At 42.2% G+C, this 1,153,433-nt stretch overlaps 4 protein-coding genes across 11 annotated transcripts; 3 read left to right on the plus strand and 1 right to left on the minus strand.

The window, feature by feature from the left end:
- Positions 1–14,099: 14,099 nt before the first annotated feature.
- Positions 14,100–15,080, plus strand: LOC137373309 (ovarian cancer G-protein coupled receptor 1-like). The gene has a single exon (XM_068038132.1). It carries the CDS (start codon positions 14,100–14,102, stop codon positions 15,078–15,080), a length of 981 nt encoding a protein of 326 aa, XP_067894233.1.
- Positions 15,081–19,639: 4,559 nt separating this feature from the next.
- Positions 19,640–93,669, minus strand: dglucy (D-glutamate cyclase). Of its 5 annotated transcripts, none has more exons than XM_068038559.1 (16): positions 93,572–93,669; positions 92,648–92,702; positions 77,534–77,667; positions 65,660–65,794; positions 63,936–64,047; positions 60,219–60,372; positions 54,879–55,077; positions 53,670–53,820; positions 51,495–51,617; positions 44,098–44,304; positions 42,678–42,938; positions 39,575–39,674; positions 38,104–38,252; positions 31,249–31,368; positions 22,863–23,014; positions 19,640–20,155 (listed from the first exon to the last, which is right to left on the minus strand). In XM_068038559.1, the coding sequence occupies exons 5-16, from the start codon at positions 64,036–64,038 to the stop codon at positions 19,997–19,999; spliced, it is 1,878 nt and encodes a 625-aa protein (XP_067894660.1). In that variant the 5' UTR covers positions 64,039–64,047; positions 65,660–65,794; positions 77,534–77,667; positions 92,648–92,702; positions 93,572–93,669; the 3' UTR covers positions 19,640–19,996. The 5 variants fall into 5 exon arrangements, with proteins under 5 accessions (XP_067894660.1, XP_067894661.1, XP_067894662.1 ...); XM_068038560.1 differs by lacking the exon at positions 93,572–93,669 and adding an exon at positions 93,434–93,488; XM_068038561.1 differs by lacking the exon at positions 65,660–65,794.
- A 38,137-nt stretch (positions 93,670–131,806) lies between these two features.
- rps6ka5 (ribosomal protein S6 kinase, polypeptide 5) lies at positions 131,807–424,365 on the plus strand. Of its 3 annotated transcripts, none has more exons than XM_068038562.1 (18): positions 131,807–132,045; positions 234,741–234,812; positions 259,566–259,784; positions 285,789–285,904; positions 293,866–293,973; positions 356,803–356,886; positions 361,747–361,850; positions 362,755–362,905; positions 363,809–363,865; positions 368,998–369,159; positions 371,792–371,917; positions 372,164–372,297; positions 374,566–374,659; positions 390,736–390,906; positions 403,645–403,836; positions 408,872–409,031; positions 410,279–410,442; positions 411,139–424,365. In XM_068038562.1, exons 1-18 carry the CDS (start codon positions 131,988–131,990, stop codon positions 411,376–411,378), a joined length of 2,412 nt encoding a protein of 803 aa, XP_067894663.1. In that variant the 5' UTR covers positions 131,807–131,987; the 3' UTR covers positions 411,379–424,365. The 3 variants fall into 3 exon arrangements, with proteins under 3 accessions (XP_067894663.1, XP_067894664.1, XP_067894666.1); XM_068038565.1 differs by lacking the exon at positions 131,807–132,045 and adding an exon at positions 167,945–167,975; XM_068038563.1 differs by lacking the exon at positions 363,809–363,865.
- A 21,942-nt stretch (positions 424,366–446,307) lies between these two features.
- ttc7b (tetratricopeptide repeat domain 7B) lies at positions 446,308–804,429 on the plus strand. 2 transcript variants are annotated; one of them, XM_068038566.1, is made up of 20 exons: positions 446,308–446,601; positions 448,126–448,280; positions 451,143–451,311; positions 491,425–491,558; positions 519,161–519,282; positions 560,235–560,313; positions 565,711–565,883; positions 575,980–576,043; positions 581,581–581,718; positions 593,605–593,688; positions 594,537–594,641; positions 603,849–603,966; positions 607,721–607,778; positions 612,518–612,590; positions 614,356–614,516; positions 632,931–633,047; positions 654,794–654,891; positions 677,457–677,597; positions 695,019–695,221; positions 800,759–804,429. In XM_068038566.1, exons 1-20 carry the CDS (start codon positions 446,481–446,483, stop codon positions 800,978–800,980), a joined length of 2,535 nt encoding a protein of 844 aa, XP_067894667.1. In that variant the 5' UTR covers positions 446,308–446,480; the 3' UTR covers positions 800,981–804,429. The 2 variants fall into 2 exon arrangements, with proteins under 2 accessions (XP_067894667.1, XP_067894668.1); XM_068038567.1 differs by lacking the exon at positions 800,759–804,429 and adding an exon at positions 796,087–796,150.
- Positions 804,430–1,153,433: the final 349,004 nt, after the last annotated feature.

Raw genomic sequence — 1,153,433 nt, forward strand, 5'->3', positions numbered from 1 at the left:
TGAATGCTAAAGGAAGGGTTCAGAGTGCCAGTGTAAAAGAAAAGGTGAAGACTGTCAGTGTTGAAGAAAGGGTTCAGAGTATCAGTATTAAAGGAAGGGTTCCAACTGTCAGTGTTTTAGGAGGGTCCAGAGTGTCAGTGTTAAATTCAGGGTTCAGAATGCCAGTGTAAAAGTATGGGTGCAGAGTATCAGTGTTAAAGGAAGGGTTCAGAGTGTCAGTGTTAAAGGAGGGTCCAGTGTGTCAGTGCTAAAGGAAGGGTTCAGAGTGTCAGTGTAAAAGAAAGGGTGCAGATTATATGTGTTAAAGGAAAGGTTCAGAGTGCCAGTGTAAAAGAAAGGTTGCAGAGTTCCAGTGTTAAAGGAAGGGTTCAGAGTGCCAGTGTAAAGGAAGGGATTCAGAGTATCAGTGTTAAAGGAAGGGTTCAGAGTTCCAGTGTTCAAGGAAGGGTTCAGAGTGCCAGTGTTAAAGGAAGGGTTCAGAGTGCCAGTGGAAAAGAAAGGGTGAAGAGTATCAGTGTTAAAGGAAGGGTTCAGATTGTCAGTATTAAAGGAGGGTCCAGAGTGCCAGTGTTAAAGGAGGGTCCAGAGTGCCAGTGTAAATGAAAGGGTGCAGAGTATCAGTGTTAAAGTAAGGGTTCAGAGAGCCAGTGTAATAGAAAGGGTACACAGTGCCAGTGTGAGCGGAAGCATACAGAGTGCCAGTGTAAAAGAAAGTGTGTGGAGTAGCAGTGTTAAAAGAAGGGTTCAGAGTGTCAGTGTTCAAGATAGGGTTCAGAGTATCAGTGTTAAAGAAAGGGTTCAGAGTGCCAGTGTTAAAGGAAGGTTTCAGAGTGCCAGTGTAAAAGAAGGGGTGCAGAGTATTAGTGTTAAAGGAAGGGTTCAGAGTGCCAGTGTTAAAGGAAGGGTTCAGGGTTCCAGTGTTAAAGGAAGGGTTCAGAGCTTCAGTGTGATAGGAAGGGTTCAGAGTGCCAGTGTTAAAGGAACTGTTCAGGGTTCCAGTATTAAAGGAAGGGTTCAGAGCTTCAGTGTGATAGGAAGGGTCCAGAGTGCCAGTGTTAAAGGAAGGGTTCAGATTGCCAGTGTAAAAGAAAGGGTGAAGATTATCAGTGTTAAAGGAAGGGTGCAGAGTGCCAGTGTTAAAAGAAGGGTTCAGAGTGTCAGTGTTAAAGATAGGGTTCAGAGTATCAGTGTTAAAGAAAGGGTTCAGAGTGCCAGTGTTAAAGGAAGGGTTCAGAGTGCCAGTGTTAAAGGAAGGGTTCAGAGCTTCAGTGTTGAAGGAAGGGTTCAGAGTGCCAGTGTAAAAGAAAGGGTGAAGAGTATCAGTGTTAAAGGAAGGGTGCAGAGTGCCCGTGTAAAAGAAAGGGTGAAGAGTATCAGTGTTAAAGGAAGGGTTCAGAGTGCCAGTGTTAAAGGAAGGGTTCAGAGTGCCAGTGTAAAAGAAGGGAGTGCAGAGTATTAGTGTTAAAGGAAGGGTTCAGGGTTCCAGTATTAAAGGAAGGGTTCAGAGCTTCAGTGTTAAAGGAAGGGTTCAGAGTGCCAGGGTAAAAGAAAGGGTGAAGAGTATCAGTGTTAAAGGAAGGGTGCAGAGTGCCAGTGTAAAAGAAAGGGTGAAGAGTATCAGTGTTAAAGGAAGGGTTCAGAGTGTCAGTATTAAAGGAGGGTCCAGAGTTTGAATGCTAAAGGAAGGGTTCAGAGTGCCAGTGTAAAAGAAAAGGTGAAGACTGTCAGTGTTGAAGAAAGGGTTCAGAGTATCAGTATTAAAGGAAGGGTTCCAACTGTCAGTGTTAAAGGAGGGTCCAGAGTGTCAGTGTTAAATTCAGAGTTCAGAATGCCAGTGTAAAAGTATGAGTGCAGAGTATCAGTGTTAAAGGAAGTGTTCAGAGTGCCAGTGTAAAAGAAAGGGTGCAGAGTATCAGTGTTAAAGGAAGGGTTCAGAGTGTCAGTGTTATAGGAGGGTCCAGAATGTCAGTGTTAAATTCAGGGTTCAGAATGCCAGTGTAAAAGAAAGGTTGCAGAGTTCCAGTGTTAAAGGAAGGGTTCAGAGTGCCAGTGTAAAGGAAGGGATTCAGAGTATCAGTGTTAAAGGAAGGGTTCAGAGTTCCAGTGTTCAAGGAAGGGTTCAGAGTTCCAGTGTTAAAGGAAGGGTTCAGAGTGCCAGTGTAAAAGAAAGGGTGAAGAGTATCAGTGTTAAAGGAAGCGTTCAGAGTGTCAGTATTAAAGGAGGGTCCAGAGTTTGAATGCTAAAGGAAGGGTTCAGAGTGCCAGTGTAAAAGAAAAGGTGAAGACTGTCAGTGTTGAAGAAAGGGTTCAGAGTATCAGTATTAAAGGAAGGGTTCCAACTGTCAGTGTTTTAGGAGGGTCCAGAGTGTCAGTGTTAAATTCAGGGTTCAGAATGCCAGTGTAAAAGTATGGGTGCAGAGTATCAGTGTTAAAGGAAGGGTTCAGAGTGTCAGTGTTAAAGGAGGGTCCAGTGTGTCAGTGCTAAAGGAAGGGTTCAGAGTGTCAGTGTAAAAGAAAGGGTGCAGATTATATGTGTTAAAGGAAAGGTTCAGAGTGCCAGTGTAAAAGAAAGGTTGCAGAGTTCCAGTGTTAAAGGAAGGGTTCAGAGTGCCAGTGTAAAGGAAGGGATTCAGAGTATCAGTGTTAAAGGAAGGGTTCAGAGTTCCAGTGTTCAAGGAAGGGTTCAGAGTGCCAGTGTTAAAGGAAGGGTTCAGAGTGCCAGTGGAAAAGAAAGGGTGAAGAGTATCAGTGTTAAAGGAAGGGTTCAGATTGTCAGTATTAAAGGAGGGTCCAGAGTGCCAGTGTTAAAGGAGGGTCCAGAGTGCCAGTGTAAATGAAAGGGTGCAGAGTATCAGTGTTAAAGTAAGGGTTCAGAGAGCCAGTGTAATAGAAAGGGTACACAGTGCCAGTGTGAGCGGAAGCATACAGAGTGCCAGTGTAAAAGAAAGTGTGTGGAGTAGCAGTGTTAAAAGAAGGGTTCAGAGTGTCAGTGTTCAAGATAGGGTTCAGAGTATCAGTTTTAAAGAAAGGGTTCAGAGTGCCAGTGTTAAAGGAAGGTTTCAGAGTGCCAGTGTAAAAGAAGGGGTGCAGAGTATCAGTGTTAAAGGAAGTGTTCAGAGTGCCAGTGTTAAAGGAAGGGTTCAGGGTTCCAGTGTTAAAGGAAGGGTTCAGAGCTTCAGTGTGATAGGAAGGGTTCAGAGTGCCAGTGTTAAAGGAACTGTTCAGGGTTCCAGTATTAAAGGAAGGGTTCAGAGCTTCAGTGTGATAGGAAGGGTCCAGAGTGCCAGTGTTAAAGGAAGGGTTCAGATTGCCAGTGTAAAAGAAAGGGTGAAGATTATCAGTGTTAAAGGAAGGGTGCAGAGTGCCAGTGTTAAAAGAAGGGTTCAGAGTGTCAGTGTTAAAGATAGGGTTCAGAGTATCAGTGTTAAAGAAAGGGTTCAGAGTGCCAGTGTTAAAGGAAGGGTTCAGAGTGCCATTGTTAAAGGAAGGGTTCAGAGCTTCAGTGTTGAAGGAAGGGTTCAGAGTGCCAGTGTAAAAGAAAGGGTGAAGAGTATCAGTGTTAAAGGAAGGGTGCAGAGTGCCAGTGTAATAGAAAGGGTGAAGAGTATCAGTGTTAAAGGAAGGGTGCAGAGTGCCCGTGTAAAAGAAAGGGTGAAGAGTATCAGTGTTAAAGGAAGGGTTCAGAGTGCCAGTGTTAAAGGAAGGGTTCAGAGTGCCAGTGTAAAAGAAGGGAGTGCAGAGCATTAGTGTTAAAGGACGGGTTCAGGGTTCCAGTATTAAAGGAAGGGTTCAGAGCTTCAGTGTTAAAGGAAGGGTTCAGAGTGCCAGTGTAAAAGAAAGGGTGAAGAGTATCAGTGTTAAAGGAAGGGTGCAGAGTGCCAGTGTAAAAGAAAGGGTGAAGAGTATCAGTGTTAAAGGAAGGGTTCAGAGTGTCAGTATTAAAGGAGGGTCCAGAGTTTGAATGCTAAAGGAAGGGTTCAGAGTGCCAGTGTAAAAGAAAAGGTGAAGACTGTCAGTGTTGAAGAAAGGGTTCAGAGTATCAGTATTAAAGGAAGGGTTCCAACTGTCAGTGTTAAAGGAGGGTCCAGAGTGTCAGTGTTAAATTCAGAGTTCAGAATGCCAGTGTAAAAGTATGAGTGCAGAGTATCAGTGTTAAAGGAAGTGTTCAGAGTGCCAGTGTAAAAGAAAGGGTGCAGAGTATCAGTGTTAAAGGAAGGGTTCAGAGTTCCAGTGTTCAAGGAAGGGTTCAGAGTGCCAGTGTTAAAGGAAGGGTTCAGAGTGCCAGTGGAAAAGAAAGGGTGAAGAGTATCAGTGTTAAAGGAAGGGTTCAGATTGTCAGTATTAAAGGAGGGTCCAGAGTGCCAGTGTTAAAGGAGGGTCCAGAGTGCCAGTGTAAATGAAAGGGTGCAGAGTATCAGTGTTAAAGTAAGGGTTCAGAGAGCCAGTGTAATAGAAAGGGTACACAGTGCCAGTGTGAGCGGAAGCATACAGAGTGCCAGTGTAAAAGAAAGTGTGTGGAGTAGCAGTGTTAAAAGAAGGGTTCAGAGTGTCAGTGTTCAAGATAGGGTTCAGAGTATCAGTGTTAAAGAAAGGGTTCAGAGTGCCAGTGTTAAAGGAAGGTTTCAGAGTGCCAGTGTAAAAGAAGGGGTGCAGAGTATTAGTGTTAAAGGAAGGGTTCAGAGTGCCAGTGTTAAAGGAAGGGTTCAGGGTTCCAGTGTTAAAGGAAGGGTTCAGAGCTTCAGTGTGATAGGAAGGGTTCAGAGTGCCAGTGTTAAAGGAACTGTTCAGGGTTCCAGTATTAAAGGAAGGGTTCAGAGCTTCAGTGTGATAGGAAGGGTCCAGAGTGCCAGTGTTAAAGGAAGGGTTCAGATTGCCAGTGTAAAAGAAAGGGTGAAGATTATCAGTGTTAAAGGAAGGGTGCAGAGTGCCAGTGTTAAAAGAAGGGTTCAGAGTGTCAGTGTTAAAGATAGGGTTCAGAGTATCAGTGTTAAAGAAAGGGTTCAGAGTGCCAGTGTTAAAGGAAGGGTTCAGAGTGCCAGTGTTAAAGGAAGGGTTCAGAGCTTCAGTGTTGAAGGAAGGGTTCAGAGTGCCAGTGTAAAAGAAAGGGTGAAGAGTATCAGTGTTAAAGGAAGGGTGCAGAGTGCCCGTGTAAAAGAAAGGGTGAAGAGTATCAGTGTTAAAGGAAGGGTTCAGAGTGCCAGTGTTAAAGGAAGGGTTCAGAGTGCCAGTGTAAAAGAAGGGAGTGCAGAGTATTAGTGTTAAAGGAAGGGTTCAGGGTTCCAGTATTAAAGGAAGGGTTCAGAGCTTCAGTGTTAAAGGAAGGGTTCAGAGTGCCAGGGTAAAAGAAAGGGTGAAGAGTATCAGTGTTAAAGGAAGGGTGCAGAGTGCCAGTGTAAAAGAAAGGGTGAAGAGTATCAGTGTTAAAGGAAGGGTTCAGAGTGTCAGTATTAAAGGAGGGTCCAGAGTTTGAATGCTAAAGGAAGGGTTCAGAGTGCCAGTGTAAAAGAAAAGGTGAAGACTGTCAGTGTTGAAGAAAGGGTTCAGAGTATCAGTATTAAAGGAAGGGTTCCAACTGTCAGTGTTAAAGGAGGGTCCAGAGTGTCAGTGTTAAATTCAGAGTTCAGAATGCCAGTGTAAAAGTATGAGTGCAGAGTATCAGTGTTAAAGGAAGTGTTCAGAGTGCCAGTGTAAAAGAAAGGGTGCAGAGTATCAGTGTTAAAGGAAGGGTTCAGAGTGTCAGTGTTATAGGAGGGTCCAGAATGTCAGTGTTAAATTCAGGGTTCAGAATGCCAGTGTAAAAGAAAGGTTGCAGAGTTCCAGTGTTAAAGGAAGGGTTCAGAGTGCCAGTGTAAAGGAAGGGATTCAGAGTATCAGTGTTAAAGGAAGGGTTCAGAGTTCCAGTGTTCAAGGAAGGGTTCAGAGTTCCAGTGTTAAAGGAAGGGTTCAGAGTGCCAGTGTAAAAGAAAGGGTGAAGAGTATCAGTGTTAAAGGAAGCGTTCAGAGTGTCAGTATTAAAGGAGGGTCCAGAGTTTGAATGCTAAAGGAAGGGTTCAGAGTGCCAGTGTAAAAGAAAAGGTGAAGACTGTCAGTGTTGAAGAAAGGGTTCAGAGTATCAGTATTAAAGGAAGGGTTCCAACTGTCAGTGTTTTAGGAGGGTCCAGAGTGTCAGTGTTAAATTCAGGGTTCAGAATGCCAGTGTAAAAGTATGGGTGCAGAGTATCAGTGTTAAAGGAAGGGTTCAGAGTGTCAGTGTTAAAGGAGGGTCCAGTGTGTCAGTGCTAAAGGAAGGGTTCAGAGTGTCAGTGTAAAAGAAAGGGTGCAGATTATATGTGTTAAAGGAAAGGTTCAGAGTGCCAGTGTAAAAGAAAGGTTGCAGAGTACCAGTGTTAAAGGAAGGGTTCAGAGTGCCAGTGTAAAGGAAGGGATTCAGAGTATCAGTGTTAAAGGAAGGGTTCAGAGTTCCAGTGTTCAAGGAAGGGTTCAGAGTGCCAGTGTTAAAGGAAGGGTTCAGAGTGCCAGTGGAAAAGAAAGGGTGAAGAGTATCAGTGTTAAAGGAAGGGTTCAGATTGTCAGTATTAAAGGAGGGTCCAGAGTGCCAGTGTTAAAGGAGGGTCCAGAGTGCCAGTGTAAATGAAAGGGTGCAGAGTATCAGTGTTAAAGTAAGGGTTCAGAGAGCCAGTGTAATAGAAAGGGTACACAGTGCCAGTGTGAGCGGAAGCATACAGAGTGCCAGTGTAAAAGAAAGTGTGTGGAGTAGCAGTGTTAAAAGAAGGGTTCAGAGTGTCAGTGTTCAAGATAGGGTTCAGAGTATCAGTTTTAAAGAAAGGGTTCAGAGTGCCAGTGTTAAAGGAAGGTTTCAGAGTGCCAGTGTAAAAGAAGGGGTGCAGAGTATCAGTGTTAAAGGAAGTGTTCAGAGTGCCAGTGTTAAAGGAAGGGTTCAGGGTTCCAGTGTTAAAGGAAGGGTTCAGAGCTTCAGTGTGATAGGAAGGGTTCAGAGTGCCAGTGTTAAAGGAACTGTTCAGGGTTCCAGTATTAAAGGAAGGGTTCAGAGCTTCAGTGTGATAGGAAGGGTCCAGAGTGCCAGTGTTAAAGGAAGGGTTCAGATTGCCAGTGTAAAAGAAAGGGTGAAGATTATCAGTGTTAAAGGAAGGGTGCAGAGTGCCAGTGTTAAAAGAAGGGTTCAGAGTGTCAGTGTTAAAGATAGGGTTCAGAGTATCAGTGTTAAAGAAAGGGTTCAGAGTGCCAGTGTTAAAGGAAGGGTTCAGAGTGCCATTGTTAAAGGAAGGGTTCAGAGCTTCAGTGTTGAAGGAAGGGTTCAGAGTGCCAGTGTAAAAGAAAGGGTGAAGAGTATCAGTGTTAAAGGAAGGGTGCAGAGTGCCAGTGTAATAGAAAGGGTGAAGAGTATCAGTGTTAAAGGAAGGGTGCAGAGTGCCCGTGTAAAAGAAAGGGTGAAGAGTATCAGTGTTAAAGGAAGGGTTCAGAGTGCCAGTGTTAAAGGAAGGGTTCAGAGTGCCAGTGTAAAAGAAGGGAGTGCAGAGCATTAGTGTTAAAGGACGGGTTCAGGGTTCCAGTATTAAAGGAAGGGTTCAGAGCTTCAGTGTTAAAGGAAGGGTTCAGAGTGCCAGTGTAAAAGAAAGGGTGAAGAGTATCAGTGTTAAAGGAAGGGTTCAGAGTGTCAGTATTAAAGGAGGGTCCAGAGTTTGAATGCTAAAGGAAGGGTTCAGAGTGCCAGTGTAAAAGAAAAGGTGAAGACTGTCAGTGTTGAAGAAAGGGTTCAGAGTATCAGTATTAAAGGAAGGGTTCCAACTGTCAGTGTTAAAGGAGGGTCCAGAGTGTCAGTGTTAAATTCAGAGTTCAGAATGCCAGTGTAAAAGTATGAGTGCAGAGTATCAGTGTTAAAGGAAGTGTTCAGAGTGCCAGTGTAAAAGAAAGGGTGCAGAGTATCAGTGTTAAAGGAAGGGTTCAGAGTGTCAGTGTTATAGGAGGGTCCAGAATGTCAGTGTTAAATTCAGGGTTCAGAATGCCAGTGTAAAAGAAAGGTTGCAGAGTTCCAGTGTTAAAGGAAGGGTGCAGAGTGCCAGTGTTAAAGAAAGGGTTCAGAGTGCCAGTGTTAAAGGAAGGGTTCAGGGTTCCAGTGTTAAAGGAAGGGTTCAGAGTGCCAGTGTTAAAGGAAGGGTTCAGAGTGCCAGTGTAAAAGAAAGGGTGAAGAGTATCAGTGTTAAAGGAAGGGTTCAGATTGTCAGTATTAAAGGAGGGTCCAGAGTGCCAGTGTTAAAGGAGGGTCCAGAGTGCCAGTGTAAATGAAAGGGTGCAGAGTATCAGTGTTAAAGTAAGGGTTCAGAGTGCCAGTGTAATAGAAAGGGTACACAGTGCCAGTGTGAGCGGAAGCGTACAGAGTGCCAGTGTAAAAGAAAGTGTGTGGAGTAGCAGTGTTAAAAGAAGGGTTCTGAGTGTCAGTGTTCAAAATAGGGTTCAGAGTATCAGTGTTAAAGAAAGGGTTCAGAGTGCCAGTGTTAAAGGAAGGGTTCAGAGTGCCAGTGTAAAAGAAGGGGTGCAGAGTATTAGTGTTAAAGGAAGGGTTCAGAGTGCCAGTGTTAAAGGAAGGGTTCAGGGTTCCAGTGTTAAAGGAAGGGTTCAGAGCTTCAGTGTGACAGGAAGGGTCCAGAGTGCCAGTGTAAAAGAAAGGGTGAAGATTATCAGTGTTAAAGGAAGGGTGCAGAGTGCCAGTGTTAAAGAAAGGGTTCAGAGTGCCAGTGTAAAAGAAAGGGTGAAGATTATCAGTGTTAAAGGAAGGGTGCAGAGTGCCAGTGTTAAAGAAAGGGTTCAGAGTGCCAGTGTTAAAGGAAGGGTTCAGAGTGCCAGTGTTAAAGGAAGGGTTCAGAGTGCCAGTGTTAAAGGAAGGGTTCAGGGTTCCAGTGTTAAAGGAAGGGTTCAGAGCTTCAGTGTGATAAAAAGGGTTCAGAGTGCCAGTGTTAAAGAAAGGGTTCAGAGTGCCAGTGTTAAAGGAAGGGTTCAGGGTTCCAGTGTTAAAGGAAGGGTTCAGAGCTTCAGTGTGATAAAAAGGGTTCAGAGTGCCAGTGTTAAAGAAAGGGTTCAGAGTGCCAGTGTAAAAGAAAGGGTGCAGAGTATCAGTGTTAAAGGAAGGGTTCAGAGTGTCAGTGTTATAGGAGGGTCCAGAATGTCAGTGTTAAATTCAGGGTTCAGAATGCCAGTGTAAAAGAAAGGTTGCAGAGTTCCAGTGTTAAAGGAAGGGTTCAGAGTGCCAGTGTAAAGGAAGGGATTCAGAGTATCAGTGTTAAAGGAAGGGTTCAGAGTTCCAGTGTTCAAGGAAGGGTTCAGAGTTCCAGTGTTAAAGGAAGGGTTCAGAGTGCCAGTGTAAAAGAAAGGGTGAAGAGTATCAGTGTTAAAGGAAGGGTTCAGAGTGTCAGTATTAAAGGAGGGTCCAGAGTTTGAATGCTAAAGGAAGGGTTCAGAGTGCCAGTGTAAAAGAAAAGGTGAAGACTGTCAGTGTTGAAGAAAGGGTTCAGAGTATCAGTGTTAAAGGAAGGGTTCCAACTGTCAGTGTTTTAGGAGGGTCCAGAGTGTCAGTGTTAAATTCAGGGTTCAGAATGCCAGTGTAAAAGTATGGGTGCAGAGTATCAGTGTTAAAGGAAGGGTTCAGAGTGTCAGTGTTAAAGGAGGGTCCAGTGTGTCAGTGCTAAAGGAAGGGTTCAGAGTGTCAGTGTAAAAGAAAGGGTGCAGATTATATGTGTTAAAGGAAAGGTTCAGAGTGCCAGTGTAAAAGAAAGGTTGCAGAGTTCCAGTGTTAAAGGAAGGGTTCAGAGTGCCAGTGTAAAGGAAGGGATTCAGAGTATCAGTGTTAAAGGAAGGGTTCAGAGTTCCAGTGTTCAAGGAAGGGTTCAGAGTGCCAGTGTTAAAGGAAGGGTTCAGAGTGCCAGTGGAAAAGAAAGGGTGAAGAGTATCAGTGTTAAAGGAAGGGTTCAGATTGTCAGTATTAAAGGAGGGTCCAGAGTGCCAGTGTTAAAGGAGGGTCCAGAGTGCCAGTGTAAATGAAAGGGTGCAGAGTATCAGTGTTAAAGTAAGGGTTCACAGAGCCAGTGTAATAGAAAGGGTACACAGTGCCAGTGTGAGCGGAAGCATACAGAGTGCCAGTGTAAAAGAAAGTGTGTGGAGTAGCAGTGTTAAAAGAAGGGTTCAGAGTGTCAGTGTTCAAGATAGGGTTCAGAGTATCAGTGTTAAAGAAAGGGTTCAGAGTGCCAGTGTTAAAGGAAGGTTTCAGAGTGCCAGTGTAAAAGAAGGGGTGCAGAGTATTAGTGTTAAAGGAAGGGTTCAGAGTGCCAGTGTTAAAGGAAGGGTTCAGGGTTCCAGTGTTAAAGGAAGGGTTCAGAGCTTCAGTGTGATAGGAAGGGTCCAGAGTGCCAGTGTTAAAGGAAGGGTTCAGATTGCCAGTGTAAAAGAAAGGGTGAAGATTATCAGTGTAAAAGAAAGGGTGAAGAGTATCAGTGTTAAAGGAAGGGTGCAGAGTGCCAGTGTTAAAGGAAGGGTTCAGATTGCCAGTGTAAAAGAAAGGGTGAAGATTATCAGTGTTAAAGGAAGGGTGCAGAGTGCCAGTGTTAAAGGAAGGGTTCAGGGTTCCAGTGTTAAAGGAAGGGTTCAGAGCTTCAGTGTTAAAGGAAGGGTTCAGATTGCCAGTGTAAAAGAAAGGGTGAAGATTATCAGTGTTAAAGGAAGGGTGCAGAGTGCCCGTGTAAAAGAAAGGGTGAAGAGTATCAGTGTTAAAAGGAACGGTTCAGATTGTCAGTATTAAAGGAGGGTTCAGAGTGCCAGTGTAAAAGAAAGGGTGAAGAGTATCAGTGTTAAAGGAAGGGTGCAGAGTCCCAGTGTAATAGAAAGGGTGAAGAGTATCGGTGTTAAAGGAAGGGTTCAGAGTGCCAGTGTTAAAGGAAGGGTGCAGAGTGCCAGTGTAAAAGAAAGGGTGAAGAGTATCAGTGTTAAAGGAAGGGTTCAGAGTGCCAGTGTTAAAGGAAGGGTTCAGAGTGCCAGTGTAAAAGAAGGGGGTGCAGAGTATTAGTGTTAAAGGAAGGGTTCAGAGTGCCAGTGTAAAAGAAAAGGTGAAGACTGTCAGTGTTAAAGAAAGGGTGAAGAGTATCAGTGTTAAAGGAAGGGTTCAGAGTGCCAGTGTTAAAGGAAGGGTTCAGAGTGCCAGTGTAAAAGAAGGGGGTGCAGAGTATTAGTGTTAAAGGAAGGGTTCAGAGTGCCAGTGTAAAAGAAAAGGTGAAGACTGTCAGTGTTAAAGAAAGGGTTCAGAGTATCAGTATTAAAGGAAGGGATTCAGAGTATCAGTGTTATAGGAGGGTCCAGAGTGTCAGTGTTAAATTCAGGGTTCAGAATGCCAGTGTAAAAGTATGGGTGCAGAGTATCAGTGTTAAAGGAAGTGTTCAGAGTGCCAGTGTAAAAGAAAGGGTGCAGAGTATCAGTGTTAAAGGAAGTGTTCAGTGTGTCAGTGCTAAAGGAAGGGTTCGGAGTGCCAGCGTAAAAGAAAGTGTGTTGAGTAGCAGTGTTAAAAGAAGGGTTCAGAGTGTCAGTGTTAAAGAAAGGGTTCAGAGTATCAGTGTTCAAGGAAGGTTTCAGTGTGTCCGTGTAATAAAAGGGTGCAGAGTATCAGTGTTAAAGGAATGGTGCAGAGTTGCAGTGCTAAAGGAAGGTTTCAGCGTGCCAGTGTTAAAGAAAGGGTGCAGAGTATCAGTGTTCAAGGAAGGTTTCAGAGTGCCAGTGTAAAAGAAAGGGTGCAGAGTATCAATGTTAAAGGAAGGGTTCAGAGTTTCAGTATTAATGGAGTGTCCAGAGTGTATGTGCGAAAGCAAGTTTGCAGACTGCCAGTGTGAGAGGAAGGGTTCAGAGTTTCAGTGTGAAAGAAAGGGTGCACAATATCAGTGTTAAAGGAAGGGTTCAGAGTACCAGTGTAAAAGAACGGGTGCAGACTGCCAGTGTTAAATTCAGGGTTCAGAATGCCAGTGTAAATGTATGGGTGCAGAGTATCAGTGTTGAAGAAAGGGTTCAGAGTGCCAGTGTAAAAGAAAGGGTGCAAAGTGTCAGTGTTAAAGGAAGGGTTGAGAGTGTCAGTGTTAAAGGAGGGTCCAGAGTGTCAGTGCTAAAGGAAGGGTTCAGAGTATCAGTGTTAAAGGAAGGTTTCAGAGTGCCGGTGTAATAAAAGGGTGCAGAGTATCAGTGTTAAAGGAAGGGTGCAGAGTGCCAGTGTAAAAGAAAGGGTGCAGAGTGTCAGTGTGAGAGGAAGGGTTCAGAGCTCCTTCGTTTTAGGAAGGGTTCAGAGTGCCAGTGTTAAAGGAAGGTTTCAGTGTCTTCGTGAGAGAGGAAGGTTTCAGAGTGCCAGTTGAAAAAAAAGGGTGCAGAGTGCCAGTGTCAGAGGAAGGGTTCAGAGTACCAGTGTAAACGAAAGGGTGCAGAGTGCCAGTGTTCAAGGAAGGGTGCAGAGTGCCAGTGTTAGAGGCAGGGTTCAGAGTTTCAGTGTTAAAGGATGGGTACAGAGTGCCAGGGTGTAAGGAAGGGTGCAGAGTGCCAGGGTGTAAGGAAGGGTTCAGAGTGCCATTCTAAACCCAACATCGATTGATCTTCAGATGTCTAATATTGCTGAAGGAACACAGGATGTGGCTTATGGTTTTGGATGGTGCTGTCTTTTCACCTTTCTGATAAGTTGTAGATGATAAAGTTTGCTATGAGTTTCATCTGCGTTTGCCATTCGCAATTCTACTTATACCAAAACACTTGTGAATTTGATGCAAACCAAATGGGAGAGAGCTTACCAATTGCAACATCGAAAAAGTAATCGGCAAAATTCAAGTTGCACAATTCAAAAATAGACATCAGGATTGTACGGAGGTATGTATTCCATTTTTACATAAATCTCCAGAAAGCTGGGTAGGAAATCAAGTGTAGACAAAGTAAGTGGATAAGTAATGGTTGAGTGACTTTCAATTTTTTTTTAGAGGTTTGTAAACTATTATCAATTTTCATCTAATCCACCCATTGGAAAACTAACACGATGGAGTGCAACTTTGGTTTTGCAGTCTGCCTGGCTTTCCTCACAGTAATTGGTGCAGCCTGAAAGATGTTTAACTACAATGATGAGAATTTTAAATTGGAGATTTTGGGGAACCAACTGGGATTGAGGTGATGGGTGCGTGGTGCAGGAGAGGGCACAGGCAGCAGAGCTATGGATGAGCACTGCAGAAGTACAGCACGATCCAGGGAAATGCAGCCCATTTGATCTGGAATGTCATCCACTAGCCTAGACAATTACCACCGGTGGACAGTGACTGCAGTGTATACCATCTACAGGACGCACTGCAGAAACTCTCCAAGACTTCTTTGACAGCACCTTCCAAACCTGCGACTTCTACCACCTGGAAGAACAAGGGCAGCAGATGCATGGGAACACCACCACCTGCAGGTTTCCCCTCCAAATCACACACCATCCTGACTTGGAACAATATCGCCATTCCTTCACTGTCGCTGGGTCAAAATCCTAATACTCTCTTCCTAGCAGCACTGCAGTAGTTCATGAAGGCAGCTCATCACCACTTTCTCGAGGCCAATTAGGGATGGATAATAAAAGCTGGCCTTGCCAACGACGCCCACATCCAAGAATTAATATCGAGTAAAAATCACACAACTTGAGAGGTTAAGAGAATTTTTAATACAAAGGGCTGTTAAGGCACCAAACCTCTCACCAGTGAATCAGAAGGTTGGTGGGTTCAGGTCCCACTCCAGACACAATAATGCCAGAAACATCAATATTTAAAAATTCAAATGGTATGAGGAAAGGGCAGGGGAATTGGACAGATTGGATGGATCTTCCAGAGAGCTGACAGTGACACAATGGGCCAAATGGCCCCCATTTGTACTGTAAGTTTCTGACTATATTGTTTCATAGCTTCTTTGCTTTTCCCCTAGGAGACAAGTTTCAGTAAAGAAGAATTAACTAGAAAGCTAGCAGAAAAAGTTTGATACTACAAACAGGTGTGTTACTGAAGAACTTGTAAAAATATTTATTTGACGAAGTTTCAGTATTGTGTTGAACGATGGCCAACTGTACTGTCGACCACAGTATCCACCAAATCCTGTTTCCCGCAGTCTACATCCTTGTCTTCATCATCGGCCTCCCGACTAATCTCCTGTCCCTGTATCACAGTTACCAGCAGATCAGACAGAGGAATGAGCTGGGAGTCTACCTCTGCAATCTGACCATCTCAGACCTGTTGCACCTTATTTCCTTGCCCTTGTGGGTTCAGTACATGCTGCAACATGATGACTGGATCTTCTCCGCGATACTCTGCAAGCTCAGCGGCCTGCTCCTCTACCAGAATATCTACATCAGCATTGGCTTCCTCTGCTTCATCGCCATTAATCGCTTCCTCGCCGTGGTCTACCCTTTGAACTTTAAATCCTTACACACCATGAAGTCCGCAGTGCTCATCAGTGTTATCATCTGGCTCAAGGAGATAGTGGTCTGCACCATTTACCTAGGCTCCAAGGTTCTCAGTAAAGACGAAGAGAATGACACCTTGTGTTTCGAACATTATCCTCTGCGCCAAATAGACAGAAATTTAAATATTTATAAGCTCTCTGTTGGGTTCTTTCTCCCTTTGATTTTATTAATCTACTCTTACTATAAAGTATTGACAGTTGTCCAGAAAGTCCGTGGGCTTCCAGGAGAGCGGAAACTAAGAATTAAAAAATTGGTGTCTGTGACCATCATCATTTTCCTGGTTTGTTTTGCTCCTTATCACATTTTCCTCATGGTTCGGACAATATTTGAGCGTGGCTGTGACTTTGCTGACAATATTTTTGAGGTTTACCATTTTGGGCTTCTGCTGACGAGTTTAAACTGTGTGGCCGATCCCATCTTGTACTGTTTTATATCTCAGAGTTCACAGGGCTGGTTAGCCAGGTTCCTGGATCCTGTTACAAATCTCCTGCCTGGCAGAAAGAGACAAGAAATTGAGATCTCAGCGCTGAAGATCAAATCAATAGATATGAATAAAACTGACTTTACATGTTAAGGATACCATGATGTGGAGGAATGTAGATGACAAAGGTTCTATTTAATGGGTAATGGTGATGTGTTTATGGGATTACATTATGAGAACAACTTGCCTAAACTTGTTTTATATTCCCTCCAGTATAGGAGATTACAGAGTGAATGATCAAGGTGTGAAGTATTTTCTCCTGGTCAGAGAATCAAAAAACAAGGGGCAAAAAACAGTAAAATTAGAGTGAAGCCATTTTCAAACAAAGGATAGTCGAACTCTGAAATTCTCTCCACTAAAAGGATGTGAATGTTGTCCGTCAATTGGAATTGTCAAGACTGCCACTTCGGAACCGAAGAAGGGTCACTGACCCGAAACGTTAACTCTGCCTCTCTTTCCACAGATGCTGCCAGACCTGCTGTGTGGTTCCAGCATTTCTTGTTTTTATTTCAGATTTCCAGCATCCGCAGTATTTTGCTTTTATCATGTAATTTTTGAAGTTTAGTTACGAATATTTTGTAAGAAAACATGGCAACCAATCTGCTTGCACAGTTTCTCACAAACATCAGATAATCTGTTATTTTTACTAATGGTTGATTAAAGATAAAACATTTGTATGTGAGTCAAACATTAGGAAGTCTGGGTCACAGAGATATCAGCTTTTTCTCTGAAAACATCTAGACTTGTAACCATATCTGATGTCATCATGTTGCTTTAAGGGGGAAGATTTTTTTTTGGTCTTAGTAATTAGCTAAAATTTAAACTCCCCCTTCTATGTTAAACATGAGTTGAAAGCGACTGCCCTTGACATCAAGGCAGCATTTGACTGAGTGAAGCATCAAGGAGCCCTAGCAAAACTGAAGTAAATGAGAATCGGGGGACACTCTCCGCTGGTTAGAGTTATACCTAGCACAAAGGAAGATGGTTGTGGTTATTGGAGGTCAATCATCTCAGCTCAGCATTCTTGGCCCAACCATCTTCAGCTGTTTCATCAGTGACGTTCCTTCAATCATAAGGTCAGACATGGGGATGTTCGCTGATGATTGCACAATGTTCAGCACCATTCACGATTCCTCAGATACAGAAGCAGCCTGTATCCAGATGCAGCAAGACCTGGACAACATTCAGGCTTGGGCTGCTAAGTTGCAAGTAACATTCGTACCACACAATCTCCAACAAGAGAGAGTCTAACCATCTCCCCTTGATGTTTAATGGCACTACCATCGCTAAATTGCCCCACCGCCCACTATCAACATCCTGCGGGTAGGGTAGGGTGGGGGGGTTTCCACTGGACCAGAAACTGAAATGGACCAACCGCATAAATGCTGTGGCTACAAGAGCAGGTCAGAGGCTGGGAATCCTGCGGCGAGTAACTCACCTCCTGACTCCCCAAAGCCTGTCCACCATCTACAAGGCACAAGTCAGGAGTGTGATGGAATACTCTCCACTTGCCTGGATAAGTGCAGCTCCAACAACACTCAAGAAACTCGACACTGCCCAGGACAAAGCAGCCAGCTTGACAGGCGCCCCATCCACCACCTTCAATGTTCAGTCCCTTCACAACCGACGCACAGTGGCAGCAGTGTGTACCATCTATAAGATGCACTGCAGCAACTCACCAAGGCTCCTTCGACAGCACCTTACAAACCCGCGACCTCTACCACCTAGAAGGACAAAAGCAGCAATTGTTTGGGAACACCACCACCTACAAGTTCTCCTCCAAGCCACACACCATCCTGACTTGGAACTATATCACTGCTCCTTCATTGTTGCTGGGTCAAAATCCTGAAACTCCCTTCCTAACAGTACTGTGGGTGTACCTAAACCTCAAGGACTGTGGTGGGACAGGCAATAAATCCTGGCCTGGCCAGCAATGCCCACATCCCACGAACGAATAAAAAAAATTAAAGTTGTGACCAAATGAATGAAGTAAAGCTTCAAAAACAATGCTCGCCTCAAATGTTTTACAATGTGTCATAAACAAGCAAATGCTGTTTTTCTTTTTAGATATGGAATAGAGCTTTGAATTAGAGCTACAAGAATTAGAGCTTTCAGAAAGATTTATAATTGGTTTAGAGTTTTGAGTAAATAATGGGACTAGTTTAAGAGCTTTGGGTAAGAAGCAAAATCGGAATCGAATTTCTGGTAAAGACTGTGATTGAATTACAACTACCGGTGAGAAATTGACTTGGATTAGGGATTCTGGTGAAGATTGGAATTGGACTAGAGCTTCAGCTAAGTGTTGGATTATAGTTTTTGGGGTAGGTTTGGGTTGGATTCAAGTTTTGGGGTGAGGTTGGAATTGGATTAGCACTTTCATTAAAGTTTTGGAGTTGGATTAGAAGTTCAGGTAAATATTATGATTGGATTAGAAGTTTTAGTAAATTGAGATTAAATTTGAGCTTCTGGTCAAATATTGGAATGGGATTGGAGTACTGGTGGAAACGGGGATTAGATTACAGCTTCAAGTAATAATTGGTGCTAGCTAAGAATATGGCTGTGGAAGAAAATCTGTTTTTTAATTGTAACACTTTTATATTATATAATCTTTTCATTTAAATTGGTTAGGCCTCTAAGTTGACCGTCTCTTAGAACTCCTTTGTCCATTTGTCTTTGTATATAGGTGGAGAGCAGAGTAAGCTCATAATTCTGTCTGAAGTCTCAATGTGGTTACATGCAAAAGAAATTATGTCCTCACCATGGCCGGAATTTCACGCACAACACTACCCCCCCACCCCACCCACTCCCGCCTTGCCTCGCTGGGGTCTGGCCAATTGTCCCCGGCAAGGCCCCAAAAAACTACCGGGGCTGTCCTTCCTCTTACTCTGGTGGCTCGGGTGTAGTCCCAGCAGTGACTACCACTCCCAGTGGCACTGCTGGAAATAAGAGCTGCCGGACTGCTGATTGGCCAGCAGCTCCGTTAGGCGGGACTTCCAGCCTTAAAGAGGTGGCAGCCCCGCCCAAGACCAATTAAGGGCCTGGGGAGCGAAAAATCCTGGCCTGGCTCCCCAGAGAATTTTCGGCCGGTGGGCAGGGCCTCAGACCCAACATAAAATTCTGGAATATTAAACTTTGGTTACTTTGATACCTTTTCATCGAAAGGAAACTAAATTAAAAATGCACTGAACGTCCTTTCTTTTTTTATTCAGCCATGGGATGAGCGCATCGCTAGCAAGGCCAGCATGTATTCACCATCCCTAGTTGTCCTTCAGAAGGTAGTGGTTGGATGCTTTCTACATGAACCACTGCAGTCCATGTGGCAAAGGTACTCCCACAGTGCTGTTCAGGAGCAAGTTCCAGGAATTTGACCCGGCGACAATGAAGAAATGGCACATATGTCCAAGTCGGCATGGTGTGTGACTTAAAGGATGGTGTTCACAACCTACCGGACAAGTATCAAACAAAGAAAATTTTCAGATGTGGTTGTTAAGCCTAACAGTGTAGCCACCATAAAATAACCTTGGTTGGGAATTTACTCAGAGCTGCTCGCATTCCAATTTGTAACATCACAGGAAGTGTGGCAGAATTCCTATTTACACATATAAGTGAGATTTCTGCCACACGTTGAAGTTACAGCAGTAGAATGAGAGCTGAGCCAAGAAACTTCCCAGTCCTTGTTTTACAAAATTTGTCTCCCTGCATATGGTTTCAGCACGAGTAGTTCCTCCTTAGTATTGGCGCTAGGTATCAATATTCACTGACATGGAATACAAATATCTCCCACTATTGTCTCTTTGGCCCATCTTGTTTTGACATTTCTATATCCAATACCCCATCAGAAAATGATAAATACACCAGGATTTTGTAGCTATGAGGGAGAACGTCATAGAGCTGAAAGCTCCAGGTTATGTCAATCCGAGTTCCAGCAACAATGTAACATATTTATGAAAGTTAATTACTATATTCATTTTATTATGGCGAATTCTTCATTTCTATATAAATTTACATATTACAATAAATGCAATGTATAACTTTATCTGAAAAGTGGAGTGTTTTTCCACCTATTGGGGATATCGGAAGAGTATGGTGGACATTTCATATATCTTTCCAGTGTTTCACTTCAAAGCTTGGTAGGAGCATTTGAGGTTCAAAGAACAGAGTTCGTACACAGGGCGGTGCAGTGGTTAGCACCGCAGCCTCACAGCTCTAGGGACCTGGGTTCAATTCTGGGTACTGCCTGTGCGGAGTTTACAAGTTCTCCCTGTGAACGTGTTTTCGCCGGGTGCTCCGGTTTCCTCCCACCGCCAAAGACTTGCAGATGATAGGTAAATTGACCATTGCAAATTGCCCCTAGTGTAGGTAGGTGGTAGGGAATATGGGATTACAGTAGGGTTAGTATAAATGGGTGGTTCTTGGTCGGCACAGACTCGGTGGGCCGAAGGGCCTGTTTCAGTGCTGTATCTCTAAATAAAGTTTAGTTTAGTTTAGAGATACAGCACTGAAACAGGCCCTTCGGCCCACCCAGTCTGTGCCGACCATCAACCACCCATTTATACTAATCCTACACTAATCCCATATTCCTACCAAACATCCCCACCTGTCCCTATATAAAATAAACAAACAAGTCCTAAAATACTCGAGTCACAGAAATATTTGAGTTTTTTTTTCCTTTATTCTTCAGTCTTCTGAGGCACAATGAAACCCCGAATGGTACTGGCACAATTATCTAGAGAACAGTTTAGAAATGACTGACACAGCCAAAGGAATAACATGTTTTGTGAGAAAAAAAATTGCAGCATTTATTCTTGAAGTGAAAGTGGAACAGCAAAACAGCCATAAAAAATGACAAATTTTAAAAAGAGCAACATTGCATTATAACCTACCTGTCGTGTAAATATCATTACATTGATTAGTTAGTGTAAGCCTAACTGGAACTTTCTCAGTTGAAAGGTTGGTGAGAGTGGTTGTAATTCTATATTAAAAATTCCTTTTTTGGTTCATTTTGTGACCTAGTTTGATTGGGCCTGTCCTAGTGTGATTTCCAGCAGTTGTTTGATCATTGAAGAGTGCTGGTCATGGAACAGCAAGCCATCCACTTCCATTCCCAGATTGCCGGTTTTTCCACTTCGAATTCCATGTTTCACCAGCAACTCCAGCAACTTTTCTTCCTGAGGGCAGATGCAAAGATTGACTACAGAACTGAGAGGTTATACGCAGCAGGAAAGATTGAACAGGCATTGGCTCTTAAATTGTAGAAAAGAGAAGGCTGAGAATTGATCTGAAATGGTAGACGTTAAGAACATATCCCCACTTGTGGGGTAAGACCAAAATTAGAGGCCATAAATATAAGATAGTTATTAATAAATTCAATAGGAAAATCTGGAGAAACATCTTTGCTCAAAGAGTGGTCAGAATGTGAAACTTGCTACTAGAAGGAGTGGCTGAGGCAAAAGGCATAAAAGTACTTTAGGAAATGAGAGAGAAAGGGACAGAAGGTATGCTGATAAGGCAAGATGAAGAGAGGTGGGAGGACATTTGTGTGGAGCATAAACACCAGCATAGACCAGTTGGGCTGATGGCCTTGTTTCTGTGCTGTAGATTCAATGTAACATTCGGTATACGCCAAAGGATACAGCATTGTGTTAGAAATGTCTAATGTGCTTCTGGGTCTGAGAAAAATGGTGGTAAAACATAGCCTCACCCTTCCATTTACACATCGTATGTCATCCTGGTATTACCCAAAGCAACTGAGGAGAACCTGCTTCACTGATGTCAGAGATGAATTACCACAAAAGTCAAAAGGGTCCGTTAACCTATTCTGTTCCTCCTATCACCAAAAACTAGTGGACAGGTACAAAAAAATAATTAAAAAGGCTAATGGTCTTTATCTCAAGAGGGCTGAAATACAAAGAGGTGGAAGTTATCTTATAGTTATCTGGTTAAACTCCATTTAGCGTGTTGTGTTCACTTCTGGGAACTGTATCTCAGAAAGTATATAATGGCCTTGGAGAGAGTGCAGCACAGATTCACCAGAATGATACCAGGGCCAGAAGAGTTAAATTATGAGGCTTGTATTCCTTTGAGTATAGAAAATTAAAGGGGTGGTCACACTGAGGTATTTAAGACGATCAAAGGAGTTGATAGAGAGGAACAATTTACTAGTAGAGGGAGTTCCAGAAAAAAATGGGCAGAACATTAAAATTAGAGCTAGGCCATTCAAGTGTGATGTCAGGAAGCACTCATTCAAGCAAACAGCAGTGAAATACTGGAACTCTCTCTCAAAAACCTATTGAAGTCGGGCTCAATTGAGAATTTTGAAAACTGAGATTGAGATATTTTTGGTAGGGAAGGGTATTGAGAGATACAGAGCAGATAGGCAGCACAGTGGCGCAGTGGTTAGCACCACAGCCTCACAGCTCCAGGGACCCGGGTTCAATTCTGGGTACTGCCTGTGCGGAGTATGCAAGTTCTCCCTGTGACCGCGTGGGTTTTCGCCGGGTGCTCCGGTTTCCTCCCACAGCCAAAGACTTGCAGGTGACAGGTAAATTGGCCATTGTAAATTGCCCGTAGCGTAGGTAGGTGGTAGGGAATATGGGATTACTGTAGGGTTAGTATAAATGGGCGGTTGTTGGTCGGCACAGACTCGGTGGGCTGAAGGGCCTGTTTCAGTGCTGTATCTCGAAATAAAATAAATAAACAGAGGAAAGATACAGATCAGACATGACCAAATTGAATGCCAGAGCAGGCTCAAGGGGCTGCATTGCCTCCTCCTTTTCCTATGTTCCATATGTGTTTTGAGCTATTTGTTTACCCAACAACAGTTACTGCATTTCAAAGAAAGTTATTGGGTGTAAAACACTTTGGGACACTTCTAAGAAACAGAGGATGGTGCTATGTAAAGACTTTCCTTCTGGGTGAATGATAATGAAACAGGTAAATTGCAATGACAACTTGCAATTATGTAGCTCCTTTACCAAAGGAAAATGACCCAAGGTGGAGCATAATCAGATAAATAATTGTCACCGAGTCAAAGGAGGAGACATTAAGATGGGCGACCAAAAGATGGGTCAAAGAATTAACTTGTACCCAATTTGTTGGTGAGCAGGATGTGATGTAGGAAACCAATGAGAAGGAAACAAAAAGTACAAGAAATGACTGACACGATTAATCCATTTCCAAAACAAGTTGAATATTCTTTTTTATTTGAGGCCTAAAGGCTAACACTACAATCTAGGCCTCTATCAAGGTGGAAATAGATTAGAAGACACAACAAATCAAGAAGTACTGGTTTGACAGAAAAAGAAGAGACTTGCATTTATATAGCATCTTTCATGATGTCAGGACATCCCAAAGCACTTTACAGTCAATGAAGTACCTTTCACGTGTAGTCACTGTAGGGAACTGTGGCAGCCAATTTGCACACAGCAAGCTCCCACAAACAGCAATGTGATAACGAGCAGGTAATCTGTTTTGTTCGTGATGTTGGTTGAGGAATATTGGCCCAGGACAAAACTTCACATTCTCTTCTTTGAAAGCTTTTGGGTATAGGAGGAGGGGAAAACTCGGAAAGGGTAGGAATTCCACAGTTTTGAGATCCTGGGAAGGAATGAGCCCGAGGAGACAGTGCAACAAATCTTGATTGCAAAATACAGGGAAGAGAAAGAGTCTGAAAGCTTAGGCTCTGAAGGAATCAGTCAGTAAAACTCATGGTCAATGAGCTGAGTATTATTGACAGAATTAACTGCGACAGGAAGAGTGTGTGCATCGATAGAGGCAGGTAGTGAGAAAAGGATCACATGCAACTCCACTGGAGGGAGGGGATAGAGAGAACTGGTCATCTATCTTGGTGAGAAAATAAATCCCTCCGTTACTTACCTTATGGACAGTAGGCAGTGCTGAGAAACATTCAACCATTTCAGAAGTCTTAGGGAACCCAACTGCTTTGCGTAGGTACCGTTCGTGGATTGTACAGTTGTTGAGGATGTACAGACCGCAGGCTACAGCATAGCCTCCCCAGTTTGATACACCTAGTAAAACAAATTGATTTTAAAATTGCTTTTTCTGCTGTTTACAGACTGGAAGAGCTCCATTTTGAGTTGACCAAATCTCAAGGACTCAAGAGAGAGAGGAAGGGCTACTCTGCCTATCAATCCCACTAATTCCAGAGCCTGCAACTGTTCTATGATAGATATCCACTCCACATTACCCGTTAATCTCCTTCATGAAACACGAATGTCCTTTGCTGAAAAAAAATATCCTGCCTAGAAGCTACTGAGAGAAACCAGTTACAGGGATAGACTTAAATGCTGGAAACCTCCAGTGCAGTGGGATTAGTTAGGACTGCTTTAACAAAGACCCAGCTCAGACAGGATGGGCTGAATGGTCTCCTTCTGTACTGTAAACTTCCATGGTACCCCATATTCATAGATCTTCATTTCAAAGCAAATTCCCCATCTGCCCATCTCTGAGTCAACTGTGTCATGGAAGGAAGTGCAGATGAGCTTTTAAAATAAATATCACGGTACTTCCTCTTTTTCACGTTATTTTATGTGTAACACAGATGTGCATAAACCTCCACTGGAATATCTTAGATCGTAAGCGAGGAATAAGCAGTTCCAAAATCAGCCACTTATGAGGTCTAATGAACTAATTGGTCTAACCAGTCCTCTCAGCTATGTTGCAAATTAGTTGCTGCCCCATCTCCAATGATAATTATAAACAATGACTACTTTCATTTAAAAACCTGCTCCCCATGTTGGAGAGCAATGCCTGTCTTCTGCAACTTCCCCCTATGTAACATTTCCATTGGGCGGCCCGTTGATCTGATCTATTCCAACACAGAGTTACGGACATCCCTTTGCTGAACAGGGCAAATGCACAATTTGCACAAATTGATGGGCTTGACCTGACAATAGATTGTAGACCCTCATCTTGTGATGTCTACATTACTATCGGTTCCTTGTTTATCCTTGTGAGTGAAGTCAACAGCAGGAGACTTGTTTATCTTTCTATGCAAAAGCACCTAGTGTCTAAACGTATGGGCCATAAATTTGGATTCTGTAGTTTCGCTGAATGAGTGCTCTTTTGGTACCAAAATGGCGTTGGCACCACGCATGCTTAATTCCAGCTCAGCCCTCACCTAATGCCATGTTGGTGAGGGTGTTAGTGTGGGCGCTAGGAGCGTACAGCGGAATTATAGAGTAGACTGAGCACAACATCAGTCAAAATGTAACACTGATTTGATGCCAGTGTTGCCATTTCCAACCTCGTAGCTCTAGCTACCGCCCTGTCTTAAACACATGCAGCTGAACAAGTGTTCAGAAGGAGGCAGGGCCCCCACCAGTGCTATTTAAAGGCATCAACAACTTGCAGCTTAGTTGCTGATGACTCTCTACTTGCTCTGTTTGAGTTTGTGGAAGTGCTGGGTGTTTCGAGGAGCTGTTAACAATTGGTAGTCTGCACATGGAGAAGGCGTTGGCTGTGACTACAGGAGTTCAGGTCACACCACTTGCCCCCCTCCAGTCATTGGTGCTATAGTCACTTGCAGCATGAGGGGGAGATGGAGCAGAGGCAGCAAAGAGAACAAGCTACTCACAAATGAAGGAGGAGGAGGGTAGAAGGGTTCTCCACCGGAGGCCTTATATACCTAATGGTTTTTTTCACTAACACTTCACTTACCTCCACTTAAGCCAAGCACAATAAGTGCATTATCAGCACTTTATGAAGGAGGTGCTCACAGAACTCTTGTGATCATACCTGCAACCTCAGGGTAGGGCACGAACGGCATTGCCAGTGGCTGTGTAGGTGACCGTGGCACTGAATTTCTACACGTCAGAATTCTTCCAGACTGGAGCATCATCTCCTATTTCATCATCCACGGCTGTGCCAGAGAGGTGACATACACTCTTTATGCCAGGAGTGGGGATTTTGTTGTGTTCTCTCTGAACACAGAGAAGTAGGTGGCGCATGCCAGGATAGTTAAGTTTAGTTTAGAGATACAGCACCGAAACAGGCCCTTCGGCCCACCGAGTCTGTGCCGACCATCAACCACCAATTTATGCTAATCCTACACTAATCCCATATTCCTACCACTTCCCCACCTGTCCCTATATTTCCCTACCACCTACCTATACTAGAGGCAATTTATAATGGCCAATTTACCTATCAACCTGCAAGTCTTTGGCTTGTGGGAGGAAACCGGAGCACCCGGAGGAAACCCACGCAGACACAGGGAGAACTTGCAAACTCCACACAGGCAGTCCCCAGAATTGAACCCGGGTCGCTGGAGCTGTGAGGCTGCAGTGCTAACCACTGCGCCACTGTGCCGCCCCTAGTGGGCTTCCCCATGGTGCAGGGTGCCAGTGACTACACATGGCTTTGCAAGCACCGCATCTCAATGCTGAGATGCACCGTAACTGTGAAGGTTATCACTTGCTGAATGTGTAGTTGGTGTGCGAGTGCACTCAGTGCATTGTGCCAGTGAATGTCCGCTATCCTGGCAGCAGTCAGTTTAGACAGTTGACAGGGCAAAGTTGCAGCCAGTATGATGGGTTGAAGTGTGTCTATTTTAACGCAAGAAGTGTCAGGAATAAGGGTGATGAACTTAGAGCATGGATCAGTACTTGGAGCTACGATGTTGTGGCCATTACGGAGACTTGGATATCACAGGGGCAGGAATGAATGTTGGATGTTCCGGGGTTTAGATGTTTCAAAAGGAATAGGGAGGGAGGTAAAAGAGGTGGGGGAGTGGCATTGCTAATCAGGGATAGTATCACAGCTGCAGAAAGGGAGGTCGTCGAGGAGGGTTTGTCCACTGAGTCATTATGGGTGGAAGTCAGAAACAGGAAAGGAGCAGTCACTTTATTGGGAGTTTTCTATAGACCCCCCCAATAGCAACAGAGACATGGAGGAACAGATTGGGAGGCAGATTTTGGAAAGGTGCAGAAGTAACAGGGTTGTTGTCATGGGTGACTTCAACTTCCCAAATATTGATTGGAACCTCCTTAGTGCAAATAGTTTGGATGGAGCAATTTTTGTCAGGTGTGTCCAGGAAGGTTTCCTGACTCAATATGTAGATAGGCCGACTAGCGGGGAGACTATGTTGGACTTGGTGCTTGGCAACGAACCAGGCCAGGTGGCAGATCTCTCGGTGGGAGAGCATTTCGGTGATAGTGATCACAACTCCCTAACCTTTACTGTAGTCATGGAGAGGGACAGGAGCAGACGGGATGGGAAAATATTTAATTGAGGGAGGGGGAATTACAATGCTATTAGGCAGGAACTGGGGAGTATAATATGGGAACAGATGTTCTCAAAGAAATGCACGACAGAAATGTGGAGGTTGTTTAGGGAGCACTTGCTGCGACTGCTGGATAGGTTTGTCCCGATGAGGCAAGGAAGGGATGGTAGGGTGAAGGAACCTTGGATGACAAGAGATGTGGAACAGCTAGTCAAGAGGAAGAAGGAAGCTTACTTAAGGTTGAGGAAGCAAGGATCAGACAGGGCTCTAGAGGGTTACAAGGTAGCCAGGAAGGAACTGAAGAATGGACTTAACAGAGCTAGAAGGGGACATGAAAAAGTCTTGGCGGGTAGGATTAAGGAAAATCCCAAGGCGTTCTACACTTCTGTGAGGAACAAGAGGATGGCCAGAGTGAGGGTAGGGCCGATCAGGGATAGTGGAGGGAACTTGCGCCTGGAGTCGGAGGAGGTAGGGGACGTCCTAAATGAATACTTTGCTTCAGTATTCACCAGTGAGAGGGACCTGGTCGTTTGTGAGGCAAATTATTGGAGAGGATTCTGAGAGACAGGATTTATGATTATTTGGAAAAGCATAGTTTGATTTGAGACAGTCAGCATGGCTTTGTGAGGGGCAGGTCAAGCCTCACAAGCCTTATTGAATTCTTTGAAGATGTGACAAAACACACTGATGAAGGAAGAGCAGTGGATGTGGTGTATATGGATTTTAGCAAGGCGTTTGATAAGGTTCCCCATGGTAGGCTCATTCAGAAAGTAAGGAGGCATGGGATACAGGGAAAGTTGGCTGTCTGGATACAGAATTGGCTGGCCCATAGAAGACAGAGGGTGGTAGTAGATGGAAAGTATTCAGCCTGCAGCTCGGTGACCAGTGGTGTTCCGCAGGGACCTGTTCTGGGTCCTCTGCTCTTCGTGATTTTTATAAATGACTTGGATGAGGAAGTGGAAGGCTGGGTTAGCAGGTTTGCCGATGACATGAAGGTTGCTGGAGTTGTGGATTGTGTGGAAGGCTGTTGTAGGTTGCAACGGGACATTGACAGGATGCAGAGCTGGGCTGAGAAGTGGCAGATGGAGTTCAACCTGGAAAAGTGTGAAGTGATTCATTTTGGAAGGTCCAATTTGAATGCAGAATACAGGCTTAAAGACAGGATTCTTGGTAGTGTGGAGGAACAGAGGGATCTTGGGGTCCATGTCCATAGATCGCTCAAAGTTGCCACCCAAGTTGATAGGGTTGTTAAGAAGACATATGGTGTGTTGGCTTTCATTAACAGGGGGATTGAGTTTAAGAGCCGCGAGGTTATGCTGTAGCTTTATAAAGCCCTGGTTAGACCACATTTGGAATATTGTGTTCAGTTCTGGTCGCCTCATTATAGGAAGGATGTGGAAGCTTTAGAGAGGGTGCAGAGGAGATTTACCAGGATGCTGCCTGGACTGGAGGGCATGTCTTACGAGGAAAGGGTGAGGGAGCTAGGGCTTTTCTCATTGGAGCGAAGAAGGATGAGAGGTGACTTGATAGAGGGGTACAAGATGATGAGAGGCATAGATAGAGTGGATAGCCAGAGACTTTTTCCCAGGGCGGAAAGGGCTATCACCAGGGAGCATAATTTTAAGGTGATTGGAGGAAGGTTTCGGGGAGATGTCAGAGGTAGGTTCTTTACACAGAGAGTGGTGGGTGCGTGGAATGCACTGCCAGCGGTGGTAGTAGAAGCAGATACGTTAGGGGCATTTAAGCGACTCTTGGATAGGTACATGGATGATAGTAGAATGAAGGGTAGGTAGTTAGTTTGATCTTAGAGTAGGTTAAAGGTTCGGCACAACATCGTGGGCCGAAGGGCCTGTACTGTGCTGTACTGTTCTATGTTCAGTCATAATGCTTTTATTCAGTGCCATTCCACTGTTCCCTCAATATGTCAGCCACCAAAGTATGGTCGCTGAGCTCCAAGCCTGGCTCATGATTCCTCTCCATAAACCAACCACACGTGGCCAGCATGCATAAAATGAAAGCCATGTTGCCACAAGAAACATCACCAAACAGGCCATTGGGGTGTTAAAGCAACACTACTCTGCTCAACCAGTCTGGAGGAGCCAGAGCAGGTGTCCCTTTTCAGTGTAATCTGCTATATCCTCCACAACCTGGGCCGTCACATGTGAACAGCCCTCACCATCAGGGATATGGCAAAATCCTCATGAGAGGGAAGAGGAGGAGGAGCAGAAGGCAGTGGCATCCATGTCCTGGCCAGGCTGTCCATGATTGCTCGTTTGACTACGGTTCCCATGACCATAACCCCAAATCCCCATTGTACAACAGTCTCACACCTTACTATCCCTCTGGTCCAGGCCATCACAGCTTCCTCTTGGCCAATAATGCTGAAATGAAAGCCACCACAAAACAACAATTCCATACCAACTTTATCCAACAAAGCACCCTAAACTCAACTAATCACCCTAGTGCATTTCATTCATGCCTGTGTCTTTGCCTTGCCTAGTGCTCCTACACAGCATGACTGTTGGAAGACCTCTGACTTTCACTGGGGGAGACTCAGTTGGCCTTGCAGCTCTAGGCTACAGAAGACCAGGCTTTGGACTGTACTATCACAGCATGGGCGACAGCAATCTGGGCAGGCAGATAGGCAACAGCGAGGGCACTGGTAGAGGGGCAATGGTGGAAACACAAATGCTGTCACCCTGAGAGTTAACTGCGATTTGTGCGCCATGGAACAACCGTCATTCCTACTGGAGGCCAGATTGCTTGACTGCTGTGCGAGCCTGAAAGCCCCTTTGAACACTGGCATCCATAACCATGATAGCAGGAGACTGAGCCTGCATGGCAACAAGCTGACAGTTCATGACTTCAGTCTGAGCTTGCTCTTCAGCAGTCAGACGTTATGTGGCTTCTGCTTGTGTTGCAATGGAAGCTGAGACATCAGCCGTCAGTGTTCTTATGGAGTGGGCAGTACTTCCATGCTGGAAAGGATGGGGTCTATGCAAAGCCATGTGCAATTTGGAGCTGGACTCCTCCATGCCCCTTGACAGTGACCATAAGGTCTCTGGCAGGCCTGCCAATGCACCAAGTATTTTTGTGTACATTCCGTCAGTTTTTTTTTCTGTACATCGCCCCATCCAAGACCTCATCTGGATTCCCTGCAGTTGAACTCATTTAAATGAGGGCTGCATTTGCTAACAACGCACCACTAGGTGGTGCAGTGCTTGCACATGCGCAAATGCAGGCTCCTCAACAGGAACGTCAGTGTCAGAGATGTTCAGGCAGCTGCCAGGATTAAAGATGGCGCTGCTCAATTTATCACAGGAAATGCTCGTGGCTAGATTGTTCCAGCAAACTAACCTTACATTAAGTTGGGTGAAAGCCCAGTAATATGCTATGTAATTATAGGATACTAACTGTAATCCTCGGATCTATTTAATATTCCAGTAATCCTATTAAATACAAAAGGAATTTTATAATTGAATTTCCATTGGAATATAGTGAATTGGCACCCCGATCGATGGAAAAGAAAATCGGACAGAGTATAAAATGTGCTGCCAATTCGTTATTGCGATTCGCTTATATGACTGACCAGGACTGATTTCACCCGAATGCAGCAACTAGCTCCCGCCCCACAGCGCTCCCTTCCACCCCCCCACCAACAACTCCCTTTCTTAACCCTCCTCCCTATATCGCTTCCCCACACCCCCACCCACCCCCCAGCCGTTAGCTCCAGACCTTGTTGCTCCCCCCCACTTCCCTGGCCGAAAGTTCCCCTCACGCACCACCCCACTCTCCGGCTGTTCACTTCCCCCTGCGCGCTCCCCCCACCCCCAGACACAAGCTCTGGGCCGTGCTGCTTCCCTCCTCTCGGCCACTCACTCCCACATTTCATCAGCCTCCATGCGCCGCCCGAATTAGCAAGGGGTGACGGGTTGACGTAGGAGTGAGTGGCCGAGAGGAGGGATGCGGTGCAGCCTAGAGCTAGCGGCTGGAGGAAGGGGGCGAAGAGCGAGTGGAGAGAGCTCCAGCCTCAAAGATTCCCATACAGCCGCATCCTCCAGCCGAGCGAGGGGCTGGATACCCGAAGACGCATTATCACATGTGCGCAAACATGGACATGGCATGGATACACGATGATGTTAGCGCAGCGTGAGGACGTCATCCCACACATGTGCCACTAAGTCTTGGCAAGATGTAGCTGCGCAGCTTGGTGCACTCTGATGACATCAGCTGTGTTGTCAGGAATCACTCTGAGCCAGGCTCTGGATTACCAGTCCAATGACATTACCAATACGCCATTGCCTCCCCTGTGTGAGGTCATTAAACTTCTTGCAGCACTGCATCCAGGTACTTGGCGCGACACCTTTCACATCGACCTTTATGTTATCTGCTCCCATTCCCCTCAAGGGCTTGTCCGGAGGGCATCCTGACCCCATGTGAGCCCCCTCTCCTCCTGTACCAGGGCCTCAAGTGCTACATCAGAAAGTCAGGGAGTCACTCTATGCCATGTTGTATCGTCTTCACTCTTCCTGTAGGTCAAACGCACTTCTACAACCTCAAGCTCCTGCAGCAGCCAGAATGCACCTCCCCTTTAAGAACTCGGGCCCCTCAAGTTAGCATCCTGCCTGCGCTATTTTGAACAGGTGCGGGCTAATTGTGCATCGCAATTTGCATGCCCGTTTTCAGAGGCTATTGGTTTTTTAGCCCATAAAGGCTTGGATCTCTCCAGAAACTAACCAAATTGATCATCTCCGCCAATCACAGCCAGGAGATGCCACAGCATACACTCAGCATGGCTCTGATTAGTAAACCGAACAGTTTGAGAATTATAACACACACCCTTCCTCTCTCCAGGACTCCCCAGTATTCTAATGATCAGCACCACTACTCGGTTTCCAGAATGTCACAGATTGAATAACTGTCTAAAGGTGCTTCTGAAATCATTTAATTAAAAACCTTAGATTTTGCATTTTCAAGGTAAACCTTTAGTCTCCAATTCAGTACAAAAGCCAAAAAACCCACCTGCAATGACCGTAAAATTTGCTTCGACGTTGCAAGCTATCAGGTCCCCATTGGGAATGTGTTTTTTGACGGCCTCTTTCACCTTTCCCATTCCCAGTTCGTTCCCTCCATCCCCGACACCTGGAGAACAAAGAGACACAATGGACCCTGGGGCAAACAGACCAATGGGCGGTATTGGAGGCAGACTGTCTCGGGCCAATTCAAGAGAGAACTGGACAGATAATTGGCAGAGAAAGGGACTGAGGGATGAGAGAGATGGATCTACTATATGGAAGACCAAACAATCTCTTCCAATCCTGTTCACTTCTCTGCAATAAAAACAGGAAACGCTGGAAATACTCAGCAGGTCTGGCAGCATCTGTGGAGAGAGAAGCAGAGTTAACGTTTCAGGTCAGTGACCCTTCTTCAGAACCCACTTCTCTGCACCTACCTTTGTGCCCGTGCTTTCCCACAGCTGCGTATTTGGGGTGTATTATTAAGAAGATTTTCAAAGGACGTATTTACAATACAAAATAACTAACATTTGCTGAAATTTTAGGCTGAACCCTTATAATTACCATCAGCAAGGAGACGTTCTTAAAAAAAAAAAACAGCTCCAGGGATTATCATTAACTTTTGAAATAGCATCAGGAAATGATCAGCATCTAAAGAGAATGATAGAGCGATGTTGTGGATAGATCCTTTCATCAGAAGTGGCACAGACACTTTTGCAGGACTAACCCAGGTATATTGAAGGGAGAAAGAAGAGGAACAGATGGAGATCAAGAGTTTAAATTACTAACTGCCTTCATAAAGAGTCCATTGTGATGGGTGAGCTTAAACAGTGAGTGACATCTCAGCCAAATTTTCACCAACTATTTGCAACAACTCATGCATTAATGTAGTAAAACATCCACAGGTGCTTCATTGGAGCGTAATCAGAACAGAAATGTTAGACACCGAACCAAAGGAGGAGACATTAGGACAGGTCAAAGAGGCCGGTTTTAACCAGCATTTTAAAGGAGGAGAAAGAGATAAAGAGGTTTAGGGAGGGAATTCCAGACTTTAGGGCCTAGGCAGCTGATTGCACTGCCACCAATGGTGGAGTAATTAAAAATCAGGGATGTGCAAGAGGGCAGAATTGGAGGAATGCAGAGATCTCGGAGGAGGTTACAGAAATAGAAAGGGAGGGGGACAAAGCTATAGTGGGATCTGAATACAAGGATGAGAATTTTAAAGTTGAGGCACTGTCGGATTGGGAGCCAATGTAGGTCAGCGAGCGCAGAGGGTGACAGGACTTGGTGCAGATTAGAATAAGTACTGCGGACATGCAACACTTCCTGCAGGGATTCCTGGATAGCAATCCGGAGTGAGAACCCTGGCTGATGTCTTCCCCCTCCTTAGCCCAAGAGAGCCGAGGTGACCCCTGAACTTTGGCTAGATACCAAGATTTGGACTGAGAGATGTTGAAGGAACAGGGGTAAATATGCAAGTCAGGATATTGTGCAACTTGGAGGTACACAATAACATGAGAAATAGGAGCAGGAGTAGGTCATATGGATCCTCAATAAGATTATGGCTGATCTTCGACATTATCTTCACTTTGCTACCCTTTCCCCATATCCCTTGATGTCTTTCGTCCAAAACTCTATCCATCTCAGCCTTGAATATACTCAACGACTCAATAGCTACAGCCTTCTGCAGTACAAAATTTGAAAGATCCACAACCCTCTGAGTGAAGAAGTTTCTCCTCATTTCAGTCCCAGATAGTTGACCCCCTATCCTGAGACTATGCCCCCTAGATTTTAGATTCTCCAGCCAAGGAGATCAATCTTTCAGCATCTACCCTGTCAAGCCATCTCAGAATCTTATGTTTCAATGATATTTTCTATAACTAGCCTGGAGTTCATTTTCTCTCTCCCTCCTTTCTGGAATACTGGTGTTCCTTTTTCTACCTTCCAATCCACTGGGACCGTTCCAAAATCTAGAGAATTCTTGACAATACCTTTTGTTTCGGCGGACAAGGGGACTGCTGGGTAAGTAAACCTAAATATTCGGGCAGTTTAAAATAACTTATCTTTTGTTGCAGCAGCTTTTTCTGAAGCAGCGATAGTGCGAGCGAGTGATCAGCTGGGAAGGTGAGTTTCAGTTTAAAATAACTTACCTTTTGTTTCGGCGGACAAGGGGACTGCTGGGTAAGTAAAGCTATATATTCGGGCAGTTGCTAAACCCGAAACACTACACGTATAGTGTCTCCCACCCATCCTCCTCCTCTAACCAAAACAAAAGGCCTCTTGTGTGGAGGGTTTGGTAAAGTAAGGTTTTCCTTTTTTTTTAAATCTCTTTTGTCAATTTAGTGCAGAGGGGATGGAAGCTAGGGCAGTTGCATGCTCCTCTTGCAGGATGTGGGAGGTGAGGGTCACCACTTGTGTCCCTGCTGACTTCACCTGTGAGAAGTGCACCCAACTCCAGCTCCTCGCAGACCGCGTTAGGGAACTGGAGCTGGATGAACTTCGGATCATTCAGGATACTGAGGGGGTGATAGCGAGCAGTTATAGGGAAGTAGTGACACCGAAGTTACAGGATAAAGGTAGCTGGGTGACCGTCAGGGGAGGGAAAGGGAATAGGCGCACAGTGCAGGGATCCCCTGTGGCCGTTCTCCTCAATAATACGTATACCGTTTTGGATACGGTTGCAGGGGACGACCTACCAGAGGAAAGACACAGTGGCCAGGTCTCTGGCACTGAGCCTGGCTCAGTGGCTCAGAAGGGAAGGGGGGAGAATAGGAGAGCGATAGTGATAGGAGATTCAATGGTTAGAGGAACAGACAGGAGATTCTGTGGTCGCGAACGAGACTCCCGGATGGTATGTTGCCTCCCGGGTGCCAGGGTCAGGGATGTCTCGGATCGAGTCCACAGGATTCTTAAGGGGGAGGGGGAGCAGCCAGAGGTCGTGGTACATATCGGTACCAATGACATAGCTAGGAAAACGGATGAGGACCTGAAGAGCGAATATAGGGAGTTAGGTTGGAAGCTGAAAGGCAGGACGAGCAGAGTAATAACCTCAGGATTGATACCGGTGCCACGTGCTAGTGAGGCTAGAAACAGAGAGCGAGTGCAGCTGAACACGTGGCTACAGAACTGGTGTAGGAGGGAGGGATTCAGATATGTGGATCATTGGGATACCGTCTGGGGAAGGTGGGACCTGTACAAGAAGGACGTGTTGCATTTGAACTAGAGGGGTACCAATATCCTGGACGGGAGGTTTGCTAGAGCTCTTCGGGAGGGTTTAAACTAGTTTGGCAGGGGGATGGGAACCGGAGCCACGGATCAGTGGATGGGGTAGCTGTTGAACAGGCAGAAACCGAGTGCAGAGAGTCTGTGAGGAAGGTTAGACAGTTGACAGGGCAAAGTTGCAGCCAGTATGATGGGTTGAAGTGTGTCTATTTTAACGCAAGAAGTGTCAGGAATAAGGGTGATGAACTAAGAGCATGGATCAGTACTTGGAGCTACGATGTTGTGGCCATTACAGAGACGTGGATATCACAGGGGCAGGAATGGATGTTGGATGTTCCGGGGTTTAGATGTTTCAAAAGGAATAGGGAGGGAGGTAAAAGAGGTGAGGGAGTGGCATTGTTAATCAGGGATAGTATCACAGCTGCAGAAAGGGAGGTCGTCGAGGAGAGTTTGTCCACTGAGTCATTATGGGTGGAAGTCAGAAACAGGAAAGGAGCAGTCACTTTGTTGGGAGTTTTCTATAGACCCCCCAATAGCAACAGAGACACGGAGGAACAGATTGGGAGGCAGATTTTGGAAAGGTGCAGAAGTAACAGGGTTGTTGTCATGGGTGACTTCAACTTCCCTAATATTGACTGGAACCTCCTTAGTGCAAATAGTTTGGATGGAGCAGCTTTTGTCAGGTGTGTCCAGGAAGGTTTCCTGACTCAATATGTAGATAGGCCGACTAGAGGGGAGACTATGTTGGACTTGGTGCTTGGCAACGAACCAGGCCAGGTGGCAGATCTCTCGGTGGGAGAGCATTTCGGTGATAGTGATCACAACTCCCTGACCTTTACAGTAGTCATGGAGAGGGACAGGAGCAGACGGGATGGGAAAATATTTAATTGGGGGAGGGGGAATTACAATGCTATTAGGCAGGAACTGGGGAGCATAAATTGGGAACAGATGTTCTCAAAGAAATGCACGACAGAAATGTGGAGGTTGTTTAGGGAGCACTTGCTGCGACTGCTGGATAGGTTTGTCCCGATGAGGCAGGGAAGGGATGGTAGGGTGAAGGAACCTTGGATGATGTGGAACAGCTAATCAAAAGGAAGAAGGAAGCTTACTTAAGGTTGAGGAAGCAAGGATCAGACAGGGCTCTAGAGGGTTACAAGGTAGCCAGGAAGGAACTGAAGAATGGACTTAGGAGAGCTCGAAGGGGACATGAAAAAGTCTTGGCGGGTAGGATTAAGGAAAATCCCAAGGCGTTCTACACATGTGAGGAACAAGAGGATGGCCAGAGTGAGGGTAGGGCTGATCAGGGATAGTGGAGGGAACGTGCCTGGAGTCGCAGGAGGTAGGGGAGGTCCCAAATGAATACTTTGTTTCAGTATTCACTAGTGAGAGGGACCTGGTCGTTTGTGAGGACTGCGTGGAACAGGCTGATATGCTTGAACAGGTTAAGGTTAAGAGGGAGGTTGTGCTGGACTGGAGTAGTACTAGATGATTGGAGGGTGGCAAATGTTATTCCCTTGTTCAAGAAAGGGAATAGGGATAACCCTGGGAATTATAGACCAGTCAGTCTTACGTCGGTAGTGGGCAAATTATTGGAGAGGATTCTGAGCGACAGGATTTATGAATATTTGGAAAAGCATGGTTTGATTAGAGACAGTCAGCATGGCTTTGTGAGGGGCAGGTCATGCCTCACAAGCCTTATTGAATTCTTTGAGGATGTGACAAAACACATTGATGAAGGAAGAGCAGTGGATGTGGTGTATATGGATTTTAGCAAGGCGTTTGATAAGGTTCCCCAGGGTAGGCTCATTCAGAAAGTAAGGAGGCATGGGATTCAGGGAAAGTTGGCTGTCTGGATACAAAATTGGCTGGCCCATAGAAAACAGAGGGTGGTAGTAGATGGAAAGTATTCAGCATGGAGCTCGGTGACCAGTGGTGTTCCACAAGGATCTGTTCTGGGACCTCTGCTCTTTGTGATTTTTATAAATGACTTGGATGAGGAAGTGGAAGGCTGGGTTAGCAAGTTTGCCGATGATACAAAGGTTGCTGGAGTTGTGGATAGTGTGGAAGGCTGTTGCAGATTGCAACGGGACATTGACAGGATGCAGAGCTGGGCTGAAAAGTGGCAGATGGAGTTCAACCTGGAAAAGTGTGAAGTGATTCATTTTGGAAGGTCCAATTTGAATGCGGAATACAGGCTTAAAGACAGGATTCTTGGTAGTGTGGAGGAACAGAGGGATCTTGGGGTCCATGTCCATAGATCACTCAAAGTTGCCACCCAAGTTGATAGGATTGTTAAGAAGACGTATGGTGTGTTGGCTTTCATTAACAGGGGGATTGAGTTTAAGAGCCGCGAGGTTATGCTGCAGCTCTATCAGGCCCTGGTTAGACCACACTTGGAATATTGTGTTCAGTTCTGGTCGCCTCATTATAGGAAGGATGTGGAAGCTTTAGAGAGGGTGCAGAGGAGATTTACCAGGATGCTGCCTGGACTGGAGGGCATGTCCTACGAAGAAAGATTGAGGGAGCAAGGGCTTTTCTCATTGGAGTGAAGAAGGATGAGAGGTAACTTGATAGAGGGGTACAAGATGATGAGAGGCATAGATAGAGTGGATTGTCAGAGACTTTTTCCCAGGGTGGAAAGGGCTATCACCAGGGGGCATAATTTTAAGGTGATTGGAGGAAGGTTTCGGTGAGATGTCAGAGGTAGGTTCTTTACACAGAGAGTGGTGGGTGCGTGGAATGCGCTGCCAGCGGTGGTAGTCGAAGCTGATACATTAGGGGCATTTAAGCGACTCTTGGATAGGTACATGGATGATAGTAGAATGAAGGGTAGGTAGTTAGTTTGATCTTAGAGTAGGTTAAAGGTTCGGCACAACATCGTGGGCCGAAGGGCCTGTACTGTGCTGTACTGTTCTATGTTCTATGTTCAATGCATCCACAATTACTGCAGTTACCTCTTTTAAAACCCTCGGTGCAGGGGATTTGTCAGAGGTGATGGTGTTCCTATTACATTGCTGCTCTTGTCCTTCTGGGAGGCAGAATTCTCGGGGAGAGAGAGGTGCTGTTGAAATAACCTTGGTGACCTGCTGCACTGCATCCTATAGCTCCTAATAATTGTGGCCACAGTGCACTGATGGGGGAGGGTATGGGCAACAAGTCCAGGGGCAAGGACACCGATTGAGTAAACTGCTCTGTCCAGGATAGTGCCGAGCTTCTCGAGTTTAGTTCTGGCTTTACCCATTCCATGCAATTGACGCAATCCTTTTTCTCAAAGTACATAGGTTAAGTTTCCAACCCAACCTAAATTGGTACTTGTTCGGTTGCTGCTCTCCTGCCATTTACACCTCATCCAGACACATCTTTTGTTGCTTTACTTGTTCCATGACCACTTCCCATGGCTTTGTAAAATGAAACCTCTGTCATTTAATCTCTCCTGCCCTTCACCCCATCACAGACCTTCCCTATTGTTCTTCTTTCTCCTCCCCCCTTTCATTTGCTCAAAACCCATTACATTTCTAACTTTTGCCAGTTCTGATGAAAGGTCACACAGACCTGAAATGTTAACTCTGTTTTTCCTGCTGCCTGACCTGCTGAGTATTTCTAGCATTTTCTGTTTTTGTTGTTCTAAGTTGGCACTTACCTGTTGTGAGGATTCCAGGGATGTCCTGTGCTGTTAGGAACAGTTTGTCAATGGGATCCACCAAATGTTTAATGTTCACTTTCCGCGCATTGTAATAATTGCCATCTGCAGCCATTCCAGCACGTTCTATCGCTATGAGATGGTCGAACCTGTCCAAATACAAATCATGCAAAATTACTTAAGAACTTGTTAATGGCTGAACCCACACATCAGTTACTTGTTACTGCAAGATGTTCACAATCTAATGATCCAATGAACTACCTTTTTTTATTTATCTTTTTCCCCTCTAATTCAAGTGACTTCAGCATGTAATCTCGGCTGACATCTCAGTGCTTTAACATCTCACACTGAAGAATGCCTGCAGAGTCTCATCGACAGGTTTGCGTCTGCCTGCAATGAATTTGGCCTAACCATCAGCCTCAAGAAAACGAACATCATGGGGCAGGATGTCAGAAATGCTCCATCCATCAATATTGGCGACCACGCTCTGGAAGTGGTTCAAGAGTTCACCTACCTAGGCTCAACTATCACCAGTAACCTGTCTCTAGATGCAGAAATCAACAAGCGCATGGGTAAGGCTTCCACTGCTATGTTCAGACTGGCCAAGAGAGTGTGGGAAAATGGCGCACTGACACGGAACACAAAAGTCCGAGTGTATCAGGCCTGTGTCCTCAGTACCTTGCTCTACGGCAGCGAGGCCTGGACAACGTATGCCAGCCAAGAGCGACGTCTCAATTCATTCCATCTTCGCTGCCTTCGGAGAATACTTGGCATCAGGTGGCAGGACTATATCTCCAACACAGAAGTCCTTGAAGCGGCCAACATCCCCAGCTTATACACACTACTGAGAAGCGGCCAACATCCCCAGCTTATACACACTACTGAGTCAGCGGCGCTTGAGATGGCTTGGCCATGTGAGCCGCATGGAAGATGGCAGGATCCCCAAAGACACATTGTACAGCGAGCTCGCCACTGGTATCAGACCCACCGGCCGTCCATGTCTCCGTTATAAAGACGTCTGCAAACGCGACATGAAATCGTGTGACATTGATCACAAGTCGTGGGAGTCAGTTGCCAGCATTCGCCAGAGCTGGCGGGCAGCCATAAAGACAGGGCTAAATTGTGGCGAGTCGAAGAGACTTAGTAGTTGGCAGGAAAAAAGACAGAGGCGCAAGGGGAGAGCCAACTGTGCAACAGCCCCAACAAACAAATTTCTCTGCAGCACCTGTGGAAGAGCCTGTCACTCCAGAATTGGCCTTTATAGCCACTCCAGGCGCTGCTTCACAAACCACTGACCACCTCCAGGCGCGTATCCATTGTCTCTCGAGATAAGGAGGCCCAAAAGAAGAACTGCAGGAGTGACCCCCTAATTTTACTAATGGATGATGTCCAATTGGAGAGTGACCCCTAGTTTTACTAGTGGGCGATGTCCCTTTGTCTCCACAACCGATGTTTTACAGTTAAGTTTTACCTTGGAAAGTGGGGATTCCCATCATGACAAAGGAATTTTAGGGATGAATCCTCACCATCATCCTGAAAGCTAACAACAGGTACAGGTCTTTTCATCACTCCTAAGGACAAAAAAGAGCAGAGACTTGAAGTAAATGAATGAATGAATATTCAATGAATGGCCCGACACTGGGAAGTTCTGAGGAACAAAGGGATCTTGGCGTATTTGTCCATAAATCTCTGAAGGCAGAAGGGCAGGTTAATAGGGTGGTGAAAAAGGCATATGGGACACTTGCTTTTATCAATCGAGGCATTGATTACAAAAGCAGGGAGGTCATGTTGGAGTTGTATAGAACTTTGGTAAGGCCACATCCAGAGTACTGTGTGCAATTCTGGTCATCACATTATAGGAAGCATGTAATTGCACTTGAGGGGGTGCAAAGGTGATTCACCAGGATGGTGCCTGGGATGGAACATTTAAGCTATGGAGAGAGGTTGGATAGGCTTGGGTTGTTTTCACTGGAGCAGAGAAGACTGAGGGGTGACCAGATCGAGGTGTACAAGATCATGAGGGGCATGGACAGGGTGGATAGGGAGCAGCTGTTCCCCTTAGTTGAAGACTCAGTTACGAGGGGACACAAGTTTAAGGTGAGGGGCGGGAGGTTCAAGGGGGATTTGAGGAAGAACTTTTTTACCCAGCGGGTGGTAACAGTCTGGAATGCACTGCCTGGGAGGGTGGTAGAGGCAGGTTGCCTCACATCCTCTAAAAAGTATCTGGATGAGCACTTGGCACGTCATAACATTCAAGGCTATGGGCCAAGTGCTGGCAAATGGGATTAGGTAGACAGGTCAGGTGTCTTTAATGCATTGGTGCAGACTCGATGGGCCAAAGGGAGTCTTCTGCACTGTATTATTCTGTGATTCTGTGATTAAAGAGAAACTGTGAATATTGGAAATGCACAGGCGATAAGTCAGGATCTGTAAGAGGAAGGCACAGATTAATCCGAACGGATGAATAGTCCCATTCCAAATATTAACCTATCTTTCTCTTCTAGATGCTGGCATGGCCCTGTGAGGACTTCCAACATGAACTGTGAGGGGGATAGTGAGAGACTTCAAGACAACATAGACAGGCTGGTTGAATGGGTGGACACGTGGTAGATGAAATTTAATGTAGAGAAATGTAAGAATGGTTCCAGGGATGACAGACTTCAGTTATGTGGATAGACTGGAGAAGCTCGGGTTGTTTGCCTTAGAGAAGAGAAGGTTGAAAGGAGATTTGATAGAGGTGTTCAAAATTATGTGGGGTCTAGACAGGGTAAAGAGAGAGAAACTATTCTCATTGGAGGAAGGGTTGAGACCAGAGGACACAGATTTAAGGTGATTTTTGCCAATTGAAGCAATGGTGACAGGAGGAACAACTTTTTTTTTTAACGCAGTGAGTGGTTAGGATCTGGAATGTACTGCCTGAGAGTGTGGTGGAGGCAGATTCAATCGTAGCTTTCAAAGGGAATTAGATAATTATCTGAAGAGAAGAGATTTTCAGGGCTACAGGAAAAGGGCAGGGGAGCGGGACTAGCTGAGTTGCTCTTGCAGAGAGCCGGCACGAACATGACGGGCCGAAGGCCTCCTTCTGTGCTGTAACCAATCTATGATTCTATGTTGTCTTGACAAGCTTTCAATGTTCAGTGCCATCAGTGATAAAGGATTTAAGAGGTTTCTGCATGATAAGTGGGCTGATAAGTGGCAAGTAACATTCGTGCCACACAAGTGCCAGGCAATGAACATCTCCAATAAGAGACAATCTAACCATCTTCCCTTGACCTTCAATGGCATTACCACCACTGAATCCCCCACTATCAACATCCTAGGGGCTACCATTGACCAGAAATTGAACTGTACTAGCCACATAAATACTGTGGCTACAAGAGCAAGTCAGAGGCTGGGAATTCTGTGGCAAGTAACGCACCTCCTGACTTCCCAATCCCTGTCCACCATCTACAAGGCACAAGTCAGGAGTATAATGGAATACTCTCCATTTGCCTGGATGGGTGCAGCTCCAACAACAGTCAAGAAACTTGACACCATCCAAGACAAAGCAGCCCTCTTGTTTGGCACCCCATCCACCACCTTAAACATTCACTCCCTCCACCACTGACATACTGTGGCAGCAGTGTGTACCATCTACAAGATGCACTGCAGCAACTCACCAAGACTCCTTCGACAGCACCTTCCAAATCCATGACCTCTACCATCTAGAAGGACAAGGACAGCAGACGCATGGGAACACCACCACCTGCAAGTTCCCCTCCAAGTCACACATCATCCTGATTTGGAGCTGTATCGCTGTTCCTTCACTGTCACTGGATCAAAATCCTGGAACTCACTTCCTAACAGCACTGTGGTTGTACCCACACCAGATGGACTGCAGTGGTTCAAGAAGGCAGCTCACCACCACCTTCTCGAGGGCAATTAGGGATGGGCAACAAATACTGGCCTTGCCAGTGATACCCACACCCCGTGAAATGAATTTTTAAAAATATTGGTTGATTATCAACTATCGGGCTTGCTAAGGGCATTTGTATACATAGCCACACAAACCAAGTCCCAGGCTTATTCTCCACATTCCCACCAAAACAATGGCAGAGTCAGGCCATTTCAGGTGTGCAGTGGATGCTACAGGTGATGCCAGTACTCAGGCAGGGTTTCTTTCCTCACTTGATTGTAGCAGAGGTGGCTGGACAGCAAAGTGCATGGGTGTGGACACCCCATAATGGATACAGTCAGTGATGACCCTCATCGATTGACCAACCAACCATTATTCTCGGTCAAAGGCTTGTGCATGAAGAATGGGTAAAGTGTTGGAGGTGCTGCTTGTCTCTGCCATAACACACTGCCTTTAGGATAGAAGTGGGGTAGCTCGCTGGGAGTCAGGAGGGAAAGAGGAGAAAACATCCAAGACCATTCCTTACGAATGCCTAAATAGCTTCCTTACAGGTAAAAAAGCTGTGGCCAATGAAAAGACTAACAAAGAAAAAGAAACAGCTATGGTAAAACCCACAGCAAATCATTAATCATCACTTGCTGCCAGATCAAACAGAACTTTTAAAGGAAAAAATAAGCACCTAGTTCAAAAGCTTCTTCAATTATCTTCTTGTTCATCTCCAAGGCTCTTTGATCTGTTACGATGACAACACTTTTCTTCTGGGCCTGCAACATAGCTGCTATGGCAATAGCTCCGGGAGGCCCATCCGTCTCCTCTGGAGGCTGGTGATTGAAGTGGGTTGGAAATCCAGTGGTTATGAGCACAGATTTTGCATGCGAGAGAGAGAGACAGGCTTTGATCAGCTGGTCTTCGATGAACAAATGCTTGATACCTCGATCGCCTGTCCAGGACAGAAACACATTTCATTCAGACTTAATTCCAATCAGTTCAATTACATTGTAAGACGTGGAGTCGAATTTTATAAGTTTGAATAAAATAGCAATTGGAACAGGGCCCAAATGTTACTGCAAGTTGATAATGGGTGAGTACAGTACAGATTCTTTACAGTAATGGGGTTTCCAGTTGGGGAACTGTAATGGAACCAATGGAAACTGCACACAAACCATCCAACATTACTAACAGTAGGGTAAGCAGTCATCTTAGTGTCACATTTGGTAACGTAGTTTCAGACAAGAATCTTGTTACAGGCACTTCTTGTGGCAATAGGCTTTCTATTGAAAGAATCTCTGCCAAGCTCCCTAGCGGGTGAAGCCACAGACTGGTGAGTTATCCCCAACTCTGTAACCTCCTCAGCAATTAGAGGGAAAAGACACTCTTCATGTGCCCAAAGTTGGGATGGTCATGTCATATCCAGTGCTTGCTGAAAAGATTAGGTTATTAAATCAACAGGGGCAAAACCAATATACAAACACTCTACAGATATTTCCACACCAGATGGATGGCAGCGGTTCAAGAAGGCAGCTTACCACCACCTTCTCAAGGGCAATTAGGTCTGGGCAATAAATGCTAGCCTAGCCAGCGACGCCCACATCCCATGAATGAATAAAAAAAGGTCTCTGTCTCCAAGTGTAACATCACAGGGTGGGTTAGTTAGGTTTGGCAGACCATGGGGGGAGGAAGTTGGGAAGTCGAATGAGATTGGGCCATCTTTGCAGGAAGAGACCCAAGCTGGAAACTGGGGAATACTTTGGTCCGATAGTCAAGCTGGGAAAAACCACACAGATTCACTGGGCCAATCATGGGGACTTGAGACGGGTGAAGGAGGTTCCTGGGACTGCAGTGGAGATGGTCCTCCAAAGGCATGTTGGCTGATTTCAAAATGATAGGGGAGAGGAGGAAAGGGTTGGGTTGGAATCTATCAATGAAGCTAGATAGCTGCAGAAACTCAGTGCAGTTTCCTGCCAAACTGTCACCATCACATCCAGACTATGCGGCACCATTTCTAGGCTAAGGTTTCTGTTTCCTGTTCCTAAGTGCACTCTCACATTTGAACTCTGAACTCCACTATCATTTAGCTCTGACTTGCATTCTTTTCTTACCTGGATCTTGGTGAATCAGAGAATCCAGTGCCTTGAATTTCTCAACTGCGGTAACCGAGACAATGCTGTAATGGGGCGGATTCTGAGAAATGCAGAAAATGCGCGGGGTTTCTGTGTCAGCAGCGCAGCCGCTGGCCACCTGCTGCTGACTCCTCAGGTCAGTGATGAACATGCAGCCAGGAGCATGTGTGAAAGCCAGAGGGGATTCTGAAAATAAGAGGAATTGGACCAGTTAGAAGATATTTATATGATTTGAAAGAGAAGGCTGGAATCAACTTGATATTGTGTTATGACCTCAGTGAGACTATTAACGTTAAAACATGAGATATGAGCTCCCCAGACCAATTTAAAGAATTCAGTGGCAAGATTTCACATTTTAAGACTTTTACTATTACAACTAAATAGTACCTTGTAAGTAGCTGATACTCCAAATTACAGAGAAAGGTATTTTCTTCACTTGTTATAAGACTTGAAAACCTTACACCTCATTTATACAGTTCTCCTCGAAACAAAATCTTTGCAGCGAAAGTCCCAAACTCCATCCAGGTGCAATGGGTTGGATCTCCCAGACCTTCTCAAAGTCAATGTCCTCTTTGCTCACTTCCCCTTTTTTAGAACAAGCTATTTTAGATCTAGAGCTAATTAATAATCTTGTTGTAAAAGAACCTTTAGGGATGAGTGACCATAATATGATTGAAAGTGAGGTAGTTCAATCTGAAGCCAGGGCGTTAAATTTGAACAAAGGAAATTATGAAGGTATGAGGGGCAAATTGGCTGAGGTGGATTGGGAAAGTACATTAAAAGGTATGACAGTACATAGGCAATGGATAGCCTTTAAAGAATTACTACATAATTTACAGCAACTATTCATACCTTCAAGACACAAAAACCCAAAAAGAAAAGTTAGTCAACATGGCTAACAAAGGAAGTTAAGGATTGTATGAGATTAAAAGAAAAGGCCTATAAAGTTGCCAGAAATAGTAGTAAACCTGAGGATTGGGAGGATTTTAAAATACAGCAAAGGAGGACCAAGAAACAGATAAAGTAAGAGAGAATAGAATATGAATGTAAACTAGTAAAAAACATGAAAATGGACTGTAAACGCTTCTATAAGTATGTAAAAAGGAAATGTTTGGCTAAGACAAATGTTGGCAGAGCCAAGAGAATTTATAATGGGGAATGGAGAAATGGCAGAGAAGCTAAATGATTACTTTGTGTCTGTCTTCACTGAGGAAGATACAAGAAATCTCCCAGAATTAGGGATCCAATGGACTAGTGAGAATGAAGAATTGAAGTAAGTATTAGTAAGAAGGTTGTATTGGAAAAATTAATGGGGCTGAAGGTTGATACATCCCCAGGACCTGATATTTCACATTCCAGAGTGCTGAAAGAGGTAGCCCTGGAGATAGTGGATGCATTGGTGATCACATCATAGGGCGGCACAGTAGCGCAGTGGTTAGCACCGCAGCCTCACAGCTCCAGCGACCCAGGTTCGATTCTGGGTACTGCCTGTGTGGAGTTTGCAAGTTCTCCCTGTGTCTGCGTGGGTTTCCTCCGGGTGCTCCGGTTTCCTCCCACAGCCAAAAGACTTGCAGGTTGATAGGTGAATTGGCCATTATAAATTGCCATTAGTGTAGGTAGTAGGGGGATATAGGGACAGGTGAGGATGTGGTAGGAATATGGGATTAGTGTAGGATTAGTATAAATGGGTGGTTAATGGTCGGCACAGACTCAGTGGGCCGAAGGGCCTGTTTCAGTGCTGTATCTCTAAATCTAAAATCTAAATCTAAAATCTTCCAAAATTCTATAGATTCTGGAACAGTTCCTGCAGATTGGAAGGTAGCAAATGTCACCCCACTATTTAAGAAAGGAGGGAGAGAGAAAATAGGGAACTACAGACCTGTTAGCCTTACATCAGTAGTAAGGAAAATGCTAGAATGTATTCTAAAGGATGTGATAAATGGACACATGGATAATAAAGATCTGATTGGGCATAGTCAACATAGATTTATGAATGGGAAATCATGATTAATGAACGTGTTGCAGTTTTTTGTGGAAGTTACTAACAGAATTAATAAAGGGGAGTTGGTGGATGTTGGATTTTCAGAAGGTTTTTGATAACCCACAGTAGGTTCGTTAGCAAAATTAAAGCACATGGGAGAGAAGGTCATATACTGGCATGGATTAAGGATTAGTTAACAGGCAGGAAACAGAGAGTAGGATTAAACGGGTCATTCTTGCGTTGACAGGCTGTGACTAGTGGAGTACCGCAAGGATCAGTGCAGAACCCCAGCTGTTCACAATATATATCAATGATTTGGATATGGAGACCAAATGTAATATTTCCAATTTCACAACTAGGTGCAAACAAGTCTGGTGGACCTTTGTTGCACTCCCTCTAAAGGTAAGGGGACCAAAACTGCAGACAGTACTCCAGGTGCGGTCTAACCAAGGTTCTGTACAATTGAAGCAAGACTTCGCTACTCCTGTACTCAAACCCTCTTGCGATAAAGGCTAACATACCACTAGCCTTCCTAATTGCTTGCTGCACCTGCATGTGAGCTTTCAGTGACTTATTGACAAGGACACCTAGGTCCCTTTGTACATCTATATTTTCTTATCTCTTACCATTTAAGAAACACTCTACATATCTGTTCCTCCTACCAAAGTGGATAACCTCACATTTTTCCACATTATATTCCATCTGCCATATTCTTGCCCACTTACTAAGTCTGTCCAAATGCCCTTGTGTGTTGTGAGGAAGATGGATCAGGCCTAAGAGTGGATCCACAGAAGACTAGACCAATCAAGGAGTTTCCAGCTCCTAGGTACATGACTGAGCAACAGAGATTCAACCAAGTTGGAAAGTTTTTTGCCCAACCTAGCTGTAGGCAATGAGCCACTACATCAACTGTTAAGACAGGACAATACATGGTGTTGGCAGGAAGCACAACAGAGATCGTTTGAGAGAATCAAGGGAATGCTGATATCACCCAATATCACAACAACACTGAGACACCCACCATCATTGCTGCAGATGCAACAGGACTGGGAGCTGTACTGTTTCAAATTCAGACAGATGGAAAGCACAGAGCAGTTTACTATGCATCCCGTTCACTGACAAAGACTGAATCGAGAAATGCAGGAATAGAGAAAGAAGCATTTGTGGCTACATGGGCTTGTGAAAAGTTTGCAGACGATGTTATCAGCCTTCACTTCAAGATAGAGACAGGCCACAAACCATTGGTAACTCTCCTAAATGCAAAGGAATTAGCAAAGATGCCTCCACGAGTACAAAGATTCAGACTAAGGATGATGAGGTTGGATGCAAAGACAGAGTCTGTTCCAGGAAAGCAGCAGATGCTTTGTCGCACATCCCAGTGGCAAGACCTGAACAAGGTGATGTATCCCTTGTTGAAAAGGTAGAAACCTTTGCATCAACAACCAAAACTCTACCAGTAGAGCATGGCTACCCGACCTGGACCCAACCAGACCCAATGACGTGGTCTCCCTTCCGCATCCAGCATTCGGGCTCGGGTTGGGTCGGGCCAGGTCAGACACAGTGCTGCCTTTTGATCGGGAAGAGAAAAGCTTCAAAATTTGAACAGCCAGAACGTCAAGGTGGGAATCGTGCATTCGGACTCCACGCTAGTCTGCAGTGAGAGATTCCACCCAAGGTAGAGCACAACCTCTTTGATATAATCAACTTCATTCCAGTAGTTGGGTCGGGTTGGGCACAGGGAAAAAAAAAAATCAAAGGATTCTGGTCGGGTCGGGTTCGGGTTGGATGTGGTTCAGTCAGGCTCAGGTCGGGTTTCATTTGCATACCCAAGCAGGCCTTTATCTACCAGTCACAACTCAGAGACTGAACGAAATCAGAGATACACAGAAATTTGATGAAGAATGTGCTCAAGTCAGACAGTACTGTGTCTAAGGATGGCCAACACACATTCCACACAATCCCATTCTCAGTCAGTACTATGAACAGAGAGTACATCTCAGTGTAGTTGATGATTTAATCTATGATGAGAGATTGGTCATTCTGAGAGTTCTGAGACTAGACGTACTACAAAGATTGCATCAAGGACATCTGAGCATCACAAAATGTCAAGCCAGAGCAAGAAATTCTGTTTGGTGCACAGGTCTCTCAAAATCACTCCAAGAGATGATATCAAGATGTATCCCTTGGGCATCATCAGGAGACAAGAGAACCACTGAAGTCTTGATTCCATCAAGACCATGGGAACGTCTTTGCTTGAATCTTTTTGAACACAGAGGTAAAATGTTCTTGATTGTAGGAGATTAACTCAAGATTGATAGAAGTCAAGTGACTGCAGGCTTCTGAAGCAGTGATTACATCATTGAAGGAGATATTTGCAACACATGGAATCCCAGAGCTTGTAATCTCAGACAATGGACCACAGTTTGCCAACGAATACTTTAAAGAGTTCACATTATCATAGGAATTTGTTCATACCACCAGCTCACCAAGATACCCTGAAGCCAACGGTGAAGCTGAAAGAGGAATGCGTACAGTAAAAGCATCGTTGCAGAAGAATGAAGACATCCACTTCTGAGCTATCAAGAATCAAAACTACAGAATGGTCTAGTACCATGTGAACTCCTATTGGGAAGACGACTGAAAACCCAACTACTTACTCTCACACATCAACTCGTACTTGTGGCATGAGTGTATGACTTGGAAAAAGTGAAGGAGAGGATGGAGATCGCTCCAGAGGTGGGACCACGACAAACGTCACAAAACATGAAACCTACCAGGCATCCAAACAGGAGAGCCAGTTTGGATCCGAGAACAAAATTGGTATAGAGAAGTGATTCAGCAGACACCATATCTAAGGTCCTACGTTATCCAGACAGAGTGTGGTATGGTGGTGAGATGAAATAAACATGTAGCCATACAGAAGTAGCCTCCTATCCAGGGAAATCAGTTATCTCACAAAAATAATGGACATGATGCTGTATTCATCCACCAATCCAGATGAACCTGAGTCATCTACCAATTCCACTCTTGCACAGCAGTGTCAGAGAGACTACTCAGAGGACTTGAAACCTCAATCCCCTTCAAAAGAAAAGAGGACTCGTTACGGTAGACTTGTGAAATTGCCACAGCGGTTATCTATGTAAAAAAAATGGAAGTCAGAGACTTGGGAGAGATGTAAGATAATGCGGTATACTGCACATTGGGCTGTTACTGGGTTAATATGCTAATCATACCTCATTACAGGAAGTGACATAACACCACGTGTGTGAATCCCTTGGAAGATGTAGCCATAGCACTAAGATGTGTTTTTATAAAGCTCCAGTTTAACCGTCTTTTAACCCATCTGACTCTTCAGATATTCTGTACTAGACTAATAGTAAGCAGAATATTACAGATGAGGGGTTTCAGCAACAGATGAGCTGAGGGAAGGTCGGAGTCGAGCGACGTTATAGAGGTGGAAGTAGGCAGTCTTGGTGATGGTGCACACTTGTGATCAAAAACTCAGCCCGGGGTCAAACACCAAGGTTGTGAATGGGCTTGCTCAGCTAAGACAGTTACCAGGGATGGAAATGGTGGACTGGGAACAGAGTTTGTGGTGGAGAACGAAAGACAATGGCTTCAGTCATTCCAATATCCAGCAGGAGGCAATTTCTGCTCATCCAATATCAATAATATAAATAATAGAGGTAAAAATTTAAATTCAAATGAACTGAGAAAATAGAAGAAAAAAAGATACAATAAGTGAAGATAAGATCATGTTACATTTTGAAGTAAAATTGGAGCTTTAGTAGTTTAGTATTAATATGACTGTATTAAAACTATCCTTGGTGAATCATTGAAGTTACAGTACAGAAGGAGGTTTTTGGGACCATTAATACTGTGCCAATGTTAGATCTTAGTAAACTGCCATTTCCTGCCCTTTAACCACATCCTTTGATACCCTTCCTTTTCAACTCATAATCCAATTCACTTTTAACGATGTTAGCCTCTGCCTCAACAGCCACCAGTTGTACAGCATTTACAATCCATATGTATGTTGAAGTCCCATCTATGAGCGTCACTGATATATTAGGATTTTGACATTGGTTGCTGTGTTTCCTACATTACAACAGCGACTACACTTCAATTAATTGGCTGTGAAAAGCTTTGGGATATCCTGAGGTCAAGAAAGGTGCTATATAAATGGAAGATCTTTCTTTATGATCCCGATGTGAAAATATTTCTTCTGAATCCCCCAGCAATAGTGTTCCGTCTATGCCTCCTCAGTGATTTGAATCATCACCTAAATTTCCCGCTTCTGATTTCTCTGCTGCCCTCACTCAACCTCAGTCTTCCTAACTGTCACAGGTCATTTTAAAGATCTGATCACTTCCTGGTTTCCTTATATATCCTTAGATGTCATGCTTCCTGCTTCAATCCTTTCTACAATCTTCCTCTGCCCCTGCAGAAAACTATCCCCTACTCCCTCTCCCGATTCTTCTCAACTTCCTCCCTTCTGGCCTCCACCAGCCCGAATGGATCTGCTTGCTCCACTCAACCTGCTCAACAGTTCCCTTGCTTTTGCCTTCGATGCTTCACACTGTTCCACAATTCTCATCTCTGGACCCTTAAAAAACATTCCCAAAGACCTGATGCATAATCAGCCATTTTTATCCATCATTTAAAGCAATATCACACCTCCCATTTCTCATCCAAACTCTCCAACTACTCAAGGATTATTCTGAAATATGAAGATAATCCTAGGGTTCTCTTTTCAACAATAAATGCCACCTCTATCCATCCCATTTATTATTGTGTATCTAAATCACTCGGCTATTCAGCCAGTATATACAGAGGCCATTACACATTTATTGCACTGTACATATATTAGCTATCGCTCATTTGGTACCTCTCTCGCCCAAGAATCAGAAGGTTGTGGGCACCAGACCATTCCAGAGATTTCGGCACAAAATCTAGGCCAACACTCCTAATGCAGTACTGAAGGAGCTGCACTATCAGAGGTACTGTCTTTCAAATGAGACATTAAACCAAGACCCTGTCTGCCCTCTTCGCTGGATGTAAAAAATCCCATGGACCCTTTGAGCAGAAACAGGAATGTTTTACCCAGTGTCCTGGCCAACATTTATCCTGCAATCAACACTGCCAAAACCAGATTATCTGGTCCCTTATTTCACTGCTGTTGTGGGAACTTGTCCTCCACTAATTGGCGGCTGCATTTCATACAACAACGACTACATGTCAAAAATACTTCATTGGCTCTAAAGATGTCCTGAGGTTGTGAAATGTGCTATATAATTGGAAGATCTTTTTTCAATTTTATTGGCAGCAAAATTATTCACATAAAAATTCTAGAGTTCTACCACACAACCACTCAAGTCCCTTATCTGTATCTTACTGCAGCTGCGGACAGCTTCTGCTGCAGTGACTCCACAGGCCCAGAAGACTGGAACGTCACCAGGATGTGCTTCAACTGTGTCCCCAAAATCTGGGTTGGACAAGTCTTCAATTCCGATTAATCCTGAGGGTGGTAAAGTGAATGTGTTTTAATACCTGTGTAGTTTTTTTTATTGGAGAAACATTTAAAATCAGCTAAAACAATGCACAGGAAGAAAACAAATGTTGACTGTTCCCCCTTCAAGAATCTTACTTACCTCGCTCTGTGACTAGTAGGATGACTTCAAAATTTAATCTATTGTGGAGACTCTGTGTAGCCTTTCCTCAGGAGATACCTTGAACTGGGTAGACTTCATGATCTAATGGTGGGGGAGGCTCCTTTGCTGATGTGACATTATCTCCTCACTGTTTTACTCTACGGTTAGACCACATCTGGAGTACCAAAGGGATTTAAGGAGCCATGTACACAGATCACTAAAATGTAGTACACAGGTGCAAAAAAGTAATTAAAAAGGCTAATGGCCTGTTCGTCATTCTAACTAGAGGGCTGGAATAAAGAGGAGGAAGTCTTGCTACAGCTATATAAAGCTATGGTCAGACCATATCTAGAGCACTGTGTACAGTTCTGAGCATCACACCTTCGAAAGGATACATTAGCCTTGCAAGGAGAGTAGCACAGATTCACCAGAACATTACCAGGGCTCCAAGGATTAGATTATTAGGTGAGATTACATAAACTAGGCTTGGAATCCCTGGAATATTAGAGGTGATTTGAAAGAAGTTTTTAGGATTTTAAATTGATTGAGTAGATAGAAACTTCTTCCCCTGGTGGGGTGTCTAGGACAAATGGACATAACCTTAAAATCAGAGCCAGGTCATTCCAGAGAGAATTTATGGGCTGGATTTTACGCCGGGCGGACGGGAGCTGGCCACCGACATAAAAGTCGGTGGCAAACCCACTTTCGCCCAGCCCAGGGATCCAACCCGCATTTTACGGGTCACTGGGCTTTAATTGTTCTGAAACAGGACTTCCACCCACTTGAGGGAGGAAGTCCTGCCTCATTGAGCTGCTAGCCAATCATGGGGCTGGCAGCTCTTAGTCCCAGCAGCGCTACCGGGAGCGGTGGCCACTGCTGGGACTGCAGCCCAGCCAAGGACATGGAACCAGGACTGGAGGTAAGTTTGGTTTGCCTCATCGCGCAAATCGGTCAAAGCCCAGCAAGGCAAGGGTGGTCATTTGTGGCGGAGGAAGGGGGGGGGGGGCGTGTCGGGTCCTGGGGGAGGTTGGGGAAGCGGGGGTGGCCCTCAATCTGGCACCCTGCCTTTCACGTCTACTGGACGCCCGCTTACCACAGATAAAATACCCGTGGAGGCGGGCGACGGCCCTAAGCGGCCAATAAGTAGCCACTTAAGGGCCTTGATTGGCCTGAGGTGGGCAGCCCATTTCTCACCCCCCTGCACAGCTCACGTAAGGTGGGGCGGAGGCGGGAGTGGGCTGGGAAGGCCTCCCGGAGCCTCCTGCTCACTTTTACACCACCCCCCGCCACATTCCGGCTCACTGGGCTGGCATAAAACTCCAGCCTATGAAACACTTGTTCACTCAAAGGCTGGAAGAAGTGTGGAACTCTCTCTCTCTCCCACAAAAAGCAGTAGATGCCAGTTCAATTAATCATTGTAAATCTGAGATCGAAAGATGTTTGCTAGCCATGGGCATTAAGGAATACAAACATATGAAATATGAGAAGTAGGCCACTCGGCCCCTTGAGCCTGCTCCGCCATTCAGTAAGATCATGGCTGATCTGTTTGTGTCTCGAATTCTACACTCCCATCTACCCCCAATAACCTTTGATTCCCTTGCCTAACAAGAATCTATCTACCTCCGCCTCCACCACCTTCTGAGGCAGAGAGTTCCAAAATCCCACAACCCTCTGAGAAAAAAATTCTCCATCTCTGTCCGAAAAGGACAACCCCTAATTTTAAAACAGTGCCCCCTAGTTCTGGAGCCAGCGCAGGTGGATGGAGTTAGGGTACAGATCAGCCATGATCTCAGTGAATGGTGGAAAAGACTCGAGGGGCTGAATGGCCTAATCCTGTTCCTATGTGCTGATCCCAGGAGCAAGAACAGGAAAATTGATCCCCTTTTGCATTCTTTCTCAAAGCCTTAAGGTAATCTTACCTGGATGGCCAATGTGTACAGGTGCACCATGGGCATCCTCCATGGGATGGGTTATTTGCACTACTGCATCAAGCTTGTCTACGGGGATAGGCCGCATAGTGACCACCATGTTACACTGGAAACCGTCAATCCCGACACATGGAATTGATGTCTGGGGGTGGAGGGGTGGGGTGCGGGGAAGAAGCATGGAAAGAATAAGGTTTTGCTACAAAATTGCACAATAAAAAAAAAATCAGTATTTGATTTGCAGGCATTGGGTACACATTTACATATAGCCCAGGTGAGCAACGCCAAAAGAACCTGAGAGCAACTGCTCTTGCATGTTGGCTAAAATCAGTGGCCTACTACTCACCTTGACCAATCGTTACCCAGTAGTTTAATGGTGAACCGGTCTGATTCACTGCGACAAGAAATGCGTTGGCGCACTGAGCAGGCCGCAGACACCAGTTGCCATGGCAATGGCCAAGCACTGAATCCACAAAATGATGAGGTTGGCTGCGTGGAGGTGGGGGCAGTTCTCACCCATGAGCAAGGCCTGCTTGTCACCAGTCAGCAGCAATTCAGCAAGGCTGAGGGGTCTTTGTTTAGTGGTGGATAGTATGTGGTGGTTTGATAAACCGACTTCAGAGGGCAGTCAAGACGCAAGTGTGGACACTTGTTGAGGACATTGGCTGTGATTGCTTTCTTTTCATTCTAGAGATTTTGACATCGCTGGAAAGGCTGGCCTTGATTGCCCTAGTTGCCCAGAATGCCCTAGTTGCCCAGAATGTGGTTATGTGCCTTTTTCTTGAACTGCTGAAGTTTCTAGTGATTTTATTATACACTGAGTGTATTACTAGGCCACTTCAGAGGGCAGTTAAGAATCAACATTGTTGGCATGGGAACTACAGTCACATTTAGGACAGACCAGGTAAAGATGGCAGGTTTTCCTTCCCTAAAGCACATCATCAAAATAGTCCGGATTTTAACAACATTCCAACAGATTCAAGGCCACCTTTACTGATCCCAGATTCTGATTTGAAACTGAATTCAAAGTGGTTTTGAACTCACAATCTAGTGGATTATTGGTCCAGGCCTCTGCATTACCAATCCATTAATATAAAATAGTCCAGTAACATCTACTGCCCTACCAGACCCTGAACAGTCGCATGAAGACCAGCTAACTTCATACACAAGTGTGGGAATGTGCATGTGCAACTTTTAACCTACCTTGTACATGCTGACGTTACACCCTTGTTCAATGTTTCTTATAGGAACACCAGCCTCAAGGACTGGACTCTCAAAGGAAAAGCTACATCCCAGGTAAAACGTGACCATGTTCTTTAACTGCTCGGTGTATTCCACGAGGCTGCTTAGATTACCCGTGACATTTCCTCCTTCATACTTCATGTACTGTGGGCAATCGGTCCTAAAGCCAAATTGCAGCGTTAAGATTTTGTTTAAAGGTCTTTGTTTTTAAATCTGGAACAATTAGTCCTGTTAAATTAGCTCCTAAATTCCTAGATGAAGGGCTGAGGCTCCCAGTGCAAAACACCAACTTTGAAAAGAGTAGGAGAGAAGTTGAGGTAAATCAACAAGTAGGAACAGGAGGAGGCCATTCAGCCCCTCGAGCCTGTCCCATCATTCAATTAGATGACGACTGTTCTGTACCTCAACTCCATTAACCCACCTTGGCTCCACATCCCTTAATATCCTTAACTCACAAATATTTATCAAGCTCAGTCCTGAAGTTTTCAATTGACCTGTGTAACAGCTGGGGGAGAAAGATCAAGATTTCCACTACCCTCTATGTGAAGAAGTGTTTCCTGACATCATCCCTTCATGGTCCAGCTCTGATTTTAAATTTATATCCCCTCGTTCTGGACTCTCCCACTAGAGGAAATAATTTCTCTCTATCTATCCTATCAATTCCTTCAATCATCTTAAACACATCAATTAGATCACCACCTAATCTTCTAAACTGAATTAGCATTCAGGTAAATCCAACTTTGGCTTCTAAAAGCATGTACTCTCTCGAAGGAAAAAGAAGACTGATAGGGAGGGACCTCAATCTTTTCCAGGACCTTAGAAGTATTGAGTTAAGAGTCTGATGAAAGGTCATCGACCTGAAGCGTTAACTTAGTTTCTCTCTCTACAGAGAGAAAGCCTGAGCTATTGAGCATTTCATCAAGATGGGACAATGAGGTTTGGTTACAACTCAGTGAGGATGCAGTAGAGACAGAATGTATTAACATACAAAAGGACCAGCTTAGCAACAAGCCTGTCCCAAATAGTTATGGCACAACTAATATCCCCCTCTTATAGTCACATAATCTCCTTGGAGAGGCAAAAAGCAGATTTAAGAAAACCTTTGGCCAATTCAGTAATAACCTATTTGTAATATTTATAGTATTTTATAATGCATTTTAATATATTTATAACCTATGAATACAAGATAGTTATTAATAACTTAATAGCTTGATTGAGTTTTTGAGGAGGTAACAGAGAGGGTTGATGAGGGTAATGCAGTTGATGTGATGTACATGGACTTCCAAAAAGCGCTTGATAAAGTGCCACATAACAGGCTTGTCAGCAAAGCTGAATAAAAGGGACAGTGGCAGCAGAGATACAAAGTTGGCTGAGTGACAGGAAAGTTAGAGTAATGGTAAAAGGTTGTTTTTCAGACTGGAGGAAGGTGGTGTTCCCCAGGGGTCAGAGCTAGGACCACCGCTTTTCTTGATATATATTAATGACTTAGACTTGTGTGCACAGAGCACAATTTCAAAACTTGTAGATGACACAAAACTTGGAAATATTGTGAATTGTGAGGAGGATAGTGAGAGACTTCAAGAGGACGTAGACAGGCTGGTGGAATGGGCAAACATGTGGCAGATAAAATTTAATGCAGAGAAATGCGAAGTGATATATTTTGGTAGGAAGAATGAGAAGAGGCAATATAAAATAAAGAGTACAATTCTAAAGGGGGTGTAGGAACAGAGAGACCTGCGGATATATGTACACAAATCATCGAAGGTGGCAGGTCAGTTGAGAAATTGTTAAAAACGCATGCTTGATCCTGGGCTTTATAAATAGACATTGAGTACAAAAACAAGGAAGTTATAATGAACCTTTCTGAAACACTGGTTCCGCCTCAACTGGAGCATTGTGTCCAATTCTGGATGTCATGCTTTAGGAAGGGTGTGAAAGCTTTTGAAAGGGTGCAAAAATGATTTATGACAATGGTGCCAGGGATGAGGAATTTCAGTTACAAGGACAGATTGGAGAAGCTGGGGATGTTCTCCTTAGACAGAGTAGGTTGGGAGGAGATTTGATAGATGTGTTCAAAATCATAAGGAGTCTAGACAGAATATAGAGAGAGAGAAACTGTTCCCATTGGCCGAGGAATTGAGAAGTGGGGGACACAGATTTGAGGTGGTTGGCAAAAGAACCAAAGGCTATGAAAAAACAATTCTTACGCAGCAAGTGGTGAGTATCTGGAATGCACTGCCTGAGTGTGTGGTGGAGCAGATTCAATTGTGACTTTCAGAAGGCAATTAGATGAGCAGTTGAAGTGAAAAAAAATCTGCAGAGTTACGGGAAAGGGGTGGAAGAGGCTTATGTGGATCAGTTGGGCCAAATACCTGTTCCTGTGTTGTAAATTCTATGTAATTTAGGGAATAAAAAGGTCTAGAAAATTCCTGTCCGACTCCCAAAGGCAATCAAAATGTGGTCCAAGAGGTTACAGTGACCATGAGGTACATCACCAATATCCCACCTACTTTTTGTACCCAGTGATATCAGCCACAACAAGCACATATCGGAAAAATAATTGGAGGTTTAGGAGGAAAAAGGGAAATAAGTTTGCATGGCAATGACTGACTATATCAAATTACATGGAGCCGACAGCATGGAAACAGGCTATTCAGCCCAGCTGCTCTATACCAACATTTAAGCTCCACACAAACCTGCTCCCAACCCTCTTCATCCCACCCTATCGGCATAACTTTCTATTCCTTTCTCCTTCATATGTTTATCTAGCTTCCCTTTAAATGCATCCATACTATTAACCCCAACTACTCCATGTGGTATCGAGTTTCACATTCTAAACACTCTCAGGGCAAAGGCGTTTCTCCTGAATTCCCTATTGGATTTATTAGTGACTATCTTATATTTATGGGCCACAGCTTTGGTCTCCCCCTGCCCCAACTGGAAACATTTTCTCTGGGTCTACCCTATCAAATGCCTTCATAATTTTTAAAGACCTCGACTAGTATTGTACAAATGAAAATGACTGAAAAATAGAGGCTGGAGGCTACTAATTAGAGAAGACCCCCTATCAGAAAACAGCCTGTTTTGCCTGTAAGGGCCCCCAAGGCCAAAAAATTTCAGACTCGTCTAATAAGTGTGGGTCCACCTCACAAAAATTCGCATAATTTGACATGTTAGCAACAAACCAGTAATTTCACTCCAAAGGATTACCCAACAGCATAGTAGTCAAGGTCACCACCCAGTGCAGCACTGAGCCATCCAGAACAGAAGGACCTGGTTTCAATCCTTGACAGGGGCGGAATTAACTGTTTGTAGCCAGGGACAGAATGACAGGTCACGGAGGGACAGGAAAAAAAGTTTAAAAAAAAAATCTGTCAAGTTTCCAACTCCTGATCCTTATCTGGTGACTCCTGCCAAAAAAGTCCACATGGATGGTAATGCAGCTGGCTGTGATGCCTCCCAAAGTTCAACAGCCAACCAACACCTACTGGTGTGCACCCAACACTTTGGAATCGTAACCCAGCCACCGGTGATCACCTTCAGGAAGGTAATGAGGAAACTCGGGAAGAGGGAGGTGGGGGGGGGGGGGGTGGGGAGGGGGGGAAGAACTACTTGAACCTTCCTATAGCATTTGATGATCAGTTTATATATTAACCTCTGTTTTAAAGCTTTCAGACTTTGTCCTGCAATCAAATATACATTAACTTAGCTGGGTAATTTATAGTGACTTGTAAACTGAAAGCAGCACTCACATTTTAGTGCAAGTGACAGATTCCAAAAACCAACAAGACTAAACATTAAAGAAGGGATCAAAGATTGCTGCTTCCTTGGGATTTTTTTTTAATGCTTGATGTCTTCTCACTCTTTAGGCTCACATGCGAAGAATAGTCACTTGGTTGAGGTACCTGACAACACCACTGGAGATTAACCCCAGCATCAGTTCAGAACTTCAGGAGATAGGGAATATTCTTTTTTTAAAAAAAAATCAGAAAGATCGAGGGTTGAGGCGCTAAAACCAAATTTAGTAACCATATGGTTAACAAGTAACCAAGAGCTCTACCAATCACAATTGAGTGTTATCATGGCTCAATTGGTATCACCCTTGCCTTTGAGTCAGAAGATTGATGAGCACAAAAATCAAAGTTGACACTCCAGTGCAGTACTGAGGGAGTGCTGCACTGTTGGAGGTGCCATCTTTCAGATAAGATGTTAAACCAAGGCCCGTCGGCCCTCTCAGGTGGATGTAAAAGATCCCACTGCACTATTTCAAAGAACAGCAGCAGAGTTCTTCCCAGTGTCCTGGCCAATATCAATCCTCAACCAATATCACTAAAACCGATTATTTGGTCATTATCATATTGCTGTTTGTGGGAGCTTGCTGTGTGCAAATTTTCTGCCACATTTTCTACATTACAACATTCTTGATCTAATCTCATATGATTAAGGCTTTTGCTTTCTTTTAGTAATAGCTTGTAGACTTGCACTGTAGCTGGAAATAATAAAATGGCCAAGTTGTTCATTCTCAGAATTCTTCTGAATGACATTTAGCAAGGAAAAGCTTTGTCAGCAAGGAGAGGTCTTTATTTAGCAAAGACTGTAATATAAAAGAGTCAGCCACCTTCCAGATAGTAGGGAAGTCTATATCACAAGGCAATAGTCAACAGATCAGTTAGGAAACTGAAAAACTCCTTTTAAGAAATGGGTGTGCGTGACTGGAGCTCTATAAAGATTTTAAGATATCCTTTATAATTCATAGGGAGAGACAAGAACAAGAGAATCAATGCACATTACAGTCTCTATCCAGAGCAAAAGCAGGCAATATGGTTCATTTCTCTGCGAGACTATTGCTTAAGATAGTGAATGTGTCAAGTGTCAGCTGTGGCTCAGTTGGTAGCATTCTTGGCTCGGAGTCAGGAGGTTGTGAATCCAGAGACTTGGGCATAAAATCTGGGCTGGCACATGAGTGCAGTACTGAGGGATTGCTGCATTGTTGGAGGTGCCAAGGCCAATATTTATGCCTCAATCAACACCACAAAAAGAGATTTTCTGGTCATCATCACACTGCTGTGGGAGATTGCTGTGCACAAACTTGTTGCTGTGATTTCTACACTGCAACAGAGACTACATTTTCAAAGTACGTCATTGGCTGTAAAGTGATTTGGGACATCCCAAGATCGTGAAGCGGACGTATAAATGCAAGTATTTTTTTCGGTCAAACTCAATAAAGGTTATTTGTAACCAAGTTGGTGTCAAGTCCAAGAACCTTATATTAAGGAACAATGTACAGGTGTTTGAACCTACCTTATATCAGAAGTGGTGCTGAGTGGTGGGGAGCTCCACTCACCAGGTTTACTCCTGTACAGTAATGGCAGTGGTCCATTGTTTGCCACGCAAAACTTCTCAAAATCATCAGCAAATTGCTTGTTCACTATCACAATGTTGGCTTGCTTGAAACCTTTTGAGAATAAATTCATAAAGGAGTAATTATCTACACTGGTTAAACTTCCCAAAATACCAGACAAAAAGGAAACTTCGCTGGGCTGGATTTTCCCATGAATAGCAACAAACAGTGCTAGCCATTTGTTACATTAGATCAGTTCTGAAGAAGGGTCACTGACCGGAAACATTAACTCTGTTTCTCTCTCTCCACAGATGCTGCCAGAGCTGCTGAGTATTTCCAGCATTTCTTGTTTTTATTTCAGATTTCCAGCATCTGCTGTATTTTGCTTTTATTTATCCCCAGAGTATTAACCTGGACTCTGGATTACTAGTCCAGTGACATTACCACTGTGCCACCATAACTGATGTGCACTTTCCAGCAAGGTTTACTAAGGAGCAATCATAAATGGGATCCCCTACTGATTTTTAGCCTCTGCAGCTAGAATGCTAATTTCAGTGGTAATGCCCCACCTACAGACATTCCTCCCGAGACCATCTAGCACAGCATGTTGAAGCGGGGGGCTTCAGGGTAGAGACCTGCTACCCAACGACATGTGTTGGGTTTGGGTCGGGTACACACAGTAAGTGCTCTGCTGGTAAGTATTAAAAATAAAGAAAAACTTACCTGAGCTGGGAGTCCAGGACGAAACTGAGTCTGCGCAGTGAGCGAGTGACTTCACTATGACGTCTCGTGCATGCGCTGCAGCTTCTTGCAGGTTCAATGTCAGGAAGGTAAGTAAAGGGATGGTCGGGTCAGGCCGACTAGCGGCTGGTTCAGGTCAGGTTGGACTTGGGGCAAAATTGGAGGGACTCGGGCTGGTTTGGGCTCGGGCCCGCTGTAGTTAGGTCGGGTGCAGGTCGGGTTCTTTTTTTTTATTCATTCACGGGATGTGGGCGTCGCTGGCCAGGCCAGCATTTATTGCCCATCCCTAATTGCCCTTGAGAAGGTGGTGGTGAGCTGCCTTTTTGAACCGCTGCAGTCCATGTGGGGTAGGTACACCCACAGTGCTGTTAGGGAGTTCCAGGATTTTGACCCAGTGACAGTGAAGGAACGACCTAAAGCAGGCCTCTACTTCAGGGTATCATACTTGCCAATCACTAAACTCAGTGCCAGTACTGAGGGAGTGCTATACTGTTGGAGGTGCTGTCTTTCAGGTGAGGCGTTAAATCAAGACCCTATCTGCCCTCCTGAGTTGATGTAAAAGATCCCATGACACTATTTAGAAGAAGAGCAGGGGAGTTCTCCCTGGAGTTACAGTCTTTATTTATCCCTCAACCAACATCACAAGAACAGATTATCTGGTCATTATCACATTGCTGTTTGTGGGAGTTTGCTGTGCACAAATTGGTTGCCACATTTGCCTGCATTATAACAGGAACTACACTTCAAAAAAATGTACTTCATTGGCTGTAAAGTGCTTTGGGACATTCTAAGGTCATGAAAAGTACTGGATAAATTCAAGTCTTTCTTTAGAAGATGTTCTGGGAGCTCCAGCTCTTTTTCAATGTGCAAAGCTTTAATCCTCCTCCCACAAACACATGCATAACTTTATAAATTCCAAAGGAAAGCAGGTTTTCAGAACCTAAAGCTGAAGCAACTGACATGACCGTCACATCCATAGGATTTGATGGATTGCCACTCTCCCCACAGAGGATTCCCTTTTCCTATATCCGGAAATTCGATTCACAAAATTTATATCAAGTGCACCAGGTGGAGAGAATGTCAGCTGGGAAATGCCATATGTCACTGGCAGGAGCAGATCACCGCAAAAATTTCAGTTCTTTTCATTTCTTTTCAAGATGTGGGTGTCGCTGGCAAGGTCACATTTACAGCCCATGTTGAGTTCCCCTGAATCAGTGATGATGCACCACCGTGTGGCTACTTCAGGGAATATGTAGAGACAACCACATAAAGTCAGACTGGAGCCATAAATTAGCCAGACTGGATGGGGGTGACAGGCTGCCTCTATTGAAGGACACATTCGTGAATGCTATGTTTGTACAGCCATCTGCCAACTTTTACAGATATTCTTTCCCCTTGCACCAACACACAAATGATCGGATTTATTGAATTCAGTTTCACAACTTAAAAAAATGATTTGGAGCCTTCTGGGACCTCGCGATGTCCCAAAGCGCTTTACAATCCACAAAGTACTTTTGAAGTGTTGTCAATACGAAACCAAGAGACTGAATGAGTTTTAAAATATCAGTTTGAATAACCTCATGGTACTGATTTGTAAAAGGTTAATAGTAAGACTTCCTTAGCTTGTGAGTCTATGTCAGTGGGTCATTTGTTTTCAATTGCTGGGCACTGGTGCTTCAAAGTGAGATTAAAGAGCTTCTTACGTTGCCAGGCCTAGAGGCAGCATAGTGAGTTCTTGCTCCATCATGCTGTGCCCTAGACACTACCACTGAAATCTGCACCTTGTTTACAATGGGAGATGAGAGTGACTATACTATCTGAATAATGCTCATGCTGTTTCTATCTGTCTCTCTTTTTCTCCTTGTCACCCCTTCCTCCCCTTTAACTATTCATGTTGATTCTTGCTCTGTCCTTTCCTTTTGATGGGAAGTGTGGCGAGGGAAAGAGCTAGCAACACCTGCAGGTGCATTTGGAGGTGGGGAAACATGGCCTTCAGTAGCTCCCTAAGCCCCTTCACAAATCACTTCTGCAACTCTTTCCCCATGACCTTCTCACGACCCATTCTCTTCCTGCCACTCACCCACTTCCATCATGACACCCACCTCAGCCCCTTTGAATGAATCCACTCAAACCCCTGCATTCTTCCCCTACCTCTTGCTTCATCACTCACATTATCCTTATCCCTCCATCGACATATTCACTCTCCACACCCCCATTCACCCCATCACTCCCAAACCACCTCTACCCTACTGGTCAAACTCTGCCTTCTATCCATCTTCTTCACTGATGCCAAGCTGCTTTTAAAATTCAACATACTTTTTCTTTTTAAAAAAAAAGCATATCCATTTAGAATGAGGAAAGGAACTACCTGCTTCTCTCAGGTTTTAGGCAGCCAATAAAGGAGAACTAACCTCCGCAACCCAAAAGCAAATTCCCAATGAAAATATAGATGTGAAGAGCTTGGAGTCATTTCTCAAAGGCAGGATGAAGTGGTGTACAAATGTAATTCTTGATGCTGGAAATAGCAATGAGGGATATCTGTCATGTTCCTGGTGTTGCTGACAGGAAGAAATTTTAACCTAACCTATCTATCAGGAAACTGACCAGATTAGGTGCATTGCAACTTTTACTCCTCGCCTGATTTTTATATATTGAGTAATACTGACGGGGTGTTGCACCCGGCACCACGATTTTCCTATCCAGTGAGTTTAAGTTAAAATTTTCCCCAGATAACCAACACTCCCCCTTGCTTTCTGGGCTGGGAAGCTGTGTGTTTGTGTGTGCAATGAGACATGATAAAGGGAGTTAAAACAAAGTGACCGGCATTGCTGACTCTGGCTTTTTCACAACAACTGGGCACTGCCTGAGCGGGCACTGCGCCCGAAGTGTGCAGCAGATGCAGGAATTTGGAGAGGAATTGGCACAGAGCCCGGTACCTTGGGACACTGCGGAAGTGCCCACTGCCTGCAGCCGCCCAGCTCGGATCAAACTTCTGGCATAGGCCGGCAGCACAGACTTCAAGAAGCAAACACTCAGCATCGCTGGGTCCTGGAAGTAAGAACAGTGGAAAATACACAATACATTTAAAGAAAGGACGAATGTATAGCTATTGGCATTAAAAAAAAACAGTAAACACAATTGTATCGCTTTCAACTCGAACAATATTGGATAACCGCAAGTTCCTCAGCGTTTACATTGAATATTAACCCTATTTGGAGGATGTTATACTCCAGTTTAAACTTTCCAGATGCATGCGTCAAACTTTTTTTTACTTTTCTGTATTTTAACTCTGCAATTATCCCATTGCGTCATTGAATTTTACAACACAGAGCGGCAACGAATGTTTCTCTCACCTCGACCTCCAGATTCTCTCCCATCATATACTCTTTATTTGTTATTATTACGTCCTGGCACTGCTGCTCCCAAATTTCTTGATCCTATTAAAACTCAAATACTCTGTCGCACACAATCACCCAGCCCACCTGCACTAAGATTGCCAGGTTGGCAGCATGCCAGAGGTTTATCACATGAAATCCTGACACATGACACCTGATCATATGATGCTGAATCACGTGACGTTCGATTGCGTAACATGACTTCGACAAATGTCATTTCATATGTCCCCATTTCAGAACACACCCATTCCAGAGATTCCCAAATGTTGAGAATTCCCAAGTGCTGAGACTTGCAATTCCCAAGCCTTCCCCATGCATGACTCTCCCCAGTCCCCTCCATGTGGTTGCAGATCTGTGTGGGTGACATTACCAAGCCAGAGGCCTCTCTAACAGTACCAATGACATCACAAAGAGAGGGCAGGAAATTTAAATCACTCATTGCCTGGGTGACTGGAGACATCACTCAGGGGAGGAACCCTCCCCCACCCCCTCCCCCATTCCAGAAAACTCCTGGCCTTTCTGGGAAGGTTGGGAACCCTAATCATCACCCTTGTGATGATTCATGATTCATATCCTACTTTCACTCATTCTTCGCCCCAGAGTCTGAAAACAGTGGATGTCTCGCCTCCCCCAGTCTCCCCTTCCCTCCTGCAATCCACAGACTTTAAACCACCACCATTCACCTGCCCTCACCAGTTTGTCATCACCTAACCAATGCTTTTTGCTTTTCCCCTCCTCTTTTCCCTGGCTTTTCATCCAGGTTTCTCAACTTTAAGAGAAAGAAAAGGAGGTGTTATTTTAAAATACAAACATCCAAAAAGCCTTTCCATCTGACTGACTATACAGTACCTCACTGCACATCGATTACCAACATCCATTACCAAATGAAATAGCCCTCCACGAAAAGGCAGCTTCACAATTAAGATTTCTTAACTTAGTCAGGACTGAGCTGAACTAAGGTTTAACCCGGATTAGTGAGGAAATGAAGCAGTCGCTTTTACTTGGCTGTAACTTAGCACATTGTCTAATGATTAACGTCAGTCCACCACAATTGGTGGAGATGAAAGAGCCAGTTTAGCTGCAAATATTTGTGCCAGAGGACTGTGGACTGAAAGTCTGGAAAGTCCATTGTGGACAATCTCTTCAGCAAGAATTTAAGCAATTAAGGCAATAGGATACTTGATTAATAAGTCCTGAAAGTTTATTGAGAGTAAAACAATGCTTAACAATTAAAAATAAAATTATACTTGGGAATATAACCTTACAGCTCTAGCAGGTACGCTGACTGGTCGAGTTTGGTTACAGAGTGATGCAGTCCTCTTTCTTCAGTCCAGATCCCTTGTTAGGTGGAGAACTTGGCTGATGATCTGTGTTTTTAACTCTGAGGTCTTCTAGTGTTTCTGCGCAACAAAACGTTACAAGATCCCTGCTTTTAACCCCTGGATGGCCATCACGCCACTTCAGAGTTAGGCTCTTGCAAAACAATAATTGGTTCTAGCCTTTGCTAAGTAAATTTAATTGGTTCATAATCATGTCTTCCTCTAACGGCCACCTAGCCTCAGTATCCCAGACATGAATACACTGGGGTGGTTTCACACTGCCGCTTAATCTGATTTTAAACAACTTTTCTATTCAATAAGGCCAGACTCTCAAAGGCCACAATGTGCTATCCCATGGGCTATATCAGGGATCCCAGAAAGGTCCATTGTTCAAAATAAGCTTTTTAAAAATTCTTTTGTGGGATGTGGGCATCACTGGCAAGGCCAGCATTTGTTGGCCATCTGTAATTGCCCTCGACAACTGAGAGGTTTGCTAGTCCATTTCAGAGGGCAGTTAAGAACTAACCACATTGCTGTCGGTCTGGAGTCACATGTAGGCCAGACCAGGTGAGGATGGCAGATTTCCTTCCCTAAAGAGCATTAGTGAACCAGCTGGGGTTTTACAGCAATCGATGATAGACTCATGGCACCATTACTGAGATGAGCTTTCAATTCCAGATTTTGATTAATTAATTGAATTTTATTTAATAATTGAATTTAAATTCCACCAGCTGCCATGGTGGGATTTGAACCTGTATCCCCAGGGGATTAGCCTGGACCTCTAGATTACTACCTTCCAGAACACCTTCCCTTGTGTTATCTTTTGCACCCTCTGTCCTATCACAGAGACAGGGTTGAGGGAGGGGCAGGACTGGCAGCTCAATATTCCAGGGTATAGAATCTTGAAGCGGGACAAGGGAGGGGATAAAAGAGGTGGTGTTGCACTGCTTATCAAGGAGTCAATTACTGTAGTAAGAAGGAATGATATCTTAGAAGGTTCCTCAAATGAGGCCATATGGGTAGAACTTAAAAACAAAAAGGGGGCAATCACTTGGCTGGGAGTGTACTACAGGCCTCCAAACAGTCAGGGAGAGATAGAGGAGCAGATATGCAGGCAAATCTCAGAGAAGTGTAAAAATAATAGGGTAATAATAGTAGGGGTTTTCAACTTCCCTAATATCAACTGGGATAGACTTCGTGCAAAAGGCTTAAAGGGGGCGGAATTCTTAAAATGCATACAGGAGAGCTTTTTGAGTCAGTACATAGAAAGTCCTACAAGAGAAGGGCAGTGCTGGACATAATCCTAGGAAATGAAGCTGGACAAGTGGTAGAAGTGTCAGTGGGGGAGCATTTCAGGGATAGTGACCATAACTATAAGATTTAAGGTAGTTATGGAAAAGGACAAAGACGGACCAGAAAGAAAGGGGAAGGCCGATTTCAATATGATAAAACAGGATCTGGATAAAGTGGACTGGGAGCAGCTACTTGTAGGAAAGTCTACATCAGACCAGTGGGAGTCATTCAAAGAGGAAATAGTGAGAGTTCAGAGCCAACATGTATCCGTTAAAGTGAAAGGTAGGACTAACAAGTCTAGGGTATAGAGGATTGCATCAGGAAAAAAAAGAGGCTTATGGCAGATTCAGAGCGCTGAGAACAGCGGAGGCCCTCGAGGAGTATAGAAAGTGTAGGAGCGTACTTACAAACGTAATGAGGAGAGCGAAGAGGGGACATGAAAAAACACTGGCGGGCAAGATAAAGGAAAATCCTAAGGCATTTTATAAGTATATTAAGGGCAAGAGGATAAGCAGGGAGAGAGTAGGGCCCATTAGGGACCAAAGTGGCAATCTATGTGCAGAACCAGAGGATATAGGTGAGGTTTTAAATGATTACCTTTCATCTGTGTTCACTATGGAGAAGGACGATGTAGGTGTAGAGATCATGGAAGGGGATTATGATATACTTGAACATATTAGTATTGAAAGGGAAGACGTATTAGCTGTTTTAGCGGGCTTATAAGTGGATAAATCCCCAGGCCCAGATGAGATGGATCCCAGGCTGTTACGTGAGGCAAGGGAGGAGATAGCAGGGGCTCTGACACAAATTTTCAAATCCTCTCTGACCACAGGAGAGGTACCAGAGGACTGGAGGACAGCAAATGTGGTGCCATTATTCAAGAAGGGTAGCAGGGATAAACCAGGTAATTACAGGCCAGTGAGTCTAACATCAGTGGTTGGGAAAATATTGCAAAAAGTTCTGAGGGACAGGATTGATCGCCACTTGGAGAGGCAGGGATTAATCAGGGATAGTCAGCATGGCTTTGTCGGGGGAAATCGTGTCTAACTAACTTGATTGAATTTTTCGAGGAGGTGACTAGATGTGTAGATGAGGGTAAAGCAGTTGGAGTCTACATGGACTTCAGTAAGGCTTTTGATAAGGTCCCGCATGGGAGATTAAGAAGGTAAGAGCCCATGGGATCCTGGGCAATTTGGCAAATTGGATCCAAAATTGGCTTAGTGGCAGGAGGCAGAGGGTGATAGTAGAGGGTTGTTTTTGCGAGTGGAAACCTGTGACCAGTGGTGTACCACAGGGATCGGTGCTGGGACCCTTGATGTTTGTAGTGTACATTAATGATTTAGACGTGAATATAGGACGTATGATCAGTAAGTTCGCGGATGACACGAAAATTCGTGGTGTCATAAATAGTGAGGAGAAAAGCCTTAGATTATAGGACGATATAGATGGGCTGGTAAGATGGGCAGAGCAGTCACAAATGGAGTTTAATCCTGAGAAGTGTGAGGTGATGCATTTTGGGAGGACTAACAAGGCAAGGGAATACACAATGGATGGTAGGACACTAGGCAGTACAGAAGGTCAGAGGGACCTTGGTGTACTTGTCCATAGATCACTGAAGGCAGCAGCACAGGTAGATAAGGTGGTTAGGAAGGCATACGGGATACTTGCCTTTATTAGCCGAGGCATAGAATATAAGAGCAGGGAGGTTATGATGGAACTGTATAAAATGCTAGTTAGGCCACAGCTGGAGTACCGTGTACAGTTCTTGGCACCACACTATAGGAAGGATGTGATTGCACTGGATAGGGTGCAGAGCAAATTCACCAGGATGTTGCCTGGACTGGAGGTTTCAGCTATGAAGAGAGACTGAAAATGGTAGAGTTGTTTTCCTTGGAGCAGAGAAGGCTGAGGGGGGACATGATTGAGGTATACAAAATTATGAGGGGCATTGATAGATTAGATAGGAAGAAACTTTTTCCCTTAGCAGAGGGGTCAATAACCAGAGGGCATAGATTTAAGATAAGGGGCAGGAGGTTTAGAGGAGATTTGAGGAAAAATTATTTCACCCAGAGGGTGACTGGAATCTGGAACGCACTGCCTGAAGGGGTGGTAGAGGCAGGAACCCTCACAAAATTTAAGAAGTATTTAGATGAGCACTTGAAACGCCATAGCATTCAAGGCTACGGGCCAAGTGCTGGAAAATGGGATTAGAATAGTTAGGTGCTTGATGTCGGCACAGACACGATGGGCCGAAGGACCTGTTTCTGAGCTGTATGACTATGACTCTAACACCTTCCCTTGTGTTCTATTTTGTCCCATCCCCACTTTATTTGCTGAAAACCTATTACATTTCTAACCTTTGCCAGTTCTGAGGAAGGGTCATTGACCTGAAACGTTAACTCTGCTTCTTTCTCCACAGATGCTACCAGACCTGCTGAGCATTTCCAGCAGTTTTTGTTTTTAATGCCTAGATTACTAGTTCAGTGACATTACCACTATGCCACCATCTCCCCATAACTGAAGCTGTGCTTTTAAGCTTAATTTCTATAAGTTCGTTCAAAGTTTAACAAACTTTAAAATGCAAACCCACTCTTTCTAAAATGATTATTGATTCATTAATTATAACTCAATCAAGGTTCATTACTTTTACAATCATTTGTTTCATAACGGGTCACTACTTAGTGTTTTGATGAATACAATAATTAATACAGAATGCAAAATGGCTTCCTTGGTCATATGTTAAGAGTAAAATGTCTTCCTCGTTCTTGTTAGTCATTAAAGTGGATACAGTACATAAATGGTCAAGTTAAACTAAAATCTAACTACCCAAGCTTACCTACAATGCACCTCTGGTGAAGCAGCACCTGCACTAATTACCGAGGCCTGTATTATCCAGGAATTAATTGTCATTCCAACCACAATACATCAACACAAGTAAAACCAATTACTAATCCCAATTAATATCAATTAAAGTGATAATAGACAGGGTCAGCGCAAATCAGACTGAAATAAATAGATGGCTATTTATGACATTTCAAATCTCTACTGATAACGTCATTATCACTCTCTGGTTAAAGATTTTTCTTTGGAAAATCTATATGGCTAGATGAAATAAACCAAAAGGGATGATCTAGCTAATCAGATATGTTTGTAAGAGTCTAAATTTTTAAAAGGGCCGTGAGACTTTGCCACCAATGGCTCAGTCAGTTTACAACTCTAGCCACGAAGATCAAGAGTGCTGCACAAACCTAACCTGGGACAATTCCACACCTTGTTCCAACCACCACACTCGCACTAGTCTAGTACTGTACTGTATGTGCATAGACTGGAGTTCTGACAGTGATCATTTTATATTTTTTATATAAGTACTGTATATTTTATAATAATTACTCAGGACCTTCCTGGTCTCTGCATCTCAGCTGCTCACTGGATAAACTTGCCACAAGTATTTCAACCTGTAAAGCAGGAGTCTATGTAATGTACAATATTTTCTGAGCCTTTGGGCAATTGCTGTGTTTATTTTAAGCAATACAGATACTGGTACAGTGTGGCACAACCTGTCTGGGCACAACTCCATGGGTTTCTGTTTAACTTGTGAGCAAACGTTCACTGACTTCGTGGCTCCAATCTTCATCTTTTTAAACAACCTTTCAAGTCCAATTACAGTTTTTGTTGCTCATCTGCACAAATTGGAAAAGTGAAAAACAGATTTGGAATCGGAAGGTAGCTAAAGTGAACATTCCGGTGGTCGGGTCGGGTTGGGCTCGGGAAAAAAAACGGAAGGATTCGGGCCGGGTCGGGCTCGGGTCCGATGTGGTTTTGTCGGGTTCAGGCCGGGTTTTATTTTCCTGGCCTGAGCAGGCCTTTACTTTGCACATTTACCACAGTGAGAGACCAACACAACTCCCAGGCGAAGCAGCTGTGTACACCATTTCTCTGGGGAGGATCGGTGGGAGGGGGAAGATGTTTTCCCTCCAGAGTGAGGGGTGGACGACTGGTAAAATCACCAGAGCACTTCAGAGGCTTATAAAAATCGAAATGCTGGAAATACACAGCAGGTCTGGCAGCATCCGTGGAGAGAGAAGCAGAGTTAACGTTTCAGGTCTGTGACCTTTCAGAAAGGTCTGATGAAAGGTCACAGATCTGAAATGTTAACTCTGTTTGTCTCTCCACAGATGCTGTCTGACCTGCTGAGTATTTCCAGCACTTACTGTTTTTATTTCAGATTTCCAGCATCTGCAGTATTTTGCTTTTATTTCAGACGCTGATGTCTTTCTGGGTTGTGGCAGAGGGAGGTGTGAACTCTTGCAATAGAAATCATTTATCGTTAATCTCTAAGCCCTGGAAATTATGCTGTAACTAATCCCATCCATCTGCTATTTTAACCAGTTTAAAGCAATCTGATAGTCACCCATGATGTGTTTGCAGGAAAATATTAAATTTCTTCATTGGATAAAATATGGGCTTAAGGACAGAGAACAATGAGTCATAGTAAATGGTTGTTCTTCAGACTGGAGGATGGTAGAAAGTGGTGTACCCAGGGGTCAGCGCTGGAACCACCGCTTTTCTTCTATACATAAATGACTTGGATCTTGGAATATAGAGTAGAATCTCAAAATTTGCTGATGACACCAAATTTGGAGGTGTGGCAAACAGTGAGGATGATATGAACTGCTTACAACAGGACCTAGATAGACTAGCAGAATGGGCAGATAGGTGTCAGATAGAATTTAATACTGATAAGTGTGAAGTGATGCATTTTGGCAGAAGGAATAGGGAGAGGCAATATATACTTAATGGCACAGTTCTAAAGAATGGGCAGGAACAGAGGGATCTGCGGGGCGGGGTGGGGGGGGGGTGCGATGGCATGTGCATCGACCTTTGAAGGTGGCAGGACATATTGAGAGAGTGGGATCTTGAGCTTCATAAATAGAGGCATAGAGTACAAAAGCAGGGAAGTTATGATGAACCTTTATAAAGCTCTGGTTAGGCCCCAACTGGAGTATTGCATCCAGTTCTCGTCACCACACTTTAGGAAGGATGTGAGGGTCCTCGAGAAGTTGCAGAGGAGATTTACCAGAATGGTTCCTGGTGTGGGAGATTTTAGTTACAAGGTTAGGTGGGAAAAACTAGGGTTCTTCTCCTTAAAACAAAGGAGATTAAGGGGAGAATTAATAGAAGCATCCAAGATTATGACAGGCATAAATTAGACAAGGGAAAACTGTTCCCAATGACTGATGGTACAAGGACTAGGGGACACAGATTGAAAGTTTTGGGTAAGAGATGCAAGGGGAATATGAGGAAAATCTTTTTTAATGCAGTAGGCGGTAATAACCTGGAACTCGTTGCCCATAAGGGTGGTGGAAGCAGAGACAATCAATGACTTGAGGAAATTGGAGGGGCACTTGAAGGAAATAAACTTGCAGGGCTATGGGGAACAAGTGGGGGAGTGGAACTGCTGAGTAGCTCCATGGAGAGCTGGCATGGACTTGATGGGCCAAATGGCCCCTGTGCTGTAAATGACTATGACTAATATTCATTCTCGGGATGTGGGCGTCACTGGCAAGGGTGGCATCCATTGTCCATCCCCTCATTGCCCTTGAGTGTAATTTTCAGGTTTTAAATCTTCTTATATTTTAGCTAGACCCTGGTCTTATTCATTCTGTGACCACCACCTTCTCAAGGGCAATTAGGGATGCGCAATAAATGCTGGCTTTGCCAGCGACGCCCACATCCCCCGAACAAATAAAAAAAACATGCATGTGTTAGATCAGCCTGCAGAGGCTGCTCACAAACCTCTCAGTGCAACTCTCTTTTAACAGTCAGCTCAAGTGGTTTTAGTAGCTGCAGGGATTTCCTATTTCCGGGTTGTTGTTTATTTTTGTTTGTACAACAGTTGGTTGAGTCATTGCAGAACTTCCTGTGAGCCAACCACCTATTTTAATGTGGAAAATATCCTCTGTTCTCTACCAACATCTGTTTTAGTCCCTTTTTCGTCGTAAATAAAATAATTTACATGTTTCCTCATCATTGGATGGCTTGGCAAGTAAGAATGTAACTCAGACCTGTTAAACAACTTGAATTAGCGAGTTGTAAATTTAAAGTTGAGAAACCTAAATGAAGGGCCAAAGTCTTCAGCGTGGAACAGCAAGGTTGAAAGGAGTGCATGTGAAGATAACGTTATGCCACATGTGGAGGAACAAAATATGGGGGGGGGGGGGGGGGGGGGCGGGGTTAACACACACACACACACACACACACACACACACACACACACACACACACACACACACACACACACACACACACACACACACACAGTTTCCTCACCGCTTTGGAGACAGGCTGGGAGGCATGAGATTTTGGGAAATGGTGCTGAAAGGTATCGGGAGGGAACCCCAATGTGTTTACGTCACAGAATCGTTACAGTGCAGAAGGAGGCTATTCGGCCATCGTGTCCGTACTGGCTCTCTGAAAGAGCAACTCCCTCAGTTCCATTCCCCGCCTTCTCCCCATAACCCTGCACATTCTTCCTTTTCATGTAACTGTCTAATTCCCTTTTGAAGGCTTCAATTGAACTTGCCTTCACCACGTTGTGAGCAGATATTACCAGAGGCGGCCGGGCTGATGGGAAAAGGTGAACATCGTGTAATTAAGCCTGTTAAACAATTAACGGTGACGTTACCAGCTTTTTTCCATTTTTGAAGGGTGCACAGGAACAACGAGCTTCAGAGCCTCGCCAGCTATGACAAGACGGAAGCTCAGTGTTGGCTGCAGTTGGCAGCCACTGCATAAGGTAGCGTGGCTGGTAGGGAGGGTGAAACTGAGTAGACAGCAGCAATGGCAATCTAGAGCAAAGACAAACTTGGTTTGCACAGAGGAGGCACTCTGATTGCATATCCTCTCTAACTTGGCACTTGTATGTACAGAGTAAGGGGGAGGTGGGAGGCCCTGAGAATTGTTCACTTCGAGACCTCCGCTGAAGATGAGCATCAGATAAGGAAAAAGCTGCAGCCACCAGGAAAAGGGCTGCAGTGCCCAGAGGGGCACCAGGATCATGAGCCTGGAAGGGGCACAGACGAGGATGGCAGAATGGGACACGCAACTAGCCTCTTGTACACAGACAACGCGACCCACCAGAGAGGGTCTGAGACTCAGCTTCCTCCAAATGTTGGAGCAGCAGTGTCACCAAAGACTGTGCCTCTCTAGGGAGGCAGTCACTGATCTGTGCACCATGCTGGAGGTGGAGCTGAACCCTTTGGCAAGTGGCGGCCACCCACTGCCTGTGGCATTGAAGGTCACCATGGCGCTGAATTTCTACACCTCAGGGATCTTCTGGAGATATCTGTTGGATTCTGCCCCCCCCCCCCCACCCCCCACCCCGGCGGTCTACAGCTTATGGCTGCATCAATTCAGTCACCAATGCCATGTTCAAGAGGGCCGGCCAATATGTGCAGTTTTGCACCAATCTGGACAGTAAGGCTGAGAGGGCCATCATCGCTGGATTCCCCCAGGTACTAGGTGTCATTGACTGCACGCATGTGGCCATCCATAGACAGGAAATAGCCTTCATCAACAGGAAGGGCTTCTACTCGCTCAATGGACAACTGGTCTGCAACTATCGCAAACAAATCCTTCAGGTCTGTGCAAGGTTCCTGGGAGCTGACATGACGCCTACATATTAAAGCAGTGCCAGGTGCCTAACTTTTTCAGGGTCACCCACACACCTTCAAGGATGGATATTGAGTGACAAGAGTTACCCACTGAAGCGATGGCAACTTACGCCTGCGAGGAACCCAAGCACAGATGCAGAGGAGATACGCAACAGCTGCCATGGGATAACTCGAGCGATCATGGAGCAGGTCATAGGCCTTCTGAAGATGCAGTTCAGATGCCTGGATAGATCTGATGGAGCCCTTCAATATACCCCAGCAAGGGTTTCGCAAATCATGGTGGCATGCTGCGCTCTGCACAATCTGGCGCTACACAGGGGAGAAGCTTCGAACAATGAGGACATCCTGGAGCATGATGTCTCCTCTGAGGACGAGGATATGGAGGGGGGGGATGGTGACCAGGTGCAACAGAATGAAAACCCCAACGGACTGCAGGCAAGGTGCCAAGAGATATGTGCAGAGGATTCTTGTGATTCCCTATTACAGGCACATTTCACATTAGCCTTACTTGCACACCCAGTCAATCCAATAAATCTCCACCTTCTGCAGTCCTGTTGCTGTTTCCTTGAATGCCCTGACCATTTCCCTGGATCTGTCATCATATGAGGCAACAGCATAGGAAATGCACTGACCTCATTCAGTGCTCCTTCCTAATACACCCTTTGCAGGAGCCAGTGAACTGTTAATGGCCCAGTAGAGTGCAAAAAAAGTAAAAGACTCTTTTTGTGATGCACAATTTCAGAATTCATTGAAAACACATAGACAAGGCGACATCGAATAACAATATATGGACCCGTGTAATCCAAGTGCAGCTAGGTGGACTTCCTCATGCATTTGCTGGTGCTCCCATGTGGTGCTACCCTGCGCTGACAGCTGAGGTGGAGGCCAGCTGCCGACCTTTCTTCTCCGTGGCTTTTGATGACCGTGGTGGTCAACCTCTAGTTGCCTATGGCCTGGAGGGTCCCGGTATATTGAATGCCATCTGCACAGGTGCAGGAGTCAGCTCAGGGCTTTGTAAGGCACTGGTGTCACCATCAGAGGGGGCGAGGACCTGACGTCCATGCTACGAGCGCCCTGTGAAGAGCCCCCAGATGCTGCAGACAGCCGCTCCTCTACCCTTTCAGGACACACTTGGCCCTCCCTGCTCACCTGAGGAGTCCGAGGACCTGGCAATGTCTCCAGGTGTCTTGTTCCTCTCTCAGCTGGCCATTGCTCCACAGAGCTCATGGAGGTGGTGATGGCATGAAGGCTCATGCGCATCTCTGCCATCGACTGGGTGCTATGCTGGATGTGGCTCTCCATGAGGGTCACTAATCTCTCAATGGAGGATGCCATGAGTGCACAGACCAGATTCATGGCTGCACTCATGGCCTGGATGGATTCCTCCATCATTCGCGCACAGGTGCGCATAGCATCTGGAAGCTCCGCCAGATGTTCGCACACCCCATGCTGCAGGTCCAGCATCTGCTGCCTGTTGATGACATAGGAACAGATGAAAATAAGAAATAGGAGCAGGTGTAGATCATTCAGCCCCTCAAGCCTGCTTCGCCATTCAATAAGATCATGGCTGATCTTCTACCTCAATGCCATTTTCCCGCACTATCCCTATATCCCTTGATATTTTTAATATCTAGAACTCAATGACTGAGCCTCCACAGCCCTCTGGGGGTAGTGAATTCCAAAGATTCACCACCCTTTGAGTGAACAAATTCCTCCTCATCTCAGTCCTAAATGGCCTACCTCTTATTCTGAGACTGTGTCCCCTGATTCTAGAGCCCCAGCCAGGGGAAACATCCTTCCTGCATCCACCCTGTCAAGCACTAAGAATTTTTTATGCTTCAATGAGATCACCTCTCATTCTTCTAAACTCTAGAGAATACAGGCCCAGTCTCCTCGATCTCTCCTCATAGGACAATCCCGCCATCCCAGGGTTCAGTCTGCTGAACCTTTGTTGCATCCCTCTATGGAAAGTATATCTTTCCTCAGATAAGGAGACCAAAACTGTACACAGTACTCCAGGTGCAGTCTCACCAAAGCTCTATACAATTGTAGCAAGCCATCTTTACTCCTGTACTCAAATCCCCCTGCAATAAAGGCCAACATAACAATTGTCTTCCCTTTTGCTTACTGCACCTGCATGTCAACATTCAGTGACTTATGAACAAGGGCACCCAGGTCCCTTTGGACATCAACACTTCCCAAACTCTCACTATTTAAAAAATACTCTGCCTTTCTGTATTTCCTACCGAAGTGGATAACATCACATTTTTCCACATTCTATTTCATCTGCCATGTTCTTGTCCACTCACTAAATCCCCTTGAAGCTTCTTTGCATCCTCCTCATAACTCACATTCCCACCTAGTTTTGTGTCATCGGCAAACTTAGAAATATTACATTTGGTCCCCACATCTAAATCATTGATTTAGATTGTGAATGGCTGGGGCCCAAGCACTGATCCATGTGGTACCCCACTAGTCACAGCCTACCATCCTAAGTGTGGCCCATTTATTTTTACTCTGTATTCTATCCGTTAATCAATTCTCAATCCATTGCAGTATATTACCCCCAATCCCATGTGCTCTAATTTTGCTTACTAACCTCTTGGGTGGGACCTTATTGAAAGTCTTCTGAAAATGCAAATACACCTCATCCACTGGTTCCCCCTTATCTATTCTGCTAGTTACACAGGCATGTATCAATGTCATCAGCCTAAAGCTCAGCATCGGTATTCCCTTGTACAATCCTCCAAGTGTGAGTAACCTTAGCTGTCACTGCCTCCGTCAGCTGTTCGGGCGCCTCTGTGCTGTGCTCACCACATTGTGACCCTTTTGCTACTCAAGCGCGACTACTCACCAAAGTGAGAGTATCTGCGCTGGTGGAGGATGCTGGGGAATGATGTGACGGGGCACCCTCTGAGGATCCCTCCTCCTCCTCAAAGGTGGATGGCTGTCTTGCAGGCTCAGCAACTGGCTGCTCTTGTCTTTAACCTGAGAGAGAGAGAAGAGTGATTAGAAGGCAATGCACATTTCAACACAATCTGGAGCTCATGGGCCCCGTGGCAGACACATGAGCACTCAGCTTTGTGCTCACCAGAGGGTCCCTTGTGCCCATCCATTCGGCCACCCACTCTCTTGGGGTTCCAACACCTATCTCACAATCAGCGATGCCAACCCTGCCTCCAGGCCTCCCAGCTCCAGTGTCTCTTCTTCCATGAGCATAAAGATGGCAAGTTATGGGACGTTGCCATCCATTTTGAATCTTACCCTCCCGTTGTGAGCTCTCTTCTCCTGCAACCACAAATTTCCATTGTTACTCACACACTACGCCTAAGTTGGTCCATCATAGCACCACAGGAATGCCTCCTGCATGTGACCACTCAGTAGTGGCAGTGCAAGAGTTATCTCTAGCTGTCTGGGGTCCTCCACAGAGAGAGGCTAACATGCCTCTGACAGGCAATGCTGATGGCTGGGCATTGCTGGTGACATGTTAGACAACTGCTTTCTACCAATTTCACATTCATCCTTAGTCACAAAGCTGTAAGTTTAATGTTATGTGCCGCACTCACCTTGCCAGAACACATCAGGTCATTGAACCTCTTGCAACACGACAGCCAGGTATGGGGAACAACCCCACATTTGCTCACCTCCCCTGCTATCTCCATCCAGTCCTGCTGGTTTGATGAGCCTGTCTCCTGCTCTCATCCCGAGGGAACAAGACTACCCTCCGTGCCCATGCAGTTTGAAGGAGCTCCTGCACGGGGGGGCATCAGTAAATCGTGGTGTGATCTGCCTTTGGCCATTTCAGCAAGTTGTGCAGTTGCCAGAGCTCCCTCGCTGTTCCCTCCAGGGCTGGTGTATATACTAGTAATTCTGGCTTGTTTGCGATCCTGTTAGGGACCGTTGACGTTTTAAAAGACAAAGTCAAATTCCCAGTTATTACTGCAAGAATTACACCACAAGATTTCACATTTTAAACAAAAAAAAACTTTCATAGAATCATAGAAAGTTTAAGGCACAGAAAAAGGCCACTTAGCCTTCAGGCCATCGGATGTTCCCGATAGCTGTGGAGTCCCAAACCAGGGGTCTCAGTCTTAGGATACGGGTTATGCCATTTAGAACCAAGATGAGGAGAAATTTCTTCACTCAGAGGGTGGTGAACCTGTGGAATTCTCTACCGCAGAAGGCAGCGGAGGCCAAGTCATTAAATATATTCAAGAAGGAGATAGATATATTTCTCAATGCCAAAGGGATCAAGGGATATGGGGAGAAAGCAGGAACAGGGTACTGAATTAGATGATCATCCATGATTTTTTTGAATGGCGGAGCAGGCCCGAAGGGCCGAATGGCCTACTCCTGCTCCTACTTTCTATGTTTTTCTGTTTCTATCGTGTCTGTGGCAGCCAATAAACAATACACCTATTCTAATCCCACCTTCCAGCATTTGGTCTGTAGCCCTGCAGCTTACAGCACTTACACCAGACTCCTTTTGAATGATTTGAGGGTCTCTGCCTCAACTACCCTTTCAGGCAGTGAGTTCCAGACCCCCACCACCCTCTGGGTGAAAAAGTCTTTCCTCATCTCCCCTCTAATTTTTCTACCAATCACTTTTACTCTATGCTCCCTCGTCACTGACCTCTCTGCTTAGGTGAATAGGCCCTTCACATCCACTCTATCCAGGCCCCTCAAAATTTTGTACATTTCAATCAGATCTCCCCTCAGCCTTCTCTGTTCCAAGGAGAACCCCAGCCTATCCAATCTTTCCTCAAAGATGCATTTTTCCAGTCCTGGCAACATTCTCACAAATCTCAAGTTGTGGCCTAACTAATGAGTTATACAGCTCCAGCATACCCTCCCTGCTCTTATATTCTATACCTCGGCTCATAAAGGAAAGGATTCCATATGCCTTCTGAACCACCTTACTGACCTGTCCTGCTACCTTCAGGGATCTATGGACATTCTCTCCAAGGTCCCTCTCATCCTCTACACTTCTCAGTATTTTCCCATAAATTGTGCATTCCTTTGCCTTGTTTGACCTCCCCAAATGCATCACCTCATATTTCTCCAGATGGAATTTCATTTGCCACTTTTCTGCCCATCTGACCAGACCAGTAATATCTTACTGCAGCCTACAGCTATCCTCCTCGCTATCTACCACACAGCCGATCTTTGTGTCGTCCACAAACTTCTTGCCCCCTACATTTACATCCAAATCGTTAATATACACCACAAAGAGCAGGGGACCCAGTACTGAGCCCTGCGTAACACCACTGGAGACAGCCCTCCAGTCACTAAAACATGTCAACAATTACCCTTTGTTTTCTGCCACTGAGCCAATTTTGTATCCACCTTGCTGCATTTCCCTGGATCCCATAGGGTTTTATTTTTTTAACCAGTCTGGCATGTGAGACTTTGTCAAAAGCCTTGCGAAAATCCATGTGGACCACATCAACTGCACTGCCCTCATCTATCTTCCTTGTCACTTCTTCAAAATATTCGATCAAGTTGGTCAAACAAGATCTTTCCTTAACAAATCCATGCTGACTATTCATGATTAACCTGTGCCTTTCTAAGTGACAGTTTATCCTGTCTCTCAGAATAGATTCCAATAATTTGCCCACTACTGAGGTTAGACTGACTGGTCTGGAATTATTCGGCCTATCCTTTGCTCCCTCGTTAAACAGAGGTACAACGTTAGCAATTTTCCAATCCTCCGGCACCACACCTGTGGTGAGGACTGGAAAATGATGGTCAGACCCTCTGCTATTTCCTCACTTGCTACTTTTAACAACCTAGGATACATTTCATCTGGCCCTGGTGATTTATCAACTTTCAAGGATGCTAATCCCATTAATACTTCCTCTCTACCTATGTTTATCACATCCAATACTTCACACTCTTCCTCCTTAACTACAATATCGGCATCGTCCCCCTCTTTTGTGAAGACAGATGCAAAGTATTCATTAAGAACAATACCAATATCTTCCACTCCTACATATAGGTTAACACCAGCTTAACACTACAACTTGAGACATTTATATTTTAAACTTCAAATCTTAACAGAACATGAAGTTGCATGCTTTAAACTCTAAATCGTAACAGAACACTCCTGTTTGGCTGTTACTTCCACTTCCAAATCAAGAATTCCCTTTGTTGCGACTAAAGGCGGGAGGAGTGCACTGTTAATTCAGTCCCAGTTCTCCACAGGTCACAACATATCAATAAATTTCCTACTTGCCGAAATAGCCAATTAGATACTCTATTTGTCCCCAGAATAAAGCACACCAACCAGGTTTCTTTAATCAACAACAAAGTAACCGATTATAAAACCAAGTCTTAACCAATAATGAAGTAAATCTATATACGAATTTAGATATTAAAGCTCCTTATTTTTTCCTAGCCCTCATGCACACGCACATGCTTCCAAAAACCAGTTAAACAGGAAAAAAAGGGATTTTTGGTTTACAGCCATTTCATAGGAATAAAAGAAACTTAGACTGCCATGATCTGGAAGGAAGTTCTTCGGTTTGGCAAGGTGTCCCAAAGTTGAATAGTTGGATGCGACTCGAAGTCTTTCCAGGTGAGGTTGATGAACAGTCTGTGATGGGTAAGCTTTAAAGAACTTCATCAGTAGAAGGCTTCACATGGGTCTTCCATCAGGTGTCAGTTCTCACATTCAATGCAAAAGTCCATTTTTTAAAGATGCAAGATTTCTGAAAATTCAGGGAGCAACAGTACCACTTCATACAAGCTTTTGCTTTTCAAAAGCAAGGATTCTTTACAGAGAGATAATAATTTCGTGTTCTTCTTCTGATCTCCAGGCAGGTCAAAATCAAATTCCAATTGCCTTTAAATGCAACTAAAACCTTCCAGAAACAAGTCACATGCCATAAATTTTCTCTTGTCACACAAAGGGTAGCGCGGAGGTCAAACCCCCCTGCTGGTCTCCTTGAAATTATTTGGGTTCCAGTATTCATTTACTGGTCAAAACCAGGAACCTCTCGTTGACCCTGCCTTCCTTCCAAAAGCATCCATAAAGTTCAACCATCTCCAGATGTATCAATGTCCACTGAAATTCTTTTCAGTTATTAATATAGAATCCCAAGTTTTAATACAAAAATGGAAATCCTCATAAAATCTTATACTTTACAGGATCTTGGCCATTTGTTCATTTCGCCTGGGATCAATCCAAAGCGTACCACAGCTCTTGGGAATTCACCTTAATTTACTTAATTTCTCAGCTGTCTTCCGAGCTTTGAGATTTCAGAATCACAGAAATGTTACAGCACAGAAGGAAGCCATTCAGCCCATTGCATCTGTCCCACATTTCTGAGTGAGTAATTCACTTTGGGCCATTCCCACGCCTTCTCCTCATACCCCTGCACATTCATCCATTTCCCGGGGAGTTTCCTTCTAGCTTTGGCTCGACAAATTCTCCAGTTCACCTTCAACATCTCATGAATCTGGATTTCTCAGCTTGAGCACGGACCTGCATCAAAACAGAAATCACTCTGGTTCCTGACAGTCTCTTGGTTCCCGAGTCCAGCTGCTCCCAAAGTCAACAACTTCCAAAAGCCAACCTGCTTTTCCAAAAGCCAACTCCTTGCCTGTAGCCAATTGACTGATTGTGTCAGCAAGCACACAGATCAAAAACCTAACAGGCACCTTCGCATCATCTATCTCCATAGCAATTGGTATACGTGGGATGTCCCAGATAGCAATTTAAACTAATTATTTCCAACTCCAAATTTTCGCTTTGATCTGGGAAATCATATGAATAATTTAAATCTCTGACTCAGGTAGCTGCAGACACACCATCTACATCAACAAGTTAAGAGGGGGTCCCATTGTGTAGGGTATTTACACTTCCCAATATGACCTTAATAAAGAAACATGGGCCACTCTTTGATTTGTAACCATCCTTAACTGATTTGCCAGCTTCTCAAACCAGGTATTTGCATTTGTCTTACATTTTTAAAAAATCAATTCCCTAATTGAAAGTTATCTCTAGAAAATTAATACAAACCATGAAACAGGTGCTCGTAACAACATCCACACTCATGTTCCTAAACACGTGGATACACGTACACAATCACACTCATATACACGTGCATATTTATGTACATGCTCTCACACACACACGTTTGCACCTTGCAACCACATACATAACATTGTCACACACATGCACTCACACTTACACACACACAGATACACTGAGCTGCATTTTACATGTCCACTGCCGATTTCGTAAACAAGGACGGACTGCTCTTGGCGGAGCCACCACAATACTGAACGCGTCGTCTCTTTTAAATGGCTGGGATGGACCGCTCCCCCACCTGATGATGTGGAGGGGGCAAGAGGTCCGTCCCTGGCAATGGCAGCAGCTCACTCTGTGCAGGCGCTGACGCCATTTTTAAAGGGCTTCAAGCCCCATCATTACATTTAAATCTTTAAAGGGAAATGGTTTTTAAAAAATTAAAATAATTGATCCAGCCCCTCTCCCACCCTCCCCCCCCCCCACAACAACGTAGATTTAATTCCTTGCCCTCTCCCCCAACAAAATACTTAGCTTGTGCACCTGACCTTCCCCCCACCCCCCCGCAAAGTTTATAAACTTTAATCTTTACCCCTGCCCACTATCCCCTACACCAATAACTCTGATGCCGCTCCCCGCATCCCCCCCACCCCCACACTGAAAAACTTATCTGCTCCCCCCGCCCCACCAGTGTTCCACTTTGAATCCCTGGACAGGGCCCGACGGCACAGGAGTGCCGGCCACCGGCGCCAATATCGCTCCTGAACAGACATCAGGAGCAGGTAGATCATTTATTTGTTAATTTAAATGTATTTAAATATTTAAATTTGGATCCTGTCACGAGGCACCTCCGCTGCCTACAATATTGTGCCAGGCCTTCCTGCCTTCAAGGCCTCTGCTGGAGGCATTTTCCAGCCCCTCCCCCCACCCGATCCCCAACGTTGGGGGGTCTGTAAGATTCAGCCCACTTATGTACAGACACACTATGCGCATGCATTCTCTTCTGTAAAAATGCACACTTGCACATGGGCACACGCATTTGTGCATATTCATATACTTACATATTTCCAAATTCTCTCGCTCTGAACAACTTTACTTGCTTGTACAGGGCAATGCAGGGGCACCTGCCTGTTTGTCGAGTTTGACAAGATTATGTTTTCCAGAATAAACCTCTTGCCCGCGTATTCGTGCAGGCACAATACACATTTACACACATGCATTTATACATTTACATGTCCAGATTTGCACCATTGAGTGTACATGCATACATGTATATAAACATGCAAACATGTGCACACTTAAATACGCGCACACACACATTAACAAATTAGAAATAAGAAGAAAGTTTTTCACACCAATGGTTATTGGAACTAATTAAAGCAGAACTTTAGTTAGGCCACACTTAGAATATTGCGTGCAATTCTGGTCGTCACACTACCAGAAGGATGTGGAGGCTTTGGAGAGGGTACAGAAGAGGTTTACCAGGATGTTGCCTAGTCTGGAGGGCATTAGCTATGAGGAGAGGTTGGATAAACTCGGATTGTTTTCACTGGAACGAGGGAGGTGGAGGGGCGACATGATAGAGGTTTAGAAAGTTATGAGTGGCATGGACAGAGTGGATAGTCAGAAGCTTTTTCCCAGGGTGGAAGAGTCAGTTACTAGGGGACATAGGTTTAAGGTGCGAGGGGCAGAGTTTAGAGGGGATGTGCGAGGCAAGTTCTTTACACAGAGGGTGGTGAGTGCCTGGAACTTGCTGCCGGGGGAGGTGGTGGAAGCAGGTACGATAGTGACGGTTAAGAGGCATGTTGACAAATACATGGATGGGAATAGAGGGATACGGTCCCCGGAAGTGCAGAAGGTGTTAGTTTAAGCAGGCATCAAGATCGTCACAGGCTTGGAGGGCCGAATGGCTTGTTCCTGTGCTGCACTGTTCTTTGTTCATTGATTTACCTCCGGTAACATCCCTCCAAAAGGCTGTGTATTCTTGGGGTAAAGAGAAATTTTCAAAACTTAGAGATAGATATTTTGTTGCGTAATGGCATCCTATGTGACTATGACAAAGGTAAACTTTCCCTCCTCGTCCTTCTTGACCTGTCTGCAGTTTTTGACACAGCTGACCATACCATCCTCCAACGCCTCTCCACTGTTGTTCAGCTGGATGGAACTGCATTCACCTGGTTCCACTCTTATCTATCTATTCGTAATCAGAGTATCACTAGCAATAGCTTCTCTTCCCATTCCCACATCATTACCCTGATCCCCTTCTATTTCTTGGTAACAATATCCGAAAACACAGTGTTAGTTTTCATACGTTATGTTGATGACACCCAGCTCTCAATACATCCCTGTTGTCAAATCCCTCCCTGGCTTCACCTCTCCCCATCTCTGTAATCTCCTCCAGTCCCAGCAAGATATCTGCACTCATCTAATACTGGCCTCTTGAGAATCCCTGAATTTAATTACACCACAAGGACTGCAGTGGGTCAAGAAGGCTGCTTACCACCACCTTCTCAAGTGCAATTAGAGATCGGCAATAAATTGCGTCCTTTCCAGCAATGCCCACAACCCATGAACAAATAAAAGGTTTTTTTTAAATCACGCCACCATTGATGATCATGCCTTCATTGCCACACCCTCAGCTCTGAAACTCCCTTCCAAAACCTCTCTGACTCTCTCTTTCTTCCTTTAAGACACTCTTAAAACCTACTTCTTTGACCAACCATTTGGTTATCGACTCAAAAATATCGTTATGTGGCTCAGTGTCTAATTTTCACGTTCCTGTGAAGTGCCTTGGGACGCTTATTATGTTAAAGATGCTACATAAACATAAGTTGTTTTGAGGGATGTGGAGGAAAGACAGACATATGCAGTTGAAATACAGATCCGTATGATCGAACTGAATGGCAGATCCAGTGTGAAGGGCTGAATGGCCTCCTCCTGTTCTTATGTCTACTAAGGCAGAGAGGTAGATTTTCACTTAACTGGTGGCAAAAAACGAGTTCAAGCCCCACAGTAGGACTTGAACACACATCCAGATTGGCACTGTAGTGCAGTACTGAGAGAGTGCAGCACTGTCAGATGTGCTGTCGTTCAGATGAGACATTAAAATGAGGCTCCGTCTGCCCTCTCTGGTAGATGATAATGATCCTATGGCACTATTTGAAGAACAGCAGAAGAATTTTCCCTGGTATCTTGGCCAATATTTATCTCATACCCAACGCCAACAACGTTCTCACCAATCTGCCTGTCGCAGATGCATCTGTCCATGACAGTATTGGTAGGAGTGACCACCGCACAGTCCTTGTGGGAATGAAGTCATGTCTTCACATTGGGAATACCCTCCATCGTGTTGTGTGGCACTACCACCGTGCTAAATGGGATAGATTTCAAACAGATCTAGCAATGCAAAACTGGGCATTCATGAGGTGCTGTGGGCCATCAGCAGCAGCAGAACTGTACTCAACCACAATGTGTAACCTCACGGCCCAGCACATCCTCCACTCTACCATTACCATCAAGCTGGGGGATCAACCCTAGTTCAAAGAACAGTACAGGAGTGAATGCCAGGAGCAGCACCAGGCATAGCTCAAAATGAGATGTCAACCTGGTGAAGCTACAACCCAGGACTACTTGCGTGCAAAACTGCATAAGCGGCATGTGATAGGCAGAGCTGAGCGATCCCACAGCCAACGGATCAGATCTAAGCTCTGCAGCCCTGCTACATCCAGTCGTGAATGGTGGTGGACAATTAAACAACTAACTGGAGGTGGTGGCTCTACAAATATCCCCATCCTCAATGATGGGGGAGCCCAGCACATCAGTGCAAAAGATAAAGCTGAAGCATTTGCAACAATCTTCAGCCAGAAGTGCCAGGTGGATTATCCATCTCGGCCTCCTCCTGAAGTCCCCAGCATCACAGATGCCAGACTTCAGCCAATCCGATTCACTCCGTGTGATATCGAGAAAAGACTGAAGGCACTGGCTATAGGCCCAGACAACATTCTGGCAATAGTACTGATGTGGAAAATGTGGAATGATGTGGAAAATTGCCCAGGTATATCCTGTACACAAAAAGCAGGACAAGTCCAACCCGGCCAATTACCGCCCCATCAGTTTACTCTCGATCATCAGTAAAATGAGGGAAGATGTCATCGACAGTGCTATCAAGCGGTATTATACGTTATTATAAAGAAAAAGACTTGCATTTGCATAGCGGTTTTTACAACCGCAGGACATCCCAAAGCACTTTACAGCCAATGAAGAACTCTTGAAGGGTGGTCACTTTTGTAATGTAGGAGACGCGATTGCCAATTTACGCACAGTAAAGTTCCACAAACAGCAACGTGGTAATGACCTGATAATCTGTTTTATTGATGATGATTGAGGAGTAAATATTGGCCAGGACAATGGGGAGAACATGGGCGGCACAGTGGCGCGGTGGTTAGCACCGCAGCCTCACAGCTCCAGCGACCCAGGTTCAATTCTGGGTACTGCCTGTGTGGAGTTTGCAAGTTCTCCCTGTGTCTGCGTGGGTTTTCTCCGGGTGCTCCGGTTTCCTCCCACAAGCCAAAAGATTTGCAGGTTGGTAGGTAAATTGGCCATTATAAATTGCCCCTAGTATAGGTAGGTGGTAGGGGAATATGGGGACAGGTGGGGATGTGGTAGGAATATGGGATTAGTGTAGGATTAGTATAAATGGGTGGTTGATGGTCGGCACAGACTTGGTGGGCCGAAGGGCCTGTTTCAGTGCTGTATCTCTAAACTAAACTAAACTAAAACTCCCCTGCTCGTCTTCAGATATTACAATGGGGTCCTTTACATCCACCTGACAGAGCAGATGGGGGTCTCGGTTTAACATCTCTTACGATAGATGGCACCTCTGACTGTGCAGCACGCCCTCAGTACTGCGCTGGACGTGTTAGCCTGGATTTTGTGCTCATGCCTCTGGAGTGGGACTTGAATCCACAACTCACAAACATGATAGTGCTACCCACTGAACCACAGCTGACAACTTATGAAAGATGACCTCCAATTTGGTGAATCAAGCAATGTTATTGATAAGCCAAGGCCATCAGCCGATAAGCCTCCTTCCTACAGAGAGAGCAGAACAGTAGCAAGTAGCACGAGAGGAAATCTGGCAAGGAAATGAAGGACAGAACAAAGCAAAGAAAGAGTAGAAGCACCTACGATGTTATGCAAGAAATGACTTAGCAGTAACTTCAGTCCTACCTTTCTAAGTCAATGTGGTTAATGATTACAAGAAGGCCTAAAACCACAAGAATAAGTCAGAATGAAAAAGCTTTCATCGTAGAAGATACTATAATGTTTTTACTTGGTTACTTCAGACACCCAAGGTAAATGTTATTTTATATTTAAGGTACCTAGGTTAAAACTGGGGCCACCAAGATTGAAAATATTCAGAGAGAAGGTGAGATAAATCAAAAGATAGTGGTTATGTGATGTCAAGCAGGTGGGTTGCTGTCAGAGGTGGGGAGGACAGAGAAAAATATTGTCAGGAGAGACAATTTTTTAAATGCACGCTCCTAAAATGAAGCCTGTTAGGAGCACAAACCAGGAATTCGCAGATACACTCCACATGATTTTCCATCCATTAAAATTAACAAACATTCCTGACAGTTCATGACCCTCACAAGTGAAACTGACTTTGATAGCTCATCAGGTGAAAATACATACTTATTCTGTTTCTAATGTTAGTGGGTTTGCAACTTCTTATCGCCTTGCTACAACTTTAAAAGCTTCATCAAAACCTACTTCTCCGAGTATGCATTTAGTCGCTAAATCTTCCCTCAACTCCTGCTTGCAGCTTAGCTCATTTGACATTCTTCTGTTATTTTCTCCTCTCCTAGTCTCATTGTTTTAAAAAATATATTCATTCACATGATGTGAGCATCGCTGGCAAGGCCATCATTTATTGCCCATTCCTAATTACCCTTCAGAAGGCGGTGGTGAGCCATCTTCTTGAACCGCTGCAGTTCATGTGGGGTAGGTACACCCACAGTGCTGTTAGGAAGGGAGTTCCAGGACTTTGACCTAGTAACAGTGAAAAAACGGCAAAATAGTTCCAAATTAGGATGGTGTGTGACTTGGAGGGGAACTTGCAGGTGGTGGTTTTCCTATGATCCTGCTGCCCTTGTCCTTCGAGGTGGTGGAGGTGTGTTTGGAAGGTGCTTTCGAAAGAGCCTTGGCACGTTGCTGCAGTGCACCTTGTAGATGATACATACTGCTGCCACTGTGCGCCAGTAATGGAGGGAGTGAACGTTTAAGGGGTTGGCTTCCCTAGATCCGCAAACTGCCCTGGTAAACCTGTTTCAGCCTGCTCCTGCCCCACTGAACTGAACTGATTTCTTCCTATCTTGACTCTATTTTGTCTCCCTTTGTCTCGTCTCTCCCCACCTGCATCCGTGACTCTTTTAATGTTCTCCATCACTAACAGTTTCCAATTTCCTGGCCCCAGTCATCTCCTTTTCACCATGGATGTCCAATCTCTCTACACCTCCAGCCCCCACCAGGACTGTCTGAGGGCTCTCCGCTTCATCCTTCAATGGAGGTCCAACCAGTTTCGATCCACCACATCCTCCTCCACCTGGCTGAACTTGTTACTATGAAGGTGTTGCTATGGGTTCCCACATGGGTCCTAGCTATGCTTGCCTTTTTCTGGGATATGTGGAACATTTATTGTTCCAGTCCTATGCGGGCCCCCTCCCTCATCTCTTTTTCCGGTACACTGATGACTGTATCTGTGCCGTTTCCTGCTCTCATCATGAACTGGAAAATTTCATCAATTTTGCTTCAAATTTCCCACTTTCTTCACCTTCATACAGTCCATCTCAGACTCTTCCCTTCCTCGACTTCGCTGTCTCCATTTCTGGGGATAGGCTATCAACAAATATTCATTATAAGCCAACAGCTTCCTCACACCCTACTTCCTGTAAACACTCCATTCTATTCTCCAGTTTCTCTGTCTCCATTGCATTTGTTCTGATGATGCAACATTCCACACCAAAGCTTCTGATAGGTTTTCCTTTTTCTTCAACCGAGGATTCTCCCCCACTATGGTTGACAGGGCCCTCGACAGTGTCTGACCCATTTCCTGCTCTAACCCCTTACCCTTCCTTGCAGAGGCATGATAGGGTTCCCCTTATCCTCACCATCCACTCCGCCAACCTCCATATTCAACAGATCATCCTCCGCCATTTCCGCCACCTCCAGCATGATGCCACCATCAGACACATCTTCTCCCCTTTCAGCATTCTGAAGGATTCGTTCCCTCCATGACACCCTGGTCCACTCTATCACCCCCAACACCCTGTCCCCTTCCTATGACACCTTTCCATGCAAGTGCAAAAGATGCAACACTTGCTCTACTACCTCCTCTCTCCTCACCATCCAAGGCCCCAAACACTCCTTCCATGTGAAACAATTTACAAGCACTTCTCTCAATTTAGTATACTGTATTCGCTGCTCACAATGTGGTCAGCTCTACATTCGGCAGACCAAACACAGATTGGATGACCACTTTGCAGAACACCTCTGTTCAGTCCACAAGCAAGACCCCAGGCTTCCAGTGTCTACCATTTAATTCTCCACCTTGCTCTCACACTGACATCTCTGCCCTCGGCGTACTTTGCTTTGCATGTGTCAGTTTTAATCTTGTTTTTCTCTAGATTTGCTTTGGATGGCAGCTGTTCATTATTCTACCATTGGCACCTCCTCCTCTAGACACATCTTTGTGTCTTTACTTGTCCCTTTGGTCCTTCACCCTTTTGTTATTTAATGTCTCCCATCTTCTGCCCTAACACAGACCTTCCCTTCTGTTCTTTTTCTACCCTCCCCCATTTGACCTGCTTAAAACTGATTACATTTCTAACTTTTCCCAGTTCTGATGAAGAGTCCTTGACCTGAAAAGTTAACTCTGTTTCACTCTCCACAGATGTTGCCAGACCTGCTGAGTATTTCCAGCATTTTCTGTTTTTAGGTATGAGAGGTATAGACAGGGTGGAAAGCAAGAAGCTTTTTCCCCAGAGTGGGGGATTCAATTACTAGGGGTCACGAGTTCAAAGTGAGAGGGGAAAAGTTTAGGGGGGATATGCGTGGAAAGTTCTTTACGCAGAGGGTGGTGGGTGCCTGGAACGCGTTGCCAGCGGAGGTGGTAGACGCGGGCACGATAGCGTCTTTTAAGATGTATCTAGACAGATACATGAATGGGCAGGAAGCAAAGAGATACAGACCCTTAGAAAATAGGCGACATGTTTAGATAGAGGATCTGGATCGCCGCAGGCTTGGAGGGCCGAAGGGCCTGTTCCTGTGCTGTAATTTTCTTTGTTCTTTGTATTTGTGGTGGGTGGAGTATTATTTATGTGCACATGCAACAACAACTTTGCATAACGTTAAACACAGAATTCTAAAATTTGCTGTCAGAGATGTGCCACTTTGCGATATCTTTATGGAAACAGCACCTCACTGACTATTTCACCACTGAAAGCCATTGAATGGCATGACATTATTGTATATGCACAACAGATACAAATTAAACACATCACAGAAAGTTAGTCTGAAGTGGCATAAGGAACCTGTTTTGGAGCCGTTTAAAGTCCACGCCTATTTAATTCTTTAAAGAATGTACTAACTGTCAATTACTGGCAATGAAAATCTCTGGCACCAAAAAATAACTATTAAAAGGTGTGAAGTCTCATTCCTTCAAGTTTTAATTGTTGTTGGAGATGTTACGACCGAGGCGGGAGGAATGCACTGTTAATTCAGTCCCACTTCTCCACAGGTCACAAAAATGCTCTCACTTACTGAAACAGTCAATCAGATACACTATTTTTCCCTAGAATAGAACACCCTAACCAGGTTTCTTTACTGAACAAAATTAACAGATTATAAAACAAGTCTTAACTAGTAATGAAGTAAAACAATATCACAGAGATTAATCTTTAAAAATCCAACATGAAATTTTAAAAAGTCCCCTTTCTACCTTAACCAAAAATTAAAGTCCCTTTTTACCTTAGTCCCTACACACTCACACACACACACATATATGTACATTGGTTAACCGAAAAAGTAAAAAAGGATTTTTTAGATTAGAACTCTATTACAGACAAAAAAATCACACCTGGGCAGATCACTTGCCCACCCTGGAAAAAAATAGCAGATGAGACACGCTGCACCAAACTGGCACATAGTCCAACCTCTGAGCACATGCAGACAGGATCTTCAGAATAGTTCCGGAATTAGTTCTCTTCAGGCGGTGTTAAAAATTATTTTTAGTAGGCTTTCTTGAAATACAGGAAACAAGACGAATCGACACAGCAAACTTCACAGAATCTTTTAGGGAATTTCGAGAAAGCGAGCTGGGTTGTAGTCTTCTGTTCTTCCTTGGAATTCTCTCCTTCCGTCCTTTTTTGTCACTTCAGCAGCACTTGACTTTTATCTCCTTCCAGAAGGTAACACACACATGCACTGATTAACAACCAAAGAGCTTAGGGAGTTTTTTTCTGCTCATTCCTGGTGTGCTCTGTTATTACTGGGCTTGTCCAATCAAAGGAGTGCTTGTGACTTTTCTGCCCCTGTTGCCAGGGTTTCTGTTCGAAGCCTAACCCGGGCCATGTGACAACCAGCAACACTGTTGCCAATCCGTCTCCCTCAGTGCCCCTTGTCCACATTTATTCAGCTTAACCAAAAATTCTTTTGAAATTTTTTTTTAAAAAACAGAATCACTTTAATAACAGTGATTGAAAAATTGTAAAAACAGTTTTCCGTTCTGTCTCTTTTTTTCACTCACTGAATCTAATCTTTTCTCCCTCTCTTTATTTCTTTCTGTACTTGATTTGACATTGATTTCCCTCACTCTAATGCACTATTAATTTCACAATTCTTCAATCTGATTGGTTACAGAGATTTCAGTTGTCTTACCCTGTTCACTTAGGTTCCGGATGCCCTGTTTTCCTCCTTGCGATGTGATCAACATCTACCCAAACAAAATATTATCACCATTAAACTGTTGCCCTGATAGAGCAAATTATGGCCCCCAAGACTATTTACCTGAGATGTGGGAACATCTCTCCTGGGCCTAAACCCTTAGTTAAGAAATCCAAATATCAAACCCAAGAACCTGTTAATGTAGGGATGACTAAGTGGACATTCTGACATCATTATACCTACAAATAATGCAGAAGTTACATTGGAATTTACCTTTGTCTAAGGTTTTTATATATGATGCCATATTTGCCTCATTTAAGTTATGCCACATTAAAAGATATTCCAACAGCAGCCCGAGTAAAGTACAACATCGGTTGAAGTCTAGCCTTAGCTGGTACAACGAATGGCAACACAGAGCTGTATCTTTGACACTGCATTATTTATTCCAACTCTACGCATTGCAAAATGGGGGTGGGGTGAAATTCCTCAGGCTTTCCTCCTCTGTCATGGGAATAAACAGTTTCCACCAAACTTTTATCTGTAGCCCCGTGGAAATTCACCTCTTATAGTTATCGGCGAGACCATCACAAATAGCAACATAACCGGCCTTTGGAATGACAGTAACAGCGCATTATTTGAGCGGTTTCGACATCTTTTTTAGTAATATCGCCTCCCAACCTTAACTGGATGATTACACTCCTTACTGTCTTATTATACTTGTACAGCCTGGTAGCCTAGACTCTCTGATTAAGTTCACACTATTAATAAAATGTTTACAACCTATTTGGAGATATCTGGAACAACGGTCCTCTTCTGTAGCAATGTGCTTCCTTTCCTTTCTCTCTCTCTCTCTCTCCCTCTGCAACGCGAATACAATCTAGGTCACAGCCATTAATAAGTCCTCAAACATCGACTTACATGCCTGGTTCACCAGAGGCCTTTTCTGTTTCTTTTCAGCTGTTACTGAATGAAGTGGTCACAAGAACCAAACGGACATGAGGTGGCACATTTCCACACAGTGAGCTGCTGCGATCTGCAATGCACTGCTTGATCGGGCGATGGAAACAGATTCAATAGTAACTCTCACAAGGGAATTGGATAAATACTTAAAGGGGATATAATTGCAGGGATATAGAAAAAGAACAGTAGAGTAGTTCTTAATTGGATAGCTGTACCAAATAGAGGCACCATGTCATCCTGCACGATATATTCTATGATACAGCAAGCTGGGTGGTGTGGGAGCAAGAGTTCATAATCACTTGAATAGCGCAATACCCTTGGCAGCCTATGGCACCAGCATGCAATGAGTTAAGTAAGCTTTCTGCTGAACACGGGCTTATAAACAAAAACAAGAAATGCTGGATTCACTCAGCAGGTCTGGCAGCATCTGTGGAAAGAGAAGCAGAGTTAACGTTTCGGGTCAGTGACCCTTCTTCGGAACTGACAAATATTAGAAAAGTCACAGATTATAAACAAGTGAGGTGGGGGTTGGGCAAGAGATAACAAAGGAGAAGGTGCAGATTGGACCAGGCCACATAGCTGACCAAAAGGTCACGGAGCAAAGGCAAACAATATGTTAATGGTGTGTTGAAAGACAAAGCATCAGTACAGATTAGGTGTGAATATACTGAATATTGAACATCAGCAAGTGCAAACCTGAAGAAAAACAACCTGAAAAAAACAGTGGGTAAGCAAACTGAACAAACTAAGATGAAATGAAATAAATGCAAAAAAAGATTGTAAAAAATGTAAAAAGGAATGCAAAAAAAAAGGAAGAAAAAATAACTAAAAATGACTAAAAATGAAAGTAAAGTGGGGGGCTGTCATGCTCTGAAATTATTGAACTCAATGTTCAGTCCGGCAGGCTGTAGTGTGCCTAATCGGTAGATGAGATGCTGTTCCTCGAGCTTGCGTTGATGTTCACTGGAACACTGCAGCAATCCCAGGACAGAGATGTGAGCATGAGAGCAGGGGGGAGTGTTGAAATGGCAAGCAACCGGAAGCTCAGGGTCCTGCTTGCGGACTGAGCGGAGATGTTCCGCAAAGCGGTCTCCCAATCTGCGCTTGGTCTCCCCAATGTAGAGGAGACCACACTGTGAGCAGCGAATACAGTATACTACATTGAAAGAAGTACAAGTAAATCGCTGCTTCACCTGAAAGGAGTGTTTGGGGCCTGGGATAGTGAGGAGAGAGGAGGTAAATGGGCAGGTATTACACCTCCTGCGATTGCAAGGGAAGGTGCCCTGGGACGGGGACGAGGTGGTGGGGGTAATGGAGGAGTGGACCAGGGTGTCGCGGAGGGAACGATCCCTTCGGAATGCTGACAGGGGAAGGGAGGGGAAGATGCGACTGGTAGTGGCATCACGCTGGAGGTGGCGAAAATGGCGGAGGATGATCCTTTGGATATGGAGGCTGGTGGGATGAAAAGTGAGGACAAGGGGAACCCTGTCACGGTTCTGGGAGGGAGGGGAAGGGGTGAGGGTAGAGGTGCGGGGAATGGGTCGGACACGGTTGAGGGCCCTGTCAACCACAGTGGGGGGAAATCCTCGGTTGAGGAAAAAGGTCATATCAGAAGCACCGTCATGGAAGGTAGCATCATCAGAGCAGATGCGTCGGAGACGGAGAAACTGGGAGAATGGAATGGAGTCCTTACAGGAGGTAGGGTGTGAAGAAGTGTAGTCGAGGTAGCTGTGGGAGTCAGTGGGCTTATAATGGATATTGGTAGACAACCTATCCCCAGAGATGGAGACAGAGAAGTCGAGGAAGGGAAGGGAAGTGTCAGAGATGGACCATGTAAAGGTGAGAGAAGGGTGGAAATTGGAAGCAAAGTTGATAAAGTTTTCTAGTTCGGGGCGGGAGCAGGAAACGGCACCGATACAGTCATCAATGTACCGGAAAAAGAGTTGGGGGAGGGGGCCTGAGTAAGACTGGAACAAAGAATGCTCGACATATCCCACAAAAAGACAGGCATAACTAGGACCCATGCGGGTACCCATAGCGACACCTTTTACTTGAAGGAAATGCATGGAGTTGAAGGAGAAGTTGTTCAATGTGAGAACAAGTTCAGCCAGGCGGAGGAGGGTGTTGGTGGATGGGGACTGGTTGGACCTCTGTTCCAGGAAGAAGCGGAGAGCCCTCAAACCATCCTGGTGGGGGATGGAGGTGTAGAGCGATTGGACGTCCATAGTGAAGAGGAGGAGGTTGGGACCAGGAAACTGGAAATTGTCAAAATGACGTAGGGCGTCAGAAGAGTCACGGATGTAGGTGGGAAGAGACTGGACCAGCGGAGAAAAGATAGAGTCTAGATAGGAAGAAATAAGTTCAGTTGGGCAGGAGCAGGCTGACACAATGGGTCTGCCGGGACAGTCCCGTTTGTGGATTTTGGGAAGGAGGTAGAAGCGGGCTGTCCGGGGTTGCGGGACTATGAGGTTGGAAGCTGTAGAGGGAAGATCTCCAGAGGAGATGAGGTCAGTGACAGTCCTTTGGACGGTGGCTTGATGTTCGGTGGTGGGGTCATGGTCCAGAGGGAGGTAGGAAGAGGTGTCTGTGAGTTGGCGTTGAGCTTCTGCAAGGTAGAGGTCGGTACGCCATACAACAACAGCACCACCCTTGTCTGCAGGTTTGATGACCATGTCGGGGTTAGACCTGAGAGAACGGAGTGCCTCAAGTTCAGAGGGGGACAGGTTAGAGTGAGTGAGGGGGGCAGAGAAATTGAGACGACCAATGTCTCGCCGACAGTTTTCAATGAAGAGATCAAGAGCGGGTAAGAGGCCAGGGTGAGGGGTCCAGGTAGAGGGAGAATGCTGGAGGCGGGTGAATGGGTCTGCTGGTCGGGGGGAGGACTCCTGGTCGAAGAAGTGAGCCCGGAGGCGGAGGCGACGGAAGAAGAGCTCAACGTCATGCCGAGCGCGAAATTCATTGAGGTGGGGGCGTAAGGGGATAAAACTGAGACCTTTGCTGAGTACAGAACGCTCAGCATCAGAGAGGGGGAGGTCAGAGGGCATAGTGAATACACGGCAAGGGGTCAGATCAGAAGGGGTGGGGTCAGAGGGAAGTGAAGCGGAAGGAGGATCTGGAGGGGCATTAGTCCCCATCAGCTGCTGGAGCTTGCGTTCCTTAACACCTGAAAGGAAGAAAAAAAGTTTTTTGTTAATGCGTCGGATGAGACGTAAGATGAGATGAAACTGCGGAGTAGAACAGATTTGAGATAAGGTGAGACGGTGCTGCTGGAGAGAGAGGTCCAGTGTGTGCATATGGCGGCGCATAGCACTGAGTGTGGATCTCAGGATGCGGCGAGAGTAGCAGTCCGAGGAACGTTGTATTTCTCGGAGATACCTGTGATCCTGGGTGGTTTCAAAGCATGATGGGTGAAACTGCAGTTGGAATCCACGTGGAATCAGTCGGAGCCGGAGACAGTCACTGAGGAAGGAGATGTGGCTGTGAAAACGAGTTTTGGTAGATACCTTATCAAACACCAGGAGGGAAATAGAAAGCAATGAAGGTGAACAAGGTAAAAGAGACAAACGAAAATCCCGTCAGAGAGAAGAGCAGAACTTCTTCAAGGTAGGCATTCCTGGAAGAGAAGTGGCAGTGAATTAAACACTAAAATAAAAGCAAAATACTGCGGATGCTGGAAATCTGAAACAAAAACAAGAAATGCTGGATTCACTCAGCAGGTCTGGCAGCATCTGTGGAAAGAGAAGCAGAGTTAACGTTTCGGGTCAGTGACCCTTCTTCGGAACTGACAAATATTAGAAAAGTCACAGATTATAAACAAGTGAGGTGGGGGTTGAGCAAGAGATAACAAAGGAGAAGGTGCAGATTGGACCAGGCCACATAGCTGACCAAAAGGTCACGGAGCAAAGGCAAACAATATGTTAATGGTGTGTTGAAAGACAAAGCATCAGTACAGATTAGGTGTGAATATACTGAATATTGAACATCAGCAAGTGCAAACCTGAAGAAAAACAACCTGAAAAAAACAGTGGGTAAGCAAACTGAACAAACTAAGATGAAATGAAATAAATGCAAAAAAAGATTGTAAAAAATGTATTTCATTTCATCTTAGTTTGTTCAGTTTGCTTACCCACTGTTTTTTTCAGGTTGTTTTTCTTCAGGTTTGCACTTGCTGATGTTCAATATTCAGTATATTCACACCTAATCTGTACTGATGCTTTGTCTTTCAACACACCATTAACATATTGTTTGCCTTTGCTCCGTGACCTTTTGGTCAGCTATGTGGCCTGGTCCAATCTGCACCTTCTCCTTTGTTATCTCTTGCCCAACCCCCACCTCACTTGTTTATAATCTGTGACTTTTCTAATATTTGTCAGTTCCGAAGAAGGGTCACTGACCCGAAACGTTAACTCTGCTTCTCTTTCCACAGATGCTGCCAGACCTGCTGAGTGAATCCAGCATTTCTTGTTTTTGTTTCAGATTTCCAGCATCCGCAGTATTTTGCTTTTATTTTAGGGCTTATAAACTACGTGTTGTGTTGGGGAGTTTAAGGCAAATGTATCTCCACAGATTAGGAGGGTGATGGAATGTATGAGGGTCGCTGAGCCAAGTCTGTGATGATCTGGAATACGTTAGCTTGGTCATTTGTGCTTATGGTAATAAATTGATCGGAAGAGTTTAAGAGAGCAATATAATCATGGTAACGTGAAAATTGGAAGAGATTGAGTAGGGCTAATTGTTAATTGTTTATTAATTGTGTTTAATTATGTGCAGGTGGTGGCCATTGACTGGGGATTCACTTGTGTCACTATAAATTGACACAGACCGAAACTGTGGTTGTTGGGCTAGGAGGTGTATGCTTGTAATCTGTATAAGAAATGCTTACAAAAGTGTGTAAAGATTGGCTCCAATTCTATCCTTGACCAACTGGCTTTCGAGAGTATAACACTCAGTGCATTTTGCTGGGTTTATGTTGTAATTCTGTTGTCACTTGTAGGCATCTTTGATATCCTATAATTTATTGGGGGTATGCATGGATTGTAGTGATCAAAGAAAAAAAATTATATAAGAACCACTGTATAGCAGCACTCATGCAGGAACTGTGAAGTATAGTGTCTCAATAAAGACCTGATCCTGCATTATTACAACTGGATATGTGTGTCTGTACTCTGGTATTTAAAGTAAGAAGACAAATTTGAACCAGAAAGCGGTTCAGCCGGTGACACATTGCAAGCGTTGATAGCAACTGCCCATTCCTATGCAGCTAATGAGAAAACTCTATACTTGGGGATGACAGCTGGTGCAGGGAGGCCACGTACAAACAGAAACTCATAAATGGGATTCACTGTCTACCACCATTGAATTAGTGTGGCAAGTAGAACTGAACTGTTCTAACATCTTAGTTTCCTTTTGTTTCAGTTGTTGTCAGTCTATCTTCAGCTCTTTTTATCTCCCTTAATTTTTTTTTTGCAAATTTCTGAAGGAGCCTCAAACTTGAGATTCAAGGTAAGTAAAAGGAATGCATCACTTGTTTCACGACCCTAATTCCAGATTTGGGCACAAGACTTACCCTCAGATTCTAAAATCACTTTTAGATCTTTGATACGTTATTAATGATTTTTGAGGTATTGGAGGTCTGCACCACTGCTGGTTCGGGATGTACATCCAAGAAATGGTTGAATGCTATTTCTAAATTAAAATGATAAGGAGACACTGGGTTGCCTCAGTGTCATCAAATGGGGAAAAAAAACAAAAAGTGTGCTCTTTTTTTAGAGGAGCACAACGAATCAAAAACAAAATGGTAAAAATTACAGGAAACTCAAATCAAATAATAATAATATCACCCACGTCCACTATGTACTCCAATCCTTGTGGTGTCCATTGTTTGAGGAAAGCCTCAAGTGCCCCAGTGGATACCCATGGAAGAGGGGCAGGCAAGCAGAGCAATCGATTGGCTCCATCTTGCAATCCGTCATTTTTTTTCTGACTAAGGCCTCTGCTGGCTATTTTAAAGACAGTGCCTTCTATGGAACAATTCTGGATAGGGAAAGGTTGAACTATTTGTTGATCAAGAGGTCTTCCGGATCATAAACAGTGATAAGTGTTGGAAAAGCCAGTCCATTTGATCCTTTTAATGGCTCTTCCTCCATCAGAATTTAGTCATGTGCGTTTTCTTTCTAGGTCTGAATTTTAAACACAGAAAATGTTATGGTCTTGCCTGTAATCAAGACTGTGGAAGTAGAGAGGACACACTGAAGGGCAGGCTTGAAGTGCGAGGCTGTGAATGTGTGTAGGAGACTTTAGACATTGTTGGGTCAAATTCCCGCAACTCCCTTTCTACCAGCATCTGTGGAAGCACCTTTGCCACACGGACTCCTGAAACTCAAGAAGGCGGCCCACCACCTTCCTAAAGAGCACGTAGAGAAGGGCAATAAATATCGGCCTTGCCAGTGATGCCTACATCCTGAGAATTAATACATTTTAAAAAGGGAAGAAATGGCAAAATTTCCATTACTGAAAATTTTGCATTGTCCTAATATTGTACTTTCTGTTTCCACACCCATTTTTAAAATTATGCTTTAAACAAACTTCTTTACACTTTGTCATCACTGTTTAAATCATTGCCAGGGCCTTAATAAACTTTAAAGGTTTGATTATTAGTCATGACGACTGAAGTAAGGTTTTCATATCTAGGATTATTTATTCATTAGTGACACTTTATCTTGAAAATACAGCCTTTTTTAATGAAAAAAGTATTGAAGTTAAAAGTCACAGTTGACATGGTTACAAGAGTGAAACGTGAAAGGGTTTGCTCCACAAAAAAAGGGATGATTTTTTAATGGTGGGCGGGGGAGGAATTCTTCCACTTGCCTGGCTTAAAAGCTGCAGAAACCTTGCAGCAAACACCAGAGTTACAGTGGATGTTAGGAATTCCCCTCCATGGAAATTCACCCACATAAGAACATACGAAGTGGAGGGAATAGAGTATACCCCTTGACCTTACTTTCATAGATCTCACTAAGGCATCCAACACCGTCAGCAGGGCAGGGCTCTGCAAGATTTTGGGAAAAATTAGCTGTTCACCATAGCTCCTCGGTCTCATCTGCTCCTTCCAAGACAACACGCACTGCACTGTACAGTTTGATGGCTCCACTTCTGACAGTTTCGGAGTGAAGAATGAAGTGAAACAGGGTTGTGTCCTCGCCCCTACTCTGTTTGGCATCTCCTTCTCCATGCTCCTGACCTATGCCTTTGCTGGAAATATGGAAGGAGTCTCCTTGCACATCAGGTCAGATGGCAAGCTCTACAATCTATCAAGGTTGAAAGCAAAGCCAAAAACACATCGCATCCTGATCAGAAAACTCCTCTATGCTGATGATGCTGCACTATTTGCTCCCATGGAAACTCAGCTACAAAGACTCGTGGACTGTCTCTCCCATGCATGTATCTTACTTTCCTTGACTCTAACGGCAAGAAAACCATGACCATGGTCATGGGACAAAGTGTTGCATCTTTTCCCCTGATCACATTAAGTAACATCCCACTGGAAGTTGTTAGTAAATTCTGGTACCTTGGGTCCAGGGTGACAGATAATCTGTCCCTAGATGCAGAACACGATACACGATAAAGCAGCTACCACCTTTGGCTGACTCACAAAATGCGCATGAGATAACACCAAGCTGACCGTTCGTACCAAGGTGATGGTTTATAAGTCCTATGTTCTCAGCACCTTGCTGTATGGCTGTGAAACATGGGCAACGTACAGCAACCAGGGAAAAAAAGCTCAATAATTTCCATTTTAGCCATCTGCGGTACATTATGGGTATATCCTGGCAGGACAAAATCATAAATGCGGCAGTCCTCTCAAAGGCAGAACTCCCAAGTGTGTTGGCACTAATCAAACAGAGTCGGCTTCGGTGGATTGGACTCGTCCGCAGGATGGAACATGGTTGCATGATTTTTCATTGCAGCAGCTTTTTCGGGAGCAGAGAGTGCGAGCGAGTGAGCGCTGGGAAGGTCAGTTTAAAGTATACTTAATTTCTTTTTGTTTTCGGCGGAGACCAGGGGGCTGCTGGGTAAGTAAAACCCTATATATTTGGGCCGTTTAAAATAACTTGCCTTTCATTGCAGCAGCTTTTTCGGGAGCAGACAGTGCGAGCGAGTGAGCAGCTGGGAAGGTCAGTTTAAAGTATACTTAATTTCTTTTTGTTTTCGGCGGAGACCAGAGGGGCTGCTGGGTAAGTAAAACCCTATATAGATAGGCCGTTTAAAATAACTTGCCTTTCATTGCAGCAGCTTTTTCGGGAGCAGAGAGTGCGAGCGAGTGAGCCGCTGGGAAGGTCAGTTTAAAGTATACTTAATTTCTTTTTGTTTTCGGCAGAGACCAGGGGGCTGCTGGGTAAGTAAAACCCTATATATTTGGGCCATTTAAAATAACTTGCTTTTCATTGCAGCAGCTTTTTCGGGAGCAGAGAGTGCGAGCGAGTGAGCATCTGGGAAGGTCAGTTTAAAGTATACTTAATTTCTTTTTGTTTCCGGCGGAGACCGGGGGCTGCTGGGTAAGTAAAACCCTATATATTTGGGCCGTTTAAAATAATTTGCCTTTCATTGCAGCAGCTTTTTCGGGAGCAGAGAGTGCGAGCGAGTGAGCGCTGGGAAGGTCAGTTTAAAGTATACTTAATTTCTTTTTGTTTTCGGCGGAGACCAGGGGGCTGCTGGGTAAGTAAAACCCTATATATTTGGGCAGTTGAAAATAACTTGCCTTTCATTGCAGCATCTTTTTCGGGAGCAGGGAATGCGAGCGAGTGAGCGCTGGGAAGGTCAGTTTAAAGTATACTTAATTTCTTTTTGTTTTCGGCGGAGACCAGGGGGCTGCTGGGTAAGTAAAACCCTATATATTTGGGCAGTTGAAAATAACTTGCCTTTCACTGCAGCAGCTTTTTCGGGAGCAGGGAGTGCGAGCGAGTGAGCAGCTGGGAAGGTCAGTTTAAAGTATACTTAATTTCTTTTTGTTTTCGGCGGAGACCTGGGGGCTGCTGGGTAAGTAAAACCCTATATATTTGGGCCATTTAAAATAACTTGCCTTTCATTGCAGCAGCTTTTTCGGGAGCAGGGAGTGCGAGCGAGTGAACGCAGGGAAGGTCAGTTTAAAGTAAACTTAATTTATTTTTGTTTTCGGCAGAGACCAGAGGCGCTGCTGGGTAAGTAAAACCCTATATATTTGGGCTGTTTAAAATAACATGCCTTTCATTGCAGCAGCTTTTTCGGGAGCAGAGAGTGCGAGCGAGTGAGCAGCTGGGAAGGTCAGTTTAAGGTATACTTAATTTCTTTTTGTTTTCGGCGGAGACCAGAGGGGCTGCTGGGTAAGTAAAACCCTATATATATAGGCCGTTTAAAATAACTTGCCTTTCATTGCAGCAGCTTTTTCGGGAGCAGAGAGTGCGAGCGAGTGAGCCGCTGGGAAGGTCAGTTTAAAGTATACTTAATTTCTTTTTGTTTTCGGCAGAGACCAGGGGGCTGCTGGGTAAGTAAAACCCTATATATTTGGGCCGTTTAAAATAACTTGCTTTTCATTGCAGCAGCTTTTTCGGGAGCAGAGAGTGCGAGCGAGTGAGCAGCTGGGAAGGTCAGTTTAAAGTATACTTAATTTCTTTTTGTTTTCGGCGGAGACTGGGGGCTGCTGGGTAAGTAAAATCCTATATATTTGGGCCGTTTAAAATAATTTGCCTTTCATTGCAGCAACTTTTTCGGGAGCAGAGAGTGCGAGCGAGTGAGCAGCTGGGAAGGTCAGTTTAAAGTATACTTAATTTCTTTTTGTTTTCGGCAGAGACCAGGGGGCTGTTGGGGAAGTAAAACCCTATATATTTGAGCAGTTGAAAATAACTTGCCTTTCATTGCAGCAGCTTTTTCGGGAGCAGGGAGTGCGAGCGAGTGAGCAGCTGGGAAGGTCAGTTTAAAGTATACTTAATTTCTTTTTGTTTTTGGCGGAGACCAGGGGGCTGCTGGGTAAGTAAAACCCTATATATTTGGGCCGTTTAAAATAACTTGCCTTTCATTGCAGCAGCTTTTTCGGGAGCAGGGAGTGCGAGCGAGTGAGCGCTGGGAAGGTCAGTTTAAAGTATACTTAATTTCTTTTTGTTTTCGGCGGAGACCAGGGGGCTGCTGGGTAAGTAAAACCCTATATATTTGGGCAGTTGAAAATAACTTGCCTTTCATTGCAGCAGCTTTTTCGGGAGCAGGGAATGTGAGCGAGTGAGCGCTGGGAAGGTCAGTTTAAAGTATACTTAATTTCTTTTTGTTTTCGGCAGAGACCAGGGGGCTGCTGGGTAAGTAAAACCCTATATATTTGGGCCATTTAAAATAACTTGCTTTTCATTGCAGCAGCTTTTTCGGGAGCAGAGAGTGCGAGCGAGTGAGCATCTGGGAAGGTCAGTTTAAAGTATACTTAATTTCTTTTTGTTTTCGGCGGAGACCAGGGGGCTGCTGGGTAAGTAAAACCCTATATATTTGGGCCGTTTAAAATAACTTGCCTTTCATTGCAGCAGCTTTTTCGGGAGCAGACAGTGCGAGCGAGTGAGCAGCTGGGAAGGTCAGTTTAAAGTATACTTAATTTCTTTTTGTTTTCGGCGGAGACCAGAGGGGCTGCTGGGTAAGTAAAACCCTATATAGATAGGCTGTTTAAAATAACTTGCCTTTCATTGCAGCAGCTTTTTCGGGAGCAGAGAGTGCGAGCGAGTGAGCCGCTGGGAAGGTCAGTTTAAAGTATACTTAATTTCTTTTTGTTTTCGGCAGAGACCAGGGGGCTGCTGGGTAAGTAAAACCCTATATATTTGGGCCATTTAAAATAACTTGCTTTTCATTGCAGCAGCTTTTTCGGGAGCAGAGAGTGCGAGCGAGTGAGCAGCTGGGAAGGTCAGTTTAAAGTATACTTAATTTCTTTTTGTTTCCGGCGGAGACCGGGGGCTGCTGGGTAAGTAAAACCCTATATATTTGGGCCGTTTAAAATAATTTGCCTTTCATTGCAGCAGCTTTTTCGGGAGCAGAGAGTGCGAGCGAGTGAGCGCTGGGAAGGTCAGTTTAAAGTATACTTAATTTCTTTTTGTTTTCGGCGGAGACCAGGGGGCTGCTGGGTAAGTAAAACCCTATATATTTGGGCAGTTGAAAATAACTTGCCTTTCACTGCAGCAGCTTTTTCGGGAGCAGGGAGTGCGAGCGAGTGAGCAGCTGGGAAGGTCAGTTTAAAGTATACTTAATTTCTTTTTGTTTTCAGCAGAGACCAGAGGCGCTGCTGGGTAAGTAAAACCCTATATATTTGGGCTGTTTAAAATAACATGCCTTTCATTGCAGCAGCTTTTTCGGGAGCAGAGAGTGCGAGCGAGTGAGCAGCTGGGAAGGTCAGTTTAAAGTATACTTAATTTCTTTTTGTTTTCGGCGGAGACCAGAGGGGCTGCTGGGTAAGTAAAACCCTATATATATAGGCCGTTTAAAATAACTTGCCTTTCATTGCAGCAGCTTTTTCGGGAGCAGAGAGTGCGAGCGAGTGAGCCGCTGGGAAGGTCAGTTTAAAGTATACTTAATTTCTTTTTGTTTTCGGCAGAGACCAGGGGGCTGCTGGGTAAGTAAAACTCTATATATTTGGGCCGTTTAAAATAACTTGCTTTTCATTGCAGCAGCTTTTTCGGGAGCAGAGAGTGCGAGCGAGTGAGCAGCTGGGAAGGTCAGTTTAAAGTATACTTAATTTCTTTTTGTTTTCGGCGGAGACTGGGGGCTGCTGGGTAAGTAAAATCCTATATATTTGGGCCGTTTAAAATAACTTGCCTTTCATTGCAGCAGCTTTTTCGGGAGCAGAGAGTGCGAGCGAGTGAGCCGCTGGGAAGGTCAGTTTAAAGTATACTTAATTTCTTTTTGTTTTCGGCAGAGACCAGGGGGCTGCTGGGTAAGTAAAACCCTATATATTTGGGCCGTTTAAAATAACTTGCTTTTCATTGCAGCAGCTTTTTCGGGAGCAGAGAGTGCGAGCGAGTGAGCAGCTGGGAAGGTCAGTTTAAAGTATACTTAATTTCTTTTTGTTTTCGGCGGAGACTGGGGGCTGCTGGGTAAGTAAAATCCTATATATTTGGGCCGTTTAAAATAATTTGCCTTTCATTGCAGCAGCTTTTTCGGGAGCAGAGAGTGCGAGCGAGTGAGCAGCTGGGAAGGTCAGTTTAAAGTATACTTAATTTCTTTTTGTTTTCGGCAGAGACCAGGGGGCTGTTGGGGAAGTAAAACCCTATATATTTGAGCAGTTGAAAATAACTTGCCTTTCATTGCAGCAGCTTTTTCGGGAGCAGGGAGTGCGAGCGAGTGAGCAGCTGGGAAGGTCAGTTTAAAGTATACTTAATTTCTTTTTGTTTTCGGCGGAGACCAGGGGGCTGCTGGGTAAGTAAAACCCTATATATTTGGGCCGTTTAAAATAACTTGCCTTTCATTGCAGCAGCTTTTTCGGGAGCAGGGAGTGCGAGCGAGTGAGCGCTGGGAAGGTCAGTTTAAAGTATACTTAATTTCTTTTTGTTTTCGGCGGAGACCAGGGGGCTGCTGGGTAAGTAAAACCCTATATATTTGGGCAGTTGAAAATAACTTGCCTTTCATTGCAGCAGCTTTTTCGGGAGCAGGGAATGTGAGCGAGTGAGCGCTGGGAAGGTCAGTTTAAAGTATACTTAATTTCTTTTTGTTTTCGGCAGAGACCAGGGGGCTGCTGGGTAAGTAAAACCCTATATATTTGGGCCATTTAAAATAACTTGCTTTTCATTGCAGCAGCTTTTTCGGGAGCAGAGAGTGCGAGCGAGTGAGCATCTGGGAAGGTCAGTTTAAAGTATACTTAATTTCTTTTTGTTTTCGGCGGAGACCAGGGGGCTGCTGGGTAAGTAAAACCCTATATATTTGGGCCGTTTAAAATAACTTGCCTTTCATTGCAGCAGCTTTTTCGGGAGCAGACAGTGCGAGCGAGTGAGCAGCTGGGAAGGTCAGTTTAAAGTATACTTAATTTCTTTTTGTTTTCGGCGGAGACCAGAGGGGCTGCTGGGTAAGTAAAACCCTATATAGATAGGCTGTTTAAAATAACTTGCCTTTCATTGCAGCAGCTTTTTCGGGAGCAGAGAGTGCGAGCGAGTGAGCCGCTGGGAAGGTCAGTTTAAAGTATACTTAATTTCTTTTTGTTTTCGGCAGAGACCAGGGGGCTGCTGGGTAAGTAAAACCCTATATATTTGGGCCATTTAAAATAACTTGCTTTTCATTGCAGCAGCTTTTTCGGGAGCAGAGAGTGCGAGCGAGTGAGCAGCTGGGAAGGTCAGTTTAAAGTATACTTAATTTCTTTTTGTTTCCGGCGGAGACCGGGGGCTGCTGGGTAAGTAAAACCCTATATATTTGGGCCGTTTAAAATAATTTGCCTTTCATTGCAGCAGCTTTTTCGGGAGCAGAGAGTGCGAGCGAGTGAGCGCTGGGAAGGTCAGTTTAAAGTATACTTAATTTCTTTTTGTTTTCGGCGGAGACCAGGGGGCTGCTGGGTAAGTAAAACCCTATATATTTGGGCAGTTGAAAATAACTTGCCTTTCACTGCAGCAGCTTTTTCGGGAGCAGGGAGTGCGAGCGAGTGAGCAGCTGGGAAGGTCAGTTTAAAGTATACTTAATTTCTTTTTGTTTTCAGCAGAGACCAGAGGCGCTGCTGGGTAAGTAAAACCCTATATATTTGGGCTGTTTAAAATAACATGCCTTTCATTGCAGCAGCTTTTTCGGGAGCAGAGAGTGCGAGCGAGTGAGCAGCTGGGAAGGTCAGTTTAAAGTATACTTAATTTCTTTTTGTTTTCGGCGGAGACCAGAGGGGCTGCTGGGTAAGTAAAACCCTATATATATAGGCCGTTTAAAATAACTTGCCTTTCATTGCAGCAGCTTTTTCGGGAGCAGAGAGTGCGAGCGAGTGAGCCGCTGGGAAGGTCAGTTTAAAGTATACTTAATTTCTTTTTGTTTTCGGCAGAGACCAGGGGGCTGCTGGGTAAGTAAAACCCTATATATTTGGGCCGTTTAAAATAACTTGCTTTTCATTGCAGCAGCTTTTTCGGGAGCAGAGAGTGCGAGCGAGTGAGCAGCTGGGAAGGTCAGTTTAAAGTATACTTAATTTCTTTTTGTTTTCGGCGGAGACTGGGGGCTGCTGGGTAAGTAAAATCCTATATATTTGGGCCGTTTAAAATAACTTGCCTTTCATTGCAGCAGCTTTTTCGGGAGCAGAGAGTGCGAGCGAGTGAGCCGCTGGGAAGGTCAGTTTAAAGTATACTTAATTTCTTTTTGTTTTCGGCAGAGACCAGGGGGCTGCTGGGTAAGTAAAACCCTATATATTTGGGCCGTTTAAAATAACTTGCTTTTCATTGCAGCAGCTTCTTCGGGAGCAGAGAGTGCGAGCGAGTGAGCAGCTGGGAAGGTCAGTTTAAAGTATACTTAATTTCTTTTTGTTTTCGGCGGAGACTGGGGACTGCTGGGTAAGTAAAATCCTATATATTTGGGCCGTTTAAAATAATTTGCCTTTCATTGCAGCAGCTTTTTCGGGAGCAGAGAGTGCGAGCGAGTGAGCAGCTGGGAAGGTCAGTTTAAAGTATACTTAATTTCTTTTTGTTTTCGGCAGAGACCAGGGGGCTGTTGGGGAAGTAAAACCCTATATATTTGAGCAGTTGAAAATAACTTGCCTTTCATTGCAGCAGCTTTTTCGGGAGCAGGGAGTGCGAGCGAGTGAGCAGCTGGGAAGGTCAGTTTAAAGTATACTTAATTTCTTTTTGTTTTCGGCGGAGACCAGGGGGCTGCTGGGTAAGTAAAACCCTATATATTTGGGCCGTTTAAAATAACTTGCCTTTCATTGCAGCAGCTTTTTCGGGAGCAGGGAGTGCGAGCGAGTGAGCGCTGGGAAGGTCAGTTTAAAGTATACTTAATTTCTTTTTGTTTTCGGCGGAGACCAGGGGGCTGCTGGGTAAGTAAAACCCTATATATTTGGGCAGTTGAAAATAACTTGCCTTTCATTGCAGCAGCTTTTTCGGGAGCAGGGAATGTGAGCGAGTGAGCGCTGGGAAGGTCAGTTTAAAGTATACTTAATTTCTTTTTGTTTTCGGCAGAGACCAGGGGGCTGCTGGGTAAGTAAAACCCTATATATTTGGGCCATTTAAAATAACTTGCTTTTCATTGCAGCAGCTTTTTCGGGAGCAGAGAGTGCGAGCGAGTGAGCCGCTGGGAAGGTCAGTTTAAAGTATACTTAATTTCTTTTTGTTTTCGGCGGAGACCAGGGGGCTGCTGGGTAAGTAAAACCCTATATATTTGGGCCGTTTAAAATAACTTGCCTTTCATTGCAGCAGCTTTTTCGGGAGCAGACAGTGCGAGCGAGTGAGCAGCTGGGAAGGTCAGTTTAAAGTATACTTAATTTCTTTTTGTTTTCGGCGGAGACCAGAGGGGCTGCTGGGTAAGTAAAACCCTATATAGATAGGCTGTTTAAAATAACTTGCCTTTCATTGCAGCAGCTTTTTCGGGAGCAGAGAGTGCGAGCGAGTGAGCCGCTGGGAAGGTCAGTTTAAAGTATACTTAATTTCTTTTTGTTTTCGGCAGAGACCAGGGGGCTGCTGGGTAAGTAAAACCCTATATATTTGGGCCATTTAAAATAACTTGCTTTTCATTGCAGCAGCTTTTTCGGGAGCAGAGAGTGCGAGCGAGTGAGCAGCTGGGAAGGTCAGTTTAAAGTATACTTAATTTCTTTTTGTTTCCGGCGGAGACCGGGGGCTGCTGGGTAAGTAAAACCCTATATATTTGGGCCGTTTAAAATAATTTGCCTTTCATTGCAGCAGCTTTTTCGGGAGCAGAGAGTGCGAGCGAGTGAGCGCTGGGAAGGTCAGTTTAAAGTATACTTAATTTCTTTTTGTTTTCGGCGGAGACCAGGGGGCTGCTGGGTAAGTAAAACCCTATATATTTGGGCAGTTGAAAATAACTTGCCTTTCATTGCAGCAGCTTTTTCGGGAGCAGGGAGTGCGAGCGAGTGAGCAGCTGGGAAGGTCAGTTTAAAGTATACTTAATTTCTTTTTGTTTTCGGCGGAGACCAGGGGGCTGCTGGGTAAGTAAAACCCTATATATTTGGGCCGTTTAAAATAACTTGCCTTTCATTGCAGCAGCTTTTTCGGGAGCAGGGAGTGCGAGCGAGTGAGCGCTGGGAAGGTCAGTTTAAAGTATACTTAATTTCTTTTTGTTTTCGGCGGAGACCAGGGGGCTGCTGGGTAAGTAAAACCCTATATATTTGGTCAGTTGAAAATAACTTGCCTTTCATTGCAGCAGCTTTTTCGGGAGCAGGGAATGTGAGCGAGTGAGCGCTGGGAAGGTCAGTTTAAAGTATACTTAATTTCTTTTTGTTTTCGGCAGAGACCAGGGGGCTGCTGGGTAAGTAAAACCCTATATATTTGGGCCATTTAAAATAACTTGCTTTTCATTGCAGCAGCTTTTTCGGGAGCAGAGAGTGCGAGCGAGTGAGCATCTGGGAAGGTCAGTTTAAAGTATACTTAATTTCTTTTTGTTTTCGGCGGAGACCGGGGGCTGCTGGGTAAGTAAAACCCTATATATTTGGGCCGTTTAAAATAATTTGCCTTTCATTGCAGCAGCTTTTTCGGGAGCAGACAGTGCGAGCGAGTGAGCGCTGGGAAGGTCAGTTTAAAGTATACTTAATTTCTTTTTGTTTTCGGCGGAGACCAGGGGGCTGCTGGGTAAGTAAAACCCTATATATTTGGGCAGTTGAAAATAACTTGCTTTTCATTGCAGCAGCTTTTTCGGGAGCAGAGAGTGCGAGCGAGTGAGCAGCTGGGAAGGTCAGTTTAAAGTATACTTAATTTCTTTTTGTTTTCGGCGGAGACCAGGGGGCTGCTGGGTAAGTAAAACCCTATATATTTGGGCAGTTGAAAATAACTTGCCTTTCATTGCAGCAGCTTTTTCGGGAGCAGGCAGTGCGAGCGAGTGAGCGCTGGGAAGGTCAGTTTAAAGTATACTTAATTTCTTTTTGTTTTCGGCGGAGACCAGGGGGCTGCTTAGTAAGTAAAACCCTATATATTTGGGCCGTTTAAAATAACTTGCCTTTCATTGCAGCAGCTTTTTCGGGAGCAGGGAGTGCGAGCGAGTGAGCGCTGGGAAGGTCAGTTTAAAGTATACTTAATTTCTTTTTGTTTCCGGCGGAGACCGGGGGCTGCTGCATAAGTAAAACCCTATATATTTGGGCCGTTTAAAATAACTTGCCTTTCATTGCAGCAGCTTTTTCGGGAGCAGAGAGTGCGAGCGAGTGAGCAGCTGGGAAGGTCAGTTTAACGTATACTTAATTTCTTTTTGTTTTCGGCGGAGACCAGGGGGCTGCTGGGTAAGTAAAACCCTATATATTTGGGCCGTTTAAAATAACTTGCCTTTCATTGCAGCAGCTTTTTCGGGAGCAGAGAGTGCGAGCGAGTGAGCAGCTGGGAAGGTCAGTTTAAAGTATACTTAATTTCTATTTGTTTTCGGCAGAGACCAGGGGGCTGCTGGGTAAGTAAAACCCTATATACTTGGGCTGTTTAAAATAACTTGCTTTTCATTGCAGCATCTTTTTCGGGAGCAGAGAGTGCGAGCGAGTGAGCAGCTGGGAAGGTCAGTTTAAAGTATACTTAATTTCTTTTTGTTTTCGGCGGAGACCGGGGGCTGCTGGGTAAGTAAAACCCTATATATTTGGGCCGTTTAAAATAATTTGCCTTTCATTGCAGCAGCTTTTTCGGGAGCAGAGAGTGCGAGCGAGTGAGCAGCTGGGAAGGTCAGTTTAAAGTATACTTAATTTCTTTTTGTTTTCGGCGGAGACCAGGGGGCTGCTTAGTAAGTAAAACCCTATATATTTGGGCCGTTTAAAATAACTTGCCTTTCATTGCAGCAACTTTTTCGGGAGCAGGGAGTGCGAGCGAGTGAGCGCTGGGAAGGTCAGTTTAAAGTATACTTAATTTCTTTTTGTTTTCGGCGGAGACCAGGGGGCTGCTGGGTAAGTAAAACCCTATATATATGGGCCATTTAAAATAACTTGCCTTTCATTGCAGCAGCTTTTTCGGGAGCAGAGAGTGCGAGCGAGTGAGCAGCTGGGAAGGTCAGTTTAAAGTATACTTAATTTCTTTTTGTTTTCGGCGGAGATTGGGGGCTGCTGCATAAGTAAAACCCTATATATTTGGCCCGTTTAAAATAACTTGCCTTTCATTGCAGCAGCTTTTTCGGGAGCAGAGAGTGCGAGCGAGTGAGCAGCTGGGAAGGTCAGTTTAACGTATACTTAATTTCTTTTTGTTTTCGGCGGAGACCAGGGGGCTGCTGGGTAAGTAAAACCCTATATATTTGGGCCGTTTAAAATAACTTGCCTTTCATTGCAGCAGCTTTTTCGGGAGCAGAGAGTGCGAGCGAGTGAGCAGCTGGGAAGGTCAGTTTAAAGTATACTTAATTTCTATTTGTTTTCGGCAGAGACCAGGGGGCTGCTGGGTAAGTAAAACCCTATATACTTGGGCCGTTTAAAATAACTTGCTTTTCATTGCAGCAGCTTTTTCGGGAGCAGAGAGTGCGAGCGAGTGAGCAGCTGGGAAGGTCAGTTTAAAGTATACTTAATTTCTTTTTGTTTTCGGCGGAGACCGGGGGCTGCTGGGTAAGTAAAACCCTATATATTTGGGCCGTTTAAAATAATTTGCCTTTCATTGCAGCAGCTTTTTCGGGAGCAGAGAGTGCGAGCGAGTGAGCAGCTGGGAAGGTCAGTTTAAAGTATACTTAATTTCTTTTTGTTTTCGGCGGAGACCAGGGGGCTGCTGGGTAAGTAAAACCCTATATATTTAGGCCGTTTAAAATAACTTGCCTTTCATTGCAGCAGCTTTTTCGGGAGCACAGAGTGCGAGCGAGTGAGCAGCAGGGAAGGTCAGTTTAAAGTATACTTCATTTCTTTTTGTTTTCGGCGGAGACCAGAGGGGCTGCTGGGTAAGTAAAACCCTATATATATGGGCCATTTAAAATAACTTGCCTTTCATTGCAGCAGCTTTTTCGGGAGCAGAGAGTGCGAGCGAGTGAGCCGCTGGGAAGGTCAGTTTAAAGTATACTTAATTTCTTTTTGTTTTCGGCAGAGACCAGGGGGCTGCTGGGTAAGTAAAACCCTATATATTTGGGCCATTTAAAATAACTTGCTTTTCATTGCAGCAGCTTTTTCGGGAGCAGAGAGTGCGAGCGAGTGAGCAGCTGGGAAGGTCAGTTTAAAGTATACTTAATTTCTTTTTGTTTCCGGCGGAGACCGGGGGCTGCTGGGTAAGTAAAACCCTATATATTTGGGCCGTTTAAAATAATTTGCCTTTCATTGCAGCAGCTTTTTCGGGAGCAGGGAATGCGAGCGAGTGAGCGCTGGGAAGGTCAGTTTAAAGTATACTTAATTTCTTTTTGTTTTCGGCGGAGAGCAGGGGGCTGCTGGGTAAGTAAAACCCTATATATTTGGGCAGTTGAAAATAACTTGCCTTTCACTGCAGCAGCTTTTTCGGGAGCAGGGAGTGCGAGCGAGTGAGCAGCTGGGAAGGTCAGTTTAAAGTATACTTAATTTCTTTTTGTTTTCGGCGGAGACCTGGGGGCTGCTGGGTAAGTAAAACCCTATATATTTGGGCCATTTAAAATAACTTGCCTTTCATTTCAGCAGCTTTTTCGGGAGCAGGGAGTGCGAGCGAGTGAACGCAGGGAAGGTCAGTTTAAAGTAAACTTAATTTCTTTTTGTTTTCGGCAGAGACCAGAGGCGATGCTGGGTAAGTAAAACCCTATATATTTGGGCTGTTTAAAATAACATGCCTTTCATTGCAGCAGCTTTTTCGGGAGCAGAGAGTGCGAGCGAGTGAGCAGCTGGGAAGGTCAGTTTAAAGTATACTTAATTTCTTTTTGTTTTCGGCGGAGACCAGGGGGCTGCTGGGTAAGTAAAACCCTATATATTTGGGCCATTTAAAATAACTTGCCTTTCATTGCAGCAGCTTTTTCGGGAGCAGGGAGTGCGAGCGAGTGAGCGCTGGGAAGGTCAGTTTAAAGTATACTTAATTTCTTTTTGTTTTCGGCGGAGACCAGGGGGCTGCTGGGTAAGTAAAACCCTATATATTTGGGCAGTTGAAAATAACTTGCCTTTCATTGCAGCAGCTTTTTCGGGAGCAGGGAATGTGAGCGAGTGAGCGCTGGGAAGGTCAGTTTAAAGTATACTTAATTTCTTTTTGTTTTCGGCGGAGACCAGGGGGCTGCTTAGTAAGTAAAACCCTATATATTTGGGCCGTTTAAAATAACTTGCCTTTCATTGCAGCAGCTTTTTCGGGAGCAGGGAGTGCGAGCGAGTGAGCGCTGGGAAGGTCAGTTTAAAGTATACTTAATTTCTTTTTGTTTTCGGCGGAGACCAGGGGGCTGCTGGGTAAGTAAAACCCTATATATATGGGCCATTTAAAATAACTTGCCTTTCATTGCAGCAGCTTTTTCGGGAGCAGAGAGTGCGAGCGAGTGAGCAGCTGGGAAGGTCAGTTTAAAGTATACTTAATTTCTTTTTGTTTTCGGCGGAGATTGGGGGCTGCTGCATAAGTAAAACCCTATATATTTGGCCCGTTTAAAATAACTTGCCTTTCATTGCAGCAGCTTTTTCGGGAGCAGAGAGTGCGAGCGAGTGAGCAGCTGGGAAGCTCAGTTTAACGTATACTTAATTTCTTTTTGTTTTCGGCGGAGACCAGGGGGCTGCTGGGTAAGTAAAACCCTATATATTTGGGCCGTTTAAAATAACTTGCCTTTCATTGCAGCAGATTTTTCGGGAGCAGAGAGTGCGAGCGAGTGAGCAGCTGGGAAGGTCAGTTTAAAGTATACTTAATTTCTATTTGTTTTCGGCAGAGACCAGGGGGCTGCTGGGTAAGTAAAACCCTATATACTTGGGCCGTTTAAAATAACTTGCTTTTCATTGCAGCAGCTTTTTCGGGAGCAGAGAGTGCGAGCGAGTGAGCAGCTGGGAAGGTCAGTTTAAAGTATACTTAATTTCTTTTTGTTTTCGGCGGAGACCGGGGGCTGCTGGGTAAGTAAAACCCTATATATTTGGGCCGTTTAAAATAATTTGCCTTTCATTGCAGCAGCTTTTTCGGGAGCAGAGAGTGCGAGCGAGTGAGCAGCTGGGAAGGTCAGTTTAAAGTATACTTAATTTCTTTTTGTTTTCGGCGGAGACCAGGGGGCTGCTGGGTAAGTAAAACCCTATATATTTAGGCCGTTTAAAATAACTTGCCTTTCATTGCAGCAGCTTTTTCGGGAGCACAGAGTGCGAGCGAGTGAGCAGCAGGGAAGGTCAGTTTAAAGTATACTTCATTTCTTTTTGTTTTCGGCGGAGACCAGAGGGGCTGCTGGGTAAGTAAAACCCTATATATATGGGCCATTTAAAATAACTTGCCTTTCATTGCAGCAGCTTTTTCGGGAGCAGAGAGTGCGAGCGAGTGAGCCGCTGGGAAGGTCAGTTTAAAGTATACTTAATTTCTTTTTGTTTTCGGCAGAGACCAGGGGACTGCTGGGTAAGTAAAACCCTATATATTTGGGCCATTTAAAATAACTTGCTTTTCATTGCAGCAGCTTTTTCGGGAGCAGAGAGTGCGAGCGAGTGAGCAGCTGGGAAGGTCAGTTTAAAGTATACTTAATTTCTTTTTGTTTCCGGCGGAGACCGGGGGCTGCTGGGTAAGTAAAACCCTATATATTTGGGCCGTTTAAAATAATTTGCCTTTCATTGCAGCAGCTTTTTCGGGAGCAGAGAGTGCGAGCGAGTGAGCGCTGGGAAGGTCAGTTTAAAGTATACTTAATTTCTTTTTGTTTTCGGCGGAGACCAGGGGGCTGCTGGGTAAGTAAAACCCTATATATTTGGGCAGTTGAAAATAACTTGCCTTTCATTGCAGCAGCTTTTTCGGGAGCAGGGAATGCGAGCGAGTGAGCGCTGGGAAGGTCAGTTTAAAGTATACTTAATTTCTTTTTGTTTTCGGCGGAGACCAGGGGGCTGCTGGGTAAGTAAAACCCTATATATTTGGGCAGTTGAAAATAACTTGCCTTTCACTGCAGCAGCTTTTTCGGGAGCAGGGAGTGCGAGCGAGTGAGCAGCTGGGAAGGTCAGTTTAAAGTATACTTAATTTCTTTTTGTTTTCGGCGGAGACCTGGGGGCTGCTGGGTAAGTAAAACCCTATATATTTGGGCCATTTAAAATAACTTGCCTTTCATTGCAGCAGCTTTTTCGGGAGCAGGGAGTGCGAGCGAGTGAACGCAGGGAAGGTCAGTTTAAAGTAAACTTAATTTCTTTTTGTTTTCGGCAGAGACCAGAGGCGCTGCTGGGTAAGTAAAACCCTATATATTTGGGCTGTTTAAAATAACATGCCTTTCATTGCAGCAGCTTTTTCGGGAGCAGAGAGTGCGAGCGAGTGAGCAGCTGGGAAGGTCAGTTTAAAGTATACTTAATTTCTTTTTGTTTTCGGCGGAGACCAGAGGGGCTGCTGGGTAAGTAAAACCCTATATATATAGGCCGCTTAAAATAACTTGCCTTTCATTGCAGCAGCTTGTTCGGGAGCAGGGAGTGCGAGCGAGTGAGCGCTGGGAAGGTCAGTTTAAAGTATACTTAATTTCTTTTTGTTTTCGGCAGAGACCAGGGGGCTGCTGGGTAAGTAAAACCCTATATACTTGGGCAGTTGAAAATAACTTGCCTTTCATTGCAGCAGCTTTTTCGGGAGCAGGGAATGTGAGCGAGTGAGCGCTGGGAAGGTCAGTTTAAAGTATACTTAATTTCTTTTTGTTTTCGGCAGAGACCAGGGGGCTGCTGGGTAAGTAAAACCCTATATATTTGGGCCATTTAAAATAACTTGCTTTTCATTGCAGCAGCTTTTTCGGGAGCAGAGAGTGCGAGCGAGTGAGCATCTGGGAAGGTCAGTTTAAAGTATACTTAATTTCTTTTTGTTTTCGGCGGAGACCGGGGGCTGCTGGGTAAGTAAAACCCTATATATTTGGGCTGTTTAAAATAATTTGCCTTTCATTGCAGCAGCTTTTTCGGGAGCAGAGAGTGCGAGCGAGTGAGCGCTGGGAAGGTCAGTTTAAAGTATACTTAATTTCTTTTTGTTTTCGGCGGAGACCAGGGGGCTGCTGGGTAAGTAAAACCCTATATATTTGGGCAGTTGAAAATAACTTGCCTTTCATTGCAGCAGCTTTTTCGGGAGCAGGCAGTGCGAGCGAGTGAGCGCTGGGAAGGTCAGTTTAAAGTATACTTAATTTCTTTTTGTTTTCGGCGGAGACCAGGGGGCTGCTTAGTAAGTAAAACCCTATATATTTGGGCCGTTTAAAATAACTTGCCTTTCATTGCAGCAGCTTTTTCGGGAGCAGGGAGTGCGAGCGAGTGAGCGCTGGGAAGGTCAGTTTAAAGTATACTTAATTTCTTTTTGTTTTCGGCGGAGACCAGGGGGCTGCTGGGTAAGTAAAACCCTATATATATGGGCCATTTAAAATAACTTGCCTTTCATTGCAGCAGCTTTTTCGGGAGCAGAGAGTGCGAGCGAGTGAGCAGCTGGGAAGGTCAGTTTAAAGTATACTTAATTTCTTTTTGTTTTCGGCGGAGATTGGGGGCTGCTGCATAAGTAAAACCCTATATATTTGGGCCATCTAAAATAACTTGCCTTTCATTGCAGCAGCTTTTTCGGGAGCAGAGAGTGCGAGCGAGTGAGCAGCTGGGAAGGTCAGTTTAACGTATACTTAATTTCTTTTTGTTTTCGGCGGAGACCAGGGGGCTGCTGGGTAAGTAAAACCCTATATATTTGGGCCGTTTAAAATAACTTGCCTTTCATTGCAGCAGCTTTTTCGGGAGCAGAGAGTGCGAGCGAGTGAGCAGCTGGGAAGGTCAGTTTAAAGTATACTTAATTTCTTTTTGTTTTCGGCGGAGACCGGGGGCTGCTGGGTAAGTAAAACCCTATATATTTGGGCCGTTTAAAATAATTTGCCTTTCATTGCAGCAGCTTTTTCGGGAGCAGAGAGTGCGAGCGAGTGAGCAGCTGGGAAGGTCAGTTTAAAGTATACTTAATTTCTTTTTGTTTTCGGCGGAGATTGGGGGCTGCTGCATAAGTAAAACCCTATATATTTGGCCCGTTTAAAATAACTTGCCTTTCATTGCAGCAGCTTTTTCGGGAGCAGAGAGTGCGAGCGAGTGAGCAGCTGGGAAGGTCAGTTTAACGTATACTTAATTTCTTTTTGTTTTCGGCGGAGACCAGGGGGCTGCTGGGTAAGTAAAACCCTATATACTTGGGCCGTTTAAAATAACTTGCTTTTCATTGCAGCAGCTTTTTCGGGAGCAGAGAGTGCGAGCGAGTGATCAGCTGGGAAGGTCAGTTTAAAGTATACTTAATTTCTTTTTGTTTTCGGCGGAGACCGGGGGCTGCTGGGTAAGTAAAACCCTATATATTTGGGCCGTTTAAAATAATTTGCCTTTCATTGCAGCAGCTTTTTCGGGAGCAGAGAGTGCGAGCGAGTGAGCAGCTGGGAAGGTCAGTTTAAAGTATACTTAATTTCTTTTTGTTTTCGGCGGAGACCAGGGGGCTGCTGGGTAAGTAAAACCCTATATATTTAGGCCGTTTAAAATAACTTGCCTTTCATTGCAGCAGCTTTTTCGGGAGCACAGAGTGCGAGCGAGTGAGCAGCAGGGAAGGTCAGTTTAAAGTATACTTCATTTCTTTTTGTTTTCGGCGGAGACCAGAGGGGCTGCTGGGTAAGTAAAACCCTATATATATGGGCCATTTAAAATAACTTGCCTTTCATTGCAGCAGCTTTTTCGGGAGCAGAGAGTGCGAGCGAGTGAGCCGCTGGGAAGGTCAGTTTAAAGTATACTTAATTTCTTTTTGTTTTCGGCAGAGACCAGGGGGCTGCTGGGTAAGTAAAACCCTATATATTTGGGCCATTTAAAATAACTTGCTTTTCATTGCAGCAGCTTTTTCGGGAGCAGAGAGTGCGAGCGAGTGAGCAGCTGGGAAGGTCAGTTTAAAGTATACTTAATTTCTTTTTGTTTCCGGCGGAGACCGGGGGCTGCTGGGTAAGTAAAACCCTATATATTTGGGCCGTTTAAAATAATTTGCCTTTCATTGCAGCAGCTTTTTCGGGAGCAGGGAATGCGAGCGAGTGAGCGCTGGGAAGGTCAGTTTAAAGTATACTTAATTTCTTTTTGTTTTCGGCGGAGAGCAGGGGGCTGCTGGGTAAGTAAAACCCTATATATTTGGGCAGTTGAAAATAACTTGCCTTTCACTGCAGCAGCTTTTTCGGGAGCAGGGAGTGCGAGCGAGTGAGCAGCTGGGAAGGTCAGTTTAAAGTATACTTAATTTCTTTTTGTTTTCGGCGGAGATTGGGGGCTGCTGCATAAGTAAAACCCTATATATTTGGCCCGTTTAAAATAACTTGCCTTTCATTGCAGCAGCTTTTTCGGGAGCAGGGAGTGCGAGCGAGTGAGCGCTGGGAAGGTCAGTTTAAAGTATACTTAATTTCTTTTTGTTTTCGGCGGAGACCAGGGGGCTGCTGGGTAAGTAAAACCCTATATATATGGGCCATTTAAAATAACTTGCCTTTCATTGCAGCAGCTTTTTCGGGAGCAGAGAGTGCGAGCGAGTGAGCAGCTGGGAAGGTCAGTTTAAAGTATACTTAATTTCTTTTTGTTTTCGGCGGAGATTGGGGGCTGCTGCATAAGTAAAACCCTATATATTTGGCCCGTTTAAAATAACTTGCCTTTCATTGCAGCAGCTTTTTCGGGAGCAGAGAGTGCGAGCGAGTGAGCAGCTGGGAAGGTCAGTTTAACGTATACTTAATTTCTTTTTGTTTTCGGCGGAGACCAGGGGGCTGCTGGGTAAGTAAAACCCTATATATTTGGGCCGTTTAAAATAACTTGCCTTTCATTGCAGCAGATTTTTCGGGAGCAGAGAGTGCGAGCGAGTGAGCAGCTGGGAAGGTCAGTTTAAAGTATACTTAATTTCTATTTGTTTTCGGCAGAGACCAGGGGGCTGCTGGGTAAGTAAAACCCTATATACTTGGCCCGTTTAAAATAACTTGCTTTTCATTGCAGCAGCTTTTTCGGGAGCAGAGAGTGCGAGCGAGTGAGCAGCTGGGAAGGTCAGTTTAAAGTATACTTAATTTCTTTTTGTTTTCGGCGGAGACCGGGGGCTGCTGGGTAAGTAAAACCCTATATATTTGGGCCGTTTAAAATAATTTGCCTTTCATTGCAGCAGCTTTTTCGGGAGCAGAGAGTGCGAGCGAGTGAGCAGCTGGGAAGGTCAGTTTAAAGTATACTTAATTTCTTTTTGTTTTCGGCGGAGACCAGGGGGCTGCTGGGTAAGTAAAACCCTATATATTTAGGCCGTTTAAAATAACTTGCCTTTCATTGCAGCAGCTTTTTCGGGAGCACAGAGTGCGAGCGAGTGAGCAGCAGGGAAGGTCAGTTTAAAGTATACTTCATTTCTTTTTGTTTTCGGCGGAGACCAGAGGGGCTGCTGGGTAAGTAAAACCCTATATATATGGGCCATTTAAAATAACTTGCCTTTCATTGCAGCAGCTTTTTCGGGAGCAGAGAGTGCGAGCGAGTGAGCCGCTGGGAAGGTCAGTTTAAAGTATACTTAATTTCTTTTTGTTTTCGGCAGAGACCAGGGGGCTGCTGGGTAAGTAAAACCCTATATATTTGGGCCATTTAAAATAACTTGCTTTTCATTGCAGCAGCTTTTTCGGGAGCAGAGAGTGCGAGCGAGTGAGCAGCTGGGAAGGTCAGTTTAAAGTATACTTAATTTCTTTTTGTTTCCGGCGGAGACCGGGGGCTGCTGGGTAAGTAAAACCCTATATATTTGGGCCGTTTAAAATAATTTGCCTTTCATTGCAGCAGCTTTTTCGGGAGCAGAGAGTGCGAGCGAGTGAGCGCTGGGAAGGTCAGTTTAAAGTATACTTAATTTCTTTTTGTTTTCGGCGGAGACCAGGGGGCTGCTGGGTAAGTAAAACCCTATATATTTGGGCAGTTGAAAATAACTTGCCTTTCATTGCAGCAGCTTTTTCGGGAGCAGGGAATGCGAGCGAGTGAGCGCTGGGAAGGTCAGTTTAAAGTATACTTAATTTCTTTTTGTTTTCGGCGGAGACCAGGGGGCTGCTGGGTAAGTAAAACCCTATATATTTGGGCAGTTGAAAATAACTTGCCTTTCACTGCAGCAGCTTTTTCGGGAGCAGGGAGTGCGAGCGAGTGAGCAGCTGGGAAGGTCAGTTTAAAGTATACTTAATTTCTTTTTGTTTTCGGCGGAGACCTGGGGGCTGCTGGGTAAGTAAAACCCTATATATTTGGGCCATTTAAAATAACTTGCCTTTCATTGCAGCAGCTTTTTCGGGAGCAGGGAGTGCGAGCGAGTGAACGCAGGGAAGGTCAGTTTAAAGTAAACTTAATTTCTTTTTGTTTTCGGCAGAGACCAGAGGCGCTGCTGGGTAAGTAAAACCCTATATATTTGGGCTGTTTAAAATAACATGCCTTTCATTGCAGCAGCTTTTTCGGGAGCAGAGAGTGCGAGCGAGTGAGCAGCTGGGAAGGTCAGTTTAAAGTATACTTAATTTCTTTTTGTTTTCGGCGGAGACCAGGGGGCTGCTGGGTAAGTAAAACCCTATATATTTGGGCAGTTGAAAATAACTTGCCTTTCATTGCAGCAGCTTTTTCGGGAGCAGGCAGTGCGAGCGAGTGAGCGCTGGGAAGGTCAGTTTAAAGTATACTTAATTTCTTTTTGTTTTCGGCGGAGACCAGGGGGCTGCTTAGTAAGTAAAACCCTATATATTTGGGCCGTTTAAAATAACTTGCCTTTCATTGCAGCAGCTTTTTCGGGAGCAGGGAGTGCGAGCGAGTGAGCGCTGGGAAGGTCAGTTTAAAGTATACTTAATTTCTTTTTGTTTTCGGCGGAGACCAGGGGGCTGCTGGGTAAGTAAAACCCTATATATATGGGCCATTTAAAATAACTTGCCTTTCATTGCAGCAGCTTTTTCGGGAGCAGAGAGTGCGAGCGAGTGAGCAGCTGGGAAGGTCAGTTTAAAGTATACTTAATTTCTTTTTGTTTTCGGTGGAGATTGGGGGCTGCTGCATAAGTAAAACCCTATATATTTGGGCCGTTTAAAATAATTTGCCTTTCATTGCAGCAGCTTTTTCGGGAGCAGAGAGTGCGAGCGAGTGAGCGCTGGGAAGGTCAGTTTAAAGTATACTTAATTTCTTTTTGTTTTCGGCGGAGACCAGGGGGCTGCTGGGTAAGTAAAACCCTATATATTTGGGCAGTTGAAAATAACTTGCTTTTCATTGCAGCAGCTTTTTCGGGAGCAGAGAGTGCGAGCGAGTGAGCAGCTGGGAAGGTCAGTTTAAAGTATACTTAATTTCTTTTTGTTTTCGGCAGAGACCAGGGGGCTGCTGGGTAAGTAAAACCCTATATATTTGGGCAGTTGAAAATAACTTGCCTTTCATTGCAGCAGCTTTTTCGGGAGCAGGCAGTGCGAGCGAGTGAGCGCTGGGAAGGTCAGTTTAAAGTATACTTAATTTCTTTTTGTTTTCGGCGGAGACCAGGGGGCTGCTTAGTAAGTAAAACCCTATATATTTGGGCCGTTTAAAATAACTTGCCTTTCATTGCAGCAGCTTTTTCGGGAGCAGGGAGTGCGAGCGAGTGAGCGCTGGGAAGGTCAGTTTAAAGTATACTTAATTTCTTTTTGTTTTCGGCGGAGACCAGGGGGCTGCTGGGTAAGTAAAACCCTATATATATGGGCCATTTAAAATAACTTGCCTTTCATTGCAGCAGCTTTTTCGGGAGCAGAGAGTGCGAGCGAGTGAGCAGCTGGGAAGGTCAGTTTAAAGTATACTTAATTTCTTTTTGTTTTCGGCGGAGATTGGGGGCTGCTGCATAAGTAAAACCCTATATATTTGGCCCGTTTAAAATAACTTGCCTTTCATTGCAGCAGCTTTTTCGGGAGCAGAGAGTGCGAGCGAGTGAGCAGCTGGGAAGGTCAGTTTAAAGTATACTTAATTTCTATTTGTTTTCGGCAGAGACCAGGGGGCTGCTGGGTAAGTAAAACCCTATATACTTGGGATGTTTAAAATAACTTGCTTTTCATTGCAGCAGCTTTTTCGGGAGCAGAGAGTGCGAGCGAGTGATCAGCTGGGAAGGTCAGTTTAAAGTATACTTAATTTCTTTTTGTTTTCGGCGGAGCCCGGGGGCTGCTGGGTAAGTAAAACCCTATATATTTGGGCCGTTTAAAATAATTTGCCTTTCATTGCAGCAGCTTTCTCGGGAGCAGAGAGTGCGAGCGAGTGAGCAGCTGGGAAGGTCAGTTTAAAGTATACTTAATTTCTTTTTGTTTTCGGCGGAGACCAGGGGGCTGCTGGGTAAGTAAAACCCTATATATTTGGGCAGTTGAAAATAACTTGCCTTTCATTGCAGCAGCTTTTTCGGGAGCAGGCAGTGCGAGCGAGTGAGCGCTGGGAAGGTCAGTTTAAAGTATACTTAATTTCTTTTTGTTTTCGGCGGAGACCAGGGGGCTGCTTAGTAAGTAAAACCCTATATATTTGGGCCGTTTAAAATAACTTGCCTTTCATTGCAGCAGCTTTTTCGGGAGCAGGGAGTGCGAGCGAGTGAGCGCTGGGAAGGTCAGTTTAAAGTATACTTAATTTCTTTTTGTTTTCGGCGGAGACCAGGGGGCTGCTGGGTAAGTAAAACCCTATATATATGGGCCATTTAAAATAACTTGCCTTTCATTGCAGCAGCTTTTTCGGGAGCAGAGAGTGCGAGCGAGTGAGCAGCTGGGAAGGTCAGTTTAAAGTATACTTAATTTCTTTTTGTTTTCGGCGGAGATTGGGGGCTGCTGCATAAGTAAAACCCTATATATTTGGCCCGTTTAAAATAACTTGCCTTTCATTGCGGCAGCTTTTTCGGGAGCAGAGAGTGCGAGCGAGTGAGCAGCTGGGAAGGTCAGTTTAACGTATACTTAATTTCTTTTTGTTTTCGGCGGAGACCAGGGGGCTGCTGGGTAAGTAAAACCCTATATATTTGGGCCGTTTAAAATAACTTGCCTTTCATTGCAGCAGCTTTTTCGGGAGCAGAGAGTGCGAGCGAGTGAGCAGCTGGGAAGGTCAGTTTAAAGTATACTTAATTTCTATTTGTTTTCGGCAGAGACCAGGGGGCTGCTGGGTAAGTAAAACCCTATATACTTGGGCCGTTTAAAATAACTTGCTTTTCATTGCAGCAGCTTTTTCGGGAGCAGAGAGTGCGAGCGAGTGAGCAGCTGGGAAGGTCAGTTTAAAGTATACTTAATTTCTTTTTGTTTTCGGCGGAGACCAGGGGGCTGCTGGGTAAGTAAAACCCTATATATTTAGGCCGTTTAAAATAACTTGCCTTTCATTGCAGCAGCTTTTTCGGGAGCACAGAGTGCGAGCGAGTGAGCAGCAGGGAAGGTCAGTTTAAAGTATACTTCATTTCTTTTTGTTTTCGGCGGAGACCAGAGGGGCTGCTGGGTAAGTAAAACCCTATATATATGGGCCATTTAAAGTAACTTGCCTTTCATTGCAGCAGCTTTTTCGGGAGCAGAGAGTGCGAGCGAGTGAGCAGCTGGGAAGGTCAGTTTAAAGTATACTTAATTTCTTTTTGTTTTCGGCGGAGACCAGAGGGGCTGCTGGGTAAGTCAAACCCTATATATTTAGGCCGTTTAAAATAACTTGCCTTTCATTGCAGCAGCTTTTTTGGGAGCAGAGAGTGCGAGCGAGTGAGCAGCTGGGAAGGTCAGTTTTACGTATACTTAATTTCTTTTTGTTTTCGGCGGAGACCAGGGGGCTGCTGGGTAAGTAAAACCCTATATATTTGGGCCGTTTAAAATAATTTGCCTTTCATTGCAGCAGCTTTTTCGGGAGCAGAGAGTGCGAGCGAGTGAGCAGCTGGGAAGGTCAGTTTAAAGTATACTTAATTTCTTTTTGTTTTCGGCAGAGACCAGGGGGCTGCTGGGTAAGTAAAACCCTATATATTTAGGCCGTTTAAAATAACTTGCCTTTCATTGCAGCAGCTTTTTCGGGAGCACAGAGTGCGAGCGAGTGAGCAGCTGGGAAGGTCAGTTTAAAGTATACTTAATTTCTTTTTGTTTTCGGCGGAGACCAGGGGGCTGCTGGGTAAGTAAAACCCTATATATTTGGGCCGTTTAAAATAACTTGCCTTTCATTGTAGCAGCTTTTTCGGGAGCAGAGGGTGCGAGCGAGTGAGCGCTGGGAAGGTCAGTTTAAAGTATACTTAATTTCTTTTCGTTTTCGGCGGAGATCAGGGGGCTGCTGTGTAAGTAAAACCCTACATATTTGGGCCGTTTAAAATAACTTGCCTTTCATTGCAGCAGCTTTTTCGGGAACAGAGAGTGCGAGCGAGTGAGCGCTGGGAAGGTCAGTTTAAAGTATACTTAATTTCTTTTTGTTTTCGGCGGAGACCAGGGGGCTGCTGGGTAAGTAAAACCCTATATATTTGGGCCGTTTCTGAACCCGACACACTACACCTGTAGTGTCTCCCACCCGCCCTCCTCCTCGAACCAAAACAAAAGGACCCGGTGGTGTGTAGATCAGGTAAGGCTTTTTCTATTTCTCTTTTTTTTTTAATCGTGTGATTGGTTAAAAACTTTTCGTTCCTTTTTCATTTAACTAAGTTTAAGCTTAAGATTAAAAATGGCAGGAGATCTCAGACCCGTGACATGCTCCTCTTGCTCAATGTGGGAGCTCAGGGACACGGCTGATGTCCCTGACTCCTTCACGTGCAGGAAGTGTGTCCAGCTGCAGCTCTTGTTAGACCGCATGACGGCTCTGGAGCTGCGGATGGACTCACTTTGGAGCATCCGCGATGCTGAGGAGGTCGTGGATAGCACGTTTAGCGAATTGGTCATACCGCAAATTAGGATTGCTGAGGGAGAAAGGGAATGGGTGACCAAAAGGCAGAGAAAGAGCAGGATGGCAGCGCAGGTGTCCCCTGCGGTCATCTCCCTCCACGACAGGTATACCGTTTTGGATACTGTTGAGGGAGATGGCTCACCAGGGGAAGGCAGCAGTAGCTAGGTTCATGGCACCGTGGCTGGCTCTGCTGTTCAGAAGGGCGGGAAAAAGAGTGGGGCTTTAGTCATAGGGGATTCGATTGTAAGGGGAGTAGATAGGCGGCTCTGTGGTCGTAAACGAGACTCCGAATGATATGTTGCCTCCCAGGTGCACGGGTCAGGGATGTCTCAGATCGGCTGCAGAACATTCTGAAGGGGGAGGATGAACAGCCAGTTGTCGTTGTGCACATAGGCACCAATGATATAGGTAAAAAATGGGATGAGGTCCGACAAGCAGAATTTAGGGAGTTAGGAACCAAGTTTAAAAAGTAGGACCTCAGAGGTAATAATCTCAGGATTGCTACCAGTGCCACGTGATAGTCAGAGTAGAAATGAAAGAATAGTCAGGATGAATGCGTGGCTTGAGAGATGGTGCAGGAGGGAGGGGACATTGGGACCGGTTCTGGGGGAGGTGGGACTATTACAAATTGGACGGTCTACACCTGGGCCGGACTGGAACCAATGTCCTTGGGGGTGCTTTTGCTAACGCTGTTGGGGAGGGTTTAAACTAATGTGGCAGGGGGATGGGAACCAAATGAGGTCAGTGGAGAGTAAGGAGGTAGTAACTGAAGCCTGTAAGGAATTAGATAATGAAGTCAGCGTGACTAAGGGAAAGAGTAGGCAGGGAGCAGATGATGAAAGCAAAGGGACTGGTGGTCTGAGGTGTATTTGTTTTAATGCAAGAAGTGTAGTAGGTAAGGCAGATGAACTTAGGGCTTGGATTAGTACCTGGGAGTATGATGTTATTGCTATTACTGAGACTTTGTTAAGGGAAGGGCATGATTGGCAAATATCCCAGGATATCGATGCTTCAGGCGGGATAGAGGGAGGTAAAAGGGGTGGAGGAGTTGCATTACTGGTCAAAGAGGATATCACAGCTGTGCTGAAGGAATGCACTATGGAGGACTCGAGCTGTGAGGCAATATGGGCAGAACTCAGAAATAGGAAGGGTGCGGTAACAATGTTGGGGCTGTACTACAGGCCTCCCAACAGCGAGCGTGAGATAGAGGTACAAATATGTGAACAGATTATGGAAAGATGTAGGAGCAACAGGGTGGTGGTTATAGGAGATTTTAATTTTCCCAACATTGACTGGGATTCACTTAGTGTTAGAGGTCTAGATGGAGCAGAATTTGTAAGGAGCATCCAGGAGGGTTTTCTAGAGCAGGATGTAAATAGTCCAACTCAGGAAGGGGCCATACTGGACCTGGTGTTGGGGAATGAGCCGGGCCAGGTGGTTGATGTTTCAGTAGGGGACTACTTTGGGAATAGTGATCACAATTCCGTAAGTTTTAGAATACTCATGGACAAAGACGAGAGTGGTCCTAAAGGAAGAGTGCTAAATTGGGGGAAGGCCAACTATACCAAAATTCGGCAGGAGCTGGGGAATGTAGATTGGGAGCAGCTGTTTGAAGGTAAATCCACATTTGATATGTGGGAGGCTTTTAAAGAGAGGTTGATTAGCGTACAGGAGAGACATTTTCCTGTGAAAATGAGGGATAGAAATGGCAAGATTAGGGAACCATGGATGACAGGTGAAATTGTGAGACTAGCTAAGAGGAAAAAGGAAGCACACATAAGGTCTAGGCGGCTGAAGAAAGACGAAGCTTTGAAAGAATATCGGGAATGTAGGACCAATCTGAAACGAGGAATTAAGAGGGCTAAAAGGGGTCATGAAATATCTTTAGCAAACAGGGTTAAGGAAAATCCCAAAGCCTTTTATTCATATATAAGGAGCAAGGGGGTAACTAGAGAAAGGATTGGCCCACTCAAGGACAAAGGAGGAAAGTTATGCGTGGAGTCAGAGAAAATGGGTGAGATTCTAAACGAGTACTTTACATCGGTATTCACCGAGGAGAGGGACATGACGGATGTTGAGGTTAGGGACAGATGTTTGATTACTCTAGGTCAAGTCGGCATAAGGAGGGAGGAAGTGTTGGGTATTCTAAAAGGCATTAAGGTGGACAAGTCCCCAGGTCCGGATGGGATCTATCCCAGGTTACTGAGGGAAGCGAGAGAGGAAATAGCTGGGGCCTTAACAGATATATTTGCAACATCCTTAAACACGGGTGAGGTCCTGGAGGACTGGAGAATTGCTAATGTTGTCCCCTTGTTTAAGAAGGGTAGCAGGGATAATCCAGGTAATTATAGACCGGTGAGCCTGACGTCAGTGGTAGGGAAGCTGCTGGAGAAGTTACTGAGGGATAGGATCTATTCCCATTTGGAAGAAAATGGGCTTATCAGTGATAGACAACATGGTTTTGTGCAGGGAAGGTCATGTCTTACCAACTTAATAGAATTCTTTGAGGAAGTGACAAAGTTGATTGATGAGGCAAGGGCTGTAGATGTCGTATACATGGACTTCAGTAAGGCGTTTGATAAGGTTCCCCATGGTAGGCTGATGGAGAAAGTGAAGGCGCATGGGGTCCAAGGTGTACTAGCTAGATGGATAAAGAACTGGCTGGGCAACAGGAGACAGAGAGTAGCAGTGGAAGGGAGTTTCTCAAAATGGAGACGTGTGACCAGTGGTGTTCCACAGGGATCCGTGCTGGGACCACTGTTGTTTGTGATATACATAAATGATTTGGAGGAAAGTATAGGTGGTCTGATTAGCAAGTTTGCAGACGACACTAAGATTGGTGGAGTAGCAGATAGTGAAGGGGACTGTCAGAGAATACAGCAGAATATAGATAGACTGGAGAGTTGGGCAGAGAAATGGCAGATGGAGTTCAATCAGGGCAAATGCGAGGTGATGCACTTTGGAAGATCCAATTCAAGAGTGAACTATACAGTAAATGGAAAAGTCCTGGGGAAAATTGATGTACAGAGAGATTTGGGTGTTCAGGTCCATTGTTCCCTGAAGGTGGCAACGCAGGTCAATAGAGTGGTCAAGAAGGCATACGGCATGCTTTCCTTCATCGGACGGGGTATTGAGTACAAGAGTTGGCAGGTCATGTTACAGTTGTTTTGGACTTTGGTTCGGCCACATTTGGAATACTGCGTGCAGTTCTGGTCGCCACATTACCAAAAGGATGTGGATGCTTTGGAGAGGATGCAGAGGAGGTTCACCAGGATGTTGCCTGGTATGGAGGGCGCTAGCTATGAAGAGAGGTTGAGTAGATTAGGATTATTTTCATTAGAAAGACGGAGGTTGAGGGGGGACCTGATTGAGGTGTACAAAATCATGAGAGGTATAGACAGGGTGGATAGCAAGAAGCTTTTTCCTCAGTGTGGGGGATTCAATTACAAGGGGACACGAGTTCAAAGTGAGAGGGGAAAAGTTTAGGGGGGATATGCGTGGAAAGTTCTTTACGCAGAGGGTGGTGGGTGCCTGGAACGCATTGCCAGCGGAGGTGGTAGACGTGGGCATGATAGCGTCTTTTAAGATGTATCTAGACAGATACATGAATGGGCAGGAAGCAAAGAGATGCAGACCCTTAGAAAATAGGCGACAGGTTTAGATAGAGGATTTGGATCGGCGTAGGCTTGGAAGGCCGAAGGGCCTGTTCCTGTGCTGTAATTTTCTTTGTTCTTTGTTCATACCCAAGGACCTTCTGTATGGTGAGGTATTTGGGGCCAGAATGGGGTGCCCAAAGCTCTGCTTCAAGGATGCTTGCAAGAGTGACATGAAGGCCCTAAATGTCAACTATTGCACCTGGGGGTCACTAGCTGGCGAAAGAGGGAAATGTCAAGACGTCCTGTGGACTGGCGTGCACTACCACGACCACCAGTGGATACAGTAGCTTGGCAACAGGCGTCAACGCTGAAAACAACAACTCACAGCGTCACTTCATGTGGAACTTGTGGTAGAACCTGCCTCTCAAGGATTGGCCTTCACAGCCATCAGCAAAGGTGCACCAAGAGAAGACACCCCACCGACATGGATTGTTTGTTGTGCGTCCATCATCTTTCATAGATGGAAGGATGCCAACGGGAATAACATAGGAGGGTATGTGTGTGTATATAAGTGTGTGTGTGTGTGTTTGTGTGTACATGTACGTGTGTGTGTATAAGTGTGTGTTGGGAGCAGTCTTTAGAAATGTTAATGAAGAAACCTTCATGAAAAAATACTTGTCGAAAACTTTCTGTTCTTTGGCAGATTTGTTTTCTTGTTTGGTCCCCGGGTATTTGCCCCATACAGAAAACTGTTACCACATTTCTGAGTCTCTCATTCAGGTGACTGAGAAACCTTCAACCATGTGTAGGGTTTGTGTCTGCCCAATATGTAGTGCACACCCTCCATCCACATCCCATTTAGCTAAGTTCAGATGTCGGGCAGGCTTAGACACTCACTTTATGTGCAACAATAGAGCTGGAGTTTAACCATTGAAATCTAGGCAGCTTGCCAAAGCAGGTCACAGGCAAGCTTCCTGCTGCTTGTCCAACCACAGCCATTCCACTGATGAAGTCTTTAGCCTTGAAGATTATCTACAGCAGTACGAAAGAGAAAAGATAGGACTTGTAGTTCTATAGTGATAATGACCTGTTTTTAAATGATGTCAGTTGAAGGGTAAATGTTGGTCAGGATACCACAGGAAACTCCTCTGCCCCATGGAATAGTATCATGAGATCATTTACATCTACCTCAGAGGGCAGACAGGGCCTTGTTTTAACATTTCATCTGAAAGACAGCACCTCCAACCGTGCAGCACCCCGTCAGTACTACACTGGAGTGCCAGCCTAGATTTTGTGCTTAACCCTCAGAAGTGGAACTTTAAATTCATAAACTTCTGACTCAAAGGTGAAAGCTATGGAGGAAGTTCCCATTCTCCAGTGACAGTTCTACCATTCTAGATTCCATTAGTGAGCAGAGTCAATCATCATCCTGCTCTGGAGCTTTGCAGACTTGCTTGGCTTGGGTATTAGATTATTGAGTCATATTTACAATCACATGTCCCAATAACATTCTTAATCATCCTTAAACATATTACCTGACTGTTGGTTCATTACCCACCCAAAGGTTTGGATTGACCAATAAGGTTTTTGACCAAAAATGTTACAAATATAAACCAATTTTTATTTCTCTGAAGAAGTCTATGTTTTCTTGTGCTTTATGACATGGAATTAGTTATGAAGCTTTTCAGTAAATTGGGATTTCCCACTCACTCCGTCCTGCAGCACCAGTTATGTTCAGAGTGTCAGCAGGTAGGGGCTCAGGTGTTGCTTAAAATGATAAAGTGTTGGGTATTCCTGCAGCTTTCATTACAGCGCACTGTCCCACTATACTTTCAGTGTAATTATTTTCTTTCATGTGTCAAAAGCATTTATTCAGGATCAATCTTGAGTTAAAGAAAAGTACTTGCATTTATACAGCACCATTCATGACTGAATCATAGAATGATTGCAGCACAGAAGGAGGATCACAGAAGGATTGCAACACTTTTGAAGTGTGGACACTGTTGTAATGTAGGAAATGTGACAGCTAATTTGTGCACAGCAAGATGCCACAAACAGCAAATGAGATGATATAATGTATTGGCCAGGATACCCGAGGGATAATTCCCCTAACTCTTGTTCGAAATAGAGGTCGTGGGATCTTTTATGTCTCCTGAAAGGGCGGGGGGTGCTCAATTTAATGTCTCGTATGAAAGTGCAGCATTCCGATTAGTGCCTCGAGCTTTTTTTTGGGATGGACTGCGCCAGCTTTTTCTCGTTCCCTACAGATTTCCATTCTTCTCTCAGACAACATAGTTTTGTGGTGGGGGTGGTGAGAAGACTTACCAAACATTTTCCCCTTTAAGAAGGTGCCCCTTTAAGGGAGGGAGTTGGGGGGGGGGGGAAAGCTCCGCGTCCTCGACAATCGATTGGTCGCGTCCGGGTCCCTCATCCAAACACAGAGAGAAAAGCAGCGCCGTAGTATCTGGCCAATCTAACCTGATGGCCGGAACTGACGCCCTCTCCCGCCCACCCAGTAGCCGATTGATATGGGCCTCGCCCAATGGTTGCTTGGGAATTGAAGGACACGCCCACTCACCGTGGGACTGCCAATCAATGTCGCGCCAAGGTGGGCGGGCAGCTTTGCGCTGTCATGTTCGGTTGATGGGAGGGAGCAGCGTCGTAGTAGCCGTCAATGGGAGGGGAGATTTCTGTCTTGTGAGGAGATTTAAAAAATATATATATTAACATTTGGAAAAACACTGTGGGATACCTTACTATTTAATCACCTTATTTTAAAAAAAGAGCACTGGAGTTGTCGCTACGGTGTGAGGTTTGAAATATGGAAGAAGGCTCTGGTGAAGGTGACATGTTTACAGTTGAGCACGAGCTGAAGAACGGTAAGAGCGCGAGCCTGGCCCGGGCGCTGCGCTATAACGGGATTTTAACCCAGGACACCACATTTCCCATCCCCATCAGCAGCATGATGATTGCAAAAAAAAAAAGCATGCATGGCGACTAATGCACCTTTGGCAACCTATTGCATTAGGGGGGAAAAAAAACCTTTTATTTTCTGCGTAGACTCGAAAGTTTGCAGCTGCAAAAAAAAAAATGCACCGTTTGAAATAAATGCAACCTGGGATGCTTGCAGGAAAAAGAAAAATCATTGGGTTAAAGAAAAGACAATCAAAGTTTTTTTTTGCAATTGGGGTGTGAATTGTGTTGTCTTATTTTCGGTCGCCGCTTTACGGCTGAGACTGTGACCCTGTATTCGATGCCATTGCTATACTTTGGCATATCTGCATGTCATTTTTGCTTCTTTTTAAAAATATATATGAGTTTGCAAAGGGGGTGTGTTGTACCCGCACTTGCATGGTAATTTTGCGTGGTCTGTCTTTCTGATGTTCAGTTGTATTGAAACTCGTAGCAACTGTCCTGCGCATAAGAGAATTTTGCTAATGCTCTTTTTTTTTTGGGTAATCTTTCCGGGGGTGGAGAAAGGAGATAAGCCGCAGTTGCTTTTAGTGCTGGGATTAATAATGATGGACCCCAAAGGTATTTGGAGATTTTTAAATACCTTCCCCCTCCCTCCCTGGTCTGAATTTTGTACTTGTTACATTTACACCGTCTGCTAGTGCATCATTTCTGACAACTGTCAAATAACGTTCATTTTTACTGGTAGGATGTATCCAAACAAATGTGTGTGTGTTGCATGCCAAGAACGATGCTAGATTTCCTTATTTACTTTATTATGAAACAGCATCGCATATTTTTTTTTAAAACTAGGACCACAAAGTCCTTCTAGAAACAGATTAACTTGATAACGCAGCTATTGCATTTGAAAAATCTGGCGGGAGTATTTTCTCATCAGCTAGTCGTAAGTAAAAACACTTGTCTATTTTCCCTTTTGCCACAATTGAAGCTCGTTTCTGTTGGGGGAAAAAATCTATTGCATTTGCGAAGCTGTAAAATAAGTGGGAGGAGACGAGAGTTAGACTGAACAGACAGTGATGTACAGTAGTGGGAGCAGTTAACACCTCCATTAATGCCATGGCATTGAAAAGACCTGGCGCAATTATCTAACACTGCTACACAATTGTGCAGAGATGGATTTTTTTTTTATTTTGGCAAAGGATATATTTCTAGAATGTATTTTTGATTTAATGACAAGCAGAGGAAGAAAAAGCACCTTTGAGAAGTGTGTCTGATATATATATTCTCCAATTTCTTCCAGTGTCACATTTCATTGTAGTCTATCAGACCTTTGCTGTAATGTTTCTTCGTATTGTGTTGAGAATAGTGCGTTTGAAAGAAAAAGATTTGCCCTTCTATAGGGCCTTTCATGACCTTTGAGATATCCCAAAGCGTAATCTGGAAGTGTAATTACTGTTGTAATTTAAGAAACATGGCAGCCAATCTTTGCACAGGAAGGTCCCACAATGACCAATAATGACCAGAGAATCTGCTTTCGTGATATTGAATAAATATTTACCAGGCCACTGGGAGAACTCTCCTGATGTTCAAAATAGTGCTCCGGGATCTTTTACTTCACACTTAGACGGCAGAAGGGCCTCAGTTTAACATCTCATGCAAAAGGAAGCATGTTTGACAGCTTAGAACTCGCTCAGTCCCACACTGAAGTGTCAGCCAAGATTTCGTGCTTCAGTTTCTGGTGTGGGGCTTGAACCCATGACCTAACTTGGAAGTGAATGTGCTAACACTAAGTAGGCAGTCATACGTTGGAAATCCCAGGATGGCTACTGTGGAAAAAGGATATGCCCCTTGCGTTAGGGATTATTCTGAGTTTGAGGCTCAGGCACATTGGCACATAACTTACTGTCAATACTGCAAGAGTGGAGTAAGAACTTTCAAGCACAAGCTTTGTTCCTACCCAGGTTACGCATGAATGAAAGCTTTACGTTGTACTTTAAATGGTGCCACCTGACAGAGGATGTTAGGGAAGACTTCTTTTGGCCTCTTTTTAACCTTCTAACAATTTCATACAACACGAGTAGATTCAACGAAGTATTTGGCCACTGCTCAGATCAATAACCCATGCTAAGCTTAAGTATATTAAGCACAAATTTATCAAAGCATTTTTAAGCTTTGATTGTAATTATGGTAACTGAACAAGTGTTAAAACAAACTGTTGTGATGCAAACTTAGTTTCTCAAAAGCAGCTCCTCGGTATTTAATCTTTGTTATATAATATGGTATGTGTGCAGAAAGCAATAGTTCTGTTGGGAGTTTGTACAACTAGGTACCACATTTCTTTTTAGTGGCGCAGTGTTTAGCACCACAGCCTCACAGCTCCAGGGACCCGGGTTCGATTCTGGGTACTACCTGTGTGGAGTTTGCAAGTTCTCCCTGTGACCGTGTGGGTTTTCGCCGGGTGCTCCGGTTTCCTCCCACAGCCAAAGACTTGCAGATTGATAGGTAAATTGGCCATTATAAATTGCCCCTAGTGTAGGTAGGTGGTAGGGAATATGGGATTACTGTAGGGTTAGTATAAATGGGTGGTTGTTGGTCGGCACAGACTCGGTGGGCCGAAGGGCCTGTTTCAGTGCTGTATAAATAAATAACTGATATTGGTGAAGACCTAATCTGCACAACGCAGGACACCAGCAAGGTTGATAAAAGTGTTGTCCAAGTGGGTGGAACTGTACTAGCTTGATTTCATGTTTATCTAATTGAAGTTAGAGAATGACTTGCAAAGTCTTCTCTTTCCACTCTTGCTCTGTTACCTCGGGGGTTCCACAAGGATCTATTCTTGGCCCCCTTCCATTTCTCAACTATATGCTACCCCTCAACAGTATCATCCAAAAATACATCAGGTTCCACATGTATGCCGATGACATTCTGCTCTATCTCACCACAACCTCCTTGGGCCCTTCAGCTATCTCTGATTTGTCACACTGTATGTCTGAAATCCAATATTGGATGAGCAAAAATTTTCTCCAACTAAATATTGGAAAGGCTGAAGCCATTGTCTTTGGTCCCCACCACAAATTCTTTTCTCAGTTCACTGTTTCAATCCCTGATAACCGTCTTAGCTGAGTTTTATTTGACCTTGGGTTGAGTTTCTGATCACGTGTGCACCATCACCAGGACTGTACCTCTATAACATCGCTCGACTCCGACCTTCCCTCAGCTCATCTGTTGCTGAAATCCTCATCCACGTCTTTGCTGCCTCTAGATTTGACTATTCCAATGTTCTCTTGGCCAGCCTCCCATCTTCCACCCTACATAAACTTGTACTCATGCAAAATTCTGCAGGGCATACCTTAACTCGCTCCAAATCTCATTTCATCCATCACCCGACTTTCACTGGCTCCCCATCTGACAAAGTCTTAAGGGAGGTGTGGAGAAAAAGAGTGATTAGGAGATGGTGCGATGAGTCTTAATTTCAATGCAGTTATACGCCGAGGGGAATATGTGGGATGGAGTATTTGCAATTTAGGAGGAACACAGAAGACAGTTCTGAAGTCCAGTGCTTGTAAAAATCATAGAATGGTTAAAACACAGAAGGAGGCCATTCTGCCAATCTTGTCTGTGCCAGCTCTCTGCAATAGCAACTGATGTAGTTTTTTTTTCTCTTTGGATAATCCCGTTCTCTTTTGAAGGTCTCGATTGAATCTGCCTCCATGACTTCAAAACTGAGAAAAATTGTGACGGGCAGAAAGAACATGGGGGGAGGCTAGAAGTGAGAGGTAGTAATGTATCAGAGGACAGTCTTTTATGTATCGAGTCCGGGAGTGCAAGATACTCTTCAGACATGGGAGTAATATTCAATCCACTGTGAACCTGGATTTTATAGCATTAAGATTTGTCAAGGGGGTTCAGGGTAGGTGGGGAAAGAAGTATTTGGGAAAAAAAGATGGAACCAAAGCTTTTTGGAGTCCATGAGCAGTGAAGGAGATGTGGGAGTGCCATTTGAGGTCAGAGGGGATAGTGATCCCAAGAATGTCAGTGGGCAAATGAGCACCAGGATGGAACCATGAAAGATGAGCGATGGTAGGTGTTAATAGGACCTACTAGGGACCTGAAAGAACTGCAGCCTTGATTAGCTGATCACATCTCTATACTGTTTGCAAAACCCAAATTTGTGTCCTTGAAGAATTTAAATGAGCAACTACACTCTCCCATTGACTGCACTTTGATAGAATGTAGTTTTCTGGATGCCTATCCTGCTATGGCTTAAAGAGTAAACAAGTAATTACTTGCTACAGCAGTTTTTAAATTTGGGGTGATTGTATACATTTACACAGTTATTAAATACAGCCCCTGCTGGCTTCAGTTTTAAATTATATGGCGATGAGCTTGCAGTAGGTAGCTTCTGATGTAGAGTCCTTTAATAGGAGTTGCTATTTTACTAAATAATTACTAGGCACTAGCCAGCGGAAAAGCCCCTGGGAAGGACAGCATTACCCCTGAAATAATCAAGAGTGTCAAGCCTGCTATACTCTCAGCACTACATGAACTGCTATGCCTGTGCTGGGACGAGGGAGCAGTACCTAAGGACATGCGCGATGCCAATATCATCACCCTCAATAAAAACAAAGGTGACCACGGTGACTGCAACAACTACCGTGGAATCTCCCTGCTCAGCATAGTGAGGAAAGTCTTTGTTCGAGTCGCTCTAAACAGGTTCCAGAAGCTGGCCGAGCGCGTCTACCCTGAGGCACAGTGTGGCTTTCGTGCAGAGAGATCGACTGTTGACATGCTGTTCTCCCTTCGCCAGATACAGGAGAAATGCTGCGAACAACAGATGCCCCTCTACATTGCTTTCATTGATCTCACCAAAGCCTTTGACCTCGTCAGCAGACGTGGTCTCTTCAGACTACTAGAAAAGATTGGATGTCCACCAAAGCTACTAAGTATCATCACCTCATTCCATGACAATATGAAAGGCACAATTCAACATGGTGGCTCCTCATCAGAGCCCTTTCCTATCCTGAGTGGCGTGAAACAGGGCTGTGTTCTCGCACCCACACTTCTTGGGATTTTCTTCTCCCTGCTGCTTTCACATGCGTTCAAGTCTTCTGAAGAAGGAATTTTCCTCCACACAAGATCAGGGGGCGGGTTTTTCAACCTTGCCCGTCTAAGAGCGAAGTCCAAAGTACGGAAAGTCCTCATCAGAGAACTCCTCTTTGCTGACGATGCTGCTTTAACATCTCACACTGAAGAATGCCTGCAGAGTCTCATCGACAGGTTTGCGGCTGCCTGCAATGAATTTGGCTTCATCAGCCTCAAGAAAACGAACATCATGGGGCAGGACGTCAGAAATGCTCCATCGATCAATATTGGCGACCACACTCTGGAAGTGGTTCAAGAGTTCACCTACCTAGGCTCAACTATCACCAGTAACCTGTCTCTGGATGCAGAAATCAACAAGCGCATGGGAAAGGCTTCCACTGCTATGTCCAGACTGGCCAAGAGAGTGTGGGGAAAATGGCGCACTGACACGGAACACAAAAGTCCGAGTGTATCAAGCCTGTGTCCTCAGTACCTTGCTCTATGGCAGCGAGGCCTGGACAATGTATGTCAGCCAAGAGCGACGTCTCAATTCATTCCATCTTCGCTGCCTCCGGAGAATACTTGGCATCAGGTGGCAGGACCGTATCTCCAACACAGAAGTCCTCGAGGCGGCCAACATCCCCATCTTATACACACTACTGTGTCAGCGGCGCTTGAGATGGCTTGGCCATGTGAGCCGCATGGAAGATGGCAGGATCCCCAAAGACACATTGTACAGCGAGCTCGCCACTGGTATCAGACCCACCAGCCGTCCATGTCTGCGCTTTAAAGACGCCTGCAAATGCGACATGAAGTCCTGTGACATTGATCACAAGTCATGGGAGTCAGTTGCCAGCGTTCGCCAGAGCTGGCGGGCAGCCATAAAGGCGGGGCTAAAGTGTGGCGAATCGAAGAGACTTAGCAGTTGGCAGGAAAAAGACAGAGGCGCAAGGGGAGAGCCAACTGTGTAACAGCCCCGACAAACAGGCTCTTCCACAGGTGCTGCAGAAAAATTTGTCACTCTAGAATTGGTCTTTATAGCCACTCCAGGCGCTGCTCCACACACCACTGACCACCTCCAGGCGCTTACCCATTGTCTCTCGAGATAAGGAGGCCAAAGCAGACTCGGCACTAACACTTATTTCAAAGTAGAGATGGTGACTTTTATTGATAAATAAATGTTATCTAAATACTTCTATTTTCTGCTCATTTGAAACTGCTTGAATTGCTTCAGGAAAGATGAAGATCATGTTAATTTAGTGAAGCAAAGCTGAATTATGAATGTCTTGATGGGTATACTGAGATTCATTCATGGGATGTGGGCATCGTTGTAAGTCCCATCCCTAATTGCTCAAGAAAATGGAGGTGAGCTGTCTTCTTGACCAACTCGGTGGCTTGCTCGGCCATTTCAGAGGGCAGAGCTAAGTGATCCCATAACCAATGGATCAGATCTAAGCTCTGCACATCCAGCCATGAATGGTGGTGGATCATTAAATAACTAACTGGAGGAGGTAGCTCCACAAATATCCCCATTTTTAATGATGGGGGAGCCCAGCACATCAATGCAAAAAAGGTAAGGCAGCATTTGCAACAATCTTCAGCCAGAAGGGCCGGGTGGATGATCCATCTCGATCTCCTTTTGAAGTCCTCAGCATCACAGATGCCAGACTTCAGCCAATTCGATTCACCCCGTGTGATAAAAGAAACAACTGAAGGCATGGGATACTGCAAAGGCTATGGGCCCTGACAATATTCCGGCAATAGTGTTCCAAAACTTGCCACGTCCCTAGCCAAGCTGTTCCAGTACTGGCATCTACCCTGCAATGTGGAAAATTGCCCAGGTATGTCCTGTACACAAAAAGCAGGACAAGCCCAATCCGGCCAATTACCGCTCCATCAGCCTACTCTTAATCATCAGTAAAGTGATGGAAGGTATCATCGACAGTGCTATCGAGCAGCAGTTGCTTAGCAATAACCAGCTTGGTGACACTCAGTTTGGGTTCTGCCAGGGCCACTCAGCTCCTGAGCTCATTACAGCCTTGGTTCCAACATGGACAAAAGAGACAAATTCAAAGAGGTGAGGTGAGAGTGACTGCCCTTGACGTCAAGGCAGCATTTGACCGAATATGGCATCAAGGATCCCCAGGAAAACTGAAGTCAGTGGGAATCGTGGAAAACTCTTCACTGGTTGGAGTCATACCTAGCACAAAGGAAGATGGTATTGTTTGTTGAAGGTCCATCATCTTCAGCTCCAGGACATCACTGCAGGAGTTCCTCAGGGTAGTGTCCAAGGCCCAACCATCTTCAGCTGCTTCATCAATGACTTTCCTTCAATCATAAGGTCAAAGTGGGGATGTTTGCTGATGATTGTGCAATGTTCAGTACCATTCGCGACTCCTCAGATGCTGAAGCAGTGTAGAAATGCAGCAAGACCTGGACAATATCCAGGCTTGGGCTGATAAGTGGCAAGTAACATTGGCGCCACACAAGTGCCAGGCAATGACCATCTCCAACAAGAGAAAATCTAACCATCTCTCCTTGACATTCGGTGGCATTACGATTGCTGAATCCCCCACTATCAACATCCTAGGGGTTACCATTGACCAGAAGCTGAACTGGAGTAGCCATATAAATACCGTGGCTACAAGAGCAGGTCAGAGGCTGGGAATCCTGTGGCGTATGAAATGTTCACCTGTGGAGTAACTCACCTGTCTCCCCGAAGCCTGTCCACCATCTACAAGGCACAAGTCAGGAGTGTGATGGAATACTCTCCACTTGCCTGGATGCAGCTGCAACAACACTCAAGAAGCTCGACGCCATCCAGAACAAAGCAGCCCGCTTGATTGGCACCCCGTTCACAAATATTCACTCCCTCCAGCACTGATACACAGTGGCAGCAGTGTGTACCATCTACATGATGCACTGCAGCAAAGCACCAAGACTCCTTAGACAGCACCTTCCAAACCCGAGACCTCTACCAACTAGAAGGACATGGGCAGTAAATGCATGGGAACACCACCATCTGCAAATCCCTCCAAGCCACACTCCATCCTGACTTGGAACTATATCGCTGTTCCTTCACTGACGCTGGGTCAAAATCCTGGAACTCTCTTCCTAACAGCATTGTGGGTGTTCCTGCCTCACATGGACTGCAGCGGTTCAAGAAGGCAGCTCACCACCACCTTCTCAAGGGCAATTAGGGATGGGCAATAAATGCTGGCTTAGTCAGCGACACCCACATCCCATGAATTAATAAAAAAAAAGTGAAGGGTCTGGAGTCACATATGCCAGAGTGAGCAAGAATGGCAGATTTTCTTCCCTAAAGGATGTTAGTGAGAATAATTCGATAGTTTCATGGCCGCAATTAATGATATGAGCTTTCTATTCCAAATTTATTTACCAGTTGAACTTAGTTTCCCCAGTGTGGTGGGATTTGAACTCATCTGCAGATTACTAGTCCAGTAATATAACCACTATGCTACTGTCCCCCTATACCTCTATGGAATGTTTTAAAAAAAAAACCTTAAAAGTGTAATGTTGGTCCACCAGCATGTCTGCAGTGGTTTGTTTGAAGGCAGCTTGCAAAAACAATTGGCATGATAATATTTATCATGGGTATGACCCTGTAAGATCTTTGGTATTGGTGCCTGTTATCAGTTTGAATTTTTACACATATGAACAAACTTAATAATCGCAGACCATTAAGTCATTATAGGAATAAAATAAACAAGCAACCTTGGATAATCCATGTAGTACAGTGGCTTGTTCCCTGTAGATTCAGAGGATAGTTGAGTACGTGACATTACCACTGACTAATTGTTAATTTGTGTAGCGATTGTGTTTAGTTGTATGCAGATGGTGGATGGTGTTAAACATCAGCAAGCTTGTTATAGAAGGATAGGGCTGGAGCCTATATTGACTCAGTTTCACATTTATTGTGCAGAATAAAAGGATGATAAACATGCTCTTCACACACATCCCTCTCCCAGTCCCAGTGAGTGTCTGCTTTTAAGTGCTCAACAAAACCCAATTAACTCCCTTCACCTACATATAATCACACAATTAACAGATTCCTTTCTGTCTCTTGCAATACAACTTGTATTAACATGCTCAATATTTCAAAATAAATGAAAATTAAATTCCATATTGGGCACAAAGGCACATGTGAGACGTCACTCATCCACCTCCAACAATTTCTTTGCACTCTCATTTCTCTGTGAAACAATCATATCTGCTGACTTACATCTATCCATTTAAGTTTGGAGATTTCCTTTCTCTCTAGCATTTGTTTCAATCCAGCGAGGTCAATACATAGTCTTTTCTCACTTACGCTTTTTGTAGAGTTTACATTGTCTCACCAAAAACAGAACAGTCAATGGGTATCCTATCTTCAGGATACCCTTGTTCAGAATTTCGCCCAAAATATTTGACAAATAGAACCCCGTGTCCACTGTCTCCACAAGACCCAGTGTTTCTGCAGCTAACGTGCTTTTAACAACCCATTTTAATTTCTTAGCTTCCCAAGCTGAAGGACAACATTTCGCATTTTCACCCATCAGAAATATTATGAAGCCAGCTACACTCTAATACCAATCAGCAAGATTAGTTTCTGAAGCATCACTAAAAATTATTAGCTTTGTGTTTTTTGGGTCACCTAAGGATGGGAACTTCAGTACACATTTCTCCATATTTAGTTTTTTTTCAATGTTTTATTTGCCCTTAAAAACATTCTCAACTTTTGGATGTTTCATCATCGTGCTCCAGCACATCTAAAATATCAGGCCTTGTCTGAGAGCCCAACCAGTTTAATTGACCCACCAGGCTTCGCAATTGCTCAATCTCTGCTTTAGATTCTGCGTTCACCTAATACGATTAACAGGGATGGGAGTAACACTCACTAAGTAGGATTGTTGATTCAAACTTCTTCCAGATTTATTCTGCTTAATATCTAAACCAATATATTTAAAGGCCCCCAAAGCCTGACTCCCAATCTTAAATTCTGCCTTAACCTTAGTAACATATTTCTAAAAATCTGCAGTGCCACCCCATAAGAAAATCAATGTGCATCATTAAGATGCCTGAAAGTGTCCCTTTATGATACCAGTAAAACATCGCAGGATCTGCTTTTAGTTGAACACAACCAGTTTTCAACAAAACAGATCTCACTGAGAAATACCACACCCTGGAAGCATGATTAAGGCAATAGACCACATTTGTTCAGTTTCCATAATTTTCTTTCTGTATCTGCTGCCTCTTTAGGTGGTTTCAGATACACCTCTCTCTGAAAAGTATCACCTTGCAGAAATGCAGCTTTTATGTCAATGGATCTACATTCCCATAAATATGTGGCTAAAAGAGCCAAAAGGATTTTAAAAATTACTTTTCCAGCTGTGGGAGTGTCTACTCTAACATCGGTATCCCCCAATCGCTCTTCAAAACCCCTCGCTACTAGCCTCGCTTTAGCCTTATAAGTTCCATCGGGAAGAATTTTTTCAGCACAAATCCATTGATGTGACAAGGCTGGCTGTCCCCTATCTGGTACCTTAGAATAGACTCCAAACTCTAATTCCTTATGTTTTGCTTCTCTTATAGTTTATCCTCAAATCTATTAGCAGCCACTAAAACTTCATGATCATGAGGACTTCTGCTTCTAGTTCTATTCTGAGACTGCTCTCTAGCCTTAGTTTCATTGTGTAATCTGTTCATACTACAGCACTTTCTTGTCTTTTGGAGTACTGCTAGAAGATCTCCCTCACCCTTTATCGGAGACTGTTTCTCCACTGCGTGATCGCTTCTTTACGCAAGAGTAACTTCCTGACCCACTATCAAAACTTGCACTACGCTTTCTTACCCTCCACTCTTATCACCACGTTCTGCCAGTCCATGGCTCTGGCTTCTTGGCCATCATCTTGAACATTTAACTAATATATTAGATTTTCCTGCACACCCCACAATTGTTGCATCCTTCCATTTATCAGACCCCTCTGGAATATATGTCACCCAGGTGCCTATTCGAGGCAATTAGCCTTTGGATGCACTAACTCTTTCCTGAGCATCATGATCGGTTACATTACTATCCAACTCTTGACCTACCTTTGCCTCAGGACCTTCATCACAAAACACGAGTATTTGAGGTACAAGGTTCCTCTGTTCCCCCTATCAGCTGCTCACATTGAGATTTTGTAATCAACCCTGATTAATCGTGAAGAATGAACCGTAACAGTTTGATTTCCATGCTTGATAACTACTGTCTTACCATCCCGACCGATTACCTTACCAGGGCCCTTCCATTCCCTATAGCTCTCTCTTACAATATACAAAATCTCCTTAATTAAATTCTGCCTCATATGGCCTTATACGATGCCTTGAGGTCTGCGAATTTTCTTAGAGACCTCAGCCTGGATGAAAGCCCATCTCCCCGCATGTAAAGCATTCAGATGTGTAGAAAAAAATGGAACTAATTGTAGTACCTTCTAGAGCAGGAGGACTGTCGCACAGTACAGAAGGCAATTTGGGATTCCGCCCATAGACCAATTGATGGGGACAATATCCTCCAGCCATCTGAAGTGAATTCTTTGCATGAACCGCCCATGATAGGGCAGTTGTCAACTTGCAGTTTGGCTGGTCAGCCTAGATTTTATGTAACATTTCACCAACCACTGCATGATTCTTGTCTTTGTCCCATACCTTTTAAATCCATGGCAACTACCTCGTTAGTCACGTGCCAATGGAAGATGGACGTGATGGTGTCCTCTGATACTTTTTACAAATCTCTATTATCCTCGTATACTGTCCGTCAATCACACCTGCATCTTTTAGTAGGGTTTTTAATCTCTGACAAGGGTGAGCAAATTGCCTGTGCAACTTTAAGACAATTTGCCTTTTATCTCTGATTCGTAACGCCTGATGCCATCAACACTTCGAACACTGTGACTAGAAATATCAGGTTTTGTTAACGGGATACAATAATGCCCCGACTGGATAAATTGCAAATTCACTGGCTTCCCAAAAACAATTGCCTTATGCTCCATATCAAGTTTCATCTGTGCCTTTTTCATTTGAAGGCTCACTTAAGAGTAAAGGTATCTCACTGGAGACTACATCAGTACTGATAAAGTGGCTTACCCCGGCTATTTTACTTGGGATTACTACTCTGTTCAGTGACTTCAATGTGTAGTCATCACCAAACCTAAAGCTGGTAATACTTTTATACTCCTTAACCTTGCATCAATCCTCACTACTGAGTGAATCCAGCTAACACTTTAATCAATCAGTTCCACATACTGTCGAGGTACAAGCACTATCTAGTACTGCTCAGTTGAACAAATCAGCAATTGACACATTCATCACAGGACTAAAACTCCTTGTGACTAGTACAATTCCTTCAGATCCATCAATATTTTCCTCTCTGCTTCCGAATTTTCTGCGTCGTGTTATTTTGAAGACTTTGCCCCTCCGCTTCGGGCAGTTCATTGCGTAGTGATACTTTGAGTCACATCTGAAACACCTATTAACTGTTCCTTGGGCATTCCTGGGATTCATTCGCCTTTGATTGCTGTTCCAACCCTGTCTTCCTTTGTAATATTCAGACCTGCTAAAGGTGCTTTCATCCTCATTCCTCCTGTTTTTAATTCTTCCATTGTACTTAGGCCTGCTTCCAGTTCCTGGATTATTTCTAAATCTTGTAAACATTGAGTCCTCCATTCTTTGTGTCACCTCAGAGTGAGCTGCTTGTTCTACCAGGACTGCAGGAAATGACTGCTTCCCCTGGAATTTTTTTTAAGGACGCGAACGTTTGGTCCAACGGGGAGTCTTTGTCCAAGAACCGAACCCCAGTTAGAACCAGGAGCCTGCCCATATGCAACACTCTAGCACAACCTAGCAATTTAAAAGCTAGCACTGAACCAGGGATCTCCAAATTGAATTTCCTCACTCTTTTATACAGTCTGTTAAATTCCATGATATATTCCTCCATTGAATAACCATTTGTTTTCCAAAATCTGACCATGCCTCATATGTATGCAATAGGTCATCTTTCTTGTAAATTTCATCCAAAAATCCTAACAGAAGATCCAACCCTTCATTAGTATCCAACTGACAAGCATCCAGTTCAGAAAACACTTTACTTCTGATTTTACTTTTGGTAGGAAGTGACAACGTCAAGGCCATATCTTGTTTCCTTTTTGGCAGAAATGTAACCTGTGTTCACATATCCACTTCATTCTTCCACTGGTCATATGGTTCAGACTCCGAAAACATCAGATGGTAATCATATCCTGACAATTTGCGCTTGTTTTCTGCCATATTTTTCACAATGTCCCTTGAGGCTTTAGCTTTCTATCGTCAAAAAAAAATCCTATTTTCCAGCCTTCAGCTTTAGGCAACCATCCTCTGCTACCATGTTAAACTCCAGAAAGCTTATTATAGAAGGATAAGGCTGGAGCCTATATTTACTCAGTTTTACATTTATTGTACAGAGTAAAAGGATTACAAGCATGTAGCTCTTCAGACAAATCCCTCTCTCAGTCCCAGTGAGTGTCTGCTTTTAAGCGCTCAACTAAAACCCCAATTAACTCCCTTCACCTACATATAATCATATATTGGCCATCAACAGGGATCACTTGTGCTCAATAGGAACAGACTGAAACTTTGGTTGTTGGGTTAGAAGGTGTATGTTTGTAATGTGTATCTCTGTAAATTAATGCTTATGGAAGTCTGTAAAGATTAGCTGATTCTATTCTTCACCCCCTGGCTTTCTGAAATATATTATAGCAGCAGAGGATGATTGCCTAAAGGTGAAGGTTGGAAACTAAGACTTTTTTTTGTCAGACAAAAAACCAAAATCCTAATAGCCATTGTCAAAGATGACAGAAAGCAAGTGTAAATTGATGGGGTATTCTATATTCCTATATTCTCGGAGTCTGATCCATATGACAATGGAAGAATGAAGTGGATATGTCGATATGGGTTACATCCCTACCAAAGAGAAAATAAAATAGGTTTTGGCATTGTTGCTTCCTACAAGAAGTATACTCAGAAGTGTTTTGTGAGATGGTTGTCCATCAGTTGGATAGGGAAGAAGGTTTGGACCTTATATTTGATTGAGTTCTTGGATGAAGTCTCCAAGATGATCTGTTAAATGCCTATGAGGCATGGTCAGAATTTGATAGATTTTGGAAACCAGATGCCATTCTATGAAAGAATATGTCATGGAGTTTAACATTGAATTTTGTCAAGCTTTTATACAATTTGAGGATCCCTGGATCAGTACTAGCATTTAAGTTACTGGATTGTACTAATCCAATGACTACTGCCTAATAAAATTTATTCCTGGCAAAACAGTATTTTCCTTCAGTCTTCAGGTAACAAATGAGACATTCTGCGGTGACACAAAGAATGATTACCAGATTTTGAAAGGTACCGGAAGCAGACGTCAATACAACAGAAGGATTAAAGACAGGCAGAATGAGGATGAAAGCACATTTAGCAGATCTGGCTATTACTGCAGAAGACAAAATTGAAACAAAAATAATGGGTGAATGAATCTCAGGAATGCCCAAGGAATAGGTGCTTCAAGTGCGATTCGATGCATCATTATCTGGTGAACTGTCCAAAATGAAGAGGTAGGGTCCTCGAAATGTCACATAACCAAGAGAATGCTGAGGAAAAGGATGAAGATAATGATGAATCTGAACAAATTATATTGATCACAAGGAGTTTTAGTCCTGTGCTGAATGCGTTTAGTCACGGACCTTTTTAACTGCAGTCCTAGATCGTGCTTGTACTTCAGTATGTGGGATGGATTGGTTAAAATGTTAACTTGATTCACAAAGTAGTGAGGATCAACACCAGGCTAAGGAATATAAAAGTACTACTTGCATTAGGTTTGGCGATAACAACACTTTGAGGTCATTAAAGAGAGTTGTAATTTGATGTAAAATAGCTGGAGCAAGCCATTCTGTAAGTGCTGATGTAATCTCTAATGCAATACCTGTGTTGTTGAATAAACCTATGAAAAAAGCACAAATGAAACTTGACATGGAACATGATAAAGTGATTTTTTTTTGGAAAGTCAGTTGATCTGCAGTTTATCCAGTCAAGATATTATTGTGTCCCCTTAACAAAAACTGATGTTTCTCATCCGTGGGTTAGACCGGCATTACTGGCAGCAGGTGATAAGAATCAGAGAAGAAAATTGTCTTTAAATTACATAGACAATTTGCTCACCCTACTTGTGAAAGGTTAAAAAATCCTGCTAAAAGATGCAGGTGTAGTTTATGAAGAATATACAGGGCTCATAGAAGAGTTTAGTGAGAGTTGTGAAATTTGCAAGATTTGGAAGATGCCACCACGTCCTATTGTAAGTCTTCCATTGGCATGTGACTAATGAGGTAGTTGCCATGGATCTGAAGGTATGGTACAAAGACAAATATTTTCATTGTACATTTTACTAGAGCTGGTGACAAGATTTAGTCTTTCTACAGTAATACATAGTAAGGATGAAAGGGTTATTGTTGACAAAATCATGGAGCAATGGATAGGAACTGGACTTGGAACACCAGTGAAGTTTCTGACTGATAATGGCTGGTAATTTGCCAATGACGAGTTCAGCGACTTGTGAAAATATAAAGATGGCCATAAATATCGCAGCTGACACTCTTTTCAGCAATGGACTCTGAAAGGACTCATGCAGCGATCGATGAAATGCTGCATAAAATCTTAGCTGATCAACTAGACTGCAAGTTGTAAATCGCCCTGGCGTGGGATGGTTCATGCAAAGAATTCAGTCCAGATGGTTGGAGGATATAGTCTATGGTGAAATCCCAAACTACCTTTACTGCTGTGCAAGCGTCCTCTTCTTCTCTAAGGTACTACAATTATTCAATTTTCTTTCTGCCCATAGAGTCGTAATGGCACAGAAGGATGTAATTTGGCCCATCGAGTCCATGTCGGCTCTCTGTAAAGCAACCCAATCAGTCCAATTCCCCTGCTCTATCCCCATAGCCCTGCAGGTTCATTTCCCTCAAGTGGCAATTCAATTTCCTTTTGAAATCATACATCGTCTCTGCTTCCGCCACCCTCGTAGGCAGTGAGTTCCAGGTCATTAAAACTCGCATAAAGTTCTTCCTCACATCCACCTCCACCCGCACCGCGCCCCCCCCCCCTTCCACCCCCCCAGCAGCTCTTGCCCAAAACCTTTAAATCTGTGACCCTGCCCTTGTTCCATCAACGTTTGAATGCTTCACATGCAAGGAGACAGGCTTTCATCAAGGCTGAGGTCTTGGAGAAAATTTGCAGAGCACTGAGGCATTATATTAGATCATCTGAGATAGAGTTTAATATATTATACTATAAAAGAGAGGGTGATGAGCAATGGAAAAGCCCTTGTCAGGTAATAACTCGTGATGGTAAGACATTGCTTATCAAACATGGCAATCAAGCTGTTAAGGTTCATTCCTCACAATCATTTGGAATTAATTACCGAAACTCAAGACTCTGAGCAGCTGATAGTAGTAAACGAGGCACCTTTTACCTCAAATGCTCATGAGTTTTGGGATGAAGGCCCTGAGGAACAGAATGCAGTAGATCCAGGGCTGGATAGTGGTAATGTGAGTGACATTGGCACACATGAAAGCACTACCGCATCCAGAGGTTGATTGCCCATAGTGGGCAGATGTAGAAGTAGAGGCCTTAGCATGAATAGATTACGCAATGAAATAAAGGACACAGAACAGTCTCATAACAGAACTAGAACTAGAAGCAGAAGCCCTAATGATCATGAAGTTCTAGTGGCTGTCAATAAACCTGAGGATAAATCAATAATAGAGGCAAAACAAAGGGGTTAGATAGTTGAAGAGAGTTTGGAGTTTATTCTGAGGCCCCAGATAAGAGGTGGCCAACTTTGTCACTTAGTTGGATTTGTACTGAAAAAGTCCTTGCAGATGGGACTTGTATAAAGTGAGGCTAGTTGCTAGGGGTTTTGAAGAAAGACTGGGTGATACAAGGGAGTCTAGGGTTATAGGGGGAAGGCAAGAAAGTGGAGTTAAAGTCACAATCAAATCAGCAATGATCATATTGAATGGTGGAGCAGGCTTGAGGGGGCAAATGGCCTATTCCTACTCCTATTCCTTATGATCTTATGAGTGGACTCTCCCACTGCTGGAAAAGTAATCTTAAAAATCTTTAGTTCTTTTGGCCACATTTGTGGGAGTATAGATTATTTGATGTAAAAGCCGAGTGATACTTTTCAGAGATATGTCTCTGAAACCGCCTAAAGAGGCAGCAGATACAGAAGAAAATCTATGGAAACTAAACAAATTCATATATAGCCTGAATGATGCTTCCAGCGTGTGGTATTTTCCGTGAGATCTGTTTTACTGAAAATGGGTTGTGTTCAACTAAAGCAGATCCCAAAATGTTTATTGGTATCATAAAGGAAAACTTTCAGACATCTTCATGATGCAAGTTGATGATTTCTTATGGGTTGGTACTGCAGAATTTGAGAAATGTGTTAAGATTGGGGTAGAATGTAAAATTTGAAGTCAGGCTTGTGGATCTTTTAAATATATTGGTTTAAATATTAAGCAGAGTAGGTCTGAAATGACCTTCAAATCAACAATCCTATTTAGAAATTAGAAAATCCTATTTACTCCCATCTTGGTTAATCATACTAGGTCGTCACAGAAAGATTATATATCTTGAGAAGAGACCGCAATTGTGAAGCTTGATTTGGTCTGTTGAACATTCAGAATAGACCAGACGCTCATTTTAATGTATTGGAGTTAAGTACTACAATGAAACACCCTAAAGACAAAGCATGCAGAAAATTAAATCTGGAGAAATGCATACTTAAGTTCCCATCCTTAGGTAACTCAAAGAACATGAAGTTAGTAATTTTTAGCCATGCTTCATATTCTAATCTTATGCATATTCTAGTGCAGCTGGTTTCATATTTCTGATGGGTGAGAATGGAAACTTATCTCCTTTAGCTTGGGAAGTTTAAAAAAAAAAAGGATTGTTTAGGCAGTGGATATGGGATTCTATTTTAAGTGAGATTCTGTACAATGGACGTACTGAAGATAGTATACCTTTATTTTATTTTATTTATTTAGAGATACAGCACTGAAACAGGCCCTTCGGCCCACCGAGTCTGTGCCGACCATCAACCACCCATTTATACTAATCCCATATTCCTACCTGTCCCTATATTCCCCTACCACCTACCTATACTAGGGGCAATTTATAATGGCCAATTTACTTATCAACCTGCAAGTCTTTTGGTGGTGGGAGGAAACCGGAGCACCCGGCGAAGACCCACGCAGACACAGGGAGAACTTGCAAACTCCGCACAGGCAGTACCCAGAATTGAACCCGGGTCCCTGGAGCTGTGAGGCTGCAGTGCTAACCACTGCGCCACTGTGCCGTCCTACCTGTTGAATGTAATATAGATAATCGGTCATTGTGGGATAGTGTACACTGCAAAAAGTGAGAGTGACGAATGTCATGGATTTCCCTTGTTGGCTTAAGAAATTAAATAGAGAAATGAAATCTCAAATTCAAATAGGTGGATGCAAGTCATTAATTATCTGATTGTTTTACCAAAACAAATGGATGTATGAAGAAATTGTTAGGGGTCTCAGAGGAAGGGTGTCTCGCAGTGTAATCCTTTGTACAGAATATTGGAGGTCTTTGATTTAATTTGATTTGAAATTTTGGTTGGATACCTAAACTCTAATTTTACTTAAAGAGAGGGAATCTGTTAATTGTATATTAATTGTGCTTAATTTTATGCAAATGATGGGCATCAACTGGGGATTTACATGTGCTTCTATAAATAGGAACAGACTGAAACTGTGGTTGTTGGTTTAAGAAGTGCATGATTTATAATGTGTATTTCTGTTCATAAATGCTTATAAAATGTGTAAAGATCGGCTCCAGTTCTATCCTTCACCATCTGGCCTTCTGGAATATAACACTAATATGTAATATAAGCAGCAATTATACAAAAGAATATAGAAAGTATTAAATAAGCTAGTCATCTTTGTGCCTACTCCATCTAACAAGTTGATTTTGATGCATGCTATTATTATTTCCCTAATTTGCTGAGTGAGACAAGGATAACTTGAATTTATATAACTCCTTTCATGTAGTTAAATGTTGTATAGGTGAAGTCAAATAAAATTTGAGTACAGGTGACCGAAATCTTGGTTGTAGATGTAGGTTTTGTTGTTAATGTTGAAGGTACAGACTGGCAGGGCCCAGATTGGCATAAATGTAAATGTGATCTTGTCCTCCAGGTGTGTGAAGGGAGCAGCTTTCCCTCCACATTGCTGGTTGGTGCCTTCAACATTAACAACAACAATATCAAGAGCTAAGGGAGTAAACGTGACAAAATCAGTAGTGGAGTCCCATTAGGCAGTTGTTGTTGCCCTCAGGTTAACACCTCTGGTAACTCCTGCAACCGAATAGGCCCCAGATGTATAGGCATTTGCCTTTCTTCTGGACGCCAGCCTACAAGGTTGAGAGGGGGGTGCAGATGCTAGGCAAGTCTGCACCTCCTAAAAACAATGCCTAGGCTACGCAGCAAACAAAGAAAGGTAACCTTTCGGCTTGGCATTGGCCTTCACAGCCATCAGCAAAGATGCACCAAGAGAAACCCTACCTAAATGGATTGTTTGCTGCATGTCCATCATCTTTCGTAGATGGAAGGATGCCAGCCAGTAGAGGTAGATGTTAAGGAATGTCTTGCAGGAGGAGAGGGAGGTAGAGAGGCTGAGAGAGTTAGGGAAATTTGAGCGTGGTAGTGGTAATAGGTAGCACAATGCTTTGAAGAAGAGAAAGCACTTGGAAAACTTTTTCTTGATGCTTAAAGGTAACTCGATGTTAACATCAGGTTATTAGCTTAATTTTAGAAACATAGAAAATAGGAGCAAGAGTAGGTCTTTCGGCCCTTAGAGCCTGCTCCGCCATTCATTATGCTCATGGCTGATTATCCAACTCAGTAACCTGTTCCTGCTTTCGCCCCATACCCTTTGATCCCTTTAGAACCAAGAGCTATATCTAACTCCTTCTTGAAAACATACAATGTTTTGGCCTCAACTGCTTTCTGTGGTAGCGAATTCCACAGGCTCACCACTCTCTGGGTGAAGAAATTTCTCCTCATCTCAGTCCTGAAAGATTTACCCTGTATCCTTAGATTATGACCCCAGGTCATAGTGTCGCGTTCAGATCTTGCTGGTTGAGTTCCGCAGATGACCTTCCTACAGTCCCAGCAGTAATATGCTGCAAGCCTGCTTTTATTGCATTCTCTAACTTTAGGATGGTATTGGGTAGATGTAAAACACGATCTTTCCCAGGCCAAAATTTAATAATTAAGTGTTTAGAAGATTGAGGGAATTATCTGATTGAGATGTTTAAAATGATAGGTGCTGTTCCTTTAGGTCATTCTGGAATGCTTTTGATTGATCCTGAACAGCTGTTCATCCTGGGCCAGGCAGGGATATGTCAGTATTGGTGAAAGTGGAATAACTTGTTTAAAGATTCCCTTTAGAAAGGACAAGCGATTAAACTAATCTCAAGATATATGCTGCTTAGTATTTTGAGTCAGTTGATACTGGAAGGATATTATCCAGATTTAGCAAAGTAAGGTTATTTTTAGATCAAAAGCTATATCGTTGCAGCTGTGAAATAATACCCCTGGAACTAATAGTGTTCCATATGTGAAAATTGCTAGCTTTTTACTATTGTGGGTTCCCTAAGTACATATAAAAGTTCATTGAATGTTCCTTTTTTTTGCATATGCCTCAAGCTGTGGCAACTAACAGACCTTGGTATATTGGTTTAGAATTTAATCCATCAATGAAGTCACAGCACTGAAAGGAATTCATTTCAAGTTGCAAAACTCATAAAATTCTAATAGGACATATTGGTAAATTGGAAATAAAAATACAGGTAGAGGAGTTGTTTGGGCTTAATGGGCTAGAGTGTTTTTTGATCAAATCAAACGGCCAGGTTTTAATTCTTTGCAAGTGGGTGGGTTTTGAATGAGCTAAAATCTCACCCATTGAATCTTGCAGCACAGAAAGAAGCCATTTGGCCTGTCATGCTATTGTGTGCTAACAGTTTGAGATCATGGGCCTTGGACGTCACTGATTAGAATATACTTCAGCTTTTACAATTTGACAAAATCACAAAAATTCAGCATGGCCCCTAGTTCTAGATTCCCCCAAGAGGGGAAACATCCTCTTGGCATTTACCCTGTCAAGCCTCCTCAGAATCTTGTATGTTTCAATAAGATCACCTCAGTCTTCTAAACTCCCTTGAGTATAGGCCTAACCTGCTCAACCATTCCTGCTAAGACAAACCCTTCATCCCAGGAATCAGCCTAGTGAATCTTCTCTGAACTGCTCACAATGCAAGTATGTCCCTCCTTAAATAAGGTGACTAAAGCTACACAGTACTCTAGGTACGGTCTCCCCAATGTCCTGTATAGTTGTAGTTATACTCCATCCCCTTTGCAATAAATGCTAACATTCCATTTGTCTTCCTAATTACTTGTTGTACCTGCATGCTGAATGTTTTTTTATGATTTATATACAGGGACACCCAGATCCCTCTGTACTGCAGCATTCTGCAATCTGTCTCCATGTAAATAATCTGCTTTTCTATTCTTCCTGCCAAAGTGGACAACCTCACATTTTCCTTCATTATAATAGATCTGCCAAATTTTTGTCCACTCACTGTACCTATCTGTATCCCTTTGCATACTGTTTGTATCTTCCTTCCAACTTGGTATAACCTCAGTTCTGATATCACTGTAGTAAATCTTTTTTGTACCTTCTCCAGTATTCTATAATATGGAGACCTGAACTCCCGAGTGTGTGTCATGCAAAAACTTGTTGCCTGTGTCCTTAACTCGTATCAAGTCCCATTCCCACTTACTTATCCCTGTGATCACTGACCTACATTGGCTCCCAGTCAGGCAACACCTTGATTTTTAAAATTGTCATCCTTTGTTTTCAAATCCTTCCGTGGCCTCACCCCCTCCTCTCTAATCTCCTCCAGCGCACAATGCTATGTGATATCTGCTGTCCTTCCCTGGTCTGGACTACATGTGACTCCAATCCCACAGCAATGTGATTGACTCTTTACTGCCCTCTGGCTTGCTAGGCCATTTCAGTCAGTTGTCATGGGTGACATGCTGGCCTTCCAGAGATGTCCACATCCCATGAAAGAATTAAAAAAAAAAGGTGGAAGTAGGTGGTCTTGGTATTGGAGTGTTTATGTGGTCAGAAGGCCATCTTGGGGTCAAGTAGGACTGCAAGATGGTGAACGGTTTGGTTCAGCTGCTCAGACAGTGGCCAGGCAATGGCTTCAGTCTTCGATATCGAACAAACCGTGAAAAATTAGAGACAGCGGAAGGGTTGAGAGAGGTGATGGTGAGGTGGAGCAGCATAACGCTAGTGGGACCTGAAGTTTTGTTTTCAGATGATGCTGCCAAGAGGCAGCAAGTAGATGAGAAATAGTAGGAGGCAAAGAGTAAATCCTTGGGGGACTCCAGAGGCAATAATGTAAGAGCAGGAAGAGAAGCCATTGCAGGTCATTCTCTGGCTACTACTGGATAGATAAGAATGGAGCCATATGAGAACTGTCTGCAGTTGGACGATGGAGAAGAGGGTTTGGAGGAAAATGACATGGTAAACCTTGTCAAAGATTGCAGACAGGTCAAGAAGGATGAGAAGGGATTGCTTAACAAGGCCACAGTCACACAGGATGAGATTTGTGACTTTGAGGGCTGTTTCAGTACTGTGGCATGGGTGGAAACCTGTTGAGAAAGATTTCAACATGGAGTTGCAGGAAGGATGGGCACGGACTTGGGAGGCAACAACACGTTCAAGGACTTTGGAGAGGAAAGGGAGGTTGGAGATAAGAGGGGCAGTTTCCAAGGACAGAGGGGGTCAAGTGTTTTTTTTTGTTAGGAAGAGGGGGATGACAGCAGATTTGAAGGGGAGGGGAACAGTACCTGAGGAGAGGAAATCATTAACATCAATGGCTGACCTACTGCCAAGAATGACTGGGTCAGTCAGTACTTGCAGTGTTTCTGGTTATGTTCTTTGCATTGCCATCCTCATCAATACTTCAGATATGATAGGCTGAATTTCATGTCCCGCCAGGGGCGGGAATGAGGTGTGCAGGGGACAAAGATACAGGCGCCGGCCAGTGTACTGGTTTCCCCACGCCATCCAGTTTACCAGAGTGGGGGGAGGGCGGTACCGAGATCCCGCCCGATTGATTAACCACGGCAATTACGATTGTTAAACAGCTCATTGAGAACTCATTAGGGGGCATGTTCTGATTTTGACAGGAGCACACGGGTTGCATGCGCTGGCTGGCACAGACCAGATACAGGGAGGTGGACACACGACAGGGAACCAGTCATGGCTGTCCGAGGGAATTAGATGGTTCCCGTCAAAGGGTGAATGGCGCAGAGGGCGGACTCAGCCATTGGCACACAGGTGCTGTTGGCTCAGTGCAGGTTGTGGGATGTGTGGTCAGTAAGTGCTCGGGCAGTGCAGAAGGTTGTTGCCGCCTGACATCACCGATTCATAAGAGGAAGGGGCAAGGCTGCCAAATACAATTGGGGGAGGGGGTGGGGTGCACCTGAGCACAATGAAAGCAGCAGCTGTCAATGGGGGCACGACTCTCGGATTTTGGATCCAGTGGCGATGAGGAGCAACGCCCTCCGCAGGAAGGACACAGCGTTGTGCATCAAGAGGGCAGAGGAGAGGATGAGGGGCAGCAAGGACACTGAGGCCATACCCTCAGCATAGGATCTACCTTGAGGTGACAGAGAACCTGTGCCACAGGAGACTGCGACTCTCGAGGCAGGCGGTCACAGAAATCTCTGCTCTCGTCGCTGAAAGCCTCACCTCGCAGGACTGCTCGCCATGTCCTGCTAGCCATGTCCTGCTAGTAGCTGTCGAAGTCACTGTGGCCTTGAACTACTTTGCTTCTGGCTCCTTCCAAGGATCTTGCAAACAGCTGCACACTGCTAAATCTTGCAGGTCACTAATTCCCTCTTTGCGAGACCTGGACAGTATATTCAGTTCCAGACACACAACCTCGGAAGCGTAGAGGGCAGTGGGTTTTGCCTCAATTGCTGGATTTTCCTAGTTGTAGGGCATCATCAGTTGCACCCCTGTGACCATAAGGAAGGCCAGTGAGATTCATCAACAGGAAGGGCTTCCACTCCCTCAACGTTAAGCTGGTCTGCAGTCAAAACGAACTTCCTCCATGTGTGTGCTCGCTTTCCTGGCAGCAGCCATGACTACCTCATCCTACAGTAGTCCAGACTGCTGCAGCTCTTCACTCCACTCCCCAAATGGATTTTGGGGGACAAAGGATATCCCTTAAAGAGATGGCTACGTATCCCTCTACGAGAGCCCGAGACACAGTTACAGAGACGCTACAACTGAAGCCATGAAGGCCCTGGAAGGACACAGCTCTTCAGCGGAAGAGGAGGAGCAGGATATGGAAGAGGAGGTGGAGGTACAAGATGCAGAACACCGAGGTGCTCCAGCTGTACAGGGAGGTGACTGGGCTTGGAGTTTGGTTTGAGGGTCTCGTCAGGATGCCATTTTCATCAGGGATTATCTAAATCAGGATAGTTTTGACTGAGCTGTTCTGATCCAGGAGAGTTGCCTGTGCTAACACTTCAATTGAAGACGCAACCTGGAATATGTGCGTCCTTCATTGGCGGTGAGTGTTTACAACTGCCCAGAGGTTTTGCCATCTCTGTGGGGGACCCTTGCTCTCCTTCACCACTTCATACCTCTTTTCTTGTCCAGCCATGAATAAAAAGTTGCTCACACGTCTGACTTCATGTGTCAATATTTACATGGTGCTCATAAAGGCAAATGCACAGATTCAATGAAAAGATACCCTAGTGATCCCCTCAGTGCTTTGCCCAACACAGTGGCCTCTGCTCTGGGCCACTTGCACGCAGTGCTCACCTTGTGGCCTCAGAGTAGGTAGAAACAGCCTGCTGACTTGTCTCTGCCTACGGCTGAGATGCACATGGCGGTTGTCCTCATAATGGAAGTGCCAGTGGGGGAACCTCTAGAGGCTGTTGCACCTGCATCATTGCAAGGGTAGCCTCCGTCACTGGGCCCTGCTGCACAGATGGTCTCTCCCATGAGGGGTGGCACCCTCATCCACATCAGTGACTGCCTCAACCCTTGGCTGGCACACTGGATGGCTGGACGGGAGCACCAGCTAGGGCACAACTGGCATCCCCTCCCCACACACCCCTGTGCCATCAGCGCCACTAACCGATAAAAGCTGTGTAGTGTGGTATGCATCCTGTGCACAGTTCCTGAATGCACTCCAAGTGCAGCTGAGGTTGGTTACTCTCAGTGGAGGAGCTCAGGTGCTCAAAGCCCTAAGCAATGGTGGTGGTCAGGAGCTGGATGGACTCCTTCATTCTCAGCTCATGACCATGCACTGTCTCAGGGAACTCTGACATGTGGGAGCACATCTGTTGCTGCTGAGCTAGGTAGAGCCTCCTTTCCTGTGATTCCTGAGGCCCTGCGTCTGCCCAGCTGAGCATGGCTGTGTCTGTCCTCCATCCTCCGTGGGAGTCTGTCCACAGCTGCATCTGCCCCGACACCTCCTTGCACATGAGTGCCATGCTCATCACCCATTGCCACCCGATCTAACCGCATGCTAGGACCCACCAAAGTGACTGAACCTGCGCTGGTGGAGGTGCTCTTGTTCTGAAGGTGCTTATTTTGAGGTCTGCTTTGACAGTGCTTGGCTCGTTTTTGGAAACTATGGGAGACATGAGAGGAGACCTGGAGAACTAGCCCTGGAGAGCAGAAGCATCTAGTTCTGAGGCTTCCCATTGCAGTTAAGTCTTTGGCTGTTGGACACAATGGAGTGCACTCCATTCCCTTACTATACTCATTCTAGTTTGTATTCACCCTCTCAACCAAGGATACCCATTTCTCCTTGCCCTGTGGTCAGTGGCCCTGGCGAGGTCTATGGTGCCCTCCTCCATGATAATGATAATGTGCAGGTATGGAACCCTTCCTCCCATCTGGGCCCCCTCACGGGCGCTATGAGCCTGTTTCCGGACAAAAGGGAATGTGATAAGGCACTTCTGGCCTATGTGGTCAATGCCAGCTGCTTCTATTCATGAGAAGCTGTATGTTTCAGTGCTGGGAGGTCCTCAACAGCACTATGGCTCTGAGCCCTACTGAGGGGTTAAGTGTCCTGGACACACACTTCTCCCATGTTCAGGAGGGGCATATGCTCTCAGGCTCCTTAGCTGGTCTGTCTGCTGGAGGGTGAATACCCGAGGCTTGTCCTGAGAGTTCAGCATTGCACTCACCTTGGGTGAATAAGATCATTGAACCTTTTCCTGCACTGGACCCAATTTCTGCACACCACAGTCCTTCAGCTACCTCAGTCCTGGCCTGCTTGGTCTGGGAGGGTGGCCTCCTCCTGCCACCCTCCAGGAAGGGGACCTGCCTCCTCTACCTCACGGCCTCAATGAGGACCTCCACGTCTGTATCAGCGAATCGTGGGGCGGCCCTGCCGCAGGTTTCAGGTATCTACCTCTCCTGAGACATCTTTCCAACAGCAGGAAATGCCATGAAATGGCAGCTGTAGTAATGGCTGCCAGGGTCTGCTTAAATTGGGCTTACACTTGCACAGGCCTGCCTCTGTTCCCGCAGCTGCTAATTGACCGTCAAACTCGTCTCCAAGCCAATTAAGGGGCACACCCATCGGGGGCCAGTGACTGTTTCCCCCCCCCCCCCCCCCCCACTGGACACGGAACCCGGAAATGGTCTCGACTTCTGCTTCCCACTCCGGAAAGAAAATTCAGCCTGTTGTATAATGCCTCAGGGACCAGACACAATTGGTGTTGAGTTATACCTCCGGCTAGTGATTGTGGAAGCTGCCTCGTTTGCATTTACATAGAAAGTATAAAGTTGCTTGGTTTCTGTCTGAGTTTTCCATGTATCTAGATTGTCTGTAGAGGCTGTTGATTGGAAGAGCAAAGTACTGCTAATGCTGAAAATCTGATATACAAACCTGAGAAGTTAACTGTTTCTCTCTCCACAGATGTTGCCTGACCTGCTAAGTATTTCCAACATTTTCCATTTTTGTTATTGTTTGGAAAATGAGATTGGGCTGTAGATTGCTTGGCATTCAGCTTGGGGAACAAATAATCCCTGATTGCATCAATACTTGGTCATTACTGTCTCTGGAAGAGCTTTGGAGAATTATTTCTTTGAATGTGGGTCTAGGCTCCTCTGGAAGCAGGAAATGTTGCGAATTTACCTTTCGTGGATGATGGTGAAAGATGATTGTTGTTTGTCTAATGCCTAATAATTATTTGTCTGTCTTTTAGGTTTAATAGTTTTGATTTTGGCTGCATTTAGTGACACCACCTGGTATAATTAATAATATTTGTAGTTGTGCCATCAGGGAGTGAGAGGACAATAATCACTGAATGCTTTCCCTGGAAAGTGTAATTTGAGCAGTCAACACTACTGAGTGGGACAATGGAGCCAACTCTGGGGCTCTTCCATTACTATTCTGTGGGATGTTATCAGCTGTGTTTAGTTATGCCACCAGTGTACAATTAATGAAGAGCAATGTATAATTCGGTGCATGCATTGAAGTTCTGTACATGGCACTAACACTTGAGCAGGGCTTGAGCGACTTGCGACATGCGCACTTGTGTCATCGGATGGCGGCAGTGTCAATATGTGCAAATGTTACATTGCTTTTCAAGAAAGGAGGGAGAGAGGGAACTGCAGGCCAGTTGGCCTAACATCAGTCATTGGGAAAATGCTGGGATCTATTATTAAGGAAGTCTTAACAACGAAATTAGCAAAGCACTGGGATAGACAGATTTTTGATCTCTCAGGGAATCAAGCTGTATGGCGAGCGGGCAGGAAAGTGGAGTTGAATCCCAAGATCAGCCATGATCATTTTGAATGGCAGAGCAGGCTCAATGGGCCATATTGTCTACTATTTTTTGTGTTCTTGTATTCATTCCGTCTGATTTTTATTTGCCCCATCGTTGTTCAGTGGATGGGAAAGGGTTCTGACTTCAAGCTTCACTGAGACTGAAGTCTGTATCCTCATATCTGATTATTCTTCATCAGTCATTAAAACATGTTGCATAGAGCAAGATTAATAATTGCAGTTGCATTATTATCTCAGAAATTCCAATGTTTGTCCTGGAAAGTAGGGGAGAGTTGGGAGAATAGGGTCGCATGCAGTAGGATGATTTTAAGGCCTATAAAATTTTCAGCTTCTACAACAGGATTTCCCTGAGAGATTTTTATTTTTGTTCTGAAGTCCCATTTACACTTCAATGATCATGCTGTTATGAAATCATACTGAGAATATTCTGTTGCTAAAATCCTACCAACATAAAAACTGATTTGGAAAGATGGAAATATTCCCTCAAATCTGATTATCCAGATATACCATTACAATTTTGTTAATGTATAACCATTGCACAGTTCCAGGACGGTAATTTAACAAATTTAATATTAGGCCCTGAAAAATGAGGATGAATTTGAATTATTGTTTAGATCTTTTTAAAATATTTAGTTTTGACAATAGTATTATTTAGAACACGAATGGTGCAGTTTCCTGTCATTGCTGCAAAATTAAATCGTATGAACAGTGTTTCTATTGCTCTCATGTTGAGCATAGGTCATTAAGCACTCGAGTGTTCTATGTTACGTGTTCTATTAAATATAAGAAAAGGGCCGAGGCCTACCATGAAGGATCCTACCAGGTTCATGGCACCGTGGCTGGCTCTGCTGTTCAGAAGGGTGGGAAAAAGAGTGGAAGGGCTATAGTATAGAGGATTCGATTGTAAGGGGAGTAGATAGGCGGTTCTGTGGTCGAAAACGAGACTCCGAATGGTATGTTGCCTCCCAGGTGCACGGGTCAGGGATGTCTCAGATCGGCTGCAGAACATTCTGAAGGGGGAGGGTGAACAGCCAGTTGTCGTTGTGCACATAGGCACCAATGATATAGGTAAAAAACGGGATGAGGTCCTACAAGCAGAATTTAGGGAGTTAAGAGCCAAGTTAAAAAGTAGGACCTCCGAGGTAGTAATCTCAGGATTGCTATCAGTGCCACGTGACAGTCAGAGTAGAAATGAAAGAATAGTCAGGATGAATGCGTGGCTTGAGAGATGGTGCAGGAGGGAGGGGTTCAGATTTTTGGGACATTGGGACTGGTTCTGGGGAGGTGGGACTATTACAAGTTGGACGGTCTACACCTGGGCCGGACTGGAACCAATGTCCTTGGGGGTGCTTTTGCTAACGCTGTTGGGGAGGGTTTAAACTAATGTGGCAGGGGGATGGGAACCAAATGAGGAGGTTCAGTGGACAGTAAGGAGGTAGTAACTAAAGCCTGTAAGGAACTAGATAATGAAGTCAGCGTGACTAAGGGAAAGAGTAGGCAGGGAGCAGATGATGAACGCAAAGGGACTGGTGGTCTGAGGTGCATTTGTTTTAATGCAAGAAGTGTAGTAGGTAAGGCAGATTAACTTAGGGCTTGGATTAGTACCTGGGAGTATGATGTTATTGCCATTACTGAGACTTGGTTGAGGGAAGGGCATGATTGGCAACTAAATATCCCAGGATATCGATGCTTCAGGCGGGATAGAGAGGGAGGTAAAAGGGGTGGAGGAGTTGCATTACTGGTCAAAGAGGATATCACAGCTGTGCTGAAGGAGGGCACTATGGAGGACTCGAGCAGTGAGGCAATATGGGCAGAACTCAGAAATAGGAAGGGTGCGGTAACAATGTTGGGGCTGTACTACAGGCCTCCCAACAGCGAGCATGAGATAGAGGTACAAATATGTAAACAGATTATGGAAAGATGTAGGAGCAACAGGGTGGTGGTGATAGGAGATTTTAATTTTCCTAACATTGACTGGGATTCACTTAGTGTTAGAGGTCTAGATGGAGCAGAATTTGTCAGGAGCATCCAGGAGGGTTTTCTAGAGCAGGATGTAAATAGTCCAACTTGGGAAGGGGCCATACTGGACCTGGTGTTGGGGAATGAGCCCGGCCAGGTGGTTGAAGTTTCAGTAGGGGACTACTTTGGGAATAGTGATCACAATTCCGTAAGTTTTAGAATACTCATGGACAAAGACGAGAGTGGTCCTAAAGGAAAGGTGGTAAATTGGGGGAAGGCCAACTATACCAAAATTCGGCAGGAGCTGGGAAATGTAGATTGGGAGCAGCTGTTTGAAGGTAAATCCACATTTGATATGTGGGAGGCTTTTAAAGAGAGGTTGATTAGCGTGCAGGAGAGACATGTTCTTGTGAAAATGAGGGATAGAAATGGCAAGATTAGGGAACCATGGATGACAGGTGAAATTGTGAGACTAGCTAAGAGGAAAAAGGAAGCATACATAAGGTCTAGGCGGCTGAAGAAAGACGAAGCTTTGAAGGAATATCGGGAATGTAGGACCAATCTGAAACGAGGAATTAATAGGGCTAAAAGGGGTCATGAAATATCTTTAGTAAACAGGGTTAAGAAAAATCCCAAAGCCTTTTATTCATACATAAGGAGCAAGAGGGTAACTAGAGAAAGGATTGGCCCACTCAATGACAAAGGAGGAAAGTTATGCGTGGAGTCAGAGAAGATGGGTGAGATTTTAAACTAGTACTTTGCATCGGTATTCACCGAGGAGAGGGACATGACGGATGTTGAGGTTAGGGACAGATGTTTGATTACTCTAGGTCAAGTCGGCATAAGGAGGGAGGAAGTGTTGGGTATTCTAAAAAGCATTAAGGTGGACAAGTCCCCAGGTCCGGATGGGATAGATCCCATGTTACTGAGGGAAGCGAGAGAGGAAATAGCTGGGGCCTTAACAGATATCTTTGCAGCATCCGTAAACACGGGTGAGGTCCCGGAGGACTGGAGAATTGCTAATGTTGTCCCCTTGTTTAAGAAGGGTAGCAGGGAAAATCTAGGTAATTATCGACCGGTGAGTCTGACGTCAGTGGTACGGAAGCTGCTGGAGAAGATACTGAGGGATAGGATCTATTCCCATTTGGAAGAAAATGGGCTTATCAGTGATAGGCAACTTGGATTTGTGCAGGGAAGGTCATGTCTTACCAACTTAATAGAATTCTTTGAGGAAGTGACAAAGTTGATTGATGAGGGAATGGCTGTAGATGTCATATACATGGACTTCAGTAAGGCGTTTGATAAGGTTCCCCATGGTAGGCTGATGGAGAAAGTGAAGTCGCATGGGGTCCAAGGTGTACTAGCTAGATGGATAAAGAACTGGCTGGGCAACAGGAGACAGAGAGTAGCAGTGGAAGGGAGTTTCTCAAAATGGAGACGTGTGACCAGTGGTGTTCCACAGGGATCCGTGCTGGGACCACTGTTGTTTGTGATATACATTAATGATTTGGAGGAAAGTATAGGTGGTCTGATTAGCAAGTTTGCAGACGACACTAAGATTGGTGGAGTAGCAGATAGTGAAGGGGACTGTCAGAGAATACAGCAGAATATCGATGGATTGGAGAGTTGGGCAGAGAAATGGCAGATGGAGTTCAATCAGGGCAAATGCGAGGTGATGCATTTTGGAAGATCCAATTCAAGAGTGAACTATACAGTAAATGGAAAAGTCCTGGGGAAAATTGATGTACAGAGAGATTTGGGTGTTCAGGTCCATTGTTCCCTGAAGGTGGCAACGCAGGTCAATAGAGTGGTCAAGAAGGCATACGGCATGCTTTCCTTCATCGGACGGGGTATTGAGTACAAGAGTTGGCAGGTCATGTTACAGTTGTATAGGACTTTGGTTCGGCCACATTTGGAATACTGCGTGCAGTTCTGGTCGCCACATTACCAAAAGGATGTAGATGCTTTGGAGAGGGTGCAGAGGAGGTTCACCAGGATGTTGCCTGGTATGGAGGGCGCTAGCTATGAAGAGAGGTTGAGTAGATTAGGATTATTTTCATTAGAAAGACGGAGGTTGAGGGGGGACCTGATTGAGGTGTACAAAATCATGAGAGGTGTAGACAGGCTGGATAGCAAGAAGCTTTTTCCCAGAGTGGGGTATTCAATTACTAGGGGTCACGAGTTCATAGTGAGAGGGGAAAAGTTTAAGGGGGATATGCGTGGCAAGTTCTTTACGCAGAGGGTGGTGGGTGCATGGAATGCGTTGCCAGCGGAGGTGGTAGACGCGGGCACGATAGCGTCTTTTAAGATGTGTCTAGACAGATACATGAATGGGCAGGAAGCAAGGAGATACAGACCCTCAGAAAATAGGCGACATGTTTAGATAGAGGATTTGGATCGGCGCAGGCTTGGAGGGCCGAAGGACCTGTTCCTGTGCTGTAATTTCCTTTGTTCTTTGTATATGGACACTGATTTCAAGTGATTGGCAAAAGAACCAAAGGCAACATGAACAAAACATTTTTTGCTCAGCAAGTTGTTACAATCTGGAATGTACTACCTGAAAGAGTGCTGGAAGCAGATACAGTAGTATCTTTCAAAAGGGAATTGGATAAATACCTGAATGGAAAAAAAAACTTATGGGGAAAGAGCAGTGGAATAGGACTAATTGGATAGCTGTACCAAAGAGCTGGCAGAAGCATGATGGGCCAAATAATTGCCTTCTATGCTGTATCATTCTGTGATTAGAAAATGATGAGATAAATTCAGAAGTATTGGGTGGGAGATGCTGTGCTTGGATATTAAAACCAAGTAGAGGCAGAGGAAGGTAAGAAGTTCCATAGTTTTTAGCTGCTCCAATTCAATCAGTCTTGATTTTAACAGCAAGAAAGGAAAAGGGTGCAAAATTATGTATTTTGAGGTTAAGAAGAACAGGTGCATATATAATCTCCAGATGCAGATTTTATAAATGGGCTGTTCAATGTTCGAGTGCAGCTTGGCTCAGGAAAGGAGACTATTAACATCTAAGTTACTCATAGAAATATAGAAAAATAGGAGCAGCAGTAGGCTATTCGGCCCTTTGTGCCTGCTGCGCCATCCAATCTGATCATGGCTGTTCGTCCAAACGCAGTAACCTGTTCCATCTTCCTCCCCGTATCCCTTGATCCCATTATCCCTAAGAACTATATCTAACTCTTGAATATATTTAATGATTTGGCCTCAACTGCTTTCCGTGGTAGAGAATTCCACAGGTTCACCACTCTCTGGGTGAAGAAATCTCTCCTCATCTCAGTCCTAAATGGCATACCCTTTATCCTTAGACTGTGACCCCTGGTCCTGGACTCCCCCACCATCGGGAACATCCTTCCTGCATCTAGTCTGTCCAGTCCTGTTAGAATTTTGTAGGTTTTTATGAGATCACCTTTCATTCTTCTTAACTCTAACGAATACAAGCCTAATCGACCCAATTTCTCTTAATACGTCAGTCCTGCCATCCCAGGAATCAGTCTGGTGAACCTTCGCTGCACTCCCTCCATAACAAGAACATCCATCCTTTTGGGATTACTTTGTGAGCATGAGCCTATATGAGCACTCTGCATTTACATTGTGCCATTGATTACCCTGACCTTCCTGCACCTTGCCTAGTCATAAGCTTGGCATTATCCATCATGCTGTGCTCTGTTTTTGCTTAGCTTCTCTGCTTACTAACGTGGTTTTGGGCATGACCATCACATTACTTTCCTCAACTCTCATTAGCCTTGCATCAAATGTGGTGTCACACAATCACTTTAAAAGAAAGCGTTTGAATTTATGTATAGCCTTTTATGATCTTGGTGTTCCCAAGCGCTTGGGATGTTCCCTTGCGACGCTGTAGTTAAGGAGAAAGAATGTAAAATATTCAATGCGATAAACATTGTAAGAGAAGAAGTATTAATGCGTTTCATGTCTTTGAAGGTAGATAAATCGCCAGGCCCGGATGAAGTATATTCCAGGTTGTTAAAAGAAGTAAGGGAGGAAATTGTGGAGGTTCTGACTGTCCTATTTCAATCTGCCCTGGCTACAGGAGCGGTGCCAGAGGATTGGAGGATTACCAATGTTGTACCGTGGTTTAAAAAGAGAGGAAGGGATAATCTGAGTAATTATTGGCCAGTTAGCTTTGGTTGTAGGCAAATTATTGGAATCAATTCTGAGGGACAGTATAAATCATCATTTAGAAAGGTATCGATTAATCAAGAAAAGTCAACGTGGATTTAAGGGAATGTCATGTCTGACTAACTTGATTGAATGTTTTGAGGATGTGACAAGTAGGGTCGATTAGGGCAGTGCAGTGGATTTGGTCCATATGGATTTTAACAAGGCTTTTGACAAGGTCCCACATGGCAGGCTGGTCAAAAAGTAAAAGCCCTTGCGATCCAAGGGAGATTGGCAAATTGGATCCAAAACTGGCTTAGTGGCAGGAAACAAAGGGTAATGGTTGACCGGTGTTTTTGCGACTGGAAGGCAGTTATCAGCGGGGTTCTGCAGGCTCAGTATTCAGTCCCTTCCTTTTTGTAGGTTATATTAATGATGTGGACACAAATGTAGGGAGCATGATAATGAAGTTTCCAGGTGATGTGAAAATTGGTCATGTGGTTGACAGTGAGGAGGAAAGCTAGTGGGAAGATATAGTTGGTCGAGCCAGTTGGGCAGAAAAGTGGAAATGGAATTTAATCCAGAGAAGTGTGAGATAAAGCATTTGGGAGGTGCAACAAGGTAAGAGAATACAAAATAAATGGGAGGGTACTGAACAGTGTGGAGGGATAGAGGGACCTTGGAGTATATGTCCGCAGATCCTTAAAAGTAGCAGAACAGGTCAAGGTGGTTAAGAAGGTATATAGTATGCTTTCCTTTATTAGTCGAGACATAGAATATGAGCAGGAAGGTTATGCTAGAACTGTATACAACACTAGCTAGAACACAGCTTGAGTACAGTGTACAGTTCTGGCCACCACATTAGAGGAAAGATGTGATTGCATTGGAGAGGGTGCAGAGCAGATTTATGAGGATGCTGCCAGGACTGGAAAATTTTATCTGAGGAAAGATTGGATCGGCTGGAATTGTTTTCCTTAGAACAGAGGAGGCTGAGGGGTGACTTAATTGAGGTGTATAAAATTTGAGGGGCCTGGATAGAGTAATTAGGGACCTATTTACCTAAGCAGAGGGATCAAAACCCAGGGGGGCATAGATTAAAAATAATTGGTAGAAGGATTAGAGAGGAGCTGAGGAAACATTTTTTCATCCAGAGGGTGGCAGGCACCTGAAATTCATTGCCTGAAAGGGAGGTAGAGACAGAAACCCTCACCATATTTAAAAAGTACTTGGATATCTATGTGAAGAGCTGTGACCTGCAGGGCTGCAGACCTAGTGCAGGAAGGTGGGATTAGGCTGGGTAGCTCTTCGTCGACCAGCATGGACAAGAGCTGAATGGCTTCCTGTGTTGTAACTTTTCTATCATTTCTTTGATTTACAGGCAATGGAGTATTTTTGAATGTAGTTACTGTTCTAATGTATAAAAAGCAGCAGCCAATTTGCACATGGCAAGAATATATAAACAGCAATGAAATAAATAAACAGGTAGTCAGCTTTTAGTAATGTCGGTTGAGTGTTTAGAGGGTAGACAGGGCCTTGGTTTAGTGTCCCATCTGAAAAATGTGACCTCGGACAATACCTGCCATCAGCTGTGTATCAGTGAACATCTAAACCTGATTTTGTGCCATCAAACGATACAAATATGAGCACAATTGATACACTTTTCTATACTAAATGTAATGTGGTTTGTTTTGATAGGAGGAATAAGGTTGCCACTTCCTTTTTTAAGGTAAGAACCGAAATGGGGTAAAGGAGCAAAGAGGTCTACACGTGCAGATATTAAATTGTTAAAAATAGCAACACAACTTGGTAAGGTTATAAAGAGCACAAAAATTTACCAACTTAATAGAATTCTTTGAGGAAGTGACAAAGTTGATTGATGAGGGAAGGGCTGTAGATGTCGTATACATGGACTTCAGTAAGGCGTCTGATAAGGTTCCCCATGGTAGGCTGATGGAGAAAGTGAAGACGCATGGGGTCCAAGGTGTACTAGCTAGATGGATAAAGAACTGGCTGGGCAACAGGAGACAGAGAGTAGCAGTGGAAGGGAGTTTCTCAAAATGGAGACGTGTGACCAGTGGTGTTCCACAGGGATCCATGTTGGGACCACTGTTGTTTGTGATATACATAAATGATTTGGAGGAAAGTATAGGTGGTCTGATTAGCAAGTTTGCAGACGACACTAAGATTGGTTGAGTAGCAGATAGTGAAGGGGACTGTCAGAGAATACAGCAGAATATAGATAGACTGGAGAGTTGGGCAGAGAAATGGCAGATGGAGTTCAATCAGGGCAAATGCGAGGTGATGCATTTTGGAAGATCCAATTCAAGAGTGAACTATACAGTAAATGGAAAAGTCCTGGGGAAAATTGATGTACAGAGAGATTTGGGTGTTCAGGTCCATTGTTCCCTGAAGGTGGCAACACAGGTCAATAGAGTGGTCAAGAAGGCATACGGCATGCTTTCCTTCATCGGACGGGGTATTGAGTACAAGAGTTGGCAGGTCATGTTACAGTTGTATAGGACTTTGGTTCGGCCACATTTGGAATACTGCGTGCAGTTTTGGTCGCCACATTACCAAAAGGATGTGGATGCTTTGGAGAGGGTGCAGAGGAGGTTCACCAGGATGTTGCCTGGTATGGAGGGCGCTAGCTATGAAGAGAGGTTGAGTAGCTTAGGATTATTTTCATTAGAAAGACGGAGGTTGAGGGGGGACCTGATTGAGGTGTACAAAATCATGAGAGGTATAGACAGGGTGGATAGCGAGAAGCTTTTTCCCAGAGTGGGGGATTCAATTACAAGGGGACACGAGTTCAAAGTGAAAGGGGAAAAGTTTAGGGGGATATGCGTGGAAAGTTCTTTACGCAGAGGGTGGTGGGTGCATGGAATGCGTTGCCAGCGGAGGTGGTAGACGCGGGCACGATAGCGTCTTTTAAGATGTATCTAGACAGATACATGAATGGGCAGGAAGTAAAGAGATGCAGACCCTTAGAAAATAGGCGACATGTTTAGATACAGGACTTGGATCGGCGTAGGCTTGGAGGGCCGAAGGGCCTGTTCCTGTGCTGTAATTTTTTTTGTTCTTTGTACTGGGGACAAGATTAGGGATGTAATGCTAAATTTATATAGAACTCTGGTGAGATCACAGTTAAAGTAATGTATGTATTTCCAGTCTCCACACTACAAAAAGCATATTGAAACCCTGGAGAAAGAAAGAAAGTGAAGATTTACAAGGATATTACCAGAACTGAGAGGAGGCCTGACAGAAGTTTTGAAAGTCATGAAGAGGATTCATCTGTTTCCATTTGTGGATGAGTCCAGAACAAGCAGGCATGTACAATATAGATCATGGGGGCGCCCAGCACATCAGTGCAAAAGATAAGGCTGAAGCATTTTCAACAATCTTTAGCCAGAAGTGCTGAGTTGATGATCCATCCCGGTCTCCTCCTGAAATTCTCAGCATCACAGATGCCAGACTTCCAGTTCGATTCACTCCACGTGATATCAAGAAACGACAGAAGGCGCTGGATACTGCAAAGGCTATGGGCCCTGACAACATTCCGGCAATAGTACTCAAGGCATCTGCTCCAGAACTTGCCGCGTCCTTAGCCAAGCTGTTCCAGTACAGCTACAACACTGGCATCTACTCTGTAGTGTGGAAAATTGCCCAGGTATGTCCTGTACACAAAAAGCAGGAGAAATCCAGCCTGGCCAATTACTGCCCCATCAATCTACTCTCAATCATCAGTAAAGTTATGGAAGGTGTCGTAGACAGTACTGTGAAGCGGCACTTGCTTAGCAATAACGTGCTCAGTGACACTCAGTTTGGGTTCTGCCAGGGCCGCTCAGCTCCTGATCTCGTTACAGCCTTGGTTCAAACTTGGACAAAAGAGCTAAACTCCAGAGATGATGTGAGAGTGACTGCCCTTGACATCAAGGCAGCATTTGACCAAGTATGGCATCAAGGAGCCCGAGCAAAACTGAAGTCAATGGGAATCGAGGAAAACTCTCCGCTGGTTGGAGTGATATCTAGCAAAAAGGAAGATGATTGTTGGAGGTCAATCATCTCAGCTCCAGGACATCACTACAGGAGTTCCTCAGGATCGTGTCCTAGGCCCAACCATCTTCATCTGCTTCATCAATGACCTTCCTTCAATCATAAGGTCTGAAGTGGGGATGTTTGCCGATGTTTGCACAATGTTCATCACCATTCGCGACGACTCAATACTGAAGCAGTCCATGCAGAAATGCAGCAAGACCTGGACAATATCCAGGCTTGGGCTGATATATGGCAAGAAACATTCGCGCTACACAAATGCCAGGCAATGACGATCTCCAACAAGAGAGAATCTGACCATTTCCCCTTGACATACAATGACATTACCATCGCTGAATCCCCCACTAACAACATCCTAGGGGTTACCATTGACCAGAAACTGAACTGAAGTAGCCATATAAATACTGTGGCTACAAGAGCAGGTCAGAGGCTAGGAATCCTGCGGTGAGTAACTCACCTCCTGATTTCCCAAAGCCTGTCCATCTACAAGGTGCAAGTCATGAGTATGATGGAATACTCTCCACTTGCCTGGATGGGTGCAGCTCCAACAACACTCCAAAAGCTCAACACCATCCAGGACAAAGCGGCCCGCTTGATTGGCACCCCATCTACAAACATTCACTCCCTTCACCACTGACGCACAGTGGCAGCAGTGTGTACCATCTACAAGATACACTGCAACAACGCACCAAGGCTCGTTAGACGGCAGCTTCCAAACCCATGACCTCTACCAACTAGAAGGACAAGGGCAGCAAATGCATGAGAACACCTCCATCTTCAAGTTCCCCTCCAAGCCACACACCATCCTGACTTGGAACTATATCGCCGTTCCTTCACTGTTGCTGGATAAAAATCTTGGAACTCTCTTCCTCATAGCACTGTTGGCATACCTACCCCACATGGACTGCAGTGGTTCAAGAAGGCAGCTCACCACCACCTTCTCGAGGGCAATTCGGGATGGACAATAAATAGTGGCCAAGCTGACGACACCCACATCCCCATGAATGAATTTTAAAAAAAGTAGAATCATAGAAAGTTTAAGACACAGAAAGAGGCCACTTGGCCCATCGTGTCTGTGCCGGCCAAAAAAGTGATCCACCTACTCTAATCCCCCCTTCCGGCATTTGGTCCGTAGCCCTGCAGATAACGGCACTTGAGGTGCATAATATACGAGCATTTTTTTTTAAAAGAGTTTGATGAGAATGTGGGGCTTGCTGCCATATGAAGTAGTTGAAGCAGGGGAGGCTTAATGCATACACGAGCGAGAAGGGAAGAGAGGGATATGTGAGAGGAGGCCCATGTAGACAGTTGGACTGAATGGCCTGTTTCTGTGCTGCATATACTGTGTAATTGTGCTTTTGTGTGTCAGTTAACCAAGTGAGACTAATGGAGAAATAGCTGGTTGTAAGTAACTTCACTAAATATTGGGTTATCCTTTTAGTACAGGGGTGTCCAATCTTTTCGTAGAGTGGGGGCGCATTACAATTTTTTTTTCTTACATGGGGGCTGGTGAGATAATTTCGTAAAGATAAAGGCATTCAAAATTTATCTTGCTATTAATCAAAACGACAACAAAAGTGCATTTTTGTAAAGAAGCTTTAAATGAGAAGACTAATTTATTGACATACTTTCTCATCACTGTGTTGGACACTAATTTAGTGAGATACCTGGCATTTTATGCTTCGGCAAGTAGTCAACTTTGTCCACACACTTGTAGCGATGCGGAGTATTCCGGACAGATGCCCAACTGTCAGGAATGATCTTGATGGCACTCCCTTTCTCTGTGTGTCTGTCTGTGTGTCTCTCTCTTTGCCTCTCTCTCCGCCGCCCCCGCGCCCTCTCCGCCGCCCCCGCTCTCTCTCCGCCGCCCCCGCGCCCTCTCCGCCGCGCCCGCGGAGGCAATATCTGAAGAGTTTTTGTTACGGTTCTTCGAGCTCACTGTAAAGTCCTTGGTTGTAGGTAGATTTTGCTTTTCGTCGGGGCCCAGTGTTCTTCTTAAACCTTGTTTGTTGTAGGAGACTTTTCTCTCGTGTCTTCAGTGGATGCAGATCATTCCTGTAATCAGTCATTCCTGTTCTTGCTACATTCTTCATTTTATTACACAAATACTATAGTAAAGAGTAGTTTTCTCTGAGTAATTTAAAGCAACCGTAAATTGAAATATTTCACTATTGACTGCATCACATTACATCATTTGTATTTAATCGATTAACTACTGCAAAAGTTTTAAAAATAATTTTGCATGCTTAAATGTAATCTGCGGTACGATGTTGTTGTACCCAATGCCATCAACCTTGAAGCTGCAATTTACCCGGAAAATTAAAGTGGTGCACTATCTGGAACAGGATCTTGCTTGTTTCCATTCTTATCTGCCCAGTCGAAGCCCGAGAATCAAGCAGTGGCTTCTCTTCCAGCTCCCATACCATTGCCTCTGAAATCTCCTAAGCATCCACCTTTGGCCCCCTCCTATTTCATATCTGCATGCTACCCCTTGATGACGTCATCCAAGAACACAGGGTGAGATTTTAACTCATTCAAATCCCACCCACTTGCACAGAGTTAGAATCAGGCCCACGTCAGGTTCCACCTGTCTGCTGACAATATCCAGCTATACCTCAACCACCACCTCTTTTACCACCTCCTACTGACATTCAGTAGAACTTTCCTCCAACTAAATCTTGGGAAGACCAAAGCTGTTTCCTAGCCACCAACTCCATCCCTCTCCCTGGCCACTGATGAGGCTGAACCAGACCGTTTTCACAACCTTGGCATCCTATTTGAACTCGAAGGGCTTCCAATCATATATCCACTTCCTCACGATAACCACCTACTTCCACCTCCGTAACATTGCCCATCTCTGACCCCACCTCAGCTCATGTGCTGCGGAAACCATCATCCATGTTTTTATTACCTCTAGATTTGACTATTTCAGTGCTCTCAGGCCGACCTCCTATTTTCCACCCTTCATAACTTGAGCTCATCCAAAACTCTATTGCTCATATCCTAACTTGCACCAAGTCCCCATCACCCATGACCCCTGTGCATGCTGATCCAAATTGGCTCCCGGTCTGACAACACCTCAATTTTAAAATTCCCATCCTGGTTTCCAAACACCTGCCATGGCCTCGCTCCTCCCAATCTTTGTAATTTCCTCCAGCCCCACAACCCTCCAAGATCTTTGCAGTCCTCCAATTCTATCCTCTTGCACATCCCTGATTTTGTTCTAGGACCTAAGCTTTTGTAGTTCTGTCCCTAAAGCTCTCCCATAAGACATTCCTCTACCTCTTAACTCTTCCATCATGTTTCTTTTTACCTCTGCTAATATCTCCTCGTGGATTGGTGGCAAAGATTTTTTGATAAAATTCCTGTGAAGTGATATAGAACATTTTACTATGTTAAAGGTGCGATTATAAATGCAAGTTGTTGGTGTAAGTAGCTCTGTTGGACTTTGTTTCTGTGATCTGACATTGGCCTATTTAATTTTTTAAGAAACTGCTATTCCATGTTATGTGCCCTGTCAGTTATGAACTCATTAATTTCAAGTATAGCATTTAATTCTGGGAATTTAGAATGTTTCCCACAGCAATCTTAATTATGCAATAGTTTGAAATCCAGAACATTTATATTCGTATTTGTAACTAAGCCAATGTAAATTTGTAATATCTCAATTTTTGGAAGGATGTACAAATATTCTTGACTAATGTATGAGTCAGTCCATTTTTTTCCACAAAATAAATGCTAATGACTTGGTAGCTATCAGTGTTGCCACTGAATTTACATCAGCCCCTAAAGCAACTATATTTTCTCCTCTTTAGCCCATCCCCCATATGCTCTCTCACCCCATGACCACCACCTCACTACTCCCAAACGCAGTGACCTTTCTTGCTAATTCTTCCAGTGTTCCCACAACCCAGGACGGCTTTCCTAACATTAACTAACTACATGTGTGAGTTCTGAAGAAGGCATATCCTACTCGAAATGTTAACTCTGTTTCTCTCTCTACAGGTGCTACCAGACCTGAGTATTTTCAGCACTGTCCGTTTTTATACATGCCCACTTGCCTGCCTACCACTTTACAATACTGTTACATAAAATACCTGCACTCTACCTCCTATCTATCTTCAAGCCATAGACATTTATTGCACGGAAAGCAAACATTCAATCTATTGTGTTTGTACTAGCTCTTCACTAGAGCATCCCAAAGCCAATTTCACTGTCTTGCCCACTTCCCCATAGTACTATAACTTCCTCTGATTCAGATATTTATCTTCCTTGTCATCAACTTCTACATCGTGTGCCTTAAAAAAAAGATGAGATCAAATTACTGCATAGTTAATCAAATGTGTAATAATCAAGGCCAGTGATTTACATTTTCCATGTAAACATTACATAATCATGAAGTCATAAGTCAAATCTCCCATGATTTTGTATGGTAAAAATTTGAATTCTGTTTATAAAATCTGGAAATAAAAGGCAATTTTAAAATGGGACCTTGAAGTTGTCGCTTTGATGTAAAAACCCAATGGTCCCTAATGTACTTTAGGGAAGGAAATCTGACCTATAAATGACTCTAGTCTCGCACCAACTCTTATATAAAAGCAAAATACTGCAGATGCTGGAAATCTGAAATGAAAATAGAAAGTGCTGGAAATACTGAGCAGGTCTGGCAGCATCTGTGGAGAGAGAAGCAGAGTTAACGTTTCAGGTCAGTGACCTTTCATCAGAACAGAATATTTCATCAGTTTTGTTTTTATTTCACACCAACTTTTAACTGCCTTCTAACGTAGCCTAGCAAGCTACTCAGTTGTCCAAAACCATTACAAAGAATTGCAGAGGTTCATGAAGAAGGCCAATACCACTTTCTCTGTGACTAGTGACAGGCAATAAAGGCTGGCCTTGCCAGCAATACCCACGTTTTTAAATGGCACGCTAAACCATGAGGTTATTGCAGCTGATCTTGTCCTCCTCTAGTTCCTTGTCTGCACTTTCTAGTTACTATGCAGCAAATGGAAATGGGGAGCCTGCCGAGTTTTTTTTAACGTTGTAGCCTGCGGTACTGAAGTCACTACACCTTTTCCCCGGCTGATTAAATAATTTGTAAGAGAAATGAGATTTAAATTATCTTCCCAGTAATTTATGTTGATGAATTAAGAATTCACATGTTTATGATGGCTTAAGCATGCAAAACTTATCAAGCATTTCTGCTTATTGAAGGAAATAAACTACCCTAACACTTGGTAGCATTATGGTCAAGCCTGGAATTAAGTAAATCATTTTTGTGTCTATTTAAAAATGTTGAATTTTTCTCCACATCTGAATACTAGTAAATTATTGCACTTCCTCTAACTGTAAGTTTGATGAAATACTACTGAGCTCATGGAAAACAGACATACCTAGTAAATATTGATCAAAACAGTATTAAAAAAAATAGGCAATTGTGTGCTCAGTGCAGCTAAAAGCTGATCTCTATAGAGGGCATTCTGGCAAATACAGTTGCACTGTTGACAAATTCACTACTTAAGTACTGTGCAGGAAGGACTTTATCTTATTTCACCCAGATAGAGCACAAAGCTGTGATCACAGAACCAAAATCCACCAGATGCTGACTTTTAATACTATGCCTGAACTGAGCCTTCAGTTGCCTCAAGATTGCTCGTAAGAAAGATAATCAATCCCAGAATAAATACTTTTTCAACCCTGCCTCTATTCTTGCTGAGGAGCAGTTTTACAAAAAAGTTGGTGTCATTTTTCATTGACCTTTCCCAGTGTGACTTCTTCTCGCTCATTTGGGGCACACCCCTCTGTTGAATGTCACTTGTTGCAGGCTGGCAGTGGAGTTGGACTCCAGGAATTTTGACCACATGTAAAAACCCTCGCCCCCCCCCACACACACACCCTTGGAGTCTGAATTCAAGAAAACTAAGGAAGTAGCTGACTCTTGCTAGGGTGTGATTCTACAACCGCAGACCACCTCCCAGTACTATACTTGTGCGGCCATTCTTTACATAGAGATGGGATAGTGATTGTTGCCAAGTCATCAGGTGTTGGTACGTTGGCTATATTTTCTTTTACCCTCCCTTCCCTGGTTTTGTGCTTTTACTAATTTAGGTTGGGGAATTTGGATGGAGGTTAAAACACTACTGCATAATCTAGGCTCACGCTTCAGTGCAAAACTAAGGGAGTGTTGTATTGTCAGAGGTGCTGTCTTTCAAGCACCATCTGTCATAATTTGTGGTCTAACACCTGTCAAATTGATATTGGCCCTCGAATATTTTGAAAGTTACCACTTGTGGACTTTTACAACTAATCTAGATAATTTTTGCATGTAATTGCTCCAATATTCCTTTTACCTTTAAGATTTCTGAGTAAATTTAAGACGTTTTCCCGAGTGGTGCTGTTTCCCCTGTGTCAGGTGTATGTATTTGGTGATATAGTACATTTTGTAAGTATTTGTGCAGTATATGATTGAAACCTAGACAGTTCTTGATCACTTGTAGAAGTATAAAAAATAATCAGTTAATTGTATTACTGCACCTAAATAGCCATAATCATTAAGCTTAACTTTTCGTTTTATCAAGTAATGACATGCATTCTGTAATCACAACTGTATCATTTTGATAATATTTTGCAAGGAGACACTTTTGCCAACCACCAGACTTTAATTCAAATTTACCACGCCTTTCATCCTTTTCAGGCTGAGCAGCTGGGCTGTCCACAGTTTGTGTAAACTCTTTATTGTTCTCCTCCTACTTTGTTTGCTTAGCAGTTACCACATATATTTTTCCTCTTGGCGGTCCCGCTATTACTATTTGTGCATGTCATGCTAGATTTCTACTTATCTGGAGATTAGCCTCCTCCATTGAGTTATTGATGAGTTCAGCTTTCTTCCAAAGTAGAGGTCCTCTGGCCATTTGTCATTCAACTGCAAGGTGGCTTAATGAATCAGACAAGTTTTTATTTCAGTTTGCTGTTGATTAGCACTTATGGTGATTGTATAAGGCTCATTATCTTTGATCTTGTTTTGGTACTTGCATGCGATTGCTCCTAACAATCAGTGCTAGGATGGCAGTAATTTAATCTTGCATTTAATTAGCATGAAGCTGTTCCAGCTGCATGCCAATGCTAAATTTGTGGAGTGTAAATTGGGTGTGAAGGTCGAAACGGGTTGAAGTGAATGACGTTCACTTGTTCAGCAAGTCTTACTCTGCTTTGCTCCAGTGTCTGATAAGGCCCTGAAACTAGATTTAAGTTTCATTTATACTATATCAGCAATCTGTACAGATAATTCATGCCAGTACCAATTAGAAACTTGAACATAATGCAGTGGTACATGGATGCCTTTAGATCTACAAGTCAAAATATGGGATTTGTAATATTTACATTGGGGAAAAAAAAATCAGGAGATTCAGATGAATTCCTATGGAATCTGGATCAATGCATACTAAATCCAAATGTGACATAAACTAGTCTGGTCAAATTGAGCCTTCGATTTTGTTCCAGGCAATGGGAAATGCAGATGTTACAATGTTGTTAAATGTCAACCCACTATTTAAGAAAGGAGAGAGAAAGAAAACTGGGGAAAGGGCGGTGCAGTGGTTAGCACCGCAGCCTCACAGCTCCAGGGACCCGGGTTCGATTCTGGGTACTGCCTGTGCGGAGTTTGCAAGTTCTCCCTATGACCGTGTGGGTTTTCGCCGGGTGCTCCGGTTTCCTCCAGCCAAAGACTTGCAGGTGATAGGTAAAATTGGCCATTATAAATTGCCCCTAGTATAGGTAGGTGGTAAGAAATATGGGATTACTGTAGGGTTAGTATAAATGGGTGGTTGTTGGTCAGCACAGACTCGGTGGGCCAAAGGGCCTGTTTCAGTGCTGTATCTCTAAATAAATTTAAAAAAAACTACAGACTTACTAACTTGACATCTGCAGTAGGAAAATGCTCGAATTATAACTGATGAGATAACTGGACACTTAAATAATGGTAGGAATGGGCAGAATCAACATGGATTTATGAAAGGGAAATCATGTTTGACAAACCTGTTGGAGTTTTTTTGAGGATGTAACTAGCAGAATAGATAAGGGGGACCCAGTGGGTGTGGTGTATTTGGATTTTCAGAAGACTTTTGATAAGTTACCACACAGGAAGTTAGTAAGTAAAATTAGAGCACCTGGGATTGGGGAGTGATATACTGGCATGGATTAAGAATTGGTTAACAGATGGAAAACAGAGAGTAGGAACATATGTGTCATTCTCAGGTTGGCAGTCTGTGACTAGTGGGATACTACCAGGGTCAGTGCTTGGGCTCCAGCTATTCACAATCGATATCAATGATTTGGATGTGGGGACCAAATGTAATATTTCCAAATTTGCTGATGACTCGAAACTAGATGGGAATTTGAGTTGTGAGGATGATGCAAAGAAGCTTCAAGGGGATTTAGACAAGTTGAATGAGTGGGCAAGAACATGGCAGATGGAATATAATGTGGAAAAATGTGAAGTTATCCACTTTGGTAGAAAAAAAACAAAGTGCAGAGTATTTCTCAAACGGTAAGAGATTGAGAAGCGTTGATGTCCAAATGGACCTAGGTGTCCTTGTTCATAAGTCTCTGAAAGCTAACATGCAGGTGCAGCAGGCAATTAGGAAGTCAAATGGTATGTTGCCTTTATTGCAAGAGTATTTGAGTGCAGAAGTAAAGACGCCTTGCTGCAATTGTATAGAGCCTTGGTGAGAGCGCACCTGAAGTATTGTGTACAGTTTGGCCTCCTCACCTAAGGAAGGATATACTTGCCATAGAGGGAGTGCAACGAAGGTTCACCAGACTGATCCCTGGGATGGCAGATTGTTCTGTGAGGAGAGATTGAGGATACTGAGTCTGATGCCCTCCCTCCTACATCAGTTCTCCAGCCACATGTTCAATTGATCAGTCCTCCTATTCCTATGCTACTAGCACGCAGCACTGGGAGTAATCCTGAGATTATTGCTCGTGAGATCCTGCTTTTTAATTTCCTTCCTAACTCTCTCTCAAATCTGCTTTCAGGACCTCGTCCCTCTTCCTACCTAAGTTATTGGTACCAATGTGGACCACAACCTCTGGCTGTTCACCCTCCCCCAGAAGGATATCCTGTAGCCACTCCATGACGTCCTTGACCCTGGCACCAAGGAGACAACACACCATCCTGGAATCACAGTTACTGCTGCAAAAACGCCTGTCTGATCCCCTGACTATCAAATCCACTATCACTATTGCTTTTCCGCTGTTCCTCCTGCACTCCTGTGAAGCTGAGTACAGGAGCAAAGATGTCTTTCTGCAGTTATACAGGGCCTTGGTGAGACCACATCTGGAGTATTGTGTGCAGTTATGGTCTCATCTGAGGAAGGATGTTCTTGCCATGGAGGGAGTCCAAAGAAGATTTACTAGGCTGATTCCTGGGATGGCAGAATTGATGTATGAGGAGGGATTGGGTTGGCTAGGCCTATATTCACTAGAGTTTAGAAGAATGAGAGGGGATCTCATAGAAACCTATAAAATTCTAACAGGGCTAGACAGGCTAGATGCAGGGAGGATGTTCCTGATGGGTGGGGAGTCCAGAACCAGGGGTCACAATCTCAGGATACGGGGTATGCCATTTAGATCCGAGATGAAGAAAAATTTCTTCACTCAGAGGGTGGAGAACCTGTGGAATTCTCTACCGCAGAAGGCAGTTGAGGCCAAGTCATTAAATATATTCAAGAAGGAGATGGATATACTTCTGAATGCCAATAGGATCAAGGGATATGGGGAGAAAGCGGGAACAGGGTACTGAATAAAACGATCAGCCATGATCTTTTTCCGAATGGCGGAGCAGGCCCGAAGGGCTGAATGGCCTACTCCTGCTCCTATTTTCTATGTTTCTGAGCCACCCATGGTGCCATGGACTTTGCTGTGGCTGCACTCCCCTGAGGAATCATCGCCCTCACCAGTATCCAAAATGGAAAACCGATAGCAAACAAGGGGACTCCTGTACTACCTGCCTGGTTCTCTTAGACTGTCTGGTGGTCACCCATTCTCTCTCTGCCTGTGTGCTTCTAACCTGTGGTCTGACCACCTTCCTAAATGTGCTATCCATGTAGTCCTCCGCCTCACGGATACACAACTGTGACTCCAGCCGCCGCTCAAGTTCCGAAACCCGGAGCTCAAACTTCTGCAGCCAGTGACACTTACTGCAGATGTGTTCGTCTAGGGACACATGGTGCATCCATGACTTCTCTCGCATACTGCATCCATGACTTCTCTTGCATACTGCAGGATGTACATTCCACTTGGCTGAGCTGACCTGCCATGCCATAACTTTAAAAACTTTTACTACAATTAGAATAAGTGGAATAACTTAGTTACTCACCAATCAGCTTCTTCCCCTGTACCTAAGTAAGAGCCAGCTACTGGAGGCTGAGAAAAGGTAGAAAAAGAAAGGAGCACCTCCCTCACCAAACTCCCTCTCACCAAACTCCCACTTTACAATTTGTGCACTCAGAGCAGCCCTGTTGCAGACAAAGTAGCACTGAGGAAGCCCCACTTTTATACTTTCTGAAAAATAACTGATTCAAGCTTCCGAAAACCAGTTTAAGCCAGCTACCGAAGTAACTAGCTGCAGCTGCTCCCAGAGAGCTTGTATACCCCTGTTTTAAGGCTGGAATAAAACTTAACTTCTCTTAACTTGAGTAATTTTTATTTAATTGCTAAATTGAAGAAAAAAATTAGTCTTTAGATGGAAATTCACCCTTAAAACGTCGTCTCACCAGCTCTCAGTGCAGAACATTGCAGATGGAATACAATGTGGCGAAGTGTGGTATCCATATTGGTAGGAAAAATAGAATATTTTTTGAACGGTGAGAGACTGTAAATGTTTGTATTCGGAGAGACCTTCACATGCCGGTACAGCAAGCAATAAGGAATACAAATGGTATATTAACTTTCGTTACAAAGGGATTTGAGTGTAAGAGTAAAGAAGTCTTTCTACAATTAAACAGGGCATTGGTGAGGCCACACCTGGAGTACTGTGTACAGCTTTGGTCTCCTTACCGAAGGAAGAACTTATTTGCCCTTGAGGGAGTGCGACAAAGCTGCACTAGACTGGTTCCTGGGATGAGGGATTTTCCTATGAGGAGAGAGTAAGTAGACAAGGCCTATATTTCCTGGAGTTTAGAAGAGTGAGAGGTGATTTAATAGAAGCATATAAAATTCTTAAGGGCTTGCAAGGGTAAATGCTGAGAAAATGTATCGCCTGACTAAGGAACCTAGAAGACAGGGTCACAGTCTCAGAATAAGAGGTTGGTTATTTAGGACTGAGACGAGGAGGAGAAATTTCTTCATTCAAAGGATTGTGAATCTTTGGAATTCTCAACATCAGTGAGCTGTGAATTCACAGTCGTTGGGTATATTCAAGACAAAGGTTGATAGATTTTTGGGTACTAAGGGAATTAAGGCATATGGGGGTAGAGTGGGAAGGTGGAGTTGAGGTAGAAGATCAGCTATGATCTTATGAAATGACAGAGCAGACTCGAAGGGCCAAATAGCCTAGTCCAGCTTCTATTTCTTATGTCCACATTCCGAGACCACAGATCTGTAGTTAAACTAAGCTAACTAAAGACACATAATGATAGATGTGTTGGCAGTCTGAAGAAACTTAGACAATAAGGATGCTGATGTTGGACATCCATTATTCCGTGAATGAAGACTTGGTGTACTTCCTCTTTCTTGGGTCCCTCCTGCTTGTCATTTTGCTCCATTAATGTGGTTCTGTATTTAACAGCAAAATTGTAAAAGTGGTATCGGGGCTTATTCAAAGCCCAGTTAAATGTTTTCATTTTTAAAAATTCATTCATGGGATGTGGGCGTCGCTGGCTAGGCCAGCATTTATTGCCCATCCCTAATTGCCCTGGAGAAGGTGGTGGTGAGCTGCCTCCTTGAACTGCTGCAGTCCATGTGAGGTAGGGACTCCCACTGTGCTGTTAGGAAGGGAGTTCCAGGATTTTGACCCAGCGACAGTGAAGGAACAGCGATATAGTTCCAAGTGAGGGTGGTGTGTGACTTAGAGGGGAACTTGCAGGTAGTGGGGTTCCCATGCACTTGCTGCCCTTGTTCTTCTAGTTGCTAGAGGTCGCGGGTTTGGAAGGTGCTGTCTAAGGAGCTTTGGTGTGTTGCTGGAGTGCATCTTGTAGATGGTACACACTGCTGCCACTGTGCGTCAGTGTTGGAGGGAGTGAATGTTTGTGGATGGGTGCCAATCAAGCGGGCTGCTTTGTCCTGGATGGTATCGAGCTTCTTGAGTGTTGTTGGAGCTACACCCATCCAGGCAAGTGGAGAGTATTCCATCACACTCCTGACTTGTGCCTTGTAGATGGCGGATAGCCTTTGGGGAGTCAGGAGGTGAGTTACTCGCCGCAGGATTCCTAGCCTCTGACCTGCTCTTGTAGCTATGGTATTTATATGGCTACTCCGGTTCAGTTTCTGGTCAATGGTAACCCCTAGAATGTTGATAGTGGGGGATTCAGCGATGGTAATGCCATTGAATGTCAAGGGGAGATGGTTAGATTCTCTCTTGTTGGAGACAGTCATTGCCCGGCACTTGTGTGGCACGAATGTTACTTGCCACTTATCAGCCCAAGCCTGGATATTGTCCAGTTCTTGCTGCATTTCTGCATGGACTGCATCAGTATCTGAGGAGTCGCGAATGGTGCTGAACATTGTGCAATCATCAGCGAACATCCCCACTTCTGACCTTGTGATTGAAAGAAGGTCATTGGTGAAGCAGCTGAAGATGGTTGGACCCTGAGGAACTCCTGCAGTGATGCCCTGGAGCTCAGATGATTGACCTCCAACAACCACAACCATCTTCCTTTGTGCTAGGTATAACTCCAACTAGCGGAGAGTTTTCCCCCTGATTCCCATTGACTTCAGTTTTGCTCAGGCTCCTTGATGCCATACTCAGTCAAATGCTGCCTTGATGTCAAGGGCTGTCACTCTCATCTCACCTCTTGAGTTCAGCTCTTTTGTCCATGTTTGAACCAAGGCTGTAATAAGGTCAAGAGCTGAGTGGCCCTGGCGGATCCCAAACTGAGTGTCACCGAGCAGGTTATTGCTAAGCAAGTGCCGCTTGATAGCACTATCGATGACACTTTCCGTCACTCTACTGATGATTGAGAGTAGACTGATGGGGCGGTAATTGGCCGGGTTGGATTTGTCCTGCTTTTTGCTGGGTAGATGCCAGTGTTGTAGCTGTACTGGGACACAGGTCTTCAGTACTATTGACGGAATATTGTCAGGACCCATAGCCTTTGCAGTATCCAGTGCCTTCAGTCGTTTCTTGATATCATGCGGAGTGAATTGAATTGGCTGAAGTCTGGCATCTGTGATGCTGGGGGCTTCGGGAGGAGGCCAAGATGGATCATCAACTTGGCACTTCTGGCTGAAGATTGTTGCAAATGCCTTATCTTTTGCACAGATGTGCTGGGCTCCCCCATCACTGAGGATGGGGATATTTGTGGAGCCACCTCCTCCAGTTAATTGTTTAATTGTCCACCACCATTCACGACTGGATGTGGCAGGACTGCAGAGCTTAGATCTGATCCGTTGGTTATGGGATCGCTTAGCTCTGTCTATCACGTGCTGCTTACGCAGTTTTGCACGCAAGTAGTCCTGTGTTGTATCCTCATCAGGTTGATACCTCATTTTGAGGTATGCCTGGTGCTGCTCCTGGCATGCCCTCCTGCACTCTTCATTGGACCAGCATTGGTCCCCCGACTTGATGGTAATGGTAGAGTGGGGGATATGCTGGGCCATGAGGTTACAGATTGTGGTTGAGTACAATTCTGCAGCTGCCCCACAGCACCTCATGGATGACCAATTTTGCATTGCTAGATCTGTTCAAAATCTGTCCCATTTAGCACAGTAGTAGTGCCACACAACACAATGGAGGGTATCCTCAATGTGAAGCTGGGACTTCGTCTCCACAAGGACTTGTGGTGGTCACTCCTACCAATACTGTCATGGACTGATGCATCTGCGGCAGGCAGATTGGTGTGGATGAGGTCAAGTATGTTTTTCCCTCTTGTTGCAGACCCTGTCTAGCAGCTATGTCCTTTAGGACTTGGCCAGCAGTGGTGCTGCCGCGCCACTCTTGGTGATGGACATTGAAGTCCCCCACCCAGCGTACATTCTGTGCCCTTGCTACCCTCACTGCTTTCTCCAAGTGGTGATCAACATGGAGGAGTACTGATTCATCAGTTGAAGGAGGGTGATAAGTGGTAATCAGCAGGAGGTTTACTTCCCCATGTTTGACCTGATGCTGTGAGACTTCATGGGGTCAGAAGTCGATGTTGAGGACCCCTAGGGCAGTTTCCTCCTGACTGGAGCAGTACCTCCTGACTGTATCACTGTGCTGCCACCTCTGCTGAGTCTGACCTGCCAGTCGGACAGGACATACCCGGGAATGATGATGGTAGTGTCTGGGACATTGTCTGTACGGAAGGTTTTGTGAGTATGATTATATCAGGCTGTTGCTTGACTAGTCTGTGGGACAGCTCCCCCAACAAGCCCCCAGATGTTAGTAAGGAGGGCTTTGCAGGGTTGACGGGGCTGAGTTTGCCATTGTCGTTGCCGGTGCCTAGGTCGATGCCGGGTGATCCGTCCGGTTTCATTCTGTTTTATTGACTTCGTAGCTGTTAAATACAACTGAGTGGATTGCTAGGCCATTTCAGAGGGCATTTAAGAGTCAACCACATTGCTGTGGGTCTGGAGTCACATGTAGGCAGACCAGTTAAGGACATTAGTGAAATTAGATGGGTTTTTTCAACAATTGACAATGTGTTCATGGCCATCATTAGATTTTATTAATTGAATTCAAATTCCACCTTCTGTGCTGGGATTCGAACCCATGTCCCCAGAGAAATACTCTGGGTCTCTGGGTTACTAGTCCAATGACGATACCACCATGCCACCACCTCCCCGTGATTGATTGATTGTACTGTGACAAATATGAAGACTTTCTGTCTCTGATTTATTATATGACTGGCTTCTATACTACTCATTATGGAATGTACATAGTTAAAACTGGGTTCAAAGAATTTACCAATAATATCAGAAATAGTTCAGGAAAGCCTTGCTCTGCAAATATTTATTGCTGCTGCTGATCTTAGGTGGGGCAATGTATCAAAGATCATCCAAAGTGCTCAAATGAGTTAATTTGTTCCTAAGAAGATTCCAAGCCAGTAATAAGATGGAGGGAGCCCCTAGCCCTGTCTGGAATTTTAGAATTGAACAACATGCATACTGAGTTTTATTGCAGGAGATACGGAGATACTACTATTGTATCTGAAGAGAAATCGCTTGTATTTTTCTGTAAGTAGGTTGTTGGCCTTTTAGAGTCATAGGCTTTTACAGCACAGAAACAGGCCCTTTGGCCCAATGCACCTGCGCCGATCATCAAGCACCTGTCCTAACTAATCCCATTTCCCCGCACTTGGCCCGTATCTTTGTATGTTATGGCGTTTCAAGTTATGGCATCTAAATATTTCTTGAATGTTGAGTGTTTCTGCCCCTACCACTCCTTCAGGCAGTGTGTTCCAGATTCCAACCACCCTCTAGGTGAAAAAATTTTTCCTCAACTCCCCTCTAAACCTCCTGCCCCTTACCTTAAATCTATGCCCCCTAGTTATTGACCTCTCCGCTAAGGGAAAAAGTTTCTTCCTATCTATCCTATCAATGCCCCTCATAATTTTGTATACCTCAATCAGGTCGCCCCTCAGCCTTCCCCGCTCCAAGGAAAACAACCCCAGCCTATCTAGTCTGTCTTCATAACTGAAATGCCCAAGCCCAGGCAGCATCTTGGTAAATTACTTACTTATCTCTTTTTTTTTTTTCCCCCCAGCCCATCAAACCAAACCTCTGCTAGGCTCCCTCTTGCCCATGAGACTCACCTCCCAGTCCTTTGACCCCATTGCTATTAAACTTCTGTTCCTAGTCCCATGCTAGCTGACATTGTAAATAGTTCCCTGGTCTTGGATGCTGTCCTTCTCGCTTTCAAAACCACTATCACCCATTCCTAAAGAGCCCACCCTCGGCCGTGCCCTTTCTCCAATATTTCAAAAGTTCTTAAATGTACTATTGCCTCCCAAATCTATTCCATTTTTCCTGCAACTCTATGTATTTGAATTTCCATTTATGTTTCCATAGAATTGCAACGGTCCTTAACAATGTCACAAGTGACATACGCTGCGACTATGACTGTGGTGCTCTATCCTTCCCTGACTTCTCTGCAGCCTTTAATGTGATCAACTGCACCAATCTCCTCTAACAACTTTCCTTTGATGTCTAACTCAGTGGTATTACACTTGTTTGGTTCCGTTCTTGCCTCTTCCACTTGTCTTTCTTTTTCACTTTTTTTGTACAAAACGTGAAAAAGGGGTTGAAAGGAAAAACAGTTTGTCTTTTGCGTAGAGGAACCGTCCGTCGGTCAATACCATAAGTTATAATTTTTTGCCTTCATCTCAAGCAATAGCTTCCTTTCCCATGCTGCAGCGTTGCCTTGAGCCCCTCAAGGATCTGTCCTTGGCCCCTTCCTCATCCTCATATACAAGTTGCCTTTCAGTGACATCATCTGCAGATGTGGGATCAGTTTCCACATGTATGCTGATGCAACCCGGCTCCAGCTCTACCTCCCCACTGTTGGCGAGACATCGGTCGTCTCAATTTCTCTACCCCTCCCCCCCCCCTAACCTGTCCCCCTCTGAACTTGCTGCACTCCGTTCTTTCAGGTCTAACCCCGACATTGTCATCAAACCTGCAGACAAGGGTGGTGCTGTTGTTGTCTGGCTTACCGACCTCTACCTTGTAGAGGCTCAGTGCCAACTCTCAGACACTTCTCCCCAGTTACCCCTGGACCATGACCCCACCACTGAACATCAAGCTACTGTCCACGGGACTGTCACTGACTTCATCTCCTCTGGAGGTCTTCCTTCTACAGCTTCTAACCTCATAATCCCGCAACCACGGACAACCAGCTTCCTTCCTAAAATCCACAAACAGGACTGTTTTGGCAGCTCCATTGTTTCAGCCTGTTCCTGCCCCACTGAAGTTATTTCTTCTTATCTTGACTCTATCCTTTCTCCCCGGTCCAGTCTGTTCCCATCTACATCCGTGACTCTTCTGATACCCTATGTCATTTTGACAATTTCCACTTTACTGGCCCCAACCGTTTCCTCTTCACTATGGATGTCCAATCTGTCTACACCTCCATCCCCCACCAGGACGGTTTGAGGGCTCTTCGTTTCTTCCTTGAACAGAGGCCCAACTAGTCCCCATCCACCACCACCCTCCTCCACCTGGCTAAACTTGTTCTCACATTGATCAACTTCTCCTTCAACTCCACTCACTTCTTTCAAGTAAAAGGTGTTGCTATGGGTACCCGCATGGGTCCTAGTTATGCCTGTCTCTTTGTAGGATATGTTGAACATTCCTTGTTCCAATCCTACTCAGGCCCTCTCCCCCAACTCTTTTTCCGGTACATTGATGACTGTATCGGTGCCGTTTCCTGCTCCCGCACTGAACTATCAACTTTGCTTCCAATTTCCACCCTTCTCTCACCTTTACATGGTCCATCTCCGACACTTACTTTCCCTTCCTCGACTTCTCTGTCTCCATCTCTCTGGATAGGCTGTCTACTAATCTACTAATATTTATTATAAACCCACCGACTCCCAAAGCTACCTCGACTACACTTCTTCACACCCTACCTCCTGTAACGACTCCATTCCATTCTCCCAGTTTCTCTGTCTCCGACGCATCTGCTCTGATGATGCAACCTTCCACGACAGCACTTCTGACATGTCTTTCTTTTTCCTCAACCGAGGATTCCCCCCACTCTGGTTGACGGGGCCTTTAACCTTGTCCGGCCCATTTCCTGCACGACTATCTTCACCCCTTCCCCTCCCTCCCTCCCAGAACCGTGACAGGGTTCCCCTTGTCCTCACTTTCCACCTCACCAGCCTCCACATCCAAAGGATCATCCTCCGCCATTTCTGCCACGTTCAACGTGATGCCACTACCAAATGCATCTTCCCCTCCCCTCCCCTGTCAGCATTCCAAAGAATCATTCCCTCCGCGACACCCTGGTCGACTCCTCCATTACCACCAACACCTCGTTCCCTTCCCACAGCACCTTCCCATGCAATCACAGGAGGTGTAATACCTGTCCTTTTACCTCCTCTCTCCTCACTATCCAAGGCCCCAAACATTCCTTTCAGGTGAAGCAGTGATTTACTTGTACTTTCAATTTAGTATACTGTATTCGCTGCTCACAATCTGGTCTCCTCTATATTGGCTGACCGCTTTGCGGAACACCTCCGTTCAGTCCGAAAGCATGACCCAGAGCTTCTGGTTGCTTGCCATTTCAATACATCCCCCTACTCTCATGCCCACATATCTGTCCTGGGCTTGCTGCAGTGTCCCAGTGAACATCAACGCAAGCTCGAGGATAGTATCTCACCTACCGATTAGGCACACTATAGCCTGCCGGACTGAACATTGAGCTCAATAATTTCAGATCATGACGGGGGGCCCCCCTTTTTATTTTTAGTTATTTTTTCTTTTTTCTTTTTAATTCATTTTATTTTAGTTTGTTTCATCATTCATTTTTTTTAACCACTTTTTTTCCCCTTAATTGTGCTTTGGGCCAGGGCTATTCATTTTTCCGTCAATTAACACCATCTCTGCACAAATGCTTTGTCTTTCAGCACACCATTAACATACCGTTTGCCTTTGCTCCACGACCTTCTGGTCAGTTATTCTGTGACCCTGTCCTATCAACACCTTCCCTTTTGTTATCTCTTGCCCCACCCCCGCTTTATTTGCTTAAAACCTATTACATTTCTAACCATTGCCAGTTCTGATGAAAAGACACTGACCTGAAATGTTAACTCTGCTTCTCTCTCCACAGATGCTGCCAGACCTGCTGAGTATCTCCGGCATTTCTTATTTTTATTCCAGCTCTCCCCTACCCTTCTTGACTATCTGTTGTTAGACCTTTAGTCCAATATACAATCTTTGATGAGCTGCAGTTTCCTCCCGATAAATATTGTGAAATCTAAAGCCATTGACTTCAGCCTGCCAAAGTCTCCTAGCCGCGCCACTGATTTCATTCCCGATCCGGCCATTGAACAGAACCAGACTGTTCGCATTCTTGGCAAATGAACGGGCTCTGAGCTGAGTATCCATTCCCATATCCTCTAATTGCACAAAGATCACTCACTTACACATTGGTTGTCTCATCCATCTGCTACTGAAACTCACGCCTCCTTTGATTGTTGCACATCAACATCGCTCCTGCATTACCCCTGTTCTTGCTGACCTATGTTAACTGCTGGTTCCCCAACATGTCAAATTTCAAATTCTCATGCTGCTGTTTAAATCTCGTCTGTGTCTCTCTCTCTCTCTCTCACTCTCTCTGTCTCTCTCACTCTCTCTGTCTCTCTCACTCTCCCTGTCTCTCTCTCTCTTTGCATGTCTCTCTGTGCATATGTCTGTGTGCATCTGTCTCTCTGTCTGTGTGTGCCTCCCTCTCTCTATCTCTTTCTCTTTGTCTCACTATGTCTGTCTGTCGCTCCCTCTCTCTTTGTCTCTTTTTCTCTGTGTGTCTCTCTCTCTCTGTCGGTCTGTGTCTCTCTCTCTGTCTCACTCTCTCTCTCTGTCTCACTCTCTCTCTCTGTCTCTCTCGCTCTTTGCCTGTCTCTCTTTTTGTCTGTCTGTCTCTCTCTCTGCGTCTCTCTCTCTCTCTCTCTTTGCGTCTCTCTCTTTGCGTGTGTGTGTGTGTCTGTCTCTCTGTCTGTGTGTGTGTCTCCCTCTCTCTGTATCTCTGTGTGTCAGTCTGTCGCTCCCTCTCTCTTTGTCTCTCTCGCTCTATCTTTGTCTCTCTGTCTCTCTCTCTGTCTCTCTCTCTGTCTCTCTCTCTGTCTCTCTCTCTCTCTCTGTCTCTCTCTCTGTCTCTCTCTCTGTCGCTTTCTGTCTCTCTCTTTGTCGCTTTCTCTCTCTCTTTGTCGCTTTCTCTCTCTCTGTGTCGCTTTCTCTCTCTCTGTGTCGCTTTCTCTCTCTCTGTGTCGCTTTCTCTCTCTCTGTGTCGCTTTCTCTCTCTCTGTGTCGCTTTCTCTCTCTCTGTGTCGCTTTCTCTCTCTCTGTGTCGCTTTCTCTCTCTCTCTGTCGCTTTCTCTCTCTCTCTGTCGCTTTCTCTCTCTCTGTGTCGCTTTCTCTCTCTCTGTGTCGCTTTCTCTCTCTCTGTGTCGCTTTCTCTCTCTCTGTGTCGCTTTCTCTCTCTCTGTGTCGCTTTCTCTCTCTCTGTGTCGCTTTCTCTCTCTCTGTGTCGCTTTCTCTCTCTCTGTGTCGCTTTCTCTCTCTCTGTGTCGCTTTCTCTCTCTCTCTCTGTCGCTTTCTCTCTCTCTCTCTGTCGCTTTCTCTCTCTCTCTCTGTCGCTTTCTCTCTCTCTCTCTCTCGCTTTCTCTCTCTCTCTCTCTCGCTTTCTCTCTCTCTCTCTCTCTCGCTTTCTCTCTCTCTCTCTCTCTCGCTTTCTCTCTCTCTCTCTCTCGCTTTCTCTCTCTCTCTCTCTCGCTTTCTCTCTCTCTCTCTCTCGCTTTCTCTCTCTCTCTCTCTCGCTTTCTCTCTCTCTCTCTCTCGCTTTCTCTCTCTCTCTCTCGCTTTCTCTCTCTCTCTCTCTCGCTTTCTCTCTCTCTCTCTCTCTCGCTTTCTCTCTCTCTCTCTCTCTCTGCTTTCTCTCTCTCTCGCTTTCTCTCTCTCTCTCTCTCGCTTTCTCTCTCTCTCTCTGTCGCTTTCTCTCTCTCTCTCTGTCGCTTTCTCTCTCTCTCTCTCTCGCTTTCTCTCTCTCTCTCTCTCGCTTTCTCTCTCTCTCGCTTTCTCTCTCTCTCTCTCTCGCTTTCTCTCTCTCTCTCTCTCGCTTTCTCTCTCTCTCTCTCTCGCTTTCTCTCTCTCTCTCTCTCGCTTTCTCTCTCTCTCTCTCTCTCGCTTTCTCTCTCTCTCTCTCTTTCTCTCTCTCTCTCTCTCGCTTTCTCTCTCTCTCTCTCTCGCTTTCTCTCTCTCTCTCTCTCGCTTTCTCTCTCTCTCGCTTTCTCTCTCTCTCTCTCTCGCTTTCTCTCTCTCTCGCTTTCTCTCTCTCTCTCTCTCTCTCGCTTTCTCTCTCTCTCTCTCTCGCTTTCTCTCTCTCTCTCTCTCGCTTTCTCTCTCTCTCTCTCTCGCTTTCTCTCTCTCTCTCTCTCGCTTTCTCTCTCTCTCTCTCTCGCTTTCTCTCTCTCTCTCTCTCGCTTTCTCTCTCTCTCTCGCTTTCTCTCTCTCTCTCTCTCGCTTTCTCTCTCTCTCTCTCTCGCTTTCTCTCTCTCTCTCTCTCGCTTTCTCTCTCTCTCTCTCTCGCTTTCTCTCTCTCTCTCTCTCGCTTTCTCTCTCTCTCTCTCTCGCTTTCTCTCTCTCTCTCTCTCGCTTTCTCTCTCTCTCTCTCGCTTTCTCTCTCTCTCTCTCGCTTTCTCTCTCTCTCTCTCTCGCTTTCTCTCTCTCTCTCTCTCGCTTTCTCTCTCTCTCTCTCGCTTTCTCTCTCTCTCTCTCGCTTTCTCTCTCTCTCTCTCGCTTTCTCTCTGTCTCGCTCTTTCTCTCTGTCTCGCTCTTTCTCTCTGTCTCGCTCTTTCTCTCTGTCTCGCTCTTTCTCTCTGTCTCGCTCTCTCTCTCTGTCTCGCTCTCTCTCTCTGTCTCTCCGTCGTCCCTCCCCCGTCTCTCCGTCGTCCCTCCCCCGTCTCTCCGTCGTCTCTCCCCCGTCTCTCCGTCGTCCCTCCCCCGTCTCTCCGTCGTCCCTCCCCCCGTCTCTCCGTCGTCCCTCCCCCGTCTCTCCGTCGTCCCTCCCCCGTCTCTCCGTCGTCCCTCCCCCGTCTCTCCGTCGTCCCTTCCCCCCCCTCTCCGTCGTCCCTCCCCCCCCTCTCCGTCGTCCCTCCCCCCCCTCTCCGTCGTCCCTCCCCCCCCCTCTCCGTCGTCCCTCCCCCCCCTCTCCGTCGTCCCTCCCCCCCCTCTCCGTCGTCCCTCCCCCCCCTCTCCGTCGTCTCCCTCTGTTTTCTCCGTCTCTCCCTCCCCCAACTGTATCTACCCTTACCACCCTAATCTCAAAAATCTTCATTCCTCTCTGGCCTCTTGTGCATCCTCACTTCATACAACGCATCATTTGACACTGTGCCTTCATCCATTTAGGCTCCGTGCTCTGAATTCTCTCCCTAAATCCCTCCACTTGCCTCTCTTCCTTTAAGCAACCCCCCCCCTGCCACAAAGCTGCCATCTTTAACCAAGATTTTGGTCACCCCTCCTAATCTTGGATCTTTTTCTACATTAAAGATGCTATATAAATGTAAGTTGTTATTTATTAATAAATTGTTAATTTATGGCCAAAGCCATCATATGCAGTTTACTTAACTACATTACTAACTCAAGAAATTTGCAGGATATATCCAGCAGGCCATAAATTAACAATTTATTAACAATAAATAACAACTTGCATTTGCCTAAATGGAAGCTCTCAAATACTTTTTTTTCATGCTCAGTGTAAAACATAAGCAAACCTTCACACCAGAAGAATGGAAACAGACTTAATGCTTCAAATAATCTGGAAATCTCAGGCCCCAGGTGAACAGTAACTTGTGTTATGCCAATGTGCTTTGTTGAATGAATTAAAAGAAAATTATCACTGACTGGAGATCTGAATTTATACTTTTTTCAAAGACATTTAAAAAAGAAAAGCTTAGGATGATCACTTAGTTTGCAACACTGTATCCTACACTGCAATGCTTATGAGGAGGGAGACGAAATGGCTGCATTTCCCAATAAGAACCAAGACCCATGAAGTTTAAAGGAACTACCTGTTCTTTCAGCAAGCAGAGAAATACTGCTAACTGCTATGTTTGAATCACTGAGTGACTGTCGTGTGACAAGCCCTCCCCATTTGTGGTTTTAAGCTGGTGTTTACTCTGCAGCAGAGGAGAAGGAGGACTCTGACATGTGCAGACCTGAACTGGGCGTCCCTCTCTCTCTATTCCAGCTTGAAAGCTTTCAAATCCTGCCTGGTGACTGACCACCTTTGCATATTCCAGCTATAGTCAGAAACCTGGTTGGAGAATATCATCCCCATGGCTGTCTCCAAGAGACTCAATGAACTAGTCCTCTACCTCTTCAAACGAAAAGCCTCAGGAACATTGAATTCAGCTAGAAGCCAGCCAAATTGCCAAACTCCACAGACTGTGTACCTTTTTTATGGACTCTAACTCAACCAATCTACCTTTCCCCACTCTGTAACCTATTTGTCTGTGTGTGTGTGTAAACCTCCAGAGTGAGTGTGTGTGTCAGTGAAAGTCGGTGCGTTGTTTATTATTTTTATTCGTTCAGTTTAGGTTCCACAAAGTTAACCTCTTTTTTTTTTTTGTTAACTCAGCAAATCTGTCTGGTGCTTATTATGATCATAGCCAGTAATTAATCAAACATCTACTGAATTGGGCAGTAGATCCACTTTAAGAAAGAATTACACCTGTTGTGATCAGATAAGGAGAGGGAAAAGAGGGAAGCCCTTCAACCCCTCCTCACTTGATTGTAATGCTTGTTATGTATATACTTGTTATGTACACTGGAAACAGTAACTAGAATGGATAAATGACATTGTAAGACAGACCACATATCTTGGTCAACAACAATGAAGATGATTCATTAAGAAATAACATGAGTAGAAGCAAAAGTCAAATAATAGTAAAAAAGAAATAAATAGCATTTTAAATAATAGCAAATAAATAAATTGCAGTGGCTTGCTTAACTTAAGTATCTATGTCGAAACAGGTCATCCTGAAGTATTTAACATCTCTGTATAGTACCTTAAAACAATTCCAATATAAATACCTAAGTATTTCAATAATTCTGGTAACTTGAAATGCATATCTGTGAACAAAAACTTAGGTACTATCAGACATTGATGCAATGTTCCATTAAACACCAGATCATTTGATGGCTTGTTAAAATGGAGAAAGCTTGATGCAAAGTAATAGTTATATGTATACTGTGCTCTATAGTTTGAACTGGAATAAAGGAATATCAGAAAGTTGCCTTTCATTGAGTGCAATATCTGTCAATCGTGGTACGGTTCACAAAATTCAGGGTGGTCTCAAATGTTTATTACAGATTTCAGGTACATAAAGTTTCAAAAAAGGTGTAATCAAAAGTGATCAGTAATTAAAGTGATCATCAGCTAGCAAAATGGCAAAATAAATATTTACAATATAAACCTACATATTTCTGTTCCTGCACATGGAGAAATTAAGTCAATTGCCTGGATGCAGCAAATATAGGAAAAATAGGTAAGGATGAGTGCATGCCTATAACAACAACAACTTGTATTCATATAGCACCTAATAAAATGCCCCAAACCACTTCACAGGAGCATTATAAAGATTTGATACCAAGCCACATATGGTAATATCAGGGCAGATGGTTAAAAGCTTGGTCAAAGAGGCATGTTTAAGGAGTGTCAAAGGAGGAAAGCGAGGCGGAGAAGTGGAGAGGTTTAGGAAAGAATTTCCAGAGCTTAGGTTCTAGGCAGCTGAAAGCACTGCTGCCAGTTGTGGATTGATTAAAATTGGGAATGCACAAGAAAACCGAATTGGAGGAGCTCAGATAACTTGAAGGTTGTGCTGGAGGAGATTAGAGAGATAGGGTGGGGCAAAGCTAAGGTGGATTTGAAAATGAGGATGCAAAGTTTAAAATTGAATACTTAAAATAAGGGAGTGCACCTAACTTTCTGTAAACTTCTTTGGCCTCCTTATCGCGAGAGACAATGGGTAAGCGCCTGGAGGTGGTCAGTGGTGTGTGGAGCAGCGCCTGGAGTGGCTATAAAGGCCAATTCTAGAGTGACAGGCTCTTCCACAGGTGCTGCAGAAAAATTTGTTTGGTGGGGCTGTTACACAGTTGACTCTCCCGTTGCGCTTTTGTCTTTTTTCCTGCCAACTGCTGTCTCTTCGACTCGCCACACTTTAGCCCCGCCTTTATGGCTGCCCGCCAGCTCTGGCGAACGCTGGCAACTGACTCCCACGACTTGTGATCAGTGTCACAGGACTTCATGTCGCGTTTGCAGACGTCTTTAAAGCGGAGACATGGACGGCCGGTGGGTCTAATACCAGTGGCGAGCTCGCTGTACAATGTGTCTTTGGGGATCCTGCCATCTTCCATACGGCTCACATGGCCAAGCCAATGGCTGGAAAATCATGTGGACTCCATTAGGGGAATGTGGTCCTCCCCATTTAACTCTGCTGTGATTGATGCACCCTGGAGCCCCGAATACAGGAACTGTAACATCTGGCCCTATAATCTTAAATGATTTGAAACTCGACAGATCTCTGATCCAATGCCATGGGCACTGATCTCCATGGCTATGGTGTTGGCACAAGACCTAAATATATAGAGCTTCAGCAGTTTATCTCTGCATTTTATCAGGTAAAAGTGTGCAACCAAAGTGATGGTTCAGCTGTGCAAATAAGGTAGGCTGTCTCATTTGTAAGTCAGTGCTCCAATTCCTGGAGAATGTTGGTGGTTGTGGAATCTGTATACGTTTCTAACCCTTCTTCCTCTTCCTCATCCCACTATATTAATCAGATTTCTTTTATATGCATTAATAAATAATTTTCTCTGGATAGGGTTCAATTCCGCCTCAGTATACACAATGCAGCCAACGTTCATTTTAAGCCACTGTAAGCTCAATGGACAAATATTTGGATTAGTATGTATCTATTGGGTGTCAGAAGAGCTTTCCCTATTGTGTGCCTATTCACACTTAGAGTTTGCTGTTTGAGATTTATTTAGAAGTGTTGTTGAAAAGCCCGAAGAGAATGGTGCAAGAGTTGCTTTCTTTTCTTAGCAGTCTGAAACATTGACTTACAGCTGACTAAAAGCACCACTCTTTTGGGATGATTGTTTCTGTTAGAAAAATGAATTGTGGTTTAATGAAACCAAGGTTTTTGTTTTCTGTAAAGATTTCTTTTATTCAAATTAATTTTATGATTTTTGAGAAGAATGTCCAATTTAAATTTACTGACCAGTGATTTTTCTTTTATAGAACAAAAACTTTTTTTTAAATAGATTTTACACTGCTGGAGATTGAGCAGTATTCCTGTTGGGGAATAGAACACTTTCCCATCTTTTGGACCCAGAATTGGCGCCAATCTCTACAGCTTAGGTAAAAATAGGGTTTTATGCTGACTGAAGCTTCTGTTGCTCTTTCCCTGTCATGCCTTAGCTGCAGTCTTTGAAGAGGTACCATGTGTTGGCATCAGTAAATTTCTATTTCCCACACCAGGCATCACGTGGCCTCAGTGAGATTGCCAATTAGAGGCAGCTTTCTACTGTCTGTTAGCCATACTCATACATAGAATTGTTACGATTATCCTGGTGGTAATACAATCCCCACAAACATTGTACACGCATTTGTACTTATAATTTACTTTGTCTAGTGCATTTCTTTGGGTTACATGTTGCCTTAGTGGGTTAGTTACTACAATAAGCACATATTTCAGGTAAAATGCTTTATGAATCTAGAGTAAAAACATTTTTTGTTGGTCAGTGGATTACTGAAGGAATAGGACTTATGTCTTTTTTTCCCAAAAGCACTCAAAGTAGCAAGACATTCAGTACTGTTGCTGGGATCTAACTTTAATGGAGGAGGGTGGCAGATGAGTAAAATATTCTGGCTGTTTCAGATCTGTTTCAACCTGTGTCTGGATGTGCTACTGACATTTTGCTAGAGTGCGTTAATCTGTTAATTGTATATCAGTTGTTTAATTATATGCAGATGGCGGGTGTTGACTGGGGTCCTGAGCACTTGTAAGCAGACACTTGCTGAGACTGGTGATGGTTTTTGAGTGAGGAGCTACATGTTTGTAATCCTTTTACTATGCACAATAAATGTGGAACCAAGGAAAGATGGGCTCCAGCTTCTTCGTTCCACAACAATCTTTTGGGAATTTAACAGTGTTATAATATCTTAAGTCTGGTTTGTTCCTCTATTTCTTGCAGTTCTATTTTGGCCCTGCTTGTGTTAAATCCTTCCTATGATTTTGTATTTCTTGCAGTCTCTAATGCTGGATATTCTTATTTTCTTCATTCACTCTTAATCCCTAATTTGATTTCCATTCCTTGCTGATTTTGATCCAAGATTGCATTTTGGACTTATATGAATGACTTGAATTTGCCTATGAAAGTCAGATTATCCTCACTAATATGTTCCATGAAACTTCATTCAGCCTGTTTACCCTTTAGTTTGATTTTTGACACTGGAAGTTTATTATATAGTTTGCAGTCAGTATGACCTTGAAACCTCTGTTAAGGAGTCTATTTTTTGTATCAAATGAAAATGGTCACTTAAACTTTGTAAAGATTGGAAAAATTTTGCACTGGAATTTGGTTTCACTCCACTTCTCTCACGCTTTACATTATTTTAACGTTGGTGCTAAGTTTAAACAAGTTGGCACCGATGTAGTTGTAGTGTAAATGCACTATTTTTCAGCTTCCTTTGTGTGGGGTCTGTACCTGTAGCTCCCCTTGTAGATGAAATTAGTGGTAATCTATAATATTACAAATTGTACATGACAGTTTTGTTGAAACGATTTACTTGATTTCCTCATCTGAATTTTGTTTTAAGTTTCTCATCAAACAATTTGATTTGTTTCACTGGCTTACCTTTTTAAAATTCCTACTCCTGAGGATTCACAGACTGCTGGCTGTGAGCTACTCTCGTTCGTTTCGAGTATCTGAGTACAGTATAATAGCCTGAGTGTATTAGCTGTAGTTTGAAACTAATCATGTGTTAGTAGTTTTCTTGTTCTGGAGGCCAGAGCATTTGACTTGTAGCAAAGAAAGTTGTGGAATTCGCAAGTGCCATCACTTATTAGGTCACTTTCACCTGTTCTCAGCCAGGTCAGTAGTTGGGATGCTGTGCAACATTAGAAAACTCCAGCAAAGGAAACCATTGGCAGACCAGTCTGTCTTGCAGAACTGTAATTTTTGAGGACTGAATTGTAACATGTAGTGATTTTTAAATTACTCAATTCAGAGCAATTGTTTTCTTGAATTGAAATATTCTAGTTTTGATAATGATTTGTAGAGATCAAATAATTTTCCAGCCCCAAAAGTACTTCTATTGCATTATTTAATACAGGTTGCTTCTGAAGTTATGTATTTTTGCTTATTTCAGAAGTGACATTGATTGAGGTTGTGGGTATGTTGCCAGCACATTTTGCTTTTGAATGGAATTGATGTGGTTGATCAACGGTGGGGTGATGAGGGAAGTGAACAGGGGCAGCCAGAGTAATTAACAAAAAATTGAACACAGTCTTTTCAAAGATGATGGTTATATAACATTATTAGGTTAGGTTCATAAAATGTAGCACCTAAGGTATTAATACATAGCTTATAGTAACAAAAAATGGTGATAGGTGCTTTTTTTTATTCTTTTATGGGATGTGGGCATCGTTAGCAAGGCCAGCATTTGTTGTCCATCCCTCATTGCCATTTTAGAGTCAGCCACATTGCTGTAGGTCTGGGGTCACATGTAGGCCAGACCAGTTAAGGACAGCAGATTTCCTTCCCTAAAGAACATGAATGAACCAGATGGGTATTTACTAGTTTTTAATTCCAGATTTTTATTAATTAAAATTTAATTTAAATTCTACCAGCTGCTGTAGATTTGAACCCATGACCCCAGGGCATTAGTTAGGCCTCTGGACTAGTTCAGTGACATTACCACTATGTCACCATCTCCTCATGAGTGTCTGTTCAAAAATGATCTTTCAATAGATTGACTCTGTTTGATAAGCTGACAATTCAAGGAGTAGAGTTCTCCATTATAAATCGCATCATATGACTTCGATTTCAGTGCTGCAAGATTCAGAGAATACTTAAACGGGCTTTTTTTCCGTTGTTCTAGTGCAGCAAAGCTTGCTTTTTCTGATGAGTGATCTCTGGGGATGCACTGTTGAGGGATTAGCTGATGCTATTTTAGCTTTATAGCCTAATGCATCTTGTTTGCTCATAGTAATGTTTCCAAATGAGTAGATAGCTATTTGGATAACAACTTGTAAAATGTCAAAAAAGCATTCAAAATTTTGTGTTGTCCCATTGGATTACTAATCCCTTTCAGTTCCACGTAAACAGTTTTATGTAATTTAATCTAAGACTTTCATTTAACTGCCCCTTTGCAGAGGAGTTTGTGATTACAATCAAACGTCTGGAACAGTGGATGCAAATTAAAATTGTCCATCAAAAATTTGGAGTTTGGTGCTTAGACTAAACTGGTAGGATTTTTACATATATAGAGACTTTAAAAAAGAATTGCGGAGCATCTGCTCATGTTTCTTTCCTCTTCACATGTCTCTGGAGTGTATACCAAGCAGGAAAATTGATGGCCTGCTCATGCCTCTACAAATATCACTATATAATTGGCTGTTTGAGGCTAGTTTTGTTCCTCTGAATTGTTTGCTCCATCAACTTGAACATTGGCCAGGGGAGGGTTGCTGGGGGTTGGGGGGAAAGAGTAAGATTTAAGTTACTCCAATAATTACAAAATGGCTGGCAGAAGACCATACTAAATATTGGGAGTTCATTTAATCTGTGACTTGAATGAAACAGAAGTAATGAACATAAATATCTGGAATGAGAAAAGGCCAGCTCATCTTTCTATTACCTTCATTCTCTCTTCCTAGCATCCAGTCTATTTTAAACCACTTTAATTTTTTTAATATATTATAAAATAAAAACAAATGCTGGAAATCCTCAGCAGGTCTGGCAGCATCTGTGGAGAGAGAATCAGAGTTAACATTTCAGGTCAGTGACCCTTCTTCAGAACTGGCAAATATTAGAAATGTGAAAGGTTATAAGTAAGTAAAACGGGGGTGGGGTAAGAAATAACAAAAGAGAAGGTGTAGATAGGACAGGGTCACAGAATAGCTGACCAGAAGGTCATGGAGCAAAGGCAAACAATATGTTAATTGTCTGTTGAAAGACAAAGCATTAGTACAGATAGGGTGTTAACGGACTGAAAATTGAACAGCAGCAAGTACGAACATGAATTTTTTTTTGCCTCCAGTACTCTACACATTCTACATATTTGTCATGAATGAGAAAAGCATGCAAAAATTTTATATTGTATATTGATCACCAATTGTAAAAGGCATGAGGCTTTAGAGAGTTCAGTACAGAGTTCACAAATGCTGATAGGAGATTAATGAGTGCAAGTGCATAGTACTAGACTTGGTAAATCAGTCATCATGGGCCGGTGAACAGGTTGGTCGAACATTAGACCTCAAATGAATCATCAGATCATGTTGATCCGATGAAGTTTTGCCATTGTGGGCTGGCAGATAGTTAATTCGATACAACATTTCATTGTAAGATGAAGGTAAAAAGTGTATCAAATTTTGATCCATCTGATAAGCACAAAGTAAGGGGGAGTGGCCCTCTGATAAGGGTCTGGAGGTGTCTCTGCTAATCTGCCATGTTTTAGTAACCTGAATTCCCTCTGTGTCCATTTGTGGTGCATTTTGGTGCCCCTCCGGACCTGAGCCCATTACTTGTTTTTCTCCCTTTTGTTTCATTTAGCTCTTCTCAGGCAGTTCCTTTTTCTTCCCCTCTTGTCACCCAGTCATTTCGTCTTTCATTCTCCTGCTCTGGGCACAATCCTGACCCCCAACTCGTCGTTACTTCTCTGCCTTCTTACTCTCTTGCCACAGTTCCAAATTTCAGTTCTCCTTAAATAAGCTCACTGTTATCCTCTGCATTCTCTGAAGGACCCATTGAAACACCCATCGCTGCGTCCTTACTAACAACAATTGCACTTCCCCATTCTCCTCTTCCCACTTGGGGTAAACCTTGCCATCCTCCTCCTATCTTGTTAACTCCACCACTACTATTCCCTTGGACTGTGCCAGTGGATTAATCACTGTCCTCTTCATATTTCCCTTCAGAATGTCTTGTCACTCATGAACAAGGACTGAATCAACTAGCTTATTGTAGGCAAATGCATTGACCTTCTGGCTTTGACTGAACCTTGGCTCACAGGTGATGACACTTTATTTCTGGAGTGACATAGTTGATTCTGAGCCTAGGGTCCTGAATCTTAGTAAAGGAAACTACAAAGGTATGAGACGCGAGTTGGCTATGATGGATTGGGAAACATTACTTAAAGGGATGACAGTGGATAGGCAATGGCAAACATTCAAAGAGCACATGGATGAACTGCAACAATTGTTTATTCCTGTCTGGCACAAAAGTAAAACTGGAAAGGTAGCCAAACCATGGCTTACAAGGGAAATTAGATATAGCATTAGATCCAAGGAAGAGGCATACAAATTCACCAGAAAAAACAATAGACCTGAGGATTGGGGGCAGTTTAGAATTTAGCAAAGGAGGACCAAGGGATTGATTAAGAAGGGGAAAATGGAGTATGAGAGTAAGCTTGCGGGGAACATAAAAACTGACTGTAAAAGTTTCTATAAGTATGTGAAGAGAAAAAGATTGGCGAAGACAAATGTAGGTTCCTTACAGTCAGAAACAGGGAAATTTATTATGGGGAACAAAGAAATAGCTGACCAACTATATGCATACTTTGGTTCAGTCTTCACAAAGGAGGACACAAATATCATACCGGAAATGTTGGGGAACACAGGGTTTAGAGAGAGGGAGGCACTGAAGGAAATCAGTATTAATAGAGAAATGGTGTTGGGGAAGTTGATGGGATTGAAGGCCGATAAATCCCCAGGGCCTGATGGTCTACATCCCAGAGTACTTAAGGAAGTGGCCCTAGAAATAGTGTATGCATTGGCAGTCATCTTCCAAGATTCTATAGACTCTGGAACAGTTCCTACGGATTGGAGGGTCGCTAATGTAACCCCACTATTTAAAAAGGGAGGTAGAGAGAAAGCAGGGAATTATAGACCAGTCAGCCTGACGTCGGTAGTGGGGAAAATTCTAGAGTCCATTATCAAAGATTTTATAACCGAGCACTTACAGAACAGTGGTAGAATCGGACAGAGTCAGCATGGATTTACGAAAGGGAAATCATGCTTGACAAATCTACTAGAATTCTTCGAGGATGTAACTAGTAGAGTTGATGAGGGGGAGCCAGTGGATGTGGTTTATTTGAACTTTCAGAAGGCTTTCGACAAAGTCCCATGTAAGAGATTAGCATGTAAAATTAAAGCGCATGGGATTGGGGGTAGTGTATTGCGATGGATAGAAAATTGGTTGGCAGACAGGAAACAAAGAGTAGGGATAAATGGGTCTTTTTCCGAATGGCAGGCGGTGACTAGTGGGGTACCACAGGGATCGATGCTAGGACCCCAGCTAGTCACAATATATATTAATGATTTATTTGAGGGAACTAAATGTAATATCTCCACATTTGCAGATGACACAAAACTGGGTGGGAGGGTGAGTTGTGAGGAGGATGCAGAGGGGCTTCAGGGTGATTTGGACAAGTTGAGTGGGCAAATACATGGCAGATGCAGTATAATGTGGATAAATGTGAGATTATCCACTTTGATAGCAAAAACAGGAAGACAGATTATTATCTGAACGGCTGTAAACAGAGAGGGGAATATGCAGCGAGACCTGGGTGTTCTCGTACACCAGTCGCTGAAGGTAAGCATGTAGGTGCAACATGTGGTAAAAATGGCAAATGAGATGTTGGCCTTCATAGTGAGAGGATTCGAGTACAGGAGCAGGGATGTCTTGCTGCAATTATACAGGGCCTTGGTGATGCCACACCTGGAATATTGTGTGCAGTTTTGGTCTCCTTATCTGAGGAAGGATGTTCTTGCTATAGAGGAAGTGCAGCGAAGGTTTACCAGACTGATTCCTGGGATGGCGGGAGTGACGTATGAGGAGAGATTGAGTCGGTTAGGATTATATTCGCTGGAGTTCAGAAGAGTGAGGGGGGATCTCGCAGAAACCTATAAAATTCTAACAGGACTTGACAGAGTAGATGCAGGAAGGATGTTCCTGATGGTGGGGAGAGTCCAGAACCAGGAGTCATAATCTAAGGATATGGGGTTAACCTTTCAGGACTGAGATGAGGAGAAATTTCTTTACCCAGAGAGTGATGAGCCTGTGGAATTCGCTACCACAGAATGCAGTTGAGGCCAAAACATTGTATGTTTTCAAAAAGGAGTTAGATATAGCTCTTGGGGCAAAAGGGATCAAAGGATATGGGGAGAAAGCGGGAACAGGTTACTGAGTTGGATGGTCAACCATGATCGTAATGAATGTCGGAGCAGGCTCGAAGGGCCGAATGGCCTACTTCTGCTCCTATTTTCTATGTTTCTTAAGTCTGCTCGCCTGGCTGTAATTTCCAATGCCTGCCTTGCCCAAGACACCAAGGTGGTGGTATAGTCCTTATCAAGCCACACCTTGGTCTTTTCCCCTATTTCTCAAGCATTTTTCCTCTTTCCAGCGACCACTTTGGTACCTCTCTTGTCCTTTGAATTCCCGAATATCTACCGTCCCCACCTTCCTCCCACTCCTGCAACAAATTTCACACCAAGTTTCTTATCAAGATATCGTCCTTCTTGTCTCCTCAGTGTCTGCACTGAGTGACTCTTTACCTTTGGTGTCTTTGATCACCATCTCAGCTCTACTTGCTCTCTCAATTCATTGCTATCCAGTGTTCCTTAACCTCTTGGTCTATATAAATCTCCATCAATATTCATGGCCACCTCCTCAACTTGACCATTCCCCCATGGCTGCTCTACTCCATTGGTCTCGATCACAGACAAGGGCATCTCCGTCCACTTCCTTGTTTCCCTCATCACTCACAACCACCTTTCAAACCTACATCTTTCTGTATCCGTTCTTGGAAACAGCTCTTTCCCAAATTATTTATAGCTGCTTTTTGAAGTTCCAAACTGCCTAGCCTTTCACCTTACGTTATATGTGTTACAAAGTATTAACAGTGCAGAAACGGACCATGTGACCCAACAGGCCCATGCTGTTTATGCTCCAAACGAGCCTCCTCCCACCCTTCATCATTGAACATCCTTCTCCTTTCTCTCTTGTGTGTTTATTTAGCTTCCCCTTAAATGCACCATTGCTTAACTACTCCTTGTGCTGGTGAGTTCCACAGTCTAACCACTCTCTGGTAAAGGGAACTTCTTGTGAATTTCCTATTGGATTTATTAGTGATTTGTGTTATGTTTATAACCCCTTGTTCTGATCATGCCTGCATGTCAGGCTAAATTAAATGGTGTGCAAACTGTCAATCTGCTCAACTATTCCCACCTCCACCTTTGATGCCCTTGTCCCATCTTTGTCAGTTCCCCTGCTATGGCCCCCATCTTCACTCACTGAAGTTCAAGGAGTGCCAACTTGAGCATATCTAGCGTAACACCAGTTTCACCATCCGTCGCCAGCTCTGGATGGACCACATCAAGCACTATAAGGCTTCACTCTCCTCTACCAAAATCATCCTCTACTCTAGGATCATCCTGGAAAGTAAAGATAACTTCTTTTCTCCACTACAAATTTTCTTTCAACATTAAGAACGTTGAACGCATGGATTTCTTTGTCAGAAAAGTTAAGTCCATTGTTCAGCTGCCTTTGGTGCTTCCCCCACTTTTCCCTTTCCCCCAGACTTCTACTTAGGCTCCCCCTTACCCTGGCCTTGACCTTAAGTCTCTCTCTAACTTCTCAATCTCCCCCTCATGCCCCCTCTGAACTCATCACGTTCCTGAGACCCACCTCCTGCTCAATTAACCCTATTCCCATTAAATTGCTGACTTACCTAACTTTCCTTCCTGACTCCCAGGCTAACTGACATTGTAAATCGTTCCCTCTCTCAGATGCTGACATCCCCCATTTTAAAACTGTTGCCATCATTCCCCTCCTCAAAAATAACTCATCCTTGACCCTCCCGTCCTGACAAACGACTGTCCCTGTCAAACCCCTCCTTTCTCGCCGAAGTCTTGAACACGTTATCGTCTCCCAAATCCTTGATCATCTTTCCTGCAATTCAGTTTTAGTCTCTGATCAGATTTCTGCTGATCACAGCCCGAACCAAAGTCATAAATAACATCCTGTTCGACCTGAGCTGTTCTTTACCAGCATAAAGACCACATACTTGCATTTTGATAGCATTGCCTCTCTCTTGCCTCAGCCAATCAGCAGAGACAATCAATGACTTCAAGAGGAAGTTGGATGGCCACTTGAAGGAAATAGACTTGCAGGGCTATGGGGATCAAGCTGAGAAATGGGACTGACAGCATAGCTCTGTGGAGAGACAGCATGCACCCGATGGGCCAAATGGCCTCCTTCTGTACCGTAAATAACTCCATAACACTATAACCCTCATCTATACCTTTGATACCTCAACATTTGAATATTTCCAATGGTTTCCTGGCTGGCCTCCTGTTCTCCACCTTCTGTAAACTTCAGCTCATCCAACATTCTACTACATGTATACTATAGTGCACCAGGTCTTGCTCACCTTTTACCCTGTCCTTCTTGATTTACCTTGGCTCCCAGACCCCAAATTAAAATTCCCATTATGTTTAAATCTTTTCGTGGCCTGTCCCCTCCTTATCAGGACTGTACTATTGCGAGAGATTGGGGAAACTGGGCCTGTATTCTCTGGAGTTTCGAAGAATGAGAGGTGATCTCATTGAAACCTACAAAATACTTAAAGGGATAGACTGGGTAGCTGCAGGTAAGATTTTTCCCTGGTTGGGGATTCTAGAACCAGAGGGCTGTGGTAGCTCAGTCATTGAGTATGTGTAAAGCAGAAATTGACAGATTTCTAAATACCAATGACATAAAGGGTTATGGGGACAGTGTGGGAAAAGGAATGATCAGCTATGATCGTATAGAATGGCGGAGCAGGTTCAATGGGCTAAATGGTCTGTTCCTGATCCGATGTTCCTATTATCCTTCTCCAGCCCTGCAACCCCCTCTAGAGTCTAAAGGTCTACATGGTCAACTTTTGAAGTATTTTTTAAGTGTCAAACCAGGAAGTGCTACCTCTGCACGTACACTCTCGCTGGCAGCATGATTATATAGAGAGGAGAACATCTTCACTGTTTTAAGAATGCTTTATTTTTAACGGTTTCACATTCACACATTGGATTAAAAATCGAGCACAAGACACATGTACCTATTTCTTGACTTGGCGTTTGTATGTAAAGGTCACAAAAATGTACTAAACCACTTGTGACAAGACTTTATTTCAGCCAAGTCAGAGAGGTGGCTTTGATTCACAAAGCAGAATGAATGAATGCAGATAAATCTCACTGTCTCAGTTACAGAGGCAACATCATCTCAGCTTTAGTTGAAATATTGTATGTACTTACATAATAAATAGTGTTTTTGATACTTTATCAAGTTTTGCATGGTGTAGGCTGATTTACGGGAGAAAAGCTGGAACCCTGACCGACTCACTGTTGTGACCTGAAAATAAGACCTAGTAACTACAGGTCAGTCAGTTTAATATCAGTGATGGGTAAGATTTTAGAAACCAAAATCAGGGAAAATGTCAACAGGCACTTGGAGAAGTTTGAGTTAATTAAGGATAGCCAACATGGATTTGTAAAAGGCAGATTGTACTTGACGAATCTGATTGAATTTTTTGATGAAGGGCATGCAATGGATGTTGTCTATATGGATGTTAAGAAAGCATTCGACAAAGTACCACATCAAAGACTGGTTCGCAAAATTGAGGCTCATGGAATAGAAGGGTCACTATTAGCTTGGATAAAATATAGTCTTGACAGAAAACAGCGTGTCGTGATAAATGGTTATTTTTCAGAATGGAGGATAGTAGACAGTGGTGTTCCTGAAGGGTCAGTGCAAGGACCACTTTTTTTTTGATTCAAATAAATGACTTGAATATTGGAATAGACAGTAACATTTCAAAATTTGCTGATGATACCAAACTTGGAGGAGTAGCAAACAGTGAGGATGATACAAGTCGATAGGGTGGCACAGTGGTTAGCACTGCAGCCTCACAACTCCAGCGACCCAGTTCGGTTCTGGGTACTGCCTGTGCGGAGTTTGCAAGTTCTCCCTGTGACCATTTGGGTTTCCGCCGGGTGCTCCAGTTTCCTCCCACAGCCAAAGACTTGCAGGTTGATAGGTAAATTGGCCATTGTAAATTGCCCCTAGTGTAGGTAGGTGGTAGGAGAATTGAGGGAAGGTGGGGATGTGGTAGGGAATATGGGATTAATGTAGGATTAGTATAAATGGGTGGTTGATGGTCGGCACAGACTCGGTGGGCCGAAGTGCCTGTTTCAGTGCTGTATCTCTCTATGATTGCAACATGACATTGGCTAGCAGAATGGACAGCCATGTGGCAAATGGAATTGAATACATTTTGACAAGTGGTAGGGGGAGGCAAAAAAGACTTAATGGCACACTTCTAAAGAGTGTGCAGGAACAGAGGGATCTGGGGGTGGCAGGACATATTGAGAGAGTGGGATCTTGGGCTTTATAAATAGAGGTATTGAATACAAAAGCAAGGAAGTTATGATGAACCTTTATGAAGCTCTAGTTGGCCACAACTAGAATATTGCATCCAGTCCTGGTTACCACACTTTTTTTAGGAAAGATGTAAGGGCCCATCAGAGGGTGCAGAGGATATTTACCAGAGTAATTCCAGGGATGAGGGATTTTAGCTACAAGGTTAGGTTGGAGAAGCTGGAGTTGCTCTCCTTGGAGCAAAGAATTAGAACATTACAGCGCAGTACAGGCCCTTCGGCCCTCGATGTTGCGCCGACCTGTGAAACCATCTGACCTACACTATTCCGTTTTCATCCATATGTCCATCCAATGACCACTTAAATGCCCTTAAAGTTGGCGAGTCTACTACTGTTGCAGGCAGGGCGTTCCACGCCCCTACTACTCTCTGAGTAAAGAAACTACCTCTGACATCTGTCCTATATCTATCACCCCTCAACTTAAAGCTATGTCCCCTCGTGTTTGCCATCACCATCCGAGGAAAAAGACTCTCACTATCCACCCTATCTAACCCTCTGATTATCTTATATGTCTCTATTAAGTCACCTCTCCTCCTTCTCTCCAACGAAAACAACCTCAAGTCCCTCAGCCTTTCCTCGTAAGACCTTCCCTCCATACCAGGCAACATCCTAGTAAATCTCCTCTGCACCCTTTCCAAAGCTTCCACATCCTTCCTATAATGCGGTGACCAGAACTGCACGCAGTATTCCAGGTGCGGCCGCACCAGATTTTTGCACAGCTGCAGCATGACCTCGTGGCTCCGAAACTCGATCCCCCTACTAATAAAAGCTAACACACCATATGCCTTCTTAACAGCCCTATTAACCCGGGTAGCAACTTTCAGGGATTTATGCACCTGAAGCCAAGATCTCTCTGTTCATCTACACTACCAAGAATCTTCCCATTAGCCCAGTACTCTGCATTCCTGTTACTCCTTCCAAAGTGAATCACCTCACACTTTTCCGCATTAAACTCCATTTGCCATCTCTCAGCCCAGCTCTGCAGCCTATCTATGTCCCTCTGTACCCTACAACATCCTTAGGCACTATCCACAACTCCACCGACCTTCGTGTCATCCGCAATTTTACTAACCCACCCTTCTACATCCTCTTCCAGGTCATTTATAAAAATGACAAACAGCAGTGGCCCCAAAACAGATCTTGTGGTACACCACTAGTAACTATACTCCAGGATGAACATTTGCCATCAACCACCACCCTCTGTCTTCTTTCAGCTAGCCAATTTCTGATCCAAAGCTCTAAATCACCTTCAATCCCATACTTCCGTATTTTCTGCAATAGCCTACCATGGGGAACCTTATCAAACGCCTTACTGAAATCCATATACACCACATCCACTGCTTTACCCTCATCCACCTGTTTGGTCACCTTCTTGAAAAACTCAATAAGGTTTGTGAGGCACGACCTACCCTTCACAAAACCGTGCTGACTATCGCTAATGAACTTATTAGATTAGAGATACAGCACTGAAACAGGCCCTTTGGCCCACCGAGTCTGTGCCGAACATCAACCACCCATTTATACTAATCCTACACTAATCCCATATTCCTACCAAACATCCCCGCCTGTCCTTATATTTCCCTACCACCTACCTATACTAGTGACAATTTATAATGGCCAATTTACCTATCAACCTGCAAGTCTTTAGGCTTGTGGGAGGAAACCGGAGCACCCGGAGAAAACCCACGCAGACACAGGGAGAACTTGCAAACTCCACACAGACAGTACCCAGAATCGAACCCGGGTCCCTGGAGCTGTGAGGCTGCGGTGCTAACCACTGCGCCACTGTGCCGCCCTAATCTTTTCAAGATGATTATAAATCCTGTCTCTTATAACCTTTTCCAACATTTTACCCACAACCGAAGTAAGGCTCACAGGTCTATAATTATCAGGGCTGTCTCTACTCCCCTTCTTGAACAAGGGGACAACATTTGCTATCCTCCAGTCTTCCGGCACTATTCCTGTCGACAATGACGACATAAAGATCAAGGACAAAGGCTCTGCAATCTCCTCCCTGGCTTCCCAGAGAATCCTAGGATAAATCCCATCTGGCCCAGGGGACTTATCTATTTTCACACTTTCCAAAATTGATAACACCTCCTCCTTGTGAACCTCAATCCCATCTAGCCTAGTAGTCTGAATCTCAGTATTCTCCTCGACAACATTTTCTTTCTCTACTGTAAATACTGACGAAAAATATTCATTTAACGCTTCCCCTACCTCCTCTGATTCCACACACAACTTCCCACTACTATCCTTGATTGGCCCTAATCTAACTCTAGTCATTCTTTTATTCCTGATATACCTATAGAAAGCCTTAGGGTTTTCCTTGATCCTATCCGCCAATGACTTCTCGTGTCCTCTCCTTGCTCTTCTAAGCTCTCCCTTTAGATCCTTCCTGGCTAGCTTGTAACTCTCAAGCGCCCTAACTGAGCCTTCACGTCTCATCCTAACATAAGCCGCCGCCTTCCTCTTGACAAGCGCTTCAATTTCTTTAGTAAACCACAGCTCCCTCGCTCGACAATTTCCTCCCTGCCTGACAGGTACATACTTATCAAGGACACGCAGTAGCTGCTCCTTGAATAAGCTCCACATTTCGATTGTGCCCATCCCCTGCAGTTTCCTTCCCCATCCTACGCATCCTAAATCTTGCCTAATCGCATCATCATTTCCTTTCCCCCAGCTATAATTCTTGCCCTGCGGTATATACTTGTCCCTGCCCATCGCTAAGGTAAACCTAACCGAATTGTGATCACTATCACCAAAGTGCTCACCTACATCTAAATTTAACACCTGGCCGGGTTCATTACCCAGTACCAAATCCAATGTGGCATCGCCCCTGGTTGGCCTGTCTACATACTGTGTCAGAAAACCCTCCTGCACACACTGGACAAAAACTGACCCATCTAAAGTACTCGAACTATAGTATTTCCAGTCAATATTTGGAAAGTTAAAGTCCCCCATAACAACTACCCTGTTACTCTCGCTCCTGTCGAGAATCATCTTCGCTATCCTTTCCTCTACATCTCTGGAACTATTCGGAGGTCTATAGAAGACTCCCAACAGGATGACCTCTCCTCTCCTGTTTCTAACCTCGGCCCATACTACCTCAGTAGACAAGTCGTCAAACGTCCTTTCTGCCGCTGTAATACTCTCCTTGATTAACAATGCCACACCCCCCCACTCTTTTACCATCTTCTCTGTTCTTACTGAAACATCTAAATCCCGGAACCTGCAACATCCATTCCTGCCCCTGCTCTACCCATGTCTCCGAAATGGCCACAACATCGAGATCCCAGGTACCAACCCATGCTGCAAGCTCACCCACCTTATTCCGGATGCTCCTGGCGTTGAAGTAGACACACTTTAAACCAGGTTCTTGCTTGCCAGTGCCCTCTTGCGTCCTTGTAACCTTATCCTGACCTCACTACTCTCAACATCCTGTACACTGGCACTACAATTTAGGTTCCCATTCCCCTGCTGAATTAGTTTAAACCCCCCCGAAGAGCACTAGCAAATCTCCCCGCCCCCCAGGATATTGGTACCCCTCTGGTTCAGGTGAAGACCATCCTGTTTGTAGAGGTCCCACCTACCCCAGAAAGAGCCCCAATTATCCAGGAAACCAAAACCCTCCCTCCTACACCATCCCTGCAGCCACGTGTTCAACTCCTCTCTCTCCCTATTCCTCGCTTCGCTATCACGTGGCACGGGCAACAACCCAGAGATAACAACACTGTTTGTTCTCGCTCTAAGCTTCCACCCTAGCTCCCTGAATTTCTGCCTTAAATCCCCATCTCTCTTCCTACCTGTGTCGTTGGTGCCTATGTGGACCACGACTTGGGGCTGCTCCCCCTCCCCCTTAAGGATCCCAAAAACACGATCCGAGACATCACGAACCCTGGCACCTGGGAGGCAACACACCAACCGTGAGTCTCTCTCGTTCCCACAGAACCTCCTATCTGTTCCCCTAACTATGGAGTCCCCATTGACTAATGCTCTGCTCCTCTTCCCCCTTCCCTTCTGAGCAACAGGGACAGACTCTGTGCCAGAGACCTGTACCCCATTGCTTACCCCTGGTAAGTCGTCCCCCGCAACAGTATCCAAAACGGTATACCTGTTGTTGAGGGAAACGGCCACAGGGGATCCCTGCACTGCCTGCTGGTTCCCTCTCCTGCCCCTGACGGTAACCCAACTACCTACTTCTTTTACCTGAGGTGTGACTACCTCCCCATAACTCCTCTCAATAACCCCCTCCGCCTCCCGAATGATCCGAAGTTCATCCAGCTCCAGCTCCAGTTCCCTAATGCGGTTCTCGAGGAGCTGGAGTTGGGTGCACTTCCCGCAGATGCAGTCAGCAGGGACACTCTTGGCGACCCTTACCTCCCACATTCTGCAGGAGGAACATACAACTGCCTTAACCTCCATTCCCACTATTCTAAATTCCCAACAAATCTTCTGAAAAACCAAAAAAAAAAAGTCAAAACTTGTTAGTTTAGCAATCCGACGGACAGAACTTTTTAAATAAAAAGCTTACCTTATCAACACACCAGAGTCCTTTTTTTTTGATTAGAGGAGGAGGGTGGGTGGGAGACACTACACGTGTAGTGTCTCGGGTACAGCCACCGCCCAAATATGTAGTTTTTACTTACCCAGCCATCCCCTGGTCCTCCGAAAACAAAAGGGAATTGCCTTTTAACTTACACTGAAATTGACCTCCCAGCTGCAAGTTCGCTGCATACCTCCGCTTCTGTCAAAGCTGATTGAGGGGAGTTTTGATAGAGGTATACAAGATTATGACTGGTTTAGATGAGGTAAACAAGGAATAACTTTTCCTAACAGTCCTGTGGGAGTAACGGCACCAGATGGACGGCAGCAGTTCAAGAATGCGGCTCACCACCACCTTCTCGATTAAGGATGGGCAACAAATGCTGGCCTTGCCAGTGACAACCACATCCCAAGAAAGAATTAAAGAAAAAAACTGATGGTACAAGGACTAGGGGACATGGATGTAAGGTTTTGGACAAGAGATGCACAGGGGATGTGAGGAAGAACATTTTTTTACAGTGAGTGTTAATGACCTGAACTCGCTACTTACAAGGGTGGAGGAAGGGATGATCAATGAAAAAAAAAGACTTTAAAAAGTGACTGTGGTAATTGTTAACGGTTAAACAGCCAAACCTGAAGAGATTCTAGTAAACTACAAGTTCACCTTGTGGGAGATCTTAACTTCAGACAAAACCTTTGTTCCTAAAGGAAGGGAGAAACATCAGTTGAACTCCACTTGTATCATTATCTTTTAATTTAAATTCTGTTTATATTGCAGAACTGCTACTTGAGTTGTTTCAGAATGTGCATTGACTTTCAGTGCTCTGAATTTAATGGAATGGAGTTCAGGGTACCAATGAAAGCGTAGAAACAACTGTGCATGTTTTCACATAGTGGAGACCTAGAATTCTCTTTCCCCAAAAAGACATTGAGGTTGGAGATCATCTGAAAATTTCAAAACTGAGATTGATAGAGTTTTGTTAGGCAAGGATATTAAAAGTTATTGGACAAAGATAGGTGAATGGAGTTGAGATACAGATCAGCCATGACGACTGAATGGTGGAACAGGCTCGAAGGGTTGAATGGCAATACTTGTTCCTATGTTTCACATGTGTGATTGTTTAAAACTGCATTCACAATTCAGAAACTGATGGGTTGCATTTCCTGAGGTGCTTGTTGTGTTTCTGGCTTAAATTTGTTAAATGTAATATTGGGCAGAGGGGGTGTCTATAGATGTTTATAGAATGTTGCCCTGCTGTGGTCTCTTGTCAGCAGTTAGCTGTCAACCTCCAATGGGAAGGTGACACAGCCTCCTGATGAGCTGGTGTGATGTATCTGCTATGCCACCTCTATTATGGAAATGTCTCAGGTATATAATTGGCTTCAGGATCTTGTGACGAGCAGTGTCAAAGTGGCAGAAAGCTGGATGATCATGACTGATTACCAACAATTATCAGTAATAACTAGTTTTTAAAACTACAAAACCAGGTGTATATGGGGGAGACGGTGGTGTAGTGGACTGGTAACCCAGAGAGCCAGGCTAATGATTTGGGGACATAGGCTTGAATCCCACCACAGCAGATGGTGAAATTTGAATTCAGTTAATCTGGAATTAAAAAGCTAGTCCAATAATGACCATGAAACCATTGTCGATTGTTGTAAAATCCCATCTGGTTCGCTAATGGCCTTTAGGTAAGGAAATCTGCCATGCTTACTTGGTCTGGCCTACATGTGACTCCTGACCCACAGCAATGTGGTTGACTCTTAACTGCCCTCTGAAATGGCCTAGCAAGCCACTCAGTTGTATGAAACCGCTACAAAGTCCAAGAAAAGGAATTAAACTGAACGGGCTACCTGGCATCGACCTAGGCTGGAAACGACAATGGCAAACCCAGCCCTGTTAACCCTTCAAAATCCTCCTTACTAATACTCCTTGGGGGCTTGTACCAAAATTGGGAGAGCTGTCCCACAGACTAGTCAAGCAATAGCCTGACAACTCACCGAATCAAACCTTACAGACAATGACCCAGACACCACCATCACCGTCCCTGGGTATGTCCTGTGTTATGACTGACCGCTCCAGTCAAAGCCCCCAATCAAAATATATGATTGATTGTGGTGGGAGAAATGCACTGATAATTCAATCCCGTCGCTCCACAGATTGCCTAACATAACATTTAAAACTTTCCAAAGTAAAGAAAGACCCAGCAAAATTGTACCATCTATTAACTCCCGAATGTGGCTAACCAAACCAGGTGTCTTTAAATCAACAAGTTAACCCTTTAATTAGAAGTACTAAATTCTTGAACACTATGAAGATAAAATAGAAAAAACTAGAGTCCAGTGTTGCTTGAAGTCCTCACAGAATGTTGCTTTCCTTCTCCAGCGAATTTCAACCGAAAGAACTGGTTTTAAAAAAAAACACCAGACCCTTAACTGGAAAGACATTTACATATTTACAGACAATGCTTAAAAGGGACAAAAGACCATTCCCTGAGACATTCAATCCACAGTGGACTTTTGATTACCGGCCTTTGAAGTTGGCAAACCTAGCATTCCAGGTTGACTGCTAAGATGGCCGAATACATGAACAGATGTGGTCAGACCAGTTTAATCATATGACGGACTGATGCAGGTTTTTTTTTTTTAAACTTGCCACAGAATTTGAAGTAAGAACACCGGGTGCGACCTGGTTTCAGGAATGACGGTAGGGATTGTCCCTAGTTTGCCTGTGGACAGGGTAATGATCTGGCAGGGGTGAAGCTGGTAGCCCCTCCAGTAGTGAAAGAAAGACTGCAGGAGGTCAGAGAGACAGGGCAGTGGCAGGAAATGGTTCCCTGCAGTTTCCCTGAATGTGTAGTGGATCAGGCCATGATCAAACCAGCTTCCCCAGCGGAGGCTGCATTGGCACCGCAGGCAGCTGACCATGAGGTCTGCCTTTGAGATTTTCTGTGGAAAGTTAGGAGACCCAAGAAATGAATTAAATGGATTTTCACTAGCTGAGGCCCAGCGAGCCGACCCAGTGTTGCAAGAGTTAGCACAGGCTGCCCAGTGTGAAAATGAAGCAGAGGGGGTCCCTGATTGCTAGTATTTAAAGAATGAGGTGCTGATAATGAAATGGAGTTCTCCTCACAGACCTGAGAGCAAGGAGTGGGCAGTAGTTCACCAGTTAGTGGTGCCACAGAGGTATTGGGGAGAAATATTAAGAAAGGCCCACGAGACTACAGTGGCTGTACATGCTGGTAGACGCAAGACCAAAACCCACATAAGACAGCAGTTTGACTGGCCAAAACTCCATAAAGATGTGGAGTACTGCAGGAGTTGCCACATGTGCCAGGTTGAGGGAAAACCCCAATGTACAGTGAAACCTGCACCCCTAAGTCCTGTACTGGTGTTAGGAGGACCCTGCAGCAGAGGGCTGGTGAACTTAAGGGACCGCCTGCGAGAACAAAGGGGGACAGGCAGGCACACGGCTGGCAAAAGCTTAGAAAGAGAAGGGGAGAAAGTGATCAAGAGGGCAGGTTAAAGGAAGTCTGGGAGGAATCCCGGCTAAAAACGCCTACTGTCCCGTCAGTCAACCCCGGAAAATGTGAAAAGTTAGACCCCACATCATCCTATGTAAATGCAGACTCTAGAAGCACCCCACCAGAGTTGCTAACAGCATTTGCAGGAACCTGCAGAGACAAAGACAGACCTCTAGGGGGCACAGAATCTGAGAGAGTGATACCTTCCCTAGTCAAACTGCCACATGAGAGTGCAGTCACGTCTGCGCAAATACCTGCAGGCAGGATGTCCCAGAAAACAAAGGGGAGATTAACAAAGAATCCTTCTCCCCTCCCCCCTCGTCAGGGGAAAAGGGAACCACCCATCATCTGAAGTCAAAAGCCTTTGCATGACTCAGCAAAGCACAGTGTGTGTTCAGGATAGACCTGCCCACCACTAACTCTCTTGAAAAAAAAAACTGAGCAGGAACCAAGACCCGAGGCAGTCATGGCAATGGGCAAACTGAATAAAAACTTCCCCCCAAAAAAGAGTCACATGTTTACTGGGATGCAAAAAGGGGAAATTAAAGCAGCACTGGAACCCAGAAAAGTCAATTTTAATAAGCTTTAAGATTGATGAATGAATGAAAATGAATGAGAGAAATGCATGGTTTTTCTTTCTGTATCTCATATTTTTCTCAAATCTTTTAATGAAACGTATTTTTTTTTCTCAAAATGGTGTGGAGGTGTCATGCAGGCCCTGCACCTGCCAAAAATGAGGCAGATTAATTATGCCACATAAACATTGATTTTTAAACTGTTACTGAAGTAAAGAAATAAAGAAAAAAAACCCAGACCCATAACTGGAAAGACATTTGCATATTTAGACAGTGCTTAAAAAGGGACAAAAGACCATTCCCTGAGACATTCGGTCCATAATGGACTTTGATTGCCGGACGTTGAAGGTGGAGGAGCTAGCATTCCAGGTTGACTGCTAAGATGGCCGTATACATGATGTCCATCTTTCGTAGATGGAAGGATGCCAGCCAGCAGTATACATGATCAAACGTGGTCAGACCAGTTTAGTCACATGACTAATTGTGGAAAGTTTAAAAAAAAAACCCTGCAACAGTCAGAGTATTTAAAGTCCGAAAGCTGTTTGCTGCTGGACTGAAAAGACCTCTTGTGGCTGGCTTGCCGCATCCTCTCCTGTCTGCTTTCATCTCTTTTTCATGGAACTGAAAACCATTGAAGACACGAACCCCAGGAGAGAAAAATCTCCTACAGTGAACAAGGTTTAAGAATAATACTGGGCCCCAACGAAAAGCAAGACCATATCTTCAATCAAGGACTACAGCAAGCCCAAAGCACAGGAACAAAAACCCCTCCTCAGAGATTGCCTCAAACTTTTCCACTTTATCTTTTCTTCTGCTCTTTTCTGTCTCTATTTGCATTGGCATATCACGTATGCATGCTCGCGTGGGGCACAGCATGTATCAGTAGGTGTTAACTGAATTAGAGTTTAAGGTTTAATAAATTTCACTTTTCTTCTTTAAACCCAAGAAAGCCTGTTTGTGCTCATTTCTTTGCCTTATAATTGGAAAGTGGTGAACAAGAATTCACCAAGGGGGAGCTCAAAACACTTTTTTTTTTTAAAACCCTGTTACAGTAAGACCAGGTGAAGGCTGAAAGGGAACCCTTAGACCTCTTTCTCACCTGATCGTAACAATGTCAAGAAATGGCTGAAGGCTCTGGATACTGGAAAGGCTTTGGGCCCTGACAACATTCCAGCAATAGTACTAAAGACTTGTGGTCCAAAACTGGCCAAGCCCCTAGCCAAACTGTTCCAGTCTAGCTACAACACTGGTACCTACCTGGCAATGTGGAAAATTGCACAGCTATGTCCTGTCCACAAAAAGCAGGACAAATCCAACCTGGCCAATTACTGCCCTCTTAGTCTGCTTTCGATCAGCAGCAAAGTGATGGAAGGGGTCATTAACAGACCTATTAAGCGGCACTTGCTCAGCAGTAACCTGCTCACTGATGCTCAGTTTGGGTTCCAAGAGGGCCGTTCAGTTCCTGACCTCATAACCTTGGTCCAAACATGAACAAAAGAGCTGAACTCCAGAGATGAAGTGAGAGTGATTGCCCTTGACATCAAGGCAGCATTGAACTGTGTATGGCATCAAGGAGCCCAAGCAAAATTGAAGTCAATGGGAATCAGGGGAAAACTCTCTGCTAGTTAGAATTAGAATATTACAGCGCAGTACAGGCCCTTCGGCCCTCGATGTTGCGCCGATCATCTGACCTACACTATTCCATTTTCATCCATATGTCTATCTAATGACCACTTAAATGCCCTTAAAGTTGGCGAGTCTACTACTGTTGCAGGCAGGGCGTTCCACGCCCCTACTACTCTCTGCGTAAAGAAACTACCTCTGACATCTGTCCTATATCTTTCACCCCTCAACTTAAAGCTATGTCCCCTCGTGTTTGCCATCATCATCCGAGGAAAAAGACTCTCACTATCCACCCTATCTAACCCTCTGATTATCTTGTATGTCTCTAGTAAGTCACCTCTCCTCCTCCTTCTCTCTAACGAAAACAACCCCAAGTCCCTCAGCCTTTCCTCGTAAGACCTTCCTTCCATACCAGGCAACATCCTAGTAAATCTCCTTTGCACCCTTTCCAAAGCTTCCACATCCTTCCTATAATGCGGTAACCAGAACTGCACGCAATACTCAAGGTGCGGCCTCACCAGAGTTTTGTACAGCTGCATCATGACCTCGTGGCTCCGAAACTCGATCCCCCTACTAATAAAAGATAACACACCATATGCCTTCTTAACAGCCCTATTAACCTGGGTAGCAACTTTCAGGGATTTATGTACCTGGACACCAAGATCTCTCTGCTCATCTACACTACCAAGAATCTTCCCATTAGCCCAGTACTCTGCATTGCTGTTACTCCTTCCAAAGTGAATCACCTCACACTTCTCCGCATTAAACTCCATTTGCCATCTCTCAGCCCAGCTCTGCAGCCTATCTATGTCCCTCTGTACCCTACAACATCCTTAGGCACTATCCACAACTCCACCGACCTTCGTGTCATCCGCAAATTTACTAACCCACCCTTCTACACCCTCATCCAGGTCATTGATAAAAATGACAAACAGCAGTGGCCCCAAAACAGAACCTTGCGGTACACCACTAGTAACTAAACTCCAGGATGAACATTTGCCATCAACCACCACCCTCTGTCTTCTTTCAGCTAGCCAATTTCTGATCCAAAGCTCTAAATCACCTTCAACCCCATACTTCCGTATTTTCTGCAATAGGCTACCGTGGGGAACCTTATCAAACGCCTTACTGAAATCCATATACACCACATCCACGGCTTTACCCTCATCCACCTGTTTGGTCACCTTCTCGAAAAACTCAATAAGGTTTGTGAGGCACGACCTACCTTTCACAAAACCGTGCTGACTATCGCAAATGAACTTATTCTTTTCAAGATGATTATAAATCCTGTCTCTTATAACCCTTTCCAACATTTTACCCACAACCGAAGTAAGGCTCACAGGTCTATAATTACCAGGGCTGTCTCTACTCCCCTGCTTGAACAAGGGGACAACATTTGCTATCCTCCAGTCTTCCGGCACTATTCCTGTCGACAATGACGACATAAAGATCAAGGACAAAGGCTCTGCAATCTCCTCCCTGGCTTCCCAGAGAATCCTAGGATAAATCCCATCTGGCCCAGGGGACTTATCTATTTTCACTCTTTCCAAAATTGCTAACACCTCCTCCTTGTGAATCTCAATCCCATCTAGCCTAGTAGGCTGTATCTCAGTAATCTCCTCGGCAACATTTTCTTTCTCTACTGTAAATACTGACGAAAAATATTCATTTAACGCTTCCCCTATCTCCTCTGATTCCGCACACAACTTCCCACTACTATCCTTGATTGGCCCTGTTCTAACCCTTATCATTCTTTTATTCCTGATATACCTATAGAAAGCCTTAGGGTTTTCTTTGATCCTATCCGCCAATGACTTCTCGTGTCCTCTCCTTGCTCTTCTTAGCCCTGCCTTTAGATCCTTCCTGGCTAGCTTGTAACTCTCAAGCGCCCTAACTGAGCCTTCACGTCTCATCCTAACATAAGCCGCCCTCTTCCTCTTGACAAGCGCTTCAACTTCTTGAGTAAACCACGGCTCCCTCGCTCGACAACTTCCTCCCTGCCTGACAGGTACATACTTATCAAGGACACGCATTAGCTGCTCCTTGAATAAGCTCCACATTTCGTTTGTGCCCATCCCCTGCAGTTTCCTTCCCCATCCTACACATCCTAAATCTTGCCTAATCGCGTCATAATTTCCTTTCCCCCAGCTATAATTCTTGCCCTGCGGTATATACCTGTCCCTGCCCATCGCTAAGGTAAACCTACCCGAATTGTGATCACTATCGCCAAAGTGCTCACCTACATCTAAATCGAACACCTGGCCGGGTTCATTACCCAGTACCAAATCCAATGTGGCATCGCCCCTGGTTGGCCTGTCCACATACTGTGTCAGAAAACCCTCCTGCACACATTGGACAAAAACAGACCCATCTAAAGTACTCGAACTATAGTATTTCCAGTCAATATTTGGAAAGTTAAAGTCCCCCATAACCACTACCCTGTTACTCTCGCTCCTGTCGAGAATCATCTTCGCTATCCTTTCCTCTACATCTCTGGAACTATTCGGAGGTCTATAGAAAACTCCCAACAGGGTGACCTCTCCTCTCCTGTTTCTAACCTCGGCCCATACTACCTCAGTAGACGAGTCCTCAAACGTCCTTTCTTCCGCTGTAATACTTTCCTTGATTAACAATGCCACACCCCCCCCTCTTTTACCCTCTTCTCTGTTCTTACTGAAACATCTAAATCCCGGAACCTGCAACATCCATTCCTGCCCCTGCTCTACCCATGTCTCTGAAATGGCCACAACATCAGGATCCCAGGTACCAACCCATGCTGCAAGCTCACCCACCTTATTCCGGATGCTCCTGGCGTTGAAGTAGACACACTTTAAACCAAGTTCTTGCTTGCCAGTGCCCTCTTGCGTCCCTGTAACCTTATCCCCTACCTCACTACTCTCAACAGCCTGTACGCTGGAACTACAATTTAGGTTCCCATTCCCCTGCTGATTTAGTTTAAACCCCCCCGAAGAGCACCAACAAATCTCCCCCCCAGGATATTGGTACCCCTCTGGTTCAGGTGAAGACCATCCTGTTTGTAGAGGTCCCACCTACCCCAGAAAGAGCCCCAATTATCCAGGAAACCAAAACCCTCCCTCCTACACCATCCCTGCAGCCACGTGTTCAACTCCTCTCTCTCCCTATTCCTCTCTTCGCTAGTTGGAGTGATACCTCGCACAAAGGAAGATAGCTGTGGTTATTGGAGGTCAATCATCTCAGCTCCAGGACATTTCCTTGGCCCAACCATCTTCAGCTGCTGAATCAATGACCTTCCCTCCGTCATAAGGTCAGAAGTGGGGATGTTTGCTGTTTGCACAGTGTTCAGTACCATTCACAACTCTTCACATACTGAAGCAACCCATGTCCAGGTGCAGCAAGACTTGGACAACATCCAGATTTGGGCTGATAATTGGCAAGTTATATTTGTGCCACACAAGTGCCAGGTAATGACCATCTTGAACGAGAGAATCTAACCATCTCCCCTTGATGTTCATTGGCATTGCCATTGCTGAATCCCCCACTGTCAACATCCTGGGGGTTACCATTGACCAGAAACTGAACTGGACCAGTACATAAAAGCTGTGGCTACAAGAGCAGGCCAGACGCTGGGAATTCTGCAGCGAGTAACTCACCTCCTGTCTCCTCAGTGCCTGTTCACTATTTATAAAGGCACAAGTCAAGAGTGTGATGGAATACTCTCCACTTGCCTGGATGGGTGTAGCTCCAACAACACTTGAAGCATGACACCACCCAGAACATAGCAACCCGCTTGATTGGCACCCCATCCACCACCTTCAGCATTCACTCCCTTCACCACTAATGCACAGTGGCAGCTGTGTGTACCATCTACAACATGCTGTGCAGCAACTCACCAAGGCTCTTTCGACAGCACCTTCCAAACCCACGACCTCTATCAACTAGAAGGACAAAGGCAGCAGATGCATGGGAACACCACGACCTGCAAGTTCCCCTCAAAGCCACACATCATCCTGACTTGGAACTATATCGCCGTTCCTTCACTGTCGTGGGGTCAAAATCCTGGAACTCCCATCCTAACAGCACTGTTGGTGTACCTATACCCCGAGGACTGCAGCAGTTCAAGACGCAGTTCACCATTACCTTCGAGGGTAATTAGGGATGGGCAATAACAGCTGGCCTTGCCAGCGACGCCCACATCCTACCAACAAATAAAAAAAAAATTGGCTGACTGTCAGGCTCTCTCTCACATTACGCGAATGAGGTGATCTCTCAAATTCTATTCATTTGAGAAAAACCAATACGGTTCAGTCTTAAAATGGAGTGACCAGACATCCTGTGCCTTTTTGAAAAATAAAGGAGGCGCGTGTTGGCTGGTCCTGACTGCTTATCTTTTGATTTATCAGACAGTATTATCATTGCTTGTAACCAAGATCTTTCAAACTGTTCCAGTTGAGTACCGTGCGCCTTTTAATAAGGTTTGGTATTCTCCCCATGGAACATGTTTTATTACTTCTCCCAACATCTAAAAATCATAAAACAAGTGCCAAAAGAGGGGTAAAAATATAAAAGTAGATTTGCTTTGCTTCCCCTTCTCTTTACCCCCACCACCAAAAATGGGAAAATCTAAAAATTCTCACTGACTCTATTGCCAACAGTTTTCCAACTTTATTGTGTCACCCCCCACCTCTTGCCAGATGTATTAACAAACCCTAACCCTGTCTTAATCACTGAAAGGGTGTCAAGCTAGCTGAAGAATGATAATACCAAATTGTGCAATATTCATTATTTTTCAATAATAATGTGCCAGTAAGTCAACACATACTGAAGTGTACAGTAAAAAAAAAAGTAGAATATAGATTTCTTGACCCAGTGTACTTGCAGCACACTGAACAGTCTCAGGCACATAGAAGTGTAATTCCATGCAATTACATAGATTATACAGTGCAGAAACAGACTTGGCCCAACTAGTCAATGCTGGCGTTCATGCTGCAACCAAAGCTGCTCCCATCCTTCCACATCTCACTTTATCAACAAAACCTTCAATTCCCTCCACCTTCATATGCTTATCTAGCTTCTTCTTAAATGCCTCTATGCTATTTACCTCAACTACTCCCTCTAGCAATGAGTTCCACATTCTCTCCACTCGGGAAATTCAGAAAAAATCTCTTTTATTCAATTTGATTTCTTGGTGTTATCTTATATTGATGGCCTGTAAGGTTTGATATTCTTCCCATGGAGCCTGTTTCCCAACAAATGGAAACAGTCTCTCTGTGTCTACTCCTATCAAAACCATTCATAATTTTAGAGACCTCTCAGCTTTCTCTTTCAAAGAGAAAAGAGACCCATCCAATTAATCCTTTCCTGATGGGTATAATCTTGCAGTTTTTGTATTACCCTTACAAATTTACACACTTAGTATAGTGGAGGAAGAAAAAAGGTAATAATTCAGTAGATGAAGCAATGAAACCATATTTATAAAAGGCCACATTTTTCTGAGCTACTGTGCAAAGCACTGGGTGTATACTGGCTGCTTCAACATTATCAGGAACCTTGAGCGCTTTAGATTTAGATTTTAGATTTAGAGATACAGCACTGAAACAGGCCCTTTGGCCCACCGAGTCTGTGCCGACCATCAACCACCCATTTATACTAATCCTACACTAATTCCATATTCCTACCACATCCCCACCTGTCCCTATATTTCCCTACCACCTATCTATTCTAGGGGCAATTTATGATGGTCAATTTACCTATCAACCTGCAAGTTTTTGGCATGTGGGAGGAAACCGGAGCAAAACCACGCAGACACAGGGAGCACTTGCAAACTCCACACAGGTAGTACCCAGAATTGAACCCGGGTCGCTGGAGCTGTGAGGCTGTGGTGCTAACCACTGCGCCGCCCTCAGTAGCAAAATGTGGCACTTTTCAAATATGGTTTCATCGCTTCCTCTACAGAATGATTACTTTTTTTCTTCCTCCAATATATAGAGTGTGATATTTATTGATTACCATTTTAGAAATTTGTTCAGAGGTGTCCTGGTGTTTGTGCCAGTTTGTTTGGAAATGTGATCTTGGATTGTTATCCTGAGTAGTAGTAAAGCTATACTGTGTGTTCCACAGTGATACTAGTAAATGTTCATCTACTGATATTTGCTCGCTAGTGCCTGAAAATAGACAGGGATAAGGATATTAATTTCAGAGCTGCCCAATGACTATTGTGGGGCAGTGGAAGCTGGATCACCAGACAGTGGTATTCTGTAGACTGGCATAGCTCTTGCTTTCCTACTTTTGCAGCTAAGCACTTGAAACTTGGTCACTAGTATCTGTCCGTTTCACTTTATGATGTCATCGAAATCACTGGTTACAGCAAAGAAGGAAGCCATTTGGTCTGTCATGTCCATACCAGCTGTCTGCAGGAGAAAATCAACTAGTCTCACCCCCCCACCTTTTCCCTAAAGCCCTGCAATTTTTTTCTTTTCAGATAATCATCCAGTACTCTTGAAAGCTACGATTGAATCTGCCTCCACCACACTGAGGCAGTGCATTCCGGGTCCTAATTACTCACTGTAAAAAGGTTTTTCCTCATGTCGCCTTTGGTTCTTTTGCCATTCACCTTAAATCGGTGTCCTCTGGTTCTTGACCCTTCCAACAATGGGAACAGTTTCTCCCTAACTACTCTATCCCAGACCCTTCATGATTTTGAACACCTCTACCAAATCTGATCTTAACCTTCTCCAGTCTATTCGGGTAACTGAAGTTCCTCATCCCTGCAACTATTCTTATAAATCTTTTCGGTACCCTCTCTTAAAGCCTTCTCATCCTTCCTAAAGGGTGGTTCCCAGAATTGGACACAGTATTCTAGTTGAGGCCGAACCAATGTTTTATAAAGGTTCACCATAACCTCCTTGCTTTTGTACTCATTGTCTCTATTTATAAATCCCAGGATTCTAGATGCCTTTTTAACTGCTTTCTCAACTTGCCCTGCCACCTTCAATGACTTGTGCACATATATTCCCAGGTCCCTCTGCTCCTGCAGTGTGGTGAGAATGTGGAACTCGCTGCCACGGGAGTGGTTGAGGCGAATAGTATAGATACATTTAAGAGAAAGCATATGAGGGAGAAGGGAATAGAAGGTTCAGAGTTTAGATTTAAATAAGGAAAGATGGGAGGATGCTTGAGTGGAGCAGAAATGCCAACATGGACTGGTTGGGCCAAAAGGCCTGTTTCTGTGCCTGATATCTATGTAATCCTATGTATGTAACCCTGTTTAGAATTTTATATTGCCTGTTCTCATTCTTACTCCCAAAATGTATCACTTCACACTTATCTGCATTAAATTTAATTTGCCTTGTGTCCACCCATTCTACCAGCCTGTCTGTGTTCTCTTGAAGTCTAACTCGATCCTCCTCACAGTTCATGATACAGGATTGTGTCATTCACAAATTTTGAATTTGTGCCCTGCACTTCCAAGTCTAGGTCATTATTATAGATCAATAAAAACAGTGGTCCTAATTACGATCCCTGGTGAACCCCACTATATACCTTCCTCCAGCCCGAAAAACAACTGTTCACCACTGCTGTGTCTTGTCACTCAGCCAACTTTGTATCCATGCTGCCACTGTCCCTTTTCAACTTTGCTGACAATCCTGTTGTGTGGCACTTTATCAAACGCATTTTGGAACTCCATGTACACCACGTTAACTGCATTACTGTCATCAACCTTCTCTGTTAACTCATCAAAAAAAACTCAAATCAAGGTACATAAACACCATTTTTTTTTAACAAATCTGTGCTGGCTTTCATTAATTAATCCTGTAAATTTTATCTTGGATCGTTGTTTCTAAAAGCTTTCCCAGTACCTTATAGTTGCTGGGCTTATTCTTATATGCTTATTTGAACAAGGGTGACACATTTGCAATTCTCCAGTCCTCTGGCATCACCACTGTATCCAAGAAGGATTGGAAGATTATGGCCAGTGCTTCTGCAATTTCCACCCTTATTTCCCTCAGTATCCTTGGATGTATTTATTCTGGTCCTGGTGACTTAACAACTTTAAGGATTGTCAGCCTTTCTAATACCTTCTCTTTATCAACACTTGGCCTAAAATAACCTGCAGTCTCTGCTAAGCTACTTTTTAAAATGGTTGGATCAGAATCTTAAACATGTGTGATTAGAAGGTACATTCTCATCAGTTCATTTCACTGTTTACTTCTGATACTGATTCAATGGTTCCAGTCACCGTGCGAAGCAGATTAGTGTATGGAGCAAGCAACTTGCTACTGAGATGTCGTAAATATACTAATAATAAGAGACGCATTTTCTCTGCTTCCCTGAAGGCGCTGCCTTTTGATGGGGCTTTGCATGATGGTTACCCTCTCAGTACCTTGCTAAAATGGCTATTCTTCCTGTGTAAGCCAGGAGCCTGATTTCAAATAGGATTGCAATAGCAATCTGGAATGGGAGCCATGGCAGTAGTTCTTCCCTGCCCTTGAATCATCCTACTGCTGTCTCTGCTGCGACCTCTTATCTCAACAAAGGGAAATGGGAATCTGTATTTCATAAATGACAATAGAAAAGCTGCATTTGTATTTCAGTACACACAAGTACTTACCTTGCTGAATATTAGAATGAGTCATGCTGAACTTTGTTAACCATCTCCCACTCAGATTGACAATAAAAGCAAACTATTCTTCAGGGCAATAGTCTGCTAGTCACGTTGATTTTATGTTTGACCTTCTTAATAGAGGACCCCATCTGCCCTCTCAGGTGGACATTTAAAAAAAATCCCAGAGCTTTTGAAAAAGAACATAGCATCCTGTCCACTGTTGCCAAAAAGGGTAGCAAGTCTGACGATTGGGAGTATTTTAGAATTCAGCATGAATGCATAAGAAATTGATAAAGAAAGTTGAATGAGAGTAAACTAGCAAGAGACATTTTAAAAAAATTGTTAAAAAGTCTATAGGTATAAAAAGGAAGAGATTAGCAGAAGTAAATGTGGGTCCTTTACAGGCAACATTTAGAAGCCTCTTCCTTTAATCTAATAATATCTTTAACTTCTCTTGTTAGCCATGGTTAGACTGCTTGCCCCATGGGGTTTTTATTCCTTAAAAGGAATGTATATATATTACGAATTAAATGTTTGCCATTGCTCACAGCTGTTAATCTAGTTTCCAAATCTACCTTAGCCAACTTGCCCCTTGTTCCTACTTAGTTTGTTTTATTCAGATTTAAGAGGAGGGAGGTAGTGGCACAGTGTTAATGTCACTGGACTAGTAATCCAGAGCCAGGCTAATGCTCTCGGAGCAAGGGTTTGAATTCCGCCACAGCAGATGGTGAAATTTGAATTCAATTAATAAATCTGGAATTTAAAAAAAAAAAAGCTAGTCTAATGGTGACCATGAAACCATTGTTGATTGTTGTAAAATCCCATCTGGTTCACTAATGTTCTTTAGGGAGGGAAATCTGCCGCCCTTACTTGTTCTGGCCTAATGTGACTCAGAACCACAGCGATATGTTTGGCTCTTAAATGCGGTCGGAAATGGCCTTGCAAGCCACTCAGTTCAAGGGCAATTAGGGATGGGCAATAAATGCTAGCCTAGCCAGCAACGCCCATATCCCACAAAAACGAACAAAAAAAAAATTGAAGACCCTAGTTTCAGCCTTAGTTAAATCACTCGCAAACGCAATATGAAAGTAGTCATATAATGATCACTGTTCCCACAGGCTGCTATACCACAACTATTCCTAACTCATTTCACAACACTAGATCCAAAAATAGTCTGTTCCCTAGCTGGTTCCTTGACATACTGAGCTAGAAAACTATGTTGAGTTCATTCCATGAACTTGTCCTCCACACATTACTGCAAATTTAGTTTGCTCGGTCTGTATGAACATTCAAGTCCCCCATGATTACTATATTTCCCTTGTTACATGCACCTCTAATTTCCTGATGTATACAATGCCCAACTGTGCACCTATTGTTAGTGACCCTATAAACTACTCCCACCAGTTTTTTTTTCTGCCCATTGCTGTTTTAGCTCCACCCAAGCTGATTTTGTTTTATTCGTTCGGGGGGATGCGGGTGTTGCTGGCTAGACCAGAATTTATTGCCCATCCCGAATTGCCCTTGAGGAGGTAATGGTGAGCTGCTTTCTTGAATTGCTGCAGTCCTTGGGATGCAGGTACACCAACAGTGCTGCGAGGCAGGAAGTTCCAGGATTTTGAACCAGTGACAGTGAAGGAACGGCGATATAGTTCCAAGTTAGGATGGTGTGTAGTTTGGAGGGGTACTTGCAGGTGGTAGTATTCCCATGCATCTGCTGCCCTTGTCCTTCTAGTAGAGGTGGTCGAAGTCATGGGTTTGGAAGGTGCTGTCGAAGGAGGCTTCGTGAATTGCTGCAGTGCGTCTTGTAAATGGTACACACTGCTGCCACTGTGCGGTGGAGGGACTGAATGTTAAAGATGGTGGATGGGGTACCAATCAAGTGGGCTGCTTTGTCCTGGATGGTGTCGAGCTTCTTGAGTTGTTGGAGCTGCGTCCAGGCAAGTGACCCGAAACTTTAACTCTGCTTCTCTTTCCACAGATGCTGCCAGACCTGCTGAGTGATTCCAGCATTTCTTGTTTTTATTATATTATTAATGAATGATTATGTTGTGAGATGTCCCACTCCAGCAAGATTTGGCCCATTATCAAGGGAACCTTGCAAATGCACTTTTTAAAAAAAACCTGATCACTAACAAGTATTAATTAATTAATTAGGACAAAAGTAACTGAACTGCCATTCACTTTTGTGCACTTTCTTATTTTTCTTGGTTTATTTTACTATCCCTTTGTTCCATTTAATCCTCATTATGATGTATTTTGCTGAAGCTTTAACAGCCTCCAGTCCTTGCCCAAGTGGCTATTATTCATGTCGACCTTCACAGTGAGGGACATTGTTTACCCATGGAGGTTTTCTTGGGTAAATCAGTCATGTTTTTCTTACCTGACATCCACAGTCTCACTTCCATCGTGGTTAGGAGTGGGTACTCCTGTTGACTTTGATTTTATCTGTATCTATTTATTTTACTATTTCTGCTTTAATCTTGGATACTGAAGACCACTGCTGTCCTAGCTGAGATCAGCTAACTCTTTAGCATGCATCAAGTGCTTGAATTTAGGACTTTTCTAGTCTGCATAGCTCAACTACTACTGGATAAACACACTTAAGCCTTTATCTTACTGGTCTTTGAAATCCATCCAGTTTTGTGTAAAGTCTCATATGACTAAGACTCCCCAGCGATCAGTCTGGTGTAGGTATTGTAGGTATGTGTAATTTGTACATGGTCATCTAAATCTATTCTGAATTAATTTTGCTTTCTGAACTGAGCGTTAAAATTTTCTCCTATGGATTTAAAAATAGTGTTGTTCCATTATATTATCGATAAGAACTGAAAAATTACTCTTTTGACTTTGCATATGCGTTTCCTCTACCGCAAGTAACTTTCAGCTGTATATTTGACATGATAAAAATCTCAAATTATACAAAGCCAGAACTCAGAGTTGAAGAGTGCAGGTCAAAGATTGTTTGCATGCAGATGAGATCAGCATTGACATATATTAGAAGCTGATTTTTCCATTGACTAGTGAGTTCAGCTCCTATGTATGTGAGGAAAATGTAATACTTGGGGCACAGCAGTAATTCTGAGCAATTTTGATATCTTGTGCTGCTGAATTTTGCCGTATAATACGATGAGACTGCTGGATTATTTATAGAGTAAAATCCATCAGGATTTCCTCCTTGCTTTAATGAAAAATTAAATTGTACGTGACTTGAATTGCTGCTGAAATTCTAAACATAGCTGGTCGGTCAACTTTTGAATTTTAAACATACCTTCTGGGAATATGCTGTGTTTACAGTGAATTTGCACAATTAAAAAAAAAAGTACAGCCTGTAGGTATTGGAGATATCTATATAATCCATATGAGCCAGTCTGTGGATTTTTAAAAATTCTTTCATGGGATATGGGCGTCAGTGGCAAGGCCAGATTTGTTGCCCATCCCTAATTGTCGAACTGAGTGACTTGTTAGGCCATTTCAGAGGGCAGTTAAGAGTCAGCCACATTGCTGTGGATCACATGTAGGCCAGACCAGTTAAGGACAGCAGATATCCATCGCTAAAGTACATCAGTGAACCAAATGGGTTTTTACAACCGATGGTTTCATGGCGCCATTAGTGAGACTAGCTTTCAGTTCCAGATTTTTATTAATAAATTGAATTTATTAATTGAATTTAAATTCCACCAGTGTAGTGGTGGGATTTGAGCCTGTGTACCCAGGGCATTAGCCTGAGCCTCTGGATTACTAGTCCAGGAATCTTAACACTACGCCACTGTCGCAGTGCCTCAGTTATTTCAGCCTGATACCATGAGGTTCAATTGTCTCATCCCAGACCTATTTGTGAGAATGTACCTAATCCATTTGGGAAGTGTGGAAATGTTTCTCTTAAACCTTCATCTCGGAGGGAATGAGGTAGCCGGTTTTATTGTCAGGCGCACTGGTAATTCGTTAAACGGGGAGAAAATCAGAGGGACAGTCCCTCAACTTTCTGTAAATTCACAGAAAGGGGCAAGGGGAAACATGGACAGTCATCTAATCAGGTAGGTCTGGGAAGCAAGCCTGGCCCCGCGTGGGGAAACCAGTTCCCAAGCTCTGAACTAGTCAGGATCAGAGGACTGACCAGAAAAAGGTTAAATGAGCCTGCTAATGGAAATAGTATTTTTCTTGTTCTTAAGGGGGTTTTGTAGTTGTTCATAGATTTGATTGTATCTACTATTCCAAATATTTACATGCTGTCAGTAAAATAAAGTTGCCAAGTGTTTCAGTCTGTCTCCGAGAAAGACTGTAGAAGCACATGATGGCAGGTGTGAAAGCCATGAAATGCAATGCAGATCACAAGGGAGTCTGATCATTACAATGTTGAATAGGACAGACACTGTCCTGGACGTATGACACCCAAACTCTTAGTGATCAACATTACCATATCCAAAGCAGACCTGAATCTTATCACGTGGTCGTCCCTCTTTTCTGAAGATCAGATATGTTTTGAAATAAAAATAGAAAATGCTGGAAATCCTCAGTAGGTCAGGCAGCATCTGCGGAGACAGAAACAGGGTTAACCTTTCATGTCTGTGACCTTTCAACCGAAATGGGGGAAGTTAGAAGTGTAATAGGATTTGAGCAGGTGAAGTGGGGGAGAGTGGGTAGTAGAACAAAAAGGAAGGTCTGCGATGGGCTGGAGGGCAGGAAAGATTAAATGGCAAAAGGTTGCATGTTGAAAGGACAAAAGAGGTATAATGGGACAAGTAAAGAAACCAAAGATGTTTCTAGAGGAGGTGCAAATGGCTGGATAGCAGCCGATCTGAACACAAAATGAAGAAAACGAGGGGAAAAAAAAGAAACACGAAACAAAATGGATGCAGAAGTTATGATCTAAAACTGGTGAACATCGAGTCCAGAAGGATGCAAAGTGTCCAGTTAAAAGATGAGGTGCTGTTTCTTGAGCTTGCATTGAGCTTCATTGGAACACTGTAGGAACACAGGAACAGGAGTGGACCATTTAGCCCGTCAAGCCTGCTCCACCATTCAATTAGATCATGGCTGATTATCTACCTCAACGCCACTTTCCTGCGCTGTCCCCATATCCCTTGATGTCACAAATATCCAGATATCTATCGATTTCTGTCTTGAACATGTTCAATGATTGAGCTTCCCCAGCCCTCTGGAGTAGAGAATTCCAAAGATTCACCACCCTCTGAGCAAAGAAATTCCTCCTCATCTCAGCATTAAATGGCTTACCCCTTACTCAGAGACTAGGTCCTCTGGTTCTAGACTCACCAGACAGGGGAAACATCATATCTACATCCTGTCACGCCCTGTAAGTATTTTGTAAGTTTCAGTAAGATCATTTTTCATTCTTCAAAATGCTGGAGAATACAGTCCCAGTTTCCTCAGTCTCTCCTCATAAGACAGTCCTGCCATTTCGGGAATTAGTCTGGTGAACCTCTGTTGCACTCCATCGATGACAAGTATCTCCTTCCTTAGAGGAGACCAAAACTGTACACAATACTCCAGGTGTGGTCTCACCAAGGCTCTATACAATTGCAGCAAGACTTCTTCACTCCTGTACTCAAATCCCCTTGTGATGAAGACATTTGCCTTCCTAATTGCTTGTTGCTCTTGCATATGAGCTGTTAGTGACTCATGAACAAGGACACACAGGTGCCTTTGGACATCAACACTTCCCAACCTCTCGCCACGTAAGAAATACTGTCTTTCTGTTTTTCCTATCAAACTGGATAACGTCACAATTATTCACATTATATTCCATCTGCCATGTTCTTGCCGATTCACTTAGCCTGTCCAAGTCCCCTTGAAGCCTCCTTGCATCCTCCTCACAACTTATGTTCCCACCTAGTTTTGTAATCAGCAAATTTGGAATTATTACATTTGGTCCCCACATCCAAATCATTGAAATAGATTGTGAACAGCTGTGGCCCTAGCACTGATCCTTGTGGTACCCCACGAGTAACAGCCTGCCTTCCTGAGATTGACCCGTTTATTCCATTCTGTTTTCTGTCTGTTAACCAATTCTCAATCCATACTAATATTACCTCCAATCCTGTGCTCTAATTTCGTTTACAACCTCGTGTGTGCGACCTTATCAAAAGCCTTCTGAAAATCCAAATACATCCCCTCCACTGGTTCTCCTTTATCTATGCTACAAGTAACATCCTCAAAAAACTCCAACAGGTTTGTTAAACATGATTTTCCCTTTCATAAATCCATGCTGCCTCTGCCCAATCATATTTTCTGAGTGTCTAGTTATCACATTCTTTATAATAGATCCTAAAATTTTCCCTACTACTGAAGTCAAACGGACAGGTCTGTAGTTCCCTGTTTTCTCTCTCCCTCCTTTCTTAAATAGTGGGATTACATTTGTTACCTACCAATCTGCAGGAACCTTTCCAGAATCTATAGAATTTTGAAAGAAAACCATCAATGCATCCACTATCTCTATAGCCACCTCCTTCAACACTCTGGGATGTAGCTAATCTGATCCAGGGGATTTATCAACCTTCAATTCAATTAATTTTTTGAGTATTACCTTTTTATTAATACGAATTTCTTTCAGATCCTTATTTTCACAAGTCTCTTGGTTCCCTAGTATTTCTGGGAGATTTTCTGTATCTTCCTCCTTGAAGACAGACAAAATAATTGTTTAGTTTCTTTATTCCCTATTCTCCATTATAAATTCTCCTTTCTCCACCTGTAATGGACCCACATTTGTCCTTGCTAATCTTTTCCTTTTCACATACCTACAGAAGTTTTCACAGTCCGCCTTTATGTTTCTCGTTAGCTTGCATTTATGTTCTTTCTTTCCCTTTCTTGATCAGTTTCTTGGTCATCCTTTGCTGGATTCTAAATGGCTCCTAATCCTCGGGCTTACTGTGCCGTGAGAAAGGGAAGGGAGTGTTGGGATTTACTGAGGAGTGGACCAGGTGTCGTGGACAGAACAGTCCCTTCAGAATACTGAAAGGAGAAGGGAGGGGAAGATTTTTTTTGATTGTGGCAATCATGCTGGAAGTGACAGAAATGGCAGAGGATGATCCATTGAATACGGAGGCTGGTTAGGTGGACAAGGGGAACCCTATCATGGTTTCTGGGAATGAGAGGAAGGGGACGAGCAGAAGTGCAAGAATCCTGCCAGCAGTCTTTGGAGCTGAATGTTTAAAATGAATAGAAGGACTTGAGGCAAAGCAAGGAGATTGGACCATAAGTGAAACTTTTTTGTAGAAAAGGTAGTAGACTTGTAGTCTAGCGTACCAGTGAAGGCCACTGAAAAAAATGGTTTTAAAAGCCAACTAAATTTTCTTCTTGAAGGAGAAAAGCAATTAAAGAATATGGTGTGAAGGGTAGATTGGAATAAGATTGGTCAGGCTTTGGGACCAATTGTCTTCCCTAAATTTTTATTCTTATTGATGAGGAGGATAGCAACTTGTATGTACTGAACTGGTCCCCATCTGAACTCTTAGAGGTTTTTAGTGGATGTATCTGAACTAGCCCGAAAATGATGCTTTCAGATGAATCTGCCAGTTAACCCCACTGTTAAATCTTCTCTAGATGAATGTCAGTCTTCACTTATTTTGATTTGCAAAACATATCTGAAAGGTCAGTACCCATATTGTATGACACTACCAAGGGTAAAATTGTTGCATTCTTGTAATAAATAGTTTCTTTGAGCATTCTGATCAATAATTAGTGACACCTGCATGTGCATAATGAAATCATACTCCTTAAGCTCTGCTGCCGTATAATTTAATGTGTAGTTTGTTCACTGCAGAATTGGTAGAATTTGTCTCTGGACCTTTGGGATAATTTTTTGTTTGAGACGGCTAACCTGTGCACAATATTAGTCAGTGCTTCGAAAGGATTTAAAATATTGAAAGAAATATAACAGAATTCAAATAACAAATCTATTTTTTTTTTGAAAAGTGAGGTTTAAAAATAGGTTGTGGCTAACACAGTTATGTTGTTTTGCAGCTAATTTAACAGGGCATGCAGAAAAAGTTGGGATTGAAAACTTTGAACTACTGAAGGTCCTTGGAACAGGAGGTAAAAGAATTTAGTTATCTATTTTATACTGTACTGTTGCATATTTTAATAGCAGAGATAATCCTTATTCTAATTTAGAGTGAGCTGAGATATTTACTTGCATTCACTTGAGGCACGATATCAGTACTATGGGAGGAAATAAGCAGGAAATGCACATCAATTTGTACTTGTCAGTGAAAGATGGTACATAACTTTGAAAATAATCCATTGGTTGTAAAGTACGTTGGGATGTCCTGAAAGTTAACAAAGTGCTATATAAGTGCCAGTCTTTTTAATCAACATTTTAGGTGTGACCCTTTCTCAGAAGGAGTGAAATTCATACCAGGCATTTGCCAACATATTTACAATGCAAGCCCTGGCTTTGGTCTTGTGTGTTTCTGTTTTTGGAGGCAAATTTCCTGTTCTGATTTGATAGATTTGCACTTCCTTCAGCTTCAACTCCTTGAACACCAGTATTCATCCTGATGCTTGCTGCCAGAAGCTGTATGATTTAAGGCAAAGAGGAAGGGGAATATGGTATAGCTGAGGCCATTAGCACACAGTGAATGTGGAGTTTGAGTACAGGAATTTAATTCAGTTCTGAACACGTTGCCAAAGGCCATTTGCTTGAATGCAGGCAGAATGAATTACTATTCCACTCAGCCACATGCCTTCTGTTTCCAGTGAAAGTACGAATGCATGGGTGTTGTTTCAGTGATGCATAAAATGAATTTGCTCCTAATGATGTCTTCTGAGTGTTGGTCCTATATGAATTCCATATTGTTGCCTTGAAGTAGGTGAAAGATAACCACATGATTTCTATTATTTATGTCCAGTTTGGTTCCAGGATCTTAAGCAATATTGAGGATCTGGGTCTATAAGATGAGCAGAGTCAAGTGCTTGTCTGTTTTGGGTATTAATTGAATTGCAACAGTTTCAGGGAAGATGTTACTTACATCAGTGCAGTGCAAGGATTTCAGATAAAATTGAATTATTTCCTGGAATAAAGCTTATAGAATTTGGTTGGGTAGCCACATGGGCCAGGGCTTTCCCAAATTTTTATTCCTAAACTTTGTATTTACTGTTTAGATCATCTTGGCGAAGATTGGGGAAGTGTACTGAAACAGAAAATTTACAGCACAGAACAAGGCCATTCAGCCCATTGCATTTGTGATGGCCGAAAGAGATATCCAGCCGAAACCCACTTTCCAGCTCTTGGTCTGTAGCCCTGTAGATTACAGCACTTCAAGTGCCTATCCAAGTATGTTTTAAAAACAATGAGGGTTTCTGCCTCTACCACCCTCTCAGGCAATGAGTTCCAGACCCTCGCCATCCTCAACTCCTTGTACCAATTGCTGGAAATCTATGCATCCTGCTTTTTGACCCCTCTGCTAAGGGAAATAGCTCCCTCCTATCCAAACCATCTAGGCCCCTCATAATTTTATACACCTCAATTAATTCACTCTGCAGTTTCCTCTGTTACAAAGAAAATAACCCCAGCTTACCTAATCTTTCCTCAGCTAAAATTCTCCAGTCCTGGCAACATCCTCAGAAATCTCCTCTGCATCCTCACTAGTGTGATCACATCCTTCCTGTAATGCAATGACCAGAACTGTATGCATTGCTTTAGATGTGGCTTACCTGTGTTTTATACAGTTCTAACATAACCACCCTGCTCTTACATTCTAATCCTTCTTCGATCTACTTGTCCTGCTGCCTTCAGAGATCTGTAGACATGTACTCAAAGGTCCTCTGTTCCCGTACACTTCTCTGTACACTTCTCCGTTTACCCTTGCCTTGTTTGCCTTCCCCAAATGCATTGCCTCACTCACACTTCTCCAGAATGAATTCCATTTGCCACTTTTCTGCCCACCTGACCAGTCCATTGACATCTTCCTGCAGTCTACAACTTTCTTCCTAATTATCAGCTACATAGCCAATTTTTGTATTGTCTGCAAACTTCTTAATTATGCGCCCTGCATTTAAGTCTAAATCGTTGATTACCACAAAAATCAAGGGAGTTAGTATTGAGTCATACAAAATCCCACTGGAAACAGCCTCACAGTCACAAAAACACCCGTCGACCAATTTCCTTTGCTTTCTGCCACTGAGCCAGTTTTGGAACCAATTGGCTAATTTCCCTTGGATTCAGTGGGCTTTTACTTTTCTGACCAGTCTACCATGTGGGACCTTGTCAAAAGGAAGGAGTATAAGGCACAAATTGAATAAATTGCAGGTGAAAATTCAACTTGGAGGATATGTTACGGTAGCCATTACTGAGACATGGCTGCAAGGCAGGACCAGAGGCTAAATCTATCAGGTTACAAGGTCTGTAGGAAAGATGGGGAAAATAGTACCCTTAGGAGGAGGAGTGTACCCTTAGTTATTAAGGATGAAATCACTTCAATGCTAAGGCAGGATATAGTGAGAGGTAAGCAGGCAGTGGAGATTATATGGGTAGAATTAAGAAATAGAAAAGGATTTCAGACTGTTGTGGGAGTTCTGTATTGGCCTGCTGGCAGCAGCTGTGAAGTGGTACATTGTATAAATGTAGAGATTAGACAACCGTGTAGCAAAGACAAAGTGGCTTCAATGGTAGATTTTAACTTTCATATAGATTGGGTTAAGCAGACTAGCACATGTCAGAAAGGTACTGAATTTCTTGAATGTATCCAGAATAATTTTCTGCAACAGTATGTCCTAGAACCAACAAGGGCGCAGGCTATATTAGATTTAATAATGAGTAATGAGCCAGATTTAGTTAATAGCCTAACACTGTGTGAACATTCATCTAATAGCCTTCAGAACATGATTGAGTTCAACATAGTGTTTGAAAGGGAGAAACGCCAAACACCTACTTGACCTCGTCCTCACCAATCCACCTGTCGCAGATGCATCTGTCATGACAGTATTGGTAGGAGTGACCACCGCACAGTCCTTATGGAGACGAAGTCCTGTAATCACACAGAGGGTACTCACCATCGTATTGTGTGACACTACCACTGTGCTAAACGGGATAGATATCGAACAGATCTGACAACTCAAAACTGGGCCTCCATGAGGCGCTGTAAGCCATCAGCAGCAGCAGAATTGTATTCAACCACAATCTGTAACCTCATGCCCCAGCATATTCCGCACTCTACCATCATCATCAAGCCGGGGGAGCAACCCTGGTTCAATGAAGAGTCCAGGAGGGCAAGCCAGGAGCAGCACCAGTATACCTAAAAATGACATGTCAGCCTGGTGAAGCTGCAACCAAGAACTACTTGCATGCCAAACAGCAGAAAAAGCGTGCAGTAGACAGGGCTAAGTGATCGCACAACTAACGGATCAGATCTAAGCTCTGCAGTCCTGCCACATCCAGTCGTGAATGGTGTTGGACAATTAAACAACTGGAGGAGGAGGAGTTTCTACAAACATCCCCATCCTCAACGATGGATGAGCCCAGTACATCAGTGCAAAAGATAAGGCTGAAGCACTTGCATACGCCTTCGGCCAGAAGTGCCTTGTGAACGAACCATCTCAGCCGCCTCCTGACGTCCCCAGCATCAGTGATGCCAGGCTTAACCAATCCGATTCACTCCATGTGATGTCAGGAAATGGCTGATGGCACTGGATACTACAAAGGCCACAGGCGCTGATAACATTCCGGCAATAGTACTGAAGACTTGTGCTCCAGAACTAGCTGCACCCCTAGCCAAGATGTTCCAGTACAGCTACAACACTGGCATCTACCTGGCAATGTGGAAAACTGCCCAGGTATGTCCTGTGCACAAAAAAACAGGACCAATCTATCCCATCTACTCCTGATCATCAGCAAAGTGATAGAAAGGATTGTTAACAGTGCTATCAAGCAGCACTTGGTCAGCAATAACCTGCTTACTGACTCTGTTTGGGTTCTGCCAGGGCCACTCAGCTCCTGACCTCATTACAGCCTGGGTCCAAACATTGACAAAAGAGCTGAACTCCAGAGATGAAGTGAGAGTTACTGCCCTTGACATCAAGGCAGCATTTGACCAAGTATGGCATCAAGGAGCCCTTAACAAAACTGGAGTCAATGAGAATCAGGGGGGAAACTCTCCATTGATTGAAGTGATATCTAGCACAAAGTAAGATGGTTGTGGTTGTTGGAGGTCAATCATAGTCCCAGGACATCACTGCAGGAGTTCCTCAGGGTAGTGTCCTAAACCCAACCATCTTCAGCTGCTTAATCAAATGACCTTCCCTCCATCATAAGGTCAGAAGTGGGAATGTTCGCTGATGATTGATGTTCAGCACCATTTGCAATTCTTCAAATACAGAAGCAGCCCATGTGCATATGCTGCAAGACCTGGACAACATTCAGGCTTGGGTGATAAGTGGCAAGTGACATTTGTGCCAATGGTCATCTCAAACAAGAGAGAATCTAACCATCTCCCTTTGATGTTCAATGGCATTACCGTCGCTGAATCCCCCACTAACATCCTGGGGGTCACCATTGACCAGAAACTGAACTGGACCAGCCACATAAGAGCTGTGTCTACAAGAGCAGGTCAGAGGCTAGGAATTATGCGATGAGTAACTCACCTGTATTCCCAATGCCTGTCCACCATCTACAAGGTACAAGTCAGGAGAGTGATGGAATACTCACCACTTGCCTGGATGGGCTGACTACAACAACACTCGAGAAGCTCAAGACCATCCAGGACAAAACTGCCCGCTTGATTGGCACCCCATCCTCCACTTACAACATTCAGTCCCTCCACCATCGATGCACAGTGGCAGCAATGTGTACCATATACAAAGATGCACTGCAGCAACTCACCAAGGCTCCTTCGACAGCACCTTCCAAACCGGTGACCTTTTTCTGCTAGAAGGACAAGGGCAGCAGATGCATGGGAACACCACGACCTGCAAGTTTCCTTCCAAGCCACGCACCATCCTGACTTGGAACTATATCACCGTTCCTTCACTGTCTCTGGGTCAGAATCCTGGAACTCTCTTCCTAACAGTACTGTTGGTGTAACTACACCCAAAGGACTGCAGCAGTTCAAGAAAGCAGCTCCTCACCACCTTTTCGAGGGCAGTTAGGGATGGGCAATAAATGCTGGCCTAGCCAGCGAAGCTCAAATCCCAATAATAAACAAAAAAAAAAAAAGTTCTGCTGAATGCTTTTTAAGAATTTTGCTTCCTGTATACTTTTTTACACTGATTTTATCCCAGCTAATATTCGGGTAGTTGAAATCCCCTACTGTTACTGCCCTATTATTTCTGCAGTTCTCGGCAATTAGCCTACATATTTGCTCTTCTATCTCCCACTGACCTTTGGGGAGGCTGAGGTGGGGGCGGAGCAGTGTACTTCCAGCCATGTGATTGTCCCTTTTTGATCCTCAGTTCAGCCAATATGGACCTGTTTGATACTTGTATCATTTCCTTTTCACAGCTGTAATTGTTACTTTAACCAATATTACAAACTTCCTTTTTATATCCCCCTCCCTTTTCCCTCTGAAAACCCTATAACCAAGAATGCTGAGCTGCCATTCCTGCTCTTTGATATTTTTTCAGTAATAGCTATGACATACTCCATGTGTCAATCTGATTGAACTCCCTTGCCAAGATTGTAATTTGATCTAGTGGCAAATGACCTGTCAAAAATTGAGTGGTAGGAAAGGCTTGACATTTGTGTGGCTTCCAGCTCATGCTCCATCTAGTATGATTGGCTGGTCCTCCTGTGCTTAGATGCACTTGAGCTTGTGGATTGTAGCAATTGTATTCTTCAGGAGTCTGCTGCCCTTTGTGTTTCTTTCAACATTCAGTCGTTGCCATGTTTTGTGGTAAATAGTTCATGGATGCCAAGTGAAGTCAATTCTTAGGGGTAGGTGTGTGTTTGAGAGTTTGTAGATTTTTTATTTGGTGTTTGAGGTTGACTTCCTTTCCCCAGATCCAGGTAGGGCTATGCCTGGGTATCCTGTATTATGGTTTGGTTTTCCTGTGCTGATTGTGTTGCCCATTTTGGATGGCTAATTTCATGGAATGCTGTTCTATTATCTGGTGGTACTACTAAACTAGTAGTAATGAACTCTCTGATCTGCCACTTCAATTTTCTTGAAGAATTTTAAAAACATTTCTGGCTCTGTTTTGATTCCACGGTGGGCTGTTGGATTCAGGAATTCCTTAAAAGGGCTCCTCTTCCTTGCCATGTGCTTGGGTCTATTATACAAATCAATTTTATCTGTTGACAGTCTTTGGTACAAGACTTTTGTAGTAGGAACCTGCTAACTGCTCCTGTTGTCATGCGTTCTGTTTAATGGCTGCATTGCTCTTATTCTTGTGATTAAGGCTAATTTAATTCCTGATTTTTAAAAAAATATAATCTAATGGAGCAGCCTCCTTCATCTGTTGCTGTTTCGTTGCAATATGCACCTGGATGGCAATTCTCCAATGCTTTTTTAGCATTTATGTGGGAGTAGCAGGGGACTGCTCTGTAAACAGTCTCAAACCACGAAAAACAAATGCCCTTTTTAAAAGTAATTGCTGCAAGAAAATAACTGAAAAATAATGGAGTTGCCCAGCTTTGTCATCAAATATGTGCATGCTTTAGATTTTCCTAAATGAAGTTAACTTCTTAACTATCCAGCAAGTTATTGACTATTAGAGGTCCATTCCCGTTGACACTTCAAATCAGTTTTATTTTAAGAATAGTTAACAAACGCAACAATAAAGTGACTGGAGTTATTTCAGCTTTAGTGTATAGAAAGCTTGCTGAAGCATTTTTGGAATGTTTTGCCAAGTTAAATGTGCTATATAAATGTAAGTTGTTATTGTCACTATTTCATTGTTCCAGGCTTTGGTTTTTCTTATTTCTGCCCAATATGGGTGTTCAAGCCACTATCCTTTTTTTAGACTTGGCTCAGCATGAAGCTCTTGAACAGCCAACATTCCTCCAACCTTGTAGCTTCCTCAACCCACAGCTGTTGTTTACCCTTCTCAGCAAAGCACTTTCACAGCAGAAACATAAATCCCTTTTTTTTAGTACCATGTCACAGTTCTATGGGTGAGTTCTCAATCTCTGTTCAAAGATAGAGCAAGCAGCGCCTACTTTCTTTAACAGTTTCCTATAGAATAGGTCTCACTATTGCTCTTTGTAACTCCAGCTCATAAGCAGAGGCTCAATTCACCCACAACACTGTTATAGAAGTACATTTATTATATAATACCAGTTCACTTTATACTATAGTGTGATTTGTGCAAACTGGCCATTCTTGGTGAACAGGTTCCACTCTTCTCCATGCCTTCATTAGTATGGAGTTCTCTGGTAGGCTAATTTACTTTAAAACCTTAACCAATTAAATATGTAAAACAAAGTTAGTAGAGATGGCAGGGCAAGTGACATGGCTAAACTGCAGCCAATGGGAGTTGGTAGAGACCAGTGAGTGTCTGCAACTCGAGGAACTTCAGATCAGAGTTGTTGAGCTGGAGTCTGAGCTGCAGACATCAAGATGCATCATGGAGGGAGGGGGGAAGAGAGTTATCGGGACACTTAGTGCAGGAGGCACTCACACCCCTTGGATTAGGAAGTAGTTTAGATTGATTGAGGATAAGAGGTGTGACTGCAAGTCCGGCAGGTATGAGAACCCAGGATACAGTGCTGGAGGAGCCTCAGCCTTTGACCTTGAAAATCAGAACTAAGTACTTGCTACCTGTATGGATGAGAACAAAAACTTTAGGAGGAAAGGGTATGGTAGCATTGTGGTTATGTAACTGGACTATGATCCAGAGATATGAGTTCAAATCCCACCATGGAAGTTGGTGAATTTAAATTCAGTTAATAAAATAAATCTGGGGTGAAAAAAGCTACTGTCCGTAATGGTGATCACGAAACTGCTGAATTGTCGTAAAAACCCATTTGCTTCACTAGCCCTTTAGGGAAGGAAATCTGCCATCCTTACCTGGTCTTGCTTCTATGTTGCTCCAGACTATCAGCAATGTGGTAGACTCTGATCATTCAAAAATGGCCAAGCAAGTCTTTCCGTTGTTACAAAGGTAGCTCCCCACCACCTTCTCGAGCAATTCGGTATGGGCAAGAAATGCTGGCCTTGCCAGTGACACGCACATCTGTAAATAAATAAAAAAAATTTGACCATGGCACTGTGGTACAGGAGGCCATTCAATGTGGGGGGAGGAGGATGAGAATAAAAGAAAGTTGGCAGTGGTAGGGGATAGTATAATCCCCTATTCCTCAGTGGACGGGGCTCCACTTGAACTTGACTGATACTAGTGCTCTGGCAAATTGAATAAATAGATTTGTAGATAGGCTTCTAAACTAAAACGGTTGGCTGGTGGGGGAGTGCAGTTCAGGTGAGGGGATCTTTATAAATCTAAGAGAAAAGCCAAGGCCATAGGGAAGTGTAGTGATTTAAACAGAGTGGGACAGGAAGGGACAGAGTTTAACAGTAATAGTGCATCAGTGAATAAGATGAAATTAGGGAAAATAGTAAAAAGCTAAAATTAAAGGTGTTTTATCTGAATGCAGGAGGCATTCGTAACAAGGTTGATGAGTTAATGGCACAAATAGAGATAAATGGGTTTGTTCTGATGGCCATTAAAGAGACTTGGTTGCATGGTGACGAAGGTTGGGAACTAAATATTCCAAGGTACTCGTTTCAAAATGATATACCAAATGGAAAAGGAGGGGCGGTAGCCCTCATAATAAAAGATGACCTAAGGACAGTAGTAAGAAAGGATCCAGGCTTGGATAACAGGAAGTAGAGTCAGTGTTGGGGGTGGGGTGAGATAAATAACAAGGGGCAGAAAACACTGGTGGGAGTAGTTTATAGGTATAGTATAGAAGCAATACTACTGGACAAATATTAATCAAGAAAGAAGAGGAACTTATAACAATATTACAATAATTGTGGGGGAGTTTAATCTTCATATAGACTGGACAAATCAAATTGGCAAAAGTAGCTTGGAGGACTAGTTTATGGAATGCATTTGAGATGGTTTCCTCGAACATTACAAAAGCAAAATACTGCAGATGCTGGAAATCAAAAAAAAAACAAAATGCTGGAAACTCAGCAGATCTGGCAGCATCAGTGGAGAGAGAAACAAAGTTAATGTTTTGACCTTTCAACAGAACCGGAAAAAATTAGAGATGTAACAGGTTTGAAATGAGTACAGAGGCAGGAAAAAGGGGTGGGGGAGGAGAAGAAAAGAACAATTCTGTGATAGGGTGGAAGGCAGGAGAGATTAAACAACAAAAGAGATGGTACAGGGAAAAAGGGGCTTGGTAATGGGACAAGTAAAGAAACAAAAGATGTGTCTTGTTACGACTGCGGCAGGAGCAACGCACTGTTAATTCAGTCCCGTCACTCCACAGGTCGCAGCATATTAATTTTTACCAAAGTCGTAAAAACAGCCAAATTAAACACTCTAGTATCCCCAGAATGAACAGACCAAACCAGGTATCTTTAGATAACAACAAATTAACTATTTATTTAAACAAAACTAAATCTTAAACACTATTAAGATAAACCTATGTCTAAAGATCTTGTACCTTCTTAATTTAATCCAACTCCTGCATTCACGCATATACATTCAAAAAGAACAGTGGTCCAGTTTAAAGGTAGAGTTTTAAAATTTAGCTGTCTCTTGAGAATAAAATAAATAAGTAAGTTTTTGTCTCAATTTGATAAAAATACTCTGCTCTTGATCTGGCATTCAAACAGTTTGGCTACAGTTCTTTCAATGATGAGCACAGCAATACAAATAATTTTTGAAAAAGAAAAGCTTTTCTTCCTTAGGCAATTAACTTAGCTTGTAGCTTTGTACATTTTTTCTTGAGAAAATAAAACAGCTCCCTTTCTCTTCACTTCCTCATTGGCAGGTCTCAGAACTAACTGCTTCAAACTCATCCCTGCTAGCTCCAAACACATTCAAAATGGACACATCATACCATGTGACCTGCTGTTGCTTAGGGTAACCAAAATGCAGCTGTTGTACACTGTCTCCAGATTTCTAGAATCTTCTCTCCCTTAAGGGGGCACCCTTTTTAACAGTATTAAAGGCATACACATAGTTTTCTTTTAATCCAAGGAGAAAAGAAAATACAAGTCTGTGACAGTCTATAGGAGGTGTAAATGGGTAGAGAACAATTGTCAACAACAGCTGCAGTCTAAAAACAAAACAAAATCAGGAGCAGACTTGTATTAAACCTGTTACATAGAATCATACAGCACTGAAACAGGCCCTTCAGCCCACTGAGTCTGTGCCAACCATCAACCACCCATTTATACTAATCCTACATTAATCCCATATTCCCTACCACATCCCCACAATTCTCCTACCACCTAGGGACAATTTACAATGGCCAATTTACCTATCAACCTGCAAGTCTTTGGCTGTGGGAGGAAACCAGAGCACCCAGTAGAAACCCCCACACGGTCACAGGGAGAACTTGCAAACTCCACACAGGCAGTACCCAGAACCAAATCCAGGTTGCTGGAGCTGTGAGGCTGCGGTGCTAACCACTGCACCACTGTGCCGCCCAGCATCTCAAACTTATTCCCATTCTGATGAAAGGTCATCAGCCTGAAATGTTAAAACTGTCTCAACTGATCTGGCAGAATTTATGGAGAGACAGTGTTTTAGCATTTTCTGTTTTTGTTCCTAGGAACATAGGAGCAGGAGTATGTAATTCAGCCCATCAAGGCTGCTCCACCATTCAGTATGATCATGGCTGATCATCGACTTCAATGCCTTTTTTCCACACTGCCCCCATAACCCTTTATGTCATTGGTATTTAGAAATCTGTCAATCTCTGCTTTAAAAATACTCAATGACTGAGCTTCCACAGCCCTCTGCGGTAGAGAATTCCAAAGCTTCACAACCCTTTGAATAAAGAAATTTCTCCTCATCTCGGTACTAAGTGGCTTCTCCTTATTTTGAAATTGTGTCCCCTGGTTCTAGAATCCCCAACCAGGGAAACATCTTAGCTGAATCTACCCTGTCTATCCCTTGAAGTATTTTGTAGGTTTCAATGAGATTACCTCTCATTCTTCAAAACTCTAGAGAATACAGGCTCAGTTTCCCCAATCTCTCTTCCTAGGACAGTCCCACAGTCCCGCCATCCTGGGAACAAGTCTGGTGAATCTTCATTGCATTCCCTCTATGGCAGTAATATCCTTCCTAAGGTAAGGGGGCCAAAAGTGCACACAGTACTCCAGGTATGGTCCAACCAAGGTTCTATACAATTGAAGCAAGACTTCATTACTCCGGTACTCAAATCCTCTTGCAATAAAGGCTAACATGCCATTAGCCTTCCTAATTGTTTGCTGGACCTGCGAGGAGACAGGCACCGGTGAGCGGGAGTTCCAGCAGCTTAAAAGAGGCATACTCTCACATACACTCACAGGGACAGCGAGAGTGTTCCAGGACTGACGTCACAGTTCAGAAAGTGACGCGTTGCGAGGGGAGGCAGCAGATTGGTAAGTAGGAACAGGTGAGTAATTTTACCCTTTTTTACTACTTTCAAAGCTGAAGTAAAGGTAGGGAATTTAGATTGTAGTCGGTAGTGTTTGGCGTAGAATAAGGTCCCTATCGTAATTAGTACTCTAAGTTAAAGGGAGTAACCAAGGAGCTTCATCTAAGGCTAAGTCATGGCAGGAGAGCTCAGCCCCATGGCATGCTCCTCCTGCACTACGTGGGAAATCAGGGACGCTTCCAGTGTCCCTGGCGACCATGTGTGCGGGAAGTGTGTCCGGCTGCAGCTACTAGCTGACTGCATTGCGCGGCTGGAGCTGTGGATGGACTCACTGTGGAGCATCCGCAAAGCTGAGGACGTGGTGGATAGCACGTTAGCGAGGTGGTCACATCGCAAGTAATGGCTGCAGAGGCAGAAAAGGGATGGATGACCACCAGGAGGAGTAGTAGGCGCAGGCAGGTAGTGCAGGGGTCCCCTGTGGCCATCCCTTTCTCAAACAGATATACCGCTTTTGGGTACTGTTGGGGGGATGGCCTCCCAGAGGAATGCAGCAACAGCCAAGTTCGTGGCACCACAGATGGCTCTGCAGCACAGGAGGGGGTGAAAAAGAGTGGGAGAGCTATACTGATAAGGGATTCAATTGTAAGGGGAATTGACAGGCGTTTCTGTGGCCGCAAACGAGACTCCAGGATGGTATGTTGCCTCCCTGGTGCTAGGGTCAAGGATGTCTCTGAGCGGCTGTAGGATGTTCTGAAGGGAGAGAGAGAAAAGTCAGAGGTCGTGGTACACATTGGTACCAACGACATAAGTAGAAAGAGGGATGAGGTCCTGCAACAAGAATTTAGGGAGCTAGGTAGCAGATTAAAAAGCAGGACCTCAAAGGTTGTAATCTCTGGATTACTCTCGGTGCCACGTGCTAGTGAGTATAGGAATAGGAAGATAGAGCAGATGAATACATGGCTGAGGAGATGGTGCAGAAGGGAGGGCTTTAGTTTCCTGGATCACTGAGTCTGTTTCTGGCGAAGGTGGGACCTGTACAAGTTGGATGGGTTGCACCTGAACCGGAATGGGACCAACATCCTTGCTGGGAGGTTTGCTAGTGCTGTTGTGGGGGGGGAGGTTAAACTAATTTGACAGGGCGATGGGATACAGAGTGGAGTTACAGTAGGGAGTGATGCACTGTCAAATATAGAATGGGATTAGTATAGTTAGGTGCTTGATGGCCGGCTCAGACACGATGGGCCGAAAGGCCTGTTTCTGTGCTGTATAACTCTGTTAGCTTTCAGTGACTTATTCACAAGGACACCCAGGTCCTTTTGTACATCTACATTTTCTAATCTCTTACCATTTAAGAAATACTCTGCACATCTATTCCTCCTACCAAAGTGGAATACCTCACATTTTTCCGCATTATATTCCATCTGCCATGTTCTTGCCCTCTCACTAAGTCTGTCCAAATCCCCTTGAAGCCTCTTTGCATCTTCCTCACAACATACATTCCCACCTAGTTTTGTGTCTTCCGTGAACTTGGAAATACTACATTTGGTCCCCACATCCAAATCATTGATATATATTGTGAACAGCTGGGGCCCAAGTACTGATCCTTGCGGAGCCCCACAGGCTGCCAACGCGAGAATGATCAGTTTATTCCTACTCTCTGTTTTCTGCCTGTTAACCAATCCTTAATCCATGCCAGTATACTACCTCCTATCCCATGTCCTTTAATTTTGCTAGCCAACCTCCTGTGGGGGACTTTATCAAAAGCTTTCTGAAAATCCAAGTATACTACATCCTCCAATTCCCCTTTATCAATTCTGTTAGTAACATCCTCAAGTTCGTCAAACATGATTTCCCATTCATAAATCCATGTTGACTATGCCCAATGAGATTATTATTATCCAAGTGTTCATTTATCACATCCTTTAGAATAGATTCTATCATTTTCCCTACTACTGATGTAAGGCTAACAGGTTTGTAGTTCCCTGTTTTCTCTCTCCCTCCCTTCTTAAATAGTGGGGTGATATTTGCTACCTTCCAATCTGTAGGAACCATTCTAGAATCTATAGAATTTTGGAAGATATTCACAAATGCATCCATTGTCCCCTTAGCTCCCTCTTTCAACACTCTAGGATGTAGAATATCAGGTCCTGGGGACTTATCAACCTTCAGCCCCACTAACTTCTCCAATATAACCTTTTTAATACTAATTTCTTTCAAGTCCTCATTCTTCCTAATCCCTTGGATCTCTAATTCTGGGAGATTTCTTGTATCTTCCTCAGTGAAGACCGACACAAAGTAATCATTTAGCTTCTCTGCCTTTTCTCCATTCCCCAGTATAAATTCTCCTGACTCTGCCTGTAATGGACCCACATTTGTTTTAGCCAAATATTTCCTTTTTACGTATCTATAGAAGCTGTTACAGTCAGTTTTTGTTTTTGCCAGTTTACATTCATTTTCTAGTCTCCCTTTCTTTATCAATTTATTGATCCTCCTTTGCTGTATTCTAAAATTACCACTGCTCAGGTTTACAACTATTTCTGGTAACTTTGTCGGCCTTTTCTTAATCTTATACAATTCTGAACTTGCTTTGTTAGCCACGGTTGACTGACTTTTCTTTTTGGGTTTTTGTGTCTTGAAGGAATGCATAGTTGCTGTAAACTATGTAATAATTCTTTAAATACTATCCATTGCCTGTACTGTCATACCTTTTAATGTATTTTCCCAATCCACCACAGCTAATTTGCCCCTCATACCCTCATAATTTCCTTTGTTCAAATTTAACACCCTGGCTTCAGATTGAACTACCTCACTTTCAAACATAATGTAAAATTCTATCATATTATGGTCATTCATCCCTAAAGGTTCTTTTACAACAAGATTATTAATTAGCCCTTTCTCATTCCATAATACTAGATCTAAAATAGCCTGTTGTCTAGTCGGTTCCTCAACATACTGCTCTAGAAAACCATCCCTATCACGCTCCAGAAACTCGTCCTCCACAGCATTAGTGCTCATTTGGTTTACCCAGTCTATATGCAGATTGAAGGCACCCATGATTACTGTATTATGCTTGCTACATATTTCTCTAATCTCCTGATTAATGCCATGCCCCACACTACCACTACTGTTTGTTTGGTGGCCTGTAAACATCTCCTACCAATGCTTGCTGCCCCTTGCTGCCTTTTAGTTCCACCCAACCAGATTCTACATTTTGTTCTTCCAATCTGAGATTCTCCATAACTAATGTACAGATCCCATCCCTTATTATCAGCACCTCCTTTTTCCTTTTTGCCTGTCCTTCCTAAATGTCGAATATCCTTGAATATTCAGTTCTCAGTCTTGGTCACCATGTAGCCACGTTTCCATAATGGCAATTAGATCACATAAATTTACCTGTATTTCTGCCTTTAAATCATCTACCTTGTTGCGAATGCTGTGTGCATTCAGGTAGAGTGCCCTTAACCTTATTGTCTTGACATTGTTCTGCCTTCGAATCTGAGTTGATGCTTGCCTTTGTTTCGTCTGCCTTCCAATTTTGCTTGCTACTTTTCTACTTCCTGTTACCAGCTTTATTTCCTTCCAATTTGAGCTAGCCTTCAAGTTCCCATCCCCCGACCACCTAATTTAAACCCTGCCCAACAGCAGTAGCAAATCTCCCTGCGAGGATATTAGTCCCTGTCATGTTAAGGTGTAGCGCATCCATCTTGTACAGGTCCCACCTGCCCCAGAACTGTTCACAGTGCCTCAGAAATCTGATGCCCTCCCTACTATACCAGTTCTCCAGCCATGTGCTCAATTGATCTGTTCTCCTATTCCTATGCTCACTAGCATGTGGCACTGGGAGTGCTCCTGAGATTACTGCTCTTGAGGTCCTGCTTTTTAACTTTACTAACTCCCTAAAATCTGCTTTCAGGACTTCATCCCTCTTCCTTCCTATGTCATTGATACCAATGTGCACCACGACCTCTGGCTGTTCACCCTCCCCCAGAAGGATGTCCTGCAGCCACAGTGACATCCTTGACCCTGGCACCAGGGAGGCAATACATCATCCTGGAGTCACGTTTACTGCCGCAGAAACGCCTGGCTGATCCCTTGGCTAGCAAATCCCTTAGCGCTATTGTTCTTCCACTCTTCTTCCGGCCCTCCTGTGCAGCTGAGCCACCCATGGTGCCTGGGACTTTGCTCAGGCTGCACTCCCCTGAGGAACCATCGCCCTCACCAGTATCCAAAATGGAAAACCGATTAGGAAGCAAGATAGACTCAGAGGACTCCTGCACTACCTGCCTGGTTCTCTTAGACTGCCTGGCAGCCACCCATTCCCTCTCTGGCTGCATGCTCCTAACCTGTGGTGTGACCACCTCCTTAAACATGCTATCCACAAAGTCCTCCTCCTTGCGCATGCACAACAGTGACTCCAGCCACAGCTCAAGTTCTGAAACCCGGAACTCAAGCTTCTGCAGACAGTGACACTTCCTACAGATGTGTTCGTGTAGGACACATGGTACGTCCATGACTTACCACATAACACAGGATGTACATTCCACATGGCCGAGCTGAGCTGCCATATTGTAACTTTAAAAACTATTTATTACAATTAGAATAAGTAGAATAACTTGGTAGTTACTCATCAATCAGCTTTGTCCCCTGTATGAAATCAGAGCTGGAACATGGTGTACAGTTTTGCTCTCTGTCTAAGGAAGGATGTATCTGCCTTAGAGGCAGTGCAGCACAGGTTCACTAGATTGATTCCAGGAATGAGCAGATTGTCCTATGAGGAGAGATCAAGTAGAATGTAGAAAAATGAGAGGTGATGTCATTGAAACGTATAGGATTCTGAGACAGCTTGATGGTGAGAGGCTGGTTCCCCTCACCTAATTAAGGTGTACCAAATTATGAAGGGCCTAGATAGAGTGGACAGAAAGGACCTGTTTCCCCCAGCAGAGAGGTCAATTACCAGGGGGCACAAATTTAGAGTGTTTGGTAAGGATTAGAGTGGACGTGAGGAAAACCATTTCACCCAGAGGGTGCTGGTTGTGTGGAATTCACTGCCAGGAATGATGGTGGAGGCAGAAACCCTCAATTCTTTTAAAAGGTACTTGGACATGCACCTGAAGTGCTGTAACCTGCAAGGCTATGGACCAGGTGCGGGAAGGTGGGATTAGATTGGGCGGCTAGTTTTTTCGGCTGGCGTAGACATGATGGGTTGAATGGCCTCCTTCTGTGCTGTAATTTTTCCATGGTTCTAAGTGAAGGCCGGCTCGGGTCTGCGAATGAAACCCGCCCTGAGCCCGACAGAACCACATCCGACCCAAGCCCAACCCAGCCTGAGTCTTTTCATTTTTTCCTGGGCCCGACCTGACCATCAGTTAACCTGGCTTGCATTTTTCACTTTGTTGCTTATCTGCACATGCTTAAAAAAACTGTAACTAAACAACCTTGCAAGTCCAAAATATACATTAACATTGGAGCCATGGTGGTGATGGGGTGTGTCCGACTCAGCCCGACCCTGAATGCCGGACCCAGAAGAGCGACCCGACCCGACCCTGACACATGTCATTGGGTCCCGTCGGGTGGCGATGCTCTAGTTCTAAGTCATCTTATTGTATTCACGGTGTTTTGGTTCGTTGATATTCAACCAATCTTGAAGTGTCTTTATTCACCTTTCACCTTTATTCACCTTTTGTAATCAATACCAGCAATAACTTTCATTTATGTAGTACCGTTAACATAGCAAAATGTCTTAAGTGCTCTACCGAGGTGCAATCAAACAAAGGGGTTGAAGCATGTAAGGAAATACTGGGACAGACGACCAAAAGTTTGGTCAGAGAGGTGTTTTTTTAAATTCATTCATGGGATGTGGGCATCGCTGGCTAGGACAGCATTTATTGCCCATCTCTAATTGCTTTTGAGAAGGTGGTTGTGAGTCGCCTCCTTGAACAGCTGCAGTCCATGTGGGATAGGTACACCCACAGTACTGTTAGGAAGGGAGTTCCAGGACTTTGACCCAGTGACAGTGAAGAAATGGCGATTTTATTCCAAGTCAGGATGGTGTGTGACTTGGAGGGGAACTTGTAGGTGAAGATGTTCCCATGCAATTGCTGACCTTGTCCTTCTAGGTGGTAGAGGTCGCAGGTTTGGAGGGTACTGTCTAAGGAGCCTTGGTGCATTGCTGCAGTGCATCTTGTAGATGGTACACACTGCTGCCACTGTGCGTCGGTGGTGGAGGGAGTGAATGTTTGTAGATGGGATGCCAATCAAGAGGGCATTCTTGAGTATTGTTGGAGCTGCACCTGTCCAGACAAGTGGAGAGTATTCCATCACACTCCTGACTTGTGCCTTGTAGATGAACAGGCACAGCGGGTGGTTAGCACCGCAGCCTCACAGCTCCAGCAACCCGGGTTCAAATCTGGGTACTGCCTGTGTGGAGTTTGCAAGTTCTCCGTGTCTGTGTGGGTTTTCGCCAGGTACTCCAGTTTCCTCCCACCACCAAAAAGACTTGCAGGTTGATAGGTAAATTGGCCATTATAAATTGCCCCTAGTATAGGTAGGTGGTAGGAGAATATAGGGACAGGTGGGGATGTGGTAGGAATATGGGATTAGTGTAGGATTAGTATAAATGGGTGGTTGATGGTCGGCACAGACTCGGTGGGCCGAAGGGCCTGTTTCAGTGCTGTATCTCTAAATAAAATAAATAAATATATAAAGGCTTTGGAGAGTCAGGAGCTGCGTTGCTCGCCACAGGATTCCTAGTCTCTGACCTGCTCTTGTAGCCACGGTATTTATATGGCTACTGCAGTTCAGTTTCTGGTCAATGGTAATCCCCAGGATGTTGGTAGTGGTGGATTGTAATCCCGTTGAATGTCAAGGGGAGATAAGTTATATTCTCTCTTATTTGAGATGGTCATTGCCAGGCATTTGTGTGTTGGAGTGTTACTTGCCACTTATCAGCCCAAGCCTGGATATTGTCCAGATCTTGCTGCATTTCTACACAGACTGCTTCAGTATCTGAGGAGTTGTGAACGGTGCTGAAAATCATGAGCGAACATCTCCACTTCTGACCTTATGTTTGAAGGACGGTGATTGATGAAGCAGTTGAAGATGGTTGGGTCTAGGACTCCTGTAGTGATGTCCTGGAGCTGAGATGATTGACTCCCAACAACCACAACAATCTTCTTTTGCGTCAGGTATGACTCCAACCAGTGGAGAGTTTTCCTTCTGATTCCCATTGACTCCAATTTTGCTGGGGCTCCTTGATGCCATACTCAGTCAAATGCTGCCTTGATGTCAAGGGCAGTCACTTTCACCTCACCTCTTGAGTTCAGCTCTTTTGTCCATGTTTGAAGCAAGGCTGTAATGAGGTCAGGAGCTGAGTGGCCCTGGTGGAACCCAAATTGAGCATCACTGAGCAGATTATTGCTAAGCAAGTGGCGCTTGATAGCACTGTCGATGACACCTTCCATCACTTTACTGATGATCGAGAATAGACTGATGAGGTGGTAATTGGCCGGGTTAATTTTGTTCTGCTTTTTGTGTACAGGACATACCTGGGCAATTTTCCACACTGCCGGGTAGATGCCAGTGTTGTAGCTATACTGGAACAGCTTGGCTAGGGGTGCGGCCAGTTCTGGAGCACAGGTCTTATTGCCGGAATGTTGTCAGGACCGATAGCCTTTCCAGTGCCTTCAGTCGTTTCGTGATATCATGTGGAGTGAATCAAATTGGCTGAAGAATGGCATCTGTGATGCTGGGGACCTCAGGAGAGTATGAAAGGAAGAGAGTGAGGTGGAGGCACTCAGGGAGGGAACTTCTATGATATGAGGCTAAGGCAGCTGAAGGCACAGTCACCAGTGGTGGCATGAAGGAATCTCAAGGGTATCCTAACATAATGATCATTCCTTGGATTTTTGACTCAATTGAAAGCTTCAATATCAAAGCTTTGAATTTCCATTTCGATTGTCTGGCTTCAATTCCCAGCTTTAATTGACTTGTATCAATTTAGTTTCATCAGTTCTCAGCATAGATCTTGTGCTCCATTTTGGAGAGGAAAGTTAATCAAGAAGACATAAAGTATTTCTGGCCTATCACATCTTGCTATCACAGTTAAAGTAAAACATGAAACATGACATGGAAAGATGGGGGGAAATATAAAGATAAACTTTACCTTTCTCAAAAGAAATTATTGACAAATAATTCATGAAACAAACTAACAGAAGGAGGGAGCTTAGCTCGTGGAAATTTTTTTAAGAAGATCTTTGCATTGATCTGGAACAGGGTTGTCCAGTCTTTTCGCTGGGGGGTGGGGGCACATGAGAGTTTCAGATAATCACAGTAGGGGGGCCGGTGAGCCAAAGGCATTAAAAAGTAATCTTTTAATCAAAACAACAAATGTGTATTTTTCTGGTGAAGCTATAAGTGCGATGATTAATTTATTGACCTAGTTTATCACTATGTTGGACACTGATAGTGGCATTTATTTACTTGTACGAGTAGTCAGCGTTTGCCCGCACGCTTCTTGTAGCAATGCGGAGTATTCTGGACAGATGTCCATCTATCAAGAGTGATCTTGAATAAAAACAGAAAGTGCTAGAAATACTCTGCAGGTCTGGCAGCATCAGTGGAGAGAGAAGCAGAGTTAACGTTTCAGGTCCGTGACCTTTCATCACCTTCTCTGTGGTGTTCCCCCCTCTCTGCCCCCTCTTTTTCTCTCTCGGCGCCCCCTCTTTTTCTCTCTCGGCGCCCCCTCTTTTTCTCTCTCGGCGCCCCCTCTTTTTCTCTCTCGGCGCCCCCTCTTTTTCTCTCTCGGCGCCCCCTCTTTTTCTCTCTCGGCGCCCCCTCTTTTTCTCTCTCGGCGCCCCCTCTTTTTCTCTCTCGGCGCCCCCTCTTTTTCTCTCTCGGCGCCCCCTCTTTTTCTCTCTCGGCGCCCCCTCTTTTTCTCTCTCGGCGCCCCCTCTTTTTCTCTCTCGGCGCCCCCTCTTTTTCTCTCTCGGCGCCCCCTCTTTTTCTCTCTCGGCGCCCCCTCTTTTTCTCTCTCGGCGCCCCCTCTTTTTCTCTCTCGGCGCCCCCTCTTTTTCTCTCTCGGCGCCCCCTCTTTTTCTCTCTCGGCGCCCCCTCTTTTTCTCTCTCGGCGCCCCCTCTTTTTCTCTCTCGGCGCCCCCTCTTTTTCTCTCTCGGCGCCCCCTCTTTTTCTCTCTCGGCGCCCCCTCTTTTTCTCTCTCGGCGCCCCCTCTTTTTCTCTCTCGGCGCCCCCTCTTTTTCTCTCTCGGCGCCCCCTCTTTTTCTCTCTCGGCGCCCCCTCTTTTTCTCTCTCGGCGCCCCCTCTTTTTCTCTCTCGGCGCCCCCTCTTTTTCTCTCTCGGCGCCCCCTCTTTTTCTCTCTCGGCGCCCCCTCTTTTTCTCTCTCGGCGCCCCCTCTTTTACTCTCTCGGCGCCCCCTCTTTTTCTCTCTCGGCGCCCCCTCTTTTTCTCTCTCGGCGCCCCCTCTTTTTCCCTCTCGGCGCCCCCTCTTTTTCCCTCTCGGCGCCCCCTCTTTTTCCCTCTCGGCGCCCCCTCTTTTTCCCTCTCGGCGCCCCCCCTTTTTCCCTCTCGGCGCCCCCCCTTTTTCCCTCTCGGCGCCCCCCCTTTTTCCCTCTCGGCGCCCCCCCTTTTTCCCTCTCGGCGCCCCCCCTTTTTCCCTCTCGGCGCCCCCCCTTTTTCCCTCTCGGCGCCCCCCCTTTTTCCCTCTCGGCGCCCCCCCTTTTTCCCTCTCGGCGCCCCCCCTTTTTCCCTCTCGGCGCCCCCCCTTTTTCCCTCTCGGCGCCCCCCCTTTTTCCCTCTCGGCGCCCCCCCTTTTTCCCTCTCGGCGCCCCCCCTTTTTCCCTCTCGGCGCCCCCCCTTTTTCCCTCTCGGCGCCCCCCCTTTTTCCCTCTCGGCGCCCCCCCTTTTTCCCTCTCGGCGCCCCCCCTTTTTCCCTCTCGGCGCCCCCCCTTTCTTTCTCTCTCGGCGCCCCCCCTTTCTTTCTCTCTCTCCCCTCCCCTTTCTCTCTCTCCCCTCCCCTTTCTTTCTCTCTCTCCCCTCCCCTTTCTTTCTCTCTCTCCCCTCCCCTTTCTTTCTCTCTCTCCCCTCCCCTTTCTTTCTCTCTCTCCCCTCCCCTTTCTCTCTCTCTCTCCCCTCCCCTTTCTCTCTCTCTCTCCCCTCCCCTTTCTCTCTCTCTCTCCCCTCCCCTTTCTCTCTCTCTCCCCTCCCCTTTCTCTCTCTCTCTCCCCTCCCCTTTCTCTCTCTCTTTCCCCCCCTCCTCCCCCCTTACACCCCCCCCACCCTCTCTCTCTCTCTTCCCCCCCCTCCACTTTCTCTCTCTCTCCCCTCCCCTTTCTTTCTCTCTCTCCCCTCCCCTTTCTTTCTCTCTCTCCCCTCCCCTTTCTCTCTCTCTCTCCACTCCCCTTTCTCTCTCTCTCTCCCCTCCCCTTTCTCTCTCTCTCTCCCCTCCCCTTTCTCTCTCTCTCTCCCCTCCCCTTTCTCTCTCTCTCTCCCCTCCCCTTTCTCTCTCTCTCTCTCCCCTCCCCTTTCTCTCTCCCTCTCCCCTCCCCTTTCTCTCTCCCTCTCCCCTCCCCTTTCTCTCTCCCTCTCCCCTCCCCTTTCTCTCTCCCTCTCCCCTCCCCTTTCTCTCTCCCTCTCCCCTCCCCTTTCTCTCTCTCTCTCCCCTCCCCTTTCTCTCTCTCTCTCCCCTCCCCTTTCTCTCTCTCTCTCCCCTCCCCTTTCTCTCTCTCTCTCCCCTCCCCTTTCTCTCTCTCTCTCCCCTCCCCTTTCTCTCTCTCTCTCCCCTCCCCTTTCTCTCTCTCTCTCCCCTCCCCTTTCTCTCTCTCTCTCCCCTCCCCTTTCTCTCTCTCTCTCCCCTCCCCTTTCTCTCTCTCTCTCCCCTCCCCTTTCTCTCTCTCTCTCCCCTCCCCTTTCTCTCTCTCTCTCCCCTCCCCTTTCTCTCTCTCTCTCCCCTCCCCTTTCTCTCTCTCTCTCCCCTCCCCTTTCTCTCTCTCTCTCCCCTCCCCTTTCTCTCTCTCTCTCCCCTCCCCTTTCTCTCTCTCTCTCCCCTCCCCTTTCTCTCTCTCTCTCCCCTCCCCTTTCTCTCTCTCTCTCCCCTCCCCTTTCTCTCTCTCTCTCCCCTCCCCTTTCTCTCTCTCTCTCCCCTCCCCTTTCTCTCTCTCTCTCCCCTCCCCTTTCTCTCTCTCTCTCCCCTCCCCTTTCTCTCTCTCTCTCCCCTCCCCTTTCTCTCTCTCTCTCCCCTCCCCTTTCTCTCTCTCTCTCCCCTCCCCTTTCTCTCTCTCTCTCCCCTCCCCTTTCTCTCTCTCTCTCCCCTCCCCTTTCTCTCTCTCTCTCCCCTCCCCTTTCTCTCTCTCTCTCCCCTCCCCTTTCTCTCTCTCTCTCCCCTCCCCTTTCTCTCTCTCTCTCCCCTCCCCTTTCTCTCTCTCTCTCCCCTCCCCTTTCTCTCTCTCTCTCCCCTCCCCTTTCTCTCTCTCTCTCCCCTCCCCTTTCTCTCTCTCTCTCCCCTCCCCTTTCTCTCTCTGTTCCCCCCCTCCTCCCCCCTTACAACCCCCTCACCCCTTTCTCTCTCCTGTCACCTCTCTCTTTGTCTCTTTCTCCCTCTCTCTGACTCTCTCTCTCTTCCTCCTTCTCTCTCTTTCTCTCTCTCTGCCCTCTCTCTCGCTGTTCCCCCTATCTCTTTCTATACCCTCTCTCTGTCTCTGTCTTTCGTGCTGTCTCGGTGCCCTCTCTCTGTGTCTTCTCTCTGTGTCTCACTGTCTCTGTGCCCCCTTTATCTCTCTGTGCCCCTCTCTCTCTTTGTCTCTCACTCCCCCCCAGTCCCCTCTCTCTGTGTTCCCACCCCTCTCTCTGTGTTCCCGCCCCTCTCTCTGTGTTCCCGCCCCTCTCTCTGTGTTCCCGCCCCTCTCTCTGTGTTCCCGCCCCTCTCTCTGTGTTCCCGCCCCTCTCTCTGTGTTCCCGCCCCTCTCTCTGTGTTCCCGCCCCTCTCTCTGTGTTCCCGCCCCTCTCTCTGTGTTCCCGCCCCTCTCTCTGTGTTCCCGCCCCTCTCTCTGTGTTCCCGCCCCTCTCTCTGTGTTCCCGCCCCTCTCTCTGTGTTCCCGCCCCTCTCTCTGTGTTCCCGCCCCTCTCTCTGTGTTCCCGCCCCTCTCTCTGTGTTCCCGCCCCTCTCTCTGTGTTCCCGCCCCTCTCTCTGTGTTCCCGCCCCTCTCTCTGTGTTCCCGCCCCTCTCTCTGTGTTCCCGCCCCTCTCTCTGTGTTCCCGCCCCTCTCTCTGTGTTCCCGCCCCTCTCTCTGTGTTCCCGCCCCTCTCTCTGTGTTCCCGCCCCTCTCTCTGTGTTCCCGCCCCTCTCTCTGTGTTCCCGCCCCTCTCTCTGTGTTCCCGCCCCTCTCTCTGTGTTCCCGCCCCTCTCTCTGTGTTCCCGCCCCTCTCTCTGTGTTCCCGCCCCTCTCTCTGTGTTCCCGCCCCTCTCTCTGTGTTCCCGCCCCTCTCTCTGTGTTCCCGCCCCTCTCTCTGTGTTCCCGCCCCTCTCTCTGTGTTCCCGCCCCTCTCTCTGTGTTCCCGCCCCTCTCTCTGTGTTCCCGCCCCTCTCTCTGTGTTCCCGCCCCTCTCTCTGTGTTCCCGCCCCTCTCTCTGTGTTCCCGCCCCTCTCTCTGTGTTCCCGCCCCTCTCTCTGTGTTCCCGCCCCTCTCTCTGTGTTCCCGCCCCTCTCTCTGTGTTCCCGCCCCCCTCTCTGTGTTCCCGCCCCCCTCTCTGTGTTCCCGCCCCCCTCTCTGTGTTCCCGCCCCCCTCTCTGTGTTCCCGCCCCCCTCTCTGTGTTCCCGCCCCCCTCTCTGTGTTCCCGCCCCCCCCTCACTCTGTTCTCCCGCCGTCACCTCTATCTCTCTCTTGCGCGCTTTCTCCCTCTCTCTCTTCCCCGCACCCTGTGAAACTGACAGCACAATTTTTTTTTAAAGTCGGTCTGAAAGACAATGGAAAACTTGTCATCTCTGAAATACATCCACGGGCCGGATCCTGGCCTGTGGGTCGTATGTTGGACAGCCTTCATCTAGAAATATTCGTAAAGAGCATGAGTGGCTGTAAATTTGAAACCTGCTGCTGTGTTTTTCTATAAGCAGTGGATAGAAAGTGTGTAAATTTCCTAACATTTCAGGGAAGTGCAGGTTTTACTAGCCAATAATTTTTGTTTAATTGATCAATATATTTAGTAATGTTGCCTTTTGTGTTGTAGCTGTAGTAACAGTATTTTTAATAAAGCATTAATTGGGTGCATGTTCTTGACCTCGATGCCTTTTACTCTGTTTCCAGCTTATGGAAAAGTATTTCTTGTGAGGAAAATCAGTGGCCATGACACCGGAAAGCTTTTTGCCATGAAGGTGCTGAAGAAGGCAACGATAGTTCAAAAAGCAAAGACTGCAGAGCACACCAGGACAGAGCGTCAAGTATTGGAACACATTCGACAGTCACCTTTCCTTGTCACATTACATTATGCTTTCCAGACAGATACAAAACTCCATCTCATTTTAGGTAACATCAGAAATAGATTTCGCGTTTTTTAAACTTCCCAATTTTTTTCTCCTTCCCTTCTTCTCCTTGTGTTTACTCCTTTATTAGGCAATTAGGGATGGCCACTAAATGCTGGGCTTGCCAGTGATGCACACGTCCGTGAATGAATTAAAAAGTATTGAATAAAAAAGGTGCAATGATACTGATGTCCATGGTATCTCGGCCAAGTGATTATTAGTTATGAGTAACCCTTCATGGTGAATGTTTGCAAACTATTGAATCAGCTTATTCCTGATCTCACCCAACATCCACATTTCAAGAAGGGCTTGTTAGATGGATGTCAGGAGCAGGAACTTTGCCTGATTTCTGCATCCCGCCCAATCCCCCACCCCATACTAGGTTGAGGCCAATTATCTCAGCTGTGACCTTCAAACTGAACACAGATTACAGGCCTAACCTGGGACTTTCCAAATCTGTATGGCTTAGTTATTTTCTGTATAAGCTCACTGACTGACTGAATTTATCTTCTGGGACCCCAGTGCAATGTGAGCTAGTTTCACTTTTATTACTATAGTCAAGTGGCCTCAAATAATGGTACAGTCTTACAATGTCTGATTAAGTGTTTCATGAGAAAAGTAAATGTAAACACTCCAGAGTGCAAAAGGTCAATTTATTATGTCCATACATACTGCAAGCAACATTGTAAAAAAGGGAAATCTGCATCTGTTTGTTCTTTGTTCTTGTTTGCTGGTCTAATGTATTTAACAACTGTACTTTTACTTCCTTATGCCAGCAAAGTGATATCTGCTATACCTTTTTCCTTCTCCATAATGGCATTATTATCTGGCATTTGGTTTAATTTGATGTTAATGTTGTTTGCTTTTTTTATTGCTGATTAAGATGGACTTCCATTTTGAAACTTTCAGCTTCAATGCTGCAATCAACTGTAACTGCGTGTACACTTGAGTGAGGTGAAAAACAATTACTTGTTCAAGAAAGCTCTTAAGTTAACTCTATTTAATCAGTTTCCAAATTTCATATATATTGAATTTCTGACTGTTGCTAATTCCTTCTAAACACTAGGATATGAACAGTGATATAATTAATAGAGTAGACGTAGAGAAACTGTTTCCACTTGTGGAGGAATTCAAAGCTAGGGACCATGAATATAAGATGGTCACCAATAAATTCAAGATAGGCAACCAAGAAGAAATTCAGGAGAAACTTCTTGATTGAGAGAGTGGTTGGAATGTGGAACTTGCATATTCCTTGGAGTAGTTGAGGCAAATATAGATGCATTTCAGGGGAAGCTTGATAAGTACCTGAGGGCGAATGAAATAGAAAGGTATGCTGATCAGGTGAGATAAAGTAGGGTGGGAGGAGGCTCGTGTGGAGAAAAGAAGACCAGCATAAACCATGAGTCGAATGGCCTAGTTCTGTGCAGTAAATTCTATGTAGCAATCTTCATTTTTAATAAATAAATTAATTAATTCTTTTGTGGTTCTGGCCAAGCAAGAGTAGATAAGCTTTTTCTGAGTGCAGCATAGGCTGCCAAAACTCCAGTAATTGTTTTAGCTTCAAATAATACGACTCAAGTGCCTATTACATCAATATACAATAACACAAGCATATATTAGATTTCAGCCAAGGTATGTGAAAGATATGGATCATTCTTGTTGACTTGACAGTTGAGGGGCAATGTATTTTAGAAGAACTAAAGTAATTTCGAGTTGACGAATTTTGTTTTGAGAAAAATAGAAATTGCTTTATTCCCACCCCACCACTAAAATCTAAAATATTCTCAGAAGTAGAGTAGACGATCTCTCTAATCTTATCAGGAAATAATGCAAGAAACATGTTGTATCAGGTGAAAAAATTGTAAACCGTTCATTTTAAAGGTGATAATGTATTAGAGGGTGGATATTATAAATATTTTTTCTCCCGTGCGCGCTGAAGTGAGCTTTTTTGGAAGTGTTTCATGTTTTGTTATTTCAGGTTTGAAAAGTCAGAATTTGATAAATATCACGTCTTTGAGACAGAATGAAATCTAGAGCTGTGGGAAGTATGTCTCCCGAATTTTGATTATTAAGGCCATGTAGGTATTTTTCCACCAGTAATGACCCATTTGTGTGCAATGCAGTTTCTGATCGAGCAGATACTACTAGCAGTAAGTTAATGCACTTATTCAAGATGCAGCTCCAGCAATCCTGTTTCAAGTATCATAAACATTGGTGATTGCGCTTATAATCTTATAAGATACTCAGTCGCCATTACTTAGTTTGCACTGTTTGGAAACTGAAACCTATGTCAAGAATGTGAAAAGCACATGTAGACTGATTGCAAGGCAATCCTAATCGTGGATAAAGAAGTGGCCAGGAGACCCGCTATTTTGGTTATGGAATTCATCACTTCCTGTTTGGTCTCAGCACACAAATCTTTATTCAAGAATGGAATGACATCATTTGATAGTTGAACACAACTTCTACTACCAGAGGTGGCTGGTAAGCAGCTTTCAAACAATTTTATGATGTTGAAAAGACTGTGAATATTGTGCAATCACTAGGTCTGGAAAACCATAGTTAAGAGATGCCTAGCATCTGAGATCCTGACCAATTCTGAGACCAAGATAACAAACCTCTTGCCTGGCGGCAGTCATTAGTTGTCTGGTAAAGGTCTTCTCAATTTAGTTTTTTAAATTCTTTCATGGGATGTGGGCATTTGTTGCCCATCCCTAATTCCCCTTGATGACTGGCTTGCTAGTCCATTTCAGAGAGCAGTTAAGAATCAACCACATTGCTGTGGGTCTGGAGTCACATATAGGCCAGACCAGGTAAGGACAGTGGATTTCCTTCCCTAAAGGATGTTAGTAAACGAGATGGGTTTTTACAGCAATTCCAGATTTTTATTAATTGCATTTATTAATTAATTGAATTTAAATTCCACCAGCTGCCATGGTGGGATTTGAACCAGTGTCCCTAGGACATTAGTCTGGGCCTCTAGGTTACTAGTTCAGTGTTATTTCCACTACGCCATTGTCTCCCGTTGTTTTCTGAAGATGTATTGCTGGAATTTTCTGTGGGGGTGTAACTCAGAAATTGCATTCAGTTATCTCGACTCTGATTCCCCATGAGAAAGCTGTTGCACCACTGTGGCAGAGGAGGGGGTGGTGGCAGGGGAGGGGAGAGTTCAGAACCAGATGAGTAGCTCTCCCCTTGCGATCTTTCATTGCTCCAGGACGGGGGCCCAGCCTTTTTCTCTCCCATAGGACATCCTAGCAGTGGCAAAGGAAACCATTCTAACCCTCTTTTGTTTTTCTCTGCACAGGTCATTCAAGATGCTGAAAGGCAGTTGCCACTGATGGCAAGGAAGGGGTGAGGGTGAGAGAGGGGGAGCAGCTTCCGGAGAAGCTGGAGAATGTGGACCCTGGCTTTGTTGTGCGACTTGTCCTTATTGAAATGCCAGATGAAGGGGAAATGAAAAGTCAGATCCACTCCAATGCTCTTCTTTCCTGGGAGTGAAACCCCGTCTCCACCTTTGGACCACCACCAAGCAGACTTACCCAGTTCTTTGTAATCTGTACCAGAGAGGACATATTTCACTGGGCCTAGGTGATTGCTTCATAGCCAGGTGAGTTTTCCATCATCAGAATCTAGCTTTGAAGAACAAGGAGTCCCTGAGGAGGTGCAGGATGCTTCCACCTCTCCGGAGAGATCGGCTAGAAGGCAGCTACGGATCAGTGAGTGTGATTTGACGGCTGAAGTCCTGAAGAGGCACCTTAACCATGTACATGAGGAATCAGAAATCTCAGTGATAACATGGTACTTCTCAGGGGTGTGGCTGAGTCTGCTGCAATGCGCCAACATTCTGCAGGACATGTTAGAGCTCTGTGAGCCAATGCAGCCAGTGGTGACTTCATTGGGGATGCACAGCAGGCGAACCAGCAGCGGACGGTGAGAGAACAGTTGGGAATTTCACCTTGATGGGCGCACTAACTTCTGCAGACTTTGGATAACATACTGGAACGTGCTAAGCATCGTGACTTCCAGTTTCCTGCTAAGGCCTTGCATGATCTGAAGGCAGCCAACGGGCTGATTGCTGGAACTTCAGATCAAAAACGTGGTGGATGGGCAGCAGGTGCGATCCAAGAGCCTGCTGTTGTCACCTCCTTGGGTGGCAGCATCACCTCAAGCTCTGGCCTGCCAACTGGAGGCATGGAGCCACCTGTACACGGCAGGCTACACGAGGCAGCTCAGGTTCTCCTTCACTGGTTGCAGCCAGCAAGCAGCAGCCCTGGTCCAGGAGCATACGGTCCACGACTCATCAGCTTAGCATCTTTCTGTCGCAGCCCATCTTTCTGGTCCCGAGCTTACTGGGACACAGTGCAGGGAGTCGGCTGACCGAAAGGCTCATTGAGGTCCTAGGGCCAAACGGGGCACCTGAGGTGAGTAGAGGGGGGCATTTAATTCCTGTCTCTACTACCTTCTCTCTCTTTTTTGAGGTGGGGGGAATCTGCCTGGCCAGAAGATTGTGACCATCACTTGCTGTCCAGTTTCTTTGATGATCACCTTGATTTTGAACTGTTATTGCTTTTGCTTCAAAGAGGTTACATATATATTTAAATTTGTCAATATTTACCAAATTTGTAATGTTTTCTAAAGTTAAAATAAGTTTAACCAGGTTTTTAATATTTAATATGTTCATGAAGGATTTATCATTATAAATAGTTCAGATTTCCGAGATTAACATGCCATAAAAGACTATAATGAAGCTACACATCTCTGGGTCTAGTTAAGGTTTTATTGGAATTTCTGTAAGAATGTGTTCCAATGTCTCTAAGTAGAGTTTAACTTTTTCAGGCAATATTTATAGTTGTTAAAATTTCCACTTAACTTTACTAATCCTTTGAAACTTTGTTTTATAAATAAAACAGTCTTTGAAGTTAAAGCAGTGTCTGATCCTTCTTCTGGTTGCTACCTCTGCGAAGACACTCATTAGGGAAATCCCTGTTCCACAAGCTACCCTCTGACTGCCTCACCCTTGCAAGTGACACCATTTGTAGACACTTCATGTCCCTCAGCTTTTGCTCCTATAGTCCAGGGTCTTTTTTCATTGGCTCATTCCCACCTAGTGACCCCCACACCCCTCTATGTTAAGGTTCACGCATTCTATCAAGGCATAGTTGTGCATGGGCACAGCACATGAAGATTATCCTCGCGACACTAGCAGGAGTGTTTGGAGATCACCCCCAAATCTATCCAGCATCAGGAGCGGCTCCACAGAATTTTGATGCCTGATATACACATGTATATGGTTGTGTATCTTTCCTCAGCGTTTGTCTGTGGGATCAAAAAGGGATCATCAGCAATGGCTTCAACAGCTAACCTTTATCATCGAAATCCATCTTTCCACACTTCTCCCGTTCTGAAGCTTGTGCTGAATAACAGAATTGACCGCAATAAAAACATTGCGACAGCATTAACCCCCTCACTCTCCACAATTTATAGCATATTCACTTGCAAGATGTACAGCAGGGCATTGCAGACCATCTGAAGGTTGGGGGAATGCTGGCCCTTTCTGTTCATATAGCTTTGCGGTTTCTGACGGGGTGCCTTTATTGTGACGTGTTCCATTGGTTACCCCATGCACTCAGGTGAAGCCAGCAGTCCTGAGGAAACTTAATGCCTTCTGCTTTTTCTCTGCAGCGGACATGTTAAATTTGGTAAACTTTCCAACTCTGTGGAAAAGGACATCAGTTACCTGACAAATGCAGACTCTCACTGCCCCTTGACTAATGCTGCACAGGTCCCCCGCGGATGTCTGGAATGATCCAGACCTCCGGAGATGGGAGACAGAGTGAGAGAAAGAGGAGCACGGTGGGAGTGGAGGTTTAAAAAATGCACCAAAACCCCAGGGTTGGAGACTGGAAGCTGCGAGAGAGAGGAGCACAGCGGGAGCAGAGAGAGAGAGGGAGGAGCAGGGTGGGAACAGCAGGAACAGAGCAGGGAAAAATCGAAAAGTGACATCAGAGTGACTTCATAATCAACAGAGAGAGCAGGGAAACAGAGCTGCCGGGGTGAGTATACAGGTAAGCTTTTAATTTAATTTAAATCAAACATAGCATCAAACGTCACAGGAAAGCAGGTAGGTGATTGGTTTGGGAAGAAGCTACCTGTTTGGTGAATATCTGGTAAGTGATTAAGGTCCATTCTAATTCTAAAGTAAAGGAACTAGTGATGAGCTTAATAAAATTTATAAAAAAGGAAAATAAAATAAATAATTGAATAAAATAATTAAGTAGTTAATTAAAACACATTAAGGATGGCAGGACAGGTGATTTGTCACAGCTGCAGCATGTGGGAGCTCCTGGATGCCAGTGTGATCCAGGGCAAACACTTCTGCAGTAAGTATTTGCGGCTCGAAGAGCTTTGGCTCAGAGTCATTGAACTAGAGGGCGAGCTGCAGACACTGCGATACATCAGGGAGGGGGAAAGTTACCTGGACATTTTGTACCAGGAGGCGATCACACCTCTTAGGATAGGGTCTTCTGATTTGGTCAGTAGTCAGGGACAGGAGAGTGTGACTCAGCTGAGGCAGGTAAGGGGACCCAGAGGGCAGGAGTGCAGAAGCCTCAGCCTTTGTAATTGTCCAACAAGTTTGAGGTTCTTTCAGATTGTTTGGATGAGAGTGGGGGCTACAGGGTGGATGAGCAACCTGATCATGGCACCATGGTACAGGAGGCCATTCACGTGGAAGGAGAAAAAAGAAATGTAGTGATAGCAGGGGACAGTATAGTTAGGGGGATTGACACTGTTCTCTGCAGCAAAGAGCGAGAGTCCAGATGGCTATGTTGCCTGGCCGGACAGGGTTTGGGACATCTGCTCTGGGCTGGAGAGGAACTTACAGTGGGAGGAAGAGGATCCAGTCATCGTGATCCATGTAGGTATCAACGACATAGGCAGGACAAGGAAAGAGGTTCTGCACAGTCAGTATGAGGAGCTAGGCACCAAATTAAGCAGAACCTCAAAGGAAATAATACTCAACCACAATCTGTAACCTCATGGCCCGGCATATCCCCCACTCTGCCATTACCATCAAGCCAGGAGACCAACCCTGGTTCAATGAAGAGTGCAGGAGGGCATGCCAGGAGCAGCACCAGGCATACCTCAAAATGAGGTGTCAACCTGGTGAAGCTATAACCCAGGACTACTTGCATGCCAAACTGCATAAGCAGCATGCAATAGACAGAGCTAAGCGATCCCATAACCAACGGATCAGATCTAAGCTCTGCAGTCCTGCCACATCCAGTCGTGAATGGTGGTGGACAATTAAACAACTAACTGGAGGAGGTGGCTCCACAAATATCCCCATCCTCAACGATGGGGGAGCCCAGCACATCAGTGCGAAAGGTAAGGCAGAAGCATTTGCAACAATCTTCAGCCAGAAGTACTGAGTTGATGATCCATCTCGGCCCCCTCCTGAAGTCCCCGGCATTACAGATGCCAGACTTCAGCTAATTCGATTCACTCCACGTGATATCAAGAAACAACTGAAGGCACTGGATACTGCAAAGGCTATGGGTCCTGACAATATTCCGTCAATAGTACTGAAGACCTGTGCTCCAGAACTTGCCGCACCCCTAGCCAAGCTGTTCCAGTATAGCTACAACACTGACATCTACCCGGCAATGTGGAAAATTGCCCAGGTATGTCCTGTACACAAAAAGGAGGACAAGTCCAACCCGGCCAATTACCGCCCCATCAGTCTACTCTCAATCATCAGTAAAGTGATGGAAGGTGTCGTCAACAGTGGCATCAAGCAGCACTTGCTTAGCAATAACCTGCTCAGTGATGCTCAGTTTGGATTCCACCAGGGCCACTCAGCTCCTGCCTTAATTATAGCCTTGGTTCAAACATTGACAAAAGAGCTGAACTCAAGGTGAGGTGAGAGTGCCACAAAAACAAGAAATGCTGGAATCACTCAGCAGGTCTGGCAGCATCTGTGGAAAGAGAAGCAGAGTTAACGTTTCGGAAGAAGGGTCACTGACCCGAAACGTTAACTCTGCTTCTCTTTCCACAGATGCTGCCAGACCTGCTGAGTGATTCCAGCATTTCTTGTTTTTGTTTCAGATTTCCAGCATCCGCAGTATTTTGCTTTTATTTCAGTGAGGTGAGAGTGACTGCCCTTGACATCAAGGCAGCATTTGACTGAGTATGGCATCGAGGAGCCCTAGCAAAACTGGAGTCAATGGGAATGAGGGGGAAAACTCTCTGCTGGTTGGAGTCATACCTAGCGCAAAGGAAGATGGCCATGGTTGTTGGAGGTCGAACATCTGAGCTCCAGGACATCAGCTGCTTCATCAATGACCTTCCTTCGATCATAAGGTCAGAAGTAGGGATGTTCGCTGATTGCACAATGTTCAGCACCATTCGCGATGACTCAAATACTGAAGCAGTCCGTGTTGAAATGCAGCAAGACCTGGACAATATCCAGGTTTGGGCGGATGTGTGGCACAAATGTTACTTGCTACTTAAGTGCCAGGCAATGACCATCTCCAACAAGAGAGAATCTAACCATCTCCCCTTGACATTCAACAGCATTACCATCGCTGAATCCCCCACTATCAACATCCTAGGGGCTATCATTGACCAGAAACTGAACTGGAGTAGCCATATAAATACCGTGGCTACAAGAGCAGGTCAGAGGCTAGGAATCCTGCGGCAAGCAACTCACCACCTGACTTCCCAAAGCCTGTCCACCATCTACAAGACACAAGTCAGGAGTGTGATGGAATACTCTCCACTTGCCTGGATGGGTGCAGCTCCAACAACACTCAAGAAGCTCAACACAATCCAGAACAAAGCAGCCCGCTTGATTGGCACCCCATGCACAAACATTCACTCCCTCCACCACCGATGCACAGTGGCAGCAATGTGTACCATCTACAAGATGCACTGCAGCAAAGCACCAAGGCTCCTTACACAGCACCTTCCAAACGCATGACCTCTACCACCTCGAAGGACAAGAGCAGCAGTTGCACGGGAACATCACCACCTGCAAGTTCCCCTCCAAGTCACACACCAACCTGATTTGGAACTATATCACCATTCCTTCACTGTCGCTGGGTCAAAATCCTGGAACTCCCTTCCTAACAGCACTGTGGGTGTACCTACCCCACATGGACTGCAGCCGTTCAAGAAGGCAGCTCACTACCACCTTCTCAAGGGCAATTAAGGATGGGCAATAAATGCTGGCATAGCCAGTGACACCCACATCCCATGAATGAATAAAGAAGAAAAAATTCTGGATTATTACCTGAGCCATGTGCAAATTGGCATAGGGAAAATAATGTTAGAGAAATTAATGCTTGGCTCATAGACTGGTGTGGTAGAAATGGGTTCCAGTTCGTGGGGTACTGGCAGCAGTACTGGGGAAAGTGGGAGCTGTACCGTTGGAACGGTCTACACCTGAACCGTGCTGGGGCTGCTGTTCTAGAGAGCCGCATAACTTAGGGAAGTAGAGAGGGTTTTAAACTGAATAGTGGCGGCAAGGGATCAAACTTGGGAAGATATGGTAAATCAAGGAGTAGAAACAAGGCAAGAGTGAAAGATATTAATATGGAAAATGATAGACTGTGACAGGAAGGGGCAGAGCATACAAATCTAAGAGTAAATCAACAGATAAGGCTAGAGGTTACAAAAATAATAAAAGGACAAAACTAAAGGCTCTGTATCTGAATACACAGAGCATTCGAAACAAAACAGATGAACTGTTAAGTATGATCTGATAGCCATTACAGAGACATGGCTGCAGGACGACTAGATTGGGACTTGACTTTTGAAGGGTACGTAGCATTCAAGAAGGACAGGAAGCTAGGAAAAGGTGGAGGGGTAGCTCTGTTAATTAATGATGGTTTTAACGCAATAGAGAGGGATGACCTACGTTCAGGAGACCAGGATGTAGAAGCAGTTTGGGTAGAGATGAGAAATTATAAAGGCAAGAAGTCACTTATGAGAGTGGTGTACAGTCCACCTAAAATTAGCCACACTGTAGGACAGGGTATAAAGGAAGAAATAATGTCAAAAAGGTACAGCAATGATTATGGGGGATTTTAACCTACATATAGACTGGAAAAATCAGATGGGCAGAAGTAGCCTAGATGAGGAGTACATAGAATGTTTTCGGGATAATTTCTGGGAACAATACATTCTGGAGCCAACCAGAGAGCAGGCTATACCAGACCTGATATTGTGCAATGAGATAGGATTAAGTAATGTCATCATAGTTACGGTGCCCCTAGGTAGCAGCAATCATAATATGATTGAATTTTACATTCAGTTTCAGGGAGAGATGAACGGGTCCAAGACTAGTATTTTAAACTTAAGTAAGGGCAATTATGAGGGCATGAAAGCAGAGCTAGCTAAAGTGAACTGGCAAATCAGATTAAGGGAGAGGTCAATCGAGATGCAGTGGCAGACATTTAAGGGGATATTTCAGAATACACAGAATAGATATATTTCAACGAGAAAGAAAAAATCCAAGGGTGGGACCTGCCATCCATGGTTAACTAAAACAGTTAAAGATAGTATCAAACTTAAAGAAAAAGCCTATAATTGCGCAAAGATGGGAGGCAGATCAGAAGATTGGACAAAATATAAAGAACAGCAAAGAATGACTAAAAGATTGATAAGGAAGGTAAAATTAGAGTCCGGGAGAAAGCTAGCTAGAAATATAACGACAGATAGCAAGAGTTTCTATAGATATTTGAAAAAGAAAAGAGTTAACGAAGTGAGTATAGGTCCTATCGAAAGTGAATCTGGGGAATTAATAATGGACAATGAGGAGATGGCAGATGAATTGAACGGATATTTTGCATCGGTCTTCACTACTGAGGATACAAGTAACATCCCAGTATTAGCTGTAAGTCAGGAAATAGAAGGGAGGGAGCAACTCACGAAAATTGCAATCACCCAGGAAGTGATACTGAACAAATTGTTGGAACTGCGGGCTGACAAGTCCCCAGGTCCTGATGGACTTCATCCTAGGGTGTTAAAAGAAGTGGCTAGTGTGATAGTTGATGCATTAGTTTTAATTTTCCAAAATTCCCTAGATTCGGGGAAAGTTCCATTAGATTGGAAAATAGCCAATGCAACTCCCTTATTCAAAAAGGGAGGCAGACAGAAAGCAGGAAACTACAGGCCAGTTAGCTTAACATCTGTCTTAGGGAAAATGTTAGAAGCTATTATTAAAGACGGTATAGCAGGGCATTTAGAAAAATTGAATGTAATCAGGCAGTGTCAACATGGTCATAGAATCATAGAGTTTTACAGCACAGAAACAGGCCCTTCGGCCCAATGCGCCTGCGCTGACTATCAAGCACCCATACAATCTAATCCCATTTTCCAGCACTTGGCCCCTAGCCTTGTATGCTATGGCGTTTCAAGTGCTCCTCTAAATACCTCTAAATGTTGTGAGGGTTTCTGCCTCTACCACCCCTCCAGGCAGTGTGTTCCAGATTCCAACCACCCTCTGGGTGAAAAAATGTTCCTTCAGCTCCCCTCTAAACCTCCTGCCCCTTACCTTAAATCTATGCCCCCTGGTTACTGACCCCTCCGCTAAGGGAAAATGTTCCTTCCTATCTATCCTGTCAATGCCCCTCACAATTTCGTATACCTCAATCAGGTCCTCCCTCAGCCTCTCCGCTCCAAGGTGAAAGGGAAATCTTGTTTAACCAATTTATTGGAGTTCTTTGAGGGAGTTAAATGTGCTGTGGATAAAGGGGAACCGGTAGTTGTATTGTACTTCGATTTTCAGAAGGCATTTGATAAGGTGCCATATTAAAGGGTATTGCAGAAAATAAAAGGTTATGGTGGAGGGGGTAATATATTGGCATGGATAGAATATTGTCTAACAAGAAACCGAGAGGAGGCATAAATGGTTCATTTTCTGGTTGGCAAGATGTAACGAGTGGTGTGCCACAGGGGTCTGTGCTGGGGCGTCAACTTTTTACAATTTATATAAATGACTTAGATGAAGGGACGGAAGGTATGGTTGCTAAATTTGCTGATGACACAAAGGTAGGTAGGAAAGTAATTTGTGAAGAGGACATAAGGGGGCTAAAAAGGGATATAGATAAGTTAAGTGAGTGGGCAAAGACCTGGAAAATGGAGTATCATGTGGGAAAGTGTGAAATTATCCACTTTGGCAGAAAGAATTTTAAAAAAAGCATATTATCTAAATGGTGAGACATTGCAGGGCTCTGAGATGCAGAGGGATCTGGGTGTCCTAGTGCATGAATCGCAAAAGGTTATTATGCAGGTACAGCACGTAATTAGGAAAGCGAATAGAATGTTATCGTTTATCGCGAGGGGAATTGAATACAAAAGTAGGAAGGTTATGCTTCAGCAATAAAGGGCATTGGTGAGACCACATCTGAAGTACTGTGTACAGTATTGGTCTCCTTATTTAAGGAAAGATGTAAATGCATTGGAGGCAGTACAGAGAAGGTTTACTGGACTAATAACTGGAATGGGCGGGCTGTCTTATGAGGAACGATTGGACAGGCTAGGCTTGTATCTGTTGGACTTTAGAAGAGTAAGAAGCGACTTGATTGAAACATATAAGATCCTGAGGGGTCTTGACAGGTTAGATGTGGAAAGGATGTTTCCCCTTGTGGAAGAATCTAGAACTAGGGGTCACTGTTTAAAAATAAGGGGTCACCCATTTAAGACAGAGATGAGAAATTTTTCTTTGGAATTCTCTTCCTCAAAAGGTAGTGGAAGCAGAGTCTTTGAATACTTTTAAGGCAGAGGTAGATAGATTCTTGATAAGCAAAGGGGTGGAAGGTTATCGGGGGTAGGTGGAAATGTGGAGTAATCACTTCCGCCATGAATTATTGAATGGCGGAGCAGGCTCGACGGGCTGAGTGCTCCTAATTCACTTGCTCGTATGTTTGTTCATAAAAGTTGAGGGCTGTGGTAACCTTCGTTTTTATAGTTAAGGCCCAGTTGCATATGGACTGGGGCTTTAAATCATCATGGAGCAAGTCTCTGAATTGGCCATTGGCCAGCTTTGTATAGAGCAGTCATCGCACAGTGCGCTCTTCAGACACTTCCTTGAATGTCAGTTGCGACCTATACATGCACCAGGGCAGGGTGCTACCTTTGCTGATGATGCTTCACTCTCCCGGCCTCCTGTCACCCTATCTCTGGTTTTTTCCTTCCTCGTCTGCCTTCTCTAGGATAATAGCAGGGGTAAAAATGCAAAAGAGCCATATTTATTCTCAAAAGCACCAAGAAATGGCTGCCAGGATTCACAGGATGAGAATGGCTTTAATACTTTCTGGAGCCACTGATTTGCACCTGGTTCAAGTGATCACGGGTGCTTAAAAATGTGTCCAGAATTTTAAAAGAACTTCTAAATCAGTGCAGTTGCAGGAAATTTGCATACAAGTCTCGATAACTTTAAGGCAGAGATGAATTTATGCAGTTATTACAGATGTAAAGGATTGAGGAGATTTGGTTATATCATAATTACATACATAACTCACTTTTGCCCAATTTTGTTCAATCCTTTATGCTGTATGTTTGCTTGGTGCCTGATTACAGGTGTCTCTGGGTGCAACTACACAGGAAATTCTACCCCAGTATGCACAATTCTACATACTCGACTGCTAATTGGTATCAAATATGATCAATAGTGATTGTTTGCCTAGAAAAACACATCAGTCGTGTTAATACAACAACTCAATAACAGAGTTATTGGCCGTCCATGTCTCCGTTATAAAGACGTCTGCAAACGCGACATGAAATCGTGTGACATTGATCACAAGTCGTGGGAGTCAGTTGCCAGCATTCGCCAGAGCTGGCGGGCAGCCATAAAGACAGGGCTAAATTGTGGCGAGTCGAAGAGACTTAGTAGTTGGCAGGAAAAAAGACAGAGGCGCAAGGGGAGAGCCAACTGTGCAACAGCCCCAACAAACAAATTTCTCTGCAGCACCTGTGGAAGAGCCTGTCACTCCAGAATTGGCCTTTATAGCCACTCCAGGCGCTGCTTCACAAACCACTGACCACCTCCAGGCGCGTATCCATTGTCTCTCGAGATAAGGAGGCCCAAAAGAATAACAGAAGAACGTCTGAAGGCACTTCACAGAGGTGTAAGGTGGTGAAAAAAGATTGTGTCAATGAAAGAGATGGTTGGAAAGGTGACCAAATGTTTGGTCAAAGAGCTCCATTTTGGGAGAGAATTCCAGAGTGTGTAAGTTAGGCACATAAAACAATGGCTCCCAATTGTGGAACTAAGGAAGGGATGGGAGGAGAGGATGTACATGATGAGGCCGGAGTCGGAGCAACAGAGTATTCGGGGTAATGCTGTGAAACTCCTGTGATAATCTGTTCCTTCCTCACTACAGATGAAATAATCATCCTGATTCTGCACTACTCTAGTTTTATACTAGCATCCAAATAATAGTAGAAAATTAGGGTGCAAAAGGGAGAGAGGATTATAATAATCATTATCACTAAACAAAATGTACTTGGAAAACTAATAGGACTAAAGGCTGACAAGTCTCCTGGACCTGATGGCCTGCATCCTAGGGTCTTAAAAAAAGTAGCTGCATTCTGGCATAGTGGATGCAATGGTTGTAATCTTCCATAATTCCCTAGATTCCGGAAAGGTCCCAGCAGATTAGAAAACTGCAAATGTGTTACGAGCTCACAGGACAAGTCTTGCTTGTACTGTGTCTTTCTTGAACTGACTTGTGATGGCTGCCTGCAGTGAATGCCTCATGGTAGAGGTCACATGACTACAGCAAGCCAGGAGGCAGATTAGTACAGTATTGCATTTCTATCCCAAACATCCCTCTTTTCATACAAAAAACAAACAAAAAAATGAATACATTTTCATTTACACTGTGGGTTGCCCAGGTTACCCACTATGCACACAACTGTTCTCATGCATTAGCAGTTCATTATTCTCGTCAGTCTCTGCACATGCATTGCACACAGTCTTTCAATCGTGCCAGTCTCTTAATGGTGCGTGTGCACATTGTCGTTGGCTGTTCATCTGGTTGATTTCCTTCTCTGGGGAGTGTCGTTCCTATATCACTTGTTGCCGTGGTTAGTGTTGTTCCATTTCAGTTGTTGGGATGCTGTGGACCTCTAGCACTGATGGTTTTGTGGTCTGTGCAGATGGTGAGTTCACGTCTTCCTAATCAGCCGCCTGCAGTGACGGAACAGCTTCTTCAGTTGTGCGCATGTGCCTGCGGTTGCGATGGTATATCTGATCATTCACTTCCACTGCATACAATTGAGGTGACAACTGCTCTACGCAGGTCCCAAGTTGCCACTTAGGCTGACTCTTGTTGAGAGTGTTGATGGTTTGTACCCTTACTTGCTCTCCAATACTCAATTCTGGCAGTGGTTTGGCAGTTTGTCAAAATGAAATTTGGCTTTCTGCTGTTTTGCCTTGATTTTGTCACTCACGCCTGTTACTACTACTGGCTTCAGTAGCTTTTTTTGCTATTGGAAGAGTAGTTTTGGTGCAGCATGACATTAGGTCTTTGTACTGGACTACTTTCCATGCCTTCAGTAGGTGTGTTTCTCCACTCGAGAATTGCCTTTTATACATGTGTGCTGGATTTGCTCGATTTCTTTATGATTCCTTTGATGATTTTCACTGCTGCCTCAGCCTTCCCATTTAACTGGAGATAGTGCGGAGATGATGTATGTGTTGAATTTCCAAATCCTTTTTGAAGCAGCTGAATTCTTCGCTTGTGAACTGAGGGCCACTGTCGCTCATCACAATGTCTGGAATGCCATAACGACCGAAGTTGCTTTCAGGCATTCTACAATTTCACCGGTAGTTGTTGAGGTCAGCTGGTCTACCTCCTGGTAGTCATAATAGCAGTCTACGATGACAAGATAATCAGTTCCTGCGGGAGTGAGGAGGTCTGCTCCCAGCTTCGGCCATGGTCTGTCTGGGATGTCATGTTTCATCAGCAGCTCTTTAGCTTGCTTAGCTTGGTACTCGTTACATGCACTGCACTGGCTTGATTTCATTGCTCATGTTTGGCCAGTAGAACACTTCTCTTACCTTCCTCAGACCCGACTCAATTCCATGGTGGCTTGCATGGATGCACTTCACCATCCTTTCTCTCAACTGCTCAGGGATAATGACTCTCCTTTGTACAAGATGCTACTTTTGGGTTTCAATTCATCTCTGTATGCCCAATAAGCTCTTGTGACCACAGGAGTGTCCTTGATGCTTTCAGGCCAGCCTTTCTTCACTACTTCTTGCAACACTTGGAGAGTTGCATCTTGTTGGGTAGTTCGCTTGATCTGAGTAAGGCGCTTGTCTGTTGGATTCAATGTCTCTGCTGGGTTGATAACTTCCAGAGTACATCGAGCTGCAGCTTCACATTGGATGTGGAAGATTTCTCACACTGTCGTAGCATCCTCTACTTTCTTCATAGAGAGTGCTGCTCTCGATAGCATATCAGCTGTATAAATCTGTTTCTCTCGCTTGTATGTCACGTTCAGATGATATCTCTGTATCCAGAGTGACATTCTTTGCAGACGCTTTGGAGCAGATAGTAGCGGCTTGAGGAAAATACTTTGAAGTGGCTTGTGGTCGGACTCGACTTTCACTTTGTCTCTCCCAAGTAGGTATTGATAAAAATGTTCACAAGCAAAGACAATGGCCAGGCACTCTTTCTCGATCCAAGTGTAGCACCATTCCGTTTGCATTGTCGCCTGGATGCAAATGCAACCAGTTGTTCTTGCTGCATTAGGGTTGCTCCAAGTCTTGTCTCGCTGGTATCACACTGCAGGGTGACTTCATTTACGTCATAGTATTTCAGCACTGGCATTGCCATCACTAGTTGCTTGCTTTTAGTGAATGCTTCTTCTGTGCCCCAATACCACTGCACGTCCTTGGCGGTGAGTTGGCATAATGACTCCGATGACAGATTGGGCAAAAATTTTGCTAAATATTTGATGAATCCAACAAATCGTTGCACTGCTTTTACATCTGTTGGTTGCTGTATCGCTGTTACAGCTCTCACCTTTTCAGGATCTGGGCAAAGACATTTTGCTATCTGTACATGACCTATGTACTTGACTTTGGGCATCTTTAATTGCAGTTTTTTCTTGTTCAGTTTCGTGTTCATCTGGTGAGCTCTGTCTAGCAGTTGCACTAGATTTTGAACATGGTCAGCAATGGCTTCTTCCACTGTGTCTCCGCATCCATAAACTAACAGATCATCCACTGTAGTTTCCACTATCTCATGATCTCTGCGTTGATACTCCTCTGGAGCTGCGGAAATGCCAAACAGCATGCTCAAACATCTGTATATCCCGAACAGTGTCCAGAATTTGGTGAGAAAACTGCTGCTTTCATCCAGCTTCACTTGCCAGTAACCATGCTTCGCATCTAGGGTAGTTAAGATTTTTGCCTTTGGAAGTTGCGGCAACATTCCTTAGATGGTCTTGCCTGTACTGTGTCTATAGCAAGCCAGGAGGTACATGGGTACAGTATTGCATTTCTATCCCAAACAAATGTATTCAAGAAAGGAGGGGAACAGAAAGCAGGAAACTATAGCCAGTTAGCCTAACATCTGTCATCGGTAATGCTGGAATCTATTATTAAGGTGGTAGTAGTAGCAGGATGTTTTAGAAAATCATAGCACAAACAAGCAGAGTGAACATTGTTTTCTAAAAGGGGAATTGTGTTGGACAAATTTATTGGAGTTCTTTGAGGATGTAGTGAGCAGGATGGATAAAGGGGAACCAGAAGATATAGTGTATTTGGATTTCCAAAAGGCATTTGATAAAGGTGCCACATAAAAGATTACTGCACAAGATAATCGATAGAGGATTTAGCTAACTAACAGAAAACATAGAGTTGGGGAAAATGGGTCATTTTCAGGTTGGCAGACTGCAACTAGTGGGTTGCCACAGGGATCAGTGTTGGGGCCTCAACTATTTAGATGAAGGGAACCAGTGTTGTAGCCAAATCTGCTGCTGATACAAAGATAGGTGGGAAAGCAAGTTGTGAGGAAGACACAGAGTCTGTAAAGGGATATAGATAGATTAAGTGAGTGGGAAAAAATTTGGCAGATGGAGTACAATGTGGGAAAATGTGAGGTTCTCCACTCTCTGGTAGGAAGACTGGAAAAGCAAAACACTATTTAAATGGAGAGAGATGAAATAATGCTGCGGTACAGAGAGATATGGGTGTCCTCGTACATGAAACATAAAAAGTTAGCAGATTTAGGAAGTCAATTGGACTGTTAGCCTTCATTGCAAGGGGGATGAAGTATAAAAGTAGGGAGGTCTTGCTACAACTGTACAGGGCATTGGCGAGACCACACCGAGAGTTCTGCGTACAGTTTTGGTCTTACTTAAGGATGGATATACTTGCATTGGAGGCAGTTCAGAGAAGGTTGACTAGGTTGATTCCTGGGATGGAGGAAAGGTTGGGCCAGTACTCATTGGAGTTTAGAAGAATGAGATGTAATCTTATTGAAACATATATGTGAGATGCTTTACAGGGTAGATGCTGAGAGGATATTTCCCTCATCTGGGAATCTAGAACTGGGGGCACAGTTTCAAAATAAGAGGTCTCCCTTTTAAGGCAGAGTTGAGGAAGAATATCTTCTGAGGATTGTGAATCTTTGGAATTCACTACCCCATAGAGCAGGGGAGGCTGAGCCATTGAATGTATTCAGGGCTGATATAGACAGATTTGTGAACTATAGAGGACTCGAGGATTTTTCGGGAACAGGCAGGAAAGTGGAGTTGAGGCCAAGATCTGATCAGCCATGAATGGCTTTGCAGGCTCGAAGGGCTATATGGCATTCTCCTGCTCTGAGTTCTTATGTTCTTGTGAAACTACACATTGTACCATTGTCCTGAAACATAGTGTGCACCCTGTTCCACATGCCAGAATAGAGATTGAGGCATCTGCACACATGCCTGGTTGTGTCTATCACATGAACTTGAATGTATAGGTAGAAGGACTGTTGGTGGCATGTGAACTGGACAAATCAATGTATGAATGGATTGATTAGAGATTGGGGCAGATGCAGAATTTTCTGACAAGTTAGAATCTGCACCAGGGGTCTATCTGCCTGTTATGCCGAACTCCATGAAAGAAAATTCAGCTGTGCTGAAGACGACTATAAAACAGTCATTATCTCTGGGACTTGGGAATCAATGCAAGATGCTCTAATCTTGGCTGTCTGACCTCGACATTACTATACTAATAGTCTGCAGTTAGCGGGCAGCTGTTGGTGAATAATTGCAGTCTTGCATTAGTTTTGTAGGACTGTTTAGCTTTCTACATTCACATTGCTTACTAAAATGCCAGCTAGGCACAATGGTGGAGCTCACATCTCTGACTCAAAAGTCATGGGTTCAAGCCCCACTTCATGATTCAAACGCACATTCTAGACAGATGATTGCGTGCAGTACTAAGGGTGTGCTACATTGTCAGGTTTGACATCCCGTCTCCTCGTTCAGGTGGATGTTGAAGATCCCACAGCACTGTTCAAAGAAGACTTCTCTAATTGTTTTGGCCAACATTTATCCCTCAACCAATGCCGCTAAAAATAGATTATCTCATTTGCTGCCATATTTGTCTATGTGACAATATTAACTGCTCTGCAAAAAGCAATTCATTGGCTTTGGAGTATCATGAGTGTGTGAACAATGCTATAAAAATGCAAGTTTTTTTTCTTTCTTGGTATCTATGAACGGTTGCACACCACAGCAAACTCTGACTTGGCTCATTGCAGAAAGGATTACTGTCTGAGTATCGGAGTTAATAATCTATAGCAGCCCAACACAAAGAAGTACTTTGAGCATTTGTCTGAGAAACTGAGCCCGAGTCATCCAAATCAGGGAGTGATGTTTGTTTTGCCATTGTTCCTTAATTTCAATATGCAAGTCACCAATAGATGTGATGCGAGGTGATCTGGCGAAAGTGGACTGGATACAACTATTTGAAGAAAAATCAATGGTAAACCAGTGGGAGGCATTCAAAAGCGAGATTCTATGGGCACAGTGTAGACATGTCCCCACAAAGAAAAAGGATGGTACTGCTAAATCTAGAGCCTTCTGGTTATTTAGAAGCATACAGGGTAAGATAAAGCAGAAAAAGAAATCTCATGACAGTCACAAAAATACTTTAGAAAGCTTTGAGGAGTATAGAAAGTGCAGGGGTGAAGTGAAAAAGGAAATAAAGAAAGCAAAGAGGATATGAAAAATATATTGGCAGGTAAAATCAAGGAAAACCCAAAGATGTTTTATCAGTACTTGCAAGAGGATGACTAAGGGAAGGGTAGGACCTATCAGAGATGTACAGGGGAACTTATGCTTGGATGTGGGCAGGGTTCTAAATGAGTACTTTGTCTCTGTCTTCACAAAGGAGACGGATGATGCAGATATTGTAGTTAAAGAGGAGTGTGAAATATTAGATATGATGAGCATAATGAGAGAGGAAGTACTAGAGGGTCTGACATTCTTGAAAGTGGATAAATCACCAGGGCTGGATGGATTGTATCCAAGGCTGTTAAAGGAAGCTAGGGAGGAAATAGTGGATGCTGTGAGGATCATTTTCAAATCCTTACTAGATACAGGCGAGATACCAGAGGATTGGAGGTCTGCAAACGTTGTACCATTGTTTAAAAAGGGTGCGAGGGATAGGCCAAATAATTATAGGCCAGTCAGTCTGACCTTGGTGGTGGGCAAATTATTAGAATCAATTCTGAGGGATAGGATAAACTGCCACTTAGAAAGGCACGGATTAATTAGGGATAGTCAGCCTGAATTTGTTAAGGGAAGGTCGTGTCTCACGAACATATTTGAGTTTTTTGAGGGAGTAACAAGGAGGATTGATGAGGGTATTGCAGTGGATGTTGTCTACATGGATTTTAGTAAGGCGTTTGACAGGGTCCCACATGGTAGACTGGTCAGAAAAGTAAAAGCCTATCCGATATAAGAGAATGTGGCAAGTTGGATCCAAAATTGGCTCAGTGACTGGAAAACAAGGGTAGTGGTTGATGGATGTTTTTGTGAATGGAAAGCAGTTTCCGTTGGCGTTCCACAGGGCTCAGTGTTGGATGCCTTGCTGTTTGTGATATATATTCATGATTTGGACTTAAATGTGGGAGGCATGATTGGGAAATTTGTAGATGATACAAAAATTGGCTGTGTAATGGATATTGAAGAGGATAGCTGTAGACTCCAGAATTATATTAATGGTTTGGTTGAGTGGGCGGAAAAGTGGCAAATGGAATTCAATCCAGAGTAGTGTGAGGGAATGGATTGGGGAAGGGCAATTAAAGCAAGGGAATACACAATAAATGGGAGAATATTGAGAAGGATGGAAGAAGTGAGAGACCTTGGAGTGAATGTCCATAAGTCCCTGAAGGTGGCAGGACAGGTTGATAAAGTGGGGAGGAAGGCATATAGAATGCTTTCCTTTATTGGCTGAGGTATAGAATACGAAAGCAGAGATGTAATGCTGGAACTGTTTAAAACGCTGGTTTGGCCACAGCTGGAGTTTTGCATACAGTTCTGGTCACCACATTACAGGAGGGCATAACTGTTCTGTAGAGAGTACAGAAGAGATTTATTTACAAGAATGTTGCTACGGCTTGAAAATTGCAGCTATGAGGAAAGATGGGATAGGCTAAGGTTGTTTTCCTTAGAACAGAGGAGGCTGAGGGGTGACTTAATTGAGGTGTACAAAATTATGAGGGGGCCTAGATGGAGTAGACAAGAAGGACCTATTTCCCCGAACAGAGAGATCAATTACCAGGGGCAGAGGTTTAAGGTGATAGAAGGATTAGAGAGGACATGAGGAAAAACCTCTTCACCCAGAGGGTGGTGGATATCTGGAATTTGCTGCCTGGATTGGTGGTGGAGGCAGAAACCCTCAACTCGTTTACAAGAACCTGCACCTGAAGTGTTGTAACCTGCAAGGCTACGGACCAGGTGCTGGAAGATGGGATTCAAATGGGTGGCTAGTTTTCTTCAACTGGTGTAGACACGATGGGCTGAATGGCCTCTTTCTGTGCTGTAACTTTTCTATCATTCTATTGTTGCATGATTTATTTTCCATATTAATAGATATTGAAATAAGGAATGTTAACTGGAAGGAATTGGTGACACAATTGGTGATTTTATATGGAAAGTTAGAGTGTTGCAGTTTTGGGTTTTTATGGAAATTTTAGCAAGATTATAAAAGCCAGCAGTAATCCAGGCTCAACATCCCCAATAGTAAACAGCTGCTTGAAGATGAAAGGTTAGTTTCTCTGCATGGTGAAATGGAGAGGGCAGTAAGATTAATTTTCAGTGTATAATCTTAGCATTGCCACTTTTTAATCAAGTGCAACATCTGTTCCATTTTGATCTGAAATTGATCTTGCACTTCAAAAGGTTGCTGCCCTGTGGCTTGCTACTTTGTCAAATCATGATATTGGGACTGTTCAGTGTAATACTGCAGTTCAACCTGAAACAGTGACATTATTAACAAGAATGAGATTGATTCCAAGACATTCACTTGGTTTATATCCTAAAGCTGGTGGGCACTACATGGCACCGCAAAGCTTTTGTTCCTGACTAAAATCATACTTGGCTATAGTATATAACTACATGAAACTGATCAGTTTCGTAAAAAAAAAATCCTGTAACTGAAATGGAATAAAAGCTTTATTTTTTAAACAAGAACTAATTTGCAGATCATTAGGTTTTTTTTAAAAAAAGCAAGACTTTGGAAACACTAAGCAAAACTATTAAGGGATTGTTCTTGGTTTCTTGCTTAGATCACTTTCCCATTAAAGCAATAGAACCTTCTAAAGACACTTTCTAACATTTCTTAGAATTAAATTGGAGATGATATGTATAATCCCCTCTTTTTAGAACATTGTAGGAGGACAGTACGGTAAGCATGCTTTGGTGTTCAATTCATTGTAGTAGTCACCCTCCCACAGTTTCTGCCTTATTACTAATAATTAATCAATATCTTTGTATGTTAAAGGGCCAGTGCTCATAATGTTGAAGGCACCAAAGCCCCCATTAGACAAGTTTCACTGGGTGTGTCTAACCACAAAGGCTATGAGTGTCAAAGCTAAATAGCCCCCCTAATGATGTCTGTTGTCTGACCTGCCATCTGTGGCCTGGATTATGGGGATGAGCTCTCATTCTGGCCATATAGGCTTGTGCTTTCTTGGCCTGCATGGAGATTCCCTCCTAACTGGACAGTCTTCTAACTGCATGCACAGTTGTTTGATAACAAAGCCAAGTTTATTGGTGCGTCGTTCCATTGCGGAAACTTCCCACATTATAAAGAGGCATGGAGGGCTTCAGCATTAATTAAAACTGATTCAATTATGGAATCACTTTCTAGTGGAATTGGTTCCAGAATGTAACAGAGCTACAAATATACTGGCCTCTTTCTGGCTGGCTAATGTTAATTTCAAACCTAGAGTTAATTTGGAAAAATGACTGCTATTGTTTTGCAACTAGGGGCATAGATTTCTAATGCTTTGTGTTCCTCTCATGGGTTGAACAAAATATTAATGCTTAGATTTTTTACTATTAAAGGCTAGTAATCTCTTAACAGAAGTGGTGATCATTTGCGTGTTAAGTGATCTGGGACGTTGATGTTTTTCAATTAAGCAAGTACTACTGATTTAATTTGATATAGTCTGGTTAATTATTAGCAAATTGCTGAAAAATATTTGATAATCTTACAGCTTCTTTGCCTTGAAATTCACAAGATAATTACAGATGAGGAAGGCCATTTGGCCCATTTAATTCATCCACCCAGAGAATTCTATTATCTCTCATTTGCGCCCAATTGTTTCTTAAATGATACCAGGTTTTTGGTCTTGATTACTGTATTGGTAGTCCATTTCACTAATCAATCATTTTTTGTGTGAAGAATTCCCTGACATCAGTCCTAAAATTACCATTTACCTGTTTGAACTGATGCTCCTTAATTTCACTCCCACAGTTTACAGTAATATTCCAGGTCAACTTTCCCTCAGCAATCTTGTATGCTTCTATACAAACATCTCTGCAGTGCCTCTTTTCTAGGCCAGTCTTTCCCCATAACTTGGGTTTATAACAGTAGGGATTGGCCTCATGCCTCTTTTCTGCACTGTTCCCAGTGCACGAATAACTCTCTTGTTTCTTGGCATCCAGAACTGGATGTTGTGCTCAATGTGTAGTCTGACCAAAATACTTTGATCACTACCTACTGTGAATTATATTCTACTCTTTTGGTTATGTAGTTCAACCCTCTGTTGGCTTTGTTAATTGCTGCTGTTCCTTTATCGTCATCTTGAGTAATGAGTGTACTAAAACTGCTATGTCTCTTTCAACTTCATCTTCGTGAGTACATGTTTTTCCCATTCTTCTATGTGCAATACTTTATGCTTTCTGCATCAAATGTCATTTGTCATTGTTCTTAATGGGAAAGTGAAGTTGAGGCCACAATCAGATCAGCCATGATCTTATTAAATGGCTGAGCAGGCTCAAAGGGGCCGAATTGCCTTCTCCTGCTCCTAATTCGTATGTTCATTTATGCAGTTTGCACAAATCACTCAATTTCTAAGCTGTTTCCACTATCCTTTGTAGTCTGCCATCATTGGCAAATATTATAACTTTGCATTGAGTCCCTGAATTTGGGTCATTAATGTAAATTAAGAACTGTAGTGGTCCCAGCACTGAGCCCTGATGCACTCAACCAGTACTCGTTATTTACTGTTTCAGACAATTTCTTATCCACTTCCAGATTTTCCTCTAAATCCCAACAGCTTTGACTTTGACACTCTTCACTGTTGGACTTTAACAAAAGCCTTTTGGAATTTGAGATGCACCACACAATGGGGCTTAGAACAGTTCACTTGAGTTTGTCACTTGAAGTTGCAGAGGCTGGAACTCTTCAATTTAGAAGAAATCCCTAAATTAGGAATTGACATTAAGGTGCTGGTTGTGTTGATGATGTTGGCTTTTGTGTTGCTGCAGCTATGTTGAAATGGTTAGTGATGATGTTGGACTTTGGAATCTCTCATTGTTATATCTATTAGCAAGTTTATACTGATTAACTGTCCCACCATTGTCAGTGGAAAACTAATGAGATTACACTTCGTTTTTTTTTCATTTGGAGGCAAACTTGCAATTCTGCTTTAACTGTGTTGGTTTTGGGTTTTTTTGTTCCTATTTTTGCTTTGTAAGCTAAAGAATATATGAATCACACTCAAATGTTTCTTTTTTTGAAATGAGCTGTGCAAAGCACAGCATGTTGGTCCCTTGAAAATATCAGTGATAGGCCACCTGCTTAACACAAATGGAGTGAAAGGAAACTACAACTTTCAGTTTGACTTGCCTTGAGTGATTCTTTGCTTAAAAAATAAAGCCAGATGCTGGTCTGTGGGTTTTTAAATGTTATGCTAGCTTGTTTTTTTCAAGGTTAAGTGCACAAGGGGTTGATTGTAGTCATCCTAAATGGAATATCCTTTGACAATCCTGTACTTAATAATTCAGCCAGAATGTTTTTAGTTCTGTATTGCTTGTTGTATACTTAAGAAATTTTGACTACATTTGAAATTTAAGTGTGAAGCTATAATGTAAATCTCTGCACTGTGTTTTGGGGGAAAAATCCAACTTTTTAACCTTCAGAACTTTTTGCCTTCATTTTTCTTCTGCAAATATGAAAGGAATTGTAAGAGAAATGTGGTTTCATAAATTGTATTTCTTTGCGAGGTTAAGTTTCTTAAATTTTGTGCAAAGTGTTTCAGAATTATGCAGATATAATTGTGAAATCAGTTTTAGTACTTTTTAAACAGCATGGCAAAAATTGAATGCTGGATTTCTGTATGTGTAAAATGTTATGGTTTGTGCTGCTGAGCACCTGTTTCTATGTGATAGTATCTGCCCTATTGTATATTTATATTTTGATATTTTGGAGATTACTGTGGTTTCTAGCTCATGTGTAATGTTTTATTTTGTGTGACAGACTATGTGAATGGAGGGGAATTGTTCACTCACTTGTCACAGAGAGAGCGTTTCACAGAGAACGCAGTGAGAATATACAGTGGGGAGATAGTTCTGGCATTGGAGCACCTACACAAGGTAAGCTGCACCACTACTGGCGAAGGTTTGCATTTGTCAAATGCATTATCTGTCCACTTCTGAGATTGGCTAGATTTGGGGAATGCACAATAGCCCTGCTTTATTTCATGGATTAGGAGAACATCTTGACTTCAGTCCTTCTGAAGTTCGACGGTATATTGCAAAGTACTTTGACTATTTTCTTTTATCTGTGCCAACACATGGTGCAGTTAGTTTAGTTTAAAAAATAAAATGTTTGTTACTTGAAGTATAGAATTACAGACATCTGGGAGTAATCTCAAATCACATCTCTTCAAGTGGTTCAGGTACCAATTTACTTCCTCCTATAAAAAATTCCCTGTATTTTTCACAGTAGAATGCATCTATTTAAGGTATAAACCCATGAGATGCAATCAAGGTAATAAACTCTGTAGGAAACATGCCAGGGGAGCAACATTGCAGAGGTATTTTATGCAGATTACAGTGTGGTAATAACAAATGTTCCAGCATCTTTAATGTTTGAAAAAATGAAGTCACACAGGATCAGAGGTGAGCTGGCAAGATGGATACAAAACTGGCTCGGTCATAGAAGACAGAGGGTAGCAGTGGAAGGGTGCTTTTCTGAATGGAGGGATGTGACTAGTGGTGTTTCGCAGGGATCAGTGCTGGGACCTTTGCTGTTTGTTGTATATAATAAATGATTTGGAGGAAAATGTAGCTGGTCTGATTAGTAAGTTTGCAGACGACACAAAGGTTGGTGGAGTTGTGGATAGTAATGAGGATTGTCAGAGGATACAGCAGGATATAGATCGGTTGGAGACTTGGGCGGAGAAATGGCAGATGGAGTTTAATCCGGACAAATGTGAGGTAATGCATTTTGAAAGATCTAATACAGGTGGGAAGTATACAGTAAATGGCATAACCCTTAGGAGTATTGACAGGCAGAGAGATCTGGGCGCACAGGTCCACAGGTCACTGAAAGTGGTAATGCAGGTGGATAAGGTAGTCAAGAAGGCATACAGCATTCTTGCCTTCATCAGTCAGGGCATAGAGTATAAAAATTGGCAAGTCATGCTGCAGCTGTACAGAACCTTAGTTAGGCCACACTTAGAATATTGCGTGCAATTCTGGTCATCACTACCAGAAGAATGTGGAGGCTTTGGAGAGGGTACAGAAGATGTTTACCAGGATGTTGCCTGGTCTGGAGGGTATTAGCTATGAGGAGAGGTTGGATAAACTCGGATTGTTTTCACTGGAACGACGGAGGTGGAGGGGCGACATGATAGAGGTTTAGAAAGTTATGAGTGGCATGGACAGAGTGGATAGTCAGAAGCTTTTTCCCAGGGCGGAAGAGTCACTGACTAGGGGACATAGGTTTAAGGTGTGAGGGGCAAAGTTTAGAGGGGATGTGCGAGGCAAGTTCTTTACACAGAGGGTGGTGAGTGCCTGGAACTTGCTGCCGGGGGAGGTGGTGGAAGCAGGTACGATAGCGACGTTTAAGAGGCATCTTGACAAATACATGAATAGGATGGGAATAGAGGGATACAGACCCCGGAAGCACTGAAGGTTTTAGTTTAAGCAGGCATCAAGATCGGCGCAGGCTTGGAGGGCCGAATGGCCTGTTCATGTGCTGTACTGTTCTTTGTTCTTTGAATATGACTTGCATCTTAATCACTGCTTGTCCCCTATTCCAGTCCATCGCCATTGGTGGGTGGATTTCAGTGGTTAACTTAAAAAAAAATTAAAAGCAAAATACTGCAGACGCTGGAAATCTGAAATAAAAACAAGAAATTTCTTGTTTTTAACTTTAAAAAAATGTTACTTTTGAACTATCACCCATTACCTTGACAACATACATCCCCTTATTTTATGGTTTAAAGCAGTTTGTGATTTGAAATGTCACACTGGTTTGATAGGTTGCACCACTTGGATGGCCTGTTCAACCTGGAGTGAAGCATAAAACCACTTGCATTCCCCTCCACAACAACTTCACCTCTACTTTGCCATCATCACCGTCACTGAAACCCTTATCCACAGTTTTGTCACATCAAGACTCAGTTTGCAAATGTCAGCCTACTGGCCTCCTTCCTACACAAAATCTAACTTGTCCAAAGCTGTGCTGCCTACAACCTGTCCCACACTATGTTCTGCTAGTCTATCACATCTTGCTCTCCACAATTTTCCCTGGCCCCCAGTGCACCGAATTGAACATCGTTATTCTCATTTACAAATCCCAGCCCACCTGTGCAACCGCCTCCATCAGTAACCCCCCCCCAGACTATAGTCCTCTGCCTCTGGGTTTCTGTGCATTCCTCCTCTTGGTACTCCTTATTCAGTGTAAGCTCTACCTTCTGTAATGCCTTCCTTGAACTTATTTGTCTTACTACTTCTCCCAGCCCCCTTGAAGGCCTCCTCGAAATATTTCTGGCTGTACTCTCAGGCAACTCAAATTCTTCAACGACCTATATGTGAAGGAGAAGGAAATAGAGGGTTACAGGGCAGGGTGGAAAGACATAGAATAGGGGAGGCTTTGTTGGAGTATCAAGCATAACCAGTTGGGCCAAGTGACCTGTTTCTGTGCTGTAGATACTATGTAAGATAGCACTAATTTGAGTTCAAGCTATCTGTTATTTGAACACACACCTCATGCCAAAGATCTCTGTGCTCTCTTCCTAACCCCCATGTGAATCAAACAGATCTATTAAAGAGATTATGAAAGCTTTTAGGAGGGTAAATAGTGAAAGATTGTTTCCACTAGTTGAGTATTGGATAAAAAGGGACCATAGACTGAAAATCAACACTTGAAGAATGAAGGGGGAAGTGAGGAGAAATGTTTTGACACAGGGGTTATTAAATCATGAAATGCTTTATTACAATTAACTATTGAGGCAAAGACTGGAGCATCATTTAAGAAGGAATTGGAAAATTTTGGATTATGTGAAAAGGAAGAAGACAAAATAATTCAGCTAAAAGAACTCTACCTACTCTAAGTGGGCGGCACAGTGGCGCAGTGGTTAGCACCGCAGCCTCACAGCTCCAGCGACCCGGGTTCAATTCTGGGTACTGCCTGAGTGGAGTTTGCAAGTTCTCCCTGTGTCTGCGTGGGTTTCCTCCGGGTGCTCCTGTTTCCTCCCACAGCCAAAAGACTTGCAGGTTGATAGGTAAATTGGCCATTATAAATTGCCCCTAGTATAGGTAGGTGGTAGGGAAATATAGGGACAGGTGAGGATGTGGTAGGAATATGGGATTAGTGTAGGATTAGTATAAGTGGGTGGTTGATGGTCGGCACAGACTCGGTGGGCCGAAGGGCCTGTTTCAGTGCTGTATCTCTAAATCTAAAACAGGGAAATGGGATGATAGTGGATAATCCCCGTTAGAGAGCTAGCATTGGCATAAGCATGGTGGGCTGAATTGCCTGATGTTTTGTAATTTCTCTGGTCTATGATTATTATCTCTATAGCTGTGCCACATTCAGGTGATTGAGGGTTAGAAAGTTCTTAATAGATTTAGGAACATATAAATTCTGAAGAGTTAAAAAGACCATGGGACCCAATTTTTAACTCTGTGTAAGTGAATGGGTTCTGACTGTCTTAGCGGTTGTAACTAACTATGTGTTTTTCTTCAAGATACTTGTCTAATTTGACCACAAAAAGATCTAAGCTACTTAACCTCTACAACCACCCTTGGTAAGATATTCCAAAAACAGTGAAATAATGCCTTGTACAACCCTCCCAAATCAGCACACACTCACAGTTCGTTGTTCTGTTACATCCCCTCTCCGCCACAACCTCTTAGATTTCTCTCAAATGAGGAGTCCCAATTACATGAGCCTATACTCGTATGTTTTATTCTCTAATTTCATCATTTCAGTAGCTCTTTTCTGCATCTTTTCCAACTCAGCTATATCCTCCCTATTCTAGAATCGAGCATAATACTGCAACTGTGGCCTGACCAATGCTCTATTCAGTGGCAAGATAACTCCTTCAATTTCTACTCAATTCCCATTTTTTTTTTTACAAGACGTAACATCCCATATGCTTTCCATGTGTAATTCTCCTTTCATAAAAACAGCGAGTGCTGGAAGTACTCAGCAGGTCAGGCAGCATCTGTGGAGAGAGAAGCACAGTTAACGTTTCAGGTCTCTGACCTTTCATCAGAACCCTGATGATTCTCCTTTTGTACACACAGGCTCACTCTTACCAACTAGTTTAGACCTTCCTAAATGTTCCACGAGTTTGTCCTTGGCTATCGATTGTAGAATTTTCCCTAGTGCCGATATAGAGTATTACAGTTCCCTGGAACCCTTTTAATTTAGGGCACTGTATTTTCCAATTTCTCATCCTCCAGTACCACTTACTTACCTAATGAACTCTAAATAATTAGGCTAATCAGTCTGTCAGCACATTCTCTAGGTCATTGGCATTGGCCTGATTTTTTTCGGAGCAATGGACTTTGTCCTATTTTGCAATTTCCGCATTTTAATTTCAGAAGTCTTTAAGAAAATGCAGGGTTTTTTTCTTTTACGAGCTTTCAATGTCTCCATCTTTTTGCCTCTTCCTTTGTTGTCTCCTGCCTCTCTCGTATTTAGTCATAGAATCATTAGGGCACAGAAGGAGACCTCTAGTGTCATTAATTTCTTTTAATACTTCTTTCCATTGTCTGATGTAAAGATTATCTCAGTTGTCTATCCATTTCCTTTTGTCTCTTTTTAAAGTAGGCTACGGATCATCCCACTACTACTTTCCTGGTTCTTCCTTCCCATACGCTCTGTCCTGATACTATTAAAATGCTTGTTCATCTTTCATCTTTCAATTTTAATGAGGGTTTGCAGACTGAAATGTTAAGATAATTGCTCTCTGCAGATTCTGACTGACCTGCTGTCTCTTTCCAGACTTTTCAGTTTTTTTGCGTTTTACTTAAAACAGTGTAAACCATAGGATGAGTCCTGTCCAACCCAGGTGACTTGATCCCTCGGATCCTGTTCAAATATCCAGCCACCAGCTCTGTAATAATATTAATTGTATTACATGCCTCATTTTGATTGCCTTGGAACACCCACTTAGGAACATAGGAACAGGAGTAGGCCATTCAGTTCATTGAGCCTGCTCTGCCATTCAGTATGATCATGGCCAATCATCCACTTCAATGCCTTTTTTCCCACACTATCCCCATATCTCTTTATGTCATTGGTATTTAGAAATCTGTCAGTCTCTGCTGTAAACATACTCAATGACTGAGCTTCCACAGTCCTCTGGGGTAGAGAGTTCCAATGATTCACAACCCTCTAAGTAAAGAAATTTCTCTTTATCTCGGTCCTAAGTGGCTTCCCCCTTACTTTGAAATTCTGTCCCCTGGTTATAGACTCCCCAACCAGGGGAAACATCTTACTTGCATCTACCCTGTTGATCCCTTTAAGTATTTTATAGGTTTCAATGAGATCATCCCTCATTTGCGCCAATCTCTCCATAGGACAGTCCCGCCATCCCAGGAACAAATGTGGTGAACCTTTGTTGCACTCCCTCTATGGCAGTAATATTCTTCCTAAGGTAAGGGAACCAGAACTGCACACAGTACTCCAGGTGCAGTCTAACCAAAGTTCTGTACAATTGAAGCAAGACTTCACTACTCCTATACTCAAATCCTCTTGCGATAAAGGCTAAAATACCATTAGCCCTCTTAATTGCTTGCTGCACCTGCATGTTAGCTTTCAGTGACTTATTGACAAGGACACTCAGGTCCCTTTGTACATCTACACTTTCTAATCTCTTAGAATTTAAGAAATACTCTGCACATCTATTCCTCCTACCAAAGTGGAAAACCTCACGTTATATTCCATCTGCCATGTTCTTGCCCATTCACTTAGCTTGTCCAAATCCCCTTGAAGTCGCTTTGCATCTTCATCACAACATACATTTCCATCTAGTTTTGTGTCATCTGCAAACTTGGAATTATTACATTTGGTCCCCACATCCAAATCATTGATATATATTGTGAACAGCTGGGGCCCAAGTACTGATCCATGCACCACTAGTCACAGTCTGCCAACGCGAGAATGACCTGTTTATTCCTACTCTCTGTTTTCTGCCTGTTAATCAATCCTTAATCCATGCCAGTATATTACGTCTTATCCCATGTCCTTTAATTTTGCTAACCAACCTCCTGTGGGGGACTTTATCAAAAGCCTTCTAAAAATCCAAATATACTACGTCCACCGACTCCCCTTTATTAATTCTGTTAGTAACATCCTCAAAAAACTCCAACAGGTTGTCAAACATGATTTCCCATTCATAAATCCATGTTGACTATGCCCAATCAGATCATTATTATCCAAGTCTCCATTTATCACATCCTTTAGAATAGATTCTAGCATTTTCCCTACTACTAAGGCTAACAGGTCTGTAGTTCCCTGTTTTCTCTCTCCCTCCCTTCAATAGCGGGGGTGACATTTTCTACCTTCCATTCTTCAGAAACCTTTCCAGAATCTATAGAATTTTGGAAGGTGATCACCAATACATCCACTATCTCCAAAGCCAGCTCTTTCAGCACTCTGGGATGTAGAGTATCAGGTCCTGGGGACTTATCAACCTTCAGCCCCATTAATTTCTCCAATACAATCTTCGTACTCATGCTAATTTCCCTCAAGCCCTCATTCTCCCTCGTCCCTTGGATCTCTAATTCTGGGAGATTTCTTGTATCTTCCTCAGTGAAGACACACAAAGTAATCGTTTAGCTTCTCTGCCATTTCTCTATTCTCTAATATAAATTCTTCTGACTCTCTAATATAAAAGCTTGTAATGGACCCAAGTTTGCCTTAGCCAGACATTTCACTTTTACGTATCTATAGAAGCTTTTACTGTCCATTTTTATGTTTTTTGCTAGTTTACATTCATATACTTTTTTTTTTATCAGTTTCTTGGTCCTCCTTTGCTGTATTCTAAAACCCTCCCAGTGCTCAGGTTTACTACTATTTCTAGCAACTTTGTAGGCCTTTTCTATCAATCTTATATAATCCCTAACTTCCTTTGTTAGACATGGTTGACTACATTTTCTTTTGGGGTTTTGCTGCACTAGCTGTAGTTGCCTGTTTGGTCGTAAATGCAACCTGCGACATTGAGATCTTGAGTAGGAGAGTCCATAATTGAAGTTGTCATCAGTTGACTATGCATGGAGTGAGCGTGGTGGACTTATTTGACCCTTTCTCACTCCAAGCTTCAATTTCTTACCTGATCTCTGAGATGCAACTAACATTATAGGAACATGGGCTGTTTTTGATTCCATTTTGGATTTCATTTTATAACAGTTTGTGTTGAGAAATACTGATCACCACTGAAGAATAACACCTGTGACATAATTGCTGAAAATTTGATCATGAATAAGTAACTAAGCCATGTCGTCATGGAAAGACTTAACATTTATATAATGCCTTTTATGAACTCTGGATGTCCCAAAGTGCTTAACAGCCAATGAAGTCACTATTATAATACAGGGAGGGCTGAGGTTTGATTCTCGGACTGTGCTGAGTTACCTGATCTCAGCTTGAGCAGTGGTGGGAATGCTACATTGGTCTCAGTGTCTGGGATAGGGAAGTGAAAATTGGCCAGGCTTTCTGTTCCTGATCACTATTCAGTGATCCATGTTAGAAGTACACTAGCATGAACATTGTGTGAGGGCAGTATCAGACTTGGCATGATAATACTCCTCCCCCTGCCTCCAGTTGGTAAAATAGCCTGCTCATACTCACTGTCAAAGATCATAGGAGAAGAAATGCGTGACTGGCGATGGGGCTTTCAAGAGATGGAGAAACTATTTAAAACGGTGCAGAAATGCTGTCTTTAGCTAATAGTTAAAAACATTTTTACAAAGATTGTAAAAATTGGACAAAGCTCTCTGAAAAAGCCACATACGGTTTCAAGTTTTTAAATTACAATATTGTGGAAAGAAGTTCCTGTATCTGTAACTTTTGTTTACTGTGTTTTCCACAGCTTGGAATTATATATCGAGATATTAAACTGGAGAATATACTTCTCGACAGTAATGGCCATGTAGTTCTAACAGATTTTGGACTCAGCAAAGAGTTTCTAGTAGATGAAGTAAGTGTTTCTTTTAACTTTCTTGCAACAACATGCATTATGCACTGATAAGACACAATAGTCTTTTAAATTAATATCAAATTTTAGATTGGGAGAGCAGTGTTTAACAATGATGTGAATTTGTTGTATTTTACTACAACAGTTATGTTTTTTCAGAATTTACCAAACTTAGTTCAAAATCAGACAAATCTGTAAGCCTGTGGCTTGATTGGAGTAAAATTACCAGTGGCCTTTGGTAATGCATTGGATAGCCAAGAACCGGATCATACACATAGCTTGTATATCTTGTTTACCTGGAAGCTTGGATTGCTGATTTCACTGCTTTGCCTCAGATTCCAGTAGGCATTGCTTTGTGTGTACTTTTATGTTAGCAGGACTCCTCTGCTTCTGTTCTTGAGTCAGAAGTCTGGAACACATGGGCAGTGATGGTTTGTATGTATGAGCTACTGCCTTTGTCATTTTTATACAGAATCCTCATTTTACTTTCCAGCCTAGGAGAGAATGAAACATCAGTCGGGGCATCATATGGAGGGTTGCAGATCCTAGCAACTGGCTACAGGCCAGCATTGACATACATGGTTGGGAGCTATTCTCCTTCAAACCCTCTTAGCTGGGGTATTTTCTTTTAAATTCATTCTTGGGATGTGAGCGTCACTGGCATGGTTGACATTTATTGCCCAGCCCTGTTTCCCCATGAGGAGCTGATGCTTGAACTGCTGCAGTTCCCATGGTGCTGTTAGGTTGTGAGCTCCAGGATTTTGACCCAGCAACAAAGAAGAAATGGTGACATCTGCCAAAGTTGGGATAGTGCATGACTTGGAAGGGAACCTGGAATTAATGGCGTTCCCATGCACTTACTGCCCTTGGCCTTGGTGGAGATCATCAGTTAAAGGAGCTTTGCTGCAGTGCATTATGTAGATGCAGGCATGGTGCACCGGTAGTGGAGGGGGTGGATATTTGAGGCAGTGGTGGCGTGTGATCTTAAAACTTCCTGAAACCAGTTTGTCTTGCAGAACATGCACAAGGTGTCTTTTGCATGCTTTTATAACTTAGTTTTCCATAATTACTGCCTTTAGGTTTTGTGGGGGTGGGAGGAGGGAGAAAACTGCCCTGATGCTATCTATCTCCTATCTGCAAGTTATTTCAGCCATGTACTACTAATGATGTGCCTGGCTAAATGGGAGAATAGGAACCTGCAATGCAAATTGCTCAGTGGGGCTGTGGACCCCCACTCCCCCGCCCTGAACTGATCAGCGGGGCTGTGTACTCTCCCACTCCCACCACCCCCAGGACCGCTCAGTGGGGCTCTGCAACTGCTGAGAATATATAGCTGATCTGTGATGTTTTTTTCCTAGACAACCATTGCTGCTGCTTGTAGCTACTCCTACTAGGAGATCTACTGTCATGATATGTCACGCTGGTCTATCTTGCGCCATCTTCACACATCTACTTCAACTCAACTGCAACCACTCTGTGACGTCCGTCATCCTCCTACGTCTAGGTCGACCCCTCTTTCTGCTGTCCTTCACTTTGCCCTCTAGAAGAGATCTCTGTAGCTTTTCAGCTGTGAACAAGTGGCTGAAATACTGATATTTTCTTTTCTGGATGTCACTTTTTAGAGTTCTTTTTGCTCTTGAAATTTCATGCACCTCTTCATTTGCCTTATGGTCTGTATTAGGAATTCTAAGCATATGTCTTAGCATCCACATTTCAAAGGCTTCTATTTTCTTCCACAGATCTATACTTGTTGTCCGGGTTTCTGAGGATATAGGAAAGTGGATAGAATGTAGCATCTTATGAGTTTTTTCTTTGTTAAAAGCTTGAGGTTTCTTGTTGTTAACTCATCCTTCATCTTCACAAAATTATTTCTAGCTATCTCTATCTTTAGTCTGACTTAGGTATTGCATTTACCATCTTCTGTTATCATTTCTCCTAAATAGACAAACTTATCTGCTTGTTCCAGTGCGACACCATCCACTTCAATCTTCACTCTAGTTTCTTCTAATGTATGCCTTTTAACTACCATTGTTTTTATCTTTTTAGTGTTCATACGCAATCCATAAACTAAACTTCTAGATTTTACTTGATCTATGATATTTTGTAGGGCCTCTTCTGATTCTGCAATAGAGCTATATCGTCAGTGTATTGAAAGTTTATGTTCTTGCCTCCAATTATTATACCTGGAAGTACTTCTCAGAATACTTGTTCTGTGTGCAGATTGAATAATTTTGGCGACAGTACACAGTACTCTCTTCACTTGAAATGTATCTGATTGTCCATTTTCTAGCCTGGTGCTCGCTATTTGGGCAAGCACAGTTTATGTAAATACATCTTGCCTCATGTAAATTGTACATGTGGTACACAAGCATATCAGACAATGGCTTCTGTGCAGTTGAATGTCAGATGTGAGAGTTGTATTTTAATATTTTGTGAGCAGTGCAGAGCTACTAGTTGAGATTCAGCTGTAAGCTACGATCTTTTGGAAAAATTTTAGTAAGCAGAATGGAATTAGACACAAGTTTTGTAGCACAATTTGATAATTGGAACTCATCACAGTGTAAAGCACTTGCAAATAAAAGTACTGTATGATCTGTAGATTTGTATGAGTCAAATAATTAGTGCTTACATGCAAAATCATAAATATGAGCAAGGTTTTATTTGTCTGGTGCTGAAACAAGTGTGTTTATGTGACTTGCACTCCCGAAAATATTTAAAGCTATATTTGGCCTGCACACTTCTGAATATTGTCACGCCATTGAATCAACTAGATTTTTTTAAAGGTTACAATATGTAAATCTTCACTGTGTTGTGAGGGCCTTATTTACATCTTGTAGCTCAGCCTCCAGCCCAGCAGCAAGTCAAATGACCTGCGATCGGGAAAGCTGGAGGGGGAGGTGGTCTGTGCTTGGAAAGGCTGCGTTGGTGGGGAGGTGGGGTAAGCCTCAATCGGGAGCGTCGGGGAGGGTACTGGCAATCAGGAAGGCCGGTGGGGGTTGGGGCAGAGAGACTGCAATCAAGCTAGCTGGTAGGGAGGCCTGTGACTTGGCAAACTGAGTTAGGGGAGGTTGGGCTGGGAGGTGCAAAGGTTTTGTTAGGGGGTCTTGGGGAAGCTCTCTTGCTCCTGCTGTCCCAGAAAGAATGTGATAAGAGGCACTTACCTTGTTGGAATTGCCGCGTTTCCTGACCACCCACCGCCCACCTCCCCCAGGAGACCCGTGTAGAGCACCAGTTAATTTCAAATCAGGCTTCCAATCATATTGTAGGACTCTGATTTAAATATGTTAATAAGCGTCCTGTCTCTCCACGGATATCCGCTGCCTGAAAATGGCAGTGGGCACGACATGTTTCAGTCATGTTACATAGATTCCCATTGTTCTGGAAGAGCACAGTGTTATGGAATTTCCATTTTTTGTGTTAAAACTTGGGCATCTATATTTTTAAAAACTGAAAAAGGATTTCGTGGACATTGAAACATCTGGAGATAGCTGAACTTTATGAACGCTTTTTAAAAAAAAAAAGAGGTTCCTGGCTTTGACTAGTAAACAAATACTGGAAACCAGGTGATTTCAAGTAAACAATACAGGGGGTTTGACTTAAAAGCTACTCTTTTTTGTGACAGGAGAGAATTTATGACTAGCATGAGGCTTGCCTGGAAAAGTAGTTTTATTTTGAACTATTAAAAGCCAGTGGGTTTGGACTAAAGCAGGCTATTGGAATTTTAAATGGACCTGCCAGGAGTTCAGAAGAAAGCTACTTCCTCTCTTTGAAGAATCCCTGCTGTTGAAAAGCAAAAGCCTGTATGAAGAGGTTCTGTTCCTCCTGCAATTTTTAAGAAGCTCTGAATACTTGCAGAAACCTTGCATTTTCAAATGAACTTTGTATCGAATGTGTGTGAGAACTGACACCTGTTGCTGCACACCTGATGGAAGACCTATGTGAAGCTTTCTGCAGTTGAATTTCTTTGAACGTCTACCCAAACAGATTGTTCATCAACCTCACCTGGAAAAATTCCTAGTGGCAGCCAACTATTCGATTCTGGGACACCTTACCAAACCAAAGGACTTCCTTCCATATCTTAATAGTAAAAGTTATTCTTTTTTATTCCTTCTATTTCTTTGTAACAGCGGTGAACCAAAAATTCCTTTTTCCCATTTAACCGGTTTTTTTGAGTGTGTGAGGGCTAGGTTATAAAAATATGGGGCTTTAATATTTCAATTTTCATATATATTTACCTCATTATTGGTTAAGACTTGGTTTTATAGTAAACGGATAATTTTGCTGTTTATTAAAGAAACTTGGTTAGTTTGCTTCATTCTGGGGACAAATAGAGTATCTAATTAGTTCTTTCAGTGAGTGGGAAGATTTATTGATATGTTGTGACCTGTGGAAAAGTGGGACTGAATTAACAGTACATTCCTCCCACCTCCTTCGCAACAACAGTTTGAGCTGAGTAACCCTTCAACATTGGGCTTTGGGCTGCTTAATTGCTTATGCTTATTGTGTTATTACTCCTGCATCCCTTTAAAAGGCTCCCTATGCTAATGTTGTTCCCTTCATTATAGACTTAATGTTGCTCTTTTTTTTTTCCAGTTGCAATACTTTGCACTAGTCGGTATAATATTTAGTTTACTTTTTATCTCCCCAGTTGCATTGCAAATTTATATCCTTCTGCAAATTTTAACTATATTCTTGGTCCCCACTGTACTCCCTGTTTTAGTCTCATCGGCAAATTTACAATTGGTTTGTGCATCCAGATAGTTTATATATTAGTACAAAGCAGCAAGGGTCCAAGCATTCTCCCCTTCATTCAACACCATTCTCCCCTACCCCCAAGCCTGTCACTGTCGGGGCTGGGATTGGAGGCAGGTGGGCACTAAAATTAGTGCTGCCAGATGACTTGCTGGTTCACGGGCTCTATCCCACCCTTGGGCCATTTTCCCAGAGGCAGGATGTGGTTGGGCGGAGGGAGGTAGGGCTACCTGCCCACAAGCAGCTGGCAGCCAATTGAAGTAATTAAAGGCCTATTGACGGAGGCCAACTTCAAGGCCCTGAAGCAGTGGGGGACAGTTTAGCTGCCCATGTGCAGCCTCCCAGTAGGCTTAAAGGCCCTCCATCCCTGCCTGCCTGCCTTGGTTCAGTAGCAGCCATTGGCTGCCCTGTGAAGGTGTTCTTCCCCCTGCCGCCCCCAACACTGGTTACCCGGCTGTAAAGGCCTTTTTTTAAACTTAGATTTTAAAAAGGTGAGAGAAAGAGCACCTCCTTTTGGAGGTCTCTCTCTCTCTCTCTCTCTCTCTCTCTCTCTCTCTCTCTCCCCCCCCCCCCCTCTCACAAACACTCTCACACCTGCCACGGCATTCTTTCAAGCAGGAAGGCTTCCTGTTGGTTCCTCCAGCTTTGAGAGCTCGTCCACTTTCCTTTATTGGACGGCAAGCCCTCTGGCCACTAATCATCCAATTCAGAGAAAATCACAGTTGAATAACTGTTATCCACATAGACCCCCATTTAAGCCTGATGGCGGGGTTAAGGTTAGAAAAATCCCGCCCAATGTCTCTCAAGTATTCTTGTTTGCTATTTTTATCCAATTTCTTAACCAGTCCTACATTGAGTTCTGATGGTCACTGACCCGAAACGTTAACTCTGCTTCTCTCTCCACAGATGCTGCCTGACTTGCTAAGTATTTCCAGCATTTTCTATTTTTATTTTAGATTTCCAGCATCCGCAGTATTTTCCTTGCATATTTCTGTTAAGGCATATGAGATCCTTAGCTTTATAAATAGTGGCATAGAGTGCAAAAGCAAGGAAGTTATGCTAAACCTTTATAAAACACTGGTTAGGCCCCAGCTAGGGTATCATGACCAATTTGCGCATTACACTTTAGGAATTATGTTATAGCCTTAGAATGGGTGCAGGGGAGATTTACTAGAATGGTACAGGGATGAAAGACTTGAGTCACAGGGAGAGACTGGGGATGTTCTCCTCAGAGTAGAGAAGGGGAAATTTGATAGAGGTATTCAAAATTGTGTTTTGATAGAGTAAATAAGGAGAAACTGTTTCTAGTGGCAGAAGGTCCAGAGGACACAGATTAAAGGTAATTGGCAAAAGAGCCAGCGGCGACATGAGGAAAATTATTTCTTTGCAGTTCCAGAAAGAGCAGTGGAAACAGATTCATTACTAACTTTCAAAAGAGAATTGGATAAATCTTTGAAAAGACAAACAATTGCTGGACTATGGGGAAAGAGCAAGGGAGTGGGAGTATTTGAATAGCTGTTTCAAAGTAACAGCACACATGTGATGGGCCAAATAGCTTCCTTTTGTGTTGTATCATTCTAGGATTCTATGATGTATTGCAATGCATGTATCCATGCAATAAGAAAAAAACAGCTAAAATTCTGTTAAATAATGGAAGTTTATTTAATTTTTGAAGAAAATGAGACTGGAAATGCATGTTATCCAAATAGAATCCTGCATAGGAAATTAATAAAGGTCTATGTTCCACTTGTGATGGAGACCTTTGGAACTTAATTGTGACTTTGACACTAGAGATATTATGCTATTCCCTTTACTTGTGGAATAAATATATTTTAAGTTTCCCATGTGATATCCTTCATATCCCCAACAGGCCAAACAGAAAATATTTGTTCACTATTAGCATCAAATAAATATGGCACACTTTTGAAATGATCGTCAATTAGCTTAAAAAAAACACCTGAATTTATTCTGACTGTCTAAGTGTTCAGACACAGATACAGATTATTCCACAAAATTATAGCCATGCATGCCTTATTTTTATTTACTCTGCAAGGATCAGAAATCCATTTGTCAAATATTCTGGAATCTGAGCTTGCAGGGAACCAAAATACAGTGCTGTCAATTTCCCAGCTTCTGGGCTTTTGTTTTTTTTTGACAAGCCATGCTATTTTGAGTCCTGTTACAATAGCAGAATCATAGTGGCATTCTCTGAAGGCCCATATATGAACTTTTTGGAGCAGGTTGGTACTCAACTTGTAGTCCATCAATGCAGGAAAATGCTTAAACTCCTCCTTTTATAGCCTTTATGTTTAATACATTCATAAAATCCCTAAATAATGCTTAGTTAAAGGATTGCTCCATAGAAATTAGATTAACATTTCATCTAATAAAAATTATGTGAGTACTTGCATTGCTATCAGGCATGGGGATGTTTAGGGACATGCTGCTGGCTACAATTGATTGCTACACACTTGGTTTAGTTATTGACTGATGAGGCACCTTATTCTTTTGCATCAATTTTAACAGCATGCCAGCATCAATCACTGTTAAGTGGTAATGTATTGCAAAATTTGACACGGGTGTGTTAAAAAGGCAGCCCTTCATTGTCCCATGGCTGGATGTCTTAGGCGCCAGTTTATCCCAGGTAATTGGAAGTACCTAATCTGAGTCATCTTGCCATTCCAGGCTGAGGAAATAAACTTTTTAACCCTTTTCAAGATTGAATCTGTTTCCACTTGATGTCACACAAGTTTTCTCTGAGATTTACAGGACACTTGTACAAATGTCTCTCCTGACTTTGTATTTTTCCTCTTTCCCCTCTTCCTCCCTCCCCCTCCCATGAAAAATACTCGAGAGTATGGTCAACTACTATTCATATTGACACAGTGAAACTTTATTGAATGTTACGACCAAGGTGAGAGGAGTGCACTGTTTGTTCTAGTTCCACTTCTCCACAGGTCACAACATATTTAAATTTTCCCACTTAGCGATACGGTCAATCATATACTCTATCTTTCCCAAAATAAAACACACTAACCAGGTTTCTTTAATGAACAACAAAATTATCAGTTCATTATAAAACAAGCCTTAACCAGTAATGAAGTAAAGCACAAACACACAGATTGAAATGTTAAAATTCCCTTTTTACTTTAGCCCCTCACACTCAAACATACACCGGTTAACCGTAAAAATAAAAGGGATTTTTGTTCAGAGCTCTGTTACAGACAAAAAAACACTTGGGCTGAATACTTTCTCATTCTTAAAGAAAACAGCAGATGAGATATGTTGTGTTTCAAAACTGGCATACGGTTTGGCCTCCGAGTACACGTAGACGGGTCACTGGGATCTTTTAGAACAGTTCTTTTTAGATGGCATTGAGATTTAATTTAGAAGGCTTTTCTTCAGAGGCAGGAGCTGAGATGGGTTGACACAGTGGGCTTCTTGTCTTTTATAGAGTTGCTGAAAAGCTGAGCTGGGTTGTGGTCTTCGCTCCTTCCTTGGGAATTCTCTTCTTCTACAGGCTTTTTAAAGAGATGGAACAGGTTGGGCTGAGCTGGGGTTCTGTCCTATCAAGGGGCATGGGACTGACTCTTCTCTGCACACATTTTCCCCCTGTTACTAGGGTTTCTGTTCTATTTTTAACTTGAGTCATGTAACAACCAGTAAATGTTGTTGCCAAACCAGTTCTTTCAGTGACCTCTTGATGACCCTCTTGGGAAAAAAAACTGGTCCGACATTTCTTCAATTTGGTTATTTATGAATTCCTCAGAAAAATATTTTAACAAAAACAATCACTTTCATAACATGAGGGAAGTACTGCAAATTATTTCAACTGTAATCCACTCACGTTTGAAGGGGTTCCATGAGTGGTGGGTGGGGTGCCAATCAAGCGGGTTGTTTGAATCTCAGATCTTCTCATAAATCTTCAGTGTTTTCAGTGATACAGACACCAGTGTGGCCTATCTGTCGTAAGTCAAAACATTCCAGATTTTATTCAGAGGGAGCATGTCTATTTTTGATCTTTGTTACAGCTCCATAGACAGATTAACATTCATAGCCTTGTACTCAAAGAAATGGTTTCTTATTGACTTTACCAATAGATTTGTAAGTATGATCTGTGATTGCACTGAATGCTGGAACTCAACAGCACATTCAGGCTTTGAAATGCATCTATCTTCTCTAGAGAAGAGGATGCAGCAAATGTAGCAGTAAAGTAGGAGGTACTAGTAATATTGAATAAAATTAAAAGTAAAGAGATGTCCAAAAAAGGTTGGCAGGCCTCAAAGTAGAAAGTCACCTGGTCTGGATGCGATGCATCATAGGCTACTGAGAGAAGTAAAGATTGAAATTGCAGAGGCTCTGGCCACAATCTTCCAATCCTCCTTTTATATTGGGAGGTATAGGCCATACAGCCGCTCGAGCCTGCTCTGCTGTTCAGTACGATTGTGGCTGATCCTCGATCTCAACTCCTGCCTGATCCCCATATCCTTAGTGTCCAAAAACTTATCAATCTTAGCCTCAAATATATTCATCAACTGAGCATCCACAGCCCTCTGGGATAGAGAATTCTTCTTATGTTTAGAGAGACAGCACTGAAACAGGCCCTTCGGCCCACCAAGTCTGTGCCAACCAACAACCACCCATTTATAGTAATCCTACATTAATCCCATATTCCCTACCACATCCCCACCATTCTCCTACCACCTACCTACACTAGGGGCAATTTACAATGGCCAATTTACCTAACAACCTGCAAGTCTTTGGCTGTGGGAGGAAACTGGAGCACCCGGCGGAAACCCATGCAGACACAGGGAGAACTTTCAAACTCCACACAGGCAGTACCCAGAACTGAACCCGGGTCGCTGGAGCTGTGAGTCTGCAGTGCTAACCACTGTGCCACCCTGGTCCTGAATTGCTGACCCCTTAATCTGAGATTGTGCATCTAGTTCGAGACTCTCCATTCAGGGGAAACAACCTCCCAGCATCTACCTGTCAAGCCTTGTCAGAATCTTATATGTTTCAATGATATCACTTCTCATTCTTCTAAACTCCAGTCAATCTTCTCATCCCAGGAATCAATCAAGTGAACCTTAGTTTCACTCACTATAAAACAAGTATATCCTTCCTTAGGTACAGAGACTGAAAACTGTATACAGTACTCCAAGTGTAGTTTCATCAAACCTCAATACAATTGCAGCAACACTTCCTTACCCTTGTACTCTAACCCCCTGCAGTAAAGGCCAACATACTATCTGCCTTCCTAATTGCTTGCTATGCCTATATAAATTTCTGTATTTCATGTACAAGGACAAACACTTCCCTCTGAACACCAACCTTTAATAGTTTGTCCCCATTTTAAAAATGTTCTGTTTTTCTATTCTTAGCAAAGTGAATAACCTTCTATTGATCTGTCTATATCCTTCTGCTTCTTCCTCACAGCTTACTTTCTCACCTAGCTTTGTATCATCAAACTTGGATGCATTACAGTTGGTCCCTTCATCTAAGTCATTAATATAGATTGTAAATAGCTGAGATCGCAACACTGATACTTGCAGTACCCCATGAGTAACAGCCTGCCAACCTGAAAATGACATGTTTATTCTTACTCTATGTTTTCTGTCTTTTAACCAATCTCTATCCATGCAAATATATTATCTGCGACACCAAATATATTACCCTCGACCCAATGAGCAATGTTCCCGTTTAAATTTAGTTGTTGCGCAGGGCCTGTTTTTTCCCATGTGCAGTCCCATTAAATTTTTTTGTGCGGCCATGTACGCACATTATTTCTCAGAGTAAGGCCTACACAGTACCTTACAGGCTTCTGCGTGGCCATGCAGCTGCATGGCTTAGTAGAAATATTGCCCATGAGCCCTTATCTTTTATGACCACCTTTGTATTGGCAGCTTATCGAATGATTTTTGCAAATCCAAATATGCTGTAGCCTCTACGTTAGTTACGTCTTCAAAAAAATTCAAACAGATTTGTCAAACACTATTTCGCTTTCATAACACCATGTTGACTCTGCCTAATAGAAACATAGGAGCAGGAATAGGCCATTCAGCCCATTGAGCCTGCTCCACCATTCACTACGATCATGGCTGATGTTGGATCCCATCAGTTACAGAGAGAGACGAAGTCCGACCGTAACTTTTAGCAACTTTATTGCAGTATTTGGTTGTTACATTGCAAGGATACAAAAGGAACAAAAAGCAAAACAAAAGAACATGCAAAAGAACAAAACAAAAGAACATATGCTCACTACAGCAAGCCTTTCTTATAGTTATTCAAACAAAACTAGTAACGCGCCCCCCCCCCCCTTGTTTCTGAGTGGTTTGCAGACTTCTGTTATCAGTGCATGATTGGTTCATTCGTCCCAGCATTTTATTCTTGCATCTTATTTCAGTAGTTTCACATCCCCCCTCCTTGAACTGTTAGGCTGATTATTAAACAATAGGCTACTATTAAGCTATCTGCAGCTGTCCTGTTAGCTTCTGCTTGTTTTTTATAAATTGGCTCCACAACTCCACAGTTAGTTTGTTAGCTGATTAGCTTACTTTTGATCAGTCCCCCCTTTGATTCTTCAAACTTCTTTAAGAATCATTCCATCAATCCCACCTAGGTGCCTTTAATGGTCTCTACTTGTCTAGAAACAGCCTTCAACACCCGGAGGGGTTGCGCTTAATATATTGCCCACTTGTGCCACAAGAGGGGACAGTGGGAGCTCTGTAAGGGGCTGGGGCTTCAGTTACTTGTTTACAACAGCACTTAATAAGCAAAAACGTAAAATACAAAATTATGATTATAACAAAAAAGATCAAATCCTGTACCATTGAGGTCCCTATTGAGCCCAACCACCCGGTCGCCCAACCCCATAAGGTGGTGTGGAAGTGAGCAGAATGACATGGCACTATGCTAGATGGGAAATATAGCCAAGTTAGGAGTAGTCACTTTGCTGAGCTCTAATGAAATGATTTAAAGCTTGAGAAACTGCAATGAAATAGTTAAAAGTAAAGGCTGAGAGTGTGAGATCGTATAAAATTACAGGCACTGGTAATTGCAAGGACATTTGTTCATTCATGACTTGATTGTGTAACTCCTTGTGGTTTGGAACAAATGGATTCCTGTGAGACATGCTGGCCATCCCTGTGTGAGTGATGATAAGGAATGAAAGGCCACACTATCACTGTATACTGTTGCTGCTTGGTGTTACTTCATAATGTGACTTGATAGAGATTACAGGATCCCAGGACTTATGACAATTGTGGGAAGCAAAAGCAGTATCTGTGGGAATCAAAATCAGTATCTTGTTTCTAACTCCTCTTCCTTTGCTAATTGTCTTAATGTCTGTTTTCTTTTAATCTTGCTGGTACAAAACAATATTTTATTAGTAACAAGTATGTATTGAGAATGGAGTGTATTGTAACCTCAGTAACAGATGTACTGCATGTCACCACGTGGGTGAAGTCGAATTGTACCGCACTGATTGGTTAAACAAGGAGGTGTAGCATGAATCTTAATGTATAAACAGTAGTACCTGTATCACAAACTTCACTTACTCTGGGGGGGGACCCAACAGACTCTGGTGGAGTCAGTGCCGCTGTTCTCAGAGTAAGTCCGCTGGCGACTGCGCAAATAAAGTAATTGATTTTACCTACACATCCGACTCGGTATATTTACTGAACCAGACTGAAGGCAAAAAGAACTCAGATTTATAGTGGGAGTTGGGGATTGTTTGAGTTTTTCTATCTACTTGCATTTCCCTGGACACCCAAAGTGGAAAGGTTTGGTTAGCCGAAAGTATGCAGATACTTAAAATGCATGCAAAATCAATTGTTCCCGGCAGAGACATGGGTCCCTGTTATTATTTCAAATGGGCTCGGGCCCGTAGTTCTATTCGGAGTCGCCCTAATTTTGTGTAGGATTGTCACCGCTCATCCTACTTTCCGGGTACCGTTGTCAACAAAGGAGGAGCTGTCTGTAAAAAGGATTAAATCTGGATTGTGCAATGCCTCCTCCGCCGCTAAGGTTACTTCCTCTGTCTCTCTCATAGCCTCCACACAGTCATGCTCTTCCCCCTCTTGCTCCCCAGGCAACGGGAGCATAGTTGCTGGGTTTACCGAGCTGGCTCGGACTATATGGAGGTTGGGGGCCTCTAGGACCGTTGTCCATCAGGTCCATCTGGCTGCTGTCACTTGGGATACTCTATTCATGGATAGCAATGTGTGGACGCTGTGCGGACACTTGACTGTTAGCTTTTGATCCAATACCAGACCTGCAGTAGCCATCACAGCTTGGCATGTGGTTTCCATGGCCTTTAGGCAACAGCCCCATCCTAGGGCCACGGTGTCCAGTTTTCTCGAATAGTATCCAATAGGTCTCTGTTGGTCCCCATGCTCCTGTGTCAATATGGTGGTCATGTATCCCTCTTTTTCATGTACAAACAGGGTAAACGGTTTCCCGTTGTCGGGGATTCCCAGGGCCGGCGCCGAGTACAAGGCCCTCTTAACATTTTTTTTTAGATTTAGAGATACAGCACTGAAACAGGCCCTTCGGCCCACCGAGTCTGTGCCGACCAGTAACCACCCATTTATACTAATCCTACACTAATCCCATATTCCTACCACATCTTCACCCGTCCCTATATTCCCCTACTACCTACCTATACTAGGGGCAATTTATAATGGCCAATTTACCTATCAACCTGCAAGCCTTTTGGCTGTGGAGGAAACCGGAGCACCCGGAGGAAATTCTCGAAGGCCTCTTGCTGGTTTCTCGTAAGGGTGACCACTTCCTTCGAGGCCCACTTCCCTTTCAAGAGATCATTTAACGGTTGAGCCAGTTGTGTGTAGGAGTCGATCCAATTTCTGCTGAAGTTACACAAACCTTAAAAAGGACCTAAGCTCCTGGATAGTGGTGGGCTGTTTGGCAGCCCGGATGGCTGTGGTCCTGTCCTGGGTAAGTTCCCTCTTTCCTTTCGAAATCTTTTGTCTCAGGTACACAACCTCTTCTTAGGCTATTTGCGCTTTGTCGATACTGGCCTTGTGTCCCCTTCGATGAAGGTGGTCCAGTATAGTACGCAGATCTTGTTTGTGTTGTTCTTCCGTTTCAGAGGCTAAAAGGATGTCGTCCACGTACTGGATGACCGTGGAGTGCATGGGAGGTAACTCCCTCAAATGGTTTTGTCGGGCCATATGAAATACCGTAGGGCTGTTGTGGAAACCCTGTGGCAGCCGGGTCCAGGTGTACTGTTGTTGTTGAACGGTAAAGGCGAACCACGGTTGGACCTCGGGTGCCTGTGGCACCGACCAAAATCCATTGGCCATGTCGATAGCAGAGAACCAGTCATGTTCCGGCCTCAGGGCATTGAATATCGTGGAGGGGTCAGCTACCAGAGGAGCCTTTTGATCAATACACTGGTTAGCCTTTCAATCGTCAACAGTAAGCCGCCAGGTCCCGTTTGGTTTCTGTACTGGCCACACAGGGCTGTTGAAGGTACTGTGTGTTTTAAACAGCATGCTTCGCTCCTCTAATTGTCTAATTACAGATAAGATTCCTGCAATAGATGTTGGACTAATGGGGTATTGTTTAGTACAGGGCGGAGCGGATCCTGTAAACATTGCCGGTTCCATTTGAAGTAGCCCACAATCGTTCTTATCCTGAGCCCATATTGGGTGCTCCCTCAGCTCCTCTTTCTTCAGACTTCTGATAGACCATGTTACCTGGCTGCCTTCAAAATGCAACGAGGAGTTTAGCTGGGAAAGAACGTCCATACCCAGAAGGGCCTGGTCCACTGGACCTATCCAGACTGGTGTTATCAATTCGTGTGGACCAAGACCAATGCGTATGGGCTGCGTTTTCCTGATCACCACCCCATGGCCACCAGCCCCATGGGCGGTCTTAACTTTACCGTCCATCGGTATAGAATTCCCGTATCATTGAGGTAGACATGGTAATTCGGCCCCGGTATCCAATAGGCAGTCTATGTCTTGGTCGCCCACCCTTACGGTTATATACAGTCCATCTCTTCGTTGTTCTGTTAGTGCCAGGAGGGGCACCGAAAGGGCGAGGGAGGACTCTGCTAGTTTTTTGCCGCACCAAGTATCTCCTTCCGTTGCTGGGGTGACAACTGTTTGAATTGTTCTAGGTCATTGTCCTCAGGGGAGGGACCTGGTCTCGGTGCCGAATTGTATCCTTGCTGTCCTCTTCCCCGTCCCTTCGCTCTACATATCTTATCCCAATGGCCTTCCTTCCCACAGTAGTGGCATGCCCCGGGTTGCCTACCTTGCGCCCTATCAGGGCCTTTGGGCGTCCAACCCGCCTGCAGAGCTCGGAGCTTTGCTCCCATGTCCCTGTCCAGCTGACTGCATCGATCAATCAACTGCTCATAGGTTACTCCTGTGCCTTCCCACTCTGGTAAGGTTATCTTCAGCATCTTGGATAATTCTGGTTTTAGCCCCGCAATAAAGGCAGACTTCAAGGGCACAAAATGGGTATCGTCCAGATCCTCTGGAGTAATGTCCGTTATCCCCGAGTGTTCCAGCCAAGCAGCTTGCGGTACCCCACTAGTCACAGCCTGTTAACACGAGAATGACCCGTTTATTCCCACTCTCTGTTTTCTGCCTGTTAACCAGTCCTTAATCCATGCCAGTATATTACCTCCAGACAAAAAGCAAAAGGTGGTGGAGTTGCATTGCTGGTTAAAGAGGAAATTAATGCAATAGTGAGGAAGGATATTCGCTCTGACGATGTGGAATCTGTATGGGTAGAGCTGAGAAACACTAAAGGGCAAAAAACATTAGTGGGGGTTGTATATAGACCCCCAAACTGTAGTGGTGATATTGGGAATGGCATTAAACAGGAAATTAGAGATTCGTGCGATAAAGGAACATCTGTAATTATGGGTGACTTTAATCTGCATATAAATTGGGCAAATCAAATTAGTCACAATACCGTAGATGAGGAATTCTTGGAGTGTATATGGGATGGTTTTCTGGACCAATACGTTGAAGAACCAACAAGAGAACAGGCCAGCCTAGACTGGGTATTGTGTAAAGAGAGAGGAATAATTGACAATGTAGTGGTGCGAGACCCCTTGGGGACGAGCGACGATAATATGATAGAATTCTTCATCAAGATGGAGAGTGACGTAGTTGATTCTGAGACAAGGGTCCTGAATCTTAGTAAAGGAAACTACGAAGATATGAGGTGCGAGTTGGCCGTGACGCATTGGGAAATGTTACTACAAGGGATGACGGTGGATAGGCAATGGCAAACATTTAAAGAGCGCATGGATGAACTGCAGCAATTGTTTATCCCTGTCTGGCGCAAAAGTAAAATGGGAAAGGTAGCCAAACCATGGCTTACAAGGGAAATTAGAGATAGCATTAAATCCAAGGTAGAGGCATATAAATTTGCCAGGAAAAACAACAGACCTGAGGATTGAGAGCAGTTTAGAATTCAACAAAGGAGGACCAAGAGTTTGATTAAGAAGGGGAAAATAGAGTATGAGAGCATGCTTGCAGGGAACATAAAAACTGACTGTAAAAGTTTCTATAGGTATGCGAAGAGAAAAAGATTGGTGAAGACAAATGTAGGTCCCTTACAGTCAGAAACGGGAATTTATTATGGGAAATAAAGAAATGGCTGACCAACTAAATGCATATTTTGGTTCTGTCTTCACAAAGGAGGACACAAATTTCATACCAGAAATGTTGGGGAACACAGGGCTTAGTGAGAGAGAGGAACTGAAGGAAATGCGTATTAGTAGAGAAATGGTGTTGGCATCAGACAGGAACTCTCAAAAGTTGAATGGGAGAGGCTGTTTACAAAGTAAAGGGACGTCTGGCAAGTGGGAGGCTTTTAAAAGTGAGATAGGAAGAGTTCAGGGCCGGCATGTTCCTGTTAGATGGAAGGGCAAGGCTGGCAAGTTTAGGGAACCTTGGTTGACGATGGATATTGAGGATCTGGTCAGGACAAAGAAGGAGGCATATGTCAGGTACAGGCAGCTAGGATCGAACGAGTCCCTCAAGGAGTATAGGGGATGTAGGACTACACTTAAGAAGGAAATTAGGAGGGCGAAAAGGGACCATGAGATTTCCCTGGCAGATAAGATAAAGGAGAATCCTAAAAGATTCTATAAGTATATTAAGAGTAAAAGGGTAGCTAGGGAGAGAGTAGGTCCCCTTAAGGATCAGTGTGGCAATCTATGGGTGGAGTCACAGGAAATGGGCGAGGTCTTAAATGAATATTTCTCGTCCGTATTTATCGTGGAGAAGGTCATGGAAGCTCGTGAGTTCAAGGGAGGGAACACTGATATCCTGGAGCATATTAACATTACAAAAGAAGAAGGTGTTGGAGTTTTTGAAGCACAGTAAGGTGGATAAATTCCCAGGGCCTGACCAGATGTATCCTAGGATGCTATGGGAAGCAAGGGAGGAGATTGCTGGGGCCCTGGCAGAGATTTGTGTATCATCGTTAGCCACGGATGAGGTACCAGAAGACTGGAAGATAGCTAATGTTGTGCCTTTATTTACGAAGGGCAGCAGGGATAAGCCAGGGAAGTTACAGCCTTACCTCAGTGGTGGAAAAGTTATTGGAAGGGATTCTTAGAGACAGGATTTATATGCATTTGGAAAGGCATAGTCTGATTAGGGATAGTCAGCATGGCTTTGTGCGTGGGAAATCATGTCTCACGAGTTTTCGAGGAGGTGACCAAGAGGATTGACGAGGGCAGGGAGATGGACGTTGTCTACATGGACTTTAGCAAGGCCTTTGACAAGGTCCCGCGTGGTAGGCTGATCCAGAAGGTTCGAACACATGGGATCCAGGGTGAGCTAGCAAATTGGATACAAAATTGGCTTGGTGATAGGAGGCAGAGGGTGTAGTGAAGGGTTGTTTTTCAGATTGGAGGCTGGTGACCAGTGGTGTGCCGCAGGGATCAGTGCCGGGCCCTCTGTTGTTTGTCATATATATTAATGACTTGGATGTGAATGTAAGGGGCATGATTAGTAAGTTTGCAGATGACACCAAAATTGGTGGTATAGTGGACAGTGAAGAAGGTTGTCTAAGGTTACAACAGGATATAGATCAACTGGAAAAGTGGGCAAGGGAGTGGCAAATGGAATTTAACGCAGACAAGTGTGAAGTGATGCATTTTGGGAAGTTAAACCAGGGCAGGACATATACAGTGAATGGCAGGGCCCTGGGGAGTGTTGTTGAGCAGAGAGACCTTGGGATGCAAGTACATAGTTCCCTGAAAGTGGCAACACAGGTAGACAGGGTGGTGAAGAAGGCTTGCTTGCCTTCATCGGCCGAGGCATTGAGTACAAGAGTTGGGACATCATGTTACAGTTGTACATAACGTTGGTTAGGCCGCATTTGGAGTACTGTGTGAAGTTCTGGTCGCTGCACTACAGGAAAGATGTGATAAAGCCCGAGAGGGTGCAGAAAAGATTCACAAGGATGTTGCCTGGTTTGGAGGGCTTGAGTTGTAAAGAGATATTGGATAGGCTGGGTCTGTTTTCCCTGGAGCGAAGGAGGCTGAGAGGAGACATGATAGAGGTATATAAAATTATGAGAGGCCTAGATAGGGTAGCTAGCCAGAGTCTGTTTCCCATGGTAGGGGTGAGTAAAACTAGAGGGCATAGATTTAAGGTGAGAGGGAGGAGGTTTAAAGGGGATCAATTTTTCACACAAAGAATAGTGGGTATCTGGAATGAGCTGCCCGAGGAGGTAGTGGAGGCAGGAACAGTAGCGACATTTGAGAGGCATCTGGACAGGTACTTGAATAAGCAAGGCATGGAGGGATATGGAATTAATGCAGGCAGGTGGGATTAGTATAGATAGGCATTATGGTTGGCATGGACGCGGTGGACCGAAGGGCCTGTTTCTATGCTGTACGACTCAATGACTCTAACTGCCCTGTTCCCACTTTATTAATAATGGATTCTAGCATTTTCTTGACAGCAATGTCAGGCTCACTGGCTTGTAGTTCCCTGTTTCTTTCTCCCTCCTTTCTTGACTGGCAGTGTTATATTTGCTACCTTCCAATCCACTGGGACTGTACCAGAATCTAGGAACTTTTGGAAGATCACAATCAGTGCATCCACTGACCCTGTCTCGGTTGTAGGCCATTAGTTCCAGATGATTTTTTTTGATTTTTAGCCCTATTAATTAGTTCAGTACTTTTTCATGACTAATATTAACTACTTCAAGTTCCTCACTGTCCTTTGACCATTGGTTCTCCGTTTTTTTATGTCTCCTACCGTGAAGACAGACACAAATATTTGTTTAACATCTCTGCCATTTCCTTACTCCCAATTTTTTAATTTCTTTTGTTTCTGCCTGTAAGGGACCCACATTTATTTTTGCTGCTTTCTTTTTATTTATTTCTCAAAGCTCTTACAGTCTGCTTTTATACTTCTTGTTAATTTATTCTCATTCTGTTTTCTTCCTCATTCTTTTTTTGGTCATTCTTTGCTGGTATCTAAAATTCTCCCAAGTCCTTTGGGATAAGGCAACATTTTAAGCTTTTTTTAAGCTAATACCCTTAACCCCTTTAGGTGGATACGGACGGATCATTTATCCTGCGGAGGTTTTGTTTCTCAATGGAATATATACTTTGTAGGGCGTGAGAGTCCCCTGCAGAATCTCACTTCGGTTCGGCACCATACTCTAGACGTAACAGGAATGAGTGACTCAACACCAAATAATGTGTTAAAACAATATTTTTTTGAATATTTATTAAGTAATTATTAAAGATAAAAAAGGAGAGAAAGATAACTTTATTAAAAATTAATTAAGGATTAACAATCTTGTGTGGAGTCCCTTGGGGAGGAGCGACCATAACATGATACAATTCTTCATTAAGATGGAGAGAAGTAGTTGAATCCGAAACTAGGGTCCTGAATCTAAATAAAGGAAACTGCGAAGGTATGAGGCACGAGTTGGCTATGGTAGATTGGGAACTTTACTAAAAGGATTGACGGTGGATAGGCAATGGATAATGTTTAAAGAACGTGTGCATGAATTACAACAATTATTCATTTCTGTCTGGTGCAAAAATAAAACTGGAAAGGTGGCTCAACTGTGGCTTACAAAAGAAGTTAGGGATAGTATTGGATCCAAAGAGGAGGCATATAAAATTGCCAGAAAAAGCAGCAAGTCTGAGGATTGGGAGCAGTTTAGAATTCAGCAAAGGAGGACAAAGAAGTTGATTAAGCGTGGGAAAATGAGAGTAAATTTGCGGGGAACATAAAACCTGACTGTAAAAGCTTCTATAAATATGTGAAGAGAAAAAGATTAGTGAAGACAAATGTAGGTCACTTACAGTTAGAGAGGGGGGAAATTATAAAGGGGAACAAAGAAATGGCAGAACGATTAAACACTTTGGTTCTGTCTTCACAAAGGAGGACACAAATAACCTCCCAGAAATGTTCGGGAACCAAGGGTCTAATGAGAGGGAGGAACTGAAGGAAATCAGTATTAGTAAAAAAAAAAATAGTGCTAGGGAAATTAATGGGGTTAAAGGCTGACAAATCCCCAGAGCCCGATAATCTACATCCCAGAGTTCTATAGGAAGTGGCCCTAGAAATAGTCGATGCACAGGTGGTCATCTTCCAAAATTCTGTAGACTCTGGAGCAGTTCCTACAGATTGGAGGGTGGCAAATGTAACCCCACTATTTAAAAAAGGAGGGAGAGAAAAAGCAGGAAGCTAAAGACCAATTAGCTTTACATCAGAGTATTATAAAGGATGTGATAGCAGAACACCTGGAAAGCATAAACGGGATTGGACTAAGTCAGCATGTGTTTACGAAAGGGAAATCATGCTTAACAAATCTACTGGAGTTTTTTGAGGGTATAACTAGTAGAATAGATAAGGGAGAACCAGTGGATGTGATGTATTTGGATTTTCAGAAGGCTTTTGATAAGGTCCCACATAGGAGACATAAGTGTGTAACATTAAAGCACATGGGATTGGGGGTAGTATACTGGCATGGATTGAGTATTGGTTGACAGACAGGAAACAGAGAGTAGGAATAAATGGGTCTTTTTCCGGGTGGCAGACAGTGACTAGTGGGGTACCACAGGGATCAGTGCTTGGGCCCCAGCTATTCACAACATATATTAATGACTTGGGTGGGGGAACTAAATGTAACATTTCCAAGTTTGCAGACAACACCAAGCTGGGGGGAAATGTTAGCTGTGAGGAGGATGCAAAGAGGCTGCAGTGTGATTTGGACATGTTGGGTGAGTGGGCAAATGCATGGCAGCTGCAGTATAACGTGGATAAATGTGAGATTATCCACTTTGGTTGTAAAAACAGAAAGGCAGATTATTATCTGAATGGTGATAGATTGGGAAAGGGGGAGGTGCGACGAGACCTGGGTGTCCTTGTACACCAGTCGCTGAAAGCAAGCATGCAGGTGCAGCAAGCAATTCGGAAGGCGAATGGTATTGTGGCCTTCATTGCTGGCTCCATTCCAGCTTTACGAGGCCTCCATCAGGATTTCTCAAAACAAGAGTCTGACCAGCATGAGTCCTTATCAAATTCTTCTCTCAGGCACTACGAGGCTGCCAGACTGTTTGATGGTGTCTCTCACCTGCCATCAATTAGGTTATACTGTCCATCAATTAAACTCCATCTTCTGATACCACACCACAGTGGACCACCCCATGTGCAATATTATCCATTGTCCTGGCTTGTAGTTCAAGAGTCATTGAATACCGTAAGAACTGACTTCTGTTTAAACAATGGGAGACAACTGTTATTTTCAAGAAAACAGTAGTTTAAACAAAACAACTGCTGTGCATGGCCTACCCTGACCGGCATGAAAACAAAAGGAAAAAGCTCTTGGGAAAAAGAAGTTCATAGTTAATACTAATTGCCATTGATTACATAATTGATTAATTACTTGACTTAATCAGAGTACAGTCACATTTAGTTTTAAATCAATGACTACAAAGTAACCTTTAAAAATTTACTACAGGTTTTCTTCAAAAAAAATCAAAAGCAAAAGCAAGGCAGAAGTAAAAAGCAAATAGAGTAGTGGCTGCAGGCCTCAGGCCTACAACTTGTTGAAAATTATGTAATGTTTCTTTAAATGCTTACCATTGATTATCTATCACCATGCTTTTTAATCTAATTTCCTTATCTACCTAAGCCAAATACCTATGTAATTGGCCTTATTTAAGTTCTATACAATAGCTTTAGACTTGGGTACAACTCTAGAATTTCACATTGCGTTTGAGAGTATTATGATCATTCTTCCTCAGAAGACTGAGATTACTAACTAACCTGCCTCATTACCCAAGATAAGATCTAAAATATCCTTTTGTCTGCTTGGTTCCACATGTTGATGCATTGCTATGGGAAGCTATCTTGAATATATTGTATGAACTCGTCCTCCAAACTAATATTGTCAATTTGAATTGTCCCATCTATATGAAGATTAAAGACCCCACAATTATTGCATTACCTTTATTACAAGCTCCTTTTATTTTTTGATTAATACTTTGTCCAACAGTAGAGCTACTGTCAGGGGCCTATAAACTACTTCCACCAGTGCTTTCTGTCCCTTGTTATTGCTTATCTCCAACCAGTATTCTACTTCCTGCTATCAGAGCCAGTATTCTTCCTCACTACTATCCTTATGTCATCATTTATTATCGGGGCTACCACTCTCCTTTCCCATTTCGCCTGTCTTTTGGAAATGTCAATACCCTGGAATGAAACCACATCCCTGTAATGGCTATTAGATAAAACCCATTTGACCTGCACGAAAAACAGGACAAATCTAATCCACCCTATCAGTCTACTCCCGATCATTAGCAAAGTGATGGAAGGGGTCATTAACAGTGCTATCAAGCGGCACTTGCTCAGCAACAATCTGCTCACTGACACTCAGTTTGGGTTCTGCCAGGGCCACTCAGCTCCTACCTCATTACAGCCTTGGTCCAAACATGGATAAAAGAGCTGAACTCCAGAGGTGAGATGAGAGTGACTGTCCTTGACATCGAGGCAGCATTTGACCGAGTATGGCGTCAAGGACCCCTAGCAAAACTGGAGTCAATGGGAATCGGAGGGAAAACTCTCTGCTGGTTGGAGTCATACCTAGCACAAAGGAAGATGGTTGTGGTTGTTGGAGGTCAATCATCTGAGCTCCAGGACATCACTGCAGGACTTCCTCAGGGTAGTGTCCTAGGCCCAACCATCTTTAGCTGCTTCATCAATGATGTTCCCTTCATCATCAGGTCAGAGTGGGCAGGTTCACTGATGGTACAGTGTTCAGCACCATTCGTGACTCCTTGGATACTTAAGCAGCCCATATCCGTATGCAGCAAGACCTGGACAGTATCCAGGCTTGGGCTGATAAGTGGCAAGTAACATTCGCAGCACACAAGTGCCAGGTAATGACCATTTCAAACAAGAGAGAATCTAATCATTTCTCGACGTTCCATGGCATTGCCATCGCTGAATTCCCCACTATCAACATCCTAGGAGTCACCATTGACCAGAAACTGAACTAGACCAGCCACATAAATGCTGTGGCTACAAGAGCAGGTCTGTGGCAAGTAACTCACCTCCTGTCTCCCCGATGCCTGTCCATCATCTACAAGGCACAAGTCAGGAGTGTGGTGGAATACTCTCCACAAGCCTGGATGGATGCAGCTCCCAACAACTTTCAAGAAGCTCGATACCATCCAGGACAAAGCAGCCCACTTGATTGGCATCCCATCCACCACCTTCAACATTCACACTCTCACCACCGACACACAGTGGCAGCAGTGTGTACCGTATACAAGATGCACTGCAGCAGCTCACCAAGGCTCCTTCAGCAGCACCTTCTAAACCCGTGACCTCTACTACCTAGAAGGACAAAAGCAGCAAATGCATGGAGACGCCACCACCTGCAAATTCTCCTCCAAGGCACATCCTGACTTGGAACTATATCGCCATTCCTTCACTGTCACTGGGTCAAAATCTTGGAACTCCCTTGCTAACACTACTGTTGGTGTACCTGCACCCAAAGGACTTCAGAGGTTCACGAAGCCAGCTTACCACTACCTTCTCCAGGGCAATTAGGGATGGGCAATAAATGCTGGCCTCGCAGCGATGCCCACATCCCATGAACGATTAAGAAAAAAAAATCCAAGACAAAGCAGCCCACTTGATCAGCACCTCATCTACCACCCTAACCATTCCACCACTGGCGCACAGTGGCAGTAGTGTGTACCATCTACAACATGCAGCAACTCCTTTAACAGCAGCTTCCAAATCCACAACCTCTTTCCACCTAAAAGGTCAAGCGCAGCAGATGTATTGGAATACCACGACCTGCAAGTTCCTCTCCAAATCACTCATCATCCTGACTTGGAACTTTATCACCATTCCTTCACTATCACTGAATCAAAATCCTGGAACTCCCTCCCTAACAGCACAGTGGGTGTACCTACACTACATTGATTGCAGTGATTCAAGAAGGCATCTCACTATCACGTTCGCAAGGGCGATTAGGGATGGGTAATAAATGCTGGCCTTGCCAGCCATGCTCACCCCGCAAGAATAATTTTTTTTAAAAACAGGACTTGTTAACCAATGAGGCGCATAGTGACACAGACAGATTGGTGAAATGGGAAGACATGTGGGAGATGAAATTTTACACCATGAAGTAGTAGGAGGAATACGGAGGCAGAAAAATGTAAATTATACAAGTTAAACGGGTGCAGGAACAGATAGACCTGGGAATGTATGTACACAAATTTTTGAAGGTGGCAGGACAAGTTGAGAAGGCTGTTTTTATTTAAAAAAAAAATGGGAGATGCAAAGAGTACAAAAGCAAATAAGTTCTGCTAAACCTGGTTTGGCCTCAATTGGAGTATTGTATTCAAATGCGGACACTACACTTTAGGAAGAATATTAGCACCTTGAAGAGGAGCTTTACTAAAATGGTACTAGGGGTGGGAGACTGAAGAAGCTGGTGTTGCTGTCTTTAGAACAGAGATGGTTAAGAGAAGATTTGACAGAAGTATTCAATAGAATGATAGTGGTATCCTGAACAGTTTTGATCGAGTAAATAAGGAGAAACTATTTTCAGTGACAGAAGGGTCAGTAACTCGGAGACAAACACAGATTTACAGTGGTTGGCAAAAGAAACCATAGAAAAGTCATGGCACAGAAAAAGGCCATTCAGCCCATCGTGTCTGTGCCGGCTGAACAAACTAGCTGCCCATTCTAATCCCACCTTCTGGCACAAGGCTGGTCCATAGCCTTGTATAGAAAAAAGAACCAGAGGTGACATGAGGAAGCATTTTTATATACAATCAGCTGTGATCTGGAATGCACTGCCTGAAAGGCTGTGAAACAGATTTAATAGCAACTTCTAAAAGAAAATTGAATATATTCTTGCAGGGGTATGGGGAGAAAGCTTGGGTGTGGGGCCAATGGATAGCTCTTTCAAAGAGCCGTCACAGGCATGATGGGCCAGTTGGCCTCCTTCTGTGCTGTATCATTCTCTCATTCTAATTGGTGGCAAGCAGTCAATTTAACAACCTGATGAATTACTTTGGAATATTTTTGAGTTGCTGTTCAAATGCCAGAAAATATATTTATTAGATTGAAAAATGAGGATGATGCTACAATAGATAAACTTGTGGCTTTGAACACAACATGTTTTTGTTGTGATGATGCGCCAATTTTCTCAACCCCCGCCCCCCCAAATCCCTACCACCTTGCTGCTGAATTGCAATCAACTTTTATATTGTTAGTTTTTAATTTCGATACATTAGGTGTCAGCCTTGCCTCAGTGGTTGCCTCTGAGTCAGAAGGTTGTGGGTTTAATTCCCATGATGTGAGCACCTAACCCAGACTGACACTTCAGTGCAGTACTAAAGAGCATGTTGCACTGTCGGAGGTGCCGTCTTTCAGATGAGACATTAAACTGGGGTCCTGTCCCCCCTGTCAGGTGAATGTAAAAGATCCCATGGCACTATGCAAGGAAGCGCAGGAGAGTTCTTCTTGTGTCCTAGCCAACATTTATCCCTTAACCAGCACCTCCAAAAGATTTTACCTGCTCTTGTATATCATTGCTGTTGGTGGAACCTTGCTGTGTGCAAATTGAATGCCACATTTCCGTACATTACAACAGTGGCTACACTTTAAATATACTTCATTGGCTGTGAAGTGCTTTTGGGCCATCCTGAGAACTTGAAAAACGCTATAAAAAAAAATACAAAATCTTACTTTCCTTTTGTCATGAAAACCCTATATACCAAAGGGGAGCCTTACATTCGAATTTTATTGGGAAAAATCTTACTTTATAAAAAAAAACTGGCAGCCAAGATGGGCACTGCAATTTACATTTGAAACACCAGAAGATTAAAACTGGAGACGAAAAGTCTCACCCAGCCTAGCCAGAACAATGGTTTCCTCTCAGGGATTGAATTACCTAGAATGGCTGCCTCTCAGGGATTGAATTACCTAGAATGGCCTTATCAACAGGGTTGTCAGGACCATCTGCACCCATTGACTTTGAAAGAGCCAACCCCCTCTCCAAGTCTGATTGGACATCTTGAAGCATGTCGCATCTTGAATCTGAGAAGATACCAGAAAAAACCTCATTAAAAAACCCAAAGGGCTTGAGAGAGTCATGTGACTGCCTGCACAGCTCTGGAGAGACTGTAAGCTTTGTCACACAAGACAGCAGAGAAAGATAACTGAAAAGCCATCAACGAAGCAGGTCTCTCTCACTCGCGCACTCGCTCTCTCTCACGCGCTCTCTCGCTCTCTCTCACCAGCAAGTATCAAGAGTAGGTCTGGCTGTGACTGGGAACCCCCTCAAGCCTGCAGACCACCACAGCCAGCAACCAGGGTACAAGAATCAACGCCCTCTTATGCCTTCAGGAGCCCTGAACAAAGCAAGCCCACCCCCGTGCATGTGGCCCAGGGAGGACTTCAGCAATACAATTTCAGCTGAGGACTATTGAACTCATAAACTGTATTTAATTTCTATTTATTCCGGACTTTAATCCAACCACCAAATCTGTTTTCCCTCTAATCTATTTGTATGTGTGTTTGTGCGTGAGACTCTTCTGTGAATGTGTAGCTTCTTTTTAGTATTTTTGACTGGGTTAGAGTGTTAAGAGTAATAAACTTGTATCTTTCCTGGTTAAACTCAAGAATCACATTAGGGAACAGGAGCAGGTGCTCACTGAGGTGGTAAGTTCAACCACTGTGTTAAAAATGGATAAACCCTTTTGTGTTCAAAGGAGAAAAGGGGCAAAAGGGGAGCTTGAGACCCCCTCCTTACCTGGCCGTAACACTTTGCAGTGTATCTTTAGATTCTCATATTTTGTTGCCCAGCTGTTATTGTGTCATGATGCTGGGACTGCCGGACATACCAGCTGGCAAGATGCAGTTATTTTTTTCTTTCCCTCATGTCAATAGTATGAGCCTGTAATGTATTTTCACATGTTGTGGAACCAGTTCACGTCATAAGATGCAACACTGAAGCCAAAATTAATCTTTCACTTTGGTATCTGAATATAGCCTTCGAAAATTAAAATGACTGCAGAGCTGCACTGTAAAAAGGAAGCTGTACTGGATTTAATGAGCCCTAGGGTGCTTGTTAGAAATATTGAAGTAATGTGAACACACGGAACCTGCTGTGTCATTGTCTGAAAGGAAGTGGGTAACAATTGTGTGAAGAAGCAAGATTCATTTCTTTCTTCTCCAGCGTATTACTGTGCTATAAGGGAAAAGGGCCGTTCATAGAGTCATTTACAGCGCAGAAGGAGGCCATTTGGCCCATCAAGTCCATACTGGCTCTCCATGGAGCTATGCAGTCAGTCCCTCACTTGATTCCTGTAGCCCTGCAAGTTTCTTCCTCTCAGGTGGCCATCCAACTTCTTGAAGTCATTGATCGTCTCTGCTTCCCCCATCCTGTGGGCAGTGAGTTCCTGGTCATTATCACCCGCTGCATAAAAAAAAGTGTTTCTCAGTAATCTATTGAGAACCATGTAACACTAAAATTACTGAAGGTCTAAGATGCAGGTAGTCCTTTGTGAGCTCACTGCTTTTCAGTTAAAGGACAGCTAAACACATGGCCAAGTCATTCTTATTTCCTCCTCCCTAATTGCTGTGAATGTTTCTTACTCATCTGTTAAGAATTCTGTTTATAGCTTTAGGTCATCTAAGTTGCTGCGACACTTTTTCTTTCTATAGCTAGCTGTGCCTAAGAGGTTTTATAGGTACTGACATCTGTTACATTGCAATTCTTAACCAGGTAGACAGGGGAGGATAATGTGGCATACCAGATTAACATTAATATTCAGGTCTTTGGCTTTGAATGTCAAAGCCAAACTTTTCCGGTTTCTGACCTTATTTTACTGATACTCGTGAGACCTGACAGAACGTGTCAGTCTTGGTGTCCACAGAGACTCACTTTACTGGGTCTTTCTGACTACCACCAGTCTTCAGAGCTCAGCAGGGTATCCAGCAAAAGCTTTGAGTTGGATTTGGTCCCTGCGTTTGGATCGTGACATGAATGTACAGACGCAGGTGGCCAGCTCAGCTGTCACACTGATCTCATGATAGGCTTTTTCAAATTTTCAGTTCTCTCCCAGAGTGCAGCTTTAGGTCAGGTCAGGGCTGGATAACCCTCATTTTTCTCCACCCAATTGGTGCATGTGCTTCAGAAACACTTATGGATAAACAGGTTTGGCTGCAGAACAAATCTATATGGTTCACCTGTTGTGTTGTCACTTATTACTGATGTCAAACAATGAGTATTTCACCCGTTTACTGGCGAGAAATTTGCAGCCAGTTGTGCATGTGCAGGTTGCGAGGATTAACATCATCGGTCTAAATGAGGGCACTTTTAGCTTCCTCTCCCACAACCCAGACCCTGGACACCGCAAAGTGTGAAATCGGTTTATGTTGGCTTAATTGTTTGCAGAAACCTAAAGTTTAGATTCAGTTTTGGATTACCTATGTTTCCAAATTGCAACTCAAGCAATAAAGGTGAATTCTGAATCTATAATATTTAAAGGGCTTTCGCCTTTAGGGTCCAGGGAGATCTGGTATAGCCATGGCTCAGTGGTAGTATTCTTGCTGCAAGAATTTGAGTAGAAAATCCAGATGACTCTCCAGTGTAGTACTGAGAGAATGCTGCACTTTTGGAGGTGCAGTCTTTCAGATGAGATGTTAAACCAAGATGTTAATGCCCCGTCTGGCCCCTCAGGTGGGCACCATTTTAAAGAAAAGTTTCTTCCCAGTAACCTGGCCAATATTTACCTCCCGGCCAAAATCATTGAAGAAGTTTACCTGATGGTTATCACTTTGCTGTTTATTGGAGCTTGCTGTGCGCAAAATTAGCTGTTGCATTTCCTGCCTTTCAACAGTGACCACACTTCAAAGGTACTTCATTGGCTGTAAAACACTTTGCGATCGTGAAGTACTTCTGAAGTGTAAATGCAGGTCTTTTTTTTAAAACAGAGACAGCAACGATAAAGTGACCTACATGTACCACTCTGAAGTTTACAGATACTGCTGCCTTCTAGTGTCATTATAGACTGCGGTTCAAGGAGTATCATTGTTACAATTCAGGTGCTCTCCAGGTACTTTCACAGTGCAAGCGACCACTTCCTATGAACTGAAGGGAGGGTTTAAACTAACTTGGCAGGAGTTAGTACTAGAGAGGAATACCAAGGTGCGCAGAATACTGAGAGAGACAGGTAACACTTGAGTTGGAAATAGTAAGTTATTAGGTGGATTCAGAGTAAGGGGGAAAGTAATAAAGTCTAAATTAGGTTTACTGTGCATGTTTGTGAATGCACAGACTGTGGCAGATGAGATTGGTGAGTTCCAGGTGCAGATAGCCACATGAAGATATAATGATCTGTCTTAAAGGAGGGCAGGACTGGCTATTAAATATTCTTGGATACAAGGTGTCCAGGAAAGTTAGGAAAAGGGTGGCCCTATTGATTAAGAAGGAGGATTAGATTAGAGATACAGCACTGAAACAGGCCCTTCGGCCCACCGAGTCTGTGCCGACCATCAACCACCCATTTATACTAATCCCACACTACCATATTCCTACCAAACATCCCCACCTGTCCCTATATTTCCCTGCCACCTACCTAAACTAGTGACAATTTATAATGGCCAATTTACCTATCAACCTGCAAGTCTTTTGGCTTGTGGGAGGAAACCGGAGCACCCGGAGAAAACCCACGCAGACACAGGGAGAACTTGCAAACTCCACACAGGCAGTACCCAGAATCGAACCCGGGTCCCTGGAGCTATGAGGCTGCAGTGCTAACCACTGTGCCACTGTGGCAGGGGAGAGCATTTTGGTGAAAGTGATCATAATTCAGTTAGTTTTAACATAATTATGGAAAAGGACAAAGATAGAACAGGAGTTAAAGTTCTCAATTGGGGTAAGGCGAATTTTACTAAACTGTAAAGTGATTTAGCAAAAGTGGACTGGAAACAGATACTTAAAGGTAAGAGTTAGAGCAGTGGGAGGCATTCAAAGGGGAGATTCGGGGGTTCAGAGTAAACGTGTTCCCACAAAGAAAAATGGTGAGATGGCCAAATCTAGAACCTCCCTGGATGTCAAGGAGTTTACAGGGTATGATGAGGAAAGCTTATGTCTGACACACAGCACTCAATACTACAGAAAGCCAAGAGGAGTATAGAAAGTGGAGGGGTGAAATCAAAAAGGAAATTAGGAAAGCAAAACGAGGGCATGAAAGAATATTGGCAAGTAAAATCAAGGAGAATCCAAAGATGTTTTATCAATACATTAAAAGTAAGACAATAACAAAGGAAAGAGTAGGACCCATAAAAGAACAATAAGATAACCTATGCATGGAGGCAAAAGATGTGGGTACGGTTCTTAATGAATACTTTGCATCTGTTTTCACAAAAGAAGGGGATGATGCAAACGTTGTAGTTAAGGAGGAGGAATGTGAAGTATTGAATGTGATCAGCATTATAAGTATTAATAGGATTAGCATCCTTAAAATTGGATAAATCACCAGGGCCGGATTAAGTATACTGCAGGCTGTTAAAAGAAGCCAGGGACGAAATAGTGGAGGGTCTGACCATTTTCCAATCCTCACTGGATATAGATGTGGTGCCAGAGGATTGGAGGTCTGCTAACGTTGTAGCTTTGTTTAAAAAGGGAGCAAGGGATAGATCAAATAATCATAGACCAATCAGTCTAACCTCGGTAGTGGGCAAATTATTGTACTCAATTCTGAGAGATAGGATAAACTGTCACTTAGAAAGGCACAGATTAATCAAGGATAGTCAGCATGGATTTGTTAATGGAAGGTTGTGTCTGACTAACTTGATTTAATTTTTTTGAGGAAGAAACAAGGTGGATTGTTGTGGGAAGTGCAGTTGATGTGATCTACATGGGTTTTAGCAAGGTTTTTGACAAGATCTCACATGGCAGACTGGTTAATAAAATAAAAGCCCTTGGGATCCAGGGAAATGTAGCAAGCTGGATCCAAAATTGGCAGGAAACAAAGGGTAATTGTTGATGGTTTTTCGTGACGGGAAGGCTGTTTCCAGTGGCATACCGCAGGGCTCAGTACTAGGTACTGTGCTTTTTGTGGTGTATATTAACAATTCGGATGTAAATGTAGGGGGAATGATCAACAAGTTTGCAGACGACACAAAAATTGGCCATGTGGTTGATAGCGAGGAGGACAGCTGTAGAGTAGAGGAAGATATCAACGGACTGGTCAGGTGGGCAGAAAAGTGGCAAATGGAATTTAACCTGGGGAAGTGTGAGGTGGTGCATTTGGTAGGTCAAACAAGGCAAAAAGGAATACACAATAAATGAGAGCATACTGAGAGATATAGAGGAAGTGAAGGACTTTGGAATGTATGTCCTTTCCTTTATTGGCCAAGGCATAGAATCTAAGAGTAGGGAGGTTATGCTGTAACTATATAAAACATTAGTTAAACCACAACTTGAGTACTGTGTGCAGTTCTGGTCACCTCAACACAGAAAGGACGTGGTTGCACCAGGGAGAGTACAGAGGAGATTTGCGAGGATGTTGCCAGGACTGGAAAATTGCTGCTGTGAGGAAAGATTGCATAGGCTGGGGTTGTTTTCCTTGGAATAGAGGAGGCTGAGGGGATATTCGATTGAGAGCTACAAAATTGTGAAGGGCCTGGATAGCAGAGAGGTCAGGGGGCATAGATTTAAAGTTTTTGGTAGAAGGATTCAAGGGGAGATGAGGAAGAGTTTTTTCACCCAGAGGGTGGTGGGGGTCTGGAGCTCACCGCCTGAAAGGGTTCAGAGGCAGAAAACCTCATCTCATTTAAAAGAAGTCTGGATGTGCACCTGAAGTGTCATAACCTCCAGGGCTACTGACCAAATGCTGGAAAATGGGATTAGGTTGGGTGGCTTTTTTTTTGGCCGGCAAAGACACAGTGGGCCAAGTGGCCTCTTTCTGTACCGTAAACATATGTTTCTATGCTTTCTATGGGACAAAATTAATAGTCACTTGGACAAATGCAGATTAATTAAGGAAAGCCAGCACGGATTTGTTAAGGGCAAATCGTGTTTAACTTGCTTGAGTTTTTTGATGAGTTAACAGAGAGGGTTGATGAGGGTAATGCTGTTGATGTGATGTACGTAGATTTGCAAAAGGCATTTGATAAAGTCCACATAAGAGGCTTGTCAGCAAAGTTCGAGCCCATGAAATAAAAGGGACAGTAGAAACATGGATACAAAATTGGCCGAGTGACAGAAAGCAGAGAGTAGTGGTTAATGGTTGTTTTTCAGACTCTAGCAAGGTTTATAATGGAGTTCCCCAGGGGTCGATGTTAAGACCCCTGCTGTTCCTGATATGTTAATTTTTTTTTATTCATTCATGGGATATGGGCGTCACTGGCGAGGCCAGCATTTATTGCCCATCCCTAATTGCCCTCGAGAAGGTGGTGGTGAGCTGCCTTCTTGAACCGCTGCAGTCCATGTGGGGTAGGTACACCCACAGTGCTGTAAGGAAGGGAGTTCCAGGATTTTGACCCAGCATCAGTGAAGGAATGGCGATACAGTTCCAAGTCAGGATGGTGCGTGGCTTGGAGGGGAATTTGCAGGTGGTGGTGTTCCCATGCATTTGCTGCCCTTGTCCTTCGAGTTGGTAGAGATCGTGGGTTTGGTAGGTGCCCTCTAAGGAGCCTTGGTGCATTACTGCAGTGCATCTTGTAGATGGTACACACTGTTGCCACTGTGCGTCAGTGGTGGAGGGAGTGAATGTTTGTGTATGGGGTGCCAATCAAGTGGGCTGCTTTATCCTGGATAGTGTCGAGCTTCTTGAGTGTTGTTGGAGCTGCACCCATCCAGGCAATTGGAGAGTAGTCCATCACACTCCTGACTTGTGCCTTGTAGATGGTGGACAGGATTTGGGGAGTCAGGAGGTGTGTTACTCGCCACAGGATTCCTACCCTCTGACCTGCTCTTGTAGCCACAGTATTTATATGGCTACTCCAGTTCAGTTTCTGGTCAATGGTAACCCCTAGGATGCTGATAGTGGGGGATTCAGCGATGGTAATGTCATTGAATGTAAAGGGGAGATGGTTAGATTCTCTCTTATTGGAGATGATCATTGCCTGGCACTTGTGTGGCACGAATGTTAATGACCTAGACCTTGCTGTAGAGGGCACAATTTCAAAATTTACGAATGATACAAAACTTGAAAGTACTGTGAACTGTGAGGAAGATAGTGCAGAACTTGAAAAGGGCATACAGGTTGGGGGAATGGGCGGACAAGTGACAAATAAAATTTCATGGGGAGAAATGTGAATTGATTAATTTTGGTAGAAAGAACATGGAGCGACAGTATAAAATAGAAGGTTCAATTCTAAAGGGGTGCAGGAGCAGAGGGACTTGGGTGTATATGTGCACACATCACTTGAAGGTGGCAGAACAACTTTAGGGATGGGCAATAAATGCTGGCCTAGCCAGCAGCGCCCACATCCCACAAATGAATTTTTAAAAAAGTCGAGACCGTGGCTAATAGAGCATACAGCATCCTAAGCTTTATCATAGCATCATAGAGTACAAAAGCAAGGAAGTTATGTTAAACTTGTATAGAGCACTGGTTTGGCCTCAGCTGGAGTATTGTGCCCAGTTCTGAGCATCACACTTTAGGAAAGATGTGAAGGTGTTGAGAGGGTACAGAAAAGATTCACGAGAATGGTTCCAGAGATGGGGAACTTCAGTTACTTAGATTGCAGAAGTTGTCCTTGGAGAGAAGGTTGAGGCGATTTGATAGAGGTATTCAAAATCATGAGGGCCTGGACAGAGTAGATAGGGAGAATTATTGGAAGGATCGAGAACCCGAGAGCACAGATTTAAGGTAATTGGCAAAAGAAGCAATGGCGACATTAGGAAAAGCTTTTTCTCGCAGCGAGCAGTTATGATTTGGAGTGCACTGCCTGAGAGTGTGGTGCAGACAGGTTGAATTGAGGCATTCAAGAGGGAATTGGATTATTATCTGAAAAGGAAGAATGTGCAGGTTATGGGGAGAAGGCAGGGAATGGCAGTAGGTGAATTTCTCCTTCAAAGAGCCAGCACAGACACAATGGGCCAAGTGGCCTCATGTGCTGTAACCATTCTATGATTTCATGATTCTAACTGATCTTGAAATTTGCTTGCACTGTATGGGGTGGGGGAGGGGGGGTTGGTGGTGAAATCTGTTGACTGTATGTTCCTGGAAACAACTTCTGGCCAAATATCAATCTTATAATGAATCTCAGGTTAGAATCTATAAATCATATTTATTGAGAAAGAAATTAAACAGAATAAGAGCTTCCTTTAGCTGGGATAAAAGTCTTCTCTGATATGCTGCAAGAGTTTGGGACATTTCACTTCCTGGTAGGCAGAGGCTTTTGCCTCTAATCAGTCTCACTGAGAGAGGCCATGGAATGGTTGTTATGGAAGATGCATTTGCACAAGAAAGGATGCTACTTTGAGTTTGGGCTGAGTCCTGTTCGACTTTTACTCTGGATTTGGCTGTGCTATGCTGACTTGGAAGTGCTTGGGGCTGACACTGGATGCTTGAACTGGGAAGCGTTCCAATTCACAGTATCAGCAGCCCTTATCTTGATGATGTGATGAGAACAAGGAGATCCCACAACCAACTGCCTAGATCAATGCTCTGCAGTCCTGCCACATCCAGTCGTGAATGGTGGTGGACAATTAAACAACTAACCGGAGGAGGAGGCTCCAAAAACATCCCCTTCTTAATGATGGGGGAGCCCAGCACATTCGTGCAAAAGATGAGGCTGAAGCATTTGCAGCCATCCCCGGCCAGAAGTGCCGAGTGGATGATCTGTATTGACCTCTTCCTGAGGACTCCACCATCATAGATGCCTGTCTTCAGACAATTCAGTTCACTCAACGTGATATGAAGAAATGGCTGAAGGCACTGGATACAGCAGAGGCTTTGGGCCCTGACAATATCCCAGCTATTGTACTGAAGACTTGTGCTCCAGAACTAGCCATGCCTTTAGCCAGCTGAACAGTGCAACTACAATACAAGCATTTATCCAACAATGTGGGACATTGCCCAGGTATGTCCTGTTCACTAAATGCAGGACAAATCCAAACTGTCCAATTAGCACCCCATCAGTCTACTCTCAATCGTCAGCAAAGTGATGGAAGGTGTCATTGATAGTGCTATGAAGCTACACTTACTCATCAATAACTTGCTCATCATTGTTCATTTTGGGTTCCACCAGGGCTACTCAGCTCCAGAACTCATTACAGCCTTGGTCCAAACATGGACGAAAGAGCTGAAGTGAGAATGATTGCCCTTGACATCAACGCAGCATTTCACAGAGAGTGGCACCAAGGAGCCCTAGCAAAATTGAAGTTAATGGGAATGAGGGGGAAATTTTTTCACTGGTTGGAGCCATATCCAGCACAAAGGAAGATGGTTGTGGCTGTTGGAAGCCAATCATCTCAGCCCCAGGACATCGCTACAGGAGTTCCTCAGGTTAGTGTCCTAGGCCCAACCATATTCATTCAGCTGTTTCCCTCCAACATAAGGTCAGAAATGGGAATGTTCGCTGATGATTGCACAGTGTTCAGTACCAATTGCAACTCCTCAGACACTAAAGCAGTCCCTGCCCACATATAGCAAGACCTGGACAACATTCAGGTTTGGATTGATGATTGGCAAGTGGCATTCTCACCACAGAAGTGCCAGGCAATGACTACCTCCACAAGAGAGAATTTAACCATCTCCCCTTGCCTTTCAACAGCATTACCATTGCTGAAACCCCACCATAAACATCCTGGGGGTTATCATTGACCAGAAACTGAACTGGACTAGCCATATAAATACTATGGCTACGAGAACAGGTCAAAACTGGAAATTCTGCAGCAAGTGACTCATCTCCTGACTCCCCAAAGCCTTTCCACCATCTATAAGACACAAATCAGGAGTGTGATGGAATACTCTCACTTGCCTGGATAAGTGCAGCTCCAACAATACTCAAGAAGCTCAACACTATCCAAGATAAAGCAGTCCATTTGATCAGCACCCCATCCACCAACTTAAACATTCACTCCCACCACCACCGGTGCACTGTGGTTGTAGTGTGTACTATATAGAAGATGCACTGCAGCAAGTCACCAAGGTCCTTTGACAGCACCTTTCAAACCCGCAGCCTAGATGAACAAGGGCAGCAGATGCATGGGAACACTACCACCTGAAGGATCCCCTCCAAATCACTCGCCATCCTGACTTGGAACTATATCATTGCCACTGGGTCAAAATCCTGGAACTCTCTCCCTAACTACACTCTGAAAATTAGGGATGTACACTAAAGCCACCCACTTCCCAAGGTTGTGGTTAGCATCCTTCCATTTACGAAAGATGATGGACATACAGCAAACAATCCATTTAGGTGGGATGTCTTCTCTTGATGCACCTTTTGCTGATGGCTGTGAAGAACAGTGCTTGAGAGGGCAGGTTCTGCCACAATTGTTGCACATGAAGCTGCCAAATGATGCTGTGAGTTGTTGTTCATGACGTTGGCACCTAATGGTCGTCATGGTAGTGCACACCAGTCCACAGGATGTGTCGCCATTTTCCTAGCCAGCGACTCCCAGGTGCGATAGTCGACATTTAGGGCTTTCATGTCACTCTTGCAAGCATCCTTGAAGCGGAGCTTTGGGCACCCCACTGGTCGTCTGGCCCTGGCTACCTCACCATACAGAAGGTCCTTGGGTATGCGACCGTCTTCCATACTGCGGACATGTCCCATCCACCGATGCTGCTTTTGTTTGATTAAAGCCAACGCACCTGGGAGCTCTGCCTTTGAGAGGGCTGCCGCATTTGTGATTTTGTCCTGCCCAGGATAGACCCATAATGCGCCGCAGACAGCGAAGATGGAAATTATTGAGCTTCTTTTCCTGATAGCTGTAAGTCACCCATGTTTAACAGCCATACAGCAAGGTGCTGAGAACAGAGGCCTTATAAACCATCAGCTTGGTGTTATCCCATGCGCGTCTCAAGAGTCGGCCAAAGGTGATAGCTGCTTTCCCTGTGCGTGTATTGAGCTCTGCATTAAGGGACAGACTGTCTGTCACCATTTACCCAAGGTAGCAGAATTTTCTAGCCACTTCCAGTGACTATTTAGTGTTGTCAGGGGAAGAGGTGCAACATCTTGTCCCGTGATGCTTTTCTTGACGCTTATAGTCAAGGAGAACAAGTTACAGGCACAGGAGAGACAGTCCATGAATCTTTGTAGCTGAGTTTCCGCATGAGCGCAATATAATCAGCGTAGAAGAGTTCTCTGATCAGGACACAATGTGATTTTGTCTTCACTTTCAGCCTTGATAGATTGTAGAGCTTGCCGTCTGACCTAGTGTACAAGTAGACTCCTTCCATATCTACAGGGAAGGCGAAGGTCAGGCGCATGGAGAAGAGGATGCCAAACAGAGTGGGGGCTAGGACACGACCCTGTTTCACTTCATTCTCCACTCGAAACTGTCGGAAGTGGAGCCATCAAACTGTACAGTGCACACTGTCCTGGAAGGAGTGGACCTTCAACATTCACTCCCTCCACCGCCAAATGTACATTGGCAGCAGTGTACTATATACAAGATGCACTGCAGCAACTCACCAAGGCTCCTTCAACAGCACCTTCCAAACGCGTGACCTTTTTCACCTAGAAGGACAAGGGCAGCAGATGCATGGGAATACCACCACCTGCAAGTTCCCCTCCAAGCCACACATCATCCTTAGTTGGAACTATATCACCATTCCTTCGCTGTCACTGGGTCAAAATCCTGGAACTCTCTCCCTAACAGCACTGGTGCTCCTACACCCCAAGGACTGCAGCAGTTCAAGAAGGCAGCTCACCACCACCTTCTGAAGGGCAATTAGGGGTAGGTAATAACTGCTGGCCTAGCCAGCGACTCCCACATCTCCCAAATGACTTTTAAAAAAAAAACTCCTGAAAACCCACTGCCTGTGCAAATCAAGGGTCTAATATCCATTTCCGGCTCTGTTTGCCAAATGAGTTTGGACTGAACTTGCTGCAGTCAATTTTCTCAGGTGCACATGAGCAATAGCTTAAAGCCCCTACACAGTTTGATTTTCCTGCTGCACTCGTCTACATCATCCAAGCTGCTCCCTCAGCAAATGGCAAGCTGCATCTGGGCCCATGACTGTCCGCTGCAGCTTATTAGCATTAAATAAATAAGGTTGACGGACCAACTTTCTGTGATCCTGCAGACAGCTTTTTTTTATTCTTTCATGGGACATGAGTGTAGCTGGCAAGGCCAGCATTTGTTGCCCATCGCTAATCGTGAATAGCTACCTGTTCATCCTCAGCCGCTTAACCTTGTTCATCCTGGCTTGGTTAGTGCAGACTAACTTGCCTCCAGCATTCTCTTGTAAACAATGATATTGGAAACCTTCTGTTTGCGATAGCTTATTAATGGCTATGCATATTTACATAGCTATGAGCTACAGATGGTGAGGCTCCTGGTCCAGATAATATATGTATTCCATCTGGCTACTCCCAGCTGTACAGTGATTCTGATTCTACAGTAACCATTTTCAGGTGATCACAACACAGGCCAGATAAACAGACTCCCATGAAAAAATGTTAACAAATCTTGTGATTTGAAATGAAACAGATCTCCACTCTTGTCATGACTTGATTGCATACAATGAACAGGCCGAGGGATTTAACACTGAGCCAGTCCTCTGTCACTTTGCTCGCATTTCGGCGCTATGTTGAGTCACGACACAGCATGCTGACACTGTGAGCAGTTCGAGCTTGTTCGACAGGACTGCAGAGCGGTGGTGATTCCACCAGTAAAGTGAGCCTCTGCTGCCACAGGTTGTCTGATGGTTGGACCGTTCATATTGGAGAGTGGGTGAGATCTGCATGTTAGCAGTCGTTAATAAGATAAAAGTACCGTTAGGTGTCTTCCATGGATAAGTGCAGAAAACCACTGTACTAATTGAAAAGATAAGTAAGCAACAAAAGAGCTTCATTTAGTAGTGGTTCCTCTTTTTAGTTCAAGCATGTAGAGTAATGAAAACTATACTTTGTAATCTTTATTTTATTTCATATTTACATTTACCACTGACATTATAGAGTCATAGAGAGATACAGCACCGAAACAGGCCCTTCGGCCCACCGAGTCTGCACCGACCATCAACCACCCATTTATACTAATCCTACATTAATCCCATTTTTCCCTCTCACATCCTCACCTTCCCTCAATTCTCCTACCACCTACCTACATTAGGGGCAATTTTTACAATGGCCAATTTACCTATCAACCCGCAAGTCTTTGGCATGTGGGTGGAAACCGGAGCACCCGGAGGAAACCCACACATTAAAAACCTTTTGCTCCAGTTTTTTCCCATTACTGTTCTGGAGGTCGTCTCAGGCTGGGTTGCAGTTCCCTATGCAGGTGTGCCTTTTCTGTATCTTTACAGTGACTTTCTTGGACAGGTGAGCCTGAACAAGGAGTATTTACAGGACATTTGAACACAGGGCTAAGCACAACTCTTGCCTCACCTGATAGTATTTCTATTGGACTACCAACAGAGGTCATATTGGCAAGAAGCCTGTCCTTTTTTTTCATTATTAACTCGAAGAGGCACTGTGGCTTCTTAAACACCTTTGCTGCTGCCCTAGATCAGAGCTTGCAGCTCAGCACAAACCTCTGGCCTGTATGGTTTGGTACCAGGCTTCACAGTGCATTTATCAATTTGGCATTAGGGAATCTGCAACATTTTCTTTGTAGCAGAAGCCCGCACCTGTCACAAAATTTGGTTTAAAAAATCAGTATGGGTTTTATATGAATTATTCCATTGATTTAAGATATATACATTTGATCGCCGCAAATTCTTTCAATCAATCTTGGACTTCCATGATTATTCTATTCTCAGAACATAAGAAATAGGAGCAGGAGCAGGCCATTGGACCCTTTGAGCCATTCAGTAAGATGGCTCCACCATTCAGTAAGACCATGACTAATCTTCTACCTCAACTCCACCTTCCCACACTACCCCTATATCCCTTAATTTCCTTTATTACCTAAAAATCAAGACCTCTGTCTTGAATATTCTCAATGACTGAGCATCCACAGCCCTCTTGAGGTAGAGAATTCTAAAGATTCGAAACTGTTTGAGTGATGAAATTTCTCCTCATCTCAATTCTAAATGGCCAATCCCTTATTCTGAAACTGTGACCCTGTGTTCTAGATTCCCGAGCCAGGGAACATATCCTCGAAGCATTTACCCTTTCAAACCCCTTAAGAATTTTATATACTTCAATGAGATCACCTCTCATTCTTCTAAATTCTAGGGAATATATTCTGCTCAATCTATCCTCAAAGGACAATCCTCTCATCCCAGGAATCAGTTCAGTGAACCTTCGTTGGACCCCCTCTAAGTCAAGTATATTCCTCCTTAGGTAAGGGACCAAAACCTTATAGTTTTCCAGATCTAGTCTCAACAGGACCCTAGTAAGACTTCTTTACTTTGTACTCAACTCCCTTTGTAATAAAGGCAAACACACCATTCGACTTACTAATTACTTGCTGTACCTGCATGTTAACTTTCTGTGATTCAGTGAAAATGCTAATTTTGTTCTCTTTCTGATCAAAAATTCATAAACTTCAAAATATAAGGACATTTACTTTCATCCTGTTGTCTGCTGTCCTGACTGGAAGACCAGTTGCTGTTGTTTTTAGTCTAAAAATCATGAACAGTAGTCTAACTGAACAAGAAGGCATCTGCCTTGGCTCAGTGGTCGCACTCTTGCCTCTGAGCCAGAAGGCTGTGGATTCAAGTTCCATTCCAGAGACTTGAGCACAAAATCTAGGTTGACACTCCAGTGCAGTACTGAGGGAGCGGTGCACCTTCGGATGTGACACTGTGAACTGAGGTCCCATCTGTCCTCTCGGGTAGACGTCAAAGATTTGAAATTCAGCGGCAGTCTCCCAGTGTCCTGGCCAATATTTATTCTTCAAACAACATCTGAAACAGATAATCTGATCATTTGTTTCATTGCTGTTTATGAAACCTTGCTGTGCACAAATTAGTTGCTGTATTTCGTACATTACAAGAGGAACTACATATCAAAAGTATTTCATTGGCTGCAAAGTGCTTCAGGATGTCTTGAAGTCGTGGAAGAAGTTATATAAGCACACTACTTTCTTTCTCTTTCTCTATTTTATTTTCACTGGTTTCATAAAGCAGAAACTGAGCTTGTGCACATTTTGTGAGCAATAATGAGCATAAACCCATCTCATACCATCCTGTTGATACAGGGCATTGATTCTTGTTCTGTGATTTTTTTTTTCCCTTATATATTTTAATTTAGAACTGCGAATTTTGAGTTGACCTAAATAAAATTATTACTGTGTGCATGGGATTTGATTCCACCTTATAGTCTAACTATGCCCCCATTATTTTTGTAGCTGTTATGAAAAACAAATTGAAATTGCAGCCTAACCAATGGCCCCTGAACAAATGTAGTTAGAAAGTTATCCAAGAGTTATTAACATCAGCTTTGTATGGGACATTACATAAAATTACAAAAAAAAAGCAGTGCAGAAACAGGCCATTCGGCCCAACCAGTCCATGCTGGTGTTTATGCTGCACGCTAGCTTTGTCATCTAACTCCACCACCATAGCCCTCAATTCCCTTCTCCCTGATATGCTTATACAGGTTCCCCTTAAATGCATCTATACTATTCACCTCAACCACTCCCTGTGGTTAGGGATTCTACATTCTCACCACCCTATGGATAAAGAACTTTCTTCTGAATTCTCTATTTGATTCCTTAGTAACCATCTTATATTAATGGCCTGTAGTTTTGCTCTTCCCCACAAGTGGAAATACTCTGTGTCTACTCTTATCAAAACCAGCCTGTTTATCCTTTCCTAATAGGTGCAACCTCACTGTTCAGCAGCATTCGCAACTCCTCAGATACTGAAGCAGTCAGTCCATGTCCAGATAGGCTGATAACTGGCAAGTAACATTCATGCCACACAAGTGACAGACAATGACCATCTCGAACAAGAGAGAATCTAACTATCTGCCCTTGATGTTCAATGGCATTACCATCACTGAATCCCCCACCATCAACATCCTGGGGGTCACCATTGACCAGAAACTGGACGAGCCACATAAATGCTGTGGCTACAAGAGCAGGTCAGAGGCTAGGAATTATGTGGCGATTAACTTAGCTCCTGTCTCCCCAATGTCTGTCCACTATCTACAAGGCTCAAGTCAGGACTGTGATGGAATACTTGCAGCTCCAACAACACTCAAGAAGCTCAACATCATCCAGGACAAAGCAGCCCGCTTGATTGGCATCCCATCCACCACCTTCAACATTCACTCCCTTTCCCACCGACGGATAATGTGTACCATCTACAAGATGCACTGCAGCAACTCACCAAGGCTCCTTCGACAGCACTTTCTAAACCCGCGACCTCCACCACCTGGAAGGAAGGGCAGCAGATGTATGGGAACGCCATCACCTGCAAGTTCCCCTCCAAGCCACACATCATCCTGACTTGGAACTATATCATTGTTCCTTCACTATCGCTGGGTCAAAATCCTAGAACTCCGTTCCTAACAGCACTGTTAGTGTACCTAAACCCAAAGGACTGCAGCAGTTCAAGAAGGCAGCTCACCACCACCACCTCAAAGGCAATTAGGGGTGGACAATAAATGCTGGCATAGCCAGCGATGACCACATCGCGCGAACAAATCCAAAATATCTTGTAAATCTTTTCTGCTACTTCTGCAGTACCTCTATATTCTTTTTATAATATGGCCACAAGAGCTGTACAGTGTCTTTGAGAGTGGTCTAACCCTGTTTTCAATACAAGTTTAGCACAACTTCTCTAGAAATAAACCTTAGTGCTTGGTTTGCTTTTTGTCTGACCTTTATTAACCTGTGTCGTTACTTTCAGTGATTTGTGTATTTCTGCTCTCAGATCCCTTTGCTCCTCGACCGAATTTAGATTCTTCTTTTCCATGTAATATGTGACCTCCTTATTTTTCTTAGACAAGTGTGAGGTATTACATTTTACTATGTTGAAATTCATTTGCCAATTATATGCCCGTTTTGCAAGTTTATTGATGTTTTCTTGCATTTGTCCATGACAGTGTTGATAGGAGTGACCACCATACAGTCCTTAAGGAGACGAAGTCCCGTCTTCACATTGAGAACATGCCCCATTGTATTGTGTGGCACTACCCCCTGTTACGAACAGGTGAGAGAGGTGTCTAGGGGTCTTTCTGAACCTTAACCTGGTCTTATGGTAACAGGGTTTAATTTTAAAAACACTGTTTTCAGCTCCCCCTTGGTGAATCCTTGTTCACCGCTTTCCAATTATAAGGCAAATAAATGAGCACAACCAGGCTTTATTAGGTTTAAAGAAGAAAAGTGAAATTTATTAAAACGTAAACTCTAATTCGGTTAATGCCTACGGATACACGCCGTGCCCCACGCTAGCATACATAGGCGATAGACACGCGGGGCGGCACAGTGGCGCAGTGGTTAGCACCGCAGCCTCACAGCTCCAGGGACCCGGGTTCGATTCCGGGTACTGCCTGTGTGGAGTTTGCAAGTTCTCCCTGTGTCTGCGTGGGTTTTTTCCGGGTGCTCTGGTTTCCTCCCACAAGCCAAAAGACTTGCAGGTTGATAGGTAAATTGGCCATTATAAATTGTCACTAGTATAGATAGGTGGTAGGGAAATATAGGGCCAGGTGGGGATGTTTGGTAGGAATATGGGATTAGTGTAGGATTAGTATAAATGGGTGGTTGATGTTCGGCACAGACTCGGTGGGCCGAAGGGCCTGTTTCAGTGCTGTATCGCTAAAAAAAAATAGAGACAGAAAAGAGAGTGGAAGAAAAAATCAAGAGGTTTGAGGCACTATCTGAAGAGTTTCTTGTTACTGTGCTTCGAGCTCACCAAAGTCCTTTTGTAGGTAATTCTTGCATTTCTTTGGGACCCAGTATTCTTCTTAAACCTTGTTCACTGTAGGAGACTTTTCTCTCTTGGGGTTCCTGTGTCTTCAATGGATTCCAAAGCTGGTGAGAAAGAGATGAGCAGACAGGAGAGAGGACTTTGCAGTCCAGGAGCAAACAGCTTTCTGAGTTCAAATTCTCTGTGGCAAGTTCAAATTAAAAAAAACTCCAACAGCCAGTTAGTCATGTGACTAAACTGGTCTGACCACGTCTTCTGTGTATTGGGGGAGCAGGTTCCTTTGTTCCAACACTGTCTGCTAGTATGCAAAAAAGGTCTTTCTAGCGAGGGGCCTGGCAACACTTGTGATAGGCCCTCTTTTCTTCCCAGCAACAATTTTAAGCTTAATGCCCATGTGGCAAAATCATGTGCCTCATTCTTGGCAGGTGGGGGCCCCCACACCCAGGGGAATGAAATGTGATTTGAAAAAAAAAGGCTCATTTCATTAAAACGTTTGAGAGAAATATTAGATACAGAAAGAAAAACCATGCATTTCTCTCATTCATTTCTATTCATTCATAACTCTTAAAGCTTATTAAAATAGTCTTTTCTGGGTGACAGTGCTGCTTTAACTTCCCCTTTTTTGGCATCCCACGAGCCATGGGGTTCTTTGGGAAGCTTTTCTTCAGTTTCTTCATTGCCATGACTGCCTAGGGTTTTGTTCCTGTTGAGGTAATTTTTTTTGCAGGAGAAGTAGTAATGGGCGGGCATATCCTGAACACACTTTCAGTGCGTTGGTGAGGCATGCAAAGGCTTTTGGCTTCAGGGGATGGGTGGTTCCCTTTTTGTCTGACTGTGGGGGAGGATTCTTTTTTAATCTCCCCTTTGTTCTCTGGGACATTCCTACCTGCAGGTACATGTGCAGATTTGACTGCCCTCTCCTGTGGCACTTCGACTGGGTGAGGCATTACCCTCATGGTTTCTGTGCCCCCAGACGTCTTTCTTTGTCTCTGCAGGTTCCTGCAAATGCCGTTAGCAACTCTGGTGGGGTTCTTCCAAAGTCTGCATTTACATAGGAGGATGTGAGGTCTAACCTTTCAAACTTTTCGGGGTTGGCTGACCAGACCTGATCAGATACTGAAGCAGTCTGTGTAGAAATGCAACAAGACCTGGACAATATCCAGGCTTGGGCTGATAAGTGGCAAGTAACATTTGAGCCACACAAGTGCCAGGCAACGACCATCTCCAACAAGAGAGAATCTAACCATCTCCCCTTGACATTCAATGGCATTACCATCGCTGAATCCCCCACTATCAACATCCTAGGGGCTACCATTGACCAAAAACTGAACTGGAGTAGCCATATAAATACCGTGGCTACAAGAACAGGTCAGAGGCTAGGAATCCTGCGGCGAATAACTCATCTCCAGACTCCCCAAATCCTGTCCAGCATCTACAAGGCACAAGTCAGGAGTGTGTGATGGAATACTCTCCACTTGCCTGGATGGGTGCAGCTCTAACAACACTCAAGAAGCTCGACACCATCCAGAACAAAGCAGCCCGCTTGATTGGCACCCCATACACAAACATTCACTCACTCCACCACCGACGCACAGTGGCAACAGTGTGTACCATCTACAAGATACACTGCAGCAATGCACCAAGGCTGCTTAGACAGCACCTTCCAAATCTGTGACCTCTACCACCGAGAAGGACAAGGGCAGCAAATGCATGGGAACACCGTCACCTGCAAGTTCCCCTCCAAGTCACACATCATCCTGACTTGGAACTATATCGTTGTTCCTTCACTGTCGCTGGGTCAAAATCCTGGAACTCCCTTCCTAACAGCACTGTGGGTGTACCTACCCCACATGGACTGCAGCAGTTCAAGAAGGCAGCCCACCACCACCTTCTCAAGGGCAATTAGGGATGGGCAATAAATGCTGGCCTAGCCAGCGACACCCACATCCCATGAATGAATTTTTTAAAAAGACCATAGGGGTTTTCATCCGGGATTCCACCCGGACTTCCTATAACTGTCCCTCTTGGTCACTTTTTTCACTTCTCTTTCTAAACTTTTGCCAGCCGTGTGCATACCTGTCCCCTTTTGTTCTTAGCCGGGGTTCCTTACAGTTCACCAGCCCTCTTCTGGAGGGTCCTCCTAACACCGGTACAGGACTTAGGGGTGCTGGTTTCACTGTAGTTGGGGTTTCCCCTCAACCTGGCACATATGGCGACTCCTGCAGTATTCCACCAGATCTTTGTGGAGTTTTGGCCAGTCAAACTACTGCCTTATGCGGGCTTTGTTCTATCGTATACCAGCATGTACAGCTACTGTAGTCTAGTGGGCCCTTCTTAATATTTCTCGCCGGTACCTCTGTGGCACCACTAACTGGTGAACTACTGCCCACTGCTTGCCCTCAGGTCTGTGAGGAGCACTCCACTTCCTCATCAGTACCTCATTCTTTAAATACTAGCAATCAGGGACTCCCTCTGCTTCACTTTCAGACTGGGCAGCCTGTGCTAACTCTCGCAATACTGGGTTGGCTCGCTGAGCCTCAGCCAGGAAAAATCTATTTAATTCATTCACTGGGTCTCCTAACTTTCCAAAGAAAGTCTTGGACAGGCAGACCTCATGGTCATTTCCTGCAGTGCCAATTCAGTCTGCTCTGGGGGAGCTGGTTTGATCATGGCCTGATCCACTACACATTCAGGGAAACTGCAGGGGACCATCTCCTGCCACGACCCTGTCTCTCTGACCTCCTGCACTCTTTCTTTCACTACTGGGGAGATTACCACCTTCACCCCTGCCAGATAATTACCTTGGAGTAGGTCAACCCCGTCCACAGGCAAACTAGGGACAATCCCTACTGTCACCGGTCCCGAAACTGGGTCGCACTCGAGATGCACCTGGTGTACAGGTACAGGCATTCACTGCCCACCAATACCATTCACCACCATTTTGCTGTTCACTGCATTCTCGAGGGGAAAGGTCAGGCCTTTTCCCAGTAAAAGGGATCTAGTGGCCCCTGTGCCCCTGAGAATCACTATGGGCTTGCTTGTAAACGAGTACTTTGCATCGGTATTCACCGAGGAGAGGGACATGACGGATGTTGAGGTTAGGGATAGATGTTTGATTACTTTCGGTCAAGTCGGCATAAGGAAGGAGGAAGTGTTGGGTATTCTAAAAGGCATTAAGGTGGACAAGTCCCCAGGTCCGGATGGGATCTATCCCAGGTTACTGTGGGAAGCGAGAGAGGAAATAGCTGGGGCCTTAACAGATATCTTTGCAATATCCTTAAACACGGGTGAGGTCCCGGAGGACTGGAGAATTGCTAATGTTGTCCCCTTGTTTAAGAAGGGTAGCAGGGCAAATCCAGGTAATTATAGACCGGTGAGCCTGACATCAGTGGTAGGGAAGCTGCTGGAGAAGATACTGAGGGATAGGATCTATTCCCATTTGGAAGAAAATGGGCTTATCAGTGATATGTTGGTAAGACATGACCTTCCCTGCACAAAACCATGTTGCTTAATAGAATTCTTTGAGGAAGTGACAAAGTTGATTGATGAGGGAAGGGCTGTAGATGTCATATACATGGACTTCAGTAAGGCATTTGATAAGGTTCCCCATGGTAGGCTGATGGAGAAAGTGAAGGCGCATGGGGTCCAAGGTGTACTAGCTAGATGGATAAAGAACTGGCTGGGCAACAGGAGACAGAGAGTAACAGTGGAAGGGAGTTTCTCAAAATGGAGACGTGTAACCAGTGGTGTTCCACAGGGATCCGTGCTGGGACCACTGTTTGTGATATACATAAATGATTTGGAGGAAAGTATAGGTGGTCTGATTAGCAAGTTTGCAGACGACACTAAGATTGGTGGAGTAGCAGATAGTGAAGGGGACTGTCAGAGAATACAGCAGAATATAGATAGATTGGAGAGTTGGGCAGAGAAATGGCAGATGGAGTTCAATCAGGGCAAATGCGAGGTGATGCATTTTGGAAGATCCAATTCAAGAGTGAACTATACAGTAAATGGAAAGGATTTGGGGAAAATTGATGTACAGAGAGATTTGGGTGTTCAGGTCCATTGTTCCCTGAAGGTGGCAACACAGGTCAATAGAGTGGTCAAGAAGGCATACGGCATGCTTTCCTTCATCGGACGGGGTATTGAGTACAAGAGTTGGCAGGTCATGTTACAGTTGTATAAGACTTTGGTTCGGCCACATTTGGAATACTGCGTGCAGTTCTGGTCGCCACATTACCAAAAGGATGTGGATGCTTTGGAGAGGGTGCAGAGGAGGTTCACCAGGATGTTGCCTGGTATGGAGGGCGCTAGCTATGAAGAGAGGTTGAGTAGATTAGGATTATTTTCATTGGAAAGATGGAGGTTGAGGGGGGACCTGATTGAGGTGTACAAAATCATGAGAGGTATAGACAGGTTGGATAGCAAGAAGCTTTTTCCCAGTGTGGGGGATTCAATTACTAGGGGACACGAGTTCAAAGTGAAAGGGGAAAAGTTTAGGGGGGATATGCGTGGAAAGTTCTTTACGCAGAGGGTGGTGGGTGCCTGGAACGCGTTGCCAGCGGAGGTGGTAGACGCGAGCACGATAGCGTCTTTTAAGATGTATCTAGACAGATACATGAATGGGCAGGAAGTAAAGAGATACAGACCCTTAGGAAATAGGCGACAGGCTTAGATAGAGGATCTGGATCGGCGTAGGCTTGGAGGGCCGAAGGGCCTGTTCCTGTGCTGTAATTTCCTTTGTTCTTTGTCCCACTCGAGGGGTATGGGGTTACTTTCCCTTCAGACACAAAACCCTGGTAACCTTCAGGAATCCAATTAACGTTTCCTGCACTGGCCGTAGTAAGCTGCCTGGGTTGCACTCTTACTGCAGTTAAAGCCACAGCTTGTTCTGCTGTGCTTTGCATCAGATTCCTGTCTTCACTGAGCGGGTGTGCCCTGATTAACCCTACCAGTTTCCCCTTTAGTTTCCAGCAGTCAGCTTTTAAATGCCCTGCTTTATTACAATGGAAGCACACAGTTCTCTAGTGCTCACTCTTGCTCACATAACCTTCCTTTTTTGGCTAGAGGAGGGCCCCCTGTGTCTCCTGCTTTCCTTTCTCTCCCAGGACTGCCTGGACGGAGATCACCTTCCCTCCCTTTGGCTTTTTCGGATTTGTGGGGGTGATTAGGAAAGGTTCTCCCCTGGGAAACCGAGTTAAAAAATTAAAGCAGACTCATAGGCCAGAACAGCCCCTTGCAGGGCTCCCTGAACCCGCTGCTCCTCTACAAGGGTCTTTATTGAGAGTGGGAGAGAGCTTTTAAATTCCTCTAACAGAATTACTTCTCTGAGAGTCTCATAGCTGAGCTGTATTTTAAGAGCCCTGAGCCACTGGTCAAAAGCCAGCTGCTTACTTCATTCAAACTTCAGATAAGTTTGATTACATTGCTTTTTGAGGGTTCGAAACTTTTGGCGATAGGCTTCAAGTACTAATTCATATGCACCAAGGATAGCATTTTTGGTCAGTTCATAATTTGATGAACTCTCATCTGGCAACAAGGAATAAACCTCATGGGCTTTCCCAGTTAATTTGCTTTGTATGAAAAGAGACCAGGTCTCAGATGGCCATTTTGGTTTCTCAAAAGACACAAAAAACGCTTCCACGTCTTCCTCATTGAATTTTGGAATTAGTTGGGCGAGTTTTAGCATTTTTGTACCCAGCCCAGAATTCTGCTTCTCCATATTGGCCATGCTTTCACTGGGGTTACTCTGTTGCCCCCAGTTAACTCAAGCTGCTTCAGCTCTCTTTCTTCAGATTCTTTCTGGAATATTCTTTCTCTCTCTCCTCTCTCTGTCTTTCCTTATCCTGTCTTTCTTTCTCCCTCCCCTCTCTCTCCTCTCTCTCTATTTATTCCCATTCCTTCTGGGATGCTCTCTCTTTCTCTTCCCATTCCTTCTGGAAGGCTCTCTCTTTCTCCCTCTCCTGCCTCTCTCTCTCTTTCTCTAGAACATAGAACATTACAGCGCAGTACAGGCCCTTCGGCCCTCGATGTTGCGCCGACCTGTGAAACCATCTGACCTACACTATTCCATTTTCATCCATATGTCTATCCAATGACCGCTTAAATGCCCTTAAAGTTGGCGAGTCTACTACTGTTGCAGGCAGGGCGTTCCACGCCCCTACTACTCTCTGAGTAAAGAAACTACCTCTGACATCTGTCCTATATCTATCACCCCTCAACTTAAAGCTATGTCCCCTCGTGTTTGCCATCACCATCCGAGGAAAAAGACTCTCACTATCCACCCTATCTAACCCTCTGATTATCTTATATGTCTCTATTAAGTCACCTCTCCTCCTCCTCCTCTCTAACGAAAACAACCTCAAGTCCCTCAGCCTTTCCTCGTAAGACCTTCCCTCCATACCAGGCAACATCCTAGTAAATCTCCTCTGCACCCTTTCCAAAGCATCCACATCCTTCCTACAATTCGGTGACCAGAACTGCACGCAATACTCCAGGTGTGGCCGCACCAGAGTTTTGTACAGCTGCAGCATGACCTCGTGGCTCTGAAACTCGATCCCCCTACTAATAAAAGCTTTCGTTTAGTTCAGGTTTCCTCTGTTCCAGTTGTATCTTTGCTAACAATACCCTGTAGGATTCTGCTTCTAAACCTGTTTCTACTTCTTCAGATTCAAGGGAAAAATAATTGGCCACTGGCCTTAGGAGTTCAGACTTCCTAGCCTTGCCATGTACAGTGATCCCACACTGCTCAGCCATTTTTCTCAACAACTCCATAGACAGTGCTTTTAACTTATCGCAAGTTACTTCACCCTGGCTTGGAGACCTACTCGCTTCAGTTGCAGACATGTCAGCAGCAGAACTGTATTAAACCACAATCTGTTACCTCATGGTCTGGCATATCCCTCACTCTACCGTTACCATAATGCCAGGGGAACCCTGGTTCAATGAAGAATGTAGGAGAGCATGTCAGGAGCAGCACCAGATATACCTGAAAATGAGTTGCCAACCTGGTGAAGCTACAACACCTGCATGCTAAACAGCAGACACAGCATATTATTGACTGAACTGAGCAATCCCACAACCTACGGATCCGGTCAAAGCTCTGCAGTCCTGCCACATCCAGTCAATTGGTGGACAATTAAACAACTAACCAGAGGAGGAGGCTCCACAAATATTCACATCCTTAACAACGGGGGAACCCAGAACATCTGTGAAAAAGACAAAGTGGAAGTATTAGCAACCATCTTCAGCCAGCAACCCCGAGTGGAAAATCCATCTTGATCTTCTCCTGAGGTCTCGCGCATCATAGGTGCCAGTCTTCAACTGATTCGATTCACTCCACGTGATATCACGAAACAGCTGAAGGCACAGGATACAGCAAGGGCTATGAGCCATAACAACATCCCAGCTGTAATACTGAAGGCTTGTGCTCCAGAATTAGCTGCGCTCCTATCCAATCTGTTCCAGTACACCTGCAACACTGGCATCTATCAGACAATGTGGGAAATTGTCCAGGTATGAACAGAAAAAGCAGGACAAATCCAATCCAGCCAGTTACCACCCCGTTGGCCTACTCTCAATCATTAGCAAAATTGAAGTCAATGGGAATCATGGAAAACTACTGGTTGGAGTCACACCTATCACCAAGGAAATAGTTGTGTTTGTTGGAATACTTTCATCTCAGCACCAGGACATCACTGTAGGAGTTCCTCAGGCTAGTGTCCTAGGCTTAACCATCTTCAGCAGCTTCATCAATGACCTTTCCTCCAACATAAGGTCAGAAGTGGGGGTATTTGCTGATGATTGTAGTGTTTAGTACCATTGACAGCAATTCTGGACAACATTTAGGCATGGGCCGATAAGTGGCAAGTAACATTCAAACCACCCAAGTGCCAGGCAATGATCATCTCCAACAAGAGAGAATCTAAACATCTCCCCTTAACATTCAATGGCATTACCATCACTGAATCCCCACCATCAACATGCTGGGGACATCATTGACCAGAAACTTAACTGTGGCTACATGAGCAGGTCAGAAGCTGGGAATTCTGTGGCGAGTAACAAGTCCGTTTCAAGCCGTTACAAAAATGTCTAAATTCACTTGTAACAGCCCTTCAAAACACTCCCACAGGGGATGCTGAGACCAAGTGGGCCCACATCAGAGACGCCATCTATGAGTCAGCTTTGACCACCTACGGCAAAAGTGCGAAGAGAAATGCAGACTGGTTTCAATCTCATAATGAAGAGCTGGAACCTGTCATAGCCGCTAAGCGCATTGCACTTTTGAACTACAAGAAAGCCCCCAGCGATTTAACATCCGCAGCACTTAAAGCAGCCAGAAGTACTGCACAAAGAACAGCTAGGCGTTGCGCAAACGACTACTGGCAACACCTATGCAGTCATATTCAGCTGGCCTCAGACACCGGAAACATCAGAGGAATGTATGATGGCATGAAGAGAGCTCTTGGGCCAACCATCAAGAAGATCACCCCCCTCAAATCTAAATCGGGGGACATAATCACTGACCAACGCAAACAGATGGACCGCTGGGTTGAGCACTACCTAGAACTGTACTCCAGGGAGAATGCTGTCACTGAGACTGCCCTCAATGCAGCCCAGCCTCTACCAGTCATGGATGAGCTGGACATACAGCCAACCAAATCGGAACTCAGTGATGCCATTGATTCCCTAGCCAGCGGAAAAGCCCCTGGGAAGGACAGCATTACCCCTGAAATAATCAAGAGTGCCAAGCCTGCTATACTCTCAGCACTACATGAACTGCTATGCCTGTGCTGGGACGAGGGAGCAGTACCCCAGGACATGCGCGATGCCAACATCATCACCCTCTATAAAAACAAAGGTGACCGCGGTGACTGCAACAACTACCGTGGAATCTCCCTGCTCAGCATAGTGGGGAAAGTCTTTGCTCGAGTCGCTCTGAACAGGCTCCAGAAGCTGGCCGAGCGCGTCTACCCTGAGGCACAGTGTGGCTTTCGTGCAGAGAGATCGACTATTGACATGCTGTTCTCCCTTCGTCAGATACAGGAGAAATGCCGTGAACAACAGATGCCCCTCTACATTGCTTTCATTGATCTCACCAAAGCCTTTGACCTCGTCAGCAGACGTGGTCTCTTCAGACTACTAGAAAAGATCGGATGTCCACCAAAGCTACTAAGTATCATCACCTCATTCCATGACAATATGAAAGGCACAATTCAACATGGTGGCTCCTCATCAGAGCCCTTTCCTATCCTGAGTGGTGTGAAACAGGGCTGTGTTCTCGCACCCACACTTTTTGGGATTTTCTTCTCCCTACTGCTTTCACATGCGTTCAAATCCTCTGAAGAAGGAATTTTCCTCCACACAAGATCAGAGGGCAGGTTGTTCAACCTTGCCCGTCTAAGAGCGAAGTCCAAAGTACGGAAAGTCCTCATCAGAGAACTCCTCTTTGCTGACGATGCTGCTTTAACATCTCACACTGAAGAATGCCTGCAGAGTCTCATCGACAGGTTTGCGTCTGCCTGCAATGAATTTGGCCTAACCATCAGCCTCAAGAAAACGAACATCATGGGGCAGGATGTCAGAAATGCTCCATCCATCAATATTGGCGACCACGCTCTGGAAGTGGTTCAAGAGTTCACCTACCTAGGCTCAACTATCACCAGTAACCTGTCTCTAGATGCAGAAATCAACAAGCGCATGGGTAAGGCTTCCACTGCTATGTCCAGACTGGCCAAGAGAGTGTGGGAAAATGGCGCACTGACACGGAACACAAAAGTCCAAGTGTATCAGGCCTGTGTCCTCAGTACCTTGCTCTACGGCAGCGAGGCCTGGACAACGTATGCCAGCCAAGAGCGACGTCTCAATTCATTCCATCTTCGCTGCCTTCGGAGAATAATTGGCATCAGGTGGCAGGACTATATCTCCAACACAGAAGTCCTTGAAGCGGCCAACACCCCCAGCTTATACACACTACTGAGTCAGCGGCGCTTGAGATGGCTTGGCCATGTGAGCCGCATGGAAGATGGCAGGATCCCCAAAGACACATTGTACAGCGAGCTCGCCACTGGTATCAGACCCACCGGCCGTCCATGTCTCCGCTTTAAAGACGTCTGCAAACGCGACATGAAATCGTGTGACATTGATCACAAGTCGTGGGAGTCAGTTGCCAGCATTCGCCAGAGCTGGCGGGCAGCCATAAAGACAGGGCTAAATTGTGGCGAGTCGAAGAGACTTAGTAGTTGGCAGGAAAAAAGACAGAGGCGCAAGGGGAGAGCCAACTGTGCAACAGCCCCAACAAACAAATTTCTCTGCAGCACCTGTGGAAGAGCCTGTCACTCCAGAATTGGCCTTTATAGCCACTCCAGGCGCTGCTTCACAAACCACTGACCACCTCCAGGCGCGTATCCATTGTCTCTCGAGATAAGGAGGCCCAAAAGAAAGAACAAGTCCGTTTCAAGCCTGTATCCTCAGTACCTTGCTCTATGGCAGCGAGGCCTGGACAATGTATGTCAGCCAAGAGCGACATCTCAACTCATTCCATCTCCGCTGCCTCCGAAGAATCCTTGGCATCAGGTGGCAGCACCGTATCTCCAACGCAGAAGTCCTCGACTTGGCCAACATCCCCAGCATATACACCCTACTGAGCCAGCGGTGCTTGAGATGGCTCGGCCATGTGAGCCACATGGAAGTTAGCAGGATCCCCAAGGACGCTTCGTAGAGCGAGCTCGTCACTGGTATCAGACCCACCGGCCGTCCATGTCTCCACTTTAAAGACGTCTGCAAATGCGACATGAAGTCCTGTGACATTGACCACAAGTAATGGGAGTCAGTTGCCAGTGATCGCCAGAGCTGGCGGGCAGCCATAAAGGTGAGGCTAAAGATTGGTGAGTCGAAGAGACTTAGCAGTTGGCAGGAAAAAAGACAGAAGTGCAAGGAGAGAGCCAACTGTGTAACAGCCCGGACAACCAATTTTATCTGCAGCGCCTGTGGAAGAGTCTTATCACTCTAGAATTGGCCTTTATAGCCACTCCAGGTGCTGCTCTACAAACCACTGACCACCTAGGCTCTTACCCATTTTCTCTTGAGACAGGAGGCCAAAGAAGAAGAACTAACCTCCTGACTCCCCAAAGACTGTCCACCATCTACAAGGCACAAGTCAAAAATGCAATGGATTATTTTCCACTTGCCTGGAGTGCAGCTCTAACAACTCTCAAGAAGTTTGACACCATCCAGGACAAAGCAGACCTCTTGATCGGCACTGGATACAGCAATGGATATGGGCCCTGACAACATCCCAGCCGTCGTACTGAAGTGAAGACTTGTGCTCCGGAGCTAGCTGCACCCCAAGCCAAACTGTTTCAGTACAGCTACAACACTGTTATCTACCTGACAATATGGAAAATTGTGTAGGTATGTCCTGTCCACAAAAACATGATCGGCACCCGGTCCACCACCTTAAACATTCACTGCCTCAACCCCTGGCGCACAGTGGTAGCAGTGTGTACCATCTAAAAGATGCACAGCAGCAATTCGGCAAGGCTCCTTCGACAACATCTTCCAAACCCACAACCTGTACCACCTAGAAGGACCAGGACAGCTGACAAATAGGAACACCACCTGCAAATTCCACTCCAAGTCACACAATGTCCTGACTTGGAACTATATCGCCGTTCCTTCACTGTCACTGGATCAAAATCCGGGAACTCCCTCCCTAACAGTACTGTGGAAATACCTACACCTCATGGACTGTTGTGGTTCAAGAAGCCGGCTCACCACTACCTTCCGATGGGCAATTAATGCTGGTTTTGCAAGCGATGCTGAAATCCTATAAATAAATTAAATATTTTTGCAGTGCTCCTCAGTATTGACTCTACCCCCAATTTGAAGTCATTCACAAATTGAGAAGCTGTTGTTGATATAAATTATGAACAGACTTTTCTGAGCAGTATCTGTTTTACGGGAAAGGTTTGGATGAAGAAATCCCGCATCATCACAGAATACCTTTGCTTTTGACTTCCCATTATACTTAAATAGCCAGGTGTACAAGGAGACAGGACCTTAATTAAAGTCTCATATTCGAAGGACCCCGCCTGACAGTGACACTGCAGCTCTTGAGTGTAATCTAAAGGAAAGCGTGGTGACTTGAATTGAGGAAACTGCAGAGATGTCAATTTAGGGACATACTGAAAATAATGTTTATATTATCAACAGGAGTAGCACAGATTGGAAACCTACTTAAATATATGAAATGTGTTTATTTTTAAGAGTGACCTAGATCAAAATAGGTCACATTTTTAAACCAAATTGAGATTGATCGTGACCTAAATTCCTCCTTTTATTTTAACTGTATAGTACAGTCAGAGAAACTGTAAGATGGCAGAGCATAACACCTCTGTCACTCTCTGTCACACACAAAGGTTACAAAATCAAGAATAGCTTGAAATCCTTCAGTGAAGCAGTTTTAAGAAATGACAACTCCACTGCATCTCAACAAGCATTGTAGATTTAAAAAAAATAAAATTATGAAGTCTTTAAAAAACAAATGATAGCTACAAGTAGAGAGCCGAATTTAATGTTTTCAGTTGTGGCAAAATGCATTTGCTCTGCATTTAGCTCTAAAAAAATTAGTTTGCGAGCCAAGCTTTGAGTCTTGTAGCTATATATCTGAGGCTGTTCTTTTTTTTTCTTTTTCTTTTGGGCCTCCTTATCTCGAGAGACAATGGATACGCGCCTGGAGGTGGTCAGTGGTTTGTGAAGCAGCGCCTGGAGTGGCTATAAAGGCCAATTCTGGAGTGACAGGCTCTTCCACAGGTGCTGCAGAGAAATTTGTTTGTCGGGGCTGTTGCACAGTTGGCTCTCCCCTTGCGCCTCTGTCTTTTTTCCTGCCAACTACTAAGTCTCTTCGACTAGCCACAATTTAGCCCTGTCTTTATGGCTGCCCGCCAGCTCTGGCGAATGCTGGCAACTGACTCCCACGACTTGTAATCAATGTCACACGATTTCATGTCGCGTTTGCAGACGTCTTTATAGCGGAGACATGGACGGCCGGTGGGTCTGATACCAGTGGCGAGCTCGCTGTACAATGTGTCTTTGGGGATCCTGCCATCTTCCATGCGGCTCACATGGCCAAGCCATCTCAAGCGCCGCTGACTCAGTAGTGTGTATAAGCTGGGGGTGTTGGCCGCTTCAAGGACTTCTGTGTTGGAGATATAGTCCTGCCACCTGATGCCAAGTATTCTCCGAAGGCAGCGAATATGGAATGAATTGAGACGTCGCTCTTGGCTGGCATACGTTGTCCAGGCCTCGCTGCCGTAGAGCAAGGTACTGAGGACACAGGCCTAATACACTCGGACTTTTGTGTTCCGTGTCAGTGCGCCATTTTCCCACACTCTCTTGGCCAGTCTGGACATAGCAGTGGAAGCCTTACCCATGCGCTTGTTGATTTCTGCATCTGCAGACAGGTTACTGGTGATAGTTGAGCCTAGGTAGGTGAACTCTTGAACCACTTCCAGAGCGTGGTCGCCAATATTGATGGATGGAGGCTGTAACAGTCAAGTTAACTTAGGTGTTGCATCTGACACGACTGCAAAGGAGGAGAGTTTCAGGAAGAGAAGATTTCTAAGCCCTAGGCAAACTAAAAGCTTAGTGGAGAAGAAACCTTTAAAAAGGATTAAAATTGACAGGCCCACAGAGAAGTGAGTCTCATTTACAACGTGCTTATTTTGCACGAACTAAATTAGACCTAATCCCTAAAATATAGGGTTTGTAAGTTGTTTTCTCTCTCCTTCCCCCACCCCTCCATGTCCCCTTTGTATCCTGTGCCACAATAGTGCAATTATTCGTCCCTTCCACACTGGAAGTGATTTTGTTTTCCCAGTTACTCTCTGGAGATCTCTTTTCAACCCAACAATCTTTCAAACCTCTCTACTTGTTTTGAGAGAGACCCACAAAATGCTTTGCATGCAACATATATTATCATTATACATGAAATTTGATATTTGCTATTACAGTTTAGCATAATGGTGCACGTGTTAAATATTCACATTATCATCACTTGAACCGTGCACTGCATACAGCAAGTACAATTGTAGATTGTTTTCTTTGAAATATGGGCTGTGCTTGGAGAGCATTTTGAGCTGTATGGTGCTTGGGATGTAGCCATGAAGTAATTTCAGATTATTAAGCAGGCATAATGCACAGCGTTAGAATATATTGACTTCAGTGTAGTTTTCATTTTCTGTTTTCCCTATGATGTATTGGTACCAGTATGCTAAATAGACCTGGTGATCGCAACGCCTATTGTCCACTCCTTAGATGTCTGTCAGAAGGATGTCAGTGGCTCACAACCTATTTATTTTTTTAAGAAAGTGAAGTGGGTCATCACAGATGAGCAATTAACTTCAAATGGTAAACGTGTTGATCAGGCTCCAGTTTTTGTCAATTAGGCCTGGGGATTACGATAAATGTTTGAATCCATTGTTTGAAAGCAGACCCAAATTGTAATGTGTTAGGAAATATGAGATCCGTTTACCTTTATGGAATAGAATGACTGCATTAAAACCAGAATGTTTAACACTTTCCTAATCTTAAATCACATTTCTCATTTTAGTTTTAAATAGATAAATGCATCTGAGCCTAAATACTGAAGCTTCGTATTTGCCTGTTACATCAACTTTTTTCATGTTAACTTTGTGATAATGATCCTTTATTTAATGAAAAATGTTAGTTAACCTCAATAGCAGTACACAGGAAGTGCCCATATTCTATCTGTCAAATAACACTGGATCTACCCTGTCTGTGATGAAATGAAAATGCTGTAATTTTTTTTTTTAAACATATAATTGAACATTTTTATTTAAAACAAAACAGAAAGCTTTAAATTAAACTGACTTACTTCAACCAAAGCAAAACGGCTAAAGTAAGCACTGAAAGTCCATGCATAGCTCTTCATCATGATGTTCACTTGATTATTATGTGGTAGGCAGGACTGCTTCACTTTCTTTCTCCACTTAGGTACAGCCATGAGTGGAGATAGAAATTAAACCCAGGGAAGCAAGAAGAGAAGGAAAATGATACTGGGTGGAGAGAGATGACCTCAATAATGTTAAGCTGTTGCTACAGTCTGTATTGATGGCAAGTAAGGTGTCAAAACATCTAGTTTATCTAGGAAATGAACTTATTTTGGCTACAAAGCTTGATTTCTGATCGTACAAGCATATTGCACTTTAGAAAGAGAATTCACATTATAAACTTGGGGCGCCTGTTTCAACATGCCAAATGTAGGGTAGATTATAGTGTATTGGCAAAACCACGTTAACCGTCTCTTATCCATGTAAATAAATCTGGATTCCATTTAACAGATAGGTTTTTTTATTTTGATGTGTTTTCTTTCTTTCCCTTCTTGCTGTGTCTAGTGACAAGGCAGCTTCCTGTTCCTTCTAGATGGTAACTGTAGATAATGTGACAAACGTCTTTCTGAGGTCTAACACTTCCTTAGAATGTAGCACTTTAGTTATAGTTCAAACACCCATATAAACCGCAGTTTATTGGCCACAGTTGTGCTTTGCAATATGAATCATCTATTTAATGCATTAATCACCAAATGAGCAAATTGAGAAATATAAAAACCAATATTTTTTTTAACAAAATATTCTTCACATATTCTTCACTTGTACATACTCTACTACTTGTACGTCTGCAAACTCGACATGAAATCCTGTGACATTGATCACAAGTCGTGGGAGTCAGTTTCCAGCGTTAGCCAGAGCTGGCGGCAGCCATAAAGACGGGGCTAAAGTGTGGCGAGTCGAAGAGACTTAGTAGTTGGCAGGAAAAAAGACAGAGGCGCAAGGGGAGAGCCAACTGTGTAACAGCCCCGACAAACAAATTTCTCTGCAGCACCTGTGGAAGAGCCTGTCACTCTAGAATTGGCCTTTATAGCCACTCCAGGCGCTGCTTCACAAACCACTGACCACCTCCAGGCGCTTATCCATTGTCTCTCGAGATAAGGAGGCCAAAGAAGAAGAACATACTCTGCAGCTGAAGAACTGCAAACAAGCGGCCAACTAGGAAAATCACACGGTGAATTCCTTTGTAAGATGACTGGCCTTGCACCAAACACTTTCTTGCTTTTTCTGTGTCCTATAATTACACCCTAGAGTGATCACCAGTTCTTATCCCACAAGCTTTTAGTAGTGACCTTTATGTTTGTATATGTCTGTAAAGCCTTTACTCACGTCTATGAAATGCTGTTGGAATGTGGCATTCTTTTCTGTTTGATATTTCTTGTACAGGCATGGCTTGGTGCTGTATAAAATTTGTTCAGATTTCTCTTATTTCTGGATTGATAATTAGAAAAGGAGGAACTTAACGGCACATCATCAAGAACTTGGAGTGAACTTACCATATTCCTTGCCACCCTGTCACAGCCCAAAGGTCATCATTGATACTGCTTGGTCTTCAGACCAGGGTTTGATCCCTAATTCCAGTGACTGGAGACTGGGACTGATTGGTGTTGGTTTCTGGAGACTCCAGCACGCAACATAATCTGGTTCAGGGGTTACAAGGGAAGAGCTGTTTGAGTATTTCTGGCATTCCTCTTCCTCACACTTATTATTTGACTTGGAAATCCTGTTGGCACTTTGTTCTCAGTATTCATTTCTGGATCATGGTGTTGCCATAACTGCCATTGACTTGAACAGGTGAGCTAAGGCAGAATAATAGCTGGTCTTGCTGTCAACCTAGGTGGTGGTTTTCTTCAGTTGACCTGAAGCTAATGTACCATAACTGAGGGTTTCTGCATAATTATGATCACTAAGAAATTGGCAGATAACTTGATACTGATAACTCCAGGGATTAGACTTTTCTTGAATCAGTGTCAGCAATTCTAAATTAATCAGTAGAATCCCTGATCTGGAGTTCAAACTGGAGTTTTTAAGAGGGTACCAAAATCGGGGATGAGAAACTGACACATACATGGAGTTAATTCTCAAGATCTTGTGATATCCACAACATATAGTTATCTTTGTTTGCTACACAAGGACATTAAGTTTGTCTGCTTTATAACATACAATTTGGAGAGACCATAGAATGTCTTGAACTTTATTTCATGAACCAAGACTTAAGTATGGAGTCATAGAGTTATACAGCACAGAAACAGGCCCGTCATGTCCATGCTGGCCATCAAGCACCTATCTATTCTAATCCCATTTTCCAGCAATTGGCGCGTAACCTTGTATGCTATGGTGTTTCAAGCGTTCATATGGATACTTCTTAAATGTTGTAAGGGTTCCTGCCTCTACCACCCCTTCAGGCAGTCTGTTCCAGATTCCAACCACTCTTTGGGTGAAGAAAATATTTCCTCAAATCCCCTCTAAACCTCCTGCCCCTTACCTTAAATCTATGCTCCCTGGTTATTGACACCTCCACTAAGGGAAAAAGTTTCTTCCTATCTACCCTTTCTATGCCGCTCAATTTTGTAAACCTCAATCAGGTCCCCCTCAGCCTTCTCTGCTCTAAGGAAAACAACCCTAGCCTATCCAGTCTCTCTTCATAGCTGAAATGCTCCAGCCATGGCAGCATCCTGGTGAATCTCCTCTGCACCTTCTCCAGTGCAATCACTTCCTTCCTATAGTGTGGTGACCAAAACTATACACATTACTCCAGCTGTGGCCTAACCAGCATTTTATACAGCTCCATCATAACCTCCCTGCTATTTTATGCCTTGGCTAATAAAGGCAAGTATCCCATATGCCGTCCTTAACCATCTTAGCTACCTGTGCTGCTCCCTTCAGTTATCCGTGGACAAGTGCACCAAGGTCGCTCTGACCTGCTGTACTACTTAAGGTCCTACCACCCATTGTATATTCCCTTGCCTTGTTAGTCCTCCCAAATTGCAAATTGAAAATTTGTGTCCGAGCCCCTGCTATCACCTCCCTTGCCTCACATAACAGCCTGGGATACATCTCATCTGGGCCTGGGGATTTATCCACTTATAAGCCCGCTAAAACAGCTAATACTTCCTCCCTTTCAATACTAATATGTTCAAGTATATCACAATCCCCTTCCATGATCTCTACACCTACATCGTCCTTCTCCACAGTGAACACAGATGAAAAGTACTCATTTAAAACCTCACCTACGTCCTCCGGCTCCACACACAGATTGCCACTTTGGTCCCTAATGGGCCCTACTCTTTCCCTGGTTATCCTCTTGCCCTTATAAAACTCCTTGGGATTTTCCTTTATCTTTCCCGTCAGTGTTTTTTCGTGCCCTCCAGGACATTGTATGGTTCCAAGCCCAGCAGAAGAATGGGAAGCTTTCTCTCCACAACAGCAATCCGTTTCTCCCTGGTTGACACTTTTGATTAGTATTCCAAGGAGGAAGAAGGATTTTTCTGACTTGAGCTATGGCTGAAGTCCTTCGATTTCTTCTTCAGCATGTTCTGTTATGAAAAACTTCTGATTTTGTGCTAGTTTTAAAATTGTTCCGATCAATTCAAATCAATTTTAAATAGGCACCGCGGGTTCTGATTTTAATTCTTTGTATCTTTTTAACTCCAGAATGAACGAGCATATTCCTTTTGTGGAACCATAGAGTACATGGCTCCAGAAATTGTTCAAGGAGGAGATGCAGGACATGATAAGGTATATGATCTCTGCCAAAGTTTGTCTTCTATCACAAGTGATTTGTTTGGAATCAGTAGTGGGTGTGGATAGTCACAATGGTCGTCCTGTCATACTATTCAATACTTAATGTGTGCTTCAGTAGGATTTTCACACTTAACATCCATAGCATTGTATATCTCATGACTTCTATCACCTTGTCAGCAGATGCATGGGAACACCACCATCTGCAAGTTCCCCCCGAGATCTCACACCATCCTGACTTGGAAATATATTGTTGTTTCTTTGTTGTCGCTGGGTCCAAATCCTGAAGCACCCTAACAGCACTGTGGGTGTATTGACACCACATGGATTGCAGCGGTTCAAGGAGAAGCTCAGCACCACCTTCTCAAGGACAATAAATACTGGCCTTGCTAGTGATGTCCACGTCCTGTGAATGAATAGAAAAATTGGCTCAAAAGTTAATTCTTTACACAGTTCCACAGTCTTTAATTTTAAAAAAGCTATTAACCCAAAATTGGTTCAGAAGATTTTTTAAATTGTATGTTTAACCTTTCCATTCAGGAACACAAAACAAGAAAAATATAAACAATTGTTGTTGACAATCAGAAAGGAAAACAAAGGAACTGCAGCTGCTGCTAATCAACGGGTCTTGCCTAAACAAGCACTTTATAGTAGAAATGTTTTTAATATTTTAAATGAGTCTTATCTGAAGTGAATCTTTAAGGAGTTAATTTCCAGGTTGTTTGAAAGCCTGTTGATTAAAACAAAGAAATTCAGAAATCCTCACAAAGGAAAGGAAACATCCTTGGTGCCAATTCAGGAATCTACTGATGCAAGCTAGCAAAACCTTCTCAAGAATTATTTTGAGTGATTTGACAGGTTCATTAAGAAACTGTGACAGGCAACTGTTAACATTGGAACTTGCCATTATGGACGTTTACATAGGCTGTTTAATGTTAAGTGTTGGCAATTAGAGTGACTCAAATTTTGACTTGGATCTAGGGATTGTGGACAGGGAATGCATGAATGTACATATGTATCTGTAAATTAGATTATTTACAGGCTAATAGTTGGTTTGTATGTTATTATTGAGAGTTCTATATGCAGCTCACTCTTCACTTAGTCACTTGTAGGTTGGCTTAACAGTGAGCTTAAATCTTTATTTATCTGTGGTCTGTTATGTATTGTATATTTTAATTGCTGCAACTTTTATCTTCCTGCAGTTTTCCATTTATATTCTGTGTTATTTGTCTCTTCCACATCCATAAGATTTTCCTTTTCCTCCACCAGCGCTCCCAACAGGCGAGTAGATTAATCCACCCGCAAATGTTTTAATGTCGCACCTTGCCCGAATGATGGCATGCTTTGAAGCATGGGGAAACCACCACCTTCTTCAGATGACCTTATTAAGATTAGAACACTGGCCTCTTCTCTTCCCTGTCCATACTCTCGGAGAAAGCCTGGATATGAACGACTTTATTGTAAACTTATTTCCCCGTAGTTGAGACTCTGAACTTGGGAGCTTCACATTCTTAACACTGGAGCTGTGCTGTAGTGCCTTGTATGTCAGTTTTGTATTTGTAAAGGGAATAACATTAAGCAGATCTGCTTTTCATCAACAAAATAAGTTGTAAGCTTATTTTTGCTAAAATAAAAGCAAAATACTGCAGATGCTGGAAATCTGAAATGAAAACAAAAAGTACTGGAAATTCTCACCAGGTCAGGCAGTATCTGTGGAAAGAAAAACAGTTAACGTTTCAGGCCTATGACCTTTCATCAGAACTAGTAAAAGTTAGAAATGTAATAGGCTTTGAGTAAGTGAAAGGGGGGAGGGGGGTCGGGGGGGGGGGAAGAAGAACAAAAGGGCAGGTGTGTGATAGGCGCGGAGGGCAGGAGAGATTAACGACAGTGATGCCACTGAATAAGAGGCAAAGGGAGTGCTAGTAGTTGTAGTGAAAGACAAAAGCATGAGTCCAGAGAGAGTGCTGGACTTATGTCTTCCTATCTTGACTCTCTATTTTTCTCCTCAGTCCAGTCTTTTTCCGCCTACATCTGTGACTCTTCTGACACCATGTGTCATTTCGATAGTTTCCAGTTTCCTCTTCACTATGGATGTCCCATCTCTCCACACTTTCATCCCCCACTAGGACAGAGGCCCTACCAGTCCCCATCCACCACCACTCTACTCCACCTGGCTGAACTGCTCTCACATTGAACAACTTCTCCTTCAACTCCACTCACTTCCTCCAAATTAAAGGTGTTGCTATGGATACCCACAAGGGTCCTAGTTATGCCTGTCTTTTTGTGGGGTATGTCGAACACTCCTTGTTCTAGTCCTACTCAGGTCCCCTTATCCAATTCTCTCTTTCCGGTACATCGATGACTATATCGGTGCTGTTCTCGTCCTGAACTGGAAAACTTCATCAACTTTGCTTCCAATTTCCACCCTTCTCTCACCTTTGCATGGTCTAACTCCGACTTCCCTTCCCTTCCTCGACTTCTCTGTCTCCATCTCTGGGGATAGGTTGTCCACTAATATTCATTATAAGCCCACTGAATCCCACAGCTACCTTGACTACTTTCTCACACCCTGTCTCCTGCAAAGGCTCCATTCCATTCTCCCAGTTTCTCCCCAGTCTTTGGCACATCTGTTCTGATGATGCAGCTTTCCACAACAGAGCTTTCGATATATCTTCCTTTTCCCTTAACTGAGGACTGCCCTCCACACCCACTGTTGTTGACAGGCCCTCAACCCATTTCCAGCACTTCTGCCCTCTCTCCTTCCTCTCCCTCCCAGAACCATGGCAGGGTTCCCCTTGTCCTCACTTTCCACCCCACCAGCCTCCACATCCAAAGAATCATCCTCCACCATTTCCGCCTCCACCAAACACATCTTCCTCTGACAGCATTGCAGAGGGACCGTTCCCTCTGCAACACCCTGGTCTACTCTTCCATCAACCCTGTCACCTCATCCCCTTCCCACAACACCTGCTCATGCGATCACAGGAGGTATAACACCTGCCCTTTTACTTCCTCTCTCCTCAGCATCCAAGGCCCCAGACACTGCTTCCAGGTGAAGCAGAAATTTACTTGTACTACTTTCAATTTAGTGTACTATATTCACTGCTCACAATGCGGTCGCCTCTAGATTGGGTAGACCAAACGCAGATTGGGTGACCACTTTGCGGAACACCTCCACTCAGTCCGCAAGCATGACTCTGAACTTCCAGTTGCTTGCCATTTTAATTCACCACCCTGTTCTCATGCCCACATTTCTGTCCTTGGACTATTACTGTGTTCTGGTGAAGCTCAAGGTAAGCTTGAGGATTGGCACCTCATCTGATTAGGCACTCTACAGCCTTCTGGACTCAACATTGAGTTCAACAATTTCAGAGCATGACTGCCATTTTAATTTTCAAAAATAATTTGTATTTATTAACCATATGTCTGTCTTTAAACATATTTTTCATGTTTTTGAACAGAGCTGTTCAGTATTCTGCCATTAACACTCTCTGGACTCATGCTTTGTCTTTCACTACAACTACTAGCACTACCTTTGCCTTTTATTCTGTGACATCTCTGTCGTTAATCTCTCCTGCCCTCTGCCTATCACACACCTCTTTGTTCTTCTTCCCCTTTCCACTTGCTCAAAGCCTATTACATTTCTAACTTTTGCCAGTTCTGATGAAAGGTCACAGACCTGAAACGTTAACTCTGTTTCTCTCTCCACAGATGCTGCCTGACCTGCTGAGTATTTCCAGCACTTTCTGTTTTTCCAACATTTTTGCTGTTTTGACAATAATTCAAATTAAAGACTACACCCAAGCATTTCCTTCTCTCCATATTGTTACAACCAGGTGAGAAAGGTGTCTAGGGGTCCCTTTTAGACTTCACCTTACTGTAACAGGGTTTTGTTCTAAACACACTGTTTTGAACTCCCCCTTGGTGAATCCTTGTTCACCGCTTCCCAAGTATAAGGCAAAGAAATGAGCGCAAACAGGCTTTCTTAGGTTTAAAGAAGAAAAGTGAAATTTATTAAACTTAAACTGAAACTCTAATTCGGTAAAGGCCTATGGATACACACTGCGCCCCACGCTAGCAGGCATCCGTGATATGCACATGCAAATAGAGACAGAAAAGAGCAGAAGAAAATAAAATAGAGAGGTTTGAGGCAATCTCTGAAGAGGGGTTTTTGTCACTGTGCTTCGAGCTCAATGTAGTGCTTGCTTTTCATTGGGTCCCAGTTTTCTTCTTGACCCTTGTTTACAGTAGGGTTCATATGTCTCTTCGGGTTCATATGTCTTCAATGGATTCCAAAGCTGGTGAGAGCAAGATGAGAGCAGACAGGAGGGGCAAGCCAGCCACGAGAGGTTTTGTCAGTCCAGGAGCAAACAGCTTTCTGTCTTCAAAACACTGTTTCTTCAATTTAAAACTCCCCTAGTTGGCCAACAGGTGGTCATGTGACTGACTGGTTTGTCCAGGTCTCTTCTGTGTATAGGGAGCATCTTGGCAGTTAACCTGGAATGCTAGCTTTTCCACCTTAACCATCTGGTAATCAAAAGTCCATTGTGGATTAAGTTGGAGCAGGGAGTGGCCCCTTTGTCCTCTCCAAGTATTGTCTGTTACTATGCAGATGTATTTCTAGTCAGGGGTGTGGTGTTTTTTTTTAAAGCAAGTTCTTTCTTTACTCCAGTAGCAGTTTAAAAATCAATCTTCATGTGGCAAAATTAATGTGCTTCATTCTTGGCAGTTGGGGGGCCTGCATGACAATATGCTTTTGCTTTTTTATCTATGACATACAAATGAATGCTGTAGCAGATCAGACTGTATGATGTACAGTCTTTTTGTAACTTAACACTAGCCCTCTTTTTTGTTCAGGCTGTAGATTGGTGGAGCCTTGGTGTCCTGATGTATGAACTGAAGACTGGAGCATCACCTTTTACTGTTGATGGAGAAAGGAATTCACAAACTGAAATTTCGAAGTAAGGAGTTCAATTACTGTTGCTAGATGGTTCACCAGATAAGAGGCCATTTGGCCCATCTTAGTTCCTCCATTCAGAAAGGCAGGGTTAGATGAAGTAGGGTAGGAGGAGTTCCATGTGAACCATAATCAGTGGCACGGACTAGTTGTACCAAATGGCCTGTTTCTGTGCTGCTAATTCTATATAATCCTAGAGTTTCCCCCATTGGAGCATCCAGTAATTCTCCATGAGTCCAGGTTTTCATCTGTACTACACTATCTGGAAATCCATTCTGAGTTGGTCAATGTTTGTGTGAACGGGATTTCTCTGATATCAGTCTTAAAATTACTTTTTACCAGTTTTGAATCTGTGTCCTTTTCTTCTACTTCCAGAATTTGATTCAAAATGCTGATCAGGTTTACTTTTTCCTCGGTATAAAAAATTTGTATATCTTTCAGATCATCAGTCAGATGCCTCTCTTCTAGGCTGAACACCTGAAGTTTCTTAAGAACGACAGTTTCTTTCAGCTTTATCCTTATTTATTTAAACACAATCGTTGGAGTATATTTCATCTGTTTCTCTTAACCACATGTAGTACTTGATGCCTGTCTGCCTTAAATCTCATCTGCCTTAGTTCTGCACGCATACATATTTTGCCCTGCTCATTTTGTAATTTTTGAGATGCTTCCTCCACCACCCCGACCTGATTGGTATTAATTGTAAATTTCATCACTTTGCATTGAGTATTTGAATCCATGTTATTTATGTAAATAAACGGCACTGCGTCCAGAGGTCGGTACCCCACTCAGTACATTTTACTCAATCCAACATGAAGTTGAAAGTTTAGCATTTAAGCTCACTGAGTTATTTACTCCCCTGTCACAGTTTAACAATTAAACAACTTGGTTATATTTTTCCCACCCAGGAGAATTCTGAAAAGTGATCCTCCATATCCTCCAGAAATTGGTCCTTTAGCTAAAGATGTAATGAAGCAGCTCCTGATTAAAGATCCTAAGAAAAGGTTGGGTTCTGGTCCAGGAGGTGCTGACGAAATTAAGTCACACCCTTTCTTTCAGGTGAGGAAAGTAAAAATGTGGCTAATAATGAACTGGGCCCTTTTGATCATTTTCAATGGAATCTTGTTTATTATGCAATAGATTAGGTTTGGTTTGATTATTCCATATCTAGCAGGTTTGGTTATATCATAACTAGTTGTGTTAACAAAAAAACTGCAGGTGCTGGAAATGTGGAGCAAAAACAAAGAATGCTGGAAATGCTGATCAGGTCAGACAACAACTGTGGAGAGAGCAAGTGTAGGCTCCTTCATTGGAACACTAGCTGCACTAATGCTTGTTATTTCAGGAGCAAATATTAGTCCATGTTTGTGTCACTGTATGTTTGTGCTTTGCCCACCCTTTTCCTGCTTCTTCCAGCAAGTTATTTAACACTTAAATAAATCTGAGTTTGGAAGCTGATTGAGTGCATGTGTGAGGAGCTCTTCTTGTCCTTACTTTATAGTATTGTGACATGCTCATATTTTGTTCCATCTAAAGATTTTCTATGCTATGAGCTGCATTGTTGCACTTGCTCCTTGTATCCATGTCGCATAAGAAATAGTAGCAGGAGTAGGCCATATGGCCCTTCGAGCTTGCTCTGCTATTCAGTAATATCATGGCTGATCTTTGGTCTCAAGTCCACTTTCCCACCCAATCCCCATATCCCTTGATTTCCCCGAGAGTCCAAAAATCTATCTAACTCAGCCTTGAAAATACTCAAGGACTGAACATTCTTAGGCCTCTGGGTAAATAAACTCCTTCTCATATCAGTCTTAAATGATTGACCCCTTATCCTAAGACTGTCTCCCTTGGTTCTAGACTCTTCAGTGAGGGGAACAGTCTCACAGCGTCTGTCTTGTTCAATCCGCTCAGAATCTTACATGTTTCAATACGATTAGCCCATTCTACTCAACCTTTTCGCAGGGCAATTCTCTCATCCCAGGAATCAATCTAGTGAGCCTTCGCTGCACCATCTTCAAGGCAAGTATAATCTTTCTTTAAATAAGGAGACCAAAACAGTACACAGTATTGCACACATGGTCTCACCGCAGCCCTGTAAATTGTAGCTGGACTTTCATACTCTTGTACTCCAAGCCCCCTTGCAATAAAGGCCAACATGCCATTTGCCTTCCTAATTGCTTGCTGTACCTGCATGCCAACTTCCTCTGTTTCTTGTACAAGGACACCCAAATCTCTCTGCACATCAACATTTAAAAGTTTCTTACCATTTAAAAAGTATTCTGATTTTCTATTCTTACTACCAAAGTGAATAACCTCACATTTCGCCACATAATACTCCATCTGCCACCTTATTTCCCACTTACTTAACCTGCCCTTATCCCTTTGCAGCCTCTTTGTGTCCTCCTCACAGCTTACATTCCCATCTAGTTTTGTATCATCAACAAACCTGGATAAATTACTCTCATAATGTGCTAGTAAGCTTAGTACAAACATTTTTTAATTTGCATTTTCTAAGGGAGAAATTACAAAGTATTGCATCATTGATGCATCATCATTCTGTAGATTTTCTAGTAAACCTGCATTTTTAACCTATTCTTTTAACTGATATTTTTCAGTATCTTGATAAATACTGAATGTACATTTATGGCTTTCGAAATTAATTCTGCAAACATTTTAGAATTCTTAGTATGTTACCTTTAGATAGGGAGATGAAGGACACTTGTATGAAGTGAAACTTTTAAATCTTTTATCACCTGTACTACCCCCTAGTGGTAGCCCTTGCCCAGTGCCTCAGAAGTCCTTTTCTGGCCCAAATATCTTATTCAGAGTGCTTGATAAAACAGCCAATAAATGGCAGTGGAGACCAATTGCACGAAGAGGCCGTCAATGTAGTACCCAAATCACATCGTTCTCCAACACTAAGATTTTGCACTTATATTCAGAGTCACTGGTGGAGCCATTGGTGGGGCAGAGGTTGGGGTTGATGCTCGGGCCATGAGTTCCCACAATCATTTTAAGGTGAGCCCACCTGACTTAGGAGGTTTGCCTCCATTTTGCTCCCAGGAACCTCAGTTCCCCCGTCTTCAGCCCCCAGGTTTGGACCACACTCTAAATGGGTCCCAGCTCAGCCCTCAGACTGAGTAACTTGGCATTCCCCAGTCCCCAGCTCGGTCCCCTTCCTGTCAAGACGGCCAGATCTTGAGTTTGACCCTCACCAGTTGGCTAAAGCGAGCTCTGCTACCTTTACAAGTTAAAGGCGCTGATAATATACTTGGTACTCTGTTTTTGGAAATTGCTACTGAAATCAGGAAATTATAGTATTTTTGAAAGATCACAAAGCCTCAACAGCTGTTGACAACTAAATCTGGGTTACAGAAATCCTGAATACACTGCTTTATCTTATATAGATGATTTATTTGTTGACCGCTGAAATTTTTAATTTAAATGTATTTTAATACTTCCTGCTCCTGTGAATTAGAACAGGTGCTTACCTGCTTATAATTTCTGGACTGAGTTAATTAGATATCAGAATTTGAGTGTTCTGGGTTGCAATAGTTATTAGACAGCAGAAATAAAGAAAAAATGTGCATTTATTTAGGGCCTTTCACACTCTTAGGATGTCCCAATACACTTCACAGCCAATGAGTTACTTTTTGAAGTATAGTCACTGTTGGTTTGGAGGCAACCAGTATGTGCACAGCAAGATCTCTCAAACGGCAATGAGATAAATGACCAGTTATTCTGTTTTTAAGGTCTTGATTTTGAGATTAAATGTTGGCTCAGACACCAGAAGAACGCCACCCACTCTTCCTCGACTTTTGCCGTGGTCATTTTTGAATCACCTAATTTATGGGCGGCGCGGTGGCTAGCACCGCAGCCTCACAGCTCCAACGACCCGGGTTCAGTTCTGGGTACTGCCTGTGCGGAGTTTGCAAGTTCTCCCTGTGACCGCGTGGGTTTCCGCCGGGTGCTCCGGTTTCTTCCCACAGCCAAAGACTTGCAGGTTGATAGGTAAATTGGCCATTGTAAATTGCCCCTAGTGTAGGTAGGTGGTAAGAGAATGGTGGGGATGTGATAGGGAATATGGGATTAATGTAGGATTAGTATAAATGGTGGTTGTTGGTTGGCACAGACTCGGTGGGCCGAAGGGCGTGTTTCAGTGCTGCATCTCTAAATAAATAAAGTGGTTGGGGCCTTGGTTTAAAATCTCATCTGAGAAACAGCACCTTGAACAATGCAGCATTCCCTCAGTACTGTACTAACGTGTGTCATAGATTATGCGCTCAAGTCCCTTGAGTGGGATTTGAAACCGTAACCCTCTACAATTTTAAGAGGAGCACCCTGACTAATTTCCATCTTGTCCCCCTCTCACCCCTCCAGGCATCCCCAAACCTAAGTGCTCTGGTCATTTGTAGTAAGGATGCTGCTTGGAATGAGGTAGCTCAATCGAAAACAGCGATGACTGAACCTGGGAGCACCCTCTTCTGCGCGGTTTAGTCCCAGAATGTTTTTTTTGCTATGTACTACTACTGTTAAAAATGACTGGTGGAAAGCAGATTGTGCTTGACTAATTGAAGCTGATTTTTTTGATGAAGTAACAGAGAAGGTTGATAAAGGGAAAGCAATGGATGTTGTCTATATGGATTTTAAGAAAGCCTTTGACAAAGTACCAGGCTGGTTAACAATATTGAGGCTTTTGGAATAGGAGGGTCAGTGTCAGCCTGGATAGAAAATTGGCTTAAGGACAGAAAACAGCAAGTCATGGTAAATGGTTGTTTTTCTGACTGGAGGATGGTAGACGGTAGCGTTACTCAAGGTTCATGCTAGGACTGCTGCTTTTTTTTTGTTATATATAAATGACTTGGATATTGGAATACAGAGTAAGATTTCAAAATTGTTGATAGCACCAAACTTGGAGGTGTGGCAGACAGTGAGAATGATACCAATTGACTGCAACAGGACATAGGCTGGCAGAATGGGCAGATAAGTGGCAGATGGAGTTTAATACAGAGAAATGTGAGGTGATGCATTTTGGCAGAAGGGATAGGGAGTGGCAATGTACACTAAATGGCACAGTTCTAAAGAGTGTGCAGGAACAGAGGGACCTGGGGGGTTCATGTGTATAGATCTTTCAATGTGGTGGGACATATTGAGAGAGTAGTTTGCAAAGTATATGGGATCTTGGGCTTCATAAATAGATCTATTGCGTGCAAAAGCAGGGAAGTTATGCTAAACCTTTACAAAGCTCTGGTTAGGCAACGGCTAGAGTATTGCTTTCAGTTCTGGTGACCACACTTTAGGCAGGATTGAGAGGGTGCAGAGGAGATTTACCAAAATAGTTGCAGGGATGAGGGATTTTAGCTACAAGGTTAGGTTGGAGAAGCTGGTGGTGGTCTCCCTGGAGCAAAGGAGATTGAGGGTAGATTTGATAGAGCTGTACAAGATTATGACAGGTTTAGATAAGGTAGACAAAGAAAGGCAGTTCTCATTAGCTAATGTACAAGGACTAGGGACACAGATTGAAGATTTTGGTAAGAGATTCAAGGGAAATGTGAGGAAGCACTTTTTTATGCAGCGAGTGGTAATGACCTGGAATTCGCTGCCTGTGGGGGTCGTGGAAGTGGAGAAAATGAATGATTTCCAAAGGAAATTGGATGGGCACTTGAGGGAAATGACCTTACAGGGCCATGGGAATAGAGTGGGGGAGTGGGATTAAGTGGATACAATGTAATTAAATCCATGGGATATAAATTATTAGTATTTTAAACCGGTTAATACTCCATTCAAATAGTGGGAAGAGAATTATAAGTATACCTTTCACGACCTAGTGATATCTCAAAGCACTTTATAGCCAGTGAAGTATTTTTTGAAGTATAGTGTCTATTGTAATGTAGGAAACCTGACTGCCAATTTGCATGCAGCAAGCTCCCACAGATTGAAATGAAATAAATGATTAGATAATCTGTTTCTCAGGGATAAAAATTGGCCAGAATACCAGGGAATACACCCCTATTCTCCAGTAGTGCCATGGGATCTTTTGGATCCACCTGAGAGGGCAGACAGGGCTTCAGTATAATGTTTCAGCTGAAACGGCACCCCGACATCTGAGATTAAAGAAGTGAAAGTGGCCTGTGGTGCACATCAATTTCAAAATACTTACAATGCAATCGATCATACCCTCCACTAAGTGGTAGGCTAGAAGAATAAATTACAACTGTGATAGTTAATATCTCCATAACAATTTTGCAATGGATTTTTCTGTTCTTCATCTCTACTGTGTAAGAGAGATGCAGAGAATGATCCTGCAATCCAGAATTAAGGCGGTACAGTGGTGCACTGGTTAGCACCGCATCATCACAGCTCCAGCGATCCGGGTTCAGTTCTGGATACTGCCTGTGCGGAGTTTGCAAGTTCTCCCTGTGACCGCGTGGGTTTCCGCTGGGTGCTCCGGTTTCCTCCCACAGCCAAAGACTTGCAGGTTGATAGGTAAATTGGCCATTGTAAATTGCCCCTAGTGTAGGTAGGAGAATGGTGGGGATGTGATAGGGAATATGGGATTAATGTAGGATTAGTATAACTGGGTGGTTGTTGGACGGCACAGACTCGGTGAGTCGAAGGGCCTGTTTCAGTGCTGTATCTCTAAATAAATAAATAAATCAAATTCTAGCTCCCATGATTGATTTCCCTCATCTGTGTCTGGTTAGTTGGGGCACGAATTGGCGTTAGTTATTTAGAGGAAAGTCAGCCAGGAGTCACTTGCAACTCCTGCTGCAAGTGTATGTGTATGGTGTGATGACAAAAGAATAGGACTCACTATGATGTTTCCTGCAATCAAATAGGCTTCTGACACAAGTCTTACACTTCAGGAACAGCTAGTTGGGTGATCTATTGGGGAGCATCCGGTGCCTGTGGAACCACACTGAATTCAGAAGTCCAAGTCTGGAGAGGGAGAGAAAATTAGAAGCAAAAACTAAAACAAGCTGTTCAATATCTGGAAATACAGTTATTAATTATAACTAACACATGAGCTGGTAGATTTGTCAAATTTCATTTCTATGTTTGGGACATTTTACTACATTACAGGTGCTATATAAATGCAAGTTGTTGTTCATTGTTAGTAACCTCCTGTATTATGCTTTTGATATTGCCAGAAAATAAACTGGGATGAGTTATCTGCCAAAAACATTGAAGCTCCATTTAAACCAGTTATCAGGGATGAGTTGGACGTCAGCAATTTTGCTGAAGAGTTCACGGAAATGGATCCTACATACTCACCTGCAGCATTGCCTCAGAACTCTGATAGAATCTTTCAGGTCAGTGTTGTTGAAACAAAGCTTTTAAATTCAATTCTTTGGAGAACATATGTTTTGCTTCCTGCAAAACTTTTTTATAATGACTTAAGAAAAATAAACATTGTTTTCAAATATTTCTTCTGTCCAACTTCATAGGTGAAATAATCCACTGGGTTTGTCAAATGATCAGTCAGTCCTTCAGATGCTGCGAATGACATGAACAGACTTCAATAACCAAATGATAGTAGATGGAAATAATGAGAAAAGATGCAAATAAATAGGCAGCTGTGTCCTGCACACCAGAATGATAATTGCTTATTATGCAGTGATACTGGCTTAGTGGTCATTGTAAATTACGATAATTCTCTTCTCTCACCCATCCAATCCAGGTCATGTCCATGTTGTTAAACATGGTCTTAGTTATTGAGAGACAAGTCAGCCAGGAGTCACTTAATTCCCTTCTGTTTCCTTCACTTACCCACCCCCATCCTTCTCTCTCCCCTGCCATTCTCTTTCCTCTGCCCATTTCTTTCCCCGCTGCCCTCCCTCTCCACCCCCTTCCCGTCTCTCTCTCTCTCTTTCTCTTTCCCCCCCATCCTCATCTCTCTCCACTCCCACTCTCTCTGTCTGTCTCCCTCTCCCCTCTCCATCTTCCCCTCCTCTCCTCCACCCTCTGCTCTTCTCCATCCTCACCCTCCAAAGTTCTGTGGTTTTTTTCCATGTGATACTTTTAATTCATCCTCCCATCACGTCTTTCATTCTAGTGTTAAAATTCCCTCTCCAGATCTAGCCTAACTGGAAAGATGGAATCTATAATTGTGCTGTTGCCTGATTTCCCATAGCTAGTATGAACATGCCATGAAATTTTTATAAGCTCACTATTGTGGTTTAGTAAATTCCCAGTAACAACAATTATTGTTAGCAAATGATAAATCTCCAGAGATTTTAAAAACCGCTAATAGAATTATTTGAAAGGGGTAATATAAGACCAGAGGTTTAAGAAAAATAAAAAGGATGCAGAGATAAAAGTTATTATTTCACAGTTTTTGCAGATAGCATCTTGAAAAGTGATAAAGGTTGCGGAGGTAAAATGCTAATATTCAGCACTGTTAACAACATAGCTTCTTGTGAACAGCAGCAGTAAATTCTGGTCTGACGTGTTTACACCCAGAAAGTAGGTTTAAATGAAAAAACACCTTTGGGGTCTTGACCTTGTTAGTGGGTGTAAGGCTGCCAGTGTGATAATTACATAGCAATTTTATGCCAATTCACTCTGTTGTGGGGGAGCTTCAGCTGGTGATGCATGAATGCTGGAAACAGAGTTTTTGGAGTGGATGAGCAAAAATGCTTGACTTTTTCTGGAACTGGATTATGGGGAACTATCATTTTGAAAGTCATGAATCATACAGTTCAGCCTACTTCTATCTCTTCATGTCACTAAAATGGAAGATGGTTTAGTTTGTATTTAGGCAGCAACTGATGGTCTCCAGCTGTCTCTTCTGTGGAGTTTTTGATTTATGGATGCTTTATAAAACTCAAGTGTTTTTTGCTCTCAAATAGACCCTTGAGCTGCTTTCAACAACATATTCCTGTGTTTCAATAACAAAAGAAAAGACCTCTCATAGATAATATGGGCATATATAATATGTATAGGCAACCTATTATTGAAACTTGCTGATGACACAGAAGTAGGAAGTATGTTCAATGGTGAGAAGGGCCCAAAGACTGTAGCAGAAAATAAGCTAATGACTGAGCAGACAGATTCACTGCAGTGTGAGGTGGTACATTTTGGAAAGAATAACAATGAATAAACTCAAAAGAATGATACTGACAAATATGGAGGGAAAGAGAAATGCAGAGCTTCAAATACATAATTTATAGTGCAGATAGATTTTTAAAAAGCCTTAGCATTTTAGTTTTTATAAATCCAGGTATAGAGGAGTATAAGAGCAAAGAGATATTAAATTGAACAAGGCAATGGTTAAGGCAGCAGTTGGAGCACTGTCAGTAGTTGTGGCTGTCTTTTTATAAAAAAGACTAATATTAAAGTCATAGGTTCACCAAGGTGATGCCATGGATTAGAAACTATAGTTATAAGGAGAGACTTTGAGTGACTGGGACTATTTCCAGTGAGGCAAACAAGAGGAGGTTTAATAAGAGTCTTTCAATTTTATTCTCGGGAGGTGGGCGACAGTTACAAGGTCACATTTGTCGACCTTCTTGAACCACCACTTTTCTTGTGCTGCTGGCGCTAGGTTTTCAAAATTATGAAAGGTTTTGCCAGGCTGAATTCTCAACACTATTATCTGTGGTTGGGGAGTTACTGATGAGGGGTCATCAATTTAAAATTGTCAGTAAGAGTGTGAGAAGAGAGAATAGGAGAAATTTCTTTGTCCAGCGTGGGAATGCTTTGCCAAAGGGAATGGCTGAGCAGAGACCATTGCATCTTATGAACAATGTGGATAAACACTTGAAGCCAAAGAAGATGCAAGGCCATGGAAAAAGAGCAGAGCAGTAGCTAAATTTTGTATTACTCTTGCAGAGAGCTGGCACAGATATGATTAGCCAAATGGCCTCCTATGTGCTGTGAACTTCTACATGTATATGTGGTGAACATTCAGATTAAAGGTTTATCATTGTATTCTCTTGACAGGGCTACTCTTTTATTGCTCCCTCCATTCTCTTCAAACGTAATGCTGTGATGACTGATCCCATTCAGCTTCATATGGGCGTGGATCGTCCTGGCAGTACTGCCATAGCACGCAGTGCTATGATGAAGGTATTTATCATATAAAGTATGACGCAGTAGTTACATCTGTGAGTTTATTATTATGTGACCATTTTAAGTAAGCTGCACTTAGGCATCACATTTGTCCGTTTATTTTTTTAAATACTTTTAGTAATATAAATGAGGTGATAACAGTGGACACCATTAGTTTATAATGCATTCTGTTTTAAATATACCTGCACTCAGATTTAAGTTAACACAGTTTTTTAATTCCTCCTCTCCCCTCCCCCCAAATAGGATTCCCCATTTTATCAACACTATGATCTGGATCTCAAAGACAGTCCACTTGGAGAAGGAAGTTTCTCTATCTGTAGGAGATGTCATAATAAGAAAACTGGGCAGGAGTTTGCCGTGAAAATTGTCAGCAAAAGGTAATGCCAAACCATGTTGGCTAATTTTTTTTAAAACAATGTAAGATGCATCCTAATCCAGTATTTTGGACCCTAGAAAAATTAATTTACAGAATTTGTTATTCTGTTTTTCCAGAGTAATTTTTTTGACTGATTGCAAGCAAGAACTCAGGAAACAGCAATATATAACCAAATATTAGACTTAGAGTATTTCTATTCAAAGTGTTACGGGCAAGTTGATTGTTTTTGTAATTATATAGACTTAGAGTATTGAACTGACTTTATTTGTCCCTTATTCTCATAATACCACCCAGATGTAAAATGATAACAATTGAGTAAGAGGCAGTAGCAGTACAAATTTCCATTTGGAGATTTACACCATTATTTTGGACATTTTGTTGAAACCTAGAACATCCTTTCTGTTGAAGCAAAGCCAACTCTATATATTCATTTCTTCTCACTTATTGCAGCATTTTCTTAAGAAGGCTCTTACTCATTCTCTTTGGCTTAAAAAAAAATTGTCAGTTAGCAGGAGTGGGAATGTACCACATATGAGCTGCTCTCCAGCACTGTTAGAAATAGAGATTATAAACATTTGCCAATACATTTGCCAAATGCCTAAAATGCTTTGTGAGAATTCTTAATTTGAGACCTTGTGTACTTGACAAGTTATTTGTATTTTCATTCTGTAAAAGTTCACTAAGCTCTAAAGATTGGAAAATAAAAGAATATTCTAGAATGGATTAAGTGTATGCACTGAAATAAAAGCAGAAAATGCTGGAAATTCTCAGCAAGTCTGGCAGCAACTGTGGAGAGACAAACAGCTGCAGGTTTCAGGTTGATGATTTTTTTGTCCGAACTGGAAAAAGTTAGAGATATAATATGTTTTTCAGCACGCACAGAGGCAAGAAATGTGGAGGGTGAACAACAAAAAGGAAGGCCAGTGATGGGATGGAAGGCAATAGAGATCAAATGACAGAGGGATGATGGTGCAAGGCAAAAGGAGATGGTAATGGGAAAAGTAAAGAAACAAAAGCTGGGTGTAGAGGAGGTGTAAATGGGAATAGCAGAATTATCACCAACAGCTGCCTTCCAAAAACAAAAAACACAAAAGGAAAAAAGGTGGGGGCAGCGATTATGATCTGAAATTGTTGAACTCGGTGTTGAATCCAGAAGGCTGTAACGTTCTAAATTGAAAAATGAGATGCTGTTCCTTGAGCTTAAGTTGAGCTTCATTTGAATAGTGCAGGAGGCCGAGGGCAGAGAGGTCAGAGTAGTAGTGGGGTAGAGAATTAAAATGGTAGGCAACCAGAAGCTCGGGATCATGCTTGTGGATTGAACGGAGGTGTTCCATCAAATGGTCACCCAACCTGAGTTTGGTCTTCTCATTGTAGAGGGACCACATCATGAGCTGTGAAAACAGTATTCTAAATTGAAGAGGTACAAGTAAATCGCTGTTTCACCTGTAAGCAGTGTTTGGGGTCTTGGACAATGAGAAGGGAGGAGTTAAAAGGGTAGGTGTTGAATCTGTTGCGCTTGCATCAGCAGATGCCATGGGAAGGAGAGGGGAGTGGATCTGGGTGTTGCAGAGAGAACAGTCCCTTGGGAATGCTGAAATAGCCTATCCCCAGAAATGCAGGCAGAGTAGTCTGAGACATCACTTTACCACTGAATTCGCCATTTATAAGAATTACCAATAAAATCCACTGAATTTATTCCTTCCTCTATCACGTCATAGCACCACTGTTGTCAGCCACTGCAATCAGCACGCCTTAAAGCAATTACTGGTCATTCTCCACCCCCACCAGCCTCTACACTCGGCACAGGTAGCACACACAAGTTGACAAAACAGATGTTACAGACAGTTCAATTAACAGAGTGATTATCTTCAGTGTGCCACTAGTTGAATATTGTACCCACAGATCTGAAAATGAGCTACAAATTGTACATGACATTTTAATCATGAGTTCCTTTGAGTGCATTTATTTTTCTTATCAGGAGAAATGGGGCTGACAAAAAGCATAATTATAATAACTGGAACTACTGAAACTGAACAGGCCTGAGCAGTGGTGGAGAAGGGGTAGAGGGAATGGCAGGATTGAGAATGGGGTGGGGAGACACAGGTTCGCACATATCTGTGGTTTATGCAGATTGATGGGCATTGCTCCTTGGTTTCAATATTGAGCAATTTTTTAAAAAAATCGTTTTTAGCCTGGAATATAAGTGTTTGATCACTGGCCTGTATTCCAGTCTGTTCAACAAGTATTACTCTTTCATTTCTTTTTACAGAATGGAAGCAAACACCCAAAGGGAGATCGCAGCTCTGAAGTTGTGTGAAGTACACCCTAACATTGTAAAACTGCATGATGTTCATCATGACCAGGTATGCTACAAAAGTGATATGTGGCTTGGCAATCAGGCATTAAAAGATTTTCTCAAGTACACCTTGGCTTTCCAATAGCAGCTGTAGTTTATTCTTATCCTGTTAGCTTGGTGGGAGTCATCTGATGATAAAAGGGCAACAGTGGTCTACTAGCTTGAGAATCATAAGTGGCAATAATGCTGCATTAAAGTTACAACAATATGAGTTTCACCAGATGCTGCAGATGCTGTGGCACTATAAGTACTACGTTAAAGGGAGTTCACACAGTTGTTTCTAGCTTCTGAGAACGTGTGGGATTTTCAGGGGTTTCATCTTTCAGATGGGGCTTTAAACCAATGTTCCGTCTGTCTCCTTAGGTGGATGCAGAAGATCCCATGGCATTATTTGAACAATAATTGACATCTCCCGGTGTCCTGGCAGCATTTATTCCTCAACCAATGCTAAGCAAAAGCGATGATCGGATAATTTATGTTCCCGCTGTATGTGGGACCTTATTGTCCGCATGTCCCTACAAAGCCACAGAGACAACATTTCAAAAGTAATTCATTGGCTTGAAAAATCTTGGAATGTGAAAGATGCTATATAAATTCAATTTTTACAGCTGTTGAGGGGCTGAGGATGAGATTGTCCAGTGGCCACTAGTCTCCTGCCCTAAACTGAGGAGGAAACATATGCTGGAAAGAACCACTAGCCCCTGTCTCCCCATCCCAACCCCCTACTCAGTGCCAAGGCCAAAATTATCCCCCAGTACCCTCACCACTATCATTAAGACTAAAACGGACCTCAAAAATTACCTCTTCCCAAGAGGAAAGTAGGCTATTCCCATTCCCAGCTGTCAAATTCCCTGTTGCCACTTTCACCTCCCTTCAATGTGCCTCTTTCTTACCACAACCCCTGCCCCCACTCTCAACCTCAGCGCTCCCTCTACTCGCTCTCCACCACAGTTTCCTTGCTCATCTCTCCCTATTCTGGCCCTCTGCTTCCCCATTTCCCATTCCCCGTGGCATTCTCCATTTAATCTCCCCTCACTTTGCATACTTAAATTCTCATTCCTCCACCTCTGACTGCATTTCCCATATCAGCCTCTGCTTATCCCTGATGGCTTCATTTTCTATTACAACCCACCTGCTGGCTGCTGAATCCTTTTACCCTACAGTTCCCCTTCTAAAACACCCTAACCTCTTTCTACTGGAAACCCCCTTCCCCAACTGTATTCCCTATTCACTGCACTCCCCAGCTGCATTTTTATTGGTAATCCCCATCACTCGCACTGAGAGGATTTGCTAGACAGAGACGCCGTTAATTGCATTTCCTCCTGTGCCCTTTCACTCCTCTTTTCTGTTCTTCCTCCCCTCTCTTCCCCTCCCCCTCTCCTCTAACCCCAACCTCTCCTTTAGCCCTCCTTCCTCTTCTCTCTTTCCTCCTTATCCCTTGTACAGTCCTTGTGCATCTGCTTTGCCATTTTCACAATGGTTTCATAATCCCGTGTCTTCTATATGTGCTTGACCTAAAAAATTCAAATTCATCTTCAGTACTTGTGTATAACACCTTGGGAAATCAATTAGTTTGAGAAAAAAGCATCTAATAACAATTTGTTAATTTTTATGCTCTGTGCTGTTTCATTTTTAAATGGAAGTCCATTTTGGAGATGGTATGATGCAGGAAATGGTTTAATACTTCCAGAAGGCAGCCTTGGTATCAGTAAATATCAGAACTAGATGCATCACTCCCACACAATAAGACTCTGCATCTTTTGTAGAGATGTGTCCTTGATATGTGCAACCTGTGACTGGAAGCTGAGAAGCTTACAGGAATTGTAAAAGGCAACTGAATTTTCAGGGCTTTATTTCTTCGTTTCATTTCTGCGTAGCCTATACCTTATGAATAATCCTATTAATTTTTGCCTTAACATTACATTAGTCCTTGCTTATGCCTCATGCTGTTCTTAAGAAGTTGCAGATAGTCATTCTACATGCATAATCCTTTTCAAGAATTTTTGTGCAAGAGCAATTTCCTGAAATTTATCCTGAGAACAATCTCCCTCCCCTCCCATCCAACCTCACTTAATATTTCAGCTGTATTTTCAGTCTGACTTAAATTATTGCAACCCCTGCCAAGTGCCTACAGAATCCTATCTCATGTTTGCTGGCTCCCTACCTCTCATACTTCCTGCTCTTATCTTCCTTGAGGGGAATATAGAAGCTTACACCACAGAAGGAGGCAGGAGTAGGCCATTCAGCCTGTCGAACCTACTCTGCCATTCAGTTAGATCATGGCTGATCATCTACCTCAACACCACTTTCCCGCGCTATCCCCATATCCCTTGATGTCATTAGTATCCAGATATCTATCGATTTCTGTCTTGAACATGTTCAATGATTGAGCTTCCACAGCCCTCTGGGGTAGAGCATTCCAAAGATTCACCACCCTCTGGAAAGAAGAAATTCCTTCTCATCTCAGTTTTAAATGGCTTACCTTTTATTCTGAGACTATGTCCCCTGGTTCTGGATTCACCAGCCAGGGGAAACATCCTATCTGCATCCACCCTGCCATGCCCTGTAAGAATTTTGTAAATTTCAATGCGATCACCTCTCGTTCTTCGAACCTCTAGTAAATACAGGCCCAGCTTCCTCAATGTCTCCTCATAAGACAATCCCATCATCCCACATTGTACCTGTGCCAGCTCTTTGAAAGAGTTAGCCATTGAGTCTGACTGCTCTACTCTTTGCCCATGGCCTTGCACATTTTTCCTTTCCAAGTATAAAACCAATCCCCTTTTGTGAGTTTTGATGGAACCTGCTTCTTCCACCCTTTCAAGCAATATATTCCAAATCATAACAACTCATTGCGTAAAAAAGAATTCACATCACCTCCGTTGCTGGTTCTTTCGCCAATTATCTTAAATCTTTCCACAGATGCTGCCAGACCTGCTGAGTGGTTCCAGCATTTCTTGTTTTTATTTCAGATTTCCAGCATCCGCAGTATTTTGCTTTTATCTTAAATCTGCATCTGGCTATTGACACTCTACCCCTGCAAATAGTTTCTCACTACTTACTCTTTCAAAACCCCTCATAATTTTGAAATACCTGAACCAACCACATCAAGTTCATACTGTGGTAGCTTTGTGCTTTCTAAATTGTAAAGAGACTGGGTTTATTTCTATAAAAACAAAATAAGTTAGATTAGCCCTGTGCAGTATTATCATACAAGCATGTTAATGTCAAGTAATTGCCACAAAGCAGTATCAGTTAATTACTTTATAAACATTCACAAAATTGTATTTATTTGGGACCAAATATAAGCAACAGGAATACATAGGCGTCTTCTTCATTGTAGTCTGACTTAGTGGAATCTGATTGCAGTCCTCTTCTTGGCTAACCTAACCATGTAGATACTTGTAGATTCTTCTACCACCTAAGTAGGCTGTACCAATTCTTTAATGACAACACAGTAACATTCACAGCATCAAAACTATTAATTTGTTTTCATCTGTAGTGCCCATGAAGTGCTTGGTTTTGAGGTATAGCTTTATCTTTCAGTCAGGAGCGTGCCCTCACGGTGTTAATACAGCTTCCTTTTCCTCAATGAAAATTAACAACTAAAGCGAGTGCTTTCCAGTAACATTAGTCAGCAACAAATCTAAAGATTGTTAGGATTGTATTATTTCATGTAAGGTACTGTTGTTTTTTTTCCCCCACTTCTGTATTTCAAGCTGACTTATACGAATAACTTTGCATTCGCATTAATGGGGACGGTAGCATAGTGGTAATTTCTCTGAGCTAGTAATCCAGAGACCCAGAATAATGCTCCAGAGATATCAGTTCAAATCCTACCATGACAGCTGGGGTAGTTCAAATTCAGTTAATTAACAAGTTTGGAATAAAATGTTAGTCATAAAATGATCATAAAACCTATCTGGTTCACTAATGTCCTTCAGGGAGGAAAACTGTCTTCCTTACCCGTCTGGCCTACATGTGACTCCAGGCCCTAGCAAGCCACTCAGTTGTATCAAAGCGCTACAGAAAAGTTGAATAAGAATAAAACTGATGAAACATCCGACATCAACCTAAGCACAGAAACAACAACGGCACACCCTTCCCAGTTGACCCTGCAAAGTCATCCTCAATAGCATCCGGGGACTTGTGCCAAAATTGGGAGAGCTGTCCCACAGACTAGTCAAGCAACAGCCTGACATAGTCATATTCACAGAATCATACCTTACAGCCAATATCCCAGACTCCTCCAACACAAACCCTGGATATGTCCTGTCCCATGGTAGGACAGACCCAACAGAGCTTACGGCATAGTAGTATACAGTCAGGAAGGAGTCCTCAGCATTGACTTTGGACCCCATGAGGTCTCTGGCAGCAGGTCAAGTATAGACAATCCTGCTGATTGCTGCCTACTGCCCTCCCTCAGCTGATGAATCAGTACTCCTCCATGTTGCGCACCACTTGGAAGAAGCACTGAAGGTAGCAAGGGCACAGAATGTAGTCTGGGTGGGGGACTTCAATGTCCATCACGAAGAGTGGCTCAGTAGCACCACTACTGACCAAGCTGGCCTGCGGCAGGTGATGAGAGAGCCAACAAGAGGGAAAAACCTACTTGACCTCGTCATCACCGATCTACCTGTCACAGTTGCATCTAACCATGACAGTATTGGTAGCAGAGATTACAGAACAGTCTAGTGGAGATGACGCCCCATCTTCACACTGAGGACATTCTCCACCATGTTGTGAGGCATTATCACCATACTAAATGGGATAGCCTCGGGACAGATCTAGTAGCTCAAAACTGGGCATCCATGAGGCACTATGGGCCATCAGCAGGAGCAGAATTGTATTCGACCACTATCTATAACTGCATGGCCTGTCAGATACCTCATTCTACCATACCATCAAGTCTGGGGAGCAACCCTGATTTAATGAGGAGAATTAATGAGAGCATGCCAGGAGCAGTAGCACCAGACACACCTATAAATGAGATACCAACCTGATGAAGTTACAACACAGGACTAGATGCTTGCTAAAAAGCAGAAGTAGCATGCTATAATCAATCCTTCAAACAACGCATCAGATCAAAGCTCTACAGTCCTGCCAAATTCAAAAATGAACGGTGGTGGGCAATTAAACAACCAACTGGAGGAAGAAGCTCTGAAACATCCCCATCGTCAGTGATGAGGGAGCCCAGCACATCAGTACAAAAGACAAGGCTGAAGTATTTGCAACAATCTTCAGCCAGAATTGCCAAGTGGACAATCCATCTCTGCCTCCTCCTGAGGTCTCCAAATTCACAGATGCCAGTCTTCAGCCAATTCTGTTCACTCCATGTGATATCAAGAAAAGGCTGAAGGCACTGGTACAGCAAGGGCTAGGGGCCTTGACAACATCCCAACTGTTGTACTGAAGACATGTTCCAGAACCAACCACACCCTTACCAAGCTGTTCCAGTACAGCGACAACATTAGCATCAACCTGACAATGTGAAAAATTGCTCAGCTATGTCCTGTCCACAAAATGCAGGACAAATCCAGTCCGGCCAATTACTACCCTATCTGTCTACTCTCAATCATCAGCAAAGTGATGGAAGGTATCATTGATAGTGCTATGAAGCGGCACTTACTCATCAATAACCTGCTCACCGATGCTCAGTTTGGGTTCTGCCAGGGCTACTCAGCTCCAGACCTCATTACAGCCTTGGTCCAAACATGAATCTCCCAGAATTAGAGATCCAAGGGATTAGGCGGAATGAGGAATTGAAAGAAATTAGTATTAGTAAGAAGGTTGGATAGGACCTGATATTCCACATCCCAGAGTGTTGAAAGAGTAGCTATGGAAATAATGGATGCATTGGTGATCATCTTCGAAAATTCTATAGATTCTGGAACAGTTCTTGCAGATTGGAAGGTCACAAATGTCACTCCACTATTTAAGAAGGGACGGAGAGAGAAAAAAGGGGATTACAAACCTGTTAGCCTTAGATCAGTCGTTGGGAAAATGCTAGAATCTATTCTGAAGGATGTGATAAATGGACACTTGGATAATAATGATCTGATTGGGCATAGTCAACATGGATTTATGAATGGGTGATCATGTTTGACGAACCTGTTAGAATATTTTGAGGATGTTACGAACAGAATTGATAAAGGGGAGTTGGTGGATGTGGTATACTTGAATTTTCAAAGGCTTTTGATGAAGTCCCCCACAGGAGGTTGGTAACAAAAATTAAAGCACATGGGATAGGAGGTAATATACTGGCATGGATTAAGGATTAGTTAACAGGCAGAAAGCGGAGAGTAGGAATAAATGGGTCATTCTCGTGTTAGCAGGCTGTGACTAGTGGGGTGCTGCAAGGATCAGTGCTTAGGCCACAGCTGTTCACAATATATACCAATGATTTGGATGTGGGGACCAAATGTAGTATTTCCAAGTTCACAGATGACACAAAACTAGGTGGGAATGTGTGTTGTGAGGAAGATGCAAAGCAGCTTCAAGGGGATTTGAACAGACTTAGTGAGTGGGCAAGAACATGACAGATGGAATATAATGTGGAAAAATGTGAGGTTATCCACTTTGGTAGGAGGAATAGATGTGCAGAGTATTCCTTAAATGCTAAGAGACTAGAAAGTGTAGATGTACAAAGGGACCTGGGTGTCCTTGTCAATAAGTCACTGAAAGCTAACATGCAGGTGCAGCAAGCAGTTAGGAAGGCTAATGGTATGTTAGCCTTTATCGCAAGAGGATTTGAGTACAGGAGTAGTGAAGTCTTGCTTCAATTGTATGGAACCTCAGTTAGACTGCACCTGGAGTACTGTGTGCAGTTTTGGTCCCCTTACTTCAGGAAGGATATTATTGCCATAGAGGGAGTGCCACGAAGGTTCAGCAGACTTGTCCCTGGATGGCAGGACTGTCCTATGAAGAGAGATTGGGGAAACTGGGCCTGTATTCTCTAGAGTTTTGAAGAATGAGAGGTGATCTCATTGAAGCTGACAAAATGCTTAAAGGGATTGACAGGGTAGATGCAGCTAAGATGTTTCCCCTGGTTGGGGAGTCTAGCACCAGGGGACACAATTTCAAAATCTAGGGGAAGCCACTTAGGACAGAGATGAGGAGACATTTCTTTACTCAGAGGTTGTGAATCTTTGGAATTCTCTACCCCAAAGGGCTGTGGAAGCTCAGTCATTGAGTATGTTTAAAGCAGAGATTGACAGAGTTCTAAGTACAAATGACCTAAGGGGATAGTGTGGGAAAAAGGCATTGAAGTGAATGATCAGCCATGGTCATACTGAATGGCAGGGCAGGCTCGATGGGCTGAATGGCCTACTCCTGCTCCTATGTTCCTATGGACAAAAGAGCTGAATTCTAGAGGTGAGGTGCGAGTGATTGTCCTGGATATCAAGGCAGCATTTGACTGAGTGTGGCATCAAGGAGCCCCAGCAAAATTTAAGTGAATGGGTATGAGGGGGAAAACTCTCCACTGGTTGGAGTCCTACTTTTTTTTATTTGTTTGGGGGATGTGCATATTGCTGGCTAGGCCAGCATTTATTGTCCATCCCTATTTGCCCTTGAGAAGGTGGTGGTGAGCTGCCTTCTTGAACCGCTGCAGTCCTTGGCATGTAGGTACACCAACAGTGCTATTAGGAAGTGAGTTCCAAGATCTTGACTCAGCAACAGTGAAGTAACGGCGATATAGTATCAAGTCAGGATGGTGTGTGGCTTGGAGGGGAACTTGCAGGTGATGAGGCGGTGGAGTAGTGGTATTATCACTGGACGAGTAACCCAGAGATCCAGGGTATTGATCTGGAGACATGCATTCGAATCCCACCACAGAAGAAGGTGAAATTTGAATTTAATTAATAAATCTAGAATTAAAAGCTAGTCTAATGATGGCCATGAAACCATTGTCCATTGTTGTTAAAAACCCATCTGGTTCACTAATGTCCTTTAGGGAAGGAACTCTGCTGTCCTTACCTGGTCTGACCTACATGTGACTCCAGGCCCACAGCAATGTGGTTAACTCTGACATGCCTTCTGAAATGGCCTAGCAAGCCACTCAGTTGTACCTAACTGCTACAAAGTCTATAAAAAGGAATGAAACCAGACGGACCATCCGGCATCGACCTAGGCACCGGAAACAACAGCGGCAAACCCAGCCCTGTCGGCCCTGCAAATTCCTCCTTACAAACATCTGGGGGCTTGTGCCAAAGTTGGAAGAGCTGTCCCACAGACCAGAATCATACCTTACCAACAATGTCCCAGACACTGCAATCACTATTCCTAGGTATGTCCTGTCCCACCAGCAGGCTAGACCCAGCAGAGGTGGCGGGACAGTGGTCTGCAGTTGGGAGGGAGTTGCCCTGGGAGTCCTCAACATCGACTCCGGACCCTATGAAGCCTCATGGCATCAGGTCAAACATGGACAAGGTAACCTCCTACTGATTACCACTTACCGCCCTCCCTCAGCTGATGAGTCAGTACTCCTCCATGTTGAACACCACTTGGAGGAAGCACTGAGGGTGGCAAGGGCACAAAATGTACTCTGGGTGGGGGACTTCAATGTCCATCACCAAGAGTGGTTCAGTAGCACCACTACTGACCGAGCTGACAAAAAGACATTGCTGCTAGACTGGCTCTGCGGCAGGTGGTGGGGGAACCAACACGAGGGAAAAACGTACTTGACCTTCTCCTCACCAATCTGCCTTCCGCAGATGCTTCTGTCCATGACAGTATTGGTAGGAGTGATCACCACACAGTACTTGTGGAGACGAAGTCCCGCCTTCACATTGAGAATACCGTCCGTCGTGTCACCGTGCTAAATGGGATAGATTTCGAACAGATCTAGCAATGCAAAACTGGGCATCCGTGAGGCGCTGTGGGCCATCAGCAGCAGCAGAATTGTACTCAACCACAATCTGTAACCTCATGGCCCGGCATATCCCCCACTCTAACATTCCCATCAAGCCAGGAGACCAACCCTGGTTCAATGAAGTATGCAAGAGGGCATGCCAGGAGCAGCACCAGGCATACCTCAAAATGAGGTGTCAACCTGGTGAAGCTACAACCCAGGACTACTTGCATGTCAAACTGCATAAGCAGCATGCAATAGACAGAGCTAAGTGATTCCACAACCAACGGATCAGATCTAAGCTCTGCAGTCCTGCCACATCCAGTCGTGAATGGTGGTGGACAATTATACAACTAACTGGAGGAGGTGGCTCCACAAATATCCCCATCCTCAATGATGGGGGAACCCAGCACATCAGTGCGAAAGATAAGGCAGAAGCATTTGCAACAATCTTCAGCCAGAAGTGCCGAGTTGATGATCCATCTCAGCCCCCTCCTGAAGTCCCCAGCATTACAGATGCCAGACTTCAGCCAGTTCGATTCACTATGCGTGATATCAAGAAATGACTGAAGGCACGGGATACTCCAAAAGCTATGGGTCCTGACAATATTCCGGCAATAGTACTGAAGACCTGTGCTCCAGAACTTGCCGCACCCCTAGCCAAGCTGTTCCTAGCTACAACACTGGCATCTACCCGGCAATGTGGAAAATTGCCCAGGTATGTCCTGTACACAAAAAGAAGGACAAGTCCAACCCGGCCAATTACTGCCCCATCAGTCTGCTCTCAATTATCAGTAAAGTGATGGAAGGTGTTGTCAACAGTGCCATCAAGCAGCACTTGCTTAGCAATAAACCTGCTCAGTGATGCTCAGTTTGGGGTCCGCTAGGGCCACTCAGTTCCTGACCTCATTACATCCTTGGTTCAAACATGGACAAAAGAGCTGAACTCAAGAAGTGAGGTGAGAGTGACTGCCCTTGACATCAAGGCAGCATTTGACCGAGTATTTTGCATCAAGGAGCCCTAGCAAAACTGGAGTCAGTGGAAATCAGGGGGAAAACTCTCTGCTGGTTGGAGTCAAACCTAGCGCAAAGGAAGATGGCTGTGGTTGTTGGAGGTCAATCATCTGAGCTCCAGGATATCACTGCAGGAGTTCCTCAGGATAGTGTCCTAGGCCCATCTTCAGCTGCTTCATCAATGACCTTCCTACAATCATAAGGTCAGAAGTGGGGATGTTCGCTGATGATTGCACAATGTTCAGCACCATTCGCGATTCCTCAAATACTGAAGCAGTCCATATAGAAATATAGCAAGACCTGGACAATATCCAGGCTTGGGCTGATAAGTGGCAAGTAACATTTGCGTCACACAAGTGCCAGGCAAAGACCATCTCCAACAAGAGAGAATCTAACCATCTCCCCTTGACATTCAATGGCATTACCATCACTGAATCCCCCACTATCAACATCCTAGGGGCTACCATTGACCAGAAACTGAACTGGAGTAGCTTTCTAAATACCGTGGCTACAAGAGCAGGTCAGAGGGTAGGAATCCTGTGGCGAATAACTCACCTCCTGACTTCCCAAAGCCTGTCCACCATCTACAAGGCACAAGTTAGGAGTGTGATGGAATACTCTCCACTTGCCTGGATGGGTGCAGCTCCAACAATACTCAAGAAGCTCAAGACCATCCAGAACAAAGCAGCCCTCCACCACCGATGCACAGTGGCAGCAGTGTGTACCATCTACAAGATGCACTGCAGCATAGCACCAAGGCTCCTTAGACAGCATCTTCCAAACCTGCGACCTCTACCACCTCGAAGGACAAGAGCAGCAGATGCATGGGAACGTCACCACCTGCAAATTCCCATCCAAGTCCCACACCATTCCGAGTTGGAACTATAGTGCCGTTCCTTCACTGTCGCTGGGTCAAAATCCTGGAACTGCCTTCCTAACAGCACTGTGGGTGTACCTACCTCACATGGACTGCAGCGGTTGAAGAAGGCAGCTCACCACCACCTTCTCAAGGGCAATTAGGACTGGGCAATAAATGCTGGCATAGCCAGTGACGCCCACATCCCATGAATGAATTAAAAAGAAAAATGATGTTCCCATGCATCTGCTGCCCTTGTCCGTCTAGGTGGTAGAAATCGCGGGTTTGGAAAGTGCTGTCGAAGGAGTCTTAGTGAGTTGCTGCATTGCATCTTGTAGATGGTACACACTGCTGCAACTATACATTTGTGATGGAGGGAGTGAATGTTGAAGGTGGTGGATGGGGTGCCAATCAAGCTAGCTGCTTTGTCCTGGATGGTGTTGAGCTTCTTGAGTGTTGTTGGAGCTGCACCCATCCAGGCAAGTGGAGTGTATTCCATCACACTCCTGACTTGTGGACAGGCATTGGAGAGACCGGAGGTGAGTTACTCACAGCAGAATTCCCAGCCTCTGGCCTCTTGTAGCCACAGCAATTATGTGGCATGTCCAGTTCAGTTTCTGGTCAATGGTAACCCCAAGTTGTTGACAGTGGGGGTTTTGGTGATGGTAATGCCATTGAATGTCGAGGGGAGATGGTTAGATTCTCTCTTGTTTGAGATAGTCATTGCCTGGCACTTGTGTGCCGTGAATGTTATTTGTCACTTATCAACCCAAGCCTGGATATTGTCCAGGTCTGGTATACGGACATGGGCTGTTTCGGTATCTGACGAGTCGCGAATGGTGCTTAACATCGTACAATCATCTGCGAACATCCCCACTTCTGACCTTGTGATGGAAGGAAGGTCATTGATGAAGCAGCTGAAGATGGTTGGGCTGAGGACACTACCCTGAGGAATTCCTGCAGTGATGTCTTGGGACTGAGATGATTGACCTCCAACAGCCACAACCATCTTGCTTTGTGCTAGGTATGACTCCAACCAGCAGAGTTTTCCTCCTGATTCCCATTGACTCCAGTTTTGCTGGGGCTCCTTGATGCCATGCTCTGTCAAATACTGCATTGATGTCCAGGACAGTCACTGTCACCTCACATCTGGAGTTCAAATCTTTTGTCCATGTTTGAATCAAGGCTGTAATGAGGTCTGGAGCTTATCATCAGTGAGTAGGTTATTGCTGCGCAAGTGCTGCTTGATAGCACTGTTGACAAATCCATCACTTTGCTGATCATCGGGAGTAGACTGATGAGCTGGTAGTTGGCCGGGTTGGATTTGTCCTGCTTTTTGTGCACAGGACATACCTGGGCAATTTTCCACATTGCTGGGCAGATGCCAGTGTTATAGCTGTCCTGGAATAGCTTGGCTCGGGGCTCAGCTGTTTCTGGAGCACAAGTCTTCAGTACTATTGCCGAAATGTTGTCAAGGCCCATAAACTTTTGCAGTATCCAATGCAGGTTGAATACAATTCTGCTGCTGATGGCCCACAGCGCTTCATGGATGCCCAGTTTTCAGTTGCTAGATCTGTTCGAAGTCTATCCCATTTAGCACAGTGGTAGTGCCACATAACATGATGGTGGGTGTCCTATGGATACCCTCAGTGTGAAGATGGCACTTTGTCCCCACAAGGACTATGTGGTGGTCACTCCTACCTGTACTATCATGGATAGTTGCATCTGCGACAGGTAGATAGATGAGGACGAGGCCCCTTGTTCCTTTTTGTCACACACTCAGTTTAGCAGCTATGTCCGTTAGGGCTCAGTCACTAATGGTGCCACCGAATCACTCTTGGTGGTGGACATTGAAGTCGCCCACACAGAGTACATTTTGTGCCCTTGCTACCCTCAGAGCTTCTTCTACTTGGTGTTCACCATGGAGAAGCACTGATTCATCAGCTGAGGGGTGGCGGGGTAGGGGCGGGTGGTGGTAGGTGGTGATCAGCAGGAGGTTTTCTTGCCCATGTTTGACCCGATGCCATGAGAGTTCATGGGATCCAGAGTTAATGATGTTGTCTCCCAGGGCAACTCCATCCTGACTGTATACCACTATGCTGCCACCTCTGGTGGGTCTGTCCTGCCGGTGGGACAGGATATACCCAGGGACATTGTCTGCCAGGTATGATTCCATGAGTCAGACTGTTGCTTAACTAGTCTGTGGACAGCTCTCCCAATTTTGTCACAAGCCCCCAGATGTTAGTAAGGGGACTTTGCAGGGTCTACAGGACAGAGTTTACCATTGTCATTTCTCATGCCAAGGTCGATGCCGAGTGGTCCATCTGGTTTAATTCATTCTCTTAGACTTTGTAGTGGCTTTCTAGGCCATTTCAGAAGGCAGTTAAGAGCCAACCACATTGCTGTGGGTCTGGAGTCACATGTAAACCAGACCACGTACGGCTGGCAGATGTCCTTCCCTAAAGGACGTTAGTGAACCAGATGGGTTTTTACAACAATCGACAATGGTTTCATGATCACCACTAGACTAGCTTTTTTAATTCCAGATTTATTAATTGAATTCAAATTCCACCATCTGTCATGGTGGGATTCGAACCCATGCCCCAGAACATTAGCCTGCGGCTCTGGGTTACTAGTCTAGTGGCATTACCACTACACCACTGCCTCCCCTACCAAGCACAAAGGAAGATGGTTGTGGCTGTTGGAGGGAAATCATCTCAGTCCCAGGACATCGCTGCAGGAGTTCCTCAGGGTCATGTCTGAGGCCCAAGCATCTTCAGCTGCTTCATCAACAGCCTTCCCTCCAACATAAGGTCAGAAGAGGAGATGTTCACTGATGATTGCATAGTGTTCGGTACCATTCGCAACTCCTCAGATACTGAAGCAAGACCTGGGCAACATTTAGACTTGGACTGTTAAGTGGCAAGTAACATTCACGCTACACAAGTGCCAGGCAATGACCATCTCCAACAAGAGAGACTCTAACCATCTCCTCATTACATTAAATGGAATTACCATCGCTGAAGCCCCACTATCAACATCCTGGGGGTTACCATTGACCAGAAACTGAACTGGAGTAGCCATATAAATACTGTGGCTAGAAGAGCAGATCAGAGGCTGGGAATTCTGCAGCAAGTAACTTAACTCATCACCTGATTACCTAATGCCTGTCCACCATCTACAAGGTACAAGTCAGGAGTGTGATGGAATACTTCTCACTCGGCTGGGTGAGTGCAGCTCCAACAACGCTCAAGAAGCTCAACACCATCCAAACAAACAGACCATTTGATTGGCATCCCTTGCAGCACCTTAAACATTCACTTCCTCCACGACCAGTGCACAGTGGCAGCAGTTTGTACCCTATACGCACTGCAGCAACTCACCAAGGCTCCTTTGGCAACACCTTCTAAACCTGCAACCTCAACCACCTAGAAGAACAAGTGCAGCAGACGCGTGGAAATGCCACCACCTGCAAGCTCTCCTCCAAGTCACACACTGCCCTGATTTGGAACTATATCGTCATTCCTTCACTGTTGCTGGGTCAAAATCCTGGAAAACTCTCCCTAATAGCACCATGCCTACACTACATGGACTTCAGTGGTTCAAGAGGGCAGTTCACCACCACCATCTCGAGGGCAATTAGGGATGGACAATAAATGCTGGCCTTGCCAGCGATGCTCGCATCCCAAAACAAATGAAAAAGAATCTTTTTTAAAACTTAAGCATTCTGGTGTTATAATGTAAAGGAATTCTGAGGTTCTGGGGAGGAGGAAATTCTTGCAAAGTTTTGAATGATGAAGAATTTAATTGATTCTGAATATTCAAAGTTATCAGAAACTGTGCCTGTAATGTACTGAAGAAAACAAATTTATGGTGCAACTTCTCTGCGGCTTTCCACTGAGTAACAATGAATTAATTCATACTTGGTGTGCCATGAGTTTATGATGTGTCTGTGTTTCACAGCCAAATCTTCTCAATTAGGTTTACCACCTGGGAACATGTTTGCTGGGAATTTTGTCTGCAAGATGGAAAGATGAAAAAATATTCTTTCAACATGGTGTTAATAATTCATCAAAAGCTAGATTTCTGTGTGTTTTATAATTTTGCCAGTAGTAGCCCTAGGAGTACAGTAATTTCAGGCACCTGCTGTTTAATTGTTCTTGGCTTGTTTTCTTTTAAGAAGATGACAGTTGAAATAGAATCATAAAGCATAGAGAGGGAGACCATTTGGCCCATCATGCCTGTCCCAGTAAGAGCTACCAAATTTAGTGCCACTCCCCAGCTCTTTTCCCATAGTCCTGTAAATTTTACCTCTTCAAGTATATTTCCAATTCCTTCTGAAAGTTATTCTTGAATCTTTTTCCACCACCCTTTCAGGCAATGCATTCCAGATCGCAACCGCTCTGTGTAAAAGAAAAAGATGTCCTCATTTTGCCTCTGGTTCTTTAGCCAATTATTTTAAATCTGTGTCCTCTGGTTACTGACCCTTCTGCCACTAGAAACAGTTTCTCCTTATTTACACTATCAAAACCCTTTATGATTTTGAGCTTCTCTATGAAATCTCTCCTTAACCTTCTAAGGAGAAAAATCCCAGTTTTTCTTGTCTCTCCACATAACTGAAGTCCTTCATTTCTTTTATGTCATATGGTTTGTCAGAAGACTGCATTTTAAGTGCATTACCCATGACATTGGGAAAATTTACTTTAATGAGCTTCTGGCATCGGATTATGAGGGCAGTTTTTTTTTTTACAAATTTGCATATGTGACTTGATTTGCATATTACAATAAGGCTTGCAAACTGTACCATGGAAGAATGAAAAGAAACAAGATTATTATTATTATTCCATCGGAGAGGCAGTGGCGTAGTGGTAATGTCACTGGACTAGTATTCCAGAGGCCTAGGCAAATGCTCTGGGGATATGGGTTTGAATCCCACCACGGCAGATGGTGCAATCTGAGTTCAATTAATAAATCTAGAATTAAAAGCTAGTCTAATGGTGACCCTGAAACCATTGTTGATTGTTGTAACAACCCATCTGGTTCGCTAATGTCCTTTAGGGAAAGATATCTGCCATCCTTACCTGGTCTGGTCTACATGTGATTCCAGACCCACAGCAATGGAGTTAACTTTTAACTGCACTCTAAAATGGCCTAGAAAGCCACTCAGTTCAAGGGCAATTGGGGATGAGCAACAATTGCTGACCTTGCCAGAGACCACCGATCCCATGAAAGAATTAAAAAAAAAGACGTGGAGAAAATCAGTAATGTTCTGTACACTCAACGAGAGTGACTGAAAGTACTTGGCTTTCCCTACTGTCCTGATTAGCAGAAAGTTTTATATTGATTTTTCCTTTTTTTTTAGCTGCACACATTCTTAGTGATGGAACTGCTGAAAGGTGGAGAACTGCTTGAGCGGATCCGAAAGAAGAAACACTTCAGTGAAACAGAAGCCAGTTACATAATGCGCAAATTGGTCTCTGCTGTCAGCCATATGCACGATGTGGGAGTTGTCCACAGGGACTTGAAGCCTGAGGTATTGAATGTGTTCAAAATATTACACAGTAAGAAAGGTGGCCCTGCCTATTTGTCTTTTAAGCTAATTACCTTTCTGTTCTCCGTACTTAGCCTTTACCATTTACTGTTGTTCCCCTTTGCTGTGCTCCCTGCCTCAGTTCTCCGAGGCATCTGCAGCCATTCTGCTCTTAACTGGTGAAACTTATCCAGTGAACCGAAATTCTACTTGTAGCTCAGTTTGACTGTTCCAGACTATGATCAACAAAGCTTGAACAGTAACTACTTATTGCTCTATTATAGAAATGCCATAAATATTTAACTAATAGACTATTTGTACTTTTTTATGTGAAGCATTTTGTTTTACCTATTCCTTTCTGTGGAATAAATTTGCTATCAGCAGAAAGGCGAGTTCATAACCAGCTATTAGCAAGCATCTGGCATCTAGGCTTGATGCTTCTATGTGGCCCCCTCACTATGGAGAATTACACAAATTCTACTTGCAGTTACTGTAAAACTTTTCAAATGGATATAGTTATATGCCTGTGCTGTGTGGATGTACAATGTCTAGCATGCAAGTCTAATGGCATAATTGTTTGTGAACAAGTTGAAGGACTGCTTTGTCACTTACACTTGCTAGAAGCTACATATATTCATATGCAGGGACTATGCTCTGCAGGCAAAAAGAACATGTCCAGGCTTTACACCTTTCTTGAATTAAACAAAATAGTTCCCTGGTGCATTCTCCATGACCTCGACTTGCCAATCAGCACCCTTTTATCATGCAGTTCCCAGAAAGGGAATTAGCTTAAAAGACAATTGAAATTTGGCATTCTTGCTTCTGTCCTGATGAGTGAAAGATGAAATGCTTCGACAGCATGTCTTTTTTTAAGCAATACTCAAGTTCTGTACTACCAAGCGATTAATTATATAATTCTTCAATCTGATTGGTTAAACAAAATTCAGGTCCCCGATGCCCAGTTTCCCTCACTGACGTTACCAGCTCACACTTTCAGCAACTTTCCATATAAAAAGTATAAAAAGATAGGGTTGCAAGGGTAAGTTTAATTCACAGCAGACACTGTTAGATTCCTTCCTATGGCAAAATCTGAAAACACCAACAGCAATAATTGTTTATTTATGTAGCACTTTTAACATAGTAAAACTTCTCAAAGTGCTTAACTGGCCTATTTAGTAATCGCTGAGCCACATTTCTGGGGCATTGAAAGTGGCAAGTCTATATTATTACTCTTTGTTCTTTTTAAATCTCCCTTTGCTTATTCACTTCCATTCTTGTATATTTATGTGCATTTTTTTAAAACCTACATGCAGCACTTTACATTTATTATTTTGATTTATCATGGGTCAGTCAAATGCATAAATAACTAAGCTGAATTTTCCTGTAACAAATTGCCATTGCGTATTCGTACTCCAGTGCCATGAAAAGCTGCTTGCTGTACCAAGTTGTATAAAGCGCTAATTATACAGCAGAAAGAATAAATTGTACCTTTGGTTCTTTATAAGTTAAGCAGAATATGAAGCTTGGGATTTAGTGCTGAAGGTCAGGGAGAACTGTTCTCTTAACAGTTAGATACCGTAACTTTCCTAATAAACTATCGTTCCCTGACTAGAATAAATATTTTGCTTTAATTGCATACATTTATGTAGGAAGTAATACAGAGAGGTATCGAGATAACTTTCTAATTCCTTTATTGTGCAAATCTGCTAGGAAAAGTGTAGCACTTTAAAGTTATGTCAGTTAGGTTGCATTGGCCATACACTCGACACTTGTGCTTTAAAGTACAGAACTTAGCTGCATATAGCTATACTGTGCCATTTGCATTGCACATTAATTGTTGGGAGTTTTGTAAGAATCTACTGCATCCAGTATACACGAGCAGTATACTTGTTATGTGTCCAATTCTTTTTCTGTGAATATAAGCAGTGGAGCTGACAATGGTGGGCTGACAGGCCCTTAATAAAGCAGTACCATGCTATTCCCTGGCTGGAGATGATTTAGCCAGAGGGGATTGAAATGCAGTCCATGGTATTTACACTGTAATGGTGTGACAAGGGCATTAGCAATAGCTTCTTATTGTTACAGCAAGAGTTTTACCAGAATTGAATGTTTGCTGGGGACCTTCACTCTATTATACTAACATAAGCTATGTCATAAGTCTGACTAATAATTGTACTTTCTGTCCCTCTGTCATTTACTGTAAAACTCTGCTGCTCTCTGACGATAAAAATATTGTTAAATTTCCAGTATAATTGTACCTCAGCCGGTGTTTCTTTTGTTTGGGCCTGGGATGAGAGTAGTGGGACTGGTTGGGTGCTGTGTGATCTTTGAGGTTATGAATGGTTGTTTCCGAGTGGAGTAGGGGGGGCAGTGGGGGGCTTGAAGCAATTTCAATCTTTCATTTTTGACAGCATACCATCATTGAGCACCTCCAGATCTGACAGAGCAGAAGTCAGCTCCAATAGCGCAAACCTTGCTCCTTGCTTGTTATATTGCTTCAGTGTGCCATTTCTGTTCAATAAATTAGCAATCTTTGTAGTCCCACAGTAAAGGCTATTCATTAATTTCAAGCTGTGCCAATACAGGGAAAATCTTGAGAAAATTAATCAATTGGCTGAAAAGCAGAATAAATGAGTTTTGTCCGGGTTAGTTACTGAGTGAGGTGCCTCAGAGCCTTTGTTGGGACAACTACTGATTCTAATTTACATCACTGACTTGGGCTGGAATTTCACGAGGAGGCAGTGGCCAGCCTCCACCGGCTCTGGAAGCCACGACTGTATTTTGCGTGGCTCAGGCAATTAATTGCCTACAGTCACAGCTTCCGCCCCTCTCAGGCAGGACGTCCCACCTCCAAGAACCTCTGGCCAATTAGAGGGCAGGCAGTTCTTCAGTCCCAGCAGCGTCACTGGGAACGGTGGCCAATGCTGGAACTGCACCCAGCAAGCAGTGCCACAATTGACGCTAGCCTCAAAACAGGTAAGTGGGGTCTGGGTTCACCGGGGTTGATGGAGAGGGCAGGGGTGGATATTCCAGCTAGGGGGGCTTTCTGTGGTGCACAGGGTGCCTGATCAGGAGGTCCCCCACCCCAACAGCCTGCATGGAGCCCGCCAGGAATTACTGGGTGTCCTCCTCAGGTGGCGAAGTGTTCATCCGTTGCTGATAAAATGCCAGTGGCGGCAGATAGGCACCCCTGCGATCCTACACGATTTCACGCCCCCTTCACCCCAACTGCCCATCCTACTCCTGAGGGGGTTGTTCTGGGAGTGCGTAAAATTCCGGCCTTGGATTCAGAAGCTAGTTAATCAGATTTGCAGGTGATAACGGACTACAGTGGGCAGTGAAACTGGATGAGGCAGCCCAGGAGTTCCAGATTGAGTTGATAAAATATGTTAGTGGGCAGAATTATGACAGATTAAATACAATGCAGACAAGTGTAAAGCACTGCAAATTGGAAGGAAAGATGGTTGAGATTTGTACTTCATGGAGGAGGTAGAATTTTTTTTTTCACAGCGGGTTGTTATGATCTGAAATGTACTGCCTGAAAGGATGTGCAAGCAGATTCAACAGCAACTTTCAAAAGGGAATTGGATAAATGCGTGAAAAGTATAAATTTGTAGGGCTATGAGGAAAGAGCAGGGAAGTGGGACTAGTCGGACAGCTCTTCGAAAGAGCTGACATAGGCATGATGGACCAAATATCTTCGATCTGCATTTTAAGATTGTATGTCTGTACTGTACTGGTGAAAAGACTGGCTGTCTTGTACTTCAAAATAATTCTTTTGTGTGAAACAATTTGAGATGTAATAATATAATTATTAGTAGGGGGATCGAGTTTCGGAGCCATGAGGTCATGCTGCAGCTGTACAAAACTCTGGTGAGGCCGCACCTGGAGAATTGCGTGCAGTTCTGGTCACCGCATTATAGGAAGGATGTGGAAGCTTTGGAAAGGGTGCAGAGGAGATTTACTAGGATGTTGCCTGGTATGGAGCGAAGGTCTTTTGAGGAAAGGCTGAGGGACTTGAGGTTGTTTTCGTTGGAGAGAAGGAGGAGGAGAGGTGACTTAATAGAGACATATAAGATAATCAGAGGGTTAGATAGGGTGGATAGTGAGAGTCTTTTTCCTCGGATGGTGATGGCAAACACGAGGGGACATAGCTTTAAGTTGAGGGGTGATAGATATAGGACAGATGTCAGAGGTAGTTTCTTTACTCAGAGAGTAGTAGGGGCGTGGAACGCCCTGCCTGCAACAGTAGTAGACTCGCCAACTTTAAGGGCATTTAAGTGGTCATTGGATAGACATATGGATGAAAATGGAATAGTGTAGGTCAGATGGTTTCACAGGTCGGCGCAACATCGGGGGCCGAAGGGCCTGTACTGCGCTGTAATGTTCTAATTCTAATAAGGTTCTGTATGAATGAAAGCACTTTTATATTTACCTTTCTATTTATCTTTGATCTAAGAAGTAGAACTCAGTAGATCTTTTAATAACTACTCCAATTTATAACTTTTCTTAGAAGACTCAATTTTGTTGAAATTAAATTAATTTCTTTTGAATGTTTTAATGTTCTTTCCTGTGTGTCACATGTACAATTTTCTTCAATTCAGACAGGTGTCCGAAGTAATACTAGATCATAGACGTCAAAAGATCACTGGTTTCATTCTGAGATAACTGGGAGGTGGTGTTGGCCTCAGTGCTTCTGGGCTAGGAATTCACCTGAGGTTTCCCATTCCTGCGCACTATCCAATGGTCCTTAATAACAATATGTGTGGACATTGGAGGAGAATGATATCAAAAGTGGTAGTGATGCTCTTCATGAACCTGCCAGCACTCACTATCTATGTTTACCTATGAAGATTAGGTCCTTGAGCAAGATACTGAAGGGCTGCTGGTGCCGGGGAAACTGTAGCCTAACACATCAGCACTGGTAGAAAAGGGTAATACTGGGAAAGTAAAAGGTAGTGTGGAACTAAAGGCAGAAAAACTGTTGGCCAACGCAGGTGAAATTGTTCGTTTTGTAAAATCCTTCCTCATTGAGATATTTTTCAGAAATTTAGGAAAATTTGTTTTTTGCTGAACACCAGCACCAATATAATAAAAGCAAAATACTGCAGATGCTGGAAATCTGAAATAAAAACGCCCCCACCTCAATGTATTTCGCGCTCGGCATGACATTGAGCTCTTCTTCCGTCGCCTCCGCCTCCCGAGCTCACTTCTTTGACCAGGAGTCCTCCCCCCGACCAGCGGACCCATTCACCTGCCTCCAGCATTCTCCCTCTACCTGGACCCCTCCCCCTGGCCTCTTACCCGTTCTTGATCTCTTCATTGAAAACTGTCGGCGGGACATTGGTCATCTGAATTTCTCTGCCCCCCTCACTCACTCGAACCTGTCCCCCTCTGAACTTGAGGCACTCCGTTCTCTCAGGTCTAACCCCAACATGGTCATCGAACCTGCAGACAAGGGTGGTGCTGTTGTTGTATGGCATACCGACCTCTACCTTGCAGAAGCTCAACGCCAACTCACAGACACTTCTTCCTACTTCCCTCTGGACCATGACCCCACCACCGAACATCAAGCCACCGTCCAAAGGACTGTCACTGACCTCATCTCCTCTGGAGATCTTTCCTCTACAGCTTCCAACCTCATAGTCCCGCAACCCCGGACAGCCCGCTTCTACCTCCATCCCAAAATCCACAAACGGGACTGTCCTGGCAGACCCATTGTGTCGGCCTGCTCCTGCCCCACTGAACTTATTTCTTCCTATCTTGACTCTATCTTTTCTCCGCTGGTCCAGTCTCTTCCCACCTACATCCGTGACTCTTCTGACGCCCTACGTCATTTTGACAATTTCCAGTTTCCTGGTCCCAACCGCCTCCTCTTCACTATGGACGTCCAATCGCTCTACACCTCCATCCCCCACCAGGATGGTTTGAGGGCTCTCCGCTTCTTCCTGGAACAGAGGCCCAACCAGTCCCCATCCACCAACACCCTCCTCTGCCTGGCTGAACTTGTTCTCACATTGAACAACTTCTCCTTCAACTCCACGCACTTCCTTCAAGTAAAAGGTGTCGCTTTGGGTACCCGCATGGGTCCTAGTTATGCCTGTCTTTTTGTGGGATATGTCGAGCATTCATTGTTCCAGTCCTACTCAGGCCCCCTCCCCCAACTCTTTTTCCGGTACATTGATGACTGTATCTGTGCCGTTTCCTGCTCCCGCCCCAAACTGGTAAACTTTATCAACTTTGCTTCCAATTTCCACCCTTCTCTCACCTTTACATGGTCCATCTCTGACACTTCCCTTCCCTTCCTCGACTTCTCTGTCTCCATCTCTGGGGATAGGTTGCCTACTAATATCCATTATAAGCCCACCGACTCCCACAGCTACCCCGACTACACTTCTTCACACCCTACCTCCTGTAAGGACTCCATTCCATTCTCCCAGTTTCTCTGTCTCCGACGCATCTGCTCTGATGATGCTACCTTCCATAACGGTGCTTCTGATATGACCTTTTTCCTCAACCGAGGATTCCCTCCCACTGTTGTTGACAGGGCCCTCAACCGTGTCTGGCCCATTTCCCGCACCTCTGCCCTCAACCCTTCCCCTCCCTCCCAGAACCGTGACAGGGTTCCCCTTGTGCTCACTTTCCACCCCATCAGCCTCCATATCCAAAGAACAGTACAGCACAGGAACAGGCCATTCGGCCCTCCAAGCCTGCGCCAATCTTGATGCCTGCCTAAACTAACACCTTCTGCACTTCCGGGGCCCATATCCCTCTATTCCCTTCCTATTCATGTATTTGTCAAGATGTCTCTTAAACGTCGCTATCGTATCTACTTCCACCACCTCCCCTGGCAGCAAGTTCCAGGCACTCACCACCCTCTGTGTAAAAACTTTGCCTCGCACATCCCCTCTAAACTTTTCCCCTTGCACCTTAAACCTATGTCCCCTAGTAACTGACTCTTCCACCCTGGGAAAAAGCTTCTGACTATCCACTCTGTCCATGCCGCTCATAACTTTGTAAACCTCTATCATGTCGCCCCTCCACCTCCGTCGTTCCAGTGAAAACAATCCGAGTTTTTCCAACCTCTCCTCATAGCTAATGCCCTCCAGACCAGATAACATCCTGGTAAACCTCCTCTGTACCCTCTCCAAAGCCTCCACGTCCTTCTGGTAGTGCGGCGACCAGAATTGCACGCAATATTCTAAGTGTGGCCTAACTAAGGTTCTGTACAGCTGCAACATGACTTGCCAATTTTTATACTCTATGCCCCGACCGATGAAGGCAGGCATGCCGTATACCTTCTTGACTATCTTATCCACCTGCGTTGCCACTTTCAGTGACCTGTGGACCTGTACGCCCAGATCTCTCTGCCTGTCAATACTCCTAAGGGTTCTGCCATTTACTGTATACCTCCCACCTGCATTAGACCTTCCAAAATGCATTACCTCACATTTGTCCAGATTAAACTCCATCAGCCATTTCTCCGCCCAAGTCTCCGACCGATCTATATCCTGCTGTATCCTCTGACGATCCTCATCATTATCCGCAACTCCACCAACCTTTGTGTCGTCCGCAAACTTACTAATCAGACCAGCTACATTTTCCTCCAAGTCATTGATATAGACTGCAAATAGCAAAGGTCCCAGCACTGATCCCTGCGGAACACTACTAGTCACATCCCTCCATTCAGAAAAACACCCATCCACTGTTACCGTCTGTCTTCTGTGACAGAGCCAGTTCTGTATCCATCTTGCCAGCTCACCTCTGATCCCGTGTGACTTCACCTTTTGCACCAGTCTGCCATGCGGGACCTTGTCAAAGGCTTTACTAAAGTCCATATAGACAACATCCACCGCCCTTCCCTCATCAATCATCTTCGTCACTTCCTCAAAAAACTCAATCAAATTAGTAAGACACGACCTCCCCTTCACAAAACCATGCCGTCTCTCGCTAATAAGTTTGTTTGTTTCCAAATGGGAGTAAATCCTGTCCCGAAGAATCCTCTCTAATAGTTTCCCTACCACTGACGTAAGGCTCACCGGCCTATAATTTCCTGGATTATCCTTACCACCCTTCTTAAACAAAGAAACAACATTGGCTATTCTCCAGTCCTCTGGGACCTCACCTGTAGCCAATGAGGATGCAAAGATTTCTGTCAAGGCCCCAGCAATTTCTTCCCTTGCCTCCCTCAGTATTCTAGGGTAGATCCCATCAGGCCCTGGGGACTTATCTACCTTAATGCTTTGCAAGACACCCAACACCACCTCATTTTTGATAATGAAATGACTGAGACTATCTGCACTCCCTTCCCTAGGCTCATCATCCACCAAGTCCTTCTCCTTGGTGAATACGGATGCAAAGTACTCATTTAGCACCTCACCCATTTCCTCTGGCTCCACGCATAGATTCCCATCTCTGTCCTTGAGTGGGCCAACCCTTTCCCTGGTTACCCTCTTGCTCTTTATATATGTATAAAAAGCCTTGGGATTTTCCTTAATCCTGTTTGCCAATGACTTTTCATGACCCCTTTTAGCCCTCCTGATTCTTTGCTTAAGTTCCTTCCTACTGTCTTTATATTCCTCAAGTGCTTCATCTGTTCCTAGCCTTCCAGCCTTTACAAATGCTTCCTTTTTCTTTTTGACTAGGCTCACAATATCCCGTGTTATCCAAGCTTCCCGAAACTTGCCAAACTTGTCTTTCTTCCTCACAGGAACATGCTGGTCCTGGATTCTAATCAGCTGACGTTTGAAAGACTCCCACATGTCAGATGTTGATTTACCCCCAAACAGCCGCCCCCAATCTAAATTCTTCAGTTCCTGCCTAATATTGTTATAATTAGCCTTCCCCCAATTTAGCACCTTCACCCGAGGACTACTCTTATTCTTATCCACAAGTACCTTAAAACTTATGGAATTATGGTCACTGCTCCCGAAATGCTCCCCCACTGAAACTTCGACCACCTGGCCGGGCTCATTCCTCAATACCAGGTCCAGAATGGCCCCATCCCTAGTTGGACTATCTACATACTGTTTCAAGAAGCCCTCCTGGATGCTCCTCACAAATTCTGCCCCATCCAAGCCCCTAGCACTAAATGAGTCCCAGTCAATATTGGGGAAGTTAAAATCACCCAGCACTACAACCCTGTTACCTTTACATCTTTCCAAAATCTGTCTACATATCTGCTCTCTACCTCCCGCTGGCTGTTGGGAGGCCTGTAGTAAACCCCCAACATCGTGACTGCACCTTTCCTATTCCTGAGCTCCACCCATATTGCCTCGCTGCATCACCTCTCTGAGGTGTCCTCCCGCAGTACAGCTGTGATATTCTCCTTAACCTGTAATGCAACTCCCCCACCCCTTTTACATCCCCCTCTATCCCGCCTGAAGCTTCTAAAGCCTGGAACATTTAGCTGCCAATCCTGCCCTTCCCTCAACCAAGTCTCTGTTAGAGCAACAACATCATATTTCCAAGTACTAATCCAAGCTCTAAGTTCATCTGCCTTACCTGTTATACTTCTCGCATTTAAACAAACGCACTTCAGACCACCAGTCCCGCTGTGCTCAGCAACATCTCCCTGCCTGCTCTTCCTCTTAGTCCTACTGGCCTTATTTACTATGTCGTCCTCATTTACTTCACTAGCTGTCCTACTGCTCTGGTTCCCAACCCCCTGCCACACTAGTTTAAACCCTCCCGTGTGACGCTAGCAAACCTTGCAGCCAGGATATTAGTGCCCTTCCAGGTTAGATACAACCCGTCCTTCTTGTACAGGTCCCATCTGTCCCTGAAGAGAGCCCAATGGTCCAGATATCTGAAACCCTCCCTTCTACACCAGCTGCTCAGCCACGTGTTTAGCTGCACTATCTTCCTATTTCTAGCCTCACTGGCACGTGGCACAGGGAGTAATCCAAAGATTACAACCCTCGAGGTCCTGTTTTTTAACTTACTGCCTAACTCCCTAAACTCCCCCTGCAGGACCTCATCACTCTTCCTGCCTATGTCGTTGGTACCGATGTGTACCACAACCTCTGGCTGTTCACCCTCCCCCTTCAGAATGCCCTCTGTCAGTTCAGAGATTATCCTCCACCATTTCCGCCACCTCCAGCGTGATGCCACTACCAAACGCATCTTCCCCTCCCTTCCCCTGACAGCATTCCGAAGGGATCGTTCCCTCCGCGACACCCTGGTCCACTCCTCCATTACACCCACCACCTCGTTCCCGTCCCATGGCGCCTTCCCCTGCAATCGCAGGAGGTGTAATACCTGCCCATTTACCTGCTCTCTCTTCACTATCACAGGCCCCAAACACTCCTTTCAGGTGAAGCAGCGATTTACTTGTACTGCTTTCAATGTAGTATACTGTATTCGCTGCGCACTGTGTTGTCTCCTCTACATTGGGGAGACCAAACGCAGACTGGGTGACCGCTTTGCGGAACACCTCCGCTCAGTCCGCAAGCAGGACCCTGAGCTTCCGGTTGCTTGCCATTTCAACACTCCCCCCTGCTCTCATGCTCACACCTCTGTCCTGGGATTGCAACAGTGTTCCAGTGAACATCAACGCAAGCTCGAGGAACAGCATCTCATCTACCAATTAGGCACACTACAGCCTGCCGGACTGAACATTGAGTTCAATAATTTCAGAGCATGACAGCCCCCCATTTTACTTTCATTTTTAGTTATTTTTTCTTTTTTTTTTTCTTTTTTACATTTTTTACCATCTTTTTTTTTCATTTATTTCATTTCATCTTAGTTTGTTCAATTTGCTTACCCACTGTTTTTTTTTCATGTTTGCACTTGCTGCTGTTCAATATTCAGTCCGTTAACACCTTATCTGTACTAATGCTTTGTCTTTCAACACACCATTAACATATTGTTTACCTTTGCTCCATGACCTTTTGGTCAGCTATGTGGCCTTGTCCAATCTGCACCTTCTCCTTTGTTATTTCTTGCCCCACCCCCACCTCACTTGTGACATTTCTAATATTTGTCAGTTCTGAAGAAGGGTCACTGACCCGAAACGTTAACTTTGCTTCTCTTTCCACAGATGCTGCCAGACCTGCTGAGTGGTACCAGCACCAATATTCTGTTTTCACTATGTTAAACTCTCGGACTATAAACATTTCTGTTCAGTAGCTTTTTGCATATGAGCTGTTTTGCAGGCTACCTCACCTGGACTATAGTCATATCAGTCCTAAATTTAACAAGTGCCTCTCTGTCTCTCTTTCTCTCACTAACTCTCACTCTCTTGCATTCTCTCCCTCACATTCATTCTACTCTCGCTCTTGCTTACTCTCTCACTCACTCTTGCATGCCTGTGCACATGCGCTCTCTCTCTCTTTCACACACACACACGCAATAATTCATAATTTAATGGGACAAGAGATTTTCAGGCAGTCCATTTACTTTAGTCCCCAGTTTCAAATTGTTGTACTGGCCTTAGCTCTGTACACTGTTACCCAGTGTTGGCCCACTGCTGCTGTAGCCCATGTTTTGTTAGTGGGCTATTGTTCGTATGTAAGCACTGCTCAGTTTTTAATTTGGAGGAAATCCACTGAGAGAAACTCAGTTGAATCACTTTCAGTTTATCTTATATTCCCTGCACGCAGCTGGAGCATGGTCATCAGGGCTTCAGTTCTGCCAGGTAAAGGCAATGTTAGAAGTAAAATACCTCTGACTCATATTTTACTGCTTAACAACATGTCTTGATATTGTTGTGGCAGTAGTATGCACTTTTTTCTGCTGTTAAACACTGGTGTTATATTTAGATGAACTCCTTAGTACTCTCTTGAGCAGGATTGAGAGGAGCCTTTCCAATTTTTATCCTTTCAAATGACCAAGTGAAATCGGCAAATTCTCTAGAAGCGCTAGTTAATATTCCTCTATATTGAACGGGTTCAGTTATATATCTTGTGCATTTTTGCCACTGTGTCAATACCTATACTGCATGACTTTTCAGAGCCTTGCAAAGATCTTCACCACATACAAGAGAATTACAATGTGGCTACACTATGGCTCAGTGACAACCCCCTAGCATCGATAAAACAGAATATCAACATGAATTGAACTGGGAACTGACAAAGTTATTAATAATCCAGGAAATCACTCAGTATCAAAAAGTGAAAATAGATTAACTTTTCAAGTGTGGCCCCATCATCAGTTAGAGGGAGGTGGGGTGAGGGGAGAGCAAGTGGAGATGATCCCTGCTACATTGAGTAGTGGCTCAGCTGAAAATTGTGAGTGGTGCTCACAAGCAAGCTTCCCAGTAGATTTTGTGTGTAGGTGTGTGGTCTGCTGTAAATGCATAGCTGAAGCTCCTATGTGAGACATGCTGTATGTTGTCACATGGCATGTCTCCATGCTTCAAGAGGGATGGTGCTAAATAATTGGCAATATTAAGCTGCATTTGCTGTTTGCTTCAGTAAATTAAAATGATCATGTTCGTGTTGAGTGTAAATGGGGTATGAATCACATCACTTCAACTTAATCCGATTTACCCATTTACATTTCGTTCTCTAAGGTGAACAGATGCTTGTAATTTGATTTTACATCAAAAAACACTGATGTAATTGGTATTTTTAGTTTGCTGTGTCAGTTTTCAAGAAGACAAAAAATGATCCTCATTTGCAGGTAATAATCTAATGAAAGAATGCTACATTTTACAGGAACATGCTATAAAAAGGGTGATGAAATTTATTAATAGTCCTTTTTCCATTTTTTTCTCCCACCCCAACTCTTGTTCTGTAGAACTTGTTGTATGCTGATGATAGTGACAGCACAGAAATTAAAGTCATAGATTTTGGGTTTGCACGATTGAAACCTCCCGATAATCAGCCATTGAAGACTCCGTGCTTCACGCTACATTACGCAGCGCCAGAGCTACTGAAGGACGATGGTTATGACGAATCCTGCGATCTGTGGAGTTTAGGTGTCATCCTGGTAAGTTAGGGGAGAGGTAGACTGCAAGGCTAAGGGAGTAAACCCTAACAGATAATCCGGAGCGGAACCCCGTAGGCGGTCATGTGTCACCTTTGGCATGTTTCCGGCAGTTCCTGCAGCCATACTGGTGCCAAACGTCGTGCCCTGCACTCCTTTGGACCCCACCAGAAAGGCAGAGAGGGGGGTTTTGACGACTGGGCAACTCTCAACCTCCATAAATTTGCCCAGGCATGCGCCATGGAGAGGTCACTTCATAGTTGCCTCATAGCGACTGAAACAACACGGAAGGCAGCAGTTACGGGTTATAAGTCCAGATAAATTGGCGTAGAAACTGGGCGCCACAGGTTGCCTTTGCTGGTGGGAGAGGTCATTGCACCTCACTGGACAGCTACCGCCCGCCTCAAACCGGGCAGTCCCCGATCAATAAGGTTCTGTCCCGCCACAGTCTACCTGCTTCAATGGGTGCTTGGAGCTCAGGGTCATTGCCCGAAAGGTGGACTGATACACCGCACCAAACAACACGAAAAAAGGAAAGAAGGTACCAGCCCTTCGCTTTGCAAGCTGGAACGTCAGAACTATGTGTCCTGGCCTGTCGGAAGACCTTACACAAATCAACGATTCTCGGAAGACCGCCATCATTAACAACGAGCTCAGTAGACTCAATGTAGACATTGCAGCACTTCAGGAGACTCGCCTCCCCGCGAGTGGATCTCTAGCAGAGCAAGACTACACCTTCTTCTGGCAGGTTAGGGATCCTGAAGAACCAAGACAGCATGGAGTGGGCTTCGCCATCAGAAACTCCTTGCTCAGCATGATAGAGCCTCCCTCAAATGGCTCAGAACGCATACTGTCCATCCGACTGCTCACCACCTCTGGTCCAGTACACCTACTCAGCATCTATGCTCCAACACTCTGCTCCCCACCTGAAGCTAAAGATCAGTTCTACGAGGAACTCCATAACATCATTAGCAGCATCCCCAACACCGAACACCTATTCCTGTTGGGGGACTTTAATGCCAGGGTTGGGGCCGACCATGACTCATGGCCCTCCTGCCTTGGGCGCTATGGCGTTGGAAGGATGAATGAGAACGGGCAGAGACTGCTTGAGTTGTGTACCTATCATAACCTCTGCATCACCAACTCGTTCTTTCACACTAAACCCTGTCATCAGGTTTCATGGAGGCACCCAAGATCGCGTCGTTGGCACCAGCTTGACCTCATTGTCACAAGGCGAGCCGCCTTAAACAGTGTTCAAATCACACGCAGCTTCCACAGTGCGGACTGTGACACCGACCACTCCCTGGTGTGCAGCAAGGTTAGACTCAGACCAAAGAAGTTGCATCATTCCAAGCAGAAGGGCCACCCGCGCATCAACACGAGCAGAATTTCTCACCCACAGCTGTTAAAAAAATTTCTAAATTCACTTGTAACAGCCCTTCAAAACACTCCCACAGGGGATGCTGAGACCAAGTGGGCCCACATCAGAGACGCCATCTATGAGTCAGCTTTCACCACCTACGGCAAAAGTGCGAAGAGAAATGCAGACTGGTTTCAAACTCATAATGAAGAGCTGGAACCTGTCATAGCCGCTAAGCGCATTGCACTGTTGAACTACAAGAAAGCCCCCAGCGATTTAACATCCGCAGCACTTAAAGCAGCCAGAAGTACTGCACAAAGAACAGCCAGGCGCTGCGCAAACGACTACTGGCAACACCTATGCAGTCATATTCAGCTGGCCTCAGACACCGGAAACATCAGAGGAATGTATGATGGCATGAAGAGAGCTCTTGGGCCAACCATCAAGAAGATCCCCCCCCGCTCAAATCTAAATCAGGGGACGTAATCACTGACCAACACAAACAAATGGACCGCTGGGTTGAGCACTACCTGGAACTGTACTCCAGGGAGAATGCTGTCACTGAGACTGCCCTCAATGCAGCCCAGCCTCTACCAGTCATGGTTGAGCTGGACATACAGCCAACCAAATCGGAACTCGGTGATGCCATTGATTCTCTAGCCAGCGGAAAAGCCCCTGGGAAGGACAGCATTACCCCTGAAATAATCAAGAGTGCCAAGCCTGCTATACTCTCAGCACTACATGAACTGCTATGCCTGTGCTGGGACGAGGGAGCAGTACCCCAGGACATGCGCGATGCCAATATCATCACCCTCTATAAAAACAAAGGTGACCGCGGTTACTGCAACAACTACCATGGAATCTCCCTGCTCAGCATAGTGGGGAAAGTCTTTGCTCGAGTCGCTCTGAACAGGCTCCAGAAGCTGGCCGAGCGCGTCTACCCTGAGGCACAGAGTGGCTTTCATGCAGAGAGATCGACCGTTGACATGCTGTTCTCCCTTCGTCAGATACAGGAGAAATGCCGTGAACAACAGATGCCCCTCTACATTGCTTTCATTGATCTCACCAAAGCCTTTGACCTCGTCAGCAGACGTGGTCTCTTCAGACTACTAGAAAAGATTGGATGCCCACCAAAGCTACTAAGTATCATCACCTCATTCCATGACAATATGAAAGGCACAATTCAACATGGTGGCTCCTCACCAGAGCCCTTTCCTATCCTGAGTGGCGTGAAACAGGGCTGTGTTCTCGCACCCACACTTTTTGGGATTTTCTTCTCCCTGCTGCTTTCACATGCGTTCAAGTCCCCTGAAGAAGGAATTTTCCTCCACACAAGATCAGGGGGCAGGTTGTTCAACCTTGCCCGTCAAAGAGCGAAATCCAAAGTACGGAAAGTCCTCATCAGGGAACTCCTCTTTGCTGACGAAGCTGCTTTAACATCTCACACTGAAGAGTGCCTGCAGAGTCTCATCGACAGGTTTGCGGCTGCCTGCAATGAATTTGGCCTAACCATCAGCCTCAAGAAAACGAACATCTTGGGGCAGAACGTCAGAAATGCTCCATCCATCAATATTGGCAACCATGCTCTGGAAGTGGTTCAAGAGTTCACCTACCTAGGCTCAACTATCACCAGTAACCTGTCTCTAGATGCAGAAATCAACAAGCGCATGGGAAAGGCTTCCACTGCTATGTCCAGACTGGCCAAGAGAGTGTGGGAAAATGGCGCACTGACACGGAACACAAAAGTCCGAGTGTATCAGGCCTGTGTCCTCAGTACCTTGCTCTATGGCAGCGAGGCCTGGACAACGTATGTCAGCCAAGAGCGACGTCTCAATTCATTCCATCTTCGCTGCCTCCGGAGAATACTTGGCATCAGGTGGCAGGACCATATCTCCAACACAGAGGTCCTCGAGGCGGCCAACATCCCCAGCTTGTGTACACGACTGAGTCAGCGGCGCTTGAGATGGCTTGGCCATGTGAGCCGCATGGAAGGTGGCAGGATCCCCAAAGGCACATTGTACAGCGAGCTCGCCACTGGTATCAGACCCACCGGCCGTCCATGTCTCCACTTTAAAGACGTCTGCAAACGCGACATGAAATCCTGTGACATTGATCACAAGTCGTGGGAGTGAGTTGCCAGCGTTCGCCAGAGCTGGCGGGCAGCCATAAAGACGGGGCTAAAATGTGGCGAGTCGAAGAGACTTAGTCGTTGGCAGGAAAAAAGACAGAGGCGCAAGGGGAGAGCCAACTGTGCAACAGCCCCGACAAACAAATTTCTCTGCAGCACCTGTGGAAGAGCCGGTCACTCTAGAATTGGCCTTTATAGCCACTCCAGGCGCTGCTTCACAAACCACTGACCACCTCCAGGCGCGTATCCATTGTCTCTCGAGATAAGGAGGCCAAAGAAGAGGTCGGTATCTCAGGAAAGCCTCGTGTGGGTTGTTCATTCATTTTGATTTTTTACAAAAAACATTCATGATCAGAAACATCAAACCATGAGAGCTTGCAACACAGAATGAGGCCATTCAGCCTATCGCACCTGTACTGGCTCTCTGATTGAGTTATCCACATTCACTTTCCCCTGCGCTTTCCTTTTAATATCTATTATGGATTTTGCATCTACCACTCCATGTTCCAGCAATCCTCTCTGTAAAAAAAAAATCTCCAAACACTATTTTTGTAATAACCTTAAATTTATGCCCTCTAGTTCCCAGCTCACAAACCTGCAGGAATAGTTTTTCCCTATTAAAATTCCTCAAAATATTGTGTCATTTATTGAAAGTTGGTTTACCAAGTGGCTTAAAAAAATAGATCCTGAAATTCCTGAGGCTGGAGAAGGCAGGGTGGGGAATTGGGATGGAACCCAAATACACCAGAGTTCCAACCCCTTCTCAGCCCCATCACAAATTATTTGAGTTGGGTCCATAATACACCTATAAAATTGCCAGATCAGGTTCAGCCATGCCGTCAATCACAGAGCTGTGCTGAAATTGGAATGAGGGAACACAAAGGAGCTTTTCAATCCCTCATCCACCCCACCACCCCCAAAAAAACAAACACTATGATGCAGTAAAATTCCTCCCTCAACCCTTCTCCCTTCCCAAAACCTGACCAGGTGAGCACCCCAATTATACTAGAAATGGAATAGGTGCCAGCTCATGACATTTAAATTACCTTGACCCTGGGACTTTCAAAAGGGTGAGGGATGTCAGCAAGGGGTTGGTGGAAGTTCTACTCTGTACTAGATGATCTCTTTCTCATTTCCCACCCCCCATATCTGCAGGGGTTTTGTGGCCTTAATCTCTAGATTTTATAGTTTGGTGGGGGGATGAGGAGCACCTCCATTCCACAAAGCAGATGTTGGGATCCTTGGATGATCTCATTTATGGGACAGCCCACTGTTTAAAGGCAAAACAGGCAGAAAAGTGGAGTTAAGGCCACAATCAAATCAGCTATAATCTTATTGAATGGCAGAGCAGGCTTGAGGGGCAGAATGGGGAACTCCTGCTCCTATTTCTTATCTTATGCTACTCGCTTTACGTTTTTTTTTAAAAAATGGTGTTTTGCAGAAAATATTGTCATGGACCCAAATACATATCTTGTGGCTAAGGCAATATTTTCTCTTTCAGCATTTAAACTCGGTATGTTTTCATTTCTGACCGTTGTTCCCTCCGGCAGTATACCATGTTATCAGGGAAAGTTCCATTCCAGTGTGAGGAAAAGACATTGACATCCACCAGTGCTGAAGAAATCATGATGAAAATCAAACAGGGAGACTTCTCTTTCGAAGGGGAAGCCTGGAGAAACGTCTCACAAGAGGCCAAGGAATTGATACAAGGTAACAGCAGGCAGTGACTGACTTTTCCCTTCCCAACCCAGGGCCACATTGCTCCATCCCCATCACTGCTTTAACCCCTGTTGAAGTTAAATTCTGACCTTTCAGTTTAATATAAAAATGGCAATGGTAAAGTGAACAGCTCCTGAAATTCCAGCTTATTGATTCATTTTATAAAATGTCACTGTGGCGAAATGCGCAGTGAGAAAAACAAAATGTGGTAATTACGTTGAAGACCAGAACAGCTGGTCCTAGTCGACCTGAGATTGACTACCTCCTGCTCTTCAATGCTTTGTTTCTTCAACTGCACCAGCAGATGCCAGTGAAAATTCCGAGGGTAGACCCTAGGTTCTAATAGTCACAGCGCCATTACAGTGAATGGAGCTTCTCTGGGTGCCTCTTCCTGGATAAACCACCCCCCCGAGCTGTAAAGGAGAGCTCATCGGGCTCTCGTTGAAACATACCTTAGCGTGTGGCAACTCTTTCTGGGGAATTTAGTGAGGGGAGAGGAAGAGAAAATTGTTTAAAGGTTTTTTTTAAAAGCCAAATTCTGTACCTGACCTATTTGATTGGCCAAACTTAAGTTAATATAAGTATTTGCAAATTTGGGCTTCTTTCTTGTATTCTTATAAAGCGCTCTAGTTTAAGAAATCACTTGCATTGTTTGTGGCCAAACTGAATCTTTTATTATTTGTTTAAATCTTCCAAGGTTGTGAATAACCAGTATCTGAAGAGAGAAAAGGCACAAGGGCCTCTACTGCAAACACTAAACCTACTGTATAATAAAAACAAGAAATGCTTGAACCACTCAGCAGGTTTGGCAGCATCTGTGGAAAGAGAAGCAGAGTTAACGTTTCAGGTCAGTGACCCTTCTTCGGAACTGTCACTGACCCAAAACGTTAACTCTGCTTCTCTTTCTACAAATGCTGCCAGACCTGCTGAGTGGTTCCAGCATTTCTTGTTTTTATTTCAGATTTCCAGCATCAGCAGTATTTTGCTTTTACTAAACCTACCGTTCCTCTTTTTAGATGCTGAGTGGAACCCTGATGTGTCTTGTTAGTATTTTGAGTTTATTTCAGATTTGCAGCAGTCACACTTTTCTCTCTTTATCTCTTGCAAGAAACTTGCATCTGGGGAGGATTATCCAAGCAGTATCATTCCAGCTGAAGGGAGGGGAGAAGACCTGTGAAGCTAGAAGGTAAAATATTTGCAGCAATTTGCTTGTGATAATTTGCATTTTACACTTGCAGGACTCCTAACCGTTGACCCAAACAAAAGGATTAAAATGTCAAGCCTACGTTTCAATGAATGGCTGCAAGACAGCAGTCAGTTATCATCCAATCCGCTTATGACTCCAGACATTCTTGGTTCCTCGGGTGTTTCTGTCCACACGTATGTCAAGGCAACTTTTCACGTAAGGAAACTTTCTGTTTTCCCTTTAATTATGATTGCTCTTTATCTATGGTACCTGCATTTACATGCTGCCTTTAACAAAAGTTAGTCTACCAAAATGCTTCACAAAGGAAAAAAAGGCTGATATTAATAGTAGGTTATAAGAGTTGACTGAGCCTGCTTGGCGGTGCTGTCGGCACCAGTCTGAAGAGATTTAAACAGGGAACCTATGCTTGCTGATCTACGTTGGCTGCTGATCCAGCAATGTATCAATTTAAAATTCTCATCCTTATGTTCATATCCCTCAGTGCCCTTGCCCCTCCCTAGCTCTGTAACCTCCTCCAACCCTCTAAGAATTCTGGTTTCTTGCACATCCCCAAATTCCTTCAACCCTCCCTCCCGGCCCCCTCAACATTGGCAGCCGTGCCTCCAGCTGCTGATGCCCTAAACACTGGAATTCCCTTCCTAAACCTCTCAACCTCTCTCTTCCTCCTTTAAGACCCTCCTTAAAAGCTTTGGTCACTTGTCCTAATATCTCTTTATCTGCCTCAGTGTCAAAATGTTTTCTGATAACACTCCTGTGAAGTGTCTTGGACATTTTACTGTGTTAAAGGCTTTATACAAATGCAAGTTATCGTTGTTGTACTTGTTTTTGATGCTACTAATGATGTTAATTCTGCCTGTTTGTTTTTTCGCTCTATATTTGACCTCTGCACAGGCCTTCAACAAATGCAAGAGGGAAGGCTTTCGCCTTCAGAATGTGGACAAGGCGCCACTGGCAAAAAGACGCAAGATGAAGAAAACCAGTACCAGCACTGAAACGCGCAGCAGCTCCAGTGAAAGTTCCCACTCCTCCTCCTCTCAGTCCCAATGCAAAACCACACCAACTAAGAAGCTGGAGCCCAGCAACCCAGTAGACAGCAATAACCCGGACAGTATCTTTCAGTTCTCCGATTAAACTGCTGCAGTCCATCTTTCACAGTTTTAAAAAAAAAGTTGTATTTATACCTTTTTATCATGCACTTGACCCTTTGAGGACCACAGTTTAATTTTTTTAAAAATATATCCCCCTTCAAAATGCCTAAAATATTTTGTGCTTTCAGTTTTTTCCAAAGCACACGCGTGTGTATATATAAAGAAGTAATAAATAATTCGGTACTTTTCCACCAGTATCGATTGATGGTTTTCTCTGGGGAATCCAAAACTAGGGGTCATAAGTAGCATAGTCATATAAATCCAAACAGGAATTCAATAGGAACTTGCAACCATATGGAGTAGTTGAGATAAATAGCATAGTTACCTTTAAGGGGATGCTTGATAAGTTCATGAGGGAGAAGGATATGCTGATAGGATTAGATAGAGAAGAGTAGGAGGAGACTTCTGTGGACCATAAGCACGGGAATAGACCAGTTGAGCCAAGTGGCCTGTTTCTTTGCTGTAAATTCTATGTAATATTGGTGAATTAGAAAAGGATGGAATAATTTCTGATTTTTAAACAATTAACCATATGAATATTCTGGGGAAAACAAAAACCCACAGCCTGGCACTCAAAGGACTTTTACTTATTTTTTTTAAAGTGTGAAAGATTTGCTGCAGTATATAAATGTTTCTGGGTGCACTTTTCAAAGAATATTCGCACATGTATCTCTGTCCTGCAGGTCCTACAAGGTATGAAGTAAGATGAAAACACTATGTTTGGTGTGTTATCTTTGCCTACAAGACTGAATCAAAAATAAGAAATTTACTGTACAGATCTATGATGGACAAAACATATGCAACCGAGATGTGCAGACGGCCCAGATTTCTTGTGTTAGCCACTTGCACTATGTAGCTTTAGAACTGTCGCCATTTTGCTTTTAATTTTTTTTTCTGACACTTGCTTTGTATTCCGCCATGGTCCTGCTACAGTGTAGCTGGATGTGGGAATCACTCGTAGCTGCCTTTTCTATGTGATGGGATCATGGTCAACCCACCCCCACACCCCACCTAACCCTCCAAGGCATCTGGCAGGTGGTGCACTTTCCTCCAAGTGATGGAGGCCTCGGGAGCACAGTGTCTGCCCATTCCCTTGGATGTTGATTGCATGCTGATGATGCAGGGATAGTGTCTGAAGAGAAAGAGGATATCTGAATTCTAAATGGGGGAGAAAATCATTGATTTTTTCTTTTCCCCTCAAAATGTAACTGTTCTGGAGTGTCACCAATTCTGACTTCTGCAGGGTTTTTAAAGTGAAGCATGAAGTAAGTCTCTCATATGGGAAATCTGAGTCCTAACACATCCATAATTTATATATATGTTCTATTTTTGGGGGCCATATGGGAAATTTGCTTATATATTGAAACAAAAGCTATTTGATAGTAATGTGTGCTCCGTATGCCATGTGCTTTGTTATTTATGTATTCTTTGGCATGTAGTCTGTTTATTTTTTGCATGGGTGGTAATCGTGTTGCCAATCTGTTTAAACAAGTTTAAAGAATTGTGTTGCAACCATTAATTTAACTAGTGCTGCGTCACAGCCAACAATTTGACGTTTGATAATTTTTCTGTAGTTATGTTTTTTGAGTTACCGGGAATTAGGTAGCTGAGTGGTGCAGACCACGATCTTCCGATTAATACCATTAATGGAAGAATTCCGAATAATGTAGCTCCGCATGATTTTTACTCCCTGTTTATGCAGCGAACACTCTTACATAAAATGCGGGTTCAGTTGGATGGATTCTCTTTTACCGTGAGTCTGTGCTGACATAGTGTAGGTCACATGTTAATATAACATTATGATAAAGATGATCCACAGGAATCCCATGGAATAGAAAGAAAGTGACTTTCTGGCCTGCAGAAATTGTTGGTAGATATTGTTGCTCCTTTGTGGCAGTGGGAATTCGCCTTCAAAAACCCACTGAATTTGTCAACTGCAGGAAAGATGTGGCTTTCAGTTCAGTTTTGATTTCCTGTTTTTGGTTCTTCCGCTAATGTATTTTACACCATGTGACCAAGTACTGAACATAAAGGGGGAAAGGAAAGCAAATTACTGCAAATGCTAGAAATCTAAAATATAAATAGCACTTAGCGGGTCAGTCAGCATCTGTGGTGAGAGAAACATAGGGTGGTATTTTATGTTCTCCCCGTGGCGAGTGTGGAGGCGGGGAGGGCATTTAATGAGGTGGAATGGTGGCAGGTGGGGACACTGCCACTTTCCTGACTCCACTCCAATTAAGTCCATGGTGGGAAGGCCCATTGACGGCCTATCTGTCCTGCCAATTGGACTCTTAAGGGCAATTAATGCCCAGTTAAGGGCCTCTTCCCACTACCAGTGGTATTAACTCAGTGGTGGGCAAGCCTTTCACCACCCGGGAAGCACGACATGCAAACTCGTGCAGGGTTGCTTGTGGTCTTCCGGGGGGGGTGGGGAGTCCCTCGTTCAAAGGCATTCAGTGCCTGATCAAGGACCCCAGCATCAGGAAGAGGGGTGGCGGGGGGACACTGAGCCAACCCCTCCCCTGTGACCCCCAGCCCGTGAAACCCCTGTCGCTATCATTTACCTCAGGCCTGGGTCGCTGTGCGATCCTGGGCCTCTGGTGGGTGTTGTTCTGGCAGCAGTCACCTCCTCCCAGGTGGCACTGCCGAGCAAAAAAAATTGCCAGCCTCTGATTGACCAGCAGCTCTTGACAGGTTGGACTTCCTACCCCAGGCTGTAATCCCAGGAAAGGCCCGTTGGTGGCCTCTCAAGTGCCGGTGGCCGAGACCCTCGTCGCCTCCATAAAATTCCTCCCATAGTATTAATTAGATTCTGGTCCTTTCAGCCAACCTGAAAGGTTAACCCCATGTTTCTGTCTGAAAAGATTCTGCCAGACCTACTAAGTATGTCCAGCAATTTCTGTTTTTATTACCTAATGTAATGGATTTTCCTTTGTCAGTTATAATGATACAGGAAATCTAAAAAAAAATTATAAATGCTCCTGGTAGTCATGAGTTTTTGAAAGCCAGTTGTATCTGACTACTTTTATGTGAATAGGAGATTTATAAGCTTTCAGAAAGCAGTGTTTTATTGAAAAGAAAACTTGATCTTCATGATCAAATAAAGGGCCAAGTAACTTTTTATACTAATATAACCTAGCCCAGTAGCTGTCTTTTTGTAAAGGAAAGCACGAATCTTTGTGTTTGAGCAGTTGATTGAATTGTGACTACAAGCAGTTGTTTGCATCTTCTTTCAGTTGAGGGCTAGGGGAGCATTGAAGGCCACATCTGGCTCAGAGTTGGAGCTGGAGATTGCTTTCATAATTGGCCCCGAATTTCCTAGATCATATTTATACAGAAATGACAGCGAACTTTACACTGGTTTCTGCTCCGATCTTACCGATACGAACTTTTACCAGAATTTCCTATCGAAATCATTTGCCTACATATAGCGTAAATTAAACATAAATACAACTGATGAGTGTGCTGCTGTCTTCTGCCATGGTGCCTCTCTTGAAGCCTCTGCTGCTGCTCCTCTTCCATTATTATGCAGAACAGGACTATGACTGTCAGGAAGGCCATTCCATCTGCTTTGTTCTTAATGTGTGGGGGTAGGGAAGGGGTGTAAAAAAGTTTGCGTGCACTGAGATTGACCACATTTTGCTTAAGTATAGTGCAGGTAAGAAAATCTATCAACATCCTTATACCAATATCAGCTGATTTCGACCAGGGTGCCGCTAAATTTTTGGATGTATATCTACACCAGTTCATCATTCGTCTAAATTCAGTAATCTGGGAACAGAGCTGTGTAAATGAGAGGCAGAGGGTTTCATCAGATATATCTGGGGGAAAAAGAGCAAATGAGGAAGGAAATTTGCTCATGGCTATGGTTCAGTGTAAAACAGGTTCGAATGGGTTGCATGAAAATTTCCTCAAAAAAAGTGCTATTTCACTCGTATGCCGCAATTGTGCTGAAACTTTTCAGGAAATTCCAACCATTCTGATTGCATTCTCCATAGAATTACATGGTGCTGGGTATGTTGCACTGTAGAGCGGTATATTTTTACATGGTGCATATGTTACTCCTGTACTACTAGACAGTATCTGGGGAGATTTAAGTTCCAATTTAAATGCCTTTTAGTACTGAGCTTGTTTTTTTCTTGATGTTTATGAGACTCGCTCAGCATAGGGATTTGCTTAAGTAAATAGGAACTCTAGAACTCCATAGTGAGAGTGTCCAAGATGCTGTAATATGGAAAAAAGTGGATGTCGATCACTGGATTTCTGAATGTTTGATGCATGATTCAAACTGAATTCTACAATCTCTTCTAAATGCTATTTTGGCAGTAAATGCAATGTCTCCAATGGGACTTTGTAAATATTAACTTAAACTACCGAGCAGGCTGCAGTGTAGATTTTTTTTTGCATCCAGGTTAAATGCAGCTGACAGTTTGAAAGAGCTACAGATCTTTCTTCAATCTGGTGAAAAGTGCTGTTTAAAATTATCTATCTTCAGAGCTGTGCACACTTCACATTGCGGAACAATGCAAAGCTTTTTCTCCCTACAGATTTATACTGTTGAGTAAGTCAAGCTTGCGTAACAACAGACTATGCTGAATATATAGGTTTTTGCATAGAATTTTTAACCCTGTATAATACTTTTACAGACAACCTAAATATTTAAATTGAAATCAGAATATTGTTGTTATGGGAGCTGTCATGTTGCTTTATTTATTAGATATTTAAAGAATTTTAATGAGGGAAAAATAATTCAAACACTGAAGAGTTTATTGCTGCTTTCTAGCTACTTGTACTAATTTTTAAAAGTTGATAGCTTTATTCAGGTGAGTCAATGAAAGCTTTTAAGACTTTTTAGTCAACTTGTTTTAACTGCAGCTCCTTAAAGGAGGTTGGCAAATACTCATTGCAATTTTTTAGAGAGAATTTAATTGTGGTTTTATTGTGTGTAGTGACAATTGTCCCACTGTGCAAATGTGCTATGAAATTGATGCAATTTAAAATATATATATATTTACAGCAAATAGTATTGTAGATCCTTTAAACCCCCTCCAAGAAGAGAATGCTCCACACAAGGATTATGCCTATTTACACTTACAGGAAAATTTCATAACTTTTTTACTTGATATTTTTGCTGTAAAAAAAAATCAGAGTATTCACTGTTGTCAAAAGGAATAAAATAACATCTGCATCAAACTTAAAGCAGCTAAACATTAGAAATTTCAATTGATGCTGTTCTCATACAAATCCATATAATCATAGAAAGTCTACATCACCAGAGGAGGCTCTTTGGCCCATCGTGCTTATGCCAGCTCTTTGCTAGAACAATCCATTGCTCCACACTCTCCACCGCGCCCCCTTCTGCACCCCCACCCCCAACCCAGGGTATCTTACCTTGCTTGGAATATTTATTGACTTTCCTCTTTAAAAAGTGCAAACACTGCCTGAACCTCTCCAGCAACCCTCAGCATAAGGACATTTCTCCTAACCCCTCTCCTCACTCAATTTAGTGGTTATTTTACATTGTTGGCCCCTTAAGAGATATAAGGAGAATGTGATGAAGAACTTTTTTACACAACGAGTGGCAATGACCTGGAACACTCTGCCTATGGGTGGTGGAAGTGGAGATTATCAATGATTTCAAAAGGAAACTGGTTAAGCACTTGCTTAGGGCTACAGGAAATGGCGCAGGGAATGGGACTGACTGGATTGCTGTGCACAGAGCCGGCATGGACTCAATGGGATGAATAGCCTCCTTCTGTGCCATAATGATTCTTATGGCTCGTCACTGACTCCCCAACCAGAAGAAATTGTCTTTCCCCATTAACCCTACCCAAACGCTTAAAAATTTTAAACACCTCTAATTAAATCTCCCCTGGGCCTTCTCTGCCCCCATTGGAAACATTCCCGGCATCTCAAGTGAGCACACTTGCACCAACTTCTCTCCCTGCTATTTTAATGCACACTCCAACCTGGGCTATTCAAAATAGGTTACCACCTGCGTTAAAATAGCACAGAGAGGAATTTGGTACAGTCATATTGTGGTGTATAAGAACAGTGCACTGCTGCATTTTCCAGCCTCAAAAGTTAAAATCTGATATGAGGAGCTTTAATTTGTGGTTTTTTTTAAGGGGGTGGGTGCAAATTATACCATTTCCAGATACCTTTTGTTTTTGGAAACTTGCTTTTCTCTTGCTGGCTTCCATAGCAGAGGTGGAAATTAGGGGGACTGCTAAGTGAGAAAGGTCCTTGCTTCGTGGCAAAACAAACACAGGGTTGCTGTTACTCTACAAACCTAAAAGGAAAGGTGGTGAAAGCTAGCCATGCAAAGTTTGTGCCGTCCTGGAGGCATTTTGTTGGAAACTGATTGATGCATTTGTTTCATATAAGTGCAAGAATAGTATATTGTCAGAAAGCAAATGTTGTAAAGACGTATCTTTGGAGTAATGATATGATCCCCTGCCTCAGGTGCCAAGACCATATGATACTTAAAGCTGCCAATCTCTCGATGCGTCACTTCTGATGACTTTTTTACCTTCAGCAGTAAAGATGTTATATTGACCTGATCCTGATGTGGTTTCTCATTTGTAGTAAAACTCATATCTGTTAAAGCCACACTGTGCAATATTAGCATACATATGTTTTACATTAGATGGGTTGATATGTCTGTAAAAATAACACAGGAAATTAATTTACATAGAATTTACAGCACAGAAACAGGCCACTCGATCTGTGCCGCTGTTTGTGCGCCACCGAGCCTCCTCTCTACTTCATCTAGCCATATCAGCATATTCTTCTATGCATTTCTCCTTCATGTGTTTATCTAGGTTCCTCTTAAATGCATCTGCATTATTCATCTCAGCTACTCCCTGTGGTAGCAACTTCCTCATTCTAACCACACTCTGAGTAAAGAGGTTTCTCCTGAATTCCGATTTGAATTTATTGGTAACTATCGTATATTTTTGTCCCTTAGTTTTGGACTCCCCTTAAATGGAGACAACATCTTTACCTTATCAAACCCCATCATAATATTAAATACCTCATAGAATCCTAGGATGATATTGCACAGAAGGATGCCATTAGGCTCATTGTGCCTGTACCAGCTCCCTGGCAGAGCTAGCCAACTAATCCCACTCCCCTGCTCCTCTCCACAGCCCTACAAGTCTTCTCCCTTCCAGTATCTTCCTATTCTCCCCTGAATGCCACTATTGTACCTGCCTCCACCATCCCCCAGGCAGTATGTTCCTGTTCACAACACACTCTGTTTAAACAAAAGTTTCCTCATGATGCCATTTGAATCTGTTAACGGGTTCATGTGCAATAATTGTGTACTCGCTTTTGACCTCGCTTGACTTTGCTGCTGTGCTTAATTGATTATGTGTTCTGCTATCCACGGTGCAAGTTGGTATTAAGATCTGCTGCAGTATGTGCAAGTTCACGTTTTCTCCTCAGGTGAGATCGATTCTGCAAGCCAGCTTCACTGTAGTTTATTGTAAACCAGTATTACAGTAAAGATGCATCTATTTTCTAAATGTAGTGTGCAGGGTACAGCACATTGCAGACTAGATTACCACTGCAAACCAAGAAACACAACGGGAGCCGTGAAATGCACAAAGTAAAAACACCATGGGGTGAGCTATGACTCCTGTACATTGGGTGAAAGGTTCATAATAAATTAGAAACTATGTTATAGTCCTTCGCACAATGAGTGAACTCCAAGTGTTCACTTATTGCTAATGAATCCTTGAGTTAGAGTTTTACTTGGGCCACCTGGTATGAACTAGGCGGTAGTGGCTAAAAATGTTTTACTGTCAATTTACACTGGCCTGTTTCAGATAGTAGGCCCTTTTATTAAGCAAAATAGAGGTCACTTTAGCACACCTTATGCAGTTCAGCTGGCAGTCTAGCCATAGAGGAGCCCAAGTTTTTATTTTTGTGTAGGCAGCTTGGAACAAATCTAGATTTGATTTTTTACAAAAAAAATTGCAAGTGCTGGGAAACTAAAACAAAACGAGAAAATGCAGAAAACAACTAGCATCTGTGGAGAGAACAGAAACGTTTCTGGCCCGGATTTTGCAGTCAGCAGTGAGGAGATGGCACTTGCCGCTGACCTCAAAGCCTACCACAAGGATCTAGTGATTTCTGTGGTGTCGATTTCCCCTTTCCCAGAGTTAGTTTAAATCTGGTGTTTAGTCAAGGGGATCTCTAGGCATCCAGCAACAGTGATGTCATCAAACAGGCTAAGCAGCCAATCACATGGAAGTATTCTCAGAACAAACCAGCAAGTAAAATGCACTGATTTTCCTGTTAAAATAAATAACTTGGAAATACACATGGGATTAAGGTAAAAGCTGAAATACAAACAAACATTTAAAAAAAATTAAAATGTTTTTTTTTATCATAATGAAGAAATTTTGACATTCCACAAAGACAGTTTTTCAGAGCCAGAGAGGTTTTCCAACAGTAATTATGAACTTAGAATACCACTAAAAACCCAGTTACACATCATTCAACAATGTGTTGTTTTTCAAGGGTTTTTACAGTGAAACTAATATCATAAAAGGGCAAGTTCTCCTCAGTTCAGTGATTTCTAATTGATCGAAGACTGTGGGGACTTCAACAACGCACCCTATGGAGAAATGTAGAATCACTGACAGAAGCTTCTGGATTTCTGCATTTAAATGCTCATGTGTGGACTCCAGAAGTTTACTGTCAGTTTCAGAGGAGTAATGACAGCGAATGCTGTCAGTTTTGCTGTCACAACATCCGGGCCCATGTTTCAGTTATTCTGACAAAAAGTTACAGCCAGAACGTTAACGTTATTCTAAGTGTTTGCAGCACTTTCTATTCTTCTTCTAGGTTTGTTTAACAAGTTCCAAACACATCTGGAATCTTTCACACTGCTGGTCCAAGTCAAAATCCTATATACAGTGAAATTAAATCACAGCAGTAGCAGAATAAATCCAATAATTTTTCACGTTTAAATAACAATCAGGAAATGGTGGTGTAGTGGAATGTCGCTATGCTAGTAATCTAGATGCCCAGGCTAATGCCCTGAGGACACAGGTTTGAATCCCACCACAGCAGTTGGTGGAACGTAACTTCAATTAATTAATAAAAATTCTCAAATTGAAAGCTAATCTTAGTTTCATGGCACCATTACTATCATCGATTGTTGTAAAATCCCATCTTGTTCACTGATGTCCTTTAAGGGAAGAAATCTGCTGTCCTTACCTGTTCTGGCTGACATATGACTCCAGACCCACAGCAATGTGGTTGACTCTTAACTGCCTTCTAAAATGGCCTAGCAAGCCATTTAGTTATCAAGGGAAATTAGGATGGGCAACAAATGCTGGCGTTGCCAGTGACGCCCACGTCCTATGAAAGAATATTTTAAAAAACATGATAGCGTTTGTAGCTTTGTGCTGTTTCATTTTTGTACAGCATCTATAGTCATAAGAGTCTTTTTCCAAGTAAATTCTCTGTATACATGGTGACTTTTCAAGCAGTTCAATGTCTTGCACAATGAGTATTGGTATATTTTTGTATAGGCTGAGTCCTTTTGATGTGGAAAGCAGTTAATGAGATGTAAAACATGCCTGCTTATGTGTACAGTCTGGGGATTTTTGATCCCTAGTTATTTATGTGCAGTCACGCAGCAATCAAAATTTAAAATTGGTGTCGTGTTTTCAAAATTAATTAATCCTGTCTTTCACACTGCAACTAAATTGCTGAATGTTAAATAATTGGAAGATTTTCATTAAAGTCTGGCACTTGGATGTTTTTACTAATGATTTCCTAATAGTTTTTACTTAACCTGTTATGTTGGGAATGAGGGAGGAGAATGTATCTACTAGATAATTCCAGGATGTTGCACATTTAATTGCAGTGTGAAGAGGGCTTTAACCAGAAGTCTTCACACTTGTGTGTAGGGAAGCTCTGAAACTATTGGCACGCGCCCAAGGTTCTCCCATAACTATTGCCACACTGCCAGAGGCCTACAAATGTTGACACACTCCTGGGGATCTTCCACAAATATTGACTTCTAAAATTCAAATTTTAGCTGAAAATTTCCTTTCAGTGACCTCAAAAATAATCTTATCAAGAAGGAAAACAATGCTGTCAGAATACTGTCACTGCAGGAAACATTGTTGGACAGCAATGAAAATAATGCCCTGGTGAATTAACAAATGCTCAGCAAAAAAAATATACAATACAGAATTCTTGAGACAGTGCTTGTGGATTCCTGGCATTCCCTCAAAGACCCTTATTTGAAAACATGTGTTTTGTAACTTCAAATCGCACTGCCATTTAATGGGTGGACTGCAAACATTCATGGTGCATTAATAGTGACCTCCAAAAATAATTGCTTAGCCTGCGAGACTTGAGGCTGTTTTATTCTGACATATCAGGAATTTTTTTCTCAATCCATGGACAGCCGTTAATGTACACTAATCTATATGTGTGCCTAGAATGTTTCTTTTTACAAATTTTAAGAAACTAGCATTAATTAATTGGCTGTGTGTACCTTTTGAAAAGATGTGAGAAAATATTTACATAATTTACTCTACTACTTTTTTCTTAGTGTCTAGATTCCCCAGGAATTGGGTGTTGTGTTATCTTAATTTCCTAATCTAAACAGTGAGGCAGCTCGACTGGATGGTAGTGAGTGAGAAGACAGCATTACAAGGGTTGGACTATTTGGGCAATGTGTCAAGCTTTTCAATTACACATACATACCTCAAACCTTTTGCCAAGGTGCGTGCTACTTTTGTATTCGCTATAAATTAGGATATCTCTCACTAGTGACGGTGAATGTCTGGGCTTCTTTTGTTATGAAAGATCCAAACCTATGAGCGAGTTCTAATGAGTTTTGTACAAGTCAAGGAATGTCTGTGGAAGTCACCTTGGAAAGAGATCCAGCAATCTTACGACAATTTAATTTCTGAATGCCCACTTGATAATTTATGTTTCTCTTCATTTCTCCCTCCTAAATTATAGTTTAATAATTTAATTCAAAAGTTAAAACTTTTGAAATCTATTAATCACCAATCCGTAGAAGGAGATATATACAAGAACACAGACTTTATAGGGGCAGGCCCTTTGGGCTAACGAGCTGGATTTCTTTCTGATGATCAACCCCATCTACCAGCAGCCTCACCACATCCCTAGTCCCTTCTCTAGAAACAAGGTTAGTTTCTTAATCCATTGGCAACTGTCTACTCCCTGATCACTTCTAAGAATACAGACTGTTAGAGTGGGCAGAAGAACACACTGTAAATACTGTGGGAAGCATCGCCTGTTGAGGCTTAATCCTTTTTTTAGTGCTTATCCCTACTAAGCTTCAAGTTTCCAGCTCGGTACATCCAGTCCTGGAGCAAATAATTAATGCAGGGGTCAATACAATTTGAACTATATTAACTTAACTTGTGGTAGAACTAAAGGAGTGAAATCATTTTCGCTGGTGGCTCATGGATGACTGAATTTTCCCAACATCTCGAGTGCTGAGTTTAAAAATAAAACTACCATAGCTGGAAATCCAAAACAATATCAGAAAAGGCTGAAAATACACAGCAAGTCAGTTAGTGTCTGAAAGGGAAAATATGGGTTAGCGTTTCAGATAGGGCTCTTCGTTGGAACTCTGAGTGTCCTCAAAAGTTTAATACCTCTTTTTTGCCTGCTTTCAGATCCTGACTGACCGATTGTGCATTTGGAGCCTTTCCTGGTTTTACTAAGAGTTTTGAGTCTTGTGGCACCTTTACACTTAGGGCGAGCAATGCTAAGCCTTCCGTGCTTATACTATCCTGCTGTTCTGTAAACTTGCTTTAGCTCTACAGGAAAAGAGTGGCTGTGTTAGAGATTTTGGAACAAGTTGCCTGCAGTGACCAATAATGCTTGGTGGAGAGAGCCTAAAATTTTCGAGAGAAAATCACCAGCAAAAAGATCTCTCTGTCCCTAACCTAGCAACTACTAAGACTTCTCCAAGCCCGCACATAGCTTTAGGTAGGCCCACCAGACAAGGACATAAAAACTTTTTTTTTTAACAGTGGATTTGTAACAGTATTTGATAGAAGAAAGTTTTTAAAAGTTTTAAAGGTGGGGGAGCTACAATGTGAATAGCTACTGTACTTATTTAATATGGCTTAATGTATTTGACTTGAGAATAATTCCTATTTATTATATTACATATATTTCACACACATTGCTGTTGTAACAGGGAAAAAAACACACAGCAGTTCTTGTGTGTCGTACAAGTATCCCTGTATAAGTGAAGCTATACACTGTGGAAATCCTACTAGCAGTTTTACACTTTATGCAACACAAGATCGTACTCATGTTAGGTATCCAATAGTCTGTTCAGAACTAGTCTAATTTTTTCTAGCTGGGCTAGGAATTGAAAGTGTTGAAGCATTTCTGTGTAGAACTTTGGCAACATCGAGCTGATAACGAAGGTTTTTAAAACAAAAATAAAATGCCAAAGTATTGTATTTTCACCCCTTGCTGTACATATCCGCTGAGCCATAGAGAGAATTATCAGCTTGTTATATAAACTGATTAATTATGGTGATGGTTAGTACAGGCGCATATTTCAAGATGACTTGGCTTTATAATATGGTTTATTTATTGCAGAGATGATATCCAAATCAAGAGTATTTTAATGCAGAGAAGGGCAGTTTGCAAACTTGGTGTTGGGAGTTAGTCATAATGGAAACAACCATTCCTTTGTTTTAGGGAATTTACTGAATAAGTTGTATCAACTTGACAACTTGTGTTGGGTGATGGGGAAAATTGTGCTTTGTAAACTATTGCTCTTTTAAGAAGTGGTGCAGTGTTTGGCATGTACTAATGTGCTTGCTTCAGTGTCAATCAGTTTAAGTATAGGATTACTATTAAAACCAAGGGCTCACACTTTCAGAGACATTTGTGTGAATAAATGTACTTGTTACTGTCTGTCTTTTGAATTGAAATAAATTTGCCAATAGTATGAAAGAAGTGCACTTTTTCTTTGCAGTATTGATTTGGCTGTAATTGCGCTGTGTTGCCAAATGCTGATGTGGCAGCTCCCATGGTGGCTCAGTGGACAATTGCAGAGGCCAGTGGGATACTCAGCCATATAGACCAGTGAGCACCTCATTATAATCTTTAAGTTAGGCAGCAGGATAGTAAGGATACTGCAGTTGGCCTTGGTCCAGTGTGGAGAAAATTCCACTATTTCTGATAATTATCCAGTGTCCCTGGTGGAAATTGCTCATGTGTCTGGTGAAACGAAAGATGATTTATATAGCACCTTTCAAAACCTTGGGACATCCCAAAATGCTTAACAGCAAATCAGGTACTTTGGAAGTGTAGAAATATAGGGAAGTGTGGCAACCAATTTGTGCAAAGCAGTGTCCCACAAAAAAGCAATTTGATAATGATCAGATAATCAGTTTTAGTGATTTTGGTTGAGGGACAGACAGACTGAGCTAAGTGATCCCATAACCAACAGATCAGATCTAAGCTGCAGTCCTGCCACATCAGTCATGAATGGTAGTGGACAATTAAACAACTAACTGGAGGAGGTGTTTCCTGATATATCCCCAGCCTCAATGATGGGGGAGCCCAGCACATCAGTGCAAAAGATAAGACCGAAGCATTTACAATAATCTTCAGCCAAGAGTGCCGAGTGGATGATCCCTCTCGGCCTCCTCCTGAAGTCCCCAGCATCACAGATGCCAGTCCTCAGCCATTCGATTCACTCTGCATGATATCAAGAAATGACTGAAGGCACTGGATACGGCAAAGGCTATGGGCCCTGACAACATTACAGCAATAGTACTGAAAACTTGTGCTCCAGAACCTGCCACGCCCCTAGCTAAGCTGTTCCAGTACAGCTACAACACTGGCATCTACCCAGCAATGTGGAAAATTGCCCAGGTATGTCCTGTACACAAAAAGCAGGACAAGTCCAACACAGTCAATTGCTGCCCCATCAGTCTACTCTCAGTCATCAGTAAAGTGATGGAAAGTGTCGTCAACAGTCCTTTCAAGTGACACTTGCTTAGCAATAACCTCTGACTACTGCTCAGCTTGGGTTCTGCCAGGACCACTCAGCTCATGACCTCATTACAGCCTTGGTTCAAACATGGACAAAAGAACTTAACTCAAGAGGTGAGGTTAGACTGACTGCTCTTGACATCAAGGCAGCATTTGACCGACTATGGCGTTAAGGAGCCCTAGCAAAACTGAAGTCAATGGGAATTGGGGAAAACTCTCTGCTGGTTGGAGTCATACCTAACGCAAAGGAAGATGTTTGTGATTGTTGGAGGTTAATCATCTCAGCTCCAGGACATCACTGCAGGAGTTCCTCAGGATAGTGTCCTCGGCCCAACCATCTTCAGCTGCTTCATCAATGACCTTCCTTCAATCATAAGGTCAGAAGTGGGGATGTTTGCTGACGATTGCATAATGTTCAGCACCATTCGTGACTCCTTAGATAGTGAAGCAGTCCGTGTAGAAATGCAGCAAGATCTGGACAATATCCAGGCTTGGGCTGATAAGTGACAAGTAACACTGGCACCACACAAGTGCCAGGCAATGACCATCTCCAACAAGAGAGAATCTAACCATCTCCCCTTGACATTCAATGGCATTACCATGGCTGAATCCCCCACTATCAACATCCTGGGCATTACCATTGATCAGAAACTGAACTGGAATAGCCATATAAGTACGATGGCCACAAGAACAGGTCAGAGGCTAGGAATCCTGTGGCAAATAACTCACCACCTGACTCCCCAAAGCCTGTCCACCATCTACAAGGCACAAGTCAGGAGTGTGATGGAATACTCTCCACTTGCCTGGATGGGTGCAGCCCCAACAACACTCGAGAAGCTCAACACCATCAAGGACAAAGCAGCCCACCTGATTGGCACTCCATCCACGAACATTCACTCCCTCCACCACCAATGCACAGTGGCAGCACTGTGTACCATTTAGAGGGTTGTTTTTCAGATTGGAGGCCGGTGACCAGTGGTGTGCCGCAGGGATCGGTGCTGGGCCCTCTGTTGTTTGTCATATACATTAATGACTTGGATGTGAATGTAGGGGGCATGATTAGTGAGTTTGCAGATGACACCAAAATTGGTGGTATAGTGCAGTGAAGAAGGTTGTCTAAGGTTACAACAGGATATAGATCAACTGGGAAAGTGGGCAAGGGAGTGGCAAATGGAATTTAACGCAGGCAAGCGTGAAGTGATGCATTTTGGGAAGTTAAACCAGGGCAGAACATATACAGTGAATGGCAGGGCCCTGGGGAGTGTTACTGAGCAGAGAGACCTTGGGGTGCAAGTACATAGTTCCCTGAAAGTGGCAACACAGGTAGACAGGGTGGTGAAGAAGGCATATGGCATGCGTGCCTTCATGGCCGAGGCATTGAGTACAAGAGTTGGGACGTCATGTTACAGTTGTACGTAACGTTGGTTATGCCGCATTTGGAGTACTGTGTGCAGTTCAGGTCGCCGCACTACAGGAAAGATGTGATTAAGCTAGAGAGGGTGCAGAAAAGATTCACAAGGATGTTGCTTGGTTTGGAGAGTTTGAGTTATAAAGAGAGATTGGATAGGCTGGGTCTGTTTTCTCTGGAGCGAAGGAGGGTGAGCGGGGACATGGTAGAGGTATATAAAATTATGAGAGGCATAGATAGGGTAGATAGCCAGAGCCTGTTTCCCATGGTAGGGGTGAGTAAAACTAGAGGGCATAGATTTAAGGTGAGAGGGAGGAGGTTTAAAGGGGATCAAAGGGGTAAATTTTTCACACAAAGAATAGTGGGCATCTGGAATGAGCTGCCTGAGGAGGTGGTGGAGGCAGGAACAGTAGTGACATTTAAGAGGCATCTGGACAGGTACTTGAATGAGCAAGGCATAGAGGGATATGGAATTAATGCAGGCAGGTGGGATTAGTGTAGATAGGCATTATGGTCAGCATGGACGCGGTGGGTCGAAGGGCCTGTTTCTATGCTGTACGACTGTATGACACGATGCATTGCAGCCATGCACCAAGGCTCCTTAGCACCTTCCAAACCTGCGACCTCTACTACCTAGAAGGACAATAGCAGCTGTTGCATGGGAACACCACCACCTGCAAGTTCCCCTCCAAGTCATACACCATCCTGACTTGGAACAATATCGCCGTTCCTTCACTGTCGCTGGGTCAAAATCCTGGCACTCCCTTCCTAACAGCACTGTGGGTATTCCTATCCCACATGGACTGCAGCAGTTCAAGAAAGCAGCTCACCACCACCTTCTCATGAGCATTTAGGGAAGGGCAATAAATGCTAGCCCTCCAGCAACACCCACATCCCATGAATAAATAAGAAAAAAGGATAAATATTGGCCAGAAAATTGGGGGGAACTCCCCTGCTCTCCTGGTCTGGAGTTGGACTCAGGTGTGAGTGCTACTAACTGAGCCACAGTTTGACTTGTGATGATGGGATCAGGGTCGCCTACGAACGTACGAATTAGTAGCAGGAGTAGGCCATTCGGCCCCTTTGTGCCTGCTCCGCCATTTAATAAGATCATGGCTGATCTGATTGTGGCCTCAACTCCATTTTCCTGCCTACCACCGCCACTGCCCCTCAACCACCCCACCCCCACCACCCTTTGACTTCTTAGTCAAGAATTTGTCTACCTCTGCCTGAAAAATATTCAATGACCCGACCTCCACCGCTCTCTGGGGAAGTGAGTTCCAAAAACTCTCAACCCTCTGAGGAAAGTTTCTCCTCATCTCCGTCTTAAATGGACAACCCCTTATTTTTAAACTGTGTCCCCTAGTTTTAGTCTCTCCCACAAGGGGAAACATCCTTTCAGCATCCATCCTGACAAATCCCCTCAGGATAAAGGCCTGCTCTGGTCTGCAATTAAAAACTGACCCGGCCCGAGTCCTTTGATTTTTTTTTCCTGCCGCTGACCCGACCCGACCACTGGAATGAAGTTGATTATATCAAAGAGGTTGTGCTCTACCTTGGATGGAATCGCTCACTGCAGGCTAGTGCGGAGTCCGGATGCACGTTTCCTGCCTTGATGTCCTAGCTGTCACTGTGTCTGACCCGAACTGACCCAAACCCGAATGCCAGATGCAGAAGAGCGACTCGACTGGACCCGAACCCAACACATGTTTTCGGTCCTGGTCAGGTAGCCATGCTGTACCTCGGGATCTCATGAATTTCAATAAGATCACCTCTCATTCCTCTAGCCTCCAATGGATACAGACCCAACATGTCCAAAATGTCCTCATAAGGTAACCCGACCCCCCAACATCCCAGGTATCAGTCGAGTGATTTTTCTCTGAACTGCCTCTAACGCATTTACATCCTTTCTCAAATAAGGAGACTAAAACTGTACATAATATGCCAGATGTGGTCTCACCAACACCCTATACAACTGTAGCAAAACATCCCTATTCCATTCTGATGAAAGGTCACATCTGAAACGTTAACTCTGCTTCTCTCTTCACAGATGCTGCCAGACCTGCTGAGTATTTACAGCACTTTCTGTTGTTTCCTATTCCATTCCCCTCGCAATAAAAGACAACCTACCATTTGCCTTCCTAATCACTTGCTGTATCTGCATACCAACCTTTTGTGATTTATGTACCAGAACACCCAGATCCCTCTTTACCTCAGAGTTCTGCAGTTTCAATTTAAATAATATGCTACTTCACTGTTCATCTTGTCAAAGTGGAAACTTCACATGTTCCCACATTATACTGCATTTGCCAAATTTTTGTCCACTCACTTAACCTATCTAAATCCCTGTGCAGACTCCTTATGTCCTCTTCACAACTTACTTTCCTACCTATCTTTGTGTCATCAGCAAATTTAGCAACCATACATTCTGTCCCTTCATCCAAGTCATTGATATAGATTGTAAGTAATTGAGATCTCTGATCCTTTTCCAGTGCAGCACAAGAACACAAGAAATAGGAGCAGCAGTAGACAATATGGCCCATCGAGCCTGCTCCGCCATCCAAAATGATCATGGCTGATATTAGGATTCAACTCCACTTTCCCACCCACTCGCCATATCCCTTGATTCCCTGAGAGACCAAAAATCAGCTTTAATTGTATTCAACGATGGAGCATCCACAACCCTCTGGGGTAAAGAATTCTGAAGGTTCACAACCCTTTGAGTGAAGTAATTTCTCTTACTCTCAGTCCTAAATGATCGGCCCGTTATCCTGAGACTGTGCCCCCGTGTTTTAGATTACCCGACCAGCAGAAATAATCTCTCGGTGTCTACCTTATCCAGCCCCTTTAGAATCTTATATGTTTCAATGAGATCACCTCTCATTCTTCTAAACTCCAGAGAATATAGGTCCAATTTACTTAGACTTTCATCATAGGACAACCCCCTCAGCCCAGGGACCAATCTAGTGAAGCTTCGCTGCACTGCCTCCAATGCTAGTATATCCTTTCTTAAATGTGGAGACCAAAACTGCACACTACTCCAGAAATGGTCTCACCAAAACCCTGTACAATTGTAGCAATACTTCCTTATTCCTGTATTCTAATCCCTTGCAATAAAGGCCAACATGCTATTTGCCTTACTAATTGCTTCTTGTACCTGCATATTAACATTCTGCGTTCCTTGTACAAGCGCACCCAAGTCTCTTTGAACATGGACACTTACAAGTTGCACACATTTAAAAAATATTCTGCTTTTCTATTTTTATGACCAAAGTGAACAACTTCACACTTCTCTACATTATACTCCATCTGCTATTTTGTTGCCCACTCACTTAACTTGTCTATATCTCTTTGCAGCCTCTCTACATCCTCCCCACAGCTTACCTTTCCATCTATCTTTGTATTATCAGCAAACTTAGATACATTACTCTCTGTCTCTTCATCCAAGTCATTAACATAGAGTGTAAATAGCTGAGGCCCCAGCACTGATCCTTGTGGAACTCCACTATTCACTGCCTGCCAACCTTAAAATGCCCTGTTTATGCCCACACATTTCCTGTTTGTTAACCGATCATCTATCCATGCTAATATATTACCCCCAACTCCATGAGCCCTTATCTTGCCAATTAACCTTTTGTGTGGCACCATATCGAATGCCTTTTGGAAATCCAGGTATACTACATCTACTGGTTCCCCTTTATCTACCCTACTAGTTACATCCTCAAAAAACTCTAATAAATTTGTGAAACTGGATTTCCCTTTAGTAAAACCATGTTGACTTGTTCTAATCATACTGTGCTTTCCTAAGGGCATTGTTAAGACTTCCTTAATAATAGATTCCAGCATTTTCCCAATGACTGATGTTAGGCTAACTGCCCTGTTGTTCACTGTGTTCTCTCTCTGGTCTTTCTTGAAAACCAGTGTAACATTTGCCAACTTCCAATCTGATGGGACCGTTCCTGCCAACACTTGTTGTCTAGGCTCAGTCATGAAGAGTGGCCACTGGAACAGCAGCAACAATTTGCATTTATGTGCGTAGTAATTAATTTACATAGTAAAACACCTCGAGGTGCCTCACAGGAGTATTACCAAGTAGAATTTGATAGAGTCACATAAGGAGATAGTAGGACAAGTGGCCAAAAGCTTGGGAAAAGAGGTAGGTTTTAAGGAGTGTATTAAAAAGGAGGAAAGAGATATAGCAAGACGGAGAGGTTTAGGGAAGGAATTCCAGAGCTTAACATAAGAAATAGCAGCAGGAGTAGACCATACAGCATCTCCAGCCTCCTCTGCTATTCAATAAGATCATGGCTGAGCTTCTACACCAACTCCACTTTCCTACCCTTGATTCCCTTGGTGCTAAAAAAAATCTATAGATCTCAATGACTGAGCATCCACAGCTCTCTGGGGTAACGAATTCCAAAGATTCACAACACTGAGTGAAGATATTTCTCCTCATCATAGTCCTAAATGGCTGATTCCTTATCCTGAGACTGTGACCCCCTAATTCTGGACTCTCTAACCAGGGAAAACAGTTTTTCCTCATCTATCCTGTCAAGCCCTCTCAGAATCTTTTATGTTTCAATGGGATAACCTCTCCTTCTAAACCCCAGAGACTATAGGCCCATTTTACCCCCTCTTCATAGGACAACCCTCTCATCCCAGGAATAAATCTAGTGAACCTTTATTGCACCCCCACTAAGTCAAGTATATCCTTCCTTAGGTAAGGAAACCAAAATTGTACACAGTACTCCAGGTGTGATCTCACCAACACCCGATATAATTGCTGCAAGATTTTCTTACTCTTATACTCCAATCCCTTTGCAGTAAATGCCAACATATCATTTACCTTCCTAATTGCTTGTTGTACCTGCATGTTAACTTAGTGAGCTGTGTACAAGGACCCCCAAATCCCTCTGAATACCAACATTAATTAGGGTCTAGGCAGCTGAATGTACGTCCTCCAATGACGAGCAATGAAAAGCGGGGATGCACAAATTAGAATTCGAGAACTGCTATTACTCATGGTTGCATTCCCCAGAAAGGATCAGTGTGTTTAAGAGAGGAGGAGAGAAAATTAGAGGAGCTGAAAGTAACTTAGAACTATCTCAAAGTCCTTAAAAGCACATTGTCCCTAGATTCCCTGCCTTCCTGTCTGATGACCGACCTAATCCAATGAATAAAGAAAAGGTAGGTAACTGTTAATCTACTTAAATGGAATTATTCAAACATATTCAATGCCCCATAAGCAAAGGACATCATCAATGATCGTGTATATTTCTGGTGGCCCATGATGGGTATGGTAGCATAATAGTTACATTACTGGCTTGTTAACCCTGAGGCTGGGACTAATGATCTGGAGGCATAAGTTCGAGTTCCACCATGGCAGCTGGGGAATTTAAATTCAGATAATAAAAAGCTAGTCTCAGTAATGGGAACCATGAAACTGGATTGTTATTAAAACCTATTTGGTTCACTGATGCCTTTTAGGGAACAAAATCTGCTGTCCTTACCCTGTCTGACCAGAATCCAGACCCACAGCAATGTGGTTGACTCCTAACTGCCCTCTGAAAAGGCCTAGCAAGCCAGTCAGTTATATCAAAACCACTACAAGGGCAATTGGGAATGGGCAATAAATGCTGGCCTCGCCAATGACATTCACATCCTGTGATTGAATTAGATTTTAAAAATTCAGTATTCATCCTTAGTAAACCATTCTATTGATGAGATGAAACATCTTGATTATTAATTTGGACCTTAATTAGATTAGTTGAGGTGCTACTGATATTGCAGGGCATCCAATTAGCAGTGATTATAATCTCCTGCAAACCTTGGCATTTCAACAACTGTTTAATTTAGTTGATCAGTGAGAACATTTTACCAAGTGTGGAACTCAACTGTATACATCAAAAAGGACCAGGTTTCACTGCTAGACTCTGCTGAATCAGTTGATCTCAGCTGCGATTGTAGTCGGTGGTGCCCTAAGCTTTAGTGGGGTGGGGGAGGGATGGGGTGTGCAGTGAAAAGGAGTGGAAAACTACAACTCGCAAATGATTGCTATCCAACTACCCTTGGAGCTTGGCTGTGACACCCCTCTTGTCTAAAATTGGAATGTAGATGCATTACCAGAGGGTACCTGTGAAATTAAACCCCAGAGTCAATGACAGCAATAACAACCTACATTTATATAATGCCTTTAACATACTAAATCATCCCCAAGATTATTAGCCACATGATTATTAGATATTAGGACAGATGACTAAGAGCTTGCTCAGAGGTAGGTTTTAAGGAGTGTCTTAAAGGAGAGTGAGGTAGAAAGGTTTAGGGAGGGGATCCTAGGGCTTAGGGCCAAGACAGCTGAAGGCACAGCCACCAATGATAGATTGATTAAAATCGGGCACGTGCAAGAGACCAGAAATGAAGGAGCTCAGATATTTCGGAGGGTTGTGGGGCTGGAGGAGATTACAGAGATAGGGAGGGGTGAGCCATGGAGAAATATGAAAACGAGGATAAAAATTTCAAAATGGTGGTATCGCCAGACTGTGTGACTATGTAGATTGGTGTGATAGGTGAATTGATCTTGGTGTGAGTTAGGATGTGGGCAGTAAAGTTCTGGATGAGTTCAAGGGCGGCACAGTGGCGCAGTGGTTAGCACCGCAGCCTCACAGCTCCAGTGACCCGGGTTCAATTCCGGGTACTGCCTGTGTGGAGTTTGCAAGTTCTCCCTGTGTCTGCGTGGGTTTCCTCCGGGTGCTCCGGTTTCCTCCCACATGCCAAAGACTTGCAGGTTGGTAGGTAAATTGGCCATTATAAATTGCCCCTAGTATAGGTAGGTGGTAGGGAAATATAGGGACAGGTGGGGATGTGGTAGGAATATGGGATTAGTGTAGGATTAGTATAAATGGGTGGTTGATGGTCGGCACAGACTCGGTGGGCCAAAGGGCCTGTTTCAGTGCTGTATCTCTAAACTAAACTAAAAGTTTATGGAGGATGGAAAATGGGAGGCTGGCCAGGAGAGCATTGGAATAATCAAGTCTGGAAGTAACAAAGGCATGGATGAGGGTTTCAGTAGCAGATGAGCTGAGGCAGGATCGGAGACGGGCGATGTTACGGAGGTGGAAATAGGCAGTGATGGAGCAGATACGTCGTTTATATCTCACCTCAGGTTCAATAGAACACCAAGGTTGCGAACAGTCTGGTTCAACCTCAGACAGTTGCCAGGGAGAGGGAGGGAGTCAATGGCTAGGGAATGGGTTTGCACCAGGGACCGAAGATAATGGCTTCGGTCTTCCCAATATTTAGTTGGAGGAAATGGGAAAGAAGGATATAAAATGAGAAGGAATGTCATTTAAATTTGTTTTTGTCCCTCTTGCTGTCTTGCCTCCACCTCACAGTCTCATGATCACTGTGGAGCTGCACAACGGACCCTGTACCCTTGGTGCAAAGAGGAGCATGATGATAATTGCTGTAAAAGGAGCATAGACATCTCATTCTGACCCTATCGTTCCCTGGGTGAAAGTGGCTTGTGAAGTATCTTATGCCACCCTGTTTAACCATAACAGCAGCGAATTCCTGCTCACAGATTACACAGTTCACTCTCACATATACATGATCCAACTCCAAGACTTTTCTTCCCTTCCTCGACATCTCTGTCTCCATCTCTGGGGATAGGCTGTCCACTAATATTCATTATAAGCCCACCAACTCCCACAGCTACCTTGACTACACTTCTTCACACCCTGCCTCCTGTAAGGACTCCTTTCCATTCTCCCAGTTTCTCCGTCTCTGATGCATCTGCTCTGATGATGCAACCTTCCACGACAGCACTTCTGAAATGTCTTCCTTTTTCCTCAACCAAGAATTCCCCCCACTGTGGTTGACAGGGCCCTCAACCGTGTCCAGCCCATTTCCCGCACCTCTCCCCTCACCCCTTCCCCTCCCTCCCAGACCTGCTGAGTATTTCAAGCACTTTCTGTTTTTATTACACAGTTCGCTGTTGTGATGTGCAACTCAAAGGGTTTGCTGCAACATCCTGTGATTAATATCTTGCTAGAATTCTACAGGTAACATAATCCTCATTATGGCTCCAATTATAGCAAATCCTATACTTCAACGTTTTCCAAACCAGACCATTTATAATTGATTCACTCTGGAATGGTGTCAACTACTCAAAGGTGCACGTAGAATAAATGCACAAAGCTGGAACAGAGAATATATAGCACAGACTGGTCTATGCTGGTGTTTAGGCTGGACACAAGCCATTTCCTGCTCTACTTCATCTCACTCTATCTATTCCATTTATTTTGCTTCCCCATAAATGCATCTATGCAATTCACCTTAACTACTCCATGTGGTAGCGAGTTCCACATTCCAATCACTGTTTGGATAAAGAAGTTTCACCTAAATTCCCTATTGGGTTTATTAGCGGCTATCATGTTTATGTCCACTAGTTTGACTCCACAGAGAAAACCAGTTAGTTATATCTGCAGGAAATTTAATATTTCTTTACATATACATTAGGCTGAATTTTACCAGCTCGCTGCCGGTCTCAGTGGCGTGATTCAAAGATGGCAGGGCGCACGCGTGGGATTTACTCCGCGGAACTGCCACGATATTAAACACGGCGGCTTATTTACATGGCCAGGGCAGACTGCCTCCCGATGATACAAAGGGGGTGGGCACTCTGACCCTGGCAACAGTGTCCAGCACCACTATGCAGGCACCGGCGACATTTTTAAAGGACTTCCAGCCCTGACATTTAATTTATATTTTTAAAGGGATAAAGACTTGCACTTTACTGAAACAAACTTAATAAAAGTTTCAAGCCTGTCTCCCACCCCTCCAATGACCAAACACTTCATTCTTTGCCCCCTCCAGTCCCAAAATACTTAGCTTGTGCACCTGACTTTCCCCCCCACCCCAAAGGCCACAGACTTTACCCCTTCCCACCACCTCCCAAACCAATTAAAATAGTTTGACCCCGCTAGCCCCCACCCGCACTGAGGAACTTAGCTGCTCCGCCCTCCCCACCAGTGTTCCGCCTTACACCACTGGTCGCAGATCCAACGGCGCGAGAGTGCCGGCCACCGACCATAATACTGGAGCGGGAAGGCCGGAGGGACCAGATAATTTATGAATTCCTTCATTTAACTTTATTAACATATTTAAATGGCGGTTCCGTTGCCACACGGCGGGGGTGGGGTGGGGTGGGGGGGGGAAGCCACGAAGCCTTGCCGCCGCTGGCAATATGGGGCGGGGCCTCCCCGGCATCGAGACCCATAGCGGGCCTTTCCTGGAGCCATTTTCCGGGCCCCTCTGCCACAACCCCTGACGTCGGGTGAGGTGGGGGGAGGAGCGGTAAAATTCAGCCCAATGCATGCTTTGGAATAAATTAAAGCCACAAAATAATTGGACAGCTTAGATTTTGACGGTTGGAGTGGGATGGGGAGGAAGCCACAAGAAGGGTTATGTCAAGTGCACAATAAATTAAAACCACAAAATCTTTTAAGCTGAAGTGAAAGTCAAGAATTTGTGCAATGCATTGCAGCTGTGTTGAGAAAGCAGAAAGTGGAGTTGACGGGGAATCTGACTATCCCGTCACTGCTACCTGGTTTATCAGTGAGTGCAAAAATGTACACAGAAGTTTAATCTTTATTTTTATTCATTCAGGGGATGCGGGCGTCGCCGGCTAGCCAAGAATTTATTGCCCATCCCTAATTGCCCCTCAGAAGGTGGTGATGAGCTGCCTTCTTGAACCGCTGCAGTCTATGGGATGTAGGTCATTGCTTTTCTTCGCCTTCGCAACGGTTTGATACGACTGAGTGGTTTGCTAGGCCACTTATCTCACCGTCTGTGATGCCTGCCTCGTCACAAAGGAGCAAGAGATACAGATGCGCACTGGAGAAAGATCCAATTAAAATCAAAGAGGGGCTGGCTAGAATCCAGCTTGAGCTCACTAATCCCCCACTCACAGCCTGCAAAGGAGGCTCCACGTTGACTTTAGTAACTCCATTTTCTTCACGGCAGTGAGTACGTGCAATATGGGAATGGTCTGAGGGGAAGTTGACAAGGGGACGTGTTTATATTTGGCCTGGAGATGCTTTGTTGGAGCTCAGTGCTGCGGGGAGGAGGGGAAGAGACTGTGTTCCCTGTGTGCACCCGTTCTTTTTCTCTTATGACTGCCAGATCCAACCATGTTGGAATTGTCTTTTTAGTTTCATGTATCTGTAACCTGCATTTTTCTCTTGAGTTTTTCACATGCTTTCTATGGAACTCTCCTGTATGTTTGCACCCTCCCCAACACCTATCCATAGATTTCTATAGATCTGTATTAGCCAATTGATGATCTTTTAAATCACCAGTTTTCTTTTGGGCAGTTTGCAGGCTATTTAATCCATTCGTGGCCCCCTTTGTGATTGGTGTTTCTGTTAATACTCTACCCCTCTCCTTTTCCCCTTTTTTTTCACCTTATTAACTTACCTTTCAGTTTTCAATTCTGATAAAGGGTACACGCTCACAGCCTGCCATTGTCTTTCAGACACTGGCTGACCTGTTATGTATTTCCAGCGATTCCTATTTTTATCCTAGCTGGATATGACCCCGTGCCCCAGAATTGAAAGGACATGAACAACCTCACTCCCAACACCCAGTCCCTCAATGATACTTTATAGATAGATGCTGCTGCGTGTGGGAGCTTGCTGTGCCCAAATTGGCTGTCACGTTTCCTACATTACAACATTGACCCTACTGCAATATAAAAACTTAATTTTCTGCAAAGCACCTGCGGATGTTCTGAGACCATGGATACAAGACTTTATTTTAATTTCACTTTATTTGCTTTAAACCCTATGCACTTGTTTTGCACACTGACATTTCTACCTCTAGTTATTTTTAGTTACTGATGGGTTGGCTGTGTATTTTTAGTTATTTTTTTAATGTCAGTTTGGCTAAGTTGGTGAGATCTTTAACTTTTAAATGAGGAAGGTTGTGGATTCAAGCCTGATTCAGGCCTTGAACATATAATCTAGGATGACCCACAGGTGCCGTTCTTGTGATGAGATGTTAAGCCAGGATCCCCTTTACCAGTTGTAAAGGTCCATGTGGATGTTAGAGATCCTTCAGTCCTAGTTAAAGAGTGACCAATACTTCCATGTCAACCAAAACGTTCATAAATCACTGCCTGGTCCTCAGCTTGAGAATTGTGTCCAGTTCTGACCATCACACTTAAGAGAAAAATGTCAAGAGCTTTGAGCGGGTGTCGAGGTGATTTACCAGAGATGAGGGAGTTATGCAGAGACTTGAAAAGCTGGGATTTTTTTTCCTTACAGCAGAGAAGGTTAAGGGGAAATTTAACAGAGGTGTTCAAAAGCATAAAGAGTTTTGATAAGGGTAAATAAATAGAAGCTATTTCCACTAGTAGGAGGGTCAGTAACCAGTATTTGAGATAATTGGTTAAAGAACCGGAGGGGAGATGAAGAAAATTCTTTTTCATGCATCAAGTTAATGTGATCTGGAATGCACTGCCTAAAAAGATCGTGGAAGTAGATTCGATAGTAACCTTCAAAATGGAATTGGATAAATACTTGAAAAGAAAAAAATTTGCTGGGCCGTGGAGAAAGAGTGGCGAGAAGCGGGATGAATTGGATAGCTCCTGCAAGTACGATTGGTTGAAAAAATTTCTTCTGATTTCAAGTTTCTATGAACCAACGTTCTCAGCAAACCTGTTGTTATTTCTCTGGGATCTTGAGGATGAAGTAGGCAGTACATAACAAAAGTCACTGCACTTCAAAGTATTTGATTATATGTGAAATACTTATGAGATGCTTCAAATAGGTTGCTGTATAAATCTTGTATCAAGTATATATTAAGTATTTAAAGAGGAGGTAGATAGATTTCTGAAATATCGGGGAGTTGATGGCTATGAGGAGCTGGAACGAAAGAAGAGTTGAGGTCTGGGGCGGATCAGCTAGGATCTTATTGAATGGCAGGGCAGGCTTGAGGGGCCGAATGGCCTACTCCTGCTCCTATTTCTTATTTTCTTAAATGAAAGTCTTTATTCTGGTCGCTGTGTGACTGAAATCTCACAGCATCCTGCGTTGCTGTTTGATCTGGGACCACACACTGTGATCGGATAATTAACGCTCCTCTAATGATATTTTCACTGAGATAAAACACGATTTTCTACGTGTTTCCTCCCGGGGAAGAAAATAATCATTTATAATTTCGATAATCAGTTGAGAAGTCTTGTTTAATATCACATAAAAATATATAGCAAGATCAACGTGATTTACACATTTACTGGATTCCGGATAACCAATGAGGGAAAGCCTCTCTCTCTAAATCGAAAATGACACTAATTAACCAGTTAATTCCGGACTTGTATTTATTTGTCTTGCCCAGGACTTCCATTTTCCTGGATCTACCAGTCTGCTCACAGACTGCAAAAAGCCAGACTTAAATCCAGGAACCAGCTCACAGATCCCAAGGGATTTTCCCCGCAGGCTTCAGAACCATGTCATCATGCTCGAATGGGGGTCACGACCCTGTGGTGTGGGGGGAAGACAGTGACCGCCTGTGATTTTCCCAGAATTGTCCAAGTAATGACCATTGGGCAGGCTCTCTGCTGAAGGGCTAATAGAGGGTGCCCCAAGATGGAAGCGCCCTCTCTCAAATGTTTTTAACTTTTTAAATTAGAAAATAGGCTCAGCAGCCGGGTTATCATTGTGGTGGGGGTTGGTGGCAGTGGGAGGGGTGTGGGGAAGAATCCCCTCTACAGGGCGGCCTGTGGCTGCAGCTGAATCCAGGTAGGTTGGGAGGGCCTCAAAGCCTGTCTGGAGTGCTGGACCCCAGTCTGCCAGTGGGATGCTACCTCAAGGCAGCTACACTATTCCCCCGATGCCTCTACGAAACTGCAGACCAACTGAAAAATTCCAGTTAGCCTCTGATAATAGGCCTTTAACAGGGTCAGTTGGCTCCCTGCTGCTTGCGGGCAGATAGTCTTGCCGCCTCCTTGTCCCACCTCTGGGATAAAGACCCAGTGTGGTTTTACAGACTCGCCTGCCTCCATCCTCTTCCCCCATCGGGCCTAAACATTCCACCCTCCCAAGTTCCCGAAATCAGAATGAAAAGATTGAACATGACAGCTCCTACTCAGACATTGCATACAAGAGTGGTGAGAATATCACAGCCGCATCGTCTGGTTGCTGCATTTAACGGAAGGCTTGATGTATACATGAGGGAGAAGGCAATAGAGGGATAAAAGCAAGAACTTGCATTTCTATAGTGCCTTTCATGACTACTGAAGAGAAATGGAGTTCCCCTCAGAGACCTGAGAGCAAGGAGTGGACAGTGGTTCACCTGTTTAGTTTAGTTTAGAGATACAGCACTGAAACAGGCCCTTCGGCCCACCAAGTCTGTGCCGACCAACAACCACCCATTTATAGTAATCCTACATTAATCCCATATTCCCTACCACATCCCCACCATTCTCCTACCACCTACCTACACTAGGGGCAATTTACAATGGCCAATTTACCTATCAACCTGCAAGTCTTTGGCTGCAGGCAGGTCTGTCTGTTTGAAACTTTCTTTGGAATGTTAGGAGACCCAGGGAATAAATTAAATGGATAGTTAGTGGTGCCACAGAGATACCGGAGAGAAATATTAAGAAGGGCCCACGAGACCACAGTGGCTGTACAAGCTGGTATACGAAAGACCAAAGCCCACATAAGACAGCAGTTTGACTGGCTAAAACTCTACAAAGATGTGGTGAAATAGTGCAGGAGTTGCAACATGTGCCAGGTTGAGGGGAAACCCCAACCTATAGTGAAACCTGCACCCCTAAGTCCTATACCGGTGTTAGGAGGACCCTCCAACGGAGGGCTGGTGAACTGTAAGGGATTCCCACAGAGAACAAAAAGGGACAGGCAGGCACAAGGCTGGCAAAAGGTCTCACAGGTAAGGGGAAAAAGTGACCAAGAGGGCAGGTTAAAGGAAGTCTGGGAAGAATCCTGAATGAAAACCCCTACAGTCTGGTCAACCAACCACGAAAAATGTGAAAAGTTAGACCCCACATCCTCCTATGTAAATGCAGCCACTAGAAGCACCCCACCAGAGTTGCTAACAGAATGTATAGGAACCTTTAGAGACAAAGAAAGACCTCTATGGGGCACAGATACCATGAGGGTGATGCCTCACCTAGTTGCTGTACCACAGGGGAGTGCAGTAGAGTCTGCAGGCAGGAGTGTCCCAGAGGACAAACGAGAGATTAGCAAAGAATCTACCCCCGCAGTCAGAAAAAAAGAAAACCAGCCATCCTCCTAAAGTCAAAAACCTTTGCATGACTCAGCAAAGCACTGAAGCAAAATTCAGGATAGACCTACTGACTGTCCAGGGGGAAAAGAATTTTCTGAGTGGGAACAAACACCCTAGGCAGCCATGGAAATGGGAAAACAGAAGAGAAACTTCCCCAAAAAAGAGCCACACGTTTATTGGGATTTGTGAATGATTGACAGAAATGCATGGTTTTTTCTGTATCTTATATTTTCTCTTGACCCTTTTAATGAAATGCGCCTTTTCTCAAATCGCATTTCATTCCACTGGGTGTGGAGGTGTCATGCTAAGAATGAAGCACATTAATTTTGTCATGAACATTGATTTTAAACTGTTACTGGAGTGAAGAAAGGACTTGTTAAACAGATCAGCCGTGGCTGGAAAATACATTTGCATATTAACAGATTGTGACAAAAGGACAAAGGACCATTCCCTGACACATTCAACCCACAGTGGACCTTGATCACCAAGTATTGTGTGTAAGAGGAGCATTCCAGAGACTGCTAAGGTAATACAATCCAAGATGTGGTCAGACCAGTTGGTCACATGACTAACCTGCTTGGCAATCTGGGGTTTTCTGATTGTACAAATAGTTTGAACTCAGAAAGACTGCTTGCTCCTGGACTGAGAAGATCTCTCCTGTCTGCTCCCATCTCTCTCTCTCTCACAAGCCTCTGAATCCACTGAAGACACATGAACCCCAAGAGAGAAAAGTCTCCTACAGCGAACAAGGTTCAAGAAGAAGATTGGACCCCAACAAAAAGCAAGATCTACCTACAATCAAGGACTCTACAGTGAACTTGAAGAACAAAAATGCTTCAGATATTGTCTCAAACCTTTCCACTTTATTTCTTCTGCTCTGTTCTGTCTCTATCTACATGTGTGTCGCTTGTGCATGCTAGCGTGGGAGCGTCGTGTATCCTTAGGTGTTAACTGAATTAGAGTTTAAGTTGAATAAATTTCAACTTTTCTTCTTTAAACCTAAGAAAACCTGTTTGTGCTGGTTTCTTTGCCTTATCATTGGAAAGCGGTGAACAAGGATTCACCAAGGGGGAGCTAAAAACATGGTGTGTTTAAAATTAAGCCCTGTTACGGTAAGACCAGGTGAAGGCTGAGAGGGAACCCTAGACATCTTTCTCACCTGGTCGTAACATGGCCTGGAAAGCCACTCAATTATGAAAGGCAATTAGAGATGGACAACAAATGCTGGCCTTGTCAGTGATGGCCACAACTCTAGAAAGAATAAGAAGGTCGCCGATTTTAATCGCTCCACCATCACTAAGACCCTAAGCTCTGGGATTCCCTCCCTAAACCTCCCTGCTTCCCACTAATCCTTTAAGATGCTCTTTAAAACCTACCTCTTTGACCAAACGTTTGATCACCTGTCCTAATATCTCCTTTTAATTCAGTGTCCAAATTTATTTGATAACTCTCTTGGGACGTTTTACTACATTAAAGGTGCCTTGTTATGGTTTCCACCCCTCCACCACTGAGATTGTCCTCGCATCACGTCTGGTTCTGTTGTAGATTAATTGATGGAGTTTGGTTCCTATAATTAGTCAACAGCTCCATTATCATTGTATCATACAATTACCAGGATTATAAAAGGCAAACTAGATGGACCTTAGTCTTATATAATAACAGCAAAATACTGCGGATGAGAGAAATCTGAAATAAAAACAGAAAGTGCTGGTCTGGCAGCATCTGTGGAGAGAGAAGCAGAGTTAATGTTTCAGGTCTGTGAGCTTTCATCAAAACTGGAATTGCTGGTACGTAGACTTGTTCTGTCCAGCAATTACTTTGTTATAGTTTAGCTATACAGCACTGAAACAGGCCCTTCGGCCCACCGAGTCTGTGCTGACCATCAACCACCCATTTATACTAATCCTACACTAATTCCATATTCCTACCACATCCCCACCTGTCCCGTTATTTCCCTACCACCTACCTATACTAGGGGCAATTTATAATGGCCAATTAACCTATCAACCAGCAAGTCTTTGGCATGTGGGAGAAAACCGGAGCACCTGGAGGAAACCCACGCAGACAGGGAGAACTTGCAAACTCCACACAGGCAGCACCCAGAATGGAACCTGGGTCACTGGAGCTGTGAGGTTGTGGTGCTAACCACTGCGCCGCCCCCAGTTATAATGTGGTTTGCTATATTTGTCATGAGTTTAGATTATCTGATACAGGCTTAGGCTGTTCCCAGGTTGCTGGGAGGTAGGCAGTGAGCATGGCTGCCGAGGGTAGGTTTCCCTGTATCTACCAGGAGAGGAATGTGGGACTGCTTATGTGGTTCTCTACACCACTTAGTGTTGCAGATCCTGTACCTGCCGCTGGGGGGAGAAAAATGCGCTGCAGTTCCTGTACCTGCCGCCGGGGGAGGAGCAGGCGCTGCAGTTCCCGAAGCCGCCGCTGAGGTAGGAGCAGGCGCTGCAGTTCCCGAAGCTGCCGCTGGGGGGGAGGAGCAGGCGCTGCAGTTCCCGAAGCCGCCGCTGAGGTAGGAGCAGGCGCTGCAGTTCCCGTGAATCTGTGACTTTTCTAATATTTGTCAGTTCCGAAGAAGGGTCACTGACCCGAAACGTTAACTCTGCTTCTCTTTCCACAGATGCTGCCAGACCTGCTGAGTGAATCCAGCATTTCTTGTTTTTGTTGCTGCAGTTCTTGTACCTGCCGCTGAGGGGAGGAGCAGGCGCTGCAGTTCCCCGAGCCGCCGCTGGGGGAGGAGCAGGCGCAGTTCCTGGTGAAGCCGCTGGGGGAGGAGCAGGCGCTGCAGTTCCCGAAGCCGCCGCTGGGGGAGGAGCAGGCGCTGCAGTTCCCGGAGCCGCCGCTGGGGTAGGAGCAGGCGCTGCAGTTCCCGGTGAAGCCGCTGGGGGAAGCAGCCGGCTGCTGCAGTTCCCGGTGAAGACGCTGGGGGGGGGGGGAGCAGGAGCTGCAGTTCCCGGTGAAGCCGCTGGGGAAGGAGCAGGCGCTGCAGTTCCCGGTGAAGCCGCTGGGGAAGGAGCAGGAGCTGCAGTTCCCGGTGAAGCCGCTGGGGAAGGAGCAGGCGCTGCAGTTCCCGGTGAAGTGGCTGGGGGAGGAGCAGGCGCTGCAATTTCTGGTGAAGCCGCTGGGGGAGGAGCAGACGCTGCAGTTCCCGGTGAAACGGCTGGGGGAGGAGCAGGCGATTCAATTTCCGGTGAAGCCGCTGGGGGAGGAGCAGACGCTGCAGTACCCGGTGAAGCCGCTGGGGGAGGAACAGCCGCTGGGGGAGGAGCAGGCGCTGCTGTTCCCGGTGAAGCCGCTGGGTGAGGAGCAGGCGCTGCAGTTCCCGGTGAAGCCGCTGGGGGAGGAGCAGGCGCTGCAGTTCCCGGTGAAGCCGCTGGGGGAGGAGCAGGCGCTGCAGTTCCCGGTGAAGCCGCTGGGGGAGGAGCAGGCGCTGCAGTTCCCGGTGAAGCCGCTGGGGGAGGAGCAGACGCTGCAGTACCCGGTGAAGCCGCTGGGGGAGGAACAGCCGCTGGGGGAGGAGCAGGAGCTGCAGTTCCCGGTGAAGCCGCTGGGGGAGGAGCAGGCGCTGCAGTTCCCGGTGAAGCCGCTGGGGGAGGAGCAGGCGCTGCAGTTCCCGGTGAAGCCGCTGGGGAAGGAGCAGGCGCTGCAGTTCCCAGTGAAGCCGCTGGGGGAGGAGCCGGCTGCTGCAGTTCCCGGTGAAGTGGCTGGGGGAGGAGCCGGCGCTGCAATTTCCGGTGAAGCCGCTGGGGGAGGAGCAGGCGCTGCAATTTCCGGTGAAACCGCTGGGGGAGGAGCAGACGCTGCAATTTCCGGTGAAGCCGCTGGGGAAGGAGCAGGGGCTGCAGTTCACGGTGAAGCTGCTAGGGGAGGAGCCGGCTGCTGCAGTTCCCGGTGAAGTGGCTGAGGGAGGAGCAGGCGCTGCAGTTTCCGGTGAAGCCGCTGGGGGAGGAGCAGACGCTGCAGTACCCGGTGAAACCGCTGGGGGAGGAGCAGGCGCTGCAGTTCCCGGCGAAGCCGCTGGGGGAGGAGCAGACGCTGCAGTACCCGGTGAAGCCGCTGGGGGAGGAACAGCCGCTGGGGGAGGAGCAGGAGCTGCAGTTCCCGGTGAAGCCGCTGGGGGAGGAGCAGGCGCTGCAGTTCCCGGTGAAGCCGCTGGGGGAGGAGCAGGCGCTGCAGTTCCCGGTGAAGCCGCTGGGGAAGGAGCAGGCGCTGCAGTTCCCAGTGAAGCCGCTGGGGGAGGAGCAGACGCTGCAATTTCCGGTGAAGCCGCTGGGGAAGGAGCAGGGGCTGCAGTTCACGGTGAAGCTGGGTGAGGAGCAGGCGCTGCAATTTCCGGTGGAGCCGCTGGGGGAGGAGCAGACGCTGCAGTACCCGGTTAAGCCGCTGGGGGAGGAACAGCCGCTGGGGGAGGAGCAGGCGCTGCAGCTCCCGGTGCCGCCGCTGGGGGAGGAGCAGGCGCTGCAGTTCCTGGTGAAGCCGCTGGGTGAGGAGCAGGCGCTGCAGTTCCCGGTGCCGCCGCTGGGGGAGGAGCAGGCGCTGCAGTTCCCGGTGAAGCCGCTGGGTGAGGAGCAGGCGCTGCAGTTGTCGGTGAAGCCGCTGGGGGAGGAGCAGGCGCTGCAGCTCCCGGTGCCGCCGCTGGGGGAGGAGCAGGCGCTGCAGTTCCCGGTGAAGCCGCTGGGTGAGGAGCAGGCGCTGCAGTTCCCGGTGCCGCCGCTGGGGGAGGAGCAGGCGCAGCAGTTCCCGGTGAAGCCGCTGGGTGAGGAGCAGGCGCTGCAGTTCCCGGTGAAGCCGCTGGGGGAGGAGCAGGCGCTGCAGTTCCCGGTGAAGCCGCTGGGGGTGGAGCAGGCGCTGCAGTTCCCGGTGAAGCCGCTGGGGGAGGAGCAGACGCTGCAGTACCCGGTGAAGCCGCTGGGGGAGGAACAGCCGCTGGGGGAGGAGCAGGCGCTGCAGTTCCCGGTGAAGCCGCTGGGGGAGGAGCAGGCGCTGCAGTTCCCGGTGAAGCCGCTGGGGGAGGAGCAGGCGCTGCAGTTGTCGGTGAAGCCGCTGGGGGAGGAGCAGGCGCTGCAGTTCCCGGTGAAGCCGCTGGGGGAGGAGCAGGCGCTGCAGTTCCCGGTGAAGCCGCTGGGGGAGGAGCCGGCGCTGCAGTTCCCGGTGAAGCCGCTGGGGGAGGAGCCGGCGCTGCAGTTCCCGGTGAAGCCGCTGGGGGAGGAGCAGGCGCTGCAGTTCCCGGTGAAGCCGCTGGGGGAGGAGCAGGCGCTGCAGTTGTCGGTGAAGCCGCTGGGGGAGGAGCAGGCGCTGCAGTTGTCGGTGAAGCCGCGGCTGAAATGGCTGCTAAGAAGTCGGGAACCCGGTTGGAGATCGAGATTGAGCGCTGCCGGAACGAGTGTCTGTGGGAGAGGATCCCGGAGCTTGTCAAGCAGCTGTCGGCAAAACTCATCGGTAACGGTAAGGATCTGCGGTCTGTCCTGTCGGTAGCGGGAGGAGCCCGGCTCAAGTGATGGATGTAGCTCAGTGGCGGCCGGTGCCCGGGGTCTGAGGGATAATTATCCAATTCCAGTTTGTTGCTGTGTTTTCACCTGCGAGTGTCCGGTAACTGAGTAACAACTGTAACGCCGAGTCCACAGTTAGTGTCCCCTCCCCACCTCACCCCACCCCACCCCAGTATATAAACTGGCATCTCATTTACCGGTTAGGCACAATACAGCCTGCCGGACTGAACATTGAGTTCAATAATTTCAGAGCATGACGCGCCCCCCCCCCTTTTATTTTTATATTTTATTTTTTATTTGTTTATTTTAGTTTAGTTTGTTTCGACAGTGCCCACCCACTTTTTTCATGTTTGTGCTTGGGGCCAGGCTGTTCATTTTTCTGTCAATTAACACCCTCTCTGCACCTGGCTAACATTCAGCCCCCGAATTGTGCCAGGTGCAGTGTGCCGTGGCTGTGGTGACTTGAGCTGTGTGTGGTGTATGCTCTCAGCATCCAGAATTGCACCTTTCCTTTTTATTGTCACCGTATATTTATTCCACCCTGACCTATCTGTTCACCCCAGGTTTTAAACCCATACTATGTTAACATACTTTTTGCCTTTGCTCCATGACCTTCTGGTCATTTATTGTCTGTGACCTTATCCAGCAACACCTTCTCTTTGGTTATCTCTTGCCCCACCCCCACTTTACTTGCTTAAAACCTGACCTGAAACGTTAACTCTGCTTCTCTCTCCACAGATGCTGCCAGACCTGCTGAGTATTTCCAGCGTTTCTTGTTTTTATTTCAGATATCCAGCGTCTGCAGTATTTTGCTTTTATTATCTGTAGTGGGTAATCTGGGTTTAAAACCTGGGGTGAACAGATAGGTCGGGGTGGAATAAATATACGGTGACAATAAAAAGGAAAGGTGCAATTCTGGATGCTGACAGCATACACCAGACACAGCTCAAGTCACCACAGCCACAGCACACTGCACCTGGCACAATTCGGGGGCTGAATGTTAGCCAGGGCACTACAGAGAACATCTGACAGCTGGAATCTGCTACAATGGAGCACTCCCTCACTGCTGCACTGAAGTGTTGGTCCAGGTAAATGTTCAGCTCCTGGATTGGAGCTTGACTATGGAACCTTGTGACTTGGAGGCGAGAGTGCGACCAACTGAGCCACAGCTGATGCAAGTGCCCTGTGGTGATCTCTTCCTTTTTTCTGGAGATTGTGCTCACATCATTTTCTGCATCTCAGTCAGAATCAGAATCGGGAGCCGAATGCAAATGTTTAAATAAATGTCATGAGTGTGTTCACGCTGTCAGAGTAGGGAACCAGCAGTACCACAGGTAACCCTTACTTTCTGAAGTGCAGTCAGTGTTGTATTTCATTGGCTGTAAAGTGCTTTAGAGTGTCCTGAGGATATGAAAGGCGCTATAGCAATGCAAGTTTCTTTTTTCTCTCTTTAAGACTCTGTCCTCTCTGCTCTTTCCAGATGACCTGGCAGAGCTACTACTTGGAGAGTCAAAGCTGGAGCTCTACCTAAAGGAAAACCCAGTCAAACAAGGGGCCACTCCTCTAGACGCCAAGCCAAAGCTAATCGAGGTGAAAAAGCACTTGATCGCTGCACTCGACAGAGGCAACTTAAAGGTAATTCATCTTTCATTGTATCTGAAATAAAGATGAAAATGCTGGAAATACTCAATAGGTCAGGCAGCTTCTTTGGAGACAGAAACTGGGTTAATGTTTCAGGGATGAGCTTTTGATAATGAAAGCTCATCGACCTGAAACACTAGCTCAGTTTCTGACTCAACATATCTTGACACGTTTTCTGCTTTTAATTCAGATTTACAGCATCCACAGTATTTTAATAAAAGCAAAATACTGCAGATGCTGGAAATCTGAAATAAAAACAGAAAATGCTGGAAATACTCAGCAGATCAGGCAGCGACTGTGGAGGGAGAGGCAGTGTTAACGTTTCAGGTCTGTGACCTTTCATCATAACTTTTTGATATGTCGGGGATAGACCTGAGAGAACGGAGTGCAGCGAGTTAGGAGGGAGACAGGTTTGAGTGAGTGAGCGAGTGGAGAAATTGAGACAGCCGATGTCACGCCGACAGTTCTCAATGAAAAGATCAAGAGTGGGTAATAGGCCAGAGGGAGAGGTCCAGGTGGATGGAGAATACTGGAGGTGGGTGAAAGGGCCCGCTCGTCGGCGGGAGGACTCCTGGTCAAAGAAGTGAGCCCAGAAGTGAAGACGACGGAAGAAGAGCTCAGTTTCGTGCCGAGCGCGAAATTCATTGAGGTGGGGGCATTAGGGGATAAAACAGAGTCCTTTGTTACGTACAGATCGTTCAGCGTCAGAGATGAGAAGGTCAAAGGGTATTGTGAATACCTTTCTGGTAAAAGGTCACAGACCTGAAACGTTAACTCTGCTCTCTCCACAGATGCTGCCAGACCTGCTGAGTATTTCCAGCACTTTCTGTTTTTATCTGCAATATTTTGCCTTTGTAACCTTTGTATATAGTTCAGTGGAACATTTCTGACACTAACTTGCAAACTGCACGAGATAGATATATATCATCAGCAGCGCTGTTAACAGAATTCTTCCAATCCCAAGGCTGGAAATTCCTTTCCAAATTTATTAATTTTAAAATAAACATTCATGGTACTGTCTTGAAGGTGTTAAGTTTTTCCCGAATGTTGGGATGCCATGTGTTGTGTGCAGTGTGCCTTATGTGTTGTATTGGTTGTGTTGTGTCACAGATTAGCCAAAAAGGGGGTCGACGTCATAGGTAGTTTTCAAGCAGTTTATTAAGCAACAACAGTTTAGATATGATACATAAGCTAATTAGGCAGAGCAGACATACCACCCGTAACGGGTGAGAACAGTTTGCCGGTTCTGGATTGGACAACGTCTGGGGGAAGCAGAGGGATGCTGATCTCCATAGCTGGCGGTGATTGCCTCTTCTGCTCTGTCTTCTTGAGCTGACCAGGACGTTAGCCGGAAGCCAGCATGGATTCACCTTGGAAAGCTCTTTCCCATTCGATGTGCTTTTTCTCTCCCAAGTGTCAGTTTATGTACCGTATTTCTAGGGGAGTAGTGGGTATCTCATGCAATCACTGATTCAATTGTCCGATTACCAAGGGACAGATACCCAAGGTAGAGCCCTCCTATTTCCATCCGAGGCCCATGATGTCATCTCGTGGCTTATCTCTTGCTGTTAACTTTGACTCAGATAATTGGTTGAGGCGTGGGTCATGAGATTCCACCTTATCAGGCTTTAGAAGTGTCTTGTTTGAGTCTCTGCTGGAGTCATGTCCTTGGCAGAGGTAACCAGCCTACACTGTCCTGGGTCTGTCAGCCTGGCAGGCTGCTGTGGAGTCTTTTGTAATGAGAGAGAGAGAGCTATTCGTATAAAATCTAAAATTAATTGAATTTTATAAAATGATTAACCATTTTGTACAGCTGTGTATTGTGTATGGAGTCAAGGCGGGTGTAGTGTTTAGTTTCCCGTTTGTCGAGGGTCTGGTGTTTTGTGCTCTCCATCCATTTTGATCCGAATATGCTTCTGTGAAGGGTTTCAGGATTTTTTTATTTGTTCAAGGTGCTGTATAATTGCGAGTAGTCGTCTGATTGACTATGAGCAACGCTACAGGAGACGTGCAAGTCATAAATAGAAGTTTTGAGAGTGTCAGTTACACCACAGACTTCACACTCCAAAATATCACTTTTTGTTGAAAAGGTCATGCTCAGATCAGCTACAGGTTATTTGCAGTTTGTTGGAGAAAGTTTAAGATCAAGCTGAAGTGAGTAATTTACATCTTCCAATCCGATATTGATCTCATCAGTAGCAGTTAAACTCAAATTGACCTCGGGCTTTACACAAATTCGATTCTGTGGACTTAAAGCCATATTAAAGCCAGCTCCACCATAGCAGCTGAATGATGCACTGAGTGTGGAATGGTATAAATATTCCTGTTATGAAACAGCGATGTACAGTGAGCAGGGGTCACGGGGAGATCAATTAGAGTAGTGGTTCTCAAACTTTTTTTGGTTGAAGGACCCCATATGTAATGGATTAGTAATCATGGACACTCGTCGAAATCATCATACTCATAACACCAGGACGAGCTTGTATTTTGGTGCTCTATACAGTTTAAGTAAATATTTTAAAAAAACCTCTCTATCAAGGCTGAACTCACCACCAGCCATGGTAACTGCAGGTGTACCTGGTGGTCTTCCTGCTGCTCCCAGCGTTCCTCCACGTGCGCTCCCCTCCGAGGTGAGATGGCCAGTCCACTCTGTGCTGTACATGTGGCAGTTGCACTCTGCTCACGCATCCCGGCTCACTACAAGCCCACCCACCTCCACTCGTTTGAGTACCGCTCAACTATTTCACAGAATCCTTAGAAAGTCTTTCCAGACCCTCAGGGTTCTCGGATCCTAGCTTGAGAAACACTGTGCTAGTGTTGGGTGAGACGTTCACTCGCTGTTTGTTCTTTTCTCAGCAAGACTTTACACAGGAAACCAACTTGATCTTAGCTAAGTGTTACTACGTGGAGGGTGACCACACACGAGCTCTCGCCCTGTATGCCAAGATAGATCTGGACAAGTTACAGTTGGTGGCAGTGCCTGTCTACAGGCTGAGAATCATCGCTGAATCCTTTGCTACAAAAGGTGAGAATGCTTTTCTTATATTAACCTCAAGTTCCTTACTGATAATGTGCTAAAAACATAGTGCAGTTACTTTACCTCTTGTGATATTATGTTGTTTCCACGCAAATATTTAACTTTGTCAGTTGGAAGCACCCTTGCTGACTTGGCCTGATTGATACAGTACTGAGTCAACCTCCCCATCGCACGTCACAGAGTGTTACTCAGAGGAAAAGAGAAGCACACTGTGTTGAGGTTTCCCAGGGTAAGGGAGGGGACTGATGGCATCCCTGTCCTGTCTGAAGTTGTATCCTCCCTCGCAGCCCACTGTTTGAAATGCAGCTGCTGATACAGATAAATTCTTCGATTGGAACAGGTGCAGAGAAATCTAACAGGGAGAACTCCATCATTCACGAGTCTCAGTCCTGTTGCTGCAATTTACACGTGAAAAAATAGTCAGTGAAATATCTAGTATGAGTCTCATTAGGTGGCATTGTAGACAGTGTAGATGGAAGCATAAAATTACAAAGAGGAATTAATGATTAAATTAATGGGAAAAACTGTGGTAAATGGAATTCATTGTAGGCAAGTGAGAGTTTATTCACTTTGGACCTAAACCAAGTAAATCAGAGTATTTACTTAATGGTGATAACCTAGAAACAGTGGAGGCTCAAAGAGATATTAAACTGTCATGGTGTCATGGATAGGTGCAAAAAAAAATCAAAAAGGCAAATGGAATGCTGGCTACTAAAACTGGAGGAATAGAATACAAGCGAATAGAGGGTTCAGGGGTGGCTTGATTGAAGTTTTCAAGCTATTAAGAGGAATTGATGAGGTAGCTGGAGAGAAACTGTTTCTGCTGGTTGGGGAGCCTAAGAATAGGAGACATAGACTAAAATTAAAGTTAGGCCTTTCAGGAGTGAAATTAGGAAACACTTTTACATACAATGGGTAGAAGAAGTTTGGATCTCCACAAACACCAATTGACACTAGGTCAGTTGTTAATTTTAAATCTGAGATTGATAGATTCTTGTTATCCAAAGATATTAAGGGATATGGGACAAAGTCGGGATTGGACATTGATCACAGATCAGCTATGATCTAATTGAATGGCGGAATAGGCTTGAGGGACTCTATGTCCTCCTCCTGTTCCGATGTTCCTTCGTCTTTGAGTGCAAGGAGAAACATTTTCCACCAGAGCCTGATGAGATTTAATGGAGGATTTCAGAATAATAAAGGATTTTGGTAGTGAATAAAGTGTTTCTCCTCAGTGTTGGAGAGTTAGCAATTGGCGGGGGGGGCGAGGAATCACCAATTTAAAAGCCACACTAAGAGTGAAAAGAGGGGTTAAAAGAAATATCTTTACGCAGAGGGTTGCTGCAGGGGCTGTTGTATCTTTAAAGGAAAATTTTATAAATATTTGAAGCAGAGCATGTTGGGGGGGAAAGTGGGGCAGTGGAGTTAGTTTTGGATTGCTTTGATAAGAGCTGGCATGTAGACAATGGGCCAAGTGACGTCCTTTGCTAAACCTTTATCAATACTGCAAAGAGGATTGTGAAAATGTCCCAAGAACTGCAACAGCAGCTTGTATTTATATAGCACCTTTAACTTAGTAAAACATCCCAAAGCACTTCACAGGAGCATTATCAAACAAAATTTGACATCGAGCCACATTAGGAGATATTAGGGCAGGTGAATTAAAAGCTTGATTAAAGATTTTAAGGAGTGTCTTAAAGGAACAGAGTGAGGTAGAGAGGCGGAGAGGTTTAGGGAGGGAATTACAGAGCTTGGGGCCGAGGCAGCTGCAGGTACGCCTGCCAGTGGTGGAGTGATTAAAATTGTGGATGATCGAGGCCAGAACTGGAGGAGATTACAGAGAGAGGCCATGGAGGGATTTGAAAACGAGGATAAGAATTTTAAAATTAAGATGTTTCTGGACCAGTAGCCAATGTGGGTCAGCGAGCAGAGGGGTGATAGGTGAACGGGACTTGTGTGAGTTAAGACACGGGCAGCAGAGTTTTGGAAACATAAAACAGACCAGGAAAATATCCTTTTCAGTATTTCAGGAGTAAACAAAGAATGCAAAGAGGCCCACTATAAAATGACAATAGGGGCATGGTATCTGAAGTATTTAACCATTTTCATTTTCAATAGTGTTCACAAAAGAAACATGAGGATAAAGAATTGTTTAGGTCACAGGTGGACTATTCTGTCCAGTTCTGGGCACTACACTTTAGGGAGGATGTCAAGACCTTGGAGAAGATGCAGAGGAGATTTCCCAGGATGGTATTGGGGATGAGGAACTTCAGTTATGTGAAGACACTGGAGAAGCTAGCCTCCATGAATATAATTCTGTGATTTACATTGTAATGGTAAGCATAGATCGAAAAATTATTAAAATCTGGAGAGGACATATTGTGGAGGTTGTTAAAAGTAGTTAGGGCTTCTGGGTCTGACAACTTTCCACCCCAGGTTCTGGAGGTATTGGCTGCAACAATTGCGAGGCATCTTAGCTGATCTTTTTCAGCGTTCACTGGTGCAAAAATCCCAGAGGGTTAGGTAAACAGCAAATGTGATGCTCGCCTTCAAAAAGAAAACATGGGGAGAGGGATGAACCGTCAAATTATAGACTAATCCTCACTTCCACTGTTGAGAAAGTGATTGAAAGTATTCTGAGGAATAATAGAAAACATCTTGCGGGGCTTGTGCTAATCAGCTAATCGCCATGGTTTTAGGTATGATGGGGTCATGTGCACTAATTTACTGAATGTCTTCGAGGAGGTGATGGACCATGTAGATAAGGGAGAGACAATACGTGTTATTTAAATAGTCGTTAGGTAGTACAGAACTTGAGTATTGCTGAAAATAGAGACATTATGTTGAAGCTTTTCATCTTGCACTCATCAGGACAACCTGCAAGAATACCAATGTAAGGGAAAACAACAAATTTATACTGTATGAGAAGTGAGTGCTGATTGGTTGGCAAGTGAACTCTGATTGGTAAAGGCATTGCCATGGTGTTAGTTGCTTGGATTTCAGGAAGATATTTGACACTGTCACACACAATAGGCTAAACGACTAGGATAAATGGGAATCTATTGGCAATTGGATGGGTGACAACAAGTAGCAGTAGTGCATGGATAGGTATCTGCTTAGCAGCCAGTTACTAGTAAGATGTCACATGTTTCATTACTAGAACCATATAACCAAAGAAAAATTACAGCACAGAAGGAGGCCATTCAGCCCATTGTGTCTGTGCTGGCCGAAAAAAACTAGCCACCCAATCTAATCCCACCTTCCAGAACCTGGTCGCAATTAATAGAAGAACAAAGAAAATTACAGCACAGGAACAGGCCCTTCGGCCCTCCAAGCCTGCGCCGATCCAGATCCTCTATCTAAACCTGTCGCCTATTTTCTAAGGGTCTGTATCTCTTTGCTTCCTGCCCATTCATGTATCTGTCTAGATACATCTTAAAAGATGCTATCGTGCCCGTGTCTACCACCTCCGCTGGCAACGCGTTCCAGGCACCCACCACCCTCTGCGTAAAGAGCTTTCCACGCATATCCCCCCTAAACTTTTCCCCTCTCACTTTGAACTCGTGACCCCTAGTAATTGAATCCCCCACTCTGGGGAAAAAAGCTTCTTGCTCTCCACCCTGTCTATACCTCTCATGATTTTGTACACTTGAATCAGGTCCCCCCTCAACCTCCGTCTTTCTAATGAAAATAATCCTAATCTACTCAACCTCTCTTCATAGCTAGCGCCCTCCATACCAGGCAACATCCTGGTGAACCTCCTCTGCACCCTCTCCAAAGCATCTACATCCTTTTGGTAATGTGGCGACCAGAACTGCACGCAGTATTCCAAATGTGGCCGAACCAAAGTCTTATACAACTGTAACATGGCATGCCAACTCTTGTACTCAATACCCCGTCCGATGAAGGAAAGCATGCCGTATGCCTTCTTGACCACTCTATTGACCTGCGTTGCCACCTTCAGGGAACAATGGACCTGAACACCCAAATCTCTCTGTACATCAGTTTTCCCCAGGACTTTTCCATTTACTGTATAGTTCACTCTTGAATTGGATCTTCCAAAATGCATCACCTCACATTTGCCCTGATTGAACTCCATCTGCCATTTCTCTGCCCAACTCTCCAATCTATCTATATTCTGCTGTATTCTCTGACAGTCCCCTTCACTATCTGCTACTCCACCAATCTTAGTGTCGTCTGCAAACTTGCTAATCAGACCACCTATACTTTCCTCCAAATCATTTATGTATATCACAAACAACAGTGGTCCCAGCACAGATCCCTGTGGAACACCACTGGTCACACGTCTCCATTTTTAGAAACTCCCTTCCACTGCTATTCTCTGTCTCCTGTTGCCCAGCCAGTTCTTTATCCATCTAGCTAGTACACCCTGGACCCCATGCGCCTTCACTTTCTCCATCAACCTACCATGGGGAACCTTATCAAACGCCTTACTGAAGTCCATGTATATGACATCTACAGCCCTTCCCTCATCAATCAACTTTGTCACTTCCTCAAAGAATTCTATTAAGTTGGTAAGACATGACCTTCCCTGCACAAAACCATGTTGCCTATCACTGATAAGCCCATTTTCTTCCAAATGTGAATAGATCCTATCCCTCAGTATCTTCTCCAGCAGCTTCCCTACCACTGACGTCAGGCTCACCGGTCTATAATTACCTGGATTATCCCTGCTACCCTTCTTAAACAAGGGGACAACATTAGCAATTCTCCAGTCCTCCGGGACCTCACCCGTGTTTAAGGATGCTGCAAAGATATCTGTTAAGGCCCCAGCTATTTCCTCTCTCGCTTCCCACAGTAACCTGGGATAGATCCCATCCGGACCTGGGGACTTGTCCACCTTAATGCCTTTTAGAATACCCAACACTTCCTCCCTCCTTATGCCGACTTGACCGAGAGTAATCAAACATCTGTCCCTAACCTCAACATCCGTCATGTCCCTCTCCTCGGTGAATACCGATGCAAAGTACTCGTTTAGAATCTCACCCATTTTCTCTGATTCCATGCATAATTTTCCTCCTTTGTCCTTGAGTGGGCCAATCCTTTCTCTAGTTACCCTCTTGCTCCTTATATATGAATAAAAGGCTTTGGGATTTTCCTTAACCCTGTTTGCTAAAGATATTTCATGACCCCTTTTAGCCCTCTTAATTCCTTGTTTCAGATTGGTCCTACATTCCCGATATTCTCCCAAAGCTTCGTCTTTCTTCAGCCGCCTAGACCTTATGTATGCTTCCTTTTTCCTCTTAGCTAGTTTCACAATTTCACCTGTCATCCATGGTTCCCTAATCTTGCCATTTCTATCCCTCATTTTCACAGGGACATGTCTCTACTGCACGCTAATCAACCTCTCTTTAAAAGCCTCCCACATATCAAATGTGGATTTATCTTCAAACAGCTGCTCCCAATCTACATTCCACAGCTCCTGCCGAATTTTGGTATAGTTGGCCTTACCCCTATTTAGCACTCTTCCTTTCGGACCACTCTTGTCTTTGTCCATGAGTATTCTAAAACTTACGGAATTGTGATCACTATTCCCAAAGTAGTCCCCCACTGAAACTTCAACCACCTGGCTGGGCTCATTCCCCAACTCCAGGTCCAGTGTGGCCCCTTCCCAAGTTGGACTATTTACATACTGCTCGAGAAAACCCTCCTGGATGCTCCTTACAAATTCTGCTCCATCTAGACCTCTAACACTAAGTGAATCCCAGTCAATGTTGGGAAAATTAAAATCTCCTATCACCACCACCCTGTTGCTCCTACATCTTTCCATAATCTGTTTACATATTTGTACCTCTATCTCACGCTCGCTGTTGGGAGGCCTGTAGTACAGCCCCAACATTGTTACCGCACCCTTCCTATTTCTGAGTTCTGCCCATATTGCCTCACTGCTCGAGTCCTCCATAGTGCCCTCCTTCAGCACAGCTGTGATATCCTCTTTGACCAGTAATGCAACTCCTCCACCCCTTTTACCTCCCTCTCTATCCTGCCTGAAGCATCGATATCCTGGGATATTTAGTTGCCAATCGTGCCCTTCCCTCAACCAAGTCTCAGTAATAGCAATAACATCATACTCCCAGGTACTAATCCAAGCCCTAAGTTCATCTGCCTTACCTACTACACTTCTTGCATTAAAACAAATGCACCTCAGACCACCAGTTCCTTTGCGTTCATCATCTGCTCCCTGTCTACTCTTTCCCTTAGTCACGCTGACTTCATTATCTAGTTCCTTACAGGCTTTAGTTACTACCTCCTTACTGTCCACTGAACCTCCTCATTTGGTTCCCATCCCCCTGCCACATTAGTTTAAACCCTCCCCAACAGCGTTAGCAAAAGCACCCCCAAGGACATTGGTTCCAGTCCGGCCCAGGTGTAGACCGTCCAACTTGTAATAGTCCCACCTCCCCCAGAACCGGTCCCAATGTCCCAAAAATCTGAACCCCTCCCTCCTGCACTATCTCTCAAGCCACGCATTCATCCTGACTATTCTTTCATTTCTACTCTGACTATCACATGGCACTGGTCGCAATCCTGAGATTACTACCTCGGAGGTCCTACTTTTTAACTTGGCTCCTAACTCCCTAAATTCTGCTTGTAGGACCTCATCCCGTTTTTACCTATATCATTGGTGCCTATGTGCACAATGACAACTGGCTGTTCACCCTCCTCCTTCAGAATGTTCTGCAGCCGATCTGAGACATCCCTGACCCGTGCACCTGGGAGGCAACATACCATTCGGGAGTCTCGTTTTCGACCACAGAACCGCCTATCTACTCCCCTTAATAATAATTTTTAATTAATGATTTAGAGAAAGGAATTGTGTCCAAGTGTCCAGATGACGCTAAATTGGAAGCGGTAAAGGCCGGCTTGGGTCTGCAAATAAAACCTGACCCGAGCCCGATCCGACCACTGGAATGTTCAGTTGACCTAGCTTCCGTTTTTCACTTTTTGAGCTTGTGCAGATAAGCAACAAAACTGTAACTGGATTTGAAAGGTTGTTGAAGTACATTAAGATTGGAACCACATACTGGAGGTGGTGATGGAGTGTGTCTGACCCGACCCAAGCCCGAATGCCGGACCCAGAAGAGCGACCCAACCCGAACCCGACGCATGTCTTCGGGTCCCGTCAGGTTCAGGTCAGGTAGCCATGCTGTAGGAAGCGGTGGCAAATGTTGACTAACAAATCACACAAATTGAGGAAGACACTTGATCAGTGGGCAGATGCAATATGGGGATGAGTCAGGTTGTGATATTTGGCAGAGGGAAGGTTGATGTGGATTAGGTGCTAAATGGGAATGCACTTGAGCATATAAACCAAGCAATTTGGCCCAGCAGGTCTATGTCAGTGTTTTATGTTCCATACAAGCCTCCTCCCCACCTTACTTCATCTCACCATATCATATCCTGTTGAAAAAAACCAACAAAATGTTGAGATGCAGAGCATAGGGTACAGTATAGAAATCCAGAGAGGTCATTTTATCGGGCTCCAGTGAGACAACATCTGGAATACTGTGGGCAATTCTGGTCTATTTCAGAAACGATAGTTAATGAAGGGACTAAAGGGGAGAGCGACACAGTTGATCCTAGAACTTAAGGGAATGACTTATGAGGAAAGATTGACTAATCTGGCTGTTTTCTCTCTTGAAAAGAGAAGACTGAGAGGATATGATAGTGTTTGAAATTATGAAAAGGTTCTGCCAAATTGGATCCGAGTAAGCTTTTCTGCCGTATACAGAATATATGTACAAGGGGTCAACATGTACAAATTAAGAAAAGTTAGTGGGAAATGTTGGAGGAACTTTTTTTTTAATAAGAGGCTGCCAATTATGTGCCAAGATTAACAGCACGATGGTGGAACAAGAAACTTCAGCGGGTTTCAAGAAGGAACTAGGTAGGTTCTTGTCAACAATTGGGAGTCAGGGTTATTAGAATACAGTGGATAGGTGGGCTAGATGGGCTGAAGGCCTCTCTTACTGAAACTCTTAGTGTTACTAATAGAAGTGCGCTAAATATGTCTTGTAAAAACAGCAGACTTCCTTCCCTAAAGGACATTAGTGAACCAATGCGTTTTTACAACAATCGACAATGCTTTCATGGCCACCATTAGACTAGCTTTAAAAAAATTTTAAATTAATTTTTATTAATTGAATTCAAATTTCACCATCTGCCATGGTGGGATTCGAACCCATGTCCTCAGAGCATTAGCCTGTGCTCTGGATTAGTAGTCCAGTGACATTTCCACTACACCACCACCCCCTCACTTGTGAAATTTATTTTAATAGCTGCACCTAATAGTAAGTGTGTACAGTAGAAAATAGTGGAGCTGGGAAAGTGGTTACTTAGCTTTAAACTGAGGGGTTCCATGTGAATCTTGAGCAGTTCATACCCATTATTGTCTCCCAGGATCTATCCTCGCTCTCACAGTAGAATCACAAAATGCTATTTTGAAACAGAAACAGGACATCCTTTCCATCAAATGGCCTACTCCTGCTCCTAATTTGTATGTTCGTATGTAAATCTATTCTGGTATTTCTCCATATGGGTCATCTGGTCAAAACCCACCCTCCTGTTATCTCTCCACACCTTTTTAATCTTTTACCATTCCCTTCAAAACTTTTTGCGATAGCAGTCGCACAACGAGATTTAAAACTGAAAAATCTGTAAAGACTGGTATTCAGGATTTAGAACCGAAATACTTTGTGGGTCAGTCGGCTTTTACAAGAAAAATGTTGAATTAGTGCGTAGGGTGGGACATGATGAGAAGACCCACCCACAAGATAAACCTGTGTGTGTCTCATCCCTCAGATGCTTACTGACCTGCTGTGCACTTCAGTCATTTTCAGTTCTAATCAGAGAAGAGTTGAGTATATCGAGTTATGTGACAGATCAGCCATGATTTAATTGCATGGTGGAAAAGGTTCAAGGGGCTAAATGGCCTGCTCCTGTTCCTATGTTTCTAAAATACTTAATCATAAAAATACAGAAACAGGCAATTTAGCCCAACCAGTACGTGTTGGCATTTGCCCTTCTTGCAAGCAACTAGTACTAATTGCATTTACCTGCCCTGTCTCCATATCCCTCAATTCCTTCATCCAGCTATCCAGTCTAACCTGAAATGTTGTCATAGTTTCTGCCTCAATCACTAATCCTGGAAGTGAATTCCACAGTCTGATAAACCTCTGTCTGAAGACGTTTCTCCTGCCCTCTGTTCTAAATCTTTTACATTTAATCTTCTATCTGTGGCCACTCATTTTAGACTCCTCAAATATTGGAAGCAGCCAGATTCTACTTATCCTGGCCCATCTTTTCATACTTTGGAGCTATCTTGCCTCGTATTCTGCATTGTTTTAACAAAAATAAATCTCCAAACATATTCTCTTTAGTTCCAGCAGCATCCTAGTGTAACAGAAGCAAAATACTACAGATGCTGGAAATCTAAAATATAAGCAGAAAGCGCTAGAAATATTCATCAGGTCTGGTAACATCTCTGGAGAGAGAAACAGTGTTAAAGTTTCAAGTCTGTGACCTTTCATCAGAACTGAGAAAATTTAGGTTTTAAGCAAGTGAAAGGTGGGAGGGTGGGAAGAACAAAAGGGAATCTGCATGCTAGGGTGGAGGGAAGGAGAATAAATGACAAAAGGTTTCATAGTGCATGGCTGAAGGGAGTGGTAATGGGATAAGTAAAGAAACAAAAGATGTCTAGAGCAGGCGTGAATGGCAGGATCCTGAATAACTGCTGTTCAAAAGCAAGTTAAGGAAATAAGAGAGAAAAAAACAAACCAGCAAAGATACATGAAACAAAATTAGGTGGAGGTTATGATCTAAAATTGTTGAATTCAGTGTTGAGTCCAGAAGGCTGTAAAGTGTCCTGTCGAAAGAGGAGGTGCTGTTCCCCAAGCTTGCATTGAGCTTTATTGGAACACTGCAGAAGACCAAGGACAGAAAGATCAGTGAGAGCAAGGTGGAGAATTAAAATGGCAGACAACTGGAAGCTCGGGGGTCAAACTTGCGTACTGAACAGAGTTGTTCCATAAAGCAGTCACCCTGTCTGCATTTGGTCTCTCCAGTATACAGGAGACCACATCGTGTGTAGCGAATGCAGGATACTAAATTGAAGGAAGTACAAATAAATTGCTCTTTCATATGGAAGGAATATTTGGGCCTTTGGACAGTGAGAAGGGAGGATGTAAAAGGGCAGGTGTTTCATCTCCTGAGCTAGCATGGAAATATGTCGTAGGAAAGGTCAGTGGTGACTGAGGAGTAGACCAGGGTATTGCAGAGTGGAGGTGACTGAGGAGTAGACCAGGGTATTGTAGAGCGATTGGCTCCTTCGGAATGTTGAAATGGGAGGGGAAGATGTGTTTGGTGATGATGCTGGAGGTGGCGGAAATGGCCGAGGATGATTCATTAAATACGGAGGTTGGTGGTGTGGAAAGTGAGTGCAAGGGGAACCCTGTAGTGGTTCTGGGAGGGAGGGGAAGGGGTGAGAGCAGAAGTACATGAAATAGAGTGAAGATGATCTGTCAACAGCAGTTAAGGAAAAAGGAAGACATATTGGAAGCGCTAACATGGATGGTTGCACAATCCGAACAGATGAGGCGGAGAAACTGGGAGAATGAAGTAGAGTCCTTGTAGGAAGTGGAGTCAAGATAGCTGTGGGAGTCATTGAGCTTATAGTGAATATTGGTATAGTCTAACCCCAGAAGTGGAGAGAGAAGACGAGGAAGAGAAGAGTTGGAGATGAACCATGTGAAGCTGAGAGAAGGGTGGAAATTGGAAGCAAAGTTGATATTTTCTGGTTCAGAGCGAGAGCAGTAATTGGCACTGATATAGTCATCATTGTACCGGAAAAAGAGGTGAGAGAGGGGGCCCGAGTAGGACTGGAACAAAGAATGTGCCACATATCCCACAAAAAGGCAGGCTTAGCCAGGACCATGTGGGTACTCATAACAACACCTTTTATTTAGAAGAAGTGAGTGGAGTTGAAGGAGAAGTTTGCAAAAATTCATTCATGGGATGTGGGTGTCGCTGGCTAGGCCAGCATTTATTGCCCATCTCTATTTGCCCTTGAGAAGGTGGTGGTGAACTGCCTTCTTGAACCGAGGCAGTCCATGTGGGGTAGGTACACCCACACTGCTGTTGGGGAAGGAGTTCCAGGATTTTGACCCAGTGATAGTGAAGGAACAGCGATATAGTTCCAAATCGGGATGGTGTGTGACTTAAAGCGGAACATGCAGGTGGTGGTGTTCCCATGCGTCTGCTGCCCTTGTCCTTCTAGGTGGTAGAGGTCATGGGTTTGGAAGGTACTGTCGAAGGAACCTTGGTCCTTTGCCCAAAGTTGTTCAATGTGACAAGTTGAGCCAGGCAGAGGAGGGTGATGGATGGATCCTAGTGAAACTGTGTTGAATCCTTTTTAAAGCTGCAATATACTTCCTGTAGTTTGGAGCCCAATACTGCACACGGTATTCCAGTTGATGTCTTGTTAAGGTTTAATTTAGACTGATCATTATCACTTTGCTTTTATTTTCTGTGCTTCTTGTGATCAAGCCTTGATTCCTGTATTTTTTTTTAAAAACTGCACTATCAAACTGAGATTCTGCCTTCATGTCCCTGAGCACCTCAACATTGCTGAGTCTGATGTGATGATTGGGATTTGGGACAATTGGGAGTTGATTACTGGAGAGTTCTATGCCTAATATTTGCTCTAAACATTTTAAATGTGAGTGTTCTCTTTGAATTCCCATTGAAAAATGTTTATTTACTGTTTAATAGGCAAGGAGGATGCTGCTGTCTTGGAGTACAGCCAATAGAACAGTTTGAGGGCAGTCTGTCTGGGTTCAAGGTCAGCTATTAATCACAGCATCTGTCAGATGAAAGGATAACTGCAAAGCAGTCTGTTTGCTAGGCTTCCCATTAACTGTCTTAGTCTGCTTTCTGATGAGCCTTTTCTTTAATTCCTGGAATGTGGACAAGGCCAGCATTTATTGCCCATCCCTAATTGCCCTGTTGTAAACGCAGTCATGGGTAGTAAGAGTGGTCATGAGAACATGTGGATTTTTTTGTGGTGGGAGTTTTATCTGTTATTACCTGAGCAAATAAAGTCTCTTTAGTTACTGGACCAGGGAAGGTGAATCTGAAAGAACCTTTTAAGTTCAATTGGGCAACGTTCTGTTTGAAATCATACAGCACAGAAGGGGGATGGGGTGGTGGTGCGGTGGCATTTGACTAGCTGTGGTTGAAGGTTGGGGTGGGAGGGGGGGTGAGAGGAATGGCATTTGGCCAACTGTACTTGTGCTGACTCTTCAGAAGAGCTGTCCGATCAGCTGCCGCAAGTGTAAGACACTCAGACCGCTTAAGAGAGCGACTGATGTCATTGGTCTCCAGTAGACCCCGATTTTTAATAATGACCTGAATAACTCTGGAGTTCCCTCCCTAAACCTCTCCTCTTTGAAGACCCTCCATAAAACCTACCTCTGCCGTCCTAATATCTCCTCATGTGGCTCGGTGTCAAATTTTGTCTGATTCTGCTCCTGTGGCGGGATGTTTACAGGTGTTTAGAAATGTGAGTGGTTGTTGTTGAATCAGGATGTAGGGATAAGGAGATGAGAAACTTGGGTTTTAAATTGCGAGGGGAGAGAGAAAGTGAAGAAGGTCAGAGGCTGTAGGGTTTTCAAGTCCTGGGAAGATGGTGATTTTTACTGGGGTAAGTTACCCAGGCAAAGGCCATCCCCCAAGTATCTCGCCCGGTTGACCCCCTTCAGGTGCGAGTCTAGATAGTGAGTGTTAGCATGCTATTCTACTGTTAGGCCATCACAGCTGGGCCCACTCCTGACAGCACCCACAGGGGGAACTGAACATTCTTCAGGAGTGGGAACTCCAGCTGATCTTCCCTCTGCCTAGTCCAGGCACACTGTCAATTGAGGCACCCTTAAATCTGGGCAGAGCATAGACTAGTGATAAAATCTTCTGGTCACTGGATGGTGATCAGTGGGAACCCTGACTAAGCCTTACTTAGCCCAAGAATACTGAGGCAACTGCGGCTTCCCAACCACTGCCATAGGTGAGATCGGCTGACACAGAATAAGATCTGGGGTCCTGCCCTCTCATTTCTGCCATTGATTGCCTAAAACATCCATCCTTGCGGTGCACTGCCTTCCCCTGCCAATTGGAGGGCAAAAAGATTTTTCCTTACCCATTTGGATGATTCCTTGTCGAACCTCAACACACAGGTGCCCAAAGAAACTCATTGGCTTTTGAAAAACTTCAACGCACTCGTCATTCAGTAGGTGGGATCGTAGAATCATATAGCACAGGAGGAAGCCTTTTGGCCCATCATGCCTGTTCTGGCTCTTTGAAGGAGCTATCCAATTACTATCTCTTCTTCCCCCCCACCCCCCCTCCCCCCCCCCTCTCCCTGAGATAGGTGGATTTGTGGTGCCTCAGGGAATCAAGGGATATGGGGAGCAGGCAGGAAAGTGTTGAAGCTGATTGTGTTGAATGGCAGAGCGGTATGGTCTCCTCTTATTCCTTACATTCTTATGTTGAAAGTTATTGAATCAGCTTCCATCATCCTTTCAGGCAGTGCATTCTCGATCGTAACAACTCATCCTTTTTCAAAAAAAACTCATCTGCCTTCTGGTTCTTTTGCCAATTTCTTCACATTATTTTCTTGTTAACACATATACATCACATGAAACGAGGTGAAATGCAGGCTACACGGTAGAGGTACAGTGTAGGACCGCAGAGCCATAGGGTACCTTGGACAAGGGTATGTGAATGGGCTATTCTCGGAAGCAATGAACCCCCCCCCCCCCCCGCCTTTCAGTCTCTCCACCTCTCATTCCTCTTTTCAGGTGTTCCTTAAAACCAAGCCTATTGTTGCCTGTCCAAATATCTCATTATATGGCTCACTGTCCGATATTCTCTGTTAACACTCCTGTGAAGCGCCTTGAGAACTTTTACTGTGTTAGAGGCGTTATATAAATGCAAGTCGTTGTTGAGAACAAACTCTTTATCAAAGGCTCAAAAGTGGATTTCAGTTCAGTCATAAAATATGAATTTTCATTCCAAATTTAAATGGTTGTCTCCTGGCTGGTACAGGAAGACTGGGTGCTGAAGTGAGTTAGCACTGACCTTTCACCTCTGCAGGGCCTGGGTTCGAATCCTCCTTTGTGCGCTGGCTATGTTAAGTGAGTCTGATCAGTCTTACTTGGCAAAGTTCCTGGTGGGCATGAACTTAGTTAGTAATCTCAGAAAGACCAGAGGTTGTCTTTTGGTGGAAATGTGCTAATGATTGCACGTTGTTCAGTACCATTTGCCACTCCTCAGATACTGAAGCAGTCCATGTACATTTGCAGCGAGACCTAGACAATATTCAGGCTTGGGCAGATAAGTGGTAAATAACATTCACGCCACACAAGTGCCAGACAATGACAGTCTCCAACAAGTCCTTCCAAACCCACGACCTCTACCAACTAGAAGGACAAGGGCAGCAAATGCATGGGAACACCACCACCTGCAAGTTCCCCTCCAAGTCACACACCATCCTGACTTGGAACTATATCGCCATTCCTTCACTGTCGCAGGGTCAAAATCTTGGAACTCTCTTCCTAACAGCACTGTGGGTGTACCTACCCCACATGGACTGCAGCTTACCACCACCTTCTCAAGGGCAATTCGGGATGGACAATAAATGCTGGCCTGGTCAGCGACGCCCACATCCCATGAATGAATATTAAAAAGAGAGAATTTAACCATTACCCCTTGACATTTAGTGGCATTACCATCACTGAATCCCATTTCGTTAACATCCTGGAGGTCACCATTGACCAGAAACATAAATGGACCAGCCATATAAATACTGCGGCTACAGGAGCAATTCAGAGGCTGGGATTTCTGCGGTGAGTAACTCACCTCCTGACTCCCCAAAGCCTGTCCACCATCTACAAGGCACAAGTCAGGAGTGTGATGGAATACTCTCCACTTGCCTGAATGGGTGCAGCTCCAACAACACTCAAGAAGCTCGACACCATCCAGGACAAAGCACCCCATCCACCACCTTCAACATTCACTCCCTCCACCACCAACACACAGTGGCAGCAGTGTGTAACATTTACAAGATGCACTGCAGCAAAGCACCAAGGCTCCTTAGACAGCACCTTCCAAACCCGTGACCTCTACCACCTAGAAAGACAAAGGCAGTAGACGTGTGGGAACACCTCCACCTGTAATTTCCCCTTCAAGTCACACACCATCCTGACTTGGAACTATGTCGCTGTTCCTTTACTGACTCTGGGTCAAAATCCTGGAACACTCTCCCTAACAGCACTGTGGGTGCACCTGTACCAGATGGACTGCAGCGGGTCAAGAAGGAAGCTCACCACTACCTTCTTGAGGGTAATTAGGGATGGGTAATAAATGCTGGCCTGGCCAGCGACACTCATATTGTATGAATTAATTTTTTTTTTAAATGAACGGTATCGCGGGTGAGGTGGCAGGTGCTTTTGAGGTTGGAGCTGAGGCATACTGTTTGTCAGTGAAAGAGCAGTTAACTTGTGCTGCTGTATCCTATCCTGACTGTGCTTTGTGCTGATACTGAATGCCTGAAAGCCTAAAGTGTTTCATTCCTCGGCATTCACATCCCTCAGCTTTGTGTGTGTGTGTCTTTGCATGTGTCATAGTCATTATTAGGGTGTGTGTGTGTATATATTTAAAAAAAAAGTAAACCGCAACTCTCGTGCATTGCTGTGCGTGATCTTATGAAAGTTGCTGGGTGTGTGCAGGAAGAATGGGAGGTGTTTTATTTATGTACAGTTTCTGAAAATGTTCATTGCGAAGGTCATGTTGCTGCAGTTCTGCTTTCTTACCAGATGGGGGCGGCTGAGTACACAAGACTGCTTTGGGATCAGCTTCAGGGCAATTTGTGTTCAGCACAGGCTGATTATGGTTTTGTATCCCTTGTGTGTGTGCCTGCAAGATCTGCCCTGCAATTAACATTAATAATCTGCCTTTCCTTGCTTCTACTTTTTAATCAGATTAGAAAAGAAAAGGGATACCTGAGACTTTCAGCCTACAGATCAGAACTGGTCACATTGAAACTGAGGGTTAATAGTTATGATACTGAACGAGCAACCTAGTGGTCCTGAGATCACATCCAGCTTGGCATGTGTGAAATTTAATTTGTGGGCTTGCAAAAGCTGCTTTATTTCACTAATGCTCTTCAGGGAAAGAAACCTGACGCCCTTGACTGTTCTAGCCTACATATGACTCCATTCCTACCATTCTGTGGTTAACCCTTAATACCCTTGAGTTATCCCACCACCACCTTGCCCGAGCAATTAGGAATGGACAATAAATTCAGCCATTGCAGCATTGAATAAATAAGTTAAGCAGTAGCGATATATTAATTGCATCTCCTTGGATGGAGTTGCTGGAGAGTTGTGTGAGGTGAGGCTGGTGATGTAATTTAATGGTATAAGTGTGGATTTGTTTAGAAAGCATTGCATCCTTAACATTTTCTCTCATGCCACATGTGTCATAGTCATTATTAGGAAGAAATAAAAGCTGAGAATAGTGCTGTAGCTTCCTCCTCATTACAGCAACATTGGGATCAGGTTATATATGGCTGGCCATTAATGGCCACCTGCTTGTTCCTTATTGTCGCACATGGTCACATCTTCTACATTTCAATTTAATCTGCAGAGCTTTCAGCCACCTAAAATGCTTCAGCTTGCCATTTTTCTCCAGATTTTCCTGGAAAGCAGCCTCTTGCTTGGCACCTTCCCTCGCCTCGCGTGAATTTCTTTCCTATTTCCTGCCGATTTCTCCCTCTCAGGCCAATCAGTTACTCTGTGCAGGGAGTGCTATCTAATTGTAAATTGTGTGAGGAGCTTGGTGATTAATTGTATGGAGTGGTGGTAGTGTTGATGTTTGGAATATTTTGAAGGAGTTTGACCCATGTATTAGAAGCACACTGTCCACTGAAAATTTACTTCATGTGCCTTTTCTGCTCTAGAGTGTATCACAGAATATATTGGATTAGCCCATTGACTCAGTGACAGTGCTGAAGGAGTCCATTCAGCCCATCATGCCTGTGCAGGCTCTTTGGTAGAGCTACCCAATTAGCCCCGCTCCCAGCTCTTTCCCCATAACCTTCAAAATTTGAATTAATTAAAATAGTGATGCTAAAATAGCACAAAGAAATTCAAGTGACCACTTCAAATTAAGATCTGATTGCACGTATTTTTATTTTATCTAAGTGACTGTGGGGCATACATGACTAATAGTGCAACATCTTACATGTTACTGTGCCTGTGACACTAAGCTACTGTAACACACATGCTAGTCAAAAATCTGTAAGCATTGTGATGTGTAACTACAAATATTATTGTACTGTATATTGCAGACGCTGGCAGTAACGAACAGCCTTTAATTCAAACATGTACATGCAGTACAGTACTTCACTGTTGTAGCTTGAAGAAATCTGAATTTCTTTTCCCAAATGCCAACTCCTAATGGGTTACTTCAGTTGTAACTTTGGCTCTTAAAATGTACTGTTAACAGACTGTCACAAGTCAGCCATCACTGCTGTTGATGGCAGCTCTCTTCAAACAGAAATAGTGCTTTTTTTTTTGTATTGCATGTGGGAGTCCAGCACTGGCACTGGTTTGCTAGATCATGTTTCTGTGACTCAGCTGCTGCCACTGTCTAATTCCACAGTGTCTTTTGTAGTGGGGGAGAGCTTTAATGGTCCAAAAAAAACCGTCTGTTCCTGAGGCTGTGAAATTAAGGTTGCATTCTTTTTGTTTCATTTATAGCTTGCAACCACTTTAGAAAACAGCACTCCTCTTGCTGGTAAAATGGCTGTGTTTGTAACAGAGGTTTGGAAGGAGAAAGACATGGTCTCTTGTAAAATAGGAAGGAATCCGCAGCTGAAAACTTGCATTTATAAAACACATTTCACAACCTCAGGACGTCCGAAAGCTTTAAAGCCAATGAAATACTTTTTGAAGTGTAGTGACTGATGTAATGTAGGAAATGCAGCAGCCAGTTTGAGCACAGCAAGATCCCACAAACAGCAATGTGATAATGACCAGATAAACTGTTTGTAATGTTGGATGAGGAATCAATATTGGTCAGAACTCCTGCGTTCTTCTTTAAAATAATGCCATGGGATCTTTTTACAGTTACCTAAGAGGGCAAACAGAGTTTTGTTTAAAATTTCATCTCAATGATGCCACCAACTGTGCAGCTTTCCATTGTACAGCAGTGGGGTGCCAACCTAGATTTTTTTTTTTGTGTTCAAATCTCAGCTAGCAAAGACTGAGTGGGGAAACTGGGTGACTATAGAATGCAGTAGAGGATGTCTTGTGTAGTAAGTTGGAGCAACGCTGTTTTATAATGACAAGTGGAATGTCACGCAATGCACCAAGTGTTCTACAATGAGGGGAATGGTTATATCTTGATACCCCTTTCTTAATAGTAATGGAATTCCTTTGCTGCTCAGGTGGAGTTCTGTTTAATGTGACCTTTCCTGAAGTTCTCCAAATTAGCACAGCCTGGGGTCAGTTAGAGGCTAATTGCTGTTGCTGATGGAAGTTAAGGTTGGTTGGGAGTATTTGCTTTTGAATGATGTTTTAACCATTCAGGTGCAAGTGTGATTCTTTCAGGATTGGCGTGCACTAGACTTTTATGAGAAAGGTGCATTCTTATTGCACTCTTTTTTTTTTTTAATATAATCTTAGGAATGTAGGACTGCTGGATAGAAAAAGGCCCAAGGCCCGTCTAGTTTGCCTTTTGCCATCTTGGCACTCTTAGGAAGATTACCTTTGGAGTGTAGTCACTGTTATGTAGGAAAACACAGTGAAATAAAAGTTCACCTGTATTGATGGATGAGGGATGAATAATGGCCAGGTAAATGGAATTCCCTGTTTTCACATACTGCCATAAAATCTTCTGCATCTGTCTGAACAGGCAGGCGGGACTTTAGTTTAATGTGCCATCTAAAAGATGACACCTCTGACAATGCAGCAGTCCCTCAGTGCTGCTCTGGTCTCAGTCTAGATTATATGCTCAAATCCTGGAGTGAGACCACTTTTTTTTTTTGGAATCTTGATTCAGGGATAAACAGGACACTGGGAAGCACTCCATCTGCTCTTTGAAATAGTGCCATGGGATCTTTTAAGTCCATCTGAAAGGGCAGACAAGCATCAGTTTAAAATAGAAAGCAGTATCTGAAGTGCAGCTTATCCTTTCTCATCCAGCAAGGTCTTTAAACCAGAGCTTAAACACAGGGAATGAGCACCATCCCATAATGACTCCATGAATAAATGCACCATATGGTCAGTAATGAACCATAAAAGATAGATAGTCACAGCATCTTCCAAGGACTTAAAAAATCTGGAGCCCCTGACCTCCTTCAGTTTCCCCTCCTCTAACAATTTAAAACCCAAGTTTCTCTTGTCCTCCTTTTGACAAGTTCCTCCCTTCCCTCTGCTGCTCAGCTGTGGCTCTGGAGGTAGCACTGTTGCCTCTGGGTCAGAAAATGTGGGTTCACTTCCCAGTCTCCAGGGACTTGAGCACAAAATCAAGGCTGGTGGCACAGTGCAGCACTGAGGGCGTGCTACACTGTTGGAGGTGCAGTCTTTTAGGTGAGCTGAAGCCCCCATCTACCCTCTTAGGTGGATGGAAAAGATCCCATGGCACTATATTGAAGGAGAGCGGGGGAGTTCTCCCTTGGGTCCTGGCCAATATTTATCCCTCTACTAACATCACTTTAAAAAAAAATACACCTGATCTGATTATTATTGCGTTGCTGGATCTTGCTGTGTGCAAATTAGCTGCTGCGTTTCTTCCATTACAACTGACTACACTTCAAAACAATTTTCTGGCTTCTCACTGGCGTACAGTTCTGAAGGCATCAGTCATCCCTTATTCGCAACACCAGCAGTACGGACGCTGAATCCAGTTGTGGTGCCCATTACCACCCCACCCCCAAAAGAGGTCAAGATTGGTCAAAACTCAGGCCACAGCCAGAATAAAAGTTGAGCATTACCAATGGCCTCCGTGCCCCTGAGCTAGGCAGGGATGGTAGGCAGTCATTCAGGGATCCCATTCCTGGTTCCTACACACTTACCCTTGCTGGAAAGTGAAACATAGGGCAGGGTAGAATTAGGTTGAACTCTGATGCTTTTGCAGTCAAATAACTTTACAGATATGCAGGTGAAGAATGGTCACTTCTGGCCACCATTATGTGGGACTGTCCCAGAATGAGTTGCTACCTTCAGGAAGAGTGTGAAAAGGAGAAGAGCATAAACATTCTGGGCAAAGTAACATACAGTGCGTACAACTCTCCTCTTCAGCAGTCCTGGCATTTCTTAAATCATAATTTAATTTTCCAAGCAGGTTTGCAGCGATATTCCAACATAGATAATCATGTGCATAATAAACATCAGTTGAATAGGAAAAGGAGAAGGCCATTCAGCCCTTTGAGCCTGTTCCGCCTTTCAGTTAGATTGTGGCTAATATGTATTGCAACTCCATTTACCCACCTTGGTTCCATATCCCTTAATACCCTTACCTAACAAAAATCTATCAATCTCCATTTTGAAATTTTCAATTGACTCTCAACAGCTTTTTGGAAGAGAGAGTTCCAGATTTCCACCAACATTTACTGTGAAGAAATGCTTTCTGACACCACCCTGGAATGGCTTAGCTGCAATCTTAAGGTTAGGCTGCATTTGCTGACAACGCTACCACTAGGTGGCGCTGCAGCCTGTGCCACTAAAACGTCACAGTCTGCGACTTCAGGCAGCTGCCAGGACTAAAGATGGTGCTGCTCAAATAATCACACTAAAGCAACCTGACCTAAACACATGGCAGCTCACAATGGCCGGAGGGAGAGAGCGAGTGGGACGGGGTGTGAGCGGAGCGGGCCGGGGACGGGGGTTGGGGGTGGGGGGAGGGCGGGGACTGGAGCGGCCGGAGAGAGCGGCGAGGGGCAGTGGGAAGCGGAGCAGCCAGAAAGCGAATCCGCAGAGGCCAACCAGGTGCGTTGCCCGAAGATGCACACGTCGAGCGATGACGTCATCGGCGCATGTGCTAACCAGTCCTGGCAAGTCGGAACGCAGCGCATGCGCAGAGAGCAGGAGCCTGTCTGCGCATGTGCACACCTTGGCGCAGACTGATGGCGTCAGTCTCCGGCTGCGTTGTTAGGAATCACTTTGTTAAGGTCATTTAGATTTTTTTTAGATTTAGAGATACAGCACTGAAACAGGCCGTTCGGCCCACCGAGTCTGTGCCAACCATTAACCACCCATTTATACTAATCCTACACTAATCCCATATTCCTACCACATCCTCACCTGTCCCTATATTCCCCTACCACCAGCCTATACTAGGGGCAATTTATAATGGCCAATTTACCTATCAACCTGCAAGTCTTTTGGCTGTGGGAGGAAACCGGAGCACCCGGAGGAAACCCACGCAGACACAGGGAGAACTTGCAAACTCCACACAGGCAGTACCCAGAATTGAACCCGGGTCGCTGGAGCTGTGAGGCTGCGGTGCTAATCACTGTGCCGCTTGTTCTGGATCTACCCACCAGAGGAAATAGTTTCTCTCTACCTCCCTTATTAAATCCTTCAATTAGATCACCCTTTAATCTTCTATACGCTAAGGAGTATAAAACTAGTCTATGTAACCTTTCCTTTTAGCCCTGGTATCATCCTGGTCAAGAGTACAAGTTTATTGTGGAACAGAATCAGATTGCCATGGAACTGTATTTGAAGTTTGCTTACTTAGATGGCAGATCTTTTAAAATCTCTGCTGGAGGTGTTATCCAAAATCACTGTTTCATGTTTCCTGTAGACTGTTAGAGTGAGAATCAGACAGAGAGAGGAGAAAAAGAGTAAGACAGATGGAGAGGGAAAGAAAAAAAAAGAGGGAGAGAGACAGAGAACAGACAGATTCAAGGAATTGAATCTGAAGGGCACAGATTCTGAGTCTTATGTAAACCCAGGTAAGATTGATCTAATCCCCTCAACCTTTCATACAGTTGCCTGCAAATCTATAAAGCTACCTCTAATCAAATATCTGCTGATCAAAGTGGAAGCAAAGGTGTAAGAATATAATAAAATTTGGAGTGAGAAAAGGTAACTCTGTCTACCAAGCTCACTCCGGAGACATGTGCGTGGATTTCTCTCTTGTCTCTTCAAAGAACTCCCTGAATATCTATGTAATAAAAAGAAATACAATTAGAGACAGACTGTATTAAAATGAACAAAATCACCTCAGAGTATCAACCTTCCCAGAGAGCTTTTATTTTCATCACACTGCACATCTCAATAATAGGCTGTAAACTCTGTAGTCAAGAAAGCAGTTATATTTTCCTGGCCTCAGGTGGCTGTGGATCAGTGTCCCGGGGTACAGACCCTATTAAAGTGTATTCAGCCACTCAGGCATTACAGGCAGGTTTCCCTGTCAGTCACATCACAGAGAGAGCCAGCCTGGTGCGAAGCAGATGCTAAACGGCCGACCTCTGCAAAGACTAAAGACGTGAGAGAATTTTGCAAGTGGTAAAACATGATTTCCTTTCAGACGGATTTCGGGGAAGTGCTGTGAGCAGGTAGTATGGTCTCCAGACTTTCCTGCCCTTTTTAAGGACTGAGCGAAACAACTGGCATTCATCATTCCCAGGCTAACCCTCCCAATGCAGTACTGATGGCGTTGCTGTTTTTCCGATAAGACGTTAAACCAGGGCCCCATCTCAGGTAAATGTTAAAGATCCCATGGCACTATTTTGAAGAAGGGAAGGGGAGTTCTCCTGCTCCTCCCTGGGTGCCCTGGCCAGCATTTATCCCTCAACCAACATGGCTAAACAGATCACCTGAGCATCATCACATTGCTGTCTGTGGGAGCTTGCTATGCAGATATTGGCTGCCATGTTTCCTACATTACAACAGTGACTATGCTTCAAAAGTATTTGGCTATAAAGTGCTTTGGGATGACCTGAAGATGTGAATGGCGCTATATAAATGCAACAGGGAATGGTTGAAGCAATAGCATAGATGCATTTAAAGGTAAGCTAGATAGGAATGTGAGGGAGTAGGGAATAGAGGGTTATGTTGATAGACTTAGATGAGGAATGATGAGAGAAGGCTCGAGTGGAGCATAAATGCTGGTATGGACTAGTTGGGATGAATCGCTTGATTCTGTACTGTGCGTCCTATGTATAAATAAATACCGTGGCTACAAGAACAGGTCAGAAGCTAGGAATCCTGCAGCGAGTAACTCCCCAAAGCCTGTCCACCATCTACAAGGCACAAGTCAGGAGTGTGATGGAATACTCTCCACTTGCCTGGATGGGTGCAGCTCTAACAACACTCAAGAAGCTCGAGACCATCCAGGACAAAGCAGCCCGCTTGATTGGCACCCCATTCACAAACATTCACTCCCTCCACTACCGATGCATAGTGGCAGCAGTGTGTACCATCTACAAGATGCACAGCAGCAATGCACTAAGGTTCCTTCGACATTACCTTCCAAACCCGCGACCTCTACCAACTAGAAGGACAAGGAAAGAAAATACATGGGAACACCACCACCTGCAAGTTCCCTTCCAAGTCACACACCATCCTCACTTGGAACTATATCGCCGTTCCTTCACTGTCACTAGGTCAAAATCCTGGAACTCCCTAACAGCTCAGTGGGTGTCCCTACATCACATGGACTGCAGCAGTTCAAGAAGGCAGCTCACCACCACCTTGTCAAGGGCAATTAGGGATGGGCAAAAAATGCTGGCCTGGCCGGCAACGCCCTCATCCCATGAATGAATTAAAAAAAAATGTAAAGCCTGTCTTCATTTTTCTGCACTAAGTGTAGGCACTGAAAATTCTGTTAAAGGGCTCCTCCATAGAAAACTCACAAGAATCCAGTTTCCTAACATCAAAATGTTGGTTGTAGAGGTTATTTTATTCCATAATGGTCGTGAATTACATGATCATTCGTCTGATACCAATGTTATAAGTGCTATCCATGGGGAGGGTAGTATAATCTACATAGCAGCACTTTACTACACCTGTCAGCAATAACTTGCGTTTATATAGCACCTTTACCGTAGTAAAACATCCCAGGAACATTATGGCAAAAATTGGCACCAAGCCAAAGAAGGGGACAGGTGAAAGAGGTAGGTTTAAGCAGCATCCTAAAAGAGGACAGGGTGGAGAGGGTTAAGGAAGAAATTCCAGAGCTTCGGGCCTAGGTGACTGAAGGCATGACCATCCATGGTGAGACAAAGGAAGCAGGAATCCACAAGAGACTAGAGTCAGCTTAGTGTCGTTGCCCAAAATTGACATGCATTGTAGTACTTGGCAAAATCCTACAAACAGCAATGTGATAATGGCCAGATAATCTATTTTAGTGATGTTGGTTGAGGGATAAATATTGGCCAGGATACTGAGGGGAATTTCCCTACTCTTCGAAATAGTGGCATGATGATCTCCTTAAGAGCCTGCTGACACTTCGTGTCTCAGCTCACACATGAATAAAGTAATAGAGGAGCCCTAATCTAGCAAAGAGTGAAAGCCTTTTATGATAAAAACAGAAAATGCTGGAAATACTTAGCTGGTCTGGCAGCATCTTTAGAGAGAGAAACCAGTTAACGTTTCTGACCTTTCGTCAGACGTGGAAAATGTTACAGACGTAACTGGTTTCAAGGAAGCACAGACCTGAAACATTAACGCTGTTCCTTTCCACAGATGCTGCCTAACCTGCTGAGTGTTTCCAGCATTTTCTGTCTTTATTTCAGATTTCCAGCATCCGCAGTATTTTAGAGTCATGGAGAGATACAGCACTGAAACAGGCCCTTCGGCCCACCGAGTCTGCGCTGACCCATCAACCACCCATTTGTACAAATCCTACATTAATCCCATTTTCCCCCCTCACATCCCCACCTTCCCTCAATTCTCCTATCACCTACCTATACTAGAGGCAATTTTCTTTTTTTACAATGGCCAGTTTACCTACCAACCCGCAAGTCTTTGGCGCGTGGGAAGAAACCGGAGCATCCGGAGTAAACCCACGCGGCCAAAGGGAGAACTTGCAAACTCCGCACAGGCAGTACCCAGAACCGAACTCGGTTCACTGGAGCTGTGAGGCTGCAGTGCTAACCACTGCGCCACTGTGTTAGTGAAAGCCTTTAGGCAGGAACGGGAAGAAGCAGCTTGGCAAAAAATATAAAATGTTTGATTGTTCTGATCACTTATTACTGAAGCGAATAGCATCGACACATTTCCTGTTTTTCCATTGAGGCAAAGATGACCACGTCCATCATCTGGGGTGTTTGGTAGGGTTCTGGTGGGTTTGTAGCTGACTGCTAGGGCTGATCTGCGTCCGGGAGGTTCTGCTGCAAATAGGGCAGAATCATGCAGACGATTGAGCTTTGGACGAGCTGCTGGATCGGGGTTTCCTCTCCGTGTTCTCTCTGCCTCTGATATGCGCTTGCTTTCAAAGGAGGCGGCACCCTTTTTTATTTGGTTGTACCAGGTGCAAAGACCCTGGGCGAGCTTCTTCCAGGACTCTGGATCAATAGCAAAACTCCTAGGTGAAGCCTTCAGAGTGTCCTTGTCGGGCTTCCTTTGACCGCCATGAGAGTGCACCCCAGACTCTCATGCTCCATAGAAGCGAGTGTCAGACATTCTGGCGACATGACCAGCCCAACTCAGTTGTGACGATCTCAATGTGATGTGGATGCTTGACATGCCAGCTCGGGTGAGCACCTCAGTGTCTGCTATTTTGTCCTGCTGTCTGATCTTCAGAAGCTTCCAAAAGCAGCTCAAGTGAAAGTGGTTGAGCTTCTTGACGTGATGCGGGTACACAGTCAAAGTCTTGCATGCGTAGAGCAGAACGGGCAGGACTATTGATATGTAGACTCTCAGTTTGGTAGGCAGACTTCCTCCTCTTCATTCCCAGACTGACGTTCGAAGTCTGCCAAAGGCTATACTTGCTTTGACAATTTTTGCATGTGTCCCATCATCGATATAGACAACTCGAGAGAGTGTCCTGCCGAGATAAGTGAACTTATCCGCTGCTGACAGGTTCTGGTCATGGACTGAAACATTGGGCTCGAGATGGGGCTTTCCTGGAGGAGGCTGGTACATTACTTCAGTTTTCTTTGTGCTGATCATAAGGCCAAAGTTGTTGCATGCGTTGGAGAATATGTCCATACTGCATTGCATGTCCAGCTCTGAACCAGTAACTAGTGCACAGTCATTGGCAAACAGGAAATCATGAAGTATGTCCTTGGAGACCTTGGATTTTGCCTGGAGTTGTCTCAGATTGAGCAGCTTCTGGTCCATGCGAAATCTGATTTCGATGCCAAGATCGCCATCATGGAAGCATCGAAGAGCATGGCAGAGAAAAACACGCTGAAAATGGTTGGTGCTAGCATGCAGCCCTACTTAACTCCGTTCGTGACTGGGAATGGGTTCAAAGATTCACCATCATCCAGGACATGCGCGAGCATTCCATCATGGAACTGTTGAAATCGTTGTGATGAATTTTTCATGTAACCGAATTTCTCCATTTCTTTCAAAGACCCTCATGACTGACTGTGTCAAAGGCCTTGGTCAGGTCAACAAATGTGGTGTAGATGTCCACGTTCGGTTCTTAGCATTTCTCCTGGAGCTGTCTGACTGCAAACACCATATCAGTGGTTCCTCGGCCTGTTCTGAAACCACACTGATTCTCTGGCAACAGATCCTGGTCAAGATGTTGCACTAAGCGGTTCACAAGGATTCTGGCAAAGAGTTTGCCAGAATGGCGAAGAGTGAGGTTCCTCTGATTTTTCACAAGATTGGCAAATTCCTTTTTGCTTGTACAGGTGAACAGTGGAGACATCTTTGTATTCTTGCGGGATGGTTCCTTGCTCCCACGTAGACTGAAGCAGTTCATTGAGCTTCTTGACCAGGCATTGACTTTCAGCCTTGTAGACCTCAGCTGGGACAGCATCAGCTCCTGGAGCTTTGCCACTAGACAGGAGTTTCATAGTTTTGGTCGTTTCTAACAGCGTAGGAGGGTCATCAAGGGAACAGTTGATGGCAACCTGTTAGCTTCTTCATTGAGGGATGAAGGCCAATTGAGGATGCGATTAAGGTGCTTTGCCCATCTTTCTAGAATTTGGGCTTTTTCTGAGCAATGTTAACCCATCGGCAATGAGAATTGGTGACAAACCAGGAGATTGGGGCCTGAAGACAGATTTCAGAGCATTGTAGAATCTCTTCCAGTCTTTGTGATCGGCATATGACTGGAGTTTATCTGCTTTCTGATTCAGCCAAGTGTCTTGTATCTCTGAGCTTGCATTGACAGTCCTGTGGATGTTACGATAGGCATTGTGCCTGGATAGTGATGACTTGTCATTGAGGTAAGCCCCTCAGAGGCGATGTTTCTCCTTCAGTAGTTTCTGGATTACCTCATTGTTTTTGACGAGCCAACCTTGATGATTACGAGAGGTAAGGCCAAGACCTCCAGAGCAGTGGAGTACAGTATATCCCTGAAGGTCGCTCGATGCAGTGAATGTCCATTTTTGTTGTACACAGGCGAACCTGATTTCTGAGATTCCTTCACAACTGCCTGTTTGAGCCTGGAGACATTGAAATGCTTCTGGACCTTCATGTCCTGGGGGTGTCTAGAGGGATGGATCTTGATGTTTAGCTTTGAGATGATAGAATGGTGGTCAGTCCAGTAGTCAGCGCTGCACGTGGCTTTCATTACATGCACATCCTGCCTATCGTGCTGACGACACAAAGCTGGGTGGGAGTGTGAGCTTTGAGGAGGATGCAGAGAAGCTCCAGTGTGATTTGGACCAGTTGAGTGAGTGAGCAAATACATGGCAATGCTGTATAATGTGGATAAATGTGAGGTTATCCACTTTGGCAAAAACAGGCAGATTATTATCTGAACGGCAATAGATTGGAAAAGGGGGAGGTGCAGTGAGACCTGGGTGTCCTTGTGCACCAGTCACTGAAAGTAAGCATGCAGGTGCAGCAGACAGTTAAGAAGGCAAATGGCATGTTGGCCTTCATAGCGAGAGGATTCGAGTACAGGAGCAAGGATGTCTTGCTGCAATTATACAGGGCCTTGGTGAGACCACATCTGGAGTATTGTGTGCAGTTTTGGTCTCCTTATCTGAGGAAGGATGTTCTTGCTATGGAGGGAGTGCAGCGAAGGTTCACCAGACTGATTCCTGGGATGGCAGGACTGACATGAAGAGAGATTGGGTTGATTAGGCTTGTATTTGCAAGAGTTTTGAAGAATGAGAGGGGATCTCATAGAAACCTACAAAATTCTAACAGGACTGGACAGACTAGATGCAGGAAGGATGTTCCCGATGGCGGGGGAGTCCAGGACCATGGGTCATAGTCTAAGGATAAGGGGTATGCCATTTAGGACTGAGATGAGAGATTTCTTCACCCAGAGAGTGGTGAACCTGTGGAATTCTCTACCACGGAAAGCAGTTGAGGCCAAATCATTAAATATATTCAAGAAAGAGTTAGATATAAATCTTTTGGGCAAATGGGATGAAGGGATATGGGGAGAAAGAGGGAACAGGTTACTGAGTTTGGATGATCAGCATTGATCGTATTGAATGGCGGAGCAGGCTAGAAAGGCCGAATGGCCTACTCCTTTTTTATGTTTCTATCCCTCCGACTAGTGATGATGTAGTCGATTCGATGCCAACGCATGGAATGGGGGTGCATCCAAGACGTCTTGTTATGGTTCGGGAGGCGGAAAACTACGTTGGTGATTAAGGGGTCATGCTCAGCACACGTCTTCAAGAGGAGACCATTGCTGTTACAAATGCCAACCCTGTTTTTTCTGATGACCCCTACCCACTACTGATGATCTGTACAATCTCTTGTATTGAAGTCGCCAAGAATGATTAGCTTGTCTGACTTTGGCACAGCAGCAGTCAAGGAGTGGAGGTCATCATAAAATTTATCTTAGACTTCATCAGGATGGTCATGGTAGGGGCGTACACGCTGAGAGTTGCTTGCCTGTTGCCATGCAGGGAGAGTTTAAGCACCATCAGATAATCATTTTCACCCTTGGGACGGCAAGTCAGCTTACTGCCGAGATAGTTCACGACCAGCTTCATGCCATTCCTTTCCACAGCCACTCCAAAAGAATGTATAACCTGCGCCAATTTCCTTGGGCTGACCCTCCTCAGGTAGACGAGTCTCACTGAGCGCAGCAATCTGGACATTGTATTTAACCAACTGTTCACCAATGAGAACAGTTCTTAGCTCTGTCGACTGTGGTATTCTCCATGAAGGTGCGCATGTTCCATGTGCCACTGGTGACTGGTGTCACCCTTACTTTATTATTTGCGATTGACTTACGACTGTGTTGATGGGATCCCCATCAGCTGTGGCCTGCTGGCCAGGGTAGGTGAAGCACATAATGTTTTTTTTTAAACCCCTTCCTCATTCTGAAAAGGGCTGCTGAGTCACGTGGGGGGGGGGGGGGTGCTGCCGAGTTCCACTACTTCTTCCTTACAGGGTAAATGACCCTATGGCCTGAGCCCTGAGCTGCCTGTGTGCAGGCTCGCGGCTACAGCTCCCAGTGCATCCACACCTGCAGTTTCGCCATAGGATTTGTGACAGTTGATAATGGTGATGAACAGTACTTGCGTGTGAATTGGATTTTAGTGAGGAAGAGTTGCGCATTGTCAGTCCATCTCTCTTGTCCTAACCTATCCTGGTCCAGTGGCAATTCGAGTCTAGACAGCTGGAGATAGACCTGGATGAAGTGGGTGACCAGGACGTCTTCTGTGTCTGTCGAGCTCTGCGCGTTGCACAACATGTGCTGAACCTCTTTCAAGGCTGTTGGATCTTAGATTGGTCTCGTTTGCCCAATACGTCGGAATCAGTCTTCACATGCCAGGGTAGACGAACCCTAACTTGCCGAGGGTAGGAGACTTGAGGGCTACCCTCACTTGGTTTGGCCCGCCCATCGAAGCGGTTTACTGGGGTGTGGTTGCTGTTGCATGCTAACAGCTGCTTGGAGCCACAGGTGAGAGATGGGTGAAGATGAGTACCAATATAGGACGAGCCATTCCAAGGAGTACGGTGAGCCTGCCTATGAGAGTTGCTACCCCTCCCTTACAGCCCATGCGTTTAAGGGGCAACTGGATAAAATGAGGGAGAAAGGAATAGAAGGTTCTGTTGATCAGGGTAGATGAAGAGAGGTGGGAGGAGGCTCCTATGGAACAAATACACCAGCACAGACCTGTTAGGCGAATGGCCTGTTTCTCTGTGGTACATTCTGTGCAGTTCTTTGCAGTATTCCATCTCTTGCTCTTCCACGACTCGGTTGGTAATACAGTAAGCAACGTGGTACTGAACCATATTGACCAGGAAGATCCCAGGTTGGATCCTCAGTCTGTCCTAAGTCAGTTGTCTATCAGGGTAACAATTGGCCTTGGGTAAAGGATTCCAAAATCGGCCAGGGTTCCTGATCCTGGTTGCTATCTGGTGATTCCTGCTGGAGTGTGAGCGCATGAACATTAGGTGAGAACAGGGTTGGAGTTTAGATGTGATGTCCCTATAGTGGAATAGCCTGACAATGCACATTGTCTCTGTGGAGAGGTACAGCCAGGTTGGAAGCTAGCAGGGGATAGAGCGGGAATCAATTGCAGACTTAAATTTAAATGCTACTAATTCATGACCCAACACACAGGAATATCGAAGCACTGGACCACCTGATTCATCTCATTTTTTTAATTCATCCAGCTTTATTTCCCTTCTCTCTCATTCCAAAAACAGTTGGGGCCACTTTTATACTCATCAGTGTGAAGGGTGTTAGTGTTGGAAATGGAACACACTGAGCACCAAACACTCCCTGGTTAATTGTAGCAGCAATAATGCAAAGCAAAACTCCCGCTACTCTATCCCACAATGATCTCATTGAATAGAGGAGCAAGCTCAAACCGCTGACTAGCCTATTCCTATGTACTGTAGCTCCAAACTCTTTAAAAAAAACAAAAAACAACCCTTATGTAGTACCGCACATTTCCCACACCAGTCATTTCTGTGGCCTCTCTGAGTGAGATTGCCAATTTAGTGCTGAGCCTGGGGCAGTTTTGTGCTGCGTGGCCACTGGGAATTGGGCTGTGACCTGTGTCACGACACTGAAATGCACTAATCAATATCACAAATGGCATCCTTTCTGATTGTGACCATGGTGCATTTCCTCAACACCTCCAGAGCCACTGAAACAATCGACCACAACATACTCCTGTTTGGGCCTTTATTGCAAGAGGATTGAGTGCAGGAGTAAAGAAATCTTGTTGCAATTGTATAGAGCCTTGGTGAGACCACACCTGGAGTATGTGTACAGTTTTGGTCTCCTTATCTAAGGAAGGATATACTTGGCATAGACGGAGTGCAGCGTAGGTTCATCAGACTGATCCCTGGGATGGCGGGATTGTCTTACGAGGTGGGATTGAGGAGACTGGGCCTGTACTCACTACAGTTTAGAAGAATGAGAGGTGATCTCATTGAAGCATACAAAATTTTTACAGGGTTGATGCAGGAAGGATGATTCCCTTGGCTGCGGAATCTAGAACCAGGGGTCACAGTCTCAGAATAAGCGGTAGGCCATTTAGGACTGAGATGAGGAATTTCTTGACTCAGAGGGTGGTGAATCTGTGGAATTCGTTACCCCAGAGGGCTGTGAAGGCTCAGTCATTGAGTATGTTCAGGACAGAGATCAATAGATTTCTAGATATTAAAGGTATTAAGTGATATGGGAATAGTGTCGGAAAATGGCATTGAGATCAACGATCAGCCATGATCTAGTTGAATGGTGAAGTAGTCACAGGGGCCGAATGGCCTACTCATGCTCCTATTTCCTGTGTTCCAAACACTCCTCCTTATTGTCCAGCTCAGAACAGACAGTTGTAATTGTCAACTGCACTTCTGTAGTCCATATTCCAGTGAATACTCATTCAGGAGAAATTTGTTAGGTGGGTTGTGGGGGGGTGGTGTTGGTGGAGGAGGGGAGGGGGGTGGTGTTGGTGGAGGAGGGGAGGGGGGTGGTGTTGGTGGAGGAGGGGAGGGGGGTGGTGGTGGTGGGGGAGGGGAGGGGGTTGGTGGGGGAGGAGGGGAAGAACAATTTCAAAGTTTTCCTTGAATATAAAAAAAGATGGATTCTTGCAAATTCTGTTTTTTTTTAAATTAAGCTTCCTGGTTCCTTCACTCAAAGCATTTAAACAGTTCATTATTGAAAAGGATTAACATCATAATGGGCGGCACAGTGTCGCAGTGGTTAGCACCGCAGCCTCACAGCTCCAGCGACCCGGGTTCAATTCTGGGTACTGCCTGTGTGGAGTTTGCAAGTTCTCCCTGTGTCTGCGTGGGTTTCCTCCGGGTGCTCCAGTTTCCTCCCACCACCAAAGACCTGCAGGTTGATAGGTAAATTGGCCATTATAAATTGCCCCTAGTAGGTGGTAGGGGAATATAGAGACAGGTGGGGATATGGTAGGAATATGGGATGAGGATTAGTATAAATGGGTGTTCGATGGTCGGCACAGACTCGGTGGGCCGAAGGGCCTGTTTCAGTGCTGTATCTCTAAATATATAAAATAAAAAAATAATAAAAATGATAAGTTTTCAGGAAAGTGAGAAATAGAGGACTGAGGAAATGTATTCAAGCCAAGATGAATAGAAGTTTTTAATACAATGAGTTAAGGTCTGGAATGCACTGCTTGAAAGGGCGGTGGAAGCAGATTCAATAATAACTTTCAAAAGGGAATTAGATAATACTTGAAGGGGAAAAGTTTGAAGGGCTATGGGGCAAGAGCAGAGAGTGGGACTAAATAGTTAACACTTCTAAAGTCGCAGCATGGTGGGAGGAATGGCTGCCTTCTGTACTGTATCATTCTAGGATTAGTTCGCTGGATAGTGATGTGCACCCCGATCACGGGTTGGTGAGAATGCAATAGGTTAAATTTTGCTCATCCGTTGTCCCTTTTAAAATTCTCTATTATCGTAGGTCATGTTGCCATGGTTACAAGTACTGTGTCTCCATGGGACCCAGTGTAGTTGCAGATCTGACGGGCTTTGTCATAAAATCCTTATTAAACTGTCTGTATGACAGATAATGGCACAATCCAGTATCAGTATCTTTACACTGTAGATAAGATTGATATTTGCAGTTAGCTGCATTACATCCACTCTGATGTTGGAAGGCTCTATCCTTATTTTGAAATGTAAAAGCTTATTGTCTGAAAGTAATGTCTGAATTGTAATCCTTACCCTCCATGTTGCAAATTGTGCTGGGAAACACTATCCTCAGCAGGACTTAACTGTGTCTCTGAACCTGACGTATGTTAAATTGAAAATTACAGACTGGAGTCTCAGGATTGTGCTTAATAGCGCATAGGTAATCATAATAAGGTTGCCAACCCTCCAGGATTGGCTTAATCATAAGATCATACAAAATAGAAGCAGGAGTAGGCCATTTAGCCCCTCGATAAGATCATGGCTGGTCTGACCGTGGCCTTAACTCCACTATCCTGCCAGCCTCTCTTTCTTCACCCCCCCCCCCCCCCCCCCCCCAGTAACCCTCGACTCCCTTGTAGTCTCCGTGAATTAAATTAAAGTTTAATTTCCTGGACAGAGAAAATCATGGGGGCATAAAAAAATATTGGAGATGGAATGAAATCTGTTTGACCGACAGACAGGGAGCATCCAGTTGGGTAATGAAGAGTCTGTTTGATTTTTGATTGGTGTGGGAGGGTGGAACATACTGAGGATGGACCTTTCAGGCGACCAGTCGTATGTGTGTGGAGGTGGGGTGGGGATTGGACAATTGGGAGGTGGAAGTGTCATGTGATGGATACTCCTGGAAGACCTCCAACCAGAGTTGCCGACCCGCGATCATGACCAATCGCTGACATGACTCCAAAGCTCTACTGCTGCAGACATGCTCAAAGTTTACATCAACAGGGATAAATTCAGCGAAGGACGCAAAATGGGCGGGAGCTGGTTGACCATCCATTGCAAAAGTAAAATTTATGCAGTGTCGATTCACTCCCTCCACCAAATTTGAATTTTACCTTTTTTTAAAACAAAATTGTTCAATTTTGGGCACTGCACCTCAGGAAGGATATATTGACCTTTTGTGGGAGTGAGACAGCGGAGGAGGGGGGAGAAGATGGGGTGCAGGGCATATTCACAAGAATGATGCCGAGGCTTACAGGGTTAAATTATGACGACTGATTGCATAAATGTGGCTTGTATTCCCTAGTGTTTTGAAGGGGGATCTAACCCAGGTATTTAAAATGATAAGATAGAGAGAAACTATTTCCTCTGGTGGGGACCCCAGGACAATGGGGCACATTCTTAAAATTAGCGCTAGGCCATTTAGAACTGAAATTCGGACGTGCTTTTTCACCCAAAGGGTTAGTAGAAATCTGAAACTCTTCCCAAAAGACTGTTAATGCTAAGTAAATGCATACTTGCAAGAATCAGATCGATAGATTTGGGTAAGTGTATCAAGGATATAGATCAAAGGCAGATAAATAGAGTTGAGATACAGATCAGCCATGATGTAATCAACTGGCATGACAGACCTGAGGAGCTTAATGGCATCCTCTTAATCCTGTGATCTCAAACTGGGTGCTGGTGGAAGCTCTATAATTGGCTCAACACACATGCAGGCTTGGCAGGGTTTCTGCTTCTGATCCATTGCCCCTACAGGAAAGTGTACATGTAGATATGGAGAGAAGACAGCTCAGTTGCAATGTAGATTAGCTGGTTGGTGCATGCATGAAGAATGATCACTTGAAAAAGTACAGATAGCTGCTGAAAAGTTGGAGTCTCATTTATTGGCACGGTGAGTATTGTGGGTGCATGGAGGAGGAAGTGAAGCAGGCCTATAGGGATAGAGCAGGGGAATGGGAGTAATTGGTAACTGTTTCAAGGAGCTGGCACAGACTCAATTTATTTTGGCTTCCGTTTTATGTATAAAATGGGATTCGGGTGTTTTAATTTTCTAAAAAGTATGAGTACCGATATTTCAAAAATCTATCGTAAACAAAACAATTGAGTGAGGGATTAATCTGTGATGTAAATCAGAATGATAGGGCCAGTTAGGAACAGAGCCTGCATGTGCTCAATGAGAGCTTAGAAGGTACTTCAGCCCAGTGTGGGAAATCTTTCTGTGATGCTGCACTTGTGGCTCAAGTGATAGTCCCAGTCATAGTAATATTGCACATGTAGGATAAAACCATAAGTTATTAGATTTCCTAAGGACTTGCCTCTTATAAAGGCTTAGTCTGTCACTCACCCTCAAAAGATTGGAAGTGGAGACAATAAATCCAGGTCTGAAATCTGACTAACGCACTCTGACTGCAATAAATAAACCGGAGGGGAGGATAGGAGGTGACACCTATGAAATTGAGTGGATTTCCGTCGATGTGAACTTACTTTTGCAGAGGGGGACTCTTTTATTTAACATCTTTTTTTGAATTGTTGGAAATATCATATCAGTGTTCCAGATAGAGTTTTATAACCCACAGGGAGCTACGATAAATATTTCCCACATCTCTTCCTTGTCAGTGCTTCAGTTACTGTCTGGAGTGCTGAGAATTGTTGAAAATCTCACTTAATACTGAGGCCCAGTCTGCTTTCTCAGATGGACATAAAAGTTCCCATGGCACCATTTTGAAGAAGAGCAGGGTAGTTATCCTCAGTGTCCTGGCCAATACTTCTCCCTCAACAAACATCACTGACACTGGTCATTATTTCACTGCTGTTTATAGGGCCTTGCTGTATGCAAATTTGTAACCCCATCACAACAAAGTTTACATTTCAGAAATAATTGGGATGTCCTGAGGTTGTGAAAGCACTTTCTTTAAGGCTGACTTCACTGCTCACCAACTATATGGTTTTGCCACTTGGACAAGTTAACTTTTTTTGGGCAGTGTCTCCCAATTATAATCCCTAATTGCTGTACTGCAGAATGCCTCCTTATTTGCATTCTACAGATCTGTTTTGGTTTATCAGTACTGAATATGCAGGTAGTCTGGCGTTTGACTGCCTTCCTCTTCCCCCACTTCCCATAAAAACAGTTTATATCTCCCCAACGTGACATAAATATCCCTCAGTCCCTCCAGGAAACACATCTAATTATATTAAAGGCTTGCAATAAGGCACATCACACTTTAAATGTGCCCTTTGCACCAAAAAAAACTTATGATTTATTTAAGCTTCTCAGGAACCAATCAAATGAAAACACTTCATTCCTATCCATTAATCTTGATTGCCTCATGAAATAAGCTTAAAAGAAACTTTTACTGCTAACTATTTACATTGTCTCCCAGTCCATTGCTCTCAAATCCCCAACTCACTGTCTGGAATAGTTCTGGAGATCCATTGCTATTTATCATTCTCCACAGCCCCAACCCTACACCTGCAGACAGGCTGCGTCTCGCTAAATGCTTTCATAGTATTTAAAAATAAAAGCCTGCCCATAGTCAGCATAAAACAGGTTAAGAATTTTCAAGCGAAGCAGATAATCTCGCAGCCTTTCCTCCTTGACTTTTTTTTTTGCATCATTTATCATGGTTCACCACTTCATCCTTTTCTGTCACCTCCCCGTGTTCATCTCGACTGTGATCCACCTCTGCATCTCCACTAATGATTGCTCCCTTTGTCTCTGCACAGTCACCCCTATAGTATCCAAGATCTCGTCTTTGTCTCTTCCTTGGCCATGTTTACACGTTGCCTCAGGGCAGCAGCATCTGAAGTCATATGGTCAGTTTCAATATATGTTATATATCAATATTGCCTGACAGCTGGTCTTCAACTCAAATTTGCCTGCCTCTGTCATTAGCTCAACTCACTGTTGCTGAAACCCTTATTTGGCTTTTCCTAGTGCTTGGATGAGATGTTCAACTGAGCCCCCATGGCACTATTTCACAGAATTACAGAATTGTTACAGTGCAGAAGGAGGCCATTCAGCCCATCGTGTCTGCACTGGCTTTCCGAAAGAGTAATTCACTCAGTTCCATACCCCTGCCTTCTCTTCGTAACCCTGCACATTCTTCCTTTTCATATAACAGTTTAATTCCCTTTTGAATGCTTCAATTGAACCTAGCCCACCACACTCTCAGGCAGCACATTCCAGACCCTAACCATTCTGCGTGAAAAGGTTTTTGCTCATGTCACTTTTGCTTCTCATACCAAATACTTTAAATCTGTGCCCTCTCGTTCTCAATCCTTTCGTGAGTGGGAACAGTTTCTCTATCTGCTCTGTCCAGACCCCTCATGATTTTGAATACCTCTATTAAATCACCTCTCGGCCTTCTCTTCTCCAAGGAAAACAGTCCTAACTTCAATCTATCTTCATAACTGAAATTCCTCATCCCTGGACCCATTCTTGTGAATCTTTTCTGTACTTTCTCCAATGCCCTCACGTCTTTCCTAAAGTGCGGTGCCCAGAACTGGACGCAATACCCCAGCTAAGTCTGAACTGGTGTCTTATACAAGTTCAACATAACTTCCTTGCTCTTGTACTCTATGCTTCTCTTGATAAAGCTCAGGACACTGTATGCTTTATTGACCGCACTCTCAACCTGTCCTGCCATCTTCAATGACTTATTTCAAGGAAGAGCAGTGGTGTTCTACCTGGTGCACCAGGGCAACATTTATGCCTTAATCAATATCACTGAAGAACAGATTATCCGATCATTATCACATTGCTGTTTTTGGGAGTTTGCTGTGTGCAAATTGGCTGCTGCGTTTCCTACTTTACAACAGTGACTACACTTGATGTATTTAATTGGCCATAAAGTGCTTGTCTTTTTTTCTTTGCCAGTGTCCTGAGCTGATCTATATACTGCAACACAACCAAAGCACTATTGCCCATGTCTGCCCTGTACTGAACCTACTTCAACGTCTCTCTTGTCGTCTTCAATCTCCATTTCCAATGTATGAAAATCTCATTTTGCAAATCCTTCCATCGCTTCATCCTAACCTGCCAAATTATTTTTAACCCCGTGTCTTAGTCAGTGTACTCCCTGTTCTGACCTGCTGTGCATCTGTCCCTCTGCTCCACAGTTGGTGGCAGAGCCGTCAGCTGCATTGATCCCTCCCTTTGGGACACTCTCAGAAAACCTTGCTGTTCCTCTGTTTCCCCCAAACTTAACGGTGTCCTCAAACCTGCCATTTTCTATCCGTGCTTTCAGTCCTCTCCCCGAACACTCCTACAACTGCTCGCCATCCATTTCCCCTTTGTCAGGGACTGAGGATGTTCCCTACATTAAAGGAGACAGTAAGATGTTGTGAATGACGTTCCAAATTATGCGGCAATTCGTTCGAATCGGTCCTGCAATTTAAGGTGCTGCCAGAGGGTTGTAAACATCACTGCAGTCACATTTTGTAAGAAACGTGATGCTGTAGTCTGGTTAGGAGTGAAAGGAGGTTTGTCTGGTCACGTAGAGTTCCTATGGCAACAAAATAAATTGGTTAAAGCCATCACAGTGTATAAGTGAACAGAAATGGGACCTTTTGTGTCTTTTCCTGTGCCAAATGACAACTACCCACTGCTTAGTATTTCCTGTCATTTTTCTCATCAATATTTTTTTTTACTGCGGTATGCTGCTTAAAAAGAAAATGATGAATAAATCATGCTAGTTAACAACTTGGGTTCCATGGCAACCTGTGATCAAAGTTGTTGGAAGTTGCTGTTGCATGAGTGTCTCACAACCCGTTTATATTTCAGAGCTGCTGGCACTGCAACTGGCTTCACCATCTTGTGGGGCTGCGTTGCTCTGAATTCAGCTCGTTTACACTGCATACTGCATTCAGAGCAACTTCGCACTCCCCAGACTTGCACAGATTTCAAAAGTCCTGGACAAGATTTTACAAAATTGGACATCTACCTGACCTTCCCATTATGTTGCTGCACAGTCCACGTGGGCCCTGGCTGACAGCTGGGTCCAAATGGATGCAATTAGATAAATTCATAGAATGATACTGCAGAAAAGGAGGCTGTTCAGGCCATCATAGGTAGAGCTATCAAATTAGTTCCACTCCCCTGCTCTTTCCCCTTAGGCAATTTTGTATTCATGCTGCCACTGTCCCTTTAATCCCGTGAACTTTCATTTTGCAGACAAGTCCATTATGTGGTACTTTTATCAAACACCTTTTGAAAGTGCAAATACACAATATTAACCGCACTACCCTTATCAACCCTTTCTGTTACTTCATCAAAGTATTTATGAAGTTAGGCAAACATAATTTATTTTCTGTCATTACCAAGAACTTTGAGTTATCTTTTTGCCAATACCAAATGCAGCCGCAACATCTATTATGGGGGAGGATTAGCTCTCTTCATGTGAGCCCAGTGTAAGCGGTGCTGAGAATATAAACTTGGGAGAGGAAGTAGTTGGTTTGGATGACCTACACGGAAGGGGTTCAGGACCACCTAGCCCTTCCAATTGCTGGGAGTAGAGAGATGGAAAAGAGATACATGGCAGTCAGTCAGGGTACAGCAAAGGCTAGGGGGCTTGGGCCTGGACTTGAAGATGCAGGAGGGCAGTTTTTTGTAAAAACAAGTAGGTCAGCCCACAGAGGGGACAGTATGAGAGTTACGTTTCCTCATTTTTTGAGAGGTCCCACAATTTGAAATTCTCTGCCTGAACCCCTCTACTTTCACCGTCTCTCTCCTTTAAGGTCCTCCTCAAAATCCACCTGTTTGACCCAATTTTGATAGTGTTTCCTAATATTTCCTTCACAAGCTCATTTGTTTTTTTTTCCTTACGTGTCTGAAGAACCTTGGGATGTATTTTCTACCTGAAAGATGCTGTATAACTTGTTGATGATGTGGACCCCTGACTACATTCTTTGACTAGACTCCAAGTTTAAAACTGATTTATAGTTCTCTCACCACTGTCCTAATCCGTTACAGGTTGGCTGTCAAATCTGGAGCCAAGAACTTTTGAGTTCAGCTTGATGCACTTCTCCATTCTCCAGTTCAGTTTATAAATGAACATATCTAATTTTCTTTCCTCCCTAGGTCTGTGTTTAGAGAAGCTGGTAGCAGCAGCATCGCCAAGAAATGTTCTGCAGCCCGATACCGAACAAGAAATAATTACATGTTATGAGAAAGCTGGTGACATAGCTCTGCTTTATTTGCAAGAAACTGAAAGGGTGAGAAGAATCTGCTTGAGTTTTACTGCTAATGTTGGTAGGATCTCACTGTTCTGAATTGTACATAACGATGCTTTTAAATCCTTGTTTTATTCCTCATTGAAATCTCCGGGAAAGGATCCCTTCTAAGTACTGTCCTTCTCTTTGGTTCTTTCTAAAGTTGCAATTTGCTCAAATTAACCATCAGCTTGAAAGTTCTGACTAGTTGCCAATTGGCAATCTGATTTTAATCAAGATCATTCTACTGGCCATCTTGTTAATGTAATGTATCTCAAAAACTCTGCTATTGAACATCTTGATGAATCATCGGGTATTGTCCTAGATATCTGGCACCCTGCACTACTAAACAGGGAATTGTCATGCAACCTCTCACTTAAACATCTCACACACATCTCGCTGCCATTCGTGGAATCTGATGTAGATATCAACAGCTGTTTGCTGACACAATAAAGGAAAAAAAAAGTCATCTGTTCTAAAGCACAGTGGGACATCCAAAGGGTGGAATAACCCAGTGTATACATATTCATATATACACGATTAATCTCTCCTTCCTCCATGCCTACACCTCTCACTTTAAAAGGTGAGAGGCTAGATATTCAAAGGGATTTTGAAATCCTTGTACAGGAATCACAAAGTTAACATGTAGATACAGCAAGCAATTAGGAAGTCAAATGGAATGTTAGTGTTTATTGCAAGGGGGTTACAGTATAAGAGTAAGGAAGACTTGCTGTAATTATATAGGGCTTTGCTGAGACCACACCTGGAGTACTATGTATTTTTTGGTCTCCTTACCTAAGAAAGGATATAGTAGTCTTAGAAGGGGTGCAAAGAAAAGTTCACTAGATGAAAGAGTTCTCCTATGAGAAGAGATTGAGTTGAATGGGCTTGTATTCTCTGGGATTTACAATGAGAGATGCTCTCATTGAAATATAAAATTCTTAGATGGATTTATGGCATAGACAGGGTAGATGCTGAGACGTTGTATCCCATGGCTGGATAGCCTAGAACTAGGGGTGATAGTCTCAGGATAAGGGGTCAGCCACTTTGGACTGAGATGAGCAAGAATTTCTTCACTTATAGAGTGCTTTTGAGTCTTTGGAATTCTCTACCCCGGAGGGGAGTGGATGCTTAGTCGATGAATGTGAAATATTTAGACTCTAAGGGAATCAAGGGATATGGGGAATAGGGTGGGAAAATGGAGTTGATGTAGATGTTGAGCCATGCTCTACTTGAACGGCAGAACAGATTTGAGGGGCTATATCGTCTATTCCTGCTCCTATTTCTTATGTCCTTGCTCTATGCCCTCCAATAAGGCAGTAGTTGAGGTGTAGGTTAAGGTTCGCGCTATTTGAAGAAGGGCATTGAATTTCCCTGGTGCGTTGGTTAGCATTCCACCCTCGAGACCACCAAAAATGGATTAATTCACCTCCCTGCTGTTTGTGGAATCTTAGTGTGCAGTAGTGGGTATTGCACGATCCTATATAACTGTCAGGTCACACTGATTCATGTGAAGCCCTTTAAGACGCTTGCAAGAGAACTGTTGCAATGACATTTAAATGTATATTTTTTCTTTCCAGCCAGTTTAATTGCTGGTTCGGCAGGATACTTCACAGCCACAGCAATATAACAAAAATGGGGAAAAAAGGGTATTAGCTCAAACTAATTTTCAGCTGGACCTGTGGTGAGACTATAAATTACCAAATTAAAAATTTAGGCTAATTAAAAATGCAAAGTACATGTCTCTGGAAAATTTTCTGACTTTGCAAATCCTATTATAATGAAGCAATCACAGGATAGTCCAGCTAATAATTTTTCTAAAACCCTTCTGAAGGCCTGAGGAGCTGAAGCCAATTTCATATTTAAAAGAAGGTTATCGCAGTATTTTAGTTAAATCTAATGGTTATGAACTTGCTTAGAGCAAGTGGTAAATTTAAATTCAAAGATTGTTGAATTAAAGTGTTACTATATTGCTGTTTGGTTTGAGAATTTCTTGAGAAAATTATAGAACTTAACATTCGTGATGTCAGTGAGGTCAAAAATATGATCTTTACAATCTGCGAATCTGTGACTCTAATCCCAGCTGGTCATATTGCCTCTGTGGTTCTGTGTCAATACAATAATGCTGTAGTTATCCTGCAAGTACTGTACCTATCCTGCAAGTACTGTACCTTGTACGGAAGCAGTTCTGGAGCAGGTTTTTCTGGATTAACTATTAAAGTAGACCTTGAGAAATAAATGCAATGCACAGGAAAAATGGGCAGTAATCTTTTTGGAACTTTGGAACAGGGATAGGCTATTCAGCCCTTTGAGCCTGATCTACCATTCAATTAGATCTTGCCTGTATCCATTTACCCACCGCTTTCTGCACTTGAATAGCACTGTATCCAAACTTCCTCTGTACATTTTCCTCTGGCTGCCTGAAGAGGATGCAGCAATGTAGAAAGTAACTTCCCTCCACTAGGTGTCAACCAGGGACAGGCTGTCTCCTCTTGCGCTCCTGCCATGTAACCGTGCTGGTTGCTTTGACACCCGAACAACACAAAATCACGAATTGCGCAGCAGTTGCTGGGAATGTGGTATCAATGACTTAACGTTCATATTATGACCACAAACTTGTTCTTAAAAAATCATTATTGGCAACTTTCCAAAAGCAAAAGCTGCACCTGGTATTCATTAACTGGTAATCTAGTAATCCACAGCAATGTAAGTTGTTAGTAGCAACAGCATCCATCAAACACAGTGCAGACTGAGAGTCTGCTGTGATTATTCTTCAAATACAGAGTCTAGCCATCAGAATGTATTGAGTACTGCTTTGGGATTCTCCTGCGATAGTTTCTTTGATGATGACACTATTTCTGAGGCTCCATAGAGGCCCAGTGTTCCTCCGTGCTGCCGGACAGTGATTAACAATGTACCTAAACGCCCGACAGATAGGTTGAAGATTAAAATTGGTGTCTAGGTGGAGCATGCATCCACCCACATTGCCCCAGCACACTCCTTCGCAGAGGATCCACCCTTGCATCACTTTTGGAAACTGGAGTTTTGCACTTGCAAGTTTGAGTATTTACAGAGAGCTCTGCTTGACGGCCTCTCCGTGCCAGTGGTGTTACTTAATGTTAGAGAGTCATTGTATTTGTGCCAGCCAAAGAAACTTAAGTGGTGAGATTAGAGAAGCTAGGTTGTTTTTTCTGAAAGCAGAGAAGGTTGAGGGAGAATTATATAGAAATATTCAAAATGATGTGGGCTTTTGATAGAGTAAATAAAGAGAAACTTTCCACTGGCTGAAGTGTCAACATCCAGAGGATAGAGGTTTATGCTAATTGGTAAAAGGTGGTTATGGGCGGCGCAGTGGTTAGCACCGCAGCCTCACAGCTCCAGGGACCCGGGTTCGATTCTGGGTACTGCCTGTGTGGAGTTTGCAAGTTCTCCCTGTGTCTGCGTGGGTTTTCGTCGGGTGCTCCGGTTTCCTCCCACATCTAAAAGACTTGCAGGTGATAGGTAAATTGGCTGTTGTAAATTGCCCCTAGTGTAGGTAGGTGGTAGGGAATATGGGATTACTGTAGGGTTAGTATAAATGGGTGGTTGTTGGTCGGCACAGACTCGGTGGGCCGAAGGGCCTGTTTCAGTGCTGTATCTCTAAATAACTAGAGGTGAGGTGAGAAATTTCTTTACACAGTGAGTTATGATCTGGAATGCATTGCCTGAAAGGATGGTGGAAGCAGGTTCAGTCGTAACTTTCAAAAGGGATTTGGATATATATTTGAAAAGTTAAAATTTAGAGAATAAGACTAATTGGATAGCTCTTTCAAAGAGCTGACAAAGGCACGATGGGCTAAATGGCCACCTCCCATGATGTAAGATTCTAAATAGTCCCATTGATTGCCTTGGTCACAAATTCAAATTTAAAAAGTTAGGTTTACACTCGTTGCAGTTATACCACAACCAGTTCGATACAACACAGCTGGGGACATCTCCTCCAGACGGTGTAATATGCAATCTGACGAACCCATTATGAGTTTTTTTTGCTCCAGTTACATTACAGGGCAAATTCAAGTGTCAATACTGGCACCATTCTGAACCCACAGCTGCTCAGGAGCTTCCTTTGTTTTCCGGGTGGTTTGAGTTTCCAGAGGTGGCATGTAATAGGAACAGAGTATTAAAGAGAAATTGGGACATGTAACATGAACAGGTTAAGATTAGAGCAAAATGAGAAACGCAAGATAAGGGCAGATGCGAATGAAAAGAAAGGTTAAAAATATTTTTGAAATGAGGGCATTCCCTTTTTTTTCCTTGGCACTGTCCCTATTAGGTAAATCATGTTGCTGTTGAAAGTAAAGGTGTTAGTTATTATTTAAGAAGGGAGCAAGAGAGAAAACTGAACTAAAGACCTGTTTGACATCAGTAGTAGGGAAAATGTTGGCACCTGTTATAAAGGATGAGATAACTGGACACTTGGAAAATAATGATATGATTGGGCAGGGTCAACCTGGATTTGTGAAAGGGAAATCATGTTTGACAAACCTTTTGGAATATTTGGAGGATGTTACTTGTAGCATAGATAAAGGAGAACCAGTGGATATGGTGTATTTAGATTTTTAGAAGGCTTTTGATAAGGTCCCACACAGGAGGTTAGTGAACAAAATTAGAGCACATGGGGTTGGGGTAATATACTGTAATGATTGAAAATTGGTTAACAGACACGAAGCAGAGAGTAGGAATAAATGGGTCATTCTCAGGATGTCAGGCTGTTACGAGTGGGGTACTGCAAGGATCAGTGCTTGGGCCACAGCTGTTTACTGTCTACATAAATGATTTGTAATATTTCCAAATTTGTAGATGACACAAAACTAGGAGGGAATGTAAGTTGTGAGGGGGATGCAAGGAGGCTTCAAGGGGATATGAACAGGCTAAGTGAATGGGCAAGAACATGGCAGATGGAATATAATTTGCATAAGTGTGAAGTGATCCACTTTGGTAGAAAAAACAGAAAGGAAGAGTTTTTCTTAAATGGTGAGAGGTTGGGAAGTGTTGATGTCTAAAGAGATCTTGGTGTCCTTGTTCATGAGTCACTAAAAGCTGGTATGCAGGTGCAGCAAGCAATTAAGAAGGCAATGGTATGTTGGCCTTCATTGCAAGGGGATTTGAGTACAGAAGTAAAGATGTATTGCTTCAGTTGTATAAAGCATTGGTGAGACGGTACCTGGAGTATTATGTTCAGTTTTGGTCTCCTTATCTCAGGAAGGATATACTTGCCATTAGAGGGAGTGCAATGGAGGTTCACCAGACTAATTCCCGGGATGGTGGGATTGTCTTATGAGGAAAGATTGCAGAAACTGGGCCTGTATTCTCTAGAGTTTTGAAGAATGAGAGGTGATGTCATTGAAACTTACAAAACTCTACAGGCAGTGACAGGGTGGATGTGGATAGGATGTTTTCTCTGGCTGATGAGTCTAGAGCAAGTGGACACAGTCTCAAAAAGGGGTAGGCCATTTAAGACTGAGATGAGGAGGAATTTGAATCCATGGAATTCTCTACCCCAGAGGGCTGTGGAAGCTCAATCATTAAACATGTTCAAGACAGAAATTGATAAGTTTCTGGATACTAAAGACATCAAGGGATATGGGGAAAATGGTGTAGAGGTAGATTATCAGCCATGATCTGATGGAATGGCAGAGCATGCTTGACTGGCCGAATGGCCTCCTACTGCTCCTATTTCCTATGATCCTGTGCTGGGCAATGGAACACTTTTCACTTTAAGAGCTTTTACATTGTGGAGTACAGTAAAAGGCAGATGAATGGGTCTCACTGTGTTAGCTGCACTCCACAGCATAAATGCCACAGCATTTGGGGAACCAAATGTCCACAAACATGCTGTTGGGTAAAGGCAGCCTGTTCCAGTGAAGTGAAATTGGGAAGCTGGTGGGGTTTGTACTCTGGGTCTCTGTATATTGTGCAACGGAGCCTAGCAGCACTACAGAAAGCAGTTCCTGAAGTGGAATCTAGAAGGCAAGAATGACAAAAACAGAACCTTAAAAACTATTCCATGTATGAGAGAGAGAGAGACTGTTCCTGAACCCTCAAGTGTGCTGACCTGCCTCTAAAGTCATGACATTCAATGACAAATCACCCCCTGATGTGGAAGCTCCGGGAACCTGTATATTCCTCCCTACGGTGCATAATGATTGAATACTGCCATCAGGCTGTTAATCGCTCCGTGATTGGCAGCCCTGCCTCCAGCTGCCTTGGCCCTAAACCTCTCCAGGTCTCTACCCCTCTCTCCTCCTTTAAGAGGCTCCTTAAAACTTACCTCTTTGACCAAGCTTTGGTCATCTCTCCTAATATCACCATTTATGTCAAAATTATTATTGCGAACGCTTGTTAAGTACCTTGGGCCATTTAATTAGGTTAAAGGTGCTACATAAATTCAAGTTATTATTGTTGAGCTCGTAGAGTGTTCCCTGAATACTGATCCAGCAAGCAAATAGTAAACAAAACAATGCTGGAAGCACTCAGCCAATCAGGCATCACCTGGGAAAGAACAGAGAAGTTGGCTTTTTGAGTGTAGACCTTTTCATGATGCTACAAGATATTACAGATGAGCAGCATTTAAAGAGGAATAAAACAAACGTGAGGAAAGAAATAGATGTGGAAAGAACTGCAATGACTTGCAATGTGCTTTTCGGGTGAGACGTTAAACCTAGCTTCTGTCTCCCCTCGGGTGGATTTAACAGATCTCATGGATCTGGTTTAGATTCGAGCAGTTTCCTGGTCAATATTTATCCTTCGACCAACATCAGTAAAACAGATCTTCTGGTCTCGTTGCTGTTTGTGGAGTCTTACTGTGTGCAAATTGGCTGTATTTTTTCCCACACTTCAAAAGTAGCTCATAGGATGTCCCAAAGCTTTACAGCCAGAGGTCATGAAATGCACTATATAAATGCTAGTCTTTCTTTGCTACCAATAAGCTGTTTACTTTATTGAGGATCATCAGTAAAATTAATCAATCTCATCGCTCAGCTTCAGGATCAGATTGTTTTTTGGACCCTTAAGGCACTCTCCCACTACAAAAAGCACTGCGGACATAGTGGCAGCAGCTGAGTTACAGAAACACCGTTTAACTAGCCAATGCTGGTATTGGTCATTATCTCATTGCTATTTGTGGGATTTTGCTGTGTGCAAATTACAGCCTTGGTTCAAACATCAAGGCAGCATTTGACCGAGTATGGCATCAAGGAGCCCTAGCAAAACTGAGGTCAATGGGAATCGGGGAAAACCCTCCGCTGGCTGGAGTAATACCTACCGCAAAGGAAGATGGTTGTGGTTGTTGGAGGTCAATCATCTGAGCTCCAGGACATCACTGCAGGAGTTCCTCAGGGTAGTGTCCTAGGCCCAACCATCTTCACCTGCTTCATCAATGACCTTCCTTCAATCATAAGGTCAGAAGTGGGGATGTTCGCGGATGATTGCACAATGTTCAGCACCATTCGTGACTCCTCAGATACTGAAGCAGTCCGTGTAGAAATGCAGCAAGAACTGGACAATGTACAGGCTTGGGCTGATAAGTAGTAGGTAACATTTGCGCCACACAAGTGCCAGGCAATGACCATCTCCAACAAGAGAGAATTTAACCATCTCCCCATGACATTCAACAGCACTACCATCGCTGAATCCCCCACTATTAACATCCTAGGGGTTACCATTGACCAGAAACTGAACTGGAGTAGCCATATAAATACCGTGGCTACAAGAACAGGTCAGAGGCTAGGAATCCTGAGGCGAGTAACTCACCACCTGACTCCCCAAAGCCTGTCCAAAATCTTCAAGGCACAAGTTAGGAGTGTGATGGAATACTCTCCACTTGCCTGGATGGGTGCAGCTCCAACAACACTCAAGAAGCTCGACATCATCCAGGACAAAGCAGCCAGCTTGATTGGCACCCCATCTACAAACATTCACTCCCTCCACCACCGACGCACAGTGGCAGCAGTGTGTACCATCTACAAGATGCACTGCAGCAATGCACCAAGGCTCCTTAGACAGCACCTTCCAAACCCACGACCTCTACCAACTAGAAAGACAAGGGCAGCAAATACATGGGAACACCACCACCTGCAAGTTCCCCTCCAAGTCACACACCATCCTGACTTGGAACTATATCGCTGTTCCTTCACTGTCGCTGGGTCAAAATCCTGGAACTCCCTTCCTAACAGCACTGTGGGTATACTTACCCCAAATGGACTGCAGCGGTTCAAGAAGGCAGCTCACAACCACCTTCTCAAGGGCAATTAGGGATGGGCAATAAATGCTGGCCTGGCCAGCGTCGCCCACATCCCATGAATGAATAAAAAAAAACATGGACAAAAGAGCAGAACTTGAGGTGAGGTGAGAGTGACTGCCCTGACATCAAGGAGCACTAGCAAAACTGGAGTCAATGGGAATCTGGGGGAAACCTCTCTGCTGTTTGGAGTCATACCTAGCACAAAGGAAGATGGTTGTTGGTCAATCATCTCAGCTCCAGGACGTTATTGCAGGAGTTCCTCAGGGTAGTGTCCTAGGCCCAACCATCTTTAGCTGCCTCATCCTTCAATCATAAGGCCAGAAGTGGGAATGTTCGCGATGATTGCACAATGTTCAGCACCATTCGCGACTCCTCAGATACTGAAGCAGTCTGTGTAGAAATGCAGCAAGACCTGGGCAAAATCCAGGCTTGGGCTGATAAGTGGCAAGTAACATTGGCGCCACGCAAGTGCCAGGCAATGACCATCTCCAACAAGAGAAAATCTGACCATCTCCCCTTGACATTCAATGGCATTACCATCGCTGAATCCCCCACTATCAACATCCTAGGGGTTACCATTGACCAGAAGCTGAACCGGAGTAGCCATATAAATACTGTGGCTACAAGAGCAGGTCAGAGGCTAGGAATCCTGCTGCAAGTAACTCAGCTCCTGACTCCCCAAAGCCTGTCCACCATCTACAAGGCACAAATACGGAGTGTGATGGAATGCTCTCCACTTGCATAGATGGGTGCAGCTCCAACAACACTCAAGAAGCTCAGCACCATCCAGGACAAAGCAGCCCGCTTGATTGGCACCACATCCACAAACATTTATTTCCCTCCACCACCGACGAACAGTGGCAGCAGTGTGTACCATCTACAAGATGCACTGCAGCAACGCACCATGGCTCCTTCGACAGCACCTTCCAAACCCGTGACTTCTACCACTTAGAAGGACAAGGACAGCAGTTGCATGGGAACACCACCACCTGCAGGTTCCCCTCCAAGCCACACACCATCCTGACTTGGAACTATATCGCTGTTCCTTCACAGTTTCTGGGTCCCTTCCTAACAGCACTTTTGGTGTACTAACCCTACATGAACTGCAGCGGTTCAGGAAGGCAGCTCACCACCACCTTCTCAAGGGCGATTGGGGATGGGCAATAAATGCTGGCCTAGCCAGCGACGCCCACATCCCATGAACAAATTTTAAAAAAATTGCTGCCACGATTCCTACATGACTACTCTTTATAAGTACTTCATTGACTATGTAGAGCTTTGGGACGTTCTGAGGTTGTGAAAGATGCTATTTCGATGGGTGTGTATTTCAAAAAAATCCTTTCTGCCTCAGGAGGGGCATCAGGGAGAGTCAGCTGAGTTTCCTGCCAGCACTGTAGCTTATCAATAATTAATCTCTCCTACCTAACATTGCAACAAGTAGTCCCTATCCCTTCCACATGTGCACTCTTACATCCCTGTGGTTAGATGTGAGGGTGTAGAGGATCCCATAGATGATGATCATCGTCCATCTCAAAAAAAAACCCTTGATCCCTCTGTCCTTGCAAATCACCATCCATCTCCAACCTCTCCTCTCCAAAGACCTTGTCTCCCAAATTCATGCCCATCTTTCCCGGAACTCCACGTTTGAATCTTTCCAATCAGGTTTCTGTCCTGTCAAATTACCGAAACAGATCTCATCAAAGTCACAAATGACATCCTTTGTGACTATGACAAAGGTAAACTATCCCTCTTCGTCCTTTGCAACCTACCTGCTACTTTTTCCACAGTTAACCACATCATCCTCCTCGAACGCCTCTTCACCATCATCCAGTTTGGTGGGACCGCACTTTCCAGGTTCCAGTCTTATCCAGAGAACGTAGCCAGAGAATGACTTGAAATGGCTTCTCTTCCTGCTCACACACAGTTACCTCTGGAGTCTCCCAAGGAACTATCCTTGGCTCCCTCTTTTTCTCTTTTACATGTTTCCCCTCGGTGATATCATCCCAAAATACGGTATCGGTTTCCACATGTACGTTAACAACCCTCAGCTTTATCTCACTGCCATCTCTCTCGACATGTCCATTGTCTGTAAATTGTCAGACTGCTTGTCTGATATTCATACTGGATCAGCAGAAATTTCCTCCAATTAAATATTGGGAAGACCGACTTAGGTCCTAAATACAGACCCCTTTCCCTAGCCACCGACTCCCTCTGTCTGGCAACTGGCTGAACCAGACTGTTCACAGCTGTAGTGTCAGATCTGATTTTGAGATGAACTTCTGCCCATATATCTACGCCATTACTTAGACTTCCTATTTCCACCTCCATAACATTGTCTGACTCTGCCCAGCTCATTTGCTGCTGAAACCCTCAACCATTTCTCCGTTTCCTTAAGACATGACTTTTCCAACGGACTCCTGGTGGCCTTCCGCATTCTGCCCTCCTTTAACTTGAGGTCATCTAAAACTCTGCTGTCTTTGCCCTTACTCTCACCAAGTCCTGTTTACCCATCACGCCTGTCCTTGCTGACCTGTACTGCCTCCTGATTAAGCAGTGCCTCAATTTTAAAATTCTCATCCTTGTTTTCAAATCTGTCCATTGCTTCCCCCCTCCCTATCTCTAATCTCCTACAGCCTCACAATCCTCTAAGATATCTGCGCTCCTCTATCTGCTCCTCCTGCACGCCTCTTGCGTGTCCCCAATTTTAATCATTCCACAATTGGTGGCTGTGCCTTCAACTGCCAAGGCCCTAAGCTCTGGAATACCCTCTCTAAAGCTCTCCAACTCTCTACCTCTCATTCCTCCTTTAAGACGCACTTTAAAACCTACCTCTTTGCTGACACTTTTGTTCATCTGTCCTAATATCTCCTTGTGGCAAATCTTACTTTATAACTCTCCTGTGAAATATCTTGGGATGTTTTACATTAAAGGTGGTATATAATCTGTTACAGGTTGTAGTTGTGAGAACAAATTCAACCAGATGTAGAATGTTGGTGATTGATGGGGATTAGTTGGGTACTACTCGAGGAAGTAGTGAAGGGCCCGCAGGGAAGGAATGGAAATATTGAAGGACTATACGTGGGTAATGAAAAGGAGATGGTGGTGGGCAGAAAACCAAGAGTGTCAGATGAAGGTAGGACTTCAGTAGGTAGATTGGACAGGCTGGGAAAGGGAAAAGTCAAAGGGAAATTGGGTCAGTAGCACAGGAGAATACTTTTTTTCTTATTCGATCATGGGATGTGGGCATCGCTGGCTAGGCCAACATTTATTGCCCATCTCTAATGGCCCTTGAGAATGTGGTGGTGAGCTGCCTGAAGACTGAATCAATGCCTGTACTGCGGCAGTCCTTACTGTTTATCTTGGGGAGTAGGTAGGAGCAAGCTAAGTATGATTAGAGAGCTGTGAGATTAGAGTCCATTGGTGGGGGGGGGGGGGGGGATCTTCAAAGGAGATGAGGTTAGTAACAATCTGGAAAATAATAGCTTAGCCTCAACAGTGTAGTTGTGATCCAGAGGGAAACAGGTAATGATGCCCAGCCTCCCAGCGATAATGGTCCTTCTGCGATAGAACAACTGTGCCCTCTTTTATCAATGGGTTTAATAATGATGTCTGGGTTAGACCAGGGAGAACAAAGGACATCATATTCCGAGGGAGATTGAATGAGTGAGGGAAGTGGAAAAACTGACATAGTTGATAGCATGCTGACATTTCACGAGTAAAGGATTCAGACTATTTACAATTAAGGCTACATCTTAGCAGAATAATACGTTGTGCATTACGAGCTATAATGCTGTTTTGCTACTACAGCATATCCTTTGACTCATGAGCAGCAGCATAGGAGATCAGCTGGTTTGCATTAATAATTGTGCAATTATGCACTATTATTGAGTCATCCCATTTTCAGGATGATGGAGTAGAGTTTGTTCAATTGATGGTGACAATGTACTTTCATACCTCTATAAAACATAATGCGAGAGCTATTTTTCAGACACTGATATTTCTCACTGCTTAATTGTCCATTAGCCAGTAACATTAACATCAGATATAGCTTTGGCTGATGTCAGCAGCTGACCTCATTTGAAGTGCTGCTGTCAGTATAAAACAGACAAAGAGCAGATCCCTAACTAAACTAGTGCAGGGGTGTCGAAACTACAGCCCACGAGTCGTCTGCAGCCTCTGAAACCCAAGCAACGTACTTCTGTTCATTCGCTGATTCGTCCTGTTGAAATTTTGTGGGCATGGAGATTTTGGAAAGGGTTGTTATTAGTGCTTGGTGGATGAATCCTAATTCACATCTGTTCGTTATCATCAGTAGTTTGAGATAATTGCAAGTTAAAGCTGAATGTTCATTTGATCTTTATATCTGTCCCATGGAGACAGAAAACCAGGGCTAGTTTGCTCAGTGTAACCATTGGTGTAATACTGGGCCATGGTTTGATCGCTGGTACATTGTGAGTTAGGCAATATATTTCCAAGTCAGGATGGTGTGTGGCTTGGAGGGAAACTTGCAGGTAATGGTGTTCTTATGCTTCTGCTGCCTTTCTAGCAGGTAGAGATCACAGGTTTGGGAGGTGCTGTCAAAGGAGCCTTGGCGACGTGATACATAGTGCGGTGATGATAGAGGGAGTGAATGTTTCATGTGGTGGATGGGCTGCTTTGTCCTGGATGGTGCTGAGCTTCTTGAGTGTTGTTGGAGCTGCACTCATTCAGGCAAGTGAAGAGTATTTCATCACACTGCTGACTTGCGCCTTGTAGGTGGTGGACAGGCTTTGGAGAGTCAGGAGGTGAGTTACTCAAAGCAGAATTCCCAGCTTCTGGCCTGCTCTTGTAGCCACAGTATTTATGTGGCTGGCCCAGTTAAGTTTCTGGTAATTGGTGACCCCCATGATGTTGATGGGGGATTCAGTGCTGGTAATGCCATTAAATGTCAAGGGGAGATGGTTGGATTCTCTCTTGTTGGAGATGGTCATTGTCTGGCACTTGTGTGGCACAAATGTTACTTGCTACTTATCAGCCCAAGCCTGAATGTTGTCCAGGTCTTGCTGCGATGTGGATGTTTTGAAGTTGGTGAGGGCAGGCTAAGTTTGATGGATTGTGGTGGATTAACAAAAACAGGTGTTTGCCTGCGTTTCCAATGAGAAGGTAGAGTCCCCTCAATATGAGGCATTTCCCTAGAGATATATACAAAATCAAAATTGTAAAGAAGGATAAGCCAAAGACAAGGCATGCTATTTTGAAGGGGTAGCCACGAGCAGTGTATTATCTAAAACGGTGATTTTCTATTGCTATAGGAAAGAGTTACTTGTATTCCCCAATCCTGTTGATATTTAGTTTTTAAAAAGTAACTAGCTTTGGTCAAAGTGCAAATGTCAGGCAGTCAGGATTCATTAAATGGTGCCCTGGAACTGAACCAATGCATAATCATGCTCGCTAGGGTTGGAGAACAGTGCTGATTTGCTAAAGGGAAGAGATGTGAAGCATAGCACAGCACAGAGGTTATCCATCCAGTATTAGGATTTCACAGAGAATTATTCATGGATCTAAGAATTATGTTACCATATGGTACCTTTCCGTAATATTCCAATCAGAACACTGTCTCCCTGGAGTTTAAGCTCAGCTGGCAGAGTTACGTAATGGAAAGTTCCATCGTTTCATTTATATACTTTAATGTCTACTTTCTAGTGCTCTGTTTTAGAACAGATTTTTCTTAAGTCATTCATTGTCCTTGTATGAATTTTTATTTAACCCTAAATTACCCTGACTAAAGCTGGAGAGTTTATTTTCTTAATTCTTCCTTTCTCTTTCTCCCCACTTCTCCTCCCCGAAGGCGCACATATCACCAGGCAGGTTAATAAGACCTTTTTTTTAAAAAAAAAAGCAATCAATGAACTGTGGTTAACTTCAAGAGGCATAGAATTGTAAAGCAGTTATGTTAACCTTGGTTAGACCACACTTGGCATACTGTGAACAGTTCTGGTTTTCATATTGCAAAAAGGATATAGAGGCACTGGAGAAATTTTTTTTTTACAACGATGATACCAGAGCTGAGGTTATTCCTTTCAACAAAAATTGAACAGTCTGGGATTCTTTACAGAAGAGAAAGCTAACCCGTGACCTGATAGTGGCCTTTAAGATTATGAAGTGTTTGGTACAGTAGACGTAGAGATGTTTCCACATATGTGGGGAGACTAGCACTAGATGCCATAAATATAAGATGGGCACTAATAAATCCAATAGGGACTCCAGGGGAAATCATTTACTCAGTGGTTAGAATGTGGAACTCGCCAGCACTTGGAACACTTCAGGTGAATAGCATAGATATATTTAAGGGCAAGCTAAATAAACACGCAAGAGAGAAAGGAATAGAAGATTATGCTGATATGGTTAGGTGGAGTGGAGTGGGTGGAGACTTGCATGGAACATAAACACTGGCCTGGAGCAGTCCCTGTGGAGATGAAGTCCCATCTACACACTGAGGACACCTTCCATCGTGTTGTGTGGCACTACCACCATTCCAAATGGGATAGATTCAGAACAGATCTAGTGGCTGAAAACTGAGCATCATGAGGCACTGTTGACCATCAGCAGCAGAATTGTATTCAACCACAATTTGTAAACTCATGGCCCAGCATATGACTCGCTCTGGGTCAAAACCTGAAACTCCCTCATAACAGCACTTCAGATATACCTGCACCAGATGGACTGCAGCGGTTCAAAAAGGTGGCTCACCACCACTTTCGCATTGAATGGTTACAGCACAGAAGGAGGCCATTTGGCCCATTGTGTCCATGCCAGCTCTCTGCAAGAGCAGCTCACCTAACTCCACTCCCCTGCCTTTTCCCCATAGCCCTGCAAATTTTTTTCTCTTCTGATAATTATCCAGTTCTCTTTTGAAGGCCTCGATTGAATTTGCCTCCACCACACTCTCAGGCAGTACATTCCAGATCTTAACCACTCGCTGCGTAAAAAACGTTTTTCTTCATGTCTCCATTGCTTCTTTTGCCAATCACCTTAAATTGGTGGCCTTTAAGATTATGAAGTGTTTGGTACAGTAGACGTAGAGATGTTTCCACATATGTGGGGAGACTAGCACTAGATGCCATAAATATAAGATGGGCACTAATAAATCCAATAGGTTCTGAATCCTTTGGCCAATGGGAACAGCTTCTCCCTATCTACTCTATCCAGACCCCTCATGATTTTGACACCTCTCAGATCTCCTCTTAATCTTTTCTTCTCCAAAATTGCCCAGGTATGTCCTGTCCACAAAAGGCAAGACAAATCCAATCTGGTCAATTACTGCCCCATCAGTCTATTCTGAATCATCAGGATAGTTATGGAAGGTATCATCAACATTTACATAGCAATAGCATGCTCACAGGTGCTCAGTTTGGGTTCTGCCAGGGCCACTCAGTTCCTGACCTCATTACAGCCTTGGTCCAAACATGGACAAAAGAGCTGAACTCGAGGGGTGAGAGTGGCTGCCCTTAACATGAAGGCAGCATTTGCGGGAGTGTGGTATCAAGGAGCCCTAGCAAAAGTGAATCATCAACAGCCACAATAACTACTTATGTTTATATAGTGATTTGAACGTAATACAACATCCTAAGGCTGAGGAGTTATAAAACATAATAAGACATTTAGGCACATAAGGAGATATTGGGGCTGATAACCAAAAACTTGATCAAAGAGGTAGGTTTTAACAAGCATCTTAAAGGAGAAACGCTGGGTAGAGAGGCAGAGAGGTTGAGGGAGGGAATTCCAGAGCTTGGGGTCGAGGCAGCTGAAGGCATGGCACCAGTGGTGGAGTTATTAAAATTGGCGATGCTCAAGAAGCCGGAAGTAGAGGGGCGTAGATACCTTGGAGTGTTGTAGGGCTGGAGAAGATTGCAGAGATAGGGAGGGATGAGGCCATGGAAAGATTTGGAAACAAGGTGTGACTTAAGTGGGAGGCAGTGTCGGTCAGCGAGCACTGGGATGATGGATGAACAGAACTTGGTGTAAGTAAGAACACAGGCAGCAGAGATTTATATCACCTCAAGTTTACAGATGCAAGAATCTGGGAGGCCAGCCAGGAGTGTGTTAGAATAGTCAAGTCTGGAGGTAACAAAGGCATGAATGAGGTTTCAGCAGCAGAAGAGCTGAGGCAGGGGCAGAGTTGGGTGATGTTATGGAGTTGGGAGTATGCAATCTCAGTGATGGCGTGGATAGGTGGAAGCTCACCGTGAGGTCAAGTGTGACACCAAAGTTGTGAACAGTTTAGTTCAGCACTGATGCAAGGGAAAGCGATGGAATTGTGGCTATGGAACAGAGTTTGAGGCAGGGGCTTCAGCCTTTCCAGTTTTTAATTGGAAGAAATTTCTGCTCATACAATACTGGATGTCAGATAAGCAGTCTGACAATTTTGAGACAGTGGAGATATCGAAAAAGGTGTTGGTGAGGTAAATCTGGGTGTCGTCGGCGTATATGTGGAAACTGATTGGAGGGGGCCATGGATCGATCCTTGGGGTGGTGGGGGGGGGGGGGACACCAGAGGTAACGGTGCGGGAATAGGAAGAGAAGCCATTGATGTTGATTCTCTGGCTACAATTAGATAGTTGAGAATTGAACCAGGTGCAGTCCCACCCAGATGGACAACAGTGGAGAGGTGTTCGAGGAGGATGGTGTAATGAACTGTGTCAAAGGCTGCAGACAGGTCAAGAAAGGCTTGGAGGGATCGTTTGTTTTTGTCACAGTCACATAAGATGTCATTTGTGATTGATAAGAGCAGTTTCAGTACTGTACCAGAGGCGGAAACCTTATTGGAGGGATGGAAAGATGGGCACGAATTTGCAGAAGTGACGACATGTTCAAGGACTTTGAAGAGGAAAAGGAGGTTGTGGATAGGGCGGTAGTTTGCAAGGATGGAATCAATGCGAATCCATGGAAAACTCTCCACTTCTTGGAGTCGTACCTCACACAAAGGAAGATGATTGTGATTGTCCCAGGATATTGCTGCAGGAGTTCCTCGGTAGTGTTCTAGGCCCAACCATCTTCAGCTGTTTCATCCATGATCTTCCCTCCATCATAAGGTCAAAAGTGGGATGTTTGCTGACAATTGCACAGTGCTCAGTTCCATTTGTATCTCCTCAAATAATAAAGCAGTCTATGTCTGCATGTAGCAAGATCTGGATGACATTAAGACTTGGGCTGGTAAATGATAAGTAACATTCTCACCTCCCAAGTGCCAAGCAATGACCATCTCCAACAAGAGAGAGTCTAAGCACCTCCCATTGGCATTCAATGGCATTACCATCATTGAATCCCCCACCATCAACGTCCTGTGGGGTGTCACCATTATCCAGACTAACAACTGGATGAGTCACACAAATATAGGACAAAGCAGCCTGCTTGATCGCTACCCCATCCACCACCTTAACCATTTCACCCCCTCCATCACCAGCAGAGAGTGGTTGCAGTATGTATGATCTACAAGATGCAGCAACTCGTCAAAGCTTCTTCAGAAGCACCTTCTAAACCTGCAGTTTCTACCAGCTAGAAGAACAAGGGTGGTAGGTGCATGGGAACACCAGCACCTGCAAGTTCCCCTCCAAGTTACACTTCTTCCTGTCTTGGAAATAGATTGTTGTTCCTTCATCGTCACTGGGTCAAAATCCTGGAACTCCCTCCCGAACAGCACTGTAGAAAATATAGAAAATGCAAGAATCTATTATTAGGGACATGGTTGCAGGGCACTTAGAAAATCAGAATATGATTAGGAAAGTCAACACTGATTTGTGAAAGGGAAATAGTGTTTGGCAAATCTGTTAGAGTTTTTTGAGGTTGTAACTAGCAGGGTAGATAAGGGAGAACCAGTGGACTTTCAAAAAGCATTCGCTAAGGTGTCACTCAAGTTGTTGTTACGTAAAATTAAAATTCATGGCATTAGGAGTTATATTAATGTAGATTGAGGATTGGTTAATGGACAGATTAGCATAGAATCATAGAATGGTAGTGGCCTTTTGGTTCATCGTGCCCTTGCTGGCTCTCTCAGAGCAACTCCGCTCATCCCATTCCCCTGCCTTTTACCTATAGCCCTGCAAATTTTTCTGTTCAGATAATTAGCCAATGAATTCTTCGTTGAAAGCTACGATTGAATTGGCCTCCACGTTTGAATCTGCCTCCACCACCAAGCCGTGCATTCTAGATTCCAACCACTCGTTGCTTAATATATTTTTTCCTTCTGTTGCCTCTGGTTCTTTTGCCAATCACTTTAAATCAGTGCACTCCGGTTCTCGACACTTCCACCAATGGGAAATGTTTCTTCCTATCTACTCTGTCCAGACCCCTCATGATTTTGAACATCTATCAAATCTCCTCTCAACTTTCTCTAAGGAGAACAGCCCCAGCTTTGCTAATCTATCCACGTAGCTGAAGTCTTTCATCCCCGGAACCATTCTCATAAACCTTTTCTTCACTCTCTCAATGCCTTCTTTGGCCTCCTTATCTCGAGAGACAATGGATACGCGCCTGGAGGTGGTTTGTGAAGCAGCGCCTGGAATGGCTATAAAGGCCAATTCTAGAGTGACAGGCTCTTCCACAGGTGCTGCAGAGAATTTGTTTGTCGGGGCTGTTGCACAGTTGGCTCTCCCCTTGCGCCTCTGTCTTTTTTCCTGCCAACTACTAAGTCTCTTCGACTCGCCACATTTTAGCCCCATCTTTATGGCTGCCCACCAGCTCGGTAGACTGGTGGGACAGAACCTTATTGACCGGGGGCTGCCTGGTTTGAGGCGGGCCGTAGCTGTCCAGTGAGGTGCAATGACCTCTCCCACCGACAAAGGCAACCCGTGGCGCCCAGTTTCTACGCCAATTTATCTGGACTTATAACCTGTAACTGCTGCCTTCCGTGTTGTTTCAGTTGCTGTGAGGCAACTATGGAGTGACCTCTCCATGGCGCATGCCTGGGCAAATTTATGAAGGTTGAGAGTTGCCCAGTCGTCCAAACCCCCCTCTCGGCCTTTCTGGTGGGGTCCAAAGGAGTGCAGGGCACGACGTTTGGCACCAGTATGGCTGCAGGAACTGCCGGAAACATGCCAAAGGTGACACATGACCGCCTACGGGGTTCCGCTCCGGATTATCTGTTAGGGTTTACTCCCTTAGCCTTGGTCTCTCCCGAGACGCCCACAAGGCAGTGGGGTTGCCTTCACATCCTTCCTAAGGTGCAGTGCCTAGAATTGTACACAACAATTCAGCTGAGGCCGATCCAGTGCTTTTATAAAGGTTCATCATAACCTGCTTGCTATTGTAGATTAAACAGATCATTTTCGGGTTGGCAAGCTGTAACTAGCAGGGTACCACAAGGATCAGTGCTTGTGCCTCAGCTATTTACAATTGCTATCAATGACTTAGATGAGGGGACTGAGAGTAATGCATCCACGTTTGCTGGTGATACAAGTTAGGTGGGAAAGTAAGCTGTGAGGAGGGCACAAAGATGCTGTAAAGGGGTATAGATAGGTTAAGTGAGTGGACAAGAACATGGTAGTTAGAATATAAGCAGGGAACTATGAAGGTACCCACTTTGGTAGGAAAAATAGGCAAACGGAATATCTTTTAAATGGTGAGACACTGGGAAATGTTGGTATTCAGAAGGGCCTGGGTGTCCTTGTGCATGAATTACAAAGTTACAGCAAGCAATTAGGAAAGCGAATGGTATGCTACCCTATATTACATAGGGGTTGGAGTATAAGATTAAAGAAATCTTTCTACAATCACCTTGGGTTTGGTGAGACCACACCTAGAGTACTGTATACAGTTTTGATCCCCTTACCTAAGGAAGGATATGCAAGTCTTGGAGGGAGTTCAACGAAGGTTCACTAGACTGATTCCTGGGGTGAGGGGATTGACCCATTAGGAGAGATTGAGGAGACCCAACCTATAATTCCCTGGAGTTTAGAATAATGAGGTGATCTCATTGAAACACATAAAATTCTTAAGGGGCATGACTGGGTAAATGCTAGGGGAATATTTCCCCAGCGTGGGGTATCTAAAACTAGCAGTCACAGACTCAATAAGGGGTTGGTCATTTAGGGCTGAGATGAAATTCCTTCACTCAGGATTCTGCATCTTTGGAATTATCCACTATAAAGAGCTGTGGATGCTCAGTCATTGAGTATATTCAAGATGAAGATCAATAGATATTTGGATACTAAGGGAATCAAGGGATATAGAGCTAGTGCGGGAAGGTGGAGTTACAGTGGATGATCAGCTGCGATCCTATTGAATTGCAGAACAGGCTCAAAGGGCATGCTCCTATTTCTTATGTTATATTCTTTCTTCATCAGAGATCCACAGATGGACTTCCAGCAGTATGTCACTGGATGCTGATCAAGAACCTTGGGCACACTTTCCCCCTTCCGAACCCTCAGTCGGGGCGGGGGAAGGGGGTATTGTTGCATCCCTGCGGCTGCTCTAGCTTTGTTCAGCTGACTCAGCACAGATGGGGGAGCAAACCTGGGACTTCTCTGGTCTGTATGGGTAACCAAACTTTACAAAAGTACTTAAAACAAAGCCACAGCACTCTTTCAAAGAAGAGCTGTGGAGTTCTCCTCTGTGTTCTGACCAACATTTATCCCTCAACCAATGTCACTAAAAGCAAGTTATCTGGTCATTTATCTCATTGCTGTGTGCAAATTCACTGTCACATTTCCCTTTGTCACAACGGTGACTACACTTCACAAAAAAAGTTTTGTGTTGGCTGTTAAATGATTTGGGATTTCCCTGAGTTTAGGCAAAGCATTGTTTAAAACAAGTTGTTTCTTTCCTTTATTTATCTCCCCTCCAAGAAGGTGAAAAATGTCCACTTGGACAGAATGTGCTGATGAGGTGCAATCTGGAGTATAATTTTTTTTTGGAAAAGCAGATGCGGATAATGGAAAGATGCCACTCCGGATGCCAAGTGCCCGAGCAAACATATGTAACAGTCACAGGTTCATGTAACAAAAGACATTGTACCAAATAAGTACAGGGGAGCAAGCTGCTGCCTGGGTTATTACTGCAACTCAGCGTATGGAGCTAATTACAGTGATGTATGGGTGACATTGTCTGGAGCTCCTCACTGCATACCCTGTCTCATTAACAACGCCTTTGAAAAGCCAAGGAGATTGTTAATTTCTTCTCTGTATGTCGAAAGACATATTTCAGGGTTGAAATCATGAAATGATGTGATTTGTTATTTTTTTCCAGCATAATTGTGTTTGGCATAACTGAACTGATTTGCATTCCAAGGTGGCAAAGTTGGGCACCAGTTCAGCTCGAATAGGGAAAAAAAAGGATGTTTCTAAATCCACAGCACAGTTTTCTCTCGTTCGGAGTTGTGCTGCAAAATCCCAACTTGATCATAAAGATTAGTTTAGATTCTACATTGTAATTTACACAAGTACTTCTCCATCAAAAATACACAGTTCTGATCTTTATGTAGAGGCTCTCATTTAGTCATTAAAATAGAATGTTTTTCATGCTTCAAGCAAATAAAAGATGTGGAAATTTGTTTTCTATTTTTCACTCACAGAACGAGTTGCTAACACAAGGAATAGTTGAGAATAGCATAAAAGCATTTAAGGAGAAACTAGATAAGCACATGGAGAAAGGAATAGAAGGATATGCTGAGAAGGGGGAAGGAATCTTGCATGGAACATAAACAATGGCCTAGACCAAATGGCCTGTGAATGTGCTGTAAATTCTATGTAATGTCATATTCCATCTCGGTTCATTTTTTCTACTTTCACCCTTGTTGACAACACTCCAAAGTGAATCAATTATAAAGGAATTGTGACGAAACTTCTTTATCAGAGTGGTTAGAATGTGGAGCTTGCTACCATAGGACGAGTCGTTGAGGCGAATAGCATAGGGGACAGTAGCATAGTGGTAATGCTACTGCACTAGTAATCCAGAGGCATGGACTAATGCTAGGGAGACACAAGTTCAAACCCCACCATGGCAGCTGGAGGAATTTAAATTTAAATATATCTGGAATAAAAAGCTAGTCTCAATAATGATCATGAAACCACCAGATTGTTCGACAAACCCATCTGGTTCACTAATGTTTTTCAGGCAAAGAAATCTGCCGTCCTTACCCAGTCTGTCCTGCATATGACTGCAGACACACGCCAATGTGGTTGACCGTTAACTGCCCTGGCCTGGCAAGCTCGGGGGCGCCACTCAGTTGTAGGTGGCTCACCACCATCTGTTCAAGGACATTTGGGAATGGCAATAAATGCAGGTCTTGCCAGTGACATTCACATTTCAAGAATGACTGTATAAAAAATGTGATGGGGATAGGATTAGAAGTCTATAAATCATTAGTTAGGCCACAACTTGAGTGCGGTGTGCAGTTCTGATCACCTCATTACAGAAAAGTTGTAATTGCACTAGAGAGGATACAGTGGAGATTTACGAGGATGTTACTGGAAAATTGCAGTGTGAGGAAAGATTGGATAGGCTGGGGTTGTTCTCCTTGGAACAGAAGAGGCTGAGGGGAGATTTGATTGAGATGTACAAAATTGTGAGGGGCCTGGATAGAGTGGATGTGAAGGGCCTATTTACCTTAGCAGAGAGGTCAGTGACTAGGGGGCATAGATTTAAAGTTATTTGTCAAAGAATTAGAGGGAAGATGAGGAAAAATTTTTTCACCGAGGGTGGTAGGGGTCTGGAACTCACTGCCTGAAAGGGTGGTAGAGGCAGAAACCCTCAATTCATTTAAAAAGTGACTGAATGTGCATCTGAAGTGCCGTAACCTTCAGGGCTACGGACCAAATGCTGGAAAGTGGGATTAGGCTGGGTGGCTCTTTTTCCGGCCGGCGCAGACATGATGGACCAAGTGACCTCTTGCTGTGCCATAAACTTTCCAGCCCCTCATGGTCATTTCATTGCCTGATATTACCAAAACCTGCCTTTTTCCCTACCCAAACTTTGCCCCCCAACCTTCAGCCCCTTCCCACCATCCCCTAATCCAATTAAATGTGTTTTCCTCACTGCCCCACCCCTCCCGTCCTGAAAATTTTATTCCTCCCCCCTCCCCACCAGGTTCTCGCCTCGGAACTCCGTATGGAGTTCTGAAGTCGCGTGAAGGACCAACGGTGACCTTAAAATCGGTATAATTTAGGCTAATTTGAATATGTAGATGAAGGCCCTGCTGCTTGGTGGTTGGGGGGTGGAGTTGCACTGAGGTCCCCCTGCTGCTGGTAATATGCGGTGGGCCCTTCTCGATATCGCGGGTCGAGGCGGGCTTCTCCCCGCAGAATTTTATGTCCGCCCCGCCGCAACCCACAGCATTGAGGGTCTCGTAATATTCAGCACTAAGTCTCTGGAGTGGGAACTGAACCCATGGATGTCAGACTCCGAGGCAAGAATGTACTATTGAACCAGAGCTGACATGTTGGTGACCTGCCTTCTTGAACTGTAGCAGTGCATGTCACCATCGCCTTCTCGAGGGCAATTAGGGATGGGCAACAAATGCTGGCCTAGCCAGCCATGTCCAGATGCCATGAAACTAAAAATTAAAAAGTGAATCTTTAGTAGGAGCGAGTAAACATCCTTTTTATCCACATTATCAATCTGTTGCACTTTCACAAAAGGTAACAATGTCCTCAATCTGTAAATGGTTTTGGGCTTGGCCTTACTATGTTTTCAAGAAGCCAACGCGTATCCTGCGGTGAAGTCTATGTTGGTTGTCATTTAAAGTACTGCCAGCTATTGCTGTGCTACACACTGGCTTGAAAGGAATGGCTTGGCACTTGCAGTGACTTCAGGTGATGCAATGTTATATAAGGCACTTCTGCCACAAATGCCAAAAGCGTTTGACTTTTTTTTTCTTTCCCCAAAATCATTCAAACCCATTTTCTGTGTTCGTACTTACATTTCTTATCCTTCCCCTCCCAGTCACCTTTGTTCAGGGAGCTTGGTGGCACATTGATCATTGCTTTGGGGCTCTGTTGCCTGTTACATAAATGAGTTTAAAGAGCAAGCAGCCAAACTGGCTCAAATTCCCTGGCACAGCAATTTAACCCTCAGATACCTTGTGGATCTTAGAGACTCTATCACAATTTTCCTGGCCTCTATCCATTTTGTTGATTCTACTATGATCACTGTTGCTCTGAGCTTTCTTCTCTTTTTCTTAAATATGCTGGTTAATATGATCATCTGTACTCTACCTACTCATACGGGTAGAAAGCGGTATTTCCTACAGAGATCGCTGTAACTTCTTCCAGCCCTGCAACTCTCCAAGATCTCTATAACCTGCTTTGATCACTGGGATCCTCCAATTCTGGCCTCTTGCCTGTCCCCGATTTTCGTTGCTTTGCTATTGGCAGTCTTGCCTTCAGCTATTTAGATCCCAAGCTCTGGAAATCCTTCCCTAAACCTGAACACCTCTCTGCCTTTCTCTCCTCCTTTAAGACGCTCCTAAAAACCCGCACTTTGTTATCTGACTTAATATCTCCTTTTATGGCTCAGTGTCAACATTTATCAAACTGCACATTAAGTGCCTTGGGATGTCTTACTATGTGTGAGGCCCTATATCAAGGCAAGTTGTTGTCAAGGTAAAACTCTTGTTAACTGCATCTGGTGCTATTGAGCTGGCTTGCCCTTTTTTTGTTGTTTTTATCTCCTTAAATCTGAACTGAAGCAGTATTTTATCTGAGAAACTATAAAATGAATATTAAAAATTGTCGACCTGTTCTCTTACTTCCATAGCGCTTCTAATGTAAATTTTTGCATCAGTCTAGCACATCTCATTGTGGCCATCTGAAATTTTCCAACTGTAATTTATGAATGAAGAGTAGAGTGTGTGTTATCTTATTTCTCAAAGTCAAATCTTTATTTACTTTAGAAACTTAATACAGTAAAAGCTTTGTTATCTGGCATGCGCCAGACCTGAAAGGAACTGGATAAACGAAAATTCCAGTTAATCAAGAGCTGTACTCACCAAGGCAATGCAATACAATACAATAGTTTTAATTTTGAGAGAAATGATTACATACAAAGTAAAAGATGTACAATACAGAAATCTTGAGGCAGTAAAGATGCAGAGAAGTATTGAGGTAAACTTAAGCACTAAACTTATGTCACTACAGTATGGGCAGCCCATGACGCACACCCAGATAACTTACACTACACAAATTATTTACAGTACTGTATGTACAGTAATGCAACAACATACTCAACACAATGGCAGCACCACTAAGGTGACTATCGACAGCATCACTAACTAATGCGGCGCGGTGGTTAGCACCGCAGCCTCACAGCTCCAGCGACCCGGGTTCAAGTTTGCAAGTTCTCCCTGTGTCTGCGTGGGTTTCCTCCGGGTGCTCCGGTTTCCTCCCACATGCCAAAGACTTGCAGGTTGATAGGTGAATTGGCCATTAGCAATTGTCCCTAGTATAGGTAGGTGGTAGGGAAATATAGGGACAGGTGGGGATGTGGTAGGAATATGGAATTAGTGTGGGATTAGTATAGGTGGGTGTTTGATGGTCGGCACAGACTCGGTGGGCCGAAGGGCCTGTTTCAGTGATGTATCTCTAAACTAAACTAAACTCTGAACAATTGACTGCACTTGGGGAAAAACCTGGCCTGGGAGAGCTTTGGGAGATGTCTGGAGGTGTGGGAAGGTAATTCTGCCTTTGAGTCTGACAAAAATATAGACATAACAGGCATTTAAATTTACAGTACGCAGTCAGCAGTTTGAACACTAAGCACAACTATGATCCCAGCTTGAGAACAGCAAGAATGCTGTCTAGATGGTCACCAGTTTGACCTACATATAACCGGGCAATCTTTGCTTGCAGCAAAAAGCAAAAGCCACATTTTGCCATTCATGATTTAAGAACTGCAATTTCCTTATAAATGCACAAAAGCACCTTACTGTATATTTGTGTACCAGCATACTCCATCGCATGGTACCTTGACTGACAGGACTTGGAACGAATTTTCCCATTTAACCCTTTTCACAACATAAAAGCTCAAGTATGCTGAGGGTGTCACTGTCCCCCTGTCCATTAGTAAGTTCGCCATTTGCTGTTTTGATAAAATAGCTGTACTTTTTGCTTGCCATCTGAATACACTAAAAGCTTTGTTATCCGGCACGTTACCAAGTGGCAAGCTCTATTATCCAGAGTTTCCAAAATCTCCTCAAAACAAGTCTCAGTTGTAGTAACCGGAATCCATCCAGCACCTTCAAGCTACGGTTGGCTTCTGCTTTCACACATTCCTGTAAAAACCATAAGAGGTTGAAATAAGTGTCCACGATGTTGAGATAAGTGGATGAGAACCACCCCCCCCCCTTCACCCTGGCTGAAATTCAAGGCAAAATCCTCCAGAGTTTGTGGCTTGGTATAGGGCACTGGTGTGAGATGTGTATAGAGGAATGTAGGACTGGCACCTTCATGTATTGCTGCTGCCTCCACAATGCTCTGCAGTGAGGGAAGATTGAGCTCTGCACACGCATCCATGCTTGGACAGATCATTCGATCGCTTACCCTGAGCATATTTTAGTTGAAGAAAAACTTGCATGCAGATGCGCAGACACATACTCACGCATACAGATCAATACTTCCTGCAAATGCCCATGCTACCTTGTACCACACACCTATACCCATATGTACATGCAACAAGCTTGGATAAAACTCCACACATGCCTGCATGCTTGCACACTTGGACAAAGTTTTACATATTACGTTAATTTACAGCATAGAAACAGGCCATTTGGCTCAACAGGTCTACCCTGATGTTTATCCTTCCCATGAGCCTCCTCCCTCTGGACTTCATCTTACTCAGTATAGGTTATCATCATTACTTTCTAAATACGCATGGACAGAGCTCTGCTCACTGGTGTAGAAATGGTGTCAAAAAATTATCAGGGGGACAGCTAATTGGTTAACAGAAATGTGAAAAATGAATTTTCAAAGCCATCCCTCGAGCAATCAATTAGAATTATTCAGAGTTTGATTTGCACAAATTGCAGCAGGAATTGAGTCAAAAGTACCTTCTCGAGATGGCCTCGTGTTCCTTGTTTAAATCTGGTTGGGTTATTTTTCACCAGGCTTAACTTGCATATTTTCTGACAATGAGAAACTGCATCAATTCAAAACGTACTATAACCATAAGAGAGTTAATTTCTCTACACAGCCTCAGTTCAATGCCTGCATTTCCTCTCTTTTGGTTATTTTCTGTTCAATATATCTGACCTCAATCATATGTAATTATTTATAAGAGAGGTATATTTCATTTTCTCTGTAACCAAGTTGACAGATTGGCAAAAGAAATATAAAATTGTTCTTGCTTTTGGAGCCAGGTATTGAACACGAATATCCAGAACAGGAGTCCGAAGCCTGGTTCAGCATTCCAAGAACAAGAATTGGGATTCTTCCTCGAAACAGGACTTCAAAGAGCACACGTCATTTATTTCAAAAATGGGTAAGATTTGAGTTACTTGGAGCTTTGTGCATGTGCGCGTGGACAAGTGTGTGTGTAAATGGGTAGATATGTGTGGTAACATGGGTATGTGCTGGGGCATGCGTGGGTCAGCATGCTGGCGTCTGTGCACGTGTGCGCGAATCGCACATCTGTGTCTGCGCGTGCGCGAGTCGCACATCTGTGTCTGCACGTGTGCGCGAATCGCACATCTGTGTCTGCGCGTGCGCGAGTCTGTATTTCTTCAATTGATATATGTTCAGGGGAAATAATCAAAACGTTGCAGAGAAGAAACCTGGTAGGAAGAAAAATTCCAATAAAATAATTTATTGGGACCAACTTCAGGATCGTGGAGGGGAAGAAAAACTTTGAAAACCTTGTATTACTCACCTGTTTCTTTGAAAGCTGAGTGGAAATGAGTAACTGACTTAACCCGAAGATCAAGCTATGTTTGTAGATTTACAGAGAGCAGTGATTCTGATTTGTTTTGTAGTTCATTAAATAGTTTGTATAACAGAAACTATAGGTACCTTGAGAGGAACTAATTTCAAATAAAGCATAACCTTAGAGTCAGAGCTAGACCATTCAGTAGTGAAGTTAGAAAGCACTTTTCTACACAAAGAATAGTGGAAATCTGGAACTGGGGGCCAGTTGAAATTTTCAAGACTGAGATAAACAAGTTAAATAGACTTGAGGTAAAGATCAGCCATGATCTAATTTAATGATGGACCAGGCTCAAGGGAGATATTGGCCTCCTCTTGTTCCATTGTATTTCAAATGAATTCTCTGATTGATGCTTTTTCCTCTCCCCATTCTCAAAGGTACAAACTTGGAAAGAAAGAGTTTGTGTTTACTCTGCGCTGTTATGAAGTGCAGGGGTGTTTAATAAAAATGCTGCGTCCTACAAGCAAAATCTGAAGAGCATAGAACAAATGTAAGGGCAGACGCTTCTTGTCTTGTATGTGAGTTTATATGGCAAGGATGCCTTAAAATTAGTCTGGCAGCTGTAGGCTAACTCCCTGTGGACCCCAACACTAATAAGCACCATCGCTAACCTTTGGCCTAACAGCTAGGGAAAGCAGGCATATTTTCATTCTTTGCTTTTTCTTCTGTCCTGCTTTTTCCAATCCTGCCTGTTTGCCTTCTGCTTTCTGCTGTTTTTGTGCTTCATTATATCTTTTCCTTTTTGGAGTGATTTCTTTTTGAAATTCCCTTTTTATTATTCTTAGTCCTTTCCTGTGCTAGTTTTCTTTTAGAGAAAATAGGTTGTATATTTAATCTCTTTACTTCCATGTTCTCTCTCTTTAATTTTCACCTACCCTCTCCCAAAATTGTAGACACTCTGGGGCACAATCCAAAAGGCACAGGATTGCCAGTTCTGATTATATGTGTTCCTGAAATTTACATCACTTAACCTCCCGCCTCCAACTACTCTGCCCAAACAGCTTTCTCCCTATCTCCAAAATTTTAATAACAAATTTGGCTAAAGTATTAAATTTTTTTTTTGAAAAAGCACCATGGTTTTAATGTCCCTGTGATTTTTGTTTTCCCTACATTGTTTGCAGCAATGTCCAGGAGACTAAGCTTCAGTTCCTGGAGACTTCAGGACTCTTCTGGAGGGTTGATGACCCGACTTCTGGTGTCTCACCCAACAGCTATTCTTCCTGTATGAGCCTGGATAAATCACAGAGGGCATCACAGCGCAGCCCAAAACAGTCTTCATCTTGCTCACAAGTGCGCTTTTCCAGCAAGAATCAGTGAATTGTGATGAGGAGCGGCAACCTTAGGTGATCTTTTCTGTGGCCTGGATGCACTTGGATCAATTGTAGCAGCCTGCTCTGAGTGAGATCAGCTAGCTTCAAACAGGCCTGGAATCTTACTGGAGTGTATGACAGTACCACAGAGTGACACACTTATCCTTGAAGCTATCAAGGTGGCTAGTTCTCTCATGCTATCTGTTTTTAAAAATGGCATTCTACCCATATCGTCACATAGTATTATGAACTGTGAGGACGATTGTGATAGACTTCAAGGGGACATAGAGAGGCTGGTGGAATAGGCAGACACATGGCAGATGAAATTTAGATGCAGAGAAGTGTGACATGATACATTTGATAGGAAGAGTGAGGAGAGGTGATATAAAATAAAGAGTACAATTCTAAAGTGGGTGTAGGAGCAGAGGGACCCGGGGTATATGTGCACAAATCATTGAAGGTAGCAGGGCAGATCGCATAAGGCATGCAGGATCCTTGCCTTTAAAAATAGAGGCATATAACTATAGCGTGGTGATATTGGAGGATTTTAATACTATTCCTATCGATGTTTGGATAATTAGAATAAAGGGTAAGGAGGGGAGGAATTTCTGAAATGTGTTCAGGAGAACTTGCTTGACTAGGGTGTTCTCAGGCCAACTAGGAAGGAGGCATTGCTGGATCTCTTGCTGGGGATGAGGTGGGCCAAGTGGACTGAGTGTCAGGGGGAACCCTTGGGTAAGAGTGATCATCATATCATACGGTTAGATTAGATTTTAGATTTAGAGATACAGCATTGATACAGGCCCTTCGGCCCACCGAGTCTGTGCCGACCATCAACCACCCATTTATACTAATCTTACACTAATCCCATATTCCTACCACATCCCCACCTGTCCCTATATTTCCCTACCACCTACCTATACTAGGGGCAATTTATAATGGCCAATTTACCTACCAACCTGCAAGTCTTTGGCATGTGGGAGGAAACCGGAGCACCCGGAGGAAACCCACGCAGACACAGGGAGAACTTGCAAACTCCACACAGGCAGTACCCAGAATTGAACCCGGGTCGCTGGAGCTGTGAGGCTGCGGTGCTAACCACTGCGCCACTGTGCCGCCCATGTAGATTAGTAATGAAGAAGAACAAGGAAAAATTTAGAGTAGAATGTAAGGTCCAGAGTGGAGTTAACCAACAAGCTGAAAAGAGTAAGTGAATGCCAGTGATGTGAAATGGTGGTCAGATGACTCCAAGCATGGGTTTTAAAAACCTATTGATTATAGGAGAAGAGGATGGGGGAGGAGAGGAATTCCACACAGTTTTGAGGTCCTCAGACAGAGGAGTAAGAAGGTGTAGGAAACACGAGAGCAATGTTCAGAGGAACACTAACTAGAGGAGAATCAGAAACAAAAACAAAACGTTCTCAATGGGATGAGAAAGGATGTAGCCAGGGTAAAATGGAACTAAGGACTGACAGGAAAAACTGTAAAGGAACAATAGGTGATCTTTAAGGGGGAGATGCTTCAGGTACAGACTAGGTACATTCCAACAAATGCGAAAGGTAGGGGAACCAAAGCCAACCTCCTTGGATGACTAGGGAGGTTGAGAATGTAATGAAACAAAAAAAAAGGGTGCATGATGCATGTCAAGTGAACTCTTCAAGTGAGAAGCAGGCCATATACAATAAGTTGAGAGGGGAAGTGAAGAGGAAAATAAGACTGGCAAAGAGAGAATATGAGAATAGAATGGTAGCTAACATAAAAGGGAACCCAAAAATCTTCTACCAGCAAGTGAATAGTAAGTGGGTAGTAAAAGGCAGGTGAGGCTTACGAGGGACAAAAAAGGTGATATATGCTTAGAAGTGCAAAGCAAGGCTAGAATACCTAATGAGTACTTTGTATTGGTGTTTACTAAGGAAGAGGATGCTGACGAAATATCGGCAGAAGTGGAGATGTTAGAGGTAATGGATGAAATGAAAATTGAGAGGCAGGAGGTACTGGAAATGCTGGCTGTGCTTATAATGGATAAATTACCTAGTCGAAAGGCATGCATCCAAAGTTGCCAGAGGAAGTCGTGGTGAAGATAGTGGAAGGGCTTACCATAATCTTCCAATCTTCCCTAGATATGGGGAGATGCCAGATGATTGGATAGTGGCAAATGTGGCACCTTTATTCAAGAAAGGGTGAAAGGACAGTCCTAGTAACTACAGACCAGTCAATTTAACATCAATGAAGGTGAGGTTTTAGAAACAATAATCAGAGAAAAATTCAACAGGCACTCGGAGAGGTTTGAATTAATTAAGGAGAGCCAGCACGGATTTGTGAAGGGCAGATTATGCTTGACTAATTTAAGATTTTGATGAGGTAACAAAGTTGATGAAGGGAAAGCAATGGATGTTATCTATATGGATTTTAAGAAACCAGTGTCAAAAGTACCACAAAAAGGCTGGTTAACAAAATTGAGGCTTATGGAATAGGAGGATCAGTGTCAGCTTGGATGAAAAAATTGACTTAAGGACAGAAAACAGTGAGTTACAGTAAGTGATTTTCAGATAGGAGGATGGTAGACAGTGGTGTTCCCCAAGCGTCAGTGTTAGGACCACTGGGTGTTTTGACTTCAGTTTTGGAATAGAGAATAACAATTCAAAATTTGCTGATGGTACCAAACTTGGTGGAGTGGCAAACAATGAGGATGATACAAATCGACTACAACATGACATAGATAGGCTACCAGAATGGGAAGACAAGTGGAAAATGGAAGTTAATACAGACAAGTGTGAGGTGATGCATTTTGACAGAAGGGATTGGGAAAGGTCATGTATATACTTAATGGCACAGTTCTAAAGAGTATGCAGGGACAGAGGGGCCTGGGGGTTCATACGCATAGATCTTTGAAGGTGGCAGGACATATTCAGAGAGTAGTCAGCAAAGCATATGGGATCTTGGACTTCATAAATAGAGACGTTGAGTACAAAAGCAGGAAAGCTATGCTGAACCTTTATAAATCACTAGTTTGGCCCAACTGGAGAAAATATTTACCAGAATAGTTCCAAGGATAGGGGGCTTCAGTTACGTGGATAGATTGGAGAAGCTGGGGCTGTTCTCATAGAAGAGAAGGTGCAGAGGAGATTTGATAGAGGTGCTCAAAATCATTAGGGGTCTGGACAGAATAGATAGAAACTGTTCACATTGGTGGAAGGGTCAAGAACAAAGGACACTGATTTAACGCGAATGGCAAAAGAACCAAAGGCGGCATGAGGAAAGACATGTTTACACAGCGGGTAGTTAGGATCTGAAAAGCACTGTCTGAGAATGTGATGGAGATAGATTCAATTGTGGCTTTCAAAAGAGAATTGGATAATTATGTAACAAGAAAAAATTTGCAGGGCTATGGGGAAAAGGCAGGGGAGTGGGATTAGGTGAGCTGCTCTCGCAGAGAGCTGGCATTGACATAATGGGCCGAATAGTCCCCTTCTGTGCTATAACCATTATATGATTCTATGATGATATAGTATTATGGATAAAAGAAAGAACTTTCATTATAGAGCACCTTTCACAACCTCAAGGTGTCCCAAAGCGCTTCACAGCTAATGAAGCACATTTTGAAGTGTAGTCATTGTTGTAATGTTGGAAACATGGCAGTCAATTTGTATATAGCAACCTCTCACTAATGGCAATGTGAGAATAACTAGATAATTGTTTTAATGGTGTTCGTTGAGGGACAAATCATGGCCAGAACAACAGGAATAATTCCCCTGCTCTTTGAAATAGTGCATTGGGACCTGTTAGGTTTACCAGAGAGGAAAGACAGGACCTCGGTTTATCATCTCATCTAGAAGATGGGCAATAAATGCTGGTCTTGCTAACGATGCCCATATCCCAACAACTGTTTTTGAAAATCTTACACTTGTGCACAATTCCTGTCTGCAAAACCTTCCTGTTGTGGCACTTTTTTGCATTATAAATTCATAGTCTAAATTTAAAATGGAAATTGCTTATGCAAACACGTCACTGTATAATTATCCCATCCAGCCAGTGAGGGCACTATTGTGCCTCATTTTCTTTTTTGCCTCCCAACTCCTCAGTCTTTGCTCCGAACAGATGTGCTTCCCGAATTGTTGTTTGGTTATTTAACTTCAAGTGAAGACATAGAATCAAAATACCAAAATAGGGACTGAATTATGTCGACATACCCAAGTTCACTTATGTCCCAGCCTGTAACCGTTTCACTGGAAAACTGCACTTGGTCTTTCACTTCCTGTGGTAGCAACAGGGGAGATAAACTCGTCTGCAAAAAAGAAAAGAAAGACCTGCATTCATGACCATCGGATGTTTCAAAGTGCTGTACAACCAATGAAGTACTGTTGGAGTGTAGTCAGTGCTGTAATGCAGGAAAAGAAAATCCTGAGTCAGTTTTACCGAGACATACTGAAGAACAGCAACCAGCTTGAGTTGGGAATGGGAGTGCACTTCAAATGATTTTAGCTTTTCTTGCTGGAATGAAGTCTGTTATTTGCTGGGTGCAATAAACACTGATCTGAACATTGGCTCACAGTATAAACCCTCTCTGGTTAGCAGTGAATGTCACTAATAAATAACTAGCACAGTAAAAAAAAAATGAGTGTTTAGGGAGTTCACAATGATTAAGTTGAGGAGGATATTGTCCTGATTTCTTATTTGGTCTACTATGTCATTCCCATAATTACAAAAATCATTTTTGTCAAAGGTAAAAGTAGGTTCAGCTTTAAATGCTGGGATGTAATAAATGTGGAAATTTCTGTTTCAGCTCAGGAAAAAAATAGTTTGAAAATGTGCATTTGCCTCCCTGAGGAATTTGATGTCTGTTTCTAACTAAATTATATGTCTTTCCACATGAGTAAGTATTCAATCTCATATTTTGATTCTGGGTTAGTGATAACCAAGCTTGCTGGCTCCAGAATTGAACCTAATGGGAGATTACATCACAATTAGTCCTAAATTGATTGTGGTTAAATTATAAGGTTGTGAATATGAGTGTGGTTTGGAGTTGGTGCATGATTTGACCAGTCAGTCTGAGCGTGTAAAATTAATCAGCTCTTCATCACAGAGGTATCCATTGCATAAGTAGTAGTATTTAAGGTGATGCTACGTGTCAGAAGAGCCACTAGCCTGATTCCGCCCTTTAAGTATCTCTTCGCTGCCTTCCCCCAGTAGGGTTTGCCAGAACGGTGGTATAATGGTAATGTTACTGGACTAGTAATCCAGATGCCTCAACTAATGCTCTGGGAATATGAGTTCAAGTTCCACTACAGCAGCTGGTGGAATTTAAAATCAATTAATTAATAATTCTGGTATAAAACGTTAGTCTCAGTAATGGTGATTGTTGTAAAATCCCATCTGATTCACTAATGTCCTTTAGGAAAGGAAATCTTCCATTCTTACCTGGTCTGACCTCCAGTCCCACAGCAAAGTTGTTGACTCTTAACTTCCCACTGAAATGGCCTGGCAAGCCACTCAGTTGTACCAAATCACTACAGGGAAGTTGAATAAGAATAAAACCAGATGGATCACCTGGCATCGACCTAGGCAACAAACAAGAACGGCACACCCAGCCCTGTCAACCCTGTAAAGTCCACTTTATGAACACCTGGGAACTGTCCCAAAATTGGGAGAGCTGTCCCACAAACTAGTCAAGCAACAGCCTGACACAGTCATACTCAGGGAATTATATCTTACAGCCAGTGTCACAGACACCTCCATCACCATCCCTGGGTATGTCCTGTCCCTGAGGGGAGGCAGTGGCATTGTGGTCATGTCACTAGACTAGTAACCCAGAGCCCCAGGCTTATGCTCTGGGGTTATGGGTTCGAATCCCACCATGGCAGATGGTGAAATTTGAATTCAATTAATAAAAATCTGGAATTAAAAGCTAGTCAAATCATGATCATAAAACTTTGTCGATTATTGTAAAAACCTATCTGGTTCACTAATGTCCTTTGGGAAAGGAAATCTGTGGTCCTTACCTGGTCAGGCCTACATGTGACTGAAGACCCACAGCAATGTGGTTGAGTCTTAAATGCCCTCGCAAGTCACTCAGTTTCATCAAACTGCTGCAAGGTGTAAGAAAAGGAATGAAAATGGACAGACCAGCCAGCATCGACCTAGGCACTGGAAACGACAATGGCAAACAGCCCAGTCAACCCTGCACAGTCCTGCTTACCAACATCTGGCAACTTGTGCCTAGGTTGGGAGAGCTGTTCCACAGACTAGTCGAGCAATAGCCTGTCATAGTCATAATCACAGAATCATACCTTGCAGACAATGTCACAGACACCACCATCACCATCCTTGGGTATGTCCTGTCCCACCGGCAGGACAGACCCAGCAGAGGGTGGTGGCCCAGTGGTATACAGTCAGGAGGGAGTTGCCCTGGGAGTTCTCAACATTGGTACCAGACCCCATGAGGTCTCATGGCATCAGGTCAAACATGGGCAAGGAAACCTCCTGCTGATTACCGCCTACCGCCATTCCTTGGATGATGATTCAGTGCTCCTGTATGTTGAAAACCAATTGGAAGAAGCACTGAGGGTGGCAAGGGCTGAGTGCTAAAAGACCTGGCTGCTGGACTGGGTTTGCGGCTGGTGGTGAAGGATCCAACAAGAGGGAGGAACCTACTTGACCTTGGCCTCACCAATCTATCTGTTGCAGATGACCACTGCACAGTCCTTGCAGAAACAAACATCCATCTTCACGTTGAGGGTACCTACCATCGTGTTGTGTGGTACTATCACTATGCTAAATGGGATAGATTTTGAACAGATCAAAACTGGGCATCCATGATGTGCTGTGAGCCATCAACAGCAGCAGAATTGTATTCAACCACAATATGTAACCTTATGGCCCGGCTCTTCCCCCATTCTATCATTACCATAAAACCGGGGGATCAACCCTGATTCAATGAAGAGTCTAGGAGGGCATGCCAGGAGCAGCACCGGGCATACAAAATGAGGTGCCAGCCTGGTGAAGCTGCAACATAGGACTACTTGCATGCCAAACAGTGGACACAACATGCAATAGACTGGGCGAAGTGATTCCACAATCAATAGATCAGATCTAAGCTCTGCAGTCCTGCCACACCCAGTCGTGAATGGTGGTGGACAATTAGACAACTAACAGGAGGAGGTGGCTCCACAAATATCACTATCCTCAATGATGAGAAAGCCCAACACATCAGTGCAAAAGACGAGGCTGAAGCATTTGCACCAATCTTCAGCCAGAAGTGCCGAGTGGATGATCCATCTCGGCCTCTTCCTGAGGTCCCCAGCATCACAGATGCTAGTTTTTAGCAAATCCGATTCACTCCACGCGATATTGAGAAATGGCTGAAGGCACTGATACTCCAAAGGTTATGGGCCCTGACAACATTATGGCAATAGTATCAAAGACTTGTGCTCCAGAACTTGCTGTGCCCCTAACCAAGCTGTTCCAGTACAACTACAATACTGGCATCTACTTGGCAATGTGGAAAATTGCCCAAATATTTCTTGTGCACAAAAAGCAGGACAAACACAACTTGGCCAATTACCGCCCCATCAGTCTACTCTTGATCATTAGTAAAGTGATGGAAAGGGCCGTCAACAGTGCTATCAAGTGGTACTTGTTCAGCAATAACCTGCTCACTGATGCTCAGTTTGTGTTCCGCCAGGGCCACTCAGCTCCTGACCTCATTACAGGCTTGGTCCAAACATGGACAAAAGAGCTGAACTCCAGAGGTGAGAGTGACTGCTCTTGACATCAAGGCAGCAGCTGACTGAATATGGCATCAAGGAGCCCTAGCAAAACTGGTCAATAGGAATCAGATGGAAAACTCTCCACTGGTTGGAGTCATACCTCACACAAAGGAAGATGGTTAATGTCATTGGAGGTCAACTATCTCAGTCCAAGGACATCCCTGCAGGAGTTCCTCAGGATAGTGTCCTAGGCTCAACTATCTTCAGCTGCTTCATTAATGACCTTCCCTCCATCACAAGGTCAGAAGTGGGGATGTACACTGATGATTGCACAATGTTCAACACCATTCGTGACTCCTCAGATACTGAAGCAGTCTGTGTCCATATGCAGCAAGACCTGACAATATCCAGGCATGGGCTGATAAGTGGCAAGTAACATTGGTGCCAGGCAATGACCATCTCCAACAAGAGAGAATCTAACCATCCCCTCCTGACATTCAGTGGCATTACCATCGCTGAATCTCCCACTATCAACATCCTGGGGGTCACGATTGACCAGAATCTGAACTGGACCAGCCAAATAAATACTGTGGCGACAAGAGTAGGTCAGAGGCTAGAAATTCTGCGGCAAGTAACTCGCCTCCTGTCTTCCCAATGCCTGCCCACCATCTACAAGGCAGAAGTCAGGAGTCTGATGGAATATTCTCCACTTGCCTGGATGAGTGCAGCTCCAACAACACTCAAGAAGCTTGACACCACCCAGAACAAAGCAGTCCAGTTGATTGGAACCCCATCCACCGCTTTCAACATTCACTCCCTTCACCACTGATGCACAGTGGCAGCAGTGTGTACCATCCACAAGATGCACTGTAGCAACTCACAAATGCTCCTTCAGCAGCACTTTCCAAACCCACGACCTCTACCACCCAGAAGGGCAGGGGCAGCAGTTGAATGGGAACACCACCACCTGCAGGTCCCTCTCCAAGCCACACACCATCCTGACTTGGGACTATATCGCCATTCCTTCACATCGTTCCCTTCCTAACAGCACTGTGGGTGTACCTATACCCCAAGGACTGCAGCGGTTCAAGAAGGTGGCTCACCACAACCTTCTTGAGGGCAATTAGGGATGGGCAATAAATGCTGGCCTAACCAGCGATGCGCACATCCCATGAATGAATAAAAAAAAAAAATCAGACTTCATACTGATCCCAAACTCTGCTAAAGAATTTCTACTATCTCTTCTACTTTAAGTTGAGGCATATTTCACAATTACAAACTTCATTCGTATTGCACAACTTCATTTAACATTGCATTCCAAATAGGATGTGAAGGTAAACAGTCTGTATATATCAATATAGCAAGCACCATTTAAGTGTAATTCCTTAGTGTCAGTAAGATTGAAGTTTCATCACTAGAGCATTATTTGGGTGGGGACAGCATTGTCCTGTTTTAAATGTACCCAAGGTTGTCAGTAATTGTAGTTACACTTGAAATATTCTTTTGGAATAGAAACATAGAAGAGATAAATTAATATTAAGAATGAAATCTCCAGCAATAAAATAAATAAATAATTTTCTGTTAACCTGTGCAGCAAAGTACAACCACAAACTCTGTTTACAGACCAAAAATAAAATGTTTGTCTAATTATCTAATTATTTGTATAATGTAATTGTCAAACACCCCTTCTGAAGTATATCCTTTCTGCTTCTGAAGGTGCTGACTCTAGGGCAGCATGGGGTCTATCACTTTAACACACCTCACCCAAGAGGTCATGCTTTATTGTGAACCTTGACAATGAGTGTCAGCAGACCATTTCGTTGTGGAACAACCTCACATTTAGGCCCAAAGCTGTCCTCATACATACGTGCACTTTCCAACAACAGGGGTCACTAGACACTGCTGAAATTTCACTGGATAGTGGTGCATGTATAGTATTGGTCATACTGAATGAACATGCAGATAAACTTGATAGTGAAGCGCTACACAGTTACGCTGCTGCATTTGGAGGGTCGTGCGCTGCAAATATTAATACAATGTCAGGGAACCTCTGTCCCAATTTCTGAAAGATAATGTCAGCTACCAAAACACTGCTATCCTTGCAAAAAAAAAAACTTTTTATTACTGTAAAGCCACAAATCTGTAATATCAGAAATACCATACCTAGCACAAAGGAAGATGCTTGTGTTTGTTGTAGGCCAATCATTTCAGCCCGAGGACATTGCTGCAGCAGTTCCTCTGGGTAGTGCCCTAGGCCCAACCATCTTCAGCTGCTTCTTCAATGACCTTCCCTCCAACATAAGGTCAGAAGTGGGGATGTTTGCTGATGATTGTACACAGTGCGGCGCAGTGGTTAGCACCGCAGCCTCATAGCTCCAGCCACCCGGGTTCGGTTCTGGGTACTGCCTGTGCGGAGTTTGCAAGTTCTCCCTGTGACCGCATGGGTTTCCGCCGGGTGCTCCGGTTTCCTCGCACAACCAAAGACTTGCAGGTTGATAGGTAAATTGGTCATTGTAAATTGCCCCTAGTGTAGGTAGGTGGTAGGAGAATGGTGGGGATGTGATAGGGAATATGGGATTAATGTAGGATTAGTATAAATGGGTGGTTATTGGTTGGCCGAAGGGCCTGTTTCAGTGCTGTATCACTCTATGACTCTATTTATTACCATTCGCAACTCCTCAGATACTGAAGCAGGCTGTGCCACATGCAGAAAGACTGGGAAAACATTCAGACGTCGGCTGATAAGTGGCAAGTAACATTAACGTCACACAAGTGCCAGCCAATGACCATTTCCAGCAAGAACAAAGCTAACCTTCTACCTTTGATGTTCAATGGCATTATCATCACTGAATCCCCCACCATCAACGTCCTGGGAGTTACCATTGACCAAAACCTTAACTGGACCAGCCATGTAAATACTGTGGCTACAAGAGTAGTTCAGAGGGTGGGAATTCTGCGGTGAGTAATTCACCTGAGTCCCAAAGCCTATCCACCATCCACAAGACACAAGTCAGGAGTGTGATGGAATACTCCCCGTTTGCCTGGATGAGTGCAGCTCCAACAATATTCAAGAAGCTTGATGCCATTCAGGACAAAGCAGCCTATTTGGTTGGCACCCCATCCACCACCTTAAACATTTATTTCTTCCTATATTGGCACATATAGTGTACTATCTGCAAGATGCACTGCAGCAACTTGCCAAGATTCCTTTGCCAACACCTTCCAAACAGTGACCTAGAAGAACAAGGGCAGCAGGTCTATGGGAATACCACTACCTGCAAGTTCCCACCATCCTGACTTGGAACTATATCACTGTTCCTTCACCGTCACTGGGTCAAAATCCTGGAACTGCTGTTCTAACAGCACTGTGAGTGCACCTACGCCAGATGGACTGCAGCAGTTCATGACGGCAGCTCACTAGCACCTTCTCATAAGCAATAAATGCTGGCCTTGACGGCGACACCCATGTCCCAAGAACAAAATTTTTAAAAGTTACATGAAATAAAGGAAACCATTGGAGGAAACAATAGACAAACCTGTTGGTATATCCAAAATGAGAACTTCAGGGACCGTCTGGAATTTTTTCAGAGCTCCGAGGATCCAGGAATCGCAGTTTAAAAACTTTGCACGCAACAAAATAAATCACATCTCCCAGAGTCTGATAAAGTTGGTGTGTTTTTTAAATAAAGATTTTAGTTGGTTCCAACACAAAATAGCAATATAAAAGCAAAGTACCGAAGATGCTGGAAATCTAAAATAAAAAGAGAAAATGCTGGGAATACCAGCAGGCAACATCTTTAGAGAGAGAGACAGAGTTAATGTTTCAGGTTGGTAACCTTTCATGCTAGTGCTTCAGAATAGCTTTGAAAGGTTGGTTTCAGGTAACTAATGTTACGACTGAGGCGGGAGGAGTTCACTGTTTATTCTAGTTCCACTTCTCCACAGGTCACAACATATATTTAAATTTTTTTCCCACTTACCAATACAGTTAATCACAGACTGTATTTTTATCCCAGAATAAAACCCACCAACCAGGTTTCTTTAATAAACAACAAAATTATCAGTTTATAATAAACCAAGTTCTAACCAGTAATGAAGTAAAACATGAACACACAGATTGAAATATTAAAGTTCCCTTTTTGCCTTAGCCCCTCACTCACACGCGCACGCACACACCGGTTAACCGGAAAAATAAAAGGGTTTTTGTTCTTAGAACTCTATTACAGACAAAAAAGCCACTTAGGCTGAATAGTTGTTCATTTTTGAAAGAAACCGCAAATGAGATATGTTGTGTTCCAGAACTGGCATACAGTCTGGTGTCCGAGTACTTGTAGATGGGTCACTGGGATCTTTTAGAAAAGTTCTTTTCAGGCGGCGTTGAGAATTTAATTTAGCACGCTTTTCGTCAAAGCCAGGAGATGCGATGAGTTGCCGCAGTGAACTTCTCAGGGACTTTGAGAGGTGCTGGAAAGGTGCACTGGGTTGTGGTCTTCTCTCCTTCCTTAGGAGTTCTCATCTCTCCTTGGGAGTTCTCTTCATTTTTATTATAGTTCAATCCCAACTCAAAACAATTCAAATGTGAAACTGACAACGGGAGGTCAACTTTTTGACTTCCATCAATCTTGACCTGTCACATCTTTGTAAACAACTTCTTCAGGTGTCCAATATTCTCTGTTTATTGAGCTGGAAGTCAGGTGTTTTCCCAGAAAGGCTTGTTGTTGCTGGAAGTCAAGTGGTTTCCCAGAAAGGCATGTTTTCCTCACAAGACCTCTCAGTGCCCCTTTTAAAAAAAAACATTTCCAGGGACTGTTCATCAAAGTCAAGTGGCCTTTACATGACCCCCTTTTGAAAACCCCAAAGTTTAACATTTCGTCAATCTTTCAAAAATGAATCCTCAAAAAATCTATTTAACAAAACACAGAGGCACTTTCGTAACACTAATAAGTTTCAGAAACTGAGAGTAATTAAAATAGCTATCATTCTTCACCTCATGAGCGAGAGCAGGAATAGTTCATTCCAGTAATGGGAAATAGGTTGCAGCCTCAATAGTTCTTTTGTTTAGTGTTTGTTTCCACAACAACGCTTTAACATTTGCTGCAGCTAAGCATTGACTTAGACTGTTTAGTTAATATTGATCAAATATCCCTTTCCCTGTCTGTCGGTCTCCTTGGAACAATTTTAAGACATTGCAGATTAGTGATTACTTACAATTTCTTTCCTACACAGTTTGGTAACCTTAGAGTGTGTATGTATAAATCCATACCCGTTGCCCAGTTAGCTTGAGTGTTCCTCAAATATCAAAGCTCTATTGTGAACCTAAATTTCTGTCATCGCATTGATCAGCCTGTAGAGAATGGTACATAAAAATTAAAAGAGAAATAGCTCATGACTGACGAATGTTGGAATGGCTGTAATGCTAAAACAAGCCCCTAATCCAACATTATCCATAAAAATATTTGATTTATTATCGTATGATATAACCCAGCTCCAGAGACAATTGAACCCATGACTTGGACACTGATTGAACAAGTGATGAAAAGCAGATGAGAAGCAAAATGAATTGAGCTTTGAAGCAGTGACGGTGAATGTGAGTGAGCAGATTTAATTTCGTCCTCTCCAGCCCACTCTGCTCCTGATCTAAGTCTCACAAAGTAAAGGGACACTGGGTGTAGTCTGGAATATATTCCCACATGGGGATGCTTTGCCTAGGTGTGGCCTTGCTCCTCCCATTGGCTGGCCAAAAGATCATTGAACGGTCTTAAAGCAGACCTCCCCTTCTAGTGGGACAGATGAACAAAGAACAGTACAGCACAGGAACAGGCCATTCGGCCCTCCAAGCCTGCGCCGATCTTGATGCCTGCCTAAACTGAAACCTTCTGCACTTCCGGGGACCGTATCCCTCTATTCCCATCCTATTCATGTATGAAGAGATGGATTGTTTACATTGGAGAGGGCGAAATAAAAGCACCATGTGAACAATGAATTGATGAATGATGTGAATCTGTTAGTTGGCCATACTTCACTAAACTGTCAACATTGCAGTTGTTTCCAGTTACAATCCTTGACAACAAATGCCAGCTTCAAACAGCCACACTGCACTGAAAACTCAAAATAATTAATATTCTGTGTCTGCAATGTTCCATATCATAGACAAGATTGAAAGATTCTTGTGCTCAAACAGTACAGGATAAAAATCAGGGATTAATTGCATTGTATCTTTTGAGAGTCAGGGCTGCAGCATGAGTTGCCAGACTGAGCAGGTAAATTCCATTTTCATCAGGAATAGAATTGACTTGTCAGGAGATGAGATCAGTTGGACCACAGTTGTCATAATAAACATGGAACACAGCAGCAATATAGCTCACTAATAGCTGGCTGAACTAGAGACTGTAGTGAAGAATTCAGTCAAGACTTCCAGCCTCAATAAACAATTTAGTAAAATAGGTCAGCTGCCTTCTGAAGCTTTGATTTTCATGATGGATATGAACTTCCTGATTGATCCTCCCAACTAGATCCTGGAGCTCAACTGCAGTGCATCTGGTAACCTTTTCATCTGCTACAAGGGCTGACCAAGGATCTTCATTTCTCACATATATAACAAAACTATCATCATCTGATATTGCATCAGGATGATCTTCAGCACTCAAATCAGTTGTCATTGGTGTGATTTCTGCAGGTGCTCCCCTAGATTTACTTCAATATTGGTGATAAAAACTGTGTTGATTGTTTTAAGCAAGAATGCTTCATTACCTTGATGCTTCCCAAAGGAGCTAACTATCATAATGCAGTGTAGAAAACCTTTCAATTCTTCTTCTGATGGTCAGCAATATCTCCTACACAATGAGTCTTATTAATAAGATAGTTTATTGTCCCATTGCTGCTTCTGCAGACAACATAGGCAAAAATTAGTGGCTTGGAAGTATTCAGACCTAAGGTAGTGTGGATTGACAAGGTGGCTCCCTTCGTTAGCTTGTGATGATGATCCTGTTCCTATCAGTGGCACAGTGTATTTTATTTCAGTGTCATGTTGGCGCTGTCTCTGGATTCAGGCTGCATTTATAATGGAAGTTCAGTAGTGTCTGAAGCAAGATTGCTGAGCATTGTCTCTACAGTTGTAATGTAAATGCATCCTCCCAGGTTAATTTTATTTTATTTAGAGATACAGCACTGAAACAGGCCCTTCGGCCCACCGAGTCTGTGCCGACCGACAGCCACTCATTTATACTAATCCTACATTAATCCCATATTCCCTACCACATCCCCACCATTCTCCTACCAACTACCTACACAAGGGGCAATTTACAATGGCCAATTTACCTATCAACCTGCAAGTCTTTGGCTGTGGGAGAAAACAGGAGCACCCGGCGGAAACCCACGCGGTCACAGGGAGAACTTGCAAACTCCGCACAGGCAGTTCCCAGAACTGAACCCAGGTCGCTGGAGCTGTGAGGCTGTGTTGCTAACCACTGCGCCACTTATTGGTCATTAAAGTACATTTAGTCTTGAAGCAAATAGTAATAAAGATCATGTGTAACTTATTCACCAGCTCCAAGTCCTTTGCCCAGTATAAGGAAAATTAAGACCACCTCAAGATAGTTTTTCCATCACCTTCATTCCACAGGTTAAAAGATGTGCAGAAGGGTATATATATCAGAAATATATGAAATGTCACAGGAGAATCAAGTAAATGAAACTAGGTTTAGCTTCTAAGAATTGAGAGATGAGAAATAGTGAGTCTAAGGGGTCAGATGATTCATAATGGATCATGAATTTTGGATTGGAACTGCTTTCATACAGGAAGGGTACAATCTGCATGTTAATCGGGTAAACCAGGATCAAGCTGGTGCAGTGCAGATTTCTGCATCATTATTATGTCAGTCCATCTGCAGATAGAGATCATGCAGAAAATTCGGAGAAGCCATACCATTCTATCTGTTGTAAGCCGTTGCTACTTTTTGAGTGCTGCCGCAGATATTGCCTCTTTTAAACCCCATTGCATTCTCGCTGTGTTGAAATCAAGACACACTGCCCAATATTCTAGTTCATTTTTTCATAACTGTGGAACTCCTCACCTCCCTTAGTCTTGCCTTCTTTCTGCAATGCACAAGGTTTTAAACCCAAGTCATTAATCACCTGTTCAATACCTCTTAATTTACCCTCATTTTTATCCTTCAACCAACATCTTTGAATACACTCATTGTTTGTGAGACCTTCATGTACGCAAATTGGCTGCCATGTTTCCCTCCTTTACGACAGTAGTAGCACTTCAAAAGTAACTCTAAAACAAAAGCAAAATACTACAGATGCTAGAAATCTGGAATAAAAGCAGAAAATGTTGAAAACACTCACCAGGTCAGGCAGCACCTATGGAGAGAGAAACAGATTTAATGTTTCCCTGCCTGACCTGAGTGTTTCCTGCATTTCTTTGTCTTTACTTCAAAAGTGATTCATTAACTGTGAAATGCTTTGGGATGTCCTGGGGTTGTGAAAGACGCTATATAAATGCAAGTTCTTTCTGTTGTCATCTCCTCTTTAATGGTAAAGCCTTAATGGTATCCTGCTCTGTGGAGTTTGGTGTTTTCGCCCACATTTCTTAATATGTAGAAAAAAAAAATTCTCGACTCTAGAACTTTGCCCGCGCTGACAATTTCAGATACTTGATTAATTTTCTTGGTAATCCAAAGAATAATGACCGTTCTCCTTTGATTTGCTCTTTAGCTATGAAAATCAAGTATCAACAATCCATTAAAGGTAGAGCATTTTGTGGAGCAAGTGTTTCGTGCTACCAAACAAGGCAGTTTCATCTAAAATAATTATCCAAGGAGCCCAAGGGGTACTGTGATCTTAAATCCTCTTCCTGGGTTAGATCAGTAAGGCCACCCAGTTCTGCAGTTTTGACTTTGCGTTCAGACATGTCGTCAAGTAGCACATCAATTACATATTCCGTCAATTATTTTCGACAAAAATGCATATGCTATAAAAAGTAAACATTACGAATCCATCGGGGAGATGGTGTAGCAGTAATGTCACGGGACTAGTATTTCAGAGATGAAGGGTAATTCCCTTGGGACATGGGTTCAAATCCCACCACGGCAGCTGGTGGAATTTAAATTCAATTAATTCAATTAATTAATAAAATCTGGAATTGAAAGCTAGTCTCAGTACTAGTGCCATGAAACTATCATTAGTTGTTGCAAAAACACATCTTACGTGGCCTTACCTGGTTTCGCCTGCATGTGACTCCAGACCCACAGCAATGTGATTGACTCTTAACTGCCTTCTGAAGTGGCCTAGCAAGCCACTCAGTTCAAGGGCAGTTAGGGATGAGCAACAAATGCTGGCCTTGCCAGTGACACCCACATCCCATGAAAGAATTTTTAAAAACCTATGATTCTGAAGTGAGAAGGGTAAGAGGACATAAGTCAACTGGAACTTGCTCTGGACGAGTTTCATGTACACGTTAAAACTGGCATTTTTAGGTCGGGAGGAAAGTATTCACAGAAAATATTTTACATAGTCGCTTGGTAGTATAGAACTCGAGTATTGCTGAAAAAAGAGACAGAGGCAAGAATGTCAAATTTCAAAGGGAGCAACAATTTATACTGCATAAGAAAAGGGTGCTGATTGGTTGGCAAGTCGACTGTGGTCGAGGCATTGCCATGGAGAATGCACCAGGGAACTATTGTCCCCCATGCTTTTGTTTAATTCAGAAAATGGCACAACGTCTGGACATGTTCCTTTTTGCCTGCAGAGGACAGGTCCCTGCATATTAATATATGTAGCTTCTAGCATATTTTGACCTCTGAAAAATGGGGCCGGTTTCGTGGGTGATACCGTGTTCCTAAAAATTTTCATGTTAAGTTCAGATTTTTAAAAAAATGTTTGATGTGGAGAAACATACTCTGTTATGATGTAAAGATCTCTGCTCCAGTCCTGGTGTCTTTGGGAAGATAACTTGCTGACAAAGTAAAAAGTTTAGGAGATAGCACATTTTAGTTTTATTGACAAACCTGCAGTATACCCGTTCCTTTTCCAATCCCAAATAAAGCTTTCTCAGAGCAGGCCCCTTCCTCAAGCTAGCTTTTCCCAATACATTTTGAATGCTGTTATTCGCCCTGAAACATTTTTAACATCTAACCATTTATGTGTGCTATTTTATTTGGCAATATCTTGTTATTTTGCAATGAGGAGGTGAGGGCTGGAAAGTGTGCAATACCACAGGAATAAGTCCTATAGCTGGAATTGCTGCACTAAGCACTCTTGTGGCTGCAGTGCTAATTAAATGTATTTTCATGTAATTAAACCTCATATCGCTACAAGCCTGAGGTTCATGTCTGGCTCTGCCCTGATGTTAATTGTGATTTATGCCATATACTATGTAAGAATGATCTCAGTAGAGACCTTTGACCTGTGCAGCAAGAGAGAGATCTCTGAAATATAAATGAGATAGCTACTGCCAGAAAGATAGATAGAGCAAATATGGTGGATTATAATCCTATCCCCTTTTTGGGACTTTCCTGGATCAGGCGTACTTCTCAGATGATCACTCTTAAATTATGGTTGAGAAAGACAGATCCTAAAAGCACTTGAATGGGTCTGAAGGACTGATCTAACTGTCCCTCAAGGAAAGGAACCAGCTTAGAATATTATCATCCTCCAGATAGCCTTTTTAACAAGTTCCAGCCAGATTATAATGAGTGTCCAGGAATCTCTCCTTGGTAATGTACTTCCCCACCAAAGAGTGTACGGAGATGGGTTCACGAGTTAGCGATACAGAAGACGATGTGACACAAATTCTAAATAATATAAAAGTTTATTCAAGAACCGAACATGCATTTCACAGTTGGTGAGACAGTCAATTGCAATATTAATAGTTCTAGGAAAAGTTAGAAAGTACAATCTACTAGTAGAGAATCCAATTTTTAAATCTAAATATTGTTACAGTAAAGTGTTTATGATATTCATCAATTATTAAAGTAACATTTGCCTTAAATCCCTGAGTAGAAGACTACAGAGTTAGCGAGATACCTCTGTCCCAGTTAAGGGGAGAATTATCATTGCCTCACTCCAATACCTTTACCATGAGACATGCTGGAGCGAGTCCAATGAATCTAAAAAATCCAGTGTGTGCTTCCAATATTTATACTGTTTTACAAGTTGCATAATGAATTTCGTATGGATGGGGTGTTGCACCTTAACTGTAAGTAAGATTGTTCTCCCTTTATTTCCCAAATAAGGCTGTATAACTTAATTTCTAGATAAGGTCCGTCCTCTTTGATTGCTAAGAAAGGTTGTATAACCATAAATTTCTATGTAAGGTCTAGGCCTCTTTGATTTCTAAGAAAGCCTACGAGTCCCGTGATGGTCAATTTTTCATTAGTTAACTAACTGTGTTTCAAGATTATAATCCAGTTTTTGGGTTTAGTTAGCTTTGTCAAAAATTCAGAAACTATAGTTTAGGGCTATCAGCATAAAACCATCTTATCAAAAATTACACTGTGGTAGTTTGCAAAACTGTGTTATCAATGTTTTGCCATGTGGCTTTGGGAGCAAATCCTTATCAGAAACTACCTGTATGGTTCTAAGATGAGGCAAGCTTTTAAACTTAGAGGCTCATGTCCATTTAGTACCATAGAGATGAACTTTTTAACCTTTTTAGGAAGATGACCCTTTTTAAAAAAAAATTGTAATTCCTTATTCATAGAAAAATAACTCTTAACTTTATAACCCCTGATTATGTCTGGATTCCTTCACACAAATACACCCCAATACCTGTACAGCTTGGCTGGCAGTCTTACTCACCAAGAGTGCTCAGCTCCTGAAACATTTCTGAAACATGATGCAAGTAAAGTATGATTGAGCTACCAGTGAACATGTCTATCGCAGAGAAGTTCATGGAAAATTCAACTGGGGTACTCTTCCCAGATGTCAATATTTCAAATTAATTTAATTGCAAAGGAAGAACTTGCATTTCTAAAGCACCTTTCATGGCCTCAGGATGCGCTAAAGCGCTTTACAGCCAATAACATACTTTTGAAGTGTAGTCACTTTTGTAATGTAGGCAATAAGAAGATGCTGATAAAAAAATTAAGGACTTTCTGGGCCACCCTGGATTTCTACCCTGAAGATTTCTTTTTGAAAATGATTAGTAAATTAATGATGAATGGAGGAACACCGAATGTGGAATGGGCACAGCAGTAACACTTCAGAAAGGGTTATTCGTGTGTTGGGACCTGTACAGGCATAAATCAGCTGACTGTCATCATTAACCAGCAGGAACAGAGTATAAAGAAAACTGTGTCTGTGACACACTATCATCTTGCTCTGGAAATTGAAAGGTTCATATAGGATATAGACTTCTTTAGGATAACAATAGGACCATTAGTTCAACAAGCCTATCGATCGTCCCAATCTATCAAACTTGTCACTTTACCTTTCAATTCCAGTAATTCATCAGATTATCTTTTGAATCTATTTACAATGTATGCTTCAATGCCCTTTCCTGGTAACTTATTTCAAATGTTAGTTACTGCTTCTACTGAGGTGGTGTTAGTCAAGTAGATCTGTGACTTGAAAACTGATGGAGAATTAAATGCTGCATTCTTCGTCTTCCTCTCTTCTATCATGTGCTTGTCACCATTTGTATTATCATTCATTTCAGCCTTTTAAATTCTTTTCCCTTGTAGCCTCTAGGGAAGAGTGACTGTAATATGATAGAATTTTACATTGATTTTGAAAACGATTTGGTTAAGTCCGCAACTGGGGTCCTCCATGTCAACAAAGCAAACTATGTAGGTATGAGGGACGAGTTGGCTATAGATTGGGAAACTACATGAAAAAAAAATATGGCAGCAGAGAAGAAATGGCCAGTATCTCTCCACTATAATTGAATCTCTCCCCGCATCCATTAAATAATCTCCATTTCTCAAACTCCCACAATAACCACATCAAGATGCCCAGGCCTGATGCTTATTACACGGTTTGGATACTTCACTAAGCATCAGGTCATTGTCTATATCAGAGGTTCCACCCACCATATCTGCACCAGATACCATTGTGAAATGTAATTGCATTTTCTAAAAAATATTTTCCCTCCATCATAAGGTCAGAAGTGGGGATGTTCGTTGATGATTGCACAATATTCAGCACCATTCGCGACTCCTCAGATGCTGAAGCAGTCCATGTCCGCATGCAGCAAGACCTGGACAACATTCAGGCTCGGGTGATAAGTGGCAAGTAACATTCGCGCCGCACAAGTGCCAGGCCATGACCACCTCCAACAAGAGAGAATCTAACCATCTCCCCTTGACGTTCAATGGTATTATCATCGCTGAATCCCCCACTATCAACATCCTGGGGGTTACCATTGAACAGGACCAGCCACATAAATGCTGTGGCTACAAGAGCAGACCAGAGGGTGGGAATTCTGCAGCTCGTAACTCACTTCCTGACTTCTCAATGCCTATCCACCATCTACAAGGCACAAGTCAGGAGTGTGATGGAATATTCTCCATTTGCCTGGATGAGTGCAGCTCCAACAACGCTCAAGAAGCTCAATACCATCCAGGACAAAGCAGCTTGACTGGCACCCCATTCACAACCTTCATTCATTCCCTCCACCACTGATGCACAATAGCGGCAGTGTGTACCATCTGCAAGATGCGCTGCAGCAACACACCAAGGCTCCTTAGACAGCACCTTCCAAACATGCGACCTCTTCCATAGAAGGACAAGGGCAGCAGATGCATGGGAGCACCACCACCTGCAAGTTCCCTTCCAAGCCACACACCATCCTGACTTGGAACTATATTACCGTTCGTTCACTGTCCCTGGGTCAAAATCCTGGAACTGCCTTCCTAACAGCACTGTGGGTGTGCCTACACCCTAAGGACTGCAACGGTTCAAAAAGGTAGCTCACCACTTTCTCAAGTGCAATTAGGGATGGGCAATAAGTGCAGGCTTAGCCAGCGACGCCCATATCCCACGAAGGAATAAAAAAAATTATCTGCCTAGTTGCCGTGAAGCATTAAGAGTCAACCATATAATGTGGGTCTGGAGCTGCTTATAGGCCAGCTGGGGTAGGGGTAGCAAGTTTCTCCTCCCTGGAGGACGTTGGAGAACCACCTTCATTTTTACAACAATCTGTCAGCTTTCTTGATTTTTCTGGTACCAGATTTATTGAAGTCCCTTTCACAATATGCATGGTTGAGGTTTAAACTCATGAGCTTTGGGTTACTCTCATGGTTAACATTTTTCTGTATCATCTTACCATTGGTCAGTAAACTCTTCAGAAAACTGGGAACGTTTGTGTGCGTTCCACCAAATGACTCAATATTTTGAAATTAAATCGCTAATATCAAACAGCTGGTGCAATAAGCAATTGTAGCCATTGTTTAGCTTGCTAGGTAAATGGTCTTCATGCCTTTCACAGTAATAAGATCACACTGAATTTAGATCAGCTTGCTTGCGTTATGTTTCTCAGTTAATGCTAATGTCAGTTGTCTAGCTAACAAGCTGTAGATACATTTCAGGGATTGTTTTCTTACTGAGAAACATCAGCAGTGTAACATTAAGCAGCATTTCAACAGCCAATCGAATATCTGTCCACTGCTGAACAGTGACCTAGCCAGCTGGTTCAGCATAGCAATTTATCTGTTATAGAATTTATAACACCAAAACAGACCATGTAGTCCAACAATTCTATGCTGGTGTTTATATGTCACACAAGTCTCCTCCATCAAACCCTATCAGCATAAACCTTTATTCCTTTCTTCCTCACATGTTTATCTCGCTTCTCCTGAAGTGCATCTATTTGCCTCCCTGTGGTAGTGAGTTCCACATTCTAATCCCTCTGGATAGAGAAGTTTCTCCTGAATTCCTTATTGGTTTTATTAGTGGCTATCTTATATTTATGGCCACTAGCTTTGGAGTCATCCACAGATAGCAACATCTTAGCTGTGTCTGCCCTATCAAATCCCTTCATAATCTTGAAGACTTCTATCAGGTCACCTTTCAGCCTTCTTTTTTCTGGAGAATCTTTCCTGATAAATAACCACAACTGAGAGGTTATATTCTAAATACTGTCATTTAAATGCATCAATTAACCAATTAAATAGTTTTGTCTTTAAGCAGCCTTAAAGAAAATGCCCTTCTAAAAATAGCGCTCTCCCCATCACCCAAAAAATAAAATTAATTTTTCCACCAAAATTCCACTGTTTGTACAGGGTCTGGGCAGTCGGCCCGTGACTCTGCTGCTGTTGTACCCGTTCTGGGAAATGAAGTGGGAGAGATGAAATCCATCACACTTATGGGTTTTCCAGTGCCGCCACCTTAATTTCATCAGCATGAGATGGGCCATGTTTGTACTGTTTAGACTATCTCCATTAAAGTGATCAGCCTCACACTGCAGAGCCTCAGTACAAGCCTTTCTATTTTGATATTTGTGTTTTAGTTATCAAAACTAAAGTAAATAACAAAACAGTGAACTTTTTGGTTCTCAATTTGATCATAATATTGGCATTCATCTCACTAAATAGCACTACCCTATTAACTCAATGGAGAATTGTCATGTTACAGAAATGTAAATGTTTGTACTAAATGACTCTAACAATCCATTTACATTACAGTGCTAATATTTTTGTTCTAGCTGTGAATTGGCAGTGCTGTCAGCCTGCACATTTAGGTCAGCAATCTGATTTTAACATTGCTATCTTGACATTAGGGACGAGGGTCTGTGTACAGACTGGTAAGTAACAAATGTGGCATGCAAAAACTGCCTGTGCACAGCTGTCCTGTTGTTGCTGCCAGAACAGTATAAACTAGTGAATTTGCAATCAGACACATGGCTGTATATAAGTGGATATCAATTGCATTCCTTTCAGTGGGGACAGCCTAATGAACCTAATAAATATTTCCAATCTCATGCAGTTTTGCTGAGGGTATAGTAAACACCTGTTTAGTTTTGTTTGCAATGCAGGCACTTCTCCACACGGAGGGAGAGAATATGTAGAGAGAAGCATCCCCAGAGTGTTCTCAGGTACTTATTAGCAGCTGGTTTCGAAGGCTGCATTGGTAGAAGTCCTAGAGAAGGACTTACCACCAACTTCTCAACCAAAGATGTGTGCAGTGGTTAGCACCGCAGCCTCACAGCTCCAGCGACCCGGGTTCGGTTCTGGGTACTGCCTGTGCGGAGTTTGCAAGTTCTCCCTGTGACCGCATGGGTTTTCGCCGGGTGCTCCGGTTTCCTCCCACCGCCAAAGACTTGCAGGTTGATAGGTAAATTGGCCATTGTAAATTGTCCCTAGTGTAGGTAAGTGGTAGGGAATATGGGATTAATGTAGGATGGGATGTGGTAGGGAATAAGGGATTAATATAGGATTAGTATAAATGGGTGGTTGATGGTCGGCACAGACTCGGTGGGCCAAAGGGCCTGTTTCAGTGCTGTCTCTCTATGACTCTATAAAATGGCAGAGAAGTAAAAATAGGCCATTGAAATCATCACATGCAGGCTGATTGCAATCAACCAAAGAGGTCTTTGAAATATGTTGCGAGGCAATAATGATGAAGATGTCAGCTGGCTGTTTGGCCTGAGTACAACCACAGAACAGTAGGCCACAAGTACAAAATGAGTCAGCCTTCAGTGAGACTAGAGATCGGAAGAATTAAATATTCCACTGAGCAGTGAACATAAATAACTGACTTCCAGAAAAGCATATTAATCCTGAGTTGACTAACATTTCTTAAATGGTGAGAGGTTGGGAAGTGTTGATATCCAAAGGGACCTGGGTGTCCTTGTTCATGAGTCACTAAAAGCTAGTGTGCAGATGCACCAAGTATTTAGGAAGGCAAATGGTATGTTGACCTTCATTGCAAGGGGATTTGCGCACGGGAGTAAAGATGTCTTGTTGCAATTGTAGAAAGCATTGGTAAGACTGCACCTGGAGTTTTGTATGCAGTTTTGGTCTCCTTATCCAAGGAGGATATACTTGCCTTAGAGGGAGTACAACGGAGGTTCACCAGACTAATCCTGGGGTGGCGAGTTTGTCTTATGAGGAGAGATTGCAAAAACTGGGCTTGTATTCTCTAGAGTTTTGAAGAATGAGTGGTGATCTCATTGAAACTTACAAAATTCTTGCAGAGCGTGACAGGGTAGATGTGGATAGGATGTTTCCTCTGGCTGGTGAGTCTAGAACAAGGGGCACAGGCCATTTAAGACTGAGATGAGGAGGAATTTCTTTACTCAGAGGGTGCTGAATCTGTGGAGTTCTCTACCCCAGAGGGCTGTGGAAGTTCAATCATTGAGCATGTTCAAGACCGAAATTGATAAGTTTCTGGACACTAATGACATCAAGGGATATGGGGATAGTGGGGAAAAATGGCATTGAGGTAGATGATCAGCCATGATCTGCTTGAGGCTCGTTAGGCCAAATGGCCTACTCTTGCTCCTATTTCCTATGTTGCTATGTTCCTCTGTTCATTCAAAAAAGAACTGAATAAATAACTGGTTAGGAATGGCATTTCAAGGTTATGTTGTGGGCACTGGACAGCTACAGAAGATTAGCAAAAATTGCAGGTGAATTTTTTATTGTTGCAAAGATACAGACTAAAATGATGTGTACACAAATCTGGTTGTAAAGTTCATACATTTTAAAATTGTTTGTTAATCCACCCAGTTCATGGAGCTTCACTACTTGCCCCTTCCTCCATGAGTACATATGATCCTTCTTCCCTCCTGTTTTCCTTTACCATATGCAGGCTCTGCTATATTACTCTTGTCTTTAAACCAAAAGCATGCAGGAAGGTTTGCTACTGCTGTTGGGGATGGTTTAAAGTACTTTGGCAGGGGGATGGGAACCTGAGGGCAGTTTCAGATAGGACAGGGAACGGGAGGCAGAAAATTAGCAAGTAACTCTGAAAGACAGAAGAAGCAAAGGTTAAAATGTGTGCAGCACAGGAATTTGGCAGTGTTAAAGGGTACTTACTTAAATTCAAGGAGGATAGTAAATAAAGCCGATGAGCTGAGGGCCCAGATAGACACATGGCAACATGATATCATTGCTATAACGAAAACTTGGCTTAAAGAGGGGCAAGAATGGCAGCTCAACATCCCAGGATATAGAGTTTTCAGGTGGGATAAGGAGGGGGATAAAAAAAAAAGGAGGGGGTATAGCATTATTATTTAAGGAATCAATAACAGCTGTGAGGAGGGATGATATGCTGAATGAATCATCAAATGAGGCCATATGGGTGGAGCTCAGAAATAAAAAAGGGGCAGCCACACTACCAGGAGTGTACTATAGACCCCCAAATAGTGAGAGGGAGATAGAAGAACAAATATGTAGGCAAATATCTGAGTGCAAAAACCATAGGGCAATAATAGTTGGGGATTTCAACTACCCTAATAACAACTGGGGTACAAACAGTGTGAGGGGCACAGAGGGCAAAAATTCTTGAACTGCATTCAAGAGAACTTTTTTAGCCAGCATGGAAAAAGCCAAACAAGACGGAGTGCAGTTCTAGAATGAAGCTGGGCAAGTGGATGAAGTAACTATTTTGGATTTAGTGACCATAATACAGTTAGTTTTAGCATAATCATGGCAAAGGACAAAGATAATACAGGAGTAAAAGTTCTAAATTGGGGGAAGGCAAACTTTACGAAACTGAGAGGTGATCTGGCGAAACTGGACTGGATACAGCTACTTGAAGGAGTGGCAAACCAGTGGGAGGCATTCAAAAGCGAGATTCTACAGGCACAGTGTAGGCATGTTCCTACAAAAATAAAAGGTGATATGGCCAAATCTAGAGCCCCCTGGTTATCTGGAAGCATACAGGGTAAATTGAAGCAGAAAAAGAAAGCTTATAACAATCACAAAAAACTCAATTCTTTAGAAAACCTGGAGGAGTATAGAAAGTGCAGGGGTGAAGTAAAAAAGGAAATTAGAAAAGCAAAGAGAGGACATGAAAAATTAATGGCAAGTCTTCTTTTCTTTTTCTTTTGGGCCTCCTTATCTCGAGAGACAATGGATACGCGCCTGGAGGTGGTCAGTGGTTTGTGAAGCAGCGCCTGGAGTGGCTATAAAGGCCAATTCTGGAGTGACAGGCTCTTCCACAGGTGCTGCAGAGAAATTTGTTTGTTGGGGCTGTTGCACAGTTGGCTCTCCCCTTTCGCCTCTGTCTTTTTTCCTGCCAACTACTAAGTCTCTTCGACTCGCCACAATTTAGCCCTGTCTTTATGGCTGCCCGCCAGCTCTGGCGAATGCTGGCAACTGACTCCCACGACTTGTGATCAATGTCACACGATTTCATGTCGCGTTTGCAGACGTCTTTATAACGGAGACATGGACGGCCGGTGGGTCTGATACCAGTGGCGAGCTCGCTGTACAATGTGTCTTTGGGGATCCTGCCATCTTCCATGCGGCTCACATGGCCAAGCCATCTCAAGCGCCGCTGACTCAGTAGTGTGTATAAGCTGGGGGTGTTGGCCGCTTCAAGGACTTCTGTGTTGGAGATATAGTCCTGCCACCTGATGCCAAGTATTCTCCGAAGGCAGCGAAGATGGAATGAATTGAGACGTCGCTCTTGGCTGGCATACGTTGTCCAGGCCTCGCTGCCGTAGAGCAAGGTACTGAGGACACAGGCCTGATACACTCGGACTTTTGTGTTCCGTGTCAGTGCGCCATTTTCCCACACTCTCTTGGCCAGTCTGGACATAGCAGTGGAAGCCTTACCCATGCGCTTGTTGATTTCTGCATCTAGAGACAGGTTACTGGTGATAGTTGAGCCTAGGTAGGTGAACTCTTGAACCACTTCCAGAGCGTGGTCGCCAATATTGATGGATGGAGCATTTCTGACATCCTGCCCCATGATGTTCGTTTTCTTGAGGCTGATGGTTAGGCCAAATTCATTGCAGGCAGACGCAAACCTGTCGATGAGACTCTGCAGGCATTCTTCAGTGTGAGATGTTAAAGCAGCATCGTCAGCAAAGAGGAGTTCTCTGATGAGGACTTTCCGTACTTTGAACTTCGCTCTTAGACGGGCAAGGTTGAACAACCTGCCCCCTGATCTTGTGTGGAGGAAAATTCCTTCTTCAGAGGATTTGAACGCATGTGAAAGCAGCAGGGAGAAGAAAATCCCAAAAAGTGTGGGTGCGAGAACACAGCCCTGTTTCACACCACTCAGGATAGGAAAGGGCTCTGATGAGGAGCCACCATGTTGAATTGTGCCTTTCATATTGTCATGGAATGAGGTGATGATACTTAGTAGCTTTGGTGGACATCCGATCTTTTCTAGTAGTCTGAAGAGACCACGTCTGCTGACGAGGTCAAAGGCTTTGGTGAGATCAATGAAAGCAATGTAGAGGGGCATCTGTTGTTCACGGCATTTCTCCTGTATCTGACGAAGGGAGAACAGCATGTCAATAGTCGATCTCTCTGCACGAAAGCCACACTGTGCCTCAGGGTAGACGCGCTCGGCCAGCTTCTGGAGCCTGTTCAGAGCGACTCGAGCAAAGACTTTCCCCACTATGCTGAGCAGGGAGATTCCACGGTAGTTGTTGCTGTCACCGCGGTCACCAAAGTAAAATCAAGGAAAACCCAAAGATGTTTTATCAGTACATTAAGAGCAAGAGGATAACTAAGGAAAGGGTAGGGCCTGTTAGAGATGTACAAGGTAACTTATGCATGGATGCAGAAGATGTGGGCAGGGTTCTTAATGTGTTATTTGTCTCTATCTTCACAAAGGAGAGGGATGATGCAGACATTGTAGTTAAAGAGGAGGAGTGTGAAATATTAGATACGATAAGCATAGTGAGAGAGGAAATACTAGACGGTCTGACATCATTGAAAGTGGATAAATCACCAGGGCCGGATGGATTGCATTGCAGATTATTAAAGGAAGCCAGGGAGGAGCTAGCGGATGTGCTGAGGATCATCTTCAAATCCTCACTGGATACGGGTGAGGTGCCAGAATATTGGAGCTCTGCGAATGTTATGTCATTGTTTAAGAAGGGTGCGAGGGATAGGCCAAATAATTATAAGCCGGTCAGTCTGACCTTAGTGGTGGGTAAATTATTAGAATCAATTCTGAGGTACAGGATAAACTGCCACTTAGAAAGGCACGGATTAATCAGGGATAGTCAACATGGATTTGTTAAGGGAAGGTCATGTCTTCCTTCCTTAAAAAAAACCTCAATCAAGTTGGTAACAAGGAGGATTGATGAGGGTAGTGCAGTGGATGTGGTCTACATGGATTTTTGTAAGGCATTTGACAAGGTCCCGCATGGCAGACTGGTCAATAAAATTAAAGCCCATGGGAGACGGGAATGTGGCAGGTTGGATCCAAAATTGGCTCAGTGAGAGGAAATAAAGGGTAGTAGTCGATGGATGTTCTTGCGAATGGAAAGCAGTTTCGAGTGGATTTAAGGTGATTGGTAGAAGGATTAGAGGGAATATGAGGAAAAACTTTTTCACCCAGAGGGTGGTGGGTGTCTGGAATTCACTGCCGGAAACAGTGGTGGAGGCAGAAACACTCAATTCTTTTTAAAGATACCTGGACATGCACCTGAGGTGCTGTAACCTGCAGGCTATGGACCTGGAAGGTAGGATTAGATTGGGCAGCTAGTTATTTCAGCCGGTGCAGACAAGATGGGCTGAATAGCTTCCTTCTGTGCTGTAATTGTTCTATGGTTTTATGCTGGGCGTGAGGGACAAGTTCATGGAATAGAGCAGCCAAAGTTTTGAAAGACACACTTTTTGCTGAGCGGTATGAATTTCATGTATTTCATAATAGTAAAAACATACAGCTGCATTTTCCCAGTGGTTATGGTTTCAGGTTATAAATATTAAAATTCTACAAACTGTCCACCATACAAGTTCTTAAACCTAGGAATGTGCCTGTAGAATTATTCACTAATGCCTTCTCACTAATGTTTATCTGCAAAACTACAAGCATTCAAGACAACAGTACACAAACATTATGTAAATACAACAGCATTCTTATTCTTGTCTTAAGGACTTAACCAAGGGCGCACCATTCATTTCATTTACTGTTACAAACTTTATTTAGTGATTTTGGTGGTTGATGTTTAAAACTTCAGTGTTTTAGAGCAATTCTGGAGTGATGCAAAAAACGAAACACACATTTTTCCTATATACAATAATTCTCCCTGCTCTACTGACTTGTACTGGGATATATTTGCATGGACTCTGAATGTCATCCATCACCTTGTCCGAATGACTGTTGTTCATGTGTGGTGGAGTGGTGCATAGGCCCACTAAAAGTAACTACACGGTAGATGGGGTATAAAGGAAGAAATAATGGGAGTTTGTCAGAAGGGTACGGCGATAATCGTTGGGGATTTTAATCTACATACAGATTGAAAAAATCAGGTGGGCAAAGGTAGCATAGATGAGGAGTCCATAGAATGTTTTCGGGATAGTTTCTTAGAATAGCACATTCTGGAGCCAACCAGAGAGCAGGCTATACTAGACTTGTTATTGTGCAATGAGCTAGGATTAATTAATGACCTCATAGTGAAGGTGCCCCTAGGTAGCAGCGATCATAATATGATTAAATTTTGCATTCAGTTTGAGGGAGAGAAGACTGGGTCTAAGACTTAAATTTAAACTTAAATAAGGGCAATTATGAGGGCATGAAAGCAGAGCTAGCAAATATGAACTGGCAAGATAGGTTAAGGGATAGGTCAATCGAGATGCAATGGCAGACATTTAAGGGGATATTTCAGAATACACAGACTAGATACATTCCAACGAGAAAGAAACATTCCAAGGGGAGGTTAACTAAAAAAGTTAAAGATAGTATCAAAATTAAAGAAAAAGCATATAATTGCACAAGGGTGGGTGGCAGATCAGAAGATTGGACAGATATAAAAAACAGCAAAGAATGACTAGAAGATTAATAAGGAGGGAAAAATTAGAGTATGAGAGAAAGTTAGCTAGATATATCAAAACAGATAACAAGAGTTTCTATAGATATTTTAAAAAGAGTTAACAAAGTCAGCATTGGTCCAGTAGAAAGTGAGTCTGAGGAATTAACAGAAAATTAGGAGATGGCAGATGAATTGAACAGGTATTTTGTATTGGTCTTCGCTAGAAGATACAAGTAATATCCCAGAATAAGCTGTAAGTCAGGAAATGGAAGTGAGGGAGGAACTCAAGAAAATTACAATCACCAGGGAAGTGGTACTGAACAAATGGTTGGAGCTGCGGGCTGACAAGTCCCCGGGTCCTGATGGACTTCATCCTAGGGTCTTAAAAGATGTGGCTAGTGAGATAGTTGATGTATTGGTTTTAATTTTCCAAAACTCCCTAGATTTGGGGAAGGTTCCATTAGCTTGGAAAATAGACAATGTAACCCCTTTCTTCAAAAAGGGAGGGAGGCAGAAACTACAGGCCAATTAGCTTAACATCTGTCATAGGGAAAATGTTAAAAGCTATTATTAAAGACATTATAGCAGGGAACATAGAAAAATTCACGGTAATCAGGCAGAGTCAACATTGCTTGTGAAAGGGAAATCATGTTTAACCAATTTATTGGAGTTCTTTGAGAGAGTTACATGTGCTGTGGATAAAGGGGAACCGGTGGATGTATTGTACTTAGATTTCCAGAAGGCATTTGATAAGGTTCCACATCAAAGGTTATTGCAAAAAATAAAAGCTCATGGTGTAGGGGCATTGGCATGGAAAGAAGATTGGTTTGCTAATAGGAAACAGAGAATAGGCATAAATGGGTCATTTTCTGGTTGACAAGATGTAACAAGCAGTGTGCCACAGGGCCTCAACTTTTTATAATTTACACAAATGACGTGGATGAAGGGACCAAAGGTATGGTTGTTAAATTTGCTGATGACACAAAGATAGGTCGGAAAGTAAGTTGTGAAGAGGACATAAGGAGGCTGCAGCGGGATATAGATAGGTTAAGTGAGTGGACAAAGATCTGGCAAATGGAGTATAATGTGGAAAAATGTGAAATTGTCTATTTTGGCAAGAAGAATAAAAAAGAAGCATATTATCTAAATGGTGAGAGATTACAGCGCTCTGAGATGCAAAGGGATCTGGGTGTCTTAGTGCATGAATTGCAAAAGGTTAGTATGCAGGTACAGCATGTAATTAGGAAAGCTAATGGAATGTTATTGTTTATTGCGAGAGGAATTGAATACAAAAGTAGGGAGGTTATGCTTCAGTTATACAGGACATTGGTGAGAGCACCTCTGGAGTACTGTGTACAGTACTGCTCTCATTTAAGGAAGGATGTAAATGAATTGGAGGCAGTCCAGAGAAGATAAATGTGTTGGAGGCAGTTCCGAGAAGGTTTGCTAGACTAATACCCGGAATAGGCAGGTTATCTTATGAGGAAAGGTTGGACAGGCTAGGCTTGTATCTGCTGGAGTTTAGAAGAGTAAGGGGCGACTTGATTGAAACTTGATAGGATCCTGAGGGGTCTTGGCAGGGCGGATGTGGAAAGGATGTTTCACCTTCTGGGAGAATCTAGAACTAAGGGCCACTGTTTAAAAATACAGGGTCACCCATTTAAGACAGAGATGAGGAGAAATATTTTCTCTGAGGGTTTCAAGTCTTTGGAACTCTTCCTCAAAAGGTGGTGGAAGCAGAGTCTTTGAATATTTTTAAGGCAGAGGTAGATAGAATCTTGATTAGCAAGGGGCTGAAAGGTTATCGGGGGTAGGCGGGAATGTGGAGTTCAGGTTACTGTCACATCAGCCATGATCTTGTTGAATGGCGGAGCAGGCTCGAGGGGCAGAGTGGCCTCCTCCTGCTCCTAATTTGTTTGTTCATATTTTCGTATATATGAGCCTTGACAGCAAGTATCAACAATCTGCCTGATTGAGGAATCACAACTCAGTCTCGATTCTGTACTCACTTAATCTTCCACACCTATGCACTCCCATCTTATCACTGTTCTGCATGGATCAGAGGTGAGTGGAAGCCAGATACATCCAAGAGACCCAGTGAGGGTGCACTGTCCTTGAGCGGTCCCTTGTGATGAGTTATAGAACAACATTAGTGGAGGTCTGAATGCAGGCCAAGGATAGAGTGAGGTGTAAAAACTTTGGCAAGGGTCGAAAATGAAGAATTAAAAAAGTCAGTACCAATTTTTTTACATAAATCTTTTGAAATGTTTTTCTAGCTTTTTAATAAACGATTCAACCAACTACCTTTTGTTAGAAAATGAGGGAGAGGTGGAGTGCGATGGGGAAGAATTCCATAAGCAGACAATTGTTTGGATACATTCCTGAGATAATTGAATTCACTACATATACTTAACTACAACTATTTATATAGCACCTTTAACGTAAAGAAACATCCCAAGGTGCTTCACAGGAGCATTATATAACAAAGTATGACAATGAACCACAAAAGGAGATTTTCTTTTATTCTTTCATGGGATGTGGGCATCACTGGTAAGGCCAGCATTTGTTGCCCATCCCTAACTGCCCTTGAACTGAGCAGCTTGCTTGGCCATTTCAGAGGACAATTGAGAGTCAACCAAATTGCTGTGGGTCTTGAGTTGCATGTAGGCCTGACCAGGTAAAGACGGCAGATTTCCTTCCCTAAAGGACGTTAGTGAACCAGATAGGCTTTTCCAACAATCGATATTTTCATGGCACTATTACTGAGACTAGCTTTCAATTCCAGATGTTTTTATTAATTAATTGAATTTTAAATTCCACCACCAGGGCTTTGCCTGGGCCTCTGAATTACTAGTTCAATGACAATACCACTACGCCACCGTCTCTCCATTGTATTGGGTCAGACGACCAAAATCTTGGTCAAAGAGGTCAGTTTTTGTGTCTTAAAGGCGGAAAGTGAGGTGAAGTTATGGAGAGGTGTAGGGAAAGTATTCCAGAGCTTGGGGACTAGGCAACTGAAGGCGCGGCTATTAATGGTGGAGCGATTAAAATCAAGGATGCACAAGAGGCCAAAACTAGAGGAGTGCAGATGTCTGAGTTATGAGGCTGGAGGAGATTAGAGGGCCGAGGCCATGGAGGGATTTGAAAACAAGGATGAGAATTTTAAAATCAAGACGTTGCTTAACTGGAAGCCAGTTTAGATCAGCGAGCACAGGGGTGATGGGCCCTGCTTTTAGATAAGAATTACCACTCATTGCAAGAAGTCCAGAGATTAAGGGGTTAAAAGACACGCAATCCAGTCGATAAATTTAGCGATGTTATTGTAAAACATAAATTTCTAATTCCAAATCAAATCATTAAACTAAAAAAATTCTGTGTTACTGAGAAAAAAAGAAAATAATTATTTTTCAAAAAGCATTTTGGGCAATTTGTTTGGTTCCTTAACAAAAAAAAGGAACAAGAAAATTGAATGAAAAATGTTTATGCAGGAACTTACTTCAGTGTCAACTCCTCTCATTGTAAGACCAATAACACTGACAGGCATTACAGCTTATGGACAAGGGGCATTTAGGCAGTCGTAAGATTCTTAATATTGAAGGTGAGCACAATTGAGTGATGTGTGCGTACCTTGAACTAGAATCATACAGTTCAGAAGAGGTAATTCGGCCCGTCATGCCTGTGTTGGCTCTTCAAGAGTTATCCAATTAGTCTCACTCCCTCTGCTCTTTCTCCATAATCCTGCATTTTTTCCCTTCCAAGTAAAGAAACTATCTGCCATAATCCATAGTAGATAATTATGATTCTGTAAATTGTTCGTGATTTGATGCACAGATGCTACTTGCGTATTCACTGCTAATTATATTGACCTGATCTCTTTTTGGAAACGGAGTGCCAAGTAGCTTGGTTCTTCCAGCTGGAACAGCTTTTATCGATGTAAAAAATGTATTCCGTTGCTTAACTGGATGCTACTGCTGGAAAATGACAATGATAAACAAGCATTCAAACTGATTCTTCAGCTAAACCATGTTTTATTCATATCAAGCATGCAGTGGAGGCTCTTAAAGTGCACGCACCTATAATAAATCCCTGTCTGTAATCCACATGGGTAAATAACACAGTTACAGTGGAATTTAACTCTGTAAAAACCACACACATAACCAATGAATATCAGGTTTGCAACAAACAAATTAGTCCCTCTGGGAGACTGGAGTTCCCACTGAACCGCAGCAATATCATTAGTCTGGTACAATTGACAACAGATCTGTGTGTATTTCACCTTTTAATATGGAACAGGTCAGTGGCAGTGGAAATGGTGCCTTGATCTGTATCTGTTTTGTGTATTTTCATTGTTCAAATCATTTAGACTTGGGAGATGAGCAGCAGCAGCCTCGGGGACTGATGGGAGGGGGTAGCAGCTTTGGGGACTGACGGGAGGGGGCAGCAGCCTCGGGGACTGATGGGAGGGGGCAGCAGCCTCAGGGACTGATGGGAGGGGGCAGCAGCCTCGGGGACTGATGGGAGGGGGCAGCAGCCTCAGGGACTGATGGAAGGGGGCAGCAGCCTCGGGGACTGATGGGAGGGGGCAGCAGCCTCGGGGACTGATGGGAGGGGGCAGCAGCCTCGGGGACTGATGGGAGGGGGCAGCAGCCTCGGGGACTGATGGGAGGGGGCAGCAGCCTCGAGGACTGATGGGAGGGGGCAGCAGCCTCGGGGACTGATGGGAGGGGGCAGCAGCCTCGGGGACTGATGGGAGGGGGCAGCAGCCTCGGGGACTGATGGGAGGGGGCAGCAGCCTCGGGGACTGATGGGAGGGGGCAGCAGCCTCGGGGACTGATGGGAGGGGGCAGCAGCCTCGGGGACTGATGAGAGGGGGCAGCATTGAGTAGTTGGCAGAGTGTGGCCGCATAACAGAATGCATTGTAATTAAAGTGCGATAAAAAGACTACGATATAATAGGGCAGGTTGTGTCTCTGGACTACAGCACATGGGAGTTTTTGAACATTGAGACTGTGCTAGTCGAACATGTTCACTAGATATCTCCATCTCGAATCTCTCTAGCTCGGTCATTGAGCTGGAGTGCGGGTTGGAGACCCTTTCACAATAAGGGAGGAGTAGCAGTATCTGGACAGTTTACTCCAGACTTCAGCCTCCCCTCAGAGAGGTGACTGTTCAGAGCGGGGTTAGGGGGGATCAGTGTACAGAGCAAGGAGAGCCCAGGTAAGATGGAGAATAAGGATCTGCAGAAACTGATCCTATCCAACAAGTACTTGCTACCAGTGAGGATAAGGATAAAGACTTGGAGGGCAGCCAGCATGACCATGGCACATTGGAGTAGGAGGCTGTCCAAGGAGGGAGGAAAAGAAGGAGAGGAAGCAGAATGTGGTAAGTGTAGAGGATTTAATAATTGGGGGAAAATAGGATCTAAGCAGGATTGAAAGTCCTCCTTGCCTGCTTGGTATCAGGCTGAGGGACATCTCGAACTGACTTGAACAGATATGGAAGAGGGAAGGGGAGGGTCCAGCCATTGTGGTCCATCTTGAGACCAACAGCATCGGTCGAGTACCAGGAACTAGGAGCTAAATTAAAGGGCTAAAATCTGTTTTTTTTTAATTCTTTCATGGGATGTGAGCAATGCTGGCAAGGGCAGTATTTGTTGCCCATCCCTAATTGCCCTTAACAACTGAGTGACTTGCTAGGCCATTTTAGAGGGAAGTTAAGAATCAACCACATTGCTGTGGGTCTGGAGTCACATGTAGGCCAGACCAGGTAAGGACGGCAGATTTCCTTCCCTAAAGGACATTAGTGAACCGGATGAGTTTTTAATGACAATGAATGGTGCTTTCATGGCACAATTACTGAGACTAGCTTTCAATTCCAGATATTATTAATTAATTGTATTTTAAATTCCACCAGCTGCCGTGGTGGGATTGAACCAATGTCCCCAGGGCGGTAGTTTGGGCTTCAGGATTGCTAGTTCAGTGACATCACTATGCCACCATCTTCCCCAAGCCAATTGCAAATTGGCTTAGGGATAAACGGATTAGGGAGGTGAAAAGGTGGTGTGGGAAAGAGGGATTCCATTTCATAGGACACTGCCACCAGTATTGGGACAGCGAGAAACTGTGCCATTGGGACGGGCTGCACCTGAAGTGGGCTGGGAGCTGATGGAAAAGATAAATACGGTAGTCACAGGGACCTTAAACTAAAAAGTGGCAGTGGGATGCTAAGGTGAGAAAGGAAGTATTAATAGTTTAAAAGCAAAAGAAGGGGAAGAGAGTAGAGTAATGGTCAGGAATTGTGATTTAGGCACCACAGGTAACGAGAAAACTAAAGGATGTAAAGTATTTAAACTAGGAGAAAAAAATAGAAACATGTGAGTAAAACATTAGAGTTGAAGGACAGGTTAGCCCAAATAAGCATCCTTAATACAAATACAGAGTATAGGAACAACTGAATGAATTGCAGCTGCAAATTCAGATTGGATGGTATGATATTGAAGCCATTCTGAGACATGGCTGTTACAGTCAGGACTGGGAACTAAATATACCAGGTCTACAGGAAAGATAGGGAAAATGGTAGATGGGGAGGAGTAGCCTTCGTGATTAAGGATAAAATCACTTAAATGATGAGAGATAACGAGAGAAAAACAGGCAGTGGAGACTATATGGGTAGAATTAAGAAATAGAAAAGGATTTAAGATTGTAATGAGAGTTTTGTATAGGCACTCTGGTGGTAGTTTATATAAATGCAGAGATTGGACAAGCACAGTAAAGGCAGAGTGGTTTTAATGGGGGATTTTAACTTTCATATAGATTGGGATAAGAAAACTAGCCTACGTCAGAAAGATGTTAAATTTTTTGTGTGTCCAGGGTAGTTTTCTGAAACAATATGTCCTAGAACCAACATGGGAGCATGCCTTATTAGATTTAGTAATGTAATGAACCAGATTTAGTTAACAGCCTAACAGTGCCTGAACATTCATCCAATAGCAATCATAATGTGATTGAATTCAGGATAGTGTTTGAAAGGGAGAAATGCAAAATGCCTACTAAAATTCTAGATGTAGGTAAGGCTTACTTCAATGGGATGAGACAGAGACTATCCAGAGTAAACTGGGCAAATCTGTTAATGGGTAATATGACAAGATCAGAGGGAGGTGTTCATTAAAGAGTAACAAGAATTATAGACGTTAGCCTAACATCTGTTAGGAAATTATTAGCCTCTTTAATTAAGGAGAGGGCGACTGAACACCTTAAGCTTTCAGCTGATCAGAGAGAGCCAGTATGGATTTGTAAAAGGTAGATCATGCATGAAAAATCTGATGGATTTTTTTCCAGATGTGAGTAAAATAGTAGATGCGGGATGTCTATTGATATTTATATGAACCCGAAGGGATTTGGTAAAAGTCCTTCAGTAAGAGACTATTAGCTAAAGTTGGAACCCATGGAATTGAAGACAAATTATAGCCCTGGTTAGGAAATTGGCTGAGTGGCAGGAGACAGAGTAGGGATAATGGAATGTTACTCTGATTGGCAGGATGTGACGAGTGGTGCCCCGCAAGGATCTGTGTTGGAACCATAACTATTCACAATATTTATTACTGGCTTGCATGGTGGAATAGAAGGACACATATCCAGATTTGCTGATGACACTAAGATAGGTGGCATTGTAAGCGGTGTAAATGGAAGCATAAAGTTATAAAGAGATATTTATAGATTAACTGAATAGGCAAAACTGTGGCCAATGGATTTTAATGTAGGCAAATGTGAAGTCATCCACTTTGGATCTAAAAAGGATCAAACAGGGTATTTTCTAAATGGTGAAAAGCTAGAAACATTGGAGATCTAAAGAGACTTGGGGGTCCAGGTACATAGCTCACTAAAATGTCATGAACAGGTACAGAAAATAATCAAAAAGGCTTACGGAATGCTGGCCTTTATTATCTAGAGGACTAGAATGTAAGGCGATAGAAGTCATGCTTCTGTTGTACAAAGCGCTGGTTAAGAGCTGGAGCGCTGTGAGCAGTTCTGGACACCACATCTTAGGCAGGGATATACTGGCCTTGGAGGGGGACATGGGATATATATAACCGTTCCTTCATTGTCGCTGGGTCAAGATTCTGGACCTCCCTACCTAAAAGCACTTTGGGACCAGCTTCGCTATCCAAACGCAGCAGTTCAAGAAGGCAGCTTACCACCATCTTCTCAAGGACACGAAGGATTGGACAATGAATGCCAGTCTTCCCAGCGGATTCGATGCTGAGGTCACAACCAAGTCTATCTGATTTCATTCTTTTTTGTAGCTGTTTGATATAACTGAATGGCTTGCCAGGCCAATTCAGAGAACAGTTAAAAGTCAATCGCATTGGTGTCAGTGTGGAGTCACTTATAGTCCAGACAGGTAAGGATGGCAGGTTTCCTTCTCTAAAAGACATTAGTGAACCAGTTGGGTTTTTATGTCCGTGCGACAGCGTCGTGGTCACTTTTACTGTTGCTGGTTAAGAGGCCTGTAGTGCTGGAATATGATGCTCATTTTAGAATGAAATCTTTCTTTGTTAATTACTTAATTACTCTATTATTTTGTTAATTCTTCTACCTTACATTTGTGCAGAAACTTGACAAGAGGAGTTACTCGGTTTCGAGAAATCTTGAGAGCTGTAGAAACGAGGACCACACAGAATTTGCGGATGGTGAGTGACTGGGCATGTTGCACATTGTGGGAGGGGGGCTCGCTCTTCTGGGTTCACTATCAAATGTGAGCCCAGATCGGTGTTTATTTAATGTTTAAGATAACTGTTAAGGCAATCTGAACATTGCTAAAATAGCCATATACAGGTTGTATCCTGTGGCTGGTCCAAACAGCACTGGCTGCCAAATGCTGCCACTGTGCCAGTGTAGTGTTGCAGGACTCCTGGCAATTACAGAACATTTATTGTTCCAGTTATTTTCTTAGTGAAGAAAGGGAATTTCTCCCCCCGTCTGCCGTTTTCTTCCTCTTCTGAAGCTATTGGGATGAGGTTCCAAGGTCATTAGCTGCCTTCTGGCACCTTGCCCAAACTGTTCTTCATCTGTGATCTTGAGTGTGTCAGCAGGTTGCTCCACCATGGATGACATTATAACTGAGCCAATTAACACAATTTCCAGTATGGGTCACTGGTTAATGTCTGGCTTCCCATCTTCCGCCCTCCATAATCTTGTTCATCCAAAACTCCGCTACCCATTCCTAATTTGCATCAAGTCCTGTTCGTCTGTCACCCCTGTGCTCGCTGATAAACATTGGCTTCCAGTCCAACAACGCCTCAATTTTTAACATTCTCTGTTTTCAAATACCTCCATGACCTTACCTTTCCATGTCTCTGTAACCTCCTTTATTCCTACAACCCTCCAAAATCTCTGCACCCCTCCAATTCTGGCCTCCTGCCTATCTGTGCTTTTAATCAGTGCAGTATTGGCAGTTGTGCTTTCAGCTGCCTAGGCCCTAAGCTTTGGAATTCCTCCCTGAAAGCTCTACCTAAAGAAAAACAGAGTTAACATTTCAGTTAATGACCGTTGTCAGAATTATAGAATTGTACAACAACTTATATTTGTATGGTGCCTTTAAACATCACAAGATCCTTCACAGGAGCATTATGAAACAAAATATGACACCGAGCCACATGAGATATCAGGTCAGATGACCAAAAGCTTGGTCAAAGAGAAAGGTTTTAAGAAAGAAGGAAAGAGAAGTGGAGAAACTTAGGGAGGGAATTCCAGAGCTTAGGGCCTGTGCAGCTGAAGGCACAGTCGTCAGTGGTGGAGAAATTAAATCAGGGATGCTCAAGAGTCCAGAATTAGATGAGCACAGGGAGATGGGGGCGGGAGAGGCTATGGAGCGATTTGAAAATATAGAATGATACAACACAGGAAGCCATTCAGCCCATTGTACCTTTACTGGCTCTTTGGCAGAGCTATCCAGGTTCAATGATGCAATTATTAGAAATCTTTTACAGCCTTTTAACTGTATCCAGATATAGTCACTAATAGTTTAGTAAAGTGCCTGGAGATTACTATTCTACAAAAATACAAGCCACAAAATAATCACTCAAAAGTGATCAACAGGTCTCCCCTGGCCGCTGTGGTTAAGTGCTACATTGGCTGCAGTTTTGAGCTGTCGAGCTCAGGAAGGATGCAGGATTCGTCCCCGCTCTGTGCCAAGTTAGCCAATCTCAGTCAGGGCAGCAGTATAGATGTTCCAATTTGCCTTCATTTTCATTTTTTTGATTGCGTCTCTGCGATGTGCTTTGAGATTTTCTTGTTATTTATGTTAATAGAGGCAATTAAATGCAAGTTGTTGCTGAGTGCAGGAAAACAAAATCAAACATGGTTCCTCCTCTTGGTCATTATCCAGTGACCCCATGTTTGTGGGTGACAGGATTGGCCTCAGCTGCGATAAAACTTCAGCACTTGCTGTCAGATGTGAAGAACAATTACCTAAGCAATAAATCAGAAGTCTGTTGGCACTTGTAAAACCATATTGCAGAAAGGGTCAGTGCCTTCAGGAGAAAGTGGGAATGGAGGAAGGAAGGGAGCAAGAGAATGGAAAAAAATTGAAATCTGGGAATGGACTTCCCATCTGATTGCACCAGGTGCAGACGGTAATAAGTGACAGTCGCAAAGGATCCGATAATGACGTTCAAAGTGCTCTCTGACAGGGCATAAAGCCAAAATGGATTCCTTCCTCCATGCAACAATTAGAAACAATCCCAGAACTCATGCCAAGTGGCCATTGATAAAAAGAGTACACCAATTATGAGTCTTTGGTGATGCCCAATGCCTCACTTAACCTCTTCTATTCCATCATTGTCGATAGAGTAGATGAAGGTTCTTGAGCAGTTGATGTAACCCTGCTGAACCAAAAGAAAAGGAAAGACTGCAGGGTGATTAGAATAATAACTGCACAGCACCATTCTTACCTTAAACATTCACTCTCCACTGGTGCACAGTTACAACAGTGTGTACCATCTACACGATGCACTGCAGCAACTCACCAAGCCTCCTTAGACAGCACCTTCCAAACCCACGACCTCTACCACCTGGAAGGACAAGGGCAGCAGATACATGGGAACACCACCACCTGCAAGTTCCCCTCCAAGTCACACACCATCCTGACTTGGAAATATAATACTGTTCCTTCACTGTCACTGGTTCAAAATCCTGAGCGCTGCTGTAAGGCCTCCAAGTGTTAATCTATACAAAAAGGAAAAAATAACCATTAGCTGCAGTGAGAAATTGTTTAGTCCTGTCCTATTTGCAACCCTTGTTTTTTTTTTGTAAAGCATTATTATCTAAGCAGTGCTGTGTATATCACATGCTGCACTTAGTTACAATGAATTTATAGTTATGTTGAAAACCCAAAGACGAGAAAGGTCCTTTCACTCATCATAGCTCACCTCTTTACTGGTCAAGTTCTCCCAGCCGAGCATCCAGCTGTGTTTTGAGAAGTACCTAACATCAACCCTCTTCCTTCCTACTGGCAAATTATTATAGTTATCATCCTTATGTATGAAAGCATTCTTACTGCTGTCTCTTATAAACATATGAAAAATGAATTTATATTTAGATAACATCTGGTCCTAATATCCTGACTGATAATATAATATTCAGGATTTACCTTCTCTAATCCCACTTAATATTTTCTAGGCTTCAAGGTTCCTTCCCTTTGTCCACCCACCCTAACAGTCTTCTCTCCAGGCTTTAGAGATCAAAGTTTAAAAAAAAAAACTTTTTCTCATTAAAATGATTTTTGATCTTTGCACCCTTACCCTATTTTGGTGCATTCTTTGTGATTAGCAAGATGAGCAATCTCATTACCGAGTGGTGGGATACTTTCTGTACTTTGCCGACCCACCATCAGCATCAAGTACTTACAGGTCAGCTCACTTCGCAGATCACAACCTGTACCACCTAGAAGGACAAGGGCAATAGGTGCCTGGGAGTACTATGTTCCCCTCCAGGTAACACACCATTCCAATTTGGACATATATAGCCTATTCCTTCACTGTTGATTCAAAATCCTGGAACTCCCTACGTAACAGCAGTGAGGGGGTACCTTCACCATACACCTTCTAGAGGGCAATTAAGGATGGGCCATAAATGCTGACCTTCCTAGCGATCCCCATATTCCAAGAGGTAATAGATCAGGCCAGAAGCAAAATAGGTCACCTTTTATTCTCCAATACTATCTCTTTACCTGAGCGCCGGAAGAAGAACTCCGTGCTACACCAGTCTTCCCCATATTAGCCACCCTTATCGTGTTTCTGAGATAGATTCCCAAATTAAAGACATGTGCTGTGAGCCTGCAGTTCCCTAGGTGCTAGGCTTACACTGGATAAACAATTCGTGTAGGATCCTTATATCACTTAGAGTTTTCATAAATACTCTGATCGACATTCTGGCAGAGTTACTAACTGTGATATGACCTGTGAGAGAACTGAAAGCTGAGTCACTTTCACTGGCATAAAATCTGTTTCCAGCAGAAGATTTGCAGTTAAATATAGATAGTGTGGGTGTCACACAGACTGAATAGTTTTCTTCTTAATTATCAGGACATTTTTTTGCCTTCTCTCTTCACTGAACTGTTTCCAAATTTTGCCTCTCTGGGTAATTCTTTGCACTCCGGATTTTCACCCTTGACCATCTGTTTAATTATCCTGCAATCAAGAGCTGTTTTTCCATTTATTTGAACTGCAGATGTTTCTGGCTTCCCAAACATCCATTCTTCTCTCGCTGCTCTAATTTCCAATCAAATTAGGAGTCCTATTAAAATGTTTTTTTTAACTTTCCACACTTCAGCTACAAAGTATACTTTAAGAATAAATCTTAACTTTTTCCAGGTGAGTAATATTCTTATCCCCCACCATCTCCAATTTCTACCAAAGTTGTGACTTTTTCTTAGCTTTTTAACCCTTTTTTAAACACCCCCGAAAAATAACATTTTTCAAAAATGCAGAAATGTACTAAGTATGGATATGTTATCACAGAAGGACCACAGTTGAGAACAGCTAAGGAAAGAAAGCAGTCAAGAGAAAGGACCAAGTGCTTCTCAGCAGATCAGAGTCCTTTTAATAGCCTGGTTACTGGCGAAATGTGTCGCATTAGAAATAAAAGAAAGAGTAAACTTGCATTTATATTAATATAACATCTTTCACAATCTAAGGACATCCCAAAATGCTCTACAGCCAATGAAGTATTTTTGAAGTGTAGTCACTGTTGTAACGTAGAAAACACAGCTTCCCAATTTTCACATTATCTCATTGTTGTTTGTGAACTTATGACCAGGCAATCTGTTTTATGATGTCGATTGAAGAATATTGGCCACTACACTGGGGTTAACTCCCCTGCTCCTCTTCAATTTAGTCCTGTGGGATCTTTTACATGCACCTAAGAGGGCAGATAGTGTCTTTGTTTAACATCTTATCTGAAAGACACCACCTCTGATAGTGGAGTGTCAACCTGGATTATATGCTCATGTCTCTGGAATGGGTCTGTGAACCCATGACCTTACTCAGAGGAGAGAGGCCTTTTACTTGATGGAGTTGGTTGAGGGATAAATGTTGGTCAGGACATCTGGAGAACTCCTCACACTTTTTCGAATAGTGCCACAGGATGAGAGGAATGACCAGTTTACGTAGTGTTGGTTGAGGGATAAATGTTGCCCTAGGACATCAGAGAGAATTCCCCTGCTCTTCCTCAGATCAGAGCCATGGGGTAACTCATGCCCACCTAAGAAGGAAGGCAGGGCCTTGGTTTCACGTCTCATTCAAGAGCGGCACCTCTGACAATGCAGCACTCCATCAGTAGTGCAATGCAGTGTCAACCTGAATATTGTCCTCAAGTCTCTGAACCTCAATATGAGACTGGGCCTTCGGAAAAGGAGGCATAAGGGAGAAAACTGGAGCAGGAATTTATAGGAGAAGGATTTTTAAAAAATCATAAGAAGCAATGTAAAAGTATTTGTTACTGAAATAGTTATCTTTGGTAATAAAACCAATAATATTAAAAGTGCACCTTTTTCCCTTTGTTTTCACACCCACGCTTTTACCTTGCAGACAATTGCCAGGCAGCTAGCAGAAATACTCTTGCGAGGGATGTGTGAACAGAGCTACTGGAATCCACTGGAAGATCCCCCGCAGCATTCACTATTGGATGACCCTCTACACATGAGCTCCAATACCAAGAACTATGCACTCAGCAGGAGGCCAAAAGTGTACACTGGAGATAGGTAAGTTATAGGAATGTCGGGGTTCTGAAGAAGGGTCACTGACCTGAAACGTTAACTCTGCTTCTCTCTCCACAGATGCTGCCAGACCTGCTGAGTATTTCCAGCATTTCTTGTTTTTACTATAGGAATGTCAGACAGGAATAGAGCATTCGTTCCATCGAGTCTATTCCACTAGCCAAAAAGTCATGGCTGATATCTATCTTAGCTCCATTTATCAACCTTAGTTCCATCACCTATAATAGCCTTGCAATCTACTCAGTTTAGTAATTTTCAGTTGACCCCATCCTCAATAGCATATTGGGGGTGAGAGTTCCAGATTTCCGGTACCCTTTGTGTGCACCAATGCTTTCTGCCATCATACTAGAACGGCCGAGCTCTAATTTTAAGTTTATGCCTCCTTGTTTTGGACTCCTCCCACAAGGAAAATAGTTTCTCTGTACTCACCCTATCAATTCCTTTAGTTATCAAAGACCTGAATTAGATCACTCCTTAATCTTCTATACTCAAGGGAATAATACCAGCCTCGTCTATGTGTCCTGTCCTCATAATTTAAACCTTTTAGCCCCAGTATCGTTCTTGAGAACCTGCACTTTTTACAAGTCATTTGTATGGTCATTGTAACGTAGCAAATGATGTGTCACTTACCCCATGCTTCCATTTAATTTTTGTGCCATGTAAAGCATCCGTACGTTGTCTTTCTAGTCCACTTCTGAAGACATGGATTGATGCTGAAATATAGCTTCAAAGACACTGGCAGTCCTCTTCTGCATTGACCAAATTGACTTGTGAGCCTAGATGGTGAGGGCTGTTTGCCCATCATCACCTGACATCTCGACACACACACAAAAAGCACGTTATTGGATAACCATCAGGATGGGGAATTCTTCTGAGTCCCCAGCTCATAGTCCTTTAATGTTAACCCAGCTGAGACAGACTATGTCGGCATGTACCAATAAGCAAACTCAAACCTGAGACCTTGCTGGTCTGTCCAGCTCAAATCCACACTTTGTCTTTATGGCGTAAAGTCTCCTCTTCTTAAATTGAAGTTGATTATTTTGAATGACCTATTCATTCAGATTAAAATTGTGAAACATAAATGACTCCTGTTTTATTCAGAAGTGTTTAATTTGAATTTCCGGGTGATTTAGAATTTTATTCAAGCAAAAAAAGTGATTGACTTAACAGGGGTAGATTGTGTAGAGGCAGCCCTTGATGGGTGATGAGTTTACTCAGTATTAATAACTTACAGTGGCATCCTGAAACTTACATAATTATTGAAAGCGAATTTCCTCCCTCTTGTCTTTGTTCATATAAAATACAGTAATTGTTATTAAGCTTCAGAATGGACCATTTCGGACGCCTTGGGAGGTTTTTAGATGCTGAAGCTTATGAATGTTTGGCCCCCGATGGTTTAACTAATTAAAGTGTCCTTAACATCAGCAGCGGTGATAATTGTGATCCTTAAGAGCTGAAGAAATGCATTCGATGGTTTGCACAGAAATGATTGTGGCTTTATGATAAATTACAATGTATGTATTGATCGCACAGCTGGGACAAATGCTCAGCGATACAGATTTTTGATAATGAACACATTTCCCAAGGCGCATGCTGCCTAATCCTCTTAAGCCACCAGCATCAACTCAGTACATGTCAATTTATTTTGAGGCTTACTTTTATTTCTTTAAAAACAGATACTATGTCCGCTTACAATTCAGTTTCTACCTGGCTGTTGCAGAAAGCAGTCGATAATTCTAAAAGGAGCTTGTGCCAGATTTTTTTTTTTTTAAATGCTGCTTTTGTAAGCCATCAAACCCAAACTCAAATCCACAGCTTAGTTCCCTTTAATTCTCTAGACGTCTCTCGAGATAACAGTAGAATGATATTGGAGAAGATGGGGTTGTTCTCCTTGGAGCAGAGCAGGTTAAGGAGAGATTTAATAGAGGTCTCAGCTTTAATAGAAGTATTCAAAATCATCGGTCGTTTTGACGGAAGCAGCTTCTCCTTATTTACTCCAATGGTAGTAAAGTTAGTAACCAGAGGGGACAGAGTTTAGACGATTGTGTTAAGCAAGCCCCCCATTGCCAAGAATGAGGAAAATTAATTTCGCTGCATGAACATTGATTTTAAACTACTGATGGTGTAGAAAGAACTTGCTTTAAAAAAAAAATGGAAACTTTGGCTGAAGAGAGACATTAGTGTATCAACAGACAGTATTTCAAAGGACAAAGGGCTTTTCCCTGCTCCAATTTAATCCACAATGGACTTTTGATTACCAGATGTTGAAGCATTTCAGGTTAACTACTAAGATGACCGAATACAAAAACAGATGTGGTCGTGCCAGTTTGGAGTTTTTTAAATTTGAACTTCCAACAGGGGTTTGGAGATCAGAAGTCTGTTAGCTCCTGGACTGAGAACACCTCTCTCCTGTCTGCTGTCATCTTGCTCTCACAGCTTCGGAAACCATTGAAGACACATGAACCCCAGGAGAGAAAAGTCTCCTACAGTGAACAAGGTTTAAGAAGAATACTGGGTCCCAACGAAAAGTAAGCGCTGTCTACAATCAAAGACCCTATGGCAAGCTGGAAATACAGAAACAGTAACAAGAAACCTCGTCAGAGACTGCCTCAAACCTCTCTACTTTATTTTTATTCTCTTTTCTGTTCCTATTTGCATGCGTGTATCGTGTGCGCATGCTAGAGTGGGTGCGTCGTATATCTGTAAGCGTCAAACGTATTAAGAGTTAAGTTTAAGGTTTAATAAATTTCACTTTTCTTCGTTAAACCTAAAGAAAACCTGGTGTGCTCATTTCTTTGCCTTATAGTTGGAAAGCTGTGAACAAGGATTCACAAAGGGGGAGCTCAAAACACTGTGTGTTTAAAATTAAACCCTGTTACAATAAGACCAGGTGAAGACAATCAAAGACCCCAAGACGCCTTTCTCACCTGGTCTACAATAGGCATCTTTTGTACTGTCTCATTCTATTAGGAAAGCTAGGGCTCATTTTGCTAGAAAAGAGAAGGCTAAGGGATGACCTAATGGAGGTCTTTCAATTGGGGAGATGTGGAGAAGATGTTTCCGCTTGCAAGGGAGTTCAAATCTAGGGGACATAAATATAAGATAGTCATGAATAAATCCGATTTTTAAAAAAAAAATCCTAAACAAACTTCTTTTCCCAGAGATTGATTAGAATATAGATCTTGCTGCCACATTGAATATTTGAGGTGAATATCATAAATGTATTTAAAGGGATGCTGGGTACGTACATGTATCAGAAGGACAAGAACAGGATTGTCCCCGCCCACGTGAAAAGGTTGGTCACATTACAGCTTTTGTCTTGCATGGGGGCCGGTTGGCAATTTGGGAAAGATAAAGGCATTAAAATTCATCATCTTATTAATCAAAACAGCAAGAAAGGTACATCTTTATGAAGAAACTTAAAAAGAGAAGACTAATTTATTGATTTACTTTCTCTTCACTATGTTGGACATTGATTTAGTGGGAAACCTGACCTTTTTTACTTGCACAAGTGGTCAGCGTTTGCCCGCACACTTGTAGTGATGCGGAGTATTCCTTTTTTCTCTCCCCGCCGTCCCCTCTCTCCACCCCCGTACCTTATCGTACCTTAGCTCGAGTCATGACCTTCTGGAGAGGACGGGAGAAATAAAAGCATGGTGAATCTGATTGTGTGGAGCATGAACACCAATATCGACCAGTTGGCGAAATGACCTATTTCTTTGCTGTAAATTCTGACTTTTATTAGAGCTTTTTTCCTTTTATCTATCAAACCTCATGATCCATCAGAATAGAGCTTTTGGCTGATAAAATCTGTTGGATTTATGTTTCTTCGTATTACAATTTTGAAATGTTGCTGTCAGCTCCTACTGCAGCTTGTTAGTATACAAAAATTTGGAACGCAGCTGTTAGAAAAATTTATTGATGCTCCCTTTCTGTAGTACATTAGACATGTAAAATGGAAGCTTTTTGATTCACTAGCACAGACTCAGAGAAGAGGAGGGATATGGCCAATTATAATTTACTATCTAGGGTATCTAGGAGTCAGGATCGGCATGTAGAAACAGTAGGAGGCTATTCAGCCCCTCGAGCCTGTTCCGCCATTCACAGCTGATCTGTATCTTAATTCCCTGGTTCCATATCCCTTAATAGCCACACATAATAAAAAATGATCAATCTCAGTTTTGAAATTTTCAATTGACTCCAGCCTCAACAGCTTTTTGGGGGAGAGCAGCTCAAATTTCTACCCTTTGTGTGAAGAAGTGCTTCCCAATATGACCCCTGAATGGCCTAGCTCTAGTTGTACGGTTATTCCTCCTTGTTCTGGACGCCCCCTACCAGAAAAAATAGTTTCTCTTTATCTACCTTATCAACTGCTTTCATTATCTTAAACATCACCCTTTAATTTCATGCACTCAAGGGAGCCTAGTCTCTGCAACATGACAGGAGGAAGATCTTCTTTCCCTTCTGGTACTGAACAATATTTTAAGGCAAGAGGTGCTGATGCATGTTCTTTCGGAAGCAGCAGTGATCTAGGAACCAAAAAAAGGCCTGAATTGTCACCCATCAGTGGCTTGGAGCTTATGCTTTCTGAGGCTCATTCCGAGCCAGCACTTGGTGTTCTTGTGTGTGCCGCAGTTGAAATCACCTAGGAAAATTCCATTTCCACTTCTAACGTGTCTTTAAGCAGCTGCAGTTCCAAAAGAACAGGTAAATCTTGAGACAGTCAGCTTTGGGAAACCAAAATTTCTTTATTGAAGAGAGTAGTTAGAATGTGAAACTCTCTACCACTCAGAGTAGGTGAGGTGAATAGAATCATAGAATGGTTACAACACAGAGGAGGCCATTTGGCCTGCTGTCCATGCTGGCTCCATGCTGACTCCTTGCAAAAGCAACTCCGCTAGTCCCACTCCCTGCCTTTTCCCTGTAGCCCTGCAATTTTTTTCTCTTCAGTTAATTATCCAATTCTCTGTTAAAAGCCACAATTGAGGCGGCGCAGTGGCTAGCACCGCAGCCTTACAGCTCCAGCAACCCGGGTTCGATTCTGGGTACTGCCTGTGTGGAGTTTGCAAGTTCTCCCTGTGTCTGCGTGGGTTTCTGCCGGGTGCTCCGGTTTCCTCCCATAGCTAAGACTTGCAGGTTGATGGGTAAATTGGCCATTGTAAATTGTCCCTAGTGTAGGTAGGTGGTAGGAGAATGGTGGGAATGTGGTAGGGAATATGGGATTAATGTAGGATTAGTATAAAAATGGGTGGTTGATGGTTGGCACAGACTCAGTGGGCCGAAGGGTCTATTTCAGTGTTGTATCTCTAAATAAAAAAAAAAAATGAATCTACCTCCAGCACACACTCAGGCAGTGCATTCCAGATCCTAACCCCTCACTGCGTAAAAAAATTTTCCTCATGTTGCTTCTAGTTCTTTTGCCATCCACCTTACTTCATGTCCTCTGATTCTTAACCCTTCCGCCAATGGGAACAGTTTCTCCCTGTCTGCTGTCTAGACCCCTCATGATTTTGAACACTGCTATCAAATCTCCTCTCCACCTTCTCTTCTCTAGAGAGAACAGCCCCAACTCCTCCAATCTATCCACGTAACTGAAGTTCCTCAGCCCTGGGACCATTGTTATAAATCTTTTCTGCACCCTCTCTAATGCCTTCACGTCCTTCCTAAAGTGTGGTACCCAGAATTGGAATCCAAATGAGGCCGATCCAGTGTATTATAAAGGTTCGCCATAACTTCCTTGCTTTTGTGTTCTATGCCTCTATTTATACAACCCAGGCTCCCGTATGCCTTATTAACTGCTTTCCCCACATTCAATGATTTGTGCACATATACCCCCAGGTTCCTCTGCTCCTGGACCCCCTTTAGAATTGAATCCTTTATTTGATATTGCCTCTCCCAATTCTTACTCCCAAAATGTATCACGTCACACTTCTCTGCATTAAATTTCATCTGCCACACGTCCGCCCATTCTTCCAGCCTGTTTATGTCCTCTTGAAGTCCATCATTGTCGTCTTCACAGTTCACAATACTTCCAAGTTTTGTGTCTTCTGCAAGTTTTGAAATTGTGGCCTACGCACCCAAGTCTAAGTCATTAATATAGATGAAGAAAAGCAGTGGTCCAAATACTGACTCCTGGGAATCCCACTATATACCTGATAAACTGTTCACCATTACTCTCTCTTTCCAGTTACTCAGTCAATTTCCTATCCATGCTGCCACTGTCCCTTTTATTCCATGGGCTCTAACTTTGCTGACAACCTATTATTTGGCACTTAATCAAATGCCTTTCAGAAATCCACGTTCATTACATCAACCACATTGCCCTCATTAACCCTCTCTGTTACTTCATCAATAAACTCAATCAAGTTTGTTAAATACAATTTGCCCATAACACACCCTTGCTGGCTTTTCTTAACTGATCCACATTTGTGCAAGTGGCTGTTAATATATCCCAGTTTATCATTTCTAAAAACTTTAACACCATCGAGGTTAAGCTGACGTCCTGTAGTTGCTGGGCTTATCCTTAACCCTTTTTTGAACAAGGGTGTAACATTTGCAATTCTCCAGTCCTCTGGTACCACCCCTTTTTCTAAGGGGTTTGGAAGATTATAGAGTCAGAGTCATTGAATGACCAATACCTCTGCAATTTCCACCCTTACTTCCCTCAGTAGATTCGGATGTATCTGATCTTATCAACTTTAAGTACAGCCAGTCTTTCTAATCCCTCCTCTTAATCAATTTTTAGCCCTTCCAATATCTCAGCTACCTCCTCTTTCACTATGACTTTGTCAGTATCTTCTTCCCTGGTAAAGATGGATGTAAAGGATTCATTTAGTACTGCAGCCATTCCCTCTGCCTCCATGTGTAAATCCCCTATTTGATCCCTAATTGACCCCACTCTGCTTTATACCACCGTTTTACTATCTTTATGCCTATGGAAAACTTTTGGATTCCCGTTTAGTTAGATGCCAGTTTCTTCTAATACTGTCTTTGCTTCTCACATCTTCTTTCACTTCCCCTCTGCACTTTGTATCTTCAGCCTGGTTCTCACTTGTTTTATCAACCTTACATTTGCACCCTTTTTCTGCTTTATCTTGCTCTCGCTCTTTCATCATCCAGGGAGCTCTGGCTTTGTTTGTCCTACCTTTACCCCTTGTGAGAATGTGCCTTGACTGTACCCAAACCATTTCTTCTTTAAAGGCTGTCCATTGTTACATAACAGTTTTGCCTGCCAATCTTTGATTCCAGTTTACTTGGGCCAGATCTGTTCTCACCCCGTTGAAATTGTCCCTCCCCCAATTAATTACTTTGACTCTGGATTGCTCCTTGTCCTTTTCCATAGCTAATCTAAACCCTATGGTACTATGATCACTGTCCCCTAAATGTTCCCCTACTGATGCTTGACCCACATGACCCACCTCATTTCCCAGAACCAGATCCTTCCTCATTGGGCCAGAAACATACTGATGTAGAAAATTCTCCTGAACCATCTTCAGAATTCTTACTCCTCTCTGCCCTTTACACTATTACTACCCCAGTCTATATTAAGATCATTAAAATCCCCCATTATAACTACTGTATAGTTTTTGCACTTCTCTGTAATTTCCTTGCAAATTTATACCTCTATATCTTTCCCACCAGTTGTGGCCTATAGAATGTACCCAGTAGTGTAATGGTACTTCTGTTGTTTCGTAGCTCGAACCAAATAGATTCTGTCCTTGACCCCTCTAGGACATCCTCTCTCTCCAGCACTGTAATATTCTCCTTAATTAATATTGCCGTCCTTCCTCCTTTTTGTCCTTCCATATCTTTCCTGAACACCTCATATCTAGTAATTTTTAATACTCCGTCCTGCCATCTTCTGAGCCGGGTCTCCGTATTGCCACACCATCATATGGCTATCTGCGCCTGCAACTTACCAACCTTATTTACCACACTCCATGCATACGAACATAAGAATTAGGAGCAGGAGTAGGCCACTCGGCCCTTCGAGTCTGCTCCACCATTCAATAAGTTCATGGCTGAACTGATTACTCCACATTTCCACCTACCCCCAATAACCTTCCACTCCCTTGCTTATCAAGAATTCTGTTCACATACATGCACAGTAAACCTAATTTAGGCCTTTATGGAATTTTTCTTTTAATATGACCCCACTTAATACGTTACTATTTCTTACTCTAGTGTTAACCGTCTCCTCCAATTCCTTGTGCACCTTGTTTTTCCTCTCTATTGTTAACCTTCAGCCTCCCGCCCCCCTGCCAAGTTCGTTGAAACCTTCCCCAATAGCACCAGCAAACTGCGCCACAAGGACATTGGTTAGAGCTTTGTTCAGGTCCATCTCCCCCAGAATTGGTCCCAATGTCCCAGAAATCTAAAACCCTCTCTCCTGCACCATCTCTCCAACCATGCTATTTCTATACTCACTGGTGTGTGGCACTGGAAGTAATCCAGAGATTACTGTCTTTGAGGTCCTGCTTGCTAGTTTTTTTCCTAATGCCCTAAAAATCTTGCTGCCTGACCTCGTCCCTCTTTCTACCTATATGGACCATGACTGCTGGCTGTTCACCCTCCCCCCTCAGAGTGCTCTGCAGCTGCTCAGTGACATCCTTGACTCTGGCAACAGGGAGACAACATACCATCCTGGATTCATGTCTGCAGCCGCAGAAACACCTGTCTGTTCCTTTAACTTTAGAATAGCCTATCACTATTGCTTTCCCAAGCTTCCTGCTGCCCCAGTGGACTGCTGAGCCAGCTGTGGTGTTGTGGACTTGGCTCTGGCTGCACTCCCCAGTGGAACTGTCACTGTCACCAATATTCAGAACTGAAAACTGGTTGGAGAGCGGGATGCGCTCAGACACTCCTGTCCGACCTGCCATGTCCTTCTTGACTGCCTGGTGGTCACCCATTCCCTCCATGCCTGCATGTCCTTAAGCTGTGAGGTGACCACATCCACAAACGTGCTATCTAAAAACTCAAAGCCTTACGGGTGCACTGCAGTGATACCAGCTGCTGCTCAAGCTCCAAAATCTATAGCATAGATGCATTTAAGGAGAAGCTACATAAGTGCATGAGGGAGAAAGGAATAGATGGATATGTTGATGGGGTGAGATGAATTAAGATGGGAGGAGTCTTGTATGGAGCATGAACAATGGCATAGACCAGTTGGGACAAATAGCTTGTTTCAGTTCTTGTGAATTCAATGTCAAGTCAGTTTCATCCTCTTTAACTCATATGCAAATGGCATATTCAGGATGGGATTGCAACTAACATGTGCAAAGCTGATGTTTCCCTTCTGATACAGCATATAACGATGTATTATAGGCTCCCCAGATGACTTAGAGGGCAAATCTATGCAGATCAGGAAGGTTCCTGGTTCAGTTACTGTTCTGTGCTGGGTTAGCTGATTTCACTGCTGGGGATGATGAAGTTTGTTTGGATGTCTTGTGGTTAGAGATGGGGGGAAAAGATTAGTCAGCATTCTTGCTCCTGATTTAGATCCACTGGATCCCTGCTTGCATGTTTGCAGATGTAGATGGGAAAGGCTGTGATTCTAGGCTATGTGCCTGCCAACACTTGTTGCCTAGCCTTTGACATGAAGAAAAAGACTCGAGGTGAGTTATCCATGAAATGCTGCAATACTTCAGGACAGGAATTAAGAAAAAAGCAAATATTGAACCTATGGATAATTCTGATGCAATAAATTCCCAGTGATATTGAAGATAGCTGTTTTACTGTCAATAGATTTTTGTCCACCTGCCATCTTGTGCTCTTCCTGCACCCGCTTGCTTTTCCAAGGATGGCCAAAGCTTTCCCTCAACTGTGAGCAATATTGAACCTGTTTTCCAGATCACAAGGGAGAGAATGAACTACCTTATGGTGCAAAAAAAATGAGCATGAATACAAAATGGGAACTCCTCACATTGACTTTTTCACTAACATTTGCAGCAGGAGAAAGTTTACCCAGATCTCCCCTGAAGAAGTTCACAAATTATAATTGTAGATTTTCTTGACAATTAAAAAAAAAGATGCTGCTGAGTGAAGTTGTTAATTGCATTACTGTATACTCTTATCATTTTAGCATTTTCTGTCCTCAAGAAAACACAGAAGAAGCTCTTTTGCTGCTGCTCATTAGTGAATCCATGGTAAGTGTGATCGCTCAACAGCTGAGAGGAAAGGTCACTCTGGTGACATTTAATGTAATTATAATTGTCCCAATGGAAATGATAACTTGATGCATGTGAAATGAAGCCGTTGTGAAGAAATAGCATGTTAATAAATTTTGATTGTTCATTTTGACAGGCGCATTGGGCTGTACAGCTACAGCAAGGAAAGAATTATACTTAACTGAGAACCCCAAGCTCCCAGTTACGTAGAATTTTACACCACAGAAACAGGCCATTCGGCCCAACAGGTCTATGTCTGTGTTTATGCTGCACAAGAAACTCTGCAAACCTCCTCCATTTCACTGTATCAACATACTGTGTCCAATCTGAGAGGGCAGATGGGGCATCAGTTTAATGTCTGATCCGAAAGATGACAAAAGTGCAGTGGCCGCCCTGTACTGCTCTATCATCCTAGATTATGGGCCTCAAGTCCTTGACCCAGAGGCACGAGTACTGATGAATGAGATGTGGCTGGCACTTGGTTCAACAAATGGCCTATCTTGCTCTTGGTGTTGAGGCAGTTTTATTTTCTACAGAATAAAATTGGTTGTTCAACTAACCCCCCCCCCCGCCCCAGCCCTGCCCCGTACTGGTTTAGTGAGGACAAACACTGACTAATTTGACACTGATTTGAGCCCTGATCTATGTTGACATTAACTAGCTAGCTATATTTGTGAATTCAATCAATGTTGGTGAGACAATTTGCTCGCAAACCCAATTTCACTTTTTCAAATTTTAACACTTCAAATAAGGTGAAGTACTTAAAAGTCAAGCAAATTTTATTTGGTGAAACAAAGTCCATTGAGCATACGGTTATTGAGCTCAATCTTTCTGGGTGGAAAACAAATTCCCATTACAATTCACTGGTTTAAGTGCCTTTCTTGACTACAGTTCACTAATCTAAGTGTCTCTGTAAGGCATGCCGCTACCTTTCTAAGCTATATATAATGTATATATGTATCAGTGGGTAACGTTATACTATTGATTGACATGGGTTAAAGATATCTTCATCCTTCAATCATTGTTCTTTTCAATTTCCCAGCTTCCTTATTTTATTCCTGAGGTTAGTGAAGATAGTGTGGGAAAAAGTTATTGAAGTGGATGATCAGCCATGATCATATTGAATAGCGGGGCAGGCTTGATGGGCTGAATGGCCTACTCCTCTTATGTTCCTATGTTACCATTTCAATGAAGTTTTAATTGGCTTGTGTCCAGCAGCATGTTCTCTCATGCTCCCTGCCATGGTGAAAATACATGTTTTTATGTCAAGCGGCATTCTTTTTCTCTCTTTAAGGGTTTTGGTATACAGGAATAGCCTTCCTGCTTGTCTTTCACTGTACACTGAAGCTATGTTTTAACTCTTTAGTACTCATGTCTTCTAAAGTCACCACAGATGAAAGCTCAACTGCCTTTATTTAACCTTTGCTGTTTGAACAATGTTTGGGACATCAACTAGCACACAAAAATTTTTATTGTGTTATTATTTAATGCTTACATTTATCCAAACTGTGGAGGGTTCATTTTGCAAAAGGTTATCCTGTTTTGGTTTATCATTGTTTTTCCTTCCATATCAATGAACCATTGATCCTTACTGTAGTGCATTGCTGCTTCAGTACACTGTCAACAAGAACTTGCATCATGATTCTCTGCACAGCAAGTTCTCGATCTAAGGAAAATGCTGAGCAAAAATTGGGAACGCTCCACATGGGGAGCAAGAAGATAGGTGAGTGAGTTACCCCAGAACTCACTCAGGCATCTTCTGCGGATCAGACATTGTCCACCTGGGAGGTCACCCTTTGCCCTCGTAGGTAGACAACAAGCGCACCAACAGAAGTAGGGAAATATGTCCAATGTTTATACGGGATTAATATATTAATGGAACACAAGTGCAAGAGCATGACCTCTGTAAACTGGATATTGCTTTTGAAAGCAACAGTAACGTGTATTTATTTAGTGCCTCTAACATAGTAAAACATCCCAAGGTGCTTACTTAAAGGGATAGACAGAGTAGAGGCAGGTAAGATGTTTTCCCTGGTTGGAGAGTCTAGAATTAGAGGGCACAATTTCAGAATAAGGCGAAAGCCATTTAGGACCGAGATGAAGAGAAATCTCTTTACTCAGAGGATTGTGCATCTTTGGAATTTTCTACCCCTTAGGGCTTTGGAAGCTCAGTCATGGAGTATGTTTAAAGCAGAGATTGACAGATTTCTAAATACCAGTGACATAAAGGGATATGGGGATAGTGTGGGAAAAAGGCATTGAAGTGGATGATCAGCCATGATCATATTGACTGGCAGAGCAGGCTCGATGGGCTGAAAGGCCTACTACTGCTCCTCTGCTCACAGGAGTGTCATCAAACAAAATTTGACACCATGCTACATGAAATATTAGGACAGGTGACCAAAAGCTTGGTCAAAGCTCAAGGATTTAAGGAGCATCTTAAAGGAGGAGAGAGAGAGACAGAGATGTTTAGGGAGGGAATTTCTGGAGCTTGGGGCCTAGGCAGCTGAAGGCTGTGGAACCACAAGAGGCCAAAGTTCGAGCAGCTGAGTGTTCTCAGAGAGTTGTAGGGCTGGAGGAGGTATCAGAGATAGGGAGGAATGAGGCGAGAGGGATTTGAATAAAAGCATGACAGCTTCGAAATGGAAACATTTTGCTGATGTTTTGTAGCTTTTATTGACTGATTGGAGTATGTTTCTACTTTGTGCACCCAGTGTGATGACTCCCATATAAGCCTGAGACTAAACAGTTGCATTTACCAGTATAAATGTGCTTTCTCATTTCTCCATTTGAGTTGTCATTTTATTTTTAGACTGAACCGCTCCTTGTAGCTGAGGAGTATCTGAATCAATTCTCACTTTATGCGTCTGATCTATCAAGAACCACAGTGTCGGAAGAACTCCTATGCACTGTTCCTACACGTATTCCTTCCATTTTATTTTATTTGATTAAAGACAAAGCATACTGAGTGTCAGTTCATCATATCTTCAACGTGGATCAGAAGAGGTACTAATGTAAGTGCCTGTGTTGGAACTGTGATCATTTAAAATATTATTGTGAGTTGAATATATAAGTCAAGGCTGGGGTCAAGCAAGACTGTGTCATCGCACCGACCTCCTTCTCTATTTTCCTCGTTGCAATGCTACACCTCCCCTCCAGCCAACTACCCGTAGCCATGGAGATAATCTACAGATGGGAAACTGTTTGACCTACGCCACCTTCATTCCAAAACCAAAATCAGTCCAACCTCCGTCGTCGAGCTTCATTACGCAGATGCTGCTTGCATTTGTCCTCGCTCTGAAACTGAGCTCCAGATCATTGTCAACTGCTTCTCCGAAGCATATGAGAAAATGAGTCGTTCACTAAACACTTGAAAAATGAGGGTCCTCTTCCAACCGGCTCACACAGCACAACACCTACCCCCATCAATCAAGATCAATGGCGAGATCCTAGAAAACATGGACCATTTTTCATATCTTGGAAGCCTCCTCTCAGCAAAGGCAGATATAGACAACGAGATTCATCATCGCCTCCCATGTGTCAGCTCAGCCTTTGGCCAACTGAGGATTGAGGGAGAGAGTATTTGAGGATCAGGATCTCAAACCTGAGACTAAGATCATAGTTTACTGGGCAGCAGTGATCGCTGTGCTCTTATATGCTTCAGAGACTTGGGCAACCTACAGCAAGCAGCTCAAAGCACTGGGGAAGTACCACCAGAGGTGCCTCTGCAAGATTTCCCAAATCCGGTGGCAAGAAAGGCGGTCCAACAGCAGCGTCCTCTCCTAAACATGACCAGCATGCAGGCGCTAATCACTGTAAACTGGCTCCGCTGGGCAGGACATGTCATTCACACGCCTGACACCAGACTCCAGAAGCAGCTGTTCTACTCAGAACTTGGTCGTGGCAGGACACTCCCAGGAGGACCGTGGAAACTTTTTAGAGATGTCCTCAAAGCCTCTCTGAAGAGATCAAACAACCCAGTCGACTCATGGGAGTCCCTGGCTTGTGACTGTACTAAATGGTGAAAGCAATTTTGGGAAGGTATCGTACACCTTGAGGGACTTCGTTGGGAACACGCAGAGATGAAATCGTAGCATCGGAGGGAGCGTACAAACCTCCAAACTACTGATCTACCTCACCCTTCAAGCACCACCTGCCCCATATCTGGCAGAGTCTGCGGATCACACACTGGACATATCAGCCACCTCCGAACCCATTGAACCAGAGGGGAAGCAAGTCATCTGGATTCCGCGAGACTGCCTAAGAAGAAGGATGTTGTCATGATGCATGTTGTGATTTTCCTGTCTGCCTGCTATTGTGCAGATTGAATTTGGGTGTATGCCAATTTACAGAACACCCTTGCTGTGTGCCTTGGTGTGAATGCAACACAAGAGCACAAGAAACGTGGAGTTCTTAGTTAATCTGTTTGGTGCTCAATGCAGTTTGAATGAGGGTATAAATGAGGCTCTGACTTCTTGTGGTCCCTTCCTAGAAGATGGCTAGATTCAGTTCTCTTGTTTAATTCCTGTGACCTATTGTGAAACTCTGACGTACTTCTCCCACACAAATTGATTAGAAAGCATTTTTTCATGCTGTGCTGCACCCCGCTGTTTATGATTGAATAGATAGCTTAAAAATAGTACACGGAAATGTGATGTAATGTATTTTCTTTGTTTTCAATGAACTCATTCTCTCTTAGTCTTCTGAGGGCACACAGGCAGGTCGCTAAGTAAAAGTTGCACCTGGTATAGTAGAGCGTCAGTCAGAAGATTCCATGTTCTTTCATTGACCTGTGATCTTGACTGGGACAGTGAAGAAGCAATGTGATTGGTCTCAGTTATCAATCAGGGTTCTGTGCTGCTGGTTGCTATCCTTTAGCAGGGGGAATATGAGGAAGCAGGTTTTACAGACCTGGAACTCGCTGCCCACAAGGGTGGTGGAAACGATGACCATCAGTGACTTCAAGAGGAAGTTGGATAGCTAGCTGAGAGAAATAGACTTGCAGGGCTACTGGGATCGAGTGGAGTAATGTGATTGACCGCATAGCTCCGTGGAGAGCCGGCGTGGATTTGATGGACCCAATGGCCGCCTCTTGTGCCGTAGATGACTCTCTGAGTCTATAAAGGGAGGGATTGTGGGAACATGGCTGGACTTATTTGTGATCCACTGTCTACTGTTTTCCCCCTTCCCCCAGTTTGAGCAGTCTCCTTGAGGCACATGCATAAAGAATGGGTGAGGTAGAGGAGGGTTGCCAGCATCTGTGGAACTCACTGCATTTCCAGGAGAGCTGGGAATCAGACTGGGGAGGAACCAAAGGAAAGCCAAAACTGATGCTACTTTTCAACTGATCGAGATTTGTGCTTGACGTAAAATATTGTGATCTAAATTTTTAATCTTAATTTCTAGAGTGGCTGCAGTTCCAATTGTTTAGTTGAGCACGGCAAAAAAATTAAAACTTTGTTGAAGTGCTGAAAATATCTGTGTGGTTAGTGAATTTAGTGTGTCATCTTTTCCAGGCTAACAGGGATGCAGTGCTGAGCCGGATCCCAGAACACAACAACGATCGCAAAATCAGTTTACAGAGTGCCTCCATTGTCTACGATCTTCTAACGATAGCACTGGGAAGACGTGGTCAATATGAAATGCTGTCAGAGGTGAGTCCAGCCCAAAAGCCAGTTCATTTCTAGCTTCCCTTTGCATAACACTGCCACACAAAGGACCCATCAATACATTTCATTGTGATGTGGAGTATTGCCTACAGTTCATTATCCCCCATTCATTTTACTTCACACAAAATGGCGACATCCTCAGCAGTTTTAGAACATTAATTTCAGTGATAGGAATGACTGAGATAATATTAAATGTACAAATCTCTCTCTAGGAGTGGTTGAGCAGCATACGCTTCCACGCAGTTTAAGGAGTGAAGGGTACACGCAGTCTGTCCCTCCTCCCTTTCCACTTACCTTCACTCTTTTCTCTTCTGCATTCTTCCTTATGCTTCATTCTCTGCTGCCACTTTTCTTCCTCTGTTTACTGTGCACTCTCTCGTTATTTCCATTAACTTTGTTGTCTCCTCTCATTCTCCTCCCTTTCTGTTTTCATATTTCTCTTTTTTTCTCCCCCACCTCAGTTATTTTCTGTGTGTCCCTTTTCCCCTGCTCAAGCTGGCTCTGTCTCCATGTCTGAAATAAAAACAGAAAATGCTGGAAATACTTGGCAGGTCAGGCAGCTTCGAAAGATGAGGTTCTGTTCCTTGAGCTTGCATTGAGTTTCATTGGAACACTGCAATAGGTCGAGAACAGAGATCAAGGTGGCAAATTAAGGACACCAGAAGCATGGGGTTATACTTGTGAACTGAATCTGCTTTTGGTCTCCCCAATGTAGAGCAGACCACATTGTAAGCAGCGAATACTAAATTGAAAGAAGTACACAAATCACTGTTTCACCCGGAAGGAGTGTTTTGGATCTTGGACAGTGAGGAAAGAGGAGGTGTTGCATCTCCTGCGTTTCCATGGAAAGTTGCTGGGGGAAGGGGACAGGGTGTTAAAGTAATTGAGGAGTGGACCTGGGTGTTGCAGAAAGAATGGTCCCTTCGAAATGCTGGAAGGGAAGGGGACCGGAAAGGAAGATGTGTTTGGTGGTGGCATCACGCTGGAGGTGACAAAAATGGTGCAGGATGATCTGTGAAATATGGAGGCTGGTGTGGTGGAGGTTAAGGACAAGGGGAACCCTATCGTGGCTCTGGGAGGCAGGGAAAGAGGTGAGAGCAGAAGTGTGGGAAATGGGTTGGATGAGGTCAAGGGTCCTGTCAACCTCTGGGGGGGAATCCTCAGTTGAGGAAAAAGGGAGACCTATCAGAAGCGCTGTTGTGGAAGGTTGCATCTTCAGAATAGATGCATTGGAGACAGAGAAGCTTGGAGAATGGAATGGAGTCCTTTCAGGAAACAGGGTGTGAGGAAGTGTAGTTGACTGTGGGAGACGGTGAATGAATTCAGTAATGAATATTTGTTTATATGAATAGCCGATCCGCAGAAATAGCGACAGAGAAGTTAAAGAAGGGGAGAGAAGAGTCAGAAATGGGCCATGTGAAGGCAAGAGTAGGGTGGAACTTGGAAGCAAAGTCGTTAAATTTTCCAGTTCCGAGCAAGAGCTGGAAGCAGCACTGATGGTCATCAGTGTACTGGAGAAAAAGTTGAGCCAAGGGAGCCCGAGTAGAACTGAAACAAAGAATGTTCCACATATCCCACTAAAAGGCAGGCATAGCTAGGACCCATGTGAGTACCCATAATAACATATTTTATTTGGAGAAAGTGAGATGAGTTAAAGGAGAAGTTGTTCAATGTGAGAATAAGTTCAGCGAGGCAGAGGAGGGTGATGGTGGGTGGAGACTGGTTGGGCCTCCGTCAAAGAAGCAGAGAGCCCTGGTGGGGGATGGAGGGGTAGAGAGATTGGACATCCATTGTGAAGTGGACTGTTAGGGCCAGAAAATTGGCCTCAGAAGAGTCATGGATGTAGTTGGAAAGAGACTGGACAAGAGGAAATAAAATAAAGTCAAGATGGGAAGAAATCAGTTCAGTGGGGCAGGAACAGGCTGAAATGATGGGTCTACCAGGGCAGTCCTGTTTGTGAATCTTGGGAAGGAGGGAGAAGCAGGCTGTTCAGAGCTGGGGGACTGTGAATTTGGAAGCTCGGGGCGGGGCGGGGGGGGTGGTGGTGAGGTCAGTGATAGTTCTGGAAACAATGGCTCGATGTTTGGGGTTATGGCCCAGTATGAGGAAGTGTCAGAGAGTTGGCTTTTGGCTTCTACTATGTGGAGGTCAGTTCGCTAGACAATAACAGCTCCATCCTTGACAGCAGGTTTGTTGAGAATGTTAGAGTTGGACCTGAGATAACGGAGTGCAGTAAGCTCAGAGGGAGATAGGTTAGAGTGAGTGAGGGAGCAGAGAAATTGAGATGGCCAATGTCACACCGGCAGTTCTCAATGAACATAACAAGACAGGGTAAGAGGTCTGAGGGAGGGGTGCAGGTGGAAGGAAAATACTGGAGATGCGTAAACAGGTCTGCTGTGCGTGGGAAGGACTCGTGGCCAAAGAACTGGTCTTGGAGGCGAAGGCAACGCAAGAAGAGCTCGAAATTCATTGAGGTGGGAGCATAAAGGGATAACGGTGATGCCTTGGCTAAGGACAGATCATTCAGGGTCAGAGATGGGAAGGTGGGAGCGTATCGTGAATACATGACGAGGTGAGATTAGAAGAAGAGATGGGGTCAGAGGGAAGTTTCTTCCTGTCTGTCTGTTTTTCATTCTCTCTCCTCTTGCACCTCATGGTTTTTTCCTTTACTTCCCTCTGTCTGTTTTCCCTGACTGTTCCCTCCCATCTCTCCCCCTACCCCAACAGTAGGGTAGCACTGTGAGAACCAGTCAGTTAATGTGATAGTAAACTATGGATGGTAAACTATGCGACTTGAATATAAAGTACTGTAAAAATGAATGAATTAATAAATTATCAGTGATTCCTAAACTCCTCAACCTCTCTACCTCACTTTCCTCCTTTAAGGACCTTCCTTAAACTCACCTCTTAGACCAAGCTTTTGGCCTTCTCTTAACATTGGCACACATTTTTCCTTTCCTTGCTGTCAAGCCACCATGGGACATTTTTCTACATTAAAGGAGCTCTGTAAATGCATGTTTTTGTTTGTTATTTATAAATTATGAGGTATCATGAAAAACAAAGATATTTTTATCTCTGGGTCTGAATCCAGCCCAGTCTCATACAATGAAAATCTCCTTGTGCTATGTGTAATAATCTTGGACCATCTCAATCCAATTTCTAATGGCAATGGACCTACGCAATTGGGCATGATTGCTGATCTCACTCAAAAAGTCTGCAGAGTGGTTGGTGTGAAAATGGAAATAATATCTCACTGATGCAGTGAGGGGTGCCTTTAGGACTGGAGCTACAGTTAATTATCAGGAAAGAGTAGAAGCAGCTTAATTCTGTGTCTGGCTACACTGGACATAGAAACAGGTGTAAGCCACTTAGCTCCTCGAGGTGTTCTGCCATTGACAACAACAACTTGCATTAATATAGCGCCATTAATGTAGTAAAACACCCCAAGGCACTTCTCTCAAAATTTGATACAGCCACATAACGAGACATTAGGTCAGATTTGGTCAAAGGGATAGGTTTTAAGGAATGTCAAAGGAGGAGGGAGAAGTGGAAATGTTTAGAGAGGGAATTCCAGAGCTTAGGGCCTTGGCAGCTGAAGGCGTGGCTGCCAGTTGTGGTCCAAATAAGATGAGGGATGCTCAAGAAACCAGAATTGGAGGAGCACATATCTCTTGGAGGGTTGTAGGGCTGAAGGAGATTAGAGATAAGGAGTGAGGCTATGGAGTGATTTGAAAACAAGGATGAGGATTTTAAAATGGAGGCTTTGCTTAACCTGGAGCCAGTGTAGGTCACCGATGGGACCTAGTGTGAATTAGGACACAGGCAACAGAGTTTTGGATGACCTCAAGTTTACGGAGGGTAGAATGTGGGAGGCCGGTGAAGAGTGCATTTTTTAATTCATTTTTGTGGGATGTGGGCATCGCTGATTAGACCAGCATTTATTGCCCATCCCGAATTTCCCTTGAACTGAGTGTTTGCTAGGCCATTTCAGAGGGCTGCTGCACTTGTGTGGTTTGAATGTAACTTGTCGCTTATCGGCCCAAGCCTGAATGTTGCTTGCTGCATATGAACACGGACAGCATTAACATCACTGAATCTCCCACGATCAACATCCTGGCCATTACCATTGACCAGAAGCAGAACTGGACGAGCCATATAAGTGGCTACAAGAGCTTGTCAGGATTGCTTCAGTATTTGAGGAGTCGCGAATGGTGCTGAACATTGTGCAATCATCTGCGAACATCCCCACTTCTGACCTTATGAAGGAGGGAAGGTCATTGGTGAAGCAGCTGAAGCAGCTGGGTAGGTTTGTCCCGATGAGGCAGGGAAGGTATGGTAAGGTGAAGGAACCTTGGATGACAAGAGATGTGGAACAGTTAGTCAAGAGGAAGAAGGAAGCTTACTTAAGGTTGAGGAAGCAAGGATCAGACAGGGCTCCAGAGGGTTAAAAGGTAGCCAAGAAGGAGCTGAAGAATGGACTTAGGAGAGCTAGAAGAGGACATGAAAAAGTCTTGGCGGGTAGGATTAAGGAAAATCCCAAGGCGTTCTGCACTTATGTGAGGAACAAGAGGACGGCCAGAGTGAGGGTAGGGCCAATCAGGGATAGTGGAGGGAACTTGTGCCTGGAGTCAGAGGAGGTATGGGAGGTCCTAAATGAATACTTTGCTTCAGTATTCACTCGTGAGAGGGACCTGGTCGTTTGTGAGGACAGCGTGGAACAGGCTGATATGCTCGAACAGGTTGAGGTTAAGAGGGAGGATGTGCTGGAAATTTTGAATGATATGAGGACAGATAAGTCCCCGGGGCCAGACGGGATATACCCAAGGATATTACGGGAAGTGAGGGAAGAGATTGCTGAGCCTTTGGCGATGATCTTTGCATCTTCACTGTCCACTGGAGTAGTACCGGATGATTGGAGGGTGGCAAATGTTGTTCCCTCGTTCAAGAAAGGGAACAGGGATAACCCTGGGAATTATAGACCAGTCAGTCTTACGTCGGTAGTGGGCAAATTATTGGAGAGGATTCTGAGAGACAGGATTTATGATTATTTGGAAAAGCATGGTTTGATTAGAGACAGTCAGCATGGCTTTGTAAGGGGCAGGTCATGCCTCACAAGCCTTATTGAATTCTTTGAGGATGTGACAAAACACATTGATGAAGGAAGAGCAGTGGATGTCGTGTATATGGATTTTAGCAAGGTGTTTGATAAGGTTCCCCATGGTAGGCTCATTCAGAAAGTAAGGAGGCATGGGATTCAGGGAAAGTTGGCTGTCTGGATACAAAATTGGCTGGCCCATAGAAGTCAGAGGGTGGTAGTAAATGGAAAGTATTCAGCATGGAGCTCGGTGACCAGTGGTGTTCCACAAGGATCTGTTCTGGGACCTCTGCTCTTTGTGATTTTTATAAATGACTTGGATGAGGAAGTGGAAGGCTGGGTTAGCAAGTTTGCCGATGACACGAAGGTTGCTGGAGTTGTGGATAGTGTGGAAGGCTGTTGGAGGTTGCAACGGGACATTGACAGGATGCAGAGCTGGGCTGAGAAGTGGCAGATGGAGTTCAACCTGGAGAAGTGTGAAATGATTCATTTTGGGAGGTCGAATTTGAATGCGGAATACATGCTTAAAGACAGGATTCTTGGTAGTGTGGAGGAACAGAGGGATCTAGGGGTCCATGTCCATAGATCGCTCAAAGTTGCCACCCAAGTTGATAGGGTTGTTAAGAAGGCGTATGGTGTGTTGGCTTTCATTAACAGGGGGGTTGAGTTTAAGAGCCGCGAGGTTATGCTGCAGCTCTATAAGGCCCTGGTTTGACCACACTTGGAATATTGTGTTCAGTTCTGGTCGCCTCATTATAGGAAGGATGTGGAAGCTTTAGAGAGGGTGCAGAGGAGATTTACCAGGATGCTGCCTGGACTGGAGGGCATGTCCTATGAAGAAAAATTGAGGGAGCTAGGGCTTTTTTCATTGGGGCGAAGAAGGATGAGAGGTGACTTGATAGAGGGGTACAAGGTGATGAGAGGCATAGATAGAGTGGTTAGCCAGAGACTTTTTCCCCGGGTGGAAAGGGCTATCACCAGGGGGCATAATTTTAAGGTGATTGGAGGAAGGTTTCGGGGAGATGTCAGAGGTAGGTTCTTTACACACAGAGTGGTGAGTGCGTGGAATGTGCTGCCAGCGGTGGTAGTCGAAGCAGATACATTAGGGACATTTAAGCGACTCTTGGATAGGTACATGGATGATAGTAGAATGAAGAGTAGGTAGTTAGTTTGATCTTAGAGTCGGTTAAAGGTTCGGCACAACATTGTGGGCCGAAGGGCCTGTACTGTTCTATGTTCTATGTTCTGGTACTCTACTCTGAGGAACTGCAGTGATGTCCTGATGATTGACCTCCAGCAAGCACGACCATCTTCCTTCGTGCTCGGTATGGCTCCAACCAGTGGACAGTTTTCCCCCTGTTTCTCATTGACTCCATTTTTGCTAGGGCTCCTTGATGCCATACTCGGTCAAGATTCAGAAGAGGCTTAACAGGTTGAGAGGTTGTTTACCCTGGCTGGGGAATCTAGAACACGGGGGCACAGTTTTAGAATAAAGGCTGATCATTTAGGACTGAGATGAAAAATTTCTTTACTCAAAGAGTTGTGAATGTTTGGAGTTCATCATTGAATGTATTAAGGCAAAGATAGACAGATTTTTGGTGTCTGGGAATGAAGGGATATAGGGAGCGAGCAGAAAAGTGGAATTGAAGCAGAAGACCAGCTATGTTCATGTTGAATAGTAGTAGTCCTGACCTACATAAAAGTGAAAGTAGAGGCCGTAGCTTGAATAGATTAGACAATGAAATAAAAGCCACAGACTAACTAGAAGCATACGTCCTCATGATCGTGAAGTTTTGGTGGCTGCCAATAAACTTTAAGATAAACTAAGAGAAGCAAAACAAAAGGAATTGGGTCATTGGAGAGTGTTTGGAGTTTATTCTGAAGTACCAGATAAGGAGCAACCAGCTTTGTCTAGGTGGATTTGTACTGAAAAAGTCTTTGCAAATAGGATTTGCAGCTGAAGCGAGGTTATTTGCTAGGGGTTTTGAAGAGCAACCGAGGGATACCGATGTTAGATTGGACACTCCCACAACTGAAAAAGTAATCTTTAAAATATTTGTAGCCCTTTTGGCCACTTATTCATGGGAGTGTAGATCAATCAACATAAAAGCTGTGTTTCTACAGGGTGACACTTTTCAGAGAAAAGTGTTTCTGAAGCTGCCCTAAGAGGCAGCAAATGCAGGAGGAAAACTATGGAAACTAAATAAATCGTCCATGGCCTGAATGATGCTTCCAGAGTGTGCTATTTTTCAGTGAGATCTGTTTTGCTGAAAATAGATTGTGTTCAACTAAAAGCAGATCCCACATTGTTTTATTGGTATCATAAGGAAAAAACTTTCAGGCATCTTCCTGATGCACATTGATGATTTCTGATGAGGTAGTACTGTGGAATTTTAGAAATATGTTATTAAGATTAGGGCAGAATTTAAAATGGGGAGTCAGGCTTGTGGGGTTTTTAAAAAATATTGGTTTAGGTATTGAGCAGAGTAGGTGTGAAATAACCTTTAAATCAACAATCTTCTTGAGAGAGCATTACTCCCATCCCAATTAATTGATGAAGGGTCACTGACCCGAAACGTTAACTCTGCTTCTCTTTCCACAGATGCTGCCAGACCTGCTGAGTGATTCCAGCATTTCTTGTTTTTAGCTCATTTTCTTGTGTTGGAGTTAAGTACTACAATAAAACATTCTAAAGTAGTACTTTTCCCAGTTCTGATGAAAGGTCTCTGACCTGAAGCGTTAACTCTTTTCCTCTCTCCACAGATGCTGCCAGACCTACTGAGTGTTTCCAGTATTTTCTGTTTTTATTTGACTTCCAGCGTCCACAGAATTTTGCTTTTTACCCTAAAGCAGAGAATGTTTTAATGGCAAATAAAACACGTAGAAAATTAAATTTAGAGAAATGCACGCTCAAGTTCCCATCCTTAGGTGACCAAAGAACAAGGAATTTGTCATTTTTAATGATGCTTCACATACTAATCTTCCCGATAGGTTGGACTTGCTGGGCTTGTTTCACTGGAGTTTAAAAGAGTGAGGGGTCATTTGATTGAAGTATATAACATCCTGAACGGTGTTGACAAGGTAGATGTGGAAAGGATGTTTCCTCTTGTGGGTGAGTCCAGAACTAGGGGGTACTGTTTTAAAATTAGGGATTGCCCTTTTAGAAACATAGGAGCAGGAGTAGACCATTCAGCCCATCGAGCCTGCTCCACCATTCAGTATGATCATGGCTGATCATCCACTTCAATGCCTTTTTCCCACATTATCCTCATAAACCCTTACATTATTTGTATTTAGAAATCTGTCAATATTTGCTTTAAACATACTCAATAACTGAGCTTCCACAGCCCTTGGGTAGAGAATTCCAAAGATTCACAACCCTCTGAGTAAAGAAATTTCTCATCTCTGTCCTAAGTGGCTTCCCCCTTATTTTGAAATTGTGTCCCCTGGTTCTAGACTCCCCAACTGGGGGAAACATCTTAGCTGCATCTACCCTTTCTATCCCTTTAAGTATTTTCTAGGTTTCAATGAGATCACCTCTCATTCTTCAAGACTCTAGAGAATACAGGTCCAGCTTCCCCAATCTCGCTTCATAGGACAGTCCCGCCATCCCGGGAACAAGTCTGGTGAACCTTGGTTGCACTCCCTCTCTGGCAATAATATTCTTCCTAAGGTAGGGGGACCAGAACTGCACACAGTACTCCAGGTACGGTCTAACCAAGGTTCTATACAATTGAAGCAAGACTTCACTACTCCTGTACTCAAATCCTCTTGCGATAAAGGCTAGCATACCTTTAGCCTTCTTAATTGCTTGCTGCACCTGCATGTTAGCTTTCAGTGACTTATTGTCAAGGTCCCTTTGTACATCTACACTTTCTAATCGCTTACCATTTAAGAAATGCTCTGCACTTCTGTTCCTCCTACCAGAGGACAGAGATGAGGAGAAATTTTTTTCTCTGAGGGTTGTGTGACTTTTGAATTCTCTGCCTCAGATGGTGGTGGAGGCAGGGTAATTGAATAATTTTAAGGCGGGGGTAAATTGATTCTTGTTAGGCAAGGGAATCAAAGGTTATCGGGTAGATGGGAGTGTGGAATTCGAGATGCAAACAAATCAGCCATGATTTTATTGAATGGCGGAGCAGGCATGAGGGGCCGAATGGCCTACTTCTGCTCCTAAATTGTATGTTCATATTCCTGATTGCTCTTTAGTGACTGATAACAAATATATGTGGGCACCAGATGAGGACTGGATTAGGCTTGACCGAGGTACCCCATGGTGGAATAGCCAACCAGCATTCATCTAGGATCCGTATGCGCACGTTTTCTCTTAACTGATCATTGAACATTCATCAGATGAATGGACTCTGACTGATTTTGACCCTCTTCCTCAGGAGTACCGAGTCTACTTGTAGCGCTGGCCTGGCTGAGATCAAGAAACTCAGCAGAAGCCAGGGATTCAACCTTTCTGGATCATATGGCTTCATTATTACATCAGTGAATGAACTGCAAGTGTAAAGGGTTAAATCGCTAACATTGGCTGTTTACTGATCCCTCTAATGGACCTCATTCTGATGATTAATGTCTCTCTAGCTGAATGAAGTACAGAACATCAGACCAAACTGACCTGAGAAGAATGGCTGCAGTTTTATTTTTTAATCCTAAAGCAAATAATGATGACATGCAATAAAGCTGTAATTCGATCCAAAATCAACACCGAGTAGTTTTCTTTCCAGCCTGTACTCTCAGACAGTACCGACTGAGCCATGGTGAGAGGACTATTTTACATAAACCGCTAGTGCTGTTTTGGGGGATATGTCAAGAGCGCCCAAAAAGATCATCCTCCTCCTTTTTGACATTTGCCTGTCCATTTTTTTTATTTTTGGAGCTCAGCTATTTGCTTGCCTTTCTTTTACCCCATCCATTTCCTGAAGTTAGCATTACGGGAGGTGGAACCTGTTGCAGACTCTGGTAACATGCAAGATAAGCTTAGCAATAGGAAACAGAGAAAGGGCTCAGAGACTGATTGACGGTGGAGCTTGCCTGTCTGTTGCTAACCTCAGAAATTGTTTAATTTTAGCCATTTGAAAAAAGGAAAGGAAAATATTGTACTCCCCTAAACTTCTGTAATCTTTTCGCCTTATATTGTTTATGCTTAATCACATTCTTGGCCTTAATTTTGGTGCATCGATTTGATAAGCTTCACACTGTCACAATAAATGTACTGAATTTTGTTTTGCTCTTTACTCAAGCAATTCTTAGACCTTACCTGGAGTGGAAGTCTTTTTTAAGTCTTGTAGTTTTTTTGAGAGAATATGGAACTTTTTTTTCCCAAGATTAAGTACAGATTTGAGTCACCCAGTGACTTCAGAGGGCATACTACACTTGGCAGATCTAACGGTCTATGTACATCTGAAAGAATATATTAATTAGTTGAAAAGGAATACCAAAGGATACAGGGAAAGTGAAGGGCAGGATATCAGAGTAAATTGTTGCAGTTGAATTAAACTAGCACAGAGTGATGGGTCAATTAATTTTCTGATAATATCAGAAAGCAGCATTTGTGGAGTGAGAAACCGTTAACGTTTCAAGTGGATGTCCGTTCGTCAGAACCTTTCGTCAATGTTCTGATGAAAGGTCGTGGACATGAAATGTTAACTCTATTTCTCTCCTAACAATAGCTGCCAGACTTGCCGAGCATTTGCAGCAGTTTCTGTTTTTATTTCCTATTTCCAGCATCTGCAGTATTTTGCTTTTGTGTCATAAAGCAAGACCTCACTCTGGAGCATGTTTTGTGTTGACGAGCTGTCTCTGGACCATGTTTTGCTAGACTATCTGGAACATGTGTTGCTAGGACACATTATGTTATGTATTGGCAACTAATGGCAACCTTTCTGCAACAAAGATTTGCATCCATTGAACATCTTAAATGCAGTAAAACATCTTAAGGAGCTTCACAGGAGCCTTGACACTGAACCACGTAAGGAGATGTTAGGACAAATGACCAAAAAGGTGTAGTTTTTAAGGACAGTCTTAAAGGAGGTGAGAGAGGCACTGAGTTTTGGGGAGGGGATTCCAGAGCTTATGAAACAGGCAGATTAAGGCATGGCCACCAAAGGTGGAGTGATTAAAATTGGCAATGCACAAGAAGGCATAATTGGAGCAATGCAGAGCTTTTGCAAGGTTATAGGACTCGAGGAGGTTACGACGTAGGGAGGGGTGAGGCCATGGAGAGATTTGAAAACAAGGATGAGAATTTTTAAATCGAGCTGTTGCCGGAGCGGGAGCCAGTGTAGGTCAGCAAGCACGGCAGTGATGGGTGAACTAGATTTGGTGCAAGTTAGGATATGGGCAGCAGAATTTTGGATGTGCTAAAGTTTACGGAGGATGGAAGATGGGAGGCCAGCCAAGAGAGCATGGAATATTGAAGTCTAGAGATAGCAAAGGCATGGATGAGGATTTCAGCAGCAGATAGGCTGAGGCACGCTTATTGGGCTGCATTTTTACTGGAACTGTAGTATTAGTACTGGTCAGTTTTGCTCCTCACGAGTATTAAATTTGCTGAAGTCCATGGAGAAGGACGTGCCATTCCACTTTGTACTGGTCCGGTTGAACCTTGGGGTCCAGATTTACACTGCAGCCTCATTGGCTTCACATAGATGCGAGATTTCTTAGTCTGAACGCAACCTTTGCGAATCAGGAAAAAGTTGACAAGTGGACTGCTGTGATATGGAAGCAAATATGAGCAATGAAGATGTTTTAATATTTTTTAATTCTAGTGCTTGGAACGGGCAATGAAGTTTACATTTGAAGAATTTCACCTTTGGTACCAGTTTGCATTGTCCCTGATGGCTGCTGGCAAGGTGAGTACAAATAAAGAAAACTGAGTTGTGGCAACATACTTTTAATCGATTCAAACAAAATTGTAACTGCCAATAAGCTTATTTCCCATTAGTTCTTTTTTTCTGCTGCATTCCCTCAAAGAGTGCTGCACTGTCAAAGGCGCCGTGTTTTGAACAAGAGGTTAAATTGAGGTCCCGCCTGTTTTCTCAGGTAGCCGTGAAAGATCCCACAGCACTATTTGCAGAAAAGCAGGGCAGTATCCTAGCCAATATTTATCCCTCTAAACTTTACTAAAGCAGTTATTATGGCCATTTATCTCATTGCTTTTTGTTGGTCTTTGAAGTGCACAAACTATTCATTGAGTCGTGATAAAAATGACTTGTATTTCTATAGCGTCTTTCACAGTCACACAATATCCCAAAGCTCAGATGGAGTACTTTTGAAGTGTAATCACTCTTGTAGGAAACGCAGCAACCAGTTTATGCACAGCAATGAGATAATGAACAAATTGTTTGTTTTAGAGGTTGAAGGATAATTATTTATCAGGACACATGGGAGAACTCCCCTAGTCTTCGATTATGCTAATGGAATCTTTTATACCCACCTGAGAGGTCAGCAGGATCTCAGATTTAGCATCTGACCTGAAAAGCAGCACCTGAATGACATACATCTGTGGCTTATAATTCGTTTAATACCAAGTATAGCAGTTGGGGTTGAAACTGTAAAGTCGATAATCAACCTCTCCTGGTTTTTTGTGACTTAGCTGGATTGGACCCAGAAGAAGGAAGAAAGTGAAACTTTAAATTGAGACATTAGCTCTATGAATAATTTTAAAATGGGATGTTTTTCTACCATTGTCGTTCCCTAGTCTGCCCGGGCAGTGAGGGTACTGAGAGAATGTATAAGGCTAAGACCAGATGATCCCACAATTCCACTCCTCGCAACCAAATTGTGCATCGGATCTCTTCACTGGGTAAGTCATGTAAATTCTCTTTATATTTAAATATTGACTTTAATTCAGTTTTTAAATTCTCATCCTTTTTTTCCATTCTTATGTTCTTATGTTCCCTTTATGGCCTCGACCCTCCCTCTGCAACCGCCTCCAGCCCTACAAGCCTCCATGACTCTGCGCTGCCCTAATTCTGGCCTCTTGCCTATCCCTAATTTTAATCATCTCACCGTTGGAGGACATGCCTTCAGCTGCCTAGAGGCCCTGAGCTCTGGAATTCCCTCACTGTCTCTCCGTCTCTCTCTTCTCCCTCAAGTCATTTTGTCTCTTTGACCAAGCTTTCAATCACCAATCCTAACCTCCTTATTTGGTTAAGTGTCAGATTCTGTCCGATAAGGCTCCTGTGCGAAGCACCTTGAGACATTTTACTATGTTGAAGGCGCTTGCAAAAATGCAAGTTGTTTTACCCATCAGAGTGCCTGTGCATTTTTACACTCCATGCTGCTGCCTCTCAACAGCCATCCTCACCGCAACACCAGTGCCTTTCCCCATCACCACTCCTCTATTTTGCCTCTTGCCAAATATATTCCATCTTCATGCTGTTCCAGATTTATCCAGAATGTTTCCAGGGATGGGGGGGATTTTAGTTACAAGGTTAGGTTAGAAAAGCTGGGGTTGTTTTCCTTGGAGCAAAGGAGATTGAGGAGAGATTTAATAGAGGAGTACAAGATTATGACTGTCTTAGAAAGGGAAAAGCTGTTCCCATTAACTGATGGTACAAGGACTAGGAGACACACTTGAAGGTTTTGGGCAAAAGATACATGGGGGAATGTGAGGAAGAAATTTTTTATGCAACGAGTGGTAATGACAAAATCACTGCCTATGAGGGTGGTGGAAGCGGAGACAATCAGTGATTTCAAAAGGAAATTGGATGGCCACTTGAAGGAAAGAGACTTGCAGGGCCACAGGGATCGAGCGGGGGAATGGGACTGACTGGATTGCTCCATGGAAAGCTGGCATGGACTCGATGGCCCCTCCTTCTGTGCTGTAAATGACTGACTTCCTGCTCCTGTGTGTCACCTGTCGCTACTGCTGCTCCGAATAACACTCTGTTTTCCCCTTCTTCTCCGCTTGATACTCAAGCGTCGGTAGCTTATCCCCCATGCTCCCTCCTGCCAAGTTCCATTGTCCCTGCTCCACCAACTACCCATATATTTTCCTCGCTGCAGCAACCCATCTCCAAGAAAGCCCACTTACCATGCTACTTTTAAAAAATTAATTCATGGGATGTGGGCATCGCTGGCCAGGCCAGCATTTATTGCCCATTCCTAATTGCCTTTGAGAAGCTGGTGGTGAGCTGCCTTCTTGAACCGCTGCAGTCCATGTGGGGTAGGTACACCCACAGTGCTGTTAGGAAGGGAGTTCCAGGATTTTGACCCAGCGACAGTGAAGGAACGGCGATATAGTTCCAAGTCAGGATGTTGTGTGACTTGGAGGGGAACTTGCAGGTGTTGGTGTTCTCATGCATTTGCTGCCCTTGTCCTTCTTGCAGGGGTAGAGGTCGCGGGTTTGAAAGATGCTGTCTAAGGAGCCTTGGTGCATTGCTGCAGTGCATCTTGTAGTTGGTACACACTGCTACCACTGTGCGTCAGTGGTGGAGGGAGTGAATGTTTGTAGATAGGGTGCCATTCGAGTGGGCTGCTTTGTCCTGGTTGGTGTCAAGCTTCTTGAGTGTTGTTGGAGCTGCACCCATCCAGGCAAGTGGAGAGTATTCCAACACTGACTTGTGCCTTGTAGATGGTGAACAGGCTTTGGGGTGTCAGGAGGTGAGTTACTCGCCGCAGGATTCCTAGCCTCTGACCTGCTCTTGCAGCCACGGTACTTAGATGGCTACTCCAGTTCAGTTTCTGGTCAATGGTAGCCCCCAAGATGTTGATAGTGGGGATTCAGCGATGGTAATGCCGTTGAATGTCAAGGGGAGATGGTTAGATTCTCTCTTATTGGAGATGTTCATTGCCTTGCACTTGTGTGGCACCAATGTTATTTGCCACTTATCAGCCCAAGCCTGGATATTGTCCAAGTCTTGCTGCATTTCTGCATGGACTGCTTCAGTATCTGAGGAGTCATGAATGGTACTGAACATTGTGCAATCATCAGCGAACATCCCCACTTCTGACCTTATGATTGAAGGAAGGTCATTGATGAAGCAGCTGAAGATGGTTGGGCCTAGGACAGCTCTCCCCAAACCCCAGATTTCTTCCTTTCTCAACAGCCTGCTACCCTCTTCCCAAGTGCTTGTAGAAGCTGTAGCTCCCTTCCCAAATCTCCAATACCCCGATACAGTCCAGTGTGGCTACACCTCATACTGTCTGTGCTCCCAGTCCCAGACCTCAACCTCCCTAGTATTTAACAATACTATCTAACAATCGTATTTAACAATAGTATTAAACAACGTACACTCCCATCATTGCTACACCTTGACATGCTACTCCCAGACCTCACAACCCCTCCTGCTATCCTGCATCCCACCAGTGCTATCGCATGCTCTCACAACCCTCTTACAGCACTGATACACTCAGCACTTCACCGTACTGCAATTACAATTTAAAAAGTGGCATCTGTCATCCATAACACAAGGTACATCGGGAACGGGGAACAGAGGAGGATTGATGAGAATTTTTGGAAATTTAACCTTTAAAGCAAAACTTTAGAGGTGCTGATCAGAATTTAAATGAGTACAGCTGTTGTTTTATAGGCAGCGAGTTCCTTTATGAAGGTGGCTGTGGGTCTCTGCACTCTCTCTGAAGTTTTATTTTGTTTCAGAACCCTTTGTAAACCAGAGCATTGATCTGTGTGGCAGATTTGAGCTGCTCATCATTCTGTGAATGCAGCATTGTTAGACTGAAGCTCATTAAGTTGCAGACAGTGTTGTCACTAGCGTTTCAGTGCAGAGGGGCAGAACCAAGGCCCATAGAGCATAGGTGAGTACCATGAGCTGTCAAATCAGCTTTACTGATTAGTCTTCGTCGCTGCCACTGGCTGATACTGCTGGTGCTCAGAATGAGGCTCTCTGCCAGATGGGGAAAAGAAGAGCCCAAAACAGAACCACAGTGGAGAAGGGCAAATAAGCCTGTCACAAGCCAAATTTTTGATCGATGCAGTGACAGTCTCAAGGTTTTCTGATTGTTTCATGCAGATATGCAAATAAATGCAGTGCTTGTTGTGGGACTGTGCCAGTTGGGGCACACCTTGTTTGATCCCTCGTCGGTGTTAAGTGAGCTGATCTTGACTGTGGACCAGTTCCATCCCGCCCGCAGTATGCTGAGCTTAGTCCCCCAGAATGGGACATGAAAGCCCTGAGCACCGCTTCTAATAGTCCAAGAGAACGGCTGCTTTTAAATCCCTGCTGCAGCCACCATCTCCTCCCTTCTGCTCTGTAACATTGCCCACCCCCACGTGCACTCCAAACTGCCACCCGTTGAAGGGTGACCGGAAACAGGAACAGATGGTAAAACCTTGGCCCAGAAATTGGTCTACATTGCATCTGTTTACCACGCATAGAATGGATGAAACACAATTTCTTCCCCGCTGCGTTCAAATAACTTCTGGTGAATGTGGTAATGCCAAGTGCCGGGATATCAAAACAGGCACACCATACCAATTGAGTTTGACATCCCTGGGTCCTCGAAGCCCTGAGCTAGAGGGGGAAATCAGCCAGGCCTTCCTACTGCTAATTGGCATCCAATGTCTTCTGCAAGAAAGTGTGTTAGGAGTGTGAACAGGATCGAGCTGGTCAGTGATGACCGTCCCTCCCATCCTACCCAATCCCCACTCTGTCAAGTACCCAGCTGATGGTATTTAGACTCAAACTGAAGTGATCACCTGGAGCAGGAAGTGGAAGCTGGTAGTGTGTGTGGACCATTACCCCATGCAGAGTCATTGCTATCTGGAGACGGCAAGGTGGATATTGTTTGATTCAAATGTCCTAGAAGGCATGATTCTAAATGATGAATTGCTGCAGGTCCCTCCAGTCCATTTCTAAAGACAGAAAAGAGAATAATGTTAGGCCAGGGGGTGGCATTTTCTGCATTAGTACATTGTGCAGTATATCTGTACCAGTGGAATTAATCATTACTTAATTAGTTGCTCTTCCAAGTTAGAGCTGTCGAGAGGGATACAGAGGAAAGTGGTTAATATAATGAAATATTAGTTGCTGAATAAAACACCTGCACTAACTGATAGAATTGGATATACATCCTTTCATTTATGATAAATGACTTCTGTCTTGTGTCATTCGGAGCAACAAGTTAATTAACTCCTGGGATTAAGGAAACAGCTCAAGTATTTCAAATGATGATTTCAGCTTTTCAAATAGCAAGCGAAAGCTTTTTCCTTTCATTGATCTGTCTCTCCCTGTTAGCTGGTTGCATGTTTGCCTCAGTCAGTATCACTCTTGGTTGAAGGTTCAAGCTCTACTGTAGAGTAGAGCAGCTAATCCAGGCAGATACTCCAGTACTGAGGGAGTGTGTGCTGTCATGGGTGCAGTCTTTCAGATGAGGTGTTGTGATGAAGGGTCGCAGACCTGAAGCATTAACTTTGTTTCTCTCTATGCAGATGTTGCCAGACATGCTGAGTATTTCCGGCACTTTCTGCTCTCATTTCAGAGTTCCAACATGCACGTATTTTTCCCTTATATTTTTGAGATTTTAAACTTGTTTGCCAGTTCATCATGTTCCATTGTTCAGTGGAGAGATGGGATAATGTGGTCTACTTTACTCCCTCAACCAACCAACATTATAAAAAAAAAGAAAAATAGGTTATTCATACAGTTGCCGACTATGGGATCTTGCTGTGTGCACATTAGCTGACATTTCTCTAAGACAAAACATTTTTGATTTATTTGGAGAGACATGATAAACCACCAAACAAATCCAAATTTTTTCTATTCTTTTCCTCTCACTGTTATGAATATGTGTATATTGCAAATGGATTCATGAACAGGTTTTAGTCAATCTGTCTTGTCTGGCCTTTCCATAAATTCCTGGGTGGTTAGGTTAAAAGCAGTGTCGACTTATCATGTAGTCTTGGTAATGATTTTTGAATGGCCCCACCCACCATTGTTCCATGGACCTTCATTCACATTAACTGAGTGTTTGCTTCCTTTTCTTGCTCTCCAGCAAGAAAGGGCGAAAGAGTTCAATAATCAGCAAACTTCCATAAAGTATGGAAAGGCCCTAATAAAGTAGAACTGGAGGTCCTAGAGTTTTATTTCTTTCTTCCAGTCTCCACTTGGCAACTGCCCCCAGGTGGCTTGATTGAAATCACTTTGTGGAAGGATCATAAATGCAGTGTCCCAGCCTCTCATGCCTTGTAATTGCAATCCTGAGAGTGGTTGGAATTGGTAGTGATGAAAAGTTAGTGAATAGGAATGGTCTGAGGATACAGGTTGATTTAAAGAACTATGTTGTTTGGGGGGGTGGGGGGGGTAAGGGAGGGGCAACATAACAGACTGATTCTCAGCATCTTATTCATCTGAAGTTGAACTCTAGCTCTGAAATCTAAATAAGGGAAAGAATGAGCAACAAACATTCAAGCCTGTAATTAAACAGTATAAAAATAAGCTCAAATGTTTACCTATGTGACTTTGAATACATCAGGGTACATTTGAGCACAGCAGGGTCTGTGTGAACTTTTAACTTGTTCATTAACCCTCAACTAGGGGTATTAGACATTGCTGCTCAAATATATATCCCAGCAGAATAGATGGCTGTAAAAATAATAGCACACTGAAGAACTCCCGGTGGGCATCCTGGTATATTACTGTGAAGCCAGTGCGTCACCTACCTAAGGCAATGAGTATCTGAGCCATACAGACCACAAAAGCTACTGGGCTGCGTTGAGTTTACTGACAGCAGTAAGGCTTACGAAGTGAACCGTGCAAGGGATATCAAAATTAACACAAAAGGTTTGTACAATTAAATTAGAAGGAAAAACGTACTGAAGGGTATTGGAGGCCCTTTAAAAACAGAAGCCAGTCATATTGCAAATAAAAAAAAATGGAAATGGCAGACTTGTTGCATAATTGCTTGCTGTCAGTCTTCACAGTAGAGGAAGAAGATAATATACATGACATCGTAGGGGAGACAATGGCATAGTGGGAATGTCGCTGAACTAGTAATCCTGATGCCCAGGCCACTGCCCTGGGTACAAGGGTTCAAATCCCGCCATGGCAGTTGGTGGAACTTAAATTCAATTAATTAATAAAAAAAAATCTGGAATTGAAAGCTAGTCTCTGTAATGGTGCCCATGAAAATATCATCAATTGTGGTAAAAACTCATCTGGTTCACTAATTACGAGCAAGGTGGACAATGGGGACCCAGTGGATATGGTGTACCTAGATTTCCAAAAGGCCTTCGACAAGGTGCCGCACAAGAGGCTGCTGCATAAGATAAGGATGCATGGCGTTAGGGGTAAAGTATTAGCATGGATAGAGGATTGGTTGACTAACAGGAAGCAGAGAGTGGGGATAAATGAGTGCTATTCTGGTTGGCAATCAGTCACTAGTGGTATGCCTCAGGGATCGGTGTTGGGACCGCAATTATTTACAATTTATATAGATGATTTGGAGTTGGGGACCACGTGTAGGGTGTCAAAGTTTGCAGATGACACTAAGATGAGTGGCAGAGCAAAGTGTGCAGATGACTGTGAAACTTTGCAGGGGAACATAGATACATTGAGTGAGTGGGCTAAGGTCTGGCAGATGGAATACAATGTTAATAAATGTGAAGTCATTCATTTCGGTAGGAGTAACAGTAAAAAGGATTATTACTTGAATGGTAAAAAGTTGCAGCATGCTGCTATGCAGAGGGACCTGGGTGTCCTTGTGCATGAATCGCAGAAGGTTGGTCTGCAGGTACAGCAAGTAATTAGGAAGGAGGCAAATGGAATTTTGTCCTTCATTGCTAAAGGAATTGAGTTTAAAAGCAGAGAGGTTATGTTGCAGCTGTATAAGGTACTGGTGAGGCCGCACCTGGAGTACTGTGTGCAGTTTTGGTCTCCTTACTTGAGAAAGGATGAACTGGCACTGGAGAGGGTGCAGAGGAGGTTGACTAGGTTGATTCCGGAGTTAAGGGGGTTGGCTTATGAGGAGAGACTGAGTAGATTGGGATTATATTCATTGGAATTCAGAAGAATGAGGGGGGATCTTATAGAAACATATAAAATTATGAAGGGAATAGATAAGATACAAGTAGAGAGGATGTTTCCACTGGCAGGTGAAGCTAGGACAAGAGGGCATAGCCTCAAGATTAGAGGGAGCAGATTTAGGACTAAGAATTAAGAAGGAACTTCTTCACCCAGAGGGTTGTTAATCTATGGAATTACTTGCCCAGTGAAGTAGTTGACGCTTTTTCAGTAAACGTTTTTAAAGCTACGGTAGATATCTTTTTGAACAATAAAGGAATTAAGGGATACGGTGAGAGCGCAGGTAAGTGGATCTGAGTCCACGAAAAGATCAGCCATGATCTTATTGAATGGCGGAGCAGGCTCGAGGGGCCGGACGGCCTACTCCTGCTCCTAGTTCTTATGATCTTATGATAATCTAATGTCCTTTAGGGAAGAAAATCTGCCATCCTTACCTGGTCTGGCCTACATGTGACTCCAGCAATGTGGTTGACTCTTAACTGCTTTCTGAGATGCTCTATCAAGTCACTCAGATCAAGGGTAATTAGGGATGGGCAACAAATGCTAACCTTGCCAGTGATGTTTACATCCCAATAAAGAATTTTTTTAAAACTAGTAATGAATCAAGGACGTGAACTTACTAAAGTTAATGTAAGTAAGCAAACAGTATTAGAAAAAATAATGGCAGTAAAGACTGACAAATCTCCAAGACCTGATGGTTTCGACTCCATAGTTTTAAAGGAAATTGCAGAGTTTTAGCCATAATTTTCCAAAGCTTTCTTGATTCTGGAATTGTTCCTTTAGATTGGAAAATTGCATATGTAATTCCATTATTTAAGAAAGATGAGAGAAAGAAAAAAAAGGAAGTTATAGACCAGTTAGTCTAACATTTGTTCTGGGGAAGTTATTGGAATTAAGGACTGTTATGCAGACCCCCACCTGCCAAGAATGAGGCATATTAATTTTGTCATATGAACATTGATTTTAAACTGTTGCTGGAGTGAAGAAAGGACTTATTTTTTAATAAAAATCACCAGACACTTGGCTGGAAAAACATTTGCATACTAACAGACAGTGCTCGGAGAGACAAAGGACTTATTCCCTGGTCCACTTAACCCAAAATGGACTGTTAACATTGAAGGTGAGAAAGCTCACACTAAGTGCAAAGTGCATTATTGCTGTTTGTGGGACCTTGCTGTATGCAAATTGGTCGTTGTGTTTCCTACGTTACAACAATGACTATACTTCAAAAGAACTTCATTGGCTGTAAACTGCTTTGGGACATCTGTGAAACGCACAATATAAGTGCAAGTTTTTTGTTATTTAATGCTCTCTGAGACACCCTTGTAAATACTACTCCTGGGGTACTTCTTGCAGTTATTAATGTGCAGCAAGGTCCCACAAACAACAATGTGATAATGAACAGATAATCTGTTTGTGATGTTAGTTGAGGATCTTTTACATCCACCTGAGAGGTAAGACAGGGCCTTGGTTTGACGTCTCATCCGAAAGAGAGAAACTTCAAAGTGCAGCACCCCCTCCGTTATTGACGGAGTTGGTGTAATGAGAAATTAGTGGGAAAATAATACAAATACATTTTGAAAAGCTGATTGTAGAATCTATTAATGGCCGTGTTGCAAGATCAATGAAGAGATTAGTCCTGAATTTTAAATCCAATGGTTATTGAATTGAGAGAGAAATCTGAAATTAACAGAGTTGGGCATTCAGTCCGGAAGAGGAAGACAGATTAATATTTAAGGTTAGATACCTGACAAAGTCTTATTCATGTGCAAAGTCACACTCAAAGCTGTAACCTATTCTCTTTCGAAGTTTGCCCATCTGTTTTTGCAATTCCAGCATTTTTTTTTTTTTTGCTACACGTTACAAATTGTTGATGAATTGACCCTCTAAGTTTATTATATCTGAATTTAACCTAATTTGAAGTGAATTCCAGGATTGAGGATTTACAAACAAGCAAACAATATTGCCCTTTTCTATCATCTGCACTTTTTTTTTAACATGACCTCTGTCTTTATTTTTGTCTCCAGCTTGGAGAGGGCGAGCAGTTTGCTAAGCTGGTGACCGAGATGAATGAGAAAGAACCTGAGTTTCGAGCTAAAGGCTTCTTAGCTCTCGGCTTGACCTACAGTCTTCAGGCCACAGATGGTAAGGGCAGCATAGAAACTCGCAAAGCTTGGCACCATGGCCCCATGGTATGTTCAGTGTCATGTAGTCCTCCTCCCTGTATTCTCATTATGATGAAATTGAAGATCATCACTGTTTCCTTCTTTAACTCATTCTTCTTTACCTCTCTGTCTTCTGCAACCTAAAAACATTGGACATCCAAACCTGGTGCCACCTAACTTCTACTTAGTTGGGCTTGGTGGTATCCTGAACTGTCATCTATGGCCCTTCATCTTGGACTCTTAATTTAGCAAATGTGTCCAAGCTCACCCCATACTATGTTCCAAACTAGTTTGGAACTTGAAGAAAGGAACGAAGCTTCATCTTTCCTAGTTCATGGACCAACAACATTCAGTTTTTAAAATGACAGCTCAATTATTTCTACATAGAGTCATAGAATATTACAGGACAGAAGGAGGCCATTTGGTCCAAAAAGTCTGCACTGGTTCTTTCAACAAGGAATCCAGTTAGTCCCACTCTCTTACTCTTTCCCCATATCCCTGCCATTTTTTTCTCCTCCAGGTATTTGTCCAGATACCTTTTGAAGGCTACTATTGAATGTTGGAGCCTCAACTATTCCACTATATTTGTTCACGACTTAGATGACAGGATAGAAAACCACACATGAAAGTTTGCTGATGACACAAAGATAGTCAGCGTTGTAAACAGTGTAGACGAAGCATAAAATTACCAAGATATTAATAGGTTAAGTGAATGAGGCAAACTATGGGAAATGGATTTCAATGTAGTTAAGTGTGAGGACCTAAAAAGAAAATAACAGTAGTTTATAAATACTGAAAAGCTGGAAGCAGTGTAGATCCAAAGGGCCTTAGATGCCCATGTACATAGGTCATCTAAATGTCATGGACAGGCACAAAAAAATCAAAAAGCCTAATGGAGTGATGGCCATTATATCTAGAGGACGAGAACAGAAGGGTTTAGAAGTCCCACTCCAGCTATACAAAGCCATGGTTAGACCACGCCTGGAGTACATAAGAAATAGGAACAGGAGGAGACCATGCGGCCTGTAGAGCCTGCTGTGTTCAATTCTGGGCACACCTCAGGAAGGATTTATTGGTCTTGGAGGAAGTAATATCTGCACTCAAAGGGTTAAATTACAAGGATAATTTACACAAACCAGGGTTGTATTCCCTGGAATTTAAAAGATTATGGGGTGATTTGATCGAAGTTTTCAAAATATTAAGGGGAACAGATAGGGTAGATAACTATTTCCACTAGTTGGAGAAGCTAGGACTAGGGGATATCGCCTAAACGTTAGAGTCAGGCCTTTCAGGAGTGAAATTAGGAAATACCTCTACATGCAAAGAGTGGAAGATGTTTGGGATTGTCTTCCACAAATGGTAATTGATGTTAAATCAGTTGTTAATTTTAAATCTGAGATTGGTAGATTTCTGTTAACCTATTAAGGGATTATGGGGCAAAGGCAGGTATATGGAGCTAGGTCACAGGTCAGCCATGATCTCACTGAATGGCAGAACAGGCTTGAACTAAATGGCTCCCTCCTGTTCCTATGAATCAGTATCCGTAACAGGCAGTGAATTCCAAATCTTGACCACTCGATGCATAAATTCTTTTTCCTCATGTTGCCTCTGGTTCTTCCACTGGTTTTATCAGCTTTGGTTATTGACCCTTCAGCCATTGAAAACAATTTACTTTTATTTACTCTAAACTCTTGATTTTAAACACCTCTATCAAATCTCCTCTTAACCCCTCTGCTCTAAGGAGAATCCAGCTTCTCCAGTCTATCCACATAACTGTATTCCCTCATCTCTGGAACCATTCTTGTAAGTGACTATGAAAAATTCAGGTTATGCAGGGCTGCACACCAGTATGTGTGTTGTGGATTTTTGTACACATTCCATTCGTGTCCAGAATTCAACCAGGCCCATGAATGCTTTCCTCTTTCAAACTGGGCTTCATTATATTAGTGTCTGACTTTGCATCTCATCCAATTGTTCCAGCAGGCACAGGTCTTGCCCTCACACTTGCTCTTTAATCTTACAGATACAGATCTTGCCCATTCTAAATCTTAAAGTCACAACCCTTGCTAAATCTGACCGGCATGCATCATGCAGTTCCATCACCGCCCCCTCCCCCCACAACTCCATATCCTGGAGGCTTTACCCTACTCTTTCAAATTCTAGTAGTCCAAGGTTTAAATCTTGTAGTCACAGGTAGAAGTTTCCAACTCTAGATGTTTTTGCAGTAGGTTTCATCGCATGATCTCCCACCTAGCACTGCTCCTGCCATTAATGTATCTGCCATTAGGAAAATGCATGGCAGATGCAGTATTACGTGAATAAATGTGAGGTTATCCACTTTGGTTGTAAAAACAGGCAGATTATTATCTGAATGGTGATAGATTGGGAAAGGGGTAGGTGCAGCAAGACCTGGGTGTCCTTGTACACCTGTCGCTGAAAGCAAGCATTCAGGTGCAGCAAGCAGTTAGGTAGGCGAATGGTATGTTGGCCATCATTGCAAGAGGATTTGAGTACAGGAGCAACGATGTCTTACTGCAGTTATACAGGGCCTTGGTGAGACCACATCTGGAGTATTGTGTGCAGTTTTGGTCTCCTTATCTGTGGAAGGATGTTCTTGCCATTTGGGAGTGCAAAGAAGATTTACTAGGCTGTTACTAGGCTGATTCCTGGGATGGCAGGATTGACGTATGAGATTGGGCCGACTAGGCCTACATTCACTAGAGGTTAGAAGAATGAGAGAGGATCTCATAGAAACCTATAAAATTCTAACAGGACTAGACAGGCTAGGTGCAGGGAGGATGTTCCCGATGGCTGGGGAGCCCAGAATCAGGGGTCACAGTCTCGGGATACGGGGTATGCCATTTAGAACTGAGATGAGGAGAAATTTCTTCACTCAGAGGGTAGTGAACCTGTGGAATTCTCTACCGCAGAAGGCAGTGGAGGCCAAATCATTAAATATATTCAAGAAGGAGATAGATAATATCTCTTAATGCCAAAGGAATCAAAGGATATGGGGAGAAAGTGGGACAAGGTACTGAATTAGACGATCAGCCATGATCTTTTTTGAATGGCGGAACAGGGCCGAATGGCCTACACCTGCTCCTGTTTTCTATGTTTCTATTGGACCGACACATCACCCTTACGGTGCATAGGCTTTCTACACCAATCGGAAAGCAAACAGTCTCTTCATTACCCAATTGGATGATTCGTGACTGTCAGTCAAACAGCCTTTTATCCCCTTCTCCGATTTTTTTTTTAAACCCCTCTGATTTTTCTCCCAGATTGCTCACAGCAATATCCAGGAGTTTAATCTTTAATTCTTGGAGACTCCAGAATAGTCCAAGAGGGTTATCAAGTCACAGACCTTCTCGCCACTGCCGCCCACCCAACCAGCACAAGCATAGAAATTAGTTCCTCGCTTGAATACTCCAATCCCTCTGGTCTGTTTTAGACACAAACCTTACCACTAGGTGTCACCTGATCAATCCTTCATCCATCAAATACAAAACCAAAATGCTGCGGATGCTGGAAATCTGAAAGATAAACAGAAAATACTGGAAATACTCAGAAGGTCTGGTAGCATCTGGAGAGAGAAACGAAGTTAATGTTTCAGATCTGTGGCCTTTCAGCAGACCATAATGTTGCCAGACCTGCTGAATATTTCCAGTATTTTATGTTTTTTCTTTCATCCTCTGCCCGTTTCATTAACAAGCTATTGATTTTTCTTTTTAAAGCAACATTGAGAGGAATGCAAGAGGATCTCCAGAAAAAAGCACTTCGAGCATTTCAGAGGTGCGTGCGTTTACAGAAAAAAAATATAGAAATCTCTGACGGAAAAGGTAAAACATAAATTCTTACTGTTACCATGACAACTAAAATGGATGATGTATTCCACTTGCATGCTTTATTCATGCACAGCATTTCTCTAATCTCTCCAGTGGAGAACAGGCACCATTTCAGGCCACAAAGTAAGTGCTGGCAAATTACTGGAAGTATGAGGTCTATTTTTAGGACTAAAGGGAGCATATATTTGTGTGGGTGTCTGAGTCATCATGTGTGGCAAAAAGAACGTCACCAGAGCATGGAAGTAAAGGAGTGGAAATGGTGTTCTTTTTTAGGTGTTTATGTGCTCACCATGGGAGGGATGTTAGCACTGAGAAAATGGAACAATCTTCTTTGAAGCACAGCCAGCTATATAGTAAAATTGTTTCTAATCTTCCCCTAAATATGTGTCACAGCCCACCCTCAGAAGACCATGGTATACTTCTTAAAGAACGTTACTCTACCCTCAAAACAGTAGCCCTCCACCATGCAAATATATTTCTATCTCCTGCACCAGCCCCATCCTTGTGGCCTGCCGAAACAACATTAGGAGTTGAACCAAATGAATTTTAGGTGGATGCTTACAAGTGTAAGATAGAGGGGAGTATTGTTCCATCAGTCTCAGCTGGATCAGTGATTCACCGTGCAATGCCCACTGCATCTTCTTTGCAGCCAAATACAGTGTTCACTAGTTTGTCTATATAGCAAATAAGTGTGAAGTGTCCACCAGGTAGTCCATATGCCACAGTGTATAACCACTAGATTGTCCATGTAGCATAGTGTAGTGATCTCTAGATTTCTCATATTAGACAGTCTGGTGATCTCTAGATTGTTTATACAGCGTAGTGCATTGCATTTAACCAGAAGGATATACTTTTAAATTTCAGGTGTAAGGGGACTGAGAATTGATGTGATTAAGCAAGGGCAAGAGATTTGGTACAGGATAGGATACAGATAGCAGAGCTTTTGCTGAACTGTTTTCTGTGGAGGATTAGAGGTTTAGCTTTAGAATAATATGTCGTGGAACCAACCAGGAAAGAGGCTATAATTCCCTGAAATAAAAACAAGAAATGCTGGAACCACTCAGCAGGTCTGGCAGCATCTGTGGAAAGAGAAGCAGAGTTAACGTTACGGTTCCGAAGAAGGGTCACTGACCCGAAACGTTAACTCTGCTTCTCTTTCCGCAGATGCTGCCAGACCTGCTGAGTGGTTCCAGCATTTCTTGTTTTTATTTCAGATTTCCAGCATCCGCAGTATTTTGCTTTTGTTCTGCTGCTATAATTCCGTGGTTTCCCTCTGCCACCTTTCTTAAATAGAGGAGGGACAGACCCAATTTTCCAATGTAAAGGAACAGTTCTAGAATCTGTAATGTTCTCATCTACTTGTTTAAAAACCCTGGAAGGAATATAAACTATTACCATATATCCTCATGTAAAAGTCGACCTTAACTTTCAGAGCGCAGACAGAACATTCTAATCATGCACTAGTATAAATACCCGAATGTTCAGCTAAGATCCCCACTTTTTTTCAATATGGTGCCAAGGAAGAACAGTAAATACACAGTGCAGTTTAAACTAAAAGTCATTGCGTGTGCAGGAATGGCAAATATTGTGCAGCAGCAAAAGAATTCAAAGTATCAAAAGAATGTCAGAGATTGGAGAAAGCTTTCCACACAACTGATGAAGATGCCAAAGAATAAAAGTGCCAACAGGGGAAAGTCTAGCAAGTTGCTGCAATTAGATGGTAAAGTTGTGGAATGGGTCAGTATGGATACATAGTTTCCCGCACATCCATCTGACTTTACACCCTGAAAGAAGCAAAGGAAGAAGACACAGCAGATTTCAAGGCCAGCGCTGGATGGTGTTCTAGGTTCATGCACACGATTTTATACTTTGCCAAAAGACCCAAGATTTCACTGCATCTACCTGCTGAACTTGACAACAAGGTCACCAAATTCCATTTATACTCTGACATCGAGGGAAGAATTGCATTGGCAACATGGATTTTGATATGCCGGCAAATCAAACGTGAACAAAATTGGAGAAAAAGAAGTACTAGTTAAGACTAGTGACCATGAAAAGACTAGATTCACTGTGAACTTTCATGTATGTTCGACTGGACAAAGCTAAAGTCAATGGTGATATTTAAGACGAAAAGCAACCCCAAACAGAAATTTCCAAGAGGCATTGTTATCTATGTTCATGAAAAAGAATGGCTGGATGAAGGTTGCTGCAAAATATGGCTGAGAAAAACGTGGAATTTGCGACCAGGTGGATTACAGCAAGAAAAATGTTTGCTCATCTGGGACTTGTTTAAATCGCACCACTTGTGCTGAGGTTTGATCACACATGTTGTCGCTGAGGTTCGATCACAGAACACCGATATTGCAGTGATTCCCAGTGGCTTTACCAGTGTGGTCCAACCATTAGATGTCGGTATCAACAGGCCATCCAAGGACAGCATCAGAAGTAAATGGAGCAACTGGATGTTGGAGGGAGAGAAAACATTCACCAAAGGAGGCAGTATGTGGGCTCCAGCACTAGCAACTTTGTGTGAATGGGTTATGGACGTTTGGAATGGCCTCAAAACCGACATTGTCAGGAGATTCTTCAAGAAATGTGGAATTTCCAGTGCACTCAATGGTAAACAGGATGATTATTTGTGGAATGATGATAATGGCATAACCGCTGCTGCTGATCCATACAATGCCATTTAAGCAGATGATTGGGAAGAATTATTCAGAGTTGCAATAATAATGAGACTTTGGCTTTTAATGCACATTCGGTTCTAGCTAGTTTTCATTTTTAAATTCTTCCATTTATTGTAATAAAAATTGTATAAATTTGTGTATGACTTCTGTTTAAATAAATGAGTTTACACTAATTGTCTGTCTCCATGGTCGCTATTATTTTGTTAATAAAAGTTCAAAAGTAGGACTCATGTAAAAGTCAACCCTCCCCTGAAATTTTCGCCTAAAATTTATCAAAGACTCAACTTTTACACGATATTACGACCAGGTGAGAAAGGGGTCTAGGGGTTCCCTCTCCGCCTTTTCCTGGTTTGACCGTAACCAGGTTTAATTATTAAAAACAGTGTTTTTGTCTTCCGCTCAGTGAATCCTTGTTCACTGCTCTCCACTTGTAATGGCAAAGAAATCAACCAGACAGGTTTTCTTAGATTTAAACAAGAAAGGTGTAAGTTTTTAACCTTAAAACTCTAATTCAGTTAAAACTACTAAAAATACACGATGCGAGCATGCATACATGATAAACACACATGCAGATAGAGACAGAAAAGGAGAAAGAATCAAGGGGAAAGGTTTGAAGCAGTAGCTCATGTTCGTTTACTGTCTTTTGAGTTCGATGTAAAGTCTTTGTTTGCAGTTAAACTTTGCTGTCTCATTGGGGCCCAGTACACACTTTAAAACTTGTTTCGATGGTTTTCTGTCGTCTTGAAATCCAGTTGCAGTCTCTTGGTGTGAGAGGGAGATGCTCTCTGTTCAAGTTCAGTTGCACTGTGATCTCAACCTGTTCTGTGAACACAATTCAAACGAAACCTGGGCCAGCGGGCCAGTCATGTGACTAGCTCTTTTTTTCAGGACAACCTGCCTGGCGAGTTTTGTGGATTCTTCGTCTTAGTAAACACCCTCAGGAGGGGGCTGGAATGCTGACTTTCACATATTCAGCGTCTGGTGATCAAAATCCATTTGGGTTAATTGAATTAGGGAGCAGTTCCATTGTCTTCTCCAGGGAGCTGTCTCTTAGAATGCTAATGTTTCCAGCCAGTAAGAGCTTAAAATTAATGTTCCATAGGACAAAATTAATATGCCTCATTCTTAGCAGATCGAGTTTTCATCACAACGACTCAATGTTGGTGATCAGAGGAATTTGAATATCCTTGTAAACAAAGCAAAGTTAGTTTGCATGCAGGTACAAGAAGAAATTAGGAAGCCAAATAGTTAGTTGGCCTTTATTGCATGGATGCTGGAGTACAAGAATAAGGAAGTCTTTCTGTAATCATACAGGGCTTTGGTGAAACCACACCTGGAGTAATGTGCACAATTTTGTTCTCTGTAGCAGAGGAAGCACATACTTGTCTTAAAAGGGGTGCAACAAAAATTCACTAAATTGATTCCTGGGGTGAGTGTGTTGTCCTGTTAAGAGAGACCGAGTAGAATATGTCTACACCCCCTAGAGTTTAGAAGAATGAGATGGTCTCATTAAAAAATCATAAGGTTCTCAGAGGGCTTGACAGGGTAGACACTGAGAGGCTGTTTCCCCTGGCTGGAGAGTCTAGAACTAGGGGGCATAGTCTCAGGATAAGGGGACAGCCATTTAGGACTGAAATGAGGAAACATTTCTTCAGAGGTTTGTGAATCTTTGGAATTCTCTACCTCAGAGGGCTGTGGATGTTTGTCGTTAAGTATATTCAAGGCACAGATCGCTGGACTTTTGGTCTCTAAGGGAATCAAGTGTTACGGGGATTGGGCAGGGAAGTGGAATTGAGGTTGAAGATCAGCTATAATTTTCCTGAATGGTGGAGCAGGCTCGAGGGGATGTATGGCCTCCTCCTCCTAGTTATGATGTTCTTTGGCAGAAACTAGCAGGAAAAAGATTCTGACCTCTGGGGTATTTCATCTTTAAGTTGACTTTTTCACACAAAAGCAAGCCTTTGTACTCATTGTTCTTTTCTGTCACTTTCCCATCCAGAGCTCATGGGTTGTGTCCAACAGATCACCAGGCTGCTTTCTACCTGGCTCTTCAGCTCGCTATATCAAGGCAGGTCAGTACTGGACACCACACATTGGGTTCTTTAACATGTTCAGTGAATTCTGACTTTTTTTGCAGTTCAGAGAGCAAATTATTGAAGGGATATATAGGGAAGAGTGGTATAGTGGGTAAGGTATGGGAATAACAGTGCAGAGATCATGAGTTCCAATCCCATTGTAGCATGTTATGACTCTGAGCGTAATACTGGTAATTTGTGGCCATGGATGCTGTCAGATTGTTGCAAAAAGCCCACTGGTCACTAATGTCCTTCAGGAAAGGGAACATTTTGGTCTAAACACGACTCTAGGCCACACGACCAATTTTCCTTGTAAGCTGCACAGCAACCCAGAAATCCCTGAACAGGCCTTGCACAAGTTGGTCTCTTTAAGTTACTGCATGTGTGCAGCCGCAGAAAAAAATTTAAAGGGGCCGCACACTTAAGTTACCTGCAGACTCCAAAAAAATTTAGAACCAGCATTGCATGAGAACTTTAAAATTCAGTCACAGGATGTGGACATTGCTGGTACGGCCAATATTTTTTGCCCATCTCAAATTGTCCTTCAGAAGATGGAGGTGTCACATTTATACGGTACAACTGAGTAGCTTGCTAGGTTATTTCATGGGCAGTTTAAGAGTCAAACGCATTGCCGTGGATCTGGAGTAACATATCGGCCAGCCGAAGAAAGAATGGCAGATATCCTTCCTTAAAGGACATTAGAGAACAGATGGATTTTACAGCAATCTGGTATTTTTTAAATTTTTTTTTATTTAGAGATACAGCACTGAAACAGGCCCTTCGACCCACCGAGTCTGTGCCGACCAACAACCACCCATTTATACTAACCCTACAGTAATCCCATATTCACTACCACCTACCTACACTAGGGGCAATTTACAATGGCCAATTTACCTATCACCTACAAGTCTTTGGCTGTGGGAGGAAACCGGAGCACCCGGCAAAAACCCTCGCGGTCACAGGGAGAACTTGCAAACTCCACACAGGCAGTACCCAGAATTGAACCCGAGTCCCTGGAGCTGTGAGGCTGCGGTGCTAACCACTGCGCCACTGTGCCGCCCAACTGTGGTAGTTCTGTGGTCACCATTACCTTTTTGTTCCTGATCTATTTGATTAATTGAATTAATTCCTAACTGCCGTGGTAGGATTTGAACTCATGTTTCGAGGTCATTAAACCAAGTCTCTGGATCACTAGTCCAGAAACATAACCACTATACTAAAGTATCCAACCTGGTTGGCTCTTAATAATCAACAGCTCAGGGCAACTAGGAACAAGAACCTTTAGCAATCACACTCTCCTGGTCCTGATCTTTCTTGTGCTCAGCCACACATTGTGATATCACCAATAGGGAACGTGTCAGAGGGGCTCCAGTGAGGCAGTAGGGGTCATGATTTTGATTAGGAGGAAATCAAGAGCCATGTCATTCTGGGAAAACAGGTTACCAGCTGGGCATATCTTACAAAAACATCATCAAATGTTTCTCTTTTTTTTTCAGTATAAATTGGGGATGTAGGGATAGTTTTGAACTTTCCATCAAACATCATGGTCTCTTTTCTATCTGACTCATTTCCACAAACTCATGCCAGGTGTCCTTTTATTTAATTGCTTGTCCGAGCATAAGGAGTGAGCGATTAAGTGTTTGCAAATTATGCACCAAGACTGAAAGCAGCACTAAGATGAGAAGGGTGATTTCAGAGGATTTTCTTGTGCTCCAAGCTTGTTGCCATGTTACTGTTGATGATGCCGATTTATTGCTTTCAGATCCCAGAAGCACTGGGTTACGTCCGACAAGCTTTGCAGTTGCAGGGAGACGATGTGAACTCACTGCACCTACTGGCGTTGCTGCTTTCAGCTCAGAAGCACTATCATGATGCTGTAAACATTATCGACATGGCACTGAGTGAATACCCTGAACACTTCATGTGAGTATCTAACCCTTTTGGTTTTTAAGTCCAAAAGGGAATTAATAATCTTTACTGCAACACTGCAGTCGCTGCAATGTAGAGCATTCCGTGAGGCTGAACCAGAACGTTCACAAATTCCCATCCTATTTGACCCTGAGCTGAGCTTCCGACACCCTATTTACTCCATCATCCTGCTCACTAACGCTCAGTTTGGTTTCCGCCAGGGCCACTCAGCTCCAGACCTCATTACAGCCTTGGTTCAAACATGGACAAAAGAACTAAACTCAAGAGGTGAGGTGAGAGTGACTGCCCTTGACATCAAGGCCCTTTGACCGAGTATGGCATCAAGGATCCCTAGCAAAACTGGAGTCAATGAGAATCGGGGAAAACTCTCCACTGGTCGGAGTCATACCTAGCACAAAGGAAGATGGTTGTGGTTGTTGGAGATCAATCATCTGAGCTCCAGGACATCACTGCAGGAATTTCTCAGGGTAGTGTCCTAGGCCCAATCATCTTCAGCTGCTTCATCAATGACCTTCCTTCAATCATAAGGTCAGAAGTGGGGATGTTCGCTGATGATTGCACAATTCAGCACCATTCGCGACGACTCAGATACAGAAGCAGTCAGTGTAGAAATGCAGCAAGATCTGGACAATATCCAGGCTTGGGCTGATAAGTGGCAAGTAACATTCACGCCACACAAGTGCCAGCCAATGACCATCTCCAACAACACAGCATCTAACCATCTCCCCTTGACATTCAATGGCATTACGATAGCTGAATCCCCCCCACTATCAACATCCTGGGGGCGTTACCACAGACCAGAAACTGAACTGGAGTAGCCATATAAACACCATAGCTAAAAGAGCAGGTCAAAGGCTAGGAATCCTGTTGCGAGTAACCTCCTGACTCCCCAAAGCCTGTCCACCATCTACAAGGCACAAGTCAGGAGTGTGATGGACTACTCTCCACTTGCCTGGATGGGTGCAGCTCCAACAACACTCAAGAAGCTTGACACCATCCAGGACAAAGCAGCCCACATGACTGGCACCCCATCTACAAACATTCACTCCCTCTACCACCGATGCACAGTGGTAGCAGTGTGTACCATCTACAAGATGCACTGTAGCAACGCACCTTGGTTGCTTAGCCAGCACCTTCCAAACCCATGACCTCTACCACCTAGAAGGACAAGGGCAGTGGACGCATGGGAATACCATCACCTGCAAGTTTCCATCCAAGCCACACACTACCCTGACTTGAAACTATGGCGCCGTTCCTTCACTGTCGCTGGGTCAGAATCCTGGAACTCTCTTCCTAACATCACTGTGGGTGTACTTACTCCACATGGACTGCAGGAGTTCAGGAAGGCAGCTCACCACCACCACCTTAAGTTCAATTAGGGATGGACAATAAATGTTGACCTAGCCCTCATCCCAGGAACAAATATAAAAGAAAAATCATCAAGACCTGCTTCTGCTTCTATGAATCTATCATTAGTATTGCTGAAAACAGAGACATTTTGTTGAAGCTCTTCGTCTTGCACTCATCAGGACCATTGACAAGAATGTAAGGGAAAGCAACAGATTTATACTGAGAAGCGAGTGCTGATTGGTTGGCAAGTGGACTCTGATTGGTAGAGGCGTTGCCATGGAGAATGACAGTTAACATGCCAAGCTTTGTTTGAAACTTAAACCAGGCGGCTTGACTCTGGTCAAGGCATTGCCCTGAGGAATGAACCAGCGAATGGCTGGTTCATTTTATTTAACTGAAACAGGCGCAATGTGTGTTCATATTCTTTCTGTCTGCAAAGAACAGGGCCCTGTGTATTAATATATGTAGCTTTCAGTATGCGCAAATGTGCCTTACTGCGAGCCCGACTGACAGTCTTACGATTATTAATACACTGATGTTCTGATGAAAGGTCACAGACCTGAAACGTTAACTCTGCTTCTCTCTCCAAAGATGCTGCCTGACCTGCTGAATATTTCTAGTTTCTGTTTTTATCTCAAATTTCCAGCATCTGCAGTATTTTGCTTGAATAACTATAATCTATTACTAAGTCTTAACAATGCACTTAGAAAAGCACAGTATGATTAGAACAAGTCAGTATGGTTTTACTAAAGGGAAATTCTGTTTGACAAATTTATTAGAGTTTTTTTGAGGTTGTAACTAGTAGGGTAGATAAAGGGGAACCAGTAGATGTGGTATTCCTGAATTTATAAAAGGCATTCGATAAGGTGCCACACAAAAGATTAATAGGCAATATAAGGGCTCGTGGAGTTGGGGGTAATATATTAGCATGGATAGATGATTGGTCAACAGGCAGGAAATAAAGCGTGGAAATAAAACAGGACGTTTTCAAGTTGGCAGGCAGTAAATAGTTGAGCTCCACAAGGATCAATGCTGGGGCCTCAGCTATTTACAATCTATTAATGACTTAGATGAAGAGACAAAGAGCAATGTATTAAAGTTTGCTAATGATACAAAAGTAGGTGGAAAGTTAAACTGTGTGGAGGACACAGAGGCTGCAGATTAAGTGAGTGGGCAACAAGATGGCAAATGGAGTATAATGTAGGGAAGTGTGAAGTTATTCACTTTGGTCCAAAGAATAAAAAAGCACAATATTTTTTTAAAGGTATGCAACTTGTAAGTGTTGATGTTCAAAGAGATTTGGGGGTGCTTGTACAAGGAACACAAAGTTAGCATGCAGGTATAGCAAGCAATTAGGAAGCCGAATGGCTTGTTGGCCTTAATTGCAAGGGGATTGGAGTACAGGAATAAGGAAGTCTTGTTACAGTTGTGGTGAGACCACATCTAGAGTACTGTGTGCAGTTTTGGTCTCCAATTTAAAAATGGATATACTTGCATTGGAGGCAGTACAGTGAAGGTTCACTAGATTGGTCCCTGGGATGAGGGAGTTGTCCTATGTTAAATTGAGCCTATATTCTCTGGAGTTTAGAAGAATGAGAGGTGATCTCATTGAAACATAGAAGATTCTAAAGGGGCTTGATAAGGTAGACACTGAGATTGTTTCTGCTGGTTGAGGAATCTAAAACACTGGGCACAGTCTCAGGATAAGGGGCCAATCATTCAGGACTGAGATGAGAAATTACTTCACTCAAACAGTTATAAATCTTTTGGAATTCTCTACCCCAGAGGGTGGTGGATGCTCCATTGTTGAATATATTTAGACTGGGATAGACAGATTTTTGGTCTTTGAGGGAATCGAGGGATATGGTGAGCGGGCGGGAAGGTGGAGTTGAGGCCTAAGATCAGCCATGATCGTTTTGAATAATGGAGCAGGTTCACTAGGCCATATGGTCTACTCCTGTCCTATTTCTTTTCTTGTGTTCTTGTCTGTCTGCGCCGTCTCAGATCATCTGCTGAAATCCTCATCTGTGCCTCTGTTACAATTTATATCAACAATTTAGACTTTAGAGTCAAAAACACAATTTCTAAATTTGGATATGACACCAAATTAAGGGAGATAGTACTGAGGAGGACTGCAATAAATTGCAAGAAAGCATTAATAAACCTTCAGAATGGGGATATAATTGGCAAATGAATTTTAAAGTAGGAAACATTATGTTTGGTAAGAAACATGAGGAGGTCACCTATTACTTGGGAAATAATCTAAATGGGGAAGTGGAGCAAAGGAAATACAAATACATAAATTACTACAAGTTGTGATGCCAGTTAAAACAAAGCAAACCAAGCACTAGGGTTTATTTCTAGAAGGGTAGAGTTGAAAAGTAGAAGAGTTATGCTAAACTTGTATCGAACCTTGGTTAGACCACACTTGGTGTGCTGTGTGCAGTTCTGGTCGCGATATTATAAAAAGGATATAGAGGCACAGGAGGGGGTGCAAAAGAATTTACAAGGATGATACCAGAACAGCAAGGTTATACACATCAGGAGAGGATGAAAAGGCTGGGTCTTTTTTGAAAAGAGACGGCTAAGGGATGACTTAACAGAGGTCTTTAGAATTGTGAATGGTTTTGATAAGAGTAGATACAGAAAGAGTGCTTTTACTTGTGGCGAAGAGCAAAGCTAGAGCACATCAATCTTAGATAGTCATTAAGAAATGAAACGGGGAATTTGGGAGAAACTTCTTTTACCAGAAAGTGGTGAGAATGTGGACCTCGCTTCCATAGGGAGTAGTTGATTGCATCCAAGGGCAAGTTAAATCAACATATGAGGAAAGGAGAAGGGAACATACAAGGTTATACCGATAGAGTTAGATGAGGAAGGATGATAGGTCAAGTGGAACGCAAACACAGACATGAGTTGGTTGGGCCAATTGGCCTGTTCCTGTGTTATACTATTTATGTTAACTCTCGACTCCATTATTCCATTGCTCCCCTGGCCACCCTCCCACCTTGCACCCTCTAATGCTGAGGTCATCCAAAACTCTACTGGATGTGTCCTAATTTACACCAAATCCTGTCGCCCATCACCCCGTTGGTCACTGAGCTATAGTGCCTCCTGGTCCAGAAATGCCTCAGTTCTAAATCTCACATCCCTTCATGGCCTCGTTCTTCCCTATCTATCCCTATCTAACTTACTTCATTCCTAAAATTCTCCAAGATCCCAGCACACCATTGTGGCCATACCTTCAGCTGACTAGGCCCTGTGAGGGAGAATTGTGACAGTATCTCATCACGAGACTATTCCTTTCAAATTTCCATGTGTAGAAAGGGTGGAATTCGAATCAGCATGTGAGCGAAGGGTTTGGTCGTCAGTTGGAAGCTGCAAATCAGCCATCTCCTACCCACTTGGGAGTTGTGTGCGCCAGTGCAGCATTTCTCAGATGGTACTGTTCAGTGTTGAGATGCTAGATTAAAATAGGAGAGTTATGAGTAAAACAGCATCAAGTGCTAGAGTATAAGTTTGCCCTCTGAGATTTCCTGCAGTTGTCATCCTTCCATTTTAAGAAGTAGCATGAAATTTTCTATCCTTCACTATACTCTGCCTGTCCACCTCTCTCCTCCTAACATCACCTCCTATAGCTCAGTGTCACTTTTTGCCTGATTACGCTTCCCTGAAGTGCATTGGGATATTTTCTTGCATTAAAGACACTATACAAATGCAACTTGTTGTATTGCACCAACTTCTTAGTAGCTCAGGATCAGGAAGTGTCCAGGTTAGCTAGGTGGTCAGAGCAGAGTTATCTGGTCTCAGTCATGGTGGCAAGTAGAAATGCTGCAGTTCACTTTGAGAGGGCTTGGGTTAGGGCTGGGCTGGAGGGGGAGGGGTGGATGAAATTGACTTTTCTTCCAGTTTTTAATTGGTGCTCAGTATAACCCCCTCCTAGATAATGTGCGCATGAGGACAGAATCAGGCTGTCTCCTACGGTCAAATGGCTAGCCTCATGTGAAGTAGTGGAGACGAGAACATTGTGGCACGAGTAGAACAGCAGGAATACGCAGCTTCTAATCACAAAGAAACCTTTTTTTCCCCAATTCACGTTTTTATTCTTGTAATTATAGTTACTTAAAATACCACAGCACCTCCACAATTAAATTGTCAGTGCAAGAGTAGCATTGAATATAAGGTTTATCCTGCCGCTTCACTAAATGTATGTTTAAACTTTCTGATTGAGGCATCTATCTGTACTTTTAATTTTTCAGGCCCCCTTTTCTCCATTCTACACGTCGGCCTCCAAAGGTGCCGACTTATACTGGCATACATGCAGTTTTGCTGTCTGGAAGCACCACTTCCCCTCCTTTCCCCAAGTATCTCACACAAGCTTCATGTAAGTTAGTGAACATTGGCAGAATATTTAACCGTGGGGAATGGGGGCTGTGTCGGGAGCATCATCATAACGAATGTAGGAGCAGGAGTAGGCCATTAACCCCTCAAGTCTGTTTTGTCATTCATTGAGATCATGCCTGATCTAACTCCATATACCCCTTCCTTAATGCCTTTTGTTAACAGCAATTTATCAATCTCAGAATATTAACAATTGCAGAAAATAAAGGGAGCTCTTCTTCACTGAATGCATGCACCTTTCCAGGAAGGGACATTGGATCGCAGTTGGGTTTAGGAGTCTTGGCTGATTTATTTAATCTCCCAACACTATCCCAGGGTCTTGGGCCCCTTTGAACTGCCATTGTCACCCTAGCTGAGATTAGATAGTTCAGCAAGAGACAACAAATGCACCTAGAAGCTTCATGGTCTATATGGCTTACAAACATGCCATGCAGTATATTTGCCACCCAAGCCAAATCTTCATTAAATTTAATGTCAGAGTTCCACAGCTAATATCTAAGTTTGAAATGTCTTGAAATCTTAAATGTTTAAATTTAAGGTGTCAGCTTTTACTCTTACCTCTGAGTCAGAATTTTGAGAGTTCAAGTTCCATTTCAGAGACCTGAACGCAAAATCCAGCATGGCAATCCAGGCCAGTACTGAGGGAGTGCTGCACTGTTGGAGGTGCCATCTTTGGGTGAGAAGTTAATCCAAGGCTTCGTCTGCCCTCTTGGGTGGATGTAAAAGATCCCATGGCACCATTTTAAAGAGCAGCAGGGGAATTTTCCCCATGTCCTAGTCAATATTTATTTCTCAACCAACATAGGCAAAACAGGTTATCTGGTCATTTATCTTATTGCTGTTTGTGGGGAGTTGCTATACAGGAATTGGCTGCTGCATTTCCTACATTACTACAGTAACGGTGACTGCACTTCACAAGTTCTCAGTTGGCTATAAAGCAGTTTGAGATGTTCTGTGAGCAAGAGAGGCACTATAGAAAGGGAAATCCTGTGACATTGATCACAAGTCGTGGGAGTCAGTTGCCAGCGTTCGCCAGAGCTGGCGGACAGCCATAAAGGCGGGGCTAAAGTGTGGCGAGTCGAAGAGACTTAGCAGTTGGCAGGAAAAAAGACAAAAGCGCAAGGGGAGAGCCAACTGCGTAACAGCCCCGACAATCAAATTTTTCTGCAGCACCTGTGGAAGAGCCTGTCACTCTAGAATTGGCCTTTATAACCACTCCAGGCGCTGCTCCACACACCACTGACCACCTCCAGGTGCTTACCCATTGTCTCTCGAGATAAGGAGGCCAAAGAAGACTTCACAAGTTCTCAGTTGGCTATAAAGCAGTTTGAGATGTTCTGTGAGCAAGCGAGGCACTATAGAAAGGGAAATCTTTTGTGTTTTTTTTTCAGCTCATTCTGTCGGTGCTTGTTACCTAAGGTGGAGGAAACCAGGAAAGTAGCTGCTTTACACCAGATCCTTGAAACAATGAATACTGATAGTGTGTTGCAAGTTAGCAGAAGGGACACAAGTAACAGCTGGCACTGTATTAGAACTAGAAAGTAAAGTCATAGCAGGGAATCTCAGCCCCATGGAATGCACATCCTGTAACATGTGGGAATTCCTGGGCGCTTCCTGTGGTCTGGACAACCACATATGCAGGAAGTATCGCCAGCTAGAGCAGCTTGAGCTCCGGGTTTCTGTGAGGCTGAGAGCTCCATGAACAGAATATTTCTGGAGGTGGTTACTCCACAGCTTAAAAATGTGCAGGCAAAAAGGGAGTAGGTGACCACCAGAAGGACAAGGAGGCAGGACAGGGATCCCATGAGTGCATCTCGCTCTCCAACCGGTATTCAATTCTGAATACTGGTGAGAGTGATGGTTCCTCTAGGAAGTGCAGGCAGAGCCAAGTCAACAGCACCGTGGATGGCTCAGCTGTACAGGGGGTGGGGATGGAAGAAGAAGCGTGGAAGAACAACAATGATAGTGGATTCGATTGTGAGGGGAGCAGACAGGCACTTCTGCGGCTGCAGACGTGACTGCAGGATGGTATGTTGCCTCTCTGGTGCAAGGGTTAAGGATGTCACTGAGCAGCTGCAGGGCATTCCTAGGGAGGAGGGTGAAAGCAAGAGGTCATGGTCCAGATTGGCACCAACACCATAGGCAGAAAGAGGAATGAGGTCATGAAGGCAGAGTTTAGGGAGTGAGGGAGAGAATGAAAGGCAGGACCTAAAAGGTACTAATTTTCAGATTACTCCCAGTGCCTCGTGCTGGTGAGTATAGCAATAGGAAGATAGAGCTAATGAATACTTGGCAGGAGAGAAGGCGTTAGATTCCTGAGGCAGTTAGACTGCTTTTGGAGGAGATGGGACCTGTGCAAGCTAGACAGGTTGCACCTCAACAGGACTGGGACCAATCTCCTCGCTGGGGATTTTGCTAGTGCTGTTAGAGAAGGTTTAAACTTGCTGGTGAGGGAATGGGAACCTGAGACTAAATTCAGAAGGGAGAGAAGAAAAGTTCAAATGGAAGGCAGAAAATTAGTACGTGTGTTTGGCAGGCAGAGGAAACAAAGGCGAGAAAATCGACAACAAGGGAGTTTGGCAGTGCTAAATGGTATATACTTCAATGCAAAACGTCTAGGGAATAATGCAGATGAGCTGAGCACAGATTGACATGGGAGGTATGCTATTTTAGTATTACTGAGACATGGCTGAAAGAAGGGCAGGAGTGGACTGGTTTTCAGGCGAGATGGAGAGGGGGATAAAAAAAGGAGGGGGTAGCAATATTGTTTAAGAACAAAAGAACAAAGAACAAAGATAATTACAGCACAGGAACAGGCCCTTCGGCCCTCCAAGCCTGCGCCGATCCAGATCCTCTCTCTAAACATGTCGCCTATTTTCTAAGGTTCTGTATCTCTTTTCTTCCTGCCCATTCATGTATCTGTCTAGATACATCTTAAAAGACTCCATCGTGCCCGCATCTACCACCTCCGCTGGCAATGCGTTCCAGGTGCCCACCACCCTCTGCGTAAAGAACTTTCCACGCATATCCCCCCTAAACTTTTCCCCTTTCACTTTGAACTCGTGTCCTCTAGTAATTGAAACCCCCACTCTGGGAAAAAGCCTCTTGCTATCCACCCTGTCTATACCTCTCATGATTTTGTACACCTCAATCAGGTCCCCCCTCAACCTCCGTCTTTCTAATGAAAATAATCCTAATCTGCTCAACCTCTCTTCATAGCTAGCGCCCTCCATACCAGGCAACATCCTGGTGAACCTCCTCTGCACCCTCTCCAAAGCATCCACATCCTTTTGATAATGTGGCGACCAGAACTGTACGCAGTATTCCAAATGTGGCCGAACCAAAGTCCTATACAACTGTAACATGACCTGCCAACTCTTGTACTCAATGCCCCGTCCGATGAAGGAAAGCATGCCGTATGCCTTCTTGACCACTCTATTTACCTGCGTTGCCACCTTCAGGGAACAGTGGACCTGAACACCCAAATCTCTCTGGACATCAATTTTCCCCAGGACTTTTCCATTTACTGTATAGTTCACTCTTGAATTGGATCTTCCAAAATGCATCACCTCGCATTTGCCCTGATTGAACTCCATCTGCCATTTCTCTGCCCAACTCTCCAATCTATCTATATTCTGCTGTATTCTCTGACAGTCCCCTTCACTATCTGCTACTCCACCAATCTTAGTGTCGTCTGCAAATTTGCTAATCAGTCCACCTATACTTTCCTCCAAATCATTAATGTATATCACAAACAACAGTGGTCCCAGCACGGATCCCTGTGGAACACCACTGGTCACACGTCTCCATTTTGAGAAACTCCCTTCTACTGCTACTCTCTGTCTCCTGTTGCCCAGCCAGTTCTTTATCCATCTAGCTAGTACACCTTGGACCCCAAGCGCCTTCACTTTCTCCATCAGCCTGCCATGGGGAACCTTATCAAACGCCTTACTGAAGTCCATGTATATGACATCGACAGCCCTTACCTCATCAATCAACTTTGTCACTTCCTCAAAGAATTCTATTAAGTTGGTAAGACATGACCTTCCCTGCACAAAACCATGTTGCCTATCACTGATGAGCCCATTTTCTTCCAAATGGGAATAGATCCTATCCCTCAGTATCTTCTCCAGCAGCTTCCCTACCACTGACGTCAGGCTCACCGGTCTATAATTACCTGGATTATCCCTGCTACCCTTCTTAAACAAGGGGACAACATTAGCAATTCTCCAGTCCTCCGGGACCTCACCCGTGTTTAAGGATGCTGCAAAGATATCTGTTAAGGCCCCAGCTATTTCCTCTCTCGCTTCCCTCAGTAACCTGGGATAGATCCCATCCGGACCTGGGGACTTGTCCACCTTAATGCCCTTTAGAATACCCAACACTTCCTCCCTCCTTATGCCGACTTGACCTAGAGTAATCAAACATCTGTTCCTAACCTCAACATCCGTCATGTCCCTCTCCTCGGTGAATACCGATGCAAAGTACTCGTTTAGAATCTCACCCATTTTCTCTGAGTCCAAGCATAACATTCCTCCTTTGTCCTTTAGTGGGCCAATCCTTTCTCTAGTTACCCTCTTTCTCCTTATATATGAATCAAGGGCTTTGGGATTTTCCTTAACCCTGTTTGCTAAAGATATTTCATGACCCCTTTTAGCCCTCTTAATTCCTCGTTTCAGATTGGTCCTACATTCCCGATATTCTTTCAAAGCTTCGTCTTTCATCAGCCGCCTAGACCTTATGTATGCTTCCTTTTTCCTCTTAGCTAGTCTCACAATTTCACCTGTCATCCATGGTTCCCTGATCTTGCCATTTCTATCCCTCATTTTCACAGGAACATGTCTCTCCTGCACGCTAATCAACCTCTCTTTAAAAGCCTCCCACATATCACATGTGGATTTACCTTCAAACAGCTGCTCCCAATCTACATTTCCCAGCTCCTGCCGAATTTTGGTGTAGTTGGCCTTCCCCCAATTTAGCACTCTCCCTTTTGGACCACTCTCGTCTTTGTCCATGAGTATTTTAAAGCTTACGGAATTGTGATCACTATTCCCAAAGTAGTCCCCTACTGAAACTTCAACAACCTGGCCGGGCTCATTCCCCAACACCAGGTCCAGTATGGCCCCTTCCCGAGTTGGACTATTTACATACTGCTCTAGAAAACCCTCCTGGATGCTCCTTACAAATTCTGCTCCATCTGGACCTCTAACACTAAGCGAATCCCAGTCAATGTTGGGAAAATTAAAATCTCCTATCACCACCACCCTGTTGCTCCTACATCTTTCCATAATCTGTTTACATATTTGTACCTCTATCTCACGCTCGCTGTTGGGAGGCCTGTAGTACAGCCCCAACATTGTTACCGCACCCTTCCTATTTCTGAGTTCTGTCCATATTGCCTCACTGCTCGAGTCCTCCATAGTGCCCTCTTTCAGCACAGCTGATATCCTCTTTGACCAGTAATGCAACTCCTCCACCCCTTTTACCTCCCTCTCTATCCCGCCTGAAGCATCGATATCCTGGGATATTTAGTTGCCAATCATGCCCTTCCCTCAACCAAGTCTCAGTAATAGCAATAACATCATACTCCCAGGTACTAATCCAAGCCCTAAGTTCATCTGCCTTACCTACTACACTTCTTGCATTAAAACAAATGCACCTCAGACCACCAGTCCCTTTATATTCATCATCTGCTCCCTGCCTGCTCTTCCCCTTAGTCACACTGACTTCATTATCTAGTTCCTTACAGGCTTTTGTTACTACCTCCTTACTGTCAACTGACCTCAATTGGTTCCCATCCCCCTGCCACATTAGTTTAAATCCTCCCCAACAGCGTTAGCAAAAGCACCTCCAAGGACATTGGTTCCAGTCCGGCCCAGGTGTAGACCGTCAAATTTGTAATAGTCCCACCTCCCCCAGAACCGGTCCCAATGTCCCAAAAATCTGAACCCCTCCTTCCTGCACCATCTCTCAAGCCACGCATTCATCCTGACTATTCTTTCATTTTTACTCTGACTATCACGTGGCACTGGTAGTAATCCTGAGATTACTACCTTTGAGGTCCTACTTTTTAACTTGGCTCCTAACTCCCTAAACTCTGCATGTAGGACCTCATCCCGTTTTTTACCTATATCATTAGTGCCTATGTGCACAATGACAACTGGCTGTTCACCCTCCCCCTTTAGAATGTTCTGCAGCCGATCTGAGACGTCCCTGACCCGTGCACCTGGGAGGCAACATACCATTCGGGAGCCTCGTTTTCGACCACAGAACCGCCTATCTACTCCCCTTACAATCGAATCCCCTACGACTATAGCCCTTCCACTCTTTTTCCCGCCCTTCGGAACAGCAGAGCCAGCCACGGTGCCATGGACCTGGCTACTGCTGCCTTCCCCTGGTGAGCCATCTCCCTCAACAGTATCCAAAACGGTATACTTGTTTTGGAGGGAGATGACCGCAGGGGACTCCTGCGCTGCCTTCCTGCTCTTTCTCTGCCTTTTGGTCACCCATTCCCTTTCTCCCTCAGCAATCCTAATCTGCGGTGTGACCAATTCACTAAACGTGCTATCCACGACCTCCTCAGCATCGCGCATGCTCCAAAGTGAGTCCATCCGCAGCTCGAGAGCCGTCATGCGGTCTAACAAGAGCTGCAGCTGGACACACTTCCTGCACGTGAAGGAGTCAGGGTCATCAGCCATGTCCCCGAGCTCCCACATTGAGCAAGAGGAGCATGATACGGGTCTGAGATCTCCTGCCATTTTTAATCTTAAGTTTAAACTTAGTTAAATGAAAAAGGAACGAAAAGTTTTTACCAATCACAATAAAACCAGAGAAATCGAAAAAGCCTTACCTTATAAACACCCCACCGAGTCCTTTTTTTTTTGTTAGAGGAGGAGGGCGGGTGGGAGACACTACAAGTGTGGTGTCTCGGGTTCAGAAACCGCCCAAATATATAGTGTTTTACTTACCCAGCAGCCCCCTGGCCTCCGCCGATAAACAAAAGGAAATTAAATTTACTTTCAAACGGACTTTCCCAGCTGCTCACTCGCTCACACGCTGCTCCCGAAAAAGCTGCTGCACTGAAAGGAAAGTTATTTTAAACGGCCCAAATATATAGTGTTTTACTTACCCAGCAGCCCCCTGGCCTCCGCCGAAAAACAAAAGGAAATTAAATGTACTTTCAAACGGACTTTCCCAGCTGCTCACTCGCTCACACGCTGCTCCCGAAAAAGCTGCTGCACTGAAAGGAAAGTTATTTTAAACGGCCCAAATATATAGTGTTTTACTTACCCAGCAGCCCCCTGGCCTCCGCCGAAAAACAAAAGGAAATTAAATTTACTTTCAAACGGACTTTCCCAGCTGCTCACTCGCTCACACGCTGCTCCCGAAAAAGCTGCTGCACTGAAAGGAAAGTTATTTTAAACCGCCCAAATATATAGTGTTTTACTTACCCAGCAGCCCCCTGGCCTCCGCCGAAAAACAAAAGGAAATTAAATTTACTTTCAAACGGACTTTCCCAGCTGCTCACTCGCTCACACGCTGCTCCCGAAAAAGCTGCTGCACTGAAAACAAGAAAAAAGAAGAAAAAGAAATATTTGCATTTATATAATGCTTTTCAAGACCACTGGATATCTCAGAGCGCTTTACAACCAATGAAGTAAAGCTCTACGTTTCCATACAGAAAACAGTTGAGGCCAAAACATTGTATGTTTTCAAGAAGGAGTTAGATATAGCTCTTGGGTCTAAAGGGGTGAAAGCGGGAACAGGCTACTGAGTTGGATGATCAGCCATGAATGGCGGAGCAGGCTCGAAGGGCTGAATGGCCTACTTTTGAAGTGTAGTCACTGTTGTATTTTAGGAAATGTGGCAACCATTTCCCACAAACAGTAATGAGATGATCAGATAATCTGTTTTTTGTGATGTTGATTTAGGGATAAATATTGGCCAGGACACGGGGGAGATCTCCCCTGCTCCTCTTTGAAATAATGTAATGGGATCTTTTACATCCACCTGAGCAGGCAGATGGGGTCTCATTTTAAGGTCTCATCCGAAGGACAACACCTGACAATGCAGCACTCCCTCAGTACTGTGCTGGAGTGTCAGCATAGATTTTTGTGATCAAGCCCTGGAGTGGGACTTGAACCCGGGACCTTGTGGCTCAGAGGATAAAGTGTTACCCACTGAGCTGTGGCTGACACTAGAAACAATTATAGCTGTGAAGAGGGATAATATGGTAGAAGGATCATCAAATGAGGCCATATGGGTTGAACTGAAGAACAGAAAAAGGGCAATCGCACTACTGGCAGTATACTGTAGAGCCCCCAAACAGTCAGAGGGAGATAGAAGAGCAAATATGCACTGAGAAGTGCAAAAACTATCGGGCAGTAATATTGGGGGATTTCAACTACCCTAATGGTAACTGGGATAGGATTAGTGTAAAAGGCACAGAGGGAGCAGAATTCCTAAAATGCATTCAGGAGAACGTTTTTAGTCAGTACATAGTAAGCCCAACATGAGAGAGGGGTGGTTCTGGACTTCATTTTAAAGAATGAAACAGGGCAGGTGGAAGGGGTGTCAATTGAGGAGCACTTTGGTGGAAGTGATCATAATTCAATTGGATTTCGATAGTTATGGAAAAGGAAAAAGATAGACCAGAAATAAACATTTTCAATTAGGGAAAAGCTAATTTTGCTAAGCTGAGATGTGATTTAGCCAACGTGGAGTGGAAATAGCTACTTGAATGTAAATCAGTGCCAGATCGGCGGGAGGCATTCAAGGAAGAGATAGTTGAGGGTTCAGAGCAAGCATGTTCCCTTAAAGGAAAAGCGTCGGACTAACAAATCCCCTTGGATGTCAAGGGGCTTAAAGGAGAGGATGAAGAAAAAAAGGAAAGCTTATGACAGGTACCAAGGATCACATACTACAGTAAACCTAGAGGAATACAAAAAGTGTAGGGGTGAAATTAAAAAGGAAATTAGGAAAGCAAAGAGAGGGAAAGTAAAATAAAGAAAAACAAAGATTTTGTTATAAATACATAAAGATCAAGAGGATAACTTAGAAAGAGTAGGGCCTAAGGGTTAACCTGTGTGTGGAGGCAGAGGACAATAATATGGTTCTTAATGAATACATTTGAATACTGTGTTTTCATAAGAGAGAAGAACAATATAGGTATTGCAAGGAGAAGTGTGAAGTATTAGTTGAAATGAGCATAGTAAGAGAGGACATATTAAGGGTTTGACATATTTGAAAGTGGATAAATCCCCAGGCCCAGATGACATCTCTCATAAGGCTTTAAAGGGAAGCAAAAGAAGAAATAGTGGAGGCTCTGACATCATTTTCCAATCCCCTCTGGCTACAGATGTGGTTCCAGAGGGCTGGAGGACAGCTCACGTTGTACCATTGTTTAAAAAGGAAGAAAGGGATACACCGAGTAATTACAGGCCAGTCAGCCTAACCTCGGCGATGGGAAAATTATTGGAAAATTTATGAGAGACAGGATAAATCTTCATTTAGAAAGATACAAATTAATCACATACAGTTCGTGCGGATTTGATAAGGGAATGTCATGTCTGACTAACGCAATGGAATTTCTTTGAAGAGATAGCAAGGAGGATCGATGAGGGTGGTGCATTTGATGTTGACTGTATGGATTTAAGCAGGCATTTGATAAGATCCCACATGACAGACTTGTCACAAAAGTAAAAGCCCATAGGATCTAAGGCAAAGTGGTAAGTTGGATCCAAAATTGGCTCAGAGGCAGGAAGTAAAGGGTAATAAAGAGAACAAAGAACAAAGAAAATTACAGCACAGGAACAGGCCCTTCGGCCCTCCAAGCCTACGCCGATCCAAATCCTCTATCTAAACCTGTCGCCTATTTTCTAAGGGTCTGTATCTCTTTACTTCCTGCCCATTCATGTATCTGTCTAGATACATCTTAAAAGACGCTATCGTGCCCGCGTCTACCACCTCCGCTGGCAAAGCGTTCCATGCACCCACCACCCTCTGCGTAAAGAAATTTCCACGCATATCCCCCCTAAACTTTTCCCCTTTCACTTTGAACTCGTGTCCCCTTGTAATTGAATCCCCCACTCTGGGAAAAAGCTTCTTGCTATCCACTCTGTCTATACCTCTCATAGTCAATGGATTTCTTTTATGACTGGAAGACTGTTTCCAGTGGGGTTCTCAGGGCTCAGTACTAGGTCCCTTGTTTTTTGGAGTATATGTCAATGATTTGGATGTGAATGGAGGGGGTATGGTTAAGTTTGCAGACAATACAAAAATTGACTGTGAAGTTGATAATGAAGACTGCAGGAAGGTATCAAAGAGTCAGGTGAGCAGAACAGTGGCAAATGAAGTTCAATCCAGAGAAGTGCATTTTGGGAAGGCTAATAAAGCAAGGGAATACATAATAAATGGTAGGATACTGAAATGTAGAGGAACAGAGGGACCTTTGAGAGCATGTGCACAGATCCCTGAAGATGGCTGGACAGGTAGATAAGGTGGTCAAGAAGGCATATGGGGCTTATTAGCCTAGACGTAGAATATAAGAGCTGGGAGGTTATGTTGGAACTGTATAAAACACTAAAATAAAAGCAAAATTCTGCGAATGCTGGAAATCTAAAATAAAAACAGACGGTGCTGGAAATACTCAGCAGGTCTGGCAGCATCTGTGGAGAGAGAAACAGAGTTAACATTTCCGGTCAGTGGACCTTTCATCAGAACTGGCAAAGGCTAGAAAATGTAATAGATTTTGAGCAAGTGAAAGAGGGATGTGGGGACAAGAGCAAAAGGGGAGGTTCTGTGATAGGACGGAGGGGAGTAGTATATAAAATGCTAGTTAGGCCACAGCTGGAGTACTGCGTGCAGTTCTGGTCGCTGCACTATAGGAGCGAAGAAGGATGAGAGGTGACTTGATAGAGGGGTACAAGATGATGAGAGGCATAGAGTGGATAGCCAGAGACTTTTCCCCAGGGCGGAAAGGGCTATCACCAGGGGGCATAATTTTAAGGTGATTGGAGGAAGGTTTCGGGGAGATGTCAGAGGTAGGTTCTTTACACAGAGAGTGGTGGGTGCGTGGAATGCGCTGCCAGCGGTGGTAGTAGAAGCAGATACATTAGGGACATTTAAGCGACTCTTGGATAGGTACATGGATGTTAGTTTGATCTTAGAGTAGGTTAAAGGTTCGGCACGACATCGTGGGCCGAAGGGCCTGTACTGTGCTGTACTGTTCTATGTTCTATGTGATTGCTCTAGAGAGGGTACAAAGGAGATTTATGAGGATGTTGCCTGAACTGGAGAATTTTAGTTAAACAGAAAGGTTGGATAGGCGAGGGTTGTTTTCTTTGGAACAGAGGAGGCTGAGGGAGACCTAATTGAGTGTATACAATTTTGAGGGATCGAGATAGAGTGGATAGGAAGGCCCTATTCCACTTGGTTGAGGGGTTCATAACCAGGGGGCATTGATTCAGGGTAAAAGGTTTAGAGGGGATTTAAGGGGAAACTTTTTCACCCAGAGAGGGTGGGGATCTGGAACTCAGAGCCTGAAAGGGTGGGAAAGGCAGAAACCCTCATAACATTTAAAAAGTACTCGGATATGCTGTAACCTACAACACTATGGACCAAGAGCTGGAAAATCAGATTAGGCTGCATGGTTAGTTGTTAGCTGGCACAGATATGACGGGCCAAGTGGTCTCCTTCCTGCTGTAAATTTCTATGATTTCTATGAACTGGAAAGCACAATGGGTAGCTTTGGGGTTACTCGAGAAGTGTACATTTTGGTTTAATATCTAATTTTGTAATGTTTAATATCATGCTTGAAAAGGTACTCTGTAGGCGATGAAAAGTCATGCAGCTGCAAATGTTGAGTAGTGGGGATTTCTCAGTTACATGCATGCTTTGGGCTACAGTCTTGTTAAACCTAAAAGAAAACTCTGCTAATGGCTTCGCTGCAATGTAATTTGGCTCGAGTCTGTATTACATTGTTGTGTAAAGAAAGAAAGAACTAGTATTTATGTAGCGCCTTTCACAAACTCAGGATGTCCTAAACCACCTAAAGTGTAGTAACTGTTGTCTCTGGAGTGTGAATTGAGCTCAGGTGAGAGTGCTGAGCCACATCTGACACGAGTGAGTTTGTGAAGTTCCTGCTTCAAATCTCCATCATTATGAAATGTTTTCAGATGTTGTTAAATGTTATTAACTCCTGCAGTATAGATAAATGTAGCAACCAGTTTGCATACAGAAAGCTCCCACAAACAGCAAGGAGATGTTGGTTGAGAGAATAATAATGTCCAGAACATCAGGGTGAACTCCTCTGCTCCACTTCAAAGTAGTGACATGAAATCTTTTACATCCACCTGAGAGGTCAGAGGAGTACAGAGAACAGGAGGACAGAGATAGATTTAGAAACGGAATTCCAGTGCTTATTCACAACATTGTTACAAATTGTGGGTGCTGGAGATAACCTTCTCGGATTCAGGGACATCAGTCACTCTCAAGCAATCTGAGTGTCTTACTTTTATGGGAGATGATCAGATAGCTCTTTCGAAGAGCCCATTCAATGGCAAAGGGCCAGCACAGGTATGATGGGCCGAATGGCTTCCTTGTGTGCATTAAGATTCTATGATTTCTGAGCGTTAACCATGCTTTTTTTCCTCACAGATTGCTGTTCACTAAAGTAAAGCTGGAGTCGGTATGCAAAGGGCCTGATGAAGCTTTGCTCACCTGCAAGCACATGCTTCAGATCTGGAAGTCATGCTACAAGCTCTCAAACCCCAGGTACGTGAGTGGAGGCTCCTAAGTCTACACTCTAAACCTAGAATACTTAGAAGAAATAATGGAAGACAGAGAAAGGGAATGCAATAAATGTGATTTATATTATTTTCAAAGATGCATTGGATAAAGTACCACATAAATTTATGCTGGTTTGTGGAATTAAGCAGAATGGGTCCACGCGGATGGTTGTAATGTAAAAACAAAGTCATAGAGTCATTTACGGCAGAGAAGGAGTCCATGTTGGCTCTCTGTGGAGCAATATAGTCAGTGCCACTCCTCACTCGATCCCCATAGTCCTGCAAGTTTATTTCCTTCAAGTGCCCATCCAATTTCCTTTTGAAATCATTGATTGTCTCTGCTTCCACCATCCTCTCTGTGTACCATTACCACTCTTGTGTAAAAAAAAAATTCTTCCTCACATCCCCCCCTTCATCTCTTGCCCAAAACCTTTAATCTGTATCTCCTAGCCCTTGTACCATCAGTAAATGGGAACATGTTTTCCTCGTCCAACTTATCTAAACCTGTCATAACTTTGTACACCTCTATCAAATCTCCCCTGCTCCGGGGAGAACAACCCCAGCTTTTCCAACCTAACCTTGTAACTAAATTCTCCATCCCTGGAAATCAGGTTCAATGAAACTGGTAATTTAGGGGTGGACTGGCACATGTGAAGATGACAGTTAAAGCTGTCAGATTGTCAGAAAAACCCAATATATTCTTCAGAGAAGAGAACCTTCCAGCCCTACCAGCCTACATCACTCCAGGCCCACGTTGTGTGGTTGACTCTGAAGTGGCCTAGTAAGCTACTCAAGAACAACTGGTGTCAAGAAGGGCCAAATAGCTTCCTTCTGTGCTGTAACAATTCTGTGAAGATGGCCCAGCCTCATTTTCTCAAGGCAACGATGGATAAATAATATATGTGGTCTTGTCAGCCTCACCCACATCCTGAGGAATATATTGTTGAAAAGAGGGATTCGGTTGTTCTTGAAAAAGGGGAATATTAAAATTTGGGATGAACATATGGCGACAACCACTGCCAGACCTCTTGGGCTAAATGGTCTTTTTCTGTGCTGGAACATCCTGTGATTCTGCGCTTGAGGGGTGGAGCATGTTTACTGGCAATCAGTACCCTTAGATTCATTGGACACATGTCTGATAGCTACCCAGAAGCTGGCTATCAATTTCAATAGCACTTTTATACTCTTGCACCCACCTTCCATGACCACAGGACGTCGTAAAGTGTTTCACAGCCATTGATGCACTTTTGAAATGTCCAGTGTTAAAGTGTAGGGAAATTCTGCAGCCAATCTATGCACAGCAAAGTCCCACAAGTAGCAGTGAGATAAATGACCAGACAATGGAGGGGGTAAAGTTCACCTTCAGTGGGGGCACAAAACAGGCAGTAGCGGATTGATGCCATGCCGCCATTTTGGAGCCTGCTGAGGCTGGATTTTACCCGCAATCTGTTTTAGTGATGATTGTTGAGGGATAAGTATTGGCCAGCGCACTGGGGAGAACTCCTCTTTTCCCCTCCCTGCTCTGTTCTGCAGAAAGCCAGGTGGTGAAGGAACTGGAGCAATCTTTACACACTTGTATATACTTTATTTACAGAGACATACGTCACACACATGCTTCCCTAACCTAGTCACCCATTTTAGTCTGTTCTTATTTATAGGAGTACGAGTGACTCCCCAGTTAATGCCCAGCACCTGCATACAATTAAACACAATTAATATACAATTAACACACTCTTGTTTGAATAGTGCTACAGGATCTTTTGCATCCACCTGAGAAGGCAGATGGGACCTCAGTTTAGCAACAGGTTAATGTTTCAATGGTACCCTTCAATAGAGCTGTCACTGGAGAATCCTGTTATTAGAATTCACCTAAACAGCAGGAAGAACAGCATGGAGGGTCCAGAATGCAGATCTATTGAACTCTTTTACAAGGAAACAAAAACAGAAAATGTTGGAAACACGCAGCAGGGTTGTTAGCATCTGTGGAGAGATCAGATGGGTCAATGCCTGAAGTAGAGCCCAGCCAGAAATGTTGATCCATCTGTTCTCTCTGTAGGAGTTGACCAACCTGCTGTTTTGTCCCAGCATTTTTGGTTTCTGATCCTAATCTTCAACACTTGCAGTTTTTATTTCCTTTTATTATTTTTCCTAAGGAATGGCTAGTAGGGTGAATTTCATTGCAGTAGTTTTTAGCGGTGTGAAGAGGTGTAATGCGGACATTATATAGGAACAAGAGTGGGCCAATCAGCCTCACGAGCTAATTCTGCCATTCAGTCAGATTATGTTTAATGTGTACTTCAAATCCATTTACCTGCCATAGCTCAAGATCCCTCACTCAACAAAACTCTGTTCATCTCCATCTTGAAAGTGTGCAGCTGCAGCATCCACAATCTTTCTGGAGGAGTCCCAGATTTCCCAGACTGTGTGAAAAGGCGCCTCCTGATTTCACTCCTGAACGGCCTACTTTTAATATCATGTCCTCATGTTTTTTTTATTCGTTCATTCGATGTAGGTGACACTGGTTTGCACACTTTTATTGGTTTACACAGCATTTATTGCCAGTCCCTAACTACCCTTGAGAAGGTAGTGGTGAACGACCTTCTTGAACCACTGCAGTCTATGAGGTGTAGGTTCACCCACAGTGCTGTTAGGGAGGAAGTTCCAGGATTTTGACCCAGCGACAGGGAAGAAATGGCGATATATTTCCAAGTCAGGATGGTGTGTGGCTTGGAGGGGAACTTGCAGGTGGTGGTGTTCCCATGCATCTGCTGCCCTTGTCCTTCTACGTGATAGGGTTTGGAAAGTGCTGTCGAAGGAGTCTTGCCAAGTTGCTGTAGTGCATCTTGTAGATGGTACACACTGCAACCACAGTGTGCCACCTCAATGGGAGTGAATGTTTAAGGTGGTGAATGGAATCCAGTCAAGCGGGCTGCTTTGTCCTGGATGGTATTGTGCGTCTTGAGTGTTGGAGCTGCACCCATCTAGGCAAGTGGAGAGTATTCCATCACATTCCTGACTTGTGCCTTGTATGTGGTGGACAGGCTCTGGGGAGTCAGGACATGAGTTACTCACTACAGAATTTCCAGGCTCTGAACTGCTTTTGTAGCCACAATATTTATATGGTTGGTCCAGTTCAGTTTCTGATCAATGGTAGCCCCCCAGGAAAGTGATGACAGGGTTTCAGCAATGGTAATGCCATTGAATGTCAAAGGAAGATGGTTAGATTCTCTCTTGTTGAAGATGGTCATTGCCTGGCACTTAAATGGCAAGTAACATTCACGCCACACATCATTCCAAGTCTGAATGCTCTCCAGGTCTTGCTGCAAACCGGCTGAGATGACTGGCCTCCAATAACCACAACCATCTTCCTTTGTGCTAGGTATGAATCCAACCAGTGGAGACTTTTCTCCCCTCATTCACATTGACTTCAATTTTGTTAGGGCTCTTTGATACCACTCAGTCAATGCTACCTTGACATCAAGGGCAGCTGAGTGCCACTGACGGAACCCAAACTGAGAATCAGTGAGCAGGTTACTGCTGAGGAAATGCTTCTTGATAGCACTGTCAGGGATACCTTCCATCAATTTGTTGATGGCTGAGAGTAGATAGATGAGACAGTAATTAGCTAGATTGATTTGACTTGCTTTAGTGGACAAGACGTACATTGAATGAAGTCGATGGGAATCGGGTGAGGGAGGGGGAGCTCTCCAATGGCTGGAGTCAGGTCTTGCACAGAAGATGCTTGTGTTTGTTGGAGGTCAAACATCTCTGCCCAGGAGATTCTCAGGGTAGTCTCCTCCGCTCGATCATCTTCAGTTACTTCATCAATGATCTTCCCTCCATCATGAGGTCAGAAGTAAGGATGTTTGCTGATGACTTTTTTTATTCATTTGGGGAATGTGGGCATCGCTGGCTGGGCAGCGTTTATTGCCCATCGCTATTGGCCTTGAGAAGGTGGTGGTGAGCTGCCTTCTTGAACTGCTGCAGTCCTTGGGGTGTAGCTACACCAACAATGCTGTTAGGAAGGGAGTTCCAGGATTTTGACTCAGCGACAGTAAAGGAACGGTGATATAGTTCCAAGACAGGATGGTGTGGAGCTTGGAGGGGAACTTCATGGTGAATCTGCTGTCCTTGTCCTTTTAGGTGGTAGGGGTTGTGGGTTTGGCAGGTGCTGTCAAAGGACTGCACTATGTTCAGTACCATTCGCAACCTCTTAGCTACTGAAGCAGTCCATGCCACGTGCAGCAAGAACTGAACAACAGTCAAGCTTGGGCTGATAAGTGGAAAGTAACATGACCATTACCAACAACATCCTGGGGGCTACCACTAAACCAGAAACTTAATTGGACCAGCCATATAAATACTGTGGCTACATAAGCAGGTCAGAGGCTGAGAATTCTGCAACTTTTAATTTGCCTCCTGCCTCCCCAAAACCTGCCCCTCATCTGCAAGGCACAAGTCTTAGATGAGTGCAGCTCCAACAACACTCAAGAATCTCGACATCATCCAGGACAAAGCAGCCTGCTTGATCTGCAAATTTTGAAACTGTGCCCTGCAATGCCTAGGTCATTAATACATACCAAGAAAATCAGTGGTCCTAGTACTGACCCTGGGAAACCTCACTGTATATCTTCCTTCAGTCTGAAAAACAACCTTCACCACTACTCTCCTCTTTCCTGCCACTCAGCCAACTTGGGATTCATGCTGCTGCTATCCCTTTAATTCCATGGGCTTCAACTTTGCTGGCAAGTCTATTATGTGGCACTGTATCAAACACCTTTTGGAAGTCCATGTACAACGGCTTTACCCTCATCGACCATGTCTGTTTCCTTATCAAAAAAATGAAAACTGGGCAGCAAGGTTGTGTTTTCTCTGTAATAAAAGCAGAATACTGCAGATGCTGGAAATCTGAAATAAAAACAAGAAATGCTGGAACCACTCAGCAGGTCTGGCAGCATCTGTGGAAAGAGAAGCAGAGTTAACATTTCGGGTCAGTGACCCTTCTTCGGAACTGCTGGTTGGAGTTCCGAAGAAGGGTCACTGACCCGAAACGTTAACTCTGCTTATCTTTCCACAGATGCTGCCAGACCTGCTGAGTGGTTCCAGCATTTCTTGTTTTTATTATGTGTTTTCTCTGTGTTTGGCCTGGCTTTATTTTTATCAGGTTTTTTTTTAATGTCCATATGGCCAGAGTTCTTCCACTGAATGAAACCTAATACAATGTTTAATGAACTATAGAATGAAATGTGAAACTCTTTGCCAATCCTTACTGTGCTGTACTGAAAAAAAGTGCAGAGTACGCTAATACAAAGGCAAAATGCTGCAGGTGCTGGAAATCTGAAATATAAGCAGAAAATTCTGGAAATACGCAGCAGGTCACAGCATCTTTGGAGAGCGAAACAGCATTAATGTTTCAGATCTGTAACCTTTTGTCAGAATTTGAAATTTTGCAGATATAATAGTTTTTCAGCAAGTGGGGAGGGGAGGAAAGATTAAAAGGGAAGGTCTGTGATAAGATTGAAAGGTAGGAGTGATTAAATGGCAAAAGGGGTGATGGTGCGAGGCAAAAAGTTGTGCTAATGCGATTAATAAAACAAAAGCTGAATCCATAGGAGGTGTAAATGGCATCAGCAGAATCATTATTAGCATCTGCTGCCTGGAGAAAAAAAATAGTAGTTATGATTAGATTAGATTAGATTAGATTAGAGATACAGCACTGAAACTTATGATTGACATAAGGGAAAAATTTTTACGTGACTTATTATAATCGGGAATGCACAGCCTGAGAGCATGGTGGAGGCAGATTCAATTATGACTTTTGAAAGGGAATTGGATAATTCTCTGAAGGGAAAAAAAATTTGAAAGACAAGGGAGCGGAATTAGCTAATTTGTTTTGCAGAGAGCCAGCACAGGCTTAATGGGCTAAATTCCTCCTCTGTGCTATAACCATTTTTTGATTCTATGGTATGAAGTTGCTGAATTCTGTGTTGAGGTCAGAGGTTATAAAGTGCCATTGCCTGGCTCCTATTCTGTTACATAAAGTGTAATATTCCTTGATGTGCCTGACCCTCTGAGCTGACTCACTGAGAATATCTGAAATTTGAATCTATTTTATTAGTACACTCAAAAAAAAAATACTGATTTTTTTCATACTTCCATTAATCTTGCTTGGTCTTTATCCTCATTTTGATGTTGAAAAGATTGAGGACCACCATTATTGGGGATCTAAAGTGCATCCAGAAAATGATGAAAATACATAACCAGTCTGTCACTGTCTATAGTTTCTCAGCCAGAGGTTGTTCTAACTAAATGTTAATCTGACTCTCAGAATGCTGATGAACCTGATGTGTATTTCTGGTGATGTGAGGAAGTTGAAGTTGAGCAGTAAGCTTGTATTGAATCAACATTGTATTGAATCTTGGTCTTAAAAGAGTGTGTTCTCAAATCAACTCTCCAAGAACTCTGCGCTCCTCCAAATCTGGCTTCTTGTGCATCCCTGATTTTAATCACTTCACCATTGGCAGCCGTGCCTTCAGCTGCCTAGGCCCTAAGCTCTGGAATTCCCTCCCTAAACTGCCCCCCTTTCCATGCTCCTTAAAGACATTCCTTAAAACCTACATCTTTGACCAAGCTTTTGATCACCAGTCCTAAATCTCCTTATGTGGTTTGAAGTCAAATTTTGTTTGATGACATTTTGTGAAGCGCCTTAGGATGTTGTGCTACAGTAAAGGCACTATAGAGGGAGACGGTCACTGAACTAGTAATCCAGTGGCCTAGACTAATGCCCTGGGGGCATTGGTTCAGATCCCACCATGGCAGTTGGTGAAATTTAAATTCATTAATAAAAATCTGGCATTGATAGCTAGTCTTTTTTTTATTATTCTTTCATGGGATGTGTCGCTGGCAAGGCCAGCATTTGTTGCCTATCCCTAATTGCCCTTGACAACTGAGTGTCTTGCTAGGCCATTTCAGAGGGCAGTTAAGAGTCAACCACATTGCTGTGGGTCTGAAGTCACATGTAGGCCAGACCAGGTAAGGACGGCAGGTATCCTTCCCTAAAGGACATTAGTGAGCCAGATGGGTTTTTGCAACAATCAATAATAGTTTCATGTCACCAGTTATGAAGATAGATTGGAGAAGCTAGGACTGTTTTCCGAGAGAAGGATGAGAGGAAATTTGACAGTGGTGTTCAAAATCATGAGGGGTCTGGACAGAGTAGATAGGGAGAAACTGTTCCCACTCATGAAAGGATCGAGAATGAGAGGGCACAGATTTAAAGGAATTGGTAAAAGAAGCAAAAGCGACATGAAAAACATTTTCACACAGCGAGTGGTTAAGGTCCAGAATGCATTGCCTAAGAGTGTGGTGGAGGCAGGTTCAATTGAAGCATTCAAATGGGATTAGACTGTTACAGGAAAAGGAAGAATATGCAGGGTTACGGGGAGAAGGCGGGGTGAATTGCTCATTCGGACAGCCATTGCAGACACAGTGGATCAAATGGCCTTCTGTGCTGTAACAATTCTGTGGCTCTTAACAGCAGAATGTCCCACGGTGCTTCACAGGGGCACTGTTGGGCACAATTTGACACTGAGCCACACCTGGCACTACTTAGGGCAGGTGACCAAAATTTGGTCAAAGAGGTGAATTGTAAGGACCAACTTAAAGGAAGAGAGCGAGGCAGAAAGGCTTAGGAAGAGAATTCCAGAGCTTAGGGCCTATACAGCTGAAAGCATGGCCAACAATGGTGGACCAATTAAAATTGTAAATGCACAAAAGGCCAGAATTGGAGGCATGCAGAGAGGGTTGTCGGGCTGGAGTAGGTTACAGAGATAGGGAAGCATTAATGTTTTAAGCACCTTGGAATATTTTACTGAGTTAAATGCACTAATGCAAGTTGTTGGTGCTGTCACTGCTTATGACAGTGGTCAAAAGGTCGTGGTTAATCTGTGCCTGCATGTTGCTTTCACCACCAGTTCATAAAGAAGCCAGCCCTGTGATCCAAATGTAGCTGTGAAAGCGGCACCCTTAGGCTGTTATCCTAAGATCTAGCCTATAATGTAAATGGTCCCTTAGGTAAAAACTAAAGTGGCCCACAGAATAGGGAAGGTCAGATAGCCATGGTTTAGGTTGCCAGTGAATGCGGTCTAATGGTTGATCCTGGCCAAAATAAGTCCCAGCTTCTAATATGTGTTCCTGGTGTAACCAGCGATAACAACAGATGCCTGTCGATAGATATTTAGATCCTTGTACTAAAAATAAAAAATGCTGTAAAAACCTTTGCCAGCAGTAAATCCAGAAACATCCAATTTGCAGGCACCATATGGAAACTTTCATAGGGGGAAAGAATAGCCCTGAGGATAAAGATTTTACTGAATGTTATTCAGGGAAGAGACGTATAAACTCTTTCGAGCTCACATTGGAGTTTACAACCAAGTTTACACGCTGGTGTTGAAGTACCCAATCTGAAGAATTTCTATGCCACAGCCAAAGGTATTACCCACCTATTCCAGCTTGAGTGGTTAACCAATTCAGTTCAGTCATTCTAAATCTTTTGCTTTTGTCAGTCATTTTCTACTTCTCCTCTGCTGATGTTAAGTCCTTGCCGGAGTACAGTAGAAATAAAAGGGTACAAGAGGAGGTGGAACAATGAGGTAGATGTAGTACTAATAATGCTGGTGGGACAGAGACAGGGCCCTGATGTCATCTATCTGTGGGAAATAATAGAGGGGACTTCAGAGGTTCTGACAATCTTCCAGACATCATTGGATATAGAGGTTGCGACAGAGGATGTGAGTATCTTGTTCTCACTTGTCCATTAGTCAACTGTGAGCCTTCACGGCAAGTGTCAATAGCCTGTGTGACTGTGCAAAGTCAGGCCTTATCCTGTCCTCACCTGACATGGTGAAACAAATAGGGTGTTGTGTTTACCTATCAACCTGTTTGACTGTGGATGGAGGCTTCACCACTGAGCCTGACCCAGTCTTTACCCAACAGCTGTACATATGAAGCAAACCTGGTGGCATATCCACCTCCTGAGCCTCTTCCAAGCCTACTTCATCTAATCCTGTCAACATATCCTTGCATTCCATTCTCCCTTATTATGACTATCATATTTATAGCCCCCTAGTTTTGGTCTCCCCCACAAGTTGAAACATCTCTATATCTACCCTATCAAACCCTTTCATAATCTTAAAGACCACTATCAGGTCACCTCTGAACCTTCTCTTTTCTAGAATAAAGAACCCCAACCCGTGCAATCATTCCTGATAAGTGTGACTTCTCAGTTAAACACCCACCAGGAGTTTAGTGTCTTTAATTCAGGATTTATCATCTGGCTGCAGCATGTTTTTCTTCATTTCCTGCTTGTCCATCTGAATTTTTCTGATGGTTATTCCATCCTGGCACATCCTTTAGCACAGCTTCTATTTCCAGTGATGTTTGAAAGATTGTGTCAGAGCTTCTGCTACCTCCTCTCTGCTTTCTCTCAGATACATGCTGTCACGGTCCTGTCTCTGCCACTCCTGTGTTCTATCAGCTTTATCAGTACTACATCTTTATTATTGTTACCCTATCTCATCGCTCCACCTCCTCTTGTACCCTTCAATTCCCACTCTTTAACAAGAACCAACACGAGTGCTAATTCTAGAAATTCTGTGTACAAAATGTGTAAAAGCTCCTTCATTCAGTTTTACATCAACTGTGGCTTTAAGTAAAGGAGATCAGATCCTATATGTCGGGGGTGCTCTAACAAAGTATTCTTTCCCCAATAAAATAAATGGCAATATGATCATGGGAATCCACAGGGAAAAAAGACAATACCATCCCCACTTTACAGAGCTGCTCATTAGCTCTGGGTTCACAGCCAGTCCAGAGGAAAAATGGACTTGCAACATAGTATAGTGCAGGAATTGAGACCCTTAATAGAATGGTTCATGACTTAGAACAATGAGTGCCTCTTGTTTTTGTCCTTTCCAGGCAGATACTGAATGATATTGAAAATAAAATCCTTCCAATATATTCACATTTCTCTGCTATATTTTACTTTGAATGAAACTCCCCAATTGAATCAGTGGGTATTTGTGTGGACCCCAAGGAGTCAGGTGAATAAAATATATTTTTTAAAAGGAACGTTGACGCCTTGAAAAACTAGTTTTGTTTGTAACCACACACTGCAATGATGTGAAATTGTGTTGAGCTGCATTGGGCCACTTGCACTTCAAAAAAATATATAGATATTCCAGCTGATCTCCATCTCTGGCAGCCAAATAAATCATTTTACTAAATACTTTTTCCTAAAGATATTGACCTATTATTTTTGCCCCTTCCACTTTTCTCTTCATTGTCAACATGGCCTAGTTAGTAGTGTTCTTGAGTTGGAAGGTTGAAGTTCAAGCCGCACTCCAGGAATACAGCACATAATCTAGGATGACACTCCAGTACAGTAATGATGCACTGTTGAGCTTCTAACCCTATATCCTTTCCATCACCAAGATCCATTTCCATAATATCTTCTATCTCTGTCTAACCCATGCTTTTTTTTCTTACCTCCAGGCTGTCAATTAGGGTTCCTTTAAGTAAAGATTGTAGTGGAAATCTGCCGCTGTTGAGTTGTCCTCAGCTTGCTATATCTGTGGTGATAATACTAAATTCAGGTCTTGAGTGATAGGTCTATTGGGAAGATTGTATTCATTGTGGAAATCAAGAAGTTTTGTCTCAGGCAAGAATTCAGCATTACCCTTGAGAATTTATCAAAACCTGCTCACAGACTCCCCTTTTATATATAGAACAAGGGGGGCTAGTGTTCTCGAGAATTGATTTAATTGTGCTTGCTACATGTATAAACCCCAAGGATGACTTTTCACTAGTTTACCTTCCAACCATCTATTATAGCTTTATCTATTTCTATCTTTCTTTCTCTCTCTCTCTCACACATACAAACACTCTCTTCCTCTGTCTCGCTTCCAGAATATGTAGAAGTTCTACTCAGTCATACCAAGCAATCCATCTGCTCCATAAAGTACCTGCCCACCATATTGAAATGAATGAAGTGTTTTTTGAAATTTAACTCTGAGCACTGAAACAAGTTTGCTTGGTGGAGGTATTTTCTGACTTCCATGTGAATTTTGCATCCGTGATAAAACCATTTCAGTCTTCTGAATTTGACCTTTTCTTTGGCTAGAACATTGCCTCTTTAATAGCAGATTTCAACCAATGAAAATTAGACTTTAGAAGCATAGGGACAGAAGAGTAGAGGTAAAATAAACATCTAAACAACAGCTTCTAATTTTATAGTGCCTTTATTGGCATAAAACATTCCAAGGCGCTTCACAGAAGTGTTAGCAAATAAAATTTGACACCGAGCCACACAAGGACATGTGTCAGAGTCATAGAGTTATACAGCACAGAAACAGGCCCTTCGGCCCATCGTGTCTGTGCCGGCCATACAGCACCCAACTATTCCAATCCCATATTCTGCACTTGGCCCGTAGCCCTGTATGCTATGGCGTTTCAAGTGCTCATCTAAATACTTCTCAAATGTTCTGAGGGTTCCTGCCTCCAACTCCTCTTCAGGCAGTGCGTTCCACTTTCCAACCATCCTCTGGGTGAAAAAATGTTTCCTCAAATCCCCCTAAACCTCCTGCCCCTTACCCTAAATCTATACACCCTGGTTCTTGACTCCTCCACTAAGAACAAAGAAAATTACAGCACAGGAACAGGCCCTTCGGCCCTCCAAGCCTACGCCGATCCAAATCCTCTATCTAAACCTGTCGCCTATTTTCTAAGGGTCTGTATCTCTTTACTTCCTGCCCATTCATGTATCTGTCTAGATACATCTTAAAAGACGCTATCGTGCCCGCGTCTACCACCTCCGCTGGCAATGCGTTCCATGCACCCACCACCCTCTGCGTAAAGAACTTTCCACGCATAACCCCCCTAAACTTTTCCCCTTTCACTTTGAACTCGTGTCCCCTTGTAATTGAATCCCCCACTCTGGGGGATTCTAAGGGAAAAAGTTTCCTCCTATCTAACCTATCACTGCCCCTCATAATCTTGTACACCTCAATCATGTCCCCGTTCAGCCTTCTCTGCTCCAAGGAAAACAACCCCAACCTATCCAGTCTGTCTTCATAGCTGAAATGCTCCAGCCCAGGCAACATACTGGTGAATCTCCTCTGCACCCTCTCCTGTGCAATCACATCCTTCCTATAGTGTGGTGCCCAGAACTGTACACAGTACTTCAGCTGTGGCCTAACTAGCATTTTATATATCTCCATCATAACCTCCCTGCTCTTATATTCTGTGCCTTGGCTAATAAAGGCAATTGTCCCATATGCCTTTCTAACCACCTTATCGACATGTGCTGCTGCCTTCAGTGATCTATGGACAAGTACACCAAGGTCCTTCTGACTTTCTGTTCTTCCTAGGGTCCTACCATCCATTGTGTATTCCCTTGCCTTGTTAGTCCTCCCTAAATGCATTACCTCACACTTTTCAGGATTAAATTCCATTTGCCACTGCTCCGCCCATCTAACCAGCCCATCTATATCTCCCTGTAATCTAAGGCTTTCCTCCTCATTATTTACAACACCAATTTTTGTGTCAAATGTGAACTTATTGATCATACCTCCTATATTCACATCTAAGCACCGATCGCTGTGGTACACCACTGGTCACAAGCTTCCAATCGTAAAAACAGCCCTCAACCATTACCCTCTGCCTCCTGCCAATAAGCCAGTTTTGGATCCAATTTGCCAAATTTCGCTGGATCACATGGGCTCTTACCTTCTTAACCAATCTCCCATGCGGGACCTTATCAAAAGCCTTACTGAAATCCATGTATACTACATCTACTGCTTTACCCTCATCGACACATCAAGTTACCTCCTCGAAAAATTCAATCAAATTAGTTAGATGCGATCTTCCCCTGACAAAGCCATGCTGACTATCCCTGATTAATCCCTGCCTCTCCAAGTGGAGATTAATCCTGTCCCTCAGAATGTTTTCCAATATTTTCCCAACTACTGATGTTAGACTCGCCGACCTGTAATTACCTGGTTTATCCCTACTACCCTTCTTGAATAATTGTACCACATTCGCTGTCTTCCAGTCCTCTGGTACCTCTCCTGTGGCCAGAGAGGATTTGAAAATTTGTGTCAAAGCCCCTGCTATCTTCTCCCTTGCCTCACATAACAGCCTGGGATACATCTCATCTGGGCCTGAGGATTTATCTACTTTTAAGCCCACTAAACCAGCTAATATTTCCTCCCTTTCAATGCTAATATGTTCAAGTATATCACAATCCCCCTCCCTGATCTCTACACCTACATCGTCCTTCTCCATAGTGAACACCGATGAAAAGTAATCATTTAAAACCTCACCTATGTCCTCCGGCTCCACACAAAGATTGCCACGTTGGTCCCTAATGGGCCCTACTCTTTCCCTGGTTATCCTCTTACCCTTAATATACTTATAAAATGCCTTGGGATTTTCCTTTACCTTGCCCGCCAGTGTTTTTTCATGCCCCCTCTTCGCTCTCCTAATTACTTTTTTTAAGTGCCATCCTACACTTTCTATACTCCTCTAGTACCTCTGCTGTTTTCAGCACTTGGGATCTGCCGTAAGCCTCCTTTTTTTCCCCTGATTCAAATCTCTATATCCCTTGACATCCAGGGTTCTCTGGGCCTGTTAGTCCTACCCTTCACCTTAATGGGTACATGTTGGCGCTGAACTCTCACTATTTCCTCTTTGAATGACTCCCTCTGATGAGATGTAGATTTTCCTACAAGTAGCTGCTCCCAGTCCACTTTGGTCAGATCCTGTTTTATCATATTGAAATCGGCCTTCCCCCAATTCAGTACCTTTATTTCTGGTCCATCTTTGTCCTTTTCCATAACTACCTTAAATCTTATAGCGTTATGGTCACTATCCCCGAAATGTTCCCCCACTGACACTTGTACCACTTGACCGGCTTCATTCCCTAGGATTAGGTCCAGTACTGCCCCTTCCCTTGTAGGACTTTCTATATACTGGCTCAAAAAGCTCTCCTGTATGAATTTTAAGAATTCCGCCCCTTTTAAGCCTTTAGCACTAAGACTATCCCAGTTAATATTGGGGAAGTTGAAATTCCCTACTATTATTACCCTATTATTTTTAGACCTCTCTGAGATTTGCCTACATATCTGCTCCTCTATCTCTTCCTGACTGTTTGGAGGCCTGTAGTAGACACCCAGCCAAGTTATTGCCCCCTTTTTGTTTTTAAGTTCTACCCAAATGGCCTCATTTGAGGAACCTTCTAAGATATCATCCCCCCTTACTGCAGTAATTGACTCGTTGATCAAAAGTGCAATGCCACCTCCACTTTTATCTCCGCCCCTGTTGCGCCTGAAGATTCTATACCCTGGAATTTTGAGCTGCCAGTCCTGTCCCTCCCTCAACCATGTCTCTTTGATAGCAATAATATCATGTTCCCATGTGCTAATCAATGCCCTCAATTCATCTGCCTTACTAGTAAGACTTCTTGCATTGAAATAGATGCAATCCAACCTTGCATTTTTCCCTTGTGCCTTACCAGGTCTATATTTGCTCTGCCTTCCAGGCACTTTCTGTTCTATATTACCCCCTACTGTACCTCCACTCTGTATCTCATCCCCCTGCCATATTAGTTTAAACCCCCTGCAACAGAACTAGCAAATCTCCCAGCAAGGATGCTTGTCCCATTCCGGTTCAGGTGCAACCCGTCCAACTTGTACAGGTCCCACCTTTGCCAGAAACAGACCCAGTGATCCAGGAAACTAAAGCCCTCCCTCCTGCACCATCTCCTCAGCCCTGCATTCATCTGCTCTATCCTCCTATTTCTAAACTCACTAGCATGTGGCACTGGGAGTAATCCATAGATTACAACCTTAGAGGTCCTGCTTCTTAATCTGCTACCTAGCTCCCTAAATTCTTGTCGCAAGACCGCATCCTTTTTTCTACCTATGTCGTTGGTACCAATGTGTACCACGACCTCAGGCTGCTCATCCTCCCCCTTCAGAAGGTCCTGCAGCCGCTCCGTGACATCCTTGACCCTAGCACCAGGAAGGCAACATACCATCCTGGAGTCACATTTGCGGCCACAGAAACATCTATCTGTATCCCTTATGATAGAATCCCCTATCGCTATAGCTCTTCCACTCCTTTTCTCCTCTGCTGTGCAGCAGAGCCATCCTTGGTGCACGGACCTGGCTGTTGCTGCTTTCCCCTGGGAGGTCATCCCCCCCCAAACAGTATCCAAAGCGGTATATCTGCTTGAGAGGGGGATGGCCACAGGAGACTCCTGTACTACCTGCCTGAGCCTACTACTCCGCCTGGTGGTTTTTTATTAATTCATGGGATGTGGGCGTCGCTGGCCAGGCCAGCATTTATTGCTCATCCCGAATTGCCCTTGAGGAGGTGGTGGTGAGCGGCCTTCTTGAACCGCTGCAGTCCATGTGGGGTAGGTACACCCACAGTGCTATTAGGAAGGGAGTTCCAGGATTTTGACCCAATGACAGTGAAGGAACGGTGATATAGTTCCAAGTCAGGATGGAGCACAGGTCTTCAGTACTATTGCCGGAATATCGTCGGGGCCCATAGCCTTTGCAGTATCCAGTGCCTTCAGTCATTTCTTGATATCATGCGGAGTGAATTGAATTGGCTGAAGTCTGGCATCTGTGATGCTGGGGATTTCAGGAGGAGGCCGAGATGGATCATCAGCTCGGCACTTCTGGCTGAAGATTGTTGCAAATGCTTAAGCCTTATCTTTCGCACTGATGTGCTGGACTCCCCCATCATTGAGGATGGGGATATTTGTGGAGCCACCTCCTCCAGTTAGTTGTTTAATTGTCCACCACCATTCACGACTGGATGTGGCAGGACTGCTGAGCTTAGATCTGATTCGTTGGTTATGGGACGCTTAGCTTTATTGCATGCTGCTTATGCAGTTTGGCACGCAGATAGTCCTGTGTTGTAGCTTCACCAGGTTGACACCTCATTTTGAGGTATGCCTGGTGCTGCTCCTGGCATGCTTTCCTGCACTCTTCATTGAACCAGGGTTGGTCTCCTGGCTCGATGGTAATGGTAGAGTGGGGGATATGCCGGGCCATGAGGTACAGATTGTGGTTGAGTACAATTCTGCTGTTGCTGATGGCCCACAGTGCCTCATGGGTGCCCAGTTTTGCATTGCTAGATCTGTTCGAAAACTATCCCATTTTGCATGGTGGTAGTGCCACACAACACGAAGGAGGGTATCCTCAATGTGAAGGCGGGACCTCGTCTCCACAATGACTGTGCGGTGGTCACTCCTACCAATACTGTCATGGGCAGATGCATCTGCAGCAAGCAGATTGGTGAGGGCGAGGTCAAGTATGTTTTTCCCTCTTGTTGGTTCCCTCACCACCTGCCACATACCCAGTCTAGCAGATATGTCCTTTAGGACTCGGCTAGCTCGGTCGTTAGTGGTGCTACCGAGCCACTCTTGGTGATGGACATTGAAGTCCCCCACCCAGAGTACGTTCTGTGCCCTTGTCACCCTCAGTGCTTCCTCCAGGTGCTGTTCAAAGAACAGTACAGCACAGGAACAGGCCATTCGGCCCTCCAAGCCTGCGCCGATCATGATGCCTGTCTGAACGAAAACCTTCTGCACTTCCGGGGTCCGTATCCCTCTATTCCCATCCTATTCATGTATTTGTCAAGATGCCTCTTAAACGTCGCTATCATACCTGCTTCCACCACCTCCCCCGGCAGCACGTTCCAGGCACTCACCACCCTCTCTAAAAAAAAAAAAAACTTGCCTCGCACATCCCCTCTAAACTTTGCCCTTCGCACCTTAAACCTATGTCCCCTAGTAACTGACTCTTCCACCCTGGGAAAAAGCTTCTGACCATCCACTCTGTCCATGCCACTCATAAATTTGTAAACCTCTATCATGTCGCCCCTCCACCTCCGTCGTTCCAGTGAAAACAATCCAACCTCTCCTCATAGCTAATAGCCTCCAGACCAGGCAAAATCTTGGTAAACCTCTTCTGTACCCTCTCCAAAGCCTCCACGTCCTTCTGATAGTGTGGTGACCAGAATTGTACTCAATATTCTAAGTGTGGCCTAACTGAGGTTCTGTTCAGCTGCAGCATGACTTGCCAATTTTTATACTCTATGCCCCGACCGATGAAGGCAAGCATGCCATATGCCTTCTTGACTACCTTATCCATCTGTGTTGCCACTTTCAGTGATCTGTGGACCTGTAAGCCCAGATCTCTCTGCCTGTCAATACTCCTAAGGGTTCTGCCATTTACTGTATACTTCCCACCTGTATTAGACCTTCCAAAATGCATTACCTCACATTTGTCCGGATTAAACTCCATTTGCCATTTCTCTGCCCAAGTCTCCGACCGATCTCAACATGGAGGAGTACTGACTCATCAGCTGAGGGAGGGCGGTAGGTGGTAATCAGCAGTAGGTTTCCTTGCCCATGTTTGACCTGATGCCATGAACAAAGAACAAAGATAATTACAGCACAGGAACAGGCCCTTCGGCCCTCCAAGCCTGCGCCGATCCAGATCCTCTCTCTAAACATGTCGCCTATTTTCTAAGGTTCTGTATCTCTTTTCTTCCTGCCCATTCATGTATCTGTCTAGATACATCTTAAAAGACTCCATCGTGCCCGCATCTACCACCTCCGCTGGCAATGCGTTCCAGGTGCCCACCACCCTCTGCGTAAAGAACTTTCCACGCATATCCCCCCTAAACTTTTCCCCTTTCACTTTGAACTCGTGTCCTCTAGTAATTGAAACCCCCACTCTGGGAAAAAGCCTCTTGCTATCCACCCTGTCTATACCTCTCATGATTTTGTACACCTCAATCAGGTCCCCCCTCAACCTCCGTCTTTCTAATGAAAATAATCCTAATCTGCTCAACCTCTCTTCATAGCTAGCGCCCTCCATACCAGGCAACATCCTGGTGAACCTCCTCTGCACCCTCTCCAAAGCATCCACATCCTTTTGATAATGTGGCGACCAGAACTGTACGCAGTATTCCAAATGTGGCCGAACCAAAGTCCTATACAACTGTAACATGACCTGCCAACTCTTGTACTCAATGCCCCGTCCGATGAAGGAAAGCATGCCGTATGCCTTCTTGACCACTCTATTTACCTGCGTTGCCACCTTCAGGGAACAGTGGACCTGAACACCCAAATCTCTCTGGACATCAATTTTCCCCAGGACTTTTCCATTTACTGTATAGTTCACTCTTGAATTGGATCTTCCAAAATGCATCACCTCGCATTTGCCCTGATTGAACTCCATCTGCTATTTCTCTGCCCAACTCTCCAATCTATCTATATTCTGCTGTATTCTCTGACAGTCCCCTTCACTATCTGCTACTCCACCAATCTTAGTGTCGTCTGCAAATTTGCTAATCAGTCCACCTATACTTTCCTCCAAATCATTAATGTATATCACAAACAACAGTGGTCCCAGCACGGATCCCTGTGGAACACCACTGGTCACACGTCTCCATTTTGAGAAACTCCCTTCTACTGCTACTCTCTGTCTCCTGTTGCCCAGCCAGTTCTTTATCCATCTAGCTAGTACACCTTGGACCCCAAGCGCCTTCACTTTCTCCATCAGCCTGCCATGGGGAACCTTATCAAACGCCTTACTGAAGTCCATGTATATGACATCGACAGCCCTTCCCTCATCAATCAACTTTGTCACTTCCTCAAAGAATTCTATTAAGTTGGTAAGACATGACCTTCCCTGCACAAAACCATGTTGCCTATCACTGATGAGCCCATTTTCTTCCAAATGGGAATAGATCCTATCCCTCAGTATCTTCTCCAGCAGCTTCCCTACCACTGACGTCAGGCTCACCGGTCTATAATTACCTGGATTATCCCTGCTACCCTTCTTAAACAAGGGGACAACATTAGCAATTCTCCAGTCCTCCGGGACCTCACCCGTGTTTAAGGATGCTGCAAAGATATCTGTTAAGGCCCCAGCTATTTCCTCTCTCGCTTCCCTCAGTAACCTGGGATAGAACCCATCCGGACCTGGGGACTTGTTCACCTTAATGCCCTTTAGAATACCCAACACTTCCTCCCTCCTTATGCCGACTTGACCTAGAGTAATCAAACATCTGTTCCTAACCTCAACATCCGTCATGTCCCTCTCCTCGGTGAATACCGATGCAAAGTACTCGTTTAGAATCTCACCCATTTTCTCTGAGTCCAAGCATAACATTCCTCCTTTGTCCTTTAGTGGGCCAATCCTTTCTCTAGTTACCCTCTTTCTCCTTATATATGAATAAAAGGCTTTGGGACTTCATGGGGTCCATAGTTGATGTTGAGGACTCGCAGGGCAACTCCCTCCCTACTGTATACCACTGTGCCACCACCTCTGCTGGATCTGTCCTGCCGGTGGGACAGGACATATCCGGGGATGGTGATGGCAGAGTCTGGGATATTGTCTGTCAGGTATGATTCCGTGAGTATGACTATATCAGGCTGTTGTTTGAGTAGTCTGTGGGACAGCTCTCCCAACTTTGGCACAAGCCCCCAGATGTTAGTAAGGAGGACTTTGCAAGGTTGACAGGGCTGGGTTTGCCGTTGTTGTTTCCGGTGCCTAGGTCGATGCCGGATGGTCCATCCGGTTTCATTCCTTTTTATTGACTTCGTAACGGTTAGATACAACTGAGTGGCTTGCTAGACCATTTCAGAAGGCAGCATGTAAGAGTCAACCACATTGCTGTGGGTCTGGAGTCACATGTAGACCAGACCAGGTAAGGACAGCAGATTTCCTTCCCTGAAGGACATTAGTGAACCAGATGGGTTTTTACAACAATCGACAATGGTTTCATGGCCATCATTAGACTAGCTTTTTTTAATTCCAGATTTATTAATTGAATTCAAATTCCACCTTCTGGGATTTGAACCCATGTCCCCTGAGCAATACCCTGGGTCTCTGGGTTACTAGTCCAGTGAGAATACTACTACGCCACCACCTCCCACATCCCTTTTCTGCCTGTGCTGCCATTACCTGCGTTGTGACCACCTCTTTAAATGTGCCATCCACGACGTTCTCAGCATCACAGATGCTCCACAGTGAATCCACCCGCAGCTCTAGCTCCGTAATGCGTGTAGTCAGTAGCTGCAGATGGATGCCTTTCTTGCACACATGATCATCAGGGACATTGGAAGCATCCCTGATTTCCCACATAGTGCAGGAAGAGCATACCACAGGGCTGAGCTCCCCTGCCATGACTTACCTTTAAATTAATTTAGTTACTCCCTTTAAAAAATACTAATTACACTAGGGGTCTTGTCTGCTCCAAACACTACCCAGTACAGTCTAAAGTCCTTAATAAATTACTCTAATTTAAGTAGTACTACTCACCTTATCAGTTTTTTAATAGTTTTTAGGAGTGTCTGAAAAGAGGAGAGGTAGAGAGGCAGGGAGGTTTAGAAAGGGAATTCCAGAGCTTATGGTCTAGGCAGCTGAAGGCATGGCTGCCAGTGGTCGAGAGATTAAAATTAGGTATGTGCAAGAGGCCAGGATTGGAAGAGCGCAGAGTTCTCAGAGGGTTGATTTGGCAACACACTCTTTAAGACCAAGTTAAAATAAAAGAGAGAATAGAAAGGAAACGGGTTAAATACAAGTAACTGTGTAATTTAAAAAAAATCTTTTGTGAAATGTTTTGATTTGGGGTATTAGTTGTTAATCCATAGACAGTACTAAAGTTGTCCTGATGTTTGAGAAGAGTAATTACTCTAATACAGAATTGGTGTTTGTTTCAGTGATCTGAAAACACAAAAAAACGTGCTTAGCCAAAAAATGCTAGTGTCTCTGAGCCAACCAAGAGTCTGGCAGAGCTTTTATGCTAGACTAGTACAGATGATGTCAGGTGCACAGGTTTCACTCAGCCTCAACTCTGAGTGTAAACAATTCAAAGTTCAGTGAACTAAAGGCATTGGGACCCCCTCTTAAAAAGTAGCTTAGGACGTCCTGAGGTCATGCAAGGCATTATATAAATTGTTTGTTCTTGCTAAATGAGAATGAAATGTAAAGTATGAGGTTGACGGAACCTCTTCAGTCTGGAATTAATGCTGTAGAGTTATACTTTGAATCAAAGAATTTTACAACACAGGACAAGGCCATTGAGCTCATCACACCTGCCCCACTCTCATAACTATTCACTTAGCCTCATTCCTTCACCCTTGAAAATTTTTCTTCTTCAAATATTTATTAATTTTCCATGTTGAAAGATGTTATGGATTCTACTTCATCACTGTTTCTGGTCCAGCATTCCACAACCCAACCACCCTCCATGTAAAAAATATATTTTTTTAAACTTCTCTCCTTCGCTGTTTTATAGGAACATACCTAGGAGGGAAGATCCCTCAACCTACATCACTTAAAAAAAACACAGATTATCGGGTCATTATTACATTGCTGCTTGTGGGATCTTGCTGTGCTGTGCACAAATTGGCTGCCACGTTCCCTACATCTCATCATTGATTACACTTCAAAAATGTACTTCATTGACTCAATCACTTTGGGATGTCCTGAGTTTGTGAAAAGTGCTGTATCAATGCAAATCTATCTTACTGTGCAGCACTTAACATGTTAACTGTTCAGCTGATCACCTTTTCAGCATGGAGCAACAACACAGAATTATCACCTTTCACTATGTAGTAGTGAATTTTGAAATCTGTTGCAGTGATTCAGGGAGAGGGAGCAGCCTTTTGGACAGAGTCATAGCTGACAGGCGGAACCTTAATGCCATCTCTCTGCCCGACTTCAGTGATCCCGAGACAGGTAAATATTATCTTCTGTCATTCTTAATCATTATTGTCTTGTTTTGGATGAGTGACACGGGTGTGTTGCTAATTTAAGCATTCACTCCATTGTCCAATTCCCTCGCCTCTGCGTCTGTTATTGAGGGGTTCTGAGACGCTGCAACAAGAGGCAAACACCTTGCGTAGATGACCGGAGCCCAGAGTCAACATGGTGTGAGCTCCCACAGTGAGCAGTAAGATAGCATAATATGTACATAAAATGGACAAAGCCCAGCATTTCTTTCAAGTAGCGTGTACGCTGATCTTGATGTGTTTAAAATTGCCATTTTTAAAAACTCCTTTGGAGGCAGAGAAAATTTGATGCATTTACTTTGAGACACATATGCTTTCATATCACATAGAATTTATAGCACAGCTATTTGGTCCAACTAGTCCATGCCATTCTATATGCTCCACACAAATCTCCTCCCAGCCTACTTCATCTCACCAATCAACACATCCTTCTATACCTTTCTCCCCTCATGCTTATGTTGTTTGAACGCATGAATTCAGGTTCCAGTGACTCTGCCATAAGTTGGCTCCCAGCTATTAATTCCCTTTTCTGAAGGTTAAACTGAGTCTCATGAGTTGGGTGCTGTGTTATAGTGTGTGAATTTAACAGTCCAACTGGAAATTGAAAGGAACAATTTAAAAGTATGTTGAGTACAAAATAAACAAGAGTTTTGTTATGGCTCAGTATGTACATGTGGTGGAAGCAACCTCCAAGTTTGCCTTTTTGTTAACCTGTTTAAGTATCCCAGCAAAATGAACAGCTCCAATCCCAGCAACTGCTCCTTTATAGAATCATACAATGCAAAATGAGGCCATTCGGCCATTGTACCTGTGCTAGCTCTTTGAAGGAGTTATCCAATTAGGCCCAATTCCCTGCTCTTTCCTCATAGCTCAGCAGTTTTTTTCTTTTAAAATTTTATTCCAATTCCATTTTGAAAGTTACTATTGAATCAGCTTCCACTACACTTTTAAGGAGTGCATTCCAGATCATCATAACTCACTAGTAGCGTTCTGGTAAATCTTTGCACCCTTTACAAGTTGATATTATAGCTGATTGTTCTTTTCAGTTCTTTTCCCTGTCTGTTTTTATCCCCTGCGCTCCCCTAAAATCACTGACCGTAGCTAAGGTGCAGGCCCATGGTGCCTTGGGCACCCGCTGTTATATTGCCCAAGTGGCTATCTCCACGTCTGTGTCTAAACCGAGAGACGTTTTTGTGGGTGGGAGGTTGACCTTTGTAGTCCATCTTGTTCTTGATTTCCTTCAATGCCAGCATGCTTTCCAGAAGGGGGTCACTGGATAGTGCTTGGGAGGAGTGACTGTAATAGAAAATGGACACTGCTGCACCCATGCTATTGGCTCTAGGTAATTCACCTGGCCACAGTGCTGCCGAGATCACAATTCAGCACAGGGATCTGATCTGGGCCCTCCTGGAATGTGTGACACAGTTCCACGCTAGGCAATGAGCTACCAACTTAGACTGTTGAAAAGCTCTAGTTAACGAGTCTTAACCGACAACATATTGCCACTCTTTCCATACAGGGAGGCTGTGTGTATTAAAAGTTTAAATATCTTTTGTTGCTATCATTGCACGATTCTTTAAGTGAGGAGTGCTGAACTTCAATGCTTGTGGCTGGTTAACTTTGCTTTCCTCCCATCTGACATTTTTCAAAGCTGCTTCCCGCCACTGTAAACCAGGCGCTGCATATCCTTGAAATTAAAAAGAAAGCGGAAACATGCTGGAAACAGGCCCAGCAGCATTCGAAGGTAGTGGGGTTTGGGAATGGCATAACGTTTCAAGCCTGATGAATGGAAACATGAACCTGTAAAGGCAATCAGATTAAAGTCTAATGCACTGACAGCAGGCTAGGCATGCTGTAGGAGAAGCAAGGAGCCAAGCCAGCTGCAGGTGGATTCTTTTCCTATAACTCTTAGCAGTGGGCAGGAAAGGAAAAGAATTATGGGAAGCCTGGGAAAAACACATATTTTGCTGTTAACATGGACAACCATGCAGGATTCAATGTGAGAACTTTAATGTTTTTGTGAAAAGTAGAATGGATGTTGCCAGATCAATTCCTTTTATAATCGTTCACACACTTGCAGAAATAGTGTTGCAAGAGACTGGACCTTGCATTTCGCAGCTGTGCATTAACTCATATATAAATGTAATGTATTTGAAACAGAAACAGATGAATATGATGAGCATGGGAGATGGTGGCGTAGTGGTAATGTCACTGAACTAGTAATCCAGAGGCCTGGGGTAATGCCCTGGGGACACGGGTTCAAATCCCACCACGGCAGCTGGTGGAATTTAAATTCAATGAATTAATTTTTTAAAATCTGGAATTGAAAGCTAATCTCAGTAATGGTGCCATGAAACTATCAACAATTGTCGTAAAAACCCATCTGGTTCACTAGTGTCCTTTAGGGAAGGAAATCTGCCGTCCTTACCTGGCCTGGCCTACATGTGACTTCAGACCCACAGCAATGTAGTTGATTCTTAACTACCTTCTGAAATGGCCGAGCAAGCCACTCAGTTGTCAAGGGTAATTCGGGATGGGCAACAAATACTGGCCTTGCCAGCAATACCCACATCCCATGAAGGAATAAAAAAAAAACTCCAATTCTGGCATCTTGCCCATCCCCAATTTTCTTCACTGCACCATTAGTAGCCATGCCTTTAGCCGCCCAGGCCCTAAGCTCTGGAAAACCCACCCTAAATCTCTGCATTGTTCTCATCCTTTAAGTCACTCCTTTAAACCTACCTCTTTGACCAAATTTTTGGTCACTTGAGCTAATATCTAATATATGGCTGATGGTGCTCCTCTGAAGCGCCTTGGGACAACGTACTACATTAAAAGCATTACATCTAAGCAAGTTATTGAAAATGCCAAGCAACTCTGGGCTGGATCATAATAATTACAACTTTTGTATCAGACCTAATGCTACCCTTTTCAAGTGAGAAGAAGTCAGTTCTCCCAATTATAGTTTTTTTTTTAAACTCCCCCTCTCCCCATCAATGAATACATTTGTTTTTGACTAAAGAATTTCTCAAGCTGAAAGTATGCCATTGTATTTTTTTTTATTTAGAGATACAGCACTGAAACAGGCCCTTCGGCCCACCGAGTCTGTGCCGACCAACAATCACCCATTTATACTAACCCTACAGTAATCCCATATTCCCTATCACCTCCCTACACTAGGGGCAATTTACAATGGCCAATTTACCTATCACCTGCAAGTCTTTGGATGTGGGAGGAAACCAGAGCACCCGGCGAAAACCCACGCAGACACAGGGAGAACTTGCAAACTCCACACAGGCAGTAACCAGAATCGAACCCGGGTCCCTGAAGCTGTGAGGCTGCGGTGCTAACCACTGCGCCACTGTGCCGCCAAAATGTATTTAATAACCCAGCTGCCCAGTGCAATCAAAGGCTTGTACAATAGAATATATTGCCTACATAACAACAGTCATTGCACTTGAAAATAATCCATTGGATGTGAAGCATTTTGAAACAAGGTAAAATACTATCTGAATACAAGCGTTTCTTTCTTGGCTCCACCTCTCTACCACCTTCCTCAAACCCTTAAGTGCCTCTGTGTTGTCAGACTGCTTGTCCAACATGGATGAGTAACAATTTCCTCCAAACCTGTTGCCTTCAGCTCTGATCACAAACTCTGCTGTCTTGCCAGTGAATCTAACCCCCGTCCTGTCCACTGCCACAAGCTCAGCTAGACCATTCGCAGCCTTGACAACCTTTTGGGCTGTGAACCAAGTTTGAGACCACATATCCTCTCTGCCACAAATACCACTTACTTTAACCTCCGCAACATTGGCCATCTCCATCCAGCCATTGGTTAAATCATTATTTCTGCCTTTGTCACTTTCAGAGTATAAACTACTCCAGTATTCTCCCACCCTCCAAAACTTCTGACTTCCTCATTTATCTCACTGCTGTTTGTGGGATCTTGCTGTGTGCAAATAATCCCTACATCACAACAGTGACTGCACTAAACAGTATTTAAATGTAAATTGCATTGGGACATTTTGAGGTACTACATAGATGAAAATTCTTTATTTTCTTTCATTCATGTTTATCTGTATAATGTATAATGGTTAACTACTCTTCAAAAGTAATTCATGGGCTTTTTTTTCATTCATTCATTCGTGGGTTGTGGGCATCGCTGGCAAAGGAGGCATTTATTGCCCATCCCCATTTGCCCTTGAGAAGGTGGTGGTGAGCTGCCTTCTTGAACTGCTGCAGTCACTATGGTGTAGGAGCACCCACAAGTACTGTTAGGGAGGGACTTACAGGCTTTTGACTCAGCAACAGTGAAAGAACGACGATATAGTTCCAAGTCAGGATGGTGTGACTTGGAGCGGAACTTGCAAGTGGTGATGTTCCGATGCGTTTGCTGTCCTTATCCTTCTAGCTATTTGAGGTTGCGAATTTGGAAGGTGCTAATGAAGGAGCCTTGGCGAGTTGTTTGAAGTGCTTTGGAGAGTGTTCAGTGCACAAAAGTGCCGCATAAGTGAAAATTCTTTCTTTGTTTTCTGCTGCTATGTCCTTCCAGCCGCTATTGCATATTTTCCGATTATTTGTCTTAATTGTCCCTGTACGTAAATCTCTGAGGGCCCAGCTATCCGAAAGAATCACTGCTTTAGTCACTGCCTTCCCATTTCAATACAGTCCAAGTAAACCCATCATGCTGCCAAGTTTTTAACAGTATTAATGATAAACTCAGTATTCTTTCAGATCTCTTGATGCATTGCCTGCTAAGTGGCCTTTACTGTCCTCCTCCTAAAATATCATTGTGAGCCTGAATCCTGTCCTGAATGTTGGGGCTTACTGACAGCTGTTTCCTCTAACAATTCTGCAGCTAAAATTCTCTGCAGTCTTTGAAAACAGAACTCTAACAAATTAAGGGAGAGAGAAATCTGATTCTTGGACAAGGTAGATAAAGAATGAAAATGGAAGGGAAATAAAGAATTGAAGGGTTATGAAACAAAAAATAAGTATCTAAATCCAATTTCCATGCCCAACACAGACACACAAGCGCATACTCTCACTCTCACGCAAATACATGGGAACACCACCACCTGCAAGTTCCCCTCCAAGTCACAAGCCATCCTGACTTGGAACTATATCGCCGTTCCTTCACTGTCGCTGGGCCAAAATCCTGGAGCTGCCTTCCTAACAGCACTGTGGGCATACCTACCCCAAATGGACTGCAGCGGTTCAAGAAGGCAGCTCACCACCACCTTCTCAAGGGCAATTAGGGATGGGCAATAAATGCTGGCCTGGCCAGCATCGCCCACATCCCATGAATGAATAAAAAAAAAAGACACAGTCTCACTCTGACAGTCTCTCTCTCTCATACACATGCACATTCTTACACATTTGCACTCTCGGGCACACTCTTGTCATACACATCCTACCCACACTCTCTTATCTACTTTCTCATAGACTCTCATGCACTCGCGCGCGCACACTATCTCTCGTGCTCTATTTTGTGCACATGCACCCTTCACTTCTTTCCAGTTTAGGAACTCGGGGAAGGGAATCACAGAGACATTTGGCCAGTCTTATCTGGCTTAGCTGTGGAGTGAAAGGAGTGAACCTTTCCGGGGGCAGGCATGCTTTCATTAACAGCTCAAACGTGTTGCCAATTAGATCAAACAAGGAATTGAACCGACAGCGTAAGCAGGCTGTATTCTGCTTTCCAAACCACGACTAAATATGAACGACTAAATTAAGGAGAAAATAGCATGGGAAAAAAATGAGAGAATTTATGATGCTTCAGTGATCAGTTTTGTTTTCACAAGCTGCGGCAGGAAACTGAATCCATTTTGTTTGGCAACAACAGGACGTTGTAGATTAGATTTGAGTCAGTTCTGAGAACTGAGTGCCCATTTTGCAACCACTCAAAGCTGCTGTTAAACATACGTTAATACATTTACTGTTGAAACTTGCAGGTTGCTATCAACTGAAACCAGCACTTGCCAATATTGTTTCCTGTGCTTATTCCAAAAGGCATATTTCTTTTACTGGGGTACATTTACATGTACATTGGGTACCCTCCAGTCCCTCACCCAGGTTCCCATTGTTAATACATGAACCTTGGCTGTGAATGTCTGCAGGCAATGAAGTCACGGTTGGAGCTGTAAGGGTCAAGTCCAGTTCTATCTATGCGAGTGTACTTTCCAACAGGGAGTTGCCAGCTGGGGATCGGAAGAGAGACGATTGAGTGGTTTATTCACCTCCCTTTACCCGTGGGGCACTAAAGCTAATTGTAGCTGCCCTAGCTGAGATAAGGTAACCCAGCACACACAAGATCAAACCTTGGCATCACGCTGGTTTGCAGGGCTCAGCTACTCACGGTAAACCAGGTGAGCATTCGGAGAAGCTCAGTAGTTTGTTTAATGATTCTCATTGACTGGTACTTTCTATTTTGCACCATCATCCCACTTAGAAACTTCCGATGTTCGAATATAAGCCATTGTCTTTCATATGTCATTGTGTTCAGTTGGTACTGTGTGTTGTATATGGTGGAGATTCCTTTGAAGCAGTCTGTTTTCTCCCCCCCCAATGTACTGGAGTAGAGTCCCATAAGCACCAGCTCTCCTCCTGCATCTCTGCATCTCACCCACCTGATCATTCATAGAGATATAGACATAGAAAATAGGAGCAGGAGTAGGCCATTCGGCCCTTCAAACCTGCTCCGCCATCCATTGTGATCATGGCTGATCATCCAACTCAGTAGCCGGTTCCTGCTTTCGCCCCATACCCTTTGATCCCTTTAGACCCAAGAGCTATATCTAACTCCTTTTTGAAAACATACAATGTTTTAGCCTCAACTACTTTCTGTGGTAGTGAATTCCACAGGTTCACCATTCTCTGGGTGAAGAAATTTCTCCTCATCTCAGTCCTGAAAGGTTTACCCCGTATCCTTAGATTATGACCCCCTTTATGTGTGAGTTTAGAAAGTGAGTGTCCCATTCAAATGTGGGAATGTCCTCACACCAAGACTAATCCTATTCCTGCCTGCTATCCACACACATTCTTTCCAGCAAGGGTCACGGGTGATCAGGTGCAGGACCCAGGCTGATTTCCCCTCTGACAGTGCACATTGACTCAGCCTAATTTTCCCATCCCACCCCATCCCCTCCAACACCCCGACTCAGAATGACTTCCCTCACCCACCTCCAACCCCAGCTGATTTCCTCCGTTTGCACCCCCCCTCCCACTGCCCCAGCCAGCTCCCCATCACAAACTCAAGGCAAATCATAGCATCCCCACACCCTTACTGCTATTCAAGCTGAGGTCCGCTAACTCCGCACCAACAATAGATTAAAACAGCACCCTTCCTTTGTTTGGCTGGCTCAGCTCCTAACACTGGACAATGCACTAACCAGCTGAGTTCTCAGTGGAGTTGTTGGCATAATGTTTAATTTAAATACAAGTTTGGTAGCATTTCAGCTTTAAAATGAAGTCAATCTAAATTGCTTTGTTGTAAGTCCAGACGCGGATCTAAGGCAGCAGAGGAATAAAGGTATCTCATTGAGGGTTGCAAGGGTGATTTGAGCACGAATCTCACTAATGACATTAATGAATCTGTATTGTGGCCTAATTAAGAAGCCTTAGCTGGGTCTGACAAAGAATCATGAATGGAAACATTACACTGATATGTTGAGGTTAAGGTTATAGTTGCACTTCGTGGCGATCAGGATGGAGAATACTGTTTGTGATCTGGAGTGATTATATTCTATTTGTACATGGGGAAACTGTGTTCTGAAACAAAATGATAATTCCAAGTGTACACAGAGATTTTTCTCTCCATTTCAGTTAACTGATTGGACTTGCTTTCAGCTCAGTTTAATCAGTCCGATTCATTTTCCCCATTGACGGAAGACTAGACATTGAAAGAGTTGTCCTGATCCAGAGGTACCATGTTCTTGTTCTGTTCTTTGGCCTCCTTGTCTCAAGAGACAATGGGTATGCGCCTGGAGGTGGTCAATGGTTTGTGAAGCAATGCCTGGAGTGGCTATAAAGGCCAATTCTAGAGTGACAGACTCTTCCACAGGTGCTGCAGATAAAATTGGTTGTCGGGGCTGTTGCACAGTTGGCTCTCTCCTTGCGCTTCTGTCTTTTTTCCTGCCAACTGCTAAGTCTCTTCGACTCGCCACACTTTAGCCTCGCCTTTATGGCTGCCCGCCAGCTCTGGCGATCGCTGGCAACTGACTTCCACGACTTGTGATCAGTGGCACAGGACTTCATGTCGCGTTTGCAGACGTCTTTAAAGTGGAGACATGGATGGCCGGTGGGTCTGATACCAGTGACGAGCTCGCAGTACAATGTGTCCTTGGGGATCCTGCCATCTTCCATGCAGCTCACATGGCCAAGCCATCCCAAGCGCCGCTGGCTCTGTTGGGTGTATATGCTGGGGATGTTGGCCGCCTCGAGAATTTCTGCGTTGGAGATATGGTCCTGCCACTTGATGCCAAGGATTCTCCAGAGGCAGCAAAGATGGAATGAATTGAGACGACGCTCTTGGCTATCATACGTTGTCCAGGCCTCGCTGCCGTAGAGCAAGGTACTGAGGACACAAGCTCGATACACTCGGACTTTTGTGTTCCGCGTCAGTGCGCCATTTTCCCACAGTCCAGTCTGGCCAGTTGGCCAGTCTGGACATAGCAGTGGAAGCCTTTCCCATGCGCTTGTTGATTTCTGCATCTAGAGACAGGTTACAGGTGATAGTTGAGCCTAGGTAGGTGAACTCTTGAACCACTTCCAGAGCGTGGTCGCCGATATTGATGGATGGAGCATTTCTGACATCCTGTCCCATGATCATTTTCTTGAGGCTGATGGTTAGGCCAAATTCGTTGCAGGCAGCCGCAATCCTGTTGATGAGTCTCTGTAGACACTCTTCAGTGTGAGATGTTAATGCAGCATCGTCAGCAAAGAAGAGTTCCCTGATGAGGACTTTCTGTACTTTGGTCTTTGCTCTTAGACGGGCAAGGTTGAACAACCTGCCCCCTGATCTTGTGTGGAGGAAAATTCCTTCTTCTGAAGACTTGAACGCATGTGAGAGCAGCAGGGAGAAGAAGATACCAAACTGTGTAGGTGCGAGAACACAGCCCTGTCTGATGAGGTGCCGCTATGCTGAATTGTGCCTTTCATATTGTCATGGAATGAGGTGATGATACTTAGTCGCTTTGGTGGACATCCGATCTTTTCTAGTAGTCTGAAGAGACCACGTCTGCTGACAAGGTCAAAGGCTTTGGTGAGATCTGTGAAAGCAACGTAGAGGGGCATCTGTTGTGCACGGCATTTCTCCTGTAGCTGGCGAAGGGAGAACAGCATGTCAATGGTGGATCTCTCTGCTCGAAAGCCACACTGTGCCTCAGGGTAGACACGCTCAGCCAGCTTCTGGAGCCTGTTTAAAGCGACTTGAGCGAAGACTTTCCCCACTATGCTGAGCAGGGAGATTCCACGGTAGTTGTTACAGTCACCGCAGTCAGCCATGTTCTTATAGAGGGTGATGATATTGGCATCGCGCATGTCCTGTGGTACTGCTCCCTCGTCCCAGCACATGCAAAGCAGTTCGTAGAGTGCTGAAAGTATAGCAGGCCATATACTCAACTAAATGCATTTTTATGTAATGTGGGAATTAATACTTCCCTGAAGGTGCAAGTCTTTTGTTGCAGGCTCATGGGATTGCAGTGATGATCAGAGAACATCAGTGAACTAAGCAGATTACGCGGGTAGTGATCAAAAGTAGTGTTCAAGGGCTATTCCGTGAAATGCTCAATTTGGGCAAGGGCATCATGTCTAAGAAGGACAGATCTAAAAATGCACAAAGTACTGTAGTTACTCAAACTTCTTGTTGGAACCTCATGGCGGCAGACAAAATTTCAATAGTCCTATGGAAGAATTTTGATCTAACTGCCCTGGACCTGTTAGTATATCAACACTCAAGGCGCCCCGTCTCACATTGAGGTGTAGTGGTCATTCATTAGCTTTAAATCCAGCTCACAGCCATTAAAATAACTTTGTAGGACATTTTGTTGCCCGTCTGGCAATGATGTATAGTATTTACAGCCCAGAAACAGGCCATTTGACCCAGTAGGTCCATGCTGGTGTTTATGCTCCACATGAGCCTCCTCCCATCTCTCTTCGTCCAACCTCTTGAACATAACCTTCTATTCCTTTCTCCTTCATGTGTTTAGCTAGCTTCCCTTAAATGCAGCTACACTAGTTGCCTCAACTGCTTCTTGTTGTAGCGAGTTCCACAGTCTAACCAAAGTTTTCATTAACCGGAACTATTACTGCTCAAATCTACGCATTATCATCTTCATGCCTAAAGTAATTGGAATTTTTTGACTAGAGGACAAAGGGCCACAGTGGGACAATGATGACGAAGAGGAGGTACTTAACCACACACATTTTGTTTTTAAATTGCATTTATGGAAAACCTTATCACATCCTCAGAACCTCCCAAAAAACTTTGGAACCAGATGATTATTTTTTGAAGTGAAGTCACTGCTGTTAGTTAGATAAATGCAGCAGCAAACTTGCTTACTCCCAGGTCCCACAAACAGCGAAGGAATAAATGATCAGATAATCTGTATGTTGGCGGTGGTGTTTGAAAGATGAACCTTGGCATGGGGTACTCCCTGCTCTGCTTCAAATAGTGCTGTGGGATTAGGACTGTTCATGTGGAGGATTTGTTGTGTGTTGTCCATCTTAATTTGGGTGAGCCCAGTCATCAGCTGGCACCTAAAAAGTCTGTTGCCAGTCAGTTGTCTTTTCAGCGTGTTAAAAGTCTGCAGCTCAAACTCACTGAAGTGCAACACAAAAATAAGGCAGCTACCGGCAATGACCGTCTTCAGATCAAACGCACCTGTCTTTGGTTCCCCTGGAACGTTACAGGTAGATCTCCATTATTCTAGAAAGCACACCTTGCAGATGAAGTCCACTCCCCAAGTGGGAAATGCTACTCTATGACCAGAAACACAAAAAGTCTTGGCAGCTGTGGAGTGTGATCTGTACCTTCGCTCATTAGACTAATAAGATCTTGTCACTCCTGAGCTACCCAGTTAGCTTCACTTTGTGGGAGATATTTATTGCCGCTCTGACATATCCTTTCTGCCTGTCTACCTGTTTGAAAAACAGGACTATTCCGACAAATGAGCTCAATTTCATTATTGTACAAGGCCTTCATAAATTTGCCCTGTTTATTAATTCCCGAGTCTGACATAAGTAGCAGCGACAGAGAGAAACCTAGAAAAATTAATATTGGTTCTTATTCATCACAGAAGACTTGACTGTGACGTATGTATGCACATACTGAAATGAAACAGCATGCAGGTATTGAGTGGAATTAATTGGCACAAAGATACCTGGATGTCTTTGGGACATTTGTAGAAGTGAGACTGATTTATTGTGCCTGAAGTGAAAGGCTGCAACCTGAGGGGACAATACTTTTTAACCCAATTAAAGGAGGTAACCTGCATTTATATGCAGAGCGGGAGCCTGTTTTGCCCATTGTGTGAGGACCTACACAATGTGACATGAGTGAACAGCAAAATATTTCAGATGCTATAAATCATCACCTGAAACACACAAGTTCCCAAACCAGAAATAGGCAGTAACCGAGGGGCTAAAAAGTGCGGAGATTAAGGATATTGATATCAGTCAAGAAAAAGTATTGGAGAAACTTGAGGGACTAAAATCTGAAAAGTCCCCGGGACCAGATGGCCTACATCCTAGGGTTCTAAAAGAGATAGCTGCAGAGATAGCCGATGTGCTGCTATAATTTTCCAGAATTCCTTAGATTCAGGAATGGTCCCATCAGATTGGAAGTTGGAAAATGTTACAGTGCTTTTCAAGAAAGGAGGTAGAGAGAAAACAGGGAACTACAGACCAGTTAGCCTAACATCAGTCGTTGGTAAGTTGCTGGAAACTATTATTAAGGAAGCCTTAACATTGCACTTGGAAAAGCATAGTATGATTCGAACAAGACAGTATGGTTTTGACAAAGGGAGATCCTGTTCGACAAATCTATAGAGTTTTTTGAGGATGTAACTAGTAGGGTAGATAAAGGGGAGCCGGGAGATGTAGTATACCTGAATTTTCAAAATGCATTCAATAAGGTGCCACATAAAAGATTAATAGGCAAGAAAAGGGCTCATGGTGTTGGGGGTAATATATTAGCGTGGATAGAGGATTGGTTAACAGTCAGGAAGCAGAGAGTGAGCATAAATGGGCTTTTTCAAGTTGGTAGGCAGTGAATAGTGGGGTACTGCAAGGATCGGTCCTGGGGCCTCAGCTATTTACACTCGATATTTATGACTTGGATGAAGAGCCAAAGAGTAATGTATCTTAAGTTTGCTGATGATACAAAGGTAGGTGGATAAGTAAGCTGAGGGGAGGATGTAGAGAGGCTGCAAAGAGATATCGACAGGTTAAGTGAGTGGGCAACAAGATGGCAAATGAAGTATAATGTAGGGAAGTGTGAAGTTGTTCACTTTGGTCATAAAAATAGAAAAGCAGAATATTTTTTAAAAAGGTGTGCAACTGTTAAGTGTTGATGTCCAGAGAGACTTGGGGAGTACTCGTACAAGGAACACACAAAGTTAACATGCAGGTGCAGCAGGCTATTAGGAAGGCAAATGGCATGTTGATCTTTATTGCAAGGGGATTGGAGTACAGGAATAAAGAAGTCTTACTGAAATTGTACAGGGCTTTGGTGAGACCGCACCTGGAATACTGTGTGCAGTTTTGATCTCCACATTTAAGAAAGGATATACTTGCACTGGAGGCAGTGCAGCGAACATTTACTAAATTGGTCCCTGGGATAAAGGGGTTGTTCTGTGATGAGAGCCTGAGTAAATTGGGCCTATATTCTCTGGAGTTTAGAAGAATGAGAGGTGATCTAATTGAGACATACAAGATTCTGAAAGGGCTTGATAGTGTAGAAGCTGAGAGAATGTTCCCACTGGGCAGGAAATCTAGAACACGGGGACACAGTCTCAGGATAAGGGGCCAATCATTCAGGACTGAGATGAGAAATTACTTCACTCAAAGGGTTGTGGATCTTTGGAATGCTCTACCCCACAGGGTTGTGGCTGCTCCATCATTGAATACATTTAAGGCTGGGATTGATAGATTTTAGGTCTCGCAGGGAATCAAAGGATTTGGGGAGTGGGCAGAAAAGTGGAATTGAAGCCATGATCATATTTCTTGTGTTCTTGTGAAACATTAACTCTGTTTCTCTCGCCACAGATGCTGCCTGACCTACTGAGTATTTCCAGCATTTTCTGTTTTTATTTCTCATTTAATTACTGTTTGTTCATGGCCAATATGGGAAGAGACTGCAAGATGCTGGCACATCATCAGAGAGCCACTGAGTGCAGTAACTTGAACCAGACAGGTTCATGTTGGTACCCGTCATCTCCACAAGACATTTTTAGTGGCAAGAGGGGACAATCTTTCTCCCTCTTGTGTTTACTGTGCTCAAAAAGGTGCCAGTATCTCAATTACTTAGCCCAAGCAGAGTTAACGTTTCAGGTCTTTTGTCAGAACTGGCAAAAGTTATAGGTGTAACAGATTTTAAGCAGGGGATGGGAAGGAAAGAACAAAATCTCCAAGGACACTTGAGTATTTTTGTGGCAAATAACTCCACTCAATACTTTCATGCTGTTTCATTTCTGTGGCCTCCTTTTGTGTTGTCGGGTACTAGGTGGATCAGGGGCTGAGAGGCGCAAAAGTGAGTTTCAAATGGGAACCTTTGTGGGTGTTGTCAGATGTGTTTTGAATTTATGGTTGGTACTCTTTAATTTTAACTTGCTACCACAAGCAGTTGTTTACATATAAAATATGCAAATTGTTCTCCGAACAGCAACGGCACAACCAGAAATAGCAGGCTCCAACTCTGCTTTTTCCCTGAGGCTTCTGCAAATGGCAATTAACTTTGATAAAGTTATGCTCTGTGCTCAGTTTTATTTCTGTTGAATCTTTATTTCAGAGGCTTTGGATTTGAAAATTTTTTCCAGTGATGTCACCAGACTCATTTAGTGCATGGATCATAAAATTATACAGCACAGAAAGAGGCCCTTCGGCCTATCTTACCTGTGACGGCTCTTTGAAAGAGCAATTCAATTAGTCCACTTCCCTCCCACCCCCTTACTCTTTCCCTATAGCCCTGCACATTTTTCCTTTTCAAGTATTTATCCAATTTCCAATTGGGTGTGTACTTGAAGACAATTGAATGTCCAAGCTTTTGCTTTCTCGGCCTGCATAGCTATGTGTACACTGAGACTCAGGTGGGGGGACATAGATATAGTGACCAATCTTCATGCCCCTGGCTACTTGTGTAGAGCAGAAGTGTAGCCCACTAGCCTCAGGGCACCTGAGTCTGTTCATTAGCAGCTGGGTCGCACCCCCTAGCGCTGGACCTTGTGCCAAGAACCAAGGATGGAAAAGAAAGACACGTTCATATAGCAACTTGCATGACCTCAAGTGCTGTGCAACCAATGACGCACTTTTGAAGTGTAGTCACTCTTGTAATGTAGAAAACGTGGCAACCATTTCCAGCAAACAGCAATGAGATAAATGACCAGACAATCTATTTTTAGTGATGTTAGTTGAGGGTAAATGTTGGCCAGGACACTTAGGTGAACTCCCTTGCTCTTCAAAATAGTGCCGTGGAATTGTTTACATCCACCTGAGGGGGCAATTGGGACCTCAGTTTGTCACATCCGAAAGATGGCACCTCTAACAGTGCAGCACTCCTTCAGTACTGCTCTTGGGAGTGGCAGCTTAGATTGTGTGCTCAAGTCTCTGGAGTGGGTCTTGAACCTACAACCTTCTGACTCAGAAAGTGCTACCCACTGAGCCATGGCTGACACAGCCAGCTGATCAAAGGATCCCAAGGGACTCCGGGACAATTGTCCTACGCCAATTACAAGCACAGGCCCAAATCCATCCCTTTACGAAAGCCCTGGAAATTTTGGAGCAAGCTGAAGGAGGTGGAATACAGATGTCGCTGGCCTTTGCTTCAAACTCCTGTTATTAATGCCTGGAAAATAAGTATTGCCCACGTGTTCCTAACAGAAAAATCAACCCCATCAAATTCAAAATCCATGTTTTCGTTCATTCCCGGATGCTAACAGATCTCGGTGTTCTGATTTAGGATTGATCTGCTAGTGAAACAGCAATGCTAAAAACCGAAGTGTCAGGCTCAGACAGTGGTGTCAACAATGAACATCGTGTTGGCCAATAAGCTGGACTCGCAGCAAACAGTATATTTTACAGCAAAGAAAGTCTGTTTACTCAGCAGAATCTGTTTAAACAGCTCATTACAGCAGTCTACAGAGTCTATTTAAAAGGAGTTCACACAAACTACAGCAAACAAAATTCATGATCAAAGCTACAGTAAAGACTCCCAATAAAAGCAGGGTGATTTCTCCAGCAAGTGCAATGAATGGAGGATAGTTACATAATACCAATTGTGTACGTAAAACCAATCCCAGCCACTAACAGCAGTGCCGTCTCCATGTGTGACTGACAGGGGAATCATCTCCTTTCTGGCCTGGAATAGTGGTGCCGCTACATGCATCTGCTAAAAGCAGTCCTTTCCAAACATCCAGCCCTGCAAAATTCAAATTAGAAATGTAAGTACAGATTGCATCGAGTGCCCGGGATTCGAGGAACAAATTGTCAAGCCTCGGGCTGCATGCAGCCCACGCATCATAGTTCAGAGATTTAGTGTACAAGCATCAGTAGGCATTGGAATAGAGAAAACTTAAGCTGATGCAAGTTGATTTTGTGCCAACACACTTCTGGTGTGATTCTTTTAATCTGTCACCTCTAGTGTTGCCAACCCTGCAGGAATGACCTGGAGTCTCCAGGAATGAGAGGTTAATCTCCTGGGCAGTACTGCATTCAACCCAAGAGAAAAAAAGTCATACGGGCATTAAAAAATACCTTTGTGGCCACAAAATTGGGCTCTAACGCTGCTAGTGACAGCGCTGTGGAAGCCCCGGAGGGCGAAAATGGCACAGGCCACACTTCCGGCCACCTCCGGTGCGGCCCACGTGGTTACCCTGTGCTGGCAAAGACGCGAGCACAGGCATGCCATGCGTAGGCCAGAAGCATCAAGAGAGGTCCTATCATGACATCATTCAATCGCTCTGGCTGATTTCATGTAAATTTCAGAAACTTAGATGTGCATGTGCACTGTATGCCCATGCTGATCGCTCACAGCTGAAGAGGTTCAGCAACGTGAGGGACGCCCCCTGGTTGGGGAATCTAGAACCAGGGGACAAAATTTCAAAATAAGGGGGAAGCCACTTAGGACAGAGATGAGGAGAAATGTCTTTACTCAGAGGGTTGTGAATCTTTGGAATTCTCTATCCCAGAGGGCTGTGGAAGCAGAGGTGACCGATTTCTAAATACAAATGACATCAGGGCATATAAGGATAGTGTGGGAAAAAGGCATTGAAGTGGATGATCAGCCATGATCTTATTGAATGGCAGGGTAGGCTCGATGGGCTGAATGACCTACTCCTGCTCTTTTGTTCCTGAAAACCAGAGGGTGACTGTTCTGGGACATTGTCATCAAGAGGATGCAGCCATTAGCAGCAGGAATCCAAAGGCCATCTAAAGAGGAAGAAAAGACAGGGAAGATGTATCCTGGACCCCTTTGCTCTGGATGAGCTGCCCAGGAGCACCTGTTCATGCTCCGGCTCCAATAGGATCATTTTCCTTTACCATCATGGACAGGCCATTAATTTCCCCGTCATTACATCCATCTGAGACGCCCCATCACAGAAGCCCCTTGGCCAACATCATACAATAAAAGCTGTCATCATTAACATCTTTATCGAACAACACATCCACTCTGCAAACGAAACTGAACTAGTCACCCCTGTGCATTCTGTTGGTGCGTGTCTTGCCGGAGCCTTTGCCTGACCTAGTGCTCATACACAGTGCTTCCCCCATGTGGCTGCAGCGTGGCTGGTGAAAGGCTGCATGTTTTCACTGGGGGAGACCGAAGGTGGCCTTGCAGGATATCCTCAAGTAGCTCTGAGCTTTGTGGGCAGGCTTTGGACTGCACCATCTTAGTATGGGCAGCAACAGTTTGGGTTGGCTGGCTGAGCGGCAACTGCAAGGGCACAGGTGGAGTGTTCCTAGTAATCATGAGAGCCAGCATTCCCTTTTGAGCACAGATCTGCAGCCATGGTGGCAGCAAGCATGGATCTTATGATGTCCATCTGAGTTTCCACAGCAGCGCTGTGGCATTGTGTGGCTTCTGGCTGCAGTGGAAACTGAGACAGCAGTCACCAGATGCTGCATCGCGGGTGGGTCCACAAGTGCTGAAATGCAGTTGGGCACCACTTCCACACTGGAAAGGATGGGTTCGAAGCTCTGCGTGGCGCCCTGTGCCATGTGGAGCCAGACTCCTCTGTCCTCTTTGACAGTGACCGGAAGCTGTTTGACGGGGTTGCCAATGCAGGAAGTTATCTCAGTGTGCATATTCATCAGCATTCTCCTGTATGCTGCCTCATCTGAGTCCACTGCAACAGATCCCGTCTGTGACCCTCCCCTCCATTGGGCTCGGGGTGAAGGTGTGCCTGGTCCCTGCCAATTCTCTGCTGCTCCATTCTGTTTTGTGCCCCCCTTGTCCTGCAAGAGGGAGAGCAGAATGTCTGTGATTATATTGCACTGTGTTTGGGTAATATGCCTACCATAGCCGAATAGCTAGAGCTCTGTGGAAGCAGTGAGAGGTGGATGTGAGGCTTAGCCATGTCTGCTCTGGTGCTCCATCTCCATTCTCTCTCTATTTGCAGCAGTGACAATCAGCAGGAGCCTTCTTTGATTCAGTGCAGCTTCCCTTTAAGAGCTGCAGGCTAACTCGAACACATGCCATCATCACACACTGTTTGATCCCCTGTTGTGCATGCCAGCCAGCTAACAGTGCTGGCCTATATGCAGAAATCATGTAAATAAGGAGACAGCACAAAGTTAGCCTCAACAGGAAGACGTGCGGGCAGATCACGATCTGTGACCCTGCACCTAAAAACGGGCCTTAACAAATTTTTCCCTGTGTTTTCTTTGAATTTTCTTTGATCACTTGAAGATGCCAGGCAGAATGTTGTTTAATCGGGCAGGCAGTTGTGATGGAACTAGTCAGCTCAAAGTGCCACCACCACTACAAGTACCAGTACTGACCTGTAATCACCAGTAGTGTTACCTTCATGTTATACAGCTTCAAATGCTTTCTGCAGACACGATCGCAGTTTACAAGAAGAGCCTGTTATTGTACTGCATGTTCTTCACTGTTCTAGTTGACATTAGATGAAAATGTCAAACGAACAAAACCTTTTGCTTCAATCAAATCCCAGCGGCATCTGAAAAGAAGTATCACAATGAGATGTAGAGAAATCCACAAGAGGTTTAGGCACACATTGCTGTCTACAAGTATTCGTGACAACAGGACTGGAATGAAGTAGATGAAGAAGGAGGAAGCCCGTGCAATATTGTGACTGTTTAAAAGACGCTATTGTGCATTTTTTTTTTGTGAACAGCATTGATTCTGTAACAATAAGTACTCAATTGGCTTCAGTCTCTGTGGGTTAGGGAGGGGAAACTAGCCGGAATTCTCATTCCTGATCTAATTAACCCTGCTGCAAGTGTACAGTATCAGCATCAGTTGATCACAGTATTGGGCTAGACTGTGGAATCTCTTATTGGCACTTGCTGTCCAGGGCTTACCCATGAAGTACAGGCACTGGAGCAAGGTAGCAGAAATTCATTGGAGCTATAGCACCTCAATGACCAGAAGCTACAAGAGAGGATGGACACAAGTTACCTAGCAAATAGTAATACCAAACTGCTGCATGTGATCAGGTACTGCAGATCTTTGTGTTTTCATTCTGTTTGGCCTCGTATTTAAATAAACAGCATGGACCCATAACAGCCTCAGCACACCAATTTATTTGGATTCAAAGTAAAAGGCTTTCAAATGCCCTGACTTATCCTTGGTTTAGAGAAGGTGATCTAGCCACATTAATGAGCAGTGCTTGTTAGCAGGCACGTACATGATTTCCTAATGTGCATTTTGCAACAGCAAGAGAGGATTTCAATTCCTGAGCTTCCTAATGTTGGTAAGTGCACTGACTAAGTGTAGTGTTGAACTGTGCAGACCAGAGATGTCCCAGGTTCAATCTCTCAATCCCACAACCATTCAAAGCTGACCTCAGCCAAGCAGCAGTAGACATGCTACAATTGACCACTGCAGCTCCGGGCTATAAATGGGCCACGGTCCTGGTTGCTGGTCTTTTTCCTGTAAAACAAAAAAAAAATGTGGGTGTCTGATGAGGATAAGTTCAGATTTGGCTCTGATGCTCTCCATAGTCGGAACAGTCTGCGGACCTTCATTATGCGCGAAGAATTGTCATTTGGGCAAGGAGTTAGAACCATATCCCAGCACCATTCAGTGCCATCAGGAGAGATGGAGATACATCCTTATTTAAATCTGATTCTACATTGCCCTAAGTGGCTGACATCCCCTCCACTGATCTCATGGTAACTCAACGGTTGAATGTATACTCGAGAATGGGTCAGCATCACTTAAAAAGTATTGAAAATAGTTACAAATCTACTTGCACGAGGTTTTAATGAAATTTTAATTGCTTGTTTGATTTGTTGTTTGAAGGCAATCCTCCAGATGCTTACTTTCATGGTTTTTTCTACCTTTTTTCAGTTAGTAAGTAAGAGTTCATTTACAGCCCTACTGGTTTGATTCAGTCACGTTATCGTCTGCCTTCGAATGTGACACTGACTCTCCATCAGCAGTAGCGTGATCTAGTGCTACAAGCCAAGGCTGCTGCTATTTGTCCCCATCCCGTGCTCTGCCTCCTCAGGCCCTGTGCGATCATGAGATCTGAATGCACTCAGCCAGCAATATCTATTTCAGTCTATTAAATATAGCTACACTTGCCCGTCTCATGATGCAACGCAGTCTGCCCTCCTCTTTTCTCACTTCCCTCTCTCCCCTCCATCCCCTACCCTGCATGTGCTCAGAGGCTGATGTTGTGCAGTTGTTTAGCATTGCTGGTCTGCTGCTGGTCTGCACATAGCCGTTTTGTTTGTCTCTCTGTGCCTGTCCAACTCGAGCCTATTTATTATGCATGAGTCATATCTGTAAGATTCAGATCTTGATCGATAGAAAACGTTAGTGCAGTTAAATGTTTTATTGATTGAAATGTTAATCCAGGCAAGTAGGACAGTATAGCGGGAGTAAATTAGTTAATTGTAGCATTAGATACACGATATATCAAATCTATAATGTGATTATTTTAACTCAGTCATGTCAGTCTAATAAGCCATAGAAATTTGATCAATTGTTTTTAAATATATTTTTCTTAATATTTCTCATAAGATGTTCCCTGTTTTTGCTGCATAGCTTCTGAGAGAATTTTAAATTTTGCTTTTTTGGGGGGTTTACCTTGAAACTTAAAAGTAGTAGCAAGTAAAAACAAAGTGTTAAGATTTGAAATGTACAGGTTTAACATTATTGAACCATGAAAGAATCATAAACTAAAAGTAGAAAATGCTGGAAATACATAGCAGAGCAATCAACATCTGAAAGAGGAAGATTAATGGCGTTTTTATCAGAACCCTACACTGTCAGTCTGGGACTGTCCCACCGTGGAACTTGCCAGCAAAAAAGGGGAGGATCTTACAATGGATAACATCTGGGTACCTAGCAACCAAGCACCTTCCTCAATAAAGCAACTTCTCAAAATTGGCCCACTGGTTAAACCCAAGCGGGGTAATTCTGTTCCTTGTACCATAGTGTAAAACAGGTGGTAGTGAGTCCGCAGCGCAGTTCACATCTCTCCCCATTTTAATTTCCATTGACTTTAACTATCAGGAAATATGTAAAACAGGCTGCTGACTCGCTATCAGCTAATTTACACTAACACAAGGTCAAGAAGCGACATATCAGCTTCTACATAATATCTTAATCCAAGATAATGCCCACCTGAATGTGCACTGGCAGTGGTTCCCTGTTTAAAAGTATTTTAGAATACTTTACATATATCTTTTGTGTTTTTTTTTGTCTGATTGTAAACATGACACAATATACATCCTGGTTACAGAATACTCAGTTTTCTTTTGGATTTTTAACCCTGTTTAAGTCCTCTACATGCTTTCTGAATGCATATTCTGGGATCTAGATGATGGGCAGGCAACTGTAGACATGCTTGTCCTCCAGCAGGGTATCACTGTTGGGTAAATTACATGCCTTGCTGCAACAACAATTAATTCACACACTTCCAATCCATTCACAAGCAAATTGCTTCATCAGTGATCCCCAGGGGAGGATAGGAAGACTGTGTATCCACTTAAGGAACAGACGCATGTATAAGCAAGTAGGATAATTCCATTCTGTACACAGAGGGAGTGACAGGTTTATAAAATGCAGCCAGTTTACATATTAACAGTCAGCTTCAAGTGACTTTTCGATGTGGGTTTGGATATAAGATCACCTCACGGATTTAATTTCACACAGTATGAACAAGAATAACTGCAAACAGTGTAAATGCTTTGTAATGCTGGTAAAGTCCTAAATTAAAGGCAATCCAACATGGGAAAGTTTTAAACTTTACCAACATTTAAAGAAAAAAAATCACTCCGGTTCCTGGATGGGAGAGGTATGGAGGTAACAGCAAAACCCAGCAGGAGTACCTGCAGTAAAACTGCACACTGAGCAGGATATACACAGGCAGTGTAGGCAGCATCTACAAACGAGAAATTAGCCAAAAATAAATCCAGTTAAGCCAGTGCGTTGCTGGGCTCGATTGCAGCTTACTTTCACTGTGATCCCATAAAGGCTTTATCTGAAAGATTGAGTAGGTTTGATACCATCAGGAATCATCAATTAATCTCATCTTGTTAGAGAAGAAGTAAATGCTGACCTGTTTTAGTTGCACTCAATTACAAGACCTGCATTTCATTTATTCCCATTCATAAGAATTTATTTTTTAAATTGTACGTCCTATTACTATTTCATTAGCACTTCTCCAAACAGCTAATAAAAATACAGCTCTAAAACCTTTTAGTCTCTTGCTCAGTGCAGTTTTAGCTAAAATACAAAACTGAAAAGAAATCCTGATTAAACAACCTGCATTTGTATAACACCTTTAACATAGCGAAACAGCCCAAGGCACCTCACAGGAGCTTAATCAGACAAAATTTAACAATGAGTCACATAAGGTGGTACGAGGACAGGTAACTGAAAGCTTGGACAAAGAGGTAGATTTCCAAGCGCATTAAACTCTGATACAGTTCTACAAAGGACAGCTTAGATTGGCAGGTGAAGGGCTGCTTCGGTGTGTGGTTGTTGAGTCTAATGATGTGAGGTACTGTACCGTCTCATTAGTGCATCTGTTTTGAGTCCTTGTAAAACTTTGGCCCTGTGTTGCTGTTAATTATCTTCTTTCTTGCACCCCCCTGTAGGTTCGGTGCATGCCACGTCAATCGCAGCCTCAAGAGTGGAGCAAGCGCTGTCTGAGGTGGCCTCATCCTTGCACAGCAGTATGCCGAAGCAGGGGCCAATGCACCCCTGGATGACCCTGGCCCAGATCTGGTTGCATGCAGGTTAACATGCGGTGATTCTGCACCGCTATTTTGATTTCTATTTTGTGAGGTTAAAATGATGCAAAGCGACATTCCAACACACACTTTTTTCAAAATATGAGAATTTTCTGTAAAATCCTCCAGCATTGCTGGTGGTGCATCCTGTTAAGTCAGAAGATATGGGGCTGAACTTTACGTGCGGATGTGCCATCCCTGAGCCCCCTTAGGGGCTCATTTAAATAAGAGGAGGCGGAGTGGCTGCCCCCAGTGACATAGAGGGGGTGGCCGCTGTGTCCCCAGCAACGGTGTCGGGTGCCACTGCGCAGGCACTGGCGCCATTTTTAAAGGGCTTTAAGCCCTTAACACGGATTTAAATTTATAATGGAACATTGGTGCCAATTTTTATTAAATCAACACTTATGTTTTATGTTCTGGAGGCCCTTCCCCAACCCCACAATGGTCTTTTAATTGGCCCTAATTGACAAAAAACACTTTATTCCCTAACTGAACTACCCCCCCCAACCTGCAATCATTTGCCCTTCAACCCTTCCCACCATTCACAAAACCGATAAAAAATTGATTTCCCCACTCCCCCACTCCCCCACCCCTCCTGCCCTGAGAATTTTAGACCTCCCCCTCCCCACCAGATTCTCACCTCGAAACTCCGTATGGAGTTCCGAAGGCGTGCGAGGGACAAACGGCGGCCATAAAACCGGTGTGGGATGGCTGCCGCCTGCAGGTAAGCTTATTAGCATCTCATTTCGGTTCATTTGAATATGCTGATGAAGGGCCTGCTGTCAGGCAACCGGGGTGGCCGCACCGAGGTCCCTCCGCTGCCGGTAATATGCGGCAGGCCTCTCTTGACGTCGCAGGTCGAGGCAGACATCTCCCCGCAGAATTTTACCGGCCCCTGCACCACGACCCATGGCTTCGAGGGGCGGGTAAAATTCAGCCCATGCAGTTTTACAATGACACAAGCTTTTGACCATGTATTGCACAATGTGCATTAACTGAAGCTTGCATTTATATGGTGCCTTTAATGTTGAAAAGCTTCACAAATTGCTTCACAGAGGCGCAAGGAGAAACAAACACCAAGCTAGTGGTTAAGTGGTATATTTTAAGGAGGATCTTAAGGAGAGTGAGGTGGAGAATCAGAGAGGTTTAGTGAAGGAAATAAAGAATGGGGAAACTAGGAGGCTGAAAGGAAGGTAGTGGGTGCACAGGTTTGGGAGGAACAGATAGTTCTGGGGATTAGGGACAGTGGTGTTGTAAAGTTGGTGAATGTTTTAGAGATGAGGAGCGGCAAAGCAATGGAGGGATTTAAAAGCAAGTTAAGCGCTTTAAATTTCAATTATTGGGGAATCAAGATTTCATCTAGGTCAGTTAGGGCAGGAGTAGTGAATAAACTAGACTTAATGAAGGAAAAGACAGGGCAGCAGAACTTTGGATAATTTGAAGTTTCCAAACTTCAAGGTTGGGAGGCCAGTCAGGCAAACATAGGAATAATTGAATCTGTAGGTGACAAAGGCACGGATAAGAATTTAGCAGCTGATAGGCTGTGGCAGGTTTGGAGGTGGGTGATAGGAAGTAGAGGTAGATGGTCTTTGTAATGGACAGAATGAGAGGTCAGCTGGACTTCGTATACGGTGCTGAGATTGCAGTCTGGTTCAGCCTATGATAGAACCGGTAGGGTGATGGAATTGGTGTCAAGCAGGAACTGAATATGATAGCTTTGGTTTTCCCACAGTTTAACTGGAGGAAATTGCAGCTCATCGAAGACTGGATGTTTGATAGCTTAGAGGGAGTGAAGGTGTCCAGAGAGGTAGAGTTGAGTGCCATCAGCGTATATGTTGAAGCTGACTACATGTCTGTGGATGATGATGCTGGGGGGCATCAAGTAGATGCAGATGAGAGGAGGTCCAAAGATAGATTCTTGGGCAAAGGGGTTCCTGAGGTGACAATAGAGAGTTGGGAAGAGAAGCCATTTCTTCCAATGCTCTGGATAAAATTGGATAGGTAAGAGTGGTATCAAGTGAGGGCAGTCCCAGCGGGCTGTACAGCAGAGGGGAAGTATTGGAGGAGGATGGTGTGATTGAGGCTCCAGAGAGGACAAGGTGAAGATAATGTACCACAGTTATTTAAAAAAAAAGTTGTTTATGTCTTTAGCTAGAGCTGTTTGGTTCTGTGGGAAACCTATTTGAACAGATTCAGATGAGTGCAGGAAAGGTGGACATCTGGAAAGCAACAGCATGATGAAAGGTCTTGGAGAGAATTAAATTCTGTGATGCTGTGTATATTTGCATATAGCGTATTATTTGATGAGAGGAGGGTTAGAATAAATCAGACAGTTTCTACAGGAGTAAACACTAGAGAGTGGTTGATGTATTTATCAAAAAAAAATCCAGGTTCCAATGCTCAAGATTTGTTCTAAAAATGTGAAAAATTATTTTGTTTCAAAAATCAGTGTTGCAAAATGGACAAAATGGTTGGAAACTGCTTATGATGCCAAATTTGTTTATCTGTTCCTAAAATTGTCAGCAGAAAGGGGTATGTGAAAATAAAGTCAAGCCAAGATAACTGAGCTGGTACTAAGGGAATTCTGCTTGTCAGAAGTGCTATCTTTCAAATAAAATATTAAATCAAGGCTCCATCTACTTTCTCAGGTAGATGTGAAAGTTTCCATGACACTATTCTGACTGACATTATCTCTCAACCAAGACCACTGAAACAGATTATCATTTTTAACATTTCCAATTCTGACCACCACATCGATTGCAGCCTCAAGAATGGAGCATGCACTGTCACAGGTCATTGACTTGAAATATTAACTCTTTCTCCACCGAAGCTTCCACACCTGCTCAGTATTTCCAGAAGTTGTGTTTATATCAGATTTCCAGCGGTCGCAGTATTTTGCTCTTATAGACATTTGTCTCCTTGCTGTTGTGGGACCTTGCAGAGTTCACATTGGTTGCTGCATTTGCCTACAAAATGACAGTGACTACACTTCAAAAGTAATTTATTAGCTACTTTAGGATACAAGTGGGCTTATTTAGCATATTGGTACAAATGCACTATAAATGAAGAATGTGGGAGAGCATGCCAGGAGCAGCACCAGGTATACCTAAAAATGAGATGTCAGCCTGGTGAAGCTACAACACAGGACTACATGGATGCCAAACAGCGGAAGCAGCATGCGGTAGACAGAGCTAAGCGATCCCACAACCGTCGGATCAGATCAAAGATCTGCAGTGCTGCCATATCCAGCCTTGAATAGTGTGGACAATTAAACAACTAACGGGAAGAGGAGGCTACAAATATCCCATTCTCAATGATGGGGGAGCCCAGCACATCAGTGCAAAAGGAAAGACTGAAGCATTTTGGACCATCTTCAGCCAGAAATACCAAATGGATGATCCATCTTGGCCTCCTCCTGGGGTCCCCAGTATCACAGATGCCAGACTTCAGCCAATCCAGTTCACTCCATGTGATATCAAGAAACGGCTGAAGACACTGGATACTGCAAGGCTATGGCCCCTGATAGCATTCTGTCAACAGTACTGAAGACTTATGCTCCATAACTAGCCACGCCTCTAGCCAAGCTGAACCAGTACAGCTACAACACAGGCATCTACCCGACAATGTGGAAAATTGCCCAGGTATGTCCTATCCACGAAAACCAGGGAAAATCCAATCCGGCCATTTACCATCCCATCAGTCTACTCTCGATCATCAGCAAACTGATGGAAGGTGTCGCTGACAGTGCTATCAAGCACCACTTAAACAGCAATAACCTGCTCACCGATACTCCTTTTTTAAAAATTCATTCATGGGATGTGGGTGACGCTGGCCAGGCCAGCATTTATTGCCCATCCCTCATTGCCCTTGAGAAGGTGGTGGTGAGCTGCCTTCTTGAACCGCTGCAGTCCATGTGGGGTAGGTACACCCACAGTGCTGTTAGGAAGGGAGTTCCAGGATTTTGACCCAGCGACAGTGAAGTCAGGATGGTGTGTGACTTGGAGGGGAACCTGCAAGTGGTGGTGTTCCCATGCATTTGCTGCCCTTGTCCTTCTAGTTGGTAGAGGTCGTGGGTTTGGAAGGTGCTGTCTAAGGAGCCTTGGTGCGTTGCTGCAGTGCATCTTGTAGATGGTGCACACTGCTGCCACTGTGCGTCGGTGGTGGAGGGAGTGAATGTTTGTAGATGGGGTGCCAATCAATCGGGCTGCTTTAACCTGCAAAGTGTCAAGCTTCTTGAGTGTTGGAGTTGCACCCATCCAAGAAAGTGGAGAGTATTCCATCACGCTCCTGACTTGTGCCTTGTAGATGGTGGACAGGCTTTGGGGAGTCAGGAGGTGAGTCACTTGCCGCAGAATTCCTAGCTAAAGTCATGAGGTTGACCTGATTACAGCCTTGGGCCAGACATGGACAAAGGAGCTGAACTCAAGGTGAGATGAGAGTGTTTACCCTAGATATCAAGGCAGTATTTGACTGAGTATGGCAACAAGGGGCCCTAACAAAACTGGAGTCAGTGGGAATCAGTTGAAAACTCTTCACTGGTTGGAGTCGTACCTTGCACAAAGGAAGATGGTTGTGGTTGTTGGAGATCAATCATCTCAACTCCTGCAATGATGTTCTGGAGCTTCTCAGGGTAGTGTCTCAGGCCCAACCATCTTCAGCTGCTTCATTAATGACCTTTCCTCCATCATAAGTTCAGAAGTGGTGTTGTTCACTGATGATTGCACAGTGTTCAGTACCATTCACAATTCCTCAGATGTTGAAGCAATCTGTGCTAATATACAGCAAGACATGGGCAACTTCAGGCTTGGGCTGATAAGTGGCAAGTAAAATTCGTACCACACAAGTGTCAGGCAATGGCAATCACCAATCAGAGAGAAGGAAACCATCTTCTCTTGACATTCAATGGCATTACCATCACTGAATCCCACACTAACAACATCCTGGGGGTTACCATTGACCAGAAACTGAACTGGAGCAGCCATATAAATACCGTGGCTACAAGAACAGGTCAAAGGCTAGGAATCCTGCGGTGAGTAACTCACCTCCTGACTCCCTAAAGCTTGTCCACCTTTTACAAGGCACAAGTCAGGAGTGTGATGGAATACTCTCCACTTGCCTGGATGGGTGCAGCTCCAACAACACTCAAGAATCTTGACACTTTCCCGGATAAAGCAGCCCGCTTGATTGGCACCCCATCTACAAACATTCACTCCCTCCACCACCGACGCACAGTGGCAGCAGTGTGTACCATCTACATGATGCACTGCAGCAATGCACCAAGGCTCCTTAGACAGCACCTTCCAAACCCACGACCTCTACCACCTAGAAGGACAAGGGCAGCAGATGCATGAGAGCACCACCACCTGCAAGTTCCCCTCCAAGCCACACACCATCCTGACTTGGAACTATATTGTTGTTCCTTCATTGTCGCTGGGTCAAAATCCTAGAACTCCCTTCCTAACACACTGTGGGTGTACCTACCCCACATGGACTGCAGTGGTTCAAGAAGGCAGCTCACCACCACCTTCTCAAGGGCAACTAGGGATGGGCAATAAATGCAGGCCTAGCCAGCGATGTCCATATCCCAGAAACAAATAAAAAAAAATTAGGGTAGATGAAGGGAATTATGAGAGAAGCTTTTCTGGAGGAATTTAGAACAAGGGGGCACAATCTTAAAATTAGAATGAAATCATTTAGGAGTGAAATCAGGAAGCATTTTTTTACAGACAAATCTGGTGGAAAATAGTGGATATCCGGAACTCATTTCTTCCAAAATGCTGTTGATGCGGGGGGTCATTTGAAAATGTCAAGACTGAGATTGATTTTTTAATTATTCAGTAACAAGGGGAGAACAACACATTGTTCTACTGAACTTCAACTCCACAAAATGTTACAATAGCCTGGAGCACTGCAAGTTTCCGATCTTGTTGTCTATTGTAGAGCAAAAGCCTCTTCCAATCGTAGTGTCAGTCACCCAGGGTTGTTTGTTGGACTTCCTAGGAAACTTTTAGCATCTCTAGCTCACTTCCTTACCTGCGAAGAGAAAGAATTTTTTTTAAATTCAGTTGTTGAATTGGAAAGGTTGTTGTTTTGCAACCAAAAGACATCCAGCACTGAGATAGTTAAATAATCAACTTGAACATACGGAGGAAGTAAACACCTTCTGATCAGTGTTCATGCAGATAATTTCTGTGAAACTCTGGCAGCTCCCAGCTCACCGAGATTTTAGTTTCCTGTATGTGAAAGATGATGTATTCATCAACGAACATTTAAATATCAACCAAAAATACTTTCTTCAGTCCCATTGTGGAGTGAGTCATAATTCTGCACTTGAAATACAGAATAAATCTGGAAGTGAAGTATTTTACTGGGAAATAAGCCAACATGTGCTTCCAAATCTCTGTGTCCTCGCCCGCCCCCGCCATTTGTAGCCTCATAACAGCCCTCTGAGATCATTGCTCCTCCAATTCTGGCCTTTTGTGCATACCAGAATTTCTACCTCATCCAATTCCATATCCTACTCCATCCAATCACATCATAGTCAGTCTGATTGAGCAGCCTTGGCGAGCACTTTAGTATCAGCAGAAGCCAAATAGGGTGGCTTCAGTATTGCGAGTTTTGAGCTGAAGGTTATTTTGGCTCATACAGGACTTGAAATCAGACAGGTAGTTGAGCGCTGTGACAGTCATGGCACAAAGAGTGCAGATGAAAGCTAGGTGTCAGCATGTAAGTGGACAGTGACTCCTTGTTTGCGTATGATGTTGTCAAGGGACAACAAAAACATAGTAAAACATCCCAAGGTGCTTCACAGGGGCCTAATCAAATGAAATTTGACACCAAGCCACATGAGATATTACGGCAGATGCTTGGTCACAGAGGTAGGTATTAAGGAGCATCTTAAAGGAGGGGAGAAGTTTAGGGAGGAAATTTGCATAGCTTAGGGCCCAGGCAGGTGAAAGTACGGCCACGAATAGTGGAGCAATTAAATTAAAAGCAAAATACTGCAGATGCTGGAAATCTGAAATAAAAACAAGAAATGCTGGAACCACTCAGCAGGTCTGGCAGCATCTGTGGAAAGAGAAGCAGAGTTAACGTTCCGGGTCAGTGACCCTTCTTCGGAACCCGGAGCAATTAAATTTGGGGTTGCTCAAGAGGGCAAAGGAGATCATGGATACAAACTGGGTCACAATTCAGACACAGGAAGAGGTCATTGTAGGAGATATAATGACTGCATTAAAACTGGAAGTAACTATGAGAGTGCAGTGACACAGTGGTGGTCCATGGAGGAGAGCAGTGGGAGAGAATGGAATGGTCTGTTTTATCTAAGGGAATAGAGAGATTGAGATGGAATATCTAACATGTCAATTGTAACTTTGACTATGGTGGTTTTGCTGTTGGTCCAGGACACAAACTAGATTGGAGAGGAGGCAAGATATATGAAGGCACAGTCTCAAGATGGAGTGTGGAAAGGCAGTAGAGGTTTAACTGTTTTACGTAGATGATGATTATATGGAATGAACTGCCAAGGTACCAGGTGAAACATTTGATAGCTGAGTATCATGGAATACGGTACTTGCTAAACACTGGGTCTTGACAATTGGACCATAATGGGCTTTTCTGGCCCTGTAGATTTCAGTGTAATAGTTTGTAATTACATGATGCCAACCTTGTCCTTTAGTAGATTGTAGGATGAAGGAGAGATAGAATTCCACACCTTCGAGATCCAGGGAAAGAATGGGTTGGAGCAGGAGTTAATGCAGTGAGTCCTCATTTCCATTGTAGAGCACGGACGCCAATAACAGTGCCTCTACCACTACGCCTCCTCTCTGAGAGATCAGCTAACTCAACCCAAACACTGAGGATAGCCGACACATTTGATAATGTATTCAGATGTACATTTCCATGGAGAAACACTTCACATGCTGCTATTTTAGTAATACGTATGTTTTCAGTTCTCTCAGGGCAGCTCGTCTCTTTTACAAAAGCAAAATACTTCAGATGCTGGAAATCTGAAATAAACAAAACAATTGCTGCAAGTACTCAGCAGGTCAGGCAGCATCTGTGGAAAAAGAAACAGTTAATATTTCAGATTGATGACTTTTTGTCAGAACTTGGAAGGTTATCAACCTGAAGCGTTAACTCCGTTTCTCTCTCCACGGATGCTACCTGACCTGCTGAATATTTCCAACATTTCTGTTTTTATTTCAGCCCATCTCTCTTGTCTCTTTATTAATTCCTTAATGCCATTAAGGATAACTTCTAAATTTGCTGAGCCAATTCCATGGAGCTTACATCTTCACATCTGCTATCACTATGCATTGATTTTTATCCTGCTCCCTAGCACAGAAATATTGAGGCAAGTTGTATCCCTACCGCTGCCCAAAAGGGAGACCCACCATCTCAACGCCATAATGTGGGTCCTTCCTCTCACCTAGCTCAGTGCCACACTATGCACTGTCATTAGGGAAGCTTATACCAGCATTTGTTCAAGACTTAACACTGTTAATGTTATTCTCCAATCTCACAGCTTCCCACATCAGTTCCAATCACAGATTGAAAGATACAGGAATCACTAGTATCAAATGACACATTTTCTTGCCTACTCTGGGAGAATACTAGCCAGTTTGTATATCTGCTGGCAAAAAAAGACTTGCATTTATACACTGCCATTCACAACCTCAGAACACTGATGTAATATAGGAAAAGCGACAGCCAATTTGCACGCAACAAGATCCCATGAACAGCAGTGAGGTAAATGAGTTGATCTGTTCTAGTGATGTTGGTTGAGAGAGAAATATTGACCAGGACAATGGGAAGAATGCCCCTACTCTTCTTTGGGATCTTTAATGTCCATCTGGGAGGGTATAGGCGAGCTCGGTCTAATGTCTCATCCAAAAGATTACCCCTCTGACTTGCTCAGTACTACACTGGGAGTGTCAGCCTAGATTTTTGTGCTCAGGTCACTGGAGTGGGGCTTGACCTTTCAACCTTCTGACTCAGCGTCAAGCGTGCTATCACTCCTTGAATAGAACCCAATGGCATAACATCTCATAGAGAGATACAGCACTGAAACAGGCCCTTCGGCCCACCAAGTCTGTGCCGACCAACAACCACCCATTTATACTAATCCTACATTAATCCCATATTCCCTACCACATCCCCACCATTCTCCTACCACCTACCTACACTAGGGGCAATTTCCAATGGCCAATTTACCTATCAACCTGCAAGTCTTTGGCTGTGGGAGGAAACCAGAGCACCCGGCGGAAACCCACGGGATCACAGGGAGAACTTGCAAACTCCACACAGACAGTACCCAGAACCAAACCCGGGTCGCTTGAGCTGTGAGGCTGCGGTGCTAACCACTGCACCACTGTGCTGCCCAGTGTAGTTTGCTTCCCTCAATTTTGTTCCTCATCTCTTAAAAATGCAAATTTAAGTGGACAGATCAGCCACAGATTTTCTACTCACACCCACCAGAACCTGGCCGGGCCGACTGCAGACACCGACCCTGAAATGTCACAGGACCCCAGGACAGCGGACACACCACACCCGGGAGAAAATCGCCGTTCCAAACCATTCCCTCGCCATCTCCCGGGCAACAAAAATAGAAGATATCCAGCGACAGGAAAGTGAACACCATCCGCGCCCCCAGGAGACAAGCGAGACACGCAATTGCCACCCGTCCAATCCACGATGCACCCAGGAGGGAAACAGCACCTCTGGAATCTCAGCCAAAACCAAGCACAAAAAAAAAATCAGCCTTAAAAAGAGCCTTTCAGGGATGGTGATTTTACTTGCGCCTGAAATTGTCTTCAATAAATCATTTTTTTTCCAGCAAAGACATATGAATCAACATGAAGCTGATTTAAATGGAACAATAAAGGCAAAGTATTGTCAGTGGAAAATATTTAATCATGAGCCTGGCTGCAAGATGTTCCTAGTGACTAGAATGTCAGCTCGCAGAATGTCAAACTGCACCAATATTTCCAATTCACTGACATTGAATACAAATACTGGAGATGAAAATAATTTCCATTTTCTTGCTCCTTCCTAGTAGTGCTGACTCTCTTTCAGGCTCATGCCACAGCTGGGGCCTGATCTTTTGCAGGGTGTGCTATAATTTCACATCTTTTGTGGGATGGGTTACAATCCCACAGCTAGGGATTGATTCTTATGCAGGTGGGAGACTATAACTCTCCAACTGGAGCAGAAAAAGAAAGCTTACGACAATCACAAAAATCTTAATACTTTAGAAAGCCTAGAAGAGTATAGAAAGTGCAGAGGTGAAGTAAAAAAGGAAATTAGAAAAGCAAGGAGAGGACATGAAAAATTATTGGCAGGTAAAATCAAGGAAAATCCGAAGATGTTTTATCAGTACAAGAGCAAGAGGATAACTAAGGCCTATCAGAGATGTACAGGGAACTAATGCGTGGAAACAGAAGATGTGGGCAGAGTTCTTAATGAGTTTTTTTGTCTCTGTCTTCATAAAGGAGAGGGATGATGTAGACATTGTAGTTAAAGAGGAGGAGTGTGAAATATTAGATACAGTAAGCATAATGAGAGAGGAAGTATTAGAGGGTCTGGCATCCTTGAAAGTGGATAAATCACCAGGGCTGGATGGATTGCATCCCAGGTTGTTAAAGGAAGCCAGGGAGGAAATTGCGGATGTGTTGAGGATCATCTTCAAATCCTCACTAGATACAGGAGAGGTACCAGATGATTGAAGGTCTGAGAACGTTGTACCATTGTTTAAAAAGGGTGCAAGGGATAGGCCAAATAATTATAGGCTGGTCAGTCTGACCTCGGTGGTGGGTAAATTGTTTGGAATCTATTCTGACGGACAGGATAAACTGCCACTTAGAAAGGCATGAATTAATCAGGGATAGTCAGCATGAATTTGTTAAGGGGACATCATGTCTTACTAACTTAATTGAGTTTTTTGAGGAAGTAAGAAGGATTGATGAGGGTAGTGTAGTGGATGTGGTCTACATGGATTTTAGTAAGACATTTGACAAGGTCCTACATGGCTGACTGGTCAGTAAAATGAAAGCCCTTGGGATACAGGGGAATGTGGCAGGTTGGATCCAGAATTGGCTCAGGGCCAAGAAACAAAGGGTAGTAGTCGACGGATGTTTTTGTGAATGGAAAGCTGTTTCCAGTGGCGTTCCACAAGGTTCAGTGTTGGGTCCCTTGCTGTTTGTGGTATAATCGATTTGTGAGGCATGATTGGGAAATTTGTTGATGACACAAAAATTGGCCATATAGTTGATAGTGAAGAGGATAGCCGTAGATTCCAGAAAAATATCAATGGTTTGATTGAGTGGGCAGAAAAGTGGCAAATGAAATTCAATCCAGAGAAGTGTGAGGTAATGCATTTTGGGAGGTCAAATAAAACGAGGGAATACACAATAAATGGGAGTATATTGAGAGGGGTAGAAGAAGTGAGAGACCTTGGAGTGCATGTCCACAGGTCCCTGAAGGTGGCAGAACAGGTAGCTAGAGTGGCGAAGAAGGCATTAGGAATGCTTTTCTTTATTGGCTGAGGTATAGAATTCAAAAGCAGAAATGTAATGCTGGAACTGTAGAAAACGCTGGTTAGGCGTTAGTTGGAATATTGCATACAGTTCTGGTCACCACATTACAGAAAGGACATAATTGCTCTGGAGAGAGTACAGAGGAGATTTACAAGAATGTTGCCAGGGCTCGAAAGTTGCAGCTATGAGGAAAGATTGGATAGGCTAGGGTTGTTTTCCTTTGAACAGAGGAGGCTGAGGGGTGCCTTAATAGGTGTGCAAAATTATGAGGGGCCTAAATAGAGTAGACAGGAAGGACCTGTTTCCCCTAGCAGAGAGCTCAATTACCAGGGGGCACAGATTTGAGGTGATTGGTAGAAGGATTAGAAGGGGCATGAGGAAAAACTTTTTCACCCAGAGGGTGGTGGGTGTCTGGAACTCACTGCCTGGATCGGTGGTGGAGGCAGAAACCCTCAGTTTTTTTAAAAGGTACCTGAAGTGCTGTAACCTGCAAGGCTATGGACCAGGTTGGAAGGTGGGATTAGATTGGGCGGCTGGTATTTTCGGCTGGCATGGACACGTTGGGCTGAATGGCCTCTTTCTATGGTTCTATGGTCCTCTTATAAGATCATAGCAAATAGGAGCAGGAGTAGGCCTTTCAACCCCTTGAGCACTGCCATTCAATAATATCATAGCTGATCTGATTGTGGCCTTAACTCCACTGTTCTGCCAGTCCCCATTACCCTAGTAGATCAAAAACCTGTCTAACACAGCCTTGAATATATTGAATGGCTCAGCCTCCACTGCTGTCTGGTGAAGAGAATTCCAAAGATTAACAGCCCTCTGAGAGAAGAAATTCCTCCTCATCTCTGTCTTAAATGGGAGACCCCTTATTTTTGAACTGTGCTCCCTAGTTCTAGACTCCCCCACGAGGGGAAACATCCTGTCAAGCCCCCTCAGAATCTTTTATGTTTCAATAACATGACTTCTCATTCTTCTAAACTCCAATGAGTATAGGCCCAGTCTGCACAACCTTTCCTCATAAGGCAACCCCTTCATCCCAGGAATCAACCTGGTGAAATGTCTTTGAACTGCCTCCAATGCAAGTATATCCCTCAAGTAAGGAGACCAAAACTGTAAGCAGTGCTCTAGGTGCAGTCTCACCAATTCCCTTTCCAGTTGTAACAAGACTTCATGACTTTCGTACTCTATCCCCCTTACATTCCATTTGCCTTCCTAATTACATGCTAATTCATGTTCCCAGATCCCTTTGTACCGCAGCATTCCGCAATCCTTCTCCAAGTAAATAATATTTAGCTTTTCTATTTTTCCTGCCAAAGTGAACAACCTCACATTTTCCCACGTTATACTTCATCTGCCAAATTTTTGCCAGGTGCTTAACCTATCTATATTCCATTGCAGATTCCTTGTGTCCTCCTCACAACTTGTTTTCCTACCTATTTGCAGATGACACAAAGATTGGCCGTGTGGTAGATAGCGAGGAGGATAACTGTAGACTGCAGGAAGATATTGATCGTTTGGTCAGATGGGCAGAAAAGTGGCAAATGGAATTCAACTTGGTGTGAGGTGATTTGGGGAGGTCAAACAAGGCAAAGGAATACACGATTAATGGGAAAATACTGAGAAGTGTAGAGGAAGTAAGGGACCTTGGAGTGAATATCCACAGATCCCTGAAGGTAGCAGGACAGGTTGATAAGGTGGTTAAGAAAGCATGTGCAATCCTTTCCTTTATTAGCCGAGGTGTAGAATATAAGAGCAGGGAGGTTATGCTGGAACTGTATAACTCATTGGTTAGGCCACAACTTGAGTACAGTGTGCAGTTCTGGTCACCTTATTACAGAAAGGATGTAACTGCACTAGAGAGGGTACAGAGGAGATTTACGAGGATGTTGCCAGGACTAGAAAAATGCAGCTATGAGGAAAGATTGGATAGGCTGAGGTTGTTCTCCTTGGAACAGAAAAGGCTGAGGCTAGATCTGATTGAAATCTACAAAATGTTGTGGGGTCTGGATAGAGTGGAGGTGAAGGGCCTATTCACCTTAGCAGAGAGATCAGTGACTAGGGGGCATAGATTTATGATTGGTAGTAAAATTAGAGGGGAGATGAAGAAAAACTTTTTCACCCAGAGGGTGGTGGGGGTCTGGAACTCACTGCCTGAAAGGGTAGTTGAGGCAGAAACCCTCAACTCATTCAAAAGGAGCACCTCAAGTACCATAATCTGCAGTACTACGGACCAAATGATGGAAGGTGGGATTAGAATAGGTGGATAGTTTTTTGGCCGGCACAGACACGATGGGCCTTAAACTTTCTATGATTCTATCTTTGTATCTCCACACGTTTGGGTACAATACACTTGGCCCCTTCATCCAAGTTATTAATATTATTGTAAATAGTTGAGGCCCAGCACTGATCCCTGTGGCACTCCACTAGTTTCAGTTTGTATACTCTGAAAATGCCCCATTTATCTGGGCTCTCTGTTTCCTGTTAATTAGCCAATCATCTATCCATGCTAATATATTACCCCAACACCATGAGCTCTTATCTTGTGTGGTAACCTTTCATGTGGCACCTTATCGAATGCCTTTTGGAAATCCAAATGCACTACATCTACTTGTTCCCCTTTACCCTAAATCTAATGGTGACCGTGAAACCATTGTCAATTGTTGTAAAAACCCATCTGGTTCACTAATGTCCTTTAGGGAAGGAAATCTGCCATCCTTACTTGGTCTGGCCTACATGTGATTCCAGACCCACAGCAACGTGCTTGACTCTTAACTGTTTCTGAAATGGCCTAACAAGTCACTCAGTCATCAAGGGCAATTAGGGATGGGCAACAAATGCAGGCCTAGCGTGCCCATATCCCACAATAACAAATAAAAAAAAATCCACCTTGCTTGTTGCATCTTCAAAGAACTCTAATAAATTAACCAAACATGATTTCCCTTTCATAAAACCATGTTGACTCTGCCTGATTGTATTATGATTTTCTAAATGTTCTACCGTTTTCCCAATAACAGATTTGAGGGTAACTGGCCTACAGTTTCCTACTTTCTGTTTCCCTCCTTTCTTAAATAGTGGTGTTACATTTGCGGTTTTCCAATCTGCTGTGACCATTCCAGGATCTAGGGAATTTTGGAAGGTTACAACCAATGTATCTACTGTCTCTGCAGCCACGTCTTTTAAGACCCTAGGATGCAGGTCATCAGATTCAGGGGACTTGTCAACCTGCTTATGACAGATGTCAGTTGGTTAATACAATTGAGAACCAGGCCGAATATAGAAGTTTCAGAGGAGAATTGAAAAAACAAATAAGAAGCCAAGAGAGAGTATGAGAAGAGACTGGTCATTAACACAGATCAGAAGCAGGCACCCCATTGTTTCCTTGTCTAATTCTACCGCTCCTTATCCTGGGCCCTCTGCAGCCAATTATCATAACCCAATGAGCACCTAGCTGGGATCAGCTAACTCTGTACTGTGTAAAGAACTAAACTTGGGGGGCCTTCTTGGTGTTTATGCTGGGTGGTGCATTTATCATTAAACATGGCAGGGCATCTTTACAAGAGGAGCATTATTTCTGTAAATTTGTTGGCAATGTTCTTAACTGTTTATCCTGTGCTACTCAATAGTGAAGTATTATGGCGCAGAGAAATGGGAGCCTTTTCCTATTTTGGGCACCAAGTGTCAGTGTAAAACATTGAGGTATAACAGAGGGTAGCTGCACATTAAAGCTCTCTCCACAGTGTGTCTTACTTCAGAGGAGCCTCACCTACTCTACTGTTATAACACCTCCATTTCCCAAAACGCTTTTAGCCTCACTAAGTGAGATGAACAAGTTTGTCCATGCTCAGTTGGAACTGTGTTAATACAGTACAATCTCATTTCATGCAGGATCCTAAGGGCCATCATCAAGAGGAAACTTTTGTCCCATCAGTCTAGACTGGAAACACTGCCAGGTCCCAAGGAAACTGGGATAACTCATAACAACACTTAATCCCCAGCTACATTTATGAAGACTCCACTGTAACATCTCATCCCCATAGTGCCAATTTCTTGCTCTTGTTTTCACTTCACTCCATAGTCTTGTTCCAGCCTGTCTCTTAATGCTTGCCTAGTTCTGCACCCTAACTCTCTCACGCTGCTCATTCATTCTGGTCTACAGTAGGTTTCCTGGACCCTTCTCTGCTATTAGCGGCTGAGGTTCAGTTATTGCACCTCTGCACTCTGAAGCTCTGCCTAAACTGCTTTGCCTTGCTATCTGTCTTCATTCCTTAAATCCTAACCCTTTGGTCATCTTCCCGCTCAGGGTCCGCTGCTTTATTCAGTGCTGTTTTTCGGACTTTGCTGTGCACAAATTGCTGCCTCGTTTCCTACATTACAACATTTCAAAATTCATTTGATAGTAATGTGCTTTGGACGTCCTGAAGTCATGAAAGGCTGTATAAAGAGTCTTAGAACATTTTGTATCATGAAAGGTTCTTTATAAATGTAATAAAAGCAAAATGCTGCAGATGCTAGAAATCAGAAATGAAAACAAAGTGCTGGAAATACTCAGCAAGTCAGGCAGCATCTGTGGAGAGAGAACCAGAGTTAACGTTTCAACTAACCCTGTACTGGCTAGAGATTCGCACGGCCCGGTATGACACCGGAAGGTGCACTTAGCCATAAAAAAGAAAACCCGAGTAAGTTTCTGGTTTTCTGTGAAAAAAGATAAAGCATGGGGAGAGAGAAGGCTGTTTTCTCCATTGGGAATGCCTGTCTAGCATTTCTACTCAGCATGGTCATAGTTGATCTTCTGCCTCAACTCCCCTTTCGTGCCTGCTCCCCATGTCCCTTGATTCTCAGAGACCAAAAATCTATCTCAGCCTTAAATGTGTTCAACGATGGAACATCCACAGCTCTCTTGGGTAGAAAATTTGAAAGGTTCACAACCCTTCAGGAAAGAAATATCTCCTCATCTCAGTCATAAATGATAAATCCCTTATTCTGAGACTGTGCTAGACATGTTCTAGATTCCCCATTCAGGGGAAACAATCTCGCTGTCTACCCATTCCAGCCCCTTCAGAATCTTGTATATTTCAATGAGATCACCTCTCATTCTTCTAAACTCCAGAATGTGTAGGCCCAGTTTACTCCGCCTGTCATTAGAGGACAACTCTCTCATCTCAGGGCCTAATCTAGTGAACCTTTGCTGCACCACCTCCATGGTTAGTATAGTCTTGCTTAGACTTTGAGACCAAAACTGCGCACAGTACTCCAGATGAAGTCTTATCAAAGCCCTATACAATTGTAGTAAGACCTCCTTATTCTTGTACTCCAATCCCCTTGCAATAAAGGCCAACAAGCCATTTGGCTTCCTAATTGCTTGCTGTACCCTCATGCTAACTTTCTGTGTCCTTTGTAGTACACCCAAGTGTCTCTGAACATCAATTTTAATAGTTTCATGCTTTTTTTTAAATATTCTGCTTTTCTATTCTTACTACTGAAGTGAATAAACTCACACATCCCCACATTCTACTCCATCTGTCACATTGTTACTCACTCACTTAACCTGTTTATATCTCTTTTCAGCCTCATTGTGTCCTCCTTACAGCTTCCATTCCCACCTAATTTTGATTTGTCAGCAAACTTGGATACATTACACATGGCCAATTTGTCTAAGTCATTAATATAGATTGTAAATAGCTGAGACCACAGCACTGATCCTTGCAGCACCCACTAGTTACAGCCTGCCTAGTGAGGTACTCTGAGGTGCAATAGTCTCTTGACTCATACTGGCTAGACTACAGTCCTGTGGAACTGTACACCTCCTTAAACCAGGTCCATCGGTAGAGGAGTGGAGAAAATTGGGAATGTACAGTGTTATTAATCTCCAATTTAATTTATCTTCTAGCTGAAGTATACATTGGAATGGGAAAGCCTACTGAGGCCACGGCGTGCATTCAGGAGGCAGCTAACCTCTTCCCCACGTCACACAATGTGTTGTTCATGCGTGGTCAAGTGGCAGAGCTCCGAGGGAATATCGATGAAGCCAAACGCTGGTATGAAGAGGCTTTGTCCATCAGTCCCACTCATGTCAAGACAATGCAAAGACTGGTAAGTGACTTCTTTGTGGTTGTGTTTCTAAACTGATGTTTTATCTTGTAAATTAAACCCTAAGTTGTTCTGCTTAGTTGTATTTGTATAATCATAGATTAAAAATGGTTTTTGTATCGATGGTTTAAGTATTAATGTTATGTCCATCCAGGTTTCTTTATGTCATTAGAGCCAACATTCCTGTTGATGTTTCCATCATTAATTTTTATGTGTGCTTTTATAATGGAAAGATCATTATGGCTGCAACGCCACTATTGGTGGAAAAATGGGATTACAGTGTGACAAGTTTACATTGGCAATCACCATTATAAATGTGCACACAAGAATTTTTAATGGAAATATAGCGTAAGGACAGAATCTATCAATCTGAATTATACCTACATGCCTAATTCAACGATCTCCACCCTGGGAATTTGAATTCTGTTTTAAAATCTAGAAATAAAAACTTGTATCAAAAAAAGTGAAGCTGTCGGATTGTTGTAAAAACCCAACTAGTTCACACATGTCTTTTCGGAAAGGAAACCAGCTGTCCTTACCCTTTCTAGCCTATATGTGATTTCAGACCCACACTTAGAGTTGACTATTAACTGCCTTTTGGAGTGGCAAGCAAGCCATTCATATATCAAACTGCTAGGATTCAAGAATAAATCGGAGTCACTGATTTAATTATAAATAAGGCTGTATGAATTCTGATAATTAGTCATCGTTTGATAGTCTCATTGTCATAGGGCACTGTTGCAAAATTTTTCTTATAAATAAGACAATTGTGGGAGATTCATGAGTTAACACCAGATATCCTTCAGTTCTAGAGGTTTGTTTTGGGTGAATGGAAATAGCGCAAGACCTTTTGGTTAAGAAATGTTTCCCTTTGAATCTTTGATCTGCTGGAACTGTACAATCCACATTCTTACAACCCTTTGTGTGAAGAATTAAGTTTCTTGGCTGCACTTTGAACTAGCTTAGTTTGGATTCTAGGATCATTTCACCTTGTTCTGGCTTCCCTACTAGAGGAAAAAGTAATTTCCTCTCTAATCTGTTGCAATATTGATGGAGTAACATTGAGTCATAGAGTCATTTACGGCATAGAAGAAGGCCATTCAGCCCATCGAGCCCATGTCAGTGTCCAAAGAGCAATCCAGTGTGTTCCACTCTCCTGCTCGATTCCTGTAGCCCTGCAAGTTTATTTCCTTCAAGTGCCCATCCAGTTTCCTTTTGAAATTATTGATTGTCTCTGCTTTCACCACCTTGGGCAGCGAGATCCATTAGCACTCGCTGTGCAAAATAGTTCCCCTGCATCTCTTGCCCAAAATCTTCAATCTATGTCCCCTAGTCCTTGTATCAGCGGTTAATGAAAACAGTTTTCCCTTGTCTAGCCTGTCATAATCTTGTGCACCCCTATCAGGAGGTACGGGGAGAAAGCGGGAACAGGGTACTGAGTTTGGATGATCAGCCATGATCGTATTGAATGGCGGTGCAGGCTCGAAGGGCCAAATGGCCTACTCCTCCTATTTTCTATGTTTCTATCAAATTGCCCCTCAATCTCCTTTGCTCCAGGGAGAACAACCCCAGCTTTTCCAATCTAATCTTGCAACTAAAATCCCCAATCCCTGGAACTATTCTGGCAAATCGCCTCTGAACCCTCTCAAGGGCCCTCACATCCTTCCTGAATGTGGTGACCAAAACTGGATGCAGTACTCCAGTTGGGCCCTAACCAGAACTTTATAAAGATTTAGCATAGCTTCCCTGCTTTCGTACTCTATGCTTCAATTTCTGAAACCCAAGATCCCATATGCTTTGCTAACCATACTCTCTATATCCTGCCACCATCAAAGATTGATGCAGATGCACCCCCAGGTCCCTCTGTTCCTGCACAGTCTTTAGAACTGTGCCATTAAGTCTATATTGCCTCACTCTACCCCTTCTGCCAAAATGCATCACCTCACACATCTCTGTATTTTAATTCCATCTGCCACTTGTCTGCCCATTCTGCTAGCCTAGCTATGTCCTGTTGTAGGCAGTTTGTATAATCCTCACTGTTTGCCACTCCTCCAAATTTTGAAATTCTACTCTGTATTCCAAGATCCAAGTAATTTATATATAGCAAAAAAAATTCACTGGTCACTGATTTTGAATTGGTGAGCAAATGTCCAGTCCAATAAGACCATAAGAAATAAGAGCACTGTAGTAACTCAACAAGTCTTCTTTGATAGCACTTTCCAAACCCATGATCTCTACTGCCTAGAAGGACCAGCACATCAGATGTATGGGTCAAAATCCTGGAACTCCACACAACATCACCACCACCCCCACCCCCCGCACCAGAACAGAAATATGGGTATACCTACGGCACAAGGACTGCAACGGTTCAAGAAGGCAGCTCACCACCACCTTCTCGATGGAAATTAGGAATGAGCAATAAATACAACACCCAGATCCCATGAACAGATAAGAAAAAAATAGGAGCAGGAGTAGGCCATACTGCCCCTTGAGTTTGCTCTGCTGTTCAACAAGATCATGGCTGATCTTGTGCCTCAACACCACTTTTCTACCTTATCCCTTGATTTCCTTCGTGTCCAAAAATCTGTGGATCTCTGTCTTGAATATACTCAATGACTGAGCATTCACAGCTCTCTCAGGTAGAGAATTCCAGATTCACAAACGTTTGAGTGAAGAAATTCTACCTCATCTCAGTCCTAAATTGTCGACCCCATATCCTGGGACCATGTTCTCGACTCTCCAGCCAGGGAAGCAGCCTCTCAGCATCTACCCTGCCAAACCCTCTAAGAATTTTATGTTTCAATGAGATCACCTCTCATTCTTTGAAACTTTGGAGAATATAGGCCCATTCTACTCAATCTCTCCTCACAGTACAGCCCTCTCATCCCAGGCATCAATCAAGTGAACAATGTGTTGCTGAACTGCGGGGATCAAATAAGAGCAAAATACTGTGGATGCTGGAACTCTGAAATGAGAACAGAAAGTGCTGGAAATACTCAGCAGGTGTGGCAGCATTTGTGGAGAGAGAAATAGAGTTAACGTTTCATCAGAAGTGACCAAGGTTAGAAATGTAATAGTGTTTGAGCAAGTGAAGGAGAGGGGGGGGGTGGAAGAAGAACAAAAGGGAAGGTTAGTAATAGGGTGGGAGATTGTGGGGGGAGATTAAATAACAAAGATGTCATGGAATAAAAAGCAAAGGGAGTGTTAAATAGTTGTAGTAAAAGACAAAGCATTTGTCCAGAGAGAGTGCTAATGGCAGAATAATGAACAGTTCTGCCCGAAAGCAAGAACATGAAAAACAAATTTAAGAGTAGCACATGTTTTAAAAATAAATAATAAAATAAACAAAATTTAGATAATGGGCTCATGGTTTTAAATTATTGAACTCAATGTTGAGTCTAGAAGGCTGTAGAATGCCTTATCGGAAGATAAGTTGCTGTTCCTCGAGCTTGCATTGATGTTCACCGGAACACTGCTGCAAGTCGAGGACAGAAATGTGGGCATGAGAGCAGGGTGGTGAATTAAAATGGCAAGCAACCGGAAGCTCGGGGTTATTCTTGCAGTCCAAGTGGAGGTGTTCCGCAAAGTGATCACCCAATTTTTGTTTGGTCTCCCAATGTAGAGGTGACCACATTGTGAGCAGCGAATACAGTATACTAAATTGAAAGAAGTTCAAGTAAATCGCTGCTTCACCTGGAAGGATTATTTGGGGCCTTGGGTAGTGAGGAGAGAAGAGGTAAAAGGGCAGGTGTTACACCTCCTGCAATTGCAAGGGAAGGTGCCCTGGGAAGGGGATGAGGTGTCAGGGGTGCTGGAGGAGTGCACCAGGGAGGACAGGATCAAATTTTGGCTGTGACATCAGAACCTTGGAGCAGGAGGAGGCCATTAAGCCCTACAGCCTGTTCCACCATTCAACTGGATCACAGCATCTTAACTCCGTCTACCTGCCTTGATTCCCTAACATTTAATACCTTTGCATAACAAGAAACTATCAATCTCAGTTTTGAAATTCTCAATTGATCCCCAATCCTTCTGGGGGAGACAGTTGCAGGTTTCCACAACCTTCTGTGTGACTTGTTTCCTGACATCATGCCTAAGCAGCCTAGTTAAGGTAAGAGGATTGCACCACTTGGTCAAGTAGCCTGCTGACATCCAGTACCTTGGCCAGTGCACGACGACTGGCCACTTGGGTCCGTGAAATTGTATCCAACGTGAGTCAACCTTTCAGCATGTGGAGTGAGAAAACTGGAAATAAATGCACTTGAATCCTGAACTGCCAGTGGTTTCTATTGGGACTGCAGTCAGCTCCCAGCTCAGTGATGCTCTAAACTGTATTACCTCTGAATTAGATCAGTAACCAAGACATGCTGAGCTGCAGAAAACATAAATAATTTATCTGTCTAAGTACTGGGTGGAGAGAGGGAGGAGAAAGAGAATTTTGCATCATTGCGGCACAGTGGCGCAGTGGTTAGCACTGCAGCCTCACAGCTCCAGGGACCCGGGTTCGATTCTGGGTACTGCCTGTGTGGAGTTTGCAAGTTCTCCCTGTGTCTGCGTGGCTTTTCTCTGGGTGCTCCGGTTTCCTCCCACAAGCCAAAAGACTTGCAGGTTGGTAGGTAAATTGGCCATTATAAATTATCACTAGTATAGGTAGGTGGTAGGGAAATATAGGGACAGGTGGGGATGTTTGGTAGGAATATGGGATTAGTGTAGGATTAGTATAAATGGGTGGTTGATGGTCGGCACAGACTCGGTGGGCCGAAGGGCCTGTTTCAGTGCTGTATCTCTAATCTTCCTTGACCAAAGTGAGCCGAATGGGAGATCATTTATTTTTTGCAGATGATTTCCACAATAATTTCTCATTTTTGTAGATAATTCTCTTCCAGTAATGACGTACTGACAATGTAAAGTCTCAAGTGGTAAGTCCCCTAGAGTGTCTGAAACTCGTGAATGTGTTCAGTAGCATAGTGGTTAGGTGCTGGACTGGCAATTCTGAGATTGACAAGTGCTACTTTAGCACATTGTGAAATTTTGTTCAGTAAATGAAAAATGGCATGGACGCGACAGGATTGTTGTATTAACAGAAAACTGAACTAGTTCATTGGGCACCAGCATATAGAAGTAGAAAAGAGGATTGACGAGTGAGAGTGTTGGATAGTACTGGAGTAGGTAGTAGTACCATATTAGATAGCAGACTAAGAGGGCGGCGCACTGGTTAGCACCGCAGCCTCACAGCTCCTGCGACCCGAGTTCAATTCTGGGTACTGCCTGTGTGGAGTTTGCAAGTTCTCCCTGTGTCTGTGTGGGTTTCCTCCGGGTGCTCCGGTTTCCTCCCACGTGCCAAAGACTTGCAGGTTGATAGGTAAATTGGCCATTATAAATTGCCCCTAGTATAGGTAGGTGGTAGGGGAATATAAGGACAGGTGGGGATGTGGTAGGAATATGGAATTAGTGTAGGATTAGTATAAATGGGTGGTTGATGGTCAGCACAGACCCGGTGGGCCGAAGGGCCTGTTTCAGTGCTGTATCTCTAAAACTAAAAACTAAAACTACGAGGAATATAAAGGCAGGTTTACAATGCATGTATGTAAACGCACAAAGTGTGAATAAAGTCGGTGAGCTACAAGCGCAAATAGCTGTGTGGGAATATGATGTAGTGACAATAACGGAAACATGCCTTAAAAATTCAAGGATACAAATTGTTCAGAAAAGATAAGGAAGGAGAAATGGGAGGAGGGGTGACAGTACTGATTAGGGAAGACATTGTAGTGTTGGAAAGAGAGGATGTCCTTGAGAGAGCAAAGACAGAATCCATTTAGTTAGAGTTGAGAAGCAAAAAGGGGATAATCACCCTACTGGGGGTATTCTATAGTGAGAGAGAGAGAGGAGCAAATCTGTAAGAAAATGGCCAAGATGTGTAAGAACTATAGAGTGGTGATATTGGGGGACTTTAATTACCCAAATAGCAATTGGAATAATACTAGAGTAAAGGGAAAGGAGGGGGAGGAATTTAAGAAATGTGTTCAGAAGAACATCCTTGACCAGTATGTTCTCGGCCCAACTCGGAAAGAGGCATTGCTGGATCTGCTGCTGGGGAATGAGGTGGGCCAGTGTCTTTGGGAACACTTGGGTAAGAATGTTCATTTCATCATAAGGTTTAGACTACTAATGGAGAAGAGCGAAGAACAATCTAAAGTAGAACTTCTAAATTGGAAGAGGGCAACTTCAAAGGGGATCTAGCCAGGGTAAAATGGAAACAAACACTGACAGGAAAACTGTAACAGAGCAATGAGGAGGAGGTATTTCAGGTACAGGCTAGGTACATTCCAACAAGAAGGAAAGGCAGGGGAACCAAAGCCAGAGCTCCTTGGATACCGAGTGAGATAGAGAATATGATGAAACAAAGGCAGAGGGTGTACGATGCATGCCAGGTGAATTCTTCAAGCGAGAACCAGGCCAAATACAATAAGTTGAGGGGGGAAGTGAAGAGGAAAATACGATGGGTGGCGCAGTGGTTAGCACCGAAGCCTCACAGCTCCAGGGACCTGGGTTCAATTCTGGGTACTGCCTGTGCGGAGTTTTCAAGTTCTCCCTGTGACCGCGTGGGTTTTCGCCGGATACTCCAGTTTCCTCCCACAGCCAAAAACTTGCAGGTGATGGGTAAATTGGCCATTGTAAATTGCCCCCAGTGTAGGTAGGAAGTAGGGAATATGGGATTACTGTCGGGTTAGTATAAATGGGTGGTTGTTGGTCGGCACAGACTCGGTGGGCCGAAGGGCCTGTTTCAGTGCTGTATCTCTAAATAAAAAAAGAAAGAATATGAGAATATTCATATACCTCATATATGTGAATATTCTTGTACCGACATGTAAATAGTAAGAGGTGGGATGGGGTTTTTTGGGGACAAAGAGGGTGATAATATGTGTAGAGGCACAGGGCAAGGTGTGAATACTTAGTTTACTTTGTATCGGTGTTTACTAAGGAAGAAGATGCTGACAAAATATCAGTAGAAGTGGACATGGTAGAGGTAATGGATGAGGTGAAAGTTGATAGGCGGGATGTGCTGAAAAGGCTGACTATGCAAAGAGTGGATAAGTCGCCTTGTCCAGTTGGCTTGCTAAGAGAAGTGGGAGTAGAGATAGTGGAAGCACTTGCCATAATCTTCCAATCTTCCCTAGATACGGGAGAGGGGCCAGATGATTGGAGAGTGGCAAATGTGACACCTTTATTTAAGAAAGGGTGTAGGGACATTTTTAGTAACTACAGGCTGGTCAGTTTAACATCAGTGGTGGCTGAGGTTTTAGAAACAATAATCAGGGGAAAAAATCAGCTGGCACTTGGAGAGGTTTGAGTTAATTAAGGAGAGCCAGCGGATTTGTAAAAGTCCGATCACGCTTGACTGATCTAACTGATTTTTTTGATGAAATAATAGTGAAGGTTGATGATGGGAAAGCAGTGGATGTTGTCTATAAGGATTGAAGAAATTGTTTGACAAAGTATCAAATAAAAGGCTTATTAACAAAATTGAGGCTGATGGAATAGGAGGGTCACTGTCTGCTTGGGTAAAAATTTGGCATAAGAACAGAAAACAGTGAGTCGTGGTAAATGGTTGTTTTTCAGACAGTAGGATGGTAGACAGTGATGTTCCCCAAGGGTCAGTGCTGGGAACATTGCCTCTTTGATAGACATACATGACTTGGACATTGGAATACAGAGTAAACTTTCAAAATTTGCCGATAATGCCAAACTTGGAGGTGTGGCAATGAGGATGATAGCAATCAACTGCAACAGGCCTTAGATAGGCTAGCAGACTGGGCAGGCATGATGGCATTTATCACGGAGAAATAATACAGAGGTGATGCATTTTGGCCAAAGGAACAGGGAGAGGCAATATAGATTAAATGGTACAGTTCTAAAGGGTGTACAGGGTCAGAGGGACCTCGGGGTTCATGTGCATCGATCTTTGAAGGTAGGTCCTGCCATATTGAGAGAGTGGTTAGCAAAGCATATGGGATGTTGGGCTTCATAAATAGAGGCATTGAGTACAAACAGGGAGGTTATGCTGAACCTTTACAAAGCTCTGGTTAGGCCACAACTAGGGTATTGCATCCAGTTCTGGTCACCACACTTTAGGAAGGATGTGAGGGTCCTTGAGAGGGTGCAGAGGAGATTTATCAGAATGGTTCCAGGGGTGATTTTAGCTACAAGGTTAGGTTGGAGAAGCTGGAGTTGTTCTCCTTGGAGCAAAGGAGATTGCAGGGAGATCTGATAGAGGTGTACAAGATTATGACAGGTTTGGTTAGGTTAGACATAGCAAAGTTATTCCCAGTAGCTGATGGTACAAGGTTTAGGGGACGCTGATTTTAGGTTTTAGACCAGTGTTGCGGGGGGATGTGAGGAAGAACTTTGTTATGCAGCAAGTGGTAATAACCTGGAACTTGCCCACAAGGCTGGTGGAAGCGGAGACAAATAATTTCAAAAGGAAATTGGATGGGCACTTGAAGGAAATAAACTTACAGGGCTATGGGGTTAGAGAAGGAGAATGGAACTGATTGGATTACTCTACAGAGTGCCAGCATAGACTCAATGGGCCAATTGGCTGCCTTCTGTGTCATAATGGCTCTATGACTGTGTGTGACCTGACCTACATGTGACTCTAGTCTCACAATATAACAGAATTTACACACACAAGCAGGCCATTTGGTGCAACTGGTCTGTGCCAGTGTTTATGCTGCACTCGAGCCTCCCCTTTGTTCATCTTACACTGTTAGCGTATCATTCTATTCCTTTCTCTCTCGTGCTTATTGAGTTTCCTCTTAATTGGAAAATGTAATTCACTTCCATTGCCTGCTGAACTGGCCAGGAAAACAGCTCCGTTGTTTTTAAAAAAAGAGCTACGGTGACTAGGGATGGGCAATTAAAGCAGACTTGCTGGCATCACTGACATCTTTCGATCAAATAAATAAAACAGGCACAGTCACTGTTGGCTCATTGTCAAAAGAGAGAAATGTGAGCCTTTTCAATGTAACAGACCATCAACCCCACCTTCCTAAAAGGTGCATTTACTGCTTACACAGTAGTCTTCTGTTACATTGAGAAAAACATGGAGCAGAGAAGGGGGCCATTTGGCCCTTCATGCGTTGGCTCTTTGACAGAACTATCCAATTAGACCCATTCTCACCCCCAACCCCCCCCCCCCCCCCAATAGCCCTGCAAATATTGCAAGTTTCCATACAGCCCGACTTGAGAGTATTAATTGAATGGTTTGAGTTTTATTAGATGTCAGGTCTGTTCGTATTGAAACATTTGGGAATTGGCCAGGAGCCTTTACAACAAACAGCCATGAATAAATGTTTCTCCATTCTTGATGGACCTAAACCTTCAGTTTGTTTTTCCTCAGATAAGTGATATTTTTGTTGGCTTGAAGGCATAGTTGTTTCATCTGTAGTGTCCTCCTCAACAATATTAATTGAACGATATTGATTAGGTAACAGCTGCTCTCCTATTTCAAAGGGGAATCACACCGGCCGCCCTTGGAAGAGCTTATCATAGTCAGTTATTTGACATCATAGCTAACACATTGAATGTTCTTGGCATCTGGTGTACATGCTGCAGAGGAAACAAAATGCAGCCTGGCCACTAAGTGATTGTTCTGGAGGCGTTGTCGGTATCTCCTTCAGTCACTGTCATCCGTTATATTGTAAAGCGATACGAGAGATAAGAAAAAGTGCCAATGTAAAAAATCAAAAATGAAGGCAGAAAATGCCAGAAATACGCAGTAGATCCGTCAGCATCTTTATAGGAAAAAAGGCAGGATAGACCCTCCCTCATCAGAACTAATAATGGAATTTTATTTAAATTTCCACACTCGGCCACAAATCTTTGTGTGCCTCCTTCTGCATTTTCCCTCTAAATCCAGCTTCTTTCTCCCTCCAGAGCAATCATTGGCCTAGTTTATCATAAGGCTACAGTTCTGACATGGAGTTAAGATTGCTGGATTTCGCAGTGCAAATGCCAGAGGACAGCACATAGGTCCCTGGCACTCAAACTAATCAAGCATCAGTATGAAAACTGCTTAACTGCCCATCTGGCTGAGGTGACTCATGAGTTTGGCCAGAATTTAGTCAAGTTTCACACATTTCCCTTTTCAGTCTCCACTCCCACTCACAGCTATTAACAAAAAATGTTGTTATCTTGTATGTGTTCCTCCATCCAGTCCAGTGAGGTACAGAAACCCTCCTTGGTCCATCTATTGGAAGTAAAACTCTTGATCCATATCTGTAGCAATAACACTGGTTGCTCAATGCCAACTTTTCAAATCAGGCCCTTTTAATGAATGCACAACCCTGAGAGAGCAATGGGAACATTTAGCCAAGGTTTCAGCTCATAGATGTCCAGGGACTATTGCTGGAAGATATGTGTAGCTGAGCACCAGACATGGCTTGATTTTGAAGGTCTCCAAGATTAAATAGCTGCTGCAGTTCCATGGCAATATGAAAGGCACAATTCAGCATAGTGGCGCCTCATCAAACGTCAGTTTATTAGTTGTAAATATATTGGGGGTGGGGGGGGGGGTGGCGGCGTGCGGCGGGAAAGGATCTTTGACCAGGTGGAGCAGTTGACGGTGGGCAGATACCTCCAGGAATATGCCCAACCAGAGTTGGCAACTCTTGTTTAATTACCTTCCAGTTTTGATGAAGGATTCAACACTGGAAACGTTAACCTGTCAGATGCTCACCAACCTGCTGTGGATTTCCAGTGTTTTTGTGCCCCAGTACTGCAAGATTTTTTTTGCTGCTAATATCAAGGACTACATAAGATGTTTTCATATTGAGTTAAGTGCTGTGCTGGTTCCGCAGTTACTGACACAAGGGCATCACGCAGTCTGCAGTAACACATTACTGGTTTCCTCAGGCTGACAGCTGGGAAGGCCTGTTTTATGCCGATTCCTCCCAGCTGCAAGCTTTAGCAAATCTGTCAACTTTGCTGATGCTCGCTATGCAAGGCTCTCTTAGCAGGAGCAGGCGGCTCTAAAGAAAGATTTGCATTTATATAGCATCTTTCACAATACAAGAAATAGCATGAGCCACTTGGCCCTTCAAGCTTGCTGTGCCATTCAGTAGACCCACAGGCACTCCCAAAGCACAGCATAGTGAAGTGCTGTGATTGATAGTGACAGATAACCAGTTTCTTAGTGATGTTGGGTGAGGGATAAGAGCTGGCCAGGACACCAGGGAAAATTCCTCTGCTCTTCAAGGAGTGCCAAGGGATTTTTTACGTCCACCTGAGAAGGCAAATGGAGCTAAGATGCTGATGTGAGAATTGTTTCAGTGTAGCATGGCCAGCAGGATAGTGAGTTGAAGATTTAGATTAAGAAGAGAGCTCATCCAGTTGGCGCAGGAGTTGTGACCACTGCTGTGAGGAGGTTAATACGATTGTCCCTTGGCTGTTAGGCTGGGAAGTGGATATTACCAGCACCAGGTGCCTTGTAACTCCCAGTAAGATGGATGGATACTGGAATGATACTTTTGTGTGTTTTTTAAACCAGGTGCGATTGTCAAATCAGATGTCTTGTAAATTCTACATGTTGTCATCAATCACTCCTCCCAGTCTCCATGAATGTTCAGTGAGTCAGTATCCTGTAAATATACGAGTGGTATGATATTCCCAAATATGATTTCCAAAAAAAATGAAACCAACATCTGGAAGTGTTTTGTTCGTTCAAGTAGTAGGAGCTGGAACAGCACCACTGTGTCTGAGAAACAATCAACTTTCATGTGGTGGTTAAGCATTCTTTGTCTGTAAGAGAAAAAAAGAGCTTCACTTCTTTGATTTGAAACTCTGCTTAAGAGCTGACTTGTTTACCCTAGAATAGCAGTGTAAGTGATGGATATGAGCTTCAGGCAGATTGAGCCTAGAAGGCATGGAAATTGGGACTTGCTTTAAGGAGGCTCTGGCATGATTAATGGGTTTTGTTCAGCTAAGTGCTGCATGTGATTTAATAAGCATTTTTATCCTCTCTCTTGGATATTTTCCATTCAGTGTCAGGCCCCTTCCAGTGGAATTAATAATTTTTGTTATCAGCTACCATTTTGCCTGAAGCTATATCGGAAATGAACATTTATATGCCGGTCTCTCCAGATTCAGTGCTTGATTTCATCCTGGACAATTTAATAACTCACTATAGACACAGCAAATGGGAACATTCTTCATTCACTGTCTCCATACCCCCATTGTCTAGTAGGAAAAGTGTGGATTAGTTTGAAGCCCTGCACCGACAGCGAAAGCGGGTGGGGGAGGGGGCGTCGTCAGATATACCCTCTGAGGTCTTAAGCACTTTGATTTCCCTCCTTTGAATGAGAGACGGAATCCCAGTGTACTGTGGAGGGTAACATATACCTGAATAAGGAGAAAGGTCACAAATCATATAGCGTTTTAACACAGATTCACCATTATAACGGTAACAAATGAGTATACTGGTTAATAAAGGTAAAGTATTTGGGATTGATTAAAAACAAGGAGCTGTACCTATAGATGGAATCATTAGCAACATTTTAATTGCATTACTTTTTAAACACAGGTTAAAAAACAACAACAACTTGCATTTATGTAACAAAACATACCAATGTGTTTCACAAGAGCGTTATCAAAAAAATTTAACACCGAACCGCATAAGGAGATATCAGGCCAGGTGACCAAAAGCTTGTAGAAAGAGCAGGTTTAAGAAGTTTCTTAAAGGAGGAGAGAGAGCAGTAGAGAGACGGAGAGGTTGAGGGAGGAAATTCCAGAGCATTGGGCCTAGGCAGCTGAAGGCACAGCCACCAGTGGTGGAGTGATGAAAATCGGGGATGGACAAGAGGCCAGAATAAAGGAAGTAGAGATCTCAGTGTGGGTTTGTGCTGTCTCCTAACTAGGAAATGCTCACAGATGTTACTAGATGTTAAGGAGAAATAGTTGGAGTTAGACTGAACAGCATTCATATTTTTTTTAATGTATACATAGCTGAGAAACACAGAGGAAGGACCAGGGTGCGGGACACCAGAAAAGTTGGAAAGAGAAGGAGAGCAGTTAAGGTCAATCAAGAAGTAGCGGCTAAGGAAAATTGAATTTGGGATTTTAAAACCTACAGGTCATAGGAGAAAAGGAAGGCTGAGGGGCACGAGGAAAGGAATTCAGAGTTCTATAGTTTTGACAGACTGGAAAGGATGGGTGATGATGAAATGCAGGTGTGGTATCCACACTGCACTAGAGAGCTGCAAATCTCTACTGCACCTGGTGTTGCTCTGGAGATCATTGATCTCTTTAAAATTCAATCTCAGGACGTGGGCGTTGGTGGCAGTGCTGGCATTTATTGCTCAACCCTAGGTGCCTGGGTACAACTGAGTGGCTTTGATGGCTGATGTTTATTTACTTACCTTTGCTGTTAAGACGGCAGAATTATTATGTTATCCTGCTCCTCACGGCAGAAAAATCAGCCTTTGGTTTAAAAAAAAATCACCCTGTGGATGGAAACACCAAACCGTAAATGAAACTCAGAAATGATCACTGGAAAAATACCTGATCAGTTTTGTAAATAAATAGCAGAATCTGGGGAAGGATGCTTCCCTTATTTGGTTTTATGGGGGGCAGGTGCCTGTATATTTGAAGGAGTCTGGCTGCAGTCGAGTTTAAAATTGCGGAAAGTGTGGGAGTATTGTGGTTATTTTAAGTGATTTGTAACTTTTTTTTCTGTTCGGTGAACTCTGCAACCACCTAGCGATAGGAACATCATTATCTATCCTACCTGTGGCAGAATGCAGATACAAGATTCATTACTGTGTGTGACGGCGGTATCTCCCAATTAATTACTCAGCCCATCCTACCAGATTTTGCTTTCAATTATTTAGATATTAATTATCTTACTTTTCTGTTAATCCTCCTGCTTAGATTTTTTCTAAACTTTTCTTTTTGTTTATGAATGATGTGTTTAACTTGGAGGGATGTCTATGCTGGGCTAGGGAACATCAGGCACAGCATCAGCGAGTCCCAGCCCAGGTTGGATGTAGAATAGATGCTGCATCTGCTCTTCCCCAACAATGTGCCTCAGTCCTAACCTTGGAAGAGCCATTCCTCACCACCACCACTACTGCATCAGTAGATCATCATCTATTTTCTACACTTTGGTAAGTATTTTTATACTTAATACTTGGTCTGTGTGTTCTCTCGGACTGGTTTGAGAGGTCCCGGACTGCCTCTGCCAGGAATTACAGAGTTCTGGGGAAAGGGGAGGAGGGATTGAAGAAGAGTTTAGTCCTGATGCTGCAGCCATCATGGGGAATGGGGCAGATCTGACGGGCCAGCAGCTCATTTTCTACCTGTCAGCTTTCTATGTTCCTTTCTGCACTTGTCATCCTGTGTCCCATCCAAGTGAAATTGCCAATTGACAGTGAATTTAGCAGCAGTTATATGCTGATATTCAGACTGCCCAAATAAAATCATTTTGCAAAAGTTGAGAGAAATTTATTAAAACATTTTTCTATTGAAGAAATAGATTTTATATTTAAATTGAGAACCTGTTTTTATCTGTTGTCTGAAAGTTGTTTGGTTCACTGAGTTTCACACTGAGCTTCCCTCACGGAACGGCTCACTGGACCTTGAAGTCTAATAATAAATAAACTGATGAGAACTTGAGGCAGCAATTCATAACATCCTTGAGGGCTATATCTGCACAACACAGGAGATGCAGAAACTCAGTTAATTATGTACAAAAAAAGTAATGGCAGCTCTGATCCTCAGCCGGTGCTGAGTCAGCTGACCTGAAGCAGGAAAGTGGTGGAAGTGCTGCAATTGACGTCAGTCCCCTAGGTGGGGAGAGAATTGGCCACTGTTCCTGTTCTCAATTATTACCGAGTACGTCCCCGCTTTAAACTGTGCATATGCATGTTGAGGTGCAGAGAGAATCAAAGGTGATTCCCCCACAGTTGAATATCCCACTGGTACTTGTCTAGGGAGATTTTGGGCAAACCGCTATAAAGTACCTGGCCAGAACCAGCATCTCTTGGAAAGAGGACTGTAAGCAGAAGAGTATAACAGATAACTCAGCAGTACTAAGGCAGTATAGCACTATTGAAGAGTCCCCCAGCTGAAGCAATAACCTACCTTATTCAGACATGCTGTGCATTTCCAACATTTGCTGCTGTTTTTAATTTGATTCGATTCGATTAAAAATTATTCCCTACGTTACAACAGTAACTACACTACAAAAGTACTTCAGTGGCTGTAAAGTGCTTTAGGACTTCCTGAGGTTGTGAAAGATGCTATATAAATGCAAGTTCTTTCTTTGCTTTTAGAAAACTGTTCGGTATCTTAATTCCATAAAAGACAGGAATGAGGCGACAGTGAATGGGTAATGCTTGGGGAGCAATATAGTGGCAAATACAAAATAGCTTTCTAGTTAGCAAGATGAGGCTGCATGAGGCTTGGCATAATCTTCCAATCTTCCCTGGAAATGGGGGAGGTGCCAGAGGATTAGAGAGTGGCAAAAAAAGGGTGTAAGGATAGTCCTAGCAACTACAGGCCAGTTAGCTTAACATCAGTGGTGGGTAAGGTTTTAGAAACAATAATCAGGTAAAAAAAATCAACGGACACTTGGAGAAGTTTCAGTTGATTAAGGATCCAGCATGGATTTGTAAAAGACAGATCATGCTTGGATAATCTAATTGAATTTTTTGATAGAGAAGGTTGATGAAGGGAATGTGGTGGATTTTAAGAAAGCATTTGATAAGGTACCGCATAAAAGGCTGGTTAACAAAAGTGAGGCTCATGGAATAGGAGGGTCAGTGTACAATTGGACAAAAAAATGGCTCAAGGACAGAAAATAGCGAGTAGTAGTAAATGGTAAAATAAAAGCAAAATACTGCGGATGCTGGAAATCTGAAGTAAAAACAAGAAATGCTGGAAATACTCAGCAGGTCTGGCAGCATCTGTGGAGAGAGAAGCAGAGTTAATGTTTCAGGTCAGTGCCCCTTCTTCAGAACTGGCAAATGTTAGAAATGTAAAAGGTTATAAGCAAGTAAAGCGGGAGTGGGGCAAGAGATAACAAAGGAGAAGGTCGTGGAGCAAAGGCTCATCTTAGTTTGTTCAGTTTGCTTACCCTCTTTTATTTCCCATGTTTGTACTTGCGGCTGTTCACATTTCAGTCCGTTAACACCCTATCTGTACTAATGCTTTGACATTCAACACACCATTAACATATTGTTTGCCTTTGCTCCACGACCTTCTGGTCAGCTATTCTGTGACCTTGTCCTATCTACACCTTCTCCTTTGTTATCTCTTGCCCCACCCCCACTTTCCTTGCTTATAACCTTTTACATTTCTAATATTTGCCAGTTCTGAAGAAGGGTCACTGACCTAAAACATTAACTCTGCTTCTCTCTCCACAGATGCTGCCAGACCTGCTGAGTATTTCCAGCATTTCTTGTTTTTATTATAGTAGTAAATGGTTGTTTTTCAGACTGGAGGATGGTAGACAGTGGTGTTCCCCAGGGGCCAGTGCTGGGACCACTTTTTTTTGCTATATGTAAATGAATACAGAGAAGAACCTCAAAATTTGTCAGTGACACCAAACTTGGAGGTGTGGCAAATAGTGAGGATGATATGAACCACCTGCAACGGGACATAGATAAACTAACAAAATGGGCATAGAGGTGGCACATGGAATTTAATACTGACAAGTGTGAGGTAATGCATTTGGGTAGAAGGAATAGGAATAGAGAGAGGCAATATATACTTAATGACAGTTCTAAAGAGTGTGCAGGAAGAGAGGTACCTGGGAGTTCATGTGTATCAATTCCACTATTTAAAAGGAGGTAGAGAGAAAGCAGAGAATTATAGACCAGTCAGCCTGACGTCGGTAGTGGGAAAATTCTAGAGTCCATTATCAAAGATTTTATAGCAGAGCACTTGGAGAACAGTGGTAGAATCGGGCAGAGTCAGCATGGATTTACGAAAGGGAAATCATGCTTGACAAATCTACTAAAATTCTTCGAGGATGTAACTAGTAGAGTTGGTGAGGGGGAGCCAGTGGATGTGGTTTATTTGGACTTTCAGAAGGCTTTCAACAAAGTCCCACATAAGAGATTAGCATGTAAAATTAAAGCGCATGGGATTGGGGATAGTGTATTCCGATGGATAGAAAATTGGTTGGCAGACAGGAAACAAAGAGTAGGGATAAATGGTTCTTTTTCCGAATGGCAGGCCGTGACTAGTGGGGTACCGCAGGGATCGGTGCTAGGACCCCAGCTATTCACAATATATATTAATGATTTAGATGAGGGAACTAAATGTAATATCTCTAAATTTACAGATGACACAAAACTGGGTGGGAGGGTGAATTGTGAGGAAGCAGAGAGGCTTCAGGGTGATTTGGACAAGTTGAGTGAGTGGGCTAATGCATGGCAGATGCAGTATAATGTGGATAAATGTGAGGTTATCCACTTTGGTAGCAAAAACAGGAAGGCAGGTCATTATCTGAACGGCTATAAACTGAGAGAGAGGAATATGCAATGAGACCTGGGTGTTCTCGTACACCAGTCGCTGAAGGTAAGCATGCAGGTACAACAGGCGGTAAAAAAGGCAAATGGTATGTTGGCCTTCATAGCGAGAGGATTCGAGTACAGGAGCAGGGATGTCTTGCTGCAATTGTACAGGACCTTGGTGAAGCCACACCTGGAATATTGTATGCAGTTTTGGTCTCCTTATCTGAGGAAGGATGCTCTTGCTATAGAGGGAGTGCAGTGAAAGTTTACCAGACTGTTTCCTGGGATGGTGGGACTGACGTATGAGGAGAGATTGAGTCGGTTAAGATCAATTTTCTGGAGTTCAGAAGTGAGGGGGGGTCTCATAGGTCTCGTAGATCTATGATCTCATAAAAACCTATAAAATTCGAACAGGACTTGACAGGGTAGATGCAGGAAGGATGTTCCCGATGGTGGGGGAGTCCAGAACCAGGGGTCATAGTCGCAGGATGCAGGGTAAACCTTTCAGGACTGAGAAGAGGAGAAATATCTTCACCCAGCGAGTGGTGAGCCTGTGGAATTCACTACCACAGAAAGCAGTTGAGGCCAAAACATTGTATGTTTTCAAGAAGGAGTTAGATATAGCTCTTGGGTCTAAAGGGATCAAAGGGTATTGGGAGAAAGCGGGAACAGGTTACTGAGATGGATGATCAGCCATGACCAAAATGAATGGCGGAGCAGGCTCAAAGGGCCGAATGGCCTACTCCTCCTATTTTCTATGTTTGAAGGTGGCAGGACGTGTTGAGAGTTCTGGAGTTAAACAAAAGCAATTACATAAGCATGACGGCAGATTTGGCCCTAGTGGACTGGGCAGGAAGACCAAAAGGTAGGACAGTTAATGAGCAGTGGCAGATGTTTAAGGAGATATTCAATTCCTCCCAACTAAAATATATTCCAGAGAGGAAGAAAGATTCTAAGAGGGGGAAAAAACATCCATGGCTAAGCAAGGATGTTAAGGATAACATAAAGACAAAAACAAAGTTTTCCATATTGCAAAGGCCAGTGGAAGATTGGAAACCTTTAAAGATCAACAAAGGGTTACTAAAAAAGTAATGAAACGAGCAAAGGTAAATTATGAAAGAAAACTAGCGCAAAATATAAAAACGGATAGCAAAAACTTCTATAAGTATATAAAAGGGAAGAGAGTAGCTAAAGTGAATGTTGGTCCTTTGGAGGATGAGACTGGGGAGTTAATAGAGGGGAACACAGAAATGGCGGGGAGTCTAAATCAGTATTTTGCCTCAGTTTTCATGGTGGAGGACACTAGTACCATCCCAATAGTAACAGGAAATTCAGAGGTTATAGAAAGAGAGGAACTTAGAAAAATCATCATCACTAGGGAAAAATTACTGAGCAAACTATTGGGGGTTGAAGGCAGACAAGTCCCCAGGGCCTGATGGCCTACATCCTAGGGTCTTAAAGGAAGTGGCAACGGAGATAGTGGATCCATTGGTTATAATATTCCAAAATTCCATGGATGTGGGAAAGGTTCCAGTGGATTGGAAGAAAGCTAATCTAATGCCCTTATTCAAAAAGGGAGGGAGGCAGAAAGTAGGAAACTTCAGTTTAACATCTGTCGTTGGGAAATTGGTAGAATCCATTATTAAGGAAGTAATAACAGGACATTTAGACATTTAGAACAGGATTAATAACAGGACATTTAGAAAGTCAAATCGCAATCCATCAGAGTCAGCATGGTTTTTATGAAGGGTAAATCGTGTTTGACTAATTTGCTAGAGTTCTTCGAAGCTGTAACAAGCAAAGTGGATAATGGGGATCCTGTAGATGCTGTATATCTGGACTTCCAGAAGGCATTTGATAAGGTGCCGCACAAAAGGTTAATACACAAGGTAAGATCACATGGGGTAAGGGGCAAATTATTAGCTTGGATAGAGGATTGGCTAACCAAAAGAAAACCGAGTTGGGATAAATGGGTCTTTTTCTGGTTGGCAGGATGTAACTAGTGGGGTGCCACAGGGTTTGTATTAATGACTTGGATGTAGGGATAGAAGGTACTATAGCCAAATTTGCAGATTACACTAAAATAGGTGGGACAGTAAGTTGCAATAAAGAAATAAATTTACAAATGGATTATGGATAGGTTAGGTGAATGGGTCAAATTTTGGCAGATGGAGTTTAACGTGGATAAGTGTGAGGTTATCCATTTTGTGTGGAAGAATCTTCTTCTTTGGCCACCTTGTCTCGAGAGACAATGGGTAAGCGCCTGGAGGTGGTCAGTGAATTGTGAAGCAGCACCTGGAGTAGCTATAACGTCCAATTCTAGAGTGACAGACTCTTCCACAGGTGCTGCAGATAAAATTGGTTGTCAGGGCTGTTACGCAGTTGGCTCTCCTCTTGCGCTTCTGTCTTTTTTCCTGCCAACTGCTAAGTCTCTTCGACTCGCCACACTTTAGCCCCGCCTTTATAGCTGCCCGCCAGCTCTAGCGATCACTGGCAACTGACTCCCATGACTTGTGATCAATGTCACAGGACTTCATGTCACGTTTGCAGGCGTCTTTAAAGCGGAGACATGGATGGCCGGTGGGTCTGATACCAGTGGAGAGCTCACTGTACAATGTGTCCTTGGGGATCCTGACATCTTCCATGTGGCTCACATGGCCAAGCCATCTCAAGTGCTGCTGGCTCAGTAGGGTGTATAAGCTGGGGATGTTGGCCGCCTCGAGGACTTCTGTGTTGGAGATACAGTCCTGCCACCTGATGCTAAGGATTCTCTGGAGGCAGCGAAGATGGAATGAATTGAGACGTCGCTCTTGGCTGACATATGTTGTCCAGGCCTCGCTGCCGTAGAGCAAGGTACTGAGGAAGAATAGCAAGGCAAATTATTATCTAAATGGAGAGAAACTTCAGAGTGAGTGATCTGGGTGTCCTCGTGCGTGAATCGCAGAAAGCTAGTATGCAGATACAGCAGGTAATAAGGAAGGCAAATGGAATTTTGGCATTTAATGATAAAGGAATAGAATATAAAAGTAGGGAAGTGTTGCTGCAACTATACAAAGCATTAGCAAGACCGCACCTGGAGTGTTGCGTACAGTTTTGGTCCCCTTACTTGAGGTGGGATATAGTTGCATTGGAGGCAGTTCAGAGGAGGTTCACTAGATTGATTCCAGAGATGAGGGGTTTGTCTTATGAAGAGAGATTGTGCAATTTAGGCCTTTACTCTCTCGAGTTTAGAAGAATGAGAGGAGATCTAATTGAGGTATATAAGATGATTAAGGGGATTGACGAAGTAGACGTAGAGAGGATGTTTCCTCTTGTGGGGCAATCTAGAACGAGAGGTCATAGTTTTAGGATAAGGGGTAGTAGATTTAAAACAGAGATGAAAAATTACTTCTCTCAAAGGGTCACGAGTCTGTAGAATTCACTAACCACAGAGTGCGGTGGATGCCAGGACATTGGGTAAATTTAAGGAGGAGGTAGACAGATTTTTAATTTGTAAAGGGTTGAAGGGTTATGGAGAACGGGCAGGAGAGTGGAGTTGAGGCCGAGATGAGATCAGCCATGATCATATTAAATGGCGGAACAGGCTCGAGGGGCTGAATTACCTACTCCTGCGCCTAGTTCTTATGACCTTATAAGAGTGGTTAGTAAAGCATTTGGGATCTTGGGCTTCATAAATAGAGGCATTGAGTACAAAAGCTGGGAAGTTGTGCTGAACCTTTATAAAGCTCTAGTTACGCAACAGCTAGAGTATTGCGTCCAGTTCTGGTCACCACACTTTAGGAAGAATGTGAGGGTCCTTGAGAGGGTGCAGAGGAGATTTACCAGAATGGTTCCAGGGATGGGGAATTTTAGTTACAATACTAGGTTGGAAGAGCTAGGTTTGTTCTGCTTAGAGCAAAGGAGATTGAGGGGAGATTTACTGGAGGTGTAAAAGATTATGACAGGCTTAGATAAGTTAGACAAGGAAAAACTGTTCCCACTAACGAATGACGCAAGGACTAGGGGACACAGATTGAAGGTTTTGGGCAAGACCCACAAGGGTGGTGGAAGCAGAGACAATCAATGACTTCAAAAGGGAATTGGATGACCACTTTGAAGGAAATTAACGCAGGGATCAGGGCGTCGGACTGACTGGATAGCTCCATGGACGAGATGGACCGAATGGCCACCTTCTGTGCCGTAAATTACTCAGACTGCTCCTGGAAATTTGAAATTTCACATCTGCCGACCTCTAATTGTCGCTCCACGGAGCAGTGATGGAATTATTTTTGGGAGAAATTTGGGTTCCCATGGCCAGCTGGTCTGAGGCGCGGTCTTATAAGACTGCTGCTGCTATTTCAGTTGACAGAAATAACCAAGAAAAGATGGGTGAGATTTCAGCGTTCCTGCCGAGCAGTGATGCAGTCTTTCCCTTCGTTCACGGCAGCTTTTACTGTCTTTTATTGAGATTTGTTTATCATATTTGCTACAGTTTGCACATATTTGGAATAAGCCACATAGAAACATAGAAAATAGGAGCAGGAGTAGGCCATTCAGCCCTTCGGGCCTACTCTGCCTTTCAAAAAAGATCATGGTTGATCGTCTAATTCAGTACCCTGTTCCCGCTTTCTCCCCATATCCCTTGATTCCTTTGGCATTAAGAAATATATCTATCTCCTTCTTGAATATATTTAATGACTTGGCCTCCACTACCTTCTGCGATAGAAAATTCCACAGGTTCACCACCCTCTGAGTGAAGAAATTTCTCCTAATCTCGGTTCTAAATGGCATACCCCGTATCCTGAGACTGTGACCCCTGGTTCTGGACTCCCCAGCCATCGGGAACATCCTCCCTGCATCTGGCATGTCTAGTCCTGTTAGAATTTTATAGGTTTCTATGAGATCCCCCCTCACTCATTCTTCTAAACTCTAGTGAATGTAGGCCTGGTCAACCCACTCTCTCCTCATACATCAATCCTGCAATCCCAGGAATCAGCCTAGTAAATCTTCTTTGCACTCCCTCCATGGCAAGAACATCCGTCCCCAGATAAGGAGACCAAAACTACACACAATACTCCAGATGTGCTCTCACCAAGGCCCTGTAAGACATCCTTGCTCCTGTACTCAATCCTCTTGCAATGCAGGCCAACATACCATTCGCCTTCCTAAATGCTTGCTTTCAGTGACTGGTGTACAAGGACACCCAGGTCTCGTTGGACCTCCCCGTTTCCCAATCTATCACCATTCAGATAATCTGCCTTTCTATTTTTACAACCAAAGTGGATAACCTCACATTTATCCACGTTATACTGCATCTGCCTTGCATTTGCCCACTTACCCAACTTGTCCAAATCACATTGCAGCCTCTTTGCATCCTCCTCACAGCTCACATTCCGCCCACCACCCCCGCCCCCCCCCCCCCCCCCCAGCTTTGTGTCGTCTGCAAACTTGGAATTGTTGCATTTAGTTCCCTCACCCAAGTCATTAATTAATATATATTATGAATAGCTGGGGCCCAAGCACTGATCCCTGCGGTACCCCGCTAGTCACTGCCTGCCACCTGGAAAAAGACCCATTTATTCCTGCTCTCCGTTTCCTTTCTGTCAACCAATTCTCAATCCATGCCAGTATATTACCCTCAGTGCTTTAATTGTGCAAACTAACCTCTTATGTGCGACCTCATCAATGGCGTTCTGAAAATCCAAGTACACCACATCCACTGGTTCTCCCTTATCCTAATAGTTACATCCTCAAAAAACTCCAGTAGATTTGTTAAGCATGATTTCTCTTTCGTAAACCCATGCTGACTTTGCCCAATCCCGTTTATGCTTTCTAGGTGTTCTGCTATCACATCCGTTATAATAGACTGTAGTTTTTCCCCCCCTACTGATGTCAGGCTAACTGGTTAGTAGTTCCCTGATTTTTCTCTCCCTCCTTTTTTAAATAGTGGGGTTACATTTGCCACGCTCCAATCTGCAGGAACAGCTCCAGAGTCTATAGAGTTTTAGAAGATGACCAGCAATTCATCCACTATTTCCAGGGCCACTTTAGTACTCTGGGATGTAGATTATCAGGCCCTGGGGATTTGTCAGCCTTTAACCCCATTAATTTCCCTAGCACAATTTTTTTTTACTAATACTGATTTCCTTCACTAATACTGATTTCCTCCCTCTCATTAGACCTTTGGTTCCCTAACATTTCTGGGAGGTTATTTGTGTCCTCCTTTGTGAAGACAGAACCAAAGTATGTGTTTAATTGTTCTGCCATTTCTTTGTTCCGCATTATAATTTCCCCTGTTTCTGACTGTAAGGGACCTACATTTGTCTTCACCAGTCTTTTTCTCATTTCAAGTCTCTTCTAATTCACAATGTGCCGTGGAACAGGGTGACAGGAAAAATGTTATCTTGTTGCAGCCTGCTTTCAGCTTGCAAGCTGTGACACCCAAATAAACATCATAAAGCTGGTTAATCATCATCAGTAGCTGTACCACTGTACTATTAACCCTGAACTGCTAAGCTAAACACCTCAAATGCTGTTTAAGATGATCAATGGAATGGATAGGGTAGACAGAAGCTCTTTTCTATAGAGGAGTCCAGAACAGGGGGGCGGTGACCTTAAAATTAGAGCGTGGCCATTCAGGAGTATTGTCAGGAAGTGCAGTGAAAACTTGGAACTGTCTCTATCAAAAAGTTGTTGAAGCTGGAGGTCAAATGAAAATTTCAAAACTGAGAGGAGTTTTTTTTTGGAAGGAAAGGATATTCAGGGCTTTGGAACCAAGGCAGGTAAGTAGAGTCATGATACCAATCAAAAAAATAAAAAACCTGATCTTCCCACATTACAACAGTGACTACATTTCATAAGTACTCAATTGGCTGTAAAGTGCTTTGAGACATCCGGTGGTCATGAAAGGTGCTATATAAATGTAAGTCTTTTTTTCTTTTCGGAGATTGACATGATGGTCTAATGGATGTGACGGGTGGGTGAAAAGGCATTTAAACCTCGAATTGTTTGTGACAGCAGTGCCTCAGCAAGCAGGCAAGAACATAGGAACAGGAGCAGGCCATTCAGCCCATTGAGCCTGCCCTGCCATTCAATATGATCATGGCTGATCATCCACTTCAGTGCCTTTTTCCCACACTATCCCCATATCCCCTGATGTCATTTGTATTTAGAAATCTGTCAATCTCTGGTTTAAACATACGCAATGACAGCTTCCACAACCCTCTGGGGTAGAGAATTCCAAAGATTCACAACCCTCTACGTAAAGAAATTTCCCCTTATCTCTGCCAAAGTGGCTTCTCCCTTATTTTGAAATTGTTTCCCCTGGTTCTGGACTCCCCAACCAGGGGAAACATCTTAGCTGCATCTACCCTGTCTATCCCTTGAAGTATTTTGTAGGTTTCAATGAGATCACCCCTCATTCTTCAAAACTCTAGAGAATACAGGCCCAGTTTCCCCAATCTCTCTTCATAGAACAGTCCCGCCATCCCGGGAACAAGTCTGGTGAATTTTCATTGCACTCCCTCTATGACAATAATATCCTTCCTATGGTAAAGGGACCAAAACTGCACACAGTACTCCAAGTGTGATCTAACCAAGGTTCTGTACAGTTGAAGCAAGACTTCACTACTCCTGTATTCAAATCCTCTTGCGATAAAAGCCAACATACCATTAGCCTTCCTAATTGCTTGCTGCACCTGCATGTCAGCTTTCAGTGACTTATTGACAAGTACACCCAGGTCTCTTTGTACATCTGCACTTTCTAATCTCTTACCATTTAAGAAATACTCTGCATATCTGTTCCTCCTACCAAAGTGGATAACATCACATTCTTCCACATTATATTCCATCTGGCACGTTCTTGCCCACTCACTAAGTCTGTCCAAATCCCCTTGAAGCCGCTATGCATCTTCCTCACAACACACATTCCCACCTAGTTTTGTGTCATCCGTGAACTTGGAAATACTACATTTAAACCCCACATCCAAATCATTGATATATATTGTGAACAGCTGGGGCCCAAGCACTGATCCTTGCGGTACCCCACTAGTCACAACCTGCCAACGTGAGAATGACCTGTTTATTCCTACAGTCTGCTTTCTGCCTGTTAACCAATCCTTAATCCATTACCTCCTATCCCATGTGCTTTAATTTTGCTAACCAATCTCCTGTGGGGGACTTTATCAAAAGGCTTCTGAAAAGCCAAGTATACCACGTCCACCCATTCCCCTTTATCAATTCTGTTCGTAACGTCGTCAAAAAACTCCAACAGGTTCGTCAAACATGATTTCCCATTCATAAATCCATGTTGACAATGCCCAATCAGATTATTATCCAAGTGTCCATTTATCGCATCCTTTAGAATAGATTTTAGCATTTTCCCAACGACTGACAGGTCTGTAATTCGCTGTTTTCTCTCTCCCTCCATTCTTAAATAGTGGGGTGACATTTGCAACCTTCCAATCTGTAGGAACTACTCCAGAATCTATAGAACTTTGGATGATGATCACCAATGCATCCACTATCTCCATAGCTACCTCTTTCAACACTTTGGGATACAGAATATCAGGTCCTAGGGACTTATCAACCTTCAGCCCCATTAATTTCTCCAATACAACCTTCTTACTAATGCTAATTTCCTTCAATTCCTCATTCGCCCTAATCCCTTGGATCTCTGACTCTGGGAGATTTCTTGTGTCTTCCTCAGTGAAGACAGACACAAAGTAATCATTTAGCTTCTCTGCCATTTCTCTATTTCCCATTATAAATTCTCCTGACTCTGCCTGTAATTGACCCACATTTGTCTTAGCCAAATGTTGCCTTTTTACTAACCTGTAGAAGTTTTTACTGTCCGTTTTTATATTTTTTGCTAGTTTACATTCATATTCTATTCTCCCTTTCTTTATCAGTTTCTTGGTTCTCCTTTGCTGTATTTTAAAATCCTCCCAATCCTCAGGTTTACTACTATTTCTGGCAACTTTATAGGCCTTTTCTTTTAATCTTATGCAATCCTTAAACTTCCTTTGTTATCCACGGTTGTCTGCCTTTACTTTTGGGGTTTTTGTGCGTTAAAGGAATGTAGAGTTGCTGTAAACTATGTCATATTTCTTTAAAGGCTATCCATTGCCTATGTACTGTCATACCTTTTAATGTATTTTCCCAATCCACCTCAGCCAATTTGCCCCTCATACCTTCATAATTTTCTTTGTTCAAATTTAACACCCTGGCTTCAGATTGAATTACCTCACTTTCAAACATAATGTAAAATTCTATCATATTGTGGTCACTCTTAGAGGCCTGCTACCCGATGGGACCCAACGACATGTCAGGTTCGGGTCGGGTCGGGCCCACCTTCAGGGCCCGGCTTTCGGGTTCGGGTGGGATCAAGTCGAACACGCGGTAAGTGCTCCGCTAGTAAGTATTGAAATTAAAAAACTTACCTGAGCTGGGAGTCCGGGATGAAACTGAGTCTGCGCAGTGAGTGAGTGACATCACTATGATGTTATCACGCTTGCGCTGCAGCTTCTTGCAGGTTCGGTGTCAGGAAGGTAAGTAAACGGATGGTCTGGTCGGGTCGAGTCAGGCTGGATTCGGGTTGGGCCCGGTGCTAAATTGGAGAGACTCTGGCCGGGTCGGGCTCGAGTCCACTGTGGTTCGGTCGGGTTCGGGTCGGGTTCCTTTTTCCCAACCTGAACAGGCCTCTCCCTAAAGGTTCTCATCCCTAAAGGTTCTTTTACAACAAGATTATGAATTAGCCCTTTCTCATTACATAATACTAGATCTGAAATAGTCTGTTTTGTAGTTGGTTCCTCAACATACTGCTCTCAAACATCCCTAACACACTCCAGAAACTCGTCCTCCACAGCATTAGAGCTCATTAGGTTTACCCAGTATATATACAGATTGACGTCACCCATGATTACTGTATTACCCATGCTACATGCTTCTCTAATCTCCTGATTAATACCATGCCCCACACTACCACTACTGTTTGGTGGCCTATAAACAGCAGCTACCAATGTTTGCTGCTCCTTGCAGTTTCTTAGCTCCACTTAAACAGATTCCACATTTTGTTCTTCCAATCCGAGATCCTCCCTTACTAATGTACTGATCCCATCCCTTATTATCAGCGCAACACCACCTCCTTTTTCTTTTTGCCTGTCCTTCCTGAATGTCGAATATCCTTGAATATTCAGGTCCCAGTCTTGGTCACCCTGTAGCCACATTTCTGTTATGGTAATTAGATAATACCCATTTACCTCTATTTGGGCCTTTAAATCATCTACCTTGTTGCGAATGTTGCATGCATTCAGGAAGAGTGCCCTTAACCTTATCGTCTTGACATTCTGCATTCTAAGTCTAGTTGATGCTCGCCTTTGTTTCGCCTGCTTTCTAATGTTACTTGCTACTTTTCTGCCTCCTGTTACGAGCTTTACCTCCCTCCAATTTGAGCTACCCCTGACAAGCTAGTTTAAACCATCCCCAACAGCACTAGCAAATCTCCCTGTGAGGATATTAGTTCCGGTCCTGTTAAGGTGTCGCCCGTCCATCTTGTACAGGTCCCACCTGCCTCAGAACCAGACCCAATGTCTCAGAAATCTGATGCCCTCCCTCCTTTACCAATTCTCCAGCCACCTGTTCATTCGATCAATTCTCCTATTCTTATGCTCACTGGCATGTGGCATTGGGAGTAATCCTGAAATTAGTGCTTTGGAGGTCCTGCTTCTTAATTTCCTTCCTAACTCCCTAAAATCTGCTTTCAGGACCTCATCCTTCTTCCAACCTATGTCATTGGTACCAATGTGGACCATGACCTCTGGCTGTTCACTCTCCCCCAGAAGGATGTCCTGCAGTCGCTCCGTGACATTCTTGACCCTGGCACCCGGGAGGCAACATACCATTCTGGAGTTGCGTTTACTGCCACAGAAACGCCAGTCTAATCCCCTGACTATCGAATCCCCTATCACTATTACTCTTCCACTCTTCTTCCCACCTTCCTGTGCCGCTGAGCCACCTGTGGTGCCACGGACTTTGCTCTGGCTGCACTCACCCAAGGAACCATCGCTTTTAACAGTATCCAAAATGGAAAACCGATCAGCAAGCAAGATAGACTCAGGGGACTCCTGCACCGCCTGCCTGGTTCTCTTAGACTGCCTGGCGGTCACCCATTTCCTCTCTGCCTGCATGCTCCTAACCTGCGGTGTGACCACCTCCTTCAACATGCTGTCCACGTAGTCCTCGGCCTCACGGATGCACAACAATGACTCCAGCCACAGCTTGAGTTCCGAAACCCGGAGCTCAAGCTTCTGCAGCCGATGACATTTCCTGCAAATGCGTTCTTCTAGGACACGTGTGTGCATAACTTCCCACGTACTGCAGGACGTACATTCCACTTGGCCAAGCTGGCCAGCCATACCATAACTTTAAAAACGTTTTGTTACGTTGAGAACTAAAATAACTTACCAGTTACTCTCCAATCAGCTACTTCCCCTGTACCGAAGAGAGAGGCAGCTACTGGAGGCTGAAAAAAGGTAGAAGAAAGGAAGAAAGAAAGGAGCCCCTCCCTCACTCACCAAACTCCCACTTTACACGCTGTGCACTCAAATTTATTTTCTTAATTTATGTTCCCCTCCTTCCTGAACTTTCTCAATTACCAAACTCCCTTAACACTCTGTGCCCTCCAGCAGCACTCAGTGCAGACAAGCAGCACTGAGAGTCCCCTCAATTTATTTTCTGAAAACAATGCTGTCAGCTCTGCTAGAGGTCTGCAGCAGCTCAGAAACCGGTTTAAGCTAGCTACCTAATTAACTAGCTACAGCTATTCTCAGAGTGTTAGTCTATCCCTGTTTAAAACTGGAAAAAAACCTATCTTACCTCTTAACTGGAACAGGAATTTCAATTAATTGCTAGCTGTAAACAAAACAAAAACTAGTCTAGAGAGTAACCCTTAAAATTTACTCACTTACCAAACTCCCTTCTTCACACTCAGTGCAGACCACGGTCCTGACACCCAGAGGGTTCCAGGACCTGTATAATATGGCCAGTGGTCACAGTGTGGCTCAGGTAATGCAGTGAAAGATCAGCAATAGTTTACAAAGAAAAACACTTGCATTGCATTTGGAGCATTTTAAAGATACCACTACCCTCGCCCTCACCACCCCCCACAAGATTATGAGGGAGCATTGCACTTTCAGAGATATGTTCAGATGTGATGTTAAATCGAGGCCCTGTCTGCCTTCTCGGGTCAATGCAAAATGTCCCATGGTACCATTTTGGAAAGACGAGATCTCCTTAGTGTCCTGACCAATATTTGTCCCATAACCAATATCTGGTCATTATCACATTTCTGTTAGTGGGATTTTATTATGTGCAAATTGGTTGCCATGTTTCCTATATTACAATGTGCTTTGGGACATCCTGAGGTTGTGATGCACGATATAAAAATGCAAGTTCATTCTTTCTTCCTTAATCCATTTCTTACTCAATCCAATCTCTAAAATGGATGTAGAATGTTTCAGACTTGCTTTCAAAGTGGATCAGTGGTAAAAAGGAATTCTTGCATTTATATCACACATTGATGTGACATCTCAAAGACTAGTGAACTACTTTTGGATGCACTGATTGTGAACCGAGCAGCCATTCTGCAGCAGCAACTTACCATAGTGCCACATACAGACTAGGAGGGTTCCAGGTTTTTACCCCAATCTGTGTCGTGCCAGCTAGCAGTGTTACATCGAGTTATGTCGCGTATACAGCACAGAAACAAGCAGTGCTTTTGTTTAATAAAGGAAAACTCCGGAGGTGCTACTCTTCAACATTGTCCAGTGACCTCTGCCTTCACTCAGTTCCTAGCAACCACACGTCTGAATCAGTAGGTTGTGTGTTCAAGTCCCACTCCACAGATTTGAGCACAAAAATCTAAACTGACACTGTAGTGCAGTACTGAAGGACTGCTGCACTGTTGGAAGTATCGTCTTTCAGATGAGGCATTAAAATGAGGCCCTGTCTGCACACACAGGTGATCATAAAACATCCCAAGGCACGCTTTTAAAGAAGAGCAGGGGAGTTCCCAGCAGTATCCTGGTCAACATTCATCCCTCAAACACCATCACTAAAATTGATTGTCTGGTCATTATCACATTGCTTCTTGTGGGGCCTTGCTGTGCGCAATTTGGCTGCCGCATTTCCTTACAACAGTGACAATACTTCAAAAGTGCTTAATTGGCTGTAAAGCGCTTTGTGATGTCCTGAGGTTGTGAAAGACGCTATATAAATGCAAGTCCCTTTTCCTTAAACAGTACAGTTGTGTTAGAATCATATAGCACAGATGGAAGCCATTCGCCCATTGTGCCTGTGCTGGATCTTTGAAAGAGCTGAACAATAGGTCCTACTCCCCTGATCTTTCCCCGTAGCCCTAAATTTCTTTCCTTTTCCAAATATCCAATTCTCTTTCCCTTTGAAAGTTACTGTTGAATCTGCTTCCACCACTCTTTCAGGCAATGCATTCCAGATCATCATAACTCACTGCATTTAAAAAAAAGTGTTCTGGTTCTTTTGCCAGTTGCCTTAATCCTGGGTCCTCTGGCTACCAACCCTTCTGCCAGTGAAAACTGTTTCTTCTTATCAAAGGAGATTGCAAAAGTTGGATGCTGCCAAGACTGTTGAAGTTTATCTCGGGATATGAGTCCAGCCAGTGAGTATCAGCAGTCCAGGAAGGCTGAAGGTGACGTATACCTCACCCAGCCATCTCTGCACAGGCCAAGGGTTGAAGCTGGGAACTTCATGGTCTGAGTGGTTCAGTACTATACCAGGTAATACCTTAACCAGCTGAGCTATCCGAGGAGCCCAGTAAAGTCTTTTTTCCCAAAATGCTATTTAGCGCCACATATCCACACCATCACGAGGACCACCTGTTTCCACTTCCATAACACTGCCAGGTTCTGTCCCTGTCCCATTTCATCTGCTGCTGAAACCCTCATCCATGCCTTTGTTACCTCCTCTTTTCCTGGCCGGCCTCTCATTTTTAACCCTTCAAAAACTTAAGGTCATCCAAAACTTTGCTTCCCATGTCCTGACTCACACCAAGTTCCATTCACCCATCACCCCAATGCTTGCAGACCTACTTTGGCTCCTGGTTAAGCCTAAGTTTTAAAATTCTCATCCTTGTTTTCAAATCCTTCACTGCCTCGTCCCTCCCTATCTCTGTAATCCCTTCCAGCCCTACAACCCTCTGAGATGTCTGCGCTCCTCCAATTCTGGCCAGAGAGCATCCCCAATTTTAATCACTCCATCCTTGGTGGCCATGCCTTCTGCTGCCAAGACCCTAAGCTCTGGAATTTCCTCCCTCAACTTCTTTGTTTCTCTGCTTCTCTTTCCTCCTTTAGGATGCTCCTTAAAACCTATCTCCTTGACCAAGCTTTTAGAATCATAGAAATAATCATAGAAAGTTTAAGGCACAGAAAGAGGCCACTTGGCCCATCGTGTCTGTGCCGGCCAAGAAATGATCCACCCATTTTAATCCCACCTTCCAGCATTTGGTCCGGAGCCCTGCAGATTGCAGCACTTGAGTTGCATATCCAGACTCCTTTTGAATGAGTTGAAGGTCTCTGCCTCAACTACCCTTTCAGACAGTGAGTTCCAGACCCCCACCACCACCTGGGTGAAAAAGTATTTCCTCATCTCCCCTCTAATTTTTCTACCAATCACTTGTACTCTATGCCCCAAGTCACTGACCTCTCTGCTAAGGTGATTAGGCCCTTCACCTTCTCTCTATCCAGGCCCCTCAAAAATGTTGTACATTTCAATCAGACCTCCCCCTCAGCCTTCTCTGTTCTAAGGAGAACAACACCAGCCTATCCAATCTCTCCTCATAACTGCATTTTTCCAGTCCTGGCAACATCCTTATAAATCTCCTCTATACCCTCTCTAGTGCAATTACATTCTTTCTGTAATGAGGTGATCAGACTGCACACAATACTCAAGTTGTGGCCTAACCAAGGAGTTATACAGTTCCAGCATAACCACCCTGCTCTTGTATTCTATACCTCGGCTCATAAAGGAAAGGATTCCATATGCCTTCTTAACTACCTTATCGACCTGTCCTACCTTCAGGGATCTGTGGACATTCACTCCAAGGTCCCTCACCTCTACACCTCTCAGTATTTTTCCATTAATCGTGTATTCCTTTGCCTTGTTTGACCTCCTCAAATGCATCACCTTACACTTCTCCAGGTCGAATTCCATTTGCCACTTTTCTGCCCATCTAATCAGACCATCAATATCTTCCTGCAGCTTGCAGCAATCCTCCTCGCTATCTACCACATGGCCAATCTTTGTGTCATCTGCAAACTTCTTGATCATGCCCCCACATTTACGTCCAAATCCTTAATATATACCACAAAAAGAAGGGACCCAGTACTGAGCCCTGCGGGACGCCACTAGAAACAGCCCTCCCGTCACAAGAACACCCTTTAACAATTACCCTTTGTTTCCTGCAATTTTGTATCCACCTTGCTGCATTTTCCTGGATCCCATGGGATTTTATTTTTTCACCAGTCTGCCATGTTTGACTTTGTCAAAAGCCTTGCTAACTCCATGTAGACCACATCAACTGCACTTCCCTTGTCTATCTTCCTTGTTACTTCAAAAAATTCGATCAAGTTGGAAAAACAAGATCCTCCCTTAACAAATCCATGTAAGCATCACTGGCAAGGCCAACATTTGTTGCCGATCTATCCCTAACTCCCTTTGAGAAGGTGGTGGTGAGCTTCTGCCTTGAACCACTGCAGTTCATGTCATGTAGCCACACCTACAGTGATGTAAGGGAAGGAGTTCCAGGATTTTCACCCAGCGACAGTGAAGGAACAACGATATAGTTCCAAGTAAGGATGGTGTGTGGCTTGGAGGGGAACTTGCAGGTGGTGGTGTTCCCATGCATCTGCTGTCCTCGTCCTCCTAGATGGTAGAGGTCACTGCCTTGGAAGGTACTTTCTAAGGAGCCTTGGTGCGTTGCTGCAGTGCATCTTGTAGATGGTACACACTGCTGCCACTGTGCGTCGGTGGTGAAGAGAGTGATTGTTTGCGGATGGGATGCCAATCAAGCGGGCTGCTTTGTCCTGGATGGTGTCGAGCTTCTTGAGTATTGTTGGAGCTGCACCCATCCAGGAAAGTAGAGAGTATTCTATCACACTGCTGACTTGTACCATGTAGATGGTAGACTAGCTTTGGGGAGTCAGGAGGTGAGTTACACGCCGCAGGATTCCGAGCCTCTGACTTGCTCTTGTAGCCACGGTATTTATATGGCCACTGCAGTTCAGTTTCTGGTCAATGGTAACCCCCAGGATGTGTGTTAGTGGGGGATTCAGCAAGTGTAATGCCATTGAATGCCAAAGGGAGATGGTTAGATTCTCTCTTGTTGGAGATGGTCATTTCCTGGCACTTGTGTGGCGCAAATGTTACTTGCCACTTTTCAGCCCAAGCCTGGATATTGTCCAGGTCTTGGTGCATTTCTATATGGACTGCTTCAGTATCTGAGGAGTCGTGAATGGTGTTGAACATTGTGCAATCATCAGCGAACATCCCACTTCTGACCTTATGATTGAAGGAAGGTCATTGATGTTGCAGCTGAAGATGGTTGGGCCTAGAACACTACCCTGAGGAAATCCTGCAGTGATGTCCTGGAGCAGAGATGATTGGCCTCCAACAACCACAACCATCTTCCTTTGCGCTAGGTAAGACTCCAACCAGTGGAGAGTTTTCCCCCTGATTCCCAATGACTCCAGTTTTGCTAGGGCTCCTTGATGCCATATTCAAATGCTGCCTTGATTTCAAGGGCAGTCACTCTCTCCGTGCTGACTGTCCTTGATTAACCTGTGCCTTTCTAAGTGACAGTTTATCCTGTCTTTCAAGAATAGATTCCAATAACTTGCCCATTACTGAGGTTAGACTGACTGGCCTGTAATTATTTGGTCTATCCCTCGCTCCCTTTTTAAACAGAGGTACAATCTTACCAGTTCTCCAATTCTCCAGTGCCACACCTGTATCCAGTAAGGACTGGAAAATGATGGTCAGACCTTTAGCTGTTTTCTCTCTTGCTTCTTTTAACAGCCTGGGTACATTTCATCCGGCCCTGGTTATTTATCAACTTTCAAGGATGCTAATCCCATTAATTCTTCCTCTCTCCCTATGTTTATCACCTCCAATACTCACATTCCTCCTCCTCCTCAACTACAATATCTACATCGTCGTCCCCCTATTTTGTGAAGTTGTTGTCATTGTTGAATCCAGCTGTTCTGTCTCCAGTCCTTACTTTTCAGACTGCCATCATCCAGTTGTTTGTGTAAAACATCTCCAGTACTTTAATCCGTTATCAAATGATTGATGGCTTCTGCAAAACACATGCAAAGAAGTATGATGACATTAACACTTCCAGTTATAAAGGGATTCACTTAGCTCTGCACTGTCATGCGACATACCTATCTGTACATAAACATGCCTTTTTCCAAAACCAGGAAAGTAACTTGCATATTTTGTATAGCACAGAAACAGGCCAATCAACCTAACAGGCCCATGCTGGTGTTTATGCTCCACAAGAGCCTCTTCCCACCCTGCTTCATCTCATCCTTCTAATCCTTTCTCCTTTATGTACTTATCTAGCCGCCTCTTAAATGCTTCTACGCTATTCACCACAACTACTCCTTGTGGTAGCAAGTTCCGCATTTTAATCACCCGTGGGGTAAAGACGTTTCTCCTGAATTTCCTTTTGGATTTATTGGTGGCTGTCTTATATTTATGATTTCTCGTTTTGGACACCACCATAAGTGGAAACATCTTCTCTACATCCACCCTATCAAACCCTTTAAAAAGACCTCCATCAGGTTACCCCTCAGCCTTCTCATTTATAGAGAAAAGATCCCAGCCAGTTCAACATTTTGTGATAGTTATAACCTCCCAGTTTGAGTATCATCCTTGTGAATCGTTTTTGCACCTCTACTAGTGCCTCTATACCCTTCTAATAATATGGAGGCTGGAACTGTGCACGGGCAAGGCACAAATATTGAAAGGCAAAATAATGAGTCCTGAATGCAAGATTGAGTAATGATAAGGAAGGATTCCTGAATCGTACTCTGAGGCAAGCAACCTGATTGTATGATTCCTGCCCCAGCAGAGAGCGTATGGTTTTTTCCAACAACAAACTTGGTGCATTAATACTTATCTGCTTCACAAGAGAAAGACGATCATGCCTTCAGGGCTTTCATGTTGTAATTTGGTGTAAATACTTTATGCCTTAGCATGAGCTGGAAGCTTGTGTAGTAATGCAAGCAGCAGGGGGCCTGACACATGCCACTCGCTCAGCCTGCCCAGGCTTTCATTCACAAGTAGTATCTCTAGGCAAATCTTTTAAATTTTTTGTTGCTTTTTGTTATTCAGGATCTCTTAGAAAGTATACTTGTGTGTCTGCCAGCACTTTACAAGGATTGCAAAGTGCCTTTTCGTCCTAGTTCTCATCCACATTATTGTCCAATTGCCGACAGGAGACCTAGTGCCTGCCTCTCTTTCGGTACCATATGTGGATCTGTGTCCATTCGCTTTGGTCACGCAGCTATTTATTTTATTTGGATTGTATTCCCTGGTTTGTCAGCAGTAAGCTTCACCTTGACTCTTCTGTGATCTCTGCGATGAATGTTTTCAAATCACCACACTAACTCATTGCAGTGAGTGTGTTCAAATCGGTACATCATGTTAGTGGGGATACCGCAACTTGAGGACTATAATCAGACTTAATGGGGGTGATTTTAACCTTCCTTGTTGGGTGGGAAAACCATAGGATCGGGTGTCATGTCAGTTTTACGCCCCTGCTCGATATTGCTCTCTGTTGACTTCGATGGAGTGTAAGATCAGACAGGGTGTAAAACCAGTAAAATTGAAGTCAATGGGAATCAGGGGGAAAACTCTCCACTGGTTGGAGTCCTCCCTAGATCCAAGGAAGATGGTTGTGGTTGTTGGAGGTCAATCATCCCAGTTCCAGGACATCGCTACAGGAGTTTTTCAGGGTAGTGTCCTAGGCCCAACCATCTACATCATTGACCTTCCCTCCATCATAACGTCAGAAGTGGGGATGTTTGCTGCTGATTGTACGTTGTTCAGTACCATTTGCAACTCCGCACTGACACGGAACACAAAAGTCCGAGTGTATCAGGCCTGTGTCCTCAGTACCTTGCTCTACGGCAGCGAGGCCTGGACAACGTATGCCAGCCAAGAGCGACGTCTCAATTCATTCCATCTTCGCTGCCTTCGGAGAATATTTGGCATCAGGTGGCAGGACTATATCTCCAACACAGAAGTCCTTGAAGCGGCCAACACCCCCAGCTTATACACACTACTGAGTCAGCGGCGCTTGAGATGGCTTGGCCATGTGAGCCGCATGGAAGATGGCAGGATCCCCAAAGACACATTGTACAGCGAGCTCGCCACTGGTATCAGACCCACCGGCCGTCCATGTCTCCGCTATAAAGACGTCTGCAAACGCGACATGAAATCGTGTGACATTGATCACAAGTCGTGGGAGTCGGTTGCCAGCATTCGCCAGAGCTGGCGGGCAGCCATAAAGACCAGGCTAAATTGTGACGAGTCGAAGAGACTTAGTAGTTGGCAGGAAAAAAGACAGAGGCGCAAGGGGAGAGCCAACTGTGCAACAGCCCCGACAAACAAATTTCTCTGCAGCACCTGTGGAAGAGCCTGTCACTCCAGAATTGGCCTTTATAGCCACTCCAGGCGCTGCTTCACAAACCACTGACCACCTCCAGGCGTGTATCCATTGTCTCTCGAGATAAGGAGGCCGAAAAGAAAAAGAAGATACTGAAGCAGTCTGTGCTTTATGTAGTGAGATCTGGACAACATCTAGGCTTGGGCTGATAAGTGGCAAGTAACATTCGTACTACACAAGTGCCAGGCAATGGCGATCTCCAACAAGAGAGAATTTAACTATTTCTCCTTGACTTTCGAAGGCATTGCCATTGCTAAAGCCCCCACTATCGACATCCTGGGGATTGCCATTGACCAGAAAGTGAACTGGACCAGCCAAATAAATACCGTGGCTACAAGAGCAGGTCAGAAATGGGAAGTCTACAGCGAACAACTCACCTCCTGAGTCCCAAAAGCCTATCCACCATCTACAAGGCACAAGTCAGGAGTGTAATGCAATTCTCTCCACTTGCCTGGATGAGTGCAACTCGACACCATCCAGGACAAAACAGTCTGCTTGATCGGCACTCCATCCACCAACTTAAGTATTCACACCTTCCACCACCAACCCACAGTGTCTGCATTGCAGGAATTCACCAAGGTTCCTTCAACAACACCTTCCAAACCTGCGATCCCTACCCCTAGAAGAACAAGGGCAGCAGATGCATGGGAACGCCACCACCTGCAAGTTTCCCTTCAAGCCACACACCATCCTGACTTGGAACTATATCGCCATTCCTTCACTGTTGCTGGATCAAAAACCTTGGAACTGCATTCCTAACAGCACTGTAGGAGTACCTGCGGTTTAAGAAGGCGCCTCACCACAATATGCTCAAGGGCAGTTAGGGATGAGCAACGAATGCTGGCCTAGCCAGTGACACTCTCATCCCATTAAAGAATAAAACAAAATCAGTTTCCCAGAGGGCGGGGTAGGTTAAAATTGGCCCCTTTGTATCCATGGAGGGATAAGCAGCACTGAGAAACACTGCTGGTCAGAATATTAGTTTACTAAAATGCCAATACCAATCGCAGGATCCCATATCCAGAAAATATACGGAAAGAAGAGAGAGCAATTGGGAACTAACTTGGTTCAGTCGATGAAACTCTTGTCATTTCACCTCTTAAATCTCCCTCTGAAACAGCTCAGACTAATGGGGTGATCATACAGGGCTATGGGGGGAAAAGAGAGATGGGCAGTAGGATTAGTTTTAGTTTGATACATTTCACAGAATTGGCTCCAAATCCATTTTGTCTGATTACAGAGAAGGAGATATTAGGAGCAGTGACTAAAACCTTAGAGGAGGGTTTTTCAGGAGTTTCTTAGAGGATATTGATGGACAAACAGAAGGGTTTTTGGAGAAATTCCAGAAAGTAGGGCCTAGATGGCTGAAGGCACAGCCACTAGCAGTGGATCGAGCAAAGGAGCAGAGAGATCCAGTGGGGTTGGAGGAGGTTACTAAAAGTGGAGAGTTTGCAAAGAGATTTAAATGCAAGGATGAGAATTTTAAAATTGGAGGCATTGAAGACTGGGAGCCAATGTAAGTCAGTGAGCGCAGAAGAGGTGAGGAGTGAGCAGTACTTGGCATGGCCAACAGAGTTTTAGATCAGCTAAAGTTTACATAGCATGAAAACTGGGAGGCTGGCCGGGACAGCATCAGAATAGTCCTCTCAAGGCAACAAAGACAAGGGTGAGAGTTTCAGCAGCAGATTGGCTGAGACGGACAATACAGCAGAGGTGGCAGTTGGCGGTCTTTGAGATAGAGAGGATTATGTGGTCAGAAACTCAACTCTGGGTTGACTGAGACGCCGACAGTCTGGTTTAATTTGACAGTGGTTGGAGAGGGGTATGGAATCGGTGCAGGGTTTGTAGTGGAGCTGAAGATGGTGGCTTAGGCCTTTCCAATGATAATTTTGAGGAAATTGCAGCTTGTCCAAGACTGGCTTGGGGGTTGGTTTTAAGCCCCAGTGAGTTTCAGGTGCGGAATAAATTCAAATGTACTCACAGAACTAACTTTGAGACCCTGGTTATTTTACCTGACAGACTCAAGCAGCAGCTTTCATGCGAGAGTGGAAGATTGGGTGACTGAAGATCCCCGGCCCGTACCAGGTGCTTTGCAGAGATTGAGGTTGGGTTCAGGAGGAGGGAAGGAGGGGACATCTAGGGGCAGAGGGAGCTTGAACTTCCCTTGTATGACCCAGAGAAACATTCCTGCTCCTCATAGATCCCACAAATGATAGTTTTTCACTCACCTTGAGGTATTCTGTGTCCTGACCTGGTTTTACCTGGCTTCAATGTTGGTGTCATGGCACTGTGATCTACATTCATTCATCAGGTGCCCACCTGAGTCCAGCAGGGATCTCAGCCGCCACCAACCAATGGTGTTAAAATCCGACATCAGCAGAAAATAGAGTGGGAAATGGAGTTGCTCCGTTATAAACCCCCACCGCCTCAAGAATGGAACCAAGGGCAATTCAACTGGACTAGACAGCAATATTTGTCTTTATATAATGCCTTTAATGCAGTAAAATGTTCCAAGTCATTTCACAGGAGAGTAATCAATATATATTAGGGATTCTGTTTAAGTTTTGAGCTATGGTTCATTGTAGGATAGAATAAATGGAGCTTTGCTTTGCTGTATTGCTACTATAGCTGTCAAGGAGTGTTTGGTACTCAGTGTGTTCCATTTGCCAACACTCACACCCTTCACCCTGATGAACACAAAGTTCACCCCAGTTCCCTTCAAAGAGAGGGACATGAGAAGTGTTTTTGTGCAGCGAGTTCTTGCAATCTGGAATCCATTGCCTGAAAGAGTGGTCAAAGCAGATTCAATTATAACTTATGAAAGGCAATTGTATATATATTTGAAAAAGAAAAATTACAGGGCTATCTATAGGGAAAGAGTGGAGGAGTGGAACTAAAATAAAAGCAAAATACTGTGGCTGTCTCTCCACAGATACTGCCAGACCTGCTGAGTATTTCTGGCATTTTATGTTTTTATTTTATATTAGAGGAGTGGAACTAATGGGATAGCTCTTTCAAAGAGCCAGCAGAAGCATGATGGGCTGAATGGCCTCCTTCTGTGCTCTATGATTTTACGAGAGAGAAGGAGAAGCAAGCTAGATGAAACAAGAGTGAAATGAATCAGGTAGCCTCTGCTTTGATACTCCTGTATTGTGTCCTGGAGCAGTGGCATGTGATTCATGTATACAGTTGATTCCCCTTCTGTCATGTAACCAGTTCCCAATCTGGGCTGTGCCTCTCCAACAGAGAGGCAGGGGACAGGCTCATGTGGGCAAGACAAATTTCCCCAACCACTCCATCATCTCCTAGTGGCTGGTTCAAGCAGCACACGGAAAGGTGTGGAGGTGTGTAATCTGGGGGAAATGGAAAAGGAGGATTTGATAAACCAAATAATAAAGAAAAGTTCCAATTATAATGCACCTGAAACATGTGAAAGCAAATCACATACAATGAATTACTTTGAACTGTAGAAACTGTTGTTCTGTAGGTACATGTGGCCGCTGTTATATGCACAGCAAGATCCAACAGACAATTGGGTGAAAGGGCCAGTTTATTTTATTAATGGTGGTGTTGGTTGGGGAAGGGTTATTGGTCGCTGTTCCAGATCAAAGCATTCATCTGAACCAGTGAAACATGTAGTCAGGAGGACAGTAGCACAGCATTCCTTCAGGATTGTACTGCAAGAAATGGAAAAGGGAAGGGAGTAAAGAAATGATTGAGTAGAACTAATGCAACAAAATGAAAGGAGATTGTGAAATGACATCTGGAAGGAATAGGGTTTTGCCTATTTTTATTTATCGGTTGTGTCAACAGCTGCAAACTAAATATTCACTATGTTCTGAAAATAAGTTAAGAGGTTAGATAATTGTTTAATGTAAACAAAATGACCTCTTGCTGCACTGTTTCTGAACAGAGACTCATTTTTGTCAGTGTAATAATTAAACAGAACAAACCCCTGCTCAAACATGGCATCTAATCTAAAGTAATCATTTTAATTTGTGTTAAAGTCCCCAAGCGCGCTCTCAATGTGTCCCCTTGATCTCATTCACTCCCTTCGTGTCGGGCCACCTGTGAGTAATTAGAAGTGTAATTACACCACCAGGGATTAATGTAGACCCTGCCCAAGAAAGGAAAAAACCGAACATGCTTAGCGAACATGTGAAATAAAAAAGTCAATCCTGGTAATACTTCAACATCTGGAGTAAGCTATAGGTTGACATTTCAAGTAGAGACCCAGTGCTGCAGATATACCGCAGTGAGTGAGAAAGTCAAATTTCACCAGACTCTTGGGTATGCATAACCTGAAAATCAGAGCCTGGCTAGTCGGGAGGGAAGTTAAGAAGCAATTATTCATGCAAAGGGTGGTAAAAGTGTGGAACTCTCTTCCACAAAAAGCATTAGATGCCAGCTCAGTTAATACAGTAATTGTAAACCTGAAGTGGATAAATGTTTGCGCCATGGGTGTTGAGGGATATCGAGCCAAGGCAAGTAAATAGAGCTGGGAGACGCATCAGCTATGAACTTATTAAATGGTCGAATAGGTTTGATGGGCTGAATGGCCTCCTGCTGTTCTTGTGTTCCTAGAGATGCTGGCTTAAGTTGGAGCATGGTTCTATGGCAACAACAACAGCTGGCATTTATAGAGTGCATTTCACATAGTAGAATGTCCCAAGATGCTTTCCAATGCCTCACTCAAGTGACCAAGCTTCATGTTTGAGCCAAGGCAGTGATTGGCTGCAGGCGTTTTGACTGTAGGGGGATCACAGCCACAGCCAGTTCTTTCCTACCTGACATATCCACATATGTACATACGTTATCCATTAGCTGTTGCTAGCTAGCAACCAGGAGCGGATACTCTGGTTGTTTTTATTTCTTGGGTTATAGGTGCTGAGGCCAACTGAGTGTCAGGCATGCCCATAAACCACCAGTTGAAGCTGCCAGTGTTCTGAGCCATTAGTGGGAGCTCTGAAGAAAGTTAAAGTTTTGTACCAAGCTCCCCCACTATCTTGTCTCAAACTAGTGTGCACATTCGCTTTCATGTCCTCGACCGCGAACCAAACATTTCATTTCTGCCTTGCTTGTTTCATACGTTAAGGAAGCTCCGCAGAACTCTTGCATCAACATTGCTGTATTTTTTTAAAAGAAACTCCTAAGTAGCTGTCTCCTGGCAACGGTTGCTAATGCCAACAGTGCAATGTTTTCCTGCACTGCTCTCGTTAGTTTTATACACAGAGCCAAACTTCAAGCAGCAAGAAACAGGGCAATGGAGAACCAAAAGCAAGATTTCTTTATGACAGTGAGTTATATAGCCCTTCTAATATGGTGGGCACCCTTTGCAGACCTCTCCCCATGTAAGTAGATTTTCTACTATGTGTACCCAGAGCCTCCATTCTCTTGATAGAACTTCTGGCCCCTGATGTTATTTTTCAACATATGGGGAAATGCCTGGCCCTATACATAGCCAGTCGTATGGACTGTTGGACATGCTGTCTTTCAGATGAGATGTTAAGCGGAGGCCCCCTTTGCCCCCTCAGGTGGATGTAAAAGATCCACAGATTTCGAAGAAGTTCAGGGCAGTTCATAAGGTCATAAATAGGAACAGGAGTAGGCCATTCAGCCCCTTGAGCCTGCTCCGCCATTCAATAAGATCATGGCTGATCTGATTGTGGCATTAACTCAACTTTCTTGCCTGTCCCCCATAACCCTTGATTCCCTTGTAGATCAAAAATCTATCTAGCTCAGCTTTGAATATATTCAATGATCCAGCCTCCACTTCTGTCTCTGGGGAAGAGAATTCCAAAAATTAACGACCCTCAAAGAAGAAATTACTCCTCATCTCTGTTTTAAAATGAAGACCCCTTATTTTGAAACTGTGCCCCTTTAGTTCTAGATTCCCTCACGAGGGGAAACATCCTCTCAGCATTTACTCAAACCCCCTCAGAATCGTCTATGTTTCTATAAGATCACCTCTCATTCTTCTAAACTCTTATGGGTATAGGCTCATCCTATTCAACCTTTCCTCATAAAACAGCCACTTCATCCAAGGAATCAACCTCATTGAATCTTCTCTGAACTGCTTCCAATGCAAGTGTATCCCTCCATAAGTAAGGAGATCAAAACTGTACGCAATACACTGGGTGCGATCTCACCAAATGCCTTGTACACTTGTAGCAAGACTTCCCTAATTTTATACTCCATCCCCCTTGCAATAAATACCAACATTCCATTTGCCTTCCTAATTATTTGCTGTACATTGAGACTTCCGGGGTCCCGTTCCCCAGGTTCGAGTAGGAGACGACCGTGGAGGGCATGCATGGTAATTTTTTGTGATTCATGTACAAGGACACCCAGATTCCTCTGTACCGCAGCATTCAAATGCCTTTTGGAAATCCAAAGACACTTTCATCTGTTGTCCTAACTATTATGTATCCTTCAATCAACATCACTAAAATAGATTATCTGGTCATAATCACATTGATGTTTGTGGGAGCTTGCTGTCCACAAATTGGTTGTCACATCTGCTACATTAACTCAGCGACTACACTACAAAAATACTTAAATGCCTGTAAAGTCCTCTGGGACGTTCTGAGGTTGTGAAAGATGATATATAAATGCTTCGATTCCACATTCCCGCCGACCTCCGATAACCTTTCACCCCCTTGCTTATCAAGAATCTACCTACCTCTGCCTTAAAAATATGTAAAGGCTCTGTTTCCACTGCCTTTGGAGGAAGAGAGTTGAAAAGACTCATGACCCTCAGAGAAAACATTAATCCTCATCTCTGTCTTAAATGGGTGAACCCTTATTTTAAAATCGTGACCCCGAATTTGATTCTCCCACAGGGGAAACATCCTTTCCGCATCCACTCTTTCAGGACCCCCTCGGGTTCTTATATATGTTTCAATCAAGTTGTCTCTTGCTGTCCAAAACTCCAACCTTCCCTCATAAGGCAACCCACCATTTCAGGTATGAGTCGAGTAAACTTTCTCTGACTGTTTACAATGCATTTACATACTCAGTGAACAGAGATACAAAATTTCCCTTTGTCAGTCTGGCTTTTAAACTATTACGCTGTCAGTTTCACAGCTCACAGCTGCTGCCCTGAGGAATGAACCAGCGAATGGCTGTCAATCATTTTGTTTAGCTGAAACAGGCTCAATGTTTGTACATTTTATTTCTGTCTGCAAAGAAAGTGCCCAGTCTATCTCAAATTACCCTGGAAGGGTATTGTATCCCAAAAATTTGAGCAACAGGTGAAGCTAGCTGTTTCACCACTAACAGGATGCTGCCGTCAAGGCAAAAAGACGTCCTGCCTATCTCACAAATGAGTAATGTGATATATGAATTTTAATGCCAGTGTGATGCCAGGTATATAGGCCATACGTCCCAAATACTGGTGGATCATATCAAGCAACATGTCACTTCTGCTGTTCGCAACAGGCAAGGTACAGGCTGTACCCAACCAGCCCGTGCTTGCAAAACTCAAAACACAGTGTTCAACATTAGATGTGATTCCTCAGTGTGCTAAGAATTACGCTGACAACCAATTTAAACTTGGCACTAGGGCTCACAGTGTAGCACATATGCACCTACTGGAAGATACATATCTTGATTCACAGGGCCCTGTTCTTTGCAGACAGAAAGAATATGAACATTGTGCCTGTTTCAGCTAAACAAAATAAGTGACAGCCATTCGCTGGTTCATTCCTCAGGGCAATGCCTTGACCAATCAGAGTCAAGCTGCCTGGTTTAAATTTCAAACTAAGCTTGGTAGTTAACCGTCAGTCACCATAAACTGGTGCATTCTCCATGGTAACACCTTTACCAGAGTTCACTTGCCAACCAATCAGTACTCTCTTCTCAGACAGTATAAGTTGTTGTTTTCTCTTGCATTGGTTATTCTTGTGTATTGTCCTGATGAGTGCAAGACAAATAGCTTCGACAACGTGTCTCTATTTTCAGCAATACTTTTTTCATTCGTTCATCGGATGTAAGCGTCACTGTCAAGGCCAACATTTGTTGCCCTAACTGCCTTTGAGAAGGTGGTGGGGAGCTGCTGCCTTAAACCACTGTAGTTCATATGGTGTAGATACACCCACAGTGATGTAAGGGAAGGAGTTCCAGGATTTTGACCCAGCAACAGTGAAGGAATGGCAATATAGTTCCAAGTCAGGATGGTGTGTGGCTTGGAGGGGAACTTGCAGGTGGTGGTGTTACCATGCATCTGCTGCCCTTGTCCTTCAAGGTGGTAGGGCTCACAGGTTTGGAAGGTTCTGTCGAAGGAGGCTTAGTGAGTTGCTGCAGTGCATCTTGCAGATGTTACACACTGCTGCCGCTGTGTGCTGGTGGTGGGGGGAGTGAATGTTTGTGGGTGGTGAATGGGGTGCCAATCAAGTAGGCTGCTTTGTCCTGGATGGTGTCGAGTGAAAAGTAGGCCACGGTGAAAAATAGTGGGAAGGGGACAAGTAATATTAAAAAGACAAGCCTGAAGGCTTTGTGCCTTAATGCACGAAACATTCGCAATAAAGTGGATGAATTAATTACGCATATAGATGTAAACGGGTGTGACATAGTCGGGATTACGGAGACATGGCTGCAGGGTGACCAGGGATGGGAAATGAACATCCAGGGGTATTCAGTATTTAGGAAGGACAGACAAAAAGTAAAAGGCGGTGGAGTTGCATTGCTGGTTAAAGAGGAAATTAATGCAATAGTGAGGAAGGATATTAGCTCTGACGATGTGGAATCTTTGGGTAGAGCTGCGAAACACTAAGGAGCAAAAAAGGTTAGTGGGGGTTGTATATAGACACCCAAACTGTAGTGGTGATATTGGAAATGGCATTAAACAGGAAATTAGAGACACAAGCAATAAAGGGACATCTGTAATTATGGGCGAATTTAATCTGCATATAGATTGGGCAAAGCAAATTAATCACAATACCGTAGAGGAGGAATTCATGGAGTGTATGCGGGATGGTTTTCTGGACCAATACGTTGAGGAACCAACTAGAGAACAGGGTATTGTGTAATGAGAGAGGAATAATTGACAATCTAGTTGTGTGAGACCCTTTGGGGATGAGCGACCATAATATGATAGAATTCTTCATCAAGATAGAGAGTGACGTGGTTGATTCTGAGACTAGTGTCCTGAATCTTAATAAAGGGAACTACGAAGGTATGAGGCGCGAGTTGGCTATGATGGATTGGGAAACGTTACTTAAAGGGATGAAGGTGGATAGGCAATGGCAAACATTCAAAGAGTGCATGGATGAACTGCAACAATTGTTTGTTCCTGTCTGGCGCAAAAGTAAAACGGGAAAGGTAGCCAAACCATGGCTTACAAGAGAAATTAGAGATAGCATTAGATCTAAGGAAGAGGCCTATAAATTCGCCAGAAAAAAAATAACAGACCTGAGGATTGAGAACGGTTTAGAATTCAGCAAAGGAGGACCAAAGATTGATTAAGAAGGGGAAAATAGAGTACGAGAGTAAGCTTGCGGGGAACATAAAAACTGAATGTAAAAGTTTCTAGAGGTATGTGAAGAGAAAAAGATTGCTGAAGACAAATGTAGGTCCCTTACAGTCAGAAACAGGGGAATTTATTATGGGGAACAAAGAAATGGCTAACCAACTAAATGCTTACTATGGTTCTGTCTTCACAAAGGAGGGCACAAATATCAGACCAGAAATGTTGGGGAACACGGTTTAGTGAGAGGGAGGAACTGAAGGAAATCAGTATTAGAGAAATGGTGTTGGGGAAATTGATGGGATTGAAGGCCGATAAATCCCCGGGGCCTGAGTACTTAAGGAAGTGGCCCTATTGGATGCATTGGTGGTCATCTTCCAAGATTCTATAGACTCTGGAATAGTTCCTACAGATTGGAGGGTAGCTAATGTAACCCCACTATTTAAAAAGGGAGGTAGAGAGAAAACAGGGAATTATAAACCAGTCAGCCTGACGTCGGTAGTGGGGAAAATTCTGGAGTCCATTATCAAAGATTTTATAGCAGAGCGCTTGGAGAACAGTGGTCGAATCGGTCAGAGTCAGCTTGGATTAATGAAAGGGAAATCATGCTTGACAAATCTACTAAAATTCTTCGAGGATGTAACTAGTAGAGTTGGTGAGGGGGAGCCAGTGGATGTGGTTTATTTGGACTTTCAGAAGGCTTTCGACGAAGTCCCACATAAGAGATTGGCATGTAAAATTAAAGCGTATAGGATTTGGGGTAGTGTATTGCGATGGATAGAAAATTGGTTGGCAGACAGGAAGCAAAGAGTAGCAATAAATGGTTCTTTTTTGGAATGGCAGGCAGTGACTAGTGGGGTACCGCAGGGATCGGTGCTAGGACCCCAGCTATTCACAATATATATTAATGATTTATTTGAGGGAACTAAATGTAATATCTCCAAATTTGCAGATGACACAAAACTGGGTGTGGGAGGGTGAGTTTTGAGGAGGAAGCAAAGCGGCTTCAGGGTGATTTGAACAAGTTGAGTGAGTGGGCTAATACATGGCAGATGCAGTATAATGTGGATAAATGTGAGGTTATCCACTTTGCTAGCAAAAACAGGAAGGCAGATTATTATCTGAATGGCTATAAGCTGAGAGAGGGGAATATGCAACGAGACCTGGGTGTTCTCGTACAGAAGTTGCTGAAGGTAAGCATGCTGGTGCAACAGGCGGTAAAAAAGGCAAATGGTATGTTGGCCTTCATAGCGAGAGGATTCGAGTACAGGAGCAGGGATGTCTTGCTACAATTATACAGGGCCTTGGTGAGGCCACACCTGGAATATTTTGTGAAGTTTTTGTCTCCTTATCTGAGGAAGGATGCTCTTGCTATAGAGGGAGTGCAGCGAAGGTTTACCAGACTGATTCCTGGGATGGCAGGACTGACGTATGAGGAGAGATTGAGTCGGTTAGGGTTATATTCGCTGGAGTTCAGAAGAGTGAGGGGGATCTGATAGAAAACTATAAAATTCAAACAGGACTTGACAGGGTAGATGCAGGAAGGATGTTCCCGATGGTGGGGGAGTCCAGAACTAGGGGTCATAGTCTAAGGATATGGGGTGAACCTTTCAGGACTGAGATGAGGAGAAATTTCTTCACCCAGAGAGTGGTGAGCCTGTGGAATTCGCTACCACAGAAAGCAGTTGAGGCCAAAACATTGTATGTTTTCAAGAAGGAGTTAGATATAGCTCTTGGGGCGAAAGGGATCAAAGGAATGGGGCGGAAAGTGGGAATAGGTTACTGAGTTGGATGATCAGCCATGACCAAAATGAATAGCGGAGCAGGCTCGAAGGGCCGACTGGCCTACTTCTGCTCCTATTTTCTATGTTTCTATGAGTTTTTTGAGTGTTGTTGGAGCTACTCCCATCCAGGCAAGTGGAGCGTATTCCATCACATTCCTGACTTGTGCCTTGTAGATGGTGGACAGTCTTTGGGGAGTCAGGAGGTGCGTTACTTGCTGCAGAATTCCCGGCATCTGACCTGCTCTTGTTGCCACAGTATTTATATGGTTGGTCCAGTTCAATTTCTGATCGATGGCAGCCCATGTTGATAGTGGGGGGGTTCAGCGGTGATAATGCAATTGAACATCAAGGGGAGATGTTTAGATTCTCTCTTGTTAAAGATGTCATTGCCCAGCACTTGTGTGGCACATATGTCCCTTGCCACTTATTAACTCAAGACTGAATTTTGTTCAGTTCTTGTTGCATGTGGGCACAGACTGCTTCAGTATCTGAGGATCACTAAATAATTATAGTTGACGAAGGCCATTTGGCCCATCTTAAGTCATCCAGCCTGAAAGACCCTATTGTTCACCCATTGCAACATCTAATTGTTGCTTGCCAGTAACCAGAGGACACGGATTCAGCCATAACTTTCAAAAGGACATTGGATATGTACTTGAAAAGGGGAAAGAGTGCAAGAGTGGGACTAATTTGATTGCTCTTTCAAAGAGCATGATAGGACAAATGTCCTCCTTCTATGCAGTAAGATTCTCTCATGCTCTATCAGGAGTCATATTTTGATCACACTTTGCATGAAGATAACTTTTTGATATCAGTCCTAAATTTGCCTTTTACTAGTTTGAACCTGTGTCCCCTTGTCCTAATCTTAAACCAATAGTCCAGATGATTTATCTATTCCTTAACTGTCTTGTTTACCTCTCAGTCACCCCATTAAACCCTGTAAAGCCAACTTTTCTCCAGTCTTCCCTCATAACTCAGACCTTTAATGCTAGGGACTATAAGAGCATGAGGCTCTTTGAGGTGGGATGCTACCACTGAGACATGTTAAAAGATAAATGCAGTTGTGAATAGCGATTCTGGTTATTCAAGCCTCATTCTCTGCACAAATTAAATTTGCTAAGCCTTGCACGGGTTCCGTCTAATTATTAACTCCACATCTAAAAAGCACTGAGTACAAAGGGAGAGCTTGGGAGATCAGAAGAATAGCAATACATACATTATCAGAGATTTAGGCTCATTTCGCTAAACTTGATTGTGTGAAGATTGTTATAGAATAGTACAGCACAGAAGGAGGCTATTTAGCCTAACGAATCTGTACCGTCTCTTTCAATGTTAGTCCCACACCCCCACTCTTTCCCCATATTCCGACAATTTTTTGTTATTCTTCAAGTATCTATTCAATTCCATTTAGAAGGCTACTATTGAATCGTTTCTCCCACCCTATCAGGCAGTGTATTTCAAATCCTAACCACTCGTTGCTTAATAAAGCTTTTCCTCATGTCGCTTCTGGTTCTTTTGAATCTATTAAATCTGTGCGCTGGTTATTGACCCATCAGCTTTTGGAAGCAGTTTCTCCTTATCTACTCTATCTAAAATTTTAATAATTTTAAACATATTTCCATCAAATTCTCTCTTAGCCTTAGAGTGATACAGCACTGAAACAGGCCCTTCAGCCCACTGAGTCTGTGCCGACCAACAACCACCCATTTATACTAATCCTATATTAATCCTATATTCCCTACCACACCCCCACCATTCTCCTACCACCTATCTACTCAAGGGGCAATTTACAATGGCCAATTTACCTATCAACCTGCAAGTCTTTGGCTGTGGGAGGAAACCGGAGCACCTGGCGAAAGCCCACGCGGTCACAGGGAGAACTTGCAAACTCCACACAAGCAGTACCCAGAACTGAACCCAGGTCGCTGGAGCTGTGAGGCTGCGGTGCTAACCACTGCGCCACTGTGCCGCCCAAAATTTTTCTTTAAGAAGAACAACCCCAGCTTCTCCAGTCTCTCCCCATAGCTATCATCCTTAGCACTATTTTAGTAAATTGTTCTGTACGCTCTCCAAATTTAAAGACCCAGTTATAATGAAAATGGACAGTGTAATCACTGCGATTTATTTCAGTTTTGAACAAAAACAGAACTGAAATCTTGAAGCAGAAGTTCGCTCTGATCACTCGCAGACCCAGGGAAGGGGCCAGGTTCAATTCTTGGTCTGTGGTGCATCAGCTCATATCAAACTCGGGTGATGTCAAGGGCACGATACATGGCCTCAGCATCCTCGGGGAGAGGGAAGAGAGGTTTAGCTAGGTTTTGAAGAGCTGCCTGCCACACCTTCTAGACTTCATGTGAAGAATGGATAGAGCTTTGAGGCGTGAGGGTGGCCGGTGACAAAGTAAAACAAATCAACTTTCGTGCTAGAAGTGTCACTTAAAAGGCTGATCACAATCCTGGCATAGTTGGAATACATCAACATTAAAATTTTTAATGCAGCCTGAAGCAGTATTCCACTTCACATTTACATTTGACTTCTGTTACAGGTACTTGCCTGTGACTGCATGCCCAAACAAAGTGCCACATGTCAACTTTTTTTCCTGCTGAATCCACTCTTTAATCTGTCACATCATTTTGACGTGGGATCTTTGTGTGTTTAATAAAAGTGGAGTAACTAGCATTTATATTGCATTTTTCACAACCTCAGGGCATCAATAATTTTGGAATGCACCAATCCAGCCTAAATGACTGACCTAGCTCAGTGTGTAGCATCTTGTCTCTGAGTCAGAGTGCTGTTGCTTCAAGCCCCACTTCAAGACATCACGTAATCAGGCTGCGCTCGCAGTTCAGTACTGAGAGAGTACTACACTGTCAGAGATACAGGATTTCGGATGAGACATTAAACCGAAGCCCCTGTGCTGTCGTGGGGGTGGGTGGGGGTGCGTAAAAGATCCCAAGAACCGATGATGCTATTTCGAAGAAGAGCAGTTGAATTCTCCTGGTGTCTAGCCAATATTTATTTCTCAACCAATATCACCAAAAAAAGACTATCTTTTAACTTATCTCAGTGCTGTTTGTGGGAGCTTGCTGTTCGGAAAAGGTTTGTTTATAAGTGACTACACTTCAGTATTATCTCATTGCCTGTAAAACGCTTTGGGATGTTCTGAAGTCATGAAAATTGCTATGCAAAGGCAAGTCTTTATTTCTTTCGAAATGAAGCAGTTCCACTCAATCCATCTGCAGAGAATACTAATCCTGGGTTGAGGCACCAGAACTCCCTATAAACGAGTTGTAACACTGGGGATTTGTTTGTTACGATGCTGGGTTTGTAGAAGGAGTTTTGAAAACATTCAAGGATGAGAAGAAGCTTTTGCACCCATTGAATCTCTACCATCTAGTCCATTGACTTTCCTGCCATGGTGTTCACTGCACTGTGTGAGATAGTTTGACTGCATGATCAGTCTATGTATAAATTCAAACTCTTCTGAATATCCCACACCCTCCTCACTCTAATAAAAAGTTTATCCTGACATTGCTTCTAAGTTGATGTTTGATTTATTTCCATTTCTGATACTGTGCCAGTGAAGATCTGTCATTAATGTCTCCAGTCCGCTGTTCCTATGTGTAATATGTAATATTAAGCATATCCCATTAAGCATGTGCCTGTAAAACACAAAATGGCAGACAGCAGTTTTAGAAAAGAACTCTTGAGAGCTGGGTATTTTGCCATGTGACTGCCTGAACACTAGAGTTACACTTTTGTGCATTAATTGGAGATGAAGTAAAATATAAGCTTTGAATCGATTTTAAGAAAAAATCTTTCGTCTTCAATCAGATGCATTTCATTTAAATTCAACCTAAGCCTTGTTAAAATATTAAATCATTCAACCACAAAAGCAGATTAGTTTTGTAAATAATTTAAAATCATATAAGAGTTGAATTATATCGTTTGGATTGACTTGGAGAAGATTTGTTCCAGCACATACCTTGTGTCTATTGTGTATCTTTTGTCTAGTGTGTAACTTATGCTCTAGTGCCTCGTGTTCCAGCACACCCCTTCATGCCCCTTTTGTTCCAGCGGCCTCTTCATGTCCCTTGTGTTCCATATAAACATAGAAACATAGAAAAATAGGAGTTGGAGTAGGCCATTCGGCCCTTTGAGCCTGCTCTGCCATTCAATATGATCATGGCTGATCATCCAAACTCTGTAACCTGTTCCCGCTTTCTTCCCATATCCCTTGATCCCATTAGCCCTAAGAATTTATCTAACTCTTTCTTGAATATATTTAATGATTTGGCCTCAACTGCTTTCCGTGGTAGAGAATTTCACAGATTCACCACTTTGGGTGAAAAAATCTCTCCTCATCTCAGTCCTAAATGGCTTACCCCTTATCCTTAGATTGTGACCCCTGGTCTTGGACTCCCCCGCCAAAGGGAACATCCTTCCTGCATCTAGTCTGTCCAGTCCTGTTAGAATTTTGTAGGTTTCTATGAGATCCCCTCTCATTTTTCTAAATTCTAGTGAATACAAGCCTAATCGACCCAATCTCTCTTCATATGTCAGTCCTGCTATCCCAGAAATCAGTGTGGTGAACCTTCGCTGCACTCCCTCCATAGCAAGAACATCCTTCCTCAGATAAGGAGACCAAAACTGCACACAACACTTCAGATGTGGTCTCACCAAGGCCTTGTATAATTGCAGCAAGACATCCTTGCTCCTGTACTCGAATCCTCTCGCTATGAAGGCCAACATACCATTTGCCGCCTTAACTGCCTGCTGCACCTGCATGCTTACTTTCAGCGACTGGTGCACAAGGACACCCTGGTCTCGCAGCACTTCCCAATTTATCGCCGTTCAGATAATCTGCCATTATGTTTTTGTCTCCAAAGTGGATAACCTCACATTTATCCACAATATACTGCATCTGTCATGTATTTGCACACTCACTCAACCTGTCCAAATCACACTGGAGCTTCTCTGCATCCTCCTCACAGCTCACACTCCCACCCAGCTTTGTTATTGGCAAACTTGGATATATTACATTTAATTCCCTCATCTATATCGTTGATATATATTGTGAATAGCTGGGATCCAGCACTGATCCCTGCGGTACCCCACTGGTCACTGCCTGCCACTCGGATAAAGACCTGTTTATTCCTGCTCTTTGTTTCCTGTATGCCAGCCAGTTCTTTATCCATGTCAATACCTTGCCCCCAATCCCATGTGCTTTAACTTTGCACGCTAATCTCTTATGTGAGACCTTATCGAAAGCCTTCTGAAAGTCCAAATACACCAGATCCACTGATTCTCCCTTATAAATTCTACTAGTTACATCCTTAAAAAATTCCAGTAGATTTGTCGAGCATGATTTCCCTTTCGTAAACCCATGTTGACTTTGTCTTATCCTGTCATTGTTTTCCAAGTGCTCTGCTATTACATCTTTTATAATGGACTCTAGCATTTTACCCACTACTGATGTCAGGCTAACTAGTCCCTGTTTTCTCTCTACCTCCTTTTTGAACAGTGGGGTTACATTAGCAATTCTCCAATCCGTTGGAACTGTTCCAGAGTCTATAGAATTTTGAAAAATGACCAGCAATGCATCTACTATTTCTAGGGCCACTTCCTTAAGTACTCTGGGATGTAAATTATCAGGCCTTGGTGGTTTATCCCATCAACTTCCCTAACACCATTTCCTTACTAATACTGATTTCATTCAGTTCCTTCTTCTCACTAGACCCTATGTTCCCCAACATTTCTGGGAGGTAATTTGTGTCCTCCTTTTTGAAGACGGAACCAAAGTATGTATTTCTTTGTTCCCCATTATAAATTCCACGTTTCTGACTGTAAGGGACCCACAATTGTCTTCGCTAATCTTTTTCTCTTCACATATCTGTTGAAGCTTTTACAATCAGTTTTTATGTTCTCTGCAAGCTTACTCTGATACTCTATTTTCCCCTTCTTAATCAATCCCTTTGTCCTCCTTTGCTGAATTCTAAACTGCTCCCAATCCTCAGATTTGCTGCTTGTTCTGGCCATTTTATATTTCTCCTCCTTGGAGCTACTACTATTCCTATTTTCTTTTGTAAGCCACGGTTGAGCCACCCTTCCTGTTTTATTTTTGCGCCAGATAGGAATGAACATGAATCCATACGCTCTTTAAATGCTAGCCATTGCCTATCTACTGTCAACTGTTTAAGTAACGTTCCCCAATCTATGATAGCCAACTCACGCCTCATACCTTCATAGTTTCCTTTTTTAGATTTGGGACCCCAGTCTCGGAATCAACTCTCTCACTCTCCATCTTAATGAAGATTTCTATCATGTTATGGTTGCTCTTCCCCAAGGGGCCCCACACAACAAGATTGTTAGCTGATCCTTTCTCATTACACGATACCCAGACTAGGATGGCCTGTTCTCTAGTTGGTTCCTCAATGTATTGGTCCAAAAATCCATCACATAAGCACTCCAGGAATTCCTCCTCTACAGTATTATTGCTAATTTGGTTTGCCCAATCTATATGTAGATTAAGATCACCCATAATTACAGTTGCACCCTTATTGCATGCGTCTCTAATTCCTGTTTAATGGCATCCTGTACATCACTGCTGTTTGGGGGTCTATATACAACCCCCACCAACGTTTTCTGTCCCCTGGTGTTTCTTACCTCCACCCATACACATTCCACATCAGGATTCTCTGAGCTAATATCCTTCCTCATTATTGTATTGATTTCCTCTTTTACTAACAACGCTACTCCGTCTCCTTTCCTTTTTTGCCTGTCCTTCCTAAATATTGAAGACCCTTGGATGTTTAGTTCCCATCCTTGATCACCTTGCTGCCATGTCCCCGTAATTGCAACTATATTCTATCTACTTGCATCTATTTGCGCGGTTAATTCGCCTGCCTTATTGCGAATACTCCGCACATTGAGACACAATGTCTTTAGGCTTGTCATTTTAACATTCTTAGTCATCTTAGCATTATTTCACACTATGGCCCGATTTGTTTCTTGCCTTTGATTTCTATGCCGTCCACCTTTGCCTTTGTTTCCTCTCTTTCATTTCTATCCTTGTTTCCTCCTCCTCAGTCACCCCGCTCAGGTTCCCATCCCCCTGCCATTCTAGTTTAAATCCTCCCCAACAGCACTAAAAAATGCCATTGCGAGGACATCGGTTCCAGTTCTGCCTGGGTGTAACCCGTCCCGCTTGTACAGGTCCCACTTTCCCCAGAACCTGTCCCGATGTCCCAGGAATCTAAATCCCTCCATCTTGCACCATTTCTCCAGCCACACTTTCATCTGGTCTATTCTCCTGTTCTGATACTCACTAACATGTGGCACAGGATGTAATCCTGAGATTACTACCTTTGAGGTCCTGCTTTTTAATTTAGCTCCTAACTCCTTAAATTCATCTTGCAGGACCTCATCCCTTTTTCTACCTATGTCGTTGGTACCGACATGTACCACGACTACTGGCTGTTCACCCTCCCCCTTCAGAATGTCCTGCTGTAGCCTCTTCACATCCCTTGTGTTCCAGCGTGCCCCTTGTGTTCAGTGTATACCATCATCTTTTAAACAACTCAGTTGTTCGGCTGGTGACTGTATTGAGCTGTACAGACTAGGAAGGTCCCAGGTTCAATCCCTGGTCTGCGCCATGCTGACCCTGACTAAGGTTTTTTTTACTTGTTCATGGTATGTGGGCGTCGCTGACTAGGCCAGCATTTATTGCCCATCCCTAATTGCCCTTGAGTAGGTGGTGGTGAGCTCCCTTGTTGAACCAGTGCAGTCCATGTGGGGTAGGTACATCCAATGTTACGAAAGCAGTTCCAGGATTTTGACCCAGCAACAGTGAAGGAACGGTGATATAGTTCCAAGTCAGGATGTTGTGTGGCTTGGAGGGGAACTTGAAGGTTCCCATGCATCTGCTGCCCTGTCCTTCTAGGTGGTAGAGGTTGCAGGTTTGGAAGGTGCTGTCTAAGGAGCATTGGTGCATTGCTGCAGTGCATCTTGCAGATGGTACAGATAGCTGCCACTGTGTGCTGGTGGTGGAGGGAGTGAATGTTTGTGGATGGGGTGCCAATCAAGCGAGCTGCTTTGTCCTGGATGGTGTCGAGCTTCTTGAGTGTTGTTGGAGCTGCACCCATCCAGACAAGTGGAGAGTGTTCCATCACACTTCTGACTTGTGCCTTGTAAATGATGGACAGGCTTTGGGGAGTCAGGAGGTGAGTTACTCACTGCAGGATTCCTAGCCTCTGACCTGCTCTTGTAGCCACAATATTTATATGACTACTCCAGTTCAGTTTCTGGTCTATGGTAACCGCCCTCCCCCCAGGATGTTGATAGTGGGGGAATCCACAATCGTAATGCCATTGAATGTCATGAGGAGATGGCTAGATTCTCTATTGTTGGACTTGTTCATTGCTTGGCACTTGTGTGGTGCGAATGTTACTTGCCACTTATCAGCCCAAGCCTGTACATTGTCCAGTTCTTGCTGCATTTCTACACGGACTGCTTCAGTATCTGAGGATTCGTGAATGGTGCTGAACATTGTGCAATCATCAGCAAACATTCCCACTTCTGACCTCATGATTGAAGGAAGGTCATTGATGAAACTACATAAGATGGTTGGGCCTAGGACATGAACCTGAGGAACACCTGCAATGATGTCCTGGAGCTAAGATTATTGACCTCCAACAACCACAACCATCTTCCTTTGTGCTAGGTACGACTCCAACCAGCGAAGAGTTTTCCATGGATTCCCATTGATTCCCGTTTTGCTAGGGCTCCTTGATGCCATACTCAGTCAAATGCTGCCTTGATGTCAAGGGCAGTCACTCTCACCTCACTTCTTGAGTTCAGCTCTTTTGTCCATGTTTGAACCAAGGCTGTAATAAGGTCAAGAGCTGAGTGGCCCTGGCAAACCCAAACTGAAGAGTCATTGAGTAGGTTATTGCTAAGCAAGAGCCGCTTGATAGCACTGTCGACATCTTCCATCACTTTACTGGTGAGTGAGAGTTGACTGACTGGGTGGTAATTGGCTGGTTGGATTTGTCCTGCTTTTTATGTACAGGGCATACCTGGGCAATTTTACACATTGCCGGGTAGATGCCAGTGTTGTAACTGCACTGGAACAGTTTGGCTGCGGGCGCGGCAAGTTATGGAGCACAGGTCTTCAGTACTATCGCCGGAATGTTGTCGGGGGCCCATAGCCTTTGCAGTATCTAGTGCCTTCAGTAATTTCTTAATATTACATGGAGTCAATCGAATTGGCTGAAGACTGGCATCTGTGATGCTGGGGACCTCAGGAGGAGGCCGAGAAGGATCATCCACTCGGCACCTCTGGCTGAAGATTGTCACAAATACTTCAGTCTTATTTTTTGCACTGATGTTTTGGGTTTCCCCAACATTGAGAATGGGGATATTTGTGAAGCCACCTCCTCCTGTTAGTTATTCAATAGTCCACCATTCACAACTGGATGTGGCAGGACTGCAGAGCTTAGATCTGATCTGTTGGTTGTAGGGTCGCTGAGCTCTGTCTATTGCATGCTGCTTACACTGTTTGGCATGCAAGTAGTCCTGGGTTGTAGCTTCACCAGGTTGACACCTTATTTTGAGGTATGCCTGATGCTGCTCCTGGCATGCCCTCCTGCACTCTTCATTGAACCAGGGTTGTTCCGCTGGCTTGATGGTCATGGTAGAGTGGGGAAATGCCGAGCCATGAGGTTACAGATTGTGGTTGGATACAATTCTGCTGCTGCTGATGGCCCACAGCATCTCAAGGATGCTCAGTTTTGTATTGCTAGATCTGAGCAAAATCTCTCCCAATTTGCACAGTGGTAGTGCCACACAACACGATGGAGGGTATCCTCAATGTGAAGACGGGACTTTGCCTCCATAAAGACTGTGCGGTGGTCTCTCCTACCAATACTGTCATGGACAGATGCATCTGTGACAGGCAGATTGGTGAGAACGAGGTCAAATATGTTTTTCCCTCTTGGTTTCCTCACCACATGCTGCAGACCCAGTCTAGCAGCTATGTCCTTTGGACTCGGCCAGTAGTCGTGCTACCGCACCACTCTTGGTGATGGACATTGAAGTCCCCCATCCAGAGTACATTCTGCACCCTTGCCACCCTCAGTGCTTCCTCCAAGTGGTGTTCAACATGGAGGAGTACTGATTTATCAGCTGAGGGGGGGTTGTAGGTGGTACGCAGCAGAAGGTTTCCTCATCCATGTTTGACCTGATGCCATGAGACTTCATGAGGTCCGGAGCCGATGTTGAGGACTCCCATGTCAACTCCCTCCCGACTATATACCACTGTGCCACCACCTGGACCAGGATAGTTGCAGCACCTTGCAGTGTGTTGGGGTAAGTTGGTCTTCTGCCTGATTGCTCGTCACTGATTTCTGCTGCAAACTAGAAGTACGAAGAGAAGATCAGGATTGGCTGGGATGTCCTCCAATGGTTGAATACATGTCCAAGGTTTACAAATGAAAAATGGCCTTTTGGACAACATGTTGACTATTTATAAACCTCATTGGAAGAGGCTTCACGAGTCAACACTTTACAGAGAGAGAGGAAACTGGAGAGAAATGTCCTTCGGTCTCCTTGTACGGCCTGCTAGATAGTGCTGTGCTGTTGTTACCATGGCAACAGTTGACTAAAATCATCATCTGGCACCAACATGTCTCCAGGGAACTATTCAGAATGCCCTTACATTTTTAGGCAGTTATAAACTACAACTTTGGGGAGAAGGAGTGAGGAAAGAGATGAAGGATAAGGTTGAGCTACTCTGAAGAGAATAAAGATTGTAGAAAACCATTGTTGTTTTGAATGCTTCGACGTTTTTTTGATTTCATTCATCATGAGCTTAGGATTTAAATGACTGCAGGGTGCTTTCAGCGCATGAAGCCGGGAGCAGTAAATTCTGGGTATCATAGCCTGAGACAGTGAACTCACATTCAACCGTATTCACCCGTGTCCATGGAGACATTGGGCCAATGAACACATTGTCGAGAAAGGGGGAAATCATGCCGACTGCAATTCCTCATAGTACATCTGAGGACGGAAAAACTGACAGTAGTTCAGACAGTAAAGGCAGTGACCAAGCTGTACGGACCAGGAGATGCCAAGTTCAATTCCTAATCTGTTTTGTGTTCATTGATCTTGGCCAAAGGAACATAGAGGTGCTCCAGCTAATTGAGCTAGGGAGTGGAAAGCCAGGCAGAACACCCGCTGCTGATTATTATCTCCTGGTGGAACGTCAGTATGCAGGGAACATACATACGAACATATGAATTAGAAGCAGGAGTAGCCCCCTCAAGCCTGCTCCACCATTGAATAAGATTATGGCTGATCTGATTGTAACTTTGACTCCACTTTCCCTCCTACCCCGATAACCTTTCACCACCTTGCTTTATCAAGAATCTATCTACCTCTGCCTTTAGACTTTGCTTCCACTGTCTTTTGAGGGACAGTTTTCCAAAGTCTCACGACTCATTTTTAAAAAGTGACTGCTACTTCTAGATTCTCCCAGAAGGGGAAACATCCTTCCAGATCCACCCTGTTAAGACCCCTCAGAATCTTGTATATTTCAATCAAGTTGCCTCTTACTGTTCTAAACTCCAGCGGATACAAGCCTAGCTTGTTGAACCTTCCCTCATAAGACAACTCGCCCATTCCAGGTATTAGTCTAGTAAACCTTCTCTGAACTGCTTCCAATGCATTTACATCCTTCCTTAAATAAGGAGACCAATACTGTACACAGTACTCCAGATGTGGTCTCACCAATGCCCTGCATAGCTGAAGCATAACCTCCCTACTTTTGTATTCAATTCTCCTCACAATAAACAATAACATTCTATTAACTTCCCTAATTACTTACTGAACCTGCATGCTAACCTTTTGCAATTCATGTACTAGGTCACCCTGATCCCTCTGCATCTCAGAGCTCTGCAATCTCTCACCAATTGGATCATATACTTTTTTTTATACTTCTTGCCAAAATGGACAATTTCACATTTTCCCACATATACTCCATTTGTTAGATCTTTGCCTACTCACTTAACCTCTTTATATCCCTTTGTAGCCTCGTAATGTCCTCTTCACAATGTACTTTCCTACCGATCTTTGTGTCATCAGCAAATTTAGCAACCATACCTTCAGTCTCTTTATCCAAGTCATTTATATAAATTGTAAAAAGTTGAGGCCCCGGCATTGATTCCTGCGGCACACCACTCATCACATCTTGCCAACCAGAAAATGAGCCATTTTTGCAGACTCTCTGTTTCCTGTTAGCTAGCCAATCTTCTTTCCATGGCAATATGTTACCCCCTACACCATGAGCTTTTATTTTCTGCAATAATCTTTGATGTGGCACCTTATCAAATGTCTTCTGGCAGTCTAAGTACAGTACATCCACTGGTTCCCCTTTATCCACAGCACATGTTACTTCTTCAAAGAACTCCAATAAATATTTTCTTTCATTCATTCATGGGATGTGGGCATCGCTAGCTAGGCCAACATTTATTCACAATTGCTAATTGCCCTTGAGAAGGTGGTGGTGAGATGCTTCTTGAACTGCTGCAGTCCAGTGCTGTTAGGAAGGGAGTTCCAGGATTTTGACCCAATGACAGTGAAGGAATGGTGATGTAGTTCCAAGTCAGGATGGTGTGTGGCTTGGAGGGGAACTTGCAGGTGGTGGTGTTCCCATGCATTTGTTGCCCTTGTCCTTGTAGGTGGTAGAGGTCACAGGTTTGGAAGGTGCTGTCCAAGGAGCCTTGGTGTGCTGCTACAGTGCATCTTGTAGATGGTACACACAGCTGCCACTGTGCGTCGGTGGTGGAGGGAGTGATGTTTGTGGATGGGGTGCCACTTAAGCGGGCTGCTTTGTCCTGAATGATGTTGAGCTCCTTGACTGTTGTTGGAGCTTCTTGACTGTTGTTGGAGCTGCACCCATCCAAGCAAGTGGAGAGTAGTCCATCACACTCCTGACTTGTGCCTTGTAGATGGTGGACAGGCTTTGGGGAGTCAGGAGGTGAGTTACTCACTGCAGGATTCCTAGCCTCTGACCTGCTCTTGTAGTCACGGTATTTATGTGGTTACTCCAATTCAGTTTCTGGTCAATGGTAACAACCCCCGCCTCCCAGGATGTTGATAGTGGGGGATTCAGCGATTGTAATGTCATTGAATGTCAAGGGGAGATGGTTAGATTCTCTCTAGTTGGAGATGGTCATTTCCTGGCACTTGTGTGGTACAAATGTTATTTGCCACTTATCAGCCCAAGCCTGGATATTGTCCAGATCTTACTGCATTTCTACACGGACTGCTTCAGTATCTGAGGAGTCACGAATGGTGCTGAACATTGTGCAATCATCAGCGAACATCCCCACTTCTGACCTTATGATTGAAGGAAGGTCATTGATGAAGCAGCTGAAGATGGTTGGGCCTAGGACTCTATCCTGAGGAACTCCTACAGTGATATCCTGGAGATGATTGACCTCCAACAACCACAACCATCTTCCTTTTTGCTAGGTATGACTCTAACCAGTGGAGAGTTTTCCCCTGATTCCCATTGACTCCAGTTTTGCTGGGGCTCCTTGATGCCATACTTGGTCAAATGCTGCCTTGATGTCAAGGGCAGTGACTCTCACCTCACTTCTTGAGTTCAGCTCTTGTGTCCATGTTTGAACCAAGCCTGTAATGAGGTCGGGAGCTGTATGGTTCTGGCGGAGCCCAAACTGAGCGTCACTGGGCGGGTTATTGCTAAGCAAGTGCCACTTGATAGCACTGTCGACGACCCCTTCCATTACCTTACTGATGGGTAGACTGATGGGGGACTTGTCCTACATTTTGTGTTCAGGACATCTTTGGGCAATTTTCCACATTGCAGGGTAGATGCCAGTGTTGTCGCTGTACTGGAACAGCTTGGCTAGGGGCACGGTAAGTTCTGGAGCACAGGTCTTCAGTACTATTGCCGGAATTTTGTCAGGGCCCATAGCCTTTGCAGTATCCAGTGCTTTCAGTCATTTCTTGATATCATGTGGAGTGAATTGAATTGGCTGAAGACTGGCATCTGTGATGCTGGGGACCTCAGGAGGAGGTTGAGATGCATCATCAACTCGGTACATCTGGCTGAAGGTTGTTGCAAATGCATTGATTTGCAAGAAGCAGTGGTACCTGTATCTTGGTCAGATCTGTCCTTTACGTGCTACTTTCTCTTTTCTGTATTAAAAATACATTTGTCATTACGGAGTGATAAATTCCCTTAAACTGTGCAAAATGTGAATTTGTTTTCATAACCTCATTGAGTTCCTAATGCTCAGCCTTACAAATAACTAGAATTCAGTAAATACAAAATAAAGGCCCATACTCCACAATAAGCCAAGTTTGCTGTCCAATAATGTTTTAGGTATAGTTTGTGTGTCACTTCAAAATAGTCTGTAGTAAATGTCATTAAATGGAGAGTTTTAAGCACGCTCCCCTCTGATCCATTGAGGATGGGTATATTTGTGGAGCCACCTCCTCCAGTTAGTTGTTTAATTGTTCACTACCACTCACGACTGGATGTGGCAGGACTGCAGAGCATAGACCTGATCCGTTGGTTATGGGATCGCTTAGTTCTGTTATTGCATTCTGCTTAGGCAGTTTGGCTTTGAAGTAGACCTGGTTGTAGCTTCACCAGGTTGACACCTCATTTTGAGATATGCCTGGTGCTGCTCCTGGCATGCTCTCCTGCACTGTTCATTGAACCAGGTTTGGTCTCCTGGCTTGATGGTAATGGTAGATTGGGGGATATGCTGGGCCATTGGTAAACATGATTTCACTTTCATAATATTCCTCAATATTCGTCCAAAATGTTGAGCAGCTAAGGAAAGGGAGAGAATAATATGTAGCCCACATAACCTGTCTCTGAGCTGCAGTAAAAAGGAACTTGTTCACACTAAATCTGACACTGACGATTTCTGTTTAAAAGTCAGTACGTGCCACCCTTAAAAAGAAGCAGTGGTACCTGTATCTTGGTCAGATCTGTCCTTTACGTGCTACTTTCTCTTTTCTGTATTAAAAATGCATTTGTCATTACGGAGTGATAAATTCCCTTAAACTGTGCAAAATGTGAATTTATTTTCATAACCACGTTGAGTTCCTAATGCTCAGCCTTACAGATGACTAGAATTCAGCAATGGTTAGACAATTGCTTGGCATAGATTAAGCTTGTATTCCTTCAAGTATAGAAGATTAAGGGGTAATGTAATTTAGGTGTTTGAGATAATTAAAGAAGTTGATAGGGTCGATAAAGATGGTATGGGGGGTGCCATAATTCAGAATGAAATGGCATAACTTCAAAATTAGAGCTAGGCCATTCAAGAGTGATGTCAGGAAGCACATCTTCATGCAAAGCAGAGTGGAGATCTGTTCCTGTCAATTCTATGTAGTTCCCTGTACTTACAGCTAATATTGCAGAAAATAGAGCTTTTTCTATGTATCTCCTCCCTTCTGTCACTGTGATATTTCAGCATTATGCTTTGCAGGATGATTACTTCAAGCAAAAGTATGTTTAATTCTCCTCATGTATGTCAGTAAATGTGCTGAGGTTATTTTTTTGCTGTATCCAAACTCTGTGTTTGTCAAAATACTGTGTCAGTCTTTTGTGCTAAGGTTGGCATTCTGCATTTTATGCCTGCGGTGGATAATTGTGGTAGTACTGTAGAAGGAAGTGCCTCTTCAGAAGTTAAGCAATACAAAATAGAGGACAGATTCTCTGACACTTTCTTTACCTTTTTTTTTTTCTCTCCTCCCTGTTTTTCCTGGAATTGACTCCTTCTGGGATACAATTTCACCAGCATCAGCAAGTCTCCATTACCTCACCAAAATGATTCCTCTTCACGTCTAATATGAGACAGTGAATATCAATGGGCTATTCCCTATGGCGAAGAAAGGGCAGGAATGGCAGCTCAACATTCCTGGTTACAGGGTTTTCAGATGAGATTGGAGGGGGTGTGTCGCAATATTGATTAAAGAAATAATTATAGCTAGGTGGGATGATATGGTACTACCACAATTATCAAATTAGGCCATCTGGGGTGAACTGAAGAACAAAAAAGGGACAATCACACTACTGGCAGTGTACTGTAGACCCTCAGTCAGAGGGAAATAGAAGAGCAAATATCTAGGCAACAGTCTAAAAAAAAAAGTGAAAAACTATAGGGCCGTAATAGTGGGGGATTTCAACTACCCTAATAGTAACTAGGGTAGATTGGTGTGAAAGGCACAGAGGGAGCAGAATTCTTAAAATACTTTCAGGAGAATTTTTTAGCCAGTATGTAGCAAGCCCAACTAGAGAGGGGTGGTTCTGAACTTAGTTTTAGGGAATGAAGGTGGGCAGGTGGATGGGGTATCAGTTGGGGAGCACTTAGATTTTGGGTAGTTATGAAAAAGGACAAAGAGAGACCAGGAATAGAAGTTCTCAGTTGGGAAAAAACTAATTTTATGAAGCTGAGATGTGATTTAGCTAAAGTGGATTGGAAACAGCTACTTGAAGATAAATCAGTGTCAGGTCAGTGGGAGATATTCAAGAAAGAGATGGTGAGAATTCAGAGCATGTATGTTCCCTTAAAGAAAAAAGGTGGGACTAACAAATCCAGAGCCTCCTGGAGGGGATAAAGGAAAAAAAGGGAAGCATATGACAGATACCAAGGGCTCAATACTGCAGAAAACCTAGAGGAGTATAAAAAGTGTAGGGGTGAAATTAAAAAGGAAATTAGGAAAGGCAAGAGAAGGCATGAAAAAATCAAGGAAAATGCAAAGATTGTTTTTTATAAATCATAAAGAGCAAGAAGATAACTAAAGAGAGAGTAGGGCCTATTAGCAATCATAAGGGTAACCTCTGTGTGGAGGCAGAGGATGTTGCTATGGTTCACAAAAGAGGGGAGCGATACAGACATTGCAATCAGGGAGGAGAAGTGTGAAATACGAATAATAACATAGCGAGAGAGGAAGGGGTTTAACATCTATGACAGTATATGAATCCCCAGGCCCAGATGAAATGTATCCTAGGCTGTTAAGGGAAGTAAGAGAAGGAACAGCGGAGCCTCTGACCATCATTTTCAATCTTTTCTGGCTAAAGGTGTGGTGCCAGAGGACTGGAGGATAGCTAACGTTGTACCATTGTTTAAAAAGGGAGAACGGGATGGACCGAGTAATTAAAGGCCAATCAGCCTAACCTCGGTGGTGGGAAAATTATAGGAAAAAATATTCTGAAGGATAGGATAAATCTTCATTTAGAAAGACACAGATTAATCAAAGACAGCACTGATTTGTTAAGGGAAGGTCATGTCTGACTAACGTGATTGAATTTTTTAGGCACTAACAAGGAGGGTCAATGAGGGTAGTGCATTTGATAGAGTCTGTATGGATTTTAGCAAAGCAGTTGAAAGGGCCCCACATGGCAGACTGGTCATGAAAGTAAAAGCTCATGGGATCCAAGGCACAGTAGCAAGTTGGATCCAAAATTGGCTCAAAGCGGGAAGTAAAGGGTAATGGTCGATGGGTGTTTTTATGACTGGAAGGCTATTTCCAGTGGGGTTCTGCAGAGTTCAGTCCTTGCTTTTTGTGATATATATCAATGATTTGGACTCGAATGTAGGGGGTATGGTTAAGAAGTTTGCAGACAAAAATTGGTTGTATGGTCGATAATGAAGAAGAAAGCTGCAGACTGCAGGAAGATATCAATGGACTAGTCAGGTGGGCAGAACAGTGGCTAATGGAGTTCAATCCAGAGAAGTGTGCGGTAATGCATTTGGGGAAGGCTAACAAGGCAAGGGAATGAACGGTAGGATATTGAGAAGTGTAGAGGAACAGAGGGACCTTGGAGTGCATGTCCAAAGATCCCTGAAGATGGCTGGACAGGTAGATAAGGTAGTTAAGAAGGCATGTGGAATGTTTAGTTGTTATTAGCTGAGGCATAGAATATAAGAGCTGGGATGTTATGCTGGAACTGTATAAAACACTAGTTAGGCCACAGCTGGAGTGCTGCGTGCAGTTTTGGTCACCACATTATAGGAAAGATGTGATTGCACAGGAGAGGAGATTTATGAGGATGTTTTCTGGACTGGAGAATTATAGTTATGAGGAAAGATTGGATAGGCTAGGGTTGTTTTCTTTGGAACAGAGGAGGCTGCGGGGAGACCTAATTGAAGTGTGGGGTCTAGATAGAGTGGATAGGAAGGCCCTATTCCCCTTGGTTGAGGGGTCCATAACTGGGGGCATAGATTTAGGGAGTGAGATGGGAGATTTAGAGGAGTTTTATGGGGAAATTCTTTTAACCAGATGGTGGTGAGATCTGGGACACGCTGCCTGAAAGGGTGGTAGAGGCAGAAGCCCTCATAATATTTTTAAAGTATTTGCACTTGAAGTGTCGAAACCTACAAGGCGACGGACCCAGACCGGAAAGTGGGATTAGGCTGGATGGCTACTTGTTGGCCAGTGCAGATACAGTGGGCCAAATGACCACCTCCTGTGCTGTAAATTTTTATGATTATTCAAGCACACCCAGAGCCCAATTTTGCCCTCACCACAAGCATATTGCCACAGCATTGCTACTATAACAACTTGCATTTATTCTTCTTTGGCCTCCTTGTCTCGAGAGACAATGGGTAAGCGCCTGGACATGGTCAGTGGTTTGTGAAACAGCGCCTGGAGTGGCTATAAAGGCCAATTCTAGAAAGACAGGCTCTTCCACAGGCGCTGCAGATAAAATTGGTTGTCAGGGCTGTTACACAGTTGGCTCTCCCCTTGAGCCTCTGTCTTTTGTCCTGCCAACTGCTAAGTTTCTTCGACTCGCCACACCCGCCTTTATGGCTGCCCGCCAGCTCTGGCGATCGCTGGCAACTGACTCCCATGACTTGTGATCAGTGTCACAGGACTTCATGTCGCGTTTGCAGACATCTTTAAAGCGGAGACATGGACAGCCGGTGGGTCTGATACCAGTGAGGAGCTCGCTGTGCAATGTGTCCTTGGGGATCCTGCCAACTTCCATGCGGCTCACATGGCCAAGCCATCTCAAGCGCTGCTGACTCTGTAGGGTGTATACGCTGGGGATGTTGGCCGCCTCGAGGACTTCTGTGTTGGAGATATAGTCCTGCCACCTGATGCCAAGGATTCTCCAGAGGCAGCGAAGATGGAATGAATTGAGACGTCACTCTTGGCTGACATACGTCGTCCAGGCCTCGCTACCGTAGAGCAAGGTACTGAGGACACAGGCTTGATACACTCGGACTTTTGTGTTCCGTGACAGTGCGCCATTTTCCCACACTCTCTTGGCCAGTCTGGACATAGCAGTGGAAGCCTTTCCCATGCGCTTGTTGATTTCTGCATCTAGAGACAGGTAACTGATGATAGTTGAACCTAGGTAGGTGAACTCTTGAAGCACTTCCAGAGCGTGGTCGCCGATATTGATGGATGGAGCATTTCTGTCCTGTCCCATGATGTTCGTTTTCTCGAGGCTGATGGTTAGGCCAAATTCGTTGCAGGCAGCCACAATCCTGTCGATGAGTCTCTGCAGATACTCTTCAGTGTGAGATGTTAATGCAGCATCGTCAGCAAAGAGGAGTTCCCTGATGAGGACTTTCCGTACTTTGGTCTTCGCTCTTAGACGGGCAAGGTTGAACAACCTGCCACCTGATCTTGTGTGAAGGAAAATTCCTTCTTCTGAAGACTTGAACGCATGTGAGAGCAGCAGGGAGAAGAAGATCCCAAACTGTGTGGGTGCAAGAACACAGCCCTGTTTCACGCCACTCAGGATAGGAAAGGGGTCTAATGAGGTGCTGCTATGCTGAATTGTGCCTTTCAAATTGTCATGGAATGAGGTGACGATACTTAATAGTTTTGGTGGACATCCGATCTTTGCTAATAGTCTGAAGAGACCACGTCTACTGACGAGGTCAAAGGCTTTGGTGAGATCAATGAAAGCAACGGAGAGGGGCATCTGCTGTTCACAGCATTTCTCCTGTAGCTGGAGAAGGGAGAACAGCATGTCAATGGTGGATCTCTCTGCTTGAAAGCCACACTGTGCCTCAGGGTAGACACACTCAGCCAGCTTCTGGAGCCTGTTTAAAGTGACTTGAGCATTGCCACAGCATTGCTACTATAACAACTTGCATTTATATAGCACCTTTAGCATCTAAAAATGTCCCAAGGCACTTCACAGGAGCACTATCAAACAAAGTTTGACACCAAACCACATAAAGAAGCATTCGGACTGGTGACCAACAGCTTGGTTAAAGAGTTGGTTTTAAAGAGTGCCGTAAGGTGGGCGGGGAGGGGGGCGCGGTGGTGGTGGTGGTAGTAGTAGCAAGATAGAGAGGTGGAAAAGTTTAGGGAGGGAATCCAGAGCTTAGGGCCGAGGCAGCTGAAGGCACAGCAATTAATGGAGCAGCGTTAAAATTGGGGATGTGCAAGAGGCCAGAATTGGAGGATAGTAGGCAGAGACTGTAATTAAAATGGAAAACAAGGTTCCACAATGGCATAGGTAAACAGGCAACAAAGTTCCTTGTTCAATCACTTGCATTTGCCAAGTTAGACGGACCCAATTGGGGCTGTTGGAGGCCTTGGTACTTTGGACTTGCAAGGTGACAAATGTTTCCAGGATTCCCACTGCTGATTATTCTTTGGTGACCCCTTGCTAGAAAGTGTGGACATCAGGTGAGGAGCATAGAGTCATAGAGTCGTACAGCATAGAAACAGGCCCTTCGGCCTACCGCGTCCATGCCGACCATAATGCCTGTCTATACTAATCCCACCTGCCTGCATTAATTCCATATCCCTCTGCTTTGCTCATTCAAGTACCTGTCCAGATGCCTCTTAAATGTCGCTACTGTTCCTGCCTCCACCACCTCCTCAGGCAGCTCATTCCAGATATCGAATATTCTTTGTGTGAAAAAGTTACCCCTTTGATCCCCTTTAAACCTCCTCCCTCTCACCTTAAATCTATGCCCTCTAGTTTTTGTCACCCCTACCATGGGAAACAGACTCTGGCTATCTACCCTATCTATGCCCCTCATAATTTTATATACTCTATCGTGTCCCCTCTCAGCCTCCTTCACTCCAGGGAAAACAAACCCAGCCTATCCAATATCTCTTTATAACTCAAGCCCTCCAAACCAGGCAACAACCTTGTGAATCTTTTCTGCACCCTCTCTAGCTTAATCACATCTTTCCTGTAGTGCGGCGACCAGAATTGCACACAGTACTCCAAATGCGGCCTAACCAACGTTATGTACAACTGGAACATGACGTCCCAACTCTTGTACTCAATGTCTTGGCCGATGAAGTCAAACATGCCATAAATCATCTTCACCACCCTGTCTACCTGTGTTGCCCCTTTCAGGGAACTATGTACTTGCATCCCAAGGTCTCTCTGCTCAAGAACACTCCCCAGGGCCCTGCCATTCACTGTATATGTCTTGCCCTGGTTTAACTTCCCAAAATGCATCATTTCACACTTGTCTGCGTTAAATTCTATTTGCCACTCCCTTGCCCACTTTCCCACTTTATCTATATCCTGTTGTAACCTTAGACAACCTTCTTCACTGTCCACTATACCACCAATTTTGGTGTCATCTGCAAACTTACTAATCATGCCCCTTACATTCACATCCAAGTCATTAATATATTTGACAAACAACAGAGGGCCCAGCACCGATCCCTGCAGCACACCACTGGTCACCGGCCTCCAATCTGAAAAACAGCCGTCCACTACCACCCTCTGCCTCCTACCACCAAGCCAATTTTGTATCCAATTTGCTAGCTCACCCTGGATCCCATGTGTTCGAACCTTCTGGACCAGCCTACCATGCGGGACCTTGTCAAAGACCTTGCTAAAGTCCATGTAGACAACGTCCATCGCCCTGCCCTCGTCAGTCCTCCTGGTCACCGCCTCGAAAAACTCAATCAAGTTTGTGAGACATGATTTCCCACGCACAAAGCCATGCTGACTACCCCTAATCAGACCATGCCTTTCCAGATGCATATAAATCCTGTCTCTCTGAATTACTTGCAATAACTTTCCCACCACTGATGGAAAGCTCACCGGCCTGTAGTTCCCTGGTTTATCCCTGCTGCCCTTCTTAAATAAAGGCTCAACATTAGCTATCCTCCAGTCTTCCGGTACCTCACCCATGGCTAACGATACAAAAATCTCTGCCAGGGCCCCAGCAATCTCCTCCCTTGCTTCCCATAGCATCCTAGGATACACCTGGTCAGGCCCTGGGGATTTATCCACCTTAATGCGCTTCAAAACCTCCAATACCACCCCCTTTGTAATGTTGTTATGCTCCAGGATATTGCTGTTCCCTCCCTTGAACTCACTAGCTTCCATGACCTTATCCACGGTAAGTACGGACGAGAAATATTCATTTCAGATCTCGCCCATTTCCCGTGGCTCCACACAGAGATTGCCACACTGATCCTTAAGGGGACCTACTCTCTCTCTAGCTACCCTTTTACTCTTAATATACTTACACAATCTTTTAGGATTCTCCTTTATCTTATCTGCCAGAGAAATCTCATGGCCCCTTTTCGCCCTCCTAATTTCCTTAAGTGTAGTCCTACATCCCCTATACTCCTCGAGGGACTCGCTCGATCCCAGCTGCCTATACCTGACATATGCCTCCTTCTTTGTCCTGACCAGACTCTCAATATCCCTCGTCAACCAAGGTTTCATAAACTTGCCAGCCTTGCCCTTCCATCTGACAGGAACATGCCGGCCCTGAACTCTTCCTATCTCCCTTTTAAAAGCTTCCCATTTGCCAGACGTCCCTTTACCTATAAACAGCCTCTCCCATTCAACTTTTGAGAGTTCCTGTCTGATGCCATCGAAATTAGCCTTCCCCCAATTTAGGACTTCAACCTGAGGACCAGTCCTATCCTTTTCCATAACTATCTTGAAGCTAATAGAGTTATTGTCACTGGTCCCAAAGTGCTCCCCCATTCACACATCAACCACCTTCCCATCTTCATTTCTTAAGAGGAGGTCGAGTGTAGCCCCTTCTCTAGTAGGGCCATCTACATACTGCTTCAGAAAACTATCCTGGACACACTTAACAAATTTTTCCCCATCTGATCCCTTAGCACTAAGGCAGTCCCAGTCAATATTAGGGAAGTTAAACTCACCTACGATCACAACCCTATAATTCCTACACGTATCTGTGATTTCCCTACATATATGCTCCTCCACTTCCCTCTGACCATTGAGGGGCCTATAGTATAATCCCATCAAAGTGATCACCCCTTTCTTATTTCTAAGTTCTACACATATGGCCTCGCTAGACATTCCCCCCCCCCCCCGGGATATCCTCTCTGAGTACTGCCATGATGTCGTCCCTAATCAGTAGTGCAACTCCCCCTCCTCTCTTACCTCCACCTCTGTCACGCCGGAAAGATCGGTACCCTGGAACATTGAGTTGCCAGTCCTGCCCATCCCTCAACACGTTTCCGTAATAGCTATAATATCACAATCCCATGCACCGATCCGTGCTCTGAGTTCATCTGCCTTACCTGTAAGGCTTCTTGCATTAAAGTAAATGCAGTTTAGCCTACCAGACCTTCCACGCTTCCTGTTCTGCCCCTGCCCGGCCTGCCTATTGGACTTGCTTGCTCTGGCACATTGGACTCTGTTGTGATGCCTCACTTCTTCCCCACCCCTCATTCACAAATAGTGCTGGCACTCATCGTTGAGGCTCAGACTTAAATAAATAAAGCACCAACAGCCCAAGGGGTGTGACTTACCAACTTATGAAAAATGACAGCAGGAAAAGACCTGCTGGTCAATCCAACCTGTTCCACACAAATATGCAGCACAACACAGATACCCCATCCCATCTGGCATCATGCAATCTCCTGGCAAAGGTGAAAAAAAACAGATTAAAGACCCAGGCCAATTTGGGGGATCTTCAGTAAAATTCCTCTCTGTTCCACCCACACCCGCACCCCCCTCAACCCCGCCTAAGCCGATCAAAACTAGTTCAGGAGATCAGTCTGTGCTTGATCAATGTTACACAGTACCTGCCCTTTGTAGAAAGTGAGATCTCTACCCCAGCCAGAAACAGGTCCAGCTCTCTTCTGAATTTGTATCAACAGAGCCAACATTGCACCCTTCCCAGCCTAAACCACCACTCCCCCAACCACTCCCAGTATACAGTTGCAGATTTTACACAGGGGTTTACAGCACAGAAACAGGCCATTCAGCCCAACAGATCTGTGCTGGTGCTTATGCTGCACACAAGCCTCCTCGTGCCTTCATCTCATCCTATCAACATATCCTTCTGTTCCTTTCTGCCTCAGTACTTATCTAGCTTTCCCTCAATTGCATCTAGATGTTTGCGATGCATGTTCTGATAACATCATTCATATCACATAATTGTGTGCTTTGTGCATGATAACACGTGTCAGACATTTTTTCAGTGTGTTTCCACTAAAACCAGCTATACTTCCACTCGAGCTTTCCAACTGACCCTTTCCCTTGCGTTCATTGATGTCGTAAAAGCCTATTATTATTTCAATCTCAATAAAATGTTGGCAAAGCAGACTCATTGGCGCTCAAACCCCTTCAATTCGGACAGATAGTTTTATCTGCCTTGGTTCCCAGATGTAATTTGGTAAATTATACATGCTCTCTCTTGCATTAAAATTGCACAAAACGTATATCATTACAGAAAAAGAAGCAGGCTGTCAACAAATTAGCAGAACAGTATGTGGTGTTTTATTTCCAGCCTGATTCTGACTTGCCTGAAGACTCTCATCATCTCTGTGTGTGTGTCTCTCTCTCTGCAGGCGGGGGCTGCAATTGTATTGCACTGTTGCAGAGGCAGGCACACAATGTGTCACATGCAGTATAACCCCTGATTATGGTGTTCCATCAGAGTTCCAGCTGCTTGTACTGCACTCTGTGACCGGGCTTTCTGCACAACAGCATCCTTCTGTATTGATTCATTAGTGCAGATCAAAAGCTTTGATGTAGCCTGGTTAATTATTACAACCCATCAAGGACTGATGATTTATTAATGTGTTTGGCAATCTTTCTTTAAGCATGCAGTGCAGCAAGCAGTGCCTGACCAGGGAATTGAGCGATTGATCTCTTGTGACACTTTGCTGTTTTGACACTTGAATTTTATTTCATCTGTGGGTTAATGGTTAATCCAGCGTCATACCAAAATCATCCGGGGCAGAAGATCCCAAGTCTGATTCCCAGCCTCTGACTGAGTTCTCTGACCTCAGCCAAGGCAGTGGATGTGGGAATTAAGATTCGCCTCAGTACCCCAGGCTGGGGTAGGGGGATTGCAGTCAGGTGCGAGGGCAGTCTTGAGGAAGCAACCTAAGCGCTTTCTCCTAAGTGCATCATGTGGCCATCGAGTGAGAGTAGGATTGGGCTTGGCTTTGATGCCCTCTGCTGTCACTCAGCCTGGCATCATGTAAATGTACTCATTCGTGGCTCAATTCAAAGAAAGAAACAACTTGTATTTCTATAGCACCTTTCAATTACCTCAGGACATCCCAAAGTGCTTTACATCCAGTGAAGTACTTTTTAAGTGTAGTCACTGTTGTAATGTAGGAAATGCACACAGCAAGACCCTGCAAACAGCAATGTGACCAAATAATCTCTTTTAGTAATGTTGGTTAAGTGATAAATGTTGGCTGGAACAAACTCCCCTGCTCCTCTTTAAAATGGTGCCATGGGGTCTTTTATGTCCACCTACGAGTCAGATGGGGCCTTAATGTCTCATCCGACACAGTGCAGCACTTCACTGGCATGTCAGCTTAGAATTTGTGCTTTAGTCTCTGAAGTGGGGCATGAATCCACAGCATTCTGACTCCGAAGGGAAAGTGCTACCAACTGAGCCAAGTCTGACATCTTTCCCAGACCAGTGTCAGCACCAAAAAGACAGCATCCAGTTGTATTGTGTGACTCAGTGTCTTATTTACTTCACATCCTGACTGCCTCTTGTTCGGTTTTCAATTTTGTAATCAGCCATTAGCATTTCTGGGAAAGGTTATTTAACATAGCCATGAAGTAGAAAAATTTATTCTGGTGAATGCTTGTAGCTTCAGGCTTCATTAAATGATTTAAAAGCCTAGGCCTGAGCAGAGGACTTGTAGTGAAAGTTCGGTATTAATTAATTAATGAAAAAATGGTGCTGGGACAGGAACAGCTGCGACTTTCAGAACCCCCAGTTTTCTCACTCACTAAATTGGCCAAATATCTAGGCCAAACTTTGTAGTACTCTGACCTCTGAGTCAGAGGTCGTGGGTTCAGAGCCCCACTCCAGAAACTTGAGCACAAAATCCAGACGCTATGAACTTCTTCCAATATCTCTCCAATCTGACAGTTCTTTACCTGTAGACGGTATGTTTAGGCTGTTCTACCGTGAAGGACATCACAGCTACACCTGACATCCTCAATCATCTGACATCCTCACCAGTGCAGAAGTCACTGCAGTGTGAAAAAACAGCAGGAGCTCAGGCCATTTTTATCCTGAGGCTGGGGCTAGTGCTACTGCTGAGCCTGACTGAGATCAGGAACTCAGCCTCTGATTTAATCTATACGGCTAAGTTTGACATCAAAAATGTCATTGCATTTACTGACAACTATTTGGGGAGATTATATTAGCCCAGTTCCTTCGATTCTTTCTGCTAGTGGCTGCCCGAGCTATGACTGATGCCTTTAGTGAAATGCTTGAGGTGTCTGGGCAACCATGGCCCTCTTGTTTGAAAGTTAATTGAAGGCAGCAGCCTGTGAACTAGATGGCCCCTAGAGTAATCACTCTTGGGATTTTTTGAGGTTCACAGTTTGCTCAAGCTTATCAGGCAGCACAAATCCTCCAGCACAACGAGACAGAATGTGACCTACCGAGAACTTGTAACACTCAACCTGCTCGGAACAAAGGGGTCAGAGGCACAGATGAAACAACCTGATGGGTAACTAGATACATGCAGAGATTCGCAGTCAAGAGATTACCCACTCACTTGTTGAGACAAATCCCATCTTAGTTTTCCACCTTAGTTTTGTATATCCTTTATACACTCCCCAATACTTCCCTAAAATGTAACACCTAAACTAGAAGCCATAGATATAAATTAGTTGCTAATACAACAAGGAATGCAGGAGAAACTTCTTTACCCAGATACTGGTGAGAATGTGGAACTCGCCGCTCCATGGTATGGTTGAGGCAAATAGCACAGATGCATTTAACGGGTAGCTAGGTAACTGTATGCTATTATTGCTGTATTTATAGGTTTTCATATAGTATCTGAATAGGAGTTATAGAGTCATTTATGGCACAGAAGGAGGCCATTCAGCCCATCCAGTCCATGCCAGCTCTCCACAGAGCTATTCAGTCAGTCCCACTCCCCTGCTCAATCTCCGAAGCCCTGCAAGTTTATTTCCGTCAAGTGGTCATCAGTTCCATTTTGATTGTCTCTGCTTCCACCATCCTGTGGGTCTTGCCCAAAACCTTCAATCTGTGTCCCCTAGTCCTAGCGCCATTAGTTAATGGGAACTATTTTTTCCTTGTCTAACCTACCTAAGCTTGTCATAATCTTGTACACCTCTAATAAACCTTGCCTCGATCTCCTTTGCTCTAGGGTTGGAATTTTCTGTAAGTATCTAAGGCTGATTATTACAACACTGAATTTAATTCTGTGCACCAGACTGCATTTTCCAACAAAACGTTTTTTTAAAAAATAATAATTTAGAATCAGATTCTTTTTCTATTATAAAAGCAAAATACTGCGGATGCTGGAAATTTGAAATAAAAACAAGAAATGCTGGAAATACTCAGCAGGTCTGGCGGCATCTGTGGAGAGAGAAGCAGAGTTAACGTTTTGGGTCAGTGACCCTTCTTTGGAACCGAAATTCCTTTTCTATTAACCCATTCCCATCCAGTCATTAGCCTCCCCTCTGTACAGTTAGAGTTTTTTGTGAAATTGTATCTGAATGTGTTTCTTCTGCTTTCCACACCCTCCCCCCCAACTGATTTCTCTCCCCGACTGATTTCTGTCCCCTCCTCTCCAGAATGTGTGGATCTGCCTTAAGACTAGGAGGAACCTCGGAAATAGGAGCAGAAGTAGGCCATCCGGCCCCTCAAGCCTGCTCTGCCATTCAACTAGATCATGGCTGATCATCTACCTCAATGCTATTTTCCCACACTATCCCCATAGTCCCTAGACATATTTAATATCTAGAAATCTATTGATCTCTGTCTTGAATATACTCAATGAGCCACCACAGCTCTCTGGGTTAGAAAATTCCAAAGATTCACCACCCTCTGAGTGAGGAAATTCCTCCTAATCTCAGTCCTTAAATGGCCTACCCCATATTCTGAAACTGTATCCTCTTTCTAGACGCCGCCAGCCAGGGGAAACATCCTTCCTGCATCAACCCTGTCAAGTTCTGTAAGAATTTTATATGCTTCAATTCTTCTAAACTCTAGGCCCAGTTTCCTCAATCTCTCCTCATAGGACAATCCCACCATCCTAGGAATCAGTCTGGTGAACCTTTGTCGCACTCCCTCTATGGCAAGTATATCCTTCCTTAGGTAAGGAGACCAAAACTATACACACTACTCCAGGTACAGTCTCGCATATGTTCTATACAATTGCAGCAAAACTTCGTTCATCCTGTACTCAAAACCCCTTGCAACGAGGGCCAACATACCATTTGCCTTCCTAATTGCTTGCTGTACCTGCATGTTAACTTTCAGTGACTTATGAACAAGGACACTAAGGTCCATTTGAACATCAACACTCCCCAATCTCTCACCAATACTCTGCATTTCTGTTTTTCCTACCAGGCCTGTGCACAGTTAGTCCAGGCATCGTTCAACCTTACTAGCCTGAGCTGAAAGTCAGTTCCTGCTCCAACATGCTATCTCTATCAATGTGTCTGTGAATGTCGGATGAGAACAAGATGAAGATTAACTGTGCTGCTGCTCTCTTGGTCAAATAGCCAGGTGCCACCTTGTTTAGGTTCACGAGACTGGGGTAACCAAGGGCACCTGGAACCTTTAGGACCATATCAGAGCAAGAGTGGTCACTTTCAAAAGCAGGGGAGGGTCCAAAGAGGAAATTTGTTAGACTATTTATTTATAATACTTCATAATTTTTGTACTATGCCTTGTCTCAAAAGGAGGAGGTTATAATGTAGTTACATTTTGAGGAGGCATGAAATGGCTATTACATGCAGTGTGCAGTATATCTGGTGCTGCAGTGCCTCCTTTGGGACAATTACAGTGTGACTAGCTTACATGGGAAATTTCCATTATAAAAGTGGAGCTTATAATGGAATAAGTTGACAGGAGGTGCATGTAGACATGAGGTTATTAATGCATAGCTAAAGTGAAAAGTCTTCCATATAGCAGTTCCATTAAATGTTTGACTTGCTTCCTGTAACACTTTCCCCATCACACTTTGTTGCTAAAACCCCTGTTATAAAACAGCTTATCTTCCAAATCACTGCGAGCAAAGCAACAGGACATCTGCTAGAATATGAAAACAATTCAATGTCACAATTCAATAGCACAAGGAAGATGGTTGTGGTTTTTGGAGGTCAATCATCTCAGTCCCAGGACATCACTGCAGGAGTTCCAACCATCTTCAGCAATGACCTTCCCTCCATCATAAGGTCAGAAGTGGGGATATTCACTAATGATTGCACAATGTTCAGCACGGTTCATAACTCCTCAGATACTGAAGCAGCTCATGTCCAGATGCACAAGAACTGGACAACATCCAGGCCTGGGCTGATAAGTGACAAGTACATTTGCGCCGCACAAGTTCCAGGCAATGACCACCTCAAATTGAAGAGAATCTAGCCATCTTCCCTTGACATTCAATGGCATTACCATTGCTGAATCCTCCACTATCAACATCCTGGGGGTCACCATTGACCAGTATCTGAACTGGACCAGCCAGATAAATGCTGTTGCTACAAGCGCAGGTCAGAGGCTGGGAATTCTGCGGCAAGTAACTTACCTCCTGACTCCCCAGTGCCTGTCCACCATCTACAAGGCACAAGTCAGGTGTGTGATGGAATACTCTTCACTTGACTGGATGGGTGCAGCTCCAACAACACTCAAGAAACTCGATACTATCCAGGACAAAGCAGCCCTCTTGATTGGCACCCCAGCCACCACCTTCAACATTCACTGCCTCTACCACTGACACACACCATCTACAAGATGCACTGCAGCAACTCACCATGGGTCCTTCATCAGCACCTTCGAAATCTGCGACCTCTACCACCTAGAAGGACAAGGGTAGCAGATACATGGGAACACCACCACCTGCAAGTTCCTCTCCAAGCCACTCACCATTCTGACTTGGAACTATATCATAGTTCCTTCACTGTCGTTGGGTCAAAATCCTATTGTTTTGTACTGCTGTCCCCCATGGTCAAATAGCCAGGTGTCACCTTGTTTAGGTTCACAAGACTGGGGTAATCAAGGGCACCTGGAACCTTTGATGCAGTTGTGTTCCATCATGGATACTGAGGTATAGATTTCTGCCCACAATTCTCTGCATGACTATATCCCACCCTGTTGGAAACTGAAACTCACAATTTAACCAATAGTAAGAGTTACTTGAACAACATAAGACATAAGCTGGTCATCCAATATCTTTATTCTGGGGGGGAGAGTGAAGCAAACAGCAATAGCGTGAGAGGGTCCAGAAACTACTGCTCCCACTGTTTACAAGCCATGTTGACCCTCCCCAAATCGGCAAACTGAGCACTGGCATGATCCCAAGTGCCCCTGGTGAGTTTCTCATCAATAAAAAGACAGAACAGCCTTGCCAAGGTTAACTTCCCACCAGTGGACTTGCTGCTACTCAAGATCCACAATGGATTGTGCTACAGGTACTGCATCATGTCTATGTACTCAGACCACAACTCGGGCAGAAAATAGGGCGTGTCAATTAATGATGGTTATTTAAGAGCACATATTACTTAAAAGATCTTTTTTATTTAGTAAACAAAATCCACAGTTTTTTTTATCTTGCTGGAACTTCAGAAGACTACATAGCTTTTGAACTCGGCTGTAGAGCTGATTGTAATTGCATGATTTTTAAAGCTGCTCCTCAGGTTCATTTGATTGACGCAATACTTATTGTGGTTCTGAGCAGTTTCTGCTGGTGTTCTAGAGCCGGGCTCAGTAACGTTGGGCAGGAGAGGGAATAATATTGGCCAAATTCCTCTTCCCATTGACGTCCAGTGACCCTGCTACAAAGTTAAAAGGAAAAACTAATATTTCTATAGCACCTTTCACGACCTCCGGATGTTCCCAATTGCTCTACAACCAATTAGGTACATTTTTGGAAGAGCAGTCACTGTTGTTAATGTAGGAAACACAGCAGCTAATTTGCACACAAGAGAGATGATGACGTAGTGGTAATGTCACTGGACTAGTAATCCAGAGCCCAGTCTAATGTTCTGGGGGCAGGGGTTCGAATCCCACCACGGCAAATGTTGAAGTTTGAATTTAATTAATAAAGCTAGAATTTCAAAAAAGCTGCTAGTCTAACGGTAACCATGAAACCATAGTCAATTGTTGTCAAAAGCCATCTGGTTTACTAATATTCTTTAGGGAAGGAAATCTGCCACCCTTACTTGGCCTGACAGCAGTGGATCCATTCCCCAGAAGAAGTCAGTCTTCTGGAAAAGGAGGTGGGGAATAATGGAGAAAATCTCTGATAATAGCCACTGCAGAATTTGTTGGGTTCAGAATCAGCCAGCTGTGACTTGTGTGTACGAGGGTCTGATTTTTAATAGCTGGATTTGTCAGTTGACACATTTACTGGGATAGAATTTGAATACATTTACAGTGAAATGGAAGTTTTTTTTGTGTGGTTGGATAATTCTAGCATTAGAAACTCAACTTAACAATTCTTGTCAACATCCCATATTCAAATTCAGCAAACTAGGAATTTCTATCACCCTTTTTTTCCTCTTCTAAATACAAGTTTTCAGGACCTCACTAGTGGTTGTATGCATAAATAATATCTTGTTGCCGCAAAGTCCATGTTTAGACTATTCTAATTTTTAAATGCCCATTTTTAAAACTGAGACCTGTCAAAGATCAGACATGATTGTATCGAATGGCAGCGTAGGCTTGAAGAACCAAATGGTCTATTCCTGCTCCTATTTGTTATGGTTGTATGACTCTACAATCTGCAGAACTTGCGACGTCCACAAGAGGTCTTGCCAGCGTCATGCATCTTGCAAGAGCTTAGCTCATACAAACCAAGGAGAATGTGACATTGTGTCATTCATCAAATCTGTCACAGCCGATCAACTGAGTTTAGATTAGATTAGAGATACAGCACTGAAACAGGCCCTTCGGCCCACCAAGTCTGTGCCGAACATCAACCACCCATTTATACTAATCCTACACTAATCCCATAACCTACCAAACATCCCCACCTGTCCCTATATTTCCCTACCACCTACCTATACTAGTGACAATTTATAATGGCCAATTTACCTATCAACCTGCAAGTCTTTGGCTTATGGGAGGAAACCGGAACACCCGGAGAAAACCCACGCAGACACAGGGAGAACTTGCAAACTCCACACAGGCAGTACCCGGAATCGAACCCGGGTCCCTGGAGCTGTGAGGCTGCGGTGCTAACCACTGCGCCACTGTACCGCCCTAAATTTTAAAATTATTAACACATTTTGCAGGTGCCTGCAGCACTGTGATACCTCATCCAAGTATTCCTCCTCCTGGTGTGAGCCTAGACAGTGGGTGTGAGGATATTTGACCATGTGGAGATGCCATAGGCAAGCCCGGCATCCATCTATACACACACACATTTCCAGCAGAACATACCAGTCCTGACTGACTGCTACCCTCCCTACCCCAGAGGCATTCAAGGCAATTCATATAATCTATCATAGAGCATAGAAGGTGACCAATTGGCCCATCGTGCCTGCACCAGCTCTTTTAAAGAGCTATCCAAGTAGCCCCGCTTCTTCCCCATAGCCCTGCAAATTTGTCGTTTTCGAGTATATATCCAGGTCCCTTCTGCTTTGGAATTTGTTTTCACCACCCGATCAGGCACACTACATTCCTATGTCACAACCGTGACTACATGTCAAAAGTGTAAAATGCTTTGGGGCATCCTGAGGTCATGAACGGTGCTAAAGAAATACAAGTCGTTTTTCACTCTTTTTACTGCATTCCAGATCATCATAAGTCGCTGCATGAAAAGAATTCTCCTCATCTCCCCTCTGATTGTTTTGCCGATTATCTTAAATCTGTGTTCTCTGGTTACTGCCAATATTCCCTCTAATTTTTTTTCAGAGTGCGCAGGCAATTTGTTTAAGTCTGTGGCCCCTTTAAATTGTTTTGCGTAATTGTGCACAGCTAGTAATTTAAAGGGTATGACTTTTGCACAGCTGCACTGTTAAGAGAGAACATTGGGTAACATCCCTCCTGCCAGTAGGAACAGTTTCTCCCTATCTCAAAACCCTTCATAATGTTGAACATCTGTTAAATCTCCTTTTAACCTCTGCTGTAGGGAGAACAATCCCAGCTTCTCCAGTTGCTCCACATAACTGAAGTCTGTTATCCCTGGTAACATTCTAGTAAATTTCCGCTGCAAAATACTCTAGCTGGGGCCTTAGCAGCAATTTATAAATTGCTCCTATCAGTAGCGGGTCTGAGATTGGTTAACTCTGCACAGACCCATGACTGATCTCAGGACCTTCTGACCTGGATGGTACAGTATCAACAGTTTATTTATTAAATCAGTTGGACAGTGGGGAAAACGCAGGGGAGGGGGTGGTGCTAATTAGTTTCACATTGCACTATCGAAAAATAATTTTCCATTTGTTTGGAAGCAGCTCCCCACCATTTACGTTAATAATTAAACAGATGAATTTCAAACACCACATCAACTCTTGCAGCACCATTAAATGTAAATATTTGGGGAACAGTAGTAATAAATGAGATTGAACACTGGGCAGAAAGGAACACTGAGCACAATACCAAGAAGACTAGAGTTCAGTTTGCAGCAGACTTTAATTTCTAGAATTATTAGTCAGAGTTGTTGACACTGGACACATCCTCACTGAGCAGCTGGGCTGTTTCTGTGCAGTATTGCTGAAATCTAACACTCCAACTTTAATATGTTCTGTGTTTCTCTCTCTTAATTCATTTTTAACCATCTCCTTTTCTCTCTCATCTTTCTCCTCCTTCTCTGCTTCCCTTTTTCTCTCTCTCTCTGTCTGTCTGTCACAGCCCACCTAACTACTGGATTGCAAGAGAAAGGAGGTGGATACTATGGAATAAATATTATCCCAGCATTTGTAGCAACAATGAGAATTCTCTAGTAAATTTACTTTTCCTTTTGTTTTCTCCCATCTTGGAAGGCATTAGCTTCTAGTTGACTGCTGTTTGATTTCTGGCCATGCCTATAGTTTTAATCGAGAGCTTCTATTGCTGCGATGGACAGTGGAATAGCCCGCTTGTACTGCTGATTTACTTGCTTGCTCCCATTTTCCAGTTCAAGAGGAAAAAAGTGAATCACCAGTACAATGTAAGATCACAGGCTGAGGCTAAGAGCTTAACTGAAGAAGCTCAGATTGTTCTCCTTAGAGAAGAGAAGGTTAAGAGGAGATTTGGTAGTGGTGTTCAAAATCATGAGCTGTTTTGACAAAGCAAATGAGGACAAACTGTTTCCAGTGGCAGAAGAGCCACTATCAGAGGACACAGTTTTAAGGCAAAAGAACCAGAGGTGACATTTTTTACACAATGAGTTATGATCTGGAATGCACTGCCTGAAAGGGTGATGAAAGCAGTTTCCATAATAGCTTTCAAAAGGAAATTGGATAAATAATTGAAGGAAAAAAGTTACAGGCCTATGGGGAAAAGAGAAGAGCAGTGGGATAAATTGTATAGCTTTACCAAAGAACTGGCAGGGGCCCGGTGGGCCAAATGGCCTCCTTCTGCGCTATATCCTTTTATGATTAATTTATGATCACAGACTGGTATGAGAATCTTGCTGTGTGTAAAAGGATTCGTAAGCTTATTGTAGATTTTGCAAGTGCCTCCGTTTCTGTTCCTTTTGTTGCTTCAGTTTGTTTTCTGTACAAGTCATGCACTTTAATATTGTAGACAATTAAACCACTATTTTTAGGAGTAAACGGTTACTGTTTCCACGACTACACTGTCAATGAAAGGTGTCAGCTGTGGCTCAGCAGGTAGTGCTCGGGCCTCTGTGTCAGAAGGTTGTAGACTTAAGTCCTACTCCAGGGACTTTGAGCACAAATTCTGGGCTGACACTCCCAGTGCAGTACTGAGGGAGCGCTGCACTGTCGCAGGTGGTGTCGTTCAAATGAGACATTAAAGCAAGACACCATCTGCCCCTCAGTATAAGATCCCATAGCTCTATTTTGAAGAAGACTTAGAGTTCTGCCTGGTGTACTGAACCAATTATTTGTCCCTCAACCAACACTAAAACAGTTTATCTGATCTGTGGGAGTTTGTTGTGCACGAATTGGTTTCCTACTTTACAGCAGTGTAGAACTTCAGAAGTACTTCATTGAATGTGATTTGCTTTGGGACATCCTGAGGTTGTGAAAGATGCTATATAAATGCAAGTTCTTTCTTTTCAGGTGCATGGGCGAGTGGTGATCAAGTGTTGTGTTGGATAAATGCTAATATATTCTAAGTGCACTAAGGCAGCTTGCCGAATGCAGGCGCCGTTTCACACAGCACATGGGAATACGATCAGCTTTAAGCAGCGTCGGTGCGGCTTATTGGCAGCATGATTTAGCCCCCGATGCACCAGTTGGCTGCCTTTTAATTTTGGCCTCACCAATGTAGCATGGGCTCAAAGGATTACACAGAAATACTTTTGTAAATTAAAAATGAAAAAATAAGCTGCTTATCCAGTTAGAATCAAAGCTAATGCAGATCAGTCAACCTGTCATCTAAAGTTTAATTATTTTTGTTTTTGCAAGCTGCAGATATAAACAAATGAGCCTCTAGCGAGCATGTTCTAGCTACCAGCCTGCTCTGGCTAAATCAAAGATAACTGGAGCAAGAACTTGCCAAAGGTACCTTGTCCATCATTGCAGCCAGTTCCATTAGAAGCAGGGAGAGGCAAACTATTGGCTATCAGTCAGAGTGTCGGGAATTAGGCATGGAATGGCTGAGGAGAGCAGAGTATTGGGAATGACGCTAGTGGATGGATGAGGAGAGCAGAATATTGGGAATGACACTAATGGATGGATGAGGAGAGCAGAATATTGGGAATGACACTAATGGATGGATGAGGAGAACAGAGTATTGGGAATGAGACCGGTGGATGGGTGAGGAGAGCAGAATATTGGGAATGACACTAATGGATGGATGAGGAGAACAGAGTATTGGGAATGAGACCGGTGGATGGGTGAGGAGAGCAGAATATTGGGAATGACGCAGGTGGATGGGTGAGGAGAACAGAGTATTGGGAATGAGACCGGTGGATGGGTGAGGAGAGCAGAATATTGGGAATGACACTAATGGATGGATGAGGAGAACAGAGTATTGGGAATGAGACCGGTGGATGGGTGAGGAGAGCAGAATATTGGGAATGACGCAGGTGGATGGGTGAGGAGAGCAGAGTATTGGGAATGAGACCGGTTGATGGGTGAGGAGAGCAGAATATTGGGAATGACGCAGGTGGATGGGTGAGGAGAACAGAGTATTGGGAATGAGACCGGTGGATGGGTGAGGAGAGCAGAATATTGGGAATAACGCAGGTGGATGGGTGAGGAGAACAGAGTATTGGGAATGAGACCGGTGGATGGGTGAGGAGAGCAGAATATTGGGAATGACGCAGGTGGATGGGTGAGGAGAACAGAGTATTGGGAATGACGCTGATGGATGGGCGAGGAGAGCAGAGTATTGGAAATGAGATCAGTGGATGGCTGAGGAGAATAGAGTATTGGGAATGAGACCGGTGGATGGGTGAGGAGAGCAGTGTATTGGGAATGAGACCGGTGGATGGGTGAAGAGAGTAGAGTATTGGGAATAAGACCAGTGGATGGATGAGGAGAATAGAGTATTTGGAATGAGACTGGTGGATGGGTGAGGAGAGCAGAGTATTGGGAATGATGCTGGTGGATGTGTGAGGAGAGCAGAGTATTGGGAATGAGACCGGTGTGGATGGGTAAGGAGAACAGAGCATTGGGAATGAGACTGGTGGATGGGTGAAGAGAGTAGAGTATTGGGAATAAGACCAGTGGATGGGTGAGGAGAATAGAGTATTGGGAATGAGACCGGTGGATGGGTGAGGAGAGCAGAGTATTGGGAATGATGCTGGTGGATGTGTGAGGAGAGCAGAGTATTGGGAATGAGACCGGTGTGGATGGGTAAGGAGAACAGAGCATTGGGAATGAGACCGGTGGATGGGTGAGGAGAGCAGAGTATTGGGAATGATGCTGATGGATGTGTGAGGAGAGCAGAGTATTGGGAATGAGACCGGTGTGGATGGGTAAGGAGAACAGAGCATTGGGAATGAGACTGGTGGATGGGTGAGGAGAGCAGTATTGGAAATGAGACTGGGAGAGTCAAATTGCGAGCCAACTGTTTTGCGATGAGCACAGTGATTTGGGAGAACCAGCAAACTGAAAACTTTTAGGGCTAACCTTAAGTCATAATCTTTCTATTGGAAGATCATAAATGAAATGCTAAACAATTTTCCTTATTTTGGCACTGCTTGCCACTTGAACTGTCCTTTTACTCTCAAGGCTTTTTCAGTAGAATGTGCAGGTCTGATTCGGTACTTACCCAAATTGCTGAAGTACTGATGTGTACTAACCCTGCATCTGGGCAGAAACACAATTGCAGACCTTGGAGATTTCATTAATTTCTCCTGATGTGTGCGTTGACCTGTAGTAATGACTGTGCATACGGACATGACATAAGAATATCCCTGGCCTTAAATTTCCCATCCTCATGTTCAAATCCCTCCATAGTGTTGCACTACCCAATCTCTGTAACCTTCAGCCCTCTGCGAACTCAGCCTGCCTCCAGTTCTGGCCTCTGGTCCATCCCCAACTTCCTTCGCACCACCATTGGCAGCTGTGCATTCAACTGCCAACGCCCTAAACTCTGGAATTCCTTCCCTAAACCTCTATGCCTCTCTCTCTCCTTCTTTAATCCACTTCTTAAAACCTGCATCTTTGACCAAGCTTTTGATCACAACTTCCCAATATTGACGTCTTTGGCTCAATATCGAATTTTGTTTATCGTAGAATGGTTACAGCTCTAAAGGAGGCCATTCGGCCCATTGTGTACATGCCAGCTCTCTGCAAAAGCAACTCACCTAGTCCCACTCCCCTGCCTTTTCACCAAAGGCCTTCCAATTTTTTTGTCTTCAGATAATTAACCAGTTCTCTTTTGAAAGCCATGATTGAACCTGCCTGCACCACACACTCAGGCTTTGCGTTCCAGATCCTAACCACTCACAACGTAAAAAAGTTTTTCCTTATGCCTTGCTTTTTTTTTCCAATAAGATTAAATCAGTGTCCTCTGGTTCTGAATACATTCTTGCAAAGTGCTTTCTTTACTATGTTAAAGGTGCTGCATAAATGCAAGTTTTTGTTGTTTATGTGAATCCATTGTCAACACATAACTGCTTAAGCTCACACTGGATTGGGCTGAGGTACTAAAGGATGACTGGTGCCTGCACAGCCAAAGTCAGTCCTGTTCTCACTTGATGCCATACTGACACTTTCTAACAGGCAGCATTGCTGACCAAGGACCTCTCCGCTGACCTCATTTGCAGCCCCTCCAACCTCAGAATAAAAGAGGAGAAAGTAGGGTTTTTAAAAAGAGTTAGCAACAGCGAATACGCTGGAAAATATTCCCCCTCCACCACCCCAATAACAATATCCACAGCACAGTATCATGGCACAGTGTAATGTGTTAATTGTACTCTTTTAGGATTTAATTCCTACCACCAAATGGCAGGTCTGTGAAGGGGTGAAAGTAGTAATTTTGTTTGAATCTCAAATGTTATTTTCTTGTCAACTAACAGCAGTGAACGGAAAGTTACTGAAGTGAAGGCTGGAAACCTAATTACAAAGACACACTATCATGGTAAAGAGGGAAGTGGCTTTTTATAGGTCTGCTGTGTGTGAACAAAATTTCTCTTAACCCTCTGAGCCCTGCAGACCTGTTGCTTGTCTGGGTGCCATCAGACTGGGAGGGGACAGGACAGGTGACTTGTCAGAATGTTGTCAGACTGGGAGGGGATCAAAGTGACTGGACGCTGTCAGGCTGCTGGGGGTGGTAGGGTGGGTAACGAGGTGACTTGTCTGAATGTTGATCAGTTTAAATGTCTCTGCCCTGTGGGGGTGATGACAAGTTTGCCTTGGGTACTGTTAAGAGTAGGGACTCTGGTTAGTTTCATCATTCTGATCCTGCTGGGATGTTGGAACTGCTACTAAATTAGTTAACCCAGGCCGCAGGGACCATTGTTGGATTTACAGGTCATTGGCAAGTAATTTGCAGTTTTGGCCTGATTTTCCACATCAAAGCACCAAGTCAGTAGTCACCGTTTATGCTTTTTTTTTTACAAAATTGGTCGTTAAAGCTGTTTCTCAGTCAGCATTACTTCCAACTCCAAAATAGATGATTGGAACAGGAGAGTAAATAAGTAAAAAGCAAAAAAATCGTAAATGTTTTGAATAATTGGGAAAAGGGTCAAAATAAAGTTAGATTAAAAAACGGTGAGTGAATGGGGAGCAAGAAAAATATTAGAGTAAGCACATTAAAATGTTGGTTTTTACTTGTATATATAACTTGTATTAGATGTTTAGTTTTGTATTGCAGTTTACTGCTGCTGATGTTTAAATAGTTTTAAATACTAGTGTATATTTCAGTGGCACAATTCATGGGTTGAAAACAAGCAAAACCAGTCAACCCAGAGAGATGGTGTTTCCCTGAACCTTTTGACAAATCTTAGAAGCTAAATTTCTGATTAGTAGGTTCCTACCAAATGGCTAAAACACTCTGCCTGCTGTGGAAATGCACTGCAGAGACACGGGTCTTTCACAGAGAAGAGGGAGCTGAAGTCAGTCATAGTTCCCACTTCGGATCGCTGTCCAGTTAGCCCTTCGTGTAAAGTTGGTCAATATGGGGATCAAGTGAGAATGGGATGGGCTTAGCTACAATTTCTTCTCTTCCACGTGGTGGCATAGTCTGGTGACACTGGCCAGGCTCACACCTAAAAAATGACTACTTGAGTGAGGGGTCGGAGGCCTAATGGTGTCAGTAGGGGCAACCCCCAAACCAGCACAAGCCAGCTCTTGTTATAGAGAAGGGCTAGATTTCAAAATGGCAGCTCTTTCAAATTTGTCATTACCTTAAAATTCCCAGTTTGATCAGTAACGCTTTATTTTTTGCTGAAGATACTTTAACTTCTGTACTGCAGCTTGCTTTCAAACAGGGGTGATTGTTTAAATTGCCAGTGTCACAGAGTGTAGGCTACAAAGAAAGATTGATTTTAATTATATGCATATATATGCTTTCAGCTTGCCTCATTGTACCAGTTAGCCTTTCCATTAATCTATAGCCTAAGCCAGTCAGCTTAACTCTTGCAGAGAGTACTGTAAAATAAAAATATTGCACGTCCATTACTTTGTTTTGTTTCTTTAAAATAGATTTACTCTTCTTGCAGATTGGCGCACCTTCTAACTTTGAAGGTGAGGCTCTTTGTTCCATCTGCAGTGTCACTACTGGTTCAGGGGATACTATGCAAGTAGCTGTACAAACAGTGGATTGAGATTTACATCTGTGTGTAGGGTTATTTTGTGATATGTAATTTGGTTCTTAAACTTTGTTGTACATAAACAAATTCACTTAAAAAGAATAATTTAACTCTTGACTGCACCATCGAAATCTGGGACTGAACAAGTTATAGGTCAAAGCACAAATAATAGCCACTTTATTGCTGTACCTCTGTGTAGTCGACATTAATGCATGTATATAGGACAATAAGCTGGCTTAGAACTTACAATAATTCATAAACTATGTCCAATTTAATGTTGCATAACTCAGTTCGGAATCACTGTATCATGCCCTTAACTGGATTCATCTCAATAGTGTTCACCTTCGGAAATTACTGTATGTCCTTGGCAAAGTTAACACTTTTTTAGTTTATATAGTGAAGAAGGAGCTGAGGTTTGTGCTCTGGTTTAAGGCTATACCTTGGATAACATTGGTCTTAAACAAGTCATCTTCAGTCGTCTTCCTTCCAACTTCAGTTAACATGTACTTGCAGTTATGCTATACTTACACAAATCACAACCACTCGGACTCATCTCTGAAATGTTATGGACTCGACGCACTACCTCAACCTGCTTCTGAATTAAAAACTGTTTATGGCTAAAACCTCCTTTGCAACTTATATAAAGATTAGAAATGTAATGTTACATCAGGCAATCTGACTCTTTCATTTAAACTATATACATTTTAATTATCTTACCGGAGGCACCTTATTCTTTGATCAAACCTACGTTAAGGTCAGCAAGATTTAATCAACGTTCAGGGCTCTTTAAATTCTAAACCAGCAGATGCTTTTTCTTTAACTCTTTTCCTCTCTACCTTTGCAAAGGGTTTCTCCAGAGTCAATAAAAGATCAACTCCTTGTTCTGGACAACCCACACTGGAGCAAATAGCTTCTCTGTATCTACACTGTATGCACAGTGGCGCAGTGGTTAGCACAGCAGCCTCACAGCTCCAGTGACCCGGGTTCAATTCTGGGTACTGCCTGTGTGGAGTTTGCAAGTTCTCCCTGTGTCTGCGTGGGTTTCCTCCCACAAGCCAAAAGACTTGCAGGTTGATTGGTAAATTGGCCATTATAAAATTGCCCCTAGTGTAGGTAGGTGGTAGGGAAATATCGGGACAGGTGGGGATGTGGTAGGAATATTGGATTAGTGTAGGATTAGTATAAATGGGTGGTTGATGGTTGGCACAGACTCGGTGGGCCAAAGGGCCTGTTTCAGTGCTGTATCTCTAAACTAAACTAAACTGAACTACCCTGTTGAATCCTTTTAACATTTTAAACACCTCAATCAGATTAGTCCTCAACCCCTATACTCAAGAAAGTACAACTCAAGACTATTCAACCTGTCCTTATAATTATAATTAAGCATTTAAATCCTGATGTCATTCTGATAAATCTGCACATGCACCCATTCCAAGACCAATATATCCTTTCTGAGGTACAGTGCCTAAAACTGAACGCCATACTGCCCCTTGAGTTTGCTCTGCTGTTCAATAAGATCATGGCTGATCTTGTGCCTCAACACCACTTTTCTACCTTATCCCTTGATTTCCTTCGTGTCCAAAAATCTGTGGATCTCTGTCTTGAATATACTCAATGACCGAGCATTCACAGCTCTCTCAGGTAGAGAATTCCAGATTCACAAACGTTTGAATGAAGAAATTCTACCTCATCTCAGTCCTAAATTGTCGACCCCATATCCTGGGACCATGTTCTCGACTCTCCAGCCAGGGAAGCAGCCTCTCAGCATCTACCCTGCCAAACCCTCTAAGAATTTTATGTTTCAATGAGATCACCTCTCATTCTTTGAAACTTTGGAGAATATAGGCCCATTCTACTCAATCTCTCCTCACAGTACAGCCCTCTCATCCCAGGCATCAATCAAGTGAACAATGTGTTGCTGAACTGCGGGGATCAAATAAGAGCAAAATACTGTGGATGCTGGAACTCTGAAATGAGAACAGAAAGTGCTGGAAATACTCAGCAGGTGTGGCAGCATTTGTGGAGAGAGAAATAGAGTTAACGTTTCATCAGAAGTGACCAAGGTTAGAAATGTAATAGTCTTTGAGCAAGTGAAGGAGAGGGGGGGGGGTGGAAGAAGAACAAAAGGGAAGGTTAGTAATAGGGTGGGAGATTGTGGGGGGAGATTAAATAACAAAGATGTCATGGAATAAAAAGCGAAGGGAGTGTTAAATAGTTGTAGTAAAAGACAAAGCATTTGTCCAGAGAGAGTGCTAATGGCAGAATAATGAACAGTTCTGCCCGAAAGCAAGAACATGAAAAACAAATTTAAGAGTAGCACATGTTTTAAAAATAAATAATAAAATAAACAAAATTTAGATAATGGGCTCATGGTTTTAAATTATTGAACTCAATGTTGAGTCTAGAAGGCTGTAGAATGCCTTATCGGAAGATAAGTTGCTGTTCCTCGAGCTTGCATTGATGTTCACCGGAACACTGCTGCAAGTCGAGGACAGAAATGTGGGCATGAGAGCAGGGTGGTGAATTAAAATGGCAAGCAACCGGAAACTCGGGGTTATTCTTGCAGTCCAAGTGGAGGTGTTCCGCAAAGTGATCACCCAATCTTTGTTTGGTCTCCCAATGTAGAGGTGACCACATTGTGAGCAGCGAATACAGTATACTAAATTGAAAGAAGTTCAAGTAAATCACTGCTTCACCTGGAAGGATTATTTGGGGCCTTGGGTAGTGAGGAGAGAAGAGGTAAAAGGGCAGGTGTTACACCTCCTGCAATTGCAAGGGAAGGTGCCCTGGGAAGGGGATGAGGTGTCAGGGGTGCTGGAGGAGTGCACCAGGGAGGACAGGATCAAATTTTGGCTGTGACATCAGAACATTGGAGCAGGAGGAGGCCATTAAGCCCTACAGCCTGTTCCACCATTCAACTGGATCACAGCATCTTAACTCCGTCTACCTGCCTTGATTCCCTAACATTTAATACCTTTGCATAACAAGAAACTATCAATCTCAGTTTTGAAATTCTCAATTGATCCCCAATCCTTCTGGGGGAGACAGTTGCAGGTTTCCACAACCTTCTGTGTGACTTGTTTCCTGACATCATGCCTAAGCAGCCTAGTTAAGGTAAGAGGATTGCACCACTTGGTCAAGTAGCCTGCTGACATCCAGTACCTTGGCCAGTGAGCGACGACTGGCCACTTGGGTCCATGAAATTGTATCCAACGTGAGTCAACCTTTCAGCATGTGGAGTGAGAAAACTGGAAATAAATGCACTTGAATCCTGAACTGCCAGTGGTTTCTATTGGGACTGCAGTCAGCTCCCAGCTCAGTGATGCTCTAAACTGTATTACCTCTGAATTAGATCAGTAACCAAGACATGCTGAGCTGCAGAAAACATAAATAATTTATCTGTCTAAGTACTAGGTGGAGAGAGGGAGGAGAAAGAGAATTTTGCATCATTTCCTTGACCAAAGTGAGCCGAATGGGAGATCATTTATTTTTTGCAGATGATTTCCACAATAATTTCTCATTTTTGTAGATAATTCTCTTCCAGTAATGACGTACTGACAATGTAAAGTCTCAAGTGGTAAGTCCCCTAGAGTGTCTGAAACTCGTGAATGTGTTCAGTAGCATAGTGGTTAGGTGCTGGACTGGCAATTCTGAGATTGACAAGTGCTACTTAAGCACATTGTGAAATTTTGTTCAGTAAATGAAAAATGGCATGGACGCGACAGGATTGTTGTATTAACAGAAAACTGAACTAGTTCATTGGGCACCAGCATATAGAAGTAGAAAAGAGGATTGACGAGTGAGAGTGTTGGATAGTACTGGAGTAGGTAGTAGTACCATATTAGATAGCAGACTAAGAGGGCGGCGCAGTGGTTAGCACTGCAGCCTCACAGCTCCAGCGACCCGAGTTCAATTCTGGGTACTGCCTGTGTGGAGTTTGCAAGTTCTCCCTGTGTCTGTGTGGGTTTCCTCCGGGTGCTCCGGTTTCCTCCCACATGCCAAAGACTTGCAGGTTGATAGGTAAATTGGCCATTAGCAATTGCCCCTAGTATAGGTAGGTGGTAGGGGAATATAAGGACAGGTGGGGATGTGGTAGGAATATGGAATTAGTGTAGGATTAGTATAAATGGGTGGTTGATGGTCGGCACAGACTCGGTGGGCCGAAGGGCCTGTTTCAGTGTTGTATCTCTAAAACTAAAACAGTACTCCAGATGGGATCTGACCAATGCTCTGCAAAACTGAAGCATCACTTCCTCCCCTTTGTAATCAAGTTCCCTTGAGATAAAGGCCAACATTCCATCAGCACAGTGAGTGCAGTTTAATTACAGATTTTTGCATAACCTCACTTTCCAGGTAGCTTTTTTCCATGAAACAAAAGCCTCTCTCACAAGATAAGTCGTGCTGATTGTGTGGCTCCCATGGCGTTTAGACTTCATAGGACTAAATGTCCTTTGAACTGCTCCCTCCTCTCCCACACCGTTGCCTGTACGTTGTCATCTCATGCTAAGTTGATGAGGTGGTCCACGCTGTATTTGTTAATTAACAAATAGAAAATTCTGGGGGGAGCAGGGGGATTTTTTTTTCTTTAACATACTCCCCTATTAGCTATATAAAAACAATATTGTGCACTGTTTCACTGCCCCTACCTCCCCTCACGACACTCCCCACAACCCCCCCACACCCCACCTGGGTCAGGCTGCTCTGAATCAGCTACTGAGCCAGTCCAGGATTGTGGCACCAGTGTAATCACTGGGACTGCTGAAATGCATGTTGCATTCCTCCTGTTAAGTAAAATCACTGGAGAATTCTGGAGAGGTGGAGATAAAATGTCAGGTCTCTGGCATTTTTTTTCAAACCCACTAACTTGTTAGTTACTGGTGCCAGAATTAACAAAAGCTTACTGTGTCCATGTGACACTCTTCTCCCCACCCCCCCCCCCCCTCCACCCCCCGGTCCACTATCAAAGTGTAAGCAGATGAGGAGGTCATTCAGCCCTGTGTGTTCATGTCAGCACTTTGCTGGAACACCAAAGAACGACTTGCAATTATTTAGCACTTCTTCACAACCTCAGGATGTCCCAGAGCACTTTACAATCATTTGAAGTACTTTTGAAGTATAGTCACTGTTGTAAGAACAAAGAACAGTACAGCACAGGAACAGGCCATTCGGCCCTCCAAGCCTGAGCCGATCTTGATGCCTGCCTAAACTAAAACCTTCTGCACTTCTGGGGTCCGTATCCCTCTGTTCCCTCTATGTTAAGAAACTGGGCAACCAGTTTACGCACAACAAGCGCCCACAAACTACAATGAGATAATGACCACATAATCATTTTTTAGTGATGTTGGTTATAGTATAATGCAATACTTATCCCTGCTGTCCTACTCTTTCCCAGAGCCCTGCTCTGCATCAAATATTTATCCAATTTTCCCTTAAAAGCCACTGTCTGTGGCAGCCCTTCACTGTACTTTTCTTAGTTGCAATTTTAAAATATAGGGAGATGGTGGCAGAGTGGTGATGTCACTAAACTGGTAATCCAGAGGCCCGGGCTAATGCTGGGGGCATACTGGTTCAAATCCCACCATGGCAGCTGGTGGAATTTAATTCAATTAATTAATAAAAATCTGGAATTGAAAGCTAGTCTCAGTAATGGTGCCATGAAACTATCATGGATTGCTGTAAAACCCATCCAGTTTACTAATGTCCTTTAGGGAAGGAAATCTGCAATCATTACCTGATCTGGCCTATATGTGACTCCAGACCCACAGCAATGTGGTTGACTCTTAACTGCCTTCTGAAATGGCCTAGCAAGCCACTCAGTTGTCAAGGGCAATTTGGGATGGGCATTGAATGCTGGCCTTGGCAGTGATGCCCACATCCCATGAAAACATTAAAAAAAAAATTGGCCCACTTTGTTACTGACTCCCCAAGCAAAGGAGCTGTTAACCATTTAAGACAAATGATCAAAAAAAAACAGACAGATAAGTGTGTTGAGTGTTGCTAATACCTTGGAGAGGCTGAAGAGCATAATTACCACAATGATACAAGGGGTGAAGGATTTCAGTTATCCGGAGAGACTGAAGCTGGGATTTTTTTTTTTTGGGAGATAGTGGCACAGTGGTATTGTCACTGGACTACTAACCCAGAGACCCAGGGTATTGCTCTGGGGACATTGGTTCAAATCCCACCACAGCAGAAGGTGGAATTTGAATTCAGTTAATAAAAATCTGTAGTTAAAAAGCTAGTCTAATGATGGCCGTGAAATCATTGTCAATTGTTGTAAAAACCCATCTGGTTCACTAATGTCCTTTAGGGAACGAAATCTGCTGTCCTTACCTGGTCTGGTCTACATGTGGCTCCAGACCCACAGCAATGTGGTTGACTCTTAACTGCCCTCTGAAATGGCCTAGCAAGCCACTAAGTTGTATCCAACTGCTACAAAGTCAATAAGGAATGAAACTGGATGGACCACCCAGCATTGACCCAGGCACCGGAAACGACAATGGCTAACCAAGCCCTGTCGACCCTGCAAAGTCTTCCTTACTATCATCTAGGGACTTGTGCCAAAGTTGGGAGAGCTGTCCCACAGAGTAGTCAAGCAATAGCCTGACATTGTCATACTCACCGAATCATACCTTACCACAATGTCCCAGACATCACCATCCCCAGGTATGTCCTGTCCCACCGGCAGGACAGAGCCAGCAGAGGTGGTGGCATAGTGGTATACAGTCATGAGGGAGTTGCCCTGGGAGTCCTCAACATCGACTCCAGACCCAATGAAGTCTCATGGCATCAGGTCAAACATGGGCAAGGAAACCTCCTGCTGATTACCACCTTCTGCCCTCCCTCAGCTGATGAATCAGTATCCTCCATGTTGAACAGCACTTAGAGGAAGCACTGAGGGTGGCAAGGGTGCAGAATGTACTCTAGGTGGGGGATTTCAATGTCCGCCACCAAGAGTGGCGCGGTAGCACCTCTACTGGCCGAGCAGGCAGAGTCCTAAAGGACATAGCTGCCAGACTTGGTCTGCGAAAAGGGGTGAGGGAACCAACAACAGGGAAAAATATACTTGACCTCATCCTCACCAATCTGCCTGTCACAGAGGCATCTGTCCATGACAGTATTGGTAGGAGTGACCACCGCACAGTCCCTGTGGAGAAAAAGTCCCGTCTTCACATTGAGGATAGCCACCATCGTGTTGTGTGGCACTCTTCTCTTTTCTTTGGCCTCCTTGTCTCGAGAGACAATGGGTAAGAGCCTAGAGGTGGTCAGTGGTTTGTAGAGCAGCGCCTGGTGTGGCTATAAAGGCCAATTCTAGAGTGACAGACTCTTCCACAGGCGCTGCAGATAAAATTGGTTGTCGGGGCTGTTACACAGTTGGCTCTTTCCTTGCACTTATGTCTTTTTACCTGCCAACTGCTAGGTCTCTTCGACTTGCCACTCTTTAGCCCCGCCTTTATGGCTGTCCGCCAGCTCTGGCGATCACTGGCAACTGACTCCCATGACTTGTGGTCAATGTCACAGGACTTCATGTCACGTTTGCAAACATCTTTAAAGCGGAGACATGGACAGCCGGTGGGTCTGATACCAGTGACGAGCTCGCTGGACATCTTCCATGTGGCTCACATGGCCAAACCATCCCAAGCGCCGCTGGCTCAGTAGGGTGTATATGCTGGGGATGTTGGCCACCTCGAGGACTTCTGCGTTGGAGTTATGGTCCTGCCATGTGATGCCAAGGATTCCAAGGATTGTGTGGCACTACCACTGTACTAAATGGGACAGATTTTGAACAGATCTAGCAGTGCAAAACTGGACATCCATGAGGCGCTGTGGGCCATCAGCAGCAGCAGAATTGTACTCAACCACAATCTGTAACCTCATGGCCTGGCATATCCCCCACTCTATCAAGCTGGGGGACCAGCCCTGTTTCAATTAAGAGTGCAGGAGGGCATGCCAGGAGCAGCACCAGGCATACCTCAAAATTAGATGTCAACCTGATGAAGCTGCAACACAAGACCACTGCATGCCAAACAGCGTAAGCAGCATGTGATAGACAGAGCTAAGCGATCCCATAACCAACAGATCAGATGTGAGCTTTGCAGTCCTGCCACATCCAGTCGTGAATGGTGGTGGACAATTAAACAAATAGCCGAAGTGGCTCCACAATTATCCCGATTGTTAATGACAGGGGAGCCCGGCGCATCAGTGCCAAATATAAGGCTGAAGCATTTACGACAATTTTCAGCCAGAAGTGCCGAGTTGATGATCCATCTCGGCCTCCTCCTGAAGTCCTCACCATCACATTCTTCAGCCAATTTGATTCAATCCGCGTGATATCAAGATTCGACTGAAGGCACTGCATACTGCAAAGGCTATGGGTCCTGACAACATTCCGGCGATAGTACTGAACACCTGTGCTTCAGAACTTGCTGCGCTCCTGTCCAAGCTGTTCCAGTACAGCTACAACACTGGCATCTACCCGGCAATGTGAAAAATTGCCCAGGTATGTCCTGTACACAAAAAGTAGGACAAGTCCAACCCGGCAAATTACCGCCCCATCAGTTTGCTCTCAATTATCAGTAAATTGATGGAAGGTGTCATCAACAAAGCGGCACTTGCTTAGCAATAATCTGCTCACTGTCGCTCAGTTTGGGTTCCATCAGGACCGCTCAGCTTCAAACATGGACAAAAGAGCTGAACTCAAGAGGTGAGCTGAGGGTGACTGCCCTTGACATCAAGACAGCATTTGTCTGAGTATGGCATCAAGGGGCCCTCGCAAAACTGGAGTCAATGGGAATCAGGGGGAAAACTCTTCACTGGTTGAAGTTGTACCTAGCGCAAAAGAAGATGTTTGTGGTTGTTGGCGGTCAATCATCTCCGCTCCAGGACATCACTGCAGGAGTTCCTCAGGGTAGTGTTCTAGGCCCAACCATCTTCAGCTGCTTCATCAGTGACGTTCCTTCAGTCATAAGGCTAGAAGTTAGCATATTCGCTGATGATTGCACAATGTTCAGCACCATTCGCGGTGACTCATATACTGAAACAGTCCATGCAGAAAGACCTGAGCAATATCTAGGCTTGGGCTGATAAATGGCAAGTAACATTTGTGCCACACAAGTGCCAGGCAATGACTATCTCCAACAAGAGGGAATCTTACCATCTCCCCTTGACATTCAATGGCATTATGATCACTGAATCCCCCACTATCAACATCCTGGGCATTACCATTGACCAGAAACTGGAGTAGCCATATAAATACTGTGGCTACAAGAACAGATCAAAGGCAAGGAATCCTGCAGCGAGTAACTCACCTCCTGACTCCCCAAAGCCTGTCCACCATCTACAAGGCACAAGTCAGGAGTGTGATGGAATACTCTCCACTTGTCTGGATGGGTACAGCTCCAACAACACTCGAGAAGCTCGACGTCATTCAGAACAAAGCAGCCTGCTTGATTGGCACCCCATCCACAAACATTCCTCCCTTCACCACCGATGCATGGTGGCAGCAGGGTGTACCATCTACAAGATGCACTGCAGCAATGCACCAAGTTTCCTTAGACAGCACCTTCCAAACCCACGACCTCTACCACCTAGAAGGACAAGGGCATCATGTGCATGGGAATACCACTACCTGCAAGTTCCCCTCCAAGCTACACACCATCCTGACTTGGAACTATATCGCCATTCCTTCACTGTCACTGGGTCAAAATCCTGGAACTCCCTTCTTAACAGCACTGTATATACCTCACATGGACTGCAGCTGTTCAAGAAGGCTGTTCACCACCACCTTCTCAAGGGCAATTAGGGATGGGCAATAAATGCTGGCCTGGCCAGCGATGCCCACATCCCATGAATGAATAAAAACAAAGCAGAGAAGGTTAAGGGAAGATTTATTAGAGATGTTCAAAATCATGAAGGAATTTGACTGACTGAATAGGGGAGACGTTCCACTGGCAGGTGTCAATAACCAGAGGACATAGATTTAAGCTAATCGTCGAAAGAACCAGAGGAGAGATGAGAATTATGTGTAACTCAGCGAGATGTTGTGATCTGGAATGCGCTGCCTGAAAGGCTGGTGGAAGCAGATTCAGTAGTAATTATCAAAATGGAATTGGATAAATACTTGAAAAGGAAAAATGTGCAGGGCTCTGGGGAAAAAGCAGGTGAGTGGGACTAATTGGATTTTTTTTATTAGTCATTCATGGGATATGGGATAGTTCCTTCAAAGAGCCAGCACAAGTACGATGGGTGGTATAATCACCTTCTGTGCTGTAAGATAAATATCACTAACTGGGCTGATCTAACTAGAGATTGGAGGCGAAGGAACATTTTTCAACAAGTGCTCCATAAGAATTCTCCTCCATTTTAGTCTATAGGAGATGGGCTTAGAGATGGTTCCAATTATGATTGCCAACCCTTCAACACTAGTTCGGCCTCAGCTGGAGTATTACGTCCGATTGGGCACTGCACTTGAGGAAAGATGTGAGGGCATTGGAGAGAGTACAGAAAAGATTCACGAGAATGGTTCCAGGGATGAGGAATTTCAGTTATGAAGATAGATCGGAGAAGTTAGGACTGTTTTTCTTGGAGAAGAGAAGGCTGAGAGGTGATTTGATAGCGGTATTCAAAATCATGAGGGGTCTGGACAGAGTAGTTAGAGAGAAACTGTTCCCACTCGTGAAAAAATCGAGAACGAGCGAGCACAGATTTCAGGTATTTGGTAAGAGAAGCAAAAGTGACATGAGGAAAAACTTTTTCACACAGTGAGTGGTTATGGTCTGGAATGCGCTGCCTGAGAACATGGAGGCAGGTTCAATTGAAGCATTCAAAAGGGAATTAGACAGTTTTGTGAAAAGGAAGAATGTGCAGGGTTACGGGTAGTAGGCAGGGGAATGGAACTGAGTGAATTGCTCTTTCAGAGAGCCAGTGTGGACATGATGGGCCAAATGGCCTCCTCCTGTACTGTAACAATTCTGTGAAGATTGTCCTGGAGAATCCAGAAATTGAAGATTTAATCTCTGAGACACTGCTGTGCTGAATCCAGGAGAAAATCAATGGGGCAGTAAAAAAAAAAAATGTATTTTCATTTTCTTTAAACGCTTTTGTTCATAGAAACATAGGAAAATAGGAGCAGGAGTAGGCCATTCATCCCTTTGAGCCTGCACTATCATTCAATAAGATCATGGCTGATCATCCAAACTCAGTACCCTGTTCCCACTTTCTCCCTGAATCCATTGATCCTTTAGCCCTAAGAACTATATCTAACGCTTTCTTGAATATATTTAATGATTTGGCCCCAACTGTTTTATGTGGTAGAGAATTCCGCATGTTCACCACTCTCTGGGTGAAGAAATCCCTCCTCATCTCAGTCCTAAATGGCTTACCCCTTATCCTTAGACTGTGACCCCTGGTCCTGGACTCCTCCACCATCGGGAACATCCTACATCAATTATAAAAATATTGGAGATGGTGAGAAAAACTTGTTTGGATACTTCTTGACAGTCGGTCAATTGGTTAATGAAGAGTGTTTCCTCGATTAATTGTAGGAAAGGGAGGTGCTGTGATGATGGACATGTTGGGCGACCAATGGTGGAAGCATGGGGAGCGGGGCAGTTGGAGACAGGAATCTCATGTAATGTAACCTCCAGGAATGCATTCATCCAGGCAACCCTAGCTTCAACGAATATTGCCTGCTTCCTGCCCTCCCCCAAGTTGCTGTTCTCTTCAACCACCTGCTAGTGGCAGCCAAATCCACAGGAATACATTTCCAGGTATTGTGGGGGTGGGGGTGGGGGGGGGGGGGTGCAGGGTGGGAAACTGAAATTTGGTTGATTGAAGATCCCTCTGATAATCACCTTTCCACTGGCTCCATGTCTGCATCATTTCCAGCTTTTACTGACGACCCCCCCACCTCACCCCCACTCCCCCTGCATCGCAGTCAGAACCATCCCTTTAGACTGGCACAATTGGATGGTGATTTAAACAGTTGGATGGTGATTTAAGCTGTTGCCATGCAACAGATTGCATCCTAGCAACCCGTCTGCAGATCTCTGTGCAGTGGTTAGGGAGAGGTGTTTATTTGGCGTGGGTGGGTTATAAAAGATCTTGGTTCGGCAGCTCTCACACCTAACTCTTTGTGTGCACTCTGTCAGTTGGGAGTAAAATGAGGAGCGAGTGAAAAGTGGAATTGTAAATAAATGTTTACATTGAGAGAGGGAGACAAATTAGAATGTGTTCGACTCCCGATGTACTGTGTACACAAGGCATTTCAACATGTGTTAGTATTTGTTTTATAGACTTAAGTTAAGGTTTAGATTTTAGATTATGATGTTTGTTTGATTAATTATACAGTAATCAAGTGGTTTAACCATCATTTTCAGGCTTAATATCTTGGTATGTTGTATGCTTTGTGTGCATTGGTTTTGGTCCTTCAACACGTTGGATTTTAAATTCTCAGTCACCTTTAAGTTCCTTCATGGCTTTGCCCCATCCCCAACTCTGCAACCTCTGCTATCTCTCAACTCACCATTCCACTGACTCCAAACTCTTGTAGCTTTCCATTCCCTTTGTTTGTTACTAGTGGCCATGCCTTCTCCCACCTAGACCCCATGATCTGACGTTTCCCTCCCAACGCTCCACCTTGTGCTCCTTAACCTCTTTAACCAGGTTTTTAAGCAGTGCCCCTCCCCCCACTCCATTATCTCTATATCCCTTTGCCTCACACTGCTGTGAAACATCTTGGAGCATTCTCTCTACATTAAAGATGCTATACAAATGTAACTTGCTATTTTGAGTTTTGTATGCCATGTATGTCTCACCTTCCCCTGCTAAAGATCCTGACTGTGGTTGGACTTGCGGTTCCAAGAACATTTGGTGACTCTCCCGCACTACTCACAAGTCGCCATTCTTCACTTTTTAAGCCTAGTGAAGAGTTTCAGTGGACTAATTCACTGTGTGTGGCATCACAGCATAATCCTGGCCCTACCTGTTGCTCACTCATGGACACTTTCCACAGGGTTTACTGAATATTGATTGGGGCTGTTAAACTGTGTCTGCCTTCTTTCCCTTTTTCTTAATGATGGCAATGGAGTGTATATTACATTGGAATAAAATCTATTCACTCATATTTTATAGTCTACATTGGCTTTGCCATTTCTCTTCTGCTCCCAATCCTACATAGATAAGATAAAGATAATAAATAAAGATTCATACAGACATGAAAGGCCACTCAGCCCATCTAGAAATAGACTCCATCTTAATGATTAACCATTTCTCAGATGATCCCACTGCCTTAACTGGAAGTCCATTCCAAGTGTTGATCCATTCCCGATATCACAAAATATCCTACTAGAATTTGTCCTTATAAAGAAGCACCATTGCTACAGTCTACCCTCTTAACAGCTTGTGTCAACTCTATAGGAGTAATACAAGGCTGGTTTGCCATTTTGAGATCAGTGTTCTTGTTTATAGAAGGAAGTTAGCACCACTCCCAGCACTGGCCCTGCCATCACTCCCCTCTCCTACCTGATGATCCACAGTGATGGAATTCACCTGTACACTGTAAGCAGGAATGTCTGGCCTTGAATATGTATTGCAAGAACAGGGATTCCTGCACACTGCTGCAGCAGAGTTCCAGAGTAGGTGTGATGGTGGGGGTACGTGCCAGCATGAATTAGACAGGCAACAGAGAGAAGTTTGCCAAATGAGCTTGGAGGTTAATGACAGAATAGAATCAAAGAATGGTTACAGCTCAGAAGGAGACCATTCAGCTTGTCGAGTCCATGCTGGTTCTATGTGAGAGCAACTCACCTGGTCCAACTCCCCTGCCTTTTCCCCAAGCCCTGCAGATCTTTTCAGATAATTATCCAATTCTCTTTTGAAAGCCACGATTGAATTTCCCTCCACCACACTCTCAGGCAGTGCATTCCAGATCCTAACCACTCACCGTGTGAAAAAGAGTTTTTCCTCAATTCGTCTCTGATTCTTTCACCAGTCGCTTTAAATCGGTGTCCTCTGGTTCTCGACCTTTCCACCAAATGGGAACAGTTTCTCCCTATCTATTCTGTCCAGACACCTCATGATTTTGAACCTCCAGGAACATAGGAGCAGGAGTTGGCCATTCAGCCCTTCAAGCCTATTCCACCATTCAGTTAGATCATGGCTGATCATCTACCTCAACCCCACTTCCCCACGCTCTCCCCATATCCCTTGATGTCATTAGTATCCAGGTATCTATCGATTTCTGTCTTGAACATGCTCAATGATTGAGCTTCTACAGCCCTCTGGGATAGAGAATTCCACAGATTCGCTATCCTCTGGGTAAAGAAATCCCTCCTCATCTCAGTTTTAAATGGCCTACCCCTTATTCTGAGACTGTGTCCTCTATCAAATCTCGCAACCTTCTCTTTAAGGAGGACAGTCCTAGCTTCACCAATCTATCCTTGCAATGAATGGGAGGGAGAGTGACAGCAGGGATGGGAGGCATGAGCAGGAGGAGAGGTGGGACCAAAGTGAGAGCATTAGATGGGGGAGATGAGTGAATTGAGAAGGCAGGGAGAGCAGTATGTGAGCAGGATGTGAGATGGAAGAAGTGTATCTCTATAAAACAATTCAGCAATCAGATGTAGTAACAGGCTGGGATCTATTCTCTACAAAAGAGAAGGCTGAGGGGTGACCTGATAAAGGTCCTTAAAATTATAAAGAGGTTTGATAGAGTACATGTAAAGAACGTGTTTCCAATTGTAGGGGAATCCAAAACTAGGGGCTATAGATATAAAATAATCGCTAATAAATCCAATAGAGAATTCAGGGGAAACTTCTTTCCCCAGAGAGTGGTTAGAATGTGGAACTCGCTACCACAAGGAGTAGTTAAGGAAAACAGAATAGGTGCATTCAAGGAGAAACTAGAAAAGCATATGTGGGAGAAAGGAATGGGAGGGATATGTTAATGGGGCTCAATAAAGTAGGATTGGAGAAGGCTGGTGTGGTGCTTAAACACTAGTAAAAACTAGCCTCTGTGTAAGTACATATTTACGATATCTCCACAATAAGGACAATCGCAGCAGGTTCTGGCAAATCTTCAACTATGGGCATTATGTTTTTTTTAAACAAGTGTTGCCACATTTGGTCACATTTTTACAATTTTCCAGGCTGTGCGTTTGGAAGGAAACCACCTTCCATCAAATCACTGCAAAATAACTGCAAAATAGTGACACTAGATTGGGAGGCAAAGATGTGAAGCCGTATTGTTAAATGCCAGAGCTGTTTGCTTTGCTGAAGTTTACCCCAGAGGCTGAGAGGTCAGGGGGTTGATTCTCCCCCAGGCCCTTCACATTCTGAGTTATTTTTTCCAGCTACAAAGCAAGAAGGAGCCCACTGCATTGCTGCAAAGGTCTGGATACCAAGTGGGAAATGTATTTCTTGTTAAAAGATGCTGCTCCCTTTATAATCGCAGCACATTTCATACAGTCATACAGCACAGAACGAGGCCGTTCTGGCTTTTTAACTTTCAAAAGGGCATTGGATATATTTTTGAAAAGGAAAAGTTGGCAGGTCTCCAGGGGAGAAGCAGGAGAGTGGGTCTAATTGCAAAGAGCTGGCTCAGGCATAATGGGCCAAATGGCCTCCATCTGAATGGGATTAACACTCAGTGGTAGAACTCTCCTTTCTGAGTCAGAAGATTTGGGTTCAAATCCCACAAACGTTCAGGCTGACATTCCAATGCAGTACTGAAGGCGCGCCACACTGTCAGAAGTGCCGCATTTACAATGGGACATTAAATCGCGATCCCTTCTGCCCCCTCAGGTGGAGGTAAAAAAATCCCATGGTTCTATTTCAAAGAAGAACAGGGGAGTTTTCTCCATGTCCTGGCCAATATTTATCCCTCAATCAACATCGCAAAAGCAGAAGATCTGGTCATTTATCTCACTGCTGTTTGAGAGCTGGCTGTGCACAAATGCATTTCCCTACATTACAACACTGACTGAACTTCAAAAAGTGCTTCATTGGCTATGAAGCACATTGGGGTGTCCTGAGTTTGTGTAAGGCGCTACAAAAATGCAAGTCTTTTCTTCTATGCTGTATGATTCAATGAACAACATACGTTTGTCTCTGATTCAGTCAATAAACACTTGCCTAATGTTGAATATGAAGTCTTGAGGTTTTTTTTGCACTTAAAAAGGGGTTTGCCTGTTAAACTTCTCCCCCCTTCTATTGCAGGGGCTGGTTCTTCAGCAGCTGGGCCGCTACAGCCTGGCCGAGAAGATCCTCCGCGACGCCGTGCAGGTCAACTCCACTGCCCACGAGGTATGGAACAACCTGGGGGAGGTGCTGCAGGCCCAGGGTGACGATGACGCTGCGACTGAATGTTTCCTCACTGCACTGGAGCTGGAAGCCAGCAGCCCCATCGTTTCCTTCACCATCATCCCCAGGATACTCTGAGCCAAAGAGTTGGCATACGTGTTTGGATCCAGTGGGGCATCTGTTACTATCCCGTGGAGGTCAGGCAGGCTGCCAACTGGGGGAGGAAAACCATATACTAAATACACGCACAATCCCTTGCCAGTCCCCTCGGATTTGTTCTTTTGTTTTATAGGTGTGTTTTACTGTGGACTAAAGCATTCCATAGGACAATTTATTTGATCTTTATCGCCCCAACTGATTTTCCATGTCACCGAACCCAGGAGATCATAGACCTGAGACCTTCCCTGCTTGTGTGTTTCAGTACCACACAGCCCGCATACTAACGGAGCTTTATCTTATGTTCTGCCCCTTTTTATAATCTCCCAACCCAGCTCTGTCAGCATGACATGCTCCACCCATCTCATTCCCTTGTGGAGTTATAGATCTTTAATGAAATAAGTGCTCAGTGACTGAGTGTCCACAGCACAAAATCTGCTCTGTAAATTTGGCACCAAATCTCAGTAGCGATTGTCTTCTGAGAATCAGCTATTTAAACAGGTGAGGAACGTTTGGAAACTGAACCTAGTTGAGGCAGTATAGAGATAGTTTTACTCTGCGCCTAATCTAGAAGTGGCGCACTTCCTGCTCCTGTGAGCTGCATAGTTGTGTAGCTTGGAGCCTCGAGACCTTACCTAAAGTTTAGATCCCTGCTCCCATTTATTTTGTATGTTTCACGGTGCTATTTCTAACAGATCTTGGTGTTTCTATTTAGGGTTGATCGACAAATGAGGTGACAGCACTGTTAGACCCTTTCTAAACCTCCAGGCCCATAAAATTCAAACTGGGTAAGTCAGTCAGTGAAAACTGAGGGAAAATAGAACTTGAAGAGGCTGGTTCAGATGCCTGGGGTTCAACCTGTGCAGTGTCTGAGCTGGAAGTGCAGGATGTTTAGACTGGGTTCAGGGAGAAGAAGGCATCAGTTTCATAGCATCTCCCTCCCTTAGCCGGTCAGTAAGAAAATGCTGTACATAAAACTATAGCTGGTCCACTTATATAATCTGCACCCCTCCCCCTCCTGATGCCTTCATATCAAGGTTTCTTCTGTGCTTTAAGATTCACCCTAATCCACACCTTTAACTTAATTATTACAGATTTATTTTCTCTGTCGAGGTTTGTAACCCATGTTGCAAGCCAAAATGAATTTTAGAAAGTGGTCAGTCTCTGTATATGGAATATATATATTTATGTAAGGCGGTGTAAGAATATTATATTTATATATTGGAACTTTATTCAATAAGAGATGGCTACTATCTGGTGTAACTGCAAATCTCTGCTCTTTAAATGTCGGACTATACACCTAATATTGGTCTGGATTTCAGGCCAGTGTGTTTGAACACCATCCTTTTAGATTTTTGAACTCTAAACTGCATTCAAATTGTGGGACCATATAGTGAAATGGATCAACCAATGATAAATGACACAATAGAAAAGAGATCTTTAAAGGACAACATTCTACACATTAATTGTCACAAAGTTATCTCCAGTAGAAACTAACTGCCTAGTTAAATGGTTAGGAAGTTGAAAGCTGTCCTTTGGTTGACAAAAAAATGCTTGATGGTCATCAGTGAGCAGCATATTCAGTTTGAACCACTCACTTTTCATGCTATAAAGCATGGTTACAAGGTCAGTAATTGCCAGTAATCAATTCACAAACTCACTTTATCTGGGTGATATCTGTTCAGTAGAGCCATTTCCAGCTAGCTGTAATTGGAAACAGTCATTCTGAACCAGTCTCCCTTCAATTTCAAGCAGAATTGCTGGAAGCCATTGCCTAGGAACCAGGGGACTTGCCCCTTCGATCACTAAACAAGATTGGCGATCGAATGTGGGACCATCCTGGTCTTTATGGCTCAGTGTTACACTGGACAGTGTCTTTAGTCACTGGTGCTGTTGTGACATGTACATCAGAAAATTATGTACATCAGTGGCTTTAAGACTGGTCTAAGAGGGCAACACCCTGGCAGGTTCTGAAACACCCTTGAGGTCCTTCAATAATACTCACAGTAAATACTGACACACAGTCCTGGAGATCACCCAGTAAATACTGCTACACTCCCAGTGACCTCCCGACAAACACCATGATATACTCCCAGTGACCCCCCCCATCAAACACCATGATATACTCCCAGTGACCTCCCGACAAACACCATGATATACTCCCATTGACCCCCCCCAACAAAAATCATGATATACTCCCAGTGACCCCCCCCCCCAAACAAACATGATATACTCCCAGTGACCCCCGCCCCCAACAAACACCATGATATACTCCCATTGACCTCCTGACAAACACCGTGATATTCTCCCAGTGACCCCCCCCCAACAAAAACCATGATATACTCCCAGTGACCCCCCCCCAAACAAACAACATGATATACTCCCAGTGACCCACCCCCAAACAAACACCATGATATACTCCCAGTGACCACCCCCCAAACAAACACCATGATATACTCCCAGTGACCACCCCCCAAACAAACACCATGATATACTCCCAGTGACCCCACCAACAAACAAAGACCATGATATACTCCCAGTGACCCCCGCCCCCAACAAACACCATGATATACTCCCAGTGACCCCCCCCCCAACAAACACCATGATGTACTCCCAGTGACCCCTCCCAAACAAACACCATGATATACTCCCAGTGACCCCTCCCAAACAAACACCATGATATACTCCCAGTGACCCCCCTCCAACAAACACCATGATATACTCCCAGTGACCCCCCCCAACAAACAGCATGATATACTCCCAGTAACCCCCCCCAAACAAACACCATGATATACTCCCAGTGACCCCCCCCCCCTCTGAGTAAACACCGACTACAGCAACACGTTAGCTCTGAAACTGCCTGAACAGGCAGCGAAGGTAATTATTACAATGGGCAAGAAAAATAAAACTAACAAAAAAATTCCTTTTAATTCCTCTTCAGCTGAAAGCGATATCTCTCCCTTGTATCCACCCTCCCCCTCACCTCTATCCACCCTCCCTTCCCCTGTATGTATCCACCCTCCCCCTGTATCCACATTCCCCATCCCCTGTATCCACATTCCCCTCCCCCTGTATCCACATTCCCCATCCCCTGTATCCACCCTCCCCCTCACCTCTATCCACCCTCCCCCTCACCTCTATCCACCCTCCCCCTCACCTCTATCCACCCTCTCCCTCACCTCTATCCACCCTCTCCCTCATCTCTATCCACCCTCCCCCTCATCTCTATCCACCCTCCCCCTCACCTCTATCCACTCTCCCCCTCCCCTCTATCCACCCTGCCGCTCACCTCTATCCACCCTCCCCATCACCTATCCACCCTCTCCCTCACCTCTATCCACCCTCCCCCTCCCCTCTATCCTTTCTCCCCCTCCCCTCTATCCACGCTCCCCCTCCCCTTTATCCACGCTCCCCCTCCCCTTTATCCACGCTCCCCCTCCCCTTTATCCACGCTCCCCCTCCCCTTATCCACCCTCCCCCTCCCCTCTATCCACCCTCCCCCTCCCCTCTATCCACCCTCCCCCTCCCCTCTATCCACCCTCCCCCTCCCCTCTATCCACCCGCCCCCTCACTATCCACCCGCCCCCTCACCTCTATCCACCCTCCCCCTCACCTCTATCCACCCTCCGTCCCACCTCTATCCACCCTCCGTCCCACCTCTATCCACCCTCCGTCTCACCTCTATCCACTCTTCCCCCCATCCACCCTCCCCCTCCCCTCTATCCACCCTCCCCCTCCCCTCTATCCACCCTCCCCCTCCCCTCTATCCACCCTCCCCCTCCCCTCTATCTTTCATCATTTCACCTATGATATCTTTGCCGAAATGTTGCTCCTTTTTATCCTGAGCCATGGTTTTTCGTGCACCAACTGGAGATCGGATTCACAGAAAGAGAGATTTTTAAAATGGCAATTCAAAAGAGAAAAGTATGCAAACTTTTAAAATTAAGCAATAGAGTCGTGGCGGCTCTGGAAGAGTGACCCTGGAACAAGTCACTGTTCAGGACTGTGGCCTCATCTCACGTTATGCTATGGAGCTAAGATCCATGGAGGCTCCTCTACATCCTGAGGAGGAGGACAGCTGTGTATCAGCCCATTAAAGGCCAACATTAGAAACAGGTTTTGAAAGTGCCACGCACAGTCTTGTTCAAAATTCCGTTTGAGCATAAATGTTGTTTACTTCTGAACTAGTTGATCGGTTTACTGACCAAACATCTGAAAGCCAGTCTGCCAGCGAACATAAAGATGATAGACTTTTGTAAGGTATCAAACTGACGAGGCCGTCAGTCAGCACTGAGCTGTGCTGTAGAATGGGATCAGTATTCAAGCGGTGTTTCGAGAGAATTCTTTTAGGAACTCAACCTGGTGCAGTGTGATTATGTTTAGAACTGAGCCTTTCTCACGAACACTAGATCTGGCTGCACAGTCCAAATGGGGGAAAAGGAATTATTACAGGCAAAGTTCTTCACGCACGCATGGACTGTGTTGTGTTTCAAGTAGGCACCTTAATAGATACTGATTTCTGTCTGGGACTGTAAACTATTGCGTTAGCCTGTGCAATGTTTCTTGTAATGATTCGAAGATCACTGTGCTAGACCGAATCTGCAGCCAGACCCTGGAACCATAGAGTGAACGTACATTCAAACAGCAGTCTGTGCTTTCCCCTCCTCTCTAGGTACAGTGCACTATTCACTAGCAGTCCCAGCCATACAGACCAGGGCAGTGCTGGCTTCAAACCCTTTCCGAGCTGATTCAGTTGACTTAGTGTTGGGATTGGTGGGGGGGGGGAATGAGGGAGGGGGTGGGGAAATTACAATTAGCCTCAGTGCCTCCAGTGAGGCCTGCTACTCCTGGACACTACCCACTCCTGCTGGCAAATGCACACAGCTGCCTGTCTGGTCAGAATTAAGTAGGGTTGAGGTGCAATGCCCCATGTGGGGGAATGTGTTTGTGTATGCTAACACATGAGGAACAGCCACTTGGGCGGAGGCTACTAGAGGGCCATGAGTGCCCATCATCCCAAGGAACTGCACTCCAGGAAGTATCAGTGCCTTGAGAAGACTGAGAATGAAAGAACAAAGGTCTGACATTGATCACGTAACTCTGAATTAGATTCAGTCTGCAACAAAAAAACACAACTGGATCCTTTTTTTAAAAAAAAGCTTGTTAAAAATTAAAACAATGTCAAAAATATCTGTTGTGTTGCTTCTAGTTAGGGGAACTGCTAAGTCTGTGTGCTAGGTTAATCTTAAATTGATTAACTGTGTGCTGTGTATATCAGGGTGTCACTGTACTTGTAGCTGCAGGTTTCATATATATATATGTGTGTGTGTGTGTATTGAGCGCAAGTAGGCTGCTGTCAATTCATTATCAATGCAACAGATGTAAAAAGAAGACATTGTTAATTAAGTGCATCTAGTGTTATCCCACAATGTAAAAGGTATTTTTGGCCAGGTCAATATTTATTGATATTAAATTTATTTTCAATCGGACATTGTGTACTTATTTCTCTCTCCCTTGTTTGTGGCAAAGTTAATCCATCCGTGATCTTTTTGTCTGATTTTTTTTGTTCACTTCAAAAGGAATCTTGGGTTTGGAACTGGACATGATAAAGGAAGATGTCAGATTGATGGTCTGATCTGTGCTGAGTTAGACCAGAGCTGCAGGCTCTGATTAACCTCATCACTGAAGGGGAGGGAAGGTTCAGCCAGAGTTGTTTCTTCTGGTTCCCATCCAAGTGCCCCACACCCTTTTTGGAAAACATGTCTGTGTAAGTGGACAAGGACAGGATTGAGCTCCGCTGTGATGACCTTATTTGGTCCAATACCATGCCAATACTGGCTGCCTGTGTTCTTTGGGGGAGGAGAGGACAAAATCAGAATAAATAGAATGTTAGCCATGGCTCCCTGGGCAACCTGTTTGCCTCTGATTTCCAATGTTGTAGGTTCAAGTCCCACTCCAGAGATTTGAGTGCAAACTCTAGGCTAACACACCAGTGCAGTGCTGTATTGTCAGAGGTGCCATCTTTCTGCTGAGGTGTTGAACTGAGACCCTGTCTGCCCTCTGAGTTGGACATAAAAGATCCCATATCATTATTTTGAAGAGCAACAGGGGAGTTCTCGCCGGTGTCCTGGCCAATATTTATCCCTCAACCAAAATCACTAAAGCACATTATCTGCTCATTATCATATTGCTATTTGTGGGATATTGCTATGTGCAAATTGACACTATATTTCCTACATCACCAAGGCTCCTTCGACAGCACCTTCCAAACCCACAACCTCTGCCACCTAGAAGGACAAGGGCAGCAAATGCATGGGAACATCACCACCTGCAAGTTCCCCTCCAAGTCACGCACCATCCTGACTTGGAGCTATATCACTGTTCCTCGCTGTCGCTGGGTCAAAATCCTGGAACTCCCTTCCCAACAGCACTGTGGGTGTACCCACACCCCACATGGACTGCAGCAGTTCAAGAAGGCAGCTCACCACCACCTTCTCAAAGGCAATTAGGGATGGGTAATAAATGCTAGCCGAGCTACCGACGCCCACATCCCATGAACGAATAAAAAAAAGTGACTACTTTAAAAATATTTTTCATTGGCTGTAAGCGCTTTGGGATGTCCTGCATGAAAGGCAGTGTCGACATGCAAGTCTTTTTCTTTTATGTGAGTTGGTGTATGATGCACTCTAACATCTCTCCCATTGGAATTGATTTTCCAGATGATCACTTATCCATTCCAAGCTGCAAGTGCAGAGTTATGAACAAATAGCTATCTAATCACTTATAAGAACAGCAGCACAAAACTAGGGACCATAAATATCAAATAGCCACTCAATTTCAAAAGGGAATCTGGGAAAAGCTTCATTACCCAGGAAGTAGTTAGAATGGGGTGCTCATTGTCACAGAAAGTAGGTGAGGTGAAGAGCGTAGATGCATTTAAGGAGAAGCTAGATAAACATGAGGGAGAAAGGAATAGAGGGATCTGCTGATCGTGTGAGATGAAGAGAGTTGGGAGGAGGCTCCTGTGAAGCATTATCACCAGCATGAATCAGTTGAGCTGAACGACCTGTGCTGTATAAACCACATTAAACTCCCGTTCCTGGCAGCTAAGTCACGGAGTGCAGTCCCTGGCCAGCCAGTCTCTCGGACTGGCCTGTCCTGCTTCCGAAGGCTGGCTCCAATGTGAATTGCACACTGTGTTGCAGGGTAAGGCTGGTATCCTACCCACTGAAGGAAATGTTTTTTTCTGATCCCCACTTCTGCTCCTCAGTACTTTAAACAGGCTAGACCGTTCCTCCTTCCAGTTTGTAACACATTCAATTTCAGCTCTCTCTCAGTCTCCCTCAGCATTTGCACCACCGTCAGTTTTATTTTCTGTGCTCACCACCGCCCCCTCCCCCATCTCTTTAAAGTGCCTTCATCGTCTCAAGAAGTCCCAGAATGCTTTACAACCAATTAAGTAACTTTTGCGGTGTAGTCAATATTGTAGGAAATGCAGCGATTTGTGCACAGCAAGATCCCACAAACAGCAGTGTGATGATAAGCAGATCATTTGTCTTTAGTGATGTTGGTTGAGGGATAAATATTGGCCAGGACACCAAAAAGACCTCCCCTCCTTTTCTTCAAAAGCATGCTGTGAGATCTTTTATGCTCACCTCAGACGGTAGATGTGGGTCTCAGTTTAACGTCTCATCCAAAAGACGGTGAACGTGGAGGCTAGCCGCCTCTAGAATACCTTCCCCTCCCGCTGACCCGGCAATGGTCCCAAAACTTTTATAAGTGCAGAAGATTCTGCCCAATGAGAGCAGAAAGTGTGAGCCAAAGGGGAATCACTGCAAGAGGACAGCAGGTAAAAGCGAGAGAACAAGTGGCAGACAGTCAGTGAAAGCGGAGAGCACAAACCCGAGGGGAATCAGTGCAAAATCTGCAAGTAAAAGCCAATGCAGCAGCTGCAGAGAGCCAGTGAATGCAGGGCATGCAAGCCAGAGGGGAATCAGTGCGAGAGGACAGAGTCAGAGCGTGAGCTGAACACATAAAATTTCACTGGATGGTTGGTTCCATTGTGTTTTAGATTTATAGATATAATTTCCTTGCCTTTAGTTAACTTTTTACTATTTAGTATCTGTCTTTCATAGGTCAGTGCTTTAGGCATCGGTTTCTTTTAGAGTTCACAATCAAGTGTTTTAGTGGTTAGGGTCCCAGTGATTTAAAGTCAGTGGATTGACTACCATGACAGGTCAGCAGAGTCACATTACATGTGTACATTGTTCAATTGGGAACTCCAGGACACTTCATGCGTCCTGGATAACCATGTGGGCAGGAAGTGCTGCCAGTTACTCATGCATGAGCTCCAAGTTTCGAAGCTTGGGGAGAGACTGAAGTCACAGCAGTGCATCAGGGACCTTCCTCGAACACATATTCCAGAAGATGGTCACACCACAGCTATAGAAGGTGAGTGTATGGGTGACCACCAGACAGGGTAGGAGGAAGAAGCAGGTATTGCAGGAGTTCCCCCTTGACGGGTGTTCAGTTTTGAACACTGGGAAGGGTGATGACTGCTTGGAGGAATGCAGTCAGAGTTAAACTCCTGGCACCAAAGCAAATATGACTGCACAAAAGAAAGAGTCGAAATGCAGCAGTCATAGGGGGTTCAAAGTGTTTCTGTAACTGCAAACATGATTCCTGAATGGTATACAGCCTCCTTGATGCGAGGGTAAAGGCTATCACTGAGTAGATACAGGACATTTTGTGAGAGGAAGGGGAACAGCCAGATATCATGGTCCATAGGAAAAAAGAGTTGAGGTCTTTCAGGCAGAGTTTCAGGAGCCAGGAAAAAATTAAAAGACAGGATCACAAAGGTAGTAATATCAGGATTACTCACAGTGCCATATGCTATCGAGTACAGAAACAGGAAGATAATACAGTAATCACAGAATCACAAAATTGTTACAGAACAGAAGGAGGCCATTCAACCCATCGCCCATCGTGTCTGCGCTGGCTCTCCAAAAGAGTAATTTGCCTAGTGCCACCCCTCGGCCTTCTCTCCATAGCCCTGCACATTCTTCATTTTTGGATAACAATCTTATTCCCTCTTGCATGCTTCAATTGAACCTGCCTCCATCAGAGTCTCAGGCAGCGCATTCCAGATCCTAACCACTCACTGCGTGAAAAATATTTTCCTCATGTCGCTATTGTTTCTTTTGCCAATTACTTTAAATCTGTGTTAAATGTGTGGCTGGAGAAGTGGTCCAGAAGAGAGGGTTTCAGATTCCTGTGGCATTGGGATCGGTTCTAGCAGAAGGGGCACCTGTATAAATTGGACAGGTTGCACCTAAACAAATTCAGGACCAATGTTCTTACTGAGAGTTAAAACTAATTTGGCAGGGGGAGAGGAACCATAAAATAGCAGACAGGAGCAGCAATGCGATCCGAGAACAGAGAAATATAAACAGCAGTAATATTAGAAATATCCCAAAAATAGCAAGGATTAGATTGAGGAAAGTGGCAAATGTGACAGAAGAGGTATTACATTGTATGTATGTTGATGTCCGTAATGTAACGATTAATGTTGGTGAGCTACAGACACAAATTGCTACATGGGATTATGACCTGGGTACATTAACAGAGACATGGATCAAATAAGGCTAGGAATGGGTTCTTAATATTCCTGGGTACAAAGTATTCAGGAATGATAGAGAAGGAAAAAGAGGATAGGTGCGGCAGTATTGATTATGGATGATGTTACAGTTTGAAATAGAAGGGATATACTAGACAGTTCAGGGGCTGAATCTATTTAACTAGGGATGAGGGACAGAGCGAGGGGATTGTTACATCATTGGGAGTATTTTTATAGAGCTGCAAATGATTAAAAGGAGATAGATGAGCACAATTGTCAGCAAATTTCAAAGGCATATAACAAAAATAGAGTAGTAATGTACGGAGACTTTAATTGCCCTAATATAGACTGGGAAAAACATTGTGCTATAAGCAAAGAAGGAGAGGAACTTCTGCCATGTCAGGAGAACTTTCTCCATCAGGACGTCTCCAGATCAACAAGGAAGTAGTGTAACACAGGAAGATAGGAACAGGAGTAGGCCATTCAGCCCCTCGAGCTGTTAGATCTGATTCTGGGAAATTAAGTTTGGTAAGTGGAATGTGTTACTGTAGGAGATCATCGAGGTAACAGTGAGCACAATATAATTTAGTTTCGCGTAATTATGGAAAGACACCAGAAAATATCAAAGGTAAAATTGTACAACTGGGGAAGAGCTAATTTAAGTGATTTCAGAATGGACCCAGCACAGGTAGATTGGAAAAAACAATTGCAGGGTAAAGCATTTACAGAGCAATAGCAGGTACTTAAGGAAGAGATAGATCAGGTGCAAATTAGACATATTTCTTTGAAGGGAAAAGGTAGAATATCGAAATCTAACGTGTCCTGAATGACAAAGGAAATAAAATTTAGGATAAAACAGAAAAGTAAGGTTTATGCTGAACGTCAGGAGCAAGACTCAGTTAATAACCAGGAATATTGTGGGAAATACAGGAGGGAATTGGAAAAAGTTAATATGGGCAAAGTTACACAAAAAGATTAGCAGGCAACAGTGAAGTGAGCCCTCAAACATTTTATAAACATATAAAGCATAGGTAGTTAGCTGGGGGGAAAGCTGGGCCTATTAAGGGCCCAAATGGAAATCTTCATGTAGAGGACATGGCTAAAGTATTAAATGAGTACTTTCTATCTGTCTTCACAAAGGAAACAGTAGATGTAAAGGTTCCACTAAAAGAGGAGAGTGAAGTTACAGATGGGATAAGAGATAGAGACAATGTACTAAAAAGATTAGCTTTACTGAAAGTTGGTAAGTCAGCTGGTCTAGTTGGAAAGCATCCTAAGTTGCTGAAAGCAGGAAAGGTACAAATAGCAGGGGCATTGGTCACAATCTTCCAATTCAAATTGAAACAGGAGTAGTGCCGGAGGTCTGGAGGGTTGCTCATGTTATACCACTGTTAAAGAAAAGGGAGAGGGATAAACCAGGAAACTAGAGGCCAGTTAACCTAATATCGATGGTTGGGAACTTATTGGAATCCATTATTAGGGACGAAATAAACTTTCATTTGGAAAGGCTTGGGTTAATCAAACGGAACCAGCATGGAGTTGTTACAGACAAATTGTGTCTGACTGGAATAAACTGGTACCAGAGAAGATTGATCAAGGTAGAGCAGTAGATGTATATATGGACTTTCAGAAGGCATTCAACAAAGGCTTATTAAGAAGATGGAAGCCCATGGAATTAAAGAGAAAGTGGTGATATGGTTACAAAATTGACTCAGTGATAGGAAGCAAAGAGTTGTGATGGATGTTTTTTAGCCTGGGACATGATTTGCAGTAGTGTTCCCCAAGGGTCAGTTTTGGGTCCATTATTCTTCACAATTTTTATAAACGACCTAGACTCAAGCGTAGGGAACAGCATAATAAAGTTTGCACATGATATAAAATTTGGCAAAGATGACGTAGACCTCACCGATCTTGCGAACTACAGCTCTATCTGTAACCTCTCTTTCCTCTCCAAAGTCCTTGAACGTGATGTTACCTCCCAAATCCGTGCCCATCTTGCCCTGCATTTGAATCGCTCCAATCAGGTTTACGCCCCTATCACAATACCAAAATAGCTCTTATCAAAGTCACAAATGACATCCTATGTCTCTGACAAAGGAAAACTATCTCTCATCCTTCTTGACGTGTCTGCAGCTTTTGACATGCTTGACCACATCATCCTCCTCCAACGCCTCTCCACTGTTGTCCAGCTGGGTGAGACTGCACTCACCTGGTTCCATTCTTATCCTCTAATTGTAGCCAGATAATCCCTTGCAATGGCTTCTCTTCCCTCTCCCTCATCATTACCTCTGATGCCACCCAAGGATCTATCCTTGGCCCCCTCCTCTTTCTCATCTACATGCCTATCCTCGGCAACATAATCTGAAAACACAGCCTTAGTTTTCACATGTAAGATGACGACACCCAGCTCTACCTCGCCACTAACTGTCTCACCTTCTCCACTGTTGCTAAACTGCCAGACTACTTATCCAATATCAAATACTGGATTAAACAGAAATTGCCTCCAATTAAATATTAAGAAGACTGAAGCCATTGTATTTTGTCCCCACTCCAAACTCTGTTCCCTAGCTACTGACTCCATCCCTCTCACAAACAACTGACTTTTTATTCATTTATGGGATGTGAGCATTGCTGGCAAGGCCATCATTCATTGCCCATTTCTAATTACCCTTGAGAAGGTGGTGGTGAGCTGCCTTCTTGAACTGCTGCAGTCCATGTGGGGTAGATGCACCCACAGTGCTGTTAGGGAGGGAGCTCCAGGATTTTGAGACTAAACCAGACTGTTTACCAGCTTGGTGTCATATTCAACCCTGAGATGAGCTTCCAACCACATATTCGTGCCATCACTAAGACCACTTTTTCCATCTCTAACTTCGCCCCTGTCTCAGCTCATCTGCTGCTGAAACTCTCATTCATATCTTCGTTACCTCTAAACTTGACTATTCCAATGCACTCCTGGCTGGCCTCCCATATCCTACCCTCTATAAATTTGAGGTCATCTAAACCCTACTGTTGGTGTCCTTGCTCGCACCACATCCCATTCTCCTATCAACCTATGATGTCTGTCCTACATTGGTCCCGGTCAAGCAATGCTTTGATTTTAAAATTCACATCCTTGTTTTCAAATCTTTCCATGGCCTCACCCTTCCCTATCTCTGTAATCTCCTTCAGCCCCTCAACCCCCTGAGATATCTGTGCTCATTTAATTCTGGCCTCTTAAACATCCTGATTTTAATCACTCCATCGCTGGTGGCCATGCCTTCAGTTATGAAGAGAGCTTGGAAAAGCTAGAGAGGGACACAAATGCTGGTCTTGCCAGCGATGCTCACACCCCATGAAAAAACTTTAAAAAGCCTTAATTGCTCTTGTGAAGGTGGTAGTAAGCGCCATCTTGAACCACTGCAGTCTATGCAAGAACACAAGAAATAGGAGCAGGAGTAGACCATATAGCCCTTCGAGCCTGCTCTCCCATTTAATAGGATAATAGCTGGTCTTGGGCTTCAACACCTTTCCCAACTGTTTCCCATATCTCTTGATTCCCTGAGAGACCAAAAATCTATCTATCCCAGCCTTAAATGTATTCAATGATGGAGCATCCACAACCCTCTGGGGTAGAGAATTCCAAAGATTCACAACCCTTTGAGTGAAGTAATTTCTCCTCATCTCAGTCCTAAATGATCTGCCCCTTATCCTGAGAGTGTGCCCCCGTGTTTTAGATTTCCAACCAGCGGAAACAATCTCTCGGTGCTTACCCTGTCATACCCCTTCAGAATCTTGTATGTTTCAATGAGATTGCCTCTCATTCTTCCAAACTGCAGAGAATATAGGCCCAATTTACACTCATAGGACAACCCTCTCATCCCAGGGACCAATCTAGTGAACCTTCGCTGTATCGCCTCCAATGTAGGTATATCCTTCCTTAAATATGGATACCAAAATTGCGGACAGTATTCCAGATATGGTCTCACCAAAGTCCTGTACAATTGTAGCAAAACTTCTTTATTCCTGATGCCCTTGTTCTTCCAGCTGGTAGAGTTTGCAAATTTGAGAAGTACTACCAGTGAAAGTGTCAGAATGTGACCAGAGAAAAGTGTCAAAAGCAGGTCAAATAAAAGCAAACAAATCCATTTTGTGTTCCACAATCCAAATGCACTATCGAACATTCCAGTCCATTTCCCAGAAAGCAATCTTGTCATTTGGCACACACAGGAATGCAGAGGGACAATGACTTTTTGCATTGGCTCATGTCTTTGGTTTTACTGTGACAGCATTTCTCACTGCAATTTTAACAAATTAAAAATAGCAGATCATTCTTCCTTGTCAAGTCTCAATTACATTACGACAATCAGATTATGAAGTTAACAGATGTTTGCTTATTTTTGCATTTTTAGGTCATAGGGAAAATAAAGTAAATCAATCTCCATTTGCAAATAATACATTGATCCTTATATTTGTCTTGAAGCCAAATAAAGCTTCACATTCTGTGCTGAGGAGGTTGATCTCGGTTGTGGCAGCAGTAAGAGGTTGCTATACTTGGTCTCAATGTTTATGGTCTGGGGTAGAATGGGGTGGGTACAGAATCAGCCAGCTCATGGCCCTCAATGCTATTCAGTGGCCACTGTTCAAAGCTGTGTGTGTTTAACTTCATTCTTGGGATGTGCACACTCTTTAGAACTGTGCCATTAAGTATATATTGCCTCACCCTATCCCTTTTACCAAAATGCATCACCTCACACTTCTCTGTATTAAATTCCATCTGCCACCTGTCTGCCCATTCTGTTAGCCTATCTATGTCTTGTTGCAGTCAATTGGTATCATCCTCACTGTTTGCCACTCCTCCAAGTCATTGGCAAATTTTGAAATTCTACTCTGTATTCCAATATCCGTCATTTATATATAGCAAAAAAAAGTCATGGTCCCAGCACTGACCCTTGGGGAAACACCACTGTCTACCATCCTCCAGTCTGAAAAACAAACATTTACTGTGACTCACTGTTTTCTCTCCTTAAGCCAATTTACTATCCAATTGGACACTGACCCTCCTGTTCCATGAGCCTCAGTTTTGTTAACCAGCCTTTTATGTGGTACTTTGTCAAACACTTTCTTAAAATCCATATAAACATCATCATTGAATTCTCTTCATCAACTTTTTCTGTTATTTCATTTAAAAATTCAATTCGAATCAGTCAAGCACAATCTGCCTTTTACAAATCCGTGCTGGAGTAATTAACTCAGACCTCTCCAAGTGCCTGTTGATTTTTTTCTCTGATTATTGTTTCGAAAACCTTACCCAGCACGCATCCACTCTAAGCATAGTCAGCCTTTCCAGTACCTCCTGCCTATCAATTTTCATCCCATCCATTACCTCTACCATCTCTGATATTTTGTCAACATCCCCTTCCTAACTAAACGTGACACAAAGTACTCATTAAGTATTCTAGCCTTGCCCTGCACCTCCAAGTATTTATCACTCTCTTTATCCCTAACAGGCCCCTGTCTCTTACTACGCGCTTACCATTTACATGCCAATAGAAGATTTTTGGGTTCCCCTTTATGTTAACTGCCATTCTATTCTCATATTCCCTCTTTGCCAGTCTTACCTTCCTCTTCACTTCCCCTCTCAACTTATTGTATTTGGCCTGGTTCTTGCTTGAAGAATTCACCTGACATGCATCATTCACAATCTTTTTTTTGTTTCATCATATTTTCTATCTCCCTTGTCATCGAAGGAGCCCTGTCTTTGGTTCCCTTAGCTTTCGCCCTTGTTGGAATGTACTGCTTGAACCTGAAACATCTCCTCCTTAGAGATCACCCGTTGTTCAGTTCAGTTCTAGTTTTTGCTGTCAATCTTTGGTTCCATTTTACCCTGGCTAGATCCTCTTTCAACCCAATGAAATTAGCCCTCTTCACATTTAGAAGTTCTACTTTCGATTGTTCCTTGCTCTTCTCTACTGCTAATTTAAACCTTATGATATGATGATCACTCTTACCCACATGCGCCCCCATGGCCACTTGGCCCACCTCATTCCCCAGCACCAGATCCAGCAATGCCTCATTTCTAGTTGGGCTGAAAATGTACTGGTCAAGGAAGTTCTCCTGACTACAAACCAGAAATTCCTCCCTCTCCTTTCCCTTTACTCTAACATCACTCCAATCGCTATTTGGATAATTAAAGTCCCCCAATGTCACTGCTATATAGTTCTTGCACATATCTGTCATTTCTCTGCAGATTTGCTCCTCTATCTCTCTCACACTATTTTGAGGCCTATAGAATACCCCCAGTAGTGTGATCATACCCTTTTTGCTCCTCAACTCTAACCAAATATGTTCTGTCATTTCCCCCTCAAGGACATCTCTCTTCAATGCTACCATGTCCTCCCTAATCAGTACTGCCACCCCACCTCCCTTTTCCTTCCGTATCTTTTCTGAACACTTTGTATCCTTGAATATTAAGCACCCCGTCCTCACCATTTTTAAGCCATGTTTCCATTATTGCCACTACATCATATTCCCACATGGCTATTTGAGCTTTTAGCTCACCGACCTCATTCACCACGCATTGTAAACCTTGAAAAATAGGTAATAGAAAGTTTACAGCACAGAAAGAGGCCACTTGCCCCAACATGTCTGCGCTGGCCAAAAATAAGCCACCCAGCCTAATCCCACCTTCCAACATTTGGTCCGTAGTCCTGCAGGTTACGGCACTTGAGGTGCACATCCAGATACCTTTTAAATGAGTTGAGGGTTTCTGCCTCAACTACCCTTTCAGGCAGTGAGTTCCAGACCCCCACCACCTTCTGGGTGAAAAGATGTTTCCTCATCTCCCCTCTAATTTTTCTACCAATCACTTTAAATCTATGCCTTCTAGTGACTGACCTCTCTGCTAAGGTGAATAGACCCTTCACATCCACTCTATCCAGGTCCCTCACAATTTTGTACATCTCAATCAAATCTCCCCTCAGCCTTCTCTGTTCCAAGGAGAACAACCCCAGCCTATCCAATCTTACCTCATAGCTGCATTTTTCCAGTCCTGGCAATATCCTCGTAAATCTCCTCTGTACCCTCTCTAGTGCAATTACATCCTCTCTCTAATGAGGTGACCAGAACTGCACACTGTACTCAAGTTGTGTTAACCAATGATTTATACAGTTCCAGCAAAACCTCCCTGCTCTTATGTTCTATACCTTGGCTAATAAAGGAAAGGATTCCATATGCCTTCTGCACCACCTTATTGACCTGTCTTACTACTTTCAGGGATCTGTGGACATTCACTCCAAGGTCCCTCACTTCCTCTACACCTCTCAGTATTCTCCCATTAATTGTGTATTCCTTTGCCTTGTTTGACCTCCTCAAATGCATCACATTTCTCCAGATGGAATTCCATTTGCCACTTTTCTGCCCATCTGACCTGACCATCAATCTCTTCCTTCAGCCTACAGCTATCCTCCTCGCTATCTACCACATGGCCAATCTTTGTGTCATCTGCAAACTTCTTGATCATGCCCCCTACATTTATGTCCAAATCGTTAATATATATCACAAAAAGCAGGGGACCCAGTACTGAGCCCTGCAGAACACCCAATGGAAACAGCCCTCCAGTTGCAAAAACACCCATCAATAATTACACTTTGTTTCCTGCCACTGAGCCAATTTTGTATCCACCTTGCTGCATTTCCTTGGATCCCATGGCTTTTATTTTATTAACCAGTCTGCCATGTGGGGCCTTGTCAGAAGCCTTGCTAAAATTCATGTAGACCACATCAACTGCATCACCCTCATTGATCTTCCTTGTTACTTCTTTAAAAAATTTGATCAGGTTGGTGAGACAAGATCTTAGAACAAAGAAAAGAAAAGAAAATCTTCTCTTAAAAAATCTATGCTGACTATCCTTGATAGTCTTGATTCTCTTTCCACAGATGCTGCCAGACCTGCTGAGTATTTCCAGCATTTCTTGTTTTTATTTCAGATTTCCAGCATCTGCAGTATTTTGCTTTTATTTTACTTGATTAATCCGTGCCTTTCTAAGTGGCAGTTTATCCTGTCTCTCAGAATTGATTCCAATAATTTGCCCACTACTGAGGTCAGACTGACTGGCCTATAATTATTCAGTCTATCCTTCACTCCCTTTTTAAACAGAGCTACAATGTTAGCAATTCTCCAATCTACCAGCACCACACCTGTATCCAGTGAGGACTGGAAAATGATGGTCAGACCTTCTGCTATTTCCTCTCTTGCATCTTTTAACAGCCTGGGGTACATTTCATCCGGCCCTGGTGATTTATCAACTTTCAAGGATGCTAATCCCATTAATACTTTCTCTCTTTCTATGTTTATCACATCCAATACTTCACACTCCTCCTTTAACTATGATATCCACATCGTCCCTCTCTTTTGTGAAGACAGATGCAAAGTATTCAATAAGAACAATACCAACATCTTCTGCCCTTACACATAGGTTACCTTTTGGGTCTTTTATGGGCCCGACTCTTTCCTTAGTTATCCTCTTACTCTTAATGTATTGATAAAATATCTTTGGGTTCACCTTGATTTTGCTTGCCAATATTCTTTCATGCCCTCTCTTTGCTTTCCTAATTTCCTTTTTTGATTTAACCCCTCCACTTTCTATACTTTTCTCGGCTTTCTGTAGTTTGAGTTCTCGGTGTCGGACATAGCTTTCCTTTTCTGCCTTGTCTTCCCTGTAAGTTCCTTGGCATCCATGGAGTTCTAGATTTGGCTGTCTCACCCTTTCTCTTTGTGGGAACATCTTTACCCTGAACTCCTTAAACTCCCCTTTGAATGCCTCCCACTGCTCTGACATTGGAGTAGCTGTTTCCAGTCCACTTTCACTAAATCACTCCTCAGCTCAGTAAAATTGGCCTTGCCCCAATTGAGAACTCTAATTCCTGTTCTACCCATGTCCTTTTCCATAATTATGTTAAAACTGACTGAATTATGATCACTACCACCAAAATGCTCCCCCACTGCCACTCCTTCCACCTGCCCATCTTCATTTCCTAAAACTAAGTCTAAAACTGCACCCTCTCTTATTAGATTTGCTACATTCTGGACAAAAAGGTTCTCCTGAATTCACCTCAAGAATTCTGCTCCCTCAGTTCCTTTCACACTAAAACTATCCCAGTTAATACTGGTTATAATAACCAGTTATAATAACCTGTCTTTGTATTCCACGTAGTCCCTCTCAGTCTGCTCCTGTCTAATATGGTACTACTTCTTTGTCTAGTACTATCCAACACTCACTCCTTTATGCATCTTATTCCTCTTTTCTACTTCTATATGCTGGTGCCCATCCTCCTGCCAATTTAGCTTAAATCCTCTCCAACCACACTAGTGAACCTCCCCATGAAGACATTGGTCCCAGTCCTGTTGAGGTACACCCATCCCTTTTGAATAGGTGCCTCCTGCCCCAGAACTGGTCTCAGTGCCCCAAGAATCTGAAACTCTTCCTCCTGCACCATGGTTCAAGCCACACATTGATCCTCCTTATCTTCCTACTTCTACTCTCGCTAGCGCACGACACTGGGAGTAATCTAGAGATTACTACCTTCAAGGTCTTTTTTTTTAACTTCCTCCCTAGCTCCTGAAAATCTAACCATAGGACCTCGATATCTGCTCTCTCTATGTCGTTAGTACCAAAGTGTACCACAGCTTCTGACTCATTCCTTTCCCCTGCAGAATACCCTCTCCGTGATGTCCTTTACCCTAGCACCAGGGAGGCAACGTGCGATGCGGGACTCACGATAAAGGTTACAGAAATGCCTGTCAGCCACACTCCTGACTTATGCCTTGTAGATGGTGGGTAGGCTTTGGGAAGTCAAGGAGTTACTCGTTGCAGAATTCCCAGCCTCTAACCTGCTCTTGTAGCCACAGTGTTTATGTGGCTGATCCAGTGTGTGCAGGATAACAGTTAAGGCCAGAATTGCATCAGTTATGATGCCCTTCAGAATCAAATAGGTTTCCGGCACTCACTGTCTCAGCTCACATGTGAATAATGGCCTCTTGTGCAAAGAATTGGAGGGCTCATCATCGAGGGAACTGTAATTGAGCCTGTCAATACTTGCAGGAGAGGTGGGTAAGGGAGGGAGTGTTTGTACTATGAGACCCGTAACTCAGAGATAGTGAATTCAAATCCAAGCATATGACGTCAAATTCAATAAAACTCATTATTATGGGCTGGCAACAAGCGGGGGTTGGGGGAGGGGGGTGGGGGGCGAAAGGAAGATCATTAAAAGTGTTGGATTGTTGTACCTGATCTGATTTACACGTGACTCCAGTCCACACTATGTGGTTGACTCATTAAGCCCCTCTGAGATGCCTCGTAGGGCTCACAGTTGTTAAAAATGATCGCTGCTTCAAGGAAGATGCCCACCTCCATCTGCTCACGCTAACTTGGGATGTGGCCTTGGCAATGCTACACATGCAAGAAAGACAGAGTTGCATTTCTGTAGCGTCTTTCAAAACCTCAGGAGGGCCCAAAACACTTTACAACCAACAAAGAACTTCTCGAAGTCTCATCACTAGCGTAATGTAGGAAGCGCAGCAGCCAATTTGTGCACAGCAAGCTCCCACAAATAACAATGTGATAATGGCCAGATAATATATTTAGTGACATTGATTGAGGGATTAAACTTTTCCCAGGCCACCAGGGATATCTCCCCTGCTCTTCTTCAAAATAATGCCTCAAGAGCTTTAATACGCACCAGAGAGGGCAGACAGGGCCTCAGTTTAACATCTCATCCAAAAGGTGCAGAACCCTCTCAGTACTGCACTGGAATGTCAGCCTAGATTACGTGGTCAAGGCTCTGAAGTGGGACTTGATCCTACCTCCTTGTGACTCGAGGCAAGAGTTCAACCAACCGAGCTAGGCTATACCCTGAGAACAAGGAATTAGCTAACATTCGATTATTTTCTAATGGTTTCCTGGAGTACTGTACAGTAATAGTTTGGAGGGGGTGGAGGTTAAAGAAATTTAAATAAAATCCTTGTTTTGGAAAGCATTAAAACGCTGACATTCAGCATGGAACTCAGAGAAAGAACTTCCTAGAACTCTGAGTATATTACATTACATTGCTGACAGCCAGAGCTCAGGTACAAGATGCCAGTTTTAAAACAAAGAGCCAGGGTTTTATCTGCAACTGAATAACTTACACTGAGACCAGGAGTGGAAAGAGGTTACGTGGGCTCGGTATCCATCTGGAGCTCAGTCTAATCTTACTGCAGGTTGACAAGAGGATTTTGCTGATTAAATCATGCAGCCTCTTTGCCATATGCCTCCGGGAGGACTTTAAATATTTAATATGCTTTGTATATGCTCTTATTTAACTAATGCATACTTTGTTTGCATATCTGACCTAGGCTTATATGTTTTTCAAGAACTGCTCAAAGGTAGCGGTGCGGAGTGGCTGAGAGATTTGGTAACTGTGCTGTACTGGGTTCACTACTGGGCCCTGAAGACACTCCAACTTAAAAGGCAATGGGGCGACCACTTTGCAGGATTCCTCCTTCAGTTCGCAAGTGTGACCCCGAGCTTCCAATCGCTTGCCACTTTAATTCTCCGCCTCACTCCCACTCTGACTCTCTGTCCTCAGCCTCCAGTGAAACTCAACGTGAACTCAAGGAACAGCACCTTTCAATTAGGCACTAGATTGGGCTCTAGCACTGAAAAACTATTTCCAAACAGTTTAACACATAAGGTATAAATCCAACTCAATCTACTCAGCATCACCTGAGAAAGAACAACCAAAGGTGAGGTTAGGAGAATTTGTAACACATAGGAAGGTACATAAGAACAGCAGGAGGCCAGTCAGCCCCTCGAGCCTGATCTGCCATCCACCCGATCGATTCCATAATCATCTTAAACACCTCAATTAGATCACCCCCATATCTTCTATACTCGAGGGAATATAGGACACAAAGGTTTGTTAAGACTGGGAATACCTGACCAGAAACTGAGGTGGGGGGGGGGGGGGGGGGCAAGCAAAATTCAGAATAGCTTTTAAAAGGAAAGAGAGTAAATACTTGAAAAAGATCAATTTTGAAATGGGGAAAGGACAGTAGAATGGCACGGAGTTAGATGGCTCTATCAGAGAGCCAACAGAGGTACAATCGACTGAGTGGCCACCTCCTGTGCTGCACAATTCTCTTCAATTAACAAAAATAAAGATTTTAAATTGTACATTGACCTCTCCTCCTGAGGTTGTTGATTTGCTTTGCAGTTTTAGGTTGCTGGCTGCCCTCAACTGGTTCACTCCAAGACGTCCATTCTGCGTACGTGAGCCGGGCCAGTGATGGTCAGCGGACTACTTGACCCAGCAGGTCAAGACCAAGCCCTCTCTTGATCTCAGCCATCATCAACAAAAACAACAACTTGCATTTATATAGCACTTTTAACATAGTAAAACATTCCAAGGCACGTCACAGGAGTGTAATCACACACCACGCCCCATCAGGAGCTATTGAGACAAGTCTCCAAAAACATGCTCAAAGAGATAGGTTTTAAGCAGTGTGTTAGAGAGGTTTAGGAAGGGAATTTCAGAGCTTAGGGCCCAGGCAGCTGAAGGCACGGCCACCAATGGTGGAGCAATTTGTCACAAATGGATGAAAAACAACTGTAAATGATAGTAGTTTTATGCACTTGGGTGTTATTGTCAGCTGCCATTATACACAGCATGTTAACATAGAACATAGCACATTATAGAACATAGAACATTACAGCGCAGTACAGGCCCTTCGGCCCTCGATGTTGCGCCGACCTGTGAAACCATCTGACCTACACTATTCCATTTTCATCCATATGTCTATCCAATGACCACTTAAATGCCCTTAAAGTTGGTGAGTCTACTACTGTTGCAGGCAGGGCGTTCCACGCCCCTACTACTCTCTGAGTAAAGAAACTACCTCTGACATCTGTCCTATATCTATCACCCCTCAACTTAAAGCTATGTCCCCTCATGTTTGCCATCACCATCCGAGGAAAAAGACTCTCACTATCCACCCTATCTAACCCTCTGATTATCTTATATGTCTCTATTAAGTCACCTCTTCTCCTCCTCTCTAACGAAAACAACCTCAAGTCCCTCAGCCTTTCCTCATAAGACCTTCCCTCCATACCAGGCAACATCCTAGTAAATCTCCTCTGCACCCTTTCCAAAGCTTCCACATCCTTCCTATAATGCGGTGACCAGAACTGCACGCAATACTCCAGGTGCGGCCGCACCAGAGTTTTGTACAGCTGCAGCATGACCTCGTGGCTCCGAAACCCGATCCCCCTACTAATAAAAGCTAACACACCATATGCCTTCTTAACAGCCCTATTAACCTGGGTAGCAACTTTCAGGGATTTATGTACCTGGACACCAAGATCTCTCTGCTCATCTACACTACCAAGAATCTTCCCATTAGCCCAGTACTCTGCATTCCTGTTACTCCTTCCAAAGTGAATCACCTGACACTTTTCCGCATTAAACTCCATTTGCCATCTCTCAGCCCAGCTCTGCAGCCTATCTATGTCCCTCTGTAACCTACAACATCCTTCGGCACTATCCACAACTCCACCGACCTTCGTGTCATCCGCAAATTTATTAACCCACCCTTCTACACCCTCATCTAGGTCATTTATAAAAATGACAAACAGCAGTGGCCCCAAAACAGATCCTTGCGGTACACCACTAGTAACTAAACTCCAGGATGAACATTTGCCATCAACCACCACCCTCTGTCTTCTTTCAGCTAGCCAATTTCTGATCCAAAGCTCTAAATCACCTTCAATCCCATACTTCCGTATTTTCTGCAATAGCCTACCGTGGGGAACCTTATCAAACGCCTTACTGAAATCCATATACACCACATCCACGGCTTTACCCTCATCCACCTGTTTGGTCACCTTCTCAAAAAACTCAATAAGGTTTGTAAGGCACGACCTACCCTTCACAAAACCGTGCTGACTATCGCTAATGAACTTATTCTTTTCAAGATGATTATAAATCCTACCTCTTATAACCTTTTCCAACATTTGGGCGGCACAGTGGCGCAGTGGTTAGCACCGCAGCCTCACAGCTCAAGCGACCCGGGTTCAATTCTGAGTACTGCCTGTGTGGAGTTTGCAAGTTCTCCCTGTGTCTGCGTGGGTTTCCTCCGGGTGCTCCGGTTTCCTCCCACAAGCCAAAAGACTTGCAGGTTGGTAGGTAAATTGGCCATTATAAATTGCCCCTAGGTAGGTGATAGGGAAATATAGGGACAGGTGGGGATGTGGTAGAAATATGGGATTAGCATAGGATTAGTATAAATGCGTGGTTGATGGTCGGCACATACTCGGTGGGCCAAAGGGCCTGTTTCAGTGCTGTATCTCTAAAACTAAAACTAAAAAAAGCCACAACCGAAGTAAGGCTCACAGGTCTATAATTACCAGGGCTGTCTCTACTCCCCTTCTTGAACAAGGGGACAACATTTGCTATCCTCCAGTCTTCCGGCACTATTCCTGTCGACAATGACGACATAAAGATCAAGGACAAAGGCTCTGCAATCTCCTCCCTGGTTTCCCAGAGAATCCTAGGATAAATCCCATCTGGCCCAGGGGACTTATCTATTTTCACACTTTCCAAAATTGCTAACACCTCCTCCTTGTGAACCTCAATCCCATCTAGCCTAGTAGTCTGTATCTCAGTATTCTCCTCGACAACATTTTCTTTCTCTACTGTAAATACTCACGAAAAATATTCATTTAACGCTTCCCCTATCTCCTCTGATTCCACACACAACTTCCCACTACTATCCTTGATTGGCCCTAATCTAACTCTAGTCATTCTTTTATTCCTGATATACCTATAGAAAGCCTTAGGGTTTTCCTTGATCCTATCCGCCAATGACTTCTCGTATCCTCTCCTTGCTCTTCTAAGCTCTCCCTTTAGATCCTTCCTGGCTAGCTTGTAACTCTCAAGCGCCCTAACTGAGCCTTCACGTCTCATCTTAACATAAGCCTTCTTCTTCCTCTTGACAAGCGCTTCAACTTCTTTAGTAAACCACGGCTCCCTCGCTCGACAACTTCCTCCCTGCCTCACAGGTACATACTTATCAAGGACACGCAGTAGCTGCTCCTTGAATAAGCTCCACATTTCGATTGTGCCCATCCCCTGCAGTTTCCTTCCCCATCCTACGCATCCTAAATCTTGCCTAATCGCATCATAATTTCCTTTCCCCCAGCTATAATTCTTGCCCTGCGGTATATATCTGTCCCTGCCCATCGCTAAGGTAAACCTAACCGAATTGTGATCACTATCACCAAAGTGCTCACCTACATCTAAATCTAACACCTGGCCGGGTTCATTACCCAGTACCAAATCCAATGTGGCATCGCCCCTGGTTGGCCTGTCTACATACTGTGTCAGAAAACCCTCCTGCACACACTGGACAAAAACTGACCCATCTAAAGTACTCGAACTATAGTATTTCCAGTCAATATTTGGAAAATTAAAGTTGATTTACTTCTGTGATCAACTTGTTTAAAATGGAGGGTGGGGGTTAGATCACTTCAACAGGAGGTGGGACAGCCACTTGAAGGGGGTCCAGTCATATGACCTGGAAGCCACCCTTTTTAGCCTGTCTAATTTTGAAACAGTTTCAGTTCAAAGAGAACAGCTCGTACAAAGAAAAACAACCGCTTGGAACCGTGCTCCTCGTTATCTCCAGGGCCTGCAAGAGGAAGAGAAAAATCCACAGTCTGAAAAGCAGCAAGAAATCTGTCTCTGATCTCTGTCAGTTTCTCTCTCATCGAAAAGGGCGAAATCAGAAACTAAACTGCCTCAGCTTATCTCCGAAAGTGCATAAGAAGAAAGTTTAAGAGAAGAGATTTCTTATGACTTCTACTCCACTCAGCGTTTCCAGTCGATTAATTCCAGCTTTGGACTTTTAAGTTAGGAAAAAAACAGACTCTGGTTTCAACTGGTTTGGGGCGGCACAGTGGCGCAGTGGTTAGCACCGCAGCCTCACAGCTCCAGCGACCCGGGTTCAATTCTGGGTACTGCCTGTGCGGAGTTTGCAAGTTCTCCCTGTGTCTGCGTGGGTTTCCTCCGGGTGCTCTGGTTTCCTCCCACATGCCAAAGACTCTAAACTAAACTAAACTGGTACCCCCATTCTTTTGTAATTAAGCTATTTTCTACTTGGTAAATGTCCTTGCCGTTTTGATGCCTTTACCTTTTCTTGTATGTTTGTGAGCATGCGTTGCGAAGATAACCCCCCTCCCGAGTTTGAGTGTGTGTTAATAAACCCTACTTTCTTTTAACTTTAACAACAATGTTGTTGCTGTCCTTTAAAAGTCAGGGGCCACAAACTGAGAGAATGGGGAAATACTCCATCAGGGTATTTTTTTTTAAAGGGAAAAATTTAAATCACAATCTGCTTCCAGACAGGTTGTTGAAAATATAGAGAAATTTGTTTTCAAAATTAACTACCGGTTCATAACAGATTAAAATCTATGATGCTCACCACACTTTAGGAAGGATGTGAGGGTCCTTGAGAGGGTGCAGAGGAGATTTATCAGAATGGTTCCAGGGATGGGGGATTTTAGTTACAAGGTTAGGCTGGAAAATCTGGGGTTGTTCTCCTTGGAGCAAAGGAGATTGAGGGGAGATTTAATACAAGTGTACAAGATTATGACAGTCTCAAATAAGTTAGACAAGGAACAACTGTTCCCATTAACGAATGGTACAAGGACTAGGGGGCACAAATTGAAGGTTTTGGACAAGAGATGCAGGGGGAATATGAGGAAGAATATTTTTATGTAGCGGGTGGTAATGACCTGGAACTCGCTGCCCACAAGTGGGGTGGAAGCGGAGACAATCGATGATTTCAAAAGGAAATTGAATAGGCATTTGAAGGAAATAAACTTGCAGGGCTACGGGGATCGAGCAGGGGAGCGAGACTGACTGGATTGCTCCACGGAGAGCCAGCATGGACTCGATGGGCTAAAGGGCCTCCTTCTATGCTGTAAATGACTCTGTGACTCAAAGGCCAGAATTGGAGGAGTGCAAAGATCTCGGAAGGTTGTGGGTATAGAGAAGATTTTGGAGATAAAGAGGGACACAGCCATGGAGGGATTAGAAAACAAGGTAGAGAATTTTAATATCATGGGGTTGCTTGACCAGGTGCCAATGTGAGTCAGTGAGCACAGGGGTGATGGCTGAATGAAATGACCAGCACGCTTAAGGAGTGTCTTTGTAATTGACATCAATAGTAATGTTTGACTCCATTTGCCTGTTATATCGGGGGCTGCCTGTGGTAAGTGAGGACGGTGGAAGTGATAGGACTGTATTCTGTGGTTCCTTTCTATATCCAACGACGCATTATTGGGCTTTTTCCCATTCTTTACCTCTTAAAATTGGCAAGAGGGTGTGCAACGCAATGATATTATTGAGATGGTTACACTCATTGGGATTTCAGCCACCAAGTTGACATGCTTAGAATAAATCATCTGATCTCACAGCATCAATGTATTCCGAGCACATGGGCAATCTTTAGCAGTCTGGACAGCAGAAATGTTCAGGCTTGCAGGTGATAAGGCAGCCTCAGCCTTACATGGTGTGCGTGTTTGACTTGACAATGTAGAAGTAACGTAATTTCTGCTGAGGAATCAGATACTGTTGGAGTTGAACATCAATAGAAGCCAAACTAGAGTATGAGAAGGTGCTCTTCACCCTACAGGGAACCATAGAGATCTCCTGTAGTAGGGGAAAAAGTGTGGCCGGAATAGAGAAGGGGCAAGAGCCATGATGTAGGACACAAACCATGTTTAAAAGAAGTCAAGGCAAATTATGTTGTGGCTGGGTAAAGCCAAGCTTGAGTTTTAAAAGTCTGTAGATTGCAGAAGGAAAGGGAGGTGATGGGTTCCGCAGTTTTGAGGTTCTAGGACCGGGATTAGCAACATGTGGCTCTTTAACATCCCATTTCCGGCTCCCAACCTTTTCTAGTTGAATCACATTAACATGAAAAAAAGCCGAGAAAAAAATAAGTCAAGAAAAATAAGAGCCATATTTTTATTGTGGGGATAAAAAGCTAATCATTATGCTGCACTTTACGGTTTCAAGTGATTATTTTAACAAAAAAAACATAATCTTTCTCTAAATAAACCTGTTTGAGTGGTATAGCTACACCATGGTTATAGATAATGCTTTGATTCAAGGAACAGGTTTTAAGGTTGTGACCATTATTGTTTTGCATATAGTGGAGATGATAAATTATTCTGAAAGTGCTGTTAGAAGCTTTTTTATCACGAGAATCAATGGCCGAAAATTTGTCTTAATTCTGTGCATCTTAGGTTAAAGTTTGTTTTAAAGTTGAGTTTGCTGACAAAATTATAGCTAAAAAAGTCAAAAAAATGCAATAATTCAGAGTTAGGTCGATTTTCATTTCAATTTTTTTTCTATTAATACATAAATTCAACAGGTATTTTATTTATTATACAAGCACATTATGCCTTCGACACAAATTATGCAGAGACACTTGGCAATTTGCCACGTATTTCTGCTTTAGAAATGCTGAACTTTTGTCTTTTGTCAATTTTTTTTAAGAAAGGCTCTTCAGGTAGAAAATGTTGCAGCCCCCCTGACCTAGGAGCAATGAATTGCTACACATTCCCCTCCCCGCCCCCCCTCCCCGAGCTTAGTGGTTACATGATTTGCCTGTAATAGGCGGTGGATGGAATGACAGGTAGCTGGAAGACTCAAGGCAGATCTGTGACTAACTGCACCTGTCCTCTGATTACATCTTCTGGGAAAATAAGATTCAAATGAATACCACAAGTTGGAAATGAAGAGGAATTTTAATAAGACAGCTGAGGAGAGGAGCTGTCAACGTAACCATTACACAGTTTAAGCGCTTCTGTTTGCTTGCTAACTTAAACATAGCCCCTCCTGACTTCAATTGTGCAACTTGTAGGAGCTCTAAGACCAAGACAGCCAATAAAGTTCAACATTGACAAAACAGTTTCAACAACAACTTGTATTTATATAGCGCCTTTAACGTAGTAAGAAGTCCCAAGGCGATTCACAGGAGAGTTATCAGCCAAATATTTGACACCGTGCCACAGAAGGATATTAGGATGGGTGACCAAAAGCTTGGACAAAGAGGTAGGTTTTAAGGTGTGTCTTAAAGGAGGAAAGCGAGGTGGAGGTTTAGAGAGGGAATTCCAGAGTTTAGCTGAGCTGAAGGTGCGGCCAGCAATGGTGAAGCAATTAAAATTGGGGCTAGGTGAGAGCCCAGAATTGGAGGACAGCAGATATCTCGGAGGGTGTGGGGCTGGGGGAGATCACAGCGATAGGGAGGGGTGAGGCCATGGAGAGATTTGAAAACAAGGATGCAAATTTTAAAATTGTGGGAGAACTGGACCGGGAGCCAGGGTAGGCCAGTAAGCAGAATTTTCACTGCCTGGCAGCTCACACATACAGCCTGAAATCCAATCAAACGGGAGACGACCAAAGTGGCAGCACAAGAGAGGAAACTGACACGATAAAATATGCCCAAAAGAATCATAACACTCAACGTTACAAACGGTGCCTGCATAATTGACATGAGTGGAAATGGTAAGCAACATTTGTCTGAATTATGTAGCTGCCAGTGATTCAACAAGAGGTTATGTGTTCTGCAGATGAGGGTAGAAAGAACTTGTGCCTTTAATGCCCTCAGGAGGATCCTAAGTGTTTCATGGCTGCTGAAAAAATTTTTAAACTTTGAAACAAGACAGCCAATAAAGGTCAACATTGATAAAACAATTTCAGTAACTACTTGTATCTATGCAGTGCCTTTAACGTAGTAAAATATCGCCGTGGCTGCCAATTTGTGCACAGTAAGACCCATCAGGACAAGGAGCCATGGACACTGAGGCCAATCCGAGGATCATTCCGATTACACAAATAGAGATGAGCTAACTCACCGGAGAGGAATATTAAAGATGTATTGTTTCCCTTACTCTACCGGGTTTCTTTTTTTTTGCCTCTTCCAGGAGATTCGATGTGGGGGTGTGAGGGGAGGAGAGCTTGAGTGAGGGAGGAAGAGCTTTGCCATGAGGGTGCAGCATCGTGGTGTTCGGGAGATCCTTAAAGGGGCAGAAGGGAGTTTACTGCCTGTCACTTTTGTATGTAACACAGAACTGAATCTGGCAGCCGTCAGCCAGTATAACTCAGTATTGTAGAACCTCCTGGTAAGTATAAATCATTATTATACAATCTCCTGGTCAGTATAACTCAGTATTATAGAAACTCTCGGTCAGTATAACTCATTATTATAGAATCTCCTGGTCAGTATAACTCAGTATTATAGAATCTCTCGGTCAGTATAACTCATTCTAATAGAATCTCCTGGTCAGTATAACTCAGTATTATAGAATCTCTCGGTCAGTATAACTCATTCTAATAGAATCTCCTGGTCAGTATAACTCAGTATTAGAGAATCTCTCGGTCAGTATAACTCAGTATTATAGAATCTCTCGGTCAGTATAACTCAGTATTATAGAATCTCCTGGTCAGTATAACTCAGTATTATAGAATCTCCTGGTCAGTATAACTCAGTATTATAGAATCTCCTGGTCAGTATAACTCAGTATTATAGAATCTCTCGGTCAGTACATCTCAGTATTATAGAATCTCCTGGTCAGTACATCTCAGTATTATAGAATCTCCTGGTCAGTATAACTCAGTATTATAGAATCTCCTGGTCAGTATAACTCAGTATTATAGAATCTCTCGGTCAGTATAACTCAGTATTATAGAATATCCTGGTCAGTATAACTCAGTATTATAGAACCTCTCGGTCAGTATAACTCAGTATTAAAGAATCTCTCGGTCAGTTTTACTCAGTATTATAGAATCTCCTGGGCAGTTTTACTCAGTAGTATAGAATCTCCTGGTCAGTATAACTCATTATTATAGAATCTCCTGGTCAGTATAACTCAGTATTACAGAATCTCCTGGTCAGTATAAGTCAGTTATATAGAATCTCCTGGTCAGTATAACTCAGCATTATTGAATCTCCTGGTCAGTATAACTCAGTATTATAGAATCTTCTGGTCAGTATAACTCAGTATTACAGAATCTCCTGGTCAGTATAACTCAGTATTATAGAATCTCCTGGTCAGTATAACCCAGTATTATAGAATCTCCTGGTCAGTATAACTCATTATTATAGAATCTCCTGGTCAGTATAACTCAGTATTATAGAATCTCCTGGTCAGTATAACCCAGTATTATAGAATCTCCTGGTCAGTATAACTCATTATTATAGAATCTCCTGGTCAGTATAACTCATTATTATAGAATCTCCTGGTCAGTATAACTCAGTATTATAGAATCTCCTGGTCAGTATAACCCAGTATTATAGAATCTCCTGGTCAGTATAACTCAGTATTATAGAATCTCCTGGTCAGTACATCTCAGTATGACAGAATCTCCTGGTCAGTACATCTCAGTATTATAGAATCTCTCGGTCAGTATAACTCAGTATTATAGAATCTCCTGGTCAGTATAACTCAGCATCATAGAATCTTCTGGTCAGTATAACTCAGTATTATTGAATCTCCTGGTCAGTATAACTCAGTATTATAGAATCTCTCGGTCAGTATAACTCAGTATTATAGAATCTCCTGGTCAGTATAACTCAGTATCATAGAATCTTCTGGTCAGTATAACTCAGTATAATTGAATCTCCTGGTCAGTATAAGTCACTTATATAGAATCTCCTGGTCAGTATAACTCAGTATTATTGAATCTCCTGGTCAGTAAAACTCATTATTATAGAATCTCTCGGTCAGTATAACCCAGTATTATAGAATCTCCTGGTCAGTACATCTCAGTATTATAGAATCTCCTGGTCAGTACATCTCAGTATTATAGAATCTCTCGGTCAGTATAACTCAGTATTATAGAATCTCCTGGTCAGTACATCTCAGTATTATAGAATCTCCTGGTCAGTATAACTCAGTATTATAGAATCTCCTGGTCAGTATAACTCAGTATTATAGAATCTCCTGGTCAGTATAACTCAGTATTGTACATCCTCTCGGTCAGTATAACTCAGTATTATAGAATATCCTGGTCAGTATAACACAGTATTATAGAATCTCCTGGTCAGTATAACTCAGTATTAAAGAATCTCCTGGTCAGTATAACTCAGTATTATAGAATCTCCTGGTCAGTATAACTCAGTATTATAGAATCACCTGGTCAGTGTAAATCATTATTATAGAAACTCCTGGTCAGTATAACTCAGTATTACAGAATCTTCTGGTCAGTATAACTAAGTATTATACATCCTCTCGGTCAGTATAACTCAGTAATATAGAATATCCTGGTCAGTATAACTCATTATTATAGAATCTCTCGGTCAGTATAACTCAGTATTATAGAATCTCCTGGTCAGTATAACTCAGTATTATAGAAGCTCCTGGTCAGTATAACTCATTATTATAGAATCTCTCAGTCAGTATAACTCAGTATTATACATCCTCTCGGTCAGTATAACTCAGTATTATAGAATATCCTGGTCAGTATAACTCATTATTATAGAATCTCTCGGTCAGTATAACTCAGTATTATACATCCTCTCGGTCAGTATAACTCAGTATTATAGAATCTCCTGGTCAGTAAATCTCAGTATTATAGAATCTCCTGGTCAGTACATCTCAGTATTATAGAATCTCCTGGTCAGTATAACTCATTATTATAGAATCTCTCGGTCAGTACATCTCAGTATTATAGAATCTCCTGGTCAGTATAACTCAGTATTATAGAATCTCCTGGTCAGTACATCTCAGTATTATAGAATCTTCTGGTCAGTATAACTCAGTATTATAGAATCTCCTGGTCAGTACATCTCATTATTATAGAATCTCTCGGTCAGTATAACTCAGTATTATACATCCTCTCGGTCAGTATAACTCAGTATTATAGAATCTCCTGGTCAGTATAACTCAGTATTATAGAATCTCCTGGTCAGTATAACTCAGTATTATAGAATCACCTGGTCAGTATAACTCAGTATTACAGAATCTTCTGGTCAGTATAACTAAGTATTATACATCCTCTCGGTCAGTATAACTCAGTATTATAGAATATCCTGGTCAGTATAACTCAGTATTATAGAATCTCCTGGTCAGTATAACTCAGTATTGTACATCCTCGCGGTCAGTATAACTCAGTATTATAGAATATCCTGGTCAGTATAACTCAGTATTATAGAATCTCCTGGTCAGTATAACTCAGTATTAAAGAATCTCCTGGTCAGTATAACTCAGTATTATAGAATCACCTGGTCAGTATAAATCATTATTATAGAAACTCCTGGTCAGTATAACTCAGTATTATACATCCTCTCGATCAGTATAACTCAGTATTATAGAATCTCCTGGTCAGTATAACTCAGTATTATAGAATCTCCTGGTCAGTACATCTCAGTATTATAGAATCTTCTGGTCAGTATAACTCAGTATTATAGAATCTCCTGGTCAGTACATCTCATTATTATAGAATCTCTCGGTCAGTATAACTCAGTATTATACATCCTCTCGGTCAGTATAACTCAGTATTATAGAATCTCCTGGTCAGTATAACTCAGTATTATAGAATCTCCTGGTCAGTATAACTCAGTATTATAGAATCACCTGGTCAGTGTAAATCATTATTATAGAAACTCCTGGTCAGTATAACTCAGTATTACAGAATCTTCTGGTCAGTATAACTAAGTATTATACATCCTCTCGGTCAGTATAACTCAGTATTATAGAATATCCTGGTCAGTATAACTCAGTATTATAGAATCTCCTGGTCAGTATAACTCAGTATTAAAGAATCTCCTGGTCAGTATAACTCAGTATTATAGAATCACCTGGTCAGTATAAATCATTATTATAGAAACTCCTGGTCAGTATAACTCAGTATTATACATCCTCTCGATCAGTATAACTCAGTATTATAGAATCTCCTGGTCAGTATAACTCAGTATTATAGAATCTCCTGGTCAGTATAAGTCAGTATTATAGAATCTCTCGGTCAGTATAACTCAGTATTATAGAATCTCCTGGTCAGTATAACTCAGTATTATAGAATCTCCTGGTCAGTATAACTCATTATTATAGAATCTCTCGGTCAGTATAACTCAGTATTATACATCCTCTCGGTCAGTATAACTCAGTATTATAGAATATCCTGGTCAGTATAACTCATTATTATAGAATCTCTCGGTCAGTATAACTCAGTATTATAGAATCTCCTGGTCAGTACATCTCAGTATTATAGAATCTCCTGGTCAGTATAACTCATTATTATAGAATCTCTCGGTCAGTATAACTCAGTATTATACATCCTCTCGGTCAGTATAACTCAGTATTATAGAATATCCTGGTCAGTATAACTCATTATTATAGAATCTCTCGGTCAGTATAACTCAGTATTATAGAATCTCTCGGTCAGTATAACTCAGTATTATAGAATCTCCTGGTCAGTATAACTCATTATTATAGAATCTCTCGGTCAGTATAACTCAGTATTATACATCCTCTCGGTCAGTATAACTCAGTATTATAGAATATCCTGGTCAGTATAACTCATTATTATAGAATCTCTCGGTCAGTATAACTCAGTATTATAGAATCTCCTGGTCAGTACATCTCAGTATTATAGAATCTCCTGGTCAGTATAACTCATTATTATAGAATCTCTCGGTCAGTATAACTCAGTATTATACATCCTCTCGGTCAGTATAACTCAGTATTATAGAATATCCTGGTCAGTATAACTCATTATTATAGAATCTCTCGGTCAGTATAACTCAGTATTATAGAATCTCCTGGTCAGGACATCTCAGTATTATAGAATCTCCTGGTCAGTACATCTCAGTATTATAGAATCTCCTGGTCAGTATAACTCATTATTATAGAATCTCTCGGTCAGTACATCTCAGTATTTTAGAATCTCCTGGTCAGTATAACTCAGTATTATAGAATCTCCTGGTCAGTACATCTCAGTATTATAGAATCTTCTGGTCAGTATAACTCAGTATTATAGAATCTCCTGGTCAGTACATCTCATTATTATAGAATCTCTCAGTCAGTATAACTCAGTATTATACATCCTCTCGGTCAGTATAACTCAGTATTACAGAATCTCCTGGTCAGTATAACTCAGTATTATAGAATCTCCTGGTCAGTATAACTCAGTATTATAGAATCTCTCGGTCAGCATAACTCAGTATTATAGAATCTCCTGGTCAGTATAACTCAGTATTATAGAATCTCCTGGTCAGTATAACTCATTATTATAGAATCTCTCGGTCAGTATAACTCAGTATTATACATCCTCTCGGTCAGTATGACTCAGTATTATAGAATATCCTGGTCAGTATAACTCATTATTATAGAAACTCTCGGTCAGTATAACTCAGTATTATAGAATCTCCTGGTCAGTATAACTCATTATTATAGAATCTCCTGGTCAGTATAACTCAGTATTATACATCCTCTCGGTCAGTATAACTCAGTATTATACATCCTCTCGGTCAGTATAACTCAGTATTATAGAATATCCTGGTCAGTATAACTCATTATTATAGAATCTCTCGGTCAGTATAACTCAGTATTATAGAATCTCCTGGTCAGTATAACTCAGTATTATAGAATCTCCTGGTCAGTATAACTCATTATTATAGAATCTCTCGGTCAGTATAACTCAGTATTATACATCCTCTCGGTCAGTATAACTCAGTATTATAGAATATCCTGGTCAGTATAACTCATTATTATAGAATCTCTCGGTCAGTATAACTCAGTATTATAGAATCTCCTGGTCAGTACATCTCAGTATTATAGAATCTCCTGGTCAGTATAACTCATTATTATAGAATCTCTCGGTCAGTATAACTCAATATTATACATCCTCTCGGTCAGTATAACTCAGTATTATAGAATATCCTGGTCAGTATAACTCATTATTATAGAATCTCTCGGTCAGTATAACTCAGTATTATAGAATCTCCTGGTCAGTACATCTCAGTATTATAGAATCTCCTGGTCAGTACATCTCAGTATTATAGAATCTCCTGGTCAGTATAACTCATTATTATAGAATCTCTCGGTCAGTACATCTCAGTATTATAGAATCTCCTGGTCAGTATAACTCAGTATTATAGAATCTCCTGGTCAGTACATCTCAGCATTATAGAATCTCCTGGTCAGTACATCTCAGTATGATAGAATCTCCTGGTCAGTATAACTCAGTATTATAGAATCTCCTGGTCAGTATAACTCAGTATTATAGAATCTCCTGGTCAGTATAACTCATTATTATAGAATCTCCTGGTCAGTACAACTCAGTATTATAGAATCTCCTGGTCAGTATAACTCAGTATTACAGAATCTCCTGGTCAGTATAACTCAGTATTGTACATCCTCTCGATCAGTATAACGCAGTATTATAGAATCTCCTGGTCAGTATAACTCAGTATTACAGAATCTCCTGGTCAGTATAACTCAGTATTATAGAATCTCCTGGTCAGTACATCTCAGTTTTATAGAATCTCCTGGTCAGTATAACTCAGTATTACAGAATCTCCTGGTCAGTATAACTCAGTATTACAGAATCTCCTGGTCAGTATAACTCAGTATTATACATCCTCTCGGTCAGTATAACTCAGTATTACAGAATCTCCTGGTCAGTATAACTCAGTATTACAGAATCTCCTGGTCAGTATAACTCAGTATTGTACATCCTCTCGGTCAGTATAACTCAGTATTATAGAATATCCTGGTCAGTATAACTCATTATTATAGAATCTCTCGGTCAGTATAACTCAGTATTACAGAATCTCCTGGTCAGTATAACTCAGTATTATAGAATATCCTGGTCAGTATAACTCAGTATTATAGAATCTCCTGGTCAGTATAACTCAGTATTATAGAATCACCTGGTCAGTATATTTCATTATTATAGAAACTCCTGGTCAGTATAACTCAGTATTATAGAATCTCCTGGTCAATATAACTCAGTATCATAGAATCTTCTGGTCAGTATAACTCAGTATTACTGAATCTCCTGGTCAGTATAAGTCACTTATATAGAATCTCCTGGTCAGTATAACTCAGTATTATAGAATCTCCTGGTCAGTATAACTCAGTATTATAGAATCTCCTGGTCAGTACATCTCAGTATTATAGAATCTTCTGGTCAGTATAACTCAGTATTATAGAATCTCCTGGTCAGTACATCTCATTATTATAGAATCTCTCGGTCAGTATAACTCAGTATTATACATCCTCTCGGTCAGTATAACTCAGTATTATAGAATCTCCTGGTCAGTATAACTCAGTATTATAGAATCTCCTGGTCAGTATAACTCAGTATTATAGAATCACCTGGTCAGTGTAAATCATTATTATAGAAACTCCTGGTCAGTATAACTCAGTATTACAGAATCTTCTGGTCAGTATAACTAAGTATTATACATCCTCTCGGTCAGTATAACTCAGTATTATAGAATATCCTGGTCAGTATAACTCAGTATTATAGAATCTCCTGGTCAGTATAACTCAGTATTAAAGAATCTCCTGGTCAGTATAACTCAGTATTATAGAATCACCTGGTCAGTATAAATCATTATTATAGAAACTCCTGGTCAGTATAACTCAGTATTATACATCCTCTCGATCAGTATAACTCAGTATTATAGAATCTCCTGGTCAGTATAACTCAGTATTATAGAATCTCCTGGTCAGTATAAGTCAGTATTATAGAATCTCTCGGTCAGTATAACTCAGTATTATAGAATCTCCTGGTCAGTATAACTCAGTATTATAGAATCTCCTGGTCAGTATAACTCATTATTATAGAATCTCTCGGTCAGTATAACTCAGTATTATACATCCTCTCGGTCAGTATAACTCAGTATTATAGAATATCCTGGTCAGTATAACTCATTATTATAGAATCTCTCGGTCAGTATAACTCAGTATTATAGAATCTCCTGGTCAGTACATCTCAGTATTATAGAATCTCCTGGTCAGTATAACTCATTATTATAGAATCTCTCGGTCAGTATAACTCAGTATTATACATCCTCTCGGTCAGTATAACTCAGTATTATAGAATATCCTGGTCAGTATAACTCATTATTATAGAATCTCTCGGTCAGTATAACTCAGTATTATAGAATCTCTCGGTCAGTATAACTCAGTATTATAGAATCTCCTGGTCAGTATAACTCATTATTATAGAATCTCTCGGTCAGTATAACTCAGTATTATACATCCTCTCGGTCAGTATAACTCAGTATTATAGAATATCCTGGTCAGTATAACTCATTATTATAGAATCTCTCGGTCAGTATAACTCAGTATTATAGAATCTCCTGGTCAGTACATCTCAGTATTATAGAATCTCCTGGTCAGTATAACTCATTATTATAGAATCTCTCGGTCAGTATAACTCAGTATTATACATCCTCTCGGTCAGTATAACTCAGTATTATAGAATCTCCTGGTCAGGACATCTCAGTATTATAGAATCTCCTGGTCAGTACATCTCAGTATTATAGAATCTCCTGGTCAGTATAACTCATTATTATAGAATCTCTCGGTCAGTACATCTCAGTATTTTAGAATCTCCTGGTCAGTATAACTCAGTATTATAGAATCTCCTGGTCAGTACATCTCAGTATTATAGAATCTTCTGGTCAGTATAACTCAGTATTATAGAATCTCCTGGTCAGTACATCTCATTATTATAGAATCTCTCAGTCAGTATAACTCAGTATTATACATCCTCTCGGTCAGTATAACTCAGTATTACAGAATCTCCTGGTCAGTATAACTCAGTATTATAGAATCTCCTGGTCAGTATAACTCAGTATTATAGAATCTCTCGGTCAGCATAACTCAGTATTATAGAATCTCCTGGTCAGTATAACTCAGTATTATAGAATCTCCTGGTCAGTATAACTCATTATTATAGAATCTCTCGGTCAGTATAACTCAGTATTATACATCCTCTCGGTCAGTATGACTCAGTATTATAGAATATCCTGGTCAGTATAACTCATTATTATAGAAACTCTCGGTCAGTATAACTCAGTATTATAGAATCTCCTGGTCAGTATAACTCATTATTATAGAATCTCCTGGTCAGTATAACTCAGTATTATACATCCTCTCGGTCAGTATAACTCAGTATTATACATCCTCTCGGTCAGTATAACTCAGTATTATAGAATATCCTGGTCAGTATAACTCATTATTATAGAATCTCTCGGTCAGTATAACTCAGTATTATAGAATCTCCTGGTCAGTATAACTCAGTATTATAGAATCTCCTGGTCAGTATAACTCATTATTATAGAATCTCTCGGTCAGTATAACTCAGTATTATACATCCTCTCGGTCAGTATAACTCAGTATTATAGAATATCCTGGTCAGTATAACTCATTATTATAGAATCTCTCGGTCAGTATAACTCAGTATTATAGAATCTCCTGGTCAGTACATCTCAGTATTATAGAATCTCCTGGTCAGTATAACTCATTATTATAGAATCTCTCGGTCAGTATAACTCAATATTATACATCCTCTCGGTCAGTATAACTCAGTATTATAGAATATCCTGGTCAGTATAACTCATTATTATAGAATCTCTCGGTCAGTATAACTCAGTATTATAGAATCTCCTGGTCAGTACATCTCAGTATTATAGAATCTCCTGGTCAGTACATCTCAGTATTATAGAATCTCCTGGTCAGTATAACTCATTATTATAGAATCTCTCGGTCAGTACATCTCAGTATTATAGAATCTCCTGGTCAGTATAACTCAGTATTATAGAATCTCCTGGTCAGTACATCTCAGCATTATAGAATCTCCTGGTCAGTACATCTCAGTATGATAGAATCTCCTGGTCAGTATAACTCAGTATTATAGAATCTCCTGGTCAGTATAACTCAGTATTATAGAATCTCCTGGTCAGTATAACTCATTATTATAGAATCTCCTGGTCAGTACAACTCAGTATTATAGAATCTCCTGGTCAGTATAACTCAGTATTACAGAATCTCCTGGTCAGTATAACTCAGTATTGTACATCCTCTCGATCAGTATAACGCAGTATTATAGAATCTCCTGGTCAGTATAACTCAGTATTACAGAATCTCCTGGTCAGTATAACTCAGTATTATAGAATCTCCTGGTCAGTACATCTCAGTTTTATAGAATCTCCTGGTCAGTATAACTCAGTATTACAGAATCTCCTGGTCAGTATAACTCAGTATTACAGAATCTCCTGGTCAGTATAACTCAGTATTATACATCCTCTCGGTCAGTATAACTCAGTATTACAGAATCTCCTGGTCAGTATAACTCAGTATTACAGAATCTCCTGGTCAGTATAACTCAGTATTGTACATCCTCTCGGTCAGTATAACTCAGTATTATAGAATATCCTGGTCAGTATAACTCATTATTATAGAATCTCTCGGTCAGTATAACTCAGTATTACAGAATCTCCTGGTCAGTATAACTCAGTATTATAGAATATCCTGGTCAGTATAACTCAGTATTATAGAATCTCCTGGTCAGTATAACTCAGTATTATAGAATCACCTGGTCAGTATATTTCATTATTATAGAAACTCCTGGTCAGTATAACTCAGTATTATAGAATCTCCTGGTCAATATAACTCAGTATCATAGAATCTTCTGGTCAGTATAACTCAGTATTACTGAATCTCCTGGTCAGTATAAGTCACTTATATAGAATCTCCTGGTCAGTATAACTCAGTATTATAGAATCTTCTGGTCAGTATAACTCAGTATTATTGAATCTCCTGGTCAGTATAACTCATTATTATAGAATCTCTCGGTCAGTATAACCCAGTATTATAGAATCTCCTCGTCAGTATAACTCATTATTATAGAATCTCTCGGTCAGTATAACCCAGTATTATAGAATCTCCTGGTCAGTATAACTCATTATTATAGAATCTCCAGGTCAGTACATCTCAGTATTATGGAATCTCCTGGTCAGTACATCTCAGTATTATAGAATCTCTCGGTCAGTATAACTCAGTATTATAGAATCTCCTGGTCAGTATAACTCAGTATTATAGAATCTCCTGGTCAGTATAACTCAGTATTATAGAATCTCCTGGTCAGTATAACTCAGTATTGTACATCCTCTCGGTCAGTATAACTCAGTATTATAGAATATCCTGGTCAGTATAACTCAGTATTAAAGAATCTCCTGGTCAGTATAACTCAGTATTATAGAATCACCTGGTCAGTATAAATCATTATTATAGAAACTCCTGGTCAGTATAACTCAGTATTACAGAATCTTCTGGTCAGTATAACTAAGTATTATACATCCTCTCGGTCAGTATAACTCAGTATTATAGAATATCCTGGTCAGTATAACTCAGTATTATAGAATCTCCTGGTCAGTATAACTCAGTATTGTACATCCTCGCGGTCAGTATAACTCAGTATTATAGAATATCCTGGTCAGTATAACTCAGTATTATAGAATCTCCTGGTCAGTATAACTCAGTATTAAAGAATCTCCTGGTCAGTATAACTCAGTATTATAGAATCACCTGGTCAGTATAAATCATTATTATAGAAACTCCTGGTCAGTATAACTCAGTATTATAGAATATCCTGGTCAGTACATCTCAGTATTATAGAATCTCTCGGTCAGTATAACTCAGTATTATAGAATCTCCTGGTCAGTACATCTCAGTATTATAGAATCTCCTAGTCAGTACATCTCAGTATTATAGAATCTCCTGGTCAGTTTAACTCAGTATTATAGAATCTCCTGGTCAGTATAACTCAGTATTGTACATCCTCGCGGTCAGTATAACTCAGTATTATAGAATATCCTGGTCAGTATAACTCATTATTATAGAATCTCTCGGTCAGTATAACTCAGTATTATAGAATCTCCTGGTCAGTACATCTCAGTATTATAGAATCTCCTGGTCAGTATAACTCATTATTATAGAATCTCTCGGTCAGTATAACTCAGTATTATACATCCTCTCGGTCAGTATAACTCAGTATTATAGAATATCCTGGTCAGTATAACTCATTATTATAGAATCTCTCGGTCAGTATAACTCAGTATTATAGAATCTCTCGGTCAGTATAACTCAGTATTATAGAATCTCCTGGTCAGTATAACTCATTATTATAGAATCTCTCGGTCAGTATAACTCAGTATTATACATCCTCTCGGTCAGTATAACTCAGTATTATAGAATATCCTGGTCAGTATAACTCATTATTATAGAATCTCTCGGTCAGTATAACTCAGTATTATAGAATCTCCTGGTCAGTACATCTCAGTATTATAGAATCTCCTGGTCAGTATAACTCATTATTATAGAATCTCTCGGTCAGTATAACTCAGTATTATACATCCTCTCGGTCAGTATAACTCAGTATTATAGAATATCCTGGTCAGTATAACTCATTATTATAGAATCTCTCGGTCAGTATAACTCAGTATTATAGAATCTCCTGGTCAGGACATCTCAGTATTATAGAATCTCCTGGTCAGTACATCTCAGTATTATAGAATCTCCTGGTCAGTATAACTCATTATTATAGAATCTCTCGGTCAGTACATCTCAGTATTTTAGAATCTCCTGGTCAGTATAACTCAGTATTATAGAATCTCCTGGTCAGTACATCTCAGTATTATAGAATCTTCTGGTCAGTATAACTCAGTATTATAGAATCTCCTGGTCAGTACATCTCATTATTATAGAATCTCTCAGTCAGTATAACTCAGTATTATACATCCTCTCGGTCAGTATAACTCAGTATTACAGAATCTCCTGGTCAGTATAACTCAGTATTATAGAATCTCCTGGTCAGTATAACTCAGTATTATAGAATCTCTCGGTCAGCATAACTCAGTATTATAGAATCTCCTGGTCAGTATAACTCAGTATTATAGAATCTCCTGGTCAGTATAACTCATTATTATAGAATCTCTCGGTCAGTATAACTCAGTATTATACATCCTCTCGGTCAGTATGACTCAGTATTATAGAATATCCTGGTCAGTATAACTCATTATTATAGAAACTCTCGGTCAGTATAACTCAGTATTATAGAATCTCCTGGTCAGTATAACTCATTATTATAGAATCTCCTGGTCAGTATAACTCAGTATTATACATCCTCTCGGTCAGTATAACTCAGTATTATACATCCTCTCGGTCAGTATAACTCAGTATTATAGAATATCCTGGTCAGTATAACTCATTATTATAGAATCTCTCGGTCAGTATAACTCAGTATTATAGAATCTCCTGGTCAGTATAACTCAGTATTATAGAATCTCCTGGTCAGTATAACTCATTATTATAGAATCTCTCGGTCAGTATAACTCAGTATTATACATCCTCTCGGTCAGTATAACTCAGTATTATAGAATATCCTGGTCAGTATAACTCATTATTATAGAATCTCTCGGTCAGTATAACTCAGTATTATAGAATCTCCTGGTCAGTACATCTCAGTATTATAGAATCTCCTGGTCAGTATAACTCATTATTATAGAATCTCTCGGTCAGTATAACTCAATATTATACATCCTCTCGGTCAGTATAACTCAGTATTATAGAATATCCTGGTCAGTATAACTCATTATTATAGAATCTCTCGGTCAGTATAACTCAGTATTATAGAATCTCCTGGTCAGTACATCTCAGTATTATAGAATCTCCTGGTCAGTACATCTCAGTATTATAGAATCTCCTGGTCAGTATAACTCATTATTATAGAATCTCTCGGTCAGTACATCTCAGTATTATAGAATCTCCTGGTCAGTATAACTCAGTATTATAGAATCTCCTGGTCAGTACATCTCAGCATTATAGAATCTCCTGGTCAGTACATCTCAGTATGATAGAATCTCCTGGTCAGTATAACTCAGTATTATAGAATCTCCTGGTCAGTATAACTCAGTATTATAGAATCTCCTGGTCAGTATAACTCATTATTATAGAATCTCCTGGTCAGTACAACTCAGTATTATAGAATCTCCTGGTCAGTATAACTCAGTATTACAGAATCTCCTGGTCAGTATAACTCAGTATTGTACATCCTCTCAATCAGTATAACGCAGTATTATAGAATCTCCTGGTCAGTATAACTCAGTATTACAGAATCTCCTGGTCAGTATAACTCAGTATTATAGAATCTCCTGGTCAGTACATCTCAGTTTTATAGAATCTCCTGGTCAGTATAACTCAGTATTACAGAATCTCCTGGTCAGTATAACTCAGTATTACAGAATCTCCTGGTCAGTATAACTCAGTATTATACATCCTCTCGGTCAGTATAACTCAGTATTACAGAATCTCCTGGTCAGTATAACTCAGTATTACAGAATCTCCTGGTCAGTATAACTCAGTATTGTACATCCTCTCGGTCAGTATAACTCAGTATTATAGAATATCCTGGTCAGTATAACTCATTATTATAGAATCTCTCGGTCAGTATAACTCAGTATTACAGAATCTCCTGGTCAGTATAACTCAGTATTATAGAATATCCTGGTCAGTATAACTCAGTATTATAGAATCTCCTGGTCAGTATAACTCAGTATTATAGAATCACCTGGTCAGTATATTTCATTATTATAGAAACTCCTGGTCAGTATAACTCAGTATTATAGAATCTCCTGGTCAATATAACTCAGTATCATAGAATCTTCTGGTCAGTATAACTCAGTATTACTGAATCTCCTGGTCAGTATAAGTCACTTATATAGAATCTCCTGGTCAGTATAACTCAGTATTATAGAATCTCCTGGTCAGTATAACTCAGTATTATAGAATCTCCTGGTCAGTACATCTCAGTATTATAGAATCTTCTGGTCAGTATAACTCAGTATTATAGAATCTCCTGGTCAGTACATCTCATTATTATAGAATCTCTCGGTCAGTATAACTCAGTATTATACATCCTCTCGGTCAGTATAACTCAGTATTATAGAATCTCCTGGTCAGTATAACTCAGTATTATAGAATCACCTGGTCAGTGTAAATCATTATTATAGAAACTCCTGGTCAGTATAACTCAGTATTACAGAATCTTCTGGTCAGTATAACTAAGTATTATACATCCTCTCGGTCAGTATAACTCAGTATTATAGAATATCCTGGTCAGTATAACTCAGTATTATAGAATCTCCTGGTCAGTATAGCTCAGTATTAAAGAATCTCCTGGTCAGTATAACTCAGTATTATAGAATCACCTGGTCAGTATAAATCATTATTATAGAAACTCCTGGTCAGTATAACTCAGTATTATACATCCTCTCGATCAGTATAACTCAGTATTATAGAATCTCCTGGTCAGTATAACTCAGTATTATAGAATCTCCTGGTCAGTATAAGTCAGTATTATAGAATCTCTCGGTCAGTATAACTCAGTATTATAGAATCTCCTGGTCAGTATAACTCAGTATTATAGAATCTCCTGGTCAGTATAACTCATTATTATAGAATCTCTCGGTCAGTATAACTCAGTATTATACATCCTCTCGGTCAGTATAACTCAGTATTATAGAATATCCTGGTCAGTATAACTCATTATTATAGAATCTCTCGGTCAGTATAACTCAGTATTATAGAATCTCCTGGTCAGTACATCTCAGTATTATAGAATCTCCTGGTCAGTATAACTCATTATTATAGAATCTCTCGGTCAGTATAACTCAGTATTATACATCCTCTCGGTCAGTATAACTCAGTATTATAGAATATCCTGGTCAGTATAACTCATTATTATAGAATCTCTCGGTCAGTATAACTCAGTATTATAGAATCTCTCGGTCAGTATAACTCAGTATTATAGAATCTCCTGGTCAGTATAACTCATTATTATAGAATCTCTCGGTCAGTATAACTCAGTATTATACATCCTCTCGGTCAGTATAACTCAGTATTATAGAATATCCTGGTCAGTATAACTCATTATTATAGAATCTCTCGGTCAGTATAACTCAGTATTATAGAATCTCCTGGTCAGTACATCTCAGTATTATAGAATCTCCTGGTCAGTATAACTCATTATTATAGAATCTCTCGGTCAGTATAACTCAGTATTATACATCCTCTCGGTCAGTATAACTCAGTATTATAGAATCTCCTGGTCAGGACATCTCAGTATTATAGAATCTCCTGGTCAGTACATCTCAGTATTATAGAATCTCCTGGTCAGTATAACTCATTATTATAGAATCTCTCGGTCAGTACATCTCAGTATTTTAGAATCTCCTGGTCAGTATAACTCAGTATTATAGAATCTCCTGGTCAGTACATCTCAGTATTATAGAATCTTCTGGTCAGTATAACTCAGTATTATAGAATCTCCTGGTCAGTACATCTCATTATTATAGAATCTCTCAGTCAGTATAACTCAGTATTATACATCCTCTCGGTCAGTATAACTCAGTATTACAGAATCTCCTGGTCAGTATAACTCAGTATTATAGAATCTCCTGGTCAGTATAACTCAGTATTATAGAATCTCTCGGTCAGCATAACTCAGTATTATAGAATCTCCTGGTCAGTATAACTCAGTATTATAGAATCTCCTGGTCAGTATAACTCATTATTATAGAATCTCTCGGTCAGTATAACTCAGTATTATACATCCTCTCGGTCAGTATGACTCAGTATTATAGAATATCCTGGTCAGTATAACTCATTATTATAGAAACTCTCGGTCAGTATAACTCAGTATTATAGAATCTCCTGGTCAGTATAACTCATTATTATAGAATCTCCTGGTCAGTATAACTCAGTATTATACATCCTCTCGGTCAGTATAACTCAGTATTATACATCCTCTCGGTCAGTATAACTCAGAATTATAGAATATCCTGGTCAGTATAACTCATTATTATAGAATCTCTCGGTCAGTATAACTCAGTATTATAGAATCTCCTGGTCAGTATAACTCAGTATTATAGAATCTCCTGGTCAGTATAACTCATTATTATAGAATCTCTCGGTCAGTATAACTCAGTATTATACATCCTCTCGGTCAGTATAACTCAGTATTATAGAATATCCTGGTCAGTATAACTCATTATTATAGAATCTCTCGGTCAGTATAACTCAGTATTATAGAATCTCCTGGTCAGTACATCTCAGTATTATAGAATCTCCTGGTCAGTATAACTCATTATTATAGAATCTCTCGGTCAGTATAACTCAATATTATACATCCTCTCGGTCAGTATAACTCAGTATTATAGAATATCCTGGTCAGTATAACTCATTATTATAGAATCTCTCGGTCAGTATAACTCAGTATTATAGAATCTCCTGGTCAGTACATCTCAGTATTATAGAATCTCCTGGTCAGTACATCTCAGTATTATAGAATCTCCTGGTCAGTATAACTCATTATTATAGAATCTCTCGGTCAGTACATCTCAGTATTATAGAATCTCCTGGTCAGTATAACTCAGTATTATAGAATCTCCTGGTCAGTACATCTCAGCATTATAGAATCTCCTGGTCAGTACATCTCAGTATGATAGAATCTCCTGGTCAGTATAACTCAGTATTATAGAATCTCCTGGTCAGTATAACTCAGTATTATAGAATCTCCTGGTCAGTATAACTCATTATTATAGAATCTCCTGGTCAGTACAACTCAGTATTATAGAATCTCCTGGTCAGTATAACTCAGTATTACAGAATCTCCTGGTCAGTATAACTCAGTATTGTACATCCTCTCGATCAGTATAACGCAGTATTATAGAATCTCCTGGTCAGTATAACTCAGTATTACAGAATCTCCTGGTCAGTATAACTCAGTATTATAGAATCTCCTGGTCAGTACATCTCAGTTTTATAGAATCTCCTGGTCAGTATAACTCAGTATTACAGAATCTCCTGGTCAGTATAACTCAGTATTACAGAATCTCCTGGTCAGTATAACTCAGTATTATACATCCTCTCGGTCAGTATAACTCAGTATTACAGAATCTCCTGGTCAGTATAACTCAGTATTACAGAATCTCCTGGTCAGTATAACTCAGTATTGTACATCCTCTCGGTCAGTATAACTCAGTATTATAGAATATCCTGGTCAGTATAACTCATTATTATAGAATCTCTCGGTCAGTATAACTCAGTATTACAGAATCTCCTGGTCAGTATAACTCAGTATTATAGAATATCCTGGTCAGTATAACTCAGTATTATAGAATCTCCTGGTCAGTATAACTCAGTATTATAGAATCACCTGGTCAGTATATTTCATTATTATAGAAACTCCTGGTCAGTATAACTCAGTATTATAGAATCTCCTGGTCAATATAACTCAGTATCATAGAATCTTCTGGTCAGTATAACTCAGTATTACTGAATCTCCTGGTCAGTATAAGTCACTTATATAGAATCTCCTGGTCAGTATAACTCAGTATTATAGAATCTTCTGGTCAGTATAACTCAGTATTATTGAATCTCCTGGTCAGTATAACTCATTATTATAGAATCTCTCGGTCAGTATAACCCAGTATTATAGAATCTCCTCGTCAGTATAACTCATTATTATAGAATCTCTCGGTCAGTATAACCCAGTATTATAGAATCTCCTGGTCAGTATAACTCATTATTATAGAATCTCCAGGTCAGTACATCTCAGTATTATGGAATCTCCTGGTCAGTACATCTCAGTATTATAGAATCTCTCGGTCAGTATAACTCAGTATTATAGAATCTCCTGGTCAGTATAACTCAGTATTATCGAATCTCCTGGTCAGTATAACTCAGTATTATAGAATCTCCTGGTCAGTATAACTCAGTATTGTACATCCTCTCGGTCAGTATAACTCAGTATTATAGAATATCCTGGTCAGTATAACTCAGTATTATAGAATCTCCTGGTCAGTATAACTCAGTATTAAAGAATCTCCTGGTCAGTATAACTCAGTATTATAGAATCACCTGGTCAGTATAAATCATTATTATAGAAACTCCTGGTCAGTATAACTCAGTATTACAGAATCTTCTGGTCAGTATAACTAAGTATTATACATCCTCTCGGTCAGTATAACTCAGTATTATAGAATATCCTGGTCAGTATAACTCAGTATTATAGAATCTCCTGGTCAGTATAACTCAGTATTGTACATCCTCGCGGTCAGTATAACTCAGTATTATAGAATATCCTGGTCAGTATAACTCAGTATTATAGAATCTCCTGGTCAGTATAACTCAGTATTAAAGAATCTCCTGGTCAGTATAACTCAGTATTATAGAATCACCTGGTCAGTATAAATCATTATTATAGAAACTCCTGGTCAGTATAACTCAGTATTATAGAATATCCTGGTCAGTACATCTCAGTATTATAGAATCTCTCGGTCAGTATAACTCAGTATTATAGAATCTCCTGGTCAGTACATCTCAGTATTATAGAATCTCCTAGTCAGTACATCTCAGTATTATAGAATCTCCTGGTCAGTTTAACTCAGTATTATAGAATCTCCTGGTCAGTATAACTCAGTATTGTACATCCTCGCGGTCAGTATAACTCAGTATTATAGAATATCCTGGTCAGTATAACTCAGTATTATAGAATCTCCTGGTCAGTATAACTCAGTATTAAAGAATCTCCTGGTCAGTATAACTCAGTATTATAGAATCACCTGGTCAGTATAAATCATTATTATAGAAACTCCTGGTCAGTATAACTCAGTATTATAGAATATCCTGGTCAGTATAACTCATTATTATAGAATCTCTCGGTCAGTATAACTCAGTATTATAGAATCTCCTGGTCAGTACATCTCATGATTATAGAATCTCTCGGTCAGTATAACTCAGTATTATAGAATATCCTGGTCAGTATAACTCATTATTATGGAATCTCTCGGTCAGTACATCTCAGTATTATAGAATCTCCTGGTCAGTATAACTCAGTATTATAGAATCTCCTGGTCAGTACATCTCAGTATTATAGAATCTCCTAGTCAGTACATCTCAGTATTATAGAATCTCCTGGTCAGTATAACTCAGTATTATAGAATCTCCTGGTCAGTATAACTCAGTATTGTACATCCTCTCGGTCAGCAAAACTCAGTATTACAGAATATCCTGGTCAGTATAACTCAGTATTATAGAATCTCCTGGTCAGTATAACTCAGTATTATAGAATCTCCTGGTCAGTACATCTCAGTATTATAGAATCTCCGAGTCAGTCCATCTCAGTATTATAGAATCTCCTGGTCCGTATAACTCAGTATTATAGAATCTCCTGGTCAGTATAACTCAGTATTGTACATCCTCTCGGTCAGTATAACTCAGTATTACAGAATCTCCTGGTCAGTATAACTCAGTATTACCGAATCTCCTGGTCAGTATAACTCAGTATTGTACATCCTCTCGGTCAGTATAACTCAGTATTACAGAATCTCCTGGTCAGTATAACTCAGTATTACAGAATCTCCTGGTCAGTGTAACTCAGTATTATAGAATATCCTGGTCAGTATAACTCAGTATTATAGAATCTCCTGGTCAGTATAACTCAGTATTGCAGAATCTCCTGGTCAGTATAACTCAGTATTACAGAATCTCCTGGTCAGTACATCTCAGTATTATAGAATCTCCTGGTCAGTACATCTCAGTTTTATAGAATCTCCTGGTCAATATAACTCAGTATTATAGAATCTCCTGGTCAGTATAACTCAGTATTGTACATCCTCTCAGTCAGTATAACTCAGTATTACAGAATCTCCTGGTCAGTATAACTCAGTATTACAGAATCTCCTGGTCAGTATAACTCAGTATTACAGAATCTCCTGTTCAGTATAACTCAGCATTGTACATCCTCTCGGTCAGTATAACTCAGTATTACAGAATTTCCTGGTCAGTATAACTCAGTATTACAGAATCTCCTGGTCAGTATAACTCAGTATTGTACATCCTCTCGGTCAGTATAACTCAGTATTATAGAATCTCCTGGTCAGTATAACTCAGTATTATAGAATCTCCTGGTCAGTATAACTCAGTATTATAGAATCACCTGGTCAGTATATTTCATTATTATAGAAACTCCTGGTCAGTATAACTCAGTATTATAGAATCTCCTGGTCAGTATAACTCAGTAACATAGAATCTTCTGGTCAGTATAACTCAGTATTATTGAATCTCCTGGTCAGTATAAGTCACTTATATAGAATCTCCTGGTCAGTATAACTCAGTATTATAGAATCTTCTGGTCAGTATAACTCAGTATTATTGAATCTCCTGGTCAGTATAACTCATTATTATAGAATCTCTCGGTCAGTATAACCCAGTATTATAGAATCTCCTGGTCAGTATAACTCATTATTATAGAATCTCTCGGTCAGTATAACCCAGTATTATAGAATCTCCTGGTCAGTATAACTCATTATTATAGAATCTCCAGGTCAGTACATCTCAGTATTATAGAATCTCCTGGTCAGTACATCTCAGTATTATAGAATCTCTCGGTCAGTATAACTCAGTATTATAGAATCTCCTGGTCAGTACATCTCAGTATTATAGAATCTCTCGGTCAGTATAACTCAGTATTACAGAATCTCCTGGTCAGTATAACTCAGTATTATAGAATATCCTGGTCAGTATAACTCAGTATAATAGAATATCATGGTCAGTATAACTCAGTATTATAGAATCTCCTGGTCAGTATAACTCAGTATCATAGAATCTTCTGGTCAGTATAACTCAGTATTATTGAATCTCCTGGTCAGTATAAGTCACTTATATAGAATCTCCTGGTCAGTATAACTCAGTATTATAGAATCTTCTGGTCAGTATAACTCAGTATTATTGAATCTCCTGGTCAGTATAACTCATTATTATAGAATCTCTCGGTCAGTATAACCCAGTATTATAGAATTTCCTGGTCAGTTTAACTCATTATTATAGAATCTCCTGGTCAGTATAACTCATTATTATAGAATCTCTCGGTCAGTATAACCCAGTATTATAGAATCTCCTGGTCAGTATAACTCATTATTATAGAATCTCCAGGTCAGTACATCTCAGTATTATAGAATCTCCTGGTCAGTACATCTCAGTATTATAGAATCTCTCGGTCAGTACATCTCAGTATTATGGAATCTCCTGGTCAGTACATCTCAGTATTATAGAATCTCTCGGTCAGTATAACTCAGTATTATAGAATCTCCTGGTCAGTATAACTCAGTATTATAGAATCTCCTGGTCAGTATAAGTCAGTATTATAGAATCTCCTGGTCAGTATAACTCAGTATTGTACATCCTCTCGGTCAGTATAACTCAGTATTATAGAATATCCTGGTCAGTATAACTCAGTATTATAGAATCTCCTGGTCAGTATAACTCAGTATTAAAGAATCTCCTGGTCAGTATAACTCAGTATTATAGAATCACCTGGTCAGTATAAATCATTATTATAGAAACTCCTGGTCAGTATAACTCAGTATTACAGAATCTTCTGGTCAGTATAACTAAGTATTATACATCCTCTCGGTCAGTATAACTCAGTATTATAGAATATCCTGGTCAGTATAACTCAGTATTATAGAATCTCCTGGTCAGTATAACTCAGTATTGTACATCCTCGCGGTCAGTATAACTCAGTATTATAGAATATCCTGGTCAGTATAACTCAGTATTATAGAATCTCCTGGTCAGTATAACTCAGTATTAAAGAATCTCCTGGTCAGTATAACTCAGTATTATAGAATCACCTGGTCAGTATAAATCATTATTATAGAAACTCCTGGTCAGTATAACTCAGTATTATAGAATATCCTGGTCAGTACATCTCAGTATTATAGAATCTCTCGGTCAGTATAACTCAGTATTATAGAATCTCCTGGTCAGTACATCTCAGTATTATAGAATCTCCTAGTCAGTACATCTCAGTATTATAGAATCTCCTGGTCAGTTTAACTCAGTATTATAGAATCTCCTGGTCAGTATAACTCAGTATTGTACATCCTCGCGGTCAGTATAACTCAGTATTATAGAATCTCCTGGTCAGTATAACTCAGTATTATAGAATCTCCTGGTCAGTATAACTCAGTATTAAAGAATCTCCTGGTCAGTATAACTCAGTATTATAGAATCACCTGGTCAGTATAAATCATTATTATAGAAACTCCTGGTCAGTATAACTCAGTATTATAGAATATCCTGGTCAGTATAACTCATTATTATAGAATCTCTCGGTCAGTATAACTCAGTATTATAGAATCTCCTGGTCAGTACATCTCATGATTATAGAATCTCCTGGTCAGTATAACTCAGTATTATAGAATATCCTGGTCAGTATAACTCATTATTATGGAATCTCTCGGTCAGTACATCTCAGTATTATAGAATCTCCTGGTCAGTATAACTCAGTATTATAGAATCTCCTGGTCAGTACATCTCAGTATTATAGAATCTCCTAGTCAGTACATCTCAGTATTATAGAATCTCCTGGTCAGTATAACTCAGTATTATAGAATCTCCTGGTCAGTATAACTCAGTATTGTACATCCTCTCGGTCAGCATAACTCAGTATTACAGAATCTCCTGGTCAGTATAACTCAGTATTATAGAATCTCCTGGTCAGTATAACTCAGTATTATAGAATCTCCTGGTCAGTACATCTCAGTATTATAGAATCTCCGAGTCAGTCCATCTCAGTATTATAGAATCTCCTGGTCCGTATAACTCAGTATTATAGAATCTCCTGGTCAGTATAACTCAGTATTGTACATCCTCTCGGTCAGTATAACTCAGTATTACAGAATCTCCTGGTCAGTATAACTCAGTATTACAGAATCTCCTGGTCAGTATAACTCAGTATTGTACATCCTCTCGGTCAGTATAACTCAGTATTACAGAATCTCCTGGTCAGTATAACTCAGTATTACAGAATCTCCTGGTCAGTGTAACTCAGTATTATAGAATATCCTGGTCAGTATAACTCAGTATTATAGAATCTCCTGGTCAGTATAACTCAGTATTGCAGAATCTCCTGGTCAGTATAACTCAGTATTACAGAATCTCCTGGTCAGTACATCTCAGTATTATAGAATCTCCTGGTCAGTACATCTCAGTTTTATAGAATCTCCTGGTCAATATAACTCAGTATTATAGAATCTCCTGGTCAGTATAACTCAGTATTGTACATCCTCTCAGTCAGTATAACTCAGTATTACAGAATCTCCTGGTCAGTATAACTCAGTATTACAGAATCTCCTGGTCAGTATAACTCAGTATTACAGAATCTCCTGTTCAGTATAACTCAGCATTGTACATCCTCTCGGTCAGTATAACTCAGTATTACAGAATTTCCTGGTCAGTATAACTCAGTATTACAGAATCTCCTGGTCAGTATAACTCAGTATTGTACATCCTCTCGGTCAGTATAACTCAGTATTATAGAATCTCCTGGTCAGTATAACTCAGTATTATAGAATCTCCTGGTCAGTATAACTCAGTATTATAGAATCACCTGGTCAGTATATTTCATTATTATAGAAACTCCTGGTCAGTATAACTCAGTATTATAGACTCTCCTGGTCAGTATAACTCAGTAACATAGAATCTTCTGGTCAGTATAACTCAGTATTATTGAATCTCCTGGTCAGTATAAGTCACTTATATAGAATCTCCTGGTCAGTATAACTCAGTATTATAGAATCTTCTGGTCAGTATAACTCAGTATTATTGAATCTCCTGGTCAGTATAACTCATTATTATAGAATCTCTCGGTCAGTATAACCCAGTATTATAGAATCTCCTGGTCAGTATAACTCATTATTATAGAATCTCTCGGTCAGTATAACCCAGTATTATAGAATCTCCTGGTCAGTATAACTCATTATTATAGAATCTCCAGGTCAGTACATCTCAGTATTATAGAATCTCCTGGTCAGTACATCTCAGTATTATAGAATCTCTCGGTCAGTATAACTCAGTATTATAGAATCTCCTGGTCAGTACATCTCAGTATTATAGAATCTCTCGGTCAGTATAACTCAGTATTACAGAATCTCCTGGTCAGTATAACTCAGTATTATAGAATATCCTGGTCAGTATAACTCAGTATTATAGAATATCCTGGTCAGTATAACTCAGTATTACAGAATCTCCTGGTCAGTATAACTCAGTATTATAGAATATCCTGGTCAGTATAACTCAGTATTATAGAATATCCTGGTCAGTATAACTCAGTATTATAGAATCTTCTGGTCAGTATAACTCAGTATTATTGAATCTCCTGGTCAGTATAAGTCACTTATATAGAATCTCCTGGTCAGTATAACTCAGTATTATAGAATCTTCTGGTCAGTATAACTCAGTATTATTGAATCTCCTGGTCAGTATAACTCATTATTATAGAATCTCTCGGTCAGTATAACCCAGTATTATAGAATTTCCTGGTCAGTTTAACTCATTATTATAGAATCTCCTGGTCAGTATAACTCATTATTATAGAATCTCTCGGTCAGTATAACCCAGTATTATAGAATCTCCTGGTCAGTATAACTCATTATTATAGAATCTCCAGGTCAGTACATCTCAGTATTATAGAATCTCCTGGTCAGTACATCTCAGTATTATAGAATCTGTCGGTCAGTATAACTCAGTATTATAGAATCTCCTGGTCAGTATAACTCAGTATTATAGAATCTCCTGGTCAGTACATCTCAGTATTATAGAATCTCCTGGTCAGTATAACTCAGTATTATAGAATCTCCTGGTCAGTATAACTCAGTATTATAGAATCTCCTGGACAGTATAACTCAGTATTGTACATCCTCTCGGTCAGTATAACTCAGTATTATAGAATATCCTGGTCAGTATAACGCAGTATTATAGAATCTCCTGGTCAGTATAACTCAGTATTAAAGAATCTCCTGGTCAGTATAACTCAGTATTATAGAATCTCCTGGTCAGTATAACTCAGTATTGTACATCCTCTCGGTCAGTATAACTCAGTATTATAGAATCTCCTGGTCAGTATAACTCAGTATTATAGAATCTCCTGGTCAGTATAACTCAGTATTATAGAATCACCTGGTCAGTATAAATCATTATTATAGAAACTCCTGGTCAGTATAACTCAGTATTACAGAATCTTCTGGTCAGTATAACTAAGTATTATACATCCTCTCGGTCAGTATAACTCAGTATTATAGAATATCCTGGTCAGTATAACTCAGTATTATAGAATCTCCTGGTCAGTATAACTCAGTATTGTACATCCTCGCGGTCAGTATAACTCAGTATTATAGAATATCCTGGTCAGTATAACTCAGTATTATAGAATCTCCTGGTCAGTATAACTCAGTATTAAAGAATCTCCTGGTCAGTATAACTCAGTATTATAGAATCACCTGGTCAGAATAAATCATTATTATGGAAACTACTGGTCAGTATAACTCAGTATTATAGAATCTTCTGGTCAGTATAACTCAGTATTATAGAATATCCTGGTCAGTATAACTCAGTATTATAGAATCTCCTGGTCAGTACATCTCATTATTATAGAATCTCTCGGTCAGTATAACTCAGTATTATACATCCTCTCGGTCAGTATAACTCAGTATTATAGAATATCCTGGTCAGTATAACTCATTATTATAGAATCTCCTGGTCAGTATAACTCAGTATTATAGAATCTCCAGGTCAGTACATCTCAGTATTATAGAATCTCCTGGTCAGTATAACTCAGTATTATAGAATCTCCTGGTCAGTACATCTCAGTATTATAGAATCTCCTGGTCAGTACATCTCAGTATTATAGAATCTCTCGGTCAGTATAACTCAGTATTATAGAATCTCCTGGTCAGTATAACTCAGTATTATAGAATCTCCTGGTCAGTATAACTCAGTATTGTACATCCTCTCGGTCAGTATAACTCAGTATTACAGAATCTCCTGGTCAGTACAACTCAGTATTACAGAATCTCCTGGTCAGTATAACTCAGTATTGTACATCCTCTCGGTCAGTATAACTCAGTATTACAGAATCTCCTGGTCAGTACATCTCAGTATTATAGAATCTCCTAGTCAGTACATCTCAGTATTATAGAATCTCCTGGTCAGTTTAACTCAGTATTATAGAATCTCCTGGTCAGTATAACTCAGTATTGTACATCCTCGCGGTCAGTATAACTCAGTATTATAGAATCTCCTGGTCAGTATAACTCAGTATTATAGAATCTCCTGGTCAGTATAACTCAGTATTAAAGAATCTCCTGGTCAGTATAACTCAGTATTATAGAATCACCTGGTCAGTATAAATCATTATTATAGAAACTCCTGGTCAGTATAACTCAGTATTATAGAATATCCTGGTCAGTATAACTCATTATTATAGAATCTCTCGGTCAGTATAACTCAGTATTATAGAATCTCCTGGTCAGTACATCTCATGATTATAGAATCTCCTGGTCAGTATAACTCAGTATTATAGAATATCCTGGTCAGTATAACTCATTATTATGGAATCTCTCGGTCAGTACATCTCAGTATTATAGAATCTCCTGGTCAGTATAACTCAGTATTATAGAATCTCCTGGTCAGTACATCTCAGTATTATAGAATCTCCTAGTCAGTACATCTCAGTATTATAGAATCTCCTGGTCAGTATAACTCAGTATTATAGAATCTCCTGGTCAGTATAACTCAGTATTGTACATCCTCTCGGTCAGCATAACTCAGTATTACAGAATCTCCTGGTCAGTATAACTCAGTATTATAGAATCTCCTGGTCAGTATAACTCAGTATTATAGAATCTCCTGGTCAGTACATCTCAGTATTATAGAATCTCCGAGTCAGTCCATCTCAGTATTATAGAATCTCCTGGTCCGTATAACTCAGTATTATAGAATCTCCTGGTCAGTATAACTCAGTATTGTACATCCTCTCGGTCAGTATAACTCAGTATTACAGAATCTCCTGGTCAGTATAACTCAGTATTACAGAATCTCCTGGTCAGTATAACTCAGTATTGTACATCCTCTCGGTCAGTATAACTCAGTATTACAGAATCTCCTGGTCAGTATAACTCAGTATTACAGAATCTCCTGGTCAGTGTAACTCAGTATTATAGAATATCCTGGTCAGTATAACTCAGTATTATAGAATCTCCTGGTCAGTATAACTCAGTATTGCAGAATCTCCTGGTCAGTATAACTCAGTATTACAGAATCTCCTGGTCAGTACATCTCAGTATTATAGAATCTCCTGGTCAGTACATCTCAGTTTTATAGAATCTCCTGGTCAATATAACTCAGTATTATAGAATCTCCTGGTCAGTATAACTCAGTATTGTACATCCTCTCAGTCAGTATAACTCAGTATTACAGAATCTCCTGGTCAGTATAACTCAGTATTACAGAATCTCCTGGTCAGTATAACTCAGTATTACAGAATCTCCTGTTCAGTATAACTCAGCATTGTACATCCTCTCGGTCAGTATAACTCAGTATTACAGAATTTCCTGGTCAGTATAACTCAGTATTACAGAATCTCCTGGTCAGTATAACTCAGTATTGTACATCCTCTCGGTCAGTATAACTCAGTATTATAGAATCTCCTGGTCAGTATAACTCAGTATTATAGAATCTCCTGGTCAGTATAACTCAGTATTATAGAATCACCTGGTCAGTATATTTCATTATTATAGAAACTCCTGGTCAGTATAACTCAGTATTATAGACTCTCCTGGTCAGTATAACTCAGTAACATAGAATCTTCTGGTCAGTATAACTCAGTATTATTGAATCTCCTGGTCAGTATAAGTCACTTATATAGAATCTCCTGGTCAGTATAACTCAGTATTATAGAATCTTCTGGTCAGTATAACTCAGTATTATTGAATCTCCTGGTCAGTATAACTCATTATTATAGAATCTCTCGGTCAGTATAACCCAGTATTATAGAATCTCCTGGTCAGTATAACTCATTATTATAGAATCTCTCGGTCAGTATAACCCAGTATTATAGAATCTCCTGGTCAGTATAACTCATTATTATAGAATCTCCAGGTCAGTACATCTCAGTATTATAGAATCTCCTGGTCAGTACATCTCAGTATTATAGAATCTCTCGGTCAGTATAACTCAGTATTATAGAATCTCCTGGTCAGTACATCTCAGTATTATAGAATCTCTCGGTCAGTATAACTCAGTATTACAGAATCTCCTGGTCAGTATAACTCAGTATTATAGAATATCCTGGTCAGTATAACTCAGTATTATAGAATATCCTGGTCAGTATAACTCAGTATTACAGAATCTCCTGGTCAGTATAACTCAGTATTATAGAATATCCTGGTCAGTATAACTCAGTATTATAGAATATCCTGGTCAGTATAACTCAGTATTATAGAATCTTCTGGTCAGTATAACTCAGTATTATTGAATCTCCTGGTCAGTATAAGTCACTTATATAGAATCTCCTGGTCAGTATAACTCAGTATTATAGAATCTTCTGGTCAGTATAACTCAGTATTATTGAATCTCCTGGTCAGTATAACTCATTATTATAGAATCTCTCGGTCAGTATAACCCAGTATTATAGAATTTCCTGGTCAGTTTAACTCATTATTATAGAATCTCCTGGTCAGTATAACTCATTATTATAGAATCTCTCGGTCAGTATAACCCAGTATTATAGAATCTCCTGGTCAGTATAACTCATTATTATAGAATCTCCAGGTCAGTACATCTCAGTATTATAGAATCTCCTGGTCAGTACATCTCAGTATTATAGAATCTGTCGGTCAGTATAACTCAGTATTATAGAATCTCCTGGTCAGTATAACTCAGTATTATAGAATCTCCTGGTCAGTACATCTCAGTATTATAGAATCTCCTGGTCAGTATAACTCAGTATTATAGAATCTCCTGGTCAGTATAACTCAGTATTATAGAATCTCCTGGACAGTATAACTCAGTATTGTACATCCTCTCGGTCAGTATAACTCAGTATTATAGAATATCCTGGTCAGTATAACGCAGTATTATAGAATCTCCTGGTCAGTATAACTCAGTATTAAAGAATCTCCTGGTCAGTATAACTCAGTATTATAGAATCTCCTGGTCAGTATAACTCAGTATTGTACATCCTCTCGGTCAGTATAACTCAGTATTATAGAATCTCCTGGTCAGTATAACTCAGTATTATAGAATCTCCTGGTCAGTATAACTCAGTATTATAGAATCACCTGGTCAGTATAAATCATTATTATAGAAACTCCTGGTCAGTATAACTCAGTATTACAGAATCTTCTGGTCAGTATAACTAAGTATTATACATCCTCTCGGTCAGTATAACTCAGTATTATAGAATATCCTGGTCAGTATAACTCAGTATTATAGAATCTCCTGGTCAGTATAACTCAGTATTGTACATCCTCGCGGTCAGTATAACTCAGTATTATAGAATATCCTGGTCAGTATAACTCAGTATTATAGAATCTCCTGGTCAGTATAACTCAGTATTAAAGAATCTCCTGGTCAGTATAACTCAGTATTATAGAATCACCTGGTCAGAATAAATCATTATTATGGAAACTACTGGTCAGTATAACTCAGTATTATAGAATCTTCTGGTCAGTATAACTCAGTATTATAGAATATCCTGGTCAGTATAACTCAGTATTATAGAATCTCCTGGTCAGTACATCTCATTATTATAGAATCTCTCGGTCAGTATAACTCAGTATTATACATCCTCTCGGTCAGTATAACTCAGTATTATAGAATATCCTGGTCAGTATAACTCATTATTATAGAATCTCCTGGTCAGTATAACTCAGTATTATAGAATCTCCAGGTCAGTACATCTCAGTATTATAGAATCTCCTGGTCAGTATAACTCAGTATTATAGAATCTCCTGGTCAGTACATCTCAGTATTATAGAATCTCCTGGTCAGTACATCTCAGTATTATAGAATCTCTCGGTCAGTATAACTCAGTATTATAGAATCTCCTGGTCAGTATAACTCAGTATTATAGAATCTCCTGGTCAGTATAACTCAGTATTGTACATCCTCTCGGTCAGTATAACTCAGTATTACAGAATCTCCTGGTCAGTACAACTCAGTATTACAGAATCTCCTGGTCAGTATAACTCAGTATTGTACATCCTCTCGGTCAGTATAACTCAGTATTACAGAATCTCCTGGTCAGTATAACTCAGTATTGCAGAATCTCCTGGTCAGTGTAACTCAGTATTATAGAATATCCTGGTCAGTATAACTCAGTATTATAGAATCTCCTGGTCAGTATAACTCAGTATTAAAGAATCTCCTGGTCAGTATAACTCAGTATTATAGAATCACCTGGTCAGTATAAATCATTATTATGGAAACTCCTGGTCAGTATAACTCAGTATTATAGAATCTTCTGGTCAGTATAACTCAGTATTATAGAATATCCTGGTCAGTATAACTCAGTATTATAGAATCTCCTGGTCAGTACATCTCAGTATTATAGAATCTCCTGGTCAGTACATCTCAGTATTATAGAATCTCCTGGTCAGTATAACTCAGTATTGTACATCCTCTCGGTCAGTATAACTCAGTATTATAGAATATCCTGGTCAGTATAACTCATTATTATAGAATCTCTCGGTCAGTATAACTCAGTATTATACATCCTCTCGGTCAGTATAACTCAGTATTATAGAATATCCTGGTCAGTATAACTCAGTATTATAGAATCTTCTGGTCAGTATAACTCAGTATTATTGAATCTCCTGGTCAGTATAACTCATTATTATAGAATCTCTCGGTCAGTATAACTCAGTATTATAGAATCTCCTGGTCAGTATAACTCAGTATTATAGAATCTTCTGGTCAGTATAACTCAGTATTATTGAATCTCCTGGTCAGTATAACTCATTATTATAGAATCTCTCGGTCAGTATAACCCAGTATTATAGAATCTCCTGGTCAGTATAACTCATTATTATAGAATCTCTCGGTCAGTATAACCCAGTATTATAGAATCTCCTGGTCAGTATAACTCATTATTATAGAATCTCCAGGTCAGTACATCTCAGTATTATAGAATCTCCTGGTCAGTACATCTCAGTATTATAGAATCTCTCGGTCAGTATAACTCAGTATTATAGAATCTCCTGGTCAGTATAACTCAGTATTATAGAATCTCCTGGTCAGTATAACTCAGTATTATAGAATCTCCTGGTCAGTATAACTCAGTATTGTACATCCTCTCGGTCAGTATAACTCAGTATTATAGAATATCCTGGTCAGTGTAACTCAGTATTATAGAATCTCCTGGTCAGTATAACTCAGTATTAAAGAATCTCCTGGTCAGTATAACTCAGTATTATAGAATCACCTGGTCAGTATAAATCATTATTATAGAAACTCCTGGTCAGTATAACTCAGTATTACAGAATCTTCTGGTCAGTATAACTAAGTATTATACATCCTTTCGGTCAGTATAACTCAGTATTATAGAATATCCTGGTCAGTATAACTCAGTATTATAGAATCTCCTGGTCAGTATAACTCAGTATTGTACATCCTCGCGGTCAGTATAACTCAGTATTATAGAATATCCTGGTCAGTATAACTCAGTATTATAGAATCTCCTGGTCAGTATAACTCAGTATTAAAGAATCTCCTGGTCAGTATAACTCAGTATTATAGAATCACCTGGTCAGTATAAATCATTATTATAGAAACTCCTGGCCAGTATAACTCAGTATTATAGAATATCCTGGTCAGTACATCTCAGTATTATAGAATCTCTCGGTCAGTATAACTCAGTATTATCGAATCTCCTGGTCAGTACATCTCATTATTATAGAATCTCTCAGTCAGTATAACTCAGTATTATAGAATATCCTGGTCAGTATAACTCATTATTATAGAATCTCTCGGTCAGTATAACTCAGTATTATAGAATCTCCTGGTCAGTACATCTCAGGATTATAGAATCTCTCGGTCAGTATAACTCAGTATTATAGAATATCCTGGTCAGTATAACTCATTATTATGGATTCTCTCGGTCAGTACATCTCAGTATTATAGAATCTCCTGGTCAGTATAACTCAGTATTATAGAATCTCCTGGTCAGTACATCTCAGTATTATAGAATCTCCTAGTCAGTACATCTCAGTATTATAGAATCTCCTGGTCAGTATAACTCAGTATTATAGAATCTCCTGGTCAGTATAACTCAGTATTGTACATCCTCTCGGTCAGCATAACTCAGTATTACAGAATCTCCTGGTCAGTATAACTCAGTATTATAGAATCTCCTGGTCAGTATAACTCAGTATTATAGAATCTCCTGGTCAGTACATCTCAGTATTATAGAATCTCCGAGTCAGTCCATCTCAGTATTATAGAATCTCCTGGTCCGTATAACTCACTATTATAGAATCTCCTGGTCAGTATAACTCAGTATTGTACATCCTCTCGGTCAGTATAACTCAGTATTACAGAATCTCCTGGTCAGTATAACTCAGTATTACAGAATCTCCTGGTCAGTATAACTCAGTATTGTACATCCTCTCGGTCAGTATAACTCAGTATTACAGAATCTCCTGGTCAGTATAACTCAGTATTACAGAATCTCCTGGTCAGTGTAACTCAGTATTATAGAATATCCTGGTCAGTATAACTCAGTATTATAGAATCTCCTGGTCAGTATAACTCAGTATTGCAGAATCTCCTGGTCAGTATAACTCAGTATTACAGAATCTCCTGGTCAGTACATCTCAGTATTATAGAATCTCCTGGTCAGTACATCTCAGTTTTATAGAATCTCCTGGTCAATATAACTCAGTATTATAGAATCTCCTGGTCAGTATAACTCAGTATTGTACATCCTCTCAGTCAGTATAACTCAGTATTACAGAATCTCCTGGTCAGTATAACTCAGTATTACAGAATCTCCTGGTCAGTATAACTCAGTATTACAGAATCTCCTGTTCAGTATAACTCAGCATTGTACATCCTCTCGGTCAGTATAACTCAGTATTACAGAATTTCCTGGTCAGTATAACTCAGTATTACAGAATCTCCTGGTCAGTATAACTCAGTATTGTACATCCTCTCGGTCAGTATAACTCAGTATTATAGAATCTCCTGGTCAGTATAACTCAGTATTATAGAATCTCCTGGTCAGTATAACTCAGTATTATAGAATCACCTGGTCAGTATATTTCATTATTATAGAAACTCCTGGTCAGTATAACTCAGTATTATAGAATCTCCTGGTCAGTATAACTCAGTAACATAGAATCTTCTGGTCAGTATAACTCAGTATTATTGAATCTCCTGGTCAGTATAAGTCACTTATATAGAATCTCCTGGTCAGTATAACTCAGTATTATAGAATCTTCTGGTCAGTATAACTCAGTATTATTGAATCTCCTGGTCAGTATAACTCATTATTATAGAATCTCTCGGTCAGTATAACCCAGTATTATAGAATCTCCTGGTCAGTATAACTCATTATTATAGAATCTCTCGGTCAGTATAACCCAGTATTATAGAATCTCCTGGTCAGTATAACTCATTATTATAGAATCTCCAGGTCAGTACATCTCAGTATTATAGAATCTCCTGGTCAGTACATCTCAGTATTATAGAATCTCTCGGTCAGTATAACTCAGTATTATAGAATCTCCTGGTCAGTACATCTCAGTATTATAGAATCTCTCGGTCAGTATAACTCAGTATTACAGAATCTCCTGGTCAGTATAACTCAGTATTATAGAATATCCTGGTCAGTATAACTCAGTATTATAGAATATCCTGGTCAGTATAACTCAGTATTATAGAATCTCCTGGTCAGTATAACTCAGTATCATAGAATCTTCTGGTCAGTATAACTCAGTATTATTGAATCTCCTGGTCAGTATAAGTCACTTATATAGAATCTCCTGGTCAGTATAACTCAGTATTATAGAATCTTCTGGTCAGTATAACTCAGTATTATTGAATCTCCTGGTCAGTATAACTCATTATTATAGAATCTCTCGGTCAGTATAACCCAGTATTATAGAATTTCCTGGTCAGTTTAACTCATTATTATAGAATCTCCTGGTCAGTATAACTCATTATTATAGAATCTCTCGGTCAGTATAACCCAGTATTATAGAATCTCCTGGTCAGTATAACTCATTATTATAGAATCTCCAGGTCAGTACATCTCAGTATTATAGAATCTCCTGGTCAGTACATCTCAGTATTATAGAATCTGTCGGTCAGTATAACTCAGTATTATAGAATCTCCTGGTCAGTATAACTCAGTATTATAGAATCTCCTGGTCAGTACATCTCAGTATTATAGAATCTCCTGGTCAGTATAACTCAGTATTATAGAATCTCCTGGTCAGTATAACTCAGTATTATAGAATCTCCTGGTCAGTATAACTCAGTATTGTACATCCTCTCGGTCAGTATAACTCAGTATTATAGAATATCCTGGTCAGTATAACTCAGTATTATAGAATCTCCTGGTCAGTATAACTCAGTATTAAAGAATCTCCTGGTCAGTATAACTCAGTATTATAGAATCTCCTGGTCAGTATAACTCAGTATTGTACATCCTCTCGGTCAGTATAACTCAGTATTATAGAATCTCCTGGTCAGTATAACTCAGTATTATAGAATCTCCTGGTCAGTATAACTCAGTATTATAGAATCACCTGGTCAGTATAAATCATTATTATAGAAACTCCTGGTCAGTATAACTCAGTATTACAGAATCTTCTGGTCAGTATAACTAAGTATTATACATCCTCTCGGTCAGTATAACTCAGTATTATAGAATATCCTGGTCAGTATAACTCAGTATTATAGAATCTCCTGGTCAGTATAACTCAGTATTGTACATCCTCGCGGTCAGTATAACTCAGTATTATAGAATATCCTGGTCAGTATAACTCAGTATTATAGAATCTCCTGGTCAGTATAACTCAGTATTAAAGAATCTCCTGGTCAGTATAACTCAGTATTATAGAATCACCTGGTCAGTATAAATCATTATTATGGAAACTACTGGTCAGTATAACTCAGTATTATAGAATCTTCTGGCCAGTATAACTCAGTATTATAGAATATCCTGGTCAGTATAACTCAGTATTATAGAATCTCCTGGTCAGTACATCTCATTATTATAGAATCTCTCGGTCAGTATAACTCAGTATTATACATCCTCTCGGTCAGTATAACTCAGTATTATAGAATATCCTGGTCAGTATAACTCATTATTATAGAATCTCCTGGTCAGTATAACTCAGTATTATAGAATCTCCAGGTCAGTACATCTCAGTATTATAGAATCTCCTGGTCAGTATAACTGAGTATTATAGAATCTCCTGGTCAGTACATCTCAGTATTATAGAATCTCTCGGTCAGTATAACTCAGTACTATAGAATCTCCTGGTCAGTATAACTCAGTATTATAGAATCTCCTGGTCAGTATAACTCAGTATTGTACATCCTCTCGGTCAGTATAACTCAGTATTACAGAATCTCCTGGTCAGTATAACTCAGTATTACAGAATCTCCTGGTCAGTATAACTCAGTATTGTACATCCTCTCGGTCAGTATAACTCAGTATTACAGAATCTCCTGGTCAGTATAACTCAGTATTACAGAATCTCCTGGTCAGTGTAACTCAGTATTATAGAATATCCTGGTCAGTATAACTCAGTATTATAGAATCTCCTGGTCAGTATAACTCAGTATTAAAGAATCTCCTGGTCAGTATAACTCAGTATTATAGAATCACCTGGTCAGTATAAATCATTATTATGGAAACTCCTGGTCAGTATAACTCAGTATTATAGAATTTTCTGGTCAGTATAACTCAGTATTATAGAATATCCTGGTCAGTATAACTCAGTATTATAGAATCTCCTGGTCAGTACATCTCAGTATTATAGAATCTCCTGGTCAGTACATCTCAGTATTATAGAATCTCCTGGTCAGTATAACTCAGTATTGTACATCCTCTCGGTCAGTATAACTCAGTATTATAGAATATCCTGGTCAGTATAACTCATTATTATAGAATCTCTCGGTCAGTATAACTCAGTATTATACATCCTCTCGGTCAGTATAACTCAGTATTATAGAATATCCTGGTCAGTATAACTCATTATTATAGAATCTCTCGGTCAGTATAACTCAGTATTATAGAATCTCCTGGTCAGTATAACTCAGTATTATAGAATCTTCTGGTCAGTATAACTCAGTATTATTGAATCTCCTGGTCAGTATAACTCATTATTATAGAATCTCTCGGTCAGTATAACCCAGTATTATAGAATCTCCTGGTCAGTATAACTCATTATTATAGAATCTCTCGGTCAGTATAACCCAGTATTATAGAATCTCCTGGTCAGTATAACTCATTATTATAGAATCTCCAGGTCAGTACATCTCAGTATTATAGAATCTCCTGGTCAGTACATCTCAGTATTATAGAATCTCTCGGTCAGTATAACTCAGTATTATAGAATCTCCTGGTCAGTATAACTCAGTATTATAGAATCTCCTGGTCAGTATAACTCAGTATTATAGAATCTCCTGGTCAGTATAACTCAGTATTATAGAATCTCCTGGTCAGTATAACTCAGTATTGTACATCCTCTCGGTCAGTATAACTCAGTATTATAGAATATCCTGGTCAGTGTAACTCAGTATTATAGAATCTCCTGGTCAGTATAACTCAGTATTAAAGAATCTCCTGGTCAGTATAACTCAGTATTATAGAATCACCTGGTCAGTATAAATCATTATTATAGAAACTCCTGGTCAGTATAACTCAGTATTACAGAATCTTCTGGTCAGTATAACTAAGTATTATACATCCTCTCGGTCAGTATAACTCAGTATTATAGAATATCCTGGTCAGTATAACTCAGTATTATAGAATCTCCTGGTCAGTATAACTCAGTATTGTACATCCTCGCGGTCAGTATAACTCAGTATTATAGAATATCCTGGTCAGTATAACTCAGTATTATAGAATCTCCTGGTCAGTATAACTCAGTATTAAAGAATCTCCTGGTCAGTATAACTCAGTATTATAGAATCACCTGGTCAGTATAAATCATTATTATAGAAACTCCTGGCCAGTATAACTCAGTATTATAGAATATCCTGGTCAGTCCATCTCAGTATTATAGAATCTCTCGGTCAGTATAACTCAGTATTATAGAATCTCCTGGTCAGTACATCTCAGTATTATAGAATCTCCTAGTCAGTACATCTCAGTATTATAGAATCTCCTGGTCAGTATAACTCAGTATTATAGAATCTCCTGGTCAGTATAACTCAGTATTGTACATCCTCGCGGTCAGTATAACTCAGTATTATAGAATATCCTGGTCAGTATAACTCAGTATTATAGAATCTCCTGGTCAGTATAACTCAGTATTAAAGAATCTCCTGGTCAGTATAACTCAGCATTGTACATCCTCTCGGTCAGTATAACTCAGTATTACAGAATTTCCTGGTCAGTATAACTCAGTATTACAGAATCTTCTGGTCAGTATAACTAAGTATTATACATCCTCTCGGTCAGTATAACTCAGTATTATAGAATATCCTGGTCAGTATAACTCAGTATTATAGAATCTCCTGGTCAGTATAACTCAGTATTGTACATCCTCGCGGTCAGTATAACTCAGTATTATAGAATATCCTGGTCAGTATAACTCAGTATTATAGAATCTCCTGGTCAGTATAACTCAGTATTAAAGAATCTCCTGGTCAGTATAACTCAGTATTATAGAATCACCTGGTCAGTATAAATCATTATTATGGAAACTACTGGTCAGTATAACTCAGTATTATAGAATCTTCTGGTCAGTATAACTCAGTATTATAGAATATCATGGTCAGTATAACTCAGTATTATAGAATCTCCTGGTCAGTACATCTCATTATTATAGAATCTCTCGGTCAGTATAACTCAGTATTATACATCCTCTCGGTCAGTATAACTCAGTATTATAGAATATCCTGGTCAGTATAACTCATTATTATAGAATCTCCTGGTCAGTATAACTCAGTATTATAGAATCTCCAGGTCAGTACATCTCAGTATTATAGAATCTCCTGGTCAGTATAACTGAGTATTATAGAATCTCCTGGTCAGTACATCTCAGTATTATAGAATCTCTCGGTCAGTATAACTCAGTACTATAGAATCTCCTGGTCAGTATAACTCAGTATTATAGAATCTCCTGGTCAGTATAACTCAGTATTGTACATCCTCTCGGTCAGTATAACTCAGTATTACAGAATCTCCTGGTCAGTATAACTCAGTATTACAGAATCTCCTGGTCAGTATAACTCAGTATTGTACATCCTCTCGGTCAGTATAACTCAGTATTACAGAATCTCCTGGTCAGTATAACTCAGTATTACAGAATCTCCTGGTCAGTGTAACTCAGTATTATAGAATATCCTGGTCAGTATAACTCAGTATTATAGAATCTCCTGGTCAGTATAACTCAGTATTAAAGAATCTCCTGGTCAGTATAACTCAGTATTATAGAATCACCTGGTCAGTATAAATCATTATTATGGAAACTCCTGGTCAGTATAACTCAGTATTATAGAATCTTCTGGTCAGTATAACTCAGTATTATAGAATATCCTGGTCAGTATAACTCAGTATTATAGAATCTCCTGGTCAGTACATCTCAGTATTATAGAATCTCCTGGTCAGTACATCTCAGTATTATAGAATCTCCTGGTCAGTATAACTCAGTATTGTACATCCTCTCGGTCAGTATAACTCAGTATTATAGAATATCCTGGTCAGTATAACTCATTATTATAGAATCTCTCGGTCAGTATAACTCAGTATTATACATCCTCTCGGTCAGTATAACTCAGTATTATAGAATATCCTGGTCAGTATAACTCATTATTATAGAATCTCTCGGTCAGTATAACTCAGTATTATAGAATCTCCTGGTCAGTATAACTCAGTATTATAGAATCTTCTGGTCAGTATAACTCAGTATTATTGAATCTCCTGGTCAGTATAACTCATTATTATAGAATCTCTCGGTCAGTATAACCCAGTATTATAGAATCTCCTGGTCAGTATAACTCATTATTATAGAATCTCTCGGTCAGTATAACCCAGTATTATAGAATCTCCTGGTCAGTATAACTCATTATTATAGAATCTCCAGGTCAGTACATCTCAGTATTATAGAATCTCCTGGTCAGTACATCTCAGTATTATAGAATCTCTCGGTCAGTATAACTCAGTATTATAGAATCTCCTGGTCAGTATAACTCAGTATTATAGAATCTCCTGGTCAGTATAACTCAGTATTATAGAATCTCCTGGTCAGTATAACTCAGTATTATAGAATCTCCTGGTCAGTATAACTCAGTATTGTACATCCTCTCGGTCAGTATAACTCAGTATTATAGAATATCCTGGTCAGTGTAACTCAGTATTATAGAATCTCCTGGTCAGTATAACTCAGTATTAAAGAATCTCCTGGTCAGTATAACTCAGTATTATAGAATCACCTGGTCAGTATAAATCATTATTATAGAAACTCCTGGTCAGTATAACTCAGTATTACAGAATCTTCTGGTCAGTATAACTAAGTATTATAGAATCTCCTGGTCAGTATAACTCAGTATTGTACATCCTCGCGGTCAGTATAACTCAGTATTATAGAATATCCTGGTCAGTATAACTCAGTATTATAGAATCTCCTGGTCAGTATAAATCATTATTATAGAAACTCCTGGCCAGTATAACTCAGTATTATAGAATCTCCTGGTCAGTATAACTCAGTATTGTACATCCTCGCGGTCAGTATAACTCAGTATTATAGAATATCCTGGTCAGTATAACTCAGTATTATAGAATCTCCTGGTCAGTATAACTCAGTATTAAAGAATCTCCTGGTCAGTATAACTCAGTATTATAGAATCACCTGGTCAGTATAAATCATTATTATAGAAACTCCTGGCCAGTATAACTCAGTATTATAGAATATCCTGGTCAGTCCATCTCAGTATTATAGAATCTCTCGGTCAGTATAACTCAGTATTATAGAATCTCCTGGTCAGTACATCTCAGTATTATAGAATCTCCTAGTCAGTACATCTCAGTATTATAGAATCTCCTGGTCAGTATAACTCAGTATTATAGAATCTCCTGGTCAGTATAACTCAGTATTGTACATCCTCGCGGTCAGTATAACTCAGTATTATAGAATATCCTGGTCAGTATAACTCAGTATTATAGAATCTCCTGGTCAGTATAACTCAGTATTAAAGAATCTCCTGGTCAGTATAACTCAGCATTGTACATCCTCTCGGTCAGTATAACTCAGTATTACAGAATTTCCTGGTCAGTATAACTCAGTATTACAGAATCTTCTGGTCAGTATAACTAAGTATTATACATCCTCTCGGTCAGTATAACTCAGTATTATAGAATATCCTGGTCAGTATAACTCAGTATTATAGAATCTCCTGGTCAGTATAACTCAGTATTGTACATCCTCGCGGTCAGTATAACTCAGTATTATAGAATATCCTGGTCAGTATAACTCAGTATTATAGAATCTCCTGGTCAGTATAACTCAGTATTAAAGAATCTCCTGGTCAGTATAACTCAGTATTATAGAATCACCTGGTCAGTATAAATCATTATTATGGAAACTACTGGTCAGTATAACTCAGTATTATAGAATCTTCTGGTCAGTATAACTCAGTATTATAGAATATCCTGGTCAGTATAACTCAGTATTATAGAATCTCCTGGTCAGTACATCTCATTATTATAGAATCTCTCGGTCAGTATAACTCAGTATTATACATCCTCTCGGTCAGTATAACTCAGTATTATAGAATATCCTGGTCAGTATAACTCATTATTATAGAATCTCCTGGTCAGTATAACTCAGTATTATAGAATCTCCAGGTCAGTACATCTCAGTATTATAGAATCTCCTGGTCAGTATAACTGAGTATTATAGAATCTCCTGGTCAGTACATCTCAGTATTATAGAATCTCTCGGTCAGTATAACTCAGTACTATAGAATCTCCTGGTCAGTATAACTCAGTATTATAGAATCTCCTGGTCAGTATAACTCAGTATTGTACATCCTCTCGGTCAGTATAACTCAGTATTACAGAATCTCCTGGTCAGTATAACTCAGTATTACAGAATCTCCTGGTCAGTATAACTCAGTATTGTACATCCTCTCGGTCAGTATAACTCAGTATTACAGAATCTCCTGGTCAGTATAACTCAGTATTACAGAATCTCCTGGTCAGTGTAACTCAGTATTATAGAATATCCTGGTCAGTATAACTCAGTATTATAGAATCTCCTGGTCAGTATAACTCAGTATTAAAGAATCTCCTGGTCAGTATAACTCAGTATTATAGAATCTCCTGGTCAGTATAACTCAGTATTATAGAATCTCCTGGTCAGTATAACTCAGTATTGTACATCCTCGCGGTCAGTATAACTCAGTATTATAGAATATCCTGGTCAGTATAACTCAGTATTATAGAATCTCCTGGTCAGTATAACTCAGTATTAAAGAATCTCCTGGTCAGTATAACTCAGCATTGTACATCCTCTCGGTCAGTATAACTCAGTATTACAGAATTTCCTGGTCAGTATAACTCAGTATTACAGAATCTTCTGGTCAGTATAACTAAGTATTATACATCCTCTCGGTCAGTATAACTCAGTATTATAGAATATCCTGGTCAGTATAACTCAGTATTATAGAATCTCCTGGTCAGTATAACTCAGTATTGTACATCCTCGCGGTCAGTATAACTCAGTATTATAGAATATCCTGGTCAGTATAACTCAGTATTATAGAATCTCCTGGTCAGTATAACTCAGTATCAAAGAATCTCCTGGTCAGTATAACTCAGTATTATAGAATCACCTGGTCAGTATAAATCATTATTATGGAAACTACTGGTCAGTATAACTCAGTATTATAGAATCTTCTGGTCAGTATAACTCAGTATTATAGAATATCCTGGTCAGTATAACTCAGTATTATAGAATCTCCTGGTCAGTACATCTCATTATTATAGAATCTCTCGGTCAGTATAACTCAGTATTATACATCCTCTCGGTCAGTATAACTCAGTATTATAGAATATCCTGGTCAGTATAACTCATTATTATAGAATCTCCTGGTCAGTATAACTCAGTATTATAGAATCTCCAGGTCAGTACATCTCAGTATTATAGAATCTCCTGGTCAGTATAACTGAGTATTATAGAATCTCCTGGTCAGTACATCTCAGTATTATAGAATCTCTCGGTCAGTATAACTCAGTACTATAGAATCTCCTGGTCAGTATAACTCAGTATTATAGAATCTCCTGGTCAGTATAACTCAGTATTGTACATCCTCTCGGTCAGTATAACTCAGTATTACAGAATCTCCTGGTCAGTATAACTCAGTATTACAGAATCTCCTGGTCAGTATAACTCAGTATTGTACATCCTCTCGGTCAGTATAACTCAGTATTACAGAATCTCCTGGTCAGTATAACTCAGTATTACAGAATCTCCAGGTCAGTGTAACTCAGTATTATAGAATATCCTGGTCAGTATAACTCAGTATTATAGAATCTCCTGGTCAGTATAACTCAGTATTAAAGAATCTCCTGGTCAGTATAACTCAGTATTATAGAATCACCTGGTCAGTATAAATCATTATTATGGAAACTCCTGGTCAGTATAACTCAGTATTATAGAATCTTCTGGTCAGTATAACTCAGTATTATAGAATATCCTGGTCAGTATAACTCAGTATTATAGAATCTCCTGGTCAGTACATCTCAGTATTATAGAATCTCCTGGTCAGTACATCTCAGTATTATAGAATCTCCTGGTCAGTATAACTCAGTATTGTACATCCTCTCGGTCAGTATAACTCAGTATTATAGAATATCCTGGTCAGTATAACTCATTATTATAGAATCTCTCGGTCAGTATAACTCAGTATTATACATCCTCTCGGTCAGTATAACTCAGTATTATAGAATATCCTGGTCAGTATAACTCATTATTATAGAATCTCTCGGTCAGTATAACTCAGTATTATAGAATCTCCTGGTCAGTATAACTCAGTATTATAGAATCTTCTGGTCAGTATAACTCAGTATTATTGAATCTCCTGGTCAGTATAACTCATTATTATAGAATCTCTCGGTCAGTATAACCCAGTATTATAGAATCTCCTGGTCAGTATAACTCATTATAATAGAATCTCTCGGTCAGTATAACCCAGTATTATAGAATCTCCTGGTCAGTATAACTCATTATTATAGAATCTCCAGGTCAGTACATCTCAGTATTATAGAATCTCCTGGTCAGTACATCTCAGTATTATAGAATCTCTCGGTCAGTATAACTCAGTATTATAGAATCTCCTGGTCAGTATAACTCAGTATTATAGAATCTCCTGGTCAGTATAACTCAGTATTATAGAATCTCCTGGTCAGTATAACTCAGTATTATAGAATCTCCTGGTCAGTATAACTCAGTATTGTACATCCTCTCGGTCAGTATAACTCAGTATTATAGAATATCCTGGTCAGTGTAACTCAGTATTATAGAATCTCCTGGTCAGTATAACTCAGTATTAAAGAATCTCCTGGTCAGTATAACTCAGTATTATAGAATCACCTGGTCAGTATAAATCATTATTATAGAAACTCCTGGTCAGTATAACTCAGTATTACAGAATCTTCTGGTCAGTATAACTAAGTATTATACATCCTCTCGGTCAGTATAACTCAGTATTATAGAATATCCTGGTCAGTATAACTCAGTATTATAGAATCTCCTGGTCAGTATAACTCAGTATTGTACATCCTCGCGGTCAGTATAACTCAGTATTATAGAATATCCTGGTCAGTATAACTCAGTATTATAGAATCTCCTGGTCAGTATAACTCAGTATTAAAGAATCTCCTGGTCAGTATAACTCAGTATTATAGAATCACCTGGTCAGTATAAATCATTATTATAGAAACTCCTGGCCAGTATAACTCAGTATTATAGAATATCCTGGTCAGTCCATCTCAGTATTATAGAATCTCTCGGTCAGTATAACTCAGTATTATAGAATCTCCTGGTCAGTACATCTCAGTATTATAGAATCTCCTAGTCAGTACATCTCAGTATTATAGAATCTCCTGGTCAGTATAACTCAGTATTATAGAATCTCCTGGTCAGTATAACTCAGTATTGTACATCCTCGCGGTCAGTATAACTCAGTATTATAGAATATCCTGGTCAGTATAACTCAGTATTATAGAATCTCCTGGTCAGTATAACTCAGTATTAAAGAATCTCCTGGTCAGTATAACTCAGTATTATAGAATCACCTGGTCAGTATAAATCATTATTATAGAAACTCCTGGTCAGTATAACTCAGTATTATAGAATATCCTGGTCAGTATAACTCATTATTATAGAATCTCTCGGTCAGTATAACTCAGTATTATAGAATCTCCTGGTCAGTACATCTCATGATTATAGAATCTCTCGGTCAGTATAACTCAGTATTATAGAATATCCTGGTCAGTATAACTCATTATTATGGAATCTCTCGGTCAGTACATCTCAGTATTATAGAATCTCCTGGTCAGTATAACTCAGTATTATAGAATCTCCTGGTCAGTACATCTCAGTAGTATAGAATCTCCTAGTCAGTACATCTCAGTATTATAGAATCTCCTGGTCAGTATAACTCAGTATTATAGAATCTCCTGGTCAGTATAACTCAGTATTGTACATCCTCTCGGTCAGCATAACTCAGTATTACAGAATCTCCTGGTCAGTATAACTCAGTATTATAGAATCTCCTGGTCAGTATAACTCAGTATTATAGAATCTCCTGGTCAGTACATCTCAGTATTATAGAATCTCCTAGTCAGTCCCTCTCAGTATTATAGAATCTCCTGGTCCGTATAACTCAGTATTATAGAATCTCCTGGTCAGTATAACTCAGTATTGTACATCCTCTCGGTCAGTATAACTCAGTATTACAGAATCTCCTGGTCAGTATAACTCAGTATTACAGAATGTCCTGGTCAGTATAACTCAGTATTGTACATCCTCTCGGTCAGTATAACTCAGTATTACAGAATCTCCTGGTCAGTATAACTCAGTATTACAGAATCTCCTGGTCAGTGTAACTCAGTATTATAGAATATCCTGGTCAGTATAACTCAGTATTATAGAATCTCCTGGTCAGTATAACTCAGTATTGCAGAATCTCCTGGTCAGTATAACTCAGTATTACAGAATCTCCTGGTCAGTACATCTCAGTATTATAGAATCTCCTGGTCAGTACATCTCAGTTTTATAGAATCTCCTGGTCAGTATAACTCAGTATTATAGAATCTCCTGATCAGTATAACTCAGTATTGTACATCCTCTCAGTCAGTATAACTCAGGATTACAGAATCTCCTGGTCAGTATAACTCAGTATTACAGAATCTCCTGTTCAGTATAACTCAGTATTGTACATCCTCTCGGTCAGTATAACTCAGTATTACAGAATTTCCTGGTCAGTATAACTCAGTATTACAGAATCTCATGGTCAGTATAACTCAGTATTGTACATCCTCTCGGTCAGTATAACTCAGTATTATAGAATCTCCTGGTCAGTATAACTCAGTATTATAGAATCTCCTGGTCAGTATAACTCAGTATTATAGAATCACCTGGTCAGTATATTTCATTATTATAGAAACTCCTGGTCAGTATAACTCAGTATTATAGAATCTCCTGGTCAGTATAACTCAGTAACATAGAATCTTCTGGTCAGTATAACTCAGTATTATTGAATCTCCTGGTCAGTATAAGTCACTTATATAGAATCTCCTGGTCAGTATAACTCAGTATTATAGAATCTTCTGGTCAGTATAACTCAGTATTATTGAATCTCCTGGTCAGTATAACTCATTATTATAGAATCTCTCGGTCAGTATAACCCAGTATTATAGAATCTCCTGGTCAGTATAACTCATTATTATAGAATCTCTCGGTCAGTATAACCCAGTATTATAGAATCTCCTGGTCAGTATAACTCATTATTATAGAATCTCCAGGTCAGTACATCTCAGTATTATAGAATCTCCTGTTCAGTACATCTCAGTATTATAGAATCTCTCGGTCAGTATAACTCAGTATTATAGAATCTCCTGGTCAGTACATCTCAGTATTATAGAATCTCTCGGTCAGTATAACTCAGTATTATAGAATCTCCTGGTCAGTATAACTCAGTATTATAGAATCTCCTGGTCAGTATAACTCAGTATTACAGAATCTCCTGGTCAGTATAACTCAGTATTATAGAATATCCTGGTCAGTATAACTCAGTATTATAGAATCTCCTGGTCAGTATAACTCAGTATTATAGAATCACCTGGTCAGTATATTTCATTATTATAGAAACTCCTGGTCAGTATAACTCAGTATTATAGAATCTCCTGGTCAGTATAACTCAGTATCATAGAATCTTCTGGTCAGTATAACTCAGTATTATTGAATCTCCTGGTCAGTATAAGTCACTTATATAGAATCTCCTGGTCAGTATAACTCAGTATTATAGAATCTTCTGGTCAGTATAACTCAGTATTATTGAATCTCCTGGTCAGTATAACTCATTATTATAGAATCTCTCGGTCAGTATAACCCAGTATTATAGAATTTCCTGGTCAGTTTAACTCATTATTATAGAATCTCCTGGTCAGTATAACTCATTATTATAGAATCTCTCGGTCAGTATAACCCAGTATTATAGAATCTCCTGGTCAGTATAACTCATTATTATAGAATCTCCAGGTCAGTACATCTCAGTATTATAGAATCTCCTGGTCAGTACATCTCAGTATTATAGAATCTGTCGGTCAGTATAACTCAGTATTATAGAATCTCCTGGTCAGTATAACTCAGTATTATAGAATCTCCTGGTCAGTATAACTCAGTATTGTACATCCTCTCGGTCAGTATAACTCAGTATTATAGAATATCCTGGTCAGTATAACTCAGTATTATAGAATCTCCTGGTCAGTATAACTCAGTATTAAAGAATCTCCTGGTCAGTATAACTCAGTATTATAGAATCTCCTGGTCAGTATAACTCAGTATTGTACATCCTCTCGGTCAGTATAACTCAGTATTATAGAATCTCCTGGTCAGTATAACTCAGTATTATAGAATCTCCTGGTCAGTATAACTCAGTATTATAGAATCACCTGGTCAGTATAAATCATTATTATAGAAACTCCTGGTCAGTATAACTCAGTATTACAGAATCTTCTGGTCAGTATAACTAAGTATTATACATCCTCTCGGTCAGTATAACTCAGTATTATAGAATATCCTGGTCAGTATAACTCAGTATTATAGAATCTCCTGGTCAGTATAACTCAGTATTGTACATCCTCGCGGTCAGTATAACTCAGTATTATAGAATATCCTGGTCAGTATAACTCAGTATTACAGAATCTCCTGGTCAGTATAACTCAGTATTAAAGAATCTTCTGGTCAGTATAACTCAGTATTAAAGAATCTCCTGGTCAGTATAACTCAGTATTGTACATCCTCTCGGTCAGTATAACTCAGTATTATAGAATCTCCTGGTCAGTACATCTCAGTATTCGAATCTCCTGGTCAGTACATCTCAGTATTATAGAATCTCCTGGTCAGTATAACTCAGTATTATAGAATCTCCTGGTCAGTATAACTCAGTATTGTACATCCTCTCGGTCAGTATAACTCAGTATTACAGAATCTCCTGGTCAGTATAACTCAGTATTACAGAATCTCCTGGTCAGTATAACTCAGTATTACAGAATCTCCTGGTCAGTGTAACTCAGTATTATAGAATATCCTGGTCAGTATAACTCAGTATTATAGAATCACCTGGTCAGTATAAATCATTACTATGGAAACTCCTGGTCAGTATAACTCAGTATTATAGAATCTTCTGGTCAGTATAACTCAGTATTATAGAATATCCTGGTCAGTATAACTCAGTATTATAGAATCTCCTGGTCAGTACATCTCAGTATTATAGAATCTCCTGGTCAGTACATCTCAGTATTATAGAATCTCCTGGTCAGTATAACTCAGTATTGTACATCCTCTCGGTCAGTATAACTCAGTATTATAGAATATCCTGGTCAGTATAACTCATTATTATAGAATCTCTCGGTCAGTATAACCCAGTATTATAGAATCTCCTGGTCAGTACATCTCAGTATTATAGAATCTCCTGGTCATTATAACTCAGTATTATAGGATCTCCTGGTCAGTACATCTCAGTATTATAGAATCTCCTAGTCAGTACATCTCAGTATTATAGAATCTCCTGGTCAGTTTAACTCATTATTATAGAATCTCTCGGTCAGTATAACTCAGTATTATAGAATCTCCAGGTCAGTACATCTCAGTATTATAGAATCTCCTGGTCAGTACATCTCAGTATATTAGAATCTCCTGGTCATTATAACTCAGTATTATAGGATCTCCTGGTCAGTACATCTCAGTATTATAGAATCTCCTAGTCAGTACATCTCAGTATTATAGAATCTCCTGGTCAGTTTAACTCATTATTATAGAATCTCTCGGTCAGTATAACTCAGTATTATAGAATCTCCTGGTCAGTATAACTCAGTATTATAGAATCTCCTGGTCAGTACATCTCAGTATTATAGAATCTCCTGGTCAGTACATCTCAGTATATTAGAATCTCCTGGTCAGTATAACTCAGTATTATAGAATCTCCTGGTCAGTATAACTCAGTATTATAGAATCTCCTGGTCAGTATAACTCATTATTATAGAATCTCCTGGTCAGTACAACTCAGTATTATAGAATCTCCTGGTCAGTATAACTCAGTAATACAGAATCTCCTGGTCAGTATAACTCAGTATTATAGAATCTCCTGGTCAGTATAACACAGTATTATAGAATCTCCTGGTCAGTATAACTCAGTATTGTACATCCTCTCGGTCAGTATAACGCAGTATTATTGAATCTCCTGGTCAGTACAACTCAGTATTACAGAATCTCCTGGTCAGTATAACTCAGTATTACAGAATCTCCTGGTCAGTACATCTCAGTATTATAGAATCTCCTGGTCAGTACATCTCAGTTTTATAGAATCTCCTGGTCAGTATAACTCAGTATTATAGAATCTCCTGGTCAGTATAACTCAGTATTGTACATCCTCTCAGTCAGTATAACTCAGTATTACAGAATCTCCTGGTCAGTCTAACTCAGTATTACAGAATCTCCTGGTCAGTATAACTCAGTATTACAGAATCTCCTGGTCAGTACATCTCAGTATTATAGAATCTCTCGGTCAGTATAACTCAGTATTATAGAATCTCCTGGTCAGTATAACTCAGTATTATAGAATCTCCTGGTCAGTATAACTCAGTATTACAGAATCTCCTGGTCAGTATAACTCAGTATTATAGAATATCCTGGTCAGTATAACTCAGTATTATAGAATCTCCTGGTCAGTATAACTCAGTATTATAGAATCACCTGGTCAGTATATTTCATTATTATAGAAACTCCTGGTCAGTATAACTCAGTATTATAGAATCTCCTGGTCAGTATAACTCAGTATCATAGAATCTTCTGGTCAGTATAACTCAGTATTATTGAATCTCCTGGTCAGTATAAGTCACTTATATAGAATCTCCTGGTCAGTATAACTCAGTATTATAGAATCTTCTGGTCAGTATAACTCAGTATTATTGAATCTCCTGGTCAGTATAACTCATTATTATAGAATCTCTCGGTCAGTATAACCCAGTATTATAGAATTTCCTGGTCAGTTTAACTCATTATTATAGAATCTCCTGGTCAGTATAACTCATTATTATAGAATCTCTCGGTCAGTATAACCCAGTATTATAGAATCTCCTGGTCAGTATAACTCATTATTATAGAATCTCCAGGTCAGTACATCTCAGTATTATAGAATCTCCTGGTCAGTACATCTCAGTATTATAGAATCTGTCGGTCAGTATAACTCAGTATTATAGAATCTCCTGGTCAGTATAACTCAGTATTATAGAATCTCCTGGTCAGTACATCTCAGTATTATAGAATCTCCTGGTCAGTATAACTCAGTATTATAGAATCTCCTGGTCAGTATAACTCAGTATTATAGAATCTCCTGGTCAGTATAACTCAGTATTGTACATCCTCTCGGTCAGTATAACTCAGTATTATAGAATATCCTGGTCAGTATAACTCAGTATTATAGAATCTCCTGGTCAGTATAACTCAGTATTAAAGAATCTCCTGGTCAGTATAACTCAGTATTATAGAATCTCCTGGTCAGTATAACTCAGTATTGTACATCCTCTCGGTCAGTATAACTCAGTATTATAGAATCTCCTGGTCAGTATAACTCAGTATTATAGAATCTCCTGGTCAGTATAACTCAGTATTATAGAATCACCTGGTCAGTATAAATCATTATTATAGAAACTCCTGGTCAGTATAACTCAGTATTACAGAATCTTCTGGTCAGTATAACTAAGTATTATACATCCTCTCGGTCAGTATAACTCAGTATTATAGAATATCCTGGTCAGTATAACTCAGTATTATAGAATCTCCTGGTCAGTATAACTCAGTATTGTACATCCTCGCGGTCAGTATAACTCAGTATTATAGAATATCCTGGTCAGTATAACTCAGTATTACAGAATCTCCTGGTCAGTATAACTCAGTATTAAAGAATCTTCTGGTCAGTATAACTCAGTATTAAAGAATCTCCTGGTCAGTATAACTCAGTATTGTACATCCTCTCGGTCAGTATAACTCAGTATTATAGAATCTCCTGGTCAGTACATCTCAGTATTCGAATCTCCTGGTCAGTACATCTCAGTATTATAGAATCTCCTGGTCAGTATAACTCAGTATTATAGAATCTCCTGGTCAGTATAACTCAGTATTGTACATCCTCTCGGTCAGTATAACTCAGTATTACAGAATCTCCTGGTCAGTATAACTCAGTATTACAGAATCTCCTGGTCAGTATAACTCAGTATTACAGAATCTCCTGGTCAGTGTAACTCAGTATTATAGAATATCCTGGTCAGTATAACTCAGTATTATAGAATCACCTGGTCAGTATAAATCATTATTATGGAAACTCCTGGTCAGTATAACTCAGTATTATAGAATCTTCTGGTCAGTATAACTCAGTATTATAGAATATCCTGGTCAGTATAACTCAGTATTATAGAATCTCCTGGTCAGTACATCTCAGTATTATAGAATCTCCTGGTCAGTACATCTCAGTATTATAGAATCTCCTGGTCAGTATAACTCAGTATTGTACATCCTCTCGGTCAGTATAACTCAGTATTATAGAATATCCTGGTCAGTATAACTCATTATTATAGAATCTCTCGGTCAGTATAACCCAGTATTATAGAATCTCCTGGTCAGTACATCTCAGTATTATAGAATCTCCTGGTCATTATAACTCAGTATTATAGGATCTCCTGGTCAGTACATCTCAGTATTATAGAATCTCCTAGTCAGTACATCTCAGTATTATAGAATCTCCTGGTCAGTTTAACTCATTATTATAGAATCTCTCGGTCAGTATAACTCAGTATTATAGAATCTCCAGGTCAGTACATCTCAGTATTATAGAATCTCCTGGTCAGTACATCTCAGTATATTAGAATCTCCTGGTCATTATAACTCAGTATTATAGGATCTCCTGGTCAGTACATCTCAGTATTATAGAATCTCCTAGTCAGTACATCTCAGTATTATAGAATCTCCTGGTCAGTTTAACTCATTATTATAGAATCTCTCGGTCAGTATAACTCAGTATTATAGAATCTCCTGGTCAGTATAACTCAGTATTATAGAATCTCCTGGTCAGTACATCTCAGTATTATAGAATCTCCTGGTCAGTACATCTCAGTATATTAGAATCTCCTGGTCAGTATAACTCAGTATTATAGAATCTCCTGGTCAGTATAACTCAGTATTATAGAATCTCCTGGTCAGTATAACTCATTATTATAGAATCTCCTGGTCAGTACAACTCAGTATTATAGAATCTCCTGGTCAGTATAACTCAGTAATACAGAATCTCCTGGTCAGTATAACTCAGTATTATAGAATCTCCTGGTCAGTATAACACAGTATTATAGAATCTCCTGGTCAGTATAACTCAGTATTGTACATCCTCTCGGTCAGTATAACGCAGTATTATTGAATCTCCTGGTCAGTACAACTCAGTATTACAGAATCTCCTGGTCAGTATAACTCAGTATTACAGAATCTCCTGGTCAGTACATCTCAGTATTATAGAATCTCCTGGTCAGTACATCTCAGTTTTATAGAATCTCCTGGTCAGTATAACTCAGTATTATAGAATCTCCTGGTCAGTATAACTCAGTATTGTACATCCTCTCAGTCAGTATAACTCAGTATTACAGAATCTCCTGGTCAGTATAACTCAGTATTACAGAATCTCCTGGTCAGTATAACTCAGTATTACAGAATCTCCTGTTCAGTATAACTCAGTATTGTACATCCTCTCGGTCAGTATAACTCAGTATTACAGAATTTCCTGGTCAGTATAACTCAGTATTACAGAATCTCCTGGTCAGTATAACTCAGTATTGTACATCCTCTCGGTCAGTATAACTCAGCATTATAGAATCTCCTGGTCAGTATAACTCAGTATTATAGAATCTCCTGGTCAGTATAACTCAGTATTACAGACTCTCCCGGTCAGTATAACTCAGTATTATAGAATATCCTGGTCAGTATAACTCAGTATTATAGAATCTCCTGGTCAGTATAACTCAGTATTATAGAATCAGCTGGTCAGTATATTTCATTATTATAGAAACTCCTGGTCAGTATAACTCAGTATTATAGAATCTCCTGGTCAGTATAACTCAGTAACATAGAATCTTCTGGTCAGTATAACTCAGTATTATTGAATCTCCTGGTCAGTATAAGTCACTTATATAGAATCTCCTGGTCAGTATAACTCAGTATTATAGAATCTTCTGGTCAGTATAACTCAGTATTATTGAATCTCCTGGTCAGTATAACTCATTATTATAGAATCTCTCGGTCAGTATAACCCAGTATTATAGAATCTCCTGGTCAGTATAACTCATTATTATAGAATCTCTCGGTCAGTATAACCCAGTATTATAGAATCTCCTGGTCAGTATAACTCATTATTATAGAATCTCCAGGTCAGTACATCTCAGTATTATAGAATCTCCTGGTCAGTACATCTCAGTATTATAGAATCTCTCGGTCAGTATAACTCAGTATTATAGAATCTCCTGGTCAGTACATCTCAGTATTATAGAATCTCCTGGTCAGTATAACTCAGTATTATAGAATCTCCTGGTCAGTATAACTCAGTATTATAGAATCTCCTGGTCAGTATAACTCAGTATTACAGAATCTCCTGGTCAGTATAACTCAGTATGATAGAATCTCCTGGTCAGTATAACTCAGTATTATAGAATCACCTGGTCAGTATAAATCATTATTATGGAAACACCTGGTCAGTATAACTCAGTATTATAGAATCTCCTGGTCAGTATAACTCAGTATTACAGAATCTCCTGGTCAGTACATCTCAGTATTATAGAATCTCCTGGTCAGTATAACTCAGTATTATAGAATCTTCTGGTCAGTATAACTCAGTATTATTGAATCTCCTGGTCAGTATAACTCATTATTATAGAATCTCTCGGTCAGTATAACCCAGTATTATAGAATTTCCTGGTCAGTTTAACTCATTATTATAGAATCTCCTGGTCAGTATAACTCATTATTATAGAATCTCTCGGTCAGTATAACCCAGTATTATAGAATCTCCTGGTCAGTATAACTCATTATTATAGAATCTCCAGGTCAGTACATCTCAGTATTATAGAATCTCCTGGTCAGTACATCTCAGTATTATAGAATCTGTCGGTCAGTATAACTCAGTATTATAGAATCTCCTGGTCAGTATAACTCAGTATTATAGAATCTCCTGGTCAGTACATCTCAGTATTATAGAATCTCCTGGTCAGTATAACTCAGTATTATAGAATCTCCTGGTCAGTATAACTCAGTATTATAGAATCTCCTGGTCAGTATAACTCAGTATTGTACATCCTCTCGGTCAGTATAACTCAGTATTATAGAATATCCTGGTCAGTATAACTCAGTATTATAGAATCTCCTGGTCAGTATAACTCAGTATTGTACATCCTCTCGGTCAGTATAACTCAGTATTATAGAATCTCCTGGTCAGTATAACTCAGTATTATAGAATCTCCTGGTCAGTATAACTCAGTATTATAGAATCACCTGGTCAGCATAAATCATTATTATAGAAACTCCTGGTCAGTATAACTCAGTATTACAGAATCTTCTGGTCAGTATAACTAAGTATTATACATCCTCTCGGTCAGTATAACTCAGTATTATAGAATATCCTGGTCAGTATAACTCAGTATTATAGAATCTCCTGGTCAGTATAACTCAGTATTGTACATCCTCGCGGTCAGTATAACTCAGTATTATAGAATATCCTGGTCAGTATAACTCAGTATTACAGAATCTCCTGGTCAGTATAACTCAGTATTAAAGAATCTTCTGGTCAGTATAACTCAGTATTAAAGAATCTCCTGGTCAGTATAACTCAGTATTGTACATCCTCTCGGTCAGTATAACTCAGTATTATAGAATCTCCTGGTCAGTACATCTCAGTATTCGAATCTCCTGGTCAGTACATCTCAGTATTATAGAATCTCCTGGTCAGTATAACTCAGTATTATAGAATCTCCTGGTCAGTATAACTCAGTATTGTACATCCTCTCGGTCAGTATAACTCAGTATTACAGAATCTCCTGGTCAGTATAACTCAGTATTACAGAATCTCCTGGTCAGTATAACTCAGTATTACAGAATCTCCTGGTCAGTGTAACTCAGTATTATAGAATATCCTGGTCAGTATAACTCAGTATTATAGAATCACCTGGTCAGTATAAATCATTATTATGGAAACTCCTGGTCAGTATAACTCAGTATTATAGAATCTTCTGGTCAGTATAACTCAGTATTATAGAATATCCTGGTCAGTATAACTCATTATTATAGAATCTCTCGGTCAGTATAACCCAGTATTATAGAATCTCCTGGTCAGTACATCTCAGTATTATAGAATCTCCTGGTCATTATAACTCAGTATTATAGGATCTCCTGGTCAGTACATCTCAGTATTATAGAATCTCCTAGTCAGTACATCTCAGTATTATAGAATCTCCTGGTCAGTTTAACTCATTATTATAGAATCTCTCGGTCAGTATAACTCAGTATTATAGAATCTCCAGGTCAGTACATCTCAGTATTATAGAATCTCCTGGTCAGTACATCTCAGTATATTAGAATCTCCTGGTCATTATAACTCAGTATTATAGGATCTCCTGGTCAGTACATCTCAGTATTATAGAATCTCCTAGTCAGTACATCTCAGTATTATAGAATCTCCTGGTCAGTTTAACTCATTATTATAGAATCTCTCGGTCAGTATAACTCAGTATTATAGAATCTCCTGGTCAGTATAACTCAGTATTATAGAATCTCCTGGTCAGTACATCTCAGTATTATAGAATCTCCTGGTCAGTACATCTCAGTATATTAGAATCTCCTGGTCAATATAACTCAGTATTATAGAATCTCCTGGTCAGTATAACTCAGTATTATAGAATCTCCTGGTCAGTATAACTCATTATTATAGAAGCTCCTGGTCAGTACAACTCAGTATTATAGAATCTCCTGGTCAGTATAACTCAGTAATACAGAATCTCCTGGTCAGTATAACTCAGTATTATAGAATCTCCTGGTCAGTATAACACAGTATTATAGAATCTCCTGGTCAGTATAACTCAGTATTGTACATCCTCTCGGTCAGTATAACGCAGTATTATTGAATCTCCTGGTCAGTACAACTCAGTATTACAGAATCTCCTGGTCAGTATAACTCAGTATTACAGAATCTCCTGGTCAGTACATCTCAGTATTATAGAATCTCCTGGTCAGTACATCTCAGTTTTATAGAATCTCCTGGTCAGTATAACCCAGTATTATAGAATCTCCTGGTCAGTATAACTCAGTATTGTACATCCTCTCAGTCAGTATAACTCAGTATTACAGAATCTCCTGGTCAGTATAACTCAGTATTACAGAATCTCCTGGTCAGTATAACTCAGTATTACAGAATCTCCTGTTCAGTATAACTCAGTATTGTACATCCTCTCGGTCAGTATAACTCAGTATTACAGAATTTCCTGGTCAGTATAACTCAGTATTACAGAATCTCCTGGTCAGTATAACTCAGTATTGTACATCCTCTCGGTCAGTATAACTCAGCATTATAGAATCTCCTGGTCAGTATAACTCAGTATTATAGAATCTCCTGGTCAGTGTAACTCAGTATTACTGACTCTCCCGGTCAGTATAACTCAGTATTATAGAATATCCTGGTCAGTATAACTCAGTATTATAGAATCTCCTGGTCAGTATAACTCAGTATTATAGAATCAGCTGGTCAGTATATTTCATTATTATAGAAACTCCTGGTCAGTATAACTCAGTATTATAGAATCTCCTGGTCAGTATAACTCAGTAACATAGAATCTTCTGGTCAGTATAACTCAGTATTATTGAATCTCCTGGTCAGTATAAGTCACTTATATAGAATCTCCTGGTCAGTATAACTCAGTATTATAGAATCTTCTGGTCAGTATAACTCAGTATTATTGAATCTCCTGGTCAGTATAACTCATTATTATAGAATCTCTCGGTCAGTATAACCCAGTATTATAGAATCTCCTGGTCAGTATAACTCATTATTATAGAATCTCTCGGTCAGTATAACCCAGTATTATAGAATCTCCTGGTCAGTATAACTCATTATTATAGAATCTCCAGGTCAGTACATCTCAGTATTATAGAATCTCCTGGTCAGTACATCTCAGTATTATAGAATCTCTCGGTCAGTATAACTCAGTATTATAGAATCTCCTGGTCAGTACATCTCAGTATTATAGAATCTCCTGGTCAGTATAACTCAGTATTATAGAATCTCCTGGTCAGTATAACTCAGTATTAAAGAATCTCCTGGTCAGTATAACTCAGTATTATAGAATCTCCTGGTCAGTATAACTCAGTATTATAGAATCACCTGGTCAGTATAAATCATTATTATAGAAACACCTGGTCAGTATAACTCAGTATTATAGAATCTCCTGGTCAGTATAACTCAGTATTACAGAATCTCCTGGTCAGTACATCTCAGTATTATAGAATCTCCTGGTCAGTATAACTCAGTATTATAGAATCTCCTGGTCAGTATAAATCATTATTATAGAAACTCCTGGTCAGTATAACTCAGTATTATAGAATCTCCTGGTCAGTGTAACTCAGTATTACAGAATCTCCTGGTCAGTACATCTCAGTATTATTGAATCTCCTGGTCAGTATAACTCAGTATTATAGAATCTCCTGGTCAGTATAAATCATTATTATAGAAACTCCTGGTCTGTCTAACTCAGTATTATAGAATCTCCTGATCACTATAACTCAGTATTATAGAATCTCCTGGTCAGTATAAATCATTATTATAGAAACTCCTGGTCAGTATAACTCAGTATTATAGAATCTCCTGGTCAGTATAACTCAGTATTGTACATCCTCTCGGTCAGTATAACTCAGTATTATAGAATATCCTGGTCAGTATAACTCAGTATTATAGAATATCCTGGTCAGTATAACTCAGTATTGTACATCCTCTCGGTCAGTATAACTCAGTATTATAGAATCTCCTGGTCAGTATAACTCAGTATTACAGAATCTCCTGGTCAGTGTAACTCAGTATTGTACATCCTCTCGGTCAGTATAACTCAGTATTATAGAATCTCCTGGTCAGTATAACTCAGTATTATAGAATCACCTGGTCAGTATAAATCATTATTATAGAAACTCCTGGTCAGTATAACTCAGTATTATAGAATCTCCTGGTCAGTATAACTCAGTATTACAGAATCTCCTGGTCAGTATAACTCAGTATTACAGAATCTCCTGGTCTGTATAACTCAGTATTCCAGAATCTCCTGGTCAGTACATATCAGTATTATAGAATCTTTCTGTCAGTATAACTCAGTATTATAGAATCTCCTGGTCAGTGTAACTCAGTATTACAGAATCTCTTGGTCAGTATAACTCAGTATTGTACATCCTCTCGGTCAGTATAACTCAGTATTATAGAATCTCCTGGTCAGTATAAATCATTATTATAGAAACTCCTGATCAGTATAACTCAGTATTATAGAATCTCCTGGTCAGTATAACTCAGTATTATAGAATCACCTGGTCAGTATAAATCATTATTATAGAAACTCCTGGTCAGTATAACTCAGTTTTATAGAATCTCCTGGTCAGTATAACTCAGTATTATAGAATCTCCTGGTCAGTATAACTCAGTATTACAGAATCTCCTGGTCAGTATAACTCAGTATGATAGAATCTCCTGGTCAGTACATCTCAGTATTATAGAATCTCTCTGTCAGTATAACTCAGTATTATAGAATCTCCTGGTCAGTATAACTCAGTATTATAGAATCTCCTGGTCAGTGTAACTCAGTATTACAGAATCTCCTGGTCAGTACATCTCAGTATTATAGAATCTCCTGGTCAGTATAAATCATTATTATAGAAACTCCTGGTCAGTATAACTCAGTATTATATAATGTCCTGGTCAGTATAACTCAGTATTATAGAATCTCCTGGTCAGTACATCTCAGTATTATAGAATCTCCTGGTCAGTATAAATCATTATTATAGAATCTCCTGGTCAGTACATCTCAGTATTATAGAATCTCCTGGTCAGTATAAATCATTATTATAGAAACTCCTGCTCAGTATAACTCAGTATTATAGAATCTCCTGGTCAGTATAAATCATTATTATAGAAACTCCTGGTCAGTCTAACTCAGTATTATAGAATCTCCTGGTCAGTATAACTCAGTATTACAGAATCTCCTGGTCAGTACATCTCAGTATTATAGAATCTCCTGGTCAGTATAACTCAGTATTATAGAAACTCCTGGTCAGTATAACTCAGTATTATAGAATCTCCTGGTCAGTATAACTCAGTATTATAGAATCTCCTGGTCAGTATAACTCAGTATTACAGAATCTCCTGGTCAGTATAACTCAGTATTATAGAATCTCCTGGTCAGTACATCTCAGTATTATAGAATCTCCTGGTCAGTATAACTCAGTATTATAGAATCTCCTGGTCAGTATAACTCAGTATTATAGAATCTCCTGGTCAGTATAACTCAGTATTACAGAATCTCCTGGTCAGTATAACTCAGTATTATAGAATCTCCTGGTCAGTACATCTCAGTATTATAGAATCTCCTGGTCAGTATAAATCATTATTATAGAAACTCCTGGTCAGTATAACTCAGTATTATAGAATCTCCTGGTCAGTATAACTCAGTATTACAGAATCTCCTGGTCAGTACAACTCAGTATTATAGAATCTCCTGTCAGTATAACTCAGTATTACAGAATCTCCTGGTCAGCATAACTCAGTATTATAGAATCTCCTGGTCAGTGCATCTCAGTATTATAGAATCTCTCTGTCAGTATAACTCAGTATTATAGAATCTCCTGGTCAGTATAACTCAGTATTATAGAATCTCCTGGTCAGTACATCTCAGTATTATAGAATCTCTCTGTCAGTATAACTCAGTATTATAGAATCTCCTGGTCAGTACATCTCAGTATTATAGAATCTTTCTGTCAGTATAACTCAGTATTATAGAATCTCCTGGTCAGTGTAACTCAGTATTACAGAATCCCCTGTTCAGTATAACTCAGTATTGTACATCCTGTCGGTCAGTATAACTCAGTATTATAGAATCTCCTGGTCAGTGTAAATCATTATTATAGAAACTCCTGATCAGTATAACTCAGTATTATAGAATCTCCTGGTCAGTATAACTCAGTATTATGGAATCACCTGGTCAGTATAAATCATTATTATAGAAACTCCTGGTCTGTATAACTCAGTATTATAGAATCTCCTGGTCAGTATAGCTCAGTATTGTACATCCTCTCGGTCAGTATAACTCAGTATTATAGAATCTCCTGGTCAGTATAACACAGTATTACAGAATCTCCTGGTCAGTATAACTCAGTATTGTACATCCTCTCGGTCAGTATAACTCAGTATTATAGAATCTCCTGGTCAGTATAACTCAGTATTATAGAATCACCTGGTCAGTATAAATCATTATTATAGAAACTCCTGGTCAGTATAACTCAGTATTATAGAATCTCCTGGTCAGTATAACTCAGTATTTTCGAGTCTCCTGGTCAGTATCACTCAGTATTACAGAATCTCCTGGTCAGTATAACTCAGTATTTCAGAATCTCCTGGTCAGTACATCTCGGTATTATAGAATCTTTCTGTCAGTATAAGTCAGTATTATAGAATCTCCTGGTCAGTATAACTCAGTATTACAGAATCTCCTGGTAAGTATAACTCAGTATTGTACATCCTCTGAGTCAGTATAACTCAGTATTATAGAATCTCCTGGTCAGTATAAATCATTATTATAGAAACTCCTGGTCAGTATAACTCAGTATTATAGAATCTCCTGGTCAGTATAACTCAGTATTAAAGAACCTCCTGGTCAGTATAACTCAGTATTACAGAATCTCCTGGTCAGTATAACTCAGTATTATAGAATCTCCTGGTCAGTACATCTCAGTATTATAGAATCTCTCTGTCAGTATAACTCAGTATTATAGAATCTCCTGGTCAGTATAACTCAGTATTACAGAATCTCCTGGTCAGTACATCTCAGTATTATAGAATCTCCTGGTCAGTATAACTCAGTATTACAGAATCTCCTGGTCAGTATAACTCAGTATTATAGAATCTCCTGGTCAGTACATCTCAGTATTATAGAATCTCCTGGTCAGTATAACTCAGTATTATAGAATCTCCTGGTCAGTATAACTCAGTATTATAGAATCTCCTGGTCAGTACATCTCAGTATTATAGAATCTCCTGGTCAGTATAACTCAGTATTATAGAATCTCCTGGTCAGTATAACTCAGTATTATAGAATCTCCTGGTCAGTATAACTCAGTATTACAGAATCTCCTGGTCAGTACATCTCAGTATTATAGAATCTCCTGGTCAGTATAAATCATTATTATAGAAACTCCTGGTCAGTATAACTCAGTATTATAGAATCTCCTGGTCAGTATAACTCAGTATTACAGAATCTCCTGGTCAGTACAACTCAGTATTATAGAATCTCCTGTCAGTATAACTCAGTATTACAGAATCTCCTGGTCAGCATAACTCAGTATTATAGAATCTCCTGGTCAGTGCATCTCAGTATTATAGAATCTCTCTGTCAGTATAACTCAGTATTATAGAATCTCCTGGTCAGTATAACTCAGTATTATAGAATCTCCTGGTCAGTACATCTCAGTATTATAGAATCTCTCTGTCAGTATAACTCAGTATTATAGAATCTCCTGGTCAGTACATCTCAGTATTATAGAATCTTTCTGTCAGTATAACTCAGTATTATAGAATCTCCTGGTCAGTGTAACTCAGTATTACAGAATCCCCTGTTCAGTATAACTCAGTATTGTACATCCTGTCGGTCAGTATAACTCAGTATTATAGAATCTCCTGGTCAGTGTAAATCATTATTATAGAAACTCCTGATCAGTATAACTCAGTATTATAGAATCTCCTGGTCAGTATAACTCAGTATTATGGAATCACCTGGTCAGTATAAATCATTATTATAGAAACTCCTGGTCTGTATAACTCAGTATTATAGAATCTCCTGGTCAGTATAGCTCAGTAATGTACATCCTCTCGGTCAAAATAACTCAGTATTATAGAATCTGCTCGTCAGTATAACACAGTATTACAGAATCTCCTGGTCAGTATAACTCAGTATTGTACATCCTCTCGGTCAGTATAACTCAGTATTATAGAATCTCCTGGTCAGTATAACTCAGTATTATAGAATCACCTGGTCAGTATAAATCATTATTATAGAAACTCCTGGTCAGTATAACTCAGTATTATAGAATCTCCTGGTCAGTATAACTCAGTATTTTCGAGTCTCCTGGTCAGTATCACTCAGTATTACAGAATCTCCTGGTCAGTATAACTCAGTATTTCAGAATCTCCTGGTCAGTACATCTCGGTATTATAGAATCTTTCTGTCAGTATAACTCAGTATTATAGAATCTCCTGGTCAGTATAACTCAGTATTACAGAATCTCCTGGTAAGTATAACTCAGTATTGTACATCCTCTGAGTCAGTATAACTCAGTATTATAGAATCTCCTGGTCAGTATAAATCATTATTATAGAAACTCCTGGTCAGTATAACTCAGTATTATAGAATCTCCTGGTCAGTATAACTCAGTATTATAGAATCTCCTGGTCAGTATAACTCAGTATTACAGAATCTCCTGGTCAGTATAACTCAGTATTATAGAATCTCCTGGTCAGTACATCTCAGTATTATAGAATCTCTCTGTCAGTATAACTCAGTATTATAGAATCTCCTGGTCAGTATAACTCAGTATTACAGAATCTCCTGGTCAGTACATCTCAGTATTATAGAATCTCCTGGTCAGTATAACTCAGTATTATAGAATGTCCTGGTCGGTACATCTCAGTATTATAGAATCTCCTGGTCAGTATAAATCATTATTATAGAAACAGCTGGTCAGTATAACTCAGTATTATAGAATCTCCTGGTCAGTATAACTCAGTATTACAGAATCTCCTGGTCAGTACATCTCAGTATTATTGAATCTCCTGGTCAGTATAACTCAGTATTATAGAATCTCCTGGTCAGTATAAATCATTATTATAGAAACTCCTGGTCAGTCTAACTCAGTATTATAGAATCTCCTGGTCACTATAACTCAGTATTATAGAATCTCCTGGTCAGTATAACTCAGTATTGCAGAATCTCCTGGTCAGTATAACTCAGTATTATAGAATCACCTGGTCAGTATAAATCATTATTATAGAAACTCCTGGTCAGTATAACTCAGTATTATAGAATCTCCTGGTCAGTATAACTCAGTATTGTACATCCTCTCGGTCAGTATAACTCAGTATTATAGAATATCCTGGTCAGTATAACTCAGTATTATAGAATATCCTGGTCAGTATAACTCAGTATTATAGAATCTCCTGGTCAGTATAACTCAGTATTACAGAATCTCCTGGTCAGTGTAACTCAGTATTGTACATCCTCTCGGTCAGTATAACTCAGTATTATAGAATCTCCTGGTCAGTATAACTCAGTATTATAGAATCACCTGGTCAGTATAAATCATTATTATAGAAACTCCTGGTCAGTATAACTCAGTATTATAGAATCTCCTGGTCAGTATAACTCAGTATTACAGAATCTCCTGGTCAGTATAACTCAGTATTACAGAATCTCCTGGTCTGTATAACTCAGTATTACAGAATCTCCTGGTCAGTACATATCAGTATTATAGAATCTTTCTGTCAGTATAACTCAGTATTATAGAATCTCCGGGTCAGTGTAACTCAGTATTACAGAATCTCTTGGTCAGTATAACTCAGTATTGTACATCCTCTCGGTCAGTATAACTCAGTATTATTGAATCTCCTGGTCAGTATAAATCATTATTATAGAAACTCCTGATCAGTATAACTCAGTATTATAGAATCTCCTGGTCAGTATAACTCAGTATTATAGAATCACCTGGTCAGTATAAATCATTATTATAGAAACTCCTGGTCAGTATAACTCAGTTTTATAGAATCTCCTGGTCAGTATAACTCAGTATTATAGAATCTCCTGGTCAGTATAACTCAGTATTACAGAATCTCCTGGTCAGTATAACTCAGTATGATAGAATCTCCTGGTCAGTACATCTCAGTATTATAGAATCTCTCTGTCAGTTTAACTCAGTATTATAGAATCTCCTGGTCAGTATAACTCAGTATTATAGAATCTCCTGGTCAGTGTAACTCAGTATTACAGAATCTCCTCGTCAGTACATCTCAGTATTATAGAATCTCCTGGTCAGTATAACTCAGTATTATAGAATCTCCTGGTCAGTATAAATCATTATTATAGAAACTCCTGGTCAGTATAACTCAGTATTATATAATCTCCTGGTCAGTATAACTCAGTATTACAGAATCTCCTGGTCAGTACATCTCAGTATTATAGAATCTCCTGGTCAGTGTAACTCAGTATTATTGAATCTCCTGGTCAGTACATCTCAGTATTATAGAATCTCCTGGTCAGTATAAATCATTATTATAGAAACTCCTGGTCAGTATAACTCAGTATTATAGAATCTCCTGGTCAGTATAACTCAGTATTACAGAATCTCCTGGTCAGTACATCTCAGTATTATAGAATCCCCTGGTCAGTATAACTCAGTATTATAGAATCTCCTGGTCAGTATAAATCATTATTATAGAAACTCCTGGTCAGTGTAACTCAGTATTATAGAATCTCCTGGTCAGTACATCTCAGTATTATAGAATCTCCTGGTCAGTATAAATCATTATTATAGAAACTCCTGGTCAGTCTAACTCAGTATTATAGAATCTCCTGGTCAGTATAACTCAGTATTACAGAATCTCCTGGTCAGTATAACTCAGTATTATAGAATCTCCTGGTCAGTATAACTCAGTATTATAGAATCTCCTGGTCAGTATAACTCAGTATTAAAGAATCTCCTGGTCAGTATAACTCAGTATTACAGAATCTCCTGGTCAGTATAACTCAGTATTATAGAATCTCCTGGTCAGTACATCTCAGTATAATAGAATCTCCTGGTCAGTATAACTCAGTATTATAGAATCTCCTGGTCAGTATAACTCAGTATTATAGAATCTCCTGGTCAGTATAACTCAGTATTACAGAATCTCCTGGTCAGTACATCTCAGTATTATAGAATCTCCTGGTCAGTATAAATGATTATTATAGAAACTCCTGGTCAGTACATCTCAGTATTATAGAATCTCCTGGTCAGTATAACTCAGTATTACAGAATCTCCTGGTCAGTACAACTCAGTATTATAGAATCTCCTGGTCAGTATAACTCAGTATTATAGAATCTCCTGGTCAGTACATCTCAGTATTATAGAATCTCCTGGTCAGTATAAATCATTATTATAGAAACTCCTGGTCAGTAAAACTCAGTATTATAGAATCTCCTGGTCAGTATAACTCAGTATGACAGAATCTCCTGGTCAGCATAACTCAGTATTATAGAATCTCCTGGTCAGTGCATCTCAGTATTATAGAATCTCTCTGTCAGTGTAACTCAGTATTGCAGAATCTCCTGGTCAGGACATCTCAGTATTATAGAATCTTTCTGTCAGTATAACTCAGTATTATAGAATCTCCTGGTCAGTGTAACTCAGTATTACAGAATCCCCTGTTCAGTATAACTCAGTATTGTACATCCTCTCGGTCAGTATAACTCAGTATTATAGAATCTCCTGGTCAGTGTAAATCATTATTATAGAAACTCCTGATCATTATAACTCTGTATTATAGAATCTCCTGGTCAGTATAACTCAGTATTATGGAATCACCTGATCAGTATAAATCATTATTATAGAAACTCCTGGTCAGTATAACTCAGTATTATAGAATCTCCTGGTCAGTATAACTCAGTATTACAGAATCACCTGGTCAGTATAACTCAGTATTATAGAATCTCCTCGTCAGTACATGTCAGTATTATAGAATCTCTCTGTCAGTATAACTCAGTATTACAGAATCTCCTGGTCAGTACATCTCAGTATTATAGAATCTCCTGGTCAGTATAACTCAGTATTATAGAATCTCCTGGTTAGTATAAATCATTATTATAGAAACTCCTGGTCAGTATAACTCAGTATTATAGAATCTCCTGGTCAGTATAACTCAGTATTCCAGAATCTCCTGGTCAGTACATCTCAGTATTATAGAATCTCCTGGTCAGTATCACTCAGTATTGTAGAATCTCCTGGTCAGTATAAATCATTATTATAGAAACTCCTGGTCAGTCTAACTCAGTATTATAGAATCTCCTGGTCAGTATAACTCAGTATTATAGAATCTCCTGTTCAGTATAACTCAGTATTACAGAATCTCCTGGTCAGTATAACTCAGTATTGTACATCCTCTCGGTCAGTATAACTCAGTATTATAGAATCTCCTGGTCAGTATAAATCATTATGATAGAAACTCCTGATCAGTATAACTCAGTATTATAGAATCTCCTGGTCAGTATAACTCAGTATTAGAGAATCACCTGGTCAGTATAAATCATTATTATAGAAACTCCTGGTCAGTATAACTCAGTATTATAGAATCTCCTGGTCAGTATAACTCAGTATTGTACATCCTCTCGGTCAGTATAACTCAGTATTATAGAATATCCTGGTCAGTATAAGTCAGTATTATAGAATCTCCTGGTCAGTATAACTCAGTATTGTACATCCTCTCGGTCAGTATAACTCAGTATTATAGAATGTCCTGGTCAGTATAACTCAGTATTACAGAATCTCCTGGTCAGTATAACTCAGTATTGTACATCCTCTCGGTCAGTATAACTCAGTATTATAGGATTTCCTGGTCAGTATAACTCAGTATTATAGAATCACCTGGTCAGTATAAATCATTATTACAGAAACTCCTGGTCAGTATAACTCAGTATTATGGAATCTCCTGGTCAGTATAACTCAGTATTACAGAATCTCCTGGTCAGTATAACTCAGTATTATAGAATCTCCTGGTCAGTGTAACTCAGTATTGCAGAATCTCCTTGTCAGTACATCTCAGTATTATAGAATCTTTCTGTCAGTATAACTCAGTATTATAGAATCTCCTGGTCAGTGTAACTCAGTATTACAGAATCCCCTGTTCAGTATAACTCAGTATGGTACATCCTCTCGGTCAGTATAACTCAGTATTATAGAATCTCCTGGTCAGTGTAAATCATTATTATAGAAACTCCTGATCAGTATAACTCAGTATTATAGAATCTCCTGGTCAGTATAACTCAGTATTATGGAATCACCTGGTCAGTATAAATCATTATTATAGAAACTCCTGGTCAGTATAACTCAGTATTATAGAATCTCCTGGTCAGTATAACTCAGTATTATAGAATCTCCTGGTCAGTATAACTCAGTATTACAGAATCTCCTGGTAAGTATAACTCAGTATTGTACATCCTCTGAGTCAGTATAACTCAGTATTATAGAATCTCCTGGTCAGTATAAATCATTATTATAGAAACTCCTGGTCAGTATAACTCAGTATTATAGAATCTCCTGGTCAGTATAACTCAGTATTAAAGAACCTCCTGGTCAGTATAACTCAGTATTACAGAATCTCCTGGTCAGTATAACTCAGTATTATAGAATCTCCTGGTCAGTACATCTCAGTATTATAGAATCTCTCTGTCAGTATAACTCAGTATTATAGAATCTCCTGGTCAGTATAACTCAGTATTACAGAATCTCCTGGTCAGTACATCTCAGTATTATAGAATCTCCTGGTCAGTATAACTCAGTATTACAGAATCTCCTGGTCAGTATAACTCAGTATTATAGAATCTCCTGGTCAGTACATCTCAGTATTATAGAATCTCCTGGTCAGTATAACTCAGTATTATAGAATCTCCTGGTCAGTATAACTCAGTATTATAGAATCTCCTGGTCAGTACATCTCAGTATTATAGAATCTCCTGGTCAGTATAACTCAGTATTATAGAATCTCCTGGTCAGTATAACTCAGTATTATAGAATCTCCTGGTCAGTATAACTCAGTATTACAGAATCTCCTGGTCAGTACATCTCAGTATTATAGAATCTCCTGGTCAGTATAAATCATTATTATAGAAACTCCTGGTCAGTATAACTCAGTATTATAGAATCTCCTGGTCAGTATAACTCAGTATTACAGAATCTCCTGGTCAGTACAACTCAGTATTATAGAATCTCCTGTCAGTATAACTCAGTATTACAGAATCTCCTGGTCAGCATAACTCAGTATTATAGAATCTCCTGGTCAGTGCATCTCAGTATTATAGAATCTCTCTGTCAGTATAACTCAGTATTATAGAATCTCCTGGTCAGTATAACTCAGTATTATAGAATCTCCTGGTCAGTACATCTCAGTATTATAGAATCTCTCTGTCAGTATAACTCAGTATTATAGAATCTCCTGGTCAGTACATCTCAGTATTATAGAATCTTTCTGTCAGTATAACTCAGTATTATAGAATCTCCTGGTCAGTGTAACTCAGTATTACAGAATCCCCTGTTCAGTATAACTCAGTATTGTACATCCTGTCGGTCAGTATAACTCAGTATTATAGAATCTCCTGGTCAGTGTAAATCATTATTATAGAAACTCCTGATCAGTATAACTCAGTATTATAGAATCTCCTGGTCAGTATAACTCAGTATTATGGAATCACCTGGTCAGTATAAATCATTATTATAGAAACTCCTGGTCTGTATAACTCAGTATTATAGAATCTCCTGGTCAGTATAGCTCAGTAATGTACATCCTCTCGGTCAAAATAACTCAGTATTATAGAATCTGCTCGTCAGTATAACACAGTATTACAGAATCTCCTGGTCAGTATAACTCAGTATTGTACATCCTCTCGGTCAGTATAACTCAGTATTATAGAATCTCCTGGTCAGTATAACTCAGTATTATAGAATCACCTGGTCAGTATAAATCATTATTATAGAAACTCCTGGTCAGTATAACTCAGTATTATAGAATCTCCTGGTCAGTATAACTCAGTATTTTCGAGTCTCCTGGTCAGTATCACTCAGTATTACAGAATCTCCTGGTCAGTATAACTCAGTATTTCAGAATCTCCTGGTCAGTACATCTCGGTATTATAGAATCTTTCTGTCAGTATAACTCAGTATTATAGAATCTCCTGGTCAGTATAACTCAGTATTACAGAATCTCCTGGTAAGTATAACTCAGTATTGTACATCCTCTGAGTCAGTATAACTCAGTATTATAGAATCTCCTGGTCAGTATAAATCATTATTATAGAAACTCCTGGTCAGTATAACTCAGTATTATAGAATCTCCTGGTCAGTATAACTCAGTATTATAGAATCTCCTGGTCAGTATAACTCAGTATTACAGAATCTCCTGGTCAGTATAACTCAGTATTATAGAATCTCCTGGTCAGTACATCTCAGTATTATAGAATCTCTCTGTCAGTATAACTCAGTATTATAGAATCTCCTGGTCAGTATAACTCAGTATTACAGAATCTCCTGGTCAGTACATCTCAGTATTATAGAATCTCCTGGTCAGTATAACTCAGTATTATAGAATGTCCTGGTCGGTACATCTCAGTATTATAGAATCTCCTGGTCAGTATAAATCATTATTATAGAAACAGCTGGTCAGTATAACTCAGTATTATAGAATCTCCTGGTCAGTATAACTCAGTATTACAGAATCTCCTGGTCAGTACATCTCAGTATTATTGAATCTCCTGGTCAGTATAACTCAGTATTATAGAATCTCCTGGTCAGTATAAATCATTATTATAGAAACTCCTGGTCAGTCTAACTCAGTATTATAGAATCTCCTGGTCACTATAACTCAGTATTATAGAATCTCCTGGTCAGTATAACTCAGTATTGCAGAATCTCCTGGTCAGTATAACTCAGTATTATAGAATCACCTGGTCAGTATAAATCATTATTATAGAAACTCCTGGTCAGTATAACTCAGTATTATAGAATCTCCTGGTCAGTATAACTCAGTATTGTACATCCTCTCGGTCAGTATAACTCAGTATTATAGAATATCCTGGTCAGTATAACTCAGTATTATAGAATATCCTGGTCAGTATAACTCAGTATTATAGAATCTCCTGGTCAGTATAACTCAGTATTACAGAATCTCCTGGTCAGTGTAACTCAGTATTGTACATCCTCTCGGTCAGTATAACTCAGTATTATAGAATCTCCTGGTCAGTATAACTCAGTATTATAGAATCACCTGGTCAGTATAAATCATTATTATAGAAACTCCTGGTCAGTATAACTCAGTATTATAGAATCTCCTGGTCAGTATAACTCAGTATTACAGAATCTCCTGGTCAGTATAACTCAGTATTACAGAATCTCCTGGTCTGTATAACTCAGTTTTACAGAATCTCCTGGTCAGTACATATCAGTATTATAGAATCTTTCTGTCAGTATAACTCAGTATTATAGAATCTCCGGGTCAGTGTAACTCAGTATTACAGAATCTCTTGGTCAGTATAACTCAGTATTGTACATCCTCTCGGTCAGTATAACTCAGTATTATTGAATCTCCTGGTCAGTATAAATCATTATTATAGAAACTCCTGATCAGTATAACTCAGTATTATAGAATCTCCTGGTCAGTATAACTCAGTATTATAGAATCACCTGGTCAGTATAAATCATTATTATAGAAACTCCTGGTCAGTATAACTCAGTTTTATAGAATCTCCTGGTCAGTATAACTCAGTATTATAGAATCTCCTGGTCAGTATAACTCAGTATTACAGAATCTCCTGGTCAGTATAACTCAGTATGATAGAATCTCCTGGTCAGTACATCTCAGTATTATAGAATCTCTCTGTCAGTTTAACTCAGTATTATAGAATCTCCTGGTCAGTATAACTCAGTATTATAGAATCTCCTGGTCAGTGTAACTCAGTATTACAGAATCTCCTCGTCAGTACATCTCAGTATTATAGAATCTCCTGGTCAGTATAACTCAGTATTATAGAATCTCCTGGTCAGTATAAATCATTATTATAGAAACTCCTGGTCAGTATAACTCAGTATTATATAATCTCCTGGTCAGTATAACTCAGTATTACAGAATCTCCTGGTCAGTACATCTCAGTATTATAGAATCTCCTGGTCAGTGTAACTCAGTATTATTGAATCTCCTGGTCAGTACATCTCAGTATTATAGAATCTCCTGGTCAGTATAAATCATTATTATAGAAACTCCTGGTCAGTATAACTCAGTATTATAGAATCTCCTGGTCAGTATAACTCAGTATTACAGAATCTCCTGGTCAGTACATCTCAGTATTATAGAATCCCCTGGTCAGTATAACTCAGTATTATAGAATCTCCTGGTCAGTATAAATCATTATTATAGAAACTCCTGGTCAGTGTAACTCAGTATTATAGAATCTCCTGGTCAGTACATCTCAGTATTATAGAATCTCCTGGTCAGTATAAATCATTATTATAGAAACTCCTGGTCAGTCTAACTCAGTATTATAGAATCTCCTGGTCAGTATAACTCAGTATTACAGAATCTCCTGGTCAGTATAACTCAGTATTATAGAATCTCCTGGTCAGTATAACTCAGTATTATAGAATCTCCTGGTCAGTATAACTCAGTATTAAAGAATCTCCTGGTCAGTATAACTCAGTATTACAGAATCTCCTGGTCAGTATAACTCAGTATTATAGAATCTCCTGGTCAGTACATCTCAGTATAATAGAATCTCCTGGTCAGTATAACTCAGTATTATAGAATCTCCTGGTCAGTATAACTCAGTATTATAGAATCTCCTGGTCAGTATAACTCAGTATTACAGAATCTCCTGGTCAGTACATCTCAGTATTATAGAATCTCCTGGTCAGTATAAATGATTATTATAGAAACTCCTGGTCAGTACATCTCAGTATTATAGAATCTCCTGGTCAGTATAACTCAGTATTACAGAATCTCCTGGTCAGTACAACTCAGTATTATAGAATCTCCTGGTCAGTATAACTCAGTATTATAGAATCTCCTGGTCAGTACATCTCAGTATTATAGAATCTCCTGGTCAGTATAAATCATTATTATAGAAACTCCTGGTCAGTAAAACTCAGTATTATAGAATCTCCTGGTCAGTATAACTCAGTATGACAGAATCTCCTGGTCAGCATAACTCAGTATTATAGAATCTCCTGGTCAGTGCATCTCAGTATTATAGAATCTCTCTGTCAGTGTAACTCAGTATTGCAGAATCTCCTGGTCAGGACATCTCAGTATTATAGAATCTTTCTGTCAGTATAACTCAGTATTATAGAATCTCCTGGTCAGTGTAACTCAGTATTACAGAATCCCCTGTTCAGTATAACTCAGTATTGTACATCCTCTCGGTCAGTATAACTCAGTATTATAGAATCTCCTGGTCAGTGTAAATCATTATTATAGAAACTCCTGATCATTATAACTCTGTATTATAGAATCTCCTGGTCAGTATAACTCAGTATTATGGAATCACCTGATCAGTATAAATCATTATTATAGAAACTCCTGGTCAGTATAACTCAGTATTATAGAATCTCCTGGTCAGTATAACTCAGTATTACAGAATCACCTGGTCAGTATAACTCAGTATTATAGAATCTCCTCGTCAGTACATGTCAGTATTATAGAATCTCTCTGTCAGTATAACTCAGTATTACAGAATCTCCTGGTCAGTACATCTCAGTATTATAGAATCTCCTGGTCAGTATAACTCAGTATTATAGAATCTCCTGGTTAGTATAAATCATTATTATAGAAACTCCTGGTCAGTATAACTCAGTATTATAGAATCTCCTGGTCAGTATAACTCAGTATTCCAGAATCTCCTGGTCAGTACATCTCAGTATTATAGAATCTCCTGGTCAGTATCACTCAGTATTGTAGAATCTCCTGGTCAGTATAAATCATTATTATAGAAACTCCTGGTCAGTCTAACTCAGTATTATAGAATCTCCTGGTCAGTATAACTCAGTATTATAGAATCTCCTGTTCAGTATAACTCAGTATTACAGAATCTCCTGGTCAGTATAACTCAGTATTGTACATCCTCTCGGTCAGTATAACTCAGTATTATAGAATCTCCTGGTCAGTATAAATCATTATGATAGAAACTCCTGATCAGTATAACTCAGTATTATAGAATCTCCTGGTCAGTATAACTCAGTATTAGAGAATCACCTGGTCAGTATAAATCATTATTATAGAAACTCCTGGTCAGTATAACTCAGTATTATAGAATCTCCTGGTCAGTATAACTCAGTATTGTACATCCTCTCGGTCAGTATAACTCAGTATTATAGAATATCCTGGTCAGTATAAGTCAGTATTATAGAATCTCCTGGTCAGTATAACTCAGTATTGTACATCCTCTCGGTCAGTATAACTCAGTATTATAGAATGTCCTGGTCAGTATAACTCAGTATTACAGAATCTCCTGGTCAGTATAACTCAGTATTGTACATCCTCTCGGTCAGTATAACTCAGTATTATAGGATTTCCTGGTCAGTATAACTCAGTATTATAGAATCACCTGGTCAGTATAAATCATTATTACAGAAACTCCTGGTCAGTATAACTCAGTATTATGGAATCTCCTGGTCAGTATAACTCAGTATTACAGAATCTCCTGGTCAGTATAACTCAGTATTATAGAATCTCCTGGTCAGTGTAACTCAGTATTGCAGAATCTCCTTGTCAGTACATCTCAGTATTATAGAATCTTTCTGTCAGTATAACTCAGTATTATAGAATCTCCTGGTCAGTGTAACTCAGTATTACAGAATCCCCTGTTCAGTATAACTCAGTATGGTACATCCTCTCGGTCAGTATAACTCAGTATTATAGAATCTCCTGGTCAGTGTAAATCATTATTATAGAAACTCCTGATCAGTATAACTCAGTATTATAGAATCTCCTGGTCAGTATAACTCAGTATTATGGAATCACCTGGTCAGTATAAATCATTATTATAGAAACTCCTGGTCAGTATAACTCAGTATTATAGAATCTCCTGGTCAGTATAACTCAGTATTATAGAATCTCCTGGTCAGTATAACTCAGTATTATAGAATCTCCTGGTCAGTATAACTCAGTATTATAGAATCTCCTGGTCAGTACATCTCAGTATTATAGAATCTCCTGGTCGGTATAAATCATTATTATAGAAACTCCTGGTCAGTATAACTCAGTATTATAGAATCTCCTGGTCAGTATCACTCAGTATTACAGAATCTCCTGGTCAGTATAACTCAGTATTATAGAATCTCCTGGTCAGTACATCTCAGTATTATAGAATCTCTCTGTCAGTATAACTCAGTATTATAGAATCTCCTGGTCAGTATAACTCAGTATTACAGAATCTCCTGGTCAGTATAACTCAGTATTGTACATCCTCTCGGTCAATATAACTCAGTATTATAGAATCTCCTGGTCAGTCTAACTCAGTATTATAGAAACTCCTGATCAGTATAACTCAGTATTATAGAATCTCCTGGTCAGTATAACTCAGTATTAGAGAATCAACGTGTCAGTATAAATCATTATTATAGAAACTCCTGGTCAGTATAACTCAGTATTATAGAATCTCCTGGTCAATATAACTCAGTATTGTACATCCTCTCGGTCAGTATAACTCAGTATTATAGAATATCCTGGCCAGTATAACTCATTATTATAGAATCTCCTGGTCAGTATAACTCAGTATTGTACATCCTCTCGGTCAGTATAACTCAGTATTATAGAATCTCCTGGTCAGTATAACTCAGTATTACAGAATCTCCTGGTCAGTATAACTCAGTATTGTACATCCTCTCGGTCAGTATAACTCAGTATTATAGAATCTGCTGGTCAGTATAACTCAGTATTTTAGAATCACCTGGTCAGTATAAATCATTATTATAGAAACTCCTGGTCAGTATAACTCAGTATTATAGAATCTCCTGGTCAGTATAAGAGTATTATAGAATCTCCTGGTCAGTATAACTCAGTATTACAGAATCTCCTGGTCAGTATAACTCAGTATTACAGAATCTCCTGGTCAGTACATCTCAGTATTATAGAATCTTTCTGTCAGTATAACTCAGTATTATAGAATCTCCTGGTCAGTGTAACTCAGTATTACAGAATCTCCTGGTCAGTACAACTCAGTATTGTACATCCTCTCGGTCAGTATAACTCAGTATTATAGAATCTCCTGGTCAGTATAAATCATTATTATAGAAACTCCTGATCAGTATAACTCAGTATTATAGAATCACCTGGTCAGTATAAATCATTATTATAGAAACTCCTGGTCAGTATAACTCAGTATTATAGAATCTCCTGGTCAGTATAACTCAGTATTATAGAATCTCCTGGTCAGTATAACTCAGTATTACAGAATCTCCTGGTCAGTAGAACTCAGTATTATAGAATCTCCTGGTCAGTACATCTCAGTATTATAGAATCTCTCTGTCAGTATAACTCAGTATTATAGAATCTCCTGGTCAGTATAACACAGTATTATAGAATCTCCTGGTCAGTATAACTCAGTATTACAGAATCTCCTGGTCAGTACATCTCAGTATTATAGAATCTCTCTGTCAGTATAACTCAGTATTATAGAATCTCCTGGTCAGTATAAATCATTATTATAGAAACTCCTGGTCAGTATAACTCAGTATTATAGAATCTCCTGGTCAGTATAACTCAGTATTACAGAATCTCCTGGTCAGTACATCTCAGTATTATGGAATCTCCTGGTCAGTGTAACTCAGTATTATAGAATCTCCTGGTCAGTACATCTCAGTATTATAGAATCTCCTGGTCAGTATAAATCATTATTATAGATACTCCTGGTCAGTATAACTCAGTATTATAGAATCTCCTGGTCAGTATAACTCAGTATTATAGAATCTCCTGGTCAGTATAAATCATTATTATAGAAACTCCTGGTCAGTATAACTCAGTATTATAGAATCTCCTGGTCAGTATAACTCAGTATTATAGAATCTCCTGGTCAGTATAAATCATTATTATAGAAACTCCTGGTCAGTATAACTCAGTATTATAGAATCTCCTGGTCAGTATAACTCAGTATTATAGAATCTCCTGGTCAGTATAAATCATTATTATAGAATCTCCTGGTCAGTATAACTCAGTATTATAGAATCTCCTGGTCAGTATATCTCAGTATTATAGAATCTCCTGGTCAGTATAAATAATTATTATAGAAACTCCTGGTCAGTATAACTCAGTATTATAGAATCTCCTGGTCAGTATAACTCAGTATTACAGAATCTCCTGGTCAGTACAACTCAGTATTATAGAATCTCCTGGTCAGTATAACTCAGTATTATAGAATCTCCTGGTCAGTATATCTCAGTATTATAGAATCTCCTGGTCAGTATAAATAATTATTATAGAAACTCCTGGTCAGTATAACTCAGTATTATAGAATCTCCTGGTCAGTATAACTCAGTATTACAGAATCTCCTGGTCAGTACAACTCAGTATTATAGAATCTCCTGGTCAGTATAACTCAGTATTATAGAATCTCCTGGTCAGTATAAATCATTATTATAGAAACTCCTGGTCAGTATAACTCAGTATTATGGAATCTCCTGGTCAGTATAACTCAGTATTATAGAATCTCCTGGTCAGTATAACTCAGTATTATAGAATCTCCTGGTCAGTATAACTCAGTATTACAGAATCTCCTGGTGAGTATAACTCAGTATTATAGAATCTCATGGTCAGTACATCTCAGTATTATAGAATCTCCTGGTCAGTATAACTCAGTATTATAGATTTTCCTGGTCAGTATAACTCAGTATTATAGAATCACCTGGTCAGTATAAATCATTATTATAGAAACTCCTGGTCAGTATAACTCAGTATTATGGAAACTCCTGTTCAGTATAACTCAGTATTGTAGAATCTCCTGGTCAGTATAACTCAGTATTATAGAATCTCCTGGTCAGTATAACTCAGTATTACAGAATCTCCTGGTCAGTATAACTCAGTATTATAGAATCTCCTGGTCAGTGTAACTCAGTATTGCAGAATCTCCTGGTCAGTACATCTCAGTATTATAGAATCTTTCCGTCAGTATAACTCAGTATTATAGAATCTCCTGGTCAGTGTAACTCAGTATTACAGAATCTCCTGGTCAGTATAACTCAGTATTGTACATCCTCTCGGTCAGTATAACTCAGTATTATAGAATCTCCTGGTCAGTGTAAATCATTATTATAGAAACTCCTGATCAGTATAACTCAGTATTATAGAATCTCCTGGTCAGTATAACTCAGTATTATGGAATCACCTGGTCAGTATAAATCATTATTATTGAAACTCCTGGTCAGTATAACTCAGTATTATAGAATCTCCTGGTCAGTATAACTCAGTATTATAGAATCTCCTGGTCAGTATAACTCAGTATTACAGAATCACCTGGTCAGTATAACTCAGTATTATAGAATCTCCTGGTCAGTACATCTCAGTATTATAGAATCTCTCTGTCAGTATAACTCAGTATTATAGAATCACCTGGTCAGTATAACTCAGTATTATAGAATCTCCTGGTCAGTGTAACTCAGTATTATAGAATCTCCTGGTCAGTACATCTCAGTATTATAGAATCTCCTGGTCAGTATAAATCATTATTATAGAAACTCCTGGTCAGCGTAACTCAGTATTACAGAATCTCCTGGTCAGTCCATCTCAGTATTATAGAATCTCCTGGTCAGTAGAACTCAGTATTATAGAATCTCCTGGTCAGTATAAATCATTATTTTAGAAACTCCTGGTCAGTATAACTCAGTATTATAGAATCTCCTGGTCAGTATAACTCAGTATTATAGAATCTCCTGGTCAGTATAACTCAGTATTACAGAATCTCCTGGTCAGTAAAACTCAGTATTATAGAATCTCCTGGTCAGTATAAATCATTCTTATAGAAACTCCTGGTCAGTATAACTCAGTATTATAGAATCTCCTGGTCAGTATAACTCAGTATTATAGAATCTCCTGGTCAGTACATCTCAGTATTATAGAATCTCCTGGTCGGTATAAATCATTATTATAGAAACTCCTGGTCAGTATAACTCAGTATTATAGAATCTCCTGGTCAGTATCACTCAGTATTACAGAATCTCCTGGTCAGTATAACTCAGTATTATAGAATCTCCTGGTCAGTACATCTCAGTATTATAGAATCTCTCTGTCAGTATAACTCAGTATTATAGAATCTCCTGGTCAGTATAACTCAGTATTACAGAATCTCCTGGTCAGTATAACTCAGTATTGTACATCCTCTCGGTCAATATAACTCAGTATTATAGAATCTCCTGGTCAGTCTAACTCAGTATTATAGAAACTCCTGATCAGTATAACTCAGTATTATAGAATCTCCTGGTCAGTATAACTCAGTATTAGAGAATCAACGTGTCAGTATAAATCATTATTATAGAAACTCCTGGTCAGTATAACTCAGTATTATAGAATCTCCTGGTCAATATAACTCAGTATTGTACATCCTCTCGGTCAGTATAACTCAGTATTATAGAATATCCTGGCCAGTATAACTCATTATTATAGAATCTCCTGGTCAGTATAACTCAGTATTGTACATCCTCTCGGTCAGTATAACTCAGTATTATAGAATCTCCTGGTCAGTATAACTCAGTATTACAGAATCTCCTGGTCAGTATAACTCAGTATTGTACATCCTCTCGGTCAGTATAACTCAGTATTATAGAATCTGCTGGTCAGTATAACTCAGTATTTTAGAATCACCTGGTCAGTATAAATCATTATTATAGAAACTCCTGGTCAGTATAACTCAGTATTATAGAATCTCCTGGTCAGTATAAGAGTATTATAGAATCTCCTGGTCAGTATAACTCAGTATTACAGAATCTCCTGGTCAGTATAACTCAGTATTACAGAATCTCCTGGTCAGTACATCTCAGTATTATAGAATCTTTCTGTCAGTATAACTCAGTATTATAGAATCTCCTGGTCAGTGTAACTCAGTATTACAGAATCTCCTGGTCAGTACAACTCAGTATTGTACATCCTCTCGGTCAGTATAACTCAGTATTATAGAATCTCCTGGTCAGTATAAATCATTATTATAGAAACTCCTGATCAGTATAACTCAGTATTATAGAATCACCTGGTCAGTATAAATCATTATTATAGAAACTCCTGGTCAGTATAACTCAGTATTATAGAATCTCCTGGTCAGTATAACTCAGTATTATAGAATCTCCTGGTCAGTATAACTCAGTATTACAGAATCTCCTGGTCAGTAGAACTCAGTATTATAGAATCTCCTGGTCAGTACATCTCAGTATTATAGAATCTCTCTGTCAGTATAACTCAGTATTATAGAATCTCCTGGTCAGTATAACACAGTATTATAGAATCTCCTGGTCAGTATAACTCAGTATTACAGAATCTCCTGGTCAGTACATCTCAGTATTATAGAATCTCTCTGTCAGTATAACTCAGTATTATAGAATCTCCTGGTCAGTATAAATCATTATTATAGAAACTCCTGGTCAGTATAACTCAGTATTATAGAATCTCCTGGTCAGTATAACTCAGTATTACAGAATCTCCTGGTCAGTACATCTCAGTATTATGGAATCTCCTGGTCAGTGTAACTCAGTATTATAGAATCTCCTGGTCAGTACATCTCAGTATTATAGAATCTCCTGGTCAGTATAAATCATTATTATAGATACTCCTGGTCAGTATAACTCAGTATTATAGAATCTCCTGGTCAGTATAACTCAGTATTATAGAATCTCCTGGTCAGTATAAATCATTATTATAGAAACTCCTGGTCAGTATAACTCAGTATTATAGAATCTCCTGGTCAGTATAACTCAGTATTATAGAATCTCCTGGTCAGTATAAATCATTATTATAGAAACTCCTGGTCAGTATAACTCAGTATTATAGAATCTCCTGGTCAGTATAACTCAGTATTATAGAATCTCCTGGTCAGTATAAATCATTATTATAGAATCTCCTGGTCAGTATAACTCAGTATTATAGAATCTCCTGGTCAGTATATCTCAGTATTATAGAATCTCCTGGTCAGTATAAATAATTATTATAGAAACTCCTGGTCAGTATAACTCAGTATTATAGAATCTCCTGGTCAGTATTACTCAGTATTACAGAATCTCCTGGTCAGTACAACTCAGTATTATAGAATCTCCTGGTCAGTATAACTCAGTATTATAGAATCTCCTGGTCAGTATATCTCAGTATTATAGAATCTCCTGGTCAGTATAAATAATTATTATAGAAACTCCTGGTCAGTATAACTCAGTATTATAGAATCTCCTGGTCAGTATAACTCAGTATTACAGAATCTCCTGGTCAGTACAACTCAGTATTATAGAATCTCCTGGTCAGTATAACTCAGTATTATAGAATCTCCTGGTCAGTATAAATCATTATTATAGAAACTCCTGGTCAGTATAACTCAGTATTATGGAATCTCCTGGTCAGTATAACTCAGTATTATAGAATCTCCTGGTCAGTATAACTCAGTATTATAGAATCTCCTGGTCAGTATAACTCAGTATTACAGAATCTCCTGGTGAGTATAACTCAGTATTATAGAATCTCATGGTCAGTACATCTCAGTATTATAGAATCTCCTGGTCAGTATAACTCAGTATTATAGATTTTCCTGGTCAGTATAACTCAGTATTATAGAATCACCTGGTCAGTATAAATCATTATTATAGAAACTCCTGGTCAGTATAACTCAGTATTATGGAAACTCCTGTTCAGTATAACTCAGTATTGTAGAATCTCCTGGTCAGTATAACTCAGTATTATAGAATCTCCTGGTCAGTATAACTCAGTATTACAGAATCTCCTGGTCAGTATAACTCAGTATTATAGAATCTCCTGGTCAGTGTAACTCAGTATTGCAGAATCTCCTGGTCAGTACATCTCAGTATTATAGAATCTTTCCGTCAGTATAACTCAGTATTATAGAATCTCCTGGTCAGTGTAACTCAGTATTACAGAATCTCCTGGTCAGTATAACTCAGTATTGTACATCCTCTCGGTCAGTATAACTCAGTATTATAGAATCTCCTGGTCAGTGTAAATCATTATTATAGAAACTCCTGATCAGTATAACTCAGTATTATAGAATCTCCTGGTCAGTATAACTCAGTATTATGGAATCACCTGGTCAGTATAAATCATTATTATTGAAACTCCTGGTCAGTATAACTCAGTATTATAGAATCTCCTGGTCAGTATAACTCAGTATTATAGAATCTCCTGGTCAGTATAACTCAGTATTACAGAATCACCTGGTCAGTATAACTCAGTATTATAGAATCTCCTGGTCAGTACATCTCAGTATTATAGAATCTCTCTGTCAGTATAACTCAGTATTATAGAATCACCTGGTCAGTATAACTCAGTATTATAGAATCTCCTGGTCAGTGTAACTCAGTATTATAGAATCTCCTGGTCAGTACATCTCAGTATTATAGAATCTCCTGGTCAGTATAAATCATTATTATAGAAACTCCTGGTCAGTATAACTCAGTATTATAGAATCTCCTGGTCAGTATAACTAAGTATTACAGAATCTCCTGGTCAGTCCATCTCAGTATTATAGAATCTCCTGGTCAGTAGAACTCAGTATTATAGAATCTCCTGGTCAGTATAAATCATTATTTTAGAAACTCCTGGTCAGTATAACTCAGTATTATAGAATCTCCTGGTCAGTATAACTCAGTATTATAGAATCAACTGGTCAGTATAACTCAGTATTACAGAATCTCCTGGTCAGTAAAACTCAGTATTATAGAATCTCCTGGTCAGTATAACTCAGTATTATAGAATCTCCTGGTCAGTATAACTCAGTATTATAGAATCTCCTGGTCAGTATAAATCATTATTATAGAAACTCCTGGTCAGTATAACTCAGTATTATAGAATCTCCTGGTCAGTATAACTCAGTATTACAGAATCTCCTGGTCAGTATAAATCATTATTATAGAAACTCCTGGTCAGTAAAACTCAGTATTATAGAATCTCCTGGTCAGTATAACTCAGTATTATAGAATCTCCTGGTCAGTATAAATCATTATTATAGAAACTCCTGGTCAGTATAACTCAGTATTATAGAATCTCCTGGTCAGTATAAATCATTATTATAGAAACTCCTGGTCAGTAAAACTCAGTATTATAGAATCTCCTGGTCAGTATAACTCAGTATTATAGAATCTCCTGGTCAGTATAAATCATTATTATAGAAACTCCTGGTCAGTATAACTCAGTATTATAGAATCTCCTGGTCAGTATAACTCAGTATTATAGAATCTCCTGGTCAGTATAAATCATTATTATAGAAACTCCTGGTCAGTATAACTCAGTATTATAGAATCTCCTGGTCAGTATCACTCAGTATTACAGAATCTCCTGGTCAGTATAACTCAGTATTATAGAATCTCCTGGTCAGTACATCTCAGTATTATAGAATCTCTCTGTCAGTATAACTCAGTATTATAGAATCTCCTGGTCAGTATAACTCAGTATTACAGAATCTCCTGGTCAGTATAACTCAGTATTGTACATCCTCTCGGTCAGTATAACTCAGTATTATAGAATCTCCTGGTCAGTATAACTCAGTATTATAGAAACTCCTGATCAGTATAACTCAGTATTATAGAATCTCCTGGTCAGTATAACTCAGTATTAGAGAATCAACGTGTCAGTATAAATCATTATTATAGAAACTCCTGGTCAGTATAACTCAGTATTATAGAATCTCCTGGTCAGTATAACTCAGTATTGTACATCCTCTCGGTCAGTATAACTCAGTATTATAGAATCTGCTGGTCAGTATAACTCAGTATTACAGAATCTCCTGGTCAGTATAAATCATTATTATAGAAACTCCTGGTCAGTATAACTCAGTATTGTACATCCTCTCGGTCAGTATAACTCAGTATTATAGAATCTGCTGGTCAGTATAACTCAGTATTACAGAATCTCCTGGTCAGTATAACTCAGTATTGTACATCCTCTCGGTCAGTATAACTCAGTATTATAGAATCTCCTGGTCAGTATAACTCAGTATTTTAGAATCACCTGGTCAGTATAAATCATTATTATAGAAACTCCTGGTCAGTATAACTCAGTATTATAGAATCTCCTAGTCAGTATAAGGGTATTATAGAATCTCCTGGTCAGTATAACTCAGTATTACAGAATCTCCTGGTCAGTATAACTCAGTATTACAGAATCTCCTGGTCAGTACATCTCAGTATTATAGAATCTTTCTGTCAGTATAACTCAGTATTATAGAATCTCCTGGTCTGTGTAACTCAGTATTACAGAATCTCCTGGTCAGTACAACTCAGTATTGTACATCCTCTCGGTCAGTATAACTCAGTATTATAGAATCTCCTGGTCAGTATAAATCATTATTATAGAAACTCCTGATCAGTATAACTCAGTATTATAGAATCACCTGGTCAGTATAAATCATTATTATAGAAACTCCTGGTCAGTATAACTCAGTATTATAGAATCTCCTGGTCAGTATAACTCAGTATTATAGAATCTCCTGGTCAGTATAACTCAGTATTACAGAATCTCCTGGTCAGTAGAACTCAGTATTATAGAATCTCCTGGTCAGTACATCTCAGTATTATAGAATCTCTCTGTCAGTATAACTCAGTATTATAGAATCTCCTGGTCAGTATAACACAGTATTATAGAATCTCCTGGTCAGTATAACTCAGTATTACAGAATCTCCTGGTCAGCACATCTCAGTATTATAGAATCTCTCTGTCAGTATAACTCAGTATTATAGAATCTCCTGGTCAGTATAAATCATTATTATAGAAACTCCTGGTCAGTAAAACTCAGTATTATAGAATCTCCTGGTCAGTATAACTCAGTATTATAGAATCTCCTGCTCAGTATAAATCATTATTATAGAAACTCCTGGTCAGTATAACTCAGTATTATAGAATCTCCTGGTCAGTATAACTCAGTATTATAGAATCTCCTGGTCAGTATAAATCATTATTATAGAAACTCCTGGTCAGTATAACTCAGTATTATAGAATCTCCTGGTCAGTATCACTCAGTATTACAGAATCTCCTGGTCAGTATAACTCAGTATTATAGAATCTCCTGGTCAGTACATCTCAGTATTATAGAATCTCCCTGTCAGTATAACTCAGTATTATAGAATCTCCTGGTCAGTATAACTCAGTATTACAGAATCTCCTGGTCAGTATAACTCAGTATTGTACATCCTCTCGGTCAGTATAACTCAGTATTATAGAATCTCCTGGTCAGTATAACTCAGTATTTTAGAATCACCTGGTCAGTATAAATCATTATTATAGAAACTCCTGGTCAGTATAACTCAGTATTATAGAATCTCCTAGTCAGTATAAGAGTATTATAGAATCTCCTGGTCAGTATAACTCAGTATTACAGAATCTCCTGTTCAGTATAACTCAGTATTACAGAATCTCCTGGTCAGTACATCTCAGTATTATAGAATCTTTCTGTCAGTATAACTCAGTATTATAGAATCTCCTGGTCAGTGTAACTCAGTATTACAGAATCTCCTGGTCAGTACAACTCAGTATTGTACATCCTCTCGGTCAGTATAACTCAGTATTATAGAATCTCCTGGTCAGTATAACTCAGTATTTTAGAATCACCTGGTCAGTATAAATCATTATTATAGAAACTCCTGGTCAGTATAACTCAGTATTATAGAATCTCCTAGTCAGTATAAGGGTATTATAGAATCTCCTGGTCAGTATAACTCAGTATTACAGAATCTCCTGGTCAGTATAACTCAGTATTACAGAATCTCCTGGTCAGTACATCTCAGTATTATAGAATCTTTCTGTCAGTATAACTCAGTATTATAGAATCTCCTGGTCTGTGTAACTCAGTATTACAGAATCTCCTGGTCAGTACAACTCAGTATTGTACATCCTCTCGGTCAGTATAACTCAGTATTATAGAATCTCCTGGTCAGTATAAATCATTATTATAGAAACTCCTGATCAGTATAACTCAGTATTATAGAATCACCTGGTCAGTATAAATCATTATTATAGAAACTCCTGGTCAGTATAACTCAGTATTATAGAATCTCCTGGTCAGTATAACTCAGTATTATAGAATCTCCTGGTCAGTATAACTCAGTATTACAGAATCTCCTGGTCAGTAGAACTCAGTATTATAGAATCTCCTGGTCAGTACATCTCAGTATTATAGAATCTCTCTGTCAGTATAACTCAGTATTATAGAATCTCCTGGTCAGTATAACACAGTATTATAGAATCTCCTGGTCAGTATAACTCAGTATTACAGAATCTCCTGGTCAGCACATCTCAGTATTATAGAATCTCTCTGTCAGTATAACTCAGTATTATAGAATCTCCTGGTCAGTATAAATCATTATTATAGAAACTCCTGGTCAGTAAAACTCAGTATTATAGAATCTCCTGGTCAGTATAACTCAGTATTATAGAATCTCCTGCTCAGTATAAATCATTATTATAGAAACTCCTGGTCAGTATAACTCAGTATTATAGAATCTCCTGGTCAGTATAACTCAGTATTATAGAATCTCCTGGTCAGTATAAATCATTATTATAGAAACTCCTGGTCAGTATAACTCAGTATTATAGAATCTCCTGGTCAGTATCACTCAGTATTACAGAATCTCCTGGTCAGTATAACTCAGTATTATAGAATCTCCTGGTCAGTACATCTCAGTATTATAGAATCTCCCTGTCAGTATAACTCAGTATTATAGAATCTCCTGGTCAGTATAACTCAGTATTACAGAATCTCCTGGTCAGTATAACTCAGTATTGTACATCCTCTCGGTCAGTATAACTCAGTATTATAGAATCTCCTGGTCAGTATAACTCAGTATTTTAGAATCACCTGGTCAGTATAAATCATTATTATAGAAACTCCTGGTCAGTATAACTCAGTATTATAGAATCTCCTAGTCAGTATAAGAGTATTATAGAATCTCCTGGTCAGTATAACTCAGTATTACAGAATCTCCTGGTCAGTATAACTCAGTATTACAGAATCTCCTGGTCAGTACATCTCAGTATTATAGAATCTTTCTGTCAGTATAACTCAGTATTATAGAATCTCCTGGTCAGTGTAACTCAGTATTACAGAATCTCCTGGTCAGTACAACTCAGTATTGTACATCCTCTCGGTCAGTATAACTCAGTATTATAGAATCTCCTGGTCAGTATAAATCATTATTATAGAAACTCCTGATCAGTATAACTCAGTATTATAGAATCACCTGGTCAGTATAAATCATTATTATAGAAACTCCTGGTCAGTATAACTCAGTATTATAGAATCTCCTGGTCAGTATAACTCAGTATTATAGAATCTCCTGGTCAGTATAACTCAGTATTACAGAATCTCCTGGTCAGTAGAACTCAGTATTATAGAATCTCCTGGTCAGTACATCTCAGTATTATAGAATCTCTCTGTCAGTATAACTCAGTATTATAGAATCTCCTGGTCAGTATAACACAGTATTATAGAATCTCCTGGTCAGTATAACTCAGTATTACAGAATCTCCTGGTCAGTACATCTCAGTATTATAGAATCTCTCTGTCAGTATAACTCAGTATTATAGAATCTCCTGGTCAGTATAAATCATTATTATAGAAACTCCTGGTCAGTATAACTCAGTATTATAGAATCTCCTGGTCAGTATAACTCAGTATTACAGAATCTCCTGGTCAGTACATCTCAGTATTATAGAATCTCCTGGTCAGTGTAACTCAGTATTATAGAATCTCCTGGTCAGTACATCTCAGTATTATAGAATCTCCTGGTCAGTATAAATCATTATTATAGATACTCCTGGTCAGTATAACTCAGTATTATAGAATCTCCTGGTCAGTATAACTCAGTATTATAGAATCTCCTGGTCAGTACATCTCAGTATTATAGAATCTCCTGGTCAGTATAACTCAGTATTATAGAATCTCCTGGTCAGTATAAATCATTATTATAGAAACTCCTGGTCAGTATAACTCAGTATTATAGAATCTCCTGGTCAGTATAACTCAGTATTACAGAATCTCCTGGTCAGTACATCTCAGTATTATAGAATCTCCTGGTCAGTATAACTCAGTATTATAGAATCTCCTGGTCAGTACATATCAGTATTATAGAATCTCCTGGTCAGTATAAATAATTATTATAGAAACTCCTGGTCAGTATAACTCAGTATTATAGAATCTCCTGGTCAGTATAACTCAGTATTACAGAATCTCCTGGTCAGTACAACTCAGTATTATAGAATCTCCTGGTCAGTATAACTCAGTATTATAGAATCTCCTGGTCAGTATAAATCATTATTATAGAAACTCCTGGTCAGTATAACTCAGTATTATGGAATCTCCTGGTCAGTATAACTCAGTATTATAGAATCTCCTGGTCAGTATAACTCAGTATTACAGAATCTCCTGGTCAGTATAACTCAGTATTATAGAATCTCCTGGTCAGTACATCTCAGTATTATAGAATCTCCTGGTCAGTATAACTCAGTATTATAGATTTTCCTGGTCAGTATAACTCAGTATTATAGAATCACCTGGTCAGTATAAATCATTATTATAGAAACTCCTGGTCAGTATAACTCAGTATTGTAGAATCTCCTGGTCAGTATAACTCAGTATTATAGAATCTCCTGGTCAGTATAACTCAGTATTACAGAATCTCCTGGTCAGTATAACTCAGTATTATAGAATCTCCTGGTCAGTGTAACTCAGTATTGCAGAATCTCCTGGTCAGTACATCTCAGTATTATAGAATCTTTCCGTCAGTATAACTCAGTATTATAGAATCTCCTGGTCAGTGTAACTCAGTATTACAGAATCTCCTGGTCAGTATAACTCAGTATTGTACATCCTCTCGGTCAGTATAACTCAGTATTATAGAATCTCCTGGTCAGTGTAAATCATTATTATAGAAACTCCTGATCAGTATAACTCAGTATTATAGAATCTCCTGGTCAGTATAACTCAGTATTATGGAATCACCTGGTCAGTATAAATCATTATTATAGAAACTCCTGGTCAGTATAACTCAGTATTATAGAATCTCCTGGTCAGTATAACTCAGTATTATAGAATCTCCTGGTCAGTATAACTCAGTATTACAGAATCACCTGGTCAGTATAACTCAGTATTATAGAATCTCCTGGTCAGTACATCTCAGTATTATAGAATCTCTCTGTCAGTATAACTCAGTATTATAGAATCTCCTGGTCAGTACATCTCAGTATTATAGAATCTCCTGGTCAGTGTAACTCAGTATTATAGAATCTCCTGGTCAGTACATCTCAGTATTATAGAATCTCCTGCTCAGTATAAATCATTATTATAGAAACTCCTGGTCAGTATAACTCAGTATTATAGAATCTCCTGGTCAGTATAACTCAGTGTTACAGAATCTCCTGGTCAGTCCATCTCAGTATTATAGAATCTCCTGGTCAGTAGAACTCAGTATTATAGAATCTCCTGGTCAGTATAAATCATTATTTTAGAAACTCCTGGTCAGTATAACTCAGTATTATAGAATCTCCTGGTCAGTATAACTCAGTATTATAGAATCTCCTGGTCAGTATAACTCAGTATTATAGAATCTCCTGGTCAGTATAACTCAGTATTATAGAATCTCCTGGTCAGTAGAACTCAGTATTACAGAATCTCCTGGTCAGTAAAACTCAGTATTATAGAATCTCCTGGTCAGTACATCTCAGTATTATAGAATCTCCTGGTCAGTATAACTCAGTATTATAGAATCTCCTGGTCAGTATAACTCAGTATTATAGAATCTCCTGGTCAGTATAAATCATTATTATAGAAACTCCTGGTCAGTATAACTCAGTATTATAGAATCTCCTGGTCAGTATAACTCAGTATTACAGAATCTCCTGGTCAGTACATCTCAGTATTATAGAATCTCCTGGTCAGTATAACTCAGTATTATAGAATCTCCTGGTCAGTACATCTCAGTATTATAGAATCTCCTGGTCAGTATAAATCATTATTATAGAAACTCCTGGTCAGTATAACTCAGTATTATAGAATCTCCTGGTCAGTATCACTCAGTATTACAGAATCTCCTGGTCAGTATAACTCAGTATTATAGAATCTCCTGGTCAGTACATCTCAGTATTATAGAATCTCTCTGTCAGTATAACTCAGTATTATAGAATCTCCTGGTCAGTATAACTCAGTATTACAGAATCTCCTGGTCAGTATAACTCAGTATTGTACATCCTCTCGGTCAGTATAACTCAGTATTATAGAATCTCCTGGTCAGTATAACTCAGTATTATAGAAACTCCTGATCAGTATAACTCAGTATTATAGAATCTCCTGGTCAGTATAACTCAGTATTAGAGAATCAACGTGTCAGTATAAATCATTATTATAGAAACTCCTGGTCAGTATAACTCAGTATTGTACATCCTCTCGGTCAGTATAACTCAGTATTATAGAATATCCTGGTCAGTATAACTCAGCATTATAGAATCTCCTGGTCAGTATAACTCAGTATTGTACATCCTCTCGGTCAGTATAACTCAGTATTATAGAATCTCCTGGTCAGTATAACTCAGTATTACAGAATCTCCTGGTCAGTATAACTCAGTATTGTACATCCTCTCGGTCAGTATAACTCAGTATTATAGAATCTCCTGGTCAGTATAACTCAGTATTTTAGAATCACCTGGTCAGTATAAATCATTATTATAGAAACTCCTGGTCAGTATAACTCAGTATTATAGAATCTCCTGGTCAGTATAACTCAGTATTATAGAATCTCCTGGTCAGTATAACTCAGTATTACAGAATCTCCTGGTCAGTATAACTCAGTATTATAGAATCTCCTGGTCAGTATAACTCAGTATTACAGAATCTCCTGGTCAGTACATCTCAGTATTATAGAATCTTTCTGTCAGTATAACTCAGTATTATAGAATCTCCTGGTCAGTGTAACTCAGTATTACAGAATCTCCTGGTCAGTACAACTCAGTATTGTACATCCTCTCGGTCAGTATAACTCAGTATTATAGAATCTCCTGGTCAGTATAAATCATTATTATAGAATCACCTCGTCAGTATAAATCATTAATACAGAATCTCCTGGTCAGTATAACTCAGTATTATAGTATCTCCTGGTCAGTATAAATCATTATTATAGAAACTCCTGGTCAGTCTAACTCAGTATTATAGAATCTCCTGGTCAGTATAACTCAGTATTATAGAATCTCCTGGTCAGTATAACTCAGTATTATAGAATCTCCTGGTCAGTATAACTCAGTATTATTGAATCTCCTGGTCAGTATAACTCAGTATTATAGAATCTCCTGGTCAGTATAACTCAGTATTACAGAATCTCCTGGTCAGTATAACTCAGTATTACAGAATCTCCTGGTCAGTATAACACAGTATTATAGAATCTCTCTGTCAGTATAACTCAGTATTATAGAATCTCCTGGTCAGTATAAATCATTATTATAGAAACTCCTGGTCAGTATAACTCAGTATTATAGAATCTCCTGGTCAGTATAACTCAGTATTACAGAATCTCCTGGTCAGTACATCTCAGTATTATAGAATCTCCTGGTCAGTGTAACTCAGTATTATAGAATCTCCTCGTCAGTACATCTCAGTATTATAGAATCTCCTGGTCAGTATAAATCATTATTATAGATACTCCTGGTCAGTATAATTCAGTATTATAGAATCTTCTGGTCAGTATAACTCAGTATTACAGAATCTCCTGGTCAGTACATCTCAGTATTATAGAATCTCCTGGTCAGTATAACTCAGTATTATAGAATCTCCTGGTCAGTATAAATCATTATTATAGAAACTCCTGGTCAGTATAACTCAGTATTATAGAATCTCCTGGTCAGCATAACTCAGTATTATAGAATCTCCTGGTCAGTATAAATCATTATTATAGAAACTCCTGGTCAGTATAACTCAGTATTATAGAATCTCCTGGTCGGTATAACTCAGTATTACAGAATCTCCTGGTCAGTACATCTCAGTATTATAGAATCTCCTGGTCAGTATAACTCAGTATTATAGAATCTCCTGGTCAGTACATCTCAGTATTATAGAATCTCCTGGTCAGTATAAATCATTATTATAGAAACTCCTGGTCAGTATAACTCAGTATTATAGAATCTCCTGGTCAGTATAACTCAGTATTACAGAATCTCCTGGTCAGTACAACTCAGTATTATAGAATCTCCTGGTCAGTATAACTCAGTATTATAGAATCTCCTGGTCAGTATAAATCATTATTATAGAAACTCCTGGTCAGTATAACTCAGTATTATGGAATCTCCTGGTCAGTATAACTCAGTATTATCGAATCACCTGGTCAGTATAACTCAGTATTATAGAATCTCCTGGTCAGTATAACTCAGTATTACAGAATCTCCTGGTCAGTCTAACTCAGTATTATAGAATCTCCTGGTCAGTACATCTCAGTATTATAGAAACTCTCTGTCAGTATAACTCAGTATTATAGAATCTCCTGGTCAGTATAACTCAGTATTATAGAATCTCCTGGCCAGTATAACTCAGTATTACAGAATCTCCTGGTCAGTACATCTCAGTATTATAGAATCTCCTGGTCAGTATAAATCATTATTATAGAAACTCCTGGTCAGTATAAATCAGTATTATAGAATCTCCTGGTCAGTATAACTCAGTATTACAGAATCTCCTGGTCAGTACATTTCAGTATTATAGAATCTCCTGGTCAGTATAAATCATTATTAAGAAACTCCAGGTCAGTATAACTCAGTATTATAGAATCTCCTGGTCAGTATAACTCAGTATTATAGAATCTCCTGGTCAGTATAACTCAGTATTACAGAATCTCCTGGTCAGTATAACTCAGTATTATAGAATCTCCTGGTCAGTACATCTCAGTATTATAGAATCTCTCTGTCAGTATAACTCAGTATTATAGAATCTCCTGGTCAGTATAACTCAGTATTATAGAATCTCCAGGTCAGTATAACTCAGTATTACAGAATGTCCTGGTCAGTACATTTCAGTATTATAGAATCTCTCTGTCAGTATAACTCAGTATTATAGAATCTCCTGGTCAGTATAAATCATTATTATAGAAACTCCTGGTCAGTATAACTCAGTATTATAGAATCTCCTGGTCAGTATAACTCAGTATTATAGAATCTCCTGGTCAGAACATCTCAGTATTATAGAATCTCTCTGTCAGTATAACTCAGTATTATAGAATCTCCTGGTCAGTATAACTCAGTATTATAGAATCTCCTGGTCAGTATAACTCAGTATTACAGAATCTCCTGGTCAGTACATCTCAGTATTATAGAATCTCCTGGTCAGTATAACTCAGTATTATAGAATCTCCTGGTCAGTATAAATCATTATTATAGAAACTCCTGGTCAGTATAACTCAGTATTATAGAATCTCCTGGTCAGTATAACTCGAAATTACAGAATCTCCTGGTCAGTACATCTCAGTATTATAGAATCTCCTGGTCAGTATAACTCAGTATTATAGAATCTCCTGGTCAGTACATCTCAGTATTATAGAATCTCCTGGTCAGTATAAATCATTATTATAGATTTTCCTGGTCAGTATAACTCAGTATTATAGAATCTCCTGGTCAGTATAACTCAGTATTATAGAAACTCCTGATCAGTATAACTCAGTATTATAGAATCTCCTGGTCAGTATAACTCAGTATTAGAGAATCAACGTGTCAGTATAAATCATTATTATAGAAACTCCTGGTCAGTATAACTCAGTATTATAGAATCTCCTGGTCAGTCTAACTCAGTATTGTACATCCTCTCGGTCAGTATAACTCAGTATTATAGAATATCCTGGTCAGTATAACTCAGCATTATAGAATCTCCTGGTCAGTATAACTCAGTATTGTACATCCTCTCGGTCAGTATAACTCAGTATTATAGAATCTCCTGGTCAGTATAACTCAGTATTACAGAATCTCCTGGTCAGTATAACTCAGTATTGTACATCCTCTCGGTCAGTATAACTCAGTATTATAGAATCTCCTGGTCAGTATAACTCAGTATTTTAGAATCACCTGGTCAGTATAAATCATTATTATAGAAACTCCTGGTCAGCATAACTCAGTATTATAGAATCTCCTGGTCAGTATAACTCAGTATTATAGAATCTCCTGGTCAGTATAACTCAGTATTACAGAATCTCCTGGTCAGTATAACTCAGTATTATAGAATCTCCTGGTCAGTATAACTCAGTATTACAGAATCTCCTGGTCAGTACATCTCAGTATTATAGAATCTTTCTGTCAGTATAACTCAGTATTATAGAATCTCCTGGTCAGTGTAACTCAGTATTACAGAATCTCCTGGTCAGTACAACTCAGTATTGTACATCCTCTCGGTCAGTATAACTCAGTATTATAGAATCTCCTGGTCAGTATAAATCATTATTATAGAAACTCCTGATCAGTATAACTCAGTATTATAGAATCACCTCGTCAGTATAAATCATTAATACAGAATCTCCTGGTCAGTATAACTCAGTATTATAGTATCTCCTGGTCAGTATAAATCATTATTATAGAAACTCCTGGTCAGTCTAACTCAGTATTATAGAATCTCCTGGTCAGTATAACTCAGTATTATAGAATCTCCTGGTCAGTATAACTCAGTATTATTGAATCTCCTGGTCAGTATAACTCAGTATTATAGAATCTCCTGGTCAGTATAACTCAGTATTACAGAATCTCCTGGTCAGTATCACTCAGTATTACAGAATCTCCTGGTCAGTATAACACAGTATTATAGAATCTCTCTGTCAGTATAACTCAGTATTATAGAATCTCCTGGTCAGTATAAATCATTATTATAGAAACTCCTGGTCAGTATAACTCAGTATTATAGAATCTCCTGGTCAGTATAACTCAGTATTACAGAATCTCCTGGTCAGTACATCTCAGTATTATAGAATCTCCTGGTCAGTGTAACTCAGTATTATAGAATCTCCTGGTCAGTATAACTCAGTATTACAGAATCTCCTGGTCAGTACAACTCAGTATTATAGAATCTCCTGGTCAGTATAACTCAGTATTATAGAATCTCCTGGTCAGTATAAATCATTATTATAGAAACTCCTGGTCAGTATAACTCAGTATTATGGAATCTCCTGGTCAGTATAACTCAGTATTATAGAATCACCTGGTCAGTATAACTCAGTATTATAGAATCTCCTGGTCAGTATAACTCAGTATTACAGAATCTCCTGGTCAGTATAACTCAGTATTATAGAATCTCCTGGTCAGTACATCTCAGTATTATAGAAACTCTCTGTCAGTATAACTCAGTATTATAGAATCTCCTGGTCAGTATAACTCAGTATTATAGAATCTCCTGGCCAGTATAACTCAGTATTACAGAATCTCCTGGTCAGTACATCTCAGTATTATAGAATCTCCTGGTCAGTATAAATCATTATTATAGAAACTCCTGGTCAGTATAAATCAGTATTATAGAATCTCCTGGTCAGTATAACTCAGTATTACAGAATCTCCTGGTCAGTACATTTCAGTATTATAGAATCTCCTGGTCAGTATAAATCATTATTAAGAAACTCCAGGTCAGTATAACTCAGTATTATAGAATCTCCTGGTCAGTATAACTCAGTATTATAGAATCTCCTGGTCAGTATAACTCAGTATTACAGAATCTCCTGGTCAGTATAACTCAGTATTATAGAATCTCCTGGTCAGTACATCTCAGTATTATAGAATCTCTCTGTCAGTATAACTCAGTATTATAGAATCTCCTGGTCAGTATAACTCAGTATTATAGAATCTCCAGGTCAGTATAACTCAGTATTACAGAATGTCCTGGTCAGTACATTTCAGTATTATAGAATCTCTCTGTCAGTATAACTCAGTATTATAGAATCTCCTGGTCAGTATAAATCATTATTATAGAAACTCCTGGTCAGTATAACTCAGTATTATAGAATCTCCTGGTCAGTATAACTCAGTATTATAGAATCTCCTGGTCAGAACATCTCAGTATTATAGAATCTCTCTGTCAGTATAACTCAGTATTATAGAATCTCCTGGTCAGTATAACTCAGTATTATAGAATCTCCTGGTCAGTATAACTCAGTATTACAGAATCTCCTGGTCAGTACATCTCAGTATTATAGAATCTCCTGGTCAGTATAACTCAGTATTATAGAATCTCCTGGTCAGTATAAATCATTATTATAGAAACTCCTGGTCAGTATAACTCAGTATTATAGAATCTCCTGGTCAGTATAACTCGAAATTACAGAATCTCCTGGTCAGTACATCTCAGTATTATAGAATCTCCTGGTCAGTATAACTCAGTATTATAGAATCTCCTGGTCAGTACATCTCAGTATTATAGAATCTCCTGGTCAGTATAAATCATTATTATAGATTTTCCTGGTCAGTATAACTCAGTATTATAGAATCTCCTGGTCAGTATAACTCAGTATTATAGAAACTCCTGATCAGTATAACTCAGTATTATAGAATCTCCTGGTCAGTATAACTCAGTATTAGAGAATCAACGTGTCAGTATAAATCATTATTATAGAAACTCCTGGTCAGTATAACTCAGTATTATAGAATCTCCTGGTCAGTATAACTCAGTATTGTACATCCTCTCGGTCAGTATAACTCAGTATTATAGAATATCCTGGTCAGTATAACTCAGCATTATAGAATCTCCTGGTCAGTATAACTCAGTATTGTACATCCTCTCGGTCAGTATAACTCAGTATTATAGAATCTCCTGGTCAGTATAACTCAGTATTTTAGAATCAACTGGTCAGTATAAATCATTATTATAGAAACTCCTGGTCAGCATAACTCAGTATTATAGAATCTCCTGGTCAGTATAACTCAGTATTATAGAATCTCCTGGTCAGTATAACTCAGTATTACAGAATCTCCTGGTCAGTATAACTCAGTATTATAGAATCTCCTGGTCAGTATAACTCAGTATTACAGAATCTCCTGGTCAGTACATCTCAGTATTATAGAATCTTTCTGTCAGTATAACTCAGTATTATAGAATCTCCTGGTCAGTGTAACTCAGTATTACAGAATCTCCTGGTCAGTACAACTCAGTATTGTACATCCTCTCGGTCAGTATAACTCAGTATTATAGAATCTCCTGGTCAGTATAAATCATTATTATAGAAACTCCTGATCAGTATAACTCAGTATTATAGAATCACCTCGTCAGTATAAATCATTAATACAGAATCTCCTGGTCAGTATAACTCAGTATTATAGTATCTCCTGGTCAGTATAAATCATTATTATAGAAACTCCTGGTCAGTCTAACTCAGTATTATAGAATCTCCTGGTCAGTATAACTCAGTATTATAGAATCTCCTGGTCAGTATAACTCAGTATTATTGAATCTCCTGGTCAGTATAACTCAGTATTATAGAATCTCCTGGTCAGTATAACTCAGTATTACAGAATCTCCTGGTCAGTATCACTCAGTATTACAGAATCTCCTGGTCAGTATAACACAGTATTATAGAATCTCTCTGTCAGTATAACTCAGTATTATAGAATCTCCTGGTCAGTATAAATCATTATTATAGAAACTCCTGGTCAGTATAACTCAGTATTATAGAATCTCCTGGTCAGTATAACTCAGTATTACAGAATCTCCTGGTCAGTACATCTCAGTATTATAGAATCTCCTGGTCAGTGTAACTCAGTATTATAGAATCTCCTCGTCAGTACATCTCAGTATTATAGAATCTCCTGGTCAGTATAAATCATTATTATAGATACTCCTGGTCAGTATAACTCAGTATTATAGAATCTTCTGGTCAGTATAACTCAGTATTACAGAATCTCCTGGTCAGTACATCTCAGTATTATAGAATCTCCTGGTCAGTATAACTCAGTATTATAGAATCTCCTGGTCAGTATAAATCATTATTATAGAAACTCCTGGTCAGTATAACTCAGTATTATAGAATCTCCTGGTCAGTATAAATCATTATTATAGATACTCCTGGTCAGTATAACTCAGTATTATAGAATCTTCTGGTCAGTATAACTCAGTATTACAGAATCTCCTGGTCAGTACATCTCAGTATTATAGAATCTCCTGGTCAGTATAACTCAGTATTATAGAATCTCCTGGTCAGTATAAATCATTATTATAGAAACTCCTGGTCAGTATAACTCAGTATGATAGAATCTCCTGGTCAGTATAACTCAGTATTATAGAATCTCCTGGTCAGTATAAATCATTATTATAGAAACTCCTGGTCAGTATAACTCAGTATTATAGAATCTCCTGGTCAGTATAACTCAGTATTACAGAATCTCCTGGTCAGTACATCTCAGTATTATAGAATCTCCTGGTCAGTATAACTCAGTATTATAGAATCTCCTGGTCAGTACATCTCAGTATTATAGAATCTCCTGGTCAGTATAAATCATTATTATAGAAACTCCTGGTCAGTATAGCTCAGTATTATAGAATCTCCTGGTCAGTATAACTCAGTATTACAGAATCTCCTGGTCAGTACAACTCAGTATTATAGAATCTCCTGGTCAGTATAACTCAGTATTATAGAATCTCCTGGTCAGTATAAATCATTATTATAGAAACTCCTGGTCAGTATAACTCAGTATTATGGAATCTCCTGGTCAGTATAACTCAGTATTATAGAATCACCTGGTCAGTATAACTCAGTATTATAGAATCTCCTGGTCAGTATAACTCAGTATTACAGAATCTCCTGGTCAGTATAACTCAGTATTATAGAATCTCCTGGTCAGTACATCTCAGTATTATAGAAACTCTCTGTCAGTATAACTCAGTATTATAGAATCTCCTGGTCAGTATAACTCAGTATTATAGAATCTCCTGGCCAGTATAACTCAGTATTACAGAATCTCCTGGTCAGTACATCTCAGTATTATAGAATCTCCTGGTCAGTATAAATCATTATTATAGAAACTCCTGGTCAGTATAAATCAGTATTATAGAATCTCCTGGTCAGTATAACTCAGTATTACAGAATCTCCTGGTCAGTACATTTCAGTATTATAGAATCTCCTGGTCAGTATAAATCATTATTAAGAAACTCCAGGTCAGTATAACTCAGTATTATAGAATCTCCTGGTCAGTATAACTCAGTATTATAGAATCTCCTGGTCAGTATAACTCAGTATTACAGAATCTCCTGGTCAGTATAACTCAGTATTATAGAATCTCCTGGTCAGTACATCTCAGTATTATAGAATCTCTCTGTCAGTATAACTCAGTATTATAGAATCTCCTGGTCAGTATAACTCAGTATTATAGCATCTCCAGGTCAGTATAACTCAGTATTACAGAATGTCCTGGTCAGTACATTTCAGTATTATAGAATCTCTCTGTCAGTATAACTCAGTATTATAGAATCTCCTGGTCAGTATAAATCATTATTATAGAAACTCCTGGTCAGTATAACTCAGTATTATAGAATCTCCTGGTCAGTATAACTCAGTATTATAGAATCTCCTGGTCAGAACATCTCAGTATTATAGAATCTCTCTGTCAGTATAACTCAGTATTATAGAATCTCCTGGTCAGTATAACTCAGTATTACAGAATCTCCTGGTCAGTACATCTCAGTATTATAGAATCTCCTGGTCAGTATAACTCAGTATTATAGAATCTCCTGGTCAGTATAAATCATTATTATAGAAACTCCTGGTCAGCATAACTCAGTATTATAGAATCTCCTGGTCAGTATAACTTGAAATTACAGAATCTCCTGGTCAGTACATCTCAGTATTATAGAATCTCCTGGTCAGTATAACTCAGTATTATAGAATCTCCTGGTCATTACATCTCAGTATTATAGAATCTCCTGGTCAGTATAAATCATTATTATAGATTTTCCTGGTCAGTATAACTCAGTATTATAGAATCTCCTGGTCAGTATAACTCAGTATTACAGAATCTCCTGGTCAGTACATCTCAGTATTATAGAATCTCCTGGTCAGTATAACTCAGTATTATAGAATCTCCTGGTCGGTATAAATCATTATTATAGAAACTCCTGGTCAGTATAACTCAGTATTATAGAATCTCCTGGTCAGTATAACTCAGTATTATAGAATCTCCTGGTCAGTGTAAATCATTATTATAGAAACTCCTGGTCAGTATAACTCAGTATTATAGAATCTCCTGGTCAGTATAACTCAGTATTACAGAATCTCCTGGTCAGTACATCTCAGTATTACAGAATCTCCTGGTCAGTATAGCAGTATTATAGAATCTCCTGGTCAGTACATCTCAGTATTATAGAATCTCCTGGTCAGTATAAATAATTATTATAGAAACTCCTGGTCAGTATAACTCAGTATTATAGAATCTCCTGGTCAGTATAACTCAGTATTACAGAATCTCCTGGTCAGTACAACTCAGTGTTATAGAATCTCCTGGTCAGTATAACTCAGTATTACAGAATCTCCTGGTCAGTATAACTCAGTATTATAGAATCTCCTGGTCAGTGTAACTCAGTATTGCAGAATCTCCTGGTCAGTACATCTCAGTATTATAGAATCTTTCCGTCAGTATAACTCAGTATTATAGAATCTCCTGGTCAGTGTAACTCAGTATTACAGAATCTCCTGGTCAGTATAACTCAGTATTGTACATCCTCTCGGTCAGTATAACTCAGTATTATAGAATCTCCTGGTCAGTGTAAATCATTATTATAGAAACTCCTGATCAGTATAACTCAGTATTATAGAATCTCCTGGTCAGTATAACTCAGTATTATGGAATCACCTGGTCAGTATAAATCATTATTATAGAAACTCCTGGTCAGTATAACTCAGTATTATAGAATCTCCTGGTCAGTATAACTCAGTATTATAGAATCTCCTGGTCAGTATAACTCAGTATTACAGAATCACCTGGTCAGTATAACTCAGTATTATAGAATCTCCTGGTCAGTACATCTCAGTATTATAGAATCTCTCTGTCAGTATAACTCAGTATTATAGAATCTCCTGGTCAGTACATCTCAGTATTATAGAATCTCCTGGTCAGTACATGTCAGTATTATAGAATCTCCTGGTCAGTATAACTCAGTATTATAGAATCTCCTGGTCAGTATAACTCAGTATTACAGAATCTCCTGGTCAGTACATCTCAGTATTATAGAATCTCCTGGTCAGTATAACTCAGTATTATAGAATCTCCTGGTCAGTACATCTCAGTATTATAGAATCTCCTGGTCAGTATAAATCATTATTATAGAAACTCCTGGTCAGTATAAGTCAGTATTATAGAATCTCCTGGTCAGTATCACTCAGTATTACAGAATCTCCTGGTCAGTATAACTCAGTATTATAGAATCTCCTGGTCAGTACATCTCAGTATTATAGAATCTCTCTGTCAGTATAACTCAGTATTATAGAATCTCCTGGTCAGTATAACTCAGTATTACAGAATCTCCTGGTCAGTATAACTCAGTATTGTACATCCTCTCGGTCAGTATAACTCAGTATTATTGAATCTCCTGGTCAGTATAACTCAGTATTATAGAATCTCCTGGTCAGTGTAAATCATTATTATAGAAACTCCTGGTCAGTATAACTCAGTATTATAGAATCACCTCGTCAGTATAAATCATTAATACAGAATCTCCTGGTCAGTATAACTCAGTATTATAGTATCTCCTGGTCAGTATAAATCATTATTATAGAAACTCCTGGTCAGTCTAACTCAGTATTATAGAATCTCCTGGTCAGTATAACTCAGTATTATAGAATCTCCTGGTCAGTATAACTCAGTATTATTGAATCTCCTGGTCAGTATAACTCAGTATTATAGAATCTCCTGGTCAGTACAACTCAGTATTGTACATCCTCTCGGTCAGTATAACTCAGTATTATAGAATCTCCTGTTCAGTATAAATCATTATTATAGAAACTCCTGATCAGTATAACTCAGTATTATAGAATCACCTCGTCAGTATAAATCATTAATACAGAATCTCCTGGTCAGTATAACTCAGTATTATAGTATCTCCTGGTCAGTATAAATCATTATTATAGAAACTCCTGGTCAGTATAACTCAGTATTATTGAATCTCCTGGTCAGTATAACTCAGTATTATAGAATCTCCTGGTCAGTATAACTCAGTATTACAGAATCTCCTGGTCAGTATCACTCAGTATTACAGAATCTCCTGGTCAGTATAACACAGTATTATAGAATCTCTCTGTCAGTATAACTCAGTATTATAGAATCTCCTGGTCAGTATAAATCATTATTATAGAAACTCCTGGTCAGTATAACTCAGTATTATAGAATCTCCTGGTCAGTATAACTCAGTATTACAGAATCTCCTGGTCAGTACATCTCAGTATTATAGAATCTCCTGGTCAGTGTAACTCAGTATTATAGAATCTCCTCGTCAGTACATCTCAGTATTATAGAATCTCCTGGTCAGTATAAATCATTATTATAGATACTCCTGGTCAGTATAACTCAGTATTATAGAATCTTCTGGTCAGTATAACTCAGTATTACAGAATCTCCTGGTCAGTACATCTCAGTATTATAGAATCTCCTGGTCAGTATAACTCAGTATTATAGAATCTCCTGGTCAGTATAAATCATTATTATAGAAACTCCTGGTCAGTATAACTCAGTATTATAGAATCTCCTGGTCAGTATAAATCATTATTATAGATACTCCTGGTCAGTATAACTCAGTATTATAGAATCTTCTGGTCAGTATAACTCAGTATTACAGAATCTCCTGGTCAGTACATCTCAGTATTATAGAATCTCCTGGTCAGTATAACTCAGTATTATAGAATCTCCTGGTCAGTATAAATCATTATTATAGAAACTCCTGGTCAGTATAACTCAGTATGATAGAATCTCCTGGTCAGTATAACTCAGTATTATAGAATCTCCTGGTCAGTATAAATCATTATTATAGAAACTCCTGGTCAGTATAACTCAGTATTATAGAATCTCCTGGTCAGTATAACTCAGTATTACAGAATCTCCTGGTCAGTACATCTCAGTATTATAGAATCTCCTGGTCAGTATAACTCAGTATTATAGAATCTCCTGGTCAGTACATCTCAGTATTATAGAATCTCCTGGTCAGTATAAATCATTATTATTGAAACTCCTGGTCAGTATAGCTCAGTATTATAGAATCTCCTGGTCAGTATAACTCAGTATTACAGAATCTCCTGGTCAGTACAACTCAGTATTATAGAATCTCCTGGTCAGTATAACTCAGTATTATAGAATCTCCTGGTCAGTATAAATCATTATTATAGAAACTCCTGGTCAGTATAACTCAGTATTATGGAATCTCCTGGTCAGTATAACTCAGTATTATAGAATCACCTGGTCAGTATAACTCAGTATTATAGAATCTCCTGGTCAGTATAACTCAGTATTACAGAATCTCCTGGTCAGTATAACTCAGTATTATAGAATCTCCTGGTCAGTACATCTCAGTATTATAGAAACTCTCTGTCAGTATAACTCAGTATTATAGAATCTCCTGGTCAGTATAACTCAGTATTATAGAATCTCCTGGCCAGTATAACTCAGTATTACAGAATCTCCTGGTCAGTACATCTCAGTATTATAGAATCTCCTGGTCAGTATAAATCATTATTATAGAAACTCCTGGTCAGTATAAATCAGTATTATAGAATCTCCTGGTCAGTATAACTCAGTATTACAGAATCTCCTGGTCAGTACATTTCAGTATTATAGAATCTCCTGGTCAGTATAAATCATTATTAAGAAACTCCAGGTCAGTATAACTCAGTATTATAGAATCTCCTGGTCAGTATAACTCAGTATTATAGAATCTCCTGGTCAGTATAACTCAGTATTACAGAATCTCCTGGTCAGTATAACTCAGTATTATAGAATCTCCTGGTCAGTACATCTCAGTATTATAGAATCTCTCTGTCAGTATAACTCAGTATTATAGAATCTCCTGGTCAGTATAACTCAGTATTATAGAATCTCCAGGTCAGTATAACTCAGTATTACAGAATGTCCTGGTCAGTACATTTCAGTATTATAGAATCTCTCTGTCAGTATAACTCAGTATTATAGAATCTCCTGGTCAGTATAAATCATTATTATAGAAACTCCTGGTCAGTATAACTCAGTATTATAGAATCTCCTGGTCAGTATAACTCAGTATTATAGAATCTCCTGGTCAGAACATCTCAGTATTATAGAATCTCTCTGTCAGTATAACTCAGTATTATAGAATCTCCTGGTCAGTATAACTCAGTATTATAGAATCTCCTGGTCAGTATAACTCAGTATTGCAGAATCTCCTGGTCAGTACATCTCAGTATTATAGAATCTCCTGGTCAGTATAACTCAGTATTATAGAATCTCCTGGTCAGTATAAATCATTATTATAGAAACTCCTGGTCAGCATAACTCAGTATTATAGAATCTCCTGGTCAGTATAACTTGAAATTACAGAATCTCCTGGTCAGTACATCTCAGTATTATAGAATCTCCTGGTCAGTATAACTCAGTATTATAGAATCTCCTGGTCATTACATCTCAGTATTATAGAATCTCCTGGTCAGTATAAATCATTATTATAGATTTTCCTGGTCAGTATAACTCAGTATTATAGAATCTCCTGGTCAGTATAACTCAGTATTACAGAATCTCCTGGTCAGTACATCTCAGTATTATAGAATCTCCTGGTCAGTATAACTCAGTATTATAGAATCTCCTGGTCAGTATAACTCAGTATTATAGAATCACCTGGTCAGTATAAATCATTATTATAGAAACTCCTGGTCAGTATAACTCAGTATTACAGAATCTTCTGGTCAGTATAACTAAGTATTATACATCCTCTCGGTCAGTATAACTCAGTATTATAGAATATCCTGGTCAGTATAACTCAGTATTATAGAATCTCCTGGTCAGTATAACTCAGTATTGTACATCCTCGCGGTCAGTATAACTCAGTATTATAGAATATCCTGGTCAGTATAACTCAGTATTACAGAATCTCCTGGTCAGTATAACTCAGTATTAAAGAATCTTCTGGTCAGTATAACTCAGTATTAAAGAATCTCCTGGTCAGTATAACTCAGTATTGTACATCCTCTCGGTCAGTATAACTCAGTATTATAGAATCTCCTGGTCAGTACATCTCAGTATTCGAATCTCCTGGTCAGTACATCTCAGTATTATAGAATCTCCTGGTCAGTATAACTCAGTATTATAGAATCTCCTGGTCAGTATAACTCAGTATTGTACATCCTCTCGGTCAGTATAACTCAGTATTACAGAATCTCCTGGTCAGTATAACTCAGTATTACAGAATCTCCTGGTCAGTATAACTCAGTATTACAGAATCTCCTGGTCAGTGTAACTCAGTATTATAGAATATCCTGGTCAGTATAACTCAGTATTATAGAATCACCTGGTCAGTATAAATCATTACTATGGAAACTCCTGGTCAGTATAACTCAGTATTATAGAATCTTCTGGTCAGTATAACTCAGTATTATAGAATATCCTGGTCAGTATAACTCAGTATTATAGAATCTCCTGGTCAGTACATCTCAGTATTATAGAATCTCCTGGTCAGTACATCTCAGTATTATAGAATCTCCTGGTCAGTATAACTCAGTATTGTACATCCTCTCGGTCAGTATAACTCAGTATTATAGAATATCCTGGTCAGTATAACTCATTATTATAGAATCTCTCGGTCAGTATAACCCAGTATTATAGAATCTCCTGGTCAGTACATCTCAGTATTATAGAATCTCCTGGTCATTATAACTCAGTATTATAGGATCTCCTGGTCAGTACATCTCAGTATTATAGAATCTCCTAGTCAGTACATCTCAGTATTATAGAATCTCCTGGTCAGTTTAACTCATTATTATAGAATCTCTCGGTCAGTATAACTCAGTATTATAGAATCTCCAGGTCAGTACATCTCAGTATTATAGAATCTCCTGGTCAGTACATCTCAGTATATTAGAATCTCCTGGTCATTATAACTCAGTATTATAGGATCTCCTGGTCAGTACATCTCAGTATTATAGAATCTCCTAGTCAGTACATCTCAGTATTATAGAATCTCCTGGTCAGTTTAACTCATTATTATAGAATCTCTCGGTCAGTATAACTCAGTATTATAGAATCTCCTGGTCAGTATAACTCAGTATTATAGAATCTCCTGGTCAGTACATCTCAGTATTATAGAATCTCCTGGTCAGTACATCTCAGTATATTAGAATCTCCTGGTCAGTATAACTCAGTATTATAGAATCTCCTGGTCAGTATAACTCAGTATTATAGAATCTCCTGGTCAGTATAACTCATTATTATAGAATCTCCTGGTCAGTACAACTCAGTATTATAGAATCTCCTGGTCAGTATAACTCAGTAATACAGAATCTCCTGGTCAGTATAACTCAGTATTATAGAATCTCCTGGTCAGTATAACACAGTATTATAGAATCTCCTGGTCAGTATAACTCAGTATTGTACATCCTCTCGGTCAGTATAACGCAGTATTATTGAATCTCCTGGTCAGTACAACTCAGTATTACAGAATCTCCTGGTCAGTATAACTCAGTATTACAGAATCTCCTGGTCAGTACATCTCAGTATTATAGAATCTCCTGGTCAGTACATCTCAGTTTTATAGAATCTCCTGGTCAGTATAACTCAGTATTATAGAATCTCCTGGTCAGTATAACTCAGTATTGTACATCCTCTCAGTCAGTATAACTCAGTATTACAGAATCTCCTGGTCAGTCTAACTCAGTATTACAGAATCTCCTGGTCAGTATAACTCAGTATTACAGAATCTCCTGGTCAGTACATCTCAGTATTATAGAATCTCTCGGTCAGTATAACTCAGTATTATAGAATCTCCTGGTCAGTATAACTCAGTATTATAGAATCTCCTGGTCAGTATAACTCAGTATTACAGAATCTCCTGGTCAGTATAACTCAGTATTATAGAATATCCTGGTCAGTATAACTCAGTATTATAGAATCTCCTGGTCAGTATAACTCAGTATTATAGAATCACCTGGTCAGTATATTTCATTATTATAGAAACTCCTGGTCAGTATAACTCAGTATTATAGAATCTCCTGGTCAGTATAACTCAGTATCATAGAATCTTCTGGTCAGTATAACTCAGTATTATTGAATCTCCTGGTCAGTATAAGTCACTTATATAGAATCTCCTGGTCAGTATAACTCAGTATTATAGAATCTTCTGGTCAGTATAACTCAGTATTATTGAATCTCCTGGTCAGTATAACTCATTATTATAGAATCTCTCGGTCAGTATAACCCAGTATTATAGAATTTCCTGGTCAGTTTAACTCATTATTATAGAATCTCCTGGTCAGTATAACTCATTATTATAGAATCTCTCGGTCAGTATAACCCAGTATTATAGAATCTCCTGGTCAGTATAACTCATTATTATAGAATCTCCAGGTCAGTACATCTCAGTATTATAGAATCTCCTGGTCAGTACATCTCAGTATTATAGAATCTGTCGGTCAGTATAACTCAGTATTATAGAATCTCCTGGTCAGTATAACTCAGTATTATAGAATCTCCTGGTCAGTACATCTCAGTATTATAGAATCTCCTGGTCAGTATAACTCAGTATTATAGAATCTCCTGGTCAGTATAACTCAGTATTATAGAATCTCCTGGTCAGTATAACTCAGTATTGTACATCCTCTCGGTCAGTATAACTCAGTATTATAGAATATCCTGGTCAGTATAACTCAGTATTATAGAATCTCCTGGTCAGTATAACTCAGTATTAAAGAATCTCCTGGTCAGTATAACTCAGTATTATAGAATCTCCTGGTCAGTATAACTCAGTATTGTACATCCTCTCGGTCAGTATAACTCAGTATTATAGAATCTCCTGGTCAGTATAACTCAGTATTATAGAATCTCCTGGTCAGTATAACTCAGTATTATAGAATCACCTGGTCAGTATAAATCATTATTATAGAAACTCCTGGTCAGTATAACTCAGTATTACAGAATCTTCTGGTCAGTATAACTAAGTATTATACATCCTCTCGGTCAGTATAACTCAGTATTATAGAATATCCTGGTCAGTATAACTCAGTATTATAGAATCTCCTGGTCAGTATAACTCAGTATTGTACATCCTCGCGGTCAGTATAACTCAGTATTATAGAATATCCTGGTCAGTATAACTCAGTATTACAGAATCTCCTGGTCAGTATAACTCAGTATTAAAGAATCTTCTGGTCAGTATAACTCAGTATTAAAGAATCTCCTGGTCAGTATAACTCAGTATTGTACATCCTCTCGGTCAGTATAACTCAGTATTATAGAATCTCCTGGTCAGTACATCTCAGTATTCGAATCTCCTGGTCAGTACATCTCAGTATTATAGAATCTCCTGGTCAGTATAACTCAGTATTATAGAATCTCCTGGTCAGTATAACTCAGTATTGTACATCCTCTCGGTCAGTATAACTCAGTATTACAGAATCTCCTGGTCAGTATAACTCAGTATTACAGAATCTCCTGGTCAGTATAACTCAGTATTACAGAATCTCCTGGTCAGTGTAACTCAGTATTATAGAATATCCTGGTCAGTATAACTCAGTATTATAGAATCACCTGGTCAGTATAAATCATTATTATGGAAACTCCTGGTCAGTATAACTCAGTATTATAGAATCTTCTGGTCAGTATAACTCAGTATTATAGAATATCCTGGTCAGTATAACTCAGTATTATAGAATCTCCTGGTCAGTACATCTCAGTATTATAGAATCTCCTGGTCAGTACATCTCAGTATTATAGAATCTCCTGGTCAGTATAACTCAGTATTGTACATCCTCTCGGTCAGTATAACTCAGTATTATAGAATATCCTGGTCAGTATAACTCATTATTATAGAATCTCTCGGTCAGTATAACCCAGTATTATAGAATCTCCTGGTCAGTACATCTCAGTATTATAGAATCTCCTGGTCATTATAACTCAGTATTATAGGATCTCCTGGTCAGTACATCTCAGTATTATAGAATCTCCTAGTCAGTACATCTCAGTATTATAGAATCTCCTGGTCAGTTTAACTCATTATTATAGAATCTCTCGGTCAGTATAACTCAGTATTATAGAATCTCCAGGTCAGTACATCTCAGTATTATAGAATCTCCTGGTCAGTACATCTCAGTATATTAGAATCTCCTGGTCATTATAACTCAGTATTATAGGATCTCCTGGTCAGTACATCTCAGTATTATAGAATCTCCTAGTCAGTACATCTCAGTATTATAGAATCTCCTGGTCAGTTTAACTCATTATTATAGAATCTCTCGGTCAGTATAACTCAGTATTATAGAATCTCCTGGTCAGTATAACTCAGTATTATAGAATCTCCTGGTCAGTACATCTCAGTATTATAGAATCTCCTGGTCAGTACATCTCAGTATATTAGAATCTCCTGGTCAGTATAACTCAGTATTATAGAATCTCCTGGTCAGTATAACTCAGTATTATAGAATCTCCTGGTCAGTATAACTCATTATTATAGAATCTCCTGGTCAGTACAACTCAGTATTATAGAATCTCCTGGTCAGTATAACTCAGTAATACAGAATCTCCTGGTCAGTATAACTCAGTATTATAGAATCTCCTGGTCAGTATAACACAGTATTATAGAATCTCCTGGTCAGTATAACTCAGTATTGTACATCCTCTCGGTCAGTATAACGCAGTATTATTGAATCTCCTGGTCAGTACAACTCAGTATTACAGAATCTCCTGGTCAGTATAACTCAGTATTACAGAATCTCCTGGTCAGTACATCTCAGTATTATAGAATCTCCTGGTCAGTACATCTCAGTTTTATAGAATCTCCTGGTCAGTATAACTCAGTATTATAGAATCTCCTGGTCAGTATAACTCAGTATTGTACATCCTCTCAGTCAGTATAACTCAGTATTACAGAATCTCCTGGTCAGTATAACTCAGTATTACAGAATCTCCTGGTCAGTATAACTCAGTATTACAGAATCTCCTGTTCAGTATAACTCAGTATTGTACATCCTCTCGGTCAGTATAACTCAGTATTACAGAATTTCCTGGTCAGTATAACTCAGTATTACAGAATCTCCTGGTCAGTATAACTCAGTATTGTACATCCTCTCGGTCAGTATAACTCAGCATTATAGAATCTCCTGGTCAGTATAACTCAGTATTATAGAATCTCCTGGTCAGTATAACTCAGTATTACAGACTCTCCCGGTCAGTATAACTCAGTATTATAGAATATCCTGGTCAGTATAACTCAGTATTATAGAATCTCCTGGTCAGTATAACTCAGTATTATAGAATCAGCTGGTCAGTATATTTCATTATTATAGAAACTCCTGGTCAGTATAACTCAGTATTATAGAATCTCCTGGTCAGTATAACTCAGTAACATAGAATCTTCTGGTCAGTATAACTCAGTATTATTGAATCTCCTGGTCAGTATAAGTCACTTATATAGAATCTCCTGGTCAGTATAACTCAGTATTATAGAATCTTCTGGTCAGTATAACTCAGTATTATTGAATCTCCTGGTCAGTATAACTCATTATTATAGAATCTCTCGGTCAGTATAACCCAGTATTATAGAATCTCCTGGTCAGTATAACTCATTATTATAGAATCTCTCGGTCAGTATAACCCAGTATTATAGAATCTCCTGGTCAGTATAACTCATTATTATAGAATCTCCAGGTCAGTACATCTCAGTATTATAGAATCTCCTGGTCAGTACATCTCAGTATTATAGAATCTCTCGGTCAGTATAACTCAGTATTATAGAATCTCCTGGTCAGTACATCTCAGTATTATAGAATCTCCTGGTCAGTATAACTCAGTATTATAGAATCTCCTGGTCAGTATAACTCAGTATTATAGAATCTCCTGGTCAGTATAACTCAGTATTACAGAATCTCCTGGTCAGTATAACTCAGTATTATAGAATCTCCTGGTCAGTATAACTCAGTATTATAGAATCACCTGGTCAGTATAAATCATTATTATAGAAACACCTGGTCAGTATAACTCAGTATTATAGAATCTCCTGGTCAGTATAACTCAGTATTACAGAATCTCCTGGTCAGTACATCTCAGTATTATAGAATCTCCTGGTCAGTATAACTCAGTATTATAGAATCTTCTGGTCAGTATAACTCAGTATTATTGAATCTCCTGGTCAGTATAACTCATTATTATAGAATCTCTCGGTCAGTATAACCCAGTATTATAGAATTTCCTGGTCAGTTTAACTCATTATTATAGAATCTCCTGGTCAGTATAACTCATTATTATAGAATCTCTCGGTCAGTATAACCCAGTATTATAGAATCTCCTGGTCAGTATAACTCATTATTATAGAATCTCCAGGTCAGTACATCTCAGTATTATAGAATCTCCTGGTCAGTACATCTCAGTATTATAGAATCTGTCGGTCAGTATAACTCAGTATTATAGAATCTCCTGGTCAGTATAACTCAGTATTATAGAATCTCCTGGTCAGTACATCTCAGTATTATAGAATCTCCTGGTCAGTATAACTCAGTATTATAGAATCTCCTGGTCAGTATAACTCAGTATTATAGAATCTCCTGGTCAGTATAACTCAGTATTGTACATCCTCTCGGTCAGTATAACTCAGTATTATAGAATATCCTGGTCAGTATAACTCAGTATTATAGAATCTCCTGGTCAGTATAACTCAGTATTGTACATCCTCTCGGTCAGTATAACTCAGTATTATAGAATCTCCTGGTCAGTATAACTCAGTATTATAGAATCTCCTGGTCAGTATAACTCAGTATTATAGAATCACCTGGTCAGCATAAATCATTATTATAGAAACTCCTGGTCAGTATAACTCAGTATTACAGAATCTTCTGGTCAGTATAACTAAGTATTATACATCCTCTCGGTCAGTATAACTCAGTATTATAGAATATCCTGGTCAGTATAACTCAGTATTATAGAATCTCCTGGTCAGTATAACTCAGTATTGTACATCCTCGCGGTCAGTATAACTCAGTATTATAGAATATCCTGGTCAGTATAACTCAGTATTACAGAATCTCCTGGTCAGTATAACTCAGTATTAAAGAATCTTCTGGTCAGTATAACTCAGTATTAAAGAATCTCCTGGTCAGTATAACTCAGTATTGTACATCCTCTCGGTCAGTATAACTCAGTATTATAGAATCTCCTGGTCAGTACATCTCAGTATTCGAATCTCCTGGTCAGTACATCTCAGTATTATAGAATCTCCTGGTCAGTATAACTCAGTATTATAGAATCTCCTGGTCAGTATAACTCAGTATTGTACATCCTCTCGGTCAGTATAACTCAGTATTACAGAATCTCCTGGTCAGTATAACTCAGTATTACAGAATCTCCTGGTCAGTATAACTCAGTATTACAGAATCTCCTGGTCAGTGTAACTCAGTATTATAGAATATCCTGGTCAGTATAACTCAGTATTATAGAATCACCTGGTCAGTATAAATCATTATTATGGAAACTCCTGGTCAGTATAACTCAGTATTATAGAATCTTCTGGTCAGTATAACTCAGTATTATAGAATATCCTGGTCAGTATAACTCATTATTATAGAATCTCTCGGTCAGTATAACCCAGTATTATAGAATCTCCTGGTCAGTACATCTCAGTATTATAGAATCTCCTGGTCATTATAACTCAGTATTATAGGATCTCCTGGTCAGTACATCTCAGTATTATAGAATCTCCTAGTCAGTACATCTCAGTATTATAGAATCTCCTGGTCAGTTTAACTCATTATTATAGAATCTCTCGGTCAGTATAACTCAGTATTATAGAATCTCCAGGTCAGTACATCTCAGTATTATAGAATCTCCTGGTCAGTACATCTCAGTATATTAGAATCTCCTGGTCATTATAACTCAGTATTATAGGATCTCCTGGTCAGTACATCTCAGTATTATAGAATCTCCTAGTCAGTACATCTCAGTATTATAGAATCTCCTGGTCAGTTTAACTCATTATTATAGAATCTCTCGGTCAGTATAACTCAGTATTATAGAATCTCCTGGTCAGTATAACTCAGTATTATAGAATCTCCTGGTCAGTACATCTCAGTATTATAGAATCTCCTGGTCAGTACATCTCAGTATATTAGAATCTCCTGGTCAATATAACTCAGTATTATAGAATCTCCTGGTCAGTATAACTCAGTATTATAGAATCTCCTGGTCAGTATAACTCATTATTATAGAAGCTCCTGGTCAGTACAACTCAGTATTATAGAATCTCCTGGTCAGTATAACTCAGTAATACAGAATCTCCTGGTCAGTATAACTCAGTATTATAGAATCTCCTGGTCAGTATAACACAGTATTATAGAATCTCCTGGTCAGTATAACTCAGTATTGTACATCCTCTCGGTCAGTATAACGCAGTATTATTGAATCTCCTGGTCAGTACAACTCAGTATTACAGAATCTCCTGGTCAGTATAACTCAGTATTACAGAATCTCCTGGTCAGTACATCTCAGTATTATAGAATCTCCTGGTCAGTACATCTCAGTTTTATAGAATCTCCTGGTCAGTATAACCCAGTATTATAGAATCTCCTGGTCAGTATAACTCAGTATTGTACATCCTCTCAGTCAGTATAACTCAGTATTACAGAATCTCCTGGTCAGTATAACTCAGTATTACAGAATCTCCTGGTCAGTATAACTCAGTATTACAGAATCTCCTGTTCAGTATAACTCAGTATTGTACATCCTCTCGGTCAGTATAACTCAGTATTACAGAATTTCCTGGTCAGTATAACTCAGTATTACAGAATCTCCTGGTCAGTATAACTCAGTATTGTACATCCTCTCGGTCAGTATAACTCAGCATTATAGAATCTCCTGGTCAGTATAACTCAGTATTATAGAATCTCCTGGTCAGTGTAACTCAGTATTACTGACTCTCCCGGTCAGTATAACTCAGTATTATAGAATATCCTGGTCAGTATAACTCAGTATTATAGAATCTCCTGGTCAGTATAACTCAGTATTATAGAATCAGCTGGTCAGTATATTTCATTATTATAGAAACTCCTGGTCAGTATAACTCAGTATTATAGAATCTCCTGGTCAGTATAACTCAGTAACATAGAATCTTCTGGTCAGTATAACTCAGTATTATTGAATCTCCTGGTCAGTATAAGTCACTTATATAGAATCTCCTGGTCAGTATAACTCAGTATTATAGAATCTTCTGGTCAGTATAACTCAGTATTATTGAATCTCCTGGTCAGTATAACTCATTATTATAGAATCTCTCGGTCAGTATAACCCAGTATTATAGAATCTCCTGGTCAGTATAACTCATTATTATAGAATCTCTCGGTCAGTATAACCCAGTATTATAGAATCTCCTGGTCAGTATAACTCATTATTATAGAATCTCCAGGTCAGTACATCTCAGTATTATAGAATCTCCTGGTCAGTACATCTCAGTATTATAGAATCTCTCGGTCAGTATAACTCAGTATTATAGAATCTCCTGGTCAGTACATCTCAGTATTATAGAATCTCCTGGTCAGTATAACTCAGTATTATAGAATCTCCTGGTCAGTATAACTCAGTATTAAAGAATCTCCTGGTCAGTATAACTCAGTATTATAGAATCTCCTGGTCAGTATAACTCAGTATTATAGAATCACCTGGTCAGTATAAATCATTATTATAGAAACACCTGGTCAGTATAACTCAGTATTATAGAATCTCCTGGTCAGTATAACTCAGTATTACAGAATCTCCTGGTCAGTACATCTCAGTATTATAGAATCTCCTGGTCAGTATAACTCAGTATTATAGAATCTCCTGGTCAGTATAAATCATTATTATAGAAACTCCTGGTCAGTATAACTCAGTATTATAGAATCTCCTGGTCAGTGTAACTCAGTATTACAGAATCTCCTGGTCAGTACATCTCAGTATTATTGAATCTCCTGGTCAGTATAACTCAGTATTATAGAATCTCCTGGTCAGTATAAATCATTATTATAGAAACTCCTGGTCTGTCTAACTCAGTATTATAGAATCTCCTGATCACTATAACTCAGTATTATAGAATCTCCTGGTCAGTATAAATCATTATTATAGAAACTCCTGGTCAGTATAACTCAGTATTATAGAATCTCCTGGTCAGTATAACTCAGTATTGTACATCCTCTCGGTCAGTATAACTCAGTATTATAGAATATCCTGGTCAGTATAACTCAGTATTATAGAATATCCTGGTCAGTATAACTCAGTATTGTACATCCTCTCGGTCAGTATAACTCAGTATTATAGAATCTCCTGGTCAGTATAACTCAGTATTACAGAATCTCCTGGTCAGTGTAACTCAGTATTGTACATCCTCTCGGTCAGTATAACTCAGTATTATAGAATCTCCTGGTCAGTATAACTCAGTATTATAGAATCACCTGGTCAGTATAAATCATTATTATAGAAACTCCTGGTCAGTATAACTCAGTATTATAGAATCTCCTGGTCAGTATAACTCAGTATTACAGAATCTCCTGGTCAGTATAACTCAGTATTACAGAATCTCCTGGTCTGTATAACTCAGTATTCCAGAATCTCCTGGTCAGTACATATCAGTATTATAGAATCTTTCTGTCAGTATAACTCAGTATTATAGAATCTCCTGGTCAGTGTAACTCAGTATTACAGAATCTCTTGGTCAGTATAACTCAGTATTGTACATCCTCTCGGTCAGTATAACTCAGTATTATAGAATCTCCTGGTCAGTATAAATCATTATTATAGAAACTCCTGATCAGTATAACTCAGTATTATAGAATCTCCTGGTCAGTATAACTCAGTATTATAGAATCACCTGGTCAGTATAAATCATTATTATAGAAACTCCTGGTCAGTATAACTCAGTTTTATAGAATCTCCTGGTCAGTATAACTCAGTATTATAGAATCTCCTGGTCAGTATAACTCAGTATTACAGAATCTCCTGGTCAGTATAACTCAGTATGATAGAATCTCCTGGTCAGTACATCTCAGTATTATAGAATCTCTCTGTCAGTATAACTCAGTATTATAGAATCTCCTGGTCAGTATAACTCAGTATTATAGAATCTCCTGGTCAGTGTAACTCAGTATTACAGAATCTCCTGGTCAGTACATCTCAGTATTATAGAATCTCCTGGTCAGTATAAATCATTATTATAGAAACTCCTGGTCAGTATAACTCAGTATTATATAATGTCCTGGTCAGTATAACTCAGTATTATAGAATCTCCTGGTCAGTACATCTCAGTATTATAGAATCTCCTGGTCAGTATAAATCATTATTATAGAATCTCCTGGTCAGTACATCTCAGTATTATAGAATCTCCTGGTCAGTATAAATCATTATTATAGAAACTCCTGCTCAGTATAACTCAGTATTATAGAATCTCCTGGTCAGTATAAATCATTATTATAGAAACTCCTGGTCAGTCTAACTCAGTATTATAGAATCTCCTGGTCAGTATAACTCAGTATTACAGAATCTCCTGGTCAGTACATCTCAGTATTATAGAATCTCCTGGTCAGTATAACTCAGTATTATAGAAACTCCTGGTCAGTATAACTCAGTATTATAGAATCTCCTGGTCAGTATAACTCAGTATTATAGAATCTCCTGGTCAGTATAACTCAGTATTACAGAATCTCCTGGTCAGTATAACTCAGTATTATAGAATCTCCTGGTCAGTACATCTCAGTATTATAGAATCTCCTGGTCAGTATAACTCAGTATTATAGAATCTCCTGGTCAGTATAACTCAGTATTATAGAATCTCCTGGTCAGTATAACTCAGTATTACAGAATCTCCTGGTCAGTATAACTCAGTATTATAGAATCTCCTGGTCAGTACATCTCAGTATTATAGAATCTCCTGGTCAGTATAAATCATTATTATAGAAACTCCTGGTCAGTATAACTCAGTATTATAGAATCTCCTGGTCAGTATAACTCAGTATTACAGAATCTCCTGGTCAGTACAACTCAGTATTATAGAATCTCCTGTCAGTATAACTCAGTATTACAGAATCTCCTGGTCAGCATAACTCAGTATTATAGAATCTCCTGGTCAGTGCATCTCAGTATTATAGAATCTCTCTGTCAGTATAACTCAGTATTATAGAATCTCCTGGTCAGTATAACTCAGTATTATAGAATCTCCTGGTCAGTACATCTCAGTATTATAGAATCTCTCTGTCAGTATAACTCAGTATTATAGAATCTCCTGGTCAGTACATCTCAGTATTATAGAATCTTTCTGTCAGTATAACTCAGTATTATAGAATCTCCTGGTCAGTGTAACTCAGTATTACAGAATCCCCTGTTCAGTATAACTCAGTATTGTACATCCTGTCGGTCAGTATAACTCAGTATTATAGAATCTCCTGGTCAGTGTAAATCATTATTATAGAAACTCCTGATCAGTATAACTCAGTATTATAGAATCTCCTGGTCAGTATAACTCAGTATTATGGAATCACCTGGTCAGTATAAATCATTATTATAGAAACTCCTGGTCTGTATAACTCAGTATTATAGAATCTCCTGGTCAGTATAGCTCAGTATTGTACATCCTCTCGGTCAGTATAACTCAGTATTATAGAATCTCCTGGTCAGTATAACACAGTATTACAGAATCTCCTGGTCAGTATAACTCAGTATTGTACATCCTCTCGGTCAGTATAACTCAGTATTATAGAATCTCCTGGTCAGTATAACTCAGTATTATAGAATCACCTGGTCAGTATAAATCATTATTATAGAAACTCCTGGTCAGTATAACTCAGTATTATAGAATCTCCTGGTCAGTATAACTCAGTATTTTCGAGTCTCCTGGTCAGTATCACTCAGTATTACAGAATCTCCTGGTCAGTATAACTCAGTATTTCAGAATCTCCTGGTCAGTACATCTCGGTATTATAGAATCTTTCTGTCAGTATAAGTCAGTATTATAGAATCTCCTGGTCAGTATAACTCAGTATTACAGAATCTCCTGGTAAGTATAACTCAGTATTGTACATCCTCTGAGTCAGTATAACTCAGTATTATAGAATCTCCTGGTCAGTATAAATCATTATTATAGAAACTCCTGGTCAGTATAACTCAGTATTATAGAATCTCCTGGTCAGTATAACTCAGTATTAAAGAACCTCCTGGTCAGTATAACTCAGTATTACAGAATCTCCTGGTCAGTATAACTCAGTATTATAGAATCTCCTGGTCAGTACATCTCAGTATTATAGAATCTCTCTGTCAGTATAACTCAGTATTATAGAATCTCCTGGTCAGTATAACTCAGTATTACAGAATCTCCTGGTCAGTACATCTCAGTATTATAGAATCTCCTGGTCAGTATAACTCAGTATTACAGAATCTCCTGGTCAGTATAACTCAGTATTATAGAATCTCCTGGTCAGTACATCTCAGTATTATAGAATCTCCTGGTCAGTATAACTCAGTATTATAGAATCTCCTGGTCAGTATAACTCAGTATTATAGAATCTCCTGGTCAGTACATCTCAGTATTATAGAATCTCCTGGTCAGTATAACTCAGTATTATAGAATCTCCTGGTCAGTATAACTCAGTATTATAGAATCTCCTGGTCAGTATAACTCAGTATTACAGAATCTCCTGGTCAGTACATCTCAGTATTATAGAATCTCCTGGTCAGTATAAATCATTATTATAGAAACTCCTGGTCAGTATAACTCAGTATTATAGAATCTCCTGGTCAGTATAACTCAGTATTACAGAATCTCCTGGTCAGTACAACTCAGTATTATAGAATCTCCTGTCAGTATAACTCAGTATTACAGAATCTCCTGGTCAGCATAACTCAGTATTATAGAATCTCCTGGTCAGTGCATCTCAGTATTATAGAATCTCTCTGTCAGTATAACTCAGTATTATAGAATCTCCTGGTCAGTATAACTCAGTATTATAGAATCTCCTGGTCAGTACATCTCAGTATTATAGAATCTCTCTGTCAGTATAACTCAGTATTATAGAATCTCCTGGTCAGTACATCTCAGTATTATAGAATCTTTCTGTCAGTATAACTCAGTATTATAGAATCTCCTGGTCAGTGTAACTCAGTATTACAGAATCCCCTGTTCAGTATAACTCAGTATTGTACATCCTGTCGGTCAGTATAACTCAGTATTATAGAATCTCCTGGTCAGTGTAAATCATTATTATAGAAACTCCTGATCAGTATAACTCAGTATTATAGAATCTCCTGGTCAGTATAACTCAGTATTATGGAATCACCTGGTCAGTATAAATCATTATTATAGAAACTCCTGGTCAGTATAGCTCAGTAATGTACATCCTCTCGGTCAAAATAACTCAGTATTATAGAATCTGCTCGTCAGTATAACACAGTATTACAGAATCTCCTGGTCAGTATAACTCAGTATTGTACATCCTCTCGGTCAGTATAACTCAGTATTATAGAATCTCCTGGTCAGTATAACTCAGTATTATAGAATCACCTGGTCAGTATAAATCATTATTATAGAAACTCCTGGTCAGTATAACTCAGTATTATAGAATCTCCTGGTCAGTATAACTCAGTATTTTCGAGTCTCCTGGTCAGTATCACTCAGTATTACAGAATCTCCTGGTCAGTATAACTCAGTATTTCAGAATCTCCTGGTCAGTACATCTCGGTATTATAGAATCTTTCTGTCAGTATAACTCAGTATTATAGAATCTCCTGGTCAGTATAACTCAGTATTACAGAATCTCCTGGTAAGTATAACTCAGTATTGTACATCCTCTGAGTCAGTATAACTCAGTATTATAGAATCTCCTGGTCAGTATAAATCATTATTATAGAAACTCCTGGTCAGTATAACTCAGTATTATAGAATCTCCTGGTCAGTATAACTCAGTATTATAGAATCTCCTGGTCAGTATAACTCAGTATTACAGAATCTCCTGGTCAGTATAACTCAGTATTATAGAATCTCCTGGTCAGTACATCTCAGTATTATAGAATCTCTCTGTCAGTATAACTCAGTATTATAGAATCTCCTGGTCAGTATAACTCAGTATTACAGAATCTCCTGGTCAGTACATCTCAGTATTATAGAATCTCCTGGTCAGTATAACTCAGTATTATAGAATGTCCTGGTCGGTACATCTCAGTATTATAGAATCTCCTGGTCAGTATAAATCATTATTATAGAAACAGCTGGTCAGTATAACTCAGTATTATAGAATCTCCTGGTCAGTATAACTCAGTATTACAGAATCTCCTGGTCAGTACATCTCAGTATTATTGAATCTCCTGGTCAGTATAACTCAGTATTATAGAATCTCCTGGTCAGTATAAATCATTATTATAGAAACTCCTGGTCAGTCTAACTCAGTATTATAGAATCTCCTGGTCACTATAACTCAGTATTATAGAATCTCCTGGTCAGTATAACTCAGTATTGCAGAATCTCCTGGTCAGTATAACTCAGTATTATAGAATCACCTGGTCAGTATAAATCATTATTATAGAAACTCCTGGTCAGTATAACTCAGTATTATAGAATCTCCTGGTCAGTATAACTCAGTATTGTACATCCTCTCGGTCAGTATAACTCAGTATTATAGAATATCCTGGTCAGTATAACTCAGTATTATAGAATATCCTGGTCAGTATAACTCAGTATTATAGAATCTCCTGGTCAGTATAACTCAGTATTACAGAATCTCCTGGTCAGTGTAACTCAGTATTGTACATCCTCTCGGTCAGTATAACTCAGTATTATAGAATCTCCTGGTCAGTATAACTCAGTATTATAGAATCACCTGGTCAGTATAAATCATTATTATAGAAACTCCTGGTCAGTATAACTCAGTATTATAGAATCTCCTGGTCAGTATAACTCAGTATTACAGAATCTCCTGGTCAGTATAACTCAGTATTACAGAATCTCCTGGTCTGTATAACTCAGTATTACAGAATCTCCTGGTCAGTACATATCAGTATTATAGAATCTTTCTGTCAGTATAACTCAGTATTATAGAATCTCCGGGTCAGTGTAACTCAGTATTACAGAATCTCTTGGTCAGTATAACTCAGTATTGTACATCCTCTCGGTCAGTATAACTCAGTATTATTGAATCTCCTGGTCAGTATAAATCATTATTATAGAAACTCCTGATCAGTATAACTCAGTATTATAGAATCTCCTGGTCAGTATAACTCAGTATTATAGAATCACCTGGTCAGTATAAATCATTATTATAGAAACTCCTGGTCAGTATAACTCAGTTTTATAGAATCTCCTGGTCAGTATAACTCAGTATTATAGAATCTCCTGGTCAGTATAACTCAGTATTACAGAATCTCCTGGTCAGTATAACTCAGTATGATAGAATCTCCTGGTCAGTACATCTCAGTATTATAGAATCTCTCTGTCAGTTTAACTCAGTATTATAGAATCTCCTGGTCAGTATAACTCAGTATTATAGAATCTCCTGGTCAGTGTAACTCAGTATTACAGAATCTCCTCGTCAGTACATCTCAGTATTATAGAATCTCCTGGTCAGTATAACTCAGTATTATAGAATCTCCTGGTCAGTATAAATCATTATTATAGAAACTCCTGGTCAGTATAACTCAGTATTATATAATCTCCTGGTCAGTATAACTCAGTATTACAGAATCTCCTGGTCAGTACATCTCAGTATTATAGAATCTCCTGGTCAGTGTAACTCAGTATTATTGAATCTCCTGGTCAGTACATCTCAGTATTATAGAATCTCCTGGTCAGTATAAATCATTATTATAGAAACTCCTGGTCAGTATAACTCAGTATTATAGAATCTCCTGGTCAGTATAACTCAGTATTACAGAATCTCCTGGTCAGTACATCTCAGTATTATAGAATCCCCTGGTCAGTATAACTCAGTATTATAGAATCTCCTGGTCAGTATAAATCATTATTATAGAAACTCCTGGTCAGTGTAACTCAGTATTATAGAATCTCCTGGTCAGTACATCTCAGTATTATAGAATCTCCTGGTCAGTATAAATCATTATTATAGAAACTCCTGGTCAGTCTAACTCAGTATTATAGAATCTCCTGGTCAGTATAACTCAGTATTACAGAATCTCCTGGTCAGTATAACTCAGTATTATAGAATCTCCTGGTCAGTATAACTCAGTATTATAGAATCTCCTGGTCAGTATAACTCAGTATTAAAGAATCTCCTGGTCAGTATAACTCAGTATTACAGAATCTCCTGGTCAGTATAACTCAGTATTATAGAATCTCCTGGTCAGTACATCTCAGTATAATAGAATCTCCTGGTCAGTATAACTCAGTATTATAGAATCTCCTGGTCAGTATAACTCAGTATTATAGAATCTCCTGGTCAGTATAACTCAGTATTACAGAATCTCCTGGTCAGTACATCTCAGTATTATAGAATCTCCTGGTCAGTATAAATGATTATTATAGAAACTCCTGGTCAGTACATCTCAGTATTATAGAATCTCCTGGTCAGTATAACTCAGTATTACAGAATCTCCTGGTCAGTACAACTCAGTATTATAGAATCTCCTGGTCAGTATAACTCAGTATTATAGAATCTCCTGGTCAGTACATCTCAGTATTATAGAATCTCCTGGTCAGTATAAATCATTATTATAGAAACTCCTGGTCAGTAAAACTCAGTATTATAGAATCTCCTGGTCAGTATAACTCAGTATGACAGAATCTCCTGGTCAGCATAACTCAGTATTATAGAATCTCCTGGTCAGTGCATCTCAGTATTATAGAATCTCTCTGTCAGTGTAACTCAGTATTGCAGAATCTCCTGGTCAGGACATCTCAGTATTATAGAATCTTTCTGTCAGTATAACTCAGTATTATAGAATCTCCTGGTCAGTGTAACTCAGTATTACAGAATCCCCTGTTCAGTATAACTCAGTATTGTACATCCTCTCGGTCAGTATAACTCAGTATTATAGAATCTCCTGGTCAGTGTAAATCATTATTATAGAAACTCCTGATCATTATAACTCTGTATTATAGAATCTCCTGGTCAGTATAACTCAGTATTATGGAATCACCTGATCAGTATAAATCATTATTATAGAAACTCCTGGTCAGTATAACTCAGTATTATAGAATCTCCTGGTCAGTATAACTCAGTATTACAGAATCACCTGGTCAGTATAACTCAGTATTATAGAATCTCCTCGTCAGTACATGTCAGTATTATAGAATCTCTCTGTCAGTATAACTCAGTATTACAGAATCTCCTGGTCAGTACATCTCAGTATTATAGAATCTCCTGGTCAGTATAACTCAGTATTATAGAATCTCCTGGTTAGTATAAATCATTATTATAGAAACTCCTGGTCAGTATAACTCAGTATTATAGAATCTCCTGGTCAGTATAACTCAGTATTCCAGAATCTCCTGGTCAGTACATCTCAGTATTATAGAATCTCCTGGTCAGTATCACTCAGTATTGTAGAATCTCCTGGTCAGTATAAATCATTATTATAGAAACTCCTGGTCAGTCTAACTCAGTATTATAGAATCTCCTGGTCAGTATAACTCAGTATTATAGAATCTCCTGTTCAGTATAACTCAGTATTACAGAATCTCCTGGTCAGTATAACTCAGTATTGTACATCCTCTCGGTCAGTATAACTCAGTATTATAGAATCTCCTGGTCAGTATAAATCATTATGATAGAAACTCCTGATCAGTATAACTCAGTATTATAGAATCTCCTGGTCAGTATAACTCAGTATTAGAGAATCACCTGGTCAGTATAAATCATTATTATAGAAACTCCTGGTCAGTATAACTCAGTATTATAGAATCTCCTGGTCAGTATAACTCAGTATTGTACATCCTCTCGGTCAGTATAACTCAGTATTATAGAATATCCTGGTCAGTATAAGTCAGTATTATAGAATCTCCTGGTCAGTATAACTCAGTATTGTACATCCTCTCGGTCAGTATAACTCAGTATTATAGAATGTCCTGGTCAGTATAACTCAGTATTACAGAATCTCCTGGTCAGTATAACTCAGTATTGTACATCCTCTCGGTCAGTATAACTCAGTATTATAGGATTTCCTGGTCAGTATAACTCAGTATTATAGAATCACCTGGTCAGTATAAATCATTATTACAGAAACTCCTGGTCAGTATAACTCAGTATTATGGAATCTCCTGGTCAGTATAACTCAGTATTACAGAATCTCCTGGTCAGTATAACTCAGTATTATAGAATCTCCTGGTCAGTGTAACTCAGTATTGCAGAATCTCCTTGTCAGTACATCTCAGTATTATAGAATCTTTCTGTCAGTATAACTCAGTATTATAGAATCTCCTGGTCAGTGTAACTCAGTATTACAGAATCCCCTGTTCAGTATAACTCAGTATGGTACATCCTCTCGGTCAGTATAACTCAGTATTATAGAATCTCCTGGTCAGTGTAAATCATTATTATAGAAACTCCTGATCAGTATAACTCAGTATTATAGAATCTCCTGGTCAGTATAACTCAGTATTATGGAATCACCTGGTCAGTATAAATCATTATTATAGAAACTCCTGGTCAGTATAACTCAGTATTATAGAATCTCCTGGTCAGTATAACTCAGTATTATAGAATCTCCTGGTCAGTATAACTCAGTATTACAGAATCTCCTGGTAAGTATAACTCAGTATTGTACATCCTCTGAGTCAGTATAACTCAGTATTATAGAATCTCCTGGTCAGTATAAATCATTATTATAGAAACTCCTGGTCAGTATAACTCAGTATTATAGAATCTCCTGGTCAGTATAACTCAGTATTAAAGAACCTCCTGGTCAGTATAACTCAGTATTACAGAATCTCCTGGTCAGTATAACTCAGTATTATAGAATCTCCTGGTCAGTACATCTCAGTATTATAGAATCTCTCTGTCAGTATAACTCAGTATTATAGAATCTCCTGGTCAGTATAACTCAGTATTACAGAATCTCCTGGTCAGTACATCTCAGTATTATAGAATCTCCTGGTCAGTATAACTCAGTATTACAGAATCTCCTGGTCAGTATAACTCAGTATTATAGAATCTCCTGGTCAGTACATCTCAGTATTATAGAATCTCCTGGTCAGTATAACTCAGTATTATAGAATCTCCTGGTCAGTATAACTCAGTATTATAGAATCTCCTGGTCAGTACATCTCAGTATTATAGAATCTCCTGGTCAGTATAACTCAGTATTATAGAATCTCCTGGTCAGTATAACTCAGTATTATAGAATCTCCTGGTCAGTATAACTCAGTATTACAGAATCTCCTGGTCAGTACATCTCAGTATTATAGAATCTCCTGGTCAGTATAAATCATTATTATAGAAACTCCTGGTCAGTATAACTCAGTATTATAGAATCTCCTGGTCAGTATAACTCAGTATTACAGAATCTCCTGGTCAGTACAACTCAGTATTATAGAATCTCCTGTCAGTATAACTCAGTATTACAGAATCTCCTGGTCAGCATAACTCAGTATTATAGAATCTCCTGGTCAGTGCATCTCAGTATTATAGAATCTCTCTGTCAGTATAACTCAGTATTATAGAATCTCCTGGTCAGTATAACTCAGTATTATAGAATCTCCTGGTCAGTACATCTCAGTATTATAGAATCTCTCTGTCAGTATAACTCAGTATTATAGAATCTCCTGGTCAGTACATCTCAGTATTATAGAATCTTTCTGTCAGTATAACTCAGTATTATAGAATCTCCTGGTCAGTGTAACTCAGTATTACAGAATCCCCTGTTCAGTATAACTCAGTATTGTACATCCTGTCGGTCAGTATAACTCAGTATTATAGAATCTCCTGGTCAGTGTAAATCATTATTATAGAAACTCCTGATCAGTATAACTCAGTATTATAGAATCTCCTGGTCAGTATAACTCAGTATTATGGAATCACCTGGTCAGTATAAATCATTATTATAGAAACTCCTGGTCTGTATAACTCAGTATTATAGAATCTCCTGGTCAGTATAGCTCAGTAATGTACATCCTCTCGGTCAAAATAACTCAGTATTATAGAATCTGCTCGTCAGTATAACACAGTATTACAGAATCTCCTGGTCAGTATAACTCAGTATTGTACATCCTCTCGGTCAGTATAACTCAGTATTATAGAATCTCCTGGTCAGTATAACTCAGTATTATAGAATCACCTGGTCAGTATAAATCATTATTATAGAAACTCCTGGTCAGTATAACTCAGTATTATAGAATCTCCTGGTCAGTATAACTCAGTATTTTCGAGTCTCCTGGTCAGTATCACTCAGTATTACAGAATCTCCTGGTCAGTATAACTCAGTATTTCAGAATCTCCTGGTCAGTACATCTCGGTATTATAGAATCTTTCTGTCAGTATAACTCAGTATTATAGAATCTCCTGGTCAGTATAACTCAGTATTACAGAATCTCCTGGTAAGTATAACTCAGTATTGTACATCCTCTGAGTCAGTATAACTCAGTATTATAGAATCTCCTGGTCAGTATAAATCATTATTATAGAAACTCCTGGTCAGTATAACTCAGTATTATAGAATCTCCTGGTCAGTATAACTCAGTATTATAGAATCTCCTGGTCAGTATAACTCAGTATTACAGAATCTCCTGGTCAGTATAACTCAGTATTATAGAATCTCCTGGTCAGTACATCTCAGTATTATAGAATCTCTCTGTCAGTATAACTCAGTATTATAGAATCTCCTGGTCAGTATAACTCAGTATTACAGAATCTCCTGGTCAGTACATCTCAGTATTATAGAATCTCCTGGTCAGTATAACTCAGTATTATAGAATGTCCTGGTCGGTACATCTCAGTATTATAGAATCTCCTGGTCAGTATAAATCATTATTATAGAAACAGCTGGTCAGTATAACTCAGTATTATAGAATCTCCTGGTCAGTATAACTCAGTATTACAGAATCTCCTGGTCAGTACATCTCAGTATTATTGAATCTCCTGGTCAGTATAACTCAGTATTATAGAATCTCCTGGTCAGTATAAATCATTATTATAGAAACTCCTGGTCAGTCTAACTCAGTATTATAGAATCTCCTGGTCACTATAACTCAGTATTATAGAATCTCCTGGTCAGTATAACTCAGTATTGCAGAATCTCCTGGTCAGTATAACTCAGTATTATAGAATCACCTGGTCAGTATAAATCATTATTATAGAAACTCCTGGTCAGTATAACTCAGTATTATAGAATCTCCTGGTCAGTATAACTCAGTATTGTACATCCTCTCGGTCAGTATAACTCAGTATTATAGAATATCCTGGTCAGTATAACTCAGTATTATAGAATATCCTGGTCAGTATAACTCAGTATTATAGAATCTCCTGGTCAGTATAACTCAGTATTACAGAATCTCCTGGTCAGTGTAACTCAGTATTGTACATCCTCTCGGTCAGTATAACTCAGTATTATAGAATCTCCTGGTCAGTATAACTCAGTATTATAGAATCACCTGGTCAGTATAAATCATTATTATAGAAACTCCTGGTCAGTATAACTCAGTATTATAGAATCTCCTGGTCAGTATAACTCAGTATTACAGAATCTCCTGGTCAGTATAACTCAGTATTACAGAATCTCCTGGTCTGTATAACTCAGTTTTACAGAATCTCCTGGTCAGTACATATCAGTATTATAGAATCTTTCTGTCAGTATAACTCAGTATTATAGAATCTCCGGGTCAGTGTAACTCAGTATTACAGAATCTCTTGGTCAGTATAACTCAGTATTGTACATCCTCTCGGTCAGTATAACTCAGTATTATTGAATCTCCTGGTCAGTATAAATCATTATTATAGAAACTCCTGATCAGTATAACTCAGTATTATAGAATCTCCTGGTCAGTATAACTCAGTATTATAGAATCACCTGGTCAGTATAAATCATTATTATAGAAACTCCTGGTCAGTATAACTCAGTTTTATAGAATCTCCTGGTCAGTATAACTCAGTATTATAGAATCTCCTGGTCAGTATAACTCAGTATTACAGAATCTCCTGGTCAGTATAACTCAGTATGATAGAATCTCCTGGTCAGTACATCTCAGTATTATAGAATCTCTCTGTCAGTTTAACTCAGTATTATAGAATCTCCTGGTCAGTATAACTCAGTATTATAGAATCTCCTGGTCAGTGTAACTCAGTATTACAGAATCTCCTCGTCAGTACATCTCAGTATTATAGAATCTCCTGGTCAGTATAACTCAGTATTATAGAATCTCCTGGTCAGTATAAATCATTATTATAGAAACTCCTGGTCAGTATAACTCAGTATTATATAATCTCCTGGTCAGTATAACTCAGTATTACAGAATCTCCTGGTCAGTACATCTCAGTATTATAGAATCTCCTGGTCAGTGTAACTCAGTATTATTGAATCTCCTGGTCAGTACATCTCAGTATTATAGAATCTCCTGGTCAGTATAAATCATTATTATAGAAACTCCTGGTCAGTATAACTCAGTATTATAGAATCTCCTGGTCAGTATAACTCAGTATTACAGAATCTCCTGGTCAGTACATCTCAGTATTATAGAATCCCCTGGTCAGTATAACTCAGTATTATAGAATCTCCTGGTCAGTATAAATCATTATTATAGAAACTCCTGGTCAGTGTAACTCAGTATTATAGAATCTCCTGGTCAGTACATCTCAGTATTATAGAATCTCCTGGTCAGTATAAATCATTATTATAGAAACTCCTGGTCAGTCTAACTCAGTATTATAGAATCTCCTGGTCAGTATAACTCAGTATTACAGAATCTCCTGGTCAGTATAACTCAGTATTATAGAATCTCCTGGTCAGTATAACTCAGTATTATAGAATCTCCTGGTCAGTATAACTCAGTATTAAAGAATCTCCTGGTCAGTATAACTCAGTATTACAGAATCTCCTGGTCAGTATAACTCAGTATTATAGAATCTCCTGGTCAGTACATCTCAGTATAATAGAATCTCCTGGTCAGTATAACTCAGTATTATAGAATCTCCTGGTCAGTATAACTCAGTATTATAGAATCTCCTGGTCAGTATAACTCAGTATTACAGAATCTCCTGGTCAGTACATCTCAGTATTATAGAATCTCCTGGTCAGTATAAATGATTATTATAGAAACTCCTGGTCAGTACATCTCAGTATTATAGAATCTCCTGGTCAGTATAACTCAGTATTACAGAATCTCCTGGTCAGTACAACTCAGTATTATAGAATCTCCTGGTCAGTATAACTCAGTATTATAGAATCTCCTGGTCAGTACATCTCAGTATTATAGAATCTCCTGGTCAGTATAAATCATTATTATAGAAACTCCTGGTCAGTAAAACTCAGTATTATAGAATCTCCTGGTCAGTATAACTCAGTATGACAGAATCTCCTGGTCAGCATAACTCAGTATTATAGAATCTCCTGGTCAGTGCATCTCAGTATTATAGAATCTCTCTGTCAGTGTAACTCAGTATTGCAGAATCTCCTGGTCAGGACATCTCAGTATTATAGAATCTTTCTGTCAGTATAACTCAGTATTATAGAATCTCCTGGTCAGTGTAACTCAGTATTACAGAATCCCCTGTTCAGTATAACTCAGTATTGTACATCCTCTCGGTCAGTATAACTCAGTATTATAGAATCTCCTGGTCAGTGTAAATCATTATTATAGAAACTCCTGATCATTATAACTCTGTATTATAGAATCTCCTGGTCAGTATAACTCAGTATTATGGAATCACCTGATCAGTATAAATCATTATTATAGAAACTCCTGGTCAGTATAACTCAGTATTATAGAATCTCCTGGTCAGTATAACTCAGTATTACAGAATCACCTGGTCAGTATAACTCAGTATTATAGAATCTCCTCGTCAGTACATGTCAGTATTATAGAATCTCTCTGTCAGTATAACTCAGTATTACAGAATCTCCTGGTCAGTACATCTCAGTATTATAGAATCTCCTGGTCAGTATAACTCAGTATTATAGAATCTCCTGGTTAGTATAAATCATTATTATAGAAACTCCTGGTCAGTATAACTCAGTATTATAGAATCTCCTGGTCAGTATAACTCAGTATTCCAGAATCTCCTGGTCAGTACATCTCAGTATTATAGAATCTCCTGGTCAGTATCACTCAGTATTGTAGAATCTCCTGGTCAGTATAAATCATTATTATAGAAACTCCTGGTCAGTCTAACTCAGTATTATAGAATCTCCTGGTCAGTATAACTCAGTATTATAGAATCTCCTGTTCAGTATAACTCAGTATTACAGAATCTCCTGGTCAGTATAACTCAGTATTGTACATCCTCTCGGTCAGTATAACTCAGTATTATAGAATCTCCTGGTCAGTATAAATCATTATGATAGAAACTCCTGATCAGTATAACTCAGTATTATAGAATCTCCTGGTCAGTATAACTCAGTATTAGAGAATCACCTGGTCAGTATAAATCATTATTATAGAAACTCCTGGTCAGTATAACTCAGTATTATAGAATCTCCTGGTCAGTATAACTCAGTATTGTACATCCTCTCGGTCAGTATAACTCAGTATTATAGAATATCCTGGTCAGTATAAGTCAGTATTATAGAATCTCCTGGTCAGTATAACTCAGTATTGTACATCCTCTCGGTCAGTATAACTCAGTATTATAGAATGTCCTGGTCAGTATAACTCAGTATTACAGAATCTCCTGGTCAGTATAACTCAGTATTGTACATCCTCTCGGTCAGTATAACTCAGTATTATAGGATTTCCTGGTCAGTATAACTCAGTATTATAGAATCACCTGGTCAGTATAAATCATTATTACAGAAACTCCTGGTCAGTATAACTCAGTATTATGGAATCTCCTGGTCAGTATAACTCAGTATTACAGAATCTCCTGGTCAGTATAACTCAGTATTATAGAATCTCCTGGTCAGTGTAACTCAGTATTGCAGAATCTCCTTGTCAGTACATCTCAGTATTATAGAATCTTTCTGTCAGTATAACTCAGTATTATAGAATCTCCTGGTCAGTGTAACTCAGTATTACAGAATCCCCTGTTCAGTATAACTCAGTATGGTACATCCTCTCGGTCAGTATAACTCAGTATTATAGAATCTCCTGGTCAGTGTAAATCATTATTATAGAAACTCCTGATCAGTATAACTCAGTATTATAGAATCTCCTGGTCAGTATAACTCAGTATTATGGAATCACCTGGTCAGTATAAATCATTATTATAGAAACTCCTGGTCAGTATAACTCAGTATTATAGAATCTCCTGGTCAGTATAACTCAGTATTATAGAATCTCCTGGTCAGTATAACTCAGTATTACAGAATCACCTGGTCAGTATAACTCAGTATTATAGAATCTCCTCGTCAGTACATCTCAGTATTATAGAATCTCTCTGTCAGTATAACTCAGTATTATAGAATCTCCTGGTCAGTACATCTCAGTATTATAGAATCTCCTGGTCAGCGTAACTCAGTATTATAGAATCTCCTGGTCAGTACATCTCAGTATTATAGAATCTCCTGGTCAGCGTAACTCAGTATTACAGAATCTCCTGGTCAGTCCATCTCAGTATTATAGAATCTCCTGGTCAGTAGAACTCAGTATTATAGAATCTCCTGGTCAGTATAAATCATTATTTTAGAAACTCCTGGTCAGTATAACTCAGTATTATAGAATCTCCTGGTCAGTATAACTCAGTATTATAGAATCTCCTGGTCAGTATAACTCAGTATTACAGAATCTCCTGGTCAGTAAAACTCAGTATTATAGAATCTCCTGGTCAGTATAAATCATTCTTATAGAAACTCCTGGTCAGTATAACTCAGTATTATAGAATCTCCTGGTCAGTATAACTCAGTATTATAGAATCTCCTGGTCAGTACATCTCAGTATTATAGAATCTCCTGGTCGGTATAAATCATTATTATAGAAACTCCTGGTCAGTATAACTCAGTATTATAGAATCTCCTGGTCAGTATCACTCAGTATTACAGAATCTCCTGGTCAGTATAACTCAGTATTATAGAATCTCCTGGTCAGTACATCTCAGTATTATAGAATCTCTCTGTCAGTATAACTCAGTATTATAGAATCTCCTGGTCAGTATAACTCAGTATTACAGAATCTCCTGGTCAGTATAACTCAGTATTGTACATCCTCTCGGTCAATATAACTCAGTATTATAGAATCTCCTGGTCAGTCTAACTCAGTATTATAGAAACTCCTGATCAGTATAACTCAGTATTATAGAATCTCCTGGTCAGTATAACTCAGTATTAGAGAATCAACGTGTCAGTATAAATCATTATTATAGAAACTCCTGGTCAGTATAACTCAGTATTATAGAATCTCCTGGTCAATATAACTCAGTATTGTACATCCTCTCGGTCAGTATAACTCAGTATTATAGAATATCCTGGCCAGTATAACTCATTATTATAGAATCTCCTGGTCAGTATAACTCAGTATTGTACATCCTCTCGGTCAGTATAACTCAGTATTATAGAATCTCCTGGTCAGTATAACTCAGTATTACAGAATCTCCTGGTCAGTATAACTCAGTATTGTACATCCTCTCGGTCAGTATAACTCAGTATTATAGAATCTGCTGGTCAGTATAACTCAGTATTTTAGAATCACCTGGTCAGTATAAATCATTATTATAGAAACTCCTGGTCAGTATAACTCAGTATTATAGAATCTCCTGGTCAGTATAAGAGTATTATAGAATCTCCTGGTCAGTATAACTCAGTATTACAGAATCTCCTGGTCAGTATAACTCAGTATTACAGAATCTCCTGGTCAGTACATCTCAGTATTATAGAATCTTTCTGTCAGTATAACTCAGTATTATAGAATCTCCTGGTCAGTGTAACTCAGTATTACAGAATCTCCTGGTCAGTACAACTCAGTATTGTACATCCTCTCGGTCAGTATAACTCAGTATTATAGAATCTCCTGGTCAGTATAAATCATTATTATAGAAACTCCTGATCAGTATAACTCAGTATTATAGAATCACCTGGTCAGTATAAATCATTATTATAGAAACTCCTGGTCAGTATAACTCAGTATTATAGAATCTCCTGGTCAGTATAACTCAGTATTATAGAATCTCCTGGTCAGTATAACTCAGTATTACAGAATCTCCTGGTCAGTAGAACTCAGTATTATAGAATCTCCTGGTCAGTACATCTCAGTATTATAGAATCTCTCTGTCAGTATAACTCAGTATTATAGAATCTCCTGGTCAGTATAACACAGTATTATAGAATCTCCTGGTCAGTATAACTCAGTATTACAGAATCTCCTGGTCAGTACATCTCAGTATTATAGAATCTCTCTGTCAGTATAACTCAGTATTATAGAATCTCCTGGTCAGTATAAATCATTATTATAGAAACTCCTGGTCAGTATAACTCAGTATTATAGAATCTCCTGGTCAGTATAACTCAGTATTACAGAATCTCCTGGTCAGTACATCTCAGTATTATGGAATCTCCTGGTCAGTGTAACTCAGTATTATAGAATCTCCTGGTCAGTACATCTCAGTATTATAGAATCTCCTGGTCAGTATAAATCATTATTATAGATACTCCTGGTCAGTATAACTCAGTATTATAGAATCTCCTGGTCAGTATAACTCAGTATTATAGAATCTCCTGGTCAGTATAAATCATTATTATAGAAACTCCTGGTCAGTATAACTCAGTATTATAGAATCTCCTGGTCAGTATAACTCAGTATTATAGAATCTCCTGGTCAGTATAAATCATTATTATAGAAACTCCTGGTCAGTATAACTCAGTATTATAGAATCTCCTGGTCAGTATAACTCAGTATTATAGAATCTCCTGGTCAGTATAAATCATTATTATAGAATCTCCTGGTCAGTATAACTCAGTATTATAGAATCTCCTGGTCAGTATATCTCAGTATTATAGAATCTCCTGGTCAGTATAAATAATTATTATAGAAACTCCTGGTCAGTATAACTCAGTATTATAGAATCTCCTGGTCAGTATAACTCAGTATTACAGAATCTCCTGGTCAGTACAACTCAGTATTATAGAATCTCCTGGTCAGTATAACTCAGTATTATAGAATCTCCTGGTCAGTATATCTCAGTATTATAGAATCTCCTGGTCAGTATAAATAATTATTATAGAAACTCCTGGTCAGTATAACTCAGTATTATAGAATCTCCTGGTCAGTATAACTCAGTATTACAGAATCTCCTGGTCAGTACAACTCAGTATTATAGAATCTCCTGGTCAGTATAACTCAGTATTATAGAATCTCCTGGTCAGTATAAATCATTATTATAGAAACTCCTGGTCAGTATAACTCAGTATTATGGAATCTCCTGGTCAGTATAACTCAGTATTATAGAATCTCCTGGTCAGTATAACTCAGTATTATAGAATCTCCTGGTCAGTATAACTCAGTATTACAGAATCTCCTGGTGAGTATAACTCAGTATTATAGAATCTCATGGTCAGTACATCTCAGTATTATAGAATCTCCTGGTCAGTATAACTCAGTATTATAGATTTTCCTGGTCAGTATAACTCAGTATTATAGAATCACCTGGTCAGTATAAATCATTATTATAGAAACTCCTGGTCAGTATAACTCAGTATTATGGAAACTCCTGTTCAGTATAACTCAGTATTGTAGAATCTCCTGGTCAGTATAACTCAGTATTATAGAATCTCCTGGTCAGTATAACTCAGTATTACAGAATCTCCTGGTCAGTATAACTCAGTATTATAGAATCTCCTGGTCAGTGTAACTCAGTATTGCAGAATCTCCTGGTCAGTACATCTCAGTATTATAGAATCTTTCCGTCAGTATAACTCAGTATTATAGAATCTCCTGGTCAGTGTAACTCAGTATTACAGAATCTCCTGGTCAGTATAACTCAGTATTGTACATCCTCTCGGTCAGTATAACTCAGTATTATAGAATCTCCTGGTCAGTGTAAATCATTATTATAGAAACTCCTGATCAGTATAACTCAGTATTATAGAATCTCCTGGTCAGTATAACTCAGTATTATGGAATCACCTGGTCAGTATAAATCATTATTATTGAAACTCCTGGTCAGTATAACTCAGTATTATAGAATCTCCTGGTCAGTATAACTCAGTATTATAGAATCTCCTGGTCAGTATAACTCAGTATTACAGAATCACCTGGTCAGTATAACTCAGTATTATAGAATCTCCTGGTCAGTACATCTCAGTATTATAGAATCTCTCTGTCAGTATAACTCAGTATTATAGAATCACCTGGTCAGTATAACTCAGTATTATAGAATCTCCTGGTCAGTGTAACTCAGTATTATAGAATCTCCTGGTCAGTACATCTCAGTATTATAGAATCTCCTGGTCAGTATAAATCATTATTATAGAAACTCCTGGTCAGCGTAACTCAGTATTACAGAATCTCCTGGTCAGTCCATCTCAGTATTATAGAATCTCCTGGTCAGTAGAACTCAGTATTATAGAATCTCCTGGTCAGTATAAATCATTATTTTAGAAACTCCTGGTCAGTATAACTCAGTATTATAGAATCTCCTGGTCAGTATAACTCAGTATTATAGAATCTCCTGGTCAGTATAACTCAGTATTACAGAATCTCCTGGTCAGTAAAACTCAGTATTATAGAATCTCCTGGTCAGTATAAATCATTCTTATAGAAACTCCTGGTCAGTATAACTCAGTATTATAGAATCTCCTGGTCAGTATAACTCAGTATTATAGAATCTCCTGGTCAGTACATCTCAGTATTATAGAATCTCCTGGTCGGTATAAATCATTATTATAGAAACTCCTGGTCAGTATAACTCAGTATTATAGAATCTCCTGGTCAGTATCACTCAGTATTACAGAATCTCCTGGTCAGTATAACTCAGTATTATAGAATCTCCTGGTCAGTACATCTCAGTATTATAGAATCTCTCTGTCAGTATAACTCAGTATTATAGAATCTCCTGGTCAGTATAACTCAGTATTACAGAATCTCCTGGTCAGTATAACTCAGTATTGTACATCCTCTCGGTCAATATAACTCAGTATTATAGAATCTCCTGGTCAGTCTAACTCAGTATTATAGAAACTCCTGATCAGTATAACTCAGTATTATAGAATCTCCTGGTCAGTATAACTCAGTATTAGAGAATCAACGTGTCAGTATAAATCATTATTATAGAAACTCCTGGTCAGTATAACTCAGTATTATAGAATCTCCTGGTCAATATAACTCAGTATTGTACATCCTCTCGGTCAGTATAACTCAGTATTATAGAATATCCTGGCCAGTATAACTCATTATTATAGAATCTCCTGGTCAGTATAACTCAGTATTGTACATCCTCTCGGTCAGTATAACTCAGTATTATAGAATCTCCTGGTCAGTATAACTCAGTATTACAGAATCTCCTGGTCAGTATAACTCAGTATTGTACATCCTCTCGGTCAGTATAACTCAGTATTATAGAATCTGCTGGTCAGTATAACTCAGTATTTTAGAATCACCTGGTCAGTATAAATCATTATTATAGAAACTCCTGGTCAGTATAACTCAGTATTATAGAATCTCCTGGTCAGTATAAGAGTATTATAGAATCTCCTGGTCAGTATAACTCAGTATTACAGAATCTCCTGGTCAGTATAACTCAGTATTACAGAATCTCCTGGTCAGTACATCTCAGTATTATAGAATCTTTCTGTCAGTATAACTCAGTATTATAGAATCTCCTGGTCAGTGTAACTCAGTATTACAGAATCTCCTGGTCAGTACAACTCAGTATTGTACATCCTCTCGGTCAGTATAACTCAGTATTATAGAATCTCCTGGTCAGTATAAATCATTATTATAGAAACTCCTGATCAGTATAACTCAGTATTATAGAATCACCTGGTCAGTATAAATCATTATTATAGAAACTCCTGGTCAGTATAACTCAGTATTATAGAATCTCCTGGTCAGTATAACTCAGTATTATAGAATCTCCTGGTCAGTATAACTCAGTATTACAGAATCTCCTGGTCAGTAGAACTCAGTATTATAGAATCTCCTGGTCAGTACATCTCAGTATTATAGAATCTCTCTGTCAGTATAACTCAGTATTATAGAATCTCCTGGTCAGTATAACACAGTATTATAGAATCTCCTGGTCAGTATAACTCAGTATTACAGAATCTCCTGGTCAGTACATCTCAGTATTATAGAATCTCTCTGTCAGTATAACTCAGTATTATAGAATCTCCTGGTCAGTATAAATCATTATTATAGAAACTCCTGGTCAGTATAACTCAGTATTATAGAATCTCCTGGTCAGTATAACTCAGTATTACAGAATCTCCTGGTCAGTACATCTCAGTATTATGGAATCTCCTGGTCAGTGTAACTCAGTATTATAGAATCTCCTGGTCAGTACATCTCAGTATTATAGAATCTCCTGGTCAGTATAAATCATTATTATAGATACTCCTGGTCAGTATAACTCAGTATTATAGAATCTCCTGGTCAGTATAACTCAGTATTATAGAATCTCCTGGTCAGTATAAATCATTATTATAGAAACTCCTGGTCAGTATAACTCAGTATTATAGAATCTCCTGGTCAGTATAACTCAGTATTATAGAATCTCCTGGTCAGTATAAATCATTATTATAGAAACTCCTGGTCAGTATAACTCAGTATTATAGAATCTCCTGGTCAGTATAACTCAGTATTATAGAATCTCCTGGTCAGTATAAATCATTATTATAGAATCTCCTGGTCAGTATAACTCAGTATTATAGAATCTCCTGGTCAGTATATCTCAGTATTATAGAATCTCCTGGTCAGTATAAATAATTATTATAGAAACTCCTGGTCAGTATAACTCAGTATTATAGAATCTCCTGGTCAGTATTACTCAGTATTACAGAATCTCCTGGTCAGTACAACTCAGTATTATAGAATCTCCTGGTCAGTATAACTCAGTATTATAGAATCTCCTGGTCAGTATATCTCAGTATTATAGAATCTCCTGGTCAGTATAAATAATTATTATAGAAACTCCTGGTCAGTATAACTCAGTATTATAGAATCTCCTGGTCAGTATAACTCAGTATTACAGAATCTCCTGGTCAGTACAACTCAGTATTATAGAATCTCCTGGTCAGTATAACTCAGTATTATAGAATCTCCTGGTCAGTATAAATCATTATTATAGAAACTCCTGGTCAGTATAACTCAGTATTATGGAATCTCCTGGTCAGTATAACTCAGTATTATAGAATCTCCTGGTCAGTATAACTCAGTATTATAGAATCTCCTGGTCAGTATAACTCAGTATTACAGAATCTCCTGGTGAGTATAACTCAGTATTATAGAATCTCATGGTCAGTACATCTCAGTATTATAGAATCTCCTGGTCAGTATAACTCAGTATTATAGATTTTCCTGGTCAGTATAACTCAGTATTATAGAATCACCTGGTCAGTATAAATCATTATTATAGAAACTCCTGGTCAGTATAACTCAGTATTATGGAAACTCCTGTTCAGTATAACTCAGTATTGTAGAATCTCCTGGTCAGTATAACTCAGTATTATAGAATCTCCTGGTCAGTATAACTCAGTATTACAGAATCTCCTGGTCAGTATAACTCAGTATTATAGAATCTCCTGGTCAGTGTAACTCAGTATTGCAGAATCTCCTGGTCAGTACATCTCAGTATTATAGAATCTTTCCGTCAGTATAACTCAGTATTATAGAATCTCCTGGTCAGTGTAACTCAGTATTACAGAATCTCCTGGTCAGTATAACTCAGTATTGTACATCCTCTCGGTCAGTATAACTCAGTATTATAGAATCTCCTGGTCAGTGTAAATCATTATTATAGAAACTCCTGATCAGTATAACTCAGTATTATAGAATCTCCTGGTCAGTATAACTCAGTATTATGGAATCACCTGGTCAGTATAAATCATTATTATTGAAACTCCTGGTCAGTATAACTCAGTATTATAGAATCTCCTGGTCAGTATAACTCAGTATTATAGAATCTCCTGGTCAGTATAACTCAGTATTACAGAATCACCTGGTCAGTATAACTCAGTATTATAGAATCTCCTGGTCAGTACATCTCAGTATTATAGAATCTCTCTGTCAGTATAACTCAGTATTATAGAATCACCTGGTCAGTATAACTCAGTATTATAGAATCTCCTGGTCAGTGTAACTCAGTATTATAGAATCTCCTGGTCAGTACATCTCAGTATTATAGAATCTCCTGGTCAGTATAAATCATTATTATAGAAACTCCTGGTCAGTATAACTCAGTATTATAGAATCTCCTGGTCAGTATAACTAAGTATTACAGAATCTCCTGGTCAGTCCATCTCAGTATTATAGAATCTCCTGGTCAGTAGAACTCAGTATTATAGAATCTCCTGGTCAGTATAAATCATTATTTTAGAAACTCCTGGTCAGTATAACTCAGTATTATAGAATCTCCTGGTCAGTATAACTCAGTATTATAGAATCAACTGGTCAGTATAACTCAGTATTACAGAATCTCCTGGTCAGTAAAACTCAGTATTATAGAATCTCCTGGTCAGTATAACTCAGTATTATAGAATCTCCTGGTCAGTATAACTCAGTATTATAGAATCTCCTGGTCAGTATAAATCATTATTATAGAAACTCCTGGTCAGTATAACTCAGTATTATAGAATCTCCTGGTCAGTATAACTCAGTATTACAGAATCTCCTGGTCAGTATAAATCATTATTATAGAAACTCCTGGTCAGTAAAACTCAGTATTATAGAATCTCCTGGTCAGTATAACTCAGTATTATAGAATCTCCTGGTCAGTATAAATCATTATTATAGAAACTCCTGGTCAGTATAACTCAGTATTATAGAATCTCCTGGTCAGTATAAATCATTATTATAGAAACTCCTGGTCAGTAAAACTCAGTATTATAGAATCTCCTGGTCAGTATAACTCAGTATTATAGAATCTCCTGGTCAGTATAAATCATTATTATAGAAACTCCTGGTCAGTATAACTCAGTATTATAGAATCTCCTGGTCAGTATAACTCAGTATTATAGAATCTCCTGGTCAGTATAAATCATTATTATAGAAACTCCTGGTCAGTATAACTCAGTATTATAGAATCTCCTGGTCAGTATCACTCAGTATTACAGAATCTCCTGGTCAGTATAACTCAGTATTATAGAATCTCCTGGTCAGTACATCTCAGTATTATAGAATCTCTCTGTCAGTATAACTCAGTATTATAGAATCTCCTGGTCAGTATAACTCAGTATTACAGAATCTCCTGGTCAGTATAACTCAGTATTGTACATCCTCTCGGTCAGTATAACTCAGTATTATAGAATCTCCTGGTCAGTATAACTCAGTATTATAGAAACTCCTGATCAGTATAACTCAGTATTATAGAATCTCCTGGTCAGTATAACTCAGTATTAGAGAATCAACGTGTCAGTATAAATCATTATTATAGAAACTCCTGGTCAGTATAACTCAGTATTATAGAATCTCCTGGTCAGTATAACTCAGTATTGTACATCCTCTCGGTCAGTATAACTCAGTATTATAGAATCTGCTGGTCAGTATAACTCAGTATTACAGAATCTCCTGGTCAGTATAAATCATTATTATAGAAACTCCTGGTCAGTATAACTCAGTATTGTACATCCTCTCGGTCAGTATAACTCAGTATTATAGAATCTGCTGGTCAGTATAACTCAGTATTACAGAATCTCCTGGTCAGTATAACTCAGTATTGTACATCCTCTCGGTCAGTATAACTCAGTATTATAGAATCTCCTGGTCAGTATAACTCAGTATTTTAGAATCACCTGGTCAGTATAAATCATTATTATAGAAACTCCTGGTCAGTATAACTCAGTATTATAGAATCTCCTAGTCAGTATAAGGGTATTATAGAATCTCCTGGTCAGTATAACTCAGTATTACAGAATCTCCTGGTCAGTATAACTCAGTATTACAGAATCTCCTGGTCAGTACATCTCAGTATTATAGAATCTTTCTGTCAGTATAACTCAGTATTATAGAATCTCCTGGTCTGTGTAACTCAGTATTACAGAATCTCCTGGTCAGTACAACTCAGTATTGTACATCCTCTCGGTCAGTATAACTCAGTATTATAGAATCTCCTGGTCAGTATAAATCATTATTATAGAAACTCCTGATCAGTATAACTCAGTATTATAGAATCACCTGGTCAGTATAAATCATTATTATAGAAACTCCTGGTCAGTATAACTCAGTATTATAGAATCTCCTGGTCAGTATAACTCAGTATTATAGAATCTCCTGGTCAGTATAACTCAGTATTACAGAATCTCCTGGTCAGTAGAACTCAGTATTATAGAATCTCCTGGTCAGTACATCTCAGTATTATAGAATCTCTCTGTCAGTATAACTCAGTATTATAGAATCTCCTGGTCAGTATAACACAGTATTATAGAATCTCCTGGTCAGTATAACTCAGTATTACAGAATCTCCTGGTCAGCACATCTCAGTATTATAGAATCTCTCTGTCAGTATAACTCAGTATTATAGAATCTCCTGGTCAGTATAAATCATTATTATAGAAACTCCTGGTCAGTAAAACTCAGTATTATAGAATCTCCTGGTCAGTATAACTCAGTATTATAGAATCTCCTGCTCAGTATAAATCATTATTATAGAAACTCCTGGTCAGTATAACTCAGTATTATAGAATCTCCTGGTCAGTATAACTCAGTATTATAGAATCTCCTGGTCAGTATAAATCATTATTATAGAAACTCCTGGTCAGTATAACTCAGTATTATAGAATCTCCTGGTCAGTATCACTCAGTATTACAGAATCTCCTGGTCAGTATAACTCAGTATTATAGAATCTCCTGGTCAGTACATCTCAGTATTATAGAATCTCCCTGTCAGTATAACTCAGTATTATAGAATCTCCTGGTCAGTATAACTCAGTATTACAGAATCTCCTGGTCAGTATAACTCAGTATTGTACATCCTCTCGGTCAGTATAACTCAGTATTATAGAATCTCCTGGTCAGTATAACTCAGTATTTTAGAATCACCTGGTCAGTATAAATCATTATTATAGAAACTCCTGGTCAGTATAACTCAGTATTATAGAATCTCCTAGTCAGTATAAGAGTATTATAGAATCTCCTGGTCAGTATAACTCAGTATTACAGAATCTCCTGTTCAGTATAACTCAGTATTACAGAATCTCCTGGTCAGTACATCTCAGTATTATAGAATCTTTCTGTCAGTATAACTCAGTATTATAGAATCTCCTGGTCAGTGTAACTCAGTATTACAGAATCTCCTGGTCAGTACAACTCAGTATTGTACATCCTCTCGGTCAGTATAACTCAGTATTATAGAATCTCCTGGTCAGTATAACTCAGTATTTTAGAATCACCTGGTCAGTATAAATCATTATTATAGAAACTCCTGGTCAGTATAACTCAGTATTATAGAATCTCCTAGTCAGTATAAGGGTATTATAGAATCTCCTGGTCAGTATAACTCAGTATTACAGAATCTCCTGGTCAGTATAACTCAGTATTACAGAATCTCCTGGTCAGTACATCTCAGTATTATAGAATCTTTCTGTCAGTATAACTCAGTATTATAGAATCTCCTGGTCTGTGTAACTCAGTATTACAGAATCTCCTGGTCAGTACAACTCAGTATTGTACATCCTCTCGGTCAGTATAACTCAGTATTATAGAATCTCCTGGTCAGTATAAATCATTATTATAGAAACTCCTGATCAGTATAACTCAGTATTATAGAATCACCTGGTCAGTATAAATCATTATTATAGAAACTCCTGGTCAGTATAACTCAGTATTATAGAATCTCCTGGTCAGTATAACTCAGTATTATAGAATCTCCTGGTCAGTATAACTCAGTATTACAGAATCTCCTGGTCAGTAGAACTCAGTATTATAGAATCTCCTGGTCAGTACATCTCAGTATTATAGAATCTCTCTGTCAGTATAACTCAGTATTATAGAATCTCCTGGTCAGTATAACACAGTATTATAGAATCTCCTGGTCAGTATAACTCAGTATTACAGAATCTCCTGGTCAGCACATCTCAGTATTATAGAATCTCTCTGTCAGTATAACTCAGTATTATAGAATCTCCTGGTCAGTATAAATCATTATTATAGAAACTCCTGGTCAGTAAAACTCAGTATTATAGAATCTCCTGGTCAGTATAACTCAGTATTATAGAATCTCCTGCTCAGTATAAATCATTATTATAGAAACTCCTGGTCAGTATAACTCAGTATTATAGAATCTCCTGGTCAGTATAACTCAGTATTATAGAATCTCCTGGTCAGTATAAATCATTATTATAGAAACTCCTGGTCAGTATAACTCAGTATTATAGAATCTCCTGGTCAGTATCACTCAGTATTACAGAATCTCCTGGTCAGTATAACTCAGTATTATAGAATCTCCTGGTCAGTACATCTCAGTATTATAGAATCTCCCTGTCAGTATAACTCAGTATTATAGAATCTCCTGGTCAGTATAACTCAGTATTACAGAATCTCCTGGTCAGTATAACTCAGTATTGTACATCCTCTCGGTCAGTATAACTCAGTATTATAGAATCTCCTGGTCAGTATAACTCAGTATTTTAGAATCACCTGGTCAGTATAAATCATTATTATAGAAACTCCTGGTCAGTATAACTCAGTATTATAGAATCTCCTAGTCAGTATAAGAGTATTATAGAATCTCCTGGTCAGTATAACTCAGTATTACAGAATCTCCTGGTCAGTATAACTCAGTATTACAGAATCTCCTGGTCAGTACATCTCAGTATTATAGAATCTTTCTGTCAGTATAACTCAGTATTATAGAATCTCCTGGTCAGTGTAACTCAGTATTACAGAATCTCCTGGTCAGTACAACTCAGTATTGTACATCCTCTCGGTCAGTATAACTCAGTATTATAGAATCTCCTGGTCAGTATAAATCATTATTATAGAAACTCCTGATCAGTATAACTCAGTATTATAGAATCACCTGGTCAGTATAAATCATTATTATAGAAACTCCTGGTCAGTATAACTCAGTATTATAGAATCTCCTGGTCAGTATAACTCAGTATTATAGAATCTCCTGGTCAGTATAACTCAGTATTACAGAATCTCCTGGTCAGTAGAACTCAGTATTATAGAATCTCCTGGTCAGTACATCTCAGTATTATAGAATCTCTCTGTCAGTATAACTCAGTATTATAGAATCTCCTGGTCAGTATAACACAGTATTATAGAATCTCCTGGTCAGTATAACTCAGTATTACAGAATCTCCTGGTCAGTACATCTCAGTATTATAGAATCTCTCTGTCAGTATAACTCAGTATTATAGAATCTCCTGGTCAGTATAAATCATTATTATAGAAACTCCTGGTCAGTATAACTCAGTATTATAGAATCTCCTGGTCAGTATAACTCAGTATTACAGAATCTCCTGGTCAGTACATCTCAGTATTATAGAATCTCCTGGTCAGTGTAACTCAGTATTATAGAATCTCCTGGTCAGTACATCTCAGTATTATAGAATCTCCTGGTCAGTATAAATCATTATTATAGATACTCCTGGTCAGTATAACTCAGTATTATAGAATCTCCTGGTCAGTATAACTCAGTATTATAGAATCTCCTGGTCAGTACATCTCAGTATTATAGAATCTCCTGGTCAGTATAACTCAGTATTATAGAATCTCCTGGTCAGTATAACTCAGTATTATAGAATCTCCTGGTCAGTATAACTCAGTATTATAGAATCTCCTGGTCAGTATAAATCATTATTATAGAAACTCCTGGTCAGTATAACTCAGTATTATAGAATCTCCTGGTCAGTATAACTCAGTATTACAGAATCTCCTGGTCAGTACATCTCAGTATTATAGAATCTCCTGGTCAGTATAACTCAGTATTATAGAATCTCCTGGTCAGTACATATCAGTATTATAGAATCTCCTGGTCAGTATAAATAATTATTATAGAAACTCCTGGTCAGTATAACTCAGTATTATAGAATCTCCTGGTCAGTATAACTCAGTATTACAGAATCTCCTGGTCAGTACAACTCAGTATTATAGAATCTCCTGGTCAGTATAACTCAGTATTATAGAATCTCCTGGTCAGTATAAATCATTATTATAGAAACTCCTGGTCAGTATAACTCAGTATTATGGAATCTCCTGGTCAGTATAACTCAGTATTATAGAATCTCCTGGTCAGTATAACTCAGTATTACAGAATCTCCTGGTCAGTATAACTCAGTATTATAGAATCTCCTGGTCAGTACATCTCAGTATTATAGAATCTCCTGGTCAGTATAACTCAGTATTATAGATTTTCCTGGTCAGTATAACTCAGTATTATAGAATCACCTGGTCAGTATAAATCATTATTATAGAAACTCCTGGTCAGTATAACTCAGTATTGTAGAATCTCCTGGTCAGTATAACTCAGTATTATAGAATCTCCTGGTCAGTATAACTCAGTATTACAGAATCTCCTGGTCAGTATAACTCAGTATTATAGAATCTCCTGGTCAGTGTAACTCAGTATTGCAGAATCTCCTGGTCAGTACATCTCAGTATTATAGAATCTTTCCGTCAGTATAACTCAGTATTATAGAATCTCCTGGTCAGTGTAACTCAGTATTACAGAATCTCCTGGTCAGTATAACTCAGTATTGTACATCCTCTCGGTCAGTATAACTCAGTATTATAGAATCTCCTGGTCAGTGTAAATCATTATTATAGAAACTCCTGATCAGTATAACTCAGTATTATAGAATCTCCTGGTCAGTATAACTCAGTATTATGGAATCACCTGGTCAGTATAAATCATTATTATAGAAACTCCTGGTCAGTATAACTCAGTATTATAGAATCTCCTGGTCAGTATAACTCAGTATTATAGAATCTCCTGGTCAGTATAACTCAGTATTACAGAATCACCTGGTCAGTATAACTCAGTATTATAGAATCTCCTGGTCAGTACATCTCAGTATTATAGAATCTCTCTGTCAGTATAACTCAGTATTATAGAATCTCCTGGTCAGTACATCTCAGTATTATAGAATCTCCTGGTCAGTGTAACTCAGTATTATAGAATCTCCTGGTCAGTACATCTCAGTATTATAGAATCTCCTGCTCAGTATAAATCATTATTATAGAAACTCCTGGTCAGTATAACTCAGTATTATAGAATCTCCTGGTCAGTATAACTCAGTGTTACAGAATCTCCTGGTCAGTCCATCTCAGTATTATAGAATCTCCTGGTCAGTAGAACTCAGTATTATAGAATCTCCTGGTCAGTATAAATCATTATTTTAGAAACTCCTGGTCAGTATAACTCAGTATTATAGAATCTCCTGGTCAGTATAACTCAGTATTATAGAATCTCCTGGTCAGTATAACTCAGTATTATAGAATCTCCTGGTCAGTATAACTCAGTATTATAGAATCTCCTGGTCAGTAGAACTCAGTATTACAGAATCTCCTGGTCAGTAAAACTCAGTATTATAGAATCTCCTGGTCAGTACATCTCAGTATTATAGAATCTCCTGGTCAGTATAACTCAGTATTATAGAATCTCCTGGTCAGTATAACTCAGTATTATAGAATCTCCTGGTCAGTATAAATCATTATTATAGAAACTCCTGGTCAGTATAACTCAGTATTATAGAATCTCCTGGTCAGTATAACTCAGTATTACAGAATCTCCTGGTCAGTACATCTCAGTATTATAGAATCTCCTGGTCAGTATAACTCAGTATTATAGAATCTCCTGGTCAGTACATCTCAGTATTATAGAATCTCCTGGTCAGTATAAATCATTATTATAGAAACTCCTGGTCAGTATAACTCAGTATTATAGAATCTCCTGGTCAGTATCACTCAGTATTACAGAATCTCCTGGTCAGTATAACTCAGTATTATAGAATCTCCTGGTCAGTACATCTCAGTATTATAGAATCTCTCTGTCAGTATAACTCAGTATTATAGAATCTCCTGGTCAGTATAACTCAGTATTACAGAATCTCCTGGTCAGTATAACTCAGTATTGTACATCCTCTCGGTCAGTATAACTCAGTATTATAGAATCTCCTGGTCAGTATAACTCAGTATTATAGAAACTCCTGATCAGTATAACTCAGTATTATAGAATCTCCTGGTCAGTATAACTCAGTATTAGAGAATCAACGTGTCAGTATAAATCATTATTATAGAAACTCCTGGTCAGTATAACTCAGTATTGTACATCCTCTCGGTCAGTATAACTCAGTATTATAGAATATCCTGGTCAGTATAACTCAGCATTATAGAATCTCCTGGTCAGTATAACTCAGTATTGTACATCCTCTCGGTCAGTATAACTCAGTATTATAGAATCTCCTGGTCAGTATAACTCAGTATTACAGAATCTCCTGGTCAGTATAACTCAGTATTGTACATCCTCTCGGTCAGTATAACTCAGTATTATAGAATCTCCTGGTCAGTATAACTCAGTATTTTAGAATCACCTGGTCAGTATAAATCATTATTATAGAAACTCCTGGTCAGTATAACTCAGTATTATAGAATCTCCTGGTCAGTATAACTCAGTATTATAGAATCTCCTGGTCAGTATAACTCAGTATTACAGAATCTCCTGGTCAGTATAACTCAGTATTATAGAATCTCCTGGTCAGTATAACTCAGTATTACAGAATCTCCTGGTCAGTACATCTCAGTATTATAGAATCTTTCTGTCAGTATAACTCAGTATTATAGAATCTCCTGGTCAGTGTAACTCAGTATTACAGAATCTCCTGGTCAGTACAACTCAGTATTGTACATCCTCTCGGTCAGTATAACTCAGTATTATAGAATCTCCTGGTCAGTATAAATCATTATTATAGAATCACCTCGTCAGTATAAATCATTAATACAGAATCTCCTGGTCAGTATAACTCAGTATTATAGTATCTCCTGGTCAGTATAAATCATTATTATAGAAACTCCTGGTCAGTCTAACTCAGTATTATAGAATCTCCTGGTCAGTATAACTCAGTATTATAGAATCTCCTGGTCAGTATAACTCAGTATTATAGAATCTCCTGGTCAGTATAACTCAGTATTATTGAATCTCCTGGTCAGTATAACTCAGTATTATAGAATCTCCTGGTCAGTATAACTCAGTATTACAGAATCTCCTGGTCAGTATAACTCAGTATTACAGAATCTCCTGGTCAGTATAACACAGTATTATAGAATCTCTCTGTCAGTATAACTCAGTATTATAGAATCTCCTGGTCAGTATAAATCATTATTATAGAAACTCCTGGTCAGTATAACTCAGTATTATAGAATCTCCTGGTCAGTATAACTCAGTATTACAGAATCTCCTGGTCAGTACATCTCAGTATTATAGAATCTCCTGGTCAGTGTAACTCAGTATTATAGAATCTCCTCGTCAGTACATCTCAGTATTATAGAATCTCCTGGTCAGTATAAATCATTATTATAGATACTCCTGGTCAGTATAATTCAGTATTATAGAATCTTCTGGTCAGTATAACTCAGTATTACAGAATCTCCTGGTCAGTACATCTCAGTATTATAGAATCTCCTGGTCAGTATAACTCAGTATTATAGAATCTCCTGGTCAGTATAAATCATTATTATAGAAACTCCTGGTCAGTATAACTCAGTATTATAGAATCTCCTGGTCAGCATAACTCAGTATTATAGAATCTCCTGGTCAGTATAAATCATTATTATAGAAACTCCTGGTCAGTATAACTCAGTATTATAGAATCTCCTGGTCAGTATAACTCAGTATTACAGAATCTCCTGGTCAGTACATCTCAGTATTATAGAATCTCCTGGTCAGTATAACTCAGTATTATAGAATCTCCTGGTCAGTACATCTCAGTATTATAGAATCTCCTGGTCAGTATAAATCATTATTATAGAAACTCCTGGTCAGTATAACTCAGTATTATAGAATCTCCTGGTCAGTATAACTCAGTATTACAGAATCTCCTGGTCAGTACAACTCAGTATTATAGAATCTCCTGGTCAGTATAACTCAGTATTATAGAATCTCCTGGTCAGTATAAATCATTATTATAGAAACTCCTGGTCAGTATAACTCAGTATTATGGAATCTCCTGGTCAGTATAACTCAGTATTATCGAATCACCTGGTCAGTATAACTCAGTATTATAGAATCTCCTGGTCAGTATAACTCAGTATTACAGAATCTCCTGGTCAGTCTAACTCAGTATTATAGAATCTCCTGGTCAGTACATCTCAGTATTATAGAAACTCTCTGTCAGTATAACTCAGTATTATAGAATCTCCTGGTCAGTATAACTCAGTATTATAGAATCTCCTGGCCAGTATAACTCAGTATTACAGAATCTCCTGGTCAGTACATCTCAGTATTATAGAATCTCCTGGTCAGTATAAATCATTATTATAGAAACTCCTGGTCAGTATAAATCAGTATTATAGAATCTCCTGGTCAGTATAACTCAGTATTACAGAATCTCCTGGTCAGTACATTTCAGTATTATAGAATCTCCTGGTCAGTATAAATCATTATTAAGAAACTCCAGGTCAGTATAACTCAGTATTATAGAATCTCCTGGTCAGTATAACTCAGTATTATAGAATCTCCTGGTCAGTATAACTCAGTATTACAGAATCTCCTGGTCAGTATAACTCAGTATTATAGAATCTCCTGGTCAGTACATCTCAGTATTATAGAATCTCTCTGTCAGTATAACTCAGTATTATAGAATCTCCTGGTCAGTATAACTCAGTATTATAGAATCTCCAGGTCAGTATAACTCAGTATTACAGAATGTCCTGGTCAGTACATTTCAGTATTATAGAATCTCTCTGTCAGTATAACTCAGTATTATAGAATCTCCTGGTCAGTATAAATCATTATTATAGAAACTCCTGGTCAGTATAACTCAGTATTATAGAATCTCCTGGTCAGTATAACTCAGTATTATAGAATCTCCTGGTCAGAACATCTCAGTATTATAGAATCTCTCTGTCAGTATAACTCAGTATTATAGAATCTCCTGGTCAGTATAACTCAGTATTATAGAATCTCCTGGTCAGTATAACTCAGTATTACAGAATCTCCTGGTCAGTACATCTCAGTATTATAGAATCTCCTGGTCAGTATAACTCAGTATTATAGAATCTCCTGGTCAGTATAAATCATTATTATAGAAACTCCTGGTCAGTATAACTCAGTATTATAGAATCTCCTGGTCAGTATAACTCGAAATTACAGAATCTCCTGGTCAGTACATCTCAGTATTATAGAATCTCCTGGTCAGTATAACTCAGTATTATAGAATCTCCTGGTCAGTACATCTCAGTATTATAGAATCTCCTGGTCAGTATAAATCATTATTATAGATTTTCCTGGTCAGTATAACTCAGTATTATAGAATCTCCTGGTCAGTATAACTCAGTATTATAGAAACTCCTGATCAGTATAACTCAGTATTATAGAATCTCCTGGTCAGTATAACTCAGTATTAGAGAATCAACGTGTCAGTATAAATCATTATTATAGAAACTCCTGGTCAGTATAACTCAGTATTATAGAATCTCCTGGTCAGTCTAACTCAGTATTGTACATCCTCTCGGTCAGTATAACTCAGTATTATAGAATATCCTGGTCAGTATAACTCAGCATTATAGAATCTCCTGGTCAGTATAACTCAGTATTGTACATCCTCTCGGTCAGTATAACTCAGTATTATAGAATCTCCTGGTCAGTATAACTCAGTATTACAGAATCTCCTGGTCAGTATAACTCAGTATTGTACATCCTCTCGGTCAGTATAACTCAGTATTATAGAATCTCCTGGTCAGTATAACTCAGTATTTTAGAATCACCTGGTCAGTATAAATCATTATTATAGAAACTCCTGGTCAGCATAACTCAGTATTATAGAATCTCCTGGTCAGTATAACTCAGTATTATAGAATCTCCTGGTCAGTATAACTCAGTATTACAGAATCTCCTGGTCAGTATAACTCAGTATTATAGAATCTCCTGGTCAGTATAACTCAGTATTACAGAATCTCCTGGTCAGTACATCTCAGTATTATAGAATCTTTCTGTCAGTATAACTCAGTATTATAGAATCTCCTGGTCAGTGTAACTCAGTATTACAGAATCTCCTGGTCAGTACAACTCAGTATTGTACATCCTCTCGGTCAGTATAACTCAGTATTATAGAATCTCCTGGTCAGTATAAATCATTATTATAGAAACTCCTGATCAGTATAACTCAGTATTATAGAATCACCTCGTCAGTATAAATCATTAATACAGAATCTCCTGGTCAGTATAACTCAGTATTATAGTATCTCCTGGTCAGTATAAATCATTATTATAGAAACTCCTGGTCAGTCTAACTCAGTATTATAGAATCTCCTGGTCAGTATAACTCAGTATTATAGAATCTCCTGGTCAGTATAACTCAGTATTATTGAATCTCCTGGTCAGTATAACTCAGTATTATAGAATCTCCTGGTCAGTATAACTCAGTATTACAGAATCTCCTGGTCAGTATCACTCAGTATTACAGAATCTCCTGGTCAGTATAACACAGTATTATAGAATCTCTCTGTCAGTATAACTCAGTATTATAGAATCTCCTGGTCAGTATAAATCATTATTATAGAAACTCCTGGTCAGTATAACTCAGTATTATAGAATCTCCTGGTCAGTATAACTCAGTATTACAGAATCTCCTGGTCAGTACATCTCAGTATTATAGAATCTCCTGGTCAGTGTAACTCAGTATTATAGAATCTCCTGGTCAGTATAACTCAGTATTACAGAATCTCCTGGTCAGTACAACTCAGTATTATAGAATCTCCTGGTCAGTATAACTCAGTATTATAGAATCTCCTGGTCAGTATAAATCATTATTATAGAAACTCCTGGTCAGTATAACTCAGTATTATGGAATCTCCTGGTCAGTATAACTCAGTATTATAGAATCACCTGGTCAGTATAACTCAGTATTATAGAATCTCCTGGTCAGTATAACTCAGTATTACAGAATCTCCTGGTCAGTATAACTCAGTATTATAGAATCTCCTGGTCAGTACATCTCAGTATTATAGAAACTCTCTGTCAGTATAACTCAGTATTATAGAATCTCCTGGTCAGTATAACTCAGTATTATAGAATCTCCTGGCCAGTATAACTCAGTATTACAGAATCTCCTGGTCAGTACATCTCAGTATTATAGAATCTCCTGGTCAGTATAAATCATTATTATAGAAACTCCTGGTCAGTATAAATCAGTATTATAGAATCTCCTGGTCAGTATAACTCAGTATTACAGAATCTCCTGGTCAGTACATTTCAGTATTATAGAATCTCCTGGTCAGTATAAATCATTATTAAGAAACTCCAGGTCAGTATAACTCAGTATTATAGAATCTCCTGGTCAGTATAACTCAGTATTATAGAATCTCCTGGTCAGTATAACTCAGTATTACAGAATCTCCTGGTCAGTATAACTCAGTATTATAGAATCTCCTGGTCAGTACATCTCAGTATTATAGAATCTCTCTGTCAGTATAACTCAGTATTATAGAATCTCCTGGTCAGTATAACTCAGTATTATAGAATCTCCAGGTCAGTATAACTCAGTATTACAGAATGTCCTGGTCAGTACATTTCAGTATTATAGAATCTCTCTGTCAGTATAACTCAGTATTATAGAATCTCCTGGTCAGTATAAATCATTATTATAGAAACTCCTGGTCAGTATAACTCAGTATTATAGAATCTCCTGGTCAGTATAACTCAGTATTATAGAATCTCCTGGTCAGAACATCTCAGTATTATAGAATCTCTCTGTCAGTATAACTCAGTATTATAGAATCTCCTGGTCAGTATAACTCAGTATTATAGAATCTCCTGGTCAGTATAACTCAGTATTACAGAATCTCCTGGTCAGTACATCTCAGTATTATAGAATCTCCTGGTCAGTATAACTCAGTATTATAGAATCTCCTGGTCAGTATAAATCATTATTATAGAAACTCCTGGTCAGTATAACTCAGTATTATAGAATCTCCTGGTCAGTATAACTCGAAATTACAGAATCTCCTGGTCAGTACATCTCAGTATTATAGAATCTCCTGGTCAGTATAACTCAGTATTATAGAATCTCCTGGTCAGTACATCTCAGTATTATAGAATCTCCTGGTCAGTATAAATCATTATTATAGATTTTCCTGGTCAGTATAACTCAGTATTATAGAATCTCCTGGTCAGTATAACTCAGTATTATAGAAACTCCTGATCAGTATAACTCAGTATTATAGAATCTCCTGGTCAGTATAACTCAGTATTAGAGAATCAACGTGTCAGTATAAATCATTATTATAGAAACTCCTGGTCAGTATAACTCAGTATTATAGAATCTCCTGGTCAGTATAACTCAGTATTGTACATCCTCTCGGTCAGTATAACTCAGTATTATAGAATATCCTGGTCAGTATAACTCAGCATTATAGAATCTCCTGGTCAGTATAACTCAGTATTGTACATCCTCTCGGTCAGTATAACTCAGTATTATAGAATCTCCTGGTCAGTATAACTCAGTATTTTAGAATCAACTGGTCAGTATAAATCATTATTATAGAAACTCCTGGTCAGCATAACTCAGTATTATAGAATCTCCTGGTCAGTATAACTCAGTATTATAGAATCTCCTGGTCAGTATAACTCAGTATTACAGAATCTCCTGGTCAGTATAACTCAGTATTATAGAATCTCCTGGTCAGTATAACTCAGTATTACAGAATCTCCTGGTCAGTACATCTCAGTATTATAGAATCTTTCTGTCAGTATAACTCAGTATTATAGAATCTCCTGGTCAGTGTAACTCAGTATTACAGAATCTCCTGGTCAGTACAACTCAGTATTGTACATCCTCTCGGTCAGTATAACTCAGTATTATAGAATCTCCTGGTCAGTATAAATCATTATTATAGAAACTCCTGATCAGTATAACTCAGTATTATAGAATCACCTCGTCAGTATAAATCATTAATACAGAATCTCCTGGTCAGTATAACTCAGTATTATAGTATCTCCTGGTCAGTATAAATCATTATTATAGAAACTCCTGGTCAGTCTAACTCAGTATTATAGAATCTCCTGGTCAGTATAACTCAGTATTATAGAATCTCCTGGTCAGTATAACTCAGTATTATTGAATCTCCTGGTCAGTATAACTCAGTATTATAGAATCTCCTGGTCAGTATAACTCAGTATTACAGAATCTCCTGGTCAGTATCACTCAGTATTACAGAATCTCCTGGTCAGTATAACACAGTATTATAGAATCTCTCTGTCAGTATAACTCAGTATTATAGAATCTCCTGGTCAGTATAAATCATTATTATAGAAACTCCTGGTCAGTATAACTCAGTATTATAGAATCTCCTGGTCAGTATAACTCAGTATTACAGAATCTCCTGGTCAGTACATCTCAGTATTATAGAATCTCCTGGTCAGTGTAACTCAGTATTATAGAATCTCCTCGTCAGTACATCTCAGTATTATAGAATCTCCTGGTCAGTATAAATCATTATTATAGATACTCCTGGTCAGTATAACTCAGTATTATAGAATCTTCTGGTCAGTATAACTCAGTATTACAGAATCTCCTGGTCAGTACATCTCAGTATTATAGAATCTCCTGGTCAGTATAACTCAGTATTATAGAATCTCCTGGTCAGTATAAATCATTATTATAGAAACTCCTGGTCAGTATAACTCAGTATTATAGAATCTCCTGGTCAGTATAAATCATTATTATAGATACTCCTGGTCAGTATAACTCAGTATTATAGAATCTTCTGGTCAGTATAACTCAGTATTACAGAATCTCCTGGTCAGTACATCTCAGTATTATAGAATCTCCTGGTCAGTATAACTCAGTATTATAGAATCTCCTGGTCAGTATAAATCATTATTATAGAAACTCCTGGTCAGTATAACTCAGTATGATAGAATCTCCTGGTCAGTATAACTCAGTATTATAGAATCTCCTGGTCAGTATAAATCATTATTATAGAAACTCCTGGTCAGTATAACTCAGTATTATAGAATCTCCTGGTCAGTATAACTCAGTATTACAGAATCTCCTGGTCAGTACATCTCAGTATTATAGAATCTCCTGGTCAGTATAACTCAGTATTATAGAATCTCCTGGTCAGTACATCTCAGTATTATAGAATCTCCTGGTCAGTATAAATCATTATTATAGAAACTCCTGGTCAGTATAGCTCAGTATTATAGAATCTCCTGGTCAGTATAACTCAGTATTACAGAATCTCCTGGTCAGTACAACTCAGTATTATAGAATCTCCTGGTCAGTATAACTCAGTATTATAGAATCTCCTGGTCAGTATAAATCATTATTATAGAAACTCCTGGTCAGTATAACTCAGTATTATGGAATCTCCTGGTCAGTATAACTCAGTATTATAGAATCACCTGGTCAGTATAACTCAGTATTATAGAATCTCCTGGTCAGTATAACTCAGTATTACAGAATCTCCTGGTCAGTATAACTCAGTATTATAGAATCTCCTGGTCAGTACATCTCAGTATTATAGAAACTCTCTGTCAGTATAACTCAGTATTATAGAATCTCCTGGTCAGTATAACTCAGTATTATAGAATCTCCTGGCCAGTATAACTCAGTATTACAGAATCTCCTGGTCAGTACATCTCAGTATTATAGAATCTCCTGGTCAGTATAAATCATTATTATAGAAACTCCTGGTCAGTATAAATCAGTATTATAGAATCTCCTGGTCAGTATAACTCAGTATTACAGAATCTCCTGGTCAGTACATTTCAGTATTATAGAATCTCCTGGTCAGTATAAATCATTATTAAGAAACTCCAGGTCAGTATAACTCAGTATTATAGAATCTCCTGGTCAGTATAACTCAGTATTATAGAATCTCCTGGTCAGTATAACTCAGTATTACAGAATCTCCTGGTCAGTATAACTCAGTATTATAGAATCTCCTGGTCAGTACATCTCAGTATTATAGAATCTCTCTGTCAGTATAACTCAGTATTATAGAATCTCCTGGTCAGTATAACTCAGTATTATAGCATCTCCAGGTCAGTATAACTCAGTATTACAGAATGTCCTGGTCAGTACATTTCAGTATTATAGAATCTCTCTGTCAGTATAACTCAGTATTATAGAATCTCCTGGTCAGTATAAATCATTATTATAGAAACTCCTGGTCAGTATAACTCAGTATTATAGAATCTCCTGGTCAGTATAACTCAGTATTATAGAATCTCCTGGTCAGAACATCTCAGTATTATAGAATCTCTCTGTCAGTATAACTCAGTATTATAGAATCTCCTGGTCAGTATAACTCAGTATTACAGAATCTCCTGGTCAGTACATCTCAGTATTATAGAATCTCCTGGTCAGTATAACTCAGTATTATAGAATCTCCTGGTCAGTATAAATCATTATTATAGAAACTCCTGGTCAGCATAACTCAGTATTATAGAATCTCCTGGTCAGTATAACTTGAAATTACAGAATCTCCTGGTCAGTACATCTCAGTATTATAGAATCTCCTGGTCAGTATAACTCAGTATTATAGAATCTCCTGGTCATTACATCTCAGTATTATAGAATCTCCTGGTCAGTATAAATCATTATTATAGATTTTCCTGGTCAGTATAACTCAGTATTATAGAATCTCCTGGTCAGTATAACTCAGTATTACAGAATCTCCTGGTCAGTACATCTCAGTATTATAGAATCTCCTGGTCAGTATAACTCAGTATTATAGAATCTCCTGGTCGGTATAAATCATTATTATAGAAACTCCTGGTCAGTATAACTCAGTATTATAGAATCTCCTGGTCAGTATAACTCAGTATTATAGAATCTCCTGGTCAGTGTAAATCATTATTATAGAAACTCCTGGTCAGTATAACTCAGTATTATAGAATCTCCTGGTCAGTATAACTCAGTATTACAGAATCTCCTGGTCAGTACATCTCAGTATTACAGAATCTCCTGGTCAGTATAGCAGTATTATAGAATCTCCTGGTCAGTACATCTCAGTATTATAGAATCTCCTGGTCAGTATAAATAATTATTATAGAAACTCCTGGTCAGTATAACTCAGTATTATAGAATCTCCTGGTCAGTATAACTCAGTATTACAGAATCTCCTGGTCAGTACAACTCAGTGTTATAGAATCTCCTGGTCAGTATAACTCAGTATTACAGAATCTCCTGGTCAGTATAACTCAGTATTATAGAATCTCCTGGTCAGTGTAACTCAGTATTGCAGAATCTCCTGGTCAGTACATCTCAGTATTATAGAATCTTTCCGTCAGTATAACTCAGTATTATAGAATCTCCTGGTCAGTGTAACTCAGTATTACAGAATCTCCTGGTCAGTATAACTCAGTATTGTACATCCTCTCGGTCAGTATAACTCAGTATTATAGAATCTCCTGGTCAGTGTAAATCATTATTATAGAAACTCCTGATCAGTATAACTCAGTATTATAGAATCTCCTGGTCAGTATAACTCAGTATTATGGAATCACCTGGTCAGTATAAATCATTATTATAGAAACTCCTGGTCAGTATAACTCAGTATTATAGAATCTCCTGGTCAGTATAACTCAGTATTATAGAATCTCCTGGTCAGTATAACTCAGTATTACAGAATCACCTGGTCAGTATAACTCAGTATTATAGAATCTCCTGGTCAGTACATCTCAGTATTATAGAATCTCTCTGTCAGTATAACTCAGTATTATAGAATCTCCTGGTCAGTACATCTCAGTATTATAGAATCTCCTGGTCAGTACATGTCAGTATTATAGAATCTCCTGGTCAGTATAACTCAGTATTATAGAATCTCCTGGTCAGTATAACTCAGTATTACAGAATCTCCTGGTCAGTACATCTCAGTATTATAGAATCTCCTGGTCAGTATAACTCAGTATTATAGAATCTCCTGGTCAGTACATCTCAGTATTATAGAATCTCCTGGTCAGTATAAATCATTATTATAGAAACTCCTGGTCAGTATAAGTCAGTATTATAGAATCTCCTGGTCAGTATCACTCAGTATTACAGAATCTCCTGGTCAGTATAACTCAGTATTATAGAATCTCCTGGTCAGTACATCTCAGTATTATAGAATCTCTCTGTCAGTATAACTCAGTATTATAGAATCTCCTGGTCAGTATAACTCAGTATTACAGAATCTCCTGGTCAGTATAACTCAGTATTGTACATCCTCTCGGTCAGTATAACTCAGTATTATTGAATCTCCTGGTCAGTATAACTCAGTATTATAGAATCTCCTGGTCAGTGTAAATCATTATTATAGAAACTCCTGGTCAGTATAACTCAGTATTATAGAATCACCTCGTCAGTATAAATCATTAATACAGAATCTCCTGGTCAGTATAACTCAGTATTATAGTATCTCCTGGTCAGTATAAATCATTATTATAGAAACTCCTGGTCAGTCTAACTCAGTATTATAGAATCTCCTGGTCAGTATAACTCAGTATTATAGAATCTCCTGGTCAGTATAACTCAGTATTATTGAATCTCCTGGTCAGTATAACTCAGTATTATAGAATCTCCTGGTCAGTACAACTCAGTATTGTACATCCTCTCGGTCAGTATAACTCAGTATTATAGAATCTCCTGTTCAGTATAAATCATTATTATAGAAACTCCTGATCAGTATAACTCAGTATTATAGAATCACCTCGTCAGTATAAATCATTAATACAGAATCTCCTGGTCAGTATAACTCAGTATTATAGTATCTCCTGGTCAGTATAAATCATTATTATAGAAACTCCTGGTCAGTATAACTCAGTATTATTGAATCTCCTGGTCAGTATAACTCAGTATTATAGAATCTCCTGGTCAGTATAACTCAGTATTACAGAATCTCCTGGTCAGTATCACTCAGTATTACAGAATCTCCTGGTCAGTATAACACAGTATTATAGAATCTCTCTGTCAGTATAACTCAGTATTATAGAATCTCCTGGTCAGTATAAATCATTATTATAGAAACTCCTGGTCAGTATAACTCAGTATTATAGAATCTCCTGGTCAGTATAACTCAGTATTACAGAATCTCCTGGTCAGTACATCTCAGTATTATAGAATCTCCTGGTCAGTGTAACTCAGTATTATAGAATCTCCTCGTCAGTACATCTCAGTATTATAGAATCTCCTGGTCAGTATAAATCATTATTATAGATACTCCTGGTCAGTATAACTCAGTATTATAGAATCTTCTGGTCAGTATAACTCAGTATTACAGAATCTCCTGGTCAGTACATCTCAGTATTATAGAATCTCCTGGTCAGTATAACTCAGTATTATAGAATCTCCTGGTCAGTATAAATCATTATTATAGAAACTCCTGGTCAGTATAACTCAGTATTATAGAATCTCCTGGTCAGTATAAATCATTATTATAGATACTCCTGGTCAGTATAACTCAGTATTATAGAATCTTCTGGTCAGTATAACTCAGTATTACAGAATCTCCTGGTCAGTACATCTCAGTATTATAGAATCTCCTGGTCAGTATAACTCAGTATTATAGAATCTCCTGGTCAGTATAAATCATTATTATAGAAACTCCTGGTCAGTATAACTCAGTATGATAGAATCTCCTGGTCAGTATAACTCAGTATTATAGAATCTCCTGGTCAGTATAAATCATTATTATAGAAACTCCTGGTCAGTATAACTCAGTATTATAGAATCTCCTGGTCAGTATAACTCAGTATTACAGAATCTCCTGGTCAGTACATCTCAGTATTATAGAATCTCCTGGTCAGTATAACTCAGTATTATAGAATCTCCTGGTCAGTACATCTCAGTATTATAGAATCTCCTGGTCAGTATAAATCATTATTATTGAAACTCCTGGTCAGTATAGCTCAGTATTATAGAATCTCCTGGTCAGTATAACTCAGTATTACAGAATCTCCTGGTCAGTACAACTCAGTATTATAGAATCTCCTGGTCAGTATAACTCAGTATTATAGAATCTCCTGGTCAGTATAAATCATTATTATAGAAACTCCTGGTCAGTATAACTCAGTATTATGGAATCTCCTGGTCAGTATAACTCAGTATTATAGAATCACCTGGTCAGTATAACTCAGTATTATAGAATCTCCTGGTCAGTATAACTCAGTATTACAGAATCTCCTGGTCAGTATAACTCAGTATTATAGAATCTCCTGGTCAGTACATCTCAGTATTATAGAAACTCTCTGTCAGTATAACTCAGTATTATAGAATCTCCTGGTCAGTATAACTCAGTATTATAGAATCTCCTGGCCAGTATAACTCAGTATTACAGAATCTCCTGGTCAGTACATCTCAGTATTATAGAATCTCCTGGTCAGTATAAATCATTATTATAGAAACTCCTGGTCAGTATAAATCAGTATTATAGAATCTCCTGGTCAGTATAACTCAGTATTACAGAATCTCCTGGTCAGTACATTTCAGTATTATAGAATCTCCTGGTCAGTATAAATCATTATTAAGAAACTCCAGGTCAGTATAACTCAGTATTATAGAATCTCCTGGTCAGTATAACTCAGTATTATAGAATCTCCTGGTCAGTATAACTCAGTATTACAGAATCTCCTGGTCAGTATAACTCAGTATTATAGAATCTCCTGGTCAGTACATCTCAGTATTATAGAATCTCTCTGTCAGTATAACTCAGTATTATAGAATCTCCTGGTCAGTATAACTCAGTATTATAGAATCTCCAGGTCAGTATAACTCAGTATTACAGAATGTCCTGGTCAGTACATTTCAGTATTATAGAATCTCTCTGTCAGTATAACTCAGTATTATAGAATCTCCTGGTCAGTATAAATCATTATTATAGAAACTCCTGGTCAGTATAACTCAGTATTATAGAATCTCCTGGTCAGTATAACTCAGTATTATAGAATCTCCTGGTCAGAACATCTCAGTATTATAGAATCTCTCTGTCAGTATAACTCAGTATTATAGAATCTCCTGGTCAGTATAACTCAGTATTATAGAATCTCCTGGTCAGTATAACTCAGTATTGCAGAATCTCCTGGTCAGTACATCTCAGTATTATAGAATCTCCTGGTCAGTATAACTCAGTATTATAGAATCTCCTGGTCAGTATAAATCATTATTATAGAAACTCCTGGTCAGCATAACTCAGTATTATAGAATCTCCTGGTCAGTATAACTTGAAATTACAGAATCTCCTGGTCAGTACATCTCAGTATTATAGAATCTCCTGGTCAGTATAACTCAGTATTATAGAATCTCCTGGTCATTACATCTCAGTATTATAGAATCTCCTGGTCAGTATAAATCATTATTATAGATTTTCCTGGTCAGTATAACTCAGTATTATAGAATCTCCTGGTCAGTATAACTCAGTATTACAGAATCTCCTGGTCAGTACATCTCAGTATTATAGAATCTCCTGGTCAGTATAACTCAGTATTATAGAATCTCCTGGTCGGTATAAATCATTATTATAGAAACTCCTGGTCAGTATAACTCAGTATTATAGAATCTCCTGGTCAGTATAACTCAGTATTATAGAATCTCCTGCTCAGTGTAAATCATTATTATAGAAACTCCTGGTCAGTATAACTCAGTATTATAGAATCTCCTGGTCAGTATAACTCAGTATTACAGAATCTCCTGGTCAGTACATCTCAGTATTACAGAATCTCCTGGTCAGTATAACAGTATTATAGAATCTCCTGGTCAGTACATCTCAGTATTATAGAATCTCCTGGTCAGTATAAATAATTATTATAGAAACTCCTGGTCAGTATAACTCAGTATTATAGAATCTCCTGGTCAGTATAACTCAGTATTACAGAATCTCCTGGTCAGTACAACTCAGTGTTATAGAATCTCCTGGTCAGTATAACTCAGTATTACAGAATCTCCTGGTCAGTATAACTCAGTATTATAGAATCTCCTGGTCAGTGTAACTCAGTATTGCAGAATCTCCTGGTCAGTACATCTCAGTATTATAGAATCTTTCCGTCAGTATAACTCAGTATTATAGAATCTCCTGGTCAGTGTAACTCAGTATTACAGAATCTCCTGGTCAGTATAACTCAGTATTGTACATCCTCTCGGTCAGTATAACTCAGTATTATAGAATCTCCTGGTCAGTGTAAATCATTATTATAGAAACTCCTGATCAGTATAACTCAGTATTATAGAATCTCCTGGTCAGTATAACTCAGTATTATGGAATCACCTGGTCAGTATAAATCATTATTATAGAAACTCCTGGTCAGTATAACTCAGTATTATAGAATCTCCTGGTCAGTATAACTCAGTATTATAGAATCTCCTGGTCATTATAACTCAGTATTACAGAATCACCTGGTCAGTATAACTCAGTATTATAGAATCTCCTGGTCAGTACATCTCAGTATTATAGAATCTCTCTGTCAGTATAACTCAGTATTATAGAATCTCCTGGTCAGTACATCTCAGTATTATAGAATCTCCTGGTCAGTACATGTCAGTATTATAGAATCTCCTGGTCAGTATAACTCAGTATTATAGAATCTCCTGGTCAGTATAACTCAGTATTACAGAATCTCCTGGTCAGTACATCTCAGTATTATAGAATCTCCTGGTCAGTATAACTCAGTATTATAGAATCTCCTGGTCAGTACATCTCAGTATTATAGAATCTCCTGGTCAGTATAAATCATTATTATAGAAACTCCTGGTCAGTATAAGTCAGTATTATAGAATCTCCTGGTCAGTATCACTCAGTATTACAGAATCTCCTGGTCAGTATAACTCAGTATTATAGAATCTCCTGGTCAGTACATCTCAGTATTATAGAATCTCTCTGTCAGTATAACTCAGTATTATAGAATCTCCTGGTCAGTATAACTCAGTATTACAGAATCTCCTGGTCAGTATAACTCAGTATTGTACATCCTCTCGGTCAGTATAACTCAGTATTATTGAATCTCCTGGTCAGTATAACTCAGTATTATAGAATCTCCTGGTCAGTGTAAATCATTATTATAGAAACTCCTGGTCAGTATAACTCAGTATTATAGAATCTCCTGGTCAGTATAACTCAGTATTACAGAATCTCCTGGTCAGTACATCTCAGTATTACAGAATCTCCTGGTCAGTATAACTCAGTATTATAGAATCTCCTGATCAGTACATCTCAGTATTATAGAATCTCCTGGTCAGTATAAATAATTATTATAGAAACTCCTGGTCAGTATAACTCAGTATTATAGAATCTCCTGGTCAGTATAACTCAGTATTACAGAATCTCCTGGTCAGTACAACTCAGTGTTATAGAATCTCCTGGTCAGTATAACTCAGTATTACAGAATCTCCTGGTCAGTATAACTCAGTATTATAGAATCTCCTGGTCAGTGCAACTCAGTATTGCAGAATCTCCTGGTCAGTACATCTCAGTATTATAGAATCTTTCCGTCAGTATAACTCAGTATTATAGAATCTCCTGGTCAGTGTAACTCAGTATTACAGAATCTCCTGGTCAGTATAACTCAGTATTGTACATCCTCTCGGTCAGTATAACTCAGTATTATAGAATCTCCTGGTCAGTGTAAATCATTATTATAGAAACTCCTGATCAGTATAACTCAGTATTATAGAATCTCCTGGTCAGTATAACTCAGTATTATGGAATCACCTGGTCAGTATAAATCATTATTATAGAAACTCCTGGTCAGTATAACTCAGTATTATAGAATCTCCTGGTCAGTATAACTCAGTATTATAGAATCTCCTGGTCAGTATAACTCAGTATTACAGAATCACCTGGTCAGTATAACTCAGTATTATAGAATCTCCTGGTCAGTACATCTCAGTATTATAGAATCTCTCCGTCAGTATAACTCAGTATTATAGAATCTCCTGGTCAGTACATCTCAGTATTATAGAATCTCCTGGTCAGTACATGTCAGTATTATAGAATCTCCTGGTCAGTATAAATCATTATTATAGAAACTCCTGGTCAGTATAACTCAGTATTATAGAATCTCCTGGTCAGTATAACTCAGTATTACAGAATCTCCTGGTCAGTACATCTCAGTATTATAGAATCTCCTGGTCAGTATAACTCAGTATTATAGAATCTCCTGGTCAGTACATCTCAGTATTATAGAATCTCCTGGTCAGTATAAATCATTATTATAGAAACTCCTGGTCAGTATAAGTCAGTATTATAGAATCTCCTGGTCAGTATAACTCAGTATTACAGAATCTCCTGGTCAGTATAACTCAGTATTATAGAATCTCCTGGTCAGTACATCTCAGTATTATAGAATCTCTCTGTCAGTATAACTCAGTATTATAGAATCTCCTGGTCAGTATAACTCAGTATTACAGAATCTCCTGGTCAGTATAACTCAGTATTGTACATCCTCTCGGTCAGTATAACTCAGTATTATAGAATCTCCTGGTCAGTATAACTCAGTATTATAGAAACTCCTGATCAGTATAACTCAGTATTACAGAATCTCCTGGTCAGTATAACTCAGTATTAGAGAATCAACGTGTCAGTATAAATCATTATTATAGAAACTCCTGGTCAGTATAACTCAGTATTATAGAATCTCCTGGTCAGTATAACTCAGTATTGTACATCCTCTCAGTCAGTATAACTCAGTATTATAGAATATCCTGGTCAGTATAACTCAGTATTGTACATCCTCTCGGTCAGTATAACTCAGTATTATAGAATCTCCTGGTCAGTATAACTCAGTATTACAGAATCTCCTGGTCAGTACATCTCAGTATTATAGAATCTCCTGGTCAGTATAACTCAGTATTATAGAATCTCCTGGTCAGTACATCTCAGTATTATAGAATCTCCTGGTCAGTATAAATCATTATTATAGAAACTCCTGGTCAGTATAAGTCAGTATTATAGAATCTCCTGGTCAGTATAACTCAGTATTACAGAATCTCCTGGTCAGTATAACTCAGTATTATAGAATCTCCTGGTCAGTACATCTCAGTATTATAGAATCTCCTGGTCAGTATAAATCATTATTATAGAAACTCCTGGTCAGTATAACTCAGTATTATAGAATCTCCTGGTCAGTATAACTCAGTATTACAGAATCTCCTGGTCAGTACATCTCAGTATTATAGAATCTCCTGGTCAGTATAACTCAGTATTATAGAATCTCCTGGTCAGTACATCTCAGTATTATAGAATCTCCTGGTCAGTATAAATCATTATTATAGAAACTCCTGGTCAGTATAAGTCAGTATTATAGAATCTCCTGGTCAGTATAACTCAGTATTACAGAATCTCCTGGTCAGTATAACTCAGTATTATAGAATCTCCTGGTCAGTACATCTCAGTATTATAGAATCTCTCTGTCAGTATAACTCAGTATTATAGAATCTCCTGGTCAGTATAACTCAGTATTACAGAATCTCCTGGTCAGTATAACTCAGTATTATAGAATCTCCTGGTCAGTATAACTCAGTATTATAGAAACTCCTGATCAGTATAACTCAGTATTATAGAATCTCCTGGTCAGTATAACTCAGTATTAGAGAATCAACGTGTCAGTATAAATCATTATTATAGAAACTCCTGGTCAGTATAACTCAGTATTATAGAATCTCCTGGTCAGTATAACTCAGTATTGTACATCCTCTCAGTCAGTATAACTCAGTATTATAGAATCTCCTGGTCAGTATAACTCAGTATTGTACATCCTCTCGGTCAGTATAACTCAGTATTATAGAATCTCCTGGTCAGTATAACTCAGTATTACAGAATCTCCTGGTCAGTATAACTCAGTATTGTACATCCTCTCGGTCAGTATAACTCAGTATTATAGAATCTCCTGGTCAGTATAACTCAGTATTTAAAATCACCTGGTCAGTATAAATCATTATTATAGAAACTCCTGGTCAGTATAACTCAGTATTATAGAATCTCCTGGTCAGTATAACTCAGTATTACAGAATCTCCTGGTCAGTATAACTCAGTATTATAGAATCTCCTGGTCAGTATAACTCAGTATTACAGAATCTCCTGGTCAGTACATCTCAGTATTATAGAATCTTTCTGTCAGTATAACTCAGTATTACAGAATCTCCTGGTCAGTACATCTCAGTATTATAGAATCTTTCTGTCAGTGTAACTCAGTATTACAGAATCTCCTGGTCAGTACAACTCAGTATTGTACATCCTCTCGGTCAGTATAACTCAGTATTATAGAATCTCCTGGTCAGTATAAATCATTATTATAGAAACTCCTGATCAGTATAACTCAGTATTATAGAATCACCTCGTCAGTATAAATCATTATTACAGAATCTCCTGGTCAGTATAACTCAGTATTATAGAATCTCCTGGTCAGTATAAATCATTATTATAGAAACTCCTGGTCAGTCTAACTCAGTATTATAGAATCTCCTGGTCAGTATAACTCAGTATTATAGAATCTCCTGGTCAGTATAACTCAGTATTACAGAATCTCCTGGTCAGTATAACTCAGTATTACAGAATCTCCTGGTCAGTATAACACAGTATTATAGAATCTCTCTGTCAGTATAACTCAGTATTATAGAATCTCCTGGTCAGTATAAATCATTATTATAGAAACTCCTGGTCAGTATAACTCAGTATTATAGAATCTCCTGGTCAGTATAACTCAGTATTACAGAATCTCCTGGTCAGTACATCTCAGTATTATAGAATCTCCTGGTCAGTGTAACTCAGTATTATAGAATCTCCTGGTCAGTACATCTCAGTATTATAGAATCTCCTGGTCAGTATAAATCATTATTATAGATACTCCTGGTCAGTAGAACTCAGTATTACAGAATCTCCTGGTCAGTCCATCTCAGTATTATAGAATCTCCTGGTCAGTAGAACTCAGTATTATAGAATCTCCTGGTCATTATAAATCATTATTTTAGAAACTCCTGGTCAGTATAACTCAGTATTATAGAATCTCCTGGTCAGTATAACTCAGTATTATAGAATCTCCTGGTCAGTATAACTCAGTATTATAGAATCTCCTGGTCAGTATAACTCAGTATTATAGAATCTCCTGGTCAGTATAACTCAGTATTACAGAATCTCCTGGTCAGTAAAACTCAGTATTATAGAATCTCCTGGTCAGTACATCTCAGTATTATAGAATCTCCTGGTCAGTATAACTCAGTATTATAGAATCTCCTGGTCAGTATAACTCAGTATTATAGAATCTCCTGGTCAGTATAACTCAGTATTATAGAATCTCCTGGTCAGTATAAATCATTATTATAGAAACTCCTGATCAGTATAACTCAGTATTATAGAATCACCTCGTCAGTATAAATCATTATTACAGAATCTCCTGGTCAGTATAACTCAGTATTATAGAATCTCCTGGTCAGTATAAATCATTATTATAGAAACTCCTGGTCAGTCTAACTCAGTATTATAGAATCTCCTGGTCAGTATAACTCAGTATTATAGAATCTCCTGGTCAGTATAACTCAGTATTACAGAATCTCCTGGTCAGTATAACACAGTATTATAGAATCTCTCTGTCAGTATAACTCAGTATTATAGAATCTCCTGGTCAGTAGAAATCATTATTATAGAAACTCCTGGTCAGTATAACTCAGTATTATAGAATCTCCTGGTCAGTATAACTCAGTATTACAGAATCTCCTGGTCAGTACATCTCAGTATTATAGAATCTCCTGGTCAGTGTAACTCAGTATTATAGAATCTCCTGGTCAGTACATCTCAGTATTATAGAATCTCCTGGTCAGTATAACTCAGTATTATAGAAACTCCTGATCAGTATAACTCAGTATTATAGAATCTCCTGGTCAGTATAACTCAGTATTAGAGAATCAACGTGTCAGTATAAATCATTATTATAGAAACTCCTGGTCAGTATAACTCAGTATTATAGAATCTCCTGGTCAGTATAACTCAGTATTGTACATCCTCTCGGTCAGTATAACTCAGTATTATAGAATATCCTGGTCAGTATAACTCAGTATTATAGAATCTCCTGGTCAGTATAACTCAGTATTGTACATCCTCTCGGTCAGTATAACTCAGTATTATAGAATCTCCTGGTCAGTATAACTCAGTATTACAGAATCTCCTGGTCAGTATAACTCAGTATTGTACATCCTCTCGGTCAGTATAACTCAGTATTATAGAATCTCCTGGTCAGTATAACTCAGTATTTAAAATCACCTGGTCAGTATAAATCATTATTATAGAAACTCCTGGTCAGTATAACTCAGTATTATAGAATCTCCTGGTCAGTATAACTCAGTATTACAGAATCTCCTGGTCAGTATAACTCAGTATTATAGAATCTCCTGGTCAGTATAACTCAGTATTACAGAATCTCCTGGTCAGTACATCTCAGTATTATAGAATCTTTCTGTCAGTATAACTCAGTATTATAGAATCTCCTGGTCAGTGTAACTCAGTATTACAGAATTTCCTGGTCAGTACAACTCAGTATTGTACATCCTCTCGGTCAGTATAACTCAGTATTATAGAATCTCCTGGTCAGTATAAATCATTCTTATAGAAACTCCTGATCAGTATAACTCAGTATTATAGAATCACCTCGTCAGTATAAATCATTATTACAGAATCTCCTGGTCAGTATAACTCATTATTACAGAATCTCCTGGTCAGTATAAATCATTATTATAGAAACTCCTGGTCAGTCTAACTCAGTATTATAGAATCTCCTGGTCAGTATAACTCAGTATTATAGAATCTCCTGGTCAGTATAACTCAGTATTACAGAATCTCCTGGTCAGTATAACTCAGTATTATAGAATCTCCTGGTCAGTATAACTCAGTATTATAGAATCTCCTGGTCAGTATAACTCAGTATTATAGAAACTCCTGATCAGTATAACTCAGTATTATAGAATCTCCTGGTCAGTATAACTCAGTATTAGAGAATCAACGTGTCAGTATAAATCATTATTATAGAAACTCCTGGTCAGTATAACTCAGTATTATAGAATCTCCTGGTCAGTATAACTCAGTATTGTACATCCTCTCAGTCAGTATAACTCAGTATTATAGAATATCCTGGTCAGTATAACTCAGTATTGTACATCCTCTCGGTCAGTATAACTCAGTATTATAGAATCTCCTGGTCAGTATAACTCAGTATTACAGAATCTCCTGGTCAGTACATCTCAGTATTATAGAATCTCCTGGTCAGTATAACTCAGTATTATAGAATCTCCTGGTCAGTACATCTCAGTATTATAGAATCTCCTGGTCAGTATAAATCATTATTATAGAAACTCCTGGTCAGTATAAGTCAGTATTATAGAATCTCCTGGTCAGTATAACTCAGTATTACAGAATCTCCTGGTCAGTATAACTCAGTATTATAGAATCTCCTGGTCAGTACATCTCAGTATTATAGAATCTCCTGGTCAGTATAAATCATTATTATAGAAACTCCTGGTCAGTATAACTCAGTATTATAGAATCTCCTGGTCAGTATAACTCAGTATTACAGAATCTCCTGGTCAGTACATCTCAGTATTATAGAATCTCCTGGTCAGTATAACTCAGTATTATAGAATCTCCTGGTCAGTACATCTCAGTATTATAGAATCTCCTGGTCAGTATAAATCATTATTATAGAAACTCCTGGTCAGTATAAGTCAGTATTATAGAATCTCCTGGTCAGTATAACTCAGTATTACAGAATCTCCTGGTCAGTATAACTCAGTATTATAGAATCTCCTGGTCAGTACATCTCAGTATTATAGAATCTCCTGGTCAGTATAACTCAGTATTACAGAATCTCCTGGTCAGTATAACTCAGTATTGTACATCCTCTCGGTCAGTATAACTCAGTATTATAGAATCTCCTGGTCAGTATAACTCAGTATTATAGAAACTCCTGATCAGTATAACTCAGTATTATAGAATCTCCTGGTCAGTATAACTCAGTATTAGAGAATCAACGTGTCAGTATAAATCATTATTATAGAAACTCCTGGTCAGTATAACTCAGTATTATAGAATCTCCTGGTCAGTATAACTCAGTATTGTACATCCTCTCAGTCAGTATAACTCAGTATTATAGAATCTCCTGGTCAGTATAACTCAGTATTGTACATCCTCTCGGTCAGTATAACTCAGTATTATAGAATCTCCTGGTCAGTATAACTCAGTATTACAGAATCTCCTGGTCAGTACATCTCAGTATTATAGAATCTCCTGGTCAGTATAACTCAGTATTATAGAATCTCCTGGTCAGTACATCTCAGTATTATAGAATCTCCTGGTCAGTATAAATCATTATTATAGAAACTCCTGGTCAGTATAAGTCGGTATTATAGAATCTCCTGGTCAGTATAACTCAGTATTACAGAATCTCCTGGTCAGTATAACTCAGTATTATAGAATCTCCTGGTCAGTACATCTCAGTATTATAGAATCTCCTGGTCAGTATAAATCATTATTATAGAAACTCCTGGTCAGTATAACTCAGTATTATAGAATCTCCTGGTCAGTATAACTCAGTATTACAGAATCTCCTGGTCAGTACATCTCAGTATTATAGAATCTCCTGGTCAGTATAACTCAGTATTATAGAATCTCCTGGTCAGTACATCTCAGTATTATAGAATCTCCTGGTCAGTATAAATCATTATTATAGAAACTCCTGGTCAGTATAAGTCAGTATTATAGAATCTCCTGGTCAGTATAACTCAGTATTACAGAATCTCCTGGTCAGTATAACTCAGTATTATAGAATCTCCTGGTCAGTACATCTCAGTATTATAGAATCTCTCTGTCAGTATAACTCAGTATTATAGAATCTCCTGGTCAGTATAACTCAGTATTACAGAATCTCCTGGTCAGTATAACTCAGTATTGTACATCCTCTCGGTCAGTATAACTCAGTATTATAGAATCTCCTGGTCAGTATAACTCAGTATTATAGAAACTCCTGATCAGTATAACTCAGTATTATAGAATCTCCTGGTCAGTATAACTCAGTATTAGAGAATCAACGTGTCAGTATAAATCATTATTATAGAAACTCCTGGTCAGTATAACTCAGTATTATAGAATCTCCTGGTCAGTATAACTCAGTATTGTACATCCTCTCAGTCAGTATAACTCAGTATTATAGAATCTCCTGGTCAGTATAACTCAGTATTGTACATCCTCTCGGTCAGTATAACTCAGTATTATAGAATCTCCTGGTCAGTATAACTCAGTATTACAGAATCTCCTGGTCAGTATAACTCAGTATTGTACATCCTCTCGGTCAGTATAACTCAGTATTATAGAATCTCCTGGTCAGTATAACTCAGTATTTAAAATCACCTGGTCAGTATAAATCATTATTATAGAAACTCCTGGTCAGTATAACTCAGTATTATAGAATCTCCTGGTCAGTATAACTCAGTATTATAGAATCTCCTGGTCAGTATAACTCAGTATTACAGAATCTCCTGGTCAGTATAACTCAGTATTATAGAATCTCCTGGTCAGTATAACTCAGTATTACAGAATCTCCTGGTCAGTACATCTCAGTATTATAGAATCTTTCTGTCAGTATAACTCAGTATTACAGAATCTCCTGGTCAGTACATCTCAGTATTATAGAATCTTTCTGTCAGTGTAACTCAGTATTACAGAATCTCCTGGTCAGTACAACTCAGTATTGTACATCCTCTCGGTCAGTATAACTCAGTATTATAGAATCTCCTGGTCAGTATAAATCATTATTATAGAAACTCCTGATCAGTATAACTCAGTATTATAGAATCACCTCGTCAGTATAAATCATTATTACAGAATCTCCTGGTCAGTATAACTCAGTATTATAGAATCTCCTGGTCAGTATAAATCATTATTATAGAAACTCCTGGTCAGTCTAACTCAGTATTATAGAATCTCCTGGTCAGTATAACTCAGTATTATAGAATCTCCTGGTCAGTATAACTCAGTATTACAGAATCTCCTGGTCAGTATAACTCAGTATTACAGAATCTCCTGGTCAGTATAACACAGTATTATAGAATCTCTCTGTCAGTATAACTCAGTATTATAGAATCTCCTGGTCAGTATAAATCATTATTATAGAAACTCCTGGTCAGTATAACTCAGTATTATAGAATCTCCTGGTCAGTATAACTCAGTATTACAGAATCTCCTGGTCAGTACATCTCAGTATTATAGAATCTCCTGGTCAGTGTAACTCAGTATTATAGAATCTCCTGGTCAGTACATCTCAGTATTATAGAATCTCCTGGTCAGTATAAATCATTATTATAGATACTCCTGGTCAGTAGAACTCAGTATTACAGAATCTCCTGGTCAGTCCATCTCAGTATTATAGAATCTCCTGGTCAGTAGAACTCAGTATTATAGAATCTCCTGGTCATTATAAATCATTATTTTAGAAACTCCTGGTCAGTATAACTCAGTATTATAGAATCTCCTGGTCAGTATAACTCAGTATTATAGAATCTCCTGGTCAGTATAACTCAGTATTATAGAATCTCCTGGTCAGTATAACTCAGTATTATAGAATCTCCTGGTCAGTATAACTCAGTATTACAGAATCTCCTGGTCAGTAAAACTCAGTATTATAGAATCTCCTGGTCAGTACATCTCAGTATTATAGAATCTCCTGGTCAGTATAACTCAGTATTATAGAATCTCCTGGTCAGTATAACTCAGTATTATAGAATCTCCTGGTCAGTATAACTCAGTATTATAGAATCTCCTGGTCAGTATAAATCATTATTATAGAAACTCCTGATCAGTATAACTCAGTATTATAGAATCACCTCGTCAGTATAAATCATTATTACAGAATCTCCTGGTCAGTATAACTCAGTATTATAGAATCTCCTGGTCAGTATAAATCATTATTATAGAAACTCCTGGTCAGTCTAACTCAGTATTATAGAATCTCCTGGTCAGTATAACTCAGTATTATAGAATCTCCTGGTCAGTATAACTCAGTATTACAGAATCTCCTGGTCAGTATAACTCAGTATTACAGAATCTCCTGGTCAGTATAACACAGTATTATAGAATCTCTCTGTCAGTATAACTCAGTATTATAGAATCTCCTGGTCAGTATAAATCATTATTATAGAAACTCCTGGTCAGTATAACTCAGTATTATAGAATCTCCTGGTCAGTATAACTCAGTATTACAGAATCTCCTGGTCAGTACATCTCAGTATTATAGAATCTCCTGGTCAGTGTAACTCAGTATTATAGAATCTCCTGGTCAGTACATCTCAGTATTATAGAATCTCCTGGTCAGTATAACTCAGTATTATAGAAACTCCTGATCAGTATAACTCAGTATTATAGAATCTCCTGGTCAGTATAACTCAGTATTAGAGAATCAACGTGTCAGTATAAATCATTATTATAGAAACTCCTGGTCAGTATAACTCAGTATTATAGAATCTCCTGGTCAGTATAACTCAGTATTGTACATCCTCTCGGTCAGTATAACTCAGTATTATAGAATATCCTGGTCAGTATAACTCAGTATTATAGAATCTCCTGGTCAGTATAACTCAGTATTGTACATCCTCTCGGTCAGTATAACTCAGTATTATAGAATCTCCTGGTCAGTATAACTCAGTATTACAGAATCTCCTGGTCAGTATAACTCAGTATTGTACATCCTCTCGGTCAGTATAACTCAGTATTATAGAATCTCCTGGTCAGTATAACTCAGTATTTAAAATCACCTGGTCAGTATAAATCATTATTATAGAAACTCCTGGTCAGTATAACTCAGTATTATAGAATCTCCTGGTCAGTATAACTCAGTATTACAGAATCTCCTGGTCAGTATAACTCAGTATTATAGAATCTCCTGGTCAGTATAACTCAGTATTACAGAATCTCCTGGTCAGTACATCTCAGTATTATAGAATCTTTCTGTCAGTATAACTCAGTATTATAGAATCTCCTGGTCAGTGTAACTCAGTATTACAGAATTTCCTGGTCAGTACAACTCAGTATTGTACATCCTCTCGGTCAGTATAACTCAGTATTATAGAATCTCCTGGTCAGTATAAATCATTATTATAGAAACTCCTGATCAGTATAACTCAGTATTATAGAATCACCTCGTCAGTATAAATCATTATTACAGAATCTCCTGGTCAGTATAACTCATTATTATAGAATCTCCTGGTCAGTATAAATCATTATTATAGAAACTCCTGGTCAGTCTAACTCAGTATTATAGAATCTCCTGGTCAGTATAACTCAGTATTATAGAATCTCCTGGTCAGTATAACTCAGTATTACAGAATCTCCTGGTCAGTATAACTCAGTATTACAGAATCTCCTGGTCAGTATAACACAGTATTATAGAATCTCTCTGTCAGTATAACTCAGTATTATAGAATCTCCTGGTCAGTATAAATCATTATTATAGAAACTCCTGGTCAGTATAACTCAGTATTATAGAATCTCCTGGTCAGTATAACGCAGTATTACAGAATCTCCTGGTCAGTACATCTCAGTATTATAGAATCTCCTGGTCAGTGTAACTCAGTATTATAGAATCTCCTGGTCAGTACATCTCAGTATTATAGAATCTCCTGGTCAGTATAAATCATTATTATAGATACTCCTGGTCAGTAGAACTCAGTATTCCAGAATCTCCTGGTCAGTCCATCTCAGTATTATAGAATCTCCTGGTCAGTAGAACTCAGTATTATAGAATCTCCTGGTCATTATAAATCATTATTTTAGAAACCCCTGGTCAGTTTAACTCAGTATTATAGAATCTCCTGGTCAGTATAACTCAGTATTATAGAATCTCCTGGTCAGTATAACTCAGTATTACAGAATCTCCTGGTCAGTATAACTCAGTATTATAGAATCTCCTGGTCAGTATAACTCAGTATTAAAGAATCTCCTGGTCAGTATAACTCAGTATTATAGAATCTCCTGGTCAGTATAACTCAGTATTATAGAATCTCCTGGTCAGTATAAATCATTATTATAGAAACTCCTGATCAGTATAACTGAGTATTATAGAATCACCTCATCAGTATAAATCATTATTACAGAATCTCCTGGTCAGTATAACTCAGTATTATAGAATCTCCTGGTCAGTATAAATCATTATTATAGAAACTCCTGGTCAGTCTAACTCAGTATTATAGAATCTCCTGGTCAGTATAACTCAGTATTATAGAATCTCCTGGTCAGTATAACTCAGTATTATAGAATCTCCTGGTCAGTATAACTCAGTATTACAGAATCTCCTGGTCAGTATAACTCAGTATTACAGAATCTCCTGGTCAGTATAACACAGTATTATAGAATCTCTCTGTCAGTATAACTCAGTATTATAGAATCTCCTGGTCAGTATAAATCATTATTATAGAAACTCCTGGTCAGTATAACTCAGTATTATAGAATCTCCTGGTCAGTATAACTCAGTATTACAGAATCTCCTGGTCAGGACATCTCAGTATTATAGAATCTCCTGGTCAGTGTAACTCAGTATTATAGAATCTCCTGGTCAGTACATCTCAGTATTATAGAATCTCCTGGTCAGTACATCTCAGTATTATAGAATCTCCTGGTCAGTAGAACTCAGTATTATAGAATCTCCTGGTCAGTATAACTCAGTATTATAGAATCTCCTGGTCAGTATAACTCAGTATTATAGAATCTCCTGGTCAGTATAACTCAGGATTATAGAATCTCCTGGTCAGTACATCTCAGTATTATAGAATCTCCTGGACAGTATAACTCAGTATTATAGAATCTCCTGGTCAGTATAACTCAGTATTATAGAATCTCCTGGTCAGTATAAATCATTATTATAGAAACTCCTGGTCAGTATAACTCAGTATTATAGAATCTCCTGGTCAGTATAACTCAGTATTACAGAATCTCCTGGTCAGTACATCTCAGTATTATAGAATCTCCTGGTCAGTATAACTCAGTATTATAGAATCTCCTGGTCAGTACATCTCAGTATTATAGAATCTCCTGGTCAGTATAAATCATTATTATAGAAACTCCTGGTCAGTATAACTCAGTATTATAGAATCTCCTGGTCAGTATCACTCAGTATTACAGAATCTCCTGGTCAGTATAACTCAGTATTATAGAATCTCCTGGTCAGTACATCTCAGTATTATAGAATCTCTCTGTCAGTATAACTCAGTATTATAGAATCTCCTGGTCAGTATAACTCAGTATTACAGAATCTCCTGGTCAGTATAACTCAGTATTGTACATCCTCTCGGTCAGTATAACTCAGTATTATAGAATCTCCTGGTCAGTATAACTCAGTATTATAGAAACTCCTGATCAGTATAACTCAGTATTATAGAATCTCCTGGTCAGTATAACTCAGTATTAGAGAATCAATGTGTCAGTATAAATCATTATTATAGAAACTCCTGGTCAGTATAACTCAGTATTATAGAATCTCCTGGTCAGTATAACTCAGTATTGTACATCCTCTCGGTCAGTATAACTCAGTATTATAGAATATCCTGGTCAGTATAACTCAGTATTATAGAATCTCCTGGTCAGTATAACTCAGTATTGTACATCCTCTCGGTCAGTATAACTCAGTATTATAGAATCTCCTCGTCAGTATAACTCAGTATTACAGAATCTCCTGGTCAGTATAACTCAGTATTGTACATCCTCTCGGTCAGTATAACTCAGTATTATAGAATCTCCTGGTCAGTATAACTCAGTATTTAAAATCACCTGGTCAGTATAAATCATTATTATAGAAACTCCTGGTCAGTATAACTCAGTATTATAGAATCTCCTGGTCAGTATAACTCAGTATTATAGAATCTCCTGGTCAGTATAACTCAGTATTACAGAATCTCCTGGTCAGTATAACTCAGTATTACAGAATCTCCTGGTCAGTACATCTCAGTATTATAGAATCTTTCTGTCAGTACAACTCAGTATTATAGAATCTCCTGGTCAGTGTAACTCAGTATTACAGAATCTCCTGGTCAGTACAACTCAGTATTGTACATCCTCTCGGTCAGTATAACTCAGTATTATAGAATCTCCTGGTCAGTATAAATCATTATTATAGAAACTCCTGATCAGTATAACTCAGTATTATAGAATCACCTCGTCAGTATAAATCATTATTACAGAATCTCCTGGTCAGTATAAATCATTATTATAGAAACTCCTGGTCAGTCAAACTCAGTATTATAGAATCTCCTGGTCAGTATAACTCAGTATTATAGAATCTCCTGGTCAGTATAACTCAGTATTATAGAATCTCCTGGTCAGTATAACTCAGTATTACAGAATCTCCTGGTCAGTATAACACAGTATTATAGAATCTCTCTGTCAGTATAACTCAGTATTATAGAATCTTCTGGTCAGTATAAATCATTATTATAGAAACTCCTGGTCAGTATAACTCAGTATTATAGAATCTCCTGGTCAGTATAACTCAGTATTACAGAATCTCCTGGTCAGTACATCTCAGTATTATAGAATCTCCTGGTCAGTGTAACTCAGTATTATAGAATCTCCTGGTCAGTACATTTCAGTATTATAGAATCTCCTGGTCACTATAAATCATTATTATAGAAACTCCTGGTCAGTATAACTCAGTATTATAGAATCTCCTGGTCAGTATAACTCAGTATTACAGAATCTCCTGGTCAGTACATCTCAGTATTATAGAATCTCCTGGTCAGTATAACTCAGTATTATAGAATCTCCTGGTCAGTATAAATCATTATTATAGAAACTCCTGGTCAGTATAACTCAGTATTATGGAATCTCCTGGTCAGTATAACTCAGTATTACAGAATCTCCTGGTCAGTATAACTCAGTATTATAGAATCTCCTGGTCAGTACATCTCAGTATTATAGAAACTCTCTGTCAGTATAACTCAGTATTATAGAATCTCCTGGTCAGTATAACTCAGTATTATAGAATCTCCTGGCCAGTATAACTCAGTATTACAGAATCTCCTGGTCAGTACATCTCAGTATTATAGAATCTCCTGGTCAGTATAAATCATTATTATAGAAACTCCTGGTCAGTATAACTCAGTATTATAGAATCTCCTGGTCAGTATAACTCAGTATTACAGAATCTCCTGGTCAGTACATCTCAGTATTATAGAATCTCCTGGTCAGTATAAATCATTATTAAGAAACTCCTGGTCAGTATAACTCAGTATTATAGAATCTCCTGGACAGTATAACTCAGTATTATAGAATCTCCTGGTCAGTATAACTCAGTATTACAGAATCTCCTGGTCAGTATAACTCAGTATTATAGAATCTCCTGGTCAGTACATCTCAGTATTATAGAATCTCTCTGTCAGTATAACTCAGTATTATAGAATCTCCTGGTCAGTATAACTCAGTATTATAGAATCTCCAGGTCAGTATAACTCAGTATTACAGAATGTCCTGGTCAGTACATCTCAGTATTATAGAATCTCTCTGTCAGTATAACTCAGTATTATAGAATCTCCTCGTCAGTATAAATCATTATTATAGAAACTCCTGGTCAGTATAACTCAGTATTATAGAATCTCCTGGTCAGTATAACTCAGTATTATAGAATCTCCTGGTCAGTACATCTCAGTATTATAGAATCTCTCTGTCAGTATAACTCAATATTATAGAATCTCCTGGTCAGTATAACTCAGTATTATAGAATCTCCTGGTCAGTATAACTCAGTATTACAGAATCTCCTGGTCAGTACATCTCAGTATTATAGAATCTCCTGGTCAGTATAACTCAGTATTATAGAATCTCCTGGTCAGTATAAATCATTATTATAGAAACTCCTGGTCAGTATAACTCAGTATTATAGAATCTCCTGGTCAGTATAACTCGAAATTACAGAATCTCCTGGTCAGTATATCTCAGTATTATAGAATCTCCTGGTCAGTATATCTCAGTATTATAGAATCTCCTGGTCAGTACATCTCAGTAATATAGAATCTCCTGGTCAGTATAACTCAGTATTACAGAATCTCCTGGTCAGTACATCTCAGTATTATAGAATCTCCTGGTCAGTATAACTCAGTATTATAGAATCTCCTGGTCGGTATAAATCATTATTATAGAAACTCCTGGTCAGTATAACTCAGTATTATAGAATCTCCTGGTCAGTATAACTCAGTATTATAGAATCTCCTGGTCAGTATAAATCATTATTATAGAAACTCCTGGTCAGTATAACTCAGTATTATAGAATCTCCTGGTCAGTATAACTCAGTATTACAGAATCTCCTGGTCAGTACATCTCAGTATTATAGAATCTCCTGGTCAGTATAACTCAGTATTATAGAATCTCCTGGTCAGTACATCTCAGTATTATAGAATCTCCTGGTCAGTATAAATCATTATTATAGAAACTCCTGGTCAGTATAACTCAGTATTATAGAATCTCCTGGTCAGTAGAACTCAGTATTACAGAATCTCCTGGTCAGTACATCTCAGTATTATAGAATCTCCTGGTCAGTATAACTCAGTATTATAGAATCTCCTGGTCAGTATAAATCATTATTATAGAAACTCCTGGTCAGTATAACTCAGTATTATAGAATCTCCTGGTCAGTATAACTCAGTATTATAGAATCTGCTGGTCAGTATAAATCATTATTATAGAAACTCCTGGTCAGTATAACTCAGTATTAAAGAATCTCCTGGTCAGTACATCTCAGTATTATAGAATCTCCTGGTCAGTATAACTCAGTATTATAGAATCTCCTGGTCAGTATAACTCAGTATTACAGAATCTCCTGGTCAGTACATCTCAGTATTATAGAATCTCCTGGTCAGTATAACTCAGTATTATAGAATCTCCTGGTCAGTATAACTCAGTATTACAGAATCTCCTGGTCAGTATAACTCAGTATTATAGAATCTCCTGGTCAGTATAACTCAGTATTATAGAATCTCCTGGTCAGTCTAACTCAGTATTATAGACTGTCTCGGTCAGTATAACTCAGTATTATAGAATCTCCTGGTCAGTATAACTCAGTATTATAGAATCTCCTGGTCAGTATAACTCAGTATTACAGAATCTCCTGGTCAGTACATCTCAGTATTATAGAATCTCCTGGTCAGTATAACTCAGTATTATAGAATCTCCTGGTCAGTACATCTCAGTATTATAGAATCTCCTGGTCAGTATAAATCATTATTATAGAAACTCCTGGTCAGTATAACTCAGTATTATAGGATCTCCTGGTCAGTATAACTCAGTATTATAGAATCTCCTGGTCAGTACATCTCAGTATTATAGAATCTCCTGGTCAGTATAACTCAGTATTATAGAATCTCCTGGTCAGTATAAATCATTATTATAGAAACTCCTGGTCAGTATAACTCAGTATTATAGAATGTCCTGGTCAGTATAACTCAGTATTATAGAATCTCCTGGTCAGTATAAATCATTATTCTAGAAACTCCTGGTCAGTATAACTCAGTATTATAGAAACTCCTGGTCAGTATAACTCAGTATTACAGAATCTCCTGGTCAGTACATCTCAGTATTATAGAATCTCCTGGTCAGTATAAATCATTGTTATAGAAACTCTTGGTCAGTCTAACTCAGTATTATAGAATCTCCTGGTCAGTATAACTCAGTATTCCAGAATCTCCTGGTCAGTATAACTCAGTATTATAGAATCTCCTGGTCAGTATAAATCATTATTATAGAAACTCCTGGTCAGTATAACTCAGTATTATAGAATCTCCTGGTCAGTACATCTCAGTATTATAGAATCTCCTGGTCAGTATAACTCAGTATGATAGAATCTCCTGGTCAGTATAAATCATTATTATAGAATCTCTTGGTCAGTACATCTCAGTATTATAGAATCTCCTGGTCAGTATAACTCAGTATTATCGAATCTCCTGGTCAGTATAACTCAGTATTACAGAATCTCCTGGTCAGTATAACTCAATATTATAGAATCTCCTGGTCAGTATAACTCAGTATTATAGAATCTCCTGGTCAGTATAACTCAGTATTATAGACTCTCTCGGTCAGTATAACTCAGTATTATGGAAACTCCTGGTCAGTATAACTCAGTATTATAGAATCTCCTGGTCAGTATAACTCAGTATGAGAGAATCTCCTGGTCAGTATAAATCATTATTATAGAAACTCCTGGTCAGTATAACTCAGTATTACAGAATCTCCTGGTCAGTACATCTCAGTATTATAGAATCTCCTGGTCAGTATAACTCAGTATTATAGAATCTCCTGGTCAGTATAACTCAGTATTACAGAATCTCCTGGTCAGTACATCTCAGTATTGTAGAATCTCCTGGTCAGTATAACTCAGTATTATAGAATCTCCTGGTCAGTATAACTCAGTATTACAGAATCTCCTGGTCAGTATAACTCAGTATTATAGAATCTCCTGGTCAGTATAACTCAGTATTGTAGAATCTCCTGGTCAGTATAACTCAGTATTATAGACTCTCTCGGTCAGTATAACTCAGTATTATGGAAACTCCTGGTCAGTATAACTCAGTATTATAGAATCTCCTGGTCAGTATAACTCAGTATTACAGAATCTCCTGGTCAGTACATCTCAGTATTATAGAATCTCCTGGTCAGTATAACTCAGTATTATAGAATCTCCTGGTCAGTACATCTCAGTATTATAGAATCTCCTGGTCAGTATAAATCATTATTATAGAAACTCCTGGTCAGTATAACTCAGTATTATAGAATCTCCTGGTCAGTATAACTCAGTATTACAGAATCTCCTGGTCAGTATAACTCAGTATTATAGAATCTCCTGGTCAGTACATCTCAGTATTATAGAAACTCTCTGTCAGTATAACTCAGTATTATAGAATCTCCTGGTCAGTATAACTCAGTATTATAGAATCTCCTGGCCAGTATAACTCAGTATTACAGAATCTCCTGGTCAGTACATCTCAGTATTATAGAATCTCCTGGTCAGTATAAATCATTATTATAGAAACTCCTGGTCAGTATAACTCAGTATTATAGAATCTCCTGGTCAGTATAACTCAGTATTACAGAATCTCCTGGTCAGTACATCTCAGTATTATAGAATCTCCTGGTCAGTATAAATCATTATTAAGAAACTCCTGGTCAGTATAACTCAGTATTATAGAATCTCCTGGACAGTATAACTCAGTATTATAGAATCTCCTGGTCAGTATAACTCAGTATTACAGAATCTCCTGGTCAGTATAACTCAGTATTATAGAATCTCCTGGTCAGTACATCTCAGTATTATAGAATCTCTCTGTCAGTATAACTCAGTATTATAGAATCTCCTGGTCAGTATAACTCAGTATTATAGAATCTCCAGGTCAGTATAACTCAGTATTACAGAATGTCCTGGTCAGTACATCTCAGTATTATAGAATCTCTCTGTCAGTATAACTCAGTATTATAGAATCTCCTCGTCAGTATAAATCATTATTATAGAAACTCCTGGTCAGTATAACTCAGTATTATAGAATCTCCTGGTCAGTATAACTCAGTATTATAGAATCTCCTGGTCAGTACATCTCAGTATTATAGAATCTCTCTGTCAGTATAACTCAATATTATAGAATCTCCTGGTCAGTATAACTCAGTATTATAGAATCTCCTGGTCAGTATAACTCAGTATTACAGAATCTCCTGGTCAGTACATCTCAGTATTATAGAATCTCCTGGTCAGTATAACTCAGTATTATAGAATCTCCTGGTCAGTATAAATCATTATTATAGAAACTCCTGGTCAGTATAACTCAGTATTATAGAATCTCCTGGTCAGTATAACTCGAAATTACAGAATCTCCTGGTCAGTATATCTCAGTATTATAGAATCTCCTGGTCAGTATATCTCAGTATTATAGAATCTCCTGGTCAGTACATCTCAGTAATATAGAATCTCCTGGTCAGTATAACTCAGTATTACAGAATCTCCTGGTCAGTACATCTCAGTATTATAGAATCTCCTGGTCAGTATAACTCAGTATTATAGAATCTCCTGGTCGGTATAAATCATTATTATAGAAACTCCTGGTCAGTATAACTCAGTATTATAGAATCTCCTGGTCAGTATAACTCAGTATTATAGAATCTCCTGGTCAGTATAAATCATTATTATAGAAACTCCTGGTCAGTATAACTCAGTATTATAGAATCTCCTGGTCAGTATAACTCAGTATTACAGAATCTCCTGGTCAGTACATCTCAGTATTATAGAATCTCCTGGTCAGTATAACTCAGTATTATAGAATCTCCTGGTCAGTACATCTCAGTATTATAGAATCTCCTGGTCAGTATAAATCATTATTATAGAAACTCCTGGTCAGTATAACTCAGTATTATAGAATCTCCTGGTCAGTAGAACTCAGTATTACAGAATCTCCTGGTCAGTACATCTCAGTATTATAGAATCTCCTGGTCAGTATAACTCAGTATTATAGAATCTCCTGGTCAGTATAAATCATTATTATAGAAACTCCTGGTCAGTATAACTCAGTATTATAGAATCTCCTGGTCAGTATAACTCAGTATTATAGAATCTGCTGGTCAGTATAAATCATTATTATAGAAACTCCTGGTCAGTATAACTCAGTATTAAAGAATCTCCTGGTCAGTACATCTCAGTATTATAGAATCTCCTGGTCAGTATAACTCAGTATTATAGAATCTCCTGGTCAGTATAACTCAGTATTACAGAATCTCCTGGTCAGTACATCTCAGTATTATAGAATCTCCTGGTCAGTATAACTCAGTATTATAGAATCTCCTGGTCAGTATAACTCAGTATTACAGAATCTCCTGGTCAGTATAACTCAGTATTATAGAATCTCCTGGTCAGTATAACTCAGTATTATAGAATCTCCTGGTCAGTCTAACTCAGTATTATAGACTGTCTCGGTCAGTATAACTCAGTATTATAGAATCTCCTGGTCAGTATAACTCAGTATTATAGAATCTCCTGGTCAGTATAACTCAGTATTACAGAATCTCCTGGTCAGTACATCTCAGTATTATAGAATCTCCTGGTCAGTATAACTCAGTATTATAGAATCTCCTGGTCAGTACATCTCAGTATTATAGAATCTCCTGGTCAGTATAAATCATTATTATAGAAACTCCTGGTCAGTATAACTCAGTATTATAGGATCTCCTGGTCAGTATAACTCAGTATTATAGAATCTCCTGGTCAGTACATCTCAGTATTATAGAATCTCCTGGTCAGTATAACTCAGTATTATAGAATCTCCTGGTCAGTATAAATCATTATTATAGAAACTCCTGGTCAGTATAACTCAGTATTATAGAATGTCCTGGTCAGTATAACTCAGTATTATAGAATCTCCTGGTCAGTATAAATCATTATTCTAGAAACTCCTGGTCAGTATAACTCAGTATTATAGAAACTCCTGGTCAGTATAACTCAGTATTACAGAATCTCCTGGTCAGTACATCTCAGTATTATAGAATCTCCTGGTCAGTATAAATCATTGTTATAGAAACTCTTGGTCAGTCTAACTCAGTATTATAGAATCTCCTGGTCAGTATAACTCAGTATTCCAGAATCTCCTGGTCAGTATAACTCAGTATTATAGAATCTCCTGGTCAGTATAAATCATTATTATAGAAACTCCTGGTCAGTATAACTCAGTATTATAGAATCTCCTGGTCAGTACATCTCAGTATTATAGAATCTCCTGGTCAGTATAACTCAGTATGATAGAATCTCCTGGTCAGTATAAATCATTATTATAGAATCTCTTGGTCAGTACATCTCAGTATTATAGAATCTCCTGGTCAGTATAACTCAGTATTATCGAATCTCCTGGTCAGTATAACTCAGTATTACAGAATCTCCTGGTCAGTATAACTCAATATTATAGAATCTCCTGGTCAGTATAACTCAGTATTATAGAATCTCCTGGTCAGTATAACTCAGTATTATAGACTCTCTCGGTCAGTATAACTCAGTATTATGGAAACTCCTGGTCAGTATAACTCAGTATTATAGAATCTCCTGGTCAGTATAACTCAGTATGAGAGAATCTCCTGGTCAGTATAAATCATTATTATAGAAACTCCTGGTCAGTATAACTCAGTATTACAGAATCTCCTGGTCAGTACATCTCAGTATTATAGAATCTCCTGGTCAGTATAACTCAGTATTATAGAATCTCCTGGTCAGTATAACTCAGTATTACAGAATCTCCTGGTCAGTACATCTCAGTATTGTAGAATCTCCTGGTCAGTATAACTCAGTATTATAGAATCTCCTGGTCAGTATAACTCAGTATTACAGAATCTCCTGGTCAGTATAACTCAGTATTATAGAATCTCCTGGTCAGTATAACTCAGTATTGTAGAATCTCCTGGTCAGTATAACTCAGTATTATAGACTCTCTCGGTCAGTATAACTCAGTATTATGGAAACTCCTGGTCAGTATAACTCAGTATTATAGAATCTCCTGGTCAGTATAACTCAGTATTACAGAATCTCCTGGTCAGTACATCTCAGTATTATAGAATCTCCTGGTCAGTATAACTCAGTATTATAGAATCTCCTGGTCAGTACATCTCAGTATTATAGAATCTCCTGGTCAGTATAAATCATTATTATAGAAACTCCTGGTCAGTATAACTCAGTATTATAGAATCTCCTGGTCAGTATAACTCAGTATTACAGAATCTCCTGGTCAGTATAACACAGTATTATAGAATCTCTCTGTCAGTATAACTCAGTATTATAGAATCTTCTGGTCAGTATAAATCATTATTATAGAAACTCCTGGTCAGTATAACTCAGTATTATAGAATCTCCTGGTCAGTATAACTCAGTATTACAGAATCTCCTGGTCAGTACATCTCAGTATTATAGAATCTCCTGGTCAGTGTAACTCAGTATTATAGAATCTCCTGGTCAGTACATTTCAGTATTATAGAATCTCCTGGTCACTATAAATCATTATTATAGAAACTCCTGGTCAGTATAACTCAGTATTATAGAATCTCCTGGTCAGTATAACTCAGTATTACAGAATCTCCTGGTCAGTACATCTCAGTATTATAGAATCTCCTGGTCAGTATAACTCAGTATTATAGAATCTCCTGGTCAGTATAAATCATTATTATAGAAACTCCTGGTCAGTATAACTCAGTATTATGGAATCTCCTGGTCAGTATAACTCAGTATTACAGAATCTCCTGGTCAGTATAACTCAGTATTATAGAATCTCCTGGTCAGTACATCTCAGTATTATAGAAACTCTCTGTCAGTATAACTCAGTATTATAGAATCTCCTGGTCAGTATAACTCAGTATTATAGAATCTCCTGGCCAGTATAACTCAGTATTACAGAATCTCCTGGTCAGTACATCTCAGTATTATAGAATCTCCTGGTCAGTATAAATCATTATTATAGAAACTCCTGGTCAGTATAACTCAGTATTATAGAATCTCCTGGTCAGTATAACTCAGTATTACAGAATCTCCTGGTCAGTACATCTCAGTATTATAGAATCTCCTGGTCAGTATAAATCATTATTAAGAAACTCCTGGTCAGTATAACTCAGTATTATAGAATCTCCTGGACAGTATAACTCAGTATTATAGAATCTCCTGGTCAGTATAACTCAGTATTACAGAATCTCCTGGTCAGTATAACTCAGTATTATAGAATCTCCTGGTCAGTACATCTCAGTATTATAGAATCTCTCTGTCAGTATAACTCAGTATTATAGAATCTCCTGGTCAGTATAACTCAGTATTATAGAATCTCCAGGTCAGTATAACTCAGTATTACAGAATGTCCTGGTCAGTACATCTCAGTATTATAGAATCTCTCTGTCAGTATAACTCAGTATTATAGAATCTCCTCGTCAGTATAAATCATTATTATAGAAACTCCTGGTCAGTATAACTCAGTATTATAGAATCTCCTGGTCAGTATAACTCAGTATTATAGAATCTCCTGGTCAGTACATCTCAGTATTATAGAATCTCTCTGTCAGTATAACTCAATATTATAGAATCTCCTGGTCAGTATAACTCAGTATTATAGAATCTCCTGGTCAGTATAACTCAGTATTACAGAATCTCCTGGTCAGTACATCTCAGTATTATAGAATCTCCTGGTCAGTATAACTCAGTATTATAGAATCTCCTGGTCAGTATAAATCATTATTATAGAAACTCCTGGTCAGTATAACTCAGTATTATAGAATCTCCTGGTCAGTATAACTCGAAATTACAGAATCTCCTGGTCAGTATATCTCAGTATTATAGAATCTCCTGGTCAGTATATCTCAGTATTATAGAATCTCCTGGTCAGTACATCTCAGTATTATAGAATCTCCTGGTCAGTATAACTCAGTATTACAGAATCTCCTGGTCAGTACATCTCAGTATTATAGAATCTCCTGGTCAGTATAACTCAGTATTATAGAATCTCCTGGTCGGTATAAATCATTATTATAGAAACTCCTGGTCAGTATAACTCAGTATTATAGAATCTCCTGGTCAGTATAACTCAGTATTATAGAATCTCCTGGTCAGTATAAATCATTATTATAGAAACTCCTGGTCAGTATAACTCAGTATTATAGAATCTCCTGGTCAGTATAACTCAGTATTACAGAATCTCCTGGTCAGTACATCTCAGTATTATAGAATCTCCTGGTCAGTATAACTCAGTATTATAGAATCTCCTGGTCAGTACATCTCAGTATTATAGAATCTCCTGGTCAGTATAAATCATTATTATAGAAACTCCTGGTCAGTATAACTCAGTATTATAGAATCTCCTGGTCAGTAGAACTCAGTATTACAGAATCTCCTGGTCAGTACATCTCAGTATTATAGAATCTCCTGGTCAGTATAACTCAGTATTATAGAATCTCCTGGTCAGTATAAATCATTATTATAGAAACTCCTGGTCAGTATAACTCAGTATTATAGAATCTCCTGGTCAGTATAACTCAGTATTATAGAATCTGCTGGTCAGTATAAATCATTATTATAGAAACTCCTGGTCAGTATAACTCAGTATTAAAGAATCTCCTGGTCAGTATAACTCAGTATTATAGAATCTCCTGGTCAGTATAACTCAGTATTACAGAATCTCCTGGTCAGTACATCTCAGTATTATAGAATCTCCTGGTCAGTATAACTCAGTATTACAGAATCTCCTGGTCAGTATAACTCAGTATTATAGAATCTCCTGGTCAGTATAACTCAGTATTATAGAATCTCCTGGTCAGTCTAACTCAGTATTATAGACTGTCTCGGTCAGTATAACTCAGTATTATAGAATCTCCTGGTCAGTATAACTCAGTATTATAGAATCTCCTGGTCAGTATAACTCAGTATTACAGAATCTCCAGGTCAGTACATCTCAGTATTATAGAATCTCCTGGTCAGTATAACTCAGTATTATAGAATCTCCTGGTCAGTACATCTCAGTATTATAGAATCTCCTGGTCAGTATAAATCATTATTATAGAAACTCCTGGTCAGTATAACTCAGTATTATAGGATCTCCTGGTCAGTATAACTCAGTATTATAGAATCTCCTGGTCAGTACATCTCAGTATTATAGAATCTCCTGGTCAGTATAACTCAGTATTATAGAATCTCCTGGTCAGTATAAATCATTATTATAGAAACTCCTGGTCAGTATAACTCAGTATTATAGAATGTCCTGGTCAGTATAACTCAGTATTATAGAATCTCCTGGTCAGTATAAATCATTATTCTAGAAACTCCTGGTCAGTATAACTCAGTATTATAGAAACTCCTGGTCAGTATAACTCAGTATTACAGAATCTCCTGGTCAGTACATCTCAGTATTATAGAATCTCCTGGTCAGTATAAATCATTGTTATAGAAACTCTTGGTCAGTCTAACTCAGTATTATAGAATCTCCTGGTCAGTATAACTCAGTATTCCAGAATCTCCTGGTCAGTATAACTCAGTATTATAGAATCTCCTGGTCAGTATAAATCATTATTATAGAAACTCCTGGTCAGTATAACTCAGTATTATAGAATCTCCTGGTCAGTACATCTCAGTATTATAGAATCTCCTGGTCAGTATAACTCAGTATGATAGAATCTCCTGGTCAGTATAAATCATTATTATAGAATCTCCTGGTCAGTATAACTCAGTATTATAGAATCTCCTGGTCAGTATAACTCAGTATTACAGAATCTCTTGGTCAGTACATCTCAGTATTATAGAATCTCCTGGTCAGTATAACTCAGTATTATCGAATCTCCTGGTCAGTATAACTCAGTATTACAGAATCTCCTGGTCAGTATAACTCAATATTATAGAATCTCCTGGTCAGTATAACTCAGTATTATAGAATCTCCTGGTCAGTATAACTCAGTATTATAGACTCTCTCGGTCAGTATAACTCAGTATTATGGAAACTCCTGGTCAGTATAACTCAGTATTATAGAATCTCCTGGTCAGTATAACTCAGTATGAGAGAATCTCCTGGTCAGTATAAATCATTATTATAGAAACTCCTGGTCAGTATAACTCAGTATTACAGAATCTCCTGGTCAGTACATCTCAGTATTATAGAATCTCCTGGTCAGTATAACTCAGTATTATAGAATCTCCTGGTCAGTATAACTCAGTATTACAGAATCTCCTGGTCAGTACATCTCAGTATTGTAGAATCTCCTGGTCAGTATAACTCAGTATTATAGAATCTCCTGGTCAGTATAACTCAGTATTACAGAATCTCCTGGTCAGTATAACTCAGTATTATAGAATCTCCTGGTCAGTATAACTCAGTATTGTAGAATCTCCTGGTCAGTATAACTCAGTATTATAGACTCTCTCGGTCAGTATAACTCAGTATTATGGAAACTCCTGGTCAGTATAACTCAGTATTATAGAATCTCCTGGTCAGTATAACTCAGTATTACAGAATCTCCTGGTCAGTACATCTCAGTATTATAGAATCTCCTGGTCAGTATAACTCAGTATTATAGAATCTCCTGGTCAGTACATCTCAGTATTATAGAATCTCCTGGTCAGTATAAATCATTATTATAGAAACTCCTGGTCAGTATAACTCAGTATTATAGAATCTCCTGGTCAGTATAACTCAGTATTACAGAATCTCATGGTCAGTACATCTCAGTATTATAGAATCTCCTGGTCAATATAACTCAGTATTATAGAATCTCCTGGTCAGTATAAATCATTATTATAGAAACTCCTGGTCAGTATAACTCAGTATTATAGAATCTCCTGGTCAGTATAACTCAGTATTACAGAATCTCCTGGTCAGTACATCTCAGTATTATAGAATCTCCTGGTCAGTATAACTCAGTGTTATAGAATCTCCTGGTCAGTATAACTCAGTATTACAGAATCTCCTGGTCAGTACATCTCAGTATTATAGAATCTCCTGGTCAGTATAACTCAGTATTATAGAATCTCCTGGTCAGTATAACTCAGTATTACAGAATCTCCTGGTCAGTATAACTCAGTATTATAGAATCTCCTGGTCAGTATAACTCAGTATTACAGAATCTCCTGGTCAGTATAACTCAGTATTATAGAATCTCCTGGTCAGTATAACTCAGTGTTATAGAATCTCCTGGTCAGTATAACTCAGTATTACAGAATCTCCTGGTCAGTACATCTCAGTATTACAGAATCTCCTGGTCAGTACATCTCAGTATTGTAGAATCTCCTGGTCAGTATAACTCAGTATTATAGAATCTCCTGGTCAGTATAACTCAGTATTACAGAATCTCCTGGTCAGTATAACTCAGTATTATAGAATCTCCTGGTCAGTATAACTCAGTACTGTAGAATCTCCTGGTCAGTATAACTCAGTATTATGGAAACTCCTGGTCAGTATAACTCAGTATTATAGAATCTCCTGGTCAGTATAACTCAGTATTACAGAATCTCCTGGTCAGTACATCTCAGTATTATAGAATCTCCTGGTCAGTATAACTCAGTATTATAGAATCTCCTGGTCAGTACATCTCAGTATTATAGAATCTCCTGGTCAGTATAAATCATTATTATAGAAACTCCTGGTCAGTATAACTCAGTATTATAGAATCTCCTGGTCAGTATAACTCAGTATTACAGAATCTCATGGTCAGTACATCTCAGTATTATAGAATCTCCTGGTCAGTATAACTCAGTATTATAGAATCTCCTGGTCAGTATAAATCATTATTATAGAAACTCCTGGTCAGTATAACTCAGTATTATAGAATCTCCTGGTCAGTATAACTCAGTATTACAGAATCTCCTGGTCAGTACATCTCAGTATTATAGAATCTCCTGGTCAGTATAACTCAGTGTTATAGAATCTCCTGGTCAGTATAACTCAGTATTACAGAATCTCCTGGTCAGTACATCTCAGTATTATAGAATCTCCTGGTCAGTATAACTCAGTATTATAGAATCTCCTGTCAGTATAACTCAGTATTACAGAATCTCCTGGTCAGTATAACTCAGTATTATAGAATCTCCTGGTCAGTATAACTCAGTATTATAGAATCTCCTGGTCAGTATAACTCAGTATTATAGACTCTCTCGGTCAGTGTAACTCAGTATTATGGAAACACCTGGTCAGTATAACTCAGTATTATAGAATCTCCTGGTCAGTATAACTCAGTATTATAGAATCTCCTGGTCAGTATAACTCAGTATTATACATCCTCTCGGTCAGTATAACTCAGTATTATAGAATATCCTGGTCAGTATAACTCAGTATTATAGAATCACCTGGTCAGTATAAATCATTGTTATAGAAACTCCTGGTCAGTATAACTCAGTATTATAGAATCTCCTGGTCAGTATAACTCAGTATTATACATCCTCTCGGTCAGTATAACTCAGTATTATAGAATCTCCTGGTCAGTATAACTCAGTATTATAGAATCTCCTGGTCAGTACATCTCAGTATTATAGAATCTCCTGGTCAGTATAAATCATTATTATAGAAACTCCTGGTCAGTATAACTCAGTATTATAGAATCTCCTGGTCAGTATAACTCAGTATTACAGAATCTCATGGTCAGTACATCTCAGTATTATAGAATCTGCTGGTCAGTATAACTCAGTATTATAGAATCTCCTGGTCAGTATAAATCATTATTATAGAAACTCCTGGTCAGTATAACTCAGTATTATAGAATCTCCTGGTCAGTACATCTCAGTATTATAGAATCTCCTGGTCAGTATAACTCAGTATTATAGGATCTCCTGGTCAGTATAAATCATTATTATAGAAACTCCTGGTCAGTATAACTCAGTATTATAGAATCTCCTAGTCAGTATAACTCAGTATTACAGAATCTCCTGGTCAGTACATCTCAGTATTATAGAATCTCCTGGTCAGTATAACTCAGTGTTATAGAATCTCCTGGTCAGTATAACTCAGTATTACAGAATCTCCTGGTTAGTACATCTCAGTATTATAGAATCTCCTGGTCAGTATAACTCAGTATTATAGAATCTCCTGGTCAGTATAACTCAGTATTACAGAATCTCCTGGTCAGTATAACTCAGTATTATAGAATCTCCTGGTCAGTATAACTTAGTATTATAGACTCTCTCGGTCAGTATAACTCAGTATTATAGAATCTCCTGGTCAGTATAACTCAGTATTATAGAATCTCCTGGTCAGTATAACTCAGTATTATACATCCTCTCGGTCAGTATAACTCAGTATTATAGAATATCCTGGTCAGTATAACTCAGTATTATAGAATCACCTGGTCAGTATAAATCATTGTTATAGAAACTCCTGGTCAGTATAACTCAGTATTATAGAATCTCCTGGTCAGTATAACTCAGTATTATACATCCTCTCGGTCAGTATAACTCAGTATTATAGAATATCCTGGTCAGTATAACTCAGTATTATAGAATCACCTGGTCAGTATAAATCATTGTTATAGAAACTCCTGGTCAGTATAACTCAGTATTATAGAATCTCCTGGTCAGTATAACTCAGTATTATACATCCTCTCGGTCAGTATAACTCAGTATTATAGAATATCCTGGTCAGTATAACTCAGTATTATAGAATCTCCTGGTCAGTACATCTCAGTATTATAGAATCTCCTGGTCAGTATAAATCATTATTATAGAAACTCCTGGTCAGTATAACTCAGTATTATAGAATCTCCTGGTCAGTATAACTCAGTATTACAGAATCTCATGGTCAGTACATCTCAGTATTATAGAATCTCCTGGTCAGTATAACTCAGTATTATAGAATCTCCTGGTCAGTATAACTCAGTATTACAGAATCTCCTGGTCAGTATAACTCAGTATTATAGAATCTCCTGGTCAGTATAACTCAGTATTATAGACTCTCTCGGTCAGTGTAACTCAGTATTATGGAAACACCTGGTCAGTATAACTCAGTATTATAGAATCTCCTGGTCAGTATAACTCAGTATTATAGAATCTCCTGGTCAGTATAACTCAGTATTATAGAATCTCCTGGTCAGTATCACTCAGTATTATACATCCTCTCGGTCAGTATAACTCAGTATTATAGAATATCCTGGTCAGTATAACTCAGTATTATAGAATCACCTGGTCAGTATAAATCATTGTTATAGAAACTCCTGGTCAGTATAACTCAGTATTATAGAATCTCCTGGTCAGTATAACTCAGTATTATACATCCTCTCGGTCAGTATAACTCAGTATTATAGAATATCCTGGTCAGTATAACTCAGTATTATAGAATCTCCTGGTCAGTACATCTCAGTATTATAGAATCTCCTGGTCAGTATAAATCATTATTATAGAAACTCCTGGTCAGTATAACTCAGTATTATAGAATCTCCTGGTCAGTATAACTCAGTATTACAGAATCTCATGGTCAGTACATCTCAGTATTATAGAATCTCCTGGTCAGTATAACTCAGTATTATAGAATCTCCTGGTCAGTATAACTCAGTATTACAGAATCTCCTGGTCAGTATAACTCAGTATTATAGAATCTCCTGGTCAGTATAACTCAGTATTATAGACTCTCTCGGTCAGTGTAACTCAGTATTATGGAAACACCTGGTCAGTATAACTCAGTATTATAGAATCTCCTGGTCAGTATAACTCAGTATTATACATCCTCTCGGTCAGTATAACTCAGTATTATAGAATATCCTGGTCAGTATAACTCAGTATTATAGAATCTCCTGGTCAGTATAACTCAGTATTATACATCCTCTCGGTCAGTATAACTCATTATTATAGAATCTCCTGGTCAGTACATCTCAGTATTATAGAATCTCCTGGTCAGTATAACTCAGTATTATAGAATCTCCTGGTCAGTATAAATCATTATTATAGAAACTCCTGGTCAGTATAACTCAGTATTATAGAATCTCCTGGTCAGTATAACTCAGTATTACAGAATCTCCTGGTCAGTACATCTCAGTATTATAGAATCTCCTGGTCAGTATAACTCAGTGTTATAGAATCTCCTGGTCAGTATAACTCAGTATTACAGAATCTCCTGGTTAGTACATCTCAGTATTATAGAATCTCCTGGTCAGTATAACTCAGTATTATAGAATCTCCTGGTCAGTATAACTCAGTATTACAGAATCTCCTGGTCAGTATAACTCAGTATTATAGAATCTCCTGGTCAGTATAACTCAGTATTATAGAATCTCCTGGTCAGTATAACTCAGTATTACAGAATCTCCTGGTCAGTATAACTCAGTATTATACATCCTCTCGGTCAGTATAACTCAGTATTATAGAATATCCTGGTCAGTATAACTCAGTATTATAGACTCTCTCGGTCAGTATAACTCAGTATTATGGAAACACCTGGTCAGTATAACTCAGTATTATAGAATCTCCTGGTCAGTATAACTCAGTATTATAGAATCTCCTGGTCAGTATAACTCAGTATTATACATCCTCTCGGTCAGTATAACTCAGTATTATAGAATATCCTGGTCAGTATAACTCAGTATTATAGAATCACCTGGTCAGTATAAATCATTGTTATAGAAACTCCTGGTCAGTATAACTCAGTATTATAGAATATCCTGGTCAGTATAACTCAGTATTATACATCCTCTCGGTCAGTATAACTCAGTATTATAGAATATCCTGGTCAGTATAACTCAGTATTATAGACTCTCTCGGTCAGTATAACTCAGTATTATGGAAACACCTGGTCAGTATAACTCAGTATTATAGAATCTCCTGGTCAGTATAACTCAGTATTATAGAATCTCCTGGTCAGTATAACTCAGTATTATACATCCTCTCGGTCAGTATAACTCAGTATTATAGAATATCCTGGTCAGTATAACTCAGTATTATAGAATCACCTGGTCAGTATAAATCATTGTTATAGAAACTCCTGGTCAGTATAACTCAGTATTATAGAATATCCTGGTCAGTATAACTCAGTATTATAGACTCTCTCGGTCAGTATAACTCAGTATTATGGAAACACCTGGTCAGTATAACTCAGTATTATAGAATCTCCTGGTCAGTATAACTCAGTATTATAGAATCTCCTGGTCAGTATAACTCAGTATTATACATCCTCTCGGTCAGTATAACTCAGTATTATAGAATATCCTGGTCAGTATAACTCAGTATTATAGAATCACCTGGTCAGTATAAATCATTGTTATAGAAACTCCTGGTCAGTATAACTCAGTATTATAGAATCTCCTGGTCAGTATAACTCAGTATTATACATCCTCTCGGTCAGTATAACTCAGTATTATAGAATATCCTGGTCAGTATAACTCAGTATTATACATCCTCTCGGTCAGTATAACTCAGTATTATAGAATATCCTGGTCAGTATAACTCAGTATTATAGAATCACCTGGTCAGTATAAATTATTATTATAGAAACTCCTGGTCAGTATAACTCAGTATTATAGAATCTCCTGGTCAGTATAACTCAGTTTTATACATCCTCTCGGTCAGTATAACTCAGTATTATAGAATCTCCTGGTCAGTATAACTCAGTATTATAGAATCTCCTGGTCAATATAACTCAGTATTATAGAAACCCCTGGTCAGTATAACTTAGTATTATAGAATCTCCTGGTCAGTATAACTCAGTATTATAGAATCTCCTGGTCAGTATAACTCAGTATTATAGAAACCCCTGGTCAGTATAACTTAGTATTATAGAATATCCTGGTCAGTATAACTCAGTATTATAGAATCTCCTGGTCAGTATAAATCATTATTATAGAAACTCCTGGTCAGTATAACTCAGTATTATAGAATCTCCTGGTCAGTATAACTCAGTATTATAGAATCTCCTGGTCAGTATAACTCAGTATTATAGAATCTCCTGGTCAGTATAACTCAGTATTGTACATCCTCTCGGTCAGTATAACTCAGTATTATAGAATATCCTGGTCAGTATAACTCAATATTATACTGATGATCCCTTTACTAACCAAAGCACGATTGAGAACATTACTGAGTAAATTAGCAGCATTTTTGACTCACAGATATGTAGGATACACAAAAATCGTACTGAGCGGCCCACTGCAGAGGATTTACAGGTAATATGCGAAGTAGACAGAGGCACTAATTTATTGAAATGACTATGCGCACACACAGATTCCCTCTCTTCTTCTCATGATAATTACGACCCACATCGATGTCTTAGCTCTATCTAAACCCTTCATTATATAGATGCAAGCCAAAATCAGAGCAGAAACCCATCAGTAATACTCTCCTATGTGTGGAGCCATTTAAGTGATTGAACACCATTAGTCTCACGTAACATATACTTTAAAACAGCACAATTTCTGAGACAAAACTGGTTTTATTCATTTCAAGGCATCTTTATATGAAGGCCTATCTTTTGGGAAGTTACTGTATGTGCTCATTCTGTTCTTGTATCATTATTTTAGTGACACGATTCAACTTCTCTAAGCAGCTGTGTAATTTTCAGACCTCCAAAATGGCAATCTCACCTGACCAATACTGACAGACCTGCTTCTCTGGGAGGTCATGTTTTCGATATGAAATGGGAGCTCATTGATCCCCCCCACCTCCCTCCCCATTGGTACCAATACCTAATTTACGCATGAAACTAGAAAACTCACAAAAGCTGGTCAAAAACATCAACAAAAAAAAACTCAAGAAATAGCCAACAACTAATTTAAACGTACGGACAAAAATCTAGGCCCATGCTCCCAGTGCAATACTGAGGGAGTGCTGCACTGTTGGAGGTGCTGTCTTTCAGACAAGAGGTTAAACCAAAGCCCCGTTTGCTGTAAAAGATACCATGGCCACTATTTTAAAGAAGAGCAAGGGAGTTCTCCGTGGTGTCCTGGTCAATATTTATCCCTCAACCAACATCACTAAAAACAGAGAATCTGGTCATTATCACATTGCTGTTGATGGGATCTTATTGTGAGTAAACTGGCTGCTGCATTTCCTACATTGAAATATTAACTACAGTTCTATAAGTACCTCAGTGGCTATAAAGTGCTTTGGGAAGTTCTGAAATTGTGAAAAGCTCTATAGAAATTCAAGTTTTTCTTTTTCTCTAAGAGAAACAGTCCTGAATATCAGCCTATTCCCAGGGCTGATTGTTCTATCCAGACTAATTGGGTTTATTTTGTTCTATTGCATGAAGGAGTTCCCAACCCTCCAGGACTGCCCTGAAGTCTCCGGGAATTGAAGATTAATCTTTGTGACAACGCTGCATGCAAAACCAGGTGAAAAATCACAGATGGCATGAATACAAAACTGCTACTTTTTAATTTTATTTTAACACTTTCATTTGTTCCACACAAACCGGTAGATGAACAACCTTCAAAGAGGAGATAGTTCGGGCACAGTCAAGGTCTGATCCCTCGAAGGGGAAAAGGGCAAACAAATCCAGAGCTCCCTCGTTGATAAACAGGTCGAGATTAAGATAAAGAAGAAAAAGTGTGCTTATGACAGATGCCAGGTAGAAAATACTATTGAGAACCAGGCTGAATATAGAAGGGTCAGAGGGGAGTGAAAAAGCAAATAAGAGAAGCAAAGAGAGAGCATGAAAAGAGACTGGCAGCTAGCATTAAAGGAAATCCCAAAATTTTCTTTAGGCACATAAAGGGTGGTAAAAGGAGGATTGGGGCCAATTAGGGACTAGAAAGGAGATTTACACATGGAGGCAGAGGGCATAGCTGAGGTACTAAATGAATACTTTGCATCTGTCTTTACCAAGGAAGAAGATGCAACCCAGGCAATGTTGAAAGAGGAGGTAAGTCAAACACTAGAGGGGTTTAAAATAGATAAAGAGGAAGTATTAGATAGGTTGTCTGTATTTAAAGTTGGTAAAGCACTAGGACCAGATGAGATGCATCCAAGGATACTGAGCGATGTGAGTGTGGAAATCGCAGAGGCGCTGGCCATAATTTTTCAGTCTTCCTTAGACTCGGGGGTGGTGCCAGAGGACTGGAGAATTGCAAACGGTACACCCTTGTTCAAAAAAGGGTGTAAAGATAAGCCCAGCAACTACAGGCCAGTCAGTTTAACTTCAGTGGTGGGAAAACTTCTAGAAAAAATAATTTGGGACAAAATCAATAGTCACATGGACAAATGCGAATTAATTAAGGAAAGCCGGCATGGATTTCCTAAGGGAAACTCATGTTTAACTAACTTGCTGGAATTTTTTGAGGAGGTAATGGAGAGGGTTGATAAGGGCAATGCTGTTGATGTGGTGTATCAAAAGGCATTTGATACAGTGCCACACAATAGACCTGTGAGCAAACTTGTAGCTCATGGAATAATAGGGATGGTAGCAACATGGATACGAAATTGGCTGAGTGACAGGAAACAGAGAGTAGTGGTTAATGGATGTTTTTCGGGCTGGAGGATGTTTTGTAGTGGAGTTCCCCAGGGATTAGTGTTGGGATTAAAACAGGAAATGCTGGAAATACTCAGCAGGTCTGGCAGCGTCTGTGGAGAGAGAAGCAGAGTTTACATTTCGGGTCAGTGACCCTTCTTCGGAACTGGCAAATATTAGCAATGTCAAAGGTTATAAGCAAGTAAAGCAGGGGTGGGGCAAGAGATAACAAAGGAGAAGGTGTAGATTGGGCAAGGCCACAGAATAGCTGACCAGAAGGTCATGGAGCAAAGGCAAACAATATGTTAATGGCGTGTTCAAAGTCAAAGCATTAGTACAGATCAGAGGAATGTATGATGGCATGAAGAGAGCTCTTGGGCCAACCATCAAGAAGATCACCCCCCTCAAATCTAAATCGGGGGACATAATCACTGACCAACGCAAACAGATGGACCGCTGGGTTGAGCACTACCTAGAACTGTACTCCAGGGAGAATGCTGTCACTGAGACTGCCCTCAATGCAGCCCAGCCTCTACCAGTCATGGATGAGCTGGACATACAGCCAACCAAATCGGAACTCAGTGATGCCATTGATTCCCTAGCCAGCGGAAAAGCCCCTGGGAAGGACAGCATTACCCCTGAAATAATCAAGAGTGCCAAGCCTGCTATACTCTCAGCACTACATGAACTGCTATGCCTGTGCTGGGACGAGGGAGCAGTACCCCAGGACATGCGCGATGCCAACATCATCACCCTCTATAAAAACAAAGGTGACCGCGGTGACTGCAACAACTACCGTGGAATCTCCCTGCTCAGCATAGTGGGGAAAGTCTTTGCTCGAGTCGCTCTGAACAGGCTCCAGAAGCTGGCCGAGCGCGTCTACCCTGAGGCACAGTGTGGCTTTCGTGCAGAGAGATCGACTATTGACATGCTGTTCTCCCTTCGTCAGATACAGGAGAAATGCCGTGAACAACAGATGCCCCTCTACATTGCTTTCATTGATCTCACCAAAGCCTTTGACCTCGTCAGCAGACGTGGTCTCTTCAGACTACTAGAAAAGATCGGATGTCCACCAAAGCTACTAAGTATCATCACCTCATTCCATGACAATATGAAAGGCACAATTCAACATGGTGGCTCCTCATCAGAGCCCTTTCCTATCCTGAGTGGTGTGAAACAGGGCTGTGTTCTCGCACCCACACTTTTTGGGATTTTCTTCTCCCTGCTGCTTTCACATGCGTTCAAATCCTCTGAAGAAGGAATTTTCCTCCACACAAGATCAGGGGGCAGGTTGTTCAACCTTGCCCGTCTAAGAGCGAAGTCCAAAGTACGGAAAGTCCTCATCAGAGAACTCCTCTTTGCTGACGATGCTGCTTTAACATCTCACACTGAAGAATGCCTGCAGAGTCTCATCGACAGGTTTGCGTCTGCCTGCAATGAATTTGGCCTAACCATCAGCCTCAAGAAAACGAACATCATGGGGCAGGATGTCAGAAATGCTCCATCCATCAATATTGGCGACCACGCTCTGGAAGTGGTTCAAGAGTTCACCTACCTAGGCTCAACTATCACCAGTAACCTGTCTCTAGATGCAGAAATCAACAAGCGCATGGGTAAGGCTTCCACTGCTATGTTCAGACTGGCCAAGAGAGTGTGGGAAAATGGCGCACTGACACGGAACACAAAAGTCCGAGTGTATCAGGCCTGTGTCCTCAGTACCTTGCTCTACGGCAGCGAGGCCTGGACAACGTATGCCAGCCAAGAGCGACGTCTCAATTCATTCCATCTTCGCTGCCTTCGGAGAATACTTGGCATCAGGTGGCAGGACTATATCTCCAACACAGAAGTCCTTGAAGCGGCCAACATCCCCAGCTTATACACACTACTGAGTCAGCGGCGCTTGAGATGGCTTGGCCATGTGAGCCGCATGGAAGATGGCAGGATCCCCAAAGACACATTGTACAGCGAGCTCGCCACTGGTATCAGACCCACCGGCCGTCCATGTCTCCGTTATAAAGACGTCTGCAAACGCGACATGAAATCGTGTGACATTGATCACAAGTCGTGGGAGTCAGTTGCCAGCATTCGCCAGAGCTGGCGGGCAGCCATAAAGACAGGGCTAAATTGTGGCGAGTCGAAGAGACTTAGTAGTTGGCAGGAAAAAAGACAGAGGCGCAAGGGGAGAGCCAACTGTGCAACAGCCCCAACAAACAAATTTCTCTGCAGCACCTGTGGAAGAGCCTGTCACTCCAGAATTGGCCTTTATAGCCACTCCAGGCGCTGCTTCACAAACCACTGACCACCTCCAGGCGCGTATCCATTGTCTCTCGAGATAAGGAGGCCCAAAAGAAGTACAGATAGGGTGTTAACAGACTGAAAATTGAACAGCAGCAAGTACAAACATGAAAAAAAAACAGTGGGTAAGCACACTGAACAAACTAAGATGAAATAAAATAAACATACAAAAAAAATGTAAAAATGTAAAAAAAGGAAAAATAACTAAAAATGAAAGTAAAATGGGGGGCCCATCATGCTCTGAAATTATTGAACTCAATGTTCACTCCGGCAGGCTGTAGTGTGCCTAATTGGTAAATGAGATGCTGTTCCTCGAGCTTGCGTTGATCTTCACTGGAACACTGCAGCAAGCCCAGGATAGATATGTGAGCATGAGAGCAGGGGGGAGTGTTGAAATGGCAAGCAACCGGAAGCTCAGGGTCCTGCTTGCGGACTGAGTGGAGGTGTTCCGCAAAGCGGTCACCCAGTCTGCGTTTGGTCTCCCCAATGTAGAGGAGACCACATTGTGAGCAGTGAATACAGTATACTACATTGAAAGAAGAACAAGTAAATCGCTGCTTCACCTGAAAGGAGTGTTTGGGGCTTGGGATGGTGAGGAGAGAGGAGGTACATGGGTAGGTAGTGTTGGGACCCTTGCTTTTCCTGATATATATTGATGACCAAGACTTTGGTGTACAGGGCACAATTTCAAAGTTTGCAGATGATACAAAACTTGAAAGCATTGTGCACTGTGAGGAGGATAGTGTAGAACTTCCAAAGGACATAGACAAGTTGGTGGAATGGGCAGACAGGTGGCAGGTGAAATTCAATGCAGAGAAATGTGAAGTGACTCATTTTGGTAGGAAGAGCATGGAGAGACAATATAGAATAAAGGGTACAATTCTAAAGGGGGTGCAGGAGCAGAGGGACCTGGGTGTATATGTACATAAGTAATTGAAGGTGGCAGGACAGGTTGAAAGCACGGTTAATAAAGCATACATCCTCATCAGAGAACTCCTCTTTGCTGACGATGCTGCTTTAACATCTCACACTGAAGAATGCCTGCAGAGTCTCATCGACAGGTTTGCGTCTGCCTGCAATGAATTTGGCCTAACCATCAGCCTCAAGAAAACGAACATCATGGGGCAGGATGTCAGAAATGCTCCATCCATCAATATTGGCGACCACGCTCTGGAAGTGGTTCAAGAGTTCACCTACCTAGGCTCAACTATCACCAGTAACCTGTCTCTAGATGCAGAAATCAACAAGCGCATGGGTAAGGCTTCCACTGCTATGTCCAGACTGGCCAAGAGAGTGTGGGAAAATGGCGCACTGACACGGAACACAAAAGTCCGAGTGTATCAGGCCTGTGTCCTCAGTACCTTGCTCTACGGCAGCGAGGCCTGGACAACGTATGCCAGCCAAGAGCGACGTCTCAATTCATTCCATCTTCGCTGCCTTCGGAGAATACTTGGCATCAGGTGGCAGGACCGTATCTCCAACACAGAAGTCCTTGAAGCGGCCAACACCCCCAGCTTATACACACTACTGAGTCAGCGGCGCTTGAGATGGCTCGGCCATGTGAGCCGCATGGAAGATGGCAGGATCCCCAAAGACACATTGTACAGCGAGCTCGCCACTGGTATCAGACCCACCGGCCGTCCATGTCTCCGTTATAAAGACGTCTGCAAACGCGACATGAAATCGTGTGACATTGATCACAAGTCGTGGGAGTCAGTTGCCAGCATTCGCCAGAGCTGGCGGGCAGCCATAAAGACAGGGCTAAATTGTGGCGAGTCGAAGAGACTTAGTAGTTGGCAGGAAAAAAGACAGAGGCGCAAGGGGAGAGCCAACTGTGCAACAGCCCCAACAAACAAATTTCTCTGCAGCACCTGTGGAAGAGCCTGTCACTCCAGAATTGGCCTTTATAGCCACTCCAGGCGCTGCTTCACAAACCACTGACCACCTCCAGGCGCGTATCCATTGTCTCTCGAGATAAGGAGGCCCAAAAGAAAAGAAAGATCCTGGACTTTATTAATAGAGGCATAGAGTACAAGATCAAGGAAGTTATGTTGAACTTGTGTAAGAAACTAATTTGGCCTCAGCTGGAGTATTGCGTCCCGTTCTGGGTGACACACTTGAGGAAAGCCACGTGGTCATTGCAGAGAGTACAGAAGAGATTCACGAGAATGGTTCCAGGGATGAGGAATTTCAGTTAGGAAGATAGATTGGAGAAGTTAGGACTGTTTTCCTTGGAGAAGAGAAGGCTGAGAGGTGATTTGAAAGAGGTATTCAAAATCATGAGGGGTCTGGACAGAGTAGATAGAAAGGTACTGTTCCCATTTGTGAAAGGATCGAAAATGAGAGGGCACAGATTTAAAGTATTTAGTAAGAGAAGCAAAAGTGACATCAAGAAAAACTTTTTCACGCAGCGAGTGGTTAAGGTCTGGAATGCGCTGCCTGAGAACGTGGTGGAGGCAGATTCAATTGAAGCATTCAAAAGGGAATTAGACAGTTATATGAAAAGGAAAAATGTGCGGGGTTATGGGGAGAAGGCAGGGGAATGGAACTGAGTGAATTGCTCTTTCAGAGAGCCAGTGCAGACATGATGGGCCGAATGGCCTCCTTCTGCACTGTAACGATTCTGTGATAAGAATATTGGAGATTCGGGGAAAGCAGCTGTTTCCCTTGCCGTTGAGATTAATCCAATTGGATAACAAAGAGTTTGTTCGCTTTCCGATTGGCCTCGAAGATGGACCAATGGTGGGAGGTTGGTATGAGGCGGGAGATCATGTGAAGAAACCTTCAGGAATGCACCCATGCAGAGTTGGAAACCCTAATGTCACAGGATCATGCAGTTTTCCCCCAGCATTCCCCAACAATCACATTATACAATTGGTGGCCTTATCTGTGAAGACCAAGATCCTTAAGACTTGACTACAATGTGAAATGAATAGTTATACTGAGAGGGCAGTGGGACATGGGCTTGTTGTAACTTTAGTGATAGAGTCATAGAGTTATACAGCACAGAAACAGGGCCTTTGGCCCATTGTGTCCGTGCCGGCCATCAAGTAACTAACTATTCTTATCCCATTTTCCAGCACTTGGCCCGTAGCCTTGTATGCTATGGCGTTTCAAGTGCTCATCTAAATATTTCTTAAATGTTGTGATGGTTCTTGCCTCTACCACCTCTTAAGGCAGTGTGTTCCAGATTTCAACCACCCTCTGGGTGAAAGGTTTTTCCTCAAATTCTCTCTAAACTTTAGTTGCAAATGCACTCGAAACATCCAGGAAAAATCTGCAAGGCATAAAAATGCATCTTTTTATCCGGTCAGTTGTCCTGACAACTCAGTATCTTTAATCCTGCAATATTAGTGCCACGATGCAGCAACTAAAAGCATTAAATATTGACCAACCTAGTAAGGACAACATTTCTGGTGCTCTATCTGTTAACAGGCAAGGTAGGCCAATAATTGAGTTAGTTAACAAGATAAACTACTTTATCAACTGCGGTCAAATTATATAAAGAAATTTTTCGAATAAGGATGAGATTAGGAACTAAAGATTGCTATATAGCTGCAGGACTGCTGGGGCAGACGGATGGGCCCGTTGAGAAAAAAATTAATCTCTTTTGAAATAAGTGAGTTGTGAAATAACAGCAATTTGGTAACCAATAAATAATAAACCAAATGATTAAAAAAGCAAACTGTTTTTCAAGGGAGTATTCTGCAGATTTTATATTTTTAGTTAATGTTCCTACAGCAACATGTCAGCGAATCTAACTGGACCTACATTGATTCTTGGTCCAGCAATGTCTCAGTTAATTTAAAATGATGTTCAAATCCCTCTATGACTTCACCCTCCCCTATCTCTCCAACCTCCTCCATCCCCACAACCCTCCTAGATATCTGTGCTCCTCCAATTCTGGCCTCTTGAGCAAGATTAATCAACCTGCCATTGGTGACAATGCTTTTTTCACCTACCTGGGCCGTAAGCTCTGGAATTCCATTTCTGGACTTCTCTACCTCTGTCTCCTTCTTTAAGATGCTCTTTAGAACCTCTAACTCTTTGACCAAACTTTTGGTTACCTCTCCTAATACCCCTTGAGTGGCTCATGTCAGATCTTGTTTGATGATTTTCCTGTGAGGCTCTATGCTGAAGGCATTAAACTATTGTTATAGATGGGCAGGTGGGCACTGGCTAGAAGAATAAAATTATAGCCGGTCTGAAGGCCATGGGCAAAGAAGAGATGTTCAGGAAAGTTTTGAAAGCTGGAACGAGGCAAAGTAATTTAGGTGAGAATTCCAGAGATCAGGAACGTCAAGATGGTGGAATGTAAGGTCATAAGAAATAGGAGCAGGAGTAGTAGGCCATTCAGCCCCTGGAGCCTGCTCTGCCATTCAAACGATCGTGGCTGCACTACATCAACTCTACTTACCTGCCCTATTCCCATGTCCCTTGATTCCCTTAGTATCCAAAAATGTATCAATCTCAGCCTTGAATATACTCAACAACTGAGCATCCACAGCTCTCTGGGGTAGAGAATTCTAAAGATTCGCAACCCTCTGAGTGAAGAAAGCTCTCCTCATTTCAGTCCTAAATGGCCAACCCTTATCCTGAGATTATGAGCCCTAGTTCTGGGCTCTCCAAGCAGTGGAACCAGCCTCTCAGTGTCTATCCTGTCAAACTCTCTAAGAGTTCTATACACTTCAATGGGATCACCTCTCTTTCTTCCCAATTCCAGAGAGTATAAGCCCACTCTACTCAATATAAGTCCATTCTACTCAAGCCATCATTCGAGCACAGAGGGAGTGGTTGGGGTGGGGATGGTGTTAGAGATCACTTCGCTTCACCAGGGAAGGATTCAAAACCTAAGAGGAGGATTTTGAAGTCAATTGACTGAGGCGGAAGGAACCAGGGACCTTGGCAAGGGGATTTGGGGCATGGGGGCTTGGTGAAGGATGGGCAGGACTTTGTTTTGGTTGAGCACTCAAGCCCTGAATTAGCTGAAGGCTGAGGGTAGAGAATGTTTACAAGGAGATGAATGGCAAGGTCAATGGCCACATTTAATGAAGATGTGGAGTGGGGGTTGGGATAATAGGGGCCAGAAACATCAGAACCAACCTTGCGGATGATATCATCAAAAACCCCATGGTTTGGAACAAGCCACTTATGGGGTACACACTGACATAGAGTTTTCACTTCCTTTCATCAGTTAGTTAATTATTTATGGTCATATTGGGCACTGGTGTGCTGGAAATTATATGTAAAAGAAGATCCAAAGTGGAGGTGCCACCAAGCATCAAAGAAGTGGGGATAGAAGGAAAAATCACTTGTTAGTTTGCACCAATTTTCAAAGCTTGTGGATTTCAGGGAGAGAAGTCCCAGTTTGGAGAGAATGGGCTGAATTTTCCTGACCCTTGGAGACGGCTGAGGAGGTGGGAGGGTTGGCAAGATGGCAGGGAAAGGCAGTGGGAAGGGAGCCCAATATCTTCCTGTTGCCATGGCATATTGCTAGCGGCAGGAAACTCAGGGGAAACTCAGCGGGACAGCCACCCATTGGGTGTCAATTGAAATAATTAATTACCCAATTAAGGGTCACATCCACCCCACCGTCATTGGGAGGGGTCGATGCCGCATGGCGAGACTGCCAGGTAAACCCTGACGCCTCCCAGCAGGTTCCTGGGGAGGGCCCATCGGGAGGGGTTCTCCAGCAACAATAGCCATTCCGCGCCCAAGGCCCCATCACCGGAATACCGCCATGCCCCCCCCCCACCCCCGCCAGCCCCGCCACTCCCACCAACCGGGCCCAATCACCGGGACCTGCCTGCCTGGACCCAGCTTCCTCAAAGTATCTCATTGGTCTTCGTGGGTGTCTTGGCATTGAGGTGCCCTCTCCTTTGTGATGCAACCCAGGCAGCCTGTTAATGGACCACTGCTGGCAAAATGCCGTCTCAGGGACCCACTGCCTGTCAGAGCAGGGTCGGCTCCCACTTTCAGGCCTGGCAGTGGGACTTGATCTTCTTCGGGAAAATCTAGACCAATGACCTTTCTTTCGTTCTTAGGATGTGGGCATTGCTGGCCAAACCAGCATTTATTACCCACCCCTAACTGCCCTTGAGAAGGTGGTGGTGAGCTGCCTTCTTGAACCGCTGCAGTCAAATGTGATGGGAGTAAATTCACACCTTCACTGCCTGGGCTGTAATCTGGTGAAGTAATTCAGTCGCTCATCGCAGAAACCTGTCCGATTTTCATGTTTTATCAACTTCAATTAAAATGAGGTCCCTCCCTATCTCTGTAACCTTCTCTAGCTTTACAACTAGACAAACCACATAAATACTGTGGCTACCAGAGAGGGTCAGAGGCTAGGAATTCTGTGGCAAATGGCTCACCTTCTGACTCCCCAAAGCCTCTCCACCATCTACAAGGCACAAGTCAGGAGTGTGATGGAATACTCTCCACTTGCCTGGATGGGTGCAGCTCCAACAGCACTCAAGAAGCTCGATACCATCCAGGACAAAGCCGCCCGCTTGATTGGCACCCCATCCACAAACATACACTCCCTCCACCACTGGCGCACAGTGGCAGCAGTGTGTACCATCTACAAGATGCACTGCAGCAACTCACCAAGGCTCCTTAGACAGCACCTTCCAAACCCGCGACCTTTACCAACTAGAAGGACAAGGGCAGCAGATGCATGGCAATACCACCACCTGCAAGTTCCCGTCCAAGTCACACACCATCCTGACTTGGAACTATATCGCTGTTCCTTCTCTGTCGCTGGGTCAAAATCCTGGAACTCCCTTCCTAACAGCACTGTGGGTGTACCTACCTCACATGGACTGCAACGGTTCAAGAAGGCAGGTCACCGCCACCTTCTCAAAGACAATTAGGGATGGGCGATAAATGCTGACCTAGCCAGCAATGCTCCCATCCCACGAACAAGTAAAAAAAAACCCATTGCGATCCCTGTGCTTTTCTAATTCTGGCCTCTTGTACATATCCGATTTCCATCACTCCACCATTGGCAGTCATGCCTCAAGCTGTCTAGGCCTTAAACTCTGCAATTCCCTCCCAAACCTCTCTGCCTCTCTACCTCTCTCCTGTTTTAAGATACTGCTTAAAATCTTTTGGTCACCTGTCCTAAAATATCTTTATTCGGCTCAGTATGAGATTTTTTTGGGGAAATAATAAATCAGATGTCTAGATGCTTCCGTCGCATCGTGATCGCATCGTGAAAGGACAAGGGTACAAGAAGGGTCTGTGACCTTGTGAATGAGGCTAGTGGCCATTTGAAATAGATAGTGATGGGCGAACACATTGTGGATAACAACACTGTGACATGGAGACAAGCACTCCAACCTTGCTGGTTCAAAGTAGTTTCCCTCTGTCAGCGAAGTGGAAGAAGCACACAGGGAGAAGTGACTGTCCATACAGGGCAAGTGCAGGTGCATCAGGAAAACTGAGTCAGCCCAGAAGTTGCTTTGCTAACTATGACAGGGATTTAAATTTCTGCTGATTACAAGCTAACTCAGTGATTCCCCTCCCCCCCCCCCCTCCCCCCGTTTCTGCTGTGCTCTACAAAATAATTCGATCTGGATTTCTCTGCACTTTATCATAGTGATAGAGCACAGTGGAGGTCATTTGGCCCATCATGCCTGTGCTGGTTCTTTGAAAGAGCTATCCAATTAGTCCCACTCTGCCGGATCTTTCTCCATCACCCTGTGAATTTTTCTACTTCAAGTATTTATCCAATTCCCTTTTGAAAGTTACTGCTTCCATCACCTTTTCAGGCAGCGCATTCCAGATCATAACAACTGGCTCTGTAAATATTACTTTCCTCATGTCACCTCAGTTCTTTTGCCAATTATCTCAATCTGTGTCGTCTGGTTACTGACCCTCCTGTCAATGGAAATAGTTAACCTTGAACACAGAAGAGAAACTAGATTAGATACAGGTGGGAGAAAGGAATAGAAGATTATGATGATAGGGTTAGAAGAAGAGGGGTGGGACGAGGCTTGTCAAGAAAATAGGCCAGTTGGGTTGAATGGTTTGTTTCTGCCCTGCACCTTCAATCTAATTCAATGTCATTCAATCCTGCTTCAGACATCCTGAATTTGAACCTCTATTTGATCATTCAATAATTTCTAATCAACTCAATATCCTGATGCCTGCTCCATTCATCAAAGGCAGTTACAACTGGGATAGGTTAGATGGGCAGATTGGTACCAGCTCATGTTACCCCAGGTTCTGTTCTAGGAAATCATCCTTTCCCTCCTCTTCCCTTGATCTTATTTTGTACACAAGGTAGAGATGGCCGAGGGTGGGTGGAGTTAGTGAATATGTAACTACAGTATTTTTGTTTGGCTACGTGAGAAGCCTTTTCGGTTGAATGACCAAACAGCAATAAGGGATGCCATCCAGCAATGGAACAATGGCAGAATGTCCACAGTTTGGAACATAGGAACATAGAAAATAGGAACAGGTAGGCCATTCAGCCCCTCAGGCCTGCTCTGCCATTCAACTAAATCAAAGCTGATATTCTATCTCAACGCCATTTTCCCGCATTATCTCCATATTCCTCGATATCACAGAAACACAGAATTGTTACAGTGCAGAAGGAGGCCATTCGGCCCATCGTGTCCGCACTGGCTCTCCGAAAGAGCAATTCCCTCAGTTCCATTCCCCTTCCTTCGCTCCATAACCCTGCACATTCTTCCTTTTCATATAACTGTCTAATTCCCTTTTGAAAGCTTCAATTGAACCTGCCTCCACCACGTTCTCAGGCAGCACATTCCAGACCTTAACCACTCGCTGCGCGAAAAAGTTTTTCCTCGCGTCACTTTCGCTTCTCTTACCAAATACTTTAAATCTGTGCCCTCTCGTTCGCGATCCTTTCACGAGTGGGAACAGTTTCTCTCTATCTACTCTGTCCAGATCACTCATGATTTTGAATACCTCTATCAAATCACCTCTCAGCCTTCTCTTCTCCAAGGAAAACAGTCCCAACTTCTCCAATCTATCTTCATAACTGAAATTCCTCATCCCTGGAACCATTCTCGTGAATCTTTTCTGTACGCTCTGCAATGCCCCCATGTCTTTCCTAATGTGTGTCACCCAGAACTGGACGCAATACTCCAGCTGAGGCCGAACTAGTGTCTTATACAAGTTCAACATAACTTCCTTGCTCTTGTACTCTATGCCTCTATTAATAAAGCCCAGGACACTGTATGCCTTATCGACTGCTCTCTCAACCTGTCCTGTCACCTTCAATGACTTATGTACATATACACCTAGGTCCCTCTCCTCCTGCACCCCCTTTAGAATTGTACCCTTTATTCTATATTGTCACTCCGTGTTCTTCCCACCAAAATGAATCACTTCACGTTTCTCTGCAATGAACTTCATCTGCCACCTGTCTCCTCATTCCACCAACTTGTCTATGTCCTTTGGAAGTTCTACACTATCCTTCTCACAATTCACAATGCCTCCATGTTTTGTGTCATCTGAAAACTTTGAAACTGTGCCCTGTACACCAAGGTCTAGGTCATTAATATATGACAGGAAAAGCAAGGGTCCCAACACTGATCCCTGGGGAACTCCATTACAAACCTTCCTCCACCCCAAAAAACATCCATTAACCACTATTCTTTGTTTCCTGTCACTCAGCCAATTCCATATCCATGTTGCTACCGTCCCTTTTATTCCACGAGCTACAGGTTTTCTCACAAGTCTGTTGTGTGGCACGGTATCAAATGCCTTTTGAAAGTACATGTGCACCACATCAACTGCATCAACCTTCTGTTACCTCCTCAAAAAACTCCAGCAAGTTAGTTAAACATGATTTTCCCTTAAGAAATCCATGCTGGCTTTCCTTAATTAACTCGCATTTTGCAATGTAACTATTGATTTTGTCCCGAATTATTTTTTCTAGAAGTTTTCCCACCACCAAAGTTAAACTGACTGATCTGTAGTTGCTGGGCTTATCTTTACACCCTTTTTTGAACAAGGGTGTAATGTTTGCAATTCTCCAGTCCTCTGGCACCATCCCCGAGTCTAAGGAAGACTGAAAAATTATGGCCAGTGCCTCTACGATTTCCACCCTCACATCCCTCAGTATCCTTGGGTGCCTCTCATTAAGTCCTAGTGCTTTATCCACCTTAAGTACAGACAGCCTATCTAATACTTCCTCTTTATCTATTTTAAACCTCCTCTTTCAACATTGCCTGGGTTGCATCTTCTTCTTTGGTAAAGACAGATGCAAAGTATTCTTTTAATACCTCAGCTATGCCCGCTGCCTCCATGCGTAAATCCCCTTTCTGGTCCCTAATCGGCCCCACTCCTCCTTTTACCGCCATTTTACTATATATATGCCTATAAAAAACTTTGGGATTTCCTTTAATGCTAACTGCCATTCTCTTTTCATGCTCTCTCTTTGCTTCTCTTATTTGCTTTTTCACTTCCCCTCTGTCCCTTCTATATTCAGCCTGGTTCTCAATAGTATTTTCTACCTGGCATCTGTCATATGCACACTTTTTCTTCTTTATCTTAATCTCTACCTCTTTTGTCATCCAGGGAGCTCTGGATTTGTTGGCCTACTTTTCCCCTTCGAGGGAACATACCTTGACTGTGCCCGAATTATCTCTTCTTTGAAGGTAGCCCATTGTTCATAAACTGGTTTTCTTGCCAGCTTTTGACTCCAATTTATTTGCCCCAGCTCCATTCTTACCCCATTGAAGTTGGCCTTCCCCAGTTATTCTTACTCTGGATTGCTCTTTGTCCTTATCTATAGTCAACCTAAAATTTATGATACAATGATCACTATGCCCTAAATGCTCTCCTACTGATACTTGATCCACTTGGCCCACCTCATTCCCAAGAACCAGGTCTAGCAGTGCCTCCTTTCTCGTTGGACTAGCAACATACGGTTGTAGAAAATTTTCCTGAACATACTCTAGGAACTCTTGCCCTTTGTTGCCCTTTACACTACTATTATTCCAGTCTATGTTTGGATAATTAAAATCATCCCATTATAACTACCCGAGAATTTCTGCACCTCTCTGAAATTTCTTTGCAAATGTATTCCTCCATGTCCTTCCTACTAGTTGGTAGCCCATAGATAACACTGAGCAATGTAACTGCACCTTTTTTGTTTCTTAGCTCTAGCCAAATTGATTTTGTCCTCGATGCCTCTGGGACATCCTTTTTCTCCAGCACTGCATGCTCTGCTTAATCGATACTGCCACCTTCCCCCTTTTTTCCCTTCCCTATCTTTCCTGAATACCTTGTATCCAGGAATATTTAACACCCAGTCCTGTCCTTCTTTGAGCCAGGTCTCTGTTATAGCCACAACTTCATATTTGCACATGGCAGTCTGCACCTGTACCTCACCAGTCTTATTAACCACACTCCGTGCATTCACATACATGCACATTAACCCTAACTCAGACTTTATTACTTTCTCCCTTACTCTGACGCCACCTAATAATTTACTATTCCCCACTCTCATGCTATCTCCCCAGTATTCTGTGCACCTTAGTATTCCTCTTTATACTTGCCCCTGGTTCCCATACCCTGACTAGTTACCAGTTTTGCTTCCCTCCAATCTGAGCTCCCTCTCAGGTTCCCATCCCCCTGACAATTTAGTTTAAACCCTCCCCAACAGCACTAGCAAATCTCCCTGCAAGGATATTAGTCCCAGTCCTGTTAAGATGCAACCCATCCATCTCGTACAGGTCCACCTGCCCCAGAACTGGTTCCAATGTCTCAGAAATCTGATGCCCTCCCTCCTACATCAGTTCTCCAGCCACATGTTCAATCACTCAATTCTTCTATTCCTATGTTCACTTGCATGTGGGACTGGGAATAATCCTGAGATTACTGCTTTTGATGTCCTGCTTTTTAATCTCCTTCCTAGCTCCCTAAAATCTGCTTTCAGGACCTCATTCCCCCTCTTACCTATATCATTGGTACCAATGTGTACCACGACCCTCCCCCAGAAGAATGTCCTGCAGCTACTCCGTGACATCCTTCACCCTGGCACCAGGGAGGCCACACACCATCCTGGAGTCATGTTCCACTAACTAACGAATCCCTGATCACTACTGCTGTTCCACTCCTCTTCCTCACCTCCTGTGCAGCTGAGCCACCTGTGGTGCCACAAATATGGCTCTGACTGCACTCCTCTGAGGAACTATCACCCTCACCAGTACCTGCCTTGTTCTCTTAGACTGCCGGGCGGTCACCCATTCCCTATCTGCCTGCATACTCCTAACCTGCGGTGTGACCAGCTCCTCCGCCTTGCACAACAGTGACTTCAGCCACCGCTCGAGTTCCAAAACCCAGAGCTCAAGGTTCTGCAGCCGGTGACACTTCCTGCCGATGTATTTGTCTAGGACACATGGTGCATCTATGACCTCCCACATGCCACAGGCTGTACATTCCACTCGGCAGAGCTGCCCTGCCATTCCTTAATTTTACAGACTATTTATTATAAGTAGAATAGCTTTCCAGGTACTCACCAAACAGCTCCTTCCACTGCACTGAAGCAAGAACCAGATACTGGAGGGTTAAAAAAGTAGAGAAAAGTAGAAAAATGGAGCACCTCCTCCTCCCTTCACTGAACTCGCCACTCACCAAACTGATATCTCCACACTCAGCTTGCAATCTGCACACCGTTTGCAGGCTACACCCAGACCTTTTGAAGCTGAAACTGCAGCAACCAGATTTGACTGGTCAGCTACTTAACTAATCAGCTACTCTGCAGTAGAACCTGTTAATCCCCGCCTAAGACTGTAAGAAACTTACTTTACTTTCTTAACCCTACTTTAAACTAGAGGGTCAATCCCAGTTAAATGCTAACTGCAGACCAGACTTATATAAAGATAACCACACTTAAAATCCCCACTCATCAAACTTGAATCTCCACACTTAGCATGCACTCTGCACACCGTTATCTATTTAATATCTAGAAATCTATCGATCTCCGTCTTGAATATACTCAATGACTGAGCGTCCACTGCCCTCTGGCATAGATTCACCACCTTCTGTGTGAAGAAATTCCTCCCCATTTCAGTCCTAAATGACCTCCCTCTTATTCTAAGATTGTCCCCTAGTTCTAGACCCACCCCCCCAGCCAGGGGAAGTATTCTTCTTGCATCAACCTTGTCGAGCCCTGTAAGAATTTTGTATGCTTCAATGAGATCACCTCTCATTCCTCTAAATTCTAGAGAATACTGGCCCAGTCTCCTCAATCTCTCCTGATAGGACAATCCAACCATCCCAGGGATCAGTCTGGTGAACCTTCGTCACACTTCCCCTATGGCAAGTATAACCTTCCTTAGGTGAGGAGGCCAAATTGTACACAATACTGCAGGTGCGGTCTCACCAAGGCTCTATTCAATTGCAGCAAGACTTCTTTACTCCTGTATTCAAATTCTCCTGCATTGAAGGCCAACATACCATTTGACTTCCTAATTGCTTGCCGTACCTGCGTGTCAGCTTTCAGTGACTTATGAACAAGGACACCTAGGCCCATTTGGACATCAACGAATCTCAATCTCTCACTGTTTAAGAAATACTCAGCATTTCTGTCTTTTCTACCAAAGTGGATAACTTCATATTTTTCCACATTATATTCCATCTGTCATGTTCTTGCCCACTCACTTAACCTGTCTAAATCCCCTTGAAGCCTCTTTGCATTGTTCTCACAACTCACATTCCCGCCTAGTTTTGTGTCATCAGTAAACTTGAAAATATTACATTTGGTCCCCACATCCAAATCATTGATATAGATTGTGAATAGCTGGAGCCCACTAGTACCCCATTAGTCACAGCCTGCCATCCTGAAAATGACCCATTTATTCCTACTCTCTGTTTTCTGTCCATTAACCAATTGCCAATCCATGCCAGTATATTACTCCCAATCCCATGTGCTCTAATTCTGTTTACTAACCTCCTGTGTGGACCTTATTGAAAGCCTTCTGAAAATCCAAATATACCACATCCACTGCTGCCCCCCTTATCTATTCTGCTAGTTACATCCTCAAAAAGCTCCAACAGGTTTGTCAAACATGATTTCCCTTTCATAAATCCATGATGACTCTACACAATCCTACCATTATTTTCTAAGTGTCCATTTATCACATCATTTACAATAGATTCTAGCTTTTTCCCTACTACTGATGGCAGGTTAACAGGTCTGGAGTTCCCTGTTTTCTGTCTCCTTCCTTTCTTAAATAGTGGGGTTACATTTGCTACCTTCCAATCTGCAGGAACCGTTCCAGACTCCATAGAATTTTGGAAGATGACTCCAATGCGTCCACTATCTCTACAGCCACCTCTTTCAACACTCTGGGATGCAGATCATCAGGTCCAGGAGATTTATCAAGTTTCAGTTCCATTAATTTCTCCAGAATTACTTTTTTACTAACACTAATTTCTTTTAGTTCCTCATTATCGCTAGTCCCTTGGTTCTTCCGTATTTCTGTGGGATTTTTTGTATCTTCCTCCTTGAAGACCGGCACAAAGTATTTGTTTAATATCTTGGCCATTTCCTTATTCCCCGTTATAAATTTTCCTGTCTCTGCCTGTAGTGGGCCCAAATCTGTCTTTGCTAATATTTTTCTTTTTACATACCTATAGAAGATTTTACAGTTCATTTTTAGGTTCCTTGCTAGTTTGGACCAGTTACCAAATTTTATTCAAAGGAGAGTCTTTTACATAAGAAATTGCCCCATCGATCCTGTATACACAATGCTGCTGGTTACCTGGACTGATTCCTGTATACATATGGATGAAAATGGAATAGTGTAGGTCAGATGGTTTCACAGGTCGGCGCAACATCGAGGGCCGAAGGGCCTGTACTGCGCTGTAATGTTCTAATTCTAAAAAAAAAACATTGCAGGGCACTTAACAGCAAAGTGACACCAACTGGGCTTTGCAAGCAACCCAGTAGAAATTGGAAATGCCCATATGGTCTGGAGGTTGATTTAGTAACTATAATCCATTGTTATGCTCAGCCTTCACCTGGTCTTACCGTAACAGAGTTTAATTTTAAACACATTGTGATTTCAGTTGCCCCTTGGTGAATCCTTTTTCACCGCTTTCCAATTATAAGGCAAAGAAACCAGCACAACAGGTTTTCTCAGGTTTAAAGAAAAGTGAAATTTTATTAAACTTAAACTCTAATTTGGTTAATGCCTACGGATAAACAACACCCCACGCTAGCATGCATACATGATATACACATGCAAATAGAGACAGAAAAGAGCAAAAGAAAAATAAAGTGGAAAAGTTTGAGGCAATATCTGAAAAGTTTTTATTCTTCGAGCTCACTGTAGAGTCCTTGATTGTAGGTAGATCTTGCTTTTCGTTGGGACCCAGTATTCTTCTTAAATCTTGTTCACTGTCGGAGACTTTTCTCTCTTGGGGTTCATGTGCCTTCAATGGATTCAGAGGCTTGTGAGAAAGAGATGGGAGCAGACAGGAGAGATCTTCTCAGTCCAAGAGCAAATAGACACTCTCTCTGAGTTCAAACTGTTTATACAATTCAAAAAACTGAGGTTGCCCAACAGTTTAGTCATGTGACTAACTGGTTTGACTATATCTGTTTGTGTATTCGGCCATCTTAGCAGTCAACCTGGAATGCGAGCTCCCCTCACTTTCAACGCCTGGTGATCAAAGTCCATTGTGGGTTGACTGTGTTAGGGAATGGCTGCTTTGTCCTTCCAAACACTGTCTGTTAACATGCAAATCTCTTTTGCAGCCTTGGCTGATCTGTTTAACAAGTCCTTTCTTCACTCCAGTAACAGTTTAAAATCAATGTTCATGACAAAATTAATGTGCCTCATTCTTGGCAGGTGGGGGCCTAGCATGACACCTCCATACCCAGTGGAATGAAATGCGATTTGAGAAAAGGTGCATTTCATTAAAAGGGTCGAGAGAAAAATGTAAGATACAGAAAAAACCATGCATTTCTCTCATTCATTCCCATTCATTCATAAATCCTAAAACTTATTACAGCCTGTCTTCTCTTGGTGCCAGTGCTGCTTTAATTGCCCAATTTTTGGCATCCCAATAAACATGTGGTTCTTTTTTTGGCAGGTTTCTCTTCCGTTTGCCCATTTCCATGGCTGCCAAGGGTCTTTGTTACTGTTGAGGTCTGAAAAGGGGGGATGGGTGGTTTCTCTTTGCTGTTCGCTGACCGGACAGTTGGGGTTTTCATCTGGGATTCCTCCCAGACTTCCTTTAATCTGACCTCTTGGTCACTTTTTCTCCTTCTCTTTCTAAACCTTTGCCAGCCTTGTGCCTGCCTGTTCCCTTTTGTTCTCGGCGGGTGTCCCTTACAGTTTACCAGCCCTCTGCTGGAGGGTCCTTGTAACACCGGTACAGGACTTAGGGATGCAGATTTCAGTGTAGGTTAGGGTTTCCCCTCAACCTGGCACATGTGGCAACTCCTGCAGTACTCCACATCTTTGTGGAGTTTTGGCCAGTCAAACTGCTGTCTTACGCGGGCTTTGGTCTTTTGTATACTGACATGTTCAGCCACTCTAGTCTCGTGGGCCCTTCTTAATATTTCTGTTTGGTACCTCTGCAGCACCACTAACGGTGAGCTACTGTCCACTCCTTGCTCTCATGTCTGAGGAGAACTCCATTTCCTCATCAGTACCTCATTCTTTAAATAGTAGCAATCAGGGACTCCCTCTGCTTCACTTTCAGACTGGGCAGCCTGTGCTAACTCTCGTAATACTGGGTGGCTCACTGAGCACAAGCTAGGGAAAATCCATTTAATTCATTCCCTGGGTCTCCTAACTTTCCGAAGAAAGTCTTGGACAGGCAGACCTCATGGACATTTGCCTGCAGTGCCAATGCAGTCTGCTCTGGGGGAGCTGGTTTGATCATGGCCTGATCCACTACACATTCAGGGAAACTGCAGGGAACCATCTCCTGCCACAACCCTGTCTCTCTGACCTCCTGCACTTTTCTTTCACCACTGGGGAGACTACCACCTTCACCCCTGTCAGATCATTACCTAGGAACAGGTCAACCCCGTCCACAGGCAAACTAGGGACAATCCCTACGGTCCCTGGTCCCGAAACCAGGTCATACTCTAAGTGCACCCGGTGTACAGGTACAGGCATACACTGCCCTCCAATACCATTCACCACCATTTTGGTGTTCACTACATTCTCTAAGGGAAAGGTCAGGCCTTTTCCCAGTGAAAGGGATCTAGTGGGCCCTGTGTCCCTACAAATTACTATGGGCTTGCTTGCTGCACTTGATGGGTATGGGGTTACTTTCCCTTCAGACACAAAACCCTGATAACCCTCAGGAACCCTATAAAATTTTCCTGCACTTGCAGTGGTAGACTTCCTGGGTCTCACTCTTACTGCAGTTAAAGCCACAGCTTGTTCTGCTGTGCTTTCCATCAGGTTCTCTTCTTCACTGACCGGGTGTGCCCTGATTAACCCTACAGGTTTTCCCTTTAGTTTCCAGCAGTCAGCTTTTAAATGCCCTGCTTTATTACAATGGAAGCACACAGGTCTCCAGGTCTCACTCTTGCTCACAGCACCTTCCTTTTTAGCTGGAGTAGGGCCCCCTGTCTCTCCTGCTTTCCTTTCTCTCCCAGGGTTGCTTGGGTTCCTATCACCTTCGCACCCTTTGTCCTTTTCAGATTTGTGGTGGCGATTAGGAAAGGTTCTCCTTTGGGAAACCAACTCATAAATTAAAGCAAGCCCATCAGCCAGGACGGCCACTTGCCGGGCTCTCTGGACCCGCTGCTCCTCTACATGGGTCTTTATGGAGTGTGGGAGAGAATGTTTAAATTCTTCGATCAGAATTACTTCCCTGAGATTCTCATAGCTGAGCTGTACTTTAAAGCATTCAGCCACTTGGCAAAAGCCAGCTGCTTACTTCTTTCAAACTCCAGATAAGTTTGATTCGCTTGCTTCTTGAGGGTTCTAAACTTTTGGCGATAGGCTTCGGGTACTAACTCATATGCCCTGAGGATAGCACTTTTTGTCTGTTCATAATCTGATGAACTCTCATCTGGCAACAGGGAATAAATCTCATGGGCTTTTCCAGTTAGCTTGCTTTGTAGTAAAAGAGGTCAGGTCTCAGCTGGCCATTTTAGCCTTGCCAGTTTCTCAAAGGACACAAAAATACTTCTACATCTTCCTCATTGAATTTTGGAATTAGTTGAGTTCCTCCCTATGGGCCATGCTTTCACTGGGATTACTCTGTCGTCCCTTCGTTAACTCAAGCTGCTTCAACTCTCTCTTTTTGCATTCTTTCCAGAATGTTCTTTCTCTCTCTCTCTCCTGTTCCTTCTCCTGTCTTTCTCTGTCTTCACGTTCCTTCTGGAAGGCTCTTTTTTTCTCCCTCTCCTGTCTATCTTTCTCTTTCCCTTTCCTCTAATTCACGTTTCCTCTGTTCCAGTTCTATCTTTGCTAACAATACCGTGTTGGATTCTGCTTCTAAGCCTGTTTCTGCTTCTTCAGATTCAAGGGAAAGATGGTTAGCCACTACCCTTAGGAGTTGATACTTCCTAGCCTTGCCACATACAATGATCCCACACTGTTCAGCCATTTTCCTCAACTCCTCCATAGACAGTGCTTTTAACTTATCCCAAGTTATTTCACCCTGGCTTGGAGAGCTACTAGCTTCAGTCGCAGACATGTCAGTATTCAATCACACACAATCACAAGAAAACCTGTATTGAAATCTTGCTCTTTTTTGCTTGGGAACAATTTGGCTTCCTACTTCCAATTTCTTGTTTGTCTGTGGGTCAATCCCGGATGCTAGCACCCAAATTTCTGTTACGAACAGGTGAGAAAGGTAACTAGGGGTCCCTCTCAACCTTCACCTGGTCTTACCATAACAGGGTTTAATTTTAAACACATTGTGTTTTTAGCTCCCCCTTGGTGAATCCTTTTTCACCGCTTTCCAGTTATAAGGCAAAGAGACCAGCACAACCGGTTTTCTCAAGTTTAAAGACGAAAAGTGAGATTTTATTAAACTTAAACTCTAATTTGGTTAATGCCTACAGATACATGGCACACCCACGCTAGTGTGCATATGCGATACACACATGCAAATAGGGACAGAAAAGTGCAGAAGAAAAATAAATTGGAAAAGTTTGAGGCTATATCTGAAGAGTTTTTGTTATGGTTCTTCGAGCTCACTGTAGAGTCCTTGATTGTAGGTAGATCTTGCTTTTCGTTGGGGCCCAGTATTCTTCTTAAATCTTGTTCGCTGTAGGAGACTTTTCTCTCTTGGGGTTCATATGTCTTCAGTGGATTCAGAGGCTTGTGAGAAAGAGATGGAAGCAGACAGGAGAGGTCTTCTCAGTCCAAAGGCAAACAGACACTCTCTCTGAGTTCAAACTGTTTGTAGAATTCAAAAAACTCAGGTTGCCCAGCAGGTTAGTCATGTGACTAGCTGATTTGACCATGTCCATTTATGTATTTGGCCAGTCAACCTGGAATGCGAGCTTCCTCACCTTCAACGTCTGGTGATCAAAAGTCCATTGTGGGTTGAATGTATCAGGGAATGGCTGCTTTGTCCTTCCAAACACTGTCTGTTTAACAAGTCCTTTCTTCACTCCAGCAACATTTTAAAATCAATGTTCATGACAAAATTAATGTGCCTCATTCTTGGCAGGTGGGGGCCTAGCATGACACCATGATCATGTCATGACCTGGTCAGTGCATTAGAGAAGACATGAGAAGCAGCTGTGAGCTCAACTTAATAATGGCAAAATACCCTGATAATAAGCAGAGAATTGATGTTACAAAAAATCCAACATGACACCAATCACAACATGATAATGCATCACACAATCTGGAATCAGGAGGGCCAAACACAGATGTACATTTTCTTCAAGCATAAAGTGAAGAGCTTAAACAGATTGACTGGAGGAAAGCGTTACCACTTCAACTAAGCACCAATGGAATCTTTCAAAGATAATAAATTCCCTGTATATAGTGGCTTCAATGCAATAAAGTGATTCAGGTAACTTCACAGGAATGATTATCAAACAAAATTTGACACTGAGTTAAATAAGGAGATATTAGGACATATGACCAAAAGCTTGGTCAAAGAGAAGGAGAGGTGGAGAGGTTTTGGGAGGGAATTCCAGAGCTTAGGGCCTAGGCAGCTGAAGGCACAGCTGCCACTTGTGGAGCTATGGAAATTGGGCATCTCGGAGGGTTGTGGGGCTGTAGGAGGTTACAGAGATGGGGAGGGACAAGGCCATGGAGGAATTTGAACACAAGGGTGAGAAATTTAAAATCGAGGTATTGCTGGACTGGCAGCCAATGTTACTGGACTAGTAACAGTGAGTTCAAATACCACCACTGCAGCTGGAGGAAATTAAATTCAATTCATTAATAAATGGTCATGAAACTACAGGATTGTTCTAAAAACCCATCATGTTCTCTAATATCCTTTAGGGAAGAAAATCTGCTGTCCTTACCTGGTCTGGCCTATATGTGACTCAAGACCCACAGCAATGTGGTTGATTCTTAATTGCCTTCTGAAATGGCCCAGCAAGCCACTCAGTTGTCAAGGGCAATTAGGAATGGGCAACAAATGCTGGCCTTGCCAAAGATGCCCACATCCCAAGAATGAACTTTAAAAAAAAAACTGGAAGTTAAAAAGTTTAGGACTGTTGAGGTGTGTGGGAACATTCACCTCAACAGTATAGGCCATAGAACTGCCTTCATAGCTCAGTGGGGAAGTGGTCTGCCTCGTATGTTAGAGACCAGCCAAGGTAGCCCTAGGGCTGCCTCAATTAGCCTCAGTGGCAGGTGCTAGAGTTAGGAAAACTAGCTGCTGGTCCAAGGACATTGAGGTTGCGTAGGAGGTTTTGAGTGAGGGCAGAATCAAGTTTCACTGTGACACTCCCCACGTTTGATGATGATCCTTACTATTCTGGCTCATACTTGAAGAATAACCAGGATGTGTCAGGACATATCAGGGCAATATTCCACATTGTTGGGTAGATGCCAGTGTTGTAGCTGTACTGGGACAGCTTGGCTAGGGGTGCAGCTAGTTCTGCAGCACAAGTCTTCAGTGATATAGCTGGGATGTTGTCAGGACCCATAGTTTTTTCAGTATCCAGTGCTTTCAGCTGTTTTCTGATTGCATATGATGTGAATCAAATTGGCTGAAGACTGGCATCTGTGATGCTGGGGAGCACAGGAGGAGGCAGCACATAAAAAGTTACTGTACGGATAAGGGTTCATGATTGGGGTTGATATATTAGCATGGATAGAGGATTAGCTAACTAACAGGAAACAGAGAATGGGAATAAATGGGGCATTTTCAGGTTGGCAAACGGTAACTAGTGGAATGCCACAGGGATCAGTGCTGGTTCAGTTATACAGGGCATTGGTGAGACCACATCTCGAATACTGTGTACAGTTTTTGGTCTCCTTATTTAAGCAAGGATGTAAATTTATTGGACGCAGTTCAGAGGAGGTTTACTAGATTGACAGCTGGAATGTGTGGGTTGTCTTATGAGGAAAGGTTGGACAGACTGAGCTTGTTTTTACTGGAGTTTAGAAGAGTGAGGGGAGACTTGATTGAAGTTTATAAGATCCTGAACAGTCTTGACAAGGTGGATGTGGAAAGGATGTTTCCTCTTGTGGGTGAGTCCAGAACTAGGGGGCATTGTTTTAAAATTAGTGGTCACCCTTTTAGGACCGAGTTGAGGAAAAAAAAATTTCTCTCAGAAGGTTCTGCGACTTTGGAACTCTCTGCTTCAGAAGGTGGTGGAGGCGGGGTTATTAAATATTTTTAAGGCGGAGGTAGATAGATTCTTGTTAGGCAAGGGAATCAAAAGTTATTGGGGGTAGATGGGAGTGTGGAATTCGAGATACAAACAGATCAGCCATGATCTTACTGAATGGCGGAGCAGACTAGAGGGGCTGAATGGCCTACTTCTGCTCCTATTTTGTATGTTCATATGTTCGTATGCTGACTCAACTGTTTACAATATATTAATGGCTTGGGTGAAGGGACCGAGTGTATTGTAGCCAGATTTAAGGATGATACAAAATAGGTAGGAAAGCAAGTTTTGAGGAGGACACAAAGTCTGCAAAGAGATATAGATAGGTTAAGTGAGTCGGCAAAATTTGGCAGATAGAGTATAATGTGGGAAAATGTGAGGTTTTCCACTTTACAGGAAGAATAGAAAAGCTGAATATTATTTACATGGAGAGAGACTGCAGAATGCTGCGGTACAGAGGGATCGGGATGTCTTTGTACATGAATCACAAACGTTAACATGCAAGTACAGCAAGTTATTAGGAAGTCAAATGGAATAATGGAATTTATTGCAAGGAGGATGGTGTATAAAAGTAGGGAAGTCTTGCTCCCACTATACAGGGCATTGGTGAGACCACACCTAGCCTACTGCATACAGTTTTGGTCTCCTTTGGGGTAGGGCGGGGGGGGAATATAATTGCATTGCGAGCAGTTCAGAGAAGGCTTACAAGGTTGATTCCTGGGATAAAGGGGTTGTCTTATGAGGAAAGGTTGAGCAGGTTGGGCCTATACTCATTGGAGTTTAGAAGAAAGGGAGATGATCTGATTGAAACATAAAAGATTCTGAGGGGGTTTGACAGAGTAGATGCTGAGAGGATGTTTCCCCTCGTGAGGGAATCTAGAACTAATGGGACACTGTTTCAAAATAAGGGGTCTCCTATTTAAGACAGAGATGAGGAGGAATTTCTTCTCTGAGGGTCATTAATCTTTGGAATTCTCTTCCCCAGAGAACAGTGGAGGCTGGGTTATTGAATATATTCAAGGCTGAATTGGACAGATTTTTGATCTTCGAGGGAGTCGAGGGTTATTGGGGGCAGGCAGGAAAGTGGAGTTAAAGCCACAGTCATATCAACCATGATCTTATTGAATAATAGAGCAGGCTTGAGGGACCGAATGTCGATGCTTGATCCTATTTCTTATGCTCTTATGTCCTTAAAATGTAAAGGTTTTACAGATTTATTGAATACAATTCCCCAAGCTATTACCTTTGGTTGCTGGCAAACTGGTCTAGTAACATAACCAGGTACTCTACATTCCTTTCCAGCAGTTTCTGACCCCACTTCATTAACCTGCCCTCTATTTGAATTATTGCAAACTGGTAAACGGCCAACATATAAAATTGTTACAAACGCATTTATTCCGAATACTCATTTCAGGTTCAGAGCTGTTACTACATTGAACTGTTACTGGAGTACGGTCTTAGTGTGCTCTGCCAATACTGCATGGAGCAATTAATGTACTAAGGTGTTACTGTACTGAGCTGTTGCAGTACTGAGGTGTTACTGTACTGATCTATTGATGTACTGATGTGTTACTGTACTGAGCTCTTAATGTACTGTGTTATGGTATTGAACTGTTACAGCACTGAGGTGTGACTGTACTGAGGTGTTACTGTATGGTTTTGTGAAGGGGAGGTCGTGTCTCACTTATTTGATTGAGTTTTTAGAGGAAGTGACGAAGATGATTGATGAAGGAAGGGCAGTGGATGTTATCTATATGGACTTCAGTAAAGCCTTTGACAAGGTCCCTCACGGCAGACTGGTACAAAAGGTGAAGTCACATGGGATCAGAGGTGAGCTGGCAAGATGGATACAGAACTGGCTCGGTCATAGAAGACAGAGGGTAGCAGTGGATGGGTGCTTTTCTGAATGAAGGGCTGTGACTAGTGGTGTTCCGCAGAGATCAGTGCTGGGACCTTTGCTGTTTGTAGTATATATAAATGATTTGGAGGAAACTGTAGCTGGTCTGATTAGTAAGTTTGCGGACGACACAAAGGTTGGTGGAATTGCGGATAGTGATGAGGATTGTCAGAGGATACAGCAGGATATAGATCAGTTGGAGACTTGGGCGGAGAAATGGCAGATGGAGTTTAATCCGGACAAATGTGAGGTAATGCATTTTGGAAGGTCTAATGCAGGTGGGAAGTATACAGTAAATGGCAGAACCATCAGGAGTATTGACAGGCAGAGAGATCTGGGCGCACAGGTCCACAGGTCACTGAAAGTGGCAACGCAGGTGGATAAGGTAGTCAAGAAGGCATAAGGCATGCTTGTCTTCATCGGTCGGGGCATAGAGTATAAAAATTGGCAAGTCATGTTGCAGCTGTACAGAACTTTAGTTAGGCCACACTTAGAATATTGCGTGAAATTCTGGTCGTCACATTACCAGAAGGACGTGGAGGCTTTGGAGAGGGTACAGGAGAGGTTTACCAGGATGTTGCCTGGTCTGGAGGGCATTAGCTATGAGGAGAGGTTGGATAAAATTGGATACGGTCCCCGGAAGTGCAGAAGGTTTTAGTTTAGGCAGGCATCAAGATCGGCGCAGGATTGGAGGGCCGAAAGGCCTGTTCCTGTGCTGTACTGTTCTTTGTTCTTTGTACTGAGCTGTTACCGAACAGAGCTATTAATGTATGGAGTTGTTACTGCACTGAGTTGTTACTGTACTGAGGTGTTACTGTACTGAAATATTAATGTACTGAGCAGTTACTGTACTGAGCTGTTAAAGTACTGAGCAGTTACTGCACTGAGGTGTTACTGCACTGAGTTGTTACTGTACTGAGGTGTTACTGTACTGAAATATTAATGTACTGAGCAGTTACTGTACTGAGGTGTTACTGTACTGAGCTATTAATGTAGTGAGGTGTTACTGTGCTGAGGTGTTACTATACTTCGCTATTAATGTACTGAGGTGTTACTGTACTGAGTTATTAATGTGGTGATGTGTTACTGTACTGAGCTATTAATGTGGTGAGGAGTTACTGTGCTGAGGTGTTACTATACTGAGGTATTAATGTGGTGAGGTGTTACCGTGCTGAGTTGTTAATATGGTGAGGTGTTACTGTGCTGAGGTGTTAATGTAGTGAGGTGTTACTGTGCTGAGGTGTTAATGTAGTGAGGTGTTACTATACTTCGCTATTAATGTACTGAGGTGTTACTGTACTGAGCTATTAATGTAGTGAGGTGTTACTGTACTGCGCTGTTAATGTGGTGGGGTGTTACTGTGCTGAGGTGTTAATGTACTGAGGTGTTACTGTACTGAGCTATTAATGTACTGAGGTGTTACTGTACTGAGCTATTAATGTAGTGAGGTGTTACTGTACTGCGCTGTTAATGTGGTGAGGTGTTACTGTACTGAGGTGTTACTATACTGCGCTATTAATGTGGTGAGGTGTTACTGTGCTGAGGTGTTAATGTAGTGAGGTGTTACTGTACTGAGCTATTAATGTACTGAGGTGTTACTGTACTGAGCTATTAATGTAGTGAGGTGTTACTGTACTGCGCTGTTAATGTGGTGAGGTGTTACTGTACTGAGGTGTTACTATACTGCGCTATTAATGTGGTGAGGTGTTACTGTGCTGAGGTGTTAATGTAGTGAGGTGTTACTGTACTGAGCTATTAATGTAGTGAGGTGTTACTGTACTGCGCTGTTAATGTGGTGAGGTGTTACTGTACTGAGCTATTAATGTAGTGAGGTGTTACTGTGCTGAGGTGTTAATGTAGTGAGGTGTTACTGTACTGAGCTATTAATGTACTGAGGTGTTACTGTACTGAGCTATTAATGTAGTGAGGTGTTACTGTGCTGAGGTGTTAATGTAGTGAGGTGTTACTGTGCTGAGGTGTTACTATACTGCGCTATTAATGTGGTGAGGTGTTACTGTACTGAGCTATTAATGTAGTGAGGTGTTACTGTGCTGAGGTGTTAATGTAGTGAGGTGTTACTGTACTGAGCTATTAATGTAGTGAGGTGTTACTGTACTGAGCTATTAATGTGGTGAGGTGTTACTGTTCTGAGCGATTAATGTGGTGAGGTGTTACTGTACTGAGCTATTAATGTGGTGAGGTGTTACTGTACTGAGCTATTAATGTAGTGAGGTGTTACTGTACTGAGCTATTAATGTGGTGAGGTGTTACTGTGCTGAGCTATTAATGTAGTGAGGTGTTACTGTACTGAGCTATTAATGTAGTGAGGTGTTACTGTACTGAGCTATTAATGTGGTGAGGTGTTACTGTTCTGAGCGATTAATGTGGTGAGGTGTTACTGTACTGAGCTATTAATGTGGTGAGGTGTTACTGTACTGAGCTATTAATGTAGTGAGGTGTTACTGTACTGAGCTATTAATGTAGTGAGGTGTTACTGTACTGAGCTATTAATCTGGTGAGGTGTTACTGTGCTGAGCTATTAATGTAGTGAGGTGTTACTGTACTGAGCTATTAATGTGGTGAGGTGTTACTGTTCTGAGCGATTAATGTGGTGAGGTGTTACTGTACTGAGCTATTAATGTAGTGAGGTGTTACTGTACTGAGCTATTAATGTGGTGAGGTGTTACTGTACTGAGCGATTAATGTGGTGAGGTGTTACTGTACTGAGCTATTAATGTGGTGAGGTGTTACTGTTCTGAGCGATTAATGTGGTGAGGTGTTACTGTACTGAGCTATTAATGTACTGAGGTGTTACTGTACTGAGCTATTAATGTAGTGAGGTGTTACTGTACTGAGCTATTAATGTGGTGAGGTGTTACTGTACTGAGCTATTAATGTAGTGAGGTGTTACTGTACTGAGCTATTAATGTAGTGAGGTGTTACTGTACTGAGGTGTTACTGTACTGAGCTATTAATGTGGTGAGGTGTTACTGTACTAAGCACTTACTGTTCTGAGCTATTAATGTACTGAGGTGTTACTGTACTGAGCTATTAATGTGGTGAGGTGTTACTGTACTGAGCTATTAATGTACTGAGGTGTTACTGTACTAAGCAGTTACTGTACTGAGGTGTTACTGTGCTGATATGTCACTTTTCTGAGCTATTAATGTACTGAGGTGTTACTGTACTAAGCAGTTACTGTACTGAGCTGTTACTGTGCTGATGTGTCACTGTTCTGAGCTATGAATGCAGTGAGTTGTTACTGTACTGCGGTTTTACTATACTGAGCTATTAATGTACTGAGGTGTTACTGTACTGAGCTATTAATGTACTGAACTGTTACTGTACTGAGTAGTTACTGTACTGAGGTGTTACTATACTTTGCTATTAATGTACTGAGGTGTTACTGTACTGAGGTGTTACTATACTTTGCTATTAATGTACTGAGTTGTTACTGTACTGAGGTGTTACTGTGCTGTGCTATTAATGTAGTGAGGTGTTACTGTACTGAGGTGTTACTATACTTTGCTATTAATGTACTGAGTTGTTACTGTACTGAGTTGTTACTGTACTGAGGTGTTACTGTGCTGAGATGTTACTATACTGCGCTATTAATGTACTGAGGTGTTACTGTACTGAGCTATTAATGTGGTGAGGTGTTACTGTGTTGAGGTGTTACTATACTGCGCTATTGATGTGCTGAGGTGTTACTGTACTGAGCAATTAATGTACTGAGGTGTTACTGTACTGTGCTATTAATGGAGTGAGGTGTTACTGTGTTGAGGTGTTACTATACTGTGCTATTAATGTACTGAGGTGTTACTGTACTGTGCTATTAATGGAGTGAGGTGTTACTGTGTTGAGGTGTTACCATACTGTGCTATTAATGTACTGAGGTGTTACTGTACTGTGCTATTAATGAAGTGAGGTGTTACTGTACTGAGCTATTAATGTAGTGAGGTGTTACTGTACTGTGCTATTAATGGAGTGAGGTGTTACTGTGTTGAGGTGTTACTATACTGTGCTATTAATGTACTGAGGTGTTACTGTACTGTGCTATTAATGAACTGAGGTGTTACTGTACTGAGCTATTAATGTGGTGAGGTGTTACTGTACTGCGCTATTAATGTGGTGAGGTGTTACTGTTCTGAGCTATTAATGTGGTGAGGTGTTACTGTACTGAGCTATTAATGTGGTGAGGTGTTACTGTACTGAGCTATTAAAGAACTGAGGTGTTACTGTTGTGAGCTATTAATTTTGTGAGGTGTTACTGTACTGCGCTATTAAAGAACTGAGGTGTTACTGTACTGAGCTATTAATGTGGTGAGGTGTTACTGTACTGAGCTATTAATGTGGTGAGGTGTTACTATACTTCGCTACTAATGTACTGAGGTGTTACTGTACTGAGCTATTAATGTTGTGAGGTGTTACTGTACTGAGCTATTAATGTGGTGAGGTGTTACTATGCTGAGCTATTAATGTAGTGAGGTGTTACTGTACTAAGCAGTTACTGTACTGAGCTGTTACTGTGCTGATGTGTCACTGTTCTGAGCAATTAATGTAGTGAGGTGTTACTGTACTGAGCTATTAATGTAGCGAGGTGTTACTGCACTGAGCTATTAATGTAGTGAGGTGTTACTGTACTGAGCTGTTACTGTGCTGATGTGTCACTTTTCTGAGCTATTAATGTACTGAGGTGTTACTGTACTGAGCTATTAATGTGGTGAGGTGTTACTGTACTGAGCTATTAATGTACTGAGGTGTTACTGTACTGAGCTATTAATGTGGTGAGGTGTTACTGTACTGAGCTATTAATGTGGTGAGGTGTTATTGTCCTGAGCTATTAATGTAGTGATGTGTTACTATACTTCGCTACTAATGTACTGAGGTGTTACTGTACTGAGCTATTAATGTGGTGAGGTGTTACTGTACTGAGCTATTAATGTAGTGAAGTGTTACTATACTTTGCTACTAATGTACTGAGGTGTTACTGTTCTGAGCTATTAATGTAGTGAGGTGTTACTATTCTTCTTTCTTTCTTCTTCTTTCTTTTTCTTTCTTTCTTTTGGGCCTCCTTATCTCGAGAGACAATGGATACGCGCCTGGAGGTGGTCAGTGGTTTGTGAAGCAGCGCCTGGAGTGGCTATAAAGGCCAATTCTGGAGTGTTACTATCCTTCGCTACTAATGTACTGAGGTGTTACTGTACTGAGCTATTAATGTGGTGAGGTGTTACTGTACTGAGCTATTAATGTAGTGAGGTGTTACTGTACTGAGCTATTGATGTGGTGAGGTGTTACTGTACTGAGCTATTAATGTAGTGAGGTGTTATTGTCCTGAGCTATTAATGTAGTGAGGTGTTACTATCCTTCGCTACTAATGTACTGAGGTGTTACTGTACTGAGCTATTAATGTGGTGAGGTGTTACTGTACTTCGCTACTAATGTACTGAGGTGTTACTATCCTTCGCTACTAATGTACTGAGGTGTTACTATCCTTCGCTACTAATGTACTGAGGTGTTACTGTACTGAGCTATTAATGTGGTGAGGTGTTACTGTACTGAGCTATTAATGTAGTGAGGTGTTACTATACTTCGCTATTAATGTACTGAGGTGTTACTGTACTGAACTATTAATGTGGTGAGGTGTTACTGTACTGAGCTATTAATGTAGTGAGGTGTTACTATACTTCGCTATTAATGTACTGAGGTGTTACTGTACTGAGCTATTAATGTGGTGAGGTGTTACTGTTCTGAGCTATTAATGTAGTGAGGTGTTACTATCCTTCGCTACTAATGTACTGAGGTGTTACTGTACTGAGCTATTAATGTGGTGAGGTGTTACTGTCCTGAAATATTAATGTAGTGAGGTGTTACTGTACTGAGCTATTGATGTGGTGAGGTGTTACTGTACTGAGCTATTAATGTAGTGAGGTGTTATTGTCCTGAGCTATTAATGTAGTGAGGTGTTACTATCCTTCGCTACTAATGTACTGAGATGTTACTGTACTGAGCTATTAATGTGGTGAGGTGTTACTGTACTGAGCTATTGATGTGGTGAGTTGTTACTGTACTGAGCTATTAATGTACTGTGGTGTTACTGTACTGAGCTATTAATGTGGTGAGGTGTTACTGTACTTTACTATTAATGTGCTGAGGTGTTACTATACTGAGCTATTAATGTACTGATGTGTTACTGTACTGAGCTATTAATGTGGTGAGGTGTTACTGTACTGAGCTATTAATGTAGTGAGGTGTTACTATACTTCGCTACTAATGTACTGAGGTGTTACTGTACTGAGCTATTAATGTGGTGAGGTGTTACTGTACTGAGCTATTAATGTGGTGAGGTGTTACTGTACTGAGCTATTGATGTGGTGAGTTGTTACTGTACTGAGCTATTAATGTACTGTGGTGTTACTGTACTGAGCTATTAATGTGGTGAGGTGTTACTGTACTTTACTATTAATGTGCTGAGGTGTTACTATACTGAGCTATTAATGTACTGATGTGTTACTGTACTGAGCTATTAATGTGGTGAGGTGTTACTGTACTGAGCTATTAATGTGGTGAGGTGTTACTGTACTGAGCTATTAATGTAGTGAGGTGTTACTATACTTCGCTATTAATGTACTGAGGTGTTACTATACTGAGCTATTAATGTGGTGAGGTGTTACTGTACTGAGCTATTAATGTAGTGAGGTGTTACTATACTTCGCTATTAATGTACTGAGGTGTTACTGTACTGAGCTATTAATGTGGTGAGGTGTTACTGTACTGAGCTATTAATGTAGTGAGGTGTTACTATACTTCGCTATTAATGTACTGAGGTGTTACTGTACTGAGCTATTAATGTGGTGAGGTGTTACTGTACTGAGCTATTAATGTACTGAGGTGTTACTATACTTCGCTATTAATGTACTGAGGTGTTACTGTACTGAGCTATTAATGTGGTGAGGTGTTACTGTACTGAGCTATTAATGTACTGAGGTGTTACTATACTTCGCTACTAATGTACTGAGGTGTTACTGTACTGAGCTATTAATGTAGTGAGGTGTTACTGTACTGAGCTATTAATGTGGTGAGGTGTTACTGTACTGAGCTATTAATGTGGTGAGGTGTTACTGTACTTTACTATTAATGTGCTGAGGTGTTACTATACTGAGCTATTAATGTACTGATGTGTTACTGTACTGAGCTATTAATGTGGTGAGGTGTTACTGTACTGAGCTATTAATGTGGTGAGGTGTTACTGTACTTCGCTACTAATGTACTGAGGTGTTACTATCCTTCGCTACTAATGTACTGAGGTGTTACTATCCTTCGCTACTAATGTACTGAGGTGTTACTGTACTGAGCTATTAATGTAGTGAGGTGTTACTGTACTGAGCTATTAATGTGGTGAGGTGTTACTGTACTGAGCTATTAATGTAGTGAGGTGTTACTATACTTCGCTATTAATGTACTGAGGTGTTACTGTACTGAGCTATTAATGTGGTGAGGTGTTACTGTACTGAGCTATTAATGTAGTGAGGTGTTACTATACTTCGCTATTAATGTACTGAGGTGTTACTGTACTGAGCTATTAATGTGGTGAGGTGTTACTGTTCTGAGCTATTAATGTAGTGAGGTGTTACTATCCTTCGCTACTAATGTACTGAGGTGTTACTGTCCTGAGCTATTAATGTAGTGAGGTGTTACTGTACTGAGCTATTGATGTGGTGAGGTGTTACTGTACTGAGCTATTAATGTAGTGAGGTGTTATTGTCCTGAGCTATTAATGTAGTGAGGTGTTACTATCCTTCGCTACTAATGTACTGAGGTGTTACTATCCTTCGCTACTAATGTACTGAGGTGTTACTGTACTGAGCTATTAATGTGGTGAGGTGTTACTGTACTGAGCTATTGATGTGGTGAGTTGTTACTGTACTGAGCTATTAATGTACTGTGGTGTTACTGTACTGAGCTATTAATGTGGTGAGGTGTTACTGTACTTTACTATTAATGTGCTGAGGTGTTACTATACTGAGCTATTAATGTACTGATGTGTTACTGTACTGAGCTATTAATGTGGTGAGGTGTTACTGTACTGAGCTATTAATGTAGTGAGGTGTTACTATACTTCGCTACTAATGTACTGAGGTGTTACTGTACTGAGCTATTAATGTGGTGAGGTGTTACTGTACTGAGCTATTAATGTGGTGAGGTGTTACTGTACTGAGCTATTGATGTGGTGAGTTGTTACTGTACTGAGCTATTAATGTACTGTGGTGTTACTGTACTGAGCTATTAATGTGGTGAGGTGTTACTGTACTTTACTATTAATGTGCTGAGGTGTTACTATACTGAGCTATTAATGTACTGATGTGTTACTGTACTGAGCTATTAATGTGGTGAGGTGTTACTGTACTGAGCTATTAATGTGGTGAGGTGTTACTGTACTGAGCTATTAATGTAGTGAGGTGTTACTATACTTCGCTATTAATGTACTGAGGTGTTACTATACTGAGCTATTAATGTGGTGAGGTGTTACTGTACTGAGCTATTAATGTAGTGAGGTGTTACTATACTTCGCTATTAATGTACTGAGGTGTTACTATACTTCGCTATTAATGTACTGAGGTGTTACTGTACTGAGCTATTAATGTGGTGAGGTGTTACTGTACTGAGCTATTAATGTAGTGAGGTGTTACTATACTTCGCTATTAATGTACTGAGGTGTTACTGTACTGAGCTATTAATGTGGTGAGGTGTTACTATACTTCGCTACTAATGTACTGAGGTGTTACTGTACTGAGCTATTAATGTGGTGAGGTGTTACTGTACTGAGCTATTAATGTACTGAGGTGTTACTATACTTCGCTATTAATGTACTGAGGTGTTACTGTACTGAGCTATTAATGTGGTGAGGTGTTACTGTACTGAGCTATTAATGTAGTGAGGTGTTACTGTACTGAGCTATTAATGTAGTGAGGTGTTACTATACTTCGCTATTAATGTACTGAGGTGTTACTGTACTGAGCTATTAATGTAGTGAGGTGTTACTATACTTCGCTATTAATGTACTGAGGTGTTACTGTACTGAGCTATTAATGTGGTGAGGTGTTACTATACTTCGCTACTAATGTACTGAGGTGTTACTGTACTGAGCTATTAATGTGGTGAGGTGTTACTGTACTGAGCTATTAATGTACTGAGGTGTTACTATACTTCGCTACTAATGTACTGAGGTGTTACTGTACTGAGCTATTAATGTAGTGAGGTGTTACTGTACTGAGCTATTAATGTACTGAGGTGTTACTGTACTGAGCTATTAATGTGGTGAGGTGTTACTGTACTGAGCTATTAATGTACTGAGGTGTTACTGTACTGAGCTATTAATGTGGTGAGGTGTTACTGTACTGAGCTATTAATGTACTGAGGTGTTACTATACTTCGCTACTAATGTACTGAGGTGTTACTGTACTGAGCTATTAATGTAGTGAGGTGTTACTGTACTGAGCTATTAATGTGGTGAGGTGTTACTGTACTGAGCTATTAATGTACTGAGGTGTTACTGTACTGAGCTATTAATGTAGTGAGGTGTTACTATACTTCGCTATTAATGTACTGAGGTGTTACTGTACTGAGCTATTAATGTGGTGAGGTGTTACTGTACTGAGCTATTAATGTACTGAGGTGTTACTGTACTTCGCTATTAATGTACTGAGGTGTTACTGTACTGAGCTATTAATGTGGTGAGGTGTTACTGTACTGAGCTATTAATGTGATGAGGTGTTACTGTACTGAGCTATTAATGTGGTGAGGTGTTACTGTACTTCGCTATTAATGTACTGAGGTGTTACTGTACTGAGCTATTAATGTGGTGAGGTGTTACTTTACTGAGCTATTAATGTGATGAGGTGTTACTGTACTGAGCTATTAATGTAGTGAGGTGTTACTATACTTCGCTATTAATGTACTGAGGTGTTACTGTACTGAGCTAATAATGTGGTGAGGTGTTACTTTACTGAGCTATTAATGTGATGAGGTGTTACTGTACTGAGGTATTAATGTACTGAGGTGTTATTGTACTGAGCTATTAATGTAGTGAGGTGTTTCTGTACTGAGCTATTAATGTACTGAGGTGTTACTGTACTGAGCTATTAATGTGATGAGGTGTTACTATACTTCGCTTCTAATGTACTGAGGTGTTACTGTACTGAGCTATTAATGTGGTGAGGTGTTACTATACTTCGCTTCTAATGTACTGAGGTGTTACTGTACTGAGCTATTAATGTACTGAGGTGTTACTGTACTTCGCTATTAATGTACTGAGGTGTTACTGTACTGAGCTATTAATGTGATGAGGTGTTACTGTACTTCGCTATTAATGTGGTGAGGTGTTACTGTACTGAGCTATTAATGTGATGAGGTGTTACTGTACTGAGCTATTAATGTACTGAGGTGTTACTGTACTGAGCTATTAATGTGATGAGGTGTTACTGTACTGAGCTATTAATGTGATGAGTTGTTACTGTACTGAGCTATTAATGTGGTGAGGTGTTACTATACTTCGCTATTAATGTACTGAGGTGTTACTGTACTGAGCTATTAATGTGGTGAGGTTTTACTGTTCTGAGATATTAATGTAGTGAGGTGTTACTGTACTGAGCTATTAATGTGGTGAGGTTTTACTGTTCTGAGATATTAATGTACTGAGGTGTTACTGTACTGAGCTATTAATGTGGTGAGGTTTTACTGTTCTGAGATATTAATGTAGTGAGGTGTTACTGTACTTTACTACTAATGTACTGAGGTGTTACTGTACTGAGCTATTAATGTGGTGAGGTGTTACTGTTCTGAGATATTAATGTAGTGAGGTGTTACTGTACTTCGCTACTAATGTACTGAGGTGTTACTGTACTGAGCTATTAATGTGGTGAGGTGTTACTGTACTAAGCAGTTACTGTGCTGATGTGTTACTGTACTAAGCAGTTACTGTACTGAGCTGTTACTGTGCTGATGTGTCACTTTTCTGAGCTATTAATGTACTGAGGTGTTACTGTACTGAGAGTCTGCTTTTGAGATGTTGCAAAGCTGTAATCGTAGATATTTGGAAATAACTAGCCCGAGTTCTGCTGCTTATAACATCTGGTTAGTTTAAGAGTGGTATCCTTTCCTAATTAGCTATTTTGCGCATTCTTCAGACAGCTTTGAGGCTGTACAGTACGATGAAGACTTGCAATAAAACCTATTTCTTAACCTGTCACTACAGTTTAATAATGCACAAGGTCACACTCTGTCTGTCTGAACACAGTGAGAGTAACTCATGGTGAATGTCACAGCAGCTGGTAATCAGTATATTCGGTAATGGGTTTGGATGTCTTCTTGCTGAGCAGTTTCTTCCATTTGCTGATTTGCTGCTGTGCTCTATTTTCACAAAGCATTTTTGGATCGACATTTTGTAATATTTACATGATCTATGGACCAGTTAAATGCCAAAGGAATGAGTAATGACTGCTCAAGCCATCTAGCTTTCTGCAGCCCCGCCAGATTACTCTCCCCAAACATGGACTCTACCCTCCACTTAATCTCTTCCCACAGCCCAGCCAATGTACACTCTCCCCTATCATAGACCTTACCCTCCCATTTAATCTCCCACAGCCTATGTACACTCTCCCCTATCATCGAGTTTACCCTCCCATTTAATCTCCCACAGCACATGTCCACTCTACTCGATTGCAGACTCTACCCTCCCATTTAATCTCCCACAGCCCATGTACACTCTCCCCTATCATCGAGTTTACCATCCCATTTAATCTCCCATAGCCCATGTACACTCTCCCCTATCATAGACCCTACCCTCCCATTTACTCTCTCTCAGCCCAAGTATAGTCTCCCCTATTGTAGACTCTACTGCCCCATTTAATCTCCCACAGCCCATGTACACTCTCCCCTATCATAGACCCTACCCTCCCATTTACTCTCTCTCAGCCCAAGTATAGTCTCCCCTATTGTAGACTCTACCCTCCCATTTAATCTCCCACAGCACATGTACACTCTCCCCTATCATAGACCCTACCTTCCCATTTACTCTCTCACAGCCCAAGTATAGTCTCCCCTATTGTGGACCCTACCCTCCCATTTAATCTCCCACAGCACATGTCCACTCTACTCGATTGCAGACTCTACCCTCCTATTTAATCTCCCACCACCAATGTACACTCTCCCCTATTGTAGACTGTTCCCTCCTATTTAATCTCCCACAACCCATGTACACTCTCCCCTACTGTAGACTCTACCCTCCCATTTAATCTCCCACAGCACATGTCCACTCTACTCGATTGCAGACTCTACCCTCCTATTTAATCTCCCACCACCCATGTACACTCTCCCCTATTGCAGACTCTACCCTCCTATTTAATCTCCCACCACCAATGTACACTCTCCCCTATTGTAGACTGTTCCCTCCTATTTAATCTCCCACAACCCATGTACACTCTCCCCTACTGTAGACTCTACCCTCCCATTTAATCTCCCACAGCACATGTCCACTCTACTCGATTGCAGACTCTACCCTCCTATTTAATCTCCCACCACCCATGTACACTCTCCCCTATTGTAGACTCTACCCTCCCATTTAATCTCCCACAGCACATGTCCACTCTACTCGATTGCAGACTCTACCCTCCTATTTAATCTCCCACCACCCATGTACACTCTCCCCTATCATAGACCCTACCCTCCCATTTAATCTCCCACAGCACATGTCCACTCTACTCGATTGTAGATTCTACCCTCCCATTTAATCTCCTCCAATGCAGGTGTAGTTTTGCTAAATCTCCTGAATCATTTTGGAATTTCCAGAAATTAATGGTTAATCTGCTACAATCCACACCCAGGAGTAAAACCCTAAGGGTATTGAAAAAATGTCAATTTTTAATATTATTTGGACACGTTCATAGATTAGTTATAAAATATTGAAGATGCGTGGGCTGGCAATGAGGTTGTTTAACCGGGTGACTGGGCATGATGTTTGGAGGCTGGAGTTCATGTGATGAAACCTCCAGGATCCAGAGTTGGCGACCCCATATAGGCACCTGTTTCTACAGAAAGGGGATGACTACTTGCGGCAAGTCACACAATGTCACTGTTGTGCTGCCAACACTCACTTGGTTTAATGACACCAATCCATTGGCAGGAGGCCCAGTAAATGTACCTTGCTAACCTATCTGCTGCAAACCAGAGCAGTGGATGAGGGAGGGTGGGGGAGGAGAACAAAAAGATGCAAAAAAAAACCCAAATTTTTTTTAAATGGATCAACAAAACAAACTCTGACAAAAGCCTTATGCTTGAGTTGGGAAATAGCAGGCATAACAAATGCGATTTCCCTTTTCTGAATAAATTATATATTGTTATGAAATTACCATGTGTTTTGTTAAATATATTTTTTAAGGAGTCATTTTTGAAAGATTGAAGAAATGTTAAACTTTAGGATTTTCAAAGGGGGTCACGTAAAGGCTACTTGACTTTCTAAAACAATCCCTGGGGATGTTTTTTAAAAGGGGTACTGAGAGGTCTTGTGAGGAAAAACAAGCCTTTCCGGGAAACCACCTGACTTCCAGCTCAATAAACACCAGAGAACTTTGGGCACCTGGAAAAGTTGTTTACCAAGAAGTGGCAGGTCAAGTTGATGGAGGTCAAAAGGTTGACCTCCTGATTTCAGTTTCACTTTTGAAATAGAACCATAAAAAAGTACTGCACAGAAGGAGGCCATTCAGCCTGACATGTCTGTGCCGGCTGAAAAAAAAACTAGCTTCCCAATCGAATTCCACCTTCCAGCACCTGGTCCATAGCTTTGCAAGTTACAGCACTTCAGGTGCATGTCCAAGAATGTTTTAAAACAATTGAGGATTTCTGCCTCCACCACCATTCCTGGCAGTGAATTCCAGACACCCACCACCCTCTGGGTAAACAAGTTTTTCCTCATGTCCCCTCTAATTCTTCTACCAATCACTTTAAATTTGTGACCCCTAGTGATTGACCTCTCTGCTAGGGGAAACAGGACCATCCTGTCTACTCTATCTAGGCTCCTCATAATTTTGTACACCTCAATTAAGTCACCCCTCAGCCTCCTCTGTTCTAAGGAAAAACAGTAGCCTATCCAATCTTTCCTCATAGCTGCAACTTTCAAGCCCTGGCAACATTCTTGTAAATCTCCTTTGTACTCGCTACAGAGTAACTTTGTCCTTCCTGTAATGTGGTGACCAGAATTGTATGCAATACTCCAGCTGTGGCCGAACCAGCATCTTATACAGTTCCAGCATTACATCCCTGCTTTTGTATTCTATACCTCAGCCAATAAAGGAAAGAATTCCATATGCTTTCTTCACCACTCTGTCTACCTGTCCTGCCACCTTCAGGGACCTGTGGACATGCACTCCAAGGTTTCTCACTTCTTCTACCCCTCTCAATATCCTCCCATTTATTGTGTATTCCCTCACTTTATTTGCCCTCCCCAAATGCATTACCTCATACTTCTCTGGATTGAATTCCATTTGCCACTTTTCTGCCCACTCAACCAAACCATTGATATCATTTTGAGGTCTACAGCCACCCTCTTCACTATCAGCTACACAAACAATTTTTGTGTCATCAGCGAATGTCTCAATCATGCCTCCCACATTTAAGTTCAAATCATTAATATATATCAAAAATAGCAGGGGACCAACACAGAGCGCTGTGGAACGCCACTTGAAACAGCTTCCCATTTGCAAAAACATCCGTCAACTACTACCCTTTGCTTTCTGTCACTGAGCCAATTTTGGATCCAACCTGCCACCTTCCCTTGTATCCCATGTGCTTTCATTTTACTGACCAGTCTGCCATGCGGGTCCTTGTCAAATGCATTACTAAAATACATGTAGACCACATCCACTGCACTACCCTCATCAATCCTCCTTGTTACTTCCTCAAAAAATTCAATTAAGTTAGTAAGACATGACCTTCCCTTAACAAATCCATGCTGACTAGCCCTAATCAGTCCCTGCCTTTCTAAGTGGCAGTTTATCCTGTCCCTCAGAAATGATTCTAATAATTTCCCCACCACCAAGGTCACACTGACCGGCCTATAATTATTTGGCCTATCCCTCGCACCCTTTTTAAACAATGGTATAATGTTTGCAGACCTCCCATCCTCTGGCACTTCACCCATATCTAGTGAGGATTTGAAGATGATCCTCAGCGTATCTGCTATTTCCTCCCTGGCTTCCTTTAACAACCTGGGATGTAATCCATCCGGCCCTGATGATTTATCCACTGTCAAGGATGTCAGACCCTCTAGTACTTCCTCTCTCATTATGCTTATCGTATCTAATATTTCACACTCCTCCTCTTTAACTACAATGTCTGCATCATGCCTCTCCTTTGTGAAGACAGAGGCAAAAAACTCATTAAGAACCCTGCCCACATCTTCTGCGTCCGCGTGTAAGTTCCCTTGAACATCACTGATAGGCTCTATCCTTCCCTTAGTTATCCTCTTGCTCTTAATGTACTGATAAAACATCTTTGAGTTTTCCTTGCTTTTACCTGACAATAATTTTTCATGTCCTCTCTTTGCTTTTCTAATTTCCTTGTTTACTTCACTCTTGCACTTTCTATACTCTTCTAGGCTTTCTAAAGTATTTAGTTTTTTGTGATCATCATAAGCTTTCTTTTTCTGCTTTAACTTACCCTGTAAGCTTCTGGATAACCAGGGGGCTCTAGATTTGGCAGTGCCACCCTTTATCTTTATGGGGACATGCCTACACTGTGCCTGTAGAATCTCGCTTTTGAATGCCTCCCACAGGTTTGCCACTGATTTTCCTTCGAGTAGCTGTATCCAGTCCACCTTCCCCAGGTCACCTCTCAGTATCGTAAAATTTGCCTTCCCCCAATTTAGAACTTTAACTCCTGTCTTATCTTTGTCCTTTTCCATGATTATGCTAAAACTAACTATATTATGATCGCTATCTCCAAAATGGTCACCCACTGTTACTTCATCCACTTGCCCAACTTCATTACCGAAGACTAAATCTAGAATTGCACCCCCTCTCGTTGGGCTTGTTCCATGCTGGCTAAAAAGTTCTCTTGAATGCAGTTCAAGAATTTTTTCATCCTCTGTGCCCTTCACACTGTTTGTTTCCCAGTTGATACTAGGGTAGTTGAAATCCCCAACTATTATTGCCCTATAGTTTTTACACTCAGAAATTTGCCTACATATTTGTTCTTCTACCTCCCTCTCACTATTTGGGGGTCTACAGTACACTCCTAGTAGTGTGGCTGCCTATTTTTTATTTCTGATCTCCACCCATATGGCCTCATTTGATAATTCATTCAGCATATCATCCCTCCTCACAGCTGTTAGATTCCTTAACCAATAATGCTACACCCCCTCCTTTTTTATCCCCCTCTCTATCCCACCTGAAAACTCTATATACAGGGATGTTGAGTTGCCATTCTTGCCCCACTTTAAGCTAAGTTTCCATTACAGCAACAATATCGTGTTGCCATGTGTCTATCTGTGCCCTCAGCTCATCGACTTTATTTACTGTACTCCTTGCATTTAAATAAATACCTTTAACACTGCCAAATTCCTGTGCTGCACACTTTTTAACCTTTGCTTCTTCTGTCTTTCAGAGTCACTCGCTAATTTTCTGCCTTCCGTTTCCTGCCCTGAAATTGTCCTATCTGAAATTGTCCTCAGGTTCCCATCCCCCTGCCAAACTAGTTCAAACCATCCCCAACAGCATTAGCAAACCTTCCTGCAAGGATATTTGTTTGAATCCTGTTCAAGTGTAGACCATCCGGCTTGTACAGGTCCCACCTTCCCCAGAACTGGTCCCAGTGCCCCAAAATCTGAAGCCCTCCCTCCTGCACCATCTCTCCAGCCACACATTCATCTGGTGTATTCTCCTATTTCTATACTCACTAGCACGTGGCCTTGGGAGTAATCCAGAGATTACTACCCTTCAGGTCATGCTTGTTAATCGCTTTCCTAACTCCCCAAACTCAGCCTGCAGGACCTCATCCCTCTTTCTTCCTATATCTTTGGTACCAATGTGGACCCTGGCTGTGCACCCATGCCCTCCAGAATGCTCTGTAGCTGCTCAGTGATATCCATGACCCTTGCACCAGGGAGGCAACATACCATCCTGGAATCACGTCTGCGACCACAGACATGCCTATCTGTTCCCCTAACTATAGAATCCTCTACCACTACTGTTCTCTTGTCTTTTCTCCTCCCTCCCTACACAGCTGAACAACCCATGGTGCTCTGGTCATGATTCTCGCTGTACTTTCCAGAGGAACCCTCTCTCCCATTGGCACTCAGAACTGAATACCGGTTAGAAAGTGGGATGTTCTCTGGGATCTCCTGCACTACCTGCCTTGACCTTCTTTCTGTCTGGCAGAGTTGGGGTTGAACTGTATAAAAAGGAACTTCCAAGGAGAGGAGAACTTGCAAGGAGAGAAGAGAATTCCCAAAGAAGAGAAGACCACAACCCAGCTCAGCTTTCCAGCACCTCTCTAAAAGACCCTGAGAAGTCCACTGTGTCAACTAATCTCATCTCCTGTCTTTGAAGAAAAGTCTGCTAAATTAATTCTCAACACCGCCTGAAAAGAACTGTTCTAAAAGAACCCAGTGACCTGTCTGTGTGTACTCAGAGGCCAGACTGTATGCCAATTTTGGAACACAACATATTTGCTGTTTCTTCAAGAATGAGCAACTATTCAACCCAAGTGTTCTTTTTGTTTATAATAGAGCTCTAAAAACAAAAATCCCTTTATTTTTCTGGTTAAACAGTGTATGTGTGTGAGTGTGAGGGACTAAGGTAAAAAGGGAACTTTAATATTTCAATCTGTGTGTATATGCTTTACTTCGTTACTGGTTAAGACTTGTTTTATAATAAACCGATAATTTTGTTTTTTGTTAAAGAAACCTGGTTTGTATGTTTTATTCTGGGATAAAAATACAGTCTATGATTGACCGTTTTGGTAAGTGGGAAAATTTAAATGTATGTTGTGACCTGTGGAGAAGTGGAACTAAAATAAACAATGCACTCCTCCCACCTCAGTTGTAACAATATTAATAAAAGCAGTTCAGGCGCTTTTTCACAGCAGCTGCAAAAATTGTATCTGTTCAGCTCAGTGTTGGATGTATTATAAGGCAAGTCATAAGCATAGTGCGGTTGGCATTATATAGATTTGCAGCTATCAGTAACACACATTCCATACAATATACCAACATGTCATTAAGGTCCTCAGTCTCTACTTACAAAACGCATTGTGAAACTGAGGCATGCTGATCTGGAAGATGTTAGGTTGACAAACCATTAGTGATGGGTCAACTAATCTCAAGTGGTTTGCACTGCCCCGATCAAGAACCAACAATGAACAATGAACATTTTCATTTCTACAGCGCCTTTCACAGCATCAAGACCTTCCAAGGTCAATGAAATACTGTGAAGTGCAGTTATTGTTGTAATGTAGGAAGCATGGCAGCCAATTTACACACAGCAAGCTCCCACAATCAGCAATGAGATTTTTTTTGTGTAGGCATCACTGGCAAGGCCAGCATTTATTGCCTAATCTCTAATTGCCCTTGAACTGAGTGGCTTACTAGGCCATTTCAGAGGGCATTTAAGAGTCAACCACATTCCTGTGGGTCTGGAATCGTATGTAGGGATACCTGTCAGAACAGGTAGGGACGGCAGGTTTCCTTCCCTAAAAGACATTAGTGGACCAGATGCGTTTTTAAAACAATTGACAATGGTTTCATGGTCACCATTAGACTAGCTTTTTAATTCCAGATTTTTTTTTTATGAATTGAATTCAAATTTCACCATCTGTCATGGTGGGATTCGAACCCATGTCCCCAGAGCATTAACCAGGGCCTCTGATTACTAGTCCAGTGAAATTACCGATATTCCACTACCTCCCCATAAATGACCAGATAATCTGTTTTCGTGTTGTTGCTTGAGGGATAAATATTGGATATGACACCATATGCTGTGGATAAAGGGGAACCAGTGGATGTACTGTACTTAGATTGCCAGAAGGCATTTGATAAGGTGCCACATCAAAGATTATTGCAAAAAATAAAAGCTCATGGTGTAGGGGGTAACATATTGGCATGGATAGAAGATTGGCTAGCCAACAGGAAACAGAGAGTAGGCATAAATGGGTCATTTTCTGGTTGGCAAGATGTAACGAGTGGTGTGTCACAGGGATCTGTGCTGGGCCTCAACTTTTTACCATTTATACAAATGACTTAGATGAAGGGAATGAAGGTATGGTTGCTAAATTTGCTGATGACACAAAGATAGGTAGGAAAGTAACTTGTGAAGAGGACATAACTGGGCTACAAAGGGATATAGATAGGTTAAGTGAGTGGGCAAAAACCTGGCAAATGGAGTATAATGAGGGAAAGAGTGAAATTGTTCACTTTGGTGGGAAGAATATAAACGAAGCATATTATCTAAATGGTGAGAGATTGCGGAGCTCTGAGATGCAGAGACATCTGGGTGTCCGAGTGCATGAATCGCAAAAGGTTAGTATGCAGGTACAGCACATAATTAGGAAAGCTAATAGAATGTTATCCTTTATCATGAGGGGAATTGAATACAAAAGTAGGGAGGTTATGCTTCAGCTACACAGGGCATTGGTGAGACCACATCTGGAGTACTGTGTACAGTATTGATCTCCTTATTTAAGGAAGGATGTAAATGCATTGGAGGCAGTACAGAGAAGGTTTACTAGACTAACACCTGGAATGGGCGGGGTGTCCTATGAGGAAAGATTGGACAGGCTAGGCTTGTATCCGCTGGAATTTAAAAGACTAAGAGGCGACGTAATTGAAACATATAAGATCCTGAGGGGTCTTGACAGGGTGGATGTGGAAAGGATGTTTCCCCTTGTTTCCCCTAGAACTAGGGGTCACTGTTTAAAAATAAAGGGTTGCCCATTTAAGACAGAGATGAGGAGAATTTTTTTCTCTTAGAGGGTCGTGAGTCTTTGGAATTCTCTTCTGCAAAAGGCAGTGCAATCAGAGTTTTTGAATATTTTTAAGCCAGAGGTAGATGGATTCTTGATAAGCAAGGGGACGTCAGCTTACTGGGGGTAGGTGGAAATGTGGAGTAATCAGTTGAATCATAAACTTATTGAATGATGGAGTAGGTTCGAAGGGCCGAGTGGCCTACTCCTGCTCCTAATTCGTATGTTCATGCCCCTGTTCACCTTTAATCACCTCTTCAAAAAATTCAATCAGAGTTGTCAGGCATGACCTACCCTTTACAAATCCAAGCTGACTCTCTCTGATCAGCTAAAGATTTTCAAGGTATTCAGTCACCCTATTCTTAATTATTGACTCTAGTAATTTCCCAACAACAGATATATTAACTGCTCTATAATTCCCTGGTTTCCCTCTCTCATCTTTCTGAAATAGCGGGGTGACATGCGCAATTATTCAATCTGAATCAAGAGAACTTTTGAAGATTATAGTTAGGTCTTCTGCAATAATCTCACTGATTTCTTTTAAAACCCTGAGATGGAAACTATCTGGTCCTGGGGGTTTGTCGCTTTTTTGTGCTATTAATTTCTCAATTCACGTTATCTTTCTTACGTGAACTTTGTTGAGTCTGTGCCCCTAATTCAATATGAGTTTCCTCGGAATTTCCGGTATGCTTCCTCGACTGTAAGTACTGATGCAAAGTAATTATCCAACTTGTCTGCCATTTCCTTAATTTTATTGACAACATCACTGTTATCAATTTTCAGGAACCCTGAAATTACTCCTGACCGCCCTCTTTTCTCCAATATAATATTATTTTGATATTCTTTGCAAGTTTCTTTTCATGCTGCCTTTTTGTAACTCTTACTATCTGCTTTGTGTCTTTCCCATTTGCCAGCATCTGTGCCTCCTTTTGCATTTTTGTATGCTTTTTTTTTTAGTTTTACGTTGTCTCTTAGCTCTTTAGTTGTCCATGGTTGTTTTATTTGGCAAGTGGAGCTCTTGCCCCTTAGGGGTATAAACTGATTCTGTATCATGTTAAATTGTTTTTTGAACACCTCCCTCTGATCTCGTCATTTTACCCATTAACAGATTTGCCCAGTTTACTCTGGATAGTCTCTGTCTCATCCCATTGAAGTAAGCCTTACTTACATCTAGAATTTTAGTAGGCATTTTGCATTTCTCCCTTTCAAACACTATCCTGAATTCAATCACATTATGATTGCTATTGGATGAATGTTCAGGCACTGTTAGGCTGTTAACTAAATCTGGTTCATTACATTACTAAATCTAATAAGGCATGCTCCCATGTTGGTTCTAGGACATATTGTTTCAGAAAACTACCCTGGACACACAAAAAATTTAACATCTTTCTGACGTAGGCTAGTTTTCTTATCCCAATCTATATGAAAGTTAAAAATCCCCCATTAAAACCACTCTGCCTTTACTATGTGCTTGTCTAATCTCTGCAATTATATAGGCCTTACATCAGTTAGACTTACATCAGTAGTGGGGAAAATGCTAGAGTCTATTATAAAGGGTGTGATAGCAGAACACCTGGAAAGCATAAGTGGAATTGGGAAAAGTCAGCATGGGTTTAAAAAAGGGAAATCATGGAGTTTTTTGAGGATGTAACTAGTAAAATAGATAAGGGAGAACCAGTGCATGTGATGTATTTGGATTTTCAGAAGGCTTTTGATAAAGTCCCACATAAGAGGTTAGTGTGCAAAATTAAAGCACATGGGACTGGGGGTAATATACTGGCATAGATTGAGAATTGGTTGACAGACAGGAAACAGACAGTTGAATAAATGTGTCTTTTTTCAGGTGGCAGGCAGTGACTAGTGGGGTACCGCAGGGATTAGTGCTTGGGCCCCAGCTATTTACAAGATATATTAATGACTTGGGTGAGGGAACTAAATGTAACATTTCCAAGTTTGCAGACAACACGAAGCTGGAGGTGGTGGGGGGTGGGGGGGGGGGGGGGGGGGGTGGGCAATGTGAGCTGTGAGGAGGATGCAAAGAGGCTCCAATGTGATTTGGACTAGTTGGGTGAGTGGGCAAATGCATGGAAGCTGCAGTATAACGTGGATAAATGTGAGATTATCCACTTTAGTTCTAAAAACAGAAAGGCAGATTATTATCTGAATGGTGATAGGTTGGGAAAGGGAGAGGTGCAATGAGTCCTGGGTGTCCTTGTACACCAGTCGCTGAAAGCAAGCATTCAGGTGCAGCAAGTGGTTAGGAAGGCAAATGGTATATAATAAAAGTAAAATACTGCAGATGCTGGAAATCTGAAATAAAAGCAAGAAATGCTGGAAATACTCAGCAGGCCTGGCAGCATCTGTGGAGAGAGAAGCAGAGTTAACGTTTCAGGTCAGTGATCCTTCTTTAGAACTGGCAAATATTAGAAATGTAAAAGGTTGTAAGCAAGCAAAGTGGGGTGCGGCAAGAGATAACAAAGGAGGTGTAGATAGGACAAAGACACAGAATAGCTGACCGGAAGGTCATGGAGCAAAGACAAACAATATGTTAATGGTGTGTTAATGGGGGGTCCGTCATGCTCTGAAATTATTGCACTCAATGTTCAGTCCGGCAGGCTGTAGTGTGCCTAATCGGTAAATGAGATGCTGTTCCTCAAGCTTGCGTTGATGTTCACTGGAACACTGCAGTAATCCCAGGACAGTGTTGTGAGCATGAGAGCAGGGGGGAGTGCTGAAATAGCAAGCAACCGGAAGCTCGGGGTCCTGCTTGCGGACTTTTATTTTACTGTTACTTTTATTTTTAGTTATTTTTTTCTTTTTCCTTTTTTATATATTTTCTTTGTGTTTATTTTATTTTATTTCATCTTAGTTTGTTCAGTTTGCTTACCCACTGTTTTTTTCATGTTTGTACTTGCAGCTGTTCAATTTTCAGTCCGTTAACACTCTATCTGTACTAATGCTTTGTCTTTCAACACACCATTAACATATTGTTTGCCTTTGCTCCATGACCTTCTGGTCAGCTATCCTGTGACCTTGTCCTATCTATACCTTCTCCTTTGTTATCTCTTGCCCCACCCCACTTTACTTGCTTATAACCTTTTACATTTCTAATATTTTCCAGTTCTGAAGAAGGGTCACTGACCTGAAACGTTAACTCTGCTTCTCTCTCCACAGATGCTGCCAGACCTGCTGAGTATTTCCAGCATTTCTTGTTTTTATTAAAGCGAATGGTATGTTAGCCTTCATTGCAAGAGGATTTGAGTACAGGAGCAAGGATGTCTTACTGCAGTTATACAGGGCCTTGGTGAGACGACATCTGGAGTATTGTGTGCAGTTTTGGTCTCCTTATTTGAGGAAGGATGTTCTTGCCATGGAGGGAGTGCAAAGAAGATTTACTAGGCTGATTCCTGGAGTGGCAGAATTGATGTATGAGGAGGGATTGGGTTGGCCAGGCATATATTCACTAGAGTTTAGAAGAATGAGAGAGGATCTCATAGAAACCTATAAAATTCTAACAGGACTAGACAGGCTAGATGCAGGGAGGATGTTCCCGATGGCTGGGGAGTCCACAACCAGGGGTTACAGTCTCAGGATACGGGGTATGCCATTTAGAACCGAGATGAGAAGAAATTTCTTCACTCAGAAGGTGGTGAACCTGTGGAATTCTCTACCGCAGAGGCCAAGTCATTAAATATATTTAAGAAGGAGATAGATATATCTCTTAATGCCAAAGGGATCAAGGGATATGGGGAAAAAGCTGGAACACGGTACTGAATTAGACCATCAGCCATGATCTTTTTTGAATGGTGGAACAGTCCCGAAGGGCCGAATGCCCGACTCCTGCTCCTATTTTCTATGTTTCTATGTCTACCACTTCACAGCTACTGCCAGAGTGCCTATACAAAACTCTCATTACAATCTTAAATCCTTTTCTATTTCTTAATTCTACCCATGAAGTCTCCACTGCCTGTTTTTCTCTCGTTATCTCTTATCATTGAAGTGATTTTATCCTTAATCACGAAGGCTACTCCTCCCCATCTACCATTTTCCCTATCTTTCCTGTAGACCTGGTATATTTAGTTCCCAGTCCTGACTGTAACAGCCATGTCTCAGAATGGCTTCAATATCATACCATCCAATCTGAATTTGCAGCTGCAATTCATTCAGTTGTTCCTATACTCTGTATTTGTATTAAGGATGCTTATTTGGGCCACACATCCTAACCTGTCCTTCAACTCTAATGTTTTACTCACATGTTTCTTATTTCTCTCTCCTAGTTTAAACACTTCACATCCTTTAGTTTTCTCGTTACCTGTGGTGCCTAAATCACAATTTCTGACCATTACTCTACTCTCTTCCCTTTTGTTTGTTTTCAAACTATTATCTACTACCTTTTCCAAAGGAGACCTTCCCCTCACTTACTAGTTTGAACACCTTGTGATGACTGTGCTCACCTACATTAAATCCCAGACCAGCAAAATCTCAATTTTAAAATTCTCTTCTTTGTTTTCAACTCCCTCCATTGCCTCGACTCTCCCTATATCTGGAACCTCCTCAAGCCCCTCTGAGATAGCTACACTCTTACAATTCTGGACTGTTGAGTATCCCTGATTTTAATCACCCCACCATTGGTGGCTGTGCCTTCAGCTGCAAAGAACAAAGAACAGTACAGCACAGGAACAGGCCATTTGGCCCTCCAAGCCTGCGCCGATCTTGATGCCTGCCTAAACTAAAACCTTCTGCACTTCTGGGGACCGTATCCCTCTATTCCCATCCTATTCATGTATTTGTCAAGATGCCTCTTAAACGTCGCTATCGTACCTGCTTCCACCACCTCCCCCGGCAGCAAGTTCCAGGCACTCACCACCCTCTGTGTAGAGAACCTGCCTCACACATCCCCTCTAAACTTTGCTCCTCGCACCTTAAACCTATGTCCCCTAGTAACTGACTATGCCACCCTGGGAAAAAGCTTCTGACTATCCACTCTGTCCATGCCGCTCATAACTTTGTAATCCTCTATCATGTCGCCCCTCCACCTCCGTCGTTCCAGTGAAAACAATTCGAGTTTGTCCAACCTCTCCTCATAGCTAATGCCCTCCAGACCAGGCAACATCCTGGTAAACCTCTTCTGTACCCTCTCCAAAGCCTCCATGTCCTTCTGGTAGTGTGGTGACCAGAATTGCACGCAATATTCTAAGTGTGGCCTAACTAAAGTTCTGTACAGCTGCAGCATGACTTGCCAATTTTTATACTCTATGCCCCAACCGATGAAGACAAGCATACCACATGCCTTCTTGACTACCTTATCCACCTGCGTTGCCACTTTCAGTGACCTGTGGACCTGTACGCCCAGATCTCTCTGCCTGTCAATACTCCTAAGGGTTCTGCCATTTACTGTATACTTCCCACCTGCATTAGATCTTCCAAAATGCATTACCTCACATTTGTCCGGATTAAACTCCATCTGCCATTTCTCCGCCCAAGTCTCCAACTGATCTATATCCTGCTGTATCCTCTGACAATCCTCATCACTATCCGCAACTCCACCAACCTTTGTGTCATCCGCAAACTTACTAATCAGACCAGCTACATTTTCCTCCAAATCATTTATATATACTACAAACAGCAAAGGTCCCAGCACTGATCCCTGCGGAACACCACTAGTCACAGCCCTTCATTCAGAAAAGCATCCTTCCACTGCTACCCTCTGTCTTCTATGACCGAGCCAGTTCTGTATCCATCTTGCCAGCTCACCTCTGATCCCGTGTGACTTCACCTTTTGTACCAGTCTGCCATGAGGGACCTTGTCAAAGGCTTTACTAAAGTCCATATAGATAACATCCACTACCCTTCCTTCATCAATCATCTTCGTCACTTCCTCAAAAAACTCAATCAAGTTAGTGAGACACAACCTCCCCTTCACAAAACCATGCTGCCTCTCGCTAATAAGTTCGTTTGTTTCCAAATGGGAGTAAATCCTGTCCCGAAGAATCCTCTCTAATAATTTCCCTACCACTGACGTAAGGCTCACTGGCCTATAATTTCCTGGATTATCCTTGCTACCCTTTTTAAACAAAGGAACAACATTGGCTATTCTCCAGTCCTCTGGACCTCACCTGTAGCCAATGAGGATACAAAGTTTCTGTCAAGGCCCCAGCAGTTTCTTCCCTTGCCTCCCTCAGTATTCTGGGGTAGATCCCATCAGGCCCTGGAGACTTATCTACCTTAATGCTTTGCAAGACGCCCAACACCTCCTCCTTTTTGATAATGACATGACCGAGACTATCTACACTCCCTTCCCTGGACTCATCATCCACCAAGTCCTTCTCCTTGGTGAATACTGATGCAAAGTACTCATTTAGTACCTCACCCATTTCCTCTGGCTCCACACATAGATTCCCTTCTCTGTCCTTGAGTGGGCCAACCCTTTCCCTGGTTACCCTCTTGCTCTTTATATACATACAAAAAGCCTTGGGATTTTCCTTAATCCTGTTTGCCAATGACTTTTCATGACCCCTTTCAGCCGTCCTGACTCCTTGCTGAAGTTCCTTCCTACTGTCTTTATATTCCTCAAGGGATTCGTCTGTTCCCAGCCTTCCAGCCCTTACGAATGCTTCCTTTTTCTTTTTGACTCTGCTCACAATATCCCTCGTTATCCAAGGTTCCCGAAACTTGCCAAACTTATCCTTCTTCCTCACAGGAACATGCTGGTCCTGGATTCTAATCAACTGACGTTTGAAAGACTCCCACATGTCAGATGTTGATTTACCCTCAAACAGCCGCCCCCAATCTAAATTCTTCAGTTCCTGTCTAATATTGTTATAATTAGCCTTCCCCCAATTTAGCACCTTCACCCGAGGACTACTCTTATCCTGATCCACAAGTACCTTAAAACTTATGGAATTATGGTCACTGTTCCCAAAATGCTCCCCTACTGAAACTTCGACCACCTGGCCAGGCTCATTCCCCAATACCAGGTCCAGTACGGCCCCATCCCTAGTTGGAGTATATGCATATTGTTTCAAGAAGCCCTCCTGGATGCTCCTTACAAATTCTGCCCCATCCAAGCCCCTAGCACTAAGTGAGTCCCAGTCAATATTGGGGAAGTTAAAATCACCCACCACTACAACCCTGTTACCTTTACATCTTTCCAAAATCTGTCTACATATCTGCTCCTCTACCTTTTGCTGGCTGTTGGGAGGCCTGTAGTAAACCCCCAACATCGTGACTGCGCCCTTCCTATTCCTGAGCTCCACCCATATTGCCTTGCTGCATGACCCCTCCGAGGTGTCCTCCCACAGTACAGCTGTGATATTCTCCTTAACCAGTAATGCAACTCCCCCACCCCTTTTACATCCCCCTCTATCCCGCCTGAAGCTCCTAAATCCTGGAACGTTTAGCTGCCAATCCTGTCCTTCCCTCAACCAAGTCTCTGTAATAGCAACAACATTATAGTTCCAAGTACTGATCCAAGCTCTAAGTTCATCTGCCTTACCTGCTATTCTTCTCGCGTTGAAACAAATGCACTTCAGACCACCAGTCCCGCTGTGCTCCGCAACATCTCCCTGCCTGCTCTTCCTCTTAGTCTTACTGGCCTTATCTACTAGTTCCCCCTCATTTATTTCACCTGATGTCCTACTGCCTGGGCCCTAAACTCTGGAATTCCCTCCCTAAACCTCTCCACCTCTCTTTCCTCCTTTAAGATGTTCCTCAAAACCTACCTCTTTGACCAAGCTTTTGTTCACCTGCCCTAATATCCCCTTGTGTGGCTTGGTGTCAAGTTTTGTTTGATAACGCTCCTGTGAAGCACTTTGGGAGTTTTATGTTAAAGGTGCTACTTAAATGCAAAGGACTAAAAATTTGTTGAGACCCATTTTCAGACACAGGGGTTGAGATTTGCAATTTACCCACGATCGTTCCTGCTGAAGTCTGCATAACCGAGATGCTGGGATGCATTGGCAGGCCTGTCAGTCAGCCTCATGTCACCTTCAAGAATCATGGAATTGTTCAGCTCCAATGTGGCAGAGGGCATCACATGGAGATTGGAGCCCAACCTTTCCAACACAGAAGTGGTGGCCAACTCCATTAAAACATTTGCAGTCCCGCCCAGATGCTGCATCTGTTACCATGCAGTCTCAGCTTCTATTGCAGCACAGGCAGGACCCACCCCCTGTCTGGATGCTGCTGTGGAATCTCAGATGGAGGTTATGAGATCCATGCCTGCTGCCATGCTGGCTCGGATTGCTGCCATCATGGCTGTGGAGACTGGTCCTCAAAGCGGCTTGCAGGCTATCTCAGCAGTCTAGCAATCCCTCTCAGGATGACAAAATTTGTGCTCCCTGCCACTCTGCCAGTGCCAGTGCTGCTGCATCTCAGCCAGCCAGCCCAGGCTGCCACTACTCATGTCGAGTTATTACAGACCAAAGCCCTGCTCTCAAGCCCCAGAGCTACTTGAGGCCATCCTGAAAGGCCATCTTCCATCCCCCCCAGTGAAAGTCAGCAGCCTTCCACCAGCCCTGCTGCAGGCACTGGGGAAACACTGCGGAGGAACACTAGATCAAGTAAAGATTCTCACAAAACAGGCACCAAGGGAATGCACAAGAATGAACAGTTCAATCTCACTTGGATGTGTTATTTGATCAAGATGTTATGGCTGGGTTTTGTTGGTGTCTTTTATTGCCGGATTTTGGACAAGATCACATTGTTGGGATGTTACAGATGAATGGGAAGGGGGGTAATAGCAGGGCAATGGTGGTAAACGAATGTAATCCTAAGGGAACAAGGGTCTGAATAGGCGCTCATGGGAAGCCCATCCGGACACCACACATGCTGATGCCTAATCCCTCCTCCTCCCTTCTCCACCTCCTCCTCTTCCTTCCTCCTTCTGCATAGTTTCCCCTCCCTGCAGCCTCTGCGCCATCACCTTGTCGTGTTGCAGACCCAGAGACACTGCCACTGCTACCCTCATACCTGTGGCAGCCTTTGTGCAGACAAGCCACCAAATCCCCTTCCCTCTCTGGGAGGGTGCAGCAACATTCACTGTCAAATCCAGGAACTCACCACAACACCTCCAAAATCAGTCTCCAGTACTTCCAAGGACTTTACAATCACAGAAGTTATTCTAGATTCCTTGCCTGCAAGGTGCCTGGCCCACTGAATGGCAAAGCTGCTGGGCCCCTCTTACAGCTGGACCGCGTTCTTTTGTGAGTGGAGTGTATGCGTTCAGTGGTCCTGCATGGTCGAACTTTCAAAAACCTGCATCAACTCAGCCAGAGAGTTTCACATCACCATCTGACCAGTTGAGATGCTTCCGGAATGTGCACGACACGCTTGCGTTAGCAACCTTCCCAGTGTAAGGCACCACGCGGACCATCCCAGAAGTGGCCGGAAGTGCTGCGTGCCCCATTCTGAGGGCCTCCGGCTTCCATAGCACCAGCTCCAGCGGTGCTACAGAGACAAATTTCCAGCCCAAGTTGTTGTTGTTGCTCATCCAAAGGGTGGCACCTCAACAGAGCAGTACCCCCTCAGTACTAATTGAATGGCTGTACCAAAGAGCCAACACAGACATGATGGACTGAATGGCCCTCCTCCTGAGCTGTATTATTCTATCATTGCTTATCAATAAAGCAATGGCTGCAGCAATGACCATTAGGTGAGCTGGGGGAGGATTGGATGAATGAGGGGAAGAGAGGAGGAATAAGGAGACAAATATGGGGGAAAGGAATTCTTACTTTTAAAAAAAGCAACAATTTCTCATTCAAACCAACTCTTCGTGAAAAATAGAAGAGCAATTACTCATAAACCATATGATACTTAGTAAACCTCTTCTGTCCTTGAGCCACTTGACTGAATACAATCCCCAACTGTAAATGGGAAATGGTGGGTGAATGAATTGAGAGACAATGGCACGGATGAATATTTAATGAGCAATTTATAAAGAGAAGGGAAGCCTGAAGCTAAGCGCACTTCCCACTGAGCACACTTTGCCTCAGCAATATGATTTTGTCTTTAGCATAAATAAAAACAGAAATTGCTGGAAATACTGAGCAGGTCTGGCAGCATCGGTAGAGAGAGAAACAGAATTAATGTTTCAGGTCGATGATCTTTCCATGAGAACTCTCTGAGAGGTCATCGACCTGAAACGCCAACTCTGTTTCTCTCTCTCTCCACAGATGCTGCCAGACCCCTTGAGTATTTCCAGCATTTTCTGCTCTCATATCAGATTTCTATCATGCGCAGTATTTTGTTTTTGTCCTCTACAGTAGTGACAGGTTAGTAAGAGCTGCGAGGTTGCTCCCTCATCGCAGGCTCAGTTGTGCCCGGGCATCGACTCCACTTCATCCCAGCTCACTTTGGGTTTCTTGGAACATGATTGCTTTCAGTCCATGTCCAGGAAGTATAACTCACAATTTTTCAATAGATTAGGTTTGCAGTAAAAGCAAATGAACAGTGTGTAATCAGGAAGGGAAGAAAAAAAAGGGAAGTAAAGAAAGAAAGAAAGGAGTGAAGGGTGGAAAGAAATATTTCAATTAAATATTGGGAAGATTCAAACCATTGTCTTTGGTCCCCGCCACAAATTCCATTCCCGAGCGACTGACTCCATCCCTCTCCCTGGCAACTGTCTGAGGCTGAAGGGCACAGAGGTGACAAAATTCTTGAACTGCATTCAAGAGAACTTTTTTAGCCAGCACATAACAAGCCCAACAAGAGGGGGGTGCAATTCTAGATTTAGTCTTCGGTAATGAAGCTGGGCAAGTGGATATAGTAATAGTGGGTGTCCATTTTGGAGATAGTGACCATAATATAGTTAGTTTTAGCATAATCATGGAAAAGGACAAAGATAAAACAGGAGTAAAAGTTCTAAATTGTGGGAAGGCAAATTTTACGATACTGAGAGGTGACCTGGGGTAGGTAGACTGGATACAGCTACTTGAAGGAAAGTGGCAAACCAGTGGGTGGCATTCAAAAGTGAGATTCTACAGACACAGTGTAGGCATGTCCCCACAAAGATAAAGGGTGGTACTGCCAAATCTAGAGCCCCCTGGTTATCTAGAAGTTTACAGGGTAAGTTAAAGCAGAAAAAGAAAGCTTATGATGATTACAAAAATCTTAATACTTTAGAAAACCTAGAGGAGTATAGAAAGTGCAGGGGTGAGGTAAAAAAGGAAATAGAAAAGCAAAGAGATCATGAAAAATTATTGTCAGGTAAAATCAAGGAAACCCAAAAATGTTGTATCAGTGTATTAAGAGCAAGAGGATAACTAAGGAAAGGGTAGGGCCTGTTAGAAATGTACAAGGGAACTTATGCATGGTTTGCAGAAGATGTGGGCAGGGTTCTTAATGTGTTATTTGTCTCTGTCTTCACAAAGGAGAGGGATGATGCAGATATTGTGGTAAAAGAGGAGGAGTGTGAAATATTAGATACGATAAGCATAGTGAGAGAGGAAATACTAGACGGTCTGACATCATTGAAAGTGGATAAATCACCAGGGCCTGATGGATTGCATTGCAGATTATTAAAGGAAGCCAGGGAGGAGCTAGCGGATGTGCTGAGGATCATCTTCAAATCCTCACTGGATACGGGTGAGGTGCCAGAATATTGGAGCTCTGCGAATGTTATGTCATTGTTTAAGAAGGGTGCGAGGGATAGGCCAAATAATTATAAGCCGGTCAGTCTGACCTTAGTGGTGGGTAAATTATTAGAATCAATTCTGAGGTACAGGATAAACTGCTGCTTAGAAAGGCACAGATTGATCTGGGATAGTCAGCATGGATTTATTAAGGGAAGGTTATATCTTATTAACTTAATTGAGTTTTTTGAGGAAGTGACAAGGAGGATTGATGAGGGCAGTGCAGTGGATGTGGTCTAAATAGATTTTAGTGAAACATTTGACAAGGTCCCGCATGGCAGTCTGGTCAGTAAAATGAACGCCCATGGGATACAGCAGAATGTGGCAGATTGGATCCCGAATTGGCTCAGGGACAGGAAACAAAGGGTAGTAGTTGACAGATGATTTTACGAATGGAAAGCTGTTTCCAGTGGCATTCCACAGGGCTCAGTGTTGGGTCCCTTGCTGTTTGTGGTATATATTAATGATTTGGACTTAAATGTGGGAGGCATGATTGAGACATTTGCTGATGACACAAAATTTGGACGTGTAGTTGATAGTGAAGAGGATAGCTGTAGACTCCAGAAAGATATCAATGGTTTGGTTGAGTGGGTGGAAAAGTGGCAAATGGAATTCAATTCGGAGAAGCGTGAGGTAATGCATTTGGGGAGGGCAAATAAAGCGAGGGAATTCACAATAAACGGGAGGATATTGAGAGGGGTAGAAGAAATGAGAGACCTTGGAGTGCATGTCCACAGGTCCCTGAAGGTGGCAGGACAGGTAGATAGAGTGGTGAAGGAGGCATATGGAATGCTTTCCTTTATTGGCCGAGGTATAGAATACAAAAGCAGGGATGTAATGCTGGAACTGTATAAAATGCTGGTTAGGCCACAGCTGGAGTATTGCGTACCATTCTGGTACTGTATAATACTGTACAGAAAGGACATAATTGCTCTGGAGAGAGTACAGAGGAGATTTACAAGAATGTTGTCAGGGCTTGAAAGATGCAGTTATGAGGAAAGCTTAGATAGGCTCGGGTTGTTTTTCTTAGAACGGAGGAGGCTGAGGGGTGACTTAATTGAGGTGTACAAAATTATGAAGGGCCTAGATAGAGTAGACAGAAAGGACCTGTTTCCCCCAGCAGAGAGGTCAATTACCAGGGGGCACAGATTTAATGTGGTTAGTAGAAGGATTAGAGGGGACATGAGGAAAAACCTTTTCACCCAGAGGGTGATGGGTGTCTGGAATTCACTGCCAGGAATGGTGGTGGAGGCAGAAACTCTCAATTCTTTTAAAAAGTACCTGGACATGAACCTGAAGTGCTGTAACCTGCAAGGCTATGGACCAGGTGCGGGAAGGTGGGATTAGATTGGACAGCTAGTTTTTTTTTCTGGCCGACAAGGACACGATGGGCTGAATGGCCTCCTTCTGTACCGTACTTTTTCTATGGTCCTATCGTTCTATGAACTAAACTGTTTGCATTCTGGTGTCGTTTTTGCACCATCACTAAGACCATCTATTTCCAACTCTGAAACATCGCCCAACTTTGCACCTGTCTCAGCTCATCTGCTGCTGGAACCCTCATTTGTGCCTTCGTTACCTCTAGACTTGACTAGTCCAATGCACTCAAAGAACAAAGAACAAAGAAAATTACAGCACAGGAACAGGCCCTTCAGCCCTCCAAGCCTGCGCCGATCCAGATCCTCTATCTAAACCTGTTGCCTGTTTTCTGAGGGTCTGTATCTCCTTGCTTCCTGCCCATTCATGTATCTGTCTAGATACATCTTAAAAGACGCTATCGTGCCCGCGTCTACCACCTCCGCTGGCAATGCGTTCCAGGCACCCACCACCCTCTGCGTAAAGAACTTTCCACGCATATCCCCCCTAAACTTTTCCCATCTCACTTTGAACTTGTCACCCCTAGTAATTGAATCCCCCACTCTGGGAAAAAGCTTCTTGCTATCCACCCTGTCTATACCTCTCATGATTTTGTACACCTCAATCAGGTCCCCCCTCAACCTCCGTCTTTCTAATGAAAATAATCCTAATCTACTCAACCTCTCTTCATAGCTAGCGCCACCTTCAGGGAACAATGGTCCTGAACACCCAAATCTCTCTGTACATCAATTTTCCCCAGGACTTTTCCATTTACTGTATAGTTCACTCTTGAATTGGATCTTCCAAAATGCATCACCTCGCACTTGCTCTGATTGAACTCCATCTGCCATTTCTCTGCCCAACTCTCCAATCTATCTATATTCTGCTGTATTCTCTGACAGTCCCCTTCATTATCTGCTACTCCACCAATCTTAGTATCGTCTGCAAACTTGCTAATCAGTCCACCTATACTTTCCTCCAAATCATTTATGTATATCACAAACAAAAGTGGTCCCAGCACGGATCCCTGTGGAACACCACTGGTCACACGTCTCCATTTTGAGAAACTCCCTTCCACTGCTACTCTCTGTCTCCTGTTGCCCAGCCAGTTCTTTATCCATCTAGCTAGTACACCCTGGACCCCATGCGACTTCACTTTCTCCATCAGCCTACCATGGGGAACCTTATCAAACGCCTTACTGAAGTCCATGTATATGACATCTACAGCCCTTCCCTCTTCAATAAACTTTGTCACTTCCTCAAAGAATTCTATTAAGTTGGTAAGACATGACCTTCCTTGCACAAAACCATGTTGCCTATCACTGATAAGCCCATTTTCTTCCAAATGGGAATAGATCCTATCCCTCAGTATCTTCTCCAGCAGCTTCCCTACCACTGACGTCAGGCTCACCGGTCTATAATTACCTGGATTATCCCTGCTACCCTTCTTAAACAAGGGGACAACATTAGCAATTCTCCAGTCCTCCGGGACCTCACCCGTGTTTAAGGATGCTGCAAAGATATCTGTTAAGGCCCCAGCTATTTCCTCTCTCGCTTCCTTCAGTAACCTGGGATAGATCCCATCCGGACCTGGGGACTTGTCCACCTTACTGCCTTTTAGAATACCCAACACTTCCTCCCTCCTTATGCCGACTTGACCTAGAGTAATCAAACATCTATCCCTAACCTCAACATCCGTCATGTCCCTCTCCTCGGTGAATACCGATGCAAAGTACTCGTTTAGAATCTCACCCATTTTCTCTGACGCCACGCATAACTTTCCTCCTTTGTCCTTGAGTGGGCCAATCCTTTCTCTAGTTACCCTCTTACTCCTTATATATGAATAAAAGGCTTTGGGATTTTACTTAACCCTGTTTGCTAAAGATATTTCATGACCCCTTTTAGCCCTCGTTTCAGATTGGTCCTACATTCCCGATATTCTTTCAAAGCTTCGTCTTTCTTCAGCCGCCTAGACCTTATGTCTGCTTCCTTTTTCCTCTTAGCTAGTCTCACAATTTCACCTGTCATCCATGGTTCCCTAATCTTGCCATTTCTATCCCTCATTTTCACAGGAACATGTCTCTCCTGCACGCTAATCTCCTGGCTTGTCTCCAACATTCCACTCTCCGTAAGCTCGAGGTCATCCAAAACTCTGCTGTGTCTTGACTCGCACCAAGTCCCGTTCCCCTATCACCCCTGTACTCATTGACCTACATTGACTCCTGGTTGGGCAATACCTCAATTTTAAAATTCTCTATCTCTCTTTCTTCCTTTAAGACACTCATTAAACCAATCTCTTTGATCAAGATCTGACCTAATATCCCCTTCTTTGGTTTGATGTCAAATTTTGTTTGATAACGGTCCTCGCAGTAAAGGGCGGATACCTGACCTGAACTCGATAGGACTCGATGACGTGTGTCGGGTCCGAGTCGGGTCGCACTTCCGGGTCTGGCATTCGGGCTCGGTTCGGGTCGGGCCGGATCGGACATGCTCTATCACCACCTCAGGTAAGTGACTCTAATGTTAATTTACTGTTTGGATTTTAAAGGTGGTTTTGTTACAGTTATTTTAAGCCTGTGCAGGTAAGGAACAAAGTGAAAAACAGAAGGTAGGTTAACTGATGGTCCGGTCGGGTTGGGCGCGGGAAAAAATGGAAGGACTCGGGCCGGGTCGGATTCGGGATCGGATGGGTTTCTGTCGGGCTCGGGTCGGGTCTCATTTGCAGACCCGAGCAGGCCTTTACCTTGAAGTACATTGGGACAATTTATGATGTTAAAGGCAAGTTGTTGCGATTATTATTTCTATAGTTCCTTTCACAATCTCAGGATATTCCAAATGCTTTATATCCAATTAAGTTGCAGAGGTTTAGGGGGGGAATTCCAGAGCTTAGGGTCAAAGCAGCTGAAGGCACGGCCACCAATGGTGGAGCGATTAAAAGCAGGGATACGCAAGAGGTCAAAATTGGAGGAACGCAGGGATCTCGGAGGGTTGCAAGGCTGGAGCAGATTACAGAGATGGAGAGGGGTGAGGCCACAACCAATGAATTACTTCTGAAGTGCAGGTCACTGTGGACGAACTCAGCAACCAAGGCAGGCACATCCAGATACCACAAGCAGCGGACAAGATAAATGTGATGTTAATTTTGGTTATGTATGTTGAGGTATAAATGTTCTTAAAGTTAACAATCAAGTTAAACAGAAAAGCAAACAGCAGAAGTTCAGAGTAAATAAGGAGAGACTGTTTCCACTGGCAGGAGGGTCAGTACCCAGAGGACACAGATTTAAGATAATTGGCACAAGCACAATGGGCCAAATGGCCTCGTTCTGCATTGTGGGATTCTACATTTTGAACTCAAACTGTGATCCTGTCCCTGGGTCCACTTCTATACTGCATCCCCTCCCCACGGCCCGTCAGTTTTCAGATATGGCCAATGCGTGGTCAATCTCTTGGTGTCTGCCAACGTTGTGACAAGGTGGTGGGAGCAAAGCTAGGAACAAATGCAGGCCATTCAGCCCCTCAAGTCTTGTGCTGTAAAGGAGACATGTCTCACGACAGGCTTTTCCTGAAATGCTGCTGGGGAAACAATCTCCACCATCCGCCGCTTTTGAAAACAAACCTTTATTAGGCAGAATCGAACTGGAGCAGAACAAGTTTAAAAGTCACACAGGATCTCTGCAGCACTGAACATTACTCAACATTCAGGACACGGGCTCCTTCGAGTTGCAGTCTGCAGTGCAGCAGTTTCCAATGCATGTCTGCCTGCGAATGTGTATGTGGGCAGGCAGGAGGCTTTTTTTTTTATGACTGCTAACTCCTCAGTGCAATGCAGCACTGGCTGATTAGCAGTTTGATGTTTCTGCAAGGATTTAGTTCGATATGGGATTCCCAAATCTCTCACCATCACCCCGCCCCCCCCCCACAGAGTCCGTCCTTCAGGCAAATAAAAGGCCCCATCCCAACCTGTCTCAAGGTGCTTTGTTAGCCCTCTGCAGAGATGGAGCTGCTTCTCTTAGATATTTGGATCCGTTATCTAAGAAGTAACTTACTCTATGTAGAACAATGTGAAGCTTTTCCACTCTTTCAACCAGATCCTTTCTCCTCAGTCATTAATGAAAGGTTAGTTAACAGAAACTACACACACACACACACACACAGACATGACACAGCATCTGCTGAGCTTGTTTTCACTTGTTTAACAGAGTGAGCCAATCCTGATGCCCGCTCTCTGCTCAGGTACCTGCTTTCACCCGGGTGGGGGGGGGGTACCCGAAGGCTCAGCTAGAATCAGTCCCATCTGCTTTGGTTCGTATCTAGTGGCCCTGTTACTATTTGTTGGGTGAGAACAAGAGCAAGGTCACCTGCGAGGATAAAACCTCACATCTGGATATATTTGACAATGGGAGAGCAGAGCTATAACCTGTCAAGACACATCACATTGGGCTCAGGAACTCAAAAGCAATTTGAATTAATTAACACCCGATATAAATTCCATCATCAGGATGATGCCTAAATCACCAAATCACTTCTGTCTTCTGACTTCACGAGAACCAGAGCTCATGAGATGTCCATGAGGAGGAAATTATAAAGGAAGCATTGGATGGTGACAAGTAATATCAGGAATATCACCCCCTAAACTCAGGAATATCACACTCTAAACTCAGGAATATTTCCCTCTAAACTCAGGAATATCACACTCTAAACTCAGGAATATTTCCCCCTAAACTCAGGAATATCACACTCTAAACTCAGGAATATCACACCCTAAAATCGTAATATCACCCTCTAAAATTGGGAATATCACACCCTAAACTCAGGAATATCACACTCTAAACTCAGGAATATCACACCCAAATCTCAGGAATATCACCCCAGAAACTGACAGTAACATCACCCTGTAAGAGGTTCCGTTCCCATACCCCCTTACTACAGTTCTTGGACTTTGGGAATTACAAGAACAAATTTGCATACGACACAGGGTTAGGCTGAACCACAAATTTGTTTATATAAAAAAACACAAAAACCTTCCTGACAACCTGTTACAAACAGTTCTAAATTAATTTAAAGGACACCACACTAGAGGTGTGCAAAGGAAACCCAACCCAATCCGAATGCTGGACCCAGAAACCCGACCCGACCCAACCCCGACACATGCCGTCGGATCCCATCGGGATCAGTTCGGGTAGCAGGCCTTTACCCAGGGCCTGCCACCCGACCTGACCCGACGGGTCCCGACGACATGTCGGGTTTAGGATCGGGTGGGGTCGGACTTCCGGGTCCGGAATTTGGGCTCGCGTTGGGTTTCCTTTGCACACCTCTACACCACATGACACTTGATTGGTTAGTCCGATTTAAATCCCTCCGGGATTTAACCTCGGTGCTCACCCAAACACACATGTCCCCGTGACTTATAAAATAAACCTTTTCGAAAAAAAGCCACAGGCAAAACCCCACATTTCTGCCCCAGATTCACTCAATGCAAACCCCAAACCCTCCCAGGATTTGCTTCTTGCACTTAAAATTCTTTTATAACTCTTGGCCCCAAATACCCCTTGGATTTGGCTGATAGCTTACAATCCTCCACGCAGTTGGTCCTTCCGGTGAGAATTTGTAGGTCCACAAGCCAGGTTGACCGTTCCTGACCCTCCTTCTCAACTGCAGCCCCCCACAGTACAAACCCCTTCAAGATCTGACTGAAAAACTTACAATCATCCACACGGCTGGTCATTACCAATGTTGATTGTAGGCCTGGACCTGAGATGACCAGTCCCCGTCCTTCGTCACATAACTGCAGTGCCAAACCCCTCGATCTTGTCCTTTTTATGATGATCCTTATCGAAATATCATGAACACATCTCCTGAAGCCATCCTGCTGGATGGTCAGCACTTAGCACCTTTTAATCTCTTTGCTCTGTTACCTGCCTGGTCCAGACAGATCCATTTAGTGCTGATGTGATTTCCCTGACCGAGAACAATGAACTCCACCAAGGTGAGGTAATCCAGGCTCCAAAGCAAATATCCATGAAAGAGATTTCTTTCCTGTCTGGACAGGAGTGAATGCCGTGCTCTGGGGCCAGATAGTTGTAACAATGACCTCCCCAATCACTTAACATGATGGCAGTTATCCTGTGTCACTGTTATGATAATATCCCAAATTCCAGTCCTTTAACAGTATCAGTTCCGTTGTGATGTTTGTAAATTGACCCACAGGAATGCAGCCTGCCTCTGTGTGCTTTGTATTGAGGTTTGGCTCTTATTCACAGTACTAGTGTCTTCCCCATACTCCACAAAGTCCAGTTTTAAAATCCAGTTGGGGGGGGAGGAATTCCAATCCCACATCTCCCCCTTTTAATATCTCTTTTTCCGAGAGATATTACCTCCGAGGAAATCTTCCGTCACATTATGGGAATTGTGAGCCTCAGCCAAATCACTATCTATACATCAGAATCCATTATCAAAACCCCTTCATAACCATTTCTCCATGTTTTGCCTTTTGGTTTTTCGTTTCAGTTTACGCCACAATCTTAACACATATAAATATTATAATCATTTGTACAATCACCAACACGTGCCAAGCAATTCGAATCCAGGAGGGAATTTCAATATTGAAACCAATATCCCACCAGGGTGGGGAGGCTATTTCCCTAATATCACCCCCCACCCCCCCCCCCCGTGTCTCTGTTCCTCTGTGAGTGTAATTGTGCTTTTGAGACAGTTCCGCCGCCTTCACCAATTTCGTGAGGTGCCTGGGCAGGGATGGAACATCATATCCAAAGTGGACTATGTATTCTTGAAGGCTTGGGAGGGCAGTGCTTACGGTGAAGTTCACCGAGGTATGATCCCAGATAGGGATTATCCTTTCCTGCAATATCTGAACCTCCATCGGGGGCAAAACAGAAGGTTGGGTCCTGGACGGGGCACCAGGTGTCATTGTGCATCCTATACTGGTAGGGGTACAGTAGGTTCCGTTACTCTCATATGCAACCTGGGGAGGGGCATGGTCCTGAGCTATCACCTCCATAGTACAGTTGATAGGCTGTGTACTTTCAGACTCAAACCCACATACTGGTCAGTCGAACTCAGTTAGGTGATATGGACACAGCACTTCATGTTTGCCTCTTCCCCGACACCCCTTCAGATCAGTGCCAATCATAGAGTTCCCCCACTTAGCCACATAAACCCCTTGCTCTTCCTCCCACCACTTGTTCCAACACAATTTCACACCCCCTTTGTCCCTGTAATCCATCTGTGTGTGTTGCTTCCCAATCTTTCCCAATCCCCGAATTCATCACCCTTCGCCTCGTCTGTCTTATATAACCCACGGGGATGCTTCCCCGACACTCTAGGCCACCTGCCTTCCCTCTGTCACCTGTATCTTGTTGGTTGTGATATATAATTTTGGGCAGGGCACTGATGATTCAACAAATGTGTACCCAGCGTGATTGGAATACTTGGTTGAATTTGACCCCAACCAACCCGGACACCTTACCTCATGGAAGTATGTAGCTATCCCGTCAGTGCCCTGTGTCTTACTCCCCTGTGTTACAGTGGGCCTGGCTCCTCCCATACACCCGTAAGTGAAAGACATCTCGATGCACCCTCCTTCCGTCTGTCCTGCTCCAATCAGGGTTATCATCACACTCAGCCACAGGGTTCGTCCTGTCTTGTGTTCCTGGCTCGGCTTTGCTTCTGCAGAAAAGGAAAAGAAAAGAAAATAGCACTGCTCTGTGAGGGGTCTTCCCTCCACAGGTCAGACTTAGGTTATGTACAAATTTACACTACCTGAGAGACCTTCCCTCCACAGGTCAGACTTTCTTTTATGTTACTTTACACTGTGTGCTGCAATCACCGCATCCCCTTTTTGTTTTTCCTAGGTTGGGACCTTTTTGGGGTTCAGGGTCGGTGTATAAGGGGGTGTCCAGAGCACCCTGGATCGGGGTGTCCGACTACACCTTCTTAACGCCCTGCTCACTGGATCTTGCCTTTAAACAAAGAAAACTCCTTTTTCCAAAATTAAAAACCCTTTTGTTAAAAAACATTTTTTCCAAATTGTCTTATTTCACCCTTTAAATTCCTTTTGGCAAATGATCCTTTGTTCTTCCCACGGTCTGAGCTTAAAACATACAGTTTGAATGTATTTTTTTTCCCAATCTCTAAGTCGCATGTGTGAATTTCTGTCCGGAATAAAATCTCCACATGTTTAACGGAACAAAATTCCATACGAATTGAAATTTTGATCAGAAATTCCAACTCAAATTTATAACTTTGAACATATGCTTATTTCCATTACTGTCCCCCTTTAACAAGGTCACAATTCCCATTATGAAATCCCCTTTAACCCAAAAGTCGTAAAATTTAAGACCGCAAAATCACAATTTCAGAAAACAAACTTAAAACATACATCCTTCACAGAAATCCTTTATTACACACACACATTCTCTCACGGAAAGCTTCCACTTGCATTCTCTGTGCACACACCTTAAACTTTATCAATATAAATCAATTAACATAGCACATGTTTTACAAAGTTCTCAGGTCTTCTTTCTTCAAGGTCACCTTTGAAGCAACTGTAGGTAGGAACTCAAGACATAGGTGAATTTTCACAGTACAACTGCAGACAAAATTTAAACCTAACAGCAGCCTCACACAGCATGGGAGAGAACCCCCTATATCTCTCTCAGAACAATGAAACAATCGTTTTTTTTTAACAGTTCAATATCCATGTTATCATAACTCCTTTCTCACTTACAACCATTAAAAAAAACTCTTGAAACACATTAAACAACCAACTGTTTAAAATCACATACAAAAACAGACCACAAGGGGTTAAACAACTTTTAAGTGACACAGACACTGGCTTGCAAACTCAGAGAAATCAGAGACACGAGTCACTCTCTCTCTCTCTCTCTCTCTCAGCACAAGAGCACAGCACAATTAGATTTTAACGCTTCCAACAGCTACTCAGTGACAGACACTGAACACTGGAGCACAGGCACACAAAATCAAACCGGGCACTCGAATAAGACATACAAACAGAAAACTGAACCAACTCAGATACACACAAGGTTTTCTTTTACTGTTCACACAGTGTTTTAAAACCTTCCATGTGACTCTTCCAATTAACTTCCTTTAGCCATTATCTTTCAATCCGAGCACCTTTCCCTGTCTCTTGCCCATAACCTGCTGTAATGCAGCCACCAGAAGTTTCACTGAGTCTTCTACTCGCTCTTTCTCTGCCTCTACTGCCCGTGATTTCGACCCTGAGGGACTCCCTCTTCCCTTTTCGGAGACTTACACTCCCTACTCCAGTGTCCCATTTTCCCACAATTGAAACATGCCTGGGATCTGTCCGCATTACCCCCTTCTTGTTTCCACTCCTTTCTACCACTCACACTTTCCTTTATTTTGAACACCTTTCTCTTTTGTTTATTCTCCTCCCTTAGTTAGATTTTAAAAACCAGAGTCATTTTCCTTAACACACCTGCCTCTGTATTTGTCTCATCCTCGGGGTCAAACCATGATTCTGCCCTTGCCCTGATCTGCGGCAAGTTGTTAGCTACCAGGGTCCTCAACCAATGATTCCTCCAGCTGCACTTGGGCTAGATTTCCCCCAGTAGCTTTCATTTATATAACCTATCCGCAGATGCCTCTGGTGCCTCGCCTGTGAGCTGTCTGGTCTGCTCAACCTGCAAGAACGGACTGCCCTGATTATGTCCCAACACCACTAAGATTTCATCCTTCAAATCGTCCCTGGTTTCCCCCTCCCAACTTAGTAGCTGTTGACAGACTCTGATAGAGCTTCCCATCGAGGGAGAACAGTATCAGTTTCTACATTTCCTCCTCATCACAGTTATTAATTCCCCCCATCTGCTCTATGCCAGCGAAATGGACAGAGGCATCCCCTCCACGCTTCAGTTTCGGCACGCTGGCCAGCATTTCCTGTGACTGAAGGGTCAAATAAGGGAGCACATAATCGCTCTGCAACGGTGCCGGACCACCTCCTGCCGGGAGTGGACCAAACCTCTGCTGTCGCAGGGGGCACATCGGTCTCGGTGGTCCCAGTGCCTCAGGACCCAGCTGACACTCTCTATACTGCGTCCCATCATCGGACGTCCTTCTCTCCACATCCCAGTCTACGCCAACTTCCCCTGGTGCCAGAAGACAAAGCCATGCCCCTGACACTGGATAATGCTAGGGTCAGCTTACCAATTTCCTTGTTACATGGCCCATGATCAGCCTCTTCATGGATCCAACTCTGAGCTACCCTATACACCACCTTGATATCCTTCAATTGCCCCTCAGCCTTGTCAGCTCTATCCAAGTTCCTGGCATTTTCCTTGCGCTGAGCCTGACACTCCCTTTTACTCCCTGTGACCTGGCATTGTAGGTAGTCTATCATATTCCTGGACATTTCTTCCTGCGCCTTCCTCTCCTTACTTAGGTCTTCCATTAGTCGATTGACTACAGCCTCTCTGTCACCTGCCCTGTTCTCTGATTCCCTTTTCTCCTGTTCTAACTGTTTCTGTGAGACCCTGAAGCGTTAACAACCCTTTCTGTGAGAACCTGAATTTGTTTCTGCGTACACAGTAACCAAATTCCTTTTCCTTTTGATTTCTAGTACTTGCTACTAACAGTTCACTCTGCTGCCCTCTCCTGGGGACAGTCAGAATACATAATTTCCAGCACCCATGGCTCAGAAAGGTTTAACTTGCTGCACACATACTGAGATACCCTATTCTTCATTGAGGATTTCTTGCCTATGACCCTGCCCATAATTTAAATTTTGTTCTTAACCTAACATCCTGCCACAGTTGCCAATTCTGGAAGAGTTTCTGTTCCCATACCCCCTTACTACAGTTCTTGGACTTCAGTAATTACAAAAACAAAATTGTACACAACACAGGGTTTGGCTTAACCATGAATTGTTGTTTTATTGAATCCAATAATATCCCTAATACAAACACATCTATGGTTAGTTGAAACAGAAATAAAACAAAACTGTCCTCAGTACAAAACCTCCTGCAGTAACTTAAAATTGACACCCCAATTCCCAGCTGAACCCTTCAGCAATTTGACCACTGTTCCCAGTTACCCAAAACGAAGTCACTACGACTTGGCTCAAACATATAAATTTTAGGCAAAAATAGTCGGCTTTTGTCCCAAAACTCTGAGATCAAGATCATTATGAGTTGGCTGAAAACACTTACAATCACCCACACGGCTGGTCGATCCCTTTGTTGATTGCAGGTCCTGAGACAAGATGACCACTCGTGACCCTTCTTCCGACTGCAGCCCCCACAGTACAAACCCCTTCAAGATCTGACTGAAAAACTTACAATCACCCACACGGCTGGTCATTACCAATGTTGATTGTAGGCCTGGACCTGAGATGGCCAGTCCCAGTCCTTCTTCACATAACTGCAGTGCCAAACCCTTCGATCGTTATATGAACACATCTCCTGAAGCCATCCTGCTGGATGGTCAGCACTTAGCACCTTTTAATCTCTTTGCTGTGTTACCTGCCTGGTCCAGACAGATCCATTTTAGTGCTGATGCGATTTCCCCGACTGAGAACAATGTGAGGTTCACAGGCTCCAGAGCTGAAATACATGATAAAGGGTTTTCTCTCCTGTCTTGACGGGAGCGAATGCTGTGATCTGGGGCTGGTTAGCTGTAACAATGGTCTTCCCACTTACTTAACATGATAGCAGTTATCTTGTGTCACTGTTATGATAAAATCCCAAATTCTAGTGATTAAACAAAATCAGTTCTGTTGTGATGTTGGAGTCTTTGAAATTGACCCATCGAATGCTGCCTGACTGTATGCTTTGTGTTGAGGTTTGGCTCTCATTCACAGTAATATTGTCCGTGCAGAGTGGAGCTCCTTCCCCATACTCCACAAAGTCCAGTTTTAAAGTCCAATTGGGGGAAAGGAATTCTGATCCTACAAACACCAGAAACTGACGGTAATATCATCCCCAAAGACTGACAGCACCTCATCCCGAAAAGTGACAGTAACATCACCCAAAAAACTGACAGTAACATCACCCCCAAAAACTGACAGTAACATCACACCAGAAAGTGACAGTAACATCACCCCCAAAAACTGACAGTAACATCGCATCAGAAAGTGACATTAACATCACCCCCAAAAACTGACAGTAACATCACACCAGAAAGTGACAGTAACATCACCCCTAAAAACTGACATTAACATCACCCCCAAAATATGACAAGAACATCACACCCAGAAACTGGCATTAACATCACCCGCAGAAACTGACAGTATCATCACCCCCAGAAACTGACAGTATCATCACCCCAAAAAGCTGATATTATCATCAACCCCAAAAATGACTGGAACATTACCCTAAAAACTGACATTAACATCACCCCCAAAAAATGACAGTAACATCACCCCCAAAAACTGATATTAACATCACCCCCAAAAAATGACAGAACATCACCCCCAGAAAATGACATTATCATCACTCCCATAAAATGACAGTAACATCAGCCCCAAAAACTGATATTAACATCACCCCCAAAAAATGACAAGAACATCACCCGCAGAAACTGACATTAACATCACCCGCAAAAAATGACAGTAACATCACCCCCAAAAACTGATATTAACATCACCTCCAAAAAATGACAGTAACATCACCCCCAGAAAATGATATTATCATCACCCCCAAAAACTGACATTAACATCACCCCCAAAAAATGACAGTAACATCACCCCCGAAAACTGCTTTAACATCACCCCCAAAAAATGACAGTAACATTACCCCCAACAACTGACATTAACATCACCCCAAAAACTGACATTAACATCACCCCCAGAAATGACAGCAACATCACCCCCAGAGACTGACAGTAACATGAACCCCAAAAAATAACAGTAACATCACCCCAAAAATTGACATTAACATCACCCGCAGAAACTGACATTAACATCTCCCCTGAAACTGACAATATCATCACCCCTAAAAACCGACATTAACCTCACTACCCAAAAACTGACCGTGACATCACCCCAAAAATGACTGTAACATCACCCCCAAAAACTGACATTAACATCACCCCCAGAAACTGACAGTATCATCACCCCCAAAAACTGATAACATCACCACCAAAAAATGATATTAACATCACCCCCAAAAAATGACCTAACATCACACCCAAAAACTGATATTAACATCACCCCCAAAAAATGACAGTAACATCACCCCCAAAAAATGACCTAACATCACACCCAAAAACTGATATTAACATCACCCCCAAAAAATGACATTAACATCACCCCCAGAAAATGATATTATCATCAGCCTCAAAAACTGACATTAACATCATCCGAAGAAAATGACATTATCATCACCCCCAAAAAATGGCAGTAACATCACCCCCAAAAAATGACCTAACATCACACCCAAAAACTGATATTAACATCACCCCCAAAAAATGACATTAACATCACCCCCAGAAAATGATATTATCATCAGCCTCAAAAACTGACATTAACATCATCCGAAGAAAATGACATTATCATCACCCCAAAAAAATGGCAGTAACATCACCCCCAAAAAATGACCTAACATCACACCCGAAAACTGATATTAACATCACCCCCCAAAAATGGCAGTAACAACACCCCCAAAAACTGACATTACATCATCCCCGAAAACTGATATTAGCATCACCCCCAAAAAATGGCAGTAACATCACCCCCAAAAACTGACATTACATCACCCCCAAAAACTGGTATTAACATCAACCCCAAAACCTGACATTACATCACCCCCAAAAACTGATATTTACATCACCCCCAAAAAATGATATTATCATCAGCCTCAAAAACTGACATTAACATCATCCGAAGAAAATGACATTAACATCACCCCCAAAAAATGGCAGTAACATCACCCCCAAAAAATGACATAACATCACCCCCAAAAACTGACATTAACATCACCCCCAGAAAATGATATTATCATCAACCTCAAAAACTGACATTAACATTATCTGAAGAAAATGACATTATCATCACCCCCAAAAAATGGCAGTAACATCACCCCCAAAAACTGACATTAACATCACCCCCAAAAAATGACAGTAACATCACCCCCAAAAACTGACATTAACATCACCCCCAAAAAATGACAGTAACATCACCCCCGAAAACTGATAATAACATCACCCCCAAAAAATGACAGTAACATCACCCCCGAAAACTGATATTAACATCACCCCCAACAAATGACAGTAACATTACCCCCAAAAACTGACATTAACCTCACCCCCAGAAAATGACATTATCATCCCCCAAAAATGACTGTAACATCACCCCCAACAACTGACATTAACATCACCCCAAAAACTGACATTAACATCACCCCCAGAAATGACAGCAACATCACCCCCAGAGACTGACAGCAACATGAACCCCAAAAAATAACAGTAACATCACCCCACAAATTGACATTAACATCACCCGCAGAAACTGACATTAACATCACCCCGAAACTGACAATATCATCACCCCTACAAACCGACATTAACCTCACTACCCAAAAACTGATATTAACATCACCCCCAAAAAATGACAGTATCATCATCCCCAAAAACTGACATTAACATCAGCCTCAAAAACTGACATTAACATCTTCCGAAGAAAATAACATTTTCATCACCCCCAAAAAATGACAGTAACATCACCCCCGAAAACTGATATTAACATCACCCCCAAAAAATGACAGTAACATCACCCCCGAAAACTGATATTAACATCACCCCCAAAAAATGACAGTAACATCACCCCCGAAAACTGATATTAACATCACCCCCAAAGAATGGCAGTAACATCACCCCCAAAAACTGACACTACATCACGCCCAAAAACTGGTATTAACATCACCCCCAAAACCTGATATTACATCACCCCCAAAAACTGATATTAACATCACCCCCAAAAACTGACATTAACATCACCCCCAGAAACAGCCATTATAATCAACCCCAAAAAATGACAGTTCCATCACCCCCCAAAACGGGCAGTATCATCACCCTCAAAATCTGACATTAACATCACCCCCAAAAAACAGCAATATCATCACCCCAAAAATTGAAAGGAACATCACCCCCAAAAACTAACATTAACATCACCCCCAGAAACTGACAGTATCATTACCCCCAAAAACTGATATTAACATCACTCCCAGAAACTGATAATAACCTCACCCGCAAAAAATGACAGTGACGTTACCCCCAGAAACTGATATTAACATCACACCCAAAAAATGACAGTAACATCACCCCCAGAAACTGATATTAACATCACTCCCAGAAACTGATAATAACCTCACCCGCAAAAAATGACAGTGACGTTACCCCCAGAAACTGATATTAACATCACCCTCAAAAAATGACAGTGACGTTACCCCCAGAAACTGATATTAACATCACCCCCAAAAAATGACAGTAACATCACCCCCGAAAACTGATATTAACATCACCCCCAAAAAATCACAGCAACATCACCCCCGAAAACTGACACTACATCACGCCCAAAAACTGGTATTAACATCACCCCCAAAACCTGACATTACATCACCCCCAAAAACTGATATTAACATCACCCCCAAAAAATGACAGTAACATCACCCCCAGAAAATGATATTATCATCACCCCCAAAAACTGACATTAACATCACCCCCAGAAAATGATATTATCATCACCCCCAAAAACTGACATTAACATCACCCCAAAAATTGGTGGTAACATCACCCCCAAAAACTGATATTAACATCACTCCCAGAAACTGATAATAACCTCACCCGCAAAAAATGACAGTGACGTCACCCCAAAAAACTGATATTAACATCACCGTCAAAAAATGACAGTAACATCACGCCCAGAAACTGAAAGTATCATCACCCCCAAAAACTGATATTCACATCACCCGCAAAAAATGACAGAAACATCACCCCCAAAAACTGACATTACATCACCCCCAAAAAGTGACAGTGACATCACCCCCAAAAACTGACATTAACCTCACCCCCAGAAAATGACATTATCATCCCCCATAAATGACTGTAACATCACCCCCAACAACTGACATTAACATCACCCCAAAAACTGACATTAACATCACCCCCAGAAATGACAGCAACATCACCCCCAGAGACTGACAGTAACATGAACCCCAAAAAATAACAGTAACATCACCCCAAAAATTGACATTAACATCACCCGCAGAAACTGACATTAACATCACCCCTGAAACTTACAATATCATCACCCCTAAAAACCGACATTAACCTCACTACCCAAAAACTGACCGTGACATCACCCCAAAAACTGACAGTGACATCACCCCCAAAAACTGACATTAACATCACCCCCAGAAAATGACATTGTCATCATCCCCCAAAAATGACTGTAACATCACCCCCAGAAACTGACAGTATCATAACCCCCAAAAACTGATAACATCGCCACCAAAAAATGGCAGTAACATCACCCCCAACATCTGACATTAACATCACCCCCAGAAACTGACAGTATGATCACCCCCAAAAACTTATATTAACATCACCCCCAAAAAATGACAGTATCATCATCCCCAAAAACTGACCTTAACATCACCCCCAAAAACTGACATTAACATCACCCCCAGAAAATGATATTATCATCAGCCTCAAAAACTGACATTAACATCTTCCGAAGAAAATAACATTATCATCACCCCCAAAAAATGGCAGTAACATCACCCCCAAAAAATGACATAACATCACCCCCAAAAACTGATATTAACATCACCCCCAAAAAATGGCAGTAACATCACCCCCAAAAAATGACATAACATCACCCCCAAAAACTGATATTAACATCACCCCCAAAAAATGACAGTAACATCACCCCCGAAAACTGATAATAACATCACCCCCAAAAAATGACAGTAACATCACCCCCGAAAACAGATATTAACATCACCCCCAACAAATGACAGTAACATTACCCCCAAAAACTGACATTAACCTCACCCCCAGAAAATGACATTATCATCCCCCAAAAATGACTGTAAAATCACCCCCAACAACTGACATTAACATCACCCCAAAAACTGACATTAACATCACCCCCAGAAATGACAGCAACATCACCCCCAGAGACAGACAGCAACATGAACCCCAAAAAATGACCTAACATCACCCCACAAATTGACATTAACATCACCCGCAGAAACTGACAATATCATCACCCCTACAAACCGACATTAAACTCACTACCCAAAAACTGACATTAACTTCACCCCCAGAAAATGATATTATCATCAGCCTCAAAAACTGACATTAACATCTTCCGAAGAAAATAACATTATCATCACCCCCAAAAAATGGCAGTAACATCACCCCCAAAAAATGACATAACATCACCCCCGAAAACTGATATTAACATCACCCCCAAAAAATGACAGTAACATCACCCCCGAAAACTGATATTAACATCACCCCCAAAAAATGGCAGTAACATCACCCCCAAAAACTGACACTACATCACCCACAAAAACTGATATTAACATCATCCCCAAAAACTGACATTAGCATCACCCCCAGAAAATGACATTATAACCACCCTCAAAAAATGACAGTATCATCAGCCCCAAAAACTGACATTAACATCACCCCCAAAAACTGACATTAACATCACCCCCAAAAACTGACACTACATCACGCCCAAAAACTGGTATTAACATCACCCCCAAAAACTGACATTAACATCACTCCCAAAAACTGACACTACATCACGCCCAAAAACTGGTATTAACATCACCCCCAAAAACTGACATTAACATCACCCCCAGAAACTGACATTATAATCACCCCCAAAAAATGACAGTACCATCACCCCCCAAAACGGGCAGTATCATCACCCTCAAAATCTGACATTAACATCACCCCCAAAAAACAGCAATATCATCACCCCCAAAAATTGAAAGGAACATCACCCCCAAAAACTAACATTAACATCACCCCCAAAAACTGATATGAACATCACCCCAAAAAATGGTAGTAACATTACCCCCAAAAACTGATATTAACATCACTCCCAGAAACTGATAATAACCTCACCCGCAAAAAATGACAGTGACGTTACCCCAAAAAACTGATATTAACATCACCCTCAAAAAATGACAGTAACATCACCCCCAGAAACTGATATTAACATCACCCCCAAAAAATGACAGCAACATCACCCCCGAAAACTGATATTAACATCACCCCCAAAAAATGACAGTAACATCACCCCCGAAAACTGATATTAACATCACCCCCAGAAACTGACATTATAATCACCCCCAAAAAATGACAGTATCATCACCCCCCAAAACGGGCAGTATCATCACCCTCAAAATCTGACATTAACATCACCCCCAAAAAACAGCAATATCATCACCCCCAAAAATTGAAAGGAACATCACCCCCAAAAACTAACATTAACATCACCCCCAGAAACTGACAGTATCATCACCCCCAAAAACTGATATGAACATCACCCCAAAAAATGGTAGTAACATTACCCCCAAAAACTGATATTAACATCACCGCCAAAAAATGACAGTAACATCACCCCCGAAAACTGATATTAACATCACCCCCAAAAAATGACAGTGACGTTACCCCAAAAAACTGATATTAACATCACCCTCAAAAAATGACAGTAACATCACCCCCAGAAACTGATATTAACATCACCCCCAAAAAATGACAGTAACATCATCCCCGAAAACTGATATTAACATCACCCCCAAAAAATGACAGCAACATCACCCCCGAAAACTGATATTAACATCACCCCCAAAAAATGACAGTAATATCACCCCCAAAAAATGATATTATCATCACCCCCAAAAACTGACATTAACATCACCCCCAAAAACTGACATTAACATCACCCCAAAAAATGGTAGTAACATCACCCCCAAAAACTGATATTAACATCACTCCCAGAAACTGATAATAACCTCACCCGCAGAAAATGACAGTGACGTCACCCCAAAAAACTGATATTAACATCACCCTCAAAAAATGACAGTAACATCACCCCCAGAAACTGAAAGTATCATCACCCCCAAAAACTGATATTCACATCACCCGCAAAAAATGACAGAAACATCACCCCCAAAAACTGACATTACATCACCCCCAAAAAGTGACAGTGACATCACCCCCAAAAACTGACAGTAACCTCACCCCCAGAAAATGACATTATCATCCCCCAAAAATGACTGTAACATCACCCCCAACAACTGACATTAACATCACCCCAAAAACTGACATTAACATCACCCCCAGAAATGACAGCAACATCACCCCCAGAGACTGACAGTAACATGAACCCCAAAAAATGATATTAACATCACCCCCAAAAACTGACATTAACATCACCCCCAGAAACTGACATTAACATCACCCCCAAAAACTGACACTACATCACGCCCAGAAATGACAGCAACATCACCCCCAGAGACTAACAGTAACATCACCCCAAAAATTGACATTAACATCACCCGCAGAAACTGACATTAACATCACCCCTGAAACTGACAATATCATCACCCCTAAAAACCGACATTAACCTCACTACCCAAAAACTGACCGTGACATCACCCCAAAAACTGACAGTGACATCACCCACAAAAACTGACATTAACATCACCCCCAGAAAATGACATTGTCATCATCCCCCAAAAATGACTGTAACATCACCCCCAGAAACTGACTGTATCATAACCCCCAAAAACTGATAACATCGTCACCAAAAAATGGCAGTAACATCACCCCCAACATCTGACATTAACATCACCCCCAGAAACTGACAGTATGATCACTCCCAAAAACTGATATTAACATCACCCCCAAAAAATGACAGTATCATCATCCCCAAAAACTGACCTTAACATCACCCCCAAAAACTGACATTAACATCACCCCCAGAAAATGATATTATCATCAGCCTCAAAAACTGACATTAACATCTTCCGAAGAAAATAACATTATCATCACCCCCAAAAAATGGCAGTAACATTACCCCCAAAAAATGACATAACATCACCCCCAAAAACTGATATTAACATCACCCCCAAAAAATGACAGTATCATCATCCCCAAAAACTGACCTTAACATCACCCCCAAAAACTGACATTAACATCACCCCCAGAAAATGATATTATCATCAGCCTCAAAAACTGACATTAACATCTTCCGAAGAAAATAACATTATCATCACCCCCAAAAAATGGCAGTAACATCACCCCCAAAAAATGACATAACATCACCCCCAAAAACTGATATTAACATCACCCCCAAAAAATGACAGTAACATCACCCCCGAAAACTGATATTAACATCACCCCCAAAAAATGACAGTAACATCACCCCCGAAAACTGATATTAACATCACCCCCAAAAAATGACAGTAACATCACCCCCGAAAACTGATATTAAAATCACCCCCAAAAAATGGCAGTAACATCACCCCCAAAAACTGACACTACATCACGCCCAAAAACTGGTATTAACATCACGCCCAAAAACTGACATTAACATCACCCCCAGAAACTGACATTAACATCACCCCCAAAAACTGACATTAACATCACCCCCAGAAAATGACATTATAATCACCCCCAAAAAATGACAGTAACATCACCCCCAGGAACTGACAGTACCATCAACCCCCAAAACGGACAGTATCATCACCCTCAAAATCTGACATTAACATCACCCCCAAAAAACAGCAATATCATCACCCCCAAAAATTGAAAGGAACATCACCCCCAAAAACTAACATTAACATCACCCCCAGAGACTGACAGGAACATGAACCCCAAAAAATAACAGTAACATCACCCCAAAAATTGACATTAACATCACCCCTAAAAACCGACATTAACCTCACTACCCAAAAACTGACCGTGACATCACCCCAAAAACTGACAGTGACATCATCCCCCAAAAATGACTGTAACATCACCCCCAGAAACTGACTGTATCATAACCCCCAAAAACTGATAACATCACCACCAAAAAATGGCAGTAACATCACCCCCAACATCTGACATTAACATCACCCCCAGAAACTGACAGTATGATCACCCCCAAAAACTTATATTAACATCACCCCCAAAAAATGACAGTATCATCATCCCCAAAAACTGACATTAACATCACCCCCAAAAACTGACATTAACATCACCCCCAGAAAATGATATTATCATCAGCCTCAAAAACTGACATTAACATCTTCCGAAGAAAATAACATTATCATCACCCCCAAAAAATGGCAGTAACATCACCCCCAAAAAATGACATAACATCACCCCCAAAAACTGATATGAACATCACCCCAAAAAATGGTAGTAACATTACCCCCAAAAACTGATATTAACATCACTCCCAGAAACTGATAATAACCTCACCCGCAAAAAATGACAGTGACGTTACCCCAAAAAACTGATATTAACATCACCCTCAAAAAATGACAGTAACATCACCCCCAGAAACTGATATTAACATCACCCCCAAAAAATGACAGTAACATCACCCCCGCAAAATTGATATTAACATCACCCCCAAAAAATGACAGCAACATCACCCCCGAAAACTGATATTAACATCACCCCCAAAAAATGACAGTAATATCACCCCCAAAAACTGACATTAACATCACCCCCAGAAACTGACATTAACATCACCCCCAAAAACTGACACTACATCACGCCCAGAAATGACAGCAACATCACCCCCAGAGACTAACAGTAACATCACCCCAAAAATTGACATTAACATCACCCGCAGAAACTGACATTAACATCACCCCTGAAACTGACAATATCATCACCCCTAAAAACCGACATTAACCTCACTACCCAAAAACTGACCGTGACATCACCCCAAAAACTGACAGTGACATCACCCACAAAAACTGACATTAACATCACCCCCAGAAAATGACATTGTCATCATCCCCCAAAAATGACTGTAACATCACCCCCAGAAACTGACTGTATCATAACCCCCAAAAACTGATAACATCGCCACCAAAAAATGGCAGTAACATCACCCCCAACATCTGACATTAACATCACCCCCAGAAACTGACAGTATGATCACTCCCAAAAACTGATATTAACATCACCCCCAAAAAATGACAGTATCATCATCCCCAAAAACTGACCTTAACATCACCCCCAAAAACTGACATTAACATCACCCCCAGAAAATGATATTATCATCAGCCTCAAAAACTGACATTAACATCTTCCGAAGAAAATAACATTATCATCACCCCCAAAAAATGGCAGTAACATTACCCCCAAAAAATGACATAACATCACCCCCAAAAACTGATATTAACATCACCCCCAAAAAATGACAGTATCATCATCCCCAAAAACTGACCTTAACATCACCCCCAAAAACTGACATTAACATCACCCCCAGAAAATGATATTATCATCAGCCTCAAAAACTGACATTAACATCTTCCGAAGAAAATAACATTATCATCACCCCCAAAAAATGGCAGTAACATCACCCCCAAAAAATGACATAACATCACCCCCAAAAACTGATATTAACATCACCCCCAAAAAATGACAGTAACATCACCCCCGAAAACTGATATTAACATCACCCCCAAAAAATGACAGTAACATCACCCCCGAAAACTGATATTAACATCACCCCCAAAAAATGACAGTAACATCACCCCCGAAAACTGATATTAAAATCACCCCCAAAAAATGGCAGTAACATCACCCCCAAAAACTGACACTACATCACGCCCAAAAACTGGTATTAACATCACGCCCAAAAACTGACATTAACATCACCCCCAGAAACTGACATTAACATCACCCCCAAAAACTGACATTAACATCACCCCCAAAAACTGACATTAACATCACCCCCAGAAAATGACATTATAATCACCCCCAAAAAATGACAGTAACATCACCCCCAGGAACTGACAGTACCATCAACCCCCAAAACGGACAGTATCATCACCCTCAAAATCTGACATTGACATCACCCCCAAAAAACAGCAATATCATCACCCCCAAAAATTGAAAGGAACATCACCCCCAAAAACTAACATTAACATCACCCCCAGAGACTGACAGGAACATGAACCCCAAAAAATAACAGTAACATCACCCCAAAAATTGACATTAACATCACCCGCAGAAACTGACATTAACATCACCCCTGAAACTAACAATATCATCACCCCTAAAAACCGACATTAACCTCACTACCCAAAAACTGACCGTGACATCACCCCAAAAACTGACAGTGACATCATCCCCCAAAAATGACTGTAACATCACCCCCAGAAACTGACTGTATCATAACCCCCAAAAACTGATAACATCACCACCAAAAAATGGCAGTAACATCACCCCCAACATCTGACATTAACATCACCCCCAGAAACTGACAGTATGATCACCCCCAAAAACTTATATTAACATCACCCCCAAAAAATGACAGTATCATCATCCCCAAAAACTGACATTAACATCACCCCCAAAAACTGACATTAACATCACCCCCAGAAAATGATATTATCATCAGCCTCAAAAACTGACATTAACATCTTCCGAAGAAAATAACATTATCATCACCCCCAAAAAATGGCAGTAACATCACCCCCAAAAAATGACATAACATCACCCCCAAAAACTGATATGAACATCACCCCAAAAAATGGTAGTAACATTACCCCCAAAAACTGATATTAACATCACTCCCAGAAAGTGATAATAACCTCACCCGCAAAAAATGACAGTGACGTTACCCCAAAAAACTGATATTAACATCACCCTCAAAAAATGACAGTAACATCACCCCCAGAAACTGATATTAACATCACCCCCAAAAAATGACAGTAACATCACCCCCGCAAAATTGATATTAACATCACCCCCAAAAAATGACAGCAACATCACCCCCGAAAACTGATATTAACATCACCCCCAAAAAATGACAGTAATATCACCCCCAAAAAATGATATTATCATCACCCCCAAAAACTGACATTAACATCACCCCCAAAAACTGACATTAACATCACCCCAAAAAATGGTAGTAACATCACCCCCAAAAACTGATATTAACATCACTCCCAGAAACTGATAATAACCTCACCCGCAGAAAATGACAGTGACGTCACCCCAAAAAACTGATATTAACATCACCCTCAAAAAATGACAGTAACATCACCCCCAGAAACTGAAAGTATCATCACCCCCAAAAACTGATATTCACATCACCCGCAAAAAATGACAGAAACATCACCCCCAAAAACTGACATTACATCACCCCCAAAAAGTGACAGTGACATCACCCCCAAAAACTGACAGTAACCTCACCCCCAGAAAATGACATTATCATCCCCCAAAAATGACTGTAACATCACCCCCAACAACTGACATTAACATCACCCCAAAAACTGACATTAACATCACCCCCAGAAATGACAGCAACATCACCCCCAGAGACTGACAGTAACATGAACCCCAAAAAATGATATTAACATCACCCCCAAAAACTGACATTAACATCACCCCCAGAAACTGACATTAACATCACCCCCAAAAACTGACACTACATCACCCCCAAAAACTGACATTAACATCACCCCCAGAAAATGATATTATCATCAGCCTCAAAAACTGACATTAACATCTTCCGAAGAAAATAACATTATCATCACCCCCAAAAAATGGCAGTAACATCACCCCCAAAAAATGACATAACATCACCCCCAAAAACTGATATTAACATCACCCCCAAAAAATGACAGTAACATCACCCCCGAAAACTGATATTAACATCACCCCCAAAAAATGACAGTAACATCACCCCCGAAAACTGATATTAACATCACCCCCAAAAAATGACAGTAACATCACCCCCGAAAACTGATATTAAAATCACCCCCAAAAAATGGCAGTAACATCACCCCCAAAAACTGACACTACATCACGCCCAAAAACTGGTATTAACATCACGCCCAAAAACTGACATTAACATCACCCCCGAAAACTGATATTAACATCACCCCCAAAAAATGACAGTAACATCACCCCCGAAAACTGATATTAACATCACCCCCAAAAAATGACAGTAACATCACCCCCGAAAACTGATATTAAAATCACCCCCAAAAAATGGCAGTAACATCACCCCCAAAAACTGACACTACATCACGCCCAAAAACTGGTATTAACATCACGCCCAAAAACTGACATTAACATCACCCCCAGAAACTGACATTAACATCACCCCCAAAAACTGACATTAACATCACCCCCAGAAAATGACATTATAATCACCCCCAAAAAATGACAGTAACATCACCCCCAGGAACTGACAGTACCATCAACCCCCAAAACGGACAGTATCATCACCCTCAAAATCTGACATTAACATCACCCCCAAAAAACAGCAATATCATCACCCCCAAAAATTGAAAGGAACATCACCCCCAAAAACTAACATTAACATCACCCCCAGAGACTGACAGGAACATGAACCCCAAAAAATAACAGTAACATCACCCCAAAAATTGACATTAACATCACCCGCAGAAACTGACATTAACATCACCCCTGAAACTAACAATATCATCACCCCTAAAAACCGACATTAACCTCACTACCCAAAAACTGACCGTGACATCACCCCAAAAACTGACAGTGACATCATCCCCCAAAAATGACTGTAACATCACCCCCAGAAACTGACTGTATCATAACCCCCAAAAACTGATAACATCACCACCAAAAAATGGCAGTAACATCACCCCCAACATCTGACATTAACATCACCCCCAGAAACTGACAGTATGATCACCCCCAAAAACTTATATTAACATCACCCCCAAAAAATGACAGTATCATCATCCCCAAAAACTGACATTAACATCACCCCCAAAAACTGACATTAACATCACCCCCAGAAAATGATATTATCATCAGCCTCAAAAACTGACATTAACATCTTCCGAAGAAAATAACATTATCATCACCCCCAAAAAATGGCAGTAACATCACCCCCAAAAAATGACATAACATCACCCCCAAAAACTGATATGAACATCACCCCAAAAAATGGTAGTAACATTACCCCCAAAAACTGATATTAACATCACTCCCAGAAACTGATAATAACCTCACCCGCAAAAAATGACAGTGACGTTACCCCAAAAAACTGATATTAACATCACCCTCAAAAAATGACAGTAACATCACCCCCAGAAACTGATATTAACATCACCCCCAAAAAATGACATAACATCACCCCCAAAAACTGATATGAACATCACCCCAAAAAATGGTAGTAACATTACCCCCAAAAACTGATATTAACATCACTCCCAGAAACTGATAATAACCTCACCCGCAAAAAATGACAGTGACGTTACCCCAAAAAACTGATATTAACATCACCCTCAAAAAATGACAGTAACATCACCCCCAGAAACTGATATTAACATCACCCCCAAAAAATAACAGTAACATCACCCCCAACAACTGACATTAACATCAACCCCAGAAACTTAAAGTATCATCACCCCCAGAAACTGATATTAACATCACCCGCAAAAACTGACAGTAACATCACCCACAAAAAATGACGGTAACATCACCCCCAAAAACTGACAGTATCATCACCCCCAACAACTGACAGTAACATCACCCCCAAAAAATGACGGTAACATCACCCCCAAAAACTGACAGTAACATCACCCCCAGAAACTGACAGTATCATCACCCCCAAAAACTGACAGTGACATCACCCCCAAAAAATGACGGTAACATCACCCCCAAAAACTGACAGTAACATCACCCCCAGAAACTGACAGTATCATCACCCCCAACAACTGACAGTAACATCACCCCCAAAAAATGACGGTAACATCACCCCCAAAAAATGACAGAAACATCACCCCCAAAAACTGACATTACATCACCCCCAAAAAGTGACAGTGACATCACTCCCAAAAACTGACATTACATCACCCCCAAAAAGTGACAGTGACATCACCCCCAAAAACTGACATTATCATCACCCCCAAAAAATGACAGAAACATCACCCCCAAAAACTGACATTACATCACCCCCAAAAAGTGACAGTGACATCACCCCCAAAAACTGACATTATCATCACCCCCAAAATATGGCAGTAACATCACCCCCAACAACTGACATTAACATCAACCCCAGAAAATTAAAGTATCATCACCCCCAGAAACTGATAATAACCTCACCCGCAAAAACTGACAGTAACATCACCCCCATAAAATGACGGTAACATCACCCCCAAAAACTGGCTGTGACATCACCCCCAAAAAATAACAGTAACATCACCCCCAACAACTGACATTAACATCACCCCCAGAAACTGACAGTATCATCACCCCCAAAAACTGACAGTGACATCACCCCCAAAAAATAACAGTGACATCACCCCCAACAACTGACATTAACATCACCCCCAAAAAACTGACAGTGACATCACCCCCAAAAAATAACAGTGACATCACCCCCAACAACTGACATTAACATCACCCCCAACAACTGACATTAACATCACCCCCAAAAAACTGACAGTGACATCACCCCCAAAAAATAACAGTGACATCACCCCCAACAACTGACATTAACATCAACCCCAGAAAATTAAAGTATCATCACCCCCAGAAACTGATAATAACCTCACCCGCAAAAACTGACAGTAACATCACCCCCATAAAATGACGGTAACATCACCCCCAAAAACTGGCAGTGACATCACCCCCAAAAAATAACAGTAACATCACCCCCAACAACTGACATTAACATCACCCCCAGAAACTGACAGTATCATCACCCCCAAAAACTGACAGTGACATCACCCCCAAAAAATAACAGTGACATCACCCCCAACAACTGACATTAACATCACCCCCAAAAAACTGACAGTGACATCACCCCCAAAAAATAACAGTGACATCACCCCCAACAACTGACATTAACATCACCCGCAAAAACTGACAGTAACATCACCCCCATAAAATGACGGTAACATCACCCCCAAAAACTGGCAGTGACATCACCCCCAAAAAATAACAGTAACATCACCCCCAACAACTGACATTAACATCACCCCCAGAAACTGACAGTATCATCACCCCCAAAAACTGACAGTGACATCACCCCCAAAAAATAACAGTGACATCACCCCCAACAACTGACATTAACATCACCCCCAAAAAAATGACAGTAACATCACCCCCAAAAACTGATATTAACATCACCCCAAAAAATGACAGTAACATCACCCCCAAAAACTGATATTAACATCACCCCCAAAATATGGCTGTAACATCACCCCCAACAACTGACATTAACATCACCCCCAAAAACTGATATTAACATCACCCCCAAAAACTGACAGTAACATCACCCCCATAAACTGATATTAACATCACCCTCAAAAAATGACATTAACATCACCCCCAAATCCGACATTAACATCACCCCAGAAAATGACATCATCATCACCCCCAAAAAAAGACAGTAACATCACCCCCAGGAACTGACAGTATCATCACCCCTAAAAGCTGATATTATCATCATCCCCAAAAATGACTGGAACATTACCCTAAAAACTGACATTAACATCACCCCCAAAAAATGACAAGAACATCACACGCAAGGAATGACAGTAACATCACCCCAAAAACTGACATTAACATCACTCCCATAAAATGACAGTAACATCAGCCCCAAAAACTGACATTAATATCACCCCCAAAAAATGACAGTAACATCACCCCCAAAAACTGATATTAACATCACCCCCAAAAACTGACAGTAACATCAGCCCCAAAAACTGACATTAATATCACCCCCAAAAAATGACAGTAACATCACCCCCAAAAACTGATATTAACATCACCCCCAAAAACTGACAGTAACATCACCCCCAGGAACTGATATTAACATCACCCTCAAAAAATGACATTAACATCACCCCCAAATCCGACATTAACATCACCCCAGAAAATGACATCATCATCACCCCCAAAAAAAGACAGTAACATCACCCCCAGGAACTGACAGTATCATCACCCCTAAAAGCTGATATTATCATCATCCCCAAAAATGACTGGAACATTACCCTAAAAACTGACATTAACATCACCCCCAAAAAATGACAAGAACATCACACGCAAGGAATGACAGTAACATCACCCCAAAAACTGACATTAACATCACTCCCATAAAATGACAGTAACATCAGCCCCAAAAACTGACATTAATATCACCCCCAAAAAATGACAGTAACATCACCCCCAAAAACTGATATTAACATCACCCCCAAAAACTGACAGTAACATCAGCCCCAAAAACTGACATTAATATCACCCCCAAAAAATGACAGTAACATCACCCCCAAAAACTGATATTAACATCACCCCCAAAAACTGACAGTAACATCACCCCCAGGAACTGACAGTATCATCAACCCCAAAAGCTGATATTAACATCACCGCCAAAAATGACTGGAACATTACCCTAAAAACTGACATTAACATCACCCCCAAAAACTGACATTAACATCACCCCCAAAAACTGACATTAACATCACCCCCAAAAAATGACAGTATCATCATCACCAAAAACTGACATTAACATCACCCCCAAAAAATGACAGTATCATCACCCTCAAAAGCAGATATTAACATCAACGCGAAAAAATGACAGTAACATCACCCCCGAAAACCGATATTAACATCACCCCCAAAAACTGATATTAACATCACCCCCAAAAAATGACAGTAACATCACCCCCGAAAACCGATATTAACATCACCCCCAAAAATTGGCAGTAACATCACCCCCAAATACTGACATTACATCACCCCCAAAAACTGATATTATCATCACCCCCAAAAAATGACAGTAACATCATCCCCGAAAACTGATATTATCATCACCCCCAAAAAATGACAGTAACATTACCCCCAAAAACTGGCATTAACATCACCCCCAGAAAATGACATTATCATCCCCCAAAAACTGACATTAACATCACCCCAAAAACTGACAGTAACATCACCCGCAGAAACTGACATTAACATAACCCCTGAAACTGACAATATCATCACCCCTAAAAACCGACATTAACCTCACTACCCAAAAACTGACCGTGACATCGCCCCAAAAACTGACAGTGACATCACCACCAAAAACTGACATTAACATCACCCCCAAAAAATGACAGTATCATCACCCCCAAAAGCTGATATTAACATCAACGCGAAAACATGACAGTAACATCGCCCCCAAAAACTGATATTAACATCACCCCCAAAAAACGACAGTAACATCACCCCCGAAAACCGATATTAACATCACCCCCAAAAAGTGACAGTAACATCACCCCCAAAAACTGACAAGAACATCACCCGCAGAAACTGACATTAACATCACCCGCAAAAAATTGGCAGTAACATCACCCCCAAAAACTGACATTACATCACCCCCAAAAACTGATATTATCATCACCCCTAAAAAATGACAGTAACATCATCCCCGAAAACTGATAATAACATGAGCCCCAAAAAATGACAGTAACATCTCCCCCGAAAACTGATATTAACATCACCCCCAAAAAATGACAGTAACATTACCCCCAAAAACTGGCATTAACATCACCCCCAGAAAATGACATTATCATCATCCCCCAAAAATGACTGTAACATCACCCCCAAAAACTGACATTAACATCACCCCCAGAAACTGACAGTATCATCACCCCCAAAAACTGATAACATCACCCCCAAAAAATGGCAGTAGCATCACCCCCAACATCTGACATTAACATCACCCCCAGAAACTGACAGTATGATCACCCCCAAAAACTGATATTAACATCACCCCCAAAAAATGACAGTATCATCATCCCCAAAAACTGACATTAACATCACCCCCAAAAACTGACAGTAACATTACCCCCAAAAACTGGCATTAACATCACCCCCAGAAAATGACATTATCATCCCCCAAAAATGACTGTAACATCACCCCCAACAACTGACATTAACATCACCCCAAAAACTGACATTAATATCACCCCCAAAAAATGACAGTAACATCACCCCCAAAAACTGATATTAACATCACCCCCAAAAACTGACAGTAACATCAGCCCCAAAAGCTGACATTAATATCACCCCCAAAAAATGACAGTAACATCACCCCCAAAAACTGATATTAACATCACCCCCAAAAACTGACAGTAACATCACCCCCAGGAACTGACAGTATCATCAACCCCAAAAGCTGATATTAACATCACCGCCAAAAATGACTGGAACATTACCCTAAAAACTGACATTAACATCACCCCCAAAAACTGACATTAACATCACCCCCAAAAACTGACATTAACATCACCCCCAAAAAATGACAGTATCATCATCACCAAAAACTGACATTAACATCACCCCCAAAAAATGACAGTATCATCACCCTCAAAAGCAGATATTAACATCAACGCGAAAAAATGACAGTAACATCACCCCCGAAAACCGATATTAACATCACCCCCAAAAACTGATATTAACATCACCCCCAAAAAATGACAGTAACATCACCCCCGAAAACCGATATTAACATCACCCCCAAAAATTGGCAGTAACATCACCCCCAAATACTGACATTACATCACCCCCAAAAACTGATATTATCATCACCCCCAAAAAATGACAGTAACATCATCCCCGAAAACTGATATTATCATCACCCCCAAAAAATGACAGTAACATTACCCCCAAAAACTGGCATTAACATCACCCCCAGAAAATGACATTATCATCCCCCAAAAACTGACATTAACATCACCCCAAAAACTGACAGTAACATCACCCGCAGAAACTGACATTAACATAACCCCTGAAACTGACAATATCATCACCCCTAAAAACCGACATTAACCTCACTACCCAAAAACTGACCGTGACATCGCCCCAAAAACTGACAGTGACATCACCACCAAAAACTGACATTAACATCACCCCCAAAAAATGACAGTATCATCACCCCCAAAAGCTGATATTAACATCAACGCGAAAACATGACAGTAACATCGCCCCCAAAAACTGATATTAACATCACCCCCAAAAAACGACAGTAACATCACCCCCGAAAACCGATATTAACATCACCCCCAAAAAGTGACAGTAACATCACCCCCAAAAACTGATATTATCATCACCCCTAAAAAATGACAGTAACATCATCCCCGAAAACTGATAATAACATGAGCCCCAAAAAATGACAGTAACATCTCCCCCGAAAACTGATATTAACATCACCCCCAAAAAATGACAGTAACATTACCCCCAAAAACTGGCATTAACATCACCCCCAGAAAATGACATTATCATCATCCCCCAAAAATGACTGTAACATCACCCCCAAAAACTGACATTAACATCACCCCCAGAAACTGACAGTATCATCACCCCCAAAAACTGATAACATCACCCCCAAAAAATGGCAGTAGCATCACCCCCAACATCTGACATTAACATCACCCCCAGAAACTGACAGTATGATCACCCCCAAAAACTGATATTAACATCACCCCCAAAAAATGACAGTATCATCATCCCCAAAAACTGACATTAACATCACCCCCAAAAACTGACATTAACATCACCCCCAGAAAATGATATTATCATCAGCCTCAAAAACTGACATTAACATCATCCGAAGAAAATGACATTATCATCACCCCCAAAAACTGATATTAACATCACCCCCAAAAAATGACAGTAACATCACCCCCGAAAACTGATATTAACATCACCCCCAAAAACTGACATTACATCACCCCCGAAAACTGATATTAACATCACCCACAAAAAATGGCAGTAACATCACCCCCAAAAACTGACATTACATCACCCCCAAAAACTGGTATTAACATCACCCCCAAAACCTGACATTACATCACCCCAAAAACTGATATTAACATCACCCCCAAAAAATGACAGTAACATCACCCCCGAAAACCGATATTAACATCACCCCCAAAAATTGGCAGTAACATCACCCCCAAAAACTGACATTACATCACCCCCAAAAACTGATATTATCATCACCCCTAAAAAATGACAGTAACATCATCCCCGAAAACTGATAATAACATGAGCCCCAAAAAATGACAGTAACATCGCCCCCGAAAACTGATATTAACATCACCCCCAAAAAATGACAGTAACATTACCCCCAAAAACTGGCATTAACATCACCCCCAGAAAATGACATTATCATCCCCCAAAAATGACTGTAACATCACCCCCAACAACTGACATTAACATCACCCCAAAAACTGACATTAATATCACCCCCAAAAAATGACAGTAACATCACCCCCAAAAACTGATATTAACATCACCCCCAAAAACTGACAGTAACATCAGCCCCAAAAGCTGACATTAATATCACCCCCAAAAAATGACAGTAACATCACCCCCAAAAACTGATATTAACATCACCCCCAAAAACTGACAGTAACATCACCCCCAGGAACTGACAGTATCATCAACCCCAAAAGCTGATATTAACATCACCGCCAAAAATGACTGGAACATTACCCTAAAAACTGACATTAACATCACCCCCAAAAACTGACATTAACATCACCCCCAAAAACTGACATTAACATCACCCCCAAAAAATGACAGTATCATCATCACCAAAAACTGACATTAACATCACCCCCAAAAAATGACAGTATCATCACCCTCAAAAGCAGATATTAACATCAACGCGAAAAAATGACAGTAACATCACCCCCGAAAACCGATATTAACATCACCCCCAAAAACTGATATTAACATCACCCCCAAAAAATGACAGTAACATCACCCCCGAAAACCGATATTAACATCACCCCCAAAAATTGGCAGTAACATCACCCCCAAATACTGACATTACATCACCCCCAAAAACTGATATTATCATCACCCCCAAAAAATGACAGTAACATCATCCCCGAAAACTGATATTATCATCACCCCCAAAAAATGACAGTAACATTACCCCCAAAAACTGGCATTAACATCACCCCCAGAAAATGACATTATCATCCCCCAAAAACTGACATTAACATCACCCCAAAAACTGACAGTAACATCACCCGCAGAAACTGACATTAACATAACCCCTGAAACTGACAATATCATCACCCCTAAAAACCGACATTAACCTCACTACCCAAAAACTGACCGTGACATCGCCCCAAAAACTGACAGTGACATCACCACCAAAAACTGACATTAACATCACCCCCAAAAAATGACAGTATCATCACCCCCAAAAGCTGATATTAACATCAACGCGAAAACATGACAGTAACATCGCCCCCAAAAACTGATATTAACATCACCCCCAAAAAACGACAGTAACATCACCCCCGAAAACCGATATTAACATCACCCCCAAAAAGTGACAGTAACATCACCCCCAAAAACTGACAAGAACATCACCCGCAGAAACTGACATTAACATCACCCGCAAAAAATTGGCAGTAACATCACCCCCAAAAACTGACATTACATCACCCCCAAAAACTGATATTATCATCACCCCTAAAAAATGACAGTAACATCATCCCCGAAAACTGATAATAACATGAGCCCCAAAAAATGACAGTAACATCTCCCCCGAAAACTGATATTAACATCACCCCCAAAAAATGACAGTAACATTACCCCCAAAAACTGGCATTAACATCACCCCCAGAAAATGACATTATCATCATCCCCCAAAAATGACTGTAACATCACCCCCAAAAACTGACATTAACATCACCCCCAGAAACTGACAGTATCATCACCCCCAAAAACTGATAACATCACCCCCAAAAAATGGCAGTAGCATCACCCCCAACATCTGACATTAACATCACCCCCAGAAACTGACAGTATGATCACCCCCAAAAACTGATATTAACATCACCCCCAAAAAATGACAGTATCATCATCCCCAAAAACTGACATTAACATCACCCCCAAAAACTGACATTAACATCACCCCCAGAAAATGATATTATCATCAGCCTCAAAAACTGACATTAACATCATCCGAAGAAAATGACATTATCATCACCCCCAAAAACTGATATTAACATCACCCCCAAAAAATGACAGTAACATCACCCCCGAAAACTGATATTAACATCACCCCCAAAAACTGACATTACATCACCCCCGAAAACTGATATTAACATCACCCACAAAAAATGGCAGTAACATCACCCCCAAAAACTGACATTACATCACCCCCAAAAACTGGTATTAACATCACCCCCAAAACCTGACATTACATCACCCCAAAAACTGATATTAACATCACCCCCAAAAAATGACAGTAACATCACCCCCGAAAACCGATATTAACATCACCCCCAAAAATTGGCAGTAACATCACCCCCAAAAACTGACATTACATCACCCCCAAAAACTGATATTATCATCACCCCTAAAAAATGACAGTAACATCATCCCCGAAAACTGATAATAACATGAGCCCCAAAAAATGACAGTAACATCGCCCCCGAAAACTGATATTAACATCACCCCCAAAAAATGACAGTAACATTACCCCCAAAAACTGGCATTAACATCACCCCCAGAAAATGACATTATCATCCCCCAAAAATGACTGTAACATCACCCCCAACAACTGACATTAACATCACCCCAAAAACTGACATTAACATCACCCCCAGAGACTGACAGTAACATGAACCCCAAAAAATAACAGTAACATCACCCCAAAAAATTTACATTAACATCACCCGCAGAAACTGACATTAACATAACCCCTGAAACTGACAATATCATCACCCCTAAAAACCGACATTAACCTCACTACCCAAAAACTGACCGTGACATCGCCCCAAAAACTGACAGTGACATCACCACCAAAAACTGACATTAACATCACCCCCAGAAAATGACAGTATCATCACCCCCAAAAGCTGATATTAACATCAACGCGAAAACATGACAGTAACATCACCCCCAAAAACTGATATTAACATCACCCCCAAAAAACGACAGAACATCACCCCCAAGGAATGACAGTAACATCACCCCCAAAAACTGACAAGAACATCACACCCAGAAACTGGCATTAACATCACCCGCAGAAACTGACATTAACATCACCCGCAAAAAATGACAGTAACATCACCCCCAAAAACTGATTTTAACATCACCCCCAAAAAATGACAGAACATCACCCCCAAGGAATGACAGTAACATCACCCCAAAAAATGACATTATCATCACTCCCATAAAATGACAGTAACATCAGCCCCAAAAACTGACATTAATATCACCCCCCAAAAATGACAGTAACATCACCCCCAAAAACTGACATTAACATCACCCCCAGAAAATGACATTATAACCACCCCCAAAAAATGACAGTATGATCACCCCCAAAAACTGATAATAACATCACCCCCAAAAACTGACAGTAACATCACCCCCAGAAAATGACATTATCATCATCCCCAAAAAATGATAGTATCATCACCCCCAAAAGCTGATATTAACATTAACGCGAAAACATGACAGTAACATCACCCCCAAAAACTGATATTAACATCACCCCCAAAAAACGACAGTAACATCACCCCCGAAAACCGATATTAACATCACCCCCAAAAATGACAGAACATCACCCCCAAGGAATGACAGTAACATCACCCCAAAAAATGACATTATCATCACTCCCATAAAATGACAGTAACATCAGCCCCAAAAACTGACATTAATATCACCCCCCAAAAATGACATTAACATCACCCCCAAAAACTGACATTAACATCACCCCCAGAAAATGACATTATAACCACCCCCAAAAAATGACAGTATGATCACCCCCAAAAACTGATAATAACATCACCCCCAAAAACTGACAGTAACATCACCCCCAGAAAATGACATTATCATCATCCCCAAAAAATGATAGTATCATCACCCCCAAAAGCTGATATTAACATTAACGCGAAAACATGACAGTAACATCACCCCCAAAAACTGATATTAACATCACCCCCAAAAAACGACAGTAACATCACCCCCGAAAACCGATATTAACATCACCCCCAAAAAACGACAGTAACATCACCCCCAAAAACTGACAAGAACATCACACCCAGAAACTGACATTAACATCACCCGCAAAAAATGACAGTAACATCACCCCCAAAAACTGACAAGAACATCACACCCAGAAACTGACATTAACATCATCCCCAAAAAAAGTCAGTAACATCACCCCCAGGAACTGACAATATCATCACCCCTAAAACCGACATTAACCTCACTACCCAAAAACTGACAGTAACATCACCCCCAGGAACTGACAGTATCATCAACCCCAAAAGCTGATATTAACATCACCGCCAAAAATGACTGGAACATTACCCTAAAAACTGACATTAACATCACCCCCAAAAACTGACATTAACATCACCCCCAAAAAATGACAGTATCATCATCACCAAAAACTGACATTAACATCACCCCCAAAAAATGACAGTATCATCACCCTCAAAAGCTGATATTAACATCAACGCGAAAAAATGACAGTAACATCACCCCCGAAAACCGATATTAACATCACCCCCAAAAACTGATATTAACATCACCCCCAAAAAATGACAGTAACATCACCCCCGAAAACCGATATTAACATCACCCCCAAAAATTGGCAGTAACATCACCCCCAAATACTGACATTACATCACCCCCAAAAACTGATATTATCATCACCCCCAAAAAATGACAGTAACATCATCCCCGAAAACTGATATTATCATCACCCCCAAAAAATGACAGTAACATTACCCCCAAAAACTGGCATTAACATCACCCCCAGAAAATGACATTATCATCCCCCAAAAACTGACATTAACATCACCCCAAAAACTGACAGTAACATCACCCGCAGAAACTGACATTAACATAACCCCTGAAACTGACAATATCATCACCCCTAAAAACCGACATTAACCTCACTACCCAAAAACTGACCGTGACATCGCCCCAAAAACTGACAGTGACATCACCACCAAAAACTGACATTAACATCACCCCCAAAAAATGACAGTATCATCACCCCCAAAAGCTGATATTAACATCAACGCGAAAACATGACAGTAACATCGCCCCCAAAAACTGATATTAACATCACCCCCAAAAAACGACAGTAACATCACCCCCGAAAACCGATATTAACATCACCCCCAAAAAGTGACAGTAACATCACCCCCAAAAACTGACAAGAACATCACCCGCAGAAACTGACATTAACATCACCCGCAAAAAATTGGCAGTAACATCACCCCCAAAAACTGACATTACATCACCCCCAAAAACTGATATTATCATCACCCCTAAAAAATGACAGTAACATCATCCCCGAAAACTGATAATAACATGAGCCCCAAAAAATGACAGTAACATCTCCCCCGAAAACTGATATTAACATCACCCCCAAAAAATGACAGTAACATTACCCCCAAAAACTGGCATTAACATCACCCCCAGAAAATGACATTATCATCACCCGCAAAAAATTACAGTAACATCACCCCCAAAAACTGATATTAACATCACCACCATGAAAATGACATTATCATCACTCCCATAAAATGACAGTAACATCAGCACGAAACACTGACATTAATATCACCCCCCATAAATGACAGTAACATCACCCCCAGAAATTGATATTATCATCACCCCCAAAAACTGACATTAAAATCACCCCCAGAAAATGACATTAACATCACCCCCAAAAACTGACATTAACATCACCCCCAGAAAATGACATTAACATCACCCCCAAAAACTGACATTAACATCACCCCCAGAAAATGACATTATAACCACCCCCAAAAAATGACAGTATCATCACCACCAAAAACTGACATTAACATCACCCCCAAAAAATGACAGTATCATCACCCCCAAAAGCTGATATTAACATCAACGCGAAAAAATGACAGTAACATCACCCCCAAAAACTGATATTAACATCACCCCCAAAAAATGACAGTAACATCACCCCCGAAAACCGATATTAACATCACCCCCAAAAATTGGCAGTAACATCACCCCCAAAAACTGACATTACATCACCCCCAAAAACTGATATTATCATCACCCCTAAAAAATGACAGTAACATCATCCCCGAAAACTGATAATAACATGAGCCCCAAAAAATGACAGTAACATCTCCCCCGAAAACTGATATTAACATCACCCCCAAAAAATGACAGTAACATTACCCCCAAAAACTGGCATTAACATCACCCCCAGAAAATGACATTATCATCATCCCCCAAAAATGACTGTAACATCACCCCCAAAAACTGACATTAACATCACCCCCAGAAACTGACAGTATCATCACCCCCAAAAACTGATAACATCAACCCCAAAAAATGGCAGTAGCATCACCCCCAACATCTGACATTAACATCACCCCCAGAAACTGACAGTATGATCACCCCCAAAAACTGATATTAACATCACCCCCAAAAAATGACAGTATCATCATCCCCAAAAACTGACATTAACATCACCCCCAAAAACTGACATTAACATCACCCCCAGAAAATGATATTATCATCAGCCTCAAAAACTGACATTAACATCATCCGAAGAAAATGACATTATCATCACCCCCAAAAACTGATATTAACATCACCCTCAGAAAATGACAGTAACATCACCCCCGAAAACTGATATTAACATCACCCCCAAAAACTGACATTACATCACCCCCGAAAACTGATATTAACATCACCCACAAAAAATGGCAGTAACATCACCCCCAAAAACTGACATTACATCACCCCCAAAAACTGGTATTAACATCACCCCCAAAACCTGACATTACATCACCCCAAAAACTGATATTAACATCACCCCCAAAAAATGACAGTAACATCACCCCCGAAAACCGATATTAACATCACCCCCAAAAATTGGCAGTAACATCACCCCCAAAAACTGACATTACATCACCCCCAAAAACTGATATTATCATCACCCCTAAAAAATGACAGTAACATCATCCCCGAAAACTGATAATAACATGAGCCCCAAAAAATGACAGTAACATCGCCCCCGAAAACTGATATTAACATCACCCCCAAAAAATGACAGTAACATTACCCCCAAAAACTGGCATTAACATCACCCCCAGAAAATGACATTATCATCCCCCAAAAATGACTGTAACATCACCCCCAACAACTGACATTAACATCACCCCAAAAACTGACATTAACATCACCCCCAGAGACTGACAGTAACATGAACCCCAAAAAATAACAGTAACATCACCCCAAAAAATTTACATTAACATCACCCGCAGAAACTGACATTAACATAACCCCTGAAACTGACAATATCATCACCCCTAAAAACCGACATTAACCTCACTACCCAAAAACTGACCGTGACATCGCCCCAAAAACTGACAGTGACATCACCACCAAAAACTGACATTAACATCACCCCCAGAAAATGACAGTATCATCACCCCCAAAAGCTGATATTAACATCAACGCGAAAACATGACAGTAACATCACCCCCAAAAACTGATATTAACATCACCCCCAAAAAACGACAGTAACATCACCCCCGAAAACCGATATTAACATCACCCCCAAAAAATGACAGTAACATCACCCCCAAAAACTGACAAGAACATCACACCCAGAAACTGGCATTAACATCACCCGCAGAAACTGACATTAACATCACCCGCAAAAAATGACAGTAACATCACCCCCAAAAACTGATATTAACATCACCCCCAAAAAATGACAGAACATCACCCCCGAGGAATGACAGTAACATCACCCCAAAAACTGACATTAACATCACCACCATGAAAATGACATTATCATCACTCCCATAAAATGACAGTAACATCAGCCCCAAAAACTGACATTAATATCACCCCCCAAAAATGACAGTAACATCACCCCCAAAAACTGACATTAACATCACCCCCAGAAAATGACATTATAACCACCCCCAAAAAATGACAGTATGATCACCCCCAAAAACTGATAATAACATCACCCCCAAAAACTGACAGTAACATCACCCCCAGAAAATGACATTATCATCATCCCCAAAAAATGATAGTATCATCACCCCCAAAAGCTGATATTAACATTAACGCGAAAACATGACAGTAACATCACCCCCAAAAACTGATATTAACATCACCCCCAAAAAACGACAGTAACATCACCCCCGAAAACCGATATTAACATCACCCCCAAAAAACGACAGTAACATCACCCCCAAAAACTGACAAGAACATCACACCCAGAAACTGACATTAACATCACCCGCAAAAAATGACAGTAACATCACCCCCAAAAACTGACAAGAACATCACACCCAGAAACTGACATTAACATCATCCCCAAAAAAAGTCAGTAACATCACCCCCAGGAACTGACAATATCATCACCCCTAAAACCGACATTAACCTCACTACCCAAAAACTGACAGTAACATCACCCCCAGGAACTGACAGTATCATCAACCCCAAAAGCTGATATTAACATCACCGCCAAAAATGACTGGAACATTACCCTAAAAACTGACATTAACATCACCCCCAAAAACTGACATTAACATCACCCCCAAAAACTGACATTAACATCACCCCCAAAAAATGACAGTATCATCATCACCAAAAACTGACATTAACATCACCCCCAAAAAATGACAGTATCATCACCCTCAAAAGCTGATATTAACATCAACGCGAAAAAATGACAGTAACATCACCCCCGAAAACCGATATTAACATCACCCCCAAAAACTGATATTAACATCACCCCCAAAAAATGACAGTAACATCACCCCCGAAAACCGATATTAACATCACCCCCAAAAATTGGCAGTAACATCACCCCCAAATACTGACATTACATCACCCCCAAAAACTGATATTATCATCACCCCCAAAAAATGACAGTAACATCATCCCCGAAAACTGATATTATCATCACCCCCAAAAAATGACAGTAACATTACCCCCAAAAACTGGCATTAACATCACCCCCAGAAAATGACATTATCATCCCCCAAAAACTGACATTAACATCACCCCAAAAACTGACAGTAACATCACCCGCAGAAACTGACATTAACATAACCCCTGAAACTGACAATATCATCACCCCTAAAAACCGACATTAACCTCACTACCCAAAAACTGACCGTGACATCGCCCCAAAAACTGACAGTGACATCACCACCAAAAACTGACATTAACATCACCCCCAAAAAATGACAGTATCATCACCCCCAAAAGCTGATATTAACATCAACGCGAAAACATGACAGTAACATCGCCCCCAAAAACTGATATTAACATCACCCCCAAAAAACGACAGTAACATCACCCCCGAAAACCGATATTAACATCACCCCCAAAAAGTGACAGTAACATCACCCCCAAAAACTGACAAGAACATCACCCGCAGAAACTGACATTAACATCACCCGCAAAAAATTACAGTAACATCACCCCCAAAAACTGATATTAACATCACCACCATGAAAATGACATTATCATCACTCCCATAAAATGACAGTAACATCAGCACGAAACACTGACATTAATATCACCCCCCATAAATGACAGTAACATCACCCCCAGAAATTGATATTATCATCACCCCCAAAAACTGACATTAACATCACCCCCAGAAAATGACATTAACATCACCCCCAAAAACTGACATTAACATCACCCCCAGAAAATGACATTAACATCACCCCCAGAAAATGACATTAACATCACCCCCAAAAACTGACATTAACATCACCCCCAGAAAATGACATTATAACCACCCCCAAAAAATGACAGTATCATCACCCTCAAAAGCTGATATTAACATCAACGCGAAAAAATGACAGTAACATCTCCCCCGAAAACCGATATTAACATCACCCCCAAAAACTGATATTAACATCACCCCCAAAAAATGACATTACATCACACCCAAAAACTGATATTATCATCACCCCCAAAAAATGACAGTAACATCATCCCCGAAAACTGATATTATCATCACCCCCAAAAAATGACAGTAACATTACCCGCAGAAACTGACATTAACATAACCCCTGAAACTGACAATATCATCACCCCTAAAAACCGACATTAACCTCACTACCCAAAAACTGACCGTGACATCGCCCCAAAAACTGACAGTGACATCACCACCAAAAACTGACATTAACATCACCCCCAAAAAATGACAGTATCATCACCCCCAAAAGCTGATATTAACATCAACGCGAAAACATGACAGTAACATCGCCCCCAAAAACTGATATTAACATCACCCCCAAAAAACGACAGTAACATCACCCCCGAAAACCAATATTAACATCACCCCCAAAAAGTGACAGTAACATCACCCCCAAAAACTGACAAGAACATCACCCGCAGAAACTGACATTAACATCACCCGCAAAAAATTACAGTAACATCACCCCCAAAAACTGATATTAACATCACCCCCAAAAACTGACATTAACATCACCACCATGAAAATGACATTATCATCACTCCCATAAAATGACAGTAACATCAGCACGAAACACTGACATTAATATCACCCCCCATAAATGACAGTAACATCACCCCCAGAAATTGATATTATCATCACCCCCAAAAACTGACATTAACATCACCCCCAGAAAATGACATTAACATCACCCCCAAAATCTGACATTAACATCACCCCCAGAAAATGACATTAACATCACCCCCAAAAACTGACATTAACATCACCCCCAGAAAATAACATTATAACCACCCCCAAAAAATGACAGTATCATCACCACCAAAAACTGACATTAACATCACCCCCAAAAAATGACAGTATCATCACCCCCAAAAGCTGATATTAACATCAACGCGAAAAAATGACAGTAACATCACCCCCAAAAACTGATATTAACATCACCCCCAAAAAATGACAGTAACATCACCCCCGAAAACCGATATTAACATCACCCCCAAAAATTGGCAGTAACATCACCCCCAAAAACTGACATTACATCACCCCCAAAAACTGATATTATCATCACCCCTAAAAAATGACAGTAACATCATCCCCGAAAACTGATAATAACATGAGCCCCAAAAAATGACAGTAACATCTCCCCCGAAAACTGATATTAACATCACCCCCAAAAAATGACAGTAACATTACCCCCAAAAACTGGCATTAACATCACCCCCAGAAAATGACATTATCATCATCCCCAAAAACTGACATTAACATCACCCCCAAAAACTGACATTAACATCACCCCCAGAAAATGATATTATCATCAGCCTCAAAAACTGACATTAACATCATCCGAAGAAAATGACATTATCATCACCCCCAAAAACTGATATTAACATCACCCCCAAAAAATGACAGTAACATCACCCCCGAAAACTGATATTAACATCACCCCCAAAAACTGACATTACATCACCCCCGAAAACTGATATTAACATCACCCACAAAAAATGGCAGTAACATCACCCCCAAAAACTGACATTACATCACCCCCAAAAACTGGTATTAACATCACCCCCAAAACCTGACATTACATCACCCCAAAAACTGATATTAACATCACCCCCAAAAAATGACAGTAACATCACCCCCGAAAACCGATATTAACATCACCCCCAAAAATTGGCAGTAACATCACCCCCAAAAACTGACATTACATCACCCCCAAAAACTGATATTATCATCACCCCTAAAAAATGACAGTAACATCATCCCCGAAAACTGATAATAACATGAGCCCCAAAAAATGACAGTAACATCGCCCCCGAAAACTGATATTAACATCACCCCCAAAAAATGACAGTAACATTACCCCCAAAAACTGGCATTAACATCACCCCCAGAAAATGACATTATCATCCCCCAAAAATGACTGTAACATCACCCCCAACAACTGACATTAACATCACCCCAAAAACTGACATTAACATCACCCCCAGAGACTGACAGTAACATGAACCCCAAAAAATAACAGTAACATCACCCCAAAAAATTTACATTAACATCACCCGCAGAAACTGACATTAACATAACCCCTGAAACTGACAATATCATCACCCCTAAAAACCGACATTAACCTCACTACCCAAAAACTGACCGTGACATCGCCCCAAAAACTGACAGTGACATCACCACCAAAAACTGACATTAACATCACCCCCAGAAAATGACAGTATCATCACCCCCAAAAGCTGATATTAACATCAACGCGAAAACATGACAGTAACATCACCCCCAAAAACTGATATTAACATCACCCCCAAAAAACGACAGTAACATCACCCCCGAAAACCGATATTAACATCACCCCCAAAAAATGACAGTAACATCACCCCCAAAAACTGACAAGAACATCACACCCAGAAACTGGCATTAACATCACCCGCAGAAACTGACATTAACATCACCCGCAAAAAATGACAGTAACATCACCCCCAAAAACTGATATTAACATCACCCCTAAAAAATGACAGAACATCACCCCCAAGGAATGACAGTAACATCACCCCAAAAACTGACATTAACATCACCACCATGAAAATGACATTATCATCACTCCCATAAAATGACAGTAACATCAGCCCCAAAAACTGACATTAATATCACCCCCCAAAAATGACAGTAACATCACCCCCAAAAACTGACATTAACATCACCCCCAGAAAATGACATTATAACCACCCCCAAAAAATGACAGTATGATCACCCCCAAAAACTGATAATAACATCACCCCCAAAAACTGACAGTAACATCACCCCCAGAAAATGACATTATCATCATCCCCAAAAAATGATAGTATCATCACCCCCAAAAGCTGATATTAACATTAACGCGAAAACATGACAGTAACATCACCCCCAAAAACTGATATTAACATCACCCCCAAAAAACGACAGTAACATCACCCCCGAAAACCGATATTAACATCACCCCCAAAAAACGACAGTAACATCACCCCCAAAAACTGACAAGAACATCACACCCAGAAACTGACATTAACATCACCCGCAAAAAATGACAGTAACATCACCCCCAAAAACTGACAAGAACATCACACCCAGAAACTGACATTAACATCATCCCCAAAAAAAGACAGTAACATCACCCCCAGGAACTGACAATATCATCACCCCTAAAACCGACATTAACCTCACTACCCAAAAACTGACAGTGACATCACCCCAAAAACTGACAGTGACATCACCCCCAAAAACTGACATTAACATCACGCCAGAAACTGACATTAACATCACCCCCGAAAATGACATTATCATCATCCCCCAAAAATGACTGTAACATCACCCCCAAAAACTGACATTAACATCACCCCCAGAAACTGACAGTATCATCACCCCGAAAAAATGATAACATCACCCCCAAAAAATGGCAGTAGCATCACCCCCAACATCTGACATTAACATCACCCCCAGAAACTGACAGTATCATCATCCCCAAAAACTGACATTAACATCACCCCCAAAAACTGACATTAACATCACCCCCAGAAACTGACAGTATCATCACCCCCAAAAACTGATAACATCACCCCCAAAAAATGGCAGTAGCATCACCCCCAACATCTGACATTAACATCACCCCCAGAAACTGACAGTATCATCATCCCCAAAAACTGACATTAACATCACCCCCAGAAAATGATATTATCATCAGCCTCAAAAACTGACATTAACATCATCCGAAGAAAATGACATTATCATCACCCCCAAAAACTGATATTAACATCACCCCCAAAAAATGACAGTAACATCACCCCCGAAAACTGATATTAACATCACCCCCAAAAACTGACATTACATCACCCCCGAAAACTGATACGAACATCACCCACAAAAAATGGCAGTAACATCACCCCCGAAAACTGATATTAACATCACCCACAAAAAATGGCAGTAACATCACCCCCAAAAACTGACATTACATCACCCCCAAAAACTGGTATTAACATCACCCCCAAAACCTGACATTACATCACCCCAAAAACTGATATTAACATCACCCCCAAAAAATGACAGTAACATCACCCCCAACAACTGACATTAACATCACCCCCGGAAACTGACAGTATCATCACCCCCAAAAACTGACATTAACATCACCCCCAAAAAATGACAAGAACATCACACCCAGAAACTGACATTAACATCACCCCCAGAAAATGACATTTTCATCATCCCCCAAAAACTGATAACATCACCCCCAAAAAATGGCAGTAACATCACCCCCAACATCTGACATTAACATCACCCCCAGAAACAGACAGTATGATCACCCCCAAAAACCGATATTAACATCACCCCCAAAAAATGACAGTATCATCATCCCCAAAAACTGACATTAACAGCATCCCCAAAAACTGACATTAACATTATCCGAAGAAAATGACATTATCATCACCCCCAAAAAATGGCAGTAACATCATCCCGAAAAGCTGATATTATCATCACCCCCAAAAATGACTGGAACATTACCCTAAAAACTGACATTACCATCACCCCCAAAAAATGACAAGAACATCACACCCAGAAACTGATATTAACATCACCCCCAAAAAATGACAGTAACATCACCCCCAAAAACTGATATTAACATCACCCCCAAAAAATGACAGTAACATCACCCCCAAAAACTGATATTAACATCACCCCCAAAAAATGACAGAACATCACCCCCAAGGAATGACAGTAACATCACCCCAAAAACTGACATTAACATCACCCCCAGAAAATGATATTATCATCACCCCCAAAAACTGACATTAACATCAACCCCAGAAAATGACATTATAACCACCCCCAAAAAATGACAGTATGATCACCCCCAAAAACTGACATTAACATCACCCCCAAAAAATGACAGTAACATCACCCCCGAAAACTGATATTATCATCACCCCCAGAAATTGACATTAACATCACCCCCAGAAAATGACATTATAACCACCCCCAAAAAATGACAGTATGATCACCCCCAAAAACTGACATTAACATCACCCCCAAAAAATGACAGTAACATCACCCCCAAAAACTGACATTAACATCACCCCCAAAAAATGACAGTAACATCACCCCCGAAAACTGATATTATCATCACCCCCAAAAACTGACATTAACATCACCCCCAAAAACTGACATTAACATCACCCCCAAAAAATGACAGTAACATCACCCCCAAAATCTGATATTAACATCAACGCGAAAAAATGACAGTAACATCACCCCCAAAAACTGATATTAACATCACCCCCAAAAAATGACAGTGACATCACCCCCGTAAACCGATATTAACAACACACCCAAAAAATGACAGTAACATCACCCCCAAAAACTGATATTAACATCACCCCCAAAAATTTGCAGTAGCATCACCCACAAAAACTGACATTACATCACCCCCGAAAACTGATATTAACATCACCCCCAAAAAATGACAGTAACATCACCCCCGAAAACTGATATCAACATCACCCACAAAAAATGGCTGCAACATCACCCCCAAAAACTGACATTACATCACCCCCAAAAATTGGTATTAACATCACCCCCAAAACCTGACATTCCATCACCCCCAAAAACTGCTATTACCATCACCCCCAAAAAATGACAGTAACATCACCCCCAACAACTGACATTAACATCACCCGCAGAAACTGACATTAAAATCACCCGCAAAAAATGACAGTAACATCACCCCCAAAAACTGATATTCACATCACCCCCAGAAAATGACATTATCATCATCCCCAAAAAAAGACAGTAACATCAGCCCCAGAAACTAACAGTAACATGACGCCCAGAAAATAACAGTAACATCACCCCCAGAAACTGAAATTAACATCACCCGCAGAAAATGACAGTAACATCACCCCCAGAAAATGACAGCAACATCAACCCCAAAAATTGACATTAACATCACCCCCAGAATATGACAGTAACATCACCCGCAAAAAATGACAGCAACATCACGCCCAAAAATTGACATTAACATCACCCCAAAAAAATGACAGTAACATCTCCCCCAAAAACTGACAGTAACATCACCTGCAAAAACTGACATTAACATCACCCCCAAAAAATGACAGTAACATCGCCCCCAATACCTGACATTAACATCACCCCCAAAAACAACAGTAACATCACCCCCAAAAAATGACATTATTACACCCACAAAATGAGGCTATCATCACCCCAAAAAATTGACATTAACATCACCCCCAGAAAATGACAGGAACATCACCCCCAAAAATTGACATTAACATCACCCCCAAAAATGACAGTAACATCACCCGCAAAAACTGACATTAACATCACCCCCAAAAATTGACAGAAACATCACCCCCAAAAAATGACATAAACATCATCCCCAAAAAATGACAGTAACATCACCCCAATAACTGACATTAACATCACCTCCAGAAAATGACAGTAACATCACCCCCGAAAACTGATATTAACATCAACCCCCAAAAATGACAGTAACATCACCCCCGAAAACTGATATTAACATCACCCCCCAAAAATGACAGTAACATCACCCCTGAAAACTGATATTAACATCATCCCCAGAAACTGACAGTATCATCACCCCCAAAAACTGATATTAACATCACCCCCAAAAAATGACAGTAACATCACCCCCGAAAACTGATATTAACAGCACCCCCAAAAAATGACAGTAACATCACCCCCAAAAACTGATATTAACATCAACCCCCAAAAATGACATCACCCCCAAAAACTGACTTTAACATCACCCCCAAAAATTGATTTTGACATCACCCCCAGAAAAAGACAGTAACATCAGCCCCAGAAACTGACAGTAACATGACGCCCAGAAAATAACAGTAACATCACCCGCAGAAACTGACATTAACATCACCCGCAGAAAATGACAGTAACATCACCCCCAGAAAATGACAGCAACATCAACCCCAAAAATTGACATTAACATCACCCCCAGAATATGACAGTAACATCACCCGCAAAAAATGACAGCAACATCACCCCAAAAAATGACAGTAACATCACCTGCAAAAACTGACATTAACATCACCCCCAAAAATTGACAGTAACATCTCCCCCAAAAACTGACAGTAACATCACCTGCAAAAACTGACATTAACATCACCCCCAAAAAATGACAGTAACATCACCCCCAAAACCTGACATTAACATCACCCCCAAAAACAACGGTAACCTCACCCCCAAAAAATGACATTATTACACCCAAAAAATGACGCTATCATCACCCCAAAAAATTGACATTAACATCACCCCCAAAAAATGACAGTAACATCACCCCCAGAAAATGACAGGAACACCACCCCCAAAACTTGACATTAACATCACCCCCAAAAATGACAGTAACATCACCCGCAAAAACTGACATTAACATCACCCCCAAAAATTGACAGAAACATCACCCCCAAAAAATGACATAAACATCATCCCCAAAAAATGACAGTAACATCACCCCAATAACTGACATTAACTTCTCCCCCAAAAAATGACAGTAACATCACCCCCAAAAAATGACATAAACATCATCCCCAAAAAATGACAGTAACATCACCCCAATAACTGACATTAACTTCACCTCCAGAAAATGACAGTAACATCACCCCCAAAAATTGACAGTATCATCACCCCCTAAAACTGACATTAACAATACCCTCTAAAAATAACAGTAACATCACCCCCAATAACTGACATTAACATCACCTCCAGAAAATGACAGTAACATCACCCCCAAAAAATAACAGTTACATCACCCCCAAAAAATGACATTACTACCCCCAAAAAGTGACGGTATCATCACCCCCAAAAATTGACATTAACATCACCCCAAAAAATGAAAGCAACATCACCCCCAAAAATTGACATGATCACCCCAGAAACTGACAGTAACATCACCCTCAGAAAATGACAGGAACATCACCCCCAAGAATTGACATTAACATCACCCCCAAAAAATGACAGTAACATCAACCCTAAAAAATGACAGTAACATCACCCTCAGAAAATGACAGGAACATCACCCCCAAGAATTGACATTAACATCACCCCCAAAAAATGACAGTAACATCACCCCTAAAAAATGACAGTAACATCACCCCCAGAAAATGACAGTAACATCACCCCCAAATATTGACATTATCACCCCCAAAAAATGACATTAACATCACCCCCAAAAATTGACATTAACATCACCCCCATAAAATGACATTAACATCACCCCCAGAAAATGACAGTAACATCACCCCCAAAAATTGACATTAAGATCACCGCCAAAAAATGACAGTATCATCATCCCCAAAACATGACAGTAACATCACCCCCAGAAAATGACATTAGCATCATCCCCAAAAAATTACATTCACATCACCCCCAAAAAATGACAATAACATCACCCCCATCAACTGAAATTAACATCACCCCCAAAAAATAAGTGTCACCCCCAGAAACTGACATTAACATCACCCCCAGAAACTGACATTAACATCACCCCCAAAAATTGACATTAACATCACCCCCAAAAAATGACATGATCACCCCCAGAAACTGACAGTAACATCACCCCCAGAAAATGACAGGAACATCAACCCCAAAAATTGACATTGACATCACCCCAAAAAATTGATTTTGATATCACCCCCAGAAAAAGACATAACATCAGCCCCAGAAACTGACAGTAACATGACGCCCAGAAAATGACAGTAACATAACCCCCAGAAACTGACATTAACATCACCCCCGGAAAATGACAGTAACATCACCCCCAGAAACTGAAATTAACATCACCCGCAGAAAATGACAGTAACATCACCCCCAGAAAATGACAGCAACATCACCCCCAGAAAATGACAGCAACATCACCCCCAAAAAATGACAGCAACATCACCCGCAAAAACTGACATTAACATCACCCCCAAAAATTGACAGTAACATCACCCCCATAAAATGACAGGAAAATCACCCCCAAAACTTGACATTAACATCGCCCCCAAAAATGACAGTAACATCACCCGCAAAAACTGACATTAACATCACCCCCCAAAATTGACAGAAACATCACCCCCAAAAAATGACATAAACATCATCCCCAAAAAATGACAGTAACATCACCCCAATAACTGACATTAACATCTCCCCCAAAAAATGACAGTAACATCACCCCCAAAAAATGACATAAACATCATCCCCAAAAAATGACAGTAACATCACCCCAATAACTGACATTAACATCACCTCCAGAAAATGACAGTAACATCACCCCCAAAAATTGACAGTATCATCACCCCCTAAAACTGACATTAACAACACCCTCTAAAAATAACAGTAACATCACCCCCAAAACCTGACATTAACATCACCCCCAAAAAATAACAGTTACATCACCCCCAAAAAATGACATTACTACCCCCAAAAAGTGACGGTATCATCACCCCCAAAAAATTACATTAACATCACCCCCAAAACCTGACATTAAAATCACACCCAAAAAGTAACATTAACATAACCCCCCAGAAACTGACAGTAACATCACCACCAAAAAATGACGGTATCATCACCCCCAAAAAATGACAGGAACATCAACCCCAAAAATTGTCATTGACATCACCCAAAAAAATGACAGTAACATCACCCCCAAAAACTGACTTTAACATCACCCCCAAAAATTGATTTTGACATCACCCCCAGAAAAAGACAGTAACATCAGCCCCAGAAACTGACAGTAACATGACGCCCAGAAAATGACAGTAACATCACCCCCAAAAACTGACTTTTAGATCACCGCCAAAAAATGGCAGTATCATCATCCCCAAAAAATGACAGTAACATCACCCCCAGAAAATGACATTTGCATCATCCCCAAAAAATTACATTCACATCACCCCCAAAAAATGACAATAACATCACCCCCAAAAAATGACAGTAACATCACCCTCAAAAAGTGACATGAACATCACCCCCAAAAAATGACTATAACATCACCCCCAGAAAATGACAGCAACATCACCCCCAAAAACTGACATTAAAATCACCCCCAAAAAATAACATTAATATAACCCCCAGAAACTGACATTAACATCACCTCCACAAAATGACAGTAACATCACCCCCAAAAATTGACATTAAGATCACAGCCAAAAAATGACAGTAACATCACCCCCAAAAATAGACATTAACATCACCCCCAAAAACTGACAGTAACATCACCCCCAAAAATTGACAGTATCATCACCCCCTAAAACTGACATTAACATCACCCCCAGAAAATGACAGCAACATCACCCCCAGAAAATGACAGCAACATCACCCCCAAAAAATGACAGCAACATCACCCGCAAAAACTGACATTAACATCACCCCCAAAAATTGACAGTAACATCTCCCCCAAAAACTGACAGTAACATCACCTGCAAAAACTGACATTAACATCACCCCCAAAAAATGACAGTAACATCACCCCCAAAAAATGACATAAACATCATCCCCAAAAAATGACAGTACCATCACCCCCAAAAATTGACAGGATCATAACCCCCTAAAACTAACATTAACAACACCCTCTAAAAATAACAGTCACATCACCCCAAAAAATGACAGTATCACCCCAAAACCTGACATTAACATCACCCCCAAAAAATAACATGTACATCACCCCCAAAAAATAACATTATTACCCCCACAAAATGACGGTATCAACAACCCCAAAATTTGACATTTCGATCACCGCCAAAAAATGGCAGTATCATCATCCCCAAAAAATGACAGTAACATCACCCCCAGAAAATGACATTTGCATCATCCCCAAAAAATTACATTCACATCACCCCCAAAAAATGACAATAACATCACCCCCAAAAAATGACAGTAACATCACCCTCAAAAAGTGACATGAACATCACCCCCAAAAAATGACTATAACATCACCCCCAGAAAATGACAGCAACATCACCCCCAAAAACTGACATTAAAATCACCCCCAAAAAATAACATTAATATAACCCCCAGAAACTGACATTAACATCACCTCCACAAAATGACAGTAACATCACCCCCAAAAATTGACATTAAGATCACAGCCAAAAAATGACAGTAACATCACCCCCAAAAATAGACATTAACATCACCCCCAAAAACTGACAGTAACATCACCCCCAAAAATTGACAGTATCATCACCCCCTAAAACTGACATTAACATCACCCCCAGAAAATGACAGCAACATCACCCCCAGAAAATGACAGCAACATCACCCCCAAAAAATGACAGCAACATCACCCGCAAAAACTGACATTAACATCACCCCCAAAAATTGACAGTAACATCTCCCCCAAAAACTGACAGTAACATCACCTGCAAAAACTGACATTAACATCACCCCCAAAAAATGACAGTAACATCACCCCCAAAAAATGACATAAACATCATCCCCAAAAAATGACAGTAACATCACCCCCAATAACTGACATTAACATCACCTCCAGAAAATGACAGTAACATCACCCCCAAAAATTGACAGGATCATAACCCCCTAAAACTAACATTAACAACACCCTCTAAAAATAACAGTCACATCACCCCCAAAACCTGACATTAACATCACCCCCAAAAAATAACAGGTACATCACCCCCAAAAAATAACATTATTACCCCCACAAAATGACGGTATCAACAACCCCAAAATTTGACTTTAACATCACCCCAAAAAATGAAAGCAACATCACCCCCAAAAATTGACATAATCACCCCAGAAACTGACAGTAACATCACCCGCAGAAAATGACAATAACATCACCCCCAAAAATTGACTTTTAGATCACCGCCAAAAAATGGCAGTATCATCATCCCCAAAAAATGACAGTAACATCACCCCCAGAAAATGACATTATCATCATCCCCAAAAAATTACATTCACATCACCCCCAAAAAAAGACAATAACATCACCCCCAAAAAATGACAGTAACATCACCCTCAAAAAGTGACATGAACATCACCCCCAAAAAATGACAGTAACATCACCCCCGAAAACTGATATTATCATCACCCCCAAAAACTGACATTAACATCACCCCCAAAAAATGACAGTAACATCACCCCCAAAATCTGATATTAACATCAACGCGAAAAAATGACAGTAACATCACCCCCAAAAACTGATATTAACATCACCCCCAAAAAATGACAGTGACATCACCCCCGTAAACCGATATTAACATCACCCCCAAAAAATGACAGTAACATCACCCCCGAAAACTGATATCAACATCACCCACAAAAAATGGCTGCAACATCACCCCCAAAAACTGACATTACATCACCCCCAAAAATTGGTATTAACATCACCCCCAAAACCTGACATTACATCACCCCCAAAAACTGCTATTACCATCACCCCCAAAAAATGACAGTAACATCACCCCCAACAACTGACATTAACATCACCCGCAGAAACTGACATTAAAATCACCCGCAAAAAATGACAGTAACATCACCCCCAAAAACTGATATTCACATCACCCCCAGAAAATGACATTATCATCATCCACAAAAAAAGACAGTAACATCAGCCCCAGAAACTGACAGTAACATGACGCCCAGAAAATAACAGTAACATCACCCCCAGAAACTGAAATTAACATCACCCGCAGAAAATGACAGTAACATCACCCGCAGAAAATGATAGTAACATCACCCCCAGAAAATGACAGCAACATCAACCCCAAAAATTGACATTAACATCACCCCCAGAATATGACAGTAACATCACCCGCAAAAAATGACAGCAACATCACGCCCAAAAACTGACATTAACATCACCCCCAAAAAATGACAGTAACATCGCCCCCAATACCTGAGATTAACATCACCCCCAAAAACAACAGTAACATCACCCCCAAAAAATGACATTATTACACCCACAAAATGAGGCTATCATCACCCCAAAAAATTGACATTAACATCACCCCCAGAAAATGACAGGAACATCACCCCCAAAAATTGACATTAACATCACCCCCAAAAATGACAGTAACATCACCCGCAAAAACTGACATTAACGTCACCCCCAAAAATTGACAGAAACATCACCCCCAAAAAATGACATAAACATCATCCCCAAAAAATGACAGTAACATCACCCCAATAACTGACATTAACATCACCTCCAGAAAATGACAGTAACATCACCCCCGAAAACTGATATTAACATCAACCCCCAAAAATGACAGTAACATCACCCCTGAAAACTGATATTAACATCATCCCCAGAAACTGACAGTATCATCACCCCCAAAAACTGATATTAACATCACCCCCAAAAAATGACAGTAACATCACCCCCGAAAACTGATATTAACATCACCCCCAAAAAATAACAGTTACATCACCCCCAAAAAATGACATTACTACCCCCAAAAAGTGACGGTATCATCACCCCCAAAAAATTACATTAACATCACCCTCAAAACCTGACATTAAAATCACACCCAAAAAGTAACATTAACATAACCCCCCAGAAACTGACAGTAACATCACCACCAAAAAATGACGGTATCATCACCCCCAAAAAATGACAGGAACATCAACCCCAAAAATTGTCATTGACATCACCCAAAAAAATGACAGTAACATCACCCCCAAAAACTGACTTTAACATCACCCCCAAAAATTGATTTTGACATCACCCCCAGAAAAAGACAGTAACATCAGCCCCAGAAACTGACAGTAACATGACGCCCAGAAAATAACAGTAACATCACCCGCAGAAACTGACATTAACATCACCCGCAGAAAATGACAGTAACATCACCCCCAGAAAATGACATTAACATCACCCCCAAAAAATGACAGTAACATCACCCCCAAAAAATGACATAAACATCATCCCCAAAAAATGACAGTAACATCACCCCCAATAACTGACATTAACATCACCTCCAGAAAATGACAGTAACATCACCCCCAAAAATTGACAGGATCATAACCCCCTAAAACTAACATTAACAACACCCTCTAAAAATAACAGTCACATCACCCCAAAAAATGACAGTATCACCCCCAAAACCTGACATTAACATCACCCCCAAAAAATAACAGGTACATCACCCCCAAAAAATAACATTATTACCCCCACAAAATGACGGTATCAACAACCCCAAAATTTGACTTTAACATCACCCCAAAAAATGAAAGCAACATCACCCCCAAAAATTGACATAATCACCCCAGAAACTGACAGTAACATCACCCGCAGAAAATGACAATAACATCACCCCCAAAAATTGACTTTTAGATCACCGCCAAAAAATGGCAGTATCATCATCCCCAAAAAATGACAGTAACATCACCCCCAGAAAATGACATTATCATCATCCCCAAAAAATTACATTCACATCACCCCCAAAAAAAGACAATAACATCACCCCCAAAAAATGACAGTAACATCACCCTCAAAAAGTGACATGAACATCACCCCCAAAAAATGACAGTAACATCACCCCCGAAAACTGATATTATCATCACCCCCAAAAACTGACATTAACATCACCCCCAAAAAATGACAGTAACATCACCCCCAAAATCTGATATTAACATCAACGCGAAAAAATGACAGTAACATCACCCCCAAAAACTGATATTAACATCACCCCCAAAAAATGACAGTGACATCACCCCCGTAAACCGATATTAACATCACCCCCAAAAAATGACAGTAACATCACCCCCGAAAACTGATATCAACATCACCCACAAAAAATGGCTGCAACATCACCCCCAAAAACTGACATTACATCACCCCCAAAAATTGGTATTAACATCACCCCCAAAACCTGACATTACATCACCCCCAAAAACTGCTATTACCATCACCCCCAAAAAATGACAGTAACATCACCCCCAACAACTGACATTAACATCACCCGCAGAAACTGACATTAAAATCACCCGCAAAAAATGACAGTAACATCACCCCCAAAAACTGATATTCACATCACCCCCAGAAAATGACATTATCATCATCCACAAAAAAAGACAGTAACATCAGCCCCAGAAACTGACAGTAACATGACGCCCAGAAAATAACAGTAACATCACCCCCAGAAACTGAAATTAACATCACCCGCAGAAAATGACAGTAACATCACCCGCAGAAAATGATAGTAACATCACCCCCAGAAAATGACAGCAACATCAACCCCAAAAATTGACATTAACATCACCCCCAGAATATGACAGTAACATCACCCGCAAAAAATGACAGCAACATCACGCCCAAAAACTGACATTAACATCACCCCCAAAAAATGACAGTAACATCGCCCCCAATACCTGAGATTAACATCACCCCCAAAAACAACAGTAACATCACCCCCAAAAAATGACATTATTACACCCACAAAATGAGGCTATCATCACCCCAAAAAATTGACATTAACATCACCCCCAGAAAATGACAGGAACATCACCCCCAAAAATTGACATTAACATCACCCCCAAAAATGACAGTAACATCACCCGCAAAAACTGACATTAACGTCACCCCCAAAAATTGACAGAAACATCACCCCCAAAAAATGACATAAACATCATCCCCAAAAAATGACAGTAACATCACCCCAATAACTGACATTAACATCACCTCCAGAAAATGACAGTAACATCACCCCCGAAAACTGATATTAACATCAACCCCCAAAAATGACAGTAACATCACCCCTGAAAACTGATATTAACATCATCCCCAGAAACTGACAGTATCATCACCCCCAAAAACTGATATTAACATCACCCCCAAAAAATGACAGTAACATCACCCCCGAAAACTGATATTAACATCACCCCCAAAAAATAACAGTTACATCACCCCCAAAAAATGACATTACTACCCCCAAAAAGTGACGGTATCATCACCCCCAAAAAATTACATTAACATCACCCTCAAAACCTGACATTAAAATCACACCCAAAAAGTAACATTAACATAACCCCCCAGAAACTGACAGTAACATCACCACCAAAAAATGACGGTATCATCACCCCCAAAAAATGACAGGAACATCAACCCCAAAAATTGTCATTGACATCACCCAAAAAAATGACAGTAACATCACCCCCAAAAACTGACTTTAACATCACCCCCAAAAATTGATTTTGACATCACCCCCAGAAAAAGACAGTAACATCAGCCCCAGAAACTGACAGTAACATGACGCCCAGAAAATGACAGTAACATCACCCCCAAAAACTGACTTTTAGATCACCGCCAAAAAATGGCAGTATCATCATCCCCAAAAAATGACAGTAACATCACCCCCAGAAAATGACATTTGCATCATCCCCAAAAAATTACATTCACATCACCCCCAAAAAATGACAATAACATCACCCCCAAAAAATGACAGTAACATCACCCTCAAAAAGTGACATGAACATCACCCCCAAAAAATGACTATAACATCACCCCCAGAAAATGACAGCAACATCACCCCCAAAAACTGACATTAAAATCACCCCCAAAAAATAACATTAATATAACCCCCAGAAACTGACATTAACATCACCTCCACAAAATGACAGTAACATCACCCCCAAAAATTGACATTAAGATCACAGCCAAAAAATGACAGTAACATCACCCCCAAAAATAGACATTAACATCACCCCCAAAAACTGACAGTAACATCACCCCCAAAAATTGACAGTATCATCACCCCCTAAAACTGACATTAACATCACCCCCAGAAAATGACAGCAACATCACCCCCAAAAAATGACAGCAACATCACCCGCAAAAACTGACATTAACATCACCCCCAAAAATTGACAGTAACATCTCCCCCAAAAACTGACAGTAACATCACCTGCAAAAACTGACATTAACATCACCCCCAAAAAATGACAGTAACATCACCCCCAAAAAATGACATAAACATCATCCCCAAAAAATGACAGTAACATCACCCCCAAAAATTGACAGGATCATAACCCCCTAAAACTAACATTAACAACACCCTCTAAAAATAACAGTCACATCACCCCAAAAAATGACAGTATCACCCCCAAAACCTGACATTAACATCACCCCCAAAAAATAACATGTACATCACCCCCAAAAAATAACATTATTACCCCCACAAAATGACGGTATCAACAACCCCAAAATTTGACATTTCGATCACCGCCAAAAAATGGCAGTATCATCATCCCCAAAAAATGACAGTAACATCACCCCCAGAAAATGACATTTGCATCATCCCCAAAAAATTACATTCACATCACCCCCAAAAAATGACAATAACATCACCCCCAAAAAATGACAGTAACATCACCCTCAAAAAGTGACATGAACATCACCCCCAAAAAATGACTATAACATCACCCCCAGAAAATGACAGCAACATCACCCCCAAAAACTGACATTAAAATCACCCCCAAAAAATAACATTAATATAACCCCCAGAAACTGACATTAACATCACCTCCACAAAATGACAGTAACATCACCCCCAAAAATTGACATTAAGATCACAGCCAAAAAATGACAGTAACATCACCCCCAAAAATAGACATTAACATCACCCCCAAAAACTGACAGTAACATCACCCCCAAAAATTGACAGTATCATCACCCCCTAAAACTGACATTAACATCACCCCCAGAAAATGACAGCAACATCACCCCCAGTAAATGACAGAAACATCACCCCCAAAAAATGACAGCAACATCACCCGCAAAAACTGACATTAACATCACCCCCAAAAATTGACAGTAACATCTCCCCCAAAAACTGACAGTAACATCACCTGCAAAAACTGACATTAACATCACCCCCAAAAAATGACAGTAACATCACCCCCAATAAATGACATAACCATCATCCCCAAAAAATGACAGTAACATCACCCCCAATAACTGACATTAACATCACCTCCAGAAAATGACAGTAACATCACCCCCAAAAATTGACAGGATCATAACCCCCTAAAACTAACATTAACAACACCCTCTAAAAATAACAGTCACATCACCCCAAAAAATGACAGTATCACCCCCAAAACCTGACATTAACATCACCCCCAAAAAATAACAGGTACATCACCCCCAAAAAATAACATTATTACCCCCACAAAATGACGGTATCAACAACCCCAAAATTTGACTTTAACATCACCCCAAAAAATGAAAGCAACATCACCCCCAAAAATTGACATAATCACCCCAGAAACTGACAGTAACATCACCCGCAGAAAATGACAATAACATCACCCCCAAAAATTGACTTTTAGATCACCGCCAAAAAATGGCAGTATCATCATCCCCAAAAAATGACAGTAACATCACCCCCAGAAAATGACATTATCATCATCCCCAAAAAATTACATTCACATCACCCCCAAAAAAAGACAATAACATCACCCCCAAAAAATGACAGTAACATCACCCTCAAAAAGTGACATGAACATCACCCCCAAAAAATGACAGTAACATCACCCCCGAAAACTGATATTATCATCACCCCCAAAAACTGACATTAACATCACCCCCAAAAAATGACAGTAACATCACCCCCAAAATCTGATATTAACATCAACGCGAAAAAATGACAGTAACATCACCCCCAAAAACTGATATTAACATCACCCCCAAAAAATGACAGTGACATCACCCCCGTAAACCGATATTAACATCACCCCCAAAAAATGACAGTAACATCACCCCCGAAAACTGATATCAACATCACCCACAAAAAATGGCTGCAACATCACCCCCAAAAACTGACATTACATCACCCCCAAAAATTGGTATTAACATCACCCCCAAAACCTGACATTACATCACCCCCAAAAACTGCTATTACCATCACCCCTAAAAAATGACAGTAACATCACCCCCAACAACTGACATTAACATCACCCGCAGAAACTGACATTAAAATCACCCGCAAAAAATGACAGTAACATCACCCCCAAAAACTGATATTCACATCACCCCCAGAAAATGACATTATCATCATCCCCAAAAAAAGACAGTAACATCAGCCCCAGAAACTGACAGTAACATGACGCCCAGAAAATAACAGTAACATCACCCCCAGAAACTGAAATTAACATCACCCGCAGAAAATGACAGTAACATCACCCGCAGAAAATGATAGTAACATCACCCCCAGAAAATGACAGCAACATCAACCCCAAAAATTGACATTAACATCACCCCCAGAATATGACAGTAACATCACCCGCAAAAAATGACAGCAACATCACGCCCAAAAACTGACATTAACATCACCCCCAAAAAATGACAGTAACATCGCCCCCAATACCTGACATTAACATCACCCCCAAAAACAACAGTAACATCACCCCCAAAAAATGACATTATTACACCCACAAAATGAGGCTATCATCACCCCAAAAAATTGACATTAACATCACCCCCAGAAAATGACAGGAACATCACCCCCAAAAATTGACATTAACATCACCCCCAAAAATGACAGTAACATCACCCGCAAAAACTGACATTAACATCACCCCCAAAAATTGACAGAAACATCACCCCCAAAAAATGACATAAACATCATCCCCAAAAAATGACAGTAACATCACCCCAATAACTGACATTAACATCACCTCCAGAAAATGACAGTAACATCACCCCCGAAAACTGATATTAACATCAACCCCCAAAAATGACAGTAACATTACCCCTGAAAACTGATATTAACATCATCCCCAGAAACTGACAGTATCATCACCCCCAAAAACTGATATTAACATCACCCCCAAAAAATGACAGTAACATCACCCCCGAAAACTGATATTAACAGCACCCCCAAAAAATGACAGTAACATCAACCCCAAAAACTGATATTAACATCAACCCCCAAAAATGACATCACCCCCAAAAACTGACTTTAACATCACCCCCAAAAATTGATTTTGACATCACCCCCAGAAAAAGACAGTAACATCAGCCCCAGAAACTGACAGTAACATGACGCCCAGAAAATAACAGTAACATCACCCGCAGAAACTGACATTAACATCACCCGCAGAAAATGACAGTAACATCACCCCCAGAAAATGACAGCAACATCAACCCCAAAAATTGACATTAACATCACCCCCAGAATATGACAGTAACATCACCCGCAAAAAATGACAGCAACATCACCCCAAAAAATGACAGTAACATCACCTGCAAAAACTGACATTAACATCACCCCCAAAAATTGACAGTAACATCTCCCCCAAAAACTGACAGTAACATCACCTGCAAAAACTGACATTAACATCACCGCCAAAAAATGACAGTAACATCACCCCCAAAACCTGACATTAACATCACCCCCAAAAACAACGGTAACCTCACCCCCAAAAAATGACATTATTACACCCAAAAAATGACGCTATCATCACCCCAAAAAATTGACATTAACATCACCCCCAAAAAATGACAGTAACATCACCCCCAGAAAATGACAGGAACACCACCCCCAAAACATGACATTAACATCACCCCCAAAAATGACAGTAACATCATCCGCAAAAACTGACATTAACATCACCCCCAAAAATTGACAGAAACATCACCCCCAAAAAATGACATAAACATCATCCCCAAAAAATGACAGTAACATCACCCCAATAACTGACATTAACTTCTCCCCCAAAAAATGACAGTAACATCACCCCCAAAAAATGACATAAACATCATCCCCAAAAAATGACAGTAACATCACCCCAATAACTGACATTAACATCACCTCCAGAAAATGACAGTAACATCACCCCCAAAAATTGACAGTATCATCACCCCCTAAAACTGACATTAACAATACCCTCTAAAAATAACAGTAACATCACCCCCAAAAAATGACATTATTACACCCACAAAATGAGGCTATCATCAC

This window comes from Heterodontus francisci, chromosome 9 (assembly GCF_036365525.1).
Source record: "Heterodontus francisci isolate sHetFra1 chromosome 9, sHetFra1.hap1, whole genome shotgun sequence".
Classification (NCBI taxonomy): domain Eukaryota; kingdom Metazoa; phylum Chordata; class Chondrichthyes; order Heterodontiformes; family Heterodontidae; genus Heterodontus; species Heterodontus francisci.

Coding starts and splice junctions, on each gene's coding strand:
- LOC137373309 (XM_068038132.1), top strand. CDS start 14,100: ATGGCCAACTGTACTGTCGACCACAGTATCCACCAAATCCTGTTTCCC.
- dglucy (XM_068038557.1), bottom strand. CDS start 64,379: ATGATGGGAGAGAATCTGGAGGTCGAG. Junction 51,618..53,669: donor TGTACACATTGGCCATCCAG/GTAAGATTACCT, acceptor TACCACCCTCAG/GATTAATCGGAATTGAAGAC. Junction 23,015..31,248: donor AAATTTTACGGTCATTGCAG/GTGGGTTTTTTG, acceptor TTGTTTTACTAG/GTGTATCAAACTGGGGAGGC.
- rps6ka5 (XM_068038562.1), top strand. CDS start 131,988: ATGGAAGAAGGCTCTGGTGAAGGTGACATGTTTACAGTTGAGCACGAG. Junction 362,906..363,808: donor AGTCACACCCTTTCTTTCAG/GTGAGGAAAGTA, acceptor ACCTTTTCGCAG/GGCAATTCTCTCATCCCAGG. Junction 390,907..403,644: donor ACAGGGACTTGAAGCCTGAG/GTATTGAATGTG, acceptor CTTGTTCTGTAG/AACTTGTTGTATGCTGATGA.
- ttc7b (XM_068038566.1), top strand. CDS start 446,481: ATGGCTGCTAAGAAGTCGGGAACCCGGTTGGAGATCGAGATTGAGCGC. Junction 451,312..491,424: donor TGAATCCTTTGCTACAAAAG/GTGAGAATGCTT, acceptor TTTCCTCCCTAG/GTCTGTGTTTAGAGAAGCTG. Junction 576,044..581,580: donor TGCTCATTAGTGAATCCATG/GTAAGTGTGATC, acceptor CATCTTTTCCAG/GCTAACAGGGATGCAGTGCT.